Here is a 1,153,433-nt window from a genome sequence, read left to right on the forward strand (position 1 = left end):
TGTGTTAGAATCCAAAGAGACACCATAAAGTCCCACTGAACATAGGAGCTAGAGTAATTAGGAAAGCTGATATTGAAACAAACAGGAAGAGATCCTCATAGACCAATTCAAAGCGGTCCATATGTTTTTACAGAGTTATGAAATCATGCAGCATTCAGTTAGATTTCACTTTTATTCATCTCTGGTGAAGCCATATCCTAACCAGGAAATTCATTTCCAGTAAAAGAAGGAAGGAAACACTACAAACTTTGATATTCAAATCAAATAGGTGAATCTAGAGTTTAAAAAAATCAACTGTGGTAGACTGAAAGAAATGAAATAAAAATGTTTCTAACTCTACATAATTGATCCTAAAATACCTAGGAATAGAGTGTTATTGCCAAATTTCACAACATATATATATATATATATATATATATATATATATATATATATATGATATATAAACTACACTGGTGTCCATTTTCACTATTCCATTGTGAAATTAAATAATAGTAACTATCAATTCTCAATGATTTTGTCTACGTGAATTAGCCATTTTGTGAATTGTCATAAGAACACTTTAATCCCAGACTCATATTATTCTCTAATATTTTATATGTTATGAAACATCTTCCTCACCATCCATTGTTATCCTGAAGAACATAAATTAATTTAGAAAGTAATCTAAGCCTTTGTTTCCCAAAATTCATTACAAGTAATACTTATAAGATGTTCTATAAAAAAGAGGTTCATTATCAAATAAAGTTGAATATACATTGCCTATGAGTCCTCTCTTGGTGATTCACAATGTGCCTTAGATTTTTAAATTTCTGAGAAGTCTGGCAGTAAAGAAACTTGTTCAACTGTGGATAATTTTGTGCTTTTTGTGGCTTTTTTCCATGTAATGTTAACACCCATGGAATAAGTATTCACAGACACATTTTGAGAAAAATTCTATAAATAAAACAAAAGGGAGATAAACCAACTGATAATAAATTCCATAGCTACACTTCAAAGCCAAACTTTAGAGTAACACAATCACACACATCTCTGGGCCCTGGGGTTTGCTCCACTCATTCCCTACTTTTGCGGGCCTTTTCCCAGCACCTCACCTTTCTTCTCTAGTTCTCCCTGCAGCCCACCCTAGTCACCTGTCAGCATTGTTTTAAGGACAACACTCCGTGAAGTTCTTTGAGCTTCGATAAAAATCAGTCAGTCCTCTTCTTTAGTTGGAAGTTAGCAGCACTTGAAAAATTACATGTGCCTAAGTAGGATAATATAGGTATATGTCTAAGAAAAATAGAATAAAGACATAAAAAGTGATTTTTTTTAAATGTCATTTTTGGTAGCGGGGGTATATAATGATTTCTGACTAAGCAAAGGCTTTAGAACTATAACTGTTTCCCCATAAAATTGCATTAGCTCAAAATACCAAGAGGCCATTGTTGAAACTGGTAAGAAATAGAAAGGAGAGTAGAAAAGTGATGAGAGCTGGCCTGTTGAGTTGCTGAATGATTCCTCCTGACAGCAAAACAGCAATGAAAATTTTCTCATTTCAGAAAATACTGTGCATGGTGATGGCTGTTATCTAGACTTGCTGTGGTGATCATTTTGCAGTGTGTGCAAATATTGAATCATTACTTTGTACACCTGAAACTAATACGTTACATGTTAGTTATATTTCAATTGAAAAAAGGAAAAGAAAAAAACTAACAAAAAGTTGTACTTCTATATTTTCTGCCACAGCATCCAAGAATTTTTAGACATAGGACTTACCAAGTTGGCAATCCCCAGGTTAGTGGTGAAATTATGTTTAATGTCTATCTCACCCGCTAGAGTGGGATCTTCCTAAGGGAAAGTATAGTGTTTGCTTGTTCATCTCTGTGTCATCAAGATCAGTACTGTGTCAGCACTTAGAATGAATCAATAAAATACTTGTGGAAGTTAGGGAGGGAGGGAGGGAGGGAGGGAGGGAAGGGAGGGAAAAAGAAAGAAGGGATCTTTTTGAGGTTTGGCTATTTTCCCAGAGTGATGATGGATGCCTGGTCTTCCAGTGGCCCCATAGATTAAGGGTATAATCTGTGGCCATGAAATAGGAGATAATTAGGAGATAATTAACCCACATAAGCATTGTATCGTGACATTATTTCCATGTGCACTGCATTCTAATCAGTCTTTACAATCATACTCTAATTTTCAGAGAAGGAAAAAAATGTCATCCTTATACTTAATGGACTCCTTCTGGACTTTATACCTGGATAGAGTCACACAGTCATATGAGGTCATATAAGGAGAGGAATGGGATGAGCAGAGTAGAAATCTGGTATTTTTATGTTGTTCACATGCAACTAAGAAATTAAATCGGATCATTATGATTTTCACAGAAATCACATTATGGTCTTAATAATCATGACATTCTTAAGGTCATACTAGCTCTTTACTAGATGGCACTGGATGTTTCCTGTCAGTTAGCATTCAGTTAACAAGGTGCATTTTTCAGATTAATACTTGATTATCAGGGGAGAAGGGAAATAAAGGGAATCTAGTCATTCTGCCTCACACTTTCCCTCTCTTTCATTCAAACCATGACTAGGCGACCCAATAGAGCTGCCATATATTTTCCCCTGTGATTTAGCTAAATCTGCAAACTGAAATTGAGGAGACGTCCTGACAGGATACAAGGCAGCAAGCATTTAAGTATGATTAACTTGCAGGCGTGCTGCACGAGATCACTGATATATTCTCACAGAACCACAAGAGGGGAGAAAGATAACTATGTTCTTACTCTAATCAATCTGAAGCAAGAAAAGTCACAAATTAATGTACTTTTATTATTGTGCTTGGCAGAGTGTAAAAAAAATTGTGCTGCTTCAACAAAACAGAAAAGGACTCAGGTATTCTCATATTTCTTTTCTGAACTAGATTTGAATGGGGCCATTCTATCTGATTGTAATTCCTGTAGGTAAGCAGATGGTCAGGCAGCACACCAAGAATTATAATAATCTATGTGGGATGTTCCTAAAACAGGAGTTAATGCTTTCAAACCCATAAAGCTTGGAATTTTATGGAGATGAACCACATTATAGAACCACATGCAAGCATGTGCTCATCAATATTACCTCAGCTGAATCAACAGCTTAGCTCATTTGCACCTCCTGACCTTCTGGAACTGACCTGTGAGATGCATCCTGAAAGCAATTTCTTCCTTTTAAGGATTAAAAGTAGATATATAAAAATACACACAACTCACAGTGATAACATGCATTTTCAAGTTCAGATTTCTTTATCTAAAACAAACATGGGAAACAAGATAAACTGAACTGCCTAAAACAAGTTTTAATTATAATCCATTGCCTCCCTAAGATTCCAGGGGACACTACCAGAGATGACTAGGAAAGAGATAGGAGGGGGAATATATGGAAGAATGCACAATACCATTGGCTCTTCATATCCACAGTTTCCAAATCCAGGGATTCAACCAACTGCTAATGGAAAATATTTGGGAAAAAAATTCCAGAAATTTCCAAAAAGCAAAACTTGAATTTGCCATGCACTGGCAACTCTTTACATAGCATGTACATTGTATTAGGTATTATAAGTAATCTAGAGATGACTTAAAGTATACAGAGGATGTGCGTAGGTCATATGCAAATACCACGCCATTTTATATAAGGGACTTGAGCATCGTGATTTTGGTATCCACGAGGGTCCTTAACCAATCACCCCATATATACTGAGGGTGGACTGTAGTAAACTGATCTCCATGGATTATACACAATTAATTGAGAGTCAGCTTTGGTGCCGTGAAAAGAAGACACAGCTTGGAATCCAAAGGGCTAGGTGTGAATTGTGACTCAGACACTTATGAGCCAGTGGCATTAAGAGGTTATTTAACCTCTTTCTGCCTCAGTGTCTTCATCCTTAAAATGGGGATAACAATACCTACCTCACAGCACAGTTGTGAAATAACCTATATTAAGTACCTGGGGCACAGTGCACAGCCAGTGAATGTCTTTCATGTTTCTTTCTTCCTATATTTTTCTCTTTTTAGTAAAAATGTTTTTATTTTTAAAACGTCTTACTGTTTTCAGTGCACTTCGACATAGATTTTCTTAATCCCTCTCACAGCAAAATATGGTACTAACATTAATTCTGTTTCACATATGAGAAAACTAAAGCTCATTCTAGAATGCAGTCTATTTTACTTCTAGTCCTGTGCTAATCCCTCTAGATGAATATTGGGATAGCTGAAATCATATGAGGAAAAAGGTCAAAACAGTGAGAGGATTCTAAGACCAAAATATAATAATCTAAGGTTTTTAGAGATCATTAGGTCAAAAAGATAAAAGAATATCATGGCAATCTAAGTGACATTTATTTCATTTTTTACTATATAGTTGGGGCTTCAAGAGACTAGAAATAAATATCTCATTAAGAATTATAGAGCACACAATATAGGATTTAGGGGGCTTGTGGAGAGCTGTGAAATGATTCTTTTAAAAATCCATTCTTGTTTGCAATTACTGTTCGCAGAAATTTACAGATAACATATGCACGTATAAATTTATAAGACAGTTATTAAAAGCTCTTGCCTTTCGAGGTTAATGTTAAATAGTAAGGATGAATCCATTTTAACAACTTAAAAAACAATAAAATATTCATAATATAGTTAAATACTACTGTGGAAATATCTTTTTTCGGTTTTTGGCTACTTTTCATTTTATTACTGCAATTAGCACACACACGATCACTATAAGTCTTCATTTAGAAACAGAGCTTTAGAACAATTTTATGAAAATCTCAGAAATAAAAAGGGAAAACAAAGAGGTAGAATTCAGTGTTCAACAAATTTTGGAAGAGAACAGAAATAAAGGTTAGTGTTTGAAAAAGGGCATACCCAGCACAGTGTCTGATAGATAGTAAGCTTTCCAGTCAAGTTTTTTTCTGCCAAGGGAACGTGTGTTTTAGGTTCGGAAGAATAAAAGGCAGAGATAATGAGTCAACAAAGATTAAATCTGAGAGCAGAGCAAGTAGCAAAGTAGGGTCAGAGTAGCAGGTTCATGTTTTAATAGAGAGAAAAGAATCCATCAACAATTTCTTGAACCCCACCGTATGAAAACCTGGCTGGGTTGCCGTAAGGGATGTTATGCCGTACCACTCGCATCCCCACTTCAGACTGAGGTGTGTCTTTTCCAGCTGCCAGAAGTGCTGGTTGTCACAGCTGAGTCCCTCCCAGGGAACTGCCCTTGGCTAAAGGGAGCTGCCTTACACAAGGTTGTGGTCCCCTCTCCTGGAGCAGTTGGAACCCAGTGACTGATGGATGCAGGGTTACAAGGCCCAGCAGCCTCTTCCCTCAATTAGGATAACCCCTCCCAGCTCCAGAGCCCCTCATGGGATTGGCTGAAACCCCTGTTGCAGCTACTACATCACAGTTTAACCTCACTTCACCAACACTGCTTCCCTTGCTTCCTTACCCGTATTAATCCTTGGAGTTCTTACCAATTAACCACTGCCCATAAATCTCCATTTCAGAGCTGTTTCCGGAGGACCCAACCGAAGACAGTTGGTTACAGAAATGGTCCTAGGAATCGCACTCTAACTTGGGATTTGGGCGATAGGTTGCCTGCTGGCCGGCTGGCAATGAGGACCCTACAAAGGGTCGTATGTGGAGAACTGATAACCTTGCACATTGTAGCAGTCAATTGTCAAAATGTCCAGTGGTGGTGAACTGAATGGGGTAACATGAGGGGCAGTGCACAGGCTCAGGCATCTGAGAGGTACCATGGACAGCATCGTTATCAGGACTATGGAATAGGGAAAACCTGATTAATCTGGTGGGACTGACTTCACTGCAGAAGTGACTGGAGTTCAAGCCACACTTAAGGGTGAGTGTGTGTGTGTGTGTGTGTGTGACAGGGAGGGAGGGATGGTTACCAAAGAGACTTCCAGCCAAAAGAAACAGCATCTACAGAAGCTCTGAGGCAGAAAAGTGCCTGGCAATGACAAGAACTGGGAAATGAATCTCTAGAGAGTGGAAATGCAACAAGGGGAAGAATGGTGCCCTGTGAGCCTGGAGGAATAGGCAGGGGATAAGTCTCAGCCGTGGTAAAGACTGTTGTCATCTTAAGAACAGTGATAAATCATTGAAGGATTTGAAGCAAGAAAGCTAAAAGATAATATCACCGAGTCCAAGTTCGTATGCACGACAGAAGCCAATAAATTGAGAGACAAGGTGTTGGGGCAAGGAACAGAGACTTTATTTGGAAAGCCAGCAGACTGAGGAGATGGTGGACTAGTGTCCCAAAGAACCATCTTGCCTGGGTTTGGATGCTAGTTTCTTTTATAGAACAAAGAGGAGGAGGTGAGGAGGTATAGTAAAAAAAAAAAAAAAAAGAAGAAGAAGGTGATAAGGTGTTGCAAATATTTCCTGTTTCTTGCCAGACTCTGGAGGGGATGTGTTAATTTCTTCTTTCCTGCAGCCATTCACAGGTGGGCTTGGTCAGCATGTTTTCTGTGAGCTAAACAAAGATATTTTAGCTTAATGCTCAGGCATGGGAGGCAGCGTTCCCGGAGATGGGCCATTACGTCTACTTTAAGCTCTAGGCAACATCCCTTTAGTGATCAACTTGTAACAAAAGCAATAGGATAAGTTAAAGAAACAGAGCCAATATGGACTCAGATTTGTTTTTCTCTCTTACTATAAGATTTGCTTTCAAAAAATCTCTTTGGCTGTGTGAACAGATTGGAGAGAGCAAAAATGGATATGAAGAAAGCAGGCTCTCAGAGGCCGTTGGAGTGGCCCATACAGGGATGTGGTGGCAATCAGTAGAACCTTGTTTACTCAGTGAGCTATCAAACCACCTTCTCGGTGATGAGAAGACCAGATCCACCTCCACTTACTTGGTTGACGTCTATAGAAACAATTGTGTGATCTCCCTTTAGCTTAAGATTTTAATCTCTGTTTGAACACTAGAATGTGGGCTCCACTGTAACAGGAATTTTATCTGTTGTGTCACTGTTGTGTCCCCAGCTCCTAAAATAGTGCCTAGTACTTAGAAGGTGGTACTCAATAAATATTTGTTTAATAGTTGAATAAATGAGTTTAATAGGAAACATTCCTAATGGGTGTGTAACATTCCTATATTCATACCTTGATATGAATGATAAAAGTGAGCACAGGCTCAAAGGGGGCAGGAGAGAAGCCTGTAGCAACTTGCCTACTTTATTCTACTTATATGGCTGTGTAAGTATGGAAAGCAAACACGTAATGCCTGTGGGTTAAAAATCTTAATGGGACTGGCTGAAGATGTACTTCTAAGTCAAACTGTAACCTTGTACTATTCTTTCGAAGAGGGAGCAACTGACATGTTTTGATATAAACTGGCCACTAAGCCTTGTTTTTCATTTCCTGTTTCTTTTTTTAATGGAATAATTTTAGTGTTATCTTTGAATGTAATCTAAACCAGCTATGAAACCCAAATGATTTCCAGTCCTCGCGTCCAAGCCTGGGTCTGTAGAAGAGTCTTGACTCTTGACTAAAATATAAATGGCAGCTGGGTTCCTTCTGGAAGCTGTGTTGCTTCCCCCGAGCACTGTTTTCAGGTTGAGACTACAGCTGAGAGCGGCACTTGAGATCACATATCTCTTCTAAACCTTTCTGTGCTGCTCAGAACTGAAAATAAATTTTATGTAGGAGAAGTAAGTGATCCCATATTGAGGAGGCCTTTACAGGTGAGTCTGTGCCCTCTGTCAGGGTTGTAAACTAGGACATTGCATATTCATGCGTAGAGAGACCAGCAGGACACCCAGACTCGGTAGTGTGGGAAACAGTGACATCCAGTGGCCAGCCGGCTGCATTTCTGATGTGCGGTGCACACTGATTGGGAAGGACGGGGGCTCACTCTTTACTCCAGATGCTGGCTTCCGCTTTTGGCCGTCCAAGCATGTGAACCCTGTGAGACGCCAGGAAGATTCTGATTTCAGATCAACTAGGTTCTACCAATAATATTTATCCTTCTACATCTTCTCCTGGTTTTTTTTTACTTTCAGGATAAGCACTCATCTCTCCCTACAGCTGCAATGTCTTAAATTGCATCATAAAAATGAATAAATGTTAATGATCAACAATTGAGAAAACGTAAATTTCCAAAATTACATTTTTTCCTGGTTTTGAAAGTAAGCTTTGTCATTCTTTCAACAAATGTTTATTGTGCACCTACTAGGTGCCAAGCAGTGAGTACAAGAGGAATTCTTACCCTCCTGGGGAAGACAGTAATGTACACACACACATAGAGACATCCCATAATGTCCGGTCATGGTAAATGCTAAAAACAAAAATGAAACAAGAGATTTTGACAAGAGAATTGCTGCTATTTTGGATGGTGACCATACAAGGTCTCTCTGAGGACATTTGAGCAGAAACCTGAATTGAAGGGTCAGATCATGCATATATCAGAGGAGAGCATTCCAAACATAGAGAAAGGCAAATGATAAGAAGAACTGTTGTGCAAAATCCAGCTGCTAGAGAAAATTAAATATGATGTCAGTGTTGGAATAAAAATAATTATATATGAAAGCAGTTTAAATCAATTTTTTAAGATGAAAAGAACCTATAAGGCTAAACTCAACTTTCATATTTCATACGGGAGAGCGCAAAAGTTAATTACAGCCAATCTTTGAATTAGGAATTCAGACCCAAAGTAAAATAGTGTCATATAATAATAAAATGCCACTATTTAAAATCAATTTGTTTCAGAGTAAAGGCAGTGAGTCAGGAACGTGGATCGTCAGATGTTTCATTCAGTCCCCATACACAACATACCCAGACCTCCCAGTGCTCCCGTGGTAGCTAAGGGTGTTTTACACACACACACACACACACACACACACACACACACAGTGGAGAAAGGGTTTTACGTTCATTATGGTATTTGATAAAGCTACTTCGGGAAAGATAACTTTTTTCTTTTCATTTCCTCTGTTTGAGATACAATTTACACTTATCTTTAAGGGTGCAGCTTGTTTAATTTTTACATATGAGTTTTGACCTATGTGTAAGTTTAACCTCCACCGAGATCAAGGTATAAAGCATTCCTAGCTCCTCAGAAGTGTCTCTTTGGACTTCCCTGGTGGCGCAGTGGTTGGGAGTCTGCCTGCCAGTGCGGGGGACACGGGTTCGAGCCCTGGTCCGGGAGGATCCCACATGCCGCGGAGCGGCTGGGCCCGTGAGCCACAACTGCTGAGCCTGCGCGTCTGGAGACTGTGCTCCACAGCAAGAGAGGCCGCAATGGTGAGAGGCCCGCGGACGGTGATGAAGAGTGGCCCCCGCTTGCCGCAACTGGAGAGAGCCCTCGCACAGAAACGAAGACCCAACACAGCCATAAATAAATAAATTTTTTAAAAAAAGTTAAAAAAAAAAAAAAAAGAAGTGTCTCTTTTGTCTCCCTCCTGCTAACCTCCAAAAGATAACCAGTATTTTGATTTCTGTCACTATATATTTAGCCAGTTTTTTGAACTTCTTATACATGAAATCACAGAGTATGTACTCTTTTTGCATCTGGGTTCTTTTGTTCAACATTCTACCTGTGAGATTCATTCATGCGGCTGCATGTAGCTGTAATCCATCTGCTTTCATTGTTGTCTAATATTCCATTATATGAATATGCTACAGTTTATATGTTCTACTATTGACAAACTTTGGGATAATTTCTTGTTTGGGTGGGGCTAGTATGAATAAATTTATTATTAACATTTTTGTACGTGTCTTTGGGTGAAAATAAGCATCCATTTTGTTGAGTTTCTATCCAGGATTAAAATCACTGATTCAGAAACTGGACCAACTACCTAATTTGCAAGCCCAATGCAAAATGAAAATGAAAAGCCCCTTATTCAAAAAGTGGGGAAACATGCTATTAAAGATACTAAAATATAAAGCTTTTTCCTTTTCCCCAAGTCTCTCTCAACTTGTCATGGTGTTCTTTTATTTGCTATTTAATGTCCTGTAAGTAAAAAAATTTAAATGTTTAAATTTTAGCATAAATTTCACCTTTTTAATGAATGAATATGAATGAATATTGTGCAATGGCTGTTTTATATGCAAATATTAAAGCATTTAACCTGTATGCAGGATCACTGAAATTACACAGTTCATTTTTCATAGTTTGTATATGCATATGTATTTCATTCTTAAGAAAACAGTGAAAATGCTGCATGGAACTAAGTTAAATATTTTTGTGTCTTCTCTTTGTACATGCCCATTACGTCAACACTTTCTACCCTCAGCTTACTGGTGAGAAAGTAGGATCAAAAAAAAAAAAAAAAACTAGGGCTTCCCTGGTGGCGCAGTGGTTGAGAGTCGGCCTGCTAATGCAGGGGACACGGGTTCGAGCCCTGGTCTGGGAGGATCCCACATGCCGCGGAGCAACTAAGCCCGTGAGCCACAACTACTGAACCTGCGCGTCTGGAGCCTGTGCTCCACAACGAGAGGCCGAGACAGTGAGAGGCCCGCGCACCTCCATGAAGAGTGGCCCCCACTCGCTGCAACTAGAGAAAGCCCTCGCACAGAAACGAAGACCCAACACAGCCAAAAACAGATAAAGAAAGAAAGAAAGAAGCTTTCATTTAAAAAAAAAAAAAAAACTATAGGTGGCCCTACCTTTCCTTTCCTTCCACATTATCATTGCTAGCATACGCGTTTGGCTAATGAAGGGAAGTAACATGAGTAAGAAAGGCTATGATAGAATTCTTTGGGTTTTTGTGTGTTTCTTAAAGCATCATTGGGTTCTTTCTGTTCAATGCAAGTTCTGGTTCAAGCAGAAATGGGGCTTCTCAGGGCTGTCAGCCTCCCCCACTTACCTTGCATTCCTTTGAGTTTCATTGAACTGCCAGGCACTGGGGTTCCACTAGAATACTGTGCCCATGGGCATGGTGAATGCTATCCATGACTGGGGTACAAAGGAACAGCACAGACACACAAACTGCACTTCCTTTCCTGCTCAGGTGTGTGCTCCGCAGTCTTGCAAGACGTCACTTACAAAAAAAGTTTAAAGAGAAAATCAGCAAGAATTTCAAAATGTTGACAGCAAGGCATCAAACCATGCATACAGCCCTTCTAAGTTATGGGCCCTGAGCATCTGCACAGGTCACCTGTCCATGAGTCTGTCCATGGAGTTATCCAAAGTATCTTTACCAGTTTAACTCTCCCCCTAGCAATACATGAGAGTTCTAGTTGCTCCAACTCCTCACCCACACTTGGTATTTTAACCATCATAGTAGGAGTGTATTAGTATCTCATTGTAGTTTTAATTTGCATTTCCCTGATAACCTATGATGTTGAGAAGCCTATTATTTATTTTGATATCTTCTTTTGTGAAATACCTGTTAAAACTTTTGCCCATTTTTGTAGTGGGTTGTCTGTCTTTTTCTCATCAATTTGTGGGATTTATTCATATTTTCTGCATTCTTTTGACATATATCTTCTGCTCTGTTCTTATTCTTTCATTCTCTTAATGGTGTTTTTTGATAAACAGCAGTTGTTACTTTTAACGAATTCTAATTTATCAATTTGTAGCCTTATAGTAAGTCTTGATATCTTTGTGTAAGCTGTTCAGTTTTGTTCTTCTCCAAGATTTATCTTGGCTATTCTAGGCTCTTTTCAAATAAAAACTCTGAAATGACCTCTGTGCTAACCTAGCATTTTCAAAAGTTTTCAGACTTAAATTCCTTAAATTACCCAGCAGAGGGTACTATGCTACAACCACGTAAAGCCAGACTACTCTGGACTTGGACCAAAGAGGATTATTAATGTTGTGCTTTTGCCTTTCCATACCAGAAAAGAGGAATCTTTAGTTTCTTTTCACATATGCTGTCTAATTAGCATGCCTGGCAGGTGCAACTACCAACTGAATTATCATACCAACAGTTGTTGCATTGAGAACTTTTTTGATGATCATGAATGCCAAGGTCATTCAGCATTTGCAAGGATTTTCATCTTCTTTATTACCACCATGCTTTACGGTAGTGGCTGAAGTAACTTCTGTGGCTTTTTATAAACCATTCCAGAAGCCAGTTTCTGTTAGGAGTACTGTTTCCATTTTCCATAGTAGTTCTCAAAATAGAAAAGATGACCAAAAACACATTACAAATCCCTTAGTTAAAAATGTTCTTTGAGACAAATATCATATGACATCAGATATATGTAGAATCTAAATTATGATACAAACAAACTTATTTACAAAATGAAAACAGACTCACAAACATAGAAAACAAACTTATAATTACCAAAGAGGAAAGAGGATGGGGGAGGGATAAATTAGGAGATTGGGATTGGTAGATACAAACTATTATATATAAAATAAATAAACAACAAGATCCTACTGTATAGCACGGGGAGCTATATTCACTGTCCTGTAATAAACCATAATGGAAAAGAATATGAAAAAGAATATATTTATATTATATATATATAAAATTCATACTTATATATGAATCACTTTGCTGTACACTAGAAACTAACAAAACATTGTAAATCAACTATTCTTCAATTGAAAAAAAGTTCTTTGAAATTAAAGTTGCTTAATATCCAGAAAAAATATATGTGTGTGTGTATATATATATATATATATATATATATACACACACATATATCCAAAATATATGTATACATAATATAATATTTTGCATAATACATGTTATATATGATGCACATACAGTCTTCCAGTTTGCAGCTTGTCTCTTAAGTGTCTCTTTCAGTGTCTTCTGATGAGCAGAAATTCTTAATTTTAATGTAGTCAAATTTTCCAATCTTTTTATTTATGGTTAATGCTTTTTATACTTAAGAAATGTTTTCCTACCCAAGGGTCATACCCAAAATCTTTCTGGTTTTACCTTTACGTTTAGTTTTTGGATTGGTTTGCTAGGACTGCCTTAAGAAAAGTGGCTTAAATGTCTCACAGTTTTGGAGGCTAGAAGTCTGAAATCAGCATGTCGGCAAAGTTTGCTCCTTCTGACACCTGTGAGGGGGAATCTGGTCCGTGCTTCTTCCATAGTTTCTGGTGGTCTACCAGCAATCTTTGGTGTTGCTTGGCTTGTAGATGCATGACCCAGTCTCTGCCTTTCTGTTCACATGGTATTCTCCCTGAGTACATGTTTGCATCCAAATTTCTCCTTTTTATAGGGACACCAGTCATATTTAATTAGAGGCCCATCCTACTCCAATATGACCTCATCTTAACTAATTACATCTGCAACAATCCTATTTCCAAATCAGGTCTCTTTCTGAAGAACAGGGGGTCAGGACCTCAGCATATAAATTTGAGGGGGAAAGGACATCATTTAATCTAAAAGAGCTCTTTAATGCACCTCAAGTTGTTTTTCATGTGGTGTAAAATAAGATAAATACCTTATTTTCTCAGAACCATTCACTGAAATCCCACTCTTTTCCCACTCATCTAAAATATCTGTAAAATGTCGCCATCAAATGTCTATAAATGCTGGACTCTATACAGGTATACCTTGTTTTATTAAACTTCGCTTTATTGTGCTTTGAAAATATTGCATTTTTGAAAAATTGAAGGCTTGTGGCAACCCTGCTTCGAGCAAGTCTATTGGTGCCATTTTTCCAACACTATTTGCTCACTTCTTGTCTCTGTGTCAAATTTTGGTAATCCTAGCAACATCAAGCTGCTTCTTCATTATTATATATTTTATGGTGATCCATGATCAGTGATATTTGATGTTATTACTCTAATTGTTTTGGGGTGCCAAGAGCTGCACCCATATAAGACTTAATCGATAAATGTTGTGTGTGTTCTGACTGCTCCACTGACCACTGTTCTACTGTGGGTAAAACTTTATCACACAGCATTGTATGCTACAGAGAAATCATTCTTGAAAGGAAGAGTCAATCGATGCAGCAAACTTCACTGCTGTCTCATTTTAAGAAATTGTCACAGCCATCCCAGCCTTCAGCAGCCATCTGATCAGCCATTAGACCACTCTGATCAGCCAACAGCCATCAAGATTGAGACAAGACCCTCCACCAGCAAAAAGATTATGACTCGCTGAAGACTCAGATGATGGTTAGCATTTTTCAGCAATAAAGTATTTTTTAAGGTATGTACATAGTTTTTTTTAGACATAATGCTGTTGCATACTAAATAGACTATAGTATAGTGTAAACATAACCTTTATATGCACTGGGAGACCAAAAAAATTCGCAGACTAGCTTTATTGTGATACTAACTTTATTGTGGTAGTCTAGAACCAAACCTGCAAAATCTTTGAGGTATGCCTGTATGCTGTTTCATTGATCTTTTAGTTTACCACCTTTCCTTGCTGTAACTTTACAATAAGGCTTGATGTGTGGAAGGGAAAGTCCTCCCATCTGAACTTTAAAAAAAAAGTCTTTACTTCTGGACCTTTGCAATTCCACACAAATTTTATAATCACCTTGTTAAGTTTCACAAAGGTCTGTTAAAATTTCGATTAGAATTGAATCTGTAGTCATTGAATATATGAACTAATTTTAACAGATATTGAGTCCTCAATCCATAACTACAATTCATATCTCCCCACCTAAGAAAAAATAATTCTTCAATGTCATTGATTGGAATTTCATACATTTTCTTATAAAGGTTTCTCACATACTAGGTATCTTTCATACTATTATAAACAATATTTTATTTAATTTTCTACCTGTTTAATGTTGGTGTACAGATGTGCAATTGCTTTTTGGATATTGAATTTATGTCTAGAAAACTTGCTAGACTCATATTGGTATTTTTAAATTATTCATAGATATTTTTTCAATCTACAGGATCCCTGGCCAATATTCCTTAAGACAGTCAAGTTCATGAACACATGGAAATATTGAGAAACTATCACAGACCAGAGGAGACTGAGCCATGGCTGTCGCAAGCAATGTGGTAACCTGGATTGGATCCTGGAACAAAAATGGAAAAACCAGAGAAATCCAAATAAAGTCTGGAGTTTACTCAAAAGTAACGTGCCAATGTAACCTTCTTAGTTTTGAAAATTTACCATGGTAATGTAATGGGATGAGGAGTATGCTGAAATTCTCTGTACTACCTTTGCAAATTTTCTGTACAGAAGTACATAAATAAAAACTAAAAAGTTTATTTTTAAAAACTGTGGTATTGGTGCAAAAATAGACAAATAGACCAATGAGAAGAATAGAGATTCAGAAACAGACCAATACATACATGGTCAATAGATATTCAGCAAAATGGTAAAGTAATTTAATGTGGACCATCTTTTTAGCAAAATATCTTTTTAGCAAATGGTACAGAAATAACAGAACATCTCATGGGAAAAACAATTAATCTCTACTTTTTCCTCATAGCAAACACACCAAAAAAGTAATTTACAATGCATTGTAGATTTAATTGCAAAAGCTAAAACTATAAACTTTAGGGGAGAAAACATTTTTAACTTTGAAACACACAAAGATTTCTTAGATGTGATACCAAAACACAATCATAAAGGAAAAAAATGAAAAATTGGACTTTATCAAAATTTAAAACTTTTGTTCTTGCAGACTTCATTGTAAAAATTAAAAGACAAACCATGAACTGGGAGAAAATACTTGCAACAAATATATGTGACAAAGGACTTGTATCCAGACTACATGAGGCACTCTTACAACTCCATAGTGAGAAATAAACCAAATATCCATCAACAGGAGAATGGATAGATCAAATGAAGTATTCATACAGTGGAATGTCAGGGAAACAATACCCCATGAATATTTTTACATTTCTGGACAGTTTGTCTCTTGAGCAAAGGAAATTGGCACATCATAGTATATGTCTTCTTCCCAGACTCATTTCTCCTCATGTTGCAAGGGTGTTAGACCTGGAGCCATATGTTCCCATTCAAAGGATGATAAAACTTAGCTACCCAGAGCCAAATGACTGCAGTCCAGGGTAGGGACTTTCTCCTTTGCCTTCCTGAGAGATTTCATTTACTTTCCCAAGGGTTTCTCCCCCTTTTTCAGAAAGGAAGGTGGCAGCTAAGCAGTGTGTAGCCTATTTAAACTTCCTGACTCATAATTTGGGACTTCCTCTCCTCTGGTGCACACACAGGATACCTACCTGGCTCTCATGACATCACCCCAGAAGAGAGAGAAGAATGGAGCATGGAAAACGGATTTAATTAAGGCTGTATGTAGTAATAATAACTGATCTCTGCCCTAGAAACCGCATGTTTGCTTCTGGCATAAAAATGAACAAATGCAGAGATTAAAAACTTATCATGGAACATCCTAGCAATAAAAAAGATTAAAACTACTAATACATGTTATAACATAAATGAACCTCAAAGACATTATGTGGAACAAAAGAAGCCAGATGCAAAAGAATACATGCTATCTGGTTCCATTAATAGGAAGGGCAAGAAGATTAAAAAGTAATCAAATGGTAATGGAAGCCACAACAGTGATTTCCTGTGTTCGAGGGACATTGATTGGAGCATGTGGGAATTTTCCAGAGTCCTGGAAATATTCTATATTTTGTTCTGTAGTTGGTAACATGGTTGTGTATACATGAAAAATGTAAATTAGTGGACTTTACGCACCTTATTTTATGTATGTTATGACAATAAAAAACATTTTTTAAAAAAGTCTCAGCCAAGTTGTTTTGTGGGAATTTGCAAGTGATTCTAAAATTTATATGGAAATGCAAAGGGAAAAAAATAGCCAAGGTACTCGAATAAGAACAAAGTAGAAGGACTTGTTTACCAGCAAAAAGATGATTAAAATATTGTGGTATTAGCATAGGAATAGACAAATAGATCAACAGAACAGAGGATGGTTATAAATAGACCCATTCACGAAAGACAGTTTATGATGAGCTGTAAGGAAAGGATAACTTTTCAGTAAATAGTGCTGGGTCAGTTGGACTCACATAAAAAATAAAACTTGAACCCTTACTTTACATCATATATAAAATCAATTCCAGGTGGATCATAATTTGAAATGTGAAAAATAAAACAATAAAGCTTTCAGGAGATAACTTAGAAGAATATCTTCATGTTAGCCTAGGATAACATTTTTTAAACAGGACACAAAAAGGCAATGACCAAAAAAGAAATAATTGGTAAATTAGACTTGATTACATTTAAGAACTTCTTTTATTACTCTCTTAAGAGACTGGAAAGACAAGCCACAACAAGAAGGAAAATATTTGCAACATATATAACTGGGAAAGGCCTCATATTCAGAAGATGTAACAAATTCCTTCAAACCAATTAAAAATAAAAAGACACAATCGTATAGAAAAAAATAGGCAAGAACTTGAGCAGATCCATGATACAAGAGCTAATTATGTATTATCCAAATGGCTGATAAATTATCCATTATCCAAATGGCTACTAACTTACAAAAAAGTTCTTAACATCATTAATCATCAGAAAAATGCAAATGAAAACCACAATGAGATAATTCTACATATCTTCTAAAATGGCTACAATTATAAAGCCTGAATATACCAAATATTAGCAAGAATGTGGAAAAAGAGCCCTCATTACAGCTGATGGGGGTGTAAATCGTTACAACTACTTCAGAAATCAGGTTTGGCATTATTTAAGTTACTGAGGTTGAAATTAGGTATGTCTTATGATCCAGCAATTACACTTCTGGGTGTGTATCTGGCAGGAATATGTGCACATAAGCAAGAGACACCTACAAGAATGTTCAAAGCAGCACTTTTAATAGCTTCAAACCAGAAACAATTTAAATGTCATTAAAAATAGAACGAATAAATAAATTGTGGCATAGTCATCCAATGAATAACTTCACAGCATGGCACAACAGCTACAGGCAACAACATGGATAACTCTCATAGCCTGATGTTGAGTGAGACAAGCCAAATACAATGGAATACAGCCTGAGTGATTTGGAGGACAAGAGAAAGAGTAGGAGAGGTGACTCTGTCAGGTTAGAATTGTCCTATTTCTTGATCTGAGTGATGCTTACCAACGCTTTCACTTCGTGATAACTCGTTGAGCTGTAACAACAACCCTTGTGCATTTTTCTGTATACATATTAGGCTTCACAATTACAAAATTTGTTTAAATGCATGAACCACTTCTCAAAACAAAAACTGAAGACTTAGAGGAAGATTTGATGAGATAGGATGCCATAGGATTTTAAATATTAGATATAACTTGATTTAAGCAGACAGCATGACGAAAATTGCTAGTGGCCCCAAATAGCCACAGAGAATGGCAGAGTAGACTAAAAGGCTCATAGAAATCCTCTAAGTACCAGATGCTTATTATTTCCCCAGAACTCTCCTTTTCTCGAATTTGTGCCCACCCCCAATCCTTTTCAGAGAACTTTATCTTGCCAGCTCTCACCCTCTAACTGCCACCTGTCCTCTAATCTTCAGGTTTACTTCTGGAGCAATCACCTTAGTACATTCTGGGCCTGCCCTGTCCACAACTGAGTATCCAAGAATGGACATCTCTTCTCGCTTACAGAGTAATTTACGCTAAGGAAATCACACCCATGCTGCATTTTCATAAATTAATAAGTATACATCTTAATATGTGTGTTATTTTACAGTTAACCCCTCAAATGTATTGGCTTCATTTTCTTTTTTTTTTTTTTTTTTTTGACCGGGGGAGGGAAACAGTCCTTTACCACATATGGTTTTATTTTATTTTATTTAACATCTTTATTGGAGTATAATTGTTTTAAAATGGTGTGTTCGTTTCTGCTTTATAAAAAAGTGAATCAGCTATACATATACATATATCCCCACATCTCCTCCCTCTTGCATCTGCCTCCCACCCTCCCTATCCCACTCCCCTAGGTGGTCACAAAGCACGGAGCTGCTCTCCCTGTGCTATGCGGCTGCTTCCCACTAGCTATCTGTTTTACATTTGGTAGTGTATATATGTCCATGCCACTCTCTCACTGCGCCCTAGCTTCCCCTTCCCCCTCCCCGTGTCCTCAAGTCCATTCTCTACATCTGCGTCTTTATTCCTGTCCTGCCCCTAGGTTCTTCAGAACCTTTTTTTTTTTTTAGATTCCATATATATGTGTTAGCATACGGTACTTGTTTTTCTCTTTCAGACTTACTTCAGTCTGTATGACAGACTCTAGGTCCATCCACCTAACTACAAATAACTCAATTTCGTTTCCTTTTATGGCAGAGTAACATTCCACTGTACATATGTGCCACATCTTCTTTATCCATTCATCTGTCGATGGACACTTAGGTTGCTTCCATGTCCTGGCTATTGTAAATAGAGCTGCAATGAACATTGTGGTACATGACACTTTTTGAATTATGGTTTTCTCAGGGTATATGCCCAGGAGTGGGATTGCTGGGTCGTATGGTAGTTCTATTTTTAGTTTTTGAAGGAATCGCCATTAGGTCTCCATAGTGGCTGTATCAATTTACATTCCCACCAACAGTGCAAGAGGGCTCCCTTTTCTCCACACGCTCTCCAGCATTTATTGTTTGTAGATTTTTTGATGATGACCATTCTGACCAGTGTGAGGTGATACCTCATTTCAGTTTTGATTTGTATTTCTCTAATGTTTAGTAATGATAAACATCCTTTCATGTGTTTGTTAGCAATCTGTGTATCTTCTTTGGAGAAATGTCTATTTAGGTCTTCTGTGCATTTTTGGATTGGGTTGCTTGTTTTTTTGATATTGAGCTGCATGAGCTGCTTGTATATTTTGGAGATTAATCCTTTGTCAGTTGCTTCATTTGCAAGTATTTTCTCCCATTCTGAGGGTTGTCTTTTCGTCTTGTTTATGGTTTTCTTTGCTGTGCAAACGCTTTTAAGTTTCATTAGGTCCCATTTGTTTATTTTTGTTTTTATTTCCATTTCTCTAGGAGGTGGGTCAAAAAGGATCTTGCTGTGATTTATGTCATAGAGTATTCTGCCTATGTTTTCCACTAAGAGTTTTATAGTGTCTGGCCTTACATTTCGGCCTTTAATCCATTTTGAGTTTATTTTTGTGTATGGTATTAGGGAGTATTCTACTTTCATTCTTTGACATGTAGCTGTCCAGTTTTCCCAGCACCACTTATTGAAGAGGCTGTCTTTTCTCCATTGTATATTCTTGCCTCCTTTGTCAAAGATAAGGTGACCAGATGTAGATGGTTTTATCTCTGGGCTTTCTATCCTGTTCCATTGATCTATATTTCTGTTTTTGTGCCAGTACGATACTGTCTTGATTACTGTAGCTTTGTAGTATAGTCTGAAGTCCAGGAGCCTGATTCCTCCAGCTCCGTTTTTCTTTCTCAAGATTGCGTTGGCTATTCGGGGTCTTTTGTGTTTCCATACAAATTGTGAAATTTTTTGTTCTAGTTCTATGAAAAATGCCATTGGTAGTTTGATAGGGATTGCATTGAGTCTGTAGATTGCTTTGGATAGTAGAGTCATTTTCACAATGTTGATTGTTCCAATCCAAGAACGTGGCATATCTCTCCATCTGTTTGTATCATCTTTAATTTCTTTCATTAGTGTCTTAAAGTTTTCTGCATACAGGTCTTTTGTCTCCCTAGGTAGGTTTATTCCTAGGTATTTTATTCTTTTTGTTGCAATGGTAAATGGGAGTGTTTCCTTAATTTCTCTTTCAGATTTTTCATCATTAGTTTGTAGGAATGCAAGAGATTTCTGTGCATTAGTTTTGTATCCTGCTACTTTACCAAAGTCACTGATTAGCTCTAGTAGTTTTCTGGTAGCATCTTCAGGATTCTCTATGTGTAGTATCATGTCATCTGCAAACAGTGACTGACAGTTTTACTTCTTTTCCAATTTGGATTCCTTTAGTTCTTTTTCTTCTCTGATTGCTGTGGCTAAAACTTCCAAAACTATATTGAATAATAGTGGTGAGAGTGGACAACCTTGTCTTGTTCCTGATCTTAGTGGAAATGGTTTCAGTTTTTCACCATTGAGAATGATGTTGGCTGTGGGTTTCTCATATATGGCCTTTATTATGTTGAGGTAAGTTCCCTCTATGCCTACTTTCTGGAGGGTTTTTATCATAAATTGTTGTTAAATTTTGTCAAAAGCTTTTTCTGCATCTATTGAGATAATTATATAGTTTTTATTCTTCAATTTGTTAATATGATGTATCAACATTGATTGATTTGCGTATATTGAAGAATCCTTGCATTCTTGGGATAAACTCCACTTGATCATGGTGTATGATCCTTTTAATGTGCTGCTGGATTCTGTTTGCTAGAATTTTGTTGAGGATTTTTGCATCTATGTTCATCAGAGATATTGGCCTGTAGTTTTCTTCCTTTGTGACATCTTTGGTTTTGGCATCAGGGTGATGGTGGCCTCGTAGAATGAATTTGGAACTGTTCCTCCCTCTGCTATATTTTGGAAGAGTTTGAGAAGGATAGGTGTTAGCTCTTCTCTAAATATTTGATAGAATTCACCTGTGAAGCCATCTGGTCCTGGCCTTTTGTTTGTTGGAAGATTTATAATCACAGTCTCAATTTCAGTGCTTGTGATTGGTCTGTTTATATCTTCTATTTCTTCCTGGTTCAGCCTCGGAAGGTTGTGTTTTTCTAAGAATTTGTCCATTTCTTCCAGGTTCTCCATTTTATTGGCATATAGTTGCTTGCAGTAATCTCTCATGATCCTTTGTATTTCTGCAGTGTCAGTTTTTGCGTCTCCTTTTTCATTTCTAATTCTATTGATTTGAGTCTTCTCCCTTTTTTTCTTGATGAGTCTGGCTAATGGTTTATCAATTTTGTTTATCTTCTCAAAGAACCAGCTTTTAGTTTTATTGATCTTTGCTATCATTTCCTTCATTTCTTTTTCATTTATTTCTGATCTGATCTTTATTATTTCTTTCCTTCTGCTAACTTTGCGGGTTTTTTGTTCTTCTTTCTCTAATTGCTTTAGGTGTAAGGTTAGTTTGTTTATTTGAGATGTTTCTTGTTTCTTGAGGTAGGATTGTATTGCTATAAACTTCCCTCTTAGAACTGCTTTTGCTGCATCCCATAGGTTTTGGGTCATTGTGTTTTCATTGTCATTTGTTTCTAGGTATTTTTTGATTTCCTCTTTGATTTCTTCAGTGATCTCTTGGTTATTAAGTAGTGTATTGTTTAGCCTCCATGTGTTTGTATTTTTTACAGATTTTTTCCTGTAATTGATATCTAGTCTCATAACATTGTGGTCGGAAAAGATACTTGATACGATTTCAATTTTCTTAAATTTACCAAGGCTTGATTTGTGACCCAAGATATGATCTATCCTGGAGAATGTTCCAGGAGCGCTTCAGAAGAAAGTGTATTCTGTTGTTTGTGGGTGGAATGTCCTATAAATATCAATTAGGTCCATCTTGTTTAATGTATCATTTAAAACTTATGTTTCCTTATTTATTTTCATTTTGGATGATCTGTCCATTGGTGAAAGTGGGGTGTTAAAGTCCCCTACTATGATTGTGTTACTGTCGATTTCCCCTTTTATGGCTGTTAGCATTTGCCTTACGTATTCTTATGTTGGGTGCATAAATATTTACAATTGTTATATCTTCTTCTTGGATTGATCCCTTGATCATTATGTAGTGTCCTTCTTTGTCTCTTGTCATAGTCTTTATTTTAAAATCTAATTTGTCTGATATGAGAATTGGTACTCCAGCTTTCTTTTGATTTCCATTTGCATGGAATATCTTTTTCCATGCCCTCACTTTCAGTCTGTATGTGTCCCTAGGTCTGAAGTGGGTATCTTGTAGACAGCATATATACGGGTCTTGTTTTTGTAACCATTCAGCCAGTCTATGTCTTTTGGTTGGAGCATTTAATCCATTTACATTTAAGGTAATTATCGATATGTATGTTCTTACTACCATTTTCTTAATTGTTTTGGGTTTGTTAATGTAGGTCTTTTCCTTCTCTTGTGTTTCCTGCCTAGAGAAGTTCCTTTAGCGTTTGTTGTAAAGCTGGTTTGGTGGTGCTGAATTCTCTTAGCTTTTGCTTGTCTGTAAAGTTTTTAATTTCTCTGTTGAATCTGAATGAGGTCCTTGCTGAGTAGAGTAATCTTGTTTGTCAGTTTTTCCCTTTCATCACTTTCAATATGTCCTGCCACTACCTTCTGGCTTGCAGAGTTTCTGCTGAAAGATCAGCTGTTAACCTTATGGGGATTCCCTTGTATGTTATTTGTTGTTTTTCCCTTGCTGCTTTTAATATTTTTCTTTGTATTTAATTTTTGATAGTTTGATTAATATGTGTCTTGGCATGTTTCTCCTTGGATTTATCCTGTATGGGACTCTCTGCACTTTCTGGCCTGAATTAACTATTTCCTTTCCCATATTAGGGAAGCTTTCAACTATAATCTCTTCAAATATGTTCTCAGTCTCATTCTTTTTCTCTTCTTCTTCTGGGACCCCTATAATTCGAATGTTGATGCATTTAATGTTGTCCCAGAGTTCTCTGAGACTGTCCTCAATTCTTTTCTTTATTCTGCTCTACAGTAGTTATTTCCACTATTTTATCTTCCAGGTCACTTATCCGTTTTTCTGCCTTAGTTATTCTGCTATTGATTCCTTCTAGAGAATTTCTAATTTCATTTATTGTGTTGTTCAGCATTGTTTGCTTGCTCTTTAGTTCTTCTAGGTCCTTGTTAAACTTTTCTTGTATTTTCTCCATTCTATTTCCAAGATTTTGGATCATCTTTACTATCATTACTCTGAATTCTTTTTCAGGTAGACTGCCTATTTCCTCTTCCTTTGTTTGGTCTGGTGGGGTTTTGCCTTGCTCCTTCATCTGCTGTGTGTTTCTCTGTCTTCTCATCTTGCTAACTTACTGTGTTTGGGGTCTCCTTTCACAGGCTGCAAGTTCGTAGTTCCCGTTGTTTTTGGTGTCTGCCCCCAGTGGCTAAGGTTGGTTCAGTGTGTTGTGTAGGCTTCCTGGTGGAGGGGAGTAGTGCCTGTGTTCTGATGGATGAGGCTGTATCTTGTCTTTCTGGTGGGCAGGACCACGTCCGGTGGTGTGTTTTGGGGTGTCTGTGGCCTTATTATGATTTTAGGCAGCCTCTCTGCTAATGGGTGGTGTTGTGTTCCTGTCTGGCTAGTTGTTTGGCATAGGGTGTCCAGCACTGTAGCTTACGGTTGTTGAGTGGAGCTGCATCTTAGTGTTGAGATGGAGATCTCTGGGAGAGCTTTTGCCATTTGATATTACATGGAACCAGGAGGTCTCTGGTGGACCAATGTCCTGAACTCGGCTCTCCCACCTCAGAGGCACAGGCCTGACACCTGGCTGGAGCACCAAGACCCTGTCAGACACATGGCTCAGAAGAAAAGGGAGAAAAAAAGAAAGAAAGAAGAAAGAAAGAAAGAAAGAGAGAAGAGAGAAAGAAAGAAAGAAAGAAGGAAGAAAGAAAGAAAGAAAGAAAGAAAGAAAGAAAGAAAGAAAGAAAGAAAGAAAGAAAGAAGGGAGGGAGGGAGGGAGAAAGAAAGAAAGAAAGAAAGAAAGAAAGAAAAATTATTAAAATAAAAATTACAAAGTAATAAAAAAAAGAAAGAAAGAAAGAGCAACCAAACCAAAAAACAAATCCACCAATGCTAACAAAAGCTAAAAGCTGTACAAAAAATAAAAACAAAAACAGATAAATAGAACCCTAGGACAAATGGTAAAAGTAAAGCTATACAGACAAAAATCACACAAAGAAGCATACACATACACACTCACAAAAAGAGAAAAAGGAAAAAAATATATATATATCTATATATTAAAAAAAAAGAGGAAGAGAGCAACCAAATCAATTAACAAATCTACCATGATAATAAACTCTAAATACTAAACTAAGATAAACATAAAACCAGAAACAAATTAGATGCAGAAAGCAAACCCCAAGTCTACAATTGCTCCTAAAGTCCACTGCCTCAATTTTGGGATGATTCGTTGTCTGTTCAGGTATTCCACAGATGCAGGGTACATCAAGTTGATTGTGGAGATTTAATCCGCTGCTCCTGAGGCTGCTGGGAGAGATTTCCCTTTCTCTTCTTTGTTTGCACAGCTCCTGGGGTTCAGCTTTGGATTTGGCCCGGCCTCTGCGTGTAGGTAGCCTGAGGGCTTCTGTTCTTCACTCAGACAGGGCGGGGTCAAAGGAGCAGCTGATTAGGGGGCTCTGGCTCACTCAGGCCGGGGGGAGGGTGGGGTAGGGAATGTGGGGCAAGCCTGCGGCGGCAGAGGCCAACATGATGTTGCAACAGCATGAGGCGTGCCATGTGTTCTCCCAGGGAACTTGTCCCTGGATCACAAGACCCTGGCAGTTGGCGGGCTGCACAGGCTCCCAGGAGGGGAGGTGTGGATAGTGACCTGTGCTTGCACACAGGCTTCTTGGTGGCTGCAGCAGCCTTAGCATTTCATGCCTGTCTCTGGTGTCCGCACTGATTGCTGCAGCTCGCGCCCGTTTCTGGAGCTCGTTTAGGCAGTGCTCTGAATCCCCTCTCCTCATGCACCCTGAAACAATGGTCTCTTGCCTCTTAGGCAGGTCCAGAGTTTTTCCCGGACTCCCTCCCAGCTAGCTGTGGTGCACTAGCCCACTTCAGGCTGTGTTCACACAGCCAACCCCAGTCCTCTCCCTGGGATCTGACCTCCAAAAGCCAAGCCTCAGCTCCCAGCCCCCACCCGCCCCAGCGGGTGAGCAGACAAGCCTCTCAGGCTGGTGAGTGCTGGTCAGCACCTATCCTCTGTGCAGGAATCTCTCTGCTTTGCTCTCTGCACCCCTGTTGCTGCATTCTCCTCTGTGGCTCCGAAGATTCCCCCCTCGCCACTCCCCATCTCTACCAGTGAAGGGGCTTCCTCGTGTATGGAAACTTTGCCTCCTTCACAGCTCCCTCCCAGAGGTGCAGGTCCTGTCCCTATTCTTTTGTCTCTGTTTTTTCTTTTGCCCTACCCAGGTACGTGGGGAGCTTCTTGCCTTTTGGGAAGTCTGAGGTCTTCTGCCAGCATTCAGTAGGTGTTCTGTAGGAGTTGTTCCACATGTAGATGTATTTCTGATGTATTTGTGGGGAGGAAGGTGATCTCCACGTCTTACTCCTCCGCCATCTTGAAGGTCTCCCCCCATTTTCTTAGGCATAAGAGGCATACAAGGAAGTCATTAAAAGTACAGACTTTGGAATTACATTAACTAGAATTCAGATCCTAGTTCTGTCCCTTGTTAAGTGAACCACCTGTCCAAGCCTGTTTGCTCCTTTTATAATTCAGGGTAAAATGACTGACTCATAGACTTGTTGTAAGGACTAAAGAAGGTAGTAAATGTTAAATTCTTAGTGTGGTACCTGGCTTAAATTAAAACTAAAAGCTGTTTTTTGAGAAGATAAACAACATTGATAAACCTTTAGCCAGACTCATTAAGAAAAAGAGGGAAAGGACTCAAATCAAAAAAATTAGAAATGAAAAAGGAGAAGTTACAGTGGACACCGCAGAAATACAAAGCATCATAAGAGAATATTACAAGCAACTATATGCCAATAAAATGGACAACCTGGAACAAATGGACAAATTCTTAGAAAGGTATAACCTTCCAAGACTGAACCAGGAAGAAATAGAAAATATGAACAGAGCAATCACAAATAATGAAATTGAAACTGTGATTAAAAATCGTCCAACAAACCAAAGTCCAGGACCAGATGGCTTCACAGGTGAATTCTATCAAACATTTAGAGAAGAGCTAATGCCCATCCTTCTCAAACATTCCAAAACGTTGCATAGGAAGGAACACTCCCAAACTCATTCTATGAGGTCACCATCACCCTGATACCAAAACCAGACAAAGATACCACAAAAAAAGAAAATTACAGACCAATATCACTGATGAATATAGATGCAAAAATCCTCAACAAAATACTAGCAAAGAGAATCCAACAGCACATTAAAAGGATCATACACCATGATCAAGTGAGATTTATTCCAGGAATGCAAGGATTCTTCAATATATGCAAATCAATCAATGTGATACATCATATTAATAAACTGAAGAATAAAAACCATATGATCATCTCAATAGATACAGAAAAAGCTTTTGACAAAATTCAACACCCGTTTATGATAAAAAGTCTCCAGAAAGTGGGCATAGAGGGAAACTACCTCAACATAATAAAGGCCATATATGACAAACCCACAGCCAACATCACTCTCAATGGTGAAAAACTGAATGTATTTCCTCTAAGATCAGGAACAAGACAAGGTTGTCCACTCTTGCCACTATTATTCAACATAGTTTTGGAAGTCCTAGCCATGGCAATCAGAGAAAAAAAAGAAATAAAAGGAATACAAATTGGAAAAGAAGAAGTAAAACTCTCACTGTTTGCAGATGACATGATACTATACATAGAAAATCCTAAAGATGCCACCAGAAAACTACTAGAGCTAATCAATGAATTTGGTAAAGTAGCAGGACACAAAATTAATGCACAGGAATCTCTTCCATTCCTATACACTAACAATGAAAGATCAGAAAGAGAAATTAAGGAAATAATCCCATTCACCATTGCAACAAAAAGAATAAAATACCTAGGAATAAACCTACCTAAGGAGACAAAAGACCTGTACTCAGAAAACTATAAGACACTGATGAAAGAAAACAAAGATGACACAAACAGATGGAGAGATATACCATGTTCATGGATTGGATACTATACTACCCAAAGCAATCCACAGATTCATTGCAATCCTTATCAAATTACCAATGGCATTTTTTACAGAACTAGAACAAAAAAATCTTAAAATTTGTATGGAGACACAAAAGACCCTGAACTGCCAAAGCAATCTTGAGGGAAAAAAACGGAGCTGGAGGAATCAGACTCCCTGACTTCAGACTATACTACAAAGCTACAGCAATCAAGACAATACAGCACTGGCACAAAAACAGAAATATAAATCAATGGAACAGGATAGAAAGCCCAGAGTTAAACCCACACACCTATGGCCAACTAATTTATGACAAAGGAGGCAAGGGTATACAATGTAGAAAAGAGAGTCTCTTCAATAAGTGGTGCTGGGAAAACTGGACAGCTACATGTAAAAGAATGAAATTAGAACTCCCTAATACCATACACAAAAATAAACTCAAAATGGATTGAAGACCTAAATGTAAGACCAGACACTATAAAACTCTTAGAGGAAAACATAGCAAGAACACTCTTTGACATAAATCACAGCAAGACCTTTTTTGACCCACCTCCTAGAGTAATGAAAATAAAAACAAAAATAAACAAATGGGACCTAATAAAACTTAAAAGCTTTTGCACAGCAAAAGAAACTATAAACAAGACGAAAAGACAACCCTCAAAATGGGAGAAAATATTTGCAAAAGAATCAACAGACAAAGAATTAATCTCCAAAATATATAAACAGCTCATGAAGCTCAATATCAAAAAAACAAACAACCCAATCCAAAAATGGGTGGAAGACCTAAAAAAACATTTCTCCAGAGAAGACATACAGATGGCCAAGAGGCACATGAAAAGCTGCTCAACATCACTAATTATTAGAGAAATGCAAATCAAAACTACAATGAGGTATCACCTCACACTAGTTAGAATGGGCATCATCAGAAAATCTACAAACAACAAATGCTGGAGGGGGTGTGGAGAAAAGGGAAACTTCTTTCACTGTTGGTGCGAATGTAAATTGGTGCAGCCACTATGGAGAACAGTTTGGAAGTTCCTTAAAAAACTAAAAGTAGAATTACCATATGACACAGCAATCCCACTACTGGGTATATATCCAGAGAAAACCATAATTCAAAAAGACACATGCACCCCAACATTCATTGCAACACTATTTACAGTAGCCAGGTCATGGAAGCAACCTCAATGTCCATCAACAGGCGAATAGATAAAGAAGATGTGGTACATATATACAATGGAATATTACACAGCCATAAAAAGGAATGAAATTGGGACATTTGTAGAGACGGGAATGGACCTCCAGACTGTCATACAGAGTGAAGGAAGTCAGAAAGAGAAAAACAAATATCGTATATCAACATATATACGTGGAATCTAGAAATATGGTACAGATGAACTGGTTTGCAAGGCAGAAATAGAGACACAAACGTATGGACACCCAGGGGGGAAAGCGGGGCACAGGTGGGATGAATTGGGAGACTGGGATTGACATATATACAGTAATATGTATAAAATAGATAACTAATGAGAACCTGCTGTATAGCACAGGGAACTCTACTTCACTGTACAGTAGAAACTAAGACAACATTGTAAAACAACTATACCCCAATTTAAAAAAAAAAAACTGGAAATAAAGCCACTTGTCTGACAAATGGAAAAAAAAAAGGATGCAGTAACTTCAACTGATGGTGATGAAGATGATGATGATGATGGTGACGATGTATTACCCCTGGAAACTATTTAGGAGTTAAACGGGAACGGGGAAAGTTTACTTCGTCTGTTTGTGGTATTAATGTTGGGGTTGTGGTGGGAGGTATTGGTTTACAGCTGTTCTGATCAGAAAGCCCAAAAACCCATATGTCAGGCACCGCAAAATTAAGACCCCAGCGTGATAAGTCATGGCAAGAAGGGTTGTAATCTTTATGAGTAGAAGAAAACATCAGTTTGAATGTGTTGAGTCATTTCAAAAATCTGTGGAAGGATATACTAGGATTTATTTCGACCTGAAAGGTTTAGACTGGGAGAGACTCAGACTGTCTCTTCCTGAAGTTCACAACATGGGATGAGGGTAGAATTGAAAGGTACAAAGGAAACGCCCTATAGTGAGTTCCAGGTCACAGGTAAAAACAAAGTCATGACTGCACTCTTTAATTTAATGCACGGGAAACATCAGCGAACGCCTAGCAATTTCTCAGGTCACACTCATCCTACAAAAACCATAGGCAACCTGAGGACAGAATGGTGAGTTTGTTCACAGGTATGAGACCATGAAATTCTGACTTGCTGTCTGACAAGTGCACAGGGGAAGATGAGGAGTGGTGGAGGGAGAGGCATACAGAAGACTGCTGGCTCACAAACAAAGGGTGTCCACTTAAGAGGGGAAAGGACTCCAGGTCCCAGGTACCCACCTCCCATTTCTGCTTCCTAGTGGGAGGAAACAAACAGTTCCTGCTTAAGTTAAGAAGGGTCAAGAAACTGTATAGCACAGGGAACTATAATCAATATCCTGTGACAAACCATAATGGGAAAGGACATGAACAAGAATATATATCTATAATTGAATCACTTTGCTATACAGCAGAAATTAACACAACATTGTTAATCAACTATACTTCAATAGAATTAAAAGAAAAAAAAAAAGAAGGGTTAGGAGAAAGGGAAGGAGGGCTGTATGTATGTCTGCCTTAGCCCCTTTAGGGCCATGAACAATTCACACTGGAACTGAAACGCACACAAGTCTTAAGGTTTAGATATCAAAAAATGATAGGCTCAAAATACTTCTATGGCAAATATACATCATATTTAACCCACTAGAATTGAAATGATAATAATGGTGCTAAACTAATATAATTTTTTAATTGAAATGTAGTTGATTTACAATAGTGTGTTAGTTTCAGATGTACAGCAAAGTGATTCAGTTATAGATATATTTTTTCAGATTATTTTCCATTATAGGTTATTACAAGATATTGAATATAGTTCCCTGTGCTGTACAGTAAATCTTTGTTGCTTATCTGTTTTATGTACAGTAATTTGTATCTGTTAATCCCACACTCCTAATTTATCCTTCCCTCTCTCCCTCTCCCCTTTGGTAAACATAAGTTTGTTTTCTATGTCTGTGAGTCTGTTTCTGTTTTATATATAGATTCATTTGTATTATTTTTTTATATTTTTTATTTTTTATTATTCTACATATAAGTGATATCACATAATATTTGTCTTTCTCTGTCTGACTTTAATTTAGTATGATATTCTCTAGGTTCATCCCTGTTGCTGCAAATGGCAATATTTCATTCCTTTTTATGGCTGAGTAATATTCTATTTTTTATATATATATATATCACTTCTTCTTAAACCAATTGTCTGTCAGTGGGCACTTGGATTGTTTTCATGCCTTGGCGATTGTAAATAGTGCTGCTATGAACGTTGGGGTACATGTATCTTTCTGAAGTAGAGTTTGCATCTTTTCCAGATATATGCCCCAGAGTGCAACTGCTGGATCATATGGTAGCTCCATTTTTTAAACTATATAATTTACAGTTAATAAGAAAAACAGCAACTCAGGATAATGCCTATGATGTACTTTTAACATAAAGTCCTTCCTAAAATGTTCAGTCCTTCCTAAACTCTTACCGAATCAGTAAGAGTCCAGCCAGGAAAACAGAAAACACACTTGTTGTTTTAACAGAAAAAATTTGCTATGAGGAATTGGTTAAACAGACCTTGGAGAACTAAAAAATTTAAGAGGGGATTCCAAGACTGAGACAGAAACTACAGGAAGCAACTACTAGCCCTGGAGCTGCAGGAACAAAGGGAGGACATGGGCGTTACACCTTGGAAGAAGAACCCAGGAAACTGGAACCTCTGAAAATGGGGCATGGCCAGCCCACTGCTGGTATCACTGAGGGGGAGGCGGGCAATGAGGCTGGATCTGGGAGTACAGGAGGAAGCAGGACACTAGAACTGGAACCAGCTGCTCCTACCATGGTAAAGAGACACTCTGGGGCGGTGCTCAACAACAGCACCTAGGAAGCAGCAAGCTCCATCTCTCCTCAGTTTTCAGTGCTCCTCCAGCGCCCCCTATTGCTGGAACCTAAAAGACCCACCTGACAAACAAGAAAGTGGTTTGCAGAGTCCCAGGTTGTGCATCATAAAGCCAAGTCCCAGCCAAAGGGATAGCCTGACCTGGGTTCATCCTCTGTTTCCAAGTCTTTCTGGGGAAAAGGAAGTAGCATATTTAGGAGACTCTGGAAATCCTGCCCACGCTCCCACCAAAAAGACTTTTTTTTTTTTTTAATTACTGAAGATTCTTTTTTCTAAAATAAAGATATTTGATTTAATTTTAGGGTCATTTCTCTTTATCTGTACATTTGAAAACAGGTATTTGTGAGGGAAAGAGAAGGCACAAATCATTTATTTCTCTATTTTCAGGCTGTGCCCAACAATAACTCCCTCTCAAGGAGTAGAACTGGGACTAGCTCTCAGATTTTCTTGATACTATTTCAATACATTTTTTTGTAACTGAAGTCATAGTTGATTTACATTGTTGTGTTAGTTTCTGGTGTACAACAAAGTGATTCAGATAGATAGATAATAATATAGGTTATTACAAGATATTGAATATAGTTCCCTGTGCTATACAGTAGGACCTTGTTGTTTATCTATATTATATACAGTAGTTTGTATCTGCTAATCCCAAACTCCTAATTTATCCTTCCCCTACTCCTTCTCCCCTTTGCGAATCATAAATTTGTTTTCTATGTCTGTGACTCTTCAGCACATTTCTTAATTTCAGCCCCGCCCTCCCATTATGAAGCGCATGGTACCTAGAATCAAGCCTGTGTGGAAATCCGGGCGTCACTGCTCACAGGCTTGTGGGACTTCAGGCCGACGCCCCAACTTTCCGAGTGTCCCTTTCCTCATCTGTAAAATGGGACAATGCCTAATTGCAGATAACGAGAATTAAATGGGATCAAATACAATGGATGGCAGAGTGACTGACAGTGTGTGGAGAAATAAATACCCATTTCATTCTTCTTCCGGCACTGAACTCGGACATTTCAAAAGTTTTACAGAAATGACCATCAGGCCCGAAGACCAGAATCACTATTCAGTGTGCGCGGCTCACTTTCTCTTTACTGGACGGAGGTTTTCCCTGCAGTAGTAATCTCGCTGGTCGCGGCGGTGGAAAGTCTCGGATAGTCAGAGCGGCGAGCCTGGGTGGCTGGGACTAGAAGTCGCGGGCCGTCCCCTCTCCCTGGCGTCCGGCCCGGGCTCCGGCGGGACGCGACTCCGCCTCCCCGGCCGCCCCGCCAACCCGAGCGCGGCGCGCAGTGGGAGCTGGGGCCCGGGGCGCCGAGGGGAGGCCGCGCTCCCACCGCCCGCGGCCCGAGGGGGCGTCGGACGCTACCGGTCGCCCGCTGAGATGTGACCCAGACCCGCCGCCCATGTGCGCCCCCCGACCCACGACGAAGGCGGCTGCCATAGGGGCCCCGGCACCCGGCCTCCCGGCCCTGCCGCTGCTGCTGCTGCTGGTGGCCGCGCCGACGGGACGACCAGGTAGGAGGGTCGCGCCGGGGCCGCGACGACCGCCCAGCTGCGGCTGGTTTCGGCCCTCCCGCCCCCGGGTTTCGCTTTCAAGCGCGCAGAGCGAGAGAAGCGCGGGTCAGCGCCGGGAACCCCGGAGTCCCAGGGAGGAACTCGCCGCTGCCTGGCGCGGGCCGGCTTCAGGGTCAAGTTCGCGCGCTCCGCGTTTCACACTTTTCGTTGCGGGAGTTGCGGGCGAGGTAGAGGAAGGTTGACGGTGGTCGCTCCGAGCGGTACCCACAGCTGGTAACTTACGGTCGGTGGCAGTGACCTTTCGCGTTGCACTCACCGGCACGTCGCAGGCTCCCACCACCCACGCCGTGGCCTCACCGACCTGCTCCCTTCAACAGAGCGCCCCAGGGAAGGAGGCGATGTCTGCGCTTTAAAAATCAAACTTCCTGAAAGAGTGGGCTTTGAGGGAACCGGAGTTAGAAAGGTGCAGCGTTTCTAAACTAAGATCTTTCTGGGCACGTCATTTTTTTCCTCTGCAGTTTTGATCTTGTACATATATGTGCTCTTTGATTTTTTTTGAAAGTAACAAAACTTGGAACTGATCCATGACATAGGTAACTCAAGGCTTTTTGGTTTTAAGTTTTAACTCTACCAGCTGGAATCCAGTAAACCAGAATGATTCATTAACCTGATTTCTTTTTTTTTTTTTTTTTTTCTTCTGCATTTCTGGTGTATGAGAAAAAGAAATTTTTTTAAAGCAAGATATCTAGGACCCTCCTTTTTTTTTTTTTTTAAGTTAACGCAACACAACTTCCCAGAATACTGTGCTTTGTACAGATTTGATCCAGGCTTCCATGTTTTTAACCCAGAGCTGAACAATGACAGTGAATGCAGGAAGAAAGTTGTTCATGAAACTGCGGTGTCCTTAGTAGTCAAAGAAAAAGTTACTAAAGTTCAATATAGTTACAAAGGTAAGAATTGTGTGCATATAGATCTTGGAGAGATTTTTGGACAACAGACATTATACACAAAAAGTTTCTCTTCTAAACCCTAAAGTTACCAGAAATTGTTCTTTTGTCTTGTGATAAATATTCTTAGGTAAGCTGAATGGGAAGATCTGCTCCTGACTTATCCAGATACTGAACCTCAACTAACAGATATGAATTTAGTTGTTTCTATTTCTAATCAAAGAAATAAAGCTTGCTCCTTAATTGGGTTGGGAGGCTGACATTAGAAGGTAATAATATTCTTGGCTTCAAAGCAAAATTGGGGAAAAAACAAAGCAGAAGAAACTCTTTTCTGACCCACAAGACCCAGGTACTTTCTTAGCTCTTCTTAAAGAGTTCCTGCCCTCTTCTGGGCCTCCAGGCACCCTGAGGACTGCTGGGAAAACCAAGTGAGAAGGCATATGTGGTTACATGGATACCATACCTGACTCTTAATAGAGAGCTATTCTATCTTGATGGATCCACCACCATATCTGCTGAGCAATGGGAACTTTCTAATAGTTATATGACATTACCATTCTCCAGTAGGCGAATTCTTTAATTTTTCAAACTTTTTAGCACAAAAGTTCGAAGTCACACAGCTCTGTGATTGGATCAGGCTGTACAATACCAAACATCCAAAAAGAAAGAAAAAAAATTCAATGTGGCATCAACATTTTAGGAAAGTTCTTCGTATTTCATTTCAGGTAAACTTTTAAAGGAATTCAGAACGTCTGTGCCACTCCCTCAAGGCAGGAGGGATACATATCTGTACCTTCACTCTCTTATGTCTCCAGGGACAGAAGTTTCACTAGGAAGTTTATCACTGTGGTTTATCAAACTCTGCCCTGTTGGCCCAATCCCATGTCTTATTCCTCAGTGAAGATAAAGAACCGTGGTCAGCATAATATAAACAAGCATTTAAAGCCAGTAAGGGAGTGGGAGGAGATGACTTTCCAACGTCATGTATCTCCTCTCCTCAAGCCCTTCAGAGGCTTCCGTCTGAATTCTCCTATGTGGTCTTATACGGCTCACTCCTGCCTGTCTCTCCAGCCTTACCTCACATCACTTTAATTCCTGCTATCCTGGCCTTTTTCCAGTTCCTAGAGCAAACCAAACCGTTTTCCATCTCAGGACTTCATACTTGCAGTTCCTTGGGCTGGAATGTTCCTGTCTGCTCTGTCCCCGGCTAACTCCTATTCAGACTTGGCATCTCACCTCCAATGTGCCTCCTTCAAGGAGGGCTTCCCAAAATCCCCAAAAAGGGAAAAAATATTGTTCATTATGCCTATGAACAAATGAGCCAAACTCTAGGTTTGGAGCTTTTGAATGCAGTGTATTACAGCATCTCTGCTTATTAGAACTAATATACTACAATTAACAGAGTGAGGGTATTTGTTGAAGTGTCTCTTCTTTGATATAAACACAACAGCATCAGGTATTTTATTTAACTGAGAAATTATTTCAGGATATTTTTCAAACACACACAAATGGTTCCAGTGAACTAATTAAATTTTCTTCATTATTTTCTTCTTTTTAGCTTTTAATTTTGAACTGTTTTGAGACTTACAGAAAAGCTATAGAAATAATAGAGCTCTCATAAACCCCTCACCCGGTTTCTCTTAATTTTAACATGTTACATAACTGTGGTACAGTGTTCAGAATGAGGAAATTAACATTGGTATAGTATTGACACTATTCACTAAACTATAGACTTTGTTCCAATTTCACCCTTTTTTCCACTAATTCCCCTTTTCTGTTCCAGGATCAATCCAGGTTCCTCATTACACTTAGTTGCTGTGTCTCCTTCCTCTCTTCCGATCTATGACAGTTCCTCAGCCTCTTTTTGCTTTCATGTCCTTGACATTTTTGAAGAGTTCTTGTCACCTCTTCCTCAGATTGCTCCTCATTGTGGGTTCCTTTGAAGTTTCCTCTTGATTAGAGTGAGGTTATTCCTTTTGGGCAATAATACCACAGAGATTATGTTGTGTTTCCCAGCACATCATATCAAAGGGTTTATGATGTCAATATGTCTTCTTCCTGGCGATGTTAATCTTGATGATTTGGTTTAGGTGGTGTCTGCAGGGTTTTTCACTGTATAGTTACTATTTTCACTTTCTGATTAATAAATACATTGTGGGAAGATACTTTGAGATCATGCAAATATCCTGTTTCTCCTCAAACTTACACGCACTAATTTTAGTATTCATCAGTGGATACTGAATGCAGCAACTACGACGCCTAATGGTGATTTTTTTAATTTCATTTTTTCCTTCTATATTTATTAAATTGGAATTCTAATGCAAAGAAGAGCATTTACTTCTCCCCCATTTATTTATTTATTCAGTTGCTTAAATATATCAATATGGACTCATAAATATTTACTTTATTCTTTGAGTTATAATCCAATACTATTATTATTAATTTTGTTGCTCAAATTGTTCCAGCTTTGGCCATTAAAAGCTCTTTTAGTTTGGCTCCCATGTGCTTTCAACAAGCCCCATTCTTTTTGAGCAGTTCATTGCTTTCTAGCAACATAAAATGTTTCAGGTTCATCTTGTATTTTCCCTTCACCAGGGCTGAATCAGCTACTTCCCCAAGGAGCTCTAGCTCCTTCTACTGGAGAATAGGATCTAGAAACCAAAATCTAGTTGCCAGGCATACTAATTGCTACTGGAATGTTGTTTCTAGGCTCTCTCAGCGGACAGAGCTGGAAGTTATAAATATATATACTAACCGAGGCATCCACACACATCTGTATTTCTGTATCTATATGTATGTGTCTATGTATACAAAAGACGATAAGCTTACACTGATACCTCTGATTCCAATAGCACAGAGTTCATTGTCTTTCTTTTCTTTATCTGTAGCTTCTTTCTCCAACAGTGAGAAACCTGATATCATTATCTATAATAGATTTACTTACTTATTCATTTCTAGTTTAGAGTTTCAGAATTATTAACCCATGCTCCTATGAGAAGGACATTTACTAACTAGATTATAGCACTTATATACAGTTCTTTTGTCTTTGGCTTTATAATACCCAGTCAAGATACTGTTGACCAAAGTTACTTAGATTAGACCGGTTTTCCTTCACCTTCTTTACTGTGGTTATATTGTCTATTTGTAATAAGTTTAGGTTCATTTGTTACTGTTTGTATTTCAGTTGGGGTTGCCCACATGCTAGTTGGTTTTGTTTGTTGATTTGGGGGTATTTGAAGGGTATGTGAGACATTACTGTGGTTTAAGAGTCAGAGATGTACAAAATGGTACACTTAGAGAGGGGTTGCCCCCTCATCATCCTTACAACCTGGTTCCTATTCTTATCCATGCCACCCCCGTAGGTAACCAGTCTCCTTAGTTAATGGTTTATCCTTCCTGTATTTCTTTTGCACCAGTGAACAGATATGTGTGTATTTTCTCATATTCCCCTTCTTTCTTACATGAAACCTAGCATACTACAGGTTCTCTTTTCCACTTAGCATTTTTTCACTTAACAGGATATGTCTTTTCTGCTTCACAAATCCGTAGTCCTCAAAGGTAGGCCCTGACTGTACCAGCCAAATTCATATCAAGGCTAAATCATTTCCAAATTTTGCTTCAACTTCTCATGAAAACACCTGGTTTTAAACATATTGTATGCTAATAGTCAAGAACTCGGTCTACATCTAGGTTCTCTATTGCAGCTAAAGCAGGATTTGTCTTCTCAAATGTTCTTTTCATCAAACAAGCTTGTCCTCTTTTCCAGCTTCTCTCCCATTGCCTTTGGAGCAGACATGAGGGATTTCTTGTACATTTGCATGTACATTTATCATTTATTGGCTATTATATAGCTCCTCATTGATCAGCTCGAAGCCCATCCCCAGCATGTCTGGAGAGCATCATATACCTGAGATCTAAGCGTGTGGCTATAGGTATCACCAGCCTCCCCTTTCAGAAGATGTGCTCCTACTACCTGTAGCTATTTTTTCAGCTTCCTATAGAACAAATCCAGGAAAGGCAGAATTTGCTCCCTAGAGAACAATTAAGGAGATCTGTTACCCATAGGAGGTGGCATGGTGTACGAACAAGGTGGTAGGGATGAGGAGGGGCACCAGTTCTCTGAGTGCACCTTTCTATACAGCTCTGACTCAGAGCCATAGGTAGGATGCAGATTTTGCATTTAAGCCTAAACTTTAGACAAAGACAATAAGCAGTAACATATATTTTTAATTTTTAATATTAATGCTATAAAACTAATACTTTAGTATAAGCATCTCAGCATAAAACATTAACTATTTTTAAGTGCTTGGCATAGTACTTTTCACAAATGTCACTCAGTAAATTTGCCTTTTTGGTTAAAAGGCACCTTTCATTATATGCATGATACTTTTAAAATGACTCTCTACCTGCATCTTTTTCTTCATGTACAATTTGACCAGGTATCTTCGACATGTTTACTTACATGATGATAAAAAAAAAGACTGCTAAGAATTAACTGCAGCTTAAGGTAGTATATATTTTAAGAAGTGAAATCATTTTATTCATCTTATTTATAACACTACCCTTATGCTATGATTGTGATGTTCTGACAGCATTTTTACTTTTTCTTGGTCCACATTTATGATTATTTGACTCAAAAGGTGATACTAGAAAAATGAATTAAATCTCTATAATCTGTCTCAAGATGTCAATTCCATATAAAATTGGAGAACAAGAGAACTTTTTTAAAAAAGAATGCTGGCTGGAGACAATACAATTAAATACTTCCTCTGCTTTATTTTCAGAATTCCTTTTGATATAGAAAACTAGGCTTGAAAAGGCCTTAAAATCCCATCTAACTGCTTCCCTTGTGAATCTTCCTTGCGACATAACTTCAAAGTCATTACCTATCTGCTGCTGGAGCACCTCTCATCACAGGAAACTTGATACCTGACACCCAAGACAGGATGTCCTGTCATTGTAGACTTCCAGCTCCTAGAATGTTCTTCCAGTGAATGAGCTGAGGTCTTGATCTCTTTCATCTTGTCACATGGTTGGTCCTCACTCTAAGCTGATGACGTCATGCAGAACAAGCTGCTCAGCTCATTGACTGCAACCATCACATTTCCTCTGTCTTCATTCGTCTCAGCTAACCACCTCCCCAGTTGTGTCATGCCAGGCCCCTCTCTCTCCTGGTCTTTTCTGTATGTGTGTGTTCCAGATTGTCTGTAAGTTCTCAGGCATACTCACTGTAGGTCATGATGACATGGCTGGTCTGCCAACTTTTAATCACCGCCCCTGGCATGTTGGTCCTTAAGTGATTCAGCATCAGTTTCCTGGTGAACAAAGGGTTCCTGATGCCTGAAAGTTACCCTCCCTTTTTACCTTTGTTGTCTTTTCCTGTAAGACACAGACCTTGACCCCTCATTTAAACTCAGAATTTCCTATTAATACAATTTCATTTTATGGAGGCAATTTTCTTTCTCTTTACTTCTCAGAATACAGAGAATGGAAGTATGGCACGATGTTTTATCTAGAGCACATGATGTCTGTCACGGTGGACTTTAATGCAATTAAGGAGACTCTTTCCTGGAAAGGAAATTTTTATTGATTACAAATATTATCTATTCAAAATCAGTTCTGTTTTTCAAGTGCGGTGGTCACCACAGTGCACGTTGAGACGCCAAAATGGCTTCCACTCAGCTTCTCCAATCACTTCACGCACCGCATCATCAAATGCCAGCTCCACCTCCAGGCACAGAGAATGGGCATACCTTGTCCTATACAGATTTGTCAGGAAGTTTTCCTTATACTTCTTGAGTCTCAACGTGTATGCCTTTAATCCAGCCCCCTGAAATTTTCCATTCCATACCGTTAACATTTGTATTTTGGTGATATGAGATATTTTGGCAAGTGTATCCTCTTAGTTGAAGCATTTGTTTACATTACTTCCGCCATTTAAATTTCCTCATTTTCAACTTTGCAGACATTTTTTTCTTCTCCTACATCAATCCCTCCATCCTTACTTTCAGGTTACTTGGCAGCCCTTAAAGCATTCATTCTTCTCTTAAATAAACATTGTGTTCATTTTTGAGGAAAGATACAAGGAACAGACACCTACCATATTACTTTCCTAAGGCTGCCATAACAAGGTACCACAAACTGGGTAGCTTAAAATAACATAAATGTGTTATCTCACAGTTCTGGAAGCTAGAAGTCTAAAATCAAGATGTTGGCAGGGTTGATTCCTTCTGAAGGCTGTAGGGGAACATCTGCTCCATGCCTCTCTCCTAGCATCTGGTGGTTGCTGGCAATCCTTGGCATTCCTTGGCCTGTTGAGCATCATTGCAATCCTCTGCCTTCACACAGTGTTCTCTCTGTCTCTTCACATAATCTTCCCTCTGTGCATGTCTCTCTTTGCGTCCAAATTTTCCGTTTGTATAAGGATACGAGTCACGTTGGATTGAAGCCCACCCTAATGACCTCTTTTTAACTTGATTACCTCTATAAAGACATTATATCTAATTAAGGTTACTTTACGAGGTACTGGAGACTAGGATTTCAACATATTTCTTTGCGGGGCCACAGTTGAATTTATAACGCCTACCATACCCTCAACAGCTTGTAGGGCAGTGAGCAGGGCTCATGAGCTTGGCTTCTAAAGTGGAGAAAAGCTACCATTTCAACCCCATGCAGTTTTCCTCCTCAACGTGTTTATTAGTCTGTGTCCACTGCCAAAAGGAAACCTTTGCAGAAGTCTCACGCCTGAAAGGCTCTCCTGAGAATGTAGAGGGCAGAGATGAGTCATCTCTTGTACTTTCCATAACATGAACATAAAAGATAGCCACCATTTTGCAATATGTACAAACATGGAATCATTATGTTGTACACCTTAAACTAATACGTTATATGTTAATTATACCTGTTTTTTAAAAAGGAGAGAAACGTCAATGGGTATGTAATAAAGATGGTGGAGTTTAAATTTCTTCAGCAGAGGGGTTCACTCTCCTCAGACCTCCATCTCTGTTCCTCTCTGTGGCACGTTCATTGCAAAATCTTCACTCTTGCTCCAGCATGGACCATTTTCATACTTAAGGCTAACTATCCATATGATTCCAAGTCAGCCCTCCTCCTCCATTTTAGATTAAAGTATAAAAGAAGTAAAAGGTCCTCTGAATTATCCTACTAAATGCTTTACGTTGTTATTTATCAAATTTGCTGATAGTTTTTAGGTGCAAAATAGAATATCACGTGTACCTTAGGAGCAAATAACTTAGGGGAATGAGGTATTTGAGGTGATCAGATTTAATGAAAAAGAATTACCTTCATACCCCACATATTCATTTTGAGTTTTCATAACTTAAAATACAACTTGACACAGTGTGATTTTTAAAGAACCTTCTTTTGAGCACTTTTCATTTATTCATTCTTTCATTCATTTATTCAATATCATTCATTCATACATATCAGGAACTGTTCTCGGTGTTGAGGTGAACAAGAAAACAAGGTCTCTTTCTTCGTGGAGCTTTTAACCTCGGGTGATTACATTAAAGTATAAATGCCAGAACTGAGGAAACCAAGCTTCTTTAGAAGCACAGAGCAAGGCAACCGATCTAATCTAGGAGTCAGGCAGGGCTTCCTATGAAAAGGGAAAGTGAGACTTATGAGAATTGCCAATATACTTGTTATATTTTTCATTTAAAATGCTAGCAAGAAAATAAAGTTAAATCCTGCTCTAAGCATATTCTATCTATAAACTACCACGTAGTTAACATTCCTTTTTCCCTACATTTCTTTCCTGTAAAACTACAAATCAACCAACAAAACCCAACAACAAATAGCAGAATCCTATGAAACAGATGATTTTTTCTGACAGTGGTATTGCCAGGTGGGTAGGAGTAAGGAGCTTTGCAGCTGTAGGACAGCCCGACCTCAAGGTCACTGACAGCTTCAACAGGTCTCTGTGGTCTGCGGCTCTGTGCAACACTGAATCCAACCACAAACAGGTATCAAAAGGCTCCCATGTTACAGCTGTGGTTTTCTAAGAGGGCTGGTGCTCTTTCTCACTTCCTGAATCAACACAGTCCTTTGAAGGCTCTGTTAGCTTTAACAGCAAGAGCAAAGGGAACGTCTTCATTGATCCATTCTCTGAGTTGACCCTGGAGAAGTTCCAGTGTCGTCAGTGCCTTTGGCTCTTCGTGGGTGGCCTCTTCACTGTTGCTCTGCTTTTATCCTGACCAGTGTTTTTTAATATCTTTGTGGTAGGATAACCACCTCAGAGAGCTGATCTTCAGCGAGCCCCGCGCAGCACGTGGATCCCCTGTCCATTTTATCACATTTAGTTACACAACTTCATTGAGGCTTAATTCAACCCTGAAGAGGTGTGATCCGAGCGCTGGTCACCGTCAAAAACATCAAAGCATTGACTTGTCACTATAGAGGAGAGTTAACCTGTTGAAAAATATTGCACCTTTCTGACTGTTTTTGATGGCTGCTGTACACATCTGTCTTCATCTTGTTTGACTGGAAAGTCTGAGATCACAATTGAGATCACACTCTCAACCTCGTTTGCCTCAAAATCCCAATCAACAGCCAAGACAAGTAAATACTACTAATTACTTCCAAATCTCCACTAAGTAATTATTTTTAAGTCTCTCTTACTTTTTCTATTAATTTTTTTCTCACATTTTTATCTTGATTTTCTCTCTGAAAATTTCAAGTGATGGAGATGATAATGGAAGAATCACATTACTTATGTGAGGATAAAAAGAAGTACTATGATTTATGAAAATTATTTGAAAAATAAAGTGGACGATGTATGTTGATATTTAGTAAACACCTATTGATGGAACTGGGAGTTCCCAACAGCTATTCTTTCCAATACCTTAGTGGTTTCAAATGGTTTGTCTTTGACTATGTTCTTTCTTTTATCTTTTCCTTTCTGAGGCAAGTTATCAAGTTGTAGAGACTCCAACCCACATTTGAATCTATTTTTCCACAGTTACTGTGATATTCAATTTGGATAAACACTTTGGAGATCACAAAATGTGGAGAAAAATCAAGTCCCTGGCCTCAAAAAGCAAGTCTGAAAGGGAAGGGAAGGGAAGACATACATACAAGAGATGACATAAGGAAGTGGGACTGATTTTCTAACAACGGGACCGACATATTCAAATTAATAATGGCATCTTCAAAATAGACATTTTAGGAGGCTGTGCACAAACATCTCACCATGTATTTCCTAAACTCCTTTTTTCAGAGTTCTCAATAGAACCTGTATGCATCTGTCAGATTAAGGTTTGCCATTAAGTGGCAAACCTTCATCTTAGAGGTGTGGTTTAATTTTCAAAAGCATTCAGAGCCACTTCCAACAAACTTGGGTAATCAAGCTAAGAAATGCTATGTTGGGCAAAAACAAGGTGTGACTATAAAAAAAAAAAAATGAGATGGAATTTTTTGCATTTATACAAGCAACCGCTGAAGACAGTTGTAGCTGAAAGGAAGCATGCCCCAGATGCCAGAGCTGAGCAGTACCAGGGAATAATTATAAACCCTCCCAAGGGAACTGCTTGGACAATGCACACTCTTTTTGATGGGTAAATGCCAATATATTTTAAGAGTAGTCTCAACCTTAAAGTCCTACTTGCTCTCAAGCACCAACAGCAATATTCCAAAACATGTTTAAGCACATAGATTTACTTATTGAGGTGTGGCTCTAAAGAAATAACATGCTTTTTATGTATGACTTATATATCGCTCATCCATATAAAAGCTCACATACCTGGCAGGGAAAGCATGTATTGATGGATTGTGTCCCAGATTCAGAAAATATCTGCTCTGTGAGAGCAGGGCCTTCTGTGTGTTTCTGTCTGCCACTGCACCCCAGTAACTATCAGTTTCTATTTCTAGTAGGTGCCCAGTAATGAGGTTGAATGAATGATGTGACTAAGTACACTTCCACCAGAAAAAACTTCAATGAAGGAGAAATACTAGGGTTTTCCTCACTGAATTCCTTGTGTGTGTGTGTGTACATATTTTTATTCACACTGAGAAAAGATAGGGAAAAACAGCATATGAAGCGTTTGCATTTTTAAGAATTGAACTCCTCATTGAATTTCTTATATATCTCCTTAGAAGCAGTCATCTGTAACATGCAAACTTTCCAGTGATCATGCAATCTCTTCCTCCCACAACACTGCTCCTTGAAACATTCCCTAAAGGCAGTAAGTGAGTGTCCTAGTAGAGAACCCTGTTGTCCTCAGAGCACTTGGGCTCAAACAGCTTCCAGATGGCTGAATAACCACAGGCAAATCAGTCAGCCTCTCTGGGACTCTATCTAATCAGCTCTAAAGGGAGAATAGTAACCACGGAGGACAATACTGAACTAATGATTATTGAGCTCTTTCTTTGTACCAGGCACTATTTTGGGAACCTTATTTAATCATTCCAACAAGCCTATGAGGCAGATAATATTATTGTTATATTTTACAAATGAGGAAATTGAGTACAGAGGCTAAATAACTTACTTCAGGGCACACAGCTTAGATAAGCAGTAGAACAGGGAGTAGGTCCCAGTGTGGCTCTAGGACTCTCGTTCTTAAAACTTCTCTCTGACCTACTCACATAAACAATTACTAGAAGCCAATGAGATAGGGCAGGTGGCAGTGCCCTATATAACGTTCAGTATACTATTAAGAGAAAACAGAGGCAGCATGCAAGTACAGCAGCAAGTGGGCAAAGAAATAATAGAGAAATTGTAGCGGGATTGGTAGAGGAAGATAATCGAGTTCAGAGAAACTACTGTTAACATCAAACTGTACTCTCTCCTTTACAGAAGACAGTTAAGTATATTTTCTCAGGTAAATAGTTCCTGAATAACATTTCAAGTGTTGTTTAGATGATTCACTTTCTAAGGGCACTTGATATATGTAATATATATCAAGGGGGAAAAGAGGAAAGAGGAGTTAATATTTTTCAAGAGAGATAATTTATAACTTAAGACAAAAGAAAATATGCCTTTCCTTTCAGGACGATGAAGTTAGAACCATACTTAATCTGTTTGAAGGCAGTGACACTGTTTGGCTCTCCTTTGGTGGAGGTTGGGATGAGATATTTCCAACTTTTGCTTCCTGAAACTGATTAATCACCCTCTGGTGCTTTTTGTACATCGATTGTTTTTAACCCCATTTCCCACAACAGAAAACTCATTCGGGAGGTGATTTTTTTTTTCTTTTTTTGGTCTTACAAGCATAGTAGGTATTTTCCTATTTTGAAAGACACTTGTAAGATGTAGCAACCACTTGCCATGGGCTGCTCTTCCTTCATTAAAAAGCATCTGTTGAGTATCTTCTGACTGGGCTAATCCCCTGTGTATAGTGTAAGTTTCCCAGGGTGATTTCAAGCTATCAGGGTTTGGTGGTTCAGGCTGTGTCACCCTCATCCAGATGCTCATGTGAATCCGGGTCCTGCCCTGTCTCTACAATATATGTGAGCCCAGTGGTCCCTGGTTAGTTCAGTTCAAAAGTATTTATTTGAGAGGCACTGGGGATACAAAGAATCTTATAAGACATGGTGCCCAGGGTCAAACAGCTCAGAGCCTAGTGATTCCTTCACTGCTTCAGCTTCAGAAAGACAGATGAGGCTGGAGGGCTGGAGACTTTCTCTGGGCAGAGGTGGGCAGGGCTTCCTCAATGCTGAGGTTCCCTTGTTAATCATGAGCTTGAGAAACTTGAATGGCCCCAAAGGGAAGTCCCCAAAAGTGGACACATTTGATTGTTCAGCCTCTTGTAGTCTGGTGGTTTTCCTCAGGGGTGAATGAGTGTACTGTCCATAACGGGAAAGTCAGAGAGCCTCAGCCCCAGAAGAGAGAGGTTTGGGTAACCACGAGCCTGATTACCCTTTGTGAGTTCATTCTGAAGACCTCACCACTTTTTACCAATGTTCATCAGGCATTAATTTATGCATAGACTTTTCCCACAGTATAATGAAATGGAAATACCTTTTACTGTCAGGCATATAATGAAAACTGCAACATACTTAAGATGATGACATTAGTATTATCTTTGAGGCCATTAAGAAAATGTCACATACCATTTCATTCCACCTACAGAAAGGTAACTATAAGGTAATTCTTGGAACTAATGTAGCAGCCACATTTTATAAAACTCCACTAATGAAGTTGTCAAAGATTTACTCATTTCAAATTCCATTTATTTATTCTCTTTCTACTAGAAGGACCCAAGAGGAGATAGAGGACTTTTTCTTTATGGTGTTATAACATAGATGGAGCTGGGCTAGAAGACTTTCCCAAAGGCCAAGATACAATGAGAGGAAAATAAACACTGAGAGGGAACACAAGTCTAAATGACATGACTTACAAGCTATAGCTAACCCGTCATTACTTAGGAGTTCATTAAGTGGACCCCTTCTTGCTGACCCCTCACAGCTTTGTTAGGACAGAAGCCATCTTTTTGGTTGTTGTTCGTTGGTTAATTTTTTTCCTTTTTTAAATTGAAGTAGAGTTGATACACAATATTATATAAGTTACAGGTGTGCCATATAATGATTCACAATTTTTAAAGGTTATACTCCATTTATAGTTATAAAATATTGGCTATATTCCCTGTGTTGTACAATATATCCTTGTAGCTTATCTTATACATAATAGTCTGTGCCTCTTAATCCCCTACCCCTCTATTGCCCTTCCCCACCTCCCCACTGGTAACCACTAGTTTGCAGAAGCCATCTTAAATACCCATTATCCAAGGGGGCCCCCCTCAAGTCTCCCTCCATTGCCCAATGTCCATACCCCGGTCAGGGAAGCTCAAAGGGAGCCTGGAGTTCTTGTCCCTTTCTGAGGTCTTCTGTGTTTCATTTTCTCCTGAAAGACCAGCCTCCTACCCAGTGACTGTCGTCAGGAATGCCCACTCCCTTTAGGGGAGACCATGCATACCTTCCACAATATCACAACGTAATCACATCATTAAAATAGTACAAGCCAATACTCTAAATGGAGGCACACATGGAAAAATAAGGCGTCTTTTAGTTCCCAAAGATACTATAGGAGGAGGGTACCAAAATTGTAAAGGCATGAAAACCGCAGAGCTAGTTAGGGTTTTGTGGGTGATTTGGTGTGACTAGTGAACATAGTGCATTTGGCAGAATTACAAAAGGAGAGGCCAGACCAGACCATGGAAAACTTTGTGTACCAAACGGAAGTTGTAATGGTATAGCACTCCAAGAAATAAAATTCTGTGTGCTAATCCAACAGCTTCGTGATTTGGGATATGAAATGGATGGACTTTCAGAGGATCAGAGCTGTACTTCCAGGCCATCAATCTACGCGAACCAAAATGCTTTTGTTACCCACGAATTGGCACATGACTCCTGATATCAATGTGGGTGTGACATATTTTCTCTTTGGTGTTGATTAAATTATCTTATCGATACTGGAAGGTTAGGAAAATGACTTATCTCAACTGGAACATTTATTCAGGAGTGTTTTCTTTATGTTTTCCAAACTGGAAACAAACAGTGCCTACAACTTTGTGAAGATGAAAACACCACAAGGAAATACTAGTTGTCAGTTGTTCTTTTTTAAATACTGTTTCTCCTCCTCAAAAACAAAGTGCTAATTCTATTTTTTATCACTCTTTTACATCATCAACAGGGCAAATATTCCTTGATAAATCCTCATCTGTTGATTTAGCTTTCACAACACAGCAACTCTCTTACTGATGTGACTCTCATAGCTCTGCTTCATCAGGGGGTACTATTGTTTCTACTTTGAAAATAGAGCTCCCAGCTGCGCCCACCTCACCCTCCATATCCACAGCCAGCATCTTGGTGCAAGCTCAGCCTTCCTCACTGGGGCTGCTGCAATTATGGTCTTACAGGTCTCTGCAGTTCTATTCTTGCCCCCATCCAGGCTTTCTTCCTCTCAGTAGTGAAGTAATCCATTTGAAATACAAATAGGCCCATGGCTTCCACTGCATAAAAGGCTTCAATACTTTTCTGCTGAATTTCAGTTATAACCCAGCTTCCTTCCCGGGGTTTACAAAGACCGGGGTGTGGGGGGGGAGAGGGGGGAGGGGTCTAGCCCCTTTGAACTTCTTCAGTTACATCGTGGCCGCTCTCCTCTTCCTCACTTTTTCCAGCCACACTGGTCTTTTGACTGTTCCGAAGGCATGGTGTTTTTGGATGGGCTTTTTTCCATCTCAGGAGTCTCTGCCAGGAACACTGCCCTCCCACTTCACAGCTGACTCCTAAGCCCCTATCTAAGTAGGTTCTGTGACCCACTACTGCAACCTTATTCCCTTTCATAACTGGGTCACCAAATTTGTAAGTATGTTTTTGTTTGTTTTTTGACTTGTGAATGGTGCTCTCTTTCCATTAGTCTGGGATCTCCACAGGGGCAGGAACATATCTGTTTATTCACCATTAGGTATCCACACAGTGGCAACTGTATTAGCTTCCTGGAGCTGCTGTAATAAAGTACCACAAACTGGATGGCTTAAAACAACAGAAATGTATTCTCTCACAGTTCTGGAATCTAGAAGTACGAAACCAGGGTGTTGGCAGTGCCATGCTTCCTCTGAAGCTTCTGGAGGAGGTTCCTTCTTTGCTTTGTCCACCTTCTGGTGGTAGCCAGGCTTCTTGGCTTATAGATGCATCTCTCCAACCTTCCATCTTCAAATCGTGTTCTCCCTGTGTCTTCAGAACACCATTCACTGGGTCTTCAGATGGCTTTTATCATGGTAAAGCTGCCCCTGGGATAATACTTTGATTTAATGACAAGAGGATAGATATCCAAAACTGATATAGTTTCTGCCTAGGCAATCAGAAAGATAATGTTAATCCAAATGAAGAATCTGAAGGATTAAAAGCTAGGATATACTTTCCCCAGAAACAGTGTACAAAACAGCAACATCCATTTTAAATGTATTTCTGTTAAAGGTGTTTACTACCATGTATTTACAATGAACTTAACTAAGCATTTATCTTTTTTTTTTAATTCAAAAAACTGTTGCTGTGATTCTCACTTGCAATTAAAGGCTAATAAGTTTACAGTCTTCTCATTGGGTTTTTAAAATTTCCTTATAAAGGTGAAATGGAACTATTAAAAAGAACATTTTTCAAGATTGTGAAAGCAGGGGTCTTTTATAACATCATTGGGAATGGAGGGGGCCATTTTTTTCTTCTTCCATTTCTTCCATTTAGGTCGCTTTTTTTTTAGTGATTAATTTCTCTTAGTTTCTCTCAGTTTTAGACTCTTTGTTGTATTAGTTATCTAGTACTGTGTAACAAACTGCCTCAAAACTTAGCAACTTAAAACAACAAATATTATGTCATGGTTTCTGAGGGTCAGGGGTCCAGTAATGGCTTAGCTGGTGGTTCTGGCTCAGGGTCTCCCACAAGAGTATAGTCAAGGGGTAGGCTGGGGCTGCAGCCATCTGAAGGCTTGACTGGAGCTGGAGGATCCACTTCTAAACTCATTAATGTGCCTCTTGGCAGGAGACCTCATTCAGTTCTTCACCAGCTGTTGGAGGCCTGTTACTTGCCACATGGTCCTCTGCAGAGGATTGTTCACAAAAAGGCAGCTGACTTTTCCCAGAGTAAATAATCCAAGAGAGAGAAATCAAGATGGCAGCCACAGTATCTTTTATAACCTAATCTTGGAAATGACATACCATCACTTCTGTCATATTCTATTGGTCACACAGACCAACCCAGATACAGTGTGGGAGAGGAATATACAGGCTGTGAATGCCAGGAGGAGGGGATTACTGAGGGCCATCTTGTAGGCTGGCTAACAAAACTGTGGCAATATGTATAATTTACCCGTAATGTAAACTTGCAGAGAAGGTATATATCCATTTCACAACATTTATAATGAAATATGTTTTCTTGTCAAAAAATAGAATGGCATGATGAGAAAATTGTTTAATGTTGTAATATTGTTGTCAGATTATTAATTCCTTTTATTTAGCCTATTATTCCTTTTATTTAAACTATTAAAATGATTTTTTCTTTAGCATTTCTCTACAGAGGATTTCTATAAATTAATCCTCTACGTTACAGTTTGGTAACATTTTGATAATTGATGTAGCTTTTCTAGAGGATCATTTAAATGATTACAAAACACTAGTAAAATTTTCTATTGAATCAGTGAACATTAATGATTGACAGCCCATTCCAGAGTGCTTTATTTCAGAAAAGCAAAATTGCTTTGTTTCCTCATAACAGTGCCTCCCCCAATTAAATTAAAATGAGCAGTCCATTTACTTTATTCCAAGTTACTTCTTTAAAAATTTGGGGGTACGTTTTAGGCATTTTGAGAATTCTGTTGTTTACTTATATTAAAAGTCACACAGTTGTAGAAACCAATGTTGTAGAAGATAAACCTTTGTATAGATAAACCATGTAAACATTGTAGAAACCAATGTTGTAGAAGATAAACCTTTGTATAGATAAACATTGAGAAAATATGCCTGGATTATAATATCTAAAATAACTTGTGTTTTTTAATTCTCCAAACACAAATTGCCACAAATCAGACTATTCTGGTTCCTTCTCAGTCAATTCGGTGGAGCCATGTTTTGGTAATGTCTTCCATCTGTGATATTATAATACACAGTCTATTTTAATTTTAGTTTTTACAAGATGCTAACCACTCTTCACATGTTAGTGTCATCTAAAAATATAGAACCACAGCATTTTAGATCTGGAAAGATCCTCGGAATTGTTTAGGTTGACAGTGTTCCCCACTTTTGAAGGATTGGGGAATACTATACTTCATGGTGCTGCTTCCCCAAGTTCTCTGTTTTGTCTTAAAAATATGATTAAAAGTTAGAACCTAGTGATAGCACAGAGCAGTATTAAATCATTAGTAATTATTCATTATATATAAGCTCCAGAAAAAGCCAATACCAGTTGATATGCAATGGTTCCAAAGAGTTAGAAGAATAGAAATCAAAGACAGACATTGGGCAGGTGGCATCCTTTAGAGATCCTTTCTACTGCTCCTACACACACAGCCACACAGTGACCAGTTGACAGAGCTTCTCTTTGAGTGTTTAACTTCCCTCTCTAAAATAAAACTGAGGACTTCCCTGGTGGCGCAGTGGTTAAGAATACGCCTGCCAATGCAGGGCACATGGATTTGATCCCTGGTCCGGGAAGATCCCACGTGCCATAGAGCAGCTAAGCCCATGCGCCACAACTACTGAGCCTGCGCTCTAGAGCCTGCGAGCCAGAACTACTGAGCCCACGTCCCACAACTACTGAAGCCCGTGTGCCTAGAGCCCATGCTCCTCAACAAGAGAAGCCATCGCAATGAGAAGCCCTCGCACCGCAACGAAGAGTAGCCCCCGCTCGCCGCAACTAGAGAGAAAAGCCCGTGCGCAGCAACAAAGACCCAACGCAGCCAATAAATAAATAAATAAATAAATTTATTAAATAAAATAAAACTGAGGTATTAAAAAAAAATGAGCAAGATTAAAAGTAGGAGTCATTACAAATGTAGCACATGCTTGCACACATGCACGAACACAAACTCAACCACTTATAGTTTGGTCACTCTGCCACATGTTAAAGAGCTTATTTTGGCTTAGAATCAGGATCATGTTACATTATAAAGTTTAATTCTAAAGGAAAGAATTTTTTCTTTCTTTTCATTTGGCTTGTGGGATTACAATACATTGTATAGAGCTAATCTTAGCCAAGGATTACCACAATCATAAAGCTAATTCCTTTCTCTGACATTAGTCTCAGTTGATTTATACAAGAACTGTTGAACGTTAGCCAAAATTGGACCAGCCTTCAGTGACTTAGCTAAATTTTATTTCCTGTTTGATTTGAAATATCAAAATTTGATATTTTCCAAATTCATTGACTAGATTATGCATATTTATGATAAATTCTTCATAATATCTGATTGTTTATTACTCAGGACTTTGGGATCTCTCCAATAGTTTAAATTAATATTTTGATTCTTTCATATCAGCACTGAATTTTTTCATTTATTGTATTTAAAGGATCGTCTTTGTTTTCTTTTATAAGAAACTATTCTTCACTTTTCTTTTTTCCTTTTCTAATTTTTTGGTAGTTTCTCCATTTTTTATCATTCCTTTACAGAAGATTTCTATAAATTAATCCTCTAGGATACAGTCTTTCTTAGAACACAGTTAGGTGAACATATCAGTGTTTAATTAAATAAATTGTCTTCTTTCATTAGTTCTTATTATAATTATTTCTTTATTATATACTTTAGTAAAGCTAACCCCAGCTCCAATCTCCAATCTCTGGCCTTTCAGTGACATCTATCCTAAATTTTATTTCTATATCTAATAAAGGGATTGTTTCAGTTATCTTCTGGTGCATAACAAACTACCCCAACATTTAGTGGTTTAAAAGAATCATTTTATAATTTCTCATAATTCAGAGGATTTATCTAGGGCTCAGCTGGATGGTTCCTCTGCTGGTCTCTTTCAGAGCCTCTCATGAAGCTTCAGTCTATGGCACATGGGGCTGGAATGTCCACAGTGGCTTCATTCTGGCCCCTTGGTTGGAAGACTGGACTCAGCTGGGACACTGGGACAGCCGAACCTCTCCCTCTTCATATGGCCTCTTGACATGGTTTCTCCAGCATAGTCGCCCACTTTTTACATGGCAGCTCGGGGCTTTCAAAAGGACAAAAGTGGAAGCTCGTAGGCCTTGTTAAGGCTCAGTCCCAGTATCAGTTTTGTTGGTTAAAGAGGGCCATGAGGTCAGCCCATGTTCAGTTTGGAAGGAAATACACAGAGCATGAGTACTGGAAGGTGTGGCTCATTGGAGGCCATATCTGGAGACCAGCTACCACATGTTAGGTCTTCCTTTCTCTCTATTAAGACCTCAATTCCTCTCTACTCCTTTTTCAGTTCCCTGTGTCTCTGGTGGTCTGCCTAAACCTACAAATATCACCTTCTTATCTATAAACATGAAGAATATCCTACAGTGGAACCCACCACAGGGCCTACAAGGAGTGGAAGTTACTTATTCTGTGCAGTATTTCATGTAAGTTGGTTCTTTTCGTTTTGGCTAATTTATAAGCACAAGACTCAGACTCCTATTAATTGTGCAAAGATAAACCATCTATTGTATTAAACGAGTGAGGAAAAAGAAAGGTTTTAGTTATTTCATGTTAAGTTATCTCATTGTGTTTTGTTAGATTAAATTAGACAACAGTTTCTTCATGGAAACAGAGTATTGAGTACTTAGGCAAGAAGAAGTTATTTAAATGGAGAAAAGAAGTCTGTCAAAATGTTATTCTGTGGCTGAGCAAACAAGGAAATCCATCACCTCTGAAACATCTATACTTACTAGAATTATAGGACATTTTTAAGTGAAACTGAGTGCAGAGTTCTGTACAACTCACAGTTTTTATTAAAGATAATAGTGAATGGACATTTTCACGTTTCACCTCTCGCTCAACACTCATTGCAATCAACAAAGAATGCAAAATGGTGAGTGGGTGTGTGATAGGTCCTCACTCCTATACCCACTCACCTAATATTTAATAAAGAACTGGCTCCATTCAAAGAGTAATTGTCCCAAAGAATCCAGCACACCTATCCCTAATTACTGAAAGGGAGAAAGACAAAAAGAACACAAGTCAAAAATTCCTGAAAGCTTTCTCATGGAAATTAAAGAAAAATTCAGACAAATAATGGTCCATAGTTTGAATCCATAAACAACATGTTCTCTAATGGTAAACCTCAAAGAAGAGATAACAGTCAAAGAAGAGATTCTAAGACAAGAAGAAGAACTTTTTTTAAAAGCACGGTGGCAGAACTTAGGAAGAAGATGGAAAATAAAAATGTTATATAGAGATGAAAAACCTATTATAGCTAACAGGTAGTAATAATTGAACAGGTAATAATGACTATCTGGAATTGCATATCCATGCATGCTCTGTCTAGGAAAATTTAATAAAAATAATAGGAAGACATATCCTGGTAAAGTTATTGAACTTTGAAGAAAATGAAATGATTTATGACCGTCACAGCAAAAACAATGATTTCTATCTGGCAACACTCAGTTCATGACAGTGATATATCTTCTGAGGGAAAAATAAGTGTGACCTAAGACTCTTACCAAGTTCAGCAAATGTATTTTCTGTATTTTCAAGCAGGTTGAACCTGGGCTATCACTCCCCTGAGACCTTCTTGCAGGCTGTGGCGGGGAGGGAACACTAACTAAAGATGATATCCAACTGACAGAGGGATAAAGATGAGCCTAAATGAACTTAGTAATGACAAGATTTTGGCAAAAAGACAGGGAGCAGGCATTGAAACTATCTAAATGTAGAACTAAGACTAGTGATGGGAAATATGGTTACAGAACTTTCTTGTAAATGTTTGAATCTTATCAATCATATAACAAATCAGAAGGTGGGGAAAAACTGTATGTGTACTGACTTCTGTAGCACGAAGCCATTATATGTGATCCAAAATGAAAATATGGCATCATTTTAATAACTAAACTCTCAATATCTTTCATACACAATTTTCTTAATTTAAAAGATCTTTTAAGAACTAATATCTCGTGTGGTAATGAAACGTTTGAACTGCAGTGATTCATTTCATTTTAATTTCTTTTTCTTTAAAGTTTGAATCAAGTTAAATTTACTACTTTTATTAAAATCATAAGTATGGCATAGCCTAGCTTTTGTCTATGTATTCAGCTATTGAATCATTCCTCTGGGTACATATAAGCATAATGAGATGTGCAGCATCATGTGTACCAAATGTTTCAGGGTAATGGGCTTCAGGGTAATTTATTTCTCTCTCGGTTATACTTTTCTGATTGCGTGAGTTTAAAAACTGTACCGTATTTACAAAAAAGAATAACATCATTTTTGTCTTTGAAAATTCTGAGGAGATATGGGGATATATGTATATGTATAGCTGATTCACTTTGTTATACAGCGGAAACTAACACACCATTTAAAGCAATTATACTCCAATAAAGATGTTAAAAAAAAGAAAAGAAAAGAAAATTCTGACCATTAAAGGCAGTGAAAGACTTTGGCTGCTACTCACAATGAACTCATTTATCTAGAACTTCATTCTCATTGCCAAAGAATTTCTCAGGAACCAGTATTTTAGGGAAAGGCATCACTCTGCCAGGAGAAATGGCTCATGAGTGTGTCCTTGTCTCCTTTTGCATTAGTGGAGCAAGGAGCTTGTTCTGTTCTTTATGTGTTTATGTGATTCAGAAAAGAAGAGAGAGAGTAATCCCTGCTCTGTGAGAGAAGATAATTTAGATTACATAAATTTCAAAAAAGAATATTTGAAAAGAAACTTGCCATGTTGGAGTTCTTACATGCCTGTGAATGTGGACAGTGGGCAGGAATACAGGGCAGCTTGTGTCACTGACATGGCTCCAGGCTCAGCTCCAGAGACAAACAGTCCTGGGGTCACAGCCAGACTGTGAACCTAAATGGGTAACTTTGGGCAAGTTACATATTATACTTTTTTACTTTTGAGTGAAGTTTGTTTCCAAGTAAAAAATGAAATTTTAACAAAAGTTTAAATTATATCTACCCAAAGAATTTAACACCAAAAATAGAGTGTAGCATTAAAAGCACAAGCTTTAGCATCAGGGAGAAGTGGTTCAAATCCCAGATATGCCTGGTACTAGTCAGACTACCTTGAGCAACTCCCTTAATATCACTGAGCCTCAATTTCCTCATCTGTAAAATGGGATGAAAATAACGGTACCTACCTCCTAGGGTTATTATGATAATTAAATGAGATAAAGCTTTCAAATCTTAAGCACCAGTCCAGGCGCATAATAGGCACTTGATAAATATTTCCTGCCATTACCAGAAATCAGGGACCACTGAGGGCCCCGCGTGACTTTTTGACATGCATGAACATCATTACTGTAGTATTTATTGAATGATTCATGTCTATCAGCTTGTCAGACTTACAAAGCATTTTGTCCAGAATTAGTAAAGAGCGTTTCTTCTTCATCAACATCTGTCATGGGAAGCTGCCTTGCCCTTGGCAAAGTCAGGAAGTTTGAGGAGAAAAGGTCAAATAGGCGATGGCAATATTTTTCAAACCACAAGTCAAGACCTGTTGGTGGGCCATGAAATCAATTTTGAGGGACATAACTAGCTTTTTTTTTTTTAACAGGAAGGATTAGAATGGTGTGGAGTGGATTGGAATGCAAAATAACTAAGTGCCTGGCATGTTGTAAAGTTTAGGTATTATCTTCTAAAACCTTTGTTTTAGTATGTTGGATATATGTGTGAACTGGGTCACACTGTGAAATGTATTTCTTTCTATGGCTCACAGTCAATAAAAAGTTTGAAAGCCCCTCAGCATGTTGATTACTTGAATGGAGAAATTGGTCAACAAGATCTAGCTATATTTCTAATGTTTTCTGGTAGCTATGGTACTTATGAAACAGGAGACATTTACTTTCAGGACTCTGCTGCCATATTTTGAAAAGAGAAGATACCCTTAAGCTTTGGCAACACTTGATAAAGTTGACATTTCCTCCTTCTCAACACACAGTCTTCCCTTGACTTTTGTGATGTCTGTTTTTCCTTCTCCCTCTTTAGCTGCTATTTCTAAGTGTACTTTGTATCTCACCTTTATTTTTTTTAATTTTTTAAATAAGTTTATTTATTTATTTATTATTTTTGGCTGCGTTGGATCTTCGTTGCTGCACGCGGGCTCTTCTCTAGTTGCGGCGAGTGGGGGGCTACTGTTCGTTGCAGTGCGCGGGCTTCTCATTGCGGTGGCTTCTCTTGTTGTGGAGCACAGGCTCTAGGTACGTGGGCTTCAGTACTTGTGGTGCACGGACACAGTAGATGTGGCTCGCGGGCTCTAGAGCGCAGGCTCAGTAGTTGTGACGCACGGGCTTAATTGCTCCGCGGCATGTGGGATCTTCCCGGACCAGGGCTCGAACCCATGTCCGCTGCATTGGCAGGTGGATTCTTAACCACTGTGCCACCAGGGAAGTTCCGGTATCTCACCTTTAAATCTTGCTGCTCCTGAAATTGTATCCTAGGGTTTGCTTTGTCTCCATGGGTAATTTCGTTGATGCCTCTGCCTTCCATGAGCAGCTTTATGCCATAGATTTCAAAATCCCTGCCTCCCACTCACCCCTTTCTCCTGAGCTCCAGCGCTTTCTGGGCATCCGCATTCAGATACCTTTTACGTATCTTAAGCTCAACATGTCAAAAACTGAACTCATTATCTTTCCCTCCCCCTCCTCTCCCCATTTCCCAAACCCACTCTTCTTCCGCATTCCTCATCTTGGTAAGTGTTACCACCATTCCACCCAACTAGCTCGGACAGAAAGAGACATCATCCTTAACACCTTCTTTTCCCTCATCTCTTTCATGCACTCAATCACCAAGTCTTGTCTCCTAATATTTTTTCCTTTTGTCCTGTCATTCATTCCACTGCCACTAGCCTTGTGCAAGCCACCTACCTCTTCCACCTGGACCACTCTAGCATCCTCTCAACTGCTCCCCAGTCGGCCACCCTTGACCCATTACATTCTCTACGCTACCACCAGAGTTAGCTGTCTAAAAGCCCGACACACCTGCTTTAATCCTTTCAGTAGCCTCTCACGCAACCCTGTCTCTTTCACTTGGCTCTTCCCATGTCACTTAACCTCTCAATACCTCAGTCTCTTCCACCTGAGAAATGCTAAAATATTTCCCACCTCCTGTTTCTATGGGTGTTATGTTTTTAATAAAGGAGAGGAAAAACAGATGTGAACAACCTGGTTAATATCATCATCATCACTATGATCATTGAAAATGCTGATTTCGGAATGCACTCCAACCTAGTGAATTTTCCCCAGAACCCTTGAGGGCAAGTATATTTTTAAATTTTATGAGAATGTCAAGAAGAATTTCCAAGGAAAAAATGACTAATTTTTCTTAAAACAATCAATCCAAAAAAAAAAAAAAAAGACCCACCAAACTAACCTTGGTATGCATGTGGGCTAAAAATTTACATAGAAGAATTGATCACACAGTCTGTAAAATTTTTACTGTAGGCCAAGCCTAATAATAAAATACATGCTTTCAAAATGTACCATCCACATTATAATTCACAGAAAAGAAAGGTGATCACAGAAACTCTGACTCATGTTCCTGACAGCTAATGAAAAAAATTGCCAGCAGCAAAAGTAGATTCTTTTTTGTCTCAATGATAAGCACTTTTGTTGTTCTGAAGAGAAGGTCTTAAGTTCCATTCAGTTTTGTATAATGACTGTTTTCTTTTTTCCTACTGTAAAGCATACAGGGCACCTCACTGTTAATTCACAGTTTCCTTCTCAGCAGATATGGGCAAAAGAAATGGCTGAATAAATCCGAATGCAGAAATATCAGTAGGACCTACTGTGATCTCTCTGCTGAAACTTCTGACTACGAACATCAATATTATGCCAAGGTTAAGGCCATTTGGGGAACGAATTGTTCTAAATGGGCAGAAACTGGACGATTCTATCCTTTTTTAGAAAGTAAGTAACACAGTTGTCTGTTAAACATGTATCAATATCAAGTTCATCTGACCCCCTAATGTAACAGTCTCTGCCTCATAGACAGCCTTGTCGAGGCCAGTGCTCTGCACTCTGTCCATTGGGTGGAGTGACCAGCCCAAGGTACTTCACCTTGCTGCATCTCAGAGTCTCATCTTTAGAATGAAAGTTTTGGCCAAGTGTCTCTAAGATTGCTCCCGGATCCAGAATTGACGCTAGATGCCAATATTATCAAATTTTGATTTGGTTTTATTGTTTAGTTGAGATTATATAATTTGAGGAACAACTGACAGATTTATTTTAATGTTGTGGGTTTATAAACTATTTGACATATGCCTGCAGGTTGATTAAAGATTGTTCTGATCTCCAAACTAAGTCTCTTCTTGTTACAGACTTGGTAGAGTTACGACTTAATTTCTAGATGTAACTCAGAATTAAGGCAACATCTTCCTGGTATTTCCTTTTAAAATTTTCCATCCCTGATCTGTGACTGATTCAGCCATAAAGGACCCACTCAGAGCTGCCATGATGCAATTTACAAGCACTCCCTAAGTTCTGGAGCTAGAGCCTTTCCCTTGCTGCCCTTCTGGATCAGAAGTCAGCAAACTATGGCCTCAGACTAAATGCAGCACCTCCTCCCCTTTCTTTTTCTACAGGACAAGAGCTAAGAATGGTTTTTACATTTATATAAATAATAGTTGCAACAGAGATCACATGGCCTGCCAAGCCTAAAATACTTACTGTCAGTACCTTTATGGTAAAAGTTTGCTAATCTCTGTTCTAGATCATTCTCCAAAGGTTACTTCCCCAAAGGTCTTTAGCAGCGCTTCATTTCTCCATTTCTGATTTTTACAAACACATCAAATCCTCTTAATGTTATTTGTCACCAACGTTTCAGGTCCCAGGAGTGTTGCAAACACTTTTAATTATATTTACCGTCATCTAGTACTGTTTATCCATGTGACTAGGAACTACATGTGACTAAGTAAATTTGCTGTTTTAACATTCTATCAGTGTGTGACATGATTGTTTCAAGATTCGGTATCACTTGGGCCCACCTAGAGCATTCTGAGGCATCTCAGAAAAGAGGGTGGGCTTTAGAGCTTTGATCCCAGTAGGATTATATTGTTTCATCCAAGGTGATTTCTACATCTGAACATGATAATTCCCTCTCCCCTCCCCTTTAAGCACAAATTGGCCCACCAGAGGTTGCTTTGACTACTGATGAGAAATCCATATCTATTGTTCTGACGGCTCCAAAGAAGTGGAAGAAAAACCCAGAAGAAAACTCTATTTCCCTGGAACAAATATACTCTAATCTGAAGTATAATGTGTCCATATATAATACTAAATCAAATAGAACGGTAAGCCTGAAATGGAACGGGGACCTATAATTTGTGTCACTTTTTGCAGCTAATGCTGGAAACACGCAGCCCTGATGCTTAAATTCTCGGCACGTGAATCTGGGAAGGTGTGATATTCAAAAGTGTTGCCATACAAGATACAGTTGAAGCTGATGTGTAGAAATTTTTAAAACTGCCTTCAGATTTCCTTTACAGAAAGTCTCCGCTATGATGTTGCTGTTGGTGTGTAGAGCAATTGTCCGCCTCACTTTGGTGGAGAGTTTTTACTTACTTAACATCTGTCAATCACTCTCCAAGAAAGAAAAAAATATCAGCAAGAACACAGGACAAAGTGGAAGAAGAAATCCCTCCTTATGTCATTATTTAGAATTGTTCCCACAATTTGTCCAGTCCCTAACTGGGACTGCCAAGCTGAAGGAAAAGGATATTTTAAAGCTGTTGCTAAAAAAAAAAGAGCTCTTAGTGATAGTAAAGGACTTAATGGTACCTCAGTCTTCTATTTCCTTCTAAAGTTACTTGTCTGGGGTGGTGCTGGAAATCTCTGGCTCTAACTGCTCTTCGCAATTCCCTATCCTAGTGGTCCCAGTGTGTGACAAACCGCACGCTGGTCTTCAGCTGGCTGGAGCCGGACACTCTGTACTGCGTCCTCGTGGAGTCCTTCGTCCCAGGCCCTCCTCGCCTTGTTCAGCCTTCTGAGAAGCGATGTGTCAGTACTTTGAAAGGTAAGCTTTGAGAATCTCAGCTGGTCTGAGGAAGGAAATCTGCTAAAACTAGAAGGAAGGATGGTGGTGTAGACAAGGTTTTGAAAATCCGTGTCTACCAGAAACAGGCTGAAGTGAAGGCAGAAACAACCATCACCAGAAATGCATTGAGCAGCCTGGGACTCTACCATTGAACTTGGCTCACGGTAGGGAGTGTTTTCACCTCCTGGGGAACTCTTAGCACCAGTCCAACAAGACTCTACCTTGGGAAATAAGAATTATAGGAATTTTTACACACACGGTTTTTCTTCTTTAAAACTATAATCACTCTGATCAGTAGAAGTTCTGTGGTCTTTAAGAACATCAGATGAGTTTATTCCTAGAAACAAAGCAGTATCCTAAAAACACTTTACGACAGAGTCTTTTGCTCCCCCTCGGGAATACAAATCATAGGCGCTGCAGGTTGTGTTCAGATATCACTCACTGTGCAAGGCTGTGCAAGGGCCTGGGATCAGCAAATCAGTTATTACTCCCTCACTCTTATAGTTGCTTCTCTGTCTTTCCTTTTATTTGTCTCCTCGTGTTTTCTGAACTTGGCTGCCAAGGAAGTGTGGTTGAAGATTCTCGTTCCTGTTAGGAGACTAGAGTTAGGAGCTTGGCATTTGTTTAATTGTTCTTCCCTGAGGGTGGTAAGACCCTGAACTCAAAACCTAAAAATTGAAAATAAATCCTAAAGTTTACCTTCATTGAATGGCTCTTCATCCATTCTTCTTGTGTTTCTCTCTTCCAAATGTGCTGGCCTGCCAAGTGTCACAATCGTTTTCCCCAAGACTTGGTTCCGTCACCAGCTGTGGGACAGGAATGGTGACAGAACCCCCATTTTCCTCTCCCCTCAAGCCTCCCACATTTCGAGATGAAACTGTCCTAAGGATTAAAAAAGGAATTTTGTGAATACATATCAGAAGTGAAAAGCTTTATTTTTGAATCTCCATCGTTATCATGCCTTTCCCTTTAAAACGAAGGGTTCTCTACCATATGTCAAATATCAATAAAATTAAAATGCAAAGCAAGCAAAAGGCAAAGCAAAGCAGATTGAGGAAATCATTTTTGTATTTGGAAAAGTGCTCTGTTTACTAACAGCTTGATCAGTGGGCAAATGGTAGGAATGAATTCCCAGTGGAAATCATTTAAGCCATCGGCAGAGCTAAAGCAACTAAAGTACAGATCAAATGAAATACTTCCCAGTAAGCAGATGGAGCCGACTTTCTCCCTAGTCTTGGAAAAGTAATAACAAGGTACCATTTCATGTTCTGACCTTTCTTGATATCCCAGCTGTTAGAGCACCCCAGATACCTTTCCAAGACACCATTATGAGGGTCTACTTTTTCAAAACTCACTATTAGCTCTTTTGGGACTATTCTTTGAAATATTTCTGCCCTCCACAATCCCCCAATTCCTAAAATACAGATACAGTTTATTAGTTGATTGTTGCAAACATGTGCTGGTGTATACTAAGTGCCTTCAGTCACTGTTGTCACGGCTCTGTTTACCAGGGTGAGTTTGGTCCAGAGGCCAGGGATTGTATTAAGAGGACTGGATTGATTGGGGTTGACATATACACACTACTATATGTAAAAGAGATAACTAATAAGGACCTACTGTATAGCACAGGGAACTCTACTCAATAATCTATAATGACCTATATGTGAAAAGAATCTAAAAAAGAGTGGATATATGTATAACTGATCACTTTGGAGTACACCTGAAACTAACGCAACATTGTAAATCAACTATACTCCAATAAAAATTTTTTTTTAAAAAAAAGGACTGGACTGAGTTGTAGCCTGAAGTAGGGGCAGGTGATGCTCAGCCATCTGCAACATCTGCATTATTGGCATCTTTCTATGTGGAACCTGTTGACAGATGTGCTCTTCGGGATGGAAGAGCCTGCAGTTGGACCCCCATACCTGGGCTTTTCCCACTGGCTATTGTTGACCAGAAGTCCATGATGCTTCTGTTTCCACTCTTTAACTAGACAGTTAACCGGACAGCAACTTAGCTGCTCTCTCCCAGGACTAGGCATCAAGAGTATCCAACGTCTGCAAGGATTAGAATACTCCCACGACACTCTTGCTGATTGTATTAGTATGTAAGGAATGCCCTAGAACTTTTGTCATTTGTGCTAAAGCTGCTCCTTTTTCCACTGCTGTAGTAGTCAGGGTTCTCCATAGAACACAATATACATAATCTTTATATATAAATGTATACACACACACACACACACACACACACACATCAAGACGGAGATAGAGACTTATTTTAAGGACCTGGCTCACATGATTTTGGAGGTTGGTAAGTTCAAACCCTGCAAGGCTGGAGACCTAAGGAAGAATTTATGTTGCAGTTCTTATCTGAAGGTGATCAGCTGGCAGAATTCGCTCTTCTGGGATGTGATCAGTCTTTTTTCTATCAAAGCCTTCAACTGATTGGATGAGGCTCACCCTCATTATAGAGGGTAATCTGCTTTGCTCATGTCTACTAATATAAATGCTAATCTCATCTAAAAAATGCTTTCACAGAAACATCTAGAATAACGTTGGACCCAATAACTGGGTACTGTGGCCTAGCCAGATTGACACATAAATTTAACCTTCACAAATTACAAGTACTCCACAGGAGCTTAACAAATATAAATTAGTCACAGTGAGTCCTATCTATCAACCATATAGTCTGATCCATGGTGATCCAGGGCTACTTTTCTTAAAACTACTCACCAGATCTTTTCATTCCTCTATGGACTTTTTTTTTTTTTTAATTTTATTTATTTATTTATTTATTTTTGGCTGTGTTGTGTCTTCGTTTCTGTGCGAGGGCTTTCTCCAGTTGCGGCAAGCGGGGGCCACTCTTCATCGCAGCGCGCGGGCCTCTCACTATCGCGGCCTCTCTTGTTGCGGAGCACAGGCTCCAGATGCGCAGGCTCAGTAATTGTGGCTCATGGGCCTAGTTGCTCCGTGGCATGTGGGATCTTCCCGGACCAGGGCTCGAACCCGTGTCCCCTGTGTTGGCAGGCAGACTCTCAACCACTGCACCACCAGGGAAGCCCCTGGACTTTTAAACTCATTATGACCCTACGGCACAGCAGGACCACGGAGGGAGTTACTGCCATTCTCAGCACACACCAATTCAGCCGCCTCTCCACACATCCCCAAGCTCCAGACCTACCAGAAAGCCTGGCCAACTGTGTAAGGATGGTTCTGTTTGTCACACAGAAGATGACGCCATAAATTCGTGGCAAGGTCCTGAATATATGGAAAAGGTTGAGTCAAATGAGGGGCATGGAAATGTGGGGCACCTTAATGGGATCTTCACAAGAAGGTTTTGTTGTTTGGTTTGAAGTGCTGTGAGTTGCTTGAGTATCAGGCACACTTTCCTGCAAATAGAAGAACCAGCATGAATCTCATAGCCAGATATAAAATGTTGGAATATCTTCTGACTTGGGTTGTTAAGGCATCCTTGCTGTAAAGGTTGGAGACAAGTCCAGATGATTCCTTAAGACCACCTATTGTCAGAGAGAGTAAGAATTCTGAGATCCCTTCTAACATTTAGCTCAAGCTTCTCAATTTATAAATGAGAAAACTGAATTCCTAAAAGTAACTGATCTCTCCAAAGCCTCTTGATGTTACCAGTGTTTTCCCACCACACCAAATCACAACTGTCTACCCCACCCCACTTTTCTTTTTACAGATCAAACATCAACACTGAAGGTTAAAATCATCCTCTGCTATGTTTTGCCCATATCTGTTACTGTGTTTGTTTTTTCTGTGATGTGCTACTCCATGTACAGATATACCCATGTCAGCAAAGAGGAACACCCAGCAAATCTGGTGAGTGCCTAGAGTGGTAGGAGGGTTTATAACAACCCCAGGAAGATAGAAAAGGGGGTTCTAGAACAGATACCGTTCCTTTTATGGGCACAGTGAGTTTCAAGTTAAAGAGTTGATGAATTAAAAACACTTTCTGTACTAGACTAACTCATTAACATAACCAAAGAGAAAGATTCCTTAACTTTGACAAAGATTTTATATTTATGGAACAGATCAGACTAGGTCTTGAGGTACACAGATAAATTGTCATGATCCCTGCCCCTCCAGAGGCTGAAGTCTAGTTGGGGACTAGACGTTTTAAAGGATATGTGAAGACTAAGATGAAAGTGGGTTCTAGGGACTCTTGCGGGTACAGGAAGGGTGCTGGCACCCTACGTGGAGGAGGAGGAGTTTCATGCCTGGGCTTGGTCATGAAAGTTCAGTAAGAGTTAGGGCACCTACCTCAAGTGGGAGAAACCGCAGGGGCAAAGGTAGGAGGATGTTTGGGAAACCATATAATTTTGCAAAACCATAAGGTTCCTGATGAGAAGCTATGAAAGAAGAGACTGGAGGGTGGGGGGTAAGGCCAGGTAATGGGAGAAGTGGGGAGTTATTCGAAGGACCTTGGGCTTCATTGTGTTTGCAAAACTCTGTAGGGTTTTGAGTTGGGATCATTATGATCAATATTGAGTTTTAGATACAACTGGATAGTGTTAAAGACAACTTTAGGGGGAGGAAGACTAGAAACAAACAAACAACAAACCCAGCTAGGAGACTGTGGGAGTTGTCCAGGAGAGAGAAGATGAGAGTCTAAAAGAGGAGAGGGGGATGTAGGGCTGGAGACAGACACGGAATGGAAACACGTTTAGGGGGAAAGCGGCCAGGACTTAATCATTCACAGCAAGGAGAAGCAAGAAAGTAAAAGAAGGAACAAACCTTATGCTTCTGGACCATGTACTGGAGGTTTCCCAAGGCTGAGCATATTTTAACAATCAAAAATTATTTCTTTGGAAATTATCAAAATACGTGTTCACATGTACACGATACATACATGCATTCCTGTTCTGTTTTTAAATGTTTCTATTATTCTGCCTTCATTTAGGTTTCAGAGTTAGCTTTTAAATGATGTAGGGAGAACTTTCCTAGGAGGAAAAAGCACAGGAGAACTGACAGCCTGTGACTTTTTGAAACCCAAATTTTTGTAAAAGAAAGATGCCGAAGTTCCCATTTTGTAGTTAAATGAAATCGCATCATTGGGTGGACAATGAGAATTGTAACATAACTCATCTGCTATAAATTGGCAGATGAATTTCCGTTTTGGGCCCTATTATAGCATGATTAGTTTGGTGTATGGGGGAAGTAAGTAAAACCATCTCTATTCATGTGCTTATTTCTCTTTTTACACCTAGTTTTCATGCCCTTCCACATTTCCTGTCCAGAGTATATGCAAAAAAGAGCTGGTAGCCCAGAGGATGGCTTATTGATAAACACATAGTAAACTATAATTAATAAAGCAATTTCAAAAACTCTCAGTCTTCACCACTCCTGACACAGCAGAAATTCTGATTTTACAGAATTTAAAAAAGGAGGCTCAAGAAATTAAATAAGCCCCCTGAATTCCCTCAGCCAGTTAGAGGAAGAGGGAGTCACACCCCGATCCTTGGACTGGATCAGGACCACTCAGGGAACCACTTTTCACTGCCATATGCATTTCGTGCATCTTGGGTCCCTTGCCTCCAGGTGAGGGAGTTTTCCCTCATATTCCAAACATAACTTTCACTTCCATGAGTTGGTAAGAATAGGCCTGTACAACTATCTGGGGACAGTATAAATTCTAACAGCTGGTTTTTTTTGTTTGTTTGTTTTTTTAACAGCTTTACTGGAGCACAGTTGCCCTACAATGGTGTATCTGTTTGTGCTTTATAACAAAGCGAATCAGCTATACATATACATATATCCCCATGTCTCCTCCCTCTTGCTTCTCCCTCCCACCTTCCCTATCCCACCCCTCTAGGTGGACACAAAGCACCAAGCTGATCTCCCTGTGCTATGTGGCTGCTTCCCACTAGCTAGCTATTTTGCATTTGGTAGTGTATATATGTCCATGTCACTCTCTCACTTCGTCCCACCTTACTCGTCCCCCTCCTCGTGTCCTCAAGTCCATTCTCTACGTCTGTGTCTTTATTCCTGTCCTGCCCCTAGGTTCTTCAGAACCTTTTTTTTTTTTTTAGATTCCATATATATGTGTTAACATACGGTATTTGTTTTTCTCTTTCTGACTTACTTCACTCTGTATGACAGACTCTAGGTCCATCCACCTCACTACAAATAACTCAATTTCGTTTCTTTTTATGGCTGAGTGATATTCCATTGTATATATGTACCACATCTTCTTTATCCATTCATCTGTCGATGGACACTTAGGTTGCTTCCATGTCCTGGCTATTGTAAATAGAGCTGCAATGAACATTTTGGTACATGTCTCTTTTTGAATTATGGTTTTCTCAGGGTATATGCCCAATAGTGGGATTGCTGGGTCCTATGGTAGTTCTATTTTTAGTTTTATAAGGAACCTCCATACTGTTCTCCATAGTGGCTGTATCAATTTACATTCCCACCAACAGTGCAAGAGGGTTCCCTTTTCTCCACACCCTCTCCAGCATTTATTGTTTGTAGATTTTTTGGTGATGGCCATTCTGACTGGTGTGAGGTGATATCTCATTGTAGTTTTGATTTGCATTTCTCTAATGATTAGTGATCTAACAGCTGTTTTTAACGTCTCTCTAAAGTGAAAAGGTGAAAACCATTCTCTACTCTCTTTATAGGTTTTGATTTATGGAAATGAATTTGACAAAAGAGTCTTTGTACCTGCTGAAAAAATTGTGATTAACTTTATCACCCTCAGTATTTTGGAGGATTCTAAAACTCCTCATAAGGATATAAGTGTAATGGAAAAAAGCAACGATGCATCAGACCTGAATGAGCCCAGTGAGGACCGGGAGCCCCATCAGGAGGAAGTGGAGGTGAAACACCTGGGGTATGCTTCACATGTGGTGGACATTGTGTATGACTCTGAGAAAAGCACCAGAGGGACTTCCTTAACCCAGCAAGAGCCACCCAGCAGAACAATGGCCACAGATAAAGCAGTCATCGAATATGAATGTGACATAAGAACTAGCGACATTTCTGTGGGGCCTGGAGATCAGGAGTTCAATTTGCAGGAGGAAGTGTCCCTACAAGGAAAGTTATCTGAGCAACAGGCAACTTTAGCAGACTTGGGTTCACAAACACTACCATATTCATATACCCCTCAGCTCAGAGACTTGGACCACCTGCCGCAGGGGCATGTGGACACAGAGGAGGGGCCAGAGGCAGAACCATCAACCACACTGGTCGATTGGGACCCTCAGACTGGCAGGCTGTGTATACCTTCATTATCCAGCTTTGAACATGACTCAGAGAGATGTAAGCATCCTGAGTCTGAGGGACTCAAGGAGGAGGGCCTCTTATCTAGACTCTACCAGGATCAGGCTCCAGACAAGACACTGGAGGAACATGAAGCCTATCTCATGCAATTTATGGAGGAATGGGGATTATATGTACAAATGGGAGACTAACACTCACACTTCCCTTTGCCAGACCACTACTGTTACAAAACACGTGAGTGCAAACAGATAAGTGACCGAACGATAAAGTACCAGCGACAGAAGTTTACTCAGATTTCTGTGTCAGTGAGAATTACTTATTTCTTCTATTTTCATAGCACTTGTTTCATTCCGCCTCCTGTGGGTGGTTGGGTTGTGTGTGTGGGTCTCACACACTGATGGTGGGCACCCAGAGTGCAGTGGCTGACCCTCTTTGTACCCAGTAAGTATTCAAAAATGTTGGCCAACTTGGATGCAGAATTTATTCCGGTGGGTGTACTGTGGCCTCTTTATTTATGATTTTCTAACAAGCACTTGTACAATTATTTTCTGGGCCCTGAAGACCATTCATTGTATAAGTGCTACTTTTTTAGAATTTGGTTTATTGCCAGAATGATGAGATACTTAAAACATGCAAATACCACTAAGTGGGTGGGAAGTGGTCACATTTAAAGACCTAACCCACTGTTCAATCATAATAATCCATGTTCAGAGTGAATAAATCAGGCACAGATCTTGATGTCATATGCTTTGGGCTTCTTTAAGTGGCCATATTAATACTTTAGGAGAAGTTCTGGAGTGTAAACATAAATTATTGTTACTAGTTTATAGTCAGAAAATGTCCTCTTGCCTTCCCTGGTGGCACAGTGGTTGAGAATCTGCCTGCCAATGCAGGGGACCCGGGTTCGAGCCCTGGTCTGGGAAGATCCCACATGCCATGGAGCAACTAAGCCCGTGCGCCACAACTACTGAGCCTGCGCTCTAGAGCCCTCAAGCCACATCTACTGAGCCCACGTGCCACAACTACTGAAGCCTGCGTGCCTAGAGCCCATGCTCCACAACAAGAGAAGCCCCCGCAATGAGAGACCTGCGCACCACAGCCAAGAGTAGCGCCCGCTCGCTGCAGCTAGAGAAAGCCCACGCGCTGCAACAAAGACCCGAGGCCGCCAAAAATAAATAAATAAAATAAATTTATTTAAAAATGTCCTCTCAATAACTAGTAGAGGCTTTTTAGTAGGGAATTAACCTGAAAAAAAAATGCCACATTTTATAATAGAACAGTACATTTATTTCTGGAAATGTGTTTTTCAAAAGATATTTAGATAGTCTATAAACTAGAACATGTTTAGTAGCTGAATCACTGTTACTATTATAATATTAAATATTCTATTTGAATGAGCAGTGCCTTAGAGATTCCTTGGAATATGTGTGAATGAATATCCCATATCTACATAATCTTAAAATCAATAAAGACATGCAAAAGAAATAAGTTGAGTTTATATGTAAGGGAGAGTGTATTTGACATAATTTACTGTGGGAATGAAAGTATATCATAAAACAATACCACCCTAGTTAAAGTCCAGTAACTTTCCCATCTCCTTCATCATTTGCTTAGAAAATTAAATTCGATAGTCACATTGTATTAAAATATGACAGGATCTGTTAAGCTGAACCATATAAAATTGTTGATATTTGACTGTTTTTGACCTGCAGAGACAACAATTTCATATGATTTACCTTAGCATATGTTTGCTTTAATCATGAGCTCATGATCCATTGATGCTCTTTCAGGAAACAGATATCATCCGTATTTTCTTATTTATATTCTTGGCACAGACAGACAACCCTGGTAGGAGAGATGGATTCTGAAGTCATGGTCTTTTGAGATTGTCCACAAATCCAAACAGCTTCTGATGTAGTGATTTAATTTAGAGCATAATTCTATTAACCAGAGTGTTCTGTTCTTCTAAATCTTTGTAAAAATGATTCTGCTAATTTTGAAGAACAAATTTATTATTAAATAAATATGTACGAGAGAGTGTATTAAAATTTTGACATAATTTACTGTGGGAACGAATGTATATCATAAAACAATACTACCCTAGCTAATTTCCACTAACTGTTCCCATCTCCTTCACCATTTGCTTCAAAACAGCCAGTTTTGAAGAACAAATTTATTACTACTATAAAGGAAATTCAGGAGTGGGAAAGAATGAGTTTCTATTAAGAGCAAAAAGAAAATAAAATGATTGATGATTGTTTGGCTTATTCATTTCATTCACAAAATACTTCCTGAGCATCTACTATGTCCTACAATGTCCTCATTGTAGGGAGAATAACAACAACCTTAGGGTTACTTTGAGGATGAAAAAGCGTTAGAACATAGAAGGCATTTAGAATGGTGCCTGGCACATAGCAAGTGCTATGTGTTTGTTATCATTATTAACTGCCAGAGTATGTGCTTAGCACCAGGAAAAGAAGCCATTTAGACATATGACTATTTTGATTCGAAGGCAGAGTTTGTCTCTCTTTGTTTCCCTTACCTAAAAGTACAAGAGTAATTTGCTTCCTACTTTATGCCTTCAGATTGAAATCCATCTGTGGTTTTGTAAAAGGGAATCTAATTCTGAGTTGCTTTCACATCTCTTATCATTCTAAGCATATCAGAAGTATTGAGCCTTTGTAAAATTTTGTTTCTTTAGTACTTTGCAACATACATAATGCACGCAGATATATATATAAATTCAAATGTGAGTGTACAGTAGGTATGTCTTGTGGGGGGAAGGTGGCACATTCTTCGATGCAGTCTATCTTTGTGAGCAACAGCCGTCATGCTTCCTGTCGCCTCTGTGGCCAGAGCCTCAGCAGCTCCGAGAAGTCATCCTCTGGGGCCTCATTAGATTCCATCCCTAGGCCTGAGGTCCCAGTGGAGCTGGGAAGTTGAGGTTTCAGAATCTTTGACCAGCACCTTCATCCTTTCACTAGCTGTTCATCAGTTTTAGGATTTTACATACCTCTTCCACATTAGGTGATTTTTCCACATGAAAATGTCTGCTAGTGGCTCTATGTCCATACCCCATAAATTCTAAACAACTGGGTGAATAAAAATACCCCCTACTACAAAGTGAGTGAAACCTAGTGCCACATCTTGCACATGGGAAGGAAGTAGGAGAAGAGGGATATTTGTCCCCTCAGCCTACAACATGGGGAAGATCAGGTGCCCCCAGGCTGAGCTCAACTCAAAGGAAATCAGTGCAGGGAAAAACTATTTGTACAGCCCAGGGTGCAAGTCTGTGCAGCATGGTAAATCTAATGAGAACATCAAATAGAGGGCTCCATCAGTATGGATCAGTGCACCTGGGTCATAAATCAAATTCTTTCTGGCCCACACACTGCCATCCCACATCTTGAGATGAATTTTTGCTAAATTACCTTGGAAAGAACTTTTTCTATTTCCTTTGTGGTTCCCCACATTATATCTTCCATAAATCTTCTATCCACGGTTTTTCAAAGACTTTGCTCAAGAACATGTGCCTATAATTTTTTAATAAATAATACAATAAATTAGAAGTTTGGGATTAACAGATACGCACTACTATATATAAAATAGGTAATCAACAAGGACCTACTATATAGCACAGGGAACTGTACTCAATATTCTATAATAGCCTATATGGGGTAAGAATCTGAAAAAGAAATCATATGTATATGTATAACTGAATTACTTTGCTGTACACCTGAAGCTAGCACAACATTCTAAATCAACTATACCCCAATATGAAATAAAAATTAAATTATAAAATAAATAAATAAAAAAGAAGAGTGTGACTACACACAAATTACCAGCAAGATATATTACTGCTTAGTTTCAAGCAGCCTATTGGCTAGCTGCAGTTCAGCCAATAAACTTAGAATATTTTAAAATTTAAATAAATAAATAGTGCAATGGTTGTGGGTATTTTAAGACTAGATTTTATTTTTTTCTGTAGAAAATAAATGTACACATATTCATTACAAACTAACTAGAGATAAAGGGGGGAAAATTAAAATTACCTGTAATACTCCCACCCAGATTTAACCACTGTACACATCTTAGGGTAGAGAAATGATTCTCAGCTGGGGGTGATTTTGTCCCCGATGGGACACCTGGCGATATCTGGAGACATTTTTGGTTGTCACAACTCTAGAGAGAGGGTGCTGCTGGCATCTAGTGGGGAGAGGCCAAGAATACTCTTCCATATCCTACGATGCCCGGGGTAGCCCCCCACAGCAAAGAGTTATCTGGCCAAAAATGTCAATAGTGCCCACATTGATAAACCCTGGTGTAGAATTTTCCAGACACTTTCAATACATTTAGGTATCTATTTTTCCTCAAAAGAGGGATCCTACTGAACTTTTATAACTCGCTCTTTTCATTCACTCAAAAATATATAACTGTCTTAACTATACTTAGATTAACTTTATGAAGCACCAATCTTATTCAAACTAGAACTACTGAAATGACAGGTGATGAATTATTTTTTCTAAACTTAATGCTTTAAAACTTTTTTAGTCAAACAGCAACCAAAAGTTGGCATTATTAAGAGCAAAGTGATAGGAATCCTTTAAAGAAAACTGAACCTCTCCAAAATGTTATTTCCTGGAAATCACTGCCTCTGCAGAGTGGCTGGATGACTATTAGATGGTCGTTTATCTTCCCTTTGAGGGTGTTGGACTCCCCTGTGCTTAGTTTTGACCACCTTCCATCTCTCCTCTAAAGGTCTTCAGGATCTTCAGTGACAGATCCTTGAAGGCAATCTTGGCTTTCACTGTAAATCCTGGATAAACATTCATGTTTATCACTGATTTTCCTCCAGATTCCTTTGCCTATGGCAGCCACAAGATTTCTTTTGTACTTTACTAGTTTTGGACTGTAACAAATCTTCCAGGTGGTTTTCATTTCTGAATGCCAGTCAAGATGGCAGGTTAAGGCTCTGAAAGCATTGCTTCATCCAAGGCTCCCTTCCGGGAGGGGTAACGTTGTGTTGGTGCCGGTTGAAGGAGTCTCCGTCTGTCCTCAGGCAAGGCTGCTGCTTCATGGGTTTCCCTAAAACCCTGTCTCTGGCACTTTGCTAAATTTGGAAACAGACGAGGTATTTTCTCCCTTACTTCCTCAACAGATTTCATTTTGACATCTCAATCTGTCGTTCTCTAGATTAAGTGGTATTTGGAGGCTTCCCACCAATTCAGACGATGGACATATGGCTCGTGTTTGTGTTTTCACTCCCCGGCCACTGAGACAATGAACAGTGCTGGGGATAACTACCATCTGCCATTTGCCTGTCCCTGGAACTGACTTTTGTGGGACGTATGAATTAGCCAATGCTTTTAGAGGTCTCATAGAGTTAAGATAGTTTACATATTATTCTTCCTTCTCCTCAAGTGCATTCTTCCCCAACCTGAAATTGATCTGAAATGCAGACGCTTCAGAACATTTGATGTGAGGGGAAAAAAATCAGTGGGAATTTTAATCGCAACCCACCCCCCCAAAAGGAGGCATGGGATATTGGATCTTCATTAAGTTTGTCAACTTTGTGCTTTTAAAAGAATTTGGCAGCATTTGACTAACAAAGGGATATATGGACTGTCTACTGAAAAAAATTGCACAACCTAAAAGGTGAGAATTATATTTTATTTGGCAGACCTTCTGAGGACTGAAGCCCAGGAGGCAGTCTCTTACATAACTCTGATAGACTGTTCCGAAGAGGTAAGAGAAGAGCCAGGCTGTATAAGAGTTTTTGCAAAAAAACATCAGTCATAGACTATTGAGCAGTTCCCTGGGCTATACAGTAATTCTTTATTGGTTATCTAGTTTAAATATAGCAATGTGTACATGTCAATCCCAAACTCCCAATCTATCCCAATCTATTGAACACTGCTCAATGTTCTGTAATAACCTAAATGGGAAAAGAATTTGAAAAAGAATAGATACATGTATATGTGTAACTGAATCACTGTTGTACACCTGACACTAACACAACATTATTAATCAACTATGCTCCGATATAAAATAAAAATTTAAAAAAACCCAAAACACCATCAATCAGAACATCAAAAGACTACTGCTAATTCAAGAAAACCAGACATATCAAGTTAATGAATTTAGTGCTTTTCCATGTCTGGGAAGATGCAAGAGTCTGGGCTCATTGAAATCATTCCTTTGATATGCACCTTAACTATCTATGGCCAATGTCCTGCTTTTCTCCATCCTGAACCACCTCAGCGTGCATCGTCAGGATATGGCAGGCGACATTTTTCATCCACATTACCTTAGGCAATTTATTTAACCTTTTGGGACCAACTTCCCTCATCTATGAAATAAGGATAATAATTATCCCTATCTCCTAGGGTTGTGGGAGGTTTAAAGGAATCAATATATTGAAAGTTCTTAGAAGAGTGCCTGACACAAAATGAGTGTGTTTATCTATCAGCGGAAGAAAACTCAACACGTCCACATGGCAACCTGAGTGGATCTCACAGGCGTGTTGAGCAAAAAGAGTGATTTCTAGAGAATATACAGAGGATAAATCCATTTACATAACATCTCAAGAAATACAAAATTAAACACTAGTCATATATACATGGTAAAACTATAAAGAAAGGCAAGGAAATGATTAACACAAAGTTTAGGATCAGGGATTCCCCCCGTGGACTGAAGGGGATGGGAGTGCACAGAGCTCAGGGGAACTTCAGCGGAATTAGTAACAGGCGCCTTAAACATGGTAGAAACAGTGTATTCCTTTGATTATTCTTCTTTAAACTGCACATATGTATTATATATCCTCCAATGTGTGTATATTTAATTAAGAAAAACAATAATGGTACCCCAAAGCCCCTGAATTTTGTGTCATTCTCGTAGGTTCCATAACCAGTGTCAGCTTTGTACCATTGGTAAAGCTATTTGGAATGATGATCGCTCTTAGACATTTTCCCTTGCAAGTCGGAAACAAGTATTTTATGATGATATTCTGTTTACTGATCTTCTTAGTTTCCCAAGATTTGATTATGCCCAAAATTCTGAACAGAAAAGAACTATTGACCAATTGATTCATTGGGTTTCCGTGGTGAAGGGCGTGCCTTGGCTCGGCTGAGAACTGCCATTATTCAAAGAGTGAATACCTGAGCCCTGGCAGGAAGTGAGGAGGACACGTGATTCACACAAACTTCTGAAATGCAAGCACCTTCTCCTACTCACAGGTAATAATGAGTTAAAAAGATCTCAGGCAGTCAGTCCCACTGACAAAAATTACATAGTGTAAATAAATCCCTTCCTTATGAAGCAGCTAACAGTTGATCTCTGCTGATTTTAGTATGCAGAGAAGAAGGATTAGGACTTTCAAATGCTCTGCCTTTACACTGCAGCTAACTGTTCCTTTCTGTAATAAGCTTGCCTTGGTTACACATGCTTAGTGGCCATTGGCAAATAGAATGTGTTTGCTTTTCCTAAGTCCCATATTTCCAGCCAGCTTGTTGCCAGCAGCTTCCAAAATGAAAAATTTGCAAAATTACAAATTTAAACAACACTTTCAAGTGGAAATGCCTTTAATCCAGGCATAATGATGAACTTTAAACATTTAACTTTCCCCCAAATGAAGTATAAACAGAAGTATAATTAAGATGTGCTAATATTTCTTTTTAGCCACCCACATCACCTTAACCCCAGTCTCAAAAATCTAGAGCGTATGTTCATTCTGAGCATCGCATTTTAACAAAGCCTTGAACAACCAGAAAGCATCTCAAAGAGAGTCCAGGAGCCAGGACATAAGGGGAAGTGTGGAGGGAATCCAGGGTTTAGTGAAGTCCTAAGAGCTGCCACATGCAAAGTACTTTTCTATGAGTGAGGACATTGGCCACGTGTTTATTGCTCCAGAGAATGAAATTAGGACACATATTTGGGAGTTGCTAGAAGGCAGAGTTCCGTTCCAAGGAAGGAAGGGCTTTCTATAATTAAGTGGCAGCTCTTAATTCGTAACCATATGAGGGACTGAGTTCCCTGTCACGGGAAGGGTTCAAGCATGGGCTGGTTTCTGCTGATGCTGTTGCAGAGAGGATTCCTCCATGGGGCTGGGGGTTGACATAGGTGGTCTTTAAGTTCTCTTCTGCCTCTAAATGTCTACTATGAAAAAACAATATTTGGAATCTTCTTTATTTCCCCCTTTTTTCTCCCTTTTCTTCCAGGCAGTTCACTAGCTAGTCACTCATCCTGTTTTTCATAAATTGCCGTAGATCTGCCCTTTGTGGATAGCTAAGGCGAGCCAAGCGGTGCCTTTCCCTGAATGTGATGTACAAGGGCTTAGAAATCCTTACCTGGGGGACTTCCCTGTCCGTCCAGTGATTAGGACTTGGCACTTTCACTGACGCGGGGCCAGGTTTGATCCTTGGTTGGGGAACTAAGATACCGCAGGCCGCACTGTGCGGCCAAAAAAAATTTTTTTAATAAAAATAAAAAAATAAGGAGTGAAGCGTTACATTTTTAAAAAAAGAAAAAGAAAAATTCCCACCTGAAGCATTCGGCACTGGACAGACCCTTCTGAGCTCTCTCCCTTACAAAAAACCAGTGCAAGTCTAAAAACCAGTGTCTTTTTTTTATTATTTCCCCTTGTCATTGCTATCCTGCCTAAGCAAGTCTCTTTTATCATTTTTTTTTTCCTTAATGAAGGTTTTGGGTTGTCAGAAAAGGGCACACTTTACACAAATAAGGCTCAGAACCCATCTTGTTTCCATAAATCTCTTTCTGACTCTGAGACCAGGACCAGACAACTATGTATCAAAGAAGTACAAATAAATGACAGGTTAAGAGTGGTTTACATTTTGAAAACATTGCCTATATCACCCTTCAACCTGAATAAATATTATCTGTTCTCCTTCCAATTATACAGAAAACCCCAAGGTAGTTAGCATTGAAGTAGAGGTTTCTTTGCTGGAAGCATCAGACTAAGCTGGTAAATCCAACTTAGCCAGTATCTCATTTCTTAGTGTACTCAAGGTCTCAGGTATGCCTAGGTCTAAATATCATATTATCGTTCTTTTCCAACAGCTGGAGAAAGTGAGACTCGAATGAACAGAGATGGGAGGGAAGGGGGTACCTTCATAGCCCAGCACCTCGAACAGTGCTCAGCACTCAGCTCTAACTTACGATGAACAAGCAAGTGCATGGGAAAGTGTGAGCAAAGACACGGGCGTTTAAGGGCACACTGTACTTAGTTGGGAAAGGAATGTGAATAACTCTAAAAATATTCTTACATGTAATATATTACTTAACTTCTAGAATGTAAACTCCATGAAGGCAGGGATTTTTTTTAAGGTCTCAAATTATATTTATCTGACTTGATCAACTTGGGTCAAGTCAATGAGAATACTGGAATATATCAACATGAACTCTTTTCAAGTACGGTGAGTTGTATTCAGTGAGGCTACATCTCAGTTTAGATCCAAAGTTAAGATCTCTGATAGTGGATTGATCAAAGCTTTGATTTTAGCAGTTTCATGAGGAAAGATGTTTCATAGGGCCAAGTGGACCAAAATATTGAAGGCAGGGATTTTGACCTTTTTTTTCACTCTATGTTCCCAGCACCTAAATAAGTGTCTATTATATAGTAGTTGCTCAGTAAATATTTGCTGTTGGAAAATATGAATAAATGAATCTTGAAAATTATGTGAATTAGTGCCCAGAAATATACCCACACAAATGTAGTTTACTGATCTTTGATCCAGCCACAAAGGCAATTCAATAATTGAATTGAGAAAGGATAATGTATTCAATAAATGGTGTTGGAACAATTAGACATCCACAGGCAAAAAAATATCCTAGACAAAGACTTTGCACCTCTCACAAAAATTAACTCAAAATGGAGCACAGACCTAAATTTAAAATGCAAAACTATGAAACTTTCAGAAGAAAACATAGTAGAATAGGTGACCTTGGGTTTAACAATGAGCTTTTAGTTACCAAACCAAAAATACAATCCAGAAAGGGGTTCTTGGCCGAGGGAAGGGCAAGTGCTAAGTCTCTGGGATGTACATGTACTTGCAGTTTGAAGGGAAGGTCAGAAAGAAGGCAGGTAGTACATAGTGAACCAGGAGGAACCTGGAAGAAGACGAGGGCAGGGGGCAGGTAAAAACCAGGAGCCTTTTTTTTTTTTTTTAAGTGTAGTTGATTTACAATGCTGTGTTAATTTCTGCTGACAGCAAAGTGATTCGGTAATACACATATATAGTCTTTTTCATATTTTCTCCATTATAGTTTATTACAGGATATTGAATACAGTTCCCTGTACTACACAATAGGACCTTGTTGTTTATCCATCCTGTATATGAGTTTGCACCTGCTAATCCCGAACTCCCAGTCCTTCCCTCCCCCCACACCCCGTTCCCCTTGGCAGCTACAAGTCTGCTCTCTACGTCTGTGAGTCTGTTTTTGTTTTGCAGACAAGTTCATTTGTGCCATATTTTAGATTCCACATGTAAGTGATATCATATGAAGACCATATGTGGCAGCTGTAAGACGTTTGGGTTACACTTTAATGACAATGAGAAGCCACCAGAAAGTTTTATGCAGGAGACTGATATGATGTGATGCAGTCAACAAACATCAGTTGACTGAATCTGGACGACTGTGTGCCGGTAGATAGTGGTCACCTTCACTTTAAAAAAGAGAGTACGGAAGGAGAAAATGAGTTGTTTGGAGTTTGTTTTGGCTTTTTGGTGGGAGATGGGTTGGGTTGCTTTTGTTTTTTATTTTTCTGTTTGTTTTGTTTTGCTGGGAGTTTGGAGTAAAACATGAGTTTAATCTGGGGAGTACTAAGTTTGAGGTAGCTACACATGTGGCCATGCCAAGGTGCTAGTTGAGAATATATGTGGAAGGCTTGGGGGAAAGGATAGAACTCAAGCATTAATCATTCTCATAAATTAGAATCGGGGGAGAATTAGCTATATGAGATTATAGACGACAAAGAAGAGAAACCAAGGACAGAAATGTGGGAAATGCAGGCATTTAAAGAGAGAGCAAAGGAACACATTGAGAGGTAGAAGGTAACAGGATATTGTAAATATAACTTTGGCCAAGCCCCATGTAAACTCTAGCAAAGGAATAAAAAACCCAAAGTGAGATACAGCAACTAAAATGAAGACTCGAGATCAGAAAAACTAATATGAAGAATCCAGTAGAGGCAAAAGCTTCTGTATTGGCAAAATCAAGTCCCATTGAAGGGGGAGGCCACTTGAGGCCATGAGCAGAGCTACCATCAAAAAGAAACTGGGTTCAGGAAATTCATCTTGCAAAAATACTTGAGCAAATGCACAGGAATATAACTGTGTTCATCACTGCATTGACCATAGCAAAGATTTTTAAATAATTTGAATCTCCAGCAACAAAAGATTAATTTTGTTACATCCATACAAGGCAAAATTAGGCAACCATTAGAATCAAGGAACATGTTCATATTATATTAAGCAGGAAAATATTAAAAAGTGATGAAATGTATCACATTTTTACAAATATACACGTACATTTTTATAAATACTTTTATAAATATGCATATAAGAATGCATTGTTTTCTTTTCTGCTTACATGTTTTCTCATTTTCATCATGGTCATGTATCACTTGTAACATTTTAAAAAGTGTGGAAATTCTATTAAGAGCACATTCATGCTATTACCAGCACCTCCCTCAAGAACAGAGAGGCCTCTAGCTATCGCATTTTTAAAGACCAAAGACTCACAGAGAAAGTAGCTAGGATGGAACGGTGAGAATTAAATGAACTACATCTTTCCAACAATGTTATAAGGACAGGCACAGTGTATAAACTCAGACAGGAACATTCAAAAATGTATTTGAAATTAGGAAGTAAAACCGGATGAGCACGCTGACGGTGAATCGTCCCCTGAGACGTCTATCAGGCTGGAAATTAGCAAACAGCGCAGTCTACCACCCGAAGAATAATGATAGCTCTTCAGCTCAGTCCCAGAAAAAGGGGCTCATACAACCTTGTGAACCTTTCATTTTAACTATTTAAAAGAACCAAAGTAAACTTTGTAGTTGTAAGTGGGATGAATTAGCTGAATATTTCAATACTGCTAGATATAAACAGATGCTCTCTTAGGAAGCCATGTTTGCTTTGTTTAGAATCTGAAATGCAAATATATTTGTAAGAGCAAGGGCCCTAACCCTCAATAAGTCTGCCTTTTAAACAGCATTCAAGGCTAGGTGGTAGGTATGATAGAAAAGAATTATTAAAGACCCTACGTATCTGATAAGGCAGTTAGTAAACATAAATATCTGAGTCATAGCTGTATTTCCAGGGAAAGTATAGAAATCAGTGCCTAAGGATTAAATTTGGAGACCCCCAGCAAAATTTCAGACAAGCTCAGAATTTATCTCCGAATGCATAAACTCGGCATGTCTCTAACAGAGAAGGTTCCCGCCTCTGGTTCCTACATATGCCCTCAACTGCGGAGCCGCGCAAGCCGTCTCCACATCCCTGAGCATCTGCCGACTTGAGTTCCACGCCGCTGCCGGGGTCAGGATTCTGAGAAAGCCGGAGTGGGAAGCAGTCGCGAGCAGGTGCAGCCCCTGCCGCCTTCCCCTCCGCGGAGCGCTCCTGCGGCTCAGCTTCCAGGGAGGTGGCTGGCTCAGCGCGGGAAGGCAGCGCGCACCGACCGTCTTCCGGGAAGTGCAGCAGGCAAAGCCGCTGACATTTACATCCCAAACTGGCTCCTTCGGGTCCCACGGCCGTTCCAGAGGAGAGTCGGCTTCATCACCCTCCCCTAAGGACGAGGAGCCGTTCTCAGCGCGCCGCCTCCACTTGCGTTCAGAAACGGCACAGGGTTAGTCCCTGCGCCCCGCGCTGCCCGCCCGTACGTACCCTGCCGCCCCCAGGCCCCTCCTTTGCCTGCCTGTCTTCAGGCCCCACCTGCTCCCAGGTGAGCGTTGAGCTGACCAAGCCCTCCCACGGTGCCACGGCCCCTGGTCGGGGACAGCAAGTCCAGGGAGAGGTGATGAGTCCCCCATCCCTCCACAGCCTCTCTCTGCCCCCAGGAGCTAGGCTGTGCGCCCTTTCCTTGGCGGCCCCCTTCCCAGCTAAATGCTTCCAGAATGACTTCCCCACCCAGAGGTGGCTGAAGCGGGAACGGGTCACCTCTACCTGGCAACTAGCCAGCCACACTTACTGAACAACTTTCAGGTTTACAGAAAATCCCAGCTGCTTGCGGGGGGCAGGGAGGGAGGGTTTCAAAAGAAATAAAAGCATGGCTCCTCCAACCGAGAGCCATGAAGAATAAGACATAAAGACCAAGAAGGCCCACTGCCCGGTGTCGTTTGAGTTCACACACCCATATCCTTGCAATATAGTGTTTATCCAACTAGAGATTTTGTAGTGACAAAATCTGCTATTTGATCTCACAGATTTAGCAATCTGATAGAGTAAGCTATATTTCATGTGCAAGGATGAACATTCTCGGGAGTGTTTTTGGAAGTTGGTTTTCCTTGTGCGATGTGATTCTTATTTTCTCTTGTTTCTGTTCCTGCTTCAAAGCCAACTGAGATTTTATAACTCATTTTTTCATAGTATCAATCATGACTCATAGCTATCTGATAAAGGATAAAATGCTTCTGTTTCTCAGGCTTAACTTCCAAAATTAAACATTCAAATAAAAGAAAAATTACATGGCTCCAGTAGATGTCAGTGATTAAAATCACGAAAACAGTTCTTTTCAGAGAAGCTCCATAATGCATCTAGACTGTGTTTTCCCTTCATCCAATGCTGACCTAATTCTGAGCTTTTCTTTTAAGTGCATCTTGACTTAATTAATTGTTTACAAGTTGCCACTCGGAGATAAGCTTCTTTTCTGAATAGATACCCATGAGGAACCTTCTTGGTCAGGAAGGCTGAATGAGGCCTCCTTGCATTTAGGGAATGACAGGCTCCTACTGCACACCTATCCCTGGACCTGTGAGCACGCAGAGTGCCTATGAGTACACAGGGCCACTCCCGCTGCCCTGAGGTGGCACTGCCTGCGTCCCTCCAGATCCTACAGCATCAGAGAGCGAATTGGTGTCTGCTACTTTTGTAAAAGCCACTGGAAATCTAAGGAGATGGAAAGGCTACTTGCCAGGGTCTTCAGAAGATCTGATCCAATATGACAACACAGACTTTTCAGTTGCCTTAAGAAAAATTCTGTTTGAAAGAAGACTATGTCTGGAGCCAATAGCTATCTGCTCAAGCACGAAAGACATTTACAAATTTCCTCCATTTTATCTTACTCCCTAAAGGGAGATGACTAGAAAAGGTCAAAGTGATTCTAATTGGTTTCTATAAGTCAAATAAATAAATTATTATTAAGCATCCACCAGATTTGGACACTGGGGACACCAGGATAAATCATGTATGTCCTGCCCTCAAGGAACTTACAAGGACTTCTCTGTATACCGTTCATTTGCAATGAGGTGTTTTATTCCCCAATACAGAAAATCACTACTAAATGGATTTCACACTTCCCTGACCTTATGTCATGATTCCCAAGTCTTCATTTAAAATGTCAGCTGTAATAACGTGATGCCCTTATTGGAGAGATTGGAGCCTCTCACTGTTTCTTCATGCCAGCCAGAAATCTCAGAGCCATCCATGACTTTTCCTTCTCCCTCACCTCTCCCATCTAATCAATCATCCTGAACTGGAAATTCTACCTCCTTGATCTTTCATATCTCACACATTTCTTCATTTCCACTGTCTTGATTAGGGTTTCGTCACGTCTCACCTGGAACACTTTAAATGCATTCTGGCTCATGGCCCTGGGCTCAGTCTTATCCAGCACTTAACCATTTGCCATACTATATCGTAATGGCATTTTTATTTGTCAATCTTTATGCTGGATTATAAGCCCTTGAGCGTAGGCAGTCCCATGGCCCCTGGTTGGGGACAGCAAGTCCAGAGAGAGGCTGAGTTTTCAATCTTTGTATCCTGGACACCAAGCACAGTGATAGGCTGATAGGAGGCACTCAGCTTATGCTTATTAAATGTATGTGAGAATGCTAAATGGATGCATGTGTGCATTAAATGTCTCCAAACTACTGTGATTTTACAGTTCCTTCTTTCAGTTTCCTCTCCAATGTCAATAATCACTTCATATGTTTGAGCAGCATTTCTGCTTTCCATTCACTTATTTCCACTATCCTAATAAATTTTTGGTTTTAATCTGCTGTGGGCTGGCAAACCAGAAAATCAAAATTATTTAGAGAGTGTATAAAGTAAGGGTGAACAGGCTCTGACTGGGTCCCTCTTCTACAATTAAAGCAAATGAGCTTCAGTGCACTGATTCTGTGAGAGCTGTCTCAGCACCTCAGGGAACTTTGTTCCACTGCTGTGTTCCAGATTGCAGGAGTTGTCAATAAGTCTGAATTCTAGGTAACTAAGGTGTGACTATATTAAACTTTTTGGTAATCGGTGATTATTTTATTGAAGCAGAGTTGATTTACAATGCTGTGTTAGTTTTTGGTGTATAGCAGAGTGATTCAGTTATATATATATATATATATATATTCTTTTTCATAGTCTTTTCCATTATGGTTTATTATAGGATATTGAATATAGTTCCCTGTGCTATACAGTAGGACCTTGTTGTTTATCTATTTTATATAAAGTAGTTTGTATCTGCTAATCCCAAACTCCTAATCTATCCCTCCCGCATCTCCTTTCCCCTTTGGTAACCATAATTTTGTTTTCTTTGTCTGTGAGTCTGTTTCTGTTTTGTAAATAAGTTCATTTGTGTCATATTTTAGATTCCACATATAAGTGATAGCATATGGTAGTTGTCAGTAATCAATGATTTTAATTTGTACTTTTATTTCAACAGGACTCTTCCAAGTTTGCTTCTGGAAATGTATAGCAAGACTCCTGATTTTAGTACATTTTAAAAATTATAGTTATGAATCTAACCAAAAAATGTTATTAAAATTCATCTCACTGGAAAATATTTATGTTGCTATTTTTATTTATATCTTTGCTGTTTAACTTTTTCAAATACAGTTTAATGTTAAATGAGACAGTATGTCAAAAATCCATGTTGGAATGAATTGAGGACCCTCAACTAAAAATTCATGGACATTGCATTATTCTGTTGAAATTTTCCACCTAATCCTATTCTTAATGGGTTCTTTGTAGATGGAGAACTGAGCAACACAGCCCTGAAATACTCGTTAGCACAGAGCAGTGGTTTCTGCTTTTCCTTTTTAAACTGAGGTTGGCTACATTTAGGAGTGAAGATGGTGCACACCCTTAGAAAAGAAGTTGAGCTTGGAATTGAAGCCAGTTATTCTCCCCATATGCATTTTATTGTTTCTTTTTAATTATTTACTTACTTATTTATTTTGCCTGCACCGGGTCTTAGTTGTGGCATGCATGCGGGATCTAGTTCCTCGACCAGGGATTGAACCCGGGCCCCCTGCATTGGGAGCATGGAGTCTTACCCACTGGACCACCGAGGAAGTCCCCACGTATGCATTTTAATTGCCTCAGTTAAGAGCACAAGCCCAGTCCTCAGCCTTTGGAATCGCCTTCCATCTCAGCTCCTGCAGCTGGAGGCCTGGACAGCCAGGAACACATGTGTGGCCCTAGCCAGTTGGAAGAGGTGGATACCTGACACTGGACCAACAAATCCATAGGCCGGGCCAAGCCAGTTAGAGTCTTTCTCTTGGAAATATAGAGTTAGGGCTCTGAGATGAAACTAATGGGTTGATGTTGAGCACTTGACCTAAAAGGTCATGTAGTGTCGGGATGGAAGTGGCCTTGTTGGGTTATATGCAACCATGAAAAGCTGATTAGAGAGAAAGGAAGCAGAGAGAAGAGACCCTAGGAGAGACGCAGAGTGTGACCTCAATTCAGAGAATGACCAGCTATATAATTGGCAGGGTCCAGCACACAAGGGAAATGTGGACCTCCTTATTCAAAAGCAAGGGGGAAAATGCCACTAAAGGTACTAAAATATAAAGATTTTTCCTTTAAAATTATTTATAAAATGTACAGGGGTATATTAGTCAGCTAAGGCTGCCCTAACAAGGTATCACATACTGGGTGACTTACGAAACAGAAATTTATTTTCTCACAGTTCTGGAGACTAGAAGTCCAAGATCAAGGTGCCGCTAGGGTTTCTGGTAAGACCTCTCTTCCTGGCTTGCAGATGGCTGACTTCTTGGTGTATCTCATACAACCCTTACTCTGTGCACACAGAGAGAGAGAGATGTCAAGTGTCTCTTCCTCTTCTTATAAGGACACTTGTCCTATGAGATTCGAGCCCAAGCCTTATGACCTTATTTAACTTTAATTACTTCTTTAACTGCCTTGTCTCCAACTATAGTCACATAGAAGGTTAGGATTTCAACATATGAATTGGGGGCAGGGGATAGAATTCAGTCCATAACAAGGGAATAATAGTGACACATAAGAATCATTTACAAATTGAACTTACAAAATGAACAAAATAATAGTTTTTGTGTCACAATCTTATATAACACAATAAATAATAGTTTATTAGTGTGATGGCTTGATTGATCATTAGACTTTTCTGGAACATAATTATTAGGCCATCAAAATTTATACTTTTAGCAACTTCATTTTCAATTGATATTGAAAGCAATGTGAGGTGCTCTTGGAAAATTCAAGATTGTAAATGATTTTTGAACATTTTTCATTTTGAGGAGCATCTATCTTCTGATAACTCCAGTTACTGGAGCTGTTAAGAGTATTTTACAGGCTGTGAAAACTTTGGGGAAATTTTCTGATTATTTATTTTGAAATACAAATATCAGTACATCTAGAGCTGATGATTCTTGCAGAACAATTTTTCTTAAAAAATGTAATCCTTCATACAAATCCCTTTCATGTAAGTCTGGATCTAATTTTAAATGTAAATTTGAACAATGGCATGTTAACATTTCCTCTTATATTTCCTGTAACTTGTGGAGGTTATACAGAAATCTGACTTCATGATTTATATATAACTCAAACACCTGTTTGTGTATTCTATCACTGTATCTTCCATTACAAGAGAAAACTAATTTTAAAATTATCTTCTTCATTAATAATTGGTTCATCTGATGCTTCATATGACAATAGTGTTGTTTTCCATCAAATGTGATGATCTTTCAATTTAATTTCTATTTCTAGGCTTGTGGATATTTATTTGGCAATGTTGCAACAGTTTTCAAAACCAGACATTTTAAATTATGAAGAATTCTGGTAACTCACTGATAGGCTTTATTACAATGCCCATGTGTTTTTTTTATTTAGTAATAATTTGCTGACAAAGTTTTACCAGCTGAGCTCCAGCAGTTCCTGGCCAAAGATTTAAGATGTGTGTCAGTGCCCCAGAGATGGGCTCCATGACCAGATCAGCAGACAGGCACCCACCATGGATCCTAGCATCGTCTTCACACGCGGACCCTCCTCTCTCCAGGGCTATGGCTACTGCTGCCACTATTGCTGCTTCTGCTGCTGCTGTCACCATCATCACCACCAATCTGGACCCAGGTCCCAGCCTTGGCGTGTGCAGCCAGGCTAACTGCTTGGCACGAACATTGGTCACTGCTCACAGTGCCACAGGACTCAGCCAGCATGCATGAGGGCGTGTGTGCGTGTGTGTGTGTGTGTGCTGTGTGCTGCCACTTCACATATCTCCTCTTTGCACAGGCATGTTCCATCATCTATTCAGACTTAACTTACAAAACACGACCTCCTCATTGGCCAGTTCTGGCACCATCCCTCAGGAATCCAAGCTGCGCTTGTGTCTTGTCCTTGGATGCCCATAAGATGGCCCACTGTATTTTTGCAAAAAATCCCCTATTGGATGCCAAGTCATTGTCCTTTCTCTCTTCTTTACTAAAAGAAAAGTCAGTCTTTTCAGGGGAGCCATATGCCACTTCCCAGAATTCCTTACATCTAAAGGTAATTATGCAACTCAGAGACAATAAAAAATAATCACAAGGCTGCTCTAGATTTCTGGTGTTTGTTTTCCTGATACACATATGGCCTTCTTTCTGTTCCTCTTCTTCTTCCTACAGGAATGCACACATGAGGCTGGAGGTAGAAGAGCTGTCTTGCAAGCATGAAGCAAAAAGCAAGAAGGTAGAGCTGGAACACTGTTCACTGATACCGTCAGGAAACAGCTACACCCATCCCAGACTGCCAACTTCTGAACTTCTTATTTTATTAGAAACATAAACTCTTTTGGTTGGGTGCTGAATCCAGTTTTTGTTATATGCAGCCAAATGAAATCTTAACTGAGATACCCCTTTTCTTACGTTACCTTGGGTGGGTTTTTGTTTCTTGCAACTTGCTGTTTTTCCACCATCCATACCCTATGGGATCCTTTTCCTGCACAAGGGCCTTCCCTCAAGGTGCTTTCACTCCTACCAACCAGTACCTCCAGCTCTTTGTTAGAGGACTACTCTCAGGCTATTCAGCCTGTTGGTCTTAAGAGCTGTAACTACCTGGGAATTTACATCCCCTGGGAGCTATTTGTAACCCTTGCCTTACTCTGGATGGTTTTACTTACTGCAGGATTGAGTAAGAGTTATGCCCTGTGAGATATTGATCCGACACTCTTGCACAATCCCACTCCCCTACCAGTTTCTCCTAGGGACATTTCCTAATAAACTACTTTCCCATGAATCCTTATCTCAGGGTCCACTTCTGGGAAACTCAACCTAAGATGCAATCCAAAGATCCCTCAGTAGAATACATATTCTCAAGTGCTATGGACTGAATGTTTGTGTCCTCTCAAAACTCTTTTGTCGAAACACTTTATCCTCAATTTGATGGTATTTGGTGGTGGTAAATAGGAAATTAGGTCCTAAGGGTGGAGCCCCCATGATTATAAGTGCCCTTATAAAAAGAGGAAGAGACATGAGCTCTGTCTCCCTCTTTTTTTTGTGCACATGCCAAGGAAAGGTCGTGTGAGGACATAACCACATGGACCCTCACTAAGAGCATGCTGGCACCCTGATCTTGGACTTCTAGCCTCCAGAGGCATGAGAAATAAACATTTGTTGTTTAAGTCATCTAGTCTATTGTAATCTGTTATAGCAAACTGACTAAGATACTAAGGGATTTAAAAGTAATTTAAAAGCCAGTCAGTTTTGATATTTGTTGTACATTCAAGTCTTTAATAGAAATAAAGATATCCTTCTTTGCATCAAGCATAAGCTCCATCCCTCTTCATATATCCCGTCTGACAGCAGCCCAGGAATTGTTGTCACCCTCAACCTCCTCATTACCTCCCAACACTGTACTTTCTTAATCCTAAAGTCCTAATTACCTTGCTGCTCTTCTTTGGCCATTGAAGGCGGGCATTTCAGACTTTTGTTTTGCGTGTAAAAGAAAATTGAACGGCTTTATTCACAGCCTGATCCTCTTTTATCTTGATGCTATGAGTCGTCTCCTTGATGTCAGCAAGGCTGGGCATTATTTTTAAAGACCTAAATCAATACTTTCATTGAGAAAACTGGACCATGCGGGCTTGCAAGCTCCAGATGAAAAGCTGAAACCCTTTCCAATCGCTCAGTTCTGAGGGCTGAGATCAAGGCAGATGGCTCAGTGTCCCTTGATATGATTTGATTACCTGTCACTGCCAGATGCCCAGTCTGAGGTACGTGAAGAGAAGCACAGACAGACAGCTGAAATTACAGTTTAGGAAGCAGAGGTACTCGTTCAATTCAATGACCGAGAAGCAAAATGCTCCTTCAGGTTTTAAGGAAACACAATTTTTCTAAAATTGGAAATGTCTTCCTGTCTTAAGAGGTCTGTCTTAACACATTGCCATCTGGCTCCTGGTTTTCACTGAATCTTTGTTATTCTAGAGTTCTACCAAGCTGGGTTTAGAAACTGTCCCAATAAAGGGGACCATTAATTTCATAGACTCATAGAACTGCGGGACTGAAGGGAAACTTCCAGATCAGATAGTGCTGAGTTTGTCCCTTTTGTATTTTTGAAGGAGGCCAGTGACATCCTGAGTGTCAACTGAAGGCTTTCTGGTTGCATAAGTCAGAAATCTCCAACTACCTTAAAAGAGAGGAAAGTATATGATTGAAAGAACACTGGAGGGACTCAGAATCCAGGGGCAGACAGTGCCTTTGAGACTCATTGGAAATTTGAGAAACTCAAGAGCCCTCAAGAACCCACCCTGCACCTTCCACCTCTCAGGGACCACAGGGTTTCTTGCATATCTGCTTGTTTATCTTGTATGTGGCCCAACACATCTGCAGCTCAGGTGCTCACCGCTGAATCACTCAAAGTTCCACATTCCTAAGAGGGCACCCTCATTGGCCCCCCACACAGTCATGCCAGCCTGGTAGCTGGTGAGTCTACTGAGGGAAACCTCTGGTCAGGTGTCCAATTCTAGAGCAGTCACCTGATACTTGGAGTTGGGACGGCAATGTCACAGCTCAGCTGTGGAAGAATCCCCAAGGCAGGAAATAATTGGCATCTCTAATAACACGAAATGATTTGTTCTCCTGAAAAATAACATCAGATTCAAACAAAATTATGTCATGTCTAAAAGAGTTTATGGAATACAAGGATAGTCCAACATATGGTTTATCTTTCTTCCTGCAATGTATCACATGTATAGATTTAAAAATAAGAAAAATTATTAATAAGTATCAATAAGATACTTGGTAAAATTCAATAACCATGCATAATTTTCAAATTCAAAAAAATTGTTAAAACGCCATTAACAAGGCAAATAACAGGCTAATTATAATATGTAATAGACAAGGGATTAATATATTTACTCTAGAAAGAGTTCTTAGAGTAAGGTTTTTTCTTTTATTAGCTCCTCGATTTAAAAAAAATGAGCAAAGAATGGGAAAAGGCAATTCATACACACAAAAATACTCAGCCTCATCAGAGTTTAACATACAAAATGAAACAACACTAAAGTATTACTTTACTCATCAAGTAGGCAAAGATTGAAATAATGATTATACCTAAGATTATTTAGCATGTGGTAAAATACATAGACTCACACAATGTTTTTAAAAGCATATATGGGTAAAACTTTCTGAATAACCATCTGGTATAATTCATCAAAAGCTTTAAAATTGATTATGCAATTTTACTAGGAACTTACCAGAAGTATTCTGATATATATGTAAGTAAATGTTTATTATGGCATCCCTTAAAATGTAGGAAAATTATAAACATTAAAAATGTATAACTATTGGGAATTTTAATAATTTATGATAGTATAAAATAGAGAGAAATGAGAAGCTAGAAGGGATAGACACAATATAGTTTATAGGTTTATTTCTAAGTGAAGTTTTTTATATTAACTTATTTTTATTTTCTTCTTTGTGCTTTTTTATATTTTCCAAAATTTTTATGATGTATGGTAATTTTGTTATCTAAAAAGAAAAAAGCATTCACAAAAATACAAAGGGAAAATAAAATTTCAAAATAGGAAAAAGTGGGGAAATATTGGAGCCATTCTCTTTAAAGTCAGTACCAATAAAAAATGTCAAATGTAAAACTATTATTTAATATTTTTATATCCTGTCAATCCAAGAAATAAAAAAGAATAAAACAGAGGTTAATCCATGGAAAACATGTATTAGAAAAACTAACCAGACACGGTAAGATAGCATATCTTCATGAACATAACAATCACAGGCCAGAAAATGTAAATAGGAAATAAGGAAAATATACAAATTTGTGATTCACAACAGATAATCATATCTAACTTACCTTCCTAAAAATTGTTGTGAGGATTAAGTAAAATAATATATATGAAAGTCCTTTCATATTTAAAAAAATGGTGTAATGGTAGTAATAATGATTGTATGAGTGTGTTGTTTTAAGCAAAAAATATATATATAAAATTATGTGGTCCCTTCCAAGCAATAGTCACTATTCTCCCATTTGCCAAAAAGTACATTTTATAATATTAGGGTATACTCATTGTTGATATTCAGGAGCACAGAAATATAAAAGCAATGGCTTATAGAAGAAAAATGGTTTCTATCCTCTGACTCTCACCACCATATACTTGGGCTTGTTACTTACAGAAGCCAAGATATGAGAAGAGGGCATTAGGGATCGCAGTTCTAGAGAGAGGGCATAAAAACTACACAGAAAGTCTAGGGGCATAAGTACTGATTGGCTTGCATACATATGTCACACATACACTATCCAAGGTCATTTTCAGCCCACCCCATCCAGAATGGATAAGTGAGTGGCATTCTTCCCTGGAGGCAGCAGAGGTCAGAAGGGGCTAGAAGACCCAACAGGGAGGAGACAGAGAGTCCAAGGAGAGACGAGTATCTAAATAGAAAGGGATGTCCAACAGGGTAGGATGGGGCCCTGGCCCTAAGGGCTGAGACTGAAGGACCATCCCTCATTTACGAGCTAGGAGTGGGATTTGGCAGGGTACAAAAGCCACCCCTAACCACCACCTCCCATCCCCGCCCCAACTTCCTCCTTGGGTTCTGAACTGGTTGGAAGACAAAACTCAAACTTGAAGTCAAGAACTGTTTTGTACCTAGACTAGCTCACATACCAAGTGAGAAACAAAAACATTAATTCAAAAGGATACATGCACCCCAATGTTCATAGCAGCATTACTTACAATTGCCAAGATATGGAAGCAACGTAAGTGTCCATCAACAGATGAATGGATAAAGAAGATGTGGTGTATATACATAATGGAATACTACTCAGTCGTAAAAAAGAATGAAGGCTTGCCATTTACAGCCTCATGGATGGACTTGGGGGGCATTAAAATAAGTCAGACAGAGAAAGATAAATGCTGTATGATATCACTTATATGTGGAATCTAAAAACTACAACAAACTAGTGAATAAAACTAAAAAGAAGCAGACTCACAACAGATATAGAGAACAAACTAGTGGTTACCCGTGGGGAGAGGGAAGGGGGGAGGGGCAATATAGGGGCAGGGCATTTAAAGAAGGGTTATTATGAGAATATATGAAATCATGTGTGTGAAACTTTTGAAAATGGTAAAGTACTATAGAATTTAAAGAATCTTTCATTCACTACAAACAATAAATGTTGGAGAGGGTGTGGAGAAAAGGGAACCCTCTTGCACTGTTGGTGGGAATGTAAATTGATACAGCCACTATGGAGAACAGTATGGAGGTTCCTTATAAAACTAAAAATAGAACTACCATAGGACCCAGCAATCCCACTCCTGGGCATATACCCTGAGAAAACCCTAATTCAAAAAGAGACATGTACCAAAATGTTCATTACAGCTCTATTTACAATAGCCAGGACATGGAAGCAACCTAAGTGTCCGTCGACAGATGAATGGTTAAAGAAGATGTGGCACATATATACAATGGAATATTACTCAGCCATAAAAAGAAATGAAATTGAGTTATTTGTAGTGAGGTGGATGGACCTAGAGTCTGTCATACAGAGTGAAGTAAGTCAGAAAGAGATAAACAAATACTGTATGCTAACACATATATATGGAATCTAAAAAAAAAAATGGTTCTGAAGAAACTAGGGGCAGGACAGGAATAAAGACGCAGGCGTAGAGAATGGACCTGAGGACACAGGGAGGGGGAAGGGTAAGCTGGGACAAAGCGAGAGAGTGGCATGGACATATATACACTACCAAATGTAGAATAGATAGCTAGTGGGAAGCAGCTGCATAGCACAGGGAGATCAGCTCGGTGCTTTGTGTCCACCTAGAGGGGTGGGATAGGGAGGGTGGGAGGGGGACACAAGAGGGAGGAGATATGGGAATATATATTTACGTATAGCTGATTCACTTTGTTATACAGCAGAAACTAACACACCATTGTAAACCAATTATACTCGAAAAAAGATGTTAAAAAAAAAAACAATCTTTCATTCAAAAAAAAAGAATAAACTAAAAACAATAATAAATAAATAAAAAGGAATGCAAAAATGCTCAATATACAAATGAATGATGACAATAAACAAATAATTTTATAGCAGTGAAAAAAAGCAATTCTAAAATAGAGAATACTTAATAAATTAATAAAGCAGTTTTTGAGTACCTATTCCCAAATATATTTTACTTATCTAATACTCTCTCCTGCTTCTCTGTTCATACCTGGTTCAAAACTTAATGTCAAAAAGAAATTTTTTAAAAATTAATGTCCTTCATGCCTCCCTAGATGTAAGTGTATGTCATAGTAAAAACCAAACTCCTAGGTCCAAATGCCAGCTTCGCCACTTACTAGCTGTGTGATTTCGGACAAGTTACTTAATAACAGGGAATAAAACACTTATTTTTTAGGGTTGCCAGAAAGGTTAGTTAGTAAGAGAAGGCAAGGAAATCACTTGGAGAGTGATCAATACATAAGGATTGCATCATAAATATTGTTTATTTTTTAAGTAAGACAATGTTTTGTCTTTAATATTATACTTTGCAAATTCCATAACATCACTGTTATAAATGGAATGAGACAGAGAAAATTTACTTACTGGAATTCCTCTGAGGAAGTGCTCTATGTTTATGTGGAAGAAATATTTTGATAAACTGATTGGGACTGAGGGTAAGACAAGACTTCAAGATCAGGCTTCAAGTGAGAAAAATGCTAAATAGAGATTCAAGAGGCAAGTTGAAGAATGTATTTTGCTTTGAGAAAGAAGGAAGAGAAGAGAAGAAAAGCAAAATGGGAGGGAGAGAGAATGAAAGGAGAGGGAAGCTCCAGAATTTCATGCCTAGGTTAACTAACCAGCCAGACACAGGGAAAGGGTATCAATAGCTGGGTTGCATAGTCTAGGAGGAAATCATCTCCTCTGGAGATTTGAGAAAGGATTTTTATACAGTTTTGAGTAGTTCACTCATTTTCCAAAGGGACAAATGTCAGAGCTGGATGCACAATTTCTTCTAGTCTAGAACCTGGCCAAACAAGGTCATGTCTCCAGAAATACTGCTAAGGCAACAAGAGTTATGAAAGTACAGGAATGTTAAGGGAGATTGGCTTAAACTATCCACTTCCAAATACAGATGACCAGTATATTTTGAATCAGCACTTTCCTGACTTTTGTTTTCAGCCTGCCAGAGACCTACCACTTCAGGGAATTTAAGGCAATTTAACATGCCACACACCCCATTAGTCGGGGGTATGCTTGGCTTGCCACTGTGCTTCCTGTGTCATTTTCTCCACCCAGAATAATTACTTGATTTCAAAACACAGGCTTAGCTTTTGGCAGTTCTACTTCCTTTGCCATCAGATGGGGCCAGTTGGAAAAAATGAGCCTCTGTTTATCCACTTATATTTAACAATTTATATATGGTCAGCTAGCCTAGTGATGCAATTTGACTATAATAATTATATCCCATCAAGGCAAGAACTATAAAACTCATGAGACAAATATTAAGTGACCATCTGCAAGTAAAATACGGATCTGCCCCAACTCAGTCACAAACCAGAGATGTGGGTTAAAGACACTATAACCCTGAGTATATTTTATTTTACAGGTCAAAAGGGATGGTGGTCTAGGACTTCCCTGGTGGCCCAGTGGTTAAGAATCTGCCTGCCAATGCAGGGGACACGGGTTTGAGTCCTGGTCCGGGAAGATCCCACATGCCACGGAGCAACTAAGCCCGCGTGCCACAACTACTGAAGCCCACGCGCCTAGAGCCAGTGCTCCGCAACAAGAGAAGCCACCGCAATGAGAAGCCCGTGCACCGCAACGAAGAATAGCCCCCGCTCACCGCAACTAGAGGAAGTCTGCTTGAAGTAACGAAGACCCAACACAGACAAAAATTAATTAATTAATTAATTTTTTAAAAAATAAAAAGGGATGGTGCTCAACTTCCTCCAAACTTCCTACCCTATAATATACAGGCATAGCTCCCTCGCTACCTTTGGTCACTTCCCAAGTGTTGGGTACTGTGAATTGGGGCAACTTTGTTCAAAGAGTCATTGACCTTTTTAGAGGAGTAAAGAGAAATTAGAACAATGGCAATGAAGATTACCGGAAATTTTTTTCACCTCAAAAAGAAAAAATGTCCTCTCTCCACCCTCTGTACAACCTACACACACACAGCTTCCCACAACCAAAATTCCTTAGGTCTTCATTTAAGGTACTAGCAGAGATGCACACCAGTGATTAGGTGACTAATGGCTTTGCTTTTATAGTCCAGTCAGATGCACTAGAAAGGCAACAACTGGAATCTGACTGAAGAGAGGGAGAGAAGAGCACCTTGGAGTATAAAAAAGGTCCCCCAAGCTGGGGGAAGTTGTCTAAAAGCCAAATTCTGCCTGAAGTCTCTGTCTGCATATTCCTGACCCTCGTTCCCATGATCTGAGATTCTCAAAGAACTTCTCTTGGGAAGCCAAGCCACTTAAAGGGCCCATTTAAAGCATCAAAACTAATGCTGGTATGTACTATTTGTTCTGAAAGGGAAATTCAGAACATTCAGATATGCAATAAAACCAAAAAAATGATATGACACACATATATCTCTAACATACAAGCAGTCTTGAGCCAACTTTGTGCATTTTTGGATTTATGTTACATCAGTTTGGAAAACTAATTTAGCATACTAGGGCTATAATTTTACATTAAGCAATTCAATTTTAGCAATCTTTATTTGCACAGAAATAAATTGGAGTGGGTAGCCTTTAAAAGAAAAATTTTTTTATCTGTAAAAAGAATACATGTGTATTGGGTAGATACAGAAAATATACGGAAGAAAATAAAAATCAACAGTAATTCCAGCACCAAGGGAAAACCCCTGTTGACATTTTGAGGTATTTACCTTCAGGTCTTTTCTGCTCATATATTTAGACATACTTTTCATGGTTATCCTATTGTTTATGCAGGTTTTACATTAAATTTATTTTTGAATATGTAAAACATACATCTGGCATTAAAGTCTGATTGAAATATACTAACTGTTCACAATTTTGTCCCTTTTATCTATTGTTGCATTAGTGTTTTTCTTATTGAGTTTGAAGAATTCTGCATATGTTTGTCATATTTATTGCAAGTGTTTTCCCTGCCTTAGTATTTTTTTTCATTTTTTTAATTTTAAGTGTTTCTGACAAATTTAGACAAACACCTACTACTGCTTCTATCGTCAGAGTCTTTGACCTCCTAGGATGTAGTCATTTTTCTTCTATTTTTCTGTTTTACTTTTTCATATTTTAGGTTTAATTTTAATCCATTTGAAATTTATTTGGGGCTGAAGTGTAAGGTGTGTCCAACCAACTTTATTTTTTGTCCAAAAGAGTTAAATACATTGTCATTTCTTGAGCAATGGTTTCTTTCCCTACAATTTTGTGATACCATCCATTATGGATTGAAATGTGTCCTCCAGAAAGGTATGTTGAAAGTCCTAAGCCTCGGTATTTCAGAATGACCTTATTTAAAAATAGGGTCATTGAGAACGTAGTTAGTTAAGCTAAGGTCACGCTGGAGTAGGGTGGGCCCTTAACCCAATATGATGTTTGCCCTTATAAGAAGAAAAGAAGCAGACAGAGAGGAGAACGCCAAGTGAAGACTAAGATACACAGGGCGAAGACGGCCACGTGAAGGCGGCTCCAGAGACTGTAGTCATGTTGCCACAAACCAAGGAACGCCTTGGAGGATGGCCACCAACTCTCAGAAGCTAGGAAAAAGCAAGGAAGGATTCTTTCTCAGAATCTCCAGAGGGAGCATTGTCCCGCTGACACCTTGAATTTGGACTTTTAGCCTCCAGAACTGTGAGACAATAAATTTCTGTTGTTTTAAACCACTCTGTTTGTAGTACCTCATTACAGCAGCCCTAGGAAAGTAATGCACCCTCCTTATCACATATAAAATCCTCTTATGAACTAGTACATTTTTTGGTTCCATTGATTTATGTGTATTATTGTATGAGTATAATGCTATTTTATTAAGGTTTTTTGATTTAATCCTCAGTACTTTTCCCTCATTACTCATCTTTTCTGAGTTTTCTTAGTAATCTCACAAATTATTCTTCACAAGAAGTCTTATTTTTAGAATGAATGTGTCAAGTCCTATTTCCTCTAAAACACAAAACTTGTAATTTTTTATGTACAGTGATTCATTACTTAACAACAAAAATTCACAGTATGATTACATTGAGTAAAAAAATCTCCAGTTCCTTTGAAATAGGATTTTGATTTTTAAAATTGATTCACATTTAACAATTTACATTTATTCCATAAAATTGGACAAATATGTGATTTTAAAACAATTATAGATCTTAAAGAATAAAAATCTTATATTGCATATAGTTGAAGGACACTATTTTTAAATGATAACTTTACTATTATTGATAATAATGCATACCTCTTTGATTTCCACATTATTTTAAATGTTTAAAAATGCTTTCCCATCATTTAGTTCAAGTAAACAGTATAACAGATGTTCTGCCTCAAGGATGTTACCACATTCATCAGCTACCCAGCCCAATGCCCCAGCTCCAATCATAAATGTATTTCCAAAATCCTTACCTGCCTTCCCCAAAGTCTTCCCCCTCCCTATATCATGAATGCTTGGACCCCATCAATCCTTCAAGGCCCCCTCAGGAGTTGCTGGTATCTTAAAGCATTGAAGCCACCCTAGTTGGAAGGACTTTCTTCCTATTGCTTAACTGGTCACTTTTTGTCTACAGTTCATCTTGCACTTAACATATATTGTGTAATAATGTTACCTTTTATCTATGTTTAGGGTTTGAACTACGATTTATTAAGTCACCTTCGTTTGAAAAATATATTTGGTTATAATGTGTACTAAACCCTTTTTGAAAGATCGGATTGGCTAATTCCACCTACTCCTCCTAAATTTATGCTTCCAAATTACCTGTTCCTTGTGTAAGTGGATGATGGGAATTGAACTCACCTAAGACATTTTTGTAGAGGGGAATACCCAGCATTTAAAATGCATCTCTGTGTAGGTCAGGGTTGGACCCTACAGCTATCTTTCCACATACTAGATATAGACATCAGTACTACAATGATGTTTTCCAACAAAACTTCAAATATCACTTTCTCAGTGTGATGGAATAAGCATTGGGAGAAGGGTCAGAGAGACTGGATTCAAGGTCTGGCTTTGTTCTAATCTTTCCTCCTCTGGGCCTGTTTCTTCATCTGTATCATGAGGTTATTGCACTGGGATCAGTGGGAGATTTTCATTGTGAGGTGTTATTTGTTGTTTGTTTGGTTTTTGCTTTGTTTTGTCTTGATTGCAGCAGCAGTAAAGACTTCCAAAAATTAAAGAGGGAGGAGGGGCAATAATCGATAAAAAAAAAGAGAGCTGCCCTGGTCGAAGCTGATAGAATGGGCTGGAAACCTGCCTCTTGACCTCCCCACCCCCCTTCTCATAGCAGCCCCAGAGGCTCCTCTGCAGCTTGAATCCCAGGGTAGCTCCTGAGAACACACTTTGAAACCATTAAACTAGGTCAGGGTTTCCTAAGCTTCAGGCATCCATGTACCAACTTATAACTTTTGCCTGAATCAGCATCTGTCATGTGCTACTCATTCTTTCATTCATCCATTCAACAAAGATTTGCACTGGGGATCCAGCAAAAACAAAGCCCCTCTGTTGGGGAGGAGGAGTGATTACATTCTGGAGAGCCATATCTCATGGTGTTCCGGGGCCAGACTCTGAATTCCGACAGATCTGAGTTTGTCTGCAGCCAGACAGGTCTACCCCTTATAACTGTGTGAATTTGGGCAAGTTATGCAATTTTTCTTTGCTCTAATTTAGTTTCCTGTAAAATGGAATTCAATTCATAGGATGGCTGTGAGAAGGTTAGATGAGGGACTACCTATCAAGCACTTAGTACAAGACTAGGCACACTGCACTTGGTATCAGCTGTCATTTTTCTAACCTACCTACTTTTTTAATTTAAGTAATTGCTTTAGCCTCATTCTAAGCAAATAAATTTAATACGCCAGCTATGGATTTCTGGCACACTTGAAAATATGTACGCAACAATTCCATTTGGAAATGTTCCTCTTCACACCTAAGTCATTTCAGCATCCCTATGGTATGTGGGACACATTTGAGAAACATAATTGCCCTCATATCTGCTAGCATGACCTTTCCACTTTCTGGCTGAATGCAGTGGAAGGACCTCATTTTCTTCTGGGTACTGCTGTCACTCCTATCCATCTTAAGAAAATAGTCATTAAATGCTTAATTAATTGCTGCAGTGCCTCATATCTAGGGAATGGCCTGCGCTCATTTCTTCATCACCCAGATAATCATCAAAGGCACATATATGTACCACATCTTCTTTATCCATTCATCTGTCAATGGACATTTAGGTTGCTTCCATGTCTTGGCTATTGTAAATAGTGCTACTGTGAACATTGGGTGCATATATCTTTTCAGATTAGAGTTTTCTCTGGTTATATGCCCAAGAGTGGGATTGCTGGATCATATGGTAGCTCTGTTTTTAGTTTTTAAGGAACCTCCATACTGTTCTCCATAGTGGCTGCACCAATTTATATTCCCACCAACAGTGTAGGAGGGTCCCCTTTTCTCCACACCCTCTCCAGCATTTATTATTTGTAGACTTTTTGATGATGGCCATTCTGACTGGTGTGAGGTGATATCTTGTTGTAGTTTTGATTTGCATTTCTCTAATAGTTAGTGATATTGAACATCTTTTCATGTGCCTGTTGACCATCTGTATGTCTTCTTTGGAGAAATGTCTATTTAGGTTTTCTGCCCATTTTTTGATTGGGTTGTTTGTTGTTTTTTATGTTAAACTGTATAAGCTGTTTGTATATTTTGGAAATTAAGCCCTTGTCAGTCACATTGTTTACAAATATTTTCTCCCATTTCGTATGTTGTCTTTTTGATGTGGTATATATACAGTGGAATATTACTCAGCCATAAAAAAGAATGAAATAATGCCATTTGCAGCTACACAGATGAACCTAGAGATTATCATACTAAGCTAAGTAAGTCAGAGAAAGACAAATATCACATGGTATCATTTACTTGTGGAATCTAAAAAAAGATACAAATGAACTTATTAACAAAACAGAAATAGACTCACAGACATAGAAAACAAACTTATGGTTAAAGCGAAGGGGGGAGGGGTAAATTAGGAGTTTGGGGTTAACATATACACACTACTATATATAAAATAAACAACAAGGACCTACAGTATAGCACAGAGAACTATATTCAATATCTTGTAATAACCTATAATGGAAAAGAATCTGAAAAAGAATATATACATATATGAAACTGAATCATTTTACTGTACACTTGAAACTAACACAATATTGTAAATCAACTATACGTCAATTAAAAAAAAAGAAAAAAAAGGTATGCAAGGTGTGATGAAACCTCGTGCCCAGGTCAGGCAGGCACCTTAACAAAGAATAAACAAATACATGGAAAGCTGATAGAACGTTAACATCATATAGTGCTTTAGAAGGATTTTTCAGGGATAAAGACAAGAGTGGGGTCCTGTGAAGCTGGCAATGGGAGCTTCAAGTTCAGATCACAAGTAGCCCCGCCCCCTTTCCAAGGGCCTGGCTGCTGCACAGAGAATCCTGCAATGCTCCCTTCTCCTGGCTCCATTCCCCCCACCCCACCCGCAAGTCAGAGCCTGGGGACTCTGCAAGGGCAAGAACACTAGGGGATCCCGGGCCGGAGAACTCCCTAGCCTCCTGTTGTGGAGAAGCAGAGAAATGTGGCCTTTTCTGAAGGCCAGACCTTTCCTGGGGCCTGCCTTTCCTACCCTCACCTCATCCAACTACACACAGTGAATTATCTGCCAGTTATTGAAAGAGTCCCACGGCAACGGCACAGAGGCAGAGAACCCTAGAAGTAACCTCAGAGGTCTTCTAGTGGCTGGGCTGTGGCCAGCCCTCTGTGCAATTCAGGAACTCTCTCAATGGACATTCAGTTTCTGCTTCAACACTAAACAGAAGCCATCATCCTCCCTCCCCCCACCTTGGGTACAGTTTACAACCTGATGGGTGACCATATTTGGGTATAGTCCAAGGTCAGTGTTCTTGTCCTAGCTCTATTACCAGCCAGTTATGTGACACTAGGAAAGTGTCGCTCTCTTGGCCTCATTTTCCCCTTTTGTAAACTGTCTGTTTGATGGGATTTCTAAGGCCCCTTCCGTAATTAACATTTAACCAATCTGATTCCAACCACCTGTCTTCTCCACAACAGCCCTTCAAATGCCTAACTGCAGCGTTCACGTCGTCTCTTCCTCAGCACACGTTCCCCTTCCCCTACACATGTCCCGGTTGCGCCTGGTTTCCAGATCCCTGCCTGCTCTGGTCACCCTCCTCTGGAAAGGGGCCAGCTCATCAGCTCGGTTCAGATAAGGGGCACAGCAGAGCCTGCCTGGGACTTCTTCCAGAGCACCTGCTCATTGCCAGAACCAAGACTGTCTGCCTCAATTAGAACATCTGGTCACCTTCCCTTGTCCCCCTAATCCCATTGCAAAACCACTGGTTTCACAGATACAAAGAGTTAGATTTTAAATACTGGCTGTTAGGCAAAGACAGAAGAGGCACCTGCTAACGCATAACCTCATTTTTTCCAAGACATTAATTTAAGAAAAGAGAAACATTCAGAAAACTCCTTGTGATAAGTACTGTGAAGCTCCTCAGGTCCTCAAAGAGCAACTTGTTTCTGAAAGTACAAGTGGGGAGAAAACCATTTCTTCTGTAGTTGAAGAAAATGTGCCCACTAGGCTAGTTGAACCCAGCCAAGGAGATGCTGCTGCCACCTTGTGGTGGCAGTTATTACATTGCATTTCTGTCCATCAGCAGGACTTAGGGATGAATCGCTGAGTAAAGTACATGTTGGCTGGTTTTCATATTAGGAGTCCTGAGACAGAGAAGATGAATGGGGATGGCATACTTGACCAAAACTTCATCCAGATTCGTTCCCCTCTCTCCATTCTTCTCATCTTTCAGGCCACTCACCTTCCTTCCAACCCTCCTTCATCAGGAAGCAGATGAGCTTTGACAAGACCCCCGCAGCATGGTGTCCACCCCTACCGGGGAGGGTGGCAGCATCTGTGACCACCCACCTGTGACTCCCAGAGGCTGGGGCAGTTTCTGGACCACAGTGGCTGGCGCTCTCTCGTCTCCCTGCCCCTACCTGGGGGTTGTAGGCAGTGGCTGATTCCTCCATTATTCTCCACATTCCTTCCAGCTGGTTTAACCCCCTGACTGGTGCCTCAAATAACACCAGCGAGGACCAAGTATGTGTCCACAGTCCGCTAAGTATGGCAAGAAAGGCCCTGAGGTCTGACTTCCATCTCTGCAGGGAAGATGAGCTGCCTCCCCTTTCAGCATCATGGCCATATGATTGGTGTCGTGCACAGTCTCTACCCAGAACTCTACCTAGAGATCTGCATGCTGGAAGGGGACTCTGGAGTGCACAGCCAGGGCTCCAGGCTGGATGGGGGCTCTGGGGTGCATAGGCACAGAGGCCGAGGTTGGTCCCTCTGGACTCCAAGCCCCACTTGGCTATCTCCATAAAGGTCAGCAACACCAGCTTCTCCCCTGCAAATATGTCTCCCTTTCCTCCCGAGTGTCCTACTGCCGAGCTCGGAAGGGGCTGCAGAACCAGTGTACAGGGAGCGGGGGCAACGGTGTATATCTAGTCTAGTGATAATCCCCGGGGCTGATTTCAGGCAGTTTGTCAACCTTAAAATAACTTATTTTCTCCATCGCTAGCTTACAAGTTCTGTTAACTGAAGAAAAAGGTGCAAAAAAAGAAGGAGGTAGTAAATTAGCCCATGGTAGAAAAGTGCTATCTTAAGCTTATTTTACAGTCCACACTGATATTTACCTAAGTACTTTCCCCAGTCAGCAACAAAAAGAACCGCTGCTATCCTAAAGAGAGAAAGGGACCCAAGTGTTCTGGTTAAAAGGCGATGAGGAAAAATGGTGTAAAGAGGGGAAGGGGTGAAAACATAAACCAAAAGGAACATACCTAATATTCACGGCATGGTCTGGAGCAGAGGAGAGAGCCACTTGCACATTGGCAAGCTGTAATTTACGAGGAGAAGGATTTGCAGACCAGCCAGTTACCGAGTGGAGCTGCTCAGCTACATGCAAGGTACTGGTTTGTGTCATGGGAAGTCATCCAGGCAGGGGGGCCAATGCCTGAGGGTGCTGTATGGGTCCCTCCAGTGCAGTGGAGCACGAATAGTCACGTGAAATACCTAGAATAAGATCTGGAAAGCTCCACACCGAGCTGTGACTGTGGTTACCTTTGGGGATGGGGATAGGGAGGGGTGATTAATAAGAATATTAAGTTGTAATACCTTTTTGATTTTTTGCAGAGAGAAGGTATTCATTTATCACATGTGTAATTTTTAAAATACACTAAAATATATTACAAAAAACCAGCAGAAGGAGCATGAGCATAGGTTGCGAACTGGGTTAAAGTGTCAGCTCTGTCTGTATCTTACTAGCGTCTAGCTTTGAGCCAGTCACTAAAACACTCGAGCCTCAGTTTCCTTGTCTGTAAAATGGAGGCATTAATACCTAATCCACATGGTTGTTGTGTTGCTTGAGACTGTAATAGGAAGTACTTGAAATTCAGTTGGTCCTAAGTAAATGATTTTGAAAAAAGAGAGAAATGATTGCCCAGACCAGAGGTAATACAGGCTTCTGAGGATGATAGCAAAGAAAACAAAAAAGAAGAGAAAGATGAAAAAGAGATTTCAGAGACATGACAGAAAATAAGACGATTTGCCAACAGAACTGAGGTTTATGATCCGAAGCCTCTTTCCCTACACCCCCTCCCCATCCCTGGCTGTCCTTGGGTTCTGCTTTTCTTCTTTCAGACCGTCAGAATGTAGCTGTTGTGGGAGAAGATGATGGGGAAAGAGAGAAAAGAATGGAACAAGATAAATTTAAGACCAAATAAAGCCCTTGGTAATAGTTTTAAATATTTGTGTGTTGCAATGACTATTCTGTAAAAGAATCTGCAATGTCCCTGCTTTCTGTATGTGTATAGGTGCCCCCATCCTGGGGATATCCTCATCATAATATATCTCATCATGACTGCCTGCTTCCATCTCTCCCTCTAAACCATTCTCAATGGAGACAATATCTCTCCCAAGGAGGCAAAAATTGCTTCCTGGGAGGACAAAAAAATCTTACTATTTTAACGCATAAAGCTTAGATAGATAGATAGATATTACACACACATATATAGTATACCCGTGGTATTACATTTTCATGGGAGGGCACTGGTAATGAAACAAGTTGTGAAGGCTGCTTTAAGCACTTTGGGGTCAGGGATTCTGAATTCACGTTCACTTAAGCAGCCTCCACGCTGAGGACAGCTGTGCATAACAACATACTAGAGGGACATAGGGAGCCAGGGAGGGAGGGAGGGAGGAGGGAAGCACTTGCTGCAACCGTGCATCCACTTTGGGGCTACAAACAAAGGAAAACATTCAATGGGCTTAAGCAATAAACACCATTCATTGACTCACTTCACTGTTAGTTCATGGGTAGGTAGTGAGACGCTGCTGCAAATCTCAGCCCCGACAAAATAACCTCAGAGGGAGGGCATCTTCTGGAAATCTCCCCCAGAGCTTCCAACAGTCTTCCCCTCTTGTCCCATTTGACTAAGTCATATGACTTTCCCAAAACCGATCATGGGCAAGGGTGTGGACACCTCCTTAGACCCGTGGAGACCAGCCCTAGAGCTGGGAAGGGGTCCACGCCACTGAGGCACAAAGGGGCAGAGAAGTGACAGGAACGCAAATAAAATCAGGGTCTGTGGGGAAAGAAGGAGGAACGGATGGAACCTAGTCAGGCAAACAATGGACCGAGTCCGCTTAATTACTGGCTCAGATGTTCCTGAGCAGTTTTATTAAGAGAAATGGGCTTCCCCCCTGTTCCCGCCAAATTTTAGTAACTCTTAATAAAGCAAACAATTTTTACTTTTTTATTGAAATATAGTTGATTTACAGTTTTAATTGAATAACAATCTTTATTTCAATATATATTTTGGCTACCGATTTAATTTAATCATATGAAATATAGTTGTAACCTTTCATGTTGTATGCATGTATTACAGTATACTGTGATCTCTTATTTAAGCAACCTTAAATAAATCTTTGGATTTTTCTGCGAGAGGAAATACGGTATCAGAAAAGGAACGTGGATCTGAGGACCAGGTTTATAACCTTAGCTTTTCTGAGTTAAGTGACTGACACCAGGCAAGTCCTTTCCTCTCTCACAGCTTTGGTTTGCTCACTTGTGAAATAAAGAAAAGATTATCACAGTCTCTGCCATCCCTAAGAGTCTGTGTCTTGGAATATACTTCTACTATATTATAGATTATAGAGGTCTGTGGGGTTTTACTTGTACTGATGCTTTTGCCAAATATTTTGTGTCTTGTTTACTTTTTTTTCTGGTATTTGAACAGAAGCAAGCTCTCAATTATGATGCTGTTTTGATAGGAAAAATATAATCCATTTAACCATAAATCATGTCACATTATGGTTTCCCAGAGGGAATATTTGTACGGACAGAAGAGCCTGTTGAATACAGTTTTAAGGGACCACATTCAATCTTTTGGATGGATGGATAGTTGACGGACACATAGATAACTGAATGAGCAAATGTTCTTGCTGTCTAAGATTAGGTATAGTTCACAGGTGACACTGAGGCAATTCAGTGGCAGGTATAAGTATGTCTTTCCACAGTTAAGGGAGCTGGACGTTGTCCCTATTCTAATAATAGGTCTATGGATGGAGCTTGTGTCCACGTTTGTCACACACTTTATTTGCCAGCTTCCCAAAGGGCTTACTGGCATTTTCATCAGACTCTCTGCTTGCTTTCTGTTGCACATCTGCACGTTATGTTGCCCTTGCTGAGGGAAGCCAGTGACCACACTGAGGTCTGCAAAGGCAGGCAACGTCTCTCCTTGTAGCTCCATTTCTCTGGTCCCTTTTCCCTTAAGGACTATGAGATTTACAGGTTGCTACTAAAGAGAGTGTGTTTTCTTTTTATATAATTTCTCATTTAAAAATAAAAAAGTAAATACACAAGCACAAACAACAGCACACACACCTTGAACCACTTACAAAGGTAGGACAATTTTTAGATTAAGAGCAGTGACAAGTTATCAATGTTTCTGAGATGAAATTTTAATCTAGAAGGGCTTTTTTTTTAAAGCACTTTTCTATTTTGGCCCAGTAAATGAACATAATCAAATAGCTGTTGTTTATTATTGAAGTATTCCCAACTAATATGTAAAACCCAACTGACAAAAGCGAATTCTAATATCCCAGGTGGAGAAACTCCACGGCATATGCTTCCTCGTGTTCCCCATTCAGTTGAAGACCTCCCTGTCAACACTGTCCCGTGATTGTTGCTTTCCTGGCTGCTTCCTGCAGCTGCCATCTGGCTGATTAGAAGGGGTAAAGGCCTACGTGACAAGCCCTCAGGGCATTACTCCAACCCTTTGGGAAAGAGATCCAGGAACCACTAATAAACCTTTCAAGCAGCTTTAAAGAGGAGAGGGCATGGGGTCGGAAAGAAGTCGATCCCTTCATGTGCCATATTCCTCACTCTCGGTTAGTGCCCTCCCTTCATTTTCCAAGAGTCTGGGTGCGCGCGCGCCCCCCACCCTCCCGGAGCCCAGCCGGCAAGGGAGGAGGGCGGCTTCGAGGATGCGCGTTCCCGGGGGGAGGAGGGAGGGCGGCGGGAGGCTCCAGGATCTCGGTCCGTACTTCACTGTCCCGTCGGACTTCACTTACCAGACACAAATTCAAAGATAAATCAGAATGGTAAGACGGCTACGGCAGAAACTGGGAGTGTGGGGGGCCCCCCTTCTGGGCGCGGGACCCTGTGTGACAGCGCTGGTCGCTCGCCCACGTGGCCAGCCCTGCCCCGGCTCCTCTCTCGATTGCGGCACTTCCTTCCCCTCCAAGCACGGGTCTGCCTGCAGTGTGCCACGTTTATCTTTCTTCCTGCTCTCCCCGCCACCGCATCCCACTACCACTAAGCTGGTGGAGATAAGTGCAAGCGGCTCCAGGGAAAACCAGGACGCCCTTCCTTCTGTGTGAGGTCGGCGAGAGCGCCGGAAGTGCATTCACTTAATACCAGGAGAAATTCTCCAGGACTGCTCTTGATACTATTCCTAGAACCAATTAGTCAGACCTCTCATTTAGATGCAACTTGAGGATGCAAAAAAACAAAAAACAAACAACTGTGGTACTGTATTTTAACAGCTTAAACAGCTCCATTTGTTTAGCTTACACAGAGGAATAGCTTTCCAGAAATACACAGAAGAGCGCTTCAGGCCTGCTGAATGTATAACAATGACAGCTGCAAAGTCACAAAGGAAGTACCCTTTAGGTGACATTTGCTAATGAGTTGTATTTGAAGCGAGAAAGAAAAAATTGTTAAAATAATGAAAGTTAAAGGCAAAACAGAGACCTTCTCACCTACTTTATTTTATGAATTAACAGCTGGATCATCAGTTTGGAATATGATCTAGTTGGCATCAGCAAGGAGAGGGTTCTATAGTATTTAATAGGGAAGGCTCTGTCGCAGAAGTCTTTTTTGACCTCTCATTAAAATAGAAATCATATACACGGGATACTTTGATAATTGTGTGACTATAACTTTTGCTTATTTCTTTCGTAAAGATATGTGTTAGCAATGAGATAAATACATATGCTTAAGGGTCATATTTAGAAAGCAGAATTTCTACAAATAGATAAGTTTTGCAATTCCAGTGAACAGAGTTAAAAGCAGTGCTGAAAAAATATGAAACTAATTTTCAAATATTTTCTTCAATTTTAAAGTTATGTATTAAAAGTAAGTTCACAAAAGAGTTTCATGAACTTTGAATTCAAGCAAAGATTTTTAAAATTAATTTTCTTATTTCTTTTCATCTGTTCACTCAAAGGTAGTTTTTAAAACTTAGCTTAGTGACTTTTCCACCTATAGAGCCTAATCTTAACATAGGTTATTTTGGATTAAGTTGACAACAGTGTAAGCCTGATAGCAAACATTTCCCTGAATCGATACAGACCTGTCAAAGAGAGATGGCCTGTTTCTGAATGATGCTCAAAAACATTCATGTGTACTACACACAAAATAAAGGTTACACACAAAATACACCTTAGCAGTTTTGAAAGTACCGAGAGATGGTATACTCTGGTTGAAAGATAACTGAACTGCATTATTCCAGCTCTAAGGACATTAACATTTAATTTGAGAAGAGCAAGCAACATCTGCTGCTAACATTGCTAATGACACAAGCCAGGGACACAAAATCAGCCTGCCCAGTCTTTACCTTAAGTCCTCTCTCCTTTTTCCAAATTGTACCCTTTCTATCTTCTAATCTTGACCTGTTTTGTAAACCACGTATTCTAATATTAATTCCTTTCCTGACTGAAACCCTGAATAAAAATCAGCTCGTCCGACAAACACAAGACAAAAACACTAGTTTCTAAATCTTGTGCTGGTGAGGGTGAGTCAATGCCCAGTATATGACACAGAGGGGCCAATCACAGGCAAAGGTGAATGTACTCTTTTGTGCCCTTTCAGTTCTCCCCCATTTTCCTACCGGACTGGTGCTGCCTTCCTCCTCCCCACTGCCTTTTCTACACCTTCCTCCCACTCTTGTCATCCTATCCTTCAAAAGAGTTCTTATCAACTCTTTCATGAATGTCCATCATGCCCTATCCCAGTGGTCCTCAAAATGGGCACAGGTAGTGTTATGGGAACCAGTTCCCAAATCCTTAGCGTCCATATGGGCTTTTTATTGAAACCATTCTCCCTGAGAAAGAGCCTGTGATCAAGGTGTCCTTTTGGTTCTCTGTTCCTGTCCCCCCTTTCACAGGCACCCTTTTCTCACCTAAAAAAAAAAAAAAAAAAAAACAGAAAAAGAAGGCATACCTCTCACCTATCAGGACTCAATTCAGTGTATTACCAGAGGGCTTAAAACTGTCTGAGGCAACCAAGGTAAAATCAATTTAAAGTAGTAGTGTTGGCTGGAAGATAGCTTGGAAGGTCCTTAAAAAACTAAAAATAGAGTTAATGTATGATCCACCAATCCCATTCCTGGACATATATCCAGAAAAGATGAAAACTCTAATTTGAAAAGATGCATGCACCCCAATGCACTATGTACAATAGCCAAGACATGGAAACAACCGAAATGTCCATCGACAGATGAATGCATAAAGAAGATGTGGTACATATATACAATGGAATATTACTCAGCCATAAAAAAGAATGAAATAATGCCATTTGGCCCAACATGGATGGACCTAGAGATTATCATACTAAGTGAAGTAAGTCAGACAGAGAAAGACAAATATATGATATCACTTTTATTTGGAATCTAAAAAAATGTATAAGTGAATCATTTTGCTGCACACCTGAAATGTAAATCAACTATATTTCAATTTTAAAAAAAGTAGTAGTATTGGTGTTGTGACTCTAGTGACTGGCTAACAAATCCTTTTGCAAGTCAAGTGGCTTCTGATTCTTTTGAAAAAAGAGCTGATAAATCATTAAAAATAATTTTCCTTGACAGATTACTATGTGATTTTTGTTCGGCTACACCCTGGAGAAGTGAGTGGCTTTCCTAACAACAAAACTCTTTCCACTACCACCTACTTACTCAGTGAACAAAATTTCTCAACACGTCTATAAAAATGCATAAAGAAAATTAGAGCTGAGCCCTGACTTTTTCTGACCATATGTAATATTCTTCTATGAATTCATGAAATAACTTTTTAAACATCCCATCTATTTCATTAAGAGATGAAGTTCTAATAGAATTTTATTTTTATATTTAGTAATTATTAACATTTGTAATATAATTATGCTGAGAACCCACTGATAATAATTGTAATGATAACTCAATTCTAGAAGAAAATCCTTACGCTTAAATATTTACTCATCAACAAGTGTTTTGGAGTGCCAGGCAACTGCATGGGTGCAGAGGATACAGCAGAAACAAACTAGAAAAAAAATCCCTGTTCTCAAGATTTTTTTGAGGGGGTGGGTAAGGAAGTATCTCTCTTAATAAATTAAAACCCAAACACTCAAGTCTTAGGCAGCCAGGAGATCCTAGCCTGTCTCCTGGGCCACCTGTGCCTTCTGCATCTCTTACTTTGTTTCCTTCTGCTATCGCTACCCTGGCCCTCAGAGGTGGATCATACCCCCTTTTCCTGTCTACAGCACACTAAAGTCAGTGAGCCAACGATAGCCTGCTGCCTGTTTTGGGTTTTTTTTCGGGGGGGAGGCACCACGCAGCTTACAGGATCTTAGTTCCCCAACCAAGGATCAAACCCAGGCCGCCGGCAGTGAAAGCGTCGAGTCCTAACCTCTGGACCACCAGGGAATTCCCTGCCTGTTTTTGTAAATAAACTTATATTGGAACCCTGTCACACTCATTTATGTGTTGCCTGTGGCTGTTTTCACACTACAATAGCAGAGCTGAGTAGCTGTGACAGTGACCATATGGCCCACAAACCTAAAATATTTATTCCTGGTCTAGAGGCATAACCTAAGCCTATACCTTCTCCCTTAGCTCCTCTTAGCATATCTGAAAAAACCTCAAATTTTCAAAAAGATTTTACTCAGTATTTTCAGCAGATAAAATGGAAATGAACACAGAGAATAAAATAAGCTTACAAACATTCTGACATGGGACTTTGGGATCTGACCCTGTCGTAGTTGACTGAGCATAGCATGTCTAGTCTCTGCCTTCTAATCCAGCACCAAAGACAAACCCAGAACTGCAAATTCCTGGTCTCTTCTGCTCCCAGCTTAGTTCTTTGTGGAGATTGCCATCTTATGATCCAACATTTAGGAACTACTTCCTGGACCTCTTGAGACCCTCTGGCCAAAACCCCAACAGACTCCCTTCCCACAGCCCTCCTGGACCTCTTTTCTCTCAACTTTCCATAAGCATCTGAGTGCTGCAAATCTTCCTCGAATGACTGATCTAGTCAATGACCTCATCCTTCAGAAAAGGGTGTTGTCGAGACTACCAAAGCAACAGTATAAAAACTCATGGTAAATACAATATCCCAGTGAAAGGGTCACCTTCACTGATAGAGAACGAGGGTCAATAGAGTTATGGTTCTGTCTGTTTCTCAACTCCCAACTCAAGAAACCCAGTCTCCTAGAGAATATATAAATTATTAGAGAAAATCAAACCTACTGATGGACAATAATCTGAGAAGGACATGAGAAAAGTCCATAAATAAGCATAGGTATGAATGTAGTTGCTGAGGGCTATGGAACCAGAGGGCCTGGAGGGAGAGGCAAGGAAGACCTCTTTGGGGGAATGGAACTTGGATAAATGAAAGATGAGAACTGAGAAAGAAGATCTGTGTTACTAAGAGACCCTCTGCTACACGTTGCCCCCTGCCAGCTTCTCATCTACATTATTTCCTCCCTGGTAAATTATCTCCAGAGCAGCAGCCATAACAGTGGGTGACTGGGGGCCTGGCCACAGTAGCTCAGTCATTAATGGCTGTGTTTACTCAAAGCAAAACAAAAAAACAAACACGAAAACAAAAAGAGAGATTGAGAGAGAATTTGAAGAGATCTTAACTCTGTAGAGAAAATTAGGCTTTTGGTAATCAGCATTGAAACACATTTTGCTCAAGTAATCACTCTTCTACTCCCATTTTCTTAGTAAACACCCACTGAAAATGGAGGAAGTCTGTGACTAAATAATAACCCTAAGAGGCTTTCTCTCACTTAAGCAAAATGAATTTTTATAATTGTAAGGTAGCTGCTTACAGATACTGATGTCCACAAAAGGTAACAAATTTCTTCAATATTGCATGCTCCCTCTACCCAATAACTGTTTTTTAACTCAACAATTTTCCTTCAACACAGGGTCATGGAATAAATATTCTTTTCCTTATAAATTAAGTTGATCCAGACTTTGATGTAAAATAACAATGAAGACAGATTAACAAAGATAAGATTGAGTTTAGTCGTTTGCCTATGGAGTTTTATCTTCCATTCTATACTAGTATTTCTAAGGAAAAACAGATGAGGTCAAAAACATAGTATAACTAACATTTATTTAACTTCAAAGGAACACAAATCTTTGTTTCTGTGGGATTGTTGGGCCCCTGGTCAGCATCAATTTCATTCTAATGGACACTCTGTTTTCTGTTTTACAATTTACATTTGAATTCCAAATATTTCCCTTTGATACATTTCCAAAAGACGATTCAGACAAATTGTCTGTTTTTTCTTTTAAGTGCAACATTAAAATCTCCTTCTATGCCACTCCCCTGGATGCCTCATTAAAATTTTTAAAAAGTCATCACCTTTGTTCTATCCACGGAGGTTTTTGGGGGGAGAGGGAGGTTGGAACAAGATGAAGAGGATGTTTTCATCAGAGGAGAATTGTTCCAGGATGAAAAAGCTCACAGGAATATATGATGTGTTTCAGAAGAATGAAGGAGAAAAAAAACAAAGGCTGGGAGAAATCTTCTCCTGTGGGTGTCAGCCCCGCCAGAGACACTGCTCACGAATGACATGTTTCAGATCACTTGACAGGGTCATGCAAGCAACAGAAAGCTATATGGTTTTTAGTCTTCAGGTAGCGGTGAAATGATAATGTGGGTGGATCAGGGGGGAAAAATGAGCTTCTCATTTTGTATTTAAATTACTTTTGAGCTAGTTCTAGACTGTGGAGGAGTCGATAAGCCACTCGATTCATACACACTCACACCTCCCTCCTCCTCCACATCCTCACCAAAGTTTCCCACAGACTTGCTCTAGCCAACTCATCACTCACTCAAATTGCATTTATGGAGGGACTGGTACATGTGGGCATCGTGTTATGCCCTGGCAAAACAGATGAAAGAACACATTTCCTGCCTCTAATGGAAAAGTCAGGCAAGTAGACAGACAATCACAATGCAGGGAGGGAAGTGTCCTGTTCTGAGCAGGATGCTATGAACCAGACACCCAACCCAGCTGGGGCTGGAGTGCAGAAGGCGAAGGTGAGAGAATCCTTCCCAGAGCTGACTGTGTTTTGAAAGATGAATGGAAGTTATTCAGGAAAAGCGAAGGACATTCCTGGCAATCTCAGCTGCGCAATCTCAAGATATAAGATATGGAATGAAAAAGTGAAATTTGGAAAAGAGAGCCAGGGCAATCATAGAGGGTCTTGAAGGCTATACTAAGAGCTTGAGCTTCATTCTGAAGTAGATGGGAAGCGATGACTAGCAGGTTTAAGAAGGGATTAATCTGATTTGCATTCACAGCGTCAGTGTTGTACATAGGCTGTCACCTCCTTTCTAAATGACTCAAATCAAGAAAACCAACTAAGATAAAAGGCAGGGCTAGGGACTTCCCTGGTGGTCCAGTGGTTAAGACTCCATGCTCCCAATGCAGGGGGCCCGGGTTTGATCCCTGGTTGGGAAACTAAGATCCCACATACCGCAACTAAGCCCACGAGCCGCAACTACTGAGCCCACGCACTCTAGAGCCCAGTGCCACAACTAGAGGAGCCTGAGAGCCACAAGTAGAGAAGCCCACACACCGCAACAAAGAGCCTGCGCGCCACAATGAAGACCCAGCGCAGCCAAAATAAATAAATAATTTTTTTAAAAAAAAGACTAAATAATAATAGTTAAAAAGAAAAGGCCGGGTTAGAGCAGTGAGTGTGAGGACAAGAAACACATATGCTTCAAGAGGATTTATAAGAAACGAGGGTACCAAACCTATCGATGGATTCGTTGCTAGTAGTGAGGGAGAGCTAAAGCGACAGCATAGATGGTGGTACAATTCAGGGCTCAGGAATAGGGAGCCTGATAGAGGAGGAGGAAGTGGAGAGAGTGGCAATGGTGGACACAGCTGAGACGAGATGAGTTTAATCAATGGAGCATCCCACGGGCGACTGATACAGAGACGTAGAGCTCAGGAGACAGGGCACGATAGAAAGACACATTTGGGTGCCATCTGGCAGGTAGGAGGAGTCACAGGTGGGGGTGAGATGGTCAACGAGAGGTAGGGAGTCCTGGAGATCACCTGCATTTCAGGGACCCTGAAAAAGAGACTGAGAAGCAGCGGGCAGATGGGCAGAATGAAAACCATGAGAGCCATGTAAAATCCAAGGAGGGAATGTGTTTCAGAGACAGAGTGATCGACAGGGACAAACGCCACAGAAAAGTAATAAGATCAAGCTAAAGAAGGGACTTGACTTTTGTAAGCGTGGCATCTTTGAGGATCTTCCAGAGCGGTTGCAGTGGAGCGGTGGGGCTAGAACCCAGATCTCAGAGACTGAAGACTGAATGGGAGATGCGAGCGCGCAAACAGCAGAGCAGACTCAAATTTCAGGAAGCTTGACATCGAAAGCTAGTGGAAAGAGGGGACGGGAAATAGTCAGGAGATTCAGGTCAAGGAGGAACGTGTGTGTGTGTGTGTGTGTGTGTGTGTGTGTGTGTGTGTGTGTGTGTGTGAGAGAGAGAGAGAGACAGAGAGAGAGAGAGAGAAAGAGGGAGAGGGAGAGAGAGGGAGGGAGACAGAGGTGAGTTTTGCTTTAAGAAGGTGCTGTCACCTTCTATTTCCTGCCTGCTGAGAACTCTGGGACTAATCTGATCCATTTCTCAGGTTTTAAATGAAAAAAAAGAGTGGTGTGTGTGGTGCAGGAATTCATACAACACTTAGTGCCTGTCAGACCGTTGTGTGTTTTTTCCCTTTTATCATCCCAGCAGTTCTACCGTATGGGCATTATTATATTCTCTCTTTAAGCTTCTCAGGAAATTGAGTCAGAAAGGTCCACTGGTTTGCCCACAGCCCGGGGTACATAAACCATCGAGCTGGAATTTGGTTCCACATCTATCTGAATCTAAAGCACCAAGGCCCTGGGAGTGAGAGCGTCAGCCACTCTCTAGCAATTTCACCTCTAGGAGCTTGTTCCCTTCTCCATGAGATGAAAGCTTTGGACCAGGAGGTCACAATCATGACTTCCTTCTAGTGCACCAGGCCGTCAAGACCCAAGAGTTCTGTCCAAGAAGCAAACCACTCAGTAAACAAACCATGTGATAATCCATCTGTTTATCTTCTTGCCACTTTAACTCCCATCTACACACCTGAACACACAATTCTATTCTTTTCAAACTCCAATTTAAGTCTAGGAGGAACTGAGTTAGTTTTAGCACCTCAAGCGGCTGGCTCAGCAGGACAAAGGCCCATTACACTAAACACAAACGCCCTTACTGGGTAGTTTCAGAAAAGTTAATCTGGAAGGAGATCTTTCTTCTTTCTCTTTATACCAGGTTTCTTAATACATACATACACACACACACACACACACACACACACACACACATATATTTTTATTTTAACTTGTCATTGATATGTAATATACATTCACAATAGTGCACACACCTTAAGTATGTAGCTTGATCAATTTTCACAAGATGAACATATCCTTGTAACCAGCACCCAAATGGCTGCCTCTTTCTGAAAATTATTTGTTCTTTGTTTCCACAGTTATAAAGCTTCCTTGATAATTCAACTCTTTACCTCACAGTGAATTTAGAAGGGCTAGCTAATTATAGCTTTAACTGTAAAACACTTTGACAAACTTGAAGTAGTTAGAGAGCTGCTTAAATTGATTATAATGTCACATGGTTTCTACTTAAATTATTTCACCTGGGAAAATGTCAAACTGTCCTCATTAACAGATCATGAAAGAGATGTGTTTGAAATTCAGTCTAATGGAGACTCGTGAATTTTTTTTTAAACCATTGCAAGGCAGCTTGTTAACCAGAAATATTCCTGTTTGAGTTTTGAGTCAGCCTCTTTCCCTTCTCATAGCTCTTTCTACATTCCTTTTTCTGTAGCAATGGGAAATTTTGTGTTCGAAAGTAATAGTGGTCCCCCCAAACCTCCATGTATTACAAGTTGGTTATCACCGGTCCTTGGCTTCAACTGTTGGTTTTCAGGCATTGTTAATAATGTCTTCTACAAAGCCACATTCATATTTTAACCTTCTCCAGATATGGACCACCTTTCAGAGTCTGATCTCATTCTCGGTCATTTCTAATCCGGAGGGGCATTGTTTGAAACAGCTCAGGTAGACTCATCTCAATGTGGGATGAATGAGCAGAAAAGCACCTGGCCTCTTTTGAGGATGATGCTTCTACCTCCTCAAGGGGAAGCGGGAAGGGAGAACCCTGTATGTGACAAGGACTCTGATGGTGAAATCTAGAGAATCCCAGCGTGAACAGTAAGAAAGGTTGATTTAGCTGCACAAGATTTTGGTCCCAGAAAGTCAATAGCACATCAGCCATTGTGGTTATTCCACAATGATATGAACAGAGGAAGAATAATGCTTTTTGTGGCACCTGAGAAGGAATCTCATTAACATTATTTCTACTTACTGATGCTTGGTGTCCAGTCATTCCAGCCTGCCTGGGAATTGCTGGAATGATTTGTCCCCTTTCCAATAGTTACTTTGATAAATCTAGTCATTTCACGTAGCCTCTATGAAATTCGTTTTTCTTCCACTTACTAACCTGTCTGAAGGATCTGGCTCACAATCTAGACTTGTACTATCTGTAGACCAATAGTTCTCATCCCCAAATTATATGCCTCTAATCTTTCAAGCTTAGAGACTTACCAGGGGAGTGAAATTTAATCCTGCTTTGGTAGTTACTAACTTTATTCTGCCTTGGAGCAAACATCTATAGTTTGCAAATGAAAGGTCTGTTGTTTTGTTTTGTTTTGCTTTTGGTACTGACATGTACTATTTTGGATTGTTAGGTCACTTGCCATGTACATATATCTTAGCTTCCCAAGGAGAATGTTAGCTCCTTGAGAGCAGGAGCTAAGTCTTATGTACATTTCTTTGTGTGCCCAAAGTGCCCTACTCAACAAAGTGCCCAAGAAATATTTGTTACCTGGATGATTGGTCAAGGAAAAAAAGAAGCCTAATAGATCATATTAATATTTTTCAAGTTTAGGAATATACTCTCTAATTTTGATCTGTCATGGTAGCTGTATAAATCCAGAGTCTTTTTCAAATTTAAACCACTGTTGCAGACACTAAAATCCATCATCCGAGAAGGTTGAGTATCACTCAGAGAGAGTGATAACACCTTTCTTTTAATAATTCTAATAAGAGCTTTGGACAAGGACCAATCATACTCCATCTCAGAAAAGGAAGACTCGTGGAGGTGGGTCTGGCAACTTTATGGGTCGTGGAGGAAACTTTGGAGGCGGTGGAGGTAACTTTGGCCGTGGTGGAAACTTTGGTGGAAGAGGAGGCTATGGTGGTGGAGGTGGTGGCAGCAGAGGTAGTCGTGGAGGAGGTGATGGTGGATATGATGGATCTGGAGGCGACGGTGGTAACTATGGCGGTGGTCCTGGTTACAGTAGTAGAGGAGGCTGTGGTGGTGGTGGACCAGGATATGGAAACCAAGGTGGAGGATATGGTGGCAGTGGGGGGGGTATGAAGGTTACAGTGAAGGAGGAAATTTTGGAGGTAACTATGGTGGTGGTGGGAGCTATAATGATTTTGGAAATTATAGTGAACAACAGCAGTCAAATTATGGACCCACGAAGGGGGGCAGTTTTGGTGGAAGAAGCCCGGGAAATCCCTATGGTGGTGGTTATGGATCTGATGGTGGAAGTGGTGGATATGGTAGCAGAAGGTTCTAAAAACTCAGAAGAAAAGGGCTACAGTTCTTAGCAGGAGAGAGAGCGAGGAGGTGTCAGGAAAGCTGCAGGTTACTTTGAGACAGTCGTCCCAAATGCATTAGAGGAACTGTAAAAACCTGCCACAGAAGGAACGATGATCCGTAGTCAGAAAAGTTACTGCAGCTTAAACAGGAAACCCTTCTTGTTCAGGACTGTCCTAGCCACAGTTTGCAAAAAGTGCAGCTATTGATTAATGCAACGTAGTGTCAACTAGATGTACATTCCTGAGGTCTTTTATCTGTTGTAGCTTTGTCTTTTTCTTTTTCTTTTCATTACATCAGGTATATTGCCCTGTAAATTGTGGTAGTGGTACCAGGAATAAAAAATTAAGGAATTTTTAACTTTTCAATATTTGTGTAGTTCAGTTTTTCTACATTTTAGTACAGAAACTTTAACAAAATGCAGTTTTGAAGGTGTTTCCTTGTGAGTTAACAAGTAAAGAAGATCATTGTTAATTACTATTTTGAATGAATTTTGCTAAAGTTAACTGTAAAGAAACACCTACTGACTTGCAGTTTAAGGGGATCTATTCTCCCCATTTCCAAACCATGAAATGAATGGGCTCTGACATGTGGAGAGAATAGATATTTGTATGTTTGCAATGTGTGTTTTAGATAATAGAACTGGGTATTTAAATTAACATATTTGTGAATTTAATAGCATTAAGATTTACCTTCAAATGAAAAATCTCAAAATTCCTGTTTGGTTTTTGTGCATTTTCTTTCAAAATGTAATCATATGATTTTAGAGTATTAGCTTTGCTGAGAGTCCTAGCTGTGTTTAGAACATCTCCATTCTACATTCACCTTGGTCACATGTGAACTGCTGCCATAATTTTATTTGGGTGTAAAGAATGTCTACTGCCCTCTGTTTAAATTCTGGAAAGGGATAGTGAATGTTTTCCCTTTCCTCTCACCTTAAGAAACATTCTTAAAATCTTCAAAATACAGGACCACTAAGCCTGCTGTATCTGAGCAAATTAGTGGCTACCTTTTTTTTTTCCTTTTTAAAGCACAAGAGGCCCATAAATCTTCAGTTACTTTCCTTGGTTTAATATATATATTTTTTGATACAAGCTCTCAGAGCAAGAGAATAAAAATCATGCATTGTTGAACCCTTAAAAAAAAAAAAGACTTTTTTCCCATAAGCAGCTAATAAAACCATCACAAACAAGCTAGATGCTTCTCTACAAAATATTTTAGGTTATATTCTTACTCTCAGTTTTGCCAATTCATACAGTCTTAGGAAAACATCATTTTACATATCTGACAATGAAAATTATTCTCTCAGCAAAGTGCAACACCTCAAGCAAATCCATGAGAATGACATGAAGAGAAGGAAATAAGAAAGGCACTTTGGGATGCATGGAAATGAACAATGTAGGGACTTCATTGACCTTCTCAGAGAAGACAGTCTTTATAACTCTTGAATAGTGGTATTATTAAGTATTTCAAATGCAAAAATATGGATATATCTGTTTTGCTAATTAAGATGTCTGTTTAACACAAGTATTTGGCACCTCATTTAAATAATTATCTACTGGGGTACCTTGCACTTCTATGTTGTATATTAAGAGTGTTCAATCAGGAGAAATTCTAGCCTGCTTAGGAATGTTTGTTAGTTAACAAATTCGGAGATTTTAATCAGAGTGCCTCCAGCTTTGGGAAAATCCTCAAAGTTAAGCCAATAAAAATTACAGTTCTCATTGTTCATCCAGAACTAATAACAGTCTCTGGCAGGCATTTGAATGCATTCTCAGCCACAAAGACGTAGCTCCATTGATTAGGCCTCTTTTAGAAAGCCACCTTTCCTGCCCTTCCACAGCTGGACTCATCCAGCTTTGCTAGTTTCCCTGAGGATCTTTTTCCAGTTTTGAACCTGAAAACAAAACAACAAAAAACAAATTCTTTGTCCCTAAATGTCCAGCTTACATAACAGTGACTTGCCTAGGTTTGAGGACAACATAATTTGCAAGTAAGAAATGCAGGGCCGACTTAATAAAAAGGGAAGAAGAATTAACTGGATGTCTGTGGTATAATTTGGTTTTAACGTTTTGACAACACTACCATAGCAGGAAATTCAGGGAGGATTTTCAGTGCATCACTGTTTTTCAAGGTCTGCCATGGATGGGCCTGTGAACACCTTTTATTACACGTGTTTCTTTGTTTGAAAACATATTTTCAACACAGAAGGGATTCGTGCATTGAGCAAGCACTTACTAATTGCATACTAGGTGCTATAAAGCACATGGTCACTAGAAATACAAAGATGAACAAACCCAAGCCCTGCTCCGTGGAAGCTCTGTCTAGTGGGGACACAAATACACAAACATAAATAAAAACATAACTGGTGGAACGGTGGGGGGAGTCCTCTAACAGGTGTTGACGTGCATCCTTCTGGGAGAGGCTTGAGGAAGCTGAACAGGCTCTTCCGAGGCGGTCACTTTCTTTTTTTTCCCCCATGTGGTAACTTTCTAACCTAAACAGTGTTTAGAATCTGTAAAGCAAGTTTCTGCAAAGCAAATCATTTATTTCGTTTTTAGTCAGATTTTGACATATTAAGCTTTTAAGAATAACCAAGGTGTATTCATTGTTCTTAAAACAACAGCAAAAACAAAGAAACTAAAAACCTTAATCCTGAAGCTCTTTGATCATCCCAGTTTTCAAAGAGGAAAACTGAGACCACCCTGGGTAATAATGGGAGCCTGGTGTAAAGCATATGCTCGTGCCTTGCAGTTCTTCATACACATCTTTAACTTCCTGCTAACGTTGAAGGACTTGGTAACTAGATTGGTTTCTATTTTGGCAATTAGTCAACTGTCCTCTAAAGGGAAAAACCTCCTTAATTTTCTTATTGAACCATTAAACCTAAAAATCCTATTGGACCCAGGGCTTCTATTTGATTATCAAACAATACCTCCGATAATATGCATTTTTTCCCTTTGCATTTGAGTTGGTGACTACATATTTTTCTCTTTATCATTGCGTTTTAATCAGAGGTTCTCTTGGGTGTGACTTAGATTGTGTTAGCACTGGATACATATATATATCAGGGATATATATCATATACATATATATATTAGATTGTGTTAGCACTGGATAAACATATACATATATATATATCATATATATATATCAGATACAGACCACTGGTTCACTCCCAACATCATTAAACTCTTCTGCTGTCCTAATTAAGGATCCTTTCTCAACAGCAAGAAAACAAATAATCCCATTAAAAAAGGGACCAAAGACTTTAACAGATACCTCACCGAAGAAGATATACAGATGGCAAATAAGCATATGGAAAGATGCTCCACATCATATATCATCAGGGAAATGCAAATTAAAACAACAGTAAGATACCACTACACACATATTAGAATGGCCAATATCTAGAACACTGACAACACCAAATGCTAGTGAAGATATGGAGCATCAGGAACTCTCATCCATTGCTGGTGGAATGCAAAATGGTACAGCCTCTTTGGAAGACAGTTTGGCAGTTTCTTACAAAACTAAATATACTCTTACCATACTATCCAGAAATCATATTCCTTTGTATTTACCCGAAGGAGTTGAAAACTTGAATCCACACAAAAACCTGGATGTTTTTGCAGCTTTATTCATAATTGCCAAAACTTGGAAGCAACCAAAATACCCTTCAGAAGGTAAATGGATAAGTAAACTATGGTACATCCAGAAAATGGAATATTATTCAGCACTGAAAAATAATGAGCTATCAAGCCATGAAAAGACATGGAAACTAAAATACATACTATTAAGTAGGGAAAGAAGCCAGTCTGAAAAGGTTAAATATTGTATGATTCTAACTACATAACCTTCTGGAAAAGGCAAAACTATGGAAACAACAAAAGGATCAGTGGTTGCCAGGGGCTGGGAGTGTGGGGGAGGGATGAATAGGCAGACCACAGAGGATTTTTAGGGCATGAAAATACTCTGTATGATATTATACTGATGGATGTGTGTACATTTGTCAAAACACACAGAATATACAACACCAAGAGTGAACTGTAATGCAAACTATGGACTTAGAGGGATGTGTCAATGCAGACTAATCAACTGTAACAAATGTATCACTGATGGGGGATGTTGATAATGGGGGAGGCCATGCATTGTGTAGGGAATCTCTGTACTTTCCTCTCAATTTCACTGTGAACCTAAAAATGCTCTAAGAAAATAAAGTTTTTTTTTTTTAAAGGCTCCTTTGTTTTCTGCTCATTCACTGTCTTCTATGGTTCCTTCTTCCCTCACTCACTTGGTTCACTCTCTTGCTGTCTCTTTTCTAGTGTTATCCTTGGATGTTGCCAAGCTTCCTTAAGGTAACTCAGTGCTAACTGAGGAGCCACTAACTGTTCTGTGAAGACCCACATTTCTCCAAACTCAGTGTGACTGTTATCTCAGGGTGTCTTCTTTTGTGGGCCCCATTAGGGAGATTGCTGGCCTCCAATGGGCTCAGTCTAATCATTTCCTATTTATTAGTTATATTGATCGCCATGCCCAGAGGGATGACAAAAACCCTGGCACAGATATTAACTCCACAAGACAGAACAAATTTGTTCATCGGCCAAGAGCTCTTTCAAACACTGTTCAAAAGATTAAAGAAAGGCCAGGACAACTTCATCCTTCATTTTTTGTCTGACCTATTTCTACCATTCCTGTCTGAATTGTTAACAATGTTCTATATTATTTTTCAAGACAAGCATCCTAGCCAAAAAAAAAAAGAAAAAAAAAGTTTCTTTATGAACATTTTTATTGGATTGAGTCAGAGCAAGTCTCCTAAAACCTGAGTGCATGGAGCCCCGGGGCGCCAAGAGTGCTGGGCGAGAGCTCCCCACCTCGCTGAGCAGACCGCCCAACAGTCTGCACCAAGCCTCCCTGCCTCTGCCTTTATGCAGAGACTACACAGCCAATTCCTTACCCAGCAGATTCAATTTACAGCAGTTTATTTTCCAAGAATGGCGCTTTAGGGAAATCAGGCTTACCAATCAAGCCATCTTAGAAGAGCTTATAATCCAATGTAGTTTCCAATTGAATGAGAAAACTGAAGTTGTGCTTTGATTTTTCATGACTTGGTTTTCTTTTGTCAGTCAGTCAACAGATATTTATTGAGTGCTGGACCGCGTTCCAGGCACAGTGCTGGGCAGTGGGAAATAGGGCAGTTAAGACAGTGGAATACCTGCCTTTGTGCAGTGAACTGTCTGGCTTCCTGACTCCCTTTCCACAATCATTTCTCCATATGGTGATGGAATTAAAGGGGACAGTGCTTATTTACAAAACCATTCATCACATGGAAGAGGTAGTGCCATCCTATGATTACTGCAGCACTCTGGAAGGCTTAGGGAATATTAGGTAAAGTGAATTTGCCTTTATACCATCACAATGACAGTAAGTGCCTACAGAAATGGCCGTTTACCCAGTCAGTAATAACGTTTATAAAACATATTGCAGATTTTGGAAGACACCCACTAGGCGAATTGCAAAATGTAAAACTTTCCCCAATTTGCCTGTCTAATTCATTTGAAAATTGAACATTACTCCTGAAAGGAAAATAGGAAACTGGTCTTTTGAACTGGCCTGCTTGCAATGGGCTGCTTTAAGGGTAACTGGGCATAGCAATCATTGATGAGAAAGAATGGTAGCCCTTCGGAGAACTGGGCAATCAGTGTGAAAGCACTCCACATATAGTCAGGACTTTTGAATTTCAGACATGACCTGTGTTAACTTCCACTAATCCAAGGCAGGGGTGCTATATAGCAGAGATTTATAACTGGTGATGTTTTATTAAATCACACAATACATTAGCACTCTAGATTCATCATAATTGTGTGGAAAACCAGTCCAAGACCAACAGCATCTCTCATTCATTAAGAGATCTTTGATACAAGGACACATACACACACACGGCTATTTTGCATGAAGCCAAATAGCCAAACAAAAAGCAAGAAATTTGGTCCACTGTCCAGATCTCTCTGAATTAGGTCTGCATCAAGATAGAAAAACATCAAGATTATCAAGTTTTTAAATTTTTCAACAGGTGTTTTGGCATCAAACAATTGAAATCAACCTTTGTCTCTTCCATCACACCACAGGAAAAGGTTGATCCAGAGGCAGAAATGAACCAAACATATCTGGGATTACATCATGTGAAGAGACATAATCAAAGGCATGCCCTTTGATAATAAGTAATTGTTCTCTCTGTTGCACCAAATTTACTTTATGGGTTATTTTGAGGACATATCACTGAAGTTAATCCATTGCTACATTCTTGCAAGCTCTGAAGATCTACCGAATTAGTTTATAATAAAGGATGGATTTAAGAAAAGTGATGGTTTCTACCCTTTTGCTTTCATGTTCCATAATCTTTTCTGTAGTGAAATAAAAGGAACAAATGGCAAACAGACATTACTCAGATAGCTAGGGAAAAAATTGATTTGCTTATTTGAACATAGTTGATATATTCAATTGACTCTGTTGGCGTGAACCATGAACTAATTCTTATTTAAGTTCTACTGTAGAATATTGTACTCGTTGAAACTCCATCCACTGTGAATGAAATCAATGGAAAAAAATTGGATAGTAGTAGCTTACTCTTATATACAGTACTGTGCGTTCAGCAATTCTGTAAATTAGAGTAAAATTATGTAGTGGGTATAGGAATTGTGGAACCCTGGGACGTTGCTGGTTACAAATGGAGTGTTGGTCAAGATGACGGAGGGAAGGAGCAGAAGAAAGAGAGTAGGTGGATGCCCTCAATCCCTGTCTCTTTTTTTCAAAATCATTGTCTTTCTCACTGTGACAAGTGGGGTGACAGTGTTTGGGTGAGAACACTGGCTAAACTGCTGAACTAAAAAGAATCCTGAGTACAGAAGCTCAACAAACAAGTGTATTTCTCTCTCACAATACTCTGAAAGTAGGGGTAGGGTTGTAAGGGTAGAAAACCTCACTCACAGGATTATTCAGGTTCCCAGCTTTCTTCTAAAGGTGTTTTGTCATAGCTGGGTCAGTGCCACATCCACAGTCCAGCCATGGGACAGGAAAGAGAGAGAGGAAAGGACAAGCAGGTTTCTTTTACTTTTTAAAAATATGCATACCGTACAATTCACCCATTTAAAGTGTACAGGTCAATGGACTTGGGTATATTACATTATTAATTTTTCTAATAGTGGTAAAATATATTGCTATGGACTGAATGTGACCCTCCCCAAATTCATATGTTGAGGCCCTAATCCCCAGTGTGGTGGTATTTGGAGGTGGGGCTTTGGGGAGATGATTGGATTTGGATGAGGTCATGTAGGTAGAGCCCCACGATGGGATTGGTGCCCATGTAAGGGGATGAACAGCCCAGAGCTCTCGCTTAGCCAAGTAAGGACATGGCAAGAGAGTGGCTGTCTACATAAGCCAGGAAGCGGGTCCTTACAGAACCCAACCGTGCTGGCACCCTGATCGTGGACTTCCAGCTTCCATGACTGTGAAAATAAATGTTTGTGGTTTAAAATGGTATTTTGTTATAGCTGTGTTACCAGACTATATATAGTAAAGTTTGCCCTTTTAACCATTTTTAAGTATACAATTCAATGGCACTGATTCCATTCACAATGTTGTGCAACCATCACTACTATCCATTTCCAAAACTTTCTCGTCAACAAGCAAGTTTCTTTTAAACAAGTGATATGGGCATCGTCCTCATTCTATTCATTCATATCCCATTGGCTGCAGCTAGTTGCAGGGAGACTTGGGATTGTAGTCTGAGGTCTGCAGCTAAAGCAAGGCGCTCCAGTACCAGAAGGAAGAGGGGAGAAGGAATGCCTGGGGAAAACTAAGTGCCCACCAAAGGTATTTATCTAAAATAAAATCTTTGTCTCTTTTGTAAGAACAATAATCCATTTATGAAGTCTCCCCTCTCAAGACCTAAGCACTTCCCAAAGACCCCACCTACTAATACCATCACATTTGGCATTATTTTTTCAACATATGAATTTGGGGAAGACACAAACATTCAGACCTTAGCAATCTTATCGGGCACAATCACATATTTTGAATTACTTTTTAGAATTTGATTTATTTATCCTCTATACTTTGGGGGGAATATTAAGGATTCACCAAGCCTTGGTGTATTTATTAGTGGGTTGTCAGTATCATGTTCAACAGCAGCCAACAAACACCAGTGTTTAGCAAGAACCCATGGAAAGGGGAAGTTGGGAGACAAACAGGCTTTGTTGGTCCCATCATGGAATGTAGTCACCTTTTTAAGTTATTATGCTAATAATTTTAAGTAGATAATTCACAGGACACAAAATCCAAATGGTACCAAGGGGTACACAGTGTGTCTTTCTCTGACCCCTGTATCAATGTCACCTGATTCCCCTTCACAGTGACAACTGTGAATTATTACCAACTTCTTCTGTAGTCTTCCAAAGATATCATATGCATACAAAAGGACAGCATCCCTTTTTGTAGACACATGGTAGCATACAATCCACACTTTTCTATACTGCACGCTTTTCCTAGACATATCTTGAAGATCATCCCCAAGTCTTTCTTTGTAAATGACTGCAGGTCTTCTATTGTTTGGCTGTATCATAAATTATTTAACCAGTACTCTTTAAATAGAAGTGTAGGATTCTTGTCATTTTTGGTATGGCAAAAATGGTTTAGTCCTTGTACATATATTGTTGTGCCCATGTGCAATCATATTTTTAGGATAAATTCCTAGAATGAATCGCTGGATGAAATAATAGCTGTGTCTTAGTCAGTTTGGACTACAGAATTCCATAGACTGAGTGGCTTAAACAACCGAAATTTATTTCTCACAATTCTGGAGGCTGGGAACGTCCAAAATCAAAGTGGTGGCAGATCCCGTGTCTGGTGAGGGTCTGATTTCTGGTTTGCAGATAGCCAGCTCCTCTTTGTATGCTTACATGGCAGAGAGCAGAGAGAGAAGGCACGCTCACTTGTCTCTTCTTATAAGGACACCAATCCCAGGTAGGAGGCCTCCACTCTCATGACTTAATCACCTCCCAGAGGGTCCACCTCCTAATATCAACACCTTGAGGGTTAGGATTTCAACATATGAACTGGGGGTAGAGGAGGGAGACATTAACATTCAGCCCATAATAAGGTGCATTATTTATTATCCATTTTCTTGTCTTCAGAGGTGGTACCAACATGCTTTCTCCTGAACAACCTTCGTTCCAACAGCCTTGCTGACACGCGTGTTTTCATTGTGGTTTAATTTGCTTTTCTCCTATTTAAATGACGTTAAGGATCCTTTCATCTGTATAAGAGACATTTGATCTCCTTTGCTAAAAACTTTCTTTTGACACTTTTTGCCCCTTTTTTATCACATTTCTGGTTCGTTTTTTAAACTCTTGGTGAATATGGGAAACATTGTCCAGTTGTGTCTTTCAGATAAACTTTAGAAGAGAAACCTTAGAGTTTTTATTGCCCTTTCAAAGAATGTTTGACTAGTCTTTATCTTCAAATTAGCCCTTTTGGAAGGAATCCTTCATGTATATAAAATCACTAATTACATTGACTATAAAGAAATATTTTAAAAAAGGAAACAAATTTCAGAAATTGGTATATAATATTTACTTAATAAATGTTGAATAAAGGGATAAAGTATGGATAGATGGGTTAAAATCGGTGTTGCAATGGAAAAAAGTTTTGCTTTTCAAGTGTATTTTCTTTCAGAAGCAAAATTAATTATCAAATTTAAATTATATCAGTTGGGAAGTTTTTGACTGAAAGAAAAAGAATGCCCAACTACAAATGACTTTAGAATAGGAATTTATCCTCTCCTATAACAGGAAGCCTGAAGTAGGCAGTTCCAGTGTTCCTAATTCAGCAGCACAATGAAGGTGTCAAGAAACAGACTCTTTCCCTCATTTTCTTGGTTGCCTTCAGCACACTGCTGTATACCCTTAGGGTTGTCCACTCATGGCTGCAAAATGACTACTGTAGTTTCAGACATCACATCCACACCAACTGCATGCAAAGGCAGGATAAAGGGAGTTTCTTCTGAAGAGCGTCTTCTTATCATAGCGAAATTGCCCAGAACCCCTTCCCTAGCATACTTGCTCATTCACCTCATTCTCTAAGTGGGTCACAGGCCCACCGCTGAACCAATCATTGGCAAAGAGCTATGGGTCCACCATGATGGCTTTAGAAAAATGATGACTAATCCAACTAGGGGGTCGGCCCATCTTCCCTGAGCACATTGCTGCTTGTACCTGAACAAGTTTAGAGTTCTGTGTGCAAGGAAGAATAGGAGAGGGGCTGGGAGATGACAGATGGGCAATCAACTTTGCATTAGTTGTAAAATCTTCCAGAGTAACTTTCTCTATCCATGTGTGTGTGTGTGTGTGTATATATATATATATACACACATATACATATACATATATGTGTATATATGTGTGTATGTATATATATATGTATATATATATCTCCCCATATATACATATCTGTGTGTGTGTGTTTTGTGTAGTAGGACAGAAAAGGGGTGATGCTTTAATAACTATGGCTTTTCCACATTCTAGGATGTGGTGAAGAATTATATTGGAGAATGGTTGCTCTTTTGTCTTAGAGAACAGTATTATAGCCCTTCCGGTTACTTCTTCAGAAAAATATTAAGAAAATAAGGAACTTGGGGGCTTAAGTCTAGGCTAAGTGTGACTACGGGAAAGGGACTGTGCATCGCAGCAAGCAAGGGCCAAGTAGGGAGAGAAATACTCAGAGACACCAAGAGCGAGGACTCGCGACATTAACTTTCAAGTTTTCCTTTCCTGCACTGAAATGCCCTCATGGTAGGGAGCTTCAAGCGTTTAGTAGATCTCCTCAACTGCATCCCAACATCAACTTTCTATTAGCAATACCTGGCCTAAAAAAGGAGCACAGGAGCAGGTTAGGAAGAGCAGCTTGAAAGAGCAATTTCAGGACAGCAGGAAGCATCCAACCAGAAGAGGCAAATCCATCGAGGCTGAAAGTAGATTTGTGAGGCTAGGGGCTGGGAAGATTCAGGAGAAATGGATAGTGACTTCTAATGGTACAGGATTTCTTTTTGGGATGACGAAAATGTTCTAGAATTAGATGGTGGTAACCGTTGTACAATTCTGTAAACATACTAATGACTATTGTGCACTCAAAATGAGCAAATCTTATGGATGTAAATTATATTTCAATTAAGCTTTTTTTTTTTTAAGTGATTGGCACAGCGGCTGGGAGCAGGAAGTAATCAACAGCACTGAGCATGCTCAAGGAATCCTCAGAAACACTCGTCTGAAGCTCTGTACTTTTCAGGGTTATTTAAGGTGAAGGATTAAGTTGTTTTACTTGAATATTAAATGAGAGATGGACCAAAAAGCCTGGAGATCTTGGGGACTTGGTTATAATAGCAATTGGACCCCTGTCTCTATTCTGTTTTCATGGTACCTCAACTGCTCTCTGGGTCCCTTAGTGCTCACAAACAGAAAACTGTTCGTACATACAAACATATAGGTTGGATCCTTTTCCTTTTTGAGGACAGCAGAAAGGAATCATGGATAGAGTCTGGGTCCTCACTGAGTTGCAAAATTAACAAGCATTGGAACTGCCCACCACCACTCCCACCTTCTCCAGCTTTATGATGTCAGGTTGGGTGCTTCTTACCAAGAGGCAGAATAGCATAATGGTGAGACAGATGGGCACTGGAGCCAGACCACCTGGGTTCAAATCAGCTCCCACACCTACAAGTTACCAGCTTTGAGACCAGGGCAAGTTACCGAGCCTCTTCATGCCTCAGTTTACCCTTTGTATTATTGGGATAATAGTAATGACAACCTGTAGGAATATTGTGAGAATTACATGAATTAGTCCATGTAAAACACTTAGAACTGCACCTAGCAAATAGCAAGCACTGTAATAATAAGCCTCAGGTATTATTATTTATAATAGTGTGCAATACACAACATTGCTCCAATGTCCAGTGAATTTGTGAAGCATGAATGTGGGATTCAACTGAATTGTAAACTGAAGGGAAAGACGACAGGTAAAACCATGGGTTGTTTAAGACCATGGGTGATACATGGTAGATGGTAATTTGTAAGAGACCAGGGTGACATATCTAATCCCTAGTCAGGTGCAGGTAACAGTTTGCATGGCGAAAAATGAAAAACAGAAACAAAACAAACAAACAAAAACCTCTTTTTTTCCTTCACCCCACCCTGTTGGCTAAGAACCATTCATTTATATTTGTGCCACTTGGGACTCTTTGGGTTGAAAGTGGCAGAAATCTCAACTTAAAATGACTTAAGCAAATAGCAACAATCAAAAAGACTTTGTTTTATACTAATGACAACTACCGTGGCAACCGATCTCAATGTGCATTGACTCTTGCTCACACTTGGACTCAAAAGTTGCCCACACTCACATGTGTATATCACCACAGCTTGAGTGCAGGAGTGGCCAACACCACATGAGGTGCAGCAGGCAGGAGTTACAAGAAGGGCCAGTAGCTTTGGGTGCTTTTATTTTCTTTTGGAACCTTCCGTAGGAATGTCTACTTTCCCTTCACAATGGCTGTCGTTTTAGAAATTGAGCAGACTTTTCAAAAATCTTCAGCCAGGACTTCTGGTTCAGCTCCATCATATAAAGAGCTTGGAAGTTGTTACTACCTTCCTTACAAGCAGAAAAAGATGAACAAACTGAAAATCAATGACTTTTCAAGGACTCATCAGAGAACTGAGGTCACAGGGCAAACTGCCACCCCCAAATCTGGAGAGACAGATGAATCCAGAAAGTTACAGCAGAGACCTCCTTACCTGAAGCAGAAGCCATTGGAGCTATAAACTGGTAGAAACACTTAAATGGTAAATTTTATAAATTTCTGGAGGCTGAATGTGGACTATCACGTGAGAAACTCCTGGAGGAGTCTTAGGGGAGCCCCTACATTTTCATGGGTTTGACTTCCCGGAAACCTTGGCACTCTGGCAGAGGGAGGGAAAGAGTAATCATTCTGAAATATAACCAGAGGGTTCTTCACAACAGAGGCCTACTCTCCAGCAGCAGGGACTTACCAGACTTTCCCACCCTGGGGAAAGGGCATTTTTCCCACTGGAGGCCCCTCTGGTCTTCCTGTCCCATCTAAGGAGAGAAAAAAGAAAAGGCTAAGAAACACCTGTGAAGGTCACAAACCAGGGACACAGGCCCCTAACAGACTGAGATGTAATAATAAGATTGTAGAACACGTCCCCTCCCCTACACTTTACCAGCACACCGACAAGGCCCTAATCTAATGAGTGGATTACAGCTGTAAGAGCCGCGGTGTGTCAAACTCTATTTAAGGAGGAGTTCTTAGAGAAGCCCAAAGACAACAGGGAGATAAAAACAAGAAAGCTAAAGGAACTTAAACACTCTGGCACCTACAGTTGCAGCAAACATTAAACAAAGTCCATATTACCATGAAATCTCACACTAGAAGCATATTTACCTCAGTTTCTATTATCCCATACATCACCTGGCTTTCAATAACAACAACAAAGTTATAAGGCATGTTAAGTAGCAAGGATGAAACATGTCTGAATAGACAAAGCAAGCATCAGGACCAGACTCAGATGTGACACAGGTTCTGGAATTACCAGACAGGGAATTTAAAATAACTATAATTAATATGCTAATGGATCTAATGGAATAAGTAGACAACATGCTAGAGCAGATGGGCAATGTAAGCAGGGAGATGGAAACTCTAAGAAAGAATTCAAAGGAAATACTAGAAGTTTTTTAAAAAAAACTGAAACACTGTGACAGAAATGAAGAATGACCTTGATGGGCTCATCAACAGACTGCACATGGCCAAAAAAGACCAACAGACTGGACATGGCTAAAAAAGACTCAGTGAGCTTGAAGATAGGTCAATAGAAACTTCTCAAACTAAAAGGCAAAAAAAAAAATCTTCAGTCAGGTAAGGACTTGTGAGTTTCACCTAGCTTTGTCTTGGTGAATTATTGCTATTAATCATACAGACTAGTAGGCCCTCTGACACCACTTTTCAGGATGGCTAGTCTCATAGAAGTTTCAGTCACTGCTTCAGCTCTGTTCAGCAACCCACAGTAGCATGTACACACCCTCTCACCCGCACAGTTCTGGGAAATCTTTTACCCCAGAGCTTCTGATTGATCTATGACTCAATTAACAATTGAGGGCTAGACAGCATCTGGGTAGGGGTCCAGCAGCAGGGCCAGCATTGAGAAGGCCTGACATCATGCTGTGTTCCACAGACAGATTCCAGCTGAGAAGTGGCAGGTGAGTGTGAGGCAGGGCCTCCATCCTGAAGAATTGATAGAGGAACAGATTGTCAATTGGGACCAGACACCAAAAGGGGTACAATGTGGGGGCATATTCTCAGAAAAAGGGAGAATCCAAGTTGTCAGAAATGGGCACAAAGACTGGGTCACTTACACGACGGTTGTGACTTCCAGCTGAGTCCCTCCCATGGTGATACTCTGGAGAATGTCAGAAGCCTCCTTCGTGCTTGACTCAATGCCTTGCCAGAGCCCAAAGGTCAGGGTGGACCTGAGTCTGTAGATGGACTCAAGTGCTACTGACCATGGAGGAAGGATTTGCAAACCAGGCCATGCCCGCCACCTGCTCACGCCCTCCTGTGGCTGAGCCCCAGCACTGACTCCTATGCTGCCCTGCCCTGTGACTTGCTTCTCCACGGAGAGACTCCTAAGCTTGGCCCAAACCAATGCATGGGACACTTTTGATCTTCCTGGGGTTTTTCTATCCTATCATACCACCCCCTCATCCCTCCTACCATAGGTGTCTGTGATGGTTACTTTTCTATGACAACTGTCTAGGCTGTGGTGCCCAGTTGTTTGGTCCAATAGTAGTCTAAATGTTGCTGTGGAGACACTTTTAAGATATAACTAGTATTTATACTCAGTAAACTTTGAGTAAAGGAGATTACCCTCCATAATGTGGGTGGGCCTCATCCAATCAGTTGAATGCCTTAAGAGCATAGACTGAGGTTTGCCAAAGAAGCAATTTTGCCTCAAGACTGCAACATAAAAGCCCTACCTGAGTTTCCCACTTGCTGGCCTGTCCTACAGATTTTAGATTTGCCAACTCCCACAGTTGCCAATTCCTTAAAGTAGATAGATAGATCTTCTAGGTTCAGTATACACACACACACACGCACACATACACACACACACACCTTCTTGGTTCTGTTTCTCTGGAGAATTCTAACTGATACAGTGTCTCCACAAGTTTATTGACAGAAAAGAGTTAATCTTTTTGTAATAAATGGAAACCAACAGTTTTAACCAAAAGGAATTTTTTTTTTCAGTGAAAAACAATCATTTTATCCATTTGCCTGATAGTGGACTTAACAAAAATATATATACTTCATTCAGCTTCGCTGCTTTTCACTAATAATTCTCAGCTTCACAGAGTTGCAGCAAGATGTTGCCTTCCGGCATGCTGGCATTACAATTAATGCTTATTTTGAAAGAAGTCAGTATAACTCTAGCCAACCATTTCTAACTGCAGCCAAATGAGAGCTCCTACATCTTAAATGGCTTGTAGAGGTACCTATGAAAACAATCAACTGCCGTGAAAACAAGTAAGCCAGAACCAATCACAAACCATTACAATGTCACTTAACCAGCTTGTGGAGACAAACTGATGCCTCTGCTGTTTGCTCTGTTTTGATTTTTGGAAAATAAAGAAAAATAAAGGATGCCACCATCTGGGAGTCTCAGAAATATGCTGGCAAATAATGAGTGTCTTCACCCTCCAAGTACCTCTCCGGGAGAGGGCTGATCGGAAGACTTCCCCCTCGCTGCCCGCTAACATTATGTCTCAAACTCTATGTTAACTGAAGTCGGCTGTGGATGGCTTTCATACTACAGCATGAGGCAGGACTTTATTTTACTTTACTTTTCCTTGACTGGAAAATGAGAGTGCTTTTGATGCTGTTGTTGTTTGAAACCAAACTGCCATGCTAATTTAGGAAGTTCCTGATGGGACGGGCCCTGCTTCCCAGATATTAGACACCACCATGGAAGGCAAACACAAGCCACACAACAGCAAGAGAACACAGATGTGTCTAAAACAAATTTCTAACATTATCCCTTTTAGCAGAGAGACTCATACTTTATTTTGACAAATTTAAGATAGAAAAATATCATAAAGTGAATATAGCAGTTGCTCTTTTTGTAACACGGTTTGGATGTGCAGTGCAACTTGAAAGGCCTAGCTTAACAGAACGGTCTCATTTCTGTTTGGGTTTCAGTTAATACTGAATTATACGTCAGCCGTTGCATTTATTTTAGAGAATACTGGACACAGTAAAACTGTTCTTTTAAAAAGGTTATGGCATTCAATAATAAATATTATAAAGCATGAACCAAAACAACCTCTCAAATTGTTTTTATAATTACTAAAAGCCAACTTTAAACTTCATGATTAAAGCTGAGGATTCATAGTTTCAAAATAGCTTTAACATTTTCTACCAATATATAATAGAATAATAGAATAGTAGAGCACTTATATATTTTTTAAAAGTGAGGAAATATTAGAGGAAACATATTTCAGATGACTATAAACAGTAAACATCAGTTCAGTGTATTTAAAAATGTCATTTCAATAATATACTCTTCCCAGCTGGCCATAAAAACTATAGTTCTAACTATCATCAAAAAGGTGCCCCTGAATGTAATCTTTGAGTTTACTAAGCGCTGCCATCATTTCTACACTCCATCTTTGTAAGGGGTGGTTGAAGGACTCTTGGTACGTGCAGATATGTGGTTATGGTCATAATGACAAAAAATGTGCCAGGAGTCTGCAGCCGGAAACCCTGCCTTAATTTGTTAGTCACCTTCACATTCTTTTGTCTCTGTGATGCCTCGGCTAAACTCGCGCTAAATAATTCACACGCCCTTGCTAATTTTGTTGCTGTCAGGCGTTTCAGCTTCTGTCTTTGCTTCCCTTCCCCACTCCTCAAAGCAAAATATTGGGCGGCTCCTCATTAAAATATGTCATCTCTAACATAGAAAATAAGTGTATGTACATATATACATACATGCATTTCCTTTTCAAGGACTGGGTAACTCTTCATTTTCTATCAAATAATCCTTTTTCATATACTTGGCTCCCCTAACTAACCTCCACACTTCGAGGTAAGTATCCTTTAATGACCTCTTGCTCACTTCTTCAGGGCTGTCTGAGATCTGCGAGCTCCCAGCCACCAGCGGGACTCCTCTGGGGCCGCCCCTCGCCTCTTGCCCACCCTGCTGAGTGGAGCCACCTGCTGCCTTCCCACCTTCTGACCCGCCATTTCCACCCTCCGCGGGCAGCTCCTCCAAGCCGAATGGCAGCTGGTCTCCACTTGGCTGCGCCTCCTCTCCCCCAGGCTGCGTCTCCAAGTCCTCGTAGTTGCTTTGCTTTCTGGTTTCCAAAAATTTGGCCACGCAGTAAATGATGGAGCCCAGGGTGTTCACCACGACTCCGGCAATGAATAGAGAGGTGGGCTCCACGTCGCTGAAGGCCACCATACCCACCGTGATGGTGGCGATGCTCTTTACCACCCCCACGAAGCTGGTGGTCACCGCTGAGTTGATGTAGGTGCAGTGCAGCGTAGTGAAGTTCATGGCACAGCCGATCAGGATGCAGGCCACGAAGATGCACACCATGGCCGGGTCCTTCCAGCCGGGGAAGGTCCAGGCGTGGATAGAGTCGCTGCTGGCGAAGGAGAAGATGACCAGCAGCGGGGTGGCGGAGACAGCGATGACGTACTGCGCGGTGAGCGGCCCGTGCTCCGTGTCGGCGCTCGCCTTCTGGATGAGCACCAGGTAGGCGGCGTGCACCAGCACCGCCAGCACGCCCGTTACGTACCCGATGGGGTCGCCGGTCAGGTCGCCGGCTCCTGGAGCGCATCAAGAGGACGGAGGAGCCAGGGCAGGAAGGAAAAAGAGAAGACACCGGGTTGGCAAGGGTGGGTACCCACTGGGGCAACGGCGTCGGTTGGAAAGTAGACAGGGTTCACGCCCCAGCTCTACCCACGCTTATCAAAAGGAAGAGCCAAGTTCAGTCAATGCCCAGTTCGAGGCAGGAGAGGCGCGCCTTCCCTTCCTTATCCCCGGGGGTCTCCCGTCTACCTCTATCCAAGACAGAGGCCCAGGACAGCGCAGATGCCCTCGGGGTAGGCGCTGTGGCTTCCCGAGCTGGCACGGATGTCACCCAGGCACGTGGTACGCCTGTCGCCTCCGTGGGGCACCAGAGGAGCGAGCGGGCCCCGGCTAGTGGCTTCTAACCGCGGGCGGGCTGGGAACCGGGCGAAGAACGCCCTCCCCTCGACCCTCGAATGAAGGCATCCCGCTTCGCCAGCTCCCATCTCGCTCAGTCCTCCAAGCCCGACCCGCACGGGTCTCAATCCAGTTGCCTCTGCCTCGCGCCCGCAGCCCCCCGCGCAGCGCCGGAGATCCCAAGCTAGCCCCGGGGCTCCAGCTTGGCTCCCGTCGTCCCTCCCTACTCCGGCCCCGAGTGACCCAGGGAAGTTCACGGCCCCCTCCTTCCGTCTTGGTCTGGGGACTCTAGCTCCCAGGCTCAGGCGGCTCTCCCACCCCTCCCGGAGGAAGGAACGAATAAAGGGGGAAGACGGAAGGGGGAGGGCGAGAACGGAAGGGCGATACGGAGTGAGCCGGGCGGGGGTCGGAAGCCAGGACGGGGGGGGAGGGGGCTCTGAAAGGGGGAGGCCGGAACCCTGGGGAAGGCTCTGCTGGGTCTCAGAAGTACCGTTTTCGAGCCGAGCGACCACGTTCAAAGCTTTCCGCCTCTCTCTGCCTCAGTCTCCCCACCTGGAAGTGAGGGCTTTGCCCTAAGTGATCTCCGCGGTCTCTGGCTGCTGGGGTGGGGCGTACCGGGGGTCCGCGCGGGTCCCGCTCACCTGCCAGCGCCGCGCCGCAAGTGGTGATGAGCACGGCCGCGAGCACCCCCGGCGAGGGCGCGCCGTTCTTGAGCACCAGGACGCCGATGAGCATGGTGACCAGGGGCAGGCAGCGCTTGAAGACCACGTACATAGGCAGGCTGAGGCCGCGCAGGGACCAGAGCGTGAGGCTGGACTGCAGCGTGGAGAGCACGGTGACGCCCGCGAAGGAGCGAGCCAGGCTCAGGCCAAAGGGGGGCACAGCGATGAACCCGAGGCGCCGCAGCAGCTCCAGGCTCAGCGCCGCGGTGGAGCTGGTCAGGCACTGCACCAGGGTCAGGAAGGTGAACTGGTAGCGGCTGATGAGGAACTTGAGCAGGATGTTGAGGGAGCCCGAGAAGACCCCGTGCGCGATGGCCACCGAGATGCCCAGCACGCGGCCCCGGCACAGCTGCCGCATCGCGCCTGCCCCGCCGCACCCGGCGGTGGTGGAGCTCCGAGACCTGCGGAAGGAGAGCGGGGAAGAGAGCCGGGAGGAGCGGAGCGAGGGCGGCAGGGGTGCCCGCCCAACACCACGGCGAAGGGCAGGGGGCGCCGGCTCGGCTGCAAAGGGCAGCTCCAGCCAGGCGTCCTCGCGGCTCTGCGGCTCCGCGTCCGACTGCCCCGCAGCTCCGGGGAGGCAGTGACGGGGGCGGGGGACTCCGAAAAGTGGCAGGGGTGGGGGGCTGGTCTGAGAGGAGTGGCGGGAATCCTAGCGACAGCGATTTGTAAGTAGGTGACGAGCTGCGTTGGGTTGTGTCCCGCGCGGTTTCCCCGTCAGGGAGGACGCTCTGCGGTTGGAAGCCCCGGCAGCGGCCGCAAGCGGGACCGGACCTGCGCCCCTCGGGCACCTAGCACCCACCCGGGCGGGCTCTCGGGGCGCGGTCCTCTCTTCTCCCGCATGGCCAGCGGCTCCCGCTTGTCCTTGCTTCCCGGCTCCGAGCTGAGGGGCGCGGGCTGGGGGATCGCTGGCACAGCTAAAGATTTTAGAAACAACTGCGTTCCACGGTCGGGCACCGTTCATTAGCCGCAACAAGTGACGGCTCCCTCAGGCCCCTTCCCCCTGAGCTGCAGCGGCTTTTCCACCCACGGTTCCTCCCGGCGTAGCCGCGGGACCCTGTTCAGCTGCCGGCCAGGGAAGGGGAAAAGGTCGGTGCCAGCGGGCTGCGGGGCTCCCGGACGCTCGGGCGCCAACGCCCCAACATCGAAGGAGCCCAGGGCCCCAGGCCGCCGCCGGGACGTGCTTTATTTAGAGCGGGAAGCTGGTCCCTCCCAGTCCCGGGCGACGCGCTCTTCTGTCTGTGCGCCTGCCGCGGAGGAACCTGGAATTACGCTCGCGGCTAGGGGCGGGGGGAGGTTCCCGGGGGCGCAGTGGCCTCGCGGGGCGGTCGAGCCTGGGGGCGGGGGCAGGGACACCTATTCCAAGTGAGGCAAAAATGTGAAATAAGCAAAACAGCAGAAACTAAGTCCAAGTAGCCTCTACTAGTTCCGGAGGATCGCCGGGGCAACGGTTCCCAGGGGCGAGCGGGGAGAGACTGGCCGCTCTGGGGAATGGGGTGTGGGCGGAGGCAGGGGAGGGAGGGCGTGGTCCCAGGGGCGGGAACCCGGACGTAGAGCCGAGACTGGGTGCAGCTTTCTCTGGATGCCCTGGAACCGACCGCCACCTGCGGAACTGTCACGGGCCGCTTTGGGGAGGACAACCCCTACCTCCTGCCTCCCCGGCCCAGGGCATGTCTGTCTCCCACAGGACTTGTGAACTGTTTACTTCTTACTTGGCTAAGAGTAAAAAGAATGAAATTCTTATTTTCTGCAGGTGCAAGACTTCTGTGTCCCTACGATCTGAATTTCGTTCCCTGGAAAGTAATGTCCGGACCCGTAAACTCGGTAGCAACAGCGGGTTCGCTCAGCAGAGGTCACCACAAAGAGTCAGCACAGTTTAGTTTTCGCGCTGCTTAAAAATTACCAGCTTGGCCAGGGTTCGGGAGCGAGGAAGAGAACGCGAGATCGCTGCGCCCTACCTCTCTTTTCCTTCACTTCTATTACCCACCCACCACGACTGGGATCCCAACCTTCTAAGCACCACATTGCCCTAATACACACGGTACATTTCCCTACTAATTCTTTTGTTTTCTTCTCCATATTTCCACTTCTGTGCTAAACGCAACGCTTCCAGGCCAGATGTTGAAGCCGCGATTATTATTGCCGCAGCAGCAAAGTAACAGTTTACATCGGGGATGGGTAGCATCGCTGCAGTCCTTCATCTGGGTCAGCTTTGTGTGTGCTGGGAGCTCACTTTGGTGGGAGAGAGCTTGGTCTCGACCAATCCTCCTGCTGGTATGCCCAGGGCCTAGTAGGGCCCCCAGAGGTGGGCACTAAGAAAATGCTTGCGGAATGGCCCCCTGTGGCAACCGGAAAGCATTATACTGAAAACTGTGCTTCCGGTTCCCTGGGGAATTCTTGGGTTTTGTAGCTACAAGCTATGGTTACATTCTACTGGCTATTGCAGAGACTCTGTTTTTCACGTGTTGATGTTCTTCCTTTAGAAAATAATGAGGTTTGAAGCAACAGTTGAAATTTATGTTTATATGTGTGGTATAAGCATATATTCATAGTACACTCAGATAAAAACTTTGAAAATTAATTTTTTAAAGACAGCATCAGCAAATAACACATTTCTACTTCTGGGGACTGTTCCAAGTAAAGAATGGTTGTTTTAAGCCATATTAAGTGAATATAAAGAATTGTCTGCACAGACCTAGTTTTGGAATGATTCATTTCTGCCAGCAATTATAATTGCTTCCATTTGTGATACTAACATTAGGTAAAAGATTTGGGGCTGATTCAGCTACCTTACCCTTCTCATTTAGGCAAGAATATTTAGCTTAATGTTTGAAACCTACATTGGCATGAAACAGTACATTTTATCCATTTTAACTGCATATAATTTTTTCCATTAGGGCTTTCATTTAAAAAAAGATTTAATACCATCTCCCACACCAGTTACTAGATAATCTCCTAAAAGAAAAATGGGAAATCTTCTAAGGGAAAATGGGAAAAATAAGAATACTATGTTTAGCAAGGTTAATTGAACACGAATGTAGATCTGAAGGTCAAAAAGCTATTGGACCTACTGGTATCAAGGGTCAAGACTCAACCTCTATTACCTTTGGAGCTACACAATAAATTTTGATGGCATTAAATAAATCCTTTAGTTCATTCATTCAACAATCATATATAGAGCTACTATTTTGTACCAGGCAGTCTGTTAGCCACAGAGGATTCAAAGATGAGCACTCATCTTAGTCCTTAGGGATTCACAGGGGGAGGTGCGGCAACACAATGACACTCATGCAACAGTGGGGGCTTGTGGCAGAAACAGGAGAGTGCTGAGGAGGGCAATAACATCAGCTTGAGAAGGGTATCAGAGAAGGCTTCCTGGAGAAGGAAATATGGTCTTATTTCATTATTTTAATTGTAAAAGTAATACATGCTCATTATAGTACATAAAAGGAAAACAAACTTTGTAAGCAATAAGTGAACATGCTGTCTTCAATATTCCCCACCCCCAGACCCACTACACGGAGCTGGATACTGTTAAGAGTTTGGCGTGAACCTTTCAGTTTTTCTTGTGCATATATGTATACATACATAATTCTCCCTTTAAAAAAAATAAAATTAGGATATCATACACATTTGTCTATAAAAGCATATTGTGGTAACCAGCCTCCAAGAGAGTCCCCAGAGATGGCTGGCTTCCTCATATTTACACTCCTGTTAACCCCTCCCATATTGTACAACAGTCTGTCTGAGTGACCAGTAGAATGCAGCAGACGTGATGGCGTCACTCCTGAGATTAGTGTGCAGAAGACCGAGGCTTCCATCTTGAATTTTCTCTTTCTCTTGTATCATTCAGTCTGGAGGAAAGCCAGATGCCATGTCGTAGGGACACTCAGCCAGCCAGTGGAGGGTTCTACACAGTGAGCATCTGAGGCCAGCTAACAATCATGTAAGTGACTTTGGAAGCTGACCCTTCAGCCCCTGTTGAGCTTCAGATGTCTGCAGACCTAGGTGAGGGCTTAATTGCAATGTCATGAGAAAACCTAAGCCAAAACAATGCAGCTAAACTACTCCTGGATTCCAAACCTCTAGAAACTGTAAGATAAATAAATGTTTGTTGCTTTAAGCTGCTAAGTTTTGGGGTGATTTGTTACACAGAAATAGATAATACACATATCAATAACAGTCTGTTTTTCCATGTCAGCACACATAGTTCTACCTTATTCTTTTAAATGACTGTTCTATCATATAATCTTTCTTCTCCAGACAGGCGTCTAGGTTTTACCAAATACTGATGTAATGATTACACTTGGAAATTTGTTCTTAGACACTTCTGTAAGGATTTGGTGGGGGAGGCTGGGTACAGGCAGGGAATCCTAGAGCTGAAACTGCTGGGTCAACAGCTAATTTAAAACCTTTATTGCCAAACTGCCTTCCAAAAAGGTGCATAACAGTACTTTCGCTTTAACCAATATTGGATATTATCAATATTTTAAATGTCTGCCAAACTAATAAGCAAAAAAATTCTTTGTCATCAACGAGACAAAGTTCAACTAAGTATCCTTTTGAAGTATATTAAACATTTGTTTTCCAGTTGATATCCTTTGTTGCTTTTATGTTTGGTTGTCTTCTTAGTGATTTTTAAGAGCTCTTTATAAATTCTGGATATTAAATCATTTGTTACGTATGTTGCAAATATATTCTTCCAATACGTCTTCTTTTAGCTTTGCTAAGAGTGTGTTCTGCTATTTTAATTTTTGTGTGTTGTCAAACTTTTTCTATAGTCATTTCACATGACTTTCAAATAAATGATGGGTAAGAATTTGCCAAGCCAAGAGCAGGGTAATCCAGGCACATGGACTACCTTAAGCTAAGATAGAAATGAAAACCTGCATTATTTACACAGGGAGTTTGTGAGCACACTGGTGTTGCTGGAGCACAAAGTTCGTGACAATGTGGAGAGAAGCAATGCTGCAGAGAGCGGCAAGGGCTAGCCCCAGAGGACTTTGGCTGCCTGGTTAGTGAGCTTGAACTTTTTCCCGTAGACAATCCAATAAGCAGAGAAAAGTTTTACACTGAAATTGATGTAGTCAGATTGCATTTCAGATCAGCTTCTGGCAGCTGTATTGAGGAGGATGGCTCCGAGGGTACAGAACTTGAAACAGACACAGCATTGAGGAAGCTGCTGTGATCGTCCAGAGAAAAGCTAATGATGGCCTGAACGAGGGCAGTGGTGTTTGGATTGAGGGGAAGAGACAGAATGGAGAAGTATTTAGGGTGTGAAAGGGATAGGACTTAGTGACCTATTTGATGTGCCTTGGACTGGAGAGGTGGGAATAAGGAAAGGAACAAGGATGGCATTTAGGTCTTTAGCTTGAGCGCCTGGGTGGACAGTATTGACAACAAATGAAAAAAGCATGTGCAGGAGGAGCCCATTTGGTGAGCAAGATGAATTTGGTAGAAAGAAAATGAGTGCAAAGGCTGAGGGAGACCCAAGCGGGGAAGGCAGGAGATTTGGGAGTAGTCAGTATGGAAGTCAAAAACATGTAAGCGGATTATCTCTTTCAAGAAGAGGCCAGTTAAGTAAGAAATTAATGAGTTCATTGCTGGAAGAGCCAAACTATAGCTAAGATATACAGAGAACACTCACTGCCAAAGGCAGAAGGGACAGCTGGCTCTCAGCCTGGGTCTCCCTGGGGGTGACATACCTCAGGGTCACCCCAGACCCAGGGTCAGCTTCTTAGAGCTTTAGACTTGGAAACACAATTTTGCCAGTTTTCTCAGGAACGATCAGGATCTAGTCACCAGAATGTCCCACAGCTTTACTATTTCTCAGTGGTCCAATTTCTGTTATTCCTAGGAAAAGGTGGCCACATGGCAGGACCAGATCCAGTCACAGCAGATTTCAAATTCCAGCTCCATATTTCCTGGCTACTATGACTCCCGAGAGCCTTCATTGCCTTGTCTGGAAAATGGGAGGGCTTCCTTGCAGGGATGTTATAAAGATGAAAGGGGATTAGATACAGAAAGCATCTCACGTAATGCCCAGGTCACAGAAGACACTCAGTGACCTGGGTTCCCCTCTCCTGCATCCACTCCTCAGTCTGTGTCGTCACTGCAGGTGCAGGAGGAGCTTGGGGGGGCAGGCAGGATGAAACCCAAGAACTCAGTTGCCAGGAGACAAATTCTAATTTTCCCAACTAGAAGAATGAGGAGTGGTTGTCCTCTAAAGTCCAGAGGCTGCTCGGTTTGTGAATTACCAAGAATTCAAAAATCGTGTGCATTCCCTTTCAGGACACAATCCAGCTCCTTTTCCTCTAGTTTGCCAATCCTAGCTCAGCGAACTCACTGAAGAAATGTTCACCCACCCTCCTTCAGACTGAGAGACTCCAAGCACCTGAGTTAAGTATTATGAAGGTAGGGTTCTAGACATCTCTAACATTCCCAAAATAGAGGGGAAATAAATCAAGAGAGATATTAGTTTTTAAAATCACAAGTATTTGTTTCAAATGATACATGGTAAGATTATTTTAATAAAATCTCTTGCATTCTAAAAGAAAAATAAGTAATTTCATTTCACTGTAAATATGATCTGGGTTAGGTATTTTAAAAGGTCTATTATAAATTCTGCCGATACAGAGAACATTCACTGTGAACCCACTTTTATTGAACTGCATGCAACACAAAGCAGCTCTATGAACCAACCTAATCATCGTGACACATCGCAGGATGTGTTTGAGCACCTTGTTCCTTACACGACCTTCATGTGAAGCAGTGTCCTCTCTGTGGGGGCCTCTCAAAAACAATTAGCACTGATTGGTCTAAGAACTGAAAAGAGTTATACTTTCTGTGAGACCATTCATTCATTTGACAAATATTCATTGAGCACTTTCTATGTGCCAGGCATGGTGCTAAGGCCAAGCCAGGGACTAGGACGAAGTCCTTGCCCTCAGGCCTTGGGCAGCATTGTGTACTTGACCAGACTTCCCATTTATGCTGCCAGTAGCAACTTTCTAGGACTTTAAGGCATATATTTTCAAGCCCACTCCTGGCTCCACTTTATGTCTCGTTTTGTTCTTGTGGTCTTGTTTTTGTATTTTGTAAGCTGTCTTAATCTTTTTTCTGTAACAAGTAAACAGGGAAATATGTAAATTAGACAATATACATATATTTACATTTATTTTTGTTCTGATTACTACAAGTATATTTTGCTCTTTAAAGAAATCTCAAAAAGTTGTTAAAAATTTAATGACAATTTTTGCCATTTATAACACATTTTATTTTAATATTATATAAAAACATAAGTGTTATTCAAGGTTGTCTATTCTACTAATTTTTCCCTTTTAACCTAATTTTTTATAGGTCATCACACCTAAAGGTTTTTCAAGACTTAGGGAGGTAGTAAGGAGGGTTTATAGCATTACTTAGGGCTTTCATTACTTAGTTTCAAGGGTAATTGCTTGAAACCTTGGTGGGACCTAAGACTTTTTGCCCAGTGACCAGTTTTTAAAAATTTTGATTGTAGAGAAATAGGAAGAGAGACATAGGGTCATGGGTATAATATCTAAAAATATTTGAATAAATGTAAAATATATGTAACCTCTTAACTCTCTGAATCCATGTTCTTAAAGCATAACAGACACCAGTCCTTGAAAGAATCTCGTTCATTCCGTGTATCAAGCACACAGTAGATGCTCAATAAATAACTGCGGAATAAATCAGTGATTATTAGAGCCCTGTTACTGAACCACAGATATATCTATATTATATAGTGTTATACATATATACCATATTAGAAAAAGTAACCTTGTTGGGGGTGTCATAAAATCATAAATGATCAAGGGATGCAGTTTATTGTGATTTTTATCAACAGCAGTGATTATATTTTCATCAAAAATATCAAATTAAAAATGAAATATATCACTATCAATATAATCTATAGATCTCTCATATTTAATCCATTTTATACTAGAAAGGTTATATTTTAATAAACACTACAAGATATACCATAACTTCAATATTCCTTAGGATTTTAAGAAATATGGCTTATGTACCAGGCTTAAATAGTGAGCCAAAGTCTTTATCAGCTTCCTCAAAACTGATTCCAGAATAAATTTTTAAATTTTGAAATCTGAATAGTATATAAAAACATAAACTCTATGTTATCAATCATTTATTTCCTGCTAAGCAGTTCTTCAGTCATATCCTTTGTTTCTGAATGGAGTAGTTTATCTCAAGCAGGCATGGTAAGACAAATAGGATCATATATCTTTATTGTTTCATCCCAAGCACAGTCAGCCACCTGAAAACAAAAAGGAAACATAATCTACAAATGTTCAAAACTGGCAGAAAAGCCTAAGTCTTTTAGAGTGTAAGTAGATCATCCACCAGGGAACATCTCTTTAAATAGGAAGTACACAGGGACACGTTTTTGAAAAAAGGTCTATTTTCCCTTTTTAAGATACACTTTGGGGATTGGTTCCAATTGATTGAAGTTGCCTGTAAGGATTTCCTGCCAGAGCTACATAATTCCCTATAGGTCCTGAGATAAATGCTGAAAAGATACATTCCTAAACTGTGAACCAAGGCACCATACTAGCTATTGTGGGGATAAAAAAGGAGGAAAAGTATAGCTCTTGCCTTCAAAGAATGGCTCATTCAAAACCAGAAGTGGAAAGTGCTCTAATAGAGAGTCTCAGGAGAGGAACTCTTTGAATCCAACTGGGGCAGTGTCAGAAGATTTCACAAATGCTGTGGCATTCACACTGGCCCTCTTTAGGGGCAGACATGGGAGATACGGACATTCAAGTCCAAAAAGTCACATAAAAACATGAAGGGAAGATAGTTCATGGTGCTCAGGAACTGTGTGTTAAAAATTTGGTGAGTGTAGCAATGTCTCAGGGTATAAGATTACTATATAAATTCAATCATATTTCTGTATACTAGCACGAAAAAAATTTTAAATTACAATCAAAAAATTCATTTACAATAGCATCAAATAACAAAATACTTAGTAACACATTTAACAAAAGATATGCAAAATGTCCACACTAAAACACGGCTGAGAGAAATGAAAGAAGGCCCAAATAAATGGAAAATATACCATGTTCATGGGTTCAGTATTTAAGAAGTTAATTCTCTCCCCAAATAATTTATAAATAATTCATAATCCCAGCAGGCTTTTTAATAGAAATGGAGAAAGTGACTTTTAAAGTTTAAGTAGAAAGGCAGAGGACCTAAAATAACCACAAAAATCTTGACAAAGAACAACAAAGTTATACTACTTACACTGTCTGACTCAAGACTTATCATAAAACTACAGTAATCAAGACAATGCAATACTGGAATAAGGATATACAAGTAGGTCAAAGGAACAGAACATACTCAGGAAGAGACCCCACACTTGGACAGCTGCTTTTCAACAAATGTACCAAAACAATCCAACAGGGAAAGAAAAGCCTTTCAACAAATGATGCTAGAACTGGATGTCCACATGGAAAAAAATGAACTCAACCCCAACTTCACACCATAAACAAAAGTTCATTTGAGATGCATGGCCCACAGACTGAAATATAAAAGCCAATGGTATTAAGCTTTCAGAAGAAAACACAGGAGAATATAGTCTCAATCTGAAGGTAAGTAAAGATTTCTTAAACAGGAAGCAATAACCATAAAAATTAGATAACTTAGACTCAATCAAAAATAAAACTTTTGCTCATCAAAAGACACCGCTAAGAAACCGAATAAGCAAAACACAGAGTGGGAGAAAATGTTCACAAAACATATATCTGGCAACCAGAATATATAAAGAACAACTATAATTCAATAATAAAAAGACAACACAAATTTAAAAATTTTGTATTAACAGATAAAAAAAGATATATGAATGACCAATAAGCACATAAAAATATTCACCATCATTAGGCATCAAGGAAATGCAAATGAAAACCACCATGAGATACCACTACTTACTCATGAGAATGGCTAAAATTTTAATTTTAGATAGACAATATCATATGTTAGCAGGGATGCAGAGCAGCTCCAACTCTCATACCTTGCTGGTATAACCACTCTTTGGAAAACTGCCCATTCCTTATATACCTAGTGATTCCATTCCTAGAGGGGTTTCCAACAGAAATGAAAACATCTTCACAAAGCAATGTATGCAAGGATGTACACAGCAACTTCATTCACAATACCGCATAACTGGAAACAACCAAAAGACAGACAGAAGAAGGGGTAACAAATTGTAGTAAATTCATGCAACAGAATGTTGCTAAGCAACACAACGGAGGGAACTACTGATGGGCACGACAACGTGGATGAATCTCACAGATAATAAGTGGAGTGAAAGGAGCCAGAAACGAAAGAGTACCTCCAGGAGATTCCATCATGTAAGTTCTAAAACAGGTAAAACTAATCTAAGATGAAAAAAAAATTAGGCCTTTGGTTTGTTTTGTCTTTTCAGCTGGAGGGAGGGATGGGGCCAGGGAAGGTCTGGAAAGGGGTACAAGGGAATTTTGGAAATGTTTTGCAAATGTTTTGTATTGAGATGGGATGTAGATTACACAAGTGTATCTGTCAAAAACCTATATCTAAGATTTGTACATTTCACTGTATGTAAATGATACCTAGAAATAGTAAGAATAATAATGACAACAACAATAATAGCAATAATAATAATAATGAATGAGGAGTGGGACATGAGTAGAGGAATAAACAAAACAAGAATGTTGATAATTGTTGAAGCTGGATAATGGAAGTGCCTTATCCTACTGTTTGCTTTTTATACGTTTGAGATTTTCCACAATAAAATAAGAAGAAGAAATGAAAAAATGTAGATAGTAACATGAAAGATGAAGTAGCAGGAGAGGGATTTGACCCAAGTTATTTGCACTGTATTTCCCGTCCTTTAATGGTTGCAAAGGATGAAAGTTATATAAGGGAACTCACAGTCCTGGTCCATCTAATTACCTGGCTGTCACTATAGAACACAGGAACTGCTCAGATTAATCAGAACATACTAACTCCTTATCATCCATTAACAATACCTCAGATCAGAATCCAAGCTAGAGAAAGCATTAGAGACCTTTTAGTCAAACTTTTTTTATTTAAGCATTAAAAACCAGACTCTTCAAGATTTGGCTGCTACCCACTTCTTTTACTCTCACTGCACCAGGCTCACACACTCAAATCCTGGCATCTTGTTCATGCCTCTGTGCTCTTATCCTCTCACTGATCCCCTCCCCTGAATAACCTCTTTCTCCTTCCCTTTCCCTCTGCCCCTCACCTTGTTTTGCCTGGAGATGACACCTCTTTTGGGAAGAATCCGTTTAAGCATTACCTCCTCTGTGAAGTCATTCATTGTACCTATAATAATCAGCTGTGCTTATTTATTGACGCATATGTCTTCAGCTCTTTGAGGGCATGGACCATGTCATGGTCCATGTCATAACAATGACTCAAGGAAGATTAGCTCAAAGAATGTATTTTACAGATTAAGACTGCAGAGATTAACTTTTTCTCATAACCACACTAGAGCAGCAGAGTTGGAACCAGAACCTAAATCTGTTGAGTCTGTCCACTGAAAACAGTGCCTCACAAAAGGCCAACTGACACTCATCATCTGCCTAATCCTGCAATTGTAAATTTTTATACCACGGAATACAAAGATCATTATATAAATTTATCCGTCTCATCTATGTATATTTTTTTCCAAGTGCTGGGCCTTTCTGCAGGTTAAGTGTCAACTATTATGGAGAAGAGAATCAGAGAAATGAGACTTAAGCTTCTAATATAAGGTATCCATAAATTACCTTTCTGAATCCCTATTTAGCACCCTTCAATCCAGCTTCTTAATTACTCAGAACTTATAACTAACAGATGTCAAGGCCACTGAATCAGCAAATGTTCATAACTCTATACTACATTAATTGGTAATATGAGAAAGACCTAAAACTGCAATGATACAGAATTATGAATAGACTGACTCAAATTAATGCAAACACTATTTCTCCATTAACTAATTAATTAAACCCCATCTAGCGTTATAAGTTTTAAAAAGCTAACAATTAAAAAAAAAAATAATAAGGTAAGAAGCACTTTAGTAAACTAACAATGCAGCTCCAGATTCTCTAAGGAAGGCACTGTAGAGACTTCCTGGTAAAGAAAGGTGACCGTGTGGTCGCTGTGGGTCTGGGGTTAGGGGGCGCTCGTTAATTACCATCACCACTCCAATGGCCTTAAAGGCATTCTATAACTTAGGGTAAACATGGGGCTTTTTCTTAATTTCCCATACTACCTATCTGAGGCCAGCCTAAAAGACATTTAAAAAACAAAAAAGACTTTGCTAAAAATAAGGGTTAACAAAAAGACCAAAAAATAAACAAGCAGATGACATGATGATAAAAAATCTGCTTTACTGGATGAGATCCACTCATTGTTCTAGCTTGCCAAACACAGCAAGGGATCTTTCCCAGGTCCCATCCTGCTTCTCTACAACGAGCCATCTTTCCCTCCCATCCCCGGGAATGCACTCCTGCCATGAAGACTCCTTCAAGGCCAGACTCAGCATAGAGAATGAGAAGACGATAACAGCATATCTCCTTTCTCATCTACCGAAGATCCTCTTTCTCCATTTCAGTCTCCTATATGAGGACTCATTTCTTTGCTCCTTACCTTGTTGTCAAGAAAAACTGTGAAAGATTGCAATCAGCAAAAAGATTGCTAGGTGTTCTTTCAGCAGAATGCTGGCATTGTCCTAGAGCCCCACAGGGTTACCTGATTCTATAGGGGTCTATGCCTTCCAATGTCTTTGACTGGATTATTTTACAACTCTAAAGTTATAGAAAACTGATAGTAATCAAATGATTCTCAGCCATTAAAATTGCAAATGAAGGTTGTCCTGTGGAGATGCAACCGATGCCTCATCCTGTCTCCCAAGAGATGATTCTAATCATTAAATGTTACTGCCTTATAGATACTGACCAGTTCTGCACCTATTAGTAAATTCATTTTCACATTCAGCAGTTGCCTATATGTGTTTTTTCTTAGGCTCCTCTGAGCTAGTTGTAAAATCCTTCACAAGTTACATAAGGTCTTTGATACATGTTCATGCTATATTTGTATGAGAGCCATGACTGCCATTTTGAAAATTATCCTTTAACATGGCCAAAGAAAAGCCATTTCATTAAAAGAACACACATGAAATGGGGATAAGGGGCCGATAATTATACTAGGAAAAAGAGGCTAAGAATAACTGCTAAAATGGGGTATGAAACTGAGCTCTATCTCCACCTTCTGACAGCAAAGCTGACAAATGCAAACAATAATGTAAGATAAGCAAATAGCATAATAAATTTACCAGTTCATCAGGGGAGATAAAGTTTTTTCTAGAACTTGACTATAAGAGAAATATATAATAATATACCTCCACTACAAAAAGCATTAAATACCAAAAGAGTGGATTTACAAGAGATACAAGTCATTCTTCACATGGCTGTTTTTAAAATAAACATCCCAACCCTCAATTAAGACAAAAGCATACTATTAAACTGCAGTTTCCTAGAGGCATTTCTATTGGGCAGTAGTTCTCAAGCTTTGGCGTGCATTAGAATCACCTGGAGGGCTTGGTAAGACAGATGACTGCCATCCTCATAGCACTGGTCCTCAAGGTGTGGTCCTGGGAGCAGCTTCATTGCTATCACCTAGGGCTGATCTACAGCCTGGGGTCTTTAAACCAAGGTCCACAGATGGGATTCAGAAAGTCCACAATGCAACATTTTGTGGGTATGTACATTTTGAGGGGAGGGGAGGGGAGAGAAAATCAATCATTTCCTTCAGAGTCTCAACCCCTGGCCCTCCAAAAGTTAATCCAGAGCATTCTCCAGCTGAGTATTATAAATACGTAGGAAAGATTCTAATATGCAGCCAGAAGTGAGAACCTCTAATATAGAACCCCTGATATACAGTCCTCCCTTAGTATCTGTAGGGGACTGGTTCCAGGACCCCAACACACACCAAAATCCATGGATGCTATAGCCCCTTATATAAAATGCTGTAGTGTTTGCATGTAACCTATATACATTCTTCCATATACTTTTAAATCATCTCTAGATTACTTATAATGTCTAATACAGTGTAAATGCCATGTATATAGTTGTAAATACAATGTAAACGCTACAGAAATAGTTGACAGTGTGTGGCATATCAAGTTTTGTTCTTTGGAACTTTCTGGAATTTTTTTCCCCTAATATTCAATCCGCAGTTGGTTAAATGTGTGGATGGGGAACCCATGGGTACAGAAGGCTGACTGTACATCAATTAACAGGACTTTTGTCCTGTGCACTAACCTGGAGTTCTTTGGGAGTACTTTATGTGCAGAAATTTTTTGTTGTTGACTAAAAAGAAATTTAGCATTATTCAAATAATCTTCTAAAGGAAAATTTCTCTTCCTTTCTTGAGGAGAAAGAAGAGGTTAATTTGCCACTAATACAATGGAAAACACCTTGTGCCATATTTTCACATTTTTATTTAGAATCTAAGCTTCAAATCTGGTAGGTTGATATGTGGTAGGAAGACTGTGAATTGGGAGGAGGACTAAGAAAGAAGAAACATGACTGAACTATCTTTAAAGAAAAACACTAGTCCTACCTGAAGCCTTCTTAACCAAAAGTTTATGTAGCTTCCTGATCTTATTCTATTGATACCTAAGCAAGTATCCAGAATTTCTACTTAAACGCATTAGAAAATTTTATTACCCATTTAAACTATGGTTAATAACAATATTTTTATTTTACTCATTTTATTTGAGATTTGTACCCTGGTGAGTTCTAAATGGGCTAAAACCCACAGGGCCAAATTAAGGAAATGCAGATTTTTAAAAAATCTGTTCTAAAGGGAACAAATGGAGCAAAATCTTTCGGGCATCAGAGCTGAGCACATTACCACACTTGCACAATAAATTAGGCTCTAAGCTTTATGACAACTAAGAAGAAAGTGACAGTATTCTGGGCAATATAGCTTCTGTTTTCTAACAACATTCACATATGGATGTAAACACTTTTGTACAACTAAACCTAAACAGGATCTTTTTAGAGTCAGTGATTACATATCTTGAGCAAATCTGTATTCCTTGTGTTTTGTATATAATAAACCTTTAATAAATGTTTGTTGAATAAATGAATGAATGAGTGAATCCATGTATGAGCAGTGATTTTCCTCCTCCAAAGATTTTCTTGAGTAGAGCCTCAAACATGGTAACGAGCACCTAATCAGGTGTGAGGTCAGAGATCTGGGTAAAGGCAAAAAGTTTTATAGGATTTGGGGGATAAATGAAATTTCTGAGCACCATGAATACAGGTATACCTCATCTTATCGTGACTCGCTTTATTGTACTACGAAGATACTATGTTTTTTATAAATTGAAGGTGGCAACCCTGCATCAATCAAGTCTACTGACACCATTTTTCTAACATTTGCTCACTTTGTGTCTGTGTCACATTTTGGTAATTCTTGCAATATTTCAAGTGTTTTCATTATTACTATATTTGTTATGGTCATCTGTGATCAGTGATCTTTGACACTCCTATTGTAATTGTTTTGGGGTGCCACAGCTGTGCCCATACGAGACAACAAACTTCATCAATAAATGTTGTTTGTGCTCTGACTGCTCCACCAACTGGCCGTTTGCCCCATCTCGCTCCCTCTCCTCAGGCCTCTCTACTCCTAAGACAGGTCAATTAAAAACCCTACAATGGCCTCTAAGCGTCCAAGTGAAAGGAAAAGTTGCATGTCTCTAACTTTAAACCGAAAGCTAGAAATGATTAAGCTTAGTGAGGAAGGCATGTCAAAAGCCAAGACAGGCCAAAAACCAGGCCTCTTTCACCAGGTTAGCCAAGTTGTGAACGCAAAAAAAAGAGTTTTTGAAGGAAATTAAAAGTGCTACTCCAGTGAGCACACGAATGATAAGGAAGTGAAACAGCTTTATTGCTGACATGGAGAAAGTTTTAGTGGTCTGGATAGAAGATCAAACCAGTCACAACATTCCCTTAAGCCAAAGCGGAATCCAGAGCAAGGCCCTAACTCTCTTCAATTCTAAGAAGAAATCAAAGTGGTGAGGAAGCTACAGAAGAAAAATTTGGAGGAGCAGAGGTTGGTTCATGAGGTTTAAGGAAAGAAGCCCTCTCTATAACATAAAAGTTGAAGCAGAGGGTGCTGATACAGAAGCTACAGCAAGTTAATCCAGAAGATCAAACTAAGATAATGAGGTGGCTACACTAAACAACAGATTCCCAATGTTTAGACTACTAAACAGGCTACTTTTGGAAGAAGATGCCATCTTGGACTTTTATAGCTCAAGAGGAGAAGTCAATACCTGGCTTCAAAGCTTCAAAGGACAGACTGACTCTCTCATCTGGGGCTAATGTAGCTGGTGACTTTAAGTTGAAGCCAATGCTCATTTACCATACTGAAAATCCTAGGGCCCTTAAGAATTACGTTAAATTGACTCTGCCTGTTCTCCAGAAATGGAACAACAAAGCCTGGATGACAGCACCTCGGCTTACAAAATGGTTTGCTGAATATTTTAAGCCCACTGTTGAAAACTACTACTCAGAAAAAAGATTCCTCTCAAAATATTACTGCTCATTGGCAATGCACTTTGGTCACCCAAGAGCTTTGATGGAGATGTACAATTAGATTAATGTTGTTTTCATGCCTGCTAACACAACATCCATTCTGCAGCTCATGGACCAAAGAGTAATTTCGACTTTTAAGTCTTATTATTTAAGAAAAACATTTCATAAGGCTACCATAGATAGTGACTCTTCTGATAGATCTGGGCAAAGTCAACTGAAAACATTCTGGAAAGGATTCACCATTCCAGAGGCCATTAAGAACATCCATGACTCATGGGGAAAGGTCAACCTATCAACAAGAACAGGAGTGTGAAAGAAGCTGATTCCAGCCCTCATGGATGACTTTGAGGGGTTGAAGACTTCAGTGGAGGAAGTAACTGCAGATGTGGTGGAAACAGCAAGAGAACTAGAATTAGAAGTGGAGCCTGATTGAATTGTGATTCAATTGAATGAACTGCTGCAATTTCATGATAAAACTTTAACGGATGAGGAGTTGCTTCTTATGGATGAGCAAAGAAAGTGATTTCTTGAGATGGAATCTATTCCTGGTTGAAGATGCTGTGAAGACTGCTGAAATGACAACAAAGGATTTAGAATATTATATAAACTTAGTTGACAAAGCAGCAGCAGGGTTTAAAAGGATTGACTCCAATTTTGAAAGTTCTACTGCGGGTAAAAATGCTATCCAACAGCATTACATAGTATAAGAAGTTGTTTGTGAAAGGAAGAGTCAATCAATACGGCAAATTTCACTGCTGTCTTATTTACGAAATTGTCACGGCCACCCCAGCCTTCAGCAGCCGTCACCAATGAGATAAGACCCTCCACCAGCAAAAAGATTACAACTCACTGAAGGCACAGATGATGGTTAGCATTTTTTAGCAATACAGTATTTTTAAAATTAATGTATGTACTTTTTTTTAGAGCTAATGCTATTGCACACTTAACAGACTACAATAGAGGGTAAACATAACTTTTATATGCGCCAGGAAACCAAAAAATTTGTGTGACTCACTTTATTGAGATATTCGCTTTATTGTGGTGGTCTGGAACCGTACCCGCAATATCTCCGAGGTCTGCCTGTATTAATTAGAGGTTTCATAGGGAGCTTTCTTTTATGTCCCAGGAGCTGTTAGTAAAATACTCCTCTGCACTACGAAGCTATCTAAAATATAATTCACATATACATATATACTTATATTCATCCATTTATTCAACAAATATTTGCTGAGCACCTCTTCTGTGTCAGAAGTGTGCTGGAGATATTACAGTAAACAAGATGGTCCTCGTCTCTGTCCCCACAGATCTGGAGTCCAGCAGAGAGATGAATAAGTAAATAGACACCTACAGTGCAGAGTGATGTGAACAATGATAGAAGAATGACAGGGTCTAGTAGAAATAGGAAAAGGATCACTATAACCAAATGTGAGGAAAGTGGATGCTTTCAGGAGGACATATTATCTAAGCTGTGGCTTAAAGAAGTATGCCTAAGCCAGAGAGCCTTTGTCTGTGGGGCAGGGATACAATGGAGAGAAGGAAAGTGTTCTAGGCAGTGGAATAAATAAGAATAAATGAAGACCAGAGAAAGAAAATACCATAGGATATCAGTTACATGTGGAAACTAAAAAATACTACAAATGGGTATACATGCAAAATAGAAACAGACTCACAGATATAGAAAACAAACTTACGGTTACCAAAGGGAAGAAGCAAGAGAGGAGGGACAAATTTGGAGTATGGGATTAACAGATACAAGCTACAACTACATATCAAACAGATAAACAACAAGGACATACTGTACAGCACAGGGAATCATACCCATTATCTTAAAATAACCTGTAATGGAATATAATCTGCCAAACTACTGAACCACTATGCTATACACCTGAAACTAACACAATATTATAAATCAACTATACTTCAACAACAAAAAAAGAATAAATGAAAAAACTAAAAGTTCTAGCTTAAAGGTAACTAAATTGCATTGTAAGTCCTCTGATGAAACTCTTAATCTTTTGAGAGGCTTTTTTCTGGCTCCTCTCTGACTCCCGTCTAGGGTTTCTTGAAGGCTGGCTGCCAAGGCCTATCTTGTGTGACCCGCTCCCCTTGCGGTGACTGTGCACATGGACACCACAGGGTAGGAGCCTCCAGTCTCTACATCTTCTGCCCAAGGATATTCAAGTAGAAAATTTATTTCTCAACCTGCAAGCACCCAATGCAGTACATTTCATCCCTATGTCCTCTAAGTTTCCTTCAATCTGAGATCAAAACGCAAACCAGCCATGTGTCAGGAGTTACATAGTGAATTTATGCAAACTCCCTGATATGTATGTACTAAGTAAATGTTGAATGAATGAATGAATGAAAAGACCTGTTTTTAGTATATTAGTCAACACTTTCCTTACTTTTACTTAAACTCCATACTGATTAACATAATAAACCACGTTCTTCTCTGTAGTCACTTCCTTCCGGAAGCTGGTTGAGTAAATAAGACATATTTTCTTTAGCCCGTTATTTAATACATTGCAACATAATGTCTGGGCTGCTTTTTCAAAATTTGACTCGAATATCTACTGAAGAAAAAAAAGAGAAAGGAGAGAAGGAATAGAAGACCTTGTCCAGGACTTGGAAAGGCAGAAATACTTTGCCCAGGCAGAAGTGGAGGACGGTGAGGGGAAAAGTGGCAAACACATGGAGATCACAAATAATAAAATACAATTGGTATGAAATAGGGAGATTCCATAGGATGGTTGAGAAATAAAATTAAAAAGCAACATAGATTATATTGAGTCTTGAAAGTAGGATTAACAGTTCAGACTCTACTATGGAGGTAATAAGCTGCCTCTTGAAAGGTTTCTGAGAGGACATGATGAGGATGACAATTTAACTATGTCGATTTGTAAATTAAAACTGGTATGTAACCAGTATGGCAGAAAGTTAACGGTCAGACTAGTTAAAGAGCAATCACAGGAGTGACTGACCACGCGTTCCAAAAAGAGAAAGGCCTGTTAGGAGGCAAACGTAATATCTTTATAAAATGAGAAAGGCCTAAAAAAATGACAGCCGTAAGAAAAAAAAAAACGTGTTCTGTTGCAAGAACATGATATGTCTGTTCATTTATTCTAGTCTTTTTTAAAAGTCCCTTAGTGAAGGCATATACATTTTAAAATTTTTATTCTTCTTGGTATCATACATACACACACATAGTTGTTGCCATGTAAAAGTAATTTTTGCCATTTTATTTTCTAACTGATGATTACTGGTATCCACATGGTATTCATTTTTGTATATTTTAATTGATCTTCTTATTGAACACTTATTATTTTTAATAGGTTTAAAGTTGATGTTCTTGGATTATAACATTTGACAATAGTATGAAGTACAAATAATGATAAAATTTTCTACCTTTTAAAAATATTTATATTCCATTTTGTTTTCTCCTATTACTAATTGGCTACAATTTTTAGAACCATGTTGATTAACAGTAATAAGGGTGGCAAACTTCATCTTGTTGCTGCCTTTAATGGGGCCATTGATATATTTCAGGTCAAGGACTAACAAAATCAGACTTGCATTATGGAGAGCTCTCCCCATAAGCAGTGCTGAGAAATCAGTGGAATGATGGAAAGAGCTTAGAGACCAGTTAGGAGATTACTGCAGTCATCCATGGCAGAGATACTAATAAATGCTTATCTAAGGCAGTGGAGCTAGAATAGTATGGTCCACATTTCAGAGATATTGGTGAGGAAAAATTCATAAGCTTGATGCCCATTTGAATTTAGGGATGCAAAGAGAAACAAGAAAACTAGGATGGTTTCCCAGGTCTCTAGTCTGGCCCCATCATGCAATCAATTGACCACGTTAGGAATACTGAAGGATAAGTATATAATAACATCTACTGAGATCACACAGTAAAGGCAATCGGATAAATGGGTCAAGCATCACTAACATATAATTAAACGCCAGCTTCAAGAAGAAGATGCATAAAAGTTAGAGGACTAAGACTTGTATATTGGAGAATATCTGCTTTTGGAAGGATGGTAAGGAAGAAACTGGCCTAAGAGATGGAGATATTTAGCAAACAGGTAAGGAAAACTGCTTAGCGTGGTTAGCATTAAAGCAATAGGAGGAGAAGATTTTTCTTTTAAAAAAATTAACATTATATAGCTAAAAAAAGTCTGAGAAAAGGCTAACTTGGTTTTCAGGAGCTTTTACTAGTGACCTTTTGGGGCTTAACTTCAACTGAATGATGAAAGGAAGACAGATACAGGGGCTTAAAAGAGAGTGTTGACTTTGAGAAACTAAAAGCAACAGGTAAACTACTAATTCTCAATGTCTAATACTAGATGAGAAACTGAATTTACTGGTAGGGAGGTAAGACAGTGGGATCAAGTGAGTTTTGAAAATAGAGAAAAGAACTGACTGATGGTCTAAAAACAAAAAACAAAACAAAACAAAAACCGGTGGATTACTGACCTGGATGAAGAAGCCAATGAGAAAATTAGGAACCTAATGGAAAGGGGAAAAAGAGAGATGGAACATAAATATTTTGAGGTGATAGAGCTGGAAGAAGATATTCATTCTTGTCTATTTTAACAATAAGATAGGAGGTAAGGACAAACGTCCGGAGTGTTAATGATACTGCAGAAGATTGAGGAATGACATTGTGGAGAGTGGGTTACAAAATCGAAAAGACTTCAGAGGTAAGTTGAGTAGGACCAAGAGCCCAAATGAAGTTTTTTTGAAAAGTAACTTGTTGTGTGTCAAGTCTGCTGTTTTTTAAGAAGTAATGCTCTATAGTCTAGAGAAAGAAAAATGAATAAGAGAGTAAATGACTGATTCAGGAATGGGAGCCCAGAGGCAGCAGAGGCTAAGGCGTCAACAATTTCAGAAGCTCTCACTGCAAGGGCAACTCATGCAGTGCAGGGGGCAGTAGACACAGGGTTACACCAAGATCCTACGGAGCTGGGCCTGGGGAAGGTTTTATGGCTGGGGGAAAACAAGCATTTGTTATACAGTTTTAAGCTAAAAATTACACAATTATGAAAGCATCAAAGAGGAAACAACAGAGACTAATGCCTGAGGACACTGGGTGCTTCTGGCACGTGTTCTTTTCAACTCTAAAGCTAGTCTGCGACAGATGCAGAAAATATCACCTCAGATTAAAGGTGAACAGGACACATATATCCTAACTACCAATAATGCTAGCCATCTTCAAAATCTGATTTTCCAACCTCATACCGAGAATTTTAAAATATTTTATCCACTGTCAACCTTTAAACCTGATATCTAAGATTGTGGGAATAGGGATTTTAATCAAAACATGAGCTGAATTTTTAACTGATACCCTAAAATTTTTGTTGTTTCTTTATCATTTTATTTTAATTGAGATAGAACTGCCATATTACATCAGTTCCAGGTATACAGCATAATGATTCTATATGTGTGTGTATATATATATATATATATACATACACACACACACACACACACACACACATATTGCTAATTTTTTTTGCTAAAACATCAATAAAGTCAAATATACTTTTAAAAACACACCTACAGAACTAGTTTAAATCAGAACCAAATCTAAGCATCCTCCACTGAAACAAAATGAAAAGGAGAGTACTTATCTTTGGGAAGGAGAAAGGGGTGTAAGACTTGGGAGGAAACATGAGTGGGCTTTTTGGGATGCTGGTAGTGTGTTCCATACTTAACCTAAATGGTAGTTACACAGGTATAGTTACTTCTTGATAACTTACTGAGTTGCACACTTAAAATATGTGCATTTTCCAATATGGGTGTTACACTTCAAATAAAAATTCCTTAAAAAGGGCTGAAAAGAAACAAGTTAATATGGTATAATAGAGATTCTTTCTAGAGTGGCAAAACCATGGGTAATCTTTTTTCTTTCTTCTAAATATAATTTCCCAATTTCATCATGGGGAAAAAAGATAAATTTATTGAACACATAGATGAGATGTCTTAGAATGAACTAATAATGCCTACTTTAAAGGGGATTTAAAAGAGAAATAACTATCTTCCAAAAGGAATGTGTAATGATATATAAACCTGTACCCAGCTTATACATACTAAACTAAATATCCATGAGCATTCAAAAGAGCAGAGTTGATACTGCAGAGCACAAAGTCAGGGATTCTAAAAATACATTAATACAGAAAATCCCAATTATACAAATGGACATATTACAGGTCTAGAATCATAAGCCTAAAAACAGAAAAAAAGGTTTCCAATATAGAGATAATAAGGATAAGAAAGAAAAGAGAAAATGCCTGGACTATACAAATCAAGATCAGAGGGAAAAATTTCAAAGAAAATTTTTCTGAAGTGAAAGATGATTTCAGCCTGGTTAACAAGAGGGCACAGAGTATTTCTCAGCAATTATCCTTAAAGAATGACCCCAGACACTTATTTGTCAAGTTTTAAACCTTTAAAGACAAGATCTTACACTTTGTCAAAAAGAAAGAAGGTTATAATACAAGAATGTCTTTGGATCTCATTTTTCAGATCTCTAAGAATGGAGAAGCTAAAAAGAAAATTATAAATATAAAATTATAAATACAAGAAAAATCTCTTTTAAGACAGGGAATATATTAAGACACGGGAGCCCAAAAGTAACATCAGCAAAGTCTCACAGCTGTTAAGATCACCACAAGAGATGACAAGTTTTTGAAAGCAGATGGAAAGGTACTTTCTAAGAGAATAAACTATGAACAAAGAGTGAAATTAAATTAACATGCAACCAGTAAACCTGAATACATATTTGTGAGAATAAAGGATAAATATTATATGTCAAAAATAACTTAAACTACCAACTATACCAACAAAAGGTTAATGTGGTAGATTTTAAATGGCTACAAATTCTTTGCAGCTCCTCCCAACAAGAGGTGGAGTCTCTCTGTCACTCTCTGAATCTGAGCTGGCCTTGTAACTTGCTTTGCCACAGAAGGAATGTTGTGTGACTTCAAAGTCTAGTCCTGAAGACACCTTGCAGCTTTTGCTCTCACCCTCCTGGAAAGCTACAACTGTTAGGTGAAGAAACCTGGACTTATCTAGAGACACATGGATCAGAAGACAACCAGTGCTACACCCTACACATCTATGTGAGGCCATCTTAGACCACCCAGTCCTGGTTAAGCCACCAGATGACTGGAGCCACCTGAGACACCAACAGAGGAACTGCTTGGCTGAGCTCGTCCCAAATTGTTGACTCACAGAACTGTGAGCAAAGAAAATTGTTGTTTAAGCCACTAAATTGTGGGGGAGTTTGTTATATAGCAATAGACAACTGAGATAAAATAAGTGAGAAAAATATAGGGAGATGCACTAAGAACTTGATTCTTATTTCCCCTAGAAGGGAGTTTAATGTTACTTGGTAAAACTATACATTAATAATAAAAATAAATGTTTGGGTTAAAATGTGTTAATGTTAGATACGCTTTTTTAAAAAAAACATATTGGTTGGGATCATGATCTTAGTTTGAAAGGAAAGTTTAAAGCCCAAGACACAGTATAAATAAAATGGAGAACAGGATAAACTAATCACTGAAAATGTTATACAGAGTAACCAAATCCTAGAACTTGGAGTCAGAAAACCTCTTCTTCAAACCCCAAATCTGATAGGTCACTAAATCTTGACCTAGTCTTCTCAAAGTCCCTCACATATCTATCACTTTTAATGTCTTTTAATTTTGGTGTTTAGACCATTTACATTTAATATAATTGTTGAAATGGTTGGATTCAAAGGTTTCCACATATAAGATCATGTCATCTGAGAAAAGATATAATTTTACTTCTTTCTTTCCAATTTAGATGCCTTTTATTTCTTTTCCTCGACTAATTGCTCTGGCTAGGACTTCCAATATTATGTTGAATAGAAGTGGTAGAAGTGAACATCCTTGTCTTATCCCTGATCTTAAAGAAAACGCTTTCAGTCTTTCACCAATGAGTATGATGTTGGCTAAGGATTTTTCTATGTGGCTTTTATTATGTTGAAGTAATTGATTTTTAAAATAATCATCTCCACCATTGGCTTATTAATGATAGCTCTTTTTTAAAAATTTCTTAGAGGTTACCATAGGGTTTACAATATACATCTTGAATTTATCACAATCTACCTTCAAATAGTATTATAGCACTTCGCATGTAGTAATGCCTTTACAACAGTATACTTCTAACTCCTCCCTCTCTTCCCTTGTTCTATTATTGTCCTACATTTTACTTTTGCATATATTAAAAACCTTACAATATATTGTACACAAATGTATTGAATACAATACTACTTTTGCTTTAGGCAGTTAATTATTTTTCAGAGTGATAAAATTAACTTAAAAAGTGTCTGGTACATTTACTTCATTTTTGCCATTTCCAGAGGTTTTTTTTCTCTCTCCTTCTTTCCCTCCCTTCCTTCCCTTCCTTTCATTTTCCTTCCCTTTCTCTCCTTCCTTCTTCCTTCCCTCCCTTCCCTCCTCCCTCCCTTCCTCCCTCCCTCCCTCCCTCCCTCCCTTCCTTCCTCCCTCCCTCCCTCCTTTTCTCTCTTTCCATAGTTTCACGTTTTGGTCTGGGCTTATTTCTCTGCACAGAACTTCCTTTAACATTTCTTACAGCAGAGATGTGCTCTCAGCTTTCCTTTGTCTGAAAATTTCCTTATTTTCTCTTTATATTCAAATGGTACTTTCACTGGGTATAGAATTATGGGTTTACAGTTTTTTCATTCAGTACTTTAAAAAGACATTTCATCATCTTCTGGCCTATATGATTTATGACAAGAAGTCTGCTGTAATTCTTATCTCTAGTCTTCTGGATATGTTTCTTTTTTCCTCTGTCTGCCTTTAAAATTTTCTCCTTATCTTTGTTTTTTAGCAGTTTGAATATGGGTATGCCTTGATGTTTTGATTCTTTGTTTAAATCCTGCTTGGGTTTCTCTGGACTTCTTGGATCTGTGGTTTCACAACTTTTACTATTTTGGAAAATTTTCTTTTTTTTGGCCATGCCACGCAGCTTGCAGGATCTTAGTTCCCCAACCAGGGACTGAACCCGGGTCACAGCAGTGAAATCACTGAGTCCTAACCACTGGACCGCCAGGGAATTCCCTGGAAAATTTTCTTTAAATACTTCTTCCCTATTCTCTCCTTCCTTCTGGACTCCAATCTGATATTTTCCCATAGTTCCTGGATGTTCTGTTCTCTTTTACTTCCCTCATTCTTGTTTTCTCCTATTGTTTCAGCTTGGGTAGTTTCTAGTGACCTATCTCTAAATTTACTGATGAGTATATTGAAGGACTGTATCCCTTGTACTGTACTTCTAAATTTTTTCTATTTTCATTTGATTCTTTCTTATATTTTCATCTCTCTGCTGAAATCCCTCATTTGTTCACACATGTTGTTCACTTTTCCCACTATATCCCTTTCGTATAGCAGCTGTGTCTTCCTGTGCTTTGTCACAGGTAAAATAGTCCTAGTGTCCCATCTCTCCTTAGAGGAAGGGGTCTGTCTCTCTTTGGATTTCAGGCTACTTCTTTTCCCTGCCACCTCAGCTCTCTGATGGGTTCACAAAGTTCTGATTTTATAGTTTATCTGCCTTTTTTCTTATTTTTACAGTGAAAAGATTTTCATCTTTTTACATCTTAGGAAAAATCAGAACTTTTCCCATTCTATCTCTCTTTTTTTAAACAGCTTCACCGAGGTATTGGGTTGGCCAAAAAGTTCATTCAGGTTTTTCAGAAACAACTTATGGAAAAACCCAAATGAACTTTTTGGCCAACCCAATATAAATTAAATACCATAAAATTCACCCATTTTAAGTGTACAATTCAATGATTTTTAGTATCATTACACAGCTGTATAACTATTACCACAATCCAGTTTTAGAACATTTCCATCACTCCCTAAAGACCCTTTGTGTTCATCTGCAGATAATTCCCATTCTCAGCTCCTTCCCCAAGTAACCACTAATCTCCTTTCTATCTTTATAGATTTGCATTTTCTGGACATTTTATATAAACAAAATTATACAATATGTAGTCTTTTGTATCTGGCTTCTTTCACTTAGCATAATACTTTGGAGATTCATCCATGTTGTAGCATTGGTATACCACATTTCGTTTATTCATTCACCAGTTGATGGACGTTTGGATTACTTCTACTTTCTGGCTATGAACATTCACATACAAGTCTTTATGTGGACATATATTTTCATTTCTGAGTATGTATCTAAGAGTGTAATTGCTGAGGTGTATGGTAAATTTACATTTAACTTTTTAAGAAACTGTCAAACTTTTCCAAAGTGATGGCAACATTTTATATTCCCACCAGCAGCATGTGTGATTTTCTCCTCCTTGAACTACTATTTTCTTTGAACTTCAAAGATACCATACTTTTATAGTTTTTCTTCTACCTCACTAGTCATTCCTTCTCAATCCCCTTTGCTGGAATTCTCTTCTTTCAGGCTTCTAGCTTTTTCTGAGCCTCTTCTTCCACATATTCTCTCCAGATAATTTCACTCTGCCCCCAAACTTTTAAAGCCATTTATATGCTAAAAATTCCCATATTTGTGTCTCTAGCCCTAAACTCTTCCCTGAGGTGGACAGCCTCTATCAAACTGCCTATCTCCATTTGAATGTCTAACAGGAGACATTTGAAACACAACTCTTGATTGTTCCTATTTGAAGTTCCTTCCTCTTCCCCTATCTCACCTTGTTTTTCAGATCCAAATCCAAATTGATTCTTCTGTTTTTCTCATAGCCTACTTCCAATCCAGCAGCAAATCCTACAATCACTATCTCCAAACTATTAAGTTGATCCATATGAAACATCCAGCAATTTATTCTGAATCTTTCCATCTCTACATCTCTTAGATTTTAAGTCACCATTGTCTTTTGCCTGATTACTCCAAGATACTCCAATATGACTTCCCCGCTTCCAATCATATCTATGGTCTATTCTCCCACAACAGCCAGAATGACCTTTAAAAACACTAATCACTGGACAGCCACGTGCAAAAGAATGAAACTGGACCACTATCTTACACCATACACAAAAATTAACTCTAGGACTTCCCTGGTGGCGCAGTGGTTAAGAATCCACCTGCCAATGCAGGGTACTCGGGTTCGATCCCTGGTCTGGGAAGATTCCACATGCCACGGAGCAACTAAGCCCATGCACCACAACTACTGAGCTTGCGCTCTAGAGCCCACGAGTCACAACTACTGAGCCTACGTGGCACAACTACTGAAGCCCACATGTTCTAGGGCCTGCGTGCCACAATACTGAAGCCTGTGCGCCTAGAGCCCATGCTCCGCAACAAGAGAAGCCACTGCAAAGAGAAGCCCATGCACCGCAACAAAGTGTAGCCCCCGCTCACCAAAACTAGAGAAAGCCCGCGCACAGCAACGAAGACCCAATGCAGCCAAATAATAATAATAATAATAAGCGTTGGTGAGGATGTGGAGAAAAGGGAACCTTTATACACTGTTGGTGGGAATGCAAATTGGTGTAGCCACTATGGAAAAAAATACTGGCGATTCCTCAGAAAATTAAAAATAGAACTACTATATGATCCAGGAATTACACTTCGAGGTACTTATCTGAAGAAAGTGAAAACACTAATTCGACATTTGGCTCTCTCCAAGACCCGGGTGAGGAACTGCCATGTGTCACGGAGGCACATGTGTTGCCTCAGGCCACAGTCTGGGGATCACAGAGATGGGTTAATAGAAATATATGAGAAGGAAGATATCTATTTAGGGTCATTTTTTGGGTATTGCCATATTTCAATAGGTACGTTACAACTTTTTTAAATTGGGATAGCAAATGGGTATAATTATTTTATTAAAAAATCATCTATAATAAATGTTTTTCTCAGAAAAAGAACTAGTACATTTAAAGCACATTGTATACACATTAAAGATAATGCCATTTCACCCCTCACTATTTCAATTTGTTCTCTTCTTAGATGCTGTTAAGTCATTTTCAAACAATTATTCTAATGTTAATGAGAATATTCTAATGTCTAATGAAAATATTTTAAACTCAGAATTGTCTTGAACTCCTAAAATAATAAGAAACCCATGTATTCACTTAAACTTAAGAATACAGTATTGAGAAATGTAATTTGTTTTTTGTCTAACTTCTAAAATTTATCATAAATGCATAACTTCTTAGTCATACTGTAGAATTTTCACATATTACTTTGTTCCATTGATATGTTGGTGTTTTCACATAGTCTGTATTATAAAGTATCTTATCACTCAACATAGTCCAGTGTTTCTGACCTGAGTTTACAATTTTCAAAACTGAAACTGCTTTTTTAAAAAACCTGAAGAATATATAAAATCTAAAATATTGACTCTGAAGTCCTCAAGAGAAAAAAAGGGGGGAAATGTGAACTTTAGTAATTAAAACAGTTGCCACTCTCCTCTACTTTGTTCTTCATGTAAAGCCTCTCTTCCGTTGTGGGGTGTGGAGATGAGGGTGACAGTCCTGACAGAGAAATGACCTGCCCGTCATCTCAAATGCTTAGCGGGACAGCTGAATCCAGGACCACATACTCTTGACTCCCACCAACCTCTGGGGACAATCCTTCCTCATTCCATTCTTCTTTTGTTACCCATTGGAAGAGGTCTACAATGTTAATAAGCACAATACTTTTGGGGAAGTTTCCTTTTCCTCTCAGACAGTCAATCTCTCAAAAGGAGAGAGGTATGCCAAGTTTCTGGATACCTCTTCTTCCCTAGTATTTCAAATGCTCAAGTTTATACAGCAAAAAAAGATCAGGTTTATTAAGTAAACGTACTTTGCCCTGCCCTAAAGGCAAGACTCTTGCTCATAAAAGCAACACATGCCACATGTAGAGGTATTTGTAAACTGTATGGGTAGAAAAAACATGAGGAGATTGATCCATTACCTGAGTAGGACTCTGAAGACTTAAATCTAAACCGCAAGTAAATTCTGTATGATGTTCCACTGTTTCAAGAAGAGGGTCAGGCTTTGAAAAGTTCCAGAATCTGTGAACATAAAGAAAAAGAAATAATTTAAATATTAAAACTACAAAAAATTTTATCTAAGAAAAAATAGATATTTAACATAGCAGATTTCATCAAAACAGGTTCAACCAATTCATAAATGCAGAGCCCCACTACTAATCTACATTTAAAAATCTAATAAAGAAAAAAATGTGCTCTTTTCTACTGTATATAAAAAGACAAAAACCAAATGGAATTATTAATCAATCTACCCTTGCAAAAGTTTATTATATTCCTATTAGCATACTTTGTAGGATGGAAGCCTAACAAGTTTTGGTTGTTTGTTTTTTTTATATAGTACAAGGACATTTGAGATGAGAGACACTAGAGTTTTTCAGCAATTTCTAAAAGCATTCATGGCTATAAAATAAGGATATTGGATTACATGAACTCTAACATTTTGTGTTTTTAAATACTACTTCATTTCTCAACAACTGACATGAAAAGATTGCAGGTTTAATTTACATTTCAACAGCAATTCAAAGTCTTTAAAAAGAATCTGTTCTCTTATGAAAATCTCTGCAATTCTGAAACTACCTTTTTTCTGAGGCACAGCCTTTCTTATAGAGTCCACGTCAATGTAATTTCTAGCGTAAAGAAAAACTGAAATATGTTTTCCTGGGCCAATATTAAGTATTCTATTTATCCTCTATAGACTGGGAGTGGTAATATTTATCATAATATATCTCTGATTTCTACTGCACGGAGAAGAATTTGGCCCTATTTTCAATGCACAAAATAGTACTTTATGTCTAAAGCTTTATTTGCTCATCATCTTTATTATTTGACTCTAAACACACCACAAAAATGGCATATTCAGAATCATAGAGTCATATCCAATTCAGCTTCCCTAATGATCTACGACATGGAACACACTGAAGGTTTAGCAGATCTCTTTGAAAGAGAGTAAATACACAGAACCAACAGTCAGTTTGTTTAACCTGGTGGTGTTATTTCCCTAATAAATACAGAGTCGGTCTCATTAAGTTTGAAAAGGATTGTTGCTATGGATAATCCACTGTTGGGTACCAGAGAGACAATGAATAAATAGCTCATTTATCAGATTACTGAAATCTACACAATATTTAAAGAGAGTGATTTTACTTTTGAAAATTTTCCTGTCCAAACAAATGAGGGAACAGGCTGCCGTCTCTCTCAGAAATCATAATAGCGGTCTCCACTGTCTTTGCATATTTGTTCCTTTGGGTCTAGAGACAGAAATTGTACTGAAATCTAATGTTCCAGATTTTGAATAACCAAAAGTAAATATGTAATTGTGTAATTTCATTCCTGAAACATGGTTATTTACTGATTTGCATTATTTGAAACAATAATCAAATGATTTTGTATATACCCACTTTGTTCCAAAAAATATTCAAAATGGTTTTTAAAATATGCATTTAATATGGCAAAAATATGTAAGTTAAAGGAAAAGTAAGGATAGTAAAGTAAATTCAAACCTGCAATGAGACTGGTAAACAAAAATATATTCATGAAGTTGTATATATTTGACAGGGAGGACCTTGAGACGCTAAGCTTTCCATCAGCCAAAGAAGAAAGGGAGACACGATCAGGCCCTGAATTCATAGTGTCTACATCTAAATTGCTCTTGGAAATCTCAGAAGGAAATTCATCCTTGGGAGTTCACAGAGAAGAAACCCTATGCTTAGGTAATGAAGAGCATCCTCAACATCTCTTAAGGAAACACAGAGATGTTGTTTCATGGGCTGTTACTCATGAGTCAATGGCATCACCCCAAAGGGTAGTTTAGCAGAGTCCTTCTATGGGAAGGTCAATTTAATCCAGGTATCAGCTCTCTGACTTCATTTGGGATTTAGATTTTATTTCAGTAGAATGGGTTACTCTTTAGACAAACCATAAAGACTGGTTTCTTTTAGAATTTTTTAGGGATAATAAAAAGCAACAAGGATTCATTTATACCCTCCTGACAAGTTCCTAGAAAACAGTTTTTATTGTTATTTTAAGCCAGTTAAAGGATAAGGCTGCACTGAGGACAGGAGAGGTGGGCCTTATGAAAATCAGGTTACCTAATGAGGACACATGTGTGAAACCATCCAACTTTAGCTTGAATAAGTGTGATAGGGAAAGTCACACATGCAGGAGAGCTGAAATTCTACTCAAAAAGTCAATTTGAATTTGCGCTAATACATAGCTTAATGGGCAGTCACAGCCCCACCCAGTTCCACACCACAGATTCATACCATCCTAATTTTAACACAGGAAAAACTATCAAGTATTTATCTGCATTTTGCAAAAAAAAACTCATCAAACAAAATGCATGCTAAAACTCTAAGGTTAGTATTTGGTGAAGGGAGGGCTAGTCTAGTGAATGCCATAAAAGTGCTATTGGTTATGATACCATTTCATAGCTCTGATAGAAACTATGTAATATACAAAGTGTATATTATGCTGCAAAAATGATGGGAGGTTCATTCCCAGCAGAATAGCTGACTAGGTGCCTAGACCAACACTCTTACTGAAAAAAACCAAAATCCTACATAATACAGAAAAACAAACACCACAAAAACTTCACAGAAGCATCAGTGAGGAACACGCAGGTAAAAACTATGTGAACACTGATGGGCTTCCCTGGTGGCGCAGTGGTTGAGAATCTGCCTGCCAATGCAGGGGACACGGGTTCGAGCCCTGGTCTGGGAAGATTCCACATGCCGCGGAGCAACTAGGCCCGTGAGCCACAATTACTCAGCCTGCACGTCTGGAGCCTGTGCTCCCCAACAAGAGAGGCCGCGACAGTGAAAGGCCCGCGCACCGTGATGAAGAGTGGTCCCCACTTGCCGCAACTAGAGAAAGCCCTCGCACAGAAACGAAGACCTAACACAGCCATAAATAAAATAAATAAATAAATAAATAATTAAAAAAAAAAAAAAACAACTATGTGAACACTGAAACCCACAGGAGGACATGGAACATGAATCCAGCTGTTGCCTTAGAGGGTGTGTGAAATAGGGAGAACCTGAGCTTCAATTTTCTCAACCTCAAAGGGAGGAGCCAGGAAAACCAGAAAAAGCAATATTAATATTAATAATTTTCAGTAAATTAAAACGTCTTATCAAAAATATCAAGCTGAATACAGTAAATTGCGTAAGCCAAATAAGTTGAGAAAACCAAAAGCTGAGCACTATGACTATAAACTATAATTTGTTTTTTAATCATAATTGGCCTTTTCAATAAATAACAAAAGAAATGTATGTCTTTCTTTCCTCATTCCACCCTCCAAGTGCAACCACTGTTAACAGTTTGACATGTACACTGCCAGAATTTTTTTATCTATCTCCGTTCAAATTCCAACAGGAAGGGGTGAACTGTATGGAGGAGGTGAGTTTTTCTCCAGGTTTTCTCACGATTGCTATTAAGGGAGTGGGCAAGGTCTCTCCTTGCAATCTTCCTCTGGACTCTAGGGCCCCAAAAGTTCTATATATCCGAGAGCCTTCATGCACCTACCACACAAGTAAAATAGGCTCCTTTTAATATGGGAGAAGTCAGGCTACATATATCATTAAGTGGTCAAATAAGGCACATTATTTTTAAGTGAAATGTTTGTTTTGGTCCAGCACATATACTACTTGGTGCCTTTTTGTCTCTTTGCTGATGAAATCACTGACTATTTAAGCTCTCTCATGGGAAGTAAATATACTGGACAGGCCTCCAATGATTAAAAATATTACAGAACTGTAGGGACATTTTTCATTTAAATTGGAGATGGACAGAGAGAAAAATTCATCATAGTACAATGTCTTGGTTGAGTTCCTTTTTGCCTTCTGACTGCACAATTCTTGAACAAAGCAAGCATGTAGCACTGTGTCAAATAAAAGACCAAAATTATTTCAAAAATTAAGCTGAAATTACTTTTTACTTGATTAAAATGTAATTTGAAATCTCTATACTAATGCTTTTGAAATTAAGCCTACAGGTGAATTCAGCAAAGGGTTTAAAATATTTTTCAAAGTTCTTCCTTTTTCTTTCCTGTTTTCAACTTGAGTTAGTTATTAACTCTTTGTGAGTCTTTCCTAACTACAAGAAAAAGATGGGGAAATGTTTTGGCAACTTTTCAATGCCTTACATGTACATTAATTTAAATTGGTTATTAATTAGTAATCAGTAATTGTGAGGTTTTTGTTTTCACACTGCTCATAATTTAATTTTTTAGGGATCAGAAGGCATTTTAGGTCCTTCATTAGTAACTCATAGTCATCTAGTGTTTTTGAAATTTTAAGCAAATTGCACCATTGTAATTCCCTCTGTTTGCACTATTTGGGTCCAGCACTCTCTAGAGTGATGAGCAAAAATGTAACAACAGCTTCTTTCCTCATTATTTAATTACTTATTCATTCAACAATTTATAAGCCCTAGAATGTGTGAGGTATAAGCACTAGAAGCAAGAGAGACCTGGCCTCAGCCCTTCCACAGCTCACAGGCCAGTGGGGTAGACTGACATTTTTTTTTTAATCACAAAAACACAAATGTAATTGCAGTTGACAAATGCCCCAAAAGACAACGCAGAAGGATGTAAGAATGAACTCCCAAGGAAGTGACACTGAGCTGAAATCTGAAGGTTGAGGAGTTAGCCAGGTGGAAAGCAGAGAAAGCAGCTTGGATTTAAGGTGGTAACAGTGAAGATTAAGAAAGGTTCATGGATTGGAGATAAATTTAGGCAGAAGAATCCATAGGACAGAAGAAATCAAGAATGATTCCCATGTTTCTGGCTTCTATCATAATACTTACAATGCTTCCATGCATTTACTTACTTACAGATCTATTTTCCTCTAATAGGCACTAAGCTCCTTGAATTCAGGGACAGTATCCTATTTGTGTCTCTTACATGTATAAAAATATCTGTCTGACACATGGACATCCAAAGAATATTTCATGAATGGATGAATAAAAAAATTAAGTGAGGATATTAAGGACAAGATAGATAACTAAGGCCAACCTCACAAATAAGGTAACTTTTAAATCACCTTTTGATGTGGTTCCCAAATGATGGACCAAAAACTCCTTATACCAGACATTCAGAAAATACACATTCCCCAGCTTTGCTGAGGAATTTTTTCCTGAAAATTCCAATTGACTGGGTCTGAAAGGAATCCAGAAAGCTTTTCGCAGGGAATGTTGATGCTCAGCCAGCTAGGTTTGGGAATCACCATCCAAAGCAGTACTTCTCCAACTTAACTTATTTCAAGATACAGATCTGATAAATTCCCATTAGAAACAGTAGTGATTTCAGGCAGAAGGTGAGGCCAATAGGGCAGTGGTTCTCAACCTTGACTATACTGGAATCAACCGAGAAACTTTTAAAAAATACTGACCTGTGACCACTATTCCTAGAAATCCTGATTTAATTGGCCTGGGGTGCACCACCGGCTTCAGGAGGTGTAAACATTCTCCAGGTGATTGTAACGTGCAGCCCAGGTTGAGAACGTCTGACCTCCGTGGGGGGGCATTACCCATTAATTGAGAAGCACTGATCTAGACCAGTGGCTCTCAAACTTAAGTTTGCATTAGAGTCACCTGGAGGGCTTGTTAAAACCAGATTCAGAAGTTCTGGAGTGTGGCTTGAGAATTTGCTTCAGAAACAAGTTCCCAGGTGAAGCTGATATTGCTGGTCTTAAGCCCACACTTTGAGAATCACTGATCACTGGTGGTTAACAAATTACTGGGAAGAATTTATTAATAACCTGTTAGTGTATTAACAGCTGTTAGTTCCAGCTTACCAATAATAAAGAACAAAGACGATCCAAAACTGACTCCTCCACTTTACCCAATCCATCCTCAGCAACAAAGACTGACACAGTTTACACAGTGCTTTCTCATTCTCTTGTACTGCTTTTGATCAGCACAAAAACTTTTCAAAGTAGATATACAGGGTATAATTATTCTCACTTCAGAGATGAGGAGAATATGGTCAAAGAAATTAAGCAATTCATGGTGACATAACTAATTAACGGCAGCCCCAAGGCACGAGACACTACTGGCTTCAAGTCCAGTACATTCTACCGAAAGATGCTCCCATTCCCTTTTTCTCTAGGCCTGGGCCATGCCAGGGAATCTGGAATATAGCTGGGAAGGATCTGGGACTCTTCAGGTGGTTTTGATTAACATCCTGAAAATTCAAATGAACTGGACCAAGTCAGGCTTCCCCCAAACTCCTCAAACTCCATAGAAAATTTCATAAACCAAAGCCCACACCAAGACTCCATTAGCCTGCCAATTTACATTCAAAACCAATACCCCAAGGAAATCATGAATTGGAATAAATCTGCATTCCCATGGCAAGAAGCATAGGAATCTTCCTTTCTCTCTTCTAATATTTTTGTATGTGCACTTACTGCATCCTCTCATCTACCTTGCTGTCTCTTCCTAACGTAGGTATCACTCAACTGATCAGCTCTTTTTGTAACCTCAGAGATCCCCATCCTTTTGAAGTCACAACCCCCTGAGTAGAACACATGAAATCATGGCCTTATTATTTTATCATCTGTATCACTTTTGGAGGGGATTAAAAAAACAGAAATTGTAGACTATCAAAACAATTTTTTAAAGAGGTAAACTTTCATTAATTAATTCAAAAATGCTTATTGAGTGCTAATGCTCATTTTATTTGAATGATTAGACTGGAGAGTTATTTGTGTTTTTTGTTTGTTTTTGGAACTGGTAATAACAAAATAAAGTTTAAAACAGAAAAATACTACTTGCCTGCTAAATGAAGAATATATGATTAATTTTGAAGAATTACTTAACAATTTTCACAGATGACTTTTAGAACACTGAATTACAGATATCCGGAAACCATACCATATTTACAAACTTTCAGGGTTAAATATGATAAAATTCTAGACTTAAGCTTCTTTATCCAAATGAATTAATAATAATATTTCAATTAAGACTTTAATTAGATCAGTATTTTAGATGGGCTGACTCTACTTCATCACAATAAACATTAAGCCCAGGAACCATACACCACAAAGCCTAGAGTACTTTGGCAAATTAAAGAAAACCATTAGCTGATGGAAGGCTTGTTCTGGAAGTATTTATGGCTGCGATCCACAGGGATGCAGATGACTTTCCGAAGAATGCCACACCTCAACAAGAGGAGATAAAGGAAAAAAGAAAAACTCACACTGGGTTTGTTCACTGCTTACTGGTCCAAACTGAGGAACCATGAAATAATTTCGCAGTAAAGTTCCAAACAAATATCTGACTACAAAAGAAACTAACTAAAAAAGAAATGGTAAGAACGCTATCTACTCGTGAAGTAGTATCAGTATCTCAGGGAGAAGAATAGTCTATGTACATCTCAACTGTAACTGGTGCCAACATGTGACTACCTGGAGCAGAAGAGCATTTCACAGAAGTACAGACGATGACATGATTAACATGATCAGGTGAGGCTGCAGTAGAACCTCACTCCACACCTCAGTGCTGAAGAACGTTCAACTCACAGCAGCTGCCTGCCTGTGCTCTGGTCATTGATTAGCTCTATCACCATGAAATACTTAATGTCTTCACCTCAGCAGCTAAGCATTTGTGAATAAACCCACTCGGGTTATCAGGCTGTGAAATGTCGGCACAGATTACAAGGATCTCCTTTGTTGAACAACTCTCTCCTCAGAGGAGGATGGATACAGTGAAGGGGGTGAGGGGAAGAACACCAGACCAAGTAATTCTGTTTCTTTTCTGGTGATTGGACATGAAAGCTTAAGGGAAAAACAGGAAAAAAAAAAAAAAATCAGTCTGCAGAAAGAGGAGGAATGATGAAGCAGGCATTTGGAGTAAAGCAGTTTCAGTACTTTCCTTAGGTTCTGCTACACGCCTACCCTTGGACTCTGAGGGATCCCATATTTTGAGAAATATTCCCCTTTTCTATTGAAGCTAGTTCAAGATGGTTACTGTTTTACACACACATGCGCGCGCACACACACACGATCTAATAAGAAAGAAAAGGGACGCTGCTGAGCTTTGTTTAAGATGAAAACAGATTAATAATTGGTTTTTATTCTCCATATAGTTCATTCTATTAGGTCAAATCTCTAAGAATTCAGTTTTAGAACATTTAGTATTCCCACATTGTACCCTGGGGTTTCAGGACAGCCCTCAAAGGTGAATTATTTACCCCTGAGTTCTCAGGGGACAGAGTAAACTACTAACAGCTGACAGGTAGTACCCCATTGATCTAAATAAAGAGACTGACTATGCATGCAACTCACTAAGAGAGGAAAACACTGAGGTTCCCTGCTCTATAACTTTTTTAAAAAAACCGTAACTGCACAGATTAGAGTCCATTACTTCTACAAGGTTCATGACAAAGAGCAGCCGCTTCCTGCTGTACCTCCTCAGCCCTTCACCTCAGAGGCAATCACTTTAAATTCTTTTAGCTGTTTCTTCTGATATTTTAGTCCATATTTTCTAAATAATACACACACAGAATTCATTGATTATTTTCATTTTCAGATTTTATCTTCTGACTTCCTACTATGGAAGATGAGGCAAAGCAACATTTACATTAGATGCTGTATAAATATATACAGCAAAATCCACTCAGTTGCCTTTTGACACTGCACAACAGACTTTTTAAATTATAATGCAAATTAACTGACAAAATCCATAAATTTTCTGTTGGAACTAATCAGCACAATTCAGAGTTCAAAGCGGTGACTTCTACTGCATTAAGCTAAGGCTTAACATTCCTCACTCCTTTTATTTATTTATTTATTTATTTTTACAGTTTCCCAGAGTGGCCTTTTTTTTTTTTAAACATCTTTATTGGAGTATAATTGCTTTACAATGTTGTGTTAGTTTCTGCTGTATAACAAAGTGAATCGGCTATATGTTTACATATATCCCCATATACCCTCCCTCTTGCGTCTCCCTCCCACCCTCCCTATCCCACCCCTCTAGGTGGTCACACAGCACCGAGCTGATTTCCCTGTGCTATGCGGCTGCTTCCCACTAGCTATCTATTTTACAGTTGGTAGTGTATATATGTCCATGCCACTCTCTCACTTCGTCCCAGCTTACCCTTCCCCCTCCCCGTGTCCTCAAGTCCATTCTCTACATCTGCATCTTTATTCCTGTCCTGCCCCTAGGTTCTTCAGAACCATTTTTTTTTTTAGATTCCATATATGTGTGTTAGCATACGGTATTTGTTTATCTCTTTCTGACTTACTTCACTCTGTATGACAGACTCTAGGTCCATCCACCTCACTACAAATAACTCAAATTCATTTCTTTTTATGGCTGAGTAATGTTCCATTGTATATATGTGCCACATCCTCTTTATCCATTCATCTGTCGATGGACACTTAGGTTGCTTCCATGTCCTGGCTATTGTAAATAGTGTTGCAATGAACATTGTGGTACATGACTCTTTTTGAATTATGGTTTTCTCAGGGTATATGCCCAGTAGTGGGATTGCTGGGTCATATGGTGGTTCTATTTTTAGTTTTTTAAGGAACCTCCATACTGTTCTCCATAGCAGCTGTATCAATTTACATCCCCACTAACAGTGCAAGAGGGTTCCCTTTTCTCCACACCCTCTCCAGCATTTATTGTTTGTAGATTTTTTGATGATGGCCATTCTGACCAGCGTCCTCACTCCTTTTAGATCTATTTCTTCATGTGCTTGCATTAGGTTTTGAATTAGACATGGATTTGATGTGATTCTTAAAGAAAAATGTTAGTACTAAATAATTCTGAAAAATGTTCTGCAGTTATAAATCAAGGTACTTAAAATCCAAAGTCTTACACATTTTTTCTAATTAATGTATGTGGTTTCATTTTATAGGAAATTATTTTCATTTTTCACCTGGCATTTAACTAGCAAAGTTATGCTTCACTTCATCAAAAGATATTTCCAGTATGAGAATAATTACCTTAAGAATTTTCTAATTTAAACAAGCCAAATGGAAAAAATCTTTGGGGACATATCAACGAACTTGGGAGTTACTGGTTCATACCTACAAATATCTTAACCATTAGGAATATAAAGCTTAAAGAGATTTAACAGCAAAGTGCATATTACAATTGATTGTAGAAAAAAATAAAAATATCTTTCTGTAACTTTAGTTAACAATTAGGATACTAATAAAAGATTCCAAGTTTTGTTCAACAGTAAAATTTTGCAATCTAGTCATTACTGACTTAAATACAAGAGAACAGCAAGTTTTCTCCTTGAAAAATATCATTTTATCTCAGTAGGACTTTCCGTTTTAAATTTGGTTTTATTAATTACTACTTCAAACATAATTAAAGTGAAAACCTCATTTAAATACAATCTTTTGCAGGCTTTTAAGATCAGAGTGACCAAAGGATATCATAAATTTTCATATAATTTAAATTCACTTACATTTATAAACAATTATTTAGTATATCCATGCCCCGGATGCCAGGGACAAAACAAGGAAACAGATAAGTCCTACCCTGTAATCAGGCAACATGCTTTATTAACATATTTGGTACTAAAATATCCTTGCAAGAATTAAACAAAGGTGTGAATGCAAATGTTCTCATTGTTAAAAAAGAAACCAAAGACGACTACATTAAGATGCTTTCTTAATATCAGTGATGAGGTTTACTGAACCTTTGCTACAAAGCAAAAAATGTGATAAGAGTTACAAAGACATTTGTATCTAAGATCTCTGAAAGGCATGGAACATTAAACAACTCTTGGATCATTTTAAGAATACAGTGGTAGTTCCCACAAATATTAACAGTTAGTATCATATCATTAGCCACACAACTTCTTGTGGTTTGAAGAACAAATGTAGAGGAATTAAAAGCAACTATCTTAAAAGATGAAGTAAAATGATCATTTGAAGCCTGCACAGGCGCTCACATTCAGCCACATTTCTTATCTATTTACTTTAACTGACCTTTTTTTGTGAGTAAGGGGGACTAGGTAAAGTTGAAATGAAAGGTTTGTGAGACAGAGTACATATTCAGCTATACTATCTGTTTACTTTGGCTGACCTTTTTTTATGGGGAAGGGGAAGAAAAAGAAGTATCTGCTCGTGGAAATCTCTGTGCTAATAATCATAAGGATCAAAAAAAGCCCATCATGCACACCAAAGTAAAGACACTTACTGTATAAAGGCAAATCCCACGAGAGTAAATGTGACAAAGATAAAAGGTATTTCTGTGTCTGCTGCTTTGTTAGGCTTCTAAATTTACTACAATCCACCTAAAGGCCATTTTCACACTTATGCAACATAATAAAGCTATTTATCTTATTTTACAATTAAACATTATAATTAAATATCACATTTAATAATTAATTTAAAGGTATTGATAGTAAGAAACATTTTCAGCATCTTATTTTACATGAGCAAATACAGCTTATTTTTCTCTCAAATGTTTTTATTTTAATTACCAACCCACAGAAAAATTCAAAGAATAATATACTGAACATCCATATACCCTTCATCTAGATTTACCAGTTGTTAAAATTTTGCCACATTTGCTTTATCTTTCTCTCTCTACACATACGCATATAAAATAATATCTGCTGAGCTATCTAAAAATAAACTACAGACAACACGACTTGAGTCTTTTAGTGATTCTGCTTGTTTTCAGCAATTTCGATCAGAAATATAAGAGCCCTAGGCTTACAAGATGTTTTCAGGTATCAAGTAACATAAAAAGACTGGAAATAGAAGATCTAGGTTCAAGTTGGCTCTATGTGACATCAGCCAGTCTTTCTCTCTCTCTGAGTCAACTGTCTTCTGTATAAAATGAGCACACGCCCCACAGTAGTGTTGTGTGAAAATATAAGCTAGACCCAGGTAACCAAAACTAAGAAGTTAAATGTAAGAACAGATATTGATGTGGAAGGATTTTTGGCATAATAAAGACTCATCTCCTCTTGGCCCTATCCCACTCAGTGTTCCGACTGCCTGAAATCCAATCCAATCGGGGCACTTCTGACACTGGAGGAAGGGGAGCCAATTCCTAACTGTAGGGACTGTCATTGCCACTGCAGAACCTTATGCCTGGTCCCTGCCCACCAAATGCCAGTATTGTCTTCCACCATTGCCACAAAATCAAATATGTCCCCACTAAGAACTACTGAAGGTGTAACTTAAAGTGTAACTAGGAAAACATACACGTTAAGCCTTAAGCCCTTTTACCTCCATATAAATAAATGGGTAAGAATGCTCTTCTAGAAGCCCATGAAGACAATGTGAAAGTTCTAGAAATCTAAGATGCACTGAAGGGAAAAAGCATTCTGCCAAGGGGGCAGAAAGCCCCTGAAAGGAGAGGAGGTAGAGAATGCTTACGTAAAGTTTACCTGGTGTATACTTTTCCTTTCCAGACATTTTTCAATGAAAATGTAGATATATGCACATATAATTAGAGAAGTTTTTAAAAAATCAATAATTATTAAGATAGCAAGCATCTAGGTCTAGGGCCAGCCCCAGCAGAGTGCTGGAGCCAGCTCATTCTGGCTTGTGAGAGCTGGATGCGCACATCTCTTCCCGACCCCATGTTTACTGACATCATAACACACAGGTAGCTTGATACTGTCCTGGTGGGGGTATTGACACCACTGAACTCCTATCTCAAACACTACACATCAGGCTCCCCCCACCCACCTAAAGAGCTGGTTGTTAAATATCTATCAGCACACCACTTGTCAGCCCTCACTGTGTTTTATGTTGAATAATAAATTGTTAATAAACTCAAATGGTGTCATTATCAGATCTACACACAAGAGAAGCATTGATAAAATACTCTTACCTTGTATTTATATTTTTAGAACTCAGAGCTAGAACTATGAATGTAAAAGTTATGTACTGGAGAACATGCTGACAACAAGTTTCACACTGTCACTAAGAAACTGAACTCCAAGGAGGCAGGGGCCAACAAAAGGCCAGGTTGAGGCTGCCTGTTTTGTTGTCGTAAAATAAAAATTATCTTACCCTTGAAGACTAGAGCTGAAATGGGCCTCAACCCCACAGAGATGCTCTTCTGTCACCATCCATTCTGGCGATAATAATAATGACTATAGTAGCAAACACTTATATAGCATTTACTATGTGCCAGAATTTGTGTATATTAACTCATCTAATCCTCACAGCAATCTTAATGCAGTAGGTACTATCGTTATCTCCATTTTACAGATGAGGACATTGAGCCACACAGTTTTAAAATAACTTATTCAAGCTTATACAGAGAGTTAAAGGCAGTCTGGCTTCATAGTCTGTGGCCATAACTCCTGTGTTACCCGGGAATGTGCCAACCCACAGTTAGTCCCTTCAACATGTATCTTTCACTACCCCACATCTATTTTTGTGACTACATATCTCCCACTACGCCAACACAACTGACATGCTCGGGGTTCCTTTGTGTGCTTCTATTTCTCTTTAAGCCTTTGCTTTTATCATTTCCTCAGCAAGATATTCCAAACTGTCTACCACAATGGCTGACAGATAACAGCCATTCTGTAAAATATGCCTGAATTTTAAAGCAGAGTACAGTTGTACCATTTTATATCCAAAAAGGAGCTTAACAGTTGAGTTGGAAACATTAAAATTGCTGGTATGGGCAAAGAGTTTCACATCATACAAGCTGTAGATGAGTACAGTTTGAAAACATTGGAATTAAAATTCACTTCATATTTTTCTTGCCAAGAAAAAAATCTGTAAGTCTAAAAAAAACCCTGCTATTTGGTTTATTATTACCAAAGACCACCGATTTTAAAATGTTTTAAAGGTTAGAATATTTATAAAAGTATCATGAAACAGAAAAGTGTTACTCTGTTTGAGGCTAAACTAATTGTTTTAGCTTTAGCAATTTATGAAAGCTATATCTTTATCTGAGAAATATTTGCTACAACATGGAAAAGACAAAATATTCTTCCTAATGAAGAAACATAATTATAGCAGCTTTTATTTTTATTTGGCTTGTTGATTTCTGCCTGTGTTTATGAAATGATCTACTTGGTATAAAACCAAACACTAGCATTTAGAACTCAAACCATACCTAGGTGTGGCTGGTACAGCAAACACGGCTTGACAGAAGAAGCAGTAACCTAATGGAAAGTACATCAGAAGAAAGATAATATGCTAAAACCTATGGTGATAACATTCATAAAAGAATGGAAATAATCCACTTCGAAATATTTTAAATTTAGTACTATCTTCAGTGAAGTTTAGAGAGAACCAATGTCTATTTTTACAGAATATATTGCCCATCAGCTGAAGAGAGTTCTGATATTTTTTCCAAAAGGTTGGAGTTTTTATTTAACCTAAATCATACAAAATAATTTCAAATCTGTTTTATATATTACTTTCTAGATCTTTATTACTTACTTGATGAAGCATAATGAACTACTATACAGGTAAAGGACTTAAAGATTTTCCCTATTAGATATGATAATATATCCATGTAAAAAAATATGGAACTTGTAATTTATAAAACTAAAATATCCATCATAGTGTCGGTTTTGATATAATGCCCACCATATAAACTATTTTAAAAGCTTAAAAAACTAAACAAAATATAAATTAGCAAGTAAATGAAAACTTACATTTGAAGAGTTTACGTTACAAAAACTAGCCATACAGAATCTAGAGTGATATCTGTATAATTAACAGTGCTACAAACTAAACAGGTTACTGTTGGTCTTATGTCTCAAATCTTTTTTGTTTTAAAATAATTTTTCTGCCACTAAAAATATCATCAATCCACTGAGATTTAAAATTCTTCAGAGGATAAATTTAACTCGTATCACATGGTGTAAAAATCTACCCAAAATGCACCTTTTCTGACCTTTCTAATGAGTGGTCACCACACAAAAGTAATGAGAGACTAAACTCACACAAGGCATTAGTACAATTAAAAGTCGTATTTTCAACATGTGATGAGTTACAAATATGCATACAAATACACATACATTCAAAAATTAAAGTTTTTCAAATCATTTTGTTTTCTTTTTTCTATTCATTTTCCTTTGCATAAGAAAGCCTTGATAATCCTACATTTGAATATACGATTAGTAGCCCCAGTTACATTTAGTATGAAGGTGGAACAGTAATAGTAGCTAGAATGTATGTTAAAATTAAAATCCTATTTCTGGAAGTAAAATGATGTCGCTTCTATATACTGCCAGTGAAGCAATTTGGTTTAAGTTTTCTTACTCCACTTTAGACTGGGAAAATGTTTACCAATTTTGTAGGAAAAAAGGAGAACTCCAGGTTTCAGACTTGACTAGAGATACTGTTCTCATTAACTGAGACAAATAATGTAGATAAATAAGCAAGCCTTGCAGAGGGAAGGAAGGGAAGAAATAAAGAGCTCAGTGTGAGATGCTTGTTTGGACACTAGGTGCCTGCATCCAGCATAGAGCTGAATAAGCAGGCCTGAAGCCCTCAACAGAGGTCAGAGCTGGAAAAGGGGGGTGGGCATTATCACTTAGAATGGACATGTAAAAAAGTACTAAGCCAGAGTCTGCCAAGTTTAAGGGGGAGAGAAAGAGATTCCATGATGAAGTACAAAAAGGAAGGGTCAGGGAGGATGAGAAAAAAAAAAAGAAGAAGAACATTGGAATCCCTGGGGTAAGGAGTTTCAAGAAGGAAGGTGTGATCAACAATTTGAAATACAGCAGCGAGGTCCAGTATGACAGGTGCTGAGAAGTGGACTGGATGTGGTATTACTGAGGTCAATGATGGCTTTTGACAGAACAATTTCAGTAAAGAAGTGTGGCTAAAGCCAGCTGTGGGCTTAGGAGTAAATGGACATATAGCCATAAGTGCCTAGGACTATACGCTTTCAAGGGTCTACAAAAATGTCTAAGAGCTGAAAATTAAAATAAATTTTTAATTAAATGTATATAAATTAACATTATTAACTGATAAGTTTTGTATTAAACATTTCATTCCATTTGAAAACAATTTTTAAGTTAGAGTTTTTTACTTCACAAAAATTCCTAAGTAAGCATAATAATTGCCAAGAAATCATAATCAATCGTAAGTGAGCCACTCATTGCCAAATGACTTCAAAAGCCAAAGTATAAAAATCTTTTCAAGATAATTAGCCCTGTTTAATCAGTGATGTGGATCCATTTTATAGATTCAAATGATATGGGGTAAGACCTCCAAGCAGAGCACCCTGGGACTGCAGAGCTTTTATGGCCTTGGTGAATGGAGCTTAAGGCGACACTAAAAGCTTGGCTAAGAAGGAAAGAAAAGTTAAAGGAAAACACAGGATAAAGGAAGGAGTTACAGGCTGAGGAGAAAGCCAGTAGAGAGTTGGAGACTGAGGATGTAACAGAGAGAATAGGTAATTTAATGGAACAAAGTGCTGAAGGACACAGAAGTGTATGGGGTTAAGAGCACGCATGTGCAAGGCTTCTGAATAGCAGAGGAGGAACGGATAGGTATAGATTTAAGTAAGTTTACAGGCTTGCAGTGAAAATAGATAATCTGTGCTTGCATCCTACAATTATTTTTTTTTTAAAGAGAGATAAGGTTGTTTGCTGAAAGTGCAGGGAATAGGGCTGGGGGGATGGTGGCTTGAGAAGAGAAGCAAAGGTTGGAAACCGAGATAAAGAATTAACACAGCATTTTCAAGTATGTTCTCTTACCCAGTTCTTATGATCACCTTGCAAGCTTATGAGGACAGATATTACTAATTCCATTTTACATAGTAAAGAAACCTGAACTCTAAGTTATATAGAAAAATTGCCTATTTGAAGTCTTTTTCAACTATGTTTAAGATCTCATATTACCTAATTATAATCTCAATTTTTCCAAATGCTTACAAATCTAGCTCTGATGCTTTTGATCTTGTAGTATGTCATAGAACCATGACCTAAGCCATCTCTCTCTCCCCAGAAGCACTAAACATCTATCCCCCAATCTCCAGTCTTGCTCAGAATTCAGGAAAGAATCAAAGCCTAATTCTTAAAAGTGGAGAGAAAAAAAATCTATAAAAATACTGAATCACTATGTTGTACACCTGAAACTAATATAATATTATAAATCAACTATACTTCAATAAAAAGTGAAGGGAATATTAAGACGCTGAGCCAAAAACTGTAATGATTTCTGAGCATAGTTAGGTACCTACAAGATTTTAGAGTACTGCAGTTTGCATTCAAAAGCCCAGTTTTAACATATTCCCGAGTTAAACCTACATCAACAAAGGTAAGGCATCTCCCAACTGGGTGTTTCAGGATACTTAAGTGTATAGATAAAACAGGGAGTGGTCAGTAGAATTAAGATCATAATGACAATTCTGAAAAGAAAGAATAAGTAGTCACTAGGTTTTCCCCTTTAGTTAGAAACAGAACAGTGAAATGGATTTAAGACGTCAAAAGATTAATGCTCCCACCTCAGTTGTCAAGACTTTGGCAATCAGCTTTAAACACCAGAAAAGACTTTGAAATCCGAGAACTAGATTCTATATTCGGAAATCCCTTTTGAGCCCACAGGTGACACTATGTAAGAGAGAAGATTCCAAGTTCACTCTTCATCTTGCTCAGCCTACCTGGAGGATCTCACATTACTGATCCACACCAGATCCACATCTGGTTGACATCCTCGCCAGCAGTTTCTCTGACATACTGCATGTTCTGGGGTCTCCTCCTGTTTTGGGTGGGCTGTTCCCTTCTTCCTTCCAACATTAATTCCCTCCTGAAGATAGTTTTTTGTTTTGTTTTGTTTTTGTTTTTTTGCTTTTCTTTCTCTAAACTTATCACCCTTTGATTGATGCATTCCTATGGACCAAACCATCAGTAAGTTAATGGTCTTCAAAGCCATATTTACAGCCCTAACCTCCAGCCAATGATCTAGCTCCAGAGATGCACTTTGGAAAAGATTGGGGTGGGTGGTGAACAACTGATAAGTTTTCCTCCTGTCTGCCAGGTTGCCGTTTTTTGGCTCCCAGGCTAAAAATTCTATAATCACTCCATACTATTTTATACAGACTATTAAAGAAAAAAACTGGTTATGGTACCCTTTTAATTGAGAGCTGGAAGACAGTGTGATTATATTTCCCAGTTTGTCTGCCTGCTTGTATTGGATCAGACAAAAAAACCAAGTTAGAGCATGTAATTTCTCCCAAGGCATTGTTCTAATTTATTGTTAGAATTACATTCTACACTAACAAAGTTACATAGCTTCTGCCATATCAAATACTGACTCAGAAGTAAAGGGGAGAGGAATTCTAGGTAGTTTGAAGCAATGAGGCCATGTACATCCAAACCTCTTAGTGTATCCTCACAAAAACCAATACAGAACAACAAAAAGAACAAATAAAACTCAGGCTTCAACACATCCAAACTTGTAATTACATGTAAAAAAACAAAACAAAACAAAAAATCCCCCAGAGTCCCAATGTGCATTCTCCCATGTTCCAGATCTAAGCTTTATTGGACAGCAAGGGCAATTTAGGAAAAACTGAATAGAACAGGGAAGAGCTAGGATAAGGTCTAAAACTGATTTAGAGCTACCACCAGAAAGAAAAAGCCCATCCTATGGGTGAAAATATTGAAAAAAGCCTAGCATAGAATAGAGTACAGATTTTAAAGTACATAGGACACAAGGAGCTATTTTAGGAAGTTAATAGTTTAAAGGGAAAAGAGGATTAAAAGGAAGGAAAGGTACTAATCCCAAACCATCAATCATGTACATGGATATGCAGAAACACATAAAGTCTTAATCTATTTTTTAAAAAACATAAAAATAAAATGGATACCATAAACTCAAACATTTCACCTGACAAAAGACCACCTCAGGGGCTTCCCTGGTGGCGCAGTGGTTAAGAATCTGCTTGCCAATGCAGGGGACACGGGTTCGAGGCCTGGTCCGGGAAGATCCCACATGCCACGGAGCAACTAAGCCCGTGCACCACAACTACTGAGCCTGTGCTCTAGAGCCCGAGACCCACAACTACTGAAGCCGGCACGCCTAGAGCCCGTGCTCCGCAACAAGAGAAGCCACCGCAGTGAGAAGCCCGTGCACTGCAGTGAAGAGTAGCCCCCGCTCGCCGCAACTAGAGAAACCCCACATGCAGCAATGAAGACCCAACGCAGCCAAAAATAAATAAATTAATAAAATAAATTTATTAAAAAAAAAAAAAAAAAAAGACCACCTCAAAAAAATAAATAGCAAAGTGTAAGAAAAACTGTAATATAACATTCTAAACTGAATATCGCTAAACAAGCATCTGGGGACAGGAAGGAAAAATAATTGACCTAGATCAGTGTAGTATAATAAGAAATATATTTGATCTTGGTCCGCAGTTCCTGGCACAGAGCTCCTAAAACCCCTGGAAGTTCCTGAATGATAGGAATGTCTTCTGTTATTCATAAGGAGTCCCTTTGGAACACACCTGAGTTTATGCTAATGAGGTGACTTAGGATGGAGTCCTTACATAGTCTCATGTGATTAGAGGGCTGGAATTTTCAGCTCCATCCACTGAACTCCCAGAGAAGAGGGAGGGCTGGAAATTAAGCTCTATAAAAACTCTTGAACAAGATTTGATGAGCTTCAAGGTTGGTGAACTTACCCATGTGCTGGCAGGGTGGGGCACTCCAATTCCATGGAGACAGAAGCTCCTGCACTCAGGACTCTTCCAGACCTCACCCTCTGTACCTCTTCATCTGGCTGTTCATTTTTATCCTTTACAATATCTTTTATAATAAACTAGTACACATAGTGAATGTTTCCCTGAGCTTTGTGAGCTATTCTAGCAAATTATCAAACCTGAGGAGGGGCTCTTGGGAACCCCAATTTACAGCTAGTCAGTCAGAAGTACAGGTAACAATCTAGGCTTGCAATTTGCATCTGAAGTAAGGGCAGTCTAGTGGAACTGAGCTCTTAATCTGTGGGATCTGATGTTATCTCCAGGTAGATAGAATTAGAATTGAGTTAACTTTGTAGGACACACCATTGGTGTCTGCTGAGAATTAGAGAATTTCTTGGTGTGGGAAAACTCCACATACATCTGGTGTCGGAAGTATAGAGCTTTCCCCTTACAATCAAGAATTCAAAAACAAAGAAAAGAAGTGGACAAAAACAGGAAAAAGTGAAATAGAGCTAACTGGACACAAGAAAGAAATAGAAGAAAAACGGCAAATTCATATCAGAAATGAAGACAAAATTACATGGTGCTCAAAGAATAAATTTACACAAAAATATAAGGACATCAAAGACAGGAGAAAAATAACCAAGGAATGAAAATGAGACTAAAAACGTATCAGAGAGAAAGTATCTGATATAGAAGACAAGTAAGAGAGATTCAATTTATGTTTAATTGGAGTCCCTATAGGAAAGAAATGTAAATCAAGGAGTTCATATTCAGCTAAGCTATCCTTCAAGCATCGAGACTACAGAGAAATAGTTTTAAATATGCGAGAGCTCCTGAGAAGTCTGTACCCATGAGCCCTTCTTGAGGAATTTACTAGAATATAAACTTCATCAAACTAAAACATGATGAGGAAATTTTAGCAAAAAGATTGATGATGAGCATTTAATATATATAGTTATGTACCTAAGATGAAAACAAAATTGGAGACAAGACTGGAAGAATAATATATAATATGATATGTATTACATGTTATATGTGGTATGTTCTAACAAAATATAAATAAAACAACTCAAAATTTTATGCAAAAGGGAGAGTAAAAAAAAGGAAGGTAAAATAAGCTCATCGGTTACTGTACATGCAGTAAGTAGGAGTTAAAATAAATACCATTAAAAACTCACAAACCTGCAAAAATCCTCAACAAAATACTAGCAAACAGAATCCAACAGCACATTAAAAGGATCATACACCATGATCAAGTGGGGTTTATTCCAGGAATGCAAGGATTCTTCAATATATGCAAATCAATCAACGTGATACACCATATTAACAAATTGAAGGAGAAAAACCATATGATCATCTCAATAGATGCAGAGAAAGCTTTCGACAAAATTCAACACCCATTTATGATAAAAGCCCTGCAGAAAGTAGGCATAGAGGGAACTTTCCTCAACATAATAAAGGCCATATGTGACAAACCCACAGCCAACATTGTCCTCAATGGTGAAAAACTGAAACCATTTCCACTAAGATCAGGAACAAGACAAGGCTGCCCACTCTCACCACTATTATTCAACATAGTTTTGGAAGTGTTAGCCACAGCAATCAGAGAAGAAAAAGAAATAAAAGGAATCCAAATTGGAAAAGAAGAAGTAAAGCTGTCACTGTTTGCAGATGACATGATACTATACATAGAGAATCCTAAAGATGTTACCAGAAAACTACTAGAGCTAATCAATGAATTTGGTAAAGTAGCAGGATACAAAATTAATGCACAGAAATCTCTTGCATTTCTATACACTAATGACGAAAAATCTGAAAGTGAAATGAAGAAAACACTCCCGTTTACCATTGCAACAGAAAGAATAAAATATCTAGGAATAAACCTACCTAAGGAGACAAAAGACCTGTATGCAGAAAATTATGACACTGATGAAAGAAATTAAAGATGATACAAATAGATGGAGAGATATACCATGTTCTTGGATTGGAAGAATCAACATTGTGAAAATGACTCTACTACCCAAAGCAATCTACAGATTCAATGCAATCCCTATCAAACTACCAATGGCATTTTTCACAGAACTAGAACAAAAAATTTCACAATTTGTATGGAAACACAAAAGACCCCGAATAGCCAAAGCAATCTTGAGAACGAAAAATGGAGCTGGAGGAATCAGGCTCCCTGACTTCAGACTATATTACAAAGCTACAGTAATCAAGACAGTTTGGTACTGGCACAAAAACAGAACTATAGATCAATGGAACAGGATAGAAAGCCCAGAGATAAACCCACGCACATATGGTCACCTTATCTTTGATAAAGGAGGCAAGCATATACAGTGGAGAAAAGACAGCCTCTTCAATAAGTGGTGCTGGGAAAACTGGACAGATACATGTAAAAGTATGAAATTAGAACACTCCCTGACACCATGCACAAAAATAAACTCAAAATGGATTAAAGACCTAAGTGTAAGGCCAGACACTATCAAACTCTTCGAGGAAAACATAGGCAGAACACTCTATGACATAAATCACAGCAAGATTCTTTTTGACCCAGCTCCTAGAGAAATGGAAATAAAAACACAAATAAACAAATGGGACCTAATGAAACTTAAAAGCTTTTGCACAGCAAAGGAAACCATAAACAAGACCAAAAGACAACCCTCAGGATGGGAGAAAATATCTGCAAATGAAGCAACTGACAAAGGATTAGTCTCCAAGATTTACAAGCAGCTCATGCAGCTCAATAACAAAAAAACAAACAACCCAATCCAAAAATGGGCAGAAGACCTAAATAGACATTTCTCCAAAGAAGATATACAGATTGCCAACAGACACATGAAAGAATGCTCAACATCATTAATCATTAGAGAAATGCAAATCAAAACTACAATGAGATATCATCTCACACCGGTCAGAATGGCCATCATCAAAAAATCTAGAAACAATAAATGCTGGAGAGGGTGTGGAGAAAAGGGAACCCTCTTGCACTGCTGGTGGGAATGTAAATTGATACAGCCACTATGGAGAACAGTATGGAGGTTCCTTAAAAAACTAAAAATAGAACTACCATACGACCCAGCAATCCCACTACTGGGCATATACCCTGAGAAAACCATAATTCAAAAAGAGTCATGTACCAAAATGTTCATTGCAGCTCTATTGACAATAGCTAGGACATGGAAGCAACCTAAGTGTCCATCGACAGATGAATGGAAAAGAAGATGTGGCACATATATACAATGGAATATCACTCAGCCATAAAAAGAAATGAAATGGAGGTATTTGTAGTGAGGTGGATGGAGTTAGAGTCTGTCATACAGAGTGAAGTAAGTCAGAAAGAGAAAAACAAATACAGTATGCTAACACATATATATATAACCTAAGGGAAAATAAAGGTCATGAAGAACCTAGTGGCAAGACGGGAATAAAGACACAGACCTACTAGAGAATGGACTTGAGGATATGGGGAGGGGGAGGGGTAAGATGTGACAGGGTGAGAGAGTGGCATAGACATATAGACACTACCAAGTGTAAAATAGATAGCTAGTGGGAAGCAACCACATAGCACAGGGAGATCAGCTCGGTGCTTTGTGACCACCTAGAGGGGTGGGATAGGGAGGGTGGGAGGGAGGGAGATGCAAGAGGGAAGAGATATGGGAACATATGTATATGTATAACTGATTCACTTTGTTATAAAGCAGGAACTAACACACCATTGTAAAGCAATTATACTCCAAATAAAGATGTTTAAAAAAAAAAAAAACGAACTAACAAACCAGATAATAAATGGTTAAATTTTTTGAAAAACAAGGGACTAATGATAAGGATAGCATTAAATCTGTATATTGCTTTGGGTTGTATGGACAATTTAACAATAGTAATTCTTCCAATCCATGAGCACAGGATATCTCTCCATTTCTTCGTGTCTTCTTTAATTTCTTTCATTAATTTCTTATGGTTTTCAATAAACAGGTATTTCACCTCCTATATTAAATTTACTCCTAAGTATTTTATTCTTTTTGATGCAATTGTAAATGGGGTTATTTTCTTAATTTCTCTTTCTGATAGTTCATTATTAGTATATGGAAGTGCAACAGATTTTTGTGTACTGATTTTGTATCCTGCAACTTTACTGAATTTATTAGTTCTAACATTCTTTATGGAGTCTTTAGGGTTTTCTAGATACAATATCATGTCATCTGCAAATAATGACAATTTTACTTCTTCCTTTCCAATCTGGGTGCCTTTTATTTCTTTTTCTTCTTTAATAGCTCTGACTAGGACTTCCAATATTATGTTGAATAAAAGTGGCAAGAGTGGGCACCTTTGTCTTGTTCCTGACTTTACAGGAAAAACTTTTAGCTTTTTTACTATTGAGTTTGATGGCCATTCCAATGGCATTTTTCACAGAATAAAACAAACAATCCTAAAATTTGTATGGAACCACAAAAGACCCTGAATAGCCAAAGTAATCTTGAGAAAGAAGAACAAAGCTGGAGGCATCATGCTTCCTGATTTCAAACTATATTACAAAGCTATGGTAATTAAAACAGTATGGTACTGGTATTGTAAAAAGAAACAGGTAGGACTACACCAAACTGAAAAGCTTCTGCACAGTAAAGGAAACCATCAACAAAATGAAAAGGTGACCTATGGAATGGGAAGAAATATTTTAAAATCATATATCTGATGAAGGGCTAATATCCAAAATATATAAAGAATTCACACAACTCAATAGCAAAAAACCAAACTATCCAATTTTAATAATGGGCAGAAGATCAGAACAGACATTTTTCCAAAGAAGACATAGAGACGGCCAACAGGCACATGAAAAGTTGCTCAACATCATTAATCTAGGGAAATGCAAATCAAAACTACAATGGCTGTTATCAAAATGACAAGAAATAGTAAGTGTTGGAAAGGATGTGGAGAAAAAGCGAACCCTTGTGCACTGTTGGTGAGAATGCAAACTGGTGAGGCCACTATGGAAAACAGTACAGATGTTCCTCAAAAATCTTAAAATAGAATACCATATGATCCAACAATTCCACTCCTGGGTATTTATCTGAAGAAAACAAAAACATTAACACAGAAAGATATATGTATCCCCATGTTCCTTGCAGCACTATTTACAATAGTCAAAATATGGAAAGAAAGTGTCCATCAACAGACGAATGGATAAAGAAATTGTGGCATATGTATACAATGGAATATTATTCAGTCATAACGAAAGAATGAAATTGTGCCATTTGCAACAACATGGATGAACAAAAACAAAAACAAAACAAAACAAAAACAAATTCACAGATAGAACAGAAGATTGGTGGTTGCCAGAGGCAGCAGATGGGGAGAAGGAGAAGTGGGTGAACTGTTTGCAGTGTTTTTTTTTTTAAGTTTAAATAAAACAAAATAAAGGGAATAAAAGCATTACAAAATTTATAAGACCAAAGGAAGCCACTGAAACAAAGAAAAAAACTTACCTAAATATAAATTTTTTAATAAAAGAGCAAAAAAACCCCCAAAGCACAACAAAAAATACACCACACACAGAAACAATGAACAGAACATAATACACATAATAATCATAACATAAAATAATATGACAGACTTGCTATCAAACATATTTTTATCAAGAAATATGAATAGGTTAAACTTGCATATTATAATAAAAATATTTTTGATTTAGCTTGCCAAGCAAAACCCAAATATATGCTCTATACGAAAGACATACTGGAAACAACATGGTTCAAAAAAACTAAAAATAAAAGTATGGAAAAAGGTATACCTGGAAGATGGGAACAATATGAAAGCAGGGGCAATGGTACTAAGAAGAGATAAAGCATAATTAAAACTAAAAAGCAATTAACTGTGTCAAAGAAAGAGTCTCTTTGATGCTAAAAGTCTCAGTTCACTAAACGTATGTTGTAAATATCTATGCACCAAATAATACAGCATATGGCTTTACAAAGTCAAAACTAGAAGAGATTCAGGGAGACATAGATAGAAGCCCACTGATAATAGGAGATTTTAACATTCCATTCTCAGTACAAAATGGATTAAGTGGACCAAAAATAGGAAAGGATACAGAAGATCTAAATAACATAATCAATTAGTAGAGCTTATGGTTATATATTTAACTTTACAGTGTGATAATAGAGAATATACCTTTTTCTCAATTGCATATGTAACATTCACAAAAATTGATCATTTATTAGGTTCTCCTCCACAAAAAAATCAACATATTCCATAAAACAGAATGACTAAAAACAGTGTTCTCTGATCACAATAAAACTAGAAATTATTAACAAATTTTCAAAAATTAAAAGGCACTTTCATGTGGAAATTAAATAACTTCCTACTAAACAACTTTTGGGAGAAAGATGAAATACAAATAGAAGTTACACATTTTTTTAATGATAATGAAAATAATTATATATCAGAATTTATGAGTTACAATTGAAATGAAAACTAGAAGAAAATTCATAGCCGTAAACACTTTATTAACAAAATGAAACAATAAAAATAAGTAAATTCCCAGATCAAAACTTGGAAAAAGAAGAAAGTAAGCCAAAAGAAAGTATCAAGAAGGAAATAAAGATAAAAGCAGTAATTAATGAGGTACTGAATAGAAAAACAGTAGTTCTCATTAATAAATCAAAATCTTGTATGCTGAAGAAAAAATAACGAAATAAACATGCCATTAGATAACTTAAAGTAGGAATCACATATATACAAAATCAGAAATGACAAGAGTGAAATAACCATTGAATCAGAAGAAATTAAAAAATCATGACTCTACAGACATCCGTATAAATAAATGTGAAACCTATAAGCAAAGGATAATTTCCTAAACTCCCATTAGAGATAGACAGTTTAAACAGACAAATTTCCATAGAAGAAATAAAGAAAGTTATCAAGAAGTACTCCACAAAAAGAACCATGCCTGGATGGTTTCACAGGGAAAATCTACCAACGCTTCAAAAACCAAATACCCTCTGTGTTGCACAAATTGTTCCAGAGCTTAGAAAATGTAGAAAAACCTCTTAATTCTTTTTTATGAAGCAATTAAAACACTGATACACAAACCAAAAATTTAAAAAAAGAAACAGAAAAAAACCCCTATGTGAACCCTGTGTGGCATGGGATCAGAATGAGGGGTATGATTACAGGTACACATACAAATATAGGTCAATATCACCTTCAAATATTGATGTAAAAGCTCTAAATAAAATACTAGCAGACAAAATCCAACACCATAGTAAGATAATGATACACAAAGAACAAGAGGGATTTAGTCTAAGAATGCAAGGTTGGTTCAATCCATTAATATAATACATTATATTAACAGCTCAAAAAAAAAATCATGATCATCTCCATAGATGCTGAAAAAGCCTTCAACAAAACTTAAGATCAATTCCTGACTCTAAAAAAAAAAAACACTCAAGAAAACTGGAGTTGATGCATACTTTCTTAGCATGATAAATAAGTATATACACTTTGTCTTAAAGTCAGTATCTTACTTTTAACAAGGAAACACTAGAGGCATTTTTACTAATACAAAAATTAAGACATCCTCTATAACACTATTTAACACTGTAATATAGGTATCTGCCAATGCAATTAGATAAATCAATTAGGGGCATCAGAATTGGAATTGAAGATGTAAAACTATATTTATAGATGATATGATCACAAACTTGGAAACCCCTAAAGAATCCATGATCTTGGGGCTTCCCTGGTGGCACAATGGTTAAGAATCTGCCTGCCAATGCAGGGGTCACGGGTTCGAGCCCTGCTCTGGGAAGATCCCACATGCCGCGGAGCAACTAAGCCCGTGCACCACAACTACTGAGTCTGAGCTCTAGAGCCCACGTGCCACAACTACAGAAGTCTGTGTGGCAAGAGCCCATGCTCTGCAACAAGAGAAGCCACCACAATGAGAAGCCCATGCACCACAATGAAGAGTAGCCCCCGCTTGCCACAGCTAAAAGAAAGCCCGCGCTCAGCAACGAGGACCCAACACAGCCAAAAATAAAATTAATTAATTAATTAATTAATTTAAAAAAAAAAGAATCAACCATCTTTAGATGGTAGAGAAACAGGGAGTCTCAAACACTGCTGCTTGGAATGGAAACTGGTATACTCCTTACGGACAGGAATTTGGTAACATCTAACAAAACTATATATATATATATATATATATATATATATATATATATATATATATATATATATATATATATATATATATATATATATATATATATATGTTTACCTTTTAATCCAGCAATCCCACATCTGGGAATATATTCTGAAGCTAATTCTCTAGTGATGTGAGTGTATGTACTTACAAGGTTATTATTCATTGTGGCACTGTTTATTTATAAAATATTTGTAACAAGCTAAATGCCCATATGTAGGAGACTAGTTGAATGAACTATAATACGTCTACACAATGGAGTATTATGCAGAATGAAAAAGATCTCTATGAACTGATATACAGTGATTTCTAAACTACTTTCCGAGAATTCCAGGGTAGCAAATAGGTAAATATATTGTGAATAATAAGAATCAGGAGTTTTAAATCTGGAAAAGGAGAAAAAGTAGAATGAACCCTGTGTGGTGTGGGATCAGAACTGGGGGTATGATTAGAGATACACATACACATATTAATACATAGATACACACGTGCATACACATACATAAACGGTCATACATATATATTCACAAACATACATACACTCATGCTGATTTTTTCATATATAACAATCTTAGCCTTAAGATTCACATAATTAGACTGAAGAAATAAAATTTCATAATTTTTAAAATTTAAATTTAAAAGATACTGGCTATTCAATTTATAGCATAGGAAGATATTACAAGGAACAACTGTCAGGAAAAAAGGCTTTTAAACAGAGCAATCAAGCTAACCTTTAAATACTAAAGAATTTACTCATATATGTGGCCAGATCATAAAAACAGAAAAATATTAATCTCAGTGGCAAATATTCTTATGTGCCCAGCTCAGATTATTTTTGTATTAGTAAGATAACATATTACCCTTCAGAAAAGCTGCAAAGATGCAAATGGTACTTGGTATTTCACAATGAAACATATCAAAAGCCACTGTACCTTACAGTAAAATCATAGGAGCAAGAGGCCAACACAGAAGCATGAAATGGTGAAAACTACAAAAAAAACACAAAAAACCCTTTTTGAGGTTAACTGTAATTATAACATGCTACTTCATAAGGTCATTTCCATGAACATTATAATAAAGTTCATCTAACTTAACCAATTTTGTGAATATATATTATGATTGCTATTAGCACAAGTATCAAATAAACATTTAAATGTTAAAAGTTTTTAAATAATTTTTATGTTATTTGTATATCACATCTAATGAAAATGATATGAAGGTCAAAAACTGCAAATTTAAAGAAAGTAATATTTAGTAATAAACATGTTTCACCAGGCTGCCCATTGCAATTTTATTTCTTCCATGTTTTTCTTACCAGTACTTTAATAGTTATATACACATAAAATAATTACATTTGAATGCTCTTCATAGTTTGCAAAATACTTTCACTACATTACCCTATTTCATTCTCAGAAGCACTGTGAAATATATACAGAAAATATTTTTTAACTACTAAAACCTGTGTGCCATGAAAAAACATCAGGGCACTGTGTCTCATATGTTGAGTTGTAACCAGTAAAATTTAAAATATTAACTACAATTTAGAATTTTTTAAATAGGAATAACATAATTATCTTAATGAAAAGATCAAAAAGGTACCTTTTTATCCTTAATGTAAAAAACAAAGAATGAAATTGGGAAATGTCCCTTAATAAGATGTTTTCCACAGTGACTTAGCAAAATTTACCTAAATAAAAGCTGGGAAACTAACTTAAGTCACCTTATACCTGACAAATTTGAGGGGATCAGCAGAAAAAAGTTACCTCATCCTCTGCTGTTTACAAAGTGGAAAACTGTCTATACCCTAAACTTCTGAGAACATTCATATATACAATCATGTTAGGGAAAATAGAGAATTAACTCTCTCTCTGTGCAAGTTTCAACAAAATAAAGAAATCTTCCCACTGAATGAAAAATTGTAAAGAATATAATACTAAAAGTAAATTACTATAGTTAAAAAATATTAAAAGGAATAGTAGAATGGGGATGACAGAATGAGAAAAACATTTTATTTAATCCTAAGTACTGCTCGACTACATTATTACAATTCATTCAATAATTATTCCAGTATTTTACCCAATTTTATCTTTCAATATTCATTATCATTCATTGGATAACAAAAACATGCATAAAAAAGAATCAATAACCCCATCCCCTAAACACCTTTTATATATACTTCATTAATTATATTTTTGTCCTAGGTATAAAAAGAAAAGATAAAAACTTACTTTCACTCTCCTAATAGCATAGGTGTGACCAAGAAGTTCAAATACTGGTTGTCGTACATTCCTCAAGTCCCAGCCTCTCAAACTACAATCAACTGCCCCTGTCACTAGCAAATTCTGAAAACAATTCAGAGAAAAGTAAAGTGTGACATCTTTGCAATTAAGCAGTACCCAAGCTTTCCTACTAGAAACAGTGTCTATTTTCTGGTATTTATTTAATCTGATCCCAGGAGTCATTCTTGAAAAGTTATATAACATTATAGAAAGGAGTCAGAATATACATCAAAAAGCAAAAATTAGTAGGACTTGAGAGAAAAGGAACTCAATATGCTTTAGGCATATGATGGAACACTATACACAACAGAAAAAGGCAGAGTCTCAAACAGCATTGTAGATTTTCCAATCTACTTTTAGGAATATTAATAAGAACATAAGATTTTAAAAATTATACCTGACAAATGAGCCCACCTTTCTTTTCAGCATCCTCTGAGGTTTCTACCAAGCATTAAAAGGCAAGAGGCCTGCTAATTTACAAATATTTGAAAGTGCAAGGTATAAATTAAATTTTTATGTTTTTCTAATTCTAAATCAATCACTGTTCTCAACTCTCATGGGCCATGTCTTAATATAATATGTAACACTATCTGAGAATTTATGCAGAAAGTGGTAAGTCTCCTATCTAGTCAGGTTTTATAAATTCTGCTATCTAGCACCCTAGGTGAACCCAGAGTTCATGGCTGAAGAGGCCAAGAGCTGCGCCCGCACTCAGCCCCATTCCACATCAACCAAGGCAGTAATCTATTGTCTGAACATTTTCCACTTCAATATAAGCTCCTCTGAAAAAAAGCTGCAATGATTTTTTTTTTAATTTTTAAACTACTCTCAAGTATATATCAGCAACTTTTTTAGAATTCCCAAAAGTATAACACACAGTCCACAATTTCGTTTTCCTATTTGGAAAATTCATGAGAGAGATTTGAACTGTAGTCATCAGCACTGAAAATTTTATTAAAATCAAGTATTATTTTGAATATGTTCTATATTTTTAAAATCTATTTTATTTCTTTCTATTTAAAGAACTCAGCCGATACAATGTTCTCTTAACCTTCACTGATTACTTTAAAAGTGGGAAAAACAAGGCATATGTTATACTTATTTGTCATAGTCAACAGACTGCTTCAGGTACATAAATATATTTAAACAGCATATCAACACATATTTAATCCATTTCTATTTCTAATTCATATGCTCATATGGTTAGCTGAAGCTCTGCAAAAAGTTACAAATGGACACTGCTATCCTTACAGAAACATGAAGCTTGGTTAGGCTTATAAGGGAAGATGAAACAGAAAATTCTAAAAACTGATGGACTGTCAAATTAAAAATCAAGTTACAAATAGTTCAGCAGCCTCACTAGCAAAATGAACAAGAAATGAAAGCAAAAGATGATACAAATTGGCAGGGTTAACAGCAATAAAGTAAAAAATTAGGTAACTTGTAAAGCAGTTTCCCAAATAAACAAGTAAGGCTGCACTATTGAACTTTTGAGAACTTCTGTTTCTTATTCAGCCTGTTTTATGTGCACTTAAATCCAATTAATGCTAATGCAGGTCACTCACAATCATCAATTAGAAACGGAAGGGACTGAATTTAACTTAATGGTCCATAAACACTATCAAAGTCCACATAAACAAAGATAAAATAAAATCTAAAACATTTCAACATTAGGAAGGGCTCAGCAGCTCAGGATAGAACCAGACAGGGTACCTCATTGTATTTACACCAGTCACAACTCAGAATTTCTGCCTGATGTGCTGGAACCACAGTTCTGACTCCTGTTGTCTTCACATCCCAAATTCTCAAAGTCTGATCGCCTGGTGAAAGAGGAAGACTTGATCACTTTCCATCACACCACTTGGATACTCGGTACCCATGACAACAAATCAGGGGAAAACACACCACTTTCACTATCAGGATACTGCCACCTATATATCATATATACATTGTTTTTGTACTATAATAATGCATAAGACATACTAAAAGTGATGAACTACAAAAAAATAAGGCACCATGATAATGTTTTTAGATCTACTCAAAGCAGGAAAATCTAAATCTCACATTAAGACAAACATAGCAGTGATTAAACACACACCCAATGCATTTTTCTTCAGGATAGGAAAAGGCCCTGAAAATCTTTGTTTCTTGTAAATAAAGTCAGCACCCTTTACCAGCATATTCTATAAGAAACAAAATGGTAATAGTTTTACTGTTAAATGTGTGCAAAATCTACCAAGTTGAAATGGATAATTTTCAAATCTTAGCTTTTACATTTATTACATTTTAAAGGGCCATCCGAAGGTATATTTTTCACCTTGGAAAAAACAAGTTGAGAAAATTTGTCATTATACTCTGAATTACTACAAAAATGATTATACTCTGAATTATTATACTCTGAATTACGCTGATTACTACAGGTAATACTCTGAATTACTACAAAAGTGATTTATATCACATAGCTGCACGAAGTCAACCCTGATCAAATGTTTTACATGCTGTTTGCCTTCAATTTTGTAAACTATGAGGAAATAACAAAATGACCAGATGAAAAACCCTGAATATATGTATATCTACATCAAAATTAAATTACAAACAATAACTGATCATGTGAGAAAGCTAGTTCAGCTTAATGAAAAAAAGAAAAACAATGTGATGGCAGGCATAGTCTTGATTCCATTTAGTAGTTGTGTGACCCTGCACAAGTTATGTAATATCTCTGAGACTGATTCCTCATTTCTAAAAAAGAAACAGAATGACTACATGCATGATGGTATAAGAATTTAGTGTAATAAAGTTTCTGTAAATCGTTAGCATGGTCTCTAGCATATAGCAGATACGCTAATATGTGGTATATAAAAATGCTAAATTTTAGGACTTCCCTGGTGGTGCAGTGGTTGGGAATCCGCCTGCCAATGCAGGGGATACGGGTTCGAGCCCTGGTCTGGGAGGATCCCACATGCCGCGAAGCAACTGAGCTTGTGCACCACAACTACTGAGCCTGTGCTCTAAGAGAGCCCATGAGCCACAACTGCTGAATCCCGCGCGCCTAGAGCCCGTGCTCCGCAACAAGAGAGGCCACCGCAGTGAAAAGCCCGCACACCGCGGCAAGGAGTGGTTCCTGCTCTCCGCAACTAGAGAGAGCCTGCACGCAGCAACAAAGACCCAACGTAGCCAAAAATAAATAAATAAATAAATAAATTTATTTTTTTTAAAAACTGCTAAATTTAAAAAATTTCCTTTAGTTACCTACATACAATTTCCTATCATCCCAATTCTAAATCATACATCATTTACCTAAGTTCAAGAGTTTTAGACCATTTTTTTCTGATTTCTTTGCAAGTTGTTTAAGAAAGATAAGAATTAAATTGTTGGTGGTAGTGAAATGTAGAGGTTAAGAATGGGGGTTTTGGAGCTCCAGAGCTTGGTTCAAATCCAGCTCAATCATTTGGTAGCTGTTGACGTTTAGTCAAGTTACTTAACATCCTGGATTCTTACTTTCCTCACCTATGATAAAATATCTGTCTTATACAGACCCACAGACGTGAAGGACAAATTAGTGGTTACCAGTGGGGTGAGAGAAGGGCAGAGGGGCAATATAGGGGTAGGGGATTAAGAGGTACAAGCTATTAGGCATAAAATAAGCTACAAGGATATATTGTACAACACAGGGAATATAGCCAATATTTTATAATAATTATAAATGGTGTATAACCTTTAAAAATCGTGAATCACTATATTGTACACTTGCAACTTATATAACATTGTACCTCAACTATACTTCAAAAAAAAAACAACAAAAACAAATCCGCCTTATAAAGTTGAAATGAAATAAAGTTTTAAAAATAAAATAACAAAACATAATCATGATTAGAAGTCATTCCTGTCCCTATTAATAACATGAATAAATAATAAACTAATATTTATTGAATGCTTACTATATGCCAAATGCTGGTCAGCATTTTACATGTACAGTCAGTCCTCCATATTCGTGGGTTCCAAATCTGTGAATTCAACCAACCATGGGCCAAAAATATTCAGGAAAAAAAAATTCCAGAAAGTTCCAAAAAGCAAAACTTGAATTTGCTGTGCTGGCAACTATTTACACAGTATTTACATTGTATTAGGTATTTTAAATAATTTGGGGATGATTTAAAGTATACAGGAGGATATGCATAGATTATATGCAAATATGACGACAATTTATATAAGGGACTTGAGCATCTAGGGATTTTGATATCCTGGGAGGGTCCTGGAGCCAATCCCCAACAGATACCAAGAGATGAATATATTAACTTTAAAAACATCACAACAAGTGAGGTAAAAATTTTGATAAAATAAAAAGTAATTTTTGTAGTAATTTACAAATGAGGAAACTGAAGCACATGGAGCTGAAGTAAGTCAGCAGAGAGGAAACAATGGAATCAGGGCCTAGAATCGGAACCCAGGCTGTCTGGCTTCCTAGCCTGTGTCAACTATAACTACACAATGGTGCCCCCTAATGTTGTCGGAGGAGAAGTGCCACGTGATCAATGTTGGCGAAACCTTGAGGAATTATTCTTTTAATTTATACGTTAATTACTTTATAAATTGGGGGAAATTTTAATAGACACACACAGATAACATTCTGTCATATTTGCCCCACAATTATTTTAGAAGTAAAAGTAACAAAACACAACAGACAGTGTTGAAACCTCTACTGTATTTCCAACCCCATTCCCCATCCTCCTTGCCCAAGGCTACCACAATGCTGAATTCGGTGTGCCTCCCTGTAGTTTGTGTTTTGGTGATACTTCTACAACATTTTTATGTATTCATAAATATGTACTATTGTTTGCGTGTGAGATTAAAATTTTTTTTTATTTAAAAAGCATCATCCTCCTATTTTACAAAAGGTTGAAAACCACTCTGATAGAAGAGAGTGACTAACGTTTTTGAATCTAGCTAAGGATAGTGGGGATGAGACCGAATGATGAGTTTGAAAGTACCAAACGGAAATGGTTCAGAATCGGTATAGACTAGAGCTCCCAACATTTCAGGGGTCCTAATAATCATCACTGTCTGTGGTCTAGCCACCAGTCAGTAGAATTTCTTTCAGAAGTCTAAGTAGCTTTGATAAGATGATCTTTCATGACTTTCCCTAACCTTCAGAGTTTACAGCAGGGTGGTGTGGATGTCCAGAGTTTGGTCTGCCCAGCAACACCCTTCCAGGAACAGCACCCTCTTTTCACCATGTGATTCCAGAAAGACCTATGGCTCAACACAATCGACTGGCCAAGGACAGGTCTAAGCAAGGCCAGTCATACTATCTCATTTTCTGCCCCTGCCACAGCTGACAGGTCAAAAGTATCTACTTGGGATTTTTCTGAAGTATAACTGAAAAAACAATGTCAGTCCCTCTCTCACAGTAGAATTTACAGCTTATAAAATTGAGAAGCTGCTGGTGGCCATGTGTTTCACTGTATGGAGAAAGCTGGCCTGCAGAGTCAAGTCAACAAGCAGAGAAAAGTCCAGGTTAGAGACAGAGAATGTGTCCGGGGGTCATTTAAGCATCCCTTCCCCTTCTGGGGTTGCTTTTCAATAAATTCTACAAAGACCTAAGATTGCTCAAGTTCTATCACCTGTAGGCAAAGGCGAGCCCTTATCATCATGGAAGCAGTGAATGGGATTCATCTGAAGCTTCAAACTCTATAAAGCCTAGCCCCAGAGAAAAAGATTCGATTTGGCACAAGGCTTCCACTAAAACATAGGAAATGCCTAAATGATGTATACTAGCTTTCAAAAATTTATATGTAATACCAGGTCTGAAATCATAAAGTCTGCTATAAACCATGACTAAGCTTTGTTTAAAGTTCAATGAGCTTGTGTTCATCCTAATAATTACATTCCTCATAATTACATTTTATGGGTGTATGTGAATGCTTTAAAGTACCAAAATATTACAATAAACGTGGACTAGGAGATTAAGAAACAACTAGTAATTCCAGCAACAATATGGATGAATCTCACAAAACATAATGTTGAGCAAAAGAAACTAGACAAGAAAACATAAAAACAGGTAACATTAATCTATTACAAGGCAGTTCAGTAGTCACCCTCGAGTGGGGGTCGGGTAATGACTGAAGGATGTGAGGGGGGCCTCTGCGATGCTCTGTTTCTTGATCTGGGTGCTGGTACACAGAGGTGTTCATTGTGAAAATTCATCACATGCTTAAGATTATGCACTGTTCTGTTTATGTATTATATAATGTATTGTTATGTATATAATATACATTATATATGTGTATTTCAAATTACTCTGGGACAATATTTTGGTTCTTCACCATCATATTCAAGCAATGCTGTTTAAAAACACCATGGCTTAGGTTGTCCCCTCTTGCAGTTAATTTAAAGGGCACAAAAAAGTGAGAACTGCTCTGAAGGAGCTGAGAATTCCACTTCTGCTGCACACATTCGTCACTTCCTCCTCATCACTTTGCTTTCCAGGTAGGAGAGGGACCTCCTGGCCCACTGGTACCAGGACTCATTCAACTCTTTTAGCCCCCACGACATCTATATTTATATATTTTTTAAATTGCATTTTCCAGACAACTGGCCTTTCATTGTCAGCCAGACGTTTATCAGGGCCCTTGATAGTGCCATAGAACCACCTGAATTACCAGCTTCTCTTATCCGTTGCAGACTTGCCACTGGCTGCAGAACCAGTGAATTTAAGTGCATAATATGGTATAGGATGTACTGGCTACTACTATGTCTAATTCAAGTTGCAGCGTTAAGAAATTGGGTAAGGAGAATAAGTGTAAACAGTGAATCTGAAACTGTGAAGTGAAATGAGTAGAAAAAGGATGCATATTGGGCCCGAATAATTTATTTGAAATGCCAAATGCCTATCAGATGTAATATGACTTTTTTCTTAGAGTAGAATGATTTTTTTTAAACTACTGGACTCCACATATTCAGGCATGGCTATGATTTATGCAATTATATGGAGTCTGTAATAGCAGTAATTTAGTTTTCATGGTTCAAAAAAAAGTTTACTTCATATTAATCCTCTTTATGTAAAGAGCTCAAATATTCTTCCCTTTCATCTCACGTAATTTAGAAATATGAATTCTGTACTAATAGAACTTTCATGAACTAAACAAAACCAATGTCCTGAGAGAACTCTGCTAAGGAAGATCTAAATCTCTATATACTCCTCCCTTTTGGTCTGTCTTAACTTAGCTAATGATATATTTAGGTCTAGATTTGCAAATACCATACAACTTTGAAGGTGACCAGATTCTTGGAAAAACTCAAATGCTATATCCGCATATACTATCTTAAAATATAAACTGTTATAAGCAGTTGAAAGACATAATTAGCTATACGTGTGCCACAGGATTCGACATAAAACTACGTCTTGACTGCCTATCATACAAGCTTCTACCATTTGTAATATTTGTGAAGACAAATATTTTACAATACTGGGTTTCTCAACCATGAATTCTGCAGTTGAAACTATTTTTATGCAAAGATTATAGTATGTTTTATAGCAAGTTCTTGTCTGTAAGCAAGAAGACAAAGTAAGAGAATTAATTGATAAAGACCATAGTATAACTCAAACTATAACCGACAAAACTGAGGAAAAAAACTAAAGAGTTCTCAATCCAAGGAAACCACTTCCTCTCTGAATTCAGCACTGAAACCATTCTGTCAGTTTTTTTTTTTAAAGAGATGAGTATATTTCTATTAAAACAAACATGCAATTTCCATTACATCAACAGAAATAAGCTATTTATTTAGGCATCTTAAACAGAGTGACACCATAGACTAGTACAGTGCTTTCCAAATTAGGCTGATCACTAGACTCAGCTGGGGTGATTAAAAAATGTACTTCTGGGGCTTCCCTGGTGGTGCAGTGGTTAAGAATCCGCCTGCCAATGCAGGGGACACGGGTTCGAGCCCTGGTCTGGGAAGATCCCACATGCTGTGGAACAACTAAGCCCGTGCGCCACGACTAGTGAGTCTGCGAGCCACAACTACTGAAGCCCACGCACCTAGAGCCCGTGCTCTGCAACAAGAGAAGCCACCACAATGAGAAGCCCGCACACCACAACGAAGAGTAGCCCCTGCTCGCTGCAACTAAAGAAAGCCCGTGCACAGCAAGGAAGACCCAACACAGCCAAAAATAAATAAATAAATACATACATACATATATACATACATACATACACTTCTCAGAGGTATCTGATTCAGTAGGACTAAGATGAAGGCTAGAATTCTGTTGTTTTTTCAAGCTTCCCAATGACTCTGATGGTGGGCCAGGTTTCAGGATCACTGGACTAGTACGTTATTACACAAGCATGCATTCCAGATTCTACCTGAAGGAAGTTACTCTAAAACTCTGTTCTCAGAGTTTTAGTTTCTAGATAAGCACTGACTCTTAATCCTTAGAGCACATACGCACGCAAAGGCCATTCAGATCTTCCTCAAATATGCCCTGCTCTCTCCACATCCCCTCCCTCTGCTTCCCACTTCTCATCTCCTAACTCTTACTTGTTCATAAGGTAGCAGTTTAAACACTATTTCCTCAGAGAAGCTTCTCCGACCAGCCAACTTTGACAAGCTCAAGAATCCTTTGTTATGTTTCCACTGAATTCTGAGCACACAGGTTAATCATAGGAGGCACCACTCAGAGGGCCCTTACTCTGTGCCAGGCACTGTCCTAAGCCTTTTGCTCATACTAATTCACTTAATCCTCATCAAAACTCCATGACATGGGTATTATTATCACCCTTATTTTTTAAATGAGGAATGAAGAGACGGAAGTTAAGTAGCATGACCAAAGTCACGTAACAGTGGTGAAAGCAGAATTTGATCACAGGGAGCCTGGTTGCAGGGTCCATGTCCCTAACCACTGTGCTGTGCCCTCTTCCTCAGAGAACTTCATGCTCCTGATCGTTATTGTTGCTAGGTTTTTCCTTAGCATCTCTCTTTCCCACTGGACTATACACTCACTGTATCTTCAGTGCCCAGACAAAGGCGGACATTCACTAAATATATGACTGACTCACTGACAATGTCCCTGTCAACAATCAAAATTAATCCTAAATATGTTTTAAAAATTCTGGTAAGATGATTATTCCCATATATTATATAATAATAATCAAAAAATTTTAGTGTTTGCTTGTGTAAGGTGCTCAGCTATGTCAAAGAATATACATGCCCTATAGGAAATATACAAAAACAAGTCAAGCAAAGAAAATATGCAAAGAAGTGCATTGTACACAGCTTGGTAAGCAAATTTTCTTATCTCTCTTGAAATGGCAAAGGCACAATGAGAGCTTTAGAGCTCACCCCGACTTTTACTATGCCACAAACCCTCCTTTTGTAGAGTGGAAGAAAAACTTTAAATCTTTTCAACTTTATTAAGTAGGCTAATATTGGAAAAATCATCATGGAGAAATATTTCAGGAAAATGTCAAATGCTTGATAAATAAACCTTCCACTGAGTTTCCTAAATCATAAAATCTGGCAGAAAATGGCTTTACTGTATTCAATTTTTTTTAAGGAACATAGCTTACAGCTCACAGGTCCAGTGCTAGGTTTCTGTCAAATCCCTTCTGATTTATTCCAAGCCTTGGATGTGCAGACAATTTAGTTCATATTGACCCCCTATCCATCTTCTTCACCTAACCAGGATTCAGTCTTGCCATTCTCAGTGTATGTAGCTGGGTACCACCCTCTCTCCCGTTTCCCATTCTCAACTGCAGGAGCTGAGCCAGGCCCAAGCCAATCAACACATTACAGCCTCCTCTCCCAGGCACAGTGATTAGTTTAGGAACATCCACACAGGCCATCAGAGCCCATGAGAGAAAATGAAACATTTTTAGATGTCTGAAAAGGAATCTCCCACTTTCTCCTACTGGACAGAAACAAGAAAGGATGCAGGGGCTAGAGCTACTGCCATCTTGCTATCATGTGGTACCTGATACTGAAACCAACTTAACAGAACACAGAACGAAAGAGAGAGCAAGAACAGTCTTTGAGCCCTATATCCAGCTGTGTGTACATAGCCAGGTGTAATTCTGGACATTTCAACTATGTGAGCAAATAAATTATCTTCTACCTTAAGGCAGTTTGGGTCAGAATTTCTTTCACTTTCAACCAAAGACGTGCTGGCTGGTATAACCACTATTTACATTCATTTCTAATATAACACATGAAGGTAATGTCATTAAACTGTCTTTTTTTTTCTGTTAAAGCAAATGGACATTCTGTTGATAAAAGGCTCTTTTTATATACTATCTATTTACAAAGTACAGATACTTAAGTTTTGTAATTATACTGCTAACTCTCTACACAGTCTTTTTCTGCTATTCAGTCTTACACACTGAATATTCTATATATAACATCCAGAGTCAATATTATGTATACTATGCTACACAAAAGGCCAATGTAATACAAAGAAGTGTGTGTGACTCAGCCTGAATAAAGGGCTAATATGTACAATTCTGCCTGACTTTTATTTTTAACATCTTTATTCGAATATAATTGCTTTACAATGTTGTGTTTGTTTCTGCTGTATAACAAAGTGAATCAGCTATATGTATACATATATCGCCATATCCTCTCCCTCCCACCCTACCTATCCCACCCATCTAGGTGGTAACAGAGCACCGAGCTGATCTCCCTGTGCGATGCAGCTGCTTCCCACTAGCTATTTTACATTTGGTAGTGTATATATGTCAATGCTACTCTCTCACTTCCTCCCAGCTTACCCATCCCCTTCCCTGTGTCCTCAAGTCCATTCTCTACATCTGTGTCTTTATTCCTGTCCTGCCCCTAGGTTCATCAGAACCTTTTTTTTTTTTTTTTTTTTTTTAGATTCCATATATATGTGTTAGCATACAGTATTTTTCTCTTTCTGACTTACTTCACTCTGTATCACAGACTCTAGGTCCATCCACCTCACTACAAATAACTCAATTTCATTTCTTTTTATGGCTGAGTAATATTCCATTGTATATATGTGCCACATCTTCTTTATCCATTCATCTGTCGATAGACACTTCAGTTGCTTCCATGTCCTGGATATTGTAAATAGAGCTGCAATGAACACTGTGGCACATGACTCGTTTTGAATTATGGTTTTCTCAGGGTATATGCCCAGTAGTGGGACTGCTGTGTCATATGGTAGTTCTGCCTTCAATTTTTTAAGGAACCTCCATACTGTTCTCCATAGTGGCTGGATCAATTTACATTCCCACCAACAGTACAAGAGGGTTCCCTTTTCTCCACACCCTTTCCAGCATTTATTGTTTGTAGATTTTTTGATGATGGCCATTCTGACTGGTGTGAGGTGATACCTCATTGTGGTTTTGAGTTGCATTTCTCTAATGATTAGTGATGCTGAGCATCCTTTCATGTGTTTGCTGGCAATCTGTGTATCTTCTTTGGAGAAATGTCTATTTAGGTCTTCTGCCCATTTTTGGATTGGGTTGTTTGTTTTTGTGATATTGAGCTGCATGAGCTGCTTGTATGTTTTGCAGATTAATCCTTTGTCAGTTGCTTCATTTGCAAATATTTTCTCCCATTCTGAGGGTTGTCTTTTCGTCTTATTTATGGTTTCCTTTGCTGTGCAAAAGCTTTTAAGTTTCATTAAGTCCCATTTGTTGACTTTTGTTTTTATTTCCATTTCTCTAGGAGGTAGGTCAAAAAGGATCTTGCTGTGATTTATGTCATAGAGTGTTCTGACTATGTTTCCCTCTAAGAGTTTTATAGTGTCTGGCTTTACATTTAGGTCTTTACTCCAATCTGAGTTTATTTTTGTAAATGGTGTTAGGGAGTGTATTAATTTCATTCTTTGACATGCAGCTGTTCAGTTTTCCCAGCACCACTTATTGAAGAGGCTATCTTTTCTCTATTGTATATTTTTGCCTCCTTTATCAAAGATATGGTGACCATATGTGCATGGGTTTATCTCTGGGATTTCTATCCTGTTGCATTGATCTCTATTTCTGTTTTTGTGCCAGTACCATACTGTCTTGATTACTGTAGCTTTGTAGTATAGTCTGAAGTCAGGGAGCCTGATTCCTTCAGCTCTGTTTTTCGTTCTCAAGACCACTTTGGCTATTTGGGGTCTTTTGTGTTTCCATACAAATTGTGAAATTTTTTGTTCTAATTCTGTGAAAAATGCCACTGGTAGTTTGATAGGGATTGCATTGAATCTGTAGATTGCTTTGGGTAGTAGAGTCATTTTCACAATGTTGATTCTTCCAATCCAAGAACATGGTATATCTCTCCGTCTGTTTGTGTCACCTTTAATTTATTTCATCAGTGTCTTATAGTTTTCTGCATACAGATCTCTTGTCTCCTTAGGAAGGTTTATTCCTAGGTGTTTTATTCTTTCTGTTGCAATGGTAAATGGGAGTGTTTCCTTAATTTCTCTTTCAGATTTTGCATCATCAATGTATAGGAATGCAAGAGATTTCTGTGCATTAATTTTGTATCCTGCTACCTTACCAAATTCATTGATTAGCTCTAATAGTTTTCTGGTAGCATCTTTAGGATTCTCTATGTATAGTATCATGTCATCTGCAAACAGTGACAGTTTTACTTCTTTTCCGATTCAGATTCTTTTTATTTCTTTTTCTTCTCTGATTGCTGTGGCTAAAACTTCCAAAACTGTGTTGAATAATAGCAGTGACAGTGGGCAACCTTGTCTTGTTCCTGATCTTAGAGGAAATGGTTTCAGTTTTTCACCATTGAGAACGATGTTGGCTGTGGTTTGTCATATATGGGCTCTATTATGTTGAGGTAGGTTCCCTCTATGCCTACTTTCCAGAGAGATTTTATCATAAATTGGTGTTGAATTTTGTCGAAAGTTTCTTCTGCATCTATTGAGATGATCACATGGTTTTTATCCTTCAATTTGTTAATATGGTTTATCACATTGATTGATTTGTGTATACTGAAGAATCCTTGCATTCCTGGGATAAACCCCACTTGATCATGGTGTATGATCCTTTTAATGTGCTGTTGGATTCTGTTTGCTAGTATTTTGTTGAGGATTTTTGCATCTATGTTCATCAGTGATACTGGCCTGTGGTTTTCTTTTTTTGTGACATCTTTGTCTGGATTTGGCATCAGCATGATGGTGGCCTCGTAGAATGAGTTTGGGAGTGTTCCTCCCTCTGCTATATTTTGGAAGAGTTTGAGAAGGATAGGTGTCAGCGCTTCTCTAAATGTTTGATAGAATTCGCCTCTGAAGCCATCTGTTCCTGGGCTTTTGTTTGTTGGAAGATTTTTAATCACAGTTTCAATTTCAGTGTTTGTGATTGGTCTGTTTATATTTTCTAGTTCTTCCTGGTTCAGCGTCAGAAGGTTGTGCTTTTCTAAGAATTTGTCCATTTCTTCCAGGTTGTCCACTTTATTAGCATTTAGTTGCTTGTAGTAATCTCTCAAGATCCTTTGTATTTCTGCAGTGTCAGTTGTTACTTCTCCTTTTACATTTCTAATTCTGTTGATCTGAGTCTTCTCCCTTTTTTTCTTGATGAGTCTGGCTAATGGTTTATCAATTTGTTTATCTTCTCAAAGAACCAGCTTTTAGTTTTATTGATCTTTGAAACTGTTCCCTTCATCCTTTTTCATTTATTTCTGCTCTGATCTTTATGATTTCTTTCCTTCTGCTAACTTTGGGTTTTTTTGTTCTCCTTTCTCTAATTGCTTTAGGTGTAACGTTAGGTTGTTTATTTGAGATTTTTCTTCTTTCTTGAGGTAGGAATGTATTGCTATAAACTTCCCTCTTAGAACTGCTTTTGCTGCATCCCATAGGTTTGGGTCATTGTGTTTTCATTGTCATTTGTTTCTAGGTATTTTTTGATTTCCTCTGATTTCTTCAGTGATCTCTTGGTTATTTAGTAGCATATTGTTTAGCCTCCATGTGTTTGTATTTTTTACAGTTTCTTTTCTGTAATTGGTATCTACTCTTATAGAATTGTGGTCGGAAAATATACTTGATACGATTTCAATTTTCTTAAATTTACCAAGGCTTGATTTGTAACCCAAGATATGATCTATCCTGGAGAATGTTCCATGAGCACTTGAGAAGAAAGTGTATTCTGTTGTTTTACGATAAATAAATATCAATTAAGTCCATCTTGTTTAATGTGCCATTTAATGCTTGTGTTTCCTTATTTATTTTCATTTTGGATGATCTGTCCATTGGTGAAAGTGGGGTGTTAAACTCCCCTACTTTTATTGTGTTACTGTCAGTTTCCCCTTTTATGGCTGTTAGCATTTGCCTTATGTGTTGAGGTGCTCCTATGTAGGGTGCATAAATATTTACAATTGTTATATCTTCTTCTTGGATTCATCCCTTGATCATTATGTAGTGTCTTTCTTTGTCTCTTGTAACAGTCTTTATTTTAAAGTTTATTGTATCTGATATGAGTATTGCTACTCCAGCTTTCTTTTGATTTCCATTTGCATGGAATATCTTTTTCCATCCCCTCACTTTCAGTCTGTATGTGTCCCTTGGTCTGAAGTGGGTCTCTTGTAGACAGCATATATATGGGTCTTGTTTTTGTATCCATTCAGCCAGTCTATGTCTTTTAGTTGGAGCATTTAATCCATTTACATTTAAGGTAATTATCGATATGTATGGCCCTATGACCATTTTCTTAATTATTTTGGGTTTGTTTTTGTAGATCTTTCCTTCTCATGTGTTTCCTGCCTAGAGAAGTTTCTTTAGCATTTGTTGTAAAGCTGGTTTGGTGGTGCTGAATTCTCTTAGCTTTTGCTTATCTTTAAAGGTTTTAATTTCTCCGTTGAATCTGAATGAGATCCTTGCTGGGTAGAGTAATCTTGACTGTAGGTTCTTCCCTTTCATCACTTTAAATATGTCCTGCCACTCCCTTCTGGCTTGCAGAGTTTCTGCTGAAAGATCAGCTGTTAAGCTTATGGGGATTCCCTTGTATGTTATTTGTTGCTTTTCCTTTGCTGCTTTTAATATTTTTTCTTTGTATTTATTTTTTGATAGTTTGGTTAATATATGTCTTGGCATGTTTCTCCTTGGATTTTTCCTGTATGGGACTCTCTGTGCTTCCTGGACTTGACTGAATATTTCCTTTCTCATATTAGGGAAGTTTTCAACTATAATCTCTTCAAATATTTTCTCAGTTCCTTTCTTTTTCTCTTATTCTTCTGGGACCCCTATAATTCGAATGTTGATGCACTTAATGTTGTCCCAGAAGTCTCTGAGACTGTCCTCAATTCTTTTCATTCTTTTTTCTTTATTCTGTTCTACAGTAGTTATTTCCACTATTTTATCTTCCAGGTCACTTATCCGTTCTTCTGCCTCAGTTATTCTGCTATTGATTACTTCTAGACAATATTTAATTTTGTTTATTTTGTTGTTCATCATTGTTTGTTTGCTCTTTTGTTCTTCTAGGTCCTTGTTAAAAGTTTCCTGTATCTTCTCCATTCTATTTCCAAGATTTTGGATCATCTTTACTATCATTACTCTGAATTCTTTTTCAGGTAGACTGCCTATTTCCTCTTCATTTGTTTGGTCTGGTGGGTTTTTACCTTGCTCCATCATCTGCCGCATATTTCTGTCTTCTCATTTTGTTTAACTTACTGTGTCTGTGGTCTCCTTTTCGCAGGCTGCAGGTTCACAGTTCCTATTGTTTTTGGTGTCTGCCCCCAGTGGGTGAGGTAGGTTCAGTGGCTTGTGTAGGCTTCCTGGTGGAGGGGACTGGTGCCTGTGTTCTGGTGGGTGGGGCTGGATCTTGTCTTTCTGGTGGGCAGGGCCGCATCCAGTGGTGTGTTTTGGGATGTCTGTGAACTTAGTATGATTTTAGGCAGCCTCTCTGCTAATGGGTGGGGTTGTGTTCCTGTCTTTCTAGTTGTTTGGCATGGGGCGCCCAGCGCTGGAGTCTGCTGGCCGTTGGGTGGAGCTGGGTCTTAGCGTTGAGACGGAGATCTCTGGGGGAGCTCTCGCCTATTGATATTACGTGGGCCCGGGAGGTCTCTGGTGGTCCAATGTCCTGAACTTGCTTCTCCCACCTCAGAGGCTCAGGCCTGACACCAGGCCGGAGCACCAAGACCCTGTCAGCCACATGGCTCAGAAGAAAAGCGAGGAGACTTCCCTGGTGGTGAAGTGGTTGAGAATCCACCTGCCAGTGCATGGGACACGGGTTTGAGCCCTGGTCTGGGAAGATCCCACATGCCGTGGAGCATCTAAGCCCGTGTGCCGCAACTACTGAGCCAGTGTGCCACAACTACTGAAGCCCATGCACCTAGAGGCCAAGCTCTGCAAAAGAGAAGCCACCAGAATGAGAAGCTCATGCACTGCAACGAACAGTAGCCCCTGCTCACCACAACTAGAGAAGGCCTGCGTGCAGCAACGAAGACTCAATAATGAAGACCCAATGCAGCCAAAAATAAATAAATATTTTTTAAACAGAAGAAAAGGGAGAAAAAAGATAGAAAAAAATAAAAATAAATAAAATAATAAATAAAAAGAAATAATTATTAAAATAAAAAATAAAAATGAGAAAAAAGAGAGCAACCAAACCAATAAACAAATCCACCAATGATAACAAGTGCTAAAAACTATACTAAGATAAACATAAAAATCAGAAACAAATCAGTCGCAGACAGCAAACCCCAAGTCTACAGTTGCTCCCAAAGTCCACTGCCTCAATTTTGGGATGATTTGTTGTCTATTCAGGCATTCCACAGATGCAGGGTACATCAAGTTGATTGTGGGGATTTAACCCACTGCTCCTGTGGTTGCCTGGAGAAATTTCCTTTTCTCTTCTTTGTTCACATAGCTCCTGGGGTACAACTTTGGTTTTGGCCCCACCTCTACATGTAGGTTGCCCTCAGGCATCTTTTGGGAAGTCTGAGGTCTTCTGCCAGCATTCAGTAGGTATTCTGTAGGAGCTGTTCCACATGTAGATGTATTTTTGATGTATTTGTGGGGAGGAAGGTGATCTCCAAGTCTTACTCCTCCACCATCTTGTAGGTCCCCTGTGCCTGACTTTGTCGCTATCAGATTTTACCTTTGGTCATGGTCAGTAAAAGAACAATTAAAAACAAAGAAAGATAATTTGGGGGCCTTAAATAATAATACAAATTAATAGAATTACATGCAATAGTAAGGTAAAGGAATTTTTAAAAATCTATCAGTAATTTATGGTTTTATTTATTAATACTTTTCCAATTTATACTCATTATTAATTATAGTTTATTACAAATGCTACCAATTGGAGCTCCTAGATGACATGTCTTCACTGCTTCACTAGAAGGGAAGTATGTTTCAGGTCATTCTGAAGATGGATCTATTCTATACCACTAATTCCTTCCAGAGTTTGAGGCGAATCCTCTGAAAATGTAGAATATAAGACCAAAGGGCATCCCTACACTACGAAAATGATGTTAATGTCAAACTAATTCACATCCTTATAAGAATTTTAATTGACCTTGTACTAACAGTCTCTGTATTAGGGGTTTTCACCAATAGTAAAATTATAAAATGGTCAAATTATAACCATTATGCTTAACTGCAGTCATCTTGCAGATCTGATTCACTATCAACATGAAACTCATTAGCATTTCCATTAAAAGCATAAAAATGACTAACTCAAGTTATATATGCAGGCTAAAGGGTTAGTTAACTCAAACAAGTGTATTAATATTGCTATCATTTACTTAATACACACCCAGCCTTATGGCTAGTTGTGCCACAGAAAGACTGAAAAAAATCAAAGAAGAAATTTAGGCTTGGAAAAGGAAATGTGACAAGGAAAAATATATTACCAGTCCCATCCCCAAAGACTTGATATTTCAGAAAAGATTTGGTTCAAATTATGGACTGAGAAACTACAACTTACACAACTTAGAAAATTTAAGAATAGTAGTAATAATTTTATCAATGTACCTTTCTTCATTCTAGAAAATACTATTAATTTTAATCAGCAAACAAAACATTTTCTGAGTTACCTGAACCTCTACACACAGAAGTTATTATAATTCACTATTATCTTAGGATCTAAAAAAATTGCTTAATCTAAATGGGACGTATTTGTCTGTTCACAATTTACCTGGAGGTTTCCACTTCTGAGGTTCTCCAACCTAGTCATACTTCAGAATTCAGGGACATTTGGTCATTTTTAAGTTTTAGAATTAAAAAACATAATAAACAAATAGAAAGGATTTCTGTGATATTATATTTCCTGTGGAACCCACTCAACATAATTCAACATCTCAGGGCATTGATTTAGCTTATTAGCAAGAAAGGAGCAATTATCCTACCGATTGCCTATCTTCAGATGCTAGATAATCAAACAAGGAGACAATACAGGAAGCACTCTTCCCCTCCCCTGCTATTGTGCCTTCTCTCCTCCCCTAAATAACCACACTGTGCAAAAGACCTTCCATCCCTTTATCTCCCCTCAAGACTTATACCTGGGGTCAGCAAACATTTTCTGTAATGAGCCCAACTGTAAGTATTTTTGGCTTTGAGGGTCATTCAGTCTCTGTCATAACTACTCAACTCTGCCACTACAGCATGAAAACAGACATAGACAGACAATATATAAATGAATGGGCGTGACTGTGTTCCAATAAAACTTTATTTACATAAACTGCCAGTGGGTCATTTGATTTGAGGGCAATAGTTTGCCAACTTGTGCTCTATTCTAAGCTTTCTTCTATTTAGTCTTTCCTGGGTGCTCTGATTTACTGCAATGGCTTTAGATCCCATTTATGAGCCAACAACACAGTTTTTATTCATAAGGTCTGATTTCTCAGCTCCAAACTCCACCTGCTCTTGACAGTCCCACATGTGTATCCCACAGGCTCAACATGCTCTAAAACTAACTCAAGATCTTCGTTTTCAAATGTATTTCTTATCTCAGTTATGACATTACCATCCATGAATTTGTCCTTGCCAAGAATCTAGGACTTATTCTTTATTCATCCCTCTCCCACGTCTTCCACATCTTATAAAATCATCTCGAAATACCACTCAAATCAGCCTACTTTATTCCATCCCTTCTGCCACTATCCTTATCCATGCCTTCATCTCTCTCTTAATTGTTTCTCTGCATCCACTCTTGCTCACCTCCAAACTATTCTCTACACGACAGCCAAAATGAGTTTTTAAAAATGCAAGCCTAATCATATCACTCCCAGGCTTAAACCTCTTCATGTCTTCCCACTGTCCATAGGATAAAATCCAGAGTCTTGAATCCAGCCCACAAGGCATGATCTGGGCCCCTGCCTGTGATCCTGACCTCATTTTTACTACCCTTTTCCTCTTAGGCAACAGTTCCTCTGGCCCTCTTTCAGTTTCTTAAACGCATCAAGTTCTTAATTTTGAATATACTACTCTGCTTGGAATGTTCTCTCTTGCTATGCCATCTAAGGCCTCCCACTTTTCACTGAGCCAACTCCTTATTCATCCTAAATGAAAGTCAGAAACCTATCAAGCAAAAAATTGAGTTTTGACTACCAAAAAGTTTCAATGCTTATACAGTAAAAATTAAAATATAATAAATAGGTTAAAGGACAGAAAAAAAATTGGGAAAATATTTGTAACAGACGTAAGATACAGAGAACTAATTCCTAAGTATAAAAAGAGCTCATACATCAATACAGAAAAACAACAACAAACAGGCCAAAGACATGAACAGGTGACTCACAAAAGAACAACTACAGCAGCCAGTTGACATACTGAATGTGTTCACTAGCCCTAGTAATCAAATACACAAATCAAAACAACAATTAGTTGTAACTTTTCATTCATCGAATTGGCAAACCTCTAAAAGATGGAGGAGACACATCCATTTACCATTTCAAGGTCCAAACCTTAAAATAACTGTTGCCTTGACACTATCAGCATTCTCATTATCAGAATAAACTGACATCATCTAGACCGGGAAAGTTGTTATTGTTTTGTCTGATCTATAAGGTGTTGCTGCCCTGAAATAAACACATTGTAAAATAACAAGTGTCATATAGATTATATTTATGTATACATTTTCCCAAATGGTCTAATTGAATCATTCCTCACATTGGAATACCCTGAGCAGACACCAGTTTCTCCTTCCCAGTATGTGTCTCCTGAGGCAGATGAAAGTGACTCAAGAAGGCAGCCTTAGAAAAGCAACTCTGCCCTTGCTTATGCCAATTAAATTGCTCACCTTTGTTTTATTTCTATGCTTTTTACAGCTTTAATGGCACTCAATACATTATACAAATTATCTAAAAGAAAAGTGAAGCAATATATATTAAGGTATCAGAGCTTTTAGGAAGGAAATAGTATCAGAAATCTTTCTTTAGCCAAATGTTTATTGGTGGTATATCAAATAAAAGAAACCTGTTGTACCTCTTTTTCTACTTTAGATTTGTTTTAATTTTATAAACTTAAATATGTAATATAAATGCATATGTATAATTCATAATATATAATTGGGAGATGTTCTCTTCCAACAAGCGTATTTAAACCTATAGTCTAAGAACTCTTTCTGAATGGTGGTATGATTCAGTCAATTCAGCTGTAATACTGGACTACAGCTACTAAGAAATCTCCACAATCAAAAATTGTTTTATAATAACAATGTTTTCAGTGGGGAAAATGAATTTGGGACAGGAGATTTTCTGACTCAAAATTACAAAATTATTTTCCTGTACAATTTCAACAACGACAAAAGTTTTATACCTATAAGCATGTAAAACCTAATATCACTAAGCAAATTCAGCCTTTAAAGATATCTGACTTTTTCCTGAAGAATATTCCCCATTAATATTTTTAATTTTTTGAACATATATTCTGGAATGAGCATAAGAATTTTTATGGGGGAATACAAGCAAATGTTAACAGTGGTTCTATAGGAGGAGGGGAATGAGCACTTACTTTTTACTTGGCATGTTTCTGTGTTGTTTGAATTTCTTTACTACGTATATGCTCAAACAGGAATTATCGGGATACCATTTCTGTTTTCTCTTCATAAATTTATTTTTTGAAAGTTATAAAAGAAGCAAGATATAAAGAGTACTGATATTATCTTGTCAATCGCCACAAATATTTATGATTAATTAACACATTCTTATAACTGTTACTCAACCTTTGTTCTGATAAACAAACCAAAAATAAAGCCATCTAAGCAAAGCAGCTCAGTAGTTAATAAAAGGAGCTAGACTGGTTCCCAACTTTCAAAGATTTATAACTGGTTATGATCTGCCTAAGACAGACCATTAATCATTAATTAACCATATTTATTCATTAATAGTTGTGCTTATAAAATTCACAATGAAAAGTCATACTGTGGCAGATATAATATCACTGAGAATTAATATTCCATATCCTTAACCACATGAATATAACCTCTAAATAACCTCTAAAAACCTCTAAAGTCTTCCAACATACTGTTTCCCCACTGGGAATGATTCTACCTTCTAACCATGGGAAGAAGGGAGTGTTATTCTTGTTATCTCAGCTTCTTCTCCCCATCCCCTTATGGAAGGACCCTTCCACTGAACTTGTCCATGTAAAGTCAGGACAACAGAAGGATGACAGGATACACTGGCAGAAAGAAAAGGTAAGAGGAGGAAAGTACAAGAGCTGTGAGGGCAGGGTTACAGGGTGTGAGAAGAAGGTAAATGGCCAGGGGAGACCCACTCCAGAGCAGCCAGGGGCGAGTGAAGATGAGGACAGCTATTTAAATGACCATTTGGCAGGTAGACCAAGCTGTTTTAAATGGCACTGCAGAGAAATTGTGCAATGTTTCTCTCCAAATTATATATAAAGTAGATTGTTCAGATTATACATGATTTAGGAATTGGCCAACAAACCAAATTTGTAAATCCTTATGCAAACAGTACAAAGTGTAATTTTAAATTTCTATAAAATGACTTTTCTCTACAAAAAACAGAGAGACATATAAATGTAAGTATCCGCTTTATCTTAGAATTGCTGACATGAATCAAAAGTAAACAGTTAGGAAAAAAGATCATACCAAACATATTCTTGCTATGGCTTAGTGGCAATGAATTAAACAGACTATCCCTAAAAAGAAGGTAAATATCAAGCAAAGGAGGTTGACTGTGTGCTAGACATTTTACGTTTCCTTATTTCATGCTGACAACAACCCCGTAAGTTAGACATTCTTAGCCCCATATTACTGATGCGAAAACCCATCGCATCACCCTGACGCCCCACAATTGGCCACTGAAGAGAGTTTCCAAATTCAATCAAGTCTGATGCCAAAGCCCTCACTTTGTCCCTTACCTCTCACCTCACCAAAAAGGCACATTTTAAGTCAAAGGTTTAGAAGCAGGCCGGGATAATTCTTAACTAGAGACTGAGAAAGAATGAAATAGTCTCAAGAGTTCAAATAGGAATGTAGTACCTTTTCTTCTCCAAATCTAAGGTACACAGTGCCACCTACTGGAGAAAGTGAGGCCACCATTCCCTACAAATAACGCTTTTGGTAAATGAATTCTTTACCTGAGGCTGAAGCAAAGCAACCAGGGATGTGGGGCGACCAGATCGTGCTATAAATGACACTTTCATGGCCTCTAAAGGTGCACAGAGACTTTCCAACAGTTGGATCCCACTACAAATAAATGAATAGATCAATTACTTAACAGAGGCAAATTCATTATGCTTTATATATACAATATATATGATATACCATATATATGTATTTATATACACACACAATATACATATATATCTCAAGGATTTCTTTAAAGTCTATTTTTATATAAAGCAAGATGGTATTTAAGGGGCCAAAATAATCCACACTGAGCCAATTATTAGTTTATAGCTAGAAGATTAGAAAATTTTAAATTCTAATAAATGCTTTAGTATATTTTTTGAAAAGAAAATTAACTGTCTAACTGAAAAGCAATAGAAGTATGTTCCAGAAAAGAAAAAACTTCAGTGGAAGCTTTAAGGAAAGGAATATTTGGTTTTAAATACAGTAATGCTGACATACCAGTTTGATAGTTTGATCCCATGAGCCAGACACCACAAGCTGTTCACATCTGGTTTGACTCCAGTCAACACTGTACACCTAAAAACATTTTAAAGTGTCATTTAGAATGCAAAAGAGCATCAAGTTCGATATTACATTTATCTGTTTGTAACAGTGATAGCCAGTTAGAACAACTAATTCACTTCATTGAAACATTAAATAGAGTCCTACAAATCTCAATATGGTGCCTGAGAAAGGGAAAGGTCATCTTGTCCGTTCCTCCAGCCTTACCCTTAACAGATAAGACTCCATTCTACTTTAGCAGGATCCTACAAAATATTTCCAAAACCTTCTTCACTAAAACAAATTATACATATTTTTAAACCTACCAACAAATCACTGTTTGCAGCACCCTGAAGAAATGTCAGAGCAGATTAGAAAGTTAGTCATCTAAAAAAGCTTGCCAGGTCAATGTTTATCAGAAAGCATTAAAATTCAATTAATATCCCTTTCTGGCCTTTCTTTGAAAAAGCTTAGCGGAATGACGTGATACTTTCAGATCTCTTGGTAAACAGCTTTAGTTATCCAATGCTGCTCTCAGTAAACCATCTCAAATGAATTATATGAAAACTTATGGAAATACTTTTAATTCTGTTATTTGATACAACAGATTATATACAGGTCACTACTGGAAGCTAAGTTCAACCAAATATGTGTATAATTAAACTTTACAAAAGTAGTCCTGCCATGGACCTGAGTATGCCATTAAATGTGATCAGCCAGCAGGTTATTTTGAATCTAAAAACTCTACCATATTTATGCAGGAAGCACGACTGTCTGGGGTTTGTTGTGGCTTAAGTATGGATTCCCTGTTCTCTACTGCCTAGTGCTATGCCTAGCCATGTTGGAACCTGAGTTTAAAACAAAGAAATAATTAGTAATACCGATTATGTCCTTACTTAAAACTTTGATATTTTGTTCATCGTAGATTTTTCTTACATTAATTTTGATTTTTTAAATACTGCATTAAGAGATTATTTATCTTGACTACTGAGTTTTGGGGCCCCCTTAAATTATGTACTTAAATTATGTACTAAGGTGAGTGTTTCAACACCCAGTTCTGGCCCTGCTGCGGCCCATATTCTTGCACAAGAGAGAAAAGCAGTTGGAACACTAAAGAAATCATGATCCAGCAACAGAGAGTAGCTCATAAAGTATACAGAAGGGTCAGCAAAATCCAAAGTGCTGCTGCAGCCATCTGTCAGTTATGGATGGAAAAAGATAGGCTCGGAAGCAATCAGGGAAGAGCTTGAGACCAAAAGAGGTTGATTTTACCCTCTAGGCCAGGGCTCAGCAAGTTTCTTCTGTAAAGGGCCATATAAATATTTTAGGCCTTAAATATTTATATAATAAATATGTTAATATATTTATTATGTTCATAATAAATATATTATGGGCCATTTAGTCTCTGTCACAACTACTAAACTCAGCCTTGTAGAGCACAAAGTAGCCATAGATGATACTTAATAAATGGGCATGGCTGTGTTCCAATAAAGCTTTACAAATCAGACAGTGGGCTGGATTTGGCTCTGGCCCACGAGTAGTAACTGGCCAACCCCTGCTCCAAGCTGATGTGAACAGTCAAAAATAACCACAATAGGAAATCTTTATTGAGCACCTACTGTTTGCCAGATGTTGTCATAAGCACTTTACATATTTTATCTCATTTCATCTTCACTTCTGTGAAGTAGATACCGTGCCAAGGCCCAAAGAGGTTAAGTAACTTGTCCAAATTCCCACAGCTAGTAAGCTGCAGAGCTGAAGTCTGAACCTGGGCAGCCTAATCGCAGAGTCCACCTTTAATCATGATGCTAGGCTGTCTCTACAATATGTTGCATGAAGGCACTTTAAAATGGGAACTTTTCAGTGACCTGGCACTGTGATATTAAGGAAATAAAACCCTGCCCTTGTTGGTATCACCCTTCACTGGAGCTCCATTTGGGCCCAGACTGATTCCATTTTGTTTTCATGAATTATCCGTACCCGTATTAAAGCCCCTACCTATCTATCCACTTGGTGAACCCCCGCTCATCTGTCAAGACTCAGCCCCTTTAAATCTTCTGTGAAGTAAGCCTCCCCTGATGAACCCCTCAGGCATCGAGGAGTCAGATGCTTCCTTCTGTGCACTCCGACAGCATCTTACACCTACTCCTAGTTCAGCATTTACCATGTTTTACTAAATTTAGTGTTAAATAACTGCCATACCTGCTATATTTTGGAAGAACCATCATAAACAAAACCATCCTGTTTATGCTCATTGCAATATAATAGGCACTCAAGAAACTGAGCTAAAATGATTTAACCAACCAAATTTATCTCCACAACCTGCGCTGTTGCTAAGTAGTTATAAAGAGCTACTGTTTTCATTTTAGAGGATAACTGAACAAATACAATTAAAAGATAACATCATTAGCTCAGACTCCTCTACTTCTACACATTTCCAACATGACAGAGGACTTGAAACCTGACAACTTCTCACCTTTTAAAACTGCAAGAGCCTCCGCGGGCTCAGAGAGAACCCAGCCCCAATGAGAACAAAAGACACGACGTAAGAAAACTATGCTGATACCAGGGCTGCTGCCAGCTCTTCTGTGTGACTCATAACAAAGTGGCAAGCATCAGGGTCTAGGACAAAATCAAGCATAGGATATACATGGTGAGGTTAAAAATGGGATAAAAAAGAAGGAAATAGAGTTTCCCTGGTGGCGCAGTGGTTGAGAGTCTGCCTGCCAGTGCAGGGGACACGGGTTCGAGCCCTGGTCTGGGAAGATCCCACATGCCGCGGAGCAACTAGGCCCGTGAGCCACAACTACTGAGCCTGCGCGTCTGGAGCCTGTGCTCCGCAACAAGAGAGGCCGCGACAGTGAGAGGCCCGCACACCGCGATGAAGAGTGGCCCCCGCTTGCCACAACTAGAGAAAGCCCTCGCACAGAAACGAAGACCCAACACAGCCATAAATAAATAAATAAATAAATAAATAAATAAATAAATAAATAAATACCACTTCTGTGCAACTTCCACATTTCTATTTAAAAAAAAAAAAAAAAGGAAATAAACGTGACTCAATCAATACATACTTTTTGTTTGTTTGTTTTACTGTGTTTAATATACTAGGACATGGGAAAGAAACTAACAGTATAAGCCAGGATATAGAGTTTAAAACACAAAAACCAAAACTGTAGACCATAAATACAAAAGCTGGTGGGATGGAAAATTCAGCTTGATGCCCAGAAGAGAGGTATCCTAGCAGGGCCCTGAGGGCTGGCTAAAATGTCAATAGCACAAAGCAGAGGTGAAAATAGTGACCAGAAACTCCCCCAAAGGCATAAACGGGGACATAAAGCACCCTAGGGACTAGGACTAGTGAACAACTGCAAGACAACACCAAGGTTCTGTGCCTCAGAACTGTCAGTGACGGTGGCATGAACAAAACCGGAAGACTGGAGGAAGGGAGATAATGTGTAATTTTAGACACAGTGCGTTTGAGGTGACAGCCTGACAGTCAAGTGGAAATGTCTAGGAAGAACAGGGTTTGGGCATTAACCTCAAGCCCTGAAAAAAGTTTACAACCAGAGAGATGTTTGGGAGACAGCTGAAAAGGGATGATTAGATTCCATTATCCCAACCTCAAGTCAAATAACTATTCAATACATATTTATTAAGCACTTACTATGAACAAGGCATGTGGGAGGGAGAGTATAGGGTTAGACAAGACAGATAAAGCCCCAGCCTTCATGGGTCTTATACTTTAGCAAGGGAAGATAGGCTGTAAGCATAAATACACAATTTCAGGTTGTGATTTTTTAAAAACTACTAAGAAAAATAATGTAAAGTAAGAAGACTAGAAAATAATAACAAATAATAACAAGGGCGGGAGACTAGAAAGCACATCTCACATTAGTCTACTCTTACATCTTTTCCCTATTCCCAATTCCCCCCTGCACTCCCACTCAAATAGTGGACACAGGAAATATAAAAAGAAGAGAGATATGCAGCTATGCTTTAAAAGCAGGGTCCTCTAAAGGCTTATCTTAATGAAATTACTCTTGGTAGTGGTGAAGAAAATTAATTGGGAAACTACACAAAGAAAAAAGAAAAACACTGAAGAATATTTTGTGCTGCTTTATGAAATCTGAACTTCATCAGAACCACAGTTTGAGGAGGACAAATTTTATTACTGAATCCAATTCCCAAAGAGCTCATTTTTAATCTACTGTACAGTGTTGCCCTTTTTAAGTTGGTCTGTTTAATTAAAAATCATCAAATAAAAACTGTGTCCAGAATGTTCATATTTATCTGTATCAATACAAAGGAAAGGGACACTGACTTTTAATTACTGAGCGATTACATATTTCTTTTAATGTGAAACTTAAATTTTTTTTCATTATAGATATTTTAAAATGCACATAAGAGTAGAGAGAATAGCATAATAAATCCCCAGGTATCCATCACATACCTTCCATAATTATCAATATTTTACCCATCCTGTTTCATCTGTTCCATTACTTACTGGAGTATTTTAACATTGGACCATTTCACTCACAAATACTTCAGAAGAAAGAATGTTTTCACCTTTTACATGAGCACAAGGCCATTTTCACACCTTAGATTAACAACAGTTCCTTAACATCATCTAATACTCAGTCCATGTTCATATTTCCCTGATTGTCTCAGAAACATCCTTTTATAGTTGGTTTATCTGAATAGGATCCAAACAAAATCCATATTTTATACTTAGCTGTTATGTCTCTTAAGTTATTTCTAATCTAGGAAAGTTCCCTTTCCCACCTTGGTTCAGGTCCCCCTACCCCACCAATGACATTTACTTGTTGAAGAAACAAAGTTGTTGGTCCTATGGAATGTTCTAAATACATTCTGGATTTGGCTAATTGTTTCCTCATGGTGGTGTTCAACTTTTTCCTCTACCCTTCCTATTTTCTTTAAATTGGAAGTTAGATCTAGAGGCTTGATTTGATTCAGTTCAATCTATTTTTTAGCTTCCTATTGTATTAGGAGGTGTTTAATTTCTGGTTGATCCACTTTTAGTGATCCTAAGATTGTTCATAAGATGGATCACTCTTAAATTAATGGTTTTAGCATCCACAGATAACCCTTGCCTAGGGTCATTATTTCATTAGGGGCTAGTAAATGGTGATTTTCTAATTCTATTATTCCTTCTACATTTACTAGGTAGAATTCTATTACAAGAAAATTTCCGCACCAACGATTTGATTACCCCACAGTGAAATTCATACAGGAAAAGCAGGATAAATGCCTTGATTCTTTACCTTTATTTATAAATTCATGATCAAAAACTTTAAATGGATCAAATATCTTTTAAAAATTTTCAGCAAACTGATAAGCCTCACTATTTGACAATGAAGACAAATTTTAACTATTTTTAAAAACTGTAATAAGAACACTGAGAATTAGATGCTGAAATAAATATTAAACTGAGTCTGTCATCTTAAAGTCATTTTTAACTCACTCTCAACAGCACAGTGCTATAAGCCATGAAGTCAGAAACAAAATTCTCAATTACTCTCTTTTTTCTCTTTCTTGCTGAACTTTTTAAAATTTTCTTATTCTTCCATTCTTATTATATATTCAGCAGCAGGCTAAGCTGAAGGCATTTTATGGGGTTCAAAAGACATAATGGCCTCTGCAGTTAAATAATACAGAGAAGAATCCAATTCCTGCTTTGATGCTAAGTTTAGAAGCCATGCAAAGGGACTCTTTCTTTCATTTCACCAGGACCTTTATTCCTTAAGGCCTAAAATACATCTAGGTCTTGGAATTTTCCTTTTTGCTTCAGTAACTACTTATCTGACTATCTGAAAACTGACTGTTGGACTTTATTCAACACTATTTGTTGAATATTCAACAAATATTTATTAGCTCCTCAAAACTCTATTTGACCTTAAATCAATCCTTTTAAGTGTTTCTGCATATTTGGTATAAGAGACAAACTTTAAATAAATGCTGTATTTCTCTTTAATGATAAAGTATTTGGGATTATAATACTGAGCTTTAGATTGATCACCAGAAATTCTTTCTCTTAACAATCTCATGGAGGACAACCTTTCTGAGTGTCCTACAGTTCTCCACTCGTCATCCGGCTTGGTGTGGTTCGACTTTTACTAACAATCGTGAGAAAGACAGGAAGTAATATTGTGGCACATAGTGATGGGGACTCTCCAACCACCAATCTCCCTTTCTCCTTGCTCACAGAACCCCAGTTTTGCCCTTCAGGGAAAGCTCTGTCCTTTCCTCATCCCAGGGGTGAATCTTACTTAGATGAAAGTACGAGTGGTGACTTGCTTCCCTCACAAGTGACAGAGTTACGACCGGGCACGTGATGAGACGATAACTGGAACTATACGGAGCGTTAGAAGAAGGAAACCCACTGTGGAGAGCAGAGTGGAAAGGCAGCAGAAACCTGGGCATCTGACGACACTGCCAAGCCTAAGTGAAACAAACCTGGACCCATTCCCAGCTCCATATCCTTGGTTATGTGAAATAAAAAACTCAGATCGTTGAAAGCACTTTTAGTTTGGTTTTCTCTTAGGGTAACAGCCAAGGCATCTAACTGATACAAAATGCTTATCAAAAATTGCATTTGAAAAGAAAATGAGGAAGGACAACCTAGAACAACAGTCTGAAAAAACAAACAATAAAATAAGTCTTCAGTTCAAAAAACCAGTCACAGAATTATAGAATGATGTAAACCACTGGTTTCACAGTAGTACAAAGATCTTTACACGTGGACTGAAAGTAACCCAGCACTACAATGTGGTTGAGGAAAATGCACAGCCATGTTAGGTAATATTATTAGAACTAGAGGCTCAAGATCATGGTGGCGAAGTCATATAAAGCTCAGCACTAATAAACACATTTCTGGAATAAATTAGGTTTACAACATTAAAAGCAACACTGTAAAACAAGAGATTACCCAAAGGAGTTTACCAGGAGGGTGAAAGATATAGAGACCATGTAACCTGAGGACAGGTCAAAGGAATTACAAATGTACAGTCTGGAAGAGGGAAGACTTACAGGGGGTCATGACAGCTATTTTCAAGGATTCTCCTGGAAAAGAGGGACTGGACTTAGTCTCACCATGTCAGAGAAAGGAATCTGAAGCAACAGTTCATTGATATTGAAGGTAGATTTAGGCCTAAGAGAGCAATTATCTAACCAATAGAGCAATCAAAAAGTCAAATAAGTTATCACATGAGATAGTGAAATTCACTTCCACTGAGCTGAAGTAAAGACTGCGTGACCATCACACGGAACATTCTCGAACAGTAATTTCCAGAGTAGTAACAGTACAAACACCATTGGTTGTACAAGAGATGATTTTAACTGGTACATACATTTTATTTTATTTGTTATATATTTATTTTACCATACATGAAATAAATGTACATACTAAGCTATCAATTCCATGGTTTCATGAATATGTGCTGTTTTAGAATAAGTGAAATAACTATGTAAAGTTCATTTAAAGAAAAACATTAAATCAGTATCTACCATTTAACAAAACTGGATGTATTATTTTATGATTTGTTAGCTACAGCCCTAGAATTTATATAGATAACCAATACAAGGCCCAAAGATTTAAGAAAAAGAAAGAAAACTTTTGAGAGGAAAAATATTTTTAAAAAAGAAAGAAAAACATTAAGTTAATCATAATATAAGTGGTATAAGAAAATGGCAAAAATCATGAAGGTACCACAAAAATGTCTGAATTTTGGACATGCTGCTTTGTGGGGATTTTTGCATTGAACATGCTGAAACTAAAGCTCCTCCTTTACCAAAGTTGTCTTGGTATTCAGTGGTTCTATGAAAACACGATCATTTATAACTACATTTATTCAAAGAGCCTCCTTTACAATAAAATGGAGGAACTAAAATTTTCTATTATTTTCAGTCAGATCTTAGAGGTACTCATTTTTAATAGCTAGAACTATAAAAATGATGTCTAGAATCCTCACATAACCAGTCTATTATTACAAAAGACTAACATTCTTGCACCTAATGCATTTACTGAGGTCTTTCCATGAGCCAGGCACAAATTTGAAAGTAAATTTGCAAGTTTTCATTTGAAGCATCTATTGCTACCTTGAGAAAATTCTTAAAACATTTAAGGTAAAACACCAAAAGAGAATGTCTTTACCATCATGTTCATGAAAAGTATATATGTACTTTAATATGACTGAAGGCCAAACTATTCTCTATGCTACCCATACACACACACAATATCTAGCACATGTAAGAGATTTAGTTTTTAAACTTCTTCGGTAAGTTCTGCCTTATAGTCAGTATTTCAAGCTCTTGCTTCAATATATTCTGAAAATCCTTAGGAATCACAGTGAAGTCCTAAAGGCAATCTTATGATGTCTCTGTGAAAAGTCCACCTACCTCTATCTTAAGGCAGCGTATGGAGACATATCCTTCCTTACAGCGTAAAGAAAGCGATGCGCCTCTGGAGGAAACAGTGCCACAGTATACTTCCTACCGGAGGCGTTTTTACTGACTAATGAGAAGCCTGACCTTTTCTTCTTTCCCAGCTCCTTAGGCTAAAAGGTACTTTATGTTTGAATAATCAAATAACAAGTGACATCTAACATGCACAAGAAACACTAAAGCTTAAACTTCTTGTCCCCTGAAGACATTTCCCCATGTTTCCACCCCCAAATGGATTTCAACCAAAGAAAAACAATCAGCCCAGAAAGACTCCCTTCCTACCTCCTGAGTGTGCTCCTTGTAGACCTGCAGTGGCCCTGCGGCCCTGGCGGTGTCCCAGAGCTGTAACGAGCCATCACCACTACAGGTGACCAGGATGTGCTCATTGTTCTCACTCCAGGTCACATCAAACAAACCATCGTTCCAGTCAAAGCTACACCAGGAAAATTAAAACAAAAAAATCTAGTTACATAGGCAGCTGAACATAAAATAACAATCATTGTTTTTTTTTTTACAGTTTATCACCTATTTTAACACACATTATCTCACGTGGTCTTCACAAATATGGGAGATTCGTAGAGCAGGCACTTGCCAGATTCAGAAACAACTCCAGAGAGCTTAAAAGAACAGCCCAGTCATACAGCCAGAAAACTGCACAGCTAGGTTGAAATCAGGGCTCCCAACTAGAAATATGGCACCATTTACATGAGGACATGCTGCCACACCTGGGTGCTCACTGCTTTCTGTGTTTCATAGGAGGGAAGAACAAGCACTTGAAAACACTAATTTAGATCAATAATTTCAATGTTTTCCAAAATCTTTCACCTGAGCTATCAGCAGGTAGTTATTTTCTGAGGGAATTTCCTTTCCTTTCTCTACCCTTGACTAACTCTGATGGAGACGTTAATGAGTCTAACAGTCACACAGACAAGACAGGCATGGAAAGAAGAAAGGGAAAGAAGCGATGATCTACAAAATGGATAATTAGTTCCTGAATGAGTAAAGCTGAAGTACATTAAGAAGAAAGCAAAGACAGGAATGTCAAACAGTATACCAACTAGCTCCCATTTTTTTATGTTTAAGTTTTACAATTTATAAGTGAATACTAAGAGACAAGAGCTTTAGAAGAAAAGTGACATAATCACAAGTTCATGGCAAAAATAAGCTCTATCCTATGCAAATCCTGAAGGTTCTTTTATACTGCAAATTAAAACATCTTATTGATCACAAAGATTCAAAACTAATTCTATTAAGGTCTTAAAAGCAACAGAGAACACATATAAGTTCAATAGTTCGAGTCATCTTACCTTCTAAAAAGCCTAAGCCCAGATTCATTTTGATCCAGTATTAGCAGGGTTCCACAGCCTAAGGAGAAAAATGCTGAGGTCATGCTGTTGAACCTGCTGGGGGACCATGTCAAGGCAAAGAGGTATCAAGTACTGAGTACCTAATTTTACAGTCACAAATTTCAAGTTACTTGAGGCCATGTATACAAAATGATCAGGACTCTGTCTCTCTCTCTACATTGTGCTTAATTAAATATTAAGCTTACCATCTCACCTATGCTTGGAATCCAGACACAGCTCTAACAGGGGACAGATATTTAAGTGCATACTCTATGGCCAGGCAGGATGACAGGCACACAAACCTCCCAAACAGGTGTTATCATTCCTATTTACAGGTGAGAAACCACAGGCTAACAGACCCCAGGGATTGTGTACCTTCTACATCACACTGCCTTCACAATAAATCTACAATACATTCTGGGACTTCCTTGGTGGCACACTGGTTAAGAATCTCCCTGCCAGTGCAGGGGACATTGGTTCGATCCCTGGTCCAGGAAGATCCCACATGCCACGGAACAACTAAGCCCATGCACCACAACTACTGAGCCTGCGCTCTAGAGCCGGCAAGCCACAACTACCGAGCCCGTGCACCTAGAGCCCATGCTCCACAAGAGAAGCCACCGCAATGAGAAGCCTGTGCACCACAACAAAGAGTAGCCCCCTCTCGGTGCAACTAAAGAAAACCCGCGCAGAGCAACGAAGACCCAACGCAGCCAAAAATAAATAAATAAATAAATTTATTTTTAAAATAAAATAAATAAAGAGTACTGGTTCCATACTTTAAAAAATAAAATAAAATAAATTCAGCATGGAATTTTAAAACAAAATGCCTAGTGGAACTTACCACGTACTCGGTGGTAAAATGCTGAACACAACGTATCATTATCTACCAAAGAGGAATTATTTTACTAAAGGATCAGCATATTTTAAAAGTTATATTTGTTATTGAGTTGAAGGAAAAAAAACTATTAAACATGACTGACTTAAAAAAACGTATCAATTCCTCTTAAGGCGTTTTTTTAAGGATCTAATTTAAAATATCATTACAAACTCACGAGTCTTCAACCTAAACGGTAGGCAAGTATTGTAAAGCTGAATTTGCAACCACTAAAAGCGAATGGTGAAAATATTAAGGCAAATATTTCTCTCCCTCTCAGTTTTAGAAATCACTAAATCACAGTAGGACCCAACAAAAAATACTGTTGAGAGCTGACATTATGCAGTGAATTTTTTCATAGACCTTCAGTGCGTATACAACAGCTACGAGATGAATTAAAAGAAAGCCCGTAAGTCAAGAATAGAACACCGCCTTTCAACCTAGTCCAGGACCAGAGACCATTAACCTGAACCTCTTAACTGCCTGCAAATGCTTGTATTCCTCCGGAGACAAGAAAAAGCGAGAAAAGCACGTGATCGATTTCGTGTTGGCACTTGCGGGGAAACGCCTGGCGTCTGCTCAGGAGCATCCTCAAGACGCACAGCCGGAATGCAGCCTGTGGGGAATGTGGTCCAATTAGCGGGAACTGGGGTGACCCTGCAGACCGTCTTCCAAGGGCTGTTGGTCCCGTCGGACCGGTAGAAGGGGCCCCACACAGGTTCAGCCCGCTCTCCGCAGGGCCACGTGTACCTGGAGGGGTGTGTGTCACTAGGGGCGACGGTGTCGGTGCGCTCTAAGGCATAAGGACTAGGGGCTCTAGGCATCTTCCACACGCTACTTCCGCACTGTAACTGGAAAAGGTGATGGACTCGACTCTAAACCAACTCCCCACACTGGACAAAGGCGGTCAGAGAGCCAGGCGTTCCTCTGCTTCCCCCGGTATTCTTTTCTGGCGCCGTCTACTGTCGGAAGTGCTTTTGGACCACCAGAGGGAGCTGGAGCTCGGCTGGAACCCGCCCCCGCCCCGGCGGCTCAGCGCGGCCCGGCCTCACCCGCGATGCCGTAGTGCTGCGCGGTGGCGCAGGCCAGGCGGCCCGGCAAGTACGGGGAAAACTCGGCGGCATAGCCGTGGCGGCCGGGCACCCGCAGCGACCGCACCGCTCCGCCACGCGCCGCGCTCATCCCGCCCGCCGCCTGCGTGCCTCGCCGCCCCAGCCGCCGAAGCCCTTCCGAGTTGGAGGCGGACGGTCCGGACTCGCTAAGAGAATTAGAGATCCTAGCAGCTGAGACGGAAGTGAGGACACCGGGTGCCCTGAATGCTAGGTTTCGATTGGTCCGCAAAGGAAAGGGAATTGACTCTGACGGAGGCCATTTTTGTCTTGGGCAAAACAGATGCTTGGCGCCCGCTGTGACGAAGTAGACGTGAGGGCAGTATTTCCAGAGTTAACTGGTGATTCTGACACCTTTTGTTTTTGCCTATCAGCCTCCACTGCGGGCTATCTTGTTTTTATTAATTTATTGACCTTTTGAAAGACTGGCATCAGGAAATGTGGCTGATGATTACAAAATGAGACAAGTTACAGCAAAGTCTGAAACCATGCTGCGAGTCCAAAAGGCAATTGAGCGCCGTGTAGCCCGAGGTAGATTGAAGCAAAGTTAAATCAGCGGTAGTCAAGCTAAGGAAAAAGACATCGTAAGAAACTCACTTAAAAAATGTTTTTAATTCTTCCTGTATTTATTGTATGGTAGTAAGTGCTCAGATGCCAGAGCTGAAAATGAAGGCTCCTTCATCCATTCAAATATTTACCAGGCATATACCATGTAGAGGGTGGCCATATATTGCTTATCTGCCAAACAAGACCCTTTTGAGAGTAAAAGAGAGTGCAGTTAATAATTGAGCCAGGTCAACAGGTACAAACCTAGTCATATGGCCACTTTATACACCAAGTACAGTGCTAGGCACTGGGGATTCAAATGCAATAAGATATAGTTTGTGTCATCAGTTAAGTGTAATCAAAAAACTGTAGGTGCTATGAGAAATATATAGGGGCTATTTTTAAAAGGAATTGTCAGTGCTGGAAGATGGGGGATGGGAGAAAAACCTTCAGAAAGCAAGTAATGTTTGTGTAAATGATGATAAGGTTTTCTTTAAATAGACAAGGAGATGGAGGTCATTATAGGAGCAGGAATAACAGGAGACCTAAAACAGCATGACCCATAGGAGATTGTGGCTGCCAGGTATCAGCCTGCCCAGATGAAAGGGGTATGGTGAAGAGTATTGGACGGAGAGACTAGAATATTGTATTGGTTCATGAAGAGTCTTGTGTGCAATATCAAGGGAATTTGACTTCTACTGTAATGTAAACAATGGGGAACCATCAAAGTTTTCTAATGTGAGAAATTAGATGACCAAGTTTTCATTTTAAAAGATCTTCTGGCAACACAAAACTGGAGAACAGAGATTGGAAATGGGGAGGCCAGTTAAGACTTTAGCAATAGTTCAAGCAAAAGATAAGAATTTAAACAAAGATTATGGTAATGGGAGTGAAAAGAGTCACGCTCTACAATATTGTGAGATTTACCCCTAGGAGGCCAGCCAGTTTCTCACAGTAAATATCAGGAAAAATCCACTTTGTGCTTCCTGCAGGGGGAAGAGAAAAGGAACCATTTTGAAATAAGCCAGCGCATTCTGTTCTTCTTAACAAGGCCTGGTCTCAGAGAAAACTAGTTAACCAGAGCCTAACCTAGTAGGATATTTTCAGAGCCTAACTAACCTGAAAGTTCCCTTGTGCCCGTTTTCAATCAAACCCACCCCTACCCCCTGATCCACCAGTGACCTGGTTTTTCCTGTTAAGGACTGCCTGAAATTCCAGTACTAGAAATGTATTCCCCGTGAGTTTTTTAACTGATTATTTGAAGATTCCTCTTTTAAAGGCAAGTAGGCTATAGGACAAGGAATACTGAGGTTCAATCTCAATTTGCCCTTTACTTTTCAGTAATATACTTTCCCTAGATTCTTGTTTCTTCCTATGTAAAAAGGAAAGGTTTCAACTGAATCAATCATTTCTAGCCAGGAGGTCTTGAAAACTATAACAGGATTAGATAAACTAATCTAAATATTTCAAAAGCCAAACAGGAATTGCACATTTATAATTCTGCATCAAAGGCCAGCCTGAAATTCTAATTTTCTTTGTTTTTAGGCTGAGGTTATATGAATGCAGTGTGGTTACACTCATTCTCTAATGTTGATATTAACTTCTGATTGATTGCTTATGAAATCGTAATGTTTCTGGAGCTCATGGAGGAAAAAACTTTGAAAAGGTTTATAGATATTGAACAGGTTGATCTCTAAGGTTCTGTGCAGCCAAGAGGATTGAGGAATGTAAGTTGCTGGCTGTCATGCACACCTTATTGGGATAATTGAAAACTATGAATGGTAGTTAGATAAAAACTCTTGTATCCATTTGTGTCCCAAATTTGATGACTGTACTGTAGCTACATAAGAGAATGCCCTTATTCTTAGGAAATACTTAGGAAGTAATACGAGGTAAAGGGAATTATAAAAGGATAACTCTTCAAATGGTGCAGAAAAAATAAATAATATAGACAGGCACAGTAGAGAGAAAGATAAAACAAGTGTGGTTTAAAATGTTAAAAATTTGGTAATCTGGGTAAAACATATATGGGCACTTCAAGTATTAGTCTTATAATTTTTCTGTAAGTTTGAAATTATTACAATTAAAAGGTTTTCTTGGGTTTCCCTGGTGGCGCGGTGGTTGAGAGTCTACCTGCTAGTGCAGGGGACACGGGTTCGAGCCCTGGTCTGGGAGGATCCCACATGCCGCGGAGCAACTGGGCCCGTGAGCCACAACTACTGAGCCTGCGCGTCTGGAGCCTGTGCTCCGCAACAAGAGAGGCCACGATGGTGAGAGGCCCGCGCACGGCGATGAAGAGTGGCTCCCACTTGCCGCAACTAGAGAAAGCCCTCGCACAGAAACGAAGACCCAACATAGCAATCAGTCAATCAATCAATAAATAAATCTTTAAAAAAAAAAAAAAAAAAAAAAAGGTTTTCTTAAGTATATGATTAAAGATTTTACTATTTCAGACTTTTCTTTGTCCAATTAGTTTGAATTAGTAAGAAATGGCTCTAATTTGTTAAGTAACACCTGGGGGGCCTGTGAAAAATTCCTATACTGATGCCCACATAGTCCCTATGGGTGAATCACATACCAGAAATGTCTGTTGTGTGATTCTGCCAGGACTTCTGACTTCTATAGATTTGAGAGCGTATGTCTGAGAAGAAAAACAGAAGTTTCCTCCTACTTAAGTCTAGAATGAAGCACAGCTAATCAAGTGGAAATGTCAATGGGGAAATCCAGGTCAACTATAATTCCCATCATGACTAAGTGGCATAAAGACTCAGAATATGGTGACCTAGAGCTGACCTCAGGGAGGAATCACAGTCAGATCAGGATCGCTCATTTCCAGGATTCTTTGTAAGGTTGACTCGACAATTCATAAATCTTACCATTTACAATGAACACAAACCTAGGTCACTATATACATTTCATTCTCTCAGACAAATAATGCACAATAGTACCAAGCTATTTCTCAGGACTGTGTATGTGTTTATATATTCTTAAGAAAGATAAGTTCAGATAGAGAAACAACTTACCAAGTACGAAAGGAATATACATGGTCATCTTAAAAGTGAGTATCAGACATTAAAAACCTAGTATGTTCATTACCTGCCTTGGATTTCTTAGCTCTGGAAAATAGCATATTCTTCAAAAGCTATCATTTTCATTAACTAAGAAGTAGAAACAGCACTGATTTCCTTCAAACCTGTTCAAAAAGGCAGGCATGCTTTCATGTGAAAGAGCAATCTTAGAAGTTGTGTGGCATTCTTCTCATAGTCCCCAGACTGTGTGATGTTTTACAGTACAGCATTATTCACAGTAAAAAAAAAAAAAAGTGGCTGCATTGTGAGTCAATTCACTGCAAATAATGATGAATACAAATTTTAGCTCAGATGTGGTTGACGGTATGATTCTGAGCAAATAATTTATCTCTTCGAGCCCCAGTTTATTCATAAAATAGAGCTTCTGAGCAGGGCAAGCAGAGCAGTGAGGGATCTGGAAGCTATATGACTTAGAGAATTGTTAAGAGTACTGGGATACCACTACACACCTATAAGAATGACCAAAATCCAGAATGCTGACAACACCAAGTGTTGGTGAGGATGTGGAGTGGCAGGAACTCTCATCCATTGCTGGTGGAGTGCAAAATGGTACAGATACTTTGGAAAACAGTTTGGTGGTTTCTTACAAAACTAAACATACTCTTACTCTACAACCCAGCAGTTGTGCTCCTTGGTATTTACCCACAGGAGCTGAAAACTTATGTCCACAGAAAAACCTGCACATGGATGTTTATAGCAGCTTTATTTATAATTGCCAAAACTGGGAAGCAACCAAGATGTCTTTCAATAGGTGAATGGATAAATAAGCTGTGGTGTATCCAGACAATGGAATATTATTCAGCACTAAAATAAATGAGCTCTCAAGTCATGAAAAGATATGGAGGGACTATATATACATAATACTTAGTGAAAGAAGCCAATCTTACTGTATGATTCCAACTATGGCATTCTGGAGAAAGCAAAATTATGGAGACAGTAAAAAGATCAGTGGATTCCAGGGGGTGGAGATTGAGGGGGTTGGAAAAGATGAATGAATAGGCAGAGTACAGAGGATTTTTAGGGCAGTGAAAATATTCTGTATGATTCCATAATGATGGATACATGTCATTATACATTTGTCCAAACCCACAGAATGTACAACACCAAAACTGAACCCTGATGTAAACTATGGACTTTGGGTGATTATGATGTGTCAGTGTAGGTTCATCAGTTTTAACAAATGTACCACTCTGGTGGGAGATGTTCATAGTAGGAGAGGCAATACATGTGTGGGGTCAGGGAATGTACAGGAAATCTCTGTACCTTCCCCTCAGTTTTGCTGTGAACCTAAAACTGCTCTAAAAAATAGTCTTAATTTTACAGAAAGTCTGGTGCATTAAAAACAAACTTTAAAAAAAAAAAAACTTTAATGTTCTTAAGTAAATTGAAAAGTTTTATAATTTAATTTTATTCTCCACCACTCTTCAGAGAGAAAACTTTCAAAAAAGCTAAAAAAGAAAATAAAATCTCCCCTCCCCCACCTCACTAACACGGATTGCCTACAGATTTCTTCTGAAAGATTCTTTTGTTCCCTACACCCACTAACTTTTCTGGGTGTTCTTTAATGCTACCCCCTACGCAGGAAAAGTCTTTGCTTTCTTATTCCACAAGCTCTCTGTCCTCTTTCATATTCTCCCTCAAGGTTGAATACTTCCAGAAATTCTAACTCATCTCTAGAACTTAGCTTCTGAATATGAAAAAAACATGCATCTAATATCATTTTTAAGAATTGTAATTGCTTTTCTTATTTTCTCTTTTTTTCGGGGCGGTTGTGCAGGTCATATCCTTTTTATGACAAGTTTAATGAATAAAATATTTATAAGGATAATCATTATTAAGGGTTTTTTTTCTAAATGGAAACAGCAGTGGACTGAATGTCAGGAATCTTTGTTTTATGTTTTGGGACACATTGCTTTACATTTTGGTACTGTCTTTCTCAGGTGTAAGATAAGTGTGATAGATTCTGACTATCTATCTATCTATTTATTTATTTATTTATGGCTGTGTTGGGTTTTCGTTTCTGTGCGAGGGCTTTCTCTAGTTGCGGCAAGCGGGGGCTACTCTTCATCGTGGTGCGCGGGCCTCTCACTGTCGCGGCCTCTCTCGTTGCGGAGCACAGGCTCCAGATGCGCAGGCTCAGTAGTTGTGGCTCATGGGCCTAGTTGCTCCGTGGCATGTGGGATCTTCCCGGACCGGGGTACGAACCCGTGTCCCCTGCATTGGCAGGCGGATTCCTAACCACTGCACCACCAGGGAAGCCCCTGACTCTTTTTCTCTCTTAATATCATGACTCCAAGACTTGTCTTAAAGAAAAGTGATTGTAAATGAAAGTTTTTTTAATTCAAAGTAAGACCACCAGGCTGTAGCCATACTTTATTCCAAAACTTGGATTCTATATTTCATAGACAACAGAATAACATTTCCTGTTAGAGGTGAGTTGATTTTAGGTAGCATCACAACCCAAAGCTTAATTCAGAAAGTAAATATTGCTGAAAATCATGCTCCTCAAGAAGAAGAAATTGTGCCACAAAATTAAAAGAGACATAAAATGACCTTGAGTTGGTTTTCTTTAAAATCTTACTATTTGTTTTTAAGATCTTTATCCAAATATGAAAAATATGCAGACATTTTCTTATATGTACGTTTTACAACTGAGAAAAATAATACATGCCCATGGTTAAAAAAATTATTCAAGAGTATATAATGAGAAGCAGTGTCCTTCTCACTCTAACTTTTCAGTGCCCCTGGTCAGACAGCAATATAGTGTTTACTAAAAAAAATAAAGTGCAGAACAGGGCTTTAATATGCCACCATTTGTGTTTTCAAAGTGTGTGTATGTGTGTAGATGTCCTGTTATTCAATTCATAGAATATCTCAAAAGAAACACAAGGAAACTGGTAATAGTGGTTGCCACTGGGAAGCAATAATGGAGACACTAGGAGACAAGATGGAATCAAGACTTGCTAGTCACTGGATATTTTTTTAAATCTTTTAATTTTAAACCATATGCAACTATCAGTTAAAAATTCCCACAATATATCTTGGAAACCATTCCATAACCACACACAATTTTAATCCCATGCTTTTTAACAATATAGAAGTTTCTTAATTTACTTGAAATTATGTATATTCAGTTTTACCCCAAATAATATTGCTGAGAACAGGCTTTGGAACTAAGCAGATCTGGGTTGAAATCTGGGTTCCACCCTCTCAGTTCAACTGTGGGCAAGCCACTTCAATTTTCTTCACTGTAAATGGATATAATAATAGCCTCTAGGGCTGTTGTAAGGATTTAGTGATCAGTTTATGCAAAGGGCCTAGTATTATGCCAGGCACGTAGTAAGCGCTTAGTGAAGTTTAGATTTCTTTCTCTCTTGGCTTTTTAGTCATTTGAAAAAGTTAGTTAAATGCCTGAAATAGAAAGACAAAGGTATGTTGTTATTGTTGTTATTAACTATTTCTGTCTTTGTGTTCGTAGTAGACTTCTGCTCTGAAGAAATAAATTCTGAAGAGTAAGTGTTAAATTAAATGGGATCTAAGACCATGTACCCTTTGAAAGGAAGCTTGTTTTTTTTTTATTTTTCAGGTAGTTAAATGAGGGAAATGAGAGCGCATGGAGCAATTATCCAGTCTTATAGTCAGTGAAGCTATCCAATTTGAATAATTTAGGCCCAAAATGAAGAAGCAATTTGAGACATTAAACTAACATATAGCTTATGTATTTCATCTACTGCGTTGCCACAGTTATCAAGAAATGATGGTAGAGCACGGCTCTCTGTGTTACTGTTTGTGGTGGTCTGAACTGTGTTCCCCCTCCCCCCACCCCCAGTTTATATGTTCAAGCCCCAACCCCCAATGTGACTGAATTTGGAGATAGAGCCTTTATGGAGGTGATTAAGGTTAAATGAAGTCATAAGGGTGGGGCCCTAATCCAAAAGGATTGGAGTCCTTATAAGAAGAGGAAAAGACATGAGAGTTCTTTTCTCTCTGCACGTACACAGCGGGATAGCTGTGTGAGGGTACAGCAAGAGGGTGGCCATTTACAAGCCAGAAAGAGACCTCTCACCAGAAACTAAATTTGCCAGCACCTTGATCATGGACTTCTAGTCTCCAGAACTGTGAGGAAATGAATGGCTATTGTTTAAGCCACCCAATCTGTGATGTTTTGTTACGGCAGCCTGTGTAGACTAATATACTACCGAAGGAATTTCCCCCCTGTCAAGACATCTGGAAAATATGCTGTTGCTTTTGTTGATATATATGCCAATCTTTCAATCAAAAGTGCTTCTAAGACAAAGACAAAAGCAAAAACAAACCAGAGATAGTACAAATTCAGAATTCTTTCAAGAAGTTATTTACTGTTACTCTAGCAGTTAAATAAAATGCTGTGACAGTAATTGAACTTAATCACTGTCATTTTACAAATTAGGAAACTCAGGCCAAAAGAAAGGAAGTCGGCTCTTCCACAACTGAGCCAGAACTGAGCATATTCCAGGTGCACAGAGCTCTTACCATTACACCCACTACTTTAGAGCCACAGGTCTCTTCCATTCCTGGGGCTACAGGGCACGGTAAAGAGGAGAGGAAGGGAGAAGCTGACTGCACTCTCACCTCCCCGCTTACATCATTAAGAGGTCAAAGGTTTAAGGACACACACTCTTTTACCTGAATCAAATACAGGACCTCTCAGAGGAGTCCTTTTTTTTTTTTTTTTTCTCTTATTTAGGAAATCAGGGAGATCTTTTTGACTCAGATTATAAATACAGTAAGGAATCGGCAGATTATTTTGAGAACTAAGGATAGTGGATTTCACTCAGTGAAATGAGTGACAGCCCATACCCCACACTCCTTAATAACTGTCTAGGTGGGATAATCACTGTAAAAATTTAAAGATGGGTAGAAGTCTAATATTTAAAGTTAGGTTTTATATATATGATTTTTTACAAGGGTAAAAACAGCCCCCAAAGTACTACATATATATGATGAGTCCCCTTTATGATGCTCTAAAATTTCTCCTTGTACATCTGTCTATCCATCTATCTACCTACCTACCTATCATCTCTCTATTTATAGATACATACACACACATGCATACGCATTATATTGAAGATTAAGATATATGTGACAAAGACTATTGCTTATCCAACATCCATTCTCTCCTTCTTTCCTGGTAACAAAACCTCTAAATTGTTGGCTGCGTATACTTGCCATGTTTAAAGCTACAGTTTCCAGGTTCCCTAGCAGATATCCCTTCTCTAAGTGGACATAATTGGTCGAGGCTTCTAGGAAAGCTATTTTAAAAGAGCTGATTAGCATGAAGTCATGGTCTTTTGCCTGCACTCCCCTCCTTCCTGCTGCCTGGAATATAGACATGATGACTGGACTACATCAGCCATTTTCTGAGTATGAGGTGATCCTGAGGATGAAAGCTATGAGACAAGGCTGAGAAAGAACGAATAGTGAAGGAGTCAAGATCCTTGGTGACAGTGGAGCCACCAATGGAGCCTTGGACTGACTAAATCTGGACTTATTTTATATGAGAGAAAAAATTATATTCTGAGCCTCGATTATTTCAGATTTTTATTATATGTAGTAACTAGGGTATATGTTCCACGAGGGCAGGAATCTTTGCCTGTTATGTTCAATGGTGTATCCCAGGGACCTGAGATAGGCATTCAGGAAATATTATTATTGAGTGACTGCAGCGTAATACAAGCCTAAACCCTCACTGTAGTTTTTGTAATAGTGCAAAGAGTAAATTAGGAAATTTCTGGAGTTCTTCGCAATGCTAAAGAGAAGTTAAGAAAATACTGAAGTGAGCAAACATAAAACAGCTGGAACCTTGGCCAAGAGTGGTACAGGAAGATTTCCAGTCTAAGCTAAAAATAGTGTGGTCTCTCTGGAAAGGACAAAGGCTGGTTCCAACTGGGGTAAATTGTTTATGATAATCCTGACCATGGAAAAAATTCTGAGGGACTCTGAGATATTAGCCACTCCTTCCCTAGTAATACATGACTACAGCATTGTAGAATACTGTAGTTCATCCGACAGGCTAGGTTTTCTAGAATAAAAAACATATACATAAATAAACCCACTCCTATACTGGATTTCAGGCACTTGAAGTCAAGTCCAGGTCTAATTTGTTTGAATCTCCAGAATCTTAAAGAATGTTCCATGTACAGTTAAGCCTTCCATAAATGTTTGACAACTTGAGTTGAATTGGAAAATTAAGGAGTAAGAGAGACATGAAATATTTCTTATCTTCTCCTATCTCTCCCTTTCCCTCTCTTCACACCTCTCCCCACACCTGTACTCTCCAAGTGGAGTCCAGCTTTGCTAGGCGTATGGATGGAAGTAGAGTCAAAGACTGCCTGAAACTCCAGTACTAGAAATTTATTCCCGGGCTTCCCTGGTGGCGCAGTGGTTGAGAATCCGCCTGCCAATGCAGGGGACACGGGTTCGACCCCTGGTCCGGGAAGATCCCACATGCCGCAGAGCAACTAAGCCCGTGCGCCACAACTACTGAAGCCCGCGCACCTAGAGCCCGTACTCTGCAACAAGAGAAGCCGCCACGATGAGAAGCCCGCGCACTGCAAAAAAGCGTAGCCCGCGCTCGCCGCAACTAGAGAAAGCCTGCATGCAGCAACGAAGACCCAACACAGTCAAAAATAAATAAATTTATGTATTTATTTATTTTTTAAAAAAGGAATTTATTCCCTGTGACTTTTTAAATTAATTAAAGATTCCTCTTTTAAATGCAAGTAAGCTATGGGACAAAGAATACTGCGTTTTAATCTCAATTTGCCCTTTAATTCTCAATTCCATACTTTCCCTAGATTTTTATTTCTTCCTCTGTAAAATGGAAAAGTTTCAACTGGATCAATAATTTCTAGCTAGGAGGTCTTAAAGACTACAACAAGATTAAACTAATCTAAATATTTCAAAAGCCAAACAGGAATTGCACGTTTATAATTCTGCAGCAAAGGCCAGACAAAATTCTAATTTTCTTTGTTTTTAGGCAGAGGTTATATGAATGCAGGGTGGTTACATTCATTCTCTGATGTTGATATTAACTTCTGATTAACCGTTTATGAAACCATGACATTTCTGGAGCTCATGGAGGAAAATACTTTGAAAAGGTTTATAGGTATTAAACAGGTTATTTCTAAGATTCTGCACAGCCAAGAAGACTAAGGCATAGACTTGCTGTCTGCCATGCACACCTTATTGGTACTCTTCTTTCAGCTTTATTGAGGTGTAATTGGTAAATAGAAATTGTATATATTTATACATGTTTCGCTATCATTGTGAAATGATCTCCACAATCAAACTAGTTAACATATCCATCACCTCACATAGTCGTGTGTGTGTATGTGTGTGTGTGTGTGTGTGTGTGTGTGTGTGTGTGTGTGTGTGGTGAGAATACTTAAGATCTACCCTCTTAGCAAATTTCAAGCATATGATACGGTATTGTTAACTGTAGTCACCATGCTGTACATTAGATCTCCAGAACTATTCATCTTGCATAACTGAAACTTTGTGTCCTTTGACCAACATTTTCTCATTTCCCCCACCCCAGCCCCTGGCGACCACCATTATACTCTGTGCTTCTATGTATTCAACTATTTTAGATTCCACATATAAGCAGGATTATGTAGTATTTGTCTTTCTGAGTCTGGTTTATTTCACTTAGCATAGTGTCCCAAATCACAGGCTTTCTTTCTGCTTCAAAACTGAATAGTATTCACTTATTGTGACTTTTAACAGAAGTCTTGGAGAGGAGGTAAGATACCAGGTCATTCAAGGTCCAGCAGAGAGACCATTTCCAGCACTTAGAACACTTAGAGCATTAGCAGCACTTATACAGAGCTCCCTTTATGATTATAATATGCTGGTCTACTACTTATCCTCATTATCATTTCAGGGTATTTGGTTTTTCACAACTGAGATAGAAACTGTTTTCATCTAAACATTCATTAAACCTCAGAATTGTGTAGCTTCTAAACTTGACCAATGCTGTGGAAAACTAAAACAATGTAGGTAGACATGGCTAGATGTCAGGTTTATGTAAGGATCTACAATTATATTTAAATTGTTTTGCTTTTATAACTGCTATAGTGACCTCATAAAGACTCTAATTGCAAATATTTACCAACTCACATCTTTATTGAAACTAGTTTATCTTTCCCATGGAGATAGACAGGAAGTAAAATAATTGAAATTCATGGTCTTTCCACCCAGGTGAATCCAATTATCCAAGGTAAATGAACAGGTTGCTATGTTTAAGGCTGCATATGGTAGTTATAGGAAAGAATTCCAGAAAAGCATGGGTAATTTCTTTTTCCCTTTTAGTTCTGTGCAGCATTGTGCAGGGCACATAAGGAAGCCTTTAATCAATGTTTGCTAGAGGGTAACATAATCATCATCCAAACACTTGAAGCATTATCTTCGAATATGAAGGATATTTGGACTAATGTACTGTAAAGTCTCTTCGAGCTCCGAGAGTCCATAATTGTGGGCTAATTGTCTATATTACTCATTGTTCATCACTAACCACTTGTATATCACTTAAAATCTTGTAGGAATGCAATATGATATAGTCAATGTGCAAAACAGTATAGCAGTTCCTCAAAAAATTAAACATAGAATTACCATATAATCCAGCAATTCCAATTCTGGATATATACCCAAAAGAATTGACAAACAAGTATTCATACACCCATGTTCATAGCAGCATTATTCACAATAGCCAAAAGGTGGAAGCAACTCAAGTGTTCACAGAAGAATGAATAAACAAAAGGCGGTATATACATACATACAATTCAGCCTTAAAAAGGAAGGGACTTCTTGGGACTTCCCTGATGGCCAGTGGTAAAGAATCCGCCTTCCAATGCAGGGGACATGGGTTCAATCCCTGGTCAGGAACTAAGATCCCACATGCCATGGGGCAACTAAGCCTGCGAGCCACAACTACTGAGTTCACGCGCCTCAACTAGAGCCTGCGTGCAGCAGAACTACAGAGCCCACGCGCTCTGGAATCCGCGCACCACAACTACAGAGCCCACGCGCCCTGAAGGCTGTGCACCACAACTAGAGAAGAGAAAACCCACCCGCCACAACTAGAGAGAAGCCCGCACACCACAAGGAAGAGCCCACTCGCCCCAACGAAAGATCCCGCATGCCTCAGTGAAGATCCCACGTGCCGCAACTAAGACCCAACGCAGCCAAAAAAAATTAAAAGAAAGAAAAAAAAAAAAAAAGGAAGGGACTTCTGACACATGTTACAACATAGATGAACCTTGAGAACATTATGCTAAGTAAAATAAGCCAACCCCAAAAGAACAAATATTATATGATTTCATTTATATGAGGTACATTGAGCAGTCAAATTCATAGGGACAGAAAGTAGAATGGTGGTTGCCAGGGGTAAGAGAAGGGGGCAATAGGGAGTTATTGTTTAATGGGAATGCAGTTTCAATTTGGGAAGATGAAAAAGTTCGGGATATGGATGGCAGTGATGCTTGCACAAAGATATGAATGTACTTAACGCCACTGAACTGTACACTTAAAATGGTTAGAATGGTGAGTTTTATGGTATGTATATTTTACTACAATAAAAACGTTTTAGAATCTTAACTAGAGTGTTAGTATTTATTGAACTTCTATGTAGAAAGAGAGGCAAAAATCTGTATGATTGACATAATCTGAACACAGTAGAAAATGCCTTTAATCATTTTTCATATCTTCTGGAAAGACAGAGCTGTTAAGAGCACAGGCCTTCAGAATCAGGGACTTAGGACTGAACCCAGGCCTTATGTTTTTTAACTTGTATAATGAGGAGAGTCTGACATCTTTCTGTCCACTTTCAGCTCTGGGGCAGGATAACATTTTAGGTGAGCTGCACGTGTAACGACAGTCCCTTGATTAGTCATAGGATAAATGGGATAAATGGGTGGATTTATCCCATAAATGGATATTGGCTCACATGGAGAAATGGCTGGATAAATGAGTGCCCCTTCCGTAGGCTCAACTCAACATAATAATTTGGGTGTAATAAACTGGCCTCCTCAAATCTCCATAAAGATAAAATCTCCCTCCAAGTGCTGTTGTAATGATTAAATGAGGTAAAATGTGTAACCGTTAAGTCCTCATTTGGTAGAGGCTATTATTTTAGTTGTGCACCATCTAGCTTGGCTCAAGTACTAACGTTACTTTCTCAAGGCAGATAACTGAACTCTTTAATTCCATTTAAGATTTAATTCTTTCCCTTAACCTTTTACACTATCACCAAGGAATGGGGTTTCCCAATGCTGTTAGGTCTTGGCTAATTTTTCACTTCTGTACTCCCTAAAAGAATTTAGAAAAATTATGAACCCCACACAGGTTTTAAGTTGCCTTCTAAAATGTTTTCTCATAAGTTTAAATAGCTGCAAATGATATAATTTCAAGCTTATTGAAAAATGTCATTTTAAAATTCAAAATATTTTCTCATTCCTAAATGTGTCCAACAGATTCTAAAAACAATAGCCATTTGATTCACTATTATTATATTAGTTACCTAGTGCTATGTAACAAATTGTCCCTAAACTAAGCAGTTTAAAGAAACCATTTATTTTCTCACAGATTCTCTGGGTCAGATCACTCAAGATCTCTCACAAGACTGCAATCACGGGGTCAGCCAGGGCTCCAGTCTCATCTAAAGACTTGACTAAGGAGGATCTGCTTACAAGTTCACTCACATAATTGTTGGCAGGATTCAGTTCCCTGTGGGCTGTTGGACTAAGGACCTGGTTCCTTGTTGGCCAGTGGCTGGAATCCTCCCTCAGTTCCTTGCCACATGGGGCTCTCCATAAGGCAGTTCACAACATGACAACTGGCTTCCCTCAGAACAGGTGAGAGATGGAGAGAGGGAACAAAAGAGGATGAGCAAGATGGAAATCACAGTCTTTTGGTCACCACAGTCTTTTTCTAATGTTGGAAGCTGCATCCCATCACTTTTGCTGTATATTCTCTTTGTTAGAAGTAAGTCATTAGGTCAATTCATTCTCAAAGGGATGGGATTACACAAGGGCATAAATACCAGCAGGCAGGGAATTCCCTGGTGGTCCAGTGGTTAGGACTCTGTGCTCTCACTGCCGAGGGCCCAGGTTCAATCTGGTCAGGGAACTAACAACCCATGAGCGGTACAGCCGAAAAAAAAAAAAAAACAAACCAGCAGGCAGGGATCACTGGGGGCCATTTTATAGAGCCTGCCTATCACTATTATCAATTTTTAAAAATGCTTGAAGATTCATCTTTAATTGTTAGAAATTTTATCATTTCTTTTTCTCCTTGAACTCATAATTCCATTCTATTATTCTCCTCTGAATCTTATTCTAATGTAATATATATTTATGCTTGGAATTATTTTATTGATTTCCTTATCATATATCACCATAAGAAAAATATGCATGTAAATTAAATTTTTAATTAAAAAAATATCCTATAACCATATGGTTTGGGGGATTGTCTTTTTCTAAGACTAGTTATCATTCATTTATTGTCAGTACTAGTATTGACTAGTATTGTTGAGCAAAGCTATATGAACTTGTAATTGAATTTGATAAATAACTATTGAATACAAAAAGTAAAATGCCATTGGAAATGCATTGCTTAATACAGTGAGGTTTTTTTTTTTTTTTCATTAGTTCATTTCCCCTTTCTTGAGTATGACTTATTCTTAGAATGAGTCAGGGCCACTAGTAAATGAAGAGCTAGTAATGTTCATTGATGATAGTAAGTGCCTTATTTTTAGGGAAATTCATATCATATTCCCATTAAACCAATCTAAATTTAAAGGTACATAGGAAGAATAATAAATGAGCAGAGAGATGATTGATGAATGATAGCCCAAGTAAAATTAATAGGGATTTAGAGTGTCCAACAAACTTTTGGGGACAGTTAATAAAAATGTTTCCTCTGCAAGTTTGACTAAATGTTCATGTAAAAAGAAAACACCAACTTCTTCCTAAAAAGGAAAAAAAAAAAAAAATCTGAAACCCTTCCCTCCACACTAGCAGCACAGCAATGATGGATTTGCAGAGGGCACAGAAGAGAACATTTGTCATAGAGGAAAACCACATTTCAGAGTTTCTCTTTTTTCCCCTACAACTTTGTAATAAGGAAGAAGGACTAGAAGTGAGCAACATGGTACAAAGTACATTACTTTCAGGGCTCTTCTCTACTGAAACTGCATGCTTTGACTCAATATGGACTCCGTTCAACAGAGCGACCCCTATACTTGGAAGTGAGGCAATCAGCATCACGTTCACACACACATTTGACAAAACTATAATTTCTGCATTTGGTTATAAAGGACCATAAGTGGTGTGATAAAGATATCTCGGCTCATTTGGGAATAAACATGGAATGCTTTCATTTTCCAATTATTGCGACCAACTATTTCTTACCTAATCCCTTTCATGCTGGGTGGCAGGACTATTGGTAAAAAGTCTCCCTTGTGTGACTATGACACTTGAGTACTGAACAAAGTATCAGTGTTACAGAGCTCAGGTCCCAGGAAATGCTGATGGGAATAATGCGATGGAATTCACGCAAAAACAGGTTAGACTGGGTAATTCCTTTCAGTCTACAGGTAGAGACTCTAAAGTCTCTGCCATGGCTATTAATCCTGTCTGCTCAACACACTCCTTGCTCCCTCTCTTGTAATAGCTGACGTCTGCTCTCTCTACCCCTCACTCCACAGGCCTGGGTTTAAAACCAAGGCCAAGCCTTTCCTAGTCCTCTGATCTAGATATAGTCTCATTCTGGAGCTACACATGACCCTAGCCACACTAGTTATTCCCTGGCACTTTTTTTCTAACAGCCTTCCAATTTGAGAAAGGCAATATCCTAGTGAATATCCTAGAAATAATGGAAATAGAATTACCAGGGTATGGGCCTTATTAAAGTGCTGTGCTCCACTGGAGTTTGCCCCAACTATCTTAAATGGACTAAAGACATCTCCCCAGAAGAGGTCAGATGTACTGAAATTAACTTCCTCATAGTCTAATGCTTAGTATTTCAGAAACTAAAAATCAGAATAAGCCTAGACTACGAAGAGTAAAGAACTGTCCATGTTTGAAATAAAGAATCCCAGTGAAACAGATGCAGTAAGTGAGCTGTTGATGAACTTTATTTTTTTATTTTTTAAAAAAAATTTTGGTTGCACCGGGTCTTAGTTGCGGCCAATGCGCTCCTTAGTTGTGGCATGCAAACTCTTAGTTGAGGCATGCATGTGGGATCTCTTCCCTGACCAGGGATTGAACCCACATACCCTGCCTTGGAAGGCAGATTCTTAACCACTGCGCCACCAGGGAAGTCCCCTGTTGATGCATTTTAAATATTTCTAAATGTTAAGACTCTGTTTTACAGTGTGGGGTGATCTGTTATACAGATAAAATTTTCTATTCTATCCAAAAAGAGCTTGGAGTGCTGTGAATCATAAAAACATAGTAGAAGTCTATTGAACTGGAAATGGCATTCAGAGATCTCAGGGCTCAAGAATGATTATCTAAGACTTGTGTATTCCAAATATGATTTAATTGAAATTAGGAAGCTTTAATTGGTAAAATACATGAAATAAAATGAACTGGAGGTTGACTATTGTACTTGAAATTGCTTTTATCCAGAAAGGGAGTAAGGCTGTGAATGTATTTGTATGAAGCTAAAAGTGGTGTGAAATAAACTTTTAAAAATAATATATTTTTTTCTGAAATCAGAGGTAAGCTCAAAAAAGTAAAAAAGAAATGTCGTAGGCCACAGGAGAAGAATAGGAACTTCAAAGGGACTTCAAAGATAGGAAATAGACAAAGAACTTCAAAGAAATAAAGGAGGAAAAAAAATGACAGTTTTAAATTTTATCTAGTTTTAAATAAAATCTCTGGTTTCACAAAGAAAGGGATTAAACCAACCCTCCCATCCCTTTTGGTAGAAAAATGATTTATGAATTTCAGGATTTTTTTTAACATTCCAAATTTGGGTATTTTATATTAAACATATTTTAAATACCTAAAGATATAAAATATTCTACATTGAGTCTGGAAGATTTAAATTTTTACCTTAATTTTTAAAGAAATATAGTTTTATTGGTTTTCTCAGTAGTGACAAGCACAGTTACTAAAAAATACCAAATTGGGAATTGGGATATGGGATGTTTGATGGCATGCACAAATTCAGAATCGTGTACTAAAATTAAATAGTTAAATTTATGTAAGGAAAAACATGAGGCTTCAAATGAAATGTATTGTGCTTGAAGTATATAAACACTTGTACATTTTGTGAATTAGTTCTAACACAAGTTAGGAAAATTGAAAACTTCCTGAATCTAGAGAAAATTTTCTGTTTTGAAATTGTGGGTAAAGTTTAAATGTTTAGCATTTGACATATATTTTTTATATACATAGGGCAGGTTAGAAATTAGGGCAGGATTTCTATGTTTCAGTCTTGGGGCAGAATTCTTTTTCCAGGAAACCTCAATCTTTGCTCTAAAGGTCTTCAACTGATTGGATGAGGCCCACCCACGTTATGGATGGTAATCCACTTAAAGTCAGCTGTTGTAAGTTTTAACCATTCTACACAATACTGTCATAGCAACGTCTGGACTAGGGTTTGCTCAAACAACTGGGCACTATAGCTTAGTCAAGTTGAAACATAAAATTAATCATCACAATGATCAATTTAATTAAATGTTATTATCTAAATAAAATGTTATTTAAACAAATTCTTCTTGGTTGGCTTTTGTAAGTTTTAGTTCACAAATCATTAAGACAATAAATATTTGTATTTATTCAAAGGTCTCATAAATTGGAACTCTATACTAGAGATCTGTAATTAAGATAAACATAGTAGAAATATATATGATATTTTGGCCCATACATTGAAAGAGGATTTCAGATTATCTCAAGGGCAGCCTATATTTACATGTATCCATCTTTGCTATTCATATAGCATTCCAAGACATCAAGATAATCTTTGATCATCCTAATGGAAATGAGAGACTGGTACTGGGTCAAGATATTACTGAGAGAATCATTTAGATTTACACAAACTATACTTTTAAAATATAATAATGATAAATAACAGGACATAAAGTTGATAGGGAGATGTTTGTCTTTTTAAAGAAGGAAACTTGTAGCTCGTAAAAGGGAAAAAGTAATTTTAAAAGCTTTCACCTGAAGAATCTCCTTTAACATTTCTGAGACTCATACTACATGCATTTTAGAACACTTGATATCCCACAGGTCACTAGGCTCTGCTGGATTTTTTTTCATTCTTTTTTCTCTGTGCTTCATTTTGGATAAATGCAGTTTCTATTAATTCAAGTTCACTGATCTTTTCTTCAGTAATGTCCAATTTGCCATTAATTCCATTCAATTCAATTTTAATTTTTAAAACTCTATTTTTCATATCTTGAAATTCAATTTTATTCTTTATTATATCTTCCATATTTTTCCCTCATTATGCTCATGTTTCTTTTGCATCCTTGAGCATTTGTGCATATTTGTAATAGCTGTTTTAATGTTTGTTTGATAATTGTACCATCTCTGCCATTTCTGGGTCTGTTGCTGCAACTGATTTTTTTCCTTGTTAAGAGTCACATTTTGTCATTTTATCTAGGATGTTAGATATTACATGTTCTAGTTGATTGAATGTTATATTTTTGTTGTTTTTCTTTAGATATCAGGTTTTTTCTGACAAGCAGTTACCTACTTATGGGTGAACTTTCTTGTTTCTAAGCTCATTTAAGGCAGGATTAGGGTCTTGTATACACATTTCTAGAATTATTTTTCTGTATAGCATCCTCTTTCACATTCTAACCACCTAAGCTTCCCCAAATTCCAATCTTTTTATCTTCATGTTAAGATACCTGGCCTCTGTTGGAGTTCTCCTTCCTTACAGCACTGTACAGAAATGCCTTCTGACAGAAGTCACCTCATTCATTTCCCTTTTTTCAGGGTTCCCAGTCGTGTACTGCCTGTTGTCTAATACCTGAAACCATAAGCAGTAGACAATTGTATATCATGTGTTACCATTTTATTAAGAAAATGAGACATATACATGTATGTATGAGTTTCTATTACAAATTCAGTAGCAATATAACACATTACTTTAAAAAAAGTATTTCTTGAATTCACCTGGGATTATCATCCTAGTGAAAATAACCAGAAAACTAGAAAAAATGGTTATGGTTAGAGATAGTCAACATTCCTTTTTATAGCTGCATAGTACTCCATTGAGTGACTATATCATAGTTTATTAAACCAATTCCTGACTTATGAACACTTGGGTGATTTTCAATCTTTTGCTATTATAAATAGTACTAAAATGAACAGCCTTTAAAAATGTCTTTCATAATTTCACCAGTGTAACCTCAGGATACATTTTTAGAAGTAAGATTGATTGGCCAAGGGTCAGTGAGTACATACTTTTGCTAGATATTGCCAAATTTCCCTCTGCAGGTATTTTATCTTTGTTTTATTCCACCAGAAATGAATGAGTGCCTACTTTCTTATAGTCTCACCAACAGAGTGTGTTGTCAAAGTTTTGGATTTTTGGCAACTTAGTAACTGAAAAGTGGAATACTACTGAATTCGAATGTGCATTTATCTCATTATGAATGAGGTTGAGCATTTTTTATATGGGTAAAGGACACCTGTTTTTCCATGTTTATGAATTGCCTGTAGCTTTCTATAGCTCATTTTTCTATAGGATTTGTAGTCTCTATTTTTAGAAACTCATTTTATGAGCTGTGCTATCAGCTGCAGATATTTATTCCCAGTTTGTTATTTGTCTTTCTAGTTTGTTTGTGACATCTTTTGCCATATAAAGACTTTTTATTTTTATGTTATCAAGTTTATCTATTTTTCCTTTCTAGTTTTTGAATTTTGAGTCATAGCCCTGAAAGTTTTTCTCGCTCCTAAGTTGAAAAGAATATACCCATATATTCATTGAGTACTCATATTGTGTCATTTTTTATAATTAGATCTCATATCCATATGGAATTTTTCTTGGTGTATGGTGTGGGAAATGAATCCAATTTTATCTTTTCCGTATGACTTTGCAGTTATTCCAACACCACTTTTTTGAAAGTCCTTTTTTCCCAATACTCTAAAAGGTTGTTTTTATCTTATACTAAATTTTCCTATGTAATGTGATGTATTTCTGGATTTTCTATTCTGTCTGATTGATTTATCTATTTATTCATGAAGTAGCACTATTAATTTTAGAAGTCTTATGTCTTTAACAACTGTAATGTCACAGTTATTTTCAGTGACAAAGAAAAAGTCAGATACTGTTCCTGTGGAGCGACCTCAGCTGTTTTAGCTCCTGGCCTTTGAAGGCTTTTGGTTTCTGTCTTTTCTGAGCCTGGACGCCAACCTTGCATTGATGCATGAGCCCCAATAGCCTCATAAAAAATTCATTTTTTGGTTTTGGTAGTCAGAGTTGGCTTCCATTTCTTACACAAAAGCTCTTACTGTGGCTCTATCTATGTATTGGCCATGATTTGTTTATCTAAATTAAAGGGATGCCTTTAACAGTAAGAACGTTAGTCGAACTGAGGGAGGAAGAAGGGGACACGTTGACAGTCTGGGAAATGGTGAGTATGTGCGTGGGACATAGAACAATACTAAATAGATGGGGCCTTGGTCTTCCTTTCACAAAAAGTGAAGAGAACCATTTCTCTGCATTAAAATTGCTTTAACTTATTAGGACAGAAATAGAAATGAAAATGTTGGCAACTATACTTTTAAAAGAAGCATATCAAAGATTACATCAAAAATCATTCCAGCTTGAGGAGACCTGAGAGGCAACAAGATCACTGCTCCTTCCCGAGGCCGGGCTTGGAATCTTACAGAAGTGTCTTAACTTCCTTCTGGGTTTAGCTACAGGCCGAAACTTCTACAGCAAGCCATAGTTTTCTTTCTAAAATATAGACGGGGTCATATTATTCCTCTGCTTAAAATCCTTGAATGTCTCCTTTTCTTATAGGATGAAATTAAACTTGACTTTCATGAAGATGCTTCAAAATCCAGCCTCAGCCTTGGTTTCCATACTTTCTTAACAACTACCATATCAGACACACATCCTAGTAATAGTAGTAGTAGTAGCAACAATAGAGCAGTTGTAGTAGTAGAAGTAGTTTTGTAGAAATAATTGTTACTGACCTGGGTTCTTGGACTCTTTAGAAATTGATAAGAGGCCAGGTGAGGGGAGGAGCTGTGGGTTAGGCCGAGGGGTGGCTTCGGTGGGCTGCCCACCCCCTTGGCGGTGCTGGGTGCAGGCATCACACGCAGTACACTGCTTTTGCTTCCGGCACCTCAGGAGTGTCAGTTGCGTTTTGGTCTTTTTGTATTCTTTTGTTCATAATATGCCCCAACTGCACATGCTGGGCACGCATACAATTATTTTTAGTCCCTTACAGTGTCTTTGTATTCTGTTGCTCGAGGAGATGTTTGTCCAGGTGCAAGCACTGCAGCAAAGGGTCTCAGGTCCCAGGTCCCAGCCTGTCTCATAATGAGTAGCAATAGCTAGTAGTGGCGGACTGTAAGACCATAATTTCTATGAAACTATTACTACTATGACTCTTTTACACGTATTAGTACTTGAACTGCTTGCAGTTTTCTAGAATTCAACATACCAATTCGTGTCTGTACATCTTTTGCATGCTTTTGCATAGGCCACAATTTCTTCCCATTCACCTGGACTGATATAGCTCCTCCTCCCACTCTTTCTGTACCTATTCTATCACAGCTCAATCTCTTTACACATCTGTGTCTCCAAGTAGGAGTGAACTCAGTTGAGATCATACTTTATTGTTTAATACTTAAAGCTTAATGTAGTGCTAAATGAATGAGTACAAATCCTTTGAAGTATTATGGCAAATCCCTTTCTTTCCATAATAGCACTGTCCAGTAGATTTTCTGCAATGATGGAAACGTTCTACACCTGTACTGTCCAATAAAGTAGCCACCAGCCACATATGGCTACTGTGTACTTGAAATGTGGCAACTGTGACTGAGAAATTAAACTTTAATTTGATTTAATTTTAATTAATCTAAATAGTCACATTTTATTTTTTTAACTTTTACTTCCATCATTTCCTAGACCTCCTTGTCGTTTATACTTAGGCTTAAATATTTGCTAGATGAAGATGATTCAAAATAAGAAGGTGTATGGTAAGTCTGCAGCAAAACACCCAGGTGAAAATATTTTTGGTCTAAATATTTTAACAGATTGGATTCCATCATAACTTTTGCAGGAGTCATTCAATATAACGTATACTTAATTCAATGGAGTCACTTATTCCTGATATTTTATGTCTTTTCTAAGTAAGGTACTATTTTTAAATGGTTTAGAATTTATGACAATCTCTTTAAATGTTGAAAATCTTAGTACTTTTGTAGCTGAACTCCAGCAATTCTGTCCATTTGTGTGTGTGTGTGTGTGGCATTATCTCTTTTTATTTATTTATTTGTTTTTTTCTTGACATTTTTATTGGAGTATAATTGCTTTACAATGGTGTGTTAGTTTCTGCTTTATAACAAAGTGAATCAGTTATACATCTACATATGTTCCCATATCTCTTCCCTCTTGCATCTCCCTCCTTCCCACCCTCCCTATCCCCCCCTTCTAGCTGGTCACAAAGCACCGAGCTGATATCCCTGTGCTATACGACTGCTTCCCACTAGCTATCTATTTTACATTTGGTAGTGTATGTATGTCCATATATACACTACCACTCTCTCATTTTGTCCCAGCTTACCCTTCCCCCTCCTCGTGTCCTCAAATCCATTCTCCAGTAGGTCTGCGTCTTTATTCCCGTCTTGCCCCTAGGTTCTTCATGACCATTTTTTTTTTTTTTTTTAGATTCCATATATATGTGTTAGCATACGGTATTTGTTTTTCTCTTTCTGACTTACTTCACTCTGCATGACAATTCTGTCCATTTTTAAGCATTTATTGAGTCACTTAAAGATGAAAAGAATCCCGAGAATAAGATCTCTAGATAACAAAATTGCTTTATCAAATCCTATAGGTATATTGAAAGCCTCCTGTTCTTAAACTTATTTAAATCATATCTCTGGGGTTAGGGGTTGGGGGGAGGGTCTCTATGTGTGTAAAATTCCTCAGGTGAATCTGATCTGCACCCATGGCTAAGTACCATTGCTCCAGGAGTTTGCTGAAGCAGGTGGAAGGAGAATCAGAAGCTAATATATAAGCAAAGGAACCTGATTCATCTTCCAGGAGCACAGGTTCTTCTCGGAGAATTAAGAAATCCAAAACATGATTTTGTATTAAAACAAATTAGCATTAATTATGAAATAAATGGCAAACTTCAAGACAAAACAGAAGCATCAAACAAACACAAACCACATTCACCCTTGTGGACTTTAGAAACACAGCTACTGTACACAGCTTCCAGGATAAGAAGAAAGAATGGTCTTTTGACATGATATTTCAATTCCAAATTTGGCAGATAGACTCTGTCTTAACTTCTCCTCACCCTTCTTTTAAACTTCATGCAGCTTTAAATGAACTGGTTGTATGTTCTCACACCACAATGAAAAAAGGAGGTTGTTTGATATTTTCAGATGCAATGGTCTTATCCTCCCATTATAATAAGCAGCACAAGCTCGGGATTGGAACCCTGGTCTTGTTACTAACTCCTTGCCTGACGTTGGGTAACCTTTTTCCCCTGGGTTCCTGGATTTCTCATTATAAAGATGGGAGATGTGAGATATGCATAGAAAGCAGTTAGCATGGTGATGGGCACGTGTTATTTTTTCAAATGGAAATGGCTCTCAGACACATTTGATCATGTTATTATTAGAAAATGAACTTAGCATCAGTTACAGTGGTAGTAACTTACTTGTGCAAAAATTAAAACGAGTCCTTTGCTTGCAGAATTTCCCACCATCTAGATTTTACTCATTGCATCTCCGGAGTATTTTAACCTGTTTTTTGTTCTTTGTATTTCCTGGAATTAGTTGTTGAATCTCAGCTTTGGATTCCAGGGCTTTGATGAGATTCACGCCTACTGTTTTGGGTATGACCACCTCATAATTGGTGGTCTGTTTTCCTATCAGGAGGCATATGATAAATCTGGTTGTCTCTCCTTTAGTGATGTTAGTAACTATTGATTATCCATACCTGGATCCAAATTCACTGCGTTGCAAAATGGTGATATTCTAACTACCTCAGACTCTTTATATGTATTAGCTGAAATATTTCTATAAAGATAACACTCCTTCATCCACTGTTTGGTTACCCAGTAGTATTTTGATTCTTTACACATTTCAGTTCAGTATAAGAACAGGTATCCCTACTGAATTCTTAAATGAAGCACATGAGGGCTTTAAAGGATTTTCAATTTAACTTAATTCAACACTTTATTTTATGGATGAAGAAATAAATTCAAAGAGGTTAAATTAGTTTTCTAATTTCTAAAGGCTCATTGGTAGTTATTAGAGTCTCTACAGGAAACAGGATAATGTGAGGTGGGTTTATTTACAAAAAGACAAATTGCAAAGGTATGGAGGGGTTATAGGGAAGTTTTAAGGGATTGTGCAGTAACTTGGAGCCAGCAGTTTCAGAGCCATCATCATTTCTAGGTGCCAAAGGACAAGGTGAGGGATGAGTATGAAAGCCTGTACTTCCTTTAGGATCTGCCACCTTGAGAAAAGCAACGACTTCCTATTGAGCAACACAGCCAGCCTGAGGTGACTCATGAGCCCCAGTATTTGTCCTTCCTCAGAACCCCTGCTGGACTCCCCATTGACCAAACCCAATTGGTAAACAGAAAGCAAGGAAGCCCATTGATTTAATTCATACGGATTAGCCTCGGGAGGCAGAGACTATGGGGATATGAATGGAGAGTGGCTCTGGAGGGGAGAACTCAGGAACAGCAGGCCAAGGCAGGATTGGATTCGTATTCTTGTTCCTACTCTACCATTCTACCATGCACTAAAATGTTTGTCTACATCCACGGATCTTATATTTGTAGAAATAATTCACGGTCCAGGATGAGTTGTCTTTCTCTGGAGTGAATTTTGTTTGTTGAATGCCTGGAGTTACCTTAATCCAGTTTCAGGGTTTGAGACTTTTTTCTGGGTTACTCATATGTTTGGAAAGGAGAGTTGCTATCCACGAAAGGGTCATTTTGCGTCCAATTCACACCTACTTCTAGACTAGACTATAACACCCTTACTTTTTCTTCATCCTTTGAGGTGTCAGAAATGCAGTTCAGCCTCCCATTTGCCTAATTCCTGTGCACAAAAGTTGCCAGGCCCAAAGCAGCCCCAACTGTAGGCACACCCTCTGAATCCCATTCCTTTCTTTCAGAAGCTGGCCAGATAGTTCCTCATTGTCTCTTTAGTTATTTGATGCCTTTATTTTAAATTTTAAATTTTGTCCAGCCTTCTTAGTCTTCTTTAGTGAGAGGGTTGACCAGTGTTACCTAATCGGTTGTAATCAGAAGCGGAAATCTCTCCCTTATATTTCTCTAGCTCTTTATCAGGAAAATTCTTTGCCCTACCTGTAGGTGTTCTCAAAGGTGTCCCCAGGGCAATCTCTAAGTGGAAGTGCAATGGACTCTGAGGGAGGATATAATTTTGACTAGTAAACTTCAGTTCTGTTGCCATGCCTTTTTAAAGTGTAAAGGTGTCACAGACTATTTACGAAGTTATAATTCTATCATTCATTGACTGTGATTTAATCTTTGCCAAAAGCTTCTAGGGAAGCCTGCTTTTGTGGTAAGGATCCAAGCAATATGTTACTTCTCTATTTCCTTGAATTCTTTTTTCTCCCTGATGCGGAATGCCAAGTTGTGAGCTTTCAATGAACAATATAATCCCCTCAGTTCCTCTTTTTTATTAAGTTAATATAACCAGAAAGCATTGTATCTGACACATTATTTTAGATTCCTCTAAAATAATGCCTTCACTGAATTAATATTTAATATCAGTTTCTTGGTTTTAAAAATATTAAATCTAAATTTGAAGAACATATATACTTTTTTTACAAATCCATATTCAATTGCATTGTATTCCCCAATGTCCTCTATATCAGATTCTATGTAATAAAGTCTCTATAGAATTCAGTGCCAGGTTAAGACTTGACTCTTCACATGAATATATGTACTATCATGTGCTTTCTTTTTATTTTGGCAGTCAAAACACAGAGCTAAATTTAGCAATCAATTGAATTCTTAATTTATCTTAGCTGCTTGATACATCTTTTACTGGCTTCCTTACTGATTTCTGATAATTTAAAATTATATTTATCTTGTTTTGTATGTAGCATTAAATACTTTTTAGAATTAGGAGTATATAATATTCCTCACTCCCTCTTGTGAGAGCACCAGAATCACAACTGACTGCTAAACAATCATCAACAGGAAGACACTGGAACTCACCAAAAAAGATACCTCACATCCAAAGATAAGGGAGAAGCCACAATGAGATGGTAGGAGGGGCACAATCACAATAAAATCAAATCCAATAACCACTGGCTGGGGGACTCACAAACTGGAGAACAATTATACCACAGAAGTCCACCCACTGGAGTGAAGGTTCTGAGCCCCATGTCAGGCTTCCCAACCTGGCGGTCCGGCAATGGGAGGAGGAATTCCCAGAGAATCAGACTTTGAAGGCTAGTGGGATTTGACTGCAGAACTTCGATAGGACTGGAGGAAACAGAGACTCCGCTCTTGGAGGGCACACAAAAAGTACTGTGTGCATCAGGACCCAGGGGGAAGTAGCAGTGACCCCACAGGAGACTGAAGAAGACCTACCTGCTAGTGTTGGAGGATTTCCTGCAGAGGCAGGGGGTGGCTCTGGCTCACCACAGGGAGAAGGACACTGGCAGCAGAAGTTCTGGGAAGTACTACTTGGCATGAACCCTGCTGGAGTCCGCCATTAGCCCCACCAAAGAGCCTGTAGGCTCCGGTGCTGGGTCACCTCAGGCCAAACAACCAACAGGGAGGGAACTCAGCCCCACCCATCAGCAGACAAGCAGATTAAAGTTTTACTGAGCTCTGCCCACCAGAGCAATACCCAGCTTTACCCACCACTGGTCCCTCCCATCAGGAAGCTTGCACAAGTCTCTTAGATAGCCTCATCCACCAGAGGGCAGACAGCAGAAGCAAGAAGAACTACAATCCTGCAGCCTGTGGAACAAAAACCACATTCACAGAAAGATAGACAAAATGAAAAGGCAGAGGACTATGTACCAGATGAAGGAACAAGATAAAACCCCAGAAAAACAAATAAATGAAGTGGAGATAGGCAACCTTCCAGAAAAAGAATTCAGAATGATGATAGTGAAGATGATCCAGGACTTCAGAAAAAGAATGGAGGCAAAGATCAAGCAGATGTAAGAAATGTTTAACAAAGACCTAGAAGAATTAAAGAACAAACACCTAGAAGAATTAAAGAACAAACAGAGATGAACAATACAATAACTGAAATGAAAAAGACACTAGAAGGAATCAGTAGCAGAATAACTGAGGCAGAAGGACAGATAAGTGACCTGGAAGACAGTATGGTAGAATTCACTGCTGCAGAACAAAAAAAAGAAAAAAGAATGAAAAGAAATGAAGACAGACTAAGAGACCTCTGGGACAACGTTAAATGCACCAACGTTCGCATTATAGGGGTCCCAGAAGGAGAAGAGAGAGAGAAAGGGCCCAAGAAAACATTTGAAGAGATTATAGTTGAAAACTTCCCTAACATGGGAAAGGAAATAGTCACCCAAGTCCAGGAGGTGCAGAAAGTCCCAGGCAGGATAAACCCAAGGAGAAACACACCAAGACACACAGTAATCAAATTGACAAAAATTAAAGACAAAGAAAAATTATTAAAAGCAACAAGGGAAAAACAACAAACAACATACAAGGGAACTCCCATAAGGTTAATAGCTGATTTCTCAGCAGAAATTCTACAAGTCAGAAGGGAGTGGCATGATATATTTAAAGTGATGAAAGGGAAGAAACTACAACCAAGATTACTCTACCTGGCAAGGATCTCATTCAGATTTGATGGAGAAATCAAAAGCTTTACAGACAAGCAAAAGCTAAGAGAATTCAGCACCACAAAACCAGCTCTACAACAAATGCTAAAGGAACTTCTCTAAGTGGGAAACACAAGAGAAGAAAAGGACCTACAAAAACAAACCCAAATCAATTTAGAAAATGGTCATAGGAACATACATATTGATAATTACCTTAAATGTGAATGGATTAAATGCTCCAACCAAAAGACACAGGCTTGCTGAATGGATACAAAAACAAGAGCCATATATATGTTGTCTATAAGAGACCCACTTCAGACCTAGGGACACATACAGACTGAAAGTGAGGGGATGGAAAAAGATATTCCATGCAAATGGAAATCAAAAGAAAGCTGGAGTAGCAATACTCATGTCAGATAAAAGAGACTTTAAAATAAAGAATGTTACAAGAGACAAGGAAGGACACTACATAATGATCAAGGGATCAATCCAAGAAGAAGATATAACAATTATAAATATATATGCACCCAACATAGGAGCACCTCAATACATAAGGCAAATGCTAACAGCTATAAAAGAGGAAATTGACAGTAACACAATAGTAGTGGGAGATGTTAACACCTCACTAACATCAATGGACAGATCATCAAGACAGAAAATTAATGAGGAAACACAAGCTTTAAATGACACAATAGACCAGATAGATTTAATTAATATTTATAGGACATTCCATCCAAAACATCTGTTTACACTTTCTCCTCAAGTGCCCACGGAACATTCTCCAGGATAGACCACATCTTGGGTCATAAATCAAGCCTTGGTAAATTTAAGAAAATTGAAATCATATCAAGCATTTTTTCCAACTACAACGGCACGAGATTAGAAATAAATTACTGGGAAAAAAATGTAAAAAACACAAACACATGGAGGCTAAACAATACATTACTAAATAACCAAGAATCACTGAAGAAATCAAAGAGGGAATCAAAAAATACTTAGAGACAAATGACAATGAAAACACGATGATCCAAAACCTATGGGATGCAACAAAAGCAGTTCTAAGAGGAAAGTTTATAGATATACAATCCTACCTCAAGAAACAAGAAAAATCTCAAACAAACAATCTAACCTTACACCTGAAGGAACTAGAGAAAGAAGAACAAACAAAACCCAAAGTTAGTAGATGGAAAGAAATCATAAAGATCAGAGCAGAAATAAATGAAATAGAAACAAAGAAAACAATAGCAAAGATCAATAAAACTAAAAGTTGGTTCTTTGAGAACATAAACAAAATTGATAAACCATTAGCCAGACTCATCAAGAAAAAGAGGGAGAGGACACAAATCCATAAAATTAGAGATGAAAAAGGAGAAGTTACAACGGACACCTCAGAAATACAAAGCATCCTAAGAGACTACTACAAGCAACTCTATGCCAATAAAAAGGACAACCTGGAAGAAATGGACTAATTCTTAGAAAGGTATAACCTTCCAAGACTGAACCAGGAAGAAACAGAAAATATGAACAGACCAATCACAAGTAATGAAATTGAAACTGTGATTAAAAATCTTCCAACAAACAAAAGTCCAGGACCAGATGGCTTCACAGGTGAATTCTATCAAACATTTAGAGAAGAGCTAATACCATCCTTCTCAAACTCTTTCCAAAAATTGCAGAGGAAGGAACACTCCCAAACTCATTCTATGAGGCCACCATCACCCTGATACCAAAACCAGACAAAGATAATAGAAAAAAAGAAAATTACAGACCAATATCACTGATGAATATAGACGCAAAAATCCTCAACAAAATACTAGCAAACAGAATCAAACAACACATTAAAAGCATCATACACCATGATCAAGTGGGATTTATCCCAGGGATGCAAGGATTCTTCGATATATGCAAATCAATCAGTGTGATACACCATGTTAACAAACTGAGGAATAAAAACCATATGATCAGCTCAATAGATGCAGAAAAAGCTTTTGACAAAATTCAACACCGATTTATGATAAAAGCTCTCCAGAAAGTGGCAGAGAGGGAACCTACCTCAACATAATAAAGACCATATACAACAAACCCACAGCCAAGATCATTCTTGATGGTGAAAAACTGAAAGCATTTCCTCTAAGATCAGGAACAAGACAAGGATGTCCACTGTCGCCACTATTATTCAACATAGTTTTGGAAGTCCTAGCCACGGCAATCAGAGAAGAAAAAGAAATAAAAGGAATACAAATTGGAAAAGAAGAAGTAAAACTGTCACTGTTTGCAGATGGCATGATACTATACAGAGATAATCCTAAAATGCCACCAGAAAACTACTAGAGCTAATCAATGAATTTGGTAAAGTAGCAGGATACAAAATTAGTGCACTGAAATCTCTTGCATTCCTATACACTAACAACAAAAGATCAGAAAGAGAAATTAAGGAAACAATTCCATTCACCATTGCAACAAAAAGAATTAAAATACCTAGGAATAAAACTACTTAAGGAGGTAAAAGACCTGTACTCAGAAAACTATAAGACTATAAAACTATAAGATGAAAGAAATCAAAGATGGCACAGACAGAGAGATATACCATGTTCTTGGATTGGAAGAATCAATATTGTAAAAATGAATATACTTCCCAAAGAAATCTACAGATTCAGTGCAATCCCTATCAAATTACCGATGGCATTTTTTACAGAACTAGAACAAAAAAATCTTAAAATTTGTATGGAGACACAAAAGATCCCGAATAGCCAAAGCAATCTTGAGGGAAAAAAACAGAGCGGGAGGAATCAGACTCCCTGACTTTAGACTATACTACAAAGCTACAATAATCAAGACAATATGGTACTGGCACAAACACAGAAATATAGATAAATGGAACAGGATAGAAAGCCCAGAGATAAACCCATGCACCTATGGTCAACTAAATTATGACAAAGAGGCAAGGATATACAATGGAGAAAAGACAGTCTCTTCAATAAGTGGTGCTGGGAAAACAGGGCAACTACATGTAAAAGAATGAAATTAGAACACTCCCTAACACCATACACAAAAATAAACTCAAAATGGATTAAAGACCTTAATGTAAGACAGACACTCTAAAACCCTCAAAGGATAACATAGGAAGAACACTCTTTGACATAAATCACAGCAAGATCTTTTTTGACTCACCTCCTAGAGAAATGAAAATAAAAACAAAAATAAACAGATGGGACCTAATGAAACTTAAAAGCTTTTGCACAGCAAAGGAAACTATAAACAAGACGAAAAGACAACCCTCAGAATGGGAGAGATATTTGCAAACGAATCAACAGACAAAGGATTAATCTCCAAAATATATAAACAGCTCATGCAGCTCAATATCAAAAAAACAAACAGCCCAATTAAAATATGGGCAGAAGACCTAAATAGACATTTCTCCAAAGAAGACATGCAGATGGCCAAGAGGCACATGAAAAGCTGCTCAACATCACTATTTATTAGAGAAATTCAAATCAAAACTACAATGAGGTATCACCTCACACCGATTAGAATGGGCATCAACAGAAAATCTACAAACAACAAATGCTGGAGAGGGTGTGCAGAAAAGGGAAGTCTCTTGCACTGCTGGTGGGAATACAGCCACTATGGAGAACAGTATGGAGGTTCCTTAAAAAATCTAAAAATCTAAAAATAGAATTACCATATGACCCAGCAATCCCACTACTGGGCACATACCCAGAGTAAAACATAATTTAAAAAGACACATGCACCCCAATGTTCATTGCAGCAGTATTTACAATAGCCAGGACATGGAAGCAACGTAAATGCCCATCAACTGACGAATGGATAAAAAAGATGTGGTACATATATACAGTGGAATATTACTCAGCCATAAAAAGGAATAAAATTGGGTCATTTGTAGAGATGTGGATGGACCTAGAGTCTGTGATACAGAGTGAAGTAAGTCAGAAAGAGAAAAACAAATATCATATATTAATGCATATATGTGGAATCTAGAGAAATGGTACAGATGAACCAGTTTGCAAGGCAGAAATAGAGACACATGTAGAGAACAAACGTGTGGACACCAAAAGGGGAAAGCGGGGGCAGGGTGGTGGGAATAATTGGGAGATTGGGATTGACATATGTACACTAATATGTATAAAGTAGATAACTAATAAGAACCTGCTGTATTAAAAAAAAAAAGTATATAATATTTCTACTTATCTTACCTGAGGATACAGAGAAAGAGACAAACTTGTCACCTAAAGCAAAAGCTAGTTAGCTAGGAGACACTTGCCCATTTCAGGTTTAAAATTCACAATTTTGCATCTTCAAGAAGAAACCTGGGAGCCCAAGATAGGCAATGATTTTTCTCCTGTCCACCATTACCATATTAGATGTGCTTTTGGCTTAGAAAAAGGTGCGCCTTCTATACAGACGAATTGCAAAAAGCACAACTGCTGGGTGATCGAATTAGAAAAAGGCTTTCATTCCTCCAGACAGACACCCTGAGGCAGGCCTGGCAAGCTGAAGGCAGGCAGGATTTCAGCACCACGCCCACGCCCGCCCTCTGCCTGGTGCCCCTGCCTATGCACAGGACTCAAATTTGAGTTGTAAATTGAACCATCTGAATTTACATACTTTCAACTGTTTATCAGCTATAAAAATGGAAATTTCATTTGGTTACCCACTGTGTAAGATTAATCAGCTAAACCATGCCTTTTAGGTGGGAGAGGCTTGGGACAAAGAAAAGTAGTCTTTCAGCATTGCATTGGGGTTTGGGTGCCAGTAATCAGTAACATCTTTGAAGTTATTAAATCAATTCAAAGTAAAACAAAGTGAGCAAAATAAAACAAAATTATATATGAACAATGGCTCTGAAAAGATCTGGAAGGGAAGCAAAGGTGAAATGGTCTAAAAATTATGGTTTTTAGAAAATAGCTTGATATATAATATTGGGCCTTATTTGTGTAGTCAAGTGCTCTTTGAGAATTTGGGCATTTTAATTTTCCAGACATGGTCCCAACGACTTTCCTGTGTTTATTGTTTTGGGCCAGTATGGGGTGGAGGATTATACACTTTCACAGAAGTTTGGAGGTTTGACAAGTTGTTGGAAATATTAAAAGATACACATCTATTAGTAGTCCATCAACATTTTGTTTCCTTATGATAACGGATTCACTAAATATTTACTTTCCTAATGATATCAAGTTCAAAAGCAGATGTGGATCACATAGAATCCAGTTTCCTTACTAGAAATTTACTTCTATCGTTTTACAAATCTTTAGAAAAAGCTAACGTCATTTTGCTTCATTAAGGATACAACTGTGCAGATACAATTGTTCAGCTGCTAGGTGTTTTCCCCCATTACTATTTTCTTCCTTCTTTTCACTGTTTACTACTCAACTGTTTTATCCTTCCTTTTCCCCCTAGCTTGCATATAATTTGCAATATTCTTCAACCTTTTTCATAGAACTCATTCATCTCGGTTCCTGGAGATGGGAAGCCCAAACCTGTTACTTTATTTCACTGCAGCTTTCACTGGTTTTCCTGAAGTTATAGCATTTTGGAGTTCTCTGAGAACTTACACATCTGTTTTTGCTTCCCAAATAAGTAGATACTTTTCGATTGCTCTTAAGCAATTCAGGCATTCCCCCGCCCCGCCCTCCCGTCGTGCAATTTTAAAAAATAGCAGTAATCACTTAATTTCCCTCTTTCATCTGGCGGATGATGAGGTGCCAAGTCCAGTATAGAACCGGTTTTCTATCTGAAGTAAGTATGCGCGGTGTCGGGGGAAATTTTAAGAACCCAAATGGGAACGCTATACCGTTCAGCACTTGGAGCTAATCAATTATTCATGATAGCAAAGCTATTGAAAATTTGAAAATGAAAAGTACCAGGGGCAGGCACGATAAATTTAGCCTGCCACTTGCGGAGAGCCACTGTCACCAATAAACCACCCTCCAGTTCAGGCCGGCTGCAGGACTGTAGTTGAAGTCTTCCCGCCTCGCGCAATGCTGGCCTCCAGATGCTGCCCTAGTCCTGCCGGCGCCGCACGCGTGACCGGAGCGCGCTGCCGAGCGAGGCCGGCTGGGGCCGGAGGGGGGCGCCCTGGCCAAGGGGAACGCTGCAAATGCCTCCTGCGCTGGCTCAGAAGACCCGAGTATTCGCGAGAGACTTTTTTTGCGCCGTCCTGTCGTCGCGTGCGCTCCGGGCTTTTGCCTACTCCAGGTCTTCTTGGGTGGGGGGCCCGGTGGGTGACGGTGCAAAACCTTGTCCCCGCACGGCGCTCGCGGCTGGATTGAGGTCCGGGAGCCGCGGCGCAGTCGGTTTAGTCCGGACTCGAGCTTCCCAGCAGCGCCCTCCCCCGGGGCGGGCCCTGACTCTCGGTGCCGCGACGAGTGGGCGGCCAAGAAGCCGGTGGCCGACTGGGCGAGCGGCTGCAAGGAGCGGTGAGACTGGAGCGGCCAGGCTGGTGCCAGGACGAAGCGGCCGCGGCGATCGGAAGAGAAACGAGGCCGGGGAAGGAGGAGGAAACAGAGCAGATGAAGGGGAGCCGCCGCCGAGGAAGGAGGCGGATCCTTTCGGCGGCCGCTGCAGCTGTTCCGGGACGCGGTCCAGGGAGTCTGCACGCCTGTGAGGTGCTGGCCAGGTAGCTCCCCACCCAGAGGGCGCCCTCCCCCGCCCCTCCCAGAGCGCCCGGCACGGAAGGAGCCAGGACCGCGCTCCGGGTGGCCAGGGCACACCGCACCCCGAGAGGGGCGCCCTTGAGCCGCGCCGCGGCGCAGGTTCGCTAGCCGACTTGTCCGCCCGCCAAGAAAAGGAAGCGCTGTCCCTTCCCGCTCAACCCGGTTCCCCACCCCTTGTACTCTACACCCTGCAGCGGGCGAGCGGCGCGGCCACGGAGGCGCCGAGGAGGGGCGTGCCGCCGCCGGGCAGCGGCGTCCCTTCGGGGGAGAGGGCGCCGGAGAGGAGGCGGCGGCGCGGCGCGACGCGGGATGGCAGCTGCTTAGCCCGGCGCGCGCGGAGCAGCCCCGAGCTGTGCCTGGCCAGACGGTGCGGCTGGGCGGGGGACGCCGCCGCCACTGCAGCGCGGCCGGGAGAGATGAGCGCGGAGGCGGGCGAGGGCATCACTTTCTCCGTGCCACCCTTGGCCGAGGGCGGCAGCTACCGGAGGGGAGGAGCGGCGGCGGCCGCCGAGGGCGAGGAGAACCAGCTGCCGCCGCCGCCACCGGGCAGCTTCTGGAACGTGGAGAGTGCCGCCGCCCCTGGTGCTGGGGGTCCCAGTGCCACCACCGGGAGCAGCGCCACCCGGTGCCGGGGCAACTCTGGTGGCGGAGGAGGCCGACGGACCACGGTGGCATATGTCATCAACGAAGCGAGCCAGGGGCAGCTGGTGGTGGCCGAGAGCGAGGCCCTGCAGTGCCTGCGGCAGGCGTGCGAGACGGTGGGCGCCACTCTGGAGACCCTGCATTTCGGGAAACTGGACTTTGGGGAAACTGCGGTGCTGGACCGTTTTTACAATGCAGGTGCGTGTGCAACCCCTTCCCCATCCTCCGCGGTCAGGGTTCACTTTTTCACAGGCCGCCGCAGGGGGAAAAATGTTTTTTGTTTTCTTTACTGGGCAGGAAAAAATAATTTCTGGGCAGCGATAGTGCTTCCTACTTATTTACTTCTCGCCCCATCTTAGAGGCAGCGAGCCGCGCTGCGTGACTGCTCCGGGCGGCCTCTCGCAGCTCTGGGGAGAGTGTATTTGTGCGAGAGTCTGACTGCCCAGCCACCGGGAGCCCTGGGGTGCGTGTGGTCCTCTTAGAGAACTTCTGATCTCGTGCATTGCAAAATATTTGCCCCAATCAGCCTTTCTACATTTAGTGTTTTGGTTTCTGTTCTGTTAGGTTTGGCCTACATTTTCCTTCTATATAAACCTGTGCCTGTTTTAGATGATGTCCTCATTTTTTCTGTGTACTTTTGAGAGTACAGAAATCATGACTTCTGCCACTCAGCCAGCTGCAGGCAGAGTGGATGTGTATGAATTTGCATGTTATGTCATGATCTTCCCAGCTCCCTTTACCTTAAGTTTAGTGGTTAGATTTCCCATCTCTTTACCAATTTGAAGTTTTAAGTAATTACTTCCAAAAGCAACTTTGTAATTTACACTAAACTTGTATGATATCTTTGTTAGGATTTTGGTGAAAGAACCAAGGCCTGTTTTTTATTACTCCATATGCCCTGATGGGCTGGAAAGTATATAATTTTAACATTGTTTAAAACACTGATATGCTATTTTAATAACTAAGATTAGATTGGTCATTAAAGTGTGCCCATTAAAGTGGTTGCTAGAATAATTCATGAAAAAAAAATCTTTTCAACCTATTACAGATTTCAGAGTGTCATTGCAATTCAAGTGACTGCAGCAATTCGCTATCTGTTAGCATGTGTTAGAGATGAAAGCATGTTATTGAAATTAACCTTTAGCACCCTGTACAACCAATGTTGAGGATATATACGTATTTATTTTTTTTATAAGTGGGGGCATAAGTGGTTTCAAGCAATAAGGTTCTTGCATTTGTGGTCACGTAGAAGGTTTTATAATCCAATCTTGTTTCCAGTTCTAATTCTCTTCAGTCTCTTCAAAACACCTGAAGTAGGCTTGTGTCAGTCTTGGAATTCAGCCAAAGCTGAATATTTTAAGAACAAGAAGAACTTCATGTTAAGGAAGCCAGACTAAATAAACTAGGACTTTGGTTCGGGTATATTTTACAGTCTTGGTCTTCATAACTGGACATGAGTATAATATATTTTAGCTTGGTTCTTTGTGTGGCTTGCTTTTCTAAATAAGAAACATAACTTTTCTAAAAATTACAGCACTTTTATTTTTGGATTATAATTTGGAAGAAGTTTCAAAGAACTGAAAGGTATGTGAGGAAAACACCCAGTGAAATAATAAGCCTGTTTTTATTGCATTGATAGATTGGGTATTTTTTATAAAAGTAATCTTAAATTCTACGCTAATTTGAAAGAGTTTCCTAACAAGGCTCACGTACTGTTTATTCTCCAAATACTGTCTCTGGGAAAGGGAGAGAGAAAGATTAGAAGGGGCCACACATTTGAAATGTATCTCGTTTAATCCTCCAAACAAGCCTGTGAAGGAAGTGCTTAGCAGCCTTCTTAGATGAGAAAACCAAGGGGTCCATCTCTGGCCCAAGGTCATAGGTAACAACTGGTTAATGGAGGATTTCACTTTGGGTGCCTGATTCTAAAAAGTCTGGCTTCGCCCTTGCTACCTCCATTTAGCTGGGCTGATTTACTCTCAGAATCAAGAGAGGGGAGCATCAAACTCATGTGACAGAGAGCTGGCAGGGACCTTATGAGCCATCTGGGTGCAATGTGGAATAGTGGGGAGGAGGACACGCTCTAGGAAAACCAGTGTTTCTGGGCCAGCTCTGTCCCATCCCACTGCTTTGTTCAACCTGGGCAGGCCCCAGTTTCACCCCTGCCTGTGACATGATCTCTGAGCTCTCTCATTCAGCATGAAGATGTTGAAGATGTGACCGAATAAGGACGGTATCAGTTTTGTCCAAACCCTTTGTTTTTCTAAACTGAGGGCGGCCAAGTTAGATAGTAGTAGAACTTGACTTCTGATTTCTAAAAGAGCGCTTGCTCGTCCTCTACCAGGGTTCAGCAGATTTTTCTGTAAAGGGCCAGATGGTATAAACATTTTAGACTTTGCAGGAGGTGTCTCTCACAACTCCTCAACTCGGCAGGTATTACTCAAGAGGAGCCATAAAGAGGACCTAAACAAATCATCGTGGCTGTATTCCAGTAAAACTTTGTTAATGGACACTGAAATTTAAATTTCATGTAATTCACAAAGTATTATTCTTTTTTGATGTTTCTCCCCCAACCATTGAAAATGGAAAAACCAATCTTAGCTAGCAGGCCTTACAAACACAGGCCTGGCAAGGTTTTGGCCCCATGCTGACCACTGCTCTGCCTCCACTACCACCACTCGAAAGTTGAACCATTAGGATATAGTGGGAAGAACATCAGCCCTCAAGTTCCATCTGAGTTTTCATCCTGGCTCTGCTCTGAACCACATAATTGTGAGTGAGGCCCTTTGTCTCCTTCAGCGGCCTATAAAGTTGACCAAGGATGGAAGTAGAGGGGGAAATTGAAGTAAATTTCTAAGATTCCCTCATGTAATCCTGTGAGTTTGAAAAGGGAAGGCAGCAGGGTGTGCGGGGACAGAGCATCGGAACAAGAGTTTCAAGATCTGGATCTGGTCCTGCTTCTTCTCTCATCTGGAGCAAGTAATTTAAAATCTCAGAGAAGGGTTGTAATAATTGGGTTCTAAGATTCCTTCCAGCCCTCAAATTCTGTACTTTAAAATTATGACAGTATTGATTAAAAAATGAATCACTTCAGTCCACAGAGATGAATGAACTGCTTGTATTAATATGTATCACGTTGCCACCTCCAGGAGCTCAGGGTCCATGAGAAGCGCAGATTCAAGTCCTGGTTGTGAGGATCTATGCGGAATGCCTTGGGCTTCCAGGAAATAGCCTCTAGAATCAAACTGGGGAGTGGGGTTCAGAGGTGACCCCAATCTGCAATAGAATGGTAAGCAAGAGAGACTTAACAAGGGCCTCAACATTTAAAAAGGAATGTTGGTGTTCGAGCAGCTCAGCTTAATAGAATGAATAAGAACTTAAAGCTTCGTTACATTTTTAGAAGCTTCCGCTATCTTTGTGTACTGGTATCTTTCTAAAGGATAGATTGTAGTTAAAGGTTTTCACTGATTTTCCCTATTTGATTATCGTTTAACTGTAATCGAGTTTGTTCTTTGACTACACTTGTCATTCTCTCTTTCATTCCCGTTCTGAGAGGAAACTGATGTTTTATCAAAGATTTTATGAAAATTCATTATACTTACGTATACAATACTGTCACTCAGAGATGGCAGTTGCCAAGCTAACAACACCCCTTCCCAGCCCCCTGCATTGTAGGCAGTAAATTTCTATAAAAGCTAAGAGATGTCAGTGATACAGATGTTAGTGATACAGATGTTAGTGATGCAGAACTATTCCATTCAGGTAGACAGACCCCAACTGGCAGGGTCTCCACATTTTTTTAAAAATGAACATTAGTTTTGTGAAGTATGGCTGGTATAGGCTTTATTATTCCCCTACTTTGCTTATGGAAAAACCGAACCATAAAGAAGTTATATTCGTTCATTCAGGCTAAATGATTCAAGGTTGCTGCTTAGATCCAGGAGCACACTTTTTCTTAGAAATAGTGTTATAGACGGAGGTTAAATTTGGGACTAGACTATAAGAAGCCTTGTTAACTCAGTGTACTTGGAGTGTGAAACGCATTTATCTGGTTAAACATTCAGGAAATTATGTTCCTGCCAACCTAAAACTGGGACTTTTTTAAAAAGTTAATTTATTTTTGGTTGCGTTGGGTCTTCGTTGCTGCGTGTGGGCTCTCTCTGGTTGCGGTGAGCGGGGGCTACTCTTTGTTGTGCTGCGCGGGCTTCTCATTGCGGTGGCTTCTCTTGTTGCGGAGCACAGGCTCTAGGCACGCGGGCTTCAGTAGTTGTGGCACGAGGGTGCAGTAGTTGTGGCTCGCGGGCTCTAGAGCTCAGGCTCAGTAGTTGTGGCGCACGGGCTTAGTTGCTCCGCGGCATGTGGGATCTTCCCGGACCAGGGCTCGAACCCGTGTCCCCTGCATTGGCAGGCGGATTCTTAACCACTGCGCCACCAGGGAAGTCCTAAAACTGGGACTTTGAATACATCTTTCCCTGTGTTAGAATCAGGAACTTTCGCGTTCATATAGCTTCTGGTAGCATCCTGGCTGGATGTAGAAGCATCACTTTGGATTGGTGGTGTTGAGAAGAGGGGCTCTGGTGAGGCGGGGACAAAGGAAGGATTGGGTGGCTTTAGGGAGAGGAAGGAGGCTGGGCCGGGACGGAGGAGGAAGGATGCTCAGCGAAGGAGGAAGGAGGAAGCGATACCGGCAGGGGATCCATAAACACTTTCACCTTCGTCCCCTCCAAACCTATTTATGGGGCTTGACTTTCAGCTGATGTAAGACCCAGGGACAGTGCTCTGCTCAAGGCCACCTCACTTCCTCTCAGGGGGGCTCAGGATTGGATGGCTGCCTGCTTCCCCTTTCCCTGCCCCTAGCCGGAACATTGCCAGGCCTTTCTCTTAGGCAGGCTCTCTGTATTGCAATCTCTTACTCAGCCTTTCACCCAGTAGCAACAGTGGGTAACAGGAAGGAAACACATGGAGGCTGAAATTTTAAGAATTTAGCCTTTATATTTTCATCTCTATAGTGTTCCCGCCTTACTTGGGTTTGTGATTAAAGTCACCCATTTGGGCCATGTCACTGGACAGGCATCTGAACTTTCTGGGTTTGGTTCCGCTTGCTTCCAGCACAGCTCCTTAGGACTTCCAGTCTTATTTGATAACAAAACAAAAGCAAACATAACCTTTGTCTCCTCTCTATCTCAGACTGAGAAGTTCCTGAGAGTCTTCCAGCCCACTTCTGCATTTTCTACTTTTAAATCCAGTGAGGCTTTCATATACACTGTCTCATATACTTGGAGGGAGAAGTATACTTGGGTGGCGTCAGTATTTCCTAAATAGTGGTTCCCATGAACCGGTTTAAAAAAATTGAAGACTGACATGAGTTTGTCAACATTTCATTTTTCCAAGTAAGTGTGTTATAAAGAGAGAAAAAGAAAACTTGACAACCAGCCAGCTACTGCCACGATTTCTTAAAAAGAAAACACATTTTTTATGTTGAATTAGGGAAGGCATAACCTTGGAATAAAGAATAGCTTTTTGCATACAGTAAATGTATGGAAAAATGCATTATTTATTATTATTTTTCCCATTTCACCATGATGGATGAAAACTTTATCATGCCAATTAACAGGGCAGTGTTTGAGAACCTCTAGTCTAAACCACCTTATAGCTCCTTCCTACCTCCAGTCACTGCTTCTTCACCCAAGAAACAAGCCTTAGCAAAATTATCAAAAGAGCCAACATAGGCAAACTCATAAAGAAAAAGTCTAGTTTAGGAAGGGATTAAAAAAAATATCCCAGTGGAGGCCCACTCATGGTTTTTCTCTGGGCTGTTGACTTTTTGCTGGCATAGCATTGCCTGCCCGCTGTGAGCTCAGAACACTGTGCTTCCTCTTGCTTTCTTGGAGGCGAAGTTAAAATTTTCCAAAAAGAGCTTTACTAGAAAATTGGAAAAAAGCAAAACGAAAAACAAAACTCCAAAGCACAAAAATGCATTTGTTTTTAGAGCACCCATTTCTTATCCCAGATAGTCAACTGCAGATTGTCACCACTGGTCCTGCTTCCCAGGCTCCTGGGATCCTGGTTTCTTGCTTCAATTTGGTTGCCTTTTGTCTGCTTCATATGTTCATCAGTTGATAGTTCAAGTTGGTTCCACCTCTAGGTGAAGCCTAATTATAGGCACACAACTTGGCCTTGTGTCACCAGTGGCCTTGGCTGGTGCCAGCCTTCTGGGAGTTCTCTGCTACAAGTCAGTTCCTCTCTGGTGGCTGCAGGGACTGTCCCTTGCTTCCTGTTTTGGAGGCCTGGTTAGAGGCCCGTTCAGTTCCTGTTTCTGGTTTGCAGGATAGAATTGGTTCACTACTTCTTTGTGGAGCAGTGGGAGGTTGACAAGCACAAAGCCCAATGAATGTGCAAGTTTTCACCAACAGGCACCAACGGGTTCTGCTTTGCAAGTAGTTGCCCTAAGCGGACCCTTCAAACAGCACCCCACTCTGCCTGAGGCAAGGTGAGAGTTGAGACTATAGTAAATGAGGTGGGAGTGGGCAGTGTTGCAGGAACTACAGCTGTGTGAGTATCAGGAAGAAACCGGTAACCAGCAGCCTTGGGAAAGGTATATCTTGAAGAAAACAGCCTCACTGTCCCATAAACTGGATATAGATAAGTGGGGAAACTGGCTGTTTAAGAAAGATACCCCTTATTTTCAGGGAGCAAAATTAGATTTGCAAATTTTATTAGTGTTATAAAAGAAAAATAGGAAAGCAAAGCAAAATTATAATTTATTTTAAAACCCACTGGTGATTCTAACATGTTGACTTCTTTCATTGCTTTAATATATTGGCTTTTATCTCTGGCTGGAGATGTTGACTTAAGAAGCTCATCAAGGGCTTCCCTGGTGGCGCAGTGGTTGAGAATCCGCCTGCCAATGCAGGGGTCACGGGTTCGAGCCCTGGTCCAGGAGGATCCCACGTGCTGCAGAACAGCTGGGCCCATGCGCCACAGCTGCTGAGCCTGCACTCTAGAGCCCATGAACCTCAACTGCTGAGCCCACGTGCCGCAACTACTGAAGCCTGCGTGCCTAGGGCCTGTGCTCTGCAACAGGAGAAGCCACCGCAATGAGAAGCTTGTGCACAGCAACAAAGAGTAGCCCCCACTCGCTGCAACTAGAGAAAGCCTGCGCGCAGTAACAAAGACCCAACGCAGCCAAAAATAAATAAATAAATAAATAAATTTTTTTAAAAAAAGAAACTCATCAAAATATGTGTCAGATTATTGGAGGAGAGAGGGTATAAGACAAAGCTGATTTTTAAAGTCTTGTCTGATTATTCCAAAAAATTTTGAAAGTGAGTACTTACATCTTATGCTTTATTTTGTAATTTTGGTTTTTTCCAAAAGAAAACATAAAAACGAAAAGATACAGAACCCAGGCTACATTGTGGCAGTTTTCTTAGGGGGACACAGAAGAGAGGAGAAAAAATTTAAATGTTAACAGCGTCTACTACTGAAAATCCTAGCAGAGCGGATCTGTGTAACTTGAATGCTTCAGAAGTTGCACAAGGTAACAGTAAACATTCCATTACAAGCAAACCATTTCTGTTACAGTAGGTAATCAACAATGGGCAAAGCAATTGCCTTTGGTATATGATTCATGCAGGAAGGAAGTTATATTTCTTTGTACAGCAAGGCTTTATAAGAGGTTGTGGCCAATTATATTAGTATTTTCCAATACTTTTATTCTCTTCTAAGAACTCTTAAGAAACAAACATGGAGGAGAGCTACTTTAGTGAATTATCAGTGGATGTCAGGCCATCTGACCACTGACTCCAAACCATATAAAACCAGGTATTTGCCTAATCCAGAGAATTCGCTCTCCTTTCAAAATCTTAGTTACCCCTATTTCTTATTTAAAAATCATCCCAAAAGAATTAAGGAAACCCGGGCTATTACATGTCAAATACCTCTTGATATCACATTCAAGTTTTCTAATAAGTTCATTGTGACAAGTGTCAGCTTAGAGCCAAGGCAACCCAGGACCAGGAGTGTGATTCCTGCTGTCCAGGGGCCACGGCAGCTTTTACCTCCAGCTAGGTATTCTCCAATTTATAGTTTGGTCACACTGGGGCGTAGGTGATTTTATGTTGCTAAATCAGAGTGATAATGTAAATGTATATTGTTCTATGCAATGGAGTCCTCTTTTGATTATCTTATTTGCTCCAGAAAATAAATAGATGTGGCAGTGTAGTCCTCTGTCTTTCACAGTTGAGGCAAGTCCTCCTTGGAGAAGGGTATTTGACTTGGCCAGAATAAATCAACTGGTTGAGTAGGGAGTCGAGCTCACCTCTTCTGAATCCCAAATAATCCAGGGTTTTCCCCAGTATACTACAGAAAAAACCATGAAGAAAACCAGTAAGATAATAAAATTGGTTCAAAGGATAATTTGAAGAGCAGATATTACACACACACACACACACACACACACACACACACACACACACACGCGCACGCAGACAATCAGGAATGCTGAAATGAATTTGCTAATAGATGCCAAACTGCTAATGTACTGTAAGGCAATTCTGTAAGTATTGAATGTTGGAGTCATCTTTTCTATAAGGTGGAAATCAATTGTATCTCTACCAAACAATATTCATTTGTATCGCTGTGGACAAGTATTATTTGCGTTACTATCAGTTTTATACAACTTAACGTTTATCTCAAAAGCATTATAAAATGGTTTTATCATTAGAAAGACAGTCAAAGGTGCTTTTTTTTTTTTTTAAATCAGATAGTTCCCAGAGGGTGCCTTGACCAGAAACAAGTCAGAAATACACCAGTGTGTTGCTTGCAGTGTCTGCAAACCCAGCTTCATTCATATACTAGGAAATCATCATTACTAACAGGAACTTCAGTAGTCTAGATCACTCCAAACAGGTTTATTTTTTGGAGGGAAAAAATGCATATAATATTTTAGAGGCTGGCAAATTGCTCTAAGACTCCACACACCAAATATGTTACTTTGATCTTGTAATTTAAGGCAAGTCATACCCAAATGAACACCATGTGTTACTGAGTGCCAGGTGCCGTGCCAGTCGCTCTACATGCCTGATCTTATTCCATCTTTATGAGGCAGATAATGGCAGTGGATCAGTTTTACACATGGGGAAACTGAGACCCTGCAGAGTTATCCACTTTCCCAGTGCCACTTGGTAGAACCAAGTTTTGAACCTAAGACTGTCTGATCCCAGAGTCTGTTCATTTATAACTATGCTCTCCTGTCTCCTAGAAATAAATTTTCTGTTTGAGAACATTTAAATTACAGTCTTCTCATCAGTAGACATTTGTCGACTACTTAAAATCTGCAAGATTTCTTCCTAAGGTCTGCACAGAATTAGGTTAAGAGTGCAATTTCTGCCTTTTATGGTCTTAGAGTCTGCCCATTGAATTCACCAATTTAATGAATAATTATTGGGAGCCTACCACATTCAAGGTGATGCTCTAAGTAGTGAATAAGTGAAAAATCCAAGGGAATTTTTTTAAGGACTTCACAATACGGGTGATTTCATTGAACTGGACACATGAGAACAGTGTTCATTACTGCTATAACAGACGTGAAAATGCATTGAGAATAATAATCTTACACACCTGTAAACTATGCGTTAGGCTCGTCACTTTATTTTTATATGAAATCAGGATCATGTTCCAAAATTATTTAAATAAATACCCAGATTTTATTAAAAACCTTTAAGGTCTTTTATAAATATTGACAAAATCTCATTAAATTGGCTTCAAGGAGGTACTGTAATTCTTTAACGTGGAAGAATTTTTTTATATAATGACTCATAGAAACAAGTGGAGTTATTACTTGAGACTTAGAATCTTTTTTCTTATATACTGTTTCTACAGTAGTGGAATTTGATCTGTATTTAAATTCTCTTGTATTAATCCTTTCAGTTTGTGAAAAAAATTGAGGCTATTTTAGGTAATTGCAACATGCCAACAATGTAGTATCAATTTAGGATTCCTTAGGCGTATGGTCCATGATAAAATTGTGTTGCTTGCTTGTTGATAATGCCTGGGGCCTATGTATGGTCCTTGGTTGACAGAAAATAGCTTGAATGCCAAGTTACTGAGTGGCTGGGCAAGAATGAAGACAGTAAACAAACGAACAATTCCATTTAGAGAATGGAATCTAAATGGCAGACACGTATTAGACACCTTGTTGATGCTTGCAGAGCCATATCTGTGTTATGGTATACATAAAAATGACTAAGGTTGAAATCTGGGCTACCTTTGAACTTTCTAAGCAATATTATGAATGTACATTTTACGTAACCTTTCTAATTATTTTTTTAATGTTTATTTTTATTTTTATTTATTTTTGTCTGCGTTGGGTCTTCGTTGCTGCATGTGGGCTTTCTTTAGTTGCGGTGCGCGGGCTTTTCACTGCAGTGGCTTCTCTTGTTTCAGAGCATGGGCTCTAGGCACGCGGGCTCAGTAGTTGTGGCTCTCAGGCTCAGTAGTTGTGGTGCATGGGCTTAGTTGCTCCACGGCATGTGGGATCTTCCCAGACCAGGGCTTGAACCCGTGTCCCCTGCATTGGCAGGCGGATTCTTAACCACTGCACCACCAGGGAAGTCCTCTAATTATTTTTGAGTCACATACATACAGTTGATGTATGTTAGTTCTACCAAGACAATTTCTAGATTTTTAGGAACTGGTCTTGGGAAACTAGCTTTGGTTGATCCACTGAAAATTCAGATCTTTAGACCTAGACAGTAGGATTTTAGCTTTTCAAAACTAACTCTTGGTCAGTTTACTGTTTACTATTTATATACAGTCAGAGTAAGAAAAGATTTCTAGACTATGTAGAGCGGCAGAGTCTGGCTTTAAAACCTAATGTATCTCTGTGTGTGTGTGTGTGTGTGTGTGTGTGTGTGTGTGTGTGTGTTGCAAAACAGGGTTGGGGTGTAAGTTGCTTGGCTTGACCTAGTGAAATTCGAGAACAGTGTTGTAGCTTGCACGTGAGTTATGACGAGAATAGTTGGCCTAACTTTTCTTGCCCAGCAACTTAGTGCTGCCAATAGTTTACGTGCTTAAAGTACACTTGGCAGTTGGTAAATCTGAAATAAAGTTGGAAAGGAAATGCTAGCCTAGGCTCTTAACAGAGTCCTAGACTCTTCTTTCCTTTATAAATTCAGTAGTGTAGAACATTTATTTGATCATTAAATATGCCACATGAGTGGGTTACCCAAGGACTGATCCTGCTGTGTTTACTAGAGTGTCAACCTGCAAATCTGCATTTGTGTTGTTTCCAAAGTCTAAAATTAAGGGTTGTCAGCATTATGAAATCTTTGCACAGTCAGCTCTGCTTTTGACTTAACATTTAATTTCCAGGAGTATTTTGTTAGTGTTTACCGGTCCATATAGCATGTATTCAAATGAGTGACACACTTGGTCATAAGTTTTTATTTTGATTGATTTAAGTCACACCAAGGTATAAGTGACAAAAATTCATATTTATCACGAACATAGTATGTTTCCAAAGCTCACTTTTTAAGGTTCTTTTGAAGAAATGAGTTAGATGCAAAGATGTACTAATGAAGAAGTAAATTGCAGGAGCGTTTACAAGCTGCTAACATGTCAATATTCATTAGCATTCATTAATGACAGGGTTAAGGCATGGCTTGCTTGGATTTACGGAAAGTTTAAAAGTTCAGGCAGAATCCTGTTCTCGATTCTTTGTTTAAGGCAACAGAAGTCAGAAAAAAGGCAGACAAGAATTGTAGGTGACTGAGCTTAAGTAACCTCTGTGGAGTTTTATGGTTACATTTATAACTGTCATTCGGTGCCCATTTATGAAATCTTGGAGAAGGTAAAACCTTGATAGCACGAGAGTGACACTTTTCTGTGTCAGCCAAATCTCTTATACACTTGGAACCAAAGTTAAGATATTGCTCTATCTTTCTGGTTTGCCTCCAACATTGAATCATATTTTCACTGTTTGGTGAAAGGGAGATAAGTAATGGAAAAGTGCTACTTCACAATTTCCAAGCTGCACAGAGCTCAGGGCTCTGCATTTAATAAAACTCTGTTTTATTAAAGAAGCAGGTTTCATCTTGTTAAATATATAGTGAACATTCTTCGTGATTGATAATCTCTTAATTATCCAAGGCTGGTAGCTTCTTCTTATTACCTCTTTCCATTTATTGTTAATCTTGGAATAGCCCAAGAGGGGCTAGACACCATCCGTAGCAGCAAGTAAGTTGTTCACACAAAAGCTGTTGCCACTGTGTTGTGACACTGCTTGGGAATTTTGAACAAAATTGTACTATGATATTTATGTGTTGTCATGCCTTAATTTTCCCAGACCACCACTGTTTAATAGGTCTGTGCTTTCCTATGAAAATATCATTAGACATGTTGGAATAAGTTTGCAGAGACAGATGTATGAAGCAGCCCTGATTTTTCTGTTTTCAAATTCCACTTTTTTGGGTTGGTTCTCCTTTATTTATTTGTCAGGGGAGCAAGGGCATGTTCCCTAAACAGAGTTCTGTGCCAGAGGATAAGCCAACTTAATTTGAGAAGATTTTCTAAGAGCATTAAAGGAGAAAAAAAAAGCTATGATTGGAGAATCCAAGGCCCTAATCTGCTTTCAGTTTTCAGTTACCTGGTCTAAATTGTGAAAGCTCCACTTAAGACTTGAACTGGCTTATGAGCTTCTGATGACTTTATATTTATTTATTATTTATTTCTCATAGAATTACCTTCTCAAGTCTTGTAACTGTCCGCTTTGACCACAGAAGAAATTATTGCCCAACATTTGAGCTATAATATGTGGTCACCAGGGGAATTCCTTCCTAAATCTAGCATATTGCATAGTTATTTATGAGCTGGAGCTTAGCATTCTTTTTTATTTCAGCTAAGAATAATCATGGAACTCTTTAACTTTCTATTTTTTAGCCCCTCTTTAAGATCTGTGTAATTTTTTATTGATGTTTATGTTAGTCTATCTGTTACCTCTTAAAATAATCTCTTAAGAACTATTAAATACATCTTAATTTGTTTACTTGATTCTTTGGGGGATATTAAAAAAAGCTGTTGCTCCATAAGTGTTGCATCATATGTGAAATGACTAAGAAGGAACAACCGAAAAAGTCAAGTCCAATGTTGTAGGATAATAAGAAATCCTTTGTTAGAAAGGTCTGACATAGAAGAAGCAGTTTCAGGTACTTTAAAGGATCGTTAAAGTATAATACCACGTCTCTTTTCCTTGTCTGTCTTGTTTATCCTGTATCTCTAGTACCTAATACAGTGCTTGGCACTTAGTAGGCACCTGATACATATTGATGGATTGAATGAATGAATATTGCATTTTCCCTTCCTGGTGTTTAGTTATTGATTTTGATATCTGCCTTTTCTACTTAAGTGTGAGTGAAGTTCCTAGGTGGCAAAGATCACATTTTATGGATCTTGACACCCCTCAGGTCTTCTGTATCTGTGCTTGACCTATAGATCTGTGCTTGATCATGAAGTGGCCGCACTTACTGAATTCAGTGAAATCAACCCTTCTGTTGAGGGGCCCACAATCCAGTGCAGGAGACCAGCTATAAAGATGGAGTAGGCTATGCTGATTGCTGATTGCCGATTGCTATACTAGAGGTTTATAGAAAGTGCTTTGAGAACACAAGTGACAGAGGATTCTTCTGGGGAAGAAGGGAGTGTGGAGGAGGTTGGCTAAGGCTTTGGATAGAAGGTGATATTTGAATTGGGTTTTGAAGGATAACAGTGAAAGCACTTATTACGTGCCAGGCATTTTAAATTATGAGAATAAGTGAGACTCCCTATAAGAAAGAGGTAGAATAAAAAGAGGGCCTATGATGGAACAGAGACAACACCAGCACTTAAAGATGGACAGAGGAGGGCATCAACTAGTGAGAAAGAGAAGTGGTCAAGAGGTAAGACAAGGGACGGGGGAAAGTTCAGAGAGTGGAAGAGAGAGGAAAAGAGTGAGCTAGCTGAAAGCGACAGGAAGAGGTCAGAAGTCAGTAAAGTTGAATGTTTCAGAGAAATAGCTGGACTTGGAGATTAGAAAGCCCCTGATAACTTTTGCCAGAGCAATTTCAGGAGAGTAGGTGGCGGTGGTTGTCTGGAATAGTGTCTTGAGTGATTGCTGGTGAACAACAGGAGGCGTATAACCAAGAGTAGTTTTTAAAGAAGTGTGTTGCAAATGAACCCATCTACGAAACAGACTCACAGACCTAGAGAACAGACTTGGGGTTGCCAACGGGGTGGGGCTAGGGGAGGGGTGGGCTGGGAGTTTGGGTTTTACAGCTGCAAACTGTTACATACAGCGTGGATAAACAACAAGGTCCTACTGTCTAGCACAGGGAACTATATTCGATATCCTGAGATAAACCATAATGGAAAAGAATATGAAAAAAGATGTATATATATATATATGTATAACTGAATCACTTTGCTATACAGCAGAAATTAACACAACCTCGTAAATCAACTATACTTCAATTTAAAAAATAGATAAATAAAAATAATTTTAGAAAATAAACCAATGTGTTGGTGAGAGAAGCAGAAAGAGAAGGCAGCTGCTGGCAGCAGTGTACCCTGCTCCCGGGCTAAGGGACCTTGCCTGGTCCTGCCGGTGTTTATGCCTTAGAGACACGATGAGGTCAGTAAGCCTTTGTGGGCTCACGTATTATTTAACATTGTTTCTGGGGGAACGTGGAATACAAATTCCCAACCACTTTCTTCCAGAAAGAACTTCGGAGTGTGACCCTTTGTAAATGTACTTGTTTTCTTGGCTAATTGTAATTAGCTGAAAGTAGAGTTGCTTTTCCTTGTGAAATTCTGTAACTTAGATAAATTTGAATTCACAGTGATACAGCTTAAGTTGAGGGTTCTTCACTGGTGGAACTCAGTTTACAGAAGTGTTGGACTTGTTCAGGAGGTGAAAGTGTTCACTAAGAAAATGGTTAGCTCAGGCTAGGTAAGTTTTTCATTCTTTTCTCTCCAATGGCCGGATTTCATAGGTTTTTGAAGCTCAAAGAATATGAACTGAGATCAAAAATGCTTTTGTTATTTCCTCAGCCACTTGAAACACTTCATTGCATATAACACTGGCCACTTATACGTAAAAATGATTCTTTCTTTAAAAGAGATCTTTTTTACTTAGTGCCATCTCACTTTGTAAACCTACAATGGAAACACATTTTTTAAAATCTCTGACTGCTTTTTAGGCTTTCTTCACCTTAGGTTCCAGTCACTCCCGAGTGGAGAGCTGCTCTGACTACAGTACTGGTATAAACCCTGGATTACTTTGAAGGTGCTCTCACTACCAGACAGGCTCCTTCACTTGTATTCTTTGTCTATTTGTCCATTCCAAAAGAAGCTCTCCCCTTCTCAAAAAAAAGCTTATCTGAATAGTTACTATTGTTTTACTGGCTTATCTTGGAATCAACTCCCTTCAGCCTTATCTTTTATGCATCCAGTGAAGGACACATGTTTCTGATGTTGACTCAAGTTTCTGATGATACCCCCTTACTCTTTCGTGTAATACTTACTGGAGTAGGAGAGAGAAGGAACACATTTACTTAGCAACATTTGCTTACAAACATTTCGTTTACCTAAGGATGACTTTACCAAGGACTAAGTTCTCTCTCTCTCTCTCTCTTTCTCTTTCTTTCTTTCTCTCTCTCTCTGTCTCTCTTCCTTTCTCTCTCTTTCTTTCCTTTAGTAAAAAACCATTACAGAGCCCAATCTTTTAAAAACTTGTCTCGAAAATCAGTTCTCAGGGTGAAACTTGAATTTTCTAAAAGAGCATTTCCAAAGAAAACATATTTTAAAATATTGGGTTGTCAAGATAGTACAGAATCTTCTAATAGTAATACTATTATTATTATTTGATAATAATAATAATGGTAATTACAATAAATAAAAAGATTAGCGTAGAAAGGTTTAGTTGTACAGGTTTCTAGTAACAATATGGGGGATTAGGTGGATTTCATTCCTTTAGTCCATGTGAAATGAACAAAATGCCTTTTTTGGTGTCAGATGTCTCCCTGCTATGTCTTTTTAGCTCAGAACCCCCTAGCTGTAGCTTTAACGGTCTGATGTATACGCCACATCTGCTGTGGTCCCACAGATACCTTCAAACTCATTTCCCTACACAAGTTGGTCCCCTCTTCTAGTTCCTAACATCTCATTAAATGGCACTCAATTGGGACTTCCCTGGTGGTCCAGTGGTTATGAATCTGCCTTCCAATGCAGGGGACGCGAGTCCCCTCCCTCGTCAGGGAACTAAGATCCCGCATGCCGCTGGGCAGCTAGGCCTGCGCGCCAAACTAGAGAGCCCACGTGCTGCAATTACTGAGCCCGCACACTGCAACTACTGAGCCCGAGCGCTCTAGAGGCCGTGCGCCACAACTAGAGAGAAGCCTGCACGCTGCAATGAAAGATCCTACATGCCACAGTGAAGATCCTGCATGCCACAACTAAGACCCAATGCAGCCAAAAAAAAAAAGAAGAGAGAAAAAGAAAAATGGCACCCAGTTTTCAAAACCAGATTCTTTTAAAGTAATCACGAATTATATACATGTTAAGAATATCAGTCCTTTATTTTTCCCAATGTATTACTTTATTTCCCTAGTTTGATGTTTAGTTTAATTTTTGTCTTAATTCTTGACATATTTTTATAGTCAAAACTATTATCTTTTGTGAATTCTACTGTTGCTTTTAAGTGTAGATTCTTGCTTCATCTGTAGATCTGAGAATTATTTACTTGTACTTTTTTCTAGAAAATTTAATAGACTTTCTTTTACACTTGACTCCCTCCTCCATCTTGAGATAATTTTGTTGTAATGATGTAGGAAAAGTAATGCGTCTGTATGCCAATGTACTGCGATTCACAAAAGGAAACAACTTGTGAGCTAAGTGAAATTTATATAAACATGGCATTTCTTTAAATAGCACTTACTGTTTGTTCATGCATGTCTGAACTACATCCGTTATTTCTATAAGTGATCTTGTCTCTTGCTCTGAATATTACCTAATGCCTCCAGCCCATTTCTCGGAGGGAAAGATACCCCTTACATGACTTCCCCTCCCCTTGGGGGAAGAGGCAAACTTAGCAATCATTTAGTTTTTACTTTACAGAAGTCATTTACTTTTTAGTGTAGCACATTGATGTGCTTAGAGTTAGAGTTATTGCTGTATGTAGTAGCCGTCTGCTCCAAACATCCCCTTCTTCCTCATTTATTCATTCATTCATTTGTTCATTCATTCAATAAACATTGGTTGGGTCTGCATCATGTGCCAGACTTTGGAGAGAGAAAGCGGCTGGGACATAGTCCCCGCCCACAGAATACTCAGGTGGTGGTTGGTCTTCACTCTCCCATCTCCTCACCATTTGTTTTTCTGTTTACTGTTACCCCATCCCACTTCTGTATATTTATCTCTTCTTTTTATTTTTTTAATCTATTTTAAAAATTGAGATTATAACATAGACCATAAAATTCACTTTTTAAAAGTGTCTAATTCAGTGGTTTTTAGTAGATTTACGAAGTGTGCAGCCGTCGTCAATATTGAATTCCAACACATTTTTATCACCTCAGAAATAAACCCTGTGCCCATTAGCAGTCACTCCCATGTCCCTTTCCCCTCAGTCCCTGGCAACTACTGTTTTTGGTCTCTCTGAATTTGCCTATTCTAGATATTTCATATAAATGGAATCATACATTATGTGGCATTTTGTGTCTGGCTTCTTTCACTTAGCATAATGTTTTCAAGCTTCATCCATGTTGTAAACAGGTGTCAATACTTCATTCCTTTTTCTGGCTGGATACTATTCCACTATGTGGGTATATAACATATTTTGTTTATTCATCTGTTGATGGACATTTGCGTTGTTTCCACTTTTTGTCTACTATGAATAAAGCTACAGTGAACATTTATATACAAGTTTTCAGTTCTCTTAATTGTATACCTCGGGGTGGAATTGCTGGTTCATATGGTAACTAAACTTTCCAAAGAACCATTGAAACACTTTCTAAAATGGCTATATCATTTTCTGGTACCAAGAACAATGTATGAGGGCTCCAATTTATCTACATCCTTAATGATGCATGTTATTGTCTGTCTTTTTGATTCTAGCCATCCTAGTGGATATGTAGTGGTACTACATTGTGGTTTTGACTTGTATTTTCTTAATGACTAATGATGTTGAACATTTTTTCATGTGTTTATGGCCATTTGTATATCTTTTTTTGGAGAACTGTCTCATCAGATCTTTTGCCCATTTTAAAATTTATCTTCTTATTGTTGAGTTGTAATAATTCTTTATATATTCTGCATATAAGTCTCTTATCAGATATATGATTTGCAAATATTTTCTCCCATTTTGTGGGCTATTTTTTCTTTTTCTTTTTTGATAGTATCTTTTGAAGCTCAAAAGTTTTAAATTTTGATAAAGTCTCATTTATCTATTTTTTCTTTTGTTGGTTGTACTTTTGGTATCTTAACATAAGAAACTGTTGCCCAATCTGAGGTCATGAAGATTTATACCTATATTTTCTTCTAAGAGTTTTATAGTTTTTGCTCTTGAATATAGGTCATTGATCCTTTCTGAGTCAATTTTTATATAACATATGAGGTAAGGGTCCAGCTTTATTCTTTTGCATGTGGATATCCAGTTGTCTCAGCACCAATTATTGAAAAGACCATTCATTCTTTCATCATTGAATTTTCTGGCACTCTTGCCAAAAATCAATTGACTATAAAAGCATGAGTTCATTTCTTGATTCTGTTCCATTGATCTGCATGTTTATCCTTATGCTAGTATTATATAATCTTGATTTCTTGAACTTTGTATTAAGTTCTGAAAAGGAAGGAACTTTGAAAAGGAGTATGAGGCCTCCAACTTTGTTCTTCTTTTTCAAGACTGTTTTGGCTATTTTGGTTCCCTTTGTATTTCCATATGAATTTTAGGCTTGTTCATTTTTGCAAAAAAGACAGTTGGGTCTTCTTACTATTTTTAACTGTCCTTGATATCCTTTCCTTTCTCTTTAAAATGTTTCCCTTCCTGTTTCTCTTGCCTTTCTTGGCTTTTGTGACAGCCAGTCTCAACTTTTGCTTTTTATTTATTGGCTATTGGACTGATCATGGAACCATGGGTTGCAGAGTTTTCAGGTTTTGGGCATTTATTGTCATTGTCATACTCAGGGTTGGAGAGATTTCACTTCCTCCCTTACTTCTTTTCCTCCTTTCTTTGTTTCCTTTCTCTTTTTCTTCTTCCCTCCTTCCTTTCATCCTTCCTTCCTGTGGGTTTGGCACTTATCAGAATTAGGGATGTTAGTAGAGTCTGACTTCAGAATAAATGGGGAATCACTACTTACCTCTGTCTGCTTATTACTTAAAATTTAAATATTTAAATGTGAAAAGTCAAATATTTCTTGAATTGTGGTGATAAACTTATGATTTTGGTTTCTTATACAAAACATAGAAACTCTGGTTTTTATAAGAAAAAAACATTAAAATGTTAATTTTCCTATAACATACTTGTTAGTTCATGCTCTCTTTAAAAATAATCCCAGTTTGTAAATATTTCCAGGTTTAGCACTCTGTGTTTTGCAGACAGCATCTTAGTGTTAAGATATTAGATGAAGGAATGGAGTTTATTATAGGTTTAAACTGCCCAATATGGTCTTATGTTGGTGTAATGTGAAACCTTCTCTGAACTGTTGCCTTAACTTGGGCAATCACATTGACAAGCTCTTTGCTCTGTAAATCTCTTAATGACCTCTGTCCCCAACCACGGATTCCAACCTGTGTAGTTCTGTTGAGCCAGATATCCTACTACCTAGTACCCTAAAACGCAGTTGTTGACTGCTGTGTCTGGTAATGAAGGGAAGAGTTAAAACTCCGGTAATCTATCAGTCTGTTCGTTACCATGGGTGAATCAAGGTAAATCGGGTGTGGAAGTATGGAACAGCAAGGGCACAGACTTGACCTACTTGGCTATGAGACCAGTGGTGCCCAGCTGTTTTAGTTTTTGAATTGTGAAGGATGACCCAGAGGTCATCCTTATGGGCAATTCGTTGCTGAGTTATTGCTTGGCCTTGTTCGAAGGGGAAACTAGAGCTTCAACTCAGAAACACACCCTGCAGAACAGTTGGTGCGGATTCGCAGGTGAGGTATTTAAGCGGACAGTGTCTGACTGCTCCCCGGGGTTGGGATGGGGGTCCTGGCTTTACCTGCAGCTTCCTTGGTTTTATGCTGTACCAGGTAGATTCCTGCCCACCTCATGACCTGTGGCGCAGCTGGGAGGGCTCATCAGGGTTAGGGACTGTTTCTTGGAATGTTCACATTGGGGATTTCTGTCTCCACTGATGAGAGGACTAGAAAAAGAAATCATGTCTTCCTCATGAAGGGAGGGAAGCCATACACTGTGATGATGGAAACGTGGACTGTGGCACTGACAGACCTCTGTGTTTGAGCTTTGACCCTCCCACTTACTGGTTCTGTGTTCTTATTTCTCTAAGCTTTATTTTCTCGTCTATAAGACGGAGGTCAAAACAGTCACTGCCTTATGGATCTACTGAGAAGGCTCAATGGGATCGTGCAAGCAAGGAGCTTTGCACAGTGCCGGGCAGGTCATAGACTGTTGGAATAAAAAGGACTTTAGAGACCATTTAATCCAGTACTTAATCTGATGCTTGAATCTAACAAGAGGCTCTTAGACGTGCTTTTATTATGTTGCCATATTGCCTTATAAATTTGATTTTCATGGTGGTGGGGACATCTAATGATGACTCCTGACTTTGCTAAGATACTGTTTAAAAAGTTCTCCATTGCCTGGGCATTTGGGGCTGGGAGAGCAACGCAGTCCTGGAAGCAGATGTGTGGCAGTCGTGGTGCCCAAAGTGACAGATTTGTAGGGAGCTGAGAGGTGACCCCACAGAGTTCACACGTTTCAGTTCCCAAGACATGGTGGGAAGAACACATGCTTTAGGGTTAGGAGGCTTGCTTTGAGTTTCGGTTCTGCCTCACATATCCTCTCTGCGATGAGAAAGCCTATATTTACCATCGTTTTGAGGATTAACTGAGAAAATAGACAGGAAAGGAGCGGGCAACATTTCTATATTCACAGTGATGATTTATTATTTTGAGAAGTGTGTGTTTCACTTTTCTGTGTGCTGCGTAATAAACTGTACAAAATGCAGTGGCTTCTAACAACAATCTGTTATTATCCGTCACAACTTAGGGCGTCGACTAGGTTCCGCTGGGCGGTTCTTCCGTTTCACGTGTAGTTGGTTGGGTTGGCAGTCATCTGGGGGCTGGACTGGGCTAGAATGTCCAGGAAGGCTCATTCCCATTCCTGGATGTTGGTGTGGGCTCTCTGCAGTGGCCTCAGTTCTCCTCCTGTGGCCTCTCCACACGGCCAGGTTGGACTTCTCACGTGGTGTTTGCATTCTGAGACGGAGTGTTTCTCAGAAGAAGGAAGTGGAAGCTGTTAGTTCTTTTATGTTTTGGTCTCAAAATTCTCAGGACTTTGGCTGCATTTTGTTGGTCAAAGCAGTCACAGTGCCAACCCAGACTCAAGAGGAGGGGGATAGCTCAATGGGGAAGCGGCCACGTGCAGACCGAGGGGTAAGGAATTGATGGTGGTGGTCTTTGGAAACATCCACCAAGTCTGAATGTCCTTGCGTACTTCACACCATGTGGGTGTGCACATGTGCAGGGGGTTGATCCCCTAGTGAGTAGCTCTCTGCCTGCTTCGCTTCCACGTAGTAACTAAGTCACGGAGAGAACCAAGGCCTGAGCCTCAAGGAGAGTCATTGAATTTTGAGAAAGAAGCAATTAAAACTCAAAATGGAAGGTACCTGAATGGATTCAGCGAGAATATACTTTACATGGAAAACATTTTTTCCCCTATAAAAAAAATTTTTTTTTCTCTACAAATAGGGCTGGTAGAAAATTTGCTGTCAAAATACTTTCCTGAGACTTTTTTCTGTCCACCAGAAGAAGGTTTGTCTGAAAGCTGACCTGGTTCCCCACATATTTGGGTCTATTGGGATTAGATGGTTGAACAGAGACTGGACGGCTGAAAACTTGCCCTGGCTGCCGCTTGAAGTGGACAAGGCAGTGCACAACTTTGTGAAAATCCAGTTTATACATCCAAGACTCCAGATCTTTTTTATTCATTCATTCATTCACTGGCCATGCTGCGGCTTGTGGGATCTTAGTTCCCCGACCAGGGATCGAACCCACGCCCCTCAGCAGTGAAAGCACGGAGGTCTAACCACTGGACCGCCAAGGAATTCCCCAAGACTCCAGATCTTAACTGACTCGTTATGCGAAAAAGTGGAGATTGATGCTTTTCAAATATCTGTGCAAATTAACATGCATCCAAGACTCACTACCCCATCTCAGCTTTGGTAATGGACAGGATTTGTTGTTTTTTCCCTCTAACTGTGCAGAAGACAAGGCAAGGAAGGAGTAGGGCCACAGAGAGGACCAGGTGGTAGCAATGGCCTGGCCATTAACCAAGAGACCTCAGGAGGCTGGGAATAAGAAGGGGGAGAGACCTCCCCTTAGGGTCAAGTGCAGATACAGGCATGTGGTTCATGGACTGGTTTAATCTGCAGGCAACGTGCCTATCCCTAGAGAGGTTTGCAGCCAGCATTAAAGTTTCCAGAGAGATAAAGACAGAGTACAGGAGGTACTTTCCCTTGGTGCTTTCCACCTGTTGAATTCTACATGGCTTTAGAAACTCGACTAGAAGTTTACTTTTCTTTTTGTACTTTTCCTAATCTAAGCTCTCCTCCTGCCTTGCCCTCCCACACTCTCTGCCTTGTTTCTGGTGCCATCCATGGATGGCTGAACCAGTGACAAGCATGAGCCAACCTCTCTTTCTAATCTTTGCCCACAGAAAACCTGAGAGTCATGTGCAAACATCGGCAGACAGTTCTTGGCTGGGTATCCTATCAAACGTACTGTTTATATTTGGAAAAAGCATTGGTTCTTCTACTTGGCAAACAAAGTGTGTCCAGCGTTAACCATACAAAGTCAGGAGCTCCGTTGTTCTGTTGGCTCTTTCCCATACCCACTCCCTTCCCCATTTGCTGCCCTGCCTCTTTCTTGCAACTCTTCTCTGGAGGGGCCATCAGTATAGATTTTCCTTTCTTATTTTTGTCCCTCGATCCAAATGGACAGTGTTGTCCTCTGCTTAAATTAGAAACCAAAAGTATATGCCTGCCTTTCTTTAAGGCCATGGATTTTAAATTCAAAGAAGTTGAAGTCTTAATTTTAAAATTATCTTGTTTCCTTTTTCTAGCACCTTGTTGGTCAACGAAGACACTAGCAATCTTGAATTTTTGGTAGAATTGCTGACTGAGCCAGTCTTCCCCAAACGCATTCATTCTATCTGTCTTTGATCTCAAGAGGGCCGTTTGGTGGCTCACTCTTTTTACCTTCCTTCTCCATCACTTCTCTTTTGTGTTGTCTGAGTAGTCGCTAAGAAATGGCTTTTTAACCAGTGCAGTTTCTTGCTTACGGCTCCTGACCAGCTGCAGGAGGAAACTAAACTTGTTAGCACAGCATTTGCAAAGTCTGCCCAGGTTGGGCGTCCATTTGCCTCCTCGGCAACTCCCTCTCCCAAGCCCTGTGTCTGGACCCAGATTCAGGTCTGTTTCCCTAATAAATCAAGCTCAGGGATCTCTCCGTTTTTGTGTACAAATGTCATTTTCCATTTGTTTTTCCATTACCCCCCTTTCAAGTTCTGTAGTTTTACTGTGATGATAGGTTTTAGACCCAATGATTTGAAAATGGGACCCAGTTCTTCTAGGCTCCTTTCTTCTTCCTGCCTGGAATTTACTTCCCTCCCTTGCTGGGGAGCTCCTCTGCATCCTCTAGGCCAGTTCTGTAAACCTCTCCTCAAGCATCCCCACCCAGGCAGTTAGTAACTCCCTCTTCTGTCTTCCCACAGTGCCAGCTGCCAGGCTTCTACTGAATTTTCATGATTGGCCTCCCTGTTGAGACTGTTAGTTTTTTAAGTTAGGTTAAGGTCTGTTTTCTTCATTTTTGTGTCCCTAGTGCTCACCTGTAATAGGTGTTCGATAAGTATTTCTTAAATAAGTAAATAGTACCGTTAATTAAATTCATTGAACATATGTGACTTAAGGATTTGATCATTTTCATAAGCAATACCTCATGTAAGAGCTTTATTCAGAAAAATCTTTTGCCTTTTGTTCCAGCTGTTGCTCATGGCTAAAATGAAAGCGGATCAATATGTATAATGGCATGTGTCTTGACATTTAGTATAGGATTTACTAGTCTTAACTGCCTTTAAGTCCTTTATTGTTTTGGGAAGGAAAAAAATAATCTAGGCTGGTGACAAATAATTGACTGCTGACTATACTTTGCTGTTTAGGCTTGAGATGTTCTTGCCATTTTATGGCAATTTGAATATCACAATTGGATACGTTTCATTTATTTTTTTTTAAGATTTATTTATTATTTATTTAATTTATTTTTAGCTGCGTCGGGTCTTAGTTGTGGTGTGCGGGCTCTTCATCCTGGTGCGCGGGCTTCTCTCTAGTTGTGGCATGTGGGTTTTCTCTCTCTAGTTGTGGTGCACGGGTTCCAGGGCGCGTGGGCTTTGTAGCATGCAGCACGCGGGCTCTAGTTGAGGCACGTGGGCTTAGTTGCCCCGTGGCATGTGGGATCTTAGTTCCCTGACCAAGGATCGAACCTGTGTCCCCCGCATTGTTAGGTGGATTCTTTACCCCTGGACCACTAGTGAAGTCCCCGGATGCGTTTTAAAAATACCATCGTTCTTCCACAAGATGAGGGAGGACTGATTGAATCATCCCATGTGGTTTCTATCCGGCCATCCCTGGTGCCTGTCAGAACAGGATTCAAAAGTTAGGCAGTGATCGTAGCCCCCTCTCCTGGCTTATTGCATTTATTTGGCACTTGGAGATATAAAAAACTAGGTAAAGACTTTCAAAACCCATTCCCTGCCTCAGTAACTTAAAACGTGTAAAAATGTTGTTTTAGCTTATTTTCATTTCCCCTTTAAAGTTCTGTGGACTTTTCCCGTGATAATAGTAGATACAGCCTGTTCTTTGAAAATAGGGGATAGTTTGTGTATGGGTAGTCTTCTACATCCTCTAACTTGTACTTTATGTATAGTTTTTAGTATAATGGCTATTTTAGGAAACTTTCTTCTTTAAAGATCTCAGGACCATGTTACTCTTAGGTTACAATATAGATTTTTGTTACTGATTCCTGCCTATCATCAGCAATGGGAAATATGGCACATACATGAGTCAACTTCTTATTCATCTTTGTCCCTGTTGTTCAGCCTAGCACCTGGTGTATAGTGTTTATTCAGTAAATATTCATTGAATGAACAAGTAAATTAGGCTGTATAGAGACCAATTTACTTTCAAAAGCCTCTACTTAACAAAGGTTTGGCACATAGAAAAATAGGCAAAAAACAGGATTCCTACTGTGAATGTAAGATGTACAGAAACTCAAAACACATTTTTATTCTCTCAGAGGGACTAACAGTTTTAACCAAGGCAGAATACGCTTAAACCTAATAATTGATTATTTATAAATTATTGAAGTATAAACAAAGCCTTCACTTATGAATTTGCCAATTGCTTCCTGCTGGTCTCTATTTTTACTGATTTTTCTAAAGCTCAGGTAAGGGAGGAATAAAAATGTTTCTCTTCCAAAATCTACAGATCTGGACTCAATGCGTTAACTACAAAAATTATTTGATATGCCAGTTGAAAATAGTTGGGAGGGAGGGCAGAACCCATTTTTTAAAAATGAGAAACAAAAGGTATTATTAGTCATAGTAGTAGCTTAGAGTCCTGGAAGAATGTCTCAGAGACCTGTAAATGCAGCATAAATGCAGAGACAAGTTTCATTTTGGTTAAATTTTCATCATATAAATTTATAAGACTTTTAAAAAAAATCGTAAAAGATAAAAATTAATCAGAGTAATAAAAGTGAAAAATTCCAAAACTTTATTATGTAATGATTTTTTTGCAGTGCTTTAAAATATTATGTAAGAATAAACTTTGCAGGGGCTAAGAAGCTAACTTTTAAAGTGCATGAAAATTGTTTAATTTAATTTTATTTTTAAAAAATTTATTTATTTTTTATAAATTTAATTAATTAATTAATTTTGGCTGCATTGGGTCTTTGTTGCTGCGCGCCAGCTTCCTCTAGTTGCGGCGAGCTGGGGCTACTCTTTGTTGCAGTGTGTGGGTTTGTCACTGTGGTGACTTCTCTTGTTGTGAAGCATGGACTCTAGGGCATGCGGGCTTCAGTAGCTGTGGCACACGGGCTCAGTAGTTGTGTCTTGCAGGCTCTAGGGTGCGCGGGATTCAGTAGTTGTGGCACGCGGGCTCAGTAGTTGTGGCTTGCGGGCTCTAGAGCACAGCCTCAGTAGTTGTGGTACACGGGCTTAGTTGCTCTGTGGCATGTGGGATCTTTGTGGACCAGGGCTCTAACCCGTGTCCCCTGCATTGGCAGGCAGATTCTTAACCACTGTGCCACCAGGGAAGTCCCAATTTTAAATTTTAGTGTGATGTAAGGACACTAATTTACAGTGCATTTAAGTGAAAGTAAAATCAAAATAGTATTTGCTCCTAAATTACTAAAGAACCTAATGTACCAAAATATTTAAATAAAAGTCTTACATTGGGTGCCTGTATTAAAATAGGCATTAGTTATTTACACAAAGGCTATTACTTCAGTTCTGATACTTTTATATAACACTCATGACTAGTTTACCACTTTAAATGGTTTCATTTTTACGTTCTCCATTTTATATCTAAAATGTATTCAGATATTTCAAGGTATGAAAAGAAGTCTCTAAGATCTATAAAATGAGTTCGCTGATTAATATGTCTGATGAACTTTTTTTTTTTTTATAAATTTATTTAATTTATTTATTTATTTTTGGTTGTGTTGGGTCTTCGTTGCTGGGCGTGGGCTTTCTCTGGTTGCGGTGAGCGGGGGCTACTCTCTGTTGCGGTGCACAGGCTTCTCATTGTGGTGGCTTCTCTTGTTGCAGAGCACCGGCTCTAGGCACGCGGGCTTCAGTAGTTGTGGCACGCGGGTTCAGTAGTTGTGGCTCTCAGGCTCTAGAGCGCAGGCTCAGTAGTTGTGGCGCACAGACTTAGTTGCTCCGCGGCATGTGGGATCTTCCCGGACCAGGGCTCGAACCCGTGTCCCCTGCATTGGCAGGTGGATTCTTAGCCACTGCGCCACCAAGGAAGCCCTGATGAACTTTTAATTTTTCTAATAGGTAAACACAGTAGCAAAAGGGGATCTTGTTAATAGTTAATATATGAATATTTCACAGATCTGTGGTGCTATCTGATAAGACAGGTGACTCTCATAAAAAAATTCTTGCTTCCCAATATTTAAACAGCTCCCCTGATCTTATTTCTCTGCATATCCAGCCATGACTCTCTTCCTGTGTTGAAATTGAGATGCTGTTATAGTTGTATTTGGCTGGGTTCCTGAGGAATACGACAATTCTGCCCTGGAACTTATTTTCTTGAGAGATCCCAGAGGTAGGTATGTGGCCAGAAAATGCAACAAGGCAAAGCATCTCTTGATTATTACATGGGCCTCTGGCCTCAGGCCCCAGTATAAAACTGGTGAGCTAGGCTGGAGCCCTTGAAGATCTCCTTCTCTGGGCTAGGTGGCTTGAATGGTTTGGAACCAAAGCAGGTCAAAGAGCCTTCCTATCAGTTTCTACCACAGCACTGAAACCTCTGAGTTTCCTCAGGTCTTAACCCTGACTGGATGGAAGTTCATGAAGGTGCTGGAGGAGCAGAAAGGAGCTTTGCTTCAAGGCCTAGAGTGGCTCTGAAGAGAAAGCCCATGTATACACTTGAGAAAGTGTCTCCTGGAGGTGCCTTTGGGGTAACTCTTCCTGATAAGCTGGAAGAGGAAAAGGAGACCTTACCCATGTACTGGACCATCAGCTCCTGCGAGGCCGAAACATCTCTGATAGAATTCTTGAAAAAGTAATCTCTGCTCTCTGACTCATGTTCTTCACCTCTTATGGTTGTCTTTCCCCCCATCACTTATTAGAAATTCATCTCTTCTGATGAATCCACAGAGACTTCAAGTATCACATAATATGGCCTTTTGTCTTCATTCTCCTTAACAGGAAAGTACGTGAGGCTGACAGCTCTCCCTCTGTCTTTCTTACTGTTCTCTCATTATTTAGGATATCTGGGATGAAAAGATGGTGTCAGTCAGTTCAGGCTGCTACAACAGAATACCATAGACTAGGTGGTTTAAACAACAAACGTGTATTACTCACAGATCTGGAGGCTGGGAAGTCCAAGATCAAGGCACTGGAAGATTCAGTGTCTGGTGAGGGCCTGCTTCCTGGTTCGTAAATGGCTATCTACTCATTATGTCCTCACATGGTGGAAGGGGTGAGGGAGCTCTTTGAGGTCTTTTTGGTAAGGGTGCTAATCCCATTTGTGAGGGATCCATCCATATGACCTAACCATCTCTCAAAGACCCATTCTCTAAATGCTATCACTTTGGACTGTGTTTCAACATGTGAATTTTGTGGGGACATGATTGTTCAGTTTATAGCAGCAGCAAACCATGGAGCTTATGGTACCCTTAAGGAGCTTATAGTCTAGTTGGAAAGACAGACATCCCAAAAGATCATTTCACTGTGCTCTGACATAGCCACGTTGTTAACTTTCAAGTACATATTTGCAGCCCATTCTTCCCTCCTTAGCTCCATTTCCATGTATCCAACAATCTACTGAATGAACATCTCTTCTAACCTCAAATTAATGCTATCATCTCTCTGAAACCCGTGTCCCTGGTTGTATTTTCTCTCCAGTCATTCAGACTAGACACCTCAGTGTCATCTTTGATTCCTTGCTCCTTATTCATCCATTCATCTGGGTGCCTAGCCAGCCTCTATGGATACAGAGAGCCTACAGTACTAGCTGTAGTAAGCACTGTTGCTGCCTAACACTGGGTTCATATAATTTCACAGGAAGGAAAGGAAGAGAATCCCGCGTTCACAGGAAAAAAAGCAAAAAGGCCTCTATTACTGTTTTATGGGTTGATGACTCAGATTTATTTAAATACAGGCTTCCCACATACGAAAAATTATCTAAAATGTAGGCATTCTTTTGTATAGCATTTGTGGTCCCCCAGCAGGTCTTAAGAAAATGTCACTCAATAAACAAGCAGACAAGTAAACAAATAATGACTCCCTGTTGGGATAAGTACCATGAAGAAAAAATAAGACAGCATAGGGCAGAGGTGGACTAGAGCCAGGAATTGTAATGGAGGGGCAAGAATTACTAGGAGGTGGTATTGAGACACAGAGCCTGAATGATGTGAAGGAACCATGCAGAGATCTGGGAGGAGCGTGTATCAGGCAGAGCAGGCAGAACCCACCTTCTAAAGCCTACACTCGGACTTGAATCCGGATCCTCAAACCCTTAAACCTCTGCCTGACCTCTGTCTCCCTTGCCGCCAGCCACTGTCCTAGCCACGCTGAAATTCTCCCTTTTCAAACTCTATGTCTTTGCGTTATTTCCTCAGTCTAGAGTGAAAGCACACTTCAGAACGCATCTGAAATGTCATATATAACCCACACACTCTCCCATGCACACCTCCCTATCATATAGCCCTTATTGATGCAAATTACAGTCGATTTGTTTAAAATCCTCCTCCGCCTCTAGACTGTAAGCCTTTGAAAACACAGACTTATAGATTAATCATCTCAGTAACACCAGTGCCTAGAACCATGCTTGGGGCATGATGGGTGCTAAAAAAATTGTGGAATATTTGAATGAATGAGGGAGAGAGGGAAGGGGAGAGGGAGGGATAAAGGGACACAGAGAATGAATGTACAAATCTTTCTTGGAAGGTATGAAGCACCCTGAAAAAGATGAACTAAAAGTAAATAAAGGTGACTTTAAAAGAAGACTAGAGATGTTTTTATAAATTGAGCTAGAACCGTGCAAACTATTATATACAGAATGGATAAACAACAGGGTCCTACTTTATAGCACAGAGAACTATATTCAATATCCTATGATAAACCGTAATGGAAAAGAACATGACAAAGACTGTATATGTATGTATAACTGAATCACTTTTCTGTACAGCAGAAATTAACACAACATTGTAAATCAACTATACTTCAATAAAATAAATTAAAAAAAAAAAGAAAGAAAGAAATTGAGCTAGAACCCAAATGATTACCGTGGTCATTGGGATACCATCAAGCATAATCATACTAAAGGTTCACCTATACTTTTAGGGTGGTAACCTTCTAAAAGTAGGAGTAGCTTGGCTTTTTCTTTTAAGTCAGTGTGTTTTTGATATTTTACATGTTTGGTGAGTTGGACTACAAGAATGCAAACCTGAATCTACTTTCTGTATAACCACATCCCTTCTTGAGCGGCCTGGGTTGGGAAATAATACTTTGAACCAGAAAACAAGAACCGTAACAACACGCTGTCTTCTTCCCAAGCACTGTTCACAGCCTTTCTAGGCTGAGGTCACATTTTTAAAACATTGCTCTTTGATTGCTGAGAAGGGTGGGGAAGGATTGTTTAATTCGGCACCTGCGGGCTGTAACTTGCCAGCAGATTTCTACATTAGAGGCATTTTGGCATTTTTATGTTCGCTGGATAGAAGGAAGAAATAAGCAGGTTATTGTCTACCAATATGTTTCTTTGTGAAAATATTACTATATTTGACCAAAGTTCTCATAACTATATTTAACATCCTGTTAGCGTTTGCTTCTGTGTTTCTGTAGTGCTAGTAAACTCCACATCTCCCAAATTCCCATGGGCTGTAATAATGCAATCTGGAATTCAGTTCTTTTTACTAATCTGTGATTTAAACTACCGAAAGACATTGCTGTAATCCCCAAATAAAAGCTTAATATGCCTGGGAAGATGTAGGATGACGGGTCTTTTGGTGACCTCATCCAAAATGAAGGTGGTAAAATCATAAACCAAAAGAGCAGCCAGAGCCCAAGGAGAAGCAAAGATTATGAGCAGATTTGTATAGAGCACTTGAATTATGGCAAAGGAATGCTGCTCTGGAAGGATTAAGCAGTGAAGAAGAGGGAGGGAAAAAAAAAAAAAACCAGAAAAAGAGGGAAATGCACTCACTGGAGTTAGAAGTCATGAGAAAACGACCTAACAAGGTCCCCAAAGAGAGGAACAAATTCTGTTTTACTTGTCATTCTGACAAGCAAAATTTTAAAGTTATATCAGAAAATCCAGAATTTATAGCATCCCTGAAACACTAAGTGAGATTAGTGGAAAGCTTTGCATTTAGTAGTTGATCCTTAGAAGCAGGAGACAATTGTGTAAACACACTGCAGGATGAGGACTTAGAACTACTTAATTTAGAGAGGGGAAGAAAATGAAATGTCTGAGATGATAGCTTTTGACAAATTTAAGACCCTTTTTCTTCCCATCAATCGAAACCAAAGATAAATCGGGGAGAAAAAACGCCAAATTTTTTAGTCTAGATTCAGAAAAACCTTTTAAGAGCAACATGTTCTAAAGCTACCTAAGATACCATGTGATCTTGTTGAGGAAGTAATGTGACAAGTTATTTTTAACAACAAAAATACTTCGGTGCACCATGAACTCTAACAATTCATCCCTTCATCATTAAGGAGAACTAGTGGTCCTCGACAGTTCTTCGAGACACCAAACTAGCATGAGAAGAGTCGTTTATTGTCTTTCAGGGGACAGTAGGCTGTGCTTTTGAACCATTCTGTACTGGCTAATGAAAAAATGTAAGGGCAGGGGGCTGTGACTTTTCCCAGAGTCAATGGGGTAAGGAGGGAAGGTGACCACATCTTGTCTCTAATTTCTGCTTTGATGAGTATATTGGTGTAGGGGTGTTTGTGTAATGACAGTTGTTTGCATGTTGCTAAGTTGGAAGAGGATGAGTTTGAAAGGTGCATCAGTAGGTGGTTCACCTATACAGCTGCTCGCCATGAACTGTACTGGGTTGCTCCTTAAACTCTGGATGGAGACGTGCTGCAAAGCTCAGCCTCCATGAGCCCCCTTCATCCCTGGCCTCTAACATCCAGCGTTATTCACTCAGTCACTCAATAGACATTCGTGTAGGCTTATATGATGCTGATGAATTAGGCTCATTTTTTACCTGGAAGCTCACATCCTGTTGGACAAGACTGATAAAAAAATGACAGATTCTAAGTTCATGGTAATTGCAAACTAGACTTTGTGCTGTGGGTGACAGAAGATCTAATAGGAGGTCATTTTCGAGCTCAGCCTTTTGGAAGATGAGTGAGCATTCTGTTGGTGTGAAAGGGGTCATCTAACTATGGGCATGAAAATGGTCCTGAGACACTAAAATCTAGATTCATATTAGTCTAGATTCATATTAGACAACCAGCTAGCATGGAGTGATTGCATCTTCACTGGTTGCCTTAGCATAAGTATCCTACTGGGGCCCCAATAATTATTAAGGCAAAATCTTTTACAACTTTTCAGCCATATTATATAATTTTCTATATTGTTCCACTTTTATTTCTTAACTAAGATCAATAATTTGCCTATAACTGTATAAGAAAGATACTGAAGAAACCCCTTCCACTGGCTGAATTTTTCCTCCTTAATTATAAAAATTGTGTGTACATATGTATTATATATATTATATATGTGTGTGTGTGTGTGTGTGTGTGTGTGTGTGTGTGTGTGTGTGCAGGCATCCAGGAACCTTAATTGGTGTTGATCTATTTAAAGCTGTTTTAAAGTATTCTATGCCCTTTCCTTGGAAGTAGTTGTCTCATTTTTTTTTTTTTTAATTTATTTTTATTTTTGGCTGTGTTGGGTCTTCGTTGCTGCGTGCGGGCTTTCTCTAGTTGCTGCGAGCAGGGGCCACTCTTCATTGCGGTGCGCGGGCTTCTCATTGTGGTGGCTTCTCTTGTTGCAGAGCTTGGGCTCTAGGCACGCGGGCTTCAGTAGTTGTGGCATGTGGGCTCAGCAGTTGTGCCTCGCAGGCTTTAGAGTGCAGGCTCAGTAGTTGTGGCACACGGGCTTAGTTGCTCTGCGGCATGTGGGATCTTCCCGGACCAGGGTTCGAACCCATGTCCCCTGCATTGGCAGGCGGATTCTTAACCACTGCACCACCAGGAAGTCCCTAGTTCTCTCATTTTTTATCACAGTTTCTACAAAATGTCTACTTCACCTTTTAATTTTCTTAGATTTGCCTTCAATTTTAAATTCTTAATCTCAAAGGTATTTCTTATTGTACTATGCCACGTGTTAAGTTCTGTAGTTTAATTTCACCTTCATTCTTACACAAAAAACAAAATACCAAAAAACTTCCCACCGTTGTATTGACATCATGAAATCTGATATGTAATCTTTTTTCTTTTTTTTTTTAACATCTTTATTGAAGTATAATTGCTTTACAATGTTGTGTTAGTTCCTGTTGTGTAACAAAGTGAATCAGCTATATGTATACATATATCCCCATATCCCTGCCCTCTTGCATCTCCCTCCCACCCTCCCTATACCACCCCTCTAGGTGGTCACAAAGCACCGAGCTGATCTCCCTGTGCGATATAGCTGCTTCCCACTAGCTATCTATTTTACATTTGGTAGTGCATATATGTCAGTGCTACTCTCTCACTTCATTCCAGTTTACCCTTCCCCCTCCCTGTGTCCTCAAGTCCATTCTCTACGTCTGCGTCTTTATTGCTGTACTGCCCCTAGGTTTGTCAGAACCATTTTCTTTTTTAGATTGCATATATATGTGTTAGCATACGGTATTTGTTTTTCTCTTTCTGACTTACTTCACTCTGTATGACAGTCTCTGGGTCTATCCACCTCACTACAAATAACTCAATTTCATTTCTTTTTATGGCTGAGTGATATTCCATTGTATATATGTGCCACATCTTCTTTATCCATTCATCTGTCGATGGACACTTAGGCTGCTTCCATGTCCTGGCTATTGTAAATAGAGCTGCAATGAACATTGTGGTACATGACTCTTTTTGAATTATGGTTTTCTCAGGGTATATGCCCAGTAGTGGGATTGCTGGGTCGTATTGTAGTTCTATTTTTAGTTTTTTAAGGAACCTCCATACTGTTCTCCATAGTGGCTGTATCAGTTTACATTCCCACCAACAGTGCAAGAGGGTTCCCTTTTCTCCAAACCCTCTCCAGCGTTTATTGTTTGTAGATTTTTTGATGATGGCCATTCTGACTGGTGTGAGGTGATACCTCATTGTGGTTTCAATTTGTATTTTTCTAATGATTAGTGGTGTTGAGCATCCTTTCATGTGTTTGTTGGCAATCTGTATATCTTCTTTGGAGAAATGTCTATTTAGGTCTTCTGCCCATTTTTGGATTGGGTTGTTTGTTTTATTGATACTGAGCTGCATGAGCTGCTTGTATATTTTGCAGATTAATCCTTTGTCATTTGCTTCGTTTGCCAATATTTTCTCCCATTCTGAGGGCTCTCTTTTCGTCTTATTTATGGTTTCCTTTGCTGTGCAAAAGCTTTTAAGTTTCATTAGGTCCCACTTGTTTATTTTTGTTTTTATTTCCATTTCTCTAGGAGGTGGGTCAAAAAGGATCTTGCTGTGATTTATGTCATAGAGTGTTCTACCTATGTTTTCCTCTAAGAGTTTTATAGTGTCTAGCCTTATATTTAGGTCTTTAATCCATTTTGAGTTTATTTTTGTGTATGGTGTTAGGGAGTGTTCTAATTTCATTCTTTTACATGTAACTGTCCAGTTTTCCCAGCACCACTTATTGAAGAGGCTATCTTTTCTCCAATGTGTATTCTTACTTCCTTTATCAAAAATAAGGTGACCATATGTGTGTGGGTTTATCTCTGGGCTTTCTATCCTGTTCCATTGATCTATATTTCTGTTTTTGTGCCAGTACCATACTGTCTTGATTACTGTAGCTTTGTAGTATAGTCTGAAGTCAGGAAGCCTGATTCCTCCAGCTCCATTTTTCTTTCTCAACATTGCTTTGGCTATTCAGGGTTTTTGTGTTTCCATACAAATTGTGAAATTTTTTGTTCTAGTTCTGTGAAAACTGCCATTGGTAGTTTAATAGGGATTGCACTGAATCTGTAGATTGCTTTGGGTAGTATAGTCATTTTCACAATGTTGATTCTTCCAGTCCAGGAACATGGTATATCTCTCCATCTGTTTGTATCATCTTTAATTTCTTTCATCAGTGTCTTATAGTTTTCTGCATACAGGTCTTTTGTCTCCGTAGGTAGGTTTATTCCTAGGTATTTTATTTTATTTTTTTTGTTGCAGTGGTAAATGGGAGTGTTTCCTTAATTTCTCTTTCAGATTTTGCATCATTAGTGTATACGAATGCAAGAGATTTCTGTGAATTAATTTTGTATCCTGCTACTTTTCCAAATTCATTGATTAGCTCTAGTAGTTTTCTGGTAACATCTTTAGGATTGTCTATGTATAGTATCATATCATCGGTAAACAGCGCAGTGCAGTGACAGTTTTACTTCTTTTCTGATTCGGAATCTTTTTATTTCTTTTTCTTCTCTGATTGCTGTGGCTAAAACTTCCAAAACTATGTTGAATAATAGTGGTGAGAGCGGGCAACCTGGTCTTGTTCCTGATCTTAGAGGATATGGTTTCAGCTTTTCACCATTGAGAATGATGTTGGCTGTGGGTTTGTCATATATGGGCTTTATTATGTTGAGGTAGGTTCCCTCTATGCCTACTTTCTGGAGAGTTTTTATCATAAATGGGTGTTGAATTTTGGCGAAAGCTTTTTCTCCATCTATTGAGATTATCGTATGGTTTTTATCCTTCCATTTGTTAATATGGTGTATCACATTAACTGATTTGCGTATATTGAAGGATCCCTGCATTCCTGGGATAAACCCCACTTGATCATGGTGTATGATCCTTTTAACGTGCTGTTGGATTCTGTTTGCTAGTATTTTGTTGAGGATTTTTGCATCTATGTTCATCAGTGATATTGGCCTGTAGTTTTCTTGTTTTGTGGCATCTTTGTCTGGTTTTGGTATCAGGGTGATGGCTGCCTTGTAGAATGAGTTTGCAAGTGTTCCTCCCTCTGCTATATTTTGGAAGAGTTTGAGAAGGATAGGTGTTAGCTCTTCTCTAAATGTTTGATGGAATTCGCCTGTGAAGCCACCTGTTCCTGGGCTTTTGTTTGTTGGAAGATTTTTAATCACAGTTTCAATTTCAGTGCTTGTGATTGGTCTGTTTGTATTTTCTATTTCTTCCTGGTTCAGCCTCGGAAGGTTGTGCTTTTCTAAGAATTTGTCCATTTCTTCCAGGTTGTCTGTTTTACTGGCATATAGTTGCTTGTAGTAATCTCTCATGATCCTTTGTATTTCTGCAGTGTCAGTTGTTACTTCTCCTTTTTCAATTCTGATTCTGTTGATTTGAGTCTTCTCCGTTTTTTTCTTGATGAGTCTGGCTAATGGTTTATCAATTTTGTTTATCTTCTCAAAGAACCAGCTTTTAGTTTTATTGACGTTTGCAAGTGTTTCCTTCATTTGTTTTTCATTTATTTCTGATCTGATCTTTATGATTTCTTTCCTTCTGCTAACTTTGGGGTGTTTTTTTGTTCTTCTTTCTCTGATTGCTTTAGGTGTAAGATTAGGTTGTCTATTTGAGATTTTTCTTGTTTCTTGAGGTAGGATTGTATGGCTGTAAACGTCCCACTTAGAACTGCTTTTGCTGCATCCCATAGGTTTTGGGTCATCGTGTTTTCATTGTCATTTGTTTCTAGGTTTTTGTTTTTTTAAAAAATAAATTTATTTATTTATTTATTTTTGGCTGCGTTGGGTCTTCGATGCTGTGCGCAGGCTTTCTCTAGTTGCGGCAAGCGGGGACTACTCTTTCGTTGCGGTGTGTAGTCTTCTCATTATGGTGGACTCTCTTGTTGCGGAGCACAGGCTCTAGGCACGCAGGCTTCAGTAACTGTGGCATGCAGGCTTAGTAGTTGTGGCTCACGGGCTCCAGAGCGCAGGCTCAGTAGCTGTGGTGCATGGGCTTAGTTGCTCCGAGGCATGTGGGATCTTCCCAGACCAGGGATCGAACCCATGCCTCCTGCATTCTAAACCAGGCAGGCGGATTCTAAACCACTGTGCCACCAGGGAAGCCCTCTAGGTATTTTTTAATTTCTTCTTTTACTTCTTAAGTGATCTCTTGGTTATTTAGTAGCATATTGTTTAGCTGACATGTGTATTTTTTACAGTTTTTTTCCTGTAATTGATATCTAGTCTTATAGTGTTGTGGTTGGAAATGATACTTGATATGATTTCAATTTTCTTAAATTTACCAAGGCTTGATTTGTGACCCAAGATATGATCTCTCCTGGAGAATGTTCCAGGAGCACTTGAGAAGAAAGTGTATTCTGTTGTTTTTGGATGGAATATCCCATAAATATCAATTAAGTCCACCTTGTTTAATGTGTCATTTAAAGTTTGTGTTTCCTTATTTATTTTCATTTTGGATGACCTGTCCATTGGTGAAAGTTGGGTGTTAAAGTCCCCTACTATGATTGTGTTACTGTCGATTTCCCCTTTTATGGCTGTTAGCATTTGCCTTATGTATTGAGGTGCTCCTATGTTGGGTGCATAAATATTTACAATTGTGATATCTTCATCTTGGATTGATCCCTTGATCATTATGTAGTGTCCTTCTTTGTCTCTTGTTATAGTCTTTAAAGTCTATTTTGTCTGATATGAGAATTGCTATGCCAGCTTTCTTTTGATTTCCATTTGCATGGAATATCTTTTTCCATCCCCTCACTTTTAGTCTGTATGTGTCCCTAGGTCTGAAGTGGGTCTCTTGTAGACAGCATATATATGGGTCTTGTTTTTGTATCCATTCAGCCAGTCTATGTCTTTTGTTTGGAGTATTTAATCCATTACATTTAAGGTAGTTATCGATATGTATGTTCCTATTACCATTTTCTTAATTGATTTGGGTTTGTTATGTAGGTCTTTTCCTTCTCTTGTGTTTCCTGCCTAGAGAAGTTCCTTTAGCATTTGTTGTAAAGCTGGTTTGGTGGTGCTGAATTCTCTTAACTTTTTCTTGTCTGTAAAGGTTTTAATTTCTCTGTCTAATCTGAGTGAGATCCTTGCTGGGTAGAGTAATCTTGATTGTAGGTTTTTCCCTTTCATCACTTTAAATATGTCCTGCCACTCCCTTCTGGCTTGCAGAGTTTCTGCTGAAAGATCAGCTGTTAACCTAATGGCAATTCCCTTGTATGTTATTTGTTGCTTTTCCCTTGCTGCTTTTAATATTTTTTCTTTGTATTTAATTTTTGATAGTTTGATTAATATGTGTCTTGGAATGTTTCTCCTTGAATTTATCCTGTCTGGACTCTCTGTGCTTCCTGGACTTGGTTGACTCTTTCCTTTCCCATGTTAGGGAAGTTTTCAACTATAATCTCTTCAGATATTTTCTCAGACCCTTTCTTTTTCTCTTCTTCTTCTGGGACCCCCTATAATTCGAATGTTGGTGTGTTTAATGTTGTCCCAGAGGTCTCTGAGACTGTCCTCAATTCTTTTTTTTTTTTTTATTCTGCTCTGCAGTAGTTATTTCCCCGATTTTATCTTCCAGGTCACTTATCCATTCTTCTGCCTCGGTTATTCTGCTACTGAATCCGTCTAGAGACTTTTTTTTTTCATTTATTGTGTTGTTCATAATTGTTTGTTTGCTCTTTAGTTCTTCTAGGTCCTTGTTAAATGTTTTTTGTATTTTCTCCATTCTGTTTCTAAGATTTTGGATCACCTTTACTGTCATTACTCTGAGTTCTTTTCAGGTAGACTGCCTATTTCCTCTTCATATGTTTGGTCTGTTTGGTTTTTACCTTGCTTCTTCACCGGCTGCAAATTTCTCTATCTTCTCATTTAAGTTTAACTTACTGTGTTTGGGGTCTTCTTTTTGCAGTCTGCAGATTCGTAGTTCCCGTTGTTTTTGGTGTCTGTCCCCAGTGAGTGAGGTTGGTTCAGTGGCTTGTGTAGGCTTCTTGGTGGAGGGGACTGGTGTGTGTGTTCTGGTGGGTGGGGCTGCATCTTGTCTTTCTGGTGGGCAGGGCCATGGCCGGTGGTGTGTTTTGGGATGTCTGTGAACTTATTATGATTTTAGGCAGCCTCTCTGCTAACGGGTGGGGTTGTGTTCCTGTCTTGCTAGTTGTTTGGCATGGGGCGTCCAGCGCTGGAGTCTGCTGGCCGTTGGGTGGAGCTGGGTCTTAGCGTTGAGATGGAGATCTCTGGGGGAGCTCTCGCCTATTGATGTTACGTGGGCCCGGGAGGTCTCTGGTGGTCCAGTGTCCTGAACTCGCTTCTCCCACCTCAGAGGCTCAGGCCTGACACCAGGCCGGAGCACCAAGACCCTGTCAGCCACATGGCTTTTGGGAAGTCTGAGGTTGTCTGCCAGCATACAGTAGATGTTCTGTAGGAGTTGTTCCACATGCAGATGTATTTTTGATGTATTTGTGGGGAGGGAGGTTATCTTCACGTCTTGCTACTCTGCCATCTTGAAGGTCCCCTTTTATGTAGTCTTTAATACATTTTCTCAGATTTTGTTTGCCCTGTTCCTTTTCTTTGCATATGTTTTGTAAAGAACCCTCCTTATTTTTTCAAAGAAAAATTTCTCTTCCAATTTTTTTCTGAATAAGTACATATTTGTGCAAACTCACATAAATAGACATATTTGGGATTCATTATGGATAGTTATAAGGCCCAGATGTGGATATATAATGGTAAATATTAACATTTTTCCAAGTGCCTCCTTTATCTGAACACATTTCAGAAAGCTTATCAGCTAAGATTTTCATGCCTGATGCAGAAAGGTGGATTAAGACAGTTGGGTAAGGATATGAGAAGGATAACATCTCATACACTGTGCCTACCTACATGCGTCCACAGCTTTACACATGACTCAAGGAGTACTGGTTTATTTAGGATTTCTCACTTTGGGACAGAAAATGGAAATGAGTTTCTTTCAGAGACTTGGCATTTTGAAATCTCTCTCTAAGATTATGGTAATAGATGTTATTGGCTCAAAAGAGTTAGCATATATCTGATAGACTGGAGTTGTTTTTTTTTGTTTGTTTTGTATAGCAGTGTTTGCCGTGTTGGCTAAAGTTTGTTTCATTTTATGCTAAAACATCCCCTATATCCTGTTTACGGATTTGCAATATGGCTGTTGCTTCAAAGGGTGGTCACTGCCCCAGCAGCATGGGCATCATCTGGGCGCTCGTGAGGAAGGCAGAGCCTCATCACTCCCTCCTCCCACAACTGAATCAGAATCTGTTTTCTTAAATTAATTAATTTATTTATTTATTTTTGGCTGCGTTGGGTCTTAGTTGCGGCACGTGCGATCTTTCATCATGGTGCGTGGGCTTCTCTCTAGTTGTGGCGCACGGGCTCAGTAGTAGCTGCACGTGGGCTCTCTAGTTTGGTGCGCAGGCTTAGTTGCCCCATGGCATGTGGGATCTTAGTTCCCCGACCAGGGATTGAATCCCTGTCCCCTGCAATGGAAGGCAGATTCTTTTCTTTTTTTAAAAAAAAAATTTATTTATTTATTTATTTATCTGGCTGTGCCGGGTCTTAGTTTCGGCATACAGGGTGTTTTAGTGGTGGCATGTGAACTCTAGTTCCCTGAGCAGGGATCGAACCCGGGCCCCCTGCATTGGGAGCACAGTCTTAGCCACTGGACCACCAGGGAAGTCTTGGAAGGCGGATTCTTAACCCCTGGACCACCAGGGAAGTCCCCAGAATCTGTTTTTTTAAGAATATCTGGTGATTCGTGTACACGTTAAATTTGAAAACTCTGGTCTTCACTCACTATTTTTACTTCATAACCTCCCACTTATTCTCCAGTTATTGTCTTTAATCCACCGGTCTTACGAAAGACACTAATGACAGTAATTTAAAGACGCACATCGTTTCTCAGCCTTTGTCATACATTTTCAGCACATACCATGTTGAAGGCTAATCAGTTCTGTAAGTCCCTTTAGCAGCTACACTTTGAAAAGTAGTTCTACCTAATTTCACCCCGGAAAACCCTTTTGTTGGTCCTTGGCTCCCTATACATTCCTTGGTCAGAGTATAGCCAGAGAGCAGGCATGTTAGCAGAACTGGAAATCCTGTTACCCTATGAAGGGACTAGAGATGTATGTAACCTGGAGAAAAAAGATGTCAGAAATGCCAAGATTGTTGTTAAACATCTGAAGGCTTTTGGAGGAAGAAGAATTTGGAGGAAGAGGAATTTTTTTCAGGGTGGCTTTAGGAAAGTGGAACTAGAAACAAAAAGTAGAAATTTAAGCAGATTTTGCACTTAGAAGAATTTTAAAATAGAATTTGAATATTCCAGCAACAGTGGAATGCATTTCTTCCAACTACATGTGTGGAGCAAGCTGACCATCCTTGGAGTACAGAGGGTGCTCAAGCCAAGGTCTCTGGGAGTACTGACGGGTCCTGGCGGGGAGATAACCGGGTGATTTCTGCAAAATTTTCTCATCTTCATTTTTTGTTGTTGCAAAACAGAAAGAATATTATCATGCATTCTTAAATTCTTTCTTTTTTTCCCTTTCTTAAACAGTGATTATACATAGATTTTGCCTTTTTTCCTTGGGCATTAGAACCCTGTCTGGCTTTCTCTGTATGGATGGGCCACAGCTTTCTACTAGGATGGTTTTCAGGATGCAAACTACTTTCAGTGTTACATCTAGTATTCTTTCTATGATGTTCAGTGCTTCACTGGTCATTTTAGTCTAAGATCATGGGGCCAGTATCTTCAGGCAACAGTAGTTGGAAACTCCTACATCTCTAAATTACAATTAATGTTTTAACTAACAGTTCATAGTCAGATATCTTAATACAGTTTAGATTAAGTTCTCCTATGTGTATCCTTTTTCACAGACCTAAAAATGAGCATGCTTTTATTTTTCTGGCCACTCAAAATTTTATGTTTTTCCATTTGATTCCCTTATGCCAAGTTTTTTATAACATAGACCTAGGGAAACCTTATTAATTTTAATGTTAGGCCATAAACCTGCTGTATGTACCGTGGCAGGTATTTGCTTTATTGAAGAAGTCAAGAATTTTAGATACTAAGTCTAAATTTTATTGGGATTTTATTGGGATACCAATTGAGCTTTGGTGAGGGTGTAGAAAATGATACAGATGAGGGTTTTTTTTGAAATTGGTAACATTTCACTATTATCTTCCTCTTTCTTTTAAAAAAATTAAAAAAAAAAATTTTTGAACAGGTAATATATTTACAAAGTTGAAAAGGTACAAAAGTATGTACACTGAAGGGTCACCCTCCTACCATTGTTTCACTGCCACCTAATTATTCTCTCCAGATTCAACAATGATATTAATTTCTTCTGTATCCTATAGATACATTTGTTAATACATAGCAAGAAAATGCATGTCTTTTTTACAGAAAATGATAACACACTTTACTTTTCTGCATCTTGTTTTTTGTTTGTTTACTTAATATATTTTGGAGATAAAAATAATCTAGATATTAAATCATGTTAAGCATCTGTGATTCTCTAAAATGTGTCTGGAACCTATTTGTATCCTTCCATTGTTACTGCTATCTCCCTAGTTGTAATAACATCTTCTTCTCATACCTGGACTTAGGCAAGTACCTCCTGGCTTATTTCTCTGCTTCTTGCTTGCCCTGTTTCCAGGCTGTGCTCTCTACAGCAGCTGGCTGATCCTCTACAGCTTAAGTCCCAAAAGCCAACTTCCCAGAATCAATCCAGGTTTTAATGAGAAGAAAACTTTAGAGATCAACCTGATTTCAACTTATTAACTTGAAATGTGACTAAGACATCACTGGATCTCACTGACTATCCTTGAAATTGTCTAGATTAAATTATCTGCCTCAAAAAAGAACAAATAATACATGCCTTCATTGAAAATATTGCAAAGTAGCACACAGATTTCACCCCCTTCTTGTGTACGTGTGTGCACGCACACACGTGCCCTTTTTCTCTGTGTGTAGCTGGAAGGTGTTGAGGAAACAATAGAAACATGCAGAATACCTGCAGAAAAACAGATGGAAGCAATGGCAGGAGCCAAGCTCATGAATTAAAGGGATTTTATTTTCAAAGTCCACCTTGTGAATAGGGTGTTGTGATTTTCATGGTCAGGAGTAAAGATGTGCTGGGGGTCATGGCCTGTCTGTACTCCCAGCTCAGAGAAGGGGAAGAAAGATCCATTTGCTGGGAGAGTTACCAGCATCTTCCCTCCCTCCCCATAGCAGCCAGAAGGAGAGATCTGGCTGACCTTTGATTTAATGCTTTGTGTGCCCAGATAAAACCTGTTTTCTAGGCCACATCGGTGTTATTTCATTACTGAAAAGTGCGTTCATGTGTTGAGGGTGGGAAGTTGAAAATGCAAGGAAACTTGTTTTCTTCCCCCAAATTTTTATATTGGTGGAATACATGGGTATAATTATGTTTAGCCCGTTTTTAGTAATTTGATATAGGAAAAGGGAAAAGTAGTCATTATTCAACTAGTTTAAAGGAACTTTTCCAAACAGGATACATAACAGATGCAAAGCACCAATTAAAATTAAATTGCTCAAAAAATAAAAATATTTAATAACTGCCAAGTGTATGCCAGCTGCTGCCCTGTCAGCATTCTGAAGACGAAAAATTGAGTTCCATCCAAACACTGCTTACCCTGGTCTTCATTATAAGAGCCGTTTATTTTCATTAGTATGCAAATGAATATTTGTTGGCAACATTTCTAAGGAGCACAATAATGGGTCAAAATGCTGAAATAAGCAGTCTGTGCTTTGCTTCTAGGCAGGTTGCATGGTTGATGGATGAGTGAGCGTCTTTAAATCAGCTTCCAAATTGGTAGTTTTGAGCCCTGCTGAAAATTAGAATCACCTGATTCTAAAAATCCTGATGCCCATGCCACACCCCACAGCGAGTAAATCAGGATCTTTGGAGCGAGTTCTCAGGCTGTTTTTGGAAGCTTCTAGGTGATAACAACCTGCAGCCAAGGCTGTGACTCATCTTGAGATGACTAGGTCTTGTAGCTGCCCTGCATCTGGCTAGGACACCCAGGTGTGGGGTTGGTGAGGGCTGTGCAGGGTGTGAATGCCAGTGCACATTGGGGCAGATGGGGTCGAAGGGATCCGCTTTCTGCTACTGGAGTGGAGTAGCCGATTCCACACTTCGGTGGCAGGGAACTAGATCCGCCTTCCAGTACAATCTCAGGATGTGTGGGAGCTCCTGCAAAAGGAGCCCTCTTTATAAAATCTGACGTCATGAACAGCCTTTTTGGGGCAGGGGAGAGGGGTCTAGGATTCTTTTTTTTTAAAAGTAGACTTTATTTTGAAGAGCTGTTTTAGATTCACAGCAAAACAGAGCAAGAGGTACAGAGATTTCCCATATACCCCCAGCTCCCACAGAAGCATAACTCCCGCCCTGCCCCCAATCAAAATCCCCCGCCAGAGTGGTACATTTGTTACCATTGCTGAACCTACATTGACACATCATCAAAGTCCATTAGGGTTCACTCTTGGTATTGTACATTCTGTGGGTTTTGAGAAAAGTATAATGACATGTATCCACCATTATAGTATCATGCAGAGTAGTTTCAGTGCCTAACAGTCCTCTGTGTTCTGCCTGTTCATCCCTCTCTCCTCCCTAACTCCTGGCAAACACTGACCCTTTTACTGTCTCCTAAATTTTTCTATTTCCAGAATGTCATATAGTTGGAGTCATACAGTATATAGCCTTTTCAAATTGTCTTTATTTCACTAGTAATATGCATTTAAAGTCCCTCCATATCTTTTCATGGCTCGATAGCTCATTTCTTTTTTTTTTTTTCATTCATTCATTCAACAAATATTTATTTAGTACGTTCTATGAGCCATGCCCTGTTCTAGGCACTAGGGTTACAGCAGAGAACAAAAAAGACAAAGCAAATCACTCTGCTCTCATGCAGCTTACATTCTAGAGCTGGAAGAAAGAAATAGACAAGATAAATAAGGAAAATACGTGGAATGTTATATAGTGAGAAGGAGAAAAAGAAAGCAAGAAAAGGGATTAAGAAGTATGTGTGTGGTGGCCAGGGGGGAGAGTCGGGAGTTAGGTAGTGGTAGCTCATTTCTTTTTAATGCTGAATAATATTCCATTGTCTGGATGTACTGTAGCTTATTTATTCACCTACTGAAAGACATCTTGGTTGCTTCCAAGTTTTGGCAGTTATGAATAAAGCTGCTATAAACATCCATGTACAGGTTTTTGTGTGACATAAGTTTTCAGCTTTTTTGGGTAAATACTAAGCACGTTTGCTGGATCATATCACTAGAATATCTTTAATTTTCTATGAGACTGTGGAACTTCTTCCAAAGTGACTGTACCAGTTTGCATTTTCACTAGCAGTGAATGAGAGTTCCTGTTGCTCTAAAGCCTCACCAGCATTTGGTGCTGTCAGTGTTTTGAAGTTTAGCCATTCTAATGGGTGTGAAATGGAATCTCATTGTTGTTGGGGTTTTTTGTATGTTTGTTTTAAATTATTTTTTATTGAAATGTCGTTCATTTACAATGTTGTGTTAGTTTCAGGTGTACAGCAAAGTGATTCAGAGATATATATATATATATATATATATATATATATATATATATATATATATATATGTTCTTTTTCAGATTCTTTTCCCTTATGGGTTATTACAAAATATTGAGTAGAGTTCCCTGTGCTCTACAGTAGGTCCTTGTTGGTTATCTATTTTATATATAGTAGTGTGTGTGTGTTAATCACAAACTCCTAATTTATTCCCCCTCCTCCCTTTCCCCTTTGGTAACTATAAGTTTGTTTTCTATGTCTGTGGGTCTATTTCTGTTTTGTATGTAAGTTCATCTGTATCATTTTTTTTTAGATTCCATATATAAGTGATATCGTATGATATTTGTCATTCTCTGTCTGGCTTACTTGATTTAGTATGATAATCTCTAGGTCCATCCATGTTGCTGCAAATGGCATTATTTCATTCTTTTTATGGCTGACCAGTATTCCACTGTATATATATACCACATCTTTATCCATTCATCTGTTGATGGACATTTAGGTTGTTTCCATGTCTTGGCTATTGTAAATAGTGCTGCAGTGAACATTGGGGTGCATGTACCTTTTCAAACTATGGTTTTCTCCAGATATATGCCCAGGAGTGGGATTGCTGGATCTTATTGTAGCTCTATTTTTAGTTTTTAAAGGAACTTCCATACTGTTCTCCATGGTGGCTACACCAATTTACATTCCCACCAACAGTGCAAGAGGGTTCCCTTTCCTCCACACCCTCTCCAGCATTTATTATTTGTAGACTTTTGGATGATGGTCATTCTGACTGGTGTGAGGTGATACCTCATTGCAGTTTTGATTTGCATTTCTCTAATAATTAGTGATGTTGAACATCTCTTCTCGTATGTCTTTTGGCCATCTGTATGTCTTCTTTGGAGAAATGTCTATTTAGATCTTCTGCCCATTTTTTGATTGTGTTGTGGGTTTTTTTTGATATTGAGCTGTATGATCTTTTTCTATATTTTGGACATTAATTCCTTGTTGGTTGCATCATTTTCAAGTATTTTCTTCCATTCTATAGGTTGTCTTTTCGTTTTGTTTATGGTTTCCTTTGCTGTGCAAAAGCTTTTAAGTTTAGTTAGGTCACATTTGTTTATAAGAGATGGATCCAAAAAGATATTGCTGCAATTTATTTCAAAGAGTGTTCTGCCTATGTTTTCCTCTAGGAGTCTTATAGTATCCGGTCTTACATTTAGGTTTTTAATCCATTTTGAGTTTATTTTTGTGTATGGTGTTAGAGAATGTTCTAATTTCATTCTTTTACATGTAGCTGTCCAGTTTTCCCAGCACCATTTATTGAAGAGACTTTTCTCCATTTTATATTCTTGCCTCCATTGTTGCAGATTAATTGACCAAGGGTGTGTGGGTCATTGTTGTTTTAATCTGCATTTCTCCCTGATGACATATGCTGTTGAGCATTTTTTCATATGCTTACATACCACATACCATCTATATGTCTTCCTTGGGTGAGGTGTTTATTCAGGTCTTTTGCCCATTTTTAAATCTGGCTGTTCACTTTCTTATTTTTAAGTGTTTTTGTATATTTGGGGTAACGATCCTTTATCAGAATTTCTTTTACAGATCTTTTTTTCCCAGTTTATGGTTTGTCTTCTCATTCTCTTAACCGTCTCTTTCTCAGAGCAGAAGTTTTTTATTTTAATAAAATCCATCTTATCAATTATTTCTTTTATGGATCATGCCTTTGGTGTAACTAAAAAGACATTGCCATATTCAAGGTCATATAGAGTTTCTCCTGTGTTATCTTCTAGAAGTTTTATACTTTTGCATTTTACATTTAGGCCTGCAATCCATTTTGAGTTAACTTTGTGTGTCTAGATTCATTTTTTTTCATGCGAATGTCCAGTTGTTCCAGCACTGTTTGTTGTAAGGCTATCTTTGCTCCATTGTACTGCTTTTGCTTCTTTGTCAAAGATCAGTTGACTATATGTGAGTCTATTTCTGAGCTCTCTATTCTGTTTTATTGATCTGTTTGTATATTCTGTCACCAATACCACATTGTCTTGATTACTGTAGCTTTATAGTAAGTCTTAAAGTCTGGTAGTGTCAGCCCTCCAACTTTGTTCTTCTCCTTTAATATTGTGTTGGCTATTCTGGGTCTTTTGCCTCTCCATATAGAATCAGTTTTTTTTATCTTTACAAAATAACTTGTCAGGATTTTGATTGGGATTCCATTGGATCAAGTTGGAAAGAACCGACATCTTGACAATATTGAGTTTTCCTGTCCATAAACTTGGAATGGAATATCTCTCTATTCATTTAGTTCTTTGTTGATTTTCATGAGAGATTTGTAGTTTTCCTCATGTAGATCTTTTACATATTTTGTTATTATATGTATTTCATTTGTAGGGTCCTAATATAAATGGTATTCTCTTTTTAATTTCAAATTCCATGTGTTTGTTGCTGGTATATAGGAAAGTGATTGACTTTTGTATATTAACCGTGAATCCTGAAACCTTGCTATAATCACTTGTAAGTTCTAGTCGTTTTTTTGTTGATTCTTTCAGATTTTCACATAGATAATTGTCATCTGCAAAGAGAGTTTCATTTCTTCCTTCCCAATAGTATACCTTTTATTTCCTTTTTTTGTCTTTTTGCATTAGCTGGGACTTCTAGTACAGTGTTAAAAAGGAATGATGAAGGGGGTGCATGCTTGCCCAATTCCTGATCTTAGTGGGAAAATTTCAAGTTTCTCACTATTAAGTACTGTTAACTTTAGTGGGGGTTTTTTGTACATGTTTGAACACAGACTTTTAGTATCTCGATTCAACAGCAAATTGTGAACATCAAACTCAAGCTTTCCTACATATAACCTTAGCAATTAGAAGTGGTTATGATTGGAACATTATATGTAGAATAATTGCAGTTTTGCCCCCATACCATATGGGTGTGTGTATGTACATATGTGTGTGTACGTGTAATAATTGTATAGGGAAAAGCCAAGAAAGAAATACACCAAAACGCTTAATATCTCTATGTGATAAGTTTTAACCATAGATCATTTTAATATGCATAATATTTTACTTCTTTAATGCTGAGGACTAGATACACTGTATTTCTGAGAGTTGACAACATTTAAATTTATATCATTTACCTGTATATAGTTTTATTGTTTGATAAATTTAGTAAAGAGAGTCACATTGATGGGGTCATGTTGATAGTTTGTTTAGCTTTAACCAAGACAGTCTTATTGATAGAAAAGCAAGTGCGCATATTTAATGAGATATGATGACAGTTACTGGGAATTCAACATGAAGAAGTAAATAGTGTCTCCAGAAGTGAAAAACATTTACCATTTTAATTTAACCCACATTTCTAAGAAAAGGAAAAAATGTAGTTCTTCTTCAGAGGGATAGTCTCCAAGTAAAAGGCAGAAAATTGCTCCTTTGTTATTGAGCCCTCAAGCTCCCTTTCACAAGTCTGGTTTGTTTATGACAATAGGTACAAAAGGAAGATCTGCAGTTTAAGAAAATAATTTGTGTCATACTTTTTCTAAAAGCAAGCTAACATGAAAATAATTCAGGAATCATAGTCAAAATAGCATCTGGGTTAATTGTGGTATGATTATGGATGGTGGAATTTCAGGTAATTTTTCTGGTTTTTTTTTTCCATTGTCTCAGTCATGCTCTGAAAGAAATCACATGGGAGCAGAAATAGCTGGGGAGAATATAGTCTTTCAGATCTGGCTGCCTGGTTTAAACCAGTTCCCAAAAGACCATTTGGGACTTTTAGTCCTAGACTCAGGGGACACGTGTTCTGTTGTAAAACCAGCTCTGGCTTGTAGAGTCTAAAAGAAACGACTCTGACTTGTGTATTTTCAGTAGAAATGGTAAGTAAACAACAGAAAGACGAGAGGACAAATATAAGCTCTTGGAGGAAGATGCAGATTCCAAAAAAGGAAAACCAAGATTAGAGTGAAAGAGGGGCCAGGTAAAAAGAGGGAAACATACATACACACACACACATACCACACACACACACATGCATGAGTGCAGACAATGACCAAAGAAAAGGTGAAAAATCCCAGCAAAATGAAATGCATTTCATTGAGAGTAGCAAGAGGCTGAGTTTAAAAGCTGTCTGATTCTACTCCGTGCCATTTACACAGTTTCCTCTATTACCTGGGTCTGGGAGATTTGGAAAAGCAGCTTATGTCCAAAAGTAATTTGAAGAACATCCAGGGCTGAGGTCTTCGTCTAGTGAAAGACCCAGGGCCAAGCTTAATGGGGTGAGGGGGGGCGGTTCTTACTGAGATTTTTGACAGCTGCAGGCCCCCTGCTGCCATGGCCTATGGAAGGTGACAACACAGTGGGACAGGAGCTGCCCCATTGCTCAGGGTGACAGAGTGACGGGCGCTGTACTAGAAATTACAGTGGGACAGAAGGCATCATCTGGGATTGTTTGAAACAAAGCAAGATATGTGTTCGGCTGGCCATTCCAGCACCTTCTGGGGGCCTTGCAATTATTTGCCCTCGTCTGCCTCCTTCAAACCCCAAAATGCTGACCACAAATGTTGGTTGTTTCCATATGGTCTAGGGCCTCTCTTGAAGATGTTCTTTAACTAGAGATTTTGTCAAGGCAGCAAGAGTCTGTTGAGGGGAATGAAACTCATTTTATGGATTTTATACGCCCTGTTTATCAAACAGGAAAAGTACAGGAACCTATTTATAAATTGTGGACAGTTCTCCATGGTGGAAATAAGGTGTGAAGGTACCTCCCAATCCATGGCCCGCTCTCTAATAATGGCTAATAGGCACTGAGGGCTCATTGTTGTTCAGCCCTTTCTATGACAGGGACTGTTGTTCTTATTTGACATATGAGGAAACCGCTGGGGGAAGGTGGGTTTCCAGCGTAGGGCTACACAGATGAAGCGCAGACTCGGGCAGCCTGACCCCAGCCAGCTACCCCCTGCCCCCACCTGGCAGGAGGGACACCTGGCTGTTTGTAATACCTGGTCAGTACTGACTACTGATAGGCCACATTTATTTTGATCTCCCTTAATTTCCACATCTCCTTCAGATCCCATCACTTGGTCAGGGGAGCCCCATCAACTAACTAGCTCTCTCTGTTGTACCTTTCCAAACGCCCTCTGTTTTATCATTTGCATTTGTTTTTGTATGATTATTTGATTTTCTGTCCCCCCACTAGAACGTAAGCTTTCTGAAGACAGGAACTCTGCGTGTGTGTGTGTGTCTGTGTGTCTGACTTTTGTATCCCTGGGCCTGGCACGTAGCAGGGATGAGTTGAACTGATGGCTGAACTGGTACCTGGTGTGTCGGAGCTGACGTGGCCACAGGTTACTCTGAGTCCAATAGCAGCTGCTCCCAGAATAGATGCATGTGCTGCCTGAACTCTACTCACTGTAATTTCAGTTCTTTAGCTCTTTCTGTTTCTGGTTGTTAATATACACATAGAAACAAATGCTGAGAATTAGGGAGATATATAGCTCTCCTTGAAGCAAATTAATTGTGTTAATGCCTTTAGCAAATACACATTTTGTGCTCCTCACTGCCTCAGAATACTCTCCATGGCTGTGGTGATGTTTGGTAAACATATCTTTCGGCCAGAGCACTACCTGGAAGACTTTTTTCTCTTATTCAGAAGCCTTTCCTGTTGGTTGGTTTCTGTTTGTCTCTCCTGCGTCAGCAACGTGAATTAAAAGTTGTCTCCTTACCAGCGTCTTCTGTTCAACTCATAGGCATCAGCTACCTTCCAGTGCACAGACAGCAGATCCCTAGCTGTTGGATTGTGAGCGGAGCAAGCTCTGAAAAGGGAAGGGAGTGAAACTCACCTTGGACCAAGGAGTAGAGGAGAGGGATAACATGGACATCCCAGTGACACATAAGGGAAGGGGATGTATTTAGTAATGCAACTTAGAGTGTGTAAAGGCACAAGCAAAATGAAATCTCTCTCTTCCTAGTAAGAAAAAAGTTTTTATTGAAAAGAATTCCAGAAAAAAAAAACGAAACCCACAACATTTGTGCAATTTATTTTACTGTCTGTAAACTTCCTGCAGGAACACCAGGTAGATGGAGCAATAAGCCTTTCCTTGTTCAGTGGGAGGTTCTGCCCACGTCCATTCTTAGGTGGTGGGGCAATTCTTCTGGCGGAGAGAAACTCCTAAATTATGCAATCACGGAGTAGCCAGAAATGGCCTTCCTTCCCAGCCTCTGTGTACTGAAATATTACCGTTTCTCAAGGCTTATCTCAACGCTGTTGCCCCTACAGTGCCTTCCCTGAGACCCCCATCAGAATCAATCACTTCTCATTCAGTGCTCCCATGGAATATTTACATCTGTTTCATTTGACCCTGGACTTCTGTAGCTCACATGCACTTGAAGGGCTGGTGCTGATTTCTTTGACCTCTTCACAGTCCCTTGCACAGAACAGATAATAAATGCTTGTTAAAATAAACAAGTGTGGGAGCAGAGGAAAGGGAGCATTTCCAGGGTGCTGTGATGACTGAGATTGAAGCAAGGTTAAGAAACCCGATCCTCCCATGATAAGAAGCTCTTGGAAGGCTCTGAGGAGGGCATAACCTAATGGGTAATGCACGGAAGGGGGTTGCCTGTCATCTCCTGCCCAGCCTATTGCTGTGTCTATGGAACAGGTGTCTCCCATTTTCCCCATTGCAGAGCTGCTAAAGCGGTCTTTCCTTCCCTGTCTTCATCCTAGTGTGGCTGGCCTTTGAGATGGACTGACAGCTCCTTTTCTCAGTGACATTTTTATCATCCCATGAATGTGTTGCATTAAAACAAACGAACTGTAACTCTCCTAGAGAATAAGTGAACTCCTGAAGATTGACAGATTTAACTTTAGTGAGAAGGCAAAAAAAGGACCCAGACTATTTCAGTCAGTTACAGTCAGTTAAGGTCAGCAGCCTAAGTCTGAAAGCAATAAAAGGATTATTCAACAAAGAATAGTTTCAGTTCTACTCATTCTCTCTAATAGGTCATCTTCCAGAAAGAAGTGTTTAAAAAACCCCAAAATGAATCGTTGTACTCTACTGAAATATCAACATGTAAGCTGTGGAATGAAATCATTGCTGGCAGAATCATATTTACACATCTGTTGTGCGAACAGAATTACAGATACTCTTAAAGGAAGAACAAAGTAAATTTGAATAAAAATAGCGCACATTTTGACTAGATGCCGATTACTTATTAGGTGTTGGGAGTGACTTTGACAGCATACAAAGAAAGCAAAAGCTTGGCGTCTTTTAGAGACATGCTAGATGAATCCTGCTTTAGGGGGGTTTCCACTTGTCTGCACTTAAAGAATCTGGAGCACCGTGGAGCTCCCCAGCACTTACCCACACTTCTTAGATCCAGTTGCCTTTATGAGTACAACAGATGACAGTCATATATGCAAGAAGTAAAAACCCTTTCAAACTGGCCTGCTTACCGTGGTGAGTCACTATTTCTGCCAAACAAGTACTGTGCAAGCTGGGCTTCTTTCATTTGACTACCTGTGTTCTTTCTACAGCAGGAACAGTACAGTGTTTATCGCTTGCAATTAAATTTCATATTGCGTGAGGAATAGCACTCTTTGATAAAGAATACATATGTGTTAAAAAAAAAAAAAAGAAAAAGAATACATATGTTGTGTGGTCCTATACGCCAGCAGTTAGCTTTTTTTCCTTTTTGTAATATAGGATTAAATTACCATGCTCCTACCACAGGCTCTTATCACACTTAAAATAATTTCTTAATATCATCAATCATCCTGCCAGTTGTCAAATTTTCTGTGTCATGATTTTTTAACATTTATTTTAGTTAGAATCCAAATAAGGTCCCTACTTTGCAATTGACAGTGTCCCTTAAGTCTCTTTTAATATCTAATTTTTCCTTCCATCGCTCTCCCTCACCTCCTGTAATGTTTTTGATGAGGAAACCAGGTCATTTTTCCTGTAGAATTTTCCATAGTCTGAATTTTCTTGATTGTATCCCTGTGTTACACTCCTTTAATCACTATTGTTGTTTGTGTAGATATAGCAAACATTTACTACAGCTATTTCCCTAGACAGAGTGAGAAAAATCTCCCCTTAATCAGAACAACCTTCAATGGGAATGACATTGCCACAGCCATTTTTGCTTTGGAACTACGGGAGATAATGTTCAGCTGTTCTCTGGCCGCTGTCTGTTGTCTCTGTGTGAATAAGTTGAAAAGGTGTAAAGCAATTAGGGAAGAGTATGTCACTCAGGATGCACATCTATGAGGAACAATTAGATTCTTCTTACAGAAACAATCACAAATGGACTCTTGTAACCTTACACAACTTAACGCCAGTGCCAGTTAATCCGGTTGGTAAGGATGACGCTTGTGTAAGAGTCTTACAGTGACAGAGGGCTACTCTGTGTGCTTGGGAAATTCACTGAAGCATAAATGCAGACAGCTATGAAGAGTTAATTAAAATTAAATATGAGAGACCTAAAAAAAAAAAATGCCATGCACCATAAAAACTAGAGTAAACTCTTAAAAAGCCTGTTCAGATTTTTCTGAATAGCTCTTTCAGTATCTAGTGAAAATAGATTGGTTACTTAAGGACTGAAATTTAGTACATAAAATGAGTTTATAGAGATCTAAATTTGTGATTATAGACCCTTAAACCCAGTATACCTTCAGGAAATAGAATAATTTCAAGGAGAAAAATAGTTTTCAACGGTGACATAGACATTTTTGCCGTCAAAGCAGCCTCGTATTCCATTTCTGCATATAAGGTGCACCATGGCCCTGTCACATAAATAACTTTAGATTTAATTCTGACTCATACTTTTCTTATATAACATACTCTTTATAGATCATTGTCCAAGTCTACTGTAATTGCCGTAACATTAAAAAATAAATTCTCAGATTATAAACTAGACCCTTTTTTGTACATGCTACACAACTTTTTTTTTTTTTTTTGCCATTCCCCGCGGCATGAGGAATCTTAGTTCCCCAGCCAGGGATTGAACCCGTGCCTCCTGCAGTGGAAGTGGGGATTCTGAACCATTGGACTGCCAGGGAAGTCCCTAGACCCTTTTCTAACTTGGAAAGAGAGTTAATACTTTTTGATGTAGGACCTATTTGTATTTCTTTAATAAGCAAAATTGTAGGGGACTGCTATACCTGTGACCAAGAAATATCACTTTATAAAGTACTTGCTATTCACCAAAGATAAAAATTGTGATTTATTTACTTTCCTTGTGCACTGATAATAAAGGATTCACTTGAAGATTGAATCTGGTTAGAGTATTTACAGGGCTCCCTTAATGACACTTACTAAACCACCATCAAAATATTGTGTGCTTGAAATTCCTCTCTGATAAGAAGGAAGGATTCTTTATTAGCCCAGTCTTCCTTGTGACCAAGAATGCTCATTTGTAAGTTTGAGATTTTCATGTCTGGTTAAGGTTTTTGTCTGTAGCCAGTAAGCAGAATAAAATTGAACTCTATTCTTTGGCGTCCCTCTTTTCGTCAAATACTCCTTTACTACATCTTAGGCAGTAGAAGTAAGGAAAAGAATAGAGTTTTTGGTTCTTATAAGGCTTGGGTTCACATCTTGCTTCTGTAGCTGCAATAGTTAGCATTCTTACTATCACAAATGACGTAAAGTTCTCCTAAAAAAGAAATGTACTGGGGTCATGACTTCCGAGAGCAGAGGTAGTGCCGCCTTCTGGCATGTTTCCAGGGATGTCCACAGGATGTAGGCTTGTTCTTGCCGTCCCCTGGGCTGGGTTTTCCTCTCTGTTGGCCACCAGCACCAGAGCTCTGTCCTAAAAAGTCTTCACCTAAATTGAAGGATCTCAGCATTCTCCCTTCCACTTTATTATTTCTCAGTCTTTGTTTTGTATTACTTCCCTTTCTCTTAAAAGTATCCCTCCTTTTTTCCAAGTTGACTTTTCCCCTTCACCTTTGATCCCATCCCATCTGTCTTATCCAAAAATATAGAGACGGTCTCCACTAATTATTTCCGCCTCTTTAAAATCTTAATCTTTCTACTAACGTTCGAGCACACCATCCTAAAACTAAACACCTTTAGCACTTTCAAATCCCCTTCAATTGTTTGATCTCTCGGTTTCCTTATTGAATGTGAAAATCCCTCCTCTGGACCTTAGTGGGTGTTAATCCTCTTCCTTGCTGGAGAATGTCTGTGCTTGTTACCTCCATTTCCTTAGCTCTTACTCAACACCTTTAGTTCTGCTGTGTTCACCTTCCTCATCATGTGGCTTCTTTATAATCCTTGCGGTGGGCTGAAAAATGACCCTCACCCCTAGGCTTCAACATCTATGTCAAAACACAGGAACCAGTGAATGCTACTTTATTTGGAAAATTTGATTGCATATGTGATTAAGGGTTTTGAGATGAGATGATCCTGGATGGGCCATAAATGCCATCACAAGGGTCCTTATAAGAGAGAGGCAGAGGATGCTTTGACACCACAGGCACACATACTACAAGCCGAGGAATGCTTAAAACTTCTAGGTTCTGGAAGAGGCAAGGAACACATTGTGCCCTAGAGCTTCTGAGGAAGCCTGATCCTGGCCCTGCTGACACCTTGATTTTGAACTTCCAGCCTCCAGAACTGTGAAAGAATAAATTTCTGTTGTTTTAAGGGACCAAGTGTGTGGTAATTTGTTAAAATGGCCACAGGAAACTAAATACAGCCCTCTTTTGACATTCTGGACAAAATTATTGACCAAAATGAACATGTCTGAGTAACCAGTACCTAGGTCAGGAAGCAGACCCTTACCAGCTCTCCAGAAGACCCCTGGAGCCCCTCTCAGCCATTGCCCCCCACCAAAGAATCCTCTTTTTTTTTTTTTTTTTAAATGCAGATTCTTGGGGCACTCTTCCAAGGTTTTTTTTTTTTTAATCTAGTAGGTCTGGAGTGAGGCCCAAGAATATGTATTTTTATTTTTATTTTTATTTATTTATTTATTTATTTATTATTTATTTTTGGCTGTGTTGGGTCTTCGGTTTGTGCGAGGGCTTTCTCTAGTTGCGGCAAGCGGGGACCGCTCTTCATCGCGGTGCGCGGGCCCCTCACTATCGCGGCCCCTCCCGTTGCGGGGCACAGGCTCCAGATGCGCAGGCTCAGTAGTTGTGGCTCACGGGCCCAGCTGCTCCGTGGCATGTGGGATCTTCCCAGACCAGGGCTCGAACCCGTGTCCCTTGCATTAGCAGGCAGATTCTCAACCACTGCGCCACCAGGGAAGCCCGAATCCTCTATTTTGAATATCACATTTATGAACCTAATATGAACAGGATCATAAAGTACCTACTTTTTTGTATCTGGATTCTTTCTTTTAACAGTCTGTTCGTGAGATTCATCCATGTTGTCACATAGGGTTATAGATTTTAAAATTCTCATTGCTGTATAGTATCCATTGTCTGTACATAGCACATGGTATTTCTTCTACTGTTGATGGTTTATAAATACTGCTGTTATGAACATTCATTACATGTCTTTTGGTGAACATCTATTTGTGTTTCTATTGGATATATAATGAAGAAAGGATGTCCTGAGTCAAAGATGCCTTCTCATTTCTTTCTATACTAAGTTGGCAATCTCATCTACAATTCTACTTCAACTATCACCCATCATTCTGACTCTTAAATCGCTCAGTCTGATTCTCATCTTTCTGCTTAGATACAAAGTGACAGCTGTCAGATACACACACACACACACACACACACACACACACACACACACACACACACAATGTTTAGTGTGTCCCAATCCAAAGTCAAGTTACTACCCAAAAAATGGTTCTTCCTCTTGTCATTTATTGTGTTAATGACAGGTCATCAATCTTAAACATTCAAGTTCAAAACAGAATCATTTTTAATTCTTTTTTTGATTATCCTGCATCCACCAAATTTCTAAAGCTTCCCCACCATGATTTCCCCACCATGTTACCTCTGTATTAGTTTAGGGGCACGTGTCCCTTGAACGACTCCTTAACTTAACTGGTTTCCCACTTTCCAGTCTGTTTTGATACTCATCCATCCACAAATTCTAGGTTTATCTTCACAAAAATTTGATCCTGCTGCACCCCTTCTCAAAACTCATGGACATGGATGGATCACCACTGATTGTAAAGTCAAGTCAGAATTCTTTATGTTGGCTTTCTGTGCCTTCATAATTTGATTTCAGCATCATTTCGATGAGGAATTATTCATCTGAGGCTTCATCAGGTGGTATTGAGTTATATATTCGCATTGTCTTCAATCACATGATAAATTGCTCAGAGGGCTTCCTATGAACATTTTCTGTAGTGGCGGCATATAATGACGATATACTGAGAGCTTCCCGTGCTTAGTGCACATGTAACCCTTACAGCAGTTTCGTGCGGTAAATACCTGCGTTACCATCCTCAATTTACAGTTGAGGAAACCGAAACTCAGAGAATTTAAGGTGTCTAATGTCACCCAGCCAGAAACCTAATTAGGATTCAGACACTGGAAGTCATGAAACAGCTTGCCTGCCTTTTGCATATTCATGACTCCTCTCAAGGCCGCTGGAGATGGGGAAGTTTCCTTTCCAGCTTTTCAGCTCTGTGGTGTGCTTTTCTGAGGCTGCATCTCCTCCTGGCCGAGAGCTGTGGTTCTAGGTCCTGCCACTCTGAGCTGGGCACCTCCTACAGATGTGTGCTCTTTCCCGCTTGCATTCTCTTAAGCTGGGGCATCGTGAACTGAACTCTTGCAGCTATTGCCCAGGCAAGGGGACTTTAGTTCTTACACCACCAATCTTATTTGGTTCTGCTCCCTCCTTCCTTCTTTCCATATTTCTCTCCTTCCCCTTTCCCCCCGCTCTTTCTTTCTCTTTTATTTCTTTTTCCTCTCTAGGCTTCTCCCCTTTTCCCTCCCCGCACCCGCCCCCCTTTGGTAGGTGCAATGGCTCTCAACATTTTTACAAGACCAACCTCTGGAAGTGCAAACCATCCCTCTGATCACTTACCTCCCAGGCTTCTTTTCAGGTTAAAAAACCCCCCAATACCTCAGTATAATAAACATCAAACAAGCAAATTAGGGCTGGGGTGGGGAGATTATATATATATTTTCTTGAGCAATATATGAATGATTCATGCTTGAATCACTATGCATACATTTATTGGAGTTTAGGGATGAGGAAATTGGGGGCCAAAATCTATTGTTGATACAAATATGTATCATTATACACAGTAGGGTTAACTAAATAACATACAAGAAAATAAAAGGGTGCTGATGAAACTAAATGAGTAGTAATTTAAAGCAGGAATTGCCAAACCATGACCAATTCAAAACAACAATGATGATGGATTATTCTTCTATCCTTCCTGAAAATCTCAACAATTCTAGCTGTACAATAGGAGTTTTGCAATTTCTCAACATTGTATCCCTGCCAGACTTTAGAAAACTGACTTAGAATCTTCAGGATACTCTCCTGGGGCACTACTTTTAGGCTATGAGTAACATTTTAGTAATTTTCATATTGTAGATTAGTTGTAAACAGCCCTTATTCATTCATAAAAGAAAAATCAATGGAATGCAGGTTATGCTTCCCTTAAGAATTAGGAAGGGATGATCATTTGGGGGTTAGTGTCTGCTCTTTAGAGAATCTCTCTTGGTTCACGCATTAAGGATCCCATTGGGAATTGACATAGTTTTCTATTGTGGTTTTCTGTATTTCTCAACCAAGTCCCAGGTACCCTTCCTTTCCTTGGCTTCTTCCATAATGCCTTTGATGTGCCGGGGGTGCTGTTTGAGGTGCTCCACTTTCTGACTCCATTGCCAGCTAATGCCTCACCCACATAGGTTTCTGTCATCCATCCTACCAGAGAATGGCTCAGGATGTTTGCTGAATTAAACTGGAACTAATGGGTCATTGTGGGGATTAATCCATCATGACTGGATGGGTAGTTCTGTGTGATAACTTGGGAAGTTTCCAGTGATTATGAAACTTTAGAGCACCTTGTAGACTGCAGAACAAGCTGAATCACTATTGGGCTCTTGCTTTGTCATCAGCGATCCTGATGCTTAAGGAAAAAAACTGAATAGATAGAAATAAACATTCGTGTCTTCCTTCAGTGCTGCTTTTTACACGCAGCAGCAGCAGCTCTTGTGAGCTATTTAACTAACAGACATGGTTTACCAAGGAAAAATTAAATAGAAAGTAACACAGACCATGAACCACTGCCATTTGCTGACCAAAATGCAATAACGCACAACAGTCTTATGTGATTGTCCTAGAAATTTATTATGCTTTAATAAACTCCTGGCAAACCTAATTTGATGCTCCATTTAGCGTTAATTGAATTGGAACAAGGAAAGAAACTACACCTTATGTACAACTGTGAGAGATTTTTATGTCTTTGCCTATATTTTTGAATGACTGACTTAGCCTTAAATTTTGAAATGTGGCAATTTTACGCACAATATTACCACAAAAACTCAATTAGACGATTATTAAGTGCATTTACTCATGAAATACATTACAGGAGTATATGCATCAGTCCCCAAATCTATTTTTGCAATTGGTTTTTGTTCTGATCTTTGGAACCTCCATATCCTATAAGTGTAGTATGTGGCTCATTTAAGAATTAAGGGCATGGATTCTCCAGCCAGATTGCCTGGGTTTGAATCCTGGTGCTACCACTTTCAGACTGATTTTGGGCTGACTACTTATACCTTCTCTACCTCAATGTCCTGAGATAATAACATTACCTACCACAAAAGGGGTATTACGAAGATTAAGTGATTTAATATTTGAAAAGCACAGAATGTCTGACACGTGTAATTACTAAATACATGTTTATAAAATAAAGTGGGTAAACTGTACCCCATATAAGTGGGTTTCAAAAATGGTGGAGTATCAGGCATTTATTTAGTTTGTTTTAATGACATCATCTTATGCATTTTTAGCGTGTCTTAGGATGATTTCACAAGGAAAAAATTTTTCACCTGTTTATTTTATTACTTTTGAGAAGATATGCATCAGAGTCAGAAGGTAGCCATAATAAGATAATATTTTCTTTAGTTAGATAATGAAATATTATTGTGTAAAAAAATGCTGTGTAATTAGAAGTCCTAGCCAGTATAACAAGGTAAAACCAAACAACCAACCAGAAAACAAAAACCATGAAAGACATACAGATTGGAAAGGAAGAAAGAAAACCATTTCTAGTTACAGATGATATGATTGTCCATGTAGAAAATCACAAAGCATGTACCAAAAAAAAAAAAAAAGCTCCTTGAACTAATAAGTGAGTTTAGTAAAGCTTCAGGATACAAGGTCAATATACAAAAATCAACCATTTTTATGTACTAACAATGAACAATTGGGATTTGCAATTTTAAAAAGAGTACCATCTACAATAGCACCCCCAAAATGGAACAGGTATAAATTTAACAAAATATGTGTAGGAACTATATGTTGAAAATTACAAAATACTGATGGACAAAGTAATCAAAGAACACCTAAATAAGTGGAGAGATATGCCATATTCATGCACTGAAAGACTCAATATTGTTAAGATGTCAGTTCTCCCTGAAATGATCTATAGTCATCATAATCCTAGTCAAAATTCTGGGAGAAGTTTTTGCAGCTATCAACGGATAGCTCTCAGCTACCAATTGATTCTAAAATTTATACAGGAAAGCAAATTGAAGAACTAAAATAGCTACAACAATTTTGAAAACAGAAGAGTTGGAGGACTCACACTGCCTGATTCCAGTACCTACCATAAAGCTACAGTAGACAAAACAGTGTACATAGCACACACGGTCCCCAACTTACAACAGTTCAATTTACGATATTTGGACTTTATGGTGGTGCAAAAATGATACCCATTCAGTAGAAACCATAATTCAAAATTTTGAATTTTGATCTTTTCCCGGGCTCGTGGTACAGTCCTCTGTTGTGATGCTGGGCAGTGACAGCGAGCTGAAGCTCCCAGTCAGCCAGGCAATCAGGAGGTGAAACAACCGATACGCTTACAACCATTCTGTTTTCACTTTCAGTACACTATTCAATAAATTATATGAGATATTCAGCCCTTTATTATAAAATAGGCTTTGGGCTAGATGATTTTGCCCAACTATAGGCTAATGTAAGTGTTCTGAGCACATTGAAGGTAGGCTAGGCTAAGCTATGATGTTCGGTAGTTTAAGTGTATTAAATGTATTTCAATTTACAGTACTTTCAACTTACTGTGGGTTTATCTGGACATAACCCCATTGTAAGTCGAGGAACATCTGTATTGGCAAAAGGTAGACACATAGATCAATGGAATGGAATAGAAAATCCAAAACTTTTTGGAAGAGAAAATCAAAATGGATCATAAACTTAAATGTAAAATGTAAAAGCTATAAAACTTTCAGGAGAAAACGAAGGAGAAAACTTTTGTGCCTTGGGTTAGGCAAAGATTTTTTTGAGATACCACACCTAAAGCACAATCCACAATAGAAAAAAAATTTGATAAATTGGGCTTAAAGTTAAAAACTTCTGCCCTCCTAAAGACACTTAACAGAATGAAGAGGCAAGTCACAAACTGGGAGAAAGTATTTGTAAATCACATATCTGACAAAGGAAACATATCCAGATGATATAAAAACACACAAAACTCACAGTAAGAAAACAAACTCAACAATAAAAAAATGGGCACATGCTTTGAACACTTTACAAAGCAGATGAAAGAGTAAATTTTCCTCTATGGAAATTAAGAAATATATTAAGAAAAAATACAAATACATTAGAACAAATCACTTATCTGAATTTGAGGTAGGAAAAATGCCTGTCTTCTTCTGAGTTATCATATGGTATTATGGTATTTTAAAATTACTATACAATTAAGCATTTTTAATGTTCTATATTGCATCCCCAAACGGGTCTGTTCCTGTTTAGATGTTTAGATCTAGTGAATACACCTTAGTTTGCTTTTACCATTTATTTTAAATGTCTCGTTTCTCTCTTCATCTGAAAGCCTTCAGCAGCGTTTGTATTTTGTTTTAGCAACAAATTCCACGAGTCAGTTCTCAGGAAAGAACCCATTTCCCCCCTCTTGTCACTACTTTAACTTAGTATTTTTCTTTGCATATCTCTCATTTATTTTTCATCGACAGCTGTTTTATTTGGTTTCTCTCAGCCGCATTGTATGCCTTCTCTTGATTTTAAAGCGGCATCGCTGACTGTGAGTGGCTGGCATCTGTGGGAGGAGCAAGCCGTGTGGGCGCAGGAGGCAGATGGGGCGTGTGGGTGGGATGCAGTGACTCAGTTTGTTCGGGTGTTGATTTTTGATGTGTAAATGGTAAGGACCCCAAAAGAAGCTCTCCATTTGTATTAAAGAGCCCTGAAGTCATGGTTAGCCTTGAAAACATCTTTTGAAGCTCCTGTGACCTGTCCTCCCCTTTTATAACCTCACTCAATCTTCTAGGTCTTTAGCCTCCATTTGATCTGATTTATTTCTCCTTCACAGAATGCAGACTCTAATTTCACATTCATTAGATAAGGCCGACTGTCTCAAACAGCCTCTCGAGGGTCTGTGTCCCTTTTATAAAAGTGCTGCACTTTGGTTTTACATTCAGTCACACGGGGCTTCGATGTTCTTTGTGTATTCTGGTGGGTTCCTAAATTACAAAAGTAATCAATGTTCATAATAGAAATTGTGAAAGACATAGAAAGTATAAAGAGGAAAAGGTAATTCATAATTCCATCACACAGCTATTATCACAGTTTACACTTTGGTATACAACTTTCCAAAACTTTTATTCATGTGCATATATACACATAGAATATATATAATAATCTATTCATTATAATGTATACATTATATTTTAATGTGTATGCTATACATTATAATGTATATATTTTAATATTTTTCCTTAATATAGCTTGAATTTACCCCAATATTAAATGTTCTCCTATAATATAGTTTTCAATGGCTGTATAATGTGCCATTAATTGAATTTATCAGTGTGTGTGTGTGTGTGTGTGTGTGTGTGTGTGTGTGTGTGTGTTTCGCCATTTTTCTACTGATGGATATTTAGGCATTTTCCATTGTTACTGCAAAAATAATATTTCAGTGGATATACTTACAAGTAAATCTGCCACATGTATAGGAATTTTCACAGGATAAATTCTTAGGAATGGAATTATTGAGTCAAAGAGTGTGCATAATTTTAAGGACTCAAGTCTCCTAAAATGTTTACACTTCCCCAGAGCATGTAAGAGTATCATTTCTTTGCACCTCCATTGGGTATTTTGAAATATCTTAGGCCACTTGTTAGGGAAAAAGCTTGACACTTTATTATTCGTTTAATGTGCATTTTATTAGTAGTGAGATGTAGAATATTTTTATATGTTTACTTACCATTTTAGTTATACTTTTGTGATTTTACCTGCCTATGTCCATAGCCTAATTTTCTATTGTAATGTTCTTATTTGTTTTAAATTGACCAATCGAGATAATTTATAAAGATATTAACCTTTCATATGTCACATATTGCACATATTTTAAACAAGTTAGCATCATCTGTTAAATTTGCTGTATGTTAACATTTTCATTTTAATTGTGAGTAGGATCTGTTTAACTATTACATTTTCCAGAAGCTTATTATGATTATTAAAGGAAGCTCTTGGTTTTCATAATTTTGCGTCTTGACACCTTACTAAATTGTATTATTACTCATAGTGGTTGTTTAATTGATTTTACTGGGGTTTTTTTGGTTGGTAATTGTAACATCTGCAAGTAATGATAATTAAGTATTTTATTTTATAGAATTACGTTTCCATACTTTGTGAAATCTTATTGCATTAGTTAGGATTTTCAGAAAGTGTACTACTAGTGAGAATAGTTGACAGCCTTGTCTTTTTCCTGATTTTCATGGGAATACCTGTAAGCACAAAGTTGGCAGTTGTTATGAAATATATATTATTCTTCACTTTAAAGAAGTACCCTTATATTTTCAGCTTGCCGTTATTTTTAATGAGAAATGGAAGTGGATTTTGAATTTTAGTTAAAGTATCAATACTTGGGGCATCTTTGGGAATGCTGATGATTTTTTTCATTGAGCCATCCTTGCATTCTCAAAATAAATTTTAAACCCATGATCTAGTGGTCTTGTAGTATAATGCTTGGTGCATTTTGCTCAGTTTTCTTTCATGTTTTTGTCTGTATACATAAATGAGTTTGAGACTAATCTGAATTTTATTTTTGGGACACTGTCAAATTTTGGTATCAAGTTTATGCCACCCTGGTGTTAGTCATCTATGAGCTTTGGAAGAACTTGTATCTGTGATTATATTCTCCTTCTTAGTCATAATTTCTATACCTTTGATTTCTCTTTTTCTTGATTATACTTGCTAAGGACTTGCTAGATACTAATTATTATAAAATACAGCTCTGAATTGAGTCATCATCTTACCTATTTGCTTTTATAAATCTCATTTTACATTTATTACTTCCTTCTGTTTCCCATGGATCTGCTTCTGGAACCTCTGTTAACTTGTTTTCAGTGTTGAGATATAACAGAGAGAGTAAGTCCTGCTTCCCACCATTGCAGACTCTCCTTAGTTTCCAGTAATTATATGACCCCCTTCTTGTTTTAAAAGTGCAGTTTTGCTGCAGTTTGTAAAACCACTTCTGATAGAACTGCTAATTAAAAAGTCAGTGGTAAATGAAGAGGGAAAGTCCCTATCATTTCCTCATTTCCTCTTTGAATACTAAGTAACTGAAACCGAAAAGTGCTTACTGGGCATTATTTAGGTGTCATCTTTTGGAGGACTTTGTTTTCTGTTTGCAGATATTGCCGTGGTGGAGATGAGTGATGCCTTCCGGCAGCCGTCTTTATTTTACCACCTTGGAGTGAGAGAAAGTTTCAGCATGGCCAACAACATCATCCTCTACTGTGATACTAATTCAGACTCTCTGCAGTCACTGAAGGTACCTCACTTGTTTACTAAATATTTACTCTAGGCACCAGAGTTTTAGGGATAACTCTCCGTCATCCAAAAAAAAATTCACGTAGTGTATGTTTATGAAAGGATGTTTTTTGTTAGTCCAATAAGTATGTAACAGTGACGAATTACATTGTGAGGTTTATCTGGAATTCAATGTGGAAATTTGATGATACACAGATAGGGGAAAGACTTAGCGTTGATTTCTGAGCTCCGATCGGAGTTGCAGTTGAGGAGACTGTTGTTAATAGAAAGTTGTCAGTATACACACTGGAGAAGGAAGAGGAGATTGCATAAGGTATGGACAGCCCTCGTGCTGTGTCACCATTGGGGGTTTCATTGGGCACACCCGTCTCCAACTAGAAATACGCTGCCTACTGAAAGTACTCTGAGTAGAAATTCTCTATCACCAAAAATTGCCATCCTCTTTTGCTGGGATATGATTTCAATTAAAGTGGGAAAAGGGGAAGGAAAACTTACCGTATTTGTCTGCAAAATTCAGCATGTCTCATGGCGTTCTCTTCATTATAGGAACTTAATTATAGGAGGGTATTTCCTCCATCCAAAAAGATTGCCTAAAATGCTTTTGCAAGGCCAAGTGATTTTACACTGTGTGAATCTTTGAAAAGCATCTAACAGTTCAGCACATAACTCATGCTGAACCTGATATCATTCATTTCCTTTGTGAAACTTCCATCTACCTCTTTGTGGCTTTTTCTCATCTATACTTTCAAGTTTCCAAATCAAAGCCAACCTTGGAACGTGGAGTCCTAAAACCCAGAGCCATACTTCTAATAGCTTAGGAATTGGTAATATGAAGATCTCTAACCCAAAATCCAAGCCAAAAAAAATTTAATAGTATTTTGCTTTTATCTGAATATCTGAAGCTTATATTACTTTCTCCAAAAAATCTGCAGAGTGTCATTTAGCAAATACCTTTACTGCATACCAGGCATTGTGCTGGGGATTGATAGGCTCTCCCTTTCCAGAATACTCTGAAATAGTACTAAGAGATTTTCCCCAACTCCGTCTAAATCTATTTTTCACCTGGAACAATTCTTTAAGCAATCCCTACTTAATTTTGCCCCAGATGTACCCCTTTAATTAATGTATCATACATTTCATGATGGTGTATTTTTAATTAAACATTTTGATTTGGTACCATTTACAACATATATTAGCAGTTGATGAAGAGATTATTTTATTTACTCTTTGTATTCTGCTATTTTATTTTCTTTGCATTAAGTTTATTTTCAGCAGGCAGTGTTGTGTTGGACATTTTTCACACTACACTATTTTTATTCTTGTCCTACTGGTATCTGGAGATTTAATTTTATAGCCATCCTTTCCTAAGGAAATTTTTTTTAATTACATTTGAGAGAAAGAGATAAAGCTAATCTTATCAGAAATTTGTGTGGGACAAATAAACTGATTTATTTAATTGCTTTCAGCCAGCCTTTGTATAGAAGCGTTACTGGTATTTGAATAAAACAGTTCTTTAAAGAGCCTTGTCTATCTAAAATATACTCATTTATCTAGTACATAATCGCTGCTTGTTACTGAGCACTTACTATGTGCTAGGTACTAGTGCATAGTGCTTTACCTACATACATATTCACATTTAATTCTTAAAACATCCCTGTGGGGTATATATTCTTTTTTTTTTTTTAATAAATTTATTTGTTTGTTTGTTTGTTTATTTATTTATTTATGGCTGCGTTGGGTCCTTGTTGCTGCATGCGGGCTTTCTCTAGTTGTGGCGAGCAGGGGCTACTCTTTTGTTGTGGTGCGCGGGCTTCTCACTGTGGTGGCTTCTCTTGTTGCAGAGCACGGGCTCTGGGCGCGCAGGCTTCAGTAATTGTGGCTCGTGGGCTCTAGAGCGCAGGCTCAGTAGTTGTGGCACACGGGCTTAGTTGCTCCGCAGCATGTGGGATCCTCCCGGACCAGGGATCAAACCTGTGTCCCCTGCATTGGCAGGCGGATTCTCAACCACTGCGCCACCAGGGAAGTCCCTGGGGTATATATTCTATCACCAAATTATAAGATTGCAAACTGAGACTCTAACAAATTCAATCATTTGCCAAAGGTGATATGGAAAATTTGGGACCAGGTCTGCCTGACTCCAAGGCCTGTTCCCCTTAACCACTAAACTTGATTGCAGTTACTTTTAGTTAGAAGGATATCAGACATTCCTGCTAGGTGTGTTCATTTAGAAAAACCCTTCAAGCATGCGTCCTGAGTTGTTCCATGCAACATCCATCCCTTCGTTTGTCTTCCTCCTTCCATTGACTGTATGTTATTGACTGTATCCCCTAAGCTTTTGCCACTTTCTTATTTAGTTTGTTCCTGGCCCAAATAGGTATCTGGTTGCAGAGGACAAAGTTCTGGGGTAGAAAGTGTTTTTTTTTCAGTCTCTGAGCAATGGAAGTTCCTCGGGTTCTTTCTGAGGAAAGTCTGTGTGTGTGTGTGTGTGTGTGTGTGTGTATTTTTAATTTTTAAAATTTATTTCTGTTGCAGGTAGTTATAGGTGTAACTGTTACCCCTGCCGTCTACCAACAGAAAGGAAAACTGCTGTGAAATAAGGCAGAACAAGAGATATTTATAAATAATATATTATGTATGGATTAACCAAATAAAAACGAAGCATCTCCCTATTTTCACAGGGCAAAGACAGAATGAGAATGTTATTCTTATCACATATCTAGCTTCACTTAGGTTGATTCTTTGGGCATCTAGAAAGTACAGCTGCACCAGTTTTATTTTCATCTACTGCTCTTTGTTGAAGAGAACAGTTTTCCTTTGGCAGCAAATTCTTAGGAAGAAATCATAGGAAAAAATTTTTTAAGTTTAAGCTTCTGAAAAATAATTGTTAGGAACCATATAAGTACTTAAAATCTATGTCTGAGTTTTCATATGAAAGCATATTTAGAATCTAATCAAATCATGTACTTGCAATAGGATTCGTAGTCATTTTAAATTACAAGTACTCTCTTATTGTAGCAAGAAATATTTAATTTTCTTCAAAAAAAAAGATCATCGTTGCACTTTGAGAAAGGGAAATTGATAGATATTCTTTTTTTTCTTAGCATTGTAATAACAATGTTCACAATTTTCTCTAGATAAGTATCATGAAAACTTCTTATGTGCCTATTAATGAGACTCTTAATGCTGAGATTTACATTTGCTTGAAAATAAGAAATTGCTGGGAACAATTGTTTTCTGATTTATTTCGTGCATCAGAGAAATTATCAGATCTTCCCTTGGGGTCTCTTGGTAAACGAGACAGTAGGTCTGGACACCATTGGCCAGTAAGTTGTTGGGCCGATACATAGAATGCGTCTGTCATCAGAAAGGGCTTGGGAGAAATGAATGGCTGTTGTGTAGAGTGAGGAAGTTGTTTTAATGAACCATTTCTTCTATCATCAGAAATTCCTTTACAACGACAGCTCTCAGCTCTAATTCTTGTGATTCTTCCCCCTTTTCCCTTGTTTAGCTCCCTCTCTTTTTTCTAGGCTACTCTCCACTCACATTAAATAATGTTTCGTATAAAAACAATGCAAAACAAAACAAGGAAATACCACTTAAAAGCCAACAATTAAAAGCCCTTATTATACCAATGGCAAGGCTGTGGAGAGTGGGAAACATATGAATTGCTGGTGGGAGAGTATGTTGGCACTACCTTTTGAAGATCAATTTGGCAATAGCTTATAGTATCAAATGAGCGTATCACCAAGAGTCAGCAGTTCTGTCTCTAGATGTATACTGTAAAAAAAAAATCTTTGGCATGCATAAGGAGATATAATCAAGAACGTTTACGTTAACATTGTTTGTAATAACCTCTCCCCCAGAGGAATTGGTAAATATCTATCAACAGAAGAATGAATAAATACTTTCTGGTATAGTCATTTAATGGAATCTTATAGAGCACTTAAAATGAATTAACTAGAGCTTTCTGTACCACTATCAATATATCTCATAAACAGTGTTGAGGGAAAAAAAATTATAGAAGCTTGTGTACAGTATGGTGCCATCTATACAAAATGTAATGACGTGCAAGACAATTTTTTTATCATTTATATTATAAAAGGATAGAAGTATGTATGGGAATTATAAATAAATTAAGAATAGTTACCTCTTTGAAGGACAGGAGTGGAAAAGAATTGAGAGGGGATGACAGGAGTCTTCAACTATATGTGTAATATTATATTTCTAAGACTAGGTGGTATATGCATGGGTGTGTGAATAAGTTTTGTTTATTTTAAATTTTTTAAATTGAAGTATAATTAACTTACAATATTGTATTAATTTCAGGTGTACAACATAGTAATGATCACCATAAGTCTAGCTACCATCTGTCACTATACAAAGTACATTACAGTGTTATTGACTGTATTCCCTATGCTGTATACTACATCCGCATGACTTATTTATTTTATAACTGGAAGTTTGTACCGCTTAATCCTGTTTACCTATTTTCCCCATCTTCACACGCCCGTCCCCTCTGGCAACCATCAGTTTGTTGTCTGTATCTATCAGTCTGTTTCTGTTTTGTCTTGTTTGTTTGCCTGTTTTATTTTTTAATTCTGCACATAAATGAAATCATATGGTACTTGTCTTTCTCTGTATGACTTATTGCACTCAGCATAAATATTCTTTAGCTCCATCCATGTTGTTGCAAATGGCACGATTTCATTCTTTTTAGGGCTGAGTAGTATTCCATTGTACATATATAAACATATATATGTATCACATCTTCTTTATCTGTTCATCTATTGATAGACATTTAGATTCTATATCTTGTTTCTATATCTTGGCTATTGGAAATAATGCTGCAGTGAACATGGGGGTGCATATATCTCTTCAAATTAGTTTTCATTTTCTTCAGATAAACACCTAGAAGTGGAATTGCTGGATCATATGGTAGTTCTTTCGAGGAACCTCTATACTGTTTCCACAGAAGCTACACCAATTTACATTCCTGCCAACGGTGAATGAGGGTTGCTTTTTCTCCACATCCTTGCCAACACTTTGTTGTCTTTTGATGATAGCCATTCTGACAGGTCTGAGGTGATATCTCATTGTAGTTCTGATTTGCATTTACCTGATGATTAGTGATGTTGAGCATCTTTTCATGTGCTTGTTGACTATCTGTATGTCTTCTTTTCAAAAATGTCTATTCAGATCTTCTGCCCATTTTTTAATCAGGTTTTTTAATATTGAGTTGTATGAGTTCTTTATGTATTTTGGATATTAATCGCTTATTAGGTATATCGTTTGCAGTTATCTTCTCCCATTTAGTAGGTTAACTTTTTGTTTTGTTGGTGGTTTTCTTTGCTGTGCTAAAGGAGTGTATGATTAAGTTTTATATTTTTATATACTTGAAATATTTCATAATTAACCTTTTTTAATGAAAAAGTTGTTATACTCTGTTATTTCCTATAGCCATCAGGATAATTTACATATATTTTGGGCATTTGAATCTCAAAATATTTTTTTAGTTTCTTTTTTCTAATGTTCTAGCTGTGGTTAGAAAGCCTCACATGCATTTGGATCTTTCTTTCTGCACTAGGATAGGCTTTATTCCCATTTTATCCATTGCAGAATAAATGTTTGTCTAGAGATTGATATATACATCAGTTAGTGGTGACACAGCTTGTGTTGAAGCTTAATGATTATGTGAGATTATTCCTTATTCAAGAAATTTAGTTGTATTTTTCTCTGTAACCATTGCTTTTTTTTTAAAAAATTGGTCCAGGGATCCTTTATGTATTTATTTATTTTGGGTGCGTTGGGTCTTTGTTGCTGCATGTGGGCTTTCTCTAGTTGCAGCAGTGAGCAGGGGCTACTCTTCGTTGCAGTGCGCGGACTTCTTGTTGTGGTGGCTTCTCTTATTGCAGAGCATGGGCTCTAGGCGTGCGGGCTTCAGTAGTTGTGGCACACGGGCTTAGTTGCTCTGCGGCATGTGGGATCTTCCCGGACCAGGGATCGAGCTGGTGTCCCCTGCATTGGCAGGCAGATTCTTATCCACTGCACCACCAGGGAAGTCCCTATAACCATTGCTTAAAAAGTCACTTTCCAGATGGGATTTGCTTTCATAAACTGTTCTCTACAGCAGTCTATCTACATGCTTAATCCTTCACGATCTCACTGAATATAGTACCTGCACGAGATATTTGTACACCCATGTTCATAACAGCATTACTTACAATAGCCAAAAGATGGAAGCAACTTAAATGTCCATCAGTGGATGAATGGATAAAACAAAATGTGGTATACACATACAATGGAACATTATTCAGTCTTAAAAAGGAAGGAAATTCTGACACATGCTACAACATGGATGAACCTTGAGAACTACCATAGTTGCTCATTCAAACAGTTCCATGGTACCTAGACCCATGATGTATATCTGTAGATACAGAGACACCCAATCTCCTTTAGTGCTTATATATGAGAAATTGGACATTGTCAGTTTTTCTGGTAATCATTCATTTCCACCTGAGCAAATGGTTATAGTTTTGCAAAGAGCAGGCAGTGATGTCCATGTTGTAAATTTTGATGATTATACCAGTTTCTAGTAAATTGGTGAGGAGCTCAAGGTAATTTTTGTTATAAATACCTTGAACTTAAGTTAAATTTTTACATGTATTTGGCAAATTTGCTCAGATTCTAGAGTGTTCTTAAACCCATAAAACTTTTTTTTCCTCTTACACCACTGCTTCCTTTTCTTAAAGTTTTATCTCCCTTACCAAGATAAATAACTAAGATGAGTTTAGCTTTAGATTGAATTGTGTATGAAATTAAAATTTGTTATTTTCCCAAAGGTTTATGATTCTTTAGTTTAATAATGAATTTTTACTGCATTCTTTTCAAAAAGCACTCTAAAATAGCACTTAACTTAGTCAGTGGCACAAAGTACACAGTAAGTATTAGGGAAAAAAGTCATTTGAGAATATGATCCTATAAAGTAGTCTAACGATTTGTGAACGTTGGCCCTGCCCCATATAACAGTGCTGCTGCTGGACATTTTCATAAGTGTCTTGCCTACTTGATAACTAACCGCTGATTTGTAAACCATGGCATTCTGTGTCTCCCCTGTTCAACTCAGCCATCACATACACTTTTTAATATTTCATGGAAAGATTTTTTTTTTTCTGTTGAGAGAAAAAAAATAGTCTTGTTCTTTTATTTTACTTATTCCAGAAATGATCTAACTTTCACCTGAGCTATAATAATTCCATGTCAAATTGGGGGAAGAAAAAGAGACAGTTTTGGGGAGGAACAGCTAAGAAATACCTGTAAGCACTGCTATATCAAGATTTTCTCTCAAGATCTTGAATTGACAGACTAGATGAATGATTTCTTTAGCAGGAGTTGATTTCCAGTTGTTGAATCCCTGAGGCTGGGGAAAGGGCTTGAGACTGGAAAATCCAGTTTTCTTTGATGTCCATTAGCAATATGACATCTTCAAAGGAATTATCTATATACTGGATAAAGTATGCCCTTGCTTTCCTTCCTAATTCCTCCTTTACCCTCCCCCATCCCATTGTTTCTAGCATCTTATTTCCATTTTGTCAAAGGGAGAAGGGGATCTATGCTACATAGTGAATGGAAGATGACGTCCTATCTCTGGGTTGGCACCAGGTATTCTCTTCATTTGTAGAGACTTTCATCACAGGCCCATGAGCTCGAATACCTTAAAAAGTAAGAAGGAATACCTCTGCACACAGAAGGTGTGAGTCCGAAAGTCTCCTAACTCCCACCCAAATGGGGCAAGGCTTGCTGGATTCTGTTCCCTTTTGTTCATTATAAATAATTGATTCTTTCTGTGGAAGTTGATCTTTGTGGCACTGCAACCCATCATCCTATTTGAGTCCTTTTAGAATGCATCCTTGAAATTTTTACTGAAATCTATGTGTAAAATGTAATTTACTGTGCCGAAATTCATTATATTGTAACTTTGCAACAATACAGTTTGTTTTTTGAGAAATACTTGTACTTGAATAATATGGCCCAATTAGGCATTGCTGAAAGAAACAGCTGATGACAAAAAAGAGGAAGTTGATTATAATAATAACAACACATTATAAGAAGTTTGTGTTAAGAAGCTCTTTCAAATGCTGTATGTATAAAATGTCACTCTTCAGCATCTCAGCCGTTTAAAGATATGTATCTACTTACAGTAGAGTTCTCCCACCAAGATAAATTTTTTTTAACATGAAACAGAAGTAATAGAGGAGGAGAAGAAAGTCTAGAATTTTTTAGGATTACTTTCCAGCCTGGGTATAATTTAACCTGATTTTTGGTACAGGTTGTTTTTATTGATAGTTGCTCATATGTCTTACCTGTGATCATGATGTGTTCTTCCCCATGATCATGAACAACACAGGTACAAGATGCCTCTGTATCTGATAACGGTGGGAATTGAGTTGGGGTTGTCTGCTTTGATAGTATTAATGCCTCATATTGCATATGGCTTTAAAACACTTAAAGGTCTCTCATAAACTTATTTCATTTGGTCTTTCAAAATGACCCAATGAGATAGACAAGTTATGTGCAGATTGAACAGATAGAAGCTGCTTTCTTTACAGATGAGAACTAAATCCACAGAGATGCAATGACTTAGAGGCACACACAGTTAATAAGTGTCAGAGCAGGACAAGCCCCATATTCTTGGACTTGTCATCAGGTACATTTCCCTCTAAGTCTGTCCACAGATTTCATATGTCCGTTAAAAATATGATTTTCCAGGTTGTTGTTAGATTTTTTTTTTTTTTTAACTCGAGCTTTTATGTAAGCGTAACATGTAAGCACAAGTCTACTTAGTTCCCTAACTTTAAAGATGGGCCAGTTCTGTGACACCTGTGTTGGAGTGTTCTTCCTAAGCCCGCTCATTATGTGGAAGGGTAAAGATGAGTCCCACCTTCTCAGTGAGGCCCGTGGTGTTCACAGCAGCCCATCTGATATTTCTTTGTTTAGCTTTGAAGCATTGAAATCAGGTAAGAGGATGGAGGTGGGGAGTACAAAAAAGATTCCTTTTTTCCTAACTTTAGTAGAAAACTCGCCATGTTCCGCTGGAACATAAGGATATATCAGAAGAGACCTAGAAGGTCACCAGCAGGGAGCCATGGTCTTTTTTCCTGGCCAAGAACTCCCAGCCCGCTCCTTTCTTTTCCTTCAGGGAACAGATCCTGGTTGCTAACTCTGTTTCTTCCACCCTGAGTCCATTTGACTTGGCAACCTCACACCCGCTGTTCCCACTTCCTACTTCTGGCTGTAATTACCTAAATGTTAGTCACAGAAACTTTCCAATTTTGGGGACTCTCCATTTATTTATCCTTACGATGACCTCGTCAATGTTACATTGTCCCAAATAGCTCTCAAAAGTTGTCTTTGTCTTCCCTTGGAATGAGACCTAGGCTAGATTGTCTCATTTGTCTTGCTTCCAGGGTTGGTTATCAAAGGGTCCTGGAGTATTGAAAAAACATTTGAGGATGTTTCTCTTACAGCCAGTGAGTGCACTGATCAAAAGCCCCTAAAGACTTTAGGCAAGAACAAAGTTGTAGTGGGGTAATGCATCTTCAGAAACATTTCACTGGTAAGGAACTGGAATTTATGTTGACTTTTATTTTTTTCATTTCTAGGCACTTTAGGTGAAAAGTTTCCATGAAGTGATGTGAGATATTGCAGTTGCCTCTTAAATTTATTCCCTTCGTCCTTTTTTTTCCTTCAATGGATTTAGCACAAATTAAACATTCACTATTCTACCTCGGTAGTTAGATACCTTTTGAGGTCTTGTTTACTATTTATTTGTCCTGAGTTAAAATGCACAAATAGTACCTTTCTTTCTTTGAAGTTGATGCCTCCTTTAAGGTTGCATCATAAGCTGTAAGTAAACTCTCCTTCAAGAGAGCCATTTGTATCCATTTGGCTTCTATAAAATACGAGCAAGCGTTCATAAGAATTCAGTAGATTGCTATAGGGGTGATTTAATATAGTTTTAGAATTTGTTATAATGCGTGCATTACCTGAAATGAAAGCAAAGAAGACATGTAAGAGGCATTCAGTGAGCAATTCTTCAGGAAGACATAACGTGTTGGCTGTAGGCCAGTAGCAGCTGTGGTTATTTCCTATGGTGCCAAGCAGAGGGGAGGCTTCAGCGCACTCAGCCCTCACCACAGCTCCCTTCATCACCACCTCCATTTCTGTGCCAGATGCACCAAACAGAAATCATGGTAGAGTAGCTCCTGTGCTGGGCATGAGGACATCTCTCCTTCCACTGGCACAAGGACAGTGCTGACTCTGATAGGCCTTTAGCCAAAAGTAAATGATAGAATACAGAGTTGGAAGGGACCAGCGATCACTCAATCCAATTCTTCGTGTGTTATATTAGAGAGAGGTGAAATGGCACGTGGCCACTCAGGAGCAGAGCCAAGACTTAACACATATCTATCCTAATTCATAGTCCAATATTTTATACATTCATTAACTAATTAATGTATTCGTCCTTTTATTGAGCACCAACTATATGCCCTGCAATCTGCTAGGCAATCAGTGGGGATATAAATATGAACTAAACATGGCTCTTACATCCAAGGAACTCATGATGTAGGATAGGAGAATTGTACGAAGCAATATTTGCAATGTTGTACATGCAGTGCTTCATAGAGGTCCGTATGAGGGGTCATGAGGGCAAAAATAAGGACATCACCTGTTTCTGTTAGGAGGTTAGGTGTCATTGAAGGCAGTCAAGGCCTGCTTCACAGAGAACAGGTTTCTTATGCTATACGCAGAGCATGCTGTGTGGTACAGGATGAAGATAAGGGTGTGTTTTTTTTGTTTGTTTTTGTTTGTTTGTTGTTTTTTTACTTAGAGGGATGAGAGAAGGGCATGCCTATCTCAGGAAAGGGTGTGGTTTGCTACTCTGGAGAGATGCTCCATAAATTAAGTTTGGAAAATCCCGCCTGCTATGTCCCTGGCTTTGTGATAATCCAACATTTTCCTATTTGTGTTTTTTGTGAACTGTGTGTGTGTGTGTGTGTGTGTGTGTGTGTGTGTGTATGGATGGGTGGAGAGATGCATTAACTATCTGTGAAACACTGTGGGAAAAGCCACTTTCAACCTTCCTCAACAACATCACTCATTTGTCTCTTAATTTCCATCCCCCATGGCACCACCATTGTCCAAGTCCTTATTTTGGCATCCCTGGGCTTTGGCAGTAGCTACCTAAATGCTTTTTCCCATCCAATACTAAATACCACTATCTAATTCATATTTTTAAAACTTTAACAATGTTTACCTTTTAATTATTTGTCTTTCTTGGGTAATGCATTCACATGATACAAAAATTTATAAGTGCAAAAGGATATGTTAGTGAAAAGTCATGCTCCCATCCTTGTCCCCCAGCCAGCCAGCTCCCCTCTCCATTGGCAACCACTGTTAATAGTTTCTTTATATCCTTCCAGAGAGATTTTAGAAATACACAAATTAGAATTTTCTTTTTCTACCTTTTATATACATAAATAGGAGCATAGGGTAACAACCATTCTGTCCTTTGCTTTTGTTCACTTAGCAGTATATCTTGGAGACCTTTCCATATCACTCTGTAGAGAACTTCCTCATCCTTTGTTCAGCTGCATTGTATTCCATCGTATGGAGGGACCATAGTTTATTTAGCCAGTTTCTAGTTGATAGAACATTCGTATTGTTCCAAACCTTTGCTTTTACAAACAATGTCCTTGTGTGTGCTGATACTTCTTTATGTATATCATTCACCTAAAAAAAACCACTTTTACTGTCATATGCCCAAATGCCCACACAACGAAGTACTTTATTTTGACATTCAAGGCCTTCTTCAGTAAGGCCCCAGATAACTGTCTAATATTATCAATGTGTGCCAAAATGAACTTTCTGTTTTAGCCCAATGATTGAATTCAAGACCTTTTTCAAGTACCCCTTTATTTCTCTCTTCTGTACTTCTCGAAATGATCTGTTTTCTTTAGCCCCCAGTAATGATATTTATTGTTCCTTAAATGGGCCTTTGTGGTTCCTAGTCCTCTAGCCTGGATCTCCACCTCCCTGCTTTGCCTTTGGAAGGTGTGGCCTGTTCTTGGCTCCTCTTGAGTTCCACCTTCTCTGATGATCTTTTCAGCCTTCCTCAAACTCTAGGAACATCCTTCTCTTAGAAACCCCAGCCCTTGCTGTAGTATAGCTCTTTCGGTGTAGCATGTGTGTGCATACATGCCTGTGCGTCCAGGCTTATAATGTTTCTTTATAAATGTGTATATGTTCTTTTTTCATCAGCAAGATTGTGAGGTATTGATGGGTCTCTTTTAGTATTTTATATACATCTTTATGACTCTCACAATTACCCTGCACAGTTCCTTCCTCTATAGATTTTTGTTTCCTCATCTGTTACCCATAAACGTTCAAAAATCTTACATGCTGCTCCAAGCCAAAGCCCTCCTAGGTTCCCTTTTGCCCCATATTGATCCTGGGATGAATGACAGCTGGTCCCCTGGGCCTTGCGTTCCTCCTCTGCTCCTCTCTTACCTCACCTGAGCTGGCTCCTCTCCTTAGCCAGATGGACCACCCTTTAGGCTCCACGAATGCCTTACATTTCCTGTTTCCATGGCAACATACATGCCATCTTTTCCAAAACACTGTCCCATCTCTCTTTCCTAAATCATGTTTCCCCAACCTCAGTGAAGCCCTTATGCCACAGGCTCTTCTAGATTGTCCCTTCCATGTCTCTAGTCATTTTAAAGTCTAGGAATAATAATATGTTAGCTAGCTTTATTGAGAACTTTCCATACACCAGACACGGTATAGCCACGTTATTTGCATGATCTCACTTATTTCTCACAGCCTAGAAGATAGGGACACTGCCTGCAGTGTATTTATCACATTTCACTTCTTATGGAACAATACGTAACAATATTTATGACTAGTTATTGTCAGATGTTCTTATTGTCTACATGTAGATTTGCCCACTCTGACAAGTAGCCAATACCCTTTATTTCCAGCTTTATTCCAAGCATGCTGCTAGGTTTCTTCCCAGGGCATAAGTGAGATTGTGCTTTGGGAAAGCAAACTCGTTTAAATCTCTTCCCAAAAAGATTGTAGCTATAAGATAATTCTGCACATACATACTCTGCGGAAATGATTTTTTGGTTATTCGGGTTTTGGATTCTACGTGTTTATGCTTTTTTCCTTCAACCGTAGACGGTACCTTTGTGCATTCTTGTCTCCTCCATCAGACTGTAAACTTAGATGCAGAAGCTTACTCTACACCTTCTGTTCACATTTTAAATTTCCAATTGCTAAATTAATAAATAATAAAGTCGTTAATACAAATTTTTCTACGTAGAATATTTTAATTAATTAGTTGAATTAATTTTGTTTTAACTTCTGCTTTACTTTTCTCTTTTCTCATTTTTCAGGAAATCATTTGCCAGAAGAATACTGTGAGTATTTTACTTAACCCTTCCAGAAACTTTTTTATCTTTTCTTTTCCGTCAACTGATCTCTGGTATATTTTCCATTTCTACAATTATTAATTTCTATTTCTTTTTTTCCTCTTTAGAATTTCTAACATATCAATATAAATATGGGTTATTTTACATAAATATTCCTTTATAGTGAAACTTTATACTAATGGGAGATGACACTGATACCTGTTTTCTTCCATATATAATTATGTTTTAGAAAAAAATTTCCATACTATATTCAATTTTGTGTAATTATGAATGTTACTAAAGCAGCATATATACATACACTGATACACATATGTATGTCTATCTGTATATACACATATATAGATATCTATGTCTATATATACACTGTATCTATACACTATATATTACAAATTATAAATATACATATACACACACGTACACACACATATGGAGATTTGTATCGATATACTGATATATACATACTTCTATCATCTTTATATTGGTACTGACTTAAGTTCCTAAGTCCTTTTTTCTCTTTTATAATATCACACACATTCTATTCTTTTTTTTTATTAAATTTATTTATTTTTTATTTATTTTTGGCTGTGTTGGGTCTTCATTGCTTCCCACGGGCTTTCTCTAGCTATGACGAGCGGGGGCTACTCTTCATTGTGGTGCGCGGGCTTCTCATTGCGATGGCTTCTCCTGTTGCGGAGCATGGGCTCTAGGTGCGCAGGCTTCAGTAGTTGTGGCACACGGGCTCAGTAGTTGTGGCTTGCAGGCTCTAGAGCACAGGCTTGGTAGTTATGGCGCACGGGCTTAGTTGCTCCGCGGCATGTGGGATCTGCCCGGACCAGGGCTCAAACCCGTGTACCCTGCATTGGCAGGCAGATTCTTAACCACTGCACCACCAGGGAAGTCCAAGTTCCTAAGTCTTGTAGACCATACTTTAAGACCTTTGAAACCACACTGCAAAGTTCTTACCCTCCACACAGAATTAAACAAAAGTTAAAAAGTGATAAAAATAAATTTAAAAAATTTTAAATGCATGAAAGATAATTATAATATATTCTGAAATCAGCCTTGTTATGCCAATGGTTTTTCATTTTGGAAGGTAAGCCAGTATTTAAAACCTTAAAGAATGTATCTCTGAAACTTAGAGTGGAAATAACATACTACATAAAGATCTGCACATGGCTCCATTTAAGATGAGGATTAGAGGATAAGATTAAATTTACAATGATGAGGATAAGATTAAATTTACAATGGGTAAATTTCCCTTAGATTGGAAATTTAAGAAATAAAGATTTAAGAAATTTAAGAGTTCAGATCAGAGACTCATTGCAGCATAAATAATGTTGCCGTGATAAACTCATTCTTCACATCTCAACAGGAAATGAACAATTACTGCTTCATGCATCAATTCAGTGTAACAGATTTTGTGAAGCAAATGTTGATGGAACATGAACTGTGTGCCAGGTTTTGGGCTTGGTCCCACAAGAGACTCACTATGAAGGCTGAAATTAAAGACAACCCATTCATAACTGTCCCAGGAGACAACAACTGAGAAGTGCCAGAGTCTCGCTGGGGGAGAAGGTCAAGCAAATAAGCAAACAAACAAATTAGAATTAACATAAGGTAGTGTGCCAAAGAGTGGGCGCCCCTTCCCTCAAGCAGGAATGGAAGGTCTTTCAGAGGAGGTGGCATTTACCTGAATGGCAGGAAAGAGCTAATCATGCCCAGTGATGGGTTGGATGTGTGGGGAAGCAGGTTTATAAGTTGACCCTATACTGCACGTTATGAACAAGTCACCCATTGACTTGAAGAAGCTGCTGTGTTTCTGGTGCTGGGTGTCCTTCTCAAAGTTGAGTATTTTGAGCATATATTTCAATATGTTTGACTGCTGAGAGCATATCTTCCCAGAAGCTTAATTCATTTTCCATACATACTTATGTTCACCTTTATGTAACCTTTAAAAATTGAAAAACAGAATTGGCATTATTATTTTTTAAAACAAAAGCAGTGAAGATAATCGGAGAGAATACATCTAGATTTTGAGCTGCGTGTTTTTATAGCCATGAAAACAAGCATGGGCCGGAGAGATCAGCCTTGTTATTTTGTGATCATGCCTTAGTATTTTTTTTTTTTTTTTGTGTGTGTGTGTGTACATGGCACTACAGTTACTCTTTTTTTTTTTTTTTTTTTTAATTTATTTATTTATTTATTTATGGCTGTGTTGGGTCTTCATTTCTGTGCGAGGGCTTTCTCTAGTTGTGGCAAGTGGGGGCCACTCTTCATCGCGGTGCGCGGGCCTCTCCCTGTCGCGGCCTCTCTTGTTGCGGGGCACAGGCTCCAGACGCGCAGGCTCAGTAGTTGTGGCTCACGGGCCTAGTTGCTCCGCGGCATGTGGGATCTTCCCAGACCAGGGCTCGAACCTGTGACCCCTGCATTGGCAGGCAGATTCTCAACCACTGCGCCACCAGGGAAGCCCCATGCCTTAGTATTTTGAAATGTAAAGAAATGTGCTGTGGTCTTTCTTTTTCGAGAAATAGGTTTAAATATTTTAGAATTAGTATCTTATTAATAAAAGACAGTTGTTGCAACTGAAATGTCTTTTCTTCATCACACAGTCCTTGTTTTTATTTGCTTTGGATTATTAGTTATTTCAAACTCGGGGTTTGGTAACAATCTGTAAATAAAAATCGCAGTAATGATATTTCTAAGTTATATGTGAGCCAGCTTGGGAAATAAATGTTCCCTTATTATTAGTGTTCATCATTTTGAAAAAGTGCTTTTCTCAGCAGCTGTTATCTTTTTAAAAAACATGAAGGGTGGGAGGGAGATGCAAGAGGGAGGAGATATGGGGATATATGTATACATATAGCTGATTCACTCTGTTATACAGCAGAAACTAACACAACATTGTAAAGCAATTATACTCCAATAAAGATGTTAAAATTAATTAATTAAAAAACAATCCGAAGTCCACAGCCCGCTCCCCCCACGCACACGTCCTCCCCACTGCATGCTCGCCGGGCTGGCTCTCAGCTCAGGCCTAGAAGCATAAGCATCCATGTGCCTCCTGCTGTTTATTGCTCTCCCCCTTTTTTGGCCATAAACAATGGGACATTGAAAAAAAATATTAGAAAAAAAATATTGCCTTAGGAACATAGGGAAGAGACGCCAAAAAAGAGCAGCAGTGAGGCCAGGAACTTGGGAAAGCCTTAGCGTGCTGAATACCTTCAACAAGCATTCTGAAACCTCATCCCATGGGGTTTGAAGACAGTTTCAGGAATCTGATTTCCTCTGCTGTTTGCATGACTCTCATTTTCTCTCCTTACCCACCTACTGCTCAACACACACCCAGACATCTGATAGTCATCCTCTCCCAGAATTAGTTTTACACAGATGCATTATTCCCCAATATCCAGTCTTTCAGTAATAACGTGTGCTGGTTCATGTCTTACGCACAGATACATATGGTATTAAGGCTTCTGAGGATACAGAACTTTATCCAGCAGCAGAAGAATCTCTGATAGTGCTTTTCTGGTTTATTGGCTTCTCATCTGTTTGTCCTTATTTTGTGACTTAGAAGATTCAGAGCCTTTCTTTTGTAATTTTGAGTCCAAGTGCTTATCTAAAACAAGAGTATTTGATTCTGTTGCTCTTTTATGTAGCTCCCTCATAGCTTAAGCTCCAGAAACTTTAAAAAGCAATCTCTTGATATACTTGCCTTTCTTTTCTGTTTAGACAGTGGCTTGGGTAAAAGGATTAAAATGGTGGACCTGCTGTGGGATCTTGGTAACATTTTAGTAGCAGGATATGTTTATTTTTCCTCTTCCCCACTAGTCTTCCAGTTATTGGTCCATGAAGGAGAACTTGCAAAAGGAACAATTTAATGTGCTTGATTTAAAAATCAAATCTCAACCTTTGGAGGTTCTTCTCGCACTTTAAATGGAAGTCATGTCCAGTTTCTGCTTCATTACCTGAAATACAAGTGCCTCAAAGAATAACATGTTCATAAATAATTAAACCTAGCCGTAAGGGCATTTGACACTTCTCATCTGTTTGCTACGAGGCAGTAGCTTGGCTCATGCAGGGGTCCGTGCAAGGTGGCCTGAGGCAAAGGGGTTGGTGTGCCAGCAGGTCAAGGCCAGGCGGGAGGGTGCCCAGCCCCCAAGCCATAATGGCAGGCCCTCTGGAGAAGGAAGTCCTGGCCTGGAGTCCCAGACACATCACAGCCCAGCTGTGTGACCTTGCCAAGCCTTACCTGAAGCCTCGCCTGTAAAATGGAGACAAGATCCCCTCCCTCAGTGGGCTGTTGTGAATGTATGGCCATTCATTCCCAGGCACATGCCAAGGTGAATAAATGTTTGCTCTCATTTGTTTAGTTCGAAGGATAAGAGAAGTGATGCATCGTTCTCTGTAATTCTGACATGGAACAAATAATTTGGGCTCCTGGACTCCCTAGAACAGTGATAAATAGAGTTTTCCACCCATCTCATTCTAGTTTTCAGCCCCTTGCTTTTTGCTTTCTCTCTGGATTTTTCTCTTAGAGGTCTCTCCCATTTCCTCAGATTCAGCCATGCCAAAGAATTACCAGATCTGTATTTTGGCTTGAAACTCTTTTACATTCCAATCACACATGTCCAACTCTGTTTTGGACATTATCCCTTTAGATGTCCTGTTCCCCTTAAATCCCAACTTTTCAAAAGTGTGCATGTCACCCTACCCACCCCAAATCAAATCTCACCCACTTGAAGTTCTTCTCATATTTTAACTGGAAGTCAGACTCTGTGTATGATTCGTTACCTGATACATATCTAATGCCCCTGAGTGTAATCTGTTCATAAATAATTAAGTCTGGTTCCGCCTTCTGAATTCTTGCTTTTTGTTAAGGATCCCACTCTTCTTTAAGGAGCCCCATTTACAACTCTGGAGTCACCTTTGATGCCTTCCTCTTCCTCTCTCTCAATATCTGTAATCAGCTGGCTGGTCTCAATGATTTGTTCTTCTTGATGTCAAGTGCACACGTCCACTGTTGCTGCTGCCAATCTGGTCATGCTTTGTAGCTTCCCACCTAATTTCCTTAAATCTCGTTTCTTTCTCTTTCAGTTCTTTCCGTTTTCTGGCCAGACTGTCAAAATGCACAACTTTGTTTATGTTTTCTTTCCTGCTCTGAATCCTTCCATGATTCCCACTGCCCAGCATATGGAGTTTGAAACCCTTATGTATTCACTTCTCCTTCCCTGAGCCCTAAGCTCTGGTCAAGACTCGCTTACTCAGGGGTGTCCAGTTCAATTTCTCCTTTATACTTCCCACCTCCACTTTTGTTTGCACCCTCACTTGGCATCATCAGGAGCGGACAGAAGGCGGTGCTGAGTGAGCGGAGAGTGGCACAGGCTGAGGCTGGAGAGAGAGGCAGCGTTTGGATAGTCAAGCCCTTGTAGGCTACAGTGACCTGTTTTATCTTCATGCCAGGAGCAAGCGAGGGGGCTTGAAGCACCTGAGGGAAGTCATCTGATATAGGTTGTTGAAAGATCACTTTGACAGCTGGGTAGAAAATAGATTCACGGGCAAGAAGAGAAGCAGAGAGCCCACCTAAAAGCCAATTACAATGGCTCGGGCCAGGTATGTTGGTGGCATGGTCTGCAGTGTTGGCAGAGAAGATGGAGGGAAATGGACCAGTACGAGGTGGAATAGACAGGACTTTGATAGGCTATGGAAGGAAATGGAAGCATCAAGGATAACTTCAGGGTCTCTAGATTTAGTAACTGGGACACTAATGGAGCCACGACTGCGATAGAGCAGCCTGGAGGGGAGCAGCTTATTCTGGCATCACTCACACATTGCTGTCACGTGGGCAGCCCTGAACTGTTAGCTCTTATCATTTCCATGTATTTATGCTGTGTCTCTCTGACTAAAGTTTAAGTTCCCTGAAGGCCAAAGGCTGTGTTTTAAGCTACCCTGTTTTACCTACAGCATATATCATTTTGCCTTAGCCATGAGAAATGGTGAATAAATATTTAATCAATTGATAGAAACTGTGCCATACTTTTTTTTAATCATCTGTAAGTCCTAATTATTTGAAGTAAGGAATTAAAGAAATTGGAAGAGATTTCCGTTTTCATAGGTCATCAAATGGGAAATGAGGTTTTTTTAAATTTACCTTCACATTCAGGATTATTATTTAAAAGTAGGATTTAGGGTTACGTCAGTGTGGAGTCTGCAGGCCAGCTCACCACCTCCTGGCACCTCCTCTTCCCACAGATGTGCACTGGGAACTACACGTTTATTCCTTACATGATAACTCCACATAACAAGGTCTACTGCTGTGATAGCAGCTTCATGAAGGGCTTGTCAGAGCTCATGCAGCCGAACTTTGAGCTGCTCCTTGGACCCATCTGCTTACCTCTTGTGGATCGTTTCATTCAACTTTTGAAGGTGGCACAAGCAAGTTCCAGGTAAAGTTTAGTAATGCTATTTGGTGGTGATAAAGAAGTGTTCATCTACTTCATTTATTTGTGCAACTTATCAGATGTTTCTTACATGCAGTACTCAGCCAAGAACCAGGGAAAAATATATAATACCCTCTACGTGGATAAAATAGATGCTGCCTCGTCCACTTCTTGCATTTCGTCCACTTTATTCAGAGGAGAACAACTTGAAATCAGAAAAAAAAAAAAAAAAGACTGTTAACTGTGTTGTAGTAATGTTAGAGCTAAAAATATATTCAAAGTACAGAAATATTATCTGAATAAATGTCCAGAGACTTTTAGTGTAAGGACAAGAACTCTCTAAAAATCGCTGAAAGCACTATTATATTTTAGTTAAGAGCAGTCATTTAGGTTGATAAATGGTGATGCTGGATCGGAAGGAAAGTGTTATATTATGTTCAAATCACAGGCACACCTAATTTATTTAAAACAATTTCTACTCAAACCAGTAAAATGAAAAATAAAGTTTTAGCATTATAAGTGGTACATTGCAGTGTCTTGGAAAATTCATTATCATGGAGTGTCTTTACCTTTAATTCTTACTGAAGCAAGTTAATTCTTACTGAAACAAGGCAGAGTGTAAAAGAACAGGGTGCCCCAATTTTTAAATAACACCAGATAGATAAGGTGTTCATTCTGTGCATCTTAACGAACTGAAAGGTACGAATGCTGCAGATGTCTTTCGTTTCCTTATAAGATCATTGCTTTTCATTGAAATCCTTTCTAATATTAACTCTAAAAAATGTGTGTTTTCCCACCAGCCAGTATTTCCGGGAATCTATACTCAACGATATCAGGAAAGCTCGTAACTTATACACTGGTAAAGAATTGGCAGATGAATTGGCAAGAATTCGACAGCGAGTGGATAATATTGAAGTCCTGACAGCAGATATTGTCATAAATCTGTTACTTTCCTACAGAGATATCCAGGTGAGAAGCTGCTCAAAGTCACGTCTTTGTCATGTAGCATGTTGGAGGAATGAGGGAGTGTTAATATCCAGTTTTAGTTAGCTATTAAGTCATTCATGTCACTACATGTAATTTTTTATTGACTCTCCTAAGCTTTCCATCCAGAGATTTTATGATAAATGAAACAGACTCATATAAGTTAACCATCAGTGATTGTGAAAGACTTGTACGGTAAAGGTCTGACTTTTTCCTCCAAAAGAACAAAAAGAAAAATTTGCATGCACAGCTAATCTGAAGACAGCCTGTTCTATTCCATTAGCCTCCGGCACACCCATCAGTCAATAAGTGAAAGCTTTGTTTTGGCAAATAGCAGAAATTTTTAGAGCTTTCCAGACATATCTCTTACTCCTGGAATTTGTGTTGCTTGAAATTGATAGTGCTGGGTCTAACTAGATAGAAGTATGAAATGTGCAATTGATTAATTATAAAAATAACTTTAAAAATATATAAAGTAAAGCATGAACATGCAATATTATTTTTATTGGGATGTCTTAAAACTTTTAAATTATGGTAAGTAGCATGAAATCCTCTCTGAGTTGGGGATTTGCTATTGGATTTTTACAGTAAAATTTAAGCGACTTCTGGTTTCTTATTCCCAACCTTTCAGGCCCTAGTAAAGCATCATGTGAACAACAAAGATTCACATACGTGGAAAAAGAGTGGCACTTAGGATTCCATGACTAGAGAGCTTACTTGTTGAAACGGAACAGTTTTGTTACTTATAACAGAAGTTCAATTCGTTGCTCCATGTCCTTGATATTTTGGAAATTATTTCCCTGAAAGTAATTGATAAGACCCTGCATACCAGGAATCTGGCTCCAGGGAGAAGTAAACCACCCATATTTAGACAATGTAGCATTACCATGTTAGGTGGTTTATTGTTTTATAGGTCAGATGTGGTAACTCAATATTTCTAATGTTTTATCTATATAATCCAAACCCCTTATTTAAACAAACAAACAAACAGTTTCTTCTTGGTTTTAGATTCTTCAAAACATTCCATGGGTTCTAGTTCTTTTTTTTAATGCCCTTCTCAGATTCAGGTAGCTGGTTGGCCAAAGGCATTTCATTGTCAGGACTTTCTCCCAATGGTTTAATTCTGTGTTATTCTCCTCTTGTTTAAAAGGACTATGATTCTATTGTGAAGCTAGTAGAGACTTTAGAAAAGCTGCCAACCTTTGATTTGGCCTCCCATCACCATGTGAAGTTTCATTACGCATTTGCACTGAATAGGTAAGAAGAAAAAGTTTCCATCCACAATGTGCTAACATATTATTTTTTAACCTCCATATTCTTTCTATGGTACGTTTTTGCTATAGCCTTGCAACCACTCCCTATTAGAATGTAATGTTAATATTTCTACTTCAACCATGTAAAATATAGGAAGCATGCATTCTGATTTTTTCTGACTTTTTTGTCAGTAAAAAAATGTCCCTCAATGCTTGTATATTTAAATTCTAAAAATTCTTTTTCTTCTCTGTCAAAATTTGTATTTGCTATTTATATATTTTTTAGGATTTTTTAAATTCCATGGATATGATGTTATCTTTAAATATACTCAACACCAAATGATTATTTACACAAAAATGAACTAGAGTAGGGATAGTTATATCTAGGTGAACATATTCCTAACCAGAGAATATGTTCACTGGGATTGCCCTGAACATACCTAATTATGATTAAAACTCTGTGGGCCGCATTTTAGGTCATGTGTCCATGAATCTTCTAGGACCAGGACTAACACTGCTGCTTCCAGTGCTGCCTCCCCGCCTTCTGTTGGCATCATGGCTGGCACCTACCTCAGTGCCACTTTCTACCCAGAGTCACCGTGGAAGATCATCCCTGCGCTGGCCATAGAGAGGCCTAGAGCACTGAACTGTCCAAAACTTAGTTGTGCTGTTCTCTGCCATGGCAGAGAGTTGAATATGTATGTAATTACTACAACTGGAGAGAATGATAAAAAGAAAAAGGGAGGGGACCTCACATCTATCATTCATTTGCCGTGAAGGCTTAATTATTTTACCGATGAGGAAACTAAAGAGGTGGAGTAAGCATATCGTAAAACTGGGGCTCAAACCCAGATCTAGCTGATGCTGGTATTTGTGTTCTTCATCACTAGGTTCTCCTGCCTTTGTCTCCAAAGAAAAGTCAGCATGCTCTTCAACCAGAGATTGTGTGTTTCCTTTTTTATCTACCCAAACTCTAGAAATTGCTAACTTTGTCAGTACATGTATAATGAAAGTCTATTTTATCTCCCCATTTATTAAACATCTTTTTCTTTAGATTTGGCAGAGTGAGATGAAACCTCCAGAGATTATCTGTTCCAACTGGTTTTCAAATAAATCCTTTTTGAAAGATGAAATGAAAGACGGAATGAAATATATTCTATATTGAAATGAAAAATGAAAGTCCATAGAGCCTCATATTTTCCTTTATCCATATTTTGTCTCTGTCTTTCCTACAATAGAATCGAATGAAATGATAAATGTATTTGTATGCAGCATTATTCTAAACTCAAGGTATTTAGTACAAAGTGTAAAAAGGAATTTCACGCACAGAAAGATTTAAAATAGTAGTTGAGAATACAAATAACTCTTTTTATATAACAGTTTTATTGAAATATAATTCATATACCATACAATTTTATCTAAAGTGTACTATGATTCAATGGATTTTAGTGTATTAACAGAGTTGTGTGACCATGAACACCAAGACTTTTAAAACCTTTGTATCACCACCAAAAAAAGCCCCCTCCCCATTAGCAGTCACCCTCCCATTTCCTCTCAAATCCCCCAGACCTAGGCAACCACAAATCTACTTTCTGTCTCCATAGATTTGCCTACTCTGGACATTTCATATGATGAGCTCATACAACATGTAGTCTTTGTGACTGGCTTCCTTCACTTAGCACAATGATTTCAAGATTCAAGAAATAATTCTTAAGAGAATTTTAATCTTTGAGAACAATCTATACGTACTCGCTGATTTTAAAATGAGCTATATAAAGCAGCTTCCTAGATAATCAATTGGTCACGTGTAGAAAATAAGTGACTCTTGGGTTAAAGTTGGATTGTTGGTATTGTCTGTGAATTAGTTTGCTCAGTGTTTCAGAGTAAAAGCCATTGAAACCTATAGCATCAGGGTTTTGTCTCTGTTTGGATTCCTTGACTCTGCCCCATTCAAGGCCACAGACCGCATTCCTGATCTCACTCCATCAACTTAAATTTGTACAGAGACTGCAGGGAAATTGGAAGGACTGTGGATGGATAAGCACAAATCTATCACCATTAGCAGAAAAGCAACTCAAAAGAAATCCTTGTTAAACGCAGTACACATGCAAATAGGATAAAAAGATTTACAGAAGACTCTCAAAATATAATTGTTGTTTTTATCTTGCCGAACTTCACTAATGTGAATCAATATATTAAATAGAGTTTTAAAAAGATAATTGGCCTAAACTGCTTCTGTAATCTATACTGAAACAATGATGTTTCCCTCCTCTACCTTAGGAGAAATCTCCCTGGAGATAGAGCAAAAGCTCTTGACATTATGATTCCCCTGGTGCAAAGTGAAGGGCAGGTTGCTTCAGATATGTATTGCCTCGTTGGTCGCATCTACAAAGATATGTTTTTGGACTCTAATTTCATGGATTCTGAAAGTAGAGACCATGGAGCTTCTTGGTAAGTGCACAGGATAAGATACTCGATAAATCCATAACATAAAAAATTGTTTACAAATGAGTGTTAAATTATTGTTATTATCCTTTTGATTGTGTATTATGAAATAAATCTCACAATTTATAGCTTTAGTAAATAATTTTGATGGAATTCATTTAATAAGGCAGAGTAAAATGGGGTAAATTGGTTGAAAAGATAATGATTTAAGAAAAAAGAATTTTAAAAGGTATTATAAAGTATAATACAATAAAAATATAATTTGGGGGAAAATTCAAGAGACATGAAAGAAGACCTGAATGGAAAAATATACCAAGTTTGTGGATGAGAAGACGATATTTTAAAGATGTTAATTCTCCACAGCAGGGCTTTTCATGTAATTCAACAAGTTGATTCTAAAATTTATTTGAAAAACTAAAGGGCCAAGAATGGGCAAAGCAATTTTGGAGAACAAGGTGGAGGGACTTGCTCTCCCAGATAACAAGACATACTATAACAATGTAATAATTAAGATGTTGCAGTATGAGTGTAAGCATAGACAAATAAAACACTGGAACCGAACAGAGAAGCTGGAACAGACTGAGATATATAGATTTGAGACTAGATTTATGACATGGTATGCTTCATGAGCCAGAGTGGAAAGAATAGACTCTTCAGGAATGGTACTGGGAAAATTTGTTTATCTGCTTGTAAAATAAAAATGAATCCCTAGTCTAACCCATGCACAGAAAATAAAATCCAAGTGAATTAAAGATCAAAATTTTTTTTAAAAACAACCTTTAGAAAAAATATTTTTAGAATAAAATATACAAACTGAATTTATGACTTTGGGATAGGAAAGAATTTCTTAAAGAAGGTATTTTTAATACCATAAACCATAAAAGATTGGGAAAACTAGAGTCCACTAAAATTTGCATCTGCTCATCAAGGTTCTGTCTTTTGGACAGAGTAGGTTCTATTGCACTGATCGTCCTGCCAATAACAATTATAAACATTGGAAAAACACTTAAAAAGTTTGAAAGCTCTGAAGAGTGACTAAAGATAGTAAGAAACTGAAGAGTTTTAGATCTTTAGATGAAGGGTATCACATTAGATAAGATCCACTTTTAAATGCTTTTTCCTTTGGGGGAGCTCTCTGATCTGCAGGCACAGGGCGGTTAGAACTCAAGATGAAAATCATAGTTTCACTGGTTGGAGGAGTTAGTCTGAGGCTGCCAGAGTGCCTGGAAATTGAGTGATAGACCCCCTAAATGAAGGAGCCACAGAGAGAGCCCAAAATATAAGTATAAACTGCCCTTCCATTCTTGGCTGACACCTGACATGTGCACATGTGGGGTAAAACTCAAAGGAGTTCAGCGGAAAATAGCAGCCAGAAGGCTGGAGCTGAACAGAGATTTCAGCAGTTGTGTAATGCAGGAGAGACAGAGTTTGGAGTTTGAACCTCACCAAGTCATAAGGGCTTGGGTAAACAGTTTGAGCTTTCCACTGAAACTCCAGAAGGTCCAAGGCTTCAGAATAAAAAAACTACATCCCAGGACTAAGGAAAATTAAGAGGAAAACCAAAACAGAGCCACCCTAATAAAACCTAAAACCAAGATTCCACATGAACAAGGTGAACTGCCAGTGATTTATTTGCATGTTGGAACAAAATTCAACACTCTTAAGAGGAAGATAACAGAATCCAAACTCTCTACAACATATCATTCCAAAATGTCTACTACACCATCAGAAGCTACTAGATTTGTGAAGAGATAGGACAGTATGACCCATAGTAAAAAAAAAAAATCAGTCAATAGAGGTAGACCCACAGACAACAAAGATTTTGGAATTAGCAGAGAAGGATATTAAAATAACAATGATAAATATGTTGAAGAGACCACTGGAAAAGATGGATATTATGGGTGAAAATATGAAGAATTATAGGAGATAAATGTAAACTGGAGAAGAACCAAATGGAAATTCTAGAACTGAAAATATAGTATTCAAAGTCAAAATTCCATCCAATGGGATTAATAAGTAGGACACAATACAAGAAAGGATCAATAAGCTTGAAAACAGGTGATTAGAAATCATTCAAACTGAAACAGAGAAAAGAAAAAGATTGAGAAAGAAATTAATGGTCTCAGTGACCTGTGGAATAGCATTGAGCAGTCTAACATACGTTATTGGAGTCTGAGAAGTAGAGAAGAGAGATGATATATCAGGAAAAATATTTGAAGAATTAGTGACCAAATATTAACCAAATCTGATCAAACAAACAAACAAACAAACAAAAACAGCCCACAGATCTAGGAAGCTCAGCAAAAACCCAAGCAGGGTAAATACAAAGAAAAAAATTCCTCAGGACCTCATAGTCAAATTCCTGTAAAACAAAATTAAAGAACATATCATAAATGCAGCCAGGAAAAAAGATACATTATATTCAAGGGAAAGAGTGAGTTCTGACTTTTAATCAGAAGGAAGCCAAAGACAATGGAATAACGTCTTTAAAGTACTTAAAGCAGAAAACAGTCAACCAAGAATTCTCTACCCAGTGATAATGTCTTTCAAAAGTGAGGGTGAAATAAGGATATTTCTTGATAAATAAAAACTGAGATAATTTGTTGCCAGCAGACCTTTACTACAAAAAATGTTAAAGGAAAATCTTTAGGTTGAAGGGAAGTGATACCAGATGGAAACATGTATCTGTCAGAAGGCATGTAGAGCACTGGAAATGGTAAAAATATTTATGAATACATAGAAAAGATATCATCAACAAAGTAAAATAATAAACCACAGGCAGAGAGCAATGCATGTAACCAATATGGGATTTATATTCAATATATATAAATAACTCCTAAAAATACTTAAGAAAGAAAGAAAAAAGATTAAAAATGGGTGTAGGAGAAGAACAGATCACTCACAAAAGAGGAATCACAAATGGCCAACAAACATATTTTTAAAAAATACAAAAAATGCTCTACCTACAAGCTAAAACAGCCATACCATTTTACACTATGAAGATTAACAAAAATTTATGAATTTGACATTGTCAATTGTTGGCAAGGATGTTTGAGAAATGGGAGTCCTAGTCCACTGCTGGTTGTGGCAGAAAATCTTATGACTACTTAAAGATTTTGGTATTATCAAGGAAAGTTGACAGTTAGCCTTCCCTAGATCCAGCATATCTACTCCTAGTTTATACCCTAGAGAAATTCTTGAAGTTTCTCTACATAAAAGTTAAAACATAAAAAAAAATAATCTTAAAAGAGTTGAGCAAAATAACCAAATGGCAGGATACATAGAGTATGATTTCGTTTATAGAAACTTTAAAAACAGTCATACACATCTAGTAAAAGTAGAGACGCATGAATGTACATCATAAATTCCCAATTCAGTAGAATAGTTACCAGTGGGGAAGGAGTGAAAAGGGATTGTGAAATGCTTCACATGCAGCTGCAAGAATATTTAAAACATTTTATTTCTTAAGTTGAGTAGTGGGTATATGAGTGGGAAGTGTTGCTTATATTATCCTTCTGTACTTTTTAGTATTTCTAAAATGTTCCCCAAAGAGTGCCTGATTTAAAAAAAATATTAAAGGAGGTAGACTTACAGAAAGAGACAAATACCATATGATATCCTTTATATGTGGAATGTAAAGAAAGCATGGCACACAGGAACCCATCTACAAAACAGAAACAGACTCACAGATGTAGAGAACTGACTTGTGGTTGCTAAGGGGGAGGGGGTTGGGGAAGGGATGGATTTGGAGCTTGGGGTTAGCAGATGTAATTATATATGGAATGGATAAACAACAAGGTCCTACTGTGTAGCACAGGGACCTATATTCAATATCCTATGATAAATCATAATGGAAAAGAATATAAAAAAGAATGTATATATACATGTATAACTGAATCACTTTTCTGTACAGCAGAAGTTAACACAACATTGTAAATCAACTATACTTCAATTAAAAAAAAAAAAGGAGGTTGACTTAGTTCAGGTGTTCCTCAATGATAGCCGTAACTTTTTTAAAATTGTGAAACAGAAATCTTAACGTTTCAAAATCTTGTATCACCTTAGCAGTTTAATGGTGGCCTGAAATTGGGATAATAGGTTATAATAAGGGAGGAAAACTTCCTAGGTTTTCATTGACAGCTTTGGTTTGGACTTTTAAATTTGTATTATAAATTGTTACTGCAATTCAGAGAGTTTTACCGTTTCTCTTAACCAATTTTTTCCCTGCAGTTATAAAAGAGAAATGTTAACTATGCAACCTTTCTATTACCAGAAGATTTCCACTTTTAGAAGATTCTTAATTGTAGGAGAATTAGAATCTGATATTTGGAAGCACTGTGCTGGTATAAATGCTTTGATTTGGCAGTGATAATGAAATGCATAGGTAATTTTTAAAAGCCTGATTTTCATGGTCAGCAGATTCAAATGGAAAACATCTTATGAAGTTAATGTGCATCGTGCACAGGAATAAAATAGAAGTGTTTCCCCATTTGAAAAACCAAACAATTTAGACTACTGAGAGCTTTCAAGGTCACATAAAGTTCAATAAAGGAACACAGGTTTTTTTTTTCTGGTTGTGTTTTTGTTTTAACTTTCTATACTTCCCGATTCTGGCTCCTTTTCAATGGTTCCCATTTAGCTGAGGAACATTAACTACATTAACTGTCTCTCCAAAGATCTTTGTGTTCAAAGTCTTCAGGTCAAATTGAAGATGTCAGTTTTTTATGATTTCATTTTAAGCTATTCAATAATTTTCTTTTTTTTTTCAATTTATTTTATTTATTTTTGGCTATGTTGGGTCTTTGTTGCTGCGCAGGCTTTCTCTAGTTGCGGCAAGCGGGGGGCCACCCCTCACTGCGGTGCGCAGGCGTCTCATAGTGGTGGCCTCTCTCGCCACAGAGCCGGGCTCTAGGCACGTGGGCTCAGTAGTTGTGCCGCACGAGTTCTAGAGCGCAGGCTCAGTAGTTGTGGCGCACGGGCTCAGCTGCTCCGCAGCACACGGGATCCCCCTGGACCAGGGCTCGAACCTGTGTCCCCTGCATTGGCAGGCAGACTCTCAACCACTGCGCCACCAGGGAAGCCCTCATTAATTTTCTAGTAAGAACAGGGAAAGCAGTTAGAACTCAAAGCCTTTTCATGGGAAGAGCCTTAGGAGTTGACCTGGGTGTGTCACTCACTGATTTATCGAGTAATATAAGAATGTCACTTCTACTGTAGATTATCTATCTGTAACCTGCCATTATTATCATTATATCCATTTGTCCTACAGGTCGTTAAGAACAATTCCCTCCTATTTTAAAATGGGTGTTTTTTCATGCCCTCACACTTGTAAAGCCACTTCAGTATTTCTTAGTGTTTCAATCCAACTCCCATAGTCCTGCAAACACACTCATTCGCGTTGGTGTGTTGGCATCATCTGTAACCTCCCTTTCTGTTAGAGCTGAGAAGTAAAAGCACGTTGTCAAGGTGCTGACCTAAGAGGGCATTACCGAGGTTATTAGGCATCTGGCCAGACTTACCCAGGATTATGCATTTCCTGAGTCCCAGAGAGTTGTTGCAACTGACCTTTTTTGACCCATAATCCTCTGAGCTTTCACTCGTCAAGTGCCGCGATGGGATAAGGAGTGAGTGGAAGGCAGTCAATCCCTAAAGCTTCTTTCCATGGACAGTTTCCATAGCCTGAATCATTTTCTGTTGGCTTGAATGGACAGTCATCTACTGAGCATGGAAAGTTTAGGATAAGAGCTTCAACTCAATAGAAAAAGAGCCCCAAGCAGTTGGGATTACAATGGCACATTGAAATTTCCCTTCTTTTTTTTTAAAAATTTATTTTATTTTAATTAATTTATTATTTTTGGCAGTGTTGGGTCTTCATTGCTGAGTGCGGGCTTTCTCTAGTTGCGGCGAGCAGGGGCTACTCTTCGTTGCGATGAGTGGGCTTCCCATTGCGGTGGCTTCTCTTGTTGCAGAGCACGGGCCCTAGAGTGCGCGGGCCTCAGCAGATGCGGCGCGTGGGCTCAGTAGTTGTGGCTGTGGGCTCTAGAGTGCAGGCTCGGCAGTTATGGTGCACGGGCTTAGTTTCTCCGCGGCATCTGGGATCTTCCCAGACCAGGGCTCGAACCCATGTCCCCTGCGTTGGCAGGCAGAACCCCAACCACTGCACCACCAGGGAAGTCCCGAAATTTCCCTTTTTAACATCTTTAATGAGTTTACTGTTCCTGACTTACACCACAGGGAGAAAGCTTGACACTCCTCTGAGCATTCATTGTGTTTGGTATGAGTACTATTATCAGGGCACTTTTTTACTTCTAGGGAGATCTTCTAATGCACGTCTATTTTCTGAGAGGTTTACTTGGGATTCAGAATGCAAAAATACAAAATAAGAAGAAAGTTTATGGTTTAGATTTTTTTTTAAGTTTGGAGAATAGTAATATGTTGTAGAACAAACTTTACTTGTTGAAGCGTATCTGGGACAGAGGGTGAATGGTTTAAAGGAACACATCCTGCTGATTTAAGTATAAAAAAAGAGTAGTTCTCTAACATTTGATGTTTTTCACTGTCACTTCCTTAGTTATTTTTGGTCACTGAAGCTCTTGCGGATGGCTAAAATAATGCTAATTTTTTTCTGTATGTAAGTTTCTATAATCCAAGTTAAGGTATGAAAAATGCCTTTTTGATCTTTAGGTAACTAAACTGAGTTTAACTTTTAGTTATTAAACGGTTGTAGCTTTTTTATCATGGCTTGTCAATATAAAGTTAAATATAAGTTAAAGAAAGCAGCAATGGTACCCATCACAAGTGCTGGTTTGAGGATGTTTGGGGCTACTATACAATCAAGAGCAAGGTCGGGACTTTCCTGGCCATCTGGTGGTTAGGACTCTGAGCTTCCACTGCAGGGGGCGTGGGTTCGACCCCCTGTAGGGGAACTAAGATCCCACATGCTGCGAGGTGTGGCCAAAAAAAAAAGAAAAAAAGAGCAAGGCAAGAGAGTGAAGCTGGGAGGATAGCCAGCTTTCAAAGGAAATATTGTGACCCAAGAGCCTAGATTTACATCCTAAAAAAAAAAAAAAAAATGCAAAAAACAAAACCCACGGAGTTTCTAAAGTGACAGACTGAAATGGAATGACCCAAGGCAATATTATGGACCATGACTTGGAGGTCATGGAAGGTTCATTGCCAAGATTATCTCTGCAACTTCTTTTTTAACCTAATCTGAAAAAAAAATAACCACAAAGTAGTTATGCTGAATTCATATGTAGAATGACTTACTGAGAACATTTTGATATATGCAGTATTTGTTCAATAGGTAGAAATAATAATCAATCCCTTAAACATTAGAGTTCACATAAGGTTTTTGTATATGTTATTAACCACTGGAGGCTTAACACACCTTGTAAAGTAGGCAAGGCTGACATTTTTCTTTCCATTTTACAACTAAGGCAAGTGAAACTCAAAGAACTTAAGTGAATTTCTTGATGTTTTGTGATTAATAAAATTTCAAGTACAATTTTTTCAGTTCCAGTGTTGTTTTTACTACATCCTAGGCTCACTTTCCTGGAATTTCTAGGAACAAACATTTCTAGGAATATCTGTACTGTTTTGTTGAGGAGGCCTGGACTTTTGGGAGACCGACATGAAATAAATGTTGACTCAGTACTTGGAAACAGTGTGATCTTAGGCAAATTACTTAACCTTTAGGAAATTCAGTTTTCTTATTTGAAAAATAAGAATAATACCTACCTAGATGAATTAGAATGTTCTTAGCATCCTAAAAGTAGCTGAATACCTTACTCCAATGGGCTTAAGCAATAAGAAAATGTAACTTCTAAAGCATGAAGTCCAGAAATAGGGCTGGGTCTGGTTTAGGTTGAGTTGGCAGCTTAAAAATGTCAGCTGAGTCTGTTTCCTTGTTATTGCTGTGGGTGGCTCTGCCCTCAGTCTGGCCTTCTTAGAGTTGCAAGGGGCTGTGGCCATTTCAGGTATCTATCTAACTTAGCTATGCCAGGTCTGAGACGGGAGAAAAGGAGGCCATCACTTTTTGTATCTTTTTCTTAGGACTAAGAAAACACTCATAAAAACCTACCCCACACTTTCCTTACATTTCTTTATGCTTCTAGTATTTCATCATCACCCCAACGCTACACAAGTCACTAGCAAGGAAGATGGCATTATTACAAATGGTTTAAACTCATCACTTTAGGAGGAATAGATGCTCTGTTTGAGGGATTAAATGAAGCAACATATGTTCAGGTCCTGGAAGTAAGTAGGCCCTTAGAGTTGTATCCTTAGTATATAATATGAGAAAATATTTTGTATTTCTTTATATAATGTTATATTTATCCATGTTCAAAATGGACATTGACTAGATTAATGGGTATTGATTAGATTCCTTTTTCCCAAAATATTCCTGAGTTTCCTTTCTCTTATTTCTGGATCTAGTTGAACATTTTAGCTAATGAGGGAAAAGAGAGTCTGTATGCTTTGTACATAGGACTTGCTAGAATTTCATATATCAATACCATAGCTGTCATGGGGTCACCTGGGATAGGCACTGATTGCTTGAAATCACATTTGGTTTTAGAGATCATGGTATTCTTGAGGGGAGATAGGAAGTCATTTTCAGAATTTTGAAAGGGAATTAGGTGCCTATACTGTATTAACATAATCATGTCTCCCTGTTGTGATGCCAAAAAAGATCCATAGCCAGGAAATTAAAAGCATTAAGTCTGTTTTTAGCATTAATACGTTCATTTTTCCATAGTAACTTGGGAAAGAACAGACAGCTTTGCCTTATCAACTAATTTTCTTTTACGTCAGTGACAGTGCTATTCAAACAGTAATGTGTGCCTAATAACTGTTTAGTTTTTACATGATTAATGGGGTTGGCTTTACTTTGGAAGAGTTATGTAACAAACCAATCGACATACAAATAAAGACCAATGTCTATTTTCCATTTGCCAGATTAGCCCTTTTTTTTTCTCCTTGGCTTTGAGATATCTTTCTCTGTGTTATCTCTATTTCTACCACCCTCTTCCCCCCTCCCAGAGTTTTATCTCACCATTATTTCACTGACATTTTTGTTTAGTCCTTGGTTGTCTCTATAAGTGAGTTTCCAAATTTTGGATGATTTTTATCCTTAGAACACAAAACCTGAAGAGTTCTTCGTAACTCAGCGTGACACCCAGCTCATTGGTGTCCAGATGTAGATGGCTCTTAAGGGACCAGCAATTCCAGGGTGACCTGGAGACTTGGGTAAAACACAGAGTGTGCCCATGATTGCTTTGTAAACAAGTGCCCTGATGCATTGCTCTCATGCCTTGACCTTGATTTAATATGGGATTCAACAGATGACAGATTGCGTGAAGCTCTGTTGTGGCATGACCAAGTCGAAGTCCAAGAATGGTCATATTTAATAAGTCACTGTGGAGGTTTTCTAATTGTGGCTAACGAGCATTATGCACCTAAGGAGAGAAACTAAGGCTTGCTTTCTGTAACCCAGTCGTCAGAGGGATGAGTGAGAGAACTAGATGTTTGCCCAGGCATTATGATGAAAAGGAAGGAGCATTTGGAAGAATAGGGGTGATTTCACTTAGTGAACCAAAGCAATTGTTTCCAGGCCTGGCTGGATATCAGAATTGCTTGGGGAGTTTTTCAACTATGCAGAGTTCTTTGTCCCTGGAAATTTTGCTTAGTGGGTCCATTTTATTGAATAGATTAACCGTAATTGATAATATGACTGTTCCTTTTTTATTAAATGTTTAGACTTTCCCTGTATTTTGCTGTCAGTCCCTTCTTCCTAAATATTTACTGCTCTTCATATCTTTAAAGAATAAGTTTAAACCTCTGGCCCTACCTCCCCTTCAGAGCTTTCCCGAATCTGTCTCCTCCCATCTTCCCAGCCTTCTTAGAATATGGGTTTTGCATTTTAATTTGAGGGAATTGGCAGTTATTGGAAGGATAAGATTAGATTGGTCATAAACATGTGAGAACTCTTCACTCTCAGGAGCAATCAAGTAAGTGCCCATTAAAATCCTGAGCTGTGCTTTCTTGTTTTCAATTAGCAAGAATGAAAAGAGCCGAGAATACTTTCATTTGGCATGGGTGCGATATAAAAGTCTCTCTCCTATACTGCTCTTGGGAATGTGAATTGGTAAGAACTTTCTGGAATGCACTTTGGCATTATGTATCGAGAGCCTTGAAATAATTCATGTTCTTTAATCCAGTTATGTACTTCGTAAACTATCCTAAAAAAATAACAGGTAGGGAAACAAAGATGTGTTTACAATGTTCCTACACTGAATTGTATGGTAACGAAAAATTGGAAGAAACCTAAATGTCCAACAGTAGGGAAAATGTTAAATGGAAGGATAACATCCCCAAGTGATGGAATATCATTCGTTCAAAGTTGTGTGTGTGGAGGGTTGGTGGTAAAAATATACATAAATAAAACTTATCATTTTGACCATTTTAAGTGTGTGATTCAGTGGCATTAAGTGCATTCACACTGCTGTGCTCTCATCGCCACTGCTCACCCACAGCCTTCTCAACTTGCAAAACTTAAAGTCTGTACCCATTAAACAGCTTTCGATTCTCCCCTTCCCCCAGCTCCTGGCAACCACCATTCTTCTTTCTGTCTCTCTGAATTTGACTACTCTAGGTATCTCATATAAGTGGAATCATATAGTATTTGTCTTTTTTGTGAATGGCTTATTTTACTTAGCATGATGTTCTCAAGGTTCACCATGTTGTAACATGTGTCTGAATTTCCTTTTTAAAGGCTGAATAATATTCCATTTTATGTATATACCACATGGTGTTTATCCATTCACCTGTCAGTAGACACTTGGGTTTGTTTCCACCTTTTGGCTATTGTGAATAAATGCTGCTATGAACATGGGTGTACAAATATCTGTTTGAGTCCTCTGCTTTCAATTCTTTTGAGTATATGCCCAGAAGAAAATTCAGGATTTGTGAATTTCTTTCTTCTTTTTTAAAAAATTTTTTTGGCTGCGTCGGGTCTTAATTGCGGCACATGGGCTCTTTGTTGTGGCACTCAGGCTTTCTCTCTAGTTGTGGCCTCCAGGCTCCAGGGCACGTGGGCTTTGTAGTTTGTGGCACACGGACTCTAGTTGAGGCGCGCGAGCTCAGTAGTTGTGGCACTCAGGCTTAGTTGTCCCACAGCATGAGGGATCTTAGTTCCCCAACCAGGGATCGAACCTGTGTCCCCTCATTGGAAGGTGGATTCTTTACCACTGGACCACCAGGGAAGTCCAGAAAATTGTGGTTTTAAACAAATATTTAATGGTAACATGCTTCATGATATCATATGAAAATTAAAAAACATTATTAAAATAGCATGATTCTCTTTTTTTTGGAAAAAAATATGCAAATAGTAAAAGGACTGAAAGAAGGTAGTTAGAATTTTGAGTTTTTAGATTTTTCATCCTGACTTTTCTTTAATAATAAAGATCATATACAAATAAGTAGTTTGAATTGGAAAGGGTTTCCCCGCCATCTCCAGATCAGATCAACAGAGTGATTTGGCACTAGTTTTCATCCCATGCTGTCTTGCTTTACCTCTGAGTTATTTTATGAGTGATAATTTCAGAAATATCCCTGGAGATGTAAGGCACCGTGAAATTCTAATTTAATTACTCGTATGTCTCACAGAAAGAATCACAGCTGTTGTATCACAAAGAAGGAAAATGACAGCTAAATAGAAGGAGCTTGAGTTGAGCTCAGTTTCTTCTTTGATGGAAAGTAGATGCTCTTTAGCTTGAAACAATTGATTCAAGAATATTTTCTTTATTCTTGACTTTGTTGAACATCTCAGTACAGATGCAAAAAGTGAGCTATGTCTTTATTATAAAGAGCTCATCACTCCATTATCAAGTACTTAGCTCTTTTAGAGCTAGCTTACAATCAGGTGACAAATACAGTGCTGATATAAGGCAGCCCTTGAACAAAAATCTGTTGCTTTGAAAACTTGAACAAAAACTTTGCAACTCTTCAATGTAATGAGTTGAAGAATACAAATTATTTATCCTCTTTTGACAAATATTTAGTACTAAAATAGAAAAAAATCAACAATAGTGGAAATAACTTCATACAGTTACTCAAATATACTTAGTAGAATTTTCTTAAGATGCCTGGTTCCATCCTTAAGATTTGTTTCCTTCATGAAGTCTTAATTTAGCTTCACTTACCTCTAATCATTTTACTTCTCTATTTTTATAGATAGTTTTACACTATTAATCACTGTTTATAGATTTCTTTGTGTAAGAACTAACATATTGTTCATGTTCATTTATCCTCTTGCTAGTTAAACTGTAAAGTTTTCAATGACATGAAATGTCTGGTGCATTTTTATGGGCACATTCAGCAGTATTGCCATATCAGTCTTTTAAAAATATTAGTCTATAGTCTAATAAGATTGATCAAATACATTTTGTGGCAAACACCATTCTTTCCAAGAATATATCAATACCTGTTTCTGTAGTATATAGAATCCAAGCTTTATCCTTAATATAAAAGCAGTTCTATTTTTATTTCTCATTATTATTCTTCCTATTTCACCCAAATCCCTTTTACTGAAAAGCAAAAACAAAAGCAGAGGTAATGAAAAAGGACTAAAAAAATTTTTTTTAAACACACACTAAAGGATAAGCAGAGTCATACAGAGAAGAGGGCTCAGGTTTGGAATCCAGGAGAACTGGGTAAAGTTCCTGCTCAACCACTTTTAAATTGTGTGACTGACTATTTCCATGCTTCAATGTTCTGATTAGTAAACTTGAGAGAATCCTTCCTACCTTAAAGAGTTGTCAGAATTAGAAATATTATGCTTGAAGTGTCAAGTACAATGCCTGTACCCAGTAGGTGCCCAGTCATGATAGGCAGCTATTGTTATTGTTTCTTTTACTATCTGGTGGTACCCACAGCTTCCTGTGGTAGAGAATATCATCAGGGCTATATTGTATTATTGTTAGAAATACACTGTCCCTGTTCATAGGAAGATGATATATTCCCACCCCATGACACCAGGTTCGAGTATGTGTGTTGGTTGATACTCTTTATCAGCAGAAGCTTTAAAACCTATGTCGCGGCTGTGCCACATATACTTTTCCTTAGCCATTTTCTGGGGAAAGCTCCTCCTTCAGACTGGGTCCCAGAGGGAGAACAATGTCAGGCAGAGCTGAGCCAGCTGATACAGAAACTTGCAAGCCACTGGGATTTGCTGTTGATACTTGGCACATTTACCCTAAAATGACTAATTTATCAACTAAAGGCAAAATGGATGGTTTCATTATTTTAGCATCTATATTTATTTTTATCAAGTTCAAATTTTAAAAAAAAACAGTGAAATGATAAAATATATATGGAAAGTTAGCACCAGGGAACACAGATACTCCAGTGATAAGGATCAACATGCTTTTTAAAATAAGCTTTTTAGTAACAGCATGAAAAGTGAATCATATGCCACTTCTTCAGAGGAAACTATACTCTCCCTAGCAATAAATTAAAGGAGTTTCTCATGTAAGACTCTAAGTAGGCAGCAATGAAAACTATATAAACAATATCTTCAATATTTTTATTAAATAGTGAATTCCAATAATATTAAAATGTAATGTGGTGAAGATGATACACAATTTAGTAATGTGGTCCAAGGATGTAGCTTTCTGGTCTTGTGGTCTTATCAAGGTCAGGATTTAGATTACTAGGGAAGTGAATAGATTATTTTAATTTTATACGACCTGCTGTATTTATCACTTGTCTCAGCTTGGCTCTTGGTAAGAAGTGGATGCAGCTTTTCTTCATTCAGCAAGTATTTTGTTACCACCTGCAACGAGTCAGGCATCCTAATGGATCAGGCACTGGAGATTTAGTACTCAACAAGACTGACAAGGTCCCTGCTCTCAGAGAGCATACATTCTATAGTGGGAGATAGATGATAAAAAGAATAATTTCAGATTGCTATAAATTCTGTAATAGATATAGAACTATTCAGTTTCCTTTCTTTTTCTTGTGTCATGCTAATCTGTGATTTTCAAGAAAATTTTCCAGTTCACCTAAGTTGTCGTATTTATTGGGATAAGGTTATTCCAAATATACTTTGTTTCTTTTTAATGCTAGTAGGACCTATACTAATGTCCCCCTTTTCACTTCTGATACTTTTGAATAACAGTAATTTGTATTCTCTTTCTCTCTGTTGTGAGCAGTCTACCTAGGAGTTTATCAATTTTATCTATCTTCTCCTAGAACCAACTTTTGGCACTGTTGATTTTCTTTATTGCACATCTATTTTCTACTTCATTGATTTCTGTTCTTTCCTTTATTATACCCTCCTTCCACTTTGTGTAGGAATATATGCTGTTATATTTCTAGATGGAAGCTTAGAGCATTGATTTTTCAACCTTGCTCCCTTCCCAGCATATGCATTTAAAGATAAAAATTGTTCTGCATCCCAGAAGTTTTGACGTATTGAACTTTCAATACTGTTCAGCTCAAATACCTTTTAATTTTCAGTGTGACTTTTTTGACCCCTGGGTTCTTCAAAAGTAGGTGCCCAATTTACAAACATATCTTTCTTTCTTGTTCTCTAGTTTAATTCTATTTCTATGAGAGGTGCCTTTACAGCCCAGGATATAGTCCACTGTTTTTGGGTGTAGTGTTCCACGTAAGTCAGGTAGATTAACTTGATTAATCATGTTATTCAAATCTTCCATATCTTCACTGATACTTTTTGTCTGCCTGTTTGATCATCACTGAGAGAGGTGTTTTGAGATCTCCCACTATGAATGTAGATTTGTCTGTTTTTTAGTTTTGTCAGTTTTTGCTTTATGTATTTTGAAGCCATGTTAACAGGTGTGTTTAGGATTATAAATCTTCCTGTGGAACTTACCCTTTTATCATTATGAAATGTTCCTCCTTATATCTTGCAATAATTTTTGCCTTAAAGTTAGTTTTGTCTGATATTAATATATAATCACAACAGATTTCTTTTGGTTAGTAGTTGAGTGATACATCTTTATGCATCATTTTACTTTCAACCTAACTGTATCCTTATATTTAAAGTGTGTCTCTTTTAAATGCATTATAGTTGTTTCTTTCTTTTTTCTTTTTTTTTTTTTGCTGTTGTTCTTAAATCAAATTTGAGAAATCTTTTTTATTTGGAGTGTTTAGGTCATTTACATTTAATGTGGTAACTGGTAGTTGTGCTTATGTCTTACCATCCTGCTATTTATTTTCTATTTATTCCATATCTTCTTTGTTCCATTAATCCTCCATTCCCTCCTTTTTTTTGATTACTTTAGTATTACATTTTATCGTCTATTAACACTTTAGTAATACTTTTTATGTTATGCTTTTAGTAGTTCCCTAGAGGTGACAATCCACATCCTTGGCTTTTACAGTCTACCTTAAATTTGTACTTTACCACTTCCTGAACAAGGAAAGAAACGTAGAGCAGTGTAAATATTTAATAGTTTAGTTAATATCTTTTATATATAGTCAAATATTTACCCTTTCTGATGATGTTCCTGCAGTTCAGTGCTTCCAACTGGAATCACTACTCTTCAGCCTGAATATGTTTAGTATTTTCTGTAATGCGGATCTGCTGGCAACCAATTCTGCCAGTTTTTGTTTGTATGAACACATCTTTCTTATACCTTTTCTTTTTCCTTTTATCACTCTAAAGATGTTGTTGCATTATCTTTTGGCTTCCATAGTTTGTATTGCAAAGTCAACTATCAATTGTATTGCTCTTTGGAAAGTAATGTATCTATTTCTTTCTGGCTGATTTTAAGATTTTCCTCTGTGTCTTCGGTTTCGACATTTAGGCTGTGCTTATTATTTTATCGTGTTTGAAGTTTGCTGAGCTTTTTGGATCTGTGGGTTAATGTTTTCAACAGTTTGGAATATTTTTGGCCTTATGTCTTCAAATATTTCTTGTGTTCTGTATTCTCTCTTTCCTCTTCCTGGGGCTACAGTGATACCTATGTTAGACCATTTAACTATATGTCACATGTCTCTTACGCTCTGTTTTGTTTTTTCCCCTACCTTTTTCTCTCCCTGCTTCAGTTTTGATATTTTTCATTGACCTGTTTTCTTTATTTCACCAAATCTATCTTCTGCTGCGTCTAGTCTGCTATTAAACACATACAATGAATTCTTATTTTCAGGCATTGTATATTTTAGTTCTAGATTATTTGATTCTCTTTTTTTAGATTTCAACTCTCTGTTGAAATTGTTTCTCTTTTCATTCATTTGTCCATTTTTTTCTTGATTTTCTTCACCATATTTGTAATAATTATTTAAAGTCCTTGTCTACAAACTCCAACATCTGAATGATCTGTGAGGCAGGTACTCTTGTCTGTTTTGCTCTTTTGTTTATTGGTCACATTTTCCTGACTCTTTGCATGTCTCATAATTCTTTATTGTATGCCATATATTTTGTATTTAAGAATTACTGAGACTGAAGATGATTTTATTTTCTCTCATAGAAGGCTTTCACTTTCCTCTATTAGCCAGAGAGGGTGAGAAGCTGATTACCTCAAAAACCACAACTGAGTTGAGTTGGTCTGGGTTTCAGTTTTTGTTTCTTTTTTTAAATTACTTTATTTATTTTTTAAAATTTTTTATTTAATTTATTTTTTTATACAGCAGGTTCTTAATAGTCATCGATTTCATACACATCAGTGTATACATGTCAATCCTAATCTCCCAACTCATCCCACCACCACCCCACCCCACCCCCGCTTTCCCCCCTTGGTGTCCATACGTTTGTTCTCTACATCTGTGTCTCTATTTCTGCCCTGCAAACCAGTTCATCTGTACCATTTTTCTAGGTTCCACATATATGTGTTAACATACGATATTTGTTTTTCTCTTTCTGATTTACTTCACTCTGTATGACAGTCTCTAGATCCATCCACGTATCAACAAATGACCCAATGTCGTTCCTTTTTATGGCTGAGTAATATTCCATTGTATATAGGTACCACATCTTCTTTATCCATTCGTCTGTCGATGGGCATTTAGGTTGCTTCCATGACCTGGCTATTGTAAATAGTGCTGCAGTGAACATTGGCGTGCATGTGTCTTTTTCAATTATGGTTTTCTCTGGGTATATGCCCAGTAGTGAGATTGCTGGATCATATGGTAATTCTATTTTTAGCTTTTAAGGAACCTCTATACTGTTTTCCATAGAGGCTGTATCAATTTACATTCCCACCAACAGTGCAAGAGGGTTCCCTTTTCTCCACACCCTCTCCAGCATTTGTTGTTTGTAGATTTTCTGATGATGCCCATTCTAACTGGTGTGAGGTGATACCTCATTGTAGTTTTGATTTGCATTTCCCTAATAATTAGTGATGTTGAGCAGCTTTTCATGTGCTTCTTGGCCATCTGTATGTCTTCTTTGGAGAAATGTCTATTTAGGTCTTCCGCCCATTTTTTAATTGGGTTGTTTGTTTTTTTAATATTGAGCTGCATGAGCTGTTTATATATTTTGGAGATTGATCCTTTGTACGTTGATTCGTTTGCAAATATTTTCTCCCATTCTAAGGGCTGTCTTTTCGTCTTGTTTATGGTTTCCCTTGCTGTGCAGAAGCTTTGAAGTTTCATTAGATCCCATTTGTTTATTTTTGTTTTTATTTCCATTACTCTAGGAGGTGGATCAAAAAAGATCTTGCTGTGATTTATGTCAAAGAGTGTACTTCCTATTTTTTCCTCTAAGAGTTTTATAGTGTCCGGTCTTACATTCAGGTCTCTAATCCATTTTGAGTTTATTTTTGTGTATGGTGTTAGGGAGTGTTCTAATTTCATTCTTTAACATGTAGCTGTCCAGTTTTCCCAGCACCACTTATTGAAGACACTCTGTTTTCTCCATTGTATATCCTTGCCTCCTTTGTCATAGATTAGTTGACCATAGGTGCGTGGGTTTATCTCTGGGCTTTCTATCTTGTTCCATTGATCTATGTTTCTGTTTTTGTGCCAGTACCATATTGTCTTGATTACTGTAGCTTTGTAGTATAGTCTGAAGTCAGGCAGTCTGATTCCTCTGGCTCTGTTTTTTTCCCTCAAGACTGCTTTGGCTATTTGGGGTCTTTTGTGTCTCCATAAAATTTTAAGATTTTTTTGTTCTAGTTCCGTAAAAAATGCCATTGGTAATTTGATAGGGATTGCATTGAATCTGTAGATCGCTTTGGGTAGTATGGTCATTTTCACAATATTGATTCTTCCAATCCAAGAACACGGTATATCTCTCCATCTGTTGGTATCATCTTTAATTTCTTTCATCAGTGTTTATAGTTTTCTGCATACAGGTCTTTTGTCTACTTAGGTAGGTTTCTTCCTAGGTATTTTATCCTTTTTGTTGCAATGGTACATGGGAGTGTTTCCTTAATTTCTCTTTCAGATTTTTCATCATTAGTGTATAGGACTGCAAGAGATTTCTGTGCCTTAATTTTGTATCCTGCAACTTTATCAAATTCATTGATTAGCTCTAGTAGTTTTCTGGTGGCATCTTTAGGATTCTCTATGTATACTATCATGTCATCTGCAAACAGTGACAGTTTTACTTCTTCTTTTCCAATTTGGATTCCTTTTATTTCTTTTTCTTCTCTGATTCCCGTGGCTAGGACTTCCAAAATTATGTTGCATGACAGTGGTGAGAGTGGACATCCTTGTCTTCTTCCTGATCTTAGAGGAAATGCTTTCAGTTTTTCACCATTGAGAATGATGTTGGCTGTGGGTTTCTCATATATGGCCTGTATTATATTGAGGTAGGTTCCCTCTATGCCCACTTTCTGGAGAGTTTTTATCAGAAATGGGTGTTGAATTTTGTCAAAAGCTTTTTCTGCATCTATTGAGCTGATCGTATGGTTTTTATTCTTCAATTTATTAATATGATGTATCACATTGATTGATTTGTGTATATTGAAAAATCCTTGCATCCCTGGGATAAATCCCACTTGATCATGGTGTATGATCCTTTTAATGTGTTGTGGGGTTCTGTTTGCTAGTATTTTGCTGGGGATTTTTGCATCTATATTCATCAGTGATATTGGTCTGTAATTTTCTTTTTTTGTATTATCTTTGTCTGGTTTTGGTATCAGGGTGATGGTGGCCTCATAGAATGAGTTTGGGAGTGTTCCTTCCTCCACATTGTTTTGGAAGAATTTGAGAAGGATTGGTGTTAGCTCTTCTCTAAATGTTTGATAGAATTCACCTGTGAAGCCATCTGGTCCTGGACTTTTGTTTGTTGGAAGATTTTTGATCACAGTTTCAATTTCATTACTAGTGATTGGTCTGTTCATATTTTCTATTTCTTCCTGGTTCAGTCTTGGAAGGTTATACCTTTCCACGAATTGTCCATTTCTTCTAGATTGTCCTTTTTATTGGCATAGAGTTGCTTGTAGTAGTCTCTTAGGATGCTTTGTATTTCTGTGGTGTCTGTTGTAACTTCTCCTTTTTCATTTCTAATTTTATTGATTTGAGTCCTCTCCCTCTTATCCTTGATGAGTGTGGCTAATAGTTTATCAATTTTGTTTATCTGCTCAAAGAACCAGCTTTTAGTTTCATTCATCGTTGCTATTGTTTTCTTTGTTTCTATTTCATTTATTTCTGCTCTGATCTTTATGATTTCTTTCCTTCTGCTAACTTTGGGTTTTGTTTGTTCTTCTTTCTCTAGTTCCTTTAGGTGTGAGGTTAGATTGTTTATTTGAGATTTTTCTTGTTTCTTGAGGTAGGCTTGTATAGCTATAAACTTCCCTCTTAGAACTGCTTTTCCTGCATCCCATAGGTTTTGGATTGTCGTGTTTTCATTGTCATTTGTCTCTAGGTATTTTTTGATTTCCTCTTTGATTTCTTCAGTGATCTCTTGGTTATTTAGTAACGTATTGTTTAGCCTCCATATGTTTGTGTTTTTTACGTTTTTTTCCCTGTAATTGATTTCTAATTTCATAGCGTTGTGGTCAGAAAAGATGCTTGATATGATTTCAATTTTCTTAAATTTACCGAGGCTTGATTTCTGAACCAAGATGTGATCTATCCTGGAGAATGTTCCATGCGCAGTTGAGAAGAAAGTGTAATCTGCTGTTTTTGGATGGAATGTCCTATAAATATCAATTAAATCTATCTGGTCTATTGTGTCATTTAAAGCTTCTGTTTCCTTATTTATTTTCATTTTGGATGATCTGTCCATTGGTGTAAGTGAGGTGTTAAAAGTCCCCCACTATTATTGTGTTACTGTCAATTTCCTCTTTCTTAGCTGTTAGCAGTTGCCTTATGTATTGAGGTGCTCCTACGTTGGGTGCATATATATTTATAATTGTTATATCTTCTTCTTGGATTGATCCCTTGATCATTATGTAGTGTCTTTCCTTGTCTCTTGCAACATTCTTTATTTTAAAGTCTCTTTTATCTGATATGAGTATTGCTACTCCAGCTTTCTTTTGATTTCTATTTGCATGGAATATCTTTTTCCATCCCCTCACTTTCAGTCTGAATGTGTCCCTAGGTCTGAAGTGGGTCTCTTGTAGACAGCATATATATGGCTCTTGTTTTTGTATCCATTCAGCAAGCCTGTGTCTTTTGGTTGGAGCGTTTAATCCATTCACGTTTAAGGTAATTATCGATATGTATGTTCCTATGACCATTTTCTAAATTGTTTTGGGTTTGTTTTTGTAGGTCCTTTTCTTCTCTTGTGTTTCCCAGTTAGAGAAGTTCCTTTAGCATTTGTTGTAGAGCTGGTTTGGTGGGGCTGAATTCTTTTAGCTTTTGCTTGTCTGTAAAGCTTTTGATTTCTCCATCGAATCTGAATGAGATCCTTGCTGGGTAGAGTAATCTTGGTTGTAGGTTCTTCCCTTTCATTACTTTACGTATATCATGCCACTCCCTTGTGGCTTGTAGAGTTTCTGCTGAGAAATCAGCTGTTAACCTTATGGGAGTTCCCTTGTATGTTATTTGTCATTTTTCCCTTGATGGTTTCAATAATTTTTCTTTGTCTTTAATTTTTGCCAATTTGATTGCTATGTGTCTTGGCATGTTTCTCCTTGGGTTTATCCTGTTTGGGACTCTCTGTGCTTCCTGGACTTGGGTGGCTATTTCATTTCTCATGTTAGGGAAGTTTTTGACTATAATCTCTTCAACCTTTTTCTCGGGTCCTTCCTCTCTCTCTTCTCCTTCTGAGACCCCTATAATGCGAATGTTGTTGCATTTAATGTGTTCCCAGAGGTCTCTTAGGCCATCTTCATTTCTTTTCATTCCTTTTTCTTTATTTTGTTCCACAACAGTGAATTCCACCGTTCTGTCTTCCATGTCACTTATCCGTTCTTCTGCCTCAGTTATTCTGCTATTGATTTCTTCTAGTGTATTTTTCATTTCAGTTATTGTATTGTTCATCTCTGTTTGTTTGTTCTTTAATTCTTCTAGGTCTTTGTTAAAAATTTCTTGCATCTTCTCCATCTTTGCCTCCATTCTTTTTCCGAGGTCCTGGATCATCTTCACTATCATCATTCTGAATTCTTTTTCTGGAAGGTTGCCTATCTCCACTTCATTCCGTTGTTTTTCTGGAGTTTTATCTTGTTCCTTCATCTGGTACATAGCCCTCTGCCTTTTCATCTTGTCTGTCTTTCTGTGAATGTGTTTTTTGTTCCACAGGCTGCAGGATTGTAGTTCTTCTTGCTTCTGCTGTCTGCCCTCTGGTGGATGAGGCTATCTAAGAGGCTTGTGGAAGTTTCCTGATGGGAGGGACTGGTGGTGGGTAGAGCTGGCTGTTGCTCTGGTGGGCAGAGCTCAGTAAAACTTTAATCCGCTTGACTGCTGATGGGTGGGGCTGGGTTCCCTCCCTGTTGGTTGTTTGGCCTGAGGCGACCCAACACTGGAGCCTACCTGGGCTCTTTGATGGGGCTAATGGCACACTCCAGGGGTGCTCACGCCAAGGAGTACTTCCCAGAACTTCTGCTGCCAGTGTTCTTGTCTCCACGGTGAGCCACAGCCACCCCCCACCTCTGCAGGAGACCCTCCAACACTAGCAGGTATGTCTGGTTCAGTCTTCCCTGGGGTCACTGCTCCTTCCCCTGGGTCCCGATGCACACACTACTTTGTGTGTGCCCTCCAAGAGTGGAGTCTCTGTTTCCCCCAGTCCTGTCGAAGTCCTGCAGTCAAATCCCACTAACCTTAAAAGTCTGATTCTCTAGGAATTTCTCCTCCCATTGCCGGAGCCCCAGGTTGGGGTGCCTGATGTGGGGCTCAGAACCTTCACTCCAGTGGGTGAACTTCTGCGGTATAAGTGTTTGCCAGTCTGTGAGTCACCCACCCACCAGTTATGGGATTTGATTTTATTGTGATTGCGCCCCTCCTGCCTTCTCATTGTGGCTTCTCCTTTGTCTTTGGATGTGGGGTATCTTTTTTGGTGAGTTCCAGTGTCTTCCTGTCGATGATTGTTCAGCAGCTAGTTGTGATTCTGGTGTTCTCACAAGAGGGAGTGAGAGCACATCCTTCTACTCCACCATCCTGGGTTTCAGTTTTATTTGACCCTGTCTATCTCTGTTTTGTTCCTGCTTCCTGGATGTGACCACCCTCATCTTTTGACTGAGAGCCAAGCAGGTCTCTATCTTATCCCTTAAATACTGTGGAAGATTTTATAACTGCCCTTTGGAGTTTTGAGTTTGACTCTTTACTCTCTTATATTATACAGCTCCAGACTTTGGAGGAGATTGCCATCTATTTGTTGCAGGCTCCTCCCTCAAGTAACACTTCACTCCTAAGTACTGCTGGACTTCATATTTCACTGCCATTCCAGCCATACCTCATCCCCAACTGCCCATATAGCCAGCATTCAACAAATGTCCTGTGGAGAAAACAGGCTGCACATTTGCGGTTCCTCCAAGTTTCACCCTGTCATGCCAGCCCATGCAACTATCGGGAAATCCACTTGCTTCTCTTTTCCCTGGTAGAGTTTCTCTGCCTATTCTGAGCCTACGCTTAATATTATGGTTGGAATCAGCAAATGCCCCTATAGTGACAAAAGCAATTCAGCTCTCCTTGGTAGGACACTTCCCTGTTTGGAATTTTATTTCAGTGATTTTGTTGTTGCTGTTGCTTCCATAGATCTCCAGCATCTATAAAAATATGTTTTTGATGTGTATCCTTTTTCCCACCTAGTTGTTGTAGCAGGAGTGATGGCTCCCAGGTAGGCTATTACATCTTACTTGGAAACTCAGGTTTTCCCCTGACATTGACTATTCTTCTAATTTAAGCAGTTACATAGCTTTCCAACATTTGGAATACATTTTATTCCATATTCCATTTTATAATATTGTGGGAAACTTAGGAAGTACTTTTTCATCTTGTAACAATTATTCTTGTAACCAAATTTCTGATTACATATTTAATGTTTTTTCTTAGTATAAACCCATAGGTATGGAAATCTTGTGTCAATAGGTATGCATTGCTTTTTTTAATATTTTACAATTTTTGATAGATATTGGCAAATTTCTGCCAAGAAATACTATACTAATGTACTTTTACAGTGTGTGAGAATTCCCACTTCCTTAAGACTTTCTCCTCAATACCCAGCTTATTATTATGGAGTGCTGTGAGCCATAAAAAATATAAATTATTAATTTATTGCATCTATATTTTGGTTAAAATATTTTTAAATGTATTGTTTATGGTAACAGAAAAACAGAGATAAGCCCAATTTTTCATTTTGGTTAGTTTGGCACATAGGAAGTACTTAGTCAATATTTATTGGTTGATTTGGTGTTATCTTGCTTTCTGCATCTTCCTTTGAATATGTTGAAGAGAAGTATTCCATGTTCTTTTCTTTCAGGAGAAATGAAATAATTTATTTGTTGAAAAATATTATGCATCTTGATATGAATTTGTAGAAAGTATAAAATATTGGTAGAAAGAAAGGTATTAACTCCTTTCTTCTCCTATATCTTTTTTTACTGGGACCTTCTACTTGCCTCTGAACAAACACAAAGACCTTTGGGTCTTATATGAGTCTAAGACTTATAAATCATGTCTTTCCTTGATATGACCTGCTTTGGATATCAGCAGTCTGGGTACATGCTTTTTCCATTTTAGATTTGGGAAACACCTGTACTTCTGGAGAGATAAAAATGCTTTTTAATCAGCAGCAGTGATGCAGTTGGAAATATTTTTTTCTTATTTCACATACATAACTATTCGAGCCAACTAGTTAAGATTAATACTTATTTGATTTTTGTTTCCTTTCAGAGACACTTTTTTTGCTTAAAAAGTAAGACCCTTAAAAAGGGCACATGATTTTCAATATTCAGAAAAGATGTACTTTTCTTTTGAAGTTTACCTTACCATTTTAAATTATGGAAAACTTCAAGTGTATATAAAAGACAAGAATATACTCTAATGTACATTATTGTGCCGGCTGCCATTTTGGCAATTCCCATCTTTCAGTTTCACAGTTAATGATTTTAATAAAAATGCCTTTATCTTGGAATTTTAATGTGTTTTTCCCTAGGTATCCTTTTTTTTTTGTATCATTAAATGGTTATTCATTAGGTATTTAGTCTTTATATTTTCCTTGATCTGATTTTTTTTTTTTATAGAAGGCAATGGTAGATTTTTTTTAAAAATTTATTTATTTATTTTATTTTTGGCTGTGTTGGGTCTTCGTTTCTGTGCGAGGGCTTTCTCTACTTGAGGCAAGTGTGGGCCACTCTTCATCGCGGTGCGCGGGCCTCTCACTATCGTGGCCTCTCTTGTTGCGGAGCACAGGCTCCAGACGCGCAGGCTCAGTAGTTGTGGCTCACGGGCCCAGTTGCTCCGCGGCATGTGGGATCTTCCCAGACCAGGGCTCGAACCCATGTCCCCTGCATTGGCAGGCAGATTCTCAACCACTGCGCCACCAGGGAAGCCCCCCTTGATCTGATTTTTTTAAATAGCTATTTCATTTTTCATGTTTGGCTCAGTTTCTATTAGTCACTAGGGCATTTATTTTAATTTTGTTCTTCTTCATGCTCTTAAATGAAATAATATTGAATATTGTTGCCTGTTAAATGACATATGTGAGGAGACCCTTGAATGGAACCTAGGAAGTGTTACCTTGAAAATACAGTGGATGTACAAACACTGAAGTCTTTTCAAATGTTGAAACGTTTTTAAAGGTTGATACTCAGTTTCATGCATATTCAGAAAAGTGTTCTCATTCTCTTTGAGCCAAAATTAGTATGCACAGGCACAATCTCTGTTTTCCTTAATTTCTTACTGTAATTGACATTCTTTATTGCATTTCTATATCACTCTTATGGAAGTGATTGTTTCAGTATGTTACCTAAATGATCTTCCTCATTGTTTTGTGTATATATATATATATTTTTGCTTTGTGTATTTTTAAAGCTTTTAAAAACCACTTTAAAAATATGTACAGGCAGAGCTATAGTCTGGGATATCAGTTATTAGGGAACAAAAAAGGAGAAAAGCAAGATTAAGAGTCATTCCTAGAATTGGGAGGGAGACTGGCATTTCACAAGATGCTTCTGAATTGCTGGAATGGTAGGTAGGACCTAGGCTTTCCTCTGGTTTGTCTTCTTTATAAGACATACACACACATGAAGAAGATAGGCTTTTCTTGGCCGTGATTATTCACTTTTTATAATTTTCCATTTTGATATCCAGGCCCAAAGAGGTGTGGCAACTGTTCAGTCTAACCCAGTACCCCTAGAAAGACAAATGCATCAGCTTCTCTTCTCTAGGTTTTCTCTCCTATAAGTTAAGTCCCCAAATCCCCTAAAACATATGCACACCCAACAGGAGGTAGGTTTACTCTACCCATTTGCAAGTAACTCTGAAAATCAGTAAGCAGAAGCAGGATGACTGTGAAACTAATGAGGCTTAAAGCTTTGGGCTCCTCACTTGCAGCAGCCAGCCCTGCGAGAGGCCCAAGCAAATGTTTTCACATAATCATGTGTTTCTATATGATTAGCAAAAAATAAAGCATTGTAATGTAATCTGTCAAAAAATAAATAAATAAATAAATAAAATAAAAATATGTACAGGGTTCTTATCTTTAAATTTTCACTGTTTACACATGTTTGCGCACACACACATGCTCTCTGGAAGACTTTGAAGAGAGGATTTTTTTAAAGACTGGAGATGCTATGATGAGGCTGAGTTAAGTGGGGGGAATGCCATGTTGCTGAGGGTGAGGGTATACAGTCACTTAAGCATTAAATCCTAATAGCACACTAGATTCTGGGGTGAAGGCCAGTGGAATATTTTTACTTGCTCAGGCCTTGGAGTTATGCAAACAGAAGCTATTGCAAACTCAAAGTTTCATGACTGAAAAAGTAAACTTGTACATTTGTGTGTGTGTGTGTTTTTTTATAGGTTCAAAAAGGCATTTGAATCTGAGCCAACACTACAGTCAGGAATTAATTTTGCGGTCCTCCTCCTGGCATCTGGGCACCAGTTTGAATCTTCCTTTGAGCTCCGAAAAGTTGGTAATTATAGCTTGACGTTTTCCATGGAAATCAAGAAACTGTACCCAACGATACAAAGAAAAAGAATCTTTAATAGATAGTCCCTTTGCTTTCTGTCCCATCTGACTTCCTAAAAAACAAATTACATCTCCTTATTTAATGTTTCATATTGTTGTGCAAAATCCTGACATTGGGTTGTAATTCAGTTTTTAGTTTATTTTACCTGATATTTTTAATTCCAGCTCAAACTAGTATTAAAAATATAAATATGGGCTCTGCATTCAGCCCTCAACTGCCAAATAAGGTAGTGTTTTGTGGAACATCCGGGAAGTTTCCTATTTTAGATTGATTTTGCTTTCCTGGGGCTGAAAGAAAGAAAGAAAGAAAGGGAGGAAGGAAACTCTGATATTTCCTGTTTCTGTTTCTTGTACACCTGCCCCTATGATTGCAGTTTTGTTAGAGGTGGAGCCTCCCAAGCCCCTAGAACAACAGGTCAAGCAGAGGCAGTCTTGGCAGTGACTGGTCTCCTCAGAGACCGTCTCTGAATTGTAGCCATTGATAGAATGTGCTTTTTTTCCCTTTTATCAGTGGACATTGTCTCATATGCTGACCCTTCTTTGGAATTTTTAAAGATTAGGATATCTCAGTGAACAAATTTTGTGTGATTTCCTTGATTCTGGCTTTGATAACATTTTTTAAGGTTCTAGATATTGCATACTGTCTAAGGTAATCAGATTTTGCTCTCTTTTGAGTGTCTAACCCCTCTCTTTCAGAGACCCTTTACAACTTTTGCAGGAGTTTTTACTACAGACATAGAAATAGTTTGCCATATTTTTTGTACAGGAAAAAAATTTGATCTTAGTTAAGCTATGAATTGTAGAAGAAACTTTCCTTTTAAGATTTTTTTTTTTTTAATTTATTTTTGGCTGTGTTGGGTCTTCATTGCTGCACGCGGGCTTTCTCTAGTTGCGGCGAGCGGCGGCTACCCTTTGTTGCGGTGCGCGGGCTTCTCATTGCGGTGGCTTCTCTTGTTGCGGAGCACAGGCTCTAGGCACGCGGGCTTCTATAGTTGTGGCATGCGGGCTCAGTAATTGTAGCTCGCGGGCTCTAGAGTGTAGGCTCAACAGTTGTGGCGCACGGGCTTAGTTACTCCGTGGCATGTGGGATCTTCCCAGACCAGGGCTCGAACCCGTGTCCCCTGCATTGGCAGGCGGATTCTTAGCCGCTGCACCACCAGGGAAGTCCCTCCTTTTAAGATTTTTAACTGGAGAAATATTTTGTTTAATTTGTCATAAGAAAAAATGAGCCCTGGATTTTTTTTTACATTATTTGGGAAAGACTAATAAAATGGCCTTATATGATGTTCTGGGAAATCTTTGAGGCAAGTGAAGTTTGAGTATTAAGTACTTTTTAAAAGACGCAGACTAAAAGAATGATACAATGCTTGTTGCTGCTGGATTGTAATGGTATTCAATGCACAAAGTTTTATTTGAAATAACATTTTTAGTTGGAAAATGAAATCAGAAAAATATACACTTTTCATAAAATATATTTTATTATAAATAATTATTTATTATAATTAAATTTTAATTATAATAAAATTCTGCTTCTAAGGTTATTTAAAAAACTCTACACTAGCCAAAACTCCTTATGCATCAGTGATCTAAAAATGATTTGTGTTGCTCTGTTGTTGAACTTGAGGTTGAAGCATGCAGATCATCACAGAATTTGACACTGATTTGCATGTGTAGGTAGAGCACTAACATAGTGGTTTGAAATGTACCTATTCTAAATTCTCATTTTTAAGTTAAATGTAGATTAAGATGGTCGTAGATCTTAAATGTTCTCACCACAAAAAAGAAATGGAAATTATATGACATGTTGGAGGTGTGAGCTAAGGCTACAGTGTGATCATTTTGCCAGATATAAGTGTATTGAATCAACACATTGTACACCTTAAACTTACACAATGCTATGTCAATTATACCTTTCAAAAGCTGGGGGAAAGAAAAAGGATGGTCAGCACTCTGAGGTTTGAGGAACTGTGATTAATGTAACTTTGTAAAGGAAACACACTTCAATTTTTTCTAAGAAGAGCTCATTCATAATACATGTTGAACAAGCATTTGAAAGCATATGAAGTTGAATTTTTAATTTTGGAAATTGCAAAACATACACAGACTTAAAATCTGACTTGACAATGAATTTTTAGTTCCCATAAGAGCTAAGTTTTAGGCTTCTAAAATACTGTGATATACACTCTAAATTATATGTCCTTAAAAACTAAAAGGCATGGGGGCTTCCCTGGTGGTGCAGTGGTTGAGAATCCGCCTGCCAATGCAGGGGACACGGGTTCAAGCCCTGGTCTGGGAAGATCCCACATGCCGCGGAGCAGCTGGGCCCGTGAGCCACAATTACTGAGCCTGCGCATCTGGAGCCTATGCTCTGCAACAAGAGAGGCCGCGATAGTGAGAGGCCCGCGCACCGCGATGAAGAGTGGCCCCCGCTCACCGCAACTAGAGAAAGCCCTCGCACAGAAATGAAGACCCAACACAGCCAAAAATAAATAAATAAATTAATTAATTAAAAAAAGAAAACTAAAAGGCAATTAAAACTCACTAATTTAGATTCTACTCAATCACAAATTATGCTAATCAATATAGGTTGACCTAAAGTTAATATTTATATGGTAAAATAGAGTTAAAGGGATTTTCAAGGAAAACAGTTGACTAAATAAATGAATATTTTAATATAATAATTTTATTAATTAATAGTATATAATAAACAACAAGATTAATAACATATTTGGCATATTTTTAAATATCAGTTGCATTCTCTTTTTAATCAAAATTTTTAGTAATTTATATCTTCTCCCACTTTTTCTTATTATTGGTCCCCTGCAAATATACAAATTAGTCTGAGTTCCTGAGTTCTGATAGTAATCAGACTTTAATTTATAAAATCTTTTCTTTAGATGTATTTTGAAATTTGATTTATTCATAAAGGATAAACAATTAAAGATTAAGATGTCATAAGATGATCACTAAACCTGAGGCTTTCCAAATATATTATCTTAACTTTAAGAACTCTAATGTAAGAACAGTTCTTAACTGTCATAATCTGTTGCCCAAAGACTCTTAATTCTAGTTGTGTGTTTGTTTGAGGTTATGACTAATTACTTCATGATCTGTGTTTTAATTTCCCAGTTTTTGAATAATCACTGATGTTTGGACTATTTAGAACTAGGATTTAAAAACACAGAACCGCTTCTTACATCTTTATCCTTTTTTCCGCTTCACAAGCCTTAAAATTAATATTCAAACTTTGGCTAAATAAAAGATGATTCTCCCATCTTCTGTGGAATTTTTCAACCATGAGACACTTTATGAGATGATGATGTAATAAAAGAACAGTGTGACTGGAATTGAGACAAACCACTATTTGAATCTTATTTTCAGGGAGCTATTAAAATAAAATTTGTATTACTGAACATAAAAATCCATGAGTCTAAAAGGATAATCAAGAAAAAGAAATCAAAACGAAAACAAAACGCATCACCAACCACAAAACAACTCACTTGCCATCTGTGGAAGTGACCAAATTCTTAGAAAATTGAAAATTATAAGGAAAAAAATTCAGTACTTTCCCTTCCTTTTAAAGGGATACTATAATTCATCCAGTTGAGGAGGTAAAGCTCTTCTTAAGACATGCTACATACTAACTATATATTCTTCAGGAGAATGTATTCTTCAAAATAATGCTAGCTAATAAAGTAGAAGGAATGATAAAGTTGATAATGCTAGTGATATTAAAATAATGATTCTGACAAGGATCATCAATTAGAACTAAAACCATTAATATGCTTATTTTTTTAAATTTTCATTTGCCATATTTACATGATACCAAAGCTCACCCACAGATTGCTTGTTAATCACAAAGGAACAGACGTTCCCATACAGTTCATTGTGTATAGCCCCTCCAGGGATCCAGCTGTCAGTGAGCCAACCAGCATTCCTAATGGTGGGATGGCTGGATGTGTGCCACCTGATATGGTGAATGTGAAATAAGCAGCATCTCCTGTGAAACAGTCTTGCCAAAAACGTTTAACCCGAATCTTAAGATCTAACAGTGGGTTAATAGGAATCACGTTGACTAGAAAAATAAGTCAGACAACACCAGGAAGTGCCATCAGACAGATCCAGAATGTGAAGACCTTCTACAAGACTCCCCTCTTGGTCTCTTCAAAAAGTCAGTGTCATGGAAAACAGTGGGGGTGGATTGGTTAGGTTAAAAGAGATTTAGAGACATAAAAAAACAAATGCAATTAATGATTCTTGTTTGGATTCTGGTTTGAGGGGGGGAAAAAAAGCTATAGGAGATATTTGGGGAACAATTGGGGAATTTGAATCAGTACCAGATATTAGATAATATGAGGGACTTATTATATTTGTTAGGTGCGATAATCAAAAGGGATATGTAGGAGAATTTTTAAACGTACATGATGCAGTATTTAAGGGTGAAATGTCATGATGTCTGTAATTTAATTTGAAGTGGTTCAGCAAAAATATTCAGGGAAATGAAGCAATAGTAAAATGTTAGCAGTCGTTGAAAATGTGGTCATTCATTGTAGTATTTTTTCTGCTTTCATGTATGCTTGGAATTCTTCACAATGGAAAGTTAAAATGAAAAGAAGCTAGTCTCCACCAGGGCTGTGTGACCTTCAACAAGTTACTCAACATCTCTCAGCTTTTTTTCCCCCTCATTGCAAAAAGGATATAATCTCTAACTGATTGTGGTGTTGTTTGGATTTGCAGTGTGCCATGAATAGTGCTAGGCATGTAATGAGTGTTCCGTGGAGGCTCCATTTGCTACCTTTCTTTGTTAAAACAGCCTTGAATCTAATAGCAACTGCAAGATGTAAAAACTATGATAGAAACTAAAGTATTAAAAAATCTTCTTAGAAGTCAGCCAGTTCTAATTAGAGCATTGTCAGCATTTAAATCGCCTAAACAGATGATTGAATCAAAGACCTGGTATTTAAAACAGCAATGACATACTGTTAATTGCTTATAAATTTATCCAAACTTTCTTTTTTTTTTTTATCCATTTTATACACATCAGTGTATACATGTCAATCCCAATCGCCCAATTCATCACACCACCACCCCCAACCCCCCGCCGCTTTCCCCCTTTGGTGTCCATACGTTTGTTCTCTACATCTGTGTCTCAATTTCTGCAAACTGGTTTCATCTGTACCATTTTTCTGGGTTCCACATGTATGCGTTAATATGCAATATTTGTTTTTCTCTTTCTGACTTACTTCACTCTGTATGACAGTCTCTAGATTTATCCACGTCTCTACAAATGACCCAATTTCGTTCCTTTTTATGGCTGAGTAATATTCCATTGTATATATGTACCACATCTTCTTTATCCATTCGTCTGTCGATGGGCATTTAGGTTGCTTCCATGACCTGGCTATTGTAAATAGTGCTGCAGTGAACATTGGCGTGCATGTGTCTTTTTGAATTATGGTTTTCTCTGGGTATATGCCCAGTAGTAGGATTGCTGGGTCATATGATAACTCTATTTTTAGTTTTTTAAGGAACCTCCATACTGTTCTCCATAGTGGCTGTATCAATTTATGTTCCCACCAACAGTGCAAGAGGGTTCCATTTTTTCCACACCCTCTACAGCATTGTTGTTTGTAGATTTTCTGATGATGCCCATTCTAACTGGTGTAAGGTGGTACCTCATTGTAGTTTTGATTTGCCTTTCTCTAATGATTAGTGATGTTGAGCAGGTTTTCATGTGCTTCTTGGCCATCTGTATGTCCTCTTTGGAGAAATGTCTATTTAAGTCTTCTGCCCATGTTTTTTTTTGTTGTTGTTGTTTTTAATTTATTTTAATTTATTTATTTTTGGCTGTGTTGGGTCTTCGTTGCTGCGTGGGCTTTCTCTAGTTGCGGCGAGCAGGGGCTACTCTTTGGTTCGCGGGCTTCTCATTGAGGTGGCTTCTCTTGTTGTGGAGCACGGGCTCTAGGCACGCAGGCTTCAGTAGTTGTGGCTCGCAGGCTCCAAAGCGCAGGCTCAGTAGCTGTGGTGCACGGGCTTAGTTGCTCCACGGCATGTGGGATCTTCCCGGACCAGGGCTTGAAGCTGTGTCCCCTGCATTGGCAGGCGGATTCTTAACCACTGCGCCACCAGGGAAGCCCTGCCCATGTTTTTGATTGGGTTGTTTGTTTTTTTAATATTGAGCTGCATGAGCTGTTTATATATTTTGGAGATTAATCCTTTGTCTGTTGATTCGTTTACATATTTTTTTTCCCATTCTGAGGGTTGTCTTTTCATCTTGTTTGTAGTTTCCTTTGCTTTGCAAAAGCTTTGAAGTTTCATTAGGTCCCATTTGTTTATTTTTGTTTTTATTTCCATTACTCTAGGAGGTGGATCAAAAAAGATCTTGCTGTGATTTTTGTCAAAGAGTGTTCTTCCTATGTTTTCCTCTAAGAGTTTTATAGTGTCCGGTCTTACATTCAGGTCTCTAATCCATTTTGAGTTTATTTTTGTGTATGGTGTTAGGGAGTGTTCTAATTTCATTCTTTAACATGTAGCTGTCCAGTTTTCCCAGCACCACTTATTGAAGAGACCGTCTTTTCTCCATTGTATATCCTTGCCTCCTTTGTCATAGATTAGTTGACCATAGGTGCGTGGGTTTATCTCTGGGCTTTCTATCCTGTCCCATTGATCTATATTTCTGTTTTTGTGCCAGTACCATACTGTCTTGATTACTGTAGCTTTGTAGTATAGTCTGAAGTCAGGGAGTCTGATTCCTGCAGCTCCGTTTTTTTCCCTCAAGACTGCTTTGGCTATTTGGGGTCTTTTGTGTCTCCATACGAATTTTAAGATTTTTTTGTTCTAGTTCTGTAAAAAATGCCATTGGTAATTTGATAGGGATTGCATTGAATCTGTAGATTGCTTTGGGTAGTATAGTCATTTTCACAATATTGATTCTTCCAATCCAAGAACATGGTATATCTCTCCATCTGTTGGTATCATCTTTAATTTCTTTCATCAGTGTTTATAGTTTTCTGCATACAGGTCCTTTGTCTCCCTAGGTAGGTTTCTTCCTAGGTATTTTATCCTATTTGTTGCAGTGGAACATGGGAGTGTTTCCTTAATTTCTCTTTCAAATTTTTCATCATTCCTGTATAGGAATGCAAGAGATTTCTGTGCGTTAATTTTGTATCCTGCAACTTTACCTAAATTCATTGATTAGCTCTAGTACTTTTCTGGTGGCATCTTTAGGATTCTCTATGTATACTATCATGTCATCTGCAAACAGTGACAGTTTTACTTTTTCTTTTCCAATATGTATTCCTTTTATTTCTTTTTCTTCTCTGATTGCTGTGGCTAAGACTTCCAAAACTATGTTGAATAATAGTGGCGAGAGTGGACATCCTTGCCTTGTTCCTGATCTTAGAAGAAATGCTTTCAGTTTTTCACCATTGAGAATGATGTTTGCTATGGATTTGTTGTATATGGCTTTTATTATGTTGAGGTAGGTTCCCTCTATGCCCACTTTCTGGATAGTTTTTATCAAAAATGGGTGTTGAATTTTGTCAAAAGCTTTTTTTACATCTATTGAGCTGATCATATGGTTTTTATTCTTCAGTTTGTTAATATACTATATCACATTGATTGATTTGCATATATTGAAGAATTCTTGCATCCCTGGGTTAAATCCCACTTGATCATGGTATGTGATACTTTTAATGTGTTATTGGATTCTCTTTGCTAGTATTTTGTTGAGGATTTTTCGTCTGTATTCATCAGTAATATTGGTGTGTAATTTTCTATTTTTGTAGTATCTTTGTCTGGTTTTGGTATCAGGGTGATGGTGGCCTCGTAGAATGAGTTTGGGAGTGTTCCTTCCTCCACAATTTTTTGGAAGAGTTTGAGAAGGATGGGTGTTAGCTCTTCTCTAAATGTTTGATAGAATTCACCTGTGAAGCCATCTGGTCCTGGACTTTTGTTTGTTGGAAGATTTTTGATCACAGTTTCAATTTCATTACTTGTGATTGGTCTGTTCATATTTTCTATTTCTTCCTGGTTCAGTCGTGGAAGGTTATACCTTTCTACGAATTTGTCCATTTTTTCTAGGTTGTCCATTTTATTGGCATAGAGTTGCTTGTAGTAGTCTCTTGGGATGCTTTGTATTTCTGCGGTGTCTGTTGTCGCTTCTCCTTTTTCGTTTCTAATTTTATTGATTTGAGTCCTCTCCCACTTTTTCTTGATGAGTCTGGCTAATGGTTTATCAATTTTGTTTATCTTCTCAAACAACCAACTTTTAGTTTCAATCATCTTTGCTATTGTTTTCTTTGTTTCTATTTCATTTATTTCTGCTCTGATCTTTATGATTTCTTTCCTTCTGCTAACTTTGGGTTTTGTTTGTTCTTCTTTCTCAAGTTCCTTTAGGTGTGAGGTTAGATTGTTTGTTTGAAATTTTTCTTGCTTCTTGAGGTAGGCTTGTATAGCTATAATCTTCCTTCTTAGAACTGCTTTTACTGCATTCCATAGGTTTTGGGTCATCGTGTTTTCATTATCATTTGTCTCTAGGTATTTTTTGATTTCCTCTTTGATTTCTTCAGTAATCTCTTGGTTATTTAGTAATGTTTTGTTTATCCTCCATGTGTTTGTGTTTTTTACGTTTTTATCCCTGTAATTGATTTCTAATCTCATAGCATTGTGGTCAAAGAAGATACTTGATATGATTTCCATTTTCTTAAATTTACTGAGGCTTGATTTGTGACCCAAGATGTGATCTATCCTGGAGAATGTTCCATGCGCACTTGAGAAGAAAGTGTAATCTGCTGTTTTTGGATGGAATGTCCTATAAATATCAGTTAAATCTATCTGGTCTATTGTGTCATTTAAAGCTTGTGTTTCCTTATTAACTTTCTGTTTGGATGATCTGTCCACTGGTGTTAAGTGTGGTGTTAAAGTCCCCCACTATTATTGTGTTACTGTCAATTTCCTCTTTTATAGCTGTTACCAGTTGCCTTATGTATTGAGGTACTCCTACGTTGGGTGCATATATATTTATAATTGCTATATCTTCTTCTTGGATTGATCCCTTGATCATTATGTAGTGTCCTTCCTTGTCTCTTGTAACATTTTTTATTTTAAAATCTCTTTTATCTGATATGAGTATTGCTACTCCAGCTTTCTTTTGATTTCTACTTGCATGGAATATCTTTTTCCATCCCCTCACTTTCAGTCTGAATGTGTCCCTAGGTCTGAAGTGGGTCTCTTGTAGACAGCATATATATGGGTCTTGTTTTTGTATCCATTCAGCAAGCCTGTGTCTTTTGGTTGGAGCATTTAATCCATTCACGTTTAAGGTAATTATCGATATGTATGTTCCTATGACCATTTTCTAAATTGTTTTGGGTTTGTTTTTGTAGGTCCTTTTCTTCTCTTGTGTTTCCCAGTTAGAGAAGTTCCTTTAGCATTTGTTGTAGAGCTGGTTTGGTGGGACTGATTTCTTTTAGCTTTTGCTTGTCTGTAAAGCTTTTGATTTCTCCATCGAATCTGAATGAGATCCTTGCCGGGTAGAGTAATCTTGGTTGTAGGTTCTTCTCTTTCATCACTTTATGTATATCATGCCACTCCCTTGTGGCTTGTAGAGTTTCTGCTGAGAAATCAGCTGTTAACCTTATGGGAGTTCTCTTGTATGTTATTTGTCTTTTTTCCCTTGATGGTTTCAATAATTTTTCTTTGTCTTTAATTTTTGCCAATTTGATTGCTATGTGTCTCGGTGTGTTTCTCCTGGGTTTATCCTGTTTGGGACTCTCTGCACTTCCTGGACTTGGGTGGCTATTTCCTTTCCCATGTTAGGGAAGTTTTCGACTATAATCTCTTCAACCTTTTTCTCGGGTCCTTCCTCTCTGTCTCCTCCTTCTGGGACCCGTATAATGCAAACGTTGCGTTTAACGTTGTCCCAGAGGTCTCTTAGGCTGTCTTCATTTCTTTTCATTCTTTTTTCTTTATTTTGTTCCGCAACAGTGAATTCCACCGTTCTGTCTTCCAGGTCACTTATACGTTCTTCTGCCTCAGTTATTCTGCTATTGATTCCTTCTAGTGTATTTTTCATTTCAGTTATTGTGTTGTTCATCTCAGTTTGTTTCTCCTTTAATTCTTCTAGATCTTTGTTAAAGATGTCTTGCATCTTCTCGATCTTTGCCGCCATTCTTTTTCTGAGGTCCTGGATCATCTTCACTATCATTATTCTGAATTCTTTTTCTGGAAGGTTGCCTATCTCCACTTCATTCCGTTGTTTTTCTGGGGTTTTATCTTGTTCCTTCATCTGGTACAGAGCCCTCTGCTTTTTCATCTTGTCCGTCTTTCTGTGAATGTGTTTTTTGTTCCACAGGCTGCAGGATTGTAGTTATTCTTGCTTCTGCTGTCTGCCCTCCAAACCTTTTTAAATAGTGAAAAATATCTAGATGGTAAGAACTTGGTAAAATGATATAATCATCCATCAGCAATAGTCCTTTAATAATTTGGCCCTAGAGATCAAGAACCTTAATAGTGCTCTACCTGGGACCAAGTATAACACTACCTCTGAGACTCTATCCTATGGAAATAATCCTAAATATGGAACAAATTTTATGCAGTACGATGTTTATTCCTGTATTCCTTGGAAGGGTGGGTAGAGAGGGGTTGGAGAGAGAGAGATACTAAATATAAAAAATTAGAGCCATGTTCTTAACTCCAAACTTAAAAGATTACTATCTGCATGTAGAAACAGGTTTCATACATCATGTGGAAAAAACATAAGAGCTAATTCATAAAAGATATACAGACACATGAAAAGACAGTCCATGTCAGTGGTTTAAAAAGGGCAATGTTTCCTTTTTCCTCCATCAGATTGGCAAAGATGAAAGGACATGATAGTGTCTATAATATCAGCACTTAAAATGGGCATATCTTCTGTCCCCAACAAGTCCAAGTTTAAGACTTTATTACAAAGAAATAATTGAACAAGTGCACAAAGCGACATGTATAAGAATGTTTATAGTAATAAAAAGCAGGCACCGTCTGCATTTGGGTAAATTAAAATGACCCATCCATATACTAAAATACTATTTGCCATTTAAAAAATAAAGCATTTTGTCCAAATGCTGAATGGCTTAGGGTAACAATCATGTGACAAATTTATGCCAAGGCTAACATTAATATCACTCTCATAGAATGAACTTCTGGCAAGCATAAATAAATCTGAAATTTTATTTTAAAACTAATATTGTAATTTTACTATTAAACACTTTCATAGTCCCTATTTAAATTTTTAAATGGTTTGGCGCTAGATCAGTCCTGCATTCATTGTTCCCAAGTATGACACAAATAAGAGATATTCATTTTCAACTGAGGTTGATAGAGACACATATTTTTAGTATCTGATTTTCCCCCTGCACTTTCTTCTTCCATTTGTATTTGTTGTATTTTTTATGTCCAGATAGGAGATCATGGATGTTGTTGCATACACATGTGTAATTTTTTTCATCTCATGAAATTTTAAGGTGGCAAAGCTGTTCTTTTTAATTTATCATCACAAAATGTGAAGAATTCCCAGATGGACTTTTTCCTAAAAATTTCTTGGCTTAAGTGGAATTATATGATAAAAAGCAGCATAAAGTTTTTTTTTTTTAGAATTTCACTTTTATTTATTTATTTATTTATTTATTTATTTATTTATTTTTGGCTGTGTTGGGTCTTCGTTTCTGTGCGAGGGCTTTCTCTAGTTGCGTCAAGCGGGGGCCACTCTTCATCGCGGTGCACGGGCCTCTCACTATCGCGGCCTCTCTTGTTGCGGAGCACAGGCTCCAGACACGCAGGCTCAGTAGTTGTGGCACATGGGCCCAGCCCCTCCACGGCATGTGGGATCCTCGCAGACCAGGGCTCGAACCCGTGTCACCTGCACTGGCAGGCAGATTCTCAACCACTGTGCCACCAGGGAAGCCCAGCATAAAGTTTTTTAAAGGTTGTTTTGTTTTGTTAAAGTATAATTTTCAAAAAAGATAAATTTATGACTCTCCGAAAATATAAAATATGATTCTGTTTAATTCAGTTAACATGGAAACAGTAAGAGGCTATGTCCCGTTTAAAGTTTATTTAAGAAGCTAGGGTATTCATAATTGAAGAAAGAAATGTTAGAATCAGATATCTGAGTTTGATTGTTTTAAAAAGCTTGTTTATGTCCAACACGTTATAAATCTTAGGGATTCACTGTTTCACTAGGCAGAACTTATTTACATCTCTCCTGAACAAAAACATATTATACAAGTTAACAGGTAAACTTCTGTAAGATCGTTAATAAATAGTGAGATGAACTAGCTACACTTTCCGTAGGCAGTCCTTGAGTGGGCTTATGCCTCCATATGATATTGAAATGACATGTTCCACATTTTTACCTTACTCCCAAATCTCAGATAACTTTCTTGACATTTAGTAACTTTCCTGTCATATGTTATGGATGTTAGTGGCAATTCTATGGAGATATATTTTTTTTAAGCAAACAAATCCTTCCAAATGCAAAAATAATACAAGGCAGAGTAGAGATAAAAAGTTAGAATGAAATGCAAAGAACCCAGAAGTAACAAAACAATGTTAAAAATGAACAAAGTTGGAGGATTTACATGACCTGATTTCAAGTCTTGTTACAAAGCCATAGTATTCAAGACAGTGTTATTTGTCAGTTTCCTTATTTCTTTAACTTTCTAAGTGTATAATAACTGTTTTTGCATATAAAATTATTAATTATTATAGCAGTTTACTCTTGCAAACTATATATACTGTATACATTTATACTTCAACTGATGGATAGAATTTCAGCACATTTCCCTTTAAAGTAACTAAAGAATCCATGATGTAGTAAGGGAAAGAAGGAGGTTACACAGCAAGAGATTGAGTGTTATCACCTTTTAATTTATGCATATATGCATATATAAAAATTCTAGAATGATGTACATCAGTGTGACACTGGCAGTTATTTTGTGGTTTTCAAATTGAGGGAAATTTTCACTTGCTTCTGTGTACCTTTCTGATTTGTCCACTTTTTTTTTTTTTTTTTTTTTTACAGTGAACTTAAGCCCTTTTTAGAATCAGAAACTTAACAAAACTATTTTAATCTGAAAGGAGGAATGAAAGCTTAGTTTTGCTTTTTAATAAAGCGTCAGCTCTGCCTGCCTGCCATGTGTTGTAAAGTTATTCTTCCTATTCATCTTCTAGGGGTGAAGCTCAGTAGCCTTCTTGGTAAAAAGGGAAACTTGGAAAAGCTCCAGAGCTACTGGGAAGTTGGATTTTTCCTGGGAGCAAGTGTCCTGGCCAATGACCACTTGAGAGTCATTCAAGCATCTGAAAAGCTTTTTAAACTGAAGACACCTGCATGGTAATAGTAAATTGTTAGGTGTTTGTACAGTTATTTTTGATAAAAGCTCCTATCACTTGTTTCTAAATTGTTAAATCTGTTGAACTGACAATTAGGGGATTTTATTTGCTTAGAGAATAAAATGCAGAATCTAGAGGAAAAAGTGATTGATGCTCGTAAATAAAATGTGATATATGTAGGTTCTGATGACTTTGGACACAGGTGTGTCCACTGGCCACCAAGCTTAGCCTTTCCATCACACTGACCAACCTGCTAGCCTAGGTTGGCCAGTGTCACACACTTGAATCATGCAAAAGCCTCGAATTTTACACCTGCAACTCTAATCAGCAGATTCACAAGCTTCCATCTCAGCCTTCCCAGCCTCTGCTCCAAACATGTGCCCTTTGTTTCCTTCATGATCTAATCTCACTTTTGGAATTCTCATTCTTGATTTTCACTTCTTGTTACTCAGGGTTTACTGACACATTTAGATGTTTCCTGTATTATGTGTGTTTTTCTAATTTCAAATTTTTCTTGGGATGTACCCAAGTCTCATCACTATGGATGTGGTAATTGGAGAGATGAAAACAAAATTCCATCTGCATTTAGAACTGTTGTTTTAAATGCTAATTTTATCGTGCATCACATGTAATGATTGACCATTAGCTGAAAAGACTTTTAAAGGTTAACTGTGATATCAAGAAAGGCTCAGAGTGCTCAGAGCTCAGGCCACTGACTTCTTTTCATCAGAGGGACCATTTGAGGAAATTCCCACCATGGTAGACCTTCATGGCTTCTTAAAGCATTTCCTCACATTCAGATCTCCTTTATTAGCAAATCCTCCCCAGCATTGCTCCCATAGTGATCTTTCTAAAGTGCATGTTTGACCCTTCCCCTCCACTGAAATCTTTAAATCAGAGTAGTTTAATGGCTCCTCACAGCCTAAGGGATAAAGTCCACCTCCTTGGCGTGGCAAACAAGGTTTGCCCTTAGTCATTAAACCTCAGCCCTTGTCACACCCCTAGGTTTACACTGCTCTCTATTTACTCTGAATACGCCAGTTTCTGACGTCATGCCGTTGTGTCTCAGCACACACTGAGCGTCGTCTTCCAGCCCTCTTCTCCACCTGGGGAACACTCGCAAATCACATCAGCTCATAAATCACATGCTGGCCTAAACCCCTTCCCCACACCCAGAGAGACGATGGTGGATGTTGTTACATACACTGTGATTCTTTCATCTCCGGAAAGTTTCTTCTTTCGTGTTTCCGTCGTTCTTTAGTCATATCTCTATTGATACTGACTGTATGACTTTTGTTAGTCGTATCTCTGTGAGTTACAACTCCGTGGGCATTTATTTCATGGTGCTATAATACCTGTTACATTTCTGTCTCCTCAACACCGTGTGCAGCTTGAGGACAGGGCTGTACTGTCAGTAGCATGTCGACGGCAGGCGTTCAGCAAATGGCATGAAAATAACTGAACCAATAAATGCACACGTTACATGCAGCCAAGTTGGTTATTTCTTTATGACGACCATTCCGATGATGGCTGAAGAGGAGACTGAAGCATGGGTATAAAGAGCTTTGGTCTGAGGTGTCTTGGCCTCTGTTGACAAGAAAACAGACGTTATTTTATGCAATAGTAATAACAACCACAAAACAATGCTTTGTTTCCATTAACTTAATGTTAACTTCCATGTTTTTAGTTTACAAAGTGCTTGCTTACCCATTATCTCATATAATTATCTTGCTCCTCATTTTTTCCTGACTTCTTCCTTTGAGGCACTATCTGTCTTAAGGTTTGAGAATATTTGTATAATATATATGAGCTGAGTTACTTTAGAGCAAAATAACATCCCTTATGATCGGTCTACTTAGAAAAGCTTTCTCAAGGGAGCATATTTTAAAACAAATGCATTAACCACTTTCTTGAATAGAATAGACATTACTTTAAAAGTCATGTTTTAAGTAGATGTATTGTTCAGTCCAAGTTACTTAAGCTGTCTAAGCCTCAGTTTCCTCATCTTTACAGTGGAGGTAAAATGGCCTACTTTACTGAATTTTTATGAGATTTAAGTGAGATAACATGTGATATTACATGACATATAACAAATAATAAAGTTTAGTGTCTTGGCATGCATAATTATCAATGCCATATTTAAATTACATTTACAGAGTAAGACTGGGATAGATGGAACAGGTGGTTCTAAATTTGTCTATTATGTGTCTTATATCTTTTGATTTTTTTAGGTACCTCAAGTCTATTGTAGAGACAATTTTGATATATAAGCATTTTGTGAAACCGACTTCAGAACAGCCCGTGGCCAAGCAGGAACTTGTGGACTTCTGGATGGACTTCCTGGTTGAGTCCACAAAGACAGATGTCACTGTAGTTAGGTTTCCAGTAAGTACTCTTCACGTAACTCTAAGGACATTTATGTTTTGTTTCCTTTATTTAAAGAACATCTTGCACTTGTGATTGTGACTGTATTAATGTGCTGGTTTTCATGCCCTAAAATGAAGATGGTCATCTGGTTAATATATTTATTTTCTACAAATTGGTTTGCTTTAGCTTATTTTTAAAAATAACTTCTCACAATCAGAGAAATAAGATACATTTTCATGTTTTTGCCATGAAACTTGTTGGTTTCCTTTGATAAGTTGTAACATGTGCTTTCCCAAGAAAAGATTATCTCTTAGCTCAGGAAGTCAGAATATCTCTTCAGACCAGATGAATGGTTGTTTTTCATTCATACTACAGTTTTGTTGACATTGTCAACATCAATATCATCAACATTATTGTGGTGAAAAGTGTCAGGCTCACCTGTATTGTTACTCCATCACTACCACTTACTACCCATGTGGGTCAGAGTTAGATGTGGTGTCCCCAGTCACTTTTTACAGTGCTTTAGAGGATGGGAAATGATGCCTTATAGGTTCTGGTCTGCAACTCATTTTGGCTAGTCTCTATCAAATTTACACATTTAAATATATCACACACACACACACACATACACATACACTTTAAAAATATATTGTCCATCTCAGCTGGTGCCATCCCCATACTGATAGTTCTTGGAATACCATGCAAAGCAATATAGCTTTAGTATCCAATTCAAGAATTACTGGCAACTGACTGTGTACACAGATCTCTTCCCATGTCAAAGTGATGCCATAAATCTCTCTGTTTTGAGCTCTCTTTGTCTCAGTCTTTCATACTCAGAGGTGGTGACAACTCTCAATTTTTTTTTTTCAATTCTTTTTATAAAATCTTGTTTTCTAGTTCTTGTTGGTAGGATCAAATGTTTCATTTAATTAAATCCATCACTGGCATTAACTCTCTTCCTTTACTCTTGCTTCCAGATGAAGCCATAAGCTCAGCAGGATCTTTAGTTGAAAAGCCTTTCAAACTAAAACACTTCACTCTATTTTCTAGCCTAGATAATGTGTAGTCTAGTAAAATACTTATCTCAGAGTGAGCTGGCAGCTTGCCTTTAGCTGGTGCTCTGATGGTAGTAAACGTGGTAGTGAAAGAAGACAGCACAGAACTGAAGTATTTAATCAACTGTTGATGGACTAAGAAAGTTGGCTATGAGAGGAAACCACTCATATGAGAGGCAACCACTGAGCTAATTTAAATTACTTTACTGTCACAAGGTGAATGTAAAAAAAATAAAACCAGAAAATAATAAGAGAGAAGCTAGGAGAATATAGGTATATACTCCAGGAAAGAGAGGCTTTCTTAAGCAAGAAAGGGACCTATAAGCCCCAAAGGCAAACATTGACCAATTTGGTTTCATTAAAAATTCAAGTTTTTGTTCACCTTAAAAAAAAACCCACCATAAACATGGCAAATGCTAGATAGGGAGAGAATATTTAATACTAGTGCTGCAAAAGGATCAATTTGTTGAATATGCAAAAAAACAAAACAAACACAAACAAACAAAAACAACTCCTACAGACTGATAAGCAAGAGAAACAGAAAAATGGTCAAATCCTATGAAAAGGTAAGTAACCTCACTAGGTAGCCAAAAAATGCAAATTAACACAAGACACCATTGTACCTCTGCCATTTTGCATGTGTGCAAATATATGTGTAGGATAAATTCCCAGAAGTGGAATAGATTCATATTACATGTTGCCTTCTGTAGGGATGATATCAATTGACATTCCCACTGGCAATATATGAAACTACCTGCTTTCACAAAGTCTCTCCAAACAAGTGTATTTATCAGATTTGTACTTTTGCTAAATGTATAGATGAAAAATGGCATATTGGGATCGTTTGAGTTAGTATTTCTCTTATTATACGTGAGTTTATGCACATGATTAAGTTCATATGTTTAAAAGACCACTCAGTGATTTAAGAAAAAGAGAAGAATTTGTTGCCAACATTTAAAAATGAAGAGAGTTGAACCTTCTGTGCTGGCTGTGAGGGAGTAATTGGTCTTGATACTGCTATAAATTGCTGTAAAATCTGAGATAATCTCTTCTTGGGAAAGCACATTTTACAACTTATCAAAGGAAACCACCAAAATATATAAAACAACTGTTTGCAGGCATTAAACAGCAATCATGTGAGGGCTGCCATCCTTGAGAGGGGAGGTACTAGAGCTGAGTCCCACCTTCACCTGCTCTTTTTTCACTAAGATCATTTTTCTGGCTGCAGCCCAAGGAAGTGGCTTCTCCCTAGGCAGCACCGGCAGGGATCAGTGTTCAGGATCCTAAGACAGCTGGAATATGAGGGACAGGGTGTTGGAGAAGGGGGAGCCTTGAAGAGTGAGCCCCAGGATTCTGCCTGTGTATTTCCCTTGAGCCCTAGGGCACCTCCTCGATGGTGTGAACGAGGAGTAAGCACGTCCTGAATAAACACAAATTCCAGTCCCAATATTTGATTAAAATTGGGTTTTGGATGAAACCTACATGGCTTAAATAAACTTTATCAAGGTAAGTTCCCTTGCTGATTAGGAGATCAGGACCAGAAGTGGCAGAGAGCATCTTTTGGAAGGCTGACAAGTCTGCAGAGATTCCAGAGCATAAATAATGCAGGGATAAGATGTTAGACTTTGAGCCCAGACTGTGGTCCACAAAGCATCTAGTTGAGAGTATAGAGCCCATGCTTTACAAGTAAAGGCAAAACTAAAACAAAGCTGGAATAAAAGTATGCCTTGATAGGATCAAGATCATACACTGATAATTTAACTGTTATGTAGATGAAAAAAAAACCAAAAACAAAAAAACTTTGGAAAGATATTATCCTGAGCCTCTGCAAAGTGTCATTCAGATGTATTAAAGATTACTAGACATTCTAAGGGGCAGAAAAAAGTGACATAATAAGAGCTAAAACCAGCCAATAGAGGTATTCCCCAAGGTGATTCTCATGTTGTAGTTCCCAGGTAAGGACGTCATATAAGTATAATACGATTTTAAGGAAAATAAAGGAAAAGATGGACAAAATGGATGGAAAGGTGGAGTATTTCAGCTGAAAAATAAAGTTTATAAAACATCAAATGAAAAATAAGGAGAATTCACATAAAAATCCAGATCTTTAACTACTCTTGAAAAATTAAAGGGATGGGGAATTCGTAACTGCATTCTCCAAAAGCAGCAATCTCCTGAGCCAACTGGATGCTACCATTTAAGAGGTCAATTACAGTCCCATTCATCCTGCTTCACTCACTCACCTTTTCCACTAACTCCCTGAAATCACTGGAATTTGCTGCCCATGCTCTACTGCATAGAGAAAGGCAAGCTTCTAGTGCCTGTGGTTCTGCGTCAGTCACTATAACTCTTTGTGTCCTTAGAGTAGCAGCTTCTGTAGCTCACACTTGTGAAGGCTGCAATAGGTCTTGATTGGGATGATTACCTTATCCTTCTTTGGAAGTGGGTTTGACCAGATTACTTATATTAGAAAATATTTAGGGGAGATTGGGTCAAGATGGCAGAGTTGAAGGACGTGCGAGCACTCCCTCTTGCCAAAGCACAAGAATCACAATAAACTGCTGAACAATCATCAACAGGAAGACACTGGAACTCACCAAAAAAGATACCCCACATCCAAAGACAAAGGAGAAGCCACAATGAGATGGTAGGAGTGGCGCAATCACAATAAAATCAAATCCCATAACTCCTGGGTAGGTGACTCAAAAATGGAGAACAATTATACCACAGAAGCCCACCCACTGGAGTGAAGATTCTGAGCCCCATGTCAGGCTTCCCAACCTGGGGGTCCAGCAACAGGAGGAGGAGTTCCCAGATTCCTTTGAAGAACCAGTTAATGTAGGGATCTGAGTGTATGTATCATATTGAGAACTCTATAATGGACCACGTAACAAATAATGATACTGGTGTGAATATTATTGAGAAGTAATCTACTTTGAAGCTAAGTGTTAATTTAAGGGTTTAAAGGGTGATCCAATGTCAGTTTGAAATAACTATTTCTTGACATATATGGACAAATATTATTGTTGGAACTAGTCTGGTAATGAAAGCATATGAGACAGACTTCAGACTTTGAAGGCTAGCGGGATTTGATTGCAGGACTTCGACAGGACTGGGGAAAACAGAGACTCCACTCTTGGAGGGCACACAAAGTAGTGTGCGCATCAGGACCCAGGGGGAAGGAGCAGTGACCCCATAGGAGACTGAACCAGACCTACCTGCTAGTGTTGGAGGGTCTCCTGCAGAGGCAGGGGGTGGCTCTGTCTCACCATGAGGACAAGGACACTGGCAGCAGAAGTTCTGGGAAGTACTCCTTGGCAGGAGCCCTCCTCAAGGCTGCCATTAGCCCCACCAAAGAGCCTGTAGCCTCCAGTGCTGGGTTCCTCAGGCCAAACAATCAGCAGGGAGGGAACTCAGCCCCACCCATTAGCAGACAAGCAGATTAAAGGTTTACAGAGCTTTGCCCACCAGAGCAACACCCAGCTCTACCCACCACCAGTCCCTCCCATCAGGAAGCTTGCACAAGCCCCTTAGATAGCCTCATCCACCAGAGGGCACAGCAGAAGCAAGAAGAACTAGAGTCCTGCAGCCTGTTGAAAGAAAATCACATTCACAGAAAGATAGCCAATGAAAAGGCAGAAGACTATGTACCAGAGGAAGGAACAAGATAAAACCCCAGGAAAACAATTAAATGAAGTGGAGATAGGCAACCTTCCAGAAAAAGAATTCAGAATAATGATAGTGAAGATGATCCAGGACCTTGGAAAAAGAATGTAGGCAAAGGTCAAGCAGATGTAAGAAATGTTTAACAAAGACCTAGAAGAATTAAAGAACAAACACCTAGAAGAATTAAAGAGCAAACAGAGATGAAGAGTACAATAACTGACATGAAAAAGACACTAGAAGGAATCAGTAGCAGAGACAGAAGAACGGATAAGTGACCTGAGGCAGAAGAACGGATAAGTAACTGAGGCAGAAGAACGGATAAGTGACCTGGAAGACAGAATGGTAGAATTCACAGCTGCAGAACAGAATAAAGAAAAAAGAATGAAAAGAAATGAAGACAGCCTGAGACCTCTGGGACAACATTAAACACACCAACATTCACGTTATAGGGGTCCCAGAAGGAGAAGAGAGAGAGAAAGGACACGAGATAATATTTGAAGAGCTTATAGTCGAAAACTTCCCTAACATGGGAAAGGAAATAGCCACCCAAGTCCAGGAAGTGCAGAGAGTCCCAGGCAGGATAAACCCAAGGAGAAACACGCCAAGACACATAGTAATCAAACTGACAAAAATTAAAGATAAAGAAAAATTATTAAAAGCAACAAGGGAAAAATGACAAATAATATACAAGGGAACTCCCATAAGGTTAATAGCTTATTTCTCAGCAGAAACTCTACAAGCCAGAAGGGAGCGGCACAATATATTTAAAGTGATGAAAGGGAAGAACCTACAACCAAAATTACTCTACCTGGCAAGGCTGTCATTCAGATTCGATGGAGAAATCCAAAGCTTTACAGACAAGCAAAAGCTAAGAGAATTCAGCACCACCAAACCAGCTCTACAACAAATGCTAAAGAAACTTCTCTAAGTGGGAAACACAAGAGAAGAAAAGGACCTACAAAAACAAACCCAAAACAATTAAGAAAATGGTAACAGCAACATACATATGGATAATTACCTTAAATGTGAACGGATTAAGTGCTCCAACCAAAAGACACAGCCTTGCTGAATGGATGCAAAAACAAGACCCATATATATGCTGTCTACAAGAGACCCACTTCAGACCTAGGGACACATTCAGACTGAAAGTGAGGGGATGGAAAAAGATATTCCATGGAAATGGAAATCAAAAGAAAGCTGGAGTAGCAATACTCATATCAGATAAAATAGACTTTAAAATAGACAATGTTGCAAGAGACAAGGAAGGACACTACATAATGATCAAGGGATCAATCCAAGAAGAAGATACAACAATTATAAATATATATGCACCCAACATAGGAGCACTTCAATACATAAGGCAAATGCTAACACCTATAAAAGAGGAAATTGACAGTAACACAGTGGTAGTGGGGGACTTTAACACCTCACTTACACCAATGGACAGATCATCCAGACAGAAAGTTAATAAGGAAACACAAGCTTAAAATGACACAATAGACCAAATAGGTTTAATTGATATTTATGGGACATTCCATCCGAAAATAGCAGATTACACTTTCTTCTCAAGTGTACAGGGAACATTCTCCAGGATAGATCACACCTTGGGTCACAAATCAAGCCTTGGTAAATTTAAGAAAATGGAAATCATATCAAGCATCTTTCCCGACCAAAACGCTATGAGATTAGAAATGAATAACAGGGAAAAAAACATAAAAAACACAAACACGTGGAGGCTAAACAATACGTTACTAAACAACCAAGAGATCACTGAAAAAATCAAGGAGGAAATCAAAAAATACCTAGAGACAAATGACAATGAAAACACGACGATCCAAAACCTATGAGATGCAGCAAAAGCAGTTCTAAGAGGAAAGTTTATAGCTATACAAGCCTACATCAAGAAACAAGAAAAATCTCAAATAAACAATCTAACCTTACACCTAAAGGAACTAGAGAAAGAAGAACAAACAAAACCCAAAGTTAGTAGATGGAAAGAAATCATAAAGATCAGAGCAGAAATAAATGAAATAGAAACAAAAAAGCACTGAGAAGCAAAATTGATAAACCTTTAGCCAGACTCATCAAGAAAAAGAGGGAGAGGACTCAAATCAATAAAACTAGAAATGAAAAAGGAGAAGTTACAACAGACACCACAGAAATACAAAGCATCCTAAGAGACTACTACAAGCAATTCTATTCCAGTAAAATGGACAACCTGGAAGAAATGGACAAATTCTTAGAAAGGTATAACCTTCCAAGACTGAACCAGGAAGAAATAGAAAATATGAACAGACCAATGACAAGTATTGAAATTGAAACTGTGATCAAAAATCTTCCAACAAACAAAAGTCCAGAACCAGATGGCTTCACAGGTGAATTGTATCAAACATTTAGAGAAGAATTAACACCCATCCTTCTCAAACTCTTCCAAAAAATTGCAGAGGAAGGAAGACTCCCAAACTCATTCTACGAGGCCACCATCATCCTGATACCAAAACCAGACAAGGATGCTACAAGAAAAGAAGATTACAGACCGATATTGCTGAGTAATATAGATGCAAAAATCCTCAACAAAATACTAGCAAACAGAATCTAACAACACATTAAAAGTATCATGTACCATGATCAAGTGGGATTTAACCCAGGGATGCAAGAATTCTTCAATATATGCAAATCAATCAATGTGATACAGCATATTAACAAACTGAAGAATAAAAACCATATGATCATCTCAATAGATGCAGAAAAAGTTTTTGACAAAATTCAACACCCATTTTTTTAAAAAATAAATTTATTTATTTATTTATTTATGGCTGCGTTGGATCTTCGCTGCTGTGCGTGGGCTTTCTCTAGTTGCAGCGAGCAGGGGCTACTCTTCATTGCGGTGCTCAAGCTTCTCATTGCAGTGGCTTCTCTTGTTGCGGAGCACATGCTCTAGGCGCGCGGGCTTCAGTAGTTGTGGCTCACAGGCTCTAGAGCGCAGGCTCAGTAGTTATGGCGCACAGGCTTAGTTGCTCCATGGCATGTGGGATCTTCCCAGACCAGGGCTCGAACCTGTGTCCCCCTGCATTGGCAGGCAGATTCTTAACCACTGCGCCACCAAGGAAGTCCGAACACCCATTTTTTTTTTTTTTTTTTTTTTTTTTATTTATTTATTTATTTATTTATGGCTGTGTTGGGTCTTCGTTTCTGTGCGAGGGCTTTCTCCAGTTGCGGCGAGCGGGGGCCACTCTTCATCACGGTGCGCGGGCCTCTCACCGTCGTGGCCTCTCTTGTTGCGGAGCACAGGCTCCAGACGCGCAGGCTCAGTAGTTGTGGCTCACGGGCCTAGTTGCTCCGCGGCATGTGGGATCCTCCCAGACCAGGGCTCGAACCCATGTCCCCTGCATTGGCAGGCAGATTCTCAACCACTGCGCCACCAGGGAAGCCCCGAACACCCATTTTTGATAAAAACTATCCAGAAAGTGGGCATAGAGGGAACCTACCTCAACATAGTAAAAGCCATATATGAGAAATCCACAGCAAACATCATTCTCAATGGTGAAAAACTGAAAGCATTTCTTCTAAGATCAGGAACAAGGCAAGGATGTCCACTCTCACCACTATTATTCAACATAGTTTTGGAAGTCCTAGCCACAGCAATCAGAGAAGAAAAAGAAATAAAAGGAATACAGATTGGAGAAGAAAAAGTAAAACTATCACTCTTTGCAGATGACATGATAGTATACATAGAGAATCCTAAAGATGCCACCAGAAAACTACTAGAGCTAATCAATGAATTTGGTAACGTTGCAGGATACAAAATTAATGCACAGAAATCTCTTGCATTCCTATACACTGATGATGAAAAATTTGAAAGAGAAATTAAATAAACACTCCCTTGTACCATTGCAACAAAAAAGATAAAATACCTAGGAAGAAACCTACCTAGGGAGACAAAAGACCTGTACTCAGAAAACTATAAGACACTGATGAAAGAAATCAAAGATGACACAAACAGATGGAGACATATACCATGTTCTTGGACTGGAAGAATCAATATTGTGAAAATGACTATACTACCCAAAGCAATCTACAGATTCAATGCAATCTCTATCAAATTACCAATGGCATTTTTTACAGAACTAGAACAAAAAATCTTAAAATTTGTATGGAGACACAAAAGACCCCGAATAGCCAAAGCAGTCTTGAGGGAAAAAAACGGAGCCAGAGGAATCAGACTCCCTGACTTCAGACTATACTACAAAGCTACAGTAATCAAGACAGTATGGTACTGGCACAAAAACAAATATAAATCAATGGAACAGGATAGAAAGCCCAGAGATAAACCCATTCACCTATGGTCAACTAATCTATGACAAAGGAGACAAGGATATACAATGGAGAAAACAGAGTGTCTTCAATAAGTGGTGCTGGGAAAACTGGACAGCTACATGTAAAAGAATGAAATTAGAACACTCCCTAACACCATACACAAAAATAAACTCAAAATGGATTAAAGACCTAAATGTAAGACCGGACACTATAAAACTCTTAGAGGAAAACATAGGAAGTACACTCTTTGACATAAATCACAGCAAGATCTTTTTTGACCCACCTCCTAGAGAAATGAAAATAAAAACAAAAATAAACAAATGGGACCTAATGAAACTTAAAAGCTTTTGCACAGCAAAGGATACTATAAACAAGATGAAAAGGCAACCCTCTGAATGGGAGAAATATTTGCAAATGAATCAATGGACAAAGGATTAATCTCCAAAATATATAAACAGCTCATGCAGCTCAATATTAAAAAACAAATAACCCAATTAAAAAATGGGCAGAAGACCTAAATAGACATCTCTCCAAAGAAGACATACAGATGGCCAAGATGCACATGAAAAGCTGCTCAACATCACTAATTATTAGAGAAATGCAAATCAAAACTACAATGAGTTATCACCTCACACCAGTTAGATTGTGCATCATCAGAAAATCTACAAGCAACAAATGCTGGAGAGGGTGTGGAAAAAAGGGAACCCTCTTGCACTGTTGGTGAGAATGTGAATTGATACAGCCACCATGGAAAACAGTATGGAGGTTCCTTAAAAAACTATAAATTGAATTACCATATGACCCAGCAATCCCACTACTGGGCATATACCCAGAGAAAACCATAATTCAAAAAGACACATGCACCTCAGTGTTCATTGCAGCACTATTTACAATAGCCAGGTCATGGAAGCAACCTAAATGCCCATCGACAGACGAATGGATAAAGAAGATGTTGTACCTATATAGAATGGAATATTACTCAGCCATAAAAAGGAACGAAATTGGGTCATTTGTGGAGACGTGAATAAATCTAGAGACTGTCATACGGAGTGAAGTCAGAAAGAGAAAAACAAATATTGTATATTATCGCATATATGTGGAAGCTAGAAAAATGGTACAGATGACCCGGTTTGCAGGGCAGAAATAGAGACACAGATGTAGAGAACAAATGTATGGACACCAAGGGGGGAAAGCAGGGTGGGGGAGGCGGCGGTGGTGGTGTGATGGATTGGGAGATTGGGATTGACATGTATACACTAATATGTATAAAAAGGATAAGAACCTGCTGTATAAAAATAAAATACAAAAAAAAAAAGAAAATATTTAATTTAATTGTCTCCATTTATCTCACTACCATATCCATTCTCATGCTTCCAAGAAATAAGTGTGACCCTGGGCAAAAGAAAAGAGACAGAAGTTTCTTTGGGAAATGAAAGGTCCCATCGTTTATTATTATTTGAGTTCAGGTTGATTTATTCTTTTTCCTGACCTCTCTTCTGTGTATATTTTCTTTCCTTCCTACATTGGAGACCATCAACCCATCACTTAATGTCAGGCAAGAAGAAGAGGAGGTGGTGCTTTCACAGGCACTATAGGAGCTTAGATATGTACCTCTACTTAATATCTGCTCTTTAGAGTTTACAGGCCTTGCTGTCTTCCTTCACACTTCAGAAGTTAGCCGTTAATTGTAATGTTAACCAATATAAAAGACTAGAAACTAAAAGCAAGAATGTGTATACTCTCTAGGAAGTTGTATCTTGCTGGTTTTGTCAAATTGCCTCCTTTTTTCTTGTCTTTTCTCAGGCTTTCTGTGACATCCACAATACGTGCTACAAGTTCTTCACATTTTGTCGTTTCAAGGCCAGTTCAAAGGGCTCAGCGAGCATTAGAGAATAATTATTGCAACCAGTTTTTATTCCTTATCTCAAGATAAGAAACACATAGTTCAGATTTTATCTATTAGAAATATTTGAGACAATACCACCATCGTTTAAGAATACAGGAGATAATCTGTGCTGTGCTTTTCTAATGTTAGATAGCAGGCCACGTCATTAGGGAACAAGGTATGTTCTCATTGTCAGTGGAGTGACTTGGGTGCGATTTTGGGAAACCCACCTTTTATTCCCTATTATTCGTTTTAATTTCACAAACACTGGGATACTCAGATTTGAGAGCACCATTTCTGCCAAATTCAGATTGAATATTAATGATTTTCATTATTATTAATTGGTGCCACTTAGCTGTCTGTTGATGGGAATTTGGACCTTGATTCACACAGTATGTTTCTGAATCAGACTATGTTCCCCAGTGGGCTCTTACTGTGTGTTTATTTTGATACATGCCATCTTATTTTCATAGCTAGAGCCTGACCAAGAATTCTTTATGCCCTTAAAGCTTTTTATGCTCGAGTAAAGAAAATTTTGTCTTTCTAATACCCTTTCTCTAGTTCTCTGTACCTTAACTTAAAGAAGTATTCCAGTTTCTCTGAGTGTTAAGTATTTTCTTTTCTTTCCAAGTATTTCTACTTAAGACTGCACAGAAATTTTGAGCTAGATAGGTGCCTTTAAGTGTCTGTACAAATAGGTAATATCTGTAGCACCTTTGAAATCAGGGCACGTGTGGCATTTTAATGTTATTTGCTCCTAATATGAGATATTAGCAATAATATAATACATCATCCAGTCCTTTGATGGAGATTCTCATCTCACTTTTCATATATCCCTCATATATCTCCAAAATAGGAGCAAGTTTTATTTCTCTCTTTCTCTCACAAAGTTAAATAAATCATTATTAAAGATACCGGTCTTATCTTGAAGACAGTGCAGAAACATTTTATTATTTCATACAACTACGTTCATTTCTTTGGTTTATATATAAAACTCTTTCAATAATAATCAAAATCATTTCTCAATCCGTTTATAAGGGTATGAAAACCATACTACTACATCTTTATGATAAGGTGTGGCCGCAGAAAATCAAAAATAAGTATGTGACACTCTATATATGGAATCTTTTCTGTGCATAGAATTATTTGTTTTACCACATTTCTGCCTTTCTTTGACACATTTATATTTATAGAAATAGATTATGGGAAAAGAATATGAAAAAGAATAGATATGTATCTATGTGTAACTGAATCACTTTGCTGTACACCTGAAACATTGTAAATCAACTATTAAAAAATAAAAAATTTTTAAAAACTAAAATAAAAGATTCTGTATTGATTGTAAGATAAAACAAAAGTTTTTGAATATATATATATATATATATATATATATATATATATATATATATATATATATATATATATAGCATTAGTAGATTCCCTGGGGATAGCAAACCAACATGTGGATTTCAAAAATTTATTTCTAATTTCTTTAGCAATGAAAGGTGATGCATTATTGGAATTTATAATAATTGTTTAATACCATAAAATGCTCAAAGGACTCATAGGGGTAGCAACAATCAGAAGTTAAAATGGTTTTACTCCAGCGTTGGACTCAGCCTCATCCGTTAATCTCCTGTGTCAGTGCAGTGTTGTTATAACAGCTCTAAATGGCTTAAATCTTAAGTCACTAATATTAGCCTTATATTTTCAAGGTATTAATATTAGAACCAACCAAAATCTATCAACCTTCGTATTTGTCTCTCAACAATGAAGTGGAGGAAAAGACAATATCTATCTGGCACGTACTTCCTGATGACAAGGTAAATTGTGCAATTATTAAGACAAGAGCATTCGTAGCAAAGGACTTTAGACCCTTCAGGCATTTATATATTCCAGCAAACATCTGCATTAGTTAAGAAGAAATAGCTTCCTGTGTATTTATCTTGGCATAAATACATTCTGTAATATAGAAACTGTTAAATTTTGGTTATGGATTTCACTCATTTAATAAAATATAATTCAACTGTTTGGATTTTTATTATAGATGGCATAGCCCTCCAAAGGGCACCCAAAATGGGATTGTTTCTGTTTTGCAAATTCATGCTATAAATTAAATTATGTGCCAAAGACCTGATACTTAAAATATATGATTTGAAAGATGCATATCTTAATTCTAGGAAGCCTGTCAGAATAACGCTATTTCTAGTCTTACACTGGTATGATTAGAGTTTTATAATTGCATCTCGCCGGTTGGTTATAAGAGTAGCTGCTACATTTCAGGTTAGCCACTGACTTATGCGCTGGGTATAACATGAGGTGGGCTGCGCTGCCACTGGTTTTCAAAAGAATCTTAAATGCTCTCGTTTCCACTCATAACCATCATTTGGATAATCCTTACGTTTCTATATTTCATCAGTTTTAATGCATGTACAAATCATCCTACTATTTTTAAAAAATAGAAACTTTTCAAGAGCTGATTCCAGTCCATAGGATAAACCACAGAAATGAGGAGTTTTGTGGCAAAGTAGTTTTGTGAGTTTTTTTGTAATTACTTTGTAAAATACCCTTGTCATTTTCCTTAAACATCATCCGTGCACTCAACAAATCTTTATGGAGCACTTAGTCTGTGACAGGCACTACCAGGCTCTGTGTTAAGCACGAGGGAAACAGTGTATACAAAATAGGCCAGATTCCTGCCCAAGAGTTTACCTTCTACTCAGGGAGCCAGAAGATAAACAAATAAATAAAAGATATAGGCATATTAAATGGTGAAGAGCGGGAAATAAAGCAGAAAAGGGAATGAGGAAGTCTATTTGAGGGTATGGGGTTGCAGTCTTAAAATGTCAATGTCAGTTTTTTGAAATGTCTTTTGAGTCAACAGACCTGGGCTCAAATCCCTTGGGCAACATGGCATCTCCAAGCTGCGGTGTTCTCCTCTGTGGAATGGAATAATAATAATAATATCCACCTCAAAAGTTGTGAAAATTAATCAAAATAATGTAGGTAGAGTATATTGCACAGAGCCTGGCATATAATAAATGCTGAGTGTATTTTAACAACAGTAACAACAACAGTAATAAAATGGCGGCAGTACGCAAACCCTAACATTGAAAGCCCAGAATTTAACCCTGCTCTTCTCCTTAGATGACATGGCAGCAATCATTTGGGAGGTTGTTCGTGTTATATTAGGGAACTGTGATATTGCAATTTATAGTAAGAAATATATATTTGATCTTAGTCCCTGTTTCTGCCACAGAGTTCCTAAAACCCTTGAATTTCCTGGGTGCTGAGAGCCACAGAGGTGTCTTTTGTTATGTTAATGAGGTGATGTTTGGAAAACACCTAAGGATGGGGTCTGGTTGCCAGGGGAACCAACCAGTTGATTAGAGGATTGAAACTTTCATCCCCACACCCCTGACCTCCAGGGAGGGGACAGAGGCTCTGGTAAATTAATTGAACTGAAGGAGGGGGTCCTTGGAACCTCCAGTCTCTACTCCACTTGGAGTCATGCCATCATGACGAAATTGATAATGACTAATATAACTATCTATATGCATCTCATTAACCTTGTTTTAAAGTACACAGTGTCTTATTTACATTATTTTAAATTATATGCATACATGTTCTCATAAGCAGAGGTAGAGTAGCCATCCACTTGAAACTACAAAACCAAGAGAGGTTAGAGACATGAACGTTATTATCTGGGAGAGATTTTCAGAAGCTTGATTGGGAAGAGCAAGGTTATCCAAGGACACTTGGAAACAGAATGGGGCTAAAGGAATTAGCGATTAGCCAGGCCCTGAGAGTGAGTGGAGAGCCAGAAGTTATTTGGAAGACAGAAAAAGAAGAGAAAGTAAGCCAGAAATTTTTGGAAAAAGAGTACTATTTCCAGTTGTCATTATTTTCTTTTTCTGGAGGTTCTGTGTTCAATACAGTTGGCCTTGTTTTGATTCTCTTATGTTTTGTGACAATTGTAGAGACAATTTTTATATTATGCTAAGAAGTATATTAGGATATAAATTAGTACGTTAAGAAGATTTATAGATTTAGGCTGTGAATTGTCCTGCTTCCATTTTTACCATCTTTTGATCAAGAAATATTACATTTGCATTGTCCCCACTGCCTATTACCTTTAGTGCTAAAAATAGTCCTTGTTCAAAAATGTAAGCTTTCTTAAATCAATCTGTTTCCATTTTAAATTCTTGTCAGTTTCTTTGCAAACCCTCCTTCTATCCATAGTGTGTTCATTACCACTGCCATTTTCTCTGTTTTTTAAAATAGAAGTGATATAACTGGAATGAGGACAAGCAATGAAGATAACTTTGTTATTATTTTATTAGTTTAAAGCAACTGTAATGGCTATAATTAAATAACAGATAAGCAACAGGTTTAATAGGTCTTACTGTTAAACAGGAAGTGGATTTTTTGATAGAATGTTTAATTTTTTTCCTCTGAAAGTGGAACAACAGAGTGTTGCTTTTCATTTATCATATTTACTTCTTTACTCCCTCTCTCAGTATTTTCATTCTAAAATGTGGGATGAACAGTTATACGAGCTAGTATATACTTTATATTGCAATTTTCAAAACTTTAAGGTCATTATACCAAGTCCCAAGAGTTCAGGGAGTCTTCAAGAGTTACTCTATGGTCAGGGGCAAATTAATTGAAATCCCAGTCTTTTAACAGCTCTCCCTGGTTGCTGCTTAAAGTAAGTTGGTGCTTGAAGAAAGTCTGCATGAATACATGAAAGAAAAACCTAGACTGAGGAAGAGAGAAGTTATTTGCAAGATATTTTAAATCATTGTTATTTAGAATTCCCCTCCTTTGAGGTTTGAAGCTAAGCACTCCTGGCCTATCTGGTGGCTTCTCAGGCCAAGGTCACAGGGTCCCAGTGGAGGACTTAGTGTTGACTCCCCTCCCTCACTCCAGCTCCAACCAGTGGCCACTCAGAGAAGACCCAGGAAATTTCTTAGGGGAATATATTAATCCCAGATTCTAGATTCTGATGATATGATGATGCTCTCATCCATCAAGGAAGTTTTTAACTACAAAATTCCCAACTAAAAGTGGCTTAAGTAATAAGGAAACATTGTCCCATATTACAAGAACTTCTGAGGTAGATCATTCTGGGGGTAATTTCAGTGGCTTAACAGTGTCAGAATTCCGGTTGGCTTCTCTATGTGCTCTTGTTTTTTCTCTTGTGGTCTTAAATAGCAACTCCAAGCATCACTTCATGTGGACAGCATCCAGAGAAGGTTAGGGCCTTTCCCCTGGACCAAAAGTTACATCACATGTCCATGCCTAAGGCAATCACCAGCAAGGGAAATGGGCTTACCATGGCCGATTTAGGGAATCAATTTCACTGTCCCTAAACCTTGCCACCTGAACCTGAACAAAATTCATTTTTTCTTAGCAAAGAAGGAAGGGAATGGCTGTCGCCTGGGAAGCCAGCAGTGTCTGCCACAGGAATTCCTACCATCTTAGCTCAGTATTAACTCCTTGTCTTCATTCTTGCCCTAGCCGGGGCATAGGATCTGAGGCTAACCAGTTCCAAGAAAATGGTGCTTGTGCTGACTGGATTAGGTTGAGTGTTGGTTTGGGGCTTGTTGGGGTTAATTATCACTCCAGTTCTGCCTCTGCTCTGCCCTTTTCCCCTGATTCCCACACGGACCCAGAAGACTTTTACCTTACCTGTTGGCTTTTGTAGCTCACCAGCACCTCTCTGTGGTGAGAGGCAAGGGAGGTGGGGAGAGAGGACTCCTCATCCCAGATCACTCCATCTCAGGCCCTGGGCTTTGCACCACTGAAATGGAACATTTCCTGGCAACACTCACAACCTTCCAGGAACCTAAAATTCTGGAAATGCTCTACTTCTTTCCTACAAAACCAGCCCAGTCAATCTGGGAAATCTCTCCTCAGCTGTTCCCAGAACAGGGCTGACGGAGGATAGATTTTACCAGGGCTGTCTTGCAGGTGTTTGTCAGTTGCTGTGTTCCGTCGCAGGTTTATACACTGCCCTGCCGGCTCCGTACTCAACCCCACCTCCTGATCCTGGGGATGGCCTTAGAAAGCAGCTCAGTTGCAGGCTCTGAGGATAAGGCGGCATTGTGTGCAAGGAGTGTGCAGGTAATAGCTGCAGCTCTTGGGTCACATATTTTTAGAAGGTCACCTGAGGCCGACAGGATTTAGAAGCAACTTTCCAAATTACCAGCTAAAGCTGCAGACTGCTGTTTTAATTTAAGTCCCTCTGTACTCCTGTTAAGAAAGCCGCATTCCATGAGTACCTTTCTCTGGTCTCTGCCCTCTCTGGGCCTCGTGCACAGCAACATTTGCTCTGTGTTAATTCAGGTCACATCCCCATGACCTGACTGATGTGCATTGAAAGTAGTTTTTTAGTAAATCTACTTCGGGTTTGAGAGGATCTATTTTTAAGTTGCATGGTCCTAGCAAAGAACTAGGTGCTGTGGATATAAATTGTGGCTTTTTGAGTTGCTTTGGCCAAAAGGAGAGTTCTGGGCCATCTCAGAGCCATGGGCTTCATTACCCGTTTCACTAGCCCAGCCAAGACCTCAGCCTCTGGCAGTGTTTTAAGTGGGTGGATAAGAGCTTGTTTCCTTGGTTGTTTTACATTTACAGAATTGAACTGCAATCAAAATTGACTACAATACAGTATTTGAACTGCAATCAGAATTGACGACAAAACAGTACAATACAGAATTGACTACAATACATGTATCAACTCCTTTATTTCCAGAAAAATATTTATGTTATTAATTCTATTCAATATATTGTTGTCACAAATATTTTTATAGGGAATGCCATCTAGCTTGTCATTTATTTAATTTAGATACATATGAATTTAATACTAATTTTAACTCAGATTTAGTAATAAGCTCAAGAAATAAATTCCCACATTTTTTTTTCATCTTGGCCCTGTAAATCATCCATGTTTATCATATGATAATTAAATGTCTTATGTTTAAACTTTATTAGCATATTGACTTTTGCATAAATTAGGTAACAACACATTGTAGCAATGATGGAGACCATATACATGTGTCTACACACATACCTACTTGCTGAACTATTTTCTGAAGAAATAGAACCACCATTTTAGTTAGAAAATGTAACTAAAGATAATTCAGAAGTAATTATCTTTCAACCTTGAAGAGATTTTATTCAAATTAATGTTTTTCTTTCTCAGAAAAGAAATATCGCTCGCCTATAATAATTGAATTACCTTGATCACTGGGTTTTTTACTTGAAAATTTCAGGCTCTACAGTTGTTATGTTAATCTGCTAAAAATCAAGTTTTAGAATTTAATGAGACTAATTCTCCTAGGTTCTCTTGGAAGCTGTTTTATTGAAGTACAGAAATTATTCAGTAGAGTAAATATCACCCTTGTGGCTTGAGAATGAACTGCAGTTTCCATCCGGATAGTTTGTCTGTGAAGAATTATGCACTAGGAAAAATAACTCTGTATATTTTTAAAAAGTAATAATACAAAATTACTGTTATGTTATTTTCATTTGGATGACTCACCCTTTGTTGTTGTTGTTCTTCCCCTGTGTTCTAGAAAGGTATACATGAGTGGAATTTTAGTGCTTCTTCTGTCAGGGGAGTGAGGTAAGTTTCCTTGGTGCATTTCGTTTACTTAGAAGATGTTTTTCTAGAGTATGAATGTCTTGGATAGGACTTGTAGTCATGATTTAAAAAAGCAAAGAACTTCAAGAATCCTTCTGTTGATGAAAATGCTCAGCCTTCTTCAGACTCACTATCTCCATTACAAAAAGATTTGCAACAAAACCTTCACTGTTTGAACTGACTCTGCACTTGTCACCTACTTAAAATGTGGTGGCAGAGAGATAAATGTGAACTGTGGACCAGAGTCAAGGTGAGGATAAAAGTGAGCTGTGTGGGGTCCTCTCTAGCTGGGTTTATGATGGAGAATGGTTTTTCCGGTCTTTTGGTATCCCAGGAACTAATCTCTCTTTAGATGTATTGAAAACATACATATCATCTGCCAGGTTGTGTCCTGTAGCTAATATTAATATGGTGAGATTATGGGAATTCATTTTTCTATGACTTTTCCTGAGGTCACCATTAATGAAGTGTTCTTGAGGTTACAGTGTCTCCCTTCAGTTCTGACGTTGCCATCATAATGCCAATTCCTGGGGTGTAGAAATGAGATTTATTTCAGAATCAAGAGCCACTGGTTAATTGTTTACATACTTGTTCTACAGAAGTTTATGAGACACCACCTCTTGCAAATTTCAAACCAAATTAGTTGTGTTTACTACTGTGTGCCCCATATAAACAGAAATGAGAAAAATCAGATCTCTGCGTGCCAGTTATACAATACTCTGTTGCTTTTGGCATAATAGTAATTGGTTTTGTTGGAGCATATGAACCGGCAGAGTCGTCTGGGTCACTGATAATTGGAGTTTGCCTGGTAAAAACACCCGTTACCTCATGAATGATGTGAACAGAAACAGGCCAGACTGACTCATTATATATCTTTCCAATCCATGCCTTCTCAAATAAAGCATTACTCTCTTAATATTTAATTTTTAAGACCAGTCATTAGCAAGACATTACTTATTGCTGCCTTTTAAAGCCATCCATCTAGGAAAGTATGGTAAATATAAATTTCACTTTATCAGCATGGAATGATTATATGCAGCTACTGTTGGTTTATATGTTGAGAAACTTGAGTTCCAGTGTGTGACTTCAAAGAGAGCTAACTTTTCTTGATTTCCTCCTCTATAAATAGAAGACAAACTATAGAAGAAAGTCCAGCTGTCAGCAGTTTGTCTTGCATCAGTTTAGGACTTGCTCAGCTCAGTCAATGGGCATTTATTGAGCACCAGCTATCTGTCAAATGTTGAGTCCTGTTCTGCTAAGGATACACAAAGGACTAAGACATGAACTCTGCTCTTGAAGCACTCACAGCCCAGCAGGGCAACACACATTTAACAACTAATGATAGTACAGTGTGAGATTAACAGACATATGTTCAAAGACCAGAGGGGCAAGAGGAAGTCTTTCTGTTTCAGGTAGAAGTAGTGAAGGGAGAGAGGGTAAGGTCTAAGGTGGGCCTTAAATGGTGAATAGAATTTCTTTAAAAAGTCAAAAATGATGTGCATTCCAAATGGAAGGAACAGCAGATGCAGAGGCATAAAATAGGGATTGGAGAACTATAGCCCACAGGCCAAATACGGCCCGCTGCCTGTTTTTGTAAATAAAGTTTTATTGGAACTCAGCCATGTTCATTCATTTATGTATTGCCTAAGGCTGCTCCAACAGCAAAACTGAGTAGTGTGGCCTACAAAGCTTGATATATTTACTCTCTGGCCTGTTACAGAAAATAGTTGCCAACCCTTGGCATAAAAGAGCATGGCCTGACTGGTAAACTCAAAATTGTTTCAATTTCTGTAAAGTAAACGACTTGCTGAGTCCAAATCAAGTGCTGTTTCATATTTCTTCACTCCTTTATAATCTCAGCAATAATGAGGTGCTTTACCTGCATCCACACATTGCCTTCCTAGCTTCGGAAACATTTTATTGTTCGACACATCTTACGGAACCAGAATCACCAAGGTCAGTAAGCCAGTTGATATTTACGCTTTTCTTTCGAGCACACAGTTTAGTGCTACATCAGGCAAGACCCCTTCCCCATGCTAAGTTGTAGGACACATGGCTTGTGTGCCTACAATACCCCAGAGCAACATTATCTGCAGATACAAGCAGGAGGACAATGCTCAGAATATTAAATAATTTTAGTGTTGTGGTACAGGGAATGTCACTTTTTAAAGTGCTATTTATAACATTTTGGTATAAACAACACTGATATCATAATTGGGACTGAATATAAAAAATATTTATTTTTCATTACAGTACATGGAAGTATTGAGATTACTGTGAATAATTCTTTGTTTGTTTCAGTATTTCTAAATTTGAAGAACGATGCTGTTTTCTTTATGTGCTTCACAATTCTGATGATTTCCAAATCTATTTCTGTACAGAACTTCATTGTAAAAAGTACGTATTAGTCACTGTTTATGTGTGAAAAAGACTGTTCTTACCTGATCATTACTTTTAATTAATGAATGAACATGTAGCTCCTGTAAAGAATTCATGACCATGTGCTTATATAAATATTTCATTTGCACTGATATCTTATAATTATGTGGCATGTTTAACTGAGAATTTGGCGACCTTTCTTTAATAAATCAACCTTTTTCTTAGTCGTAATTTATTTTTCCATAGACAAAACGTTAACCAAATTTACTAGTTAATTGCCAAGTATTATGACTCGTTTTTAAAGTGCTTATGTATTAGGTGATTACCAAAATTTTCATTCTTGAATTCTTTTGAATAATCTCACCATCGTCTGCAACAGTGGCTCCTAGCTCTGGTTCATATTAGAATCAACTGGTGGGCTCTAGAAAGTGCCTGAGCCCGACCCTCGATGAATTATATTGGATTTCTAGGTGGAGGAACAACTTGAGCTAAGAGCCAGTGATGTAATCTACACCAATAAAAGATAATCCAAAAATCCATGGACTGCATTGTATATTTGGGTTAACCTCCCTGGGTATATTTGTCTTGGGCTAATAACTAAGTACTTCCTGGTCCCTTAGAACACAGTGACTAATTGTGGGGACCTATAGAAGTGCGTGACAATTTAGACACCGAAGTGCAGGTAAAAGCCAGCATGGACTTAAGATTTTGCTGGGGGTTGTTCTTTCAAATAATCACTATTTGACCCCATTATAAATGATTGATATGCTAGCTACAATATACAGTCAATCATTTTTCTCTTGGTACCAAAAATATGTATGTTTAATTTAAGATTCTTAGCTAGAGTTTTATCTTTATTATTGTAAAATGTGTAGTAAAAAGACTTGGAAGTAAGAAAGAATTCCTAACACATGTATGGTCGACTTTTCTACTTACACTTGAATTCTCAAGGCTATTCATTTGTTTCAGTGATAATTATAGCTAAGATTTATGGAGTACTGACCTCAGACCTCATATCTATTTTAATTTTCAAATAAACTTTATTAGGTAGGTAATATTAATATTTTTGTTGAAAAGAGTAAAAGAAAAAAATAGAGTCTTGGAGAGTTTAACTAGCCTATAATCATATATAGCCAAAAAGCACAAAACCCGGGATTTGAACCAGGCGCATGTTACTCCAGAATCCAAGCATCTAAAAATTACACTGTACTCCCACCCCACTAGAAGTGTTATATTCTACTTAGAGAAGTTGGTGTTGAAAATTTTTGTGTGGGTAGCTGATGGAAGTCTTTACCCCAAATCTTAAAGTCTATCTTTAAACCTAGAATTTGTTTAGGTCTTTCATGTTCTTCCTTTTGGTTGAACTTGCTTTTGTCTGTAACTCATCAGGATATGTAATCTTCATCAGAGCATACCACCATTCTGATCAGGTTTGGGATTTTCTTTTCTTGTCTTTAACCTCCAAAGAATGTCTATATAGAGAAAGGGAGAGTGAGGAACTAGGCATCACACACAGACTCCATAGAGAGGCTTCCAACTCCATAATGGACTTTGTCTATTTTGTTCATTGTCATATTCCCAAAGGCCAGAAGAGTTTTTTATCCTAGTGGAAACTTGATGAGTATTTGTTGGATGGATGGATGGATGGATGGATGGATGGATGATAAGAGGTACTGTATAAGAAAAGGTTTTTTCCTTCTTATGTAGGAAGAAAACCAGTTCTTCCCTACTGTGTTTCTTTCCTGTGTGTCTCCTTTATTCCTCACACAAAACACTTCATTTCTGACATTTCTGGTCCCCAGATGTGTGGAGGTTTTACCCCACAACAAGCAATTATCTGTGACATCTACAATTGAACTCAGTCTACCTGGAGATAGAGTGAGATCCCACAGGTTAAAGGCTCAGTCCCATAAGATTGTTTCTTCCCCTGACTTCAGATGCCAGTCACAAGCCCAGATTATCACCTGTGCTTTAGATATACCAGCTATAGATCAGAGGTTCCAACGACCCCCTTCTTGGGTTCGATTAATTTGCTAGAGAGGCTCACAGAACTCAGGGAAACACTTACTTACATTTACCAGTTTATTAAAGGACATGATACAGATGAACAGCCAGATGAAGAGATGTATAAGGTGAGGTCTGGGAGGGTCCCCAGTGCAGGAGCTTCTGTCCCTGTGGAGTTGGGGTGCATCCCCTTCCCTATATGGGTATGTCCACCAACCCAGAAGCTCTCTGAACCCCCTACTATTGGGATTTTATGGAGGCTTCCTCATGTAGGCATGAGCAATTATTAACTCCTTTTCCATTCCTTCTACCCTCTCTGGAGGAAGGTGGAGGAGTGAAGCTGAAAAGTTCCAAACTTCTAATCGTGGCTTGGTCTTTCTTTTGGCCAGCCCCCATCCAGGAGTCCACCCAGAGTCGCTTCATTAGAACAAAAGATGCTCCTGGTTCTCTATCACTTAGGAATTTACAAAGGTTTTAGGAGCCCTATGTTAGAGATGGGGTCTTAGACAAATATTAGAACACAAGAGATGCTCCTAGTGTTCTCATCACTTACAAGGGTTTTAGGAGTTCTCTGCCAGAACCTGGGGGCAGAGACCAATATTTATTTTCTATTATCTCATAGGCACAGAGATAGCATAAAGGTTCTGGGTTGTGTTAGGGAAACTTTTCTTGTCACACAGTAACCTGCTCTTCCCTTGGGCTGGCAGTGCACGGCATCACCTGCCTGTGAGATCATCAGCCCCTGTTCCTAGTGCCTCCCTTACTCCACGTCTGGGCTAGAAACCATTAGCATCCCTTCTGAATGGCTAGACACAGCTAGCGTTGCAGAGGGAAGATCTGTTTCTTACCATAATTTTTGGGGGGGAGCTCTGAAGTGACCTCTAGGGGAAAAAAAAAAAAAAAAAAGGAACTTTACAAGAATAGTTCCTGAAGAAAATGTTTGTCACCAACAGAAAGGTGACTTCTGTCACAAACATATAAGCTAGCCGTTCCTGATTCCATCAGTGTTTTGCAGACTGTATATATGGGACCCCACATGTATGACACTGAGGTGCTCAGGCAGAAGATTCAGTAACTGAGATCAAATGTAGTGGCCAACACTGTGTCGCAGAGTCAGCTCAGAATTTAGAGACACTATTCCAGAATCTGGGTATTTTTGTTATGTCCCATTAAAAATAGTAATAGCTAATATTTAATGAGTGCCCTGTGCTGAGCACTTTACAAGTATTACCTCAAGTCATCTTCATGACAACTTATAAGATAGATACTCATATTCCCCATTTATAATTAAAGAATGAGGCTCAGAGAGGTGGAGAAACTTGCCCCAAATCATGCAAATACTAGCAACCTTGGTATGATATTCAAGTCCACATTCTTAACATTTCTATGACCTTGTCTAGCCTTACTGTTCTAATTCTATAACATATCATGTTACTATTACTTGAAGTGAGGCATTAGGTCAGAAATTTCTGGCAAATCCTACCAAAAATATGAAAAATCATATTTTTCGCACTGATGCTGATATTTTGTTTATTGCCTGACTCTTCTAGGTCCCAATTTTTTGCTCTGAAGTCACTTTGAAACGTGCTTGCTTATATTTAATATCTTAGGTATTATGAGTGACCACATACCAATTTTCATTGCAGGTTTTTTGAAATGGTGAACACCATTACCGAAGAGAAGGGGAGAAATACAGAGGAAGGGGATTGTGAAGGTGACTCCCTGGAGGTAATGACTTTGGTTTCTGTGTTCATTTTACTAAATTTCTCTGTGGCTAACTTTTTAGAATGAACTATTTAAAGCTTTACTGAGGGAAAGGGGTGTGTGTGTGTGTGTGTGTGTGTGTGCGAGCTTCGTGAGTAGTGACGAAGGGTAGAGAGCTCAGCCAGAGTCTGTAAGCTTTCCCTTAATGTTTAAAAGCAGCTTCTAGAATTCCTTTGGTTAAAAAGGGCTGAAAAGCAAACATTGGAGAACTCTTAGTCAGGAATACTGAGTTTTTGTATCTTACTCTGATAGTGAGTAACTATGCTTTATCTTTGAGGGTGTTGATAACCCTCAATGCAAGAGTCACAGTGTCCTTACACATTTTTTATTCTCCTCTGAGTTATGTTGCAATTCAGACAAGCAAAATTCAGTGAAAATTCTGAATGATAGGACTGTTCGCGGTCCTCGTTCGTATGCGTATGCAGAGAACCTGAAACAATGGAAGATTAACAGGATAAAGAGAGGAGGTGACAACAATCACCCCAGAGCTGTTGCTCTCCACCGCAGTGCTTCTCCTTGTGCCTCCTAGATATAGTACGCTGCAGACACCTATTTTTCGACTGTGTCCATTTTCTCCATCATGTCTGTCTGCTGCGTATAGCACAGCCTTCCACCACAGTGAGGACAGTGCTGGGGACTTTCAAGAGAGCTGACGCTCGCACTTGAGCATCTTCAGTGTCTGAAGGATGACCCTTCTCCAGGCATGGTAGTGGGCCTCTGTTTTCTCCAAGCCTTTCCCAGTGTATGACTTGGGACTGAATTCTGAATCCAAGCAATATTGAAAATTACATTTCTGATGTTAAACTGAAATTGAAGAAACTGGAGCACCAACCTGACTGGTATACCTGGTGTATTAGATCACTTCGATAATGTCATCTCGTAGGCTAGAAGTTTTAGGTAAGCATTGAAGTAGTAGGGTAACAGTCGAGGGGAATTTAAATATAATAACCAATTGTTAATTCTGTCTGTAGTAAAGTTCTATACTTCTCTAGCAGTTGTGTAGCTTTTGATATTCCTGGGTAAGCCTAAGCCTCTTTCATTTAAGTTATAAAAAGATGATAGACCTAATTTGGAAAAAAGAAATCTTCCCCATGCACTAGCTTGCTGTCTACAGGAGTAATAGACAATACTTCTTATTTGTTATGCTTTATATTTTGCACTGTTATATTTTCTTATTTAAGTGATTGTGGTTAGGAGGTAGATCTCTTGATTTCTGCATCAGTGCTCTTTTGACTGTACCTCATTATCTCTGTTTTTATTTGAGTTCAATTTAGAATCACTTGATACATAGCAACTGCCAGGGTAAAAGTTAACGAAGACAATGAAAATGAAACCGTTTCATTAGTAATAAATTAGCAAGTGGATAGATTTGAAAATCCATAAAGTTATTTTACAATATCATAAATTGCTGGGTTTACAAAAGTAATAACAGTGATAGCTATCCTTTATTTCATACCCTTCTTTGAAAAACTAAATCCATCTTACAAAAAATACACATAGCACAGAGAGGCTATGGTAGGCATGTTAGACAAGCTTGGTCTTCATAATTGATTGAATCAACAGTTCAGAGACTCTGCTTTAGAAACTCATTTAACCCTATGCATTGCATAACACGGCTTTAATTGCCTTAGAATTTGTGGTGAATCTGGCCAGCTGATTTTCCTAAGACTCAGTCTCCTATAATGTAAAAGGGGTAGGTAGATCACTTTTCAGAGAGCTGTCAAGAAGATCCAGGGTCAAGATCTCCTGATCTGTGTGCAGTGGTACTAAATGGGGTGGATTTTGTAAGATACCCTTCCTGATCAGACAGTTCTCCTGCAAACGCTGAGAACACTCACCAGCCAAATATGGAGGAAAGTGCTCAGGTTTCTTCCTAGGAATATCCAGAGAGTTTTAGTAGGTCTACTGACCTCACAAAAACCAGCTCATACCATAGGGCTCTCTGATTCATCAAGGTGCTCCTAACTCACACTTCTCAAGAAAGCACAGGTATACTATTCTTTAAAAAAAAAAAAAAAAAAAATTATTTATTTATTTTTATTTGGTTGTGTCAGGTCTTAGTTGCGGCTTGCGGGCTCCTTAGTTGTGGCATGTGAACTGTCAGTTACAGCATGCATGTGGGATCTAGTTCCCTGACCAGGGATCGAACCCGGGCCCCCTGCACTGGGAGCGCAGAGACTTAACCACTGCACCACCAGGGAAGTCCCACTATCCTTTTAATTTTAGAAAAACACTCGTGTACTTCTGTGCTTTGCATTCTATCAGAATAATTTAAAGTCTATAACATAGAATGGCTTCTGCAGTATTCCCAGTGGACTGTATAGTCTACACAGTGAATTCAAGAGTACTTGTTTTAAGTATTGAAGTAATATTTTGGCTTAGTTTGCCATTTTGCCACAACTAGTGACATTGGTGACGTTGTAGTCTTGGGTGTTCTGTTAGCATAACATTAATGAATGGATACGGTGATGTGCTGGGCTGTGAAGATGATGACATCCATCTTGGCTCTCCCTCTCACGGAATGTCCCTTCATAGCCAGAACACCTATACAATATGAGTTATTAAATAACCTTAACTCACATTTTTACATAACTTATGATAACTCCATTATACCCTTGATCACATTTCTTAGCTATTTCAACATTCTCAACTAACATTATTTTTTCAGTATTCTAAATATTTGATTAAAATGAGTTCCTTAATTTCATTACCACAAACTGAACTCAAACTTCAGCCCATGAATGACATCCTCCTCTTCCCATTCTTTATAGTATAAACAAGAAGGATTACTTTGGAGATTTGTATGCAGAATAATTATTTTCTGATCTTTACCTTCATTTGAGATAGAATTAAAATTGTTTCAATACATGTGTCAATTATTCCTGAAGCCTTTGGGTACCTTGGCCCAAAACAAAATTAAAATGTTGGAAAGGTCAGATGCTTTTAAAAAGTTTTTAACTTCACTTGGGGTGGCATCAGCATTTGACAAACATTAACTATTAATGTGCTTCCATAAACCACAAATTTGAAGCTAAACTTAGACTTCCTGGTGTTTGAAAAACTTCTTATTTGAAGCCCAAGTTTTACTTTTCTTTCTGATTTTAAAAACTGAGGTTTCTTTGAAGCATTATAGTTGTGGGAGGGATTCAGCCTCCTTCGGGTCATGGTCAGACCCCTCCTCCAACTGATCATATCTGACTCTGCTCTAGTAAGATCCTTGTGCTGGGGTCAGTGGTCTGGGGTTCTGGCTCTAACTTTGCCAGTAGCCAGTTTTATAACTTTGGACAAAATTCTTACTCCTGCTGGGTTAAGATGATATCATTCCTTAAATGAGAGTTGAACAAGAAGATCTTAAATGTCCTTTCCTAGCTCACATTTTTTATACTTTTCAAGGTTAGTATAAACTGTACCAGGTCTTTTAAATATAGCTCAATACCACTTTCAGAGGACTTTTCTGTTTTTAAACAGAAAGAGAAACAACTTCTTTTGATTCAAGGCCATGTTTTTTGATTCAAGGCTGTCTTTTGAAATGGAAGGGTTATGAACCCATATCTTAAATAGTTTAATGTATTAATAAATTTATATTGAAATCATTGAACAATTGATTACAGTTAACTATAAGAGTTCTAACACTTATCCGCTGTGGTCCCTGTTTTTGTTCTCCCAGCCTTTCATAGCTTCACTAAGAACAAGGGCATCTACACTGTTACCCAAGCCAGACACCTCAGAGCAACTTCTGCTCCAGCCTCCCCCCCAGCATTTCCTCCAGTCCCTTCACCCCATTCTATCACTACCCCATCTCAGGTCCTCAACATCTCTCATGCGGCCTGATATCTCTCCTGCCATCAGTACACTGTCCTTGCCATCACTGGAGAGATCTCTCAGGCAGATTTAATCTGGTGACTCCCCTAATTAAAAAATTTTGTTTTGTTTTTTTTCTTAATTTTTTAAATTGGAGTACAGTTAATTTACTATGTTGTGTTAGTTTCTGCTGTACAGTAAGGTGAGTCAGTTATACATACACATATAGCCACTCTTTTTTAGGTTCTATTCCCATATGGATCATTACAGAGTACTGAATAGAGTTCCCTGTGCTATTCAATAGATCCTTATTAGTTATCTATTCTATATATAGTAGTGTGTATATGTCAATCCCAATCTCCCAATTTATCCCTCCTCCCCCCACCGCCCCGTTCCCCCTGGTAACCACACGTTTGTTTTCTACATCTGTGACTCTATTTCTGTTTTGTAAATAAGTTCATTTGTACCATTTTTTTAGATTCCACACATAAGCAATATTATATGATATTTGTCTTTCTCTCTCTGACATACTTCACTCAGTATGACGATCTCTAGGTCCATCCATGTCGCTGCAAATGGTATTAAAAAAAATTTAAAAATTAAAATGAAAAAGCTTTGTTGCTACTCTTTGTGGAAGATTTCCGCACCATAGAACGCTCTTACCTCCCTGGCTGTAACTTAGCTTTCCTTTGCACTCTGCGGTCCAGCAACGCCCGACTCCTTTGCATTATTCAGACAGCCAGGCTGTTCCTGCCTCTGGGCTTGACATGCAGGTGCCCAACTCCACATGCTTTTTCTGCTTTGTCCTACTTGGTGACTGCTTCCTAATTTTTTGAGATCCAGCTCAAGGGTCATTTTTACTTTGAATCATATTCAACACCCCTTCTCACTTTTCCCTGCTCTTACAGCATTTTTGCCCACTCCTCTGCCCTAGCTCTTCTCATTGCCTTTGTAATTCAATAGCCTGCACCAGACTGTTTACATCCCAAGGCTGGACTGTGGTTCTCTTTCCCTTTTCACCACAGTCTTGCGGGGTGTCAGGTATCCAAGCAGAAGTTCATTCAGAAGGCTTAGAAGGGTTTGAAGCTGGGGAGTGACAAAACCAGAGTTGTTTAAACCGTATCTCAAACTGCGGGGAGGGGGATATGGATTGCAGGGGGGCAGAGTAAATGCTGGGAAATGAGCTTGAAGATTGTTTAATCAATGTTAAGTCCATAATTGAGCTGAATACCATAATCAAGCCACTCTCAACCCATTCTCTTCATCTCTCTCTCTCTCTCTCTCTCTCTTTTAGTTCCTTGAAAAAACCATAAACTACTGAGGTTCTTAGGTTTTCAGTACAGAATATGTTGTCTTCCTTCTCATGCCTCTCCCAAACATACATATATTCTCCCTCCCTTTTCCCCTCCTCCTCCTTTTTCTTTAATGCATTTGTAATATTTACCTCACTGTTTTATCAAAATGGGCATATGATTGACACAAGCCTCAGGTAATCATAGCAGCTGGCCCTGTGAACCTGTTTATATGTAGTTTCCAGGGTGCATAGAGAGGAAGTTGCCCCCTTGTGGGATGGGTTAGGGACAAGCAAGATAAAAGGAATGTTTTCCTTTCACTCAAAGATCTGCCGGATGATGAAATACCTTACCGTTTCTTCTTCTGTTGATTTGTCTCACAGACATTAACAGTGAATGATGGTTTAGAATTCATTTAAATCAATTCAGAGTCATCCAGTAGCACACTGTTTTGTTTTTCTTTGGCATTCTATTTCTATTTTTGTACAGATCTCAAGTTGAACATCCACAGTTACTGCACTGCCTGAGAAAAGCTATCACTTCCGGTGTTGTATGATAAGAATATCAGTTTGTTACTCATTCATTTATTCTGTTGCGAGAAAAAAAACTTTTTCCTCTACCACCTCAGGTTCAGTGATTGGGAGCCTGCAAATTAACTGATGAAAGACAGATTACAGAAGAAAAGACAAAGTTTATTTCTGTATGAGGGAACACGCAAAGAAGTGATTCCTGAACAACTAGAGTTAAGAGTTTATTTATCTTAATAAGAAAAGTTCTTAATAGGACTTCAAGGGAAAGCAACATGGTGGGAAACTAATGAGAAACAAGTGGAAGGTACTGAAAGTTTTGAAAAGGTTTGGTTTAGTAATTTCTTATCCAGGTATAAGTGGTCCTAAACCTCCTGGAGAGGGGATTATGGCAGCTGTATTTTCAAGAGGCTTTGCTTACGTCAGCAAAAGAAGTTTAGATAAGGTTTTTTCTGCAGCTGCTATTTATTCAGATGTTTTCAGCTTAAAATAATCTTGGTACCACATTAGTGGGTCCAAGTGGATTCTATCAATTCACTCAACAAATGTTTATTGGACGCCTGTGGAAGGCACTCTCTAGGTGCTGGGGATCCAGCAGAGAACAAAATACAGAAAATCCCTGTCTTCACTGAGCTTACAGTATAACGGAAGACTGATAATAAATAAGTGAAATACATGCTATATTTGATAATGATCAGTATAAAGGAGGAAAATTAAGCAGGGAAGGATTTAGGAAGTTACAGTGAAACAGGGTGTATAATTTTAGACAAGGAAGCCAGGGAAGGCTCCTTGAGAAGGGAAGGTCTGAGTAAAGATCTGAGGGAGGAGAGAGCTATGAGATTAGATATTTGTACCTACAGCGTTTTTCCTATTCTATTAATGCTATTAGTAACATTCATGTTTTCATTAATTATGAAATGAATTAATGTAGTTATTAATGTTTTCAGCATTTACATATTACTAAGGCAATACAGACTGAAAATTAGCAAAGCTATCATTTGGCTCTTTGAGGTGACTACTCAGCTAAGGTAATCAAGTGCCGGGGGAAGTGCATATGGCTTTTTAGAAGGTGGCTGTTTTACCCTGGACGGTGCAAGGACTAAGTGAGTCACCACTTTGTTGTTTGGCCTTGTCAGGACTGTCTTCCTACACTCATTCTCCTCCCAGTGCCAGTTTAGGCAGTTGTGGGCAGGCAGCAAGAGAGGGCTGATTCTAGAAGCGTTCTTATCACTGCTTCAGAATGCAGTGGTCTCCCTCAGCAACAGCCTGACTTGCTAACCCTTTGCCGTAGAAATAGAATGCGAGCTATATAAGCGGTGTAATTTTATTTTTATTTTTTAAAATACTGAATTCCCCCTGTCCCCACCTGCCTGTTTCTACGTACTTGTCATTTAACACACCCTGCCTTCCCTTGGCTTTTGGCCAATGCTCTGTTCTACTTTTTCTGGCCATCACATAGGTAATTCTGTCTTCTTGTAGATCAGGGCAGTTTTCTCAAGCCTGCTTTTTCAATTTATATCTCTATATTGTAAGAATAGGAAAAAGGGGTTAAAAAAGAAGGAGAAACCAAGCGGCAACTACCCCATTGGAACGGTTTTCAGTTTTATTGAAAGCCCTTTTGATTTTTACTATGACCGCTTCATTTAACAGGAGTCAACTTCTATACTTAATATTGTTTTTTTAAAAAAGAATAGTCTGTTGATGCTTTACATTCCTTAGGGAAACTAAAACTTGAGCAGTTTCATCAAGGCTTATATATTCTTCTCTACGTTAAGTAAGTATCCCTGGGGCAAAGCTCCTTTCAATCAAAAATAAATGGATAGCAACATTAAATGTTTTGTTTTGGCACCTGGTTTTTAAAAAGGTTCTCATCAATTTTTTTATAGCCTGATTGATTAATTAAGCAAATAATCACTGAGCCTCTACTACAAGCCAGATATGGCTAAGACTAGGGACAGAGAAATTAAAGTCCTGGTTCTCAAAGAGCTCAGAGTACAGGGCTTCCCTGGTGGCACAGTGGTTGAGAATCTGCCTGCCAATGCAGGGGACACGGGTTCGAGCCCCGGTCTGGGAAGATCCCACATGCCGCAGAGCAGCTGGGCCCGTGAGCCACAATTACTGAGCCTGCGCGTCTGGAGCCTGTGCTCCGCAACAAGAGAGGCCGCGATAGTGAGAGGCCCGCGCACCGCGATGAAGAGTGGCCCCCGCTTGCCACAACTAGAGAAAGCCCTCGCACAGAAACGAAGACCCAACACGGCCATAAATTAATTAATTAATTTAAAAAAAAAGTGGGACTCCTGATATTCATCCCACTTAAAAAAAAAAAAAAAAGAGCTCAGAGTACAGACTGGAATGCAGATTTGGGTGAGAGAAGAGTGAAAAAAGTGTGAGCGAGTGAGAGCAGAAGGCCTTGGAAGCATATCAGACCAGAATCTAACCCAGCTTTTGAGGGTCAGGTGGACAGTTCAAGAAAGCTTCCTTGTTTTGAAGGCAGAACTACCTAGGTAGAAAGCGCATATGTGTAAAGGCACAAAGATCTGTGGAACCTCCCTGGGAATTTTGGGGGGACACTGATGAGATAGAAGGTTAGACACAGAGGCAGCAATAAGGTCCTGAAGGGCATTGATGCCAGGCTAAGGAGTTTGGATTTCATCCAGAAAGTCATGAGGAACCAATAAAGCAGAGGCAGTGGTATGAACATGGAAAGCTCACTTTGGAACTTTGAACTTTGGAAAGTTCACTGTCCACTTAATGGAGAATGAATTAGGGAACAGGGCAACAAGAGAGGAGAAGACAGGGAGGCCAGTTAAGAGTCTGTAGAATTAGTACAGAAGCAAGGAAGGCCTGAAATGAGGCAAGAGCAGTGAGGATTAACCTGGTGGCATTTGCAATCAGTTTGATGTGGGGAGTAAGGAGAAGGGAAGAATGGAGTCTAAGATGGCCAAGAGATGTCTACTGTATGCTTGAATAAGCGAATGGGTGTTCAGTGGGTATTGACAATGTGCTGGAACATTTTTACAGTACTGGTGTTTGGAAACAGAACTAAGAGCTAAGATGCAGCTCTCATGCTGTAAAAGGATTTTCCTTCACCATTGGCAGTAGAAAGAACAGAAGACTTGGAACCTGTTGAGCTGGTTTAAACCACTGCTCTGACATATTTTCAGTGGAAGATACTTTTTTTTTTTTTTTTAAATGTAGGATTTCCTCTCTTTTTTTTTTTTAACATCTTTATTGGAGTGTAATTGCTTTACAATGGTGTGTTAGTTTCTGCTTTATAACAAAGTGAATCAGTTATACATATACATGTGTTCCCATATCTCTTCTCTCTTGCGTCTCCCTCCCTCCCACCCTCCGGAAGATACTTTTGATCATTTGTAAATTGGAGCTAATCATAGACCTTCCCTACTATGACAAAGCCTTATTATGACCATCAAATGAGGTAGGTTATTGAAAGCTGTTTTTTTTTCTTTTAATTATAGTGCATTATAATAATGTAAGGTGGTGGTAATACTAGGTTCAGTGTACAGGTTTCCGTCCCTTTGATAGGCCACACTGGCAAAGATGAGCTACTTTGGTGATGGTCCCTGTCCTGCCTCCTGCCGGCCTGGGTCCTGGCTGGTAGATTTCCAGCATGTATGGTACAGTATGGTGGAAGTCCGGGCTGCAGGAGTTGGATGTAGAGACTTGGACTCCTTCAAGTGGAATTTTTGGACTATGTTTACTGCCTCTTTGCTGGAGTTTTATCTTCTAGTGTGGGGAAATTGCTAAATGATCCCTGTTTCCTAGTCTCTCATCCTGTAAACATATCTAGTTTTCTCCTCTGGTCTAAGACAGCCTTCAGCCATATATTAGGTAGCTAGGAGTATTCTCTATTGTACATTGGGTACAGTGTTGCCACTGGGAAAGTAGACACCTCTCTTCCAGAGCTTGGCCTCTCCCCTCTGCCAAAGAAGGGTCTACAACAGGGAGACCAGTGCTCACCCGGTCCTGGCATGTGGGCATAGCTTTCCCCAAAAGAATACAACCCAATTGCCTTCTGTCAAGGCTTGGAAACCTATTGGAAACAAATAAACAAGCTGGTAACAATATGCCCCCATATTCCTCATCCTCTGTGACAGTGGTTTCTCAAGTTGAGAATGTATACCCCAGAGAGTTCACCGAGTAATCTGATTACCTACCTTTGTAGGTAATTTGTCCTTTTTATCTCTCCTTCCTTTTATGATCTTCTCTTTGCCTTTCATATTTTGTAGTTTCCCCTATATCATATCTGAGTGTGAATTTATTTTTATTTTTCCTATTTAGGGCTCAACTTCTGGAGGTTAGGTTTGAGTCTGTCTCAAATCTGTCTGGCCTTTTTTAGAGTGTCTTATCCTTTTCTCATGTTTTGGATTTCTTATTTTATATCTTTATGTTAAATGTACTTATTTTAGAGTTTCAGTTTCTGTTACTTTGTGAAATTTTAGGGATTGATATTTGTCAAATCAGCCAACACTCACTGATGGTGAATTGTTTCGTTATATATTTTAAAATTTTGGATTGTGAGCTCAATTTCAGTGGTGCATTATCAGTGAGAATCCTGCATAGCCTGTATTAAGGGAGTTTTCCTTTTAAATGTTTTGCTTTGTTTCTGTTGTCACTCCAGGGATTTCCCAGGCTCAAGACCAATTACGGGTATTAATTATAAGTGTAAACGTGAACTTCAGACAGCATGAGGATCAGCCAGTGGTTGGAAGTATTCAGAGAAGACTTGTTTTTGTCAACTCAGAGCTTAGTCTAAGACAGACAAGCTTTCTTTTTCTTTCTCAGTGCAGTGGGCTGACTTTTTTCTAATCTACCATCTCACCATGTTATAGTCCTCAAGGACCCTGGTTTTATGTGTTCCAGCTCTTCACCTTGCATAGGCACAAGGCTTCATTTCCTGTCCCCAACGAGCATTAAGACCAAAGTCTCAGATAAGGAGTTGGTAAACTGTAGCCCAAAGACCAAATCCAGCCCCCCCACTTCTCTTGGTAAATAAAGTCTTATTGGAACAAAACCATGCCCATTTGATTGGGCTATTTACAGTGGCAGAGTTGAGTCACTCCCACAGAGATCGTATGGCTCACAGATCTGAAAATATTCAATATCTGGCCGTTTACAGAAAGTGTTTGCCAACCTCTGCCCTAGATTAATAAGTCTGAAAGCCCTTCCCTCATCCCCACCTCTTTGGCTGCAGGGACATCATTTCTTGTGATTATCCCTTTAGTGTTCCTTTTCCTCTTAATCTCTAGCTCCTTGAAGTCTTCTTTATGCTTTTATAAGCCTGGCTAGGCATTAAAAGTATTTTATTTTATCTAGGTATTTTGGACAGGAACATTTCCTTTTTAGGTGATAATTTTTTTTTAAATTTTATTTATTTATTTATTTATTTATTGGCTGCGTTGGGTCTTCATTGCTGCGTGCGGGCTTTCTCTAGTTGCGGTGAGCAGGGACTACTCTTCATTATGGTGTGGAGCACAGGCTCTAGGCGCACGGGCTTCAGTAGTTGTGGCATGCGGGCTCTGTAGTTGTGGCTCATGGGCTCTAGAGCGCAGGCTCAGTAGTTGTGGCGCACGGACTAAGTTGCTCCACGGCATGTGGGATCTTCCCGGACCAGGGATCGAACCCGTGTCCCCTGCATTGGCAGGCAGATTCTTAACCACTGCGCCACCAGGAAAGTCCAACATTTTCATGTATCTAGCCTACTGTATTGCCAAAACCAGAAACTCTTCTTCTACTGTCTTTGGATAGTAATATATTCTTCTTTTTTGTATTTTCTTGACTGACCACTTAACTTGATCATTTAAAATTTTTCTTTTCTAATGCAATTCTTTTTTTTTTTAACATCTTTATTGGAGTATAATTGTTTTACAATGATGTGTTAGTTTCTGCATTATAACAAAGTGAATCAGCTATATGTATATATATATCCCCATACCTCCTCCCTCTTGCATCTCCCTCCCACCCTCCCTATCCCACCCCTCTAGGTGGACACAAAGCACCAAGCTGATCTCCCTGTGCTATGCGGCTGTTTCCCACTAGCTATCTATTTTAGATTTGGTAGTGTATATATGTCCATGCCACTCTCTCACTTTGTCCCAGCTTACCCTTCCCCCTCCTCGTGTCCTCAAGTGCGTTCCCTATGTCTACGTCTTTATTCCTATCCTGCCCCTAGGTTCTTCAGAACCATTTTTTTTTAAGATTCCATATATATGTGTTAGCATACAGTGTTTGTTTTTCTCTTTCTGACTTACTTCACTCTGTTTGACAGTCTCTAGGTCCATCCACCTCACTACAAGTAACTCAATTTTGTTTCTTTTTATGGCTGAATAATATTCCATTGTATATATGTGCCACATCTTCTTTATCCATTCAGGTTGCTTTATCCATTTAGGTTGCTTTATCTATTTAGGTTGCTTCCATGCCCTGGCTATTGTAAATACAGCTGCAATGAACATTGTGGTACATGACTCTTTTTGAATTATGGTTTTCTCAGCATATGTGCCCAGTAGTGGGATTGCTGGGTTGTATGGTAGTTCTGTTTTTAGGTTTTTAATGGAACCTCCATACTGTTCTCCATCGTGGCTGTATCTAATGCAATTCTTTAAAGCCATGAAATTTTTCATCTCCTTGTCATTCTTTTCAACTATTTTGTAATCCCCATGATCTTTTACTTTTTAATCCCTTGATAATTTTAAACTGTAATAGTTTTTAAACATAGTTTTTGGCTGTCTTATTTTTAATATCTTGTAGTCAAAGATCATGGTTTTTATGATAGCTATTCTTTGAAATTTGTCGAAATTTTCTTTGTGGATTAATATGTGACTAATTATTCTATATTTTTCATATGTGTACAAAAGGAATTTATATCTGGATACAGGGTTCTCTCTGTGTTTGTTATACCATACTTGTTATTTGTGCCATTAGGGTCTCTATTTTGAATATGTCTGCTAGATATATTGGTTTCTAAAAGAGTTCTATTAAAACCTATTGTGGTTTATATTTGTCTATTTTTCTCTGTAATTTTGTCAGCTCTGTATATTTTAAGGCTATGTTGTTAGTGACTGTCAAAATCCATGATCATTATCCTCTTTTGGATTATTTTTTTGTGTTAAAGTTAACTTTGCAGGTTTATGAATGTTAGAAATCAGGTTTTTTTTTTTTAATGGCTAACTCAAACCCTTCAATGAGTTGAACCTAGCTATGTGCTGCCAGTTTTATACGCTAGCAAAATGTAGACAAAAGAAGGAGCTTGTGCTTATGGTCTCTCCTGCTGGTTTGTAGTTTTACATTGGGTTTCTACAGACACTTGGCTTGATCATTTGATGACCCTGAATCCTGTAGTTTAAGTTCACAACAAAAGATGTGCCTTTCCGGGTGACACCTTCAGGTCTGAGAAGGTCCCTACCAAATGTCGCTACACCCCTTTCATTTGATCCATTTTCCGTATTCAACTGACACGCTTGACACTTTGGGGTTTAGGGCTGTAAATATTTCCTTTTTACATCAAAACTGAAAATTTTCCTTCATTTTTTATTTTTAAAATGTTTTTTAATCTTGGGGAATTGGGAATCGGGGCTGAAGTACAAATAATCCTTACTTTATTATTGTCAACCAGTAGGACCTCAAAATTTTCCTCTTAAGCAAAGCCTTTCAGTGGTTTTATTCTCCTGGCAGAGAGTGAAATACTTTCATAGTACCAAAAGCTGAAAAACAAAAGAAAGGTTAATGAGATGTGATAGCTATTGATAGACACGGATGCTAATCATACTCATCTCCAGAATCAATGAAAACCAGGATTCAGTGGGTAAAAAAAATCCAAGTGGGCTTTTGGAGAAGCACCTTTATGGATTTAAATACATAGTCCCCCCTTTATTCATAACAGTTGTGAAAATATGAACACACTATGCTCTGTGTTGAGTCTGTTTTTTGGTTCTTGAAGCTGTTGCTTTGAACTTCGTCTTATTCTTTCCCTTGTAAAAGCCATTTGATAAAATAAGGAAAAATGCTCTTGGAAAAAGTTGATGTTTAAAATGTGGACGGCAACTAATTTTCAATCTTCTCTCCCCCTTTTTCCTTTTGTAGTATGACTATGAATATGACGAAAATGGTGACAGAGTCGTTTTAGGAAAAGGCACTTATGGGATAGTTTATGCAGGTCGAGATCTGAGCAACCAAGTCAGAATCGCCATTAAGGAAATCCCAGAGAGAGATAGCAGGTACAGTAATTGTGACTAATGAAAGCTGTTTTCTAAGGTATTTCGGTTGTTAATAGCATTTTAAAAAATATTTTGGTAATATTCTAATTAACGAAACTCTGTCTGAAAACTCCATGGCTTTAATTAGCCCCCTCTGAGGTTTAGCTGCTGCATCATTCAGTGATTCAAGCACAACACTTTGGTGGGGAAGGATGGCATCTCTGAGGTAACAAGGACAGGACTTTCAAAGAGAAGAGAAGAGAATAGTCCTGTGTGTGTTGGGCTCAGGTTATATTGGATCATGGTTGGTTTATTATCTGGATAGATGGGGAATAAGCACCAGCAGAAATGGTTTGAACCAGAGGTTCCAATTTCTGGTCAGACATGTAATGACGTTGGAAGTCAGCAATCCATCCTAAACATCAAGTGGAAAGCTAGACAAACTGAGAAATCAACAACTCTACTTTTTCCGAGCCATTGGAAAAGCGACGTCACAGGACAAACCACCACCCCCCACATTGGAGACACAGTTGTAGGGCAGAAGCCCTATCAGATCCTCACAAAGAATGTCAGAGAAGGTCCCCTTCCCCAGGCTTCCGGCAGAGGTAGAGGGGAAATAACCATTTGGAAATACACCTGTTCTTAACGAGGCCTGCCCTCAAGAGAAACTATTCTACCAAAGCCTAAACTCTGTGTCCTCAGAGCCTAACTAACCTAGGGGAAGAGACGTGCCCAACCCCAGGCCACTCTAGCCATCCTATTCCACCGAAGCGGGGACTGAGAAACATTTGTGAAGTTCACAGCCCAGCAGTGCAGGCTCACTAAAAGACAGAGACTAATTCACAAAACCATAGAACAATGCTTCCCCTCACCCCACGCCTCACCACCATACCACTAAAGATCTATTTAGCAGAGTTCTTTTTACCTAATACATCATGTCCAGCTTTCCACAGCTTCTTTTGTTTGTTTGTTTTGGTTTTTTTTTACAAAGCATACTAAAAGGCAACAAATACAGTTTGAAGACACAGAGCAAGCATTAGAACCAGATTCAGATATGACAGGGATGTTGGAATTATCAGACTGGCAAATTTAAAACAACTGTGATTAATATGCTAAGGGCTCTACTGAAAAAAGTAGAAAACATTCAAGAACAGATGTCAATGTAAGTGGAGAGATAGAAATGCTAAGAAAGAATGAAAAAGAAATGCTAGAGGTGAAAAACACTGTAACAGAAATGAGTTGTTCTATCGACATCTCAGAAATGAGATGTCGATAGAAACATTCAAAACTGATAAGCAAAGAGAGAAAAAGACTGAAAAAATTGAACAGAACATCCAAGAACTGTGGGATGACTACAAAAGGTGTGACATACCTAAAGGGAATACCAGAAAGAAAAGAGAAGGAGAAGAAATATTTGAGGAAATGGTTTGAACCACACATAATGGGGCCTTGAGGAAAATGGAATGGTTTTTAGGAACAAGAAAGTTGTGCAGGGAGCAGAACAGCTGTGGTGGCAGGGTTATCTGTTGCTCTCTGCTCCAGTGCTCTGTCCTACCATTTGTTTCTCCAAACAACAATTCTCTCTTCTCTCAATCTCATGATTTCTGCTGCCTCATAGCTTTTCTTATGGCTTCTCTTTGTAAGGTAGCTGCTCCTACAATCAATTATTTACATTTTCTACATGTTGTGGATTCAGACTCTGAAAGAGAGAGAATTGGATTGAGTCTCTTGTTACAATATTTCTTATTCGGCCAAACTTCAATGCTGGGCTACATCATGGACTTATTTTGGCTTCCCCTCAAGTTCACGGTATTTGGCCACCATGGTACAGTCACATGATCGGCTTTCTTCAGAAAGGACACTCCTGTGTTTACCCAACCTCTCCACTTGTAAATCTAAAAGGCACCTCGAGGTTCACATGGCCCAAGCTGAACCGTGGATTTTTTACCCTCAAATGTACTTGACCTGCAGGATTCCCTGTCTCAGTTAATCTCACCCCACCCATCCAGGTGTTGAGGCTACTAGAATTCATTTGGATTCCTCTCTGTCTTGGTTTACATTACTCCATCATAAGTTCTACTGTTGTCTCAACCTCTAATGTTTTCTGAATTTTTCCACTCTTTCCCATCACCAGTCTAAGCCTTCGGGTTTCCCACCCAGACTCCTTACTGCAACTGATTCATAACTAGTCTCTGCATTTGAGGTAGGAGATAGATGGGCCCCTGGGCTGGACAGCTGGTGTTTGTCAAGTGGAGTAAAATTGAAGCCTTGTTTTCCCTAGACACTCCAAGGACAAAATTGGTGGCTGGAGCTGAACTCTGCTGAGGTAAAGAGATAAGATGACCACTCCTAAGGTCAAGGAAAACTTCCCTGTCTGCACATGCACAGGAAGCCTCCTTGGGGGTCAAAAAGGGAGGGGGCACCACCCCATAATAAGTGTAGACATGCACCCACAGGCCTCTGCAGGGGAATCCATCTTAGCAAAACGTTGTGCATGCATGTTGGGGAACAGGTCAGGTGTAAAAAAAGAAGCAAGATAATTGGCCAGAGGTAAACAAGGACCCGGAAGGACTGTCCTATATAAGTGATTTAAATCACCTCTTTACTGCGCTCCTCCTCTTTAGAGAGGACGCCTGTACCCTTTCTCTCTGGGTGTGTATTTCTGCCTTGCTTCTGTCTTAAATAAATAAATGGTTTCTTAGTGTGCTCTCCCACTTGTTGTGCTGTGTCTCTAATAATAAACTTTGTACCTGTTATACAGTTTTTGCCTCCTTGAAACATTCTTGCTTTCAAACGGGGACAAGAACCAGGGGAACTTTGCTTTAGCCTCTAGCCCCTGGTGGGCTAGCAGCTAGGATTCCTGGTTTTCATCCAGGCTACCCAGGTTCGACTTCTGGGTGGAGAACTAAGATCTCTTCAAGCCCTCTCACTGCTGGCTCTCCAAGATCACTTCACTCTTTCCTCCACTCCTACTCCACCCTTCCTCAGAGAAGGCACAGAGATCGTTCTCAAGTTGAAATCACATCGTGTCACTACCACTTAAAACCTTCAGTGGATTCTCATGTAACCAGTGTAAAGCCCAGAACCCTTAGCATAGACGTCTGCCTCCCTCTGGGGCCTCACCTTCTCTATTGCAGCCACGCTGTCCTCTCTCTGTCTATCAGGCCCACCAAGGCTCAGTCCCCAGATTTTGGCAGGATTGCCTCATTTTCATCAGTTAGGTCCCAATTCAATTCTCAGGCCCTCAGAGACGCCTTCTCTGATTACCCCAATCTGAAAAAGACACCCTTCTTTCCCATGCATCCAGTGTCCTAGGCCTCAGCTCTCTTTCTGCTTCTCCATACTTAGTCTCCATCCTTGGTGCATGACTGTGACAAGTGGCCACTCTGCCTTCAGCATCCATATCTGCATTCCAAGCAGGAAGAGGAAAAAGGAAAACAAATTTTCTCAGAAATGTCCAACATACTTTCATCTCTGTTTCATTGGCCAAAAGTGGACACCCGTAACTACAAAGGAGGCTAGAAACTCCGTAGATTTTAAGTTGGCCAGTTGTTTCTCCAAACAAGATCATAGAAAGAGGGAAGAACGGATATTAGATAGGCAGACAGTAAATTCAATTTTATGTTTTCTGTGGTATTTTTGCAGTTTCCCCTTGGTTAGTTCATGAGACATATATATGTGAATTCTTACGTGATGGTGATAGAAACTATTCATTAAATACCTAAGGGAATATACATAAATTTGTCATATTAAAATTTTTGTTAAATATTCCTTCCTATAGGTTCTTAAGTATTATATACATAGAGTGGATTTTTAAGCAATACAGAATGTTAAAGGTTTGTCACTATCAAATTGCTGCAGCAAACTCACTAATCTGCAGCAACATCACCTCCTTTCCCACCACCAGATAAATTTAAGTAGGTACTTGGAAGGAAACCACTTTTAAAACTATCTTTGTAGCTTAAGTTTATTCAGCTGCCACTGTGCACACACAGAGTACACCAACACCAATAAAGATCCATTTGATATAACATGGGTTGTTTGAAAATACTTGGCATGACAAGCCCTTCTCTTGAACAGCTAGTGTGGGACATCTTTTTGTTACCTCTAAAAGAAGATTGCAGTGAAGTCTATCATGTTATTGTGAGATACAGCACACAAAGGTATTTCCACCTTTGTGACCTGGAGAGGTTTTTTCAGGTTGCTATTAACAAGATAGCAGTTACAAAGGATAATTGCTAAGATGGTAGAATGGGTATGAATAATGCATAATCCAGCATATACTAACCACTGCCATCTGTATAGTGAAGGATCATAGCAACAAAAACAGCTTCTTCTGTGTTTCCCTCACACTCTAAAAATGCTTTGTTAGAGCGTCAGAGTCGTCGTAAGAGCGAGCTGGTGCATTTTAAGGACACTCTCATAATCTGTCCCAGCTAGTTGTTCATCTCAGGTTGGCTTCCGCTAACATTCTACACACCCCTCAACTATTAACTTAGATCAGGTATTTCCACCCAGCTGTATATTAGAGCCATCTGGGGAACTTTACTGATACTGATACTCAGGCCCTACCCCTCAGAATTCTGGGGTGGGTCGTGGGCATTGATATTTTTAGAAATCCTTCCGGGAGATGCAAATGTCCAGCCGAGGTTGGGAACCACTGCTTTGGATGGTTGTAGTGGGAATATGACTCAGCAGAGGTGCTCTGGAGACACATATGATTTAATAATTTTTCAAAGCTAAATGCAGGTATCTCTATCTGTACCATTTCTTCTTTCCATTGTCACAGCTAATTGAGAAGAAACAGGATTTTCTTGTAATTCCTGTAGACAAACATTGCTTATTGACCTGAACAAATTATAATTTCATGCTAATTGAGTGCTTGATACTTAAACTTTCACTTACATTTAGTGAGAATTGCTAGGTGTTACTAATCATTTCCATATTGGAGAAAAGTTCTTATTCTTAGCCAGGATGAATCCTGACTATTATTGTAACTTTTGAGCTATCCTTTGGTTACATAAGGAGGAGTGTGTGTAGTACATTTGTTTCTCCAGGATCTTATATTTAAACATTTATGATTGATATTTAATAGAGTGTCAGGGGTGGGAGCCCTTTAATTATCATAAACTGAGTTAGCCTCTTGCTTCAGATAATTTAGTCATCTTGATCTACCAAATCTATAGAATTGGCCCAATATTGCCACTATTTTATTTCATGCATATCAAGAGCAATCTTAGTAACTAGTGTTAATAGATTGTTTTAAACTCCATGGAAAAAGTAACTTGTAAATGTCTTCATAGTTGAGAGTCATTACCTAAGGATCTTCTTGGTAACACTGGTATTTCTTGTGTTAACTCATTCAAGCAATAATCAAAATGGTGTTGTCCCTAGTTGATACCTTGTTAAGGGGTTTAGTTTAATACCAGCCTTTAGTTCCTAGAGCAATTCTAAAGAAAACTAAAATTAGTAAAAGATCTAATATACAAGTCAATTTTTTGTTGTTGTTGGCAGCTTTCTGAGTAATATTTCACAGAATATAAAAGTTTGTTTAAATTAAATGAATTTGCAGGAATTCCCTGGCGGTCCAGTGGTTAGGACTCAGCGCTTTCACTGCCAGGGCCTGGGTTCAATCCCTGGTCAGGGAACTAAGATCCCACAAGCTTGGCGGCATGGCCAATAAATAAATAAGTAAATAAATAAATTTTTAAAATTAATTAATTAAATGAATTTGGGTTTTTTGTAACCTACTAATATATTATTCAATACTAACTGATTCTAGTATTCTTACTGGCATTCAGAAAAATCCATTCTGCTTATATGGATTTGCCATTATAAGATCTGAGCATTTCTTACACGTGGAACTGAAGCAAATTACGAGGCAGCATGTATTTTATGTTTTAGTGGTTAATGCCTTTCATACCTGTAGCCTCCATTGTACAACAGAAAAAAATTAGGGAATAGCTTTGAGTCTCTCTTTATGCTGACATCCTACCACAGTTAGTTATACAATAATTATATTAATATAATATATGATGATATATTAATATTCAGGATTGTTAAGAGCCTACAAACTTCATAGTACTTCAGATAATCATCAAAAGTGTTGTTCTGATTCCACATATATGCGTTAATATATGATATTTGTTTTTCTCTTTCTGACTTCACTCTGTATGATAATCTTATTTACAAAGCAGAAACAGAGACACAGATGCAGAGAACAAACATATGGACACCAAGGGGAGAAAGTGGAGGGTGGGGGGAGGGGGGTGGGATGAATTGGGAGATAGGGATTGACATGTATACACTAATATGTATAAAATAGATAACTACTAAGAACTTGCTGTATAAAAAATAAATAAAATTCAAAAAAAAATGTATGGGTACCAAAGGGGAAGCGGGGAATGAATTGGGAGATTGGGATTGACATCTATACACTACTGATATTATATATAAAATAGGTAACAAATGAGAACCTACTGTATAGCACAGGGAACTCTACTCCGTGCTCTGTGGTGACCTAAATGGGAAGGAAATCCAAAAAAGAGGGGATATATGTATACGTATAGCTGATTCACTTTGCTGTACAGTAGACACTAACACAAATATTATAAGGCAGCTATACTCCAATAAAAATTAAAAAAAAAAAAAGTGTTGTTCTGTCTGTTCCAGAAATACAAAACACTTTCATCTTATAATTTGATAAAGCAGTATATACCAAGTACATGATTTTGAGGTCTGGTCTAAAACTGGTCTTTCAGTATGGAGGCTCAGTTAGGATTGGGTAAAAAAATTATGATAGAATAGAATTGAATAGAATAGAATCAAGGAGGCTTGGCATATAAATGGTTTTATGTTTTCTACTGAAGAGCTGCTGGGCCTTCCAGTAAGTTCTGGAATGAATATTAAAATTATTTGTAATTTTTATCTTCCTGAGCAAGAATCTCCTGGAATAATAAACTTATGAAGCCAATGGAATAGAAGGTCGTGTTAATGTGGACAGTGAGTTGTGTGGATGATTTCAGTTTTCCTGGGTTCAAATCTTAGCTCTTTCACTTACTAAGCTTTGAGACCTTGGGCAGGTTAGTTATCCTCTCTGTGAATCAATTTCCTTATCTGTAACATGGGCATCTTAGTAGTACCTTCTCATGGGCTTGTTGTGAGAAATGAGTTAATATATACAGAAGACGTAGAACAGTACCTGGCACATTTCCCCTTAGACCCTACCAGGGCTCCAACTTTACAGAATTTATGTGATGAGAAATAAAGGCCTTAGATGGTCATATTTGATTTCATATATGGGGATTTTCCATTTGTATTGCTTAAATTTATACACAAAAGTCTGGCTACAAAATTAGCTCACTGGCATTTGCATGTCTTTCAGATACTCCCAGCCCCTACATGAAGAAATAGCACTGCATAAGCATCTGAAGCACAAAAATATTGTTCAGTATCTGGGCTCTTTCAGTGAGAATGGTTTCATTAAAATCTTCATGGAGCAGGTCCCAGGGGGTAAGAGATGGGTTTTTTTCTTTAAAATGTGTTAAGTTTCTACTATGTATAAATAAGCTACAAGGATATATTGTACCACACAGGGATTATAGCCAATATTTTATAATAACTATAAATGGAATATAACCTTTAAAAATTATGAATCACTATGTTGTACACCTGAAACATATAATATGGTACATCAACTATATCTCAATAAAAATAAATAAATAAATGAAGTATAGGAAAACCTCAGAAAACAACTTACTTTAAAAAATATGTTTCTAGGGCCTTGAAGAGGAGTAAAATTGAATGGGATTTACTAGTTTACAGGTCTTAATTTGTCTAAATGTACAGAAAAATTTGACATATGACATTACCTTACAGTTTATTCGGGGACAATAAATAAGTATCAGAACTGTTTTTGTATCAATCATCGTGACTTGGATTAAGGTTAGCAAACTGAGTGGTCTTTGACTGTATTTGATAATGACCATCTTCAGAGCAGGGACACTTTCCTATTTATATCTGAGCCCAAGTACTGTATCTAGTATAGTACCCGGGCCACTGTTAATAACCAATAAATGTTAGCTTAAATTCATGTTACATTATTAACGTGCTTTAAAGAATTCATTTGGATAAGATTTTATCCACTGTTTCTCCCTACTTACAGGAAGTCTTTCTGCTCTCCTTCGTTCCAAATGGGGCCCACTGAAAGACAACGAGCAAACAATTGGCTTTTATACCAAGCAAATACTGGAAGGATTAAAATACCTCCATGACAATCAGATAGTTCACCGGGATATAAAGGTAGGATGAACTAGGATTCATTCTCGTAAGTTGCCTGATGAGTAATTGTTTTATTTGCAAAAGTCATATTGTCTTGTGGGTATTAATTTGGAATGATAAATAAATCCTAGAAACAGCACTCTGCCCTGAGTCAGTTATTGATATTCATGTCTTATCTCTTCTACTCAAGGAATAAACCCCTTAACCATGTTCAACCAAAAAAGATTCAGTTTCCACGCTATGCCTGGCCCTGTTTCAGGTGCCCTGTGGGGGTGGCTCAGCAGAACAAAGTTAAACAGGACATGGTCCTCGCTCCCAAGAGGCTTACAGGCTGGTTAATCTTTGTATCCTTGCTACTCAGTAAATATTTGTTCAATTAATGGATGAATAGTTAGAAGGAAAAAATAAAATCCCCACTTCTCACAAGTATCATATACTCATGCGTTGAACTAAAATTAGATAATTTTTGCAATTCTCCTTAAAAAGGGAAAATTCAGAACTAGTAAATTTATGACAAAGTCTGGACTATTGAAAGTAAGTTAATCTTACTACCCTAAAACCAACCCAAATACCCATTTATTTGTGCTGCCCCTAAATAGTCCAGGAAAAGAAGTAAAACAACATAGAAAAGAAAGTAAAGTGATTGAGAAGTTATAAATATCGTTAACTTATCATACCCATATCACACACAAATAGCCCCTACTATCTGTAAACCTCGTTTGACCTTGTGACCTGAGTAGCATATTGTGAACTGATAATATGTAAACGAAGGTGGTGTCAAGAATTCACTACTGAGATTAACTATTAAGGAAGAGTATAGAATCAGTGTCCTTTTTGCTGTAAGGACACCTTTACTTACTAGACTTTCAAGCCAACAACAAACAATATTGGAAGAAAGATAACATTTTTGATTAAAATTCTCTCTTCTCTAGGGTGACAATGTGTTGATTAATACCTATAGCGGTGTTCTCAAGATCTCTGATTTCGGGACATCAAAGAGGCTTGCTGGCATAAATCCATGTACTGAAACTTTTACTGGTATGTTTTTGCAATGATGATAGAGACCTTATGTAATTAAAGAAATAATTGGCTGCATTTGAGCATAATGTGAGAGGTAAATTTAGTCTGTGTTCTCACCAACATTAATGTTGATATCTTTTGATGCCCTGAAAAATGTTATAGAGAATTTGATCTGGCCCATTTCTTACCTCGTATTTATATGACTCGCTCAGTCTCCTGCTTAATGCCGCTGAAGATTTTTTTTTTAACTCTCAATTTGTTATTTGTTTTTCTTTTCATGTCGTTACTTCTCTCCTGGTTGGTCTACAACCACTATAATCCCAACAAGATTCCTTTTTTTAACGTTTCTTTAGCCCAGCCTCTCAGTGATTCTTACTTATACTTTAATCATTTCCCATTTGGACTATGCGTTCCCTCTTTCCTAATCTGTTTACTCCCTGTGGTCTATTCCCCTACACAGCACATAAATAACTAAGATTTCAATTCAGAAAAAGGAAGTGACTCACTAACTCAGAAGCAGGGTGGGGAGAAAGCTTTCCTGAGAAATTAGGCAGTGCAGCTACTGAGCTGCCGCTGGAGCAAAATCCTGAGAGGGTGGAGACAAAGTGATTTCCAAAAAGGTGACAGTAGCCAAGAGGAAACAGAGGCTCAGAGAGATTGACTGCCCAACAGTTATGGGGAGGGCATCTGGAACTCCAACCCTGCTCTCCACTCCAAGCTTTTAGCACTCCATTATTCTGCTGATTCTCATGAAATGTTAAGTTCTTGTTATTGGGAATTCCCTGGCGGTCTAGTGGTTAGGACCCAGCGCTTCCACTGCTTTGGCCCCGGGTTCAATCCCTGGTCGGGGAACTAAGACCCCGCAAGTGGCATGGCGTGGCCAAAAAAACAAAAAAAAAAAGATAATGAATTATCTTTGGTCTAATATAAAGCAAAATGGCCAGATGTCCCCCTTTCTGAATTCTGTGAGGAGGTGGCATGGCCTCCATTTTGCAGATGAAGAAATTGAGAGAGAGAAGGGACTTCATACCCGGAAGTCACAAGTGTTTGTAAATGATAGAACTCAGATTTTTAATCCACCCCTTGTTCTTTGCTTTGATCTTCTTGCTCCAGTCCATCTTTTTCTCCACCTTGCTGAAGAATCTGTTCTGGAAGCATGGAAAGGGGAAAGGAAGAGAGAGAGAAAGTCTATAAGGCTTCTCCTCAGAACATTCAATCAGCAAATTCTCTGACCCCATTCCTACTCTCAATGGCAGTGGGTATTTCAGGGCACAGAATTAAACACATTTAGAATGTATTTTTTTGAACAAAATAAATTTCATCCTTCTAGCAACTTTAAATATATTTACATTTCTCTTCCTCATACTCCCTCCATTTGGCAAGAGTCACTTTAGATGCTGCCAAGACTCAGTAATTTCTGCAAAGAAAATCCTTACTTTCAGGCTCTTGATTTGGGCAAGGTGTTAATTTACTATCTGCTGCTTATCTTTAACACATTTTTTTTTAAATCGCCAGAGAAGTTGTAGTAAAGCAGTCCTCCAGGACCCCTTTGCTTGGACTTCTTGCACTGACCTCACATGATGTGATGTGTGTGACACATATGCGTGGGTCTGTCTCCAGCGCTGATCACGAGGGCCTGGGGTGTGCAGGCCTCACAGCACTAACTCAGCGCTGGCCAAGGCACAGGTATAGGCAACCTCTGATGAACTGAGTTGAAAGACAGTGACCTGTGTGACTTCTTAGTGATTTGGTGAGAGGGAGGGCGGCAGCAACTACTCCCTGTGGGGCGCTTACTGCATCCCTGTTAATTGCATTCCATGTTATTTCATTGAAATTCATGTATCAACCCTAATCCTTAGGTATCATTTTCCCAGTCTATGGTGAGAAAATTAAGGTTCAAAGAGGTTAAGTAACTTGCCTGAGGTCACAAATCTAGTAACGAAAAGAGCTGCAATTCAACTAGACTTAACATGCCAAATGGAATGAATCAGCTTCTCCCGAAACCTGTTCCACCCACCCTCTTCTCTGTCTCGATTGGCCACTCCAAACTTAGAGTTATCCACGGCGCCTCTCTTTTCTCATGCTTCAACTCAATCCACCAAGGAAACCTATTGGCTCTGCCTTCAAAATGTGTCCAAATTTGGACCAGCTCCTCCCTCCTTCCACAGCTCCCACCTCCCCTGCATGACCTCAATAGCCTGTTCTCCCTGCTTCCACTCTTGCCCCTACTGTCTTCCCTCAACACCACAGCCAGAGCAATCCTGTAAAAACATAAATCAAGCCCTATCACTCAAAGACCTCAATGGCTTTCTATTTTTTGAGTAAATAGACACCAAAGTCCTTACAATGATGAACAAGGCTCAGACCTACTCGGAGTCCATTACATTTTAGACCCACTTCCTACCCTTCCCACCTTGTATAGGCCTTCCTGCACTTCCTTCATTACACCAGGCGGGGTCCTGCTTCAGGGCCTTTGCACATGCTTTTCCTTCTATAACACTCTTCTCCCAACTCTCTGCCTGGCTAAGTCCCTCACCTCCTTCCAGCCTTAACTCAGATGTCATCTCAGTGAGGCCTGTGAGTGCCCTGTTTCCATGGCAGCCCTTTCCTGGGCACTTCCGATCCTCATCCCCTGCTTTTTTTTTTTTTTTTTTTTATCTTAACACATCACTTACTAACATTTATATAATTTATCTATTGTACTATAGTTTATTGTCTGTCTCCCACTGCAAAAATGTAAGCTGTACAAGCCCAGGGATTTTTGCCTGTTTCAGCCACTGCTATATTCTAAGTGCCTGGCCCATAGTAGACCCTCAGTATAGATCTGCTAAATGAATGAGTGGATGTAGTGTGACATCAAAGTTTAAGCTTTTAACCACTAACTTGTAGTGGCTCCTGGGTGGTTGCAGTGGCAAAGAAATTCTAAAACAGATTATTTTAAAGTAATTTTTTATTTTAATGAAGATATATGAGCTATGGGTTTTACAGTTAATACTCTCACTTGTTTTCCTTGGGCTAATGTTCAGATTGGCTTGATCTTCATTATCCAACTCTATAAATCTCTTTATATAAAATATTGTGTCATGTGCTTGTGGAGTAAGGAGAGCAGATAGGAACACATGGCTAAGCCTGCTTTTTTTGGCACTTGCTCGATGGGGGATAATTAAACACAATTGGCAGATATTGCTCTTTGAAATATTACCTGTGAATAAAAACATTGCATAATTTATTATTAAGATATTACTTGAATTGTCCAATTTTTAAAATTCACTATATTTTTGGTCAATTGTAATTCCTACCGAGATATTAGTACAGCTTAAATTCTTTCATTAAGTCTATTTTAGATCCAGAGATAAAAAAAGAGTGGTAGACTTCAACACATATTTTCTAAACAATCACTTGATTTTATTTACATTGTAAAAAATGATCACTTTGGGGGAAGCTATCAATGAAGAGAAATCATAACAGTTTTCTCCTAAGGGTAGTGATTTGAAGAGCGTGGTTACCTTATCCTTCGCCAGGAGAAATGCTTTCCTCCAATAACGTTACTGATTTAAGCTGAGAGCAGACATGTGGAGTCGTGTATGACTGTGAACATGAGCTACTGTCATGTAATGATGAGGTCTGGAAGATAAACCTGGCAAAATGACAATATGTGACAAAAATAATATACTTTTCCTTATTTTTATAAACACAGCCAGTTTCTAGCCTTTCATAGTGGATTTTATAGGAACTGTTTAGAGGAAATTTGTGTAGCAGTTTTCACCTATAAATCAGGCATGGAGCATTCATAAAAGGTGTTGCCTGTATTTATCAAAATGTCTGTCACTTTGGTTATGAATCAGAAAATACTGAAGTGGCTCTTTTGGCAAATGCCTCAGAACTTGAAATAATTCATTATGGCATCTTGGATGGGTTCCTGTTTGCTGATTCTATCATTTGCATGAGTACATCAGAAGCCGGGGATATGCAATTATCTGTTCCTGTTCGCACTCCTGACTCATTGCTGGACTTTGAGAAATCACTCCAGGTTAGACGTATAAATTTAGCCTCTAGTTTGAGCCGATGAGACAATTGCGATTGAGTGTTCACTTGGGATATACGAAGCCAGAACTAGAACCGGGGTTCTTGGCCCCCACTTAATGCTCTTTGCGTCATACCACACTCTTCGACTCTCTGATTCCATGAAGCCTTTTAAATCTCCTCTGTTTTTCTTTCTATTCTTCTAAACTCTGGTGATTTGTCTATACTGATGGCTCATGACCTGTCTTTGACCCATTAATCTGTTATCCATGGACCACAGGCTCACAGCAGAAGCCACGTATGTTAGATTTACAGAATAACGTACACCCAAAACTATTTACATTATTTTTAACAGTGACTTTCAGAATCTTCATGCTTTCATGATTAAGAAATGAGAATGAAAACAGAATAACTGAGCATTCAATCAGAAATTGAGAAATAACAGACTAAGGAAATGGATGAATGACCTAAATTTTTCCTGGAAAAGATTAGAAGTATACATAAAGGGAGTCTTCATGTATTTGAAAAACTGATTGCAGAAAAATGTGTGTTGATATATTTTCTGTTATTCTCAAATGATTGTTAGAAGTTTCTAAGAGGTCCCAATGAAATGATGCCTCAATTATAATCAACTATCTAGGAGAGGAGAAAGTATCTATTCGTAAACAGATAATATTAGTAAGCTATTTTTATGTCACCAATGAAATCCATTATGAAAACTGCTATTTCCCCTTTTATTAACAGCAGAAAAAACTGGAATTCAAAGAAGATGAGCTATTAAGACCCGAATCATGCTTTTTTTTTTTTTTCCGAATCATGCTTTTAAAGTTACCTTATTTCTATAAAGAAATTGAAACTGTCATTAGGTGTTCATCTGTTTTCTCTTTTTAAAGTGTAACTGTGTTTGAATTATGTGCAGGTACCCTTCAGTATATGGCACCAGAAATAATAGATAAAGGACCCAGAGGCTACGGGAAAGCAGCAGACATTTGGTCTTTGGGCTGCACGATCATTGAAATGGCCACTGGAAAACCACCCTTTTATGAACTCGGGGAACCACAAGCAGCTATGTTCAAGGTCACATTTCATGTGTCTTAAATGTCTTAAAAACCAGTGGTTAAAGCTCTTCATAGCTCCTGGATGTTCCATGTGTGTATGTCATATTTTTTTAGGTAAAATGACAGGAGCCTAAGTAAGCACAATCTAAGATATAAAGTTCAAGATTCACTCCCCCCGGTCAGCACCTCTGCCTCACGTGGAGCATCTCTCTCCACATTAGTTTTCCCAACTATAAAGTGCGATTCAGTGTAACTTCCTGTGACTGCCCTTTCACAATGCAGTATGAATAACACATCACTCCACAGAAGATGATTTAAGCTCTCTGGGAAACACAGTCTGAAAAATCTTCCACTGAGGGAGATATAAATACATGTTTTATCCATTGAGGTATTAAAGACATATTTTCCTTTACTCCTCTATCATCATAGTTTGAAGGCGCCGTAGATAAAAGGGCATAGTTGCTATTTTAAGTACATCAACCTTATTCTCATCTATCTACTCTTCTAGCCTGTTAATTTGCCCATTAGTAACTGTTTTGGGGGTGGGAAAGGAAGCAGCTCCATCTCTCACAATAGGGAGCACAGGATATGGAAATAGGCCCGAGAGAGCCCAGGGGCCACAGCTTCAGCATCCGGGGCCTGCGCAAACAGTGACCTGCCCATGAATCCCTGTAGTCCTCACCTGCCACTTCACCAAGCCAGAGGAACATGAAGCTGAACACCTGTTTCCCAAGAAGTAAAGCTCACATGCCTGCTATTCTCTAAGGCATCGGACTTTTGATCATAATTTGTTATTCCTTTCCCTGCCACTAGTACTTACTCCGTTTGTGAATAGCCTCTTATGAGGGACCACATATTACATACCTTCTGTGTTTGTACAAAGCTTGGTTTACTTTAAGAGACAATATTGATAGGCTACTGCTGATACAGAAATAGTAGTGTAACCAAACCTGAAAGAACAATGAGAGCTGCTCAGGGAGCTGCCTTTCTGGACCTGAATGGATGTCTTTCTCTTCTTGGCCAGTCTTTCAAGTTTTCACCAATCTCTAGGACTTCACTCTGAAATGCTCCTCTGTTACCCACACAGTGCCGGGATTATTATTCAACATGCTTTAGATGAGATAGCATACTCTGGCACAGATTTGCAATGTTTGAATCCAGGCTCTGACACAGTCAAACTATTTGATGACTTTAGGTAAATTACTTAACCTTCTTGTATCTCAGTTTCCTCATCTATAAAATGGGTATAAAAATAGTACCTATCTAATAAAGGGTTTTGAGGAGTGGATAAGACAATATGTGCAAAGCACTTAGAACAGTGTCTGACACATAGTAAATAAAGGCTTTATAATTATTACAGATAATTATATCTTATTATCTATATAATAATAAATTCATATAAGCTATTTAATAACAAAGAAGATTTCCTTAGGAAGTTTTCTCTGTACTAAATACATGAAAACATTACTGAAAAAAAATTAGAATGACGTCAATGAGAAGAAAGTTCTCATTGTTATAGAAAAACTGTTTAAGTATTTTTATTTATTTTTATAAATTTATTTATTTTATTTATTTATTTTTGGCTGCATTGTGTCTTCATTGCTGCGCGGGCTTTCTCTAGTTACAGAGAGCGGGGGCTACTCTTCGTTGCGGTGCGCGGGCTTATTGTGGTGGCTTCTCTTGTTGCAGAGCACGGGCTCTAGCCACGCGGGCTTCAGTAGTTGTGGCATGCGGGCTCAGTAGTTGTGGCTCACAGGTTCTAGAGTGCAGGCTCAGTAGTTGTGGCCCATGGGCTTAGTTGCTCCGCAGCATGTGGTATCTCCCTGGACCAGGGCTCGAACCTGTGTTGCCTGCATTGGCAGGTGGATTTTTAACCACTGTGCCACCAGGGAAGTCCCAATTTTAAGTATTTTTAAATATCTCTTTTAATGTAGGCAATTTGAGACAGGGAAAACGTTCACAAACCGTGGCACAGGAGAAACAACATATGCTTTAAGCCAAACAAATGAAGGTTCAAATACCAGATCTGCCTTTTCATAAGCATATAACCTCACACCCGTGAGCCTCATTTTTCTCATTGCTGTAACAGGGATAATATTTAATCCACTGGGTTGCTGGGAGTATTCAGTGAATCTCATAAATGGAAAAGCCAAGCACAAAACTTTGAGGACTGAATTATTATTTCATAGTGCTGCTGTCTACTATCTTAAGCTAATTACTATGCCTGTATCATTGATAAACTCACAAAAGTGCTCTGGAAACTTTCCATAACCTACAGAAAACAAGTCCTGTCTCACTTTGAGAAAAGCCATGAATTTGTAGTATATGATAAAGGAGCTTGTTGCATTAGGTGACCAGGTTATGGAACCCAGAGCCCATGGGATAAGATGGTCACTCAGAAGTCACGTTGTGCTGTGTCTTAGGTGGGAATGTTTAAAGTCCACCCGGAGATCCCAGAGTCCATGTCGACAGAGGCCAAAGCGTTCATATTGAAATGTTTTGAACCAGACCCTGACAATAGAGACTGTGCTAACGACTTGCTTATGGATGAGTTCTTAAAAGTTTCAAGCAAAAAGAAAAAGACACAACCTAAGCTTTCAGGTATGTTGTTGCCTTGAAGGGGGTATAGGTCAGAGTCACTAAATCCTAAACTTTTAAGGTGGAAGATTTTTCCAGAAGTAAGCTAATTTGCTTAAAGACATCACTGAAAACTGGTCAGGAAGCAGTGTTACCATCAGTTTCACAAATGCTAGGGCCTCACACATAATAATCTTCCATCACATGGTTAGTAGGGAACTAGAATATAAGCATCTATATACTAGCGTTGCTGATACAAAGATCAAAGTTAAAGGGGTGAAATGTAGGCTTTTCAAGCTGAAACTCCAAATTACCGCAGATGGGCTATAGGGCTATTACAGAGCTGTTAAACTTCTAAACCATCTAGATAATATGTTCTTTCAATTTTAGGTAGTAGAAAATACTCATTGCCTCTTAGAGGAGACTATCTTCCTGAATAATTAACCCCCCCTCAAAAAAAAAAAAAAAAGAGAAGATTGCCAGTTATAAATAAAATAGCAGTGTAAAAATATAAATTGTCTTTTTGCAATAATTTCCATAACTCATTTCAGAAAAGAAAAAACAAGTGAATGATTCGTTTGTTGTTAGCATTTTTGGGGATTATGTGGGAAGACATGGGCAGACTGAATGTTTGGAAAGGACATCAATCCCATTTCAAGCATTCACTTCATTTTTTGTTGATTTCTTAGTTTAACAACAAACCCAACGCGTGCTTATGTTGCTGTGTTTGCTTTTCTTTCCACAGCTCTTTCAGCTGGATCGAATGGTGAGTTTATTTTTATATTGTCCGTTGAACTGAAGCTTGGTGCATCATGGTTAGGCTCTAGATTGCCTGTCAAGGAGCCTCATCCTCTGCTCCTTGCTTACATGGAGGGGCTCCTCTGGGTACTGAGGATGTGTGGCTGCAAGCCTGGCTGGGTTCATTCCTTCAGAAAACCCCTCACCTTTCTCCTTCATAAGAGAGGCTTCCATTGTTCCTCCCTGAATGGAAGACGGTGACTCTGTTTTTGAAATCTTCAATTTGAGAGGAGTCCATTCTTTCTTATTGAGGAGCCAGTTGGCCACCTACTGGATTTCTTGTGGAAAATTTCAATGCCAGACACCTTCCTCTATCACCTTTGGCGTCCTATATTCTCTCTGGATTTAGTTGGTCAGGACAAGTTGTGATTTTTAATATTGGCCTTTGAAGATCATAACTAGGAAGGTAAATCTGCTCTAGGAAGATCAACTAATGCATTTCAAGAAATAGGAAAGAAATGACCATGGCTTTGGCTTTTCCTAAGTTGAATGAGCTGTGGATCACGTAGGCAGGGGCTTAACTGTTCACTGTGAGCGTCGTGTGCATTCTTCCACAGGCCAGGGGCAGGCTTTGGCAGGTTCCTTAAGGTTCCTTAAGGTGCCTCAGCCCAGAGAAGAGGCCCAGTAATTGGGGTTTCTTGGCCACAGCCTTTCCAGATTCCTCCTTCAATTCTGAGAGTCAAGGAGAACTCCGTGAGGAGAACGCCCTCCCTCTCCTCCTTTCTCCACAAGCAGCCTAGACGCTGGAAGGCAGTCACTGCATTTCACAAGGTGGACCCGGGGTGCTCCACAGCCTTCCCACCAGCCTGTTTTTGGTGTCATAAAATGGGCACTGATTTTGGACTTAAGCAGAAGTTGATTCACTTTGGACTTAGTTGGAAGTTGGTTCTGATCCCAACTGAGCCACTTTCTAAATATGGGACATGCCGCAATTTACTTGTTTCATCAGGCATTCTATGTTGGGAACAGTACCTACTTCACAGATTTGGTTCTGAGAACAAAATAAAAAATATATAGCAAAGGAGGCTGGAGCCATGCCCAGAAGCTCGATGCATGGTAGCTTTATCCCTTCCATATGCGTCGGTTTTTGTTTTAGGAAGCATTCTCGTCACGCACATATTGAAATTATGTGAACTCAACTCTACACACTTGGCAAGAGAGAGCTAGAGAGAGAGAATTTAAGCTGATAGTTTTGCCCGCAAGCCCTCTCGGTGAGCATGTGCCTTAGAACAAGCATGAGATGGAAGGTGTCCATCTGCCCAACTCTGGGTCACCTTTCCCACACGCCCTCCCCCCTCTGCACTCAGGATGACTCAAGAGCATTTGGGACTCTGCTCTGGCTTTAGAGTCTAACTTTACTTAAGATATTTTAGAATCTTAAGGGACTTCCCTGGCAGTCCAGTGGTTAAGACTCTGCGCTTCCACTGCACGGGGCACGGGTTCGATCCCTGATTGGGGAACTAAGATCCCACGTGCTGCACGACCAAAAAAAAAGATATTTTAGAATCTTAAGATTTTATAGAGTCAGAATTAAGAGGCTGGGCATTGGGGTCAGAGCTGGGTTCACGCATTAACTGGGTGACCTTGGAAATGACTTACCCTTAGTCACCTCATCTGTCCGCTGGATTCAGTTAGAAAACCTGCCCATGGGTCTTTGTAACTATTAAGTACGATTACACATGTGACATGCTTAGCAACTGCCCTAAGGTGGTTATTATGACTATTATTGCTGGTCTCTTCTTGCTCTGGCCTGCCCATGCCCAGTGGCTCGTTTAGAATTGTAGACCACAGTGCAAAAGTCCCCTCCCCTTTCCCTAAAAACCCTCCTGTTCCTCCTTTCTCAGAACTTCTTCCAGGCCTCCTGAATTCTCAGGATTTTTTTTAATCTCCCAGTGACCCATCCCTTTCTGTTCTGCCCTCTTGGCCTGAGACATTGATTTGCTTGATAAAGATGTTTCTGGCAAAAATTACTTATTTTAAAACCAGTATTTGATGAAATGTAGGCACCTCCTATTGTGCCAGTTCAGTCTCCATCAAATTAAAATAAAAGCTTACATTTGTTATAGAATCATAATGTCTGAGAACTGGGAAAGACCTAAGAGATCGTCTAGTCCATTAATTTCCAAAATCTGTGTTTAGTAAAGAACCTTTTTTTTTAATGTGAATCCTTAAGCAGAGCCCTGATATATGACTGAAAGAACATATTTGTTTCAGGAAAAACAGGGTTGGAACCTGTGTTCTAGAATCACAGAATCCTACTCACTCACCCCATCCAAGGCAGCCCCAAGAAATAGGTGAACCTTAAACTTCTGAGGCACACAGTTTACAAATTAGGAATCTGGTCCTTTATTTTATAGATATGAAAACTAAGACTCATAAATGACCTTCCTAATAGGAGGACAATAAAAACGAAGGGCTCAGAACCCAGAACCGCTGGACCTGGTGCTTCCTCCAGTTTCACACCCCTGAGATACTCCTTTCAGAGCCCAGGAGGCCCTTTCCTCGCCGACCCCCTGCATGGGTTACACTGAGCATTGGGAGGCACTGTGGTCCCACGACCAGCCGCTTACGTAGCATAATTTTGCTACTCACTGGAACGAGACACTTGACAAGTAATCTTGCTGTCTTTCAATAGGTGTGTCCGTGTGTGCACGTTTTTAATCGTCTCCTTCCCCCTCTCGTGACACGCAGAGTATCTTAGGAGCATCTCCCTGCCAGTGCCTGTCCTGGTGGAGGACGCGAGCAGTAGCAGTGAGTACGGCTCAGTTTCTCCAGACACGGAGTTAAAGGTGGATCCCTTCTCTTTCAAAACAAGAGCCAAGTCCTGCGGAGAAAAAGATGTCAAAGGAATACGGACGCTCTTTCTGGGGTAAAGACCTGGCTTGTTTTGGGTGAGAGAAGTATGTTGTGTGTCATTTTGTAAAGAAGATTGTGATTTGTGCTGTCTGAATTATTACAGCATCCCCGATGAGAATTTTGAAGACCACAGCGCTCCACCTTCTCCTGAAGAAAAGGATTCCGGATTCTTTATGCTGAGGAAGGACAGTGAGAGACGGGCCACGCTTCACAGGATCCTGACGGAAGACCAAGACAAAGTTGTGAGAAACTTAATGGAATCTTTGGCTCAGGTAAAACCCCTCATGGAGACTTCATTTCCCCTATTTTAACAGTGTCATAACCACTTGGAACTGTCGCACGTGATGTGAAGACATGAGGAAGCTGCCGCTCTCCTGATGATAAAACAAACCTACCCCAGGGATAGGCAGATCCCTAACACAGAAACTGCGTTTTTGAACATAAGCTATTTTTAAGTCAGAAGCAAAATTTTCATGTTGATGTCGTTCCAGCTGGTCCCTACAAGCCTTTTCACCCTTCATTCATTTGTTTATTCATTCAATCAATAAACATGCACTGAGCCATGTGAATTGCTAATTCTGATATTAGCATGAGGGTACCTGCCATTGGCTCCTCTGAGCATTTGGGAAACATCACAAATTCAACAGAGACCCCTGTGCTTGGAGGGCTACAATTAGATGGAAGGTGTTGGGCAATAATAAGTAAATTATCTAGCGCGCTAGGAGGCCATTCGTGCTATGAAAAAACAAAGCTGGTCAGTCAAACTCGTTTTCCCTGGTGTATTTGTTTGCTAAGTTGTCGTAACAAAATACCTTAGACCCAGTAGCTTAAACAACAGAAATTTCTCTCTCGTGATTCTGGAAACTGGAAGTTTAAAAGCAAGGTGTTGGCAGGTTTGGTTTCTCCTGAGGCCTCTCTCCTTGGCTTGCAGATGGCCACGTTCTTGCTGTGTCCTCACCTGCGCTTTTTTCTCTGTGTGCCCCTGGTGTCTCTTCCTCTTCTTATAAGAGCACTAATCCTATTGGATTTGGGCCTCAACCTTATGACCTCACTTAACCTTAATTACTTCCTAAAGACCCTGTCTCCAAATACAGTCACATTGGGGGTTAAGGCTTCAAAACATGAACTGGGGGGTGGGGGGAGGGGGGAATGGCACTGTTTCACCCATAATACCTGGGAAAATGTATTCCCTGGGATTCTGTTTACAGAAATGAGGAAGAATCCCCTCCGAACTCTGCCCCAGTGGAGATTGGGTTTCCCCCACCTCCAAGCTGTAGGTGATGCCTCCTGTGCCTGGAGCAGAAGCTCAGGCCCCCTTTGGGTGTAAACCTCCCAGACATGCTTGGCCCAGACATGACACCTGCATCCTCTTTCAGTTCTGTTGGCATCAGGGACTTGTGTACCTGCTTTAGCACCTGTGGCCACCACCTGTCCCTCCGTGATCACTGTGGATGACACATAACTTCTTCCCTCCCTTCTGTCCTAGGAAAATAGCTGCAAAAAAGGATGGAGCTGGAGGGATTGGGTCAAGTTTTAGTCTCAGTCTAGCAGTTTACCTGTTCTCAGCTTTTATTGGGATGTAAATGGATCCAGGCTCTCTCTTTCTCAGCTCTTGCTCTATAGCCCCTGCTTGTCTTTGTCTCGAGAAGCCCCGCTAAGTTTCTCTGCTGATTCCATCGCCTTAGGAATTCTGTAATGTTCACATCTTTAGATCCCGTAGGAGGAGCTGAAAGGCTATGTGTGTGTCAGCAGGGTCTCTGGGTACAGGGAGAACTGAAATCTCCAGTTTCTGGGAACTGAAATCTCCAGGTTCTGGGTCCTCTGGGTACAGGGAGAACTGAAATCTCCAGGTTGGTTAAATCTCCAGTTCTGAGTTTCCCAGAACTCTGACTTGGGTCCTTGAGGGAAGCTGCCTCCAGCGAGCAGGGACTCTGAGGCCCAGAAAGGAGGTGCTCTGGGGCGAGGGGCAGCCAGGCCTCTGAGTTGGAGGTAGAATGAGTGCTGAGGATGCCATGCAAGAATCTGGCGATGTGGAGGAGACAGAAGCAGTCTGGAACCTTTAGCTGTCACTCTTGCCTTTCTGTCTGTTCACTGTGGTCATTCAAGAACTGAGAATCGGATGGCGTAAGATAAGAAGGAGAATCAAGTTTAGATGGAAGGAGCAACTGGGCAGTAATTGGAGGTCGTTCATTCAACAAATACTTATTGAGCATCTACTAGATGCCAGGCACTGTTCTATGTGCTGGGGACACTATAGTGAGCAAAATAGAAAAAAAATCTGCATCCCATTGAAGCTGACATTCTAGTGGAGGAAGAAAAGCAATAAAAACACAGTAAACACGTAGTTGAATATATAGTAACAAATATAGTTAAATATATAGTTATATGTTGCTACATACTACGTGTGTTACGTATATGTTTCTATAAATGGTAAATACTAATAGTATTTAGTAATAGTAATACTAGCAAACACTTTCTATGGGCCAGATGTTGTTCTTAGTATTTCCTGTGTCTCTACTCACTTAATCCTCTTGACAATAGTCCTATGGCACTAGTTTCAGTAGTATCCTCATTTTGCAGATGAGGACACAGAGGCACAGAGTTGCTGAGTAACTCACCGAGGCCAGGCAGCCCTAAGTGATGGAGTCGGGATTTGAACGCAGGCGCCCTGGCTCCAGGGTCAAGTACCACACTGCTCTCCCCACTGCTACCCCAGAGGGTGACAAGTGCTGGGAGAAACATAAAGCAGGGGAGGGGGCAGGGCTTGGGTTGGGGGAGGGAATCACCAGCAGCCACTGTGGAATGAAGGCTTCTGTTTTAGGTCAGAAACACAGAACGCAGGGATTGCTTAAATCTCGTAATCATCCCCAATGAGCGTGCTTTTCTAATACAGAAAGTATCTGCTTATTTGGGGGTTTTCTTTGTCTCCCTGCTGGACTGTAGGTCCGTCAGGGCAGGGACTGCCTTGGTTAGTGTCGTTGTCCCAGCCCTCAGCAAAGAACCTGGCAGGTTCCATGACCATGCTGAAATTCTTAAATTTGGAGTTGGTTAATCCTATTCAAGTGTTTGTGACTCCCTAGTTTTTTAAGCACGCTTGAATGTTCTCTATAAAAGGAGAAAGGAAAGAAAAACTTAAAAGCGACTGTCAGAGGGCATGCCTCAGTGCACCAACATGAAGTGACCAGTGGGGACCAGAAGTGATTCTGGGGTCAGAATCACTTAGTAAATCCAGAATCGTCAAGGGATAGACAGGGTGCTTCTGACTGTACTGCTGGGGACTCTATGAATCTGCTCCTGTGGCGTCCCATGGTGATCTTGTGATAGAGCAAGTCCTGCCCCAAGGTTACTGCTGGTTCATCCAGCTGATTGGGGCAATAGAAGGTAATGATTAGGAGCTTGGGTTCAGCCTCAACTTGACTTTGAGGCCTGGTTCCACCACATAAAGGCTGTGTGATTTGAGCAAGTTATTTAACCTCTCTGAGGCTGAATTTCCTAATCCATAAAATAGAAGAAACAATGGTATTCACCTCATAGGGTTGCTATAAGGAGTAACTAAGATCATGAATCATTGAGATAATAATAGAATGTATTCCACAAATGTTAACTATTATTGTTATTATTATCATTATCAAGCAGGCTAATAACAGTTATCTAGTATCTTTAATTTTCTTCTACTACCAGATGGAAATAAGTCTTTTCATTGTATTAAATATTTCTATTAATAGATACATCTTTACATTTAAGCCTACCCTTTAGAACAAGACTAAAAGGTAGATGTTGGTCAGGTCCTCAAAGCGGCCCATGAAAGCCCTTTCAATCTGTAACATCCTTCTGAAATCCACTCACCATTTTTAAGGAAGCTTAAGGGATAAAGAAGAGAGAGCCCCTTTGCAGGAGAATCTGTGATGGTCCTCTGAGTGGTCAGGAAAGGCGCGCTGTCAGATGCTACTTTCTCATACTGAATCAGTCTCACCTGGTACCTAAGATGCTTGTTCATGAAGGCACGTTAATGAGTGCACACGGAGAGGCAGGAGTGAGAACAGAAATAACTATTAGGTACGTGATGAAATATCCCAGACAGAAGAACATTTCCCAGGGTAGACAGCATTCCTTTGTAGGGCAGTGGCATCAAAAACCAGAAGCAGCATGTTTTCCTGTTGTGAAAACAAAGCTAATGTAATGTCCAAAAAATGATTGCTATTTAAACTGCTGGCGAACACATAACTGATTTTTCACTAAGATAAGCTTCCAATTTCTGAATAACTCACATATTTCTTCTTGAACATATTTTCATGTTACTGTGATATTGCCTATGAATCTTTACTTTGGTTGTAATTTAGTTCGTGGTAAGAAAAGAAACAAAGTTTATAATTGTTCCCAGTCTGATTTTAAAATATTCCCTTAATGACAGTTTTCAAGCTTTTCAATATAATTTTTTCTCGTCAAAACATAAACATGAGAGGGAGCTCCCAAATGAAAATATATTGAGAGCAAGAACTTGATGGGACATTTCTCTTTTATTTTAATAGACTCCTAGAAATTGTAATTTTCACAGCCCAGCTGAGGAATTTAATTTTAATGATGCAATAACAAAATGTGCAATATGAGATAGAAATGAGCATAATAAAAATCCAGTTGTTTCTTAAAGTTAAATGAGGATAAATAACATCCTACTATGTTTCCTTTAAGGAAGCAATGTTCCTTGCTCAGAGTAAAAAAAAGTTCAACTTGAGGGAGGAAATTTGTTTAAATATTGTATTTAATTTTTAATATGTGAAGTCATCCATTTGGTCCATTCTTATAACTAATTGCCTTATCGGTGGGTAAGGAATGGTTTCCCGGATGGAGTCTGAAGCGAGCCCCTTTTGACTGCAAGGAATTGACGTGCTTTAAGGGCAGTTGAAGGACTGGGGACATGTAAGCAGACACACGTAGCAATGAGGGAAGTGGCCTCTTCAGGTTAATTCCAACCACGGCACATAGCTGAGCCTCACACAAGCTGAAACTAGAGTGTGATTCCAAGGGCCTTCAAGTCCCAGGAGTCAGTACATCTCTCCTCTGGCTCGGTTGCTGTTGGCCCGCTTGGTGTGCCATTGCTCTTTCCATCCACTTCTCTCCATACTGATCATCATTCTCAACTCAGTTGTTTTTGCTTCCTTCCTTCCTTATAACTGGATGTACTCTTGCCCCTATTTTATTTTATTTTTTAAAAGTTTTTTTGATGTGGACCATTTTTAAAGTCTTTATTGAATTTGTTACAATATTGCTTCTATTTTATGTTTTGATGTTTTGGCCATGAGGCATGTGGGATCTTAGCTCCCCGACCAGGGATTGAACCTGCACCCCCTGCATTGGAAGGCGAAGTCCTAACCACTGGACCGCCAGGGAAGTCCCATTGCCCCTATTTTATGACTTATCTCTCTGGGCAGACTTTGAGCCTGAGATCCTATGGCTGAATCTCTCTTTAGCTCCCAGTTAAAATTTCTGAGAGTGGAATCTTATGGCCCCAGCCTGTCCCTGTTTGGGCAGAGCTTTGTCTATCTGACTCTATCATGACTCTTAGACAATGTATGGGGGCAGGTGCCTTTCCTCCCAAAGTCTGATTATTTCTCTTTTTTTGCAGGGGAAGGAGCCATATAGTTCAAATATGGTCTTTCCCCTTAGCAGGGGGCATTTCTAAGCCCAGTTCTTCTTGGCAGGGGCTGTGGGATGGCAGACCCATGGCTGATACATCCAGCACAGATACATCTGATCGACTGACAGATTATTGGTTATTCTTCACAGGGGGCCGAAGAACCTAAACTAAAATGGGAGCACATCACAACCCTCGTCGCAAGCCTCGGAGAATTTGTGAGGTCCACTGACCGGAAGATCATAGCCACCACCCTGTCGAAGCTGAAGCTGGAGCTGGACTTTGACAGCCACGGCATTAGTCAAGTTCAGGTGGTGCTCTTCGGTTTTCAAGATGCTGTAAGTATGATGTTTTGCCCATGTTTTCCCGCAGACTCCAGCCAAAATTAGTCAGAAAAATGGGATAAAAACATAAGTTGTTATCTTTTCTTTCTTTAATAATTTCGATCAATTCTGTTTTCTTTGGATCATAAATAAGCACCAGATTTGTTGTTTGGTGTGTAATCTTGTGTCTCCCCAGATTAGATACACATAAAATTGAACACCATGGAAGATAACAAAACTCACAAACCTCTCCCATGGCTGCACTTTGTTCTTATGAAATCATGTAGTCAGTCACTATTTATTTTGATGATTTTAGCAACAGAGCACACTTTAGTCCTGCACTTTCTAATTCTATATGAGACATGCCATCTAGTGGTCATTGAGAAAAATGTAACCGTACAGACCGGAATGATCGGTAATTTTTTTTCCCCCCTGCTGTGGTTTCCATACAGAACATTTTAAACATACTTGTTTAATAAATATTCACTATTTCCTAGCCAGCAATATACTTCAGAGCACAGGGCATCACTGGATGAAAATTAATTCACAGGATCTGGTGAGAGATTGCTGAGGATTCCTCTCTCTCATACTGAGTTGCTATGCAACACAAACTTGAAGCCAGTTTTCCAGAAGCCTGATTCAAACCATATGCGATATTCTTGAATGAGACTTGTCTGTGGAACTGTGTACCAAAAAAAGCCTGAGGTCTTTCCTGGAAGGCCCTTACGAGGTGTGGGAGACTGAAATAAGAGAGTTCTTAAGTGGCAGGGGGGGCGGATGGTGGTGGGATGAATTGGGAGATTGGGATTGACATGTATACACTAATATGTATAAAACAGATAACTAATAAGAACCTGCTGTATAAAAAATAAATAAAATAAAATTCAAAAAAAAAAAAAAGAAAGAGAGAGAGAGCGTTCTTGACAGTGCTTGTCGTGTGAATAGGGAAGCACTTTGCATAATTTTATTTAAATTCCCCAAACTGACTCACTCCTAATGTGTTTATTGCTCCTACATAGGCGATGTCTTGACAGTTGCATTTGGTGCATCACATGATCCCTGATTTAAAACCAAATTGTAATCCTTCAGTGGCCACTTGTGCTCTCAGGAACTCTGTGTTAGCCGCTCAGTCTTGTGCTGTACTGTGGGCAGGGCAACGCTCCTGACTCCACTGGGGTCATGGATAATGAGAGCAAAGCCTATCACTAATATTAAATGCTAAAGGCACACTCACTCTGTAACTAGCGAGCCCCAGCCATCTGCAAACCGAATGAAATAATTTAGTGACTTTGTACTTGCCTACACATTTGGCTTCCAGCCTAGAGATTGGAAGGCAAATAGGCAAGTAGAATTCAGATTGAGAGTGGGTAAGTTGTAATCCTGGGCCACAGGCCAGGTCTCTCTCTCTCTTTCTCTCTCTCTCTCACACACACACACACACACACACACACACACACACACATGCCCCATTCTTGCTCACTCACTGTCCAGGATGGGAATGAACCCAAAGAATGGGCCGGATATAATATACTGTTTAATGAAGGGCTATGAGGAGCTGGTCATGGTGATAGAGGATCCCTCTTCCATTTACTACTTGTGACCCTCGAGAGAAATATTCTTAGTTACTAAATGTTATACCCGCATTTGTCAAATAAACAGGCAAGTCCTTTATGTAAGTACCAGGACAAAATCAGTCTGAAAGGACTTCCTAGAACAGGTGGGAACCTAGCAGTGGTTCGCTTCCTTAGGAGCAACTACTCTAAGGAATTCCTCAGACAGACTGCCGTCTAAACTGGGGGATTTTGATGAAGATGGACCAAGGGCAGGAATAAGCAACTGGAGCTCCAGCTTTTGGCGTGAGATTACAGCTAGGTCCCCTTCTCCCCAGCTTCTTCTTAGCTCTCTAGTCAGAGCCCTGTTGGGAAAATAGCCTCTTTTCTTAGATGCCCGTGTCAACTAGAAATTAGTGGAGTTAACTCAAATTTTAGGTAAGCCTCTCTTAGCCTTATGATAAAAGTTATTTTTAAAAAGGTAATGTGGGGACTTCCCTGGTGGTCCAGCAGTTAAGACTCCGCCCTCCCAATGCAGGGGCCCTGGGTTCGATCCCTGGTCAGGGAACTAGATCCCACATGCATGCCACCACTAAGAACCCACATGCCGCAATAAAGATCCCACGTGTTGCAACTAAAGATCCCAGTGCAACCAAATAAATAAATATATAAATATTTTAAAAATAAATAAATAAAAATTAAAAGGTAACGTGCTTGGCTTATACATACAATGGAATATTATTCACGCTTAAAAAGGAAGGAAGTTCTGACATATTACACTAAGTGAAATAAGCCAGACACAAAAATACTATATGATTTCACTTTTGTGAGATACCTAGTATAGTCAGATTCGTAGACAGGAAGTAGAATGGTGGTTGTCAGGGGCTGGGTGGAGAGGGCAAGGGGAAATTGTTGCTTAATGGGTGTAGAGTTTCAGTTTTGCAAGATGAAAAGAGTTTTGGAGATAGAAGGTGGTGATGCTTGCACAACAATGTGAATGTATTTAAGCCATTGAACTGTACACTTAAAAATGGTTAAGATGGTAAATTTTATGTTATGTGTATTTTACCATAATTTTTAAAAAGAAAAAGAAAGGTAATGCATATATCTACTTCAGTGTCTACTTAAATATGTGAAATATTACTAGTCACTAAAAAGAGATAGCCTGACAACAAAAGTTTTTAATGTGAACAGCTTTTCTGGAATAGTTTGGCAGATTATTCCCCCGTTTAAAAAGATATAAGCAACACACCATTGTAAAGCAATTATACTCCAATAAAGATGTTTAAAAAAAAAAAAGGTATAAGCAAGTGTGGGAAGGAAAACAAGGCATGCACTGTGGCACATCTGTAGGTAGCATGTATGTGCTCATGTTCCCCCTTTACTGGTGTTTCCAAGTCACCAGAGTATGCTGCAACACTTTGTTGTGTTAAACAGCAGTTATAACATTTAAGAATAGCAATTACTTTTACTTAAATCCCCTTGGACTCTTTTTTTTCCTCCTTTACCGCTTCCACCATCCAATCTGCTGACATCGTGAAAGGCGGAAGCTACAGGTTCTGAGTCCCAAAGAGGCAACATTCCCATTTAACCAGATTGCCTTTCATTTAAGTGGTGTATCTCACTTGCTTACATGAGGATCGCCAAACTTCATTTTGAAGTGGCAATTTTGCATTTGTTTTCCGCTGACATAAAGAAATTATCCACCATTCAAGGTAAAGAAACCTTTTAGTTATTTTTGTTGATGGAATGTCATCCAGATGTGTGCATCGGCTAGGTTATTTGCAATTAAATATTAAAGTAGACCAAATGTCACTCTCTTCCTCCAGGTCAATAAAGTTCTTCGGAATCATAATATCAAGCCACACTGGATGTTTGCCTTAGACAGTATCATCCGAAAGGCGGTGCAGACAGCCATTACCATTCTGGTTCCAGGTCAGAAATACTTAATTACTTGGCAAATATTTAGTGTTTGATATTTTCAATTACCGTTCATTATCATTTATGGTGTCTCCTCACTGTTTTTAAGACCAGGTTAACCTTTTTTTTTAAATCTTTAAAAGCCACCAAATAATATTTATCTAGTGCATATAGTCTGAGCAATGGTACACCCAGCAAAACGTTTGCTCTGAGTGAGGAAGATTTGCTTCCTTGTCTTTAAAGAGCATAGTTGGATATGAAGACAAAGAGAAAATGATACAGGTGACCCAAATACATATGCATTTCAATATACAGATATCTGTGCCCACAAAATATATTCCCGTGTCATCCTTTACCAGTGGTTCCCACACCTGCTGGTGCACTGAGTGATGTAACGAACTGCGTGATGTAAGGAGCTCTTTAAATTACAGCTTTCAGAGCTCCGTCCCAGACTGGGTGAGAATCTGCTGGGGATACAGCCCAGGAATCTGATTTTCATCCAGCTTCCAGGTCGTTTTGATACACAGCCAGGTTTAGAAATCACTGGTCTAGACAGGTCCCAGCTGTGTTTGCAGTGAGATACAAAAGGGGTAGTGTTCATGAAACCAGGTTTTATGGAGTAAGGGAGAGACGTATTCATATTCTAAGACAAACTTCCAAAGTGTTTTGATAGTGTAGCCATTAATAAAAATTTTAAGCAGAGCTCTTTCACCTTACGTTTGTGTGTGTGTGTGTGTGTGTGTGTGTGTGTGTGTGTGTTGTGTGGATAGGGATAGAGAAATAGATTGATTTAGATATACGAATTAGAAACATGTTCTATTGTACTAATTTTACATGTATTATAAAGTGTTCTAAAGTAGAAATCTAAAAATATAAGTATGAAACATTTTAAATTTTATGTTATTTATAAATGGTACCACAAGCTTCTAAGTTATCATCAACCCTTCTGAGTTGTGGAATTCCCTCTCTTCCTTCAGAATACCTTGTTTGGTTTGAGAGTGAGGAATTAACTTATTTCTTTCTTATGAAAGGAAGGAATGGAAGAAGTTCTAATGTCCCTGAACATGCTCTTCCTCTACAGAGCGCACCTGCATCCCTCGTCCCTCCTGCCACCTACCTTTGCATTCTTGTACCTTTACCTTCTTCGGGTCTCAGTTTACAGCATGCCTCTGCAGAGAGTCCTGACCGACCCCGAAGTCTACAGTAGGCTCCGCCATCACTCTCTCTCCCTGGAAATGGTTTTTCCCCATTGGTGACACTTGCACCAGTCAGAAACTGCTTTTATTTTCTTGTCTAATAGCTGTTTCCCTCACCAGAGGGTCTGTTTTATTTTATTCTGTGCTAAGCACACTGTCCAGCATGGTGCCTGGAAAATAATAGACTCCTGATAAATATTGGTTGAAACAATAAGTAAATGAGTTTCACCTGGTTATAACAAATTAGTGTGAAAATTTTTGCAGAACTTCGAAAAAAATCCTAGAGAGGCTTTGAAATGCGTGACTAGTGGTTGGATGTGAACCTGAGGAATCTAAAGCTGATGGAAACCTACTGTAATGCTCTAAGGAAGTCAGCACATACTTATGTTTAGATGGTTGATCACTGGAATAAGCTTGGCTGTGGGAAATGTACCCAAGAGGGGTTATAAACCCAAAAGATACAAGAGGTGAGAGAGATTAGGTGCGTATCAGTAAAAGCGATAGGTATAGGCCATGAGTTATATCCAGTAGTAACCTAAATTAAGAATGCTCAAATGAGGAGAGGAGAGAGGGATTATACTTTGAAATAATTTAACTAGCATATAAATAATCTGTTAATCTAATTTTTGTTTAAAAAAATCCTTTTAAAATGGATTACCTAAATGCAATGAATTGTATCCTGGAATAGGAAAAAGAACATCAGTGAAAAACTGGCATAATTTGAAAGTAGTCAGTAGTTTAGTTAATACAATTGGTACTGTACTGATGTTAATTTCTTAGTTTTGACAGAGGTACCATAGTTACATAAGATGTACTGGGGGAACTGAGTGGAAGGTATATGGGAGTTCTCTGTATATCTTTGCAGTGTTTCTGTAAATCTAAAATTCTTCCAAAATATAAAGTTTATAAAGCACACTGATTATCACACTGTAGGTGAAACACTGTTAAGTTTAGAGAGAGTGAAAGGGACAGTGCAGCGAGGCATGTCTCCTCTCATGGGTGTCCCCGTGATGGGCACTGCTTTAACCCAGCCATGTGCAGAGCAAGGCACGTTCTTTATGCAAAGGGTTTGCTAAGGAAAGTTATTTGTCCTTCCACTGTGAATTGGTTTCTTTGAGGCCACTAGGGGTCTCTGATGACAACTGAAATGACTGTTTGGAAGCATTTTAAAAAGTGGACCAAAAAAAAAAAGGAATTCCCTGGCAGTCCAGTGGTTAGGACACCACACTTCCACTGCAGGGGGCACGGGTTCAATCCCTGGTCGGGGAACTAAGATCCTGCAAGCCGTGTGGTGCAGCCAAAAAAATAGTAATAATTTTTAAAATAAAATAAAAAGTGGAAATTTTAGAGAATTACATTAAGAAAGTATTTTTTTATATTCCTCTCGGGATAGGGGAAGACAATGTACACTGTACACCAACATATAAATGATGAAATATATGAACAAGAGGAATTGATTTCAAGCATTTGACAATTCCATCAAATTTCCAAATGTCCCTAAAGATTTTGTAATACAATTAAGATTCAAAGAAACACTAAAAATGTCTCTCTTTATAGTCCCCTGATAAAAATTCCTTTTAGATGACAAAATACTACAATTTACCTACCAAATTTTAAAAAACATGCTAAAGAAACCAACAAATTCAAAAGTATACCATCATAAATACATACATTTCCTAGATATGTTTGCTGAGAGAACCCAGATCTTGGTTTCTAAATACCATTCTCTAATAAAAGGAATCAGAGCTCCTTGGAGAAATGGTTGATTTCCAGGCCTAGGGCAGAGGAAATACAAGATGAACTTGGAACATACTGTGATGGCAGAAAGTAATGAAGTGCCCCCAAGGGATGGTAGCTTATTCAAAGGACACTGGAGACAGCTTGAAGGAGTTCCCCAAAGTCTAAGCCAGAACAAATTAAGCAAAAATTAAAATAAAAGAATAATAGTATTGGATTATAGCCCATAGAATAAACTAAATATCCATGAGTCCATACTGATATAAGTAATTAAATAAATAACTCTATGGAGGAGAAGGGCCAGCTCTTTTTTTTTAGTAGAATTCCAATTAATTAATGTAGAAGGAATGAGGGAAACAGAAAATCACCATCAGGCAAACATCACAGTAATAATTATTGCAAGCAAGAACAATCAATGGCTCCTAAGATCAGTAGGCAAAAGTGTGCTGAGAAACAGGATATTTGAATGGTCTTGGGGAATCTCCCCACAAGATATCTACTAATTACAAAGAGAAAACAGTGACACCCCCTTTATCAAAAGATCAAGGTAAGCATCACTCGTAATAAGACACATCAGCATTATGTACCTCTTGATATGATGCACTGAGAAGGGCACAACATCACCTTTGTGGTATTCTTGTCAAAAATGCAGAGCCACAATCTCATCATGACAAGACATAAGTGAACTAAAAATGAGACACAGTACAAAAAAAACTGACCAGTACTCCTCAAAAGTAAGGAGGTCATGGGGGATAAAGAAATACTAGGGTTAGGACTTCCCTGGTGGCGCAGTGATTAAGAATCCGCCTGCCAATGCAGGGGACACAGGTTCGAGCCCTGGTCCGGGAAGATCCCACATGCCGTGGAGCAACTAAGTCCGTGCGCCACAACTACTGAGCCTGCGCTCTGGAGCCCGCAAGCCACAACTACTGAAGCCTGGTGCACCTAGAGCCCGTGCTGTGCAACAGGAGAAGCCACTGCACTGAGAAGCCCACGCACCACGATGAAGAGTAGCCCCACTCACCGCAACTAGAGAAAGCCTGCACGCATCAACGAAGACCCAATGCAGCCAAAAATAAATAAATAAATTTATTAAAAAGAAAAAAAGAAAGAAAAAAATACTAGGGTACTGTCACAGATTGGCAGAGACTAAGAAACATGACAACTAATTCAGTGTGGGATCCCCAATCAGAAAAAGAACATTCTTGGGAAAACCAGTGCAATTCAAATAAGGTCTATAGATTAGTTAATACTGTTGTATCCATGTTAACTTCCTGGTTTTGTTAATAGTGCCAAAGTTGTGTAAGATGTTAAGTTTAGGGCAAGCTGCTAAAGGATATACAGGAACTCTCTGTACTGTTTTTGCAACTTTTCTGTTATCCTAAAACTATTTCACAGTGAAAAGTAAAAAATAAAAAAGTGTTCAATCTTCTTTCTTCCGAAAAAGAGCACACAGAACAGAGAGTACAGTGCAAGCCTCTTAAGAGTTTTTTTCCTCGGGCTGTTTTCCCACTTGTCATCAAGGATCAGCCTGTGGATTACTGGCAACATTAAGTATCTGTTGTTACTTCTCAAGTACAGTCTGGCTGTGGGTGACCAGATGGAGAAACGCTGAGCAGGAGATCGTGTTGGCAGTGCTAAGGTAGAGAGAATCGACAATGTAGGCACACTTCTCATAGAAACTCTAATTGTTTAAACTGCTAGAGCACTTGGTATTACTACCAGTTGTGAAGCTGAATCAGTCATGTGCCCCATGTCCACATTCATGTAAAATGACCAGCATTGTAAACTATATGCAGTGCTTGATGCAAGGATCATACGTCGTTCTGACAAGTATTGTGATCCTAATTGGCATCAGAAATACCTTGTGTTAAAGAAGCTTGGTCTAGTTATTTTCCTCTGGGGAATTAACCAGTTGGGGTGGAGTGGGAGGGTAGGGAGGTGGGAATAATATCGTTGTTTGATCCTGTCTTGCTGTTTTGGAAACATGCACCCGCTCTAATTTCCCACACATGGGCTTAAACGCCGTCCACTCATTCCAGGGTCCCCTGGGTCCCTGCCTTTCTCCTGACACTTGGCTGACACATGTTATCTTTGTACATGCTTTTATGACTCTTCTGTATATTTGCCGTAGTTCTCCTTTAGGTTGTTATCTCTTTGAGGACAAAGAACAGATGCTCTGTCTCATTTGCATGTTTTACAATGTCTATTCGATGATGTATCCTCAGGGAGCCACCATTGAAAGACCAAACTAACAAAGTATTGCATTCACTTACATTTTTTAAAAAAATAAATTTATTTATTTATTTATTTGGCTGCATTGGATCTTCGTTGCTGTGCACGTGCTTTCTCTAGTTGTGGCGAGCAGGGACTACTCTTCATTGTGGTGTGTGGGTTTCTCACTGCGGTGGCTTCTCTTGTTGCAGAGCACGGGCTCTAGGCGCGCAGGCTTCAGTACTTGTGGCACACAGGCTCAGTCGTTGTGGCTTGCAGGCTCTAGAGCCCAGGCTCAGTAGTTGTGGCACACAGGCTTAGTTGCCTGTGGCACGTGGGATCTTCCCAGACCAGGAATTGAACTTGTGTCCCTTGCATTGGCAGGCGGATTCTTAACCACTGCACCACCAGGAAAGTCCCTACAATTTTCTACTTTTTTCTAATTATTGAGAAAAATTTTTAGTCACTTGCACATAAGTAAAATGAATAATATATGATAATTTAAAGTGTACAGAGGGGAATGTAAGGGGAATGTAAGGGAACATTTAAATGTAATAATAAATATCAGAAATTTTCCTTCCCCCAAAGTGAGATTATATTCAGCAGGACAATAAACCTTTTAAATTGTTTTTAAAATTTCAGTTTAGAGACCATGAGAAAAAATTTAGAAAATTTAAAAGGCCTACTCTTGCTCTAATTTAATATAGAATTGAACTCTCTTAAATTATTTTTAAAGTAAGATTTTTTTCACTGTTTTGTTCCGTTATAAATACAAATAATCCTAGTAGGATAACTTCCATTCTGCCAACATTTTTTGAGAGGCTAATATGTCTTAGCCCCTATACCAAGTGCCAGGCTTACAAAACTTAAACACCTGATTTTGAGTCACACCTACTGTAGATGATCTAGGAAATAGAATTTTGGAAGGAGAAAGGAGATAATGCAAAAAAAAAAAAAAAAGCAGTGTAGAGGTGGAGTTTGGTTAACCTTAAGAGATAAAGGGTGAGGATGTGGAGAAATTAGAACCTTTGTTCACTATTGGTGAGGCTGTAAAATGGTACAGCCACTATGGAAAACAGTATAGTGGCTCCTCAAGAAGTTAAAAATAGAGCTACCATATGTTCCAGCAATTCCTCTTCTGGGTATATATTCAGAAGAATTGAAAGCAGGATCTCAAAGAGATATTTGCACACCCAAGTCCATAGCGGCATTATTCACAATAGCCAAGAGGTAGAAGCAACACAAGTGTCCAATGATAGATGAATGGATAAACAAAATGTGGTATATCCATACAATGGAATATTATTCAGCCTTGAAAAGGAAGGAAATTCTGACACATGTTACAACATGGATAAACCTTAAAGACATATGCTAAGTGAAATAAGCCAGTCACAAAAAGACAAATAACTGCATGATTCCACTTTCATGAGGTATCAATAGCAGTCAAATTCATAGACACAGAAAGTAGAAAGGTGGTTGCAGAGGACAGGAGGGAGGGGAGAATGCAGAATTGTTGAATGAGTATAGAGTTTCAGTTTTGCAAGATGACGAAGTTCTGGAGATTAGTTGAAAAATAATGTGAACATATTTAACACTACTAAACTGTACCCTTAGAAATGGTTAAAATGGTACATTTTATGTCATGCATTGTTTCACCGCGATAAAAAAAAAAATTTGAAAATAAAGATTGGTAAAGGAAGTCAGGGCTATATAAACCTGGCCCTAAAAAGGGCACTCTGGGGCTTCCCTGGTGGCGCAGTGGTTGAGAATCTGCCTGCCAATGCAGGGGACACGGGTTCGAGCCCTGGTCTGGGAAGATCCCACATGCCGCAGAGCAGCTGGGCCCGTGAGCCACAATTACTGAGGCTGCGCGCCTGGAGCCTGTGCTCCACAACAAGAGAGGCTGCGATAGTGAGAGGCCCGTGCACCGCGATGAAGAGTGACCCTCGCTTGCCACAACTAGAGAAAGCCCTCGCACAGAAACGAAGACCCAACACAGCCATAAATTAATTAATTAATTAATTTAAAAAAAAAAAGGGCACTCTGGTTTTGTTATGAGCAAAAGATGAGTTCTTGTTTAGATTGTTGAATTTGAAGTGCTTCCTACACAGGAATATTTAGAGGTATTGGATGTAACAGAATCAGGGCTAGATTGTCATCCACACGTCACATGTACTTACTCTTCATAGATTTTAATGAGCTCATCCGTGGAGAGTAAGTAGAAACATAAAACCGAAGAATGGAATTCAGGTTCCAGCTTTTAAGGGGCAGGTAGTAGACAAAAAGGCTCTGACAAAGAGAAGCAGCAGCCAAAGATTTAAAGGCGAATACCATACACAGGTCAGTAAGGCAAAGAAAGAAAAGTTACCTGGAGGATTTGGCGATGGGTAGGCCCTTTGGTTGCCATAACGGCTATATTGGAGTGGTGGGAGGGGTCTTGCATCACTCCCACTTAAGAGCCCTCCCCCAGCACAGGGGCTCTTAACCTATGGTTCACAGACACTCGGAACAGGCTTCAGGGAGTCAGTGAGCCCTCAAGAAATCCAGGGAAAATGCTGTATGAATGTGCTTCTCTTCTGGGGAGAATCTCCATTGGCTTTCATCAGATTCTTGGTGGGTTCTGTGATCTAATGAAAGTTCCAGGTGCCCCACAATGAGACATCACCTCAGACCTGTAGGAATGGCTGTCATTAAATAGAACACAAATAACAAATGTTGGCGAGGAGGTGGGGAAAAGGGAACCCTCCTACACTGTTGGTGGGAATGTAAATGGGTGCAGCCACTGTGGAGAACAGTATGGAGGTTTCTCAAAAAACTAAAAACAGACCTACCATATGACCCAGTAATTCCACTCCTGGGGATATATCCAAAAGAAACAAAAGCAGTAATTTGAAAAGATACATGTATCCCAGTGTTCATAGCAGCGTTATTTACAACTGCCAAGGTATCAACAGATGAATGGCTAAAGAAGTGTGTGTGTGTGTGTGTGTGTGTGTGTGTGTGTGTGTGTGTGTGTGTGTATAATACTACTCAGCCATACAAAAGAATGAAAATTTGCCCTTTGCAGCAACATGGATAGACTTGGAGGGCATTATGCTAAGTGAAATAAGTCAGACAGAAAAAGACAAATACAAAATTTCCACAAATATGATATCACTTATATGTAGAATCTAAAAAAGACAACAAACTAGTGAATAAAACAAAAAAGAAGCAGACTCACTGATACAGAGAACAAACAAGTGTTTACCAGTAGGGAGAGGGAAGGGGGGAGGGGCAATACGAGGGTAGAGGGAAAATAAGGGTTATTATGAGATTATATAAAATCATGTGTGTGAAACTTTTGAAAGTTGTAAAGGGCTATAGAATTTAAAGAATCTTTCATTCAAAAAAATAAAAGTTCCATGTGTCATAGCATATGGAACCAAGACCCAGTATTTCTGCTACCCTGATTTCACTTAAATTATGAATGTAGTTCCTTTTGAGGGGCCATTTTGAGAACCTAATCACAATTTATAATGGTTTTTCCCATGGGAAGGTATCATCCCAGTTCTGAAGTGACATGCAGATGAACTCGTGTCATACAGTGTTTTTAAGCTGGAGACTTGTAACTTTTACACTTTAGATTTCAATGGTTAGTCCACACGTTAGGGTAGGACACACACCAAATGTAACCCAATAGTCAAAAGCGGATAGTCTTACTAGAGTGAATATAAGCATTGTGTGGCATTTTCAGTACACGCCTTACATTTTGAATGTTACAAGCAAAAAGCATTCTGTGTTCTTACTTTTGTTTATACAATCTCTCTATATCTCAATTTCCTCATTTCTAAGTGAGTTAATAGTTGACAGATATTATATAATTGAAAATATGAACTTTAATTGTGTAAACAAATTTTTATATTCTTAACAGGTTTTTACATAATTGCTTTCTGATTTTAACATGTTTCCCACATACCTTATGCACAGTGTGGAAGTTTCTCTTCTGTTTGAATTAGATCATTCTGAGTTTATACATCTTGTGAATTTTGCTAATTCACTGGAAAAACAAATCTGAAGTAATGCGCAGAAATCCATCATCACTTTTGGAAAAGCAGTTGGGAATACATCTCTTACTGATAGCAGGGGAGATGACATTCATGTCTTAAGAAATTAAGGCAATCGTTCTTATTTCATTAACAGTGTTGTTGATCATATGCTTACAGAACTGAGGCCACATTTTAGCCTTGCATCTGAGAGTGATACCGCCGATCAAGAAGACTTGGATGCAGAAGATGACCATGAAGAACAGCCTTCAAATCAAACTGTCCGAAGACCTCATGTGGTCCTAGAAGATGCTGTGGCCACCTCAGGGGTGAGCACACTCAGTTCTACTGTATCCCACGACTCCCAGAGTGCTCACCGATCGCTGAATGTACAGCTTGGAAGGATGAAAATAGAAACAAATAGGTAAGTCCTATTCTGACATGGGTGGGTTTCTTTTTTCTTACTTTTATGTAAGTGCATGTGTTTGGGGTCTACTTTAAAGATTGGTCCGCAGAATATACAAAATATTATTCCTTTATCCCACTCATATAAACTTGATTTAATGCTTTATTCATTAAAATGAGAGATTTATTAGTCTCTTTAGTCAAATACGTTTTCTGCTTCTACTAGTTGAGTCCTTCAGCAGCTCTTCTTTGATCACTGCTTTATCTCCAAGTGCACTGAGATTTTCAGAGTAACTTAGTTGTAACCTCATAGACTCTCTGGGATGCAGACTCAGAGCAGCGTGTACCGTCCAACAGATAGCTGAAAGACAGGCAGAGAGTCTGTGTTCTTGAGAGCGTGTGATGGGGAATATCAGGTTCTTTCAGGAGAGGAAGAGCTCTGTTCTTGAGGAGATAAAATTAATGGTTCAAAAGCTTTTCATTTTAGAGCCTTGAAAGGATGATCTGTTGACCACATTTGTGATTCTACTTTATTTTTAATATGCTGTGTCATATCTGGAGTTTAATTTTGCTTTGAGAATTTGATACCACAGAACCCACATGATCAGGTTATTGAGTGAACAGTAAATATTTCCTGTTCTTCACAGATGTTGGCACAGTTCAAGGTCTGAATCTTTATGATTTATAGCTTCCTGTGCTGGTTACAGTTGACATGTGGGCAACTGACTTTATGACTTTGGGTTTTGACAGGGAAAACTTTTTTTTTGGGGGGGTGAATCAATAAATGTTGTTCAAATATTTAGCAACCTTAGTTGAAAATCCAAGTTGTTCACCAGGGAGATAAATCCATTTTATTTTTAGTCATAAGTTCAGGTTTTGGATAAGCTTGAATACCAAGCTTGTATGAGTAGTACAAACGTCATCCTGTATTTAGAAACGTGAATTTTAGTTGCGTGATTAAGTAAATCCATACATATCTTCTATGATTTACATACAGAAATCTTTCTGAATAAAGGGAAAGTGCCTTTCTGACTTCTTTATCCCAGTCTTGTTCTCTGAAACCCAGCTCTTTACTTCGCATCTCTATTACTTAGTGGAAAAGAACTGGAGCCTTTTCTAAGACTTCATCGAAATCTTCGTGTCCCTCTTTTCCTGCTCTTCTCAAGTAATAGTCCCATCATGACGCTCCATCCATTATAGTAGCTGTTGACTTCAGTCAGTTCTCTTCAGTTTACTGTCTGTCGCTCAATCCTGGGGTTGTTTATTCATACCCACATTTTCATACCCAGAGCCACCCCACCCCACTCTGCCCATGCCTTCCAGACAGTAAAGCTACTTTATTTACCAGCGAGCTGGTACATTTGCTCCTCTGGCCCCTGAACCTTCTGTCTGCATATCCTGGCTTATGTCACTAGAATGTGTCTCTCCTGAGTGCAGTCTTTTCCTTCTCTCCTCAGTCCATTTGCGTTACCCTGACTTACACCCCGTCCCCGCCATCTGTCCACCATGCTCGATCCATCTGTAGTCCCTGAGGGCTGCCTTTCTCCGGCTGCTTTCTTCAGGTCTTCACATCTCTTTTCTGAGGGTCTAAGCTAGCTGAGGGCCTGCTTCCCACGTCTGCCCGCAAGACTGACCACATTTCTTTACTACATTAGTATGTTGTTAACACTTCTTACAGGGGCCCACTCATTTGTTTTTTCTCTGTGTATTTACACATGTATCTGTGAAATCTATATGGTTGTTGGCCTCCTTTTTTCTTTTTCTAGTAGGATCTCCCACAGCTCCTCCATCACCCCCAGAAAAGTGAGACCAGGTACAACATTCACTTCACATAGGATTTAAAGAAAGGGCAGCTGCTTCTGTCCAAGTGCTGATAAGGGGCTGGTCATGTCTATATTGGTCCTTGTAGTTTTCAGTGGAATATTCCTTGATATATAGATGCACATATATTGCAAAATAAATTGAGGAAATGTTAGTGTGTTTTTAGGAAAGTTTGTAAACCCTCGGGCTAGAAATCTTAAGCTTATATTTAGGATAATCACTGATAAAGATACATCACGTTTATCCAGCTCTTGATGATTGGATCATCGATAATACTAAATGGCAGAAAATAACAAAAAAGCTTTAGAATGTATGCTTTGCTTAAAGTATATGCTTACAGAAAATGTTCTGACAATAATTTGCTTCACACAAGGAGTTGGGACAGTACTGCAGAGGTAGTTAAAATCTAACTCAGGAGGAGCTGACTGGTTATCTAATTTCCCTTTCCTGCAATTCTGGAATTACCCGCCAACCCAGCTCCTCACCCACACCCATCTGAGTTAAAAAATTGATCTCATGGCTGATCCTTGCCAAACTTCTCTGGAACAGAGAGGCAGTCATTTGCCTTGGTTTCAAAGGATTTCCCTACTAACTGAAGACAAAGTAAAAATAAAACTGATGGGCTGGATGGATATGCCCTTAAAAGAAATAATTTTGAGAGCTGGATTTGGGACAAATGAGGTGGCCTGTCAATGCTTTGCTTCCAATGTTAAGTTCTGGCTTTTAAGATAAAAAGGAAATATATAGTCTAGGTAAACATGGGTTAAATTCTAGAAAATTTCACTTGTGTTCTTTGAGAAAAACAATAAGAATATGCTATCACTATTCCATACATGTAAATTAGCAAGAAAGACAAAAATATGTACCAGACCAAAAAATTGCCAACTTAAAAAAATTCATAATGAGCTTGCTATCTATTTCTTTGAATATCATTCATATTAGAGTAGGTAAAAGTCTCCCTTAATCCTCTGCTTCCCTCTTGCTTTCAGTTCCTACTGCTTAATCCACCTAATTGTGCACTGTTTACTCTGCAGTTGTCTTTAAACAAGCTGTCTTCTGGAACCAATTTCTCTGTCTGCCTCTCATTGTGTTTTCCTTTTGTCTCACCTCTGCTACCTACTCTACTGTGACCCTTTCTTGTACCTAATAGCTTCACGTGTCTCTGTTGTGTGGGAAAGAGGTGGAGCCTGGGGGTCAGGGAAACAAACCCTATTAAGCCCTGGATGGCCTCTTTTCCAGGGCCTGAGGCGGCAGCAGGGAACAGAACAGCCCTTCTTAAAGGCCAGGCACTGTGCTTGGCACTTCACCTATACTGTCTCATTTAGTGCTCACAGTAGTCCTTTCAGGAAGTTCTACTTTTCCTTTTTACAAACGAGAAAACTGAAGCCCAGAGGCGTTAAGTAATCTGTCAAGGTTAACACAGGAAGTGGGTGGCTGAACCAGGATACAAGCCCAGGGCTGTCTTCTGTCGGGCTGTGCTGCCTTCAGACCATGTCAGCTGAAGCAGAAACAAACTTTTGGAATGGAATCTGGTCCTGAGTTAAATCTGTCAATACTCAGAAAGTAAAATAAATACAGCTTGCTAAGAGCTATAGGGCATGCAACAATGTACCTTGATGATCTTATAAATGATTATGTATCTTAAATTATTATAATTCTGAATCCAAGTTACTCGAAGATAGTTTTCTAAAAAATCAGAACATCTCTCTTTACAACCTGGAATGTTTTCCCAGAAAACTGTGTTGGGAATGGTGAGTGGGTTACCACTTGGCTCTCAGTTGTATAGTGAACCTTTCATGGGTAAGAACTATGTGTAATAATATTTCTCCTTGTTTCTTTGGAGAATGCATCAGATGCCAGCTAGGAACAAATGTACCAGGAACACAGCTATCCTTTTACCACTTCACTGCTCCCCTTAGAAGGAGAGAAATAACAGTAGCAACCACAACAACCCAAGCAACCACCATTAACATTTATTGAGGATTTATTATACGCCAGGTACTATAGGTGACCTCACCTGTAGTTAACTTCTCAAATTTTCATAGTTTAAAAAAAGTGACTACCTTTCTGCTTTGCATTGCCTATCGTATTACCCATATTGACCAACTGTTTTAGATGAGGGGCCATACCTGTAAAATATAAGTCTGTTAATATCATATATAAACTTTTTTGCCATTTATGGTCATAAAAAGAAACAGAACAACATCTCTGAAGATTCTGGCAGACAACTGGGGGTGGAAGTTTTAAATTCTTGTCTGGAAACACGCCTTCTAGAGCTTTGCTGCTCAACTTGGGGGTCTGTGGGCCAGCAACATGAGTATCAGCTGGGAGCTCATTAGAAATGCAGAAGCTCAGAGGTCCCTCCCCTAACACTCCCCAGCCCCAGGTTACTGGATCAGAATCTGCATTTCAATAAAATCCCAAGGGTGTCTGTGTTCATTACAGCTTGAGAAGCCCTTGTCTAGAAGGTCACTCTGTGGCTGCTCTAGCTTTATTATCCTGTCAACCAATGTAATTTCCTTCCGCAGATTACTGGAAGAATTGGTTCAGAAAGAGAAAGAATTACAAGCACTCCTTCATCAAGCTATCGAAGAAAGAGACCAAGAAATTAAACACCTGAAGCTTAAGTCCCAACCAATAGGTGAATAGCAGAAAATTTTAAAGTAATACTGTTCAACCAGGCTGCCACAAAAAGCTAGAAAACCAACAGGTAGCTTTATGGCATGGCTTAATCAGCATCTGTCACTTGTACCACAACTACAAGCAGAAGTTGCCTTAAAAAAAATCCAGTTCTTAATTGTAGCCAGCTATCATTTCTTATAAGTGCAGTAAAAATAAGATGATTCATAATCACCATTTCCTGAGATTATATGTTATTGAAGTAAGTAGGGCTCTCCATTTTTTTGTCCTTATTTCTTTTTAAGATTTCACAATGAAATTACTAGAATAAAATAATATTTTTGTCATTTTGCATTTGTATTCTGTGTTTTCTAGTGTTCCCACCCCCCCTTATAACTTGACAAGGCTTAAACAGAATCAAGATACAGTAATAAAAAGTCATAAATTGGATACACCTTAAACTAATACAATGTTATATGTCAGTTATATCTCAATTTTTTAAAAAAGTCAGATGGAACTTTGAAGAAATCTATTCTGTGAGGAATTGAGTATGAAAGATAATCTTTAGACAATCTTATTTAGCCTGTTTAGAGGAAAATAAAGTTCATATTTTTTTTGTTCAGATATATGGTCCTTCCATATTATTGCAAATAGTGGAAAAAGAGATTATTATAATTATATGGCTCTCTGCTAATTATGCTCATCTTCGTTGCATGAAAAACACAGTACAATTTTGGTGTACCATTTTATTCTAAGAAGCTATAAAATTGATACGAAACTATAAGGTGGGAGTATCATTAATTATTGTTACTGACTCTCCATTTACTAGTATACTAAGCAGTGTTAAAGAGTTTTATTTATATTATCATGTAGACTACCAATCTCAATGGTTTCTATTAATTATACTCTGATAGAGAAAAATCTTTTAAAGTATCAATAAATGTTGACCAGGAGGGTCTCAGATGACCTCTGTTAGCTGAAGCTAAGAGCATCCTTCCCTCCCCTCAATGCTGTTCTAGATATTCCTGGGTTGCCTGTGTGTCACCTGAATTCTCCTGGCGCAAATACTGAAGATTCTGAACTTACTGAATGGCTGAGAGAAAATGGAGCCGATGAAGACACTATAAGTCGGGTAAAGAAAACATTCAGTGGGACAAGCATTCTTTCACTTTGTTTCATAATGTTGAGTGCCTACTATGTGCTAGGCACAGGGGGTACACTGGTGAGAAATGCAGACCCAACCCTGCCCTCACAGACCAGGGTAGGCAGATGATAATCAAATAATCCCATAGATACAAGTGCAATTATGTCGTGGTCAATTCTGTGAAGGAAAGATTATCAAGTGTTACGAGACAGAGGGAGGGAGAAGCTGGGGAAGGTTTTTTGAGATGACCAGTGAGCTGAAGTCTAAAGGAGTATGTAGGAATACACTATCTGTATGTATGTTCTGGGGTGGGGGGCAGATGAGAAGGGAAAACTCTTTGGAAGTAGAGGTGCAGAATGTGCAGAGGCAGGTGAAAGCTCTGTGGTCCAGAACTCCTAAGGATTTTTATGTTGTTGAGTTGAAAATAAAAAGTAGGAAAAATCAAGACAGAACTGAAAGAAAAAAGTTCTTCTGTTTCTAATTCTTTCTCTTGTTTGTTAACTTTTTAATTCTCTTGTGACATTCTTAGACTCCACTGGGCAGCAGCTATTTATTGCTACTTAATAAACTAGACTAGTTAGTGAACTTATGGCAGAAACAGACACTTTCTATATAAACTATATTATGTCTATAAGAACCTAATTCATCTCTGCTCCCTATAGGGAGCTTTTGTAGTCAGCATGAATAGCATTTCTTTATGTTTTAAGATTACATAATATGTATACACATATATACATAGTAAGAGGTTACATTTTTATTATTTTATAGAAAGGGCCTCAGTACAATATTACATTGATTTCAGTTTTATATTTAAATTTTTTAAACAACTAAGAATAAAGATGTATTTCTCTTGACTTGATAATTTATTGGACCACTAAATAAAATTTAGGGTCTCCTTAGAAGTCTGCATAACAAATTATATAAATTTAAAGGACTCTCTTGCCTATGGGAAATAATGTATCCAATCAAGTTCATCAAAATATTTTTCCCTTGGGCTTCCCTGGTGGCGCAGTGGTTGAGAATCTGCCTGCCAATGCAGGGGACATGGGTTCGAGCCCTGGTCTGGGAAGATCCCACATGCTGCGGAGCAACTGGGCCCGTGAGCCACAACTGCTGAGCCTGCGCATCTGGAGCCTGTGCTCCGCAACAAGAGAGGCCGCGACAGTGAGAGGCCCGCACACCGCAATGAGGAGTGGCCCCCACTTGCTGCAACTAGAGAAAGCCCTCGCACCGAAACAAAGACCCAACGCAGCCAAAAATTAATTTAAAAAAATATATATATATTTTTCCCTCTAACTTAGGTTCAAATCAAAATTAAGGAGTAGTGATTGATGATCCACTAAATCACTGCCCTTCTTAAAAGATTTAGAATTAAAAGCTTCACTTAAATTCAGGACTCTGATTTTGTAGTAAGTATTGGAAAGTACCTTTTATCAGAAATTAAGTGTAAGCAACACTTTTTATCCACTAGAGAAAAATAAAGCTACAAAACAGTACACCCTAAATAAAAACATTATTTTATAAGCAGCAGGTGTAATTACAAGCAAGTCTTACCTATTCATCAGAAAACCAATCAGAAATTCTGTGTTGCTTGTAATCTTTATGCTCCTGGAAGGCATATGGATGTATTTCTTTGTAATTATTTTGTAATAGGGGGAACTTTTTTCTAATAATTCCAAAAAGATTATGTCTTTAGTGGATTTCCTTTTAGATTTTTTTTTCATTATTGCCAACGTTTACATTATGGATAGTTTGCTACTTATTGAAAGTACATAAAACATCTTACTTTTGTGCATATTTTACTTTCTCCACAGTTTTTGGCTGAGGATTATTCACTAGCAGATGTTCTCTACTATGTTACACGTGACGATTTAAAATGCCTGAGACTAAGGTACCACTTTTCTTTCTATTCAGTCTCATCATGATGGAAAGCGCACTGGGCTGAGATCAGGAAGCCTGGGTCCCTTCCGTCCTGGGTCGCTACCTAGCTCTAACTAGCTCTACAGTCCTGGGTAAAGCTCTCTGGTTCTCAGCTGCTCTGAGAAACCTGAGTTAGTTGTAGAAGGCTATTATTGGGAGCTCTAATAAGCAATGTGTCTATATCAGTAAATGCAAAGTCAGCTGGAAGACTTTTCTTGATAACATATCAGATTAAGACCATACAGATATTCTAAAGCTGCCTTAAACAAATGCTCTAATTTGGTTCATGATTGTGTCATGCTTAATAGAAATATCAGGATGAGGTACTGATTTACCATCCAAATACCTGCCATAATCTGATACAGTTTCTTATAATAATTTGGTTTTTCCATCAGGCCAAGCACATACATAACTATTACTCTGACCCACCTCTAGAAAGACACATTTCAAAAGTGCGGAAAGTCTAAAATGATGCTTTGGGCCCTGGTAGTCTGTGGGAGTGGAAAGGAAAGGCATGGAGGGATGAGGAGAAAATATACACAAAAAGAATACATAATGACTGATAAGACTTTGGGATCTTCATGTTCTGATCAGAGCCACTGAGAGCTAAGAAGTCACTTTCATATCTCAAGGGCACTGTTTCAAATGAAGTGATCGCTTCACCACGTTCTTGTGTCTTTAAACAGGGGAGGGATGCTGTGTACACTGTGGAAAGCCATCACTGACTTTCGAGACAAACAGACTTGACTGTCGCTCAATTTGTTTCCAACGTTCCACGGAGGTTCTAAAAACGAATACAGACCTGATCTTCTAGGCGAGGGAGAATCGAAGGGAGAGGAGAAAGAAGCTGCACTTTAAATCCAGTATTTGTTTACTCTAAATTTGTTAGAAATTTCCTAACTGCTTCTACTTCTATGATTCATAAGGACTCTTTGTAAGGACTCTCAGAACAATCCTAAACACTGCGATGTTTGGGATTATTTTAGTCTGAACATTTGTATGGAAATATTGTTAATTCAGCAGCTATAGCACTTCGGCCAAATGTTTATTTCACACGAAACGGATAGAACATTTCATGTGATTGTGCATCACTGGAACAAAACCAAAATGTGACCATAACTTTTTAGGCTTATATGTGTTTGTAATATGCCCTAATAATTTGAGTAGAAGTGCGTGATTTTGATTATTGTATAAAGTTTATGGGGTTTTTTTTTAAGTGTGCAGAATCTGAGAGCAATGGTTTTTACTTACCTGTATTAATTGTAATATTGACCATATTTTGTAACTTAAGTTTCCGGTCTAGAGTACATTCGTTTGAGTCATTTATGTACTACTGAACTGTACCAGTTGCACCTGCCTGAATCCTAGTAACGTTAGCTTGTTCTAAAGCTACCCCTTGTGTCATATTTACTCTAAAAAGTAAAAAGACTCTCGACATACTGTTTTGATAAATTCTAAAGAATTCGTATTTTGTTTTGGCAATCTAGATAATTACTGTGTCAAAATTCTAACTGTTTCTTCATCTCTAACATTAAATAGAATCTGTCTTCTCTTCAAGTAGTCAAAGAACAACTGACGTCCAAGTCATTCCTCAGGGCTACAGAGTGGTAAAAGAGAGAACGTGGAAAAACAGAATAAAAGAAAGTCAGTGTCTTTTTCTCAAGGCCCCAAGTTACCATGGATGACTATTGTGTACCTCAGAGGGGCTGCAAATAGCATCCCAATGGAGAACACTGCATTTTCTATTCCCTTAATTTTAGTTCTCATATTTGAGGGAAATATTTTAATTTTAAGCTAGATACGTATTATATTTTATAAGCCTGCCCATGTGAATAGGATGAAGTCTGAAGCTCCTAGGTGGATGAATGACATAAACAAATTTCTTAAATACAGAGGAACCTGTTTATTATGCAAGATAGAAATATCAGAGCTGTATCATGACTTGATCCATACAGAACAGTCTTTGATAAAACAGGAGGCATCTTTACTTCTATGTAAAAATCAACATACTATATATATATATATATATTTTTTTTTTAATATTCATTTATTTATTTGGTTGCATTAGGTTGTAGTTGCGGCAGGTGGGCTCCTTAGTTGCGGCTCCAGGGCTCCTTTAGTTGTGGCTTGCCGGCTCCTTAGTTGCAGCTTGCAGTCTCCTTAGTTGTGGCATGCGAACTCTAAGTTGTGGCATGCGTGTGGGATCTAGTTCCCTGACCAGGGATCGAACCCAGGCCCCCTGCATTGGGAGCACTGAGTCTTATCTGCTGCGCCACCAGGGAAGTCCCATCAGCATACAATATATTTTTTGTATATTGCATTAGAGTATGCGAAAAGTTCTCACTGATATGTCCTCATCTGATACTTGCAACAACATAGGTGCATCTTTTTCTTACATCCCAATCCTGAGGACAGATAGTTGCCTCCTGTGTCCTGTGGGGAAATCTCAAAGGAGGTGAGGTATAAATTAAATGATATATCATTTCACTCATATTGAAACACAGGGTAACTTCTTCATTAAGCCACAGTTCATATCCCCACCTGTAATGGTAAAGTGCTTTTTTTAGACCATATACAGGATCATGCTACCCATCTTCAGCCGACTCTTTAATGATATAATCTCCCCTTGGGATCTTCCTCTTACCCTATATCTATGGGCAAATATCCCACTATCCCTACATGGTTCATAATACATTCCCAGACTAGCATCACTAGGTTTTCTTAATTCTTGTTTTTGTTTGTTTTTTTTTTTCCAGAATTCTGGGTCTTAGTCACAAAAGAAGGCAATTCCATTATGGCCCCATTTTCATGAAAGGTTTGCATTAAAAGGCCTTTGGCATCCATCTAGGCCAGTGAGTCTCAACCCAGCTTCACATTATCATGACCTGGATGCTTTAAAAACCATATTGATGCTGCCACCTCAGAGAAACCGTTGTTATTGGTTTGGGGTAGGGCCCAGAGGTCTTTTTACAAAGCTCTACAGATAACTTAAAACTATCAAGCCCCACCTCCTAATTCCAAGTGACACCTGGAGAGGTACACGGACAGCCCCTTTCCATTGAGGTGGCAGTCAGATGGTTACTATTCATTGTTCATTTAGTGCAGCAAGAGTCTAAGTACGCAGGCCTGGAGCAAAACTACCACTCACCCGGTGACCTTGGGCAAACTAATTAACCTCTCCCAGTCTCGGTTTCCTCATTTGAAACGGGGGAAATAACATGGGATTATGGTAAGATTTAAATAAAATAATGCAGGTGAGGTGCATAGTGCAACGCTTAGCAGATAGTGAACACTGCGATGCTGCCTGCTAGTGTTACCTCATTATTCACTCCAAAGTACTTATTAAATACGTCCTGGGTACTGCATTCTGTGCGTGAAGAAGACGCAGTTCTTGCCCCTGAAGCTCACTGTCAGAGGTGGAATCAGGACAATAAAACAACAGTACATGTAGTAAGTGCTATAGTTACATCTAACTGCCAGAGGGGGTCAAGAAAGGCTTTACAGAGAAGTGAAGGTCCAGAGCTGAACCCAGAAAGATGGTTTGTAACAAAACAGTTATGCATGGGTGCTGGCGGCAGTCTCATTAGAGAAACAAAACTGGAATTTGCTGGGGAAAGTAGATCCAGTGTTTCTTTTTAACCACATTTTGACCTCTCTCTCCCAATTCTGTCATTGCATATCTTGTTTCATTCATTCCCAAGCCATCACATGAAACAGTCTGACAGTGAGGAATTATTGCGAACCCACTGGAATGCTTACTCTGTGTGAGGCGCTGTAGCAGGAGGAGAGAGATACATACGTGAAGCCCATCAAGTTCAGAATGCAGGCAAGGCACGTGTGTCATCAAGGACACCTGCAGTCTGTCAACAAATCAAATAATTGATGGCTCCAGACTTTATGGACACCTATAGAGAAAGAGAAGACAAAGTCCCTGCCACCAAGTAATTCGTATCAGATTGAAGAGACAGATTTGCAGTAACAAATCACATCTAGTCTGTGTTAAAGGCTGGACAAATGGCAAGCTCAGAGGCCCTGGAGAGGTTCAGAGGACAGGCTTGCTGGGAGCCTGGGCAGGTGGAACAGGCTTCACTGAGGAGGCCTTGGAAGGAAGGAATTATTAAATTAGTCAGGACTGGAGAAGTCGCTCTGGGCAGAGAGCTCCAAGAGCAAAGGCAGAAAGAGATTTTCAACGTGTTCTAGAGAAAGTGAACAACTTTTATATTGCATTAAAGCATACAAAAAGTTTAACTCATTCAAATTCTTACTTGGCTGGAAATATAAATTATAGAGATGAAAAGTGGAAAATGGGATAGTAGCTCAGGATGTGATTGGGGGGTGGTCAGGGAGGGAAGTGAAGTTAGTATTTAATTATGTAGAAACGGGGACTCAGTATTTTTGAGCAAGGGAGTGGGTGTGTGTAAAGTAGCTGTGTATTAGAAGATTAACCTGGTAAAGCTGTGTTGGGTAAATGGGGGGGAACGGAAGTTGAACAGAGCAGTTCAGAGACTGTTTCAGATGTGAATGAGGGTCTAGTAGGAGTTAGAGCAATAGGAATTGAGAAGGTAGAATTAGAACAATGAATTGACAAGATTTGGGAACACGGATTTGGGTAGTGATGACAATGAAAACGAAAGGACAGATGTTGAGCGTATGTGAGTGAGAGAAGGATTCAAAAATAGGCAAGTCTGAGGCGGTGCTGGTCTGGGACATGTTGAATTAATGGCAGGGCATCGTGCTAGAATGTGCGGAGACCATTGAGAATGTATTGGTGGAAGTCAGGACTGAGGTCAAGAGTATTGATTCTGGATTTAGGAGTCACTTGGATGGAGCTAATAGTAAATGAGGACTGTGAGAAACAGAGTAGAGCAGAAAGGTTATGGGCCTAAGATTTGGGGAGGAGGGAAGTTTGGGGACAAGTCGAGAAGGAGGAGGAATTTAAGTCCACAAAAAGACAAAAGAACTGGTCACAGAGGAATGAGAAAAAAACCAGGCCAGTGGTGTAAGCCAAGAGGAAGACGATCAGGGTCGAGGGCTGCAGAAAGTCTAAGGGAATGATGGATTAAAAAATAATAACAGGTTATTTGATTTTGTGACCTAGAAGGTTTTTATAGACAGGTAAGAAAGACCACAGCTGGTTAAACAAAGATGGTAAGTTGATGATGGCACCAGAGTCCACACATGTATACCCTTTGGTGAACAAAACGTATGACAAGAGATTGGGAGGGTGGGAAGTCAAAGGAAGAAATGTTCTGAATCAAAGACTCCTAAATGTGTTTGTTGGGGCAGAGCGCCTTGAATGGAGGCACTCGAGGAGTAGGGAAGAGGGATGAAGTTTCAAAGGAGGCAGGAGCGGAGGGGGTGGCAGCAAGTTCAGCTCCTCCCCGGGAAAGGGAATCATGATGATTCCGTGAGATTCTGAGATGGATGTGGGAGCTCAGGACAGATGGCTTCCATGTTGTAAGTAAAGGACAACAGAAAGCACAACGTGGTGGTGTGTGACATTTAACGGACGTCATCCATTCCTGCATTCACGCAACTGTTACAGACACCGCGTGAGGTTTGGAATGCAAAGTCTGTACAGGGCCCAAGTGAAGAATTTTGGTATGTTTCTTATTGCATTTATTTTTGTGTAACTTGTGACAAACTGAAACATAAGTTATCAAAAGAATGAGAGAAGGGATAAGCACACACAAACCCAAAAACCAAACACCCATACAAATAAAAACACCAATTAGTCTTCGATATTTTGGGGGGTGGGGAGTCAAAGAAAGAACTCATTGGTTTACTTCAGTAAATGGTATAGCAGAAAACAAACACCTCCTTTTGAAAACAAATCACCTCCTTTTCCCAAGGTTCTTCCAGAGAGTTCAACTCTCAAAATTCAGCTAAGGGAGTCTTTCTGATGTTCACAGGAAAGTGTCTTAAACTCTGGTGACAATGTAGTGAAATATATCTTTGCTTGGGCCCAAGCTGAGGTCTGAAACTACTTCCACCCACCTGTTTTATTTTTATCGATTAGAAGTGTGATAAGAGGTATTTGAATGTGATTTAGGAAGATCATATTGCTAAATGATCAGTTTGCCTAGTTCACTGTAGAAATGGCACTAAGGGAAAATCCAGGACTACAAACCACAGCACGTGTCCCTTAAGCAAAACCTCTGCCTAGTCAGCCAGTGACCCAGTAAACCAAATAAAACCAGTCCACTGCTGGGCTCAGTGGCAGGATGTGCGTGCAAGGATGGTAAGAATTGTCACCCTAGCGAGAAATCCAACACTGTTCTCAGGCACGCTTGGGTGTCCACTAGATTCTGCTTAAGTCCTTGAAAGGGTTTTAAACTGTTGGGAGCTTGCCGTTTGTGTTCAGCCAACCGAGTCTGTGGGAGTACATCTCTGTGTAACGAGGCAGAACTGAGCGCTGCTCAGTTTTGTTCTTTTATGTTTCCATTTATACAGGCTATTTTTTTTTCCTCAGTATTTTGTTGCTTAACGTTTATTTGCTTATTAGAGCAGAAATTGGTTTCTCCGCAGCTAATAATGTTTCTTTAAAAAAAGAAACTTGTTGCCTACTGGGCACAAGTTTCATTAAGCTGTATGCCCTGGGGTTCATCAGATATAGAAGCCTGGTGAAAAGACTGGTCATCAACAATGGCGTCCTAAAACGCAGAATGGAGACCGGACCGCAGTGTGGAATCCAGCCCGTGTACTTCGGCTTTCCACGTGGCATCATACTCTTTGGCGGCTGTCACCATGAACGCCAGTCCTGGCGAAACTAACATTGACCTGGCTGCTTCAGAGCTCAGAGACGAATAGAGCGTCCGCACGCTCTCGCCTCACTTTGTCTGATCCTCAGACCGTCCCAGTTCCTAGCGCCACCAAGCGTCGCCGACCCGCCTCCAGACCTCGAGGTGCGGGCAGCCGGGGCCTGAAGCTCGCGGCCCAGGTGCCTGGCTCCGCCCGCTCTCATTGAGGAAACCCAGCCGCGTGAGTCGGAGTGGCTGCCAAGCCGCACCTGCCCACGAGGGGGCGCGCCCGCGCGCCGGGCCCAGGCCGCCTCGGGCTCGCGAGCGCTCGCTCCTTCCTCCCTCCACCCTTCCCTGACGGCGTTCACCTGTCTGGGCCGGGGGCCTGGCAGGCGGGGGGGCCGGCGGGAGCCAAGCCGAGGAAGAGGGCGGAGCGGCTCTCCGGGAGCGTCATCGGAGCACCATGGCGGACCTGAGAGCTGGCGGCGACCGCCACACGGGCGGCGATGGCGCTGCGCAGAGCGAAACAGGTGAATGAGCTGTGGGGGCAGGTGGTGGTCCGGCGGGCTCGGGCGGGGAAGAGCGAGCAGGGCTGTGGGGGTCGGGGGGTGGGGGGGTGGGGGGAGTGGGCTCGCGCGGGGCGCCGGCGCTCCCCTCCCCCGCCCGGCCGCTGCCCGGAAAGGCCAGTCCGGCGCGCCGCGCACCCCGGCTCGGAGCCCGCTTGCCCTCCGCCTCCGCGCGTCGGCTGCTCGGCCCCGGCGCCCAAGTTCGCCGGTGCCCGGCCGCAGTGCCGGCCGCCCCTCTTGCGCTCCAGCTCGACTTACCCCAAACAGGTGGAAACGCGCCAGGGAGCGCGGGCGGGAGGAGGAAGTGGAGAGACGCTGGCCGCCCCTCTACCACCTGCCGGGCTGGGTCTAATTAAATTGAATGGGAAAATCGTATCCCCCAAACCAAACCGCCAGCCGGAAAATCCTCGGCCAGGTACGGCTAGCAGGATTACCCTTTTCTGCGCAAACTCTCTGGCCTTAACCGGCGCACCGGGTGCCGGGGTAGCCCGGCGCGATGGTCGCGCGTGAGCAGCGCCCGACCCCTGCCCTGGGGTCCGCAGTTACGACCGGCTCACGAGAGTTCTGAGATCTGGGGTCGCGAGGCAGGGGCTGGTTGCAGGATGATGGGGCCTGCAGGTGCTGGGGGGTGGGGTGGCTCAGAGATTCGTTGACTTGAAACAAGGGTCCTCGGCGTTCATGTTTTTAGTCCGTGCACCAACCCAAGGCGGGAACGCTGGCTCGGCTCCTCAAGGCGCTGTGTTGAGGAACCCCCTCTTCCCAACTTCCACGCCAGAGGCAGGGGCAGGAGCTCACATCTCCAAGAGCGTGAAGTCCTCCCCTCCCCCATTTTATTATATGCAGCCGATTTTCCCCCTCGCGATAGTTTTTTCTTGCAGATCCACCCCTCTCTCCTGGTCCCCTCTTCTATTCTTGGCCAGTAAACTGTTTCTGGTACCTTCCTACACTTGGGATGGGGGCGGTGAGGTAGTTTCTTATGTTAAAAAGACATTCAAATTGCAGGCTCCCCAGCTGTGTTGTGTTTTCTGCGTACACATAATTGGAAACAATTGTTATCTAAATGTAAGACTCCCCCCACCCTCAAAAAAGAGGTATTGACTTAGAAGGTATGCTTATTTTAATGTGAAAGGTCCAAAAAAGCTATAAGAGTATTTGCAAATGATGTATCTGTTCTGCCAGGTAGAGTTTGGGCGCCTAAAGACTAATGACTTAATCCCTCCAACCAAAATACCTGAGGTTAAGACAAGGGCTCTTGAACTTGTTTACTTTGAAGTCACGCTACTTCCTGTAGGGTGGTTTATTTTGTCTTAAAATGTTTGAAAGATTGGCAGGTCATTATTTTCGTTTGGGGTGGGGAAGGGGTGGCTTAGAGGACGTGCCTTTGTAATTGCTTTAGGGAACTTGATAAGCCGGGTGCTGAGGGTTACGGTCCCCCAAGAGAGGGCAGCAGGAGGGCAGCATCCTCACTGAGAATATAAATGGTTTGGTGCCTAATCCCCACAAAGAAAAAAAAAAAAAAAACTGCTTCTGTACACAGTAGTTTTTGCTCAAATAAATAATAAACACTTCCTAGAATCTGCACATGAACAAGCTGTTCAGATGTAAGTGAACTACAAACTAGCTTATTCAGTGCCCAAGCACGTTAACTAACGAACTGGTCGTGCTTCTAACAATTAACCTACAAATCAACCCTGTGGCCGTCAGTGAAATATTTTCTTTAGGAAGAGGGCAATTTAATTGGCTGCCGTCTCCTTCATAGAAAACAATTCTTCCACATCTCTACCTAGAAACTCCAGTTTCCAAGGGACAAATTTTATAAATGGTCTTTCGAATAATTGTACTTTATAATTTAACTAAAACTTATTGCCGGCTCACATCTTTTTCCTATTTTTCTAGCCCTGGATTACTATTAAGGTTTTTCGTGCTCAGAGCACCTGTGTGAGCAGGTGTCAAAGAAAGAAGAAAGATGAAAAAAATATATATATATATTTAAATCTAGGTAGCGATATTTTGAGTGTACAAGTGAGGACTGCTTGAATTTTAACAACTTATGAAGTTTTCCATATATTTAAAACATGTGACCTATACCTGAGTATCAGACTTCAATGTAGTACTTTATTCTTATGGACATATTGCACATTATAACATTCAAATGCTGCAAGTCATTATTTTTTTTTAACAATTACAGGATTGTATTGAGGTGGGTTTTTTGGGGGTGGGGTGGGGATTTCTGTCTTTTGTTAGCATCAAGAGGTGAAAATTGCCACCTCAAATGGCAACATTTGTTGAGGGATTCATTTTCTTCCCTTTTTAGGACTGGTTGTTAGCCGGTAGGGCCCATTCTTAAATGTCTCTCTTAGTTTTTCTGTCCCTGTGCAAAGACTGTGGTCTAATTTTAGGGCAATTTAGTTTAGAATCTCAGGTGATTATAAAAAGAACACCTGTAATGTGTTCATAATTATATACATATGTATGTATGTGTATCAAAGATGGGTTGAAAATTGGCAGTATATGACCTATAAAATGAGACATTTGTTAAGAATATTGAAAGGTAGCATATAAAAATCATATTTCTTTCAACATTTAAAAGCTATTTCTTTTTTTTTTTAAAGAGATATTATACCCTTTTTAAAAAAATTTTTATTTATTTATTTATTTATTTATGGCTGTGTTGGGTTTTCGTTTCTGTGCGGGGTCTTCCTCTAGTTGTGGCAAGCGGGGGCCACTCTTCATCGTGGTGCGCGGGCCTCTCACTATTGCAGCCTCTCTGGTTGCGGAGCACAGGCTCCAGACGCGCAGGCTCAGTAGTTGTGGCTCACGGGCCTGGTCGGTCCGCGGCATGTGGGATCTTCCCAGACCGGGGCTCGAACCCGTGTCCCCTGCACCGGCAGGCAGACTCTCAACCACTGCGCCACCAGGGAAGCCCTAAAAGCTATTTCTATCAGTATATATTTTCTACTCAAAGGTAGTCAAGTCACATTCTTTATGGTGATTTTTTAAATTTTTCTTGAGAATGAACAGTTCTTTCCACATATATTTCAATAACAAAAGGTAGGCAAGAACTGAGAAAAATAATTGACTTGGAAACAAGTTTTCAATTTCACCACTAGAGGATGTCAAGTCCTTTTTAAATTATTATTTTGAGTAACAGATTGAAATTCACAAAATTGCCTCTGCCCAGGCTTTGTGTACTTAATCTTATGCTAGTGCTTGAGAGTTGTGAAAGTGTGCAGGGCTAATTTCTCAATTTAATAACTTCCTTTTAAAAAGCCTACTGAATTAAGACCAAAGTTAAAGCTGCTTTTGAATAACTAATAAGAGCACACTTTCATGCACAGGGAATAAGTTAATGCCTATAATCTGTGAATTCTGTTGCTATTCCTTTGGGGAAAATGACATAGAACCTGGAATTGGGCTTATTCTCTCTTTAGCAGGCAGTGCAGTGGAAGAACATGGGCCTTTTTTGTGATCTGGATCATGACCCTTCACTGCATTTTTCCAAATTAAAAAGTGATATTTAAGGTCTTAGATTTCAGGGTCTACAAATATCTGCAAATAAAAATTGTTAGATGGGGGTCAGACTACAATTTGTTATTAGACTCATTGTTTTGAAATTCACGTCCTAAAGCTATTAATGCTTCATTCCAAGTGAATAGATAACTTTTTTCCTGTTATATTTTGGCTGGCTCTTACCTTTGCATCTTGCGAAGTAGGAGGAAAGTATTATTAGATGAGGCATTTGTGCTCAGGAGAGTGCATTTATTTGATATCATTAGTTAGGCATGTGTGTGAAACACTAATTTGTATTGGCATGTTCTCTAAAAAAAAAAAAATCTGACATCTTTGCCTCCTGGTGCATGACAAAAAATCATTTGAAATGGGTTATTTTTTAAAACTCAGGTCTCATATTGTTATAAGAATTGAAAATATTGAGGCTTAGCATAATTTGACCAAGAAATATGTACCTTCTGTAAAGCTTTATGGTGACTGAAAGGTTGATGAAGACATGATCCGTGGATTTCAAAAGGAAAACATCACTCACAAATAATTGCAGGTTATGAGGAGTTAAGTGAAGAAAGAATTACTTCTAGCTGTGGTCTTTCATCATGGAAAACGTACTGGGCATAGTAATTTAAATTTTTAAAATGGGTAAATGACATATAAAGTTGAATGGAGGAAAGAGAAAAATAAAGGTGCAGATGTGGAAAAGAGCAAAGTTTTGGTCATATTGAGTTGTGTGAGGCTCATCATGAAAGAGTCTAGAAGATGGATTAGGAATGCAGGCACACTGAGGCCAAATTGTGGAGTGATCAAGCTTAAGAGGTTAGTACATGATTCTGCAGGCAGTGAGGAAATGTTGATGATTCCTAAGGATAACATATCTTTAATAAAGTGCGATAAATTAGGTAATTCTCTACCCATGGATCTTGAAAGCTTGATTGCAAAGTCTAGCAGAAGAGCTCAGCTGTACCTTTTAGGAATGCATGGTCCCTTCATCTAGGAAAGTCATTCGCTTGATTGATTTTTGCTGCTTTGGGAAGGGTATCACGGGGCGGGGGAAGGGGAGAGTGTATGAGGAACATATGCATAACCAGGCAGGTTAGCCAAATCTCTGGTGATAGTGAGGTGATCGGTATTCTACCCATGTGATCCTCATTTTGAAGTAGCAGTGTAGACTAGAGGAGGGATTTAAGAAGGGCACATTCAGCTACATACAGACTAGCTTTGAAGTTCCTGCAAAAGTCTTCTGGGCAGGCATTGGGCCAGCACTATGGCATGGCAGTGGAAATGGGAAGAGAATGGTTAATTCAAGATTCTACAGAGGCATGTGTCAAAGGATACAGGTAAAAAGTTGACATGTAATATTATACACCAGGTTTAAGTTTGGCTCGTTGGTTTAGGGGTGGCGTGAAAATAGTCACGAGGAGGACCTGGTTTTGGTAGGAGAACTAGAAAAATCTCTGCTTTAAACATGGAGATTTGAGATGCAAGGGGGGTGTGTAAGTAGAAATGTCTAATGGGCACATGGAAGGATGGGAATAAGGAGAAAAACAGGTTGGGACTCTGGGATTCATTCCATAAGGGGAACGTGATTGAAGCCATGAGGGTGAGGAGAGTTTTGAAAGAAAAATGGAAAGGGGATGAGACAACACTTCAAGCACAGGAGGAGGAAGAACCAGCAAAGAAGGTGGAAAAGCCAGAAAGTCAGGAAAAGCATAATTGAGCTATGCCTTACCTGCCAAGGGAGAGGGACGAGGAGGTCAAGGATTCAGAGAGTGAAGAGGGAAAAAAACCCATTGGCGTGGTTACCAAGTAGTCACTGGTCACCCCCAGAAGAGGCATTCCAGGGGATGTAGCAGATTATTTGATTAATAGACTAGCACTTGGAAAGTAAAGATAGCCAATTTAAAAGACCCTCCATAAAGTTCACTGGTGAAAGGAAAAAATGCCAAATCCTTGAAATTTTTCTTTTTTAAATTTATTTATTTATTTATTATTTATTTGTACTTGGCTGCCCTGAGTCTTCGTTGCTGCCCGCGGGCTTTCTCTAGTTGCGGTGAGCGGGGGCTACTCTTCGTTGCGGTGCACGGGCTTCTCATTGCGGTGGCTTCTCTTGTTCCGGAGCACGGGCTCTAGGCACGTGGGCTTCAGTAGTTGTGGCACGCAGGCTCAGTAGTTGTGGCTCGTGGGCTCTAGAGTGCAGGCTCAGTAGTTGTGGCTCGAGGGCTTAGTTGCTCCGCGGCATGTGGGATCTTCCTGGACCAGGGCTCAAACCCATGTCCCCTGCATTGGCAGGATTCTTAACCACTGCGCCACGAGGGAAGTCCCCCCTTGAAATTTTTCTAGTTAAAACTTTTTAATTTGCGTACAGTTTACTGCTTTAGGGGGTGTACAGTTCATTGTTTTGTCGAATGTATAGTCATGTAACCACCCCTATGATACTGATCCGGAAGAGTTCTCTTGCCCCAGAGAATTCCCTCATGCCACCCCTCTGCAATCAGGTTCTCCTGTCCTTAACGCCTGGCAACCACTGATCTGTTCACCATCCTAGTTTTGCCTCTTCCAGAGTGTCATAAAAGTGTAATCATACACATAGACTTTGTTTTTTTAAATTTTATTTTATTTTTTTATACAGCAGGTTCTTATTAGTTATCTATTTTATACATATTAGTGTATACACATCAACCCCAATCTCCCAGTTCATACCCACCCCCCCGCTTTCCCCCCTTGGTGTCCATATGTTTGTTCTCTACATCTGTGTCCCTATTTCTGCCTTGCAAACTGGTTCATCTGTACCATTTTTCTAGATTCCATGTATATGTGTTAGCATACGGTATCTGTTTTTCTCTTTCTGACTTTCACTCTGCATGACAGACTCTAGGTCCATCCATGTCTCTATAAATGACCCAATTTCATTCCTTTTGGCCGAGTAATATTCCACTGTATATATGTACCACATCTTCTCATATAGACTTTTGAGTCTGAATTTTTTTCACTTAGCATAATGCATTTGAGATTCAGACGCGTTTTGTGTATCAATATTTATTGGTGGTAGTTTGCCAATTGTAAGGAAGTCCCACAGATTAATCCATCCACCCACTGAGAAACACTGGGTTATCGCCAGGCTTTGGTGATATAAATAATGCTGCTGTAAACATTTATGTACAGGTTTTTCTTATTTATCTAAGGGAAATACCTGGGAGTGGAATTGCTGACTCATATGTAAGTGTATGTTTATAAGAAACTGATGAACTCTTCTCTGGAATGGCTGTGCAATCTTGCATTCCTACAAGCAATGTATGTGAGTCTTACTTGCTCTGCCTCCTTGCCAACACTTGATGTTGTTATGTTTAGTTCTGTTTTTTAGCCATTTCACCAAGTTCTTTTAGTAAAGCGATGTAATCACCTCAAAGTAAAATAGTGCCCTTAGGGATGCTGAATGATGCTCACTTGAACTAGGAAAACTTGTGGAGGTAGAGTTGCTCCCAGAGCCCGGGTATAATGTGGAGTTTTTATTTGGCTCTAATGTCATTGGCTTCTTTATTCTTTTTTTTCCCCATAGTATTTATTTCTTGTGGAGTCTGCCTTCTGAAGCTGATTATGAACAGAAGTGCTCTCATCCACTGCATCCCATGCCAATCCAAATTCTCTTCTCCTCCTTAATGTCTGTCTTCTAATCCCTTGAGATACGGCTTTCCAGAATTTGGAAATAACTTTTCTGGTGTTTTTTGCAGTTAGAAAGCTGGAAATATTGATGCTGTAATTTGTTTTATTGTCTGGATTACTCTTTGTTGGCAGAATTTATGTTGTCAAACCCGCTATTTAGTATCTGTTCTCAGTTACTGAAGTGTACTTGCAGAGCTTTGTAAAAAGTCTTGGTGATGTCTTTGGACATTTAATCACTGAGCATGGTCTAAGGTTCTATATGCTAAATGTGTATGATGTTCAGGCTTACTTTTTTCTAGAAAATCCATTTTTTAAAACTTTTTATTGAAGTCTAGTTGATTTACAATGTTGTGTTAATTTCTACTGTACAGCACAGTCACTCAGTATACACATATATACATTCTTTTTTATGTTCTTTTCCATTATGGTTTATCCCAGGATATTGAATATAGTTCCCTGTGCTATACAGTAGGACCTTGTTTATCCATTCTATATGTAATAGTTTGCATCTACTAACCCCAAGCCCCCAGTCCATCCCTCCCCCACCCCACCCCTTGGCAACCACAAGTCTCTTCTCTTTGTGAGTCTGTTTCTGTTTTGTAGATAGGTTCATTTGTGGCATATTATAGATTTCACGTGTAAACGATATCATACGGTATTTGTCTTTCTCTTTCTGACTTACTTCACTTAGTATGATAATCTCTAGCTGCATCCATGTTGCTGCAAATGGCATTATTTCATTCTTTTTTATGGCTGAGTAGTATTCCATTTGTGTGTGTGTGTGTGTGTGTGTGTGTGTGTGTGTAGATATATATATAATATGTAGATAGATAATCTCATCTTCTTTATCCATAGAAAATCCAGTTTTTAAGTTTGTCTAGCTCTTCAGTGGGTCAGTGCTTTCTTCCTCTTCATTAACTCTTTTAAAAAAAATTTTTTAAAACCGTATCACATTTTATTTTATTTATTTTTGGCTGTGCCATGCAGCACGTGGGATCTTGGTTCCCCGACCAGGGATCGAACCTGCTTACCCTGCACTGGAAGCTCGGAGCTTTAACCACTGGACCATCAGCGAAGTCCCCTCTTCATTAACTCTTGAAAATGCTCTGACTTATAGTTCACAAATTTAAATGGCGTCAGATGGTTTTTCTCTATTTGTTTACTGTTCTCCTTAGCATCTTTATTTGAGAAATAGCCAGTTGAGAAAATCTATAAGATTTTCTTTTAATAGGTGCCACTTTGAATTTTGATTTGAAGAGTAATATATTTTTGACAGCAAGAATTCACTGCACTCAACAGTTCCTCATCCTTGAAAGCTCCTACAGAAGCAGTTGTGAAAGAGAATTGTGAGAAAATGCTGACAATTGACACACCTGACCAGATAGCGCAGATGAATGTAGGGATGCAAGACTAAGCAGAAAGGAAGCTGAGTGAAATGCATTTGGAATATGTGAACTGGGCTTTGCAAGCATTGCTAGTAAAGCTGTGTATATTTAAGTATAGAATATTGAGATTTGGGATATGTTAAAATTTCTTTTGTGCCTTTTTTAATGCTATTAAAGCCTCCTTTTTGGAGTTGGCTTTCTGGTAAACAGAAGCATTACTACTTACTATGGCATAACCTTCCATGTATAAACCTTGTATCCCTGACACCGTTTAAAGTACAAAAGAAGCTATATTCTAGGAAAAGTTTAAATTCCAAGGTGAAATTCTGGAAGGAAACCCCCCTTCCTTTAGTGTTCCCACAACCCAACACAAGGCCTGTTTCGGTGGCAGTAATGTGCATAATTGACTACAGTAAATATACCGGGCTGCTTTTCAAGATTTTAATCCAGGCCTCTGTTTCCCAGAAGCTCCTGACCGGACTCTTTAGTGTGGCAGAGACACCAAACGGCCTGGTTGCATGCTTCCTGCATTCCTGCTGGATTGGTTTCTATTCATGGTAGATGCTCTAAATTAGTACACCCCACAGTCCTGGTGGGTTCAGTTAAATATAGCTCTCTCCTTGGCCATACGGTTATGTTGTTGAACCGATTATTGAGGTCATGTACTGGAGCATCATTGGTTCAGATCATTGCTTCTCAATCTTGGCAGTGAGTGAAAAATCACCTGGGGACCTTTTAAATACCTGGATGCCCACGCTGCACCCTAGGCAATTATCTGAGGACCGCTAGGGGTGGGAGCCAGGTGGCAGTATTTTTTAAATTCCCCAGGTGGTTCCAATGTGGAGTCAAGGTCGAAAACTACTTTAGATCCATTTCCTATTTAGTGCTCTTCCATTTGACCTTAGGTTTAATTTGGAGATGTTGAGTGTATCTTATAAAAACCACCTGGAAAATCCTAACAACTACTGCCCCCAATCTAGTGAGGTTACTCACGTTATCTCTTATTTTACCCCAGTAATTTTTTTTGAAGGAAAGGTAGAAGTGAATATGGGTATGAGTCCACTTGAATAGCCAAGTATTATGTACACATATATTCCAGGACATATTTATGCACTTTTATATCTGAATATGTTCAGGTAGACAAAATGTTAGGTAGTTAGCTTTCTTTTTGTCTACTTTGCTTTGTTGTCACACTGCCTTCCTCTTCCTCCTCCTCCTCAAAACAAGGAAAGGTCAGTTTCGGATAGATAATTAAAGGGTTCTCTTTGTAGAAAATTACATACTTTTCCCAGAGATTTTCATGGTGACCCATGAACTCTAATCACCAGATGCCTGGCTTTGGAGACCAGCCCTTGTTTCTTCTGTCTGTAAATACTTGACACAAGGATGACCTTCGCCGTGATGCCCTCCCCTTCCGCCTTCTGCCTGCACTGAGGCTAATACCCTCTGGGCTAAGCTTTCCTTCCTTCGCCTCTCTTCTTTCTCCTCATTAGATATTACTCTACCGGAGGCTCAGTCTGGTAACCTCTGCTCTTTTCACTTTGCATTTTTTCTCAACGGTATTATTGACATCTATGGCTTTGAACATCACCTCACATGACTATCTCTGGCTCTGTGTGTCAGAACTTCTAGACGCACTTCTGAGTTGCATTTGTGTGTGCTTGTGAGGTTTTGTGGTGCCATCCATTGTGATTTGAAGCCCTTCCAGGGAGAGCTTACCTTTGGCAGAACTGGTTTCCTCTTTTCTCCTCCTTGCAGCTGGCGTCTGCACAGCTGTAAAAATCCAGGACCAAAAGGAAAAGGGCAGTAGGGGAGATGGAATGGCTGTGATCCCTGGAGAAAGTATCTTTAATTTTTTTTTTCCCCCTCAAGATTATACTGAAACTGAGCACGTGTGAAGCTATAGGTCTCAAAAATTGACTACCATGTTATTTAGGGATAATGCTAAACTATTACTTTGTGCTGGGACTCTGGGGTCTGGCCGCCTGGGTTGCAATCTCTTCCCTGCTCCCGACACACAACCTAAGGGATGTTGGGCAAGTCATTTGACCATTCGTCTTCCTCAGTTTCTTCCTTTTTAAAACAGAGATAGTGGTACCAGCCTCATAGGGTGAGGATTAAATGAGTTGATACATGTAACGTACATAGATAAGTGCCTGACACAGCATCAGCAGGAAGTGTTATAATTATTGTGGTCCTGATTATTAAGGATTGGTACTGCATCACTGAAACTGTGGACGTACCCTGGCACGCTAAATTTCTCCCTTAAGCAAATTTTTATTTATAATTGTAAGTCTCTGTAATGAGAATACAAATGTAATGCTGATTTAGGCCTGACTGCAGCTGTGATCACAGGGCCATTGGCTTGGCTCAGGTATGGGAAGCGTCATCAAAGCACAGTGGTGCTTTCCACCTGCCAAAATGATGCACAAAACCTTCCAGTAGTAGATTGCTACACACTGGCCTGTGAGATTCGTGGATTGTGTTGTAATTGAGTTGGACGCCCAGGCCAGCCCTTCCTGCCTTATTTTTGTTTCATTTTTATGGTATTCAAAAGTATTTTTTATTACTATATTATCATTCTAAGTTTTAAGTTCTTAAAGTATGATTGCTACAGAATTATTGCACTTTATTTTTTTTTTTTTATAAAGACAGTGAAATAGAGAGAAAGTCTTTATTTATTTATTTATTTATTTATCGCTGTGTTGGGTCTCCGTTTCTGTGCGAGGGCTTTCTCTAGTTGCGGCAAGCGGGGGCCACTCTTCATCGTGGTGCGCGGGCCTCTCACTATCGCGGCCTCTCTTGTTGCGGAGCACAGGCTCCAGACGCGCAGGCTCAGTAGTTGTGGCTCACGGGCCTAGTTGCTCCACGGCATGTGGGATCTTCCCAGACCAGGGCTCGAACCCGTGTCCCCTGCATTGGCAGGCAGATTCTCAACCACTGCGCCACCAGGGAAGCCCCTATTGCACTTTAAATGAAAGACAGACTTCCATTCTTTTTAAACCAAAAAGATGGACTTGCCAGGTCTGTTATTTCCATCACAAGTCACTGTCACTTCACTGAATGTTTCTCTACGAGAAAAATAGACGAAGCATATACAGCTTGCCTTCCACAAACTTTCGTGAGAAGTTTCACAAACTTTGTGAAGATGCCCTCGTTGTGTATATAAAAAGATACATCCGCGTGCTTTGTACAGTGACTTTGCATAAGTCCCCGGCAGAGTATCAGGAAGTAAAATACAAGTAGAAGAAATAGCTCTACAGTAGAAAGGAAGCGTTAAAATAAATTGAGAAAAGGGAGCTGGAGCCATTTTTAGTCCAGGAGACCTATGAGAGGGCAAATGCCTTTGAATAGAAAAACCCCATAATCTTATAATCCAATGAATCCTCACAGGAAAGAACACTAGTTTGGCGTTTCTGATTGAATTCTTGGTGGTCCAGCTGTAACTGAAGTAGTCAACTTTGAGAACGTCATGTCATTTATTTACAAACCGATCTGGTTCAACGTTTTCCTGCTACTCGCTGAGCATGGAGGAAATAAAAAAAATGGTCCCAATCATCCACCAACTTGTGCAACACAAATCCTAAACCATATATGTGATTAGAATCACATGTCATTGTGAAGGCGGGCAGGGTTTCATTCAAGAAGGTTTTGGAAGAGGAGGAGCACAGAATGTCAGAAGGAAGGAGAAAAAGGCTGTTCTGCCTACATCTGGCTCCTGTTTCAGAAGTAGGACTTGGCATACGGCCTTTAGACACCTGTGAAATCGAGTTCCACACTAGCTGTGAAGTGTGCAGTTACTTTTTGCTGTACAGAGCAAATCGTTTTCTGTATTGATGTACCTATCTGGAAACATGTTCACGGAACAATTTGCATCATTGCAATTGTTTTTAAAACAAACAGGTCTGGTTTAAACCAAACTAAACAAAAACCACCCTCTTCTTGTTTGTAAACAGAAGACAAGAACAAGGTCTTTTTCCAGTGGGCTGGAAGCAGCCTGGCCCTGGGCTCTAAGAGGGGTGCTTCTTGTTCTAGGGGTTTCAGGGCAAGTCTCTTCCTCTATGCCTGTATGGAAACCAGCTAGTACTATCTACAGCAAAAAAATTTGGGAGGGAGGAGAGATTTTTTTATTATGACTTTGATTCCTTTACTGCAATATTGCATGTGTTTGGAACAACCTTTTTTTTTTTTTTAAACACATCAAAGATTTTAGTACCTTCAACAGTGGAAGTGTAGCTGTTTTGCCTTATGATAAAAGGTAAAATGGTCCATTTGTGGTGGTTTAGGAAGTTCACCAAGTCTTTGGCATTATAATCCTTCCTCAGTTGCCTGTCTGAAGTTTACATGAGTTTTAAAGCAAGGGCTTAGAACACGAATATGAAAGGTAAAAGGTATTAGAGATGAGGTTTGGGGCACCCTAAGTGTCCTTATCAACATGTTCATCCTTCTGAGATGTTATTTATTTCTATGTAAGAGCCCCCTAAGATCTCGATGGCCCTGGGTCAGGCAAGATTAAAAGAAGCTGTATTTACCAAAAAACGAACTGGGTTGCTAGTAGTATCTACATGGAAATTAATGCTTCATATCTTTTTTAAAAAAGCGATTATTGTTGCACTAGGGACATCTTTTGCTTAGCAGTTGCAAATATTAAAAGCTGCTGGGCTTGCTAACCCCAAGTATACTTCTCTCTTACCTGTATAATTTAGATGAAGGTTTTTGGTGTTCTGGTTGGTTGCTGACAGTTACAATGGATGTGCTAATCCTTTTCAGTGTGGGCCTTCACTGAATGAAAATGACCAAACCTCAAACCTACCCACCATGATCATATAATTTAGCATTTCTGTTAGTCACTTCTTTCCTCTAGGTTGATTTCAGAACTATGCCGGAGAATTGTATAATCCTTCTTTAGTCAGAGTTGGTTCTAGTTAACAAATACGTCAATAAGTATAAAGTTTAGTACCTCATTTATCTTCTCATGAAAAACATGTTTTATTTCACCACCACCTCATCCATATATCTACATACTGTAGTTTCTTCTAATTGAAACAGTGGGAAGGATTTCTTTTAACTTTCTTATCTGTACTTTCTAAACCATTTAATGTTGAGACAACCAGACTGCTTAGTTCTTATAATGATAAAAAGGGTTTACTTGATGCTTTGAAGCCAAACGGTATTGGCTTCTCAGTGAGAGACCATTAGTGAAAATATATAGGGGGATTTAATAGGTCTACTCTGAGATGTCCTGTCCCCAGTTTATGAATATTATTTTAACAGAGCATTGCAATATTGGGAAATGATTTGAGTAGATAGTATCCGGCCTATTCAATGAAGGTTATGATCATTGACACATAGACCTTTGACTGGCATGCTTTCATTTGCAGCATGTTGATTTCAGTGTGGGATAGAGTGTCTGGATCTTTCTGGGGTCACTGACCGAGATGGTTAATTATATGTGTCAACCTGGCTAGGCTACAGTGCCCAGTTGCTTGGTCAAACACTAGGCCAGATGTTGCTGTGTAGGTATTTTGCAGATATGATTAACATTTACAGTCAGTTGACTTTAAGTAAAATAGATTACCTTCAATAATCTAGGGGGCCTGATCCAATCATTGAAGGCCTTCAGGGGTTTCCCAGAGAAGGAGGAATTTTGCCTCAAGGCTATAATATAGAAATCATGCCTGAGTTTTAGCCTACTGACCTTCCCTACAATTTTGGACTTGCCAGCCTCCACAATCGCAGCAGCTATTTTTCCTTAAAATAAATCTCTTTATATACATTTTATGTATTATATTTTTCTCCAGAGACACAGAACCAAAAGTACTATCCTGTGTTTTTTTTTTCTTTTTTAATTCTGTGTTCTGTGTCTCTGGAGAACCCTGACCGTGATACGTTGGCCCTTAGAAAGAAAATCAAGGGTTTGCCCCAGAATTATTCAAAACACTTAGATTACTTTTTAAGAGAGAAAATTTTAATCTAAAGGTAAAAAGAGGTTATTAAGCCTTCCTAAATTGGAAAAAAAAAATCTTAATTGATGTCAGTTTTAGTTTTAGGAGAAAGAATTGGGAAGAGCAGCGAAGCAGCAAAGGATAAGGGTTGGAGGGAAGTCTCAGTACAGCCTGAAACACATTGTTCTTGGCCTCTCCAATTTTTTTTTTTTTTTCTGAGCTGCACTGTTTATTTCGCTGCTTGAAACCTACGTGACAGTGTGCCACTATAATTATAGGGTTTCATCTAAACCTTTACTACACTGCAGGTACAGAAATATACGGACACATTTTTGGAGAACTGACATTTTGCAAAATGCAACAAACATTTTAATTTATACATAAGGAAGTGTTCAAAAGGATATGCATGTCAAGTTATTGCAGGTTATTTGTGAGAGAATTTCTGCAGGTAAAACATGTTTAAATTTAACCAACAGTCACGTGTCAGTGTCTTTAAAATCATGACAAAAATCTTCTCTCTGGTCATGTTGCCCACGACAAATTACTATGATGTATGTTTTTACTGACCTAAAGACTTAGGACTATCATTCTCCTTAAAATGTCCTTAAAGTAATATACTGAATTGGTTTATACTTATTGCTTTTCACTCCCAAACCTTTAGATCTCATCTCTCAAGTCATGTAGCCACAGTGAGCCATCCATAATAAATTGTGCCATTAAGGGAAACCTGTATATCTTATTCACCTTTATCCCCTCTTCCCCAGAGTTTTTCACACAGTACGTTTTCATTAATTTGTGGGTGGGTAAGAGAGGAGGGAGGCCTGCAAACTGCAGGTGCAGAAATCGTAGAGTGGGCCTCTTCTATCCAAAACACCCACGGAAACACCCACTGAGGGAGGCTTCCATTGTTTTCGTTATTTAGCTTTACGTCTAAAACCTCTGGGGGGCATCAGTCGAATGAGTAAAACAGTACAACTGCAGAGCTTCCCACAAAGTGAAGCCCTGTGAAGTTTAAGTATAGAGATACAGTGACTGCAAGGAAAAGGGCTATCTGAATCTCAGGCTTTTTCTTTCTGCCTGACTGTTTTCCCGTGGGGATATAACTCTAGTTTCCGTTTTCACCAGGTCACAGAATCTCAGGATCAGAAGGGACTCTAGAGTCTAAAAATCCAACCTGTACACAGTGCATTAATCCAACACATCGCCCCAGATCAGTGTTTGTGCACGGCAGTGCTCAGTGATGGAAAGCACAGCTCGTTACATTCCGGTAACTTCCAATCACCGGACCTCAGTCTCTCTTCTTGAACTACACTGAAAGTTAACCTTTAATTCATTTATTTTATTCTTCCAGAGTCTTATTTTCTCTAGAGGAAATGTACTTTCTTTCAAACGATCCTCCTGTGTTATGGCTTAGGATCTTTATGATAAGTCCTAGGTTGTTCTCTTCTGAATATGTTCTAATTTATCATCCCATTTGAAATATCTAGCTCAGACCATGTGATCTGAGGACCAAAAAATAAAGAAGCCTTGTTCCGCTGACTCAGCATGCTGGCTCTCTGCTGATACCGCCCATGATGCTGTTAGGATTTTTACTGCCTCATCACACTGAAGTATAGTGAGCTTACTGTCCGAGGGCCCTCCTTCCTTGTATCTGCTAAAGCTTGGGTAGGTCTTCATTTTGTACCCGTGCAGTTGTTCCTTTTTAATGTAATAAGAGGTGTTCATAGTTATCACGACTAAGTTAATCTTTTTAGCTATAGTCCGTTATTTCAATCTGTTGAGATAATTTTGGTCCTGATTCTAGCCATCTCTCAGCTTTGTTTTATCTGCAGATATAAAGCCCTCGTTCTCATCCGAATCTTTTATAAGGACATTAACCTCCTTTCCTTCCCACTGCCCGCTTCTCAGCTTTTATTTGGACTATTGAGGGCATTTGGTATCCATGCTCATTCCCCTGAAATAAGTCTTCCACATGCCGGGGAATGCCTGTTTAAAAACAACAACAACAAAAACCATGAGTGAATGAGTGATTCTTGTTTTCCTGTCTTTTGCCTTCTGTCCCCCCAGCCACCGGTTGAGATCTGTTTTCTCCACCAGGACCAAGTTATTATGTGACAAGTTTTTCTTTCTCAAGTCTCACTCCTTCTCCCTTCCAACCCATCCAACACCAGCTGCCAGACTGGCCTGTCTGGATCACACGTTTAGTCAGCACCACTCAGTGACTCCTTGTCCTCGTTTGGTGGGAGAACAATTATATGACTTGGCCGCTGCTTGCCCTCCAGTGTCATCCGCCAAAGCACCTCATCTCGCATCCTTGACATTTTACCAGTCCTGAAGCAAGACAGGGAACCCATTTCTTTTCTTATCTTTCTAATTGTGCGGCTCAAAAATTAAACATGTGGGCTTCCCTGGTGGCGCAGTGGTTGAGAATCTGCCTGCCAGTGCAGGGGACACGGGTTCGAGCCCTGGTCTGGGAGGATCCCACATGCCGCGGAGCGACTAGGCCCGTGAGCCACAATTGCTGAGCCTGCGCATCTGGAGCCTGTGCTCCGCAACAAGAGAGGCCGCAATAGTGAGAAGCCCGCGCACCGCGATGAAGAGTGGCCCCCACTTGCCACAACTAGAGAAAGCCCTCGCACAGAAACGAAGACCCAACACAGCCATAAAATAAATAAATAAATAAAAATTTAAAAAAAAAAACACTGGTTCAGGATGCTATACAAAAATTAAAAAAATATATGTATATTAAACATGTAACTTGCTCACAGACCAGTGATGGATTAGGTAACTTTTAGAAACACTACCCTGGGCGTCTGATTCTTCTGTTGAATCCAGTGATTGATTTCTGTGCCTCATTTTGAATCTGTAAAATTGCATGTCTAAACTAATAAGGGTGTTATTATTAGAGGAAAGAAGCTTCTGTGCACATTTTAACTTTTGTCAAGGAATTCAGAAGTCCATGTAATGTACATTAATAAAGTATTATCACTGAGAATAATGAACAGGAGGGCCTAAAGGCATTCTAGCATATGTTACTGGGTTAAAGTTTAATGTGGCGTTTTTATAATATTTGCAACTTAGCTAGTGATACATAATGTTTAGGAAAGGGTTTTCAGGAAGACTTAGTGTCCACACCTTACATTCAGATAACTGAACCCTGGAGGTTTTAAATTTGTTTATGGCAGAGCAGACATGGGAAAGTGGACTCTGCTGGCACCACGAAGTGTTCATGCAGCAAAGACTTATAGAAATGTTATAAAAGGCACGGCAGGGACCTGGTACTTCTTGGTTGATGGCACGTCACTACTAGGGTAGTATTTACTGTTTTTCTTATAAGCCTGTTAACAAAAGGTGGTAAGGAAGATCAAAGCAAACCTGCTTTATTTTCCTTTCAAAGTGTCAGTCTGCCTTTGTGAGTATTTCTTTTTCCAGCAACCTATCGGAAGCTCTGCATAATGCTGCAGGATGGCAGAATGTTGTGCCTTTATTGCCACAGGAGCCATCAGGAAGTGGAGTCATTCTAGGAAACTGTAAGGGAGCCCTTTAACTTCAAGAATGGGGATGGCAAAGAACCTGCTGGGACCCTTTGTTCCCTAGGGGTTGTTTGATTTCATGTCAACCTATGCTGGCTTTGTCATTTTCAAACGATGTGAGGTTTTTAAAAATATTACATTAACATGTGGATTTCTAAAACTCCTGCTAGAAGTAAATTGCAGCTTACTTTGGGGGAGATGCATAGAGAATTTAAAAGATGACTGAAGTCCAGTAGTTTTGAAGAATTAATCATCTCCTCTAGCATAGAAATTATGGGAAAGCATTTTGGCGCTCCTGGGCCCCATTGAAAAGTAACTAACTAATATGGCTGTAGAACTGTAATTTACCAGTGACTGACCATTCAATCCAGCAGTAATAATTTTTGTTTTCAACTACAGCACTTGATTAGTACAGTCAGCCTCTTTACCATTTCAGTAACGTTTCTGTAAAGCTCACTAGGCTTTTAGAAAGAAAAAGCTAGGTATGCTTTCTCACTGGTTAAACAGATTTCTCTTTGCAAGAGGATATTCTTAAATGCACTCAGGGGCTATGCTATTTTCCAGTTTTATGGTCACAAAAGCTTAGGAAGCATAAATGTGAACAGAAGCCTGAAGGTGTGTGTTTGGATGCGTGTGCCTACATGTATTTAGTCTTTTATTTAACATCGTGACCGCAAGGCCCAAGTCATGAGCTGACTTCCCTGCTAGATCAGCAAGTTTAACTTGGTTTCATGTGCATGGCTTGGTGCCAGGCAGCCAGGGTAGAAGGACAGACAGACATAAATTCACTGTGTACTAAGGGAGTGGGGCTGTGGGTGGGGTGGGAACAGCAGCTGCCCAAGGGCCTGTTGGCCTGTTTGGTTCATAGCAGGGGTGAGTGGTACCACTTTCCACCTATGATTGCGAGTACATTTTGTGACTGTTCTGCAAACATTGTTTTCTCTGTACAGAGCCAGGCTAGTTGTAAAAATCTACCCTCTTGCACCAGGCAGTGGCTCATTTCTCTCATTTATACAAGGTCTCCGTTACTATATCACTTGCTATTTTAACAATTTAAACAACACAATTGCAAAACCTGATTGACTCTGGGAAGTCTACCTGCCCCAGTTCCCATGGGAACTGAATTAAGCTCCTGTATGTGCAGGCAGCATGCAAAGGCAATTGTGCCACACTGAAAACACTTACTAGTGCTGAGGAACCGTAAAGAAATTCACAGTGGTATTCGTTTTACTTCTGGGGATATTTAAATTTAAGGTCTCACTATCCCCCTTTCCACATTTGCTTTTATTTTGGGTCAGGGTGTAAAAAGGAGAAGACTGTAGCCCCAAGCTCTGCCCCTACAGGGATCAAGCCACAGCAGTCCTGGAATTATATAACTTAACCCCCGTATCTGTTAAAGGCTGAGTTTGAGCATTTAAGAAACTAATCTCAAATGTTTTCATATGTCTTAAATGAGGTAAGAAATGTGTACTTCATGGGTAGGAAAAAAATCCTTTTTTATGATTATTTGATCTTGAGCTGTTTGCTTCCCTGTGACTAGTCCCAGCTGTGACTGAGGTGCAGTTAGTTGGTGCTGGAGTCAGGATTGACAGGGCAGCAGGATGAAAGCATCTTGGCGTTAGAGCAGATGGGCCTAGGTTTAATCCTGACTCGGTGATTTAACTAGCTGTGTTAACTTGAACTTCTCAGTTTCCTGATCTGTCAGGTGGTAACTCCTCTCTCTTGAGGCTATTGTAACTAACAAAGATAACATATCTAACACACCTAGCACAGCGTCAGACATAAAGTTGAACATGTTCCCAGATGATGGGCTATTATATTCCTATTCTTGAGGCCCCCTTGCCTTATGGGTTACATGATGGTGTCAACCTCTGACCTCCTTTGGTAGCCTTTCATTTCCCCCAATAAATGATTTTAAGTATAACTCGTATTCTTTTAAAAACAAAGCAAAACAAAACAGCCATTTTGGTGGTTTTCACATTTTGAGACAAATCAAAATTCTCCAGGAGACCCTCAGGCTAGAGCATGAAAAATTCGGTCTGTGTCACTGAGGGGTCTTCCACCGAAGTTGACAGAAGCGGAAAACCATTTATTGCCAGGATTGGGCAGTAGAGCTGGGCTGTCCTGTGATCTCTCTTCCCCGGGACCTTCGTTCTGCTGGGTGCCTTGAGTGCAGCCACAGACCTCAAGGAGCACTCCTTCCCGAAATTTGTAATCTTGTCTGGACGACTTAAACGCTAAGTAGTATTTGCTTTGCTGTTGCATTTCTCCCATAAAACGACTGAGGCCATCCTTGAAAGTAATGGAATGGACATCTTCTGCAGAGGTCATTTGAATTTGAGCACCCACTTTGCTTTTCAAAAACCACTCTTAGGAAGGATTTTTGTTGTCATTCTAGGACAATGAATAAATATAGTCATTTTCATTTTTTTATTTGGAAGGTGGAGAAAAAGATCCCTTTTTCTTCATTTCTTTCAGTAATACTTTTATTAAACTCAATGGAGATGATCAGAAGCTGTTAGCTTTATTTGGATGAGGAATATTTCTGAATGAAATCTGTTATTTGCCCAAGACACTGATTTTCATTTTCTCTACCAAAAGGTAGTTTCAACTATACTTTGTGTGTATGTTGCTTTTGTAAGTACTAGCCTGATTCTCTAGAAATAGAAGAAAGAAACTGAAGTAGATTTGAAAATATTTCACAAATATGTTTATGTGTGATCATTGGCCTGTGTTTATTGATCATCTGATTAAAGAAAAATAAATAGGAAGTAAAAAATTATTTAATTCAGAAAAAAGTTTACCAGTTACAGAAGGTTATGGAAATACATTAACCAGTTTGTATCCACTGTTTATTTCAAGGCATGGATCCTCCCTTTCCTTTCCTTTCCACATCTTGCCATCTCTGTAGAAGTTGAAGAGGGATCTAAGATTCTAAACCTTGTAGGCCAAGTATTTGTCAGAAGGAGAAGCACTGGAGTAGGAAGAAGGGAATCTAAATTTTCATCGTAGACTTGCTGCCAACTAACATTTGACTTGGGCAAGAAACTTCACTTCGTGGGCCTCAGCTTCCTTGTGTGTAAAATGATGCTGATTCAGATGCCTTCTCAGACCATTCAGCTCGTTTTCCAGTCTTTTATTCCAAATGCCTACATCACAGGTTAACATGATTTTAAATAAACTCCGTTTCTGAAATTTCCTATGTTTCTCTAAGCCACAAATCTAAACATGTTAACTTAATTAAATCTCCCAGCCTTTGGAGGGGAAGATTTATGAAGATTTATCTCTTTTTTTTCAGCAGGGATTTGCTAACCGTTTAGTACATTTCCAGTCCTAGACTGGGCAATCTAAGTAGATAAAAAGCAGAAATGTTCCTTGATGGAGTTAACAGTTGAACTGGAAACACCTTAAATAATTATGAAGCAAAAATGAACTAGTTACAACAATGTATTAGAAGATATAATTAAAGCAGCTGCTATTTATTAAGCACTTCTTACTGCTAGCACCACCATCATTCAATCCTTGCCCCTAATCCTATGAGAGAAATGTCATCACCCCAATTTTACAGAGAAAACTGAGGTACCAAGAGGGTAGTGACTTGTCTGAAGTTACTCTTCCATGCAAAGGATTTAGAGAGGATATTTTCCTCGCTTCAGAGTCCCTGCGTTCCCCTCTTGGATAAGTTTAAGGATGGAGAAAAAAATAAGAGTGGGCTGGGAGTGGGAGGATTGCTTTGGACTTTCTAAGCCGACTTGAATTTGATTAAAAGGCAGAAACAAAAAGAACAAAGATTATTTTCTTAATTTGGAGGTTGACTTTTTAATGTCATTTATTGTATATTTAGGTTTTTTTGCACACAGTATAAATTTTAGGCAGCCTAGAAACGGAGAGTCTTATAAAGTGAGAAAGCTTATTTCAGGAGAAAACAATAATCACATGATTGTGTGCTTTGGAGAAATCAGTCCAGAAAAGAACTAAAATTGGGTCAAGTGTTGAGAATTGCTCAGCATTGCTGCTAGGGACTCGCCCAGAGCAGTGGGATCTGGGGGGGAGTTTGCTGGATATAATCAAGGCAGCTTTTTTCCCATTGGAGGATCGTAGTGTCTCATTTGTGTCCTTTCGGCTAGACTCGCAGAAGGGGTATTCCAAATTGTGGTCTCTGTGAGAACAGGCACAGTTCTCTTCCCTGGAGGGTCTCGGGTACAGGGCCACACAGGTCCTCAGGACAGTTGCCACCAAGCCTGCGTTTATACAGACTCTGGGGTTGTAAGAATGTCAGGGAAACTGGGATGTGTTACTGAGTGTGAAGCGAGCCATGGGGTACCAGCCATGCCTTCATTCATCCAGGGGCTCGCAGTCATTATCACGATGGAAAACCTGGCCCCCCAAAGAAGAAAAAGCCGTCTTGCCTTGAGCCCCTTTCTCCCAGCTGGGGAGTCCCCTGCTGCCTCTGCAAGCACGCCTGCATTTTTCCTCCCCTCCTGCTGCTTCTGCCGCCGATTGGAAGAGGGAGCTGCCCAGCGGCTGGGCTGCTCGCCTCACGCTGGAACCCTCTGCTGGCAAGTTCCCAGGACCAGCATCCCGGCAGGCTGGCGGCTCCACCGGAGAGATGGAGCCGCTCCCAGCCCTCCTTGATTAGGCTGTGTCAGGGTTGTCAGGGCAACTGTTAACGGCAGCATCTCCTATTTTTCCCTCTGTGCTGTGTGTGCTGAATATTTTACTGTGCGGTAGCAGGAAAAGAAGATTGGGAAAAGGTGCCGCAGCAGGAAGGAGAAGCTGGGATCTGATCGAGCAGGTTAGGCAGTGGGGGGAAGCATCCGACCTGCATGCCTTTCTGGAAGGAGTGTGTGTGTGTGTGTGTGTGTGTGTGTGTGTGTGTGTGTGTGTGTGTGTGTGTGTGAGAGTGTGAGAGTGTGAGAGTGTGAGAGAGAGTGTGTGAGAGTAAGTGTGTGTGAGCGAGCTTGAGCCAGCACATGTGCCTGTGAAGAGTAAGTGGGAGGGGGCTTGCAGAGGAGGCGGGGTGCTGCTAGGTGAGGGGGAACTGCGGGGCCTCAGTTGCCAAGAGGCTGGTAGTATCTGTCAGCTGTTTGCACACTGTTTACCCATAGGGGATCTATTACAAGTGCTCAAATGAACTGGCAGCTTAGAAACTAGCAGCTTCCTGGGAGCTGCAATTATATAAGCATATATTTTTGATATACTAATAATTAAAAAACAAGTAGCAGCGGTATGCCTGGATCAGCTACAGCTTTCCGACAAGAGAGACTGAAGAAGACCAATGCAAGGCCAGTCCCCCTTGGTTTATTCACCATTAATGAGGAAGATGAACAGCAAAAGAATGGAAATTCCAGAAGACCAAAAGGTATGCATTAGCCCTACCCTTTGGTCAGAGCCGGAGACAGCCCCCATTTCCCACGCTCTGTGTAACACATTTTATCAACTATGCTCGGGGTACACACTGTGTGGAGTGCTGGTGACCTCCTAGCACAGTTTGCTGGTAGTATTTGTACACTCCGTAGGGCTGTGTATGCATGAAATGGGGAACAGATTTTTGCAGATTTGGTAGGTTTCAGATCAGCTGTCTTTCTGACCCAGGCTGCTTTCTTGGCCTAGAGAGCTTTAATATTCACAGGCTCACTTAAACAGTTACCAACGACTGTCCTCATCAGGAGGAGGGAATATGAGTTATCAAGGTTAAAATGAACCTCTCCCCACCTTCCATAGGTGCATCAGGTGATTTCTGTTTAATGAGGCGAGTTCCTCAAGAGGGATGAGTTGGATAGAGTGACCTAAGAGTGCAGGCTTTCCATGGGCAGAGGGTCAAGATATTACTTCCTTTTCTATTTTGAAGTGCTGAGAGAGGAGGAAAACAAACACTGAGCACGACTGTGTGGGGAAAAGCTGGGGAGCAGGGAGGGGACCGTGAGGTTGTATAACTTCTAATGGCAACTCTGCTACATCTGTATAGAGGTGGAGATGGGCTGGCTACAGGAAGGAGAGGACCAGTTCTTGTGCTGTCCTTTCGTAAGGGGGAAATCCAGCAGCAGCTCGCCGGCTTCTCTGGTCCCCGTGCACTGCATCATCTTTAGCGCTGTCTCATGGCCACCCTGCCAGGGCTGCAATGATCAGTCAGGCAGCAGCATCATGCATTTCTGAAGAAGGGCTTAAAGGCTTACATTTTAAGTTTTCCAGTATCCTAATTCTTGCAACCCCCTTCCCAAATATACACGAGCTATTCTTAAGCTGATAGGTTATCAGTTTTGTTGTTGCGGACGTGCTGATTACATTTTAGCTCGCATTCAAATTGTTGTATCACTGAGAGATCACATTTTCCTCAGTGTGGCACAGAGCGGTAGCATGGCAAAGTAGCAAGCAAATATTTGAGCAATGATAGAATGAGTGTTTAAATAGAATGCAGTGTCTGAAGACGACTGGCTCGCTCTCTCTCTCCTGGTTCTGTAATGTATCTGTTTGCTTTTATTAAATATAATTGAAACTCTCTAGTTTAAATCCAAAAGTATATTTTTACTTCATTTTTAAAAGACTGGATACAGGGAAGTTCTAATAAGTAGAGTCTTATTACTGTAGTTGATTTTATTTTACTGTCAGACACTGCTTCTATCTGAGGACCAGCCCACCTCAGGCATCTGTTGATGCTGTAACTGGAAGGTGACTTAGGTGATTCTTTTATTGGCCCATGAATTAGATGTTGAACCAGGGTGTTCTCTTGATGAAAACTCAATACTTTAAATAGTTAGTAGCAAATCATTTGGCCTCCTAGGACTTGGTAACTTTTAATGTTAATGTGGATTTGTTGAATCCTGGCCACTGTGTAGTTTTGGAAATATTGTTCTTGATTTGAGGCACTTTTTCCTTGGGTGTCCTGGAACAGTAATTTAGGATAGCTATCCATTTTGTCCTTAGTAATTCTCTTGAATTCCTCTTTCTATCTCCTGTTCTTTTCAGTTGCCTCTAGCATTTTTTTTTTTTTTAAGGAAAGAGGGCTGGTGGGAGTCAGTGCTTCTAAAAAAATCTGTTTTTGGCAGTTTATGCAACTCCTTGGATAAAAGACTTAAATCAAGGAGTTTTCTGATCCCCTACCATTTTGCTTTTTCTACCTTTCCCCACACCAAGGGCAGGGGGGCGGAGGCGGAAGAGTAGGGGAAAAAAGTCCTTTGCTGATAAGGATGTCCAGACTTTCTGTATATCCCCAGATGTCTCTAATTTATGGACACATTCAATAAAATAAGCCGATAAAGCACCTTGGGTATCTCTAATATTCTTGATGGTTAAGACTGTTGGCTTTGATTCTGAATTTCTCATCAGGTCTGTCGGAGCAATAGGAATGCTCACTTTCAAGTCTAGCTTTGTACATCAGGAGGACAGGGATGGAAGTATCCTGCGTCTGCACTGTCCAGTATGATAACTACTGGCCACATGTGGCTAGGAGCACTTGCAATATGGCTATTATACCGGCAAACTGATTTTTAAAATTTTAATTACTTGTAGTTAAATTTAAATATAGCCACATGTGGCTTGTGGCTACTTTATTGGACCACACAGTTCTGGTCCATAGAGCTGTGACTTTCTGAATTTGTGTCCTCTTTGCTTTGTCCATCCTTGACTGCTTCCTGGTGCCAGATATGGTCGGTCCTGAAATGAATGTGGTTATTAAGAAGGGCATCATCTAGCAGACAGCCTGTTCTCTGCAAGGTAGCACATTAACCTGGATCTACAGACAATTTCATTTTTCCTTTTCCGCTTAGATGTTATTGCCTGCTCTGTTTGTTATTCTTACCAGTCACTAGTTGCCTATACCATCTTTTGCAACTTTTAATGAACTCCTATTTTCTAAATTATTTCCAGAGCATCATAGCTGGATGACATACAGGTTATCTTTTATGTCTAACTATTAAGATAAGCAATCAAAAATTTTGGGGTTTTTTCCTGCTTACTCCATGGTCTAACCAGCTAACCGTGTCTCAACCTGGTTTTCATGCTTAGTATCTTTGTTCTATCATTACCAGGAATAGAGAAGCTTGCTATCTAAATTGAATAAGCTACATGCTTCTATCCGGGATTACCTTGGGTTAAAGACAGTAGCATCTTTCCAGGTACTCTGCTGTTGGGAGACCATCATAATGAACTCAGTGGGAAGGAAAATGTCGCTTACCATCTGGACTGCCAACGGTGGCTTCAAAATTACCTGATGGGGTCAGACGGTAGTTTGGTTAGCTGGTAGACTAGATCAACTATTAAAGGAGAGATTTCTCTCCCATGTGATCAATAGCAGTATGAATGTTTCACATGCCTGGTTATTATTGACGTATAACACTTAGTAATTGGGAGTGAGCTGGGCTTATGCTATTGCTCTTGTACCTCAGAACCCAAGCCTCAGTGTAATGCTGACTGTATAACTTGCTTAGGAGAGATTGTTTAGGTACTGCAGTGACTAAATGCCATTGAATAGGTTTCAGCAAACCTGCCTTATGATGGGTTTTGCTGAGTACAGCGTGATTATTAAGTAATATGACATTTTCTCCCTAAACCAATATTTGTTAAGTGCTCACTCTGTGCAGATTACTCTGCTGGGCATTGTGGAAGTGATGCAAAGATAATTGACATGGTTTCTGCTCTCAGAAGTGTTTAACTGTCTAGTAGGAGAAGACAGGTATGTACAAATAAGGCAAGAATATAAACTGAAATCAGAGGAAGGGTTGACAGTGTAATGCAATTGTCTCTGCATACGTCCATGCCCTTTTCTAGACTGTAAGCTCCTTAAGGGCCAGGACTACTCCTCTTCATAAGTACTTTGTAGAGTGCAGGGAAAGCTATTAAATGGAGGTAAATTTAACATTCAGAAATAATTTTCTCTGGTTCTTAAAGGTCTTACTAACATAGGAATTTTAACAAGTGTTGATGGTATTAGAATTGTCCTTCCAAGGTAACTGCTTTGAAAGAGACAGTGCTATGTTTGGATGTGTCTGATGTGTTAATTGTATTATTCTCTACCACACTGCATTTATCTAATCGTGTATTGGGGATTCTGCTGTTCTGTTGTTTTCCATCATAGTATTCATCATTTTCTTTGAAAAAAATGAAAGTATATGTTTACAAGGTGGAATCAATTGACTACTTTGTCAATATCTGGGTTAATGCCTTCTGCCCCTTTTGTTAGCTAATTGCAGGTTAGAATGTAAAGAAATAAAAATTTCTCCTTGAAATCAGGACACAGTAGTTCTGACAAACTATGCTCTCCTTCTCCCCTCCCCCCTCCCATTTGGTTAAAATGTGTATTGATGGAGCCTGCGGTGACTCCTCTTCTTTTGACTTATCCACTGTAAAGGTAGAATTTCTGCCAGTTAAGGTTTCCAAACGAAATACAATCTACCATTTACCGTTTATATTCCTGTTGGATAGGTGGTGATCTAGCAACTGTAATGTCCTCTTTGTTAAGTCCTGAGTCTTTTTCTTTTCAAGGAGGAGTGTTATGTTAAGAAGTGTGAATGCCACTCAAGAGTCATTCTCACACATTTCCTCCTCGTTTCTTTTCCTCTTTTGTTCCGTAGGACTTGGATCGTTGTCCCGTTCCCAGTGTCCTTATTTGTGCCATTTCAAGACTAGGCAAAAGGTTTTAACCGTAGAATTTTACAGCAAGTGAGGCAAAAGTATAGGTTAGAAGAACAGTAATATCAAAGATCTCTATTATGAGGAGAAAATCTTAGATTGATTGGCATAACTTGCATTTGTTAAAAGACCCTACATATAATGTTTTATTCTAAGCATTTATATTTTTTAAAAAAGAACGGAGGATATCAGGAACAAGGATCACAACATCTAATGTATGGCTTGCACTCATTGGATTCTCATAAATATCTGTGAGTAAGTAGCTGTCTTTCAGGTATTCTGTGTTCCAGAAGTAGAAATTAACATATGGATCACTGCGTACTAGCGGAACACAACTTAACCTGTACCTAACCACATTTTTTTGTACAGTGAGGTACTATATAGAATGGAATTTGTTTTGCTATATAAAACTAATAGGCTTAAAAATTGGGTGCCTGTTTCGAGAGCTGTTATCAATGGGGCTAAAATTTAGCTGACTGCTCCAACCATAGGAAGCAAAAACACATATTTGGTGAGGATGTCCCAGCTGATAAATCTTAGACCTTATTTATTGGAAGGTTGACTTGAGTATCCATTTCCACTAACATCAGCATGTTTCAAGGAGCAACTTTAATTTGTTGCTACCAAAAATTTTTCAGGTGACTTGCAGGCACCTTGACCATATTTTTAGCAGAAGCTAATACCTTCACAGCAGCAAAGGTAATTTTGAGAGAGTCCATCTTAATTCTCAGATTTTATAGGCTTTTAGAAAGAGCCCCGTTTATGTCAGACCCTCTGTGTGTTAGGTTTATGTTCTAGATTTGCCAGCTTCAAAAGGCAAGCCATACCCCCATACCTTATACTTCAGATCCAGATACAAAGGCCCAAAGTATATCACAAGTGGACGTAAGACCTTGTGTTTGAAATAATTCCCAGAGCACCACTGAATATTTTTGCTGACTATAAAGTGCAAGTCCTATTTTTAAGGCTATATGCCCAGCATGATTTGTTAGAGAGAGAATTCTAACAGATTTTGCCCAGATTCCAAAGAATTTACCATCCTAGGCCCAATGTGGGATGTGAAATGAGAGTGGAGCTTAGGAGTATAGACCAAGGAAAATTATTTTCACAGTTTTGATCAAGTGTGAAAATAGGTAAGTTACTTTTATTTAACCTTGTTATTTCCAAGCCTCAGTTACTCAGCTGTAAAGTGAAATTATTAAAATGATAGTCACACTTATATATACTACCAAATGTAAAATAGATAGCTAGTGGGAAGCAACCGCATAGCACAGGGAGATCAGCTCGGTGTTTTGTGACCACCTAGAGGGGTGGGATAGGGAGGGCGGGAGGGAGACGCAAGAGGGAGGGGATATGGGGATATATGTATATGTATAGCTGATTCACTTTGTTATAAAGCAGAAACTAACACACCATTGTAAAGCAATTATACTCTAATAAAGGTGTTAAAGAAAATGATAGTCACAGGTGGTGGTGAGGATTAGAGATAACGTAAGTACAATACTTAGCACACTCTCTGGGAGATAAATGGGGCTCATTAAATGAGAGTTACAGAAATGGTAATTTGTAGTCATATGTCCCACATTTTCTGGTAACTTCTGGTAGCAACATGTTCTCTTGGGGGAATGGCCTAGCAAAAAGACCATCATGCTTGTCTCTTCTGGCACCCTCATCAGTCTCTATCAGAAAGAGATTTCCTCTAGTCTAATCTCCTACCTTTTAACTTGCTTGTGAAAAGTTTCCAGGAGGCCTGCCTCTTTGAGGCCTTTTTAGTCCCTTTCCCACAATAGGCATATGTGACTGGATCATTGTCCTGTGTTTATTCACGTGGATCAGATATACCACATGTCAGGTAGATTACTCATCGCGATACCCTGTAATTTTGTCGTGTTAAGTGAAGGAAGTAAATTGCCATTATGTCAGATCACTTATTATTTCAAATATGATTAAGGGGGTGTACCTCTTCTTCGTCGGGGTCAATGGAAAGCTCCTGGTCTGCCTCGTTCAAGGCAACAATAGCAATGATCCTCTGCCGTCATGGAAACCAATCAAAAGGAAAATTTTTCCTTATAATTGGCAGTTTTATTTATTTTTCCTTCCAATGTGTGTGTGTGTGTGTGTGTGTGTGTGTGTGAATTGCTTGATAGAAATGTCCTAGACTTGTGGGCAGGTTTCTACCAGTGACTTAGGTTATAGACACTCACATGTGGGGCCGTCAGCTTTATGTGGATCGTTTTTCTTTTCCTATATGCATGTTTTCAGTACCAAGACTTGTTCTAGGTTGCTTTTATTTTAATACTTTTATTTCTCTGTTGTAGTCTTGTTTCGTTCACTAGTCAGTCGGCAGTAAGTGTGGCGAACATTTGGTGAAAGCACTAGTTGGATGTTACGGCTGCTGTTACTAAACGCACTTGCTGGTGGATCTTTGTGCCCTGAGGCAGAGCCCTCTTCTCTACCTGTTGTGGCTTCGGCTTCTCCTCCCTCCTCCACTTCGCGATACCTGGTTGACTCCTGCTTGTCCTTCAGTTTATTTTTTAAATTTTTTAAAATATTTATTATATTTATTTGGTTGTGCCGGGGCTTAGTTGTGCCAGGTATGCTCCCTAGTTGCGGCTTGCGGGCTCCTTAGTTGTGGCATGAGAACTCTTAGTTGCGGCATGCATGTGGGATCTAGTTCCCTGACCAGGGATCGAACCCGGGCCCCCTGCATTGGGAGCGCGGAGTCTTAACCACTGTGCCACCAGGGAAGTTCCTGTTCTTCAGTTTAAATGTCATTTCCTTAAGAGATCAGGCGAGGTCCTGTGTTCTAGGCTCTCGCAGGATCTGGGACTTGTCCTTTCTCGCTCCAACCAAATTGTAGATTGTTTGCCGAGTAGTTGTTTAATGTCTGTCTCCGCAGCTAGACTAAGCTCTGAGCAGGCAGTGAGTGTTAACAGTTTCATTTATACTGTATCCCTAGCACCTATACAAGGCCTAGTACGTAGTTGAAGATCCCTAAATATTTGTCACATGACTGATTAGAGATTGACACACTGGCACCACCAGCCAGAGAAAATGAGGGAGCACAGCTGGGAGAGACTGTCTGTTCAGGCCTCGGAACATTCCGAGGTCCAGGACTTGGCTTTGAATCTGGCAAACAGAGATAACAGATCAATTATCACCCTGCCTGGTGATAAGACAGTGACTTTGTATTAAAGACATTTGTCCACTAGCCTTCATGCAGAGTGACCTGTTACTTTTCTGCTAGGACAACTAAGAGTTGTGACTGAGAGAGTCTGCAGCTATTTCAATGACTAACTTGGACCAAATTCCAGTGTAAAACCATTCCAGAAGCACCTTCTACCATCATCTTTCCTTGACCTGCCAAAAGCTCATCATAAAATAATTCATTTTAGTTTGCAGTATATACTCATTATTGCCATGTTTGAAGTGTTAAAAGCATTTACCTTACTTTGGAACAATTGAAATTCACTATCATGACTATAAGCATAAGTTGCAAGCTGCGGGGAAATGACATAAGAAACAAATCGTCATTGACTTAAACCCTCCCTGAGCTTTTTGACAAGTAGTGTCTACCGCTCGTTCCTGCTCCTTTGTGGAGCAGGAAACATCTCGGAGACCAGAGCCTCTGTTAACGTAGCAGTCCGGCGTGTTCCTAGTCATATGCATGCTGGTCCCCGACCCATTTTGGTGCATCTCATTAAGCCGTCCTCAGAAATGTCCTTTTATGCCTCTCTTTTATTATTATAAAAATAAATCATGTCTGCATCATCCTTTCCCCCCACCCCCGCAAGATCCAGAAAAACAGATTCTTTGTGGGTAGATGGTTCCTGGTGCAGACCTTTCGGTCAGCAACATATAAAGATGCAAAGTAGCAACCGAGACGTTTGAATTCAAAACCTCAGCGCTCTGGGTTTTTACCCTTGCTTTACTGACTTGCTTCAGTCTCACTTTTTTTTTTTTTTTTTTAAACAATTTTGTTACTGCTGATTCTTCTGTGACACTACAGTAAACCTTTCTCCTAATTCTTGCTTGGTGGTGTGCAGTACCCTATAGCTTCCCTTTACCCATCTAGTAGTCTAGAATACAGTTATATTAACCCCAGCATGAATTATGAATGCAATTCCAAACTGGCCACTTGAGTCAACGCTTCCAATCATCAATCAACCTTACAACATTATCTCACAATTCAGGTGACTTCAAAGTCATCTTCACTCCACTGCCACAAGTTGCAGTGACATGGACATCTGCTTTGCTCCATGGCCTTCACTTCACTCCGTTTAGCTAACCAGCCAGCAGTGTAAGTCTATGCTGGGACTTGTTACCGCTCCACCTACAATATCGTGAACTCAGAAATTCCCCTGGGCACCCACAAACTTCAGATTCAGCAAACACTGATTTTGTGCCTACCCCGTGCTAGACAATGTGGTTTTTCCAGATATGTGAGCTCATCCTTCTACCTGACACACAGCCTCACACCTTCCAAACCCGTCATCATCTGCACAACCCCTAGGCTCCCGAACCCTCTGTGTTCTTACAGTTATTAGTACCCTTCCAGCTCACTTGCCCTCTTTTCAAGCCTGGAACTCATGGGTAACCATTTCAACGATGCACTTGCAATGACACCTGGGCCTTCTTTGCAGGCTGAGTATCCTTGCATGGCCTCTTCTTCTTTAGGGCTACTGACTGCTATGTGAAAATGCTCAGGTCTGTTCCACCTTCCTGTTCTCTCACCATCAAATGAGCCCTTATTGCTGCTGGACAATCGTTTTAGTCAAATCACATCACAGCTGGTATTCACCCTGTGTCTCATCCACTCTACCTCTCACTCTTAACATCTAACATTTTCTGCCACTTTGCTGTGAATATGTTAGCTTCTAAATCATAATTTACTCTCTTGAATAGAGGGAGAAAATAAGTAGAAAGGCATATAGCTTGTATTATTCTGATTAAAACTCAATAATAGAAAAAAGAAGAAGAAGGAACTTCTGTTTTCATTTGATATGATTTTTGTTTTCCTTTTTGGCCACACCGCACGGCATGTGGTATCTTAGTTCCCTGACCAGTGATCGAACCCGTGCCCCCTGCAGTGGAAGCACAGACTCTTAACCACTGGACTGCCAGAGAAGTCCCCTCATTTGATATGATTTTGAAGAAGGTAGAAGGTAAAGTTTAAAAGGGCTGTTGCCCACCAACATTGGATTTAACTAAATCCCGAGTGTCAAAGGATGACTCAGCCATGTGGCCAGCAGCATGATTTTTTGGTGAGGCATTATATGTAAGAGGAAAACAAATTGAATGTTCCAGGCCCCATCTGAGGATTTCTTGGTCATTTCTTGTGGATCATTACAACTGTAGATGCCTCGTGAGCAAGTTAATACAATCACTGGTCTATGCCTTATTACTTCGAGAGAACAAGGGTAAAGAATGAGGCCATACTATTGCAGGTCATGTGTTAAAAAGCAAAGCTTTTTATCCTGTGATAAACCATAATGGAAAAGAATATGAAAAAGAATGTGTATACATATATATATATATACACACACACACACACACATATATATATATAAAACGGAATCACTTTGCTGTATACCAGAAATTAATACAACATCGTAAATCAACTATACTTCAATAAAATAAATTTTTAAAAAAAGCAAACTTTAATTCAGGGCTTTTAGTGTTTCTTGAATTCCTTTCTTCTGACGTACTCATAACCATTGCAGTGGAGGTCTACCTAGTCATTTCCAGTGTCGTAGATTTGATTTTTTTTTCCCCCAAGATTAATGACTCTAGGTAATATCTTGGCTGAATATGTGGCTATCAATTTTCCTCTAGCATATTTTATCTTAAAGCTTTACTGTGATGTTTTAGTGTGAAAGTTAAAGTAGAAAAAATAAATAATAAAACCGTCTTGGGCTATGATTAATAGTTCATCCTGGACAAATCTGTAGCGTTTAGCATGATCTGTTTCCACCCCTGTGGCCCTGAGGCTTAGTGCTCATTCTTCTAGGATGTTGATTGAAAGAATGCAGGCATCCCTGTATGAAGCCATAGCAAGAATATGCTGGTGCCAAAATTCAGAATTCTTGATCTGAAATCCATCAAAAGATTGAGCAAAATTAATTTCCTTTTACTCATGCTGATGAAGATATCCTTCTTAGATTTGCAGGGATGCTTCCAATTTCCAGTGGTGTGACAGGTCTTTGATAGTGCAGTCCCTGGTGAAAACCAAATATTCTGACTGGTACAGTGAGCAAGTCAGGTGTCAATGTCCTAGAAGCATCTCTGAAATTTTAAATTGGGGATTGTATGTTAAAGTAAATGTTGAATTGAGCAGTTGAATGCTGCTCAAATGTTGAATGCTCACATCTGAGCTGTGTCGTCATGGTCTCTTGGAGGCGATATGGTGTAGGATTAATAACTTGGACTCTGGAGCCAGTTTTGCCACCTCTGAACTGTATGCTTCAGCAAGGGACTTAATATTGTGACTACTTGCTTCATCTAAAAACCAGGAATAATAATGACACCTGTCTCATAGGGTTATTAAGGATTAAGTGGGATAATGTGTCAAACGTGCTCGTAACTGTGCCTGGCACTAATATGCTGGCAGGTGAGTGGCAGCGAAGGTTATTTGGAAATTTTTCTTAGTTCAATGGCTTTATCTTTTTTTTTTTTAAAGTTAATTAATTTATTTATTTTTGTCTGTGTTGGGTCTTCATTGCTGCGTGCGGGCTTTCTCTAGTTGCGGTGAGCGGGGGCTACTCTTCGCTGCGGTGTACGAGCTTCTCATTGCAGTGTTTCTCTTGTTGCGGAGCACGGGCTCTAGGCACGCAGGCTCAGTAGTTGTGACGCACAGGCTTAGTTGCTTCACGGCATGTGGGATCTTACCGGACCAGGGCTTGAACCCATGTCCCCTGCATTGGCAGGCGGATTCTTAACCACTGCGCCACCAGGGAAGTCCCGATGGCTTTATCTTAGTAGTTCTGAGAAACCAGAATTTCTGCTAAGACTCCTAAATTTTGGGAGACTTGAAACCAATCAAAACAAAGTTGCATCTGCTCCAAGAATTAATTATATAATTAAAGATGATTTTTCTTCTATGTTTGGTTTTTTTAATAACTTGAAAATAATCTCAGATACCTAGTGAATGTATACCTATAGCAAATACTTTTATCGAAACTCGCTATCCTTGACAATTACCTTGATAACAACATTGTTAGCCATTCAGTGCTCTCCTGTCAGCCGCGCAAAAATGAGGACACGAAAGTGTGTTTGAAAATGTAATGCATTGTTCTTAAGACAATACTCAGGAAGATACTACTTGTTGGCTTGGCAACCCAACTCATTTTCACCTTACATGTTGTTGTAAGGTTACATAATAAATATCCAGATACCCATCCCAGACCATTTAAAAAATATTTAAATGTTTTATATTAAAATACATAATTTGGGGAAATATAAATAAAATATTATAGCTAATGTCACAGTTTCCTATGCATCCTTCCGTGGTCCTGTCGTCTTCTGTTCCCTGCCTCCCTTTTCCCCTTCAGGGAAATAACATGCACTCTTCCAGTCTGTTTCTGTACTTTTACTACATGTATATATCTATAAATATCGTGTGTGTATTTAAATTTATATAAATCATATTAATGTATCAGTTTGCTACCTCGTACTTTTCCCCTCACTCAAATTTTGAAAGAGCTATCCAAAAACAATCAATATAATTTGTTTTAACTGCTGAGTAGAATTCTGTAATGTGACTTTACCACAGTTTAATTCTTTAATGTGACTTTACTGCAGTGTACTATTCCCCAACTGACCAATGGAGAAGTTGATTAGAGTTTTGTGTTTTTTGCCTTGTCTCTACTACAAATTGTGCTATAATAACCATTTATAAACTTCTCCTTGGGCATATGCACAAGTTTCTCTGTAGATTCCTGGAAATGATATGTGCATTTTCACATGCCAAACTGCTTTCCAAAACAATTTTATCAGCGTAAGTCCACCTACAGTATATGAGAGTCACATTTCCCCATATCCTCACTTAGACTGGATTTAGTAGGACATTTTGATTTTTGCCAGTTGGATAAGTATGAAATGGTATTTGGTTTTAATTAGCAAAATCAGATATTGGCTAATGTAGATTTTTTTAAAATAATGGCATTGTTTGTGGGGTTCCCCCCCCCCAAGGGAGGACAGGGAAACCGCTGCATCTGTAATCTGGGTTAAAGCTCATTGTTCTTGACAGGTATACTGAGTCACTGGGGGAGGAAACAGATGGTACCACCACCTTGCAGAGCTGGAGGGAAGGCAATTATCATCTCCATTGAAAGAGTGGCTGGGCCTTAGAGCTAGGTTTCAGATACCCCTTTTCAAACAAGTGCATCTTGTTTGCAGGCCTGAGCCTTTTGGTTTTCTCTTCTCATTGCTTCTTCCTTTTGGTCATTCAGTATCACTACTATTACATTGCCAGAGAAGAAGCAAAGTATATAAAAGTTAAGTTGGCTTTCTTGATAAGACTAATCATACTAAGATTTCTTTTAGGATGAAGAATGTAAGTGGAGGGGACGGTAGAGGCTGTGTTTGGGGGAGATTTCTGGGGAGAGCATGTATTGAAAACATTGTTTAAAATCAGATTTGGTAATTATTTGCAGCTTTCCATTATTCATGGAATCCTTGGGTCTGATTAGCATTTGTAAAGTATAAACTCTACAAATACAAGGTATTAACATGAATAATTAAAAGGTAGGGAGTTAGCTGTACATGACTGTGGGTTTTCTTTTATTATTGTGGAGGCTATTTTAGTAACAAGAGGAAGCTTAGACTTGTAGACTGCTGGTCTGGAGACTTCAGTAATGCTCTCAGCTCAACCACATGTCATGATACATCATATGGTTGCCTTATTTTCCTGGAAAAAGAAAGTTACTTTGCTTGGGGTGGGGCGCAGGGGCGGAACGGGGAAGCGATATTCTGTGCTATCTATAAAAATCTGAATTTCTGTGAGGAGGGCTGTACTTATCATAATCATATCAACCGAAGTATAATTCTTATTATAATTTAAAATTGCCTTGGTCATTGCTCTAACTCACTGATTCAGGACCCCTTGCCCCCCACAAAGTATCCTTTTCAAAATTTTGGGTATTTCCCAGGGGATGTCTGATGTGCCCACAAACAAGGCCACCTGTGTGGGTGCCACCTCCATCCATAAGGCACCTTCCCTGCTCGTGCTGTGCCGGGCAGTGCTCTATGCTTACAGTGTAAAGTCGTGTTTCCCAAACTGGCGTTCTCCAGGCCACTCCTTCTGCAGGATGATAATGGGTGTGCCAACAAAAGTGATTCTAATTCAGATCACTTGAGGCAAATGTCTTTACTATAGGACTTGTAAGGGCATTTAATATGCTATTATGAATCACCAAGAAAGGAATCTAGTAGATGTATTTGACTAAGGAATAGTTCCGTGTGGGGTGCATGTATGTCTACTGCACACAGAGTACCACTTTAGGAAATTCTGTAGTGTTTGTTTGCATGCCAAGCATCATTAAGGAAATTCTTCATTTGCTACCACACGGTGCCAAAGCTGTGAGCTGGTCCATTGCAAATGGATGTTAGATTTTTTTTTTTTTTAATGGCTTCTGGTAGGTACTCTGACCAGTCTTGATGTGTCTGAATCTCTCAAAGTCCAACTTAGAACCCTGCTACATAACAGAGGTCTATATACCTAACTTGGCTGCCAGTGAAAAATGCACAAAAAGGCGTCTCAGTCTTTTTTGTTCTTGCTGTGGAAGCTGGAAGAAATTACTATGTCAATGAGCGCCAGACTCTGGTCCATGAAGCCATGGCCACCTCCGGCCCTCTGAATTCATGGAAGGGGTCTGTCTTTATTCTGCATCCTCGTATACAGACTGTGACCTTCCCTTCATTGGGATGTTCCAATGAGTGAAGAATGGAAAACCTGTGATAGGAGCTTAACTGTTTTCACTGGTGCTTTATCTGAGAGCTGCACGTGAGCGAGTCATGATGGATCTGTTTGTTTTCTGTATTCTGGAAGGATAAGTACAATGCAAGTTAAGTCATACTATGGTTTGATCATTCTGTAACTTCTTTGATATGTATATAATAAAGGACATTTGGACAGAGAATTTGGATAAGTAATTGGGGTAAAATAAATGATATGTAATATCAAAGAGAAAGCAATCGAAAGGAAGATCTGAGAAAAATCACTGACTTCTGGATGTATTTTCTTCCAGTCTGTTTTCTGTCCGTCTTCCCAATGATTTGGAAAGTAGATGTTTCGCTTTAAAATCTACTGTGGTTACGTTACTTAAGATTTTCCCCCAAATATTCTTAAGCTTCTGTTAAGAAAATGTGCCAGAAAATGTTTGTAAAAGATGAGCTTATACTCTTCCTAAAACAAAAATTTAGAAAAATGTTGAAGATTGGAGTATGTGATTGCTGATAAATCATAGCAGCTTTTGGAACATTTGCTTTTCTAGAAGCTGTTAATCAGAAGTTTCCTTCTTGCCGTTCAAATCCCTGTGGGAGCCAGTTAGACATATAACCACCAGCACAGCACTTTGCTACTTTAGCATCCCTATTCTTAAAAGAAGGTAGTAGCTCTAACATTACTGTAAAACCCAGAAAGAATTTAATTTATTTAGAGTTAGTTCCACAGTGATTCAAGATCAGTGAAAAGACTTCTGCAAAACTTGAGGCAGCTCTAGGCAATGGCTAGACAGATTCTCCTTACGAATGCACTTAAATGTTAGGATTAACTGAAAAACAAATCAGATATTAACAGGATATTCCATAAAGAAGGAATTGAAAAGGAAAATCCCATTTGAAGAAACAATGTGCAGATTGTGACCAACAGTTTTCCTGCCTGGGGATGCCAGTGAAACCTGTGGAACTTGGAACTTTTATCAGAGTAATTGTTTAATAATAATTGCCAGTATTCATTGAGCACTTGCTATGTCCTTTTTTTTTTTTTTAATTTTATTTATTTATTTATTTATTTATTTATTTTTGGCTGTGTTGGGTCTTCGTTTCTGTGCGAGGGCTTTCTCTAGTTGCGGCAAGCGGGGGCCACTCTTCATCGCGGTGCGCGGGCCTCTCACTATCGCGGCCTCTCTTGTTGCGGAGCACAGGCTCCAGACGCGCAGGCTCAGTAGTTGTGGCTCACGGGCCTAGTTGCTCCGCGGCATGTGGGATCTTCCCAGACCAGGGCTCGAACCCGTGTCCCCTGCATTGGCAGGCAGACTCTCAACCACGGCGCCACCAGGGAAGCCCACTATGTCCTTTTAATCTTAACAATAATCCTATGATGAATAGAGATAACTATTAAAATCCTCTTTACAGAGGACTTAATTGAGACTCAGAGAGCTTAAGTCACTTGCTCAGGGTCACGCAGCTAGGAAGTGCCAGGCGTCTGAATTAGAGTAGAATCCAGATCTGTCCAGAGTCCACATTCTTAAACATTACTCTTGGTATTGATATTTTGCAACATTGGTCCTATTTTATAGGTGTCTGGGTTTCTTCCTTCCCTTTGGATCATTTCCATGATGTGTCTTTCAGCTGCGTCTCATGCACTTTTTTCTAAGTTCTAGGCGAGACCCTGATCAGAGTTCTTTAGGTAAGACACTGACTTACGTGGTCACTGCAGTCGTCACTAGATATCTGAAGAGAACTGGTTCCAGGGACCCCACGGGTACCAAAATCCATGCCGATGCTCCAGTCCCGTATATAAAATGGAGCAGTACAGGCGGCTCTTCGCACCCTCTGCCCGGCACCCAAGATGCGATCTGCCATTTGTTCAAATCTGCCGATGTGGAACCATGGATAGCGAGGGCCGACTGTATATGCTTCCAGAGTTGGAATTTGGCTTTAGGCTACAATAAAAACACATGAGCCTGTCTTTGGGGAATTCTTTAGTCTTTGAATGTCTTGCTATTTGAGCTCCAAGGGATTTTTAACCACTTGCTAGACCTGTAGATCCTGAAAATGGTTCTTCAGGGGTGGCCCTATCCCCTTCGACCACTCCCGCCCCTCTATCCCAAACAAAACAAAATCAATAACCACGAAGGGAGACTTCTTATCTTTGGTGACAGAAGGACCTCCAGGTTATCTTCCCTTTTCCTACTGATAGTTCTTGTAGGGAAAGTCTTTCACACATTTTTTTCCTGAGATTAGGAGAGTAAGTTCTTCCCCAAGACTGGAGGAGCCCAGGAGGGCTGGGAGGCCTCCGTGGCCATGACCTTACTCTCCTCAATACTTTTTTGCTTGTAAATTTGAACGGCAGCCCGTTGATTCTGTTTCAGACCTTTCCCATAGAGGCTGCAGAGTTTATTTGCTAAATCAAGGAAACCTGTAGCTGTCCTGAGTTCTTCAGAAAAGTAAATCTCAATAAAGCAAACTGCAGCCTGCAGGCAAATCTGACTTTGACCTGTGTTTGTACTAGGAGCTTAGAGTGGCTTTCTACATTTTTTAAATTGCGGTAAAATATACATAATAATGGTTAAAATGGTAAGTTTTATATTAAGTGTAAATTCAGCGGCATTCAATACGTTCATGGCTTTGGGGCTTTTTAAAAGAAATATTTTAAAGGGTTGTAGCCACAAAACATAAAGAATATGTGACATTCTCATGTAGCTTGGAAGCCTGAGATATTTCCTGCTTGGCCTTTTACAGAAAAGGTTTATTGACCCCTGTTTAGGTCTTTCTCTGTACATGGAAAGATGAGTGTCATGATCGAAAGCATCAGCTGTGAAATTGGAGAGCCCAGAGTTCCCTTCTGGCTCTGTTACTATTATCAGCTGAACAACTTGAGGAAAGTTATGTAACCTCTGACCCTTGCTTTTCTTAAGCCCTGTAAAATGGTGATGATAATAGAACTTACCTCATAGAGGCATCTCTTGATTAAATGAGGGAATACTTGTGAAACCCCATATTAGTTAAGATACTTCAAGTGAGATTTATTGGCCTCATGTAAATGACATGTCCAGAGGAGATTAGTGGACCCTCTTTCTCCTTGGAGGTGAAGGACTCTCGCAGCCTAAAAGCTGCTGGCCATCTTACAGCTGGCCATAGGAGAGACCAGCCTGAGGGCCAAGCTAGCTGTAAGAGGAGGCCAGAGTTAAAAAATTCTCAGAGAAATGGAACCACTCTCCTGATGACTTACTGAATTTTCCAATCAAACTGAAGCCTTTTCTACTTTGGGGCCTGTCAGTTATGAATGCCTGTAAATCCTCTGTATCATTTGTCACCTTGGCTGAGTTTGCTAACGCTTAAACTGGATGTGTTGTGTATTGGTCTGCTAGGGCTGTCATAACAAAATTCTACAGACCGGGTAGCTTAAACAACAGAAATTAATTTTCTTAAAGTTCTGGAGGCTAGGAGTCCAAGATCAAGGTGTCTGCAGGGTTGGTTGATTCTGAGGACCTGTATTCTTGACTTGTAGATGGCTGTCTATTCTGTTTTCACATGGCCTTCCCTCTGCCTGTCTGTGTCCTAATCTCCTTATGAAGGACACAGCCCTATTGAATTAGGATCCACCCATATGACTTCATTTTACCTTAATTACCTCTTGAAAGGCCCTATCTCCAAACACAGTCACATTCTGAGGTACTGGGTGTTAAGACTTCAACATATGAATTGGAGGGAGGGTGCGGGATGCAATTCAGCCCATAACATGTTCTGATTTTTACAGTATTCTTTGTGTATTAACTACTCTTGAAAATAATGGCAAGGATTGCTTTGGTTTAGGCCAGTCAGAACCCAGCCATGGCCCTGGGCGGGGATACAGTGAGGGAGGATTAGAGTGCTGTTGGGAGAGCCATGGTGGCCACTACAACCCTTAACAGAGTTCCTTACGCAGAGCAGACATCATTATCTGGCAGCTTGCGAGCTGCCGTTGTTTTTCTCTACAAGTGTAAGCTATTTTTAGAAGATAACTTTGGGCTTTTTCTTTATTGTAAGGCTCCTGAATAATTAGCAATATATTTTGAAGTTTCTAAAATCCTCTCAATTTGCTATATCACTTTTTTTAAGTGAGTTTGCTTTTAGAATTTGCAAGTCCAGGAAGACTCTCGAAAGGTCATCTATATTTCTGAGCCTCCGGGAGGTATGACATTTAAAGCAGCCCAGAGGGTTATTTCCCTCACCTGGAAGTCTCCAGTACCTCCTAGTGTACCATCACCATGTAGTCAAGCTGGCATTTCAGGTCCAAGGAAAGAGACTGAAAGGCTGAAAACATTAGGCCTGGCCTTAAAGAACTAGAGCTTCTCAACATAACACTGGCATTCAAATTCCACTTAATATTACTGGATCAGTTAACCATGGCTGTGTAACAAACCACTCCAAAATTTATGGCTTGAAACCATAGCAGTTTACTATTTCTGATAATTCTGTGGGCTGGCTTGGTAGTTCGGCTGGTTTTGCCTGGGCTCACACGTGGGCTACATTGAGCTCAAGGGTCAGCTGGGCAGGAAGGTCCATGATGACCTCACTCACTTGCCTGGAATTCTGAGTGGTGGTCCACCAGGGCACCTGGGTTCTCCTCCATGTGACCTCTTGTCCTCTAGTAGGCTAGACCTATTAAGTGATCTCAGGGAAGCATTTCCAGGAGAGCGAAAGGTCCAAGTCCTTTTCTGCTCTAATCTTGGAAGTCACACAGAGTCACTTCTGCCACGTGCATGATCAAAACATGTCAGGAGGCTAGCTCAGATTCAGAGGGTGGAGAAAGAGACCCCACCTCCTGGTGTGAGGAGTGGCAAAGACAGATTGCAGAGGAGCCTGGACACAAGTTACAGATCACGAGGAGCTGCTGTTGTAACAGTGCCACAGCTGTTAATGTTCACTGACCCCAGATGCATTTCTAGGAGTGTGATTTATATGGAATACTGGTGGGGAAGTAATTCAGGTTTGTATGCAGATGTGTATTTTTTTTCAGAATATATTTATGAGTGCGCTTATGTGTACATTGTTTTAAAACATATACTAAACGGCAGGTTTGTATTTTATATTTGGCACCTCAGAGCATGTAATTGAGAAAGTCCAGCCTACATCATTACAGCCAACTTCAACTGGGCTGTGCAAATAAATGACTGAAAAGATTAATATGTATATTTGCCAGAAGTTGCAAAATAAATCTTTTCTAAACTGATTAAAATGTTACCTTTGATATTCTAGATGACTTCAAATGTTTCTTATCTTTATTTGGATGCATTTTCATTAACATATATAATAAATGAGGTCCTTTGATCAAAGTAGAGATCAAATTCTAGCACATTCATATATGCAGATGCAGTGTATGCACATGCAGAGTTGTATATAAACAACTGTGGATTTCAAAAGGCATTTATATAGTTTGTATATGTTCACGTTTTAAATTCTTTATAAAGAATTTAAATTCTTTATAAAGAATTTAAAATATGTGAGTATATACAAATTATATAAAGTTGTTTATATATACATTGCCTTATAGGTACAACTACCCAAGACAAGTCACCAGATGATTTGTAGGGCCTCTCTGCTCACCCAACTTTGTATCTCCTCCATCACTAATCCATTTCCTCTTAAGTCATGTCTGGGGCTCTACCTTCTCCTTCTGACCTCCAAACATTCTCCATCCATTTCCTCTGGACAGATAAGCATGCTCACATAGATACAGATACACATGAGCACCCTGAGAGACACAGAGCCCTCCAGATTTCATTTCATTCTAGAACCACTGTATGTACTATCTTGACCAAAGTCAGTGGGAAAGAAAAGTGCATAAATGCTGTAACTGTTTCTCCTTCCCATCTCCCTGTCCCTACAGATCCCAGCATTCCCAGTGTCCTCAGTTGCATGCATTACCTCACATAAAGGCCCTATTTATTCTCCCCCATCCCATTGCCATGCTGATGATGAACTCTGCAGCTCTTGGATGTTTCCCTTTTAGAGTATAAGAATCTGATTATAGAATTCTTTCTTGGTGGTATAGTGTCTTAAGAAGGACTCCCTAAAACTGCTAGGGTCCTCAAGATTCATGGATCTGTGAAATTATATACAAAGTGTGTGAATATGTCCTTATCTGCATTTTTTTTCTGAGAGAAAATCTGTAGCTTTTATGAGGTTCTCAAAAGGACACGTGACCTAAGAAGAGAATAAGGTCCATCACCCTATGAGATCTCAGTGAAACAAAGGAAAGGTTGAAAAGATACGGGAGAAAAAAAATTTATAACCTATAATACTGAGTTGCCCTGACAAGTACTTAGTATAGAGCATGAGGTTAGGGAAGAGGTCAGGAAGAGAAGAAACCATTGGTTCTAATGGAGAATGAATCATGCCAACCAAGAGACAGAGAAAAAAGGGAAACGTTTAGTGAGCACCTTCCATGTGCCAGAATCTGGGCTGCATGCTCTAATTTTTCATTTAATCCTCTCCAACACTTACTCATATGATGGGAAGCACTTGGGGTTTGGAACTATGTGAGAAACAGCTAGATCTAGATTTGAATTTTGGCTCATTGCTTCACTTTGTGACATCTGACAATGCCCTATAACCTCTGAAACCCAGTGTTCTTAAGTGAAACATGAGATTAAGAGCACTTATTAAATTTGCATAAAGATTGGGGATTGTTCATAGAAATTTTAAGGGCTCAGTAAATAGTAGCTATTATTATTATATTTTAAAGATAAGGTTGATGTTTGGGTGTTGGTTACAAGACCAGAAAGGGGCTAGCCCTGAGATAGTTTTGCAGAGGCTACTTGGCCAAAAAGTTTAGCCCTGGTGGTTCCACAATCCCTTCCTTCAAGGAACCAGGCCCTTCCTCCTTACATAGGTTCTGACGGCCTCAGCTATTGTTTGGAAGTAAGGAAAGTTCTGTCTTCTTACAGCAGGGGAGAGCTGTGTTCCAGGTTGAAACTCCAGCCCATGGAAATACTGCTCCGTGGCAGCACTGAAGGTGCTTCTCAGCTTTAGATTGTAGGTTAGATTGTGGGCTTTAGCAGATCAGCCTAGGAGCTGAGTTAACATATATAATATTGTTTCTGTGGGGGAACTATTTTCTAAATTCCAGTTAAATGCCCTATTCATACGTTGGAGATTACTCGTATACATGAAAATTGGTGAGGTCTTGAGGAATTGTATTCCCAGGCAAAAATTAAGAAACTCAGAGAAACATGACATTGACAAATCGTAATACTTTTTCTCATTGTTTATTGAATTAATGTAGTTTTGTGAAATTTGTTCTACCCATTTATTAGTTGCATGACAGTGGAATGAAGGACACATTAGAGGACGCTTATTGTCTCTCCTTTTGTGACAACTCAGCTTCTGTTCTCCTCCACCACAAGTAATTAGGAGCTGCTACTATGAGGGAGCTTAAATAATGCCCCACCCTGCCAAAGCCTGAGTCATGAAACCCATCATCAGCATATTTCTTCCTTTGAAGGGAAAAAAGCCAACTTTTCGTGAGCTGTTAATTTCCTCTTGGCCTCACCTCTGGGGTAGGGAGAGAGTGTTCATGTGACAAAAGTATATCTGTCACTAATGCATGGTTTGGGGATGTAATTTATGCCCTTTACAGTTTGTAGCATAAGAAACATTTAAACTGTTATAGCTTATTGTTAAGTATAATAATACTTTTTGATCCTTATAGATAAAATCCAAGGGAAAAATTCAAGATGTGTGATTCTTAAAGACAATCTTGAGGTAAACTTGAAACTGTCATTTTCTAGCAAATAGATTTTAATTTAGGTATGTATAGATATCTATAGATTATATCCAAATGCCTGTCCTTTTTCACACTTTGGACATGTAGACCTATACAAATCCCAGTAGAAAGAACATTTCTAAGAAAGGTTGATGTACCAATCAGGAATACATTTTTTGTGTGTATGTAAGGGTATATATATGGATGTGTGTGTGTGTGTATATTTATGCATATACATATATAAAATCTCACATACACTTCTCACTGGTCATGAAGATAAGCTTATATATTTAAACCCAGGATCTGGAGGGCAGGAGCTCAAAAATGAGCATTTTTCTGAGGAAATTTGGAGTTCATGGACTTCTCTTAGAGAAAGCTGTGGCACAAACACTTTAGAAACCACTTTTCTGGAATAAGTCAGGTAATGGACCTAAATAATGTCTTTCTCCAATCCTTGGGGGATTCTTGAATTTAATTTTCTACAATGCTCAAGCTTTTAGGGTCTTAGAGATCTAGGGAGGGTAGGAAAAGCTGGCTATGTGTAGAAGATAAGCAACAGTGATAAATATAAAGAGTCAATGTAATTTCTAGGACCAAATAGAGCTTTTGCTAGGCCAAATGGCTTTATGTTTTGATCAGGTTAGTGCTGCTGTATATGAAGCTTCAGTGATGATCTCAGCTTTATAAAATGAGCTGTTATGCTTTTCTCATTTCTCTGCTCGTGTGTGTGTACATGAGGTGGCCATGTGTGTTTGTGTGTGTGAGGTGACCTTGCATCGTGGTCTCCATGGACACTAAGATGGTCCTGATCTGGAAACGCTTGTTCCATATTACTGAATCCAGAGACTCTCAAGGAAATATTCTGTCCATTGATTTGACAGTGTGAAGTTGTCAGCAGCCTCAAGTTTTGTTTTGTAGGCCTACTCTTTAAAGATAGAAACATCTTATCTCTTGACTACTTTTTTTCTAGTTTTTCTCATGCCAATAGAACTTCTATCAAATGTAAACATGACTCAACAATGAAGGGACTCTATGCATTAGTTGTAGCCTTGGTGTTCATGAGACTTACTAGAGAGAGGATAGTGACTAAGGATTTTTTTTTAATTGTGGTAAAATACACATAACATAAAATTTGCCATCTTAACCATTTTTAAGTTTATAGGTCGGGGCATTAAGTACAGTAGTTTATTGTGCAACTATAGGCTTTTTCAACAATGGGTTTTTCTGTGCAAATATTTCTATTTAGTCAGAGATTTCTCCTTCAGAAAACCATGTATTTTACCCCAAGGACAATATAAGTAAAACATGTCTGCTGAAATAACGTGTCTCCTAAAATCACTGAGTATATCAACTCAGTTTTCACAATAAAATAAAGGCTCAATATTACAACTGCCACCAAATCTGTTACTAAATCTGTCAGGATTCTAATTTTGCTATTGTGTATCAAGCGCTATGAATGCAGCCTTTCTTATGGCAAATCCTCATGTTTCCCTTTTCTGTTTCCTAAGCAACAGTCTATTTTGAGGTTGGCTGCGAGACTGAAGGCATCCACCTCAGCATGCTTGGTTCTCCCAATTCAGACCAACAGATGTTGATTGCCTATTATGCTAAGATACCCTATCTCCAGTTCTCTTCAATGTCATAGAATGCAGCCTCTTAAAGTGGTTTTATACCTTACAAATAAAAAATGGTAAGGTATTAAGAACTCTAAAAATTTTACTAGTTATAACCTGAGAGGTAGGTAAGCTGTACCATCCCCATTTTATAAATATGGAGTCTGAAACGCAAATAATAGCATCACAGTAGTAGAGCTCGCTATAGAATGCTGCGGGATGCTAGACTGAGTCCAGTGCCCTTCTTAGAGTCACAGGGAGGTACAGCCACCGATGGGGAAGACGGGATTAGCACCCTTCTGCAGCAAAGCCCTCATGTCACGTGTTTCAGAGTTTTGGAAAATAACTGAATCCAATGAGAAAGAGGATACTCCCAGTATGGATTTTGAACATGTTTCATAGAACTAACTTTGCAAAACTTTATTAAGATAGTTATTGTAGAATTGTGACTTTTAAGGGTGAAGTTTTACCAGCAGAAAGCCCCTTAGCCTTGTTTATTCAAATGTTTATTTTTAAAAGTTGAAGATAAAGGTCATGTTCAGGGTGCTTTTTAACACAATGAAGTATAATAGTGTTAAGCTTTGTATGATCTCATTCAAAAGACCTTTTTCAATCTTTAACAGAATTTTTGGTCCTAGAACATAAGATCCGTGAACTTTACATGACAAAATTCTGTAAATGGACACTACTTTCTGTCCAGTGGCAATTCTTCCTTCCAAGCAGACAGACATTAAGTAATTTACTTGATAGTGCCCTAACTGGCTTTGGTGTAAGCCACTGCCCTTGATCCTCTCTGAGAATACTTTGAATGAAAATATCATTTGACATTTCCTCTTTGTCTTTTTGGTTTTCAGGAAAATGTCTTAGCTTCATCTAGCAAGATTAAGATGAGTAATTTTATTTTCATTACCTTTGTTTTATTACATACTTCTTGTATGGAGATAATGCCCTTAACGGTGTAATTTTGAAATGACTTAAATCCATTATTTATCTCATATGTTTTCATCCCTACTGATATAACTGAGTGATCGGAACAAATCTTCCATTTTTCAAATGAAAAAACTCAGACAGCAGAGAACTATAAATGCCTTTTCCCAAACTCTCAGAGAAGGAGAACTAGTAGAGTGAGGGTTATATGTATCTTTGAATCTTATGTACTAATTTGCATCAAACCATGGTTAGTTGAAAGATAATTTCCCTTTTTTTTTTTTCATCATCAAAAGATTAGGTGGGGCAGTACCTGGTTCCAGGAATTTAAAGGAAGATGAATATAAACTTCACGAATGCTTAGTCGTCTATGTAAAGGTACTCGGTGCAATTCCTGACTTAGAGGTACTGTGTTTCCTATTACTGGATCCAAAACCTAAAAGAAATGATTGCATGTGTGTTATCTTTACTGTCTGTAGTGTGTAAATTCCACAGTGTCTTGCATTATAGCTATTTGTTTATATGTCCTCACCATCTCCTATTGGAATATAAGTGCCGGTAGGGGAACTAGACAGAGAAGATCTCTTCTCCCTCCTCCCCGCCTACCCCTCCGTTTCCCTAGCAATTTAGTTGAATGTTGAATATGGATGATTGGTAATGTAGAACCTCTCAAGTAGTTATTTCTTGTGTAGAAGGAATGCATTTACAGCACGGTTATTCTGCTGTTTTCCCATTAAAGCCATTCTTTGAAATCAGAATGTGAAGCCAAACAGAGCCAACCAATCACGTGGGGGGAAATTACAGGAGCATCATTTTGATGAATTTGCTTTTTGGTTCATTTCAGTACTTAAATCTCAGGTTTCCATTCAATATAACCCACTAAATGGATGCTAGACTCATATTATAAAAATGACTTTTAAAAGAAAAATATGAAAAGAGAGGAGAGAGATATTAAATCTCTAATTTTATCCTTCGGCTTTGTTCCTTGCTTGTTGATGATGCTGACCTTGTGCAAGGAGTACAGTGTGCTCATCAGGTTGTTTTTCTTCATCTGTGTTGTTGTGTGAGGAATGGCCGCCCACAGTCTGAAGTTGTTGTCATGATAAACTGAGTGATACCGTTTAATAGACTGGGTGCAGGCACCACAGGGTGTGAAATCTAGGTCACTCGTTGTACACAGCCTTGTCCCAGGAATAAGAGGCTTGCTGGTTGTCATCTTTCTTGCGCAAACTGTTCATCTTGGCACTTGAACTCATTGGCATAATAAATTGGCTCAGGTATTAAGTTGAACTATATGAAATTGCCATTTTTGACCATTCTTTACCTAAAATGACAATTTCACATTGTTCAGCTTAACACAAAGTATAGGGAAGGAAAGCTGTTTAAATTTCAGACACTTACACTGTAATTTTAAGCCTTTTTATTAAAAAATACTACCTGTTAAAGACACATTGTATAGTCTAGGAGACTTTATATAGTTAATACCTTTCACTTTCAGGAACAGTGTTATTAATGGCAAAAATTTCACAGGAGGGTAGTTTCTAGGACTAAAGAAAAGAATTAAGGTTCAAAAACATCACAAAGTCCTAACTACAGTAATGCTTGAGGTCTCTGAAGCATAAAGTGTGCATCAGAAAGAGGAGTGGTTTGGGGAGAAGGGAGGAGGGATGCCAGGGGATAGGGAGAAGGCAAATGCTCCCAAGGGGTGGGTGGGTCACAGCCTCCTCAGGAGCTTTCCAGGTGGAATCTGAAGCTGGCCCCCTTACACAGAGGGCAAGGAAAGACCCAAGAAAAAGGCAGAACGCTACACATTGGTAGTTGGCAGGTTTAATAAACAAGGAAACTTACTTATGAGGCTCGTCTTAAGCTGCCACACGATGTGTGGGTCTCCACGACCTCCCGCCAGAATCTTAAAAGTTTATGGAGAGGCTTTAACTGGGTTCAGTCACGTGCACAGTCCAGAGAGTCTCAACACCACAATTACTGTCTCAAAGCTGTGTCCTTGGATAGCTTCTGACTCGGGGAAGGCAAGCAGAACGTACATTCCAAAGATAGGGGAGGGGGTGAGCAGCCTCCAAATGACTGAATCCAGCTCACGGGTCAAACCGGCAATCCCGTCTTCTTGATGACCTTCCCCAACAGAGGCAGAAAATGAGGGTCTGCAGGCAGAGGCCTGTCAGGCAGACACAGTGGGAGAGGATGGGACTCCAGGTCTTTAAAAGCACTGATGATAGGAATATGCCAAAGTACCAAGGTCGGCTCACCTTCCAAGCAGCACAGGTAGGTATCTGGGGAGGGAGGGAGGCACATAGTTTCTGCTTCCCACTTATCTCAAAAGGATACATTCAGACTCATACCCTGAAAGATTATGCTGTTTGTTGATGCCTCAAATCATGTATCTGAGGGATGCAGTTTTTGCTTAGCTGTTAGAAAAGTAAAATACAAATATCTGAAAGAAACAATCCATGCCATGCTTGATAACATTGGATTGTAATCAACTCAATAATTAAGCGTGGGTAGGGAAAAAAAAACAAACCTCATTTGATACTTTGGTGGTTTGGATGTGGGGAGTTAATGAGAAAGGAGGGTACTGGATATCTGAAAACAGGATGATGAGGTGTGAGAAGAATGTGTGAACACTGTAACAGACTTTCCATTTTTCTTAGAACTAGCCATGTTTGCCTTTTGCAGTATACAAAGGTAAAGTTTAATTAATTGAGGTCCTGCCATATCTTAATGACATCATTTAGCATATTTGAATCATTAAAACAAAAGTTATAAGAATAATCAAGTAGCTTTTCCTTGGATCTTTTATTTTACACAGCTAAATTACATTATTAGAATTTTATCTAGCTGCTGAAGAAAATCTTCCTGATGGCATTTAAGTGGGATGTTCTTGAATGTTCATAGTTATGTTCTATTCTTGGCTCTTTGGGTTCCTTGTGCCATTTCTATTTTGAAAGCAGAACTGAATAACTATAGTATTAATAATTACAGCATGCGATTGTTGAAGGCTTAATGGCTAGAGTACTTTGCTGTTTGTAACTTTGCATTTAGATAGAGAAGGATTTTTTACTTTTTACTAGCCAAAGTCTGTCTTGTGCCAGCTTATGAGAACGATTATATATGGAAGTGGAATCGTATGTCATTGTTGGCTGTCTCCAGTTCAGAAGAGTCTTGTGAATCTCTGTGCCATAATGGATGCTTCTACAAGTTTTGTGTTATGAGCTTGCTGTTCTCATAAAGGGCGATGTTGTTGCCTTGGCAACTCTGACTAGGTTTTCACAACTGTAATATGGAAAATAGATTTAAAATCATCAGATTAGAAAATTGCATTTGCAGGGGGAACTACACTTTACCTGGCTTTTGGTTAAGGATGCACCATTTTAGTTGAGGGTAGCATGTATTTCATTTTAAGTCACATGTTATTCTCAAATAAATGTGAAACTCCTGAGATTTCAGGTTTGACTAAATATCACAATTTGCTTTACACAGATCAGCTTTTCTCTTGATATCCATAGCTTTCTTTACAGTCCTTTAAATTCTATATGGTTTTCTATTTCAGTGTTTTTAATTTTTCTTGCCTTGCCAGATGATTCTCCCTTCCCTATGCCCACCACTACCCATTGCTTATTCTTTCCCTCATAATCTTAAACACCACAGGTGCTCAAAAAGTTCCGCTGGGATGCCGTCACCACTCCCAGTCTGCCTTGGCATTCCCAGTGTGCTGGCAATTTTTAAGTTGGTCACACAAAAGCATTTATATCCATTCATGGTGGAAAACAGGAGAATACCATGGGGATCTGTCTTCAGGATCATCGAGGTCCCCAGTAGAAGAACGCTGATGTTACAGAGCATTGGAATGACCCAGAAATTCTCTAGAGTATACTGTTGCCAAATGAAATGAATAGCATGAAGGGGTAAAATGAAGATATAGACTTAGGCAAAAATGGAGGAGAAAAGGACAGAATCATTAACGTTAGGGATAAAAGGGCAGATGTTAATCAGATATTTTCTGGTTAATACCAGCTTAGAGAAACATGCCTTTTTCTATTTGAAGATTTGTGAGTTGCTTTTCAGCATATAAATGAATTTATGCAATTCTTTACCTGTCAGTATGACATGCTTTGATTTCCACATCCACCCTGCCATGGGTTGGGGGATGAATTCTGAAATTTCATGAAAAAAATACAACCAGTTTACCCTTGGAAGGGAGAAAAATGGCCTTAATTTGGAATCACTTTTGATGTTGTTCAGGGAGATTAGCACCTATTAGAGTCTGTTCCTATTAAAATCAGAAATCTGAAAAATAGTTGTAAAAATAGAGGGGTGGTGAATGTAAGCATGGGCTGTGTGGGGATTGACATAGGTCATGTCTAAAATTTTAAAATCCCTAATTTATATTGCATGTGTTTCCACATGCAATATATTATTTTTGTCAAAGCACGTACGAACTTAAGTGCCTAACATGACACATAGCAAGAACCAATAAATACTTGTTGCTTGACTGGACACTATTATATTCTATATTAAGAACAAACTAGGATTTTATGTTAATGATAATCATTTTGGGGGAATATATCCTATAGGTAAAATAAATGTAAAATTATATTGTTTGCTTTCGCTACATTTGATGATACCAAAGATGAATCTTTCTAAAAAGACCACCTTTTGAATTTTAAAAAGTGAATAAAAACGTGAGAGAAATTATTACTCAGCATATGGTTTTTCTCCAAAGTAGAAAAGCTTGTACAGGAATATTATCTAGAAGCTACTTAAAACTTTAAAAAGGGATGTTGAAAATGAAATCAGTTACAGAAATTTGCCTTTTTTGAAATGCTATCATTATTTAAATATGAACATAATGTGAAAGTAAATAAGTGTAAGTTGCCCTTTTCCCACAAGCCTTGTCTCTTTTGATTGGTTTTTGGGGGAGGCCTTTTTCCCAGAATAAATACGCATCTTAAGACTTTCAGCTCTCCACGTTAGCATATGAAGTGAGCACCCATATTAGCAGTCCAAATTCAAACATCTTTTCTGCCATCACTAATGACTGGAGCACAGAAAATCATGAGCAGAAATAGTCTCCAGGCATCTCCTAGTAGTTACTGCCTAAATATTTTAAATGTAACATATATTTTTCTGATAGTAAAAGTAATAAATATTGTGAGACACTTAGAAAATGCAGAAAAGGATTAAACTTATTTTTAAATCATCTGTAATCCTACCATCTACATATAGCTATGTTAACATTTTGGGTGTGTGTGTGTGTGTGTGTGTGTGTGTGTGTGTGTAGTCTTTAGAAACTCTAGTGTTTGTGTGTGTTTACAGACTTGTCATATCGTTGTGTATGTGGTTTTACAAACTGTTTTCTTTCCATTTAGTGTCAGAAACATTTTTGAAACATTCTTCTAAAACAGTTATAATAGATATCCTCTTATTTGAAATTTCTGTCAATTTTATAAGCAAAGAAATGATATGTTATTTTAATTTGCATTTATTTAATAACTGATGTTAAACAATTCTTATATGCTTGTTAGCATTTTCCTTTTGTGAATTATATGTTTATTTCTTGTGACATTTTCTAATGGAGTGTTTTTTTTTCTTTTTAATAAATAAAGGATACCTACCTTTTTTCTGGCCACATATGTTATATTTTCCCATTTTAGCATTTGCAATTTAATATTGTTATGGATTTTTGTTTCAGTCTTTGTTACGGTCTTTGCAAATGGTGATTTCAGAAATCTCCCTATTTCAAAGAGTTGATTTGGGCATGGCTGTTGGTGATTCAGTCAGATCCACACTAAAACGGTTTCAGAGACGAAAGTATGACCTCTCAACTCTAAACTCATGAACGGTGAAGACCTGGTGAACTCTAAGGCCTGAGCTCTGGGGCAGCCTCAAAGCTGGGGCAGGATTAAGCCAGCTCAGAGGCACTCAGCCTGCTGCATCTAACTAGGTCAGCCTGCAGTGGTTCCGTGACAGACTGTGGGACTATTTTTGTCGGTGTTTCTTCTGCCTATGAAAATTAGAATTGAGGAGAGCTACAGATGCTTCCCATATGGTTGCTATTAGTGAAATTATTACAGAGGATTTACTTTGAAAACAAAGTAGGTACATTCATATTATTTGGAGACTTAAAGGCCTGTGAAGGAGACCTCAGCTATCATACCAGCAGTGCTTCTGTTTCCGGGGCAGCTGCTGCCTCTTAGTATGGTGGCCTCTGTCCTGTTCTTGTTCTTCCAAGGAGAGAGCTTCTATTCTGGTGTTGGTCATGATTTTGCCTTCTTCATAATAAAGTACTTTATGAAGGATTCAGATCTAATTTTTTCCCTTTCCTTCCTTCTCCCTACAGATTCCGTGCTCCCCCACCCGCCCCAGATAGATATCGTCTGGAATTCTGCATACTTTTGGTGATTTTCTCATTGACTTTTAGAGAACTGAGCTGATAGCTGCCCCAGTTTTTCCTACATCCAGGATTTAGAGAGAATTTTCATTTGCAGTCAGCTGTACTTGTTCTTAGAACGGCTTGTTTGGCTATGGCAGTGAGCATGCTGTGATGGTTTATCACTTTAATTGGTCCATTAGATGTACTTGATGTTTTACAAGGTTCTAGGAAGAGGAGAAAATGTTCATCCACAACAGACTTGTGGAGCCTGCTAATGGAGTTTAACGTCTATTCTTGCCCTCTGTAAAAATGCATCATGGATTCGTATTGTAAAGAATAATAATAAGAAACTTCAGTAGGATTGATCAGTAAGTCATCAAGTTTAGTTATGTTCTATTAAGACAATCAGGTGACCTCTAAATTTGATTTCCCCTAAATTCCCGATCAATATGCTTATCCCAGTACGTTTGACCTACAAAGAGAATTTACTGCTACAGGGTTTTCATTTTAAGAGAAATATCATGTTGAAACAATATTATTTGTGTGTCTTCTGAAGAGAATCCTTTAATATATATTTTAAACACTGTAATGACATTTGTAGAGTATAACCCAGACCTACTCCAGATTAACAAATATCGCACAAAAGAAGTCTTTAGTCAGGTAAATTTGGGAGACCCTTATTAAATTGCTTACTTACTAAGGGATTCCTCAAAACATTTGATATAATGATATGTGTTGTAATTCTGCAAAATAAGAGACACAATTCATTCCATTTTCCAAATGCATTTACCATCAGAACCCCACTTTGAGAAGCATCACTCAGGACACACTCTTTAGCCACAGTGTAAGCTTTTGTATAAGTGATTAAGAATATCATCATTATGATTAACAATTAAAGAATCATTTAACATAGTTAAACTTCTTTATTTCCCAGTATTTATAAGTATATAAATATCTCTCTTCAAGCATACATGTACGTAAAACATAACCTAATAGACTAAGAAAATGCCTCCTCAACCCAAATGCTTCCATGTGCAAGTTATTGGTAAAGAAAGCAGAGGAATTCAGTCTAAGATTTGATAATTTAGCTGGCAAAGAAATAAGTCCATATATACCAAATGACCATTTTGGGGAAGAGAAGGAAATGGGGAGAGAAAAGTGATATTCTTTCCTGCAATTACAAAAGGCTCTGGTAATCTTAACATGGTAAATTATGCTAGGATCCAACTAAAGTAGCTTTTACTCCCGAATTCAAAATCACGATATTTTACTTCTTAAGAGACTATTTAGTTAGCTTTTATCTTACTTTAGGGAAAAAAAGTATGAAAAACATTTCTGTTTGGCTTGTGTTTAACAACAGCTTTTAATTTGGTTTGAGCTGCTGAACTTGAAGTTTGTCTTGGTCCTGGGAGGGGAATGCTGATTTAGTAGAGCTGGATCTTTCAAGGTTTAGCTTGAGCTAAGAATACAAGTCAACTGACGCATGGTGTGGGGAAATTGCTCCCTGAAATTCCCCCAGCTCATCTCCTGATGCTCCAGATGCCAGATTCCATTTCCTTCTGCCACACAAAGCCAGCTAGTTTCACCCTTAAATTGCTCTTTGCTCAATTTTCGTATTTATTTTTGGCCAGTTTAACATTAAGCATATGAAAGTTTTTTTCCATCTGGTCAAATCAAATTGATTTTTTTCTTCTGAAAAAAAAAAATTAAAAAGTTTAAAAATACCTTAAGGTGGGCCACTATGTAAAGGAATAGATTTTTGTATTTCCTCTACATTTTATAGCAAGACAGTTGTAATTTGAATGGAGAAGAAAATAGGTAAGATGCTTGCTTTTCCTTTACATCTTATACTTTAATTTGGAGAAAATGTCATAGCATATTTTTAGAAAACTTTTATGTTTGTGTGTTTTACATTCAGTTTTTCCCAATTTTAATTAATGGTCCTATGAGTAAAGGAGTCAAAAGTTAGATTAATTTTTTTAAAATATCAATAACAAATAGGGATTTAGTGGCCATGGTTTAAAAAAAATTTTTTTTTCTCACATAGCATCAGATCTATAGAAAAGCTGAAAAGTTGCAAAAATAGTTGCAACTAAGAATTTCCATGTGCCCTTAACCCCAATTCCCCAAATGTTAACATTTTGGAAGATTTATTTTTAATTCTTTCTCTCCCCTTCTTAAAAACAAGCACTATCTTTTATATAACCATATTACATTTATCAAAATTAACACTATCAGTGATAATGTTATCTAAACTACAGACCTTATTCAGATTTCACCATTTATTCCAGTGATGTCCTTTATAGCAAAAGAAAATTCAAGATTGGGCATTGTGTTTAGTTACCATGTCTCTTTACTCTTTAACACTTCTCTGAGCCTTTCTTTGTAGTTCATGATACTGACAGTTTTTAAGCATTTAGGCCAGTTATTTTTGCAGGATGTTCTTAAATTGGGTTTGCCTGATGTTTCCTTATGATTGGATTTAGGTTATATACTTCCAGTAAGAATGCCACAGGAGTGATATTTTGTCTTCAGTGTATCATATCAGGAGTCACATGTTGTTTGGTCCCATTCCTGGTGATATTATCCTCCATCACTCTGTTAAGGTGCTGTCTGCCAGGTTTCTCCACTATGAAGTTACTCATCTTGTTTTGTAATTAATAAGTGTCTTGTGGGGAGATACTTTGAGGCTATGTAAATATTCTGTTCTTCCTCATATATTCACTTATTAGTTTTAGCATCAGTGATTCTTGCCTGAATCAATCAGTCTTATGTTGGTTGCCAAAGAGTGATTTTCTAATTCATCATCCCCTCTACATTTATTAGTTAGCTTTCTACTGTAAGGAAGAACTTTTCCTTTCTCTTGTTTATATTAGTGTGGACTCAGGGATATTTATTTTACTCTGTAGATTATAATGCTTTTCTGTATTTATTTTGATGCTCTAACTGTCCCAGATTTGGACAGTGGGATCTCTTTGAGGCTGGCCCCTGTGTCCTTTATGCATCTCCATTATTTTTTGAGCACATCCTTACTTTCTGGCACAAGGCGTTACAGACTCATCTTGTACTTTCCTTGACTCAGCCTTGGAATCAGCCATTTCTTCAGGAGCCCTGGTTCCTCAGAGTGGAAAGTAATACTTTATAATCCAAGATCTGGGTGCTAGCTGTGCTCATGGCTACAGAAGTACCATTGCCACTAGGCTGTCAGTAGGGCGAGCTCTGTGAAATAGATATATACACACACACCCCTAAGAAATATATGCACACACTCAGTGGCCTTTGTTTTTTGTTTTCTTGTTTGTTTTTTTTTTACTTATTTATTTAAGTGCCCTTTGTTTTTAATGTAACTGTTCCTTTTCTCTGCTGCACCATGGAAATAACACTGGATTAGTAGTAGTAGATCAGGAATTGTAGATCCTGGCTCTGCTCATCCGTTCACTAGTCTTAAAAACTTGGGCAAATCTTTTATGTCCTCTACTTCAGCTTTTTCCATGTTAAAAATTAGGAAATAAATGAAAGGGTGATTTTTAAAGAAACTTCCATTTTTAAAATTCTGTGATTCTATGAATTTAAGATTTTATAGATATAATATTTTCATGAAGTTTTCAGGGAATCAGAAGAGTACCTTAAGCCACAAAATCATTAGAATTTAGATCTAGAAGCTACTTTAGAAATGATGTCTTTCAAAGTCCTCATTTTACAGTGAGATAACCTGGAACATCTACAATGGTAGAACTGTTATAGAGCTGCACTATCTAATATGCCAGCTCCTGGTCACATGAGGCTAGTGAGCACTTAACCTGTAGCTAATGTGACTGAGGAACTGGATTTAATTTTAATTTAAGTAATTGCACGTGGCCGGTGGCTACTATATTGGACAGTGCAGCTCTAGAGAGTAATGACTTCATGTCACTTAGGTGCTAGTGACAGAAGCAAAGTAGGATCTTTTGATAGTGTGTACCAGATTAAATTAACTAAACCAGCTTTATCATATACCTTTTATAGTAATTATAATTTTTTTATACCAAAACCTCTGACTCATTAATTTTGTATCAGATTACTTAAATCCCAGGAGCTTCAACATGATGATCTATAGCAGTATATTTATTATTATATTTAAAAGAATATTTAAAGACCAGCAACAAATCAAAGTTGACCTGTTTTCAGTAGTTAATAGTAACTTATAGTAATAGCTATAATTTGAGCACTTACTATTTTCAACACAAATGCTTTGTTAGATCTAAAATGTACTGGCAGTATTTATATTAAATTGTTATTAGTACTTTCTCCAAAAATGCTAATCCCCTTGTAGGTTCAATTATATCACTTATGCTTACAACCTTTTATAAATACTATACCAAAATTTATTTTTGTTTGTTTTTAACGAGAATATGCAGCACAGTTAGGTAGTAATTCTCACACAGGTACTTGTCAGATAACAAATGAACGAGTGAATGTATTGCTACTATCTGAGGATACAGTGGAAAAGGCTGTCTTTGGTGAAATATATCACTTAAAAATTCAAAAACATTTTAAAATGTCCCTAACCAAAGATTCAGCAATTCTATTCTAGAATTTATTCTTCAGACATTGTTAAGCTTTGTGAAACTCTATAGGCAGCCTTGTTTATAACATTGAGAAAACATAGTCGACCTGGAAAGATGTCCAGAGTATAAAATAGATTCCAAGACAGAGTTACATGAAAAGCTCATTTTTTGGTTTTTTACATATATGTAAAATAAAATAAAAATCTGCAAGAACATATAACTAAAAAGTTAACAGTGGTAATGTCTGAATTTTGACATTGCAGCTTATCTTAAATATTTTGTACTTATTTATTTTTTCTATTTTCTACACTTAATGTTTATCATTTAATTTATAATCTTTTGAAATATACACCCCAATAGCACTGAAAATTGACCCATATACTAGAAGCTAGGTCATTGCAATTTAGTGTGTTTCTTGAGCTTCAGCTATACCCAGAGAGCCTTTCAGGGGGTAGATGGATGAGTCTGATATCTCTGCTCCAATGGTAATGCTGTTAGAGAAGTATAATTGATGTGTTTGTGGCTTAGGAAGGAGGCGAGCACTTTTGTTTGGGAGAATCAAGATAGACTTCATGGAGGATGAGGGCATTTGCCTTGCTTGTTGAAGTATTTGGAGGATTTGACAGAGATGACTGAAGAGACATTCCACATGGGAAGAAGAGTGGGAAGGAAAGAAAGAAGGAAAGAGAAAGGAAAGGAAATCGTGAGGCATGTTAAAGGAATAGCAAATGCATCCATTCTGTAAAAACTCGGGATATCTGGGAGAGTGGTGGGAAAAAAATTCTCAAAGTCGGTGGAAACACATCGCAGTGCTTTAATTTGGCAGGTAACTGGGAGACATGATAGGTGTTTGAGCAGGGGAATGACGAGCTCCTGGAGCTGGTTTTTAAGGTGACTAATCAGACAGATCACAGGAATTAAAGGTGAGAGACTGACAGTGGTAAGACCAGCTTGGAGCCTGAAGGTGGAAACAAAGTGGTGATGCTGGTTTGAGCCTAGGCTGTCTGCCCAATATGTCAAGTAGGCTGCTAAACCCTATTCTGTTTAATGGGAGAAAACCCTACAAAACTTGAATGCTCTTGTTTCCTAGTGATTTGCCACAGTGCCATAAATCTCTTATAGTCTGGTCATGCATGTAAATTAGGTTATAAGATAAGAATTTGTACTTTGGATATATCACACTTGACGTTTTTACTTCCCTCCATTCCCTAACTTCATTATGGCATTCATTACTCCTGAGGACCGTGTAATGTCTGGGGGTAGTAGCTGGGAGAGAAGAGTGAGTGCTCATAGCCTGGAATATACAGTCGTCCTTCAGTATCTGCAGGGGCTTGGTTCCAGGACACCACCACCCCCCCACTTCAGGGATACCAAAATCCACAGATACACAATTTTCTAATGTAAAATGGCGTAATATTTGCATAACCTAGCACATTCTCTGTATACTTTAAATCATCTTTGATTATTTCTAATGCCTAATACAATGTAAATGCTAAGTGAATAGTTGTAAATACAATGCACAATGTGTGGCAAATTCAAGTTTTGCTTTTTGGAACTTTCTGGACTTTTTTTTTTTTGGGGAATATTTTCTATGTGTGGTTGGTTGAGTCCGCAGATATAGAACCTGCAGATGGGGAAGGCCGACTCTACAAGAAAAGGAAAAGGAACCATCAAATTGTGTTTTTTAAAGTCAAAGTTGTAAGTGTTTTACAAGAGTTCCTTACATATATGGATATATATTTTAGTTCCCTGCAATAAAACCTTAGGCATGTTAAAGATTACACTGGTTTGGGTTGAGGAAATTAACAAACGTCCCTTTTGAAACTAGGTCAAGTTCCTTATTTTAATTTCTGATCTAACTCAGGACTCCAGCTGTCAGGCTACCCCATTAATCCTCCCTGTCAGTGAAATCCCCTCTGAAATACATTGTAATTAACTTGCAGGAATCGGACAGCAAAAGATGGAAAGTTCAGATGATATTTGTTTACAAATTTCCCACATGGAAGTGGGCATTTAAACCTTTGAGAAGTCATAAAAAATGCTTAGAAAAATTTGGCAGAGATTTTTTTCCACTGAAAAAAAGCAATTGACCCTTTTTAGCAGTTTCAGCCCCAATAGTCCAGACTTGACAACTTGATTTTGTTGAAATGTTTAGTGAGAACTGTTGCTTCAAGCATAGCAATTTTTAATAACTTCATTATAATTATTCCTAAACTAGTGTGCCTCACAAGTGCCACAGGAAAACTGGTTATAGCTGGTGACATGCCTACAGTGGGGTAGGAAGAGGATTGAGCAGGTTTGATTACAGTGAAGGGAAAAGATTTAGAAGGGAAAAGATTTCAAGGTAAACAAAAATATCTCTTGTTCATTTGGTAAGTATAGTTTTGGCCATTTCTGTGAAGTGTTGACATGAAGGAAAATTGTTTCTGCAATTTGAGGTCATGGAAGATTCCAGGGTAATATAAATGTGGATTTTGAGAAACAGACAAGCATTTTATAACTTACTCCCCTAAAGAAAACATTCATGTGTGGAGTACATTTTTAACTGAATTGAGTGCATTTTCATAAATAACCAGCCCTTGTAGCTTTTGTCACTGTCCAAGGTACTATAAAATGGGGGGCTGAATCTTCTGATCTTCTGCTGAAAAGCAGAATCTTCCTTTTTCAGCATCTTAGAAGATTTTTTTTTTTTTTTTTTTTTTTTTTATTTATGGCTGTGTTGGGTCTTCATTTCTGTGCGAGGGCTTTCTCTAGTTGTAGCAAGCGGGGTCCACTCTTCATCGCGGAGCGCGGGCCTCTCACTGTCGCGGCCTCTCTTGTTGCGGAGCACAGGCTCCAGACGCGCAGGCTCAGTAATTGTGGCTCACAGGCCCAGCCGCTCTGCGGCATGTGGGATCTTCCCAGACCAGGGCTCGAACCCACGTCCCCTGCATTGGCAGGCAGACTCTCAACCACTGCGCCACCAGGGAAGCCCTCCTTTTCCAGCATCTTAAAGATTGTGGCCTCTGGGGACAATCTAAAGGCAAAAGAGAATGGACCAAGATACCTATTGGGAAGGAAAGGAAACAGTGCTAGTTGCTTTATAAAGGTTGAAATTAACAAATATTCTCCTAAAGCTACACCTACTACTTTTTGAACCCAGAGGAAAAGGAAAGACCAAGAACTAAGATAAAGAGGGGTCCTGGACAAAATGGTAGGCTGCAGTATTCCTAGATTGACACTGGGGTTAGAAGCAGTTCTGATGTTTTCAAGTTAAGACCTGCCATGATCAAAACCAATTTGCAGAAGATAATAAGCTGATGAACTGAATCTTTTAATGAATTATGTATAACAAATCTTTGTGACTTTTAGCTTTTACAAATTTCAGCAGAAAGCATAAGTTCCTTTATAAAATGAATCTGCTTTTACTTTTCAATAACTAAATATGAAACATAAATGAAATCTATTTCTCAGCATTTGCCCCTTAACATAGCAATACCCATGGTCCCAGTGTTTTATATTAAACACTAAATTCTACAAAATACCAAGAGTTTAAACTGCACCGTTTTGATAACTGTGGTAATCAAATCCAGTATATGTGATTCTTTTTCTGTAAAAATTAAAGTCTGCAGGTAAACATTTTAAATTCTTATAAATAATGAGAATACACTATAAGAGCAATATCTTTTTAGTCCAAGGGCTTAGCCTATCCATGTTCTTTCAGTTATTTGGTAGATCTTCATGCATATATTTATATGTTCATTTTTACATGCACACAGATATACACACACCTCCCCCCGTAAGGAGTGCAAAACAAAGCTGATCACACAATTCTCTGTGGAATAAAGCTTTGTTAAAAAAAAAAAAAGTGGAAACGTTACCAGCTATCTCATCATCTCATAAAACTCCTGCTGCAGCTTAAAAGGTCCTGTTTTATAAGAACTGGTTTCTCTATTAGTAGCCAAAAGTTAAAAGAGAAAAATAGGAAAGAAAAAAGAACAAGGAAGAAACAGAGTGGCAAATGAGCAGATCTGATAAGAGAAAACGCTAATGGATAAGAGCTGCCTTGTCAAGATGAGGGCCTCTGCAGTTTCCATGTTCATAGTGGGACTCAGAATGGAGTAAAGAGCTGATGAATCATCATCTCAGCCACAGAGCAGTTTTAGGAGGCCTGCGAGCAAAGCAGTCAGTGAGCAGGTAATGAATGAGCGCACAAAAGGGGAGAAGGTGGATTCCTCAGAGTTCTACAAGTGCTCTGTCAAGTTTGTAATTCACCAGCTCCCATTAAAAAATATTTATATTTCATATTTGTTAAGGATGATATAATTTAGGTTTAATAAATTCATTTCCCCTTAATTTCTCAGGATTTATGTATGTATTTTTAAAACTTACTATGGGGCTTCCCTGGTGGCGCAGTGGTTGAGAATCTGCCTGCCAACGCAGGGGACACGGGTTCGAGCCCTGGTCTGGGAAGATCCCACATGCCGCGGAGCAACTAGGCCCGTGAGCCACAACTACTGAGCCTGTGCGTCTGGAGCCTGTGCTCCACAACAAGAGAGGCCGCGATAGTGAGAAGCCCGCGCACCGCGATGAAGAGTGGCCCCCACTCACCGCAACTAGAGAAAGCCCTCGCACAGAAACGAAGACCCAACACAGCCAAAGATAAATTAATTAATTAATTAAAATTAAAATATATATATATATAGCAGAGCTTTAAAAAAAAAAGCTTACTATGTTTTCAAAGTGATTTCCATTCCCGGAAGTCTGAATAACCCATCAGTTCAGTCTTCATCCACCTGCCAGAATTCTGCATTGAAAGTTTTGCTGGATATTGAAAATGAAACCAAAAATTGGACTGATAAGCAGAGGCCTTAATCTTGAGAAAGTAACAACAGTGATGCCTGTAGTTAGAAATGTGCCTCTTTCTAAGACCCTTACTGTGCAGCTACAGTTTCAGATGACACATCATTGACGGTACTCACCGCTCCATGCACTGGGACATAGAAATCTCCTTGAGCCACTTGTCACATAACAAAACCCTCTATTCTCTTTCCTCTCTTGTTAGCATTCAGCTGTTTTTCTGGATGAATGCACCACCGTTCAGTTACACACTGTTGTTCCTAAGGGGTGAGTGGGGCACTGTCTCCACCGTGTCATCTCCTGTCTCTCCCCGCCTGTCTTCTCTCCTTGTGGTACCAGTCGTTTCCCATCAGCAGGCGACACTGGCCTGACGCTTCCTGGGTGCTCAGAAGTGAGAAGTCACCTAGTTGGAGGGCAGATGCTGCAGTAGAGCATAGCGTGGGGATTGAGAGTCTGCCACTTACTAGCTTCCCCAAGTTACTCTACTCTGTATATCTATCTGAGTTTCCTCATCGGTAAAATTAGCATAATAGGGTGGTTTGTGAGGTCAGACCAGTTCCTACGTGGATAGGTCATTAGAGTAATGTCTGACATAACAGGCAGTCAACAAGTTTAAGCTGTTATTTCCTATGGCAGTCTGTACTTGAGAAGGCAGATTTTTTTTCCCACTAGCCCTTCTCTTTCGTATCTATAACCCTCAGATATGCACCCATCTGATCACAGCGTGGAGGGGTCCACAGCAGGAGAGGCAGCGTGGAGACTTGCTGAGGAGTGGGTGGCAGGTAGAGAGAGAAGTCTTGTGGGAGTTAGCCAGATGAAGGGAGGAGAGTAATCTTCAAGGAGTAGTGGCAGCATGTACACGACTGACGGGAAGAGGGGAGCTGAGTGCAGCAGAACGCAGCCGAATGCTGTCCTCTGTAATGCCAGAGAGGAGAATGCGAAGCAGACAGGCAGCAGGTACTACGGAGGTGAGGTGAGAGAAGCAACTGTGAGACCATGAAGAGCCAAGAAAACGTAGGCATTCAAAGCAGTTACATGATCAGATTTGTGTTCTAGAAACATCATAGCTGTGTTGGTGACTGGGTCTTGGAGGTCAGGATTTGGACGGCCACAGAACAGTTAGGAGATTCTCATAATGCCCCCCTGTCCCCTCAAAACTGGGTGCCTCTAATCTTCAGTGAGCTGCAAGATAGATAACTGAGCTAGTTACATTTGAGTCTGAAGTAAGAATATAAAAAGATTCCGAGGGAGGGAATGAAAGGATTTTTTAAAATTTGCTAATAGAAGTTATTTTTTGTTTGATAAATTCATGGTTCCTATCTTTGTTCTGTTTAAATGAGCTGTGAGATAATTCAGAGTATCGGTTCTAACACTTATGGAGCCCTACTGAATATACAGGTGTGGAATTGTGGGAATAGGTTGATATTTTAATAACATGCCTCAAAAATTCCTGAAATTAATAGCCAACATATTTCTTTGGCTAGCACTTATCCTGTGTCGTGCATTTCATTGCTTTAATTGGGCAGAACTGGAGAATTCTTCTAGTTCTTCAGACATTTAGGCAATACTTGAGTATTAATCATATCCCAGCCATTGTACCAAACGTGAGCACAGAGAAATATGTAGGCATGTTTATGACCTCCAGTCCCAGCATTGTGAACCTTGACCTCCGTTTCCCGTAGAGTCAGTTCCGTGTCCCTCTTTGCGGCAATAAGGTCTCTGGGGAAGAAAAACAACAACAAAACAAAAACAAACAACAAAACAGAACGACAGAGCGATCGGAAGCACTTTAAGCCTGTTTCCCCCACCTCGGGACGAGGCCCCGCTATCCAGCCTCCCTGCCACACAAGCCCTGCTTGAAGGGCAAGCAAGAGGAGAAGGATTTGGAGCCACTAGAGCTGAAATTTTTTTTTAACCCAGAAGTAATTTTGCCCCACCCCCACCCCAATTGTCTTTGGCGATGTCCAAAGACACTTTCTTAATGGTCTCAACTGTAGGGAGGGGAGTATGTGTAGGCAGTGCTATTAGAGACAGCAGGTGGGGGCTAGGGGTGCTGCTGAACTTCCTACAATGCACGGGAAAGCCCCATCCCCTCCCCTGCCATCCACAACAAAGAACTATCCCGGCTCAAGGTCAATAGAACCAAGGCTGAGAACCCCTGCACTAGAGATACTGTCTGTATTTATACAGGCTGCTTTTGAAAATGTAAGCAACTGATGGGTGGGAATGATGGTACTTAGGCAGCTGTGATGCTGGGCCTCTGGAGGTGCTGGGATGGTGCTGGCTGCAGCTGGCATTCCACTGGCTCCACTAAGCAGTCTTTAGTTCCAAGGGCATTAAAAAAGGTTAATTGCCAAGTCTAGGGGGTGCTTGAATTCTTTTTTTTTTTTTTAACATCTTTATTGGAGTATAATTTTTTACAGTGATGTGTTTTTGCTTTATAACAAAGTGAATCAGCTATATGTATACATATATTCCCATATCTCCTCCCTCTTGCGTCTCCCTCCCTCCCACCCTCCCTATCCCACCCCTCTAGGTGGTCACAAAGCATCGAGCTGATCTCCCTGTGCTATGCGGCTGCTTCCCACTAGCTATCTATTTTACATTTGGTAGTGTATATATGTCCATGCCACTCTCTCACTTTGTCCCAGCTTACCCTTCCCCCTCCCCGTATCCTCAAGTCCATTCCCTAGTAGGTCTGTGTCTTTATTCCCGTCTTGCCCCTAGGTTCTTCATGACCTTTTTTTTTTTTTTTTTTTAGATTCCATATGTATATGTGTTGGTGCTTGAATTCTTACATCTTAGAAATCCCATGCATCCAGTCTCTTTACTGGGTCAAGTCCTACTACTCAGAGAGGCTTGAAATGACTTATTTTCTTCTAAACAGTGTATTTCCTTTCCAGATTGGGCCCACTGATCATCCAAACTCATTAAATTCATTGGTTTTAAGCAAAGTATTCTGGCTCCCATGTCACATTTTAAAATTCTCTAAAGGCACAGTGAGGACTGGATCCTTTTTCCTCAGTTTCCCCTCTGTGCTCCTAGACAAAAAGTCCTTTTAAAGACATGCCTAAGGTAGAATGGTGATAGAAATGTTGAATTCAAAATTTATAATGCAATTCATCACTGGCTAAAAGAAAAAAATTCTGAGGATCTATATTTAATTTATCCAGAAATAATCTCTAAAACTTTAGTGTTTATATTTATTCTTCCTCTTCTCTCTGGAGACCTTCAGAATTTTTCAAAGCTTGCTAAAGCAAGTCAATCTTTTGGACCCTCTGAAGGGCAGCAAAACTTCATTTCATGTGGTTTCTCAGCGGCTCCATGAATGTTCTCAGTGAAAGGAGTGAAAGCACAGAGGTCTCTCTGCTTGACTGATTCTAAACGACGGCCTCTTTCACACGCATTTGGTATGGGAACAAAATGAGCCATAATCTTCAGGGTTTTAAATGCCATTGTTAATACATCAGGAAACCAAAAGGCCGAAGAATCTGGAAAAACAGTAAATAACATTTAGATGATCTTGGTAAACAGTTGTTCTAATGTGTTTAATGCATATCCTGTTTGGGGCCCCAGCTGAGTTTGAATCCCTGAGGTTGAACTGGTGTTTAACAACCATTTCTTAACCAGGAAAGGCCTCCGCTACTCCCAGCCCACACCCATTCGAGCTTCACTGGCTCTTTTGAACAGAAGCCTTTCTCAGTTTTTACTTGGTTCAGTGAACAAGGTTACTGTTTAGAAACAGTGGCTGTAGAGTCGTATGTCTCCTCACTCTTTTGCCTTCCTCCTGCGTGTACCTTGAGCCGTGTGAGAGATGATACTTGGGATGATTAAATGGCCTCTTCACTGATGGCTTGGTCTTTGCCCGGCTGAGGAACTCGAATCTGGAAGATAGAATATGTTGCAGCATATTCAAGAAAGAAGAATTTTAGGATGGAAGACACTAAGCTGGCCTGTAAGTTCTTGGGCTCAAAATGTGTTTTGAAACTCTTAATAAGGCAAGGCAGGAGTCAGGCAATCTTTAAACCAGTTTTGACAAATTAACACTTAACAGGGTGAAAGTACAGAGTAGGAAATCTTTTAATAAATCCTTTTGTTTTGGGGGGAGGGACTTGGTTTTAATGTTCTAAGAAAAAGAAGTGGAATTTTAATTAAATGAAACAATCTTTGTTGTGATCTATAGATGATGGATTTATACTTCATTGTCCTGCAGCCATGTGATAGCTTCCATGAAAATTCAAGGCAAACCATATTATTCTCCATCTTCCGTGTTCCCACTTTTTTTCTTTTGGCAAAAAAACAATGTGCAAACCCTGAAACAACTCCTAGGGTCTCCTTGAGTGCTGGATGTAGCAGTAGCAGGCTTTACACACAATTGCGCCGCTGTCCAAAGAACATTTTAGCACATAATTTATTGATGATTTCTAATTGCTCTTAATATTTGTATCTGGATCAGATCATGAAAATTTTGAGAAATGATTGCTTTTCTATTTTCGAGGGGTGTATTTGAGGAGTAGCTAGGGTTTTTTGCTGATTTAAAAAAGGTCATACCTCGCTTGCCTACCTCTTTGGTTTTTATTTAGGTTTTTTTTTTTTTAATCAGAAACATTGCCTGCATTTTCCTCTCATATCTTTCCTTACCAGAATGCTTTTATTCACATGGCATGTAAATAAGTAACTCACATATACACTTTACAGAAAAAACTATAGTCATCAGAATCTTATGCCCTACAGTTTGGAGAGGTATTTTTATCACTGTATTTTCCTCTCTAGAATTTTCTTTATATACTAGATGCTTTATCAGGTTTAATTTTTAAGAGTAATAAAATGCTTTATTCACTAAATTATTTGCCCTTTTAAAATATTATCTATCTTCATTTTCATAAATAATATTTGCAAACTTTATAATAAAAATACATCTAGGAAAGAAATGTGAGTTATACGTAGTTTCAGTAACCATTAGGGAGATAGATTATGGTATAAATAAGTGGTTTGCTTTTGGTGTTTTATGATGATAAAATATGGAGTTAAAGTGGCATATTGGGAATATCTTTGGAGTTGGAGCCAAGTCTGCCTTTTAGCTCTGACACTAGTTCTGTGACCTCAAACAAGTTATTTATGCTCTATTAGTATGTCAGTATCATCATTGTACAATGGGAATAAATCTCTAATTTTCAGGGCTGTATATATACTAAAGAAGAGGCAAAATGCCTCCCCTAATGCTTGGTTTCCCAGAAAAAAAATTGGTGTTACTATTATATGTATTTGTTCAGTTAACTCACTTTTATCAGTAAATTCATTTTGCACTTAATGAGTCAAAATAGACATATGTTTCTGGGTAGAAAGCATATTTACATATAGTATTCAAATATTAGGATAAGACGGTTGATGCATAATAAGCATTGGGTTTCATAATGAATTATTTAAATGTGATAAATAAGATTGCTTGAAAAAGGGAATTCCCTGGCGGTCCAGTGGTTAGGATCCCGCTCGTTCACTGCTGAGGTGAGGGTTCAATTCCTGGTTAGGGAACTAAAATCCCATAAGCCACGCAACGCAGCCAAATTAAAAAAAATTTTTTTTGCTTGAATCAAATGAAATACAGGTTGCTTAGTAAGAAAATTGGATAAATAGCCAATAGATAAAATTTATATTGAGGGGGAAATTTTTTTAATCCAGAAAATTGGTCAAAAAATCTTAGATAAGTGGTTTAAGAATACTAAATTTTTCTTAGATGCTGGATTTTGGTCTCTTCCAATTTCCATCTTTTAATCTGATATTGAGTAGAGCTTAGAAAAGTAGAAAACATCGTAGCTTCATGTTTCCAGAAACTAAAATTTCAGTGTAAAAACCTTAAACTCCATTTGGGGTGGAGGTGGAGGGAACTGTGCTCTATACACTCCCCACGGCACCCCTGGCTCATTAACGAAGGTCCATCCCGCTGTGGGAGCAGAACCTGTTTCCACCGTCAGGCTGCTCTGGAATAACTATAATAAAGTGTAAGAATGACACCCCACTCCCACCCTAACAAAGACTGCTTTCTGTTGTTATTGGCCTGTTCTCACCTTAGTACTTAGCACCAGCTGATGCCATAATGTTTATTGTGCTCTCCCACACTAGAATGTTTGCTCCATGGGGCCAGGGGGTTTTGGCTCTTTTGTTCACTACTGTATCCCAAGCACCGATTACAGTGCCTGGCAACCATAGGCGCCTAATCAATTTATCAAATTAATGGATCGATCCCCAGTCTTCAATAGGGCAACGAAGTAGAGAAGGCCACGCCTACTCTCATTATAAAACACACAAAATAACGAAAACAAAGATACAGTTTTCCAATAAAGATGTTAAAAAAAAAATACAGTTTTATATAAAATGGAGTGTCACTACACTAGAACATGCTGATTTATTCTGTGGTTGACACAGCACTAGTGCTTTGTTCCAACTTTTGGAAGAAAAGAAAGTTAGCAAGAAATGTTACTATCTCCTGTTACAGATGGTTAACCATGTGTCAAGAACAGAAAACCAAAAAGTTTACCTCCTTCATGAAAAATAGGTAAATTAAGGACTCTAGAAAAATAACTCTGTGATAAAATGCCAAGTCACAGGCCAAATAAGCTCAGTCCTCCCCTGAGCCTGGGCGAGGTCAGCCCTCTGCTTGGGAGGGCTAGCCCCTCCCACACACTCAGGAAGGTTCATGCTGCCCGGCAAACCCAAGCTCCTTTACCAGGAATTCTACGTAGGTGTCGTTTTCAGAAGCCAAAAAGCTTGTTAAACAAGGCTTTCACAAAACACTAGCCATTCTCAAAGTAACACTGACTCTATACCTCTATCGAGAAGACAAATTGCTGCACTTTAGAGTCAAAAGACCAGGTTTTCAAACTCGAAGGCTGTCTGTATGACCACGGGCAAAATCCCATTTGCCCTCTCTGAGCCTCAGTCCCCTCCCCTGTAAAACAGCAACAGTGACACCTGCCATAGTCAAGTTAAGATGGTCAAGTGAGTTTATACACAAGAAAGTGATTTATAATCCATTAAGCAAATTACACAGTGTTACTTGAATACATATTAAAACACCGTGCAAGTTCTTTCCTTAAATGAGAATTTAAATGCTTTATGACTTTATATAAATTCTATTATCTGTCAAAATATCACTAATTGGGGGGGGGGGGCAAGCCCCACTAAAACAGTAAAAAAAAAAGACTAAGGTACAATTTTTAATGCCATATTTGAAAAAAAATCTGGAAAACACTGTAGCATAGTGGCTAAGATACTAGCTTTTAAAGTCAAATTGATGTGGATTTTGTTCATGATTTAGCCATTTACGTTAGACAGGTTTCTTAACTTTAACAGCCTTGTCTCTGTACAGTGGGGAGAGTATTACCTAAATGTAGGCTTACTGTGAGGAATAGATTGAATGAGACAAAATGCTTAAAGCATCTAGTACAGTTTAGAACATAATAGATATTCAGTAAATGGCAATTGTGTTTGTGGTTATTTCAATTCTTTATAAATATCATTGGGTATATGATTTTCCTTTTAAATGATATGGTACCAAACTTTTAAAATATATTAGCCACTATTACTCTGTATAAAAATCTGCTAGAAATTTCCCCAGAGAAAATGATTCTCCGATTTTTTCAGAGCTCTTACTTTTCTGAGCCTGATGATTATTTCGATTAGGTGGTCTTTGAAGCAAGCATCAATACAACTAAAGCTTTCAAATACCATTTACTCACCTAACCCTCCAGAGATCTCAAAGTACGTTAGCTTGAATAGAGTTTAACTTCTTGTCCATAACAGGACACACAGATATTCATAAAGAAAGAACAGGGGCAGAGACATATCAAAGACAGAAGTTTAAAATTCTCTTTCTAGGAAATGTGTGTTGCTAGTGAATCAACAAGAAGAGCCTCAAGGTAGCAACACATATTGTCACACAGCCTAGAGATGTTTAAGTTCCAAGATTCGTTACTCATAGTCTAAGATGTAAATCATATATTGAAAGCCACCAGTCCTTTCTCAGAGCACTTCATTGAGACACTGAAGTAAATGTCCTCTGAACTGACATTTTAGTACTGAATTGCAATCATCAGGTTATGGTGTTGACAATATAATTTATTTTTCTTATCAGAACCTCCAGGTGACATGAATAAATAAATTTCAGTTGAACCATAGACCAACTTTAAAACTTAGGTTAAAATTTTAATACACGAGAATCATTCTCCATTAAAAGGTACTTTTCTATAAGACCTCTTTGAAAAGATAATGCTATAATCCATTTCTGGATCATAATATGGTTACATAAATGTATCCTTAATATCTTATCACAGACAATAAAATAACATTACCTGAATAGCAAGTAACATGTGATGAAGGACCAAGAAGGTAAAAGTTAATATTTAAGCTTTCCACTTACTTGATTTAATATTAACCGTGCATAGTTTTTATGTTTTTCTGTAACACAAGTTATAAAGTCCTGAGTCAAAGATTAACATTCTTATATAACATTTTATTAAGAATTCTTGCTTTGAATATTTGAATTTTGTACTTTACTTCTGATAATCAAAATAATTGTAGTATATAAGCGTTTAAGTGTGATGTTTTATAATTCAGTGCTATCAACACTAGCCAACAGTCACAATCAAGTTAAATAAGACAAGTGTGTCATTCAGGGATTTTAGTTGGATTCAGGATATACCATTTTAACAAAGGAAAGGGGGTTTGGGCTTCAAGAGATGATAAATTGTGGGGAAGTGGCTAGAAAATAGAGCAAATGGAAGATAAGGGTTAATGTAGTAAGGTTTGTTTATGCAAACTCATCTCTGTCTCTGGAGATGAGTTGCTCCCCTCTGATAGTTGCTTTTTTTCTTTGATATAGGAGGTGGGGGGACACCATCACAAGGGAAATTTATGCCCTGCTTTTAGGTGGATGGGAGGGGTGTGTGTGCAGAGAATTCTTTCTGCACCTGTTGATTCTCAATTGCCTTCAGCTGAAAATCATGCCAAAGTGGCATCTTTTGGAGTGGTGCATGCTGATGCCCTTGTGGTACTCTAATGGACATCTTTAGATGTAAGGCTTTTTCCAATATTTTAGATTATTTCCTTAAGATAGAGTCTCAGAAGTAGAATTGGGGAGTCAATAGCTTTAAACCTTTTAATGGCAGTAGATTCATATTACTCAATTCCTTTCTTAGAATTGCACCAATATACTGCAACTCTAATACTGCCCCTTTCTGCTCCACGTATTTTCAGGGTTTTCAGTGCTACATTTGGAAGCACATGTCTAGTATTCCTCTTCAGGGTCCACACTAGATGAAAAATGAGGAATATCTGACCAAGGATCCAGAAGGGGATAGTTCTAACCATCCGTGAAGCTGGTTCCAATATTCATGACTATGTGCTGTGTTTGTAAGGGGGTAGCATAAACTGAAGCAGATGCTTGTCTCCAGGTATTCCCTTCTACCAGCTGAATTTAACATCTCAAATAATCACAAGGAGACCTTTTTGGATGAGGGGTAATTGAAGATATCTTTATTGCAAATAGATCATTTGGATGAGGGGTAATTGAAGATATCTTTATTGCAAATAGATCATTTGGATGTGGTTAAATCTTCATGAACTATTCAGCCCTAAATCCAAATTAGCATTTGATTCAATGGGACTGAAACCAAGCAGGACCCTATGGGGACCTTCCTGGGGACAGATACCCTCACCCCTGTGTCCCCCACCTCTTATTTGTAGAAAAGCTTTAGCCTCCTAGGCCTTCCCTCCCTGAGTTCCAAAGAGCAAATTTAATTAGAAAAGTGAAAAAAATGAAGGAACAAAGGAAAGCAATCAAGTTAAGACAAAATAATAATATTTTAGCCATAAAATAAAATCAAGGACCTTTAGTTCCTCCTCAAGGGCTATAGGTAATAATCTGAGCCATATCCTTGAGGTTGTGGTTTTGTTTTTTTTTGTTTTTAGCAGTTACTAAAACCCCTACCAAGTGGAGGAAGTTAACTATATGCTGACCACCAGCGCATAGACCCCAGACTGGTTGGAACTAGAAAACTAGTAATTGAAATTCTCAAAATATCACCCTGTTACCTCACCATCAAGCAATTTGAGAACTGTGCATGAGCTGATTAGTCACCCCACAACCCTCTCCCTCACACTGTCTTTAAAAACCCTTCCCTGAAAGCCATTGGGGAGCTTGGGTCTTTTGAGCACAAGCTGCCCATTCTCCTTGCATGGCACCCTACAATAAATGCTGTACTTTCCTTCACCACAGTGTCAACAGATTGGCTGTGCTGTCCATTGGGTGAGTGCACCCAAGTTCACTGGATTTTTCAGAAGGCATAATATGACACATGCAAATCAAGGAATTTTAGAGCTGTCACCATCAGCTAATTACCATTGGGTAGAATCTTAAGCAGTACATTTGAAAACTGAAGCAGCTTCAATTTATTATAAATTAATGACATAGGATGTTTATTAATTATTAAGCTTTGTGAAATATGCTGAACGTTGTACATAGGGTTTACAGCCAATAGCTGTCATCAGAATGTTTTGAAATTATACCCATGAGAAAAACAGAAAGGTTTTTTACCTCCGCGCATTTGCAGTTGCTTGCTAGTTTTGCATAACCATCGAAACACAGGATGTTGATTTATGCTGTTTAGCCTTGCCTCTTACAAGAAAATTTAGCCACTTTGAAAAGAAAGTCGTATATCTCAAAAAGCCCCTGTTAAAAAATAAGAACTCAATACTTAAGATACTGATTTCATACTGAAGTATTAAGTTCTTGATTTTTAGTCAGATAAGTAAAAGTATTCCATGGTGGGAATTACATTCTATTAAAAAAAAAAAAAAATCTGCGTTTATGCAGTGGTAGGGGTGAAAGTGTTGTTTAAAAACTAATTAAATGAAGAAATCTCCTTGGAAATAAGTTTTGGATTCTAAGTTGTTTTAGTTACAGTATTTTTCTACTTAGAGTTGTATCCTGAATTGTGTTAGCTGGAAGGACAAAAGGTTTAAAAGAACCACATGGAATTTTAAACAGTAGCATTTATTCAGCTTCCTGTGTATTGTTCCTCCATAGAATTGTGTTCTCCCCTTTCAGAGCTGTTATCTCAGTTCACAGTGTAACATTCATTAGTGTGATCATTTTTCTAATGCCTACCTCCCTGTAGCCTCTAAGTTCCATGTGGGCGGGGCTGTGCCTGCCTCTGCCCACCATTATATCCCTGGTACCTAACACATTGGATGTAGGCGCTCCAATGTAAGCAGTGGATGGATGGAGTAATGGGGAAGGATTCTTTTAGTCATTCTAAAAGGCATATAACATTAAAGTGTGTTTTCTTTTTCTTGGCATCTGCTTGAAAGGATTGCTTGGTTACTTCTTCCTGCGTCTTCATCTGTCAGGCATTGCTGTAACGCCATTCTGTAGAATAGGAATGCTTTGTGATAAATTCATTGTCCTTTAACAATTGTGGCCTTTTTAAAACTCTGGACTCTTATCATACAAAGTTTTAAATAATAGTGTTGGCAAAAGGACTTTATTGCAATTTAAGCTTATTTATAAAGATTTTTTCCAGCATAGACCCCAGAGCATTACTATAGAATTCCCAGAACCTGCTTATTTCCTCAGAAGTCAAAACAGCTTCTTATTTCTCTTTTTTAACAAACTTATTTATTCATTTATTTCTGGGTGCGTTGGGTCTTCGTTGCTGCGCGTGGGCTTTCTCTAGTTGCAGCGAGCGGGGGATACTCCTCATGGCGGTGCACAGGCTTCTCATTGCAGTGGCTTCTCTTGTTGCAGAGCACGGGCTCTAGGCATTGGGCTTCAGTAGTTGTGGCTCACAGGCTGTAGAGCACAGGCTCAGTAGTTGTGGCGCACGAGCTTAGTTGCTCTGCATCATGTGGGGTCTTCCTGGACCAGGGCTCGAATCTGTGTCCCCTGCATCGGCAGGCAGATTCTTAACCAGTGAGCCACCAGGGAAGCCCCAGCTTCTTATCTCTAATTCCTTGAACCCCCCTGTCTTAAAAAAGAAAAGAAAAAAATGTTTTGTTTTAGCACAGTACCATATGAAGGTTATTGCTTAAAATTTTAGGTGATGACTTTCAGGATAAATTAATATTGAAAGAGCAGTATTGTTTCAATTTTTGTAAAGCACCGAGTACTTAAGTATTTTTTTTCAAAATGATACGTATTCAGCCAATATTTGAGGCTTTAAATTTTGCCTTAATTATTACAGTTTAAAGATTATTATAAAGTATAAATCTTAGTTGAAATATTGATAGTATTAAAACACATCTAGTGCATTGACAAAAGGAAAGAGAAGCTCTGGAAAAAGAAATCTTTAGTTTCAATTTTTTTTTAAATTTATGTTTGGGGTGTATATGTGTGAGGGGGGTGTTTTAGTTTAAAATACTCTGATTATGATATAAATATATCAGGGTTTTTGTTTTTTTAGCCTTAGCTGTTATTCACTGTAGAAAGGAGTGTTAAAACATTCAAAACAGATTAAATCGATGCTAAAGTTGGGAAGTAACCATAAAAGCATGTTTTATAGAGGACAGTGTGGTTCGTTGCACAGTTCTCTGTTAGTCCTATTTAATACAGGAGTAGATTTTAGAATATATATAAGAATTCATCTACCGTATATTGCCCACAATATAGCTTCTTGAAACTGAGCTTGTGCTAGCTATTGAATAACAGTGAGTACGAGATCTTGTACTCCTTGGCAAATTTCTGGATTACATTTTATGGTGTCAGTTAATAGTGGAATCACAGGATTTAACTAGCAGTTGACCTTGGGGAAGAGTTGATCTGATCACATGAAAACTGAGACCTAACAAAGATGTAGGCTTGAACAATTAGTCAGCACATCTCACCTCTAGAAAGTACCAGTGAGCAGGGCCAAACTTCTTCAAGAATAATTTTAAACTGGGTCATTCTTTAAAGGCCCAAAATTGAAGCTCCAAGTAGCGTGATTAATAGAATTTTAGTCTGGGAAATTTTTTAGAAATCTTAAAATACCCATGGAATGCCAAATGCCTTAAGCTTTAACCCTTGAGCTTTATTGGGTTTTTTTCTGACAATAATTAGATAGTAGGGCCATTGTTGAAGTCTATCATTAGCTCATGTGGTAGGGCCCATGTTTGTATAAAAGGGAATATTTACCTTTCTTTTCTGTGATGGGCTCATTTATAGCTTATCCAAAAATAGTGTCAAAATTTTAAGGCACATATATTAAAGAAATCATCACTATTCTATATCACTGAAAACTAAGTGATGCTTAAAGAGATGGTTCCTATTGACATTGACTCTACCATACAAGTCTAAATAAGTATCAGTCAGTAGCCCGTGTTGAGTTTATATAATGTAGCTTGTAACAAATGCCTGTCCATGGAGTCAAAGAATAAATATGGGTCCAAAAAATGGTTCAAGCGTTATATTTTTTGTGGAAGTTTTCACCACAAAGCAGTAAAGAATATAAAGTAATATAAAGTACAGTGGTTCTCAAATTTGGTGTGTACATCCAATTCAACCATGATGTTTGTTAAAAGTGAAGATTCCCAGGCCCTACCCCTACAGATTCAAGTTCTGTAGGTCTGAGATGGGGCATAAAAATCGGTATTTAACAAATACCGCAGTGTTTCTGATCAAAGAGGTTCGTGGACCATACTCTAAGAAACATTGGTCAGCCTTCAAACACTTTTGCTTGCATGAATCCTAGAAGAAATTTGAAAAATCATGTGCTACTTTATAGACATAGAAATTGAAATCCAAAGTTATTTTATTTTAAAATAGTTTAAATCGTTTCAAAGGCTCTGATTTTAGAAAATTGCATAGTATATACATGCTTTAAATACATCTTTATCAAAACTTTGAAGCTACAGACTTAAATCATTTATTTTATCCAAAAAAATCCTGGTTTATTGAACCATCAGCCATATCATACTTGTTACTGTCTGACAGAAAAGGTCTGACTTCATTTTTTTTAATGTAAATAAGTATATCAATTTGTGGCCTATGACAAATGACACATTAATACAGACGGACAGGCAGAGCAAACCTTTTTACTTGTGTAGGGGTAGAAAAATTTTTCCTCTACCCCATTAGTTTAATTTGCAGGCCTTAGTTAAAGTACCTATCAACAGACAGATTAACAGGATAAAAGGCATTTGTTTTTAATATTTTTTTTCCCTCAGTGAAAAAATTTTATTAATTCAGTGTCTTCTGTAGGAAAACGTTAATGACTACAGAGAAATGCTCTAATTTCTAGGCGCAAATATGTTTCTTAATATTTTTACATGCCTGAGGCCTTCACAGAAAATATGTAAAAACCCAAAGAGGTGTTTAAACCCAGGGGCTTATATATCATTTTAACAAAGGGTGATAAATTGTGGAGAAGTGACTACACAAGGGAAAGGGGTTTGGGGTTTCTAGAGGCTGTAAATTGTGGGGAGGTAAATATATGGGAGAAACTAATGGTAGATAAGGGTTATTTAGTTAGATTTGCTATGTAGACTCTAGTTGTTTCTGGTGATAAAAGTCATTTTCCTATTCCTGGTATGGGAAAAGAGAGCACCTTTAAAACAGAAACTTGTCACCTTCACAAAGGGAATGCTTTTAGACCTAAAGGGGGAGGACAGAGAACTTCCTGTGTCCACTGTTTCTCATTTGCCTTCAGCTCAAAGTAATCCATATGCCAGAGTGGCATATTTGGGGGTGGCATCTCCTGATCCCCTTCACTTGTATAAATCAAGGCCTTGCTCCCATAGTATTTCTTGCCTTGTTCACAAGGGGCCCCTCTTCAGGAGCAGTGCATCTTCTCCTTGTTCCTTTGGTTATACTTCAGAGTTTTTACACCACAGACCTTGAGCCACATACATTCAAGATGCATAAATGGTGTGCCTTTCTTATGATAATGGGAGAAGGGGAATGTGAAAAGCAAGGTGAGAAGGTTTTAGGAAAGAATCTGGGAACTGATTCCCTTAAAACCCTCCATGTACATGTATTCCCTTTAACAAGGGTTCTTTAACCTGGAATATGTGAATTTGAATGAAGAAAATAATTGCATCTTTATTTCCAACAACCTTTTCTGGAAATTGAACATTTCCTTTTTTTTTTTTTTTTTAATTTTTTTTATAGCTACTTTATTTATTTATTTATTTTTGGCTGTGTTGGGTCTTCAGTTCGTGCGAGGGCTTTCTCCAGTTGCGGCAAGCGGGGGCCACTCCTCATCGCGGTGCGGGGACCGCTCTTCATCGCGGTGCGCGGGCCTCTCACCATCGCGGCCCCTCCCGTTGCGGGGCACAGGCTCCAGATGCGCAGGCTCAGCAGTTGTGGCTCACGGGCCCAGCTGCTCCGCGGCATGTGGGATCCTCCCAGACCAGGGCTCGAACCCGTGTCCCCTGCATTAGCAGGCAGACTCTCAACCACTGCGCCACCAGGGAAGCCCTTCCTTTTTTTTTTTAATTAATTTCTATTGGAGTATAGTTGCTTTACAATGTTGTGTTAGTTTCTACTCTACAGCAAGGTGAATCAACTATATGTATACATATATCCCCTCTTTTTTGGATTTAGCTGAACACTTCCCTTAATTATGAATGTGAGCAAAAAACCTACAGCAGTATTAGCATTAACAGAAGTCAGATATTTTCTTATCACATTACAGTTGTTTCAGATAGCTCAAAAGGCAGTTTAAACAGATAACTGCTTGAAATCATGGCAGTTATGAGACATGCCTCTAGATCGTGTTATTTAATGGGTTAATAAAGAAGCACATATATGGCTATAGTACAAACCTTTTAACATCTTGATAAGCTTTTAAATATAATTAATTTTTAAATTTTATTTATTTGTTTATTTATGGCTGCATTGGGTCTTTGTTGCTGCGTGCGGGCTTTCTCTAGTTGCGGCAAGCGGGGGCTACTCTTCATTGCGGTGTGCAGGAGGCTCATTGCGGTGGCCTCTCTTGTTGCAGAGCACAGGCTCTAGGCACGTGGGCTCAGTAGTTGTGGCTTGTGGGCTCAGTAGTTATGGCACAAGGGCTTAGTTGCTCTGCGGCATGTGGGATCTTCCCGGACCAGGGCTCGAACCCATGTCCCCTGCATTGGCAGGCGGATTCTTAACCACTGCACCACCAGGGAAGTCCCTAAATATAATTTACTTTTTTTTTTTTTTTTAAAGATTTATTGATTGATTGATTGATTGATTGCTATGTTGGGTCTTCGTTTCTGTGCTATGGCTTTCTCTAGTTGCGGCAAGCGGGGGCCACTCTTCATCGCGGTGCGCAGGCCTCTCACTATCGTGGCCTCTCTTGTTGCGGAACACAGGCTCCAGATGCGCAAGCTCAGTAGTTGTGGCTCACGGGCCTAGTTGCTCCACGGCATGTGGGATCCTCCCAGACCAGGGCTCGAACCCGTGTCCCCTGCATTAGCAGGCAGATTCTCAACCACTGCGCCACCAGGGAAGCCCCCTAAATATAATTTAAATATGTATTTTTTTGTAATGCTACGTATTTTAATTTATTCATTTAAAGATATTATCCTGAGAAGGGATCTAGCCTGACCTTTGCCAAAGGAATCCAAAGCAGGAAAAAGGTTAAAATCCTTTTGTGGAAAGCCTTCAGTTACCCTTAGGAGCATGCATACCCCAGATTGAAGCCTGCTGAGCCGGGGAAGACCGAAGCCCACCAACTTGTCTAAAGTATTAGTCCAGGAAACCCAGACTTGCTTTTTTTTTGCCAAGGAATGAAAAATGTGAAAAATCACTTAAGCCTGTGGGAGACGAATCCTAGTTTAAATTCCGTAATCCACTGGTTCTAAATCAGGGATGTACATCAGACTCCTCAAGGGAGCTATAAATGTACAGCTAAGACTTAATGCCTCAGGATTGCAGTTCAGCAGGTCTGGGTGAGACATGGACATCTCTGTTAAAGGCCCATAGGTGGTTTTCATACAAACCCTCAAATGAGAAGTGTTTTGAAAGCTTGTTCTCTAAGAACTATTTTAAGTATCATGTTTTTAAAGATTTATTGAAAAAAATTCATGTCAAGAAATGAGGAAGATTCACTTTGTAGTTTGGAACTCGTAACTGCTTAAGGCACCTTTTGCTGTGGCAGGAGGTGAGCGGGTGCTTGACCATCCGTCCCTGGGGGCCGTGAAACTATCTGAAGTTGCATGGACAGCTTTTCAGGGTAAGGGGCCAATGGCTTTCCTGAGATTTGCAAGGGTATTCATGATCTAAATAAGGGCGTGGGAGAGGCAGAAAATAGCTTCCCATATACTGAGACAGTAAAATATAATCGTGAAGTGACCAAAAGACAAAATTATTAGATCTACTAAGGAAACTGTTATGAGAATACCATTAATTCCATGAGAAAAGCATTGAACTTTAAAGATTTAATTTTATCATTATTCTTATATTAATTTCTGGAATAAAAACGTTTATTTTGTTTTTGCAGTACACGGCACAACATCATAGGGTGGCAAATAAGTGGTTTTGATGCTCTACATTAGGGAAAAAATGAATATAAAATATCAAAATTTATCAAGTACTTATCGAGCGTAAAAATCCAAAAGCAAAATGATCATTAAAATAAGACACCTTTTTTTAAGATAAAATAATTTTATTTTAATATTCGGCTTACCCCCTACCTTTGACAGTTTTGTGTCCTTGGACCCATACTCTAAAATTATGAAGCAGTAAAAATGTGATGTGAAACGTATAGTTTCCTCCTTGCAACAAGTGAAAAAAAAAAACAAAACCATAAGAAAAGTATTTTTAAAGGAATAAAGAAAAGATACGATCTTTCATTTCTAAAAGTTGACAGGCTTTCACGTCAGCATGATTGAAGGTTGATGCATAGCCCTGCCCTTTTCTCTGTAATGGGTAAATTCCTTTCTGCTTTTGGTTATCTTGCCTTCTCCTTGACCAGAAGTGCCCCCAAGCCGCATGCCTACTCCAGGAAGCCTCCCTTACCTTTGTGCCTCCATAGAATCTTGTACATACCTCTATCTCAGTACTTACCTCTTTATATTTTAATTATCTATTTCTATCTGTCTTGAGAGACTTTAACTTCGCTACCATTATCCTTGTGTTATTATGCTTGGAATGATGTCTGCTCATTAAATATTTTGCTGAGTAATTACATATATAAGCACCCAACTCATGCCTCTCACCCATTATTTATTGTAGTCACCTGTGACTCTGGGCCACCAGGTCAGTACGTGGATCAGGCTTTAGCATTCAAACTTCTGCTCTAGCCAACCAAGTGAACCTGCCCGGCCCGACCAGCAGCCCATTGCAATAAACTGAGTCCAAATTGAATCTAACGATATTTAGACTGGCCATCAGCCCAAGATTACCCTTCATAAGCTGACGACTAAGTCAGCCACTCCCTATTTATGTCTTCATTAGCTTCAGGCTCTCAAACTTGTCATCTTATCACTATCTTACCAAGATTTCCTTTCTTCCTGGCCTATATTGTCTTTAAAAATTTACCTAGGGCTTCCCTGGTAGCGCAGTGGTTAAGAATCCGCCTGCCGATGCAGGGGACACGAGTTTGAGCCCTGGTCCGGGAAGATCCCACGTGCTGCAGAACAGCTAAGCCCATGCGCCACAACTACTGAGCCCGCACTCTAGAGCCTGCGAGCCACAACTACTGAGCCCGTGTGCCAGACTACTGAAGCCTGCGCGCCTAGAGCCCATGCTCCACAACAAGAGAAGCCACCACAGTGAGAAGCCCATGCACCACAATGAAGAGTAGCCCCCCTCGCCGCAACTAGAGAAAGCCTGCACGCAGCAACAAAGACACAACACAGCCAAAAATTTTTTTTAAATAAAATTAAAATAAATTTATTTTTTAAAAAAAGTTAATGTCTACTCAATTATCGAGTTTGCCAAAAAGTTCATTTGGGTTTTCCATAACACGTTACAGAAAAACCCGAATGAAGTTTTTGGCCAGCCCCAATATTAGTATAATCCTGAACTAGAAAATGGCAATTTCTTAATGACAGCTCAGTGAATTTAGTGGGAACCACATCCAAGGGTTCCTCCACATCCTCGGATTCAACCAACCATGGACAATGTAGTACTATAGTGTTTACTTTTGGGAAAAATAGACATATAAGTGGTTCTGCACAGTTCAAACCCATGTTGTTCAAGGGTCAGCTGTATAGAGGGTCTGAGAGCAGCTGCATTTCATTTTGAAAAGTGAAAAGGAAAAAAAAAATGACAATGGACTTGTTACTTTTATTTCTGGAAAATAGCAGCTGCATGGCCCTGAGGCTCCTGAGTACATCCTGAAGATTTTATTCAACCTCCACACAGGTTTAGGTATTAACTGATCAGCAGTGCAGTTGAACATAGAATTAATGTCTCACTTTGATGAAATACAAATTAGTACAATTTAAGACTGAGCTATGTGTATCAGCTGTACTCTATAGCCTGAATTTGGGCAGAGAAGGGGGTTGAAACATTTATCTTGTAGCTACTATCAGATTGCTATGAGAATTGTTTATTATTCTCTCCATTTCATACCTTTTAATTAAGCTAGGGAGGGGGAGAGCAAGAGCTAAGAAAGAGAAATAGGATTTCATCCCGTGTGGATTTTCTATCATTTCACTGAAGGTCTTGCTTCTGTTTCTGTAGTCTTGGAGACCATTGTTTTTCTTTAAAACTAACTGTGGCTTTATTATGAATTCATTAGTATTATGAACTACCAGGAAATAGTAAAACTACTGTGACTTCATGTGTACTTGCCCATGCAGGGCTGAACTTTCACAAAGCAGGTATGCAAATTCTCCTTAGGGTCAAGATAGGTCATCAGAGGCATGAGGCCCCCTTACTGCTTTTTCTCATCATAAAAAAAATAAACAAGAAAAGGCCACGGGCTCTTCTCGCGCCCCAGGACCAGGTCTCAGTTATTCTCCAGGTAGTCTAGCAGGTGAGTTTGTCTAACCCTTTTCTCAAAAATCAGCATAGTGAATGAAAACTACACAGATTCTGGAGGCAAGCCACGGCAGATCCATACCCGATTCTGACCACTTACTCTTCTCTGTGTTTTCAGTGTAACATGGGGGTGCTCATTGCCCACCTTACGCGGTACCTATAGGAACTAGATGTGATGGATGTAAAGACACAGTGCTTATTGCATTAGATGCCACTTGATAAATGGCTCTCACAGTTGTTGCTTTTGTTATTGTTACTAATGTATTTTTTTCTCTCTATGGTGGTTCTGCTGTCTTATTTAACTTTTTAGAGCTTGGATTTTGTAATGAGCAGTCTGTGTTTCTCCCTTTTTACATTGAGTGTTTTCGGTGTTTTCTCATTGGTTAGCTTCGCCTCAGGCTACTTTTCTTTCCCTATTGAGTTAATCCGATGTTAGATAAGAGACTGGAAGCCTGGGGGGTGGGGGGAGTGGAATGAGCAGAAGTAGCACATACCAAACTGGACGTTTCTAATTAGACTTTGAAGCATGGTTTTCAGTAATCTAAAAAGGTTTATAATAATCTAAAACCTAGATACGAAGATTTATAATCAACATTTTGGACATTGCATACTATTAGGATAGTTTTTCTAGCTTTTATATTCAGCTTAAGCTTTTTCTTAAAGTCAAGTTTTATAAAAGTGCTAAGATTTTTTTTTTTCCCCTAGTGAAAGGAGAAGCAACAAATTTTTAAAGCTGGTTTAAAATAATCTCCAGATCAATGAAAATGAAAATGTGTTGCCATTTGTGTGTTCATTTTAGGCTCCTATGAAATGACTAAATTCTGTCTCTGTCCCTAAAAATTTAGATGAAACTGTCATTCTTGAATGCAAATTTAGCTAAATGACCTCAGATTGATGTAAGTCAGACCAGTGTCAGTATTTGTGTAACCCCAGCAAAGGCAGCGGCTGTATCAATTGCTCTAAGTAGCAGCGAGTTTTAGGGAACTGCTCACAGAGATGGTGCTGGCTTTCCTCCAGGGTGGAGTGATGTATCCACAAACAGAAGTCTTAGGAACAAAGCTATTTGGCTTCTGGGTATCTCTGTGGAGCGGGCCAAGGGCTCTGAGGATGGAGGTAGGGAAGTCCACCCTCTGTCAACACTGGGAGAGTGCTGAGATGCTCTCTCTGGTACAGGCTTCTCATGAGTGGGTGCCAGACCTTATCCAGTTCAATTACCAAGGAGTCCGAGGGGGACTATTGGGCTCTCATCATGGGGAGTCTCGCTCAGACTGGAAGCAGCCACACCTCCAACATAGACCATACTGCTTGGAAGTCAGTGGAGGAGGAAGGAAAGGGACAAGGAGGCAGTTCTCTGCTGAAACTGAGGATAATAGAATGTACCTTCCATAGTATTTCTGCCATAGTCAATAGTGTTTCTGACAGCGATGTATGTCATTGTAAAACATTTTTCTTTGTTACAGAGATGTTGCTCTACCAGATATACAAGTAGAATTTCAGGCAGTCCAGAGGTCTCAGAAGTTCACCTGTTTAACCCATTTAACTCACCTAGTCTAGCCCAGCACAGGGTGCATACACATGGAGGATTTAAAAATCAGCCTAGGTGATGAAGATGAAACATAATGATGTCACTTATATTTATTCCTACCTCCACGTATGGTGGAGTTATACCATCATGTCATCAATGCTCGCATTGCCAAGGCTGATGTATTGTTATAGAGGATAGATACAGCAAAAATTGTATGTGACTGGTTACTCAGTGTAAAGACTTAGATGCTCATTTTTTATGTGATCACACATTAATTTGATCATTCTGAAAGCCAATGTCCACATATGACTTTCATTTTTTATAAATTTATTTATTTGTTTTTATTTTTGGCTCTGTTGGGTCTTCGTTGCTGCACGCAAGCTTTCTCTAGTTGCGGCGAGTGGGAGCTACTCTTCGTTGCGGTGCGTGGGCTTCTCATTGTCATGGCTTCTCTTGTTGCAGAGCAGGGGCTCTAGGCACGCAGGCTTCAGTAGTTGTGGCACGTGGGCTCAGTAGTTGTGGCTTGCGGGCTCTAGAGCGCAGGCTCAGTAGTTGTGGCACACGGGCTTAGTTGCTCTGTGGCATGTGGGATCTTCCCGGACCAGGGCTCGAACCCGTGTCCCCTGCATTGGCAGGCGGATTCTTAACCACTGCGCCACCAGGGAAGCCCCCACATGTGACTTTAATGTGATTTTTTTTTGTAATGATTAAGGTGCTCTAAAATCAGTCTGGTGAGTTAGAGAAGGTAAATGTTTTCTTGTATGAAAACAACTCCCACTGAGATGGGCATCAGCCATACTCATCTTTCCCATTCCTGCTTTGAGGTGGAGTAAATGCTTATCCATGGTGTTTTCAGATGATGAAAAAGTTTGTCTTTTAGACATATGAAAAATGGAGTTTTTGTCAGGCATCAGTAATTGCCATAATTTTGCTACAGAATATTTGTTTACAAAGTCAAGTTCAGCCTGCCTGCCAGAAAAATCTTGCCTAAAGAAAACTGAATAGCATATCCAGAGGTACTGAATTGAGGAAAATATGAATGACTGTTTCAGACATTTAAAAAACTGAAATGGCTAATTACACTTATTAAGTGAACTTCCTTTCTCAACTAGTCCTAAAATATGATCACCTATGACCTTTGCTTTATACATATTTGCTAGACTTCTGTAGTGTCTTTAAAAAAAGATAGCAATTCCTGATGATATATAGGTTGTGTTCCAGAAGTTTATTTATGAATCGGCTGTTTGAAAGCTGGAACACATTCACGTTATAAAAATATTGCATGTGCAACTGATAACACACAAAAGCCTATTTAACCTATTATGTAGTAATGTTATCATAGAATCTCTATGAAAAAAAAAACTCAGTTATGCATTCAACACTTTCTAAACAACGAATAGTACAATGATCTACACTTAAATTGCTCATATTCTGTTTTGAAAGCTGATTTTCTCTCTCTTCCAGTCCCTTCTCCCTCCCCTGTCCTCACCCATCCATAATTGCTCTCCTTCCTTAGCCTACATGAAGACTAAACAATATCACAGCCTCTCCCTACCTCGCTATTTACAGAAAGCACACACCCTTTTGAAAATTTTCCAAGCGTTTTCACTGCTATAAAACAAAGGAGGTAGAATAACAAAAGTGTTTGAAGAAGGCTTGAGCTTGTGCTTCATTTGTATAAACCACAAAGAAATCATGGTTCTCTGTCACTCCTAGATTTTCCCTGGCACATCTAGGCAAAGCGGCAGGTTTGAGGGGGGCACTCCAAGACTGCACTGAGATTTATTCACACCTCACTAGAAAGCTCAGATATTTCTTTAAATATTTTCCTTTCTGACAGTGATTCCACTGGAATTCTGAAAACAGAGCTGGTTGTCTAGAAGCAGGTTCTTGGTTAAAGAACAGGGTGGCGAGACATTCAAGCCCGGTGGCTCGTGACCAGTGACCAGTGACGAGGCCAGTGTTCCCTGGAATGGAAGCCTGGCCAACGGTAGCTCCATTCCTCCCCACCTCCACTTAGTAACTGCTGAGTTTTTCCCTTTCTTCTAGGAGGAGCTATCTATACAGATTTACCCTCCCAGTCTCCCTCACCCTCCTCCTGGCTTCTCCAGCCTACCCTAGCTCCCAGCTCCCAGATGGAGGTGGTCAAGTAAGAAATGGCCTCATAAGATGCATTCCAAAGGCACTTCGAAGAAAGGAGTCAGTTTATCAGCTTAGTTTTGGCTTAGCTCTTCGTGACCCCGAAAGACCTTAAAGCTTAGGCAGATTTAGAACTTGTAATTGGATTCTCTTGTTTGAAATGGATGGTAGCATCCTTCAAATGAATATACGTTTGGGAAAACAAGCATATAAGTTGCAGCCTGTAAACCGAGTAGTCATCAGTGTCCTGTAAAGAGTCTTTCCGGCCTGATGCTGTTTGCCAGGTTGTCGCACCTGCCACCCAGTCGCCTTTGTGAGTTGGCAGGCCTCTGTAAAAGGCCTGTTTTTTTTCAGATCTGGATCCTTTCCTTTAGTTTTTGTTCTCGCTCGTTACTACTTTTAGATATTCGATAGGTTCCAAAATTTGAGATCCTCTATTTGGGGACGTTTTGAGTGTGGCAAATTAAAGAAATTGAACAGATAAAGTGCCGTGTCTAGTAGAAAGATAATAAAGAGAGCAGAACACCATGTTTTGAGTCTCACTTTTTCTTTCCTTCAGAAGATTGAAGGGATGCTTTGTGATTTAAATCCCTTTCCTTGGCCTGATACTGAGTCTCTGGTCATTTACTCTAAGCATGCCAAGGTCTTAGCTTAGTCACATATTTTGCACTCCAGGATGATAGTCTTAATTACCTAATAGAGTCGAATGTATTTTCAGATCACAAGCCACGTACCCCTGAAAGTCACTAGCAGGGTGAGTCCTAGTACAGCATCTGTGCAGAGCTCCCAAGGTGGGAGACAGTGCTCTGTCACTGCAGGTGTCGTCAGCCTTCTTCCCCAGTTTGTCACCACTGGCTGATTATCAGAGGAAGGAGCAGCTACAGCCTTTTGCTCTTCTCAGCACTTCCTCGTTTAACAGCCTATGATTCTGGCTTTGAAGTGGGCACAGAAGTGGCCAGGAAGTATTCTTCTACCTTTTGCTGCTCTGCTACATTTCCTGTGCAGAGAAGGTGCCAGAGAAGCAGTTCGATTCCAGCCCAGCCCACAGTGTCTCCCATCAGAGCTGGCAGAAGCCACAGCTTGAACCAATATAGATTTGGCTTGCAAACCTGAGAGGGGAAATGGTAGATGTACCCACACGGAGCAAACCTAGTTGGTAAGCTTCTGATTGAGACCTAACACTGTGGCTCCTGGCAGATCCCATTCCTGCTTTCGTTGGTTTTCCCCTGTCTCCCAGGAAAGTAAAGTCGTCTTGGAGCTTTCTTCATAGTCCTCTTCCTTGGGAGTGGTTGCCTTCTCAGTAGAGTCCAGGCTGGCAGAAGCAGAGAGACCTAAACTGCAAGAGATGAATACACCAACTCTGGGGCAAGGGATCAAGTGCTGGTGTTGAATATAAATTATACTCAATTAGGGCCGTGGTCTCACACAGCAATGAAGATTCAGAGGACTTGAAGTTACAGAGAAAGTGAGATAGGGGATTACTGATATTTGATTACTGTAGGCATGTGTTGGGAATGACAAAATGCAGTGCAATTAAAGAATGAACTTGAGGGACTTCCCTGGCGGTCCAGTGGGTAAGACTCCGCGCTTTCAATGCAGGGGGCCCGGGTTTGATCCCTGGTCAGGGAACTAGATCCTGCATGCATACCACAACTAAGGAGTCCGCATACCACAACTAAAGATCCCTCATGCCACAGCTAAGACCCAGCACAGCCTGCCTAAATAAATAAATAAATCTATCTATCTATCTACCTAGGTAAGATTACCAAGTGAGAAAAGAAAGGAACAGAAGAGTAAGTATCCTGATGTTTTGAATAAGTTGAATGCAAATATATATGCACATACATTTTTGGAAGGGGCTTTTACTTTTTAATTTACAGCTTTATGTACTATTTGAATTTTCTAACCATATGATAGACATTTCTTTTTTAGATAAAAAGAATAAATGGGTTATTCAGGTGAGGGGATTATGGACCTTTCAAATTTTTATCTTCATAGTCTTTGTATAGTATAGAAAAGCTAATAAATGTTATTTTTAAAAATAAATCAATTGAAATTTTTATTTTTATTTCTTGTTACAGGCAAGTGTACAATTAATACCTACTCTGATACCTTCTCTCTCAGCAATTCTATAAATGTAATTTAGTCCTGTAGCCAAACTGTGAGTGCTTCTGTGCAGTTAATAAGCAGTTGTATATAGGGCCTTAGGATACTAGCTAATTGGAAAAAAGGAGAATTGTGGCTCAGAAATTATCAAGAGCTACTCTAGATGACCAGGTTTGCTCTGGGGGAACTCTTTACATTCTTTTCAGAAATCTACTGGCTTCTAAGTTGTTTGAATTCCTGTGGAACTGATTTCTATCACAGATGATGTTATTAAAACCCTGATCTGGGGGCTTCCCTGGTGGTGCAGTGGTTAAGAATCCTCCTGCCAATGCAGGGGACACAGGTTCGAGCCCTGGTCTGGGAAATCCCACATGCCACAGAGCAACTAAGCCCGTGCGCCACAACTACAGAGCCTGCACTCTAGAGCCTGCGAGCCACAACTACTGAGCCTGCATGCCACAATTACTGAAGCCCATGTGCCTAGAGCCCATGCTCCGCAACAAGAGAAACCACCACAATGAGAAGCCCGCACACCACAACGAAGAGTAGCCCCCCTTGACGCAACTAAAGGAAGCCCACGTGCAGCATGGAAGACCCAACACAGCCAAAAATAAATAAATAAATAAATGTATTAAACAAACAAACAAAACCCTGATCTGGCCTCTTTTGCTCTTTTTTTTTCCTGCTAATTTTGCTCCTCCTGCTATTTTTCAAATCTAAATGCGGATCTGCTTTAATATAATGAACCAGCCCCTGCTTTGCTTTCTGACTTCTGGAAGAAATTGGAGTAAGTTATAATGTACCAAATGAAGGTGGTGCTGAAATCCAAAGTGTGTACAGATTCACCAGTGTTGAGCCTGCTTGTGAATGCCTTGGATGAAAAGCCATTCTCTAAGACACACATACGGGATATTCTTATCATCTAACCACCACCTAGTTTTGTGTGCCTTGTTTCCCTTTCTGGTTCATCACTGCCCTTTGTAGCATTTTATTATCCCCCATTCCCCCACCTAAATTAAATCCTCTGCTTTTTCTGAATCTCACCCACCTTCAGAGCTCTTTTGGAGCATCCCCTCAGCCCTCAGTGATGTCTGACTGGGTTGGGAGAGGTGATTGTTGGGGAATAGAGGAAGCTAGCAGGGTGGGCTGGGGCCAAATTTTGGAAGATATTTGGAAGCTAAGACGCTTGGACTTCATTCGGTAGTTAGTGAGAACTCTATCAGCTTAGGGATTGCTTTTAATGGTGACTACAGAATCCAGAAAAAAAAAAAGTGATTTAAACAAATTAGGAATTGTTTTCTCTTACCTACAGCAAACATGGAAGTGAACCATTGCTAGTACTTGTTCAGCAGCTTAAAAATGGCAGGGCCAGATCTCTATTATTCCCGTAGCCTCTCCCTCGTGATTGCCTCCTGGTTACAAGGCGGATGCTCTACCCTGAACATCACATCCAGGTTCAAGGCAGGAAGAAAAGGAGCGGGAAGGAACAAACCCACCTGTGTCTGCTTCTCCTCTGAGGAGCATTCCCACAAACCCCACCAACAACTTCAGTTTTCAACGTTTTGGCCAGAACTGTGCGTTGTGGCTAACTGGGGTTCTGTTAGAAAAGAAGCGTCAGAGAATAGATATTTATTGGGCAACCAGCATGGATTGACACAGAGCCTTCCCTATGCAAGTTGGCAGTGTGAATTTCCAACCGAGAAATATTGCATCAAGCATTCCTTCCCCCCCCCCTTTTTTTTTTTTTACTATAAAGCACAGTTTTTGCCTCGCCTCTCATGAGATTATCGGTATTTTGACCTTTTGGAAATAAACATTCAAAACTCACGTACGATAGAATGAAATCAAATGCTAAGTAGTGCGGGGCAGCGTTGGAGTGTAGTAAAAGAAATATGTTGTAGGTACGAATAGCTAGAAAAGATTTCATGAGAAAGAGACTTGAGCTGGACTACGAAAAATGGCCTGGATTCTGTACGACACTATCATGGTGGATACGTGACATTATACATTTGTCCAAACCCGAAACAACACCAAGCACGAACGCTAATGAGAACTATGGGCTTTGGGTGATAATGATGTGTCAATGTAGCTTCATCGAGGGAAGCAAATGTACCACTCAGTGCAGGATGTTGTTGGTGGGAGAGAGCGTGCATGTGTGGAGGCAGAGGGTACATGGGAACTCTCTCTACTTGCTGCTTAATTTTGCTGTAAACCTAAAACTCAAAAATAAAGGCTATTTTACTTTAAAAAAGAAAAAAGATGGATTGGATTTAAATAGTTGGAGAGATGGTAAGGCTGATGTTCCAAGGAGAGAAGAAAAATAAGGTCACAGATGTAGAAATGACTACAGCATAAGACAGCATGGTGAAACTGGGTTGGCCCATCATCTTAACCTTTAAGCTAAATGTTCAATAATTACCTGAAATGAATTGGAATAAACTTAATCTTTCATTACTTATCACTCATTCCTACTGAGTTTTTCAGCGTTAACATAAGAAAATTTAAAGTTAAGTATTTTACTGTTTTCTGCAGAGGAAGAGGGAGTAATGATTAATATTCTGCAACCATGTGTATATGTGAAGCACAGATTAAACTCATTCAGTCAACTAATACTCAAAGGATTAAAATTACTTTCACGTTTCTTTGCAAAACTGATATTTAAAACTAAGTCCACTGCTTATTCGGGATTCTTTCTAAGAACTGTACATTTACTACCTTGATAATTATATTTTGCATTTAAGTACAAAATCTTTTCTGTTTTGTGGCCAAAAATAATCATGTTGTAAAACACTAGCATTAGTCATTTTAGTTTTCTTTCAAGTAAGTTGTAATCCTGTTAAAAGTAAAAACTTCTTTCAGTTGGTTACTTTAATTAAGCCGAGTATAATAAAGTTGAGTTCTAATTATTTTTCTTTCCCAAGTTATTTAAACAGTTGCTTTTAATTACACATTGAATTTAATTGAATTCTATTAAATTGAATCTAATTGGGTCTAATTGATAAACTCCCTACCTAGCTGTTGAAATTTAGACAATGAACTACAACCTGTAATTTACCATTTCTCAGTGAGACTGGAAAACAATATGGTTAGGGTTTTCACCCCTTTTCTCTACTTTGACCTGGACTTTGCTTAATCATAAACATTATTCATATTATGGGGCAGAGATCATTTGTGTAGCAGCTTGCCTTGTGACTGGTGATAAATCGCCAGGAAAGTACGTCACCCATGGGGATGAAAAGGCTTGCCTTTTAATCTGGTTTATATTAATACAGGAGGAAAATACAGCATTTTCTATTCTCTTTATAGTGTTGCCATCTGGCTGGAGGAAGGCTTTTGTTTATTTTTTGTTTGCTTTTAAATAAAAGCCTTTTGGGTTGAATGTAAAGTGTGTAGTGTTTACTCCTGTCAGCTAAATGTATCAGAAGGACTTTGTAACACGAATCAAGAAGCTGCTTTTGGTGGTAAACAAAAGACCTTAAGAATTAATTCCCAGTTGTTTCCACAAAATATATGGAACGTGTGCTTTTCTGAAATGCTTTTCTTCATTTCAGCTAAGGTGGACTTTTTTTGGCTTTTTAAAAAAAAGATTATCAAAACAAATTAAGTTGCTTTGGAAAAAAAATTTTTGGTTTACAAACCCCTCAAAGGTGAAATGCCTGTTTTGTAGCCTGTCTGATGTTTCCAGCCAGAGGCTGTACTGGTCTCATGCTTTATCCCATGTAGTATAGGCAGTGTTCTTTCTGTATTTGGAGACTGACCCTCGAATTCCCCAGATACTCACTATAAGTGGTACTGGGCAAACCTTTCTATTACGTGACTGCCAAAACAGTCATTTGATTTTGAGTCTTGCCTGAAATAATGTCAAAACCATCCAAAGATGACATTAACTAGTTTTTGTTTTCTGACATGGAGTGACGTGACTGTGGGCTGACAATTCTTTTGGTCATCTTTTCTCTGCAGTCTCAGCAGCCATCAAAAAATGGGCAAATGTGTACTTTTTCTTTTTACTTACCTTGTCATTAATACTTTTTCTTCCTGGGCTTTTGCCACAGTTTGTTTGGGGTACATCATCTACCCTCTCTTCCTCTCTCGTTTCCTTCTTCAGGCATTTATTCAGTGTCACCTGTATGCCAGATAGTGGGCTAAACACTAAAGGTACAGGGATTGTAAAGATGAAGGCACCATCCCTGGCCTCAAGTTCCTCTGGTCTGGTAGAACTTATCACAGTTCTGCACCTGGCTAAGTATCAAAGACTAAGTTGATAGATGACGAACTGTTAATAATCAGCTACACGTGTCTGTTTCATTCTTCATGCCTTATTGTTTTGAAGGTGAGTGACGTTTCTGTTGAATTCTGTTCCCATACATCACATAACTAGGCACAGTGTTGGATTGTATTTGTAAAATCAACGTCTTTGCATTGGGTTTGTATTATCTCTGTATTGGACAAATTTCTTTGTTTTTTGGCTGAATATCGTTTTCCATCACTATCATAATTTTTTTTCATTATGAAGGAATGAAGTTATCAGAAAGTGACTTTCAGTCACTACTCGTTGTTGCTGGATGAGCACCCTCCAGATTTTAAAACCTCCACAGGGTCTTACAAGCCTCTAATGTAGTCTAGTGTAGCCGCCAAGTCATTACTTTTTGTTCTATCTGGAGCGTGTGAAATGCAAAGAAGAAGGTCTTAATTGAATTGTTTCTGTCAACAGAATGAATAAGGAAGATGCAGTGTATGACTCGGATGCACGTTATTACCAAATGTTCTCATTTAATTGCATTTCTTTTTGCAACAAGAAATGAGCAATAGAGTGCTGAATAAATAGTTCATGGTTCTTATTGCTGCCAGGCTAAACGTGGCCAGGTGTTGTGCCATACCATGAAGTGGTTTATCCTGGTGCAGGGGGGCAAATCCGACTCGGCACTGTTTTTCAGTATCTCTAGTTACAGACGTGGCCATGGCACAGTACCTGTAAGTCTGCATGATGAAGTGGCTGCTTCCCCATCCTGAGCAGTCTATGAAAGATTAAAGATATTCATCAGCATCTACCCATATTTTATTTCCTTGACCTGCCTGCAAAATGACCTTTAAAAACACCCCACCTCTTTCCCAGCCAGGCACACTTCCTCCATTCCGTGTTTCCTCTTCCGACCTACTCTCTGGCTCCCTGGAGTTCGTGTCTGGGGCCCCATTTCCTGCAGGATCTGAAGCAGAGGAGACCCGGAGCGTCTGCGCAGGGTCCCTGTGTGGTGCTGCCCTGGCTCCTGCTAGGCTGGCCACACTGACCCTGCTCCTCCCCTGCTCCCTGATGCTTCAGCTACAGACAGGTTTCTCCACGGTCACTCGTGCCACTTTTTCCCCTTAATGGTTACATAATCACCTCTTATGATTAAGAGTTACGGGTAAGTAGAAACATCTGAATAATTATTAAATTATCCAGAAAGTGGAGTTCTTAAGATAACTGGTTTTAGTCTGATTTCCTTTTATTAAGATGATAACCTTTTTAAATACATTTCCAGCGGGCTTGTTGGGCCTCACCGTTCATTTATCCAGAGTCCACTGAAGCTAGAGTAGTTCACAGCCGGAAGTGCCGTGTGGCATGCTTCAGTGACTTTCCATTGCCTTCATCGTAAAGTCCAAACTCATGGAATTGGAGGACGCATTGACCTCGGCCTGTTTGTCTTATTTTCAACTGCCTGCCTTACTAAACCCACTGTTCTGACTGGTCAGTCCCCTGATGCTCTCTCGTTTTTTTTGCCTCGGTAGTTTTGCACGTGCCATGTCCCAGCCAGGAGTGTTCTCTGCTTCCCCACCACTTACACAGATTCGCTCCATTCTTCAAAATCTTTATCCAGTGAAGTTTCCCGTCACTACTACCCCCTGTAGCACCTCCTCCCACCTCTGAATCCCTGTAATACTATATCATTTATTTGGTTATTAGTCCTCTATAGTGTATTGATTTTTGAAAACTGAATTGGTCTGTTTTTGTAACTGCATGTATTTGCGTATTGTCTCCTCCAAAGGATAATGAGCATCTTGCAGGTGGATGCTATGTCCTACAATCTTCATATTCTTAGCGCATGGCGCAGTGGCTGGCCCATGGGAGTGTCTGTAAATGTTTATTGAAAACACCACATAACATTTCTGAGCCTGGGAATATTGTGGTTCCATTGATAGTAACAAGGAGACTGAGTTGGCTGATTTTGTGAGGACAGTTAGTTCAGATTTTGACATAGTTTCAAGTGATAGCAGAGATACATGAGCATATATTCCCTAGAGGTGGAAGACTGTTTATAAATGCAGATTTGCAAGTGACTGAGGTCAAGATTGTGCTTTAGGCCATAATAGGGGAGAACGTTTCTGAAGGAAGAGAAATAATTGGGGGAATCAAAAGCTCCCAGGGGTCTGGAAAAGGAAAAAGCGGTAGAAAAGATGCGTTGTTCACTTAATATTATTTTCCCAGTACTGAGCACAAGGTGTTCCACGGAGTAGGGTGTTGACCGAATAAATGTGAAGAAGACTGAAGTGAAGTGGGAAATTAAACCTAGGTTTGTCTCAGGCTGACTCCCATGGGCTTTGATCGTTCCTATACAACTTCACATACAATTATGAGGAATTTAAACTGAAAAGCTCTCCATCATGTGGGTTAATCAGAAAAGTCGTTAGAAGTTACGAGATTGCATTATGTCCTTCTTACCCTAATGCAACTTTCATAAATAATATTGGGTAAAATATTTAATAGCTATGACTTAAATGTTACAATACTCCTGGCAGCTATATTAGAATAAATTTTAACTGTCAAGCAAATAAGCAAAAAGATCTCATAAAGCAGAACATTTTAGGTGAAACACTCTGAATTACCTGAGAGTTACTCTGTGATCTTCATATGTTGTGATTTTAAACCAGTAACATTCTTCAATTGCCAGAGCAGTATTCTGCGGCCAGATTTTCAAATAAGCTATTTATGATTCAGGTTCTGTGATTCACTAAGAAAGGCTCAGGACTCAGCATACAGTCATACTTGTGGCTAAGATTTGTCGTAGCAAGAAGACATAAAGCAAAATCAGGCCTTTCTAAGGACAGCACTTGCAGGCCTGCAATGTTGACTTTTTTTCTGCACGGGTAGATTGAAACTATGAGATTGAGACAGATGAAGGTGCAAAATTCAACCATTTTTAACTACAGAAATGACAGCTGTGTGCAGTTCAGCCTCTGGTTCGTTCTGTCTTCTGGTTTACTCCCCCAAAGTTATGTGTGTAGCCTGGGGGGCTGGATTCCACAGAGTACAACCCATCATACAGAGCTGGGAATTGAGGGCTAAAGTTTTGCTGTTTCCCAACCCACATGCCACCCTTTAAAATGGTGACAGATGTACATTATTTTTGTGGAGGTCAAGACCACCTATCATTCAGTGAGTTTAAACTCAGCATTGTCCTTAAGGTTGCAGTCATAAGTATCTTATAAGAGTAAGCATTTTTACTAAATTAAGCATTTGTTGGACCAGTTATCTTGATCAACTGAGAGAAGACTCTTCAACCGGACCATCCAGCCAAAAATAGAAACAAAGCAGTGGGAACCCCATGATCTTTATGGGAAGACATTGCAACAAATGCAATGAATGGTAGAGGATATGGATTACAGAGACACATTGGTGTCACTTCCAGGAGCTGCAGAATTTTTACTGGATGAAAGCTCCAAGTGTCTGCTGCCTGCATATTTTGTTGTAGAATGATTTAGAGACAGAGTCCCAGACCACAAGGGTGCTTCTCTCCATCCTTCCTCTTGTCTTTAACACACTTACATGTGACATTAATGGAATAAAGCTTTCAAGCTAGCAGGAAGATCAATAAAAATTTTATAAGGCTAGCAAAGACTTATTGAGCGTCATAGTATATGGCTCAGTTTTCTTTTTTGAAAAATGAAAGAAAACAGATTCAAATAAATTATACTAGAAAGCCACTTGAGTCATTTTAGAAATGGTATTATTTTAATGGTAAATTTTAAAATAGTATATGTGATCCTACCTGCTAGTTACCTAGGATTTCCAGATTTTTAAATGTTTAAATCTTAAAATGAATAAATTCCCCTTTTCATTGTGTTCTCAAACAGTGAAATTCCCTGCACTTGGTTTAAAAAAAAACAAAAACAAAAAACACCTCAGAAGATTTTATTTTCCTATTATTATAATTGAGGGTTTTTTTTTTTTTCTAAGGCTCACACTTACTTAATGTGACGGTAACTTGAAAGGTATTAAATCTCAGAAAACTGTCATCTCTCTAAGCCCCAGAAAGACAGATGATTACCTCTTCCCAAGCCAGGTTGTACCCTGGAAACTGTACCAATAAGTCCCGCAACCTGAGGCCCCCAGGAGGTGCAATTGTACCTGAGCTGAAAACCTCTGAAAGCAGCAGCAGCAGAGCCAGACTCTGCTCCCCAGGACCACTGTCCCCAGGTTGATACAGGTTTGCTTTCCCTGTTAACGATGAGCGAGCAAAGCCCAGAGGAACTAGAAACCCGGTTTCCCACATTGGTGTAGGAATAGGGAGAGAGCCTAAAATACCTTCCACCATGTATTGAGCCTTGCAGTGGGCCCGGCAGTCTCATTTAGTTTTCACAACTCTGAAAGTGTTTTCCTGCACTGCAGATGGGGAAATTAAGACTGAGAGGTTAAGTGATGTGCGGCGGGTTCACAGCTTCTAAGGGGCAGAGCCAGGTCAACGGACTCCAAAGCACACCTTCCCCACAAACTCAAACACACAGCTACACCTCCGAGTGTGGGAGGCCCAGGACCTTGAGGAAGAGCGTAGACGCCGAGAGGAGGGCTGAATATTTGCTACACACCTCCTATATGCCAAGCCGTATTCTTAACATCTTTTCAACTAATCCTCCCAACGACCCTGTGAGTTAGGCAGTTTCACCCCCGTATTACCTACTCAGAGAAGTCAAGAAACTTTGAAGGTCACTGAGCTAGTTAGTAGCAGGGCTCACAGCTGAACCCAGGTCTGTTTGAGTTTATCTTCCCTCTTACCATGATAGAGTGTTAACCAAAATGGTTTTTGGAGAAATAAGGACCATTACAGTGGTGGAAAGGAAAGACCGATAGAAAAGCAGAAACATAGCCTGAAAACTTTAGACAAATGTTCAACCTAATGGTTAAAAATTAACAGTATATAATCTTGGGCTAAATAGCCTGACAACTTTTTAAATTACCTTTATTTTACTAAATTTAACCTGTCAGTTTTATATGAACATAACACATTTTAAGATCAATTTTAAATTTGTCTTGTTATGAATAGGACTCAGGAGGTCTTTTGTGATAGAAATGAATTCCTGAGATCCAAATGATAATAAAGTGGGCAGATAGATGTTCGACTAGAGTGGATCTGTTAAAAGTCAGATGTAGATAAATTGGAATTCAAGTAACCAGACCTCCAGTTTAATTGAAATTTATATCTTACATTTGAGTTTCAAGACAAAGCAAATTACAACCAAAAAAAAAAAAAAGCTTTTTATCAGGGATTAATCGAGGATTATTTGGAAAAGTCACTTGCACTGAACATGTGTTTAATCTCCTTCATGGTCTACTGTAACATAATATTTAGCTTGGATTGATGTCTGTTGTCAGGACCTGGGGGCAACTGCTGATATTCAATCACCAGAGACAGATTAAATTATGTCAAATATGCCAAGGCAAGAAAGAAACCAATACATTTGAAATATATTCCAAACAAGTGGTCCTAATTATCTTTCATTTAAGTAAAAATAATAAGTAGAAGATCCCTTAAACAGCTTACTAGTTAAGGCGTTATTTACTATGTGCTGGAGGTGGCTATATAATAAAAAGAAAATAATAAAGGTATTCCAAATCTGTGTGCACTCCTTTCTGTTCATCTTCTTTATGAGCAGTTTTAAGATTACCTTGCAGAATATGGAAGAAAGTTGTTCTATCCATATTGAGCACCAGAGTTCCAATTAAGTCAATTTTTGGTCTTTAGGGGCTACCTCTAAAATTGTGAGACTATAGGCCAATACTAACTAGTATGGACTTTACCTGCCACGTGGTGATGACTGGCAACTTGTTTTTGGCAAGTGGGGTGAGAGTTTGTGTTATAGCAATCAGTGTTTATGTTTGAACCTGTATTTAAAGCCAACAAATTATTTGAAACTGGGCAATTAAACAGTGTTAAACATACTATATAAGATGCTTTCTACTGTTTAGTCTGTGGTTTCCTATGCTAGTTAATACTGTATGTAATTGCCAGACAGCCATAATTTGGTATATTCTTCATTCAGAGGTAAAAGGTAAATTTAGTAACTTTTTTTTTTTCAGTACATCTTAGGTACCATTTTTAAATTTAGTCTTCCTGAAGCGTAACTACTATCACATCCTTTCAGATTCAAAAACCTTGAACCAATGAGTCCTGTTTTCTAGTTATTATCCTTTTCCCTCAGCCTAATGGAGGAGATGATAAATATGTAACATGTCAGGGATAAGGGCTACAGACAAAGCAGAGTAAGAAGGAGTGGGCAGTGATGAGTGATAGGGGTGCTATTTTAGATAGATCAAGGGGACTCTAATGTCACATTTGAGCAGAGACCCAGTGGAAGTGAAGGGGAGACCCGTGTTGACATCTGGGAGAAGAACATTTCAGGTACATGCAAAGGCTCTGAGACGGACTAAGTCAGTCAGTATGATCTGAGTATGATATTATCTGAGTCAGTATTATCAGAGTAATTAAGAGGGAAAGTGGTGCAAGGTAAAGGCCAAACCATATAGTACCTTGTAGGCCATGGACAGACCTGGAATTTTGCTCTGAGTGGGATGGCGGCTGTTAGACCTTGGAACCGAGGAGTGACATGACTTATGATTTAATGGGATCACTCTGGCTGCTGAGATGAGAACAGACTGAAGAGGATCAGTAGTGGGGCCAGGTAGACTGGTTAAGAGGATATTGCAGTCACACAGGGAAGAGGAGATCAGAAAGGTAGTGGTAGAGGTGATGTTTTTTAAGGTAGAGCTGAAAGAACTTACTAATGGATCAAATTTGGGGAGTGATTGGAGGAGAGAAATCAAGGATGATTCCAAGGCTCTGGGCCTGATCTACTGGAGGAACGGAGTTGCCTGAATGGATGGGGAAGACTGGGTGGAACAGATTTTAAGGCAGAGGGTAGGAGGCAGGGAATAACAAGGGCTTGGTTTTTGACATGATTTGTGAGAAGTAGCAAAGATACTTTAAATATCTTTTAAAAATATATTAAAGTCATATGTGTAAAGAACAATTTACCTGAAGGACCCTATACTTTATACAACTGGAGAATTGCCTGATATTTCTGCCCTTTGGTCCCTTCCTAGAATACATTTCCCTTAGTCTCTTGAATAATCTTTGTTATTGAACGTTTGTTAGAGGCTTTTCCAAAATCCTAGTAAATTATTTCCCTGTTTCCCTTTTGGTGACCTGCTTGGTTATGTTCTTGGAATTTTTTGGTTCCTAATACATGACCTTTTTAAGAACAAAGATCAGAGGCTCTAGATCCCTATTTCTTCCTGGTTGCTTTATGTATAAACTGGGACAGCCGGGGTGAACAACTCCATGGACCCTGAACACACCACCGCTGTAGGATTGGTCAGTTGAGCTGAGGCTATTGATTTTTGAATGTGTTCTTCCCACTGAATAGTGTGCTCCTTGAGGGCAGGGGTTGTTGGCTGCTTAATCTTTATATTTCCTGAATCTAGCCTAGCACTTGATACAAGGGTTAACAGTAAATGTTGAATATGTGAATGTTTCTGAATAAATTTTAAGAAACTAAGTATGTCTTTTCTCTTTTGTCTCATTTGTATAGCGCCTGATGGCAACAAAGTGCAAGATAAGAAAACCGCGGCCTCCAACCGGCCTTCTTCTGCTATTTCAGGACAAAATAGCAACCACACAGGAAATAAACCAGGTACTATGCATTGCCTTTGCTGTGGAAAAAGGAAGGTTAACCCAAAGGCCTTAGTCAAGCTGGAATTTAGGAGAGCTTGGTTTCAGTCCTGCCACCAAAACACATACTCAGACTGACTCGTATGAATATAAGTCAGAGAACCTCTCACGCCTTGATTTTCTCTCTTTAAAATGGAGATTCAAAGCCTTGCCCTACTTACCTCTCAGAATCATTTTGACAGTCAGTGAGATGGTGTATGTGAGCGCACTGTTTACTGTCAAGCAGTGTATAAGAGGAAATAATTTTGCCATTCTGCCTGAAATGTTAGATATGACACAATTTTCTGTACCTGTATGCCCTGCATTTTCATATCTCTTTTGTGACTTTTTCAAAAACCACTTAAGGAAATCATTACACACAGCATAGCTGGTATAGAATGATGTTTTTGTTCTCCATTCCCTGCAATGATTGTACACCTACACAGTAATTTCATCTAACAGCCTGTGATTCATGGTCTGTTCCACTCAGCGATACGACGAAGCCAACACTCTGTAAACATAATACAAACAATTGAATAGACAATGCAGTTGCTTCCAGGTATCCAACAACCATTGTGTGGTCCTTGGGAGAGACTAACTTACAGTCTGACGATAAGAGACAGCCAAAGGAAGGTAAAGGCAAATTGAACACCCCATGAGGTTCCTGGAAGCCTACTTCTTGCTGCATCCAAGGCCAAAGTCACTCAAGAACAGTGAATCAGTGAGAATAAAGATGGAAATAACTGTATCTAGCCCCATAGAAAACATTCCCTATTGCACCTAGTTTTGTGGGACTTTTTTTCCCATGTGGAAAAGGTCTTGAACAGAGAAGATAAATTTAGCTTGCCATTTAGGAGAGGAATAACCAGTACTATTGCAGGTATTGCATGAGTAACCATTAGTGGCAAATGATGTGTAGTTTCAGTGGAGTTTTAATTTGTAGGCTAAGATTTCCGCATTTAGTCAGTTTGCATTTTCATTCATTTATCCATCCATCTATCCACCCAAAGCCCAGCCACCATCTAATGTTTATTGAGTAGTTGCCCTATGACTGGGACTGTGAGAGATACTGTATGAGCAAATCAACAGGGCCCCTGTCCTCGTGGAGCTTATTCTAGTGGACTTTTGTTCCTTATACTCCAGTGAGCATCCTTGTAGAAGTAGAAGCTCTTTAGCATGAAAATCCCGTTTGTTTTACCGTGAGAATTGAACATAGCTCAGTGGTTTGTACTGGTTTTCCCTTGTTCTCCCCATCAACCATTGCTTCTAATTCCTACATTCTTTACTGTGCAATTTATACTTTTATATCCCGATAACTTGTTTATTTATCTGGTGCTAGTACTGTATAGGTACTAGGGAAATATTATTAAAAGACATCATTCCTACCCTGTAGCTGACAGTATGGTGGAGTAAACCAGTATATGAATAAATCATTCTAACACAGTATTTCCATTATCAGAAGAGAGATATGCAGAGTGCATAGAAATGTAGAGGCCAAAAACATCTTTTCTGCTCCAATTGGCCATCTCTTTATAGAGCCACTTGATTTAGTTGCCAGAGTCAAGTTCAGTGAGGAGACGTTTCATTTCAGATTACATCTTTTAAGTATCCTTGGGTCTGCTTTCTTGTGTATACACATAAGCAAAGATACATAGAAGACTCTTATTTTTAAAACCACCATGTTATCTTCCTGAGTATCTCAGGAAGTATCTGGAAGTATCTGGAAGTACTCAGGAAGATACTGAGTATCTTCCGTATCTCTGAAGGTGACATAAGAGGTTCCAAGTTGGAGTTCCAGGCTTGAGTAAAACTTTTTGATTTTATGGGATATGAGTCACAGGAATGTCTGTCTAAAGCAGTTTTTGTTGATTTTCTTACTGTAGGAACTTAAAAAGAAAAGAAGCACATGCTGTTTTGGGGATATTTTGAATATTGCCCTAACCAGATGCAAGTATCCTGACAATGAAAAAGGGTGCCTTTTTAATCCAGTAAATTTTAGTTAAATTTCTTGCCCTCCTTTACTTTCTGATACTTATGCTCTAGAACATCTCTGATTTAGAAAGCATCTGTTCACATTCAAAGTTAATATTTTACGTTTAAAACATGTAATGGAAGGTCCTCATGGTGTTTTATAAATATGTGCACACTGTGTCTTGTGTTATCCAAGAGGGAAGGGTACTCTCAGCTGTGAATACTTGAACCAAGTCCAAAAGAGACACTTTGTAAAGTTACAAAGTCTGTTTATGACTACTGTTAACTGAGGAAGTACGAGATGCTTCTTCAAAACTCCATCAGCTGCCTCCAAATGGTAAAAGGTTTGTTTGTTTGTTTGTTTTTTAGCAGATGTAAGCTTTTATATATAGAATTTCCTGGATAAACAACAAGATCCTACTGTATAGCACAGGGAACTACATTCAGTATCCTATGATAAACCATCATGAAAAAGAATATTAAAAAAAGTATATACATGTATAACTGAATCACCCTGCAGTACAGCAGAAATTAACACAACACTGTAAATCAACCACACTTCAACAAAAAAAGTTGTCCGTGTATGACCTAAAATCAAGCCTCAGACTCCACTGTTCCACCCACTTTGGGAAACACCAAGCTTACATTGTTCTCCTTCTGTAACACCCTCCATCCATCCCATCCACACTTCTTAAAGCCAAGTGTGTCTCTGGCAATCCTTCTCAGTTGCTACATCCCCTGTGAAGCTTTTCCTGAGAACAAGCTGTGAATCTTCTTCCTGTGAATTCCCTCTGTGCTTCGAGAGATTATTTCTTAGAGGACTCATTTCACCTCGTCCTTGACTGTAACCCAAATGGTAAAAGTTTGACCTGATTAGAAGAGAAAATTGCATTTTCTTCATGAACTACTGTGCACGTACCCGAGAAAAGCAGAAACTCCAGTTTATTAAAAATGCCTCTAGGGCTTCCCTGGTGGCGCAATGGTTGAGAATCTGCCTGCCAATGCAGGGGACACGGGTTCGAGCCCTGGTCTGGGAAGATCCCACATGCTGCGGAGCAACTAGGCCCATGAGCCACAATTACTGAGCCTGCGCGTCTGGAGCCTGTGCTCCGCAACAAGAGAGGCCGCGACAGTGAGAGGCCCGCGCACCGCGATGAAGAGTGGCCCCCACTTGCCACAACTAGAGAAAGCCCTCGCACAGAAACGAAGACCCAACACAGCCATAAATAAATAAAATAAATAAAATTAAAAAAAAAAAAAAAAAATGCCTCTAATTCCTATCCCTCTACTCTTCCCCACCACAAGTCTTTAGAAGAGCCAGTAGAACTTTCTTCTTATAAATAATAAATAAATTTCCCTCATGGAGGAAAGCATGACTTGTAATCTTCCAGCCGTTTTCTGATTCTAATGACTCTGTAGATGCCATGCTGTGAAAAGGGGGGACAGGATTGAGTTAAAGATGGGATTTTAAACCCTAACTCTGACACTTAACTGTACCACCTTCCTTAGTCACATGCATTTATTTCCTTCAGTTTTCTCATTTGGAAAATAGGCATAATAACTCTTCATTGAATGACTAGCTGCTTGGCTAACTCATAGGATTATTGTGAAGAATAAACTGATAATATATATGGAAGTCCTTGTAAAATGCAAAGCCCTCACAGAAGTAGTTTACTGTATAAACAGTAGTGGTTCAGATAGGAGTCAAGGTCTAGTGAGTTCTTGGAAAAAATCCTTGTCAAAGTGAGTTGATTTTCTTGATCTTTGAGGGTCACTCTTTAGTTCCGATTTTTGCAGAATAGTCCAGGTTTACACACGTCGCCACAGACAGACTCTTACCAGCACGCCCTTTCACTCTTAAAAGTGCCCTCGTTTGGGTAGTCCCTCTACTTTTCAATCATCACAGGTAGCAGGTTGGATGCAGAGTGTAGCTGCAAGTTTACCGCCACCGAAATCCTATTTCTCTTAAAACTTCTCCATCTGAGAATAAGTAGCTCAGTTCTATTCTAACAATGTTAGATCTGTTGGGAAACAATGTGAAATGTTCGTGATGTCAGATCATTTTCTATACCTTCATTTTGTTCCAGAGAAAAGTGTTATGAGGGTAGAAATGAGAGGGAGACAAAAATTACAGAAAATTCACTGTTTACTTGGAATTATTCAATTGTATTTTTTCTTTCTGAAATCCTACCTTTAAAGATCATTTTTATCAGTTTTTAGTTATTAAACCTTAAAACTGTAATCACTAGTATTTACATTTTTAAAAGTCTGTTGTCAAATACAAGATTGGTATGAGTTTGCCCCAGTAGTAAAGGTTAATGGAAGTGTACTGGCTCTGAAAGTTAGCTAAGGCTGTTGGCTCATTTGTTTATTCATTCTGTCTTTTTTTTTTTGGCCGCGCCCTTGTCATGTGGGGTTCTTAGTTCCCTGACCAGGGATTGAACCCACGCCCCCTGCACTGGAAGCGCAGAGTCCTAACCATTGGACCGCCAGGGAAGTCCCCTCATTCATTCATTTAATAAGTACTTATCGAATGCCCTCCTTCCTGTCAGGTATAGTCCTAGGCATGGGGAATATAACAGTGAACAAAACTGACCAGGCTCTGCTCTTCCTACCTGCATTCACAGCCATCTTTCATCTGTCACAGGGTGTTTATTAACATTCTAGTATCAAAGTGGCTTTTTATTAATGTGACTAGAAGGACGGAAACAGAATTCAAACTGAATACCTTTTTCACTCTACAGTATTTTCTATTGCCAGGTTCCCAGACCAACCGGAATTGTCTAGCATATCATAGTCACTATTGCATCTTATACTTTAGAAATGTGTTGCATTTGTTCTTAGCTTCCTCAAATCTAATTCTAAATAAATACTGATTGAGATCAGTACTGAAGTGATAAAGGTGGCCAGTGGGAATTTTCCGACTCTTAAGCATTGGCCTTATTTATAGTTTTTATTGATATATCTGCATAGAACTGTATACAGCCTGTTGTTGTACACAGTTGTTACCAGACAGGATTCAGTTTGTTCCATGTGAAGAGTGTAATTTTCACATGAAATGATAGCATAGAAATCAGAGGTAAACTATGCCCCCTCTTGCATTGCTCTTTTCCAACTATGCATCTAAAAGACAAGCAAGCATTCCATTGCATAATTGAGTATTGCCTCATGACTGCAGGAACATCAGTTATTGACTTAGAGCTCTCAGGGTTGGTTTGGATGGAAGAAGGTAGGTGAGGATGAGTGTGTGTGTCCCATATGTTGTTATTAAAACCTTCTTTTCAAAATTTTGTGTGAAATTTGGCAAGTACTTGAAAGTAAGCTAGAAATGTCACATACTCCATATTCCATGAACACAATTTGACTTTATAGACTCTATTTTACAGACATTCTATAATGTGCTTATGTGGCTTTTATAAATAAAGTTGATTTTCAAGTTTCATAATAAAATTGAAGTTTTCACGAGGGAGTAAAACCTCATTATTTACGGACTTTTTTAAGCAATAAGTAATTGTTGGAAGTCTTTCTTCTAACTTCATTTTGGCTTTTGTTCTCAGATCATTTTTTCTTCAAAATACCATTTTGCTATGGCTATCATTTCCAAAAACAAATGACAGCAGAACTCCCCTGTCTGTGATCCTTAACAAAGTGCCTGATGGGAGTCCACGTGCCCCTTTTCTAGTGTCAGAGGAAAACCTTTTGGGACCAGAGGCCACATTTTTCTACATAAAAAATATTTGAGACCTCATAAATGATTAGTAAATCTGGGAAATAATTATCATAATGGGTATGAGCTAGTGAGGGGTTCATATTACGAATTTTTTTAAAAAGCATACCTTAAAGCAAAGCAAAAGCATAAAATATCATCGCCTGGTCCTGCCCATGATGCACACTGCCAGGTTTATGCAGCTCCTAATGCGCTTTTAGACAGTTTTTATTTTCCTTAAATGTACAAATTATGTGACGTTTAAGACGCATTTGGGATACAAGTCCTTTAAGTCTGTTGATGAAGCTCTGCCATGTTGTCTCTAAAGTATTATTCCAGTAGGTTTCTATTTTTAATAAGAGATCTTAAAATTGTGATGTTCATTAAGTAGCGGGGAAAATAAAGCTGATTTTAAGTGTAATTATCATGATCATCATCATCATTATTATTATTACTATGCTTTTCATTTTATTCAGTAACAGGCAGAGTGAGTGTATTCATGTGGCCCTCTGCTGGAAGCCCCTTAGTGGCATGTCACTCAGAGCATAATCCAAAGTCCTCGCCAGGCCCCCAGGTCTCTGGCCCCATCACTTACAGATCTCACTCTGCTCCAATGGCTCAGATCTTCATATCGTTTCTTGAACACCTTAGGTACTCGTAACCTCAGGGCCTTTGCACTTGCTTTTCCTCTCTTGGAATATCTGCACGGGTAGCTCCCTTACTTCCATCAGGTTTTTACACATAAAAGCTACCATCACAATTAGACTTCCCTTGGCACCTATCCAAAATGTCAGACCTCCCCTTCCTGCCATTTCACAGTCCCCTTGGCTGCTTTGCTATCTCCTTAGCATTTATCGCAGTCTAACATTTTATATATTGCCCCTTTTTTCACTCTCTATATTTTACTTATTTATTCCATAAATTTTCCCTAAGCAAATCCCATTTGGGCAAAGATTTCTGTCCTTTTTGTTAAAAGCTCTCTTTTCAGCACATACAACACTGCCTGGTGCACAGTAGATATTCAGGGTGTTCAGTAAATGAATGAATTTATTGAGATTTATCAAGTGCTAGGCACTGTGCTAATGCTGTTACATGCATTATTTTATTTAATCCTTACAATGATGTGAGATAGATAGGTTCTATTTTATCCTCATAGGCAATAAGTGAAAAACCCATGAACCCCATATCATAGCTTAGGACTTAGAGAGCTGGGTGAGTAATTCGGCCAAATCTCACAGCAAGCGAGTGACAGAACCGGAAGTGATCTCATGCCTGTCTGACTCCAGAGCTGGGCTGTTCACATCTATCTGGTGAACATCTATTTAGTATAAAAAATTCACTTAGGATTCTATGTGTTGTTAAGGAACAGGCTTTTTAAAGCATAAAAACAATAGAGGTTCAGTAGCTTAGGAACACAAAACCTCATATATATTGTTTGATAAAAATAAGCCCAAAGGCACAGTTATGTTTTTACACAGATTTTTTGGGGGCTGTGTGTCTTTTTATTTTACTTTATTTTTTTGAGTTTTATTGAGGTATAATTGACATACAGCATCAATTAAACTGTGTAAGTTTAAGGTGTACAGCATAGTGACTTGACTTATGTTGTGAAATGTTTATCCCCATGTGTTTAGTTAACATCCATCATCTATACAAAAAAATAAAAAAAGAAATGGGTTTTTTCCTTGTGACGAGAACTCTTAGAATCTAACCTCTTATGTAATATTTTTAAATAGAAGATAATACTTGGAAATTCTCAGGAAAATTATAATAAAGTGTATCACTGAAAGTATAGTTATAGGTACTAATTGTTATAATGTTACTATACGTAAGATGTAGTAATATTTCATTCATCAGATTTACTGGACAAAAAGATATTTATCAGTGTATATCGTTTTCTTAAAATCTGCCCCTCTTCTCATGTTTTTCTTCTCCTTTTCAGACCCTCCACCAGTGCTGCGCGTTGACGACCGGCAGCGGCTGGCGAAGGAGCGTCGTGAGGAGCGGGAGAAGCAGCTAGGTATCCCCAGCCCTCGCTTGATCTTTCAGGGACCCCATTGTTGAAATGTTACTTTTTTCGCCTCGAGGATGATGGACAAACAGACATCACTCTAATAAGCATGCTTTCTAGCATGCCTTTATGAGTTCTGCAGATGGATTGGGAAACAGAATTTAGTATGTTGATATAAACATAGAACTAAGTTTTAAGCAACAATGAAGTCCGGCCCAGGATTAGGGACATTTTCATTTCTTGTATCGTAAATGACAGTTTAATGTGGCACCGGAGGGCATGTATGTATGAGAGGCGTGATGGCTTAGCTTACATTTTACAACTTAAAAAATACCAGGAGAGTCAGCATGTGGTTCTTTTTATGTGAACAGACTGTGCACTGCTAGGGCACTCACTGCTTTCCACGTTGAAATAATGCTGCTGTTGAATTTATAGACTGATGCTACCAATGTGCTGCCAGGAAAAACACAAGACCTGTGCTGAGGAGTCTGATTTTTCTTTTGTTATCTAAGGCCCTTGCAAAAGGTTAGCAACTGCAGTATTTGCCACATAATCACCTAGAGAGCTGGGTCACAGGACTAGCTTACCAGGAAGCCAAGATCCGGGCACTCAGCAGTCCTTGTCTTCCAGAACATTGAGCAAGGATATTGGTGCCAACTCCTCCTTTACTTTAATGTCCATTTATGCAAAGTTGCTAAAACAGGATACTGTCTTTATGTGCCTTGGAAAGATGAAACGTCTAGTTGGTGTGTCTCAGTGTTTCCAGAGCGTCTGGATATTTTAAAACCAGAGCTGAGTTAGGTCGCCACAGTCTTTCCAGTGGACGGCCTATAACTTTTCTAAAGTTCTACTGCATTTTGTAAAAGTTAATGTTTCAATTGGAAAACCCAACCCCATACCCCATCTCTAATTATTTGTATTCGAGAATCCAAACTTGTGAAATTCACTGGAAGCTGGTTTTCAAAAGTCTGTTGACATTGTTTCCATTCTTTGAACACAGGCCTCTTTCTCTCCCTTGCCATCACGGTCATGTGAGGTCATTTCTTTTGCTGCCAAGGTTTTTTCAACACAAATTTCAGTGACTTGCTGGAAGTCAACAAGCTGCGTGTTTCTGTGTTTAGAGTTTGCACCCAGGCTTGAAGTTCCCTGCCTCTGTCAGGTCTCCCTCGGGCTGGTAGGTTCTTGGAGAACGGGGCTGCCTGTGGCCCTGAGGGGGGGCCCCTCTTTGCTTGGAGTGCTGTGCAGTCTGGAGATCTTTCTTCTGTGAACTATGCCCACTGCTCCCCAGTAAAGGTCAGTTAGACAAGTGGATCAGAACTGAGAGGGAAAGGCAGAGCTACTAAAGCAGGAAGAGATTCCAGGTGAGCGTAAGTATTTACACTCTGGTTTTGGATCCATCCAAGCAAAGATAAGCACTTGTGTCCTCTCCCATCTCCACCCCATCCCTGATGGGTTAGGTTTCCCACTGTTAAATGTCTCCTTTGCGCTGCAATGCGGATTCATATCTGCCTGAGTAAAAGTAGCTCCATAGGGTCAGGAGACTACTCCTTTATAATGTAAATCCCATCATGAATTAGCTTCTACACCTTAACTCATACCTTTCCATTTGGGTTTCTTTGTCTTTCAAATCCAGGCATTATTAGTTTTTTTTTGTAGAAAGTATAAATATGCTAGTCACACAAAAATCATTTCCCTTCTTATGCTATAAAGTTGTATAGCTCTGAGCCTGCAGATTCTCCCTACAAGTTGCCTAACTTTATCTGTTGTGTGGCTGGGTTTCTTCTTAATATGTGGCCCCATTTTAATTCATATCGATGATGTAGAACATGGCTTATTAGTTTATATATTTAAAAACTCTATTTGCTAGGTATTGTGTTAAGAAGATGAATAAAGGTTGAGACCCAGCCCTCCAGGGCTAGCTACAGTCTAGTGGTGGGGAGGCGGGAACAGATAAACACGCAGCAATTCTAATAGAGGGTGGTATTGAAGGGGTATGCACATGGGGCATCAAGAACCCCCCAGAAGGACCTAACCCAGCCTGAGGATGTCAGGGGCCACCTGAACGTCCAACTAGAGGATGAAGAGGAGTCACCCAGGGAGCTAGAAGAGGTGGGGACTGTAGAGCATTGACGCAAGACAGGTGGCAAAAGGGCATCTGGTAACAGACCCAACCTGCTTATCAGATTCTTATATGGGTCAAAGTAACGTTCAGATTATTGTATTATCCTGTGGTCACAACTTTACTTTGTTGGTGAGCTAGCATATCATAGACATGGTTTTTCTTTCTTCTTACCCCTACCATATTTAATACCATAGTTTTCCTTCTTTTTTTTTTTTTTTTTTTTTTGACCCCACCACTCGGTTTGTGGGATCTTAGTTCCCTGACCAGGGATTGAACCCGGGCCCTCGGCAGTGAGAGGAGTCCTAACCACTGGACCGCCAGGGAATTCCCAGTTTTCCTTAATTTTGATCTTATCTCTTTTGTTGTTGACAGTCATAATTTTAATGAAATACATTTTTATCTATCATATTTCTATTTTATTTTACTCATTTTTATTTTTTTCTGCATTATTTGCATTTTCTTTTAAAATTTCTTTTAAATTTTGGCCTATTCTTTTACACTTAAGCTGTCAGAGTAGAAACTAATCTTCATAAATACACAAATAAACATACATGCACACGTACATTTGTAAAAGAGTCATCTAAAATCTAGCATCTAATTTAAGCTGTGCCTTAGAATACATAAGGGTGATTTCTAAAAAAATTTTAGTTCTAAAAGAAAAAGTGCAGCTGATAAACTACCCATAAATATAAACTGTGCTTTGCAGAAGCTATGATGGGAGTAGAATAGTTTTTTTAAAAAAAAGGTGGGAGGGGTGGGGGAAGGGCTGTCCCTTAATAGCAGGTCTTTGGGGTGTGCTTTTTGAAAACACGAAAGCAGTTGATAATATCAACTATTATCAAACTTTCAAACTTTAAAGCTTTCCAAGTTAGAAAAAAAATACTTTCCAGAAATTCCAACAAAGCAAAGTTTAAAGTTATTGGCCAGTGAGATTGATTATTCACTGTTGGATGTAGGTTGAAATTAACATTGAAATCATTAAAGATTTTTTTATTTTATTTTATTTATTTATTTATTTATTTATGGCTGTGTTGGGTCTTCGTTTCTGTGTGAGGGCTTTCTCTAGTTGCGGCAAGTGGGGGCCACTCTTCATCGCGGTGCGCGGGCCTCTCACTATCGTGGCCTCTCCCGTTGCAGAGCACAGGCTCCAGACGCGCAGGCTCAGCAATTGTGGCTCACGGGCTTAGTCGCTCCGCGGCATGTGGGATCTTCCCAGACCAGGGCTCGAACCCGTGTCCCCTGCATTGGCAGGCAGACTCTCAACCACTGCACCACCAGGGAAGCCCAAAGGTTTTTTTTTTTGTAATCCACATTTTTAAAAAGCAAGTTAAAAAGAGGGAGAATAAAGGTCTTTGTTTTGGGTTGCATGTCATGTTTGTATTGTTTTGCAAACAGGGAGGATCTATTAATTTTCTATAGGATAAATTTCTGAGTCATGCTTTAATGCTTTATGGTAGGATTGTGTCATGCGGCCTGCTCTTTCCACATTATCCTTCAATTTATCATATAAAATCAGGCATAATTCTTCAAGTACGGGACTGTTCTGTTTGTTTGGTTGAGCATATGCACTCTGAAAGCTTTATTTTTCTGCCTTAAAAGGTTTTCCCGTGAAGAAATCTCCTCAACCACTCTATTTCATCTGATTCTATTCAGGCCATTCCTTCAAACTTCGCTCTCTTGACTTCTGCATCTTTTTTACCATCTCTCTTCTAAGCTTTAATTTTGGTTTTTTTCCTGGGATAAGTGGGAGAATTGTATTTGTAATTGTACAAAAACGAAGGGTTGTATCATGGTTTCAACCCTCCTTTTTTGATGATATGTGTTTCACATTTCCAACTCACTCAGAAGGCAGTAGATGCTTTCCTGTCATCTGAAACTCAACCTCTATACCAGCGGTCCCCAACCTTTTTGGCACCAGGGACCGGTTTCGTAGAAGACAGTTTTTCCATGGGGGTGCAGTGGTTGGTTGGTACAGGCGGTAATGCGAGCGATGGGGAGCGGCAGGTGAAGCTTTGCTTGCCCACCCCTCACCTCCTGCTGTTCGGCCCGCTTCCTAACAGGCCTCGGACCGCTACCGGTCCGTGGCCCGCAGGTCAGGGACCCCCGCTCTATACCACTACATTGCCCATCAACTTTCACTCCAGAACACTCCTCTGAGGAATTTCTGTGTCTCAGTCAACTGCACCAGCATCCCCGTGCCCCGCCCAATTATCTTTCCACTATTTTTGATGCTTTCTCCTGCTGCTGGAGGCACTGGCATCTTTCTACCAGCCTTAACTACCGCATCTTTTACAGAATGACACGTGGTGGCCCAGGGCTGTGCACTGCCTAGTCTCCACTTGGACCTATTGAGCCGCTTGTAGGTACCAGTGGTCACTCTGGACTCAGTCTAGTCCTCTAGCTGGGGCTTCAGCTACCTCTAGCCTGGTTTGTAAGTGGAATTTGCCACACTCACTATCCCTGAATCCATTTAGTCACAAGACCAGCAGGCCTCTGTCTTCAACATAGGTCTCAGATCCATGCCTTTAAATTTGCTGCCTCTGCTCTCATCCTAGTTCAGACCTTAGTAAATTTAGATTTTAGTTACCCAAAACTATCTCATAGATATACTTCATTCCTCCAGCTCGGTCACGGTTAGTACCAGTCCTTTTTTTTTTTTTAAACTTTGGGTTTATTTTATTTATTTATTTATTTATTTATTTATGGTTGTGTTGGATCTTCATTTCTGTGCGAGGGCTTTCTCTAGTTGTGGCACGTGGGGGCCACTCTTCATCGCGGTGCGCGGGCCTCTCATTATCGTGGCCTCTCTTGTTGCGGAGCACAGGCTCCAATCGCGCAGGCTCAGTAGTTGTGGCTCACGGGCCTAGTTGCTCCGCGGCATGTGGGATCTTCCCAGACCAGGGCCCGAACCCGTGTCCCCTGCATTGGCAGGCAGACGCTCAACCACTGCGCCACCAGGGAAGCCCCAGTCCTTCTTTTTTGAAGCCTTCCTGGTTTTTATGATCTTTCTCTTTTGGAAACTCTCATTTTCTTACTCTATATCTTGCATAACTATCATATTTTAGCTCACATTCTAGTGCTACTTTATATGCTACTGAACTTTTTCTATTTGGACTTTATAGAACTTTCTGGTTGTATATATTTTAAGCTTTTAAAGGGTATGGCCATGGTTTTCTAATTCTTTTTATCCCAATACACAACGCTAAATATAAAACAGACACATAATAAATATTTGCTGATTTTCCTGATTTTACTCAAGCCTTTAATTACGTATTAATAATATTAATATTATTCATTAATAATAATAATATTTATTGAGCACTAACTATGGGCCAAGCAGTGTTCTAAACACTTCACTCTGTATTATCACATTTAGGTGCAAATTAACACAGTGGTTGTACTTTTTGTTGTGTGGGCCTGCCATAGTTGCTGATGTTAAGTTATTTTATGGACTGTCATTTATTTTATTTTAAAAATACATTGTGATAATTTAGCTCAAGGGAGGAACTGAATCTTAAAAAATGGGATAGTTAATAGACCCTTTTTTCTTTCTGCCGTATCAGCTATTTAAGCGTATTTTTAATATGTACAGGGTCACCAAGATCAATGTTTACATTCTTCAACAAGTGGTGATTCTGTTAAGTAGAGAGTGGTCCCTATGCTTCAGATGCGCGTGGTAGATCTTCCGAAGTTTCAGAGCTGGGCACATACCCCGCTCTCATGTGGAGGAAGAGCTATTCTGCTTCCTCCTGCACAAGCAAGGTACATGGGTGCTGTACTCACTGTCCATTTGACACAGAACCAGAGGGTAAATGTAAGTGTTGGAGCAGATTCTGATATCGTTTTGAGAAAATTTTGTGGCATTGACCATTTGTTAGCCTTGGAGTCCATTAAGAATCTGTAAGAACTTGGAATAGATCCTGGTTACTAATTTCTCTTCAAAAACATCTACAAGAATCAAAGCATGTAGAATTTATGCAATAGTATAAATTTTTGACTTGAGATAGTTTAAAGTAATACTAACTACCACCACCACCTTTTTTTTACAGCTATTTCCTGCTGTTTTACTTCACATATTCATTCACCTACTATTTGATGTGTGGTCACTATTGAGCCAGGAACCCTGGGGCTCTTAAAGTGAAAGATCAATTTTCTAACCTCCTGGAACTTACATTGCTATGCACTCCACCTGGAATGTTTGTCCTGAGAGATGCATGGAGCTCATTCTCTCTCCTCCTTCAGATATTGTTTAAATGCCATCTCTTCAGTGAGGCCTTCCTTGGCCATCTTACTCAAATTTGCAGCTCCCCCAAACTAGTACTCTATTTTTCTCCACGTCACTGTCAGTATCTAAGCATGTATATATTTTATTTGTTTGTTGTCTGTCTGCTTTCACTGGAATATAAGCTTAATAAAAGAAAGGACTTGTGTCATTTTTAAATTTCTATAGCCTAGTACCTAGAATAGTGCCTGGCACATAGTCGATGTCTAACAGTTGTTGGTTGAATGGTAAATGAATAGTAAATCTGTATGTTTCAATATAAGTAGAGGTGAATGCAGCAGGTATACTGCAAATTAGTTAGACATTACCAAATTATCAGGTAATACCCACCCTTATAATAGTCCACTCAAACAAGTCTGAAATTCTTATTCTTAAGCATTTTCTCAGTTAGACGAACGAGGATACAAAGCTAATCTATAGAATAGTTGTGCCTTAAAACTGCTTGGTCTTCATATATGCTATGAAACTAATAGTCCTACAATATGTTGACAAATTCAAAGGAGTATCTAAGGAATATTTAGCAGACGAATAGTCTTCTGTGTTTAGGAAGATATAAGGTTTCCCTTTTTGAAGGTGATACAGATTAAAGTTTGAAGTATTGATGCGAATGGAGTCACATTCCCAGCTGGGGGCTTTCTGAGAGTCTATAAAATCATGGAAGCTTATCAGAGAATTGTATGATTGACTCATAGCTCATGAGGAAAAAATAAACTTAATCAAATCTCTCATTCAATTCATTCATATTGGGTTTTATAGCTAAGTTCAAAGCTGTACAGGAGATCCTATCATAATGTATTATATTAGAAATAACAATAAGATAATATGAAAAGGATTTTGACCTTCAATTAAACTATTTTTGCACTGTTTCTCAGATAATTTCACCAGACTTCCTTGCCCTTCCAGTCACAGCTTTTCTGCTTTGCTTCCCTCCCCACCCTTCTTACTCAGTGTGTGTTGTCACCTCAGGCAGCAGTATTAATAAGAGTGCAGTCAAGAGATAAATGATCATTGTAAAGCAATTATACTCCAATAAAGATGTTTAAAAAAAAAAAAAGATAAATGATCATTTCAACCTGGCTTAGAATGTTCATCTCAAAAATGTTGATAGAGAGGTTAGAATTAATTAGTAAACAACGAGTGATGACGTACTCTGATTAGCATCATAAGTGAAACTGTCCCTGGTTTTACATTTCACATTATTATCATTGATAGATAGTCATTGGTTTTAATAAGACTATCCACACACCAAAAAAACAAAAACAGACTTTGGGAAAGTCTTTCTAATCCAAATTTCTACTGGATAAAACTTTGACAGATTTGTGGTCAACCATGGCATCTGCTCTCCTAAAGTTGTCACTTAATGAATAAAGTGTACAAAAGCTCCCAAGGCCTCCAGGCAGGTTATGAACAACCCAAAGGATCTGAGTACATGTTAGTGGGAGGAATTCGGACAGGAGCACATACCAAAGCACTGCATCATGAGTCAGGCTCAGGACTGGAAAGAATAAATGCTTGTTGCGGGATGGATTAGATAACTCAGAGGCTGAAGCTTTGACATAAGGTGAATCATTGTGACTAAGCAGCCATTGTTTATTTCTCCCAAGTTGACTTTGCCTTTAAAGCTGACAATTCAAAGGTCTTAAAGCCTTAAAAGTAAATGGTCTTTTAAATAGACGATGACGAAGGCCAAGAGTGACATTAGAAGATCAGGATCTTCACATTGGATGAACACCTTGTCCCAATCTAGAGGAGGAACTTTAGTCATGGGGAGGTGTTCCAAATTCTGCCTTTTAGCATAATGGTTCCTCATTTTCTTCTAGAGTCAGACAGTCCAGAGTTTGGATTCCAGTTCCACCACTGACTAACTTTGAGACATCAGGCAGGTTACTTCACTTCTCTGTGAATAAGTTTAATAAAATAAGTTTAATAGCAGTGTCTACCTCACTGGCAGCTATGAAGGTACTTACTGCCTGTAAATCACTTGGTGTCAGCATAAAGAACTGAGCACACCTCACCGTGATGATGGTGGTGATAAAGATGAGGATGGCAGGTCATGTGACCCCAGAGACTGATTCTAGATGCCTGGGATTGGAGAAACCTAATGTTTCTGAGCTACAGGTAGACAAAGATAGAGGGGTGTTTGTGCTTCTGGTCTAGTAGGCTGGGGCTCAGTAAGACAGCCAGGGAAGAGGATGGCAACATTCTATGAGGAGTGAAAGTGGATTAGGGTCAAGGCAGTAACAAAAAGATTCCAAGGACAACCATTGCTCTGTGTGCTTTAGCAAAACTCCGTTTACTTTAGCTGAGGCTAAACCCTCCTTTAAGCCCAGCTCTGAAGATAAGAAGTCCTGGCACAGTATTGCTTTCCTATTTCTAAAGAAAGGGTCTAGATATTTCACAAGTACAAGCACCTCAGCTCTGTCCCAACACCTCAGTCCCATTAGTCTACCGCTATGTCAAGGGAAGAAGGCAAAGTAGGAAGTCCCCTCGGGCAGGAGACACAAGTGTTGTGGATATCTGCAGGGTCATCCTTATTACCAGGCAGTTCTCCAGTGTAATATTCAGATGAGAGGAAAGTAGAAACACAGTTTAAATGACTTGTTGAGAAGGCTTTGAATTAACACTAAGGCTCAATGTAAATCACTTTGCTTGGAAGTCATATAATCCTTTATCTCCTTAGCTCATTTATTCATCATACTTACATTTATCACCTGCTAAACTAGACACAGTTTTATATGGGGAAGAACTCAGTAAGAGCAGAGTAGTTACGATCTAGAGTACAGGTAGGAGTCTGAAGGAGCTATGGGAGTGACTTTGCCACCAGAGGAAGGGCCATTTGACCCAGGACTTGAAACATGGTTGAAGTTTGCCAGGTGGGCAGAGGTGTTTGGGGCAGGGGGTAGCGTGTAAAAATGTACATGATTATATGGTCAATCTAAGGCGTTGGACTGGGGAACAATGGGGAACCAACAGGTTTTCAAGCAGGACTGTGACATCGGGTTTGTTTGCGGTTGAGGGGGAAGATATCTCTGAGAACAGTATGAAGGATGGATGTGAAGAGGAGATAGACTAAACACCAGGAATAAGAAGGGAATGAGGGCTTAAATACAGTAGAATCGAAAGGATGGGAGAGGAGACACTGAATTCTGATGTAAAATGATGGAGTCAATTGTGGAAGTGTGGAGTTAGGTTGGAGCATCCATGAGGGTGAAATTGAGAATGACCTCGAGGGGTCTAACTTTGCAAACCATTAGGAGGTCATGTATCTGCTATCAGAACGTAGAAGGCAGAGAAGGTTCTGGTTTGAGGTAGGGATGAATATGCAGATATGAGTAAGGTTATGTGATGGATATGACCAGGAAATTTTAGGCAGGAAGTTGTGAATACGGAGGAAATAGTGTGTAGTAACAGAAAGTACAGGCTTTGGAATCAGAGCTGACTTAAAATTTCAAGTCTACCTCTTTTAGACCATGTGATCCTGGAAGAGCTATTTATCTCCTTTGGGTTTTTTTTCTTCATTTGATTTTTACTACCAGACAAAATGGGATTATTATTCCCACATTTATTACAATTTTGTTTTCATTTGCCTGATAGCTATTTGTTCATTCATTATTTTTTTTTGACACTTTGTTTTAGGTTTGTTTCTTTTAAACTACGTAACTGGGTGTTTTGTGTTTTGGCCTGGTCTAAAAGTCTCAATCTTAACTAATAGGCTTAGTTTTATTCCTTTAGCTTTTAGTTTTGACCTGGTCTAAAACTCTCAGTCTTAACTAATAGGCTTAGTTTTATTCCTTTAGCTTTTAGTTTTGACCTGGTCTAAAACTCTCAGTCTTAACTAATAGGCTTAGTTTTATTCCTTTTAGCTTAGTTTTATTCCTTTTAAACTTTGTTTTTTTCCCTTTTTATGGTAGGGGTAGGGTTGGTGGTGTAGAGGTGTAGGCGTTGGTTTGATGAAAGTACTGTTCATTCCATGATTCCCTGTATTAATTTAGAAGTTGTGCTATAATTTTCCATACTATTAGTGGTTACCTTTTCATTCCCATTTCTTCATTATTAAATAAAATTAATTAGTATTTCCTACACAGATGCTCTTATTTTTCATTCCACAGCCCCCCTTCCCAGTGTTGATTAACCAAATTAAGCTGTTTTTTTAATTAATATTTAGCACAAAAAAAAGAAAATCAGTGTTTTCATACCAACATAAAAATGAAATTTATTTGAATGTAAGTAATCACAATAATTATTGAGGTAAAGCACAAAAATTAAATTTTTAGCCCTCAAAATCAAAACAGAAAGAAACCTAATTGTAATCCCTCATATGTCCTCAAAGGTAAAAACAACTGAGTCATGGGAGTGAATTGAAAAAGATCTTGGAGAACATTTTGTACACACTCTCTAACTTAGAAGTCAAAGGGGTTAGCTAATTGTTCCCAGGTCACACAGAATTAGTGGCAGAATCAAGATCCAAACTCAGATATTATCACTTGTCGTTTTCTGACTTTTCACGATATTACTGGCTGTTCTGGTAGCCAGTGTTACCAGTAACCTATTCATATCCTTCCATATCCTAGCATGATCCTAAGCTGTGTGTGTTTCAGAGGTTAAGTGTTAACATCGCTCTGTTCTCTGAGTGTCATCATTGGTAGTGGATGGTAGTGGAACACGTTCTTCACCCACACTGATGTAAGCCTGCTCAGAAGGACCAGGCTGGGCACTAGATGGTCGAATGTGACTGGGACGGGAGTTGACCCAGCCCACGAGTGCACCATCTGGTTCTCTGTCCTATCTGTGTCCTTCCGTTTAGCTGCCTTTTTTCTGTAGCGATAAGACAGGAGTTAATATAACGATCATAAAGATTCACTCACTATAATTATCTACATGTACGGAGTCCCTACCATGTACCTGCCACTGCCCTAAGCACTTTATATGTTACCGCAAGCCCACCTGGCAGCCCTGTCAGGAAGACGGTTCGAGGAAACGAGACCACAGAAGTCACTGCTTGCTCAGTGACACATACTGGGGGGTGGCAGGAGTGGGAGGTGGACTCAGGTTCCAGTGAAGCCAGAGCTTCTACTCTATCCTATACTCTTTCATTTCAAACTCCTTTTAGTACACGAGTCACTGTGTGTTTCTAAACAGAGTTCAAATTGATGGCGAATTTCCCCGTTGTGTGGCACTGACATACTGTTACAGTGTCATTGAAGTATAATCCTGGTGGCAGCAGCTCAGGGATGGGACTGGGTTGTTAAGGTCCAGGGGCCACAGTGGGTTTTCATTTCATTTTTATATTATGATCTCAGAGTCCAGGAGAAAATGATAACTTCACAAAAGTAAAGGTTAATGATATTCATCACAGGTCCTTTTTTGGGACATGTTATTCTTTTATAGAGCTGCCTCTATGAAATTAATGAATGTTAATGATTTAAATACTGAATGAGTTGTATTTGTCTGTTCAGACTGCCATAACAGACTACCATAGATTGCAGGGCTTAAACAACAGAACTTTATTTTCTTACAGTTCTGGAGACTGGAAAGTTCAAGCCTATCAAGGCTCTGGTTCAAGCCTATCAAGGCTCTGGTAGGCTTCAGTTTCTGATGAGAGCTCCTTTCCTGGCTTTCAGGTGGCCGCTCTGTTCTCACGTGGTCTCTCCTCTGAGCGTGAAGAGAGAGGGAGAGTGTGCTCTCTGGTGTCTCTTTTTATAAGGACAGTAATCCTATTGGATTAGGTCCCTACCCTTATGACATCATTTAACCGTGATTACCTCCTGAAGGCCCTATCTCCAAATACAGTCACATTGGGCATTAGGGCTTCAACATATGAATTGCAGGGGGAGGGGACACAATTCAGTCCATAGCAATTGTTGACTTTTTTTCTTGCGTTCAAAAGTCTCATTTCTTAATGAGAAAATACAAAACTTTGATATTATCTATCATCCACAGGGAATATTTTAAATAACTAAACCTCTTAGAATAAGTTAACTTTCAATTCTTTTTAAAATATTGAAATATTTTATGTTATCCTTCAGTTTAAAAGATTGCATGGTCTGTACTTGGTAATAATCCTAGCAGTCAGCAGCATACTCTGCAATAATATGAAACTATTGTTTGCTATTTCACCATTGTTTGCCTGTTCTCTGTATGGCTGTTTAAAGACGACAGTTGTTTAAAAAGGCACTGCAATAGGATCTCCACGTCCTGGTAGAAAATTAGAAGTGGAACTCAGGAGTTTAATAAACAAATATTCTTCCTTTAAAAGATTATTTGGGATAAAACTAACTATTGTTGTAATAATGTCTAGCCCTGTTGTGATTGATAACACAATGTTAAGAGCTACCTTTAATTTTCTGAATTGGAATTACGATGATGACAAATCTGGCAATAATGGCTAATATTTACTGAATGCTTACTAAGTGCAGAGAACTATTCTAGCTATTTTAGATGTAATGTTTCTTTTAATCCTCACAGTAAACCCATGAGAAGGTCCTATATGTAGCCAAAATCTACCCTGACAGAAGTGAGGCATAAGGAAGTTAAGTAATTTGCCTAAGACCAGACAGTTATGGGTGAATGAGTCAAGAAGTAGTTCTCAGTGAATCAGGAAGTAATTAATAAGACCCTTGGTTATGTACAAGTTGTGAAAAACACTATAGTGAGTGGAAAAAAGTGGGAGGGCGAGTTCTTTGCTACATAGAAATCCAAGTATAAGAAATGCTAAAGTTTGTGGTAGATGTCATAAGAGCAGCAGTGAGCCCTGAAGAGATGAAGCTTCTGGAGAAGACCTTAAGGGCAGTGTTCCTCCATATGCCATCAGTGGATCACTTGGGACCAGAATCACCTGGGAAGTTTGTTTGAAATGCAGATTACTGGGCCCCATCCTAGAAGTAGTAGAAATGAATGAGGGTTGGAGCCCAGCAATCTGTGTTTTTATGAGGCTACTGCCTTAAAGGATGGATCTGTTTGGATAAAAAAAAGGACAGCAACTTTCCCAGCAAGGCAACCACAGGAGCAAAGAGATGGGGGAAGTATGGTTTGTTTAGGAGCTGCAGTAAGGAGAAAGGTCTCCAGGGAGAATGAAGAGGCCGTTTTGGAGAGCAATGCAGAACAAGACCAAATAAAGATATTAAGGCCAAGTTTAGGTAGGACTTATTTCACTTAGCATAATATTCTCTAGGTCCATCCATGTTGCCACAAATGGCAAGATTTCATTATTTTTTATGGCTGAGTAATATTCCATGGCCTATGTATACCACATCTTCTTTATCCATTCATCTATTGATATGGACACTTAGGTTGCTTCCGTATCTTGGCTATTGTGAATAATGCTGTCTATCTGTTACTTTTAATATGTGTTCTCAGAGTATTTTTTTTATTTATTCAGTCATGCAGTAAATATTTATTGAGCACATACTATGTGCTTTTTCTCTGAGTAAACTTTTAACTTGGGCCTGAGAATTTCTTTAAAACCGTGGGCTTTTAACATTGGAAGGAAGGAACCTTAAAGATCAATTTCTTCATGTTTTAGGCAAGAGAAAACTGAAATCCAAATGAAATTGTCCAGATCTCACAATGTGTTAGCAGCAGAGCTGCTGGGAAAACCCAGATCTCTATGTACCACCCTGAGTGATGTCAGAGGACAAACTTACCGTGGGTTTGTCCTCATCCTTTTCCTTCCATGAAAGTCAAGTCAGTTCAGATCCATTTCAGTAGATTTGTCTCCTGAAATGAATAGCTCTGGAAAGATTTAATGGTAGCAGAAATACAGAATCTCTAATTTCAAATATTTAGAGGAAACAAAATGTTCTGAATTTATTGTTTTTCCCTTAAAAAGTAACATTTTAATTGCTATACCACCATAGTGTCCTCCAGGTTTATGCTCGATATTTTGTTTGGACACTTTTGCCAACAATGTTAATAACTCACATTAAAAATGTGTTTAGCTATCACGGCTGAAGGAAGCATCATATTTTAAAAAGTTTTGTGGGATTTATTTTTCCCTGAAATGAAGAAGGAGCATATATATGTGAAGAAGACAGGAAGCATTCCATCATTGAACCATATTTTTTGAGTTGTATATTTTCATTCAGCTTTTTTTTAAGTCTTACCTAAACAGATTATGGACTCTTCAGCCACAAAGTCAGCTGTTTATTTGATCCCTGACATCCTTTTACTGACTCAGTGTGATATGCCTGTGAGGCATATCTTTCATCAACTATCAATCTGGAATTTTCTCCCAAATCCTTTTAACACTTACAGAAACAATGCTATGTTGAAACAAATGAAGTCACACATTTTTTTTTTTGGTAAATTTTTTTTTAATGTATTTATTTAATTAATTTATTTTTGGCTGCGTTGGGTCTTCGTTGCTGCGTGCGGGCTTTTTCTAGTTGCGGCGAGCGGAGGCTACTCTTCATTGCGGTGCGTGTGCTTCTCATTGCAGTGGCTTCTCTTGTTGCAGAGCACGGGCTCTAGGCGTGCAGTCTTCAGTAGTTGCGGCACGTGGGCTCAGTAGTCGTGGCTCATAGGCTCTAGAGTGCAGGCTCAGTAGTTGTGGCACACGGGCTTAGTTGCTCCGTGGCATGTGGGATCTTCCCAGGCCAGGGCTCGAACCCGTGTCCCCTGCATTGGCAGGCGGATTCTTAACCACTGCACCACCAGGGAAGACCAAGGCACGCACTTTTGATCTGGAGGATATCACATGTTTTAATGAGAGAGAGACAGATGGTACTGTGGGTTTGAGGGCATCACATCGCTATCAGCATTGAGATGTGATGCATGCACTCTTCTGCAGTAATAATATACCAAACTAGAGGGCTGTTCCAGTTCCCAAAGAGTAGAATTCAGTGCATCTTCTTTGGCCTCGTTGTTTGCATAGTACGTTACGCTAAAAATTTATCAGTAATATTTTTTTCCTGAAAATTTGAGAAAAGCAAAGGCCATGGTTGGTTAATTAAAACCAAAGACCCCATCCATGTTTGTTAAATGTGGGCCGTTTCTACAGCCCTAACTGTTAAGTTTTTCAACCTGCCTGTGTTTGATTTCCCTCATTTTTCTTCCTGAAGCTGCAAGAGAGATAATCTGGTTAGAGAGAGAAGAGCGGGCCAGGCAGCACTACGAAAAGCACCTGGAGGAGAGGAAGAAGAAGTTAGAAGAGCAGAGGCTGAAGGAGGAACGTAGGAGGGCTGCTGTGGAGGAGAAGCGAAGGCAGAGGCTCGAGGAGGACAAGGTGGGATGCTGCTCCGAGGGAAACGTGGGAGGCTTGTCTGTTTCAGAAGCGCAGCACGTTTACTGTGGAGCTTCCCGTTACGGTGCTGGGATGCACAGCAGGAATGTCTCAGAGGCAGCGGATCTACAGAGTCATGGTTTCTAGGGAGGTTGTGGTGTGGAAATCAGGTAGAGAATGGTATGATTGTCACTGTTGCCCCAGGACCTTTAAAAGCTCATTTCTCTGGTCTAGACCTATAACTTATTTATGTTTACTTCATCTATACTGAAGTCTTAAGACTACTCCCAGTAATTGGATTTCTGTAGGGCTTTACCATTTACAAACGTTTCCCCATAGATTGTCTCATTTAACTCTTACTCAATCCTTGAGTAAGTGTTGTCAGTTTTTGTGAAAATGGACATTTAGACTCAGAATAGGTAAGTTACAGAAAGTCGTACAGTCCATTAAGTTGTGGGGCTGGGATTACCCACATCCGTAGATTCCAGATGCTGTTTTTAAAATACAGTACCACAGGCGTTTAAGCTAAGACCTGCACTACCAGGCTTATGTGAGTTGATGAAAACATCACACTCCCAGTAGTAATAGTAATCGTCATTTATTTAAGTACCTGCTGTGTGCCAAGCGCTTTATCAACTGGTACCTAATAATTTCAGCAACCCCCGACCCAGGTTGATATTACTCTCACCTTAAGGTGTAGGACTTAGGAAGTTTAAGTAGTACCTCTCACTCCACTCGGCCTTAAGTTGAAGACTCCTCAGACAACCAGGTGAAATCTAATCATCAGCTCCTCTCTTCCCTTTAAGGAACGCCATGAAGCCGTTGTACGACGTACGATGGAAAGGAGCCAGAAGCCAAAACAGAAGCATAACCGGTGGTCATGGGGAGGTCCTCTCCACGGGAGCCCCAGTATCCGCAGCGCAGGTAAACAGACAGTAACCGCTTTCAAAAATCACTATTTTTTTCTGGACAGTACAAGTCACAGTTGCTTTTTTATTCTGTGTTTGCAAAACAAAAATCCTGCGGAAATAATTAAGTTAACACTTAAACGATGCTTCTACTGTTTGAGGATAAGAGGGTGATGGAGGTAAGAAGATAAGGTTCCCTCCCTCCACACAGGCTGATTTTCTCATCCTTCACAAAATTCTTTAAAGAAATGGAAATCTATGCAATGTTTCTAAACAACTACTTTCAACTCTACATTATTTTAAGTAATTCATTTGCATAGGGGTTTCAGGATTATGCAATAGGTTAACCAGTTTCGTCTTTTTCTCTGGAAGAACCATAGCAATATTGACAATCAGAATCAATACTATGAGCTTATGTATTCTGACCCTAAAGTATATGCAACACTAAGGCTCTTCAAGAGAAAATACAGATTTCTGAAGCTAGAAATAGTAGATGTCCAAGCAAATGGATGTTCCCTTGTTCTTGAATTGACATAAAATCATACTGAAATTTGGATTTAGTGAAAGGCTTTATTTTTGTACTGTAAATTCAATGCACCTTGAATTTTATATAGTGTGTCAGTTCTTTTTCATTTGTGTGAGTCTAATAAGCTTTTTTTTTTTTTTTTTTTTAATTTACTTTGAAAAATCATTGTCTTACATTCTGTCCCCAGGTGGTTTTGTTGAGTCATCATTCACCTTTCTCGATTTAGCAGGACTGGACCACCACTTCACAACTTTTGGTGGTACTAGAAAACGTGGTACAGACATCCTTGTGATTTGCTGATTGCCTGACCTGTAGCTAGCACCTCAGACCTAGGGCCAGTTCATCAATAGCTGAACCATCACCACCTTAGTCATAATGCATGCTTAATATCCTGTTGCATAGACCTAGATCTGGGACGTGGCACAGTGTTTCTCAAGTGTTGATAATATGACTCAGGTGACTTAAAGGTATTGAAATAAAGTAATTACATGTGCTATGTTTACTTTCTTTTTAAATGATCATTTTGGATAAAACCTTAAAAAAAATGTTTTTTCATTAATAAATCACCAGGGGTCAAAGTACATCCAGTGTGGCTTTATCCACCCGACCGCCCCATCAGTACAGCTGTTGCCACTTTCAGTTTTAATTTGAATAACTATGGATTTTCGTTTGCTTTATTCTCTTTCATTCCTAACATTCAGTGTATCTTCAATAACCCCTGCATTTAAAAAGATCTAAAAGCATGTTGCCACAACTTTGCAGTGAACCAAATTTGAAAGCGTGTTTTTTTCCTTTGGCTCTTCATGACCCAGTGGTATTTGCTGTGGGGCACATATCAAATCTGTGGTCATAAGGATCATTTACATGTGATATTTCATTCTAGGGATAATTTTGCATATTCCATGCAAAAAAGCTGTCATGGTATATACTTTTATAACCTTACTTATTTTTCTTTTACCTGGCTTCATGTTTTACATGTGCACGTTACACATGTAAACCTGTTACAGATTTTCAAACATTTTTGAGGGGAACTCAAGTTACTTAGCTTTACTTCTTGCTTCCATACTCAGTTCAATATATGACCTTTGTTATTGCCACTCAGAGCAAGAGAAACCAGCGTTGTATTTGTGAGCTATTGGATAAAATCCTTTTTTATAAGGTTTGTGAATTAGAGAAAATTGCTCTTATACTGGAACAGAGTAGTTTGAAAATAACGGGAATTTGCCAAAATTCTCAAAGGTCAGAACGATCTGCAGAGATCTTGAGAGCAGTGACCAGGTCTCGCTCATTTTGAGTGCCCCTTACTTCACAACAATGCCTAACTTGTGGTAGGTACAACAAACAAATCTTAGAAGTTGAATTTAATCCAGATTAAATCAGTGTGTTGTCTCACTGCTCCCACATCAGCTCGCACTGCTTTGTAAAACTTTATACATTTTAAACCGATTCTTCATAAATCCTTTTGTGGATCTGTGTTTTGTTCAGAGAGGAAAAGAAAAAGATTAAAAATTCTTATATGTTAAGTAATATAATAAATACGTATTATATCTCCATAATTTTAATGATTCATGATAGGCCTGCACGTAGACACAGTTTCCCCCCAACTGAAGCTTAACATATAAAGCAATATCAGAAAATGTATTGCTATAAGATCTCCTGGAAATGACTTTCATTTTCCTTCCTTGTGCCCTTGAACCTCACATTTTATCATTAAGATGTTCCTTTTGACATTTTACCCTAAATCTTTTCTTTGTTAGGATTGCCCTAAGAGCCCATCAGTTAAGTGTAAATTTGAGTCACAGAAATGATGTTTGGTTATTTTCCTTTCAATAATTAAATTGCTTCATGTAAGTCAAGGATACGTCAGTAAATAAAAATTTTTTTAATTAAATTGCTTCAAGCGTAAAGATGAGTCCGTGTAGAAGACAGGAATGTCTGATGTTGGTGGAAGACTTGCTTATCCCTTCACACTGTAAATAATGGCCCAAAATGGTTATTCTGTGGGGGAAATTTTAACATTTTCACCACCAGGGTTAGTTAGACCAGTGGGAACGGGGTTTGAAGGCCTCTCTCACGAGGAATATTTTGGTTTGTTTTCAGTTTTAGAAGAAGCTAACCATAGAAAATAAAATAAAATATGGCAAAACCCCTTTAACTTTGGCTATTATAGGTCAGAAAAACTCCCTGCATCCTACGTAAATATAATGATGAGATTTTTAGACTTTTCCTTATGCGCAGTTTTATTCAGGGATTGTGATTTACACTAGTGAGTGTGGTTATAGCTTAGTTCCACTGTACAGAGAGCAAACTATCAGAGCTGATTTTTGCCTTTTATACAGCTATTATTTCTCTTCTGACTTGAACTTTAAGAATTACCCTAAAATTATCCAACAGCAATAAGAATATTATTAATAAACTTAAAGAGAAAGAATTCTGATTTTCTTTGCATTGCCGCCAGTTTTGTTAGGCAAGTTTGTGGGCTGATTCTACATCTGTAAACCACACTAAACTCTGTGTTATAGGCACAGAGGTGTGGTTATTAGTATACTTTTAAAAAAGAAGTGCTCTGGGGGCCATCCTTTCCACACCTAAAGTGTTTCTTTTTCTTTCTTTTTAATCTGTTTTTCTATAATGAACTTTAATGCCCTGGGTAAAATGACTCTACAAGCAAAGGTATCAGCAGATGCACAGAACCTGGTGTTCTTTTGATTCTAGTGTTTGCATTCTAGCTTACCAGCACTATTACTACCCCATTGTTCACACTTTGGGAAATTATGAAGGCGTTCACTTTTATGGGCCCTTTTTTGCTCCACGGTCCCCTTCCATTATTTTCGTTGCCCTCCGCTGCCTTTCCTTTGGTCTTCCTACATTTGCTGTATTATAACAATATGCTTGAATTTCCCTAGCTGACTAACTGGTGAGCTGAATAGTTATTTTATATTTTTATTTTCCTATAAGAAAAATGAGTATTATTTCTAGCCTTTAAGTTACCTTTAAAATGTCCACTTAGAAAACTGTGCTATAGTAAAGATCTAGTCATAGAGCTGAAAGCATCCAATCCTAGTTTTTCCTGCCATCAGTGAACTAGGAAATTGCAATCCTGCATGCTGGCTGTCAATTAGCATTATCTCCATTTGTTTTAGATCCAGACAGGCGGTCAGTTTCCACCATGAATCTTTCGAAACATGTTGATCCCGTCATTAGCAAGCGGCTCTCCTCTTCATCTGCAACTTTACTAAATTCTCCAGATAGAGGTACAGTCAAAAGGAAAACAAAAAAAGTGTTCTGTTATTTCCTTAATGCTTTTTTTTTTCTGGATGTTTACAGATAAAAATAAGCATCTGAAGTTGCTTTCCCTACGTTTCTTAAATAGGAAGAAAAAACTTCCGAGTAAAAAAGCAATAAACGTCTGAGCAGCATTTTCCTTGCAACAAGAACGGTTCTCATTTTAGAACTTGGCTGAATGATTGCATTTAGCAGTGACGAAAGCGGTGCTTCTCTCAAGTTTTTAGTACATGAGTTTACAGCTCCAGAAATCACCCACTTATCTACCAACATGCAAATAATCTTTGTTATGAACATTTATTTCACTTCAATCAGATTGTCTTTGACTTTTCATCTGTACTTGGGGAATTCCAGGCTTTAACTTTCTAAAAGACCTTTTTAAATGATTCATGTTGATAGATTTCATTTTGCTAATTTATTTCTCCTTTAACCAAACCTTTCTTACTGCATTTCTTGTGTGTGCGTGACTGGTTTTCTGGTGTCCATTCATTTAAAGGGATTTGGCCTAACTTCAAGAATATCATTATTTAAGCCTCCTAAAAATTTCAATATTCATAGTCCTCCAATTAACATTTTATTTGAATTTTGAGTTTTATTCATCCCATGGATTTACAGTACATGAATGTTGAGTTACTTATAATATGAAAGTTTTATTTTATATATTTATGTATCATAGAATGAAAAATCAAGCTTTTAAGATAAGCTACTTGTTTTACATAACTAAAATGATTTTAAATTTAAAAAAACCAAAGAATTATTGTGCAATATAAAAACACATACTCTTTGAAAGTAACAAACTGTGGTTACTTTGAATGCTTTATTAAGAAACTGATTGGTTTTGAAGTATTTATAGTCTTTAAAAAGAATATAATGTGTGCATGTTCTATATGTGTGTATGTGTATTTGTATATTTTGTATTGTATAAAAGTTATGGTGTCATTGTTATGTACAATATAATGCGTTGATGTTATAATTAATCTCTTAAAGCAGTAAATGAACAACTGCCTATTCTTGCCTTTTAACCTAAATCATTTTTTTTAACCTAGTTTGCCTAAATCATTGATATTAGACATGTAGTCAAATTAACGGCCTTTTATATGTTAGAGAAAAGTATTATGAATTGAAGTTCCTTTCATAAGTAGCCTTTATTTTCAAACCAATTCCCTTAAAATAACGTAAAATATAGCATGCTGTTCGCAACAGTTGTGTGTTCATCTTTTCTTTGGAGTTGGTCACTTAGCACTTGAATTTTATATTTTTGTGAACGTGGGTCTAAGACAAACTATAACTGGGACTCACAGAAGTTTTCAGTTAAACCTTGGCTTATTGCCTCCTACAATCCCATAGCCGAAACTGGGGCAAGGTTGGGGGTAGGCAGATGGGCAATAAACCGAATAGAGTACTATCCACACTTCTGTTGATTGACAGTGCTGTGTCAACTAGAAATAAGATGTTTTGTAGACTCTGCATGACAATATCTGATTGGATATTCTTAAGTAATTGGATCTTAGAACTGGGAAAAATTTGTTGGTTGGCTCATCTGCTTCAGTTGGGGTAATAGAGTCCCTAAGAGGTGAAGGGCCTGACTTCATATCCTGCAAGTTAATCGCTGGAGAAAAGGGACTAGAACAGAGATCACCAGCCCCCAACCCACGTTGTTGCTGCGCTGCATTTGTAGTTCTCTCCTTCATGGATGTCCTTCCTTACATCAATCCTGACTCCACGCACTCTTCCTTTGGGTGAGGTTAAGGGTCAGGGGCAGTTCAATAAGCAGTTCATAGCTGGGGCCAGGAAATTGCCCCTTGAATCATGGCGCAGGCCTATAAAACCCAATGCTAAGCTGGACTAAAAGGATAAGGGGGAGAGCACTAAATTTACGGGTTCCATGTCTCCTGCCCCCTTATCAAAAGAACTGTGAACCAGTTCTGGTCTAACTGACAAGGTCAGCCTGGAAGAAAGATCCGCTTCATCCAGGGGCTCCCGTGTGGTCCAGGAAGCAATTTTTTTTTTTTTTTTTTTTTTTTTTTAAGTTAGGCAGAAGCCTAGCACAGTGAGAGGACTCTGTCTTTTAATGAGAATAGAAATCTTCTGCATTTGCACTTCTCTAATTAAGAGATTTAAGTAATTTAGTTAGTATAATTTCTTTTCTGCTATCTATTTTTTAAATTGGATTATGCTTTATTATCAAAGTAGAGAGCATTCTTGTCAAATTATTAGAGGCTTTTACAGTCTGCTCATAGAGAGTGTACACCATTACTAGATTGTTTGAGCTTTCTCAGCCCTATAGCACAGGCCTTAAAGCTGATATTAAATTGAAGCTCTGGTACTATTAAAGTTGACATTCAGCTGGAATGCTCTGCGGTTATTCAAAATGCTGGAATATTTCCATACCGGTTGGTAAATCTCCAGTTCCCCGAGCTGTGCTTCCCCAGGCCCTACAGAGTGTTATCTACTAGCTCTACTAGTAGAGCTCTACTGGTGCCTTGCCCCACCAGTTTTTAAATATTTTGATCATCACACCTGAATATAGTGTCACATAAACTGATAAAATGCCCGAGTTAAAGGAAACCCCTGATTACCAAAGATTTCTGTAATCACTGCAACAGAGGGAATATTGCCTCTGGAAATTTTTGCATTAGAAATGTGTATTGCATATTATCTTAAACTTCCTGCTTAACCAGCTTTTTTCTCAAGGAAGAAGAATAGGGCATTTGAAAAAAGTAAGAAGGAAATTGGCTACTCTTTGCTGAAAATTAGTTCATACATTTTTTTCCCAGAATCTAGATTAGAGGACATGGTGGAGGACCTAAAGCTGAATCCTGCCCACGTGTTCTGTTTGACCGGAGCAGGGGTTTTTTGTTCCTGTTTTAGATCTAATTAATTGCCATCATATTAAAAAATGTAAGATTTCATAGAACATTTAGGTCAGGATGTGGCAACACTTACCTGATTTCTGCATGGCACCCATCATCTGGAACTGAATAGTGATTTCCTGCTTGTGAAGGAACAGGGTAGCACAAATATCTCTAATGTTTAGTTGCCTCCTTGGACCAGATGGTCTTTTATGGGAATTGTCAATATCTCATTTTAAGTGCTTAACTAGGATCAATACTGTAGTTGTTTCATGAGAATTAATACCTTTCCTTCGGGAGCTTATCATCTCAAGATCAGGCCCCTCTAGGTTAAAAAAAATAAAAAATAAAAAAATAAAGTAACTCTCCTGTACTAACCTTTACTAAAAAGTTACGGAAGAGATCTATTTCTCTCTTGCTTAGAGCATAGTTATGAATGTGGTAGAAGTGGAAACGTTTCTCCTCGCAAAATCTTTCATTCACAGTTCCAAAGTTATAAAACAAATCTCTTTGGATTTGCTTTAAACATCAGTCAAAGAGGGTGTTTAATGATCTTCATTTGAGGCAGATTCTTTGGTTGATGCCTTAAAGACCAACAGAAATAAAGTAATTGAGCTTCTCAATCAAGGGGAAAAAAAGGCATGGCTTTTCATTGATAAACCATCTCTGCAGTTCTAAGCCAGTCATCCTACAGAGTTTATCTAAGAAAAGGAAGCATTCACTTCTTCTTCCCTTTATCATCTACTGAAAATACAATTCTGTTGAAGATTTTAATTTAATCCTAATCACTTTTCCCACTGATTTAATTCTCTGAATGTATTCTAATTTTAGGTTAGCCTATATTCTGCTGTTGATACACATACACACACACACACTGCCATACTATAGTTTATAATAACACTTATCCTACTGTGCATTCTACTAACTGTGTAACTATTACAATAGTTTTTATAACAGATCTTTTTATTTGTCAGCAGATTTAATTTAACCGTGAAGACTCTCCCAATAAACAGAAAATCTAATAAAGAATTCACTAATTCTTAAATTCACCAGCACCTTGATCAAAATAGCTACTCTTTTAAAATAAAGTCCGATAATTAAGGTACTTATTGGAGGTTGGTACTTCCTTTCAAATAGGAGCAGATATTTTCTACAACAGCCTTTAACATCGGATGGCTTCTATTAACTAAAACTAATTTCCTAGAATTCAGAAGTCATTTCTTTAAAATATAACATATATAAAAAATTATTATAAGGACAGTTGCTCCAGAGACCAGAGGACTTGCACCTGCTGTTTATGGTCAGAACAGAAGTGGCCTTGTCCGGTTTAGACAGTTTGAAAGACTTTTATAAGCGACTTGGAAGTGTATTCTAAAATAGAGATACAGCCCTCCCTCAGTATCCACAGAGGGTTGGTTCCAGGAGCCGCCGCAGATAGCCAAATCCTCAGATGCTCAAGTTCCATAGTGAGCCCTCCGCATCTGCGGGTTCTGCATCCGTGGACACCGAGGGCCAACTGTATATTTATTGGGAAATATAAAATGTGGAAAAATCCACATATAAGTCGAGCTGCGCAGTTCAAACCTGTATTGTTCAAGGGTCAAGTGTATATGCTCAATTTATTTTAGTGATATTTGTAGGATTTTGCAAGCTTCTTTCCTGATACCTTTGGAAAGTAGCTTCTATATTTTCATGGACCATCACTGGAAGCTAACAGTATAAGCAAAGTAATTAATTTATAATTAGCATGCATTTCCTAACAGTGGTCTTGCGAAGCCCCAGTACAATTTGGGACTCCACTTCATTGCATCATTTTAAATTTATTTTCTTGATTCTTCACACACCCACTAGTAATTTCTGACATTATGATTATATTGGATTTTGGCTTTTCTATCTTAATTTTATCTTCAGCTTTACCCTTATCCTCCATCAGAATTTTTATGTTGTTGCCAAACCAGGGACCTGAAAGAACTTGCTTGCTGAATGAGAAAGTCAAAAGAAAAACTTATACAGAACTTTGCATGAGTCCTCTTTCATTTTATTATATCTAATTTCCCCCAGTTGCCCAAGTAGCAATGCATGGAGATGTAGCAAAATTTAATGGAGACCTTTTCTCTATTCACATATTTCCAGTCTTGCATTAAGCTGGCAAAGCCTTTGTTGAAGTTGACATTCAGGGTACTTAGGACGCCTTTTGGCTGAGGTGTGTGCCGTCTCCTCACCGCCCGTCCTGATGAGGGCAGATGGGTTCGACAGACTCAGAGATACATGCCAAACCTGCTGGAAATGGTTCTTCTGTTTTGTTACCTGTTGGATCCATAGGAGGGTGGTTAGCAAAATCTGTGTCCATAAAACTAATACAGAACCTGCCACAAACTTAACATCTTGAAGAGAGGCACCTTATGGAATAGCTGCTCCTTTGAGCGGAGTCCCTCCCGCCCTGACTCTCCACCAGCTCCCTCCCCGGACAGCCTGGTCTCTGTCGAGGTCTCTCTCTCGAGGGCCTGGCGTGTGGGAGCGATAGGGGCGATGCCTTGCACCCCCTCGCCCCTGGAAAGAATGCTTCTAACATCTCACTTATGTGGTGACGTTTAGCTCGCCGCCTGCAGCTCAGCCCATGGGAGAGCAGCGTGGTTAACAGATTGCTGACGCCCACACATTCGTTCCTGGCCAGAAGTAAAAGCACAGCTGCCTTGTCTGGAGATACAGGTAAAACTGTCAAGGTGCAACTTTCTCCGTGAGGTAAAGTCCTCCTTTAGAAGCATCTCTAAGCCGCCCATTTTCATCTAATCCCATCTCAATCTTTCCCATCGTGTGCTTCTCCTCCTCCCGGTGGAATGGCATTGGAAATGTGTCTGTTGGTGTTGGTTTCACGCCCCTGGTATTGTTTCCTCTGAGCATCCGTCTTAGTGTCTTATCTGGACACCAGATGCCGGGCAGGTAAAGGATACCCCTCCCTGTGATCAGATGGCTTCAGAGGCTTCTGTCTGTTCATAGTGTTACCAGAAAATCCCATCCCTTACCCACCTTTCTTTCTGCCCCTGCATCTATCTGAGCAGATGATCAAAGGTAGAAATAATTTAATATCTAATACTAATTTGTGGACCTGGGGATAAACTCAAAGCACAAGCCGATTTAAGCATAGCGTTTCATAATGTAGCTGTGGACTAGTCACTTATCCTCCCTGGGCTACTCTTTTATATGTAATCGAGGAATAGTACCCTTTGAAAACTCTATAAAGAGTTGTGGAGAAGGCTAGTTACGGTGTTCTTATTTGTTACATACTTTGAAAATATGTAAAATGTGCCAAGTACTAGTTATTATAATTAGTTATAACTCCTCTACTTTTTTGAAATACAAAACACCCCTGAATGAGCCAATTAGTTTAATGAGAAGTTAGTATAGAGTCTACATCTAGCTGGAAAGAAAAATACATATTAGGCTTTTGGCAGTGTCTCTCTCATGGTGAGTTGATTTTGACTTTCCCAAATATCTTTGGGCACAATTGGTGTATCTATGTAACCAGCCCTCATCTTTGGCACGTGGGAAATTGCATAGCCGCTTCATAAAGCTCCCTTTAAAAAGGCTTTGCCTCTGCAAGCCTCTTCATGTTCATTAGCCCTCTTTTTTAATAATAATTCTTGGTGGTTTCATGATATCTTTCATCCATGGTGCCCGATGAGCTAGTATCAACCCGAATTCTCACAGTACCCCTGGGAGGCAGTCAAGAAAGCAAGTGCAGGCATTCCCACCACCTGCCTGTGGAAAACAAGAGATTGACAATAAGTGACTTATATCAGAGGCACTTAGAAAATTGGTGGACTAGATCTTAAACGTGCTTCTATCCTCGGCACCCTCGTGATGCTCTCTCTACCACTGTGCGTTCAACTAGCTGGACCACAGTGATCTGTGTTTTCTATAAAGTAACTCTCCTGTCAATTGTCACATTGCATCTGAGATTTTTCTGAAGGAAAAACTACAGTTTATTTCAAGATTCTTTATTTTTATGTCCATTTTGTCATACTTTCATATAAGTCATGAAAGCTTTTCTTTATGTCCAGCTAATTGAAAAACCTTTAAAACTGCTTTTCAGTCCTAATTCATAGGATCTAAATAGTTTAAGGTTCTCATGCTTCTGAACCTCCACGTTGTATGTTGTTTCATACTAAAGGACTGCCTCACAGCTAAAAAATTGTCTTTCTTTGCTATTTCTGTCATCACTAACTCTTGTCAATTCTTTCACTCTTCCTCTAGTCTCTTCCAACACCATTTCCTCATTTTCCACCCATTCGACTTGCCCAGCTTCCCACCTTCCTTCGTTGTTATGCTCAACCAAGGTGCTTTTTAATCTGCTAACTGGCTCTTCTTTACTTTGCAACTTTTCCATTCTCCTTTTCACAAATTGATACATTTTTGTAATGTATTTTAGTGTGAAGCAATGCATACATAGCCTTTACTTGAGTTGCCTGTTTTATTAATACATTCCTTAGATCATTGTTACCTATTATTGCATTGATAACAGCTTATGTTTAATGAACCAAAACTGTTATGTTTAGAAATTTCCATTTGAAATTATTCATGTAAACGTCTCTTACTCTTATCTCCTCAAAAACGTTTTTCCCATCACTTTTATTTTTCCATCTGCTCTCCTTGATTATTTTTTCTTGTCTTCCCATTTTAGTGTCGTCCCTTGAGTTTACCTCATATCCAGTTGCCATTGGCGAGAGGATGATCTACATCCAGAGCCAGGGTTACAGTAGCAGATCAAAACAGCCATCCTTACTCCTAGGGTGTTTGGTGATTGCAAATTCCCAGAACAAGTAATAAGAGCAGTTGAAAATTGGAAATCAGAGTCTCATACGTTTCATTGTGACCACTGCTTTGGGTTGATTTTTTTCTTGCCCATTTTTAAAAATACATTCAAGATACATGTGATTATTAGAACTCAGGATTAAATGAGTTAACACATGTAAAATGTTTCGAATAGTACCTGCACGTAGTAGGCACTCAATAAATGTTGTTATTATTCTACTATGTAATTATTCTCTCTGCTGCACTCTAGCCACTAGAGTGCATTAGAACTGCATTATCTTTTCTCTGCAGCCATTATTTCACATAGAAAATCCTGAGTACGTTAAATTAATGCACTCTTGCTACCAAGAGTAGAAAGGAATACAGATATTGTGGAAGGCTTTCTCAAAGACATTTCCATAAAAGAAATTTTATGTTTAATAAAACTACTTTGGGATATGGAGGGCACTCTAGGAGGGAAAAAACAACAACAATCATATATTGCTCTTCCTATTTCTTCAGAAGGGCAAGATTATTAGAATAATTGATTTAAAGGTTTCAGGTTTTTCCATAGTTGCTGTTAAGAACGGCGATAAATCCCATGAAATGTAGTATCCTTAGAATTAGCCAGACGATGTTTCTTGAAGAATTAAATTTGAGGATTTTTGTATGGACTACATTAGGTAGGTTTAAGGATGTTTTTTTCCTTTCCTTCACATTAACTCAGCACTGTAATAAAGAATGAACCAGAGGCATGATGAGATTGGTTTACGTCCACGGTGGTCTCAGGAAGTGCTCCAAGGAAGAAGTGCTCCACAGATACCCCTGAAATTATTACTTTCCACTAGAGGGAAAAGAAATCATATTTCTGTGCTTCATTCCTTTTTCAGTGTCAGACCCATGGCCTCAGAGCAGGGCTGTCTTCTAGGGTTTCTTGATCCTTGGGCAGTTAATGGCCTCTGGCTGTGCCCTGGGCTGTGTGTGCCTCTCTTAGTCATTAATCCCACAGAAGTGCCTTGTGCCAGGATGTTCTTCTTTAAAGGCATTTGATTGGCTTGGAAGAGGTTTGCTTTAATGAATTCTTTCTTTGTCTGGGAAGGGCAAATGCTTTGTTGTGGCACTTGAGAAAAGGTTGTTTTCAGACAGTTTTCCCTGTGATCACAATAAGCCAAATGAGAAGAGGGTCTCCTTCACAGCACAAAGGAAACTTCCTTCACGATTAAGGTCTGAGGTAAAGCTTTATGTCAGTTTGGAAGTAAGACATATACCTTTTAAGGAGAACTGAGGGAATGCAAAGTGTTTCACCTTATCCAAGAAATAAGGGTTCTGTTTTCAGATGATGGGAGAAGAGAGTGCAGTTTCCAATCGATTCACCGCTTTGACCATTCAGTGATAACCAGAAGATACTGCAAGGCATTTAATGAAAGAGAACACAGGAATAAAGATGCAATCTGATGGACTTTCTGTCTATAGACTAAACCAAAAAAGCACTTAAAAATTTTTAACTATAATTCTGAAATTGAGATTACCTTGAATTTGTCCTGTTAACTTTTGAGTTTTTAATTTATTAATACTATTATATTCAGTTGACGTAACAGTCTCTTTAAAGGGTTGCTACAATGGCTAGGGTTGGGTAAAGTCATTTTATAACGTGGTCCAAATACATATCATTCCCCTCAGTAGTCATGTTTAATTGTCTTATTTTTTGCTGGAAAACAAGATTTCTGGATGAGATCTGAAAATGAACCTTGGAACATTAGTACCCACATGCTTGATACTTATGCAGTGTTCTGTGAATTTCTTTAAACCCACTGTTACTCAGAATCACTTGATTAATGATAATGTTCCTTTGAAGGTGAATGGTCAGAAGCTACGTGGTTTTCAAAAAAATATTTCCATCTTGAGTAAAACTGCAACAGCTGTTCGTGATTCAACTTTATTTTTGGCAATTCTAACATATTTATGTTCCCTTCACCGTTTTAAATGATGACATCCCATTTCCCGATACGTTCTGCTGCTTGTTATGAACCATCAAATGCCTTGGCTTTTGGGGAAAACCCAGAAGCATGCATTTGATTTGCCTTTAAGTAGATAAAACATTTACAGAATTTTTTTTTCTGGAAATTATTATTCTTATAACAAGTCTTAATACCTGATAAGACTTGGTCATTTAACATTTTAAAAATTCAGTTGCTTTTTTTCCCCAGTGGTTGTTGAATTTTACTCCCCAAATAATTGCAGTGTATCTTGCTTGCCTGCTTGCTCACTTGCTGTCTTTCCACTGTTTGTTCCATCTTAAAGCTATTAGGAAAAAATCTAATTATAAACAATCCTTATCTTAAAATTATCTGTCACTAATGTAGCATTTTACCAGAACCATCTGTTTATGGGACTATAAGACCATTGCTCTCTGTAATTATTGGCTTACATCTATATCTTTAATAAGTATTTGAATAGCCAAATAGTTTATATATTCCAGATTTTTCCTTCGGACATGCCCTCCTTTTGGACACACTGTAAACTAATAGGACCGTGAGGAGAGTTGAGTGTGATGGTTCTGGACACCTTTAGGTAATAACATCTTCTCCCCACTTTTCTCTCTATCTCCGCTTTGCTCCTTTTCCTGATCCTGCTTTTGGCTTTCCTTCAACTGCTCCTCTGGCACTCTTGTGTGTAAAACAATCACCTGCACCCTAGTTATCCCCATGTGTCCTCGTTCAGCATCTTGCAGCCCCATCAACATCATGCCCTACAAAGCTGCACACTCTAGAAATCCGATGGAGCGACCAAAATTCTTTGTAACACCACCGGAGGGCTCCACGCGAAGGAGGACTGTTCACGGCACAGCGGTGAGTAGCTGTTGGGAGCAGCCTGGCGAGTCTGCACTGTTTCTGTGCGTAGTGGACACCGCCTCGAGGTGCAGTGAGGATGTAAGCCAGGCGATGGTGACATCCGTCCTCCCATCCATCCCACCAGTCTTGAATCTGGCTGGCTGAGTGGTGCTGTCCTGACACTTCCTCCCCACTTGGGGATTCTGCTCCCCCCCTGAAAGTCTGAATTTGAAGATGAAAATTGTTCTTTGTTCAAGCATGTCTGAGTGGCTGAACTGCCATATGAGTGCCTCCATACAAATAAGTGCAATGCCAACATACTTTATTTTTGAAAGTAAGAAAACCTTTGAAGGGGAAATGGGCCTGGACTGCTGCCTTTGCATTTTATTCCAACCCTGTCCAGAAGCTGGCTGAACTCTAAATGTGGTTCACTAAAAAGCAAGATAAAGAATTTTTGTCTGTTTAGCTAATCCGTGTCAAGGCCCAGGTCTTAAAATATAGTGACAAAGTATTGAAAACACTAGTTATTCACTAAGTAATTCTTGAAAGGCTGTTGGGCTGTGTTATAGACTCACAGTTTGCAAGTGAAGAATATAATTTGTACCTGTTGTTTCTGACAAGGTGGCTGAACTAACATTAATTTTCACCATGCTATAAATGCAATGAGGTCACTTGTATGTCTCCAAGAATCTTTTTTCTTCTTTGTTTTATTTAAACTGTGTGTTATTTGGTAGCCATTGAAATGTATAGACATTGTTCTGTGGTCTTCAGACGTTGTACTTTAGTCTTAAAGGACTCCCCAGTCCACCAGAAGATCTCGTTGCCCCTCTCTCATGGCAATAGCATGACCCATGAAAGGCTGGAACAATTTTTTTCAATCCTAACTTCTCAGAGCAATTCAGATTTGTAAAGCTGATGAACACCTAAAAGGATTTTGCTTAGACCTTTGAGGATAATTCAAGGGTTGTGAGAGCTTGATGGCTTTGCCTACAGGCAGTTTTCTTTCAAGCCCTTCAGGCTTTCAGGAGTCAACGTTTAATTCATGATTGAGTCAGACCTCCAGCCCTTCAAGCCAGAAGTGAAACTACCTTTGATGTCTGGGAAGTCTTCCATCATTAGCACTTTGGTGCCTCAGAGATCCTAGCTGTGGACAAATAGCAATAGTTCAGCAGAACAGTTTTGGCCCCAAACATTGGATACTTATTGGGTAGAGAAAAGCATGTACCAAAGAAAAGAATACCTTGTTATGGATAAAAACAAAAATTAACACTCCAGGAGGGAAAGGTGAGAGCTGATCCTTGGCCAACAGATTAAAGAGAGGGATTTGTCATCATACGATCCAAAACCTATATTTTCTCACCGGTTTTCTTTTTGTCTTTTTAGTGCCTTCTTTCTGTATTTGATCTATTGGCTGCCTTTTCACTTCTTTGCAATTAAATATTTAGGCAAATACCTACTGCCAGAAAACGACTCACAAATCATTTATACTCCAGAGCTGCACTGTGGAATTCAGCTGAGCACTTGAAAATGTGGCAAATGAGACTGACGGATCAAATTTGAAATTTAATTTTCTTTTAAGCAATTTTTAATTGTGACAAAAAACATATAACAAAATATACCATCTTAACTGTTTTTAAGTGTGCAGTTCAGGAGTATTAAGTGTATTCACATTGTTGTGCAACCAATCTCTAGAACTTTTTAAATCTTGCAAAACTGAAACTATACCCACTAAACAACAACGTTCCATCCTCCTCCCCCAGCTCCAGGCAACCACCATTTTACTTTCTGTTCCTATGAATTTGACTACATTAGATACCTCATACAAATGAAATCATACAGTATTTGTCTTTTTGTGACTGGCTTATTTCACTTAGCGTAATGTCCTTAAGGTCTGTCCTTCCACGTTGTAGCATGTGACAGGATTTCTGTTCTTTTTAAGGCTAGTAATACTCCGTTGTGTGTGTGTGTCTATACATATATATTTCTGTATGTGTATATATACACACACATACATGTGTACATGTGTAGACACACCACATTTTGTTAATCTGTTCATCTGTTGATGGACATTTGAGTTGCTTCTCCCTTTTGGCTGTTGTGAATAGCACTGCTACAAACATGGGTGTGAAGATATCTCTTCAAGATCCTGCCTTCAGTTCTTTTGGATATATACCCAATTGTTGGATCTTATGGTAATTTTATTTTTAATTTTTTGAATAACTGCTATATGGTTTTCCAAAGTGACAATACCATTTTACTTACATTCCAACCAACAGGGTACAAGGTCTTCCAGTTTTTTCACATCCTCACCAATACTTGTTTTTTCATTTTGTTTTTTTTGTTTGTTTTTTAAATAGTAGCCTGATAGGTGCGAGATGATACCTCATTATGGTTTTGATTTGCATTTCTCTAATCATCAGTGATGTTGAGCATCTTTCTATAAGTTTGTTGGCCATTTGTATATCATCTTTGGAGAAATATCTAATCAAGTCCTTTGCCCATTTTTTAATCTTTAGTTTTTTAATCTTATTTTTAATTTTTGTTGTTGGAGTTATTTATACATCATGGATATTAATCCCTTATCAGATATATGATTTGCAAATATTTTCTCTCATTCTGTAGGTCGCCTTCTTACTCTGTTGATTATACCCTTTGATGCATAGGAGTTTTTAAGTTTGAAGTCCCATTTGTTTATTTTTGCTTTCATTGCATGTGCTTTTGGTGTCATATCCAAGAAATTATTACCAAATCCAGTATCATGATGCTTCCCATTTTCTTCTGGGAATTTTATAATTTGAAGTCTTACATTTAGGTCTTTAATCATTTTGAGTTCATTTTTGTATATGGTGTAAGGTAAGGGTCCAACTACATTCTTTTGCATGTGGATATCCAGTTTCCCAGCACCATTTGTTGAAAAGACTGTCTTTTCCCCATTGAATGGTGTTGGCACTCTTGTCAAGGATCCTTTGACCATATACACAAGGGTTTATTTCTGGATGCTCTATTCTGTTTCATTGGTCTATATGTCTGTCTTTATGCCAGTACCATACTGTTTTGATTACCATAGATTTGTAATATGTTCTGAAATCAGGGAGTTTGAGACCTCCAACTTTGTTCTTCTTTTTCAAGATTGTTTATTCAGGGTCCCTTGAGGTTCCATATGAGTTTAGGATGGAGTTTTCTATTTCTGCAAAAAATGATGTTGGCTTTTGATAGGGATTGCATTGATTCTGTAGATTGTTTGGGATAGTATTGACATCTTAGCAATAACAAGCCTTCCATTCTGTGAACTTAAGATGTCTTCCCATTTATTCGTGTCTTCTTTAATCTCTTTCAGCAATGCCTTCTAGTTTTCACCGTAGAAGTCTCCCACCTCCTTGGTTAAGTTTATTCCTAAGTATTTTATTCTTTTTTTGATGCTGTTGTAAATGGGATTGTTTTCTTAATTTCCTTTTCAATTTTATTAAATTTTAATTAATTTAGATCTAAATTCAACTGCCTGCTATTGAGCACTTGAAATATGTTTTGTGAGACTAAACTTAACATTTAATTTTAATTAATTTAGGTCTAAATTCAAATAGCCAGATGTGGCTAGTGGCTACCATTTTGGACAGTGTAGATGCAGAACATTTCTATCATCACTGTTCTCTTGTACAGTGCTGCCTTTGAATATCTGTTTATATTGTCTCGTGGGTTATTTGTATTCTAAACCTAACTCTAGTTGTAAAACTAAAAAGTCTTTGTCCTGCTCGTAAGTTGCCTAGACCACTGACATGGGCTTACTGTGTGTGTTCCACCTTAGCCTTGTGGAACGTGTTAACAGGAAAGATTATTGTACAGACCACTGGCTGTTAACTCAGATCAGGATGAGAATCAGGAGCATCTTTACATGTGTGGAACTCAAATAGGTGATTGAGTCCAAGACCAGTGGAAAGACATTTAAAGAACTAAGAGGGTAAAAGCATCTATCTACCTGCCTGGGAGGGCGTTATGTCAAATACTGAGCATTTTTCCAAACTGCTCCTCCCTGTTCCCCCTACTCCCTAAAGGTGATTAAAGGGAGGTCAGTTTTAAGAAAGAAAGAATTGGTTCAGTGGCACTTTAACAAAAAGAAGAGTCTGAGGATTATACACTTTAATGTAGATTTATTCCCAGATGCCTGTCTTATCAAGGCGTAGATGATGACATTAGTCCCCAAATCCTCCACATCACAAATTACCTTTCCTGACTTATTTTCCCATTCAGGTCTCTCCTTGATCTGACTTTAGCCAAATTAAAACGTTTTGAGAAAAAGAAAGAAAAGCAACTCAAGGTGCTTAACCCCAGCCTCCCTCGGGAAGAGCCCTGTACCTTCCACTCTGGGGACTTGATCTGCCAGAGGCGTAATTGCCATCCTGTACACCTATCAAGAGGGTTCCATATGGTGGCTGCTGTTTCTGCTACCCAAGCGCTGCAGCTGTTCTCCAGTACCCTGCCTCCTGCCTTCTACTACCAGAGACGGGGACAAAGGGTGGTCATGCAGCTGCAAGTGATATAGAGGTGGCACACACCCTGTGAAGCTCTTTCCTGCCTCATCCTTCATTTGTTTTATTTAGAAATTCTGGGGAGACATTGAGTAATATTTGACACTGAGATGTTTTTCCCCCACCTATAGCCCAGTCCATCAACTAGGGTGCTACTAAGGAAACTAGAAGCAATTAGAAGAGATGCTGAAGGGAACAAAAGGGGAGGGAAGAAAGAAGGGGGGTGATGCTTGAGCCAGGCAGAAAAGGAAAGAAAAGAAGGTACACGCCAGCTTATTGGCCCTGAGGCTAGGTGTTGTTCTGCCCCTTCCCTAGCACCCTCAGTCTGCTTTCCTGCAAGGATCCCACAGAGTGAAGGACTGACAGGCATTCACACAGGTCCCTCCAGCCAGCATCTGTTCCCATCCCAGAACATTGTTGGCCGTGTTTCAGATACTTGGAATGAGTATTCTCCCTTGCCCTGTGCCTTGTCTTTTTGTTTGTGTTTTGGTTTGGGGGGTTTTATTGTTTGTTTGTTTGTTTTTGTCTTCGTTGACTTGAGACTATCAGAACACTTCTGGTTTTCCTTTTGCCCATTTCTACCTAGGAAAGGTGTCATCTCTCTGGCTGAATTCCTAGAATGCAGTCATAGGAGGGCTGATGTTTTGGCCCAACCTCAGAGATTTCCATTTCATCCCTAATGAGGAAGACTAAAAATAGCTGAAATTCCTCACCTTGAACCTGACTTTTCCTTCAAGGGCAAGAGGACACTAAGTGAGGAAGGACTTGTTTGTATAACATCAGTATAAAGAAAAAAATGAATTAATGTCTGACATAGCAGACATGTAAATTAAAAAAAAATAAACTGAGCTATAGTGTGTTCCAGAGTAAAAAAAAAAAAAACTGCTTAAGAATTAAAAGAGATAAAGGTAGGGGGAATAAGTTGAAAGTGACCTTTATTTTGACATTTGTGTGGGCTAAACCAGACTGAGAAATTTTGCTCCGGGTAGCTTTAGATACAAAGTATAGGTGCTTTCTCAAAGTGTGTTTTTGTTTTGTTTTTTTACGAATATAAGTCCAGATCACACATCCAGAACCTTCTTATTAGTGTCAGATTGTGTTAATTCAATTATAATGTTCAGTTTTAGCCTAATAAAGGCCTTTTGTTGGGGTGGAATGGATATACATGGCAAAGGTTGGAAATTTTCCCAAAAGCCATTCAATGGATTGCAGCTCCACTGTTGAATACTGTGAATGTGATTGTCCCGCTCATGGAAAAATCTAATTATTGTGTTCCTCTGAACTTAGGGCTATAAAAGAGAGAGGGAGAGAGAAAACATACCCTTCCACCTCACACCCGGCATCCGAAGGGCTCTGTCTCCATCTCACCCCAAAGCCAGATCACCAGCTTCCTCCCGACTTTGGTAAGTGAAATGTAAGAGGCTGGCAGGGTTGTTCCATGTTGGAGAATTAAGAGCCTCTGTCCTCTGAAAAGAAACTATTCTCCCCACACTGTTTGGCCTTCACTTGGGGAGTAATATTTTTCCTCAAAGGAAAGAAAAGAGAAACCTGGAATGAGCCTCTAAAGTGAGTACTTCTGCATTTGCCACATAAAAGACACATTCACACAGCTAAATATCTTCATTTCTCTTCCGTATTGGTGTTCCAAGACTATTACATGGTAGAGGTATGGGGAAAGGAAGGTTTTGGCAAGCCTGTTCTCATGTGTCCCTTTCTCTTTACTTTGTTTGTTTGTTGCCCAGGCTCCCATCCAAGTCCTTTCCCCATTTGCCTGGCACCCCCAGACCAGCATCCTCCGTGCCTCCTGGACCAGTCAAACCTGCCCCTGCTCAGGTCCGGCCCCCCTCGCCCGGCAACATCCGCCCCATCAAGAGAGAAGTCAGAGTGGAACCTGAGAGAAAAGACCCTGAGAAGGAACCTCAGAAAGTTGCCAATGAGCCCTCACTAAAGGGCAGGGCACTTTTGGTGAAGGTAGAAGAAGCCACAGTTGAAGAGGGGACACCCGTCGAACCAGAGGTTGCTCCTGGTAGGAATCCACTGACTCGTGGTGGAGTGTGGGTTGCTTGCTTTCTTTATTCACTCTTCCTTTTTCTCCTGCACTGCGTTGACTTAGCTTTTTCTTTCTTTCTTTTTTTCCCTTATTGGGCACTTGGAAATTTTACTCTAAGGCTAATCTGGGGAACTTTTCTTGAATATAATTTTCCTACGTATAAAGAAAGAATCATCCATCCTACAGCCTATTGTCAGAGCCACAGCATATTAATTCAGGTGTGGTTTATGAGTCCTTTCATTGGCCGAGTCCAACAATTTGACAAAATGTGGTATTCAGAGCACCTGCATCAGAATCATTTTATTATTTATCCTATTGCTGTGTAACAAATTATTCCAAAACTTTGCAGCTTAATAACAACAACAAACAGTTATTATATCACACAGTCTTGGGTCAGGAATTTGGGAGCAGCTTAGCTGGGTTGTTAGAGGATGGCTCATGCACAGGGCTGTCGGCATGTGGCCTTCGTTCCATGACACGTGAACCTCTCCATAGGGCTGTTGGATGTCCTCACAGTCTGTCCACGCTGCTGGCTTCCTGCAGAGTGAGTGATCTGGGGGAGAGAATCACGAGGAGCCCACAGTATCTTTTATGCCCAGTCTCTGAAGTCACACACGCAGAAATCACGATTTCTTTCCTTTCCTTTTTTTTTTTTTTAATTTATTCATTTATTTTTGGCTGCTTTGGGTCTTTGTTGCTGCCCGCGGGCTTCATCTAGTTGCGGTGAGCGGGGGCTACTCTTCATTGCAGCGCACGGACTTCTCATTGCAGTGGCTTCTCTTGTTGCGGCGCTCGGGCTCTAGGCACGCGGGCTTCAGTAGTTGTGGCTCGCGGGCTCAGTAGTTGTGGCTCGCAGGCTCTAGAGCTCAGACTCAGTAGTTGTGGCACAGGGGCTTAGTTGCTCCGCGGCATGTGGGATCCTCCCGGACCAGGGACTGAACCCATGTCCCCTGCACTGGCAGGCAGATTCCCAACCGCTGTGCCACCAGGGAAGTCCCAGAAGTCACGATTTCTGTCATACTATTCATTAGAAGCAAGTCACTAGCTTCAGCTCACAATCAAGTTGGGGGGATTAGCCTCCATCTTTTAAAGGGAGGATTTTCGAAGAATTTATGGAAATATTTTTAAACCACATCTATAATGTTTCAAACTGTAGAACCCTGCCCCTACCTCAGACCTATTGAATCAGAATACGTGGTGGATCCAAGGACTCTGAAGGATACTAAGCTCATCTGTTGACTCTTGTGCAGGATTGCCAGATAAAATAGAGTGGCAGTTATCCTGTGTGTACTGGAGTTTGGGGACCACTGGCTTAGCGTATGTGATTGACAGAGATCAGATTTTTTCCAAAGGACCCAGTGGATCTCATCTCTACCAGGTTAACCAGATGCTGTTTAGAAGTTTAAAATCACCTGGAACTAGAAATTCAATGTATCTTGTTGAAAATTGTCTTCATTCAAGAGTTTTCTCTTTAAGACTTAATTTGAAGATAGAGGGTGGGGGGCAAAGAAAGAATAGTGACTCAAGACAAATGATAGTATAGTAAGGGAATGGAAGAGTCCAATACCTGTTTGCATGGAAAGAGGGAGAAGAGAAAGGCCAAAAAGTGTCCTGAGGGCAAAGAAAAATCTGTGGGAGCAGCAGGAGAAATGTAGATCTTGAAAGGAGGGTCTGGAGCGGTCAGGTGCCAGGGATCACACCTCACCATGGTGCCTATGGCGGGGGGGCACCAGCTCCCTAGGTCCTTTTCCTGAATCCAGATAAGGTCAGAGAACTACTCTCATCTTGCATGTTGGCATGAGAACTGGCAGTGGAGACCTGCAGTGTCTACGGAGCACAGGTGCTGGCTCCCACAGAGGCTCTTGGCTCCCTCCTCAGACCTGGAGACAGCTCTGCGTAGACATAAGAGACCTCTTCCTTGGTCTCTTCCAGCCTGAGTCCGGGCTTGTGGTATGGACACGGGGCATGGTCACAGAAAGGCTTGAGTCCTCTAGTGATGAATAGTCACTAAAGAGAAGGAATTTTTTTTTAACGTAATGAAAGGCAAATGGAAGATCTCATCTTTTTTCCTGGGGTATAACTTCCCACAGAACCTAACATGAGGCTCTATACTTAGTACACATTCGATATATGTTGTTAACTGATTTAACTTGTATAAAAATAAGGCTTGGTGACAGAGTGTCAGCTTCGGATGTCTCACTTACACACGCGGCTTTTTGTTATCTGTTGCCCGGTTACAGATAGAATACAGTGAAACCGTGAGAACGCGCAGTAATAAACATTCCCTCTTCTTTTATAGCGATGAATTCGAGGCCTGAGGTGCGGGGGATGCTAGTTTTTGTGTTGTTCTTTGGCTTTTGTTTCCAATTGGTTTTCTCCTTGTACTTGTTTGTACAGCTGCTCCGGAGGCAGCCTCAGCACCAGCCTCCGCTCCAGCCTCCACTCCGGCCCCGTCATCCACTGTGACTGCCAGCGCTTCTCTGAAGACCTCTGCGGGCACCACTGACCCAGAAGAGGCCACGAGGCTGCTAGCTGAGAAGAGGCGTCTGGCCCGAGAGCAGAGGGAGAAGGAGGAAAGGGAGAAGAGGGAGATGGAAGAGCTCGAAAGGTAAAGGAGTGACACTGCTCAGTGACACCCTAGTGACACCTTGGATTAAGTCTTCAGTCAGAGAGAAGAGGTAATAGTAGTGTTGAAGGTGAATCTATTTAGTTGTTTCAGAATTAGTCTCCCCTGGTGTTCCCCTGAGCACTAAGCGACTTTTTTAAGCCACATTTTCTTATTATAATGACAGTACAACAAAATTGATGGAGAAGGGGTTTTTTGTTTTGTTTTCGAAGGAGAAAGGTTTAAAGAAAAAAATCATCCATATTCTTACCAGATTTCAATAATTGTGTACTTTTTGGGTCACCCTTTCCAGCCTCTGAACAGTGTGTGGGTGTATATACATGCATAAATATATACATACACACATAGATTTGCATAATTGTAACCACAGTAGAGGTACAGTTGTGCAGTCTTAATTTTTTATTTAACGTATCTCTCATCTCCATGTTTCCTCATTATCTTTCTAATTATCTTAAAGCTGCATAACAGCTCATGTTTTCTTCCTTCCAGATAGTATTCCTCTCAGAAGGTAGCTGCATGAGACAGTTAAGTGCCCCATGACTGCCTGCCAGACAGTATGCCAGGGGCAGTTTGCTTAGTTGGCTCCCTTCTGGAGCTAATAAGGCTAATGTCAATATAATTGTTCTTCAAATAAGCAGAACTGCCTCTCCGGAAAGGAGGGCAGCCCCAGTGCTGGGCCGCCATCTTGGACATGCCCTACCCTTGGTCCCAACAGGGAGCTTACATGGCCCATCTTGTCCCTGTACTGAAACAGAACATTATAACCTTTATTTACTTACAGAGATTTGGAGGGGAGCATTAAATTCGTTACTAAAAAGTCACATTATTGGATTAAACAAGTCTCAGCCTTTATAGTTATATTGCAGATCTTTTAAAAAAAAAAAAAAAAACAAGCTCTCCTCAGAATATGAGTGGATACGTTCTGCTTCTGTTTCCCACGAGGCAACAGGAGGCTGGGAAGGGGAGAAGGAGGGAGAGAGAGAGGGTGGCTTCACATGTATCAGTGGATGCTGTTGGCCAGACCTCCCAACAGACTGTTCTCGCGGTAACCACAGACTCGATCGAGCCTTGCCAAGGAAGTCCCCTCACGTATCTTTGTCTTGTTTTGTCTTTTTCCAGACAAAAGCGAGAAGAATTGGCCCAAAGGGTGGCTGAAGAGAGAACCCGCCGAGAGGAGGAGGCCCGCCAGCTGGAAGCTCAGCAAGCCAGGGAGAGGGAAGAGCAGCTGCGGCGGCAGGAGGAGGGGCGGGTCCGGCGCGAGCGGGAGGAGATGGAGCGCCTCCAGAAACAGGTAGGGGGGCGGGGGGTCCGGGCCCCGCCCGGGAAGCAGGGCGGTGTAGCCCTGGCTCAAGATGGGGCAAGGGGCAGCCCAGATGAGAAGAGGAAGCTGTTGAGCGTGTGGTTGGGAGTGCTCGTGTCTCCCCCGTGCGCGCTCGTGGTCCTCGCGTTCTCCGTCCTCGGGCGCCCCGGGACTTTGGCGCAGCGGGCAAAGCCAGCCTGTTTGTTAAGAAGCAGATGCCGACTTCCCGTTTTCAGAAAGAAGAAGAAGCTCGTGTTCGGGAAGAAGCAGAGAGGGTCCGGCAGGAACGGGAGAAGCATTTCCAGAGAGAAGAGCAGGAGCGCCTGGAGAGGAAGAAGGTAGTTGCATCCGCCCCCGCAGCCTGGCGCCCTCGCTGCTCTCATTCTGCCTAGATTGAAGGCGGCTCCAGACCAAGAGACTAGCTCACTGCCATCAGAAGACAAAAGTGTCCTGCCCATTCCAGGTTAACTAAAGTAGCTCTCAGTATTAATGTTCTCCTCCAAAGAAATCGCTCTTGGTGTTTCAGGCTTCACCAAAAACAGTTGCTTCCAATTCATGCGGCTTAAGCCAATTTCAACTTCTTTGAGTAACTCCAGTTAAGACAAAGACAATTATATTTTCCCAAAGTAATAGACATGTTTCAATGCCCTGCTGTTTGTTTAGTCAGTGAAATGCGCCAGGCTAGCTTTCTTTCCATGTCTGATCTGTTTGCTTAATTCTTCCTTTTTTGTAGCGACTTGAGGAGATAATGAAAAGAACCAGAAGAACAGAAGCTTCAGATAAGGTATTGAGATGGCCTTATTTTTTAACTATTCTTAATGGCTTTTTTTTTAACGTTCATTTGTAATTTTAACATTAAAAAGTCTTTTTTTTTTCTTTGTTAGAAAACTGTTGATCAGAGAAATGGAGATATAACCAAGGGAGCGCTCATTAGAGGAACAGGTATTTATTTCAGTGAACTCAAATCAATTCAAATATAGAATTTTTTAATTTATTCTATGGAGGTCAAGATAAACATTGATTTAAAATAAAAATACTCATTGACTCACAGAAGCTTAGGTGTTTCTCATCTAGTCCACAAATAATCCCCTTTATCTAAAAATCTCTAGCATTTCTAGCAGATTTTTTTCACATTTGTTTATACTCTAATGGAGTATTTAATATCTTAAGTCATTTTATATCATATACATGTCTCTGTATATATCTATGTGTGTGTATGCCTCTATAGATATGTATACACACGTATATGTGTATATACACACACGATTAGAAGAATTTTCTTTGAGTTTATAAAATTAAATTTCATTTGTCATTTACTATCTGCTAAAGGAATCTGTGTTTATATTTGCTATTAAGGACATTAAATTTAAACATTTTGACAACTTGTACTTATGGCATTTCTCAGGAAAGGATTTAAATGTTATTTCTTTTAGTTCTCACTTCAGAATAGAGTTAAAATTTGAAATTTGTTGAAATTTCATTAGAAAGTTGTTCATATGCCATAGGCTTTGGACAAAGATGATTAATTTCTTGGTGATTTTAAACCAAATTTGGTGTATATAAAAGTAAAATTTATCTTAGTGTTTTAGTACTCAGACTCAACTAATATTTATTAAATGCCTTCTTTGTGTCAGATACATCTGCATACATTTTCTTGTTTAATTTCCATTGCAGGCCTGTGAGATAGGAGATGCTTTATCTTGGAGTCAGCAGGCATTTTCAGAAAACTTTTGTGTGCCAGGCCCTTTTGTAGGTGCTAGGATTCAGTGTGAACAGGTCAGCCGAGGTCCCTACCCACAAGGAGAACTCAGGTTGAGTGACAGGCCCAGCTCACACAGCTGGAGTCCAAGTCACCAGCTTGTAATTTGGCTCCTTCCATGATTCCACGTGGTCTTCATGATTGTACATACAGGTGGTTGGTCGATAATTCATTATTCAGTCTTCCTCTTTCCTCATCTGCAGTATCAATATGAAAAGAAAGGGCCAGAGATACCTCCGTTTCTTTTACTGTTTATTATAGACCGGAGTAAAGATCAAATGAAAGGATTTATGTGAAAGAACATTCTCTGTTCTGGGGTTTTCAAATGTAAAATATTGGTATTTGGGGATTTGGTTTTACTTCAGTAGAGGCTATCCGAGTTCCCCTGTGTCATAATCCCTTCAGTGTGGGGCTTTTCATTCTCTTTTAAAGATGCCCTAATTATATTTGTTTGGAGAATAGCCTAATGGTTGCATATTAACCCCACTGCATTTTTAACAGGTTGCCTCCAGGAATGTTGTAATACATGTAGGCTTAAAGCAGGCATGGCACCCAGTAAGTCATCAGAATGAGCATTTTAGAATGTAAATTGCACCAACCCAGGATTATTTGAGGAACTGATGCTGCAGTTTGTACATGGCCAGGCTCCTGTTGGTTTTTTGTTTTTCCATCTGTCTTCTTCCTGCTATTCCCCTATCAATTCTTTCGATTATTCTTTGTACCTCAATTCGAGAATGAACAATGGCCAGAAGGAAGGTGAAACTTGTCAGTCATCACACCTGTGTTTATCAACTCTCATAATAAATTTGGTTTGAGTTAATAGTGCTAAAACGAGGCCTGAGGATTATCTAACACATGTTCCTCTTCTCCTGGTCCCACATTTGGTTGAGGACTGAATGGTATCACCAGTGCTCCAAAGAGAATTCTAGGCTGGGCAGGCAGGTGAGTTTGCAGACCTATCAGAAGTCTTCTCAGAAGATTCCTATAACCAGCTTTGCAAATTTTGGCAGCTTGTAAGTTATTAGTCTCTTCTTAAGACTTTACATAAACCTGGCCCAGATTTTAAAGTCAGTCATCAATATTGTTTGCTCACGCTAGACTCCAGTGGGGAATATTGAATGACTAGGTAGCACAGTTAGGTACAATTCACTGGCCTTCCGTGCATGAAATCCCTACCATTCTTAAGTGGGACTAAAACTGAGTTTTCCAAAATGTTTTTCATCACTTAGGGTATTTCATGGTGATTTGCTCCAAATCCTTCAGTAATAATTTGTTCAGCATCGGCCTGACCAAATCAGCTTACTGTTATCTTCGTCAATTGCTTTGGTTTCAGTATTACATACTTTTTTGTCCAAAGTCAATTTGGTGCAAGCAAAAATAATCACAGCACTGATTTCCACCCTTACAATGTGCTGGGCAGTGTTCTAAGTACTTTGCATGTGTTAATACATTTAATTCTCACAGTAGCCTATGAGTTAGGTACTATTACTATCCATGAGGAAACTGAGGCACAGAGCGTTTGTGGCTTGCCCAAGGTCACACAGCTGGTAAGTAGCAGAGGCAGGACATAAATCCAGGCATTCTGGCTCCTGGGGTTTGGGTTTGATAGTAGAGTTGTAGTAACCCTTTGTTCCATCTTCTTTGCCATGTCCAGCGGTGTCTGCACTTCCAAATATGACAAACTCTCCAGGACAAGGAGAACCAGTAGCCAGCCCCCATGTGGTTACCTCACCCCAATCAGAAGTGACTGTGGAGAGGTGAGTTAGACAACTGTGGCCTTTCTTACTTACGCACATTAGAGCAAAGCACGACTGTTTTTGCCCCACCAATCCCACCAGAATTTTCTGGGGCCAGACAGAATTTTGAGTTTTAACATGAAGATTTATTTAGGTTCATTAATGTTTGGTAGAGCTAGTAATTCTGTAATCTGAGAAAAGGAAAATGTCTTTTTTTCTTGAATCTCTAAATATGATGGTGAGGTTTTTGTGTGGCTATTAAAAAAAATTACAGGGAATAATTTGTTACTTTCCTTTGTATGTATTTGGCATGATCCTGGACCATCTTCACACCCTTTGATGATATACAGCAGCTGTATTTTCACTGTATATAATATTATAGTGAGTCTCAGGTTTGTTCCTTAGTAAAAGTAATTTAGATGCCAATATTTCTTTTACTAGTAGTAGAGCTTCTTATTGAGGAAACAAATGGTTGCTAACAATAGTTAAGAAGTGTGGGTTAAAGAAAGATTGCTTTTCTGTTCCTTTGCATTTATACTGACAGCATTGTAAGATTGCTCTCAAAAATGAAAATTAAGGGTAGTCATAGCCTGTGCCTAAAACTCCAGTCATAGAGAACTTATAGAAATATTTATAATAATGTTCAAATTTTTCAGCTGCAACTCTTTTTAATTATCAGAATTTACCGAATTATGAGTTCTGTCTCTAATGCCAGTCTTTGCTACCATAAGAGAATTGAAGCTCCTCAAATTAACTTTTTTAATAGATAGAAAAATGTCTTTTAAGATCTAAGATCTTTTTTTCTTCCAGTTTTACTGAGATATAATTGACATATAGCACTGTATAAGTTTAAGGTATATGGCATAATGATTTGATATATATAAATTTTTTTCTTAATCTGAAAACACATACTATACAACATTTTGTATTGTTGGAAGCCATGAAAAGACAAGTTGTCCTAAGATGGACATCCTAAGATGTCTGTAAGTCATAAGGTATCTATGTATAACTTTCTGGGACAGTAAACATTTTTTAAATTTGCCTATTTCCTACGAGAGATTTTAATAAGCGTTTGATTATGTTTAATAAATTTATTGTCATAATTACCTAAGAGATATATTAAGTGATATTTCATTTTTTTAGTTATAGTTTGATTTTCAAATAATATACTCATTTCCAACTACTATAATTTATGGCATTTAATTCATTGATGTCAGAGATTTTTAGAAAAGGATAAAAAGTGCCACAGAGAACCCCATTATTATAACGAGGGATAGGTTTTTTAAGCCACTGATAATTCTCTCTGAGGAGTAAAATTAGCTTACACTTTAGCTGACTCTCTTCAGTGGTAAAATCAAGTGATTAATCATTGTATAAGAACCTGAAACATATCTTCAAGAGTCTTGCATCCAACTTCAACCTCCAGAGAGCAGCCAAAGAAGGGGAATTCAAAAGCCGGTACTTGTATCTTAAGAGGACACACAGGTCCATAAACCCTAACCCCAGCAACTTCAGCTGCAGTTTTATAGTTTCTGCTGGTCACAGTGTCCTCTGAACATTTAATAATTGGTCATCCAAAGCATAGGGCATGATTATTCCTCTAATTGCTAACAAGTAAGAATGGGTGGGGTGGTTGGGTAAGAGTGGGAGGGGAAAATGAGGTCAGCTGTTGATGCAGGCCTGGGGTTGGCGTTGCCATTACAGCTTGTCAGCACACACAGGCCTGGAAGGTGACAGGAGTTGACGTGGTCAAGGAACAAGGGCTTTGAAGATGCATTTCTTTTGCCAAAACTTCTACTTAAAAATCTCTCTGGGATGAGAACCAAAACTCTTTCCCTGATTACAGAAAGCCCATTGGTACCGGGAAAGAGCAGGAGGATGGGCGTGGCAGTGCAAGCACTAGAAAGGCAGGTATTAGGAGGGGGTGTGTGCGCGAGTGCACACGCGCTAATGTAGGCTACTGTGATGCCGAGCCTCTTCTCCCCTCCTTAGTGAAATAGCGGAAACGCACCATTATAGTCTGAATCTGTATAACATTTTTATGTTCTCTTCCACGGCACTTTTACAAATAATATTTTCAACATACCCTGCAATACCTTGTGAAGCACTTAGGTCAGGCGTCTTTATTTTTTTTCTAGAAGAAAGGGTTTAATAATTAACAAAAAATACCATAATACCCAAATCAGAAATGTTTTAGAATATGTTCCACAAAGTCAATGTATCTCACTGACTGGGGAAACTAAACTATTTCCTCAATAGGGAAAAAAAAAGCAAAGATTCCTAAAAAAAAAAAAAAAGAACAATGGAAAGATTAGATGTCTACTAGCTTCATTTTCACCATTTGGGAAGGAGATGGAAAAAGACTAACTTACTAAAGTTCAAGTTGTTGGCATTACTGACAGTAGAGACCTGACTTTCTGATCTCTTCCATAGATCTCTGTCTACAGATAAACATTGGTTATGATGAGTGTGTATTAGAAGTTAAAACCGTCACAATTTTTGTTTCACATTTTTAGTCTTATTAATATTTTCCATTTGAAAATTTTAACTCTAGAATTTTGTCAAATAGGGTCATTTTTTATACATGAGCCACTGAACAAATTATGAAGTTTGCAAATAATGTTTACTGCTGCAGTCAGATCAAGTGAACAATAAAATTAATCGAACGTTCATTTGGTGCACAGGCATTGTTTTGCTGCATTGTAAAGCATAATAATGAACATATAACCTAACAGGCTGCCTATTTGGTTATGAAGTGTGTAAAGGGAGTGAAAAACCTAAGAGAGGGACTTCCCTGGTGGTGCAGTGGTTAAGAATCTGCCTGCCAACGCAGGGGACACGGGTTCGATCCCTGGTTCGGGAAGATCCCACATGCCATGGAACAACTAAGCCCGTGCACCACAACTCCCGAGCCCACGAGCCACAACTACTGAGCCTGCGTGCCACAACTACTGAAGCCTGTGCGCCTAGAGCCTGCGCACCGCAACGGAGAATAACCCCCGCTCACCTCAACTAGAAAAAGCCCGTGCACAGCAACGAAGACCCAGTGCAGCCAAAAAAAAAAAAAAAACCCTAAGAGAAACTATAGGTAGAAACTGAGAATTTGTTGGCCAGTTAAATGTATCTCAAAAATCCAAGATATTAAGCATGAATTAATAAGAATCAAGGTGGGGTCAGAGGCAGATTTAAGGGGCAAAGATGAGAAGGTTGGTCTTCAACAATTTACCTATAAAATTATGCACATGTCTCAGGAAGCTGGAGACATCCAGGAAGGGCTGGAATTTGAATAGTTGGGACTATAAAAAATAGCATTATGAGAAAAACATAGGACCAGAGATCACACATTCAATCTGGACTGTCTCCCAGTAGTTGTGTGACTTGTGCAAATTATGCCCCTCTATAATCCCCTCATCTTTGAAGTAAAGATCCTAATAAGGGCTACTCTTTATAAGACAAAGAGATATAAAATGCCTGCAGTAGACAGGCATGTTAAATATATGTAGAACTGTTGATGATGAGGATCTATTCTAATTGATAAATTGGTCCATTTGATAAGTTTTAGTTTAAAAAGCTGTTTTTTTAAATAAGAATTTAAGGTACAAATATGTCAGAATTCACCATTTTTGTTAGTAATGATGAGGTCAATCATTCTAACATTTCGATTGTTAGATTATAAAAGTATTTATTATAAAACAGTTTGTCCTAAAAATGTTTTCCAGTTTTAATACTAACTCCTTTTGATTTTGATTTTTCAAACTCCCTAGTACTCCCAATTTGGAAAAACAACCAAATGAAAATGGAATATCAGTTCAGAATGAAAATTTTGAAGAAATTATAAATTTACCCGTTGGATCTAAACCACCCAGATTAGATGTCACCAACAGCGAGAGTCCAGACATTCCTTTGAATCCTATTTTGGCCTTTGGTGATGAAGGGACACTTGGGCCCCTGCCTCAGGTAGATGGTGTTCAAACACAACAGACAGCAGGTAAGCTTGCCTCGAACTCCCTTCAGTAATCATCAGAAATATGTGACACCCAAGAGGGAATGAACCTTCTGCTGTGTGAATGTGGCACACTTTGTCCTTCAAGGGACCAGATAAGCCACGTGGAAGAGATTGTGCATGGGTCATTAGAAGTTGAATTTTGAGTTGGGTTGGGCAACTTCTAGGGCCCCTCTTGTTCTCCCACTCAGTGTAGAAATTCGGCCCGCAGCACCCACTGGGTATCCATGGGCCTCTCCTCACGGAGCGGCACTCATTGCCCAGTGGCAGTGCTTCATACTGCGTGCCCAGAACACGCTTCATATTAAGACAAACAACCGTAACTGAGTGGCCATTGAACCTAGTTCTGTCCACTAGAGAAAAGGTTTGTTTGGTTTCTATTCCATCTTTCTCAGCTCTTCAGATATTTTAAGACTGCCAACATGTTCTCCCACCATTTTTCTCTCGTTTGGGTTTAGCAACCTGGGATAATATACTATTGTCCTTTTTAAATGTAGTAAGATAGTTACAATTTAAGGTAATGCGACTAATATTCCAGACTAGGAGCATACTGAGCCCAAGGGCCTTCCATCCCTTGTTGAGTGACCGTAGCTGTTGAAACTGCAAGTGACTTTCTTATACCCTGTCTCTGGAACTCACACTTAACCTGAAGTCATTGTGCAAAAAGAACAATAGCTTTACAGGACCCAGAGAAATAACAACATAAAAAAATTACCAACGCAGTGCTCATAGTAACTCAACAGCACAGTCCCATCAGTGTCAAGAACAAGTGGGATAATCCAGCTCCATCTCTTTTCAAACCTCTTTGATTTCTATCAGCTTCTCTCCCAGCACCTCACTTTCATGTATTGACTAGCATCTTTTTATACTGTTATGAAGAGAACCAAGCAAATTCAGGATGTTTATAGATGAGTCGGTAACGCATTATTTGTGGTCAAATTGTTTTGTCATTTAGATTCCATCTGTGCACTTTTAACATATTTCCCACTTTAAAACTGGTTGGAAAAGCCAACTTTGAACCTCCTATCCAAATGAAGCTAGTCTTTTTTCCTTCTCTAATATACTGACCTGGGGAGTGTAACTTCCCTTTAGTGATCTACTTTTCTAGATTGTAAAAGGAAGAAGGTCCAGCTGTCAATGGAAGCTATAAAGCCTGACATTCTGACTCTTAAGCCTTTGAGAACAATCTGATTACCTGTGTGTTGGTGGAAACATTCCTGGTGCAGCTTCCTGCTTTGTCATGTCACAGATTCAGAGAGATGGAAGGAACATTCAGATGACTTCCTGCTTCATTCACCAGGCTTTAAATCACCTTTTGATGTACCTGTCATTTCATTCTCACTCTTCCATACCTTATCTAGGAACATAGTCCAGTGTCTGTGATATTAAGTGGTGTTAGGGTTCTTTTGTGGTCATGACTACTTATCAACCAACATTTATTTAACCTCCAACATATGGTTGGAACCCGAAGTATCAGGTACTGAGGATTCAAGACAAATGAATGTAAAGTCCGTATTCTCAAAGAAAAGTACAGTTGACTTATGCAGTTTGGAAAAGGAAATGATATATAGCCTAAGTTAAAGAAAAGGACATGTTTTCCTGCTAGTGGTAGAATTCACTTATATATAAGACCACGGATCCTGATAAAATTGCCTATTCTTATATAAGACAATGTATATAAAAGCATGGTAAAATTTTAGGAATGTAAGATATTACTGTAGTATTCTTTAAGATTTTAGATAGATGTCATATTAATCTGTTCTTTTTTCTGTCTCCTAATATAGAAGTTATATGAGCATTTCTTCTGAAGAACCAAAGCAGAAATTTAATAAGAATTTCTACAATTAATGGAATTCCTTCCATGCTACAAAGGAGCATCTCCCCTTCCTCCAGTTTTCTAAAGATTTCTTGACCATCATTTTGAAAAGACTTTATTAAAACCAGCTAAAGACAATAGACTGGATAGCTTTTCTAATAATTTTCGCCAATAGAGAAAAAGAAATCCTCCCTTGTTCTTCAGTACTTTAAAATGGCTTTTTCCAGTGTGCTCCTTCTTAGGAAATCAATATTTTTCTGCATTCTCTAAAAGATGAGAGCATTTGGCTGTAAAAGAAATGGGCCGAGTAGGCATGATTTTTCACATAGATATTTTGGACTTTAAAAGCTAACATGTAAAATTGGCACAAAAATTTTTACCTTTTACAGTGTAATACTTGAAATATAAGTACCTCTTGGTTCAACAAGTAGAGTGAATAGGAGAGATGTTTAAATGAAGCCTGTTTGTTTAAATATTATTTAATAGAGCGAAGAGCTCTATTTGTAGAGGCAGATTACCAGGTTCTTGTAAATGCAACTTGTACATGGACATTCTGCAAACCCCACTGTCCCATTCTTCTTGCATCTCCTTTTGCAAAACATACTCAACAATTTTAAAATGTGAAAAAAAAAACATTATTTTTTCAGAGCAAGAAAATAATTTACTGTCCTCTTAAATAATGTATTTATAAAGTTTTTTCAGATAAACTAATCAAATAAATTAGAACAATGTGACAACATTGCAGAATTTGATTTATGAGATGCATTCCTTATGTTACCATGAGAGAATGTTGTTGATGATTCAGGGCTATTTCTGAAGTCTGTTTATTGCTGCTGTCCCCAGTGATGGTGGGACTTACCTTTGCCTTACCTGATCACAAATTATTTGGAGGTGGGGGAGAATAAAGATTTAATATTTCTTTAAATAAAAAAGAGAATTTGGTTTTGCTCGTTTAAGAGCAATGAAAAAATGATGGAATGTGGACTGCGTTTGGCACCCAGGACACTGCAGGATGAGACCTTCATGAAGGTCCTTGTTCTGCGGGGTACCCATCAGCTTTCACCCTTCATCCTTCTTCGCTTTCGCTGCTGAGCTTGGCTGTACAGACTTGCACTTTCATTTGATCATATAAATTCAATTTTATTTTATCATTTGAGAGACTACTAATAACTAAATACTGAAGGAGAGAGAACACTGAGGGAACGCATTTTTTTTATTATGGAGTGTTTAAAAAAGGTAAACTTCTGCCCCTAGAATGTGTGGGATTGATTAGATTGAATGAGGGGCTGTTCATTTATTGGACCTTTTCCTTAAAATCCAAGCATACCCCGTCTTTAGTAACAGCTGTAATTTGTTAAAAACATTAATTTGGGGTTTTTCCCTATTCTCAGTTGTCCATGTACACATAGTCATATTAAAAGAAAAATCTGTTCAACCAAATTGTTTTTTTTTTTTTTTAATCGACCTAGCATGAAACACCAAATAAAATGTGTTTGACATATTTTTACTTTTAGGTTTCTCATATGTTATAACTTCACTTAGGTTGATTCTTGAGTTTTCAAATTGTTCTTCATTTAACCTCAACCAGCTTCCTCTGAACAGGCATACAGAATAGGTTGATTTCAAATTTAGAGCAGGAGTTCTGTTTTGGCTAGGTTTTCCTTTTTTCATTTATATTTAACTTAAGCAATCATTAGCAAACTGAATGCCTCTACGTAATCAAGTTTTAATTAGAAGTGGTAGAAAATTGTTAACTCTATTTTGTCAACTACACTGCCAGAGGATGACCTTGACCTTTACAATGGCTAGAATGCTTTCTGTCCAGCCCTTGAAGATGAGTATTCACCTACTGATCTTAAAGAGGTCCTCAGTGGGCACTACATTAAGGGAAGGTCTCAGGGATCAAATATGACCCTCTCCACGGAATGAGGGTGCATGGGCTTTTAGTTTCCTTTTCCACAACATTGCAGTCTGTTTTAGGCCAATTTAATCACCAGTCACAAGTTCATTTGGTAGATACCTTCCAGTAAAAGCTGGCAGCTAAGGCTATATGTTTCCTCCTGCATAACGTCACTACCTGGTGGTATATTATGATAAAAGCAAATCTAAAACAGAGTTTTAGGGGGAGAATGAGGGAATAAGGAGGCTGAGCAGGCTCTCAGTAGAGCCAGAGAGGTGAAAAACTACAGAAAGCTGGAAGAGAGGCGCTGGTCCATGAGAAACTCATCTGGGTTTGTTGTCTTATCAAAGTTGGGCTCCTACCGTCTTGCAGAGGGTGGGAGATGGGGCCCTGTCTTCAGGTGTCGGCTGGAACAGTGTTTCTCATCCCTGCCTTTGCTCATGCTGTTCCCTCTGCTAATAATACTCTCCACTTCATATGAATGTTTGGAGGATTCCATGAGGTCTAGCATGTAAAGATCTTAGCACCATGCTTAACCCATAGTAAGCAGTCCGTATTTATTAACTAAATAAAAAGACTCATCCTTCAATATTCAGCTTGTGTTTCTCCGTCCAAGAAACCTACTTTCCTCCCAGAGTCTCACTCTAGGTTAGGTGCCCTTCCTCTTTTCTAATGCTAACTCTCTCAATATGCCTCTGTCATTGTGCTTGCCACAATCTATTACATTTATATTCATGATTCTCTCCCCCACTAGACTGAATCCTTGAGGGGGAAGACTTTTATTCATCTTTGTACAGTATTCCCAAATGTCCAGTGTGGTACCTGGTACCCATTAGGGACTTAGCAATGTTAATTGTTATAATGGATGGATGCTTGCATGCATGCATGAAATCCTCATCTTGACTTTTTGACAGCTTTTGAATTATTGATTAGCCCTTTATTCTTGAATATCCTTTCTCCAGTGGATTTTGTATCAAATCAGAGGTCAGTTGCAGACAACAGAAACCACCACAGTATTTTCAGCAGAGGGGGATTTAAACACTGTTAAAATTATTGGAAGGACTGAAGAGCATGCTCTAGACTGGGCCCTCAGGAATGACTCCCAGATCACAGCAGATAGGACCCACTAGGAGAGCTACTACCTCTCCCACTCAGGAAGATGAGAATTCAGGAAGCCACCCCTGGAACCACTGAACATATTGCCTTTGCTGAGATCCAGAGATCAGGAGGCCACCACAACTGAACTTTCTCCTAGAGCCACACAAGCAAAACATGGATTCCCAGGCCTTTGCCTCTTGTCCCTCGGGAAGCTGATGCGGGAATGCTGAACACTGGCCAGGAAGGGCAGAGGGAGCCAACAGTCCCATGACCTTCTTGCCAGCAGAAGCAGCCCAAAAGTGCTATCTACATCTTTCAAGCCTCACTCACATCACCCGATTCTCAGAACCTGCATCACATCCAGACCCTCTGGTTGCAAGGAAACCTGGGAAATGTAGTTTTCAGTCTTAACACTGCAGAAAGACATCCTAGACTCACGGTGGATTGGATGTTAAGACAGCCCCCAGAGATGAATGGATAAAGAAGATGTGGCATATATATACAATGGAATATTACTCAGCCATAAAAAGAAACGAAACTGAGTTATTTGTAGTGAGGTGGATGGACCTAGAGTCTGTCATACAGAGTGAAGTAAGTCAGAAAGAGAAAAATACCATATGCTAACACATATATATGGAATCTAAAAAAAAAAAAAAAAAAGAAAATGGTCAGAAGAACCCAGGGGCAAGACGGGAATAAATATGCAGACCTACTAGAGAATGGACTTGAGGATACAGGGAGGGTGAAGGGTAAGCTGGGACAAAGTGAGAGAGTGGCCTGGACATATATACACTACCAAATGTAAAATAGATAGCTAGTGGGAAGCAGCCGCATAGCACAGGGAGATCAGCTCGATGCTTTGTGACCACCTAGAGGGGTGGGATAGGGGGAGTGGGAGGGAGGGAGACGTAAGAGGGAAGAGATGTGGGGATATATGTATATGTATAACTGATTCACTTTGTTATAAAGCAGAAACTGACACACCATTGTAAAGCAATTATACTCTAATAAAGATGTTAAAAAAAAAAAAAAAGACAGCCCCCAGGATCCTCCACAGCTCCTGTGGCCCTGCCGCTGTCCTGGCCCTCCTCAGCCCCAACTCTATCCTCTTCACTGAGTCTTCCTTTTCTTCCCAGCACCCCACCCAATATGATTTTACCCTTATGTTGTCTTATGTCCACTATAAGTGGACTTATGACATAAGACAACATAAGTTGTCTTATGTCCACTATTTCTTGCTAAATGCTGGCCACTTCTTTTGAAATAAAGTCTACCTTTACGGTCCTACTCTCATCATCTTCATTTCTACTCCGATCACATTCATATCTAACGCATGGACCATGCTCAAAAGCTTTTGTTTCCTCATAGCTGTCAGCTGATGAAGGTTTTTTTTGTTTTTTGGAGTTTTTTGGCTGCACCACGTGGCTTGCAGGATCTTAGTTCCCCTAACAGGGATTGAATCCAGACCCACAGCTGTGAAAGCGCTGAGTCCTAACCACTGGACCGCCAGGGAATTCCCTGAAGGTCTTTAAAAGGCAATTCATCAACCAATTTTGACTCAAAGTAGATGATTACTCCAGATCAGAAAAAGATGACATAACATCTAACACAATTTTCCCTTTATGTTCAACAGAGACCAAGAAAGTCAGGTATGAATAGTCAGGTTTTTATGTGCTAAGTACAGTTTCTTTCCCTCATATGGAGATATGAGTAATAAAAATGTTTTTACAATTTATCTTTCTCTAAGCTTTAATGAATTTTGAAGCTTATTGGTAATTGTCTTTCCAAAATTGTATCCTGGCTTGGAAAGTTAGAGAAAATTTCCTATATTAAGTAGAAAATACAATTATAGTTAAAATAGCTGTCATTCATTGTGTATTTACTATGTGCTCGTCACTGTGTTAACGGCTATTATACTTTAGCTCCTTTAACTCCTTTAATCCTCACAGCACACTCTTTTTTTTTTTTTTAAAAAAAACATCTTTATTGAAGTATAATTGCCTTACAATGGTGTGTTAGCTTCTGCTTTATAACAAAGTGAATCAGTTATACATATACAATATGTTCCCATTTCTCTTCCCTCTTGACAGCACACTCTTGAGGTTGATACTATTATCCTCTGAGACTTAGAGAGGTAAAGAATTCTTTGAAAATCACACAGCTGATAAGTACACTGCCAGGACTAGAGCCCAGGTCTGCTTCCAGGGCCCAAGTTCACATCCACTGCTCTGTCTATAATGTGACCTCTAAAATGAGTTCATTGAAATCAATGTGCTCTGTATGTGAAGGGAATTACTGCTTTAGTTTAACAGTAAACTCTCAAGAGGGGAAAAAAAGGAAGATGCATCTTCTTTATCATTGATTAAACAGAGATCGACAAATAAGTAAATATATTTGGAGATAATTGGAGTAAGGTTCTTCATTCTCAGAATAGTTACAAATATGGAAACTCAGTGGTGTTGAACTAGATTTGGAGGTATTGATGTGAATGCATAGTATCTAAGATAAATAGATAGATAGATAGATGAGATTTCTGTACATATATATGTATATGCATACATTTATTTCTTAGCTCTGCCTACTGAGAGGACCTAGTAGCAATGACAATCTATTAGCAATGATCACATCTAGGGCCTAGATATTGGTTACTAAATATCATCTTCCACTAAAAGGAAAGCGGGGTCTTTAAAGAAATGGCTGCTTGCAGGGCAAGGGCAGGGAAAGTACAAGATGAGTTTGATATATCTTATGCCCCATAAAGTGGGCAAGTGCCTTAAGAATTATGGGAACATGTCAAAAGGATACAGGATCCAGTTTGAAAGGCCTTCCACTGGCCAAATCTAGGACAACTTGAGCATCAAAATAATAATGATAGTCATAGATTGTGACCCATTAAATAAAAGAGAAACTAATGAGGCCATAATGATTAAAAATAGAAGAAAAAACTCTAACTCACAGTCAAATTTCAGGTAATAAATATAGAAAGAATATGGAATCTTAAAATCATCAAATTGCAATTATAATAATAATTGATTCAGGCAATAATCATCAATGAATACCACAAACAGTGGGTAGAAATTTGATGAGGAACAGCATACATATATAGTCTTAAAGTATCATTCCACAAAATACCTAATATTATTCATTTAAAAAGTTAAAAAATACTTATTAACGTTAAAGTAGAGAAACCTGTCAAATATCACCATAAGTGATAAACATTAACACTAGTCCAGCTCATGGGCCAGATCCATATATGTATCCTCATATGATACACTGAGGAAACACGGCATTTCGATATACCTGCCCAAAATGCATAACCTAAATTTAATGATGCTGAAACATCAGACGATCCCAAAATAAAGAGCATTTGACAAAGTAACAGGCCTGTACTCTTCAAAATGTTAAGGCCATGAGGGATAAAGAAAGACAGAAACATTTCCAGATCTAAGGAGACTAGAGAGAAAACCTGAGAACTAAATGCAACATATACTCCTTGACTGGCTGCTTTGTCCAAAGAAGACAACATTGGAACAACAGCCAAAACAAATGGGAGGGGGGGGTCTGTGAAATAACTGGTGGTGAGTATCAACGTTAATTTCCAGACTGTACTGTCATCAGGTGGGGGAGTACTCTTGTTAGAAATTACAAACTGAAGTAGTAAAGGGTAATAGGGAGCAGGTCTGTAAACCTCAAATAGCTTAGAGGGGAAATATACGTCACATACATATAATAGGCATTTTATATACGTGTGTGGGTGTGTATCTGTGTGTGCTTATGTACGTATAGAGATCCAGTGATGAGGCAAATGTAAAAAGTTAACTGGGGAATCTCCATGAAGGGTATATGGGCATTCTTTGTGTTGTTTCTGTAATTTTTCTAGAATTTGAAATTATTCCAAATGAAAAATGTTTAAATATATGTACATAACTTTGGGATGATCTCTGTTCCTTCTGCCTGACATTAGCACAGAAAATATGATAACTGTAACCTAGCTTAGGTTCACGGCTGTGCCATGAACCAGCACTACGACCGCGAGGTGAGTCAAGGAGTAACAGTGGCTTCTATCTATTGAAGTCTTACTCTACGTGGAGACAGTGCCCAAACCGCCTTATACATAGTACACATCTTCCCGACAAAGCCCAGAGGCTTGGGAGCCTCAGCACCTCGCCCAGGCCCACCCAGCTGAAAGGGGCAGGGGCAGGGGCAGGCTCTGAATTCGGGCCTGCCTCGTGCACAGCTCAGGCTACAGCCGCTCTGCTACCCTAGTTTATAAAAAGACAAAGTTGCACTAAATACCTGCTAAACTTCTTTTTAGCCCTGAGATACTATAAGGCACATTTCCAGGTTTCTTTTTTGGAGATCGTGATTCTTTTGGTGTGGTGGTGAGGGTGTCCTGGGTGACTCTTAGAATGAGACTTGCCGGGGTCATGTGTGTGTGATGGCTCGGCCAGGGCTAATTTGTTTGAGGTGACATCTGGACCCTTAGCTTGGTATTTTCTCTTGACCTGCATGTAGGTGACCAGTATCCCCCTCTCAGCCATCCTTTGCTGCACAGCACACTTCTGGAGCTAAAACATCAGAGCTGCTCTCTATGAGAAAATCAGGTCGTGTCCATGATTTACGTGCAGTGACCACACATCCTGGTTTGCTGGAACAGTCCTCATTTAGCCTGCTCTCCTGGGATAGGTACTATGAGCTCCCCTTTTTTCTCTTCCAAGGGTCTCTGTTTGGACACAGGTCCTATCATCAGGCTGCTGAAGCCCTCCTGCCTGGTCTGGCTGTCAGAGCCTCTCATAGGCAGTCTGTCTCCTGTGCAGCCGGTCTGTCCGCATCTCTAATCAGTGGATCTCTGACCAGACCAGGTTGCACTTTGTCCCCAGACCTTTAAAGAACCACTAGACCATGGGAGTCATTTATAGTTTCACTAAACACGGTATAGATCCTTCAGAGCTTTGTGCATTCTCTTAAAATCACATACATACAGATACTGCTCATCAAGTCAAATTTTCAAGCCCAATACTTTCCTTGCCAAAGACAGTATATGTTTATGTAAAGCCTAAGCGCTTCATGCCAATAGCTTGTCTTCGTATCATGACCATTTGACTATGAAATATAATTCTTTATAGTCTTGCAGCTCAGACTGGGTTCTCAGCCGGCTCCCTGGTCCTCTCTTGATAATGACATCATCACTCACTCTCCAGCTGGAAATGACAAGGGTTTCCATGACAAAACAAACAGACTCTGCTGGCAGAGGCTTTTGTATGTGGGTGTATATATCCTCTGTGCCTCTGACTCTCAGGGTTGATGAAATGGGCCTCTCTAACAGCCTGGAAATAATAGTAAAATGCAGATGTCACAGGCGATATGATAAGATTTTTTTTAAAATTATTTTTGGCTGCATTGGGTCTTTGTTGCTGCATGTTGGCTTTCTCTAGTCGTGGCGAGCGGGGGCTGCTCTTCGTTGCAGTGCACGGGCTTCTCGTTGCAGTGGCTTCTCTTGTTGTGGAGCACCGGCTCTAGGCGCGTGGGCTTCAGTAGTTGCAGCACGCGAGCTCTAGAGCGCGGGCTCAGTAATTGTGGCATACGGGCTTAGTGTTCCATGGCATGTGGGATCTTCCCAGACCAGGGATCGAACCCGTGTCCCCTGCATTGGCAGGAGGATTCTTAACGACTGCGCCACCAGGGAAGTCCCAAGATATTTTTTAAACATACATCAAAGCAATAAGGCCTTGAAAAGAGGTAATTATTTAAGCTTCTTAGGCCCGAAGAATCCAGATGTTTAATTATAAAATGTTTTCTTCCAGTTCTAGATATAAGCTCTCCTGGTAACATTGAACTCTGCTAAAGAATATGATTTGTCCTTCTCTTCCTTAGCCCTATTTTTTTTTTACAAATCAAAATGTGACAAGAGCCATTTAAGTGAGCAGAGGGTCAATAATATGAATAATAGCAACTATTTGTGAAGGGCTGACTCTGCCTGCATCAGACTCAGGGACTTAACATGCATCATTTTGAATCCCCCCACCAGCTGGCGGAGGTAGGTATCGTTATTCTTATTTTAGAGATGAAGAAACAGGGTAGTGCCAGAGCTGGGATTGAATCCACATCGTCTTGACTCCAAAACCTATGTTTCATCTACAAAACACTGCCCAAGGAAAGTTATGCAAATAAACTTTACAGTTAATGCTCACTATTTGGGCTTGACGTTTTAAGGATGGGTTGGAAAAGGAATGGAAAAAATAGATTTGGGAACTAAAGCACCCATGAGCCTTATCTTCCTGTACCAATCGCAGACCTAAGATAACTTAATGAATAAAGCCAGCACATAAAATCAACAGTCATGGGCTATAAATATTAACTTTATTCCCCATTTTGTTCTCTCCATGCTGTTCCCATGGAGACATAGCTCCTCAATTTATCTGGAATTCAAACCGCCCAGGGGATGTGACTGAGAGCTTTGAGAGAGGCCCAGTAAGAGGCAGGCGCTGTGTAAAGCTTCAACCCCTGCTTGAGTTCACTCAGCCCCTCTCCTTCTCGCTCTTTCTCCCTTTCCCATTTTTATTAGAAACTGATGGTGAGATGGATTCTGTAATGAGATATGGACTCAATAAAATCTTCTCCGTTTGTAAACATTCTCAGGGAGAAAAAGAAACCTCTATGGTGACCGGCCATTTGTAGGCAAGCCTACAGACACCTTTCTGCAAAGCTATCCTCTCAGGGGTAGAAACCATCCCTAGATCTGGTAGACATTACTGATACCCACAGGGTCTAATTAGACATTCCACACCCACACTGGGCACTGGCTTAATTAAAACATTTATGCTGCCATTTTAACATTGAGATATATTTCATTCCCTGCAAACAGTACAGATTCTTGAAAAAAAAAATCACTTTCAGATGGTCTAACGTGCCATCAGATGCTGCCCTGTGTTTTTATCTCAAATGAGATTTCTAATTTGGCCATTCTGGCGCTATTTTCTTGTTTCTCAAGATAGGTATGGGGGGGAAAAACTTAGGTCAAAAAAAATTTTGCTGTCCCTTAAAGGGTCAATACTCAGTAAATTTTGAAAATGAAAAATTCTTGATAGACAAGTGAATGACAAAAAACATTAGTATTGAAAGGCAAAATCTAATGACAGTGATAAATAAAAGTCAAATTGAATTATCTTGAAGGAAAAACTATAACTCATTCCTATCTTCATTTTCCTTTTTGGTTTCTCTCTTTTTTCTTGTCTTCATAAACCTACAAAGAAGACTTCTATGAATTTGTGATTGAAGTTCCTACCCCTTCTTTGCCTTGCCTGTAGAATAAATTACCTTAAAATGGAAAGGGGTGGGAATCAAAGTTTAGTCCTCACCTCATATATGAATATCTCATGAATAGGAAAATAAAAAGTAATCATAGCTTCTACAGGTTGAAGGCTGGCTGTGTCTGCTACGAGCCTGGCTTTTAAACTATTCATCTGCATTTCTCATTGAATTCTCACAGCATTCTTGCAAGATAGGCAATAGTAGAGCCATTTATCATTTTGCAAATGAAGAAACAGGCTCAGAAAAATTAAGGAACCTACCCAAATCTCACATGTGGTAAAAGCCAGAGGCAGGATTGAAACCTAGGTGTATCTCATTCTAAATGTTATATTTTTTCTACTACTCCATGCTGTCCCTCAACTGCTGTACTTAGGCATCCAAACTATAAGAAACATGGTGATAGAGTGAAAGTGTTTCTTTAAACCTTAAAACCAGGTATGTTTAAAGGGAATAGACTTGGAAGATTTTCTTCTAACATGACAAAGTGCCTGGGACAAAACAGGAGTGAAACGAAACTTAGTTCCTCTTCCCTCAGAGAGAGTAACTTAACTTGTACTAGAAATTTCCACCAATATATTTTATTTTATTTTATTTTATTTTTTTCCCTTCTTTTTGAAATTTTTATTCAAACAAGTAGAAAGGGGCTTAAAATTAAACAAAGTACATTTTTTTGGTCATATATATACATGGAAGAATTTCAGTGCCTTGTTGCAATATATTTTAACATGCACCTGCATTGGCTTGAAAGTCTTCTCACTACAGGCTGGCAGAGCAATTCTGTGGAAAATACTGGCACACACCATTCACTGCCCTGCTTTCCCCCTCTATCCATACCTCCTCATATCCCTTCCTCCGAGCCCTAATCCTATTCAAGGCCACAGATAATGGGATTAAAGGAAACACAGCCAGCCAAGAAATCCTTTCTAACCTTCATTTTAACGCTGGGCATTTTCTGAACACAGCATATAATCTTTATTAAGTACTGGATGCCCTTGTCATGGCTCCTTCTATACTGAGATGTATCCTCTCAGGAAATGTATGACAAACAGCAGAAGGAGAAAGAAAGAATATAAGCGGGGTGAATGTGTTATTCCAGCTTTCTGCCTAACTGAAAAACAACCAAACTTCCACAATCACATCAGGTAATACTGGCTGCTTCGAATCACATGCTATGCAAATGTGTGTATTTTTCAAAGACCAGATCTGTACTGTTTAGAGGACCCATAAGACTTTGAAGTAAGCACAATTTTGTTCTAGTCATTAATAGGACCCCAGGGTACCAAAGTCCTGTTCAACATGGGCTCTAATGTTTCTCAGCAGTTCTGTGAGGAGGCTTGTCCCTTGAAATACGTATTGCTTGTTGAGGGTTATTTCAAATGAAAAGTCTGTGTCCTTCTTTTATTCCTACAACCATATCATCATCAATTTTTCTTCTCCTCCTTCTCTTCTTCCTCCTTTTTCTCTTCTCCCTCAAATTTTATTGAACTCCTTTATACCATGTAGTTAATATTTATTGATTGTAGTTTGCACCATTGCTCTATTTACCTACATCCCTCCATTCTTATATCTTCTCACAAAGGAATATCTTGTTAAGACTTTCTGCAGGCTAACTAAAAACAATCTTTTTAATTAATGTAAATGTTCAACCTTATTTCAGGGAGAAAAATTTCATGACATCTAGCACAACTCTAAACATTTTCAGAATTCACTGCAAAAGCAATGTTTAAAAATCCACAAAGAAAGTGAGTCTCACTATGGAGTAATTAAGATACAATATAGTTCACCTCAAAAGAAAACCCAAGCTTTTGCTCACTCAGGACTTAAAACTAAGGCTTACACATTTTAAGTGGTTTGTTCTGAGCCGGCCAGGGAATGATCTTATTAGGACATGAAAAGCCTCTTGCATTTAATTCTCACTAGCAGATATCACCCCATCGGGGACCAGTAACTCAGACCCAAATGGGGCCAAATCAGCTCAGCAGGATGGCCTCAGAGCCTTCTCTGTTCTTAATGCTGCAAGTCTAAGAGATCTCCAAACCTAGAATCAAACTGGCAGGGATAAACATCCTGTAGGATATTGAGGCCATAGGAAGCCTGAAGCTACCTGTCGTGATTAAGAGTACAGGATTTGGAATTCTGACCCTTGTATTTGAATTCTAACTGTGCCACTAACAAGCTGTCAACTAACTCCTCTGTTCCTGTATTCTCACTTGTAAAATGGGCATAAAAGTAATACCTACTTCCTAGGGTATTATTATTCCTAGGGTGAATAGGGACAAAATGACATGAGATGTGGAATGCATTAATAGTAGTGCTTGACATGAATATTAGCTATTATTATTTTTGCTATTAATATTACTATTATTACGACAGCGAAAGGAAGATTAAAGCTGCTGTGCCAGGCCTGGAGATATAGTATCTGAATTTGTGGGAGTATTTTGCAAGATTCATTAGCTTGGGCAAAGAGCACATACCTGATGGTTTTGCCTTGGGTTTTAAAAGAAAATATATCTTTTAACCTTTTTGTACTATGACATATAATACACATGCAGAAACATAGGTAAAATATAAATTATAGTGTAAGGAATTACGTTAAATTTAACACCCATGTAAATCTCCCAGGTCAGAGAGGATATTATCAGAAGCCCAGAAAACCTCTGCATGCCCTTTCCAAAACACAAATCCCTCCCTCCTCAAAAGTAGCCACTATTTGTACTTAAATATAGTCATCTTTTTGGCTCTCTTTATTCTTTAAACCTAAGCATACGTAAACACTATAGTGTGGTCTTGCTGTCTTTTTACAGCAAAAATGGGATTGTACAGTGTGTATATTTCTTTGTTTCTGGTTTCTTTTGATCAACATTGCATTTGTAAGATTCCACATTTTATTTATTTCTGTATTCCACTGGATGAATATGCCACAATGTATGTACTGTTTCTGCTGTTGATGGACATTTGTGTGGTTTCCATTTTGGACATTTGGATATTAAAAATATTACTGTTATCCAAACTCTTGAACAAGTGTCTTGGGGTTCACTCACACACATTTTATATACCTGGAGTGGAATTGCTTGATAACAGAAATGCAAATATTCAAATTTAGTTGACAATGCCACGGGTGTTTTCTGAGATCAATGTACCATTTACACTCTAATCAACAGTGATGAGAGCTCCTGTTGCTCCACATTCCCACCCCAAACTGGTCTTGTCAAACTTTTTAATTTTAGTCATTCCCGTGGGTATAGAGTGGTATCTCATTTCCTGGATTATTAATGAAACTGAGCACTTCAATTTTTAGCGGCTCTTTCGATATGCATATCTCTTGTCCATTTTTCTTTTGGGTTTCATCTTTTTCCTACTGATTGGTAGGAGTTCTTACTGTAGTCTGCGTGGGATTATTCTTAATAGAGTTTGCTGTAGATTTTTTGTAAATAGACTATCATATAAAGGAAGTTCTCTCATACTACTAAGTCTACTGAAGTTTTTATCATGAATAGATGGTACATAATAAGGATGGTGATAAAGAATTAAAAAGCAAAAAATGCATAACAAACAGCCCTGTTATATCTCCAAATTTCCAGAAGGTGGAGGAAGAGAGCCACTAAAAAGACTTCAGCCTAGGATTTCCTGCCTTCCAACACTTATTACCAGTTTGAATTGTGCAGAGAAGTTGGCCTATTTAGCTATTTTATCCTCATTCACTTAACTTGTAGCATTCCCAGGCAGAAATAATCTTCACTAATGCAGTGTTATGTAAGGGGTGCTGCTTTCCTGGTTTGATATCTCTGGGCTTCAATACTCAGGGTGCACTCAATCCATGTAAATATAAAAATACCTTACGGGGCTCTTTTGCTTTGGAATAATGACAGTAGGATTCATTTGAAATGACTGAACTCACATGCTGGAATGAGTAAACAGATGTAAGTAAGTACTGATATATGGCTACACACTTAGTCTGCTCAGCCTGCCATAACAACATGCCATTGGCTGGATGGCTTGATCAACAGAAAATTTATTTTCTTACAATTCTGGAGACTGAGCAGTTTAAGATCAGTGTGGCTGGTGTGAGAGCTCTCTTCCCAGGTTGCAGACAGCCACCTTCTTACTGTGTCCTCACACAGCAAACAGGAAGAGCGCCCTCTAGTGTCTCTTCTCATAAGGACACTAATCCCAACACGAGCCTCATTCTCATCACCTCGTCTAACCCTCATCTCCCCAAATTCCCATCTTCAAATACAATCACACTGAGGGTTAGAGCTTCAACATGTGAATCTGAAGGGGACACAAACATTTAGTCCATGACAACTAACTGCAAAGGATCTCAGGAAGGAGGTGGTAAAAGCTCTCAGCCCAAATGAAGAGAATTGACGCATTTCTGATCAAGTCTCCATTCTTTTCTTCACTGATCCTCCGCTCGGTATCTGAGTCTATTTTTGTCCTGTTCCATCTGTCCCGAAACTGGAGAACTCCTTTATCAAGGCCCTTCTTACTCAAAATCTGTTATCTTCCTTCTGTCTACTCTCAAACTTCCCTTTAAAACAGTATTTTAATCACACGATGACTAAGTGGGCTTATTTAGTCCACTAAACTGCAAAATCCAAGCCACCTACTTTTCTTAGTGTTCTGGGACAATAAACTTTTACAGCTTTTTTGTTTTGTTTTACTTGTCTTTTTTAGTTGAAGTACAGTGATTTACAATATGGTTCGTTTCAGGTATACAGCAAAGTGGTTCAGTTATATTTTTTCAGATATTTTCAATTATAGGCTATTACAAGATATTGAATATAGTTCCCTAAACTATACAGTAAATCCTTGTTGCTCATCTATTTTATGTGTAGTGTGTATCTGTTAACTCCATACTCTTAGTTTTTCCCTCCCCACATCCCTTTCCCCTTAGAAAACAAACTTATGGTTACCAATGTCTGTTTTGTAAGTAATTTCATTTGTATTATTTTTTAGATTTCCTATATAAGTGATATCATTTGTCTTTCTGACATACTGCACTTAGTATGATATTCTCTAGGTCTATCCATGTTTCTGAAAATGGCATTTCATTCTTTCTTATAGCTGAGTAATATTCCATTATATTACATTTTCTTTATCTATTCATCTGTTAACGGACACTTAGGTTGCTTCCATGTCTTGGCTATTGAAAATAGTGCTTCTGTGAACACTGGGGTGCATGTATCTTTTTGAATTAGAATTTGTCTTTTCTGGACATATGCCTAGGAGTAGGATTGCTGGATCATATGGTAGCTCTATTTTTAAGGAACCTCCATACTCTTCCATAGTGGCTGCACCAATTTACATTCCCACCAACAGCGTAGGAGGGTTCCCTTTCCTCCACACCCTCTCCAGCATTTATTATTTGAGACTTTTTGGTGATGGCCATTCTGATCAGTATGAGGCAATAGCTCATTGTGATTCTGATTTGCATTTCCCTAATAATTAAGGATGTTGTGCATCTTTTCATATGCCCGTTGGCCATCTGTATGTCTTTGGAGAAATGTCTATTTAGGTCTTCTTCCCATTTTTTGACTGGGTTGTTTTTGTTTTTGAGCTGTATGAGCTGTTAGTATATTTTGGAATTAACTCCTTGTCAGTTGCATCATTTGCAAATATTTTCTCCCATTCCGTAGGTTGTCTTTTCATTCAAGGATACCCATTCTCACCACTTCTTTTCAACATAGTATTGGAAGTCCTAGCCACAGCAATCAGACAAAAAGAAATTAAAAGGTATCCAAATTGGAAGGAAGAGGTAAGACTATTATATACAGATGACATGACATGATATTCTATGTAGAAAACCCTAAAGACTCTACACAAAAATTATAGAACTAATAATGAATTCAGCAAGGTAGTAGGATACAATATATACAGAGATCTGTTGTGTATCTTTACAATAACAATGAAATATCAGAAAAACGTTTAAAAATCCCATTTAAAATGGCATTAAGACAAAACCTCAGAGTAAACCTAACGAAGGAGGTGAAAGACCTATACTCTGAGAACTATAAAACATTATTAATGAAGGAATTGGAAGACGATTCGAAGAAATGGAAAGATATCCCATGCTCTTGGATTGGAAAAATATTGTTAAAATGGCCATAGAACCCAAAGAAATCTACAGATTTAATGTGATCCATATCAAGTTACCCATAACATTTTTCACAGAACTAGAATCCTAAAAATTTATAAGGAACCACAAAAGACCCCAAATTGTCAAAGCAATCCTGAAGAAAAAGAACAAAGCTGGAGGCATAACCTCTCAGACTTCAGAGAATACCACAAAGACATATGGATCAATGGAACAGAATAGAGCCCAGAAATAAACCCACACCCCCCATACACAATGTAGAAAAGAGTCTCTTCAGCAAGGGGTGTTGGGAAAGCTGGACAGCCTCATCTAAGTGAATGAAATTAGAACACTCCCTAACACCATATACAAAAATTAACTCAAAATGGTTTAGAGACCTAAATATAAGACATGGTGTCATAAAGCCTCTAGAACATAAGCAAAACATTCTGATATAAATCGTAGCAATATTTTCTTACATCAGTCTCCCAAGGCAAAAGAAACAAGAGCAAAAACAAATGGGACCTAATCAAAATTAAAAGCTATTGTACAGCAAAGGAAACCACGAACAAAATGAAGAGGCAGCCTATGGGGTGGGAGAAAATATTTACAGCTTTTGCTATGACTAATTTTTTCTTTAAGTTTTTCACTGGACCTTAAAGTTCATACAATTATACTCACTGGTCATGACTCACTCTTTTCACTGACCCATGAAAAGGCGCCGTTTCTGGAAAGGAGCTGTCCTCTCTGGCCCTCCCTCTTTTCTCTTTCCCTTCCCTATTCTTTCTACAAATTTTGTTCTTTCTGCTCTCTCTCCCCCCAAAAAGTAAATATTTTTTGGATGGTAACAATCTTTTCCTGATTATGTCCTACTGGGAAAACTGCCACCTCTTTTTTTTTTTTTAATTTTTATTGGAGTACAGTTGCTTCACAATGTTGTGTTAGTTTCTACTGTATAGCAAAGTGAATCAGCCACATGTATATACACGTCCCCTCTTTTTTGGATTTCCCCCCGATCTAGGTCACCACAGAGCACTGAGTAGAGTTCCCTGTGCTACACAGTAGGTTCTCGCCGGTCATCTATTTTATACATGGTATCAATAGTGTATATATGTCAATCCCAATCTCCCAATTCTCCCACGCCCCCCATTCCCCCTGGTATCCATACATCTGTTCTCTACGTCTGCGTCTCTGTTTCTGCTTTGTAAATAAGATTGTCTATACCAATTTTCTCAGATTCCACATATATGCGTTTATACGATAGTTGTTTTTCTCTGAAATATTTCACTCTGTATGACAGTCTCCAGGTGTATCCACGTCCCTACAAATGACCCAGTTTCCTTCCTTTTTGTGGCTGAGCAACATTCCATTGTATCTATGTACCGCATCTCCCCCAACCATTCCTCTGTCAATGGGCATTTAGGTTGCTTCCATGACCTGGCTATTGTAAATAGTGCTGCAATGAACACTGGGGTGCATGTGTCTTTGAATTATGGTTTTCTCTGCAATGAGATATCACCTCACACCGGTCAGAATGGCCATCATCACAAAATCTACAAACGATAAATGCTGGAGCGGGTGTGGAGAAAAGGGAACCCTCCCGCACTGTTGGTGGGAATGTAAATTGATACAGCCACTATGGAGGACAGTATGGAGGTTCCTTCAAAAACTAAAAATAGAACTACCATGTGACCCAGCAATCCCACTACTGCCACCTCTTCTAATCCCTGCAGATTCTCTAAAATTAGCAAGGCAGGGAGAATCTCCACCTGGGAAGGGAAGGCAGGTTTCCTGGAAGACACTTGGCTTTGTTTCACCTCCTCCTCATGGGGTCTCTGTGGAATTGCCAATGCCACTTCCCCATGGAAGCCAGAGACTTGATTCACCTATTGACCGTGAACCAGCCCTTTAACCTTTGCTGTTATTTTGACTAAACACTTAAAAGTAATTAGTGTAATTAGTAAAAAGCCAACACTTTTTTGGCTACTCCTACAATTTATAATAATGGTAATAATAATGGTGGTGGTGTAGTAGTAAACATATTGAGGAGTTATTCTGTGCCAAATAATATACTGTTTTACATGTATTATCTCATTTGTATATATGTATGAATTCAGAATTTTGGAGGTTTTTAGCAAGGTGATGAATTGCATATATTATATAGTATGGAACACAGTTAGTAGGGTCTGTTAACAACTTGTAATCAAATACATTTATATATCTGCAGTGAAATGTGTGAGTATGGTAAAATACATAGAGGCTACATAAATTGCCTCAACACATTTCAGATTCGGTTTGTGGCCACATTAAATTCAGGTTAGGTTGGGTTTTGGCACCAAAAGATTTAGAGAGAAATTTGTGGCTTTTAGAGAATTTTGGATTTTGGAACTACCGATAAGGAATTGTGAACCTTATAAATATTTCAGAAGATAAAAGACAACAAAAGATTAGTAATGATCAGGAAGTAATAATAATAATCAAGGGTTTTTTTCTGCCACATCTGTATCTAGTTATTTAGCACTATTTGTTTAAAGACTTCTCTCATTTAATGTTGGTGACTATTGATAATCAATTGACCATATATGTATAGGTCCATTTCTAGGCTGTCTGTGCTATTCCATTTATCTATTTAAATATCCTCACACCAATGCCACACTATAATTACTGTGGTTTGCAGTGAAACCTGAAATCAGGTAATGTAAAGCCCACCATATTTGTTTCTTTGTCTTGACTCTTCCAGGTTCACTGCATTTTCATACAAATGTTATAATCAACTTGACCATTTCCACAGTGACCCTTCCACAATAAAGTTTGTTAGCTATTTGTAGATGATATGATGATATACCTGGAAAACCCTAGACAATCAATGATAAAACTAACTCAGTAGCAGGATAAAAAGTGAACATGTGGAAGTCATTAGCCTTCATATATACAAACAGTAAACAACTGGACATGACAGAAAATCCTAGTAGCAAGAAAGATAAAATATTAGAAATACATTTAATCAAAAATGTACAAATTTATGAGGAAAACTTTAAACTCTAAAGAAACAAAATTAATTTTGATAAAAGGCTATCTCTCATATTTGGATAGGATCACTCCCCATCATAAAGATGTCAGTTTTCCCTAAGTTTATTTATAGATTTAACTCAGTCTTCCCCCCAAATTCTAGCTTTTTTGTGAAGCTAGACAAGTTGATACATGTTGTTCCATATGAAGTTAACAGTCAGAAATACTAAGAAAGTTTATGAGGACTAGCCCACTAGCCCTCCCATGCTAAAAATATGCTGAAAAGTCTGTAATTAAAACTGTGGTAATAGCACATGAATATACAGGTATACCAGTGGAACAGAACAGAAAGTCTAGAAGTTGATCCAAGCTCATATGAAATCTTTAAGGTGGTATTTCAAGTCACTGAGACCAAGAAGGAATTTTAGTAAATGGTGCTAGAACTGGTTGGCTGTTTGGAAAAAGTTATATATGGTGTGAAGCATAAATCTAAGAATAAATTCCAAGTGGACCAGTGATTTGAATGTAAAAAACGAAACCACACAAGGACTGGAGGAAAACTTGAGTGAATTCATCTTTATCTTGAATGAGAAGAAAGGCTTTTCAACTATGACTGAAAGTCCAGATGCAGCAAAAAAAAAATGGACACATTTGATTACACAATGCTTTCAGGGCAAAAATATCATAAATCAAGTCAAAGTCAGGCTGACAAGTTGCAAAATATATCATAGTTTGATTTTATTGACATTTCCTCTCTTGAAAAGGCCATGTTTTCTTGCTTTCTTGCATGCCTCATAATGTTGGTGGAATGCAGTATATAGCATGTTTAAAAATTGAAGAGGCTGAAATAAACTTTATATCCAGAAAGGGGCACATCTTTTTCCACCAGGATGTTAGTGTGAGAGGCTGAGTCTATCTAGTCTATAGCTGAGCTGGGCCTGGGCTTTATGGTTATTTTAGTTAGATTCAGCTCACCACAGATTAAGTTATTCGAGGGTTTTATCAAAATATCTTCTGACATACTTGGGATCTGTGTGCTTGAAGAGCTTTTTTTAGTTCTTCTGTCCTGCTCTCCTTCTGCAGCAGGCCCCACGTTGTACCTCAGTGGGAGGGGGTCTCTCCATAGCTGAAAACTATGATAAGCAGCACAGGGCTGAGCGTGCCTGTGAGTTTATGTTATTCTCTGGTTTTGCCCTCAGATTTCCACAGGCCCCAGGGACATGTGCCTCAGCCAGTGTATCATTCAGTTCTGTTTTGCCCCCAGTCCCTCAAGAGTACTGCATGAAATCCCATGGAAGAGAGTTGTGTCTCCCAGGGATATAAAGAGGCCATGTCACCCACAGGTAAATTTCATTATAAGTTCAGCTGTTTTCTCCTTACCTGCATCTGTGGAAGCTTCCTCCTCCCTGTCCTGTTCACAGCCCTGCCAAAGATGAAAGCAGTTGTTAAGACTTTTCTCTCCTAGGAGGGACTTTCACTTTTTGAATTTGAACTCATTAGGTTTTCAACCTTAGCTCTGGTAGGCTTTAAATGTTTTGTAGTTTATCCATCTTCTTATCAGTAGGATGGGAGCAATGTATTTATAGTTCTCTTGTTTGTTCTTTTTCTTTTTTTGCATAATAAACACTCAACAAATGCCATTTCTTTATTATTAATATCATTATTACAAAATGTTTTGGACACACATCAGCAGCAGCACTATCACCACTATTATTATAACCAACAAGTCCAAATTCACACGTCATCAACCTCCTAAGTCTGAATGGCAAAATTTAACTTTAGAATTACATGATGATGGGCTTCCCTGGTGGCACAGTGGTTAAGAATCTGCCTGCCAATGCAAGGGACATGGGTTCGAGCCCTGGTCCGCGAAGACCTCACATGCCACGGAGAAACTAAGCCTGTGTGCCACAACTACTGAGCCTGCGCTCTAGAGCCCGCGAGCCACAACTACCGAAGCCCACGCGCCTAGAGGCCGTGCTCTGCAACAAGTGAAGCCAATGCAATGAGAAGCCCGCTCACAGCAACGAAGAGCAGCCCCTGCTCGCCACAACTAGAGAAAGCAAGAAAGCCTGCGTGAAGCAACGAAGACCCAACACAGCCAAAAGTAAATAAAATAAAATAAATTTATTAAAAAAAATACAATTACATGATGAAAAAATAAATCTCTTTTTTTAAACCGCAAAATCTCTTTAGTAAATATAACAACAAAAACAACAGCAATAATAAAAGGTAGATACATAGATAAATAGAAAGAATGAAAGATAAAGGAGATAAAGTAGAAAAGGTCACTAAAGTTAATACCAGCTAAATTAAAGTTAAAGCTAGCTAAAGAAACAAACAAACAAAAAAGCATGCTATAAGTATATAATTTCTAAAATAGCCAGGTAGTTATTTCAGTTCCATCATTATACTATTGGAATAAACAAAACAATTATTGATTGACTTCTCTTAATTTCAAACAGTTGATCCTAAAATCCTATACATTGTATCTATGAAGATAGTATTAATACTGCATCAACCAAGTAATTTGGGAAATTACAGGTTACCTACACAATAAATTACTCCTGAAATATTTGGAAATACCTTTGAGCTAGACCAAAGATATAAAGCCAATGGAAGTGAGGCTTTATACATTCCAAGCACTGAATTCTAAGGTAGGCAATCTCTCTTAATTTGAGACAACTCAATATGATAGAAAAGTGGATGAACACTTTTTAGCTTTGATTTGTGATCTGGAACAAGTCACTTAAAGTTTCCAGGGCTTAGTTTTTCTATAAGCAAGATGATGGCTCTGGAACAGGTTATCTTTAGAGTCCTTACCAGCTTTTATTTATTTATTTATTTATTTTTAACATCTTTATTGGAGTATAATTGCTTTACAATGGTGTGTTAGTTTCTGCTTTATAACAAAGTGAATCAGCTGTACATATACACATATCCCCATATCTCCTCCCTCTTGCGTCTCCCTCCCACCCTCCCTATCCCACCCCTCTAGGTGGTCACAAAGCACCGAGCTGATCTCCCTGTGCTATGCGGCTGCTTCCTGCTAGCTATCTATTTTACATTTGATGGTGTATATATGTCTATGCCACTCTCTCACTTCGTCCCAGCTTACCCTTCCCCCTCCCCGTGTCCTCAAGTCCATTCTCTAGGTCTGCATCTTTATTCCTGTCCTGCCCCTAGGCTCATCAGAACCTTTTTTTTTTTTTTTAAATTCCATATATATGTGTTAGCATACGGTATTTGCTTTTCTCTTTCTCACTTACTTCACTCTGTATGACAGTCTCTAGGTCCATCTACCTCACTACAAATAACTCAATTTCATTTCTTTTTATGGCTGAGTAATATTCCACTGTATATATGTGCCACATCTTCTTTAGCCATTCATCTGTCAACGGACACTTAGGTTGCTTCCATGTCCTGGTTATTGTAAATAGAGCTGCAATGAACATTGTGGTACATGACTTTTTTTGAATTATGGTCTTCTCAGGGTATATGCCCCAGCAGTGGGATTGCTGGGTCGTATGATAGTTCTATTTTTAGTTTTTTAAGGAACCTCCATACTGTTCTCCATAGTGGCTGTATCAGTTTACATTCCCACCAACAGTGCAAGAGGGTTCCCTTTTCTCCACACCCTCTCCAGCATTTATTGTTTGTAGATGTTTTGATGATGGCCATTCTGACCAGTGTGAGGTGATACCTCATTGTAGTTTTGATTTGCATTTCTCTAATGATTAGTGATGTTGAGCATCTTTTCATGTGTTTGTTGACAATCTGTATATCTTCTTGGGAGAAATGTCTATTTAGGTCTTCTGCCCATTTTTGGATTGGGTTGTTTGTTTTTTCGATATTGAGCTGCACGAGCTGCTTGTATATTTTGGAGATTAATCCTTTGTCAGTTGCTTCATTTGCAACTATTTTCTCCCATTCTGAGGGTTGTCTTTTCGTCTTGTTTATGGTCTCCTTTGCTGTGCAAAAGCTTTTAAGTTTCACTAGGTCCCATTTGTTTATTTTTGTTTTTATTTCCATTTCTCTAGGAGGTGGGTCAAAAAGGATCTTGTTGTGATTTATGTCATAGAATGTTCTTCCTATGTTTTCCTCTAAGAGTTTGATAGTGTCTGGCCTTACATTTAGGTCTTTAATCCATTTTGAGTTTATTTTTGTGTATGGTGTTAGGGAGTGTTATAATTTCATTCTTTTACATGTAGCTGTCCAGTTTTCCCAGCACCACGTATTGAAGAGGCTGTCTTTTCTCCAATGCATATTCTTGCTTCCTTTTTCAAAAATAAGGTGACCATATGTGTGTGGGTTTATCTCTGGGCTTTCTACCCTGTTCCATTGATCTATATTTCTGTTTTTGTGCCAGTACCATACTGTCTTGATTATTGTAGTTTTGTAGTATAGCCTGAAGTCCGGGAGCCTGATTCCTCCAACTCCATTTTTCTTTCTCAAGACCACTTTGGCTATTTGGGGTCTTTTGTGCTTCCATACAAATTGTGAAATTTTTTGTTCTAGTTCTGTGAAAAATACCATTGGTAGTTTGATAGTGATTGCATTGAATATGTAGATTGCTTTGGGTAGTATAGTCATTTTCACAGTATTGATTCTTCCAATCCAAGAACATGGTGTATTTCTCCATCTTTTTATGTCATCTTTGATTTCTTTCATCAGTGTTTTATAGTTTTCTGAGTACAAGTTTTTCACCTCCTTAGGCAGGTTTATTCCTAGGTATTTTATTCTTTTTGTTGCAACGGTAAATGGGAGGGTTTCCTTAATTTCTCTTTCTGATTTTTTGTTGTTGGTGTATAGGAAAGCCAGATATTTCTGTACATTAATCTTGTATCCTGCAACCTTACCAAATTCACTGATTAGTTTTAGTAGTTTTCTGGTGGCATCTTTAGGATTTTCTATGTATAGTATCATGTCATCTGCAAACAGTGACAGTTTTACTTCTTCTTTTCCAATTTGGATTCCTTTTATTTCTTTTTCTTCTCTGATTGCTGTGGCTAGGTTTTCCAAAACTATGTTGAATAAGAGTGGCGAGAGTGGACATCCTTGTCTTGTTCCTGATCTTAGTGGAAATGCTTTCAGTTTTTCACCATTGAGTATGATGCTTGCTGTGGGTTTGTCATATATGGCCTCTATTGTGTTGAGGTAGGTTCCCCCATGCCCATTTTCTGGAGAGTTTTTATCATAAATGGGTGTTGAATTTTGTCAAAAGCTTTTTCTGCATCTATTGAGATGATCATATGGTTTTTATTCCTTTATTTGTTAATGTGGTGTATCACATTGATTGATTTACGTATACTGAAGAATCCTTGCATCCCTGGGATAAATCCCACTTGATCATGGGGTATGATCCTTTTAATGTGCTGCTGGATTCTGTTTGCTAGTGTTTTGTTGAGGATTTCTGCATCTATGCTCATCAGTGATATTGGTCCATAATTTTTTTGTGTGATATCTTTTTCTGGTTTTGGTATCAGGGTGATGGTGGCCTCATAGAATGAATTTGGGAGTGTTTTTCCCTCTGCAATTTTTTGAAGAGTTTGAGAAGGATGGGTGTTAGCTCTTCTCTAAATGTTCGATAGAATTCACCTGTGAAGCCATCTGGTCCTGGACTTTTGTTTGTTGGAAGATTTTTAATTATGGTTTCAATTTCATTACTTGTGATAGGTCTGTTTATATTTTCTAATTCTTCCTGGTTCAGTCTTGGAAAATTTTACCTTTCCAAGAATTTGTCCATTTCTTCGTGGGTGTCCATTTTATTGGCATATAGTTGTTTGTAGCAGTCTCTTATAATCTTCTGTATTTCTACAGTGTCAGTTGTGATTTCTCCTTTTTCATTTCTAATTTTATTGATTTGCGTCCTCTCCCTTTTATTCCTTGATGAGTCTGGCTAAGGGTTTAGAAGAAGATATAACAATTATAAATGTTTATTCACCCAACATAGGAGCACCTCAATACATAAGACAAATGCTAACAACCGTGAAAGGAGAAATTGACAGTAACACAGTAATAGTAGGGGACTTTAACACCCCACTTACACCAACAGACAGATCATCCAAACAGAAAATAAATAAGGAAACACAAGCTTTAAATAACACAATAGACCAGATAGATCTAATTGCTATTTATAGAACATTCCACCTAAAAGTGGCAGAATACACTTTCTTCTCAAGTGCACATGGAACATTCTCCAGGATAGATCATATCTTGGGTCACAAATCAAGCCTTGGAAAATGTAAGAAAATTGAAATTGTATCAGGCATCTTTTCTGACCACAATGCTATGAGATTGGAAATCAATTACTGGAAAAAAAACTGTAAAAAACACAAATACATGGAGGCTAAACAGTGTGCTACTAAATAACCAAGAGATCACTGAAGAAATCAAAGAAGAAATAAAAAAATACATAGAAACAAATGACAACGAAAACATGACAACCCAAAGCCTAGGGGATGCAGCAAAAGCAGTTCTAAGAGGGAAGTTTATAACAATTCAATCTCAAATAAACAATCTAACCCTACACTTAAAATAACTAGAGAAAGAAGAACAAAGAAAACCCAAAATCAGTAGAAGGAAAGAAATCATAAAGATCAGAGCAGAAATAAATGAAATAGAAACAAAGAAAACAATAGCAAAGATCAATAAAACTAAAAGCTGGGGCTTCCCTGGTGGCTCAGTGGTTAAGAATCCGCCGGCCAATGCAGGGAACATGGGTTCGAGCCCTGGTCTGGGAAGATCCCACATGCCACGGAGCAACTAAGCCTGTGTGCCACAACTACTGAAGCCCGCGTGCCTAGAGCCTGTGCTCCGCAACAAGAGAAGCCACCTCAGTGAGAAGCCCATGCACCACAACAAAGACCCAACACAGCCAAAAATAAATAAATAAAATAAATTAAAAAAAACCAAAAACCAAAAAACTAAAAGCTGGTTCTTTGAGAAGGTAAACAAAACTGATAAACCCTTAGCCAGACTCATCACATATTCTTAATAGAAGAAACACAAAGTTTATAATATAGTATTTTGAAGAATGTCAAGTTTTTAGAACTTCTAGAATTTTCCAGCTAGGAAGAATTCAAGTCCTAAAAAACTGAAAGGTAATAAAACATACTTCATACTGACTGAAAAAGTTTGGTCTCAAAGAAAAAGAAAGCAGACTATGTAAATGTGTGTGTGGACACATGTGTATGAAATCATGCTTATGGGTACCTCAGGTAGGCTGATCCACAAGACTTGATTTCCAAGGTGGGGGTGGGGAGGACTTACAGATCTATAGTATGGCTAGTTGGTGCCACAGGCCACTGCTTTTTCAAATATTTTGATTGTCAGTGGCTGGGGATGAGGAAAGTGGGTGAGCCAGCTGGAGATGGGCACCAAGATGAGCACCTAGTATGAGTAGTAAGAAACCATCAATTGAAGGAAAGATGCCAAAAAGGCAGCACCATTGTTGGAAGGAGGCAAAGGAGTAGAAAAAAATTTTTTTGGAAAGTAAACAAATGCAGTTTCAAAGAGAAGCTAAGGTAGTAGCAAAGGCAAGGAGAAGTAGATATTGTATTTTGGTAAAAATGCAGGGATCAACTTGTGGGTATAGCAGTATATGTATGTTGGGCTACACCCCGAAAGCCTGCAAGCCCTGTCGTTGCCCAGCTCAAGACCGAAGGAAGAACCCAAAGACAGGGACAGAGACATCGATGGCTTAATAGATGGGAGATCTTACATACCTTAAGCAGGTCTTGGAGCAACACCCCGCCGTGTGTGGCAGACGGTGGGCAAGACATGGGAGCAATCTTCGCTATCTGAGGGGGAGAAGGAGGCTACAATTTATAGGGGGAATTGAAATCAGGTTGGCTTATCAGCTACCAGGGAAACCAGCAGCTGGGGCATGTCCCTCATCGCTCCTGGAGTTAATGACCATCACAAGGGTAGGTATTTCCCTTTAATAAACTAGCAGGTGGAGCCATTCCGGCCTACAGGGCAAACACATTCATGTGAATAGAACATAGGTGAAGCAGGAATTGGGTCGAGCAGGGCCTCAAAGAGCATGAGAACAGCCATCTTGTGTGGCCTGATCCTACACTCCACCCCTACATATCCTGCACAACCCTTACAGTCTTGGGGGGTCCTTATGTCACACACAGCTGTTCTAGACCCCAAACAGTGTGGTTTTTTTTTGCGCTGCTTGGGGAGTCGGGTAGGCCTTTTGTAATATCTTCCACCTGTTTTAACGCAGTGTAGACAGCACAGGGAACAACAGCTATCACGGTATGTCACTGCTCTGCCCCCTTCCACAGCTAAAGCCAGAAGCCCAAGGTACTCTTATTATTTTGCCGTTGCTACAGGCCCCAACCCAGCCCTCCTGGGTAACTGAGCAAGTCCAATTCACAAGCCTGCTCTTGAGTTACTGTCCCTAAAGTCTGGGTCTGTAATTGTTTAGGGGTGATGGGTCGGGGGAATGCTTGTCTTTTGTAGCTAATCCAGGTCCTTAAGTTTTGTCTGTATTCAGCCATCTCTGTGCAATCAGATGCACCATGAGCGTGGGGCTGCTACTTTTAAACTGGAAAGACCTAGGTTAACAGGATATCATCAATATGATGGAAGAGAAAGACATCTCTCCTAGTAGGCAGCTGCCACAGGGCACCACTTGCTAGGGGATGGCCACCTTGGGACCACTGCCGCAACTTTCTGTTCCCCGTCCTTGTTTCCTGGCATCTCGGCGTTCCCAGGAGTCTCCTCGGCCTCTTGGCTGGCTCTCCAATTGTTGGGTTGCATCCCCCAGGCCCAAGCCTTGTAGTTGCCCAACCTCAAGACCGAAGAAAGAGCCCAGAAACAGCGACACAGACATCAATGGCTTAATAAATGGGGAACCTTACCCACACGAAACAAGGTCCAAGACCAAACTTTTTCAGTCAGTATGAAGTATGTTTTATTACCTTGCATTGTTTTAGGACTTGAATTCTTCCTAGCTGCAAAATTCTAGAAGCTCTAAAAACTTGATGTTCTTCAAAATACTGTATTATAGCCTTTGTGTTTCTTCTATTAAGAACATGTGATGAGTCTGGCTAAGGGTTTATCCATTTTGTTTATCTTCTCAAAGAACCAGCTTTCAGTTTTATTGATCTTTGCTATTGTTTTCTTCATTTCTATTTCTTTACTTGATGTGAAGTTACTTGTGTTTGATGAGATAATTCATTTCCTATCATTATTTTTCATAAATGTATAATACTTCACTTCTTCACCCAAGGAACAGTTGATCAATAAATATTTGTTGAATGAATATTCAACATTATAAAACTGAGTGTAATTCTTGTGTAATCCTGTCGGCTAAGTAGAGAGAATAGACATGGTGCTAAAATCTCCAAAGTGTTAAGGGGAGGGTCACAAAGTGAGAGACGTTCAGAAGGAAGAGCATAGTAGGGAGAGGGGCTGTTTTTCTGAGGAACTTCCTGCAGGGTCTCTGCCTATGACTGTTGGTTACATAGGTTACTGTCTGCATCAGAATGTGCAGCTGAGGGTCAAAGGGGACTGAGATCCAGCCTGCACTCTGTTCTTCCGCTCATCGAGGCATATATCTGAGCATGGGGCTGCCACGGTCCTAAGAAAGAGTAGGTTTGCCTAATCTCAAAGATATCGATGAGCTATTGGCAGCCCAGCTTCCCTGTGCCCAGATTTTTCTCCAGGAGTCATTTATTAGTCATCGGTCAGCTTGTAAATGTTGGAGGGTACATAAGATTACTAATTTTTTCACATGAACACTTCGTGTGTGGAACCCCATGGTGGACAGCCAAGAATTCTTTCTTGCCATGCCCCCATCAGCAGAGGATTGAACTCTTTTCTGTGAACATTGATGGACAGCTTTACATTGTGGATTCAGGGATCCTGGGAAGGCCCGATAAATTATCCCCAGAGGAATCTTACCCTATTTAACAACTGGAGCTTGACATTCCAATTTAATTTGATCTTTTTAGCTCAAGGCATGTTGAAATGAAACAAGTAATTATGAATTATTTTGCTGTCAGCATGTCGCTTTTTAGCACCCTGTGGTTATGTATGTCACAGTACTGAGCAAAGAACATTATGGATTTATCAATACTTGGCTGAGCCATTTCCCTCATCCTAGGGTCTCTGGGTCTTGTCTCAGTTTTGGTAATCTCATTTTCCCCAGTAATTCCTATAGTCTCTGTTACATAGTAGGCCTTCAGCAAATGTTTATTGAATGAATGAAACACCAATGATTCTATCCCATTCCTTGTTCAGTTACTGCAGAAAAATTAAGATTCTGTTTTCATAACCTCACAAATTTATTCTTAAGGTACACTAAAGAAGAATTTGATTTCTGATTTTCTGATCTAGATGCTGGACCCAAATTAGTTCTCCACATCTTCAGATTTATAGATGTCTTATCACTTGGAATAAAAATCACTTTACAGAAAATGGTTTATGTCATTATCATCTGCTTCTTTCATTTGACTCTGTGTTTATTTTTCAAATGAGCTTTAAGATTCTATTCTAGTAGATATTATTTTCATTCCTTTTCTTAATATTTTGGGCATTTGCTCTGGCACTATCCATTAAAATATATCCTCCCCTTGGGACTTCCCTGGCGGTCCAGTGGTTAAGACTCCACGCTCCCAATGCAGAGGGCACAGGTTCGATCCCTGGTCAGGGAACTAAGATCCCACATGCCGCATGGTGTGGTCAAAATATAAATATAAATATATATATGTGTATATATATATCCTCCCCTTATATGGAGCAATGGCTAGCAAATGGCTGTTTAGCAAGGATTACATATCTCAGCCCCCACTGTATCAAGTGGTGGTCACGTGACTAGTTCACACCAATAAAATGTGATCAGAAATGATGTCTTCTTCTAGGCCAATATAAAAGAGTATACTCCTCCATACTCTTTTTTCCTTTTGACAGTTGGCACAGGGCAACAAGGAGGCTTGTAATCTTTATTGTACCATGGATTCCTTTGGCACACTTTAGAAGCCTCTGGATCCCTTCACAGAATGTTTTTTAAATGTATACAATACTCGAATTATAAAGGAAACAAATTATAGTGAATACAATTATCAGAATATTTAGAAAATCAGTGATATGATAATCTGTGTATACTCGTTATCTATTGCTATATAACAAATTACCCTAAAACTTAGCAGCTTAAAACGTTTTTTTCATGGTTTCTGTGGGTCAGGAGCAGCTTCTGGTCCAGAGTCTTTCAAAAGGCTACATTCAGGGTGACAACTAGGAACACAATCATCTGGAAGCCTGACTGGGGAAAGATCCACTGTCAAGTTTGCTCAAGCGGCTGCTGGCCGGCTTCAGTCCTTTGTCACACTGACCTCTCCATAGAGTTGCCTCATGTCATGGCAGCATGACCTCCCCCAGAGCAAGTGCTCTGAGAGAGGGCACAGAATCCATTGAATTGTTATAGCCTAATCTCAGAAATGACATCGAATCACTTTTGCCAAACTCTATTCATTGGAGGAGGATTACACAAAGGCCTGAGTGCCGGGAAGCTGGGGGCCATCCTAAAGCTGCCTACCACAATGAGTTTTTTGTTTTTGTCTTTGTTTTGTATTAAAATACAAGATCTAGAGGCAGGTCTAATAACCACTGCAACTTTGAAAGAACGCTGAGTATAAATGATTCTTTGAAAGCTTGGCAACCACAGTGATGATAAAAAAAAATAAATCTGTGATTTTTGTTTGCTACAAAGGGGCAAGTACTGCAAATACTTCTGTAGTTTTGGCCTACATTCATAATTAAAGGAAATGATAAATCTTGGGTCAAAGTTAACAGGATGTAATTTTTCCCGTACAAGTATACCGGCAGCCCTGAATTCTACCCATGAATCCTTTGGTGGACTCTGGAATCCTATCCATGGGCCCTATGGGGCTGGGGAGCCACAGATAGCTTAGGGCTCTGAATCACTGCTTGAGGAAACATTTACCAACCTAACACAATTGTCTTGAACTGTTGAGAGAGAAAAAGCCTCTATTGCACATGAGCAGTTGTATATTTTAGAGTCTATTTCTTACTACAGCCTACCCTAGACTCCCTAGTACATTTGCCAATTAATTACAATATTACTACTACTTTCTCTATTTTGTCCTTCAACATACAATTTTGAGTAAAATTTCAACTTACCTTTGTGTTAAATTCCACACATGTATCTCTACTGTAGAGCATTCATCTTATTCCACTAACATCTAGTTCACTAACTTAGTATGTACCAAAGACATGTGGAGACTAAATTATATTTTTCCAGTGACTTTTACTCTATTATTTTCCTCCAGTTTTCAACACCAGATGGTTGCCAGCTGGATCCTTATGAATAAATTGTAAATGACCAGTAATGATAAATATTTTTATGACTCTTGCTCCTAAATGATATTTAAGCATGTTGATGAACTTGTTTTCAAACAATGAGCATCTCATCAAAGAGGCAACAAATCATCCCATACGCCATTGACAGAAATATCCCCCTGGAATAAGTAATGGAGACTGAATGTGTCTAGGCAAAGCTACTGGATGGGTTTGTGTTGGCAGAAATTAACCTAGTGTCAGTACAATGTTAATGTTTTGTTTGGTATTATTTTTGTTTTGTCATGGACATAAAAAAAAAATAATGGCACACCACTAGAAAAACAAAGTCAGGTCCATACTTTTACAATCCTTTCTAAAACTGAATTAAAAAACGAGGCAGTGGTGTTAGCTTTTAACCTAACTAGCCAGATCCTAGTATCACAAAATGAATTTTGAAAATAATTGTTTTGCAAAAGATCAAGCCATTTTTAGGCATATATATCATGGTTGGTTGGAATTTAGTATAAAGATTCCTTTTAAATGGAAGCAAACAATATAACATTTATAGTTTTCTCCCTGAAATGTAGTACTCCCCTTCATTGTTCGAGAAGATTCATTAAGCTGGGACTTCCCTGGTGGTCCAGCAGTTAAGAATCCGCCTTCCAATGCAGGGGACATGCGTTCGATCCCTGGTTGGAGAACTAAGATCCCACATGCCGCAGGGCAACTAAGCCCGCACACCGCAACTACTGAGCCTGTGTGTCACAACTAGAGAGTCTGCACGCCACAACTAAGACCTGATGCAGCCAAAAATGAAATAAATAAATATTAAAAAAAAAAAAGATACTAGAAATAAATGGGGGAAAAAGTTCATTAAAAAAAAAAAAGATTCATTAAGCAAAAAAAGCACTATAGGGCATAGAGAAAAAGAAACAAACTCAACGTTTCTCTCTGGAAGCAAATATCCCCCTAGCAGTAATTTTGAGTTAGGTTTATCAAAACGGTGATTTACTAACAAATATTTTATTTTTCTCTATTAAAGTATAGTTTTGGCCCTGATTTATAAGAACCGCATACAAAAAAATCTTTTCTTAGTTCTTAGTTCCTCATTATCTTACACAATTCAAGTAAAAGTAAATCATTTAAAATAAAAAAATTTTTTGTATTATAAAAGTAATGCTTATTGTAGAAATGTTAGAATATACAGAAAAGCAAAGGAAGAAAATTGTTTAAAAATTACCTATAATGTGGGCATCCAAATAGAATTACAGTATCATTTTGAGCTTTATTCTTCTTGCCTATTTCTGTACAAATATACATATAACTTCTTAAATCAGAGTTTTTTTTACGGATTTTTATTGTAATCTTCACTTGGATTAACTAATAGATGAAAGAGACAATCTTGTCTTTGTACAGTTTTCCAAAATGCTTTGTTATTATTGTCTTTTATTTCTTTGTGATTTTCACTGGGATCAAGGCTATATTATTTTTGCTCTGAAGTTTAGTGATTGTTTTCCTGAGAAGTTATAGCAAAATAAGATCAGTTTTCTTAATTTTTTAGCTTTTAAATTTCTTGTTGTTTACTTCTTACCATTTCCCAGGTGTGCAACAAGTTGATAACTTTCTGGTTACTCCGTTTTAAGGTGGACTTATTCACTTTTGTGTTTGTTTCCACAAATGTACTTTTTTAAGATGTAATTTTACAGTTGAGAAACCATAAAACCTTTGCCTTTTTAAAGCTAAGTTCATACTCTTGCTCCAGTTTATTACATCAGGATGTTGAAGAGGAAAAGGGTAAAACAAACATGACGAAAACCCCTATCTAACAACTTACAAATACTAACCTCGCCTTCAGAGATAAGCCATTTTCAAACAAAATGATAAGTGAGCAAATGAACTTCAGCTACAAGGGAAAAAACCAGGCCTTTTGGGCTCAACGGCTATTTCTCTTAAACTACTCAAATACAGACACAATTGTCTCTGCAGTTTTCCAAAAGGTTAGAGCTGCTTAGTAATTTGAAAGACATCCATTCAGACTGCTTCCAAGCATAACTGCTCACAAAATACTACCCAACAGTGTTTTCTGACCTTATCTCAAACACATCTGGAAGGATGGAGATTACAATCTCCCATTCCAGTATGGCAAATGCTCAACCAAAAAGTTGTAGAAAGAACATAGGCTTTGAGTCAAACTGAAAAATGTTGGTTTCCTCATCAATAAAATGGAGCTTGAGAATATATTTCTTTGAGGATTGTTTGTGAATATTGAATAAAATTACTAACATGGAATGTGGCACAAAGTAGTTATTTAATAGATATCATTCCCTTTTACCTCCATTTTCACCAATCCATCCCCAATCCTTAATGCTAAGGATAACTCTATTTGCTGTTCAAATTGACACCTTTTCACTTTTCTAGAGAAGCAAAGGAAAGCTAACCACTTAACTATATTTCTTCAAATATTTTAAAGTAACTTCCCCAATTGTTTCTTTGGCTTAAGAGACTTTTTTTCCCAGTCATTTTAATAAGATCAGTTTTCTTAATTTTGTAGCTTTTTAATTTCTTGCTGTTTACTTCTTACCATTTCCGAAGTGTGGAATGAGTTGATAACTTTCTGGTTACTCTGTTTTAAGATGGATTTAGTCACTTTTGCCATTTGTTTCCACAGTTCAGGCACTTTCTCCTTGGCTCACTTCTTTCTCTCGCCTTCTTCTTTAAATAGCGTTTAGTAAATTATGAACTAATTGGAAGGTTCTTTATACTTTAACTTACGTGGAAAACTCGTTCTAAGTCAAAGAAATATATAAATTGAGGTAAACTCATGATAAATTTGTTATGAGAATGCTCTATCTGTAATCGCTGTAGTTATGGATACTAACAATTAAACTGACTTTATGATATAATCAAAAACCATATTTCATTATTTTAAGATGTACTTTTTTGCACATTTTAACAACTCTAAAACTGAGACGCATACTATAAGTAAGCAACACTATTCATGTGCAGGATATTTTTCTTTCTTACTGGTACGAAAATAATAGTGCATCTTAACAACTGGCTTTTTAGATTTGGTGAAGTATACTACAAACAATTATTTTATAGAACAAAGTGTAACATTTTGGTTCTTGTGGTAAATAAATATTTATTGAACATGAGACTCATAATATTAGAAATAAGATAAAGTAGTTAAGGGAAGTCCTTGTCTTTTCCATTAAAAAAAAAGAAAAAATTTTGTGTTACATTGAAAAAAAGAAAAAATTTTGTGTTACAGAATGATTATATATGTACATTCTCATTATATAACTAGTTCATTATAAAATTCTAATGCAGTTTTCTTTATGAATGGCTACAGGATGGAGAGTTAAACTATTGGGTCTCTGATAATGCTTGTAGAACATCTAAGGTAATATTCAAGGTAAAATTATTATGAGCCTGTATAAGATCATATAACTTACACTGGAAAGACAAGCCATCTACAAAGATGGCCAGAATTTTGCTTATGTGACCTGGTTTTATCTCAAGACTCCCAGTAACTTTAAAGCCTAGATGAAGATTTATTCCCCTTCCTTACATTTGCTCTTTAAATCCTCAGTTTCATGGGGCAAGAGTCAGACATTTTCATAAACAAAGCATAACCTAAGGTTTGGCGGAATAGAGGATTCAGGTATGGCACTGATAATTTATTTTCTGTCTTGATGAAAAATGTGTTGAGTAACAGACTAAAATATGGCATCCTGATTCATCTAGCTGATTTCATCTACTTTTCAAAATTCTATCATTTTTTGGCATTGACACAATTGCTTATCTCTGGAAAATTGGAGGGCATATGTCTTCCATGCAGGTAATTCATATATTTATAACTGAGCCATCCTCTCAGAGAGATTATTTAATTCTGCTTTCTTTCCCACACCTGTCATTCCATTGTGTATACCCTTAGTGCCTCATTTTTTTAATGCTTTAAACATTTAATTTCCAGTTAATGTGCACACTAAATTCACCCTTGAGCTGTCTAGGCTTGAATGAGGATATCATTACCATATAGTCCCCTTGGACCAGTGAATTGACAATTCTGCTCATTTTGTTACCTCTCGTGTCTTTTCTTACAGCATTTATAAATACACTGACCTGAAACCCCCCCATAGATTTCCATTTCACATCTATCCTTTTGTACACCCTCGCGCAGCACATCATTGTGGCCCAGATCTGGGAACTACTTAGCCTTCCCTAACGTCAGTAGTGTCGTGGTATATGAGATGAGTGGTCCAGGTAAGAGCTAGAGCTGGATATTCCCAACACTGTCATTGCTGAGAAAGCACAGTACAGCAGGGAGAATGGTAATATTATTACTTGCCTTGCGCCTTAATTGCATAAATGAAAAAAGAAATTTGAAATGACAGAAAACACTAATACTTAAAATTAAATTACTTAAGGTAGAATTATATCGTGCATCATTCATCTATCAAGACAATTTAATCATTACTTGGACACTGTGAAATTTCTAAATTTCTTTATTTTGGGGTAATAAGAGAAGTATTCAGATAAATAAATATATATGTATATGTACACATGCTAGAATATATTGATATATCCTGTTACCTAGAATAAGACATATGGGAACTATTAACCAAGTTGCATATAAGAGGAACAACACGAGATCAGGTTGATCTAATATTACCTCTATTATAAGTGTTTATGTGGTTAAATACTGCTGTGGAAAGAAGGTGGTCTTTAGAGACAGATGGACATTTGATAAAATCTTAGTTTTCATGTGACTTTTGGCAAGATACTCTACTTCTCCAAGCTTCAATTTCCTTATTGTTAAAACCAGGACTATATACAGTCAGTTCTGCTGTAATGAAACATACGTGTTCATAAGAATTCATGTGCTAGGGCCCAGAAATAAACCCACACACGTATAGTCAGTTAATCTACGACAAAGGAGGCAAGAATATACAATGGAGAAAAGACAGTGTCTTTAGCAAGTGGTGTTGGGAAAGCTGGACAGACGCATGTAAATCAATGAAGTTAGAATACTCCCTCACACCATGCACAAAAGTAAACTCAAAATGGCTTAAAGACTTAAATATAAGACATGACACCATAAAACTCCTAGAAGAGAACATAGGCAAAACATGCTCTGACATAAATCGTAGCATTGTTTTCTTAGGTCAGTCTCCCAAGGCAAAAGAAGTAAAAGCAAAAATAAATAAATGGGACCTAATCAAGCTTATATGATTTTGCACAACGAAGGAAACCATAAAAAAAATGAAAAGACAACCTACCGACGGACTGGGAGAAAATATTCACAAATGATGCAGCTGACAAAGGATTAACTTCCAAAACACACAAACAGCTCAGACAACTCAATATCAAAAAACCTAATAACCCAGTCAAAAAATGGGTAGAAGACCAAAACAGACATTTCTCCAAAGACAGATGGCCAACAGGCACATGAAAATATGCTCAACATTGCTAATTACCAGAGAAACGCAAATCAATCACACCGGTCAGAATGGCCTTCATCAGAAAGTCTACAAACAAATGCTGGAGAGGGTGTGGAGAAAAGGGAACCCTTCTGCACTGTTGGTGGGAATGTAAATTGATACAGCCACTATGGAGAACAGTATAGAGGTTCCTTAAAAAACTAAAAATAGAGTTACTATATGATCCGGAAATCCCACTCCTGTGAATATATCCAGAAAAGACGAAAACTCTAACAAGAAGAGATACACGCACCCCAACGTTCATAGCAGCACTATTTACAATAGCCAAGACAGAGAAGCAACCTAAGTGTCCATCAACAGATAAATGGATACAGATGTGGTGTGAATATATATATATATGCACATATACAATAGAATATTACTCAGCGATAAAAAAGAATGAAATATTGCCATTTGCTGTAACATAGATGGACCTAGAGTTTATCATACTAAGTGAAGTAAGTCAGACAGAAAGACAAATATCATACGATATCAGTTACATGTGGAATCTAAAATATGACACAAATGAACTTATTACAAAACAGAAACAGACTCACAGCATAGAAAACAATCTTATGGTTACCAAAGGGGAAGAGGGGGAGGGATAAATTAGGAGTTTGGGATTAACAGATACATACTACTATTTATAAAATAGATAAACAACAAGGACCTAATGTGTAGCACAGGGAACTATATTCAATATCCTGCAACAACCTATAATGGAAAAGAATCTGAAAAAGAACGCATATATATATGTATAACTGAATTACTTTGCTGTACATCTGAAACTAACACAACATTGTAAATCAATTATACTACAATAAAATAATTAAAAAAAATAAATGTGCTAGGCAAAATCACAATAAAAACCACCAGGCTTTTGGGAAAAATAGGTTTGGGGTATAATACTCAAAAACTTCATCAGTTACACATGAAAAAAAAATAGGAACCTAACAAATATGGTAGCAGACTTTTACACATGTTAAGTGGTTAAGAAATACATAAATACTAAAATAAAATAATATTTTATCTTAAAAATACCTGAAGTTTACTTGTAGAAATGGGAATCAGGAGGGTTGTGAGTTGTTGTCAAGTGGTAGAAGGAGAGTAATCTGAAATCAGAAGGAAAGTTGTAACATGAACGGAGGATGAGTGTGAGTTGAAGTAGCTGGTAGGTGTTGGAGGTGTTTGTATGTTTCAGTATTCCAACCCAGTTCAGTTCAGTGGGGTGTAGTTACTGCATTCATGTAGTAATTCCTGCAGACAAGATTGCACATAAGCATATTCTGTCCTTGTCTTTTTGACCTCACACACTTGAAGCACTTGCTTCCCTTGGTCTGGTAGTCAGTCTCCTAGGTGGTCCCCAATGATCTCCACCTCTTGGTATTTACACCTTTGTGTAGTCTACATTCACACTGTACCAGGGATTGGTCTGGGTGACCAATAAAATACAGTAGAGTGATGGTGTGCCACTTCTGAGATTAGCTCATAAAACACTGCAGCTTCTGTCTTGAGCTCCCCTTTCTTCCATCATTAACTGTGGGGGAAGCCAGATATAGTATGGGGACACTCAGGGATGCTATAGAGAGGTCCATGTGATGAGGAACTGAGGTCTCCTGCCTACATCCACCTGAGTGATCATGGAGTGAATCTCCAGACTTCAAACGACTGCAGTCTCAGCTGACAGCTTGACTGCAACTTCATTAGAGACCCTAAGCCAGACCCATCCAGATAACCCCTCCCAGATTCCTGACCCACGCCACTGTGAAATAGTGTCTGTTGTTTAAAGCTGTTAAATTTTGTTATGCAGAGAACTAATACACTTGATTTCATTTATTTCGTACCTCCCTGGCTGTTCTTTCTCAATCTCCTTACTGGTTCCTCCTCCTCTTTTAACAAATCTATAACGGTTGAAATCCTTTGGGGTTCAGTCCTGGGTCATCTCTTGTCTCTCTATATCTGTCATACTATGATTTTAAGTATCATCTTTGTGCTTTATCTCTAAGCTGGAATTCTACTTTGAACCATAGACCCACATATTCAACTTCATATCTTGCCTTTCTACTTGGATGTTTCAGACATCTCAAACCTAACATATTAAAAATGGAATTCCTAATTTCCTTTCTTTCTCCCAACCTGTTCATTCTTTCCTTCCCTATCATTCTCTCCAATCTTCCCAATTATTATAACGGTATCAAAATCCAGTTAATTAAGGCCAAAACCTAGATACCAACACTAATTCCTCTTTCTCTAAACTCCTAATCCAATAAAGCAGAAAGATCTGTCCATCCTTTCCAAAATAGATTTACAATTATTTACATTTTCCTTTTCTCACAATGATCATTGTTACCTCACCTAAACTACTAAAACAGCCTCCTAACTGGTCTCCCTGCCCACTGTCAATCCATTTCTCAGAGATAGCAGCTTGAATGATCTTTTTCAAATAAATCATGTCATACCTCTGATTACAATCTTTCTATAACTTTCTACTGCAGTTGGAATGAAATCCAAACCACTTATGTAGTTTATAGGCTTTGCATGACCTGCCCTTATCTATTTACCCTCATCCTGAACCACCTTCCTCCTGATTCATAATGCTCACTACCATTTTTTCCATTCCAGAAACATAAGGAGATCTTTTCTGCTCCAGGTATTTTGCACAGGTCAGTTTCTCTAACTGGAATATTCTTCCTCCTATTTTTCCTACTCCTTATCTTTTAGTTCTTCCCTTAAATCTTGTCTCCTCACAAGGACTTTCCCAATGAAGTATCCTCTCTAAAGTAAGTCTCCCTCTCATATTCTCTGTCACTTCCTTACCAGTATCAGACCTTGTATTATGTCTGTTTCCGTGTGTTCTGTCTGTTCCACTTATTAGAGTGACAGCCTCCTGGAGAGCCGTGTCAATGTTAGTCTTTATCACCACTCTGTCCCAAGCACCTGGCTCAGTGTCTGTACACTGCACATACCTCATTTTCATGTGTTAAATGAATGGATGAATGAATGAATGAATGAATAAGTATGTGGTGAAATCCCAATTCTTTAAAAGCTAGGCCTTCCCTCTTTCACCACTGGCACTTCTCCCATGAAGTTCCTTTTGTTTCCTTTGTTTAGAGAGTTATGCCCTATTTCTTCTAGATTTTGAGTTCCAACAGAGAAGTAGCAACAATGTCTTATTCTCATGATATCTGGACTATTATAGGTACTCAGTAAATCAGTGGTTCTCAGATTTCAATGTGTGTGCCTGCCCTCACAGATTCTGCCTTAGTAAGTGTGAACTGAAATTCAGTAAGTGTGTGTAGTGGTCTATTTTTAAAATTAGCAACCCAGGTTATTCTTGTATCACACTTTGAGAAAAAAATGGTACTGCCTGTCAATATCTGTGGTGACTCCTTCTCTACACCAGGCTTAATTTTTAGTTCTCATAAGCAATGAGGGTGAAATTTCAACACCCCAAGAAGTCTGGAGAGCAAAGGGTTTTTGTCCCCCTCCCCCAATGTAATATTTCACCATTTTTGGATATCACCATATTTTTTGAGCCCTCTGTCTATGTAGTTTTAGCCCTCTGCTTGTGAGGTCAATTGATTTTTTTTTAAATTGTGTGTGTAGAACTGAGAATTTAGACCTTTTAGGGGACAGACACAGAAATATTTGTCTGCAGTTGTGTAGACAACTGCTTTAAAAGAAAGAGATGCTCTGCTCCTCTTATAACCTCTCTCAAGGGAGAAATGATTTTTGGTGACGAATCTAATCATAATTCCATTCCCACATTTTAAGTAGATTTTCCTCTCTGCTCTTTAGTAGTTACATTAAATAGCCAGCTGGCATAATTTTGGGGCAAAGATTTCTTATGAAAACTTTGAAAGTATTACATATTCCATTTGTTGCAATAATCTTTGTGAGAAAGATGCACATTAATCTTGGTGGGACTTAGGAACAATGGTTAACAGTTGCACTTTGATATTTTAATTTTTTTTCAGAAAGGAGAAATGAATATTAAGGAACAATACTGTAATACATAATTCTTTTTTTTTATTTTTATTTTTTATTTTTGGCTGCATTGGGTCTTCATTGCTGCATGCGAGCTTTCTCCAGTTGCGGCGAGCGGGGGCCACTCTTCATCGCGGTGCGCGGGCCTCTCACTATCGCGGCCTCTCTTGTTGCGGAGCACAGGCTCCAGACGCGCAGGCTCAGTAATTGTGGTTCACGGGCCCAGTTGCTCCGCGGCATGTGGGATCTTCCCAGACCAGGGCTCGAACCCGTGTCCCCTGCATTAGCAGGCAGATTCTCAACCACTGCGCCAACAGGGAAGCCCAATAATTCTTGAATAAATAATTTTTGTAATTTTAAATCTTGGGGGAAAACAACAAACTTTCACATTCTTAGTAGGCAAAAGAGGATAGAAAGAGTGGGGGATGGAAAACCCAGTCAACTTGTGTTCACCAGTAGGAACTGAAATAGATTAGGCAAGGGGAAACATTTATTTCAATAGTACAAATAGGGAAAACTGCCAGACCATTTGGGAAAATGTCTTCATAAACAGAAATTGCCTCTACTCAGAGTATGCAATTGAGGATTCTTGTTTGTGAGCAACAGAAACCAACTCTGGTTAACTCAGAAAAGAAATTTACTGAAAGACATCAGCTAGCTCAAAGTACAATGCACATTTTACCACAACTAAAGAAAAAAAAAAAAGGAATCAATGCAAAGCCTCGGGAAGGATAGGAACAGAGGAGGCAGCAGAAACGATAGCCAACCCCCTCCCCCCAGCCCGCCCCCAGTCTTAATGGAACCTCTGTTGGCCCCGTTTCCTCTTTTGTCTGCTTCTCACTACTGTTGTTGGGTTAGCAACGTCACTATTCTCAGGGAGTGAGGAGACAGGGACTCCAAATCCCCCCTCAACTTTAATTTCCCCAAATAAGAAAACAGTTCCGATATTGTTCAGCCTAAAAACACAAACGAAATAAAACAAGCAAAACTAGTAGAATGAGGGAGTTTGCCTTAGTGGCCTAGCCTTCCAACCCCATTTTCATTCCTATCTTCTTTGTCCTTTTCAGACATCAAGTCTTTTCCCATTCTCCCTTTCAATTATCTTAAACAAACCAAAACCAAAACCCTAAGGAAAGAGTTTTATAAATATATTTGCGGTAAATTGTCAATAACATATAAGTTAAAATTAGTTTACTAATTTATTAGATGTAAAATATTTCAGTATTCCTTTTGTGTGCATTTATCTTTTTTTTGTTAAGTGACCTTTTATTTACTAATTACTTTTAATTCATTTGTTTTTATTTTGTCTGTGTCGGGGTTTAGTTGCGGCATGCAGGATCTTTCGTTGCAGTGTGGGCTCTCTGTTGTGGTGCGTGGGCTTCTCTATAGTGGCGGAATGGAGGTTTTCTCTCTAGTTGTAGCACGAGGGCTCCAGAGCTCATGGGTTCTGCAGTTTGAAGCACTCGAGCTCGGTAGTTGTGGCGCGGGGGCTTAGCTGCCCGGAGGCATGTGGGATCTTAGTTCCCCTACAGGTATAGAACCTGCATCCGCTGCATTGGAAGGCGGATTCTTTAACACTGGACCACCAGGGAAGGCCTGCATTTATCTTATTAATAAGGTTAGTCATTTGTTTACAATTTATATTTCTTCTTGGAACAATTTTCTATTTTTATTCAATGTCTTTTTGTTAAATGGGCTCTTGATTTTCCCTGTATGTTTCTCTCCACATTATTTGTATTTTCAACAGGAAACAAGAGAATGGAGCAAAGAATGCAACTGTAATGGTGGAATTTCAGGTTTTGAAAGTAAAATAAGACAATACAGTGAAGTACATAAAACATGATCTAAATTCAAGATCCTCTAATTTTGGTGGTTGGTAAAAGCAAGTATCACAAATCAAATGGACTTAATTCAAGGGAAGCCTGGACTGCTTTTTTTTTTTTTTTGGACTGCTTTTTATTAAAGGATTTGTTCCAATGTGTCTTGTCTCCTTTGTTATTACCTCAGGTTATTTGAAAGCACAGTTATACTACCTCAGATTGAAAGGTGACTTCATTTTCAATGCATTTGCAATAGAATTGCAGAGAAAGGCTTAAGATAATATCCTAGCTTGCAAAGCACTCCTATCAGATTTTTGTGTATTTTGAAAAAATGGATAAGGGCTTTTAGCCCTAAGGGGTCCCCCCTCCCCCTCCTTTACCTGCAGAATAGTAGAGTTTTGTATTGAGCCATCAATGGTTAGGTTTTCTTTTTTTTTTTCTTTTAATATAGTTTATCCATTCAACATATATTTACTGAGCACCTACTAAATGCTTGGGACTTATCAGTGCACCACATAGGCCAAAGATTACTGTTTCCATATTCTGGTGGTGGTGATGGGGTGAGGGGCAGGCTGTACAACAAGAGAAAACTGAGAATACATCCCATGAAAATCACGTATTTTTTTCAGCTGAGCTGGTATATTGGATTATGAGGAGAGAACGCCCTAAATACAGTGTTAAATTCACAACGAGGGCCCAATACTGGACTGCATTTAACTGACAGAAGACTGGTTGTTAATTACAACTTTGAAATCCTTTAAGGCAGTTTACGTGCCTGAAGAACAAAGTTATAACGATTTTAGGCCCTAAGGAAGTAAGTGCAGCAAAGTATTAATAGAAAACGTGCTACATGGCTCCTGCTGAAATTCTATCCAAATCAAATGTGGCTTGCCTATTTATAACCTGATTTATATTTTTGGCAGATTAGGCTGTGTTTCTCGGCCAGCACAACTGATCGTTAAGCTTCCTGCTCTGCTTTATTTTCATGCTCATGGCAGCGTCCCTAGGTTCCGAAGTGGTAATGCTTTAACCACGTCCGAGAAAAAGCAGCATCCTCTGACGCTAAACCGCCAAGAAGCCTAAGCCGCTTCGGAGCACTGCGGCGTGAACTCCGCTACGGGTGGTAGAGTTGGTGTGATGCCACTCAAAAAAGGGACTTAGATCGTGGCCATTTTTCTACTTTCTAAGTGCGTCTGGCATATTGTCTATCAAAGCAAAAGCAGCACTTCCTGGTTTCCAGTTGGCGTCGGAGAAGAAACGCGGCGCTTCCTGGCGTAGAGACGCAGTGTGCGAACAGAGCAGCCCCTTGCGTCCGCGTCTTTTCCTCAGTGTGAGATTATCTTTTTGTTTCTGGCCTGGTCTGAGTTGGCCCCACAGAAAGCATGGACCAGACGAGCAAAAAGTGGGGGCGACAGAAAAGGCCGGAGGGTTCCCTCAACGCAAGGCAGAGAGGCCAGCGTACCCAAGCGTGTGGACCGCCGACCTCAGGGCCGAGCGAAAAGACCCCGCCCGCTGTCTACCGCCACCCTGGCGGAGGCGGCTGCTGAAGGCCGGAAGGCGGGGCCGCCAGATCATCGCGCGAGACTAGCCACGCGACTTCCCAGAAAGCCTCAGGAAACATCTTTTTAGCGGCCAGGGAGCCGGTTTAGGGCGGAGGGGTGGGCGGGGCCTGCCCATATATTTAGCGGCACCGGAGGCCACGCCCCAAATCGGAAGTGACGGAGAGGAGCTCGCGCGTTGAAGATACCTCTATGGTTTTCCTCCTGTGCTTGAGTCGGGAAATGGCCGCGGTGTAGTTACAAGGGAGATAAGTCCCGGGAACCGTGCTTCGGCGTGTCAGGTAGGCCTTGCGTTGCATTCAAATCACTCAAAGGGCAGTGTATGTCGAGGAGGAGTGAATATTGTTGAATCTTTTGTTGGTAGTGGCGGGTTGGCGGCGACAGGAGAACCCAGGAGACGTTGCGCCGTTATTTATGCGTTTCCCGGTCAGCTTCCCTCAGGTTTTCGAGGCACTACGGCCCGAAAAGGTGGGGGTGGGGTGAGCAGCGAGAACGGTGTGCGCGCGCGCGCGCGCGCGGCTCCGAGCCTGGCTCGAAACCCACAGACCGCGCGGCCTTCTCATGCGCTTGCGCAGATCTCTCTCTTCAACCCTTCCCCCATTTCCTCAGCCCGGACCTCTGCGCGCGCCCGACTTAACGCTCGCCTCGCGCACGCGCATTTCCTCCTCCCTCCCTCCGCCGCCTACGGCCCCTGAGGCGGCCCGAAGTACAACTTGCGTTCGCCTCTCCTTCGCTGGAATCGCCACCTTTCTTCCCGGCCTTTGGGGCTTTGATAGGATCACTGACGTACAGCATAGTGCCTTGGGTAGGTTAGCTAACCCCTTTCCGCGTCGTTTGAACTCCTTTTCCCCGGCTTCACGCTCCCAGTCGGTTTACGCCTTATTTTGGTTACCCTACTTTGTCTTAGGATCCTGTTCCGTTCTTCAGACCCCGGCATCCGCCTCCGGCCTTCGGGGTTGCGGGAAAATTGTCTTCGGGGCTAATCTAATCGCGTCCCCCTGGTAACTCTGCTTTGAAGCGAAAGTGCACTCTTGACTGTAGGAGTTGGTGCCTATTCACGGTTTCCTAGTTTGGGCAGCGGGCCTTAGTCGATGGAACGGCCCCGCCACCCCCGGGCCTAAAGGGCAGTTGTGTAGTACCCGCGAAGCCACGTCCTTTCTGCGAGAGTTTCAGCCCCTTGTACCTCGTTAGAAATGTTGCAGCCGTGATTGGTACAGTTGGTGGTAGACATGGAGGGGAGTGGTGAGTTGAGGTTAAGGACTTTGCCCTCATTTTAAGTCCGTAGTTGGCTTTATTTACTTGTAAGGTTTATCTCGTCAGAATCAAGCAGCAGTACTGGCAGCTACTTTTCGACGTCAAAAATTTTTTTTAATAAAGCATTTTAGAATTGAAAAAACAGACTAAAGTTGGAGGCAGATATGACCAAAAATGATGTACAGAAATCAGCTGCTTCAGACTTGTAGCTCTTTGCAGCAGCGCCTTTAAAATTTTTTTGGTATTAAAAAGCAAAACAGAATTTCTTATCTCTCAATGTGAATTTTCCTTCCGATTGGACTGTAGTTGAAAAGAAGGGTTGGGCTGCAGGTCAGACAATAAAGAACCTTTACATAGGAAAAACCACTACCAGTTTATTTGCATTATTATGTGATCCTAGCCAATTTAGGGTAAGTAATCGAATCGAAGGATCTCACTTTAGGTGAACAACCTAAATAAAGCCTGTTTACTGATGGCAGTTAGCTTTTTTTAAAAAATACCACACTTTCACTGATACATTGTGGTAAACATTGAAATCCCCCTTGATTCAGATAATTAAAATGGTGGCAAAGGAAATTTTTTAGGTAGAGCTGATTCTTGACTTGGAAGAACAATAGTATTTTAGGACTTGGAAATAGACCTGTAAAAACTTGTCACTTGGTAGGCTCAGGTCTAGTTGAGTTTATTGAATGACTTATGTGGGCAGCTACCTGTACTAGATTAACTATGTGAGTCACGACTTACAGAAACGAAGAAAGTCGTTTCAGTTCTGCATAAAGCTTTGGATTGGGAGTTTCCAGAAGCTACATTCAAAATCATTAGTTGACCACTAGCTGAATTCTACTGTGTAATTTACAGTGATTTATTAAATAACAAGAAGTAGGTAAGGGAATCAAGAAGTCCAAGTTATCTCTGGGTAGTAAGTGTAAATGTTTAGGTTATAGTTGTAGGTTAGGAATTTGTTCATTTTTCAACTCCAGTTTCTTAAACAGTGGTCATCAATATTACGTCGGAGTCTTAAGTATTTAATGTTTTATTTGTCCCCAGGGCTGGAAAAAAAACAATCTACAAACATTAATGTAGTAATAGTACAGGCCTACATTTGTGTGTTATTTTGGAATTTTCAAACACTTCAATTTTACTTGATCCAGTATTTCTCCTTATACTAGGTGGAGGCCAAAAAAGGTAGAAAACTTTTTAGGGCTACATGAACCAGGGATTGGCACACTCTGGTCTAGAATGAAGGTATTCTTTCTTTTTCTCAGTTCTATGCGTTTTTGTTTTTTTTTTTTTTAAAGCAGGCTGACAAGGAGCTGGACAAAGAACTAAAAATTTGCAGCTAAACCTATCATTTTTTAAAGCTTTTACTTGTGGAAATTTTCAAGCACAAAGTCGAGAGAATAGTGAACTGTTATCATCCAGGTTTAATAATTACCAGCATTTACCAATTTTAATATTATTTGTTTTTCTGTTTTTAAAAAATTTTTATTTTATATTGGCATATAGGTGATTAACTGTTGTGTTTCAGGTGTACAGCAAAGTGATTCAGTTGTACATATACATATATCTATTCTTCAAATTCATTTTTTCTGGAGTGTTTTAAAGCAAAATTCCTTTTTTATAATGCTGGTTAATGCCATATCAAAAATATCAAACTTAAATATAGTAATCATTTGAAGCAAAATTAATAAACTGCAGTTAAGACTGTCACAGACCAGGTTTACCAATAATGATAGTTAACATTTGAGTGCATACCATGTGCCAAACTTTAAGTTGCTTACATTTATTAGTTCAATTTGTTAATTTTAAACCTATGAGTAAGTATCGTAATTAACCTTATTTTATAAATGTGGAAACTGAAGCTGGAAGAGATTAAGGTAATTTGTCCAGTGTTGGACAGCTAGTTATTGGTCAAGTCAGAATTTTGAACCTAGTCAGTTGGAGTAAGAGTCATGGGATATTAATTTTAGGATTATTAAAGATGTGAATAGCAATAATTTGTTTACAAAAATCTGGAGCTCAAATTCCCTGAGTATGCTAAAATTAAGATGGCTCAAGTATGCTTGATAGGGTAACCTAAAGAATCTCTTCTGGAGGAGCTTCAACTTGTGTATTTTGTTGAGCCCAGTTGTCTTTGTGCTTTCCATCACTTGTGTTCTAGCTGATCATTATGTATTATTCTATAAACGATAAACTCTGTTAAGATATCTAAGAACTTTTATTTATTTTTGGACCTGCTCCATGGCTTGAGGGATCTCAGTTCCCTGACCAGGGATTGAACTGGGCCACATCAGTGAAAGCCCAGAATCCTAACCACTAGGCCACCAGGGAACTCTCTTTAAGAACTTTATTTAAAAAAATAAAGCCTGACTCATTCTCTTGTGTTAACTGGTTGGTGAATCATTTGGATAAAGGTGCATGAAGCACTTTATTCTCTGTTTTTACAGTGTGTTAGTAAGTGATCTTGTTTAGAATAGAGGGAAGATTGATTTGACATTTTGAGTTATATGTGTAGGTTATGGCCACGTCAGGCATCTGTCAGGGTATCGGAGAGAGCACAGGAGATCTTGGTCAAATTCTGGATTAGTTTTTTTTTTTTTTTTTTAATTTTATTTATTTTAGTTATTTATTTATTTTTGGCTGTGTTGGGTCTTTGTTTCTGTGCGTGGGCTTTCTCTAGTTGCGGCGAGCGGGGGCCACTCTTCATCGCGGTGCGCGGGCCTCTCACTATCGCGGCCTCTCGTTGCGGAGCACAGGCTCCAGACGCGCAGGCTCAGTAGTTGTGGCTCACGGGCCTAGTTGCTCCGCGGCATGTGGGATCTTCCCAGACCAGGGCTCGAACCCGTGTCCCCTGCATTGGCAGGCAGATTCTCAACCACTGCGCCACCAGGGAAGCCCTGGATTAACTTTTTACAGTCTGTGACCATGGGCAGCCTAAAAGGGCAAACAAATATCCTGTTTTTGTCCCCAAATTTGCATTTCTTCCAGATACTTGAGCCCAAAACTTAGAATTTAGGGGTACCGTTGATTTTTCTTTTTCTTTTTTTTCTTTTTTTCCAATTCCCTGTGCTTCATACCACTAACAATCTGTGAGCAAATACTGTTGACTCTATGTACTTCCAAACCAGATTCTGGATTTGCCTCTTTTTTCTTTCTTTATTGCTACCACTTTATCCAGGCAACCATTATATATTGAACTTCAACCTTCTAGTTTGTCTCCGTGTTGTTCTCTCCAAGTTGTTCATGCTCTACCCAGCAGCCATCTTAAATAATATGGTGTGACTTCCCTGATCAGACTTTCCAGGGTCTTCCCATTACAGTTAGAATAAAATCTAGACTCTTTACTCTGGCCTACTTATTGGATGCTATTTGATTTGGTCTTTTCCTGTCTCTCCTGTTTTATCTTATACCCTCTCCTTGATCACAGCGCCTGAACCTTCTTGCTGGTCTTTTTGTCCTGAATTTGCTACGTTTGTGTCCTTTGCCTAGAATGCTTTTCTTTTCTTGGGTCTTTGCAATGTTCCTTGTCTAAGCTTAGCTTAACTGTTACCTCTTTAAATATGGTTCAAGGACCCACCGTAGTAGTCCTGCTCTTTGCCTCTTGACACATCACTTTTTTGTTTTCTCTCTTCCCCTAGCTTGAACGTAAGCTCCAAGAGAGTAGGGAACTTAATGTCTCACTTACAGTGCTATATTTCCTACACTAGAATAGTTGTGCCTGGCTTGTGATAGGCACCTTTGTTGTAAATTCATATGAATTTTGAAAGCTTAAATTCATCTGAAAGATGGAGTTAAATATGTAGTTTATAAGATTATGAGGATTAAATCAGGTGATTTTATTTAAAGTCACCTAGCACAATTCTGGGCACATGGTTGGTAGTTAGTTTAATTTGCTGTAATTTGTTGATTTCTGTTCCTCTTTAGTTTTTGGGAGGGCAGGGACCTTTTACAGTTATGTCTCCCATAATATTTAGCACAGTGCTTTTGTACATAGGTTTCATTAAAAAAAAAAAAAATAGAGGAGCAGATTACAGTCTTTGTACTGTCTTAAGTATTAATATATTATTAAATATCAATATAATCTACATTATATATTAAGTATATTGTGTGACATTTTATATATGATCATTGAGTTCTTGGTATGAATATTTCAGAATATATTCATAGATTGTGAACAAGAATGTATATCTAATCTACTAGTCTAACAGCCTACAGCCCCTTCTTCCTCACTGCTATTTCTAGTGTATATTTTCTTGGAACTTCAGAAAATCATCACTTGGAGTAAAGAGAGATTTGGCAGTTGGTTCTTCTCTGGATATATAGAAATTAAAATTAGCCTTTTAGAATTGTTTGGGGGAAGTGTTAGCTAAAATGAGCCTTGTATCACTTCCAGCAGTGAATCAGTAGTATTGGACTTCTAGGTCAGCATAAAGTTTCATAACAACGCACCAATTTAGATGATGAGAGTTTTCCTCTGCCCACTTAGGGGATTTGATATTTTTAAAACTAAACATGCAAGGACTTTAGAAATCTTTTTGTTTCTGTATCCATGACCTTTTGTTTTTGCTAATTTTTATTTTGGTGTATTTCCCTTAATTGCTAAGTTCCTATTCCTCCTTCCTATCTGAAAGCTCAGATCTCTTAATCCCCTCAGCTGTAGGGTCATGGGTATTTAGGGGACATTTTCTTGATTTACCAGTTTAATTTTAATTTCTTCTACTTCGTATTTTCATTTTTACTCATTTTTCATTGGATTGATAACTTGGTAAGATTCACAGATTTTCATATTGTTTTTTCTTCATTCAGGTTGGTTTATGAATTCCTTGAGTATAGGCATGTACAATGTTACATTGTTCAGTTTCTGCTCCCCTAGTGTTTTTTGACTGTTCTTTGCACATAATTGATAATCATTGAATGTTATTCATTAGGCTAAGTTTTTCAGTAAATACTGAAACTGCTTAATAGTCTGTGCAGAATTTAAATTTATTTGCATAGTAATGGTAAATTAGGAAGAGCATTGGCTTCCAATAGATATTTGTTTCATCTACTGGCTGTTCTTTATTGGAACATCTGTACATGTATCAAAATGCTTTTAGGCACAAAATTAGAATTACTGTGATGGCTGGTACATGAATTTAAAAAACCAGCTTCAAATGAAACCAAACTGTATGAAAGGAAGTGATCAGGAGAGAATAAGATAAATAGTAGAGCACTAAAATAAACTCATATTGTAGTTAAGTTATAAACTATAGCATTATGAATACTAACTATAGATACATGACATGTTTTGATATACCAAGATGGCCACTTATGCCAGCCACTTTGGAATTTTCTGATAGGATGACAGCATAGCTTCTGTTTTCTAAAGCCCAAATTGCTAAAACTAGAATTCAGGTGTTTGAATTAAAGGTGCTTCAGTTTCATAATGCACTGCTGCGTTCTGATTGAAACAAGAAAAGTTAAGTTCTTTTAAGCTTTTGTGGTTAAAAATTTATTTCCTGAATCAGTTTCCCATTCCATGAAATATTTAGTGCCTTTATTAAGAGTTTATTGCAGTGTTTAGTGTGATGCTTTGTAAACTGAATTTTTAATTTAGCATAATTCAAATTCATATTTTTTTTATCTTTGCTAGGAGTTTGAATTTAGAATTTAATTTCTCAGAACATTCTCTCCAGGAAGAATTTTACAGTATTTTAAAGACTTCACTTGACTGCTTGATCCTGCATAAAACCCAAGGTAAATAATACCCTTTTTTCTAGTTTTCAGTTTTGGCTTATTTAAGAAAGTGTGACTTCTGAACTCATGATTTAGACTGATTAAAAGTGATGTGGTCTGAAGCTCTTGGGGGTTTTCTGGTGGCTTGTATGAAGTAAGCCAGATTTTAAAAGTTGGTTTTAAGGAAAAGATTGTCTATCTCTTCTGCTCCTAGGTTGTGTGCCTGCTTCTACATCTATAAACACATCTGCTTAAAGACTCAGAACACACTAAGTTATTTAAAAGTAAAACAAGACAAAATAACTCTGCTTATTTAACTACCTCCTTTATGCATGCAAGAGGAGTTCTGTAACTTAGCTTTTTTCCCCTTATGTGCGTGTTAAGGTAATTAAAGTTGATTGCTTATTATGTGCTAAACATTGTATTAAGTATATTACATGTATCAACTTGTTTAATCCTCACTACAACTCTGAGGAGAGTACTGTCTTTATGTATTTCTTAACTTACTTGGAATTAAGAGTGAGAGAAGACAAAGCTGGTATTTGTCTCTTTGAAGATAGATATGTTTTGTTTTGAAATAAATATTTGACACCCCTTGAATTTGTCATTTATGTGGTTTTTTGGTGAGGAAGTATGCTGACATCATTGTCTCCTCTATAATTCAGCTCATCTTAGTACTTTCAAATACTATTTCATAATACTGAGCAAAGTCTAGGTAGGTCAAATAAGTGCATTAAAACATTTTGATGGTAGGAGAAATGGTTTAAATATATGGCAATTGCAGGCTATTAAGAAAGTTTAGTGAGTTGATTTTTATGGAAAAAAATTACTTAATTTGTATAAGTTAGTGGAAATTTGGAAATAGTGTAGCAGGAATAAAGTTGGGAGGCATATGTATATGTTTAATTCTGTGAAGAGTAGATCTTATAAATCATTTAGTCCTGTTACTGATTTCTGTGAGGTCTGATTATTGTATTAGATACTAGGCAGTGTTTAGAAAAGTTAGAATACGGGTGCCCAAGTTCTCTTTTTCTTGTAGTTCCAAATTATCTCTTTCTTGCAGCAGTCTCTTCAGTTTATTCATCTTTTATCCTTTTTCATCTTCTCACCAGAAGGCTACAGGGTGAACTAGGCATTGTCACATAAGTCCATTTTTATTCTGCAGTCATGACTATTGAAAGCAGAGCCATGGCTCCAGCTGTTCAGACTTAGTGACCTTTATTCTACTAGGAGACTATCCATCACCATTCCAAGCAGTATTGTATACATGGAGTGGTCAATTTAGTCCCATTTCAAGGCCATAAAGCACTTATGGTGGCAGTCGGGTAGGTTTATTCTATTTTTTTTAGTATTATGCCACTTTTATTTTCTCTTTTTCAGGTTCGTTATCTGTAATACTCTGATGTTATTTATCTTTTTTACAGGAGAGGTAGGCATTTGTATTGGGCATGGAATAACATCTAACATGCTGCTGTAGTCTGATATCATTGCTCTTTCTGGCTTCTGCAGCTGCTTCCTTTTTGGATTGAGGCACATAGGTGGGGCAGTCCATAGAAATCTTCTGTTGTGTCTTCCCTATACAGTACCTGTCATGCAGGTGAAAATACAGTTTTAGTTAGGGATAATTGACTGTCTTAGTACTCATGAATAATGATGAGTAATATCCTTTGAGAAACTTATGTCTTGTAAATTCAGTTTGTATCTGAAAATAAGTTAAATAATTGAAACTTCTTCACTTGTATTGTGATTTTAACCTTTTTCGCTCTCTCATTTGTCTAGGAGAAAAGAAATGGGTCGCTCCAATTCTAGATCACATTCTTCAAGATCAAAGTCTAGATCACAGTCTAGTTCACGATCAAGATCAAGATCACACTCAAGAAAGAAGAGATACAGGTGAATTACTGTGCTTTTAATTCCTTAAATAACGATAATAATCATATCAGCTAATACTTCAGAAGTGCTTACACAGTGCTACATTCATTAACATGTTTTATTCTCAAAGAAGCCTGTGAATGGATCTATTGTTATCCTTGTTTTAGAGTTAGTTCAGTGGGGGTCTTGGAATGTATTTCCCACAGATAAGTGGGAACTGCTGTAATGTTAAGAGATGAATTGGATAATGTAAGAATTATTTGGCAGTAAGCAGTCTTTGCATACTGTTTCATAGTTTCTCATTTCTGACTCTGAGGTCTCAATAGGTTTATTCTTTTGTTTAAAAATGATGAACTCTGGTTGTCTTTCTTTAAGTAGCATAGAAAATAGAGACCACAAGTTGAAAATAAAAGTGACCATACTTTAATTACGAATTAATACTTGTTTATGATTTTCCTGTACTGTTTTTCTAGGCCTAACTTTTTATTATGCATGCATTTAGCCAATGGTATTTCACTGGTGAATATCTTCCATGGCATTACATTTTCTTTTAACACTATCACTTTAAGTGCCTGCATAAAGGTACTGTAATTTGTTAGTGTGTCCTATTGTTGGTTGTCAATTTTTCCCCCTGTTTTCTGTGCCTTCATTCCTAAGTCCTTTATTTTCTCAATATTTATCTTAGAATTGAGATTTTCTTCATTGAAAACAGTGAATTTTTACTTTTTTATAAATGAGGGCTTTTTTAAAAAAAATACATTTTTGGCTTTGACACTTTACATGTTATGTTCAACCAGAAGTATTTGGGATTGTAGGATGTAATAGTTTATTTTTCTTGCATTGATATTTATTTTATTTTTAGTTCTAGGTCTCGTTCCAGGACATATTCAAGATCTCGTAGTAGGGATCGCATGTATTCTAGAGATTATCGCCGAGATTACAGAAATAATAGAGGGATGAGACGACCTTATGGGTACAGAGGAAGGGGTAGAGGGTATTATCAAGGAGGAGGAGGTAGATATCATCGAGGTGGATATAGACCTGTTTGGAATAGAAGACACTCTAGGAGTCCTAGACGAGGTCGTTCACGTTCCAGGAGTCCAAAAAGAAGATCCGTTTCTTCTCAAAGATCCCGAAGCAGATCTCGCCGGTCATATAGATCATCTAGGTCTCCAAGATCATCCTCTTCTCGTTCTTCGTCCCCATATAGCAAGTCTCCTGTCTCTAAAAGACGAGGGTCTCAGGAAAAACAAACCAAAAAAGCTGAAGGGGAGCCCCAAGAAGAGAGTCCTTTGAAAAACAAATCACAGGAGGAACCAAAAGATACATTTGAACATGACCCATCTGAATCTATTGATGAGTTTAATAAATCAGCCACATCTGGTGATATTTGGCCTGGCCTTTCAGCATATGATAATAGTCCCAGATCACCCCATAGTCCTTCACCAATTGCTACACCACCTAGTCAGAGTTCATCTTGCTCTGATGCCCCCATGCTCAGTACAGTACACTCTGCAAAAAACACCCCCTCTCAGCATTCACATTCCATTCAGCATAGTCCTGAAAGGTCTGGGTCTGGTTCTGTTGGAAATGGATCTAGTAGATACAGTCCTTCTCAGAATAGTCCAATTCATCACATCCCTTCACGAAGAAGCCCTGCAAAGACAATCACACCACAGAATGCTCCAAGAGATGAGGCTAGGGGACGATCCTCATTTTATCCTGATGGTGGAGATCAGGAAACTGCAAAGACAGGAAAATTCTTAAAAAGGTAAGAACTGAGAGAATTTAGATTATAATATTAATACTTCTGTTCTTTGAATTCTTTTTGGATTTTAAGACTAAATATTGCATTGTGATGTGTATTTAGCTATTTTTACTCATGATTTCTTTCTTTATAAGATAATTCCAAGTTTTTACTTACATCTTGTTAACTTTGGAAGTGAAGTGTTCTAATAAATGTTTATGAAGCTAATTCATATTCCTCTTTTTCATTTTATCCATTTTTAGTCCAGAATTCAGAATATAAATGAGAAATTGAGTAGCATAAAGCATAACTAACGGTTAACATGTTGTAAAAACAGTAAAAACAATATAACTAACGGTTAACATGTTGTAAAAACAGATTAATTTTATAAGTGTTAGCTTATTTTGTTCTCTTTACCATTATAATGTGACCTACATAAATAATGCAGTTATATTACATGTTCTTGTGTGGTATTATAAACAGTCCAGCTGCCAGTTTTTAACGAATCTGCCTGACTGTAGAAAAGATGATAAATGGTATTTCTTACTCAAGTAAACATTTCAAAGAGATACTTGGTTTGAATTCTAATTTCAAGCATTGCTAAAGGTTACTAAAAAGCTTAATGAAAATGGGTTGCTAAGGTAGTGTGATTGACTTACAAATGAGGGAATACTGCAAGCATGCTATTTATGGTTTGGTGCTATACAATCTAAAATTAATTTTCTTATTGAACTGATACATAGTTTCTACTTAATATTGCCAGAAGTCATCATTTTCTACTGCAAAGTATATATGAACTATTTTGTGATCTAAATAGACTATTAAATATTTAATATTAATTACCTTGAAGTCCACTTTTTTGAACTCTTATTTATATTAGATAAGTGAAATAGTCTGAGATTTTGAGTATAATCATAAGTAGAATTTTAATAGATAAGTATATTGTTTATTAGTGGTTCTTAGCCTCAGAAATTAAGCTGTGTTGTATGTTCTAGAATCTCTGTGGAAATTTGGATTTGTCAGTGCAGAATTGTGGACTATAAATAGAATAGGTTTTTGAGAATGGCTTTACTTTTTTTAAACTTTAGGAAGTCTAATATGTAAATTTATTTAAAAACTCAGTACGTAAGCTGTATGGATGAGTTTAATGCTTTTTAAAAGTGGAATCTGAAAAAGCACTTTTCAGTAGGATTTTTTCCTCTTACTACTGGTCCTGTGATATTGGGAAGCTCATTTAAGTATGCAAGTGATCTGCAATGAATGCAATCCAGAGTTACCATCCTCTTCTTTGCTTATTCACAGGTTCACAGATGAAGAGTCTAGAGTATTCCTGCTTGATAGGGGTAATACCAGGGATAAAGAGGCTCCAAAGGAGAAAGGATCAGAGAAAGGGAGGGCAGAGGGAGAGTGGGAAGATCAGGAAGCTCTAGATTACTTCAGTGATAAAGAGTCTGGAAAACAAAAGTTTAATGATTCAGAAGGGGATGACACAGAGGAGACAGAGGATTATAGACAGTTCAGGAAGTCAGTTCTTGCAGATCAGGGTAAAAATTTTGCTACTACATCTCACCGGAATACTGAGGAGGAAGGACCCAAGTACAAGTCCAAAGTTTCATTGAAAGGCAATAGAGAAAGTGATGGATTTAGAGAAGAAAAAAATTATAAACTTAAAGAGACTGGATATGTAGTGGAAAGGCCTAGCACTACAAAAGATAAGCACAAGGAAGACGACAAAAGTTCTGAGAGAATAACAGTAAAGAAAGAAACTCAGTCACCTGAGCAGGTAAAGTCTGAAAAGCTCAAAGACCTCTTTGATTACAGTCCCCCTCTACACAAGAATCTGGATGCACGAGAAAAGTCTACCTTCAGAGAGGAGAGCCCACTTAGGATCAAAATGATAGCCAGTGATTCTCATCGTCCCGAAGTCAAACTCAAAATGGCACCTGTTCCTCTTGATGATTCTAACAGGTAATCCACATTGATACCTAGTAATCTGTGGGTGGTTAGTTAATAATCCAGTTAATTATTTTCTGAATGTACTTCCCATTTTCATATTCAAACCAATGGTATATTTTGTTTGTATGTGTCTGTTACCGATATGCTCCAGACCTGCTTCCTTGACTAAAGACAGGCTACTTGCTAGTACACTTGTCCATTCTGTCAAGAAGGAGCAAGAATTCCGATCCATCTTTGACCACATTAAGTTGCCACAGGCCAGCAAAAGCACTTCAGAGTCATTTATTCAACACATTGTGTCCTTGGTTCATCATGTTAAAGGTATGTTTAGTATGTTTCTTATCGGGAATTAAATTTCTCTTGCAAGTAAAAAAATGAACAGCTATGTGTAATGATTAATGCACCCCAGGGCTAGCAAATATATGTAGACTATTAAATTTTTGGAAAAATAGCACTACATGAAAGAGATAACAGTTTGGTTAACGTTAAGACCTATTTAATAAAGTGATTTTTAATATTTAATAAAGTGATTAAAATGCTAAATAGAATTAAAACATACCCTAAAAATCTGTATCATGATAAAACATGCCGTAGATTTATACAATGCTAAAAGTCTTTTTGAAATGTACCGTAATACTATATTTGAAGTGCAGGGTGCTTACAGATTATCTTTGATTGCATGCATGTGACTTGTATTAATGTACTCTTGGCATGGATTTATAACAAAGTGGGGCAGTATCGTTACTATTATTTATTAAGAATTTCTTTTTAACTTTCAAAGAAACTTGAAACCAGTGGGGAAAAACAGTATTAATTTCCTGTGTTAATTTTGTATTAGTTAACTTGTTATAATATTTGACTTTTTTATACGATAAATAAACCAGAAAAAACGTTATTAGGATTTTTAAAGGGGAAAAAAGTTCAAGAAATTTATAAGTAGGTTGGGTAAGTAGTGATTCTGTGAATAGTGACTAAGTAGGATAATAATTATGACATTTCTTTAGGTCCTAGGGTTGATAAGCGTGTTCATTTCAACTGAGTAGTGATGTTCTATTTTCACTAGTATGTAGTTTTAGTTTCAAAGTTACTAATAATTTTCAAAGGTTTTAGCATGTGACTTTTTGGGCAAATAGATCTTGTTTTTATTATTTTGGTTTTGTGTTTGAAAGGCAGTTTACTTTGAAATAGTTTCTTACCTAGGAATCTCCATGGCTGTTGCTCTGAAAAGCCGTTTTTTGAAAAGTTTGTCTTTGGATGTGAGAACAACTCATAATAGCTGAAACTTGCCTTTAGCAAATTCTTTATGCATTTGATATTTCAAAACAGTGACTAGTTAATGAATTTCTTTTTGACTGTAATTATTTAAACATAGTAATAAAAGAGTTTTGTTATTTGGCTATAACTAGGTTTGTGAACCAGTTTATGACCATATTACTGTGGTGCATAGAATATGAAACGTTAACATTTTTTCTTTTTTCACCTTTTTTTGACCTGTCTCCACATTTTACAATTTATTGGTGAATTTTGAGATCAGGTTTTGATAAAATTTTTCCTTTTTCGTTTTCTTTCTTTTTTTTTTTTTTTTTTTTTTTTTTAAACTGTAGTTATGTTTCATTATTCGTATTGTGCAACCGATCTGAACAGCTCTTACTTAATATAGAGCTGAAAATGCCCAGTGATGTTTTCTTTTTCATTGTAACTAGGTCCTGGAATATGTTTTGAAATGGCAAATCCATGTTTCAAAGTAAAATAGCTGTTGAAAGATACAGGCAAAGTTGAATCTTCTGTCTTCCTGGCAAAAATGGCATAAAAACTGAGTTGCTAGCTCAAATTCCTGGGTTTCATGGAATTATGATTGAGGCACTACCCTTGTAGTGGCCGTTTCAAGTTTTAATGATTGGTTATGAGACATGTGCTGGATATTGGGCGGTAAGTTGACACAGATGTATGTTGACCTGTTAAGCAGATAGCTTGCTTCATAATGTAACATTTCATGACTTTATACGTCTTTCTATATTACATCTACAGCATATTTTGAAATGGTTTACAAACTAATCAGTATTGCTATTACTAATTTTAAAGTTGTTAAAAGAAAGACAAGACAATAATATCAAATGTGCTGTCAGGTTTGCCAAGATGCCAGAGTTTTGGAGTAATTGATTTAAAAAATATTTTTCCAATTGAAATGGCAGTATTCAGTTTTTTCTTAAATCCAGTTTTTCTTGTCAACATAGTTCTTGCTGAAATACTTTGATTAGCTTACTAAAACTAGCTGTGTAGTTATTGTAGCATTTTTTGTTTTCTGCAAATGATTACTTGAAGTTAACTTCATTGGTTCATATTGGCAAGGCTTAAGGACATTCACATATTATTGTTCCTTTTTGTTCTGTTTGAGGAAGTGTAGTGCATTATTGAAATGGAATTAGAGACTCAATTTAATATATTTATTGTTCTTGGACTATATGCAATATTGACAGGGACCTGTGAGGAACTTTGCATCAGTTACCTGTTGAGGTACAAGAAGTTACAAGGGACAGGGTAGGAGTTCTTTGTAACACTTGGTTCTCTTCTGCTAGGTTTCTTGAGTATTTTTATTTTCTTTTCACCTGCTACATGCCCTTCTGTCACAAATGAAAATCCCTCTTAAAAGTAAAGATAACTAACTGGGCAGTGTTTCTCCTAAATCAACAGAGCAATACTTCAAATCAGCTGCAGTGACCCTAAACGAGAGGTTCACTTCGTATCAGAAAGCCACTGAAGAACATAGTGCCCGGCAAAAGAGCCCTGAGATACACAGGTAATGTATACTGGGCATGTAAAAATGTTTTGATAGGAAGACACTGTGTAAACAAGTTTATGTTGGAACTATAGACAAGATATATGGAACTACATGGATGTCATGACACAAATGAACTTTGATTTATAGCTTGAATAAATATATTTCCAGTCTTGAAAAGTTTGTAATTTACTGTTTCTTCTTAATTTTCAGTTTTATTTCGTTTAAACTGGTTGTTAGAACTTAAAATACTAATTCTTGTCACTTGCCAGTATGGAATTAAATAGTTACCACATTTGTATGTTGAGAGGGGGTTGGATGCCTAGAGTAAGTAACGCTTGAATTCGATTTACTTCCAGTAAGTTTGTAAAATAAAAATGCTTGGTGAAGGTAGAATTGTTTTTCATGAAAAGATCATGAACGTTGAAGTCAGTCGGTTATGTTCCAGTCCTTGCTCTCTCACTTAATTGCGTTGTGATAAAAAAGTTATTTAATCTCTTAACATTAGTTTTTCCCATGTACAAACAAGAATAACAGTGCCTGTTTTGCAGGGTGGTGGTGACAATTAGTATTGATTATAAAGTATCTAATTCGGTGCTTAATACAAAGTAGGTATGGTTTTGGTGGTCACTGCTGAAGAGGCACTGAGAAGATGAAACTGACACTAGCTTAAAAAGGCAAGGAGAGGCACAGAATAAAACTAAAGATCTACTGAATCTATAAAAATACTGGAGATACTTAACAAATAATCCTATTTGTATATTTATTGATACACAATGTATTATAATTGTATGATGATTAACACTTAAAATGATAATATCCAATTTAATCAAAACATGTTTTCCCTTTTTTGGTGGTTAAAGTAAGCTTGATATCTTAAAAGGTCAGGCTTCATTTATATATAAAAATTTGGTTGAAGCATTTTAATTCATTTTTAATAAATATAGTTTTTATTTCTTAATTATTAGGAATTAGATTAATAATCTTGCTTTGCTAAACTAGACAACTGGGAGAGACAACTGTCTAGTATTTTCTTTACAAAAAGGGACAATTTTAGGAATTTGTGGAACCATAAAGTTAATGTGACTACAAATAGACTTTATTTTACATTAAGGAGAATTGACATCTCTCCAAGTGCCCTGAGGAAGCACACCCGTTTAGCAGGGGAAGAGAGAGTTTTTAAAGAAGAAAATCAAAAGGTATGTTTTGAATGGACCTTTTTTTTTTTCCTCATGTTAACTTCAGCTTAGTTAATGATATTGTACTAATAAGCATAGTCTGTTTAGGCAAAATGTTCATGGATATCATCTGTCTGTAACTTGTAAATACATTATGTATATATTTATGGTAGTGTGTATAGTGTATTTTCCTAGAAGAAATCAAGCTGACACTGTACTGTATATCTAAGTTAAACCAAGAATAATTTTTTTAAATGCTACTGAAAGGAAGAAACTAGTTCTAAGAAAAGGGCAAAGAATCAATGAGTAGACAAAGGAAAATTATAAAAGCAAAGATACAAATTATATTAGGGTTTCTGTTAGAGGTGAAATGGATGAGCCAGAATAAATATTCCATGATTTATGTGTGCCTAAATTAATATCTCTAGGTTCTTCACAGAGAGAACAAGAAGTAATCTCCATGCTACTGGGCATTTTTGATCTGGACTAAGAAATAAGCATTCTAAGAACTGGTTTACAAATGAATATTTGGAACAAAAACTGTGTCACTGTTTTTGTAGATTGGGGGGAAGAATGCTTTTAAACTTGAGAAAGGAGTCTGTGAATGACTGGAATGACTGGCGTTGGGGTCGGGGGACTCTGAGTATGGAATTCAGTTGTTAAGGGACTCTGATTAATTGATAGTTTGAAATTGACATTTTCTAGGTAGATTATATGACAGTCCATAAAAGTCTAGTTGAAATGTGGAGCAAGGTTAAAAGGGAGCAACTGTCTGTTGTAGTGAAAAAGCTAGGGAGCTTGGAAGCGTATTGCTTGGTTCCAATTCTGGCCATCACCAAGTACTGTCTATGTGATATTAGGAAAGTAATTAGCTTCTTGGACATTGGTTTCCTAATAGGAAGAGTGAGAATACATCTGTTTTGCAGAGTTGAATAATTGGGCTGTTTTGGCATTTTTATTACTAGAAGCTGTTATTAATGGTTGTAGTATATAACCATTTTAATTAGGCATGCTATTTATTAGATAAGAAATTTAGAGCTTAGGAAGAAAGTGGTTTCTTTGCATGGGGCACATTAATCTTGGAAAACCAGATTCTGAGAAGTGAATGCTAATTTTGGCTTTTACTTGCAATACCTTGGGTTCAATGTTGGTTAATTTTGTTTTGCCCACAATTTAGTCTATTCTTGTACTCTGACAGAGTATCTTCCTTCTCTCTTCGTTACTCAGACCGATTTTGATCGAGAGGAGGGAAAATAGTGATAACTAATGGAAGGACAAGAGGATATGACATAGCTTTTTATCCTTTATCTTCCTATCTGAGTGAACAATTAACATATATGTAGTACTATGTAGTTTATATATATATATATGTATGTATATGTATATATATGTGTATATATATAGTTTGGCCTTAACAAAATACTTTCACTTATATTATCTTGTTACTTGTGGACTTGGTAATAATGTATTACTAGGTGAATAGGAAGGTTTTTGCTCTTGATTAGATTTTTCTTGTTACAGTGGGAGCAAATAGGTGAGTAGTTGGTATCATTTGGAGATATATTTATAGTTTTATGAATGTTTATGAACATTATAGCTAGACTTCCCAGAGTAAGTACTTCTTATTGTTGAATACTAGCAAGGATGTCCACATTGCTTAGCATCTTACTGATGTATAATTTTTCTTCATTCCTAGATGCCTCTTTTCCATCTTCCTAAATTATATAGTATTTGAAAAAGCAATGGAACAAGAAGGAGGTGAATTGTGACCCAGTTAAACTAATGTCCGTTGCAATACCTGAATTGAGAAAGGGCAGTATATGGCCCAGATACTGAGTACAGGATTGGGAATAATATCTTTCTGGCTTTGTTTCTACCCTTGTTCAACCTCATTTGGTTTCATTAATCATATTACACTTGCATGTTACGGAAATTGCAGAATACTTAACTTTTGAAGTGGTTTTTATTGGGTTGGTCAACTTACATGGGAAGAGCTTGATGACAACGAGGTTTAAATAATGAGAACCATTACTTTAGGATCCCTTAACTTTATAGGCAGATGGCTACACCCACAACTGAGTATAACCTCTATCATTGTTAAACTATATAAAAAACCATTTTGAAGGATGAGGGATGATAATGAGGATGTGCTGAGTGGAAAAATAATTGTATCATTTTACTGTATGAAAGTTTATTATGGATTGCTTTGAACAAAAAGCATTGACATACTATGACATTTTCAAGATGATTACCTTTTAATAATTTCCCCAGTCTCATTATACTTGTGTACACAGATGTTTAGTGAAAACATCAAGTACATTTTTAAACAAAACTAAGTATGGAAAGTAGTATGTTATTCATTCTTTTCTGATACTAAAATGCCAGCTTAGAAACTGGCATAAAATTTGATTGTGTGTGTGTATATATATATATATATATATATATATATATATATGTATATACACACAGACACATACATACATACACGACACATATATGTATTTTTTTCCCTATCGTTTCCCTGAAATCTGTATTTTACATCTGTCTTTTATAGGGAGATAAAAAATTAAGGTGTGATTCTGCTGATCTTCGGCATGACATTGACCGTCGGAGAAAAGAAAGAAGTAAAGAACGGGGGGATTCCAAGGGCTCCAGGGAATCCAGTGGATCAAGAAAGCAGGAAAAAACTCCAAAAGATTACAAGGAATACAAATCTTACAAAGATGACAGGTAATTGTTAAAACTGTCTGAGTTAGGTTTTAGCTTCTAATTAGCCTTTAATAATTGTCAGCTTAATTGCTTTCAATTTTGACTGTGTAATCGAATGTTTAAATTTAAACAATTAAAATTATTTGTTTTACAGCAAAAATATATTTGTCTTTTACACGGCTTATGGTGGATGAGGACAAAAACTTTGGAATAGCAAGCTAACACTGAAAAAAAAAATGACAAATTAATGTGTCCTATTATCCAGGCTACATCAGGAGGTTGGACTTCAATGCAGTGCATTTCTAGAAACAGTTTGTGTAAGAACTTTGGTTCGTTATGCTTGATTCCGCACTTTTTCAACTCATAACACCCAGAGTACAAGAATTTTAAACTGATGTCTAGTGGTTTAACATGGGAGAGATGGGGGGGAGGAAGGACTAGTTTTTTCGAAATGGCAATTTTCAAAGTAATGTTTCCATGGATACTGTTAGAAGTGGTAAGAGTTATCGCAGGTATGACCTTTTCGGGTGTTGCATTAGAATCATGTAAAATTGATCATCATAGAGTCAAATAAATAATAGGAGTACTAAGAAATATTATAGATGATTGTTTTCCTTGCTATTCATTAGGTAAATGGTGGATTTTACTTGTGTTTTTAAATTTATGACTGGTATTTGTAATATCGTATGCTTTTTTTATTTCAATAACGGAGTTATGGCCTAAACGATATCAACTGTTCTCACGCAGGGTGTACAAACTGCATTCATTTTGAAACATGGCCTTAAGACCATTCTTACTTTTTCCTACTCTTCTCTTCCTTTCCTTAAAATAAAAATAAGTTAAAAATATTGAAGAACTGAACCTTATTCTTGAAGTTTCCAGACTGCTAGTTTCTAACTGGCATGTCATACCATGTTTTTCAGTAGTGATGTAAAACGAATATGGAAGGAGAATGGAAACAGACTATGTCAAAGTTTAACACCCAATCATTTTAGTTGCATAATAATTTTAATAGGGGATAGTTTTTTTGTCTTGAAAAATATCCCTCTTATTATAAGATTCAACAGGGTCTTTTTATCTTTTTTAAAAATAGCACACATTTTTTGTTTCCTTTATTTTGCAGTAAACATAAAAGTAGAGAGCAAGATCATTCTCGATCTTCATCCTCTTCAGCATCACCTTCTTCTCCCAGTTCTCGAGAAGAAAAGGAGAGTAAGAAGGAAAGAGAAGAAGAATTTAAAACTCACCATGAACTGAAAGAATACTCAGGCTTTGGAGGAGTTAGCCGACCACGAGGAACCTTTGTAAGTAATAAAATTATCTTTGATCATTTGGTAGAACTTTATTTAAGAGTACTATACATAAGGAAAGTAAAATATATGTTTTAGACATTGTCTGTTGTGTGAGTCATTACTCCTATAGGCTTGAAAAATAAAATGGTATTTGATATATCGTCATTAAGAAATGCCATTTAGGGGGAGTGAGGAAGGGCTGGAGCTGGGATGATGCTTTCTTTGTATATAAAGTAAAAAATGTTTTTGCCTGATTTTAAAAAACTAAAATGCCATTTTGAGATTTAGAAGCATCTATATAAACTAGATAACTTTTCTTAACATTGGAATCAGTAACTGCATAGTGCTTAGAGACCCAAGAGTCAAGCAAAGTTAATGATTGAGATCCATTTCTTTAATCACTTAGTTCTTGAAAAAAAGTCTTGAAACAAACAAAAAAATCCATATGTTCATCTCTGTATTGACAGCTATTTTCATTTTTGCCTATTTTCTTCAAGTTCTTGTTTATCCGTGTATCAATCATAGAAATTATATCTTATTTTTTTATTCTACATAGCATATGCATTATTCCCTTGTTTCCATAAATTTGTTACAATTGTTAATTTAATGACTTCATAGTAGTGCATCTTCTTGACTCTTTAATTTCTAGATTCAGATTCCTACCTTGAGCAAGTATCCAGTTGGTTATTAGTGGGGTTCACTAATGAGATCATTTGGGAAAGAGAAGAGCTTTGCCTATATGGTGATAGGTGTAGTTGAACACTTGGGATGTTAGTGTTAGGAATTAGACAATTCTTTTGACTAGTAGAAGGGAAACAAACCAAATTGATTATTTAAAAATTTTAGTTCAGGCCTTGAAAGTGCAGTATTCTGACTGCACTGTCAACTAATTAGGTTGACTGCATTTCTTCTTAAGCTACTCAGCTTTCAGTAGGCAGAATTTTTTGCCTCCTTACTGGCCTCAGTGGCCATGAAGTTGAGATTTAGGAAAGAAATTAGGGAATGTTTTTTGTTACTGCAGTAAAATTAGAGTTTGCATGTAACTTAATACCTCTTGATTTCATTACTAAACAACTTTGTTAATGTTAATCAGTTTCGAATTAGAGGCAGAGGAAGAGCCAGAGGAGTTTTTGCTGGGACAAATACTGGTCCAAACAACTCAAATACTACTTTTCAAAAGAGACCGAAGGAAGAGGAATGGGATCCAGAATATACCCCAAAGAGCAAGAAGTACTTCTTGGTGGGTGTTAGAAATCTCTATTTATTTGGTTTGCATTAATTTTCAAAGCATACTGGGTGAATACATTTGAGTACAGGTATCCACTACTATGAGAAGACTTCACCATCATATAGGAAACTTTTAAAATAAATCATTACCCAGATTTTGAAGTTTTGAAAATGTGGGTCCCTTTAGTCCTGTTTATACTTTATTGATACCACCTATGGGCTGATCAGGGTAAAGTAAAAATATACCTGATTTGATAGCCACATTCAGAGAAGAACAGTAACTTGTTTTGTATCTGTCTATAAGACGGTAAAAGTTGTAGAAGCTTCTCATTAAGATTTACTTTTCATCATCGCAGCTATTTGTTTAATTGAAAGACGAGAAGAATTCTTTCACAGTACATGTAATTAAGGTTCTCAGGAGGCTGATAACTTTTATTGCAGTAAAAGGAAGATGAAAAATTACATTATGGAGAAGTTGCTAGATACACATTAATTTAGTGCTTCCTTGTGATGCTCTTCTCTCTGAAGTAGTTTTATAAGGGATGAAGCCAGAGGAGGTGGATCCTGAAAGATTCTCTAGGTAATGATGGAAATTTTCTGCACTTTGGCATGGGAGAAGAGGGTTTTTTTCCTGTATTATAGAAACTTGAGAAAATACCAAAAACTATTACCAGAATACTCATCTTTGTCATAGCTTCTCAGGGAAGTCATGTTTTTGAGACTATTTCTGAAGACTAATTGTTTTGTCGAAGCAAGGAGGAGAACAGTACTGGATTTTATAGAAATGTGTCTTTCATTTGGCTTTTTATGAATATATTTGAATAAACCTGAATGACCATGCCATCAGCTAAATTGGAGCTACAGAGCTGTATTCTGAAGTAGATCTATATTTTGTTTGAAGAATGAGCATTGTAGCTGTTCCAAAAATTAATTTCCATTTGCCTCTTTTTGGGGTACTTTAATGACCAAGAGTCTGAAAAAGTTAAGCATAATGTTTGCACAACATATGTTCCTGTGAGGAGAAATTTATGCTTGAGTTGACAGTCTGGAAAGTGAAAGCCATTTTATTCAGTTACAGAAAAGTTTAAAAGACCTATCTCCTTTTCGATTTAAGAATTTATGAATAGACTGCTGTTTATGCTGTGGATGGAAAGATAGATATGATTTCAGTTCTTGGCTTAAGAGACCTAGTAATGGAGAACATTCTAAATACATATGGTGGATTTCCTCCCAAGGAGGAAATGGTGGATTATTGCAAAGGAGATACTGATTAGGAGAGACTTTGTAGACGATTTTGGATTGAATCTTGAGCTTAAAAAGATGAGCAGGTGTACTGTAAGAAAGCAGGAGTGAAATTTCCTTAGAGAACTCCAGTACTCAGATGGCTAGGTGATTGGTGTAAGTTTGGGAAAGTTAAGAAAAAGTAGGAGCCAAATTTTGGAAGGCCATAATACTTTAATAAATTTGGATGTTAAGCAGAGTTTGGAAAAGCATGGTTGTGACAAACAGATCCGGGAAATAATTGTTTGAACTAAGGGGCTATAGGTTTGAGAAGAGTTTAAGGAACATTTATGAAGGCTTATTCAGGGAGCCACTAGTTGGGTGTTGGTAGTGAGAAGATGGAATCTCTCCAAGATAGGGAATAAAGGGGAAAGCAGCTAATTTGAGGTGAAGATTAAGTTCTGTTATTGAAGTGCCGGGCAGAAACTAAGTGGAAATGTGCAGTAGGCAGTTGCTAATGCAGATCTAGAGAGAAAAAGTCTAGGAGCCATCATATAGTCACAAAGCCACAGTAAGATCACCCAGTCAGAAGAGATTAAAAGGCCAACCTTGCGAAGGTGGGGTGAGGAGTGAGTGATTGTAAAAATGCCAGACAAATAGAGCAAATGTGAAAGGACAAAAAGTTAAGAGGGAAATGAGAGGTGAACAAGTAGATAGTAATTGTTTGGCACCCTTAAACATTTTACGAATATTTAATTTAGGCCAGACCTTCATTTTTCTGTGGTGTTCTTTCAGTCTCCAGTATCACAGTTTTTGTCTTAAATTGGGACATAATTATTTTTTATTGGCATATAGCTAGGCGTTAGTTGTACTAATTAAGAAGTGTTATTTAACATTTTATATGTTGCTATTCTGGGTTATATTTTAAAATCTCCATTTCTATATAAATATAGACATACACGTGCATTTGTCACAGACTAATGTCACTAGAAGTAAACTTAACACATCACATTTTTTCTTATAAATCAGTTTCCAGAATTAATTATTTTTGTTCTTAATTAATGAGCTATTGGAATGACAACTCTGGTTTTTACCTGGGAATTTAAATTTAAAATATTTTGCGTAGTCTGAATAGGTCTGACTTTTCAGACAACTAGTGTTGAGAATAGAAATATTTAAAAATTTTTGAGACTAAATGAAATTGAAAATTATAGATTCCCCTAGGTTTTGACAAACATGGAAATTTTGTCCACAGTAATGAAACATTTAATACTTAGTAATAATAATGGATAGCATTTATTGAGCATATACTATGCTAGGCACCATTCCAAGTGTTTTACATATATGAATTTATTTTCATGCTTATGAAGTCCTTTTGAGGTAAGACCATTATTCCACTTGTATAGATGAAAAACGCAGAGAGAGGTACAGAGATTGAGCAGCTTGACCAAAGGTACATGGCCAGTAGGAGTGGGGTCAGAATTTGAACCCATGCCTTGGGCTCCAGAAGGTTCTTAAAGCTCGTATCATTTTTCCTCTAGTACTGAGTAGTAGTAAGATTTGTTGCATTCTTAGTAGTAAGATTTGTTGCATTCTTAATCTGAAATTTTCCTTCTCAGAAGTTTGATTTATGCAAAGATAAGGTAATGTTTTCAATAATAAATATTCCAGGAAAGATAATAGTCTTCAGAACCTGAAATTCTCTGGAGAGGTGAGAGTATGTGAAGCGTTGGAGCAAGTGGGAAAGTACTAAAATGGGCAAGTTCTCCATGTTGAGTTGATGTCATCTGAGGAAGAGAAAATCCCTTGTGGGAAAGGACGTTTGGGTTGGCCCTTTAATAAATTCACTCTTTGAAACTTGATCATTCTATAGAGAAGAGATCAGAGGATTCAGAAGGTCTTGGTTCTGATATGGCTTCCTTTGTTAACATACTGTTGGCTGTGTATTATAAATATCAAACATCCTCTTTGACATCTATGAAGTAATTAATTTTAATTAGTCTGTAATAAGACTAAAATCTTGGATGTAAGAATTTGAGGATTAAGAGTTAGTATCCTTAGGGACTTCCCTGGCGGTCCAGTGGTTAGGACTCCGTGGTTTTACTGCAGGGGGCATGGGTTCAATCCCTAGTGAGGGAACTAAGATCTTGCATGCCTCTTGGCGCGGGGGGGCGGGTGGAAAGTGGGGCTTCCCTGGTGGCGTAGTGGTTGAGAATCTGCCTGCCAATGCAGGGGACACGGGTTCGAGCCCTGGTCTGGGAGGATCCCACGTGCTGCGGAGCAGCTGGGCCCGTGAGCCACAATTACTGAGCCTGCGCGTCTGGAGCCTGTGCTCCGCAACAAGAGAGGCTGCGATAGTGAGAGGCCCGCGCACTGCGATGAAGAGTGGCCCCCGCTTGCCACAACTAGAGAAAGCCCTCGCACAGAAATGAAAGACCCAACACAGCCATAAATAAATAAATAAAAACAAATACTTAAAAAAAAAATAAAATAAAATAGTTAGTATGCTTAGCATCAAAATGTCACTTAGGTAGCTGCCAGGATACCCTCTGAAAAGTACAGTGTGATCTTGGAGCTTTTGTTTTCTTTAATTTCAGATGATTGTATGTTTAAAAGTAATTGCTAGTTTAACTAGTGTCTAGCTTTGCCACTGCTTTTTCTGTTTCAGCTCTTAGCTACCTCATATGGTAACTATTTACTGTCACCAAGATACCTAGAAAACGTATTCTGTGGATGATGGGCATAAGGGGCAGTGGAAAAGATTGACTCTGTGGCCTTGGGCAAGTTACTCACTTTCTCTGTGCCTCAATTTCTTTATATCTAAAATGGGGTTAGTAACAGTATTTTGCAGGGTTGTGAGAATTAGATGAGTAATAAGCACCATATAAACATTATCACCACCATTGATTGCTTGCTTGTCAGGCACTGGGCTGGGCACTTTTTTACAGATCGTCTGTGTTCCTTCAAGGCTATCTCTGGTTTTTTTAAATGAGGAAGTAAAGTCACACAGTTTCTGTAAAGATTTAAACCCATGCCTCTGGCTTCAATGGCTGTTTGCTTCTTCCTACAAATCCATGGAATACTGTGTAAATACCACAAACAAGAAAGCATAAAGGCTATATAGAGTTAGTTGTGTTAATACCAAAAGGGAGCCTGAAATTATGTAATTGTGTGTGCATATTATTTTGAGTGGCAGACTATTTTAAAAGTTTATTTTGGGTTTACAATTGAACTTTCTGACATACTGAAATTTACACTTTTGATAGTTCCTAAGTTCATTCTTTGAGGCATGCACACCTCTGCCTAGTCATCTTTTTTTTTTTTTTTAAAATAAATTTATTTATTTTTATTTATTTATTTTTGGCTGTGTTGGGTCTTCGTTTCTGTGCGAGGGCTTTCTCTAGTTGTGGCAAGCGGGGGCCACTCTTCATCGCGGTGTGCGGGCTCCAGACGCGCAGGCTCAGTACTTGTGGCTCACGGGCCTAGCCGCTCCGCGGCATGTGGGATCCTCCCAGACCAGGGCTCGAACCCGTGCCCCCTGCATTGGCAGGCAGACTCCCAACCACTGTGCCACCAGGGAAGCCCCTAGTCATCTTTTATTGGTTTGATAAAGCTAGATTATTAGAAATGGGTAAGGGCTCTTTCATATAGTCTGTTAATTACATGTGTGAACTTTTCAAGTCATGCAGGAGGGTGATCTGTATTACATGAATATGCACAAAGGCACATTGCATGTTTTGAAAATGTGTTCATACTATGTATTTAAAAAGTTCTAGTGACTTTTGGACAGTTGATCAATATCAGTACTCCATAAGTTGTACTTATGTATGTAGATTGTACTTGTGTACAGTGTATGCAACATTGTTTGCATTACGCCTGTTGTCTCATAAAGGGGTGTCATTCCCATTTTTGTAGGTACGAACTTAAAAGTAAGTTTGAGGTGGGCAGCAGTTAAATTACATTACAGGAGAACTTTGGCTTTTTGTTTTGTACTTTGGGATGTAATACTCTTCTGCTATCGACAAAGTCAAGTACTTTTCAATTTTGCAGATGTTTTGATTAAAGGAACAATTTGAAACTTGGGGAACATCTGTTTTTGGATGCCGTTAATGAAAAATTAAGGTTGGGCTGTAATAACTGCAGTATTTTAGGTTAGTGAAGAAGAAAGAAGTTGAGATATTACTCTAGGGACCACGCCATCATGATTTGGCTTGTGAAGTTTCCTTGCCAAGAAGACTAATGTGTAATATACATTGATTTAGATTTAAATCTCAGTAGGATTTTAAAAATCTGTTGCTATATGTAAACTATAATTCTTATCACCTGTTTTATTTAGTAAATGTTACTGATAATGTAATGATATTTTTATGCTTTGTCGCATATTTATGACTGAGGTAATTTTTTTGGGAAAAATATTGGTTATTTTATCATTTATACACAGTATATTAATAAGTGGACTTAGACTGAAATAAAAACGGAAAGCAAAAAAGTAAAAGTTTTGAAAATTGGTAGTAATTTAGCACTTGAGATTTTCCAAAAAAATTGGGCAGCTCTCAAATGCTTGGGTTACTAAGCAGTAGGATGTAACTATTTGCTTTCATGATGGAGTATGTTTTTGTTGAGAAATTCAGTTTTATTGGTTTTGTTTTGTGTTTTAGAACAGCACCAATCTCATTTACCCAATCTTCAGACAATTTTATACCATGACTTATGATTGGGGATATAATCATCTTCCTTACAAGGAAGACGTTTCATTGATGATTGTTTTTAACCTTTCTGTAGCATGATGACAGAGATGATGGTGTGGATTATTGGGCCAAAAGAGGAAGAGGTCGTGGTACTTTTCAACGTGGCAGAGGGCGCTTTAACTTCAAAAAATCAGGTAGCAGTCCAAAATGGACTCATGACAAATATCAAGGGGACGGGATTGTTGAAGATGAAGAAGAGACCATGGAAAATAATGAAGAAAAGAAGGACAGACGCAAAGAAGAAAAGGTAGAAATTTCCAACTTGTTAGTGATTCTTACATTTTCTTATGTATGGGTTTGGTGGGCCAGTTAGTTAATTATTTAATTTTTAGGAACAATGATTATTTTGGATCATTTTCGTTCTTCATATCTTTGCTAATCTTTCTCTCTCTTTTTTTTTTTTTTAGGAATAGTAAATCTGAAGTGAGATTGCAACAGAGAACGGAACTTGCACCCACCATTTTTTTACATGATTTTTGTTTTTGAATAAGAATGTAAGCATTTTACTTAAATTTTACTGTTTGCAAGTAGTCTAGAGAAATTTTGTTTTAAGTCTTCAAATATCCTGAAAAATAGTAGACTGTATGTTGAAAATTGTACTGAAATAAAGTAGAAAATTGTTACGTACCATATTTGTAACTATCGACTTTTAAAAAAAATACTTTTACTGTTTTTGTTACATGCATTGTAATTCTGCTTTGTCTATAAGATATGGTCAAGTACAGCTCTGTGAAAGTTCTGATTCTCTTCCCTCCCTGTTTGTTAATGTTTATTCTGAAGTAAACGTTAGCTCTACATACAAATCCCTGAATAGCAGTTGTTTATAGAAACCACACTAACTATTTTAACTGTATACATCTGTTTAACATTCTCCTTAATTCAAACACACTACATTGTAGGGTGACTAATTTTTGAAGTGTACCATGGAAAAAGTTGTTATTTTGGTAAACTAAGCTAGTTTAACACCTCAGCAAATGTTTAAGAAGGAAAAAGAAACTTTGCCAATAGTGAAAAAAGTACAAGCTGTTAAAAGTTAGATTGAAAAGTATGAGAATATTTTTCTTTTTTTTTTTTTAACTGAAAGCAAGCAGTGGCCTATATACAAACCATTCTTAGGAGCCTTTACTATTTGAGTTCAAAATTCAATATTCTCTTTCTATTCTTCTTTGAAAGTTTGAGTCATGGTCGTAGATATCAGCTGTTGTTTGAGAGAGGAGACTGGTTTGCAATAGTACAAATAAAAACCCCCTTCCTACTGAACATCTTAGACTTTTAAAAAAACAGAACAAAACCTGTAATCCTGGCATTGGTATGGAAGAGGATTGTTTTGCAGAGTAACTTGATACATTAAAAAGACGTGTACCTGATGTCGTACCTTACATATTTATTTGAGCTTTTGGACAGCCAAATCATTAGTTTGTAGTCTAACCATAAGGAATAATAGGTGAACAGAATATACTGCTCATTAGTAGTATTTTAAGTAACTTGTTTTTCATATGTCACCAATAAAGAGATCTGACAGGAAGTTTGTCACAGCATTGATCTAACTTTTTATTTTTTTCCGTATTTCAGTTGCAGTTTGTAAAATGGGTTTTCTTTTTCTTCCCAAGGGTTCTATTCTTCAGAAAGATAATCTTTCAAATGTGAATTGCCTTTATGTTTATGATGATATCTCTTAGAAGGAATGAAAATCCAAAATAGTGAATTTCAGTGTTAAGTCTGTCTGCTCTTAGAGCATATATAAAAGTAGTCAAATTTCACTTGTTAATTCAGCAACTGAATTAGTTTTTATGTTTGCATTAAAAGGAGATAATGCTTATTCTGTTAGTGTAAACTTTTGAACATCTTAAGTGTATGGCTCTTTCATCCTCACTGATGGTTTACAGGTGCTCTTCTAGCACCTTAACTGCAGTCAGAGGCATTAGCTAAGAGGTGTATGAGGGAAAAACATGAACAAAATTCAGTATATGTGATGTTCATGGCCCTAAGATCCTTAAGTATTGCATGGTTATTTTTATTTTGTCTTTCTGAATTGTTTGAGCAGAGGAAATACTGTCAAAGCAAGTATGTGTTGCATTAATGAGGGCATAACTAATACTCTCCTAGTCAGAATAATACTTAATTACATACTAAAGCAACATGGATTTGATCTCGGACACAGGAGAATTTTCACGACAATTTTGTTTTATACAAATAAATTTAGCTTTTATTTTAACAGTTATTATTTGGTTAGATACTGCATCTCTGTGTATGTCTATAAATGTGCAGTTTTGCTTTTCCATATAAGACAACAGGAAAGGGGAACCTACTGAGAAATTATTTAATAGGGAGTAGGAATAAAGCTACCCAAGTCCTTCCAGCAGGTTATATTTTAAGTGCAAATGCATTGCTTTAACCCAAATATGTTAATGATTTGGTTACTTTTATTAAATAAAATTGAGGAAAGAGTATCCTATTAGAATATAGTAGGAAGGGTGATTGTGAAAACACTGCAATAGAATGCCATTGTGGATGTTATCTTTGTTTAGAGCCAAGCATATAAGAAGTAGCCTGTGTGAATTTTTTTAACTGCAATTTAACACCCTACTTCATGACATGTTATGAAAGCTGAATGGTTCCTCTTGGTAAGGATATTTGTTTACAAGTGCTAGAAAATAGTAACTCCTTGATAACCTGCATTAACAGACTTCTTTTTGCTTAGAGAAGGAAAATAAAAATGAACCAAAGGATATTTCCAGAAAGGATTAAGAAAGCTGTTTTAAGAAGGCCATGACTCAGTCCTTAGGTGTGTACACCTTTCAACATCGTAGGAATTTTAATTAAAAAAGCAAAATTTGTTTTTCCAATTTCAGCCTACTTTAAGGAATTACTGTTTTTCCCTTTTGTCACAGTTAAAATCAAGTGTTGGGAATTCAGTTACAATTTGAGTAAAAATATATCCAGCAAGAATGAATGTAGATGGCTAAATGATTCTTACTTAGTGTGATGTATAATGCAACAGGGACCCTTGTAAATTGTCATATGCCAATAAAATGTCATAAGTGGTAATAGCTGTTGTTTGTTTACCTGATTTTGAGACTATTTCTGTGTGTGTTCTATACAACTGATGTCAATGGCTTATGTCTCATTTTAGAATACCAGCTTATCTGTTAGTAAAATTACTGGTATGATGTGGCTTTGTGAGGGTTGATAAATACTTTATAAAACTGCTCAAATCCCCATTTATTTTTTCTTTTTTCTCCTGGGAAAATGGAAAATTTTACAGTGGGTAATTCTAAGCCATTGTTAACGAATACAGGAATTTCAGACTTCTAGTCTAGCCCTCCCGTTACAGGAACTTGTCAGCCATAATATTATGATGGAGAAATCAGCATTACTTCTCTTTCTTTCTAGAAATAGTAGTCAGTTAATAACTAAAAAGAGTGGGGTTTTTTTTGTTTTTTTGGTTTTTTAACTTAGTCTTTGTTCACTTTGAGTTAGATCTGGTGTGATTCTTACCATGCCCCTCTTCTGAGTTATTTGAAATATAAAGTGAACCATTCCGTGACTTTAAACAAGCATTTTCATAGAAATTTGTGTGCTAAGACAGATACATTTTGACTAATACAAATGACAAGTTATTCCTTTAAAACTTTGTTAAAGAAGTAAGAACTTTGTACATGTATGCTGAACTATACTGGGTAATTTTAACACTGTACCAGTTACCTACATAAAAGTGTGCTATTTTATTTTTTAAAGGGAGTTAGTTGCTTTGTTCTTTTTCTCTTTGGCTTTTTTTTTTTTTCTTTCCTTTTTCTTTTTGGGCATGGCTGTGGCATCTTAGTTCCCTGACCAGGGATCCAATGCTTGCCCCCTGCAGTGGAAGCACAGCGCCCTAACCCCTGGACCGCCAGGGAATTCCTCTCTTTGGCTTTCAACTGGAATCCCTTTGGGAAATACTTTGTTCCGTATGGAACAGTATTTCTTTCACTTTCAGAAAGAGAAGTACAGAGACCTAAGTTTATGAAGTTGCTAAATAGGGAAGGGACATGGAGAAATAAACTTCACCTTCATGGGATGGTATTTGACTAGACTCAGTCTGAGTAGTAGATTGTGATACATCCTTTAATAAAATTTTAGAATATTATCTCTTACATACATTTAGGGTTCTGAAATAGTTGAAGCCATTATTGTTAAATCTGAATGTCAAGGGTCTAATTGTTCGGTTTATTGAGGTAGATGTTAAAAATTTGGAGTCTATGTTAATGAAGTTTTAAGTGAAAAAGTTATTAGTTTCTTGGAATTCAGGAATATATTGAAATTAGTTATTGTATTCCATTGTCTGACTTGAGAGCTTTAGTAGAGGTGTAAATTTATGAGCTGGACTCATGTTTTAGAAGCATTCAGTAATGATTAGTGTGTCAATTATGCAAGTGAAGCCAAAGTTGTACACTAAGTGTGCTAGCTCTCTTTATATTGTTGTATTACCTCCTTGTACTTTAGCTTTTAAAAATGGATCCCACTGGTTAAAAAAGAACAGGCATTAGGATGCCACTTACCACCACTAGTAGGAGAAAAATTCCAAACAGTGTGTCTTTATAATGATCTGTACATAAGAAAGATTTTTTCCCAAGGATGTTTTAGGTATTTCACAACAGTGAGCTGATTTACAGTGCTCTTAAAGTGCAGACGATAATCTTGATTCTTGCAAGTAGAAAAGGGTTGGGCAAGTGGTTTTAATGGTATTCTCCTAAGAATTGGAATCAGGTTTTTCTTAGTAATCTCTTAGGGTTGCCCAACTTCCTGATTCAGTAGTAATGAGCCCTCCTTTTAATAAAAGTAGATGATATATATTTAAAATAGATAACCAACAAAGTCCTACTGTATTAGTACAGGGAACTCTGCTCAATATTCTGTAATAACTTAAACGGGAGAAGAAGTTGAAAAAGAATAGATATATGTGTATGTATAACTGAGTTGCTTGGCTGTACACCTGCAACTAAACATTGTAAATCAACTGTAGTCCAATATAAAATAAAAACAAAACAACCCCCCCCCCAGAAAAATAATACCCCAAAAAATAAATTAGGAAGAGCAAAATATAAGTAGATGATAGTAAGTACACCGTACAGTTAGGTGACGAAAGGATGTATGTCCACAGCATGAACTCTATTTGGCAATGATAACTTCTTGGTATTGTCATAGTAATTGCAAATTCCGTAGCTTGTAAAGCGCCACTTAAAATTAATACCACTCTCACCCAATCTAGTCCTTGGTTATGGGAGGTTGTAATTTTTTCTGTCTTGTACTGGAAAGGGAAAACTAGAAGTCTTTTGTTTTTTGGCCACGCCACGCAGCTTGTGGGATCTCAGTTCCCTGACCAGGGATTGAAACCGGGCCCCGGCAGTGAAAGCGCCAAATCCTATCCACTGGACCGCCAGGGAATTCCCTAGAAACTTTAAGCCTCCAGGGTACCTCTAAGCCTGCCATGAGGGTAATGTTAAATACACTTGGAATTTTTTTGAAAGATTGAGTATCACCAAATGTAGACATAAAAAGATACTTACAATACAGAATTTAACTGGTTAATGTCAGTATACAGTTATTTTTTTATGCCTTCATTTGGTGATACTCAACTTTCAAAATCAATGTATTGGCTGTTTTTCACCCCTGTGATAACTGTGGTAAAGATGCTCATCATTTGCCCCAGTTGCTGCAGTATAGTCTTCTGATTTGGAGACCTTGACCTTTAAATTTCATCTTTTAATTGCCATCGGTGGGATGTTTTTCAACTGAAAATTGTCTTTTTTAAGCTAAAAATTCTTCAATGACTTTTTGTTGCCTAAAGCTTAGGATGAACTATAGGAATTTCCTGTAAGCAGCTTTTTTTTTTTCTTTTGCCTTATCCCACTCCTTGTTCACTTTACCTATCTTAAAATCTTACACCCTACCAAAAAACCTAAAAATTCCTCTGTTGGGCTGGCAACTTATTCTGTTTATGTGTCATGCTTTGCTAGAATAAATGTTCAGCACTTAGCATTGTGTATTGTGTAAGACATACATACAGTAGGTATGTAATAAATGCTCCTTGAGTGTATAAAAGAAAGCATGTTAACTGCGTGTGCATATATAGAAATTTGATTGGTATAAGTCAGTTAACGGCTCCTGCTAAAACTTAAGTCAATCTAAGCCGCCTTAAAAATGAGCTGAACAGGAGAGAGTTCAGATTGCTATGAATAGAAGAGTTGGAACCTTAATCTTTTTATACACGGCTCAAGTTACCTCTTGTGTGTTGTTTTGGAGTACTGTGATTTTAAGGGAAAACATTTAGTATATTGAAGGAGAGCCAGAAGCTTGAGGTCTGAAATATTGTCATATGAATAATTGGAAAAGGTATGTTTACTATAGAAAAGTGATGACTGGGATGAGTCCTTGATAGCAGTCTTCAAGTACTTAAAGGGCTTTCCCTTAGAAGAGGAAATAGAGTAAAATTCGGATCAAATAGGACCAGGAAGAGCATTTGATACCACTTTGCCCAGCCTCATCATTTTAACATGTTCCATATTTAGAGGGCAGAACCAGAGCCAGTAGATTAAAATCATAGATATATAGACTTTTGTTGACTCAGTGAGTTAATTTTGATAACTAGGTATTTAAAAAAAGAGTAGGCATTGACATAAATCACAGCAATATCTTTTTGGATCCATCTCCTATAGTAATGGAAATAAAAATAAACAAGTGGGACCTAATTAAACTTAAAAGCTTTTGCACAGCAAGGAAACCACAAACAAAACAAAACCCCTACAGAATGGGAGAAAATATTTGCAGACAATGCGACCAACAAGAGATTTGATTGGTATAAGCCAATTAACAATAATCTCCAAAATATACAAGCAGCTCATACAGCTTAATATCAAAAAAACAGCCCAATGAAAAAATGGGCAGAAGACCTAAATGTTGATGGCCAAACAGTACATAAAAGATGCTCAACATGGCTGATTATTAGAGAAATGCAAATCAAAACTACGAGTTATCACTTCATGTGGGTCAGAATGGTTGTCATCAAGAAGACTAGTAATAATAAATGCTGGAGAGGGTGTGGAGAAAAAGTAACCCATTTACACTGTTGGTGGGAATGTAGATGTAAATTGGTGCAGCCACTGTGGAGAACAATATGGAGGCTCCTTGAACAACTAAAAATAGAGCTACCATGTGATCCTGCACTCCCACTCCTGGGCATATATATGGAGAAAACCGTTCTGAAAGATACATGCACCCCAGTGTTCATAGCATCGCTGTTTACAATAGCCAAGACATGGAAGCAACCTAAATGTCCATCGACAGAGGTATGGATAAAGAAGATGTGATATATATGCACAATGGAATATTTCAGCCATAAAAAAGAACGAAATAATGCCATTTGCAGCAACATGGACCTAGGAATCATCATACGATATTGCTTATATGTAGAATCTTAAAAAAAAAAATACAGGGCTTCCCTGGTGGCGCAGTGGTTGAGAGTCTGCCTGCCAATGCAGGGGACATGGGTTCGAGCCCTGGTCTGGGAGGATCCCACATGCCGCGGAGCGACTGGGCCCGTGAGCCACAATTGCTGAGCCTGCGCGTCTGGGGACTGTGCTCCGCGGTAGGAGAGGCCGCGATGGTGAGAGGCCCGCGCACCGCGATGAAGAGTGGCCCCCACTTGCCACAACTAGAGAAAGCCCTCGCACAGAAACGAAGACCCAATACAGCCATAAATAAATAAATAAATAAAAATTAAAAAAAAAAATGAACTTAAATACACAAATAGACCCACAGAGAAAACAACTTTATGGTTACCAAAGGAGAAAGAGTGGGGGAGGGATAAATTAGGAGCTTGGGATTAGCAGATACACATTACTATATACAAAATAGATAACCAACAAGGACCTACTGTATGGCACAGGGAAGTATGCTCAGTATTTTGTAATAACCTATAAGGGAAAAGAATCTAAATCATTTTTCTGTATACCTGAAACTAATACAACATTGTAAGTCAAGTATACTTCAATCAAAAGTAAAATTAAAGGAGTAGGCAGCTTGTGAATATCATAGTTTTCTGCTTATAGAAGTATGGAGAATATGGATATCTCCCTAGCAGGAATACTGGGCTACCTGAAGCTGAACTTTTTTCTAGCTATCTGAATTACTTAAGAACTACATTTTACTCTCAGGTGCTTGCTTTATTAAACTGTATGTTATCAACTGAAATTACCTGTGATAATTTTTAAAAATGCTGTATTATTGCTACAGTTTTCAATGTGATAGGAATGAACTTCAATATTTAAGACTTATGCTGTATTCTTTTTTGAAATATGCTAAATTTTTTGATGACTGTCTTACAGTAGCAAATTATTTGCTACTGTAAGACAATCGAAATAAGTTATTTGGAATTTTTATGAAGTAGAGTTGTTTTTTCCTGTTACTCAGACCATGAGAGTTTTGAAAATTATGAGTTGATTATTGCTAAAAAATGAAAAGGACTAAATGGAAGCATCAGGAGTAAAGATGTTTAACTGGACTGTCTGGATGATCCAGAAGCAGAGTAAAACCAGAAGGACATCCTTTAACTATGTTTTCTGTGTTCTAGGTTTTAATCAACTCTTTTTAAGTGTTTGAGAAAGTCAAGGCATATCTCTGTGGACATACGATTGTATCAGAAAACAGTATAGAATCTATTAAGTCATATGAATTTTCTAGAAATAATGCAACCAGAAAAATCAAGCTGCGGTTCACCTTTATGCTTTTAGACAGGTCTAAATATTTTTGTTCAAAAATAGTATGAGTAGCCAGTAAACACATAAGACCTTCGGATTCAAACACTGCAATAACCTAGGCTTTTATATAAGTTATTTAAAGGTTCAAATAAAATAATTCCTGCATTTAGACTTATTTAACTTAGATTTTGTAATTTTAATGTATCACAAGTAAATAGCAATTTATAGATATATAGTAGGTATAGATACATAGGTAGTAGGTCTCAACTGTGTTTTACGTTACTTAGTCATTTTTATTGTCAGTACAAAAAGCAAAGGAGATTTTCAGGACGGTTTAATTTGAAACATGATTTTAATATCAAGGAAAATCTTGGTCCTAATTAGTGTCAACTAATACTTAAAAGTTTTGAATAAACAATTGAAAAGTTTTAATGAACCTTTAAGAGGTATGTAATCTTTTAAATAGTGCTGGTTGGTTTAAGTGTACTGCATTACTACCGCCCCTGAGAGGTTTCAAGCATAGGTAGCAGAACAGAAGGAAAAAGGCCCTAAGTTTTTTTCTTTTTTTTTTGAAATGTAAAACTAAGTGAACTTTCTGGGCATGTGCATCCTAATCTGGATATCACCTTTTCATGAGATCCTATGGTTAAGGTTGGAGAGGCTATTGCCTACTTGTTAGAATGTTACATTGTATCCTGCCCCATTACTTAAGATAATTATAGTAATTCGAGTACTCCTAATCACCTAAAACTTAGCCTTGTGTCAGAAGGCTAATGGGGTTTCAACTGGGCAGTTGGCAAGATTGAGTACACATCTTTCTAGCCTCTGTTCAAGCCAGCCCTCAGCCTCCATTTATTCACTGGGAAAGTATGCCAAGCATTGGCTGTAAAGTTGAATAAATTATTGGTCTCGGGGATCCAGTACATAGTGTGATGATTAACTATAATGTATTATTAATGGTTTTGGGAAAATGGAAAAAATACATCTAGATAACAAAACCAGTTATCTTTGGACAGCATTTACAATTAAACTAAGTGACAAGTTTTTCCCACGAATCCACAAATATCGGGATGGGGACAAATCACCAACCTGCCTGGTACTGATTTCTATGTGAGTAGAAGTTAAGAATTGGGGTGGCATCTGACAGGCTTGAAAAGGAGAATCTCAAGTGAGCCTACTAAAACGGGATTTTTCCTCTCCAATAGTGAGCACAAGGTACCCACAGTAAGGATTAGAGAGACTGGAATACTTTACCTCAGTGAACTCTCAAAATGGACCTGTCAAGGCAAGACTCCTTTTAAGGACAGGACCCCACACTGAGGAGAAAGTACTGAAAGTGGAATCCTAATTCGCAGGGTAGACACGGTGGATTGAGAAGGCCTAGATTCAACTGCGGGAGGGGAACACAGCCAGGAAAATCTTAGAAAGCATGCCATCAAATATTTGAACACTACTTGAAAGTGACAGAAAAGGTAGAAAAGATTTACTGAAATTCTGCATCATTCTAAAAGTTCACGAAAGTAATTTCACTTAAAAGTAATAGAAAAATATTAATGTCAAATCTTGTAAAAGGTTGTCAAGATGTGGTATGTATGAATGCTTTAGTAAACAAAATGGAGGAAGGATCACTGAAGAATTAATTTTAGAGGGAAATTGTCAGCAAAGCATTCATGGAGATGTAGCATTTGACCTGGGCCTACCGTGCTGTTACCTAAATCAAAGTTGAATATTGAGCTCTATTAATAATGCAGCTTTAGTACTACTGGTTTCCCTTCTCATGCTCTCAAGGGATATTCTCCTTTTGGACCTATTGTGTGCTGTTTGATATCAGATTGGAAAGGGAGGAGGCTATAAGATCATTATTTATGAAGGCAAAAGGGAAGGATAAGGAACTTGAGAAAATGCTATGTAGGGTCGCTGATCCATTTGCATTCTTTTACATTTGTCCAGCACCTCTCTCCTGCTCCTTTAATCCTTATCTAGCCTAGACTACTGGACCTGTCACTATAATCACTGTTGTTCTGCCAGTTTCTTCGTTTCAAATCATTCTTGGTGTCTGTTTTCTCTCATCCCATATCCAATTATTTTATTCAACAAATATTCAAATAATTTATCCAATTATTTTATTGAACGCTCATCAAATATACCAGGCAGTCTTCTAAAGTGCTGGAGATACAGCATGGGTCAAAACAAATTTCCTATTCGGGAGTTTTGTTTGGCAGTGGGTGGAGCATAAATATACATGGTATAAGTGCTATAAGGAAAAATAAATCATGGAGAGAGAGTGGAGAGAGATGCTCTTTATATATATTGCTCAGAGAAATCGTCTCTGAGGTTTCTACTAGATTGTAAGCTCCAGGAGGGCAAGGACCTCAGCTGCCTTGCTCATTACATTCCCTGCGCTTTAGAATGATGCCTGGCACATAGTACATTCAATGTTAGTTTAATGAATAAATGTTGTGGACACATAGAGAAATTAGTTGAAAAATTCTCCCATTTTTTGATTGTGTTGGTCAGCAGCAGACACAGTTGATCCTAAATTATCATGTCACTCCAATGCATTTCTCACTGAAATACTAGAAGCAGTAGCTTTTTTTTTTTATAATAAATTAATTTTATTTATTCTTGGCTGCATTGGGTTTTCGTTGCTGCACGCGGGCTTTTCTCTAGTTGCGGCAAGTGGGGGTTACTCTTCGTTGTGGTGCGTGGGCTTACTGCTGTGGCTTCCCTTGTTGCGGAGAATGGGCTCTAGGCACATAGGCTTCAGTAGTTGTGGCACGCGGGCTCAGTAGTTGTGGCACACGGGCTTAGTTGCTCTGCGGCATGTGGGACCGAACCCGTGTCTCCTGTGTTGGCAGGCGGATTCTTAACCACTGCGCCACCACGGAAGCCCAGTAGCTGTTGTTTCTTATGAAGCCAGTAACCTCAGATCAGAATTGAAAATTGGGATATCACCTGCCAGGACTTGGTGGTCACTTTACCATCGTAGGCTAGGCCAGATCAGCATTGGCAGCCTGGATAACCTGGAGCGTTTCATGAAGGAACATTCTAAGTACTGCAATGCTGCAGATTCCTCGATGACAGCGTTTAGCATCTGCTAGTCGCATAAGCATATAACAGATGTTTGCTGAATAGACGAATGAATTATTAAACAAATCGCGACATCCACGGCAAGCGGACTTGGGAGAGCGGCCCCACTTCGGGTCTGTATGTAGAGGATGACACACTTTCCCTGCGAAGATCTGTGTGGGGCACGAACTCCGGATCGTGGGCCTGATCCAAGGGCCGTAATGGCTCCATACTCTGGGCTGTAGACACCGGTATTATGAGAGCACCCGGGAAACCTAAAGACGAGTCTTGAGCATGCGTCATCGTCCCTGCGCGGCCTGCCCCGCCCACCTGCTGCCTCTAGGCTTCTATTGGCTGCCTTGCTAAAGGCCCGCCCTCTTGAAGGAGGAAGACACTCAGTAGCCAGTCTAAATAACCGTAAATAACCTGACGTCATTCCGTAACCAGTCACAGGCAACGATCTTCAGCCTTGTCCAATTAGGTCGGGCACGGGTCATGGCCCGCGGAGTTTAAGTTTAGTCGGGGGACGGGGAAGTGGCGAGCCAATCGTGGAGGCAAGGGACAGGTTCGGTGGCGCACGGGAGGAGGGCCGCGCTTCCAGCCGAGTTACCCCGGCTGAGTGAGGGGCTACAGGGCCAAGCCCTGGGCCAGTGGAGGCGTCGTCACCGCCCGTGGCAGGCAAGCCGAGGCGCGCGGGCGGACACGTGTGGACGTCTGAGCGCTCCTGGACCAGGAAGAGTGCACGCCGGGCCTGGTCCTCTGCGGATTCCGCGGCAAGGTTCCTTAACGACTGCAGCTTGAAGTTCCTGTGGTTGCCGGGAGGCTGGGCTTCGGAGGAAGGTAAGCCAGGCGACCATGCTGGGTTAGGAGAGACGCCGAGGGAGCTTGGGACCAAAGCGAGTGATGTGACCGGGCGCTAGTCTCGGCCTGTTGTTTAGTAGTTAGGTGACTAAGTCACGCCACCTATCTGGGGTTCATATTCTTTAAAATAAGCGAGGAGAGATGGGTGGTACTCCGATACGTTAGTGAGGAAGAGCTACCGTTCCCTTTGTCAAAGCCTTGAGTGGGCCCCCTGCCTGCTTTCAAGGATGGGTTGAACTCATCCCTCCTAAGAGTCTCAGCCCAAAGCTTTCGGAGAGAGGGCGCATCGCTGTTGCCACTAACTTGAAGGCTTCCCTGCTAAGTTTCCATTTCGCTGATTGATATTTATTAACCAGGTCCCTTCAGAGGCTCAAAAAAATCCTATGAATTTTTAATGCAACTTAACTGATAAATTGAAGTTTCTTTTACCAACCCTTCCCCATTCCCCCATTCCTCTTTTTCTCTCCTCTCATTAAAATAATGCTGGCCAGAGAGATTAGCTGATGGTGTAATGTGTAACGAAAGGGGTTTTCCAGTTATTTAATACAATTTTGTGCAGCAGTTATTTATTTATCAAGAGTAATGTTTTCTAATTTTTTTTCCCTTAAGGTATCAAGAGACAATGTTTCCTTAAATTTGCTTCTGTATTCGCCTCATCAATGTCATTCATATTGAGTATCTTAAGAGAGATGCTGGAATATTTTGGTGTTCCTGTAAACCAGGTAAATGTCTTTTAATGGATTTGAATGAACCTGTTGTATTTGTTTGAGGTCTTATTTTGGAAATGATTTATATGTCAACATTCAAGGCAAAACTGTTACTTCTCTATAGGTGTAACAAAGGCGAGTTTCCTTGAGTATAGCTTTGATAGTTTGAGTTAAAAAAGGGATAAGATTATCAGGAACCTGTTTACTTGATAGGTCAAATGCCAACAAAAGATACAACCGAAGCAAAATATAGACATGACCTTCATAGATAAAATATTTTAAAAATATCTAGTGGCTTTATTTAAGGTAATTTAAGTTTGATACTTGGATATAGAATGGCAAGTTATAGCTCAGCAAATTCAGAATAAATATTAAGGAGAGAGGTTGGCTTAGGTGTGAGAAGTATAAGCAAATCAAATTTTGTCTACTTACTGAGTAGCTATGACATCTAAGACAATATGCATGTTTCTGTAGGTGATGCAGAGTAGCAGTACATGGTTCTTGTATTCATGATGCTTAAAATATAATATGAGATATAAGAAACATAGAGATAACTATAATACAGGACTGAATATAAGAGAGACACAAAAATAATAGGGGGGCTTACAGAAAATGGTCAAATTGTTGCTGTTTGGTGTGGTGAATTAGAATAGACAAGGATAATTAAAAGGTTTTAAACAAAAGTTGAAAAATGATGGAGGCATTAATATAAATGGACAATTCTGTACGAGAAACTACTTTGAGTAGGGAGATAAGTCATATGTGCTGTTGGAATATATAAATACAAAGGTCCTGCAGATAATTGGATATATGGTTCTGGAATGTAGGAAAGAAAAGAGATTCAGATTTGGAGTTATCTACATTCTTTTGATATTTGACTTTGATGACGTAATGGAGGATGTCACTGGATGTTATTGAAGCATTTTGAATTTCAGAATTGAAGAGATTAAAGATAACAAAGACTGAGTGATTGTTGAAGATTTACTTATCAGTAGATTATTGATGCCTTTAGGGATTTCTGTAGGTGGAGAGTGGCAGCTGAACTGTAGTAGTTTGAAGAATGATTGAGGAAGGGAAGTGGCATTAGCAACCTTTTTTTGAAAAGTTTGTGAAAAGAATTTGAGAGAGGCCATCAATCTGAAGGAAAACTGCTTAACCCAAAAGAGCATGTGTTCTTGTTAATGGATAGTGGGAAATTAAGTTGGATAGATAGAATAGGGCCAAGTGGCAGAGGACCTTTGAGGGTGATTGGAGAATGAATACGCAATTCATGGAGTATGTTATGGCAACTGAGCTGGCAGAATTGATGGAAGATTGTGAGGCTGGCTGATGGAATCAGTATTTAATGATTAGAGCCAGGTGCTTGGATATGATCAGATAAATTCAGAACCCTTGCCATTTAAAAGCAGAGGAATGGCATGACTTTGTGCAGAAGATGCTATGTGCTGATGACTTTGAAATCATTCTCTCTAGCCCCAGTTTTTCTCAACTAGTCCTATGGCTTTGATTTTTACCTGTCATGTGTTCTGTATGCTGATGATTCCCAAATCCATCTTTCTAATGCAGGTTATCTCCTAAGTTCTAGAACTGTGTATCCATCTGCTTACTGGATGTTTCCATGAGGATGCTACCTCTATATCTGTGGCTTATAATAAACTTCGTTTTCCTTATGGGATCTTAGGAAAAATGAAAAGTCCAATTTTTAATGCTTTTTAAAGAGAGAAAATGCCTCCTTTGTGTCGAAAGCACTTCCAAAAGAACAAACGTTATGTCATATTTTGGGGGAGGTTCCTGTGGGAATAGTTTACACCAATATGGGAAACTCCAAGCTAAAGGACAAAGTTATTATTTGAGTTATAGAAGCACATTTCATTTCTATTATCTTCTCAAGAACTGACTACTAGAAAATGTATTCCACTGTAAGTAAAGCATTCTTTTTTTTTCTCTTTTTAAAAATTGAAATATAGCTGATTTACACTATTGTGTAGTTTTAGCTGTACAGCAAAGTGATCAGTTATATAATATTTCAGATTATTGTCCATTATAGGTTATTACAAGATGTTGATATAGTTCCCTGTGCTATGCAGTAAATTCTTGTTGCTTTTCTATCTTACACACAGTAGTTTGTATCTGTTAGTCCCATACTCCTAATATAACTCCCCTTCCCTTTCCCCTTTGGCAGCCATAAGTTTGTTTTCTATGTCTGTGAGTCTTTTTCTCTGTTTTGTATATAGATTCATTTGTAGTATTTTTTAGAGTCCCCATATAAGTGATAATATTTGTCTTTCTCTGTCTGACTTACTTCACTTAGTATGATATTCTCTAGGTCCATCCATGTTGCTGCAAATGGCAATATTTTATTCTTTTTTATGGCTGAGTAATATTCCATTGTGTGTATGTATGTGTGTATATATGTATGTATATCTATATCTATATCTATATCTATATCTGCCACATCTTCTTCAACCAGTCATCCGCTGATGGGCACCTGGGTTGTTTCCATGTCTTGGCTATTGTAAATAGTGCTGCTATGGACATTGGGGTGCATGTACCTTTTTGAATTAGAGTTTTCCCCAGGAGTGGGATATTGCTGGATCATATGGTAGCTCTACTTTTATTTTTTTAAGGAACCTCCATACTGTTCTCCATAGTGGCTGCACCAATTTACATTCCCACCATCAGTGTAGGAGGGTTCCCTTTTCCCCACAACCTCTCCAGTATTTATTTGTAGACTTTTTGATGATAGTCATTCTGACCCACATGAGGTGATACCTTGTTGTTTTGATGTGCATTTCCCTAATAGTTAGGGCTGTTGAGCATCTTTTCTTGTACCTGTTGGCCATCTGTATGTCTTTGCAGAAATGTCTATTTAGGTCTTCTGCCCATTTTTTGATTGGGTTGTTTGTTATTTTGATACTGAGTTGTATGAGCTGTTTGTATATTTTGGAGATTATCCATTTGTCGATTGCATCGTTTGCAAATACTTTCTCCCATTCTGTAGGTTTTTTCATTTTATTGATGGTTTCCTTTGCTGTGCAAAAGCATTTAAGTTTAATTAGGTCCCATTTGTTTATTTTTGCTTTTATTTCTTTTGCCTTAGGAGACTGATTTAAGGAAATATTGCTACAATTTATGTCTGAGAATGTTTTGCCTGTGTTCTCTGCTAGTTTTATGGTGTCATGTCTTACATTTAGGTCTTCAAACCATTTTGAGTTTATTTTTGCGTATGGTGTGAAGGAGTGTTCTAACTTCATTGATTTTCATGTAACTGTGCAGCTTTCCCAACACCACTTGCTTTTCTCCATCGTATATTCTTGCCTCCTGTGTCATAGATTAATTGACTGCACATGCGTGGGTTTGTTTCTGGGCTTTCTGTTGTGTTCCATTGATCTATATGTCTGTTTTTGTGCCAGTACGACAGTAAGTAAAGCATCCTTAAACTGTTTAGGGCCTGCTTAATTTATTCCCCCTTTTATTTATCCTTTAAAGGAAATTACATGAATATACTCTGTATTACTTCACTGCTTGAGAAATTGAAATTGTCCATTTTTCATTGGGCCCAAAGATGGGATTTTTAGCTGGGAGGAGGGGAGACAATTTTTCTGAATAAAGTTCTCCAAGATATTTTGCCATTATCAGAAATAAAACAGAATGAATTTGTGGTGCTTTCTCAAAAGATCTTTCTTCCTGGAATCTGTATATGTTAACTCCCATCCCCCTGCTTCCCACTTTTTTAAAGATAGATATGAATAAAGTTTAAATCTTTGAAGAAAATACTTTAGAAGTATGCCATTCTATATATTTTTTTTAAAAATAAATGTTATTGCATATTTTACATTTTTCCCGTAAATAATATCAATATAAACATGCTCAATAGAGTACTACTTTTTAAACAATGCTTTATGTTTAAATAGGTTTTGCAGATTTGGGAAAATAAAGACTATGGATCAGCTAGGAGTATTGTTCGTATTATTGGGAAAATTCTTCCTTTAGAACCTTGTCCCAGGCCTAATTTTGAGGTAAGTCAGTCAACATGCATTGTTTAAGCACCATGTGTAAAATTATCCTAGGTACTCCTAGGGACATAGGGTAGAACAAAAGAAGAAATGTTTCCTGCAAGCCAAAAACCTTTAGTTTATCCTGGAAACAAGTCATTTCACGTGTGTCTTTGTCTTTATTTTTTTAAGTAATCATATCCAAAGATTGGCAGATGCAAAGCAACCCTTGAGTAGCTTATTTTATTCTTCTAGTTTGTGTTTTATGTTGGACGACATTCACCAGGGGAGAGAATATTGCCACATGTGTAGACTTTAGAATAATTATTTTCCTCAGTTTTTTTTTCTCGCTAATAGGTGTATGTTTTTCTATTGCATATCCTTTTTCCTTTTCACTCTTGTGGATTTTTAACTTACATAAATAGTTTCCACGGGCATGTGTCTTTCCCCGACTCCCTGACTTTCTTTTTCCTTTTTTCCTTTAGCTGATCCCACTCTTGAACTCTGTGGACCCAGCTAACTGTGGATCTGTAGTTCCATCTTTTGCTGACGTTTTGTATGTGATGAATGATGAAGAAGCCAGTTATCTCAGATTTCGGTAATTTTTCTACTTATCTTGGAAAGTGGGGTGTGGGCTATAATCTGAATTCTTCCACATGTTGAAGTATGTTCAGACTGATCGAGCCTTTTTATTTTGTCTACCTCTGTACTGCGCTGTGTCCTGCTAATGTCTTCCTAATAGGGATGACTGGTGTTTTCTCATTTTTAGCCAGTTTTTTCTTTTTCTTTTTTAATCTATTTTATTTTTATTTATTATTTTTGGCTGTGTTGGGTCTTTGTTGCTGTGCGCGGGCTTTCTCTAGTTGCGATGAGCTGGGGCTACTCTTCGCTGCGGTACTCTTCTCATTGTGGTGGCTTCTCTTGTTGCGGAGCACGGGTTCTAGAGTGTGTGGGCTTCAGTAGATGCGGCGTGTGGGCTCAGTAGTTGTGGCTCGTGGGCTCTAGAGCGCAGACTTGGTAGTTGTGGTGCACGGGCTTAGTTGCTCTGCGGCATGTGGGATCTTCCCGGACCAGCGCTCAAACCCATGTCCCCTGCATTGGCAGGCGGATTCTTAACCACTGCACCGCCAGGGAAGCCCCTAGCTAGTCTTTCTTAATGCACATTTAAACCTCACCCCAGGCCTAGGAAGGAATGATATTAAAAGGATATAAAAATCACCATGTTCATTTTTAGGAGAAAGCTCTTTCCTATACTAAATACTATATTTATTTATTTTATATATTTAGCCAAAACTTATATAGTGTTTACTGTTTACCAGGCAATGATGTTAAATATATTTCAACATTTGGATGTTTTACCGTTTGGTAGTACTAACTTAGTTGTTAGTGTATTCAGACACAGGCTGAAGGGTCAGTTATTCAAAAAAATTGGATAAATTTATTCTATATCAAATTGGTTTATAAATTTTCAAAAAATTAGAATACGGTAAACTTACCCCAACATAACAAGGAATCCTGTAGGACCTTATATTCCGAATATGTAGAGTTTCTAAATAAATTAACTTTATTTCTAAATAAATCAATTTGTACTGTGTTTGAGGTTAATAGATAGGATTATTATTTTTGGTTTACAGTCTGAAAGCAAGATGTGTTCCTTCATTCACTGACTGCTTATTGGTCACCTATTAAAGGCAGCATTTGTTCTGGGTACTGAGAATATAAAGTTACATAAGGTGTTGTTTGTCCTCAGTGAGTCTAGAGACCATTATAGGGTAAAGAGAGCTATTTTGATTTTGTTTTGGTATCTTTATTCTTTAACTGAAAGAATTTATTTCTAGAAAATTTTTCTTCCTCCTTCTCTCTCTCTTTCCATTTTTTCCTTCCACCTACAGAAATAGTATATGGAAAAATGAAGAAGAGGAGAAAATTGCTTCTTTCCATCCTTTGCAACTAGTTGAAGATCCACTGACACCTGCTCTAAGGCATAACAAACCAACAAAAAATGATTGGCCTGAAAGTGAAGCTGCAATTAAAAAAATAGCTGCCCTTGAAGATGAGCTAGCTTTTCTTCGCTCTCAGATTGCTGCAATTGTGGGAAGGCAAGAACTGAGAAACAGTACAAATTCTGGTAAGTAACGTTGGATTTTTATTTCAGTTGGATGATACTCATTTAGTATTTAAGTCAGTGTGGTTCTGAGTAAGAAAAGAATGTTTGCTGCTAATGTATCTTATGAATGACATTAAATATGAAACGATGTTGGGTGTATATATGTATTACCTCTGATGTTTATTGAGAATAAATTAAGATGCATTTGTAGTGACAGGGATGGCTTTGGTTTAAAGAAGAGGTAGCTATGCTGCCGAAGATTGTAGTTTTGTATTTAAAAGCCTGTTTTCTAAGTACAGTTGTCCCTTGGCATCTGTGGGATGTTGGTTCTAGGAGCCCTGTGGACACCAAAATCTTAGGATGCTTAAGTCCCTTATATAAAATGACATATTTACATATAACCTATTCACATCCTCTGTCCTTCCATATACTTTAAATCATCTCTAGATTACTTATAATACCTAATAAAATGCAAACAGTTATAAATACAATGGAAATGCTATGTAAATGGTTGTCAGTGCATGGAGGATCAAGTTTTGCTTTTTGGAACTTTTCTGGAATTTTTTTTTTTCATATTTTTTCTTTTTTAAAAAAATAAATTTATTTATTTATTTATTTTTGGCTGTGTTGGGTCTTCTTTTCTGTGCAAGGGCTTTCTCCAGTTGCGGCGAGTGGGGGCCACTCTTCATCGCGGTGTGCGGGCCTCTCACTGTCGCGGCCTCTCCCGTTGCGGAGCACAGGCTCCAGATGCGCAGGCTCAGCAGTTGTGGCTCACGGGCCTAGCCGCTCCATGACATGTGGGATCTTCCCGGACCGGGGCACGAACCCGTGTCCCCTGCATTGGCAGGCGGATTCCCAACCACTGTGCCACCAGGGAAGCCTTTTTTCATATTTTTTATCTGCGGTTGGTTGAATCTGCAGATGCAGAGCCTGAGGATACGGAGGGCTGACTGTAAGCTTTTCTAACTCTGTAGAAAAGTGTTGGAAATTTAAGCGGAGGGATGCATTAATTTGAGACAAGAGTATAGGTTTGAGGCTTCATATATATATATTTGTAGTTTGAAGTTATTGCTGCTATACTTCCACCAAATCTAGGTGAATACTGTTTTCCAGATGATTCTTTTTAAAATTTTTAGAGATGTGACTTGCTTTAAATAATATACATACACACACAATATCTGTATGTATATAAAAACATCCATATAAACACATATATAATTTGTGTATAACGTAATATTTATATAGTATTGTATATTTATAATTTATATTAAATATTATATATACTACTATGTAATAAATGAGATATGATATATACACTTTTTTTAAGGCTATCATGTTACACATGATCTTAGGAGCAAATCTGTTGTGAAAAAGTTAAGTATTTGGTACCCGTCTTAGGCTCCTGCCTAGAAAATATATGCTTGGGTGTTTCTACAATGTCATCATAGAGTGAACATATCAGTTTGCATGTTTCTAGCCACAAGTTGTTGATCATGTTTTAGCTTTTGTAAATAGAGGATGAAATTCAGATTGTATGTGAAAAAAGCACTTGTAATTTTCTCTTTAAAATGCATTCTCCTCCTTCCCCTACACAGAGAATCCTAATTGGATTAAAAATGAATTTACTGTTTGCTTGACTCTTTCAGAAATTACTAAGCAGATGGGATTGCTTCACCTTCCTGGCCACAGTATCATTATTTTAGTAGCATTACAGAATTGTTCCTGTTTTGATTCTAATTAGTGTTACGTGTTATATTGGAGAAAATTTTGCATGATTTTTCAACAGACCACATTTTCTTTAGGCTCCTTGGACTTGAAGAATGACAGGCCTAGTGGTTTGGGACAAATGCCATCATCAGGGACTACTCAACTGAGTGTCGAACCAGATTCGTTTTCAAGTTCAATGTTTCCCTCTCCTCCTCCTCCTCCACCACCGCCTCCTCAGGTTTCTTCTCTACAGCCTCCATGTTCTCCTCTCGTGCAAATAGCATCTAATAATATTTGTGCATCAGATAATTCAGCAACTGAAGTGAAAAAACAGCACCCAGATACTAGGAAAACCAATTTTAGTCATCATTCAAAAAACCAGAAAAATAAAGATGTTCCAAACATGTTGGATGTTCTGAAGGATGTGAATAAGGTTAAGCTACGTGCCATTGAAAGGTATGTTGTCATAATTTGAGAAATGAACCCAAATTTTATCAGTGGTGTTTAAAGAAATTATTATATTTATCAAAGTAAACATATATGTCTTCTCTTTGATTCCTCTTTACCCCAAATACACCTCGAGAGAGAATCATTTTCAGTTTTTTGTGACTCTTTGTTCTAGTGTCCTATCTCCATATTTTTGAAACAACGTACTACTTTTGCTATTTCTTGATATTTTAGTTATATTTACTTGCAATTGTTAAAAATCTGGAACACGTCCTCTTAGACATTCTACCCCCTAACACACATGCACACACACTTCTTATTACATCTTCCCGATATGGTTAAGTTACAGTCTTTCCTTAAATCCGTATTCAGAATTTATATCCTTACTATAACAGTAAACATTCACAGGTAAGCCATTTCATATACATTTTGTTTGTTGGCTAATTTTATTTTTTATTGCAGTTAATAATTGCCTCCTTGAATCCCCCCACCCCGGAAATCCCCTCCCGGAGCCCTCTGTCCTGTTCTAATCTCACTTGTTGCTCTAAACCTGCTGCATTGTCATCCTAAGGATTTCCTTCGTCATCATGGACATTCTCTTTGTCCTGTGTCGCATCACCCATTTCCTGGGTGTCATATCTTCCTGCAGCTTCCTGAGGAGTGCATGAAAGGTAGATTTAAGACCTTGTATATCTGAATTTTTTTTTTTTTTTATTCTCACACTTAATTGCTAGTTTGGCTGCGTATATAATTGACAGAAAATCATTTTTCCTCAGAACTTTGAAGACATTATTCCATCGGTTTCTAGCTCTCAGTGTTCCTGTTGAGAGGTTAACGTCGTTTTGATTCCTGATACTATGTATGAAACCTGTTTCTTTATTCTTGAAGCATTTAAGATCTTCTCTTTGGTCCTGATGTTCTTAAATTTCATGGTGATGTGCCCTGGAGAGTTCTTTTTAAGTTTCTTATGCTGAGCATTTACTTCTTTTTAAGTTCCTTATGCTGAGTTCACTTATTGATTGAACTCAATCAGTTTAGAGTTTTATGTCCTTTATTTTTGGAAATTTCTTATAACATTTTTCTGATAATTTTCTCCTATTCTTTCCTTCTGTTCTTTTCTTGGAAAGCCTATTAGAAGTTTGAATGCCAGAATTATTTGTCTTATCTTCATATCTTTCCTTTACTGTTTTCTTCTCTTTGCTTTTTTTTATTGTACTTCTTGAGAAAATTCTTTCTAACTCTTCTATTGTTTTTCCTGTCATCACTTATCTTTTGGGGGTTTGGGGTGGGGTGTGGGGGACTGTGCAGTTTGTGGGATTCTAGTTCCCTGACCAGGGATTGAACCAAGCCCTCGGCAGTGCAAGTGTGGAGTTCTAACCACTGGACTGCCAGGGAATTTCCCCCGTCATCATATTTTTAATTTGCGAGACCCATTTCTTTTTCTTTGAGTGCTCCTTTTTTATGTCTTCTTGCTTTTGTGTGTCTTATGCTACTGAAAATATTAACTACAGTTTTATTCTAAGTTTTCTTTTGCTCTTGAATTATGTTCATTTTTCCTGAGTTCCTTTTCCTCTTATTGATTTTGGTCTCCATTTATAGTTTTGGAGCCTTATTTAAGTATCTGGTGATTCGCAGCTATGCATTTATATTTAAAAGTGAGGCACGGAAAAGCTGATTGAAGCTTCTTTGTGTGAGGTGGGATTGCCAGCTGGTGGGCTTCACAGTGATTGAGGAGAGAACCTTGCCATTTTGTTAGCCAGATCCCATATTTCAGTAGCTGTGTGTCTTTTCTTTGGGACTAGAGAGTTTTTCTAGAAAGTTCTTCAGTCTCCTTCTTGGTCAGGAGAGTTGGGGATTACACAGGTGGTGCAAGCTAGGTAGTTTGAGAGTTGAGTGGGGAAAGGGCAAGGGAGGAGCGTATCATTCCATTTGTGGACTTTAGCTCAATCCCTCTGTTTTCAGGAAGGCAGCTTACCTCCCACTCTCTTCACTGTCATCAGCTTTCCAGCTTTCAACATTTTGTTGCAATTCTTATCTACTCTCTCCTCTCGTAATCTCTTTGTCTTTGTGGGTGTACATCTTTTTCATTTCTTTGCTGTCATTTTAGTAGGCTTTCACAGAGATCTGCCATGTTCACCTGGAAATTCCTCAGTGAAGTTTTTGCTGAGAAAATAAATGTATTTTCTATGTAATAGTGTTAGGACAGATAAGTCATTTCATTATTAATGAGGTTATGATTGATCCTTGTATGAGGCAGCTAGTACAGAGAAAAATCTTACGGTTGTAGGTACACGTTTAGTCCCAACTAGATCTCTTACTGGTATCGTCGGGCCCAGTCAGTGTAAAATGGTGACTCTGTGGCTGTTACCATCACTGGAGAAATGACTGAAACGTCAGTAGACTCCACCCTCCACCCCTCTATTCTCTCATTTTTCTAACAACTGATCTTGTTTCATACATTACTGCTAAATCCGACGAGACTTCCCACATCTTTACATTTGCAAATTTACTACCCATGTTCTCTGCCTTCCATCTTGTTATTGCAAATGAAGCATCCTTGATCATGTCCATGCTCTCCCCTCGGTCTCTGGTTCCCCTTCTAAGCATTTCGCTTAAAATTCTCTCTTCTGTCTTCTGCGTCATCAAATTTTCCATCTTTACTTGACTTCTTTTTTTATTTTATTTTATTTTATTTATTTATGGCTGTGTTGGGTCTTCGTTTCTGTGCTAGGGCTTTCTCTAGTTGCGGCAAGTGGCGGGCCACTCTTCATCACGGGGGCCACTCTTCATCGCGGTGCGCAGGCCTTTCACTATCACGGCCTCTCTTGTTGCGGAGCACAGGCTCCAGACGCGCAGGCTCAGTAATTGTGGCTCATGGGCCCAGTTGCTCCGCGGCATGTGGGATCTTCCCAGACCAGGGCTCGAACCCGTGTCCCCTGCATTGGCAGGCAGATTCTCAACCACTGAGCCACCAGGGAAGCCCAAATTTTCCATCTTTATTCTTCTCTTCACACTTGAGCATTTCCCATCTTCAGAACATGTATACCCTCAGCTAGTATAGTTTCTCTGTTCCCTTTCTGGTATAAATTCGTGATGTTGTTTATAGTTTGTTTCCATTTCTCACTGCCTTCTAGTCACTGTAATATGGTGTCTGTTCCCATCACTCCATTGAAAACTGTTCTTGTCAAGGTCTCCAGTGACTCCATGTTGCTAAATCCAATGTCGGTTCTTATTGCTCTTCTTACTTGACCTCTCAGCAGCGTTTGATACAGTCCTCAGTTCCCTCCTCCTTGAAACACTTTCTTCACTTGGCCTTGAGGAAATCATGCTTGGTTTTCCTCTTACCTCACTGTCCACCTCTTATTTCTTTGCTTATTCTTTCTTCTGGGCCTGGTCTCTAAATGTTGACATGTTCAAGGCTCAGCCCTCAGCCCCATTCTCCTCTCCACCCACATTGTTTCCTTGGGTGATCTCATCTAGTCCTAGGCTTTAGATACCAGCTAAATGCTAATGATGCCCACATTTATTTTTCTAGCCCTGACCTCTCCTCTGAGCCCCATGCCTACTTGATATCTTCATTTGCCTGTCTCACAGGTACCTCATGCTTCACATGTCCAAAACAGAACTCTTCCTTCCTACCTGTTCCGTCCTCTACCTTGAAAACTTGTTCTTTCCCCAAGTCTTTTGCTTCTCAGCAAATGGCAACAATATCACCCTCAGTCCAGACATCTGGAAATCATCCTGTTTTTTCATTTCCTTTCTATCCCACATCCTTTCCATCAGCATACAGCTCACATTTATGTACCACCATCTTTTTTTTTTTTTTTTTTTTGATGTGGACCTTTTTTTTAAGTCTTTATTGCATTTGTTACAATATTGCTTCTGTTTTATATTTTGGTGTTTTGGCCAGGAGGCATGTGGGATTTTAGCTCCCCAACCAGGGATTGAACCCACACCCCCTGTATTGGAAGGCGAAGTCTTAACCACTGGACCACCAGGGAAGTCCTGCCGGTGTCTTATATAGCTTGGACTTTTGCAGTCGCCTCCAACCTGGTCTCTCTTTTCATTCTTGCCTCCTTATCTGTTCTTCATATAGTAACCAGAGTGACCTTTAAAAATTGAAGTCAGATCATGCCGTTCCCCTGCTTAAAACCCTTTTGTGGTTTTCCATTGCGCTTAGAATGAAATCTTGACACCTTGCTGTGGCCTGGAAGTCTCTCTGGGATTCAGCCCTTATCTCTCTGACCTCACGTCCTACTTCCCATCTTACTTAACTGCACTCCAGCTGTACCTGTTTTTCTTTTTTCTTTTCTCACAGTTGCCAACCTCCTTGCTGATGCATCCACTGGATGATTACACTAAAACTGACTGCTTGTCATTTCCTTAAAGAGAATGTCACCTCCTTTAAGAGGCTTTTCCTCATCATCTCATCGAAAGTGCTTTCATCCTAGCCACTATCACATTTCCCTCTTTTATTTCATCCACAGCACTGGATAATTGCTGTCCAAAATGTTCTTGCTTACTTGTTTTGGTGTAACACTCTCCTGCCACCAGAGTGTTCTATGGGAGTAGGATACTGCTCTACCCCTGAAGCATAACATAGAGCCTGGTAAAATAGGGGGCATTAAGAGTGAATGAATGAATGAACAGTTAGCCTGAAGTTTTTCTTTTCTTGAACTCCATAGTCCTTTTAAAAGTTCTTAAATATTTCTTTAAATTTTTCTACCCACTGGAAAATTAGAAAATAAAAAATAAAGATGATATTTGATAAATCCCAGGTTATAACGGATTGTGGTAGAGCCTCACATGGGTTCTCAGCTTTCTGATTCCTAATCCATTGTGCCCTCCAGATTTGTTTTTATTACAAGGCAAAACATTCCAATCTCTTGAAGATTGTAATATATTATGCTTATATTTCTGCTGTGTTTGTCAATAAGGAACTTGAATTACACAAAGTTTTAATTTATTCCATTTTTTTTAAAGGTCCCCTGGAGGCAGACCCATTCATAAAAGGAAAAGACAAGACTCACCTTGGGATCCAGTGTCTTTAATATCCCATGCACTTAAGCAGAAATTTGCATTCCAAGAAGAAGATTCCTTTGAGAAAGAAAATAATTCTTGGGAGTCTTCTCCATTTTCTAGTCCAGAAACTTCAAGGGTGAGATTATAAGGTTAAATCTTCAGTTTTTCTAATGCGTATTGTTCATGATGTATCTTTGCCTTCAAGTTCCTTGAAGTAATTAATTATGCAGAACGGGCTTAAAATTGTTGATGCTGTGTGCTGCTAATGTTTCTGTTGTTTGTGTTGACTTTCATGTTCATTTTTAGCTTTTAGCATACTATGAAGTTTTTCTGAGGTAAAACACTTGATTTGAAAAATACTTGTGCATAAGTTTATAATGGTTTATCCTGGGCACGTGCTAACTTGACATTGCTGTCTGCAGTATGAACTGGGTGTCTGAAACTTTGAGAGGACCAGAGAAAAATGGTGTGATAGATTCAACCTAACCATATTTAAATGTGAATACTCCCAATATTTTTTCCGGTCAAATATGAAGTTTGGATTATTTAGATAAATAAGACATTAACTGTGCTTTTAACAAAGCAGATGAGGTCATAATTACTTCAATGACCATGCTCATTGGATACTTAAAAAAACTCATATTTCAACCCTTGACCCTTAAGATTGCTTCTTTCTTTTTTTTAAATTAATTAATTAATTTATTTTTGGCTGTGTTGGGTCTTCGTTTCTGTGCGAGGGCTCTCTCTAGTTGCGGCAAGCGGGGGCCACTCTTCATCGCGGTGCGCGGGCCTCTCACTATCGCGGCCTCTCTTGTTGCGGAGCACAGGCTCCAGACGCGCAGGCTCAGTAGTTGTGGCTCACGGGCCTAGTTGCTCCGCGGCATGTGGGATCTTCCCAGACCAGGGCTCAAACCCGTGTCTCCTGCATTGGCAGGCAGATTCTCAACCACTGCGCCACCAGGGAAACCCAAGATTGCTTCTTTCTTGAAGTGTCTTTTCTTTCGTTTAGATATAATCCAAATTTGGGGGGTGGTTTTCCATCTCATAAACTAGTTGAGGTAGTAAATAAGAATAAGCCTTGGGAATGAGAGGACAGTGAAAGATGGACAGCGTATAAAGTCCAGTGGGTGGCATTAGAGTGGCGGACATCAGTCAGACAGCAAAGGAGATGGAAAAACTGAAAAGCAGATGGCAACTCAAAGAGCACAACAGAGCAGGGGAAAATCGTTCTACTCAGTTTCAGCGTGTGTGTGATTTCTAAGTTACCATTGTGCCTGTACAATAGCTGATGCTTATCATGTTGACTCAGAAGATTATATTCTTAACTCTAAGAAGGCAAAAAAGTATATAGTTTACTTTAGAACTGTTACATTTAAAATTACAAATGTGTCTAAGTGTTCAACATTTGCATAGAAATTTGTAACTGGCAAAGTACTTTTTTTTTTACTCATCTCATTTGACCTTTGCAGCAATATTTTTTTTTTCTATCGAAGTATAGCTGATTTACAGTATTGTATTAGTTTCAGGTGTACACCATAGTGATTCAGTATTTTTGCAGTTTATACTCTATTGTAGGTTATTACAAGATAGTGGATATAATTCCCTGTGCTATACAGTATATCCTTGTTGCTTATCTATTTTATGTATAATAGTTTGTTAATCCCATACCCCTAATTTGTCCCTCCCCACTTCCCTCTCTCCTTTGGTAACCACAAGTTTGTTTTCTATATCTGTGAGTCTGTTTCTGTCTTGCATATACATTCTTTTTGTTTTGTTTTGTTTTTAGATTCCACATATAAGTGACATCATACAGTATTTGTCTTTCTCTCTTTGGCTTATTTCGCTAGGCATAATATGCTATAGGTCCATCCATGTTGCTGCAAATGGCAATATCTCATTCTTTTTTATGGCTGAGTAATATTCCATTGTATTTGTGTGTGTTTGTGTTTGTGTGTGTGTACCACATCTTGTTAATCCAATGATCCGTTGATGGTCCTTGGGTTGCCAATATTTCCTCTTTTACACATGAGGAAAATGAGCCTGAAAGTGGTTAAGTGATCTGCCTGTAATCTGACATCTAAGTGGCAGAGCAGTGAATAGAACTTGGTTTATTAAAATTCTAGGATATTTGAAAACCTTCAGTTATCTGAGAAATTCACTTAGGTGGAACGCAGTTTCCCAGTGATAGTGGATCAAGGAGGTATTACTGGTTTGTCTTACACTGTTCACTATTCTTTTTGCATTTTCTTTCCAGCCAACTACAAGCATCTTAGAGAAAGAACCATCTCTTTTTGTAAATTTTATAGCACCTTGCTTAGGGCTGGGCACATAGAGACTCAAACTGTAGTCTGTGGAGAGCTCAGTCTGTTTAGCTGTGACTGTCTTGCTCACTTTCATGTCCTCAGCCCTGACTGAGCACAGTGCCTGACATGTAACCCGCTCTTAAACGACTACTTACTCTTGAATGAATTAAGCCTCAAAGGGTTATTTGGTGTTTGTGTTGCCATTCTTTTTTTACATCAGAATAGTTTCTGTGTTAAATATTTGCTTCATTTCAGTTTGGACACCATATTTCACAGTCAGAAGGACATTGAACTAAAGGAAGAACTGACAAACACAGCAGGTGTAGCCCAAGCCACGAGCTACAGGGCTTGTGTCTGCACCTGCAAGGCAGGATTGCAGAAGTATGCCAGCATACTTATCCCTACATGTGAAAGGATCTCATCTCCTGTTAGTGAAGTTAAATGTAGTCTATACACTGGGGTATATTAGTGCAAAGGTCTGAAGGAGAAGATCCAGCAGTTAACTGGCTACTGATGGTAGTTAGGTAAATGGATCTTTTTTTTTTTTTTCCATGTATGTTAGTGTTATTAAAAGCTGAATGTATACTTTGAGTGATTCTCCTAAGAGCTAAATAGTAAATGATTTAATGTTTCTCATTAGAGAACAGTAAGGTCTCATTATAAGGTAACAGATGCCATTTAATGGATTAAGGAAATGTAAACTAAGTCTGTATTGTACTACTCAACAGATGATGGTACGTTTGGATTTTTAAAAACAATTTCTTAAAGCAGTTATGACTTTCTAACTTAAGAGCCTTTGAATCTTTTAAAAATTGGTAGTGATCTGGTTCACTTGGCCTCCAGCAACTTAGAGATTTTCAAAGAATATAAAATTATAATTTGTTCATTAAGATAGTCATACTTTGAATCATAGATTGAACCTCCTAAAAAATCTTTCTGAGGTGATAAAAGAATTATTCTTAGAAGCTGATTTTGACCGTTAAATGCTAGATTGTAGAAGTATTTAAAGAATCTTCTTGATAAGTTTTGCCTACACTTGCTATGTAAATATGTACACCTACCACTTTATTTCCTGTGTTCCTTTGTAAATAAATATGCTTTTTTGAAATTGTTTGTGTTTCATAGCAGTTCAAATTCACATTCTCTCCTTACTACATTTAGAATGTCTGATCTTTTTTGGGAAAGAGGGTTCTGTAGTTAGTTTCTTGGGCAATGCAATGAAACACACAGAGGTTTGGAATAGGTATTTTGTCCTTCTGCCAATACTAATGTGGTGTGGGAATTTACATGTTTCCCTGGAAATGGAGCTTAGGTTCCATTTGGAGGAACTCAGCACCCACCCGTTTTACAGGCTCTCCCCTTTCGGAAGAGCCCAGTTTGCTCACAGGTTTCATGTTACTGTGGTAGAGAGTTGGCTGCCTGGTAACCCCTATTTCCGACCCCTTGCTCCTGGCACCTTCCAGTTAGGGGTGGCTGTGCCGCAACCATCTTAAAGCCACGAGGAGCGGGCTTGACTCACAGAGATGTGAACCCTGCCATCACTGAGCTGCTGAACTAACACCAGCAAGAGCCACCTCCACACTTCTTGTTACATGAGAAAGGGAAATAAAAAAATATGCCAGAAGCATTCATGATGATACAGCAAGGTACAGCAGTGTGACTTCCATACCGGCCTGTTAACTCCTTCTGTGTGGTTTTCTGATACTTCTTATCCTGTTCAGTAGTTTGTTCTTGCTGTTGTTCCTGCCCCTCCTAGACATTGCTCCCACCCTGCCTTTTCTTCTCTCTTGTCCTTGTAATTAGAGTCCTCTTCCTCTGAAATAACCGCTTTTTATCCCCCGGGGTAGTCTTGCATTTTCAGTTTTATAGTTTCCTTATTTAGAAATGTTTAAGGAACAACCCCTCCCCAACAGCCAGCAGAAACCTTTGGGAGATACCATTTTCTGCTGAGTGAAGTCCATTTCTTAAGAAACCTCAAGTTAGTTTTTTGGGGGGGCTTTTCTGTTCTACTTCAGAATGAATTTCCTGCTTGCCCAAAGCACATGTCAGCACCACGATGCATCAAGATTGAGTTGACCTTAGATTCACCTCTGTTTAGAAGCCTGACTTCTGATGTCCTGGGGGACACGAGACCATGCCCTGAAATTCCCCTTTGGGAGGCCTTCTGAATAGCCTACACTTGGGCTGCTGGTGACTTAATGTTGACTGTAGAGTTCGTGAGGGTTTAGGCTTTCATCATGAATCTATCTGTAAATTATCTAATACCTAAGTGTTATTTATAACATTTTATTCTATTTTAAACTTGTCTGAACATATAGTGAGTGTTGAAACTTTCTGTTCTTGCAAGGTATATAAACGCCAACTTCTTTTCCTGATTCTAAAGCATTAATCCTCCCACTTGCCCTAGAAGAGTCCCTCCTCTCTCCTCCCTTTTCCTCGGACGCCTTAAACTAAGTTGCATTCTCTTTCTTGATTGGCTGCTAGTTAATCCCTAGAAAAGAATCAGGGCATTTGACAAAACATTCTAACACTATTTTATATTGGAAAAAATACTGGTTTTGTAATATAGACCGCAGGAAGTTAAAGCTGTTCAAAATATTGACTGGTTGAGACGTGCAGATGATAGCAGTGATTGTCAAGGCAGGGAGGGGAGATGGGACTTCCTAGGAGGATGCAGCAGCATCTGGAGGGCACCCCTAAATTGAAAATAGTGGCATGGGACTGTTGTGGGGATGGAGTATCAAAAGACTTTGCTTTTACAATGAGAATGCATTTGTGCTTTAATTATGAAATTTACATAAAAATTGGATTGGGAGAGAATTACTTGGAGGATGATTTAGATGGGAGCAATGGGGAAAGAAGACTTTTAAATGTGTTTTGCCGGATATTAAGCACAGACTCTCCTTAGACTAGAGAGGTTACATATGCAATTGCCTTTGTTATAAATTGAAAATCAATAAAACAAAACGAAAAACGGGTCAGTGGGAATGAGGTGTGAAATTTTTATATCCTCTGGTTGGATCCTCTGGGAGGCAGACTGTGAGATGGCGATTAATGTGAGGAGGTCTATCTGGGTGTGTTCTCAGGATCACACCCCTGCAAGGGAAGGAAGCAGGATTGGGTGAGGGAGAAGTTGGGCTGTAATGTAGCCTCGGCAAGGGCCTCAGCACACCCTGGAGGGCGCTCTGAAGCTGGGATAGCCCTCATAGTAGTCTCCCATTGCTCTGATGGTGCTGGGTCTTTATGTCTTCACATTGACCAAACATTGAGGAGTGGGGCATGACCTTGAGCAAGGCATCTTTCAGCCAAGGGCATTTCCACAAGAAGTTTATCATAGTGGTGCATCACAGTCCATTAGAAGATTAGTCATCCACAGAAGACATGGGTTCCAAAAATGTTGTAGGGCCCAGCCTGCCTTCCACTGCCATTAGCCTTCAGTAGTATTGACTGTCCAGAATTACCAGAACCCATTCCCCTGTCATCCTTCTACCAGGCTAGTTCTTATACTTATTTTCTTGAAAATGTTTGCAGTTTAAAAATTGGGGACGAGAGGGGTGAGAATGCCTTTCTGTCTCCAAATATGCCCCCTTCAGACCCCTCCACCCCAGGGTTTCTGTGTGGGTAACCTATGGTTGGTCTTTCACAGCTTTGTCCTTTTCTCTTCATGGAAATTACTAATGTTTCCAAGGGCTCAGAAGCATTAAACAGTTATCTCATTGTGTGGCATTGGGAACCAATGGAAGAAGTGCTGGCAATGTGCCGCGAGGACTGAGTTATTACTTCTTTGGACCCCAAGCTCCTCAACTGTAAAATGAAGAGACCAAGCAGGGTGCGCCCTGGGGTCCAATGTGTGATATTAACATTCTATGACTTACTTGCTCGGGTAAAAAGAGACACAATCATAGCTCAGTTGAAATGGAGAATCATTTTCTGCTTCAATCTGCTGCTGGATAGGAACTAATCAGAGAGAGAGCAGAAGATGGAGAAGGAGGGCGTCCAGGGCTTTCCCGATCACAAATCTCACCTCCGCTCTGACTCTCTTTATACTTTTCTTGCAAAAATAATAAAAGAAATAAGGAGGTGGTGGGGTTTCCAATAACAAAAATTGTAACCTTCAACCATCTGGGGAAGGCAAAAATCCCATCCACCGCAACTCTCAGTTCGAAAGTAAAGTACCGCACGCAGTCAGGATGTTACTTAAGAGTGCTCTTAAAAGAACACATTGTGTGTGGCTGACAGGGTTTTGGTGCTTCAGCAGGGTGTCAGGCCTGTGCCTCTGAGGTGGGAGAGCCGAGTTCCTGACATTGGTCCACCAGAGACCTCCCAGCTCCACGTAATATCATATGGCCACATAATATCAAACGGTGAAAGCTCTCCCAGAGATCTCCATCTCAATGCTAAGACCCAGCTCCGCTCAGTGACCAGCAAGCTACAGTGCTGGACACCCTATGCCAAACAACTAGCAAGACAGGAACACAACCCCACCCATTAGCAGAGAGGCTGCCTAAAATCATACTAAGTCCACAGACACCCCAAAACACACCACCGGATGCAGTCCTGCCCACCAGAAAGACAAGATCCAGCCTCATCCACCAGAACACAGGCACGAGTCCCCTCCACCAGCAAGACTACACAACCCACTGAACCAACCTTAGCCACTGGGGGCAGACACCAAAAACAACGGGAACTACGAACCTGCAGCCTGCAAAAAGGAGACCCCGAACACAGTAAGTTAAGCAAAATGAGAAGACAGAGAAACACACAGCAGATGAAGGAGCAAGGTAAAAACCCACCAGACCAAACAAATGAAGAGGAAATAGGCAGTCTACCTGAAAAAGAATTCAGAGTAATGATAGTAAAGATATCCAAAATCTTGGAAACAGAATGGAGAAAATACAAGGAACGTTTAACAAGGACCTTGAAGAACTAAAGAGCAAATAAACAATGATGAACAACACAATAAATGAAATTAAAAATTCTCTAGAAGGAATCAATAGCAGAATAACTGAGGCAGAAAAACAGATAAGTGACCTGCAAGATAAAATAGTGGAAATAACTACCGCAGAGCAGAATAAAGAAAAAAGAATGAAAAGAATTGAGGACAGTCTCAGAGACCTCTGGGACAACATTAAACACACCTACATTCGAATTATAGGGGTCCCAGAAGAAGAGGAAAAGAAAGGGACTGAGAAAATATTTGAAGAGATTAGAGTTGAAAACCTACCTAATATGGGAAAGGAAATAGTCAAGTCCAAGAAGTGCAGAGAGTCCCATACAGGATAAATCCAAGGAGAAACATGCCAAGACACATATTAATCAAACTGTCAAAAATTATATACAAAGAAAAAATATTAAAAGCAACAAGGGAAAAACAACAAATAACATACAAGGGAATCCCCATAAGGTTAACAGCTGATCTTTCAGTAGAAACTCTGCAAGCCGGAAGGGAGTGGCAGGACATATTTAAAGTGATGAAAGGGAAAAACCTACAAACAAGATTACTCTACCCAGCAAGGATCTCATTCAGATTTGACAGGAAATTAAAACCTTTACAGACAAGCAAGAGCTAAGAGAATTCAGCACCACCAAACCAGCTTTACAACAAATGCTAAAGGAACTTCTCTAGGCAGGAAACACAAAGAGAAGGAAAAGACCTACAATAACAAACCCAAAACAATTAAGGAAATGGTAATAGGAACATACATATTGATAACTACCAGAAATGTAATGGATTAAATGCTCCAGCCAAAAGACATAGACTGGCTGAATGGATACAAAAACAAGACCCGTATATATGCTGTCTACAAGAGACCCACTTCAGACCTAGGGACATATACAGACTGAAAGTGAGGGGATGGAAAAAGATATTCCATGGAAATGGAAATCAAAAGAAAGCTGGAGTAGCGATTCTCGTATCAGACAAAATAGACTTTAAAAACTATTACAAGAGACAAACAAGGACACTACATAATGATCAAGGGATGAATCCAGGAAGAAGATAAAACAATTGTAAATATTTATGCACCCAACATAGGAGCATCTCAATACATAAGGCAAATGCTAACAGCCATAAAAGGGGAAATTGACAGTAACACAATCATCGTAGGGGACTTTAACACCCCACTTTCACCAATGGACAGATCATCCAAATTGAAAAATAAATAAGCAAACACAAGCTTTAAATGATACATTAAACAAGATGGACTTAATTGATATTTATAGGACATTCCATCCAAAAACAACAGAATACACTTTCTTCTCAAGTGCTCATGGAACATTCTCCAGGATAGATCATATCTTGGGTCAAAATCAAGCCTTGGTAAATTTAAGAAAATTGAAATCATATCAAGTATGTTTTCCGACCACAATGCTATGAACTAGATATCAATTACAGGAAAAAATCTGTAAAAAATACAAACACATGGAGGCTAAACAATACACTACTAAATAACCAAGAGATCACTGAAGAAATCAAAGAGGAAATCAAGAACTACCTAGAAACAAATGGCAATGAAAACACGATGACCCAAAACCTATGGTATTCAGCAAAAGCAGTTCTAAGAGGGAAGTTTATAGCAATACAGTCCTACCTCAAAAAACAAGAAACATCTCAAATAAACAACCTAACCTTACACTTAAAGCAATTAGAGAAAGAAGAACAAAAAACCCCCAAAGTTAGCAGAAGGAAAGAAATCATAAAGATCAGATCAGAAATAAATGAAAAAGAAATGAAGAAAACAATAGCAAAGATCAGTAAAACTAAAAGCTGGTTCTTTGAGAAGATAAACAAAATTGATAAACCATTAGCCAGATTCATCAAGAAAAAAAGGGAGAAGACTCAAATCAATAGAATTAGAAATGAAGAAAGGAGAAGTAACAACTGACACTGCAGAAATACAAAGGATCATGAGAGATTACTACAAGCAACTATATGCCAATAAAATGGACAACCTGGAAGAAATGGACAAATTCTTAGAAAAGGCCAACCTTCTGAGACTGAACCAGGAAGAAATAGAAAATATAAACAGACCAATCATAAGCGCTGAAATTGAGACTGTGATTAAAAATCTTCCAACAAAAAAAAAAGCCCAGGACCTGATGGCTTCACAGGCGAATTCTATCAAACATTTAGAGAAGAGCTAACACCTATCCTTCTCAAACTCTTCCAAAATATAGCAGAGGGAGGAACACTCCCAAACTCATTCTATGAGGCCACCATCACCCTGATACCAAAACCAAGGATGTCACAAAGAAAGAAAACTACAGGCCAATATCACTGATGAACATAGGTGCAAAAATCCTCAACAAAATACTAGCAAACACAATCCAACAGAACATTAAAAGGATCATACACCATGATCAAGTGGAGTTTTTCCCAGGAATGCAAGGATTCTTCAATATATGCAAATCAATCAATGTGATAAACCATATTAACAAACTGAAGAATAAAAACGATATGATCAACTCAATAGATGCAGAAAAAGCTTTTGACAAAATTCAACACCCATTTATGATAAAAACTCTCCAGAAGTTAGGCACAGAGGGAACTTACCTCAACATAATAAAGGCCATATATGACAAACCCACAGCCAACATCGTTCTAAGTGGTGAAAAACTGAAACCATTTCCTCTAAGATCAGGAACAAGACAACGTTGCCCATTCTCACCACTATTATTCAACATAGTTTTGGAAGTTTTAGCCACAGCAATCAGAGAAGAAGAAGAAATAAAAGGAATCCAAATCGGAAAAGAAGAAGTAAAGTTGTCACTGTTTGCAGATGACATGATGCTATACACAGAGAATCAGAAAGATGCTACTAGAAAACTACTAGAGCTAATCAACGAATTTGGTAAAGTAGCAGAATACAAAATTAATGCACAGAAATCTCTTGCATTCCTATACACTAATGATGAGAAATCTGAAAGACAAATTAAGGAAACACTCCCATTTACCATTGCAACAAAAAGAAAAAAATACCTAGGAATAAACCTACCTAAGGAGACAAAAGACCTGTATGCAGAAAACTATAAGACACTGATGAAAGAAATTAAAGATGATGCAAACAGATGGAGAGATATGCCATGTTCTTGGACTGGAAGAATCAACATTGTGAAAATGACTATACTACCCAAAGCAATCTACAGATTCAATGCACTCCCTCAAACTACCAATGGCATTTTTCACAGAACTAGAACAAAAAGCTTCACAATTTGTATGGAAACACAAAAGACCCTGGATTGCCAAAGCAATCTTGAGGAAGAAAAACGAGCTGGCGGAATCAGGCTCTCGGACTTCAGACTATACTACAAAGCTACAGTAATCAAGACAGTATGGTACTGGCACAAAAACAGCAATATAGATCAATGGAACAGGATAGAAAGCCCAGAGATAAACCCACACACATATGGTCACCTTATTTTTGATAAAGGAGGCAGGAATATACAATGGGGAAAAGACAGCCTCTTCAATAAGTGGTGCTGGGAAAACTGGACAGCTACATGTAAAAGAATGAAATTAGAACACTCCCTAACACCATACACAAAAATAAACTCAAAATGAATTAAAGACCTAAATATAAGGCCAGGCACTATCAAACTCTTAGAGGAAAACAGGCAGAACACTCTATGACATAAATCACCGCAAGATCCTTTTTGACCCACCTCCTAGAGAAATGGAAATAAAAATAAACAGATGGGACCTAATGAAACTTAAAAGCTTTTGCACAGCAAAGGAAAACATAAACAGGAAGAAAAGACAACCCTCAGAATGGGAGAAAATATTTGTAAATGAAGCAACTGACAAAGGATTAATCTCCAAAATATATAAACAGCTCATGCAGCTCAATATCAAAAAAACAAACAACCCAATCCAAAAATGGGCAGAAGACCTAAATAGATATTTCTCCAAAGAAAATATACAGATTGCCAACAAACACATGAAAGGATGCTCAACATCACTAATCATTGGAGAAATGCAAGTCAAAACTACAATGAGGTATCACCTCACACCAGTCAGAGTGGCCATCATCAAAACATCTACAAACAATAAATGCTGGAGAGGGTGTGGAGGAAAGGGAACCCTCTTGCACTGTTGGTGGGAATGTAAATTGATACAGCCACTATGGAAAACAGTATGGAGCTTCCTTAAAGAACTAAAAATAGAACTACCATATGACCCAGCAATCCCACTACTGGCCATATACCCTGAGAAAACCATAATTCAAAAAGAGTCACGTACCACAATGTTCACTGCAGTTCTCTTTACAATAGCCAGGACATGGAAGCAACCTAAGTGTCTATCGACAGATGAATGGATAAAGAAGATGTGGCACATACATACAATGGAATATTACTCAGCCATAAAAAGAAACGAAATTGAGTTATTTGTAGTGAGGTGGATGGACCTAGAGTGTGTCATACAGAGTGAAGTAAGTCAGAAAAAGAAAAAAAAAATACCATATGCTAACACATATATGTGGAATCTAAAAAAAAAAGAAAAGGTTCTAATGAACCTAGGGGCAGGACAGGAATAAAGATGCAGACTTAGAGAATGGACTTGAGGACACGGGGCGGGGGGAGGGTAAGCTGGGATGAAGGGAGAGAGTGGCATAGACATATATACACTACCAAATGTAGATAAAATAGATAGCTAGTGGGAAGTGCCTGCATAGCACAGGGAGATCAGCTTGGTGCTTTGTGACCAACTAGAAGGGTGGGGCAGGGAGGGTGGGAGGGAGATGCACGAGGGAGGGGATATGGGGATATATGTATACATATACCTGATTCACTTTGTTATATAGCAGAAACTAACACAACATTGTAAAGCAATTATACTCCAATAAAGATATTAAAAAAAGAAAGAAAAAGAAATGGTTGCCATTTCAGTTTCTGTACTCTGTGCCAAATATTCTTACCAAGGAGATGTGGTCTTGGGCTGGACACTGCGGGGAAATTGTCTGTGCATCCCTGAAAACTTCTGTTACTTGGGAGTGGGCTGTAATTTACCATTCAGGTGATAGCAAATAGCTGTCATTTTGAATGGCACTGATGTGTCAGCTCCTGTTCTCTTAGTGCTTAACATATATTGACTCATTTAATCCTCATAACAAGACAAGGTACTATTGTTATTCTCATTTCATGGATGAGGACTTAGACGTGGGGAGCTGAAGGAACTCCCCCAGATTTCCACAGCTGGTAAGTGGCCGAGGTGGGTTTTGAACACAGGCAGATGGGTTTTCAAACACACACACACACACACACACACACACACGCATATATTTTCAAACACATATTTTTAACCCCTGGGAAACACTGCCCATCTTGTAAATTTGTTTACTTGGGTGTTTACAGTTTGCCTTTTTCTTGAAAATATTTAAGGCAGGATAAAACCTGGCACAGTAAACTGAAAGAGGGGAAAAAACTATATACTGCAGTTTTCTATATTTGCCACAAGAGGGAAGTATAGCATTAGAGAGCACCTAGGCTGAAGTTAAAGCTACTAACTAGTTATAACATTTGAATGTCAAATTTTTAGAAGTTATAGACAAAATGGGGTTGTATTTAGTATAACGTGCAAAAGCAGCTTATTTTAAAGCATAATAATGAATTACAAATGGCCATGGCCTTTATCAATCTGAGATTACACATGTTATCAAGCTAATTCAACTTTTTAAAAAATCGAAGTATAGTTCATCTAAAAAATTTCAGGTGGGCAGCAAGGTGATTCAGTTGTACATAACAGAATCAGATTCTTTTTCAGATTCTTTTCCATTGTATGTCATTACAAGATATTGAATATAGTTCTCTGTGTTATACAGCAGGTTCATATTGTTTATATGCAGTAGTGTGTATCTGTTAATCCCAAATACCCAATTTATCCCTCCCCCCTCTCCTTTCTCCTTTGGTAACCACAAGTTTGTTTTCTACTTCTGTTTTGTAAATAAGTTCATTTTTATCATTTTTTAAAGATTCCACATATAAGTGATAACATATATGCCTTTGACTTACTTCACTTAGCATGATGATCTCTAGGTCCATCCATGTTGCTGCAAATGGCATTATTTCATTCTTTTTTATGGCTGAGTAATATTCCAGTGTATATATTTACCACATCTTCTTTATCCATTCATCTGTTGATGGACATTTAGGTTACTTCCATGTCTTGGCTATTGTAAATAGTGCTGCGATGAACATTGGGGTGCATGTAAGTTTTTGTAATTCAGCTCTTTTCCCAACAAAAAATAAATATTCTATAATTCAAAGATAAAAGCAGGAGATAGTATTGCTTAATTGCTAAACTTAAAGATTGCAGTGAGATTCTCCTAAGTTCTTCAGTATGCGTACAGCTGTTATTTCACTACTAGAGAAAAGCACAAGGCTTATTATGAATAATAGGATTATAATTTTTGCTTTTATTCCAGTAATAATTGGTACATTAAAGTGGAATTTTTTTTATTTTTAGAATTTCTTTTTTCTTTTTAATTAATTAATTAATTAATTTATTATTTTTGGCTGAGTTGGGTCTTCGTTTCTGTGCGAGGGCTTTCTCTAGTTGTGGTGAGCGGGGGCCACTCTTCATCGCAGTGCGCGGGCCTCTCACTATCGCGGCCTCTCTTGCTGCGGAGCACAGGCTCCAGATGCGCAGGCTCAGTAGTTGTGGCTCACGGGCCCAGTTGCTCTGCGGCATGTGGGATCTTCCCAGACCAGGGCTCGAACCTGTGTCCCCTGCATTGGCAGGCAGATTCTCAACCACTGCGCCACCAGGGAAGCCCCAAGAGATATTTTTATCCTCATTTTACAGACAAGAATGGAGCTCAGAGAACTGCTACCAACTGGAAGAGCTGGGCTTGAACCCAGGTTTGTCTGACCTCAGAGCCTGTGCATGTAACTATTAGACTCTGTGTCTTTTGTTGACAAATGTGATAGAAAATGACTTGACATAAACGTATTTAGTTAAAACTGCATCTGTTATTTAGTAACAGACTTTATCCAAAAGTATAAAAAATAATGCAAGTTAATTGCTCAAATTCAAGAAGCCAGAAGATTTCAGAGCTGGGGTTTAAACCAGGGCTGCTGAGGCCAGGGCTGTTGCCCTCAGTCTTTGTGGCACGTGTTTGGAGGGAAAGAGCTTGCTCAGGCCAGGCTTTCTTGGCCGGTAGGTCAGGCTGGAACCACTGACTGCCTGAACCACCCATGGGATGGTGTGGCCTTCGGCCCTCACAGGACCACCAGCCTTGGGCCCCTGGTTAACACCCCTGACCACGCGTAGACCCTGGTGAGCAGGTCTGCCCCGCCTAGATTCCCTCCCACTTTCTGCTAGGTCTGTGTCCCAGGATGTATAACAGAAGAGCCTGCCCAAGAATTGCCTCAGAGTCTTTGGAAAACTACTTCAGCAAGAGTATCTTTTTCTCCTCTGAGGATGAATTTGATTTCTGGAAATAGACAAGTGCCAAATCTGATGAATGAGTGGATGATCATGCTGGATGATGTCATGACTGGTCACAAGTGACCTACGACTTGCAAGTAATTCAAGTGATTTTCTTGCAAGGACTGTTGTAATCTGGCTCTGAAGGCATTTCCTAAAGGCTGGTTCCAAAAATATTTTTGAGCAATGGCTACATTGGGCACATTATCCGGGATGACTTTTGGAAGCAAAATACTCATTTAAAATATTTTAAATATAGAATTTCTGATAGAAGTGTCAGTGCATCAGTCATAGGACTTTAAAATCATCCATGTGTTTTGTGATTGGTATTGCTTGGATAGGTGTTTGGTCCAAGATTTAAAATGTTAGTTTTAACAGATGATAGAGTAAAATTTTGGATGAAGATAAAATATTCTTGTCTACTTGGGTCAAAAGCAAGTTAGTTTTGATAAAAGCTACTGAAGTATTATGTCACAAATACATCTGTTTTCCTATATTTTTTAAGATATACGTGGGACTTTCATACCTATCTGTTACTTTCTACTCGAACTGAATATTCTGACCAAATTTAGTCGTTAAGAAAGTAGATGGAAGGTAAAACATCACAGATGTTGATTTCTTTTCCTTTAATGAAATCTGCCTGTGGTCAGGAATCCCTAAACTCATAAATTGTTGACACTGGTGATAATCAATTGAACGTGAAAAAAACATTATTTTCTTGAATTCTACCAGTCTTTGTGCATTTCACCTACTACGTGCTGTGTTAAGTATTAGTTTCATAGTTTTTATTTTTGAATTTGTTTTGGCTTGCAGCTTGCAGGATTTTCATTCCCCGACCAGGGATTGAACCCAGGCCCCCTGCAGTGGAAGCACGGAGTCCTAATCACTAGACCACCAGGGAATTCCCAGTTTCATAGTTTTTAGTGCAAACTTTATTTTGTAAGAATTCCAGCTTTAGCCTTTTTCCACGTAATTTCAGAAGTAGAGTTTTAGGAAAGCATATTAAAATGGGATCCTGTGCCTTCTGTTACAGTGGTTCGTCTCCTTTTCCTCTGTCCCGATGTGACGGGGGCAGTTGTGATGAATTGAAAGACCACAGACCGGACACTGGGAGACTGGGGAGCTAGTCATTGCAGTGACTCAAATGTATCAAATAATATTAGCTAAGTCTTAAATACTATATGATATCATTTATATGTGGAATCTAAAATATGACACAAATGAACTTATCTATGAAACAGAAACAGACTCACAGATCTAGGGAACAGACTTGTGGTTGCCAAGGGGGAGCTTGTTAGGGACATCAGCCTCAAGACTATCTAGTTATATATGCTATTGAACAGATATAACCGGGAAATCCTCTTGTTTCCCCTGGACTGGACCTTATTTTCTCTATGAGCATTGGTTATCCATCTGAGATGCCTTCCTGGGGTTAGATGTTTTCAAAAACGTAGAGAAAAATATCAGTTGTTTCTGCATCTAAGGTGCTCTTTCCCTCTCCTGCTCCCCAACCTTTCCTTCTACTCCCGAAGCTCAGACTTTCTTCCAAACACGAGGGCAGACAGAACCAAAACCCCTGAGGATCTGAGAAAGATGGAGAGTTCATTACGAAGCCTTCCTATGAATCTCTTCTGCGGTACCTCCAACTGCCTTCTGCAGCTGGAACAGAGTTGCTTCTTTATACAGACAGCTAAACACTGATTTTTTAAAAAAGTATAGAGGTAATAAAATCATATTATCCCAAATCAGGAAGTAAAGCAAATTTGAGGAATCCCTTGCTAATATGACTACTTAACAATTTACCATAATTTATTTCGGCCCTCTTTCCTTTTTTGTACATTGTGGGAAAACCTAGGCTTGGCTGCTTCTTGTCTTTCTATGCCGTCTTTGTGAAAAGAATCCATTCAATTTAGTCATTGGGAGTAAAGTAGAAATTACTGACATTTTCCCTGGGAATTTGGAGAAGCTCTGTAGGTTCAGCTTCTGCCCCAAAGGGCTTATTGAACCACTTCCCAGCCAAGGTAGGTCCCCCATCCCACCTTCAGAAGAAATGCTCATGCCAGCTGCTAAGAGAAGACAATTTTTGTTCATGTTATTGCAATTGCAATCACACTGCACATACAGTATTTTGCTCTTTCATTAACATTATCATCTAAACATTTTCCCCTTTCTCTACCCGGCTACTACCTCCCTAACTTTTAGTGATTGTACAATATTCCACTGAAGACGTATCCTCTTATGTACTTATCCATTCCCCTAATTGTTAGACACTTAGATTGTTTTTTCTTTTCTGTTGTTTCCGATTGATCAATAATGAATATTTTGTTTTCATTGGGTTACTTATTTAAACATTTTAAATTTTAAATTTTAGTTTTTTTAAGGTATGCTTGGTTCACACATATATGTAAAAATGTAAACATGACCAAAAGATTTACAAGTCAAAACACATTCCCCAGCCCCCAGCTCTCCAGGTCCCCTCTTCAGAGGCAACTATGGTCATCAGGTCCTTCCAGAAGCAGTCTAGGCACACTCTATTCGTGGATGTATGTGCGGCTCTTTCTGTTTTACTGCTATGAGGCCATAGGGCTGCTGCATGTAATGTGTGGTTTGTGCAAGGACCCTGCCCTGAGGCTGCTTACACTTAGAAAATAGGGCATGGTTTACTTCCACCAGACGCTATCCATTCTCTAAGCCACGCGTCTGCAGGGGGCAGAGGGGCAGAGCAGAGGAGTCAGCTTTATAGACTAGAGCCCTGGGTGGCTAATCCCGTATTTAACTAGTTAGCTCCTGATGGAAATTTGGGTTATTTCCTGTACAAACTACAACCTTGTACCAAAAAATGTCTACATGCATATTTGTGGATTAAATTCTTGGAAGTGCAATTGCTGACAAAAGAGGCATATGTAATTGTCCCCAGTTCACGCTGAGGAAGTTCATGACCAGAGCTGGCTGGTGATGTAGAGACTTGCCTGCTTCGGAGACTTCAAGCAAGGGGACTCTTCAGGGAGAGTCTGAAGGGCCGTCCAACCCTGTCAGGCTCTGGAGCCAGGTGGCCTGGTCTCAGTGCCCCAGACAGTGATTTAACCCTTTGGTCCTCAGTTTTCTCACACTAGGAGAAACCAGAGGACTCACTTCACAGGGCTGTTGTGAGTTAATTCATACAAAGCTCTTAAAACAGTACGTTGAAAAGTGCTTAATAAATGTTAACTCTTATCATTATCGTGATCGTCATCCTATTCCTGGAATTCTGGACAGGCTCTCTGAGAACGTCAGTGAGGCCTGAGACGCTTTCACATTTTAGGTCCTTTTGATTTGAGTAGCATCTCAGGTCACTGGATTTCAGTTAAGGTAGACATTTGTGATGAATTCTCCCTCTGATTCCCTGTATAACTTGCCACTGGGTTAGCTGTCAAAATTTGAGACTCTCTTGGGCTTATGCTGTGTCCTCTCTCCATGGTGGAGTTCTTCTCTGCCTCTTAGTAAGACCCCAGCAGTGTGCATAGTTCCAGCAGTGTGTGTGCGTGTGCGCGTGCGTGAGTGCGCATGTGAGGTTGGGGCATGGGGTGATTGCGGTTGTCTGCCTCGTTCTCTGGACTGTCCCTAGCCAAGATCCAGTTGCAGGGACCTTGCCAGTGTACTGCCACAGGCAAACAAGCGGTGGAGAAGGAGGAGCAGGTGTCCCCACTCACTGACTAATTGGCCTGGCTCTTGACCTCATATTTCCATGTTCCGAAAGGGTTTCGGCAGTAGTACCGACTCCCAAAGTTAGCTGAATGCTGCATGTGTATAAAACAGCTTGTGCTCCATCAGAGGTTGAAAAATTGCTTTTCCTAAAGCGATGACAATTTTCAGTGTTGCAAAGAGAACAAAGACAATATTTACAAATTATATTTACACGTACATCAGTACGTGTAAATATAATTCAAATAGCAGAAACAAGGCATGGGAGTATGGTCAGTCCTCTTCTCCACATGGAGATGGTGGGTGTGTGAGTTGCCTTCTCATTATGGTGTGGCTGGCAGTACCCACTCGGGACCTGGGGCTTCTGTTGGTAGTTTTTGTTTATGTCATTTTTGCAAAATCAATGCGGGTGTTTGAAGCACTCAGGTTTCCTAGAGGCTATGTACTTGTTACAGCTTGCCTGTGAGTGTTCCATGAAGTCAGAGAAGGTTCACAGAGCTGCCTTTGGCCAAAGGGGCCTGTTTCAATAGCTCTAAATTGCTCTCGCCGTCTGAGCTCATGTCTGGCCCTGAAGACAGATTGTGCCCTTTCTGTAGAGCCTTCATTTTTTACTCCTTCCTTTTTTCTTCTTCTTTTAAGGAATGGGGCTCTGTCTCCTTTGTTTCTGCCTGTCTATGAGATGTGTATGGGACTGAAGCTGTGTCATTACATTTCCCACCCAATTAATTACACAAGTATTTCTGGGTGGGCGCAAAGTTAATATGGTCTCATTTCTTTCTATGTCCCCAAAATATTTCCCAGTGATCTCAGTAGGGTCATTTCTGTGGCTTGCTTCTGGTTTCACTAGTCTTCTTGTGAATGTGTTTATTTATTTTCATTGTGATACGTACCTAAAATGCAATTTTAGAAACGTGTTCTTGTTTTAAGAGCAAACCAGATGTCAAAGCCCTTTGGTTTTGTTGGTTTGCTGTTCGATTCTCTGGTAGATGTCAGAATGACTGTTAATCCTGGGCAGGATTTTACATGAGAAAATTTAAAGGAGTTGTCATTTTCTTGGAAGTTGTCAACATAGTACAAAATCAGGGTTCCACATTGAGCGAGGCCTTTGGTCACTCCAGCCCTGTGTCCACTTTGCTATTGACAATAAAGGGTCATTTATAATAATAATAATGATGATGATTCTATTTATAAGCTCTCTACTGTTTACCAAGTACTCTCATGGACGCAATCTTATTTGTCCTCCAAACTGTGCTATGAAGTATGAGGTAGAACCATAATAATTATCTGTGACCCTTTTTGACCCCCTCCAAAAAAAAAAGGCAATTTCAAAAGGCGCTACTAAACAGAAAAGGTGGCCATGCAAGCTAAGTGACAGAACCCAGTCCGAACCCCAGGCCTTGTTTCTGATGCCAGAGCTTCTGCTCTATTGAGGGCTACTAATCATTGGGTTTGCCTGAGACTTAGGGGGTTCCCAGGATGTGGGCCTTTCCATTTTAAAATGGAGACAGACCTGGACAAAGCAGAGGTATTGGTCACCCTGCCACTCTCTGTCACCCCAGCAGACACCTGTGACCGAGGTTGCTGCTCTTCTTCCAGGGCTCTCCATTCATCACACTGCCCCTTACTGACCCTACCTTCTCATATGGGGGTCCCTGCCAGGCCTGCCTCCCATCCCCCCACCAGCTCTTATTTTCTATTTTTCTAGGGCAGGGCTTAAATCAGAGAGGGCCCCCGTTATAGGAGAAAGGGAATTGAACTCAAAACCAGACGTCTAGTCCCAGCTCCACATTTTACTCTCTGTGGGACCTTGGGCAAGTAACTTACTAATGTCAAGTCCCAGTTTACTTGGTCACAAAATGGGGATAATAAGTCCTACTCTATCTACATGACAGGACCCTTTTGAGATTCTGCTGAAATAATGTATGTGAAAGCAAACATGAAGAAATACAAACTTGCTCATTTTGCACTTTGGAATAAAATTTCTGCGTGATTAAACTTAGGGCACCTGACTAAGCTTTCTAGTCTCGTGTCTCTCTGTGGATTTGCCTTTTTACCTCTCAGGCCTTTCCCATTTGCCAGATACCCTGGGAACTAGTCTTGCCCCAGTGACTAGTTGTCTGTTAGTTCCAGAAGTGACCATGAAGCAGTCATTTGTTCTATTTGGAAAGCTCAGCTCTGCATTTGTCTTGGTAGATTATCAAAGTCCCCCTTTACTACTACCTGGAAACTTCTGTGGTTTCTATAGTCTTATTATTATTACTAACTGGGTCTAATTTTCTTGATTATATGATAATGCATTATCTCTTTTACAAAATGTGTTCCGTAAATACAGATTTCCTTCACAGAGAATTTAGATTTCCTCTGCTCTGCTGTCCCATCCTCTGGCCCGCTGCTCTCTGTTTTGAATTCTCAGATTTGTAGCTTGGCGATACCTCATCCTATGGCCACCTTCCTTCCACCAACTGCTGAGAGCTCCCAGCCAATGAGGGCTTCTAGAAGTTGAAGCATTTCAAATTCCCCCTGTCAGTTCTTACGTTACTAAGGAAACAAAAATATCTTGATTTCTCTCTCTCTGCTTTATCTTTCTTCCTTTATCTTGGGGCCTAATCACTTAGTCAACACCATTTCCCCCACGTCCTGAGCACTCCAGCAGGACCTTTGTCCTTTGACCATAGCTACACATTCAAGCTGGGCCTGTTGTGGCTTTTTGGCTGGCCCTACAGTTGTACAATGATTGCTTTGTTGTTTTACTATTTACTGAACAAGTTCTTGTAAAAATCCTTCTCACAACCCATTTATAAATTCATAGATACTTTTAACTAAGTTCACGCACATATCTTTTCTCGTCAGTGGGAACCTTGCTTTCATTCTTACAACTCCAGAATCTTTTTTGACTTCTGAAATGTGGAAGAATATGGAAGCATCAAATTAAAGGAATAAAGCTCATGAAGCCACTTACAGCCAGCCAATCTGGTTTCCAGGTATTAAATCATTTGCTCATTCATTCATTTTTTCATTTTGACAAACTTTTATTGAGCACTGTTGTTTTAGGTGTTGGGTTTCTAACAGCAAATAGTACACAGATTATATTCTCAAATGGCTCAAAGTCCAGTCAGTGAAACATACACATAACCAATGGTGAGAATACTGAGTAGTAAGTGCTATGGTAAAGGGTGCTATAGTTGTCCAATGGAGGGCCACCAAATCAAACAGAATTGTTTGAATTGGTCCAGAAAGGGTGAGTTGGAGAATGAGCATTCCCATTGGAGAAAACTGCAGGTGGGAGGGCTCATAGATGGGAAATAACACGTGAGCTTCAGAAATCAGTAAGCGTTGACTGGACTCAAGACTGGGGGGAGCTGGGGAGGCAAGAGGGAGGGTGGGTGGGATAGTGATTGCGAGAAGGCTGTAGAGATTGGCAAGAATTCAGAGTATGAGGACCTTAGTGTTCCAAAGAGTCGAATTTTTCCATGAAAAGCCACAGGGGGGACCATTAAATGATTGCAGAAAGGTTAATTAGCTTAGCATTCTAGAAAGACTATTGGATTGGCAGAATGACTGTGATATATTTCAGATGGGGAATTATGAAGCCTGAACAAAAGCTGTATGTGCGAAATGGAGAGGGGTGAGGGATGAATATCTAAAAAGGTAGAATCAATAGGGTGAGAGAGAAGGAGGAATTATAAAAGACTTCCAGATTTGTTTTGGTTTGGCTGACTAGGTGGATGGACACCTTGGTCGTTCACCAAGATAGAAAATAAGAAGCTTCTTTTGTGGAGAAGATGTGTTCTGTTTTGATACATTAGGCTATGTTGGCAGTTTGGGTTTGGAGAAGATGTAGATTGGTAACCATCATCCAAATATATCAATAGTTTTTAAAGTCTTGAGTTGAATGAGGTCACCAACGAGACTTTATAGGGTGCAAGGGTCAGAGGGCCAAGATGGTACCCTTGGGACACTGACATTTTAGTAGTGAGTGGAAGACAGAGAGACTTCAAAGGAGACTTAAGACTAGGGTGACCAACTGCCCCACTTTGCTCTGGAGTAAGGGGTTTTTCGGGATGAGGCACTTTCAGTGCTAAAACTGGGACAGTCCCAGATGAACTGGGATGGTCACCCCACAGAGGAATGGCTAGAAAATGTAGGGAGAACAATCTGGAGAATATGATGTGAACAAGAGTGTTCAAAGAAAGAAACAGTGGGCCCCAAATGACAATGCAGGGAGCATGTCAGGTAAGCATAGAAACGCCCTCTGAATTTGGAAAGATGAGAACTTTCAGGGGCACTTTTTTAAAAAATTTATTGAAGTATAATTGATTTACAATGTTGTGTTTAATTTCTGCTGTATAGCAAAGTGACTCAGTTATGATATATATATTCTTTTTCATATTCTCTTCCATTATGGTTTATCACAGGACATTGAATATAGCTCTCTGTGCTATACAGTAGGACTTGGAAAAAATTTTCTTCATTTTTAAAGCTGAATAATATTCCATCGTATGTTTATATGACACTTCATTTATCCATTCATCCTCCAGTGGAAACGAGGGTTGCTTTGATCTGTTGGTTATTGTGAATATTGCTGCTACAATCATGGGTTTACAAATATTATTTCAAGTCCCTGTTTTGAATCCTTTTGATATACACTCAGAAATGGACTTGCTGAATTATATGGTAATTCTATATTTAATTCTTGAGGAACTGCCACAGTATTTTCCAAAGTGGCTCCACCATGTTATGTTCCCACCAACAATGCATCAGGTTCCAATTTCTTCACATCCTCATCAACACTTGTCATTTTTTTTTTCATATTAGTTATCTGAATGTGTGGCAAGTGGTATCTTGCTGTGGTTTTTATTTGCATTTCTGTAATGATGAGTGATGTTGATCACTTTTTTCATGTTCTTGCTTGCCATTTGTACATGTTTAGAGAAAGTTCTATTAAAGTTCTTTGCCCACTTAAAAATAAGGTTGGTTTCCTTTTTGGTTGAGATGTAGGTATTTTTATGTAGGTATTTTTATTGTATTTTTAAAATTTTTATTGGACATGGGTACTTTTAAGATAGAAGTCAGACTACAGTAATTTTTAAGAGTTCATGAGAAGTGCAGACAGAGCTATAGGATCTTTTGCAGAGCTTTTTAAATAACAAGATTCTAGTCTTTTTGCAATCTTGATTATTCTGTGCCAACTATTGTAGAATGTACACAAGAAGAGAAAATGATCTTAGGTTCCTAGGTGAGGGAAAGGTAAGTTTTCTACTGTTTCTATGCCTAAATTATATCTGGTTATGTTTTGATAAGCTCTTATGATTCCCTAAGTGAACATATTTTATTTGAGCCAAGACTGTGGACAACCTGGCCCTTGAATCCCATAGAACCTGGTTTAGGAAGTTGTTCTTTCTCATTCTCCTTTCCATAAATTGTGCAAGCCTCTGATGGTTATTTTTCCTTTACATGTTTCCTACATGACTGGAAAACGAATACTTGCAGTATTGAGATATCAGAGTTCTTAAGATGAAAAAAAAAAGGCCTTTAAACATCTTAGGATACGCCTGAAACTAACACAACATTTAAATCGACTATACTTCAATTAAAAAAAAATCTGAAATATGACCACCACAAAAAATTTTAGGAAATGGAGGAAAAATCAGAGAAGAGCATGAGGTGAGGACTGGAGAAGAGATGAAGGAATTCTGCTTGGAGCTTTGTGAAGAGTACCTCTGCCACTGGAAGCATAGAGTCCTCATTAAGACAGAGAGGGCTCTATTCTCCTTGGCAGTTGTTGTCTGTGTCTTGTTTGGGACTCTTCCAAATGTTGTGCTTTTGCTCCCATCTCACCAAGACATTGGAAGTTTGCCTCATTTATTCCTAGTCACTTTTATGGCTCTGTTCTAAGCAGCTTAGTGATTATGCTTTACCAGCATGGGCAAACAACGATGAAGGGAACATGATCGGGTAGGAGATACTTGAAACAGGATCTGGAGTTACAATTCTGCTCCCAGGTGTTGGTTTACAGGTTGCTCTGCCCACTCCTTGGTTGGCCGCTCCTGGATATTTCCCTTTTTTTTTTTTTTTTTTTTTGCACTCTTTCTCCTTTTGATAGCCTTAAGTCTTCTATGACTATTTTGTCTGAGGTTGCATTTAGCTGAATAATCATTCTTGGAGGACCTATTATCTGCTAGACATTTTGATATATTCTGGGTTTGAAGAGATGAATCAGACAGTTTCAGGGAAGACAGGTATCTGGAAGCATCGACCCCAAAGTTAAGACAGTAATCTTGCAACATCTACCATGGAAGCAAAAACTGAAATATATACTGAAAATATTGCATACAGTAACCCTCCCTCCTTAAGCTCTGAGCAAGGTGAGAAGGTCAGGAGAGCATGTTTTCATGTTTCCTGTTCATATGACCATTTAACAATGAAAAAACTTATTAAGCTGCTGGTATGTGATCCACACTCCCTTGATCCTCGTAACAACCCCATGTGCGGTACTATTATTACCCCATTGATGTAACAGGAACACAGAGGGATTAAGAAACCCTTCAAGGGATAAACAGCTAGTAAGTGGCTGAGCCAGAATTCCAGTTCAGGCAATCTGCCTGTAACCCCTCCTCTGTGCTGCCTCTCCACTGATCACCACTAGAAATCACTGGAGTGGTACACAACTGCTCATTAATCATTAATCATGGGGAGGATGGGGGGAAGGGAACAGTTACATCTCAAATGTTGCATTCTTTGGGTGAGTGAGAAACGGTAGTAACCGTCTAAAGCCGTCCTCTATTTTTCTACCAACCCTTTTTTGGACTAATCCAACGTCCTAGTATAACTTCAATACATTGTATTTCAGTGTAATGATTACCGACTTGGGTCTTGATTTGGAAATTACACTCTAGTTGAAATTGGTGCTTGTTGTCGGTAGTAGAATTACCATATAACCTTTTCATTTCTAGAGAATATTGGATTATAGACCCTGTGATTCTAGGAGGAAGAGGGCCTCTGCCTATAATGTTAGCAGAAGATGTGGTTGCATCTGAAAATCTTGACTGAACTCTCTGGGATTCTAAATAAAAATTCCAGGAAGGCTTGAAGGCTTCTGGGCAGCAAGATCACTTCCAGGGAAAAAGAGATATTTTATTTTCTAGTAAGTTCTCAAATTTCAAGAATGGCCTCTTTCTTAAATTAAATGTTAATAAGAAATCACTGTACATGGGATTGCTGTCTAAGCAATCTCTTTCTCTTCATGTTCTCCATTGCTTTTTGAGAGCCAACTCTGATTAGACGTAAGAGGGCTTGAGTGGAGCCATTTTTTCCCGGCTATTTTCTGGGGCTCTTTTTTTTTTTTTAATTAATTTGCTGTTGCTTTATTTATTTATTTATTTATTTATTTATTTATTTATTTATGGCTGTGTTGGGTCTTCGTTTCTGTGCGAGGGCTTTCTCTAGTTGTGGCAAGCGGGGGCCACTCTTTATCGCGGTGCGCGGGCCTCTCACTATCGCGGCCTCTCTTGTTGCGGAGCACAGACTCCAGACGCGCAGGCTCAGTAGTTGTGGCTCACGGGCCTAGTTGCTCCGCGGCATGTGGGATCTTCCCAGACCAGGGCTCGAACCCGTGTCCCCTGCATTGGCAGGCAGACTCTCAACCACTGCGCCACCAGGGAAGCCCTCTGGGGCTCTTTTTCTCCCTGAACTGAGTGTGGCCGGGCACAGGACCCTGAACTTAGATTAAAATATGGATGTTGCTTGATTTATACTTTACAAAGGGATTACATGCATTTCCAACGTAGGTATTTATCAAAAATCATTTACTTATTAGTATCCTCTTTTAGTCTTTGCTGCTACATGATGTTCTCCATCATTAAAGAGTGGCCCACTTGGTTGGTCAGGGGTAAATTTCTTTCCATTTTTCAGACTTATTATACCTTTCCATTTCACCGAGAAAATTGGCAGGTTTGATGACCCTTCCTATTACAGCAAGCTGCCTGGGCTCACAGTTGACCTCTGGGGACACAGTACAAAGGAGACTTGAAAAGTGTTAGCTACAGACCCTATCTCTGCCTCCAGACTACACACAGAATCTATAACAGTAGTATTGCTGGGCTTGGAGTCCCCAGAGAAGAAGCAGAGCTGGTTGTATGCCAAGATCTCCAGGTCATTGCTGTTTCTTAAAGAGCCTGCTCCCACCACCCCTTCCTAGCCCAGGTTCTCTGGGTTTGGAGCCCCTAACCACTCTCTGGGTAACTGCGTGTAAACTGCTGATGCCCAGAACCTCCCTGGGACCATCACAGTCAATCCAGACCATAAGTCACCTCGTCCAAGAGCTCCGGGTTCCCCTTTCCCCTAAGGCTTGGAAGTGGATCTAGGAGGACTCCGTAAATCCCTGAGGGTCTCCTTCCAGCCACAGAGAGAATGTTCGGACCAGTTCTCTGGGCAGTTGAATGTCCGGCTTAACCCACCCTCCCCCACCTGGTTTACCACCTAAGAACAATGCTTCCTCCATTCATTATCTTCTTCCACTGCCTCATACCCCATGTTATTCTGATCTAACCTTCTTTTACCAGAGTCCTCCTTCCTGACCCTTATATTACGTTCTCTGAAGCTCCCAGAAGAGGATAAACACACAATTATGCACTCTATCTCTGCACCTGACATTCCTTTATCCTTTATGCTTCAATAGAAAACTGCCCCACCCCCAAGACTCTGCTTTCAAGATGCCTCTCAAATGTAGGCTATTTGTTGCCAACTGTCCTTCGTGTCAGTGTTGGGAAATAGGATCAGTTACATCTTACATCTTACTGCCACTTCTCGACCATTAGTTCTCAACCCTCATTAAGGGATCAAAAATTCTAAAACTCTTCTTCCTGGGGTTCTTGCCATGTAGCAGTACCACCCCCTTGTCTCTGCCATCACTGACATTCCATATTCTCTATTTCAGTTACTGGAGAGGTCCCAGGCTTCTCACCCCAAGTCCTGCCATCATCCTGTGTGTCACAATTTTGTTACCAAGTCGCTAACTCATCTGCCACCAGGTCCTTTTTGTTTCTTATCTACATTAACTTTCTCCTCCATGTCCTGAAGCTACCCGCTCCTGTGGCCAACGCTCCTGGATCTGTCCTTACATCAAATTGCTTTGCTTCCAAAAGAATAAATGAATAAATAGATTGGAGTATCTGGAACATTAATGATGATCAGAGTGAAGAAGCTGAAATGTGGAATAAGACTCACATTGTCATCTCCAGATGGCAGATGCTAGAGGGATTTTCAAGACTTTTTTTTTTTTTTTTCTAAGACAGATCTGAGTTAGTAAGGGAAGAATATAGGAGAAAGAAACAAAGATGTGCTTTCGATCCTCCTTCCTGTTAAGACTTCTCCAGACTTTCCCCCCAAATATGCAAAAACAACCATATCTCAAACCTGAAGCAATCTGTCCCAGTAGCCTCACTCAGGGGAAATGTGGAAGACGTGTAGGCGCTGTGTGTGTGTGTGTGTGTGTGTGTGTGTGTGTGTGTGTGTGTGTGGTGGGGATGAGGCCGTGGGAGGCAAAGCACAGGGTGGATGGGTGAGGAGTGTCAAGGCTGAGCAGTAGCCCCCTTCCCCACAACGTTCATGTCCACCTAGAACCTCAGAATGTGACCTTCCTTGGAAATAAGGTCTTGTAGACGTAATTGGTTAAGATGAGGTCAGACTAGGTTAGGGTGGATCCTGATCTCATGACTGGTTTCCCAAGGAACACCTGGAAACCACCAGAAGCTAGCAGAGGCAAGAAAGGATTCTTTTCTGGAGCCTTTAGAGGGAGCAGCCTCCGACAACATATTGGTTTCAGGCTTCGGCCTCCGGATCTGTGAGAGAATAAATTTCTGTTGTATTAAGCCACCCGGCTTGTGGTAATTTGCTACAGCAGCCCTAGGACCCTGATACAGCAGGGGAGTAGTAATTTTGTTTCTGCTTGGTTATTCCTTAAATGCTTATTTTCCTTCACATGTTAAAGAAAAATCAATACAAGCTCACTCCCCTTGCCATTTCTCCTCCTTGCCTCATGTCTCCATCGACAGCCTCATTTGAGTTAGAAGAATTGAATAACCTCTTGCAGCAAACGGAACATAGCTCCAGCAGTGTTTTTAGTTGATAAAAGCTACTAAGTGGCAATAGTATACAAAATAGTGTGCAAAGCACTCCGAGTACATTAGTTCTAATTCTCACTCCAAAGCTGCAAAATAGACTCTATTATTATTGTTTCTAAAACGAAATTAAGCCTCAAAGATCACTTTTTACAAGTGATTTGTTTTATATGGACAAAGTTGAATGATATACTTGACATGTGGTCAGGGCCTTTGCCAACCACGTGTAAAAAATTTGTGTCCCTAAAACAGCTCTAAATATGACAAGGAAGAAACAAGGACTATGTCCAGTCATTGCTTGCTCCGTGCTTTGTTTTCTGGCCCCAATAAAACTTTATTAACATATTCAAGTCAGGTGTCCTCCCCTTCCCCCTTAATCCCAAGGCAATTTTCCATGACACTCGCACAGACCCAAACTCTCCGCAGACTGAGGCCCGCACACAGCCCTTGCTCTGTGGGCTGCTTCCCCCATTGGAGGCTCTTCTCATCTCATCTTGCTCAGAGGCTGGTACTGGGGCCTCCGGGATTCACTGTGTGATGGTGATGGTTCAGAGGCTGAACCATCACCATCAGGGCAATGGCCTTTGCCTGCCTGCCTTTTTTTTTTTTTAAGTAAGGTGATTTATTTATTTATTTATTTATTTATTTTTGGCTGTGTTGGGTCTTCATTTCTGTGCGAGGGCTTTCTCTAGTTGCGGCGAGCGGGGGCCACTCTTCATCGTGGTGCGTGGGCCTCTCATTGTTGTGGCCTCTCGTTGCGGAGCACAAGCTCCAGACGCGCAGGCTCAGTAGTTGTGGCTCACGGGCCTAGTTGCTCCGCGGCATGTGGGATCTTCCCAGACCAGGGCTCGAACCCGTGTCCCCTGCATTAGCAGGCAGATTCTCAACCACTGCGCCATCAGGGAAGCCCCCTGCCTGCCTCTTATGTAGGTGGTTGGTAGAGTTAAATGTTCCCTCAATCATGCTAAGAACTGGAAACCTGCTGTTAAAGTGATAGTTGATCAGAGTGAAAAAAAAATAGCCTTCCCATTAGAGTTTAAGATCAAGAAAGCTTCAGTTGCAAAAAGGTATGTTTTGGTAAACTTTTAGTGGGATGATTGATACATTTTTAGTAACTAAAGTCAGTAGAAGCATCTAAGAACTATTTCACATCATGTTATATAACCTGAGAATTGGAAGATCTATCAGAACTTTTTGTTCTTCCCCAAATCAGTCAGGTTAGCACTTGAAAATTCGTCTGTAATTCTAGAATATATTTCTCACTTATGCTAGTATGTGATACTGTTGGTATTTTGTTTTCATTTATGTTATTTTTCTTCAAGTGTGGATGAAAGTCCATTGAAATGTCAACTCTGACTCTCTGGTTAGAAAGGTCCAAACAAAAATATAACAGCGGGAAGTGGAAAGGGATAAATAACCCCAAGAAGTGACCCTTCATTTTGATCCCTTAGGCATACTTTGCTGACAACTTAAAAAATGCACATGTAGTTGCTTCCGGGGAAAAAAAAGAGCAGGAGTCAGTTATTTGTTATGTGTGATTGCAAGTGCTTGAAACAAAGATAAAATAGGAGATTCATCTGCTGCTCTCATGTTCCTTTGTAAAGATGAGGGTTGGGATTTATCTCTGTCTTTTCTTGGATTGTGTATTACAACAGGGGACTTTTATTAGCTCTGCAAAGGAAGCAATTTAGTGGTCTTTCTGTAGGTTTTTTTCTATTTGGATAGAAAAAAACTAGAAATCTTTGGGCATCAAGTTTTTTCAGGGGAATTAGCTTTGCCCTCACCACTCAGAAGAGTAGGCTCATAAACTGGGAGGAGAAAACCTGTTGTCTTCCTAAATCATGTTCCTAGAAACAAAGCAAGTCTACCGGATAGAAATCAGCAGAATCAAAAAACATCTGCATTCAAATATCGGGACATTTATTGCTCCAATAGGAACTTGTTGGTTTGGATTTAAATGTTAACATATTGTTCTGATATGATTTTCAATTTATCAGTCAAAAATATGTTTTTTCATTTAAGAAACACTTGTTTTGTACTTTCTGTACTACACTGTGGAGAATATATTAAAAAGGACAGTTATTCCTGTTATCAAGGAACTTGGAGATCAGGGGGCGAGGGAGATGTTGGGTTTTGCTAATACTTAACTGCTTTCTGTGTGCCAGGCACTGTCCCAAGTGCTTTATATGCATGAAATCTTTCAATCTTCAGAAACTCTATGAAATAGGTATTTTTTATCATCATCATTTTACTGATAAAGAAACGGAGGCACAAAAAGTTTGGAAACTTGCCCAAGGTCAGACACCTAGTAAGTGGTAAATTCAAGCCACAAACTCAAGCAAGTTAACCACAATGTTATATTAAGTCTCAAGCTGGGCAGAAAATACACACACGTATCAATAATAAATAACTAATAATCACTGACAAAACTAAAGCAAATGATAAACGGGGAGATCATTGTGGGTTGTGGTCAAGGAATCCTTCGTGATATGAAACCAAAATTAGATCCAAACATTATCATTTATATTGTCTTCTTGGAGCTGTGCATTGGCGTATGGGAGGTTCAGGGAAGCACGCGGGAGAGGAGCCTCGGCGTTTCATCCGTTGTTTCTCAAATATCTTTGGCTATGAAGCCATTTTTTTTCAAGGAATACTTAACATCTTTTAGCATATGCATTATCAAGCATAGTTTGGGAGAAGAGAATCTATTTTAGGATCATCTATTTACAGAGACTCCCCTGGATTCTCCACCTCTGCTGTCAGTGGCCAGAATCTAGTATTACAAGAGGAAGGGCCACTGGAAATTTCTATGGATAGAATTTATAGGATATAAATTGAATTCATGAAAAACTTGACAGGGTATCAAGTTTTGTTTGTTAACTAAATAACCAGGTTGTATTATCATTACCTCTAGGAAAGGCTTGACAGACTGGTTCTCTCTGGTTGGGCTGAGGAGTACTTACTTTACAGTCAGAAAAGACAGTTCCTTATTTGTCCCTGGTCTTATTAGTGTATCCTTAGTACCCTAGGGACACTGTCTTCCTCTATAATCATTTTTTACAATATTTTGTCCATATTATAAGGATTGTTTTATAGTCAAACTGGTCACCTGTAAATATAATCACACTGAATGTCTATTAATGGGTCTTGTGTTTTCTTTTGCACAAAAAAGTACAACCTAGAGAAAGCAAAAGTCATATCCCAACTCCCACTTTGTAGATTTTTGTTCTTTAAATGATGTAAGAATTTATATTTGCTGAGTACCCTCTTTCTGCTAGAAACCATGCTATATGTTTATCTATGTCCTCTAATTTTGACCTCACACTGCCCTGGGAGGTAGGTGTTCCTCTAGATTTATACCTATGGAAATGGAGGCACAGAGAAGTTAAACTGACTGCCTGAGGTTAAACAGCATGTGATAATGAGGGATTTGAATTCTGGTCTGTCTGACTCCAAAGCCTTCACTTTTGAAACTCTACCGTACCACTTCCTTAAAAGGAAAAAATTATTGGAGATTAAATCAGCACTTGCAATACTAGAATTTAAAGTATTTCAGGCAATTGAAATAAAAAATACACGGTTGCTTAGATGACTAAGCAAGGCAATCATGCATCTGCAAACCATATCAGCTAAAACTTAAAATTTGCCTAATAATCTCTCTGGTTTACTTAAAAAAAATCATGGACTGTTTCACAGCTAAAAGCTCATTTAGTCATTATTCAAATGTTTGTCTATTACATTCCCACGGAGGCAGGACAGAGTCTTCTCCCTCCTCCGACACATCGTTAGGAAATGCCTCTGCTTTCCGTCCTGCTCTAGGGCAGGCAGTAAGCTTTAGCTGAGAACACATTTGGAGATGTGTGAATGAGTGAACCAAGTGTATCCTGGAAGCACCAGCCCGTGCCGGCTCCTGCAGAGCCTGTGAAAGCCCAGCAAACTTTTTGGGGACTGACGCAGAGGACCAGAGCTATCACCAGCTGGATTTGGGGCTTTGGTGGCATAGATGCAAGGGAGATAAGTGACTCTTATTTTGTTCTTAGGAGCTGTTTCCTTCACAGAAATTTCTGACAAGACTGGTAACGAAAGATACACTATCTTCTATTCTAGAATATAGAGGACTAAACAGAAAAGTAGGCTGTAGCTGAGGCAAGAGTTTTCATTGGGTAATCTTTTTACCCAATCTTGCCAATAAATGAGTACATAAACTAATCAATCTGTTTTAAAAAAATATATAAAAATGAGTTTGTCTTCCCAGTGTAAGATCACTAGCATCTCTTTACTACATTATTCTCCATATATTCTCCACATTCTTACCACGTGTGAATGGCTATTTGTAAAGCGTCTTATAATTTAAGAGGAGGGAACTTGCGTCTCTGAAAAGCCTACCACGTACGAGAGTGCTAGGTGCTTTTTGTATGCAATCTCTTTTAATTGCCGTAACAAAACCAGAAACAACACCCAAACCATAAAAAAACCATTATTGTCTAGAAATAATTTGGTAGAGGTTCGGTAACTTGCCTGAAATCACAGAATATGTTAGTGACAGAACCAAGATTGGGACCACTTTTGTCTCTACATCTTATCTGCACTATATTACGTTGTTCTCCAGGAGGTAAGCCCTCACAGATGTCCTCATGAAATCTCTAAGAAGAGTTCACTGGTAATGCCAATCTCTGACACAAGTCTGAACGCTCTGGAGGGATTGGGTCTTTTTATATCCCAAGTATCTAGTGCAACCTCTGGCACATAGTAGATCCTCAATCAATATTTGTTGATTTACATTATTCCAATTTCCAATGCGGAAAAGGCATTTGTGGCTTGCTGATCTCACAAGGTTACTGACTTTGGTTGTGATAGTCCTAATTTTTCCAATCCTGTTTTTCATTGGGGTAAGGTTACACAGTTATGGAATCACTCTGACTGCCCAGATGGCATTTGCTTTTACTTATCCCTGTATAGTTCATGTGTGTGTTAACAATCCTAGGTCAATGCCTTTTACACAATAGATTATTTTTTCCCTTGAATTTCCTACTTTATGGCAGTGACCAATATTGCAATCATGACGAAGTTTAAATCAAGCAATGTTGCAGTAAGCTGAAACGAATATAGACCCTTGACTTGAAAGACCATGGTCTCATAAGATTCTACAGGAGTTAACAATTGTCAAACGGAAATTTCTTTTTAGTGAATTCTGTTTTCCAAATTTTTGACTGTGTGACATAGCAAAACAGCTTGTACAAATACACTTACTTGCTTACGTTTCTACATGTAAATAAAAAGATCTTTTGTGAGAGACTGAAAGCAACAAATATTGTTTGTTGAAATTTACAGTTTTACACACATGAACATACATTACCAAAGAGAAGAACGAATGCCAGTGTTTTTCTGTATTATGGAAATTCACACACACACACACACATACACACAAAACAGATTAAAGGACACTACAAAATATTTTGCTTATTGGCACCACGTAGACTTTCACATTTAAGATATTTTCTTCTGTCATTTTTAATATTTAAGATTGTATAATAAAAATTTGCCAATTGAACTATTCTTTAAAAATATACTTTAAATATAAATACGAATAAATAGCTCTATTTTGCTTCTTGGGTATGAAACAGCATATACTGTATTTATTGCAATAAAAGATTTTTCTTTAAAAAAAAATTCATTGATTTAAATTCAATTGCTTACATAGGCTTGGCCTATTTGACGATGTGTCTGCTAGGTTCCTGGGTACATTTGAAAGTCATGTCTGACCTTTACTTGGGAAACCACTGGGGTCCCACTTTTGATTTTGATTGGATGATATGGAGTGTGGACAAATGAAAAAAGTGACTTTGCATTCAGACATTGGGAAGCATTAGGGAACCAGTGAGATTCTGAATACAAATCTTAACAAAATGAATATGAGGACACTATGTAAAGATACAAGACTGTTTCTGGGAACCATGGGTGGTGGGTTTTTTTTTTTTTCTCCTCTATTTCCAGATAGATTTAGACACTCAGTTGTCCTGACTGAACTGTTCTATTGTTCTTGCTGGCTTCCAATCCTGAAATGCAAGACCATAGTTTTCACAAGTAAGTCCACTATGTTTCCCCAACCTAAAACATTGTACCTCATTCTCATTCATCTATGAATTTGACAAATGTGGGTCAGAAGAATATCAGGACTCAGGGGAAATGCAGAGCTGAATGGTGGCCCTTTTTCCCTATCTTGGTACTAACTGGCAAATGATGGCTTCATGGACATGGCTGTTTCTGCAGCCCCTGGTGGAATGAGTCCCGTGGACCACGGCTGCATCTGTGCTCTTGACCTTGACCTTGAATCTGATTGGTTGGCTGGTAACATGTTACCTGGTGAGAATCAGAATATTTTCATATTGCAGTATTTTTAAGAAATTATCTTTATTTTTAATTGTTTATCTAGACATGCCAATGGATATTTCGGCCACATTTTGAGCAAAAACTCACAAGGTGTGTTTTTTTTTTTTCCCCAAACCTCACGTGTGTACACAAAACAACACAATTGTAAGGGTTTGCGTAAAAGAGCAAAGCATAAGAAATACAGTGAGCTACAAGCTCATAACCAATGTTCAAATCAGTGAGCAGATCTGATTCAACATCAGAAAAGGTTACAAAACAAGTCTGTGGCTTGTAGGAAGCACTACCTGGTGACAGCTTTGCAGGACACGCTCCACGTCCCATTGCGGGAAGCCTTAGGCAGGTAGAAACAGAGCAGGATTTTCACTCAGCCTAGCAGGGAGTTATGGGGAGGTCAGCGTTCCAGGAACAAGGTTCTGACTGTTCACAGGTGCTGTAAAAAGAAAAAGGCTTTGCCTATCAGGCCTGGCAGTGATAGCTAGTCTCTCTCTTAATTTGATTTTAACTTTAGCTTTCACTTACTAAAAATAGCTTTTTGATTCCTTTCTTCTCAAGCACTGAAGGAATTAAACTCGGGAAGTCAGCTCGTGATGGTCCAGGGACTAAGAGAAAAAGAATGTGAAGATAAAGTCCACGGATGATCCAACAGCTGTGTCTTAACTAGTAATTGGACACTGACACCTTCTATTGAAATATTGCTAGAGAGCCACCAGTAGGCAGGAAAAAAAAAGAGTTTTCATATTCTTTTTCTTTTTTTTTTTTTTGTCAAAAAATGAGAAACTCAAGAAATCTCCAGATGGTTGCAAGAAGGAGACAAATGTATCTAGTTTATGCATCACATCTCATTTTACTTCAAATTTTTATTGTACTAGTAGCTGCTTCATAGGCTTAACTGTTAAGATATTTGGTAGTTTTCTCTGTGAGCTCTTCTTCAAGACCTAATACACTTTTGTCCTATAAATTTGGAACTACTAAAACCGCGTCCAGTCTTATTTATTTAAATTATTATATAAATATAGTTTAAACAAAGTCCATTTCCTAAACTCAAAGTAGAGGCTCCATTAGCTAAAGTAGCATCTTCTTTCTTATCTCTACTGTATCTTCCCCAGTAATTGCTTTCCTTGATTTGATCTCATGTACATTAAAAACAGAGACTACTCAAAAGCCCAAACCAAACCAAAATAAGCGAGGTTTGGAAGCAGAAATACATTCAATACTTTCTCTTTTGGGGCTTCACCAAGCTGAGAGCTTCAGAGTATTAAAGCAATAAAAAATCATGTGTCAGTTCATAGTTATTACAGGAAAAAACCCAAAGTTAGTGTTAAGTTTTCACAACTTCCTCTCTTACCCATATCAATAATTTCAACTTATCATCCACCCATTTCATGAAGTTTTCACACTTTCTTTAGTACCATCTGACAATCTCTTCTGCTTTAGTGAAAGTACAACCAACTTTCCAAATTTCCTCTAAACCTTTATTCTGAAAGCCTCGGTCTTTCTGCAGGAACTTAATACAATCCAGTCAAGTTTCTAACATTTCACTTGTACGTTAGGAGGAAAGAAAAAAAAAAAAGAGTTGCACTTAGGAAATGAGAGTTAGTTAGTTAGCTGACGTTCTATCAGCTTGCGAAACACCTTGATAGTGGCAGAAACAATCATAGTATCATTCTCCCACTACCACATTGTTTAAGGTAAAAAGAAAGGGAGCATTGCCAATTTTCATCTAACATTAGTTATGCTAGAACTTCTAAAGAAAAGGTTCAATGCACAGAGTTTAGCTGACTAGAGAAGAATGCTGTAACAAATTGATTTTCCGGCCAAGTATATGCAGAAAAAATGGCAACAAAAACCTGCCCAGGAAGGTAAATTCTATCAATCAGACAACTGAAATATTTTCTATCCTTAAATTATGTTAACGTCTGCTAAACAGTTGCGTAGTTGTTCACATGAAATGAAGGAAAAAGGAAAATCCAGTTACTATTGACACCAAAGAAATGCACGCCAACCATAAACCAAAGAAATGCACGCCAACCATAAACCAAAGATGCTTTGGTACTGTAGCCAGAACAGACGACAGTGTGCTAGGGGAGCAGGGAAGTCCCTGATGGATAGATGACAGGGTCACGGAAGGTTTGTGAGACCTGCTATGTGTCCCGCGAGGCTGACACACTGCCATGTCCATGACAAGAGTCGTATAAACACAAGCTTATCAGCTGGCTTGTTAAAAGAGTGCAACATTGCTGTGTTGAAAGTGACTTCAGGCTTGCTGAAGGGTCTTGTTCATCTGAGGAAACAATGCTTGGTGCCACAGATTAAACACTATGGTCTCAAGTGGAATGCGTGTGAAGTTTCCAAAATATTTCCTCAAAGACTTTATTCAGTTTTGCTTTGTGACCTTAGCTGGAAAGCATAAAGATGGACATGGGAAGGCAGTTCAGAAGGACATCTGTGGGGATTTAAGTTGGGCAGCTTTCAGAAGATGAAAGATGTTTAAAGTTAAGGCCTTTATCTGCAAACAACAGTATATTAATAAACTCTATACCATATTTACAAATGCATTCTCTTGTATTAAAACTAACAGTATTCTGTTCACAGTGCCATTGTTTATACAGGTAGCAGTCCCATAATACTCATGTATTTTGGCATGGGAATCAGTAGCGCTTGATATTTACAGAGAATGTACAGGTGTGGATATAAACATGTCACTGAATCTGAGTTATCGATAAAAGACAGATTGGCAAATGGTGCAAAGGAATGAACTGTACAGCACCTTCCCCTTGGATCGGATAGGAAACGTGGTTTCTTAATTGAGAAGATGCCAAATCTCTGACCCAAAGTGGCATAAAGTCCGTAAGAAAACAGTGAACCCTCTGTTCGAGTTTGGGTACATTGAGTAATGTTTGCCCATAGTTTTAGATCCATTGTCTAGTGCATAAGATAGAAAAGTTAAAAAGATTTATTATTATTTTTATAATAATAATTATTATTAAAATAGAAGGTACTTTCTCTCACGCTCTCATTTGTGCTCTTGCACTTGAAACCAATATCCTTGGAGTTCCAAATATGCTGGTGTTTTTGTCATGCAGATCAGCAGTCCAACGGCCAATGCTAAAAATGCTCTGGACTTAGGAAGTGCCGCCTGTCTCAGTGTGACCCAGGACCCGAGGGGCCCACGGCAGGAGCACCTCTTTCTTACTCCCCAGTCTTCACCTCGAGGGCCAAGCCGGCCCCTGGAATCAGCTCCCTCATGGCGGAATGGAGTTGCTTATTTCGGCAGCTAATGCTGAGGTGACGGATGGCTTCTGTACACTTGGAAAAAGGAGGGAGGCAGGTGAGTGGGAGGAGGGTGGCGTTCCAAAGAGCCCCAGGACGACACCCAGAGAGGGGCTGGGTTTACCGGCAAGAGCCCCTCAGAGCATCTGCCCTCCCAGAGGCCTCTGCGCGAGGAGGCTGGCATTCTCAGTGTGCAGAGCAGGGGGCAGGCCTGGCTGGCACTATGGGGCGTCGCCTTCGGTCACGGTCTGCTCCTCAGCCTGGGCCATCCCTGGGCCGGCGTGGTCTGGGCCGCCGCTGCCACCGCCACCGCTGCTGCTTCTGTGCTGGTTGGGCAACAGCCTCTTCCACTGGGCTTTGTTGTGCGCCAGGTGGCTTAGCATGCTCTCAGACAGGGCGCTGTGTCCTGTGAAACGGGCCCATTCACGGAAGAGGGGCTCCACGATGTAGGTCATGAAACCTGGAACAGGCAAGGCCAATCTCATCACCAGCAGGGCAGTAAGACCTACTTCTTCCTCCCTAACAAACATGACTGGGCCCACGATGGACTGGGCCCGTGGGTAAGAAGGCCACCAAGATGTGGTCCCTGCCCCCAGTGTCGAAGCATAGGATATGTCACCTTGGGCTTGGCATCTAACCTCTCAGTGCCTCAGTTTCTGCAGCTGTAGAAAGGCGTTAAGAAGGATACCAAACCCATAGGGTTGTTATGACAATGAAATGACTTAACACATGTGAAGATGCTTAGAAAGCTCCTGGCACATAAAAAACACTCAATAAATATTGGCTATTATTATTTGAAGAAGGGGGAAGACATATAAAGAAAAAAGTAAAAAAAAGTTTGTGCTAGAACTAAGGAGGGTGGGTGGGGGAGGGGAGGAGAGAGCAAATGATACCAGGGAGGGGCACCTTGTTGATTTAGACCATCTGAAGAATTCATACATCTACCCCGTAGGATATTTTTTCAGGATTATCGTTTCACAGTTTTGTCTTACTTTCAATTATGTTAAACAACTAGGTGTAGGTAATAAAAGTTCATTCGTCTTCAATACAGATTTTTACCTGCATAAAAGTTCTGCTTGAATGACTAGATAAGATGGATTGATATGAGACTTCTTTGTTTGCATGTCTGTTCTCTTAATTATTTTAGACTTGTTGCTTTCTAACCATGTTTCACTGTTAATGTGCTTTCCATATTAAACATGATTTATTAAAGCAAAGATAACTTCCAGTCTAGGCTGGAATAACTGGACTCATCACAAATTTGGATATATTTAGGTTTTATTGTATTTCCCTGAAATGTAGGTATGGGGAGAAAAGGCAAGTGTTTTTCAGCTAACGAAATCTTCCAACAACTAACCCTGTATGTTTACAGGCATGTGAATTATAAGGCTTGATTCGATTATCCTTTTATTGGATGAACAGCAGATACTTGGCCTTTGAGGATGCTATAGAGATGAAAAAAGAATGCAGCAAAGCAAAATGTTATTGTACATGCCTGCACCATCTCATCAGATGTGAAATATGATTTAAATAGTATAAGATTATTTTAGATTATGTGAACCTGAGGAGGAAGGTTAAGCCAGTGACTTACTGTCTACATCTTGATAAGGTTATACAGGGAGTCAGCAAGCAAGGATTTCATTTTGGAATGTTCTTGCTTGCTATTCTGGAATTTTCTTCACCTCCTTCACAATCTCCATATCTAATTTTGATATCTTTCATCTCAAGAGAGATTAGATATTAGGTATCTAAAAAGATAGTGTGCAATATTATACTATTCTAAAGTTTAAGTTGTGAATATTTATGAGGTTTACCTTAAGGATAAAAAAAAGTTACAAATCCCGCATTTAAAAATCCAGTACTTAAAAATCAACTCATTTTCTTCCTGAAATTACTCTGGAATTACACCTCTGTATTTCTACTCGTCAGATATAAAGACCTCTTATAGGAGATAGAAGAGTGATTTTAAAGTCTGAAGAAACTCCATGAGGCAGTTTTTCACATGAAGAAAGGCTTCTGCGCGATCAGATTTGGGAGCCTGCCCCATAGGTTCCTTGTGCATTTGTGCAAACCTCCCGCTTCTATTCAAGCGATGTAGAGCCTGACTTTGCCGGGATATTGTCTTCCTGGAGTGGTGGGAGTGGGGCAGGGGAGAAATGATGGCTTCGGAGTACACAGGGATTGAAGGAAAGCCTCTTTCTCCTCATCTTTCTATAGGCTGCACCAATTAGAGATTCATTTGATTTAATGCCTTCTTTTTAAAATGTAGAGTTTGATGGGGAGAGGGGAGGAATATGGGTGGGGGGGTGGATATTAAATCCCTGTCTCACTTGGGTAAATATGAATTACTTAAACAGAAAATCAGGTCTAAGCCTGAGATGGCACTCAGGAAATCCTCACTGTGGACTGGGAAAGGAAAAAGAGAGGGGACATTTTCAGTCCCAGGGGAATCAGAACAGAGGAACTAGCTGCATTATTTAGCACCCACTGGAAAAATCTTTGTCTGGGAGCCTGGAGCCCACAGTTCCCATTAGATTCTGTTGATCTATTTGGGTTTCTCCAGTTTAGCCTGATCTACCTCTGCACACCACACCTCCCAGCCTTGAATCTACAGAGCTGGGAGATGTGGAACAGAGACCGAAAGATTTATCTACTAAGGGTTGTTTTATTATCAATCACCTCTTTCTCTTTATTGGTGTGCTGGTGTAGCATCCATGGGATTTTCCTTTTCACTCAATCCCCATCCCATTTTAAAAACAGGTATCTATGGTAACCACATTTTCCTGAGCTGAAAATCAGGACATATGATCTGACAAAATAAGTGTGTTCTCATGACAACAAGAGAATAGAATCTCTGAAATCAAGTCTGTCTTGAAAATCTAGGTTGTGTGCTTAATAATGTGAATGCTTTTCTCTGGGGGCTCAAAATGTCTTTAACAGGTGCCTGGCAAATTTCTTTCTGGCCAGAATTTAACAAGCTGGGTCCCAGGATTAGGATTTTGGTTCAGGGTCTATTCCTTTTGAATCACATCTGCAGAATTTCCAACTTGTTAGGGCATTGGATCCAAAGAGGATGAGGCTGCATTTCTGTTGATGTTGATGCCCTTCCCCCTCCCCTGCAGTTCTGTAGCTTCATCTGCTCTGGTTTCTTGCAGGGTTTTATTTTTTATAACAACACCCCTCTCCCTTTTTAAGGTGGAGGAATCGGTTTAATCGTAAAAAGAACGTAACAATATTAAGGGCAATTTGGAAAAAAAAAAGATCACCAATAATCTCAGAGTTCCAACACATCAATTTTAACATTTGTATATTCCCTTCAAATTTTTTAAACTAGATAGATTTTGTTCCTATTTCCTTAGGTTGACTTTGTGACTCTTTCGTGGGACTGTGGATTCAATTTGACACTCAGTAATTGGAAGCATATCATTCTAACTGGCTCTGGTTTTCTCAATTTTCAACTGATGTTTTCAGGTGCCCCTTTCGCTCCCAATCTCCAGGCATTAAGCCTTGAGCTTGCAGAGGTTTAAGCTGAATGTGTTAAGCTGTCTGAGGTCTGTGGGAACTGGTGAAAAACATGAACTGGTACATGTCAGGGCCATAGTTTATAAGTAAAAGAGTTAAAGTTCTGAGTTTTTTTTTTTTTTTTTTAAGTTTATTATCTCTGCTCTAACAAATCTTGAAATTAACATGCAGCCTTTAACTGCTGTATTTCACTTATGTGGCAACATGTTTTTATTTTTAACATTTTATTTATTTATTTTTTATACAGCAGGTTCTTATTAGTTATCTATTTCATTTATTTATTTTTTTATATTACCCAAAGCAATCTACAGATTCAATGGAATCCCTGTCAAACTATCAATGGCATTTTTCACAGAACTAGAACAAAAAATTTTACAATTTGTATGGAAACACAAAAGACCCCGAATAGCCAAAGCAATGTTGAGAAAGAAAAACAGAGCTGGAGGAATCAGGCTCCCGGACTTCAGACTATACTACAAAGATACAGTAATCAAGACAGTATGGTACTGGCACAAAAACAGAAATATAGACCAATGGAACAGGATATAAAGCCCAGAGATAAACCCACACACATATGGTCACCTTATCTTTGATAAAGGAGGCAAGAATATACAATGGAGAAAAGACAGCCTCTTCAATAAGTGGTGCTGGGAAAACTGGATAGCTACATGTAAAAGAATGAAATTAGAACACTCCCCAACACTGTATACAAAAATAAACTCAAAATGGATTAAAGACCTAAATGTAAGGCCAGACACTATAAAACTTTTAGAGGAAAACATAGGAAGAACACTCCATGACATAAATCACAGCAAGATCCTTTTTGACCCACCTCCTAGAGAAATGGATATAAAAACAAAAATAAACAAATGGGACCTAATGAAACTTAAAAGCTTTTGCACAGCAAAGGAAACTACAAACAAGACGAAAAGACAACCCTCAGAATGGGAGAAAATATTTGTAAATGAAGCAACTGACAAAGGATTAATCTCCAAAATATACAAGCAGCTCATGCAGCTCAGTATCAAAAAAACAAACCACCCAATCCAAAAATGGGCAGAAGACCTAAATAGACATTTCTCCAAAGAAGATATACAGATTGCCAACAAACACATGAAAGAATGCTCAACATCACTAATCATTAGAGAAATGCAAATCAAAACTACAATGAGATATCATCTCACACCGGTCAGATGGCCATCATCAAAAAATCTACAAACAATAAATGCTGGAGAGGCTGTGGAGAAAAGGGAACCCTCTTGCACTGTTGGTGGGAATGTAAATTGATACAGCCACTATGGAGAACAGTATGGAGGTTCCTTAAAATACTAAAAATAGAACTACCATATGACCCAGCAATCCCACTACTGGCCATATACCCTGAGAAAACCATAATTCAAAAAGAGTCATGTACCACAATGTTCATTGCAGCTCTATTTACAATAGCCAGGACATGGAAGCAACCTAAGTGTCCATCAACTGAGTTTGGTTTTAATTGGAGGGAACTGCAAGGAAAAGAAAGACTTGCTTTAAACGTAGATGGAATTGGTAGAGTGTTTCAAGGAGTGATAGAGACAAACAATTATTTTAGAGGCATTAATATCACCGTTTAACAGTTTATTGCAATTGACACTTGAGAGTGTGGTCCTAAGAGAATGAGACTTAAAATCCATTTTGAAGTGAAGACTAGAGAAGCATGGGATCCCATGTCACATGGCTGGTGGGGCCTGGGCCCTGGGACCAAGCCCCTAGTATTGAGCATTGAGGATGAAGGGTAATGACCAAATTGGAAGGATCCTGAGCTGCAGACTTCCCACCCTTCATGTCCTAAAGAGAGTGTGAGCTAATCCGATCCTCAGCAGCCAATAGGTGATTCTTGTTACTTTACTGTACTCATTTGGTTTTGATTCAATTCTGAACTACAAAGTTAATACAGGTTAGTTATTAAGGGTCTATAACAAAGCCTTTACCCTATTTTTCATCTCAGTTGGTAATTAGTCATGACTAGAGTGTTCATTTGGACTCAGCCATTCAAAGGGCCATTGATTAAACCTCTAGTTTGGATCTTGAGAAAGCTGTGTGTAGATCTTCTTAGTGACTCTTAGCAGAGGTGCTGAAACTATTCATTTAAAATTAAAATTGAATTCGACTCACCAATTTGTATACTAGGGATTGAATCTTTCTGTTGATTGCAAAGAGGACTGATTTCCAGTTCAAATTTCTGTTCAAGGTCACCTAAGAAGAAAAAAGAAGAAACACATTGGTAATCAAGAACCTATAAGAATGAGTGTTGATAGTTTTAATGATCTAGTTGGAAGAAGTTATCTGGGAATTACTGTTCCCTGCCTTATCACTAGGAACCCTTTAGCAACAACTGGCTCTGCTCTGCTCTGGTAGCTTCTGCGAAAATTTAAAATATCAGAGTATCGACGATCATTTACAATAGGCTCATTGTAAGCAGGTATGCTCTGGGATTAGAATAAACTTTTGAACAAAAATCTGTAAAAACAAGAAAACGAATGGCCAATTTCCTAATATGAGATGGAAGTTCTGGTTTTAAGTGGCAGATTAAGAAAACAGGTTTTATGCTTTTCCCCTCCTTTCACTCTGCCTGACCCTCATCTGGTTTCACCTGAACAACCGGGAATAATTAGTAGGCAGGAAATCGGGAAGAGGAAGTAGAAATATCTCATTTGAAGAGCATCTCTGTAGCTACAAAATTAATCCAAAATAAGGGTCTGGTATCTTTCATTCTGACTCCTTAGAGTTTTACTTAGTGTAAATGAAGGTTAAAGAAAGTATAAAGCTCAGGATGATCTTTCTTTTTAATGTCTCCATCAGCTAGATCAAAAGAGAAATACATCATGCAAAGCTTTATCAAAGTATTTTATCAATTGTTCCTGAAGGTGAAAAATTGTGCATAATTATTTCGTTGGGAAAAACAATCTGGTTAATCAGTACAGAAGCTGGGTCTCAGAAACATTAGCTGAGTTCACAGTTGTGAGTGCACTCCTCTAAACTAGAGGAGAGAAACACATAACATTTATATCATGCTTACTGTGTGTCAGGCACGTTCTAAGCATTTTACCTATTTAATTAATTTAATCCTCATAACAACCTCACTATAACCCCCATTTTACAGATGCAGAAATTGAGATGAAGCATAGGGAAGTATGTTGACCTAAGGTCCTTCTGCCAGTGAAGAGGGGAACCTGGATTCCAACCCAGAAAGTCTGGCTTCAGAGGGTCTGCACTTAACCATTGAGCTAGGATCTTTTGAGATGCCACTTTTCCGTCATTTTCTCTAAGACTGTAGCCATGGCTCCCATGGTCTCTTGGGCCCTCGTGATTCTCAAAACTGATGTGAGGAACTCCCTTTGGCTTAACTGAGGAGTTCAGGGAAGTCAGATGATAATAGCCTTCTGAGGGCAGGGCATGGCACCATTTAATATTAAAATGAATTCTCCTAAAGTTGGTTTTACTCCTCACCTCCATAGTTCTGTTAATAGTGATTTTTCAGTTAAGTCTGACACTTTGGAGGAGTTGTCTTTGATTTTTCCTTCCCTCTACCCTCTGTATTGAGGAAGCAAATCCTGTTTATTCCTCTGTTGAAACATCTATTTTCCCTACTTTCACTCTGCCTGACTCTAGTCTGGTTTCTTTCTTTCTTTTTTTTTTAATTGAAGAATAGTTGATTTACAATATTATATTCGTTTTAGCTGTACAACATAGTGGTTCAATATTTTTATAGATTATACTTCATTTAAAGTTATTATAAAATATTGGCTATATTCCCTGTGCTGTACATTACATCCTTGTACCTTTTTAAAAAAATTTAATATTTATCTTTATTTTGTTGTTTTTTTTGGCCACACGGCATGTGGGATCTTAGTTCCCTGACCAGGGATCAAACCTGCGCCCCCTGCAGTGGAAGCACGGAGTCTTAACCACTGGACCACTAGGGAAGTGCCACATCCTTGTACCTTACTTATTTTATACCTAGAAGTTTGTACCTCTTAATACCCTATCTCTATCTTGTCCCTCCCCCTTCCCTCTCCCCACTGGTAGCCTCTAGTTTGTTCTCTGTATCTGTGAGTCTGTTTCTGTTTTGTTACATTCATTCGTTTTATTTTTTAGATTCTACAGATAAGTGAAAACATACAGTATTTGTCTCTCTTTGTCTGACTTATTTCACTAAGAATAACACCCTCCAGGTCTATCCATGTTGTTGCAAATGGCAAAATTTCATTCTTTTTTATGGCTGAGTAGTATTCCATTGTATACATACACCACATTTTCTTTATCTGGTTTCTTAATAACTCATTCCAATTTTTTGCTTCTTAGCTAGTTTCTTTAGTATGTCTTCTGCTTCAATTATACATGTTGCCCTAACTGTACTTTCTAAGATGACTCCCATTGCCATGTTCTCTACTTTTAGCCTGGTGTACAGGGGCCTCAACAGATCCTCATATTCTTACCTTCTATGGGACCAAGCTGGTCTATGGGGCAGGGGGATGGTCCGCAGTGCTTCTGTCCATTTCTACTCCTCTCTATCTAGACCACTGGGACTGTCTGCAATGATGGAAATGTTCTCTGCACTGCCCACTATAGTAGCCCCTTGAAATCAGATCAAGAAAACTGAGGAACTAAATTTTCCATTTTATTTAATCTAATTAATTTAAATTTAACTAGCTACATGTGCCTCGCGTTTATCCTATTGGAAAGTGCAGTCACTACACATCCTTGAATACCCAGCTCAGATTCTGCCATCCTCAGCACTAGGTCTTCTCCTGTGACCTCTACCATAAGAGGTCTTCCAATTGGATCATTTAGTCATTCACTTATTTCAACATATATTTACAAGGCACTGCATATTTCAGACACTTTGTTAATCAATGTAGAGAATACAAAGAGGAAAATTGGAGTTTCTCTCCTCCAGGAACTCTACTGGTTAGTATTTTGAGCTTATGAAACATTAACTATATAATTCTTTGCCTCCTTCATGACACCCCCAGTGGGTCTTTGCACATAGGAAAATCACAGCTTTGCTGAGGATTAGACAAGGCTGGAAGCAGATGTTCAATGAAAACTTCTGGGAATCTTGGTTCATTGAGAAATACCAATCTGCAGTTACAATAGGACAGAAATTCTACATTTTTAAGGCACTGAGGGGAAGAGGGTGAATGATGTTTGAATCCTAATGTCTGTTCTGAGAATTTAACACTGTCTTCCTAATTCATGGGATCTCATCTTCCTTTCCCCTTCTGTCCCTGACCTTGATTTTAGGGTTTTTCCTTTGTTCAACATCACAAATCATTAAAGATACTTTGGCTGGGGCTGTTAGCAGTCTATGGAAGCCCAAATCCTAAACTGAAAGCCAGAAGAAGATTAATCAGAATGATACAAATGGTGCTTTATAGAATTTCTAAAAAAATAATTCAGTATGGAGGACAAGAAGTTTGGATAACCAGAGAGTCTGGTCTCCTCTTAAATAAGCTGAACTTCTGCTAGACCATAAGGCTATTAAATAAAAAGGACCCGACATGCCCTCTGTATTCTCCTTTCTCTGCTAGGAAACATGCTAGAGCAAAGTGTTTGAAAGCTCACCTTTAGTGATCAGAGTTACAAATATTCTAGGTTGTTCTATCTTATAATGCTGCGCATGCATATTGTTATGAGGACAAGTTTTTGCCAAGACATCTTACAGATTACCTTTATTGGTAGATCCCATTGACTCCACTTAGTTAACAACTTCGACTCACCAGCTCTGTGGGCCTTACCATCTGCCCAAGGGACATGGTCCCGGCCCCAAGTTGCTCATAATCCAAATAGGGTCCAAGATAAGCAAATGAAAGGGTTAAACTCCAATCAGTGCCAACAAGAATGCATGACTGAGTCAAAACCAAGAGGGACAGAATAGAATCATTGCTTGATCAAGGATGAAGATCCTAGCCCTTTTCTCGCTATGTTATTTCAATATTTTCTGTATCTTATAGTAAAGAAAGTATTTATCTTATCTAACCCGAAACCTCCTTGCTCTAAGTTCATCATATTGCCTTTTGTTTTTCTCTCAGTGGAGATTTTATATCATGGGCAACTAGAACTGTCCTTTTGTTTTCTAACCAGTCACACTCATTTGAAGTGAAAGTACATAGAGAGGGAGCTCCATGAGTGCTTTTACTCAAAGGAAAGAGATGGGGAGCAGAGCCTTCTGGTCCCACATGAACCCTATCCGTTCTGCTTTGTCTTCTGTCTTTGGGACCATCTCAGTGTCACTGACACATCTTTCTACGGAGGCTTCTCCAAAAGGCTCACTGTTGCTACTTGACCTCCCCACAGAACTGGTATGTGGGACACTTCACGCTTTATTTGTTCTCAGCCTCTCAGACCTGATCCTGTCACTAACATCAGGGCACTGTTGTGCCTGAAAAAACATCCTGAGCACTGAAACCGGGCCTGAAGAAACAAGCTGTGTTTAAAGGCCAAGATCCCACCCAACATCAAGATCCTGCTGTTAATTCATTGCTTTACTTCTGAATGAGGTTAATCTCTTAAAATTTATACCCTAACTTGGGGCCACTTGTCTTTTCACTGTATATATTTGAGAGGATGAACACTGGCCAGCTGTGCTCTACTTCATTATTCACTTTATTTAAGAAAGTGAGGGAAAGGAATACAAAAAAAGTCTAAGTCCTTCTGTCAGAGTGGAAAACATTGATCCCAAATGGCATTTAGCCTTTAGGCTGTGCTCAGCTCATAAAAATGAAGGTCAGAGTAAAAATCAAACAGTCCTGCACATTCTTATATCCACAGAGAAAAACCGTTAACAAATTATATATACATATCCCCCTTTTGCTCATTTTTACTGTACCTCATTATTACCTGTTTCCATGGTAAATCAGTGTTATTTATTAATATTTTCAAATTATTTCCAGAAAAGGGCTGGATAGTTCGCAAGAGGGTTAAAGAGAAAGGCTGGGATAATAAGAGTTGATGAAAGAACAAATGTCATGATAGATGATCCATTTCCTGTTTTATTAGGATAAATGCCTGAAAGGAGAAGGGGCAATGAAAAATCAGCTGTCGGATCACTACTAACCTTGCCTGTAGAATTCTTCACAGACCCTTTCACTCCACTGCTTGCTCATTTCCCAGATTCTACAAGGATTGCAAATGTCAGCGCACTTCAAGGCAATCTGAGAAATGACAGGGCAGGGAGAGATGGTCAGAGGATGATCTTTGAGCAGCAAATGCACCCCAAGCCCAAGGGGCCATCAGACCTGCTGGTCGGCCTCATGGTACCAGGCCTGTATTCATAGAGGCTTCCCTGACGTGCCTCTTCAGGAAACAGCACTTATTCATCACCGCACAAAACCTTCATTCAGAACTCCCACTTTATAGCAGTGAGAAGGAGAGAAGAGCCATCGTCCAAGGACACAGAGCTGCCTGGAGGAGACGTGGGGCAGGCAGGCCAAGGAAAGCCGTGGCCTGGCTCCTTCTGCTGTTCCACTCCTTGTGGTGTGGGCAGGGAGGCCGCAGGGGCCCCAGCCAGGCTCAAGTGAGATCACTGGGACCTCACTCTCACAGTGGCCACATTGACCGACTCCATACATTAAATTATTTGTGTTTGCATTTATATGCCCGTGTCTGTGAGTGTGAACAAGCTCAGACTGCCAGCCAGGGAGCTAAGTCATATCAAGCCTAGGAGTGTTTGGTTTGCAGAGATAAATCTGGGCCTTCTTGGCTTTGCTCACACTGTTCTGCATCTGGGATACCAGCTTTTGTCAGAGATGCTGACCCTGGGAGGGTTTCCTTGGATTTCCAGAGAAGTAAATTCTCCCCCTTAACTACCAACTGCCAAGAGCCCACTGCCCAGATGGGCTTCTGGTGGCATGCCCGTCCATCAGCAAGGTCTGTTGGTTTTGACCGAGTTCTTTGGGATCATAGAACTGCTAGCAGTGCTGGGGTCTGGGAGAGCCTGAATCATATTAAGTCGCGAACCTGGTTGGTTCTTTATTTCCTGGTGAATGGGGACACCAGTACATGTTGGAGTAGGTCAGGGGCAGAAGTCCCCTCCAGGTTCCGCCCTTGAGGGATTCGTGTATGTTAGCAAGCTTTCCTTTTGAAATGCAAGTGTCCAGGCCAAATCTTTCAGCTACTCACAACTAGGCTTGAGTCTCTAAAATCAGGCGTCTGTGGCACTCAGGGATGAGAAGACTAGTTTGGGAAGAAAGAAGGAGGGAGATACAGTTTTACAGCTGGGAGGAGGGTATTTCCTTAAAAGGATGGAGCAGTTGGACAGCTTCCAAAGGCAGCCTGAAGGCATGGAAGGGAAAAAACGGTATGGTTCAGTCTCCCACGTGCAGGTCCATGTCCGTGGTTAAAGCTGGCCTATCTAGATGCATCCAGGATTCACCCATTCAGTCTTTTGTGCCAAAAGGAAAGAAGGAAAATGAGAGAAAATGGAAGATCAAGCAAAAGGCTCTGGTTTGGATACCAGGTCAGACTTCTGCTTCCAAGGTCCACTTCTCATCTTGTTCTTTCTTACTTCACAAAAGGCTTTTTGCCATGGAAGGAAGCAGAAAGGGTTGGGCTAGATATGATTCAATTCATTCAATTAAACTTAAAATCATTTATTTATTGGTGCCTAAAAATGGTAAGACTAGGTAAACACGTCTGAGCCTCAGATGAAAATATGAGTTAAGGTAGTAAAAGGAAGTAAAGCAGGGTTTAATTAAATAGGCTTTAGGTAAAGGAAGGATACTCATTTTTCAATTTTTGTTAGTACTATAGTTAACATAATATACTTTTGTATTAAAGAAACAGTTTTCTACATTGCACAGGTATGATAGTGATCAACTTTATATCAAGCCACAAAATGTGGTAGATTCTTATTGCATGCAACTACACAGCAGGGCTACGTTGTGGTGAAGCAGTTACCAAACAAGGAAAAATGAGATATTATCAACTTACTGACGTGAAACCCAGATTTTACTTGCTTGGAAACCACTTAAAAATTTCATGTGTCTCAAAGTTTTTAATAAAGTAGATCACCGCTCTAGCTTACACCATGGGAGATATTTCTTCTCAGATGCATTAAAATGATGGATGGTGTCCTTAAGTGTTTTACCCAGTGAGGATAATGACTTCTTTTTGTTGTTGTTGTTTACCTGAAGCATAAAGTGCCTGTCGTGTACATCCTCCAGTCTTAAGTCTTTATTGTGGAGGTGAGTTTTCAATCTGGTCAAAAATTCATTCTGTCTGTTGATGTCTGTTGCCAAGATCAAGGAGCCCAGCTGCTGTTCAATATCCTGTCTGCATCCACAAGAATGAAAGAGAAAACACACACACAAAGCAAATCCCTTTGAGGAGGGTGATTGATTGATTCTGTCATCATCAGGTGGCTTGTACTCTCATTTCTGCCTCTGATTCTGTTTATTACACAGAATCCCAGTCCTGGCAGCCCGAGAGTGATTCTTTCACCCACCATCATTTCTGTCCTTGGATGGGATGTATGCCAAGGACTGGAGAGAGAGATTGAAACCGTGGGTGAAGAGAGTTGTGGCAGTTTATACATTCCCATGGTTCCTATGGGTGGGAAGATCGAAAGCCAACGAGAAATGTATGCTTTAAGGAGGACACAGAAAGACTCACAGAATCACAGGCATTTGAATTGTGCTTTTTATAGAGTTCAAACCAACTCAAACTTTAAGATTTGCATGGGGAGAGAAATGGGCATGATAATAGTAACAGTAATGAAGACAATAATAGCGATTGATTCTATGGAATGGAAAGACCCATCAAGGGAACAAAACTGATAGGTTGGAAAGAGATACTGGAACTTAAAAAAGAATCACAGTTGATTAAGGCACCATTAAAAAGCAGTGGTCAAGCAATATATTGGTCAACAAATGGTATATGGAAAATGGGATATTTTGGAAAAATAAAACAAATCAGAACTTTTCCTCACATATGGAAAGTAATCAACGGGAGGAATATCCGTACCTATTTTTAAAATTCACCTTTAAAGGTGAAGTATACTTAAGTAGAGAGCATAGAGTACACATATACAATTTAATGAATAAATATCAAATAAACATCTTACAATCACCATCCAGGTCAAGATCGTTGCCTGCCAGTACCCCAGAAGGTCCTCATTGTGTCTCTCATCCAACCCCACCTCCCCTCAACCCCTGAAGTAACCACTCTCTTGACCTTTGTTTTAATAATTTCCTTGCTACTTATAACAATTTTACCACCTGTGTATGCATGTTTAAATAATATGGTTTAACTTTAACTGCTTTTGCACTTTAAGTTGTGTGATAAGTATCAGTTTGTGACTTGCTTCTTTAGCCTAACATATTTTTGAAAGTCACCTAAGTTGATGTGTGAGCTGTCGTTCATCCATTTTCTTGATTATATTGTATCCCATTGTAGGACTATACTTCAATGTATTTATCTGTTCTACTTTTGATGGTCACTTGAGTAGTTTCTAGCTTTTGACTACTATGGAAAAAATGACACAGTAAACACCCTTATGTACCTCCAGTTGCACATGTGCAAAGTTTCTCTAGGGACTATATCCAGGAATAAAATTATTGGATGACAGAGATGTTCATCTTCAATTTCTTAGATATTGCTGATTATTTCCAAAACAGTTGTATAAATTTACACTCCAAACAGTAATAGATGAGGTTCTCATTGCTTTATAGTCTTACACTTTACATTTTTTTTGCCCATTTGCCAATGTCACGCAACTCATTATAATTTTAGTATGAATTTCCTTGATAACTAATGAGATTGGACATATTTTCATGTGTTTATTGGTCATTTCTATTTTTTTGGTGAAGTTTCTATTCTAGTCGTTACCTACTATTCTATAGGGTGGTTTCTGTTTTGCTTATTGCTTCTTAGAGTTTTTAATATATTTTCAATAATGGTCTTTTGTCACTTATGTGTTGCAAATATCTTCTCTCACTCTGTGGCTGGTCTTTCTGTTTTCTTTATGATGTCTTTTGATGAAAGGAAGTCTTAATTTTTAATATAGCTTAACCTATAAATATTTTTATTTAGGTTAATATTTTTCTCCTATTTAAGAAATCCTTCCTACCTCTGATGAAAATATTCCCCTACATTATATTCTAAAAGCTTTATAGTTTCATCATTAACATTTGTTTTTAAGCCACATACACATCTTTAATCTACTTCTGGACATTAGAAATAATCTCAGAAAATAGGCAATTCACAAAAGAAATTTAAAATGTTCCCAAAATATGAAAAGATATTAAATATTCTTAGTATAACAAAAAATATTAAAACAGCTATGTGACACTATTTCCCACACTTTTATTGGCAAGGATTAAAAGTAACTGCTAAATAATATGACGAATTAATTAATGATTGTGATACTTAATGCTGTTGACGATATGGGGAAATCTTCCTTCTTATTCTCTGTTAGTCAGAGTGTAAATTGGTGCAGTGTTCCTGAAGGGTAATTTAGGAATTAGTGTTAAAAGCAATAAATATAAATAATTTGACCAACAGTTCATCTACAAATTTACTATGAACATGTTAGTAAAGGTACAGTTAGTAAAGATATATGTTATAAGAATGTTTATCCTATTGTTTAAAATAATGAAACATTCTAGGGAGAAAAATATCAGAAGAATTCATAAATAGGAGATTGGTTAAATGAACCACGTTACAAGCATACTATGCAATTATTTCATATGATGATGTATAGCTATATTTATTGACATGGAAAAATACCATGTTTTATTGTTATGTTAAAAAACAGGATACAAAGTATGTAAGACATGATCTCTATGGTCATAGAGAAGAATTTGGAAAGACATCTAGGGGAATTATGAATGATTTTCACTTAAAAAATAATTTTCAATATTGTATGAATTCTTTAAAAATATGAATATTTATTAAATTTATAACCAGGAAACATAACTATTTTAGTTAGGTGAAATGTTTCATGAACCAGGTTAAAAGGCAAACTAAAAGCTTCAAATAATATTTACAACATATAACAAATGGTTACTGCAGTTAAAATACAAAAACTTCTTACAAATGAATAATAATACTCATAAGAAAATAAAAGATCAAACACAAAATTTTGTTCTCTAAAGAAATAACAGTGGCCAGTAAATACATGAAAAATTTTTAGTCTCATTTGTTATCAATGAATCTCTCTCTCTCTCTCTCCTTCTCTTTCTTTCTTTCTCTCTCTTTCTGTCAAATCTGCAAATATTTTAAAAAGGTAATAGAGATAAAACTCAATTTTGGTGGTGGTACATTGGTAGATTTTCTCATAATCTACCAATGGGAATACAGGTAGATACAGCTTTTTGGAAAAGCAATTTGATAGTATACAACAAGAACCTTAAAAATTCACACCTTTCTTTCTGATCAATAACTCCTAACCACAAACAGTTTCTGAGAAAATAGAATATCGTAGTTTGGGATAAAAATACATGTTTAAGGATGCTTGTTAAGCATTATTTGTAATGCAATTAATTTGGAAATCATCTAAATTCCCAACAATAGGCAATAGTCAATACAATTTGATGCAATGAAATGCAATACTTTATTTTAGTAGCAGGTTTAATGATATGGAAAAAGACCTTTACAGTAAGTGAAAAATAGCAGGACATACACTGTATGAGATAACTTCCCCATTTCTTTAAAATATAGTTGTACTGAAAAAAAGACTAAAAGGAAACAAACCAGCCAGGTTAACATTTACTATTCCTGAACTGCTGGATTACCAGTAATCTCATTTTTCTTCTTCATATTAGGTTGAATCATATGAAACTGCCATTATTCTACTGTTCTGGGCTCTCAGAAACAGCAACTTCATATGGTGCAAACTAATACTTTTCTGATTTTTTCCTTAGTGTGTACGGTTAACCTGTCTTTCAGAATCAGAAAAATGATTTGAAGGCATTTACATGAGGATAGGATACTCACTATGAGTAGGATGACTGTAAATTTCATTATAAAGTCCTTTCACATATATTATTGCATAACAGTTTTTCTTCTAGCAAAAGCAATTTATAACACTATGTTCCACAAAAACATATAAAAATATAGTATTTTTATTTGGAATCCATAGGGATGAGTAGAAGTATCTTAGGAAATGAATATTAATTGAGCAACGAGCAGGATCAAGGAGGGCGTTACAGGGACAAGTCTGGTCCCAGGTTCTTCCTCCCTTTTTCCTGTCGTTTTATTCCTTCCTGTCTCCTTCGCCTTCCTTCCCTTCTTCTTCTCTCTTTCTTTGGCTTCCTTACCATTCACCTCTTCCTTTCTCCTCCTTCTTACTTGATTTTTTGCTCTAGTTTTTAGTTCTTTTTGCACTTAATTCTTTCGATCTTTGCAATGTATTGTTTTAGTAAAAGGCACGAGTTTTTATTCCATGTGTGAGGATTGGTTTTATTTGGTTTCGGGGGTAAAATGTTATCAGAATTGAAGTTCCTTCCACAAATTCCACTTTCCTCCGGGTGCTAGGAAACAGCATGAGATGGAATCAGCGTGCCAGGGGTAAACCCACGAGCGCAAAGCATCATGCCTGCTGTACCGAGAGACACCATGTGGTCCTTGACCTTAAGTTGTGTGCCCTTCAGAAAGACAGTACAGGGATCTATTTACTTTTTCCCTCCTAGCTACCCTGGGTTCTGTGCATTTGAATTAAACAGATAGGAATTAGCAGTGACCTTGGAAGACAGTGCAGCAGCTAAATTAAGGCCAATGTGGTACAGCAGCTAAACTGAGGCCAGGTGGAAATGAGGCCATGGTCTTGGATTTAGTAGGACTCGACCTAAATACCCGGGCTGAAGAACAGTGGACCAGGAAACTAGTATTTCCTTTTCTGTTTAAAATGCAAGAGACATAGGTAAATTCCTGGTGAAAAAAATTGCTGGGGCCAATTCAGTTACTTAACAAAAGACATTTTAGAAAAGAATTCCTGACTTCTCCTTTTGCTAAGGCTGGCAATAACAAAACACGCTTTATTGAACTAGGCTTCAATCTAGCTTGGGAACTCCTGTGTTCCTTCTTGATAAATATTTATTATTTGGATCTACACAGGAGGACAATTTTGCTAACATAAAAGACAGGAATTTGGCAAAGCACAGCGTTGATGCCGAAGAGTGTGAAAGCTGAGAGCTGTTTATTATCTCTTTTCCTGACGTTAGGTCCTACACTCTCCAGGCCCTTTCAGAGTTCACAGAGGGATTCTGGTTTCTGGGTTGCTGTAACTGACACCGCATCTCCTCTGATAGGCAACCAAGGCAGCACGGGCCGGAAGCACAGTGGGCTGGCTCCCTGCCATTAACCCTGGCGGTCTCAAGCCCAAGAGAAAGCGTATTATCTCTAATGTGTGGACATCGGTATGTTTCATCTCTACGCCACTTACGTCATTTCCTTTGGCAAGTGAGCCAGAAGTCTTGATTCTCGAAGCATGCCGATCGTAGATCGCCAGTGGTGATTCTCCAGCACAGACATATTCTAGAAAGAAAGAAAATTAAAACTATAAATGGGGGAGAAGCCAGATACCGATCTCTCTCGCTGAACACAGCTCTGTGGAGGCCAGTATTTTCCCTCTGGCCAGTTGGTACCTGATGACATAGAGGCAGAGCAGAAATACAAAATAAAACAACCACAGGCCTATTCTCAAGGCTATAATAATAGTGTGTGTGTGGGTCAAGGCCCCGCTGACCTTCCACCAGAGGGCTGAATGCGGGTCTATTTCTAGCAGCCGCAGTCCTGTCTCTGTCTGGTTTTGAAAGTGCATTCAGGTAACAGTGTAGAAGAAAGAAAGTGAGGCAGTAAAAGTAGGTAGTAATGGATACCATAGGGCTATGTGCATAATATAATCCAAAATCATACTACTTAACAGAACAGAGGCAGGCCTCACAACCTCTGGTGTGATATGTGCCCCAGTCAATGCAGTCTTGTTTTGGTGGCTTTGTGGTGATTTATTATTGTGGACATTAAAGTCTGAGAACCACTGTCAATAATCTTTGTGATCAGTATATCGGCACTTAGCCCATTAGGTCTGGGTTTGAATCTACAGTTGCTTCCTTGTTCAACTATCTTGATATTTCTTCCTTTGTGGAAACCTCTACTACATCCAGTCTCTCCTTTGACCTTAAGTATGCTGCCTGTCTGAACATTAGCTAACCATTTAAATAATGAGTATTTCTTACAAGCTATTTTGTTTTGTTCTATATTAGCAAACATTATGGCCTTACCACTGACTTCATTTACAGAGAATAGAACTATTCTAGTCACCAAGAAATCTTTTCCCTTTATTTTCTTATTTATTCATTCTCCATTTTGTTTCAAGAGGTGTTATAAACTTACAAAAAATACAGGAAGATAGCATTTATTAAAAGTGAGGCTAAATTGTCAAGGCATGGAAGCAACCTAGGTTTCCATCAACAGATGAATGGACAAAGAAGATGTGGTGTATATACATACATATATATATGTGGTGTATATACACACACACACACACACACACACACACACACACACACACACAATGGAATACTACTCAGCCACAGAAAATAATGAAATTGTGCCATTTGCAGCAACATGGATGGACCTGGAGGGTATTATGCGAAGTGAAATAAGACAGAGAAAGACAAGTACAGAGATATCACTTATATGTGGAATCTAAAAAAAAAATACAACAAACTGGTGAATAAAACGAAAAAGAAACAGACTCACAGATGTAGAGAATAAACTAGTGGTTACCAATGGGGAGAGGGAAGGGGGGAGGGGAAATGTAAGGGAAAGGGATTAAGAGGTACAAACTATTATGTCTAAAATAAGCTACAAGATATATTGTACAGCATAGGGAATATAGCCAATATTTTGTAATTGGCTATACTGGAGTATAACCTTTAAAAACTGTGAATCACTATAGTGTACACCTGTAACATACAGTATTGTATATCAACTATACTTCAGTTGAAAAAAGTAGGGGGCAATTGTGTGATTCTGCTTATATGAGGTACCTAGAGTAGTCAGATTCAGATTCATGGAGACAGAAACAATGGCAGTTGCCAGGGGAGCTGAGGGAATAGGGAGTTATTGGGTTGGCCAAAAAGTTCGTTCGGGTTTTTCCGCACCATCTTCTGGACAAACCCGAATGAATATTTTGGCCAACACAACATTGTTTTGTGGGTACAGAGTTTCAGCTTTGCAAGATGAATTCTAGAGCTTGATTGTGGTGATGACTGCACAACAGTGCAAATGTACTTAGTACCACTGAATTGTACACTGAAAAAGGGTTAAGATGGTAAATTTTATATTATGTGTATTTTGCCACAATTAAAAAAAAGTGAGGGGAAAGAAGCAAGGAAAATAATATGGAGACTGATGGAGCCAGGACAGAGACTGAAAACTACTCCATCATTATGCAACCCCACTCTTCTTGCCACTATATCTGTGCCATCCGTGTAATGCTCAACTTTTTCAGCAAATGGGAAAAGAGAATCCCCCAGGACTGGCACAATCTAGGGTCTATTAGGAAAAAACAAGTTCAAGAAAACTGCAACTATTCTTGGTTCTAAAACCAGGTCATGATTTCTCCCCAGGACTTTGTAGAATGAGTTTCACGAGGTGGAGTCTTATTCCGACTCTCTGTACAGGCTGCTCTATTGCCATTCATTTCTCTTTGCCAAGGAGTCATTATTCCTTACGCACCACTTGACCAGGTTTGAACCTGTGATGAGATTTTGTTACTTTTATCAACCAGTCTATTATCTCCTTTTGGGCATGAGCTACACACAGCAAAAGACAATGTTTATGAGAAATAACATACTAGACTAATTTGTTTTGATTGTAAAGATTTATGAGAGCAGAGAGTGATAGGTTAGTGTGATGTAACAGATGTTCTATCCCTGCTGTGACATTTAATTCAGTCACTCATGAGCATTCACTTGCAAGACTAATTCAAGTAGATGTGACATGAGTGCCCTCACGTGAGTTTTTCAAGGGCCCGGAAAACTGTAACAAGACCTAATGATAAATGACGCCATATCCCTGTTGAGTGGAACAAAAGTGTCTGGAGAATTGCCTTAAGCATTGTTATTTATGCCAGCCTGACTTAACATCTTCATTAATAATCTTCCTGAAGACAGAATAAACAGATACTTAGGAAATTTGCTGGTGAAACCATATTTGGAGATGAGCACCAGGAAAATGGGAGGAAATGGAGGGGGCCTGGAAGCTGGCACAGAATAAAAGAAAATAGCATACATATTACAAACACAACCTTTCACGGAGCTGTCATTATAAATAAAAGTATGTTTTGGCCACAATTGTGTTGGAGGTAGGGGTACTCCACTGGATGCAGAAGAAGAGCAGTTTAGGGAGGGGGGATTAACATTTCTGAAGCACCCACTGTGTGCCAGCCCCTTTACATGATCTCATTGAATTCTCACATAACTGTCTACTGTTTTAATCATTAACTCACAGCAAATGAAACCCCAGGTTTCTCTGAGAGGCCACATAGCTAGTCAGTAACTGAGAAAGGGCTTCAACACAGGTCTGCCAGGCATCAAGACCTAAGCTTTGCACACCTCCACTTGCTGTCTCCTAAGAATTACCTCTGTTCACCCACATCCAAGCATTCAGAAGCCTGACGTTTATAAACTGATGAATGCCTACAGTTATACTTAATTTTCCCCCAAATCATCTATAGTTGCTGCTTTAAAAGTCAATGGTTGGGCTTCCCTGGTGGCGCAGTGGTTGAGAATCTGCCTGCCAATGCAGGGGACACGGGTTCGAGCCCTGGTCTGGGAGGATCCCACATGCCGCGGAGCGACTGGGCCCGTGAGCCACAACTACTGAGCCTGAGTGTCTGGAGCCTGTGCTCCGCAACAAGAGAGGCCGCGATAGTGACAGGCCCGCGCACCGCGATGCAGAGTGGCCCCCACTCGCCGCAACTGGAGAGAGCCCTCGCACAGAGGCGAAGACCCAACACAGCCAAAAATAAACATAATAAATAAATAATAAATAAAAATTAAAAAAAAAAAAGTCAATGGTTGATTGTTTTAATTAGATGTTAGTTTCTAAATCCACACTGGAATCTTTGCACATGCCTCCAAATTTGGTGTCACTTCAAAAAATCTTGTAGTTTGAGTGTGTTATGAGTTGAGGAGATTTAGATTGTCTTGGGGGAGGATTCATCCTTCAGCCACTCTCGGCCCTCACATCTGAACAGTCTCTGAGTTCTGTTGGTTCTTCCATCATGACGTCTCTTATACCCATCCCTTCCTTTCACTGAAGTGACCCTATTTTAGTGCTTTATTATCCTTAATTATCCTTCCTTCTATTCATCCTCCCTACAACTTCCAGAATGTGACTTGTTTATTTGACAAAATTTTTTACCATCTCCCTAATCATTGGTTGAAATATAAACTAATATTTTTTGAACACCTCCTAATAGGCCAGGTGCCATGGCAGGCACTGGAGGTCTAAAGGTGAATAAGACAAAACTGCGGCCCTCAAGGAGCTCACCTAACTTCAGTAGGATTGTGCCATCTGCCTTCTCCCATGCCCTGCTCCAAACTCTACCTTGGTGTCCTATCAGATATATTAGGCTTAACTCCTTAGCTCGGCATTCAGTGCTCCCTAAAAATTGTCCCAACTATATCATTCCGTTCCTATATGTTTGAGATAATTGAATACATTGACCTTTCCTTTCCTACAAAGGTCTTATAGTCCAAATAAATGACACCATATTAATAAAACTATAACTTATTATTGACATTATTAAATTATTAATACATGAAAATGTCCTTTCCTTTTGCCACTTTCATGCCTTTCAAGGTAGTTTATGTTCCTCAAACTCCTCTATGTTTCCTTATCAAACTAAAACCTGTCTTCCAAAGTCCAATTCAAACACTCCATCCACAAAGCCACCTGGAACGAGTCCAGTTAGAGGCGCACTTGCTCTCCTCTGAGTCCTATAGCTCTTTTTCTCGGCATTCCTCAAGTCCTGAGGCCAGTTGCTCTCAGTCCCGTTGATGTGTGTGACAGTTGTGTATGTACTTCCTGTTCTTCTTACTAGATTATAAACTGTATGTGAGCAGGAACCCTGCCTCGTTCCTTTTGTATCCACTCAACTGTGTGCCTTGCACAGAGAAAGTGCTTTCTATTAATTTGTTAAGTATATAACTGAACAAATTACTTGATTTCATTCGGCAAACATATTGAACACTTACTATGTTCCAGGCACTGTAATATGTGCTTGGAATATATCAGTGAACAAAAGAGACAGAGAACTAGAGGTAGCAGGGATAGAGAGAGAGAGATAATAAACAATAAGCACAAGAAATACTTTGGAAAAAAAAGTATAGCATCCAGAAGATAGCAAATGCATGGAAAGAAGGAAAAGTAGAGCAGAATAATGGGAATTTGAGAGTCTTTGGAGGGGTGGGATGGGGAAGGTAAAGTAGTCAGGGTAAGAGGTGAGATTAGAGCGAAGAATTGAAGGTAGGAGGGAGCTCACCATGCTGATGAGGGAAGACTGTTCCAGAGAAAACAGCTGAAGTAAAGGCCCCCAAGGGGGAGCAAACAGCTGTGAGGTCCATGTGCAGCGAGGGAAGAGAACGTATAGGTACAAGGAGTTAGAGACGTAATTCGAGACCAGATCATGTGTGGTCTTCCGGCCATTGTAAGGATTCTGATTTTTACTCTGAGAGAAATAAGGATCCACTGCAGAAGTTTGGGAGGAATGAAATTATATGACTTAACCGTAAATAAGATCACTTTGGTTGCTATGTTGAAAATAGACTTTGGTAGGGGATAAGGGTAGAAATAGGTGTAGAAGGTTGGGGGAGAGGGCAGTTATCCAGGCAAAAGCTGATAAAGGCTTGGACTAGGAAAGTGGAGGTGGTGAGATGGTTGATTTCTGGATCTGCTAGGATGGCTCAGTGTTTAGAGGAGTCTCATCGTTGTCCAGAATAAAGATAACATTTCCCAACCTCCTTTACAGCTAAGTGGAATCATCAGGCTAAATTCTGACCTATTAAATGTAAGCAGAAATGTTGTGTGGGATTTTAAGGAAAGTTGTTTAAAGGGAACTGTTTCATCTGGGACAGGCTTCTTTTGCTTTACCCCTTCCTTCCTTCTCACTGTCTGGAAGGCAGCAGGAATGGCTAGAGCTCCAGCAGCTAGCTGGGCAATGAGGACAAGTGTCATACCCCAGTGATAGCAGACTGAAGAACTGAAAGGATCTTGGGTCACTCATTCTTAATTTTGTGAAGCCACCACGCCTGCCCTGGACTGCCAATATCCAAACTTCTTTTATAAAGGATAGAAACAAACTTCTACCCTTGTTTAAGTCACTAACACACCACATTATTTAAAGTTGCTTTATTATCTTCCATATCATCCCAAAAGAGTTGATAAAAAGACCTTTTCAATGTCTTAATCTAGAATAATGCTTGGTTTTTGCATAAGAATCATAATAAAGAATTTTATAACTCTAAAAAAGAGTGAGGTGAAATCACCTTAGTAAAGTCTGAAACGCACGCGTGGGCTCACGCGCATCTGCGCGAGGGCACGCACACACAAACACACACTTCTTATTTCTGAGATCAGACACTGCCATCTGCTAGGAAAGACTTTCCTGGTTCTCCAAACAGAACTGACAGCTCCCTCTTCTAGCTCCCCATTCCCAACCCAAGCTTCTATCCTACTGTCCAAAACACCTTACAACAACTTTGTTCACTGGCCTTGCTCCTACATATAAGTAATTTTCACACGTTTTTGTTCATTTACTCTTAAAATAGTCTTGAAAAATTATGGTCTCCCTATACTTTAAAAAATTGATATCTAAAATCACAAATTTCTATGGTAACAAAAGATGTAATGTCTTGCATTTTTGTGAATATTGGTGTTTTAATATAAAATCATTATATAACTCTTGTATGCATTAAATGTATCTAAGGGAATCAAAATACCAATGGCATTTAATACCTATTAATCACATGTTTAAGAAAACACATGAATAATTTATTCTTTAAGTCAAAAATTTTAAATTGAATTTTTTCCCTCTAGAACTTATATTTCCATTCTATTTCCCCATAGAATTTTATTTTAATGTAATATATTTTCATGTGTGAAATTCTTTCATCATCACCCTATCATATCTCTCTGAAACAAAAATAAGTATTGATATATAAATTGAATCTTTAATTTAACAAATTTACTTAACATCAGGCTCTAAGTAGTAAATATTTTTCCAGCTTGGGTTTACAATGCAATTGCTCTTGGTAACTAATTGATGAAAATACATGTATACTGCAAATTTGGAAAACATTATGCTTAAGAATAAAAATGTTTTGGGACTTCCCTGGCGGCGCAGTGGTTAAGAATCTGCCTGCCAATGCAGGAGACACGGGTTCAAGCCCTGGTCCGGGAAGATCCCACATGCCGCGGAGCAACTAAGCCTGTGTGCCACAACTACTGAGCCTGAGCTCTAGAGCCCGCGAGCCACAACTACTGAAGCCCGCGTGCCTAGAACCCGTGCTCCACAACAAGAGAAGCCACCGTAATGCACACCGCAACGAACAGTAGCCAGAAATAAATAAATAAATAAATAAAAAGAAAAAAGTGTTCTGACAATGCATTTATTCATGAGATGGCTGGGAGCCTTATATTACCTCAGTTACAGGAGATTTCCTTGAATATTTTTAGTTGTTCCTTTGGCATTTTTTCACACTGGGGCAATATACCATATTAGTGAAATTGGAGCAAGATGCAATACGCAGAATGGATAAGAGACATGTCTTTCTTTTGTACAGTGGGAACAGGGTAAATGTGAAGAGGAGTGGAAAGTAGAACTGGCTTGACTGTCCTGCAAGCACATTGCAGGTAGGTCAGTTTAAGGAGCTGAAAGTGAGTTCTGTTAGCACTATTCATGCCTGCGTACTCCTGGGAACGTCTTCGTGTATCCCCGTGGGCACACGTGCCTGGTTGGAAGCTGCTGCCATACGTGACTGCCATTGAGAACGAGGAGCATATCTTATTCATCTTTGTGCACCAGCATGTGGCACAGTGCCACTTAAATAACTAAATATTTGTTGAATGGATACTAAGTAATTAACCTCCAAAACCCCAAAGTTCCCTAACTGCAAAAGTTTAAGTAACTGTATAAGTAACAGAGTCCTGTTAATTTTTTGGTCAATAGCTGATAAAAGCCAGACTTGGAATCTTCTGCTGTGAAATCCTTAGACTCAGGTAAAAGTCAAAGAGATTTTTAAATTATTATAGCAATGGGCTCTCTCACTATTCGCTCACAGATGACCAGGATCAGGTAAACGACTCCAGAAATAACATGTATCAGATAGCATTTGTCAATTGCAAGATAAACAAAAAAGAAGATCATTATAAAGAATTTTCCACGATGCTTCTCAGTCTTCATGGTGTACTCTTGATGTAGGGAAGTAATAATGCAATAATCAGCACAAGTACCTACTAAGCGGACAGTACGGGGATATGCTTTCTGGTCTGTGTGCTGCTGTCTCTCAGTTTTCCCCTCTGGGTCCCTGTGTGTGCTCACTGTGGCCAATATTTCTCATTTTTCAGTGTTACTCAGGTTCTGTCTTTCTTGCTGCGTGGGTCCAAACTGTGCCTCCATCCGTCTCTCCATCCATCTATCCATCCACTTACTCATCCAGCAAACATCCCACAACCTAACGAATATTCACTAAACATGAGGACTGTGCCAGATGCTGAGGATACGGCAGCAGACGAGGTAGGTGCCTAGAAGCTTGCAGGCTATGGGGGATGTGGACGTCTAATCAGGAAATGGCAGTTTAGAGAGATAAACACCGTGATAGGGGAAGTAAGAGAGGGCTGTGAAATCATATAGCAGGGGCATGGAAGATGGATTTTTAAAGAAAAAGAAGGCTTTCAGGAGGAAGATCTGTCCAAGTTGGGATCAAAAGAATGAGTAAGTTAGAGAGGAGTCCGAGAATGCAGGCAATACAGAAACTATAGCACTGCCATGTTTACATTTCATTAAAACAGGCAGAAGGAAGAAGAGCATGTGAGTGAAGACCTGGAGCAAGAGGGACACTTTATATCTTCCCTCCCTGTTTTATTTATTTTTTAATCATTAGAAATGATCACTTTCAAACATACTATATATTTTACTTATTTTCTGATTCCCCTAGAAGAAAGCAGGGATTTCTATTTGTTTTGTTTATCTTCTGTACTGCCAGCACTTGGCACATATGTCGGCTCTGGGATTCTGAAAGTGGTTCGGACTGGATGATGCATAGAGCCTGGGAGAGTAACGGTGGGAAGTGGAACTGGAAAGTGTAGTGAGGGTCAGATCATAAGGAGGCTTGTGAACTGGGTTAAGATATTTGGACTTAACCCTGAGGGCAATGGGATTTTAAGCAGGCATCTAAGTGTCACAGTTGAGTTTCAGGAAACTCATTCTGGCTGCACAGTGGCGGAAGGGTTGGAGACAGGCAAGGCTGAGTGTAGATGACAGGATGAAAGATGTTGGTGCCCTGCTCTAGGGGAGGATCTGGCATAAGCAGGCTGGGAGGTACTGGTATTTCATAGGCAATGGCCAAATTATCTTTGTCTTTCTTAAGAGGGAGGTGGCTCTGCTCCTACAGACTCACTGGCTTTCACAGCAGCTCAGAGACCAATATCAGCCAAAGGCAGATTGAAAAAAAGAAGATGCTCATCAGAAATGCTCATGGAGATCTGAACATAGGATGAGATGATATTGCTTTAACATCCATTTAAATCCCAGCACTGTTTTGGAATCCCACAGTAGGTACAACATCTCTCTACTTTCAGAAGCAGCAGCTCAGCAATTTCACATCATTCCAGTGAGAATGTGTTCTAGTGTCACAAACTCTTCATACCTGTAGTTTTATTAATAAGAATAATCTTCACTGTAAAGTTGAGAGAGTAAGCACCCACCTTTGCGGCCACAAAACCTACCAGAATTTATTTTGAACAAAATAAAACTCTTCAAACCCCTACTGCAAAACCTGTATTTCCCCTTTTATCTGAATAATCAAGTATTATCCACCCTAAGAACAAAACAATCTCTTTGTTCTAGAATAACAACACATCTGGCATTTAATAAACCACCAACACAGGTTTTCAAATTAAACCGAGAGTCTCTTTGTCAAAGAGAATCTGGCAGAGCAGATTTGCTATCATACAAAGCAGCTTTAAACTGTTGTTGTTTTTTTCTCCTATTTATTGGACACTTTCTCTGATTAAAATACTTAGAATGATGTTGATAAACTGAGTCTGGTGTACAACAAGACTCAGAGTTAATTATACCTTTTAAACCAGCGGAGGCAGGAAGAAAAACAACAACAGGAACATAGTCTGTGTTTTCATTTTTAATTGCTCACGAAACCGGGAAGCAAGACTGCAGAAGATAATGAAGTCACTGAGTTCTTCCCTAACAAGCCCAGTGGTCTCCTTGGCAACGCTGCAAGGGCCCCAGCCCAGGAGGTCTCAGAGGAACAGAAGCTCCTTGAGTCCTAAACAAGACCTTGGCCCTTGAAGAAACTATAGCACTGCCATGTTTACTACCTGTTTTTCTCTTGTTTGATCTGCATCTGCCGAAGACACTGCTCTCACAAGGAGCCCGAACACTGATTGCTGTCCACGGGGCAGGCCTGTGTTCAGATCAGGGCCATGGATGTGCCACGTGCCAGCTACCTCACTATGAACAGCGGAAACTTTATGAAACACAAAATCAAATTTGAACCTCCTTTTGACAATTTTCACTCCACTTGCCAAAAACACCTTTCATGCGGCAGAAATCATGAGGTTACATATAATCTTTGCAATTGCTTGTTTGAGTAGAGGTCATAGGACCATATGGAAGAAACATGTCTCCTGGCTCTAACTTCATATTTATGGTGCAGAGTCATTAAGAATAAAAAGTGGTTAAAAATGCTGGCCTCTTCTACGTGCTTGTGATAAGTGACCAAGAAAAATGATTATAAACTTCTGCAAGACAAATAGAGAATGTAATAAATACAGTGTTTCATGGAACAACTAATTATTAATTATTTTATTCATTAGGTTGTTCTGTCACTAGTTAATATGTAGTTGGACTCTATCAAAAGGAATTAACTTTTTTATATGGTTTATTACAAGATATTGAATATAGCTCCCTGTGCTATACAGTAGGTCCTTGTTGTTTATCCGTTTTTTATATAGTAGTTTGTATCTGCTAATCCCAAACTCCTAATTTATCCGTTCCCCCCAGTTCCCTTTTGATAACCATAAGTTTGTTTTCTATGTCTGTGAGTCTGTTTCTGTTTTGTAAATAAGTTCATTTGTATCATATTCTAGATTTTAAATTGAACTGAAAGCAATTCCTTTTGCAATTGTAATAAGCAATATCATGTCTGATTTAACACTTACTTTGCAAAACTGCTGAACCCACATGTTGGAGGATTGGAGGGTGGAGGGACAGAAAGTAAATTCTCAGCTGTATCTCTCACATGCTGTTAGGTACCCTCTTAGTCCACCACGGACACCTGGACTGCTTCCAGTCTGATGAGAGTGGTGCCAGGTGGAAATGCCTTTATGGTCTTCATGTTGAACTTGGGTTGGCAGTTCAGCTAGTGAGTCTGGCCCAGACAGAGGACAATGGGAGAGAGCCCTTTAACTTGGCCTTCACTCCAGCTGCCCTGGCTCTCTCTTTATCTCAGGGCAGAAGCACAGGCCGGGTCTTAGGCAATGATCTTCTTATTTATTAGAACTAAAAGAGCACAGCCAACAAAAGGAGGGAGAGGAAGCCCTCTTCCATTTTATCTCATTTATAGTAAGTCTGGATTGTACAAAGTCACGCACAGGGTATTCTCAAAGCCCCATAATTCCTGGCACATCTTCTTGGCTATTCTTGTTGACCAAATGTGTGTGCATGTGCATGTACAGTTTTTGTATATATATACATATGTATATATATATACACACACACATATATTACACAACATATGTATATGTATTGTGTAACATATATGTCTATATATGGTGTGTATATATATTTTTTCACTCATTATCACAGTTCTTAATATTTTCTGGATCTATAACTCATTTTAAAATATAAGTCATGGATCCTCTCCCTAGAAAAATGTGTATAGGTACGTCGTCTGAAAATTTGCATATAGTTTCCTGAAAGCTTATTTATGTCTCAACCAACAGGCCCTTGGTAGGCTAAAAGGCTGTATTTCCAAAGATTTTAAAGTATCATGTGTTGTTAATGATCTTGCTGAGTTGATATTTTATGTAACATGATTTTTTTTTCTTGAAATTGAAAACCTAAAGAGTTATGCCAGTTCTTCACTGACAACTTAATGCGAAATGAAGATTTTCTGACCCAGATCACATTCTGTACAGCTAATCTACAGTGTCTACAAAAGAGAGAATATACACTTCATCATAACATGCCCAAGTCATTGAACAGAGAGCAGGGGCCATTCATGACAGGACTATACTCAGCTCAAGGCCACAGAAACAGTCCATTTGCAGTTACTCTGGAGTTGTGGGTTTTCATCCCCAAAGTACACCAGTTTATGCTGCCTTTGGTGTCACACTCTCTGCCCTGCTACTCAAAATGTTACTCACACTTCAAGGCCCAGTTTATATTACTCTCCCTCCATGAGGTTTATTTTTGTTTTTTGTTTTAATTTTTAATTTTTTTATTTCCAGAAACCATCTGCAGAATCAATTTCTCTTTCGCCTCTGTCTTCCCATCACATTTTGTTTGTACCTAACTACCGTAGAGCACTTAGCAAAGGCTCTCCCACCTTAAGCTATTGATACATGTCTATAACCCTCCTGTCTCCCTCCCTGCGATAGGAGAACCTGGAGGAGAGCTCTTACTTTCCTGCACACCACAGGTGATCAATATGAATTTTAGAGGCAGTATGTGCAGGGCTTAGGCACATTTGGCTCTGGAGATAAAAGTCTTGAGTTCTAATTCCACCTCTGCCATTAATTAGCTGTTTATTTTCAGGAAAACCCACTTGGATTTCCTAATAACAATTTTCCTCTTTCTGGAAAATAGGTATGATGATAGTACCCACCTAACTGGGCTATTGTGAAGATTAAATAATATAATAGATAAAATCACTTAGCCCAGTGTTTGAATCATAGTAAGTGTTGAATAAAGGTTAGTTATACAATTCATTGAACTGAATTTTAAAGGGAATTTTCTTTATCTTTTTGGAACTCCTTCATATAGTTAATAAGAACGGTATATAGCCAAATGTAAAAGCTATCATATATATTTTTTTGGACAAAATTAAAATCTCATATTATTTTTAGGTCCTCTTAACAATATTTACTTTTAACATGTAAAGTCCCAAGTTGGCTGATAAAAGTTTCATCTTTTATACTAGCCAGCTCTAGGATATTGGAAGTATCTTTGTGACATTACGTGATACTGGTTTGCCCTCAACACTGTTCCTAAAACTTAGAGACATGGATCTCTAGCCTCCAAGAGAGCCTAAGACCATTTGAGCACGGGACTGATGAAGATAGTCTCTTGAATGTGGTTTTTGAGTCCTATATGCCAACTTCTGTCTAGTCATTATCAAGAGGATCCTTCTCTTTCCTATCGAGCATCAGGCCAGACAATTCAGATGGATAAATTCACTGCTAGAAAAAAATAATAGCTCACTTTATTGTTGTAACATCTTTGGATACAAAGAACAGCATGGGTAAATTTTGTCTTCAGAGGCTTTAAAAAAAAGTTGTTTCTAGGTATGTACACAGAGATATACATGCATATCTTTGGCTAACTCCTCTAAACTTTTTCAAACTGGGATTAAGTTTTCTTGGATTTTGCACATTTTGAGCATCTGAGTTTGAACCAATGTCCAAGGGCAGGGATTATATTTTATTTATCTTTGTACTCCTAGATCCTAGTATATCATCTGATGCATGCAATAAATAGTTGCTAGTTCAAAATACACAAGACTGTAGGTTGTGTTGAAAAGGCTGCAGAATTTGGTTGTATAGGAATGTTTATTTTTAACAAAGAGATTAAATATTATTAAAAATTATCTGCACTTCAAAAGTTTGAGTAAGGAATCCATTTATTTGAGAACATTTTTAGTATATGAACAAGTAGATTGCAGTATCTTTCTTTTGAGAATCAATTTTTGTTAATTAGCAGTGAGTAGTTAATGAAATTCTACATTCTTCTTTTTTACATCTTTAATATCTGGCATATTTCTTTCTGACTTTCTGTCTAAATGTGCATTCATTACGTGTTTTATATACACTACATGTCAAAGCACAGCTTTATGATCCTTATTTTCATGTACAAATCAGTCAGTAGCAGTACATACTCTCTTAAACTCCATTGATGTGATCTATTTGATGATGAGAAACTAGAATTAGGTAAGCATTTACATTATATGGAAGTAGATCAAGTAGCCAGTCCTGTTGCTTGATTTTCTTTATTTAATTAAAGACATTTGAAAAGTCAGAATTAAAATATGATAGGAATAGAAAATCTATTTGGGAGCTCTCAGTTCAGTCATTCATTTTTTTTCCCCTGGTCAAATTTTTAATGTTTTCCCCAAGCAATAAATTTAGCTTCTGAGACTGCTTAGAAAGTTTAGTTTTAGTTTTCATTTTCTTTGTTTAGTTTTCAGCTCATCATCAAAAGTTTTTCTAAATTATGTCACCCTGTCCCCTCTTTATGGTCATTTCTATCCCAGCTCCAGGTGCTGGCTGACAGACCAAGAGATCCCAGTGCTGAATTATGTACCAGGGGATCCATAAACCTTGGAATGCCAATTCCTACCTGGACCAAAAGCTAATCAACTGGATGGAAAAAAGCTCTGTTTCATGTTTCAGTTGTACTTTATCCTCAAGCTGCACTGTTTTGTATAACGCAACTGTTTTACGGGAATCCTTTAGAAATTCTTCCCGCACTGAATTTTTTCAAAAGATCTACTAAAATTGAGATCAATGACTCCCTTGAATGCAATGATTTTGTTAATGACAACCAAAGGTCTCCCCCAAACCATGTTGAAAATTCTGGGAATAATTCATTTATGATATAGGGTTATAATATCTGAAGTAATATCACAGATAAGACTTCTTTGGGCCAATCTACTCGTGCTGTTGAACAATTTTTTAACAACAAAGTACGCCTATTGTCTTCGATAACATACCTCTGACTCAGAGGCCAAAGAAGTTCAGAAATTGCACTGGAGAATATAGCCAATATTTTATAATAACTATAAATGAAGTATAATTTGTAAAATCTTTGAATCACTATATTGTATACCTGAAACTAGTGTAATATTATAAGTCAACTATACTTCAATAAAAAAATAAAAACATGATTAAAAAAAGAAATGGCCCTAGAGACGTAAATCTGAATTAGGATTGCACCTGGGAGTATCATTTATAGAAGTTCTACAAGGACTGGCTTCAACTGGCCATTATGTATTAGATGGTTCCTATGGAGACAGATAGTCTCAGACCATGAGACGGTAGACTCAGGAATCCTGTTTGACTTGGGAGAATTTCAAACCTGCTTCAGAGCAAATTGAATTCCTTGGATATCCTTGTAAACCAATTTAATCTTCCCTGGGGGACACTCTGAACCTATTTCAAACCCATGCTCTTTGGCTGTGGTCATCATTGAGGCTGACCCTGAATGAAGGCTATCTCCAAGGGTGAGATTCAGGCTACAGCACTGGGCCTAAAGCAGTTAACCATATTGTATCATGTTGGTTCTCTTACCTGATATAGGTTGGCGAGGTGGTGGTTTGTTTTGATCAAAAACGGCTGGTTTACCCCTGGGTGGTCAACATCATGGGCTGCGGCAGCCAGCAGTCCAAGCATGATGTCCAGAGGTGTGAGGGAGCTGGCGAGCTGTTAAAGAATTGAATGGGGAGACTGACTGGTGTATTTCCAAAAATAGGTTAGCATTTGTTTTGGCTAAATCACACTGAATGAATCATCATAGTATCGTTCAGGTCTTTCATCCAGACCTTAACCTTCTGAAGCTGTCAATAAGGTAATAGAACCATGGAATCGCAGGAATAAAGAAAGGGCTGTGAGGAAAGTAATTAAGCAACTCAAATTGTGTAGCTCATCCAGGTGGCCTCCTCTTCCTGCTGCTACTGTCTTGTTTTGTTGTTGTAGTAGTATTACCTGTTGGGAACACTGCTCTATAGTGGGTGGGGAGAAGGCAGAGTCTAAAATCAGCCTTGCTCCTAGGAAAGCTGTAAGTGAAGGAAAAAGCTGAAGCCAAAGCGATGGAAAAAATCACTTGTGTATTTCGGCCATCCAATATATCACTGCCACTTCTTCAAATATGAAATCCACAGTGGGCTGAATTGCAAAATTTGCATATTTCTTCAATGTGTAATAAATAAAGTGGGGGAATGTGTGAGAATCTGTCATTTTGTTTTGGTTAGCTAGGAAAACAAGCAGGAAAATGGGAATCTAGTGCTAGCTTTAAATACACAACTGTGCAATCTATACAATTTTCAAATTACTTAGGGATTAAATAACAAAACCTTTAATGTCTTTGGGATATTTTATAAGGATGAGGCATACCCAGTTTTGTCTTGGGAATGCCTATCTGGCATCTGTATATTTAGTGGTTGATGTTAAAACTTATTGAACTAAACAGAGTCTTGGACTGAGATATCATTTTCCAAAAACCCTAAAAAAACTCATCCTGTATGTTTTAACAGCTAGGTTTTATATGGCTAAGAAATGCCTAGGCTTTGAGTAACGAGCATTATTATCATGTTTTAAATTTTGGATTAATATATTGCATCTGGGCATATTTTTAAAGACGTTTTTGATGTTCACAATTTCTCTTGGGCCTGAATCAGGATGCCTAGTTGCCTCAGTAGGAAATGGAGCTGAGTCTTGAGGAGTTTTAATTCTATTTGTTGATCAAAAACCATGAGGTGGGAGACTTCCTAGAAAAGTTCAGTTCTGGTACTGTTTGTGGCAAAGGTTCAAGGCAAAAGCAGCTAACTTTTGTGATGGTTGAAGATATCTAGAATGTAGACTGTCATAGAGAGGGTTGTTTTCATCCTAATGCAGCCTTGAAAATATATAAATTATGAAACAGAACCTCTGAAAATTTACATCCTCTTTCATGACTCTTATACAGTTTTCAGAGCTGATACTGAAACCTTAATATAAGCAATTTGTATTCATGCTATAAATTGGCCCATAACCCAGTTGCTCTGATATGTCAGGTGATTTGGGACCCGGCAGGTAGTTTACGTGGCATTTCCAGATGGCCGAGGAGGCAGCGGGTCTTGCCTTACCTTTGGCTCCTTTAGGTAGCAGTGCATGGCCTGGGTGACGTCGGCCGCATGAACAGCATTGTGATATGGGTTTTGGCTGTGGTAATCTTCTTGAACCATGACTAGGAGGTAAACAGATAACTCAATCAGCTAAAAACAAAACACAAAGAACATACTAGCTCAGACTTATTGAGGGTCCCTTTTGCTTAAAAATAACAGTGTCTCCAAAATGTGCAGCCTGGGGATGCTTTAGAAATGAACACGATTTGCCAGCTTGGCAGTTCTACTGGGTTGATTTCAGTGGAGAGGAGGGGGAGGGAAGAGGGAAGAAAGGCTAAAAGGATTTGTGAGGCCCTTGGGATTCCTCACCACCTTCATAAATCACCCCTTTCTGGCATTCATGAAGGCCCTCATTCATTGGAAAAATAAATATGTAGGAAAAGGGCAACTTTATTTCACTCTATAGTTTAATTATTTAAGTTTGCTGCCATTTAAGAATCATGTGCCATAAAAGAGGTTTCCTTTTAAAGAGACCTACTCTCATCCAAAGATTGCTTTGTCACTTAAATAACAAATACTGACCAACGCAAATCTGGGGATTCTTCAGGCAGAAATTCATAGATCCAACTGAGGAATCCTTGGATTTATTTCTATCTTATTCAGATTAAATGATCATCTTTCTTGCCCTTCCAATCTAGGGACCGGAGTGCTCTTGGAACCAAATAGAGACACAAGGAAGGCAATTTGAGTTTGCTATTTACAGAAGCTACTTGCCTGCTTCAGCTAATAACTAAGGCAATGTCTAGGATGCAATATATTCAGTGTGTATAGAATGTCCTGGCTTTCAAGTGTGGCTATGTTCTCTCAGACCAGCTATGACTTTGGCTCTGGATTCCAGTGTTATTTCTGTCATTGAATCTTTGCCTTTTTCACATGTACTCTGGGTGCATACACATGTCCAAAGTATCTGTGCTCTCCCTCTTTAGACAAATCAAAATTATTTGGCTCTATTCATGGCCATTACTTTGCTCAATCAATCTGAACACAATTAGCTTGAGGTTATTTGTGTTTCTGGAATGAGCCATGCTCTGGCTTGTTTCCAGTATTTCTGTTGTGCCACATGTACCTTTTAATCAGCAGGTTTATTTGACTATTATATGAACCCTGGCTCTATTACTTATCTGTATTGGGCAAGTTACTTAACCAAAAGTTTCCTCCATTTCCTTCTCTATAAAATAGGGATAACAACAGCCCTGATCTCAAAGAGGTGCCGTAAGGATTAAATGTGTTAATATATGCAAGTTCTTAGAAGACTTTCCAGCACATGTAAACACTGTATAAGCCTGGTGGTTGCTGCTACTGTTGTTATCACCATCACCATTATTCTACCCTTGATGCATCAAGTCAGCTTCCAAATTCAAAGCACTGCCATATGCCAAGTCAAAGAAGCCAGGAACACACTAAGAGGCAGAGGAAAGTTATTTGGTGACTAAAAATGTGCCCTGGATAATTCACTGGAAGATAAATAAGAATATGCATGAAGTCAAATGAGATCTGGGGCTGCTTTTTGAAGAGGAGAGATGGTGGAGTTGAGTGGAAAGATGGTAGGCTTTCAAATCAGACAGACCTGGGCTTGGACTGCAGCTCTGCCAGTTATATGTTGTTGACCTTGAGCAAGTTACAAAACCTCTTTGTACTCCTCCTTACTTATGGGCCAAATGGTGATAATGGCCAACTTGCAGGGTTGTTGAAGCTGTTAGAAATAACATACCAAAAGCACCCTGCACACAGTGGGTGCTACATACGTGGTAGTTCTTATCATTAAAAAAAAGCCTGTTGAATATTTCAACAACTCATATCCAGAGTGGCATTGTTTGAGGAATATTTTCTGGGATTTTGTTAATAATATGTGAGCAGATCAGTAACTTCTGTGACAGTTATTTGCTCTTGATGGTTGTCTTTACATAGCCTTTATCTCTTTTAAACATAACTAATCAGGTAAGCATTTTTTCCAGTGATTTAAATAAGTAAACTTATTTTAAAATAAAGATGAGATAATTTAAGACTAATATGAGGTCTTCATCTACCAGGCTATGGCTCTTGCCACTTTATGTTAAAGAATATTGTAGACGGCCATTATTCAGGGGCAACGGGGTAGAAGTAAGGAAAAAAGGACTTACCTAAAAACCTGTGTAAGGTCACCATATCTAACTTGAAATGGTGAATGAGTCCATGGGTGTTGAAGAGGTGGCACAGCAGTGTTACCAGGCTGTTTCCTATAGGGGACAGTCACCTGTTTTAATTCATTTTCATTACCATTAAAATATCAAGACTAACAATAGGATCCAAAGTTTCTGTAATGAAAGTTCTCTGATAGGATCATTTCTTTTCCCCTTTAGATTTAAAATTATTCAAGTATAAAGGTATTATTACTATGATCTGGTCCCATATTTTCTCTTATTGTACAAGTAAAATTAACTCAGACCTTCTCCCTATACCAAAGGCAATGAAAACATCAAGAGTTAAAAGGAGTTTGCCTACTGCAGTATCAGGGACACATACACGTGTGTATGTGTGTGTGTGTGTGTGTGTGTGTTTGTATGGTTATTTTTTTAAAGACATAGTTTAATGGTCACTTGAAATGTGTCTTAAGTTGCTTCCAATTGACTCTTACATTTACAGGGGTATCTAAGCCACCACAGTGCCTATTCTTCTTTTGGAAAATCACCCAAGATGAAATTCGACTGTGAGATATTTTACGACTCAAGCCAGCAGAGGTGCAAAATTGAAGCTACAATAACTTGTAAGCATTCAAGAAATATTGTTCATTAGAGAATAAGGATTTTCAATATTAAAAGCATTATAAAGTTTATGAAAGACTTTGAAATGTACCAAGAAGATGACTGGCTGTCTTAATTGGAAAACTAGGTGTTGCCTAAGCACACTCTTCCACGGTACCTGATTCTATGTGTTTCTGTAGCTTTCATCATCTTTGAGCTATTTCACAACAATCAAAGTTGTAGATAACTGATATTATTGCAGATGATTCTTGGCTGTATACATGCAAATGAAATTAGTGAGGTGGAAATACAATTGATTTCCCCCTCCCAGTTTCTCACCTATTTACAAATTCATTTTGGCATTTCTTACTGCTTTTATATGTATGGCTCTTTGAATATTCCTTTGAACTAGCTGTAACATTTTACTGGATCTCTAATTAATTGAGTTAAATAAAATCATTGATGTGATCACTTCATATTTTTATGAGAGTCGTGATTATACTCTCTTTTTAACAAATACCATTGAACAAATTCTTTTCTTCATGGTTAATTTCATATACTGGTCCCCATCTCTCAATTGATTTGAGCAAAGTGAAATGCAAGATTATGAGATAACAGCCCTATATGGTCTAGTTAGCTTTCCACAGTGTAAAGCTCAGTTTCATGGTCTTAGGCCGTATCTCTCTCCACTGTGTGTTGTTTGTCAAGAAACAGAATGGTGAGAAAACCATCTGTAATGACTTAAAACACAAGCCTGTAGATGATAAGACATGTGACGGTCAGCATTAAACGTGATGTCTTTCATTGGCTCCCTATTATCAGCATTTGTTTAATGGGCAGATGAAAATATTATAGGATTTTATTGTTTTCTTAAGGGAAACCTCTATAGGCACAAAAATTTAAAAACTGGAAACAATAAGAATGTCTGCTTTTCCCTTCAGCTGCAGCCTAAGTGTTTACACTCTATCTTCAGGAGTTGTTTTCTTCTCATGATGCCAAACATATCTGAACAACACCTGCAATGGGGCAGACTCGCTCACTTAATAAAAGTGCAAAACTATTGGCCCAGTAAGAGTCAGGACTGATCAGATGTGTTTTTATGTTTCTAGTTTTCATTGACTAACAACAAACTCCTTCCTTTTGCATGTGGCCAAAGTATTCTGCAAGGAAGGAATCTCATCTGTAGTTTCTAAATTGCTTTGGAAACAGCAAGACCAGAAGGAAACTGTCTTAAGATTTGAAGTCCAAATTCAGCCCTTCTTCTTCATTTGAACTAATTTTCCCTTGCCCTGGTCCTTCTTGAGTGGCTGTAGATTTATGAATGTGGGAAAAGAAAGAAAAAAGAATAACAGTGTTTAAAAATATATTTTGTTTTTCACGAAATTAATCCCACTTTAATGGTGTGTATTTTAGTGAGAATTCTTTTGGGTGACTTACCATTTGTCAAGCGATCAAACAAGAAAATGTCAAAATCCCACATTCCCACTTTGGAGAGCATATGCTGAAAAGACAAACAAAAGCCAGCACTCACATGAATCATATCGGAGACTCAAATATTTACTTTGAGACATCGTGAATTAAACAATTAAACAGTTGAAAATAGCATACTACTATCTATGTACAACTGGTTTGTAGTAAAACAAACCTTACTCTGCAGCCTAATAACAACAGTGTTAAAGGGACAGGCTCCGGAATCAGACTGCCACATCCTATGTTGGCTGCATCGCTTACTGGCTGTGATACCTTGGGCAAGTTCCTTAACTCTCTGTACCTCAGTTTCCTAATTTGAAAAATGTAGCTGATAATACTATTGCTTCACAGGGTTGTTGTGAAGATTAAATAAGGTAAAACATGTAAAGTGCTTAGAGCAGTGCGAGTACATAGTAAGCACACGATAGATACCTTTTAAAATTGTAGTTCCCTTAAGTCTCTACTCTACATCACAAATTACTATGCACTTAGGGGGAGGAGGTTTACAGTAAACTTAAAAAAAAAGAAACCTAGATGACTGATGAGCACACTACTCTGCTCAGTGTGGACGAAATGCGAAATTAACCACTGTAACAGACAGGAGACTGAAGTGTGGACAATTGGAAATATTGGGTACTTTAAAGACCTACTGTCCGATGTAGACTTCCTGTGCTATTTTTCTTTCTTTTTTTTTTTTTTTAATATGACTGGCTCTTATAGTAATCTTTTTTTATTATTTATTTATTTATTTTTGGCCATGTTGGGTCTTCGTTTCTGTGCGAGGGCTTTCTCTAGTTGCGGCAAGCGGGGGCCACTCTTCATCGCGGTGCGCGGGCCTCTCACTATCGCGGCCCCTCCCGTTGCGGGGCACAGGCTCCAGATGCGCAGGCTCAGCAGTTGTGGCTCACGGGCCTAGTTGCTCCGCGGCATGTGGGATCTTCCCAGACCAGGGCTCGAACCCGTGTCCCCTGCATTGGCAGGCAGACTCTCAACCACTGTGCCACCAGGGAAGCCCCCCCTACTTGGAATTAGATGATGTTAACTCTCAGACACAAAGTTGCAGTTGCTGATTCTATCCTCACTGTAGCTTCTGTGACTGCTTTCCTCTCCTCTCACAGGCCCTGCTTCCGGTAAGGACCAGCTCACTCTCCTCTACCTGCCCTTGAATGGCCTCTCTGTGTCTTTCGATGAAATCCAAAGGCCTCATCATGGCACACAAAGGCCTTCACAACAGCATCAGAAAAATGAAGGGATAGTAGGTTTTTGGTGAAGTCTAGTTTGAGTGAGTTTTTATCCAAAAGTCACACAATTCTAAAGGCGGAGCCAAACTTTGATCTCTGATATCCTGACCTCTGGTCTGTGGTTCTTTCTACATCTCACTGTTGTCTTTCTTGAGAGGTCCCCACAGAGAATGCTCTGTCACGGATGCTCCAGCACTGGGAGCTTAGCCTTGCTCTCCTCCTCTCACCAAATGAAACAACCAACCAACCAACCAACCAACCAACCATTCACTCAATCTCAGACCTTGGGCTGTTAGAAGGAGTGATATTTGCTTTCTTTTTGTAGACCTAATGTTGGGAATTAGTTCTTCTAACATTACTTGCTGCTTATTTCTTAATTGTATATACCATTAGAATATATTTCTTAATTGCATATAGACAGCATAATATTACTTATCATAGGAACTATAAGATTTTACCTTTGACTTCTGTTTAAACTGAGGTGGTTTATTCCTGAAATTTAAATTCCTTTGGGACTTTGGGCTAGAGATAACCTATGAACTTTTTTTAGATTGTCACACATTAGATTTCTACCCTCTGTTGGATCAATGCATTGCAAAAATAGCTGTCAAATTAGTAAAATTTTTTTGAATAAATTAAAAATTATAACAAAGACAGTGCACTGTATTGATAGCCTAAAGTGGAATTAAGAGTTGTTAATTACTGGGTTAATTTCAGGGTAGCTATTATGGTGAGATAATTCAACGGGTTAAAAAATTTATTCCTTCACTGGTAATCGGCCAGTCCAAAACTTCATTTTATTTAGTGTTGTGCAAATGTGTTTTGCACATTTATAAAAATGAGAATAGCTAGCATGTGCTAGGCATGAGTATATTAAGCATGCAAACATGCTTTACCTTGTTTAATCCTTGTACCACCCCTATGAGGTGAGCGTTTCTATTACTTCACTTTATATTTAAGGAAAAAGTCCAGATGTGTTGAATAACTGTCCAGAGGCACGGAGCTCTTCAGTGACAGAAGTAAAGACTCAACCCAGGTGCTATTGGGGGGTGGGGGTGGGAGGGATGGGGAGTAGGGGGGAGCACATGCTCTCAGCCACTGGCCTAGTGTGAGGTGACAGAGGGGTAACTAGCTCACTCTTGCTTGTCCAAGGTAGTCTTCATCCAGCAGGTGGAGCGGGGCTTGCGGTATAATTCCACGAAGCAGCCTCGATGCATGGAAGTATCTTTGAAAGCTTAACAGTCTTTTCACCTTTTTCTTGGTGCCAATTTCCCCTGAGTATGTTGTATCTGTGGAAAGTAATCAAATTCAGAAGTTATATATTTAAAAAGCCCTATTTTTCTCCACTATGTAAAAATACTATATAAAGGAGAGAAATCTAAGAGATGCTCTCAGTGCTTTCTTTTTTTTTTTAAAGTCTTTTTTATTTATTTATTTATTTATTTATTTATTTATTTATTTATTTATTTATTTATTTATGGCTGTGTTGGGTCTTCGTTTCTGTGCGAGGGCTTTCTCTAGTTGTGGCAAGTGGGGGCCACTCTTCATCGCGGTGCGCGGGCCTCTCACTATCGCGGCCTCTCTTGTTGCGGAGCACAGGCTCCAGACGCACAGGCTCAGTAATTGTGGTTCACGGGCCTAGTTGCTCCGCGGCATGTGGGATCTTCCCAGACCAGGGCTCGAACCCGTGTCCCCTGCATTGGCAGGCAGATTCTCAACCACTGCGCCACCAGGGAAGCCCAGTGCTTTCTTAATACAGACCATTTAACTCTGCATTTGAAATTTTTCTAGAAAAAATGATATTTCTTATATGTTACATTCATTAAAATGAGATATTTCTGACTAATTTTGGAAGACATGAAATACATGAATTAAAAACTTCGTTTTCTTATTAACGATGCTGGTAAACTGAGTGAGTGAATTCACATACTTCTGCATGCATTTAAGGAACAGTTATGCTTTTTTTCTGCTATACTGGAGCTGAAGTTCCAAAATTTAGAACAGGTTCTCATCCTATCCTCTCTCTAGTCTGATGAAATCCTTCACCTGAATTAGAAGAGTTGAGAATACACCAGCTTAGACATGAGGAGATGTTTCCTAATGTCCCAGGAACATCAGCGGTAAAAGGATTAAAAATCTCAGCGCAAGAGTGACCTAGATTGCCATGACATGAAGCAGAGTGGGTGTTTATTTCCTGATGGAGTATATTCTCTTTTACTGGTGGCCATAATAATCTGATCCTGTCAGTACAGATATTTTAATACTCCTGTCACATGTGCCTTTTAAAACTTGACTGTTGATTGTCCAGAAATACCCCAAGCACATTATTTGAATGTCTGTCAAGGTATGTCTTATCTCAGCTGAAATTCTATGAATCACTCAGCCACATAAGTGACGTCTGCTGCCAATTTTAAATCTGGAGTCAACTGAACAGTCCTAGTAGGAAAACGTACAGTTCATATACAAAGAAATTTTGGCTTCTCTTGTGCCTTCTCCCATGTTCCCTTTTCCTTTATAGAACTCAAAATCACAGTGGATATTAGAAGCCCAGGAATCAATGGGCAAGGGTCTCCTTAGCAATGTGACACTCCCCAAGGGCAGGGAATGACCAAACTCAGTTCGTTACTTGGATTAATTATGCATGCAAGGACTTAATTCAGGATAGACAACACCTACTACTTTCTGAAAATGCCACCTGATTAAAATTCTTTTTATTTTAAAATGGTTCTAGATTTCATGTGTGGGGAGATGTAAACAAAAACATAAGGAGATAAGAGGCGTAAACTGAAGTTGGGTGCTTAAGCTCACATCAATATTAAAAATGGCATATATAGACTCAATTCTACTGATGGATTCTCACTCATTTCTATTTGTTTATCAAGTTAAGGTACAGGATAAAGTGGTTCATTCATTAAAAAAATGATTTGAGGGGGGACATCCCTGGTGGTGCAGTGGTTAAGAATCTGCCTGCCAATGCAGGGGACACGGGTTTGATCCCTGGTCCAGGAAGATCCCACAGGCCGCGGAGCAACTAAGCCCGTGCGCCACAACTACTGAGCCTGTGTTCTAGAGCCCCTGAGCCACAACTACTGAAGCCCGCGTGCCTAGAGCCCGTGCTCTGCAACAAGAGAAGCCACCGCAATGAGAAGCCCGTGCACAACGAAGAGTAGCCCCCACTCACTGCAACTAGAGAAAGCCCGTGCACAGCAATGAAGACCCAACGCAGCCAAAAAAAAAAAAAAAAAAAAAAAAAGTTTTGAGGGAATTCCCTGGTGGTCCAGTGGTTAGAACTCGGCACTCTCACTGCTGGGGCCCGGGTTCAAACCCTGGTCGGGAAACTAAGATCCTGCAAGCTGCTTGGCATGGCCAAAAAAAAAAAATGTTTTGAGTGCTACTAAGGAATAGGCACTGTTCTAGATGCTTGGTGAGATCCCTCAGTTCTAGATCCTCCAGTGAGCAAAACAAAGATCCCTGTCCTCAAGAAGCTTGCATTCTAACATAGAGAGATAGACAATAAACAATAAACAAAAACAAGAAGTAATGTATAAAAATGTATTAGAAGCTGGTATGTGCAAAGGGTGAAGGAAGAAACGCAGGGAATGAGGGATCCAGGGTTCTGTGTTAGGGTAGTCAGGGTTGGCCTCATTAGAGGCTACGATTTGATCAAAATTGAAGGAGATGAAGGAGCTGGCCAAGCAGATATCTGGGGAAATGCCTTCTTTACAGAGGGACCAGCTCGAATAACCCTAGAGTGGGAACGTGCTTGGTTTGCTGGCATGTGGGGTGAGCAGCAGTTCAGTGTGGATGGGGAGGAGAGAAAAAGGAAGGAGTGAGAGATGTGGTCATAGAGCAAAGTGTGTGTGTGTGTGAGAATTATGCCCTGAAAGCTATTGTGATGGCTTGGGCTCTACTGTCAGTGAAATGTGAAACCACCACAAAGTTTTGAGAGGAAGAGTAATATGGAAACACTTAACATTTAAAGAGGGTCACTGTGGTTTCTGTGTTGAGAAGAGACTGTAGCAGCAAGCTTTGATGCAGTGAGATCCATTATGAAGCTATTGGAATAATCCAGGCAGGAAATGACGGCTGGTTAGATCATGGGGGGAACAGTGGAGAGTAGAAGTGGAGGGATTCTGAATATACTTTGAGTGCCTTCAAGTTTTTGGCCTAAATAACTGGGGGAATGGAGCTGCCATCACCTGAGATGGGGAAGGCTACGGGTGGAGCAGGTGTGGGGTGGATTTCAGTTTTGTACGTGTTGCATTTGGATGTCAATTGGAGATTCAGGTGAAGATGTCAAGTAGAAATAAGTGGATATAAAAATCCAGGGCTTGGGGGAGAAGACTGGGTTTGAGATACAAATTTGGGAGTTGTCAGATGAGATTTACCTAGGGAGTGAGTGTAGCTACAGATGAGAAAAGCATCAGAATCTGAGTTCTGGAGTACTTCAACTTAAAAGGGTGTGGAGAAGAGTAGAGAGAACCAAAGGAGACTGAGAAGAAGTTATCCTGCGGGGATGGACGAAAACCAAGAGTATCATTTCCTGGAGGCCTAGTGAAGACAATATTGCAAGGAGGCAATATTTGATCCTCAGTTTCAGATGCTGCTAATAGATCAAGTACAATGAAGACGGAGAATTGACCATGGGTGTATACATCTGTCAAAATTCATTGAATTTAAAAGAGCACATTTTATTGTATGCTTAGAAGCAACAACACCCAGTAGCTACATCTAGCACTCAAATTTTGTTATTTAAATACAATTTATCACTAAAATGAACCAGATAACCTTGGTGAAATGGCCAAGTCTAGGACTGGGGCAGGCAGAATCAAGATGAACTGTAACTTCTTGTAATGCCAGAAAATAAGGGAGAGCTCAAAAAATGATGGGCTCATAGAAAAATGACAGAGGAGACATTGTGAAGGGGGCCCCTCTGAACAAATATGGGAAAATTTGAAACTCAACATGAATAATAGAAGAGTGGATTATAAACCACTGACTGAAAGAAGACTCCAGCAGTCCATACTGTTAGTGAGTAAGCAAGCGAGTAAATAAATAAGAAGGGAAAGCTCTTCCTTGCAGCGAGTGCTGACCAATAAGGTAGAAGAAATAATAAGAGTTAGTTACCATTTTGCAACCTTTATAGTAATAACTGATTCAGGCCAAGATCATTAATGGACAATAAAATTGTTAAGTGAAAGCTTAAAAAGCAACTGGATAATTACATAGCATCAAAGTATCTCTTCACAGATAACTTATTAATCGGAAAAGAAAAAATGGATAGCTTTTTAGTGGACAAATGTAGAGGGGGCACCATCTTCCCTATCTAGAAATGTCTTGAATTTGATAGCTGAACTGTGGTTACACGAAAGAATCCCTTGTTCTTAGAAAATACATGCTGAAATATTTAGGGATAAAGGGGCATGATGTGTACAACAAACTCTCAAGTGGTTACGAAGAAAGTAGCAGGAAGGCAAATTGGGCAAAATAAAATAATTGGTGCATCTGGGTAAAGGGTATATGAATGTTCTTTGCTCCGTTCTTGAAAATTTTCTATAAATCTGAAGTTATTTTGTAATAAAGAGTCTAAGAAGAGAGGGAAAGGGAAAGGAGAAATCTGAGGCAATGACATTGAGTATATTCAGCTCTTGAGGAGTTTTGCTACGTAGGGGAGCAAAGAAACTTGGCGATATTTCTATATAGAACTATATAGAATGAAATCAAGTGTGTCAGTAAATAAATGAAATTAATTATTCCTCTGTTATGTAAACCTAAAAGGAAATATCCATACAATGATCTATTCCTTTTTTTTTCATAGTCTATGAAAATCGCCCAATTTAAAATACTAAAAGAGGGCTTCCCTGGTGGCGCAGTGGTTGAGAGTCTGCCTGCTAATGCAGGGGACACGGGTTCGAGCCCTGGTCTGGGAGGATCCCACATGCCGCGGGGCGGCTGGGCCCGTGAGCCACAGCTGCTGAGCCTGCGCGTCTGGAGCCTGTGCCCCGCAGCGGGAGGGGCCGCGATGGTGAAAGGCCCGCGCAACGCGATGAAGAGCGGTCCCCGCACCGCGATGAAGAGTGGCCCCCACTTGCCGTAACTGGAGAAAGCCCTCGCACGAACCGAGGACCCAACACAGCCAAAAATAAATAAATAAATAAATAAAATAAATAAATAAAGTAGCTATAAAATTAAAAAAAAAAAAAAAAACACAAGCTACCTTCTCTTTAAAAAAAAAAAAAAAAAAAAAAAAAAATACTAAAAGAGAATCTCCTATGTGGCGGAGAGCATGCTGTGTTTACATAATAGGATGAAAAGCAACCAACTTAAGACTGGAGTATGGAAATATGCCACGAACATAGCAAATTGAAATTATGGATTATTTCTTTGTCAACTCCCATTCAGCTTTGCAGGTGGTATAATATTTTAAGCAGAGTCATAGTTAAGATAATGACACTTGTCATATACATTAAGTATAGGTGATAGGAAATAATGGTTTCTAGCCACTAAAATGATCATTTTGACTAAAATATTGCTAATCTAATGATGCTGTGAGCTGGAGATATCAAGTTGAGAGCCACTTTTTTTCCTTAATCAAAGAGGAAAACAGCAAGATTCTCTCCTTCCCTACTTATTATTTTCACCTTGTTGTCAGATAGATGATAGTCTACCAACATGATAATGTAGATCTCTTTCAATCTTTATTTCAATTTTTGATATTTTTTTGTCCTAATTTTTATTTTAAAAATATTATGTTAAAAAATGAAATATTTTAATTACTGAATTATTTGGTACCTTCTAAAATTTTGAGCCTGAGGTAAGTGCCTCACTTGTCCCAACCTAGTTTTGGCCCTGTCTTGCATCTTTGCAGCAGAAGCTCAGATAATGTAAAATATATTTAATATTGAAATAAATCTATGTATAGATAGATTTATTTATAAAAGCTTCTCATACTTAATTTTTTATGGTAGTGTGTAGGTTAAAAAAATGTAGCAGATAATGTCATTCACCGTGAGAGTTTCAGTTTTGGAACCAATTAGCTGTAATGATGTGTATTGTTATTTGTGCAATTTCAAACTTATTGTCTGAGATGAGCAGGTAGATATCTGCCAAGCTACAGTATTCATTGGTGGCCAATATTTTCTAAAATACCAAGGCAAGTCATGACTATGCCATTTAGTACTGCTATCTGGGTTATTCTTTTTTTTAAATTATTTATTTTTGTTCATTTATTTTTGGCTGTGTTGGGTCTTCGTTTCTGTGCGAGGGCTTTCTCTAGTTGCGGCGAGCGGGGGTCACTCTTCATCGCGGTGCGCGGGCCTCTCACTATCGCGGCCTCTCCTGTTGCGGAGCACAGGCTCCAGACGCGCAGGCTCAGTAGTTGTGGCTCATGGGCCTAGTTGCTCCGTGGCATGTGGGATCTTCCCAGACCAGGGCTCGAACCCGTGTCCCCTGCATTGGCAGGCAGATTCTCAACCACTGCGCCACCAGGGAAGCCCTGGGTTATTCTTTGATACACAAGAAAATAATTCAGAAGTGATGCTGGGTGACCATTTATAAAAACAATAGGGCTTAATTTTCTTATGTGAGGACGTTCATAAAGCTAAATGAAAAAAATAATCCTCAAGGTAGCTCTCTAAAGAAGAGCATTCCATAATGAAAGAAAAATAAATTTATTTTAAAACAATACTAATAACTTATTTATTTATCAATTGTCATTTAGTGAGCACTTTGTGCTGTGAGATAACAGAAAAGTAGGATATAAACTGAAGGTATAGTTGGGAGGAAAAATCCATATAAAGAACAAACTGTGATTAAATCACCATGCTGTATAATAATCCTAGGTATTACTTTTCGAAGTGCCGAAATGTGTTATACAATTATTGAATAAGACCTGACACATTTGTTTCCAAAAGGACTTTCAGTGAGTAACTAGCATATTTTTGCTTTGATTATTAGGGGTAAGTGATAGGCATTTCTGGACAGAAATTTAAATGATTAGCTAAGCTAAATTTTGCAGATAGCTCAGTTAAAATCAGCTTGCAAAAATTTAAAGAATCTTAACAATGTGCGTAATAATAAAATACTGGGTTTATTTAATACTTTTATATAATTAAAAAATTATTATTTAAAGGCATTCACAGCTATCTTAATGATGTTTTTTGTTTGGATTTTGTTGTTTTATAGGCTATGGGTCTCCATAGTCTCATTTGGAACAGTTATAAAATGGTGCTCCAGAATGTTTCATTGCCTAATCTATGTGCACAATGACCCTGATTGTGAAATTCATTTTCTGTTTACTTGTTCTTTTACAAATTTCACAAATTGTGCATATTAACACATTTCTGCTCTATTTAGAAACTAATTTTAGGGTTATGAAGTTTATATTGGCACTGCTGATATGGTAAGTTTTAAATTTCACAAATTGGGGTCGGCTTAAATGCAAAAAATGTTAATAAAAATTATTTTCATTTTGAGTATCTTCTCTATGGCATATTCTCTTCACGGGGGGCTGATAAATTTTGGTACTAGGAGAAATCTTAAACCTAGAATAAGTATCTGGGATAAAAAAAGCTATAAGCACACCTATCTGCTGAGGCTGTTTCTGTCGACTGTATACATAGTTCTCCAGCAATGTCTATATCTACTGTTCCCAGAATTTGAATAGTTAGTAATTGGTGCAGAAGTAGCTCAGGTGATAGTGAGAACAAAAAACGCTTTTAGGTTTAAATGAGCAGAATTTGCTTCAAGCAAACATGGAGACCCAACTCCACAAACCTAATATCAATACTTTCAGAGCATTAATTCTACTGAATACTTAAAATAATGTTATTAATAAATGCCCTAATCTGATAATTATTGTACTAATAATTATAATACTTATATATTATGTAAGTATTATATAATTATATATAATTATTATATCATAATAATTATAATGAAATTCCTTGCTGGGTTAGTGGCTATGCATATGCTTTTTATATTCTTATAGGATTTTAAATATGTCTTGTACTATAGAGATATTGGTATAAATAACTTATTACTCCTCTAGGTCAGAAACCATCTTATCAAATTTCGTAACCCTTTGTATCTAGTGCATAATCTTGCTCATAATGGAAGCTCCATACAAAATTTGTTGCTTTAATCTGAATCAGTTCTCTCAATTAGTTTACAGAAACATCATTATTGAATGCCATTTTAAAATAATAAGCCAATTTGTAAAGTGGGATTCTAAAACTTACACTTGTAAGTTAGCTTTTTTTTTTTTTTTTTGATAAATTTATTTATTTATTTTTGGCTGCATTGGGTCTTCATTGTTGGGTCTTAGTTGCTGTGCGCGGATTTTCTCTAGTTGCCGCGAGCGGGGCCGGTGCGCGGGCTTCTAATTGCGGTGGCTTCTCTTGTTGCAGAGCTTGGGCTCTGGGTGCGCGGGCTTCAGTAGTTGTGGCTCGCGGGCTCTAGAGCGCAGGCTCAATAGTTGTGGCGCACGGGTTTAGTTGCTCCGCGGCATGTGGGATCTTCCTGAACCAGGGCTCAAACCCGTGTTCCCTGCCTTGGCAGGCAGATGCTCAACCACTGTGCCACCAGGGAAGTCCCTGTACCTTAGCTTTTGAAATCATTTCCTCAACCCCCCAAATGGAGTTCCAGGGACCAAGTCCTCCTGCTACTGCCATTTCCTGTGAGTGACCTCCACTATAACATTGTGCCGCGTGTGACTGCAAATTTACTCTTATTTACACATCTGACTTTCTTATTAGGCTGTAAGCTCTCAGAGGCCAGATTCCTGCTAGTTTTCTTTGAATTTCCACAATATCCTGCAAGATATAGGTGTTAAATACATGATGATGGAGTTAAATAACTTTCCTGTGTCTGTGCTCCAGTTTTAAGTTCAAGAATGATGAGTCTTGGAGAAATCAGGTTGAGATTCTAGTTTTAAATATGTAGTTTTAAAAAAAGATGAAAAAAGTTAGTTAGTGTGATTTTAGGGGCCCTGAAGCACAAATAGCAGATTTACAGTATAGCTCTTTCTCTTTTATTGCCAATTCTACTAGTTTAGGATTCAGGATTCCTGCAAAGTTGGAAGGTTAGTGGAGTTATCCAGGATGGCAATTTTCTTGAAAACATTCATGAGGGTTTTAAGATTGAAACAACCATATGCTAAGATGCAGTTTCCCTGTAGATATAATTTTTAAGTAGACTACTTTAAAAAAAAGAAAAAGACCTAGTAAAGAGGTTATGTGTAGAAAACAGTATCAGTGGATTTCAAAAATGTATAATGTGGACTTCTGGTTTTTTTGACGAGGTGCTGAATGAGACTAGTGCTCATTTCAACATGTATTAAAGACTTCAGTTTCATGTGCTTCAGTCAAATCCCAGCTTTCACAGATTAGTATCTCTAGACATTAAAGTCTCCATTTCTTCCTAAAAGAACCAGATGCTTTAAAATATCGAAATGATATTATGATTTTGATACATGATATATATAGAAAGCCCTAAAGACTCCATCAGAAAACTCTTAGAATAATTGAATTCAGTAAAGTTGCCAGATAAAAAATCAATACACAGAGATCTGTTGCCATGCTGTATGCTAATAACAAACTATCAGAATGAGAAATTAAGAAAACAATTCCATATACAATTTCATTAAAAAGAATAAAATGCCGAGCAATAGATTTAACCAGGGAGGTGAAAAATCTGTATACTAAAAATTGCAAGACATTAATTAAAAAATTTGGAGACAAATAAATGGAAGGATATTCTGTGCTCATCAACTGGAAGAATTAATAGTGTTACAATTTACATACTACCTAAAGCATCCTACAGATTCAATGCAATTCCTATCAAAATTCCAATGACATCCGTCACAGAAATAGAACAATCTGAAAACCACAAAAGATCCTGCATAGCAAAAGCAACCTTGAGAAAGAAGAACAAAGCTGGAGGCATCCTACTTGCTGATTTCAAACTATTTTACAAAGCTATAGTAATTACACAGTATGGTATTGGCATAAAAACAGACAAATAGATCAATGGAACATAATAGAGAACCTAGAAATAAACCCTTAACATATATGGTCAATTAATTTATGACAAAGGAGCCAAAGTTACACAATGGGGAAAAAATTCTCTTCAATAAATGGTGTTGCCATTTGTGACAATATGGATGGACCTCGGGGGCATTATGCTAAGTGGAACAAATCAGTCAGAGAAAGACAAAGCCGTATAATCTCCCTTATATGTGGAATCCAAAAAAAAATCAAGCTCATAAATATAAGGAACAGATTGGTGGTTGCCAGAGGTGGTGGGTAGGGGTGAGAGAAATGGGTGAAGGGGGTATTAAATGTTAAAAAGAAAAGAAAAGAAAATACTATGTCTATCCCGATCTTTCAAAAATCATCAGTGCTCATAAATGACCATATTTGTTTATTTGTTTATTTTTCCTGTACATATTGCCAGCAGTCAGAAAATGGTGCATAGAAACTAATAACAACCAAAGATATTACTTGTCCTGTAACATCAAGTGTGGAGACTGTTCTCATGTGGGTCAACATATATTTAAGACAAAGTCAGCACAAGTGACCTTTGAGATCCTGGAGTAATTGGATTGAGATAAAATGTAAATTAAATTCCTTAGCATCTGGGGCATTTTCTAAGGTCTTTAATAGAAAAGTAAGAAAAACAGTTGTGATACCAAAAACAAACAAAAATACACACAATGTAACATTAACAATAATAAACACACACACACACAAAAGGAAAGAAACAAAAGGAAAACAAACCCAAACCAAAAGAAAACTCATCATTACCTTAAAATTTAACTTGAAGTTGGAAAATCAATTTGGGTTAAAAGGAGCTAAGTTATTTTAAGTTCTCTAAACTCAGGTCTTGAACAGAGATGTACTAAAGCCACACGTCATTAGCTCTTCTACGTATGACAAATACGACTTCTTGATGGCTGTCACTAGAAGAAGAGCTTTGCTTCAACACTGCCATGGAGTGGGAAGAGGTGGAGGAAGAGGAGTCTTCTTTAAGGCAAAAGGAGAATTGTTCCTCTAGCTCTACCTTTTAACATGTTTATTTATTTTATTTTATTTTTTAAAATTTTTATTGGGGTATAATTGGTTTACAATAGTGTGTTAGTTTCTGCTTTATAACAAAGTGAATCAGCTATACATATACATACATCCCCATGTTTGTTTTTTATTTATTTATTTTTAACATCTTTATTGGAGTGTAATTGCTTTACAATGGTGTGTTAGTTTCTGCTTTATAACAAAGTGAATCAGTTATACATATACATATGTTCCCATATCTCTTCCCTCTTGCATCTCCCTCCCTCCCACCCTCCCTATCCCACCCCTCTAGGTGGTCACAAAACACCGAGCTGATCTCCCTGTGCTATGCAACTGCTTCCCACTAGTTATCTATTTTACGTTTGGTAGTGTATATATGTCCATGCCACTCTCTCACTTTGTCACAGCTTACCCTTCCCCCTCCCCATATCCTCAAATCCATTCTCTAGTAGGTCTGTGTCTTTATTCCCGTCTTGCCCCTAGGTTCTTCATGACCTTTTTTTTTTTTTTTCTTAGATTCCATATATATGTGTTAGCATACCGTATTTGTTTTTCTCTTTCTGACTTACTTCACTCTGTATGACAGACTCTAGGTCCATCCACCTCACTACAAATAACTCAATTTCATCTCTTTTCATGGCTGAGTAATATTCCATTGTATATATGTGCCACATCTTCTTTATCCATTCATCTGTTGATGGACACTTAGGTTGCTTCCATGTCCTGGCTATTGTAAATAGAGCTGCAATGAACATTGTGGTACATGACTCTTTTTGAATTATGGTTTTCTCAGGGTATATGCCCAGTAGTGGGATTGCTGGGTCGTATGGTAGTTCTATTTTTAGTTTTTTAAGGAACCTCCATACTGTTCTCCATAGTGGCTGTATCAATTTACATGCCCACCAACAGTGCAAGAGGGTTCTCTTTTCTCCATACCCTCTCCAGCATTTATTGTTTGTAGATTTTTTTTTTTTTTAGTTTTGTTTTGTTTTGTTTTTTTAATACTTTATTTATTTTATTTATTTATTTATGACTGTGTTGGGTCTCTTAGTTTTCGTGTGAGGGCTTTCTCTAGTTGCGGCAAGTGGGGGCCACTCTTCATCGCAGTGCGGGGGCCGCTCTTCATCGCGGTGCGCGGGCCTTTCACTATCGCAGCCCCTCCCGTTGCGGGGCACAGGCTCCAGACACGCAGGCTCAGTAGTTGTGGCTCACGGGCCCAGTTGCTCCGCGGCATGTGGGATCTTCCCAGACCAGGGCTCGAACCCGCGTCCCCTGCATTAGCAGGCAGATTCTCAACCACTGCGCCACCAGGGAAGCCCTGTTTGTAGATTTTTTGACGATGGCCATCTGACCGGTGTGAGGTGATATCTCATTGTAGTTTTGATTTGCATTTCTCTAATGATTAATGATGTTGAGCATTCTTTCATGTGTTTGTTGGCAATCTGTATATCTTCTTTGGAGAAATGTCTATTTAGGTCTTCTGCCCATTTTTGGATTGGGTTTTTTTGATATTGAGCTGCATGAGCTGCTTGTAAATTTTGGAGATTAATCCTTTGTCAGTTGCTTCATTTGCAACTATTTTCTCCCATTCTGAGGGTTGTCTTTTCGTCCTGTTTATGGTTTCCTTTGCTGTGCAAAAGCTTTTAAGTTTCATTAGGTCCCATTTGTTTATTTTTGTTTTTATTTCCATTTCTCTAGGAGGTGGGTCAAAAAGGATCTTGCTGTGGTTTATGTCATAGAGTGTTCTGCCTATGTTTTCCTGTAAGAGTTTGATAGTGTCTGGCCTTACATTTAGGTCTTTAATCCATTTTGAGTTTATTTTTGTGTATGGTGTTAGGGAGTGTTCTAATTTCATTCTTTTACTTGTAGCTGTCCAGTTTTCCCAGCACCACTTATTGAAGAGGCTGTCTTTTCTTCACTGTATATTCTTGCCTCCTTTATCAAAGATAAGGTGACCATATGTGCATGGGTTTATCTCTGGGCTTTCTATCCTGTTCCATTGATCTATATTTCCCATGTTTATTTTTTTAAATTGCCATTTCTCAAACCAAGCTATGGTGACAGATTGAGAACAGTGGCTATTTTTGGAAGGTAAATGCCTGAAAGGAGACACTAGGGGAGTCTTGGGTGCTGGCGCTGTAGCTTATCTGTGTGCTCGTTGCACTGGTGTGATCAGCTTGTGGAAATTTATCAGGCTGCAGTCTCATGGTATGTGCACTTTTCTGTGTGTGTATTATATTTTCCCTTAAAAAACTTATTTAATGAACAAAAGCGAAGGGTCAACTGTAGATGTCCAGCCAGGACCAAACCACCCAGCTGGCCCAAAGACTCATGAGCAATAATAAATTGTTGTTTTAAGATAAAAAAAAAAATTGCCATTTCTCTTTTATGTTCTTGACAATGAAGAGAAAACCAATATGGCTGATATGAGTCATAAAATAGAATAAACTCCTTCCCCAGTTCACTGTACCCACACCTGCTGCTTCATTTCTAGAAAACGTGCTCAGAAAGTGTTCAAGAGGGTCAAAATCCTTCTCCTCCTCAACCATCCAGTGCACTGGGTTTTGGCAAAATGTGCTGGTTTTAGTCTATTGTTTTGCCTACCAAAAATTCCATTCCAACCCATGGATTATGAATCTCTAACTTCTGGGGTTCAGGGATAGTTGGAAAACTATTATTTCCTTTTTGTAAGGAGGGAAAAAGTCTTTAAAAATAAGCTCTTAAGATTTCTATGGGCAATAGAGAGGTTTTTCAAAATCCCAGTTTGAATGAAATTTAAATGAATTAGTAAGCAGATCAAATTTCCTCAGTTTTAAAGGAGAAATAGTGCCAGGCACAATGTGGTTTTATTGAACCCTCCGCTTCTCAGAGTTTGAAATGTTTAGCAAATCCCAAGTTTTGAGGGCAATGGTTTGTGGTGAGCAAATTGAGGTGACCAAACTTTCAGTTGATTCTAAGTCTCCAGAGGTTAAAAACTGCTGCATTAACTCCCTAGTTCTCAGCATATATTTAAAATAAGTGTGGTCTTTTATCTGGTGATATGTGTTTGGATTGTTTTATTTCACTACAGAAATTCCAGATGTGTGTTGTAATGTACGTCTGCTCCTCGCCTTTCACTCTGTCTGCCGGTTCTACACTCCCTGCCCCAGGAGAGTAGACTAACCCTCTGATTGTCTCCAGTTGTCCCCTCCAATCTCTCTCACCTACCACTGACAGATTTATTCCCCAAGCTCAACTCCTACCATGTCAGCATCCCCCACCCCACTCCAAATTCTTCACTGGCTCCCCAATGTCTACTTAGTTATATTTATAATATTTATTCTGGTATTCATGGTCCTCCACAATGTGATGCCAACTTAGTTTTCCATTTTTGTCTCCCACCAGTCCCCTTGCAGATAGATAGGTCTCTGTTTTTGCTGTTTTTTCCCCTGCCAGGTCCCTCAAGCTTCTGTATGATTCCCATACTCCTTCTCAGTTGAATACTATTTCCATCTGTTGAAATGCCATCAACCTTTCAATAGCCCACCTCAAGTAACTCCTTCTCACTTACCAGTCAGATGCATTCAGATCCTCTGTGAGTCCCGCTAATGCTTTGCAGTTGGTATTGGAGTAACCTGCGTTCTTAGCTCTCCTGCTATGTAGCAGTTGCTGCACACACTACTGTAAGCCCTGTCAGGCTAGGATCATGTCTTGTACAGTACGGTGGCTGGCTTAAAAGGTGTTCATTGAATGAGGGAATGAAGGAATAGGTGATTATTTATTATTATTTTTTAACCATTTAAAAAAATTGAAGTATAGTTGATTTACAATGTTGTGTTAGTTTCAGGTGTACAGCAAAGTGATTCAGTTATACACACACATATATATATATATATATATATATCTATTCTTTTTTCAGAATCTTTTCCATTATAGATTATTACAAGATATTGAATATAGCTCCCTGTGCTATACAGTAGGTACTTGTTGTTTATCTATTTTATATATAGTAGTGTGTATATGTTAATCCCAAACTCCTAATTTATCTCTCCCTGTCCCCTTCCACCCCATCCCCGTTGGTAACCATAAATTTTCTTTCTATATCTGTGAGTCTATTTCTGTTTTGTAAACAAGTTCATTTGTATCATTTTTTAAGATTCCACATATAAGTGACATCATATGGTATTTGTCTTTCTCTTTCTGACTTACTTCACTTAACATAACAATCTCTAGGTCTATCCATGTTGCTGCAAATGGCATTGTTTCATTCTTTTTTATGGCTGAGTAATATTCCATTGTGCATATATCTATCTATATATATATCTCACATATTCTTTATGGAATAAGGTGATTATTGGTTGAGATATAAACTTTTTATTTTTCCTTTCTCCTGTGGCACATTATCTTTCTCATGATAGATACCACCACAGAGTTGTTGAATTGAATGAATTGTCCAGAGCAGGGAAGATTCATTCATCTTACACAACAAATAACAGGGTGATCTCCTGTGCAGAAGAACTTGAACTTCTATTTCTTTTCTGAATTTGTTGGGTTTTCTGAAATGATTTTAAGTATATCTTTAGAATGGTGGTAGATTAGTACTAAGTGTATCCATCAGTAGAGGCCTGGATAGGAACATGGATCTCCAAAAGCTTTCAGAAAAGGATCATTTATATTTTATTCTTTGGAAAGGAAGTTCATCGTAAGTGAATTCCTTTCTCTTTATGGGTTATGATAGCTGCTTGAATTATAGTTCACTTGAGTGAATCCTCTGATTTAATGGATTGAATCAAGTGGGTATTATATGAAGGTGGAATATAACTCTTTAAATGCAAATATCCACTCTAGTTTAGTAGAGCTTGAGATTTTTACTTGTACATTGAGATGTGTCTCTTATGGCACATGGCTGTCTATGGGTTACAGTGGCATCTCAGTTGTAATCACATCTGCAGCTCTTGGTGTAGGACACTGTTAAGGAAACGCTCCCACTAAGACTCACACCATTAACAGGCCATGGAAAGCTATAGATTTTCACATTGAGTTAGATCAGAGAGAAGAAGGAATTGTTTTAGATGGTTATTCCAGTGTCCACTTGCATGGGTACCTGAAGTGTCCCCAAAGGTATAACTGATATACTTAATCTAGAACAAGCACCCCTGGCCTCCTATTCCATTTATTCTATCCATAGCAAAAACAGGGCCTGGGGCAAGGGGGTGATGGGACTAAGAGATATTGAGCACCTACTAGTTAGTTTACATTTGTCATCCTACTTAATTTTCAGAAAAGTGGGTATTGTGAAGTTGGTATTACTAGGTACATTCTACAGATGAAGCAATGGATTTGGAAAAGTTTACTAATTTATCCAAAGTTTCATAACTGATAAGTAGCAAAGCAGGCACTGGAACCCTGGTCTATCTGATCTTTCAAGATGCTCTGTTCATTATATTCTGCTCTTTATAGGAAAGGACAAAGAACAGGGGACATATGGCAGTCCAGCATGGGACCCTATTTTCCCTGAGGCACAGTGATGCATCAATACTCAAGGAATCTCAGATTTCCTTCCTTTTTTAAAAACATAGTAAAACAAAAGCAAAAGATGGACATTTCAATGTAATTCATAAATACAAGTGTTTTAAAAACAATGAAGATTTAAAGGTTGAAGATTAAAATCGGTATCATTGAACAGGAATGTCAGAGTGAGAAATACTGTAGGGCTAATATTGAAAGACAACCTGTAAAATAACTAGAAAACAACCAGAGAAATAACTTCATAGCAAAACTTGGAAGTGATTCTATGTATGTAACTTTCCTGTTTCTCTCACTAAATGTACAAATGGAATATTGGGAGGTGAATAATAAATCACTTGTGGGTTTTAAAATTGAAAACACATGTATTACTGACACTGACTTAAATGTGATTTGATTATTATGTTATTACACAAAGAAATTCACAGACATTGGTTAGTACCTCAAGCTTTGGAAAAGACAAACATTTTTGTTGTGTACATAGAACAGAGCGGCAGTTTCTGGGGAAGGGAAAGAGTGGGAGGTACTTGGGCAAACAGGCTGCTCAAAATAAAACTGTGACAGGATGCACACAGGCCTCGTGTTTAACCATTTCTGAGCCGGGCCTTAAAGTCTCCTAAGATTTTTACCTGAAGGGCGTCTGCTGATTCAGACGTGGTCTGAGAGTGTAATCTTACACTTGTTTCACATGGCCCGTGGGCTTTCTCTCCTTTTCTCCTGCCTTCTTCCCTCTAGAAGACACATCTATCTTTTATGTGTTTTCTAAATATTTCTAATTACCTCTATAACATTAAATAATATTCTAACCAGGAATGGTTATTTAATAAATATCTAATATTCTTTGGTAGATGTCAATGAATGAAAATGAAGTCCTTTAGGCATGAATTGGCTGTTTTTTTCTGAGTCTCTCTTGGTGCTTAGATCTAAGCAGTGTGGTAAACACTGGGAAAGCTCCACCCACAAATATTCATTGAGCACCTACTCTGTGCAAGCTACTGTGCACTGAATACACAGAATTTTCAAGACAGTGTTTCTGCCCTCAACTACTCAGAGGAAGGTGGTGGGATGGCCTCTTATCATCTTCATTACTTTTGTTTCTACTTCAGCTGTGGTGGGTAAGGGATACTTCAATATAAAAATGCCTAGAAATTATCACATAAAGTGGAAAATATGAGCAAGAGAAAGATTATTTGTCTAGTGGGCTCTACTCTCAAGAATATGATGATTCACTTTGCCCCTTGCCCTGGATGGAGTCAGAAGCCTATCTTTCCACAAGGGATAGAGGCAAGATGGTGCCTGGGATGTACGTAGGGGATGTGGCAGGGTGGAGAGGGTGAGAGGACAGAGCAGGAGAAAAGGAATGAAGAAGGGAGGTCAAAAGAGGAGGGACATACAAGCACCCGTTGGAGGTGGTCTCTGTGCTAACGAAAGCCAATCTGAGAAGACATGTAAGGAATTTGTTGTAGCACCCTCTGAGTCCCACATGGGTTTGGGATTTCCTGCCAATGGGGTCATGTTCTACCTGGTAATGGACTGGGTCTTGCATGTTCTTCCAGATGAGGTGAAGCCTAACTGCAGGGGTAGAGCAGTCAGTAAGAAATATGTTCTTATTCTTAGGACTATAGAGTCCATAGAGCTCTAAAAACAAGCTTATAGCAGCCTGTATTAAAAAAAAAAAAAAAAGTGAATATACGTACAACCTGCTAAAGCTGTAGAAAAACCCGCTCAAGTAGGAGTTGTGGAGATGCAAATGGCGAGGAGTGAAAGTGGAGTGACAAAGAAATGCACGAAGAAGTATATGAAGTGTCTGTGCTGAGGTTTCTCTTGCCTTCCTCATCCTCACTCATTAGCACCGGATTGCGAGGAGTGAAGAGTTTAATTGATGTGCCTGAAGGAAGAGGCAGAGAGGGAGGGAAGGCAGAGACATGACAGCTGTAGAATAAGTTCAGCTAAAGGACTTGTGGAGAGACCCAGAGAAGGACTGTCCGTGATTGTCTCAAAAGCTCATCTTTCCTTTTCCTTCCCTCCCCTTCCTTTCCCTTTCCTTCTCCAAACATTGAATAAGGGTTTACTTTGGTCCAGACACTGGGTGGTGCTGGGGGTGAGAGATGATGATGACACGGCCTCTTCCCTCAGAGAGCTCCCTGTCAAGAGGGGAGCCCACTCCTGTTCCTCCACGGCAGTAATAGTCGAAAACCGTAATCCTGGCTTTGGAGGGTGATACCTGCACTCTCCTGGGACCTCCAACTGCCCTTCTAGCAGGCAGCTAGTGTTGCTGGATAACTAAGCAGTGCCCTCGGGGTGTCTGGGTCTCCAGGAGCGGCTGTGACGCCATGATGGTGCTTGTGCCAGTGTTGTCCCCTCTTCACGTAGGTGAGCCGTGTTAGCACGATCCTACCGCTCTACTTGCAGTCTCAGCCAGTGGGGCTATCTAGCTAGGCAGAGCCAACAGACTGTGATAAACGAGTGTCATTCCAAGGAAAGAGCCTTTCGTCTATAGTGAGGTTATCAGGCTCAAGCCTTGGTTTTCCCACTCATCAGTCTTCTGGGTAAAAGAATTGAAATTCGGGGGACACGGGTTCGAGCCCTGGTCTGGGAGGATCCCATGTGCCGCGGAGCAACTGGGCCCGTGAGCCACAATTACTGAGCCTGCGCGTCTGGAGCCTGTGCTCCGCAACAAGAGAGGCCGCGATAGTGAGAGGCCCGCGCACCGCGATGAAGAGTGGTCCCCGCTTGCTGCAACTAGAGAAAGCCCTCGCACAGAAACGAAGACCTAACGCAGCCATAAATAAATAAATAAATAAATAAATAAATTAATTAATTAATTAAAAAAAAAGAATTGAAATTAATCCACACAGTGCCTGCTCAATAAAGATGAGTGGACTGGGTAAGGACAGCCCTAGTCAGAATGCAGCTATCATCTGGAAAGAGTCACTTAACCAATCAATGAATACCTTAGCTTGACTTAGTTCACAATTAGATAGGCAACATCAAACAGATAGATTCTGATGGAAGGGGCAGAAGGAAGAGTCTAAAGCTTGGGGTTCTATCTCAGAAGGGCAGCCTCTGCTTTGGGGAGAGCTGGAAGTTGGGGTGGGGAGGCTGAGAGAGGAGATAGAGGATGTTGGAAAGTCTTCTCCATCCTTCCCAGTGGTTGCTGGTGTTTGGCACTGGGTTCCCATAGCAACCCCGCCTCTACGTTCAGCAAAGCAGTTATTCATGCAAGGCAGAACTGTCATATTTACTTGTTTTCTCACCCACTAAAATGTTAGTTCCTTGAGGGCAGGAGCTATGCCTTAATGACTTTTTAATCCCCAGCATTTAGCACAATGGAATGAGTTAAAGAAGGTGTGAAAGTCAAAGAAAAACTTCATCGATTTGGTAATTTTTCCCAGAGTTCCCAGTTCTCCAACAACAACAAAAAACCCCTGAATTAATAATAGCTATCCTTATTCCAAGTTTATAAGCAGAGAAACAGAGTACCGAAAGGTTAAAGAACTCAGTTAAAAACAAAACAAAACAAAACAACAAAAACCTAGAACAAGTAGAAGAAGAGGCATCAAGAGTTCCCACCTTTCAGTAACTGATATTGTTTCTTTGTCTCCCACAATAGAATTAATAATGAAAGAAAATCAGGTTCTGCTTCAGCTGAGGCGTTTTAAACTTTCCATTTTCTGCAAATAAAGCTCTGTTAGTTGTTTTCAATGATCAGCTTTCTGATAAGAATTAAAGGGATGGATGTCAAATCGTCACTTTGGTAGCTTGTGTTTGATTCAAGTGTATGTGCTAAGCCAGCTTTCCCAATGTATGGAAATCAGTCCCTTTCTCAAAAAGCCAGGGTCTCGCTCTTGGTAAAAACCAAAATCTGCCCAGCTTCTTCAGTGTCCTAGAGAACATCCCTCTCTGTATGACAAGTCACAGTCTGCCCTCCTGATGACCTGGTTGGGTTGACAGATTTCACACTGTTTAAGAATGAAGAGTAAGGAGTGTGCTCTCTGGAGACTCTCCAGAACGATTCTTCAAAGTGTCAGAAAGATCACAACAGGGCGTAAAGTTCAGAAGTTCAGTTAAGTTTAAGGTCCCTCACCCTGGAAAGTTTTCATTAATTTTTTTTTTCTCTTTCTTGTACATCCCAATGAATGCTGCAGTTGCAAATTTCTCAGCATGACTTGGTCAAAACCCACTCAAAATTATGCCAAGAATCTGCTTTTAAAGCTATGCTGTCAAAATTTGCAGCCCTAGGAGGCTTAGATAATTCAGAAAGTATCCGATTTTCAGTAACCAGATTTCTAGCTATATTGAATTTCAGATTCTTTCAGGAGCCCCAACTCTGAAATATTTTTCGTAAAAGCAACCAAACTCTCTGAAACTTATGTTAAAAATACTTATTCTTTACCAACTGTAAGCCAACAAACTTTACAGTTAACAAGCTGTAAACAATAAAACTCCTGTAATAATAATAAAATAGAATATTTTTATAGTTGCTTTAGAAGCCATAGAGCTAATGTTTTATATTTAAGATACTTTAGAACCAAATGCTATCACTGATAAATAGAAAGCTCAAAGTGGATTAATGACTACCCATTAGTCAGCAGTGAAGAGCTTAAACAAGGAAACCCAGGAGTGCTACTGGATTTATGAGATCAGCGCGGGAGGCACTTGGGAAATGTTGGGGGCATTTTTGGTCACCACAACGACAGAAAGAGCCTGAACGGAATTCAGTGGAAGGGAGCCAGGAACACTGGATGTGCTGAAGGGTGTGGGATAGTTCCACACATCAAAGAGTTGTCCTGTATCTTGTTCCAACTTTTCAACTGCCACTCAGGTATCCATGTAGGTGAAAAGTCTGTTTATAATTATCTGAACCTGGAACCTAATCCTGTTTCCTTGTTTTACATATAAGCACAAAGTATTCTTTTGCAAAGTTTAATATTCCTTTTTCAGGAATGCAACCACTATGCAAATTAAGGGAGGAATGTAATTTTGGCAGGGAGGGGTGGTGGGCAGGACTTTATCAGAAGTTGTTCTCCGTCTTGGGAAATCACCAGTGGCAAAATTGCTTATGATATTGGATTGCGTTACCCACGTAACACCCTTGCAGCAGTCTGTAGTAGTAGCTGTCATTCACAGCGATTCTGCGTGGAGATGCAGTATTTGACTACATCATTGTGCCTTCTAAGGTGGTTATCCCCAAGCATTTACATATTGAAAACATTATTTAAGTCACAAGTTGCTTGTATTGTATTTTTGCTTTCTAATACAGCCAGGACCTTAGATTGATTTTTTTTCGAACTTATGTGAACAAGTAGGTTACAGATTTCCTTTCTAGATAGTATAGGAGGACATTATAAATTATGTGCTGTAAAATGGAAGCACTGAGTCTGAGAAGGTTAAAAGCCATTCTACCATATAAAAACTTAGCTGGTGAAGGTGGTAAAGCAACAGACTGCAGTCTTGTAAGAAGGTCCTCATAAGGATGCAGGATGTGTCTTGCTCCAAGCAAGAACTAAGGTCAGAGTCCCCCCCCCACCCCCGTCTCATTCATCCACCAACCATTATTATGGTCTTTACCATATCTACTTACACCACTGTGTACCTAGTACCTTTCTTTAAATCAAGTGAGTTCATTTTTACTTAAGTGTATATTGTATTAATTTGGTATCAATAAAAAATAGATTTGATGTGCTAGTTGCATTTTTCCCTAGTACATTAAAATAAATATGTAACTATTAAAGGAAAAGATCTTCCTGTAACAAGAAGATCTTCTTGTGTATCCTTTGGTATGTACATCGCACTTTGGGAAATGGTGCTATAAATGAGACATACTAACGAAGGCTATAGGCTTGAAAATACAGCTTAAGGGCAAAGGATGATTCAGTCATATGTTTTAATTTTCTTTATTCCTTAGAAAGAACATATGTTCCTTTTGCTAAAATATATCCTATATATTGCATTTCAAGTATTAATGCTTTGTCACAAATATGAATACTTTAGAATGAAATATATGTAATATGGTAGCTGTACCACATAATGTTGCTAGTCTTCATGAAAATACTCTTTACTGAACTCTTATTTGAAAAACTTCTTGTAACAAGGCAAACCTTCAGCCACTGTTGTCAGCATATTATGTACAAATTAACTTTAGTAAAAATAGAATATGCCATCCATAGTAACAAGTCTTTTTGAATAAACACCTTAAATAATATATTTATTCATTCAACAAATATTTGTCAAGCCCCTACCACGTGCAAAGCATTGTTCTGGGCACTAGGATACAGCAGTGAACAAGATAAAGTTTCTTTCCTTGCGTAGCTTATATTTTATTGACATAAGATGGGAATAAAAGCAAAATTGATTTTCATTAGTTCCGAGAAGGAAGACTAAGTTTGGCATCAGGGGATGTGCACACATGATACTGTCATTTGGCATTTAATTTTATACAGCAAAGTGATTTTAATGTTCTTTTGTTTAATGTTTAATGTTCTTTTAACAATATACTATTTTGTTGAACTCATACAGTTCAGTACCAAAAAAACAAACAACCCAATCAAAAAATGGGCAAAAGATCTAAGTAGACATTTCTCCAAAGAAGACATACAGATGGCCAATAGGCACATGAAAAAATGCTCAATCTTGCTAATTATCAGAGAAATGCAAATCCAAACTACAATGAGGTATCACTTTTTGATGATGGTCAGAATGGCCATCATCAAAAAGTCTACAAACAATAAATGCTGGAGAGGGTGTGGAGAAAAAGGAACCCTCTTGCACTGTTGGTGGGAATGTAAATTGGTGCAGCCACTATGAAGAACAGTATGGAGGTTCCTTCAAAAACTAAAAATAGAGTTACCATATGATCCTGCAATCCCACTCCTGGTCATATATCCAGAGAAAACTATAATTTGAAAAAATACATGCACCCCAATGTTCATTGCAGCACTAATTACAACAGCCAAGACATAAAAGCAACCTAAATGTCCATCAACAGATGAATGGATAAAGAAGATGTGGTATATATATATATATATATATATATATATATATATATATATATATATATATACACAATGGAATATTACTCAGCCATAAAAAAGAATGAAATAATGCCATTTGCAGAAACATGGATGGATCTAGAGATTACCATACTAAGTGAAGTAAACCAGAAAGAGAAAGACGAATGTCATATGATACTGCTTATATGTGGAATCTAAAAAAAAGATACAAATGAACTTATTTACAAAACAAAAATAGACCCACAGACATAGAAAACAAACTTATGGTTACCAAAGGGGAAAGTGGGGGAGGGATAAATTAGGAGTTTGGAATTAACATACACACACTACTATATAGAAAAGAGGTAACCAACTAGGATCTACTGTATAGCACAGGGAACTAACCTTGATAATTTGTAATAACCTATAAGGAAAAAGAATCTGAAAAAGAATATATATATATATATATATATATATATATATATATCTCTGAATTACTGCACTGTATACCTGAAATTAACGTGACATTGTAAATCAACTATACTTCAATTAAAAAAAATATTATTTTGTTGATGCTTTGCACATATGTCTCATCCTGATTTAAAATTCCACTCCACAATGTAAGAAGTGGAATTTAAGAATTCCTTAATACTTCAGCTCAAGTTTTCATCTTTCATATGCAATTTAAATTGTCCTTAAATCACCTTGAGTCACACTTTCTTATTATTCATACCATTAATATCATTGGTAAATGGTTATCAGAGCCTCTTAATTATCATTTAAAGGAGTATAATGTGCCTTCTCTTAATCTTCTCTATTTAAAACACTTAAAAAATAATACCAATGGGTGATTTAAGGTGGTAAGAGCTGTTAAATAGGTAGTTCAAAAATACTCTAAGAGAACATTCCTGTCATAAGACTATAGTGACATGTCTTACTAATTTCCATATAGTGGGTGTTTTTTACTTACCCAACTATTAATGTTAGATGAAATTCATCCATTGTATTACTCTGTTAGTCATTTCCAAACAGCTGAAATAAAAACCCACTGCTTTAGATTATTTTCAAAGTCTCAGGTGGTACCACTGGCCTGTGCAAGTTCAGCAAATGGGAAGTTTATACATAAGAAAGCTAAAGTCTTCACAAAGATTGTTTTGAAGTTCCAGGTAATAATTGCTATTAAAAATAATTGACTCTGAAGAATTCTAAGATTCTGAGAAGTCATGAGTCACTGAAGAAAAACTAAAAGTTACGTCCCAAATAGCTTTTGTTTTAGGAATTTTTGGTTCTATTATAATTCTTTCAAAACAGGTTATCTGTGTTTGGCAATTCCCAATTAAGAGAACATTCAACTGACTAGAACATGCTTGTCTTTCAATATATTAATCAACACTTATCTTTTAAGACATTTCCCTCTGAGGTATTATCATTTATTTGTCTTTGAAAATAATTTTTTACATGAAGATTAAGATGCTTTGGCAGTGGTATCAAGAATAGTGTTTATATTTTGGAGACCTAATATTTCTCCTTAAATAATTGTTGCTATAATCAAGAGGGACAAATGTGGTAGAGAAAATACTCTAAGAGAAGAGGTCCTTTAAAAGAAGGAAGTTTGTTGTTTGTTTCCTTTCCACTGTCTGAGCTAAGCCCTTAGAACACTGCCTGACACAGAGTAGGTGCTCAATACATATCTATTTAGTGAATAAATCAATGAAAAAGAGGATCCCAGCAGTCTTAGTGTGTCTGGAGACCTGCCTAAGGAGGATGCCATCATCATCAGGGAGGGTGGTGGGGAGCCTTCCAGCAGAGGGTTATGGGGGATGATCCCTAGAATCTACTGTGTGGCTTTGCAACCTGACTATGTCCCATACAGCTATGTGGACTTCTGCATCTTCTTGGTGCCTCCACTGCCTCTTGTGTCAATTGAAGATAATAATAATTAACAGAACCTACCACATTGTTAAGAGGGATAAATAAGGTTATACATAAAAAGTGCTTAGCACATAGAACCCTCTCAATAAATATCAGCTAATTTGAGTTATAATGATACATTTTATATTGATATCGGATTGAGATCCTGGACTTTCTATGTAACAATTTGAAATAGAATTGGACATCAAGAGCAGTATATGCTGTTTTTATAAAGCATGTCATTAAAGAAGTCTTGCTCTTAGGTATAGGAGATTGGACTAAAGGTGTTGAAGTGGTAGAGAATGCACTTTCATTGTACAGCCAGGAATCACTGGCCATTTCTTTGTAACTTAGTTTTAATATTAAAAAGAAGCAACCACTTGCTGTGCAAGGAACAAGGGAGGAGAAAACGTATTTTTCTTTACACACAAGCCTTCAGTGAGTCTCCATTTTATTTTTTACAGAGTAAACGACAAACTGATATTCAAGACAGCCCCTGGTATAGTTCTAAACAATCCCCATGGTTTAGTAAAAGTTCAGCCTAATTTTACATCAATTCTGATTACATTCCCTTCAACTGTGCAGCTCTCTCCCTTCAACACGACACATTCACTCTAGGATTTGAAGGCACTCAGTTTTGAATGAACACAGCTTTTCCCCACCTCTGGTCTTTATTTTGAATGCACTTTTAAAAATTTCCACTTATAAAAATCCAACTGTTGTCCAAGTACCAATGCCAACCCCTCCATGAGGTCCTTCACTAGAATGACCAATGCTCTCTCCACGGGAGCCTCCTTGGCACCTGTCAGTTTATCTGGTGTTAATTTAGCTGGTGTTTGTCTGAGTTGTGTACCAGCCTTTCCCCAAATGTTTTGTTTATCTTTTATCTCCTGTAGCTCATATCCTGGCACTCAGTATATTCTCAATAAATATGAATTGTTTAGTTTACCTTTTCTTCTTAAAAAAAAAGAGAGAGAGAGATTTATTCCAGGTCTTCCAAGGAGAAGGTTTTTTGGTGGATTTTTCGTTTCCTGGTCTTTACCAAGAATTGTCTCCAAAATAGAAAACAAAGCAAATCTGCTAAGGCACAAACGGAAAGAATGAGAAAAGAAGAAGAGAGGAGATGGGGGACTTTCCTTTTTCACATGGCAAGGATTGTCAAAAAATGGTAGGTGGGAGAGGGAAGGGGGGTACTAGGGCTTGCAATCTACGCTAAGGTTAAGTTTGTTCCACTTGACTAATTCTTGGTGACTCTTGGGAGAGAAGGTGCTAGAAATCTTCACATTGCCACAGGATCCATAGCCACTGGGGGAAGAAGAGCAAGGAGGAAACGTCTCCCAACCCCCGCCTAGACAGAAACTAGCTGCTGCCACAGCTGTCTTCCTGTGATGAATTGGCTCCTGTGGGTGGTCATGGGGTGGGTGTGCAGGGCAGAGACACTGGAGACAGAAGTAAAACTTATTTTCTTCGCTGGACATTCCTTACAGATTATATTACCCACAGAGCACAAGTAAGCCCAAGAAAGAAGAGAGGAGTCTTTGACAGGAGGTTATCACTTTCTTTGTTTTCAGTTTTGCACTGTGGGAGATGTGGGAGAGCGGGGGCCCGGGGCAGGAATGGTGACAAGCTTATCTATATTGTGACAAGCTTATCTATAACGGTCCACACTGTGGGAAAACGGGAAAGCAATGACACAGACTTAGCTGTCCCAGGTGGGGCCAGGCCACCATGTTGTTGCTGGAATTTTCCTTTTAGTGGCACCACAGCTGTGGTCCAACAGATGCTGAGTGCTGGTGGCCAGGTGGAGCACAGAACTCTCTCTCTGGGCCACAAATGCATGGCCGTCAAGCTCAGAGGGTCCTCCAGTGCCCTGTCTCCACCACCCTCCACCTTGCTTCCTACTTCATGGAGAGACTGAAAGTCACTAGGTGGGACATTCCTTACCATTTTGCTACAAAACCAATAAAACCTTCTACTCTGCAGCCATTCTTGTCTTCGTTCTATCCATTCTATCAGATGAGCTGCCTCCTTTTCTAAGGCCAGTCCCCCTACTACGTTTTCAGGACGTTTTGCTCTGTTGGGGCCCCAACAGAGGGGGGCAGGTCACCCCAAAATATGTCTCAATGGCGTATTGATTATTTTGAATTAAAATTACTTAAGAAACAGCCAATGTAAGAGGGATGCTCTGATTTTCCTCTCTGTCCCCCTGAAAGCAGGAAATCAACCTCTCACGTGAAAGGTGCACTCCTTGTTTCTGGAGGTAGAAGGACACCCTGATCATGGACGATTGGGAATTTGGGCTGAGACGCTTGCATAAACAAACCTTATTTCTTCTTTAGTTTACAAGCCCAAACTCCGTTTAGATTCTTCACTAACTGGGCACCTCAAACCTAAGTTTCTTCATCCTGTCAATTCCTCACAAATTTATTTTGTGTAAAAAAGTATAAAAGTAGCCTGCTTTGGCCACTTCTTAGGTTCCATTTCTATGAGTCCTTCATGCACATGAATTAAAATTTGTTTCTTTTTCTCCTTTTCATCTGTCTTGTGTCCATGTTATTATTTGTCTCTCCACAAGAACTCAAGAGGGGTAGAGGGGGAAACTTCCCCCTCCCTAACAACTCCCAGTTATGACTTTTCTCTCTCATATATTCCATTGTTCTTTCTCAACTACATCTTTCTCACCATAATTTCAGCATGCTTAAATGTCTTGCAAAAACAAAACCAAAATACTTCCAATCCCATGTTTCCAGCTACCATTTTCTCTCTACCACTTTATTTAGAAACATACTTGGGAAAGAGATGTGTCTGGCATTGCAGGGGGAAGCTCAATAAATATTTGTTGAAAGAACGAATAAGTGAAAGAATGAAAAACTGAAAAGGGTTAATGAATCACTGCCTTCAATATAAGTCAAATGTGTTATGTATTGTATACTCTTCCCACAAAGCACTTCTACATATGGTCATAGAGAAATAGGAATATGAATAACCGTAATAATAAAAGCCCGCATTTATTGAGGATCTGTACTGGGATGGCTACTGTGCTAGCACTTTACACACATTTACTCATTACTTTTCACAATAAGCCTGTGAGGTCTGTACTCTTCAATCCTCTTCCAGCCCAGGAAGTTGGAACACAGAGAGGTCTGGGCAGCCGCTGCTGCCAGAATCCAAACCCAGGCAGCTGGCTCCCACCAGCTTCAGGGAGAATCCTTGTTTTATCTTTTCTCTCATCACAAGTGGTAAAAGTTATTTTATATCTTTAAGTTAACATTTAAATAAGGAAGGCCGTGTGACTGTGTGGAAAAACAATGTCAAAAGGCCTGAATCCTGGATCTTTACTCTTTCATTACCTTGCAGTGAGTCACTTGGCCTCTCTGTTTTTTTGTTTGTTGGTTGGTTTTTTGCTTGTAAAACTGAAAAACAGGGCTGAAAGATCTCTTGAGTGCCTTCATTTAAAAGCTTTGTCAAATGTAAAGTGCTGTTTAAATGTGAATTAGAAGTTTGGTTTCAATGTTCTTTGGAATAAACTTCATCTTCAAAGGACAAGCCATCATTGTGAAGTACCATGCATGGCTTCGATAACTACCCAACCTCACAACCTCCAATCAGTTTTCCAAGATAGCCCAGTAAATAATGTTTTCTGGACCATGGCTGCAACTTCATTTTCTGTGTGCTGATATTACTTTATTTAGGAAAAAAGGTAAAGATTCTATTTCTGGTCAGCAATGAGTTTTTTTCTTTTCAATACAATTTCATTTTTTTTCTGAATATAAGAGGAATACATGCTTATGATATAACAAATAGAAAAACAGAAAGAGGGAAATAATAATCATCTAGAAATAATCCCTGTTAAAATTCTGGTATATTTTTAAAAACATAACAGATCTTCTTTTAAGTTACGCGATTTGTATCCTGCTTCTTTTTACTCCATGTATTATAAACATTTTGAGAAACCGTCTTTCAACGATGCAGCTTGCATGACAGGAAATAACCAACTCCCCCTGGAGAAAAATTAAAGCAACCAGTGGCAGCCTCACATCTGACTTAAATTTGTCACAATAGTGATTCCATTTCCTTCTTCTTGGGGACAGTTGACAACTGTCCTCAGCTGTCACCACCACACCCTTCTCTTTCTTATCCTTCTCTTTCTTATCAAAGAACACAAGGTCAGGTGATGAAATGAGCAATTTGTCACTTGGCACCGTCTGCCAGAGCAGTAGGAATATTGAAAAACAGAGTTGAAAAGTTGCAAAATCTAGTATTTAGGTGTATAATTACAAATTTCTTGTTAAGTTATAGAAACATTTGTTCAATGATATTGAAGCATTTCATACCAAAAAGGGAATTGTCTAAATGTACTATAAAAAGAAAATAATGATTATAATGTAAGAAAAATACTTAATATGAGTACTTGGCACTTAAAAGGAATGTATGGCATACATATATTGCCTTTGAATATTAAAATTCATATATAAAGAAGAATTATAGTCCAGTATGGTTAAGAACTTGTGTTCTGGCATTGTATTTTTGAGGTTTGAATTCTGACTAACAAGTTATTTCCTGGGAGAGTTATTTCTCCTCTTTGGGCTTCAGTTTCCTCATTTTAAATAGCAGTGCCTACTTCATAGGGATCTTGTGCAGATTAAATGAGTCAATCTGTGCAAAGTATGTAATACAATGTCTGGAACCTAAAGGCTCCACACATCTTAGCTATTATTATTATCATTTGATATGGTATGTGTGTGACATAACTGACCTATGTCAGTGGTTTCCAAATACTCATAGAAGGTCCAGGTTTGCTGCATCGGATCACCTCAGGATGTTTTGAGAATATACTATCTGTAGATTCAGGTTCAAAGAGTTTGCAGTTACAGTGTGATGGATACTTTCTTGGAGATATGGTGGGAGCACAGAAGCGGGAATAATTAGTTAGCTGGGAGGGTTGAGGGAGTCTTCACAAAGGTCATAATGCTGGGCCAGGGCTCAAGCGGTGAAGACAGACAGACAACTCTCCCTATCCGCAGGTTTCATATCCATGAGTTCCGCATCCGCGGATGAGGACGGATTGTAAGGGATTTGATCATTCGCCAATTTTGGTATCCACGTGGCCCAGGGCTCCTGAAACCAATCCCCTGTGGATACGGAGGGACGAATGTAGATGTCTCCTAGGAGGAGGTGGCCAGGTAGGCATATACTCAGCAGAGGCAGTAGGTACATCCAAAGTTAAACTACATCTACTGAGGACCTATTAGGAGCCAGACGGGCTGCTGGACACATTGATCTCATTTACCTCTCACCTTGACCCAATGAGTCTGGTGTTACAATGTCCCTCCATATGTGTGGACATTAAGTAGTTTGAGCATCTTTTCCGCGCTCACAAAAGATGTAAGATTCAAACTCAGGTCTGACTTGCAAGTTCATCGTCTTTTTGCCAGTCTCCTTTGCTGACTGTGGTTCAGTGTGCGCGGGGATCTAGGTGGGCAGCCATGGTGGACCCGGCAGAGAAGCAGCCTGCGGGGGTGTGAAGGCCTCTTATTTCTAGTGCTCGCAGCAGCCCTCCTGTGCTTCTCGGCCTTGGGGAGACTGCAGCCTTGGGGAGCCTTGCTTGAGAGGGCTCCACCGCCAGCCACCTGCATCCTGGACCTGGGGTTAAGCACCTCCCAGGTTAAGGCTGTTGTGGTGACCGTTGTTAGGTGCAGTGACATTGGCCACCTTCCCTTGGGATTTTCCTCTGTAATTGCTGCCACTTTCCTCAGGCCTGTGTTCTACTGCCCTCCCTCCTAAGGTTACTTATCAGTAATAAACCACCCAGGTGCCCCAAGGCAATCTGGTTTGCTAGTTAGAAAGGAAACAAGATCTTGATCTTGTGTGTTAACTCTGAGAGCTCAGTTTGGAAACACACAAAAGATTTTAAGGATGGAAACACTGTATTTTTCCATATGTAGTTCAATGGGGACCATGGTGAGTCTTTTAGTTCTTCTGAAACTTTGAGAGTAGGGTGGCAATGAGAGGACATAACCCCTCATTTTGTTTATTTAATGAAGTCACAAGAGATCGGCTGTGACTGCTTCTGGGTAGGTTGAATTTAATTTTATTTAACAAACAAGTCATTCTAGCTCAGTGACTCAGAGGGAAACTTCAGTCAAAAAAACTTGACTTACTCTTGCTTCCCTCTATATTTTACTGTCTCCAGAAATCCAAAGACACCACTATGCCAGAAATACTCCAGGTGGGTTAGGGTTTTATTCAAGGAAATGCTGCAGTAGAAAACTACCATTTCTCTGTGCTGTGTTCAGGTGAGTTAGCAAACCCTCTGGGCTCTGATATAAGCAGCCACGTTTGTACCGAATAGAATCCATGAGCGGAGGGTTGGGGAGAGGTGTCTGAACTGTGATGTCTAAATTATTTCTCACAGAGGAAAAGAAATTGCTGGTGAAACTTCCTTCCTTGTGGGCTTTCTCGTCAACTGTCTTGTGCTTTGCTAAATCAAGCTTATTATAAACTAATACTCTAGAAGCATTTGAACAAAGTAGTCGTTGATTTTGTGATACCTATTCTGGCCATATGGCTCATGGACGGATGTGATTCCCAAATGGAGCTTACAAAACAGGCCTCTCTGCCCTGCACTGCAATCCCTTATTTCCAGCTTTCTCCTGGACATTTCCACTTGACTCTCCTACAAACAACTTGTCCTGACTGAGCTTACCATACTTTCCCCATCACCCTCCACTTTCCTCACCGTTGACCTCACCTCCAGGTTTTCAGATGACCAGACCAACCTCTGGAATGTCCAGTCTTCAGTATCAGCACATTTTATCTCCTTTTCTCCACATCATGTCTGGATTTATACCTTTATTTCTACTGCCATCATAGTCTGCCACCTGACTATATTTCTTTTGATTCATTGGGTCTGTTCCCCCTAACGTATGGATGTGAGTTAATTTTCTGAAACACTACTTTATCCACGTTTTTCTTAAAATTCTCTAGCGATCCTGTTTGCTTTATGAATCAAGTTCAAATCCTTTATCTTGGCATTCCAAGCCTTTTCATTTTCTCTCTAGTCAACGTATTTTACTACTTTTTGGACCTTCTTCCTACTCAGTGCTTAATATCTCCCATATGTCAGCTCAGTCTCACTTCTAGGCAATTCCTGAACCAGTCAACACTCTGCCTTATCTTTTAGATTTCAGCATGAGACCATAAAGTCCTCTTCTACTGCTCAGGGCAATTCAGTAATCTCTGCCTTCTCTTGTCTCTGATTTACTGTCCATGTCATTTACTTAAGAACTCGTTCATTTATGCTCTTGTATGGTCCTTGGTATAATGTGTATTTGTCTTATCCCTCTAATAAGGTTGCTAGGTCTTTGAGGGTAGAGGAGTATCTCAAAGTTTCCTTTTAAGCACTCAGAATCTTCAGCCCAGGGATGTAGTAGGTGCCATCCCGCCACCCCCCAAGTCCTTGTTGACAGGAAAGGAATTATTCGGATATTTGTGTTTGGTGGATCTGGCAGACTCCAGTCCATTGTCATCGGAGACAGGAGCTAGTCATCATGTAAAACGCTGTCTCAGCCCGGTGGTTATTGGCGTGGCCCAGGGCACCTTGGCCTCACAGCCTGCTGGGCATAGAGCGAATGTTTGTTGAATGAGTGGATAACAGCCCAGAGGAAATACTGGGCTCACGGATTCAATTGTCTGTTTTTCATCACTCAGATAAAAAATAAATTTGTTAAATGATATCAGCCAGGTTAATAGAAGGCAAGGGCTATTTTCAGTTCTGGCTTTAGAGGGTGAAAACTCTTTCCTTTTGAATACGGTTTTCCTCAGACAGTCAGGGCTACTGCATGATCTCTCTTGACTTCTCTGTTTGGCTCCTCCTTGAATATTGCATCCTCCAACAACACCTACATCTAGTTGAGCAGAAGGGCTGACGACTCTTTCCTGGTTCCTTAGGTCCTGAAGCCCTAAACATTGGCCTCAGTGCGCAGCCCTCCTTCACATCATCGTTGCTTCAGAGCTGCTCATGTTTTAGTTCCTCCAGAAAGCCTTCTCTCATTTCCCAAGATAGAGTTAATTCTTCCTTTCTTTAACTTCCCCCAAGTTTATCACTCTCTCCTCTGAATCTTGTTTACACATATATGTTTCTCATATTATGTGTACTCTTATTCTAGACACATGTATTATTAGATGTATCAGTCATATCAAAATGTATTTGCTTATGTCTCTGTAAATTCCTTGAAGGCAGTGGTTATGTCTCACGTATATTCGTATCTTTGGGGCCTGGCATACTGCTTATCCTAGGAAGCACTCCACTGATGGCCAGTGATAAACAGTGACAGGGAACGAGGGAAACAGTGCGGACACCGTCAACTCTGTCTTCTGCAGTGCGGTGGCGTTTCGGTGGCTAACCATCCTACTGGTCTGGCACTTCCGCATCTGAAGTGCTGGGGAGCCTGCAGCCAGAAACCCTGAGTGCCCATCATGGAGTACGTTCCAGGTGAGTCAGAAGGCATCACAACCACAACCACAACCAATGCCTTGCCTTTCTCCCAGAGGAAGGCAAATATTGAACTTTGAAATTGTGGGGCGTTAACCTTGGAGAAGTCTGAGCTGGTCCCAGCCAGCGCCTCCCTTCTCTGCTTGGGGAGCACAGGGCTGGGGGCCGGGGTTTGGGGCTGGTGGGATATCATCTTCTGAGCATGACTTCTTTCAAATCACAGTAACATTTTTTAAAGGATGTTTTTATTTTTTGTTTTTAATATATATATATTTTTGGCCGCACTGTGCAGCATGTGGGATCTTAGTTCCCTGACCCAGGAGCGAACCCACGCCCCCTGCAATGGAAGCGCAGGGTCTTAACCACTGGACCGCCAGGGAAGTGTCTATTTTCTGTTTTTAAATTTTTCTTTTTTAAAACAATTTGAGATATAACGACATAGAACACTGTGTAAGTCTAAGGTGTACAAACGTGTTGATTTGATACCTTTATGTATTACAATATGATTACCACTGTAGCGATAGTTAACACCTCTATTCCTTCACCTAGCTAACATTTCTTTTTTTTTGTGGTGAGAACAGTTAAGAGCTCTTGGCAACTTTGAAGTATATAATACAGTACTGTTGACTAAAATCACTATGCTCTGCATTAGATCTTCAGAACTTATTTATCTATTAGTTGCAAGTTTGCACCCTAAACAATATCTCAGCAGTCACATTTTAGTTTAGGTTCTTTACATTTTGTGTGGTTCTCATACGTAACATTAAAAGTTATCATTCAAGGTGGGGGAGGGGAGGGATAAATTAGGAGGTTGGGATTAACATATACACACGACTATATATAAAATAGATAACCAACCAGAACCTTCTGTGTAGCACAGGGAACTATACTCAAAATTTTGTAACAACCTATAAGGGAAGAGAATCTGAAGATAATATATATATTTATATTTATATCTATATCTGAATCGCTGTGCTGTACCCCTGAAACTAACATGACATTGTAAATCAACTATACTTCAATTTTAAAAAAGTTATCTTTCAGAAGATTACTGAAAGGCTGTCACCATCTGCTAGGAATTCTCTCTTAGAAAATGGAGTTTATAATCAAATTGCCGCCCCTCCCTCTTTAAGATGGGGATATCACTTAGCACCAGATGGTTTGTAACATGCAGGGTGGCTTTTGGTTGACTGTCATTTTGTGAATGTATTTTATATTTCTGCAGGGTGTAATGTGTTTAGATGGAAGCTTTTAAAAAAGCATTAAAAAAAACACATTTGAGTCTCTGGGTCAGTTCTTCATAAAAAGGTCAATATATATATGTTTGCAAATATTCTCTTTTGGAAATAATGATCAAAGGAAAATATTTTGGTAGCGCTACTAAAATTACCTCATGCCTGTGCAGCTAAAATGGCCCTGCCTGGAGAGGCAGATCTGGAGGAATAGAACTTTAAACATCAAGATTAGCAAATTAACTGACAGGAAAAGCCAAATAGCCAATTAACCTACTACTGCACAGCCTCGGGGCTGGTCTGGAGCTCCAGGCTCTCTGTGGCAGCTGATATTTTGTGCCCTAAAACCTCCAGCTGATGCTCCTTCTTTCTTCAAGCTCCACAGTCACTGGGCATGTTTGCTTTGTATGTCACTTCCTTTGCTGAGCCAGTGTGGAAATCACATCGTGTTGCTCTGAAGTGGTTGCCACGGGAACACCTCCACCTAGTCATTATCTACTCAGGCTCCTGATTATATTAAGCCAGGAGACAGAGATGTAGCAGGGGTCACTGGAGCCACCTGCTCTGCAGAAACTGTAATTGCTTCTGCGACGTCCACCTCTGGCCACCCGTCTCTCCGAACACTCCTCTACATTTTCCCCTCTCTAGTATCCCCCCAAACAAAGTCAGTAAATGAAGTCAGTACATAGGAAATCAGCATGGGGATAATACGAGCCATTACATTTCCATCCCTCCTGCCCTCCTCCAGTTCTCTGTTTTAGAACCTCACGTGGATTAAAAATAATTGTCACCCTTTTTTCTCATTCTGTTCTGCCTCTCCATGCTTAGAGGTAAAGATGACTCTCTTCTTTAGAAGTCTATAATTCCTGTGTCCCACACAATGGTACTGAAGCCACGGTTTCCTGCTACTTATCCAGAGAAGCTTCTAGAAATTCATATAGATGCCTCTTTTCTAAATTGTATGAAATATAAATAGGACATGAAACTGGCTCTTAACAAGTAATTTTATCTCACATGTTTCTATTGATCTGGATGAATTTCTTATGAGGAGGATTTTCTGATCTTTATCCTCATATTGCATGTGACATAGGAAGGGTGTTGTCTCAGAGTACTTTTTGGGGGAAAAACCATACAATCCATTGGCCTTGTAATTTATTGTCCAAATCAGGATGTTTTGGGAGTTGAAAGGTGGCATTATTAATAGGTATGCCTAGACAACAGGTGCAAATTAGGACTATCTCCGGCAAACCAGGTATATATTGTCACCTTACACGTAGATGACAGGTACATGGGCATGGTAGTACTATGCCCTCACAGAATATGGGGAAAGGAGCACCTCTTGCAAAAAAAATTTGTGCATTTAGAAATTAAACTTGTGGAGTTTAAAATCTGGATCAGCAAGAGTTTCCCTTTTTGTTTATACTTCTACTGCATGTAAATTTTGTTAATGTGAGTCCATTCTTAAAGTAACGTGATGGCACTGGGAATTGAAAAGAAAAAAAATATGACATTAACAAAGGAAAATAGACTGGACTGAATGTGCCTATAATGATGTCATAAACTCTTTTACCCTGATTAAAAATCTAACTTAAAGGTTGGTAACTTTTTTCTGTAAAGGGCCATATACTAAGTATTTGGGGCTTTGTGGGCCATATGGTCTTTGTTGCAGCTACTCTGCCGTTGTAGGGTGAAAGTAGCTGTAGACAATATATAAATGGATAGGCATGGCTGTATTCCAACAAAATCTTGTTGACAAAAACAGGCAGGGTAGGGACACAGATTAGGTGCATTAGCTGTTGTTTGCCCATCCTTGTTCTAGTTCTCTGTTTGAATATCTAGAGACTGTGTTCTGATAGAAGGAAAGTTATTTTAGATACGAATTCTGATGTCTCCTGTCCTGTTGTGACAGGTTGGGGGCTGTGGCTAGTGGGGCCCATGGAGAAGTACAATGGGTCTTACTACTTAGTGTACCTTTTTGCTTCTGCATGTTTCAGCCATTCAAGGCGTAGCTGAGACGGGTGGTAGAGGGTAAGCCACCAGGGAGGGACACTTTGGACAGGGAATGGCAGCCATGTAGGTTTCACAGAGCCTTTTGGGAGGAATGTTGCAGGGATGCAGACACAGGGAAGAGAGGCTATGGTGATTCAGTTTTTCATACAAACTTTTTTTTTTTTAAAGTCCTAGATGAGATTCTACCTTGGGAGAGTGTGCAGAACTGCAAGCACCTGAGGAAAGTGGGTCTGTGCCTATTCTTGGAAAAAACTGACTCAAAATTAAGGTAAATTACATTTAAAAATCACTTTAGTTTGGTACTTATCATGTAGAATTGGAATCAGCTGGTAAAACTAAAAGCTTTAGGAGGAAGTCTCAAAATATTCTCAGGGGTTTATTTCAAATTTTTTATAAAGTTATATTTAAAATGTTTCCCTTTAGGCAGAAAGCACACACTAACAACTCAGGCAAACCACAACACGGACATGAAGGAGATCAAAGACAATTAAGTAGACTGTACATGATAAGGCAGTAGGAGACGTGACACATATATCTTATGTGACTCTATATAACACAGATATGCACACATCTGCTGCTACTTGGTGACAAGCTGCTTTAACTGTAGACTAAGGAAACTGTGGAGAGTGACCACAGTAATGTCATTGGTTCTAGACAATGGAATGGGTAGTATCACAAATAAGGAAAAATCTCAGAGGTCTTCAGTTCTATCTGATTTGTCTGGTTAAATGAAGAGGATGATTGACATTTATAATTATTTAACATAATCTTTTCAAGGGGACCCTTTAATTGGTCAGTTAACAGAAGTTACTAAGATGTCAATAACTATAAAGAGAATATCCTTTCGGATCCTGTAGTCTATCTTGGGATGTGGTTTTTTGTATAGAGGAAAAAAAATTGAGACCACTTAGAAAACAAAGTACAGTGAAGGCAAATTATTATTGCCTTAGCATATGTTACTGATAAAGAAATACGAGTGAAACAGTTATCCAGAGTGGAGTGCTGAGCAGAGGAGAAAGGGAATTGCAGGATGAATGGCCAACACTGTCACTCGGCGGGTGGGAGGTCATGAGCAACAGGCGAGGTGAAACGGGGATGGAGGGCAGAGAGTCGGGGGATGGAGGCTAGGGCTGAGTCCAGGTAGCAGGAAGTTCCTGGAGGATCTACGGCAGAGGGATGACAGGATGGCACCTGCTTACAGATGGTCTAATATTATGTTGTGAGTAATATAACAGCAAAGTATTACCTGCATTGAGTTTCTCTTTAAATTTTTATAATTTCCAGTTTTTTTCAGCTTAAAAAGTGAAACAAAGTACTTTTAAAAAATCCAAGTGTTACAGAAACCTAAGATGTAGACAGTTAAATATTCCATAATCCCACCTGCAAGGATAACTATCATTAGTAGTTGATGTTGCTCATTAACACTAGGATAAACAAAAAAAGTTTATCATTTGGAACCTTGGAATTATAAGGAGAAATGTCTCCTATTTTCCTAATTTGTTCATGGCGTATATTAGGACCCATGATATAACATCTCATTTACTATTGAAAAGAGGCTTTTTGGTTATTTTCTGCCTCTGACCCTCAGTATGTGATGCCATTGAGAGTCCTGGTCTATAGGAGACAGTGAATTGGGACCACATGCCTGGGACCTGGAAATCCATACAGGCTAGGGGCTGTCAAAGGGATAACTTCCATGGGTAGCTGGAACAACGCATTCAGGGTCATAAGGCGGGGTAAGAGACACCATCAGAGCTCCCCATAGGCTGTAACCAATATTGCATTAGTCTAGGAACTCAACTGTATAATCTAAAATGCATTTTTTTGGGTCTGGGTGGGGGAAGCTGTCTCTAGTATGAAAAGAGTTACTCCGAATCCCTGTGTCTCTGAAAGAGCTGAAAAAACAGATATTGCACACTGATATGGGAGGTGGACAAGCCAGGAGAAATACACATGTCCATCTTTCACTGGCCTTTGGCGGATCTAAGGATCAGAAATAGCAAGTTCCAATTTCTCCTAGTAATTTTCAGGGGTCAAGGTAAATCAAATTACCTCTTGAGTTGAACTTGTTTATGCCAAAGGAAAGTAATATTTTGTGGGTGCAACCCAGCACTTTGAAATTTATGGATGGGAAGTGCTATGAGAACCACATGCCAAAAACCTTGGAGCAAGTTGTGAAATTTATCCATTTTCTTCATTCCCCACCCCCAAGTCCCAAGTGAAGGATGATTGTGATAGTTAGAAGACATGAAATCTGGAGGGGTGACTGGTACTGGTTTGGGTTTCCAAAGGAACCTGAAATTAAGAGAATTATGAACCAGAGGTTGAGCAAATCTCCAAAGGAGGAATAGTATATGAAGGGGAAAGTTAGAAATAAATGAACTTCTGAAGTAGTCATAATGAAGGAAGCAGCAGCAAGTGCAGACTGAAAGGACTTCGCCATGGTGAAGCATTTTACCAGGGATGCAAGAACGGACCTCAGAGACTTAGATTAGATAAAGAAGGGAAAATCAGATAATGGATAGTTACTAAGGGCAGCTGTACAATAGGTTATCCTGTGGGGTTTTAAAAATAAAATAGAATCTCCTCTAGTCTAGTCCTGGCTGAAGGTGGAGAGAATGTCCTGGATAATGAAAGGAATAGCTTCCTCGTGTCGGGCTTCACTGTTTTCAAGATTTACATTTTTAAAGCTGGCATGATTTCACTGGACCCTCGTTGAAGCTCTGTGAGGTAGGGCAGGGCCCGAATGACTTCACTAGTAAGGAAATCTAAAGACCAAGGGTTAATTTGCAACTGGTCAGGGAGAGATGGAGGAAGGAAGGCGGACCTCCAAGGGTTTTGAAGTTCAGAGGGAAGTGAGAATTTTTTTTTCAAGGAAACATTTGTTCCTTTCCAGGTACACTTGATTACTCACTGTTAAGGAGGCGGAAGTCGATGAATGGGTAGGAGCCGCGGCGTTCAGCAGGAACCCCCGTCTGACCCCTCAGTCGTACATCTCCTAGAAAACAAAATCCAAGCAAATGTTTGAAAACGTTGCCAAGTGTATTCACTTTTCCTCTGTAAATCCTCTTACCCACTTATGTCACTGGAACCTACACCAAATATCAGGAGAAAAATGATTCCATTCACCTTGTTTAAGAGAGCGCTATGTGGGAAGGGATGTTTAATGAATGCTGAGAGTAATGAATTTGGCAATATTCTAAAAAATGAAGCAGCACTCCTTTATATTTGCCTGGAAGATAGGTCTGTGAACATTTTGGTAATTTACAAAGTTTCCATAGTCTTTTTTATTCTTCCTAGTGCCATAAAGATGAAGCATCTTAATCTGGAGGACAAAACGGTGTGCTGGGATTATAGCTTTTATTCTAATTAGAAGTTATAATTGCCCACAGTGCTATTTTTCTTGGTTCCAGCACAGTTTGTTTGTTTTTCTGGCTGGCATCCGCCTTACTTGTTTCTCAGGTTGTATCATTCATTGACCTGCTTGAGAAGCTGCTCAGATCAGGGCCAGTCTAGCTCCGGGTACTTTAGACACTCAGTCTCCCTTGCACTTATGAGTCCGTAGAATTTCTAGTCCTTATTCATTTGTAGGTTTCCTTTAATGTCTGTGTTCACTTTCCCTGATTAAGGAAAGTAGTGAAGTTGAGTGGAAAGGTTTCACGTGGACTTCAGAACAAGGTAGACCTTGGATAAACCTGGCTCAGACACTTGCTACCTGTGTGATCTTAGAAAATTTATTTCTCTGAGCCTCAGTTGCTTCACTTCAAGGTGTCATTGGTTGGAGAATCTAAAATAACACTTGCTGCCTGGAAATAAATGCCGGTTTTACTTCCTTCTACAATTCTGCAAGGCAGGGATCATGCATATTATGTGTTTTCCATTTCTCTGTAGTGCTTTGTGTGTTGTCTGGTACTTAGCAAACTCTAAGTGAATGTCTTCTATTAACAAGAATAGATATAATGACCAAATTCACCAATTAGTACATATAATATGGAATCAGAGGAGAGGTAAAAATACAAGAGACCTAATGTATTTCCGGAAGACTTGAATTGGGGAAGGTTTCAGTTCCAAGAGTAATGCCTCCACTTCCATAAACCACTCTTTCCCAGACAAGAGGTGGCACTAGGGCCTCAGCCTACGAGAGCAGGAACAATCTTCTCTCATTAACTCCTGGAGTTAACCAGAGCCTGGATGAGATCTCCATCAGCTATAACCCATGCAACTGACAGTGTTTAAAATATCCCTCACAGATGCGCCTTGTGTACACATGGGCTTGTAAACTGTAAGCTGTGAGCCCTTGGGCTATTCTTTGCTTTGAATTTTATATTGATGCTTTATTTAATGTTTTGTATAATCTGATATTGCAGTGCCATATTGATATTAAAGAACATTACAATTTATGGAACACAGTAAAGTGGGAGGAGGAGAGAAGAGATGGAAAAGTACATTTAAAAATATGAATATAAAAAAAATATGAATATAATCTGACATTAAAGAAGAGAATGCTAGTATCTGGTAAATTCGTGGGGCTGGATGGTCAATAGTTATAGGAAAGCCACCAGAAAAAGCTGAAGAGTTTTCCTCTCCTCGAGTTGTCTTCAACACCTTATGTTTATAACTCTCTAAAGAGTTTACAAAGCACTTTCACAAACATCACAGTATATTTATTTTCTTGTTTTTCTCATTGGATCTTCACAATAGCCTTGTGAGGAGAGTCACTATTATTACCCTTACTTTATAGGTGAGAAAATAGAGGCTCAGAAAAAGAGGGTGAATGATTGCTATTCACCCTACTGGCCTCAGCTCAGGACTCAGACCTCAGTAGATTGACTTTATTTATGTTTAAACTTTTATTATGTTTTAGTGAAGTATTGTTGATTTACAATATTATATTAGTTTCAGGTGTATAGCATAGTGATTCAGTGTTTTTACAGATTATATTTTTTTAAATGTTATTACACGATAATGACAGCAATTCCTAGTGCTATACAGTATATCCTTGTTGCTTATCTATTTTATACATAGTAGTTTGCATCTCTTAATCTGATAACCCTATCTTGCCCCTCCCCTCTTCTTTCTCCCCTCTGGTAACCACTGATTTGTTTTCTGTATCTGTCTCTTTCTGTTTTGCTATATACATTCATTTGTATTAATTTTTAGATTCCACATATAGTAATATCATACAGTTTTTGTCTTTTTCTCTCTGACTAAGTTCACTAAGCATAGTATTCTCTAGGTCCATCCATGTTGCTGCAGTGGCAGAATTTCATTCTTTTTTATGACTGAGTAATATTCCATTGTGTATATATATGCCATATCTTCTTTATCCATTTGTCTATTGACTTTAATTGACTGCCTGAGTTTATGGTGCTTTAAGCTTATAATTAGCAGGGCCAGTCCTTAAATCTAGGTTGTTAAACTTCATAGGCAAAGATCTCTCCTCTCAATACCATTGATTTTTTTGTCTATGAAGTGTGTGCACCTGGTTTTTAAAGTTAAAAAAAAGTCATAGACCTCCACATGATAGAAGCTGTGCTTTCAGTATTTATCAAGAAAATACAGCATGTTAAAAATGATACAACAAATTCAGCACTGCCTTTAAATGAATTTATATTTTATGAGTGACAGTAAGATAGACATACACTTGAAAACCTAGGCAGACTGGGATTCCCTGGTGGCGTAGTGGTTAAGACTCCGCACTCCCAATGCAGGGGGCCCGGGTTTGATCCCTGGACAGGGAAATGGATCCCACATGCATGCCACAACTAAGAGTTTGCATGCCACAACTAGGGAGCCAGCAAGCCACAACTAAAGAGCCAGCCTGCCGCAACTAAGACCCGGCTTAACCATGTAAATAAATAAATAATAATAAAAGAAAACCTATGCAGAGATGAGACTGTCTTCATTTGGTCTAAAGCTGGCTCGGCTTGTGGATTTGTTCACCTGTTGCGTCATCCCTTTGGGCTTCTCCTGTGGGTTTCAAGCTCACTAATTGGAACTCACTTCCTCACCAGTATTTGCTTCTCAGTGTTACCAAAGAGTTCATCCTGACTTTGTAGTTCTGATGATACTATTTTCCCAGAAAATTTCTGTGTAATATCAATGTGGGTTTTAAAGCCTCTTCCAGAGTTTATTCCATTTGTCCATCTGAGGGTCTAAGGCAGAGGTGGCCCATCATCATGACTTTAGATTTCGACTTCAGATTTAGAGAAACTGTGAGGAGACAGCACCAGGTGGCGGAACGGGTAAAAGGCGGGGTGGTGATACGCTGAGAGTCAGGAAACACTTGTTACTGAGAGGATCAGTATTTTGCCACCTTGGTGACCTTGGGCAAATCAATAACTACTTCGAGGTCCAGTTTTCTAATATTTAATGCATTATATAGCATTTCCCCCCCTGCCTCCCCACAGGATTTTTGTGAGGAAATTATCAGGTGCCTGAAAAATAACATGATGATTAACATTAATGAATACTTATGCTGTGCTGAGCATTTTACATGCATTATCTCATATCATCTACCCAACAACCCAATGAAGGAGGTATTATTATTATTATTATTATTATTATTATTATTATTATTATACCATTCACAGATGAGGAAACTGAAGCTAATGGAAATTTGATATTTTGTCTGTGCTCAGAGCTAGTGAGTGGGGAGCTTGTGCTCAAACTCAGAACTGGCTCCAAACCCCATGTTCTTAACCAACCATTCTCCTATAGCATCAGGATAAAAAAACCGTATAAACAGTTAAGCAGTAACTTTTTATTGCATAATGTATGCTCTGATTGCTAGTTGCCCATAAACCAAATATATATTCATCATGATTCCAGGAAACTAAATACCAGGGGAATCTACCCCCTTGATGAATTTGAGATTCAATCAGATAGATGCTGTTTATTCAAATAGCAGTTCAGTGGAAATGGGCTGCATGAATAAGACAACCAAATCCTGCTCTGGATCAACAAGGCATCTATTATTTTCAAGTAAGAAATGGAAAGCGATTATTAAAAATATTATTCAGCAGAACTCAAACGACCTGGCAACTAATTTACCGAAGCTCTTAATTAAGATAATTTTTTTATGATGCCAGCCCACTTTTGAGAAAAAGAGACAAGTAACAATGAAGGATGTTGATAGAAAAGATACCTAAACAAACAAAACAAATCAACAGCAACAACAAAAACAAACTACAAAACCCGAAAGTTTCCGTTGCAGTGTTTATTCTTTCTGTAACTATTATTATAGTCTTGGAAGCAGATACTCATAAACCTAACGATGACCTTTAGGTGTGGCAGCTAATTGCTTTGAAGAAGGATGAAATCATGTTAAAAATACTAATGAGGCAGGAGGCAGGACAACTGTAAGTGGGCTAACAATGCATTTTAGAAATTCTTCAACATGAAAAGTTAAATACAAACAAACCAAAGATTCCGTATCTTCAGTGTTCTATTGAATCAAAGCTTGAATGGGGTAAAACGAATGTTTTCAGTATATATTTCTCATATAGAAAGTTCTTGCTCCTTCTCCCTGCTTTCATGAGCCCCTTCTGATATTAAATTGCTTCAGCACGCTCGTGGGAAGAGAGAAATAATTCAGTAACCATGCTCCCTGGAGGAGCAGAGGCCACTGGTCCGAAGAACAGAACGAGTGGCGTCCTACTGCACTGCTTTTACTGGCCCACGGTCTCAAGCAATCATCTGTTTACCTAAGGCCTTATATCCAAGCTAAACAATTACTTTGACTATTCATTAGACCCTTGTTTAACTGAAGCAAATTTTTTTCTGGCAAACGGAAGGTGCAGTGGAAGCAGGGAGGAAGCGTTGACAGCTCAGAATCGTGTCCTCGCTCTGTTCTTATTGTGTGCCAAAAGGAAACAAACAGCGGGGGAATTCTTATTTTGAAAGGGCTGCTTCTCTTTTGCCCCTTCAGGCCGAAAACATAACATGTCGTCCTCGGGTATTTAAAGCTGGCAACACAGGCAGAGAGCTGAGACAGTCACTCACTCTCCCAGGGGACGAGGTTCCAGGATGGACCTCTTGCCCACTTGGCCTCTCAGGCCGTCTCTGCTTAATAAAAGCTTGGGAGGGAGCAGACGTTATGTGGCCTCTTATGTAACTGGCAAAGAGGGTGGAGACGCTGACAGCGATGACAACTTACAGTGGCTGAAACACGGGCCACATGACGAGAACCAGACTTTGGCCCCAGTCATGGTGTCAAGGTCATTTCAGGGTGGGGAAAAGAAGCAGGAAAGGAACAGAGCAGTAGCTACTGTGCTCTGATCGCCTCTGAGACGAAGGAAGAAGATAATGAGAACAGCTGCAGGGACCACGGGATAGACATTCATAGGGCACCACAGTGAACGAGGAAGATGGTCGTAGAGTCAGAAAGATGCTATTAGGTCGCGCATTTTGGCAGGAGAGAAGACGCTCCCGTGAAAGGTATTCCTTTGAGCTTCCTTAGGCATTTCTAATTCATGTCACTGCCACAAACTTGCAAAATGAAGGCAGGGAGAACCCAGATCCCCAAATCTCACACTGGAACTTTCAACAGGCTGCACTGCCTCAGAGCTGGCGGCTGTGAATATTTCAGATGACTACTCTCAATTAGCAAAGTGAATTATTTCTCCTAAAACGTTTATCCAGCCAAATAAAAAGGAGAAAGTTTGTGCAATTTAATCACTCCACAGATTTATGGGATAGGACGGGCAGCCAGTTTAGATGAGTCAGGCGGAGAGGGCTATTCTGAGGGCTGTGAGCTCACATGAGATCCAAGATGGCTGATTAGACCCAAGTTTCCCCTCCAGAGGTTCAATCTTCTGCTTTACTTTCTTGAGCGGGGCTGGGCCTGTCTCGTTACTAAGAGCCTTTCCAGCGATCTGTTGCACTAATTGTGTCTTTCTGGGCTGTCGCTGAGAGAGCTTTGTGTGTTGGAAAGAGAGGCACCAGGAGTTATTTGTCCGGAAACCATGCTTTTGGCAAAAGGAACAATATAAAGTTTTCCTTGCATGTGAAAAAAGTTCTTTTTTTCTTCTCTTTGAAAAAACCTTGAACTTTATGTCAAAATCAGAGAAAGGGTGCTTCCCTGTTGGCGCAGTGGTTGAGAATCTGCCTGCTAATGCAGGGGACACGGGTTCAAGCCCTGGTCTGGGAAGATCCCACATGCCGCGGAGCAACTGGGCCCGTGAGCCACAACTACTGAGCCTGCGCATCTGGAGCCTGTGCTCCGCAGCAAGAGAGGCCGCGATAGTGAGAGGCCCGCGCACCGCGATGAAGAGTGGCCCCCGCTTGCCGCAACTAGAGAAAGCCCTCGCCCAGAAACGAAGACCCAACACAGCCAAAAAAAAAAAAAAAAATTCAGAGAAAGGGAAATTTCACCGAGTTAGAGTTAATATTCTATTGCCTATACTGTATTACCTTGCAACTTTAGAATTATTAAATACTTTGTGATAAATGCACATTTTGGGACTTAAATGCTGCAAAAGTGAATATATAAATAGCAGTGCTTTTATTTTCTAAAGTGGGTATGGTATGTTTTAACTCAGACTAGACATTCTTTAGCTTGATGGTTTTACAGGGGGAAATGAGAAAAAAAGTTACAATCACTAGGAACACAGAAGACTAATAAAAAAAGATATTGAATGAGAAGCAGCAGGAATGCCTAAAGAGAATTCCAAGAAGCTGTAAAAGAACTTAAAAGGACACCAAGCACATGTCTTCTTGCAAAGATTGAGAATAAGGGGAATAATCTGAGGAGTCATTTTAGGGAATACGTGATCTGGATCTGCCTTAAGTAATGAAAACACCAGCATAAGCTTGCACATTATTCACTTATTTCTGGGATAATGCTTTTTACCTCCAGAATCTCACCGAAGCAAAGTTTGCTATTTTTAAATAAATGTATATAACACACACACACACACAATGCCTGGCACATCATAGGCACTCAAAAAAAAAAACTACAAAAAAACAGTAGCTATTATTATTATTTTGTTGCTGTTCTGAGATTCCTGTGCCCTCCCCCACCATTGTAGGTATTATTTAGGAGAATTTCAAAGTCAGGAACTGTTTTAAGGACTGTACATGTATGAGCTGGTTGAGTCCTCATAACCATCCGCCTGAGGTAGGTATGCATAACATCTATGTTGTGCTGAGGAACACAGAGTTTGTAAGTCACTGAACTGGGATCAGAAGCCAGGTGGCCTCGGGAGCCACTGCTCCCTAAACCACTGCTGTGCAGAGCCAATGTCTCCATTCTTTACAAGAGTGACCAGTCAGATCACCCATGACGTTTTTCATGGCTTTCTTGACCTTCCCAGGCTGTGTTTTTCCTCTCTCTGCTGAGCAGGTCAGGGTTAATGAAAGTCAGTACCAAAGCTATGTCCTGAGGAAATCTTGAGGCTTCAGGTCAGTACTATAAGCCCAGGACCACAGGGGTGCCACAGATCATGACACTAGAAGCCATGAGTCTCAGATGATGCAGGTTAGACTACAGGGAGTCTAGACTCCACTGGAGAGCTAGGTATCTTGTAGGGAAGTAGAACTTTTGGGTAAGTGTGTCAGCAAAGGGGCCAATTCTAGAGCAGGCTCTGAGGAGACCCTAGACTAATTCAGTTCATTTTGATAAACTGTCATGTAAAACATTATACAAAGTGTTGGAAAGTAGGTGGGGAAAGGGAAACACAAATGAACAGAAGATGTCATCTTGGCACTAAGATCATTAATAATCTAGAAGAGATTCATAGAAATGAGTAAATAGGGTATAAAGCCAGGAAGGAATCTAACTTTTAGTGATACTGGGATATTTGGGTTTGGATCCCTGTCTCAGAAGTGCTGTGAGGTTTTATGATTTTATATGGATAAATAACTTGGACATTTCTGGGTCTAAAATAACTTCCTAGTAACCTACAAAAATGTTTCAGTTAGCAGAACTGAAAGAGAATCATTTAATGTTCAATTAAAAAATTTAATATAATTTTACATTTAAAAGGACTTCACATTTTAGAACAATGATTGAAGGTGTGATTTAGACTCTCATACCAGGTCTTCAGTCAGCAAATTTCTGTGGGTACAGGCAAATAATTTAAATTAGAACACTCTTTCTGAAACCACTTGTCACTAGGAAGAGACGTCCTTTGGATTTAACGAGTATGTTAGCTTTCTGGAAAAAAAATATACATAGAGCAGAAGAGGTGGGGGAGGAGGAAGAGAGAGAGAAGGCTACAAAGGAAATGGACACAGGGAGGGACTGAATCCTGGGGCTGAGGGAAAGGGAGGCATCAGAGATAATTTGTAGTTTTTTGTCTTGCGTAACTGGATGGTTGGTTGTACCAATCACAGAAAAAGGAAATTCTCAGAGAGGAGTCATTTCATGTCCTTCATTTGATATATGATATTTAATATAAATGATATTTATGAGACATGATATTTTTGGCAGGCAATACAATGGTGAAGAACCTTGGGAACAGTCTTTGCCTCATGGAGTTTACATTCTCTTGGAGGGGACAGCATAGAAGAGTTATATGCATAAATGTAAAGTTGCAACTTTGGGTACTGGAACAAAAGAGAGGTCTATTGATGTTAAGAAAGTTATAATGAACTTCACTTTGCTAGGGAGGTTGTTGTGAGCCTCCCCGATAAGGTGACATTTGATCTGAGATCTTGGGAATGAACAGGAGTTAATTTAAGGTGAACATATGTCCCGATTTGCCCTGGAAAGTCTTGATTTAGGCCTATTGTCTCTCCTGGTGTAATTAGTAATAGTGCCCCTTTCACACTTGGAAGTATTCTGATTGGATCATACATTACATGATTACCCCGAGTGCAGCAATCCAGGCAGACAGGCGTGCATGTCCAAAGGTTTTATTGCAGGAGGATGGTGTGTCTGAGCTCCTGTAACAAGACCTAGTGCGTATCATGGGAAAGAACAAAGCGGATGTGGTGGGGCATGATGCACAATGAGGCTGGAGAGGTGTCAGGGCTTTGCAGGACAGGCTGAGGAGTTTGACCTTATTCCAAAAGAACTAGGAAGCCATGAGATGATGTTAAGGGGGAGATGATATAATTGGATTCGCATGTTGAAAAAAACAACTTTGGGTGCACAATGGAGAAGGATTGAAAGGGGCAAGAAGGACTAGTTAGGGGATCATCGTATTGATAGCAGTCCAGGTGAGAAAAAGTGGTGGCTTGGAGTATGGTAGTGGTCCTGGCAGAGAAGTGAATAGACTTTAGACATATTTAGTAGGTAGAATTGACATGTGGAATTGCCTGGGAGGTCTGAGGGAGAGGGAAATATCAAGGATCATTCCTAGATTTCTGGCTTTTCGTAACTGGATGATTGATTACGCTAACCACAGAGAAAGGGACTTTTAAAAGGACCAGATATGGGAGAAGTTCATGTGATCAACTTTGTACACTGAGTTTAAGTGTTACTGTTATTTCAAAGCAAAAATGTCAAGTAGGCGGTTGGACATATGGGTCTGGACCCATAGGGAATGTCTGGGATGAATATATAAATTTATAAATCAAATAAAACTACAGGCATGTATAAATTTGCCTAGGAAATGAAGTGATAAGTGAATAGGGCCTGGCATCCAGGGTTAAGCAACTCTAACATATCTTGCTGGAGAAGGAGTCTATAAAGGAGAAGAGGCAGCCATAAAGGTAGGAAGAAATCCAGAAGCTCATTTGTCATGGAAGAGAGTAATTCAAGAGAAAGGGAATGGCTTTCAGATAGCTCTTGCTGAAAGTGTAAGTGAAATGAGGATTGAAAAAAGTCCATTGGGTTTAGTTGAGTGACAGTAGTGTGAAATAGAAGCAGAGTCCTTTGGGCATCACATGGAGTTGGGAAATTGGGAAGGTTTTATTAAGGAGCCAATATTTAGATGATCTTAAAAAATAAGTAAAGTTTTGAAATTTTACAGTGTTGGCTTGCAGTTGATCCAGCTATGATGATTGAAACAAAGGGAAGAGATTTTTAGGAAAAAATCATGCTGATCTTAAGAACATTGGTAATCCTTAAGATTGATATCAATAACAAAATATAATTTGAAAATTGCACAGAGGATAAAACAGCCCTGGTCCCGAAAATGCCTGCAAATTTTTGCAAAATATAGTGATACCCTGTCTAATCACTTCCTATACCTAAATATACTTCAAGAAAAAAAAAATAGTCTCCTGGAAATCAGTGCCAAAGAGAGTATTTATTGGGAAGAAAAGGATGGGCACATTAACGAGAACAAATATAATTAATAAGATAAAATACCAAGTCCTAATATTGTTGAATAATTTCTTGTTTTCTTGAACTTTGAATAATTTGAGAGAAGCGTTTCAATGTATTGTTTGTTTTCATGTGCTTCTGAACTTCCTGATTCTGGCCGGGAACAAGGACAGACCTGCCAAAATACTGCAAGAAAAGATGTTGCTGATCACGGGCAGGAAATACTCAAAGTCCCACGAGATGGCCTGTTCTTAGGAGACTTCCACACGAAGTCTCCTGACCTCAGAAGGATCATCAGGCCACGACACTCACCGCTGGAGCCGCTCAGGGTTAAGAGGTGTCTGCGAGTTCCTCATTCCAGGCATCTGTGCCAACATGGCACCGGAGACTCTTGTAAACTCCAAGTGTTGTTCATTTTTTGTTTTTCAGAAGGGAAACAGATGGCAAAAACTGGACTCAGTTGGGAAATGGTTGAATCCATTATGTTACATCCATGTTATAGGATGTTATTTTGCTATTAAAACCTGTCGCTTATATTTCTACAGTAATCGCTAACATTTATTGAGCATACAGTATGTGCTAGGTAATGTTTGAAGTACTTTTCATGAATTAACTTATTTCATCCTCTCAATAGCCCCCTTAAATAAGTACTGTTGTCTATGTCATACCTGGGAGACAGAGGTGTTAAATTACTTTTCCAAGATGACATAGTCAGTGAGTGTGAAGGCAGATTTGCAACCAGGATGACTGGCTCTACAGCCTGTGTTTTCAACGAATATGGTACAATACGTTTGTTCAAATATGTCTTGATCTGAAGTGAGAGCCATGGTATATTGTTAAGGGAGGGTGGGTATTATGTAGTATTGAAAAACTATCACAAAGAAGAAACCAATAATATGAGAAGCTATTTACTACCTCTATGAACTTGGTAACTATTAACCGTTCTGGGTTTCATTCAATCTTCTGTTTTGTTAAATAGGGATAATAATATCTGCCCTGTATACCTCATAGAAGGTAGGAATCAAATCACGTGGATAAAAGTGCTTTGTCAATCCTTTTGTAATAAAGTTTATTATTAAGAATATTCTTATTGATATTGCTATATAAAAGTTAAACATACATAATATACTACACATTATATATAAATTCTACATTGAATTACATTTTATGTATTGTATAAATAATATTATTGATATTGCTATATAAATCTAGGTCATTGTTAAAATAGATTCAAACAGTAACATTACTGTTTGATATATAATTAAGTGTGAATTAAGGGTGCTGTAGTCAAATGTGCTTGTGAAATGTAGAGGTTTAATAAAATTAAACTTTTAAAAGTTGCAATATTATGGGCTAAATTGTGCCCTCCATTCATATATTGAACCTGTAACCCCCTTAGTACCTCAGAATGTGACCATATTTTGAGACTGGGCCTTTAAAGAAGTGATTAAGTTAAAATGAGGCCATTATGATGGGTCCTAATCCAATCTGACCTGTGTTTTTATAAAAAGAGGACATTAGACACACAAGGAGACACCAGTTTTGTGTGAGCACAGAGAAAAGGCCATGTGGGGACATAGCGAGAAGGTGGCCATCCGAAAGCCAAGGACAGAGGCTTCAGAAGAAACCAGACATGCTGATACCTTGATCTTGAACTAACCTCTAGAACTGGGAGTAAACAAATTTCTGATATTTAAGACACTCAGTCCATGGTATTTTGTTAGGTAGAGAGGCTGCTTCTACTGGCAAAGAAGACTCGTTGGAATTTGGGGGTTCAATGTCCCCAGCTTCATCAGGGCCTTCTCGTATGTCTCCATTCCAATTTTCAGGGTCCCATTCCTTCCCACTCAAGGCCCTCACTTTAATAGTAGACACCCTCCAACGTTGGGAATTCAATTTGTTTTGTAATTCAGCCATTAGCCGGATGAGATTCTGGGCTTGGCTTTCAGGAATCTCAGCTTTGCAGCTACAGGAAATGAGTCTCTTTCAAGGCAGACATAGAAGCTTTCAGGGTCATTTATACAGCACTTGAGCTGGAAATTTGAATCCCTGAAGTCATTCTTTTCTTTTCCCACTTTGTCCAGCAACGTTAGGAGTAACCAGCCAATCTCACTATTCTTGTTAGTCTGACAAAAAATTTGAAGGGATTATATACATGGGTACCCAGAAACTTGCCTCTTCTACATGTTCGGTTAGGAGAATCCATTGTTGATATTTTGCATATCTCTATTGCCACATCACACTATGAACTCATCAGTGTTCCCTTTACTAATGGGAACAGAGTAATTAGCATCCTTAAATCTAATCATATTAGACAGCCAATCCCAGACAGCCCAGACCAATTTAGAAAACCCATCCTTAAGATTCTGTTTCTCTCGAACCACTCTCGTTACCAAAATCTGTATTAGTCAGGGTTTTGTTTCTCTGAAGAACCCTGACTAGTACGTGTGAGATTTTTTGGATCCTTCCAATTATTGAGCTTCACTGTGAATATCCAAGAAGGTGAGATCATACAGAATTTCCCAAACACCTCTGTCCACAAAACATGTTTTTCAAGTATCTTCTAAGATGACTATTTTGAGGAAAATAATTGGGTATATACTGTTCTACATGGAGCCTGTGTGTGTGTGTGTGTCTGTGTGTGTAATACTTAGGTCAAAATCTCAGCCCTGGAAGGAGCTTAGAGGTCCCCTAGTGCCCTTCTCTGGTACCATCACTCTTTGCATTCTTGTCCTGTATGACTAAGTCTACACATCTGGTTCTAATTGCTTTTTTTGGGTACAGACCAACTGGATATTTATTCATTTATTCCTCAAATATGTTTTGAGTGCCTACTATGTGCCAGGCCCTGTTCTAGACTGTGAGAATATGGCAGTGAACAGAACAGACAGAACATGCCTGCTCAGGTTCCAGTGGAGGCAAGACAGATAATAGACAAAATTAACAAATAAATTGCTGATAGGACCTGATGTAAGTGCTCTGGGGTGAATACAGCAGGGAAGGGGTGAGGGAGTTCTGGGTGGGCTGGGTGGGAGGGGGGACTGAGGTTTAAATAGAGGAGGGTATGGGAGGGCTGCTCAGAGGTGCCTTGAAGCAAAGACCTGAATGAAATGTGAGAGGAGCCATGGGGTCATCTGGGAGGAGCATTTCAGGCTCAGGGAAGAGCAAGCACAGGCCTGATATGTTCTAGAAATAGCAAGGAGGCCAGCATGCTGGAGCAGAGAGAGTGTGGGGAGGAGATAAGGGCAGAGAGATGACAAGTGGGGAGGGGTGGGCAAGGAGGGGAGTCGGAAATATCAATAGTTTAGAGACTCAGAGAGAAACGGAGACACAAGAAGGTTTTGAATAGAGAGTGACATGATCTGACTAATGTTTTTAAAGGATGGCTCTGGCAGCTCTGTTGCTGATCTCGGGTGGCCTCGGCCTGCAGTGGCTTGAAGCAGGATGTCGGTTCCCGGCCAGAGGCCAGACATTGAAGTCAGGCCGTAGCAGTGAGAGCGCTGAATCTTAGCCACTAGACTACGATGGCCAGTGGCCAGTGACAAGGCCCTGGCCCATCAGCTTTGTAGAAATAAATTTCCACAAAGAGACGGAAAGAAGTGAAACCACTAAAGTGTTTATTAGGAGGAAAAAAAGGGTATGTGTGGACAGACACACAGGCGGACTCAGAGAAGGAGTCGCTTGTGGTAGTTTGAATCACTTATATGGGGCATTTCTTCCGGTTTCCTTTGGCCAGTCGTCTTTCTTTGCTTGGTTCTGAGTCCGTATTTGGTTTATCTCAGGGTCCTCCCATATGGGTGTGCGCATCTCTTAGCCAAGATGGATTTTAGCGAAGAGGGCTTCGGGTAGGTTGACATCACTCCCTTTTTGACCTCCAAAGAGCCTTTCTGCGCATGTATAGCCGGGAAGGTCTCCTCGACCTCGAGTATGAGAAATATGTGGTCTCTATCTTTTATCTGGGCAGGGCTCAGCTCTTCTCTCGCTCCTGCTATTTTGGAATATCTGTCCACAGGGGACAAACTCCAGCTGCTCAGCCAGGGGCCCATCTATCTCCTGCCTCATTGGGAATAGACTGTTGGGGAGTTTATACATTTAGTAGATTCCCAAACAAATGTGGCATCTTTTCCTATAACCCAGGTGCTGTCTTGTGTCCTAGTTATGGCAAGTCCAGTCAGCCACCAAGGCCCGTTACTGTGTGCCACTCCCCACCCCCCAGAGGTGGTCTTATCACTTAGCAGGGTAGGCACTCTACTAAAGCCTGTGTATGCAGGGTCCTCTCTAGGAAAGGGGGCTAAGGCCCAATAAACATTCTTCTGGCATCATGGAGAAGGCAGAAAATTGGTCAAGTCACATGGTCATGTGGCTACTTCATTCATACAAGTTCCCATCAAATTTATAAGTACGTAGGATACAAATACATCTATTTTAGGGAGGGGTGTATTTTAGAATATTTTATTATCTGTAAAATTAATTAAACTAGTCCTAGCAGAATACATACTTGGGAGAAAGACCTTGCAGCACATTGACTTGGAATAAGAACTATTTAAGAAGCAGATAAAATATAAAACTCAAGAAACATTGGCTCCTATAGAAACGGTCCCTGAAACCTGCCCTTCTGTGCCTGGACTTTACTTACGATACGGTTGATTGGAACATACATTAATTTGCCCACTCAGGACTCTGCTCCCTTGCTTGTTTACACAGCCATCATAATTACCCTTGGCGACTAAGCTGAAGTGGAGGTACTTTATAAACAGAGATCATTTGATTTTTTTAAATAATATTTTTAAAATAATATTCAGACCACTTCTGCCTTTTTTCTAGCTTTCTGACACTTTCCCACTCTCCATAATTCCACCAGGATTATTGACAGGAGTTTAGCAAATATATCTGCGAATAGTTGGGATTATAATTCACTAGACCCAGAAACTTGAATTTTTGCAAAATGGCCCTTGTTTTTGTCTATTGTTTGTTTTTTTACTTTCTTGGGCTTCCATTCCAACCCTCTACACTGACCCTGTTTAAAACAAAGCTATACCTTTTCTACTTTGAGTTTTCTTTTGGACAAAAAGAAAGAAAAAAAAAAAGGGTGCTGAACTTTTATTGCTCTTTCTCAGTCTGCTGCTGCTCTGAACATTTTGCTGCTTTCCTGGGCCATAGGCTGGTTCTTTTCCATCCTTGTTCTTTAAAGAGCATTTTAAGAAATCCTTTAAAAAATCCTTTCTCATTGGTTTGCATCACGCATTTGTGTTTGCCTTTGGTTACATGAATCTTCCTCTGTCTTTTGTGCATGTTATTAATAGTTTAAAAAATATTTGAACTCATCAGAGAACTTTTTATACACCTTCATTGACTTCTTCAGGTAAACCTCTCTATTCTTGCTTACTGAGATACCTTGTGATCTCGATATAATGCCATTTCTATGTTTCTTACCTGCAAATCCCGAAGTCCGAGAATACATCTTAGCTATCACTGGGAAAATTATGCCTGAATTAAATGAATAAATACACTTTGTAGTAAGTTTGTATTTTAGATTTTTCTGTCCTTATCAAGTCTTACAGTCTTTTAGAATCTATTTTGATGGCAATATACATTTCCCTTTATGAAATTAAAGTCTAACAATGTCCTGAATTCCTTTCACCACATCATTTTCCTCTTGTGATAATTAAACCCAGAGAAACAGTTCTTCATGTCCAAACACAATTATGTGATTTTAATCTGTTTGAATTTGAGAACTGGAACTGAAAAACGGATCCAAATATATGAAATCATTCTTTTGGAGATGATAAATAAATAAACAGTAATATTTGTTTTCAATCAATGTTCATTGACTACCAATTATAAATCTATTGTACTCATGTATTATTATATTAGGAATTACTTTGTGAGCAATATAGTATAATGTTCCCCTCAAGTGATACTGGGGGACAAGTCTTTTAGTATTAATTGCTTAGTTTTTCATATCTGATATGCTGCTGCTTATGGCTTTACTCTTAGTATAATTGTAACTGATGGATGGATTTTGGTGCAGTATATAATTTCTTCTGCACTGAGTAAAACCTGGTGCTCTGTATTGTTTCTCACTTTAGACACTCAAGATTCTACCATCTGTATTTCTCCAGGACTTCCCTGCTTTTTCACTTCATATCATACATAGAAAATAACACTTGATTCCCACTGGGTTAAATGTGTCTGGTTGCTCAAGTTGAGAGCCTTTAGAACTGGGATCTTGGCTGCCCCAGGCTTGCCTGGCTACCCTCAGGGACTGAGGGTGATCAACATCTCAGTACACTGGAAACCCATTCACAGCACACTGGTGGGGGAACACTGATCTGTACAATTAAGATGAAGCTACCTGGATACAGCCCTCAGAATAGCTTATCATATGTTTGATTTATTAGAATATATACTTTTTGAGGTCAACAGACTTCACAGAATCATAGGATCAGTCTTCAGAGAACGTTACTATTCATCAGCAGGGGTTGAGCAGGGTGGGGTGAAGGTCATGGAAAATTGGAGTAGAAGGAGTGGACTGTCATTTAAAGCAAATGTTTTATTTCTCTGAACTGACATGGCAGTGACCTGGAAAAAGATAAGCTCTTGCTTACCTTTAACTTTCTAGTCATATGATTCAGCAGGATACTTAAAATTTTTTTTCCCATTATACTTTCAAACTGGTCAGAATTTTCCCTCTGCATCCCAGGATGGGAGCGAAAAAGAAATTAGACTAACATTCTATTCTGTTTCACAACCATCTAAGATCAGTTGTTTTCAATCACATCTTCTGACTTAGTTGGTCTGGGGTGAGTCTGGGCATAGGTATTTTTACAAAGCTTCCCCAATGACTCCAATGGGAAGACATGGGTAGGAACTACTGATGAGTATCCCATTTTGTAACTGAGCACATATGTGAAAGGGCACATCCCAAAGCATAATCATCCAGCAAAATAGAGATGAGACATGAGGCAAAAGCAAATAGTACAGGAAGCAAATATTTATACTAAGCATCATCTTTGGGCATTTCTGAGTTGTGTCTCGTGGGATTTGGGCACCTTAGTTGGGGAAATGGATTATCACTGCTCTGGTGAGCTAGGAGAGGTTTTGTGGAACAAATCAACTTAAAGAACATTTTGAAAGAAAAAGGTAGTGAAAATTTGGGGTATGAATTCACAGACCAGGACAAAGAAGGGCCAGAGCAGCAAATGAAGAAATAGATGGAGGAGTGGTTTGCTTAGTGAAAGAGAATTTGCAGGGGGTGGGTAGTAGAGAAATGGGAGATAAAGACTCTTGGCCTTCCAACGAGGAGCTCAGTCACTGAGCAAAAACTAGGGTGCTCCACAGGTGGCCTGGTTCAGATTTAGAAGGGTAACTGGCACATTTTTTCATGGATTGGGCAATCAGAGCTGAGGAAGGACTTTGTCAACAATAATCTGTACTCACACTCAAAGAAAAACTACAACAAAAATAATACAGAGTACTACCATGGAAAGTGTTTACTGACAAGATTAAGAGTGCAATAAGGTACAGGTATATTTCATATTGTATAGTATAAGGAAGTTACAATTCAAATTCTGAAGAAAAATACAGGTAACGATCCAAAGCCTGACTTTATTATACAGCATCTGTGAAGCCATCTCATATCGCTATAATCCCTCCAATGAGAAGCACAAATTCTCCAAATTCCTAAACAAAGAACTTTAGCAACGACTTATCACCAGCTTTACTGAGGATTTACTTTTGGAACTTTTCTAGAATTTTCAGCGTTGCTTCTTTCTCTAAACCTTAATGCTCCACACATGTTCGGGCTTTCTCATAGCTAAGTGAATGGCCCCATGTTACCCTGTCAATGGAAGGATATTATTCCTGAGGGTACAAAATGAACAGTCATTTCTGGGTTTTCAAGGTTAACGCTGATAGAGCACTCTTTGGGTTAGTTTAAAAATCTCATTTGGTGTCTTGCAGTTATCTCAGAGGGCCTACACAATCACTAGCAATCACTGTGTGTATCATTAAGACAGACAGTTCAGAAAGACGGACAGTTCCAGGGGGATTATATGCCTGTGACTGGGCAGAATATTCATAACTCCAAATAGCTCAAAGTGCCTTCTGAGCACTAGAAATAGAAAATAAGGAAGAGAGAAAAAGACACACACAAAGAAGAAAATGTTTAGAATGTTAAGTCCCCGAGGGTGAGAGTTCTGCCTAAATGTGACAAATATATGTCATAAATTAAAAATGTTCAATAAATATTTTGTTATTTTATTTTATTCAAATGCATTTTTTTCCACTTGGGAATAGGCCCTATATAAAGATGCATAAAATGTTCACTTTGGCAAACTCATTTCCATTCATTTCTTGTTTTTCGGCATTCGGAAAATCTACAACGGTGTCAATATAACATTCTGATTATGTTTTTCAACTTCCCCATTCATTTACTTGGCTTTATACAAAAATAATATTCAAAAGATGGCCCCAAAGAAAATATGCTGGGTACCAGGGTCATCAAGTGAACAACTGCATCTTTCTCTGAGAAGGGAGCTGGGGAAATGGACCAAATTGCAGGAGGTAGAAGCACATGTTTGTAGTCTTCTCTTTTCTCCATTTTTAATAGCATGGAACCATTTATTTATTGACTGCTTGAAATAAATTCAAATAGAAGAACTTTGTAAATGCTGCAGTCTCTGGTAAGACCTACCTGGTGCCAATCTTTTTTGTTATTTATGAGAGGGCCTCAGAGAGCTTGAATGTCTACTCTTTTCATCCAAGAGTTTGTGTTGTTGTCAGCTAAAGCGCTTTTGTCTGGAAAAGATGCTGCACGATAATTCACAGGCTCACAATTCTCCTAGGACTGAATTGGGACCCCATCAAGCCTTACACTTAAGTGGGTTCTCTGAAGAGTATTTCACTGTTTCTAAGCGAGCAAGAATATTTCACAGCTTCCTCTGTTTTGTTCCCTGTGGGTAGGTGGGAAAAGAGGGCAGCCTGTGGGGTCAGGGTCCTGACAGGGAAGACTCCATCCCTGGAGTTCTTATGGCTCCTTTCATTTACTTGGCTTTTCTTTCTCCAATTTTAAAATTACCTTAGATTTTTAAATAATGGCTTTGTTAAGATATAATTTACACACCACACAATTCACCCATTTAAAGTGTACAATTCAATAGTTTTTAGTACATTCACAGATATGTGCAACCATCATGACAGTCATTTTCATCACCTCAAAAAGAAACCCCGTACCCTTCAGTTATTACCCCCATAGTCCTCCATCCCCACCCTCCTTGGCCTCGAGCAGCCACTCATCTACTTCTGTCTCCACAGATTTCCCTGTTCTGGACATTTCATATAAATGGAATCATATAATATGTGGTCTTTTGTTCACTTGGCTTTTAATCCCATTTTGTCTTATGACATTTGTAGTCATGTTGTCTTGCATTATTGTGCTTTGAAAACTTTTAGTGTGTCCCTGCCTTTTCGCCTCATGTAGCTTATGGTCTCCCTGAGTCAGGGACACCTGGCAGAGACAGCATACCTTCAATCAGTGTTTGTGAATTTTTGAACCAGCTTCTCTTGTTTCCTCTCCTAATACAAAGAGAAGTTATCTGCAGTCTCTCTCTAAAGAAGGTCATCCTGCTTCACTCCCGCATTATGAAGCAGTCTCTTCTCCCTCCAGCACGATGAGACTTCATAACACCTATAGTACACGTATAGTACGTGTGACAACATGCTAAAAACCCAGGTCTTCATCTCCTGTCCTAAGCTTTCACTACACCTATCTCTGTCTGCTCCTCTCTCTATTCTGTCCGATTTTCAGGAATGTTCCTTAGCAGCCTACTTGCTTGGTTTGAAGCTATCCTGGTAAAAGAAATCAGAATAACATTGAACTTCAAGTTGTGTTGATACTGGTATGCTGGCAATAGGATGGATTACTCCACAGGAATGCTACTGATGGTCCACTCTTCCTTATGTGATTTAGAGAAAAGACTTTCTCCCACCGGGACTGACTTGTTGAAACCACGGAAAGTATAATCGTTTTACTTATTTATTTATTTGATTTTCTGAGATAGTTCTAAGAGCAAAAGATTTACCAATTTCAGTTGTAGAATATAACTCCGCTTGCTGCACATCTACACTGCATTACAATCTAAACAGGCCTATGAGAACAAATTGCCCTCAAACTAGGAATATGCATATGTATATATTTCTCAGAGGGATATGTGTATGTATGAGCATTCTTTTTTACCGCCCTTTTGGAGAAGACTATGCTATTTAATTAGGAAGCTTTGCATGCCTTAGACATATTGAAAAGGAGGGACATGAAGTTATTACTTTCTAATTGTTTGTCTAAGTTAACGCTTTCGGATCTCCAAGAACTGCTTACGTACAGCCAAAGTGAAAGTTAACTAGGCCTCATTTTTACAGAATTGACTTAAATTCCAAGTCTGAATAAAATTTGGGGAAAATATCTCTTGCTCTTCCTACTTTGTGGTAAACAAACTTAAAGGAAAATGTACTTTGTCCTCTCTGCTTGGAGGTAAAAAAGAAGTTTCTTAGGGAAATTTCGAAGTACTGCTTTTTGTTAGCCAAAATTTCTGGTTCCCAGCTAGCGAGCTTGAGAAAATGGATTGACCCATATGGGCTGGTTCATTAGTCACCCTTTGAAGTTCACTTGTATTTGTTTATATCTGCACCCTTCATCAACCAAAGATGCCAGCCAGGCTATAATCAATATTTAAACCGTAAAATTATTTGTTATAACAATGTAAAATGAAAGAGAAAGATGTTTCCCTCTTCAGTATCGTCTCTTTCTCATTCCAACCTATGAAGGGAGAATGGGTGATTAAAGAAAGGAAAGGACATAAGTAACTGCTATAATTTTGACACATAGAAACGATAGGGCCCCTTTCTAGTTGTCATGGGAAGGTGCTCTTTCCCCCAGAACTTGGCCCAGGCTTCCTGCAGCTTGATGGTGATTGGCACATTCCCGTGCCAATGGGAATAACAGCTGGCTTCTCAATATTCTCCTAAAGCAGCTGCCCCATCCACCTTGGCGCTGGCTGCACACAGCTTTAGCTGCTGACGTTCTCAAGCTGTTGCTAAGTGTCTCTAATAACAGTACTTTCCATTTTACGCTTTTTCTTCTGAGTAAAATACATGCATCTTCAACCCTTAGTCAAAGGGTGTGCAATGAAAAATAATCCTAGGGTGAAAGGCACGCTCAGAGTCAGGTCAGTGTCAAGCTTTCTGTAAATTATTGTGGTCGGGAAAAGAGAAATTGGATTTCTATATTTACTAATATTGTGATACGTGCCTTTTGGAAAAGTTTCAATTTGAGGCCAAAGTGGAATAAAAGAAGAGTGAAGGAGAAAAGCAGAAGTGTATGGGAATATTTAAAAGTCATTAAGAAATGAACTAGAATACTGAAAGTATAAGTTGCATCTAGACAGGGAAAGGAATACTAGCATAGGAGGAGATGCAAGACAGGTCCAGACTATTCAGAGTGGTGCAGAGTACTAGAATATTCTCCAAGTGCAGGAGTTATAACTCCAGTTACCCAGATATACAATCCAAACAGAGAAAATACAATAATTGGAAAAGGTCTCTTCTGACACAAACACATCTTGATGGGGCCTATTAGGAAGTGCTGCAAAAGAACTGTCTGTTGGACAATTATTAAAAATACCTATGTAAGAAAGAAAGCAATCACAGCCTAGCAGGGGATTGTAAAACTTGGCCGATAAAGCAACACCATAAAGGTATTTCGGGCAAACATTTTGTGGATGATACTCCAAAAAACTTACAAAGCTCAGAGTTTAATAATCACCTGCAGGTGACATGAATTCTAAAATACTGCTGAGTCCACAGTGTGGTCTCTGCAGCTCAGTCAGACTCTGTCATCTCTGCCCAGTGAGGTAGAGTACAGTGAAACCAGGGATTATAGGGCAAAGACACGCAGTAAAAACAACACCTAACATTCACTTGCCAGTATTACACAGGGAGCTGTTCTGGGAAAAGGGTGAGCGCTTCATAAATTCATTTTACTTTTCAATATTGACTTTTCTTTTTACCACTTTGCCTCAATTCTTTGCCTTTAGCCCTGCATCCCCTGGATAACCAGCATCCTCCTGATGAAAGTCAGGATTTCCAAATCTGCCTGGGGATGTTAACTGAGTCCAGCAGCCAAAAGTCAGCCAGGCAGGGAGCTGTTTCTCTGAACACCCAGCCTCCCTGTGCATTACAAAAACAAGACCAACCGGGCTACCAGCTTAGAAGTTTTTGTCTTTGCTTTTCACAAATCCCCATAAATTTCAAAACAGACTAGTACCAGGACAGCACTTTTGGCATAAGAATGCAAAGTCAAAACACAAAAAAGAATTTCTTGACTTATGCTCTATGTGTAGTTTCTATGAAAAGAAAAATTCTTTTTTTTTTTTCTCCTGCTTCTGAGAAGTGAATGATGCGGCAGGAAGGAGTAGTAGAATTTTTCGTTTCCTGTTTCAGAGTTGGGAAGCGAAGTCAGACTGTGACATAAAAGGCTCACCAACAAAAATGTCCTGTATCTTTAGTGCATCAGTTACCGCTTTAAGACCCTATGAAACGTGTCTCAATACAATAGTGCACTTTTGAAAAGATTTATCGTCAGGCTTAACTGGGGTGGGAAAAATGCTGGAACTATCATATCCAGGATGTGCCCTGCCCATTCCACCTGGCTTTCCTGCAAGTGCCAGAACTAAGCCATAGTGACCAGCCATCAGCCGGCCTGGAGCTGAGATCCAGAAGGTTAAAGGAGGGTGGAGAGAAAGGGAGGTGGTGATGGGTGCTTTGGAGAGAAAAAGAGGGCATGGAGAACTTGTGGAGTGTTTTCTCCACTCTTTGAAATGAAATGAAATTAGTGTCTCCTTGCCCCCAAATTATCTGGAACCAGTATTATTCCTAGGCTTTGATTTACTAAAGCACAACAAAAAATTCTCCCTAAAGGGAGAACATAAATACTTGTACATTTTAGATGCCCTGGCCTACAAAAAGATTCCCTAATCCAGTTGAAATACAATAGATTTCACAGTTATGAGGCAGTGTCTGGCAGTTGCTTTTTACACCTAATACTTATACAACACTTTATACTTACAAAATGTTTCACAACCACCTTTATTAGCTAAGCCATAATTAACCATTCTGACAGAGACTACTGTTGTTTATCTTAAATCTCAGAAACATGAAATTGCCCCCAACTATAAGGTAATTAATCATTGAGGCAATACTGTTGATCTTTCAGGCTGTGAAATTTCTCTTCCTTGTTCTTTCCTTCCCTTCTTGGAGATCTTATCTCTAGAGTTCAAGCTGAAAGTACATTTCTGGTACAGTTCTCTTGATATTTCATATGTAAGTGGATTTCAATCCATATTAAGTAATTTCCCATGGTATCAATTGATTTGAGATAGCATAGATTTGGCCAGTAAAAGCTTCTGTGTCAGGAAAACCACTAAACTTCATTGAAGTTCATCTAACTTTTAATGAACTGGGATATTTGGGTTTGACCCTCTTTCTCAGAATGTTGTGAGGCTTCATGACTTTATATGAATAAATAACTTGAAAATTTATGGATCGAAGTGACTTCCTAGAGACTCTATAAAATGTCCCAGTTAGTACTATTGAAAGAGGAATATTTTAATGTTTAATTTTTAAGTCAAACAAAATTGTACATAGAAAAGTCCTTCACATTAAGAACTATGATTGAAGGTGTGATTCAGATTCTCACGCCAGGTTTCCAGTAAGCAAGTTTTTATGAGCACAGGCAAACAATTTAAATTCACAAACTCTATTTTCAGAAACCGTTTGATATTTGGGAGATATGTCTCCTGCGTCTGATGAGTTTATGGCTGTCTGAAAACAGAAACCAGATAGAGCAGGGGAGCTGAGGAAGGGAGAGAAAGAGAGAGGAAGAGGGCAAGAAGGAAGAAAGGAGGAGGAGGAGAAGGACACGAGGAGGCTCCAAAGAAAATGGTTAGTGAAGGAGAGCCAATCATAATCCAGCTGTTCCAAGCCAACCAAAGCATCTGGTTTCTTTAATTTAGTACACTTCATACTAAAAGGCCGGCTTGTTTACACTGTATATTTTGAGTTATTTAAACACTCTCTTCCAAACCATGGGTTTGCAACTTCAGGGGAGGCTTTTCAAATGTGGCTGGAAAGTATCCCCACATCAATATCATGGCATGAATGATATGGAAAAAAAGAGAAAAGTTATAGACATTTTAATAGTCATTAGCACGCCATTTCAGACTATTTTATTACGATTTTCTGAGGACTGAAAATGTCCCCAAGTCAGCCTCTATACCATGCAAATGAAGCCCTGTTCTCTATACAGGTGGGCACATATGTAAGTGGTTATGTGCACGCCCTCAGATGTATGGGGTATCTCTCCATAGGCTACCCTATCCTGTGTTCCAGAAATACTATTTACATTTTAACCAAAACACGAACCGAAAATACACAAAGGTATCAAATCCAAGAAGAACTTATTTGGAACTTTCTGGAAGGACTGTTTAGGGTTCAGTCCTCAATCCTCTGACTGTTTCTTCACAGACCCTCTCTCAGTGAACTCCTCATTGACAGGGCTTCAGTTTTTCACTTCTAAGTAGGGGTGTCCCAGCAGGATCCTCCAAGCCACTGTTCTTACCCAAACTCTAGTCCTAGATTTCCAACGATTTCAAAACACTTCCACCTCATTGCCCCACTATCACCAGGATGTCCAAGACAGAACTCAGCATTGTACCTACACCAATCCTTCCTCGATCTTTATATTTATGTAACTGATGCCGTCCTTCTCCTGGTCAAAAGAGCTGGAAACCTGAGTGTTCATTTCAACTACCTTGTCTCATCCCATATAGCCCCCTGTCAAAGAAGCCAAGCCTTTTACCATTTTCTTTATAATATTCTTTAAATTTGTCCCTTCTTTCAACTCCCATTGCTCTCTCTTCACTTGATACCCAAATTACTCAATAATTTCCTGCTTGATTTTCCTGTATGTGAGACTGAAATATATATACCTGAAAGGCAAAGACCAGAAAAACTTCGGAATATCATGAGTAAACAGAAGGAGCTTAACTCTGCCTAGAAGCGATCCACAATTCAAAACCACTCACAAGAAAACAAATTCATAGTGAGGCATTTGGCAAGCCATTACATTCACAATGATACCGTGAGACAGGTTCTTACCCACTTATCTTTTTTGTGGTCCAGGCCAACTGCATGACTGGACCTGAGCTGATCACTGCAGCCCTTCCACTGTCTGGTAATATTTGGCAAACCTTGCCACTTTCTCCAGGTTTACCGATCTCTGACTTTTAAACTCAGGTAGGATAGAAGTTCAGACAGAGGAACGTTTGCTCCCATTTCTCAAGTCTCTCCAGCTGGGAGTGTTTGATCTCATCAAGAGCCGTAACTGCAGCAACTTACAGACCAATAGTAACAGCAATGCCCAAGGAGGAATACAGCTGATAAACAGGAGGCGAGAGCTGGATGGTGAGGGGATGGTCATAAACACTTAAGGCCTCAGTGTGACAACTTTGTGGCCTACGTAATTCCCATTGACGTCAATTCCATGTTATGGATAGTTTAGGACCACAGGAAGAAAACCTTACATTGCTTCACGGATCAGAGTTACTCTCACTCAAAGCTCAGAGTGTGGTCCTTAGACAAGCAATATTGGTAGCAACTATAAAATTGCTAGGAATGCACATTCATGGGCCCTACACAGACTGACCTCCTGAATCATAATCTCTGGGATTAAGGCCCAGGAAATTAGTTTAACAAGCTCTCCACCTGATTCTTATTCATGCTATAGTTTGAGAACCACTGTGCCAATGTATGATGATAATAACTAGATATTAGCAAACAATCAAATAACTACGCAAATAAAAATGAGATAAAGAACGATTTGAATAAAGGGTCTATTTTCTCTTGTACTTACAATTCTTAGCACAGAATAAATTTCAGTAAACATTGTTGACTAAATGACTGAAAGGCTCTTATATAGGCTGATGCCAAAATTAAAAATATTGCACATATCAAATGATGTCTTAGATTTCTTTGTTTTGAGAGTCACTGAAGTCTAGAAAACAGAACACTAATCTGAGAGGCAAGGCTTTCAAGGATAAAGAGAATCAGTTGTGATGTGCATAGAACATCCAAAATGTGCTCTTCTTCTGTTTCTTGCCTTAAGAATGTTTCATATATTTCATATTTCAGATGCCAGCGTAGATGTTCTGATAATAGCTACCCCTCCCTCAGAACAACTCTTAAAAGACTAGTTTATTTTATAATCACTCAGTTATCCTTGAAACCATTCTAGTTCCCTTCCATTTGTCCAACTGGTTATCAGATCCTGAAAATTTTACCTCCTAACATTGAAATCATATCACTGGGCACTTTCTAGACCATCAATACTCCCTGAATTTAAGCATTAATTTCTCGTTTGAGGCACTGTAGTCACCATCAGTATGGTGTCTCTCTCTCTCTCTCTCTTCTCATGTTTGTCCTCTTTTAGTCCAACCCCTACAAACACACCACATAAATCTCTCTGAAATTATGAGTCTCTCTTGTCATTGCCATGTTTAAAAGCCTTCAATGGCTTTATATCACTTTCAGAATGAAATACACGGTGTCTCATCATCTGACCCTGTCTGACCTCCAGCCTTATTGGTTTATTGTACCAACCTCACCACGTTATCTGCCCTTCTGCAAACATTGTGCCATTCTCCTTTTTCACTGTGCTGGGATAGTCCTTCCCACCTTCACTGTTTGGCTAATTCTTAGCTATCCTTTAAGACTCAGTTCAAGCACCCCCTCCTGGAGGAAGCTTTCTTAGACCCCCTCCCCCTCCCCCATTTCCCAGTGGGTGCCTCTCCTCTGTGCAGTATTCCCTCTCAGCATTCATCACATCTTACTTCTCTTTTTCCTTAGAGCTTCTTAAGGATAGGAGCCATTTCTTATTAATGTTTGTAAAAATGACACTTGGCTCTCTCCCTGGTGCATAGCAACTCTCAATCAATGTTTATTAAGCAGAGGAATGAACAAATTAATAAGTAAAGACAAGAGCCCTTCCAAAGACTGCTCCTTAGGATACAGAGATGAGAAAGACCTCCATGTCACATGGGTATCACTGAACACAAATGGCTCATAAGCAGAGATAAGACAGTTCATATCAAATGAGAAATGATTCCAAGTCTTCCTACAGACCTCAAACTGGGCCATTTTGGGAACCTATAGAAATTGAAAATCGCTTTTCATGCTACTATTTTCTTCTCATATTTCCATACTCCTATTAGGACTGGGGGAAGACGTGTTGAAATGAAATCCCAAAGGCCATTTGGAGGAAGTTAAAATTTAAGTGGAGGGAGGAAGGATAAGAAACCTTCTGTGAGAATGTTTTTCCTCACTGCCAAACTTTTAGTCTCCAGAGATTTAAGAAGGGAGCTTGTGTGAGACTGGAGAGCATGTAACTTTAGGTGCTTATTCAAACTGAACATAAATTTTGAAAATTTGAAAGTTTATCTTCTCAAATTATTGGAACAAGCCTGTGTATTATGTTCCCTAGAGACACAGGGACCAAGAAGGGGGAGGGGTTATTTGCTCAGCCTGAGAACATGATACTGAACACATGTTTTTTTCCCCTTCTATTCTTTTCCTCATCGTTATAGCATAAGATCTGGAGGAACTTCAGGTGGATGGTTGGTTTGGATCCAGTTCCCAGACCCTGCTGCTCATTAACTGTCCTTGTTTTCTTTATATTCTGAGATTTGGAGTGATTTTCCCACGCTGAAGTAGGATGGGAACCAATCTACCAGAGAGCACCTCCCCTCAAACTCTCCTACTCATTCTGAGTGAACAAGAGCCATGATATCTCCATCAATGGAGCAGAGTGTTATGAAGAGCGTTATTCTGGTCACAAGAACATCTGGAAGTCAGAATCTTTGAGAAATCACTGGAAATGGTGGGAAAGGCTTCCTCTTTGCCTTCTTTATCCAAATGGCTGGTTGCTGAGTTGTGACTTCTGGCTTCTACAGTGGGATTTAACCCTGCATTATATTGGCAAGAGTCAAAAGTCAGAGCTCTTGGAAAATTCAGGTGTTTCAATAAAACCTCAGCCCTTAAGTGGTCTGTGTCTGAAAAACATCTGGTTCCAACACAGTACTGTCCAATAGAATGTTCTGCAATGATGAAACTATTCAGTCTTGTCCAATAGTGTAGCCATATGTGGCTATTGAGCCCTCGAAGTGTGCTTAACGTAACTCAGAAACTGAATTCTAAACTTTATTGAATTTTCATTAATTTAAATTTAAGTAGTCACACATGGCTAGTGACTACTGTATTGGACAACACAGTTTCAAGATATGGGATTAATGTGTAAAACAGATACACTGAGCATGCAAAAGGATGGTTTTTAAAAAGGAGAACACATCTTCTTTATCCATTCATCTGTCGATGGACAAGATATGGTACATATATACAATGGAATATTACTCAGCCATTAAAAAGAATGAAATAATGCCATTTGCAGCAACATGGATGGACCTAGAGATTATCATATTAAGTGAAATAAACAGACAGAGAAAGACAAATATCATATGATATTGTTGGTATGCGGAAACTAAAAAAATGCTACAAATGAACTTATTTACAAAACAGAAAGAGACTCACAGACTTGGAGAATGAACTTACGGTTACCAGCGGGGAAGGGTGTGGGGGAGGGATAGATCGGGAGTTTGGGACTGAGATGTACACACTGTTATATTTAAAATAGATAACCAACAAGGACCTACCATAAAAAACGTAAAAAAATAAAATGTGCAGGAGACCCTCACCCCAGAAAAAAAATTTAAAAAAATAAAAAGGAGAAAAAAGCCAGGGTACTACCATGCCTGATGGAAGCTTATCTACCCATTAAGAGTATAGAAGTCTCCCAGTTAGACAACAGTATGAAAGGCACGGCCCCATTTGTATAAAATTGCATGTGTGTTCGTATAGAGATGTCTGGAAAGGTATTAACAAAACAGGTTTTCCTGGGTGATAGCATTTGGGCTATTTTTTACTTCGTACTTTTCTGTTTTTTAAAAAATATCTGCAATAAACATGTATAATTAAAAAAAATTTTTAAGGCTGTTTTATAAGAATGTATAGTGTACATCTTTCAACATTATTTAGTCTAAAATGTATATGTACTTTTTAAACATAAATTCAGCTACCTCTTATGATATGATTTAAACTGACCAAAAGAAGGCTATTTAGGAGTTCGGGTAGGTTTTTGCACACAAAGTTGTGTGTCCCTCTTGCTCATCAAAAAACCAAAGAGATTCTTTTTCCTTTTGTCTCCTTCAGATACTAGCTTTTTTTTTTCAGGGTGTTTAAAGTTTTTCACCATCATTGGAATTCTGGGATACCCTTGCAGTATCGTCACTCATCTGGAGCTGGGATGCTCAGATACCCAAGTCTACTTTAACATTGAGGTTTTTCAGGGAATCAGTTAGGTGTGGACTAGATAGGATCTTTCCGGGGTGGGTGCAGGAGGCGTTAATGTCTGATCATAAGAGTTGTCAGGTGGGCACTCTTGTCTATTTTCCTTAAGTCAAAGGTGTTGTGAAGGATGAGTGGTCTTAGCTAAATGTTGGAAAGGCATTCTAAGAATACAATCTTCATCAGACACCTATCCAAAAATGAGTATAGCCTGTATTCAGCCCTCAATGGCATAGGGAGTTTTTTCCAGATGAGTTAGTCCTTTGAAGTCCTGCTAAGCCGTATATATCCTCTTTGTACCTCACTTACAGCTCTGCTCAGTATTCTTGCAGAAGAGGACCTGTGCTAAAACATCAGCCTCATGTGATCTTTCTTTCTTCGATTTATCACCTGGCTTCCTGGAGCACTCAGCTCACATGAAGCTCAGCACCAGGCTCACAGTCAACTAAACTGAACATTCCATCCAGTAGCTAACCTCAATTCACCCTGGGATGAGATTAGAATCAGGCAGCCTGGCCAGGTTTGAATTAGCAATGGATGACTCCATAGGATTTCAAATAATCATGGAAACCATTGTGCATGTGTGTGAGCCAGACTGGACCTTCAATGTTCATGTTCATGATCAAGGAACTCAGCTTTTCGATAAACAACAAAAGAAAATATGCCTTATATTAAAAACATAAAAATCCAGGATTGATGGAACCTCTTTACAGGCATAATTGCAGGAACATTATACAATGCAATACTAATTTTAAAGATTTACATTTATAAAATTCTGCTTTTTGGAATCTTTAATATTTATTAAAAACACTTTTTCATTTAAAAACATGTTGAAATATGTACTTCATATGGGCTAATTAACCTAATATTTTAAATTTAATTTAAACTTTTATATAAGTAATATGGCACATAGTTTAAAAAATCAAGTAATACTAAGAAGCTTACGACAATCAAAAAGCCATCCTCTTTCTCACCATCCCATCCCAGTCTCCAATCATACACCCTGCTGGTAGTTACTTTTAAGAGTTTCAATTTTTTTTAATGATATTTACCTCCATATTTCTAAATAATATTTTTATATTTCTATATCTTGATTTTCAGTTTTAGACAATTAGGAATTAGCACTCTTATACATCCTTCTCCCCCACGCTTTCTGTTCTTTAATCATTCCAGTTTGAGTTAAATCATATGCATTATTATAGTCTTAATATTTCACAGCTGAGCCACACTGGGTACTATGTTGACATTTTCTTTACTGTATACTATATTTTTAGTTTGCTTAGTTTTCTGTGTATCCTAAATAATGATAAAACACATTAATATTGTCCAGCACAACAGGTGTGATATTTTTTTTATCTTGTGCATTCTGTTTTAGACCTCCTTCCTATAGCTATTTGTCACTGTCCTCCTGGTCATTCTCTCCTTCTCTCCTGTGTTGGATTTTCTAATTTTTGCTTGCGCTCTCTTTCTCTCTCTCTCTCACACACACATTCGTCTCTATCTCCATCATCTATCTCTATGTTTGTTTATATCCTGATTTGGTGGAACACATTCTCTTCAAGCTCCCTGACAAAGAGTACATGAGAAGAAAAAAGTTGACATCTTGCATATCTACATATGGTTTATTGCATCTTTATTCATTGTCAGGGATTCAGAGGGACTTAGCCATTTTTTTCCAGGGACTCCCAAATATGAATAACTTTAGATCTTTTTCCTGGCTGGACCACTTTCCACAGTGAACTGATTTCGGTGCTGCCAGTTAGTAGACATATTTTGACTTCATTCCTGTGACTTTAGAACGGTGACTCACTCTTTCCCCAGGTGTCCCCATGTTCCATTGTCCAGAACTTTGCTGGCTCAACCTCCCCAGAGAATAAACCCCAGTATTATGCCAGGGTAGAAGGGGAGGATTTGCTTGGGTGTGTATGCGGGGGGTGTGTGTGGGGAAGAGATCTGGGGATCTAACTGCAACCCATATAGACTTTGCACCAATTCTTTTATTTTTAGCACTCTCATATCTCCTTTGCCCCTTGTTGGTGGCTTCAATTCCTGAGGGTTTTAAGGTTTGAGACACAAATCTGCTTAGTTTGCCCAGGTTTCCCCCTTCTGCACTTAGTGTTACTAAGAAGTAAACATAACTCAGGCATCACCCTCCCATCCATTTCCCATCCTCCAAATGTATCTCTTGCTTATTGGTGTCTCCTTCTACACTCTTATGTCTTTGGGGGTTTATTCATTTCTTTTTACTGTTGCCCCATGATGGGCTTTTTGGGATAAACAGGTGTGTTCAATCTACCACACTTATCTTCCCTATTAAAAAGTAAAGACAAAACATGTTGTCACTGCATAGATGCAGAAATTGAGACACAGAACATAAGATACATAATCAACATCCTAAATAAAGGAGTGATGTAGTTAGGGCCAAGGTTTGCTTTCTCTGCCTCTGAGCAGTCCTGCCTCTTCTTGAGGCATTGTCTGTCCTTGAGGGTTTGTTATGTAACCCAAGTAACTCTTCTCAATGGTGAGTACCATTCCCAGGGACCACTCTAATAAGAGGGGTTCCTAGAAGAGGGAAAGGATGAAAGGGAAGGGGCAGTTAGGGAGAAAAGGCCATCAATCCATACGTATTGTGGGCATTCTGAATTGTAATCTGCAACCACACTTCACCCAGTATTAGGTCTTTAAATGGTACAATGGTGCCCCTGCAAATTAGAACACACAAAACCCCATACAGCTGGTGGAGAGACGGCACAGCTCTCATCCTTGTTATAATGTGGGACAGTGAGAAGCATCGTGGTCATGAGTGGGTCACAGCTTTGTGCCAGCTCTAAAATATCTCATTTATTATGTACAAAAAGGAGAAGTCATCAACAGCTGTAAGCAATACAGTTCAACACACTTTCCTTTCTGCGAGAATCTCAAGGGGGTGGGTCTTTCACTTTGCCCAGTGCTTTGTAATCCTGGCACATTAGTAATAATTTACATGATACTGCAGCTGTCAGAGAACACCAAGATAATTTTCTGATTCCTCCAGTGCTTTAAAGTTTTGAACAATTCAAGTTTAAGAGTCTAAAATATGCTTTTGCTGTGGCTAAAGAGAAGCACTCAGGAGAGAAGAATCAGAGACATTAGACTGAGGGAGACCATGGCTTGAAAACATTTTATTCATTAACAAAAATGTCGATCGAAGTCTTTGATTTGTGAAGTTGTTTCAGAACTTTTCCCTCGTTACAGTTAACAACTGAATGATCTCATGTAGAGGAAAGAAACCTAGTTTTCCCAAATTTCTTTTTGTCACTGGAATGGGGTGGGAATGGATTCTCTACCAAGGAATTAGGTCTATTGGGTAGCATGTGGGGAGTAAAAGTTTTCATTTGATTCACATATGGAATTTCTGGTGAAATTTCATTTTTTTTCTGTTTGCATGTTACTTTCATAACAAGTTTTTAGAAAACAGGTTGAGATTCTTAGCTAGAAAGATTTAAATGATCATCACCCATGGCCACTTATACTCTGATACACTTTGGTGATGTATTTCTAGATTTATACTATATGTGGCTATAAAGATGCTGATATGGGCTGAATTGTGCCCCCCCCCCCCCGTTCAATTTCATATATTAAAATCCTAATTCCCAGTACCACAGAATGTGACTGTATTTGGAGATACGGTCTTTAAAACGGTAATTAAGTTAAAGTAAGAACCTTAGGGTGGATCCTAATCCAATATGACTGGTGTCCTTATTAGAAGAGAAAATTTAGACACAGACAGGCACAGAGGGATGACCATGTGGAGAGAATGACCATCTACCAGCCAAGGAGAGAGGCCTCAGAAGAAACCGACCCTGCAGATACTTTGGACTTCTAGCCTCCAGAACTGTGAGAAGATAAATTCCTATGGTTTAAGCTACCTGGTCTGTGGTACTTTGTTATGGCAGCCCTAGCAAGCTAATACAGATGCCCTTATTTTGGGACTCAGGAAAGAAAATTTTCACCTTTATTTAACCCAATCACATTCTTTACACAAAAGGGGGGATGTCTTTAATATATGTTGTCCCAAGACCTACCACAGTGCCTGGTATAGAGAGGCACTCAGCAACACGCTTTGCGTTATGTACACCCTCCTCAACATCATTCAGATGGAGATCCTCGGTTGTGGCCCTAGCTGTGTGATATTGTGGGACAGGAACAGGGCAACAGTGACCTGGATTGTGAAATGGAAGGCAGATTTAAGGGCAGCTGCCCCTATTGACACTGCCACCTCAGATATTCCGTTAGCACACTTTAACCAGGAGAGTAGACCAAAGTGACGTAAGAACCAACATTGTTCTCAGAGCAGACCAGCCACAAGCAACACTACTCCCTGGGACTTCTCCAAAAAGAGGAGGGTGAGCTGAGTGGCTCTTAGCTGTTCCTATCAGAATGTACAGGTGAGCCAATAAAAACCACATGACCAGCTTTATCAAGAGCTGTTGACAAGCCCAAAGATCCAAAATGGACACCTGACCCATGTCTGTTGTCAAGACATTATCCACCATGGCAACCGGGCCAGTTTCCACTGCACATGCTGCCCTACAGCTCAACTGAAAAGGATCAAGAAAGTCAGGATTCCAAATATCAATAGGATCACCCTGTCAAAACCTCTCCTGTGACCTTTCTTAGAAGAGGAAATGTCATGACAAAATGAAAGCTAGCTGGACTATACATGTTCAGACAAGTCTTCAGTGGTCTAGCTTCTGTCTGAAATACTCTGTCCTACCAGTCGGTCACAGTCTTTCCAAAGGGTAACGTGGCACTGTGAAACTTATGCTAAAACCGATGAGTTTTTGGAAGACATTTTTTTTCTTTCTTAAGATCAGTGGAAAAATAAAGCAACAAAATTCAAGCATCAGCTAATGCTTTGAGCTATCTAGTCAGGTCCCCTCCTCCCCTGCTATTTCCTATCTGTGAACCTTGTTCAATCCCTTCATAGCACTGATGACAATTTCGATCTGTCTGTCTCTCTCCCTGTCTCTCGCCCACCCTCCCCCTTCCTTACTTATTTTCTGTTTTCCTCATTAGATTGTGGATTCCACGAGGGCGGGAACTATATTTGTTGTGTTCGCCAATGTATATTCAGAACCAATTATAGTGCTTGCTGCATAATCGTTCAAAAAATATTTGTTGAGTGACTGGAAATTAATGAAAAATATCAATGGAAACTAAGGAAAGAAGCTGATATCTATTTAGTTCTTACTGTGCTGTGCACCTTATAAGGCACTGTCATAAACATCTCATTTAATCTTAAAATATGAAAATGATGTACTCTGAACACCATTTTTCTGATGAGAAAACAGGCCCAGAGAAGTATCATTTCTTGGTGTTTCTGTAATTAAAGTGGAATGAACTATCTCTCTTTTCCTCTCTAGTACTTTGAAAATAAAATTCCTAATACTTTGGAATTCAGCTTTATTTTATATGCATATGTGTGGCTTCCCCCTCCCCGCCCCATCTTACTTTTCCTTTTGTCCAAGCTTTCTGATGTTTTAGTGATTCTAAACTTAGAGAAATGCTGAGGTGAAGGTGAAGGTTGGCTGCAGAGACCATGGCAGCTCAGCTACAAAGCAGCCTCTGTAATTTTGTTTTCATTGGTTATTTTCAATATATTTATTGGTTGGTAAACTGAACCATGTTGACTTCCTCAGCCAAGTTTTTCACAGTGCAAATGGCACATTAACTATGCAGGTATAGTGAAAGGAGTTAGTACTCTTAGGTGAGTGCCTGAATCTGAAATACAGATGGGTAAGCCATGAATGGGTCGAAGGTTCAAGGCAATCTTTTCCAAACCTCTCTGGTTTGGAAATCTAACTAGAAACCTCCTGGGGTCAAGGCTTCTGATGAGATTCCTGGAGCTTCTTGGTCCAGGCGTGGGTTTGGAATACTTGGGAAACAGTCGACCACAGGGATCTCAGGGCTCCTCATTCTGGCTCGGTTGGGAAGTGCTGAGCTGCATGAAAAGTAGGACACTTGAGGGGGTTGTGGAGACTTTTTCAAACCTCAACAGGAATTTCAATTGTTCATTTTGGGTAGGAGTTTGGGTTTGGTTCCTACTAGGCCCAAATAACTTGTTTTCTACTGACTTTAGATTTTTTGATTTGAGTCGTAAGTGTTCAAGTAATATTATGGTATTTTAGTTTGCTGATAATAAAAAAGTCAATATGCTGCAAATTAAAAAAAAGTCAGAGTGCCATTCTAAATGATCAGAGAGTTTTTTTTTTCTTTTGTGTTCTAAAGTATACAAAAATATGGCATAAATGAATGTCTAAAATGCTTTTCCAGCTAGACCAATTACTGACCTTTTTAAATAAAGGAGATTAGAGTACACTTAATATTTTTTTCCTTTGAACAATATTGTCATTCATGAGATCTGATTATGCCAGTATTAATATTTGAGAACCACACATTAATATAATCATATAAAATGTGAAAAATGTAGGTCTGAAAGCAAACTGTGTGGGTATTCATAGAGCTTAATAAATATTCTACTTGGACACCATTGTGAAATTATACATAATTTGCTTTAACCTACAGAATCTCATCCAAAGGAATTCAAATGTGATGGATTTTTTTCTCCTGTTCAATTGGAATTTGAAGACTCAATCCACTTCTAATTAAACTTTTCTTGGTGTCACATCAGTATGTTATGTTACCACCTGTTTTTGAGTATAAGTAGCTGTTTCTTAAAATTGGTTTTAAATCTTGCTTCTGCTTTTTTAGGCTTTGATTCTTTAAAATACAGTGCACTATATTTTAAATTGTCTGTAGTGTAATATGTATGTTCAGGAAGAGTTGACCAGTGGTGGTAGTGGGGAATTTCTAATTTTTGATATTTATCAATTTAATATTCTTTAAATTTTGGTAACTTTTGTGCTCAGTTTAGCTTAGATTTGCTGTTTGAATAACACTTTTCCTTTAATGGTGAATCAGACTGGAGATAGATAGAGAAAGGATATACCACCTCTTTAACTTTAAACCTTATATTTACAATTCTGAACTTATTTTTTTAACATTCATTTTTGTGATATTTTTACCAAGGCAATTCATCTCTGAGTTATTTCCCGATAGAGATACTGTGATTTTAACAGAGTAATAAAAACAGAGAAATAAACTAAATTTTAAGATTATTTTTCATATTTCATAATTGTATATTATAGAACAAAGTTTTCAAAAATGTTGGAAGCAATTCATTCATAAGACCCAGTTTAATTTAATTGGCCAGATATCAATTTAAAACATTTAAGATAGTATATTACTAACTGCACTCTTGAATGCCCTCAAAACTCTGCACATTTATATAATCAAATGCTTTTTAAAATACCAGTCATGCATTTTTGGGGACAGCTTTAAACTGGTTTATTTCAAGGATTTAAGTTGAAGGGAAAAATCATGACTTTCTGTTTGAGGACACGTTCACTGCCGATTATTTTCAAATTCCTCCTTGAATGTGATCTAACAGGACCTCACATGTCCATATTTACACACACGCGTGCAGTCACACGCAGTCTTTCAAATGGTTTAAAAATTGATTCACAGTGCGCAGAGAGCATTTTCTCTCTTATGATTTGTCCCTGCTTGCTTACTGCTTCTAGCTCCTCTGCCTTTAAAGTTTCATAGAGAGCACATTTTCAGGTTATTTCAAGATTGTTTTTCCTTTGCTATGAGGATTAATGCGATGTGGGGCAGCTAACCATTGAACTGTGTTTAGGATGAAAACATAAATCACGAACTTTCCTTTCAGATTGAATTTCTATTTCTTCTTCTCCTGAAGAAAATCAAGAACCAGAAATTCAGTTCCTTCTACATTAATTAGAAGATCATTGTTTTCTGCTTTTCCCCTTCCTGACCTTCTCTTTTCATTGACTCTGAAAGGGAAGTGTGTGCAGCACTCATTTCAAAGGAATGATTGCAATTTGGCGGTAAATTATGCAAACTCCAATTAGTGATCCACAAGATGTTGAAAAAACAGGGTCCGACGTGTGGGAAATACTGGGCGGCTCACTTCCAGCAACTTGAAAAACACCTTCCTTGCTTAGATGTGAAGCCACATCTATATCAACATGAAATGCTGGTCAAAGTCACATCTACGACAGCTGAAATGGAAAACAAAACCAAACCAAAAAAAAAAAAAAAAGGTAGTAAAACACTTTCATTCTAATGTTTGGTGCATAGAAGTCCTTACACATTGCCATTCAGGCCTTAATTAGAATGTCCTATACAGTTTTCGGTTTTAAAATTTATTTTTTAAATTAAAACATTTTTTATTGAAGTATAGTTGATTTACAATATCATGTTAGTTTCAGATGCACAGCACAGCGATTCAGTTATACTGAATATATATATATTCTTTCTCAGATTCTTTTCCCATATAAGTTATTACAAAATATTGAGTATAGTTCCCTGTGCTATACAGTAGGTCCTTGTTGGCTATCTACTTTAAATCACAGTAGTGTGTATATGTTAATCCTAAGCTCCTAATTCATCTTCTGTTTTATAATTTAAATACTGTTCACTTCTCATTCACTCATTTTGATTAAAAATATTTATGTTAAAAAAAATATTTATGCTCAGTTTTTAGTGTACAGCTCTTCATAAGAGTGTGGAGTCCAGTGAGATGGGGGTGAAAGTGGACGGTAGAAAACAACAAATGCAGATGGTTAGAGTTGAGAAACAGAAATTTCATGCTGTCTCACTTAGAATTGGGATTATTTAGTCTGGAGAAAAGTGGGTAAACTGTTACTATAAAGACGTCTTGGGCTGAAACATTTTATATGCATACCTTATCTTTTTATCTGAAACGTTTCTGAGAATGAGGGAGAAAAACATTATTTCTAATGTGTGAAGGAATTTTCCTACAGAGGTAAGAACTGGGTGTCCAGAGGAACACTCTGGGAGCCACTGACAAAGATGCAGCCAGAACTCCTATTTCTCTGTCTTTAGGTTTGTGCTCTATCTCCCCATCTCTTCTGCTTTTGTTGCTATGTGATGTTGTACAACTTCGTTTCTTCTTTTTAAAGAATATTTACCATGGTACTGTATGTAACAGAATATACTGCATACCTGACAATTTTTTTTAAAACTCCCTTTTATTTTACATGTCTTTTTCCATAATTGGTTTGCATCTGCATAGTGAGGGCTGATTAACTATTTTTTCTGTTGCCTAGGCCACGCCTGTTCCATTAATTTGTCCAAGGCATCAGATTCTCTAAGGGCTTTGCATTTCTCATAATGTAAGGATGCTCTAATAAGAAAACGATGGCTTTGTACATGAGCATCAACAAGGTTTCATTTCTGTTCAGGGTTTAGTTCAGCATCGTCCCACATTCTCTGACCATACAGCTGCCTTCTAGAAGTACCAAACCAAACCCAAATGGCAAACAAGACATCCAGGGTGCACCTTTGTTCTCAGGGCTCACTGAGTCATCCTGGGGTGGGAGGGCAGATTTCCCTGCCTCAAGGACAAAAACCTGGGCACAGCACTCAGTGCTGCTGTGTAAGGAGGGTGCGGATGACTGCACTGCCTCCCTGGTACTTCCTTCCACACTGCGGCTACGTCAGACTGACTGAAAGTAAGAAAAGAGCCACATGTGGACATGCCTGGATAACACTTAAAAAAAAAGAAAGAAAGAAAAACTTTTATGGAAACCATTGGAATGTAAGAAGCTTAGAGGAAGCCCTGTGGCAGTGGTGTGTGAAATTGATGACCTGATCGTAAACCACCGGTTAGAACTCTGAAAATCACAGGGGGAAATACTATTTTTGTATTATTACTAAGAACTGATAAAAATAAAGAGCATAGCTCAGTGCTTAACTGTTCAATGACAGCTGTTACTCTAGAAAATGGATTTTCTGACATTTATGAAAATCCTACTCAAACATTTTTTTAATCTAGAACAAAATATTTAGATGAACACATCACAGAACCACCTTTCCACCTGATCAGATATACTGAATTGTGTAATTTAAGAACATTATTGCATATACAGTCATGCACCCTGGATTCCTTGTCTGCTTCTTGGGTTGGGTTGGGTGTACCCAACCCAAAGGAAGGCAACACCTATGGCCTCAGGGTATTTGGAAGTGGTGGGAAGATTCTGAACAGAGTCCTTCAATGCTTCCTAAACTGGAGGTAAGGGAACAATGCTCCCGGCACCTGGGATCAAATTAGATGCTTGTTGAAGATCATTAGACTATCATTAATTACAATAGAAGCAGTGGACTTACAAAATAGTCAAATCAAGTCCAAGGTCTCTTTGTAAATTAGGCTGACACTCATGAGCATTCGCATGACTTCTCATATGAGAGAAAAAGGATGTCAATTTCAGTTCTTCTCATGTCATTTTACTCCTGGGACTTTGCCTCAAAGGTAGTTTTGTGAAGCAAATGTTTAATTTGATAAGCTTATTTGTAGGAGAAATGGTTATCAACATAATTACGTGACATCTTCAAGGTAAACTGAGCAAACCCTGCAAGCCCAGGTTTCAGCAGCATTCCCAGGGAGCTGCTGCTAAATTCTCCCATCCCCAGCTGAGTCTAAGTAGGTGTCTCCTCCATGGACTTTTAGGCACATGTGAAATTGTGCTCTGTGGTACTTGGGCTATGGGTTGTCTATAAGGGCTAAGTGTAAATGTCACACACACACATACACATGCCACCCTCATAAACCTACAAACCTTTGGACTCTGTTACTTGCATTGTTTATTCATTATTCACAACCAATATTTACTGAGACTCTACCCTGTGCCAGGTACAAAGCAGTGACAAATACTGCTTTTGCCCTTAAGGGGTTTACGGTGTTTTGGAGAAAAGGTAGAAATTAAACATATAATTACCAGCGTCATAAAGGAGAATGGAGGGTGCAACAGGAACATGTCTTAGGGACCGAACCTATCAGGGGCATCAGGGAAGATCTTCTGGAAGGAGTGACAATTAAACTAAAGACAAGGAAAGCAATGCTTTATGGGCTGTGAGACGGACTCCCTTTTAGAAGGAGGGGAAGTAAATGGAGCTGATTGTCTCACCTCATTGTCAAGTTCTTGGTCAAGGTTCCAGACATGAAGGTGGAGACAACTATATGAGACAGCTGAGAAGGGGTCAGACCAGGCCAGGGAACCAAATAGGACTCAATCTGAGACCCTCAGAGCTTCAAGAGAAGAATGGTCTCCACTCAGGCCCCACGTTTGAGGGAAGAAGTGGCCTGTTGTCGATTCCTCCTCTTGAGCCCCTTGTCCCCAGCCTCGTATCCAATGAACTTGCCACCAACAGAGAAGCAGGTGGGTAGCTTTTGCATTTATGAGAATTTTTTTTTTTTTTTTTTGCCTACTGTTGGGTGATTTTTGGCTCCTCATGCACAGACAGAAAATCATTATAGGTAATTTGGTTTTTCTTCTTTTAAAGCATTTGTTTGACCTGTTTTTGTGCTTTTCCTTTATAGCTGCAATGTTAATGCAGCTGCACTTTCAGAAAAATTTTAGCTACTAATAGTCTTCTGTTGTACACTAAAACAAATCCCCGGGTAAAAAGATGTACAGTTAAGAAGTTGTGAATATTTTGATAGTTTTATCACATGTTAACAGAATCCTAAACCAGATGCTATTCCACACGTTGTATTAAAAAAAAGATTGTGTTCTTCGTTCAACCTTATTAATTAATTAAATAAACTTTAATGGGTACCTGCCTTACCTGGGGCAAATGGGTGTTGGAGGGAAATTTATTACGTAGCCAGGGAAATATAAAATATACAGTAATAACTATAGCACAGGCTAGAAGGTAAAAAAGACAATGTGATGGGTCACAGGTGTGGAGGTGTTTATTACTGAGATAGCAGGGAAGGCGACATGAAGGTGGTGATTGGGCTGATCATTGAACAATAAGGGCATTTGGAAATTAGAGGTTTGGGGATGAGGCATGAACGTCCACGGGAGATAACTTTGAGTAAATGTTCAGAGGGAGGAAGTAACAGTGCGTATGTGAAATAAAAGTATTCTGTTTTGCTGGTGCAAAGGGAAGGTGAGGCAGAAGAGTGGAGTAAGGAGTGGGGCCAGCTCATGGCTTGTCTCAGATGTCAAGTGAATGGGAAGCCGCTGGAAGACTTTGCGGCGGAGCGGTATAAGCAGAGCTCTGCCTTGAATGGGGTAACCTGTATTTAGGATGGATTCGTCTTTAGGACATACTGAAAGCAGGGAACTCAGATAGAGGACTAGGGCAGCAATCTATGTATGAAATAAAGAGGTCCTGACTTCCCAGGGTGGTGGGAGACATGGGCTGGAGGGTGTGGGTGGGAAAGATATTAATGGTTGTATAGAGTTCCTTTGATTTTGTAAGATATTTCTGGTTTACTTTTTAATCTCAAAATATCCAGTTGTGGTTTTCAAGTGCTATCTGTGAGCTTTATCAGCTACTGAGCCAGATTCTCTATGTGCCTAAGTTAATCAGATGCTGTTAACTCAGGCAAACTCTGCTTACTCTTCCAGGCCACTGGCTACAATTTTGTAATTCCTTGCATTATTTTTTCCCTGTATTTACTTGAAATTCATTTTCACATATATTGTCCCTTATAGAGCCTTGTTTATGTAGGCAGGGTAATTAATATTAGTCTCATTTTACTGAAAACCTGCCCAAGGTTATAACAAATATTCGATTAAAGGTTCTTTTGCACTGTTTCTTATTGTCTCTCAATCTGCCTCAATTTTGAGGGTTCAAGCTCATCTTGAGACTCTGGAATGGCCACAGGAAATCTATGTGGTTGGTTCCTGCTCCCCTTGTTTCTCCTCTCCATACCTTTTGCCCCACAAGAATTCAGGATGGCCTAGAATCAACTGATAGATTCTAGTGCATTCCTAGGACTATCTCAGCCTTCAGTTCAATCTGGGGCCTTGGAGATGACTGCAGATCCACTCTAGAGAGGGGTTTGGACTTTGAGGTCGGGCTAGAGCCTAGTTGGGCATTGGAGGTGGAGAGGATGGGGTGGTGGGAGGGAAGGGATCCTTTCAGGACCCCAGAGCTGCTGTTCTCAGGCCTAAAATGGTCTTCTTCTATTTTGTTTACTTGGCAGCTCTCTGATCCTCTGAAAATCCTCCATGGAAAGAGGCTGTGTGCCATCCTGGTTAAGTGTGGGCTCTAGAGACCCCAAATGTGAGTTCAAATTCTGCCTCACTAGCTGTGTGGCTTTAAGACAACTATCCTAACCTCTTGGTGCCTTCATTTCCCTATCCACAAAATAGGATAATAGGATTTACCTCATGAGGGTGGTGAAAGGATGTAAAACATTAGAACACAGTTTAGTTCATCACCACACTGCACCCTCTAAGGCCATTAAGCCTTCACTGCTCTGTTTTCTCACAGACCCTCGCCTTCTATCACAACAAGCATCACATAGTATTTTATTATTTCCATTTCTGTCTTTTCACTAGACCATGAGCTCCTTAAGGGCTGGTTCAGTAATGCTAATAACCCATGTTTGAGGTCTGGCAATGTACCAGGAACTGCGCTAACTTACACACTAGAAGACTGAGGACTAAGAGGTTAGATGGTTTGCCAAGAATCACATATGTAGTAAGCAACAGACCAGCATTCAAAGCTGGGTATGTTGAGCTGCATTCTCAATCGCTGGCCTGCAGTATCCTAGTCTTAGTCATTTTTGTACCCCCTGGGGCCTGGTGCAATGCCCAACATGGATTAGATGCTCATTTAATGCTTAACGCTTGATGAACGAGTTTGATGGCTTTTACCCTGTGGGTGGTCGAGTTTGAATACATCTCACGTGACCTCTGTGGGGTATTGCTAAGAAGCTGAAAACATTGAGAGGTACTGTTGTCCTGGTTTTCACAACCTCTCTGACTTTCAGATTTGGCAGGTAACCCCCTTTTTCCTTAGATGGGGGAGGGAGAGAGGAAGAAGAGTCATTAAAGGTTAAGGTCATTGCCTAAGAATTCCTGATTTTAGACTAGTTCTCAGGCCTCTCTAACCTAAAACAACTATCCTCGAATTGGTGCAGAATTTCTTATGCTCTTGATGAGACTCCCCTGTAAACAATGCTATTAACACTAACATTGATTCATTCGGAAGTAAAGCTGTTTGTTATGCTACTAGCTAAGAACTGAATTTATTTAAGAGTAAAATAAAACAGAGGGTGGCAGTCATCTGTCTCATTCATTTACATTCATGAATTCAAGAAATCATTACTGAGCATCTATTACATGGCAACCACCATGCACGGCATCATGTTCTAGGAAAGAGTATGACAATCCTCCCGCTGGGGTTTGCCCTGAAAGAGCAACCAAAACAACTCAAAAGACTTTACTTTTCTTATAGAAGTAGAATGTATCAAAGGATGTGTATAAAGTGAAAAGAACCCTAAGTTGGAATCAGATGCAGAGGATTACAGTCCTGGCTCTGTTGTAGAGTGATAAAACCTGGAGTTTACTGAGCACCTACTCAGTGGCAGGTATTATTCAAAGCCTTTTCATTTATTATTATTATTATTAAATGTAAAAAACAGCTTTGAGATTCATTGACACATAAAAATTGTATACATTTAACATATACAACTTGACGTTTTGTTATATGTATACATTGTGGAATGATAACCATAATCAAGCTAATTATCATATCCATTACCTCCATGTGGTTATCGTCATGCGTATGTGTGTGCATTGAGAAGATTTAACTTAAGACCTATCCTCTTAGCAAATTCCAAGTATACAATACAGTATACTGTTGGCCCCATGTTGTGCATTAGATCTCCAGAATTTCTTCACCTTGTGTAACTGAAATGTTGTACCCCTTGACCAACATCACCCCATTTTCCTCTCCCCACAGGTGCTGGCAACCACCATCCTAACTCTCTACTTCTACGAATTTGACTATTTTAGATTCCACATATAAGTAAGATCATGCAGTATTTCTCTTTTTGTGTTTTGCTTATTTTGCTTAGCATAATGTCCTCCAAGTTCATCCATGTTGTTGCAAATGGCAGGCTTTCCTTGTTTTTTTAAGACAATAATTTCACATATATGTTTATGTATATATGTTAAAAATAAATATATGTGTATCACATTTTTAAAAATCCATTCATCCGTCGAAGGACATTATATGTTGTCTCCATATCCAAAGACTTCTTTCTCATTTATCCTTTCATCGGCTATGTGCTTCGGTTTCCCATTCATGAAGTGGAGTAATAATTCTGTATCTACCTCACTGGTTGTTATGAGGATTAAAGGAGTTGCTACAAATGTGAAAGCTCCTTGCACACACTAAACCTCTATCTCAAGGAATCCATGATAATAAGCTTGTTTTTTGTACCACAATTTATATTTTCTTACAATTTATTCTTTTTCTCTAATTTATTGCCTTTCTTATTCTGTTAATAAAGTGATTTTAGGTTCTTGTTTGTAAGCTTCTTTGTAAAAAAATTTTATTGAAGTAGTTGATTTACAGTGTTGTGTTTAATTTCTGCTGTACAGCAAAGTGACTCAGTTATACATATATATTCTTTTTCATATTCTTTTCCATTATGGTTTATCACAGCATATTGTACATATTTCCCTGTGCTATACAGTAGGACCTTGTTGTTTATCCATTCTATTTATAATAGTTAGCTTCTGCTAATCCCAAACTCCCAATTCTTCCCTCCCCCACCTCCCCTCCCCCTTGGCAACCACAAGTCTGTTCTCTATGTCTGTGAGTCTGTTTTTCTTTTGTAGGTATGTTCATTTGTATCATATTTTAGATTCTACATATAAGTGATGTCATATGGTATTTGTCTTTCTCTCTCTGACTCACTTCGCTTGGTATGATAATCTCTAGGTCCATCCACGTTGCTGCAAATAGCATTATTTTGTTCTTTTTTTATGGCTGAGTAATATTCCATTATATATGTATACACCACACCTTCTTTATCCATTCATCTGTCATGTTAGCTTCTAACATAAAGCCAATATCTATCCTAATTTGGCTGTTTATTTATAAATGTGACTTTTAATATATTAAGTTTTCTTAAGATGGGCAGTGAAGAAGAGAGGGCAGAGGAGACAGGTGGAGAAGAAAACAGAGAGAGAGAAAAAAAATGACATAAATCAAATGGAAGCAAAAAGAACCACCCCTTCCTCCATCAAAATTAGGGACAGGATGAAGGTCTGGGATTATGACCCAGACTTAGAAATAACCCTTATTCAGGAAAAAAGCTCTGCAAAATGGTAATTAGCTAAGGAAGAAGGAGGGAGTAATTAGATATTCATTTTTATCACTTAAATTTAAAATAATGATTCATTTTTATTCTGATGCATTCTAATTTTTCAAACTAATATTCTACATCAGAATACAAGGGTTTGAATTGCTACTTAATGTTTCATGCTCAATTTCTTGATTCCAAACTGCACTGTAAATTCTCAGGAGGAGGGGGGTGTAATCTGTACTTCTTTGTATCCCTCTCCAAGTTTGGCAGAGGTCTAAGTTTTGGTAGATGGGGAATGATCAATTTATAGCAAATACTTTCAGTAAAGTGATGTTCAATGTTCCTAATAGCATCATCACTGTTTTCTTAATTGAAAAATAAGATTTTAGCCTTTTATCTATGGAAGCAGTTCATTTATTTCAACTGTGAGGAGGTGAGAGCTAAAATTTTGAATGTGAAATAGTTATGAAAACTGAAAGGCATGATTTGGGGAGATTAATCAAGTGGACTTTAGGATAGTATTCAAACAGCCACTATGGTCTTGGAGTTTGCATAATTAAAACGGAGAAATTTATGCCTAGTGCCTTGGTTTTTCTTGATCAAATGCGGCAAAACACCCCCTCACCCCTACCCCAGCCCTTGCCAAAGTTGTCATTCTGAGCTTAAATCAAACGTGGGCTCGGTTTCAAGTGACTGTGCCCTCCTGGCACGATTCGACCAAAGTTCCGATCTCCACGGTTCACACTTTGGCTGGCTGTGGTGCAGAGAGAGGAACGTTTACATCTGCATAGCAAGTAGGAAGGTGCCTTTTGATTCCACATCCAGGGATTTGATTAATTCTGCATAATTGCATTGAGGAACTACAGAGCAATCAGAGCCAGGGATGGAGTCTGCATACATTCTTCTACCTTCTCTCTGCCTCCACAATGAGTCACTTCTAATTCCTACCCTGTAAAGTTACTATTAGACCACCTCTGGTCCAAAGCACAGGTCAACTTGACATGTCAACACCGCTCAGGCTGAACAAGTGCTCAGGGTGGCTCATTCATAATTCATGCATCTGAAAAGTAGATTATGTGTATTTAGGTTGCTGACTTCCCAATCCTATTTCTGATACTTTCATAGCAGAACCTAAAAGCCTTACTTACATTCTATTAAACTATTTTTTATGTAAATCACTTTTTTCTTTCAAATCAGTGTCCTCAATGGAATTCATTTTGGTTTAGTAGACATTTAAAGTATATAAACATGGTATAGTATGTTTTCCTCTGCATTCCGTTAAACACCACCTATGAAAATTCCTCTTCCCTCTGCCCCTCCCTTTCATCTTTCCCAAATCCGCGTTTTACAGCATGAGAGAATACCAACCAAGACTTGAGCTGCTAAGAGGTGAGGTATATAAGCTTCCTGAAGCTAATATTGCTCAAAATGTTGGAATATCATATACTAGGGCTACGAATCAGTTGTTCATTCTGAACAACTGGGATAATTTTTACTAGTCTTATTCCTCTAAAAGCAATTAACCAGATATTCTTTTTCTTAATTCCCTTTGATTGTTATTTCTACCCTGCTGCTGAGTTCCCAGGAAATAGATCTTGGAGGTGGGATGGAGGCAAACATGCTGGTAGTTCTGAATATTTTCAGGTGTCTTTGGACATTTCAAGGAGAGCAGATGTTATATGATTTCAGGGTGTCCTTTGTCTCCAGTTGAAGATCATCCAAGCTCTGAAATCTCATGAGGAAATCTAATGGTTTTTCTTCAACATAACTAGAAGACATCAACTCCTGCCAGTTTCATTAGGAAATGAGCTATTATGTTGATCTCCTTACAAAACCCCTGGTCTCTGAGAAGTTTCTCTCCCTGTGGTAATTTGGATAGGTCTGCTGCTTGTCAAAAGTGATCAGTCTTGATTCCTAAAAAGCTGTGGCTGGAATTCTAATGGCAACATGTTATGAACTGGCTTTTTGTATATTAATAAGTCTTAAGTAGATATTGTCCCAACAAAATGGTAATCTAGAGACTAGATTCAAGTAAAAAACCCTTTGTGATTAAAAAGGTTTTTGATGTTAAGTGGCCATTCATGCCATAAATAATTGACTACTCAAAAATAAGAACACAAGCCTCTCACATTTTACCTTATTTTAGCTAAGGATTTAGTTGACAAATGAATACTGGCAAATTCAGTGTGCTTTTAGAAATTACTTTTGCATGTACTTTGACCCAACCAAAACTTAAATTCCATTTCTTCACCCCAAATCAATCACAATATTTTGGCAATTGCATGATTAGAAGTATTAGTTTTCATTGTATATGCTGATGTATAATGGATGAAAGTTTGATTAAGAATGATAAGTAAAGGGTACTTTCAAGATTGTATCACTGGAATTGCAAGTATAATTAAGCCAAAATTCTGTTCTATGACTTTTCTTCCCACTTTATTTATGACTCAGAGTAATGCACCTTAGATGAGGGAATGTTAATTAAGTGCTCCCTGCTTTTTCAATGATAAACTAAAAAGCTACCTTAATACTTCTGGGTAATTATTAGAAATAAGAATAGTGTGGGATAATAATCACTAACACTTACAGAGTACTTACTATGTACTAGGAATATGCTAGTTTCTTTACGGAGATCATCTGACTTAATCCTGCACCTTAACGCAGTTTCTATCGTTATTTCCATTTTACAGATGAGAAAACTGAGGTCCAAAGAGTTTAGTAAAGATACAAAGCAGTCTGACTCCAGAGCCCATCTTTTAACCATGATAATGAAGTAAAGAGAAGTATCCCCAATGATAGGGCTAAAGGGGAGTGTAGGGTGGTAGGCTGTTATTAATTTTTCATAAGATTAAAAGAAAAGAACATAAACCAGAAGCACAAACCCTATAAAAATGGAGTCTATTCCCCAAGGAGTTGAGAATTGAAGCCTCTCTGAGAAGTGCAGCTCTTTATAGTCTTTAAATTTCAGCTTCGCGGGGGCAATAGCAAATATCAACAATGACTATAGAAAGAACTCAGCACCCTCATAGGTGGGTCCAGAATTATCCTGATTCAAAGTAATCTTACAGTAGTGAGTATACCGCACACATGGTCTGCATGCATGTTGGTCAGTCCTTAGTCTGAGCTTGGTTTTCAATTAAAGTGCAAGGTTATTCAACTTGGTTAGTTTGGCAAAGACTGATAATACAAATGTATAGCAACTGTTGATAATAAAGGGCTCACCTTGACCTTGGTGAGCTGTGAGGAAGAGTAGCTCAGCTCTAAGTAGTTAGAAGATATAGCATGTAACAAGTCTTTCTAGTGCATCCAGACTCCACTTCCTCTATTCTCTGTGCCACCTTTGGCATTATCTAGCTCAGGCCTCTTGAATTCCTTTCTAAACCCCATTGTTCTTTTCAGAAAGCAGGTGTTACCCTGCCCAGTTATGCTTCCTCTCATCTTTTAGTCTTCTATTCTTTTCCTTACTTATTTTGCAAGATCATCGTCTGGTATATTATACTTGGACAAAGCAAAAGCCTGTTTCCTTTCTGACATTAATCCGCCCCAACACACACTGGTAACCCTCCTCGGTAAGTTTATTTGGAAGTGGTCTCAGAAAAGATGTCTGGACTGCACCTCTCAATACACTTAATACCCAGCTGCTCATCACTTTTGCACTGAGTAGGAATAAATCCACTTGTTTTCAATACTTACTGTGCTTCCTTGAATAGAGTATTTATCTTTTAATCTAGACACATACATTCTTTCCAGTTGTCTGAATCCTTGGGAAGTATTAAAAGGATTTTCACTGAGCAGAATGTTAGGCGAAGTGTGGGACGTGGGTTCAAATAAAATGAAATATGCATTCAGATATTATTTATTCTGAACTTTTAATACAGCATGTATGTTTTGAGTGTCTACATGGGTTCATACACTGTAGAAACACTGATGAAATAAAGGGCTTAGTTGTGGTACTCAAAGTAAGGCGTATCAGGTTAAAAAACCTGGTAAAGACTCAAGACTCACTTATGAGTTAATTAGGACCCCTTATTGATGTGTATTTAATTAGAGCCAAATGTCCGGCACAACCAAAGACAAATATAAAGACACTTCTACCATCTAAGAGGAGGAATTTGCTTCTTAATTTTTCTCTTTCCATTTTAATGATTATAATGGCAGGTATGACCATTAGGAGACTGGTAGATCTGTTTGACATTCCAGGGGCTATAACCTAACTTTATACACTCACAAGAGCTGAACCCTTCGCTGAAGCTACATGCTTTCATTCTCACTCCTCACAGTTTTACACATGTTCTTGACCTTTTTTTATGTCTGACCCCTTATTATGTCAGACCACCCCAAAGCCACAATGAGGCCACCTCACTTTTGGCTCCCAACGAATGGTCTCTATGGAACCATCTTTCACTGAGAAAGTCTGTAAAACTCCCTCGTGGTGAGGCACCTCTTCACAGCTGCGTATCAAACTCCTTGGAAGGACATCCTCCATTATCATACAGAGAGCTCTCGTCAAAACTTGCTCCACATACCCAAAGCCAGGAAAAACTTTTTATTTCCCAGCTACAATGAATGCTGTAACCGTCCTGTTTCCCCTTTTACCTTGCCTGCTAGTAAGTTCAGATCTCAGTTTTGCCCAATTACTTTGCATATTTGTTCTCCTTCCCTCCTACTTTACTGTATGGTTTTTGTTTTTTATCAGGACAGAATGGTTTTATGTCTTTGGGTACTTATGTTTTATTACAACCGTCTTAGAAGCTTACAAGTCTTTTTAGAAATAGATGTTATATAAATAAGTTCTTATTCTCAACCTTTTTTGAGAACTTATAAATAAGTTCTTATTCTCAACCATTTTAAATTTACATGTAATGCAATACTGATTTCAATCTTGATTTACTCTCTTACCTCATCCTCTGAGCAGCCCATACATGTACCTCTGCTTATGATCTAATGGTTGAGTTCCACAGTTTTGGTTCTGAATTTATGAAAACTTTTCATAGGGGAATTTATCCCCCATGTCATTTATATCTAACCAACCCATAAATATTCTATTGTTGTGGAATGGAGGTGGTGGTGCCCAAAGAAAGGTGATAGTAATGATGACTGGAGTTACTGAATACTTTGGCATATTTTGGGTACGGTAATGTATCTTTTAGCATATTATCAGAGTCATTTCATAGCCAAGGCTTAGTTGTCAAGATTGGAAAGGTTAAACTTTGGGAAGCAAACTCATTTTGAGACAAACCAGAGTTAGTTTCCTACATCTTATTAACAGTCAGCTTCATCCAAGATTTACAATGCACTAAGCAAGCTGAATTGACTATAGGACCGATTTAGAGGCTCTGTGTAATATCTTTGAATACCTTAATGTTGACATTAATCCATAATTCACAATTTCAGGATATGCTTCTTGGGGGGAAAGAGAAGAGGGCAGGGGCAAAACAACAATGTGAGAGTTCAAAAGGGTTGAAGATGCACTTGGGGTATTTGGATTGGCACTCTAGAGCTCACGGATGCTTGTGATTGCTTATCTGACTTATCTAAACTGCTGACGTCAAAAGAATTAGGCTAGAAATCTTATGATTACAGCTTTTCTTGTGATCTTTTCTGGTATTTCCTGTTTCCTGTCAGGCCAAATATACTTCGAGAGAGGGTTATTTTATGGTATCTCACCGTTTCTGTCTCAGGGAGAGCCAGAGGTACAGGGAGCATGAAGTAAAAATAATGAAGAACAACATCAGAAAGCTCTATCTGCCACCACTCCCCCCGAGTCACTGACATTTCTTCTTAAACATCAAAAAAAGTTTCTGTAATGGTTCAGAGTAGGGTCTTATTTTTAATGGAACAAGGTCTATTATTCATTAAAAAGAAGCCACTTCAATTGTGTTTCTAACTATTACCTTATTTGGGTGATAAGGAGCAGGCAGGCTGTGCATTGGTAAAATGCAGGCAGCCAAGAAGGCTGCTGAGAGGAGGGAGACAGTTTCAGAGGAAAAAGGAGGGAAAATAGCCTCGAAAGCCTACATTTTTCCTCTGGAAACACAAACACCTTATAGAAGCAGGAAAGAAAAAAAAGGGCGGTTGGGGATGAGCTTCATCAAATCTTGCCTAAACGCTGCTAAATCTTCAACTTGCTTTCCGAGCTCGGCACCAAGTTTGCAAAGAGAGCCTGAGGGATTGAGAGGTTAATCCTCAATGGTTTATGGGCAAATGCACTGCAGACCCAAGCTTCCAACAGCCACACGTACTGGCTCTGTCTGGCCCACCCCCCTGCAACTCTATCTCCAAGCGACAGGCGGAAAGAAGAACCATGGAACAGGATCACAGAAGCATCTCATTTATGACGGTTTTAGCAACCAGCAGCTACCATCTCTATTTATCTCATATGTAACTTCCTTTAACCTCACGATCCTGTTTAAATTCTCACCTCTAGTATTCTTTCCTGGTGAACAACTCCCCTTTCAGTGCATTGCAGGCCCTCTAGATGGGGAAATTCACAAAGAGAGGGCTTGGGACATGCCCCCCACCGCAATTCACAGTCGAAGTATGAAAACAAGAAAAAGATGTGTATACATACACACGTAAGTATGCGTTTACAGGTACATATATAACGAACTCTTGTTTGTGTAAGATGAACACCACACACTACAGAATGCAGTCACAGAGATGTTGGCGCTCGGCAGTGAAAAGGACAGAAAATTAGAATTAGAGAGATTATCATGTAGAGAGGCATTTTTGGAGTTGGGAGACTTAAAGTTTGGACCACGGCAGAAAGCATGACTGAGTCAACAGCACGGCTGTACATCAAGGAACCTCGAATTGTCTCCAAGTATGTTGTGTAACCTCCAAGTACATTTAATTTTCTTACTTAAGAAAATGCAGTGGTTTAACTAGAAGATCTTAAAGGCACTTTCTATTATACAATGCAAAGAATTCTCTACTTTCCACTTAACATTTTTCAATGGTTCTACAAAAATTAACATTTCTTGTTCAGGGGCAACCTGGTCCTATCAATGTCATGTCTTTCTATTTTTCTGTATTCTTTATGCCAAACATCAGACCAAGTTAACTTGACTAATCTCCATTTCTCCATCATTTCTTGTGATTTTCTGCTTCTGTACCTACATTCATGTTAATTCACCAAGAAAGTCACCTTGTTACATCTTGTTGAGATCTTAACCATGTTAAAGACATAGTTGTAATGACCAGTCCACACAAAGCCTTTGTAGGTCACTCTAGAGACGGATGAGTTAACATCCAGTCCTCACGGACTATCTGTCACACTTGGTTTATATTTGAGGAAGTAGTTTTATCTAACTCAATACATTATAAGCTACATAAGAATTGTGTTTTTCTTATACGTTTTCTCGTCCATCCTGTGGCATTTAGCCTTGAAAGAATAGTTTGCTTAAGAAAACATGGCAACCTGAATTCAGGGAGAAACATGACTTGGCAAATTAGGAGGGATAGGCTGTTCTGAGATTGTGAGGATAAATTGTGTCAGGTTTTGAATTTGGGGAAAAGATGAGCATGACTTTGAATGGGAGGTCTGGATGGAAGAACATTAAGGATGTAAATCCTTCAGGACGGGCTGGTATCAGGTGGTACAGGGTGTTGGCTTGATGATTTGTGTATTATTTCCTGTAAAATGCTATAGCACTTTGGAAAGTTGGTTTGTAAGTTAAAGAAAAAATATTAATCGTCACAAAATTCTCAATATCTACCTAATACGGTCAATGAACACCAAACTGATGGTTAAAAATCCATTGGTATCCTTACCCCAAGTCCAGCTCTCCACCAGCCATTGTTGCTAGCGCAACCTTTCGAAACTAAAATTTATCACTTCCCACTTACATTATTTGAAGCCTTCTCATTGCCTGGAGGAAATACTCCTTAGAAAGGCAGAGGAAGCCCTTCGTAACTGTCCCTCAGTTTGACTTTCTAGTCTCATCCCTAGCCGTCTTCCTGATATATTTCATATCTCACGACTTGGCATTGCCCAGAATTTCTTGCATTTGGTCCTACTATTTCTTTTTCCTGAAATGTCCTCCATTTCTTCTTCATTTGGAGAAATATAACTTACTTTGAATTTACCTCAAAATAACCTCCTCTCTGAAAACTTCTTTACCATCCATAATACAGACAGAATTAATCGCTCCCTTGTGTGTTGGCACAGACTTTGTGTAGCTACCTCCAGTATAACATATGTCACCTACCTAGCTTGCCCTATCTATCTATCCATGACTGTCTGTCTGTCCATCCATTCATTCATCCATTTACCTCAACTTTCTTGGTTCATGAATTTGTATTTTTTTAAGGAACCAAGACAGTGTCTGGCACATGATAATCACTAAAAATCTTAGTTGAATAAGCAGTCTTGATCTTTCTTCAGTGTTCCCAGAGAGTATTATTTCTACTGTGTCTTAAAACATATGCCATTCTGCCTTGGTATCAGTAAGTTGTTTATAGATCTGTGTTTTCTAACAGGTCATAATCTCTCTTCCTTCTGCTTTCCTCCCAGGTACATTAACAATGCTACACACCGAGTAGACACTCAAAAGATAATTATTCAATTGAATAATTGAATAAACCTAGAAATTTGAATTATTTACTTCCTTTTCTAAGTATCTTGAATAAACAACCAGTAAATACAGGTCTCAATTTCTTCTATTTCTAAATGGGGAATAAATTCCCATTCAACTGATACTTATTGTACAGTAGAATAAGCTAAATACTTGTATGTAACAACAAAACATCATTTTCTATTCTGTGACCTCCTAGAATGTTCGTAATTATTTCTGGAGTGCTGGAGACATTTTCAAAAATATTTTCAAAGCAAAATTTGTTTTAGTCCAATTTTGTCTATTCACATTCTAGGTGCATTTATCACCAAATCAAAGAATAGGGCATTTAGGATGAAAGAGGTCAGAAATCATTTGCTTTAGAGTTTATAAGGTCCAGTGAATTCACAATTCTTGATTTTATATACCAATTTAATTGACAAGGAAATATTTTCTTTTGTTCTACTGTAGAATTAGGGATTGATCCAAGAAAAACAGTGCAGAACTCAACTAATATTCAAGAGAGATAACAAGGGCCAAAAAGATAGGTGTACCTAAACCACAGATGAGTTACAGAGAGGATAGGGAAGGAGACAGCAGTTTCTATGTACAAGCTACCACGAAGGAGGCAATAATGGTTCCTATGACGACACTAGAAAAAAAAAGATCCCTGTTCATATGTAAGGCTACTGTTCTTTCTACCAGTACACGCCTCCCACCCCATCTTTTCCCTAGGGGCCAAGGTGCAGAGAAAGGAGAAGAACTCTCAGAAATTTCCAATTAGCACATTTAAGCAATGATAATGTACCAGACCTGACCAGAGTACAATGCACTGTATGATTATGACGACAATCCTAATTTGCATTGGATAGAAAACCTCAGCTTTCAATGTGGAACCTGATCATACAGGTATGACTTGTACACATCCTGCTTTGTGCATTATGATCATTCAGCTGAACTTTTCAGTGTCAGAGTCCTGAGATGGTTAATGAAATGCACAAGCATATTTTTGGAAAACGAGAAAGAGGGAGTAGAAAGGGGAGAATGATTGGGTTCGGCACATGCATGGGAATGTAACTAAAATAAATAATATTGAGCATGCGGTACTCAAGTACAGGGCTCAGCACGTGGTAGCACAACCAGTGTATAATGGAGATCATGTTTTTGGAAATATATCCATGTGATTTTTCTTTTGCCCTCTCTTGTGTGTATCCTCCCCATCTGTCCCACCAGAGGCAACCATTAGGGATGATTAGGAATGCTGTAGCAAGAAGGAAAAGAGAAAGAGGGAGTCAATATTCATAATTTCATCTTCAGAGTAAGGGTTTTTGTTTTTGGTTTGTTTGTTTTCATTTGTGTGTGTGTGTGTGTGTGTGTGTGTGTGTGTGTGAGTTTGTAGCAGAACAATGATCTTAATAACTGGTCTTTGTGGAAAGATAAAGAGACTCTCTATAGTCATTTATCAGGTCTCATTAACATTGAGAGGTAGGCTGTGGATATGGTTTCTTGTCCCTTCCACATTGAGGCTTCTTTCTGGAAAAGAGGATATGGCACAAAGTAAGGTCATCTACTCCTGACACCCTGAAGAATTGTGGGGAAGAGAATCAAAGGCAGAGCCCAGTGGTCAGATGGACATGCTTCCCCGTCTGACTGGCACTTTATGTTGCGTGTGGTCGAAACATTCAGATGAGTGTGCGGGAGCCCAAGACACATTCACCAGATAGTACCTTGGAGAGGAGCAAGGGGAAGGAAAGCATTTATCCAAAAGAAGTCATTTAATCCAGAAGAGACTGACCACCACCTCGTTAACTAGCAAGTTCAAAATTTCTTACCCCTCATTAGGGTGGGTTCAAGGAAGATTTGATTAGTTGAAGAAAAGAAACAGGCTACATGTATTGTACATCTGAGTGTGGAAATTTGAGATCCCTGTGACAGATGTTTTTAACAGTGACTGTTTCCTCTTCATTTCTGTATGTGTTTTTGATTACTCTTCTTACACTTGGATCCAATTTCTTCACAGTGTCCTCACCTCACTTCCTTCTCCTAGGTGCTCTATGCTTGGTTCCACCTGTCCCCTTCTCTTTTCTTTCTCAATCATTTTCTTCAGCAAATTCTATTTACTTTTTTTGAATAAATTTTTTGTCACAGATCCTCTAAATGAGCATGTCTTTGGGTTTTCCTAAGTGCTCATCAAGTCTGTAGATTTCTGAGATAGTTGTGTGCCATCCAAAAAAGAGATGGAGAAGGAAGCAAGAAAGAGAATCTTGTGCTTTGGCTTTAATTCCAGAGGTCGAGGAACATCTGAAGATTTAATGGGAAAAGTTCTAACGATTACATTATATGTCTTATTACCCTTGGTTATTTAATTTTCTTTTTAAATACCTTGAGTAAAGTTTTACATTCATTCCCATTATATCTCTCACCATGATTTTACTTTACAATTTTCTGGATTCTTCACCTTTCAGTTTCTACTACCAGGTACATGCAACCGCATGCTACTCAATCTCTCTTGAAATTTGTCCTTTTCTTTCTAGGGATTTTGTTTTTCTGGAGTAGCCCTGGCCCCTTGGACTCCTTTTAAGGCCATACACAGCTAAACCCTGCTTTGCCTTTGTCAAGTATGCCTTCCAATTGCATACAAGGTTGACTTTTAGGTTTTATCTTATGATACAGACTGTAGTGTTCCCTTAGCACTGTGTGAGAGCCCAAGAATAACAAAATGTTCAGGACAGGGGCTTGCTTTATAATCTATAAAATATCATGCCATGTGGATATCTTAGGTGAGGAGAAGTACTCTGAAGGAAGGGTCTCTGATAATTTTGTATTTTGAGGAAATCTGAGACAAGTGCACAGATACAAATCCAAACTCTTGGGGTGATCTCTTAACATTTTAGAGATCGAAGTCAATTCTAAATAGAAATCCATGGAAAGGCAGAGAGAGATAAATAGAAAAACAAAGAATAAGGTCTACATTGTGTGTATATCTAGGCTAGGGCATTGTTATTAAATCACAAGTACTTTGAACTTTGCTCCCTATCATATTTTTGATATGGTGATATGCATTACTATGTATTATGAAGTATACTGATAATTAAAGAGAGAAAATATCAGATGATAGGAGAGGGCACATACTTTGAGTTGCTTTTGGTCTTTTAACAATAAAGCTTCTAATGTTTTCCTTTTAGAAATTAGATGCAAAAGTCAATGCCTTGCTGCCCAGTGAAACCAGCCTTGTTAAAAAAAAAAAAAGAAAAAAGAAAAGAGAAGCTGTTTCCAGGCAAAGAGCAGAGGACATGGGAATAACATCCTCTATTCAGCTCCATCCCCTCAAAAGCTCATTTGTAGAACCGGGTAAACACACACCTTCCGCATTCTATTTTTGAAATTACATTGAGGAATATACAGACTGTTATCTGTAAAAGAAGCACCTTTTGAAACTTTAGTTGATGTAAAATGTTCCAAGATTTATGAACAGAGTAATTATTTTAAAAGTATATAAAAGCAGGCATAATTTACACACATTACTCTAAAATTTGATAATTATCAGTAAATGACAACTCTTCTATATGAAGAGAGAACTGTCTCATATTAGTTTTGCACATACTTTATACCTTTTAAATGGTTCTGACATTCACTCTTGTGTATTCTTTTCTTTTACTTTAAAAGCCATAATGACTAATACTGATCTTCTGCCAGAATATAAGTTTAAAAATGAGCCCATTAAAAGGAAGAAATAGAATTCATATTTCTTAAGTAATCTGTGCCTAGAAAAAAATGTTCATTCATGCATTTAATGGCAACTCATAAGCTATTTTATTCCTTCTGATAATTTTCTTTTTTTCACTTATCAAAATGTATTGAGTGGCTGACATGTGAAAGATGATGGGGAGAACACAAAGAAAATAGAATGTTCTCCAGATTCTCAAAAAGCTGAAAGTCTAGGAGGGGAGGAAGAAAATGTACATTAATTATAATAAAATAAAGTGGTTTGCCTGTGAAATAAATACAAAGAAAGTTCTGTAAGACTTCAGAAGAGAAAGGCACACCCTTCCTCGGTAATCTCAGAAAGGCTTTGTGCGGGGAATGGCGTGTGAGTGAGGTCTTAAAAGATGGCAGAAGTTGGGGACATGAGGGAAGTAATTTTAGGCATTGGCAACAATGAGCAGAGAGCACGTAGGAAGCTGTGGGATGCTTGTCTTATCCGAGTGGCATATAAGTGACAAGTCAGATGGGAAAAGTGAGCTAGTTTCAGAGTGTGCAGTGCTTTGAATGCAGGATAGTAGAATTTGGATTTTCTCTACAGACAATGGAAAAATCATTGAAGGATTCTGAAGAGGGGGGAGATCTATTCTGATTTTTCTTTTGATGTTATTGATCTAAATGATGGAGGAGAAAGAAGAGGGGTAGAGAGAGTACTGGAGTTGGAGGCTATTGGAAGATAACAGACCAAACAACATGAGGTTTGGCTAAGGGCCATGTAACTGAATAGAAAGAAAGCAATGAATGTGAGTAAGTTGTTGAGGAAATAGCAGCAATATCAGTAATTATGATAGTGAGCACTTGCTGAGAATGTGGTAGGATGTAGGCTGTTTTTTTGGCACTTTTTTTTATTATCTCACTTAATCCTCACCTTTTGCAAAGGTGCTGCTGTTATTCCCCTGTTTTTTAAAAGAAGGGGAAACTGAGGCACAGAGAGGTGAAGTAATTTGCACAGTTCACAGAGTCTGTAAGAGAGAGGCAGGACTTAAAATTTTAAAAATCTCAACTCTGCAACGCCACTCTTAACCTATTCTATGGAATTGGAGCCAACTGGAATTGGAGAGCTGGTGGGAGCGGTTTTTTGTTTTTGTTTTTTTTAAATGAACAAGTGAAGGTTTATGTAATCCACATGAACTGGGAAGTATGAGGGAGCGGTTTTGAACCTGGGTTTCTGCAGGAGTGATGCCATTCATGAAAACTAGGAAGTCTGGTGAAGAACAGGTTTAGTTCAAGGAGCGATGACGTGTCCCAGTTTTCACTCAAATTTGCATTCACATTTAAAGAATGGATTGACTTGTCAATGGTTATTATCCAGTATAGCTACAGGATGAGTGGGGGCTAATGTCTACAAGAACATAGAAAAATGCTTTGAATTAATGTCAAGTTATCTACTGTTAAGACTAATTGATTCTTTGACCAAAGCAATCTGTCCTGCTTGGAATGAAATCATTAATATTGAGGAGTATAGGGAGGGTGGGAGGGAGGGAGATGCAAGAGGGAAGAGATATGGGGACATATGTATATGTATAACTGATTCACTTTGTTATAAAGCAGAAACTAACACACCATTGTAAAGCAATTATACTCCAATAAAGATGTTTAAAAAAAAAAATATTGAGGAGTCTTTGAAAGTGCGCTTGAATTTTTTACTAGTGTTTTTGAATTTTACTGGCCAATTTTTATAGCCAGTACTTTGAGTTGACATAGAGGTTGAAACTAACAAATGCTTGTTTTCACACTGAAGTTCTAGATAGAATTCTGATTCATAAATTCATAATTGTTCTCTTCTTATTAAGTTTGATTGCTCCCTGAATCTTTGGTGCCTACCACAGTCCGTGGTATACACTACACGTCTAATAAATGCTCCTTGGTTTATAATAATAAAAGTGTTCAGTCTTCAATGTATTTAATTTATATCATGCTTGATACTTGAGATATTTAAAAATAGCCTCTTTGTCAATTTGAATTGTATAGTTCTGGAATCAGTGAATTGTTTCAGAGATTTTCCCTTCTGAAGCTGTTTGATTTTTAGGGCTCAGTATAAAGCAAATTTCTGATTATTTTTATTCTTCTTGAAGACAGGACAAGTTACAATGGCTATGGGGAAAATGAATGCTTTTTTTTTTTTGAGGGAGGTGTGTGTTTTATATATTTCTGTAACCAAAGGCTATTGAAATGGAAACAAGCTTAATAAATAAGTAAAATATAATGTAAAATTTAGACCAGAGATACCAGAATGAATGGTAAGTTCCACAGCTGCAGAATTTGCAGGTATTTGGTTGAATTCTGAAGTCAAATTATTTATTCAACTAAGACCAAGTCCTGCTAGGGGATGTCTAGTCTTAGGTTGCTGACTAGAATCACAATTAGAATAATATTTGCGCTCAGAGCATTTAAGAAACTGTTTATTTATTCCCCATCCTTCTTCCCTCCCCTCACTCCCCACTTCTGGGCACGCTCTGACCACCATGCTTTGAAGCTTATTTTCTATTGGTAATAGATGGATAATCTCCCCCTGGGAATCTTCTCAGCACTGGAAACTTGGACCTGAAACTAAAGCCCACAGAATGAGTTTAAAAATGTAAAGGAGGCACAATTCTTTGACTTATTTTGCACGGTAATATTATTTTTCTGCTTTGACCGAGGTTTATATTGCATCCAGAGCCTCCATGTTTGTCCAGCTACATATAATCAGTAAAACAATGTCTTGGTTTAAATTGAAATTACCCAGCTTGTGCCCCGATCATGTCAGTTTTGTGGATTAGACTCGGATGATTGAGATGGTCTGGTTCTGACACAATGTCAAGGTCTGGACAAGTTGTTTAGTCTCTAGTTCATTATTCGCCTCGTCTGTGTTAACTAGACAATTAGACCATCCTTTGTTTGCTTCACAGAGGGAAAATGATGTGAGTATTAATACAATTAAATACTTGGGTAAGAGGTAATGAACTGAGCTGACACTCCAACCTTGGGCATGCCGATATGTTCCAGAGTCCCTCTCCAGGGCAAACAGCGCCTCTGCCCATGTCCAGCTCCTGGGGGCACACCTAGAAGCATGCACCCGGAGGGGTGACTTTGAAGAGCCTCTCTTCCTCCTATCATTCCCCATTCCCTCCTCCAACCTATTGCTTTAAAAGTCGCATTAGTCTCCGGCAAAGATGTTCCCACGTGTGACTTCCTCCTCCCTAGCTCTCCCTTGCTCTCTTCAGGGGACTCTGTTCCTCTCTGTCTTCCATCACTCACAGTTCAGTATATTTCGCCTTAAACATCTCTCATGAACACATATGTACGCATTTATTTTTCCATAAATCCTTTTGCTCTCTCCCTTTATTCCCTAAGCAAAATCTCAGAACACTTTTCTATTTCCCTTATGAGAAACAAAGTTCCAGTCTTGACTAAGGAGTATGAGTACAAATAATGATGCCCTTTAAGAAATGAGCAAGGGGAAGATGAGAAAGCTGCACATTTCAAATACCTAGGAAAAATAAATATGAGTTGCTAATTAGAGGACAGAGGCACAAGTCTCAAGAAAGTGATGTCTTCTTTCTAAATGCATACATAATTATTTCTCTTTCTTTGTAAGTGGATGACATCAGCCAACATCCGACTTCAACTGCATTCCAGATACTTCCCCAACTAGCCCTAATCACTGGCCCCTGGAACTGCCCTGAGGGCTCTTTTTCATTTCTGGCATCATGGCCACCCTGCCCTCTCCCCTTACTCTGCTTATCCTCGGGTACCTGCATGGCCCTGCGCCCCAGTCCAAGCTCCTCTTTTCAACTTTCTTCTCTAACAGAATCAGTTGTCCCTTACACAATGTATTTTTTAAATATTTTATGGCATTTCTCACAACACACTTAACAACTTGTTTAAACATATTTTCTGTTTGTAAATTTGTGAGTTTTCCACCTATAAAACTGTGTCATTTTTATCCTCGTATACTTTGAAATGCCTTACACATTTAGGGCTTTCCATATGTGTTGATAAATTCATACAATTAAGTCAGTTTTTTTGGGAAAAAAATCCTTAAATATCTGCTTGAAAAGCTGGAACTTTTAAAGTTAAATTCAACTTATTAAGAACGGTGACATCCGTCTCTAAAGCTCTCTAGACTGTTGGTTCTCTTCAGAAGTTCTGCAATTTCATGGTTTTTAGAAATGTAAACTCATTTATCTGTTATCACAAGCAGTTGAAATATACATAGAATGTTATAGTATTTAATTTTCCTGTTTTTAGTTACTAGCATGGCAAAAAATTGTGTGCTGTAAGTGTAATATGTTAAGTTCCTACAGGCAAAGAGAGTAAAGGAGAGGGAATAAATGACTGTGGGAGAAGATTTGGGGGTGGGGATGGAGATCAGAAAAGTCATTACAAAGAAAGGGATGCCTGAGCTGGACTTTGTATTTGAATAAAAATTTTCAATGGCCTAAGCCAAAAAAAGACATTCCAAGCATAAGGCAAGGCTCAGAGGTAGGGCACCACTTGATGCATGTTGAGGAACAGTAAACTGTTCCACGTCGTCAAAGCATAAATTGTTTGAGGATTCTGAGGCAAGGGTCAGATTCGAGAAAGAAAGGGAGGGAGGGCAGGAGGGAGGGAGGGAAAGAGAGAGAGACCACCATGTGTCTTGGTGGTTTTTGAGGAACTTTCTACTTAAACCCCTGTACTCAAAATGAAGACAGTTTAAACCATCTCCTTCTAAAAATGGAAAGATGCCAGGCTTTTGGAAATATTCTGCCCTCACCATCACGCTGTTATGGTGAGAATGGCACAGAACACTTGATGTGAGGAGGAAATGCAGCCTCAGCAACAAGATGAGAGAAACAATAAGACAATTTGGAAAGTGAAGCAACTTGCTTCATATGGCCCCATGCTGCGTATATGGACAATAATGGCTTTATGTCCATGTCAGAAAGTGTGAGCCCCTCATCCCCTTGAGGTTGGGGAGGCAGGGAAGGAAGAAGAGGAGGTAAACAGATAGTTTTTGGGGAGGTGTTGAAATAGAGCTTGCCTCCTGGCAGGCAGGATGCAGGGACCAACAAAGCAGGGGCAGCCCTCCTGGGGAGGAGCATGGCTGCTGAGATATATTCCACAGAGGGTGAGGCAGGGGTCCAGGGGCATCTTAAGACTCAGTTAGCTCAACTTCATAACATCCAGAAAAATGTAGCTTTCAAGTGACAAAAAGTTATAGGGGTTTTGTTTTCTCTCTGTAGTATTGCTTTTTCAGGAATTAGACACCTGCTAGTATATAATATAAAGAATAATACACACATATCTCTACAGACATGCTAACGTCCGTTAAATTAAGTAGTTTTACCAAAAGTGTAATTTGAAATATGCATTTTAATCATTTAATATACTGAAACAAACCAAGAGTGGTAAAAGTTGAAGTGTCCTAGTTAAGTTTTCTGCCCAGGTGGGTTTTTCCATTTTTCTCGTACTCACATGAAATACGGGATGGCTTTAGCATTACCTCATTTTTTCTGACCAGGACCCATTTCCCTGGGCATCCGTCTCCCAAATGCCACATGAACGACAGTCTCATTGGTTTCCTTCTCTTTCCTAAGTATTCATTGTTTACTAGAGACCAAAACTGTTGTTTTTTTAATTCCTTTCCAATCTTTTTTTTCTTGCCCAGAGCATTATTTTTTAATAATGTTCATTTTCGATTATTAGGCAACTTAAAAAAGGTTTCTGCATAAATGATTAAAAACAAAATTAGCTGAGTTTTGATTTCCTAGCCTTTTTCCACGAGAAAAAAAGAGAGGTACTTTTTGGTATTGCTTTTCCATCTAGGCCCCCATCTCTCACCAACAATGGCATGTCAGGATTCCATGCACAGGGCTAGCCAAAACTTCAAATGCATAAACACATGTTCACATTTGTTCTTCTAAAGGAAACCATCACTTTCCAAATATCTACCAACATATTCCCCTAAGGAAGAGTGCATCCTGTATTCTTAGTGTACGGAGTTATCGGAGTCCCTTGGGATCCTCCACAGGGATCCTAGGTATGTTTGTGGTGTGGTACCCCCTGCTAAAAACACAGCAAAGTTCTCCTCAACTGTCCCAAACACAACACATTCTTATAACATAACAGAGCTCCAATGAATCATCATTTCCACATTTGTGAGTTGATTTTTCCTGATATCAATGGAGAAATTTGTATTATTGTCATTTGTCAAAAGGGAAAACTGAGGCAAGGAAGTTTATCAACTTTCTCATGACATAAAAAGCAACCAGGCCAAACTCAGTCCTGGGAACATTTATACATGCTGTAGTTCCACAGTTTAAAATGGGAAAATATATTTTACTTTCTATAAAGCATTACAAAAAAGCAACCCAAGAAGAATATTCTCTCAGAGGTAACTGTCTTGTGAATAAGAAATTGCAGAGGCAGGACAGACACCCAATTTAAAGAGCACGCAATCTCATCCCCTCCCTGTGGAGACTGGAACTTAGGAAATGTCACTTGTTTAAGCCACAGGGCAAACAAGTGACAAGCTAAGCCCAGATCCCAGGTTTCTTGATTGCCCGTCTGTTCATGCTCCTCCTACCGCACCGCTCTTAATTTTAAGATGCATTTCTATAATAGAGCAAACATTCATTAACCACAGCCCTCGGGCCCTATGCTGCACAGTTTGTCTTCCTTCCTCTTCCCATTTTTAGGTCTTGGGCTCTCCAAGGAAGGGACTGAAAGTCGTGAGACTTGGCCCCGGTACCTTTCACACCTCCCAGCTGATTTACCTGGAAAGCTGTGGAGAGCATCTTCATTCTCCAGAATGCCTCTCTGTTTGGTCGCCTGCAGCTCACTTTTGGATTTCCAAACCAGCTTTACCATCCTGATCATCTCTGGCAAGTCCCAGGGCAGCGGCCCCTGCTGGCACACCGGCCGGCTGCCCAGGGAGGAGGGCAGCACACCTTCTGGGGCCGTCCACCTTCTGCCCAGCTCTGCCGAGTGGAAATAGCGCTCGAGCACAGGCATTCTGCCCTGGTCTCCAGAAGACGAGGTCGCGCTGCTGCTGCGGCTGCTACCAGAGGGGAAATTCTTCCCAGGCAGGGGAAGGCGAACCCCCGGGAAATCCTCTCCAGCTTCGGAAAGGCAAGCCTCCTCCAGCCTGGCAAAGCCCTGCCCCTCCAGCCCCTCCACAAACACTGACGATGACAGCGACTCACTTTCCAAGGTTTCTCACTGGTGAGAACGGTTCCTGTCCTCCTGCCTTAGAGAGAGAAAGCATTTTTTTCCCCCCTTCTCTCTCAGGCACTGACTTTGCAGCGCTTAATTAATCCCAGGCTACAGCTGGAACGACAGCAGGGGGGAGAAAGGCCATTGAGGCTTTAGCCTTCGCTTTTTCTCTCTTCTGATTTATTTGATCTCTTTTGCTGCTTGTCAAAGTTTGTCAAGTGGCTTGTTTAGCCCTCAAGGACTTCAGGCAAAGATGAGGGGCGGCGCCCCTTTGCCAGCCTCCCAGGGGGTCCTCCAGAGGCCAGTTACCTGAAGGTGTCAGGTAAGGAGTCACCCCTGCGGTGCAGGAAACCTAGCCGCTTCCCCGGCTCCAGCCCTGCAAGCATCAAGGAGAAGACAGGCGAAGCTGAGCATCGCAGCTGCTTCTCTCCGGAAGGTCTGGCTGGGGGCCACCTTGCCCTCTCACCACAGTGTGCGCTGGACTGGGGCTCTTCAGAAGGCGCTTGGGTTGGTCCTGGGCACCACGGTTCACACACTCCCCTCCTCCACACCCCTCCCCCTTCGCTGTCACTTGCTTTTCAGCAAACTTAACTGGGTTTTGGCCTATTAGTCAAATCCCTTTGTAACCTCAGCTGCCCTTCAGCTGGAAGGGAAATAACATTGAATCACATTCCAAAGCTAACTGTGAAAGAAGTGAATTGGGGAAGCATCAAGATCCTCATGCAAACGTGCGGGTGCGGTTGCAAAGTCTGGACAAATAGCTGGGGATGGTTAAAAACTCATTTCAAAGGAATAGTCATTTCCTTTAATAATAATTTTAAAGGAGATTTGTTGGGGGCATAAGTGACAGTGAAAAGAAAGTGTTGAAGGTTCACTTTCCAGAGGCAGAGCGCTGTGGACATAGTATTTGGGCCACAAACTGCTCCCCCCACCTGACAGTGGTTCAGTTGAGGATGATCACGGGCCATGTGTCTTGGATCCTGAGGCTCAGAGCTGGAGGCACTTACCCTACTAGTCAGAACCCGTGCAACAGAAGGGGATGGCCCCTGGAGCTAGTGTGAAAAGCCCTGGACACAAACAAAAGTGGGATGGTATTATATTTGGTACTTTTGCCAGCAAATTGGGTTTGTAGGAACAATTTGAACTTGTGCATTCACGTGAATAGCTCCTATTTTCTTGGGGAGGCCATTGTAACAATCCCATCTTTCTCTCCTTTTCATGTCTCCGTATTGCAAAGTGCATTATTTTGCTTGGCATTTTATTTTGCTGATGTACAGTCTGTTGCTTCTGCTCTACGTTCCTTTTGGGGCTGTTTTATCACACAATCATCTGATGTTTCTTTAGGGGAGAGCACAGGGGACTTGGAGGAGAGGAGAAAGACCATTGTAGGGTGTGTATTATTTTCATCGCCCTTACCTCATACTTTAAAAGTTGAAACTAGCAAAGGCTACTGTAATTTTGTTGCTGTTGTTATTATTATTCCTCTAAACCCATGGTTAAGGAGTTTAGTTTTCCACACTGAATTAAGTGGCTTTTCTTTGTTCTGGATGGAAAAGTACACTGGCAAACCTACTGTCTTTCCTAATAGGTGAAGAAGGGTCAACATCCTTTAAGGATAAAAAACAACAATAAAAGACATTTAAGACACTGCTTCTTGTGAGTTTCATGATTAAAATATTGATCAGACAGCTCTTCCTATTAACAACCAGATATTCATACAACCCAATTAGGGAATAATCAATGATCCACTTATGAGAAAGATGTGCCTTTTAAAAGTTCCCTCTTTGATAAGGGATGAAGGGATTTAAGCCTCAGTCTGACAGTTTCACCACTTTTGACAGCCCTCCCAGTTCTTATCTTACCCTTCCATCAGACTGGGGGCATTCAGGCTCTCTAGAATTGAGACAATTTTATTTAATAAGCACATGTAGGCTGTTGTACTCTATTAGCATATTTCCTGAATAATGTCTTATACTCACTCCTCAGTCACAAACTTCCTTGACATAACAACCGAAGAGTTTCCTAAGTGTTTGACTATTTTTATTTTTGTTCAGTTATTTTGCAATAGTACTTTGCATCAGGATATCCTGACCCTCAGAACAAAGGGGTTAAGAACAAAGAAAACAAATATATGGTATAATATGTCACATACGCTAATGTATTAAGAATATAACTCTTCATTGCACATTTCTTCAAGAATGACTTTTTAAAAAAATCCAAGGATATGAGTTTCCACTGTATTTTCTATATTGTTTTACATATTTCCTCGTAAAAATATCTTAGAGAAGTTGCAAAATGTTGAATCATTGAACATGAATACTTCCTAGTGGAAATGAATTAGGGCCAAGGAAATACCATCTTAAATTTTCATTCTCAAAGAGGAATCTCCTTTATTTGGATATTTGAAAATTAAAAATGTTGCACAATTAAAACCAAAAATTCTCCCCAACATGGGATTATCTTCACTCCAGGGTAGAAGTGCAGAAATACCACAGGGAAGGTCATTCTCATGGTATTTCTGGCTCACATAGAAACAGGAAGTACAGGAAATCTTGCGAGAAAGCTTGGCTCAGGAGAATTTTGGCTCAACTGCAGGTTCAAGAGAGTGGGATAAACTGATGAGATGCTAGCACTTGTTGGACTAATATTACTATCCCTCACAAATTCTCTAAAAGGTGGCTTTGTTCCATTCTGTAGGCTGGCATCTCTTTTGTCTTAAAGATAGTTACTTTAGAAGAGCATGTCTGTAAACCTATGATTTTTCCCTTACTCAGTGAACATCATTCACCTATTATTATACTAGGGATGGGGAGAAGGGGCTGATGGGGAAGTTCTGTGCCCAGAGGACTCCTGGAGCAAAGAGGTCTATGTGACTCTGTGACTTGTAAGATTCTTATAAGCCTTAATATTTGTAACTAATGTGCTACAAATAGGAAATTTAAAAGGGACTTTCAAAATAATCGCATTTTTTTTCAGGCATTGTGAGTCAACCTAACATCCCAGTAAGAGGGAAATAGCGTAGTTCTCTTCTTGTGTGAAGGAAATGTAATGAGAACCAACAAAGTCAAAACCACTTGTTCCAATGGATACCTAATTCTATCAAAAATACTTTGCTCTGTGTAAAATAGATAGCTAGTGGGAAGCAGCCGCATAGCACAGGGAGATCAGCTCGGTGCTTTGTGACCGCCTGGGGGGGTGGGATGGGGAGGGTGGGAGGGAGGGAGATGCGGGAGGGAGGAGATATGGGAACGTGTGTATATGTGTAGCTGATTCACTTTGTTATAAAGCAGAAACTAACACACCATTGTGAAGCAATTATACTTCAATAAAGATGGAAAAAAAAATACTTTGCTCTGCGTTTGCAGCTATAAAGGAAAGAATTGATAACCACAATGCTAAAGTAAATGACCAAGAAAAAAGATTTGAAGAGATAATGTTTTAAAACCTGGATTATCTTGAAGAATTTTTAGTGTTCTGGGGGCTATGTAAAAATCTTGAGGACTTATGGCTAGGCAGATAAGCCCTTATTATATATGATTTTAAAAAGAAAATATTAACAATATTAAATATTTCTAATCATTTTAGAGAATGTACATTTTTAAAAAATGGAAACTTAGAAATACACATTCATTTCAATTTTAGATTATTTTGAATCTAGCAATAGATTTTCACAAAACATCATTTTAATTAATGAAAGTATTCTCACTCACATATTTTGCAAGTATTTTAAATACTTATTAACCCCCATCCTGCTTCTATATTTAAAGAAAAATTTCAAACTATTGTGGGAGTTTATGCATTTTGTCCTGGCCTTTTCTCTCCATCAGTTCAAATACAGATGTGTAAACACACACACACACACACACACACACACACACACACACACACACACACACACGACCACCCGGGGTTTCACAAATGCAAATCAAATGAAATTCAAAATGAGCAAGGGAGGAAAAACCGGTCTTTCAACTTTGTTTAATGTAGTCTAAGCAGAAGAAGCTCAAACAATTTACAGTGTCCTCCAGGAGAAATAGAAATGTAATAACTGTGGCCTTAACTAATCTCAAGGAATCATGCCAGCAAGCAGGGAAAAGGACTTGGTCTACAGACCGACCATAGAAGGCAGCACATATTTCCCTTGTCACGTGGAAAGGGAGGAGAGTGGTGAGGCAAATGAGGAAAGGCGAGGTGGGGGGAAGTAGAAGGGGGCTGAGCTGACAGATTCATAGTTTGATTTCACAACAGGTTTCTAAACTACAACCAATTATTCCCTTATTCACTCTGCAAATATGTATTAACAGCTAGAGCAACAGCAGAGGAGAGAACCTCTTGTACCAGCCCTTGGGTCCTTTCTCAGGCACTGGGACCTGTCTGGCCTCCCTCACCTCGATTCTGATTTTCACTGTGGGTTAGGTCTTCTATTACTTTTCTTTGGACATTTAAAGAGAGAAATCAGGGTTTGAGCTGGCATCAGATCTCTATCCTGGCTCTCAGATATCTAATGCTAAGCTTACTGTCTCTGACAGTTAACCCACAACAAATGAGTCCAATAACACAGGGGTTGAGAACAAAATGGCTGGAAGACTTGATTTTCTCCATCTGGCTCCTCCTCCCTGCTGTTCTTTCTATGACTAAACACCTGATGCTTTGCTGTGTGATGATGGCATCCTCTGGCTGAAACCTTCCTGGGATTTCAGAAATATTTCTGATTGTCAAAGATTTTAAGTGGTGGTAGAGTACATTTTTCATAATTTCATGTTTGAGGGCATGTCACCTTCTTAAAAAATAGCTACAATGATGAAATCTCCAAGAAGTCCTTCAAGACTACTTATCTTAGGGTTATAAAAACTGTATTTCAGTCTCAGTTCACCACTGACCTTTGCCTCAAACTTAGAGATTTATTTATAAATGGGTATGATAGTAATAACCACCTCATCCATCACATGGGGACCTTCTAAGAGTAAAATAAGATTAAAATGTGAGTGATTTGTAAGCAATAGCGTGCTGTAAAATTTTTGAGTGGTTGTTTTTAAGCTAAGAAATCATACTGACATTTATCTAAACTCAAATTTTGGCTCTACTTTCCTGGGATCTATAAGAAAACTGACAAGTCAAACCCCCCATCCTTGAGTTAGGTCCCGCTTTGGAAATTCGTGTTCCCCATGAGGATGCAGGAGTAGAGGAAATCAGAGATAGGGGTATTGGAGAGAGTATTGGAGAGTGGCCCCATGGGAGAGATAGTGAGGGATTTAATGGTACAAAGGTGAGGAAAGGTGGGCAAAGTGATTGACGCGTGAATGAGAGTAGATAGATAAAGGACAAAGTATGTGTTAAAAGAAGGGTCTCAGTAGGATAAATATTCACTGTAACTGCATTTTGGAGGTGTGATAACGGTCATGAATCATGTCTAGGGTGTAAGCCTGCAACCCTGCTTTATCATGGGTTATTTAGTGTTCCGTATCGATTCCCTTGATTGGGAATTTCAATTTCAGACCACAGTGACTAATGGGTAGGTTTGATGTTCATGAGCTGTACAGCTTTGTGTTGTGTGCTGTGGTGATGAACATGTGTCTTAGGCCTCCCCTGGCCTCATTTCTCTAAACAAGTTATGTGGGCCTCCAATTTTTTGCTTGGGGTCTATATTCCTCAAACATTTTAATAATTTTGACAGCTCCTAGCTCATCTCTGTTTAATTGACAAGTGTTTTTCAAGGTAGTATAGTATGTAAAACCAAATACAATGTTTCAAAAGTGGCTTAAAAACAGTCTGACATATGCTTTACTTTAAAAAAAAAATTTTTTTATTGGAGTACAGTTGCTTTACAATATTGTGTTAGTTTCTGCTGTACAGCAAAGTGAATCAGCTACATGTATACATATATCCCCTCTTTTTTGGAGTTCCTTCCCATTTAGGTCACCACAGAGCATTGAGTAGAGTTCCCTGAGCTATACAGTAGGTTCTCATTAGTTATGTATTTTGTACATAGTATCAGTAGTGTATATATGTCAATCCCAGTCTCCCAATTCATCCCCCACCTTCCCCCTTTTTTCTCTATGTCTGTGTCTCTATTTCTGCTTTGTAAATAAGATTGTCTATACCAATTTTTTTGCAAGTGAGATACATGGATTCTGGAAGCTCTCAAGAATTAGCCCAGGCTGGGCTTCCCTGGTGGCGCAGTGGTTGAGAGTCTGCCTGCCAATGCAGGGGACACGGGTTCGAGCCCCGGTCTGGGAGGATCCCACATGCCACAGAGCGACTGGGCCCGTGAGCCACAATTGCTGAGCCTGCACGTCTGGAGCCTGTGCTCCGCAACAAGAGAGGCCGCGATGGTGAGAGGCCCGCGCACCGCGATGAAGAGTGGCCCCCGCTCGCCGCAACTAGAGAAAGCCCTCGCACAGAAACGAAGACCCAACACAGCAAGCAAGCAAGCAAGCAAGCAAGCAAGCAAGAATTAGCCCAGGCTGAGAAGACCTCAAGGAGGCAGGAGGGGAGATTGTCCAGACAGCTTCAAAGACCTGCTGGGAAATGCCCGAGTGAGGTTTTTTCCCTCTTAATATAATCAAAATAAACTAATAAGATAGAAAAATATTATTAGTATAAACAACATAACAGGAAAGTGAGAAAATGGTAAGGAATAAAACCTTCTAACAGTACCAATTTTCCCCCCTTGGCATTCATTTATGCTTATGTTTACGGAGTTCAAAGTCAATTTGGAAGAAGGAAGTTTCAACGATAAGTGTATGAAGTATAATCCTACTGCCTCTTCAAATTATTATTTATTTTTCCCTCTTTCTTTCACTTATTACCTCCTGGTGATTATGAATTACATAAAACATCTATGCCAAAAGGTGTCTCTCAGATGCTGTTTTGAGCAATGCTTTTCAGATGTTAGTGTGCAAACAAATCACCCAGAGATCCTATTAAAATGCAGATTCTGTTTGGGCAGGTCTGGGTGGGGACCTGAGACCCTGCATTTCCATGAAGTTCTCTGGGGATGACAAGGCTGCTAGTCTGCGGTCCACACTCTGAGTAGCAAGGCTAGAGGATTACTATGTGGCAGGTATTTTCTGCCTCTTCCATGTTAATTATTTATGAAAGAAAATGCAGCAAAAGTGCCTATCTTTACAGGAACATGTGTTAAGACTTTTTTTTTTAACATCTTTATTGGAGTATAATTGCTTTACAATGGCGTGTTAGTTTCTGCTTTATAACAAAGTTAATCAGCTATACATATACATATATCCCCATATCTCCTCCCTCTTGTGTCTCCCTCCCACCTTCCTTATCCCACCCCTCTAGGTGGTCACAGATGTGTTAAGACTTTTGAAAACAATCAATAGTGGCTCAGGATAAGTACTCTCAACTGGAAATAAGCAACCAGAACTGCAATATAAGAGCAAAGGCTATGTCCAGGGACATCCATGATACTGAACCACTCCTTGGCTTTTGAATTTTGTTTCATTAATTTCTTTCCCTTAGAAATTAACTTTAAAGATAAGGTTGAATATCCAGTATTGGCCACTGTGATGAAGAATATATATACAATGGAGTCAACTTCAAAACCAAATGGCTATTTTTGAAAGTCTTTCCTCACCAAATGTCAAACAAAATTTACTTAGGCCAATTTTGCCAACCTTCTGTCTTTCCAGCATTTTGTTGGGCTACTATTGCTATTTTCAGAATGATTGAAATACAGGCAAGGCTCTGAGTCTTTGATCTTCATCATCAGGGATATTCTCACCAAGACCTACTCCTTCATTTGATTTATTAAAGTCTATGTAAAGTGGTCTTTGGATGAAGCCTGGTAATCTTTCCCACTGTAATATTCCATGCATGAAAGAATGGTGACCAGATGATTCCACAAAGCAAAGATGGAAGAAAAGAAAGTAGGCATCCATGGCTCTATAACCAGCGAGTGGCCCATGGTGCTGCTGACTCAGAGAGACGTACCGTAATTTCACAGCCTCAGCGAAATACAAAACAAAACACAAAAGATAAATAAACTCTGCAATGAGCTGCACTCTTTACCATGTATCACCTGGAGTTCATGCAGCTCCAGGCATAGTATTCGTGGGAAAGTGATGCCAGAAGCAAAAGGCATGTGAAATCAACTGGAAGACAAGAGTAAATCAAGAGCACAAGGCTAGAACACTACCAGATTTATATGATTAAAAATTTGTACAGTTAACTGAATAAGAACGTTTAGAATAAATGGAAGCATCTGCTGGTAATTGGAAACACAGTTTGCTGTATTTTTTTTCCGTTGTTTTCCCTGGTTCTTTCTAAGGCTAAGTGCTTTGCTACAGTGATGAACACCTATTTTCCTGTTATCTACAGGAGTAACTAAAAAAAAAGAAAGGGAAAGCTGGAAGATAATGGATTAAAAACAAATATATATCATGGTTATTTTTAAGGGTAATTTTAGAACCTGTTTTCCTCTGTGATGGCAGGAGAATCAAGGGTGAAAAGTAAAGGTGAAGCTTTTTAATGTATAATGTATAGACAATATATGACACACTCTCTGTGTAGTATGGTACAGGGGATCCAACTGCACCCAACCCCCTTTTTTTTTTTTAACCCCCCCCCCTCTTTTTTGATATGTAGTGTTGCTAGAAGAATAACAGCAGTATCATCAACAAAAGAAAGCCTAGCACACTGGAGTAATCGACAACATTGATGCACATATGAGATCTTAACTGTCTAAAGATTTTCTAAGAGTTTCATTGTGGTAACTTTCTTTTCCATCCCACATTTAAATTCTAAGATTTGCTCCTTCTATTCCGTAAAATATCTAAAATGATTGTAAATCTTTCTAAGATGTCGTTACCATGGGTCTCACTCTATTTTCTTATCTGGACCTCTGGGCCCTCCTACTCTCTATCTTCCATGACCTTCTCCCTGAATCCATTCTGCAGTCTGATCATGAGACTTCTTGCATTCTTTGTCCTCTTATACATCTTTGTTTTTGACATTCATGTTCTGTTGCCTGTTTAGTGCAAGGTAAAAATACCTACCTTTGACTTGCGTGTGTTCACATACCTTGTGGCTCTTAGGTTTGTGTGTCTGGATTAGAGTATACGGGGTCAACTCCAGAACCACTTATAACTAGGTTTTTAATAAATACCTTTTTAATGTTGTTATTACTTCTTTGCTTTCAAAGTTTGAGGAGTAAATTGATTGAGCTAATTTAAAATGTGTTTTTCAAGTCTCTTATAAACGATTAAAAAAAGTTCAGTGAAGTCTTATTTATCTTTAAAAGTTTTGGTATTGTGAATTAGACATACCTTATAATCATGTCATTTTCTAATGTGTAACAAGTAAAAAGTGATGGCAGATATTAGTACTAATTCGACACAAAGAGAATTATTACTTAAAGAAATAGTACAAATCCCTTTGCTGGGCATTCAATGTTTTCAGAAATAAGTTGCCACTGACCTAGTCCTGTAAACTCACTCAAATTTACATTTAACACTCAAAATTCCTATGGAAATCACATTGTTGCCCATACATGCTAGATGCACTGTGACATTTTGTGTGGTAGGCAGACTAATGGCCTCCCAAAGATGTCCACATCCTAATCCCTAGAACCTGTGAATATGTTAGTTTACATGGCAAAGAGGAATTAAGGTAGCAGATGGAATTAAGGTTGCTAATCAGCTGATGTTAAAATAGGGAGACTCTTCTGGATTATCTGTATGGGCCCAGTGTAATCACAAGGGTTTTAAAATGTGGATGAGGGGGCAGGAGAGTCAGTGTCAGAGTGATGGGATGTGAGAAAGACTCAACTAGCCAGTGTTGGCTTTGAAGACAGAAAGGAACCCCCAAGCCAAGGAATGAGGGCAGCCTTTCAAAGAAAAAAAGGGCAAAAGCTGGATTCTCTTTAGAGCCATCAGAAAGGAATGCAGAGCTGCAGACACTCTGATTTTGGCCTAATGGACCCCTTTTAGACTCCTAATCTCCAAAACTGTAAGATAAAACATTTGTGCTTGTTTTAAGCCACTGTGTTTGCGGTAATTTGCTACAGCAGCAATAGAAAACTAATATCTTACGTTATTGCTCACATTATTCTTCTCTTTATTGGGAAAGAGTTTTCCATTCATCTAATCTGAAAAAAGTCCCACTTTCTTCATGAAGTCTTTGTGCCCCACTTCAAATTGCCTCTTTTATTTAAATAAAGCAGCACCTCATCCATTTTATTTATCTGTAAGGTAACTTGTATCACTATTTGCCTTTGATGCTCTGGCTTGTCTTTCAATTTAGACTGCACTGTTTCATACTTTGTAACATAAAATCCGGGTGATGTATCCTTCATTCATTCATTCATTCATTCTGCATTTACGAAGTGGTTAATAATTTACTGAGTGTCCCATGCTAAGTGCTTTATATACCAAACCATAGTCCCTGTCTTTAAAATTATTTACAAATTTAGTGGAGAAACAAACATATATATAACTAACCATAAAGCACAATGAATTGTAGTGTTAACATATAATTGTGGACAGAACAGGTCTCAATTAGTGTTTGTTATTAATAACGATGAAAACCAACTTTTTTCATTAAATTTTTTCTCATTATCTTGACAATTAAGACAATGTCTAGAACTCCATTTAAAACAAACAAAAAATCATGAACTATATTATATAGAGTTTGTATATCTACAGGATAACATGGATAGTTGATTATCTTTCTGTTATTTTTTACGTGCTGATAGGATTTCTTTAAAGTTTAGCTGTAATGACTTTTAAAACTTCAAGAATCTTCTCACCACTTTTCTCAGGTGAGGTGACACCGTGTTCCTAGTGAATTGGCAGCTTAGGAAAAGTTCTTGTTCCTAGGTAGCCAAGAAAGACAAGTCATGTAATGCCAGGGTTTTAAGGGACTTTAGAGATAAATTAACCATTTCAATTAGATCATGCCTTAGCTCAGGCTGACGACAGACTGGGTGGCTTAAACAACAGAAATTTATTTCTCACAGTTCTGGAGTCTGAAAGTCTGAAATCAGGGTGTCAGCATGGTCGGGGGCAGGTGAGGCTCCTTATCCCAAGGCTGCCTTCTTGCTGTATCCTCATGTGGTGGAGAGAGATCATCTCTCTCGGGTCTCTTCTTATAATCTCATTTATGAGGGCTCCACGCTCATGACCCAGTTACTCACCGCATTTGTTTTAGGGTTTCAAGATAGGATTTTTGGGAGGACACAAACATTCAATCCATAGAAGATCACTTTCTAATTTTACCAATAATGACAGCGTAAGCCCTGGATTCTCACAGACCTGAGCTTAAGCATTTCCTTTGAGTGCTTATGTACCCAATACGGTACTAAGCATTTTATATGAAATGCCTTATTTTATCCTTACAAGAACCAGGATGAGGTAGGTATAATAGTGATCCCCTGCGAAAGTAATTTGCTCAAGATTCAAATGCTATCAAGCTTTAGAAGAGTGACTTGAGCCAGGGCAGGCTGATTCTAGAGCATGCTCTCTTGATACCATGCTACACTATCTGTGTGGTTGGGTGTTGTATAAAGCAGTAGGAACTCTGTTGGATTCATAGACTGCAACCATATCTGGCTGTATCATAAACGTTTACGTGAGGCAAGTCAGAAGGAAAGAAAGAAAAATTATGACACCCCAGCACCTATTTCTATAACTGTTCTGCGTGGCAGGATTATGTCTTGTGTTCCTCAAGCCATATTCACTGTGGTTATGACTGTAGCCACCAGGTTGGACTTTAGATTTCTGCCACAACCTTCATCCAGGAAGTGCTGAAGAAGGTTTTCCTCTCTCAGGATGATTGGAGAGAAAGAACGTGGTGCACATAGACATTTTTTAAAAAATTAGATGAATGTCTGGTCTCCCTTCAGTAATGGGATGGTTTCCTCAGACCAGACTCTACACTCCTAAAATTACCTTATCCCTTATGAAAAGTGACTTGATTTACCCATACCATCACTTGTGATTGCCATTGCCTAACACTGGAACTATTCGGGGTAGTGATGGAAGATTATCAGAGTAGTTTCTATGTGATTTAAACATAATTGCAGCAGCAACTCTGCTGTCTCTGACCTAAATCTTGGATCTGAAGAACCAGAGAACAATGATGTGAAATTGGTGAATGGAGACGACTAGATTTACTCAAGACATTGGAGGGATATTTTCCTTTTGGAGCCATTTAGCAAGGCTGCTTACAATATCACAGTGCCAGCTGCATCTGTGCTTTCTAAACAGCTTGGCTAGAAATGGGGAAAAAAAGAGCCTTAAAGTGTTTCCGAGTGTTAAGGAAATGACTTGGGTCACTTTTTGTATGTACGATACATGTGGGGAAATCCAAATCTGGTCCCCAGCTGACTTCTGTCCTGGGGTAATAGATCAGAGATGAAGTTGAGGACAGCTACGTTCCCAGTGGGCCAGGCATCTTCTGTTTTCTGCCTCAGCTCCTTTCTTTGGCTTTACTTCCACATGGTAAATTTAGTTACCTAGTCATTTATATTCACAGTCCTTCTACTAGGGAAATATAAACCTATAAATTTCACAACATCTTTATATAGGACATTCTTTATAAGTCGTTGCAAAGTGACAGAACTCTTCAGAAATGTCCCTAAGGAAAGGAAAGTTCAAACCCTGGGGCAAATCATTCTGATGTTCAGAATGCTCAGCTTCTTTTGGTATTCCCCTAGTCCTGTCCCCAATAATAATTTATTAATAAATTAATTCACTTATTTGAAATAACAGTAAATACTCTAAATCTTTGCCTGACCAAACCCAATTAAGTCTAACTATTCCATTTGTCCTTCTACACATTTGTCCCTCTATCAATTATAACTGATGCCTTGTTTTATTTAACATTTGTCTCTGTGTTCATCTTGCATGTAAATTCTGTATTTCATTTTTGTGATATTACATCGAGTACAGGTACTCGTTTCTTTGATAGCCTCCTTAGAGCACCTCTCAAGTGGTCTAGATTACAATGAATGCTGAAATAGCACTATTGTTTCTGTGGTAAAAATAAGAAGAAAATTCTGTGGGGCACAGCCACTGCATTTTTGGGAAACCTCAGAAGGGATACTTGGTGTTGCAAAATCAAGTACTCTTTTTGACCTAAACCATATACTGGTTTTCCTGAAATTACTGAAGGGTCAGAACTTTTCCCCACTAACATGGTTGGTAAAGTCACGTTTTCCCTCCAAAAGCACAAATGTGCAAATAAAAGATTGGTTATAGAAATCTACTTGAGATTTCTTACAGGACCTACCCAGTTGTTTCTTATCTCTAACCTATTGGTCAAATGTGCCTCTTACATCGATTTTCTTCAAGTTGGCATGTCTTAGGAACTTTTCCTTTACAATCTTTGGAAATAGAGTTTTCAGAAACAAAACAAAAACCAAAATAGCTTTTATCTTTCAGTAGAACCAGGGTGTTGGAAAAATTAGACTGAGCTCTTGGGACAATTGAGAGGATTAAATGAGAGCATTCGTGGAAAGTATGTAGAGCAAGGCCAGGCGCAAAGTAGGCATTCAGTAAAAGCCAGCTATGATCATCTCCTCCAAATTATCTGCTCTCTTCTGCATGGAGCTGGCACCAATAGCCCCTTTAGCTCTGGGTGTTATTGGTAGAACCAGAAAGTGATATACAGAGGGTAAAAGATAGAAAAGGTAAAAGTGGAGGGGGGGGCATAAATTAGGGGTTTGGAATTAGCAGATACACACTACTATATATAAAATACATAAACAACAAGGACCAACAGTATAGCACAGGGAACTATATTAAATATCTTGTAGTAACCTATAATGGAAAGGAATCTGAAAAAGAATATATCTATATGTATAAATGAATCACTTTGCTGTACATCTGAAATTAACACACCACTGTAAATAAACCATACCTCAATAAAAGTGTTTTAAAAAAGAGGTAAAACTAAGGGAATAAAAAGGTGTGTGTGTTTGGTATGGAATGGTCAAGGAGATGGGGGAAAAGAAGACAAATATAAAAAAAGAAACTACAGAGAAAAGAAAAAAAAGTATGGCTTTTCACTACCAATGATCATAAAGGTTACTCCAGGACCCTGGAGAACATTGGTTGCTGGGCCCTTCTGTTCAATAGTGGTCTGTTCCCATCTCTTTTCCTCATGTTCTAACTTCTAACATGAGTTTCTGATCATCTGGAAGGTTCTCCAGATCCAGTTCTATAAAACATGGGTTAAAATTATTTTTTTCTAGTGTGGTCTAAATAGACAGCCATAGACATTGAGTACTGAACTAGTTTCTCTTTAACTCTCTAGAAACCCATTACAATGTAATTATTCCTAGAGAAGAATTTTTTTTTAAGTCATTATTTCCCACTTTCCATCAAAGGATGTAGTTACTGAAGTATCAAATCTTTCTTGGTAAGGCACGGTCATCTGTAAACCAGTCCCTTAGGACTTTGCAAGACACATGCTCCTGGCTGGTAATTAAAGCACTCTGGGAAACTCCTTTACCTCTTCAGGCCTTAAGAACATCATTTAGGGCATTAAAGTACCAATTTTCTAAACAATATCCCTGTGGTCTGAAAAAGGTAAAGCAACTTCAAAAAGACTTCTTTTTTTTTTTTTTTTTTGCCATAGGATGGTTCCTATAATGAGAGAACTCAGAGGTTTCTTATGAGAGTGTGAATTGACTTTCGCTCTGGAAGAGATTGTAGAAACTGACTGCGTTAAAACAAACTAAGAGAATGGCTTTCTTCTTCACCACCAGGGGACCAGGATGGTGAAGGAAAGGTGCTCTGTTCAAGGAGCTTTGGGGAGCTGTAATTATAGAACCACTCTGAACTGTCCTTTCCTCAGCCCCTCCACTGAAGACTGGAGAAGGGTCGTTGGTGAGATTAGTGTGGTGTGGGACCAGGGGACAACTCAGGAGATTTGGGGGCCTCAGTCCTACATCAAAGATTCAGATGGAATAGTTCTAAGCATCAACTTTTCTTTAGGGTTCTGTTCCACCCACTTTAGGGGCTGAAGAATATCTTTGAGCTTGTCAGACCTGGCAATATCCTGTTCTGGGATCTTCTGCACTGAGAGATGAGCCTGGACCAAGAGTGACATTACTACCATACCATCGATCAGAGCAGACTGTAGTAGATACCTGTTCAGTGAATGAATGACCACGTACCCCCAAGGGGCCTCATGGGCAACTAAAAACAGCTCCATAATTTGGGGAAAAAGCAGGAGTGTCACAGTGGCCTGATGGTAACTCAGACAGTGTAGGACTGTATTAGCAAATAGTTGGAAAGAAAGAAGGTTTCAGGGTTTCCTGGCAGTGGGGTAAAATGGATGAGTGAGCTGATTTTTTTTTTTTCTGAGACCACCCTGTTTCTCTCTGTCCCTTTCTTTCTCTTTCTGGTTTCCACCTGTAACCTCTGAGACTTAACAGAAATAGTGTTTTGTAGTTTCTCCCACCCTCTCTGCCAGCACTCTCTAGTGAGACAAGTAAATCTGATCTCAGGAGGAGCTCAATCACTACCCACCCAAGGCCTCAGGCCAACTCTGGGAAAAGGTCAGGATTTTGTGTGCGGCACACACAGGCTCTGCACTCAGCCCCCACCAAGCTGCTGGCGCCGGGCAGGGAGGTCAGCCCTTCTGATACCTGAAGAGCGGTGGCTTCCACCTCCTGCACTGCGGGTATCACTGCACATGGTCAGGGCAATGGGACAAAAGGGATCACTCTGGCTCTTCAGGAGCCAAGATGAGGAAAATCAACGTCAGGGCCCAAAGGATGCAACTACTGGGGACAAAAGGTTACTACACATTAACAATCAGTCTTCACAGAAACATTGAGTAGGTGCTCGAGGATGGAAAAGAGATGAGATCTTTTGACCCTAGATGACAAATCGTTTTCAGGTAGACTCTGAGGCACAGGACTTATTCCTCTTGCACTTGTCAACAGCCAAGGCAGGTAGATAAACTGAACAGCGCTAAGCAACAACTATGTATGAAGCACCTTATGAGCCAGCACTAGTCTAGGCAGGAAGCAAAGCTTTCAACGAGTCAGACTTCACATTCCAGTGAGGAGAGCCAGAAAGTAAACACATAAGCACGCACACAAATACATTAACAAGACTATACTCGGTCGTTATAAGAGCCATCATAAACAAAATTAATTAATTATTTAATTAATCAATAGACGCTAAGGGGGTATTTTCATTGTATGGTCAGTAGAGGCCTCCTGAACTAAGTGATGTTCAGGCTGAAAATTAACGACAAGGAAAAGCCATCCAGGCAGAGATCTGGGGAAGAAGGTTTTAGGCAGAAGGAACAACCGAGGGAAAGACCCTAAAGCAAGAACTAGCTGGCTGTGACCGAGAGACGAAGAAGAGTGGGTGACAGGGATTCAGTGAGTGAGGGAGAAGGTGGTGTGAGAGAGGCTCTGAGCAGACAGTGTTGGGCTGTGTAGACGAGAGATGATCTCGGATGTCATTTCAAGTGGGATGATGAACCGTTAGAAGTTTTCCAGAAGAGTGGCATGATCAAATGTAGTTTGTATAAGCTCATGCTGGTAGCTCTGCTGGGAAGGGATTTTATAGGATCAAGAGTAGAAGCAGAAATTAGCTAGCAGGCTAATAAAATTCAGGAAAGAAAGAACAATGGCTTGTCTAGGGTGAGGCTGAAGGAAAAATGCTTTTAGGAAATATTTTGGAGGTAGGTCTATAGAATATACCCATGGATTGGCATGTGAGGGAAAGAGGGCGGCTGAGTTCTAGTATCCTAGTTATTTGTTGGAATGGGAAGAATTATATTTAGATGTGGTGCTAATCAAGCATTTAGCTGGATATTGGGAGATTGGGATGCCTTTTGGATACCCTAGTCAATGTCAAGTAGATAGTCCCAGTATAGAGTATAGGGGAAAAGTCAGTCCTTACATATTAATTTGGGAATTATTGGCATATGAAGGGATTTAAAGAAAAGAAAACAAAACATTTTGTCCAGTTCAGTCCAACTGCTTCCATCCCAAGTCAACACTTATGGAACTAAGTACAGTAAGTGCTGAAGATAAAGAGATCAGAAAGCCCATAACCCCAGAGGGAGGGGCAGAACAAAGTGTGTATGATTGTTATAATGCAATGGTAAAATGGAGGAAGGAATAGATACAAAGTAAGCTATACTATGGGACAAATAATTATTCCTGGAATGGCCAGGGACAGCAGAGATAAGAGGTGATCTGAAAGACAGTCATTTGATAGGAACAATTTTCTTGTGAGTCCCTTGCTTTTAAAATAAGAGCTTATTTAGAGACCATAGAAAGTAGATGGGATTGGTTGCAGAAGTTTTATGGACAAAGGAAAATTCCATTTTTAGTGGCTGTTTGATTTTGGAGAAGGCAGTAATCACTCTAGGACTTATTCTCCTCTGTGAAAAGAGAAGATTGAGTTGAAAGCAGTTTCTTGCCTCAGAGAGATGGTAAGATAGGGAATCATGGTCTGTAAGTTATTTTTCTGATATATTTAGAAGCTATCTTATATTATCATACATATTTCAATATAGTAAATGGCTTAATATATAGATATGTATACATTTATAAGCCTATTATATATATGTCTAGTAGAAATAAAACATTTAGCCTTGATATATTAATAAAATAAATTGCCTTATGCAGATTGCCAAAAATGTCAAATTTTTAGTTTTAACTTTAGTTATATCAGCTCAGTGAAATAAAATTGTTAACACCTTGTTGAACATAAGGTCTAAGTGATTGTAGTTAATAAAGAAGGAAAAGGAAAAACAAAATAATTATTGCCAAATTAAAACAGTTTCATAGACAAAATATTTCAAACCATGGAGTACATTGGGGGAAAATGAGAAAAGACATATTTGGAGGTGCCCATTTTGAGCCTCTTGTGGCTGGGTGATAAAAGTGTCAATGTCAGCCCTGACAGCTATACTAGATGCTAAGCTATACTAGATGCTTGACTTCTTTGTCACTTATTTTCACTCTCTGTGAAATTTAAAAATTTGTTTTCTGGGAATTAATTTCTTAATCATATAAAACAATGCAATTCTCTCAAGGCACCCTGTAATTTACCAGAAGAACGTTGGTTACAGAGTCCTGGAATGTCCTTTACTTTATTCATCTTACAGGGTTGAACCATTTATTCCCAGAGAGTCATTTACTAACCTCAGAAGCCGGTCAATTTTAAGAACAATACTTGGCATTTCTGTAGTATTTATTTCCAGGATTGTATTTAAAAAAAAAAATCCACTTAGTAGTACGCATATTGACTCCATGAAGTGGATACAAGTGGAGACTACATTTTTATAAAAACAGAGAGTAAGCTGGATGGGTGGCCATGAGACAATACTGGGCCTCTGGGGGGAAGGGGGGGAACCAGGCATACATCACCGAAGGTGAGAGGTGCTTGGCCACAAAGATCAGTTAATACATAGGCTAAATCCATATTTAGGGGATTAATGAAGCAGGGTCACCAAAATTTCCTTATAATAAAGATTTGTTTTTTGATATATATGTTTTTAAAGTATGGAAATAAATATCTTAAGAAACATCAGAACTTTGCTGGACTTCTTTAAGGTGATGAAGATTTCTTTATTGTTTTGTTTTGAATTACTTAGATGAGGGGGCGCCGTGTTCTCTTCGTTGCTTAAAGGGTTCAAAGGTTTTCATTTGACTTTAAATATCATGATGGTCCAGATACATGCTAAGTGTTGGCCTCCTTTTTCTTGACTGGGTTGGGATCAGGATTGTTCATGATGCTGAGGGGTTGATCACATTTAGTCAGGTTGGCCATAATGCTCAGGTGCTAAGTCCACTGTATGATTTTTCCATGTCGTCTAAGACCACCTAGGATAAGGACCAAAAGTCTTCAGGGGAAGAATGTAGTCCCAGAGTGATCACCTATTGATCTAATCAGCCTGGAGCTACCAGGAAATTGGGATATATAATAGGAGTCTGAGACTAAATAGGGAACGTGTTGGAGTAATGCTCTAAACAAAGAGACAGGTGAAAGGAAAATCAGTCCATCTCTCAGGTGAAGTTTTGTCTGGTCCTCATTTATGAGTTTCCCAAGGACTCTGGTTGGGAGGGGGGAGGTGTGTCTTGCTGATTTATGCTGGATTCAGTAATCTGCATTCTGGGGCTGAATATATTATGTCTGCCAATCATACTGAGATTGGGATTCTTCTGGGGATCAAATGATTTGTTCCCAAACGCATGAAAAGCTACGGATAAAAGTCAGAAGACAACTATGCTTTAAAAAATCCTGTTACTATTTAATAATTTAATAATTAACAAAATTTTAATTAATTGAAATTTTCCCTTGTTACCTTATCCACAGACATCATAGTCTCTAACTTCTCAGGGCTGTCAGCTAATGCTGTCAAAGTATGTTGAAAGAACCTGTTCCGTCAAAAATGCTCAAGGTAAGAATTCTTAGGAGTTTCCTTGTTTCCAGACAATGTGCTCACTTTCTTCCTGACCATACTTTATGATAAAAGTTGCCAATTCCTTCTTAAATGGTGCAAGAACCCATTTCCCATGCTAGTCAGTGAATGTTTGAATACTGCCTGATGTAAGAATTGCCTTTGGTACAACTTTGATCAACCAATTCAAAAAATTATATACAGTGGAATAAAGTCCAGCAAGCCAGAAATTAGTTTATGTGGTCAAATTTTCAGGATTAATAATGAAAAAATTAATTTTGTCAAAATCCTTTAGTTAGCTAATACTACCAGCAGAGGAAGTGTATTTAAGTGATTTTTTTTTTCCTGCTGATACTTCTTATTTAAGTCCCTGACCTAAAAAGAATAATATTTGGATGGAATTTGTTTTTTATATGAACTGTGTAACACATTTCTCTTCTAACAATTTAACTGTTTAAATGACTTTATTATGACAATTACTTCAAGGACTCCTATGCTAAATGGATCCAGGCTACTATGGTTTTTAAAAATTTGGGGTCAGCATGTGGCAGGATTTTGGAAGTCATTTTTCTTGTTTTCAAGGCAATTGGCTGTAGAAACCTGTCCCTACCTTCAATTCTATTGTTTCAAATCTTTTAGAGGTGAAGGAGATCTAGAGATATAAACTTCTCATTATAAAATAAATATGTCATAGGGATGTAATGTACACTATGGTTACTATAGTCAATAATATTGTATTGCAAATTTAAATGTTGCTCTCATTATAAGAAAAACAATCTTTAACATTTTATGGTGACAAATGTTAACTAAACATTGTGGTGATAATTTTCACTGTATACAAATACTGAATCATTATGTTGTACACCTGAGTGGAATGTCATATATCAATTATACCTCAATTAAAAAAAAAATCTTCTAGAGGCTGTGAGAGCAGATAACCAAGCTGGTTAACTATACTTGAAGCGCATTATGCTTGTGAATAAGTAGGCTTAGAGATAGCTACTGGGACTTTCTCTTAGAATGCACAGGTGAGAATGCCAGCTACCTTGTCTTTTATTTTATTTTGGTTTACTTCTGATTTCCCTGTTCTGTTCCAGATGATTGAATTCACCCAAGGCCTGCCTGCCCAATACTTCATATACTTCAGTAGGTGTGGCGTGTGCAGGGTAAGGCCAGGAGCTCTGGAAAGGACCTCAGTTGAAATTCTGGCTCTGTTATAATCCTGCTGTGTGACATTGGGCAAGTTACTTTACCTCCCAAGCCTTAGTTTTATCGAGTGGAAAATGAGAATGAAAATAAACACTCTTCTGAGTTATTGTGAGGATAAAACGAGGTGTGTGGTATGATAATAGCTAACATTTATAGAGCATTTATTATGTGCCAGGTATGCAGTTAGCACTCATAAATGGTAGCTCCTTTAGACATAACTGGCTTTGTGCCCTTACCAGTTGGACTTTACACAATTAATCCACTGAAATCCTCACACACTTTTTTCAAATGCCATAGAAAATAACAAGAAGATAGTAAGGAATGCATCAGAAAGAATCTACTGTGTACAGTCACCAGGTTAGAAATTTTACTTATATTGTATTATCTAATTATCTCTGCAGTCCTTTGAAATGGGGTCTATTATCTCCATTGTACAGATGAGAAAAATAAAGGCCCAGAGAGGTTGTTTTATATTTTCTTTTACATGATAACAGAGAAAGCAGCCATATAAACAGAACACATACAGTAAAACTGAGAACTTAATTCTGTAAGAGTAAATTACAACACTGACATTAATAATCTAGTTAATTTCTTCTTGTTTATAAGCAAATCATCAATCACATTTTCTCTTATGGAGTTAAAATAATAAAATGTAAAGCATCTGTCCACATATTAAAAATAGAGAGATCAAATTCATTTTATTCTGCTTAACATAGATGTTCTCATAGATCCTTACATGAGTAAAAGGCTAAATTACTTTGTTTCAATCATAATACATACTGAGGCTTGCTTTTGCTGCCAAAACTGTTCTCTGGTTTAGACAATTTCCCCTAGGTCACTTAGAAGTATTCCCAGAAAAGATGAAAATGCCAAAAACCTGGTCAAAAATTTTTTCAAGTATTGCACCAAGTATGGAAAGAATCCGGGAATCAAGAATGTATATTTATCTGGTCACAAGGAGAATAGGGGTTATCTGAATGCCACCGACTCAGTGTTTGTCACTGTCATAGTTGACAATTTCCCCCTCATTCTCTTGCTAATTTCATGTACCATGTGGTCAATCATCCTACCTTTCTCTTATTTTCAATTTTATTACTTATTCTCAGGAGAAAAGGCACTTGAGAAAAATTTCTTTTGGGGGCTCCACCTTTTCAAAGGAAGATGCAAATTCGATGTAGTAAATTTGTAATTCTATTTCCATCTTTAAAAAGAAATAGCATTCAGGCAGTGGTCTGCTCTGTCACCTTGAGTCAGAAAACGGCTCCATCTGGTTTATTTAGTTTTTGATAGCTCACACTTCAAAGAAAGGCAAGGGTTATATCCTCTGACAACTGTGCAAGCCTGTGCAAGCAAAAAAAAAAAAAAAATCTTCCCCGACCCCTGCAGTGATCAGTATGTATATCCTGAAGCACCAGAGATCTGATGACGTCTGTTGTGGTTTGCTGACTCCCAACAGACTTGATTCTGCAGGCTTGACTCAGGAAAAAGAATCCCACTAGCTTCAAGTGAAATTGTGCCCAAGTAAAGATTACTAATAAAAATATCGTGGAATTGGGCCCTGGTGCTACTTTTGGTCTTAAAATTCTGTGTGTGTAGCTGTATGTTTGCACATGGGCACACCTATGTGTATTTTAACTTCATCATACATATTCAACGTAATCTTTTAGCATTCCCTGTAGCCCTAACACACCATTTAAGCTTTCAGGCAAGAGTCTGGCAGCAACTCTTCATATGCAACTGGCTTAACTTTCCATTGATACCCATGTGTACTCCCCAAGGTCAGATTTGGTTCTTAATTCATGGAAAAGTAACAGAGGGCCGGTATGATTTATGCATTATCATTTCAAAGAGACGAGGCTTTTGAATAGAAATATAAATCACCAACTTTTAATTTCACCTATAATTTATATTCTACCTACTTTCACAATAACCCCAGTATATTTCTAGCCTTGCCTTGGTTATGCAATTGCTGTCTGCTTTGGATACCCCATCTGCAATACAGTGATAATAATACTTGCCACCTACGTCACTTCACAGTGGTGTCTTAAAACTAATGAATAGAGGCTGGCATGAGCCCGAGGCTCTTTGAAATACAACAGCTTTATAGCTTACGAATTATTTTCAACTGGGCTGAAAGTTACACACTAGATATAGTTCTACAAAAAACTGCAAAATAAGAATGTATTTGTAAATTATGTAACTAAAATTGGTTTAAAAATAAATGGACTATATATTACATGTATATGTGTACACAAAAAGAAGGAATACATCCAAATTGCTAAAAAACTTATTATGAAATGTTTCTATAGAAAACCTGAGAAAATAATATAATGAATATTCTATGCAAATTAATACTGACAATGGTTATCAGCATTGGTGGTGTTGTGGGTAATTTTATTTTCTTCTATATAGGTTTCCTCTATATTCCAAGTTTCCTAAAATGAATATGTAGTTTGTCCAAAATCAAGACAATAATCTCAAATATTTTTATAAAATTTAACTGGACAAGATAGAAAGCAAATGTCAGAGCTTTTAAGAAAAAATCCTGGGCTTCCCTGGTGGCGCAGGGGACACGGGTTTGAGCCGTGGTCCGGGAAGATTCCACATGCCACGGAGCAACTAAGCTTGTGCGCCACAACTACTGAGCCTGCGCTCTAGAGCCCGTGAGCCACAGCTACTGAGACAGCGTGCCACAACTACTGAAGCCCACGCGCCTAGAGCCCGTGCTCCGCAACAAGAGAAGCCACTGCAATGAGAAGCCCGTGTACCGTAACAAAGAGTAGCCCCTGCTTGCTGCAACTAGAGAAAGCCCATGTGCAGCAACAAACACCCAATGCAGCCATAAATAAATAAATAAATAATAAATAAATAAATAAATAAAATTTATTTTTAAAAAAATTCCTTTGAATTTTTTGGGATTCGATATTAATGACATAAGTACCAGTCCTATAGGACTTGAGTTTGAACCCAGTTTATAATAGGAAGCTCAGAGAAAACCTATCATTTAAGGAAAATATTCAAAGTCTTTGTCCAGATCCATATCGAGTTTTTCTTTTTATTCACAAGTTTGTATGGTGTGTCAGCAGTTAAAATTAGTCTTATCTATTTAACTAGCACACTACTGAGTGTTCATAAATTTAATGTATTCAAAAAGTGCAAAAGGGAGACTCTAATAGGTAAGTTATTTCTGCTCCCCACATGCCTGTCACACTGGATTTCTCTGGATTCTAACTAATATGCTGCCAGCTCTCTCATCTCCAGGCCTTCTCACACCCTGCTCCACCTTTCTGGAACATTACCCACACTCCTTCACCAGGCTCATCCCTACACATATTTTAGGTATTAGTTTGGTCCTCACCTCTTCCATAAATTGTATCCTGATCCTTAGACCAAGTTTGATGGCCTCCCATATGCTCCCCAATATGGATGGCCGTCCATGTTCACCCCTAAGAGCACACTTATCTTACCTATAACCTCTGATCTGAAAACCACCTGAGGGCAGAGACCTCTGTACCTGGAACACAGTAAGTCTGACTCACTAGGTAAGAACTGCTGTGACTTCTCCAGTGCAGCAACTCTTTCTCTCTACTGGATTTGGGAAGAAAGAGAAAGACTTTAGTCTTGGTCATTGCCATCATGCCTGCGTTTTTCTCCCATAAAAGAAGAGAGTGAATGAAACTTTCAAGATTTATTACAAGGAAATTTTAATTTAACCGTTGCATAATTTATTTAGTTAAATTTGTTATTCATAAAAAACACCTTGGCTTTGTCTTAGAGAAATGACTACATACACAGAGGAATTTTAAAATAAAAAAGATGAAAAAGATTTTTTTCCCCCTCTGACTATTGTAAGTCTCAAAGGCAGGCATTTTGTTAGTTCTACACATGTTACATCAAAGATAACATGATTTGTGCTTCTTCTTTGAAAAATATCCTACATCTGTAAGTCATTAGCTTTTGTCTGGCTCTTTTGTTATACTGGATGAAATCCTTGAATGCTCTGTGTCTCCATTTTTCTAACTGTAGAATGGGGCTAATTTTACTCTCCATAGTGAAGATAATGTTAGAAAAAAGTTCATGCCAGAATACAGATGTTAGCTGGCTACTAATTAAAATGGAGAAAATTACTTTCATATTAGAGTTTTTTTGGTCAGAGTATTCTCTTTAACCAAAGGAATTATAGCCTTCTTTTTCTTATACGTTTAACTAGCTGTTTCTGCATATAGACTTTCACACTTTCCTTCTTCAGTTCCTAGCTAAAATGATGGAATTGCTGAAAAACCACAGTATGGTTGAAAGGTGGCTCCGTAAGCACCCACAAAAGAAAAGGGAAAAGACATTAAACACATATTCCTCACTCCTTAACTTTTCCATATCACAACTCTGAAACCATTTGTGAACAGACATATTCATAAAATGAGTAAGTTAGGTCAAAGTAAGCAGTTACTTAAGCCAGTCTGGTTTCATCTCTCTAGGTTAAGTCTGCATGTCTGTCCCTGAAGGAGTCTTGATTTTTCCCATTCTCCAGACGTTGCTCATAACGTGTAGGAGGCACAGTTCACAGTGCATGGGGCCAAAACCAGACCAGAAGAGTGCAAAGTGAGTCATAGGAAAAAGTGAGCCCCAAAAGCCTCATTTTTGTTCACAGTGGCTCCTCCTGAGCAAAGAGAAGGTGAGAAGGTGACTGTGGGTAGTGGGCTGGGAAGGGAGTGGGCCCCCAGTGGAAGGTACTGAGTTGAGGGAGAGGCTGGTAAATCAGGGAAGTGAAGGGGTTGCTTGAGTGCTTTTCTTAGTTTATTTTTCTTTTCTTCAATTGTCACAAATATGTTATTGGCTTGGAATTGGATTTGCCATCTCATGAGACAGGCATACACAGAACAAGGACGCTAAAGTCTTATCCAAGGGAGACACATAAACCATATTCTAAACCATTCTCATTTCCTAAAAACTTCAATTCCCCCAATCCAATAAAAGCTACACTCTTAAACTTCTTCCTCTTCTTCTTCTTTTCCTTTTTTTTAAAACAAGAATCTAACAACAGATGCCTACACAGCCTATGAATCCAAGCCCAACAACCCTGGATAACATCAGAGATGAAGACCTAACTGAGGCTATTTCACCAAGTTAGCCACTATCCATACGGCTTGTCCCATGTTAGTTCAGGCACTTAGAAACATACACACACCCTAATGCTTCCCAACTCTGATCCGTCCACAGTAAGCCTCTGGTTAGCCAAGATAGACAAGTTTGGGTAAAAAAGGAGAATATTATTCAAAAGGCCAAGATCCACATTTGGACACAGGGATACTGCAGTCAGTCAAAAGAGTGATTCCAAGGTCAGGCTGCACAGCGACTGTTAATAATAAAGGATCTATTATGAAATGATAATTATATTTTCCATTACTTTTTCTATATGATTCAGATCCTGTAATGTTTCAAATAAATAGTGATAACTGAGCCTTTCGTGACCTAAAGTTAGTCTTACTCTGAGAGGAAAGATGCTCCATGTTTAAGATTCGCTCGAGAAGGGAGATGACTAAATATTGGGAGTCACTGACTACAGCCAACTCTGTAACAGAGTGGCTTGGGAATTCAGGGCAAATTCTACACATATTTCTGCTATAAAGAAGAAAAAGGAAAGTAAAAACTATATATATATATATATATATATATATATATTTTTTTTTTTTTTTTTTTTTTTTTTTTACTGTTAGAAGTGAAAAATCACTATTAGGATGAATTTCTTTCCCCATCAACCATGTGCAAAAGTAAAGCAAACAAACCCCAGTTTGTGATTAGGCCTGAGATGTGAGTGAAATGTAAATTCAACTGGAAAGTGGTCCATTCAGCACATGACATGGACTAGAATTCTGGGTGAATGAACTTCCCTTGCAGGAAATCTGGGAGCACACGTGCAACCTCACCAGGCCTTCAGGGGCTGGCCTCTCAGACTTGTTTCTCTGGCCTGACCTTGTTCTAGCCCTAGAACTTGGACTGTGATGGTTTTCCCCTAACCTTCTGACCCTGACCTCCTATGCTCCCAGTTATGGAATCCATTTCTCATTGCTGTGTTTCTGACCTTACTTTCCATTTACAGCTTCTTGCTCTCTTTGATTCAGCTTACAAACCAGAAGCTGACTTCAAATCTTATTAACTTTGTCAAATTATTGGCTAAGCCTAAAATATTTCTTTTAGGAGATAAGAAAAAAGCTAGAATGTGAATTGAAAGAAGGGCAGGGTCGAGGAATGGAATTAGGTCCAATGCCTACCCTTGCCCCTATGGGTTAGAAGTTTTTAAATCCTGGTATAGACTGTTGGAAGTGTTGACCTCAAAAGGCAAACAAAGATTTGTTTATGAACTCTGTGATTTTTTGTTTTTGTCACCTGGTGGTTTGTGAAAGTTTCCAGAAATATCTCTCAGGATATACACTACCTATTCCTTTCCCAAACTAGACTGAACCCCAGGCAACTTAGTTGCCAAAATCCTTTGATTTTTCTAGTTCCGAAGAGTCCTTACTTCCCTCTTCATCTAGGAGTCTGCGGCAAAGAAAAGGTCATTCTGTTTCCTCTTCCTTAGCATATAGGAAAATTATATTTCCCAACCTCCCTTGTAGTAGATTTGGGGCCCATATTTCTGAGTTCCTTCTATTTCTTTCTTTTTCTCCCCTTCCTTCCCTTCTTCCTTCCTTTCACCCTCCCTTCCTCCCTCCCTCCCTTCCTTACTTCCTTCTTTCCTTCTTTCCACTGTTTGAATCAGCGACAGAAAAGGAATGAGAATTGTAATGTTCTAGTATCACTTTTTGGAGTTTTAAAGCTATGGCTGTCAATTTTAAGGAAAGGTTGAAAAATAATGCAAAATATATATCACATTATATAAATAAATGGAAACATTTCATTTATTAAGATAACTAATTTGCATTAGTTTTTTACTTAGTCTACAGGAACCAGGCTCACCACAGTCTTCACAGTTTCCTTCATCATGAATTCCAACCGGTGGCAGAAGGAATGATGGCCAAACCGTCTTCACTATACAGGCTGACCTGCAAAAACTATGAAAGGCCCTCTTCCTCTACCTCCAAGAAATACTGTTATATAATCATATGGGATTTTTTTATTAAAATGATTTCAAAATACATTATATCAGCTAATTCTAGCATAGTCTTATGAGATAAAATTACCATAGCGTATGAATAGAGCATTGATTAGAGATTTTCCTAACATCATACAATTTACAATGGTAGGATAACTTGGAAAATAAGTTTTCTGACTTCATTTCTAGTGGTTGCGTGCCTGTGTGTGTGTATTTGTCCGTTTTGTAAAATGTGAGAAATGCTTCGTGTAATAAGTGGGAAATAAAAAGGACAATATTAAGACGGGAAGAATCATGTATAATCCCCCGCCCACCAACTATTGTTAACATTTCCTGTTTTCTTTCTAGTCTTATCCTGATACATGCATAACATATATTTTATATTATGCATATATAATAGTTGGCATGATATCATGCATTCCATTTTGTGTTCTTTTTCACTTAACATTGTAAGAAAACAGTTCTCTTTGTCATTAAAACTTTTCACAAATGTAGTGTTTAATGGCTGCATGATGTTTCAACATATGCTTCTATGATAATTAAATTCATCTCTTTCCTATTCCTAGGCATGTAGATTGTCATTAAATTTTTGGTTCTTATAAATAACACTGCTGAAACATCTCTGTACAAAAACCTTTTATGTATTTTAGATTATTTTCTTAGGATAAATTCTTAGTAGTGTAATTACAGAAAAAGAACAAATGCGTATGTTATCTTTCCCAAATGAACTACTTCCTCTGCTTCTTGAAATTATTACACAGTCAGTAAACAACAGCAACAGTAACCGTCTAGCTCAGAAATACAGGCACAGGCTTGAAGCGAACAATGATTCCCAGCTTCCTTCTGGACCGGGAAGATGGGCCTGAGTGATGTGCCTGAGTGTTTCTTATCAGCCTTAATATTTGGCCACAGTATTATATTTCTAAAGAACTGTAATTGGAATTTATTGTGACTAACCCTCACAGCACCCCTGTGCTCTAAGTGGGGATTGTTATTTCTTAGGGAGGGAGAACACCAAACAATATATTCCCTGTAGTCTGCTCTGGGCCCTTCAGATTTACTCATACAAGTGCTGTGCACACTGGAAAAGAATTAGGGTAACTAGCTGGATTTTTCTTCTCTGTATTGGATCAAAACAACCAGGTCAAGATAAAAGACTACATTTGGGGTCAAATGGGTATATTTCTGCTGTTTAGCATTCCACAATGGGACAGAGAATGAGTTAAAGAGAGGATAGGACACGTCTCTTCTCTGCAACAAAGCTAGATTGTTTAAATGGGTTAAATCAACAGTGAACAAAGTCACAAAACACTCCTCCTTGTCCTATATTGATAAAAATCTGCACTTTTGTCTCTGTCATTTTCCTGTCCTTTGTAATGGTAGAATACTAATATATTACTTTCTCTATTAGCTTTTGGGAGTCTATATAAATATATAATTTAAAGGAAATCTAAATATATCATATAAAGTAGTTGGTGGCTGGATCATTTGGTGAATCAATGGGTTTCTGAGCGAGGTTAATTTTTTGCTCAAAAATATTTATGACCTAAATAAGAGCGAGTATCATTGCTTGATTTATTTGAATAAGTAAATCTAGAACTCTAGAAAAATCAGTTTGAAAGACAGGTTTGTTTATAAATGAGCCAATAATCGTGTCAAAATGTAAAGTCATGATTTTGAAATTAGAAAATTCTACGCTATTATTCTCAACATATTTATTTATGTTTGCATATTTGACACTAAGGAATCTATGTCTTCTGGGAAAGGATCTTACATCTAAACATATATCAGCAACAAGTAGAGATGCTTTTCTCAGTTAAGGGTGAACTTTAAATGAGATTTAATTAACTTAGAGGAACAATTTTTTAAATCAATCTCTCTCTTTCTGTGTGTGTGTGTCCCTTTATTTAAAGAAAGCTGAGAAATTAAGTGTTAATTAACAATTAAATTAAAAAATAATTCCTATATAACGGGCTTTTAAAGAAAACAAACTTTTAAGTTTATTTTAATTCCTTTTCCACTAATTTTTATTTTCATGTATACCCAATTATTCCGCTGACAAATACGTTAACTAGAATATTTATTTATAACTCATTAAAATTATGTTATAGTAAAAAGCCTTTATATGTAATAGATAATGGCCAAGGCTTTGAACTGGTGTCACTGGGCTGGTAAGATTATCTGTTTCAGGCCAGTCAGCCACTCAGGACAGAAGGTACCTTGTTCTGTACATGGCAGAGATAGTAGGTATGTTAGTCAGCTTTAAGAAGTTCGCCATGGCTATCTTTTTCTAACAGCAGGGAATACGTTTCTGTTCTCCTCAGAAAAGACCAAATTTCCATTTGTACACATGGCTTTCCTTGCCCACTGTCACCCCTGAACTAGATCACAAGAAGCATTCTTACTGGCTATGGTTTCAACAAAAAATAGTATTTGTATCTCTTTCAGAAGAGATATTTTTTAAAAATATATTTTTAAAAAAGATATTTTAAAAAAATAGCTCTTTTAGAATCTTTAATGTTTTCAAGATCCTGGGATTCAGGCACATTTCTAGGGACACACACTGCTTCCTTTTCTTGGACCTGTTAGAGCAAGCTTCAGGTCTGGGGCTGGATTCTGATGGACAAGTAGGAACTGAGTAGGTCTAAGCATGTGTGTGGCTGGGGGGTTAACGTTTGGGAGGTGGAGTCGGGGGCCAGAGGACCCTGAGGCCTGAAGGAGCCGCGTGGTAAATAAAGGCCAGGGCAGAGGGGGCTGTGAAGGGGCTTGGTCTCATTGACTATAAACTGCAGAGTTGGGGGGCGGGGGGAACACACGACAAATCACAATGAATGGGTCTAATTCTGAATAATCTTTGATTCTGGGGTGAGGAAGCTCGACTTGATTTGATGGTAATGGGCAGCCAATACTTACTACCGATGAAAGCACTGTTTTATAAAAGTTTGCTAGAATGAGGAAAGAGTGAAACTGAGCCCTAGGGCTCTTGACCAGCTTTGTTTTCTGTCCTTCCAACTGCTGACAATACTCACTGTTTCTATTCCACATTTCTTTTTCAGTAATAGCATAGATTTAAATGAGAACTTTAATGTCTGCTGTCTTATATAATATGTCTATTATATTGTGTAGCATTCTCTGCTCATTCAATATCTGTTTTGTAGTTATTATGAGGAGGTCCTATGTTATTTTTTACTCTCAGCAATGTCAAAACCATGATGGATCCTCAAGAAGCACATGTTGAATAAAATTAAAAACACGAGCCTCTTTCCCCTTCTAATGTAATAAAGGCAAGTTCTTGACTTTAGAAAGTCTACTCCAGTTGCTTCTTTTTGGTGTATTGTGGGTTCGTCTTCTATAAATCGTGGAGACATTTCAGTTGATTTTGAATGAGTCAATGGTTTTCTGATTATGAATCCATTTATATAAGTGCTTAGCTGCAAAAGGTTAATTAGTAATTAGATATCTCCTTACTCCAGGTAGGGTGCGGTCAAATATACCTTTGGTGAAATAGAAACTTCAGATGCAATTTGTATATTCAACGCTATTAAGGAGTACCATCTAATTTTTTCCTCTAGTACTGTAACTTTGTATGATACATTCATCTCCTCATTTTTATATGAAATGAATTATTTCTTACTACTCATCCACTTTAGTAAACTTATTTGTTCTTAGGTGTTTCCTTAATGGGACTCTCTCACGCATATGTACACGTAATCAGGTCCAATATAGGGAGAGGAAAGAGCTATTGATAAAATTTCTAGGGGTTTCCTTGTGCAGGGGATTAATAAAGGAAGGGGTAGTTTAAGGACAGACCCTAGTCCCTCTTAGATTTCTAGAAGTTGTTTTTCAGGCTGCTGTTTATTACTTTGCTTACTCAAGTTAATTATAGCTCTCCTCCTATGTCTATCTGGATAGACCCAAGTTTTTTATAAGGGCTGGTCCATGCACATTTGACTGGTAAAGGAAAGAAAGCATCCTTTTTATTACCACCAGTGCTTGTCTTGTGAGAGATAGGAAACTCAAAGCTAAACTTGAAATCTGTACCTCCACATTGGTCACTTTGTTAATCTGCCCGAATTTTGAGGTTCAATCTGCCTTAATGCTCACCATTAATTCAGCCCATCAGTTAACCATAAGCCCTTTAATAATAGCCCACAGGAATTCCCTGGTAGACACAACTTTCTGGCTTGTTTGGAAATTATACAAGGCCTCCACATAGAAATGGTTGGGACTGTCAACAGACATGCTCTTTTTACCTAGTTTGAGGAGGAAAAAAGGCGGCTTCTGTGCCAGTTTATAACAGTCTCGCTTCCATTTCAGCTGTATCAGTGGATCTCAATCCTGGCTGTACATTCGTCACCTGGGGAGCTTTAAAAAATATCAATGTTTGTGCCCCATCTTAGATGCACAGGGGGTGAGGCTAGAGCATCTGAATCAAAAAAAAACTTCCCAGGTGATTCTAAGGGTTAGTCAGGATTGAAAAATCACTGAGTTTAGGACCAAGAAGATATACTCCTCTGAAAGAGGACATAGGTGATACTTTCAAGGTTACTGTGGCGGGCTGAGATGTTGACGAAGACTAGACTTTCCATGTCTACTTTTAGAGTCAGATACAGGATAGCCTCCATCTCCCTCCAACCAAGAGTCGACCTATCAGAGAGCTCTGTCCTTTCCTTTTATGCCACCTACTGAAATGTGACCTGGCCCAACATTGTGGAGGTTGACCAGACTTGGGGGAGTGGGGCTGGGAGGAGCTCAGCTCACAGTGACAATGGATGAGGTAACTGAGCATGGGTGACACAAGCATCTGGGCCAATAACTGGTTTCATAACTCATTGTGTGATGTTGGGCAAACCACTGAATCTTCCTGGACTCTTTTTCTCCAGTCAAGTAAGTAAGAGGCAATAACCCCATGCCTACTTCACAGGGCTGCTGGGAGCATCACATGAAATTGCGTCCCTGAAAGCACTTTATAAACTCTGAAGTTTCATATTTCATTGAAGGTAATATTCCCACTTGTGTAGGTAATATTCCCACTTGTGTAACAGAGTTATTTTGAAGTGTCTTGTGTGTTCTTTCTATGGACCAAACACTGGAAAATAATATTTTAATATCTGTAGATGAAACATGAACAGATACGTAGCTCATATTTTGCATCATATTTTCCTACATTTGTTATCATTTATCCCGATGGTAAAGCATTCACGAAATCTAGCTACAGGGAACAATTAAGTAAAAAAGAAAAGCCAATCTCTTTATTCTGATATTCCAAAGCTAGAACAGAGAAAAGCTAAAATATTATATTATCACAAATGCTACTGAATATTTATTGCCCATGACTATGTGTTAGGCATTGTACAATGCAGGCTTAATTTGAATTTAAAGAGATTATAAACTAAAAATAAACTGAAGCACAAATAAATGATACATATTTGAAATCTAAAATGAACTGGAGTTGTCACCTAAAACAGACTACTTATGAAGTGGAATTTTTTTTTTTTAATTATTTAATTAATTTATTTATTTATGGCTGTGTTGGGTCTTCGTTTCTGTGCGAGGGCTTTCCCTAGTTGCGGCGAGCGGGGGCCACTCCTCATCGCGGTGCGCGGGCCTCTCACTATCGTGGCCTCTCTTGTTGCGGAGCACAGGCTCCAGACGCGCAGGGTCAGCAGTTGTGACTCACGGGCCTAGTTGCTCCGCAGCATGTGGGATCTTCCCGGACCAGGGCTCGAACCCGTGTCCCCTGCATTGGCAGGCAGATTCTCAACTACTGCGCCACCAGGGAAGCCCTGAAGTGGAATTTTTTTAAGAGACTGCTTCGGTGAAAATTCCTAGACTAACATAAGTGGGAAGGAATGCAGAGGCAGCCACCTTCAATCTTTGCTTTGCTTTATCACAGTAATGATGAAGATGGATAAACTATGGATTACAGTGACAATTTTGATTGACATATTCTTCGGCAAGGAAGTTCTTTTGTGGATTCAACAACAATAGAAATAAAAACAAACTAAAAATCCTCAAGAATCACATGAAACAAAACAGTTTGATTTTGTAGCTACAGGGGGGAAAAGAATCTATTTTCATGAAGGTCTTCAAATGAATACACTTGCTGAAGGTAATTCAAGGCATGGCTGTAAAGTCTTGAAAGTTCACAGCCTCTCTTTTCTTATAGCTCCCTGATCACTCCCATCATTGGAACCCCTCTCTTTCTGCCTTCAGCTAGTACTCTCTTGTTTGTCATCGCACTTAGAAAATGATTTGTTATGCATGACTAAAAAGCATCCACAGAAAATACTACCTTAACTATGAGCTGTTTTAATCTATTATTATAATACCTATAAAGCCCTCACCATGGGTTTCCAAGAGAACACAAAGCTCATCGCTCTCAAAAGCGAGTGTGCATCAGAATCACAAGGAGTGATGTCGAAACAGATTACCCTGCCCCAATTCCAGAGTTTCAGATTTAATGGGTCCCATGTTGGGCCAAAGAATTTGCATTTTTAACAAAATCTCCAGTGATGCTGAAGGAAAACACTTTAAGAACCATTACTTTAGACTGACCTTCTGTGACTTTGTCTTGTCTCCCATTTTATGGATGAGCTACCTGGGGTCCAGGATGCTAAATGACACCCAATACTTTGATAAAAACCTAGGGTTCCTATTCCCAGGCCAATGTTTTTTCTTACTGAGTTTTCTACCTTCATATAATGAGAATGTGTGTTCTATTCTCTCACTTCAAGGCATTCAAATGCATATTTTTTGGTTTCAATTTCTTTTTCATACTGTAACCATAGTCTGCAACAATGCACTCCCTATATAATCTGTATTATCCACGCTTTTGCTTTCTATAACCTTTGTTTCTGACCCACAAGCATTTCAATGAAGCAAATTTTCTTCTGTTAATGGAATCTGTTAGTAAATTTCCCCCCAAATCTAAAACCTTACTAACTGAACTTTTTAGAAGGGGCATAGCCAATATTCAAATCTAATTTGAATTTCACATCTTATTAAACATCTGCTGCTCATGCAATAACGCAACAGCAAACAGGAGGAAGAAAACAGAAAGAAACGAAAGGTCCTGGATGATGCACTAAGTGGGTAGTTCTTGAAAAACCAACATGGACCACTGTAATTGAAGCAACTTTCCAGTGTGAATTTGATTGATATGTTTTTAAATATCTCATCAGTTGAATCATTAGCTCTCTGAAAATAATTTTTCATTAATTTGATAAATTTTTATTGAGGAGCTCCTGGTAGCAGGCACCACAAAACACAAGAAGGAATACAGTGATGGATAAAACAGATACTGTCCTGTCTTCATTATTTCAAATTCTAGTAAGTTTAGTCAGTCATTGGAACCATACACATTTTATCAAGGTCTAACAGATATCCATTAGGTTGGTTGGATTATCAGTTGGTTTAAACAGAACCGAATTTTTCAGAAGAGAGAGTAAATTAATTTGTATCTTTGTTAGAAGAAAGTGAACTCATATATTTCCAATATAAAAAAAGAGAAACCGAGTGCTTTATTCTAGAACTTCGATTATTTAAAAGTAGGCAAGATTACATAAGGGATACATTTCCTTAGTACTGGCAGATAACTGATAAGACAGACCAATCTTAGTTTAGATTGAGATTAATTTTTCTTACAATAGGCTTAGTTACTATTTTTTGGGTCATGAACCTCCATCCGTCTGTCCTTTCCATAGAAAATACACAGTTCATGAAATAAACAAAACGTATGCCCTTAAAACAAAATAAACAAAACAACAACAATAAAACTCTAATCTCATGATTCACTTGAGATGAGATTTTTCCTAATTATCATCCAATTCTTTGGTTTATAATTCTTTTCACCCACTTGGTCTGAAAATTATATTTCCTTTGAATGTTTTATCCTAAGTGCATCCCTAAAAGGAAGAACACATTTTGGATCCCCTCTCCTACCCTTCATTTAACACAAAATAATATTGTATATTTGGCCCTTATATTCTTTCTCCTACTCATATTTGGATAATTTAAAGACTTTCATTAGAGGCTGAGCTCTTAAAACATAGCATCTTAGGGTCAGAATGGACTGTGGAGAGATCTGGTCCCAAGTTCTGCCTGATTCAAACTCTGCCACTAGAATGTCTCTGAAAGAACATTGTCAGTCTGAATGAGTTCAGCGCTGAAGACCTTACTATATAATTTGGGGGCAGTTCTCTTTATTAGAAAGTTCTGTCTTATACTTTTCCAAAATCTACCTCCTTCTAATTTCCACTTATTCCACTCTGAAACTATAAAGAAGTCAAGTCCTTCTTCAATATACAAGTCTTCAAATATTTTCAAAAAATACTTGTGGGCTGTGTCCTCTCAGATTTTCCTTCTTAGCTTCAAAGAGCTCTGGTTCCTTCAACATCAATACCGCTTATGATATGATTTCTAGTACTTTGGCTGGTTAATCTCTTTTCTCTAGATGCAGTTCTCCTTTTCATTAATCCACATGATCTAGAGTGCTCAGATCGGGCATAATATTACAGGGAATAGTACCTCTTTAAGACTTTGTGTAATTCGCAAATATGATAAGCATGTGTTATGGACTGATTGATTGGGTCCCCTGACCCCCAAATTCATATGTTGAAGCCCTAACCCCCAGTGCGATGGGATGTGGAGATGGGGGGTTTGGGAGGTAACTGGATTAGATGAGGTCATGAAGATAAGGCCCTCATAATGGGATTACTGCCCTTATAAGAAGAGACCCCACAGAGCTTGCTCTTTCCCCCTCTCTGCCACAGCAAGAGGGGGTCCTTCTGTAGACAGGCTCTCACCAGGACCTTACCATGCTGGCACCACAATCCCAGACTTCTAGCCTCCAGAACTGTAGGAAAATAAATTTCTGTGGTTTAAGCTACCCAGTCCATGTTATGGCAGCCCAGACAGACTAAGACAGTTAAAAAGAGAGGGAAAATATAATTTTGACTGCTTGGTGAAATTACTGTGATTTATTCAATAGATTATTTGAATTTTAAAAATACACAAATACCTTGAAGATCTTGTTTATGATTTATAATTTTCACTTTGAAGTTCTATGACTGTTCTGAAGATAGACAGCTTTGATATATAGTTTCCTTCCCTTTTATCACTTACATAATAAATGTGTGTGTGTGTGCATATATGTGTGTGTGTGTATATACACACACACACATATGCACACACATATGTCTTTATTGTTTGTTTCCTGCTTGGCAAATGTTCACCTTCTTATGTATTTATTAGTGAATCAAAGCAGAAAGATGAGCCACCCTTTGTGGAGAAATGTACCTTGTTCAGTTAAAGTGTCTTATTCTTTCTCCTTTGGAAGAAAGAAGTGGGAGTAGTTTCTGCAACCAGGTTACTAGTTCTCATTACTGTGATCATGAACACAGTCTACCTTTGGAGCAGATAAACATCTCCAGTAACAAGTGGGATCTGTCATATGCAAGTTAACTCAACTACCACTGTCTGCGGGGCGTCCAAGGAAGGAAGGCTCAGGTCTGGTTGCCTCTACACACTGCAGTCACAGACACAATGCATGTGTACGTAGTGTTGGAGTCTAATATTAACTGTACAGGGAAATCCCCAATAATCTAATCCGGGAGCCACACCATTCATCTCACAAGTCGGAGGCCTGGGACTCACACTCATTACAGACTCCAGAGGGATTGTGCCCCCAATTCCTGTGAATTGGCATCACCTTATCCTTGCCGTTAACTCATAGGCACTCCTTGCAATTCTGACCAACTTTCACCTGAGCTGAGACTATGATCCTGAGTCATTTAAAAATGGCTAAACTCTGTTCATGATTGTTCCTCTAAATGTGTCAGCCATTATAGATCTGTTACGAGGTTAAGGATCACTTTTGTTACTGCAGGTAAAGTTTCAGTTACTCGTAAAGATAACCTATTCTGGACAAAGATATTACTTCAAAGATATTAGGTCTACACACACCCTCCTTTAATAAGGTAGAGCAGCAAGTTTACAGGATCATCATAGCTCCCTCCTAGAAGTTTCCAGAGTAAACTTATTTGGAGGTAAATGTACCAACAACAATCTTGTTTCCTTTTCTCACTCCTTCTGCTCCACATGTAACAAGACTGTCCCTAAGAGGCGGCAGATCATAGAATGGGGATATTTTATTCTCTTCTCCCCCAAACTGTGGTCAACCTCATCAGATTCTTGGTCTGGGATAGACTGGAACTTTGGGAGGAAAAAATAGGCTATCCTAATGATTAGAACTTTGACAAATAATATAAAACATTTTATTGGAACATCAACATTCAGAATTTGTTTCCTTCATAACACCCCTTTCTGAAAGAAGCTTCTTCAAGAAAATTGACATGAATACAGGTTCACCACAAAAAGGAGATTTGGGAAAGATAAGCAGGTAAAGAACTGTGATTGTATTGTTCTCGTTTCTCCTGTGTTCTTCAGACCTGGCGGATGGAGCTGTCCAGGACATATTTAGCATCAAATATGAATAGAGTACCTGTGTCACCTTGCTTGGAGCCATCAAGTGAGGATGCCGACACTGAAAACATAACCGTATTTTAACTTCCTAAACACTAGCCTGGTCCTGTTCTGTAAGCAGAGCTTGATCAAGTTTCTTTAGTATCCAGTTTGTAAAATGCTTGCCTAACTTGGTTGCTATTACACTTTTCTAAATGTTTTCCCTTAAATAAACTATATTAATAAATTGATCCAAAGTCCACCATTTTGCAGTGTTCAGGAAGAACATTTTGGTTTGTTTGGACATTTTCACACAATGCACTCAGAGGAGAGGGCGAAAAGGAAAATGTCATCACCTCAGTTACTGAAATTACTCTCATTTTAGAGATATTTTGGTAAACAAGTCAAGGCAGCTCACACAGCCATCAGCCAGTCTTCCCCGCATGTATTCAAAACAAGCTAGGTTTGTGTTCTCTGCAGATTCAGTTAATTCGAAAGCTTCAGCGACTACGAGGAAGCAGACACTGAACAGAGCTTTGATTCCAGGGTCTCTGGTGAGCAGTATGGGTACCTTCTATATAACATGCAAGGCTGAAATCTCTGCTAGAGAAGTAACTGCATTGAAATTGGATCCCAGGAGTTTTATTAGCAGTGGGAGGGGAGGGGAGTTGAGAGCATCAGCTGGGTGCCTGAGCAACAAGTGTTGCAAACACCCTGCTCTACGGGATCCGGAGATGGAAAAGCTGTTCTCCAGGGCTCAGTGGCCCCTGTGTGCTGCTGCCCTGATCAGGACTATCAACGAGGGTGCTTCTCTGACCCATAAACTTGCCAGTGCATTGAGGAAGTTTTCAGTTGCTCTGAATATGAAATGCTTAAATAAGCCAGGCTTGACTTGAGCTAGCTAAAAGATCAATGGTTCTATTTCTCCTACATTCCAAATCCATCCAGGGGATAGAAATACTTTTGGGCACTCCAAACTATGTTTATCTGTCTTATCTTTTGTGTGGATGCAAGAAATGTGGTTAGATGAACTAAAATTGTCCAGAACAACTTTACTTTTTACTTTGATGCAGCAACTTTGCCAAAGTGGAGTCTATGTCCAAAGAAATCGTTCCCTTTCGAGATGTGAAAGAGAATCTTTGGACTAAACCTTCTGCTCCTTCCCAGCCTCCTCTTCCCCATCCATTTTCATTTCTCCACCAGTCTAGAAAAATGGTAGAATACTTTGGACCCCCCAGAGTAGTGACATTTTTGGGACTGTCTGAAGACTTCTAGTTTTTTCTCCTACCCAACTGCAGAAAGCTGCAGCCTGGGGGGTCTTTGGGGCCCCCAACAGCTTGGTTCAGCTCAGCCAGGAGGGCAGATGGCACCACAGGACAGTTGTGGCTGAATAGGGGAAACCAAACTATTTGGAGGGTTTGTTCATTTCCCAGTGGGGTTTCCCCTCTGAATTTGTGGCAAATACAGTAACACGACACTCTCTTTCCTTTCAAGAACAGTCACAGAGAGAGGAATGCAAATGATCAAAGTGTAAAGTCTGGTGCTTAAGCAGGGTTAGCCTGGTAGCAAAAAGGCAGGTGAAACGGGTGGTGGTGTCCAGTTTGCTTACGGAAGACTTTAATTTCATTCCATGGCTTCTAAGGGGATGACAGTGGTTCTAGAAATTTCTCCAAAGCTCCTCCCATCCTCCCTTCCATGTAACCTTTGAATGTTTATTTGTTTCTGTTCTGTTTTCCTTAGGATTGGTGAAGACTGGGTGGAGCTAGGCAGGTGGGATCAGAGCTGTGTAGTGCTCTGAGCTCTCCCCAAGTGCCCACTCTGTTCTTCACCCACGTGATCTCAGCGTACCGTCACAGTGACTGTTTCCATAATTGCAGGCGACGAACCCAGCATGTTACAAGCAAGGAACTTTGTTATCAGAATTCAAGCTCATGTTTGATTCCAGAGCCCAGGTTTGTAACAACTGCAGTAAGGAATCATCTTTGCTCTTCTCATTTTTCTTACATTACACCCCAGTCTAAATCTTACTTTCTATATGAAAATTCAATACTTTTTTTTTGGCCTGGAATAGCCCTGGATTGGGTCTGTACAAAAGCCACCACATGCCATGTGAGACACCACTGGTCATTCATCCCATGGGCCCCTTTAATTGGCAAATTAATATAAGCATTTGTCAACCAATTTCTGTAATTAGGGGAATTAACTGTTCAAACTGAAAATGTCTATATCTCTTAGATTAGACAAAGATATTTTGAAAGAGAATAGAAATATGGTCTGGGAGGTTCTAAGTTAGCAGTAGTCAGGAGCTATCATTTCTGAATGTGTGCTAGCATCTGAATGACATGAACCTTTTTTAAAAAATTGGGAGATTACAATCTACTTCCAGGTCTTCTGATGAATAACCTTGATGTCTTAGGCAGGGACTCCAATATGCGTCACTCCTTACCTCAAGCAGACTGTTTTATCAACAACGTTGGCTGATGAAAAATCTTCCTGCAATTGTTTTATTCTTATTCAAAGCATGCCACTTTCCCCCATTCCAGCTGGTCTAATAGGTGGATAAAAGAATTGCTAAAAACACACTGCAGGAGCATCTGCTTCTGAAGAAAAACACACCAAGCTTATCTGCTTCGTTCCTGTTCCTTCAGAATTTGTAGTATATTGAGGAAGTCTATTTTGCAAGAGGTTACTAACGATGGGAGTAAATGCTCTTGGCTTGGCATGCAAGCACACACGTATGGGAAATGAAGAAACTTGAGTAAACACTGAGTCTTGATGGCAGTGACTGATATCTTCCAAGATTTTCAGGCCCGTGGGTGCAAGAGGCAACAAATGCCTGGAGCGTTTTGCAATGGATTCCAGGCGTTTATACTGAAGATCAATACATTTTTATCTTTAGGAATCAATGAAATCTTACAGAGTCTGCAGAGAATTTGGGAAGGCTTAGAGAAATGCCTATAGGATAGTTGGGAAGTATTTTCATTAAAATGCTCAGATATGAGACAGGAAAAAGAAAGCAGTTCTTATTTAGAAAATTTTAATGCCATGACCAAAGTATTTAAATTGGCTTAAACATTTTTTTAACAGGCTTTAAGACAAATTCACTAGTTAGTTAAGACACATCTTAAACCCTGCATTGACTAAGAATTCAGGTGCACAGGCTTGCCCCTCCTTACTCTTCTGCTGGCTGGCTGAGTGTATATATAATGTGGGTAGTTCTCCTCATGAAAATGCTCAGCTGCTATTATGCACATCAAAATGTAGTTTTGAATGTAGGAGACAGATTCTGCATAAACTACCTGGATAATTTCAGCTGGGACACAGCCAGGTCTCTTTGGCTACCATCCATGGTTCTGATGCTGGTTCAGAACCCCATAGGTATTGCTGAGCCAGCCAGAATCCATGGCTTCTGTAGACCCCAACTGAAGTTTGTGCACTTTTACCTGTAATATTTTGAGACAATGGGTAGCACTGTGCCTACCTTGTCTTAAGATTTTTCTTTATCTACTTGCCACGGTGACTGAAATGGCTCCATTAGATATTCATTCCTTTGGGGATATAGCATATTCCCTTAAAGAAAAAAGCAAATATCCAAATATTTCTTAAATATTTTGATTTAATCAATGCTTGCCGATTAAATTACCATTAATGATGTGGATTGGTTCATCAAATCTCTTTTCTCCATGAAAACTAGGTGAGAACCAACACTTAGGGATTAGGAGTTTTGATGAGGTGAGTTGTTAGAGGATGGTGAGAAACGAATATTTAGAGAACATAAGGGTCTTCTCAGAGAGGACAGGCACCCCTGAATAAACTCCACTCCATGACAAGGGGAGATGAGCACCCAGGGGCCAGAAGAAGGCCATGAAGTTATGTGCTACACTTTGCAGGGAAAAAAAATGGAGTCACTGTATTGGGAAACGCTCCAGCCCATCTTCCATAACTGGTATATGGGAATCACAGACCAGCAGCAGCTGTATTACCTGGGGGCTTGTTAAAAATGCAGAATCTCTGGCCTTATTCCAGACTTAATCAGAATTTACATTTAAACAAGATGACCATGTGATTTGTATGCACGTTGAAGTTTGAGAAGCACGGATCTCTAAGACTGGATTCCTCTGAGTTATGGTGTCATACGTGAACCACACCCTAGTGGGTCCTGATTGGGCAAGACATGTACACCGGATCCAAGCTGGGCCAATCAAATTCTCACTCTGTATTTATATATTAAGACAAAAGCAAATGAGAGACAGGGAGAGAGGGAGAAGCTAACATGTGGACCTCAGAGTCAGAGAAAGCTGGTCTGCAGAAAGAGAAAAAAAAAACGAAGCAGAGGTTCAGAGAAGCAGACACAGGCTCTCTAATTCCTATTTCCAGTTCCTTCCAAGTCTGGCCAAAAGATTTACTAACCGTGAGTTCCGCAAAGCCCCCCAGGGTCCTTATAATAACCCCTCCTTACTTTGTGCTTAAGCCAGCTTGGCATTATGTTTGATACTTGGGGCCAAGAGTCCTAATAAATAAAGCTGGCATGAGTCTGAGTTGGGTCTACAAAGGGGAGGCAGGTAGGGGCCAAAATATAACTACAGGTTTGTCTCATTATGTGTGAATGCTCCACAGACCTTCTGAACTAATGAATTGAGGTATTGTTCTCAATCTTTTGAAGTGCATTTTTATGCTAATCTCAAGCAATCCTACTTCAAATTGGGAGTGCTTGAGAGATGGTCATCTGAGTTGGCCCAGTGTTTTTTATACTACCCACCACTTTCCTCTCCGTTTCTCTCCTTTCTTACCTCATCCTATTCACTGCTCCTGTTCTTGGCCTCACCAGCTCTTAGTGATAATAAATTGGTCTCTGTTCCCAATATGGCCCAATGAGACCTCTGTCAATCACGTTAGAAGACCCATCTCACCTTTGACTAGGGTCTGGAAGCTACTCTGTTGCTGCTTTCTCTTTGGTGAGCATAACCTTTAGGGCCTGGGTGAGTGAGAGGTGGCATCCTTCAATGCCAAGAGAAGCAAGCCTGTTTGACTAGTTTTCTGCTTGGGTCTTTGGATATTTGAATCTATTCAAGTTTTCTTGGTGGAGCTATATGTAACCAAATCTGAATCCCAGCAGAGGGCAAAAGGATTCTGGCCCCTCATCAAATTCCTTTAAGCCTATTTCTTTGGAGCTGGGTCATGTGTCCACCCATCTTCACATGACCAGGGCTGGATCCCCAGACCTATGATCCCATAGTCATCACTGATACTATGAACCTCCCAGAAGTCCCTCTCCCATACTCCAGACTGTTCATCTGCTCCAATGGGTTGGCTATTGCCATTGGATTAACCAGAAGCAGGATGACCCTGTCTCTTTGGACCACATGATGTAGACTGTTGGCTTCTTGCAGGGGCCTGTCCTTGTGCCCTAGCTGGTCTCAGCTCCTTTTCTCCCCCATGTTAACCATAATACTGAGAGTTGTGACAAGCTGACCTTAAGCTCTATTAGAATACACAGATTTCAGAGGATAGATTTCTCTTCCTCCGTATCTGAACATGCTCATAGAGGTCTAATGCTAGGTAAAGTCACAAATGCCCATTATGTAGTGCTTATATGTAAAGACTTCTAGATAATGAATGGGTAGAGAGTACATGATTTCAGGACCTAATATAGCCTGGGTGAACCAGCAAGAAGCCCAAACCAAGGGAATGTTAATGCTGATATCGCCAAAGTCGTTACTGTATTCCTTGGATATCACAGACTATTTGAGAATCATGAGGAATTTGACTGTCAAAGCTAAAAAAAAAAAAAACAAATTAGGGAAAATAGCCCAAGAACTGAACTCCAGGTAAAGAAATCACACAGGACCTCTGAAACATTTCCTGACATTTGCTGCTGTTTAAAAGATGACTGAAGAAACCTTCCCATTTCACTGTTTAAGCTGTCTAGATGCCTTTTCAGAGATCCAGAGAAAGGTATAACAAATGAAGTCTAGAGATCTAAAATGATCCAGGGAAAAGTATAACAAATGAATTCCAGAGACCAAAAAAAAAAAAAAAAACAGAAAAGAATCCTGCATCTTCCTGGAGCTCTGTTGCACCTGCTTCCTCTCTGCCCTGCTAACAGGTGTCTTATCACTGTAGAGTCTCCCCTGTGAGAGGTGTAGAACAGAGCTCCCAGAAGCAGTCATCAGAGAAACAGTGAAATTGGCCCCTAAGGACCATTATGAGAGCTGAGAGCCTATGGTGATGACCAGAGGACCCTCAAAGCTCCCCCTTTTCCCTCTTCTCCCCCAAGTGGTCCAGGAAAGCAAAAGTTGAACTGTGGAGAACACTAGCTAAGGAATAAAGAGTAAAAGTTCAGAAAGAATTAATTTTAAGTTCAATCCTTCTTGATAAAAATCGTTCTAAGGGATTACATAGTTCCCTGCCTTCTATGAGTATACCAAACTCATTTTAAAATACTCACGGTCCCTGACTGACGATGGTTTGGCTAACGATTTTTCAACTTTACAGTAGTGTAAAAGCATTACGCATTTAGTAGAAACCATACTTCAAATACTGAAGTTTGATCTTGTCTTGGGCTAGCAATATGCTTGAAGATCCTCTCTTACGATGCTGGGCAGTGGCAGCGAGTGGCAGCTCCCAGTCAGCCACGCGATCAGGAGGGGAAACAACTGATACACTTACAACCATTCGGTACCCAGACAGCCATTCTGTTTTCACTTTCAGTACAGTGTTCAATAAATTACATGAGATATTTAACACTTTATTATAAAACAGGCTTTGTGTTAAATAATTTTTGCCCAACTGTAGGCTAACGTTAAGTGTTCTGAGCACGTTTCCGGTAGGCTGAGCCAAAGCTATAATGTTCAGTAGATTAGGTGCATTAAATGCACTTTGATTTAGAATATGTCCTACTTAGGATGGGTTTATTGGGACATAGCCTCATTGTAAGTTGAGAAAGATCTGTAATTTGATTATCTGTGATTTAATAAATGGGTTGTTTTCAGGGCCCCCTACAAATAGATTTCTCCGATGTCTGCCGTGGTTTGGATACTAGAACACTACCATTTCTGACTTCTCTGAGCCTCGCTTTTCAGTAAAAAATCTTCATATAGGGTTTCCCAACGTTACCAAATCCTGCTTTCTGTTGCCATAAACTCCTTTGCCTGGTTGGAGACATCCTCTGTAGGTTACTGTAATATCTCACCACTGTGAGTGAGTCTAGTTCAGGTCCGTTTCTTTACCATCCCAGTCCTGGCCATGGTGCCATATCTGTTATGGGAATTATATCGGTTCTCTTGATTTAATTGTTTTCTCTGCTCTCACGGCTCCCAAATCTGTAATTTGAGACTTGTATTTCATTTAAAATCTACCCTAAATTTCTTAAACTTAATTTGGAAGGCTTGCTTTTCCCTTGAGCCCGATACATTGAAAGTAGAGATCTTGTCTTCATTCTCCTGACTCTCTTGTCTCTGTCAGAGGCCCCACAGTGATCTGTTAAGGGCATGTGAACATTGTAAGGCTCTCCTTCCTTGAAGAAATTCAAACCTGCAATCATTCTTGTCTGTGATGGTGTTAAATTACGTATGGCTCTATCCAAAGGCAGGAGGGAAGGGGCTGGATTTGGGGCTTTACAGGACCTACTTTTCACTTTCTCCAAAGCTCATACCCTTCCCAGTGGAAGGGAGGTGCTTCTGTGATGTCCCTCTGGGTGTGAGAGAGCAGAGAGGAAAAGCCCTTGAGGGGAGTGGGGTAGAAACATTTTGGAACATCTCTCTTCCCCCCTGAGAATCCCTAAAGCAGAAGTTGCAAAATGGTGGCCTAGTGAACTTGGCTGCATTGTATTTAAAAGAAAGGAAAATGACATGACCTGCCAACATTTACAAAGCAGGGTATTTACACAGATATCTGAATTTCCAGATTTTCTTGGAAAAATCGTAGACTTGGCTATGTGAAGTTGGCATTCCCTCCTGGCATCATGTGGCACGAGCTGAGCAGCAGCTGCGTGCTGCAGGTGGGACACTTACTCTCCAGGTGGCCTCAGCGCCACCACTGTGTGTTGTATTGAAGCCAGTCAGTTTCACTCTTATACATCACGCCCCTGGCCTGGAGGCATGTGAGTGTGTGATCTACAGGAGCATCCCTGGAGAGGGACGTTTGGAGGTTTGCAAATCCACTCATAGAATCAGCAGCACCATATTTGGAAACAATAAGAACTTGACACATGCTTATTGAATTGATGTGATTTTGAATCTTTGGACCAGAAAAGGTTACACGAGGAGGACTCTAGACTTGAATGATAACAGTGATTACATAGCTGTAGTTAAAGAACTACAAATCTTGATTTTGTTCAAGTACAAGAAATGTCTGTCACATATTACTGACATATTGAGAATACATTTTCGGGGATTTAAGTGCCTTGTTACTTTATCAAGCATCCTGCTAAGAAGTGACACACGTTTCCCAATCACCCAGCCTATAAAAGAGAGCCAGACCGGTGCATATACAATGCTGACTATTTCCCAGTTTGTTCAATCTGAGCCACTGGGGAGAAATAGTCTACTTTCGTTTCTTTCACCTTAACCAGCAACATCTTTGAATATAAATCATAAAATTTTCAGCGGTAATTGCCTGGTATCTCAGGGTCAGTGTCTTAGGGGACAAAGTGAACATCCATAGAATGAAAATAAGAAAATCTAGTATTTGGAAGATAAAGAGGATGAGACAATATATATATATATATATATATATACATTTCATTCAGTTTGAATGAGAGGAAATTGATAGCATTTAAAATATTCCAGGTTTATTTTGAGGATTGATGAAATAATGCATGGAAAGCACATTGCACAGTCTGGCAACTAAAAGAGTCCAGTAATTGTTAGCTATTGTTAGTTAGTTTACAGATTAGCCTTGCTCTAAGTATCTGAAAAGAACCTATCTTGAACACTATACTGTTAAGATGTTAGGGGTGATTTAGTCTTGGTCATTGATTAGTGTCACTCTCCAGTTTGGAATTTCCAAGTCTCAGCACGGGGGCTGAGGACCCCTTGGACATGGAGACTGAATCGTCTTCCTGCTCCTACAAGTGGGGCTCAAAGCGCCAGGCAGCAGAAGTAGCTGGTGGTGCCTCAGTTTGGTAATTGTTCTCCATGAGGTGACTAAAACTGTCACAATTCTAACGGTCATCTTCTAACAAAACATAATTTATTACAGAAAATGAAAGACAATATTAAAGGGATTAAAATAAGCTCCAAGACCTTGGGCGGAGTGGACAATTGTTTTAATTGCAATTTCTGTGCCTTTCTCTCCCCATACCCTCCCCCTTCCCACCTTAACTGTGCCAAGAACATCATAGCTGTCATCTATCTGCCTTGGGTTTCCTTTCTATTTAGTCCATCACCAAAGCTCAGCAAAACCTCATGGCTTATTTCAATGAGCTGCATAATTTGATGCAACAGTGGTAGCTAAAATGGTTCACTTTCAACCAACAGAGTACTGATTTATAGAACTGACACTGAACTTATTATTTTTTAAATAAGAGTTCCTACAAAAAATAATACTTCCCATCCAAACAGTTCTGAGAAACATAATGTGATTTTTTGCTATTGTTTTTTTTTTTTTTTGAGGGGGAGTGATTTAGCAAATAAACACACTAACTTCAAAGATTTCCATCTTGCTTTCATATAACCTAAATGAGATTAGATGACTAGTGATTTATGCTACCACAATCTTCCGTTGCTCCCCACTTTAAATAAAAATATGGTTATAATTAAAATCACATGAACTTGATTTTTTAGCTTCTAAAAAATAAGATGGATGACTTGATGATCGCCAAGAGAGGCTCTGGAGTATCCTCATAACATCAAGGCACGCGGCCCTTGAGTTGCATGTCTGGGGTGTGCGTATTGTCCATTCACTATGGCATTAGAGCACAGTCTCTATTAGAGCAGAAACAATAACCACAGCAGCGGCAACAACCAAACAATCACCACAACTCACACATACATAAGGCTTTGTACTTTGTGAACTACTTTCACTTGTATTTTAATTTGCTTTGGACCTCTCAGCAGCCTGGTGGGGTGCGTGCCATGGGTACTCTTGTTTCCATTTCTGATGAGAAAATTAAGGCTCAGAGAGTCGAAGGGACTTGCTCAACATCGTGCAAAAAATAAGTGGCAGAGTTAGAACGTACTATGTCTTTTGAATTCTGATCCAAGGATCTTTTTACTCTAACCCTGCGACTCAATCATGTCACTACTTTCTGGGGTTTAAAATAAAATTTTCCTGTCATACAGAGTGAAGTGAGTCAGAAAGAGGAAAACAAACACCATATGCTAACACATATATATGGAATCTAAAAAACAAAAAAAATGGTCATGAAGAACCTAGGGGCAAGACGGGAATAAAGACACAGACCTACTAGAGAATGGACTTGAGGATATGGGGAGGGGGAAGGGTAAGCTGTGACAAAGTGAGAGAGTGGCATGGACATATATACACTACCAAACGTAAAATAGATAGCTAGTGGGAAGCAGCCGCATAGCGCAGGGAGATCAGCTCGGTGCTTTGTGACCACCTAGAGGGGTGGGATAGGGAGGGTGGGAGGGTGGGAGATGCAAGAGGGAAGAGATATGGGGACATATGTATACGTATAGCTGATTCACTTTGTTATAAAGCAGAAACTAACACACCATTGTAAAGCAATTACACTCCAATAAAGATGTTAAAAAAATAAATAAATAAAATAAAATTTACCTTTGGACACCACCCATTCCCATATCAGGGCTTTCACACATGTTCACGTGCTGTTCTCTCTTCCTGGAATGCTCCTTCCCCAATCATTAAAATCGACTCCTGCTCAGATAGGGTCTACCTCAAACAGCGCCTCCTCAACTGTTTTAGTTTGCTGCTATGACAACATAACACAAACTGGGTGGCTTAAACAACAGACATTTACTGTCTTACAGTTCTGGAGGCTAAAAGTCCAAAATCAAAGTGTTGGTAGGGTTGATTCCTTTGTGGGCTACAGGGAAGGGTCTGGTTTAGGCCTCTCTCCTTGATTTGTGGATGGCCATCACCATGTTCTTATGGCATTATCCCTACAGACACATATCTGTGTGTCCAGATTTCTTTTTTGTATAAGGACACCAGTGATACTGGATTAGGGCCTACCCTAATAATCTCATTTTACCTTCATTAGCCCTTTAAAAACCCTGTTTCCAAATACAGTCACATTCTGAGGCACTGGGGGTTAGGACTTCAACATATGAATTTTGTGGGGGACACAATTCAGTCCTGAACACCTGCCTCCTCAATGCATGTCTCTCTCGACCCTTCAACCTCCTGCTCCCCATCTCAGTCAATGGCATCACCATTTATCCGGTTGCTTCGGCCAACTCTTCATGATTCTCTCTTTTCTTCTGTTTCCTACATCCCATTCATCAGTTAAGTTTTATCAGCTCAACCTTCAAAATATTGCCTGATTCCAAATTCTCACTACCCCACTACAGCTTTCCTAGCCCAAACTACTAATCTGCTTGAACTAACGTCATCATTTGTTTCCAGTGGTCACGTAGAATCTATTTTCTGCACAGAAGCAAGTGTGACCTCTTTAAAACACAGGTTATGTCATGCCACTCCCTGTTCAAAACACTGCATTTAGAACAAAATCTGAACTTTTTATCAAGGATGAAAGACCTGCCACTTAAATTGTGTTCCTGAGATCAGCACTATCTGTATCACTTGGGAGCTTGTCAGATACCTGGAATCTTGGGCCCCGTTGAAGACTTACAGACACAAAATCAGCATTTTAGCAATATTCCCAGGCGATAGGTGTGCATTTTAAAGTTTGAGAAGCACTGGCCTAGAGAAGCCTGCAGGATCTCCCATGTGTGTCTTCCAACTCAACTCCTTCCCACCACTCTTACTCTTGTTCTTCCCATTCCAGACTCTGGCCTCGCTGTTCCCACCCCTTCCTGGCTCCCTATCTCTGCCTGGAATGCATTCTGAGAGACGACCCTATCTCCATCTCTCCTATCTCTAAGGCTACCTCCTCCATGTCACTCTGTATCCCCCTTATCCTGCTTTGTTTTTCCTGCATAGTCTCTATTACTAGCTGAAATTGAGTAAGTATGTGTTTACCTAATTTTTATTTATTTCCATCAATCAAATGTAAACTTCATGAGATCAGAGATCTGGCTTACTTTACTCATGGCAGAGAAGAATGGTTGGCACATCATAGATACTCAATAAACATTTGCTGAAACAATAAATATCTGGACTTTTGGTACAAGATAGGTCGTTGTTTTGGTGCTGATTCAATTAATTATTTTCTTTAGTAAACACTCAGGCTACTGTTGATTATAGCATGGCATTTTACTAATTTACCACTCTTCATAATTATCCCACTTGGGTTATTTTTCTTCTCTTCTCATCCCATCTCCCCTCCTTCCTCATTGGAAGAGCCATGGGGTTATTTTCCATTATACAGCACATTAAGAATGGCTGGGAATGATATAACAGGCAGCTTCTACTAAACTTTCCAAAACAACATGAAATAATATAGGCTTAATAATGATTTTATTGTACGGTAGTTACTGGCTAGAACTTCTGAACTTGAAGTTTTTGAAATCTAAGAAACCTTTAAAACCCCGATCTTACTATAAGATCTTGGCAGTAAACTCAGCACAGATGGTAGCAACATTTCAAGCTTTGCTTACAAACTAGTGACCTTATCTTTTGATCTGTGAGACCCCTTTGCTCTTTAATGAGCTAAGGAAGATTCTGAAATACAATTAAGTACCAGTGAGCTCTAATTAGTTCTTCCTTACAGAGAAGATTCTTTCTAAAGCTATCCCTAGAAAAATACATATTTTAATACATGTATATGATGTGTAGGAAGAGGCCATTTTAAATTGAGATTCTTGAGTCGTTTGTTTCAATATGAATTTAAATCTGCTTCAGTGTGGTCAAAAGCAGGCCTTTCTTCAAAAGCCACAGTATTCTTGCCAAGTCTTCTGAACAGAATATTTCTTCAGAAGTCACTGGCTTTCTCTTTTCTCAACTACCTTGGCTTGGGGATTTGCAGTCTCAGTGGGCCTTCAGGTCCAGCCCAAGTGGCCTTGGCTCCCTTTTGTTCTCACTTATGTCTTTTCTCACGTGATCTCTTGTTGTTGCCTCTTTATCCCAGTGTTCACTCTGCCAAGAGCTTTCCTACAGCATCAATGTGTATTTTTGGAAACAGAGATAAGCCAAACCATTCAATTTAATACAAATTAAGCATCAGTGATTTTTAAAAAGGACAAATATGGACATAGACCCTAAAAAGTTAATCATGAAATTTATTCCACGGATATTTGCTGGCCAAGTCTTCTAGTGGTAGTGCCCCATAGCAGAAATGTTGTGACTTCTGATCCCAGATCACAGGTTTCAAGACTGTCTCCTTCAGATCATTGTCTCAGCTTTTTGAAAGTTGAAATATTGGTGATGGCAAATCTGTTCAATTAGTTATCTTTCACTGAAGGTAAACTACAGCGAAAGCTAGTTCACTCAACTACCTTACCTGGGTCTAAACAATTATTTTTTCCCATGTGCTTTACTCATACCACTTTATCTTCAAACTCATAAGCAATGTAGTTAAAGTAGGAGTTGGTTAGGGGGTTATTTGGAACATCTGAAGGACAAGGCATTTGAGAGAGAGAGACATTGTGACATAGTTCTTAGGGGAAGAGGCAGGACATGAAATCAGGTCTCTGGACTCTCAATTTAACACAACCATTAGAGTTTTCTGGGCCCATCAGTGCTTCACCAGGATTAGCATGAAACAACTCAGAGGGGATGATCAGGTCCTGGGCTGATGTGTGTCCATGAATATCCACACATTTTTAAGAAAAATGCCACTGCAGAGAAGGGACCAATCACACCCCATTCTCTGCTACTACAGCCTTTAGCTTTAGAGCTGAAGGGGCGGATGGTATAATGCTAGAAAATAAGAAGGTTGGGGAAGGGGTACATCACTATTTCTTCCCATCTCTGCTACGAAGCATTAGTTCTAGGATTACAGTAGATGCTCAGTTATTGTTGTCTAAACTGAACGGACAACTGTATATTGTGTTTTGGGACTCTTTCTCTGAGTTACGTTATATTGTTTTGTCTTAAGAAATTCTCACACATCTTTCTTTTGAGGTAAAATTAAAGTGAATGGGAGCGGAAGAATGATGGCATTCTCATTTTCTAACTAAATAAGTCAAAGAAAACACTGGCATCTGTCCATGGCTCTCAGACAAAGTGGGCTTCAGAGATGCCAAGTCCATAACGACGTACTTCATCCTCCTTCTCAGGGCCCATGTTGCAACTCCAGGGGGCGCCATTCACATTCCAGTCTAGGTCAAGGGCACGGTGGGGCTTGTGGGTGCGCCGCCTTCCAAGAACCCGGTGTCTCCACTCTTTGCCATAAGACTCTCGGGCCTTGCTTAACTCTGTTAGTATTTGCAGGCACTTATTTTATTTTATTTTTTTTTAGCTTTTATTAAAAAAATTTTTTTTTAACATCTTGACTGGAGTATAATTGCTTTACAATGGTGGGTTAGTTTCTGCTGTACAACAAAGTGAATCAGCTATACGTATACATATATCCCCATATCCCCTCCCTCTTGCATATCCCACCCCTCTAGGTGGTCACAAAGCACCGAGCTGATCTCCCTGTGCTATGCGGCTGCTTCCCACTAGCTATCTATTTTATATTTGGTAGTGTGTATATGTCCATGCCACTCTCTCACTTCATCCCAGCTTACCCTTCCCCCTCCCCATGTCCTCAAGTCCATTCTCTACATCTGCATCTTTATTCCTGTCCTGCCCCTAGGTTCTTCAGAACCTTTTTTTTTTTTTAGATTCCATATATATGTGTTAGCAAATGGTATTTGTTTTTCTTTCTCTGACTGACTTCACTCTGTATGACAGACTCTAGGTCCATCCACCTCACTACAAATAACTCAATTTCGTTTCTTTTTATGGTGAGTAATATTCCATCATATATATGTGCCACATCTTCTTTATCCATTCATCTGTCAATGGACACTTAGGTTGCTTCCTTGTCCTGGCTACTGTAAATAGTGCTGCAATGAACATTGTGGTACATGACTCTTTTTGAATTATGAAAACACTTACTTTTAAAGATAATAGAAAAAGGAGAGTTTTCCCTTTCCTTTGGTTTTTAATGAAACTGGTTTCCTGAGTAGACCGTTAACTATGATTCCAAGCTACTATTTAGGAAAGTAAAGAGTCTAAGAGGGAAACGAAACAGAGATAGGTTCTTCCATTTAAAAAAAAAAAAAAAAAAGCCATTCTAAAGACAAGTTAAATAAAGAAAGAACTCCCTTAAGGAGGGAAAATTTTCTAGAGATGAGATTGCCAATCACCTTTCTTTTCTAAATCCTAACCACTTTAAAGTGATACTTCCTCTAGTTGAACTTTCTAAGTTAGATGAACATTAACCATTTCACTTATTTGGAGCATGTATATAACATATGGTGTTAAATCTGTTCACCGTTATTTTCCTAAATACATCCTTTCAAGTACCCGTTTCCGGACAATGGGAATATACTTCTCCAAAACCATAATGCAAGCACTCTTTCCTTACTTTGTTATTTTTTAAAATGAACATAATATATCCAGTATTTTAAAACGGAAGTCAGCTCATGTGACACCAGTGCTCAAAAATTTCTGATGGTTCCTCCTCTCTGGCTGAATAAATCCAGAGGCCTCACAATGGCTCACAAGGACCTGGCTCCCAGGACCTCTCAGCTCCTCTTCCTCATCCCTGGGCCTCTGCGCACTCCTCTCCCTCTGCTCCTTGGGTTGTCCAGGCTGCCTGCTGCTTCAGGACATTCTTCTGCAGAGCCTGGCTATGATCACCTCGGGGAAAGCTTTGGCAGTTCTAGTTAAAATCTGCACCACTGCTTCCACCCTTACCATCTTTACCCTACCCTTCATAGGCACCCTGCCTTATTTCTTCCTTAGTAGAATTTCTTCCACAGTCATCTTTAAAATTAAATATAAGATTTATATTATTTACAGCCCATCCCTCACCCTCATGTGCCCCTAGAATCTAAGTTCTGTTAGGTAAGGGGTTTTGTCTGTTTTACTCACTGCTGTTTTTCTAGTGCACAGCAGAGTGTACACACTTGCTAGGTACTCAATACCTATTTTTGTTGGACAAATCAGCATTATCAGATCATATAGTTATACAATATTATGTTTTATAAACTCTGGATTAACCAGGTTTATATTATAAGCAAAATGTCACACAATTTTTTCTTCCCAAATCATTAACTTATAAATGTAGATTAGAAATCTTAGTATAGTGCTACTGTTTAACTCTGCTCTTTGTCATGACAACGGTTATGGGTGCGATTTAGAAGCTGTGTATTTTTAGGGAAGTCACTGAATTTCCTTCCAGTGGATGGTTTACTTTAAAAATGAACCCAGAAAAACCTTTTTATTTGAAAAACAGATGGATTGCTAAAGGGGTCACAACACATTTTAAATTTCCTGTGAGAAGACAGTAAATGATAGAGCCTGAACAAAGGCTCGCCTGTCTCTTAGTTCTCAGAAAAGCTTGACACCAAGGTCCTGTCCCTGGACAGTCTCTGAGAGCCTCTGCGGAGCTCGCCAAAGCACCACTACACACTGCTTTCAGCCTCCCCCCATGTATTTTTACCCCTCTTTAATGTTTTTAAAGTTACCAGCAGCCCTCCTCTCCCCCCCCCGCCCGGGATATACATAACTTCCACCATAATCAATATCCCCCATAGAGGGGTACATTTGTTACAATCAATGAACAAACACTGACACACCATCATCACCCAAAGTTCCAAGTTTACATGAGATTCACTCTTAGTGTGGTACATTCTGACTTTGGACAAATTTATAATGACATGTATCCACCATTATACAGAGTAGCTTCACTGCCCTAAGGTCCTTCTTTTATGTTTATGTTTTTCTATTATAAGAGTAATACACACTTCACATACATACACACACACACACACACACACTCTCTTCCAAAAAAATAAAAATAAATAAAAGTAATACATGCTGATGGCAGGAAAGCTGTGAAATGCAGAAAAATATGATGAATCAAGTAAAGTTAACTTTTTCCCTACCACTAAAAATAATACACACATGTATGCAACCATTCACATTTGGAAAACCACAGTATATATGTAGTTCTTTAAATAGCTTTACATCAGCAGAATCTTCCTTTATTTGACACAGACTTTAGGACACTCAGAGCCATTAAACATTTCTCCTTGTCTTTTCTCCAAATACTGCAAGTAAACTAACTGGTGGTGCAAAATAACTACCTACATACCTTTATTCCCATAGACAAAAACCTTATGGTTTTTGGGTCCCAGCTGAGAAGAAAGGAACAAAACAGAGATCTTGAACTTGGAAATGGGCAATTGTCTTTGTTCGTTTTTAGCCGAATGAAAGCTGCACTCTCTTGAAATAACTGAAACACTTCTTGGTACCACCTCGAGGGGGTCTCTGGGGTGAAGGCAGACTACGTGTGTGCGTGTGTTCCTGCATGCATGTGTATCTGTGTGTGTGTTACATCTTATAATTCTGAGAACCTAAGGAAGTTCCACAATGTTTTGTTCTGCATTGTTCTATAGCATCTGTGCAATGAGCTCTCTCCCATGCCTGATGCAATGGGCTCTTTAGCGTGTTTGTTCTGGAAGGCTTCCATTTGCCACAGAACCACAAACCTCAGTTACTTGACTTTCATATTGTTTTGCGACTTCTGTGCTATTTCATGGGCTGTGTTTCAAGGGATGGTACTTTATTTTTTATTATTATTTAAAAAATTTTTTATTGGAGTACACTTGGTTTACAATGTTGTGTTAGTTTTAGGTGTACAGCAAAGTGATTCAGTTATACATATACCTATATCCACTCTTTTTAAGATTCTTTTCCCCTATACGCCATTACAGAGTATTGAGTAGAGTTCCCTGTGCTATACAGTAGGTTGGATGGCACTTTAATCTGTGACACAAGGCACAAGAATGCTGGGATGACATGCATTCTGCAAAGGGAACGGCTGATCCCAGAAAGTCCATCTGTTTGGGAGAAGGTGACTCTGTGAGAGAGAATTCAATAAAAGCCCAACTCATCGCCAAGATGTAGCAAACGGAGTAGCGGTTACCCCAAGGCACAGTTCATATTACAAACACCTCTTCATCTATGTCTAGTTCACCACCAGAATAAGTTTGGCACTTGTCAGGTGTAGGTTTTAGTAAAGCAAACAACAATAAAAAACATTCTTTGTATCCTTAGCAATCAGAAAAACTGCCTAAAATCTCTCTTATTACAAAATGAATGCTTAATTTTTGTCGAACACTTGAAAAATATAGAGAGAAAAAAAGAAGGAAATAAAAATCATCCATTATCCCAACATCCAGGTAGCCAAAAACACTTCTTGAGTACTGGGAAATTATAATTCTCTCATTCAACTCAATTCTGATATTGACCAATGGTGACCTCCCTATCTCCACCTGGACATACCCAATACTGAGAGAAACTCATAAAAAGAGCAAAATGAAAATGATTTGTTGCTTTATTCCTGAAGCAAGTGTAAATAAAACCCACAAAAACAACATATGAGGGTTAAACTTAGAATCACTATGGCCATGTGATTTCATAGTGAGGGACTAGCCTCTTGATTTTTCAGAATTACATGCCTTAATTATAATTTTCTAGTATAACTTCTATTTTATAACTTTAGATCTGTAAAAATGATAGTTGTGTATTTTTTAGTAAAAGAAAAAAAATGGAAATTATTTATCTCAACAAAAAAGAGTTTTTATTTATGAACTGGGGTTTTGCTGTGAGTGGGGAAGGACTTATTAGGATCATTTGTGAGATATTTAATTCCAAGTGGTCAACAAAGAATAACTGTTCATTTGGTTTAAGTAACAAACTCCATCATCTTATTAATGTTCATTGATAATCAAAAAATTAAATATACCTGTTTTATTACTACTATTATCAACGTGATGATTTGTTTACATAAATGATAATCATGATCTTCATTAAAGGCTATTACATGAAATGTTGTTTGTATTGAGTTGAACGATGATTTATGCATTCTAACTTTTACTCAATGATAATTGTCGTGTTAAATTGTTTATGGGACTTTCATACACAGCTGGTGGGAGGGTAAATGGGTACAGCCACTTTGGAAAACTATTTGGCAGAATCAGTCTAAGTTGAATATGGACATGCCCTATGACCCAACAGTTGCAATTCTAGGTAAGTACTCAAGAGACAATGTGTAATTTTGTGCAAAAAAAGACTTGTACAAGAATGTTCACAGCAATATTACTTGTAACAGTCCAAAACTAGGGAGAGCCAAATGTTCATTACCACTGGCATTAATAGTCACATGCACATACACATACATACACATACACTGGAACAGTCTACAGCTGTGGTCAGAAATCTTTTTCTGTAATATGTTAGACTTTGGAAATCATATGGTCTCTAACACAGCTACTCAACTCTACCAATGCAGTGCGAAAACAGCCTTAGACAATATATAAATGAATGGCAATGGTTATATTCTAATAAAACTTTATTTAAAGAAACAAGCGACAGGCCAATTTTAGCCCATAGGTCATTATTTGCTGATCTCTATTCTGTAACAAAAGAAAACAGAGAAAGAATGAATTATAACTATGTGCAACAGCATGGATGAATCTCATAGACAATGTTGAGTTAAAGAAGGTAGACAGAAAAATATGTATACTTTTTGATTCCATTTATAAAAATTTCAAAGTTAGGGGATAGTGACAGAAGCCAGTGAATTAGTATGGATCTTTGGGAGGTGATGTCTGGGAGGAGGTATGTGTGAAGCTGTCTACACTGATCTGTGTGGTTTTACATGCATGTGTTAACTTTGTAAGAATTAATGAGGTGTACACCTAAAAACTGGATATTTATCATAATTTAAGCTATATTGCAATAAAACGTAAGAAAAAATTTTCTATCTAAATATATCAGTAGCTAAACAAACTAATAGCAGGGGAGTTAGAAGTGCCAATAAATATGCAAACTACAATTTCAATTGTTGAGGGATATCAGGCTATTGATAAATATAAGCTTGGACACATGTACACATATTAGTTCATATATACCAATGTTAAATACATTAATGGAAAACTTGCTCTTTTAAAGATGCTAACATTTGAAACATATCTTCCAAGAAGTTTTCCCTAAAAGAAAGTAAAGAAAATTGACACTCATGGTCAAACTTTCTTTTTTAAAAAAAAATCAGACACTTCTCCATTTCCAACAGTACAATTGCTACAGGGAAAAAATTCTTTATTTATTGTAATGGCCTAAAATTTACACAACTCTGTGTGGTTACAAGTCTGAGCCCTGACCCTGAACTTCTGGAGTCCAGGCAGGCGGATTAGGTTGAGAGAAATGACTGGCTCCTTCTCCTACTTGACTCTCAAAGCTGCTTTCAATCTTAAACGCCTATGAAAGCAACATCTGAAAAAACTAAGCTCCTTCAAATATTGAGAGATTTGCTTTAGCCTCTGTGATGACCAAGTTCCAAATGTCTTTGCTAAATTACCCACAACGTCATCACAGTCATTCATATACTGCTTCCCAGAATCATCTTGGCATTTCATTATCGACCATGTGGTACGCATGATCCATGAAAGAAGACTCCTTGATACAAAAAGTGAAACAGCAGACAGAGGACAATACCTTTTCCCACTGACTACTTGGTAGAATCAATTATTAACAAACTTGTTCTATAAAGAAAGTAGTAATTCAGGAATAAGATGTACTTTTCCTCAGAAATGTGGAAAATGTATTTTTGAATTCAATATCTACTTCCAAAATGTTCAACTACATTTTTCCAAGTATTTGATTTTCTAAAAGAAGACAAAATATTGAAATGCATTCTCTTGACATTGCAATATAATTTTATGGTTTTAAAAATTTTTTCCAGCTCTACTGAGGTACAGTTTAAAGAATGTATATATTTAGGTTGCACAATGTAATCTGTTAAAGATTTATGACCTGATGGTTTAACATATACATATATAGTGAAATGATTACTACAGTGAAGTTAATTAGCATATCCATCACTTCACACAGTTACCATTATTCTTTTGTGGTAAGAATACAAGATTTACTGTCTTAGGAAATTTCAAGTACACAGTAGTCTTATTAACTATACTCACTATGCCGTACATTAGAACACTGTAACTTATTCATCTCATAAATGGAAGTTTGTATTGATGGAAGAAATTTTTACATATTGAGGTATGGGGAAGTCATTCTGGCTTATACATGATTTAACTTGAACTTCTGGCTAACCAAAACAGCCTGTTTGTGGCCTATTAAACATGCATTGTGCATCTGTTTGAACCATTAAAGAAAATAATGCATTTAAAAATCAAAATGGAGTAACTGTGGTTCAGGCACCCAAAATGGAAGTAGGTGGCCATGGTGGATGTGGTTTCAGACACGTTCCTGTATTACTGAGAACTTGAATATTTTGAACTGTATCAGACTCAAGGACATCACCAGCTGTTCTCAAAACAATATCTGCTAGCAGATGCCAGTTGCAACCTCATAGTCTCAAGGTCTACCCTTGTAACTATGCAATCATTTCCGACCCCAATCCTTGCTTAATAAGCACTCTTACTTCTTGCCGGCTCCAATCCTAATTCTTGACAAATGACTTATATAATTTTGTGGGTTTTACCTTTATAATCTTCCCTGCATTTTGTAGTCTAGCAGAACACAATTCAAGTACTTCTTGAATCTGTGCAATATGATTTTAGAAAGAAGCTTGGTATGGGAAATATTTTTATAAACTTACTATACATATTACAGAAACTCTCAGATTTGTAGTTTATGATGATCACTGAACAATGAAGATATTCATGTTCCCCAATCTTATGGAATTCTATATCCTATTAACATTTCTGGCATTATTTTCTTATACTTATGCATGTGAGGGTTTCTTTCAGAATGAAGTTTTCTGCTGTGCCAAATAGAATTAGAACCCTCAGAGTCCAGAATTTAGTTAAAGATAAAATGACAATATACAAGATTTCATAATGTTAACTACCTCATTAGGTTACACGCCATAAAACATTTTAAATGTTGACTCTACACCAAATGTAGTAAACTCATATTGGTTGACTACCCAAACGTAGGCAAAAGCAAATTCTTTGCATTTGCTTATTGTTATATATAACATACCTTTACATTTGCCTTTAAGATTTTTGCAGTAAAAAATCAGTAATTAATTTTGATAGTGTCCAAGCTAGTTTCACAAAAGTTGAAAACTTGCATTTATCTGTCAGTGTAAAAGCTTTGGGCTTATGGAAACTGAGCTTTCTTTACCACCAGTTAGTTGTCTCGTTGGAACTGATATCCTGGCAAGTTAATAAAATATCTTTTGACATTTAGATAGGACAAAATCTTATAGCTCAAAGACAGCAATTGATATAATGGGAGCAAATATTTATTTCATCTAAAATTATCTTTTGGTGTATCTTTTACAATATACATCACATTGTCTCATTCTTTGAAAATTTCTATATTTGTGAATGTTTATAATCTATACACATTAGAAAATATTATATACTTATAGCTGGCAAGGCAGGTGGTTTGAGATTGACAAGTTGGGACCTCTTAAGCCATGCTGAATAGCCAGCTATCATGAATAATTTGTCTGTTAAAAAGATTTAAATATTACAATGAAATACAATTATCATCTGTATTCCTTCCAGTAAAAAGCCCAACATTGTTTTTGGGTCAAAACAGAGATAACATTGTCTCTGGAACATTATAAAAAACGCAGTTTGATGTATACAAGGATTCCTAGGGGGACTCATCCTGAGAGCAAAAAGCCTTTGAATGAAATTTGTGAGAGGGGAAAGTGAACCAGAGGAGGAGTAGCTGAGGAGGAAGAGGGAGTTTGGATGTGATTGGCCAGGGGCAGGCCAGGGGTGGGCCAAGCTCAGGAGGCATTGGTACTGTCAGAGCTCAAATGGCTTAGCACCTTTGGTCTCCTTGACAACTGGGAAGTACAGGTGGAGGCATCCCCTCTATGCAAGACAAGTCAGAAAAGAGCGTTCTTGACGCACCACGAGGTCAGAGGAGGACTTAAGAGGAGAATACATAACCTTACACTTTTCTTCTATCTTCATTCTGAATTTTTTTGGTGCTTCTTTGGAGTTTTAGGCCAATTCTGGGTGCTAGGGATACAAAGACATTTAAATAAAATGGACACCTGCTCCCTTGAAATATGCAGGCTAGATGGAGAAATGGAGAAATAATTCAATATTTGCAGTATGAGAGAGAGGGGCTTGTGAATTAGGGTCAAGGAAGGCAGCCCCCTGACCACTGCAGGAGGAGCAGGCATCCAAAGGAGAAAAGGGTAGGGTGTTCGTGAACAGGGGGCAGTTACTTTTCTGAAATGCCTGTTGGAACACAGAGCTTGTGTCTTACATTCTATTTTTAGTGAGTGGACATTAGTTAATAAATTCTAACCTTAGAACTGCTTCAAATAATACCCATTTATCCCTCTCTAGTCAGTTCTTTCTCATTTCCTTCATTAATTTCACACCTTCACCTACCACTTTCTGCTTTCCTCTGCTACTCTCCTTACTCTCATCAGAATATCATGCTTTCTTCTTAGAAAGAAGGGAAACAGTGAGATGGATTAGTCTCAGTTTCTGCCCTCAGATATGTGTCACCCCGAGAGATGTGTCTCTATCCTTACGCTTCCTTGTCCACCATCACCACCTTTTCCCAGTCACAGTGTGAGGGGGGTTTAAGGCTCACAATTACTCTCTTTCTCTTCAGAAATATCCAACCACTTCCTCTACTCGCTCTTTCCTCTCTGCAGCAAAATATCCTCAAACCTTTCCCATCTTGAGAACTCCTTCCAGGCACTGTCATATTACCCACCTTCCTTTCTAAGACAAATTTCTGGAGAGAGTAGCACCCCTCCTTGGTTCTCTTTATTTAGCTCCATGCTGCCCTCCTGACCCTTCGCCCTTCCACTAGTTATGCTCTTGCTGATATTATATTACCTTCAGGTTGCTCAGTCCAAGAACACCTTTTAGGCTTGATCTCATTTGACCTCTATGGTATTTCACGTTTTTAGCATGACCTTCCTTTGAAAGTCTTTCCTCTTGACCAAGATGATAGCATTCTGTCTTGTTTTCCTTCTGTTTCTCTTAATCTTAATCTCCTATCTACTTAATCTTCTACCTATTTAGGCTTCTTTAGACTCCTCTTAAACCTGCCCAACTCTTTAGTGATGCTTCCCAGTGTTCTAAGGTGCATCTCCATCTCACTCCTCACCTGCCCCACGGTGTCATCATCGTTGATATGTAGTCACCACTGCCTACCAGCAGATCACTCTCCTGAGCTGAGCTCCAGACTCCCTTCTGCACCTGAGAAGTCCTTGGGCATCTCAGTGTATTATGCCCAAATTTAACTCATCATCTCCCCCAACTGCAAATCTGATTCTCGAATACTCTCCACTGGGAGTAGGTGGGGGAAAACACATCTCTATCTGTTCTCTATCTACTTAGCTATATTTCCTACATTCACTCCATTGTAAAGTCCTATAATCCTCTCTCAAAGTCCGCTGACTCTCACACCTTCTGTCCTCCCTGACATTGGCTTAGTTCAGGCACAGACTCATCATTTCTTTCCCAATTATTGCTGCAGTTCCTTAAGCTGGTTTCTTTCTTCAGTCTTGTCCTCCTCCAGTGCATTCTCTATTCTGACCAAGTGATCCCTCTAAAAACTGTATTTCACATTGTAGCTCCCCTGCTTAAACAACCCTCAATGGTCTTTACCCTGTTATAAGACCCCTTATAATCTGCCCCACCTTCCCCTCCACACTGATTATCTTATCATTTCTTTCCTCTTATTCTGTTCTCCGGGTATAATGACTTCCAGTTTCTCTGACTGGTCACATTAAGCATCCTGTACCTGCTGCTCCTGTTACCTAGAATTGCCAACGCCTTTCACAGCAGGCTGCCCCTTTCCAGCCTCACAGGGCTGTGAGCTGCTTCTCTTTGACACTCAGCTCCTTATCACCACTTGCACAGACCTGTCCTGACACCCTTCTCCCTCCCATAACACCCTGGGCCCATCCTTATTATGGTTTCTCATGCTATGTTGTCATTGCCTGTGTCGTTGTCCGTGCCCCACTGGATTGGGAGCTTCTTGAGGGTAGGAACCAGAACTTCAATGTCTTTGCATCCCTACACTGGCACACATTATGTACCTATAAATGTTGGTTGATTGAATAAATTTTTTTGAAGTGTAGCTTTGTGCGAAGGATGATAGGTCTCATTTTCTCTTCCTTCAGACTGAAAATGAAGCTAATACGAGACCAGCACATTTATATTTTTGGGGTTTGATAACTTCAGTTCTGATAATTTGACCTTTGCTTGTGTTGTTGTTCTGCAGCTAGCTCTTATCTGAGTTCTGGTTTTCAGCTGCAAACAAAAGTGTGGTGTTTGGTTGCTGTGGAAATGCTGCCACATTCCATGGAAAACAACTGTGAAACTAGCAAACTTATTTTCCTTATGCAAGACAATATTGGTTTCCAAATAAAAATTTTTGAAAGGCAGCAAGAGAATGTAAAAGCCTTTTAAATGATAAACCTCAGGGTGAAATAATACTTTGTATATTCTTGTAAATATAGAGAAGACGAAATAATAATCCTTCTGTTTTCTTAACCCAGTGCTCCAGCTGCAGAATAAAGGGTGGTGACAGGGATTCTACCTAGCTCACTATTACATCAACTTTCAGAGTGACACTAGTAGAGGGGTAGGCACACAGTAGTGCTCAAGAAATAATTGATAATCACCTGTGTTCTTAGGGTATGTTCTAATTGTCTATTTGTAGAGAACTATGTATTTCTCATCCTGTAACCCAGAGCAGTATGCTTGGGAAACTCCCACTTAGTTCAATTAGGAGCTGACCCATTCCTTGGCTGAGTTAGCAGAGGGTTTTAAATGCTATACCCATCAGTCTTTGGCACATCTGGGCCATGCTTTACAGACAATTGTGCTGTTTTGACAAATGCATCAGCATGTATCTCTTCAGCAAATATTAAGCTCTAGTGAGGGGCTAGGTGGCTGGACCCTCTTCCAGATGCTGGACTCTTAGCAGTAAATAAATTAATTCCTTGTTTTCATGATATTTACATTTACATTCTGTATATATGGGTGTGTGGTGCAGTGAGACTGGGAGAGAGTGATGAATAAACAAACGAATATAAAATACATCATTTGGTGATGAGTGCATTGAAAAGTAAAACAAGGCCGGGCCCTGGGTGAGAGATGAGGATAATGCCATCTCTGCCCTCCCTTGGGAATGTCCAGGTTTCAATTTGTTCTCTTTTAGAGTTAGAAAATATCATCCTTGGACATGCATATAGGAGTGAAATGATGTACTCACATGATAAGAATGAAGTGCTTCGTAAGTGTAAGACAAAATTAATTGGTGGGAATGTAAATTGATACAGCCACTATGGAGAACAGAATGGAGGTTCCTTAAAAAACTAAAAATAGAACTACCATGTGACCTAGCAATCCCATTCCTGGGCATACACCTGGAGAAAACCATAATTCCAAAAGATACATGCACCCCAATGTTCACTGCAGCACTATTTACAATAGCCAGGACATGGAAGCAAACTAAATGTCCATCAACAGAGGAATGGATAAAGAAGATGTGGTATATATACATACAATGGAGTATTACTCAGCCATAAGAAGGAACGAAATTGTGCCATTTGCAGAGATGTGGATAGAACTAGAGACTGTCATACAGAGTGAAGTAGTCAGAAAAAGAAAAATATCGTATATTAACGCATATATCTGGAATCTAGAAAAATGATACAGATGAACCTATCTGCAAAGCAGAAATAAAGACACGGACATAGGGAGCAAACGTATGGACACCAAGGGGGGAAAGGGGGCGGTGGGATGAATTGGGAGATTGGGATTGACATATATACACTACTATGTATAAAATAGATAACTAATGAGAACCTACTGTACAGCACAGGGAACTCTACTCAATGCTCTGTGGTGATCTAAATGGGAAGGAAATCCAAAAAGGAGGGGATATATGTATATGTATAGCTGATTCACTTTGCTGTACAGCAGAAACTAACACAACATTGTAAAGCAACTATACTCCAATAAAAATTTTAAAAAATTAATTCAAATTCCCAAGGCATTTTAATCTCAGTAAATCAAAGTTAAGCAACTTGAAAGCTTTTGTCTTTGAACATAGACCTTCACTTTTATAAAGTTAAGTGCACATAAAATAGTCCTTACAATAATCTTTCTTTAATAACCTATGATGATAATATGCTTATTTCTACATTGCAAACATGTACTTGAAAATATCTATTCACTTGAAGCAAACTGAAACAGTTTAATATTGAAAGTATATCAAAGCTGTCAGTTTGCATAAAAAATACTACTAATATTAAATTAAATACAAGAACTCAGAACATTTTAGTTATTAGTATCAATAAAATAATATTTATATTTCTAGGACTTCTAACAGTTTACTGAATGCTTTAATATTTGTTGTGTTATTTGATCCTCAACAAACCTAATAAGGTAGATAATAATATTATTATTATTACTTATTCCATTTTAGGGAGGAATAAACTGAGATCTATAACTCTTAAGTGACTTGCCTATGACCACACAATTTTTAGCTGGTCCAGATCTTTAAATGCCCTGTTCTTTCCACTATGCCACCAAAGTAGTGACCTACTTTGATAACATATTATTTTGCCTTAAAACAGACTGTGTATTAATTTCTAAGAAAAAATGTATAGACCTCAAAATTGTCCACATACAAAAATCACAGGCAGATGCCAGTGATAAGAGCAAAATTTTAAAATAAAAAAATCTCCCAATTTTATTAGATGAAAAAGTTCCAAAAAGTGAAAAAATATCAATTTTTTTCCAGTATAAAAGATGACAATATTGTACTTCTTAAATAAAATACTATGATATCTGATATCAAAGAGAAAAGATAAAAGTAATATTCATTAAAATAATCAAGCCTAGAATTCAGGCCATCAGTTTCCAATATACATTGGGTTAAAATTATTTAATTTCACAAGTATTTGGTGAACAGCTGTACTCAATACTGCCCCACAGAAACTAGTTTATAGAATATTCTATAATACCCTCTGTCTAAATTAAAAAATGCTCTCTAACTGACTAAATAAAAGAGACCAGAACGCTCTTTCGTTTGGTACTTCTGTCCTTTTTATAGCCAGTGGTAACAGTCAAACTGTCTACAATAAGGCCTCAAATTCCTTTCCAATTTATCCTTTTATACTCCTTGTGGCCTGAAACACTTACTTCCTTCTCCACTCCTCAGTTTTCCTGTATTTGGGCTTTTAAAAATGGTCATGTATCTACTTAGAATGCTGCCTCTTTCTTGGTCTTTGCATATCAATCCACGTGTCTTCATATCCCAATTGTACGCACTCTTTTCATCTTCTGAAGTTCCAACACACTTTATTTCTTTTCTATCATTTGTCACTCTCAAGCTAGCATTGCAGATTTTGGGGTTTGGGGCTTGAATCTCTGCCTGGAATGTAAACTCTCTGAGTGCAGGGCCTGTGCTCCACTGGTCTTTGCATTCCCAGTGCCTAGCATAGCACCTTGCATATAGTAGATGCTCAATGAATATCCTTTGAATGAATATTAGATGATGCCTTTGAGGTATGACAAAATTTTGAAGAACATATTTAATATTTTCTAAAATTGCTCTCACATTTGCATAGTTTTGTCTTTTTAATTGCTTTTCTAAACACTGTTAATGTCATCAATAAATAATTTACTATTTGTTTATTATTGTTTATCATCAAGTTGCTTATTTTCAGTTGTTTATTATTTATTTATTAATTTATTGATGCATAAACCATATCTAGGGCATCATAGCAGGCAACGTCTCCTCACAGAACATCACATTCGGTATTACCAGGACAACCCCTGGGCTGGAAGGGACAGACATTTCTATTACCACTTTGCAGAAAAACTATAAATTGAAGTCTGAAAGATGAAGCAACTTCTGAAAGTACACAGTTAATTTTTCAGAGGTTGGACTACAAAGCAAGTCTCTCTGTGCTCATGTTAAATGTTAATAAAATATTGATCTTATGGTATTCTATTTCTTTGAAAACTGACGATCGATCTCTTGAAATGATTTACAAAAAATTTCAACCAGAAACCTGACAATATGAACACCCCTTTCTAAGCCATGGCAGATAAGAAAGTACGACCTTACATTCTAATGACATGACACCAATCAGCATAAAAGGAATCACACATGAAACAAAAGCAGGGCCACTGAAAATTTCAAATTGTAAAATTACAAGGGAAAGAAGGGCACCAAGTCTGATCAGGAACTCTTTTTAGAAAGTTTCTTTCCCCAGGATTTAGCATTTCCCAGATAGAAGTTAGCAAATGAACTAAGTGAATTAACATCGATCATTTTATGTAGTTTCTTTAAATACTCTTGGCTCTTTGTACCTAGCAGTTTCATTATACTTTGAAAAATAAAATCCTTTTAGGAACTGGCCACACCTCACACGTTAATTGTGTAATGAGAGATAATTTCTCCTCCACTTCCTTCTTCCCTTGGTTACCAATTCATTACATCTAATTAAGGTACACATCTTACTATACAGTTGTGTACCCTTTGATATAGTTCTGTAAACTTTGAGGTCTGTATTAACTTGAGAGAAATCTTATGGCTAAATTGAGAAAAAGGAGGGGGATGGGAGTTAGCAGTTTTGAACTCCTTAAGGGTGAAGGAAAGAAGAAAGCAGCATTTATTACAATTTGGTACTTAACACTGTCTACATTTTACCCCTCTGACAGAATTTTAAGGAATAAATAGTAAATACTCAGTGTAGCCAGCTCTGCAGTACATCTTTATTTACCTTCATATCCAACACAAACTATTCCCCTGAACATAGAAATGATTGCCTGTAAGGCCCACATATGACAATAGTTTGCTCTCACTTAAAATGGCTTTGAGTTCAGTACTTCAGAGTAACTTCAGATGAATTTTACACTTATGTCTCATTGAATGTAATGAGCCAGAAGTGAGAGTTTAATGAGGATGACTTGTTCATGGACGTCATGAGGTAAACAACTCAAAGCATAAAAATTGTGTTTTTCAGAAAGATCTGGGGAGACACCGGTGGGACAGAAGAAAACTGCAAATGGTGTGCCTGGCTAGTGACCCTCTTCCCCATTCCATCGCAGATGTGCTGAAGCACAGCTGGGGTCCAGGCGGGGGCCCCAAACCTGGTGTGTGAGTGGGTAGAGAGGGAATGCCGGAGGGGGTGAGCCGAGAACTTGACACTTCAAAGCGCTGAATGTCTTAGGTTGGCTTCCATTAGGGATCTCAATATTGGGGTGGCATAAAGATCAGAGTGAAGTTCTGGAAATGCAGACTTTATATATTTGGTTTTCTTGTTTCAAAATTTTGACTTATTCATAAAAAGGTTATAATGTGATCTGCAAGAACACCAACTACATTCATGACTTAGAAACACTTAGAAAACTTAACAGTCCCTTTAAACAGCAGAGACTCCTTATCCTTTACTGTTGAAGATATAAAGTTTTCTCAAGAAATGCTTCGGGAAGTCATAAGGGCACGATCACAGGTTCCTCTCAAAGGAAGCAACAAACTAACTCAGATAAGACCTCAGACAGTGGTGAAGCGGAGCTCTGTTGTTATTTTTGTGTTATGCAGATGCCCCTTCTTGATAAAATATAAGATGTGGTCTCAATTTTAGTGAGTTACATGTTCACGCCTTGAGTTTCTCTTGTTTCTTTTAAGGGAATAAATCATTCAACTTCTTTTTTCATTATCTTGCACACTATTGCTGTGAAATGGTAGCCCTTGGCTTCAGGTGGACACATGCTAATTGTGGATTGATCCATCTGTATTGATACCCATAATAGTTTTATTTTGGTATTCTCTTTCATCTAAGATTTCAAAGGACTTTGTAAATGTTTCAGTTAAATTTTGTAGGAATCCTCTTAAAAACATAAGCAGGAAAAAGTCTAAGCCTTCTTAGGTGTAAGCTCCTTGAGGGCATAATTTTCATTATCGGAGTAACTCCAGCTCACTAGACATAGTAATATCTTCAACAGTCAATAAATATTTACCATCTACTGTAAAGGTAAAATGTACAAGTGTTCTTCCTATTCCATCTTTAATTATCCCATGCCCTTAAACTAATAAAAACTTCCATTATCATGGTTCCTTTATATTATTTAGTTCTATATCCCTAAGAAAATAGAAATCTAATAAACTAATGAAACCCACAAGCTTAATAATACACTGCTATTGCCAAAGATATCCATATTTTGAAAGAGAGGCTATGTCTTAATTTACTTATAATAAATGATCTAACTATGTAAGGTACTCAGGATGGACTTCATCTGTGACATATTTAAGTACTCAGTTAATTGTAAATCTTATGACAGTGGTAGTAATAGAAAGCTGATTTATATAAATATTCTTCTAATTTTGGGAATTTGTGTAAGTTGGAAGATTCACTGGGGGAATGCATTTGCTGGCCAGGAGTGTCTTCTGGTTAGGGTTATAAACCACACCATATTATCCAGAAGAGATGGAAAGATGATTGACTTTAAGTGAGTTCAAGTCTATAGGCAGTAGTAGACAGTCTATTGCTGTCCTTGTCCTAGCTATAAACTAATCAAGCAACTTACATGAGAGCTAGTACAAGGAAAAATTCATCAAAATAAGTTATGTGTTCATGTGCTTAAAGTCATCATAAACTAAAACTGATTCATGTTAGTAGATCATGTAAAAGCTATAATCAAATCATATTTTAGTGGGATTAAGGTCCTATAGTATTCGATCATTTGCCACCAATTTCTTTCTGTAAAATGAGGATTATAATAGCACCAAACCATATTGCTATTGTGAAAGTTAAATGAGTGAGTTGATGAATAGATCTGATGTGGTGATGAGATGGTTTCCCAAATCCAAAGTTGGGACATATGGCTGGACAAAGGAATTTTTTCTGCTTCCATCTCTCTCGCTCTCTCTCTCTCTGTGGTTTGTACCCTGCACTGGTAGCATTCTGAGGCATTTTCGTGGTTAAGGGAAAGGAATACTGGACATTTGAAATGGATTTCTGGATGCTATGCTATGTTCATTGTTCATGTGCTTCCAGTAGCATGTTTATTTTCCAGTGGATATGTTACTATATAGCCCCATCTTAATTAAAATAAAAACATACAAGAACTGCATCAGAAAGGTTTAAAATACTAGCACACGAAAATAAGAAAGATCAGAAGACCAGGAAAATACAGTGTTTGTGTTTGGTTTCTGTTTTTTGGTTTGTTTTTAGGTCATGAGCAACTTTTGATTTTTTATTACTTGATGATCTTGAATTATAAATTACCAAGACGTTCCGCTGCCTCTATCTTGCTGTCTGCTTTTGAGCCATCTTACCAATAACCTAGGCTGCCAACATATGAGGTAGCCAGAGAAAATGGAAGGAGCTAAAATGAATAATTTTTTTCTTTGCTTATGAGTATGGTTCAAAGTTGGAATGGATTAGGGTGAAATTTTGGTGAAAGTCAAATTTAAGGATTATTTTTATTTATTCATGCTACTGTTTTGTTCTATTACTATAATTACTTAATTACAAGTTCATTGAACATAGTTCAGTGGCTCAAATAAGATCTAAACACTAGACCTAAATTTTTACAGATTAGAAACTTTCATATCATGATTTGCCTCATTTCTCATTTTGAGGTTAAGTGCATCACTTATATTCTCTGTACTAGTTTTCTATTCTATAAAATGAGGAAAATAATATCAACTTCATCTTTTAACAGAATATTATATATTAAAGAGTTTGTGAAAGGCACTGATGATATATCATCCCACAAGAACAAATGATTAGTCATTATGATGCTGCAATTTTTATTACAAATGCAGTATGGGTAACTGTTGTGCTGACTTCAGTTTAGTTCAAATGTATATTCCTCCCAGGCATTGTAAGTAAGGACTTTGTGCTGTGGTGTAAATACTTAATAGTTTACTTGCCTAGCATACGATCTCTAGTTTAGGAATTACAATGTGATTCTTCTTACTTTTTCATCACAGTTGCCTGAATACAAAGCACCCAATACTATGTTATGTTGATGATCCAAGAAAAAATTTGAAAGACTCAGAAGCATGGTTCCTGACTTACTGACAGTTATTAAAATCAAACCCTTTCTTTATCATCAAGTGTTCCACATATAAATGTGTTATAGCTGTCTATAAACCTATAAAAGAGCCTATTAGCCTCTGCAATATGGAACAAGAGACAATCAGTAAGGCAACAGAACAACAGTAAGCCCACATGACATCAGCATGCTTAATAGATTTTAAATGAGAAGCCTTCTTACCTAGCATGCAAACACATTTGACATTCTGATCAGGGTTTTCAAACAAGATTTCGCCACACCTCTGAAACAGAAAGAAAGTCATCATTATTTTAAGATTTCCTATCAGGGTTCCCAAGGCAACATGTCCATGCAACCTGACATCACCATGACATTATTCTGCTCTTCATGTTTTCTTTAGTTGCCTGAGTCTAGGGACTTATGTCATGAGCAGAGACTTCCCTCGTAGTAAAATATTTGAGAGGTAAATTGGGGACAGACTGTTCCCGCATGCCTCATGCCCCTGCCTCAAGCTGACTCTGTGTGCTCCTATGAGGGGTCATGGCCAGAGACGCACCCAGTGTCCAACAGTTTCTATTTCGATGGAAGATACACAGTCTATTAGATCTAGTAATCTGAGGTTAATCACTCTCAAAATTGGCTCTTATTCAGTACTGAAATTATCCTAAGCTACCTACTCTGCAATCAAGCAGACATTTTCAAGTACAAACCTAGGTGGCCTACACTTAACTCTCTGAACTTGGGAACTCTGAACTCTCTGCACAAATAAGGAAATGATGAAAAAGTGGCATTCATAATCCTTTTCCAGAAGCATCGACTCATGGAAATATCAACTTTCTTATCTACATCTCAGTTTTAACTTGCTTGTTAAAATTTTTGTACAGGGCAAACTCCAGAGATACAATCAGTTATTTAAGAATAGACCACATTTATGTATATGACTGACAAATGGTTAGTACCTGAATGTATAAGTAAATCCTCCAAATCAATAAGAAAATAACAAATAATCCAATGGAAAAGTGGATAAAGGACATAAGCAATTCATGGAAGAGGAAATCTGAATGGTCATTAACAGAGAGGATATATTCAACCATACTAATAATCAGGAACCAGGAAATAAAAGATAAAATGAAGCCTATTTTGAGCCCATTGATTTGGCAAAACTTAGAAACCTGGCACAAACAAGTTTATCAGAAATGTAAAGAAATGGATCTTCTCACACACTGTGGGTTGGAGTATAAAATGATGGAACCATTTTGGAGAAAAACTGGCAAAATCTCACTAGATTTCTACTTATTACATACTAGATTTCATTCTTACTAAGTTGAAATGTGCATACGCTATGACATAGCAAGTCATTTTCTAGACTGATAACTAGAGAAACTTTACTGTTCAGCTACAAAACAGATAAATGTTATTCATACATTGGAGTGCTACATGGCAGTTAAAAGTGAAAATGGGAGGAACACTCCCAAACTCATTCTATGAGGCCACCACCACGCTGATACCAAAACCAGACAAAGATGTCACAAAAAAAGGAATCTACAGACCAATATGACTGATGAACATAGACGCAAAAATCCTCAACAAAATACTAGCAAACAGAATCCAACAGCACATTAAAAGGATCATACACCATGATCAAGTGGGGTTTATCCCAGGCATGCAAGGATTCTTCAATATATGCAAATCAATCAATGTGATACACCATATTAACAAATTGAAGGAGAAAAAACATATGATCATCTCAATAGATGCAGAGAAAGCTTTTGACAAAATTCAACACCCATTTATGATAAAAACCCTCCAGAAAGTAGGCATTGAGGGAATTTTCCTCAACATAATAAAGGCCATATATGACAAACCCACAGCCAACATGGTGAAAAACTGAAACCATTTCCACTAAGGTCAGGAACAAGACAAGGTTGCCCACTCTCACCGCTATTATTCAACATAGTTTTGGAAGTGTTAGCCACAGCAATCAGAGAAGAAAAAGAAATAAAAGGAATACAAATCGGAAAAGAAGAAGTAAAGCTGTCACTGTTTGCAGATGACATGATACTCTACATAGAGAATCCTAAAGATGCTACCAGAAAACTACTAGAGCTAATCAATGAATTGGGTAAAGTAGCAGGATACAAAATTAATGCACAGACATCTCTTGCATTCCTATACACTAATGATGAAAAATCTGAAAGTGAAATTGAGAAAACACTCCCATTTACCATTGCAACAAAAAGAATAAAATACCAAGGAATAAACCTACCTAAGGAGACAAAAGACCCGTATGCAGAAAATTATAAGACACTGATGAAAGAAATTAAAGATGATAAAAATAGATGGAGAGATATACCATGTTCTTGGATTGGAAGAATCAACATTGTGAAAATGACTCTACTACCCAAAGCAATCTACAGATTCAATGCAATCCCTATCAATGGCATTTTTCACAAAACTAGAACAAAAAATTTCACAATTTGTATGGAAATACAAAAGACCCCGAATAGCCAAAGCAATCTTGAGAAAGAAAAACGGAGCTGGAGGAATCAGGCTCCCAGACTTCAGACTATACTACAAAGCTACAGTAATCAAGACAGTATGGTACTGGCACAAAAACAGAAATATAGATCAATGGAACAGGATAGAAAGTCCAGAGATAAAACGATGTACATATGGTCACCTTATCTTTGATAAAGGAGGCAAGAATATAGAATGGAGAAAAGACAGCCCCTTCAATAAGTGATGCTGGGAAAACTGGACAGGTACATGTAAAAGAATGAAATTAGAACACTCCCTAACACCATACACAAAAATAAACTCAAAATGGATTAAAGACCTAAAAGTAAGGCCAGACACTATCAAACTCTTACAGGAAAACATAGGCAGAACACTCTATGACATAAATCACAGCAAGATCCTTTTTGACCCACCTCCTAGAGAAATGGAAATAAAAACAAAAATAAACAAATGGGACCTAATGAAACCTAAAAGTGTTTGCACAGCAAAGGAAACCATAAACAAGACGAAAAGACAACCCCCAGAATGGGAGAAAATAGTTGCAAATGAAGCAACTGACAAAGGATTAATCTCCAAAATTTACAAGCAGCTCATGCAGCTCAATATCAAAAAAACAAACAACCCAATCCAAAAATGGGCAGAAGACCTAAACAGACATTTCTCCAAAGAAGATATACAGATTGCCAACAAACACATGAAAGAATGCTCAACATCATTAATCATTAGAGAAATGCAAATCAAAACTACAATGCGATGTCATCTCACACTGGTCAGAAGGGCCATGATCAAAAAATCTACAAACAATAAATGTGGAGAGGGTGTGGAGAAAAGGGAACCCTCTTGCACTGTTGGTGGGAATGTAAATTGATACAGCCACTATGGAGAACAGTATGGAGGTTCCTTAAAAAACTAAAAATAGAACTACCACACGACCCAGCAATCCCACTACTTGGCATATACCCTGAGAAAACCATAATTCAGAAAGAGTCATGTACCACAATGTTCACTGCAGCTCTATTTACAATAGGCAGGACATGGAAGCAACCTAAGTGTCCATCAACAGATGAATGGATAAAGAAGATGTGGCACATATATACAATGGAATATTACTCAGCCATAAAAAGGAACGAAATTGAGTTATTTGTAGTGAGGTGGATGGACCTAGAGTCTGTCATACAGAGTGAAGTAAGTCAGAAAGAGAAAAACAAATGCCGTATGCTAACACATGTATATGGAATCTAAAAAAAAAAAAATGGTCATGAAGAACCTAGGGGCAAGATGGGAATAAAGACACAGACCTACTAGAAAATGGACTTGAGGACACAGGGAGGGGGAAGGGTAAGCTGGGACAAAGTGAGAGAGTGGTAGTGTATATATGGACATATATACACTACCAAATGTAAAATAAATAGCTAGTGGGAAGCAGTTGCATAGCACAGGGAGATCAGCTCAGTGCTTTGTGATCAGCTAGAACGGTGGGATAGGGAGGGAGACACAAGAGGGAAGAGATATGGGGATATATGTATATGTATAACTGATTCACTTCGTTATAAATCAGAAACTAACACACCATTGTAAAGCAATTATACTCCAATAAAAACGTTAAAAAAAAAAAGTGAAAATGAATTAGGGCTACATATAGTGTAAAAACATGTTATATGTATAATATACACATATAAATATATAATATTCAAATTGTATAATATTTAAATCTTATAAAATATATAATGTTTAAATCATGTAAAATATATAATTTTCAAATCATACAAAACATATATAACGTTTAGGGACTTCCCCTGTGGGGCAGTGTTTAAGAATCCACCTGCCAATGCAGGGGACACGGGTTCGATCCCTGGTCCGGGAAGACCCCACATGCCGCGGAGCAACTAAGCCTGTGTGCCACAACTACTGAGTCTGTGCTCTAGAGCCCGGGAGCCACAACTACTGTGTCCGTACACCACAACTACTGAAGCCCATGTGCCTAGAGCCCGTGCTCCGCAACAAGAAAAGCCACTGCAATGAGAAGCCCGTGCACAGCAACGAAGACCCAATGCAGCCAAAAATAAAATAAATTAATAAAAAAACCCAAACATATATAATGTTTATATCATGTAAAAGTATCATGTTAGGGAAAAACAACTGTCTCCATTTTTTAATTAAGTTGAAAGTATCTAAAAATAGCACGTGTTGCTTATGAATACATTAATTTACAGAAAAAGCATAAAAACAGGCAATGAATAAGGAACATCAAATTCAGGGTAGGGGGAAGATATACAGAGTAATGAAATGTTGGAGGGCATACAGGGGTTATCAACTTTTTCTATAATGATTTGTTCCTTAAATTATTCTCTGTTTTCTATGCTTGAAATATTTCATAATAGGAAAGAATTGTCCCCATTTGCAACATTGTGAATATAAAAATGGCCTTTCATATTCTGCCTCTCTACACCTGTCTCCCATGGGCTTATGGATGTCATTTAGTACCAGGCTGGACCTGTTTTTACCATTCATTTCCTTGTCCTTAGAAAGACCGAGGACATCTACTTTGGTCCATTTTCCTCTTTCTTTCACTGTTCACAACTTGGTTAATTCCACTCCCGTCAATCTTTATTGTACCTACACTTAAAATATTATAAGACAAAGTAATTTCTGGGGAAAACAATTCCCAGATGAAAGAATTCATATTCTTCACACCTAATGATGCAACCTCCTGGCACACAGAGGCACAGGTTGAGAGGAGAAAGGATGACCCAACTACATTCAAATCAACCCATTTTCTGGGATGACCTACACTGTGCACAGAGATGGACAGCTGGTTCAGGACCATGAAAAGGAAGCAAGCTGCTGGCTTGTTGGACTCCCTTTGGCAGGTCAAGAGAATGGACTGTGGAGGAGGAAGGCTGGGTGCACCCGAAGGTTGCAAAAGTGCATTGAATACTAAACAGAAAGTACATATCATGAACTTTTTCCCTGGCTACTCTGCTGAACTAAATATCATGTGATATTTATCATGCTATTTAATCTCTTCAGACTTCATTTCTCTGTAAATAACATGGGGATGCTAATATATGCCACAAAGTCAGATCGGAGAGCAAATGTGAGGATTAATGATCCGTGGAGTCTGATCTGACTGTTGTTGTTTTGTTTGTGTTTTGGCAGAGTTTAAACCCTTTCGAATTGCTAAGATCCATTTCCTGTATTACCTGCTTTTTAAAGTGGTATTTTTTTTATGACCTGAGTTAATAATTATTTTTAATTGAAAGATCAGATGTTTCTAAAGTGTTTTCAACTTCTTGGTAAAACAAAGTGCTAGGAAGCTCTATCAGTCCATATTCTGGGTCCTACAGGGAAATAACTCTGGAGTGATTACTTGCCCTTTGTTAAGGATGAAAGCCCACGCATGTGCTAGGATGGAAGAGCTTTCCTTCTTTAATTGCAGGGGCTTGCAGTGGATGGTGGCTAACTTCCCACAGCTACCCAAGTCCCCAAGTCCAAGGGCATCCATACATATACCCCCTCTAGATGCAGGTGGTGTGGGTGTGGGTGTTCCATGGGGGTCTTGCTCCCTTTCCTGGACGCTAACAAATCCAGGAGAAGTTTGTAAAATTCCCGTGAAACTTGCATTCCTTAAAAGCCATGGCCTGCCTGGGTTCAGTGACCATACAAGCTAATGACCAAGCAGCAACAGTGGGTGCGGTGGCCCTTCCAGTGATCACAAGACAGTCCTTTTCCTTGTCTTCACCTCCCTGGCTATCTGGGAAATGGCTGAGGCACCTCTAACTAATTCTGTAATTGCCCTGCTTTGTAAAGTTACCTGATTATGGTACCAGATTTTAAAGCAATGCCCAGAAGGGAATCTGATTGTTCTCAGTTCTCAGGACTTGAAAGAAACCAGATTTTTTCCAGTGCTTTTTCTCATTGATGCCAGTGTTTACAGGGCCTTTGCTGCCAGGTTCCTGCTTGCTGTGCAACCCAGGGTGATGACCCAGTTTAGGAGATTAATTGGGCTAAGCCACGGGCTTCAAGTCTCAGAAAACCACAGGATCTGCCGTGGGGGAAGGTCCCATGCCTTCTTGGGTTCTCAGGGCTGCAGCCCTCTTCTCTTGCTGCTCTTCCTGGTCATGCATGCTGGGACTCCCCAACCCAGCACCTTGCTGCTGGATGACCCTGACTTTGATCCGGTTCTGATTACCAGGGTTCTGCCTGATTCTCAGAATCCCATCTCTCCAAAGAATCTCCATCTTTGTTTTGTCTTCTATGCCTAAAATAATGAGACCACCTTGCCTTGCTTGTTTCCATCACTCCCAGCTAGCAACGCCCCTAAATAACGACATGGTTACTGAAATCCCCATCCAAGGGGCTGGAGCCCTGCTAGCGACACAGAGTCTCCTGGCACACACTCTCCTCCCATAGCACAAAGGCTATGCTACATATGAACTCAGGTGTGTAATGCCTATTTTCCTCATAGACCATGAAGAAATCAAACCACTTTCACTGTTAGCATTTTTAACATGTCTCATTATTATAACCCTTGTGCCTTATATATACCAGACCCTTAATAAATATTTGTGAACTAGCTAAAATATCTTTAGCCCATACTGTGGGCTAAGCATTGTTCTCTGGGCTAAACTATGCATCTACCATCTTGTTCTCTGATCATACCCTTTTAAGAGAGTAGAAAATTGAGGCACAGAGAGTACTACTCACTATAGAATACACCCCGCGCCCCCCGCCCCCCCCTCCCCACAATGAGTGAGAGAATGAAAGCTGACAGCTTACTTAACGCTTGACCAGATTCCCAATACTGGCTACTGCAGGCTTCGATATTGCCTTGGCCAAGTACACCAGGTCTATTTACACCCCCTTCTCTCACTCATTAGTCACTGCTGTTTGCACGAGTTGCCACCTATTAGAACATAGGCTTTGCATTAGACTGACCCAAGTTCAAATCCTGTTGCTTCATGCACGTACTTACTATACCGTCATGGGCAATTTATTTAGTTTTGCTAAACTTGCTCTCTCATCTGTAAAGTAAGGTAATATTATCTACATCATAGTATCATTGCAAGTTTAGTTTTTAATTATGAGCAGGAATGTACCAATTTAAATTACTGTAGATGAGATTATAATACAAAAATATGAATTAATAAATTGAACTCATTCATTATAATTTTATTTTAATACCCATATTATTATTTAAGATTAAAAATGAAGAAATACTTCTAATTTTAAAAGTCAGAATATTTCACAAGTAAGTTGCTAATTTTATTTACTAAGAATTTTCTATATTAAATCTAAAATTTACCTTTTAGTCAGGAAGAACAAGATGGATGTTATAAAATACTGCATCAATTCTAGTACATTAAAAATTTATATCAAAAATACTTAATTTTCATTAGTTTAATTATGTGTTCCAGCAAAATCTACAATAAAGTACATTTCTCTTAAGTAGACTGTATATTTTTCATTACTTTCATCATAAAATTAGTTGTGAAAAACTAAGTGTGATTCAAGAAAATCACATTTAAGTACTCATCAAACCTGTTTTCTTAAGGGAAAGTTATATCTGAATTGAAAATAATATTCAAATATTAATAATAGTACCAGATTATACTCTAAAGAAAAAAAATTAAAGACAGTGAAAAGTTTACACATTGTTCAATTAGCAGCACTCCTAACTTTCTTAAACCAGTTAATGTGTTTTTTTGCTTCACATAAGATTTCATACTCTTTTTTTTCTGAATATTTGTTAGCACTTGAATGTACAGGCATACCTCATTTTACTGTGCGTCGCTTTATTGTGTTTTTTACAAATTGAAGGTTTGTGGCACCCCTGTGTCAGGCAAATTTATTGATGCCATTTCCCAACAGCATTTGCTCACTTTGTGTCTCTGTGTCACATTTTGGTAATTCTCACAATATTTCAAACCCTCCACTAGCAAAAAGATTACAACTCACTGAAGGCTCAGATGATGGTTAGCACTTTTTACAATAAAGTATTTTAAAATTAAGGTATGTACATTGTTTTTAAAGACACAATGCTGTTGCACACTTAATAAATGATAGTATAGTGTAAACCTAACTTTTATATGCACTGGGAAACCAAAAAATTCATGACCCGCTCTATGGCGATATTCACTTTATTGCAGTGGTCTGGAACTGAATCCCTGATATCTCTGAGATATGCCCATGTTGTTCTCTCAGCAGGCCTGCAGCAACTAGTCTTTCCAGCTCAGGTATCTTGATATTTTTGGGTGGGAGGAAACATTAGCAAACAAATAAAACCCAAGACAGAAATCTTTTTGGCTTGGAGGTTTTCTCCAGTATCAGCTGAGGCAATAACTGTTTTCCACAAGCAGGTAATGTTAAATGTTATCAGCAAATAATTAATAGGCTGTGATTCTTTGATTATTTCCTTCCCACCCTTATAGCTTTTTTTTTTTTTTTTTTTTTAAGCAGAAAGGAAATTAGTAAAGGGAATTAGGTGTTTATAAAATCATTGGACGAGCAGGCTATAGGCTGGGCCTCCAGGAATGACTCAGACAAAAATGCAGAATTGATTCGTGAGGGGAGTTGATGGTGGGCCACAACTGGGAAAGTGGACAAACAGAAGGCACCGCTGGAATTGTCGGTCCAAGGTCACATCACCATGGCAGTGACCCAGGGATTAGACAACTCTGGGCACAATTGCCTCTTGACACCCATGGAGCTAGTGACTGAATGTTGGATGCTACTGCAGATTTCGGAAAAACCCAACATCTCCATGACTGTACTTGGAGCATTCAACCAAACAGAGCAAAAAGAGCCTCTGACGTATGATTAGACCTATTTTAAGAAAAAAAATAAAAAGAAAACTGAGTTTCCTGATCTGAAGAAGTGCTAATCATGGTCACTGGTGGAAAGGGAAGCCTATCTCATCTGCTCCCAGAAGCAACTGAGACAACCTGGAAGAGGCATGTCTTCAGCACAAGTTACCTTCATTCTACCCTCACCCCATCTTTAAGTACTTGGATTCTGCAAGTTTGCCATTCAATATAAGAATTTCTCTAGTGAGGTTTTTAGTAAATAAGGCAAATGCCTGTACGCTGATGCATCTGTTTTCTTTGATCATCCCTTACGTGTCTAGCACAATGACTAATGCATAATGGCACTCCCAATGTTAATTAAATAAATGAATAAATAAATTTTTACTGCAATTCTGTGGGATATACTTGAGATTTGGGATTATCTGGGGTAGCATGAGAGGAGATTTTTTCTGGTTATTTATGTATACACACCAGTAAGTTTTGCCATTAGATGCAGCCATGTGATGTGGAGCTGCAAAGGGGTGATGAAGGGGAAACTTGACATTGAGAAGACATCTCAAAACATCTGGGTCACTTCCCATCTCACATTTTCCCCAACAAAGAACGGAATGGTACTAATTAAAGACAGACTCCTGGAAGATCAGCCTGGAGAGAACATGGCTTAGGTCTGCAGATCATAAAAAGATAGGTTCTGTTAAGGGACTGCACTCCCTAAGTCCAACAGGGCCTGGAAGCTTGGGACTCTATTACTATCTATCAAATGAATGAATTAATGAATGAATATTCAAAAAGACACCATTATCAAGTGCCTACTCCATGTAGGCATTATATTGTGAGGATGGCCAAAAAAAAAAAAAACAATCAAATGAGATTTAGGCTAGATCCTGTCCTCAGGAAGTTTAGAGCCTGGTCTGAAGTCAGAACATGAAAGGCTATGGGCATCCTCAATGGTGCGCACCCAACACTGCCTGGGGCTACCAGAAGGCTTCTAAAAAGAGATGACAACAGGAAGAAGTTGGCTGGCAAAAGAGAGGGCTCCTCCTGGCAGAGAGAGCTGGCTGTGCAAAGCCCAGAAACCCTGTTAGAATCCTTCGGTAGCCTCCCAGGATGGGAGCAAAACTGTGATGGGTCAGGGCGAAGGGCTTAATCAAAGTGGCCGTCACTGGTAGATGGGAGGAAAGTAGAGGATAACAGTGATTCTAAAATATATATACAAATACATATATATTTCTTGGCTGGGATAGTGAGGCTGGGTTTGCTTTTGAAGAGCCAAGATGCTCAATGAATTCTTTTAGCAAGGTGACAAATAATTACAATACTGTGGTACCAGATATCACTCACCAACAGTATTGGCTGCAATCTTTTTGTCCATTTCTACCTCAAAAAAGGTACCAAGCCTGAGGTATTTTTTAATTCCTTTTTCTTGGATCATATGCCTACGGCCAAAAGAACAACCCCTAACCACCCAGCTGAAACCTCACGAGAGGCCAACTTCTGCTACTGATGGAGCCGTTAGCACCTAGTGTTGATCCCCAGCTTCCAGAGGTGCATCTTCAGAGGCTCCAACTTCACAGTGGCCGAGTCCCTTCTACCCTGTGGGTGGCATAGCCAGGCCTTGATCTCTAAAGACTGTGCAGCCCTTGGCACTCTGGTGCCAGAGGACGGCGGATTTGGACCTGGGGATGATTTCAGCTCAAGCTCATGTTTTCCTTTCTAAGTTTTTCCAGGGAAAGAGCAGATTTCCACCCCATTGCAGGCTGTTAAAACGTCAGACTAACAAGTTTTCAACAATCTGTCAGTGCAGATCTCCAGCAACAACCTGGCACTGTCTTTGAATCGGGGCCTCATCGTCCAACCCAACCTCAGCCAGTCAAAATAAGAGACACACCAGCAGAAGAAAAAAAAGATAATCACCTCGAGCTGAGCAGAAATTCTTCACAAAGCCATTGTTGCCAACAGTCAATAGCAAATCTGTGGGCTGCCTAACCTGAGGTGACCCACCAGGAAGGGCCATCCCTCATAAACCTCTAATTAGCTACGGTTAGGAGTGACTTGAAAGATATTAATGCTATTGCTATTGGAAAATGAGCCTACCAGCTTTTAACAGCTTTGTTTTCTTCTTCAGTCAAATGTTAGCTCAATGCGTATGCTTTCTATTAGAGAAGTGCCAGCAGCAGCAATCTCCAGAGAGTCTCTCAGCATTTTATTACACACCCCTATTTTTAAATGTTTAAAAACTACTTATTATGAACCAAAACTTGGAAAACCCAATTTCAGCCCAAGAGTAAATTTTTTTTTTTTTAAGTTATTAAACTGACATCCAGAATACAGAACTGTGTTTCCTGTCATTTCAGCCCTGGACAGTAGAGGGCACCAGGAAGGCTGTATCTCTAACATGCAGTTGGACCCCCTCAAGGGAGATCCCGGGATTAGATGGCTCACAGGTTCAGCATCACTGTGTTAGGTTATTTTACGCCCTTCGGTTCCTGCAGACTTTCTCCTCGTACCACTTTTAGTCTTGAATTCCACTGCACACATCAAAATGCACATTGAAAACCACATTTTTCATCATGCAAAACAGTGGCAATAGCCTCTGGGTAAGCCCAATTTTAGCAGCACCTGTACCTGTGAGGGCTGATGGCATGTGGAATATCACTGGGGTATCTCTCTAACGCACCCAGTTATAGGAACTGAGTGGGGATCTTGGTCCAAGGCACTTTGGGTTTCTGGTATGAACTCTGAGAATTCTCCTCCATCAGACACAAATAACTATGCCACAAATCTTGATAAACAGAGCAAAAATTGTGTCGGAATTTTGCAATATAATTTCATCTTTCATCCTCTCAGAGCCCCAAGTGTTGATAACAAGCTACAGCTAGTTTTCAGTGAGAAAGATAGACACTTCTGTGAAAGCAAACAACTAAAGCCATAACCATTTCACTCTACATAGGGACTTTTGAAAGGTGAAGTCCATAGACACTTTGTGTTAGAGCAAACAGAAAGCAGTACAGAGAGAGGACAGATTGGTACATATAGTGGAAAGCACTTAGAATATCTGGATTCAAATCCCAACCCTATCCCTCACTAGCTGTGTGATCTTAGGCATGTCTTATCTTTTTGAACCTCCTTGTAGAAAAGAGAGAGTAACATTGCTCACCCTTCTACTGAAATAATGTAATATGTGCGAAAGCATCTTGTGTACTCTGAAACCCATCATGGGGCCTGGTGTGTTCAGTGTTTTGTGGAATTTCTTCCACAAAACAGGTGGAAGTAGGAGAGGGCCATTTGGTGGTACTGTGTACAAGAGAGAGAACATGGGATTTTATGAGGGGAAAATGTTTGCTCCTACCATAATGGAGAGCACTGGTCCTTCAGAGGGTAACCTGCAAAACCAGAGGTCTAGAGAACAGAGGTCCACAGGGCAGGATAGAAGCAGTAAGCTTGGGTTGGGTAAGAGTAGCAGCCTTTGAGAAAGTATTTGAGAAAAAGAGAGGAAGCAAAGTCTAGTGTGAGGTGCAGATCTGAAAGAATGCAGGAAAAGCAAGAGGGCCTGTGTGAGGATTTGCACATTGGACAGGGCAACTCCAGTACCATAAACAAACACTGTTAATCTGGGAGGGATCTGGGAGACCACTGTGGCCAACTAAGTCACTTTATAGATGCAGCAAACAAACAAGTCCCTGTGGGGTCAGGTGACTTTCCACTCCAAGGTCTTATGATGATCAGAGTATGGGCTCTTGAGTTCAAATCAAGACTTCAGTATTTACTAGATGCATCACCTTGGGCAAGTTACTCAGTAATTCTTTGCCTCAATTTCCTCATATGTAAGATGGAGATAACACTACTGCCTACATCCTGGGTTCATCACGAGGATCAAATGAGGATTAATATAAACACCTAGAATAGTGTCTGGTAGAAATAAGTACCCAATAAATTATTATTTTTAAGAGTATACAATTATTTAGAAGCAGAGAAGCCATGAAAACCATAGCTTTTGCAACTGCCATTCAGTGATGTTCCATGTTACCTCCTTATTTTGGACATTGAGCCACTGCCCTGGGCTCAGGCCCTCTGAAGCATGCATAAAGGGACAGAAGCCAGCAGTATCTGTTAGACGGGAGTGCCCAACAAATATTTATTTAATGAATGAACGGGAAATCAGAGGGCAAAGAGCAGACTGAAAACTGGACCAATCCTTACTAGACAACTATCTCCAGTTCCTGCAAGGGAAGTGTTTGAAGGTCTAAAAGTCAGGTCTCATTTTTTTTTACTGAATATTTCATTCAAAATATCCATTCAGCAAAACTTCATTGGGGGCTTTCCAATTCAGTAAAGATGCTGACATATCTGTAATTAGCTGCTTATGCTGAACTTATTTATTAAGTTCAGTAGAACCTATCTCTATTCTGATTACATTATTTTCAAATAATTCTTGTGTGTGTCTGAAGTCCTAATTAAGGAGGAGTAAGCAGACGTTTTGTGTAGTGGAGCTGTTGACTGTAGGAGGTTCCTATAGACCATTTGGTTACTGGACTAATGCCCAGGGACTATCTAGCCCTGCCCGATGCACCCTTATCCTTGGCATCAAGGAAGAAGGGAGAACCCAAATAAGTTTGGGAAAGTGGAGATTTCTCATAGGTGATCAGGTACACTGGCTACATCCTGATGGGTGTGGAAGAGCTTCTGAATAGCGTATTCCGATTGGATAGGGGAGAGAGGAACTTGTTATTAATCAAGTCCTCAGTGGGCGGGGGAGGTGTTGAAGATCATGAGATAAGCTGGAAGGGTGTCTCTTCCAGGTACCATAAACTGTAGGTGCAAAAGCCTAAAGGCGATTGAAGAATTGAAGGAAGCTAAGAATGGCTAGAAGGAGATGTTCAGAGAATCAGGAGAACTGGGGAGTGGAGAGACAGGAGGCGGGGGAAGTTGGCAGGGACTTCATCATGCACGGCCCTGTGGGACTCCATTTAGTGATTGGACAGCAGCCTGGATTCTGCAGACCCTGGATCTGAAAGAAGTCACTGCAGGTCATGAGCCATCTGTTCAAGGCAGTAGAGAAATCCCAACAGTGTTTAGAAAGCTTTTGTAACAGGAATGCACGTTTGCTGACCAGCGTTGCTCTTCACGACTCTTGGCAGTACCCTTCGGTGGCAAGAGAGTTCTGCTACGCGAGTGAAGCACCATCTTATAATTGAGTGTTTAATGACATTATCCCTATTATCCCTAATACTTCTGGCACTCAACGAAGGCAGGGAATTCCACAGAACTGCTCACCCATTCTCACTCTGCAGTATTACCTCACACAGGGTGTTTGCAATCAGATAGATTTCTCTAGATTTAGTGTATTCCATGTGACCCTTACGAAGGGCAGATCATGGAAATGAGTCTGTGACTTGCTATATTTCCGAGTCTGGCAAGAATATAGTATGGAGACCAGGGCCTTTCAACTCATGAGTATGGTGAGGGCTGGGAAGGCACGGAAAGGGTGATTAGCAGTCAAGACCCTGGATGCCAGGAGGTAGAGGAACTAGGCGCCTGGAGCGAAAGTCCTTCCCTAGCACTTGAAAAGAAATCTCCTCAGAAACGACTGGGAAAGCATGCTGTACTTCAAGAAAATCGTTCCTTTATTTGACTGTCACCTTCAGAGTGAAATTGAATCAGAACAGGACTCCACGTTCCTGCCCTTCAGGCCGACGCAACGTGCAGCAATGCCCCCCTCTGTCCTCCCGCTGCCCCTGGAAGGCTGACGCTGAGCGCCTGGAACAACAGCCTTTTTGTCTGACCTGTGTGCTGCCAACAATATGTACTCACAATGGCTCAACTCCAGCCATCTGGTCGAAGGGTCCAAGCTTTAGACATTGTTTTTCTTGATTTACACTGCAACTTCCAAGCTACTTTATATGACCCTATAGACAGCAAAACCTTAATAGATAATATCAACAGTATCTCCAAATCCTCGCACAGACGTCACGATTCAGAGATTCATGGGACCTCATCCAGCCTGTAACTGAATGAATATTTACTCAGGACAAAGGAGTACTTATAATGTGCTCCCTGCAGCTCAGGGCAGTAATGCTCCTGTACATAAACCAACAATTAAATGTAATCCTATACACTTATAGTTTTAAAAGAAATTCAAACCAGTCCTTGGAATTAAATAACCCCAGTGCTAGAGAAAATGACTTCCAGAACATCAAGCCTAACATGCAAACACAGGGTCTCTGAGCCACAAAGGAACAAACACTTTTCCACAGGGATAAGGGCCTGCTGTATAACTACTTGTGAGGTCAAAGATCCAGATGTTCCCGTAGACAATCAAAAAACTATTACTGGTCAAACTGTATTGACCATCTCCATATGGACAGCTCTGAGACATGGATCTGGCCTCAGAAAGGAGATTTCTGTAAATTCTACTGGCAATCAATGGCAACCCCAGGCTAGAGCTGGAAAATCCAATATCTTGGAGAAATAACTGACAGGTTTTACAAGCTGCAAGTGAAAATGAAAATCCATGAAAATAAGTGTTTATTTTGCTAACAGTTATATTCTGCTTTGGTATCGCTTACTCATTCTCACAACCTACTTTGAAAAGAGCAATATTAAATAGTCACCTCCTCTTGGGTCTCTCTCACTTCATGAAGGTCAAGACTTTTGGTCTAGATCACTGCTGTCCCCCAGCTAGATCAAGGTCTGTTACATCCTAGGCTCTCAATAAATATTGCTTGAAAAAAGAATGAACAAATGAGTTGGGACACAAATATACCCAATCCCTTCATTACTACATGGCAGTCAAGTTAAAAATCTGTGAGGTGCTGTAAATTTAAATTGAAAGACAAGAACAAAGGAATAAAGTTATACTTAAAATTTAAATAAGCTCATTTGCAAGTTTTGATGCCATTACTCCATTAAGAAGTTGGCATCTGGGGTTGTGCAGTGAATCTATATCCTATGAATTCGTTTAAGCGGAGTCCAACCCGAAGGCAAAGATTTCTCCAAGTATTATAGCTTTGAAAGATAATTTTCCCTGGGGAAAGCAAGAATCATAAGTACTTCTTTTTTCTAACCAGCAGCCCTTTCCACTGACAAATATTACTAAAATTAAACAATGAAACAAAATTTCTCTTCAATCTCCTTGTCAGAGTCCATGTCAGGAAAATAGAGGTAATACCTATATTCTACCTCCTTAGTATATGCTAAAGGGTTAAACCAGCAAAATGCTTCCAATGTCTGAGAAGAAGAATTGTATAAAAGTCACTTGGGGATTACGTGGATGGGCTGTATTGTTGATAGTTTATGGTTCTCATTTTAATCACTTTATTGCCTCAAGATCCTCTGCAGCCTTCTTACAAGTAGAGATGATCACTGATTTAACATTTAATTCTTAATGGTGTCAGCGAACTCGAGGAATCCTGAAGATCATGCTTTGCTGGCTTCCCAGCAAATCTCCCTGTGAAACTGACATTGCAGTATGACATATATTCATCAAATAATAATGCTCATTAATTAACTAATGCTCGGCAAACTAGTAGGTTTCGGCTTATACTGAATCTTTTTAACCTAATGACATAAAACTGTTTTCTCTATGTATTTTTAGCAAAGCAAGAGAGAACTTGAAACAATAATAGCAAATAACCTTAGAAATAAAGTAATGCTTATAGACCCATTGTATTAATTTAGCAACCTTGAATTTCAAAAGGGTAGGCTATTTAATGATAGAGTCTGTGTCTTAGCTTTGAATTCTGGTATCCAGCAGAATGTCTGGCATAAAGCTAGTGTCCAATAAATGCTCTTTAATGCATGGCAGGATGCAGAAAATAACACAAACCAAGGAATGTGATCATCACTTACATTCTACTAAACTCAGACATGTCAACACAAGCATTTCTGGATATCACTGTTAGGTATGAAACACGTGTGTGTGTGTGTGTGTGCATATACACATATGTATACACCCACATACACACATATACTATATATATCATATTCATACACATACACGATGTATATCACATAACTCTGCTTTCTAGTTTTGTAGTTTAGCGGTTAAGAGTCCAGGTTCTTGTCTGGAGTCTCATGACAGTGAGTTTGAACCCTAGCTTCACCATTTCCTAGCACTTTGACCTTGGAAATTGGCTTACTCTTTCTCTGTAAGCCTGTTTCCTTACCTAAAAAACTGAGACAATACAGAATTGTTAGGAGATTAAATGAGATAACACACATAATATTCTTAGTGCAGTGCCCGGTACACAGGAAGTGGACAACATATGTCATCTATGACTATTATACCCTTACCCTCTGGCCTTCATCAGGTCAAATAAACAAAGAAGGAAAAGGCTTCCTTTTCACTCTGGATATTGTGAAATTCACCTTGCCCTCCAATCAAAGTGAATATTTGCTGTTTCCTGAGTTTGTCTTGCAAGTTCATGTCTGCAAATCTTTGAGGAAGTGTAAAGAAGTGGCAACAGAGAGCTTGGGCTTTGGAGTCCAGCAGCTGGTGGGTGATGTCTACCAGCCATGTGACCTCAAGAAACCCTCTGAACTTGCTTCATTCTCTCTAAGTTAATGTGATAAAATCTACCTCACACGGTTGTCCTGAGCATTAGACGTTAACAGTAAAATTCTTGGATCCACAGTATTATGATATATATGTACTCATCTATGTAGTTATCTATCTCTGCTCTAGTTTTTTAACTTCAGTATCTATCTTTCCTTCTCCATATGTCCAAATTATCCCTATTTTTCATGGTCCAAATAAAATGGTGATCCTTTATGAAGCTCTCTTGATTTTTTTGGAGCCTAAGTTAACCTTTTTCTCTTCTGAATTTCCTGTAATTCTTGTAGCCACCTTCCACTTTTTTTTTTTATTGGAGTAAAATTGCTTTACAGTGTTGTGTTAGTTTCTGCTGTACAATGAAGTGAATCAGCTATATGTATACATATATCCCCTCCCTCTTGGACTTCCCTCCCAACCCCCGCACATCCCACCTATCTAGGTCATCACAGGGCGCCACCTTCCACTTTCTACTTGACATTTTCGTTACTTTGTCTATTAGGCCATCTGGATTAAGGTCTAAATCCAGATCTACTTTATTTACTTATTCCATTTATTTCCCATTCAGCCTCTGGAATAGTGTATATATCTCTCTCTCTCCATGCGTGTGTGCGCACGTGTGTGCGTGTTTATGTATATGGTAATGAAAAATATTTAACAAGCATCTGTTTTTAAAATCTTGTTACTACTCTGCCTTAGTCTACAAAGATGTTGAGGTAGATATTTGTTTCTCTTTGTGCGCATATGTGCATGTTTATATACCGATCATCACCCCCATACACACACCTACACGCATATATATTTCAAAGGTCTTAAAGTCTGGAATTAAAACCTCAAAATGTTCCAAAAAAGAATATGTAGTACACAGTGTTAAACTCATTGTGGAATTCTGTTCTTAATGTTGAAATCTCCTATTTATTTTGAAGTGATTAAGAGAAGACACATTCTCTTGTAACACTTCCTGTAATATATTTTGTTATTATTCCAGGAAAAATTTTGATCACTGTTACTCACTTATTACAAATGAAAATACTAAACTTTTGGAATCAAGGAAGTAATAGTCAGTTGCTTTCTTGGCCTGCCACCGTTCATACCTTTCACTTTTACCGCTGCCAACATTCTTTCAGAGTCCTTTGTTCCCGAAACATTTCTTCATCTAAACCCCAAGAGTAATTCTTTTTATTTTCAAAATGAACGATCTTGATGTTGGATAACACTCTTAATGTCATCTCTACAAATAGGTCATCAGTACTTCATATGCTATTATCTACATCAGATAAAGAATATTCTTTTAAAGAGAGAACTTAGTTGAAATTGATGAACAAAGGAATAAAATTATGAAATTTGGTTAAAAATAAAGTTCAAAAATCAAGATCTGATTTTGAGTATTTTTAAGTTAACTACTCATTGGGTATATACGTTAGTTTCATGAAATAATTACTAGTCTTTATTTTATTTTCAAATTTTAGAACTTTATGTGGCTTCTACTCCCTAAAAAGGAAAATTAACATCTTTTCTGAACTTTAATGTGCAAAACCTTTAATGTAAGGCAACTTTTAAGGAAGACAAAATATCAGCCAACCTATTAACAACTGATGTTTCAAATAAGTGGTTAGGTGAGTTGGCAAGAATGATTTCTCATAAGGAAACTATTTTGATGGTCAGAATAATAAAGCCAAAGAGTTCTGGCAAATTATACTTTTAAAAAATGAAATATAACAGACTTTCAATTGCCCATATAACTCCAAGTAGCCCAGAAATCTTATGGTGAATAATAAAGTAAATGTATATTAAAGTTTTTGTCATGAATACATCACTAAAATATTTGGAATCTGGGAAATAATTTTATAACATTTTTGATTTCTCCCTTATTTGCTAGCTCATTTGCACAAGCCAGAGTCCTAGGTGTCTTCCTTGATTTCTTCCTTCTCCTGCTGCTTCCCACTCTATCTCCTTCAGCCTCAAAACAATTTAATGAATTTTCAAGTGCTTTTGTTTCTACTTCTCAAATCCATCTACTTTTCCCTATCCCACCTCCAGCACTTCAGTTCCCATGGCACTCTCATCCTGTGCTTAGATTTCTGCACAGCTGCCTCATAAATCTTTTCTTAGTGTCACCTCCCTCCATTCTAATTGTCACATAGCTGCTAGAATGGTCTATGAGTCTGACTCCATCACTTCTCTACTTAAAAGTCTTCCATGGCTACTTTTCCTATCATCATAACCTAGAATTCTGAGTCTGGCACACAAGGCCCTTCATCCACAGGCTCTTGCTCCCCAATTGTACACTTGCTCTAGGCTTACTAAGCTACTTTTCCAAAGCCTTACTGTTTCGCCTCACCTGCACCTTCACCAAGGTGAAGCTCCTCCTTATCTATGTTTCAGGTTACAGCTTTGACATCACCTGCTCCTCCTACAGGCCTTCTTCAACCTCAAGGTTCTACCGAGTGCCTCTTCCTAGTGTCCTGGTAGCACCCAGGATAGACATCTATGGACCCATTAATCACACTGATGTCATTTCCTAGAGCAAAAGTCAGGTAAGGCTCCTAGCTTTTTTCCAGTTACTTTCTTGGTGCCTTATGCAGTGCCTCCTACTTAAATGTTTGCTGAATGAAAGAAGGAAGGAAGGAAGCAGGGGTAGAAGGACATATGATGCTAATAGAACAAAAGGGAACACAAACAAAAGTCTACCTAGTAATCCAAGAGTATGTCCAAAGTATGAGAAAATTTGGATTCAAAACAACATCCAAATAAACAATAAAAACCCTTGACACTTTTTTAATACCAGAGTTTTTGTCTTGCTGAAGAACAAAGACTTTTGGGACTGAGGGTAACATAGGCTAGGTGCATCACATACTTATTATTTGTTAACAGCACCCAAAAATATCATTAAAAAAGAGCAGAATCCAGTGTAGGGGGATTGGTTTTAGTTTTGGACCTCTGCTTATTGTGTAAATACAGAGACATAACTTGCATGATCTGTTGGCATTTTAAAGTTTAGATTTATTAAAGAGAAACCGTCACGATCAGAAATTTCAAGACTAAATACCTTCTTTCTCCATATCAGCACACACTAATATATTTTGGGACCAATCTTATATATGACTAAACATAGAGCTAAAAAATTATACAAGCAGTTACAAATTTTTATGAGGCAAATATCTAATCATTTGCAAGTTTTAAAATACATATAATTATCATGTTAATTTTATGGTCTTGCCACTTTTAGTTTTTGAACTAGACTCTGTTTTTTTGCTTACTCTCAACCCAAAAGAGATAAGGAAATTTTATTTGTTTTTGAAAAATAAATTCAATTAAGAAAAAGACAAACTTTCTATTTGAGGCAGCTTCATTTAAAATGGCTGAAATTTAAAACACAAATTCAATTTTAAGCAGCGACAGTGGCCTTTTTAGGTGACCAATACCAATATATCATTGCATGTGAATAAATTTCACCTGTCCACAAGATCCAGCTTAAAAACCACCTTCCTGGTCTGTCACCCCACCCCTCATGTCACACTGCTGTATTAGCCATATGTGATTTCTCTCTTCTCCAGATCTTCATGCCAACTTTCATCTTTCTCTAATCTGCATTGTCTGCATTATAAGCAACATCTTTATGCTAGGACTCATTACTCTTACTTAGATTTTAAGCTCATTAAAGGGTGGAAATATTTCTTCTCTTTGGATCCACAACATGACCTAGATAACACAATTAATTGTTGAATTAAATCTCTGACAAATAAAAATAACAAACATTTATTTGTTTTTGCTATTGTGTTTTTCATTTCATTACCAATAACACTGGTAAAGTTCCAAGGCTTCTAGTAGCATGAAAACTCGGCAGTTACACAGTAACGCTTATCTCTTGAGAATCCCTTTCTATGTAATCTCTTTTTTTCCCTCGCTTCCCAGAATGATTCCTAGATCCTACTGATATAATATTCTTCATATATATATATGTATATATATATGACTTATTCATAACCACTTCTGTGCATTCATCCAAGATGAACTCTTACCTCATCTAACCTCAATAATGTGGGACCATGGCACAGTTCACTGGCCCACATACCTTCCTCCAGGAAGGTTCTTATAATTAATCTCTCTTAATTTGGATCAGTTTTCCAAATTGCCTACTTCAATATATATTTTATTTAATATACTTTTTGTATTTAAAGAAAATATTCTGCGTTTTTCTTTAAAAATGTGATATGTAAGATGTGTTGATTCTCAAACTCTATTTGGCATAAAAGTTATCTGATGTGTTTGCTAAAATGGGTGCTCCTGGGCTGTACCATGAGAGAGAAAAAGAAGAGGACCCAGGAATTTAAACATCTAAGAAGCACTCCTGGTGATGCTGATGATAGTATCCTTTGATGTTACCTTGGGAGATGCTGGCAAAGCAGAACACATTTCTAAGAGTGAGGAGATCTGGATTCTAGAGCCAGCTCTGATCCTGGGCAAATTCCATGGCTTTTGTGAGCCTTAGCTTCCTCATTGGGAAAACAGGAGAGTTAGGCTAGATGTTTCTCAACTCCCTCTGATCATAATTCTTTTTTCTTTTGTGATTTTCTTCCAAACATAGTCTAGTAATAAGCAAGGAGCAGACCTTCAAACTGCCCCCAAGTCCCAGGAATATAGAAATCCTGAGTCCCAGGTCCAGCTCTGTGACCTTAGGCAGGTTTCTTACCACTCATGATCCTTCAATCTCAAAAGTTATTTGACTTTACTCCAATAATTCTTGTGTGCCTCACTTCATAGACTTGGCTACAAGCAAGGTACCTCAAGTACGTAGGAAAGCAGTCTGACTAGAAGTATACTGTTTTGTAAGCAGTAAGTCCTTTAGTGACTGCATATTCTGATTTTTTTCCAAAAGAATCATTTTTAATTCAAGGAAAATGATTGAAATTAGCTAGGAAAATGAATTTGAATATTATATTGCAATGACAAGATTTAAAATTGGCAGAGTTCATATATTTTTAACAAAAAGGGAATTTCCCAGTAATTCTGTAAAACATCACTCATCTTGCCAACTTTTACACTTCAGAAAAATATTCAAATATACTATCGACTAAATTTTCTCCTCCCAAGATCAGTATTAACAAACATAACTAACCTTATGAACCACAGGAATTACTGTACTTTTATAAATGTGCTGAAAAGAGTTGTTTAAAAATATAATGTGACTCTTTGTAGTACTCTGTATTGTAGACTGTAGCCTAGAGAAATAGTCTAGAACTGAAATTTCATTCTACCTTAGCAAGATAGGAACTATTAAAAATATACTCTATTTAAAATTGATGGACACACACAAATCACTGAAGTCAAGAAAAGTCTAAGCAAGGCCAGTTTTTCCATCTGGATGGAATATAATCCAGTGGAATGATAACAAAATATTGGTTTTGGTTTATATTTTTTGTGTGTTTTATGTGATATTTCACTGCCTTATGGGAACTCTTCTGTTAGTCTATTAAGAAACACCTAGTGTTGACATTCAATTCACTATTTCAGAAAACATCTTACTAATAGCTTGCTTCTTGCGAATAGAAATTTGCTTCTTTTGGCAATTTGGTTTTTAGTCATTGACAGAAGTTAAATGGCATGTAGCAACAGGATTTAGAAACCCCAGAAAGACAAAAAGACTGTTTTGATGGTCATATATAAATAACCATAACCTTTGTTCACGATTAAACAACTTCTTAGTTTATATACATATCTGGTAGAACAGAATTATTGACAAAGAATTCCTCTTGTGAACACACACACACCACAAACAGGGACAAAGAGAGAAGGCAGAACTTTCGTCATGACAGACATGAACTTTCATGCATTATCTCGCAACGACTCTGCATTGACACATGCACCAGGATTTGATTTGTGTACTCAATTCCAAAATTCACAAGTAAACCAAAAATCTAAATAATTTACTCTGAACAGTAACAAATGGAACGTCAGTTTTTTTTTTTAAGAATCACTGGCGGAGGAGCTTCAAGATGGCGGAAGAGTAAGACACGGAGATCACCTTCCTCCCCACAAATACATCAGAAATACATCTACACGTGGAACAACTCCTACAGAACACTTACTGAACGCTAGCAGAAGACCTCAGACCTCCCAAAAGGCAAGAAACTCCCCATGTACCTGGGTAGGGCAAAAGAAAAAAAGAAAAAACAGGGATGAATAGGGAGGGGACCTGCACCAGTGGGAGGGAGCTGTGAAGGAGGAAACGTTTCCACACTCTAGGAAGCCCCTTTGCGGGTGGAGACTGTGGGTGGCAGAGGGGGGAAGCTCCGGAGCCACGGAGGAGAGCGCAGCAACAGGGGTGCGGAGGGCAAAGCGGAGAGATTCCCGCACAGAGGATCGGCGCCGAGCAGCACTCACCAGCCCGAGAGGCTTGTCTGCTCCCCCGCCGGGGCGGGCAGGGGCTGGGAGCTGAGGCTCGGGCTTCGGTCGGATCGCAGGGAGAGGACTGGAGTTGGCAGCGTGAACACAGCCTGAAGGGGGCTAGTGCGCCACAGCTAGCCGGGAGGGAGTCCGGGAAAAGGGTTGGAGGTGGCGAAGAGGCAAGAGACTTCTTCTTCCCTCTTTGTTGCCTGGTGCGCGAAGACAGGGGATTAAGAGCGCCGCTTAAAGGAGCTCCAGAGACGGGCACAAGCCGCGGCTATCAGAGCGGACCCCAGAGACGGGCATGAAACGCTAAGGCTGCCGCTGCCGCCACCAAGAAGCCTGTGTGCAAGCACAGGTCACTCTCCACACCGCCCCTCCCGGGAGCCTGTGCAGCCCGCCACTGCCAGGGTCCCATGATCCAGGGACAACTTCCCCAGAAGAACGCACGGCACGCCTCAGGCTGCTGCAACATCACGTCGGCCTCTGCTACCGCAGGCTCGCCCCGCATCCGTACCCCTCCCTCCCCGCGGCCTGAGTGAGCCAGAGCCCCCGAAGCAGCTGCTCCTTTAACCCCGTCCTGTCTGAGCGAAGAACAGATGCCCTCAGGCGACCTACATGCAGAGGCGGGTCCAAATCCAAAGCTGAACCCCGAGAGCTGTGCAAACAAAGAAGAGAAAGGGAAATCTCTCCCAGCAGCCTCAGGAGCAATGGATTAAATCTCCATAATCAACTTGATGTACCCTGCATCTGTGGAATACCTGAATAGACAACGAATCATCCCAAATTGAGGAGGTGGACTTTGGGAGGAAAGATATATATATATTTTCCCCTTTTTCTCTTTCTGTGAGTGTGTATGTGTATTCTTCTGTGTGTGATTTTGTCTGTATAGCTTTGCTTTTACCATTTGTCCTAGGGTTGTGTCTGTCCGTTTTTGTTTTTTTTATTTAAAAAATTTTTTTTCTTAATTATTTTTTATTTTAATAACTATTTTATTTTATTTTACTTTATTTTATCTTCTTTCTTTCTCTTTCTTTCTTTCTTCCTTCCTTCCTTCCTTCCTTCCTTCCTTCCTTCCTTCCTTCCTTCCTTCCTTCCTTCCTTCCTTTCTTTCTTTCTTTCTTTCTTTCTTTCTTTCTTTCTTTCTTTCTTTCTTTCTTTCTTTCTTTCTTTCTTTCTTTCTATTTTTTCTCCCTTTTATTTTAAACCATGTGGATGAAAGGCTCCTGGTGCTCCAGCCAGGTGTCAGGGCTGTGCCTCTGAGGTGGGAGAGCCAAGTTCAGGACACTGGTCCACAAAGGACCTCCCAGATCCACGTAATATCAAACAGCGAAAATCTCCCAGAGATCTGCATCTCAACGCCAAGACCCAGCTTCACTCAATGACCAGCAAGCTACAGTGCTGGACACCCTATGCAAAACAACTAGCAAGACAGGAACACAACCGCATCCATTAGCACAGAGGCTGCCTAAAATCATAATAAGGCAACAGACAACCCAAAACATGCCACCAGACGTGGACCTGCCCACCATAAAGACAAGAGCCAGCCTCATCCACCAGAACACAGGCACTAGTCCCCTCCACCAGGAATCCTACACAACCCACTGAATCAACCTTAGCCACTGGGGCAGACACCAGAAACAACGGGAACTACGAACCTGCAGCCTTCGAAAATGAGGCCCCAAACACAGTAAGTTAAGCAAAATGAGAAGACAGAAAAACACACAGCAGATGAAGGAGCAAGGCAAAAACCCACCAGACCTAACAAATGAAGAGGAAATAAGCAGTCTACCTGAAAAAGAATTCAGAATAATGATAGTAAAGATGATCCAAAATCTTGGAAATAGAATAGAGAAAATACAAGAAACGTTTAACAAGGACGCAGAAGAACTAAAGAGCAAACAAACAGTGATGAACAACACAATAAATGAAATTAAAAATTCTCTAGAAGGGATCAGTAGCAGAATAACTGAGGCAGAAGAACAGATAAGTGACCTGGAAGATAAAAAGTGGAAATAACTACTGCAGAGCAGAATAAAGAAAAAAGAATGAAAAGAATTGAGAACAGTGTCAGAGACCTCTGGGACAACATTAAATGCACCAACATTCGAATTATAGGGGTCCCAGAAGAAGAAGAGAAAAAGAAAGGGACTGAGAAAATACTTGAAGAGATTATAGTTGAAAACTTCCCTAATATGGGAAAGGAAATAGTTAATCAAGTCCAGGAAGCACAGAGAGTCCCATACAGGATAAATCCAAGGAGAAACATGCCAAGACACATATTAATAAAACTATCAAAAATTAAATACAATGAAAAAATATTAAAAGCAGCAAGGGAAAAACAACAAATAACACACAAGGGAATCCCCATAAGGTTAACAGCTGATCTTTCAGCAGAAACTCTGCAAGCCAGAAAGGAGTGGCAGGACATATTTAAAGTGATGAAGGAGAAAAACCTACAACCAAGGTTACTCTACCCAGAAAGGGTCTCATTCAGATTTGATGGAGAAATTAAAACCTTTACAGAAAAGCAAAAGCTAAGAGAATTCAGCACCACCAAACCAGATTTACAACAAATGCTAAGGAACTTCTCTAGGCAGGAAACACAAGAGAAGAAAAAGACCTACAATAAGAAACCCAAAACAATTAAGAAAATGGTCATAGGAACATACATATCAATACTTACCTTAAATGTAAATGGATTAAATGCTCCAACCAGAAGACACAGACTGGCTGAATGGATACAAAAACAAGACCCGTATATATGCTGTCTACAAGAGACCCACTTCAGACCTAGGGACACATACAGACTGAAAGTGAGGGGATGGAAAAAGATTTTCCATGCAAATGGAAATCAAAAGAAAGCTGGAGTAGATATTCTCATATCAGACAAAATATACTTTAAAATTAAGACTATTACAATAGACAAAGAAGGATACTACATAATGATCAAGGGATCAATCCAAGAAGAAGATGTAACAATTGTGAATATTTATGCACCCAACAAAGGAGCACCTCAATACATAAGGCAAATACTAACAGCCATAAAAGGGGAAATCGACAGTAACACAATCATAGTAGGCAACTTTAACACCCCACTTTCACCAATGGACAGATCATCCAAAATGAAAATAAATAAGGAAACACAAGCTGTAAATGATACATTAAACAAGATGGACTTAATTGATATTTATAGGACATTCCATCGAAAAACGACACAATACACATTCTTCTCAAGGGCTCATGGAGCATTCTCCAGGATAGATCATATCTTGGGTCACAAATCAAGCCTTGGTATATTTAAGAAAATTGAAATTGTATCAAGTATCTTTTCTGACCACAACGCTATGAGACTAGATATCAATTACAGGGAAAAATCTGTAAAAAATACAAACACATGGAGGCTAAACAATACACTACTTAGTAAACAAGAGATCACTGAAGAAACCAAAGAGAAAATCAAAAAATACCTAGAAACAAATGATAATGAAAACACAACGACGCAAAACCTATGGGATGCAACAAAAGCAGTTCTAATAGGGAACTTTATAGCAATACAATCCTACCTTAAGAAACAAGAAACATCTCAAACAACCTAACCTTACACCTAAAGCAATTAGAGAAAGAAGAACAAAAAACCCCCAAAGTTAGCAGAAGGAAAGTAATCATAAAGATCAGATCAGAAATAAATGAAAAAGAAATGAAGGAAACGATAGCAAAGATCAATAACACTAAAAGCTGGTTCTTTGAGAAGATAAACAAAATTGATAAACCATTAGCCAGACTCATCAAGAAAAAAAGGGAGAAGACTCAAATCAATAGAATTAGAAATGAAAAAGGAGAGGTAACAACTGACAATGCAGAAATACAAAGGATCATGAGAGATTACTACAAGCAATTCTATGCCAAAAAAATTGGACAACGTGGAAGAAATGGACGAATTCTTAGAAAGCACAACATTCCGAGACTGACCAGGAAGAAATAGAAAATATAAACAGACCAATCACAAGCACTGAAATTGAAACAGTGATTAAAATCTTACAACAAACAAAAGCCCAGGACCAGGTGGCTTCGCAGGCAAATTCTATCAAACATTTAGAGAAGAGCTAACAGCTATCCTTCTTAAACTCTTCCAAAATATAGCAGAGGGAGGAACACTCCCAAACTCATTCTATGAGGCCACCATCACCCTGATACCAGAACCAGACAAAGATGTCACAAAGAAAGGAAAATACAGGCCAATATCACTGATGAACATAGATGCAAAAATCCTCAACAAAATACTAGCAAATAGAATCCAACAGCACATTAAAAGGATCATACACCATGATCAAGTGGGGTTTATCCCAGGAATGCAAGGATTCTTCAATATACGCAAATCACTCAATGTGATACAGCATATTAACAAACTGAAGGAGAAAAACCATATGATCATCTCAATAGATGCAGAGAAAGCTTTCAACAAAATTCAACACCCATTTATGATAAAAACCCTGTAGATAGTAGGCATAGAGGGAACTTTGCTCAACATAATAAAGGCCATATATGACAAACCCACAGCCAACATCATCGTCAGTGGGGAAAAACTGAAACCATTTCCACTACGATCAGGAACAAGACAAGGTTGCCCACTCTTACCACTATTATTCAACACAGTTTTGGAAGTTTTAGCCACAGCAATCAGAGAAGAAAAAGAAATAAAAGGAATCCGAATCGGAAAAGAAGAAGTAAAGCTGTCACTGTTTGCAGATGACATGATACTATACAAAGAGAATCCTAAAGATGCTACCAGAAAACTACTAGAGCTAATCAATGAATTGGGTAAAGTAGCAGGATACAAAATTAATGCACAGAAATCTCTTGCATTCCTATACACTAATGATGAAAAATCTGAAAGTGAAATTAAGAAAACACTCTCATTTACCACTGCAACAAAAAGAATAAAATATCCAAGAATAAACCTCCCTAAGGAGACAAAAGATGTGTATGCAGAAATTATAAGACACTGATGAAAGAAATTAAAGATGATACAAATAGATGGAGAGATATACCGTGTTCCTGGATTGGAAGAATCAACATTGTGAAAATGACTATACTACCCAAAGCAAACTACAGATTCAATGCAATCCCTATCAGACTACCACTGGCATTTTTCACAGAACTAGAACAAAAAATTTCACAATTTGTATGGAAACACAAAAGACCCCGAATAGCCAAAGCAATCTTGGGAAAGAATAACGGAGCTGGAGGAATCAGGCTCCCGTACTTCAGACTATACTACAAAGCTACAGTAATCAAGACAGTATGGTACTGACACAAAAACAGAAATATAGATCAATGGAACAGGATAGAAAGTCCAGAGATAAACCCACGCACATATGGTCACCTTATCTTTGATAAAGGAGCCAGGAATATACAGTGGAGAAAAGAGAGCCTCTTCAATAAGTGGTGCTGTGAAAACTGGACAGGTACATGTAAAAGTATGAAATTAGAACACTCCCTAACACCATACACAAAAATAAACTCAAAATGGATTAAAGACCTAAATGTAAGGCCAGACACTATCAAACTCTTACAGGAAAACATAGGCAGAACACTCTATGACATAAATCACAGCAAGATCCTTTTTGACCCACCTCCTAGAGAAATGGCAATAAAAACAATAAACAAATGGGACCTAATGGAACCTAAAAGCTTTTGCACAGCAAAGGAAACCATAAACAAGACGAAAAGACAACCCTCAGAATGGGAGAAAATATTTGCCAATGAAGCAACTGACAAAGGATTAATCTCCAAAATTTACAAGCAGCTCATGCAGCTCAATATCAAGAAAACAAACAACCGAATCCAAAAATGGGCAGAAAACCTAAATAGACATTTTTCCAAAGAAGAAATACAGATTGCCAACAAACACATGAAAGAATGCTCAACATCATTAATCATTAGAGAAATGCAAATCAAAACTACAATGCGATATCATCTCACACCAGTCAGAAGGGCTGTCATCAAAAAATCTACAAACAAGAAATGCTGGAGAGGATGTGGAGAAAAGGAACCCCTCTTGCACTGTTGGTGGGAATGTAAATTGATACAGCCACTATGGAGAACAGTATGGAGGTTCCTTATAAAACTAAAAATAGAACTACCATAGGACCCAGCAATCCCACTACTGGGCATATACCCTGAGAAAACCATAATTCAAAAAGAGATATGTACCAAAATGTTCATTGCAGCTCTATTTACAATGGCCAGGACACGGAAGCAACCTAAGTGTCCATTGACAGATGAATGGATAAAGAAGATGTGGCACATATATACAATGGAATATTACTCAGCCATAAAAAGAAACGAAATTGAGTTACTTGTAGTGAGGTGGATGGACCTAGAGTCTGTCATACAGAGTGAAGTCAGAAGGAGAAAAACAAACACCGTATGCTAACACATATATATGGAATCGAAAAAAAAAAAAAAAGGTCATGAAGAACCTAGGGGCAAGACGGAAATAAAGACACAGACCTACTAGAGAATGGACTTGAGGATATGGGGAGGGGGAAGGGTAAGCTGTGACAAAGTGAGAGTGGCATGGACATATATACACTACCAAACGTAAAATAGATAGCTAGTGGGAAGCAGCCGCATAGCGCAGGGAGATCAGCTCGGTGCTTTGTGACCACCTAGAGGGGTGGGATAGGGAGGGTGGGAGGGAGGGAGATGCAAGAGGGAAGCGATATGGGAACATATGTGTATGTATAACTGATTCACTTTGTTATGAAGCAGAAACTAACACACCATTGTAAAGCAATTATACTCCAATAAAGATGTTAAAAAAAAAAAAGAAAAAGAATCACTGGCCATCATCTCTAAGACCCCGCAATCTGTCTATTTTAGGATCTAGCTCAAGGACCTCAAAGGCAGCATTTTGAGAGATATTTAAGATGAAGAAGACTTTGACCTCAATTGGATGGCTGGCAACATTGACCCTCAATGGGCTTCTCAATGTGTGCAGGTTCATAGGGTCAGAGAGGGAGCTTATTAACATTTCAGGTCTCAGCATCGTCCCCACTCCACCTTCTCCATAGAACTGCTGAGTCAGTCTTTGCATTGGAATTAAGTGCCCAAACCATTGTCAAGCACATGAGTTTGAGAACCACTGATGTAAGTCAAAGAGAGAGGGAAGAAAGCTAAAGTCAGATTGATATTTATATTTGATTAATAAACCCAGCCACATGTGAAGATTCTTTTAAATGCAGTAACTTTCAAACAGATTTTGTGGAACCATTTTCAGATGTGTTTTTAGGAAGGGTATCAAACATTTGACAACAACATTAATTAAAATATTTTAAAGTACTTAAAAATATAATAAAAATACCACACATTTAAATGGTTCTTTAACAGTTTTGATTAAACAGGGACCATGGTAGAGTTACTTCTGAAGTCAGGAATGGAGTGTCTTCTGCCACCCTGTATTTGAATTTCTCATGAGTGTGTCCCTGTCTGTAACTGCAGAACAAGTATAATTCTGCAGGCCTGTGTGTATATATACTCATACGAAATTAACCCACTAGGAACATTACTACAGCTTCTGTATCCCTCACTCAATTAAATGCCACGTAAATTCAGGCACGTTTGCTCACACATGCTCTTGCATGGCAAAATAAGTAACGGAACATTAATGATATATCAGATACCAAGGCTGTCCACTAGAAGTATAATTCAAGCCACACATGTAATTTAAAATTTTCTAGTAGCCACTTTATAAAAAGGAACAGGAAATAGGAAAAATAAGACCTCAAAAAAGGAAAAGGAAACTGTGAAGTTTTTTCTATTAATATGTTTTATTCAACCCAAGATATCTAAAATATTATTTCAGCATTAATTTAATGATGAACTATTTTACACTTTTTTGTACTAAGTCTTCAAAATTCAGTGTGTATTTTACACTTACAGCAAATCTCAATTTGGACCAGCAACATTTCAAGTGCTCAGCAGCCACATGTGGACAGTGTAGTTTTGGATTAAACTCTTACATGCACTACTAGGTGCTTTTTTGTCTAAATTTTTATTTTCCGTAATCTCATTATAAGTTTTAAGTACTCTTGAATCAACCTTTATAATTTAAAAAAAATATAATGTAACTATTATCCTAAAGGCAAGAAATAACAGGTGTTGGAGACGTGTTGGTGGGAATGTAAATTGGTGCAGCCATCATGGAAACATTATGGAGATTCCTCAAAAAATTAAAAATAAAACTACCATATGATCTATCTATTCCACTTTTGGGTCTTTATCCAAAGAATACAAAAACACTAATTTGAAAATATATATGCACCCCTATATCACAGCATTATTTACAATAGCCAAGATATGAAAACAATCTAAGTGCCTGTCAGCAGATGAATGGATAAAGAAGATATGGTATATATACAGAATGGAATACTACTGAGCCATAAAAAGATGAAATCTTGCCATTTGCAACAACATGGATGGACCTTGAGGGCATTTTGCTAAGTAAAATAAGTCAGATGGAGAAAGACAAATACTGTATGATTTCACTCCTGTGTGGAATACAATAGACAAACAAACAAAATAAGTGAACAGACTGAACAAAAACAAACATGTAGATATAGAGAACAGAGAAGTAGTTGCCAGAGGGAAAGGGACAGGGTGGGGAGAAATGGGAAAAGGGGTCAACAATATGGTGGTTGATGGAAACTAAATTTTTGGTGGTGTATACAGAAGTTGAAATATAATGCTATATACAGGAGATTTATACAATGTTATAAATCAATGGGACTACAATAAAAAAATGTAACAAAAACTTTAAAATTCAAAACATGTTACCTTTTAAAACCAGAAATTTGGAAAGAAAATGACAGTGGATTGGCTAAGAGCATAAAGGTAAAACAGTAACTTGATATACTGGCATCAGTGGATTCTTTCACCACTGTTAAACCACAACATGAAGCAAATGAAGACAAAGTGCAGAAGAATCTCCCAGAGAGCCACTTGGAAATTACATTGAGTGTTATTAATTACAAGATTTACTTTTTACAGTGATAAAAATTGCCCAAGTCCTCATTTATTTGAGTCTGTGAAATTATTTCACAGTAGTTCTATACTTTCTTCCAAATTACAATGTTATTTTAAAACAAAATATCTTTAACATAAAAATAAGATTCTCAGGTTTAGCATAAATGTTATAGAAAAAATTGGAGTAATGACAAAAAAGTATTATATAGTATGTGGGGAAGAAACACATTTTCCTCCAAAAATGCTCATTAAACTGTATGAAACAAGTATATTTGATGAGTAGGCTTCTATTGAAAAAACAGAAGAATGATGTTATAACCCAGAGAATAATCTAAGAACATGAATCCAACAGAATAACTTTATTCAAAGACTATGGTTATGTATAAAATTTATAAATTCAACATTTTGAGAGTATCACTACTGTTGATTTTACTTTTTCTTTTTTGTTCAGTATGTTTATGCAGGAAAACTATGATAAAATTTCATTAAATACTTACGTAGAAATGGTTAGGTTGAGTGAGTCAATTGGTTTTTAACATACCAACAAACAAAATAGCAAAAAGATAAAATAATAATTCTTTAAAAGCTATGCAGGTGGTGCAAAATGAGTATCAGGGGAAAAAACAGCAAGTCTAGTGCCTTTCATGGAAGCTATTTCTGAAAAGCTGTTCATGAGTTATCAGAGAACATAGCTGCTAAAAAGATCTCTCAAGGCAATGCTTTGAAATCATTTTAATTGTGAATATTATTAAAGCACTGTCTTTAAATTGCAGGGTTTTGTGTTTGTGTTTTTGTTTTTGTTTTAGGGTCAATATATGCAGTGTTAGTTCCAGAACTGAGTTTTTTCATATGGAAATTCCTTGGGTGTTTTGTTGCAAGGTGCTGGTAAGAATTCATTTTTTAAAATTTCCTCTAGTGAAATATCTCTCCAAAAATTGCTTTCACTGGTTTGCATACCTTGCTGATTTTTTTGTGGTAAACAGAACAAGTTCAATTTGGCAATGCAAGATTACATTATAGTCATGCTCAAAACCGTAGATATCAGCAATGAAATATTTGACTGAAAACTCATGTGAATATTTAGCTGAGGCAGAGAATGAGATATCTCCTTGCTGGGTAATCTGAGGGTTTTCTAAATGACATATTGAGCATACCATAATGTTACAAGATAATATTTGATATACACTGAATGTTTGTGTTCCCCTAAAATTCATATGTTGAAACCTAACCTCCAAAGATGATGGTATTAAGAGGTGGGAACTTTGGAGGTGATTAGGTCATGAGAGTGAAGTGAAATGACTTTGTAAGTAAAAGTTATACTTAGAAATAAAAGACTATATTTATATTTCTATAATATTTTCATCTCTTTTGTTTATTGGAAATTTTGTATAAGATTCAGCCAGTCAAAAAGCTTGAAAACCACTGTTCTAAGCAAACATAATGTTGTGGAACAAATCCTGGTCCTACAACCAGAAGACCTGAGTTTGATTTCAGATGATCACCAAATAGATAGTGTGACTTTGGATAAGTCACCTTGCCAATCAGACTCTCAGACTGATCACCTATAAACAGAGCATCTTTGGACTACATGGTAACACTCTGAAGGTTGTCTCAGATCATGTTCTCTCCTATTGTATCTCTGCTTCAGCTCCATCTTAGTTTCAATTAGTTCTCTCAGCATGCATGTATCTTCCTACCAGAAAGTTTTGCACATGCTGTTCCCTCCTTCTGGAATATTCTTCTCTTATCTTTTCAGTTAAGTCCTACTCTTGCTAAAATTATCAGTTCAATCATTTCTCTCTGAAGCAAGCATTCCTTCATCTCTCAGATGAAGTCCATCCCTTTAGCAGGGACCTCTACTTCACTGGTTACTATCACTGCTAAAATTATTTTACATTTATTTTGGTAGTTTTTAAAAATTTATATCTCTCCTTCCTTTTTGTTTGTGAACTGTATGAGAACAGGGACCTTGTTTATTCCAAAAAAGCTGATTTTAGGCAAGTGCCTCAGTTTCTTCCTCTTTAAAATGAGGATACAAATAATACCTACCTCAAAGGATTTTTGTCAGTTTTAAAAGAGATAAAGTACAAGTAGAGATACAAAAATCCTTAACAAAATATTAGCAAACCAAATACAACAATATATAAAAAGGATCATACAACATAATTAAGTGGGATTTATTCCAGGGATGCAAGGATGGTTCAATAGCTGCAAATCAATCAATGTGATACACCACATTAACAAAGGGAAGGACAAAAATCATATAGTCATATTAACAGAAGCACAAAAGGCTTTTGACAAAATTCAACAACCATTCATGATAAAAAACTCTCACCAAAGTTGATATAGAGGGAACATATCTCAATATAATAAAGGCTATTTATCACAAACCCACAGCTAACATCATACTCAATACTGAAAAGCTGAAAGCTTTTCCTCTAAAATCAGGAACAAGACAAGGATGCCTACTCTCACCACTTATTTAACATAGTACTGGAAGTCGTAGCTACACCAATCACAAACAAAAAAGAAATAAAAGGCATCCAAATTGGAAGGGAAGAAGTAAAACTGTTACTATTTGCAGATGACATGATACTATATATAGAAAACCATAAAGTTTTCATCAAAAAACTTCTAGAACTAATAAATGAATTCAGTAAAGTTGCAGGATACAAGATTAGTATGCAGAAATCTGTTGATTTTCTATCAAGAAAGCAATCGCACTTAAAATCACATCAAAAAGAATAAAACACCTAGGAACAAACTTAACCAAAGAGGTGAAAGACCTACTCTGAAAAACCATAAAAACATTAATGAAGAAAGTTGAAGATGATACAAAGAAATGTAAGGACATCCAATGTTTATGGATTGGAAGAATTAATATTGTTAAAGTGTTCATACTATCCAAAGCAATCTACAAATTTAATGCAATCCCTAACAAAATACCCATGTCATTTTTCACAGAACTAGAACAAGTAATCCTAAAATTTATAGACGGAACAGAAAAAGACCCTGAATAGCCAAAGCAATCTTGAGAAAAACAACAACAAGAAGCTGGAGGTATCATGTGCCCTGACTTCAGACTATACTACAAAGCTACAGTAATCAAAACAGTATGGTACTGGCACAAAAACAGACACATAGATCAATGGAACAGAATAGAGAGCCCAGAAACAAATCAACAAATTTATGGTCAATTAATCCATGACAGAGGAGGCAAGAATATACAATGGAGAAAAGACAGTGTCTTCAACAATTGATGCTGGGAAAACTGGATGGCTACATGTAAAAGAATGCAATTAGAACATTTTCTCACACCATATACAAAAATAAACTCAAAATGCATTAAAGACTTAAATGTAAGACTGAAAATCATAAATCTTTTAGAAGAAAACATAGGCAGAACACTCTTTGACATAAATTGTAGTAATTTTTTTTGATCTGTTTACTGAGGCAAAGGAAATAAAAGCAAAAATAAACAAATGGGATCTAATTAAACTTAAAAGTTTTCACAAAGCAAAGGAAACCATCAACAAAACAAAAAGACAACCTACTGAATGGGAGAAAATATTTGTAAATCATACGACTGATAAGATGCTGATATCTAAAATTTATAAACAGCTCATACAACACAAAATCAAACAACATGATTAAAAATGGGCAAAAGACATGAATAGATATTTTGTCAAAGAACACATACAGATGGCCACCAGGCACATGAAAAAAAGCTTAACACTGCTCATCATCAGAGAAATGCAAATCAAAACCACAATGAGACACTACCTCACACCTGTCAGAATGGCTATAATCAAAAATTCTAAAAAATAACAAATGTTGGCAAGAATGTGGAGAAAAGGGAAACCTGGTACACTGTTGGTGGGAATGTAAATTAGTGCAACCACTATGGGAAAACAGTATGGAGGTTCTTCAAAAAATTAAAAATAGAACTACCATATGATCCAGCAATTCCACTCCTGGGTATATATCCAAAGAAAAAGGAAAACACTAATTCAAAATGATACATGACCCCAATGTTCATGGCAGCATTATTTACAATAGCCAAGATATGGAAGCAGCCTAAGTGTCCATCAACATATGAATGGATAAAGAAGATGCGGTATGTATCTACAATGGAATATTCCTAGGCTATAAAAAAAGAATAAAATGTTGCCATTTGCAACAATATGGGTGGACCTGGAGGGTATGATGGTTAGTGAAACAAGTTAGACAGAGAAATATAAACACTACATATTTTCACTTATATGTGGAATCTAAAAAAAAAAAAAAAAAAGAATGTAACAAAACAGAAACAGACTCACAGATATAAAGAAAAAACTAGATATTACTGGGGGGAGAGGAAGGGAGGAGTGGCAAGACAGGGGTAGGGGATAAGAGGTACAAATTACTATGTGTAAAATAAGCTACAAGGATATATTGCATGACACAGAGAATATAGCTAATATTTTATAATAACTTTAAATGGAGTATAATCTATACAATATTGAATCACTATGCTATACACCTGAAACTAATATAATATTGTAAACCAACTATAATTAAAAAAAAAATTTATTTATTTAGAAAAAAAGTAAAGTGAAGAAAAACAGATAAAGTCCATAAAACACTTAGAAAATTTGCCAGTCACATAGTAAATGTATAATGAATTTTAATTATTGAATGAATACATGCATTTAAAAAATTATTTTAGTGTTTCTAAGACTTTTGCACTTTTTAATATCTCAAGACCTTTCTCTCTTGTCATTGTTATTAAAAATATTTCATCCTATGGATAGACTTTAATATCTTTATTACCGTATAACACAACAATTAAGTTGTTTCCAGTTTTTTAAATAATAAAGAGCACTGTGATTAATGTATTTTTTTGAATTTATCTTTTGCTCATAATATCTTTATTTATTTATTTTTTAAACATCTTTATTGGAGTAAAATTGCTTTACAATGTTGTGTTAGTTTCTGCTGTTTAACAAAGAGAATCAGCTATATGTATACATATACTCCCAATATCCCCTCCCTCGTGCATCTCCCTCCCACCCTCCCATCCCATGCCTCTAGGTGGTCACAAAGCACTGAGCTGATCTCCCCGTGTGATGCAGCTGCTTCCCACTAGCTATCTATTTTACATTTGGTAGTGTAGATATGTCAAAGCTACTCTCTCACTTTGTCCCAGATTACCATTCCCCCTCCCCATGTCCTCAAGTCCATTCTTTAAATCTGTGTCTTTATTCCTGTCCTGCCCATAGGTTCATCAGGACCATTTAAAAATTTTGTTTTAGATTCCATATATATGTGTTAGCATACGGTATTTATTTTTCTCTTTCTGACTTACTTCACTCCGTATGACAGACTCCAGGTCCATCCATCTCACTACAAATAACTCTATTTCGTTTCTTTTTATGGCTGAGTAATATTCCATTGTATATATGTGCCATATCTTCTTTATCCATTCATCTGTCAATGGACACTTAGGTTGCTTCCATGTCCTGGCCATTGTAAATAAAGCTGCAATGAACATTGTGGTACATGACTCCTTTTGAATTATGGTTTTCTCAAGGTATATGCCCAGTAGTGAGATTGCTGGGTCATACAGTAGTTCTATTTTTAGTTTTTTAAGGAACCTCCATACTGTTCTCCATAGTGGCTGTATCAATTTACATTCCCACCAACAGGGCAAGAGGGTTCCCTTTTCTTCACACACTCTCTACCATTTATTGTTTGTAGATTTTTTGATGATGGCCATTCTGACTGGTGTGAGGTGATACCTCATTGTAGTTTTGATTTGCTTTTCTCTAATGATTAGTGATGTTGAGCATTCTTTCACATGTTTGTTGGCAATCCGAATATCTTCTTTGGAGAAATGTCTGTTTAGGTCTTCTGCCCATTTTTGGATTGGGTTGTTTGTTTTTTTGATATTGAGCTGCATGAGTAAATTTTGGAGATTAATCCTTTGTCAGTTGCTTCATTTGCAACTTTTTTCTCCCATTCTGAGGGTTGTCTTTTTGTCCTGTTTATGGTTTCCTTTGATGTGCAAAAGCTTTTAAGTTTCATTAGGTCCCATTTGTTTATTTTTGTTTTTATTTCCATTTCTCTAGGAGGTGGGTCTAAAAGGATCTTGCTGTGATTTATGTCATAGAGTGTTCTGCCTATGTTTTCCTGTAAGAGTTTGATAGTGTCTGGCCTTACATTTAGGTCTTTAATCCATTTTGAGTTTATTTTTGTGTATGGTGTTAGGGAGTTCTACTTTCATCCTTTTACATGTAGCTGTCCAGTTTTCACAGCACCACTTATTGAAGAGGCTGTCTTTTCTCCATTGTATATTCCTGGCTCCTTTTTCAAAGATAAGGTGACCATATGTGTGTGGGTTTATCTCTGGACTTTCTATCCTGTTCCATTGATCTGTATTTCTGTTTTTGTGCCAGTACCATATTGTCTTGATTACTGTAGCTTTGTAGTATAGTCTGAAGCCAGGGAGCCTGATTCCTCCAGCTCCGTTTTTCTTTCTCATGATTGCTTTGGCTATTCAGGGTCTTTTGTGTTTCCATACAAATTGTGAAATTTTTGGTTCTAGTTCTGTGAAAAATGCCACTGGCAGTTTGATAGGGATTGCACTGAATCTGTAGATTGCTTTGGGTAGCATAGTCATTTCACAATGTTGATTCTTCCAATCCAAGAACATGATGTATCTCTCCATCTGTTTGTATCATCTTTAATTTCTTTCTTCAGTGTCTTATAGTTTTCTGCATACAGGTTTTTTGTCTCCTTAGGTGGGTTTATTCCTAGATATTTTATTCTTTTTGTTGCAATGGTAAATGGGAGTGTTTCCTTAATTTCTCTTTCAGAGTTTTCATCATGAGTGTATAGGAATGCAAGAGATTTCTGTGCATTAATTTTGTACCCTGCTACTTTGCCCAATTCATTGATTAGCTCTAGTAGTTTTCTGGTAGCCTCTTTAGGATTCTCTATGTATAGTATCATGTCATCTGCAAATAGTGACAGCTTTACTTCTTCTTTTCCAATTTGGATTGCTGTTATTTTTCTTCTCGGATTGCTGTGGCTAAAACTTCCAGTGCTATGTTGAATGATAGTGGTGAGAGTGGCCACCCTTGTCTTGTTCATGATTTTCGAGGAAATGTTTTCACTTTTTCACCATTGATGACAATGTTGGCTGTGGGTTTGTCATATATGGCCTTTATTACGTTGAGGTAAGTTCCCTCTATGCCTATTTTTTGGAGAGTTTTTATCATAAATGGGTGCTGAATTTTGTCAAAAGCTTTCTCTGTATCTATTGAGATGATCATATGGTTTTTCTCCTTCAATTTGTTAATATGGTGTATCACATTGAGTGATTTGCATGTATTGAAGAATCCTTGCATTCCTGGGATAAACCCCACTTGATCATGGTGTATGATCCTTTTAATGTGCTGTTGGATTCTGTTTGCTAGTATTTTGTTGAGGATTTTTGCATCTATGTTCATCAGTGATATTGGGCTGTAGTTTTCTTTTTTAGTGACATCTTTGTCTGGTTCTGGTATCAGGGTGATGGTGGCCTCATAGAATGAGTTTGGGAGTGTCCCTCCCTCTGCTATATTTTGGAAGACTTTAAGAAGGATAGCTGTTAGCTCTTCTCTAAATGTTTGATAGAATTTGCCTGTGAAGCCATCTGGTCCTGGGCTTTTGTTTGTTGGAAGATTTTAATCACTGTTTCAATTTCAGTGCTTGTGATTGGTCTGTTTATATTTTCTATTTCTTCCAGGTTCAGTCTCGGAATGTTGTGCTTTCTAAGAATTTGTCCATTTCTTCCAGGTTGTCCATTTTATTGGCATATAGTTGCTTGTAGTAATCTCTCATGATCCTTTGTATTTCTGCATTGTTACTTCTCCATTTTCATTTCTAATTCTATTGATTTGAGTCTTCTCCCTTTTTTTCTTGATGAGTCTGTCTAGTGGTTTATCAATTTTGTTTATCTTCTCAAAGAACCAGTTTTTAGTTTTATTGATCTTTGCTATTGTTTCCTTCATTTCTTTTTTATTTATTTCTGATCTGATCTTTATGATTTCTTTCCTTCTGCTAACTTTGGGTTTTGTTTGTTCTTCTTTCTCTAATTGCTTTAGGTGTAAGGTTAGGTTGTTTATTTGAGATGTTTGTTTCTTGAGGTAGGGTTGTATTTCTATAAACTTCCTGCTTAGAACTGCTTTTGCTGCATCCCATAGGTTTTGAGTCGTCGTGATTTTATTGTCATTTGTTTCTAGGTATTTTTTGTTTTCCTCTTTGATTTCTTCAGTGATCTCTTGGTTATTTAGTAGTGCATTGTTTAGCCTCCATGTGTTTGTAGTTTTTACAGGTTCTTTTCCTGTAAGTGATATCTAGTCTCATAGCATTGTAGTTGGAAAAGATACTTGATACAATTTCAATTTTCTTAAATTTACCATGGCTTGATTTGTGACCTAAGATATGATCTATCCTGGAGAATGTTCCATGAGCACTTGAGAAGAAAGTGTATTCTGTTGTTTTTGGATGGAATGTCCTATAAATATCAATTAAGTCCACCTTGTTTAATGTGTCATTTAAAGGTTGTGTTTCCTTATTTATTTTTATTTTGGATGATCTGTCCATTGGTGAAAGTGTGGTGTTAAAGTCCCCTGCTATTACTGTGTTGCTGTCCTCTCCCTTTTTATGGCTGTTAGCATTTGCCTTATGTATTGAGGTGCTCCTATGTTGGGTGCATAAATATTTACAATTGTTGTATCTTCTTCTTGGATCGATCCCTTGATCATTATGTAATGTCCTTCTTTGTCTCTTGTAATAGTCTTTATTTTAAAGTCTATTTTGTCTGATATGAGAATTGCTACTCCAGTTTTCTTTTGATTTCCATTTGCATGGAATATCTTTTTCCATCCCCTCACTTTCAGTCTGTATGTGTCCCTAGGTCTGAAGTGGGTCTTCTGTAGACAGCATATATATGGGTCTTGTTTTTGTATCCATTCAGCCAGTCTGTGTCTTTTGGTTGGAGCATTTAATCCATTTATATTTAAGGTAATTATCGATGTGTATGTTCCTATTACTATTTTCTTAATTGTTTTGGATTTGTTATTGTAGGTCTTTTCCTTCTCTTGTGTTTCCTGCCTAGAGAAGTTTCTTTAGCATTTGTTGTATAGCTGGTTTGGTGGTGCTGAATTCTCTTAGCTTTTGCTTGTCTGTAAAGGTTTTAATATTTCCATCGAATCTGAATGAGATCCTTGTTGTGTAGAGCAATCTTGGTTGTAGGTTTTTCCGTTTCATCACTTTAATATGTCTTGCCACTCCCTTCTGGCTTCAAGAGCTTCTGCTGAAAGATCAGCTGTTAACCTTATGGGGATTCCCTTGTGTGTTATTTGTTGTTTTTCCCTTGCTGCTTTTAATATTTTTTCATTGTATTTAATTTTTGATAGTTTGAATAACATGTGTCTTGGTGTGTTTCTCCTTGGATTTATCCTGTATGGGACTCTCTGCCCTTCCTGTATTTGATTGACTATTTCCTTTCCCATGTTAGGAAAGTTTTCAACTATAATCTCTTCAAATATTTTCTCAGATCCCTTATTTTTCTCATCTTCTTCTGGGACCCCTATAATTCGAATGTTGGTGCAATTAATATTGTCCCAGAGGTCTCTGAGATTGTCCTCAATTCTTTTCATTCTTTTTTCTTTATTCTGCTCTGTGGTAGTTATTTCCACTATTTTATCTTCCAGGTCACTTATCCATTCTTCTGCTATTGATTCCTTATAGAGAATTTTTAATTTCATTTATTGTGTTGTTCATCATTGTTTGTTTGCTCTTTAGTTCTTCTAGGTCCTTGTTAAACGTTTCTTTTATTTTCTCCATTCTATTTATAAGATTTTAGATCATCTTTACTATCATAACTCTGAATTCTTTTTCATGTAGACTGCCTATTTCCTCTTCATTTGTTTGGTCTGGTGGGTTTTTACCTTGCTCCTTCAACTTCTGCATATTTCTCTGTCTTCCCATTTTGCTTAACTTACTGTGTTTGGGGTGTCCTTTTCGCAGGCTGCAGGTTCGTAGTTCCTATTGTTTTTGGTGTCTGCCCCCAGTGGGTAAGTTGGTTCAGTGGGTTGTGTAGGCTTCCGGGTGGAGGGGACTGGTGCCTGTGTTCTGGTGGGTGGGGCTGGATATTGTCTTTCTGGTGGGCAGGGGTGCGTCTGGTGGTGTGTTTTGGGGTGTCTGTGAAGTTAGTATGACTTTAGGCAGCCTCTCTGCTAATGGGTGTGGTTGTGTTCCTGTCTTGGTAGTTGTTTGGCATGGGGCGTCCAGCACTGGAGTTTGCTGCCCGTTGGGTGGAGCTGCATCTTAGTGTTGAGACGAGATCTCTGGAGAGCTCTTGTTGATTGGTATTATATGGGGCTGGGAGGTCTCTTGTGGTCCAATGTCCTGAACTTGGCTCTCCCACCTCAGAGGCTCAGGTCTGACACCAGGCCAGAGCACCAAGACCCTGTCAGCCACACGGCATTTAAATTTGAAGTACTTCATCCATTTCGGTTACAAAGGTGGTTTTAGCAGCTATCATTACATCCCTTTAAATTTCAAAGTGCTTTGGGTTCTTCCAAGATGAATGTCCTTTCTTCCTTGCCTCTAATTCCTTAACTTATTTTCTGAAGATAGCAATGTTTACAACATGCCATCCCTCACACCCCAATCATCACACTTCAGGATACAAATGCCACACAAATAACACCCCTTCCTAGGTGATCTTTTACCAGGTCAGGTACAATGATGAACTGGTGAGATCCCTATAGTGTCCTCCCTTTCGTCTTTGCCCTCACACAAATTCACTCCCCAGTCCACAGCAATATGACTTCTGCTAACACCATTATATTAAACCAAGAGTTCTTAACCTAGGACAGTAGAGTCTTAGGTTTTCAGACAAATCCACAAAGAAATGTCTATAGCATAAGTTCCAGTTTAATCAGATACCTGAGGAGCTCACACGCTGCTGCAGTGACTACCTTCGCCAGCAGTTCCATACCCTTCTTGGTGATCACAGCCGCTGCCACCGAGGAACTGACACTGACTAACAACAGCTAACTACTCGCCTCCGCCGAATCCACCGTGCGCTCCTGGCCGCCCATAGCCCCCGGTCCACTAGCCTGCCTGCCTCCTCTCAGCCCCGTGTGCCCTGTATTTTTACATAAATGTCTTATTATTTGTTCAACACACTTTTCTAAAACTGGCATTATTGGATCAAATAATATTATAATTTAAAATTTTTCTTAATACTTACTGTCGAACAAATTTCCAGAAAATGTATTCTAGTGTCAACTAGAATTGAATGAGGTTGCCTGTGTACCTTCATAATATTAATCACTATGTATCTTAAAAAACTGTCAATTTGATAAGCAAAAAATTATTTTTGTTGCCTTAATTAGATTTCTTTGATTACTAATGAAGTTTAATGTATTCACCGTGTATTTCTAACTGCTATTTTTTTCTACTGCATGATTAGTAATATTAGTTGATTCATATCAAATCTTCACTTATTAAGGATATTAATTTGTTGTCATATTTTGCAAGTATTTTATCAAGTTTGCATTTCTATTTTAATTTTACAAAATTTCTACATATAACTTCTACAGTTTTATACTGTCAAATTTGACATTTGGTCTCTCCTCCCTGACTTTTATACCTAGAAATTCCTTCCCTATTCTAAGACCATTTCATATATACAACAATATTTTCTTCTACTTTATATGGTTCTTAATATGTACAATTGACTGTTAATCTACTTTTTTTGGTGTTTTGCTTGAGGCTGGTATAATTTACGTTTTTTTCTAAATAGTCAGTTGTTGCTATACCATTTATCGAATGATCCACCACTTTCTCATTGCTTGTGAAGCTTTGCTCACCACATATTAGGTAATTTCCCATGTAATAAAGTCATCTAGCCTCAATTTTATATACCTTTAAATATTCTACCAAATATGACGTTATACAGATATCTCCACACATCTCATAAATTACTTTTGATTATTTGATTCAGTTTTTTCTGTGTAGCTCCTCCAAAACAGGTCAGACATCTTCTTGGTGTCTGCCATGCCTAGTGCAGAGTTTGGCACATAGTAGGCACTCAACATACAGTTGTGGAATTGCATGAACTTTTTTCATGAGAAATGTTCTATTCTGTGCAACAAAAGAAGGAACACAAAGCAGGCTACATAGACTGTGTTAGCTACTTTAGTTTCTTTTCCTTCTTTCATTTTTAAATAAATACTAATAAAACAGGATTGATATCTCTTGAGAGTTCTAGTAAAGCAAGGAGATTTTCCAGAAGGTGGTTTCATCCTTTTATTAAAATCATCTCTGTCACAGCCCCTGGCATAGACCCTAACAACCTGAAGTGGCCGGCTCTGGGAAATCACAGAGATAGAACACAGCCAAATTCTGAGTTGAAACAACATGTAAAATCATACTGCATCTTAAATTGATGACCAAGAGGAAAGATCTTTCTGCCTCATCAAATCTTATAAAGCAAGGTGATTTATGATGTCCTTGTGAGCCTAGTAGGTAACAAGAAAAATATATAATAATGCTATTTTGTAGACTTGGCATAAGACTCTCTTACGGTATTTTGTAATTAATTTTTCTACTTTCATTTTCTCTATATATGATTGGTTTCATATTTGGTGTTTTATAATAGATGCCCATTTTCAGTGAAACATTCTTAAAGCATGAAAAGAAATCCTCTGAGAATATCATCTTAGTGAATAGTCACAGTAATGATGTTATGTATCTCAGAAGATGAAAATGCCATATACTTCCTCTCCAATATGATAAATAATTACTGAGAGTCAACTCTAGATGATCTGTATAGTAGGGTGGTAGACAGCATTTAAAATCACAGATGAACTCAGACTGATTTATTTATTTATTTATTTTGGAATGGTTCCTGTACTTACATATGAAGAAGAGAGTGACTTATCCCCTTGGGAATTCACAGCACATCAAACCAAATTAGGAAGCCAGGCAGCTGTGACCTGCTTTTGTAAGGGCCAAGAAAGCTATAGAGTTTCACTATTGAACCCTGCAACTCAAAATGATTCCCTGGTTCCCATGCCATTTGGGACCCAGAAGCAACTCACTGACTCATAAAAAACACCACTCTGGGCTTGTGTTTTCTCTTACAGTATCCAGAATTGTACATGAGGAAATAAAGACTTTGATGTGAGAGGTCTTGAGAGTGGCAGTCTGCAGAAGAAATGCACATAGGAATTAGAATGAACAATGTTAGCTAAGAAGAACTTGGATTCAAATTTTACCTTACACAGTGGAAAGATTTACCTCATGTGGTGAAAATAACCCTCGTGAACTGAGTTCTAATGCCAATGCTCATTTCATGGATGTTGAACTGCAGGAGGCAGAGTCAGTCAACTGCCTATTCTGCTGAGTCTGACTCAGTACATTTTATTTTTCATTGTTTTAGGGATGATCTTGGGAAGGATAGGAGAGGGAATGAGTATTGAAATTAGAGGTTGGCATGAGAACATAAGGGAGAGTTGAAGCTTTCTTTGGTAGTCGGAAGGGATATGGAGAACAGGTTAGAAAGAGACTCTAGTTTTTTGTTATTTGGGGTTTGATAATATTCTTCCAAATTCTGAAGCCCTCACAACCTACAAGTAAGTGTAGCTTTTGGAACCTAGTTTAACATTCTCTGAAGGCACTGAATAAAATTGTGAGCTATACTTTATTCATCCTTATTAGCATATCAGCCTTGTTTCTTGAAGAAAATGAAAATCCCTTCATACAAACAACAATTCCTCAGGTAGTTTTCCTTGAAAAAATAAAAATACCGACACTCGGAGTATCCAGTATGTATTCTGTTATGAAAATTTTAATATAAGGGAACATATCATAATGGAAACAGCTTAATAAGCAGGGAATTTTCATGTGCTCATTTCTGTAAAAACTCTAGTATTATTTTTCTTCCTAGTTTGGTGAGAAGCAATATGTTCTCTTGGCTTTTGTTCAGGGATAAAGCTTACAAAACCGCCTGTTGGTTTCTTTCATTGTTATTGTTGCCACTGGAGGAGCTTTCACCACCACCATGTCACCCCATCAGCCTCTTGAATACTCCCATTCATCTAAGAAAAGCGTTCATTCCAAGATAACCTTTGCCATCTGGATTCTACCACAGAGTGTTAGGATGGAGGCTGAAACAGGAGACAAGCGGTGGTTAGTTGGAAATAGCTTATTTTCCAAGAAACTCCATTTCTTTACTGATGTTGTATTCAAAGAGGAGTGAAACCAAACCAAAATATTGTCCTCAGCGCTCCCTGATTTTAATAGGTGATCCTCCTTGGCATCTGACCACTCCCAAGCTCTCTCTGTCTTACTCTCTGTTGCTCTTTAAACAAAGCTTAAAAATGAATTAGGAACTTTGCTGGTTCCTCCTAAGAGAAAAAGAATTCACCAGTGGCGACTACCAGCACCACATTGTTTATCAGAACATAAAGTTCGGTAGAAATCCCACAGTGATGTCATCCCCCAGCACTTGCTGATGAAGCTGGAGACGTTTCCAAGACATTTTCAACTGGATTGGACACTCTTTGCAGGAAATGGTCAACCAGCTCACACTTCAAAGGCCTTTCCTTTACTAGGTTGCTCATAAAAGAAGTGGAAAGTAACCTAAATCATAGACTCAGTCTAAATCGGTACTAGAAGGATTCCAAGAAACTTCATGTGCTGGGATTATTTCTCTATGGGTTAATTAGTTAACTATAATTACTGATATTTAGGTGAATCTCCTTCTGAAACATCGTTAAACTAGTAGAGCCTTGCTATGGGAATGGAAAAATGCTTAAGGAGACATACATGGATAACACACAAAATCAGTCCTAGAGAGAGACTTATCTTGCCAGAGGTCAAGCCATAAATGGTTTGAAAGGAAAATTGTCCACATTGGTAGAGGGGATCATGTGTAGCTGGGAGTTGAAACTTAGGATCAAAGAAATAACTTTTCAGAAGATTAAGAAATCCAAAATTTGGATACATTTATTTAGAAGGAAGAAGGTGCATGGAGAGGAATTGACATGCTATATGCCAGCTTAGGTGTTACACCTTTAACTTGTTTTTCATCTATTATGGTAAGCTGTTCTATATTCTAATTGTAAAGGATGTTATAGGGGACTAAATAGATATAGCCACATTGTCTATTAGTAGAAATACATCATAATCTTGAACTCTCTTCTATGAAGGAAATTTTTGGTTGACACTAAAAATATCCTTATTAAATTATTATTTAAGTAGATGACCAAGCTACACTTAGCAAAGGCTCATCACCAACATGAAAAATGTCTGAGTGTTTTAATATTCAGTGGAAAGCTGAGACAAAAATACAGCCTTTTAGAGTTAGAAGACCTACAGCTAAGTTTGGTTTTCTTATTATAAAATAAGGATAACAATATGTACTTGAAAAATCTATTGTAAGGACAAAATAATCTAATTTTAAAGAGCTTTGTAAATGGTAATAGTAATGATGATGATAAAAGCAATAGGTTAAGTTTTACTGAGTGCTTACAGTATGCCAGGCAGTATTGCGACCTGAATTAGTTCCTTTAATTTTCACAACTCTCTTGTGAAGCATGTACTACCCTAATAACCATTTAACATATAAAGTGAGTCAAAGAAAGGTTAAATAGTTTGCTCAAGGTCATTTAGCCATTAAATGGCAGAGACTGAATTTAAACTTGGATCTTCTCTTTCTGGAGTTACTTCCCACTGTAAAGTGCATATTGAACTATTAAGAAAAACAAAATACAGTGTGTTTTTCCTAAAGACCACCTGTGTAGTAATCACAAGTACTCTAATGGGGCTTGTGCAATCACAGCAGGGATGTACTATTGTCATGTTGAGAAAAGAATATATCTAAAAGTGGTTGTAGGGAGAGATAAAGCAATTTGCAGCAAGGACATGATTACTTAAGTGTATAATTTACATAATCTGTAATAACATTTTATTAGGTGGCTGTATCTTAGATTTTTTTCTCTTAGCAAGATTCAGGAAGTCATAACAAGACAGAGTTACAGACGTAACATCCGGAAGACTGGACCCTTAGGTGAGCCTCCTGAAAGGCTCCTTGTTAGATCAAAAGGCATGGAATGTTCATTATCTGCTGCCCTTAATTTTCAATTGAAACTGAAGTAAGAGGCTTTCAAAAAAAGGAGGCGTACGGTAGCACAAGTGGAAAGATTGGCTTGGATTATTATCCTCTCATATTATAGCTGGAGGAGTTCTTTTATTTTGAGAAGCCATTTGTGATTCTTTCTACAAGCTGAACACACATTTACCCTGGAGAATGACTCCCACGTGTGGTTGACCTGAGAACGTGGTATGATATCTTGATGCTTTCATATTTCCCCCTATTAGGAATAATAATTTGGGGAATGTTTTAGATTAGTACACAAGGCAGTTAGCTTTAAAAAGTTCCCATAAGACCACAGAGGAAATAAACACAACCAAAACATTCCCCATGTTAAAACATAACAGCAGACTTATAGCGATAATCTGATTGGGAATGTTTCATTCATTATAAAATGTTAGATGCTATATTTCAAACATGATAGGACTCTGTACTTACTCTCTGCCCAAGCAGAAATGGAATGCCTTAAAAGTCATAGATATTGTATGTCTACTTTAAACAAACACCTTTGTGGCATCTCTATAAATCATACGTAAGAACTGTCTATGATAAAAAAGTAAATTTGCTTCAAATAAAATTGAAATTTCAAATATTTTTCAAAGTTCCCTCATAAAATACATTCTAACATAGAATCGCATCCTACAGGAATATAAACTTTAGCAGGACATATGCTATCCTTGCAAATACTTTCACTCTGCTTTATAGTTGCACATATATAAGTAGCAGTAAAGAAACAAAATTGGAATTCTGGTTTCAGAGATGACATCAAATGTGAAAGATGAAAATGTCTGAGGCCTAAGGCTTAATATGCTTTTTTTTCATATTCATAAAAAATGATAATGGGTAGCTTCCCTTCCCAGCCACAATGAAGGAACCAATAGTGATGAGCGCATCTGGCCATAAACAATGGAAAGATGGCAAAATATGTGAAGCAACTGCTCTCGGATATTGGAAGATACTTAGCACAGAACTGTGGTCACTGAGAGGGAGGAATCACATGATGAGAGCTCCCTGATTATCCCAGATATATGCATAGACACAGGGAGGTGGAGCCAAAGCAGCACACAGTGGTCTTGCCAAGCTAAGGAGGCAAATACTCCTTGGGGCTGATGGAGTGGCTAGAATTTTGGAGTAGGCTCCTGGAGAGAAAAGAACTGGGAAGTGCATAAAGAAGAAACAACAGAAATATGCAGGAAGGTCCCGTTAAGACTTTGGAAAAATACTAATCTGTACATGCCCAGGGCAAGATCTGTGAGGTACAGCAGTGTGGAGCTACCAGGGAGCTGGGAGTGGAAGGAAGATGCCAGGGGTACCTTGGGCTGGGAGTTGTAGGAGTTTTGACCAGCCAGAGTAGAGAGGCCTCACTGACACTCTTGGTGTGCAGTTGAGATCTGAAAATCACCACAATTTAGGAGGAAGGCCATTCTTTTCCTAGAATAAGGGTTATACAAAACCTACCCTAACAAATCTTAATAACAAGCCTTAATAGAGTCAACTGATTCATAAATAACAACTTTCTAGAGAACAAAATTCAATAATTGTTAAAGGAAGACAACAAAATTCAGATTCACAGCAGGTTAGAATTCAAGAAATCCAGCATACCACCCCCCCCAAAAAAAACCCAAAACACTAAATGTACAAAGAAATAGAAAACTTTAACCTGCAACCAGAAAAAAAGTCAACAGAGGCAAACCTGAAATAACAAAGATGCTGGAATCAGCAGAAAAGCTAACACTCCAAAACGCCTCTTTTTTATACCTAAATCTTACTCAGCCTTGAAGGCTCTGGCCTTGACGAGATGGTTTGCACAATAAACCTTTCATATTGGGCAAAACAGTATTATTCACTTAAATGAACAGTAAGTTTTTGAAGGCAAGGGCCATAATTGTCTCTAGCAGAAAAGCCAGTCTATTTCCAGCAGAAGCCATTAGAAGCCTAGCATAAGAGTTTACCATGTTAAAAAAAAAAAAAGAAAAAAAAAGAATATAATGACTATTATCAACATGCTAAAGGATTCAAAGGAAAAAGATCAATATAATGAATAAATAGATGACAAATCTCAGTGGAAAACTGAAGAAGACTACTAAATGAAACTTTTAGAACTGAAAAATTCAATATCCTAAATTAAAAACTTACTTGGTGGAGCTTGGCAACAGATTTGATATAGCAAAAGAAAAAAATACATGACAGTGAAAACTGGAAAATAAAAACTACACAAAATTGAAGCACAAAAAGAGAAAAAGATAAAAAATTCCCTGCAGACTTTTGTAAAAATTTACAAGTTAATTCTAAAACATATGTGAAAATGCGAAGGATCAGACGAATCACAAGCACTGAAATTGAGACCGTGATTAAAAATCTTCCAACAAACAAAAGCCCAGGACCAGATGGCTTCACAGGCGAATTCTATCAAACATTTAGAGAAGAGTTAACACCTATCCTTCTCAAACTCTTGCAAAATATAGCAGAGGGAGGAACACTTCCAAACTCATTCTACGCGGCCCATCACCCTGATACCAAAAACAGACAAAGATGTCACAAACAAAGAAAACTACAGGCCAATATCACTGATGAACATAGATGCAAAAATCCTCAACAAAATACTAGCAAACAGAATCCAACAGCACATGAAAAGGATCATACACCATGATCAAGTGGGGTTTATCCCAGGGATGCAAGGATTCTTCACTATATGCAAATCAATGTGACACACCATATTAACAAATTGAAGGAGAAAAACCATATGATCATCTCAATAGATGCTGAAAAAGCTTTTGACAAAATTCAACACCTATTTATGATAAAAACCCTCCAGAAAATAGGCGTAGAGGGAACTTACCTCAACATAATAAAGGCCATATATGACAAACCTACAGCCAACATCATTTTCAATGATGAAAAACTGAAAACATTTCTTCTAAGATCAAGAACAAGACAAGGTTGTCCACTCTCATCACTGTTATTCAACACAGTTTTGGAAGTTTTAGCCACAGCAATCAGAGAAGAAAAAGAAATAAAAGGAATCCAAATCGGAAAAGAAGTAAAGCTGTCACTGTTTGCAGATGACATGATACTATACATAGAGAATCCTAAAGATGCTACCAGAAAACTACTAGAGCTAATCAATGAATTGGGTAAAGTAGCAGGATACAAAATTAATGCACAGACATCTCTTGCATTCCTATACACTAATGCTGAAAACTCTGAAAGAGAAATTAAGGAAACACTCCCATTTACCATTGCAACAAAAACAATAAAATACCTAGGAATAAACCTACCTAAGGAGACAAAAGACCTGTATGCAGAAAACTATAAGACACTGAAGAAAGAAATTAAAGATGATACAAACAGATGGAGAGATAAACCATGTTCTTGGATTGGAAGAATCAACATTGTGAAATGAGTATACTACCCAAGGCAAACTACAGATTCAATGCAATCCCTATCAAACTACCAATGGCATTTTTCACAGAACTAGAACAAAAAATTTCACAATTTGTATGGAAACACAAAAGACCCCGAATAGCCAAAGCAATCTTGAGAAAGAAAAACGGAGCTGGAGGAATCAGGCTCCCTGGCTTCAGACTATACTACAAAGCTACAGTAATCAAGACAGTATGGTACTGGCACAAAAACAGAAATATAGATCAATGGAACAGGATACAAAGTCCAGAGATAAAACGATGTACATATGGTCACCTTATCTTTGATAAAGGAGGCAAGAATATACAGTGGAGAAAAGACAGCCTCTTCAATAAGTGGTGCTGGGAAAACTGGACAGCTACATGTAAAAGAATGAAATTAGAACACTCCCTAATACCATACACAAAAATAAACTCAAAATGGATTAAAGACCTAAATGTAAGGCCAGACACTATCAAACTCTTAGAGGAAAACATAGGCAGAACACTCTATGACATAAACCACAGCAATATCCTTTTTGACCTACTTCCTAGAGAACTGGAAATAAAAACAAAAATAAATGGGACCTAATGGAACCTAAAAGCTTTTGCACAGCAAAGGAAACCATAAACAAGACGAAAAGACAACCCTCAGAATGGGAGAAAATATTTGCCAATGAAGCAACTGACAAAGGATTAATCTCCAAAATTTACAAGCAGCTCATGCAGCTCAATACCAAAAAAACAAACAACCCAATCCAAAAATGGGCAGAAGACCTAAATAGATATTTCTCCAAAGAACATGTACAGATCGCCAACAAACATGTGAAAGGATGCTCAACATCACTAATCATTAGAGAAATGCAAATCAAAATTACAATGAGGTATCACCTCACACCAATCAGAATGGTCCTCATCAAAAAATCTACAAACAATAAATGTGGAGAGGGTGTGGAGAAAAGGGAACCCTCTTGCACTGTTGGTGGGAATGTAAATTGATACAGCCACTATGGAGAACAGTATGGAGGTTCCTTAAAAAACTAAAAATAGAACTACCATATGACCCAGCAATCCCACTACTGGGCATATACCTTGAGAAAACCATAATTCAAAAAGAGTCATGTACCACAATGTTCATTGCAGCTTTATTTACAATAGCCAGGACATGGAAGCAACCTAAGTGTCCACTGACAGATGAATGGATAAAGAAGATGTGGCACATATATACAATGGAATATTACTCAGCCATAAAAAGAAACGAAATTGAGTTATTTGTAGTGAGGTGGATGGACCTAGAGTCTGTCATACAGAGTGAAGTAAGTCAGAAGGAGAAAAACAAATACTATATGCTAACACATATATATGGAATCTAAAAATTAAAAAAAAAAGGTTCTGAAGAGCCTAGGGGCAGGACAGGAATAAAGACGCAGATGTAGAGAATGGACTTGAGGACATGAGAAGGGGGAAGGGTAAGCTGGGACGAAGTGACAGAGTGGCATGGACATATATACACTACCAAATGTAAAATAGATAGCTAGTGGGAAGCAGCCACACAGAACAGGAAGATCAGCTCAGTGCTTTGTGACCACCTAGAGGGGTGGGATAGGGAGGGTGGGAGGGAGACGCAAGAGGGAGGAGATATGGGGATACGTGTATATGTATGGCTGATTCACTTTGTTATAAAGCAGTAAGTAACATACCATTGTAGAGCAAATATACTCCAATATAGATGTTAAAAACAAAAAGATGATATGAAAGATAGCTATGACACTTGGTAAGAGGAAATAGCAAGGTCTAAACAGTATGTAAAGGATTAAAGTAAATTAAATAAAATCATATGTAAAAAAAAAAAAAGAAAATGCGAAGGTTCTAGAATTACCAAAAGAATCTTGAAAAAGGAAAATGTTGGGGGATTATTTGATTTTAACTTTTGCTATAAAGCTTCAATAATCATGACAGTGTAGTATTACTCTACCATACATACACACAGAATAATTTTATGTATCTCAGACCTAATATAAAGGTGAAAACTACAAAGTTTCTGGAAGAAAACATAGAATATCTTTGCAACCTTGGGGTAGGCAAAGATTTCTTACATAGAATATTGAAAAGACTAACTTAAAAACATTTTTGATACATTAGAGTTCATCAAATTGAAACATTTGCTCATGAAACATATATTTGTATTTTATAAAATATATTTATTAATGTATATTATAAGTTACATTAATATATTATAAATACATTATGTAGATATACAAGTAATATATATAATATTATATTATTAATATATCATATATTACATTACATTACATTTATTTATATTTTATTATGGTTTTTACAAGCCACACACAGAGAGATACATATATCTGACAAAGGAATTGTATACAAAAATATGTAAAAAAACCTACAACTCAGTCAATGGATTACAGTTCAGCAATAAACAGATAACCCAATAAAAAAAGACAAAATACCTGAGCAGATAGTTCATCAAGGAGAATATACAAACGGTCAAATAGCACAGGATTAGTCATCAGGGAAATGCAGTACCACCACAACGAGATATCACCACACACCCATTAGAAGGGCTAAACTTAAAAAAAAAAAAAAACAATTTGGCAAGGATGTGGAACAACTGAAACTTATACTTTGTGGGTGGAAATGCAAAGTGGGAAAGCCACTTTGGAAAACAGACTGGCAACATCTTCTAAAGGTAAACGTGTACCTACTCTATGACACAGCAATTCCACTGCTAGCTATTTGTTCAAGAGAAATAAAAATGTGTCTTCACAAAAATGCTTGAACAAAAATATCTGTAGGCGTTTTAGTCATAGTAGACAAAACCAGGGAACAACTAAAATGTCTACCAACAAGAGAATGGATAAACAAATTGTAATTTATCTGTATGAAGGAATGCTAGTCAGCAATAACAGGAAATGTCCAACAGATACTCATTGCAACTTGGATGACCTTCTGAACACATCAGGCTGGGTGAAAGAAGCTGGCCATAGATGGCTTCTGGAGGAGGAACCAAGATGGCGGAGTAGAAGGATGTGTTCTCACTCCCTCTTGCGAGAACACCAGAATCACAACTAGCTGCTGAACAATCATCAACAGGAAGACACTGGAACTCACCAAGAAAGACACCCCACATCCAAAGACAAAGGAGAAGCCACAATGAGAAGGTAGGAGGGGCGCAATCACAATAAAATCAAATCCCGTAACTGGTGGGTGGGTGACTCACAGACTGGCAAACACTTATACCACAGAAGTCTACCCACTGGAGTGAAGGTTCTGAGCCCCACATCAGGCTTCCCAACCTGGGGGTCCGGCAATGGGAGGAGGAATTCCTAGAGAATCAGACTTGGAAGGCTAGTGGGAATTGATTGCAGGACTTCGACAGGACTGGGGGAAACAGAGACTCCACTCTTGGAGGGCACACACAAAGTAGTGTGTGCATCGGGACCCAGGGGAAGGAGCCGTGACCCCAGGGGAGATGGAACCAGACCTACCTGCTAGTGTTGGAGGGTCTCCTGCAGAGGCGGGGGGTGACTCTGTTTCACCGTGGGGACAAGGACACTGGCAGCAGAAGTTCTGGGAAGTACTCCTTGGCCTGAACCCTCCCAGAGTCTGTCATTAGCCCCACCAAAGAGCCCAGGTAGGCTCCAGTGTTGGGTTGCCTCAGGCCAAACAACCAACAGGGAGGGAACTCAGCTCCACCCATCAACAGTCAAGTGGATTAAAATTTTACTGAGCTCTGCCCACAAGAGCAACAGTCAGCTCTACCCACCACCAGTCCCTCCCATCAAGCCTCTTAGATAGCCTCATCCACCAGAGGGCAGACAGCAGAAGCAAGAAGAACTATAATCCTGCAGCCTGTGGAACAAAAACTAAATGAAGTGGAGATAGGCAACCTTCCAGAAAAAGAATTCCGAATAATGATAGTGAAGATGATCCAGGACCTCGGAAAAAGAATGGAGGCAAAGATCAAGAAGATGCAAGAAATGTTTCACAAAGACCTAGAAGAATTAAAGAACAAACAAACAGAGATGAACAATACTATAACTGAAATGAAAACTACATTAGAAGGAATCAATAGCAGAATAAATGAAGCAGAAGAACGGATAAGTGACCTGGAAGACAGAATGGTGGAACTCACTGCTGCAGAACAGAATAAAGAAAAAAGAAAGAAAAGAAATGAAGACAGCCTAAGAGACCTCTGGGACAACATTAAACGCAACAACATTCGCATTATAGGGGTCCCAGAAGGAGAAGAGAGAGAGAAAGGACTTGAGAAAATATTTGAAGAGATTACAGTTGAAAACTTCCCTAACATGGGAAAGGAAATAGCCACCCAAGTCCAGGAAGAGCAGAGAGTCCCATACAGGATAAACCCAAGGAGAAGCACGCCGAGACACACAGTAATCAAACTGGTAAAAATTAAAGACAAAGAAAAATTATTGAAAGCAGCAAGGGAAAAACGGCAAATAACATACAAGGGAACTCCCATAGGGTTAACAGCTGATTTCTCAGCAGAAACTCTACAAGCCAGAAGGGAGTGGCATGATATACTTAAAGTGATGAAAGCGAAGAACCTACAACCAAGATTACTCTACCCGGCAAGGATCTCATTCAGATTTGATGGAGAAAGCAAAAGCTTTACAGACAAGCAAAAGCTAAGAGAATTCAGCACCACCAAACCAGCTCTACAACAAATGCTAAAGGAACTTCTCTAAGTGGGAAACACAAGAGAAAAAAAGGACCTACAAAAACAAACCCAAAACAATTAAGAAAATGGTCATAGGAACATACATATCAACAATTACCTTTAACGTGAATGGATTAAATGCTCCAACCAAAAGACACAAGCTTGCTGAATGGATACAAAAACAAGACCCATATATATGCTGTCTACAAGAGACCCACTTCAGACCTAGGGACACATACAGACTGAAAGTGAGGGGATGGAAAAAGATATTCCATGCAAATGGAAATCAAAAGAAAGCTGGAGTAGCTATACTCATATCAGATAAAATAGACTTTAAAATAAAGAATGTTACAAGAGACAAGGAAGGACACTACATAATGATCAAGGGATCAATCCAAGAAGAAGATATAACAATTATAAATATATATGCACCCAACATAGGTTCACCTCAATACATAAGGCAACTGCTAACAGCTATAAAAGAGGAAATCGACAGTAACACAATAATAGTGGGGGACTTTAACACCTCACTTACACCAATGGACAGATCATCCAAAATGAAAATAAATAAGGAAACAGAAGCTTTAAATGACACAATAGACCAGATAGATTTAATTGATATTTATAGGACATTCCATCCAAAAACAGCAGATTACACTTTCTTCTCAACTGCGCACAGAACATTCTCCAGGATAGATCACATGTTGGGTCACAAATCAAGCCTCAGTAAATTTAAGAAAATTGAAATCATATCAAGCATCTTTTCTGACCACAACGCTATGAGATTAGAAATGAATTACAGGGAAAAAAACGTAAAAAACACAAACACATGGAGGCTAAACAATACGTTACTAAATAACCAAGAGATCACTGAAGAAATCAAAGAGGAAATCAAAAAATACCTACAGACAAATGACAATGAAAACACGATGATCCAAAACCTATGGGATGCAGCAAAAGCAGTTCTAAGAGGGAAGTTTATAGCTATACAAGCCTACCTCAAGAAACAAGAAAAATCTCAAGTAAACAATCTAACCTTACACCTAAAGGAACTAGAGAAAGAAGAACAAACAAAACCCAAAGTTAGCAGAAGGAAAGAAATCATAAAGGTCAGAGCAGAAATAAATGAAATAGAAACAAAGAAAACAATAGCAAAGATCAATAAAACTAAAAGCTGGTTCTTTGAGAAGATAAACAAAATGGATAAACCATTAGCCAGACTCATCAAGAAAAAGAGGGAGAGGACTCAAATCAATAAAATTCGAAATGAAAAAGGAGAAGTTACAACAGACACCACAGAAATACAAAGCATCCTAAGAGACTACTACAAGCAACTCTATGCCAGTAAAATGGACAACCTGGAAGAAATGGACAAATTCTTAGAAAGGTACAATCTTCTAAGACTGACCCAGGAAGAAACAGAAAATATGAACAGACCAGTCGCAAGTAATGAAACTGAAACTGTGATTAAAAATCTTCCAACAAACAAAAGTCCAGGACGAGATGGCTTCACAGGTGAATTCTATCAAAAATTCAGAGAAGAGCTAACACCCATCCTTCTCAAACTCTTCCAAAAAATTGCAGAGGAAGGAACACTCCCAAACTCATTCTATGAGGCCACCATCACCCTGATACCAAAACCAGACAAAGACACTACAAAAAAAGAAAATTACAGACCAATATCACTGATGAATATAGATGCAAAAATCCTCAACAAACTACTAGCAAACAGAATCCAACAACACATTTAAAGGCTCATACACCACGATCAAGTGGGATTTATCCCTAGGATGCAAGGATTCTTCAATATACGCAAATCAATCAATGTGATACATCATATTAACAAATTGAAGAATAAAAACCATATGATCATCTCAATACATGCAGAAAAAGCTTTTGACAAAATTCAACACCCATTTATGATAAAAACTCTCCAGAAAGTGGGCATAGAGGGAACCTACCTCAACATAATAAAGGCCATATACGACAAACCCACAGCAAACATCATTCTCAGTGGTGAAATACTGAAAGCATTTCCTCTAAGATCACGAAGGAGACAAGGATGTCCACTCTCACCACTATTATTCAACATAGTTTTGGAAGTCCTAGCCATGCAATCAGAGAAGAAAAAGAAATAAAAGGAATACAAATTGGAAAAGAAGAAGTAAAACTGTCACTGTTTGCAGATGACATGATACTATACATAGAGAATCCTAAAGATGCCACCAGAAAACTACTAGAGCTAATCAATGAATTTGGTAAAGTTGCAGGATACAACATTAATGCACAGAAATCTCTTGCATTCCTATACATTAATGATGAAAAATCTGAAAGAGAAATTATGGAAACACTCCCATTTACCATTGCAACAAAAAGAATAAAATACCTAGGAATAAACCTACCTAGGGAGACAAAAGACCTGTATGCAGAAAACTATAAGACACTGATGAAAGAAATTAAAGATGATACCAACAGATGGAGAGATATACCATGTTCTTGGAATGGAAGAATCAATATTGTGAAAATGACTATACTACCCAAAGCAATCTACAAATTCAATGCAATCCCTATCAAATTACCAATGGCATTTTTTACGGAACTAGAACAAATCATCTTAAAATTTGTATGGAGACACAAAAGACCCCGAATAGCCAACATAGTCTTGAGGGAAAAAAAACGGAGCTGGAGGAATCAGACTCCCTGACTTCAGATTATACTACAAAGCTACAGTAATCAAGACAATATGGTACTGGCACAAAAACAGAAACATAGATCAATGGAAAAAGATATAAAGCCCAGAGTTAAACCCACGCACCTATGGCCAACTAATCTATGACAAAGGAGGCAAGGATATACAATGGAGAAAAGACAGTCTCTTCAATAAGTGGTGCTGGGAAAACTGGACTGCTACATATAAAAGAATGAAATTAGAACACTCCCTAACACCATACACAAAAATAAACTCAAAATGGATTTGAGACCTAAATGTAAGACTGGACACTATAAAACTCTTCGAGGAAAACATAGGAAGAATATTCTTTGACATAAATCACAGCAAGATCTTTTTTGATCCACCTCCTAGAGTAATGGAAATAAAAACAAAAATAAACAAATGGGACCTAATGAAAGTTCAAAGTTTTTGCACAGCAAAGGAAACCATAAACAAAACGAAAAGCCAACCCTCAGAGTGGGAGAAAATATTTGCAAACGAATCAACAGACAAAGGATTAATCTCCAAAATATATAAACAGCTCATGCAGCTCAATATTAAAGAAACAAACAACCCAATCCAAAAATGGGCAGAAGACCTAAATAGACATTTCTCCAAAGAAGACATACAGATGGCCAAGAAGCACATGAAAATCTGCTCAACATCACTAATTATCAGAGAAATGCAAATCAAAATTACAATGAGGTATCACCTCACACCAGTTAGAATGGGCATCATCAGAAAATCTACAAACAACAAATGCTGGAGAGGGTGTGGAGAAAAGGGAACCCTCTTGCACTGTTGGTGGGAATGTAAATTGATACAGACACTATGCAGAACAGTATGGAGCTTCCTTAAAAAACTAAAAATAGAATTACCATATGATCCAGCAATCTCACTACTGGGCATATATCCAGAGAAAACCATAATTCAAAAAGACACATGCACCCCAATGTTCATTGCAGCACTATTTACAATAGCCAGGCCATGGAAGCAACCTAAATACCCATCGACAGACGAATAGATAAAGAAGTTGTGGTACATATATACAATGGAATATTACTCAGCCATAAAAAGGAATGAAATTGAGTCATTTATTAGACGTGGATGGATCTAGAGACTGTCATACAGAGTGAAGTTAAGTCAGAAAGAGAAAAACAAATATTGTATATTAACGCATGTATGTGGAACCTAGAAAAATGGTACAGATGAGCCAGTTTGCAGGGCAGAAGTTGAGACACAGATGTAGAGAACAAACGTATGGACACCAAGGGGGGAAAACCGTGGTGGGGTGGGGATGGTGGTGTGCTGAATTGGGCGATTGGGATTGACATGTATACACTAATGTGTATAAAATTGATCACTAATAAGAACCTGCTGTATAAACAAACAAACAACAAAATAACTAATAGTAAACTTTCTTTGGGTTATTTGTATGGAAATATGTTAATATAAATGTTTCAGACATTACATGAAAGTTCTAAAAATCTTATATGTTCTGGTATAATGTTATAAGTCATAATTCTAGTTATTACTTTAAAATGTATATCTCAGAAATAACTAAATTTCCTTGTCAATTGCATTATTATGAACTTTCATCAAATCTTTAACCATGGTCATTTTTAAGTCTTTTGCCATTTACAGACAGTTCTGGATGTACTCTGATGCTTTTGCAAATATTTTCCTATAAAAGGGTTTCATCTTCAAGGAATTCATGGAAAAGACTGACAAGTAAAGGTTTCTGGTAACTGACTATACTGCTGAACTGAGTGAATAAGCATTTTCAGAACTCTAATGGAAAACTGATGAATTCATAAAAGTGCTAACAAAAGATCAAGATGAAAAAAAAATTAATTACATGGGACTGAGTGAACTGATGAGGATGATTATAATTTTTGTGACTTTCTGTTTGAATAATTAAAAAAAAATCCCCCAAGGACTCAGAGGCAAAAAATATACAAATCAATTTTCACTGCAAAGTAAAGGAGCTGTTACAGTGGAGGATTACTGGACTGAATGTCAATATTATGACATAGGATGAGTGTGTTTCTTGTTTGGTAATTGCAATCATTGTTGCTTTTGTTGTGGTCATCCATTTACAATGCTTGGTGTCAGTCTATTTATCTCTTATAAAAATAAAATACAGTGTGTGTGTGTGAAAAAAAAAAGCTGGCCATAAAAAAGTATACTCTGCATAATTCCATATATATGAAGTTCTACAATAGGCAAAAATAATCTATGGTGGAAAAAATTCACAACAGTGGTTTGTGTGGTGGGGGGAGATTGACAAGGGTACGAGGGATTCCTGGTGGATTGGCAGTGGTTTATACCTTGATCTGGTGTGGGTTACATAAGGGGTGTGCATTTGTCAACTCACCCAGCTCTATCATGTAAGATCATTGTACTGTATACAAATTATGCCAAAAAAAGAGATTAGTGACATTTCCAAGGGAATGCAAATTAAAACCACAATGAAATACACCTACTAGACACAGCTACAACAATGGTTAAAATTAAAAAGACAGATGCCAAGTATTGGCAAGGATGTGGAGCACCTGGAATTTGCACATATTGCTGTTGGGAATGCAAAGTGTTATAGCGACTTTGGAAAACGGTTTGGCAGTTTCTTATAAAGGTAAACATACACCCACCCTATGACCATTCCTAGGTATTTATTCAAGAGAAGTGAAAACATACATCCACGCCAAGACCTGTTCACTGCAGTTTTATTTGTAACAGACAAAATTCCAAATGTCCATCACCTGGGGAATGGATGATTAAATTTTGGTATATCCATACATTGGAATAATAATCAGCACTAAAAAGAAGTAAATGCTGAGAGATGCAACAATAGGGCTGGATCTTAAAAACATTATACAGAATGAAAGAAATCAGTTCAAAAGGCTACCCACTGCACGATTCCATGTCTCAGAGAAGCAGATCGATAGGGACAGAAAACAAATCACTGGTACCAGGGGCTCAGAGTGATGAATGGGATTGACAATAAAGGAGCACAGGGAATTTTTTGGAGTGATGGAAATGTATATTTTGATTGTGTTCTATATGCAGTTGTGTGCAGTTTTCAAACTCAATGAATTCAAAAGGGTGAATTTTAGTGGATGTAATTATACCTCAATAAAAAGTTGAACAATTTGAATATTCAACATAAGTATTTTTTCCCTCTGAAGTGGCAACTACATGCCAACACTGCTTAGAATGTGCAACTATGGAAGACTGAGGTGTGAGGAGAAAGAAGCGACAGGGCTTAAAGCCATAGGTAAATAAGGGAATCAAATAAATCCTCTGGCCTCAGCCATGGGCCAGCTAGATCTCTGGCGAACACTATTGTCTACTCAATTCTGCATTTCTGGAAAACTTTGTTAATCACTGTGCCAGTGATGAATGGGTTACAGAGAAAAGAAAGTGACACAGACACTGTCATCCAGGAATTTATAGTTTTAAGAAACTGACAAGCTTGTCATTGACATAATGATAACAGGATAATGGAGTAACCTTACATATCTCTTTTCATACCTCAAATGGCACCAAGAAGTTCTGTTCTGTGCATAATGCATATTCCTTCAAGGAACATTGTTTTAAAAAGCAAACTAGGGCTTCCCTGGTGGCGCAGTTGTTGAGAGTCTGCCTGCCAATGCAGGGGACACGGGTTCGAGCCCTGGTCTGGGAGGATCCCACGTGCCGCGGAGCGGCTGGGCCCGTGAGCCACAACTACTGAGCCTGCGCGTCTGGAGCTTGTGCTCGGCAACAAGGGAGGCCACGACGGTGAGAGGCCCGCGCACCGCGATGAAGAGTGGCCCCCGCTCGCCCCAACTGGGGAAAGCCCTCGCACAGAAACGAAGACCCAACACAGCCAAAAATACATATAAATAAATAAATAAATAAATTTAAAAAGCAAACTATATCAGAGGGGATAACAAAAAGTAGGGTTTTATTAAAGCAAGCATAATTGCTTATAATTTTAAAAACAAGTCGTGTGGCAACTCTTGCTGGTACATGTCAAATGAGAAAGGGTACTTTTTTTTTTTATACCTTCGAAGAACTCTTTTTGAATCAGAACACCTACTAGAAGGTAGGAGAGGCATCAGCAGGATTTCAGTAAGAGAGGTTATTTCAAATGGAGACCGGGAGGATAAAAGCCAGGGGGAATGTTTCATTCAGTAAAGAGTAGCTGCAGTACAAGCTGGGTGCTGGAGATGAAACTTATGAATTACAGTTAGGCTGGGTTTTCATACTAACATGACAGAACAATAAATGGATGAGGCAGAAGGCCCATTGGGGACTGTGGTCCTGTGCCAGTGTATGAGACGGCAGCTTGCGTGGTGGGTAGCAGTGCTGGCCCTGCACTGGGATGACCTGAGTTTGAACGAAGTTTGAATCCAGGCACTTACCAGCTGTGTGACTGGGTAAGTTACCAATGACCTGGGAGACTTAATTTTTTTTTTGTCCAGGTGTTTTGGAGAGAAAAATTAGCTAAACTTATGAGATTGTTTTGCAGATTTAAAAGATAATTATGTGAGGTCCTTACTATAGAGTTCGTGGCACACAGAAAATATTCAATAAATATTTGTAATTATTAGTAACGCAAAGAGAATGGGACTTAGAGTCAGAAGATATAGGTTCAATGGAGGGTGACCAGCCCCCCTGGTTTGCCTTGGACATTCCTTCTTCTAGCACTGAAGCTCTGGTGTGCTGGGAAAACCCAGTCCTGGGCGAATTGGACTATCGGTCTCCCAAGTTCTGGACCCACCATTAACTGACTTTGATCTTAGGGGCCTCAATTTCTTATCTGTAAAATGGGAATAATAAAAACAGATTTCTATGATGATGAAATAAAACAATGCCTGAGAAGAAATTTTTGTAATCTAAAAGCTATTTAAAGATATTAATTGTTGTTATCAATAGCACATTTGTCACTATTCCTCCTAAAGACCCAAGATAATGTTTTTGTTTCAGCTTTTGCTCAATTTATTTTTCTTATCCAGAATGCCCTTCTACCTTCCCTCCCATTTTCCCTCAACGATCTCTGTTGCCTGTCCTCTCAATTTCTTCTTTCAGTTATGCTCTTCCTCTAAGTCTCCAACTTATGTCTCATAGAACACTTAGAAACACTAGGTAGGAGATTCTTCCCAATAATGTCAAACTCTTTTATATCAGTTCTTCACTTAGACTGGTCATAGATGCATGGAAATTTGTGTGAGTGTGTATGGTGGAAAATGGGGGCTAAGTTGAGAACATATAAGTATTTTTACATCATTCACTTTTGAAAGTCTCTTCTAGTTGGAAATTCTATAGCTCTAAGACTCTGAATTGTTTTTAAAAATACTTCCACGTGTGCTTTCAGCCCACAAATCCAAAGGGCCGTTTAATATAAATATATGCAAACTACAAATACAAACCACATATGAAATTTTAAAATTTCTAGTAGCCAAATATTTCTAGTGGTCAAAAAATTATCATTTCAACATAGAATTAATATAAAATTATTTATGAAATATTTTCCTTTTTTTAATCCCAACTCGATGTGTATGACCTATGGTGGACGAGACCATCCAATAGGAGAAAAATTCACTACCCATCTAAAATCAGAGCACATGTTGGGTTTGCTTATATTTTCCCCTGAACAGCTGTGGGTATGGAGATTTAATAGACCACCTAGAATTTTCCTGCCACAGTTAATTACTCATAGGGACAACTTACGACTTAATTAGAGCTCTCCAGCCTTCTTGCAAATAAAGACTATGTTTAATGAGGTGTTCACTGTAATTACTGAATCCTTTTTCATAGTCAAATGTTTTTGCTTTTTTCTATTGTTCTAACATTTCAAATATTTTTCCTTTTGGACTCTTTATTTATATATACAGGCCTGGTAGAACCTTGTGCTATCAACTATATAATTACTATTATGTAATTATATACTAACTTATTAGTTAGTAACTTATTTTTTAACTCTTTCTTAGTCATGTTTCTGACACAAGAATGTAGGTTAATTACGCAGCGTAATACTCTGATATGTTTTAACACTATGTGGTCACTCTTAGAGAAATTTTCCTTAGATCATAAAATAATATCCTTGGCTGTGTAAAAATCATGTAATCAAAGAAAGATTAAAAATACAGTTAGTGGGGCTTCCCTGGTGGCGCAGTGGTTGAGAATCTGCCTGCCAATGCAGGGGACACGGGTTCGAGCCCTGGTCTGGGAAGATCCCACATGCCACAGAGCAGCTGGGCCCGTGAGCCATAATTACTGAGCCTGCGTGTCTGGAACCTGTGCTCCGCAACAAGAGAGGCCGCGAGAGTGAGAGGCCCGCGCACCGCGATGAAGAGTGGCCCCCGCTTGCCACAACTAGAGGAAGCCCTCGCACAGAAACGAAGACCCAACACAGCCATAAATAAAAGATAAATAAAATTAATTAAAAAAAAATACAGTTAGTGAGGATTTGAGTGTATCCATAGGCGGTACCTATGTTCCTAAAGTAGTGACTGTGATCTTGGTTTGTAGAGGAGTGGGACACGTGGATGCCAAGATTGCCCCAATGTCATCTCAGCACAAGGTACTGGCAGATGAGAAGTTGGACGCATGCTGGACGTTGCAGTGAGTCTTCTTTGGAATTTATGCTTCCACTCCCTGGTGTGAACTCATCTGTAGTCTTAGTTTTGACTGCGTATTGATAACATCTATGTGTCAAGCTCAGACATCATTCCTAAATTTCAAGCTTGTATTTCTAATGGCGATATTGAACATCCTCACCCGTTTCACAGACACCTCAAAAACAATACACCAATCAGGGATTCCGGTCGCAAGCAACAGGAACTCACCCTGGCTTATGTAAGCATTTAAGTATGTTACTACCGTGATAACTGGTAGCTTCTGGTATATGGAAGCAGGACAGAGTGCTAGATGTGGTCTACTCATCCTACAACCACTCCCAAGATCACATCTGCATGTTTGTTGAGGATCCCAATGCTGCAGCTGCAGGCTTTTAGATGCTGACCCTTACATTCTTCTCCCCAGCAGCCCTGGGCTCTGTACCCGACCTTACCACTGGCCCTTGTTGCCCAGACACTTCATTTTCCATAGCAACTCCAGAGAGCAGTTAAAAAAATTATATAGATAAAATAAAAATATAAATATGGAAAATAACATATATTATTGTGAAATCTGTATATATATACCCAGAGAAGAGGGTATACATATTTATGCACAATTTAAAGAATACGGTAATAAAGCACCCAGGTACCCTCTGTAAGCATAGAAAACAGAACATCACAGCACCACATCTTTGAGATCCCTTCTGTTTTCTTCTCCACTCATATCCCCCTCATTCCCTTCCATCCATCCAGAGGAAACACCCATTATAAAATTTGTATTATAATTATCTTCCTTTTCTTCTTCACTAGACCCATCCATATAGATATCCCCCAAATAATCTGTTACTTCATGGTGCTTGGTCTTGAACTTTATGCAAATCGAAACAAACAGTTTGAATACTCGTGCTTCCTTCTTCCAAACATACATTTCCAAGCTTCCTCCATGGATGCAGCTGTATTTTTTTTCATTTTTACTGTGGTATGGTACTCTAATGCGTGAACATGCTACAACATATTTATCCTTTCTGCTGTTGATAGACATTTGGGTTGCTTCTAGTTTTTTTTTTTTTTTTTTTTTTAACTATTGGCAATGATAGTCTTATGAACATTTTCACCCACATATGTGTAACAGTTTCTCCAGGTAAATACTTAGGAATAAAATTGCTGGCTTGTAAACTAGATGATGACTTAATATTTTCTAAGGAAACTGAACTAATATATATTCCTATGAGCAGCTGATGAGGCTTTTTGCTTCTCCACAATACTTGACATTATCTGATTTTTAAATTTTTACTGATTTGGTAAGTGTAAAATAATATCTCCTATGAACTTAACTTTGCATTTCCTGATTTCTGGTGCAATTGAGCATCTTTGCAAATGTTTATGGGCCATTTTCTATTTCCTTTGCTGTGACACGCCTTTTCAATCTTTTGCCCATGTTTCCCCTATGGGGGAATTAATTTTTTTCATCTAAGAACATGACACATATCTTTTTAGTTAAATTCTTCCAAAACTGTTTATTCAATAAATTTCATTATTTTCTCTGTAAAATTCTTATACATCTTCTGTAGTATTGTTAGGTGCTTTATACCCTTCTATTAAATTATAAATGTAAATTAAATTACATTGTCTAACTGCTTTTTTCTGGGTATAGAGAAACGGAGTTGATGTTGTATATTCAATTTTTTAGCCAGTGTATTGTGAATACTCTCTTGTTAATTATAGTAATTCAGGAATTCCAGGCCTGAGCATGGTAGAGTAGCTCGTATTGGACAAAACTTCCTTCTGATAATAGCTAGATAATCCTAGTTAAAATGCAAACGATTGACTGAAGGCACTGCACAGCAATGAGAGCAAGCAGCAAATGGAATGCGAATGATCCTTGAAAGAAGGGGGCTCCATATTTCTTTGGGGTGCCAGGGAAGAAGTTCAAGTGGAAAGGCACAATTTTACTGGTTTAAGGAAACAAGAGGTCAGAGTTTAGGACTTCAAGAAGAGATGGAAATAGAAGGGAACTCCAAAAAAGAAAAAGCCATATGGGAGGAACCCTAAAAACTCTGCACAAATTCCTCTTAAGTTACTGGCTGACTCTTAAATTGTGCGCGTGCAGGCAGGGTCTCCAAGAATCCTACAGGAAGCAGCACAAAGCTGTAGGCAGGAGTTAAACCAAAACTAGGCAGAGATTTCCTGGTGTGAGAAGTTCACCAACTGTGAGGCTACATCAGTTATTTGCCTCTTGACTTACCAAGTCATTCTCCTCTTACCAAGCTTTTCATGAGCTGGCAAGAGCAGGTGGGATGGGCAATTCGGAGTCATTTTAGCTGGTTCAGTTGGGTTACCCTACCAACTGTAATGTGGAAGTTAAAAACGCACATGGGCTCTAGAGACATCTCATTAACCACATTGGCAAAATGACATCCTGAGAAAAGCCTAGAGGATTAAAAACAAAGCCTCATTAAAATCCAAGTTAAAATAAGAAATGTAAATATTCATGTCATTGAAAATATTTGTGTGATTCATTATGTGAGGACACTGTGTAAGTATGTTCATACTGTTTTTTGCAGTATATGCTTACAGAGAAAATGATACATACTCCAGAACTTCAACTCTCTCTTAAACCGAAGAATAAAATCCAACAAAAACTAGCAAAATAGGGAAGATATAAGGAACCTCTTCCTCAGGGAAGGTTTTATATATAAGGTCAGTTCTCAGCAGAGGAGACTGGGTGGGCGGGAGTTGAGTTTTGGTGGCGGGATGGGGAAGTGTAGCATGCTGAACGTTCAGGGGACTGAGACCCAGACTGACCAAGTGTTGGCCAAATACCAAGCATCAGGAAAAAAGCAGAGCTTGGCATTTCTCCAACAGTGTAACACTGTAGCCAGTGGATCTATAAGCAGACCAATACGTAAAAATTTTGATTACTGTTTTGTAAAGAATTTTGAATATTTTTTGATAAACTTTAAGATACCTTGAAAAAAATTCTGAATTTTTCTCTTGCGATTCTATACAAGAAGTTCTCCAAAATGTTATTTGTTACAAGGCTTTTTACTGTCCCACCTCAGGCTTCATTATATGACTGCCTGAAATGTCCTCTGAGTCTCTGCAGGACCCTGTTCTGCTGGGTCCCCTATCATGTCATTCTGAGCACACTTACTGAACTGTCTACGTCCAAGCAGCCAGAAAGGGAGGGTTGCACTTTTGAAATAACAGCATCCAATTGAGAAAACTGGGTTGAAGAATTCTGAATGTACGGGATTCCTGTTTATAATGTGAACGAAGAAGAGGAGGAGAATTACAGGGCCGCAGAAGTACAGAGAGGGAGCCTTGCTTTCTGTCCTTGTTCTGCCACTCCTTGAACCATCCAGCAAAACGATGTCCGCTAACACTGCTCCAAAAAAGTGACCGGCGTGCATTCCAGCGGCTCGGCACACAATCAGTCCTTTCTCTGCACATGAAGGCCTGGGATTCATGCTGGTTTTTGCACAGTGCATTGAGTGTCATGTCGGCCCACTCCCCACGCCCTTGCACCCACACAGAGAAAGAAAGAGAAACATGGTAAGACTGTGCTCGCTGATGTCTACGAAGGCCTTCAGGCCCCCGTTTGGCCATATGCAATCTCAACTTTGGTGACATTTGCACATTTGCAATATTTTTATAAACAACAATAGTCCAAAAATAAATAAGAGAGGATTATAAATTCTCTGAAAGAGAAGAAGTCATGTAATGATTATCTTGAAAGGAGACAGTACTGAATGTTTTAAGAGTTTAGCTAAGTTAAAAGATTTTGGAATCTGGTTGGTCTTTCTCTTTTCTCACTTCCCTCCTGCTCAATTTACAAAGCCTGTATATATACATCAATATACATGTGTGCATGTATCACATAATACATTAGAGAATTAGATCAGTTTAAAAAATAGAAAAAAAATCCAAGTATATTTACTAAATGGGACATCCTACTTGGCAAAAACTCTCAAATATGTTAGTGGCACTTCGGTTAGTTTTTCATTTTAGTTCTTATACTTTAAAGCAACTTTTTGTACTTGCTACATTAACATTACAGTGTGACCAGGACTAGCTACATAATTTGCAGATCATACAGCAAAATGAAAATGCAAAGCCCCTTGTTCATTAAGGGGCTTCAAGGATTTCTAGATCCCACAACAGACTGTTAAACCAAGTATGGGCCCTTCTGAGCACTAAACCCATCTGAGTGCTAAACCATGTATGGGGCCTGTGCAACTACTCAGGTCGTGTTCCCGTAATCCAGCCCTGAATAGGACTTGCAGGAAGCTGAAAGTTCTAGAACCCAGATTTACAAAGGATAAATAAACTTTGCATCCACAGAAGGTAAATGAACTCTGTGAGGTTAATGAACAGCAGTGGGTCATATATTGCGTTACTCACGCAAGATGAATGGGAACAGCTTATCTCTGATCTTGGATGTATGCAGACCTGTTCAGAGATCCCTGTATATCCCAGGAAGGACAGAGAAGTTAAAAACTGCATTCAAGTTGTGTTGATGCTGTGATTAAAGGGAATACTAAGTTCCTACACATGTCAAAGATACTTTACATCATAACATTTGATGTAATATCACACTACAGCTAATATATTGTTGGAAGGCCATGACATAGTTGGGAAGACTGTTTATTGAGCCCATTTTGGGTGAAAGTTGTTTAGAAATGTTATTTCTTATCAGAATGTCCATTCAAACATGGGTAAAGTATTGACTGAGGTGACTTGGTGTCTGTAAGTATTTCTGGGTTTTCAAGAACTTGTGGTGGCCTGGAAGGTGATGAAATTTGCAAGATCAAGTGCATAAGGGATGTGGGCTATGAATTAGGGAGAGAGGTTCTCCAGGAGATTCTCACTCTCAATATGTATAATCCAGCCTCACCACCAACAAGGGAACAGCTGTCCCTAGGCTAATAGATGGTGTCTGGGGTCTCAGGAACATTTGTTTCCATTTCCAGGTGGAGGTATTTACTTATTCTAACTCACCACAAGATCAGGTGCTTGCTCCACTTTGCAATAATTTGGTCTTTGGCAAAGCAAATATTCTGGCCTTAAAAGTCTTGAAAAAGTCCAGTTTAAACATACAATTTCTTGCCCATTCCCTGTGGTATTTAAATATAAATAAGACATTTGGTGTGATGTGAACCAACTCTGAAAGGAGGACAATTTAAACCCAAACTGCCTTTTATTTAATTGGTAATATTTTTGAGGAAAAGTGTTCTATACAAATGGAGGAAAAATAGAATAACTTTAAATGTATACTACATTTTGATTTTGAAAAACTTAAACTACTTAAGTATTTCTCATATATTTCACCTTTTAATATTTATAGAATGGTTGTTCTAGGACATCATATACTGGATGCTGATTTTCATTTCTGCACATACTCATGGAAAACTGCAATTTCACTCAAAACTTCTATTAATTCATCTAAGTATACCAGAGCATATATATAAAATACTGAATTCACTCACAATTGCTTTAAAAGGGAATTTAATGTTTTGATGCTTTTTTAGATCAAATAGATACTATTAATCAAAATTATGTTAAAATTTGTCCATGGACCACTTTGGACCTAGATAGACTTGTATGCAGTCCTCCCAATACTGTTTGGGCCATGCAGACTACAGTGGAATATAATAATAGACATTCTCAAACACAGAAATACCTTTTGGTAGCAGCACCTCTAAAACAATTCTAAGACCTTCCCAAATATTGGAGGCACTTGTGCGTGCCCCCTGCTTTAGCCAAGGCAGTGAACTGTTAAGTATTTTGTTGACTCATGCTCATGGGGGCAGCGTGTATAGAGAAGAAAGTGCGGGTGGTAGAAACACACACTTGGGTTAAAATTCAAGCCTTTATCAGCTATGTGATCTTCAGCAAGTGACAACTTCCCTAAAACTCAGTTTCTTTATCAATAAAATGTCACTGATACAACTTTGCTCATACAGCTTTTATATAAATTAAAGAGATGTGAGTTGTCTAGCACAGTGTCTGGTCCAGTGCAGATGCAAACAAAATCTGAATTCCCTTCCCTATCTATTCACTTTGTTTCTATGTCTCTATTCCACATTACCTAGTAACTGACTATTCTCAGAATCTAGAATGGTCAGGTACCATTAAATGATTTTTGAATGGAAAAATAAACAAATTACTCTCTGGATAGCACAGTGGTTAGATTTTGAAGCCAGACTGCCCGGTTTGGAATCCGAATGCCACTTGCTCAGCAGTGTGACTGTGGACAAATTACCTCACTTCTCAGATCCTCAGTTTCCTAATCAGAAAAATCAGGAGACTAACAACACCAACTTTATGGGGTTACTGTGAGAATTGAGCCAGGCTGTGCCTATAACATGTTAAGAGCTACATGACTGTTAACTATTCTTTTTCTTATAGCCTTATCTATATTATGTAGAATGCAGTTACCAGATCTATTTGACTTTATTGTGTGCAGCTGAGCTGAGGACAAAACACAAATTATAATTTCTTGCCAGGAAAGTCCTTTAAAATATTTTCAAGAGCTAAGCCATAAACCCAAGATGTATAATAACATCAATAGCAGGATTGGTGATCAAAACTAGGATCAAAATAAGAATAATTAGGTGTGTTCTTCCAGTTGTCCATCTAATGATTATTTAACAGCCTTCTATGTTAAACTAAGGAGGAGGTACAGCAAGAGGAATATTACTTAAAGAGTGTTCAAGTGTCTCAGACATCCTGTGTTTCACATAACCAAGTCCTGTTTTTACTTGATGTGTAAAAAGGAGATCTTGCTTTATTTTCCACATTATGTCTACTGCTGACTCAGGGCACAAAGAAGAACAAATTGTGTAATTTAAGTTGAGAGAAATCATTTTTGCAGTTGTTCTTTAAAAAAAGAAAAAAACCCTCACAGAATGAGCCAAAGCTTGCCTAGAGATCTGTGTGCTCTGCTTCCATTGACGTCACTTGGAGGTTGTGTGGGCAGAAATTGGCTGCCTTCCTCCAGCGTGTCTTTTGAAAACTGAACATACTGAAAAAAATGCACCCTTTTAATCTCAAACTACAGTGGGGAGAGGAGCATTCTAAGCAATTTTCCTGTTTACATCTAAACAAACACTTATAAAGTTCTGAGAGACACATTCACAGAACAAACCTTCTTAGTGTCCAGTAAAGGAAACTGTGTGTTTTCTGAAAAGAGAATTGTAGGGTGTTACAGCCAAAGCACCTTTAGAGATGACCTTGTTCAATTTCTCCATTTTTCAGATATGGAAACTGAAGCTAAGAAAGATTCAGAAATATTCTCAAGGTCAGACAGGGTCCAAGGCAGGGTTAGAACCCAGGCATTCTGCTTTCCAGTTCCTTGCATAGTTTAGGTCAATTGGGCATATAATAATCAATGTTTCTCTACACTTATCTCTCATTATGTAAATCCCAAGCGCTGAAGTGACTGTCCTTGCAAACTAGGGGCTTTGTTTACTGCAAAAGTTATCAATTGCTGTGATACAACAAACTGAACATGGTCTGTAGGAATTGAATAGATTGTGGAGACAATTGGAGGCTGCTGGGTACAGTTGCTCCCTGGAGATGATGCTGCAGATAAATATGGAGCTTGCACCTTTCACCTGGGCCCTTCTCAGTGCTATGTGTCCTACTCCCCATGGCTCAGAGATGCTACCTTGTGGGGACAGGAAGAAGGGAGTAGCCCCAACTTCACCTCAGCTCTCTACCTCTTTTAGGTTTATTCTTCCAAAGTTATGGTCTCTACTCATTCAGGCACTCATTGAAAAATATTTATTGAACATCTACTATGAACCAAGCTGTGAACTTCCAGCAATTGTAAACATATTCAAATTCAGTTTAAAGAATCACTTAATAAGGTTATATAATTACTATTTCTCCCACCAAATAAAGATCCCATATAAACCATAATCAATTTCAGCAATCATCCATCTCACATACATAGGAGAATATATAGATTTATTTGGCTCCTGAGTATAGATTATTATCTATTATTTAACTAGCCTTGTAAATTTAAATCCATAGGAGAAGCTCTCCTTGCTGCTTAGCTCTGTTCCACTTCTTCCTAAAATGAAGCATTCATCATTGGCAGTAGGTCACCTCCTCTGTGGCCATCTGGTTTGAAGACCCTAGCAGTGGTTGTCACTTTAGTTTATTTGATAAATGTCTGTGATGGTCAAATACATAGCAGCCCTGTAAGTGGTGGTTCAACATCTTATTTTCCCCACTCTAACCATTGGTGCTATACATGGACTGTGGCATCCAAAAATCTTTGGGGGAAAAAGGCTGGGCAAGGCTTCTGAAGGCCCAAGGGCATTCAGATTCGTGGTGTCAAAGAGCCAGATACTGAGAATAGAAGATATTGCATCAATCTAACAGAAGTAATCCAGTTGAATATTACCTAGACACTAGAAATGGAGCTAAGAGGATCTGCCACCGATCATCAACACTGAAATGTGAGAAGGTCCAAGGTCAATCAAATATTCTATCAGTTGGAGAAACTGAGTATGCAAAGCTATTCTATATATGAGGATTTTGAAAAAAATTACAGAATAAGGTAATTATCTAAAAATACTTAAGAAAAATAATTATTGTCACAACTAAGAAAAAATATTTAAGAATTTGGCTCCTAGAACAGGCAGCAAGTAGACATGCCTTTCATGAAATAGGAGCAGAAAGACATAAGGATGCAGAAAAGGCAAAAAAAGAAAATCAGGATGAAAACCAAAGACAACAAGCTGAATTAAAGATAACTGGGTGAAATAGGGTAGAATTGAAAGAAAGCTGTAAGTGCAATAGAAATATCTGAATTCTCATTGGGAAGAATAAAGATCAGAATTAATACTGTAGAAAACTGAATCAGAGATAGAATAAACAGGAAACTAAGAATGTAGCTAAAAAAAGAGCTGAAAACAATGATGGCAAATATGATAGATATGGAGGACAATATGGTAAAAATCCAACCTAAAGTTGTTCCTAAAAGAACAACTGATGCTCCTAAAGAAGAAATAAAATATCGAGTAATGAAGACACAGCTAAAGAAATATTTTTTGTGCTAAAAAGATACATAGACTCAGATTGAACATGCTCGCTATGCCCTAAGAAGTTAAATTAAAAAAATAAGAAAGAGAAGTGTTAGCGCTAACAAATGACCTGGCCGAGGTTTTTCCTTTATTAAAAGATAAAGAAAATGCTTTTTAAGTGAAATACAGGAGACAAGAGGGAAAAGTTAGTTACAAAGGAACATTCTTAGACTAATTTTAGATCGCTTGTGGACAACATCAAATTCTTGAAGTCAAATAGAAAACAGCTAGAATTGGAGGTTTAAAAGGGTGTTAACAAAGAATTGTATACAACATTAAATTCCAGAAGTCATGTAAGGAAATAACCAAGAGTTTTGAGATGAAATGAAGGTTAATAAAGAATCATAGGTGCAGAGAGTTGTCATCCATGGACATATGTGAAACCAACAGAAGGACTTTGTGGTATGTGAAATGGCTTTGAAAATATACTGCCCATGGGTATTTCTTTAAAAGTTTGCAAAAGGCCTTTGTTGCAAATGAAAGAGGGAGGAATCAAAGACTACTATAAACAAACTTGAGTCCAAAACCAAATAGTTATATCCTTGTTCTTATTTCATAAGAATATTCTTATTTCATAATTAAAATTACTATTCATAATAGAGAAAGAGCTTTTATAAATCAATACAAAAAATATAAATGTGTCAGTGGAAAATAGGTGAAGGATATAAATAGGCAATATGGACAAAAACACATATAATTTTAATAAGCCATTTTAGACTATGTTTAGTCATACAAGTATATCATGTATATAAAAGCAAAACTATAAATTTATTAGTTTTTAACTTATTCAATTGCAAGGTAGATTTCAACTGCAAGGCAGATTATACATATGGTGTTGGCAAGGGTGCAGGAAAAATGGGATTCTTATTTACTAAATTGCAGAACCCTTCTGAAGCATAATTTGGCAGTATGTGTCAAAAATCTTGAAAATGTTTATAACATTTGTCATCAGAATTTTACTTCTAGGATTTTTTCCCTAGAAAATAATAATAATTTACTCCCAAATGTAACTATAATATTATTAATCCTCGGGTGCTTTATAATGGAACATAAACAACCTTAATGTCTAATACTAGGAGATTAAATAAATTTTGTACACAAATTTCTAACCATGACGGATGATGTTGTGTAGGAATTTCTAGTCAAGATAAATGGCTACGTTATTTTTCCTTTTTTTAAGTATGATCTCAATTTTGTGAAAATGTTATCCTTTCTCTCATCAAAATGGCTAAAATTTATCTATGTTTTATGGATGGCAGAACTGTAGGAGATAACTATATGCTATGTGCTGAGTAATTTCTAAGTATTCTACAATAATATATATAACTGCCTTCTTCAAGATCAGGAAAACAATATTTTAAATAAAATACTCTATCACCAGAGGGCATGATTATAGGTCCTTATTGTCTTATATTTTATAACTTTATTTTCCAATATTTTCACAGTTACTTTTATAAGCAGAAAAATAAAGTTTGTGTTTTTTCCATAGAGTTTAGTTAGGGAACCAAATATGTGTTTATTAATTCATCAAATAATTATTGAAGTGTGTGATAAATTTCTGCTGGAGTTTATATATTTATTGGCAAACAATGAAAACTACAAACTACGAGTGTCAGTTTCCTATCCAATACATACTGCTTTTTTCTTCCTTGCAAAACGAATGCCAGTTTTGACCTGGATAGCAATGTGTCCTGCCATAGTAGGACAGATGTGCTCTAAAAAATTTATTATTTTTGTCAAAGAGTGTTCTGCCTATGTTTTCCTCTAAGAGTTTTACAGTGTCCGACCTTACATTTAGGTTTTTAATCCACTTTGAGTTTATTTTTGTGTATGGTGTTAGGGAGTGCTCTAATTTCATTCTTTAACATGTAGCTGTCCAGTTTTCCCAGCACCACTTATTGAAGAGGCTGTCTTTTCTCCATTGTATATTCTTGCTTCCTTTGTCATAGATTAGGTGACCATAGGTGTATGGGTTTATCTCTGGGCTTTTTTGACCAACCTCCTAGAATAATGAAAATAAAAACAGAAATAAACAAATGGGACCTAATGAAACTTAAAAGGTTTTGCACAGCAAAGGAAACCATAAACAAGACGAAAAGACAACCCTCAGAATGGGAGAAAATATTTGCAAATGAAGCAACTGACAAGAGATTAATCTGCAAAATATACAAACAGCTCATGCAGCTCAAAATTAAAGAAACAAACAACCCAATCCAAAAATGCGCAGAAGACCTAAATAGACATTTCTCCAAAGAAGACTTACAGATGGCCAAAGGCACATGAAAAGATGCTCAACATCACTAATCATTAGAGAAATGCAAATCAAAACTACAATGAGGTATCACCTCACACCAGTCGGAATGGCCATCCTCAAAAAATCTACAAACAATAAATGTGGAGAGGGTGTGGAGAAAAGGAAACACTCCTACACTGCTGGTGGGAATGTAAATTGATACAGCCACTATGGAGAATAGTATGGCGGTTCCTTAAAAAACTAATAGAACTACCATATGACCCAGCAATCCCACTACTGGGCATATACCCAGAGAAAACCATAATTCAAAAAGACACATGTACCCCAATGTTCATTGCAGCACTATTTACAATAGGCAGGACATGGAAGCAACCTAAGTGTCCATCAACAGAGGAATGGATAAAGAAGATGTGGTACATATATACAATGGAATAATACTCAGCCATAAGAAGGAACGAAATTGTGCCATTTGCAGAGAGGTTGGATGGACCTAGAGACTGTCATACAGAGTGAAGTAAGTCAAAAAGAGAAAAACAAATATCGTATATTAACGCATATATGTGGAATCTAGAAAAATGGTACAGATGAACCGGTTTGTGAAGCAGAAATAGGGACATGGATGTAGAGAACAAATGTATGGACACCAAGGGGGGAAAGGGGGCGGTGGGATAAATTGGGAGATTGGGATTGACATATATACACTACTATGTATAAAATAGATAACTAATGAGAACCTACTGTATAGCACAGGGAACTCTACTCAGTGCTCTGTGGTGACCTAAATGGGAAGGAAATCCAAAACGGAGGGGATAAATGTATACGTATAGCTGATTCACTTTGCTGTACAGCAGAAAGTAACACAACATTGTAAAGCAACAATACCCCAATAAAATTTTTAAAAATTTTATTGTTTTTTTCATTGTGGTAACATTGGTTTATAACATAATATAAATTTCATGTGTACAACAAACTAAACTTTTGGAGGACATATGCTTTTAAGACTGTCTTCCAGCTAGAAGTGACAGTTTGCCGTAGTTCTAATCAATAAAACGTAGGAAGGAGTCTGTAAAGGCTTTTGCTTTTCCTGATATAAGAAGGAAACATGGTTTTTAAAGTGTCCCTTTCTTCATGCCTTAAACCTGGATGTGATGTCTGGAACAGCAGCAGCAATCCTGCAACCATTATAGGTGAGAAGCCTGAGGAAAACACCAAGCGTCTTGCAGAGATGCTGGCCCCAGCACAATTCAGCCATTGAGTCAAGGTTGGCAGCCATTTCAGACCTCCGTGGGAGGAATAAACTCTTACATGTTTAAACCACTGTGAGCCAGGTTTCCTATTGTTTGTAGGCAAATGAATACTGATAAGCCATGGTACTGAATGGTTTCTGATTTAGTTTTAGTTGCTAGGAAGCATTACTAAATCAAGTGCCCAAATTGAACTAAGTAGTTCATTTCAAGTGAACTCTTCCCTTTATGTTGTCTCAGTCCAATATTTATTCTTAATTGCCTAGCTTTACATTGTTTAATTGTGTTAGAATCTCAAATCCTTTAGCAAGTTGGTGAGATCCACATACTAAATAAATGTGCACTTTTCTCTGTTGCCATCTGCCCCCTCACTGCCTTTCTCTTCTGTAGAGTTCACGCTCATGGGTGTATTCAACGCTGACTTGAAAATAGGGCCATTTATTCTGGTGCCTTCAGCAGGCAAGGGGCTTTGAAAGAGAACAATGTAGAAGTAGAAGACACTGTTCCTATTCTCACAAGACATGAAATCAAGTTGGGAAGATTAAAGCACACACTTTTGTCCTCTGTATCTGTCTCCTTCTCTCTCTTATACACACACGGACACACAGACACACACACCAAAGGGAAAACCCTTTTAAAGCTTCAAATAAGCTGCATTCAACAAGCACTCGCAGTCTCTGCCTGTGCCAAGCTCTGTGCTGGGTTGGAAATGTGAAGGTGAGAAATACCTTTTTACCTCCTGAGGCTTATTGCCTAGGTGGGAACTCACCTGAAAGCGGGCACTGTGACACCATACTATTGCGAATGCTCTGGGGGGGCGATGCGCGTTAGCTGCTGTATATAAGAGGGGTACCAGGAAGTCCTTCTTGAGGGAACCCATATCTAGAAAAGTGAGGGGTGCTAAGCTACATTGGTGACAGTATTTCAAGCGGAGGAAGGAGCATGAATACACGCTGAAGAGGAGGGAGGTGGTGGACTATAGGTGTTTAACTATTACTGTAGCAATAAGTGAAAGGCAGGGAGGGCCAGAGATGGTGCTGGAATGCAGGCAGCAGCAGAATTGTGGGGGGCTTTGGGAAGCATGCTGAGGAACTGTTAAATGGTATGAGCTTGACGGCAGTGAGTCTCGACTTTGGAGCCAGACTTATTTTGGCTTAATTCCCAGCTATATCACCATTTTTGCACTCTTACGCAAATTCTTTCATCACTCCATGCATGTCTCCTTTTCTTCATCCATAAAATGATGATAACAATATACACTTTAAGTAGCAATGATCTTAGTAGATATGTTTCAAGCATTAGAGTAGATACATGTAAAGCACCTAACATATTCCAGACACAGAGTCGATACTCAATAAGTAGCGATGATTATAACTGAAAGTTTGTAAAGCAGAAGATTGACTCGGCCAGATGGGAACAGGGGTACAATAAGAATTTGGGCTGGGAATGTGAGTGCTAAAGTCACAAGGCCTAACAAGGTGCTTACAGTGGCATTGTCTGGGCCAATTCTAGGGAGCAGTGGCTTAGAGTAGTTATCTTGGGACCCAAGGAAGATGTTTCTGGCAGTGACCCAAAGGACTGAGTCAACCTATTCTGTATGAACAGGTTCATGTCAACTAAGGCTCATAAACGTTAGTTCTATCTCTGGCTGCAATCCTCCGCAATCATGAATTCACCAAAGCAAGGAGAAGGAGCTGTCCTCTGCCCACTTGCTCACATATATGTCCCTTGGCACATTCTAGGTCCAACCTCTAGAAATTGTCCTCTATTTGCTCAACAGTTAAACTTCTCATAAGTGGCACTAAGTTTTAAATCTAGCTTCAAAGAAATATATCAGAAGCAGAGAAAGATGCGTGGAAAAGGGTGAGACATTCTCAAGATGTCTGTTTCACAGGACATAAGAAGATTGGTGCAGCTGAACAGGAAGGAACACTTGGGGCAGAGATATGGAAGGTGATGGAGCGTGGGCTAGTAGAAGAGAGTAGTTGAAGGAGAAGTACGAAATAAAAGGTTATGTTTTTTTCTGCCAAAATCTCCCTTGTATTCTTTTTGATTTCTACCTTCTTCTCTTGGCCCCTCCAAGAACACTAGGGCTAATGACTTAGCAAGCTCTCTCAGTAAGCAACAGAAGATTTTATTTACAGGTAGAAAGCTCTGCCTGGTCCTAATGCTTTAGGTGTTCTCATGAGGCCTTATTTCCATTCCCAGGCTACAATGAGTGTACTTTTTAGCCAATATTCCCAAACTGTTCTTGCCCATAGCAGCCCTGCAGAAACTTACAACCACATTTAATTCTGATCTTTGTTAAAACTCTTACTGGCAGGCCAGCACTGACCTTAAAGAACACTGGATAAAGGACTTCTTTCTGGGTCAAGAATGGGCATACTAGTGTAACTGCATCACCCACGGGCCCGGCAATGTTGGCAGCTATCGAAGACAGGTCACGGGGCACTGGGTCTCTTTCTAGTCCGAAGGCAGATCTTTCCCTCCCTGATCCAGTTATCATGGCACCTCACGTTTGGTAGCAACTTCATCTGTTGTGGTAGAAGTAAACCTGAGTTTGTTTTCCAGGGCTTGATTAAACAGCATTGACTTTGGACGTGAAATCCTTAGCTTTTACTGCTCATTATCATTATGAGTAGATTTCCAATCATTTATTGGTTTCTTTCTGGATGATATAAAGTTTTTTTTTTCTTGCATGTGGGTCTTCTAAAAGCTGAGGGGCAACCTTCATGTTATTGTCAATTCAGAGCCTAAATCTCAAAAAAAGTTCATCTAATTCCTTAATTTTTTTAAAATTACATGACTGTCTTTATTGAACAAACAGGATTTGTCTGCTTTATCTGATCTGACTGTTTAACCATATTTTTAATGAGAATTCATTAATAAATTTTTATTGTAATCTCATCTAAAATAAAAAGGCATTAAATCAAATGATCCTATATTTAAAGGCAAACTACAATTCCTTTTCTGCGAAAATCTTCCTTAAAAAACTCTAAAATCAATTTGTAGTTTTGTAAGCTAGATTGGAATTTTATTTCATAGTGTAGAAATTATGATTGAACCCACCTGGGTAAAAATGTTCCCCCATTTAGCCGTATCCATCTTGTACTGAGGTGTCTAAATGTTTCATTTTCAATTTAAACTACACGTTCAATATGTACTGTACATTTCAGCATAGCTGGGTGGAAAGTTAAATGTCTGCCACACAAACCCTTTGGATAGGTTAACTATGCAAAGCTCACTGGAATCATGCAATTTGGTAAGTGCACTTTGGATGGAGGGAAGATGGGAGGCTTTTGTTGGGGGTCTCCTCTCTCCCTGTGTCTCCATTTGCCTCATGTCTTTCTTAGAATACAATTCTCTTGTTTCCTTGGAGTCCTCACCTTAAATCACCTTTCAAGAAAAATGGGAACAAGTTATAATTCCTGTTATGTAGCTTTGCTGAGACCTTAAAGTGTTTGACTTCCCAACTCATTAGAATTCTCCATATTTAAACTCATTTGAAGCCAGGAGTCAAGGTATTTTTCACCTGAATATATATATATTTTAAATATATAAAAATATATATTTAAATTCACTCTACAGTTCATAGCATTTAGAATAGTGTAAATTAATGGTATGGATTAAAAAATAATATAAAATGCTATATTTGAAATAGAATCATAATAACTAGCTTACAATAGTTAACAAATATACCTCCCCAAACTCTATTTGATATAGAAATAATGCACATAGGTATGGTCAATGTTTTGACCTATAAACATTTAAACATTTAAAAATATCAATATCAAGGTAAGTTTGGGAATAGAACTATTTTGTGATTGGTTTTGTTACTGTATTTCAGTAGTTTTCATAATTGGCATCATCTTAATGGCTCCTTCAATTAATTTCTGGAAGTAGGTGGGATATAAATTATGCATGAATATATAAATGGATCAGGTTTTTAACTAGAATAAATGCCTTTGGTGACAGCTTAAAAGAGCCACTTTAAATCAGCTTATAGCATCTATTTTTAAAAGGCTTCCAAATTCAAAGTTATATGTTCTCCTTTTACTTCAATGACAATGGTGTAATTATTCTTGGGATTAAGTACATATTGTCATTATTAATTTCTGGATAACAGATTATCAAGTCAAAGATTCTATAATTGCATACCTGCTATGCACTTGTCATAGCAGGAGACCCAGGATGAATAAGAGTGACTCTTATTTCTATAGGTGTTTGCAATTTGGTAGAAAGTCTAAAAGAAGACAGAACAAGGTAAGTGCATAAATGAGCTACAGAATCAGTGTATGTGGGTTCAAAGAGAGGCAAGATCATAGGTAGAGGGAGAATAGGAAAGACTTTATGGAACATAAGTTCAATAGTGAAGGTGGAAACAAAATACACATCTCGCTTATACATCTTCTACTTGGTCGACTGCAAATACACTGCACCTAAAGCATAAGCATCTTTAATAAAGATATTGAGAAATAGTCTCAATATCTTATTATAATTCCGTGATGTTAACTAGCTGAGCATTTCAATTCGTATCTTCTATATATGAGCTTGGATGATGGATTATAATAACAACCCACATTTGATCAATTTTTTCATTCCTGGTTATTTTCAGTTATCGGTGAATGGTATTCAAATAACATGGAAAAGATGGGCTATTGTGTTACCTTACCCAATACTATGCCAGTGTTGATTGCAGTAATTATTTAATGCCTAGAACGGCTCTTATTTCCTTTCATGTACTTCACTAGAACATACAGGAAGTATCTCCTCATAACAGAAGGTTTACAGGATCTTAGAAGTCATGGTTCAAATAGTTTTTGATGCATGTGTTATAAAAATAAAGCAGTACGCTAGTCCTGGGAGGCAAGATTGATTACTAATGCTATTTAGGAAGGTACCTGAAGTAATAGCATCAACTGTATCTGCGTGTTTTGTTGCTTCAGGTTAGTTGTTTGATTCCCAAGTTTCTGAAAGGAGGTACAAATGAGTTATTCTCACCAAGGCTGGTAAACCAAAGATGTATTTTACAATAGCCCAAAGAGAGAACATGACTATAAAGTAATAAGGTTGATTTCTACAAATACCACTCAAAAACCCCTTAAACTTCTAATTTTCAAAACAGGATGTTCAGTCAACAAACATTTGAGACCCATTAAGTATATAATGAGTAATAATAATAACAAGAGAAAGAAAAAATTAAGTCTGTATATAGATAATTAAAGTCTAGTATTCACTTTTGTTTTTGGCCCCATGGCATGTGGGAATTTAGTTCCCCGACCAGGGATCGAACCTGGGCTCTCAGCAGTGAGAGCGCAAGTCCTAACCACTGGACCACCAGTCAATTCCCCCTAGTATCCACTTTTAAAATTCCATTTCTTGGGCACCAACCACAGACCTCATGCTCTTCTATCTGGGGGGTGGGGGAGAGCATGAGAAATTACAGTAATGAATAAAACTAGCACACACTCTTCTTTTCTGGGGCTCATAGTCTCGGTGGGCTCATGACAGCAAAAGACACAAGGTAAAAATGGCAGGCTCCTTTCAAAGGAGTTTGTGATCTAGTGGAGAAGATGGCAGATATGTAACTGCAAGGTAGAAAATGTTTTCTTTTCTTAACTAGAGTTATCATAAAAATCACTTGGGGGAAATTTTTCAAAATTCATATGCCTGAGTTTCATTCCAGGTCTAAGTGAATGAAAATGACTTACAGTGGAACCCTGGATTGAACACTTTGAAAGGCTCTTTCCAGATGATTCTGTCATGGACCTCTGGTTAAGAACTCCTAGTCTAGAAGTCGTTCGAATTGCTTGTCTTGGTTTGCTGGCTTCATTACAATGCATTCATAACTTTATAATGCTCAGAAGGTTGCCTTGTTTTTCCCAGCATTATTGAGACATGTAGATAGAATTCTTAACCCATGGTAAGAAAAGATACAACTAACTGGCCATTTCAATGTCTGGCACATACATTCTTCCTTTGGTCCTAATGACCTATGACTTTATGTGCACTCATCTCCACAAAGATTTTCATTTTAATGAGCCTCACTGTTTCAGATTCTCTTCATCCACCATTTTTATTATTCTTTATAACTGTTGCTTCCACTTTGAAATCTAGTTTTCCCTAACTCAGCACGATATTATAGTTAAGTTAATCAGAAAGATTAAGATTGTCTCCACTCTTTGGCTTGGGCTGGGAGAAAATATATTGTACCTGTAAATGCAGCATTACCTGTGGAATGTGTCCCAGTAAAGCCAAGGTACATGGTACTGTGGGAGGGTATACATCCCTAGCCTATTTGCAGTAGAAATCCTCTGAATCCTGGGAGCAGGTGAAACAGCTTTTCTGGCATGTGGCTTATGATTACAGAAAAGGAAAATATGCCTCTCTTTTATACTATTGACTTTTAACAATAATATGCAAATAAACACTTCAACTTTTAGTAGTTTCTTGAAGGACGGGTTGCTCAGGAGTAGAGAGGCACAAGTAGAGCAGGGGCACCCAAAATATCATAGTACTAAGTCTACCAGAGTCATTTTCACGTTAGCAATTTGCATTTTCCTCCATGGACCTTAAAAAGTGCATATTTGCTTTCCTGGACTTAATGCAACTTATCTCACACCAGCAAAAAAGGGGAGGCTTCTTCATTTGATCCTTCTCCACATTCTCCTCCTTCTACTCATTTTTGTCGATCTATAGCAATTTCAGGGAAGACAGTGCTGATTCCTTGGAGAGTTTATGATGCATACTTTAAAATGCCAGGTATACTGATTGCCATGCTGAGTTACCGGTGGAATCAAGCTGCACCTTTGAAGCTATGCACATTTTCTTCCTTCTGTTTTATCTCTAGTAAGACATATCCTGCTGACCATGAATCATTTACATTCACCAGAGTGAAACAAATCAATAGCACTGCCCTGGTCTGCTTCTTTGGCCAGTTTGAATGCACAGAAGACCTGCAGCTCCAAACACCACAGGGAATGCCTAGAATCTGTCTAATAAACATACTATGCTAATAAATCAGAGAGTAAAAAACAGTTTTGTCAGGAAACTCTGGACTTGGTCACCACATCCTAACATTATGCTTCTTCAGAAATCTCTGATAATAGAACTTTTTTGAAAATGTCATTGTTTTATCAGAGCAAGTTTGTAAATTCTTATGAATCATGTGTAATACAGAGTAAAAAAGGAATATAACTGGTACCCTCATGTCCCTGATCTATTCACACTGTGAGGCTGGTATGATAAAGAAGTGAGATCCTCCAGCTGGAGTAAGCTGGATGGGATGGGCCAAGCCAGGGTCCTCCCGGTTCAGCAACAGCCTGAATGCATTTAGACCTACACTCTGATGTAAGCCTGGGGCCTCTGTTGGTGGATCATATTATCCAAACCTCAGGACTTCTCTAGAATGAGCCAGTTTCCTGAGGAGAACTTAAAGATGTTCTTGAGAATCTGCAAATTGGCTTGACCCATGGAAGATCAGACTGTTGAGTGAAGAGATTCCATTTATATTCTCAGGCAAACTCCAGATAGTTCGTTCTGCTCCAAACAAGTTCAGCTCAAAAACAAATATTGTAGAATATGTTGCTACCATAGTAAAGGAAGATTAGAAACAAATAGTAAAATCAAGTGGGGTAGAAGAAAGGCATGGGATATAGGGACTCCCTCACTGTAGGCTAGTCAGTATAGGTTAGTCATCTTTCTTTTTTAAAGCTTTATTGAGGTATAATTTATTTACCATATAATTCACCCACTGTAAGTCTAAAGTTCTATGATAGTTAGTTTATCCAGTTGTTCGACTATCTCCACAATCCAGTTTTAGAAACCTTCTATCATCCCCTAAATTTCCTGTTGTCCAGATTGCAGTGAGTCCCCATCCCCAGCTTCCGCAGTCACTCATCACTCATCTGCTCTCCGTCTCTATATGCTTGACTTTTAAAAGACATTTTCCATAAATAAAATCAATATGTGGTCTTCTGTCTGGTTTATTTCACTTAGCACAATGTTTTGGAGGTTATCAATTGATGAATAGTATTCTGTTGTATCGTTATTCCACATTTTGTTTATCCATTCATTAGTTAATAAACATTTGCATTGTTTCTAGTTATTGGCTATTGTGGATAGCCAACAACTTATATGAAATAAAAGGAATCTGAATCAGAAAAGAAGGAATAAAGCTGTCACTGTTTGCAGATGACATGATACTATACATAGAGAATCCTAAAGATGCTATCAGAACACTACTAGTGCTAATCAATGAATTTGATAAAGTAGCAGGATACAAAATTATTGCACAGAAATCTCTTGCAGTCCTATACACTAATGCTGACAACTTTGAAAGAGAAATTAAGGAAATACTCCCATTTACCATTGCAACAAAAAGAATAAAATACCTAGGAATAAACCTACCTAAAGAGACAAAAGGCCTGTATGCAGAAAACTGTAAGACACTGAAGAAAGAAATTAAAGATGATACAAACAGATGGAGAGATATACCATGTTCTTGGATTGGAAGAATCCACATTGTGAAAATGACTCTACTACCCAAAGCAATCTACAGATTCAGTGCAATCCCTATCAAACTACCAATGGCATTTTTCACAGAACCAAAACAAAAAATTTCACAATTTGTATGGAAACACAAAAGACCCCGAATAGCCAAAGCAATCTTGAGAAAGAAAAATGGAGCTGGAGAAATCAGGCTCCCAGACTTCAGACTAAACTACAAAGCTACCGTAATCAAGACAGTATGGTACTGGCACAAAAACAGAAGTATAGATCAATGGAACAGGATAGAAAGCCCAGAGATAAACCTACACACATATGGTCACCTTATCTTTGACAAAGGAGGCAAGAATATACAGTGGAGAAAAGACAACCTCTTCAATAAGTGGTACCAGGAAAGCTGGACAGCTACATGCAAAAGAATGAAATTAGAACACTTCCTAACACCATACACAAGAATAAACTCAAAATGGATTAAAGACCTAAATGTAAGGCCAGACACTATAAAACTCTTACAGGAAAACATAGGCAGAACACTCTATGACATAAATCACAGCAAGATCCTTTTTGACCCACCTCCTAGAGAAATGGAAATAAAAACAAAAATAAACAAATGGGACCTAATGAAACTTAAACGCTTTTGCACGGCAAAGGAAACCATAAACAAGACGAAAAGACAACCCTCAAAATGGGAGAAAATATTTGCAAACGAAGCAACTGACAAAGGATTAATCTCCAAAATTTACAAGCAGCTCATGCAGCTCAATATCAAAAAAACAAACAACCTAATCCAAAAATGGGCAGAAGACCTATATAGACATTTTCCAAAGAAGATATACAGACTGCAGACAAACACATGATAGAATGCTCAACATCACTAATCATTAGAGAAATGAAAATCAAAACTGCAATGGGGTATCACCTCACACCAATCAGAATGGCCATCATCAAAAAATCTACAAACAATAAGTGCTGGAGAGGGTGTGGCGAAAAGGGAACCCCCTTGCACTGTTGGTGGGAATGTAAATTGATACAGCCACTATGGAGAACAGTATGGAGGTTCCTTAAAAAACTAAAAATAGAACTACCATATGACCCAGGAATCCCACTACTGGGCATATACCCTGAGGAAACCATAATTCAAAGAGTCATGTACCACAATGTTCATTGCAGCACTATTTACAATAGGCAGTACATAGAAGCAACCTAAGTGTCCACTGACAGATGAATGGATAAAGAAGATGTGGCACATATATACAATGGAATATTACTCAGCCATAAAAAGAAATGAAATTGAGTTATTTGTAGTGAGGTGGATGGACCTAGAGTCCGTCATACAGCGTGAAGTAAGTCAGAGAGAAAAACAAATACTGTATGCTAACACATATATATGGATTCTAAAAAAAATGGTTCTGAAGAACCTAGGGGCAGGACAGGAATAAAGACGCAGACATAGAGAATGGACTTGAGGATACAGGGAGTGGGAAGGGTAAGCTGGGATGAAGTGAGAGAGTGGTATGGACATATACACTACCAAATGTAAAATAGATAGCTAGTGGGAAGCAGCTGCATAGCACAGGGAGATCAGCTCGGTGCTTTGTGATCACGTAGAGGGGTGGGATAGGGAGGGTGGGAGGGAGGGTATAAATGTATATGTATATCTGATTCACTTTTTTAAAATGCAGAAACTAACACACCATTGTAAAGCAATCATACTCCAATAAATATGTTAAAAAAAAAAGAGTTGTGTTTCTCAGGGTTCAGTTTTTAAATTCTCTTCACTTCTAACTTTATTGTTTTCTCATTCATGTTATTTTACTTCAAATGCCATAGTCATGATGTTAATTTCCAAATTTATATCTGTAACCTTGTCTTCTCTTTATAGTCAGTATACTGACTGCCTCCGTGAATACTTCACTTGGATAGCTCACAGAGATCTTACATTCCAAAACATGCTCTAAATGGAACAATAATTTTCCCTGTAAGATCTCCTTGTCCCCCTTCCTTCCCCCTACCTTCCTTCCTTTCGTCTTTCCTTCCCTCCTTCCTCCCTCCTTCTCTCCCTCCCTCTCCCTACCCCTCCCTCCCTTTCTTTATGCTTCCACCTTCTTCTCATCCTCCTCCAGTCTTTCCATCAAAGTAAACGATACCATATGCTCAGCTGCTCCGGCCAGAAACCTGGGAGTCATACTTGATACCTTTTCTTTGTCACATTCCACATTCAACATTCACCAATTCCTGCTAATTCTATCTTCAAGGTATGCATCAATCTGTCAATTACTTTCCATCTCCTTTCCCCCCACCCTAGTATAGCCATCCTTTCCAAGGTGGACTGCAAGAAGCTCCCTACAAATTCATTCTCTACACACCAGTCAGAGAAAGACATATACATTTTAAAATATGATCATGTTGCCTCCTTTTACACACATTCTTAAAATCCTTTAATTGCCTCCCATTTCTCTTAGACTAAAATCTGGAAAACATAACATAACCTAGAAGGTTAGCACTCAAGTCTTGTCTACAGCCACTTGAGAACCCTCTCCCTTCTTTCTTCGGAAGTCCTTCTCTTTCTCTTATGAAATTGGGTATGTACTATTCCCTCTGTCAGCCATGTCTGTCCCCGACTTGCTTCAGCTGATCAGCTCCTACATATCTCTTGCATTCCTCCTTGCATAAATGTCTCCTCATCAAGAAAAACTTCTTGATTTACTCATTATTTATTCCCCCACTTAAACACTCCAGTTATAACATACACATCTCTTTAAAACACTTAGTCCAGTTGTAAGCAAATAGTTATTTGTGTGATTATTGATTTAATGCTTATTCCTCAGATCCTTAACTCCATGAAAACAAGAACTCTGTCTTTTCACCACTATGTCTCCTGAGCCTAGCAGAAAAGCTAGCTCAAAATAGGTGACAAAGAATATTTTTCACCTAAATGAATTTACAAGTGAATTAATGCTTTTAAGTTCTCTTCAAGAGTACCAAGACTATTCTCAGAAATATTTTCTCTAACCAAGAGGGATAAATAATTGGAAAAAGCATATGGGCTGGATATTTTAAAAAGTTCACTTCTAACTTTCAGAAATCACAAACTTTAGATATATTTATATCATCTATGTTTGTTTTCCTTAAGTGTATATTCTTTGGGGTAGATCACATCAATCACTTTTATCTTCTGGGTACCCAGAATTACATAGATGGAAACAGATTTACAAACACAGAAAAACAAAAACAAAGCTACCATACTTCACTGTTGACACTAGTTTTACTTCTTTGATCTATGTTTCTAAATAACCCAGGATAGTGACATTTGTTTTATACCTGTAATAACCATAAATGAAATATCAAGAACCTATTTTAAGGGTTTACTGGGCTCAGAGATGTTGGATGATTTTTCTGAGGTACAAAGCTAATTACCCAGAGCTGTAAGTCCTTGGAAGCAGCAGAACATAATGATTAGACACCTAGACTTTGCAGTTAGACAGATTTGATTCATTTTGTTTTGTCATTTACTCCCTAAGCCATAATATTTTTAATCTTTATAATGAGGTTCATTGGGATCATAGGGTACCATAACAATTACATGAGATAATACAGGTGAAAGCACTCAATGCAGTAGTTGACATATAGTAAGAATTAAATAAGGTCAGTAGTACTATAGTGGAGAGAATTAAGAGATGACATTCCAAAAGAAGAAATGATGTAAGTAAACAAAAAGATATATCCAGGGAAATCATAAGCATAGTGGAATAAAGTGTTCGAGAGTGGTGGGAGATAAATTGTCAAAAGATAGGTTGTGACCAGATTATGGAGAAATTGAAACAGGCTGAAAGACTGAATTTGGTGCTAAAAACAATGAGAATCCACTGAGAGAGGACTATGTGAGATTTTTTAGTTTATAGGTTTAGACTTGTCTACAACAAGAAACTGCCATAACTTATACTTATTTAGAGCAACTAACTACACTTTTCCCAAATGTGGATAATTGAGAGGATATAGATTAACATAACCAATCAAGCGTTTTCAAGAAAAGAAAGTCCTTAATTAAAATATTCTTCATAAATACAGGTTAATTACTAAGTAGAAGCTTTTGCTTAACAATTTTGAAAGCAGAATATAGTACAAACATTTAAATACATACCAACACCTCAGTGTATATTTAATATATACTAAACAGATCCTTTCATGTTCTCTTACTTTTCCTGGTAGGATTATAGTTTAGGGAAAAATTCTTTTCCCTTAGGTCTATGCAATTAATCTGCAGAGAAATTATAAGATACTCAAAAGCGAGACATTGTTTTATATATATAGTCCCTAGCACACAGCCTTGTACAGTACAAATGCTCAGCAAATACATGCAAATATTTGACTAGGGAAAGAAGACAGAAAGGAAGCAAAGAAGGAAAAGGAAGGAAATATCCCTTAAAATATTGTTAGTCTCGCATAGAGGTCTATTTGTCACAGATGTTGCCTCTCCAAAGGGCTGTCTTTTATTTTCCTGAACGTTTACAAACATTTAAAGAGAACTGTTTATAAATGGAGATAAACACTGGTTTTCTGACAGGCTTATACAGGAAAAGTGATATTTCAAATATTGAAGCATAGAATGGTCTGATAATGGAGAGAGACCAAAGCCTGGAAGATCATTGAAAAGGTGTTTACCGTTACACGTACAGGTTCATCAAGATGCAGCTCTAGGCCAAGGTGGTGGCATTGAATTAAAAAAAAAAAAAAAAGCAGATTCTCAAGGCATCGTGAAGAAAGGCTCTACTGGACATTGTAAATATTTGGCTCCAAGGGTAGGGGGGAAGCAAGAAATTGGGAGATGCTGAATGTGACTAAAATCTAGGCTCTGAAATCGAGAAGAATAGAAATGTGGTGACAGAACAAGAAAATCAAGAGGAGAGTTGGGTCTGGGCTTTAGAAGATCCTGAATGAGGTTCTGCACAAGTTGAGGAGACAGCGTGTAAACTCTCTGGCTTTTACGTAAGTTGATGTCGGCTCCGCCACTGACCAGCTGCAAGATCTTAGGGAAGACACCTAATTGACTGGGTGTAACCTCCTCAACTGTAGAATGCTACTTGGGTTAACTGGTACTATTGTTCCTTCTAACTCAAAGTTTCTATAATTTTACTAATTTGACTCTTAGGAACACAGCTCAGAGGAAGAGCATGAAAAGCAAACAATGGATACGAGTTCAGGGATGATGAAGAACAATGGAGAAGACAATAGGAAAGATATACACAAGTAGGACCTTAGTGTTCAGTAAATACCTGTTGACTAATCAGTAAGATTAGAAATAGAGAATGTCCCCACGAACAAGGGAAGGGAAGGTTCCAGAAATACTGCTAGTTGCCAACAATATGAAATGCTACAGTTACTAAAAGAGAATAAAACCCAAAAGGGGCTCTGGGATTTGGTGTGTAGGATGCCAGTGACCTTAAGGAAGCATTGGGACCAGCGTACATATTCTGGCATGAAACCCAAGAGCCGTGATTAAGGAAGGGTACAAAAAGGGTCCAGTTTGAGCGTGGAGGGCCCAGGGATCTCGGGAAGCATTTCTGTGTTGTAGATGAAAAAGCAATACATACTAAGTGGCTACTAGGTGGATCCAATTTATCTAGTGTAAATCACCTCTATTGTCTAAGGGAAATATGAGGCTAGTGTGAATCTATAAAATATAGAGAGGTTTTTCTATATTTATTCCACATGGACAGTATTGGCACCCAAATTCTATGAATGTGTGGGATGTGAGCTGCTAAGATTCAGAATGGGCAAGAATTTATCTATATATACTAAGATTCAGAGATTATTTTACATAAAACATTTACAAAATAAAGTCATATTCTGTGTGTTAAATGAGTTCTTCCTAAAGAATAAAAAGCAAAGCTGAAACCTGAAAGACTTTGCTGATATAGAAGTCAACCATGCAGATTTAGTCATGTCCATTCAACCTGGTGAGGCTGGGCAGAACCTGATGAGAAACCAACTCCCTTCACTGGTGATCTGAGTATATCATAGTGCAGGGCCCCAGAGGGTAGGGGTTCAGCACTGCCAGGGAGGCCCTGAAACAAATGCTGTAGGTCTCAGTGGAGGACATTTTGTGACCTGGGACTATGTGAATTTTCCATGTTTACTTTGACCCATATTTAAAGCCGTACAAGAGTCTGCACTAAGGGCTGAGAACACAGCTCAGCTCAGTGGCTGGCACATGTGAGCACTTGATGAAAGTTCTTTGAATGAAGCAGGTTTCTCCTTAATCTCACTGACAAAGCTTCTTCCCTATAATTGCCCCGTTGACTAAAGCACTGTCTATTCCAGGCCCATGTTTCAAGCAATAAACATCATCAGATTTTGCAGACACAATTAGAAAGCACTTTTCAGAGAAATTTATTTTACTTTCCAATGACTTGATGGCCCAGGAGAATTAATATAGCTTATTAATAAAGATTAGACATCAAGAGATGCTCTGTCTCACTTAGCTTTGCTGAATTATTTGATCAATAGAAAACATAAGCCTATGTGGGCTGGGCAGCCTTCAGGGTCTCCCATTGAGGGCTTAATGTCACCACCTTCAACAGAGCTGTTAGGACACCTAGTATATGTCCAATTGATGCAGCAGTTTCTTTAGCTGACAGTGACCCATGTTCTTGGGCTATGTGTTTAACAGGTCTTTGGGAAGAATGTCCCACTTTTAGGATACACATTAATATTTTAATGGCAGTCATAAGTTGTGTATGACCAATCCGTTCCCCCAGATCAAAGACAAGATTTAAATAGGAAACCTGACAAATTTCAGTGTATCAGTAAAAGGAAACCATGAACATGAAGGACCTGGATCCTTTGGCATTTGAGATCCCTTGGCCTGGAGTCACTGAGGATGCTTAGTCTGAAGAGTGGGAGATGTGTCTTCCAGTTGCAACCTCTGCCTTATGAAAGGGAGAGGACATTTGTTCTCTGTTGTAGTAATAGAGAAACACAGACATGGATTTCAGCTCAGTCTAACGGCTACTTTATAATAACTGGAAATGTCAAACTACTGGCCATCTAGTGAAATACCGGGGTCCCCACTGGTCACTGGAAGTTTCTAATAGGGAAAAGTGATAATCTTCATTCTCACTATAAAATAGATCTAGGTAACAAAATAAAAATTACAAATCAAGGATGGTAAAGATCTTGCCTTCTGAAGTTGCATGGCACACACAGGGCAAAAACTGCTTAAAAACCTGCGTAGACACTCTGCAAGGGTTGAATACTTTATCATCATCACCATTATTTTGTTTGAGAAGTGAAAATTGCTATACATGGAAATCTTAAGGGAAAAAGTCCTGTAATCCATCTGTTCAGTCTCTGAAGTATATTTATTATTGAATAAGGTTTAAATTGGGGAAATTCTTAAGGGAAAGGGGCAGAAAAATTGATGAATGGCAAGGGAGAAATTGAGAATGTTCAAACTGAAAGAAACAGTGACATCTGATTTGATATTGAAGGGAAACAAACAAAAAAATGGGCAGGAAGCAGGAGAAACACAGAGGGAAAGAAAGTTGAAAACAACCTTTTCTCAGTTGAAGACTTTTTTTTTAACATGAATTACATAGAACATTTTAGTCAGCACTATGAGGAACTCAGGGAAACAGGAGACAATTTAACAAAAGTCTTTGTTCCGAGGTGGTCACACTGCATGCTAACAAACAAGAACTTGGTGTGCTGTGGATATCCAACAGGAGAATTAGCTGCAAATCTTACACTTAACGGGCTTTGAGAGGTTCCTCTAGACAAATCAGGCCAGCTGTTCCTGCTGGCCTTACTTCCCATCCCAAATCTAATCACTTGCAAATTTCAATCTGACTTAAGGAATGGTTCCAAAGCATATTGTTAAAAATATAGTAAAAGAATTTTAGCTCTACATAATAAACAGTACAGCCATCCCTCGTTATCTGTGGGGGATTGGTTCCAGGACCCTCCACGGATACCAAAATCCATGAATTCTCAAGTCCCTTATATTCAATGGCATAGTATTTGCATATAACATGTGAACATCCTACCCTAAACTTTAAATCATCTCTAGATTACTTATAACACCTAATACAATGAGAATGCTATGTAAATAGTTATTAGAGGTAACTCAAGGTTTTGCGTTTTTGGAACTTTCTGATTTTTCTTTTTTTTTTTTTTGGAATATTTTTGATCCACAGTTGGCTGAATCTGGCAAGGTGGAACCTGCAGTTATGGAGGGTCAACTGTACGCTTATTCTAACCCTGTTCCACGAATTAAAGCAAGTGGGAGGATAGAGGAGGTTAAGGTAAACAAGTTTTTCTCAATTTTGTTTTAGAAAAATTTTCAAACACTTTTAAACAATATGTCATGAAATAATGGTGTAATTACTTCAATTACACAATACAATTATTTCAACTGCATTCTTCTAGAATATTTTGAGTCCCTCTAAAGTAAAATCCCATATAGCATAGAGAAAGAGAAGGGACAAGTCCAGAGATGCTAGCGACTTGCTAACAACTTGGGTCCTGGGGTCAGCACGTTGCTTTATTTACATTAAACTTTGGCTTTATTAGCATATAGCCCCTTTGGTCTTTAGGCCAATGGCCCCTCTAGATTTACAGGTCACTCCAGTAGGTATTTGTTATTAAAAACGTATGGCAGGACCTGGGTGTTATCATGCAGACTCCAGCACTGGACTTACTATTTCTTTTATATATTGTGTTTCTAACACAAACTCTCTCAAAGATATGCCCCCCGCCATGTAACATGATAAAACAGCACATGCCACTTGCATGTTTCAAAACTGAAATGTCATGAAAGCAAATGATGCACAACCTCTCTGTGGGGCCTCTGTATCTCCCATGCTCTGAAATACATTGAGGAAAATGTGCAAACACCAAACCTGGTCTGAGATTTACCCTGAGATGACTCTTGCTTCGAAAAGAAAAAAAAAATCCTCTTCAGCATCTCTGGGATTGGAACTATTAGCAAACTTATAATTTTGTTTATTCATTTGCTGAGCTCTAGTATTATCTAGATTGCAAAGAAAATATCCAGACAACTGTCTTCTTCCTGCTTGTTTCACCCCCTGAATGCAACTCTCCCTCTCTTTACCAGCCCCAAATGGAAATTATTCAGCTAAGTTCTTTGAAATCCCCTTTGCTGAAGGATTTCTTTTATGTCGGAAACTTGGCGTTAACTCCCTCTGCCTTCCTCAACTTCAGGGCCCAGTGGAAGATCAGCTCCAAATTCTCTTTTTCTTAAGTTCCAGGACAGAAAAATAAAAATTCACTTCTTCATACTCATGATGGAGCTTCCAAGCACTGCTTTCAGCACTGTCTTACTTTCAGTTTTCCCACTGTCAATTTGAAACCTCTTCCCCGCCATCAGACTATGTCTGTGGTGTTTTCCTTAGATCCACACATCCCATTTAACATTCCAATTTATCCTACTCTTGCCTGACAAATCACTTCTTAACTGGTTAAAAGGTGACTCTTGATCCCACCCATCTAAACATATGGTGCTTGCAGTATGCATTTGGTAAGTGTTTATTAGATGAATAAACTCATGAGTCCCTCAGTTATACACCAACATTTCTGCTTCCAAAGTATGTGGCCCAGAGCAGAGACTTCCCCAATTAGATTTTCTGTTTGGTGGATTATCTGTAGTCCACTGCTTTCTCCTTTTGATCTTCCCTCTGAATCCCGTTATGTTGACAGGCAACTCAAGCCAAAGAGGGTCAGGCTGGGCAAGTGTAGGAGGGTGAGTGTCAGCAACGTCAGTATGTGATTTGTGGGATGGGGTTTTACTACGTATACAAAAACAAAGATAAGTGATTTTTCTAGGGCATCTGCCTTCATGGCTTACTCACTGTTCTGCTCTGCTACATTAACATAAAAAATTCAAGATTTTGGGGTTGTCCTTATTTCTTTAATTTTTTGGTAGATATTTATATTTTTACATAATTTTATACATATAAAAACTTATTTATATGTATATCTTTCCCACTGTCCAAAAGTTCTTTATGTCAGCAAATGTCAATATGGTCTACAAGATTACAACTAAAGGAATCTCTGCATTGAACTAGTATAATACTGTCGATCGCTACAGGGCCACTGAGTACTGTTTTCCTAAGCTGTCAGTATGTGTATATACACAGGGTCTGTCTCACACTATTTGTCTTCAAATTATTCTTTGTTTCATTTATGGATATTTTGCCTCCCCTGTTATATATTTCCTTAAGGGAAGGGATAGTGTCTTCAACAGTGTTCCCTTGCATCAACATTTAGCAAAATCTGGTCATTACAGTAGGTGTATAAAAATGCTACTGAGATAAGTCTTGGTTAAACATACAAAAAAATGCATTTTGAAAAAACCCCTCTTTTTGTAGGTCTTTCAGAATTTACCTCAGCTAATAAAGAAGTGGCACTGTTTGACAGTCTTAGAGTATCAGTATGTAAACAGACCTTGAGTTCTAGGCCTGGGTTTTCTTGTTGATCAGTTCTAAATATTATTATTTACTATACATGTTGATGTTTTGACTGGTTTAAGATTTTCCTTAAAAAAAGATATACAAGTTTGGAGAATTGTTATCTGTCCCCGTGTTTGTTTGTAGAGGGGAAAAGGTCTATTTACTTCATTCCTTCTACAGAACAAAATATTTTATATTTAATATGATACTTTTTGAAGCAATAAAAGGCTTCTCATTCATCTTTGTCCTTTTCCTTCATGCCATGGTATATACAGTTCATAGTGAGTATTCAATAACTGCTTACATTCTTTTTATAATTAATAATTATAGAAGGGTTTTTTAAAAGCATGATATGAAAATGAGAAACCACAAAATCAAAAATGGATGAAATTGGTTACATAAAATTTTACATGGGTAATAAAACACAATAAACAAATTCAAAAATGAAATATAAACTTCAAAAAATATATTTGAGATATATAACAAAGGGGTAGTGTTCATAATATAAAAAAGCTCTTATGAATCAAATTTAAAAATGAAAAGACCTATAAAAATATGAGCAAAAGTCATACAAGTGAATACCAATGAACAGAAGCATATAAAATTATTTGTCTTCACTAATAATTAAAATAAAACAAATTAAGCAACCTATTACTTTCACTCTTAAGATCATCAAACAGTCAAATGATTGATATTACACATTTTTGGTAAAGATAAGGGAAAAACCCTCATTTGCTATGGGTGAGAATAAAAAATGGTTAAAAAAATTTAGGTGGATTTGGCAATATCTTTTAAAATTTAACTGTGCTAAAAGTTTGACTCATAAATTCCAGTACTAGGAATTTATTCCAGAGATATACTATCAATAAATATGTAAGAATATAGGTGAAATAATGTTTATTGCATACTTTGTAATAGTGACATCTGTAAAAAATTATCTAACTGTAAGAATTTGGAGAAATAAATTTAAAAGAATGAGTAGACCTACCTATATGTCTGGTTATGGAAAGTGTCAAAGTTGTTTTAAGTGTAAGAGCAAGTTATGATGGCATATTTAGTATGACCTTATTTTATAAAATTAAAGTGTACACTTAAGTATCTTAGAATATTTGTTTCAGCAACATGAAATCTGACCTAGACAGACCTCTTTCCAGCTATAAACACATATAAAAATAAAAGTTTGATTAAATATGTAACAGAAGTTGTAAATATCTTGTGAAACATAAAAGAAAGTCTCAGGACTTCCCTGGTGGCACAGTGGGTAAGAATCTGCCTGCCAATGCAGGGGACATGGGTTCGAGCCCTGGTCCGGGAAGATCCCAAATGCCGCGGAACAACTAAGCCTGTGCGCCACAACTACTGAGCCTGAGCTCTAGAGCCCGCGAGTCACAACTACTGAGTCCACGTGCCTAGAGCCCGTGCTCCACAACAAGAGAAGCCAACGCAATGAGAAGCCCGTGCACCACAATGAAGAGTAGCCCCTCGCTCGCCACAACTAGATGAAGCCCGTGCGCAGCAACGAAGACCCAATGCAGCCATAAATAAATAAATAAATTAATTAATTAATTAATTTTAAAAGTCCCTAAGACCCAGAGTGAAGAGGGAACCTGAATCCAGGTGTTCCGGTCACGAGAGGACTGTGGCAACCAGCGGGATGCTGTAGCAGATGCTGTGCGCTCCCAGGCCACATCCCTCGGGGCTCTTAGGGTGCTCCTGCTGCTTTTCAATGGCCAGGATCCACATCTCTGACTTCGGGCTTTCTTTCCCCAGAACTCTGGAAGCTGCTCTGATTAAATGCACATGGCATTTTGGAAATGTCAAAGATATCTCCTTCTCCCCCAGCCCTAGTAACCCTCACCCAGTGATTCCTCAGATATGATATATAAATATAGCAGCTCCCTCACCCTTTGTGGTGGGTTAATTGTGGGCATGTGTTTTGAACCATTTCCCAGAGTTTAACACTTTAATTGTCCCCTGACATAGCTGGTGGACACAGCCTATTGGTTTCCTGCACCTTTCTTCCACTCACTCTCCCTCTGTCTTACTGGGGTTCTGTGTACCCCCCAAAGGGTCTATATGCCCTTGAGTCCTTGTCTCAGGACCTGCTTCTGAGGGAACCAAAACCAAGAAAGATGTTAATGACTTATAAGATCTAGGGTATAGGACTGTGGTTTTAGTATCTATTCAGAAGAAAACTGGAACTGAGAGGCTTATAGTAGCATGACCCTGGGCTGTCCCTTGGGGAAAGGAGAAATAAAGGTCTTGGATCATCATTCCAGGGAAATGACAAGCCAGTTTCTCTTTCTGTTATAAAGGGAATATAGAAAACTCATACGAGAAACGGAAAACCAAGACCTGAGCCTGGCATTTGAATGGTATAGGATCGTAAAGTGTAAAAAATGAATGTGTGGACTAGTTCTAGAATGGCAAAATTCCTAGGACACTGTTGGGAAGAAAACACAAAACACGTAAGACATGACTAAAGTAACTCTCTGCTGAATATAAGCTAAGCAATGAAAAATATAATAAAAAGGAAAGAAAATCCATCAAGAAAGAGTCAGCAGACAGGAGAACTGGAACATTTTGAAGGAATCCATAAAACAAGTAGGCTAAACATTATTGGAGATTAATGAAAGTATCAAAATTATAGGGAAGGAACAGGAACACTGACATAAGAATGGGTAAATTTTCAAAATAAGACATGAGAAATAAGATAATTGAAGAGAAAACTCAAGTATGGATCAGAAGCCTTTTAGACCTAGCTCAAAAGATTATGGAACTGGAAGAGAAATTTAAGGAAATATTTCACAATAAAGTCTAGTGAAATAAAGATATGGTAAATATGAAGGAGTGTTTGAGAAAAATGGATAATGGAATGGGAATGCGGCACATATATCTGTAACAGACATTCAAGAAACTGAGAAAGGGTAGTAGATACAATTTTCAAAGAAAATGTGGCTAAAATTGTACCATATTTGATGACATATGTGAAACATAGGATAGGAGAAATAAGAGAGTATAAAGCAAGATAAATAAAAGTAAATCTAGATGTTTTAGTGAGCCTGCAGAATGTGAAAGACAGAGGGCGGCAACCCTCAGCTCTCATCCCAAGAGAGGACCTGCCACCAGCAGGGCAGTCAGCTGACAGCCTCCAGTGGCTGCACCTTCAGGCTCTATAACAGTGGTCTCACAGAGGCCACTCTCTCCAGATGGCTCCCAGCCAATGCGCGGCATGATGGGGGTACCATAGCCGAACCCTTCTGGTCCATGCCAAACTCTTCCAACTTAGGAGATCCCCATGAGCCTGGCCAAGGATCTCAGAGCTGCCCTGAAGGCTAAGCCTCTTCCTACACCAAACGCCTTTCGCAGAGTCAGATCTGTATTGTGGTTTGAAGGCTCTCACCGTCTACTCCTGCTCCCTTGGCCCTTTATCCATTTTCCCCAAGAAATCCTTTGTATTTCTGCCTTGGAATGTGCTTTGCAGAGGGTCTGAACAGACACAGAGGGAAAAATCTTAAAAGCAACCAGAAAAGACAGTGCACTACAAAGAAACAACAATTAGACTCACAGAAAAAATTTATCAGCAACAATAGAGACTAGAATGCAAGGGAATATTACCCTCAAAGTGTTGAGAGAAAATGACTCATACTTGGAGAATTCTATATCCTGTTAAATCATCATTCAAGAGTAAGGATTAAAAAGATATTGGCAGTCTAAATATTGAAAGTATTTACCACTTTCGGATCCTCAGAGAAAGAATGTGAACCTAAAAAGAAAGAATGAGATGTAGGAAAGAATACTGAGCAATGTTGGAAACCATAGGTAAATTTAAATAAGCATTTACTATAAAAATTTTAAAAGATGATAGCTCAGGGTTTAAAAATGAGGTAGAACTCAAATACAGATAAAATAACATAGTTGGGGTGTGTGTGGACATAATCTAAGATGATTTAAGTAAGTTCCTTATATTATTCTGGGGTGTGATGTAAATAGTGAATATATATAAATTTATTTATATTTTAACTCTACTGTGAATGTTAAAAATTTAAAGGTAATCACTGAAACCATAAAAAAATGAAATGTCTAATCTCCAAATTAGTGGAGAGAAAATGAATTAACAAACTCAAATCCAGGGGGCAGGGTGGGATAAATTAGGAGTATGGGATTAACAGATACAAACTACTATGCATAAAATAGATAAGCAACAAGGATTTACTGTATAGCACAGGGAGCTATATTCAATATCTTGTAATAACCTATAATGAGAAATATTCTGAAAAAAATATATATAACTGAATCATTTTGTTGTACACCTGAAGCTAACACAACATTGTAAATCAACTATACCACAATTTAAAACAAAACCTCAAATCCATCCAGTAGAAAGCAGAAAAAGAGTAAATAAGAAGTAACAGAAAAATGTGATGAATAGAAAACCAAAACTAAAATTGAATAAATAAATTTTAATGTATATTAAAATTATACATTAAAAATTAAATTAAATTAAATTAGTTAAAAAATAACTAAAATTTTAAAAATTAAAAAATTAAATTATTTTTTATTTTTAAATACAAAAATAAAATTCAGCTATACGTTATCTAAAAAGACACACCAAAAATATGCACTCACAGAAATGCTGAAAGCAAGAGGATGAAAAAAAGATGTCAGGGAAATAGTAACCCAAAAGAACTGGAATAGCAGCTTTTAATATTAGAATATTTTCAAAATATTATTACTATTTTAATACTAGATGGGACAGACTTCATAGCAGAAATAAGAATAACGATTACCAGGAAGATAATCATTCTGAACATTCATTCACTTACCAGGCAAACTCGAAGTGCACAAGGCAAAAATTGACAGAGATACAAAGAGAAATTCACAAGTCCACAATTACAGCAGGAGATATTAGCATGCTTACTGCCATCATTGATTCAGAATCAGAAAACTAGTTAAGGGAATACACCATTTTGACATCACAGTTAACAGGCTCGAGCTGACGACTTTATATAAACACTGCTCCAACAATTACAGGAAATATATTCTTTTCTTTCCCATATTGATTTTTTTCACAAAAATTAGCAACTTAAGCTACAAAGGAAGTCTCAAAACTCTCTAAAAATCAAAAAAATATCTAAGAATCATTTTACATAAGCAGCATTCCCTGAACACAGTGCATCAATTTTAGAAATCAACAATAAAGGACAGCAATCTCCTTTTCACTGCCCACACTTAGAAATTTAAAATAACCACTTCTAAATCATTATTGAATAGAATAAAAATCATGGAATTTACAAAATATTTAGAAAGAAACCACAATGAATATATCATATTTCAAAGATTACGATGTCCAGCTAAAAATATACTTGGAGGGAAATTTATAGTTTGAAATGTATGAATTAGAAAGGAAGAAAGACTAAAACTGAGCAATAGAGTAAACCAAAAGTCAGGAGAAGAAAGAAAACCACTGGATTAAAGACAGAAATTAATGAGGCAGAATAAAAGAGATAAAGGAGAAGTTCCACACATCAGGCACACACCCATCTCCGGGCATTGGCCTTGCTGTGCCCTCTGTCTAGAACTTTCTTTCCCCAGGTACCTGCATGGTTCACTCTCCCAACTCTTTCCCATGTCTTTTCTAAAGTCACTTAGTGGGATTTCTCAAGCACCCTGTTTAAAATTTCATGCCCAGCTCCCCAATATCCCCTAACCATCTTCCCTGTTCTCCTTTTTTGTACAGCAATTTTCACTAGCTATCATCCTTTACACATGCATTTTACTTATTGTCTGTGTTCCTCCATTATCTATTTTGCTCACTGCTGAGTCTACAGGTGCCCAGAACAGTCTAGTTTAGCAGTTTTCAATAAATGTTTGTTAAATAAATGATTTTATAGCTGTCTAGGTGGTGTGTATACAGATGTCTGTCACATCATTTTCTATACTCTTCTGTACATTTGTAATATTTGTAATTAAAATTGTAAGGTTTTTTAATAAAAGAAAAATATCTAGGTCTATGAAGTATTAACAATGATTACCAATATTTACATTTTCATATTTTTCCAATTACATGTTTATATTGCTTCTACAATCACAACAAAATGAAAGTAATGCCCACCAAAATAAATCATATATGCCTAGCTCATATATTCAATAAATTTTGTTATTGTTTTAAAGCACCTGTTCTTCTCCATAATTAGTGAAATTCCCAGAACTATATCATACTATATTAAAGATTGCAATAAAAGAACATTTAAGAATCCTTTAAAAACACTTTAGGCAAAAAACTCCATAATCAAAATATTCACAGGATACTGTGTTACTTCCGTGAAAAATTTTTTGAGAATATTCGTGGACTCAAATATTGACTCCAAAAAACCTAGAAACTAAGGGTCACTTGAAAGTATAGGGAAAATATCTTTACCCCAATTCTTAGATATTTTCATCTATCATGTCATTTTGGGTTTGCTGATGGTTCAGGAATTCAGATATGTTTTCTGACAGGGAAATTTAGAAACTTGTGGTAGAGAAGGGGGAAGGAAATGAAACAATAGTTGCCACTTATTGCTAGATCACTGGATCAGTTTTGCTCTCTGCTCTGTCCTTCCATCTTCGGTGTAAGTACAATAATCTGATACCTTTATTGTAGGGAGTGATTGTGTACATGAACTGCTATCAGAGTGGATTTTTCATGCTTGTAAAATTTATTCATTAATACAAGAAGAATGACAGAAAATTAATTAAAATCAGATGATCAAAATACTAATGCGTTAGACAACACCAAGACACAAAAATGGTTCTGTTACATAGAACCCTTTTTATTCATAGAATAAAATATAAACTGAGAAAAATCCTCATTAGTCCAAGATAATTGTAATCTGCCGATTGTGAGGTTTTCAAAAACAATTTAAGTGAAAGATCTGGATATGAAGAAATTAGAAATATTGCACGTTCACTCTATAGTGATATGTAAATGGTGGTGTTAACTCAGGTTATGTTTTCCAAAGTTCACACGCACACTGAGTACAATTTATTATGTATGAACTAACCAAAAAGTCGAGTAAGTGGGCAGAAAAGTGAGATTCCAGGTGAAACTACTGTGGTAGACTTCAATTAACACGTTCACACAGTTCTTGGTAGTCTTTATCTAACAGACCCACTTCAAACATAGAATGAATTTGCTCTGTGAGACTTCTTTAAGTGCAGAGAATCCGCAAAGTTGGGTTTCCTTCCTTGTGTTGTCTTGAAGCAAAGGGCATTAATTAGACAGAATAAAAAGGAAACATCTGATTTCTAACCATTTTTAAATATTCTATGAACACGTGTCCTTGATGTCTGACAGTATCTTAAATGAAATCGAAAGTATCCTTAAAAAGACAACAGCAGAATTAGTGTGATGTGGACGATACTGTATTAGAAAAGTTCAAGTAGTGTCATTGTTGGAAGGTCATTGATAAAATTATGAAATCTTAAACAGTAATTCTCCCTGGCTGAGCACACAGAGCAGCACTAAAATGCTAAATAATGATTTGTAATGAAATTCTAGATTGCTTTCCTGAGGTAAATTATAAGGATGCTACTGATTATATTTCCATAAGACAAAACTTGCTAAGGCAACTGAACTCTTCTCTGCAAGCACTCAAGCCCTTAAGAAAGCTGGAATTAGATCATTTTTGACAACTCACTGAGCCATCTGTTAGGAAAAACTGGAAGAGCTAATGAGGTGACCTAGGAGATACAGGGATGTATGTATATGTGTAGCTGATTCACTTTGTTATACAGCAGAAACTGACACACCATTGTAAAGCAACTGTATCCCAATAAAGATGTTAAAAAAAATGTTATTATGAATAGCACTTATTCTGTATTGTTCGAATTAGTTGTTTCAAATTTCATTTCTGTTATTATTGTTCCACATTATTAAAATCCAGCCATTCATATTTTCCTAAATGTCATGAATTAAAATAAAAACCAAAGAGATGGTATGAGGCTATGAGATAACAATAATAATAAACAGTAATTAATAGTTACTTAGATTTTTCTACCATTCACATTCACACACAAATACATATTTTACATATATATGTATCTCAACATATGTTTATATATACATATATATACATACAGATAATCAATACATATACATATAATAAATCTATTTTTAAAATAACACTTTGAGGGATTATTATAGCCAATATAAAACAAATGGAAACTGAGCCACAGAACACTTAGTGACTTCCTTGGGGTCATAGCTTTGGTGAATGTCAAAGCCAAGACTAGATTTTGAGTTTCCTATCTTTCCCCTGGATTCTTCTCCTCAATTCATATATACCTGTGTTTTCTACAATCACTGACTATCTTTTGTGTAAGTGACCGTGGTCACGGGAGCGCCTTTCTCTGCCCCCTGACACCTCCACCCAATGGGCAACTCTCTATCCTTACTTGGAGGAGAAGAACAACGTGTGCCTGGTATCTTAAGAAATCAAAGCAAATATTTCCATAAACGTTGTTCCTTGTGTTGTTTAGGGTCTACGTATTCCTTGCACTTGAATTTCACATCCTTGTGGGTTACATAGGCTTTGGTGGGCTGACTGGAAATCAATAATATAATATAGTGTCTAGGGAATGATTCTTTGCCAGTTCTAGACTTCTGTATCAAAACAAAAGTCTTTGTAAATTGTGTCTTTGTAAATTGGAGGTGCCATACTTTCATGTGAAGGAAAATATATAATAATGGCACAATTTAAAGCAGCTGAGCTCTCATTAGGGGCCACGTATAACTATGACTGTACTTAAAAACATCTAAGAGTAAACATGGAGCGGCATATTTATACCACAGTTTCTTTGTGCTACTCTCAAGTATGTATGGAAAATTCCTGTCGTCGGGGTCCAAGCTGGAAGCCTCAGCCCCTTCATACTAGGAATTTATAAAGAGGCTTTCATGTCTACAGAGTCTTCTGAAGCACGAGCTCTGGCAAGGCTCCAATAATATAGGCAGCACCATGTAAAACCCAGATGCGTACGCATTTGAATCATTTCCTGGCTCTTCCCCCTCTCCCCACCTTTTGATGCTGATGGAAGGCTCAGTCCTCCATCCTCTTCCTATTTATTTACATTGTTTTCCTAGGTGACCTCATTCAGTGCCAAGGCTTTAAATAGCAAATGTATTGATAGATCTAAGTACAGTTCTGATCTCTCCCCTGAACACTGCACCTCAAACTTAATGTGTCCCAAACAGGACTCCTACTTTCTTCCTGCATCTCCTTTCTCCAACCTCATCGTCCCTCAATCTTCCCCATCTTGTCAATGGTACGTGCAGTGATGCAAGCCAAAAATCTAGAATTCATCAATTGTTCTTTATTTAATTGACATGTACACAATATAAATAGCACTGACTACTGAACCGAGTCCTAAGTGCACACACACACAGATACACACACAGACACACACTCAATCTGTATAGCAATCCTATAAGGTAGGCATGGTTAGCTTCTTCCTCCAATTTTACAAGTTGGAGAATAGGTTATTTAAACAAGGTTACTTATCCAAGGTTACAAAGCTGGTAGGAGGCTGAGCCAGAATATAAACCCAGGGAGCTTGGCTCCGGAATCTGGGATCATAAGCACTGCGTAATGCTGTCCTTCCTTTACAGCCAATCCACCATCCATTCCTATCCATTACACTGTCAGATGCTCACATCTGAACACTAACCATCACTCCACTGTCTCCGCCTCAGTCCAGGCTGCCTTCACCTCTCCTCTCCTGCAGTAACGGACAGCTGCCCATGACGGCTTCTATACCCCAGCCTGCACAATCCATTCTCTGCACGGGAGCCAGAGTCATCACTTTAAAGCACAAATCAGTTGAATCTCTTCCCTGTCGCCTTGCTTGCAGTGGCTTCCCATTCCCTGTGAGAAGAGTAGAATTCAGACCATGCCTGGTGAAGGTGCACAAGGTCTGGGCCCTGCCTTCTTAGGCTCACACATCTCCTTCCATCCTAGCACCTCATTTTGCTCCAGCAGCCCTGGCCTTTCTGTCTTTCAAACAATGAAATTTGTTTTCTTTTTAGGGCTTTGCTCTTGCTCTTTCCTCCACCTGGATCACTCTTCTTCCAGGTCTTTGCATGGCTGCATCCATTTAATTATTTCAGACACAGACAAGACTCCACTGACCTCCCAGTTACACGCCCACATCTCTATTGCCAGCAACTAGCCATCACACTCCCCTGCTTTATTTTCTTCACAGCATTTAGCATTATCTGAAATGATCTGTCTTATCTACTTGTTTACGTGTTAACTATCAGGCTTCTCTCACTAGAATGCAAGTTCCATGGAGACAGGGACTTTGTCTTTTCTACTTTTATATCCCCAGTCCCTATACCGCATTAGGTCCCCAAATACTTGTTGGTTGAATAAATGAATCCTGGCTCTGTCATTTAAAAGCAGTGACCTTAGGCTAATTATTTAATCAATGGGAGTCACAGTTTGTACATTAAAAGGGGACAATTACACCTACGTATTGAAGATTTTATGAGGATATGTAGAGATTTAAGCAGAAATTAGAATTTTTCTCAAGACCTTAGTGCTCATGAATATAATATACTAAAGTTTTGGGCTGATTAATAGTTTGTCATATGTGCACATCCTATGTTTCACATCAATTAAAAGAAGACTATACCTATCCCACTTCTAAGACCTAACACAATTACTTGTAATTCTAGATTATCTTAATTAAAGTACTAATATTATGTGCCAATCATCATCAGGCTATATACTTTCATATGTGTACATGTATATACACACATATATAGGTATTTCTAGCTATATCTGTATCTATATTTATATATCTATACCTGTCTACCTATATATAGTCACATGGACACACACATATGTACATAAACTTGTATCATATGATTATCTGAGGCTCTCATAGAAAAAAAAAAAAATTGAGCCAGCATACTTAAGGCATCTAGGCCAAACTAAACAAGAGAAAATGTAAAATATTTGGCCTAAAATTCAATTTCAGTTAAGCATGTGTTAAGAATTCACTTGGATTGAATACTGGGCACAGTTCTGATGCTGCCTGTGCATGACGGGAAAGTCAGAGGAGACCCACCATATTACAGCTCTGGGTGTTCATGCAAGCCCCTCAACCAATATTCTTCTTAAATCATTTCCACATACTGATTTGTCAAGCCTGCTTCTTGATAAAATATAGGCACTAAAAGGAATGATAGTCAAAATATTTAACCAGTAGTTTGACCAGAGGCAAAAGATGGGTATGACCATCCTGGCATCAAGCAGTAGAACACTGGCTCAGGACAAGGGCAAGGACGCAGAGAACCCTCACTATGTGGAACATGAAGCTCATCTCAGCCATACAGGAAAACTTCTCCTAGCCTGAAACTCTAATTTAAAAAAAAAAAGCTATGCTATCAGATTCTGGTTTGGAAAGAGTGACATAATTTTAGGACTGTTTCACAGCTAGAAAATAATTGAAGTCATCTTGCGTGCTCAAGATTGCACGAATAACTTAAATGCAGGTCAAAATTACCAGGTTTATAAATTTTTTTAAAATTTAAATTCAACACATTAAATTAGCTTAAAAATTATTTGTGAATTCCTTTTTGATTTCTTTAAGGAAGAAACTAAATATCTGTGTTAGAAACAGAATAAATTACTCATGTACCTCTTCACAAGAATTTGCAATTAAAAACTGTGCAAAACTGCTATTTAGTTACTCAACAGTTTGTAATAACTCCTTGTTGTTACTCTATAACGTAAATGTCTTCTCAGTTTAAAAATTCATGGAGTAACACATAAAACTTAGTCTTTTGGCTTAAATATTAAGTCAATTCTCCTTCTTTTCTGTTACTTGTAATGTATGATATTATCAATTCAACACAGCATATTTTATAAAAACATACCACTTATTAATCTGTTTTTAATTTAATATGCTTTAGCATACATATAATAGGCTAAACATTGATTCTTTTTAAATTCCATTTTTTTAAATTTCTATTTTAAAAAGAAAAAAATGACATGAAAACTAGAAACACACCTATTTAAAAAGAAAATCAATAAAGCAGGATATTTCAAGCATATTTTTCTTAACTGTTTACTGTTTTTTCTCTAAAAATATATATTTTCTAACTATTTTTAAATTGCTTGTAAATAATTAATGACTGGACTCTAGGTTAAGGACGTAGCATATTTTGCATTTATTAGCTATAACTTCAAGTTCACCTGTGCTCCAAAGATAACCCAGCACTGGAAAACCTGCATAAAGTAGTACTAGGAAAACACAAATGCCCAAGAAAAGCCAGCAAACTGCCAGAGGCAATAGATAAATACAGAACACCAAAAACCTGGTTTTACATAACTAGACAAGAATTTGACTCTAGCGTAGCTAAGTTTAATCCTGGGTAGAGTATTTTCTTGCAACTATTTAAATAATAATTTGCTCATTCCACAGGACATAGCTAGTGTACTGAAAATAAAATTTTTTGATTGTTTACAACACATGTGGACTAACACATAATGTCTCATTCAGAGACATTAGATTTTGCTTGCATGCAACTATAAACTGTGAAACAATTTGGATAATGAAGAAAGTTGCTAATAGCTCATTGCACCTAATTTATATCAGCTACTATATAAGATAACATTAGCTTCCATGCAAAAAAGCCATAAATCAAGACTTAAATGATACATTTTGGTAGGTATCCTTGATTGGAAATGTGAGGTGCAGATGAAAAACTGTCTATTAACAAATAGTTATTTGACCCAAGATCTCTTTAGGATATGAGCAATCTCCAAAATGATAACGTTTCTCAAAGTACTACTGGCAAATAATAATTATAAAATAAGGTAATTATACTGATGCAATCGTAATTCTTTTTGTTTTAAAATTTTACGTAATGGATATAATGCCCATAGTGAAATATGGGAGGTAAACACATACTTATCTTTATCTACTTAGTTCATGATTTTGATGAATACAACTTCTCATTTTTAAATTTACTTCAGATATAAGAAAAAGACAATAAAATGAAAAAAAATGAGAATTTACTTCTGGTGCACACTGGAGTTTTTTAATGCCATGTATGTTATCCTTAATTCTTTCTTCCCTTTCTCTCTTTCCACATCCTTTAAAGAAAGCAATGAAAGGAAAAAAGAGATAGTTGCACAGTACTTAGTATGTGCCAACCACTGTTTTAAGCATGTCATATACATTCATTCAACACAAAATCAGGACTATTAAGACAATCAGGACTATTAGTGTCACCAGTTACTTGGCAGAAACAAATGTAAATCTTATCTGGAGAAAGATAATATAACACTAGGCCTCAATTTATCTCCATATTTTTTATTTATAATGTCCAGTGCCCCATCAAAAATAACCAAGCATACGAAAGGCAAGAAATTTGAAGCAACCAGGAGCACTAGCAGACAATAGAAACAAACACTTAAAAGATATAAATAAAACAAAGACTTTAAAATAATACATATAATATATACAAGGATATGATAGACAAGATTGAGAATTTTGCCAGAGATCTAGAAACTACCAAAAAAACCCAGATTCTAGGACTGAAAATTACCATCATGATCATCATATAATAAGAATATATAATATAATAAAAAAATATAATAATACAGAAGACCTAAATAGACATTTCTCCAAAGAAGATATACAGATTGCCAACAAACACATGAAAGGATGCTCAACATCACTAATCATTAGAGAAATGCAAATCAAAACTACAATGAGATATCACCTCACACTGGTCAGAATGGCCATGATCAAAAAATCTACAAACAATAAATGCTGGAGAGGGTGTGGAGAAAAGGGAACCCTCTTGCACTGTTGGTGGGAATGTAAATTGACACAGCCACTATGGAGAACAGTATGGAGGTTCCTTAAAAAACTAAAAATAAAACTACCATATGACCCAGGAATCCCACTACTGGGCATATACCCTGAGAAAACCATAATTCAAAAAGAGTCATGTACCACAATGTACACTGCAGCTCTATTTACAATAGCAAGGACATGGAAGCAACCTAAGTGTCCACTGACAGATGAATGGATAAAGATGTGGCACATATATACAATGGAATATTACTCAGCCATAAAAAGAAACGAATTTGAGTTATTTGTAGTGAGGTGGATGGACCTAGAGTCTGTCATTACAGAGTGAAGTAAATCAGAAAGAGGAAAACAAATACCGTGTGCTAACACATATATATGGAACCTAAAAAAAAAATGGTTCTGATGCACCTAGGGGCAGGACAGGAATAAAGACGCAGATTTAGAGAATGGACTTGAGGACACGGGGAGGGGTAAGGGTAAGCTGGGACGAAGTGAGAGAGTAGCACTGACATATATACACTACCAAATGTAAAATAGATAGCTAGTGGGAAGCAGCTGCATAGCACAGGGAGGTCAGCTCGGTACTTTGTGATCACCTAGAGGGGTGGGATAGGGAGGGTCGGAGGGAGACGCAAGAGGGAGGGGATATGGTGGTATATGTATATATATAGCTGATTCACTTTGTTATACAGCAGAGACTAACACAACAATGTAAAGCAATTATACTCCAATAAAGATGTTAAAAATAAAATAAAATAATACCTAAAAGATATATATACATATATATATATAAAATAATAAATACAATGAAAACCACACCTAAGCAATCATGGTAAAAATACTGGAAATCAAAGATATAAAGAAAGAATTACAAACAGTCAAAATAAAGGACAGACTGCTTTTAAAAGAGTATTTTCTGACATTAACAAAAACAGTGAGTTATAAGACAATGTAATAATGTTATAAAGTGGGGAAAGAAAATTACCAATCTACAATTTTCTTCCCAGGAAAAGTGCATGTAATAAAAAAAAAAAGGTAAATACATTTCAGATAGAAAAAAAAAAAAAGACAAAACTGAACCAAATTATCACTATACTAAAGGAAATCCTATATGTAATCTCAGAGATGCAGGAAGGAAGAAGAGTATACATGACTGTATGAGACCATAATAACAATAATCATTGTGGAGCTTAAATTACATAAAATTAAATACCTAAAAATAGAATCTAATTCAGAAGAGGCACAAAAGTAGTTAAGGAATTCATTCTAAGGTTTTCAAATTTCCCACAGAGTGATAAAAGTACTAATTTGCATTGTACTTTCATTAGGTCAAAGATGAATCCTGTAACCTCAATAGTAACCAGTAAAACAACGTAAAAGAATGTAAAAATAACAAGCTAATAGGAAAGGGGCAATGTAATTATAAATATACTCAATCCAAAGACAGCAAGCAAATAGATAAAAAGAAATATAGAACAGGAAGGGCAAATATTGGGTTGACCAAAAATTTCATCCAGGTTTCTTGTAAGATGTTACAGAAAATCCCGAACGAATGTTTTGGCCAATCCAATAGCATAGTAAATCAGCATATTTAAACTCAAATATATCATTATGACATTAAATGCAAAAAGACTAAATACTCCACTGACAAGATAAATATCAGACTGAATGATAAAACAATATTCACTTATCTGATGCTTGTAAAGAGAGACATCTAAACCATAAACATATAGAAAATTAAAGACTAAGAGAATGAGAGATAAGTCACACAGACACTAACAGAAAGCTAGTGGTACAGATTTTAGTATTAGTCAAAGTAGACTTGAAGGCAAAATCATTAATAGAGAAAAAAGGGATATTTTGTTATGAGAAAAGTTTCAATTCAACAGGATGATATAACAGTTCTAAATTTGTATCTAACTAAGTATTTGTCAACCTTTTTTCCATTATCATCCCATTTCCTTAAGCAGGCTTTTTAGATTTGTTTCTCCTCATCACTTCCTTCCAAAAGAGTTTAATACCATATACACTGTATATCTGTTTATGTACAGATTATATACACATGGCCCTCTTTGGAAGGCCATAGACCATTGTGATATGTACTGATTTTTTTGCTTCCTGAGAACCAACTATTAGATTTGAATTATTCAATTAATAATTTTCTAATTGAGTTGTATAGAGCGCTGTACCTAACAACCACAGAATCCAAACTTATTTCAAATGTATGTGAAACATTTATAGAAGTTGGCCATATGTTGAGTCATACAAATAAGATACAACAAATTTCAAAGATCTAAATCATGTATGATCAATTATGATCTATGACCACGGTAGAATTATACTAGGAAACAATGACAAAAAGATAACTAGAAACCCCCAGTATGTTTGAAAATTAATAAATGCACTTCTAAATAATCTAAGTCCAAAAAGAAATTACAATTGAAATTGTTTTGAGCTACCTGATGATGGAAACTCTAAATTTGGGGATGCAACTCTGTTAGAGAAAAATTTATTGGTTTAAATGTATTTATTCAAAAAGAAGAAAAACTGAAATGTTATGAGCCAAACAAACACAAAAAACCCTGAGAAAATAGAAAAAAAAAAGCTCAGAAAAGAAGAAAAAGGGAAATAATAAAAGACTAAAATTAATAAATATAGACAATAAATACACATAAATAAAGAGGATTTAAAAAGTCAAAAGTTGTTTACTTGAAATATCTAATAAAGTTGATAATCCTGTCAAAACAGAAATGGCATAGTAAACTAATAGTAAAAATAAAAAGTTAGACTAATATTAAAGCAGGGAATTATGAATAACTTCATGCTAATTACAAAATTTTGATAAAATAGTTGACCTAGAAATACACAACTTACCTTAACTGAAAATAAAAGTAGAAAACCTGAATAACCCATAAAGATTAGTGAAATTAAAACCATAATTAAAATCTTGCCCACAAAATATTCCAGGACCAGATGGATTTGTTTACAATTTCTAACAAATATTTAAGGAAGAAATAACATGAATCTATATAAATCTCCCTCCTCTAAATTTTTAAAGGGTAATATTTTCTATTTTTATGAGGTCAATGGAACCTGGCTGTTACCAGAAAGAATAATTTTAGGCTAACCTTTTTTATGAACATAGTTGCAAAATCCTAAAAATTATTAGCAATCCAGAAACAAGGTAATAATGAATTAAAAAAAGAAAAAGCATAACACATCATGACCAAATTGGGATTACTCCAGGACTTCAAGTTTGATTTGACATTGTAAAATCAGTCACCACTACAGCAGAAAAATAGAGAAAAATCACATGGTAGATATCAGAAAGAACATTTGATAAATCAAATATTTATTCATGATAACTCTTAGCAAACTAGAAATAGAAGAAAACTTCTCAATATTATAGAGAATATAATACTGAATGATAGAATGTTGAAAGCTTTCCTTCTAAGATTGAAAATAATACATTACCCACTGTTACCTCTTCAACAATTTACCGAAAATCCTAGCTAGTACAATAAGACAGAACTATCAGTATTAAAAAAGAATATATATGCCTACCATTATTCTTGGATAGCATGATTGCCTACATAGAATATCAAAAGAATCTACAGATAAAATATGAGAATTCCCAAGTGAGTTTAGTAAGGCTGCTGATAACAAATTGACATACCAACAATTAATTGGTTTTCTATATATTAGTAACAAAAAGTAAAAATTGAAATTGAAGAGATAATATTTAGAATAGCATCAAAATACTAAGTGTTTAGTAATATATCTAGCAAGGAATGTGTAAAATGACCACAAAGCAAGCTAGAAGATATTAGTGAGAGAAATTAACAAAGACCTAAATAAATGGAGGGATATACTATGTTCATGAATTGAAAGACTCAGGAAAGATGTCAAATCTTCCCAAATTGGTCAATAACCAAAATTTCATTTTTAGGTAAGAATCTTAAGTTAATTCTAAAATTTATATGGCAATGTAGAGAATGAAGAATGAACAAAATAATCTTGAAGAAGAGAACAGGAGATTTTACGAATGGGAGAAAATATTTGTACCATATATAGCAATCAAAGATATCAAAATATATCAAAAATTCCTATAAATTAATATATAAATGACTTGTTTGGACACTTCACAAAGAGGATATTTACATGGCCAATATATATGTGCAAAAGTGCTCAAACTTGTCAATAATCAGGAAAATGCAAATTAAAACCACCATAAGCTATCACTACACACCTCCTAAATGCTAATATGTAAGGTTAGTGAGGAAGGGAACTATCATACATACATTGTTGGTGGGAGTGTAAATTATTTTAACCACCTTGAGCAGTTTTGAATTTTCTACTGAGGTAGAACATAAACATTCTCTGTGGCCCAGCAACTAATTCCTAGGTGTATGCTCAGCAGAAATACATGTACCGGTGTATCAAAAGAATGCTCAGGCCAGTACTATTCATAATATTAACAACTAGATACAACTGAAATGTTTTTCCACAGTAGAATGGGTGAATAAATTGTTGCATATTCAAATAATTAGACATGATGCAATAATGAAATTAAATTAGAGCCATAAGCAACAACCTAGTAAGTCTCACTGTATAATGGTGAATGAAAGAATGGAGGAGGCTTGATGGGATTTCTGAGGTGGCAATAATGTAATAATGTTCTATTTCTTGGCTTGGGTAATTGTTATACATTGGTTCACTTAAAATTAGTGAACCATTCTGTACATTTATATGTTGGGTATTTCTCTGTATGTGTGCTATAGTTTAAAAATAAAATAAAAAACTATATTTCTCTTAAATGTTTAAAACATCCAACAGGACTATGCCCAAAATAGTTACAACTCCATGAAATAATTTTTATAACTGTAAGCAAATAATACTAGTTGATACACACATGATGCTTACTACCTTTCATGCACCGTTCTAAGCATTTTACAAACAAAACTCATTTGATCTTCTCAACAACCTTATGAGGCAGATATTTTAAACACCTTCATCTTATAAATAAGTACAGTGCGGGCCAGAGAGATTAACTGGCTTAGGATCCCAGAGCTAATAAGTGAACCACAATGAATGGTGCCAGATTCTGCACTGTTCATCATTACGTTACACTGCCTTTCAGAACAAAACTTCTGAAGTTTAAAGTGTCAGATTCACCCACTGCGAATGAACTTAAAATGAAATAATGTTTCCTCTATACACTGGAACCTCCTATAAATAAACATATTGCATAGATTGCTTTAACATTTTGAAATAGATATTTTTATGTTTTGTATAATAATTTAAAAAGTCTTTTTCTAACTCATGCTTAGAATGATCAAAGATGGATTTAAACACAGTGCATTTGAAACGTATAAAAACAATAAAAAACTGTCATTAAAAAAGCTAGGGTTGAATTTCAACTCTATTAGTTTTAACTTCTGTAAACTTCAATTTCCTTGCCATTAAAGTGGGCATAATGAATCCTCTCCTAACAGGAATGTTCTGAGAAAGAAGTGACTTGACATTTGTGCCTTGAACTAAGCGACTAATTACATATGAAAGCTAATCCATCTGCGTGTGTAGTGAGTAAATCTTAGAAAGTTTAGAACATAAAGGCAACTCATTTTAAGTTCACATTTAAGAGACTTAAAAAGTCAAAAATGCTAAATAACTTGCCCAAAGTATTACACTTAGTAAGGCTAGCATCTGGAACTTGAACGCAGGGATTTAGGTTACAAGGTCAGTGTTCCTTGAAAAAAGTTTGATTCTCATTTTTTTCTTCCTGTTTTCCCTTCTCTCTCCACATAAAATACACAAACTAAATTTTTAGAAATTACATATTGTTGCCAATTAATTCAATAAATGTATCTGACCTATTTTTAAAAAGATTTACGTTAAAGGAGACATATTTTAAGTAGGCTATATTCTCCAACTGACTGTTTTTGACACAAATACCATTAAAAGTTTTTATATACATTTGTCTTCAAGTTTGAGAAGGGTTTGCCCTCTGTCTCTCTCATGCACTCACACAGACTCTCAGGGGCAACATATTAATGAAAAAGAAGATAGTATTTTTCAATTACTTTATTATTAGCCATTGGATTATTTTTAAATGATTAATAATTTTTTTAAAAATTAAAAGGGATTTGTAGAGAAAAATTTAGAATGTCATTCAAAACTCTTATCATACATAAAAAGCAGATAAGTGGTTGTTTCAGAATGGAGAGAGGGGTAGAGGGAGGGACTACAAAGGCACAGAAAAAAATTGGGGGATGATGGATATGTTCATTGTCTTGAATGTGGTGATGGTTTCACAAGAGTATCAAACTTATCAAATTGTACACTTCAAATATGTGCAGTCAATTGTGTGTCAATTATGCCTCAATAAAATTGTTTAAAAAAAAAAACTCCTATCATACAAATTCCTATCTGTTTTGTGTTTATTCCTTTTGTTTTAACTTAAAGATTGTTTTTTACTCTAAACACAATAAAAGTCTAGAAAAATAGAAAATAAAAATTACTAAATAATTAAAATAACTAATACTTATATTTTCCAAATCAAACTAAAAACCAAATTGAAATTGTTTTCATTTCATTGAAAAAGCAAAAAGACTAGTCTGAAAGACATGGAAATATACTGTATTTCTATCACATGGAAAACAACTTTTTCCTTAAATTTAATGACCTTTTCTAAATCAAGGCATTCTTTAGACCTCTGTGTTACTGCAGCATCTCCTTTTACGAGAATACATCTACACTTTTGTGAATGACTGAGTTCTTTCATCTGGCTGGACACAGTTGGCAAGTGGCATAATGGGAAAGGGAAATGAAAGTCTTTTTTTTTTTCTCCTGAAAAACCAAGAAAGGTATAAATCATATTGGAACTGAAGCATTAGTTGCTTGTATTACTGCACAAACTACACATCTCAACACAAACAGTGTTTTCTACTGTTTTATGAATAAATGGTATTATAGCATACTTTAATAAAGTCCATGATGTGTGGTTTCCTTAAACACTATTTGAATAAATATAAATTGTGCATATTTAATTAATTTGAAAAATTAAACCAAATTGACCAATTCTAAAAGAGAAAATTTAGTTAAAGTGTTCAAAGCAATAAAATACATACAGTCATATATGTACATTTAGTTTATGGAGAAAGGTCTCAAATAGTTGGGCAGGCAACAGGACAAAAAGTTTTCTTATGAAAACTTTGAAACATATATGAAAGCTGGAAGGAACTTTGAGCTTGACTAAGCCTCTCGTTTTGTACATGAGGAAACTGGTGCCCTGAGAGATGACTGGCCCAAAGTTACTCAAGCAGGAGGGCTGGGCTATCTATCTCCTCACTTCCTGGACTCTTTCTTCCGGGGCATGATGGCCTCCCCACCTGTGTTAAAGGCACACGGGAGAAATTCAATATGATTGAAGGAAGAAGCTAATGAAGCAATTAAAAAACAGAACTCTTTCTTCTTTTACTTTCTAATTTTCCTCTCAACTTTAATTTAAATATCACACAGTAATAAATAAATATATATAATTTTTCCACTGTGTATGTCATAAACTTATGGGGAGAAAAGCTGAACAATTCTAAAGTATATACATGAACAGATAGTCTTGTTCCCATTCCATGCTCAAAGTTCTCCTGCCAGAGGCTTCCACTGCTAAGTTTTTTATTTGAATTTCTAGAAATTTTCCATCAGTGTGTGTGAATGTTTATGTTGTTATACAAATGTTAATGCAGCTTTTTTTCACTTAACACATCTTGAAAATCATTCCAGATTGTGCATGTAGATCTAGCTTATTCTTTTAAGTAACTATATTGCATTCTATTGTATGGATTTAAAATAATGTACTCAACAACTCACCTATTATTAGTTTAGGTAGTTTCTGAGTTTTTATATTACAAACAAGGCAAAAATAAACATAAGTTGATATATTCTTAGACTAAGATTTACTAGGGTCAAAGAATATGTAAAACATTGAAAATTTAGTGTCTTTATTTTAGATATCAAATTTTGACCAGTTCAGGTATATGTTAACCTCCTTATGTCTACACCTGAACCCATGGAAATACCCCTCACCCCAGACTAACGCTGGACCCTACCTCCCATCCCAGGGGAAAAGAAGAATATTTTTTAAAACTCAAAACTCTTAAATATCCTTCAGTGTATTTAAATTATGTATAAACTCCTCTTTTGAACTGAATCCTTTTTTGTGTGTCTGAAGCAGTGATCAGGTAATGATGATTTTCATCATGTAGAAAGGATACCTTATATATTTATTTACATGTTAAATATGAATGTAAAACACAAAAGGTATTAATAAGACAAGAATCTGAGCAGGAATTTTAATGAAAAATTTTGCACATATTCACCAACAATTAGAAAGGAAAAACTAAAACAAACATTACTTCAAATTTTACAAACGGAAACTCCATCAAAATCTCATTACCAATCTTAATTTTTTCCATCTTCTCCTTACAAATGCAAGAAAGGGAAGAAAGGGAGGCAGGAAGGAAGGAAGAAAAGGAAGGGTGAAGGGAGCAGGAAGGATGGAGGGGGTATGTATGACATAAACTTTCTTTACTGGTATATTGACTAAGGCTATTATTTTCATACTTCTATACTGTATGCAAATAAATACATAAAGCATTCATGAAAGGGTTTTGATTTTCAATACTGGGGTATTTATACACTAACATATTTAGAATTATATATTGCTTAATAGACTTGTGTGTGTTTTGTGTCATGTTATTTTTAGGTTTATCCAAAACTACAAACCCTGTCCCCTATTCTCCAAGCTTGAGACGTTATCTGTAAACCATACCCAGAGGAGATGTCAGAGGAATGCTCTGACCCAAGTAGGATCCAACCAGTGCCTGGATTAGAGCAGCTCAATTGCATCAAATGCCACCAGCAGGATGAGGCAGCCACCCTGTACCACAGGCCCCAGGTCTCAGAGCAGACACTCAATGGCCAACCAATTCACCAAAAACATCTTTCTTCTGAGGATTCCTCCAACTTAGTTATTAACAAGTTTTCAGTTATTCCCTAAAGAAACCAGAATTGGAGTGGAAGAGATATTAAAGCGAGATAACACAGAAAATCTAGGACGATGATTGGCACTTAGGAAAAAGACACTTGTCACATTAAAGTCTCCAGCTACAGTGAACACAAAGCACATCCCTTTACTGTCTGAAGGGGAACTACAGTCACAGAGCAGCACATCAGCCTCAGAGGAGAGAAAGGGGGCGAGGACAGGTGGTCTTCCTTGGGGAGCAATAGTCCTCCTGCGGAGAAATTCTCCAAAACCCAGGGACTTGTTTTTGTTTTTCCTTGGCAATGAGGGTATTTTGGAGGTGAAATTGCATAAATTTGGATAACTGAGTAAAGGCAAACTTTTAAGGGAAGTGGTAGAAATAAAGGATGGGAGAGGTGGAAGAATAAAAAGAAATTAATGCTAACTAGTCAACATTAATCTTGTCAGGGTGAAGTTCAGAATCTGGAAAGGAAGAAGGCATCCCAAAAGTATTCCAAAAGCCTCATTTTAAAGAGGAGGCAGTTGGGGCCTCCAAAGTTTAAGAAATTTGCCTTAACTCACACAGGTCATCTCTGAAAGTTCTGAGCCACTTTGGGAGGTTTCCTGCCACCAAGGACATTCCTGCGACACTACAAGGCATCAGTGGTCAAGCCCGTCACAGCTTGGGAACCCTCCTTGCTTGCACCAAATGGCTACTGGAACCTGGGGCTGCTGTCAAAGTTCTCGAAGGACTCCTGCTTTCTGGAACTCCTAGGGGTTCCAAGTCCAAGTGACGATGGAGAAGATATCAATGTACTGATTTAATTCACCATCTCAAACCTATACAGTAGCTTAATCAACTAAAGGGAAAACTTCGGCTTCCTTTCACATTATATTTTTTAAGGACACCATTACAAATATATCATTTCAAAAGAATGACAATGCCTTCCATTGGTCATATTAAAGACCACAGTAATAGGCGTAAATATCTATATAGATGGAAAATTTAGATTTTTTTCTTGAATTCAGTTGCATAAAGCAACCTCTTTTGTTTTTCTTCATCACCACCTCCCTTCCAAATTTTCTCTGTTCCTCCATTTCTCTGCCCAGGCTCCACTATTTGTTTAAGTTCAACCAGAATGTAAGTTTCCTGAAGGTGGGAATCATTGCTTACCTATCTTTTTATTCACTTTGCCTCAGTAGGCATAGCCCTTGACATGTTGAAAGCACACAGTAATTTTTTTTTTTTAATAAAGGTTTAACACTCACATTTTTATATACAAATGGAATTTTTAAAAAAACACCAAATAAGAATACTGTAAAAAGTTTCATCTAAAAAAGGATTGTTAGAAATAACCCAATACAACCAGTTTCATTTACAGGTGATGAAACTGAGATCAAGAGTGAGCAAGTGGTTCAGAGTCATCCAGCTAGTTAGATCCTGAATAAGGGTGCCCACGGGTCCCCTGCCTCTACCTGCTGCTGTTTTTAGTGTGCTCCATGCAATCGCTTTCTACGTACAAATGAAATCATCCAGATACCTAAGCGATTCTTGGGAAAGTATAACTGCCTTGATTATACACTAGGACTTGGACGCATGTCGTTGTACCCTTTGTTCAAATCTCTAACAATGCCTGGAACGTAATAGATATTGTCAGTTTGGGTTTCTACACCCCTTTTTCCCTTCTATCCCCCAAATTTCCATATCGACCACTTTAAAGACTGCTAATATACCAAGTATGCATCACCTCAGGAATCAAAGTTAGCATGTTGACAAAGCCACCTAGGATGCTTGTAAAGCCAATGGTCCTGATGCCTGTAAAGCACCCCAAGGCTGCCTCCCACATGAGGGATGGGCGTGCTCCCCAAGACACATTCTTAGGAGAAGTGAGGATGCCCAAGGGGAAGCTCTGAGGAGGAATGGGGAGGCCACCACGGGGAGGCGCTGATAGAGAGGGTCTCATCTCATTTCCAAATGCCAAGTCTCTTCTTCTTTAGCTAGACTTGCCTCCTAGAAGAGAGAGTCCTACTTGTCTGTGGATTCTCTGGGATATATAAGCTGAATCCATGGGATGGTGGAGTCTTTGGGTAAAAAGTTCTGAACATTGAGGGTCCTTCAAAAAGTTACCGCCCAAAAGTCAAGGTGAGTTGAACCACTTAGAATACCCGTTAGCTTCTACATTTAGATGTTCTAAAGTCTATTCTGATTCTTAATTTTGACACTTCACTTTAATATAATGAGGCCCTTTTACTCTTGCTTGGGATTAGTTTACTGCTTAATAAATTCCTTCCAGCACTATGTTCTGTCAGTCAACAAGCAGCTTCCCCTGTGATTTGAGCCTGCTTAACAACAAATTCAACTTCGGAAGATTAATTACTAGGTAGAGGCATTTCCATGTGGTACATGCTCACTTTGAGGAAACTTGGTCATTTTACTTTTGCCTCTGTTTGGGGTAACAAGGTTCTCTGGCTGAAAAGAACACCAGTCAATGTTTGCAATGCCCTCCTAAATAGATTATACTTTAGGTTGGACTGACACAAAGGCTTTTTTCAAAGACAGTTGAAAATGCCGTATTTGAAATTTATTTAAATAATTTACAATATATGAAGGGTAGTAAATTCTCAGCAAACATTTTAACTAGGTATTTATTGAGAACTGACAATGAGTAACTTTGTGCTGAACATCGTGAAAGGCATTACAAGATGTACTGGTGCAATTAATTTCCCTAAGTTGGTGTCTGCTCCTGACACATCTTGGATTTTTCCACCCTTGCCCTAAGTAACTTGATTCAAAACAGAGTTTCTCCCAGCTAATTGGCTGACATATAGTCACCGCTGATTTTGTCTCAACTGAGTACACTCTGAAATCAGACAGCTTACAGAGTCAGGTAAAAATCCTTATAAAGAGGATACAGACTTTGGAGTTGCAACTCGTCAACTCTGGGCTTCTACTTCAGACAAAAAGAGACTTCATTTTATTAGAGAAAATGTCAATCAAGACGTTACTACTGACACCCGTCTTTGTTTCACCAGCCAGTAATAAAAGATAAAGCAGAGGAAATGGAGGAGCTGCAGTTAGGCATTTGCAACACACAAAGTCCTTGTTTTCCCACTAGGCGCTGCAGAAAAGCAATTGTCCATTCACAGCACATCCTCTGCATTTCAGACCTAATATTTTTGCAGTTCTTAACTTGGTACATTACACTCTTATGCAGTTAATTTCATTAATTCTTTGAAATTCACTATGTGTTTTACACCTTGCTTAATCTTACTGCTAACATGACCCAGTTTTAAAAATTTCTCTTAACGTTGAGAATAGAAACCTTTGGGGAAAAAAATCAAGAAATTCTGGAAGCAGTAATGGTGTCAAACAATCCTGTCTTACTTGCTATTTTATAACTTTGAGAAGGGTAATAAGGAAATCCATGTGAACCATATATTACTTGAATTGCTCTTACAATAACTGACTCTAGATAGGAATGATTTTTAGCAGGGGTCCCCCTCAACCCATAATAATAATGTGCCACTGAAAACAATATTAGCCTTGGTTTAATTGCCCTGCTTCCCACCCCGGCAACGTTTAGTGGTTTACTGTATATAAATGCATATGCCTGTCTTCAGGGGCAAAGAGGTTTACTGTAACATTTTAATAGTCATGCTGGCTGAACACATGAAGAACAGAATCTATAGAAGATTAATTAGTTCCCAGGCTCAATCACTCAAGTGCCTAATTAAATATCTCACTCTGCTTTCAACTATTGTAGGAAAAGATAATTAGCAAATTTGCAGTGCTAATAAAGAAGTTTTATTCTCCTTTATAAATAATGAGATCTAAATCATTGGTCATGTAACTCAGGGACTGCATCTCCCCTGTTGACTTCTAAATCCAGAACATTAAAAAAAAATGCAACAAAATGATAAAGTGCATTTTCCTCAAGAGTTCATTTTTCTGACACACCTTCTATAGGTTTTTCTACCTTCAATCTCATTATTAGCTTCCTCCTCTCTTCATACTAATTTCTTCATCTTCTGTCAACCAACATGACAAACTCAAGAGAAAAAAGGATTTTCTTTTTCCCTGTTCCGCAGCCCTCACTAATCTCTTTACCAATATTTTCCTGTCCTGTCCCACCAAAAAGAAAAAATGACTCAACTCTTAAGATTTACATTGGAGAAGAAATATTGCATTCATTAAAAAAGAAGCCAAAGGAAAAAAAGCAACCCTCCTCAGGAGGGGCTCAAAGTGCAGCGAAAAGGCCGGAGTATCTCATTAGGCTGCTTGGAATGAAACGGTTAATTCAGGGTAAGTGATAATGTTTAGTCAGTTCGCCTAGAAAAAGGAAGGAAATTCAAAAGCTGGTTGCTGTAGTAACAATCACAGACCAAAAAATATATACATACAGGTTCATTTAAAATAAAACTCCTGCCACCTCTCTGTGATTCTGTTCTCTCAAGAAAAATGAGTTGCCGCTGAAATCTGTTGTACCTACCTCAACCATTAAACAAGACATTTAACCATAGTGGCAGTTCTGTGACCTTTGAATGCCGTGAAATCTCTGAGCGGTGCTGCTTGTTCATGAAGACTTGTGCTGCGGAATCCAGCAACTTCATCCAGGATTAGGAATATAATTAAGTAAAAAAAAGAAAAGAAAAAGAAAAAAAAAAAGTAACACAAAAGCACACAGAGAGATCGGGGAGGAAGGAAGGTAGAAAGAGATTCTCTCTGGGTGAGTATACCACGTTTCTTTCTCCCAGGCAAGTGCTGGGATGGAGCCGAGCCTGCTGCAGTGCCCAGACCCACCGACTGGCTGGGGGAGCAGGCAGCCGGCCTGCTAGGCTGGGAGGTGCTGTCAGTTGCCACAGGCAAGGAAAAGCGGAGACCAATCGGCTTCAACTCTGGCAGCTTACTGGAGTGGAGCCTTTTCTGTTTCTGTTTCCTCATTTCAAGAGTGACGTCAAAGGGTTTAGTTTTCCTCTGCATGTGCTATTAATTTTAAAGTGCTGTGCTATGGGAAGAATGTGTGTGTGCCTGGGCACCCCACTCTCGGGAGAACCCAAGAGACATTTTCTATTTTCAGGAAAAAATTTTAACAATGGAAACTACCTTGTGGTGAGGTGTATCAAAAAAACAAAATAGACAAGAAACACTGAGCTAAAAGACAGCATCAAGATTTATATTTTTCTCAAATGTGAGTGTATGTACTTTTGCCCACTTCCCAGCTGTTGCTTGTGTTTGAACTAATTCGTTTTTACCCTTACCTAAAAATGAGTTGTTAATCTTGAGAGCTGTGGAGGGAGACTTGCGCAAACGAGTTGGGGAACAATATTACGTGCAGTGAAAAACAGAAATCATGTTGATGCTGCTGAGCCCTGCTTTCCTCTCTTTCCTCCAGCTTCTGTGGTGAAGCGTCAGGATTATTCATGCCAGGGAGATCCCGCCTGCAACTCCCCACAGGGAGTCATTCAAGAAGCAGGGCACAGGGATGCCACACAAGCCTGCCTGGGGCTTCAGCACGTTCTCTCCCAAAGTGTGCGAAGGTACAGTTGTTTAGGGCTATTTCCTCTACCAGGGCCCCCAGCTCATCCCTGTATTTCTCTTCCCACTCTGGAAAATCTCGGCGGTGGCCATCTGTTGTTTCTGCCTTCTCCATATCCTCTCCCTTCTCCCCACCCCCCACCCCCCGCCCGATTCTGCTAACAGAACCTCTTGTTTTCTTCCGGAACCTTTCCCTCCTCTATCTAGAGATTGCATAGCCTTCCCCCTAAGACCCTCCCCTCCAAAAGAACCATAAGGGGCATGTGAACCAGACTGATCAATCCAATTTGTCCGCTGCTTTAGACACGGAAAATGTTTTAGGGGTAAGCACAACATTCAAGAAAGGTGAGTCCTTTCCCAAATATGAATGCTGATTCCTTGAGAAAGAAGGTATTTATACCTCCCTGAGATCCTACATGCTAGGGTTACACAAGCTGTAGTGCTTGGGATTCCTCTTTGATGTTGAAGATACAGCAGTGAATGAAACAGGTGGTATCTGCTTTCATGTAGTTTACATTTTGGGGAAGAGGGAAGACAGGCAATAAAAATAAGTAAATATATAATGTCAGTTGATAATAAGGGCTTTGAAATAAAGGAAAGCAAGGGCACGGAGGTGTGTGTGTGCTGCTTTAGGAATGACGATCAAGGAAGCACACTTTTAAAGCAACTGGGAGCAGAGGCCTGAGTGCAGGGAAGAGGCAGGTCACCTGTGGCGCTGCCCGCCAGGCAGGCAAGCAGTGTAAGGGCCTGCGGCAGGTGAGTGCTTGGCACATTCAAGAAGCGAAAGGGGAGCGAGAGTGGCTGGAAGACAATGAGCAAAGGGAAGAAATGAGTTCGGGGAGATATGTCTGGGACAAGATCAGGAAGTATCTTACAGGCCATGTAAAAGGATTAGAATTTATTCCACGATGGAAAACCTATCAGAGTGCTTTGCGCTATGGAAAGCCTAGGATCTGACGTAAATTCTATGGGATTTCCTCCCTCTTCTGAGTGGAAAATGGCTCTAGGGGAGCCAGGGTAGAGGCAGGGAGACCAGCAATGAGGCCATTTGCAATAATGGCTTGAATTTGGGTGAAAGCAGTGAAGAAGGTAAGAGGGCCAGATTCTGGAGGATGTGTGTCTGTGTGTGTGTGTGTGTGTGTGTGTGTGTGTGTGCTGCCTGTGTGTGCACATAGAATTGGCAGGATTTCAAGATGTGGGGTGTGAGAGAAAGAGAGGCATCAAGGATAATTCCCAGGATCCTGGCTTGAGCAAACTGGAATAGAGTTGCCACTTACTGACGTGGGGAAGACTACGAGGAGTACCTGGTTTTGAGGTGAACTAAAGAGTGGTTTTGGATCTTCATTCAACAGCGACAAATATTTATTGATTGCCTACTCCGTATCAGGCACTGTTCTAAGTGTTGACGATAAAGCAGTGAAAAATACAAAGTAACCGAAAAGCTCTTGCCCTCATGAAACTAGATTCCCTAGATTCTTCTGAGGGGAGACAGACTATAATAGGATATTGAATAGTGATAATATTGTGGAGAAAAAAATTATGATAAGGAAGGGTTACTGGTCAGATGGGGGCTTGCAATTTTAAATTGAATATCTAGGGAAGGTCTCACTGCAAAGGTGATATTTGAACAAGACTTGAAGTTGATGAGGAAAGATGTAGGGAAGGTGCTCTGAGCGGGGGGGTGTCGCAGGTGAGCAGCAGGAGATGGCAAGAGGCCTAGAGGGCGCAGATCATGCAGGGCTTTCTTGGTCATTGTAAAGACTCTGGCTCTTACTCTCAAAGAAGTAGGGTTTTAAGCAGAGGACAGAGGTGATCTGACTCGCATTTTAACAGGCTCACTGTGGCAGCTGTGTGGAGGTCAGACTGGAGGAAGGGGAACTGATGGAGGGTATATTGCAATAAAACAAGCCAGACATCATGGTGGTGTCGACCAGGATGGCTTTGGTGGAGGTGGCTAGAAGGGGTTGGCTTCTGATTATATCTTGGTGTTAAAAACAGTAGGGTTTTTAAAATGGATTGGACACTAGGTATTAAGGGAGGTAGATTAGTGAGAGGAGCCAGTAACATTTCCAAAATGTTGGGTTCCATTAAATGGAAGAATGGAGCTGGCATTGACCAAGAGACAGTGGGAAGAGCAGCCTTTGTAGGGAAGATGAGGAGTCTGACAGTGAACATGTTACCTTTGCCTATAAGATAGCTACATGAATATATTGAAAAGGTAGTTGAATATACAAGCTTAGAGTTCAGGGGACAGTTTTAGACTATAGATATAAATTTGGAAGTCACTGTATATTCACGGTATTTGAAGCCATGAGATTGGATATGATTACCAAGGAAATGAGTACAGATAGAAAAGCCTCAGGTAGTCTAAGATTAAGTAATCAGGAACATGAGGAAGACCCAGTAAAGGAGACTGAGAAGGAGTCTCCAAGAGGTAAGAAAAAACCTAAAAAGGTAATGTCTTGGAAGCCAAATGAAATTTTCAATGATGAGTTTTGCAAAATGAAAGTTAGATGAAGAGTGAAAATTGACCCTTGAATTTAAAATGTGTAAAATCATTTGTGCCCTTGACAAAATCAGGTTCAGTATGCTAGAAAGGGTGAAAGATCAAGAGAGAATGGAAGGACAATTGGAGATAGACAACAATTCTTTCAAGGTGGTTTTCTCCAAAGAGAACAGAGAAATGGGGCAGTAATTGGAAGGGAAAGTGAAGTTAAGGAAGCATTGTTAATATGGGAGAAATACCAGCATTTTGTATGCTGTTAGAAAAAATCCAGTTGAGAGAAACACTGTTGAAGAGAAGAGAGGGGGAAATTGTTGGAGCACAAATGGAGTGTGGGATAGGCAGAATGGCCCTCCAAAGACGTCCACACTCTAGTCCCTGGAATCAGTTGAATATATTATATTACATGGCAAAAGGGAATTTGAAGATACAATTGAGGTTATGGATCTTAAGAGAAGGAGACTGTTCTGGATTATCTGGGTGTGCTCAATCTCGTCACATGAATCATTTTTATTGGAGTATAGTTGCTTTCACATGAACCATTAAAAGCAGAGAACTCACTCTGGCTGGAAGCAGAAGATTGATGCCGCAGAGTAAGTTAGAGAAATTCCAAGTATCAGAAATGTTCAGCACACCACAACTGGCTCTGAGATGTAGGGCCCATGTGCAAGGACCAGAGAGAGGCCTCTAGAAGTTAAAGGCCATCCCACTGATAGCCAGCAAGGAAACAGTTACCTTAGTCCTATAGCTGCAAGGAATCAGATTCTTCTAACACCATGAATGAACTTGGAAATGGATTTTCCCCCAGAGCCTTGAGAAAGGAACACAGCCCAGCTGACACCTTGTTTTCAGCCTTGTGAGACGCTAAGCAGAGTACCTAGCCAGGTCCACCTACAGATCCATGAACTAAGTTTGTGTTAATTTATTACAGCAGTGATGAAACACTAATTAAGAGTGACTGGCTTTAGAAAGCAGCATGGATGATTCATCCATAGAAACAGAAGAGAAGGCAGAGTAAATGACAGAGCTAGTGCTGGGTGCATTGTGGTGGTATCACAAGACTGTGAACGAAAGTTCTCTGTAACTTCTAATTTCTCAATGGAATGAGAGTTAGGAGCATTGACTAAGAGAAAGGATAGGAGAAGTGGTGGAGGTTTGAGGAGACAATATGTGAAGTAGTCATCCAGAGAGTAAAGTGCAGGAATTATCAAAGAAGTGTAATATAATGATCAAGAGCACTAAGGGCATATTTGAGTTTAGTTTTCATGATTTAAAATGATACCACACAGCATGTGACCTTTACAATATGCATGAGACATCCCAATGGAAATGCCATGTGGGCAATTTAGATATAATTCTGGAGAACCAAGGGCAGATAAAATGTATTGAATGCCATGGGTGAGCATGAAATCACTTAGGGAATGAGAAGAGATTCAAGGTCTAAACTCTGGGATCTCCCAATGTTTAGATATTGCGAAAATGAGGATGATCGGAAACCACAAAGGAGTATCCACAGAGGTAGATGCACAACCAAGATAGTGGTCTCTCAGAATTTAAGTTCCAAAAGTCAGTGCTATGGACTGAATTGTGTCTCCCCTGTCCCCACTCCCCCCAAAACATATAGTTACGCCCTAACCTCCAATGTGACAGTATTTGGAGTTAGGGTCTATCAGGAGGTAATTAAGGATAAATGAGGTCATAAGGGTGGACCCTAAATCCAATATGTCTGGTGCCTTTTAAGAAAAGGAAGAGACACCGGCACTCTATCTCTCTCTATCATGTGAGGATATAGCCAAAAGGCAGCTATCTACAAGCCAGGAAGAGAGCTTTCACCAGACATCAACTCTGCTGGCACTTCGATCTTGGACTTCCAGTCTCCAGAAGTGTGAGAGAATAAATTTCAATGGTTAAATACCTAGACTATGATATTTTGTTATACAACCCGAGTGGACTAATCCAGTCAATTATGTGAGTCAATGAATTCTCTTTTTTGCCTGCAGCCATTTCAGTTGGCTTTCTGTTACTTATAACAGGAAGAGTCCTAACAAATTCAGTATACAGTGTCAATGTTTCCTGGAGGTGACTCTTCTCTCCCTGATATAAATACTACAGCACTTGCAGCTCAAGAAAACTTTAAGGATATATCTATATCTATCTAACCATTTTTACCAAACACAGTAATATCCATCTGAGACTACTGTGTTTAAAATACTAACTGGTTTTCTCAGGCATCATTATTTAATGCATACTTTGGAATGTTCTTTGAAACACAATTTGAAGTGACCACATTTTCTACAATTTATTAGTTTTAAAAATAATCTTAAAGGACCCACCTAATTTCAGCCTCTTCATTTTCTTCCCAAATCCCCTTCTTAAATAGCCTATGACTCATAGAAATGACCACTCTTAGTCATTTTCTCTGCTTTACAATTCAACTCTCTATTTTCTCTATTAATAGAATAGAAAATATGATCCTTCTCTTGCTGCATCTCTAGGAAGATAAATTTCTCAGTGACCTTATAGATGTTAAATTTGTTCTAGAAATACTGAGTATATATTACTGGCAAAATCCAGTGCTATATGTTCAAGATACTATTGGGGTCGACAGGGATCAACAGGATGTGATCTCGAACTTTAAAAGTTATATACTTGGCTTCAAAAAGAAGACACATGTTTTTTCATAGTGATGTCACAGTGATAAGAGGAAAGATGCAACAAGGGCCCTTAAAGTAGAAAAGATACAATGGAAATTCAGAGAAAAGGGAGATTACTTTTACGTGGGGGAATTTGGGAAGACTCTGCATAATGTTGGAGATTTCATCCCTCAACATAATGTGTGTCCCAGATAAGAAGACACACATTATGTTGAGGGATTGACCTGTAGGTTAAGTATAATGGGAATATGAAAAGAAAAATACATTGTAACCCCAACATGGTAGATTAGTGAAGAATTACAGAAAGTTAAATCTGGAATCTGACTTTTACTGATTAAGGAATGAGGGATTACTAAAGGTTTGTGAATAGGAAATTAAAACAGCACTAGTGTATTATCAATACTATTAGCAAAATGGCCTCATGCTGGATACAGACATGGTGATTACAATATGGTGGAATATGTAATGTGAGAGGGGAAGTTCAGGGTGATTTGAGAGTATATAGGAGAGAAATCAACACCAGATTTTTAACTCAAAAAGACTTCTCCCTGAAGAAAGTGACATCTGAGATGAGGTCTAAAGGATAAGTAAAAGGTACTCTGGTAAAAAGGAGGGATACTTGAGATGAGTAGGAGAAACGCCAATAAGAAGAGGGAGTACCAAGGATGCAAAAATATTGCATGCTGAGACGATAACGCAAAGACAGACAGGTGAACATGAGCATGGTTCATTCTAGGGACCAAAGCGAGTTCAGTTTGGCTGTAGTGTAGTGAAGACACTATGGGGACTTTTAATTGTGTTAAGAAATTTGGACTTTGTTCCAAGAGAAATGGGGATATAGTGAAGGGTTTTAAACAATAAAGAACATGACCAAATTTGTACTGAAATATTAGTTTATTGAATTATTAGTTTGACAGTTGTGTGGAGACCAGAAGAAGGAAGTCTGGAGACAGGAAGACCAGAAGAGAAAGTATGTGGCTTGGAATAGAGTGGTTGTGATGTGGAAGGAGAGATATGAGCAGATTTAACAGTTGGTTATGAAATGTCATCAATAAGATTTGGTAATGGATTGAAGGTAAAAAGATGAAAGATTTACTGTGAGATCAGAATAAGGAATGAGACTGTCAAGGATGGCACTCAAGTTTCAGGAGTGACAAATGGGTGCCACTTGCTGAGTTAGGTCTGGCAGGGAAGATAATCAGTTCAGTTTCAAACTTAACATCAAAGTGAAGATGGATATGTTGTTATAAAACTCAGCAGAAAAACTAGGCTAGAAGCTTTGATACCATGATATTGGTGAAAGAAGCCATATGAGTCAATGGGATCATTCAGCAAGTGTGCCTAGCATGAGTCTGGGGAAAAAATGAAAAGGAACCCCAATATTTAAAGGGTAGACAAAGGAAGAGAAGCCTATAAAAGTATGGACAAAGTGGCAACATGAGAAAAAAAGGAAGAGAATGTGATGTTACAGAAGCTAAGGAAAAATGTGTTTCAAGGTATAAAATGTTAATCTGCTAAGAGGGAAACAGAAGAACACCTTTTATATCTACTAAGTGGCTATAAAAATTATAACATTATGACATTGGTGTAGACATAAAGAAGTAGAAAAATAAATCAATGGAACAGAATAAAGTCTGAAAGAGAATCAGTGTATACACCAAAACTTAGTACATGACAAAGATGGTGTTTTAAATGAGTGGAGAAAGAATTTACTTAGTAAATGATGTTGGGACAAGGCCAGCCATTTGCAAAATACAACATCCAAACAAGTTAAACTTAGATTCATTCTAAAATCCATTTACATATATAAGCTACAGTTAGTAAAGACTTGAAAAACCAAAATGATAAAGTTGTTGGAAAATATATGACTGGATATATGTGATCTCAAAGTAGAGAAAACCTTCTTCAAAAAGACAAAAAAGCAAAGACCACAAAGAAAGTTGATAAAGTATCTTACAGCAAAGTTAAAGTCTTCTGCATAATCCAAGACATTAAAATAAAGTTAAAAGACAAGGGATAGATTTAAAGGTATTTTCAACCTACATAAAACGTATATAATATGCATTATAATAAACATATAATATATAATATTATAGATTAATATATCGCTCTCAGATTTATAAACCAGAAAAGAAGGTCTGGGAAAAAAAAACAAAAGGAGCACCAATATTTAAGGGTTAGGCAAAGGAAGAGAAGCCTACAAAAAGTAGCAATTTAAGATGGGAAGAAAGAAAGTTGTATCATAGAACCCCCCAGATGTGTGTTTTGAGAAAGGTAAAACAGCCAGGGTTTCAAAATTCAGATGTTTTAAGACTCTAGAAAGGTAAGATGGGTATAACCCCTAACACCCTCAGGGGGTCCAAGGCAGCCCATCAGCCTCTCAGCCCGTCTCTCCTGGTACAAAGCCCCTAGGGCTCTAGTCCTCATCCTCATCCTGGACCTGACCCTTCTGGCACACGCCACCCTTCCAAATCTATCAACTCACCATTTCGGTTAGCTGAACCTATATTCCATACCAACCTCTCCTTTCTGTTTCATTATAATCCTATCTGCCAATCTGAATCCTTCTCCCTGTTGGTGATAGAACAGTGGGGCAGTAAGAGCACATCTTAATGCCTTTGAAAATGGAATTTTTACTTCTTTACAGGAAAGCTATTGGTAAGCATAAAGTAAATAATATTTACAAATATTTATTGAGTTAGGCGCCTACTATGAGCCAGGGCTTATATCATCAACAACAAAATACATTAAGAATGAATTACTTAAATTTTGACCAGAGAGAAATATTGCCCCACCAGCAGATTTCCTCCTATGCATTTAAAATCATCTTCTCTTTTCCTTCTACCACTACTCTTCTTTCACCAAAACTGTTTCCTAAATCAGTTTTTCGAGATCGTGCCTCCAAAGTGCTAATTCAGCTCAGAACCATGGCAAAAACATCAAATAGAAAGACTGGAAAACAAGAAGTAAAGAACTTCTAAACTCTACCATCTAATGTTTAACATTAACCATTCCCCAGCAGGGCAAACTTGTAAGTTACAATTTAGCTTCAGTTACACACTTCCTCCTGTGTAATTGGCCTCTTTCGCAGCCTGCAGGCATCAGGAGACATTTTCTGCAGCTCTGCCCTCCTCGCCTTCATCCAGCTGCCCGTGAGCACACCTTCTCGAAGGCAGCTCCTTGGCAGCATTTTCAAGCCCAATTCTTCCACTCATCTTCCACCCATTTTTGGGTCCACTTTCCATTCCTCTTATCTCTGCTGTCCAAAGTGGGAGCTGTTACCTCATCAACCGATTTTCAGAAAGTGTCTATTGTGAACGTAGCAGTTATCTGATAACCTACTCAACACTGAAGTTTTTATAGGAGAAAAAAAAGGTTGCATCATGACTTCGATGGCTATTTATTTTTGAAATGGAATTGTCTGATCTAGAGACATGTTATGGGCTGAATTGTGGCCCCAAATCCATATGTTGAAGCCCTAACCCCAGCACCTCAGAATGTGACTGCATTTGGAGCTAGGGCCTTTAAAGAGGTAATTAAGTTAAAGTGAGGTCATAAAAATGGGGCCCCAATCTAAAATCAGGTGTCTTTATTAGCAGAGGAGATTAGGATACTTACAGGTATAAAGGGGACAACGTGAAAAGACATCCATCTACCAGCCAAAAAAAGACGCCTCAGAATAAAACCAACCCTGCTGACATCTTGATTTTGAACTTCTAGTCTCCAGAACCGTGAGGAAATACACTACTGTTGTTTAAGCCCCCCAGCCCGTGGTATTTTGTTACGGCAGCCCTAGCAAACTGATACATGGCAGAACATAGGTCCTATGGCAAAGACTTTGGGGAAAGTTGTTTCTTCAAACACAAGAGGTAAAGGTCTTGTGTACTGGGCTGCTTGTGTGTTTCTTTTCATTGTATCAATGCATATTTTTGCAAATGTATAATTTACATTTTGTTTTTCCTATTGATTAAATTTTTATATTGCTAGAATTTTTGCTTTCTGTAATATAGAAATTATAATTTTAAAGTCCTAACTTATTAAAAATAAATTAATGGTCAATTACTTTCTTTGCATTGTCATATCAGGATTCCTTTAAATCACAATTACCCTGAGAACATTTAAAATAGAGATTCCATTTATAAAGGTTTACTTTTATGCATTTTTTTAAATGCTGGAAGTTTTTGAGCTATTTATAAAAGTGACCAACATTAAGAATAATTATTACTGCAAAAGTTCAGATTCATAATAAAAATTTTAAAACTAAAGTTTGATTATTAACCTTACAGGATTCTCTAAAATAGCAAGCTGCATAAGGGCATTTAAAATCAGAATTCCGTTTAAGAAAAGTTCAACTCACATATTGTTTTTTAGTAGTCTTCTAGTGAGCAGGAAAACACTTTATCTGTATTTTAGGAAAGCACATACACATCTTTCTTAAGTATTCAGTAATATACCGCCATTAGGTAGTAAGCTTTATGAGGTCATTGAACCAAGTCTAACTAGATATGTTGTATGTTCCCAGCACCTAGTACAGAACCTGATGCCATCAATAAGTAGCTCTCTTTGATGACTGAATTGATGAACAAGCGAGAGTGGGTGGAGAATTAATGTGTGTCAAAGGATGTAATTCCAAGAGACTAAAAGGAGGTCCTTACAACAGCATATCCAGTAACCCAGGAGCAGTTAAACTGTGCTGGGAGTCCAGATTATGTGAACCCAGGGAAAAGAAACTGGATACTTTATTGAGTGGCCAAGGCATGGGGCTCGTATTTTACAGGAGGACAAAGATTTTGATGGGGAGGGGCAGTGGAACAAATATTCCACTGAGCATTAAAGTAAAGCTATAAGAAATTACGTCTCAGGGAGGGTTGCTAGCAGCCGGAAACTCCGCCTTTACATTTATTTTGGGGACCTCAGAAGAACAATGGAAATACATGCAGAACTGGCGTAATGTGGGTGTAGACAGTAAAATGAAAAGTAGATAATTCTAATGATAGCAAAGCAGATATTTCCTGAGAAATAGATCCTTGTATTAGAGGGGCCAATTTATTCATCTCGGGTCTCTTATCTCAGTGTCACTAACTGGCTTTAACCAATCACTTAAGAAATAGAACAAGTGTGTACATCTTGCAGCTTCATGACCGAGGAGATGACTAACTTTTAATATTATCAGATCTACCTAGATATGGCTAAGTCCCTACCACATATACTACAGAATCCCTCTGTTAAAAACCCCAGGGGTGTGTGATCACTTTCCTCTTTAGATTTACAATCACACTGTGGTGATTTTGAACATTTATCTGAAGAGAGCGGCAAGTGGAGATGCCTGGGTACAGTGTGGATCCTGCCATGTTGGCTATAACTCATGTGTTATGTAAAATTTGTTTTAAAATGTTTATGTCAAGTAAATCACATTAAAATTAATTCTGTGACGTGAAAGCTATTTCCAGTGTTTACTATGTGAACATATAGACACATGCATACAACATTTTAAATGCCTAGAATGGCTCTTTCACCTTACTTATTGAGGCAGACATCTGTCAACAGGAAAATATTCTTGATTCTCAGGTTAAAAAATAGCTAGAGACATGTTTCAGCAAGAGATTGAAAATATGGGTGAATTGTTCTCTAGAGTGGTCAGTTTTTTTCCCCTGTTATCTCCCATGTCTGCTGGCTGCCATGACACAAGCCATCCCCACATTTTCTATGCCGCACAATCTTAAATCAATACTGATTTTCGCATCTTCTCCCTATCATACGCGTGGCTGACCAATGAATAAGCAGGAGGGGCCTGTAACTTTCTTGTTTCTTAAGAAGCTATAAAATTGATCCAAATATATCATTCCCTGAGTCTAATTTGAACAATGGTAAGCTTTTCATTCTTTCCCAGGCTTATTCCCCAAGGCTATGCCAGAACTCTCTCACCCAGTTCCACTGAGAGTTAATGGAAACTTTCTAGCTGATTTACTATTGAGTTCAGGCCGAATTGCAGCTCAGGGAATTCCTATTATCCCAAGGGGTCCTTCTCCCCTGACTCTCACTGAAATCTCCATGAACTTCCCATTCCTGGTCATAACCTACATTGACTTCCTTGAATGGGTTCTTGTTTCCAAACTATTCCTTACCCTCTCTTCCTCTGAACACACTCTTTTCTTCTTGCCATGACAGCTCTCTCACCCTGATTAAAGTGTCAGGCTGTAGAACACTTGCTTCTCTCAGTTATTTCCCTTTGCCCCCGCTTTTGCCTCATTTCTGGTCACCAGCCTGCAAGGCTGTTATGATCTTCTTATTCAATTTCTGGGAATCCTTGCTTTCATGTTTATCACTCAGTTATAAAATAAATCTCAGGGACATTCCATCTTACGTATGACAACATTTTGTTTTCTCTCAAAGCAGGAGATAAAATGCAAATTTATGATAGGAACATTTTTGCATATTTTCATAGGTAGTATTATGGCTTTAAGAAAAGCTAGAATGCTAAAGATAGCCAAGACTCCTACACAGAAACAAATGGTCCATATTTATCATCATTTGTTGTATAGTTTGTATCATTCATTGTGCAAATCCTGGTTCCCTGCACGTAATAGGTACTCAGTTAATTATTCAACACTTTTCTCAAACACTTTCCCTCTGCTACTCCTTAATGTAGCATCAGATTGGATAGCAAGCCTGTTGTATCTGCAGAGAGTACATAACCTTAGCATGTACTGCACTCATCTCCATGGATACCAAATTTCTGTGAATGGCTCTTCGAGCGAAAAAATCTATAGGGGGGAGTCTGAATTTTGCTCATTTTTCCAATTCAGGTCCTTCTCTTCCTGACCCTTTTTTTCCTCCTACATTTTCCAGCCCAGTCTATGTAGGGCAAGGATCCTGGCACACTTCATGCAATAGGTAACCCTTGTATTAGGATCACAGGGAATCATGTTTGTATCTTTTTGACCGCGCCGTGAGCATCAACCCTTGGAAACTGAAGCTGCTGCCGGAAATGGGACAGTAAAAGTCTAAGTCTATTTTTGACAAACTCTAACCAGGGATCCCCAACTTGAGGAGTTCAGAAACCTGGGGTTTAGTAAGAACAGTAATTGCAGAGGAGGAAAGGAATCCTAGAGCAGTTTTTATATCTTTAAAAAGCTAAATTGCAATAATAAGCCATCACAGCCCCCCAAAATTGTCCAAGTTCTTCATATTTGGTTGGAACATTATTAACTTAGTTAGCAAATCCCTGTTTACCATCTTGTGCTGCTTAAAGCTGTGACAGATTGTTACTTTTATCCTTAAATAATAAAAACAGAAAACATGTCTATTACTACAGTAAAAGGGGATATATTTATGTGATACGAAGTGAAACCTAAGGAGGAAGTCAAACTTAATTAAGGCAGTATGCAGTTTTCTTTACAGATGAAATCTTTCAAAACTGTAGTATCCATTAACAAACAGAAAAGGGTCCTTGATGATCAAAAATTTTCTTTGAGAATAACTGTTTTTACCCAATGCTTTGTTGGTTGGTATGTTCTATTTTAATGCCTATACTTACTTAAGAGCTACAGAGACACTAAAGGTAATTTCTGACATGTTATCATCTTGGCTGTTTGTTTATTTTGAACTGAAGAAGGGAAAGTAGATCTCTGACTGTTAGGTGAGGAATCAGATATCACGGCCCTTGCTCAAAGACCTCATGGAAAGACACTCAGAGGCCTGAGCATGGGTGCCTAAGAGACTAAAGCTGACGAAGGCAAGGAGATGAGTGCCCCACAGATGCCACTGGGACTGCGGGCAGTTGTGACCTTGAGCATGGGCATGGTGCCAAGTCTATTCCTCAGCCCCCATGGCTCTCAGGGTACAGCCAGTTGGGACTTCCTGGAAGGACTCTAATGGAAGGAAGGAAGGAAGGGCAACCTGCTAGGGAATGAATGTTCTTTAGGGATCAGTTTGGATTATGCTGGGGTCAAGAATAGGGTTCAACACCAAAAATAGCTTTAATTATCAGACTGTCTTCTTTTTTCTCACAAAAATATATGCTAAGCTTGGGATATAAAGAGGTTTTCCCAATGAAAAAGAACCCATTTCCATATTCAAAAATCATGCTGCCCACAGGGAGATCAGCTGGGTGCTTTGTGACCACCTAGAGGGGTGGGATAGGGAGGGTGGGGGGGAGATGCAAGAGGGAGGAGATATGGGGATATATGTATATGTATAGCTGATTCACTTTGTTATACAGCAGAAACTAACACACCATTGTAAAGCAATTATACTTCAATAAAGATGTTAAAAAAAAAATCATGCTACCAACAGTGACAGATAACTACAGGTGAGAATGGCTAAAAATTCCTCCCTGCATATATCTGTCAGAGTCAAGCTCCCTCCCACACTGTAGGGATGGTAGAGAGAGCAGAAAGGAGTTCTGGGAAACATTCTTGCCTCTGCCATCGTTTCAACGTTTTGAAGCAAATCTAAGGAGTATCTCTTCTCCTTTTCTCCCAAGTCAGGCACATACAGAAGTCCACATATTTCTTATTCAGTAGCAGGTCACTATCAGATACGCCTGAGAGAGACATGGGCTTCGTTCCTGATCTGTATAAAATTTAAAGCTGGGAAAAAGATAGTCTCAAAAGACAGCAAAAATGTGTAAAGGGAACTTCAGAAGCCATCACTCTGGGCACATCCTGACTTCAATATCAACACACCCAGTGAGTATAAAGGAACGTAATGCTACTCACCACAATGATAGGAACATTTCTTGAAAAGGAAGAGTTTATGAATTGGATGATATCAACTAATTATATCCTGGAAAATGTCTGTCAACTCAGACAAGAACAATTCAAACAAATGCTAGGAAAATAGAGTGGGCTAAATAGCAAAATATTATTCACTTCAGTGAAAACTGCAGAGTACATTCCACAAATCAAAGGTGAGTTTAACTTTGCCTTGACTCCCAAACAGAAGTGAATGCCACAATTTTCTCTGTTTCATTATATACAGCATAACTAGCTCTATTATAATTATTTTTTACAAATTCTTCATTTTTTACATCAACTTTTAAGAATATAACAAAAGCAAATTTTTCTTTTTCTTTTTACTTTTTTTTTTTCCCAACTCTTTGGTCTACTTCTCCTTTCTCTCCAAAGCTGGAAAGCAGATGGACCACAGTGAGGAGAATTGATAAATTCCTCAAAGGAGGAATCATGTCTTATATTTCTTTGTCTTATATTTCTTTCCACTGCTTCATACCATGCTTGGCAGATTTAGGGACCCAGAGGGCGTTGTTTAAAAGGTTCAGTGGATGAGCTGAGGAATGCGTGAATGAATAAATATATGTATTTTATCCTTCTACTGTAACTTAGGGAAAAAAAACCATGTTGCCTGACTGTTTATTACAACTCTTTTGTTAACACCATAGAGGATGGGTCGATGGACCATGTAGAGGTAGAAGGAAGGGAATGGCATTTGCTACACACTCAGAACATGTCCTGTGCTGGTGTTTTCACATGTGATCATAGTCAATCACCATGGTGACTCTGTGAGAAAGTATCATTATCTGCCTTTTACAGATAAGCAGATAGGGTCCCAGAGAGAATGCTAACCTGTCCAAATGCACATGGCTAGGAACTAGGATTTAAACTCGAGTGCTTCTTCAGGCAGCACACCTTTCCCTCTATTTCCTCTCTAAACAGAAGAGCAAAGTATAAAGATTAAATCACTAAGAAATCAGGTTGTGAGACTGTTAAAACTCTTGGCACTTTAAGTGGTCCCTACTAATTAATTTATTTATTGAGCACTCACTGTGTACAAACTGCATTTGCAATGCAATGGGGCACAAGAAGGTAAATGTCTACTCCCTTTTCCTAGGGGCAGCTGAGTCCCAATGTCCATGATCTGGATAACACAACATTCTGAGTGAACTAGATGCTATCAAGATGATCAAAGAACTTCAAACATCTTTTAAAGTAGTCAAAATAATCTATCCTGAGACTAACGGCAATTTTCTCTCATTAGTATAAATTAGATTTAGTGCTAAAATATTATCTTCATACGCGTAATAAACATTGGGCTAATTTTGTAACCAAATAAACTTCTGAGGCTAAAAATGTCATTAAAATGGATGAACTTTTTGGAGAAGATTTTTAAAGAGTTTTCTGGACATCTAAAATTCTTGCTGGACCACTAGAGGTACCCGGATCCTGATGTTTACCAGCTTCCTTTCTGCTTCCTCAGAATCCAATCATAGACAATTAGGATTACAGAATTTTGAGAAATGGTGTCCTGTTTGCCATTTGTTCCAATTCTACCACAGAGAAGCTATGGAAACTTGGAATATCACAGAATCAGGGTGGTTTCTTAGAACAGTCTCAGAATGTTTTGACAATGTGTGAAGGGGGTATGTTTGCCAGGGGTTCTACCCTTCCGAAACTCAGTGCCATTCTGGAGATAAAATACTTATCTAAATAAATAGCACTTCTGGAAAGAACTTTGCCCTGAATCTCTGCCTTCTTGCCTCCTTTTTGTCTTTAGTCTAACCTAAAGTTCTCCCTTCTCTACCAGGATGGGTACAGGCTTAATGCTGTTTGGCAGCTAAGCCTGCAAGCCAGCTGATGTCAGGACCAAGAGGCCTTAACTCTCACCTCAGTGGGGTACCCAGGAGCACACAGAGGGTCACAGACACAGTTCAGGGGGAAGCAACACCTAGATACAGGTCAGGGTAGAGAACGGTGGAACTAGACAGGGTTGGTCCATCTCTTCTCGGTAGCCTGAGCCGGTCCTGGAGGTGGGGTTGGCATTTCTCAGATGCTCACCACAAAGTAAATGTGCTGCCCGCAACTGTGATCCCGCGAGACCTGTAGGGCCTGTGCTGCTCAGCCATGGATGGTGGGCGACGGGAACGCTTCCCAAAGCAAACAGCTCTTCCTCAGCTAACGTTCACCTGGGCGGCGGCCCAGGCCAGACTGGGGAGCAGAAGTGGGAGGAAAATCCATTCCAGACCCTTATTGGGCCACCGACTCAGAAGGCTACGTGCCAAGCTACTAAGTGTCAGGGTCCAGCCGCCCTTCCTGGCAGGGCGCGCACCAGGCAAACACTGTTCTCAGTCAGACCTCACCTCACACGAAAAAGCTCTGCAGCACAGGCACGGCCAGATTCTCCCCCTTGTCTGAGATGCTATACTGCTGCACTTGTGTCCTCCCTGGGTCTGGGGAATCTTATATCCCTCTCAAACCTGTCAAGAAAAAGTCCCAGCACAATATTAAATGCATAGTTTTCTGGCTGTGAGTGAGTAGAGGTCCTCTTATCTACCTTCCTGAACTGAGAGAAAATGTTTCAGGAAGTTTTCTAATGAAAACCTCAGGGAGACAGAAGGAAACTTTAATTTTTCATGATTTATTCTTCTCAAATTTTGATCTTTCACAGGAAGCACGCATTACTTTGTAATAATAATAAAAAGAAGGTCTAGAAGGAATGAATTCACTTCACCCATTTCACAAAAATCACTATTACGAATGGGTTTAAAGATATTAAATATAATGCGTGTATGTTATTGAGTGCTGAGGGAAGTGGTACAATTTAATTGAGGATTTCCTGTGCTGTCTGGAGCTGAGAATAAGGGATTGTATTGTGGCCTCCCTGCCCCTGTTTTCCCTTTCCCCCAGAGCCTAATATATCAATCACATAAAATTAGTGTAATTAGGAAGTCGACTAAAGACAGAGAGGCTCTTCCTGTAAATTTTTCAAATGGAAACCCAAGCACCATTATAAAGCAAAGAGATTAATCTACTTATTGAAATTAAACGAATATGATTGTGGTAACTTTAAGGAACTCACATAATTTGAGATTCAGATCATTCAAAATACAAATGAATTCTTAGACAATGAACACAGGCTTCGATGACAAATGACCCATGTTTCCTTTGGGGCATAGCTGTGTGACTCCCGGGCATGTGTCCTTTGTCTTTCCATAGATGCCTGCTCCCATCCCATAGTTAAGCCCAACTCACCCTCTTCCTACCTCAGAGGGCAGGGGTCGGTGATGGGGTGATGGTGTGACCACCGGCTGGGCTCACAGAGGGCTGTTCCTGGAATATCAGCCCAGGAGAACGTGGAGCCCTACAGGGGCCGTGGGGATCAACTTTAAGAGGGTGGCAGGAAACTCAAAAGGTTGAGCAGTGAATGGGAGTGGACGAGATGGATACAGTCAAAGAGGACTAAATTCGCTTGGCTGCAGAGGAGAGAGTGAGGGCAGCCGCAGCTTGAGGAGGCTGCCAGGTCATAATCAAGTTACTTTAGGTTCGGATGAATTTAGTCTGTTTATAACCTGAGGGAAACAGCCAGGGAAGATGGGGACCTCTAGTTTTATGTTCATCCCAAATTTCCAGTGAGTTACTTCAGATTGCAAAATATTTGATCTGTTATTTATGTTTGTTTATTTTAAGAAACGGAAATCTCTTTAAAGTGAGAGAATAAATCCTCCACGCACCTCACTACCTAAATTGCAGTTGCCGGGGTCTCTGTGGGCCAAAAAAGAAGACAAACCCTGGCAGTCACCCAGTGGCAAAATCATCACAAAACTTACCGTGTGGCTTTTAGTACAATTTTACTGTATTTTAAAATAATAATGTACTTTTCCCCGGTGCTTTTCCCCTTTCACTATTCAGTGCATGTAGGGTACTTTCAAAAGATGCCTGTACTTTTCTTAGAACACTACTCAGATAGTGGTCTTTTCTGAAATAAATAAAGCAATCTACAGCTTCTTTATAAAATCTGAAGTTCTTTCTGTTTTTCAAACTCTGCTGTAGACAGACCACCACTATGAAATGTTTAAGCGTGGAAGAATTAGTGGCTAATAACTGCCTAAATATATGCTGATAGTACTAATTTTTTTAAATTTATTTTTTATTGAAGTACAGTTGATTTACAATGTTGTGTTGATAGTACTAATTTTAAGATTTCTTATAATTAGTGCTAACCAGTTGCTGAGGGATTTTTGACCTATGATGCCAGTTGGTGTCCTTGATGCCCCTGCAAGAGACATGAGCTAGTAGGAATCAAATACATTCTAGGCTGTGAAGTGAGCATCACCAGGCCCATTTTATGAAGCAGAAACTGGAGGCATAAAGGCTACAAAACTCACACAAGTCACATGGCTGGCTGGTAAGTGTCAGAGCAGGACTCAAATCCAGGGAAGGCTGGCCACAAAGCATGTGCCCTTTCCCATTATGCTGTAGCTCTTGCCTTCTCAAGGAAGGAAGGGAAAATGAAAGCACCAAAGGTCACATTGTACGACAGCAGAAATGGGCTTGTTCGAGCAGGTCCCCTCTGGGATAATAACTGTACTGGTAAAGCCGCACTTGATTATCTAAGG

The 1,153,433-nt window shown here is 38.7% G+C and overlaps 8 protein-coding genes and 6 long non-coding RNA genes across 57 annotated transcripts in view; 7 read left to right on the top strand and 7 right to left on the bottom strand.

The window, feature by feature from the left end:
- The first annotated feature begins 32,889 nt into the window (after window positions 1-32,889).
- Window positions 32,890-68,335, top strand: IL20RA (interleukin 20 receptor subunit alpha). Of its 3 annotated transcripts, none has more exons than XM_082405717.1 (7): window positions 32,893-33,178; window positions 53,022-53,157; window positions 58,454-58,635; window positions 59,842-60,017; window positions 60,595-60,739; window positions 64,463-64,602; window positions 67,407-68,335. In XM_082405717.1, the coding sequence occupies exons 1-7, from the start codon at window positions 33,067-33,069 to the stop codon at window positions 68,196-68,198; spliced, it is 1,683 nt and encodes a 560-aa protein (XP_082261843.1). In that variant the 5' UTR covers window positions 32,893-33,066; the 3' UTR covers window positions 68,199-68,335. The 3 variants fall into 3 exon arrangements, with proteins under 3 accessions (XP_082261845.1, XP_082261843.1, XP_082261844.1); XM_082405718.1 differs by having other exon boundaries at window positions 58,457-58,635; XM_082405719.1 differs by lacking the exons at window positions 59,842-60,017; window positions 60,595-60,739 and having other exon boundaries at window positions 32,890-33,178.
- A 64,597-nt stretch (window positions 68,336-132,932) lies between these two features.
- On the bottom strand, window positions 132,933-137,977 carry SLC35D3 (solute carrier family 35 member D3). Its single transcript, XM_082405787.1, has 2 exons — window positions 136,673-137,977; window positions 132,933-135,652 (listed from the first exon to the last, which is right to left on the bottom strand). Exons 1-2 carry the CDS (start codon window positions 137,109-137,111, stop codon window positions 134,823-134,825), a joined length of 1,269 nt encoding a protein of 422 aa, XP_082261913.1. The 5' UTR covers window positions 137,112-137,977; the 3' UTR covers window positions 132,933-134,822.
- A 2,161-nt stretch (window positions 137,978-140,138) lies between these two features.
- On the bottom strand, window positions 140,139-231,468 carry PEX7 (peroxisomal biogenesis factor 7). Of its 10 annotated transcripts, XR_014248556.1 has the most exons (13): window positions 231,255-231,468; window positions 229,287-229,344; window positions 228,262-228,412; window positions 219,475-219,552; window positions 218,982-219,090; window positions 198,191-198,297; window positions 196,427-196,540; window positions 195,131-195,186; window positions 166,309-166,408; window positions 157,861-157,893; window positions 154,400-154,464; window positions 153,559-153,954; window positions 140,139-143,869 (listed from the first exon to the last, which is right to left on the bottom strand). XR_014248556.1 is itself a non-coding variant. In XM_082405737.1 (11 exons), the coding sequence occupies exons 1-11, from the start codon at window positions 231,382-231,384 to the stop codon at window positions 143,858-143,860; spliced, it is 948 nt and encodes a 315-aa protein (XP_082261863.1). In that variant the 5' UTR covers window positions 231,385-231,466; the 3' UTR covers window positions 140,139-143,857. The 10 variants fall into 10 exon arrangements, 5 of the variants coding, with proteins under 5 accessions (XP_082261863.1, XP_082261859.1, XP_082261862.1 ...); XR_014248555.1 differs by lacking the exon at window positions 154,400-154,464; XR_014248557.1 differs by lacking the exons at window positions 153,559-153,954; window positions 154,400-154,464 and adding an exon at window positions 144,348-144,453 and having other exon boundaries at window positions 231,255-231,466.
- Window positions 140,139-657,518, bottom strand: LOC309635021. The gene is made up of 2 exons (XR_014248583.1): window positions 657,391-657,518; window positions 140,139-140,972 (listed from the first exon to the last, which is right to left on the bottom strand). It is a non-coding gene; the product is annotated as an uncharacterized lncRNA (long non-coding RNA).
- LOC309635030 lies at window positions 211,136-218,975 on the bottom strand. Its single transcript, XR_014248592.1, has 2 exons — window positions 217,389-218,975; window positions 211,136-213,531 (listed from the first exon to the last, which is right to left on the bottom strand). It is a non-coding gene; the product is annotated as an uncharacterized lncRNA (long non-coding RNA).
- Window positions 266,076-489,723, top strand: MAP3K5 (mitogen-activated protein kinase kinase kinase 5). Of its 9 annotated transcripts, XR_014248549.1 has the most exons (32): window positions 266,082-267,510; window positions 332,770-332,909; window positions 346,366-346,389; window positions 352,651-352,844; window positions 353,639-353,807; window positions 354,973-355,079; window positions 357,356-357,526; window positions 383,900-384,012; window positions 397,281-397,440; window positions 399,671-399,824; window positions 412,445-412,552; window positions 418,310-418,359; window positions 420,679-420,774; window positions 424,407-424,488; window positions 438,248-438,381; window positions 445,745-445,872; window positions 446,525-446,661; window positions 447,573-447,678; window positions 452,603-452,760; window positions 455,165-455,342; window positions 456,064-456,084; window positions 458,808-458,985; window positions 459,076-459,244; window positions 464,757-464,942; window positions 468,307-468,412; window positions 477,747-477,990; window positions 482,321-482,433; window positions 483,431-483,543; window positions 485,370-485,446; window positions 487,015-487,119; window positions 487,855-487,930; window positions 489,177-489,723. XR_014248549.1 is itself a non-coding variant. In XM_082405612.1 (30 exons), exons 1-30 carry the CDS (start codon window positions 267,087-267,089, stop codon window positions 489,241-489,243), a joined length of 4,107 nt encoding a protein of 1,368 aa, XP_082261738.1. In that variant the 5' UTR covers window positions 266,080-267,086; the 3' UTR covers window positions 489,244-489,723. The 9 variants fall into 9 exon arrangements, 5 of the variants coding, with proteins under 5 accessions (XP_082261741.1, XP_082261740.1, XP_082261738.1 ...); XR_014248547.1 differs by having other exon boundaries at window positions 487,015-487,930; XR_014248548.1 differs by lacking the exon at window positions 487,855-487,930 and having other exon boundaries at window positions 487,015-487,332.
- LOC309635026 lies at window positions 385,248-387,541 on the top strand. Its single transcript, XR_014248588.1, has 2 exons — window positions 385,248-386,281; window positions 386,596-387,541. It is a non-coding gene; the product is annotated as an uncharacterized lncRNA (long non-coding RNA).
- Window positions 426,541-438,241, bottom strand: LOC309635024. Its single transcript, XR_014248586.1, has 2 exons — window positions 432,493-438,241; window positions 426,541-432,144 (listed from the first exon to the last, which is right to left on the bottom strand). It is a non-coding gene; the product is annotated as an uncharacterized lncRNA (long non-coding RNA).
- On the top strand, window positions 492,548-653,880 carry MAP7 (microtubule associated protein 7). Of its 9 annotated transcripts, none has more exons than XM_082405681.1 (18): window positions 492,549-492,745; window positions 594,004-594,105; window positions 601,742-601,819; window positions 617,274-617,437; window positions 618,241-618,358; window positions 622,012-622,122; window positions 627,601-627,714; window positions 632,494-632,645; window positions 638,438-638,553; window positions 638,893-639,176; window positions 641,598-641,808; window positions 642,946-643,117; window positions 643,363-643,464; window positions 643,860-643,910; window positions 644,011-644,068; window positions 646,540-646,642; window positions 650,386-650,609; window positions 652,409-653,880. In XM_082405681.1, exons 1-18 carry the CDS (start codon window positions 492,679-492,681, stop codon window positions 652,417-652,419), a joined length of 2,238 nt encoding a protein of 745 aa, XP_082261807.1. In that variant the 5' UTR covers window positions 492,549-492,678; the 3' UTR covers window positions 652,420-653,880. The 9 variants fall into 9 exon arrangements, with proteins under 9 accessions (XP_082261812.1, XP_082261807.1, XP_082261813.1 ...); XM_082405682.1 differs by having other exon boundaries at window positions 492,550-492,745; window positions 632,518-632,645; XM_082405679.1 differs by lacking the exon at window positions 492,549-492,745 and adding an exon at window positions 516,034-516,173.
- LOC309635023 lies at window positions 607,970-613,752 on the bottom strand. Its single transcript, XR_014248585.1, has 2 exons — window positions 612,051-613,752; window positions 607,970-611,940 (listed from the first exon to the last, which is right to left on the bottom strand). It is a non-coding gene; the product is annotated as an uncharacterized lncRNA (long non-coding RNA).
- Window positions 657,519-697,132: 39,614 nt separating the features above from the next.
- On the top strand, window positions 697,133-727,744 carry BCLAF1 (BCL2 associated transcription factor 1). 5 transcript variants are annotated; one of them, XM_082405658.1, is made up of 13 exons: window positions 697,133-697,282; window positions 703,888-703,991; window positions 705,750-705,863; window positions 706,705-707,613; window positions 708,892-709,557; window positions 709,697-709,866; window positions 712,237-712,342; window positions 713,436-713,520; window positions 716,054-716,229; window positions 717,332-717,512; window positions 718,594-718,740; window positions 724,731-724,943; window positions 725,104-727,744. In XM_082405658.1, exons 3-13 carry the CDS (start codon window positions 705,760-705,762, stop codon window positions 725,107-725,109), a joined length of 2,763 nt encoding a protein of 920 aa, XP_082261784.1. In that variant the 5' UTR covers window positions 697,133-697,282; window positions 703,888-703,991; window positions 705,750-705,759; the 3' UTR covers window positions 725,110-727,744. The 5 variants fall into 5 exon arrangements, 4 of the variants coding, with proteins under 4 accessions (XP_082261784.1, XP_082261785.1, XP_082261786.1 ...); XM_082405659.1 differs by having other exon boundaries at window positions 706,711-707,613; XM_082405660.1 differs by lacking the exon at window positions 718,594-718,740.
- A 130-nt stretch (window positions 727,745-727,874) lies between these two features.
- Window positions 727,875-827,639, top strand: MTFR2 (mitochondrial fission regulator 2; the record flags this gene model as incomplete). 11 transcript variants are annotated; one of them, XR_014248552.1, is made up of 9 exons in its annotated part: window positions 727,875-737,340; window positions 737,971-738,083; window positions 741,983-742,087; window positions 742,549-742,661; window positions 743,956-744,191; window positions 745,973-746,333; window positions 751,308-751,482; window positions 815,675-815,843; window positions 827,068-827,193. XR_014248552.1 is itself a non-coding variant. In XM_082405727.1 (8 exons), exons 2-8 carry the CDS (start codon window positions 738,021-738,023, stop codon window positions 827,215-827,217), a joined length of 1,203 nt encoding a protein of 400 aa, XP_082261853.1. In that variant the 5' UTR covers window positions 727,875-737,340; window positions 737,971-738,020. The 11 variants fall into 11 exon arrangements, 8 of the variants coding, with proteins under 8 accessions (XP_082261853.1, XP_082261856.1, XP_082261850.1 ...); XR_014248553.1 differs by lacking the exon at window positions 827,068-827,193 and adding an exon at window positions 816,697-818,970; XR_014248554.1 differs by lacking the exons at window positions 815,675-815,843; window positions 827,068-827,193 and adding exons at window positions 772,605-772,735; window positions 774,170-778,681.
- PDE7B (phosphodiesterase 7B) overlaps window positions 789,754-1,153,433 on the bottom strand; it is a gene marked incomplete at its 3' end in the record, with an annotated part of 635,832 nt that continues 272,152 nt past the window's right edge. Inside the window, exons 1-13 of one of the 3 annotated variants that reach the window (XM_082405722.1) lie at window positions 1,133,880-1,138,974; window positions 1,008,226-1,008,286; window positions 871,006-871,089; window positions 831,014-831,165; window positions 828,603-828,666; window positions 826,566-826,661; window positions 824,407-824,507; window positions 822,854-822,985; window positions 807,480-807,571; window positions 802,225-802,369; window positions 800,154-800,250; window positions 795,209-795,289; window positions 789,754-789,992 (exon numbers count right to left, since the gene is read on the bottom strand). In XM_082405722.1, the coding sequence (XP_082261848.1) occupies window positions 789,754-789,992; window positions 795,209-795,289; window positions 800,154-800,250; window positions 802,225-802,369; window positions 807,480-807,571; window positions 822,854-822,985; window positions 824,407-824,507; window positions 826,566-826,661; window positions 828,603-828,666; window positions 831,014-831,165; window positions 871,006-871,089; window positions 1,008,226-1,008,286; window positions 1,133,880-1,133,900 (1,365 nt within the window). In that variant the 5' untranslated portion in view covers window positions 1,133,901-1,138,974. Of the gene's footprint in view, window positions 789,993-795,208; window positions 795,290-800,153; window positions 800,251-802,224; window positions 802,370-807,479; window positions 807,572-822,853; window positions 822,986-824,406; window positions 824,508-826,565; window positions 826,662-828,602; window positions 828,667-831,013; window positions 831,166-871,005; window positions 871,090-936,080; window positions 939,631-1,008,225; window positions 1,008,287-1,133,879; window positions 1,138,975-1,153,433 lie in introns of those variants that run through there. The other 2 variants (XM_082405720.1, XM_082405721.1) reach the window with 2 other exon arrangements.
- LOC309635027 lies at window positions 950,646-967,426 on the top strand. Its single transcript, XR_014248589.1, has 2 exons — window positions 950,646-961,801; window positions 964,064-967,426. It is a non-coding gene; the product is annotated as an uncharacterized lncRNA (long non-coding RNA).

This window comes from Balaenoptera borealis (assembly GCF_965194805.1).
Source record: "Balaenoptera borealis genome assembly, chromosome: 9".
In the NCBI taxonomy this organism is placed as follows: domain Eukaryota; kingdom Metazoa; phylum Chordata; class Mammalia; order Artiodactyla; family Balaenopteridae; genus Balaenoptera; species Balaenoptera borealis.

Excerpts from the sequence above, each read along its gene's own strand:
- IL20RA (XM_082405717.1), top strand. The coding sequence starts at position 33,067 with ATGTGCGCCCCCCGACCCACGACGAAGGCGGCTGCCATAGGGGCCCCG. Across the intron at positions 60,018-60,594 it reads ATACTAAATCAAATAGAACG|TGGTCCCAGTGTGTGACAAA; the intron begins GTAAGCCTGAAA and ends TCCCTATCCTAG. Across the intron at positions 64,603-67,406 it reads AGGAACACCCAGCAAATCTG|GTTTTGATTTATGGAAATGA; the intron begins GTGAGTGCCTAG and ends CTCTCTTTATAG.
- SLC35D3 (XM_082405787.1), bottom strand. The coding sequence starts at position 137,111 with ATGCGGCAGCTGTGCCGGGGCCGCGTGCTGGGCATCTCGGTGGCCATC. Across the intron at positions 135,653-136,672 it reads TTGCGGCGCGGCGCTGGCAG|GAGCCGGCGACCTGACCGGC; the intron begins GTGAGCGGGACC and ends GATGCGCTCCAG.
- PEX7 (XM_082405734.1), bottom strand. The coding sequence starts at position 231,384 with ATGAGCGCGGCGCGTGGCGGAGCGGTGCGGTCGCTGCGGGTGCCCGGC. Across the intron at positions 229,345-231,254 it reads GCAGCACTACGGCATCGCGG|GCTGTGGAACCCTGCTAATA; the intron begins GTGAGGCCGGGC and ends TTTTCTCCTTAG. Across the intron at positions 198,298-218,981 it reads TTGCTTTGCTTCAGCCTCAG|GCGATCAGACTTTGAGAATT; the intron begins GTAAAGAATTCA and ends CTCTTTCACCAG.
- MAP3K5 (XM_082405612.1), top strand. The coding sequence starts at position 267,087 with ATGAGCGCGGAGGCGGGCGAGGGCATCACTTTCTCCGTGCCACCCTTG. Across the intron at positions 418,360-420,678 it reads TCTTCTGTCAGGGGAGTGAG|TATTTCTAAATTTGAAGAAC; the intron begins GTAAGTTTCCTT and ends TGTTTGTTTCAG. Across the intron at positions 438,382-445,744 it reads ATCCCAGAGAGAGATAGCAG|ATACTCCCAGCCCCTACATG; the intron begins GTACAGTAATTG and ends CATGTCTTTCAG.
- MAP7 (XM_082405679.1), top strand. The coding sequence starts at position 516,041 with ATGCCTGGATCAGCTACAGCTTTCCGACAAGAGAGACTGAAGAAGACC. Across the intron at positions 618,359-622,011 it reads CCCCAGTATCCGCAGCGCAG|ATCCAGACAGGCGGTCAGTT; the intron begins GTAAACAGACAG and ends CATTTGTTTTAG. Across the intron at positions 644,069-646,539 it reads AGCGCTCATTAGAGGAACAG|CGGTGTCTGCACTTCCAAAT; the intron begins GTATTTATTTCA and ends TGCCATGTCCAG.
- BCLAF1 (XM_082405658.1), top strand. The coding sequence starts at position 705,760 with ATGGGTCGCTCCAATTCTAGATCACATTCTTCAAGATCAAAGTCTAGA. Across the intron at positions 705,864-706,704 it reads TCAAGAAAGAAGAGATACAG|TTCTAGGTCTCGTTCCAGGA; the intron begins GTGAATTACTGT and ends TTTTATTTTTAG. Across the intron at positions 713,521-716,053 it reads TTAAAGAAGAAAATCAAAAG|GGAGATAAAAAATTAAGGTG; the intron begins GTATGTTTTGAA and ends TGTCTTTTATAG.